At 39.7% G+C, this 975,175-nt stretch overlaps 18 protein-coding genes across 29 annotated transcripts; 10 read left to right on the top strand and 8 right to left on the bottom strand.

Annotated features, from left to right (window-relative positions):
- The first annotated feature begins 17,674 nt into the window (after positions 1-17,674).
- CTNNAL1 (catenin alpha like 1) lies at positions 17,675-73,348 on the top strand. The gene is made up of 19 exons (XM_034060900.1): positions 17,675-17,820; positions 36,685-36,874; positions 42,523-42,710; positions 47,173-47,292; positions 49,702-49,791; positions 50,113-50,283; positions 51,387-51,587; positions 54,332-54,418; positions 57,909-58,067; positions 59,713-59,805; positions 60,113-60,263; positions 65,469-65,506; positions 67,767-67,817; positions 67,911-68,065; positions 68,818-68,866; positions 70,004-70,060; positions 70,198-70,317; positions 71,503-71,586; positions 71,703-73,348. The coding sequence occupies exons 1-19, from the start codon at positions 17,695-17,697 to the stop codon at positions 71,862-71,864; spliced, it is 2,292 nt and encodes a 763-aa protein (XP_033916791.1). The 5' UTR covers positions 17,675-17,694; the 3' UTR covers positions 71,865-73,348.
- ABITRAM (actin binding transcription modulator) lies at positions 73,006-77,476 on the bottom strand. Its single transcript, XM_005153415.4, has 6 exons — positions 77,369-77,476; positions 77,241-77,292; positions 74,322-74,451; positions 73,500-73,576; positions 73,362-73,431; positions 73,006-73,293 (listed from the first exon to the last, which is right to left on the bottom strand). The coding sequence occupies exons 1-6, from the start codon at positions 77,424-77,426 to the stop codon at positions 73,165-73,167; spliced, it is 516 nt and encodes a 171-aa protein (XP_005153472.2). The 5' UTR covers positions 77,427-77,476; the 3' UTR covers positions 73,006-73,164.
- A 628-nt stretch (positions 77,477-78,104) lies between these two features.
- Positions 78,105-96,376, bottom strand: SLC39A6 (solute carrier family 39 member 6). 2 transcript variants are annotated; one of them, XM_034064682.1, is made up of 10 exons: positions 96,314-96,376; positions 94,244-95,002; positions 92,828-93,008; positions 92,376-92,545; positions 90,996-91,208; positions 89,252-89,321; positions 87,433-87,810; positions 83,003-83,083; positions 82,444-82,634; positions 78,105-81,654 (listed from the first exon to the last, which is right to left on the bottom strand). In XM_034064682.1, the coding sequence occupies exons 2-10, from the start codon at positions 94,988-94,990 to the stop codon at positions 81,502-81,504; spliced, it is 2,184 nt and encodes a 727-aa protein (XP_033920573.1). In that variant the 5' UTR covers positions 94,991-95,002; positions 96,314-96,376; the 3' UTR covers positions 78,105-81,501. The 2 variants fall into 2 exon arrangements, with proteins under 2 accessions (XP_033920573.1, XP_005153473.2); XM_005153416.3 differs by lacking the exon at positions 96,314-96,376 and adding an exon at positions 96,066-96,109.
- On the top strand, positions 96,162-265,591 carry TMEFF1 (transmembrane protein with EGF like and two follistatin like domains 1). Its single transcript, XM_034060273.1, is given in 14 exon segments — positions 96,162-96,520; positions 139,880-139,937; positions 144,742-144,995; positions 144,997-145,035; positions 145,037-145,593; positions 215,880-215,989; positions 220,244-220,373; positions 226,895-226,921; positions 238,197-238,293; positions 252,178-252,326; positions 253,176-253,241; positions 257,819-257,942; positions 262,636-262,794; positions 264,325-265,591. Coding segments are annotated over 14 exon segments (2,214 nt in total). The 3' UTR covers positions 264,410-265,591.
- A 516-nt stretch (positions 265,592-266,107) lies between these two features.
- Positions 266,108-280,012, top strand: CAVIN4 (caveolae associated protein 4). The gene is made up of 2 exons (XM_005153417.4): positions 266,108-266,518; positions 279,344-280,012. Exons 1-2 carry the CDS (start codon positions 266,108-266,110, stop codon positions 280,010-280,012), a joined length of 1,080 nt encoding a protein of 359 aa, XP_005153474.2.
- A 4,158-nt stretch (positions 280,013-284,170) lies between these two features.
- On the bottom strand, positions 284,171-443,009 carry LOC101875294 (dynein heavy chain 5, axonemal-like). The gene is made up of 76 exons (XM_034061888.1): positions 442,626-443,009; positions 441,618-441,718; positions 440,323-440,511; positions 440,143-440,217; positions 437,424-437,510; positions 435,970-436,041; positions 433,801-433,902; positions 432,750-432,936; positions 429,569-429,734; positions 429,353-429,446; positions 428,119-428,217; positions 427,006-427,187; positions 424,593-424,712; positions 423,732-423,933; positions 421,071-421,166; positions 420,161-420,334; positions 419,979-420,068; positions 419,070-419,225; positions 417,939-418,078; positions 416,179-416,330; positions 412,322-412,529; positions 411,497-411,584; positions 411,255-411,378; positions 410,982-411,145; positions 409,724-409,816; positions 408,276-408,479; positions 406,673-406,753; positions 406,185-406,589; positions 405,913-406,031; positions 403,778-403,914; positions 402,691-402,853; positions 400,200-400,311; positions 399,754-399,882; positions 398,284-398,483; positions 398,025-398,178; positions 394,720-394,986; positions 394,391-394,519; positions 393,784-393,999; positions 392,031-392,177; positions 388,820-388,992; positions 385,969-386,147; positions 381,776-381,963; positions 380,369-380,563; positions 372,909-373,043; positions 371,708-371,897; positions 368,976-369,193; positions 367,732-368,043; positions 363,175-363,264; positions 362,840-363,076; positions 362,147-362,314; positions 359,027-359,233; positions 357,718-358,047; positions 356,196-356,402; positions 355,866-356,108; positions 354,894-355,048; positions 352,042-352,706; positions 350,616-350,896; positions 350,043-350,258; positions 347,187-347,354; positions 340,620-340,838; positions 338,010-338,186; positions 333,627-333,821; positions 331,835-331,990; positions 331,397-331,579; positions 327,110-327,280; positions 326,356-326,734; positions 325,024-325,295; positions 322,980-323,144; positions 318,227-318,494; positions 315,806-315,927; positions 314,252-314,599; positions 309,151-309,339; positions 301,773-301,905; positions 291,674-291,882; positions 286,022-286,243; positions 284,171-284,709 (listed from the first exon to the last, which is right to left on the bottom strand). The coding sequence occupies exons 1-76, from the start codon at positions 442,786-442,788 to the stop codon at positions 284,491-284,493; spliced, it is 13,971 nt and encodes a 4,656-aa protein (XP_033917779.1). The 5' UTR covers positions 442,789-443,009; the 3' UTR covers positions 284,171-284,490.
- Positions 443,010-444,139: 1,130 nt separating this feature from the next.
- On the top strand, positions 444,140-472,303 carry EXOC3 (exocyst complex component 3). 2 transcript variants are annotated; one of them, XM_031052951.2, is made up of 14 exons: positions 444,180-444,197; positions 446,141-446,230; positions 447,281-447,465; positions 450,507-450,726; positions 452,752-453,433; positions 458,285-458,402; positions 461,094-461,219; positions 462,661-462,761; positions 463,242-463,352; positions 464,089-464,239; positions 465,876-465,998; positions 469,242-469,403; positions 470,777-470,904; positions 471,350-472,303. In XM_031052951.2, the coding sequence occupies exons 3-14, from the start codon at positions 447,322-447,324 to the stop codon at positions 471,519-471,521; spliced, it is 2,238 nt and encodes a 745-aa protein (XP_030908811.1). In that variant the 5' UTR covers positions 444,180-444,197; positions 446,141-446,230; positions 447,281-447,321; the 3' UTR covers positions 471,522-472,303. The 2 variants fall into 2 exon arrangements, with proteins under 2 accessions (XP_005153477.1, XP_030908811.1); XM_005153420.4 differs by lacking the exon at positions 446,141-446,230 and having other exon boundaries at positions 444,140-444,197.
- Positions 472,304-473,326: 1,023 nt separating this feature from the next.
- On the top strand, positions 473,327-483,503 carry PDCD6 (programmed cell death 6). 2 transcript variants are annotated; one of them, XM_034063262.1, is made up of 6 exons: positions 473,327-473,472; positions 476,027-476,088; positions 479,370-479,414; positions 480,413-480,565; positions 481,471-481,580; positions 482,941-483,503. In XM_034063262.1, exons 1-6 carry the CDS (start codon positions 473,387-473,389, stop codon positions 483,037-483,039), a joined length of 555 nt encoding a protein of 184 aa, XP_033919153.1. In that variant the 5' UTR covers positions 473,327-473,386; the 3' UTR covers positions 483,040-483,503. The 2 variants fall into 2 exon arrangements, with proteins under 2 accessions (XP_033919153.1, XP_033919150.1); XM_034063259.1 differs by having other exon boundaries at positions 480,413-480,571.
- A 28,295-nt stretch (positions 483,504-511,798) lies between these two features.
- Positions 511,799-581,735, bottom strand: AHRR (aryl hydrocarbon receptor repressor). Its single transcript, XM_005153421.3, has 10 exons — positions 581,674-581,735; positions 574,121-574,302; positions 540,660-540,760; positions 523,590-523,679; positions 522,154-522,283; positions 519,950-520,083; positions 518,396-518,595; positions 516,855-516,973; positions 515,783-515,924; positions 511,799-513,007 (listed from the first exon to the last, which is right to left on the bottom strand). The coding sequence occupies exons 1-10, from the start codon at positions 581,733-581,735 to the stop codon at positions 511,888-511,890; spliced, it is 2,280 nt and encodes a 759-aa protein (XP_005153478.1). The 3' UTR covers positions 511,799-511,887.
- Positions 581,736-641,792: 60,057 nt separating this feature from the next.
- Positions 641,793-655,695, bottom strand: MSANTD3 (Myb/SANT DNA binding domain containing 3). 5 transcript variants are annotated; one of them, XM_034070300.1, is made up of 4 exons: positions 654,916-655,695; positions 645,475-645,917; positions 644,450-644,518; positions 641,793-643,620 (listed from the first exon to the last, which is right to left on the bottom strand). In XM_034070300.1, exons 2-4 carry the CDS (start codon positions 645,884-645,886, stop codon positions 643,211-643,213), a joined length of 891 nt encoding a protein of 296 aa, XP_033926191.1. In that variant the 5' UTR covers positions 645,887-645,917; positions 654,916-655,695; the 3' UTR covers positions 641,793-643,210. The 5 variants fall into 5 exon arrangements, with proteins under 5 accessions (XP_033926191.1, XP_033926185.1, XP_033926208.1 ...); XM_034070294.1 differs by having other exon boundaries at positions 655,301-655,695; XM_034070317.1 differs by lacking the exon at positions 644,450-644,518 and having other exon boundaries at positions 645,475-645,520; positions 645,614-645,917; positions 655,301-655,695.
- On the top strand, positions 655,387-663,821 carry LOC115947230 (uncharacterized). Its single transcript, XM_034060266.1, has 9 exons — positions 655,387-655,637; positions 656,356-656,434; positions 657,327-657,395; positions 657,859-657,882; positions 658,805-658,855; positions 659,312-659,392; positions 660,084-660,220; positions 662,105-662,330; positions 663,775-663,821. The coding sequence occupies exons 2-9, from the start codon at positions 656,383-656,385 to the stop codon at positions 663,819-663,821; spliced, it is 687 nt and encodes a 228-aa protein (XP_033916157.1). The 5' UTR covers positions 655,387-655,637; positions 656,356-656,382.
- An 897-nt stretch (positions 663,822-664,718) lies between these two features.
- On the top strand, positions 664,719-674,505 carry LOC115947236 (probable serine/threonine-protein kinase irlF). 4 transcript variants are annotated; one of them, XR_004550197.1, is made up of 8 exons: positions 664,719-665,048; positions 665,308-665,449; positions 666,575-666,620; positions 667,312-667,371; positions 668,658-668,758; positions 670,341-670,437; positions 671,449-671,649; positions 674,188-674,505. XR_004550197.1 is itself a non-coding variant. In XM_031052997.2 (5 exons), the coding sequence occupies exons 1-5, from the start codon at positions 665,030-665,032 to the stop codon at positions 668,667-668,669; spliced, it is 279 nt and encodes a 92-aa protein (XP_030908857.2). In that variant the 5' UTR covers positions 664,719-665,029; the 3' UTR covers positions 668,670-669,947. The 4 variants fall into 4 exon arrangements, 1 of the variants encoding a protein (XP_030908857.2); XR_004550198.1 differs by lacking the exon at positions 666,575-666,620; XR_004550196.1 differs by lacking the exons at positions 671,449-671,649; positions 674,188-674,505 and having other exon boundaries at positions 670,341-670,466.
- A 3,719-nt stretch (positions 674,506-678,224) lies between these two features.
- TEX10 (testis expressed 10) lies at positions 678,225-727,324 on the top strand. Its single transcript, XM_005153423.3, has 16 exons — positions 678,225-678,281; positions 678,732-678,846; positions 681,656-681,844; positions 682,423-683,129; positions 688,662-688,905; positions 690,888-691,000; positions 692,318-692,556; positions 694,383-694,518; positions 699,486-699,661; positions 700,409-700,586; positions 712,494-712,582; positions 713,758-713,891; positions 723,058-723,138; positions 724,569-724,750; positions 725,709-725,919; positions 727,091-727,324. Exons 3-16 carry the CDS (start codon positions 681,665-681,667, stop codon positions 727,202-727,204), a joined length of 2,784 nt encoding a protein of 927 aa, XP_005153480.3. The 5' UTR covers positions 678,225-678,281; positions 678,732-678,846; positions 681,656-681,664; the 3' UTR covers positions 727,205-727,324.
- Positions 727,325-727,501: 177 nt separating this feature from the next.
- Positions 727,502-811,409, bottom strand: INVS (inversin). The gene is made up of 17 exons (XM_005153424.4): positions 811,394-811,409; positions 806,207-806,376; positions 801,537-801,703; positions 776,560-776,733; positions 772,613-772,780; positions 766,518-766,698; positions 764,344-764,453; positions 760,181-760,352; positions 755,468-755,623; positions 753,672-753,901; positions 751,966-752,072; positions 748,360-748,572; positions 741,850-742,151; positions 737,615-738,422; positions 732,321-732,553; positions 731,315-731,395; positions 727,502-728,412 (listed from the first exon to the last, which is right to left on the bottom strand). The coding sequence occupies exons 2-17, from the start codon at positions 806,310-806,312 to the stop codon at positions 728,297-728,299; spliced, it is 3,324 nt and encodes a 1,107-aa protein (XP_005153481.3). The 5' UTR covers positions 806,313-806,376; positions 811,394-811,409; the 3' UTR covers positions 727,502-728,296.
- A 116-nt stretch (positions 811,410-811,525) lies between these two features.
- ERP44 (endoplasmic reticulum protein 44) lies at positions 811,526-859,390 on the top strand. Its single transcript, XM_005153425.3, has 12 exons — positions 811,526-811,788; positions 830,530-830,602; positions 831,330-831,369; positions 834,385-834,500; positions 843,931-844,115; positions 844,581-844,696; positions 848,664-848,721; positions 849,969-850,085; positions 852,963-853,074; positions 853,525-853,666; positions 856,655-856,757; positions 858,786-859,390. Exons 1-12 carry the CDS (start codon positions 811,732-811,734, stop codon positions 858,885-858,887), a joined length of 1,221 nt encoding a protein of 406 aa, XP_005153482.1. The 5' UTR covers positions 811,526-811,731; the 3' UTR covers positions 858,888-859,390.
- Positions 859,391-861,464: 2,074 nt separating this feature from the next.
- Positions 861,465-900,944, bottom strand: STX17 (syntaxin 17). 2 transcript variants are annotated; one of them, XM_005153426.4, is made up of 9 exons: positions 900,801-900,944; positions 887,720-887,802; positions 887,050-887,231; positions 878,391-878,456; positions 871,672-871,891; positions 867,310-867,428; positions 867,180-867,230; positions 865,145-865,231; positions 861,465-864,248 (listed from the first exon to the last, which is right to left on the bottom strand). In XM_005153426.4, the coding sequence occupies exons 3-9, from the start codon at positions 887,170-887,172 to the stop codon at positions 864,009-864,011; spliced, it is 906 nt and encodes a 301-aa protein (XP_005153483.1). In that variant the 5' UTR covers positions 887,173-887,231; positions 887,720-887,802; positions 900,801-900,944; the 3' UTR covers positions 861,465-864,008. The 2 variants fall into 2 exon arrangements, with proteins under 2 accessions (XP_005153483.1, XP_033930284.1); XM_034074393.1 differs by lacking the exon at positions 900,801-900,944 and adding an exon at positions 892,897-892,917.
- LOC115947214 (uncharacterized) lies at positions 897,039-900,031 on the top strand. Its single transcript, XM_034074381.1, has 2 exons — positions 897,039-897,051; positions 897,857-900,031. Exon 2 carries the CDS (start codon positions 897,868-897,870, stop codon positions 899,269-899,271), a length of 1,404 nt encoding a protein of 467 aa, XP_033930272.1. The 5' UTR covers positions 897,039-897,051; positions 897,857-897,867; the 3' UTR covers positions 899,272-900,031.
- Positions 900,945-929,383: 28,439 nt separating the features above from the next.
- NR4A3 (nuclear receptor subfamily 4 group A member 3) lies at positions 929,384-958,678 on the bottom strand. Its single transcript, XM_034067335.1, has 8 exons — positions 958,447-958,678; positions 955,788-955,946; positions 952,417-953,303; positions 950,070-950,199; positions 948,941-949,113; positions 943,410-943,609; positions 942,030-942,208; positions 929,384-932,565 (listed from the first exon to the last, which is right to left on the bottom strand). The coding sequence occupies exons 3-8, from the start codon at positions 953,299-953,301 to the stop codon at positions 932,303-932,305; spliced, it is 1,830 nt and encodes a 609-aa protein (XP_033923226.1). The 5' UTR covers positions 953,302-953,303; positions 955,788-955,946; positions 958,447-958,678; the 3' UTR covers positions 929,384-932,302.
- Positions 958,679-975,175: the final 16,497 nt, after the last annotated feature.

Below are 975,175 nucleotides of genomic sequence, written 5' to 3'. Positions count from 1 at the left end.
CCCAGTGCAGCTGCCAAGCACAGCTTATAGTGTGCTCAGCTTTCATGAATTTTTCCTTTTATGTTCATGGTGAATTTATAAAGCCATTTATAATAAAAATTCACCATAAGAGAAAAACTTTCAAGATATTTTTATGGAGTGTGTCAGAAGATTTACAGTTTAAACTGGGAAGCAGTAACTATGAAGTCATTGCCATAACCACGGTACATTTTAGTCATCTGTCTACAAGATGTGTAAGCTGGAAGAAAAAGGATTTTTTAAAATGCTGAAGGATATTTTCCCCTTTTCAAGAGGCAACAGAACAAGATTCTGAGATTGGCAGACTATCATGGGTACCAACTTTCTGTAAAGATACAGCAATGGAATATGGTTGAAGGAACTGAGTCATTGTGGCAAAAAAAATTAAGGGAACCATAATGCAAGGAGGGAACTAATGACAATTTCCACAATGCTTGGAAATCCCCTTCCAAACAAATAACAATGGCACAGAAAGCACTGCCACTAGGCACTTCAGCTAAAAGTCTCATGACAGTTGCGAGGTAGCACAATACAGGAGAAAAGACAGTCTCATGAAAATAAGTCCTGGGCCAGCTAGAGATTTATATGTTTAAAGCAACACTTCTGAATCCCCAGCCATAACGCACTAACAGCTGTTGAAGAGCAGAAAGCACTGATACACTTGCTGACAGTAAAATATCCTGCTTAATGAAGCCATCCATCTTGTAACAATCTCAGACTCTCAGTGGGTGGCAAACCCAGTCATAACTGGGTTGTTGCCATAGTCCAGCTCTGAGGTGCACAGGCAATGTATGGATATTTGCTGGAGGGGATCACCATCATCATTTGATCTGTCCCCAGTCTGATTCAGCACATAAACCAAGAGATAGGAGAGGAGAAAGTTTGATCTCACCTGGGACTGAGGCAGAAGAAGAAGGGAGTGAAGTAGATTCTTTCCCAGGCAAGACACTGAAGGACAGTTATGTGTTGTTTTAAACTACTTTTGGAAAGAGATTGCTATACCAGAGAACCACAAGGTCTAGGTCTACCTGTAATACTTTTCTGAGTGCTTCAAGTTTGGGGAAAACAGGAAGAGAGGGATGCAATTTGCAGAGACAGAGGTCCCACTTAGAATATCTTGAGTTGGAAGGGAGCCCTAAGGATCATTGAGTCCAAATCCCAGAACTTACAGAACTAGGGACTAAATGAAGAGATCTGCTAAAGACCTGGATATAGTTTGAGTGTCTTGGAAAGCTGGCTGGTAGTAAAGTTTGTGCTGCAAAGGACCAGTACCACATCAGTAGCTGACCTCATGATGCTTTACTTGACCTTAAAAGTTAATTACGGCAGAACTGAGAGCATACCCATCAGTTTAATTTGTTCCATCAGTGGGTAGGACAGGACACAGTAAACCAGAACTGAAGGTCAGGTTTGGGAGAGCTAGTGTAAAGCTCTGTCCATACTCAGATTCAACGACAATATTTGATATATTTAAGTGGCAAATACACCTTTTCTAGCACCCTTGACAGAGTAATTGGACTCTGTGAGAACAAAAGATGTTCCACTGTATTAAAATTCATAGAATCACAGAATAATTTGGATTGGAAGGGACCTTAAAGATATCCAGTTCCAACCGACCTGCTGTGGGCAGGTTGCTCCAAGCTCCATCCAACCTGGCCTTGAAAATTGCCAGGGATGGGGCATCCACAGCTTCTCTGGGCAACCTGTGACAGGGCCTCAGCACCCTCACAGGGAAGAATTTCTTCCTAATATTTAATTTAGGTGTACCCTCTTTCAGTTTAAAGCCATTCTCCCTTGTCTTATCACTACAGCAGGCTGGGCTGTGTCCTGGAGTGGGAGAGGAGGAAACAGGCTGTGCCAGGAAAAAGAGTGGTGCAAACTGTTTCCCCTCTATAACAAGGAGGATGCCTGACACTGTGAGTCAGAGTTCCAGGGTGGTTTAACTATGCTTCTCCTTTATATAGGTTAAATTGCTTGGTGGAAAGCCAATGGTCTGGGTTTATTTTAGAGAGAAACAGTTAAATCCTTTTGTTAAAAGTGTCTACTCTGGGTTTCCTTTGGTTAAGAGTGGTAAAGCTTCTTCACTGCATTATGCAAGGATTGGAATGATTTCCCATGAGATCCAACAGTACCAGTGTTTGAAGGGTGTTTTTCCGCTTAGCACTGTGTTACAACAAAGTGTAGCTTTTATATCAGTCAACTTTCCAGTTTGCTTGACAACTAAAACTCCCTGCCACTTGACTCAGCCTTTATGCTTCTTTCATTGCTGCATCTGTACCTGCAGCAATCCTTCAGTTCTGTAATTATGAAGCTTTATTACATGTAATGGAACTGATAACTTCTCCATTTTTAGTTTATTTTTTTGGCTGGTATAGTTTCTCACTGTGCTAATGGTAGTAGCAGTCAGTGTGAAAGTAAGCCTGAAGCATCCTCAGGCTTTACTATAATAAATATGCCTATTAAGGAGCCATCTACTATACAGGTACTATCTTTGTGTTTTTGTAATGTTTGGCATATTTTGCCCCTATAATCAGAATTAAATTATAGATTTAAACGATGCCTAGCTGCCTCTCATGTAGTTCTCAGGTTTCTAGCTTCTCTTAAGCAGTATATCTTAAGAGATTTACATAAGTAGTGGGGCATACTGAAGAGCAGCTTAGAAACACTCTCTGGCAGGAATGGAGTAGAAGCAAATGAATGGGCTGCAAGGAAATACACAGCCAAGCCAATGCTGGGTAGAGTGGATGGTGAGATGATGATACCAGTTAAAAACATCATCCACCAATGACTCAGCTTCTACTTGGGCAGCTTCCTAACTGTTCGGAATGCTGCCTGTTCAAAAACCATGAGTTATCACATATGTATCAGCAAAAACACACTGTGAGTCTCATAGTTAGAGCAGGAGATAGAAGAATCCAGGCATCTGTTTCTGACTTCGTTACAGATTTGCTGCAGAAGTCCAAATAAATGGAACTCTTTATTTTCCTCTAACTCAGTCTGCAAATGAGAGGAGAAAAAATCAAAAATCTATTTATGTTGTAAAATAGAAGTCTTGTCTTTAAGGAGTTAAAGGAAAAGCAGATACACTGAAGTTAGTCCTAAATCACTAACTCTTGTTGCTGTAGCTACTAGTAAATTCCTCCCTGTAAGAATGCCAAAATGAATTTAAAGTTCAGTCTCTCCTGGAAGTCTCTTGCTTTTGAGAAGGAGGGGAAAAGAAAGGCACTAGTCACATAAAGGCGTTCACTGTGGAACTGCTAATGAGCCTGCACTGTGTTTTATCATCCACGAGTTCTCTTTGTCTCCTTTTCTTCTAACTGCATTCTTGGAATGTCTTGCATATGAATTTATGAGACTATTTGTTTTATTGCCACATGTTTAACTGGATGGGCCACACTGAAACCTGAGAAATTAGTTTGAAGGGGATGGCAACCTGTGTCATTTTGGTTAACAAAAATTCTAGCTAAAACTGAAAGTTATGTGTTTTTTCACATTAGAATGCAAAAATAAATAAGTAAATAAATAGGAAAGCATTACGTTGAACTGTGCAAAAACCAAAATGCTATCAAGCAGAGTTGAACTGGAAAGCATAGGTTGCAGCATCAACTACAAGTACTCATGAGTTTTACATATTTAAAACATAGAAAAGTCACCTCCCTATTCTTAAAGTGAATAAAAAAGCATCTTTCGTAACTTGACAATTATAATCAAACATAGTGCACCTGCACCTGTTGATAAACAGAATTAACATCAGTCAGAAATATTTAGAACTGGAGTAATATTTTTCATACAAAACCAAACTGGAAATCCTAAGCTATGCCTGGAAGAGATTTATATGGGAATCAGTCCAACACCATCAGTGTAAAAAGCCCTTTGCAGGTAAGGTCTCTTCAGGTCTCTCACTTCAGAAGGCAGCAGCACCACTCACTTGCTAGAAGTGATGGATGTTCTGCTTACCTGATTATCTGAGCAATGGCAGGGAATGGGAGCCTCTCAAACACAGGTCCTCCAGCCATCCTTCCGCACCAGGTAATATCCCAGTTGCACTGGGTAAATTTCATTTCAGGGGAAAAGTGACAAATGTCAGGGAACTAATCTAAGTACAGAAATTTCATCAGCAGGCTTTTGGTTGTTGCGGTGTGCATTATTGGATGAAAGGATCCATAAAACTATGGTAAATAAGAAAAGTTATCAAAATAATATCATTAAAATGATGACAAAATAGTCTACTTATTTGATTTATTCAAATTCCCTTGAGATAAATGATACAGAAAATGATTACAGAGAAAATATAGAAAATAGTTATAGAGAAGAAATACAGGTTAGACATGTTAGTTGATGAAATAAGAGTTTTTAAAAAGTACACTTAGGAGATATTAATAGGGAAGGCAATCTTAGAAGCTGTGACTCTTTATTTCATAATGTAAAGAGCTGTTTCTTTAAAAACATCATTCCAATTCCTAACTAGCGTGTGGGATTGGCATTTTTTTATGAAAGGATACAAAATCTGTTCAAAAGAGTATCGAATACGTTTCCCCCACAAATATTTAAATTAATTGGATGCATCAATTTTATGCATTATTTACTATGCTCATTCATTTGAATGGTACCATCTGTGGTATGTCTGCATAAAATTGATTTCAGTCTCACTATGAAGTATTTGTTGAAAATAAATCTGAGTTTGCTTTGGAAAATATTAACTGTAGAAATCTGGTAAAAGCTCTACATACAACCAAGTAGAAGTTACCAGGGAATCTATAACGAATGATGTTAGCCTAATTTTTGGCTTTTAAATAGCAAACAGCAGAGTGTAAGAAATTAATGAAAATCTTGTTTAATGTTTTCCAGTAAAGCCTGTACTGGGAAAATAAACAAATAAATAAATCATATTCATTGCATCAGGCTGTTATAAATTATATGACAGGCTGTTAGCAAACGATTCTTATGTACTTTATAGTATTCCCTAAGACATCACGGATGTCTGGACCATATTACTGACACATAAGTAGTTGTCGCTGCATAAAGACACTTCCAATTTCATGTAATTGCTAGTTCAGGTTTTCCTTACCACGACTGATACATAGTTTCCAAGTCTTTCAGATGCAAAGGCATTTTCATGAACTACCAATTTTGTAACATAGTACTAGATATTGAAACTTAATCTATTATCTCTTCATCTTGTTGAACAAAGATGTGTTAAATATCCATATTCATAGAGTATCTGGAAACTTAAGTTTGTTACAGAATTCCAGGTTCCTGTTTGAATCTCAGATTGAGTCATTCACAGCTTTCTCCAAGTATTTAAGTCCTAGATCAGAATTGGTGATAGCTTTAGGTTCTTTGCTCTGCCTTATACCAGAGCAACAAGTTCCATGTATATTCATCTTACAGCTTAGCAAAATATGTTAGAGATATTGTTCTAAAAAGAAAGCTTTTTCTATTAAACTGCTTTATCTGCCTGCCTTGTTTATCTTCTGTGTTTTAGGGCTATGGAACAGAGGTGGCTAAGCCTGTCTCTGCTCAACAGGCTTAGATTTTAAACATGCCTCCAAAAATACTAAACTCTTCCATGAAACAATATTAAAATTAGCTGAAGAAATGGCTACAGTGAACTGGTTACTGCTTAACAGCTGCATGGTTGGATAAGTATGAAGAGTTCTAACGTTCATGTCGGATCATACTGATACTTTTTGATATAGAAGTATATAACGTAAACTGCATGACTTAGCAGAAAGAAAAGCAGCTATTAACAATAAGACCTTGACCTCAGATAAAAAATTGAAAGGAATGGGCTTAATTTAGCCTTTTTATCCTTGATAATAGTTCCTGGTATTGTCTTCTACTATGGCTGAACTTAATACAGTCATACTTTCCCATTTAACAAACTCTTCTAAGTTTCTCTTTAATTAACCATTTAGAAATTTTGTCTATATCACTGGAAAAGGATAAAAGTGTGCACAGCAACATGTCTCAACTAGAAATCATTAAAACACCTACTCAGCTTGTTTTTGGTTTTGGAGTAGTATGAGGTCCTGTAGGACAATAATACCATTCACTACTTCTTCTGACCTAGGATGCTCTCCAAGTTTGGGGTCTATAGAAAGTAAAAGCCAGAGGACTGAATACATCAATTCTCCCAGTCGCCACACAAATAATCCAGAGAAGGGAACATTAACCGTGGTTGGATCAGCTTTTGGTACATTCTTAGGATCAAAGGGAAACTCTTCAAAAAAAGTTCCCAGAAAATCTGTAACCAATTCTTCTGAGACAAAACTGCCAAAAGGGAACAAGAGGAAGATATTGTCTTCCTACTGGGAGCAAATATACTTCCCCTCTGTTGGAGATTGCCATTGATCTTTGGCTAGAAGAGTCTGTGTCTCTGAAAAGCAGCAGCATAACTGATATTCGTGAGTAGAAGATGAAGTCTGTCCCTACAACTACTAGGGTACTTGATGATCAGCACTGTTCAGGGTGAGCAGCCATGTCACACAATCACAGAGAGAAGGGAAAGGTTTCCTCTCTTCTCTCCCCAGTTTGCATCCATCTTGTTACAAAGGGTATAAATACAGAAAAGATGAGTAAATAGGGATGGAATGTCTCTCATTATCAACCATAGAAACACAATGCAAAAGCAGAGTCATGACAACAACAAATATTGAAAGGTTCTGTAGGTGCATGTTCCCTGTTTCTAATTCCTTCTAGCAATCTTTCCACATTAACCTGAGAAAACATGAAAGCATCCATAGGGCTGAACAGAGGATACCTTAGCAAGTGAGAAAAGTTACCAGGTGATAGGAAGTCAGAATACATCAGTCTCTGAAGAACAGAGTTTGAGATTACTAGAAGATAAGCTCTAGGAAGGGGGGATTCACAAAAGGGTTCTTTACTGGCCTGTACTTGACCTAGAGGACTCAGATGACAGCTGACTTCCGTGGAAATAATTTTAATGTCTGGGTATCTGAAGGGGTCTGACTCTTACTAAAGAATTTCCTTCAGTGGAATCCTAATGGGAGAAGCATACCAAAATAGTTTGTTGGATTTTATTCTTCTTTGCTCGAGTATTGTAACCAAGTATAACAGAACCAACTATAAGCAGGTTTGCTGTATTAAAATGAGGAATATGCTAATCCAGGGACTCTAATCATGTAAACATTTTCCTCTGTAAAAGCTGAGTAAAAAAACCTCCTAAGGGATAACAAACTCAAGATGTAAATGAGGAGGATGTTAACTGGAAAGGAGCAGTGATAAGAGAAATAAAAGTAACAGTCTAATACAAAATGCATGGTTATAGTGCAATTTCATCATGCACATTAAGTCTATTGGCATCAGTCTATATAAACAAAATTCCTGTTTGAAGATAGGAGCTCATGAATTTTATAAAGTGCCCTTGAGATGGTGAACTTTCTCTAAAACTTGTATTCGTACATGACATTTTTAAAGAAAGTTTGAAGAGAAAGGACCAAAAGAAGTCAAAAGTATTCAGTTTCATTAGGAAGGTGTTGGGGGAAAGCATCTTAAAGTATCTTCAGATATTAGAAAGAACATTAGGAGTGAAGAAAGAAACATTTATCCTTATACCCTTTAGTGGACTCTAGCATCATTTTTTGCAGATGAAAGGCAAACTGGCAGAAACATTGCAAAACATAATATGAGCTGTTCCAGATCATACTTTTCAGTCCCAACTAGATTTTGAAATAAAAAGGGCATTATATCATAAGTATATTAGTAAAATGTAAAGACTGAAAATATCCTATTGAATCTATTAATTTTTCCTAGATTTAGGTAAGAACTAATTGTAGGGAATGCAGCAGTTTCTGCTTTGTATCAGGATGAAGACAAAGCTTGTCTGAGATGCCTTTAAAAAGAGAGACACCACCCTGAAACTTCCACAGCTGAGCACCCACATGGGGACTGAGAATTCAGTTTCAAGACATGGTCTGAAGCTGACTAAATAGAGATCTAAATAAGGTTCAGTAGACTTCTAAGTGACCTGGACACCACGATACAATGATCAATGTGGATATTCACTTTCTGTCTTGTCTCTGCCATGCCCACTTAAAAAAGCCACACAAATCCTAATTGCCATCTTTCAAAGTCAAGGACAAGATCTGCTAGAGCTAAAAGAATATTATCATTTGTTGTATTCCCTCAGCACCTTGATCATAACTTTTGAGAGGGACAGAGAAGTAGATAAAATACAGTTGTTGAACAGTTCCTGTGGGAAGGGCTGAGATTCCCTACCCAATGCATATCAGTATTTTAGCATGACAGGTAGAGCAGGGAGCAATTCCATCAGGATGTAAGCATTAATACATCTTACTCTGTGATATTTTAGATTTAAAAAAACATACTTTTAAAACAGTGACACTTTTCTAATTATGCTGCTCTGCTAAGATACACAGTATTTTAAGAAATCAAAACGGGTACATATAGTATAGACGTGAAATGAGGTCCTGAGAATCCTGAAGCCACTTGTAAGTTCAAGAGCTGACAAGAAACTCAAAACTCTGAGAACACAAATTGCCTCCTATCACTTGGTTTATCTTGCCTTCAGAGAAGCAGGATTTTTGCCATTAATTTATAAATAAACAGGGTCAAAGAAAACCCTGTTTTCAAAACTTTTGCCTATTAGGACCTGTCTGCATTACAATATTTCGCAGAAATGATTGATATTGCACTCGTAAGTCAGTGCAAATGTCAAGTTCTACGTGAGTCTTTTAGTATGTCGAGCATGACTGAAAAGGAGAGGTTTCTAGATTTCCAGTTACTTACATTATGTTTTCTAGAACATTTTATACTTAGTATTAAATTCACTGAATGTACTTATTACAAAAATCCTTGTGTTCCCTTGGCAATAGCTAGCTGCTTCCCTTCCCATTTCAGCTGCACTTACAATTTTCTGCTCCAATTCTGATACTCCAGCATGTACTCTCCTGCTGCCAGAAACAGAATTGAATCTTACCAGCTGCCTGTAAGGGGTTAGACTAATGATTTCTCCAAACAGTACATTAGTCTAATTTAGCAACAATGCACCATCTATCTTTTAGCATTAAAAGTATTTTGTTAGTAATGCATATTAATGTCTTTGTTGGGTTTAAGTTGGTGTGTTAACTGAGAAACTATGACCCACGTTTTAAAATGAACATATATTAAACCAAAGTAATTATTAGTACCTTTTTAAATAAGCAGTTTTAAGTAATGCAATGACCACAAATCTAGAAGCTGACCTTTTATTTAATTTTTTTGAACAGAACAAGGTTAACTTAGCAATGTCACATGAGTAAAATTCCTTAACAAGTGTCAACAGTGCAGAGGTGTGGAGGTATGAAAGACACAGTGTCCTTGGATATCCCCAGTTTCTTTCCTTAACAAGGTATGAGAAAAGAGTAAAGGAAAATAGAGCAACTGGGATAACTGATACCCAGTGAAACACACTTTTAGATGTTGCAAGGAATTGTGCATGACAGCAGTCAAAATAGAACCCATGTGTATTAGTATCTGTGCAATTTTTTCGTACGATCTCATTAGCATCACAAACTGCAGACCAATGAGATTTTGATAGTCAGCCAGCTGATGCATGTTGCAATTATCCTTCTCTCATGTAGTTCCCAGTACTTTCCTTACATATCTGTGCAAACTAACACCATATCCATGAATATTTTTAAATTGCTAACATCTATAAACAATATATTTAAAAACAATAGGCAGACGATTCAAGCTTTTCAAGGAATGTGGCATTTATTGCATGACTAAGCTAGCAAATGCATATTTGAAAAGAAAATAGCTTCTAATCTTAGTATTCATTTGCTGATGAATTAAAATCACCAAGTTATCCAGCACAATTCAAAATGAAAAAGCTGACATACCATTTATTGTAAAGGCCACAGCTATAATAGGAACGTCATTGTTTCCCTTTCTGCTGGTCCCACACATTCTTTTTAATCTTGATTATTTGTCACCCTGTTAGGGACTTCTTATGGTAATGAAATCCTTTTGTCAGTGATGTAACCGGAGCCTTTTGCTGCATTTTCCCTTCCTACGTAAGTTACAATTGCAGTTACAAACACTGTGGAGGTTTCTTCTGAATCATACAATTGCAGATTGTTCGAAGGAGACACACGTTCCTGGCTGTTGCTAGGTGGCAAATGCTCTTAAAGATTTTGCAGGCTAGAGATTTCTTCAAACCTTTAATCCTCCATATTTATTTTATAACCCACAGGAATGATTAGAAAAAAAAGACAAACCCAAACATTCAGTGCTAGGATGATAGAAGATGTGAAAGAGGTAACACATTCGGAGTCAAAGCTTAATCCCATCCCTAACTACAGGTCAGTTCAAGGCTTTCATGAGGTATGATTATTGTGTATCTGCATGTTGTGAAGTTTCTCATGCCTTCTTTTAAAACTAGTGTGTCAGCTCCTGTTTAGAACAGGATCCTTGCTGTAATAAGTAAGCCTCAGCCATAGTCCTGTGAAAACTATACATGTATGAAAGAAGAACTTCATGGACTGCAAGGAAAATAAGCCCAAATTATTGCTTAGCATCTAGAAACTAATCATCTAGTTGATTTTGCCTGATAACTTGCAGCAGCACTGTTTTGAAGAGTATATTGATGCATTGATAAATCTATATAGTGTTAGTCTGAAAAAGGTCCTGTAAGCTACCATTTCTAGGCAATGGTTTTATAAAACTGCACATTAATTCTTACTAACAGTTCAGGATGAAACTGTATTTTTTATTTATCTCTTCTGAAATAAGACCAAATTCACAGCTAAAGCTAAACTGATGAGACTTTTCACCTTCAAAAGCTGTCACACCAATGTCAGTGTTAGATTCACATCCATATACCACTAACATTTATTAAAGCACAAGGAAATGCTAAATAAAGCAAAAAATACCAGACTTGATTACAGAACAGCTTCAGCTTCTCCTTTTACATCATACCTGTGTAAAAGTCACAGTTCTCTGCCTATCACATAGACAAGACCCTGCGAAGTTCCTGCAGCTGGAGAACACCAAAATCTCTGACTAGCACAATACTTGTTTCCTCCTATGTGTCTCCCTCAGAATCCGTCCCTTATTCTCACATGACTTACTGTGCTTTCCTTTGGCCTGCCCTTTTCTCATTTATTCCTACTCCATATATTTAGCCCGTATGCCAGGCTCTCAAAAAATAGTCCCGCTCAATGTATGTGAAGGGTTCAAGGAAATTTGCTTATTAGTCTACACATAAATACTCCAAAATTTATTAGGAAAAAAAAAATAAAAGTTTTCAGAAATCTTTTCTCCAGCTAAATTTAGGAAAACTGTACAAAGACTACAAAAGGCATTCTCTGACTGTCTCATCGCATTTACATGCATGCCATTAAATTTCACCTTTGTGAGCCAGCCTGATTTTCTCAGCAAAACAATGACAGGAATTATTCAGGTTTTTGCCCTGACTTTTTTTTAGGACAAAGCTATGTCATTTCTTCTGAAAAATGAAAGAATGAATCATTCTAAGACAACACCTGACAGAGAATCACACCGAAGTTTTGAAGTTCAGCGTATTCACATACAACCAAAAGCATGGGTCTTATGATGGAAAGTCTTGGGCAACTCTAGCAATATCCATTGGTTGAGATATTTTCTTACCAATAAAATCTCATATTATCATTAAAAAAGTAAAATATCACAGGATAGAAAATTATTCCCTATGTACTTCCCTATCTCAGACATACTTCTACAGGTTTAGGTGGCTTGGGTACAAAACATCAGTGAAAAGGTAGGATGCACAGGAAATGTATGCTTCATGTCTGTACTCTCAAAATTAAGCTACTCATTACAGAAGTCTCTTGATGCTGCTAGGATTCATGAAGCACACTGGCTCCTTACACTTGTTGGAGAACTGCCATGGGTAACTGTACTTTTACACGCTCTGTAAAAGAGGCAGTCAAGCCACAATGGGTTATTAATAGCTGATGATGCAAACAGGATCCCTCATTTTCTTTGTGACTGTCATAGGAAAGAGAAGTGTTTTGGACAGGTACCACATTTGGTAGCATGGCCAAATAGCTGTTATTTGCTGAGGACTTTGACAACTACCACCTTGTAAACTCAGAGGAAGCCACTGTAGAAACCATCCTGTGTCAGACCTCACTGTGCCCTCTTCCTCTCTGTGCTCCACACAGGCTGGCTGGCATGGCTCCACAGCTGCTCATACAGGGTACCCGGGCCAGGAGAGACCTGCTGGCCACAGCACTGGGAGGAGGAGGAACCTGGAGATAGATGCTGCAAAGGCCCATGTGGATTCAGCTCCTTTAAGTCCAGTCCCTCTGCTCAAGCAGGGCCACCTAAAACAGGCATCCGGGCTAAAAACATTGAGAATAAAAAAGAACGCTAATAGTAGTCCTTTTGATATGTCTATGCATTATTTTTACATCCCACTTCTTCCTCTTCATTGTTTCTGTAATAACTGCTTAAATCCCATTAGATATTAGGAAAAAATCTTCACTAAGAAGGTAGTGAGGCACTGGCACTGGCTTCCCAGAGAAGTGGCGGCTGCCCCATCCCTGGTAGTGCTCAAGGCCAGGTTGGAAGGGGCTTTGAGCAACCTGGTCTAGCGGAAGGTGACCCTGCTCATGGCAGGGAGGTGAAACTAGGTAAGCTTTAAGGTCCCTTTCAACCCAAACGTTTCTATGATTCTGTGACTGTGAAAATAGTAATTCACAAAATGACAAAAATATATAGTCACAGCCTAATGCAATGCTATCTATGTAAACAAGGTAATGTTATCTTTGAAAAGTGAAGTATTTTACTACAGGCTACAAAGTAAACATAAAAGATTGGTTTTATGAAGAAGTGTAATATACTTTGGAGTTAATAACCACCAGTAATCAGGATTTGATATTTCAATGCTTGCCTTCCATCTTCTGACATTTCTCAAAACCCTAACAGTTTTAGTTATCTTTAAAATTATCGATTTTACAAATTGCCTGCAAAACATCCTCACCAAAACAAAATTAAAAGTATGATTTTGCAAAGTTTTAGAGAAAACTGGAGGTAAACAGGGGAAAAGCTTAATCTTAAGAGTGGATTTCTAAATTTTGCCTGGAAAGATGATTGATGCACTTTCCCCTCCCACACTGCTCTAACTGTAATCTCACCTGGAGGGAAGAGAAGGAGCAATCTGACACTCAGCCCACTCAGCTCTGCTTTCCAGACTGCAGCTGGTAAATAAGAAAGCAGCAGAGGCACTGCTTCCTCTCACCTCTGGATATTTGGGATGCTCTCTATGGGAGGATAAAGAGCAATTATCTGCTCTTGGAATTCATCCTCACAGTGTTATTAATCTAGAGAATTCCTATGTTTTATCTGATTCATTGCAAGCATGCATGGAAAAGTGCTCATTATTAAAACTTACCGAAAAGCCCTCTTATCCCATCAGCTGGCTTTTACCACTGTTTTGTTGCTCTCCCTCCAGTTTCTGTCTCCTAGACCTGGCTTTTTGTGGTCAGAAACTGATAAGCTCCTCTTCACAGCACAGAAGTTCAAACCCATCTTGACTGCTTAAATGGCATCTGCTATGCTGAATGTGCCTCAACAGCACACATGCAGCAACTATAACTTGTTTCCAAAGGGATAGACACAAGGTTTATTCCCATGGGAAAGGTTTCTGTCCTCATCACTGACCTTATACCAGTCAATATGACCAAACTAGCAAAAACATTATTTAATCTGCTTAAGTGTTACCATCTCATTTTGGTTTAAGCAGACCAGGGAACACACACATCTTAGCTGGAAGGTATGAGCAGGTGCTAGCTAGTCCATCAAACTGAGACTGTCTGACAGTTTCTTCAGACAAGCCATGGTGTGGGTAGAATAAGATATACTTACTCATTAGTACATTTCATATCATTCCCATCAAAGCTAAGAAGCCAGCATCAATGGTCAGACCCCTAACTACACATAAAAGCTCAGAACACCCTTCTCAGGAGTACTGTCACTGTCAGGGTGACTGCGGGGGGCACTACCTTAGAAAAAAGCCACAGTAATGTTTTCTCCTGCGAAAGGTGCTTAATATATGGAAGACAAAGATAAAGAGCTAGATGAGGCAAAAATGGGTTACTGTCTCTGTGGGAACCTTTCACCAGTCATAGAACCCAAGACTGTGGGGGATCCTGGGCAGAGGAGGAGAAGGTGTCACATTCTTGAGTGAAGTCTAGAAACAATATGAGGAGGAACAGATTGACACGTTCATAATACTACAAGGATATGAGTCACTTCCTTCCCCTTGACCACTGACAAAGTTATGAAGTTAGAAATATAATCCATTAGAGGACTCTTGTCCTCTATCGTTATACTTCAAAGGCTTTTCAGATGCAAGGCAGAGCTAAACAGTACCACTCTGTATATAGGTTTAGTCTCTGTATATAGATATTGCCATGGCCAGTGGTCCTCATATCATATAGGCATGAGGGGATTCTTTTTGAGGTGATGGGAAATATCCCATGTGGACTGAAAGTGAGTACATGCAAAATATCCTACTGCTATGCATTGCATGTGTAAGGTGCTCTCCCAGAAGTATGTGTTGGCATGCCAAAGGTGTGGTTGCAATCTATTGCACGGGCTTACTCAATTATCTTAATATAGTTAAAAAGCACAAGTTAAGCCCCAGGCTATCATGTTTGAAGATCTCCTCAGGGTGTCATCAAAGGTGTTAGTCTGCAGCATGCATGTGTTACATTACAACCATTGCAACATGCATTCTGTTTGCCCAGCACAGGACACAGAAGCAGAGCATGTGGTTTCTGTGTTTAAACTGGAAGCACCTGAAGTGGAAAAGTGGGAGAACTAGGCAGTGTTGTCACTAGCACCACCCACTAATGCTGCTTCTCTAGTGAAAACAAAATGAAAGCAGTAAACGAGTGGTAAATTGGGAACAGGACTTCTGTCTGCGGAAAGGCACTGCAAAGTTCTCACCAGTTGTCCCATCTGTGTAGAAAATTATTTTTAAACTGCTATTTTTGCTACTGTATTTTATAGAAAACTTGTTTTCTTTTAAAATGTGAAGTTATAATCTTTAAAAATCATCATTAACCTCTGATATTAACTCTGCTTTGATTCAGAAAATGTCACCCCTGGGAAGTCTGATCTGTTTTTTCATTGAAGACAGACAGCTGCCTCTGAAATTAAGTGGCACAGACTTAGCTGACCACATCAAATTATAAACTACATCTGCATCCAAGTGCGCATGTCCTTCTAGTTCATTTCTGATGCAAATCATAGTTTCATATCTGTAGATGTTGACACAGATAATTTATATTATGGTAACATTCATAAAACAGTCAACAAGTGGGAACTAATGATTCTAAGAGAAGAAACAACCTCAAGTACAAGGGGGAAAAGGAAGACAGCAAAAGAATGCCATTCTCTCTCTGGTTTTACTGACACTTTGCCTGGTGTACCCTTCAGCTGATAAGATTCACAAGTCTCTTGAACCAGTGTACAGACCTGGAGAGGCTGCAACCACACCTGACCTGCGTACTCTACCAAAACCAAGAGAACAACAGCTGCTGACAGAGGCTTAGAATTGAGAAGGGAAAACAAATGACCTGAAAAAGAATGAAAGATGATGTGAGAAAATGAAAATTTTAGGTGAAACCCCCCCAAAAAAAATCTCAAGTGAGCTCTAAACCACTTTGATCAAGCATGACTGGCATTTATTTTAAGTCTACACCAACATTTAGATGTTTTTGCACCACGGCAGATTTAAGCCTTCAGTTCTTTCCTGTAACACTTGATGTTATGTAAGATGTCATTTTAGAAAATATGAGACCATGTTGGAAACCAATTTCCTGAAGAGCTAGAAATAGGATTGTATCATTACCTTGGGTTAGACTTGCAGTTCTGGCAATCTTTTTTAATAAATATGGATACCTCCATAGGACTCCAAAGGACGACAAATGCTGTCCTTTATCTTATGTCTAGGTTCCAAAACTGTGCAAAAGATTCTTTGTGCAAAAGAGGTCAGAAGTCCTTGACCTAACAACGTCAGAAAGCCAAGGACAACTTTACAGTGCTGTGTTGTCTGAGAGCTGAGCAGTCAAACACAAATTGTCAGTTCTTACCAGGACCCTAAAGAGTTGTGTCAGACAGAACAAGTCTGATGAGGAAAGGCTGAAGGGGCTCGGGGTGTTTAGTGTGGAGAAGAGAAGGCTCAGGGGGAATCCTATTGCTCTCTACAACTTCCTGAAAGGAGTTTGTGGTGAGGTGGGGACCAGTCTCTTCTCCCAAGTAACAAGTGATAGGACAAGAGGTAACGGCCTCAAGCTGTGCCAGAGGAGGTTTAGATTGGGTATTAGAAAAATGTCTTCACCAGAAAGGGTGCTCAGGCATTGGAACAGGCTGCCTGGGAAAGTGGTGAAATCCCCATCCCTGGAAGTGTTCAGAAACTGTGTAGATGAGGCCCTTAGTGACATGGTTTAGTGGTGGCCTTGGCAGTCCTGGGGTAGTGACTGGACTCAATGATGTTAAAGGTCATTTTCAATCTACTTGATTCTATGATCTGTTGTTTACTAGCCCAGACCCCACATTGGGCTTGTTGGGTCACGCACAGTGCCACACTGAGTTAACCCACTTCTGGGCTGGGGCTGCATTGCACCTCGGCAGCTTGGACCACAGCCAAGGAGACTTCTGTTCCGTTTCCACAGTCTTATGTAGACAAGCCTGTAGATGAATCAGAGATATGGAATACATGCAGCCTAATTAGACCAGTAAGCATTCCTGTCTTGACACTTTTCAAATGCAGGGTACGAAATAATGTGAAATGAGTTTACTCCATTTTAAACCAGAAACAAACAAACACCCCCCAAAGAAAATCTTAAAAAGAAATCCCGCCCAAACGCCACTTTTATTCCTCTGAAGTTACTTTTGCCTTCTTCTTGCCAGACCAGCATATGCTTTAGCACCAAGGATACACATGGCTGCTGTTCCCCGAAAGCGGCCCGTGCCGCTTTCAACCGGTCGTTGAAAGGCAGAAACCCTTCCCTTCTGTGGGCGGCTGCCAGGAGAAAGGCTGATGGAGTACAGCTCAGGAAGCCCACCACTCCTGCTGGAGGCTGGTAAATACGCGAACAGAGAGGGGGGTTTCACTGTCTCTCGCAGAGCGCACGGCTCCCTGGCCCGCCCTCTCTTACCCCGCACCGGCGTCCCGACTTCGCGGCGGGACGTGGTGCCGGTTACGAGCCCTGACTCCTATACCTGGGGCCATTCGAACCCTTCAGCCACCGCGCAGCCCGGATGTCCTCCTCGGGCAGAGACCCTCCCGACGGGCAAACTCCCGGTGGGAGCTGTGGTGGAAAGGACCAGCCCCAGTGCCCACCCCCTCCTCCTCCGGGGTGACAGAAGGCAACAAGGGCGAACGGTGCCCGCTACAGACGGCGCTGAAACCGGCGCTGCCGCTTTAAATCTCGTCCCGAGGGGCGTGGAAGGGGCCGCGAAGAGGGGGGGCTGAGCGCGCGCGCGCGGCGTCGCTGGGCGCCCCGGCAAAGGCAGCGGTGCCCCGGAGGGCGGGGGAGGGGCGCGGCGGGGGGCGGTGCCGGGCGGACCGGAGCCGAGCGGCGTTCGGCGGGAGCGGAGTTGTCCGGGAGGGAGCAAGGAGGGTGGTAGTGGGGGTCGCGGCGTGGCTCCCCCGCTATGGCCACGTCCCCGTGCAGCAGCAGCGGCGTCTCCTCGTCGTCCTCGTCGGGGCTGGGCGCGGATGCGGGGCTGGAGATCCGCACGCGCTCCGTGGAGCAGACGCTGGTGCCGCTGGTGTCGCAGGTAGGAATGCCGCCGCGAGAGCCCCATCCCCCTTCCCCAATCCCACTCTCCGGTTCCCTCTCCCCATCTCAGGGGGCTGCCTCTCCACTTTCCCGCCCGGGACGGAGCTCAGCCGCCTCCGAGCCGAAGTTTGCGCGCCCGGGTCGCGGCGCTTCGTACCCCACATCTTGCGTGGCAGCAGCGGCTTCTCTCAGCCGCTCCCCTTCCCTCCCTCTCTCCCTCGCGTCCCGGGCCCGCAGTGCCCATGCCGGCGCCGGGGGGGATGCTGCCCGCACCTCCCTCCTCGGGAAAGGCTCCTGCGTTCCCCGCAAGGTCGCGATGCCGTTGCGTAACGGCCCCGGCGGGAAGGCGCTGCGGTGCCGTCGGCGCTCTGAGCCCCGCGGTGCCGCCGCGGGAGGGGAGGCGAGGGGCCGCGCCGCGCCAGTTCCCGTTGCCCTGGCCGCACCGACCTCTTGCCCCGTGGTTTTCCATTCGGGAGTGTTCGCCTTACCCTGCAGCTTGGCGGTAGGGGTGCGGGGGGTGGCGGAGCTTTGTGTTTTCGCGGTCTGGTCAGAGCGGTGCAGTGATTGGAGCTCCTGCCGCACCCAAGGGGAGAACCTGGGGTTTGAGAAGTTGAATAACGTGCAAAGTGTGTCTCGGTGACCCCTCAGCATGTATCACAAAGTGCGAAATGAGCTTAAAAAAAGAGAAAACAGGCTTTCAGGTTTGCTAAGTAGTTATGTGCCAACCACTTCGCTGTTGTTTTTTTTTCTTTTAACTTTTCTCCTTCCCCCCCTTTCTTTAGATTTTTAGTTACAAAGTTGGCATTTAATACAGCCAGTGTAGTGTTTCTTTCTTGCCAAATAATGCCTTAAACAGCACAGTGTTTGCTCTGTAGCAGCTTTTGTACTTTGAACGCTGATTATTAAACTTAGCAAGTCAAAACCTATCTGTTCAAAATCTTTATAAGGAATGTGTAACAGCTCTACAAAAATAACTAGTCCTGGTGAGGTCAAGTTATGTTTATGCCATCGTAGCCCATCTGGAAACAAACTGTTGTAAGGCTTGGTTTGCATTTGTACAGCTGGGCTGCAGGAAGGGTTTGTGATGGGTAATTTTGTTTCAGTACTTAGGGTAATTTGTCTTTCTCTGTTTGGAGAAGTCAGTTCGAAGAAGGAAGAAGCCAATCGAAGGAATTAAACCACTTGTTCCAAGACAAAGTAAAATTAAAGTTCAGTGAATTTTCTGTTTCTGAAACAATTGAGAGGGGTAAAATGCGGACATCACTTTTCGGAAGCAGAAGAACAAGCAGAAGCTCCAGTTGCACAGGCTGAATTTAATTGCATATGTTGAATTCTTATGTTTAACAGATTTCTATGGAGACGTGCATGTTCTTATACCCCTGGAATACTCTTTAAGAGCAGCAGTCTTGTTTCTCTGTGGATTCATTGCATGTGTAATATGTCATGTGTTATTTCATTGACTGCAGAACCGACAACTGCATCTTCCAGAAGTGCTAAGCATCTTTCACTCCCCCTGTACAGAGTGTGAGGTGCCTAAATGTTTGTGGACTCTCAGAGCTTTCTCTGATCCCGGTGAAGCACTCCAGCCTGCACATGAGCGTGTTCCCCTGAAGAGTGAGCACTGAGCTCCGTTCCCATTCAGGATGAAGTTGCTGATGGTGTATTAGAAGTAGCTTCCTAGCTTGCCTCATGAAATGCCTCACTTGCTGTGCTATCAGTTCTGTCTGTACTGTTCCATCTAGATTGTTCAGTAGAGGTCTCACTGTCTGGCTGTGTTTAGATATTTAGGCAAGAAAGAGTGTTTATGGAGTACTTAATCTCAGAATTTGTTTTTATGTTCTGCATGAGCTATCTATCATCAGTAAGGGTCAGGAATTTGTTTTTCTGCTTGTATGACATACACTTGCAAAGGGTTTTGTTTTGGCTGTGAAAATAACTTCACAGTTTACCCTTTTGTTAAAAGCTGAGAAGTGATACTTGTATACTACTGGGAAAAAAATAGAATGTTGCTACTGCTTTTCACTACTTATCTTAAGGAAACAAAAGGTGCCCTGTCTGACAAAATTGCTTTCAATTTCTCTCGCAAAGCTAGATCTAGTTTCTCTAAGCAAAGGGGGAAAAAAAAGAGGCTGCACTGATTCTAATTTAAATTCATGTACCATATAAGTGCCTCGTCCTAATTGATGTGTAATACTTTAAATGTATATTTGACCTCGTGCTCTTACTCAGCAAATATGAGGGTTATTTTGGTTTGATGTGTTTAATTGCACTTTGCAGCTTGATTTTTCTGATAGACTGTGTAGTATCAGAGTGTATTTGCTGCCTCAGTGGACTAGATTCCTGTTCTCCCAGCAGGAGTAATTACTCTTGGAGTCATTACTGGATATGTTTATTTATACATTTGTTTTTAACACTTACTATTTACAGAGCTAAACTAGGTCTTTGTTTTCTCTAGATCTGTTCAGACCCTGATGTGGCTGTCTTCTAATAGAGCCACAGACGACAAAAGAAGATGGCAGATTTAAGCCATGGCATTAAGCTTGTTTGCTAACACTTTTATTTCCATGATCTACATACTTATGCTGTGAAGTGACTCATTCTACACTGTTATGCAAAGCATGTGACATGCAGTTGAGAAAACAGCTTTTGGGGCCAGACCCCACAGTTTTCTTCAGAATTACCAGAGTTCTCTTTGCCTGGATAGGTGTCTTCAGTTCACTGCTCTACATCTGAATAGTAGAGTGTTCTTTAAAATCTAGACATCTCCTTCGCTGCTGCTACCTATTTCCAGTCTATTTATGTTGGGTTTTATTTTTTATGGAAAGTTTTTGGCAACAAAAGTCAGGAAGGGTGTTTAAAGTGGTCAGTGCTGACTCATTTAATAACAAGTCATTTAAACAGTTAAGGAAAGGCAAAGACATGGAAAAAGCACTTTCCAGGATGTGGCTCCACCAGGGACTTCCTCGGCTGCCATTATATACCTGTTTGATAGTCAAGCTGCAGTTTGGTATCTTCACAGCTGTAGGAGTCTGTGTAAAACTGTTCTGAGGAAGCATGCTGAGAAACTGCAGAATAGGTTTTTGTCAGCCTTCATAGTTAGGTACTTGGGAAAAGTTCACTGAGCGGGAGCTTTGTCTGTATATGTTCACAAAGGAGCAAAGTAAATTTTTGTGGTTGAAGGTGACCTATTCTCTAACATCCTGAGTGTAGACCTGTAAGATTACAGCTAGCTGCTCAAGCTGTAAAAAGCCCATTTTGTGATGGGCACTTTGGAGAATGGTCATGTGCCCATATATTACAGAATTTTTTTCCAACTTCTGTTTCAGGAGATCCTGTCAGAGGTTTCAGTATTGGCTTGACCTATATAGTCAAAAGAAAAGTGTAAATAACTATAAAAAGCCCATGATACCAATGTTTCTGAACGTTGTTGTTGTCACTCTTATATTCAGTGGCATATGCCTTGAGGTGGATAAAGATAGTTCTTTATTATGGTATTGTTTCCTTGCTTTCTCTGAAGCTAGCTAAAATAATTCCCATTTTAGTAAAAATTGTATAGTTATATAACGTTACAGAATGTTCTGCCAATATTGTGTTTTTCAAAAGTTTCTGGAGTTATGTGTTAGAGCCCAAAGAAGAGCCATGAGCAGATGTTTTCCTAGCTATGTGAAAAGCTCATTGATGCTGTTTACTGAAGACTGAAGTTATGACTTTAGCCATACTGGATCAAGCTAGAGATCTGTATATAATCACTAACCTTTTCTCTGTTTTATATTGTCGTCCCTCAGGGAATTACTGATACAGAGGCAAATGTTGTTTTAATGTGTTTATGAATGATCTGAATGTTGGAATGATGAACCAGTATGTTTGACAGGCATGGGAACTCCCCTACAGTGGGTTTGGGGATGTCTGATATGCTGCAGGAGAGGGCTGCTAGACAGGGGGATAGGAAGATGGAAAGGTGATCTGAAAGGCAGCGTTTGAAGTCCAGCAAAGGTGATAATACCAATCCTTGCATCTGGGCCAGGATAGCACCACACAACAGTACAGGCTGGGATCAGCTGTCTACAGAGAACCTATGGAGGGAAAGGCATAGTGGTCCAGTGGGCAAAGAGTTGAATTCATGGAGTCCGCAGTGATGGCTTGCTGCATGCTGGGTTGTTAGTAAGGGTGTAACTGGCAGGCTGAAGAAAGGATTCTTCTTTTTGGTTTGGCGATTGGGTGAGAGCACCTGGAGTATCATGTCCAGTTCTGGGCTCCTCAGTACCAGGGAAAATACTGGGAGCATACAATTTAAGTGGTGAGGTTGAAGGAAGTGGGTTTTGTTTTACCTTGACGGGAGGCATTACAGTCAGCTGAGACCTAGGTTTCACATAGGAAGCTAGTATCACTTTAATTTGCAGTGGTTTTTTATCTGGCCAGTTGCAGATTTTAGTGTGGTCTGCAACTAACCACCTAATGGCCAGATATGGAGAAGACAGGAAGACCGATCCCAGAGGTGTGTGGTGATTGGATAAGGAGCAATAGACTAAAGTTGGAACATTGGAAAGTCTGAGATTTAAAAAAAAAGCCTTTTCTAATGTAATAGTGGTCAAGTACTGGATGTAGGTGTAGAGCACCTACAGAGTCTGCAGTTTTGGAGATGTTCAGAACTGACTGGATGAGGGCCTGTGCAACGTGCTCTAACTGTACCTAGTTTGAGTGGGAAGCTGGGCTAGATAACCCTGGAAGTCCCTTTCTTAATAAACAAGTGTTTTTTTCATGGAGGGATGTATTGTAATGAGGGGATTTTGCTGCTGAGGAGTAATGGTCATGTAGGACCTAGCTTTCATGTAGGCAGCCAGGATGGTACTTTCCCATCTTTAATCTGCAGTGATTTTTTTGTCTGGTGTTTTGTTTCCTGGTCAGTGTTGCAAGATGTTTCTGCAGTTCTGTAGTCAGACCTTATCTTTACTGTCATGAATAACTTAGGATCACCAGCAAATTCTCATAATTTTATTACCTGCTTATCTCTCCTCACATTGTATGATTATGTCCAATAAATCCATATCCCAGCACAGGTTTCTGTGAAACTCCATTGGTCATCTCCCTTTATTAAAGTAAGCAATCATTTACTTCCTTCATCTTCCTCCTCACCATTCTCTTAATGAGTTAAATATTCATTCAAAAGGCCTTCATTCCACCCCCCACCCTCCCAAAGACTTGCTTAGTGTCTTTTGAAACCTTTGGTATGGACTTTGTTTCCCAGTTTTCTTTAAGCAAAGTACCTCCCTATTCATGTAATCAGTGATGTCTACAGAGAAATCAATGTTTTGTGGGGCAGGAATTCCTTTAGCAAACACCGTGTTGAGTCTTTGCTAGTACGTATTTATTTGGGTGTTTGCTACTTCTGTTCTTCCTAATTTTTTTACTGATTTGCCATGTACCAATGTTGTTGCGTGAACTCCATACCTCACCTGTCAATGTAGTTTCAAGCAGGATATTGCATGAGAAAGCTGATAGGATCCATTGCATCTTCAAGTCCCTTGAAATCTTGGTGAATAGCATCTAATGTTGGTAAGTTGTTCCAGTCCTTTTCATCTAATATTTTCATAGCCTCTTCTGCAGCCACTTTGATTCCACACAGGTTCTCTGCGAACCTCACATAGATACATTCTGGAGCAGAGATCGCTTCACTTTCCTTTGTAGTTGAGCAGATATATGAATAGCTGCTCTTCTCTGTTCTTATTGTCTGTCCAAGGGATAGGGCAAAGCTGTGTTAAGCAACTGAGTATATCGGAGTTATAAGTCCTGAATAAATGCACTGTAATAGCTGATAAGTTACTGTATGTTTAGTGGAACTAATGTTATTCTCCATGGAACTGAGCAAGCATGTTTTATCAAAGAGAGGGATTTAAAACTGTAGACACGGAGTTCAGCATGTTCCTGTTCCGTGTCATGTTCTGTGACACTGGTCTTTCTAGTAGTGTCTTTTGGAAAGGTGTTTTGTGGTCTTGGCTTGGAAATCCTCAGATGAGTGGAACCTGGTAGGTTGCTTATGTTGTAACCAACTCTGAACAGCAACTCACATTCAGTTTTTCAGTATGCTTGTAGAAATGGACCTTAGTATGTCTCCTTACTGAAGGATATTTCCCCTGGATGTAGCAAAGGAGCTTCAGAAGGCTTGTTTTTTGGGGGATGTACACATGTAGTGCTAACACTGGCCAAAACCTATGTAAGAAGTTTCTGTGTGAGATACTTACACATTATACCTTTTGCTGAGTGCTCATTTCTTCTAAACTTAATAACTGCAATAGTAATCTTTGGAATTATTCAGTCATGGATTTGTCTTAATGGTTTATTTGCAAACAGCTGTAAAGCAGGAAGTGCTGTAGTAAGAGCACTGTTAGACTTCTAACTTGATATCGCTGGCTTTTTATTCTTGGAAGTCTACGAAAACTGGGGAGGGGGAGGGTAAATGCACACCATGTTTTTCCTATGTGTTTTTCCTCCACAGTTGTAGTATTGCAGTCATATTATCGTATTGCAGTACAGTCTCATTGCATACTTACTTTTGAATTTGTTTAGAATCAAATGTGTTCTCTCTCCTTTAGAGACCAAATAGAAGTGTCTCATGTACTCACTGGACAACATTAATAAAATTAAGGAGTATGTGTAGCCTCACTCCCTTCCTGAACTCCAGCATTCAGGCCAAGCTCTTGTGCATTTCAACTTCACTTTCCCATGCAGCAGCAGATTGACTGACAGAATTGTTCCAGCAAGTCCCTTGACTGCCTTGGCAGCCTCACTAGGCGTTTTTTGGTACCTCCAGGTTTTTCCTTTCTCCACTTCTAAGATGCTAAAGGATTCTTTATGGTGCCAGGGCTTGTGCTTTGCCCCTAACGTCTCTTTTTGGAGGACGGGAAGTTCCTTCTAGGAAAAAGTAGTGTAATCCATATTTGTTTTAAACTCATTGCTTTCTTCAGTGCATCTGGGAGGGCACTCCTGAGTGCCTTCATTTTAAAATGCTTCTTGAGTGCTAATCTTTATTGTTCAGTACTTCTTGTAGCTTGCAAGCTTTGAGAAGCTGTTTCTTCCCTTTTCCAGGATTTTCTTCTTTGTGAATTAATTTGGTACTCACTTTAGACTTGAGACTTGCCACTATTGTTGAGTAATGAAACTATGAATAATGCTGTAGAGGCTTGCACTGTAACTTGTACTGAGGGAAGCACACCTCCTGCTAAATTCCACTTAGTTTACATCCCGTACCACCGAGAAACTCCCATGGATGTAGAGTCATACGCATTAACTGGTCTGGAAGCACGTGGTATGCTGCCTGTGTACAGAGTTGCACCTCATTAGTTTTAATTAGTCACTAACTCACTGACTCTTCCCCTCCGTTTGGTTCCATAAGCGTTGTGGGTTAAGTTGTGAGCTTGTGGTCTGTATTACAAATCTTCCACTTGATACAAATTTTTTTTTTCTTGAAAATGAAGCTTGCACCAGTTCAGCTGTTATGCAGCCTACAATTGGTGCTTTGTACCCCTAAAGGATGCTGAGACTTTGTCTTTGATTTAAGCAGAAAAGTTAATCTTATGAGTTTATCATTTGGCTGTAGGTAGTGGGATTATTTGAGTCACAGTATCAGTCATATTTCTGGGCTGATGTGGTTGCAGGTTTCCCTTTGCTGAGGCTAGTTTTCAATTGAAAGCTATTTAGTCATTGAAGCTACATTGTTATGAAATAGTGAAAGGGAAATAGATGATAATTTACAATTGTGGTTTTCAAGGTATGCTGGGGAGCACAGGACTACTTTAGAGTATCCTAAATAAGTAAATGAAATTATTTTTCTACATTAATAATTAATAATGTTAATATCACTAATAATATGCTGGTTTACACATTTTATCATGTGACCACCAGCACTACTATGAAATAGCTGTGGTTTCAGGGTGGTTTTTTTTTTGTGTTCCCTCAGATGGTGAAATTGGCTTTGAGTTACTTGGCTACTGATTTATAATGTTCAGTACCTTAGTCTTTGATATGATAGATGAGTCAGACTAGCATTTCAGGTAGCTGAAGTAAGATGCTTCTTATTGACATAGCTAAAAATCAATTGCTGTTTTTCAGTGGAATCTTATATTTCAAATTTATGAGATCTGATTAATGAGTTTTCTGTAGATTAAAAACATTTTTGTAGTTCTGCAGTAGAGCAAGTATTAAATCAAAGCTGCCTCACAGTGATCCTGTACAAAATGAATTAGAGCAGCCTTCTTGCTAATCAGCATTGTTAACAGATGGTTTTAGACAGATTAGGTAGGGAAATCCCCAAAGGATGAATTATGAATTAATGATTGCAAACAACGCTGATTATAGTTTAGCAAAACTACTGTAGGGTACCCTGAGCTTATGGCTTTATGCATGGATTTATTTTGTATTTATTAATTCACTGACAACACATAACCCTTGCTAGATAGAGCCTTAAATGGTAATTTTTACTCATTGAATGGTATTGCATTCCATCCCCAGTCTTGTTTAAAGCTAGTGGGGTGAATGAATGTTATAGACTCTGATGCCAGCTTGTAAATGTTAATCTACTTTAGATGGTGAATGGGATGATTTCTATTCTTTATAAATAAAATGAATTCTCAAATGGTAAAATAAGTCCTAAACACAAGTTACAAAATCATGTTGGAACAAATCTCACAGTTCTTTCAGATGTATATAGAAAAATAAAAAATAATGCTGGCTTTTTTTCTTAGAGAAACATTTTTGTATTGACTTTTTGTATTAAGTGGAATGAATGTAACTACACCAATCTTGTATTTTCAAATAATAATAGAATAAAATTGTGCTGCATTAACGTAATGTTGTAAATGTAGGTTTTGGAGTGCTGTTTCTATTTATTTATTTATTTATTTTAATTCACAGGTGTCAAAATCATTTAGAAGGGTAATACAGTCCAAAGTTGCAAGTGCTTAACATGTAGGAGCTAGACCAACGTATGGAATGTTCCCTTTTAATTGCCAAAGATTCTTTAGTGTATTTCAATGTTACATTTAAATATTCTTGAATTTTCCAACTGAATGAGTTTTTGTTGCTCTTTAGCTCTTCAAGGAAGCAATCAGAATATACAGGCTCTTTAACATAAATCAGATAATGGTTCCTGGATTATATGAAGTTTTTGCTTTGTTTTGCACTCCTGTAGGTGGATAGTAGTTGGATTTGCATAGCCTTTTCCAGAGCACACTGTATTTCTCTGTTAATCCCTAGGGCAAGTGTGTCCTTTCAAGATGAAATACCAGGTGTTGCTCTGAATTGAAGTGGTATGCTAAAGTGCTGCTAAGGAAACCTTCTCTGAAAATGGCTGGAAGAACTCTGCAGCATGCAGTGCAAGACGGATTGAATAGCTGGTGTTTGTGCCTGTGAAGCTGCCTGTTTATGGGACTAGCAAGCAACTTTTTCTGCATTTTCAGGAGCCAATCCCAATTTGCATAGAGAGTTCTCAGTCACAGATGGTATCAGTGTGTTGTCCTTGCTGTATTACAGTATCTGATGTTTTAGTTCCACAGCTCAGAGCTGGCTGAGGTATTGTTTGCACAAGCAGCAGAAGGTTAGTTAGCAAAGGCAAGTTAGTGAGGAAAGCCACAATAATACTTTGCCGTTCAGTCTCTGGGTTTGAGGTTACTTGTTCATGTTAGTAAATGGAATTATTCCTGAGATTTGCATCTCTCTAGTGCTGAAATCATGTCTGCATCTGATTTGACCACATCTGAAAGTATATTGTAAACAACGAGCTTCTCTCCAAGGTGGTTTTGTTTTCTTAGTCTTGCTTGTGCCCAGGATTTCTAGGTGTAGAATGAAAAAGACTAATAGCTTTGTTTGTTAATTTACCCATTTGGGTAAGAAGATATTGAACTGGAGGGCAACTGGAGGGGAGGAAAATGTACTGGTTCCTATACCCCTAAAACAAATTGAGTCTCTTAGCTTAAGTTCACTTTTTCTCATGAGTTAGGTGTGCATTTCAGCAAACTTCAAGACAGCAGTTGAGTTAGAAAGCCAATTGACAATAGAGACCATTTTGGTTTTAGATTGTTTTATGGTAGTTAAACGTGTTTTCTGATGCTCAGTATACCTGTTGATGCACGTACCGTATAATCAGAAGAGCTTCAATTGGACTTTCAATTTGAAACATTGCCTTTGCCAGCTCATGTCAGGTTGCTCAAAGGTGCAAATTTCAGTCTGTGAATTTCTATACATCTCTTCAGAAAGAGAAGGAAGCTCTAACTTGAGTTGTCTGAAAGCAAAGATTTTTATCATCCTCACCCATTTCTGTAGACATTCTGAAGGCACCTTTCTTGGGGTGTAGATAGAGCAGTTCTCTGGCTTGTTAGGCATATTTACAACATTTACAATAAGAGTAAATGAGGTAGCTTTGACCCGTGGTCAGGTCTCACTGGGTGTTCTCTAGTGATCCTTCTGTGTGTGGAGAAAAGTGGGGAGGATGGCAGGAGCACAGGCCAGGTTTCACGTACTTTTCTGCTTTGTATCTGCAGACCACTGGAGATCCCTGATTTTAAGGAGTCTGTGAAAAGTGAATGTTAAAAAGCAAGCGTATTTCTCTTCCGCAGTGTTACTTTAGTAACGTTATTAAAGTAATTCAAACCTCCACATAATATCTAACAATTCCCAGGCTGCAAGAACTGATCAGCTGTGTTTACTCCTTTTTTTTTTTACTTTCTCTGGAGTTCCTTTTCACAACAACTTGCAAAAAAAAGTTGGAAATAATTTAATCCCAGTGAAGAAAAATTCCTGAAGTTTCCAGAGTTTTTATTACTTTGGAGAAAAAGACAAAAATCCTCAAACCAAAAAATAATACACACTGGAGAAAATAAACCAGTGTCATCGAAGTACTACATCTCAGTTGAACAAATCCATTTGTATTGCATTTTGGATAATAATTTTCTTGATTGTGTTTGGTTTGGATCTTGAAATTTAAAGGGCTCTTGGTTTTGCAGGAATGCATTCAGCATAAATAAAGGGTATTCACTAGTAGTCTTGCTGTGAGTTGAATCCTTTCTTTTGATCTCTTAACAATTCCAAGAATGTGTAACAAGTACATAGCAGTAGTACTGACAATCCAAGGTGTGTATTCGAATTTGAAGTTGTGTACTTTTGTCTTTCCTGCAAGCTTTACAAAGAGTAGGTTTTGAAGCCTGGATCTGAAAAGGACTGTTCTCACCCCTTCCAAATAATATTTTTCTACTTGTTGAAGCTATTGTGCTTGTGAGAAGTGCACAATTAGATGTTGTGGTGTTTTAAAATAAAATGTACGATTTGCAGTTAACTAAAAATCTGGTTACAACTGCAGTATAGCTACTGTCTCGTTTGCTTGTTTTATTCGTGTTCTTTTCTTAGGTATGCATGTTTGGGTAGATAGGAGATAAGATACTAGGTTAGGTATACCAGGGATCTGTAGGGCTGTTCTTGTGCTGCTTGTCAGCTTCTGCTTGTCACTGCAGGTCTTGGATTGTTCCTTCTTCCTTTCCAGAGGTGCCCTATCAGCTGGTTAGACACTACATGTGAAAGATTGCCTGAGGCTCCCCTAAGCATGTTAGCATTTGCCTGCAGATAAGTGAACCAACTTGCAGGTTGTTAGTTTATTTCATTTGCTTCCCTGAAGGCTTTTATGAAAGATGTGTACAAAAGCAATGAGAAGATGCTTTTAAGAAGCCTTCAAGTACAGATACAACAGTCTAAATACCACAAACATAAGAGAACTCGTCGGTCTTTGGCACGCAGTGTATTTGTACTGCCCTTCTAGACACTGGTGCATAGGCTCTATGGGAAAAATACATAAATAAGGGGGTAGCAGGCTCATGCCACTTCTTGGAAGCTGTTTTACAGAACTTGTGGCTCGAGCTCCTGAATGATGCATTGAGGGCTGTGTGACTTCTGCAAGAAGGGGTTGATTGCCTCTTTTCAATAACAACATGTTAAAGATACTGTTCTGGTTCAAGTGTCTGTGAAGCAGAGGCAGTTGTCTCAAAGTTTTCAGGGTAAATAGAATAATATGGGTTCTTACAATAAACTAGTGCATTAGTAGTTAATGCAGTTGGGTCTGGTTTTGGTTATTCTTTTCCAGCCTTTGAAAACTTTCAGAGTTGAGTTTCTGCAAAGCTTGTTTGCAGGGGTTTTCCACGAAATGGAAACTGAGTAGGAAAATAAGGATTTCCAATTTCCAATTCTAAAAATCTGCACGTTAGCTAGACTTCTGAAAAATACTTCAGTGACTGAAATAGTAGAAAATGCTAAGGAAGGCTTTCAATAATGACTCAGTGGGCATCTGATCTTAACAGACTTTTGATTTCTAGGACAGGTAAGCAGGTAGTCCTTGTTCACATCTCAAGATCCTTTAATTTGATCTTTTATGATGAGAAATCTATGTGACAGTTATGCCTGTAGCCATTAGGGGCTGGATGTCAAATGCCAGCTGCTGCTTCTGTGTGCTCTAACATGTGTGGTTGTATGCTGTAGCAGATGTGGGTGTTGGAACAACTTGTGCTGCTGTCTGCCTAAATGAGTCTGAAGATCTATTTGTCCTTAAGCACAAGACCTAATGAGCGAGTTCCTAAAATGTAATATTAGAAGTTCCTCCCCACCCACGTATTCAAGATGAACTAATGAAAGTATGAACAGTGTGGGAAAGGTCTTTCTGACCAAGTTTCCTACATGTCCTGACAAATGCAACTAAATTTACTCTACAACACAGTTCTATTGTAGAAATTTGTAGCTCCTTTTTTAGTATGTAGTGCTATTGCATTTTCTTAGAATCATAGAATGGTTAATGTTTAAACATCATCTAGTTCCAAGCCCTCTGCCATGGGCAAGGACACATTCCACCAGACCAGGATGCTCAAAGCTCCAATTATGAAATTAATGGAAAGTAGAGAGCAGAAAATACACAAAGTAGGAAGAGGAGCTGTTACTTTAAAGATGCTAATCCTCGTTGCATAGAGTAAACATCTCAAATACTACTCTTGAGAGTCTAAATCATTCTATGTATTAAGCACAATATCCATCAGGGAGAAGGATGCATAGGGTATCTTCCAGTATGACTTCTCACTTTAACTCTTGTGTTTGTAGCAGTGGCTGTGAAATAGCAACATTTCCCCTGCTTTATTTATAGTTACCTATAAATACTTCCTGAAATCCAGTCTCTTTAAGTATCACTTAATTCTGTCATGCAAGACTTAATTACACTGATAATAAATAGACATTAGAATATTTTTAGCTAAGCATGCTGTCATGATGCTTCCTGTGCAGGAAGCATATAACGACTTAAATGTCAGTATCTGACACTCTCAAAAAGCTCTGAAAACAGCTGCTGAAACTGCCACAACCCAGCTCATTTTGCTAAAACACAAAGTACATCTTGATACATCCTGGCTATATAGAAACTGTTAGTTTCAGTGAAGTACTTGGGGAAAAGGCTGTTTTTCTGGGGCTCCTTCTAACAAGTAACAAAGATTGTAACTGACAGTTTCTTGAGACTGCACACTCCTTAAACTGATTGTCTCAAATCTCAGATAAGCATTCCAGGGAAATAGTGTAAGAGCTCACATTAAATGGAACATGAGTACCATCAAAAGGACTGTTTCTTTTCTATGACCTGATCAGTAAATCCTTGAGTAAACAGCATGTAACGTATTACTCTTGTTCAGAGAGACTTGGAAGTAATCTTTTCAGCTGTTAACTCCTGCCCAAACACCACCAATATTAATGACTGGGTGATACATGATCAGAATACAACATATTTAATATCTGGGAGGTGTTAAGCTTAAAGGAGAGCTTAGTTACTGTATTTGGAGTCACAGGTTTGCAAAACAGCAACAAACCCAACCAACCAAAACAAAACTGAAAGAAACACAGCAGTTATGTGCTGGTCTGGTTGCAATTGAATGGGCTGCAGGGAAAAGAAAGCATATTTTTAATTTGATGGTTATAAGTTTAAGTCTTAAAAGGAATCTGAACCTTCACTTGTTATTACCTCTGCTTGTTCGTAACTTCATTTTAAATGGAGGATAGATATACCTGAGTATATACCTGTCATTCCTTACACTCCTTGAAGAAAAGAGAAAGATCTGAGCAGAAAAATTCTATACAATGAGGGTGGTAAAATACCAACACAGGTTCGCCAGAGAGATGGTAGATGCATGACAGAGACATTCAAGGCCAGGCTGGATGTGGTTGTGGGGCATCCAGTCTTGTTGAAGATGTTCCTGCTCATTGCAGGGGGTTGGACTAGATGACCTTTGAAGGTCCTTTCCAACCCAAACTATTGTATGATCCTATGAATTACACATTCTCCTCATTTGCACACCAATGTTTTCTGCAGGTGGCAAGTTCTGAGAAGCCCATCTGTATCTGAAGAGCTTTCCTGATACTTGTGATGTTATTAAGCATTTTACATTTGTTATATGTCATGTTTCTAGAACCAAAGACAGCCCTTTTTCCTTTAGCCGATCTGTATTTCATATCTTCATCTATCTCTTTCTTTTATAATGACTTACTTACTCCTATTTCTGGAGTGTTTGTTACTTACTTTTTATGTAACGAGCATATGTAAATTTTACTATACTAGTACAGGCTGCGTTTGCTAAATAGTGTTGATCACACTTGAAAAAGGTGATATATGAAGCTGTCTGTCTTGATATATTTCAAACTTCTTGACCAACTTCTGTTGTAGTTTCTTTCATAATGTTTGTTTTTAACTGGCAATCCATACAGTTTCTTACTTTGGGAAAAAAAAATGGTGGAGCTCAACAAACTTTCCTCCACTCTAATGTTAAGAAAGTTACTTAGATACTACTTGTAGTGGTCCCAAGTTAGCCAGTCTGAGAAAAAATTGTATTACTTAACTAAGAGTTCATTATTCCAGGAGGTATTAGCAAAGCCTCAGTTGCTGTATATGAACTGCATATGCAAGCTGCTCTAGTGTGTGTCTACAGTAGGATCACAGGATGGTTTGGACTGGAAGGGACCTTAAAGATCATCTGGTTCCATACCCCCTTCCATGGGCACCAGCACCTTCCACTAGATCAGGTAGTTCAGAGACCTGTCCAACCTGACCCTGAGCACTGCCAGGGAGGGGGCAGCCACAGCTTCTCTGGGCAACCTGTGCCAGGTTTTCACCACCCTCATCATTAAAGATTTCCCCCTTGTGTCCAGTCTAAATATACACTCTTTTAGTTTAAAGCCATTGTCCCCTGCACAAGGGTTTTATTCAGGATACAAGACTACAGGCCTTGGTAAGATGTCTTTCTTTATCCTTTTTCATAAGTTCCCCTTATCTACTGAACAGCTGCTGTAAGGTCTCCCTGAAGTCTTCTCATCTCCAGTTTGAACAAGCCCAGCTCTCTTAGCCTTCCCACATAGGAGAGGTGTTCCATCCCTCTGACCATTTTTTGTGGCCATACTCTGAATGCACTCCAACAGATCTATGTCTATCTTGTACTGGTGACTCCAGAGTTGAACGCAGAATTCCAGGTGGGGTCTCTCCAGATTAGAGTGGGAGAATTGCTTCCTTGACCTGCTGGCCATGCTTCTTTCTGTGCAGCCCAGGATGCAGTTGGCTTTCTGAGCTGCAAGCGCATGTTACTGGCTCACACCTAATTTTTCATGCACCAATATCCCCAAGTCCTTTTCTGCAGGGCTGCTCTCAGTCCACCCATCCATCCATCCCCCAGTCTGCATTGTCACAACCCAGCTGCAGGATCTTGCATTTGGCCTCGCAGAGCTTTGTGAGGTGATCTGCCAAAACAGTTGCTGGTTCTTGCTTCACCTCATGTGAGGGGGTACAGAAGATGTCTTTTTCTGCAGAACTGGTGATCCCCTATGAAGAAAGTGCTAAGGAACTGACAGCATTGTAAACTTCACCCATGTCTCAAATGAAAGTGTTTCTGAAAATGTTTTGTAAGACATTATTCAAGCAACTTAAACTGATATCTTCATAATTGTTATCATTTGCGTACCTCTACAGTAACATATAGGATTCAAATGCCCTTGATGATTGTTAAGAGACAGTGGGATTCCTTTCACTCTGTAGTGTGGCATAAGTGTTTTTTCCAGGGTTATGCAGAACATGTTTAAACTTCTGCTGGTATAAAATGCCGTGGGAGGTGAACTTGCAGCCCTGACATGCTTCCAACTAGTGCTCTATTTATCTTAGGCCAGTGCTATTTTATGTATACTCTTGAGGAGTCATTAACTCTATGGATGTAATATTAGCCTTTTGTATGCTTAGGATTGGGTTGCTGTTTGCTTAAAAATCTGTTGAGGAAGCAATGTTGTGACTCTTTCAAATTGGTTTTATTCAGCATTTGGTCTAATGCTTTCTGCAGGTTTGCTTGTCCATGCCTTGTCAAGAATTTGCTGTCTGGGATTGTTAGATTAGCTGCTGTCAAGTGTCAGGTATTTGCTGGTTTAGTATACCTGAAGCATCTACAGTGTTTTGGGGTTTTTTGGTGCAAAGTGCTCTATGAAGTATTGACATTTTCCATTACAAAGAGTTTAATACTGCAGACTTGCTAAACCAGCTCCTGGCAGTGAAAACAAGCCACAGTAAGGTGTTAAAGAGCACCACTACTTTTTTACTCCCCAAGAAATACAGCTCAGTGATATCTGAAGGGTAAGCCTTGACATTGATCAAATTATGAAGTGGAAAAGTTCCTGTACTGCTTCCTGCTCTGTGCTTGGAGTCAATGTGAGCATTACAGGTACAGCTTCTATGCTCTTGTCCTACCATAGGCTTGACTGGGAAGATAGAAGAGTGTATGAGCGAATGATGGATTTTGAAGAACAGGAAAAAGTGTCTGTGTATGTAAGCTGACACAGCTGAGGTGTTCAAACACTTAAGTAATTCATGTAATTCTGAGATTGTCTCAGCAGATATCTTTTGAGTTCCTGGGGATGTGACTTACAATGCAGTTCTGTGGGCATTTTAAACCATGATGCTGCTAAAAGGAACATTGCTGCTGAAAGGAACTGCCCATCTTTCTCTTCTGTCTGTACCTTTTCCCTTTTCCCTTTCATACAGCTATGCAGTGAACTGGACTGGGCAACTGATTGTGTGGAATACATCAACTTCTCCACAAATCGGGTTTGACCCACATCAGATTGCAAAAGTGAGAGAGGGATGCAAGGATGGCTTTTATGCTGGTGCAGGATGTTTGAAATGACAGAGTTCTCCTTCTGTCCTTCATCTCACTGGAATATGGTTGTCATACCAAAAATGTAAAGCTCCTATACTGTTTGTTATGCCGGTTGTAATTAGTTAATTCTGAGTGTCAGGATTGCATGCTGTTCTCATGTTTATTTAATGCCGTGGTTGAGAACCTACTTCTGCAATCCTGCCTTTCTCTTTGGGTGGGAGAGGGATTACTTTGTTTGTTACCTCATGTTTGGTGTTTTGGACAACTCTTCGGTAGCCTGCTGCCTGCATGCAGCCTGATCTCTGGTCAGTGTGATCCAAGAAGGAATATATAGTTTGGCAGGCAAAACACCCAATACGAGATGTGGAGTTCAAAATAACAATGTCCTCACAAATTCTTTTACCGATAACATGCATCTAAATGGCCAGCTTGTTCCAAATTCTAGAAATCCGGTGTAATTGAGAGTGTTTAATGTATGAGTACAGTGGATATTTTAATGGGGAGAGGGCTCAAATACTTCAGATTATTTCCAGAAGACAAATAGTTCTTTTTGTTTAAAGACTCTGCTACTACTCATTCTTTCTTACAGCCTGCCTTAATCAGTTGTATAAAACATCATTTATAAAGGCTTATGTTAGTCAAAAGAACCAAAGCTCCAGAATCCTAGTTGATGTGTTTAGATACCTGGCAGTACAAAACCTGTAAGATTTAAAATGCTGGCAAACACAAAATGATGTTGATTTGTCTGCTATTGGACTCCTCAGCTTTTACAATGTCTGTAGAGTGACAGCCAGTTGAGAGACCTAGGACAGCTTATTTTGATATTGTAAATAGGAGGGGGAAAAAAGAAGTCCTCAGTTCATTTGAGATGTGAGATAACCTGAGATCACAGGCAGATGAGCAAACCTAATCATACTCCAAATTTTTTTCATTCTCTGAGAAGTTAAATGATACCTCATGACTGTCCTGGTTTGAGCAGTAGCAGTCATTTTTTCTCCTTCTTGGTAGCAGGTGCAGTGCTGTGTTTTGACTTTAGGGCTGAGAATGGTTGCTGATAGTATGTATGTTTTGAGTTACTGCTCAAATGTTTGCTTTGTGCAAGGCCTTTTCTGAGCTCATGCTCTGCCAGGGAGGAGGGAGGCCGGGAGGAAGGAGAGACAGGACACCTGACCCAGGCTAGCCAAAGAGGTATTCCATAACATAGCACGTCATACCCAGGATGTAACCAGGAGAGATCCAGAAGGTCTGGAGCTCTGGGGGGATGGAGGAGGTATCGGTCAGTGCTCCATTGGGCAGGGTGGGGTGAGTTATGGGTTGGTGGCTGGTGAGGTGTTGTAGTCTCTTCGCTTATTTCCTTTATCATTATTATTTGTAGTAGTAGTAGCAGTAGTGATTTATGTTATACCTTAGCTATTAAACTGTTCTTATGTCAACCCGTGGGGGCTACATTCTTTGGATTCTCCTTCCTAACTCTCTGGGAGTTGGGGGAGCAAGGGGGGGAGTGAGTACTCGAGCTGTGTGGATTGGTTTTAAACCATGACAATGACTCAACAATTTTATTAGTGAAGTATGGTAAAAAAATCTATTACTGAGTTCAGTTCAAAACTTGCCTTTAATGCTGAAGTTAAAATGTCTTCTTGCATGCAGTTCTAATTAACTCTTCTTGTTCACAGATAACTACTCTTATTAATCATAAGGATAAACCAAAGCGTTCAGACAAGACTCTGCAAGCAATTCAACGAGTGGGCCAAGCAGTTAACCTGGCAGTTGGGAGATTTGTTACAGTCGGTGAAGCTATAGCCAATGAAAATCATGAATTGAAAGAGGAAATGAGTATTGCTTGCATCGAGGCAAGGAGAGCAGGTATGTAGTTACTCATGAAATTGTGCTCGTGCCATTTTTGGCACTCTATTTTTAGTGTCAGGAGTAATGTAAAAACTTTTTATCTGATTGCTTAACCGTCTTCTGCTGGTGCATTCAAGGGCTGATCTGTTACCTGATTTTGTCACTTGAATTGCTGTCATCTCACACGCAGGGAATGGAACTGTGTGTTTGCTTTGATTCTCATAGGATCTTTTGCCACAAGGAATTACCTGACTGCTCCTTGTTTATGTTGTGACTACAAAGAGCATAGTGCTGAGAATACAACTTTAGAGTTTATTGCTCTCAAGCTACAACAGTGGAGTAGTTAAAGTAATTTGAGTGTTACACTATTGAGGTCACTGTGTTCTAAATCTGAAGGTCTGAATGAAGGTCAATGTCAACCCGTATTTCATCAAGACTCAATAAGATGACTCCCATCAGTCATCTGATGACTCCCTTCAGTAGAATGAAAATGATATTGTATTTTTACTCAATTCAACTTTTCTTGCAAACTTGCTGTGTATGTATATTGAATGTGAAGTATGGATAGTTGATTGAGTTGCCAGCTGTCACCCTCCCCTCAGAAGCCTTTGTCTAGGTGAATAGTTTCTGTAGTGGATTACATTCTCTGACATTGTAAAAGGATATCAGTGTCATGCTAGAAACTACCTTCCTAGATATTAAGTACTATTGCTTGCATATTTCAGTGGCTCTTAGTAAATGCACATTTCGCATCTGTAGTGCAGCTTTCAAGAAGATGACAGCTACAAGAGTGTTCCTTTTGTTGTTAGAGGGTTCTTTTCGTTGTTAGTGGTGGTAGGTTTTTGGGTTTTTTCTTACGAATACCTATGGATCATGGGAAGTCTTTCTTGAAGTTTTCCCTGTTTAAGCAGGTGGACACGCCTGCAGGTGTGACAGACTTTCTGCTTACTGTGGCTTCAAGGAGGCAGTCAAGGAGCTTCCAGATGTGGAGACAAATAAATGACTTCTCAACACTAAAGCACTGCTTGCAGAAGGAGTAGTACTCTACTCCAAGACATGGGGTTACTGCAGTTAAAGTTGATCTGCTAAATTTGTAACAGTGGACTTGGCTTTTAAATAACCTCAGAAGCCTGAGAAATGTGCTGGTATATTTCTTCCTGAATCACTGTGCTGGCCTCAGACTTTGGGGGTGCAGTTCATGCTATTTTTGTGATTGAAAAACAAACTTAGAAGTTGGGCATCTTACCGTAAGAAAACCTCTGAAAATCCCCGAACGATGAACCACAATGTCTAGAAGCATACTGCTGCGGAATGGTGGTTTTTGTGATGTGAAGGACTGTCCTAGATAAACTTCAGACTGAAAATTCGTGGTTGCTCAGTAAACTTGGCTGCAAACAGAAATGTCTTAATTTGAAAACATTCCATTTGTTAGGTGAAGCATGTGTTTTCTCTTCAGAGATCCAAGCGAAATGCTGACAAGCCAAAGTTTACGTTGATAATCTCAGCTGCTAAAAGAGCTGTGCAGTCTGGATTTCTATTTCTTGTCTTGCTAGTTAGTTACCCTGTGGCCAAGTGCTTTTTCTCTCTATCACCGTATCTTAGAGGAACTCAACCTAAAATAATCTGTAGTATTTTTCTCTCACCAAATAGTTATCCTTTTCTACATTGCAAGTTTTATTTCCTGTTACGCAGTAACGTGCCTCACTCTAGAAGAGTCAAGATATAGGCTGTTTACTTTCCTGGCAAGCCTCACATTTACCTTGGCATGGGTCAGTTATTCTCTCTGAACTATCTACTTGAGAGCTAACTGATGACTTACGTGGGAAATTCAGTATATCAAATGCTTGCTGCTGGTTTTTAGTTTGGTGGGGGGTTATCTGTGTGTGGTGGTATTATCTCTGGACTGTGACATGTTGGACGAGTTAAGACAGTCCTTTGTGCAGTTAAAGAGTATTGACTTGTGCAGCTAAGAGTATTGACTTGTATAAAACAATTCAGTGTCCTGGTGGCCTGGGCAGCAGAAAGCCCTTGCTGTTTAGGTCAGACAATATTGCAAAGATCTTTGTGCTTTTATGCTTTTTATTTTTCATTTTTTTTAGCAAATAAACCAAATAGTGTTTCAAAAAATAAAGTGCCACTTTGCTAGGTATAAAAGATAGATTTCAACACTAAAGGAATTAGAACATTAAGCATCTCAGTTGCTAAGTCGGAAGTCTGTAAATCAATTGCATATCATGCAGAGGCTTTGAAGGATGACAGATGTTATATCTGTCTCTTGTGAAGGGTGTAATCAGTGATCTGAAGTGTTTCAGACTTGTTATGACTATTTCATTGTAATAAAGCTTGTAATTTCATTGACTCAAAATAGAATCATAAAACACTGCAGAGGGTCATGTAGCAGATTTTGCCTAATGTTAGTCTTGCAGTATGTCAGTGTTTTATGGTGTCAGTATAGGAGTGGAATGTAACTCAAAGAAGCACATTTTTGGATTTTCTTTTTTTCCTCCCAGAACTAGGAAAAGTTGGTTAATTTAAAAGAGAAAACACATGTCAGGAATGAATTAGTGTCATAACATTTTCAGTATTCTCTGCCAGTTGACTACATAGTCCTAAAGAAAGATATGGAGTAAAATGCCTTATCTTCTTGTACAGAGGACTAAATTAAGAAGGTTGAAAACCAACAATTTAAAATGGATAAATAGAGCTATGAAATAACTTGGGTTTGAAGGGACTTTTAACTCCAAGAATGGAGAACATGCAATTTCTTGTATACCTTTTACAGTGTTTGACCATCCTTACAGTGGCAAAAGTATTTTCTTGTATCTTGTTCACTGCTTTTTGACCAGTCATGATGCATCTCTGGGATCAGTCTATCTCTGTCTTCTCCATACTTGCCCATTAGGTAGGCAGTTGTAGACCACAGTGAACTGCCATTGGCCTTCTCTTCTTGAGGTAAAACAAACTCGCTTCCTTCAACCTCACCACTTATATCACGTGCTCCCCCCTATGCCAGTGTTTACCTTGGTACTGAGGAGCCCAGAATTGGACATGATACTCCAGCTGCTCTCTCAAAAGTGCCAAACGAAGGGAAGAATAATTTCTGCAGCCTGCCAGTTACACCCTTACTAACAACCCAGCATGCAGCAAGCCATCACTGTGGACTCCATGAATTCAATTCTTTGCCCACGGGACCACTATGCCTTTCCCTGCATAGGTTCTCTGTATCCTGGCCCAGATGCAAGGCTTGGTATTATTGCTTTTGGACTTCACAAGCTTTCTGTCAGGTCATTTTTCCCTCTTCCTATCCCTCTATCTAGCAGCCCTCTCCTCCAGTGTATCAGACATTCCCCCAGTTTTGTATTGTTCACATATTTGCTGAACATGCTGGTCCATTACCCAGGGCACAGTTTTTATGCCCTGTATCAGTCCCCAAGGGACGCCACTGGATGCCTTATATCAGTCCCCAAGGGACCCCACTGGTAATTAACTGCCTTTTGGACTTTGTACCACTTATTACCATCCTCTGTCCCAATGGACGGGTCCATTTCATATCCACCTTACTGTTTACATGCTCAGTCTGTATCTCATGATTTAGTTGTAAGGAAATTATGGGACATCACTTTGGAAGCTTTGCTGAAGTTGAGGTACATGGCATCCATTATTTCCTTTTCCAGAGATGGTGTCATGTCATCATATAACATTCAGATTGATAAGAGACTATTCACCCTCACAGGTCTGTGATGGTTTTTCCCAATTGCCTTTTTCTTCTGTATGTGATAATGGCTTCTAAGATGATTTTAATAATATTCCTGGGAACTATGTGAGGCTGACTAGCTGAAAATTGCCTGAATTTTTCTTGTTGCTCTTCTTGAAGATGGGTCTGACAGTTGCCTTTCTAGTATTAGAAATCTGTCCTAATTGCCACAGTCTTCCAGACATGATAGCAGAATTACAGTGATCTGCTCCTTTGACACTCTCGGATGTGTCCTGTGGATGTATATACCTAACTGGCTTAAATAGTCCTTAGCTTAGTCTTTTTACTCTAACAGGTCTTGTTCCTTATAGCTTACTGCAGTGGCACCACTCCTGTTGCTGCAGTTGCAGATCTGCAGGCAGAGAAGGAAGCCTTTGTTACGTTGTCAGAAATCTCAAGTTTCTAGGGCTGTCTGGAGCTTTTGACAGGCAGATATTGCGACTCTTTCTATGTTCTGTGATTACTCTTTGTATGACTAGATGGTTCACCTATGACTTAATAATTCATCTTCAAGAAGATGAATCTTAGAGCATAAGGGTAATGATGCTGTGTGTGCTTCCTTCCTTGGTTTATCATATTTGCATATTTATACTAGTGAGACCCCCTGATTATTTGTGGCATGGTTTTTGTGACCTGGTCTGATCCTAGCACAAGTACTGGAAATTCTTTGCCATAGTGCAGTAACTATTCAGGCAATTTAGGAGCTCAGGGGATTACAGCTGTCAGAGAGAAAGCTATCCGTAAACACTATGAAGTGTTGAGCTTTGTGGTTTGAAGGGCTGTCAGGCCTTTCTTGTTCCATAGTGTTCGTGTGTGGTATTTCCTGACTAATAATGCACCCTCAGGTTCTTCCTGCGGAACCACAGGCTTTACCAGGCTTTAGGAGTATTTTGTCTGCTTAGGTGGATTACCGTAGTTGAGGTTTTGAAGATGAGTCATAGGGGACTCAATTAGATGCCCTAGGTTTTATCTTCAGGGGTGATCTGAAAGTTAGTTGTGGGTTGATCACCTTGTCTTGCATGCTAACAAAAAGCGTGTCTCAGAGCTTGCTTTAGTTCAGTCTTCCAGCACTCCTTCTGTGGTTATTGAATAGGAAACTGCTCTATGCCTTTCCTCTATTGCTCTATTATGTAGGGTACTCCAGAAGATTTAATGGGATTGGGGCCTTTGATTTTTATCAGACAAGAAGATCCATTGGCTTCAGTGCATTGTAGAAATTTTAACCACTTAAAAAATAAAAGCGGTCAAATAGGCCTATTATCACTTTAAATGCTGATAAGATAAAAAGATGCTTAGGAACTGAGAATTGGTGCTTTCTCACCTTTTTTTCTCTCCTGTCTCTGACAACATACCATTTAGTGGTCCTTATGAGCATAAATGCAGTAATCTCCCTATTATGCTTCATTCCTATAAGTTATAAAGTTACTGGTTTTAATCTCTTTGTTCTTTTTGCCTGAAGACTTCTATAGCAATAGGAAATCCATAAATTATGGGAATACTATCTGAAATTCAAAAAGCAAAGGGGAATTTGTAGTTTTTCCTAGCCGCATCCCACTGATGCATTGCCACTGATTTGACTTTTGCTATTAAAATATCAAAAATATTTCCCATTGAATGCTTTCTCCCTCCACACTCCTCTTTTCCACCCCCTCCACCTCAAATATCTGTAAACTACTGTAAGAAAATCAGTGTGTTACAGATGGAAGAATGAAGCCGTACTGAACAATGGCCCGTATTTAAATATGGAGAGGGTGCCACCAACAGTCAGTAGAAGGAAGTGAAGTAAAATAGGAAAGTCGTAGGTTCCTCTGAAATTGTTTTAACCATCAAAAGTAAAAGCTAAGAATGCTTAATGGCCCAGTATCTCTTCTTGTAAGTATCAAATGCTGATTATTTCTTTTGTTCCCTCTAGGTGAAACAATCGCACAGCTTACGGATGTGGCAAGCCTGGATCACCCAGAATCTGATAGTCACATAACAATCTTTACAGACAAAACGGGTGTGGTAAAAGCTGCAAGGCTGTTGCTGTCTTCTGTCACAAAGGTGCTGGTGTTAGCAGACAGAATTGTTATTAAGCAAATTATAACTTCCAGAAACAAGGTATTTGTAGCTTCTTTTTTGTTCCGTTTAACTGATACTTGCCATCAGTGCTAAAGAATGGTGGTAAATGAAATGGTATTTTTGTTATATCTTCAGGGAAAGTGCAAAATAAAGAGGTGAAAGTGAATGGGTTGCACATGTTCACCTACCAGATATCTGAAAGGGGATGGCTATAAGCGAGAATGGATAAAATAACAGTTTTCAGTGACTTCATGCCTTTGGCATGACCTGTATTGCTCTGTTGACTTAGTATGCTGCAGAAGATGCTATGTTACTGCTTATTTAACTTTGTTTGCTGTGAGGTGGAAAGTATGTCTGTCAGTAAAATGCCGATAAAAGCTTGTACTTGCTAAGGACAGGATGTTTGTATTGTCAGGATCAAGACAAGGAAAGCATTATGAATGTGTCTTAAGGCAAGAAGCTGTGAGGAATGCTAGTGGAAGCCTGTGCTAGTGAAGTGAAGTTTACACATGAAAAGTTCTTTGTGCTGTTTAACATGTCTTGAAATTACTTAATTGATTTAAATAATGTATGAAGGTCCATTTAACCTCAAGTGTAATACATTTCATGTACTGCACTGTCTTGCCTGTAGGGTATTCTTTCTTTTTTTGCTCCTGTGATGTGCTAAAATAAAAATAGAAAAACCTCATATTTGAAAAATGAGAGCCTGATAGGGCCTGGGTTTTTCCATTAATTTTCAACTCATCATCCAGAGCAGAGCCCCTCTTTTCTCCATTGACTCCTCTTGCTGTCTCTTTTCCTTTGTCCTAGTTTGCTTTCCAGACATGCTGGTCTCTATTTTGCATCTTCTAGATTCAGGACACTTAGTTACTGAGTCCAGGATTCAGAAAGCATGGCAGTACCTGCTTCAGTCTGGCTTTAGACTTAGCAGCAATGATTTGCTGTCTTAGTGCTCTTCCCAGTGGTAGTTGAAGGTGGCCACAGTTTTATCAGTATTAATTTGCTGAAGTTACTTGCAGCTTTGGTCTTTTCTTGCACTGGAGGCCAGAATGGTGCATTTAATACCTTCTGCAGCCTTTTATGAGCTTTTCTTTTGCCATCACCTGCAGCCAGGCAGTGATTGGAGTTAATTTACCTTTCCAAAAGTGCTAACACAGATTTAGGCTACAGAGCAACTGTGCAAATGCTTGTACCATGCATGAAAGGATAAAGAAGGATATATCCTTTCAGCAGCAGGGCATAGTTTATGATAGTCGTAAATATATATGAAACTATCATCATATATATAGTGATATGAATATAGTAAGGATAGGTGCAAGATTTAATCTTGAAGGTATCTAAAATGAAGTCTCGTATTCCAGAGTAAGTGTATCTCACTCTGATTGCCAAAGTCACCCTAGTCTTAGCGGTCTTTTGGGATTTACTGAATTCTCCGTTCTACACATAGTCTATGTGTTTCAGAATGTCTGCTTCTGTTTATGGTACCAGAAGAGCAATTCACATCTCTAGTACTAAATTAAACAAACGATAGTGTCTTATACAGGCACACTCTGATATTTGTAGAGTGCACTCCTGAGAAGTGTGTCAGATACTGGTATAATGGATAGCAAAGCAGTTCTTCCTACAGGAAATACTGTGGTAGAGGGATGATGTGGGCAGGGTCTTAAGAAGTCCACACAAATACTGAGAGACAGTGCAATATAATATAGTCTAGGGGGTGGAAAGGCAGGAACAGGATCATCAGTACTGCCAGCTGGAGCAGATGCTGCCTTCTTGGAGTGGAGTATTGTTCCAGAAGATCTCATTTGTATTTTCATTTGAAATACTGAATCATAGAAAGATTGTGGTTGGAGAGGACCTTAAGACCATCTAGTTCCAACCCCGCTGCCATGGGCAGGGACACCTCACACTGAACCATGTCACCCAAGGCTCTGTCCAGCCAGGCCTTGAACTCTGCCATGGGTGGAGGATTCACAGCTTCTTTGGGCAACCTGTTCCAGTGCCTCACCACCCTCACAGTAAAGAGCTTCTTCCTTATATCTAACTTGAACTCCCTGTGTTTAAGTTAAAACCCATAACCTATTACCCCTTGTTGTATCAGTACAGTCCCTGATGAAGAGTCCCTCTCCAGCATCTTTGTAGGCTCCCTTCAGAATGCCCAATGTTGAACTTTCAGTGCCAGTTTTCTTGCTGCCTCTTTGTGAACACCTTAATTTTCATTATCATCATCATCTTCCGCATATGAATCAAGAACAGTAAAGTCAACCAAGGGCAAAGGACAGAAAAACAGCTTAGTAGTTGGATACCCAATCTCATAGACTGATGAAGTGATTGAGATCTTCTGGAATGGTAATTTGCTGCAGAACCCAACCTCTAGTTGATAATCCTAATGATCCTATTCCTGTTTCTCCAGCCTCTGCACCATGTATACTATCCCTGTGTTCTTAGACTGTCTGCATTTCTTAAGTTCCTGCCCACGTCTTTCCTACCTTACAAAATCTGTTTCACTGTCCATCAAACTTAGTCACTGCATCAGTGAGCTTAAAGCCTTGCTCCGCTTACTGTCATCAGTCAGGTTAGGAGTGTCAGAACAATGAACAGGGAAGTGACAGGTAGTGGGGTTTGTTGCTGCACTGTGTGGATTGGATCAAAATATGAATGTGCCCTGAAGTGATGTCAGTCTACAACCACTGTCTGAAAGGTGATGTTCATAGTGCAGCAGTAGCTGTGTTATACTAAGCTCTAATTCGGCTATTAATAGGAACTTAAAGCCTTTTTTGATACATATTTTTAACCTTGTATTTAAAAACATTGCAACAGTTTTAATTACTGTCTCTGTGTTTCATGTTGAAGAAAGTTTTAAATGAAAAATTATGAAGGCATAACAGGAATTTTGCATTATAACAGCATCTTGGATAAGCTTTAGACAAATTTAGAGCTGTCTGTATGGTTTCTCCCTGATTGCAGTTTCTTGGAATGTCAGCTCTGCCTGAAATGTCTGGAATTGTTAGCTGTACTGGAAATGCGTGTGCTTTCACTGAAATTCTTATTTGACAAGAGATTTGTCCTGACAGAAACACTTGCTTTAGGGTAACTGCAAGAAAGCTGATTGCAACCAAGAGCTTATTCCTGAAGTACTATACTTGCTTAAACCAAGAATGATTGAGGATAATTACTATATTTTTTAATCTAATAATTTTAGAAGAGAAAGTTGGACCTTAATTTGTATGTTTTCTTCTTTCTGCACATTTACTTTTCTACATCCTCACTTTCCCAGTCCTGTCGTTCTCTCCTTCTTCCCATCTCATGGAAGCCGTTGTGGAATTGGCTGCATAACATCAGGCACTTGGATACTGCAGTGTGATGTTGTGTGATGAACCAGTCAGTTCCACAGTACTCGCAGAATTTAGTGGAGCATTTGCTTTACATAGATTATAACTATGAGGTTGAGCAGCTGCTGTATTACCAAATAGTAGGTGCTTCTAAGAGGGTTTGCCTGGGTTGCAGGGAAGTGGTAGTTTGTCCTAATCAGGTATGTAGAATGCTTTTTTATTCTGGGGAGGAGGGGAAGAGAGATACTGTTGGCACAGGAAAGGAAAAATAAATTCAAGTTTCTCCCTTTCAAGTAGTTTGTTAAATTTTCATGTGGTATCTTGTTTATCTCCAGTCTGAAACACAATAAAAGAACTGTTTTGACTGTCTTCCCTGCTGAAGACAGGTAGTGGTTTTAAAAGATTACTTTGGGATTAGCAGCTATACCTCTAACCTGAAAAACCCCAATGTTAATCTCCGTTATAAGTCATACTGTAGTGACTTCAGCAGGATAGCTTCAGTAATTTGTAAGCTATAAGATAATTTTTGCTGAAGATTTTTTTCTAAAAATGCTGATTTTTGCATACTTTTAGGTATCTCGAGTAAGAGCTTGATACAACCTGGGTACATTTAGTTCTTTGTTTTACATAGAGCTAATAAAGATCTTCAGAGTTTAGAGTAAGTTGTTATAGAAAGTATAAAACTATATCTTAAATAATTTCTAAGCTTTTTTTTTTCTTTTATGGAGTGCTGTGGTGTTTTTTTAATGCACACAGCCATTAGAACACTTGTTTGACTGTAGTTTTAGACTTATGCATCTGAAATTGAACTTTGAGTGTTACAACATAGGGTTATAGTCTGTATATTAATTTCAAGCACTTGTTTTTCGATTTAATGACAATAACATTTTTCCTAAATCTGGAAACTGAATCCTGCAATACTGTTAGTCCTTATACTGGAAAGAGTGAGGAAGGTGTTTTTTGAGGTTTGACAACAAATTACTCATTTTGAATGAAGCATGATTGTTAATCTAGACTTGATTTCCAGCTGTTGAGTTATGAATGTCTATAAAACCTCTACATTTTAAACAATATGATTTAGAAGTGTCTGCAAATAATATTTCTGGTTTAGTAATAATGTTTTCTGTTTAGGATCTTGATAATCTGTAGTATTTTCTCTTATCTTGCAGGTTCTTGCAACAATGGAACAACTAGAAAAAGTCAGTAGTTTCCAGGAGTTTGTACAAATATTCAGCCAGTTTGGAAATGAAATGGTAGAGTTTGCCCATTTAACTGGAGATCGGCAAAATGTAAGTATTAATAACAAGCTGTGAGAGATGTTGTAAGGCATCGCTTTCATCTGATGATTCACTGAAGGTTTGGGTTTTTGTAGGATGATTAATAAAAACTGCTGAAGTCCTACCTCTGAAGCCTAACTTCTCCTTCAGGTATAGGAGGAGGTCTTTTGATTTTTAAAGCTCAGCCTGAGAAATATCACTGCATTGTTTGATCTGTGTACATTCCAGAAGCCTGGGTGCGTGTTACTTGAGATGTGCTTTTAGCTTCAGTCACTATCTTTTGACTCCTAACTTTTATGGCTTATTACTTTGGTAGAGAATTTTTCTGTTCTTACTTGACAAACATTTGATGTTCACTCATAGTGAAGGGATTTGAAGGCAGAGTAATTATTTTAGAAAACTCCAAAAGAGAAAACTTTACATCCTAATAGGGCATTTACTGGGTTTGCATTGGGGTTGGTTGTTGTTTGTTTATTATTATTGAATATTTTTCTACATTTAGGCCAAAACTTCCTTAAGTCAGGGTAATGGTGTTTTTACTTCTCTTGTGCAGCTACTCTTTCAAGAGCTTTTCCTTCTTGCAGGAAGCTTTTTGCTGCTGCTTGCATGTAAATAAAAGGTTTGCTGAGGCTTTAGACTTCTGCTGTGAGCGATAGATGCTTCCCCTTGGCAATGAAATCACCCAGTCAGAGCTGAACCAGGGTCTGGTACAGATATGCAGGGTCCCTCATATCCAGCAGAATTTGTATAAGCAGTTGGCCAACCTCACACATCTCCTTTTACTGTTGTTGTGTTCCGAGTTTAAGTACATGCTCAGTATCAAAGAATAAGTTCTGAAAAGCTACATATAATTAAAGGAAATACCTACCTGGAAATGAGCTGTCTTTGTTTTCCCCTGCTTGATCTGTTCACTTTACAGGGTGTAGGCTGCTATGTGGCACTGTTAGTTTTACTTGGGGTATTTTTCCTTAGTATAGTTAATAATAAGTATGCTAGAAACTCTTGGGTGTAGTCAGATTTATCAGAATGTAATGTCAGAATTTCAGAAATTAGCTGTTTTGGGGTGGGTTGTTTGTTTTGGTTGTAGTTTGCTTTTAATGTGCTGACATTGAGGAGCTGGAGTGGGGCCAAAGAAGGGCAACAGAACTAGTGCTGGGCCTGAAGCACAAGTGTGATGAGGAATGGCTGAGGGACCTGGGGGCGTTTAGTCTGGAGAAGAGAAGGCTCAAGGGGGACCTTATCACTCTTTGCAACTTCCTGACAGGAGGATAGAGCCAGGAAGGGGCTGGTCTCTGCTCCCAAGGAGCAAGGGATGGGATGAGGAAACAGCCTCAAGCTGCACCAGGGGAGGTTTAGATGGAGCTGAGGAACAATTCCTTCACCAAAGGGTGCTCAGGCATTGGAACAGGCTGCTCAGGGCAGTGCTGGAGTTACTATCCCTGCAAGTGTTCACACACCTTGCAGACGAGGCACTCAGTGCCATGGGTTAGTGGTGGCCTTGGCAGTGCTGGGGTAAGGGTTGGACTGGATAAGCTTAAAGGTCTTTTCCAACCTAGTTGATTCTGTGATTATGATTTTAAAGATTTTCTGCAGTTGCTAAATAAGATTTTTATTAAGGTGGCAAAACACACTCCTGCTGTGATTTATCTGTGTTTTTTTGGTAAACTACAGCAAACTGGGATTAATTCCATCCTGTAAACCATTTCGTTTTCAGCTGGTCCCATTCAGTTGTCTTTTTAACACCCAAAATGAACTCAGCTGTCTTTGCGAGCATTGAGATCTTAGTTGCAGTTTTGTAAGTTCTTCCTGTTGTTAGACCCTCTTACATGTTGAGGGATTAATGTTTTCCTCTCTACCCTCTCTCCCACCCCTATCCCAATTTGGACTCTAAATTCTTCCCTTTTGATGAACTTTTCTGGGTGTATAATTTGGTCTTGCAGGTATATCCCTCTCCCTGGGAGTCCTTGAAAACTTTCTGTACTTAATGACTTTCTACAGAGGAAGTGGGTTTTTTTTTTGACTGTTAAAACTTTCTTTATTACTGGTATGCAGTAAATACAACACTCAGGTAGACAAAAGATGTTTCTAGTCGGCTATTCTTTTCCCCTCATTTTTCTGTTTTATAAATAATGCTATGTGATAAAGATAGCAAAATTAGTGACAGTTTACATAACAACCTCTGTATCTCTGAGATCTTCCTTCTTTGAAATATCAATTGAATAGAGCCAAGAATAAATGCGTAAGTTAAAATCTGTCTCAAAATCAAGTTCTAGATCATGAGTTAGGCTGAAAATAGCAGTTATCAGACATAAAGAAGCTTTCTTACAACACATCTATCTGCAACAGTTGTCTTTTTCCATTCTCACAAGCAGTTAACATTTTAGATATTGTGTAATATTCAGGTCATCTTTTCATGTTTAGGATTTGAAGGATGAGAAGAAAAAGGCTAGAATGGCAGCATCTAGGGCTGTTCTTGAGAAGTGCACCATGATGCTTCTAACTGCTTCGAAGGTGAGTGGGTATGCATGCTTTTACACAGCTTGGATAAATCACAGAGAATGGTGTCTGGCAGATAGCTGACTCTTCTTTCTCAGCCCCACTCTAAACTTCATGCTAAAGAAGGGTGTAAGAGTAAATAATGAGTGGAGGAAAATCTTTGAGAACAGTATGAATTTACTTAACACAATAGCAGTTTAACACAAAGAATTAAACATAAATATTCTATTAAACATGAATATTGTAGCACATTCTTTAGACTTACCTTAGCAGGAATCATTCATTTCGCTATACTGCATGTGTGCTCTTTCATAATACTTTACTTTCTTTAAAAAGACTTGTCTGAGGCATCCAGACTGTGAATCTGCTCGTATAAACAAAGATGGAGTTTTTCATCGAATGAGATTAGCTTTGGAACAGGTAATAGAAATTGTAACTGACTCAAGACCAAATGGAGAAAGTGAAATGGCCCCCATCAGCATATATTCTGGTATCAAAGAGTTCAAGGTAAGAATGGAAATAGTATGGTTTTCTAGGGCCTGATAAGTTATCTCAAAAGTTGAATGGGATGTGTGTGTGTAAATGTTTTGTGTTGTTTTGTTTTGCTTTTTTTTAAGTTCAGAATGGCAGATCTGCATCTTTTCAGCAGTGTTAACTTAAATAATAGTCCCAAAATAGTAGAGAATCTGTCAAGAGATGATGATAGTTTTGTTGTTGCCAAAAGGCACCTTTTGATACTTGCCATCTCCGCCTGTATCAGGGTGCATTCAGAACTCTTAATGTTTGTTGAGGTGATTCCTTGATGCTGAATAAAGGTAAGTATCAGGATATCTATCCGAACTTCATTAAAACAGTTCTTGAAGAAGAATTCTTGCTTTTTTATTGGTAGTATTTTTAAAACTGCACACAAAAATATTAATCCAGACATGTAAAAAAGCAAACCGTCATCCAAAGGCAATATCATGAGTTGAAACTGTATCATCTCGTAGCGCAGTCAGTTTTTCCTGGTAAAGGCTTTCCTAAATTTCCTACTCAGTTAAGAGCAGTTGTGAAGAACCATGTCTTACTTCTTAGCAGTCTGTGACTTTTTTATTTTTTTATTCTATTTTTATTAGTTTTTAATTATATTTTCTTATTCATTCTCTCCCTCACTCCATTTAGAATTTGGCTGATTTTGTTGCGTTTTTTTTTTTTGTGAAATGCCTCAAATTATTCAATTTGTTACATGTAAATATTTAGAAAATAACTCAGAAGAGGTGATACAGATGTGGAAAGATCAAACAAAACCTGAATACACAATTTCTGAAACTTACTGAACTTAAAAATGTTTATTGACAGCAGTGGAACAGTTGTGTATTTGCTGTTACTTTTCCTAAGTGGCCAGTAATTTGCTGATGGTGCTATTATAATTAAATTAAGAAAAAAAATTACCAAACCCTTAGCTGGATGTCTGGATAAAGCAAATCATTGGAATACTTTGAGAAACGTGAATAAGTAAGAAAGCACTGAGGAGAAAAAGAAAATGCAAAATGGTGCGTCTGCTTTCTGCGTTTGTGTCACAACTGTGCAGCCACATAAATTCTCACAGAACTGCCATGTTTCTTTTTCAGAATAAGGTGGAGGGTCTTCGTGAGAATCTTTATTTTCTTTCAAAAGAGAACCTTTCCACAATGCTGGAAGTTATCCTGGAACATACGGAGGACTTCACAGACTCTGCCTATACCAGTCATGAGCACAGAGAACATATTTTGGAGCTGTCTAAACAGGCTAAAATGGAACTAGAGCAGCTGGTTTCAGTGTGGATGCAAGCTGTAAGAGCTTTTTAACAAAGTAAATCTTTTCACCTCTACTTTGGAAAGCCATTTTTAATGCAGTGTTTCTTCTGGTCTAGGAAGAGAGAACTCTTTGTGTTCCTCACAGTGAGAGCTGATCAAGGAAGCCAGAGTTTCTTCTGTGCTTCTACAGTTTCAATATGTTCTGTCCCTGCCCCAGTGCTGTTGCTTCATTGATTCTTTGATGGCTAAATTAGGCTGCTGGTGGCAATAGGCTAATGAAAGCTGCAAGTGGAAACAAGAAGGCAAATGGAAGTATTGCTCAGTCTTAAACAGTTAGGTCTTTGGTGGAGTAGTTCAGAGGCTTCAGTGGTCTTGGTCCCACAGCAGTGACCAGTTCCTGTTAGTTGTTTTCAACAGAACATTGGAACACACCTGAACTATTGAAAAGGAAAATACTCTAAAAACTTCACATTTCTGTAATCTTGTGGAAAGAGAGGAAGGACACTCGAAGACTTACAGGGAATTTTTGTTTGTCCTTTTCACAAGATCTAACTGATAATTTTCTTTTTCAGAGAAGCAGCACATTAAGCCTTCCTCTGTCAGTTCTTTTATCTGATAGATGATAGAACATAAATGCAAAAGGGGAAGGAAAAGCAGAGGTGGAAAATGCAGCTGCTTCTTTGATGCTGACTTGCTTTTGGTCTTGTTCCTGAGAAAACGTGTAGCACAAAATCTTACCAAAACTGTGAAATATGGCAGATGTGTACTGGTGTAGGGTACTTACATAACTGAGTGTCTTTACTTCCGAGAAACCATTTTTGTTCCATTTCTCCTTTTTGAATCAGATGCTGTAGTCAGGTGTTCTTAATGCAGTAATGCAGTTTGAACAGCATATAAATCTTACTGATAATACAGACTGCTGTTACTACAGAGAAGACACATATAGAAGAATAATTGCATATCCTCCTTAACTCCATATAAGAAACTAAAACTGTGTTTAGCTCGGTGTTAGTGATTAGCCCTGATTGATAGGCAGCTGTGTAAGCACTGCTCAGCAATAACACTTCCCAGTTCTATCAACACCATTTTTGTCACAAATCCAAACCAGTGCAATACTAGATACTGTGAAGAAAATGAATTCTGTCCCAGCCAAAACTAGTGCACTTAGGTATTTTGAAGTTCTGTTACTGGTAGAAAATGGTCATCTCTAACTAACACACATATCACATTTCAGGTGATAGAAATGAGAGCCTAGTGCAAGACTATGCATATATATGATCCATGAAAATATTTGGGCATGCACATGTGTGTTTGTGCATTGAGTGTTTTAATTAATGAATAACTCAGCAGCTTCATCAGAAGGTGCATATTTTGTGAGGGATGTAATGTAATTCCAGCTGGATTATTGATTAGGTTACATGAACTGGGGGATATGTAGAGCTCTTAGAGTGCCCAGTTGTCTCTCTTTTTGCTCACCATACTTCCTTTCAGCAAGCAGAATAACTGTGAGTCTTCAGTGAAGAGTATTTTTAAACAGAAGTCTTAAGTCTAGGTTTGACTCACATCACTGATTGCTCTTTCTTGTATTACTGTATGTTAATGAAGCTGGAGCAAAACAAATAACCTAATGCTGTTCACTTTAAGTATTTCTGATATCCTTCCTGTGTATGTTTGAGCTCATAAGGTCACAAGATACTCTCCTGTTTTATGTTTTCCTGCAGCCATATTTTGGCTAGACAGTTCCTTCACTTCGTGTTTTAAAAAAGTTGCACGTAGAAGGTGCAAAAATATGCACATTAAGTAAGTAAAAGAAATATAAAGGACACTATAGTGAGTGTAAAACATGCACCTTATGTTAGAAGTAATTTTGTGATGTTATACTTACACAAAATACTTAAAGCATTACATTTGAGAGACAAATAGCTTTGAGACAGGGTTTTACAGATAAGGATACCTGAAAAATTTGCCATATCTGCTTGGGTGAGTGATTTTTTTCTTTAAACAAAATGGAGAGTATGCATGTCTATACCTACACACATTTTGTCTGTGTATGTTTATGTTAATTTAGACTCTGAGACACTAATTTTTTTTCAGCTATGGCTATTTCAACAGTCCCAGCTAGCATAATTGTTTCCAATATATTTCAGAGAAGAATGGTAAATTACTGCTACTGAACTCTTTTCCCAGTGTATGTCTCTTGGCATTTGGGTTGTTCCATAGGTAGGTCCTGTTTGCAGAAGTGGGAGCTTGAAGCTGCCTTAACAAAATGCTATAGGCTGCTGTACTCCTTTAAGTTCTATGGACAGTGTTCTAGAGTCTTACAAGGATGCTTTAGGTAACCTTTTTTTAGTTTAGTATAGAACTTTTGGTATGACATTTTAGGTACCACTTTAATTTAAAAGGATCTTTGTCTTTTCAAAACTACTTAAAAATTGCCTTAAGCTGTTGCTCTCCTTTAGGATGTTTAGACAGAAGAATTTTGGAAGTTGTGAATTTCCTGAAAAAAAAAGAAAAGGCTCAGTGAGATTTAGAAATAAATTCCTGTTGAGCAGAAACAGTTAATTTGCATCACTATTATTTTTAGATTCCATTTGGTGATAGCTGTATCTATAAAAGACTTTTTCAAGTAGAATATACATAGGATGTGCGAATAAAAACATCACATTTAGAAAGGACAGGCTCTCTTCTAAAGCAACTTGAAGTAATGACACATGATGTGAGGGTGGGATTTGCTGGGGTATTTGTGTAATGTTTTGTCGGTTACTTTCTTGGACTTGTAGCAAAACCAGAAGACAAAGGATCTCATGGAAGACTTGGAAGTAGCTATTTTAAAAACATGCCAGTGCATGAATGAACTTAAAAGAGAGGTAAGTTTAGTTTAAGCAAGCATAAACTGAATAAAAGAGTGATTTTCTTGCTTTTTGTATATGAAATTGTAAAATAGGATTGTGTACCCTCGAAAGATAGGAACTATCTAGGGAGTAGCTAAATCAGAATTACATTTGGTAGCTGATATGCAGTTGTCTTCTGTGTCCTTACTAGAAATGCTTAGAAATCTGTTTGATACATAGGCTCTTTGCTAACTCTGACAACTATAAAGAAGGTAAGTGTTTGAACATAAGTACTATGTATATAATCATTACTTTAAATGTAAAGGCTAAACTGTCCTTGGGGATGCATGCATCACAGTTTTAAATAGTTTTTCTTGTAGTGTGTGCTCAAATGAGTAAATCACATTTGCTGTCTGTTTGTACTTAACCTCTTCTGTTGATTTCTATAGCAGAAATGTGTTAGTGCCTTACACTCAGGTATTTTTCTAGACATTTGGCAGCTCTGTATGTTCCTGTTGTAAATAATTTTTTCCCTAAATGCAAGCATGCTGGGTGTCAACTTACACACACATACGAGATAGCTGCCTCATTTGGTACATGGGATGGACTGCGCTTGCTGATCAGTGTCACATGTGTGCATTCATCTGCTTGCCTCTCCATTAAAGGATAGCATTGCTGCCTTGTCTGTTCTACAGATTTGAGCCAAATACAGAATTACTGATTTCTGGCAGCTTTCAGAATACTTGCAATAACTGCTTCACATTACTGTTCCTTTACAGTAAGACAACAGATGGAGAAATGACGACTAAGAACAGTGAGGGTTTCAGTACTAGGCTACAGAACAGTACAAACATGTTGAGGAAGTACGGTGAACTTGGTTAGACTGTGCTCTCAGCTGCTGTAACTGGAACACCACGACTGCTCAAAACAAATCGTGCTGCATATTTTTTAGTAGGGGCAGAATGGAAGTTTCCTTTTCTGGATTGTAATTCTGGCAGCTGTCCTGAAGATCTGAACAGTGCTTTGAACCCATTTCAGTTGCAGTTAAGTGTTTTTCACTTCTGCTGTCAGGCAGTGTGTTGGGCTCCCAGGAAATGGAGGATACATAATTAGTACACTTTGGTTAATGTTTTTTTGTTCAGTCAATATTATGTAGCAAGTCAGTAGCAGAGCCTCTCTAGAGTGGCGTTCAGCTTGCTTTAACTGGAAGATCATCCTTTCTGACTAACGTTGCTCCCATGTGCTGAAGGAGGGAAGATTCCTAGTCTAAATAGTAGGTGACTATATAATTGCATAGATCATAAACCCAAACATGGCTGGAATATAGTATGTGGAAGAAGTCATTAATATCCTGTATTTTCTTGCAGCTCCATAAATGTAAATCTTACCTTATTGTCCTGCCCACAGATTTCTATCTGTGCAAACGTTGTACAACCAAGATTACACATTTACCACACTTAAGTTAAAGAATTATTGAGGTGATAATAGAAAATTACCTTCTGTAAACCAGCAAACAGAGATGGAATAAAATACAAAACAGCAGGTTACCTGTGCCCTGTGGTGTAGCTCCATATTAAAAGCAATGCAGGGGAAAGTGTAGCAGGCAGGTTTAGAAGTGGAGCAAATTCACTGGGTATGGATTTCTAAATGATGAATCCTAAGTTCTGTATGACTTGCTTTGGTGATCTGTAGAGCATGAAAGTTTGCTTACTGAAGGCTTTTTTAAAATACACAGGATTCATGCTACTCATAGAAGTAACTTTAGAGTATTATGTTGTTTTCCTTGTTCTCTGTGTAGTGATTAGATTGATGCCAGAGTAGCCATGCTTCTGTATATGGCAAAGGAGGACTGTCCTGTCAGTCTGACTTGGGGTGCTGCAGTGTATCAGCCAGAAACCAGGATCTGTATTGGTGAAATTGAAGTACTGTGACTAAAGAGAGAACCTGGGTGGCTGAGAACACAAGACAGCCCTGTTAAAAGTAGTTCTTTCCCATCTCTGTCACTTTATGTAAGAAACAAAAGGTATGTTCCTTCCTTGAGATGATTTTTCTAACAATGAGACACAGCATTAAGTAGAAGCACATTTCTTTTTTAGATCAGGATGAAAAGAATCTCTGATGAAAAGTAATCTCTATGTAGGCTATATATAAATGAGAATTGCCAGTTCTTAACTGTAACATTACAAGCCTTGCAAATATCCTTTCTTCAGACTTGACTTCATTTCTGATATTAGTGGTTTGGGCTGATTTTTAATGGCATGCGAGCAATGCTTTAAAATAGTTTATAACAGGTTGTCATAGCTTTTCTCTTGTCTCTAGAAAACAGTCACAGAAAGTTTTGAGGCAACAATTCAGGTTTCTTGCATGAAAACAAAAACAAGTTAAAACCACCCACAAAGCAAAAAACCCCAACCTTCATTCTGGACTGCAGAGGTAGTACTGCTGGGGAAGGGGATAAAATAGGGTAGAGACCAGTGGAATAAGCCCCCCCCCCCCAACATATCATTCTAGTAAACAGTCTCTTATCTACAGAGTTGAGACCCACCAGCGGCACAATTTCAAGCTCACTGTATTCATAAGAACTTGAAAAATAACTTTTTTCATGAATAACCAGGTTTGTTGTCTATTCAGTGCAGTCTGGCAAAGTGAAGGTACTATTATAAAAATCGTAATAGTCTTATGAGCAAAAGAATGCTCTACTGTTTCTACAAAGGTCACTATTTTGGTTTCACTTATGTTTTGAAAATGGGCTGATTTTAAGTCAATCATAGGTAAACCTATTATGACTAGTCACTGTAGAACTAGAAGCAGCTGTCACTGATAGCTGTTGTCAAGCAAAGTTCCTCACAGCATGATTTCAGCAGATATTTGGATCTGACAGTGGATCTGGCTTTAGGGATGTGTTTCAACTGGAAGCTTCTCCTTGCTTGTCGGAAGTGTACGGAGAGTGAGACTCCTTCAAGACACATCTCTGGCTTGAGTCTCCTTGCAGAAAAGATGCTTTTTACTTTTCTAAGGCCAGCTCACAAGCTGATTTTTTCTTCTATTTCCATAACTGAGAATTCAGTTTATTCATAGGAACTTAATTTCTAATATATTATAATCTCAGATGCTGTGTGGCTTCAGTCTGATCCGCAGTTCGATGTGTGTTCTTCATGAGGAGCAGCCTTTGTGCCATGCTTACGCTGAACTTGGTGCCTCACAAATTCATGCACCTGGTTTTCTCCCAGCTGTAGCATTATCAGAAAGCAGTGGTGTCATAACTTCATGTCCTCATTTTACCCTGTTCCCCTTCTGTTTCTCTCCATATTTACTTGTGGGGGTTGGGTTTTTTTTGAGAGCAATTGAATTTATCTTTGTCATTTGAGAATTAAAGTCAGAGAAAATATGCAGGCTATATAGGAGCTTTCATGGCCGTATATATTTTGTTTCTTTGAAAAATCAGTTTGTCTCTTATTTTACTTGGTAGTGGGTGAATTTTTTTTCTCTCCATGGCTTATCTCTCCTTCTTTTAATGCTACTCAAGGTTCACAGTGCAGCAACATCTTTGGCAGCAGATCTGCTAAAGTACCATACGGATCATATGGTTCTCAAAGCATTAAAAATAACAGGAGTAGAAGGAAATCTTGAAGCTGTAGCAGAATATACCTGCAAGCTATCAGAGCAGAAAGAACAACTTGTTGAGGTGAGTTCACAGCTGCTTTCATTTTGTAAGGCACTTAGAAAACGAGTGGCCAGATTTGTCTTAATCTATTATTTAGGAAGGCTTTGGTCTGTGCTTTTATGATGTTTATTTTATTTTTCTGATATACTGTTGAATTTTGTCTTGCTCATGGCAGGGTCTGAGCCAGAGGTGTTACTGTGGCGTACTGTTGTAGAAGGGATGTACAGCCATACCCAATTTTCCTCCTCAATCTAGCCTCAATCTATATGTATATATTGTGACTAAAACAGTCATTAAAAATAGGTTTCTAGATCCAAATAGAGATGATAGCCTTTTTCTTTCGTGCAGTAGGCATTCAGCAACAGCTGAACCCAAAGGCATGTTTTAGAAGCTCTGGGAATGTAGAATGAAGTTTCTTAATGCGATGAACTTGACTGTTTTGAAGATCTTGTGTAGTTTTTGTCAGATGAGGGCCACTGAAAATCTTTCTGCTTTGTGAAAAGCAGTCTGTATGTTTCATGTACTAACACATTCATGGTTTCATATGCGTAGTATTCAGACATATGAACAAATAGGACTTCCGAGACTACTGAGAGATTGTGGCTTTTAGAAGACTGTGGTTTCTAGGAGTGCCTGTGGAGGGGATGGCTGGCATTTATCTCATGCATTGCTCTCTCATCTGACAGATGAGCAGAAGTAACTCTACCAGTAGGATGCATGCAGAGATACATCACTTTGATCTGGAACATGGTGAAGCCAACACTTTTGTAACATATAGATCTTACCAATTTCTAAAAATGGTCTGATACCATATGGGCCTTGAGGATTCATCCCGGAAGGATGATATGCAGAAGCATCACCCTGGAATTTCTGGGGCTGGCAAGTCAACGCTGTGGACTTTAGATTTCAGCTTTGCTGTCTCCTTTTTCTGTAACTTAAGTAGTGTTCCAGTGAGACAATAATTTTTTCTTTCTTTTCTTTTCCAGGCATAACTGTGAGATTAAACTTTCTGTGTGAGGCCTTGTAGCATTTTTGATGATGGACAGTGCCATTAGTTTCATATTTGCTATCTCTGTCTTTTAAATTCTCCTTTAGATCTGAAAACTTCAATGTTCCTTCTCAGGCCAAAGTTCACTCTTAATCTTGTTAGCAAGAAAAAACAAAAGCCAACGAAACAAAACTACATTTTACTTACTGTGAAAGGAAACAGGTCTTCCCTAAAGTAATTTGATGGTGATTTGCTCAAAGATAATTCACTCCCCTGGGTGATGAAAGCCTGAGTTTTCCACATGACTACTAATTGCTGAGTAAGCCTGTTTTGGTGAAGTCATTTATGCTACAATGTTTCCATGTTCTGTAGGTGCCTAATTAGCTTTCAGGTTTGTTCATTCATAAATATGTGAAATTGTTGTTGGTTTATTTTTGTTTATTAAGACTCTTCTTTCTCTTGGTGATTTTCTACACATTCCAAGTCAGGATTTAGCCCTATTGTTGGAAATGCTCCCTGAGAAACACCCAGCTGTATGGTCTCCAAGTTTCTGAAGGGACCATCAATAAGTTTGTGGCACTGTGTGTGTGCCTTTGTGCAGGTGCACCTTTCCTCACTACTAATGAGAGCATATTTTTAACCATTCCTTTCTCTCTTTAATTTATGACATACATTCAGATGTGTCGCTTACTGAGGCATGTTTCTGGAACTGAGCCCCTTGAGATTACATGCATACATGCAGAAGATACCTTCCAGGTCACTGGCCCACAGGTATGCCTAGCTTTTATCTGGACACTTTTGCTGGACATAAATCAATAAAAATTACTTGTATGAATTTTTTGGAGACCTGACATAGAACTGTTCAAAACAGTACTAAGAAAGAATTACATTTTAATCTTGGGTGCTAGCTGAATGAATGCACAAGGAAGATCATCAAGCCTGCAGATGTCAGATGAATACACTATAGATGTAACAGTAGCAGTTTGATTTTGTGGTTTGCCTGTGAAGGCATTTGTGAATTCCTGTGCAACACTATGTACTGGGACTACCAATAGCAAATATTTTGTTCTCTGTCCAGATAATTTCTGCTGCAGAAACACTGGCATTACACCCATCTAGCAAGATTGCAAAAGAAAATCTTGAGGTGTTCTGTGAGGCCTGGGAGTCTCAACTGAGTGACATGTCTATGCTGTTAAGAGAAATCAATGATGTGTTTGAAGGAAGAAGAGGTAAGAATGCTATGTAAAAATAGAAAAGTAGTTTTTAAAACATGTAGTCTAGGAATTTTAACTGTGATTCAGGAAGCATGTTTTTCTTAAGAGCACAATAGACAGTCCCACATCCCGTATGGCAGTGTGGAATCTAGGTGGCAATACACAAATTTGTTCGTTTTGTATAGGTGTTGAATTAGGATGCTTACTGGATTTTTCTTTTTTCAAAGAAAAACAGCTAAAAATGTAAAGGTCTGATTTGTGTAAAATTACATATGTTTAACTTCCTACACTGTGGTTAGTAAAATCAAGTGGAATTGTTCCAAAGACACAGAAGTATTCCACACTGCTCTTTGCCAGTGGTGTCCAAATATTAGGGATGTAGGGCTTTCATCCCACCTTTCGGCCTGTCTAGGGCATACCAGTTTATTGCAGTGAAGAGAGAACTTAATTTATGTAACATGTTTAATTCATTTCCTGTATTTCTGGGGGAAAAAAAAATATACATATATATTCTATGCTGTCAGCTTGCCTTGTATTCACTTCATAATGTAGTGAATGTAGTTATTTGATTTTTAAACTGCTGTCCTTTCTCGTGGATGGAATCTCTGATGACTGCACAATCTTGGGATATTTTCTCTGGTTGGTAAGTTTACTGGTATTTGTACAACATGTAGAAGAAAACCGTGGAATCTTAAAAAGAAAATAAATCTGTTTACTTTTAGCGTAGGGTAATTTCCCTTTAAATGGAAACCATATTGTTTTTCATTGTTATCTAACATATTTTTTTTCCAGATGATGTCTTTATGTAGCCTGTCATACTTCTTGCGGCTACGTGTTTGTTTCAGTCTTCAAAGTATAATTGTGTGCAGGTAGAATGTAATATATGATAATACTGAATGTCTTGTATTTTTAAGAAAATCACTCAGGTTTAAAAGCTTAGATTTAGTTAAATACAGGAACTTTGGTTTTGTATCCAGACACACAAAAAGTAAACCCTTATTCAGGTTAGATGGCACTTCATCAATGATACAATACTTCATCTTGCTGTTAATGCGAGCCCTTTTTCCATTTTTGGAGTTTAGTTTGTCAGTTTTAACTTTCTGTGCTTGATCAGCTTTTTCTGTAAGCAGTTCTTTTCTGCCAGCTTTGTTGTGAGGGCACTTAATAACCAGCCATGGGGTGTAGTGTCTTAAACTGTTTTTGCTGGTTGCTAGATGAATGTGTGTCTGAGCCTGCAGACCTGTAAAAGGAAAACAGATATTGAAGTTCTGAGTAGGTTTGCAGTATTTGTGTGCATTGCAGGTGTGTGAGAATTTGATGTGTTTGAGAAATACATGATCGTTGTTATCCTCTTGTTTGTCCACATTGGTCTGGAATAACATCTAAAGATGTGTAGCAATCAGAGATCCTGTTTATGGGCCTTTTAACTTTCAGTGGGATTTTTGTTTGTTTTGGGAGCCAAGGACATACTAACTTAATTTAAACATAGCATTACGTTTTACATAATGTAACTTAAAATATAGTATTACTCTAATATTAATTTATTATCATAAATTTGGAATTTGCTAGACTGACCATCCATTATGTGATTTTTTTTTTTCATATTCATACAATGATCTAGCAAGGTTGAATGAGAAACTTTTTATATGTATATGTATGTGTATGTGTGCGTGTACATGTATTGTATTACTGTACTTAATAGGATGGGAATCATGCAGCCACAGCAAAACATGTACTTGGTTTCCAACCAAATAGTTCTTGAATGCTGTGACAGATTCCCAGCCTTTCCTCTAGTTAGTAACTTTCTTTCCTCTTGTGGTTGTTGACAGCAGGTAACAGCCATTTTCCACTAGTGGTAGTTTACAGTTTCTTTGAAGCATCACTTCACAAGGCAACCCAGTGTCGTTGCTTGAAGGAGAGAGAAGAGAATGGGTAGGTTTTGCTGAGCATGTTGGAAGCTATTAGTGTGTGTGGGCCTGGCTGCAGTGAAGCCTGACTTCTGTTTAGCACAGCCAGATGAGTCTGCTCTTGTTAGTGCCTCTTGTTTTCTCAGTCTGTCCTTCAGCATGAAGTGTTCTGATACCACTGTTGGTAAGATAGTAAGGACAGCTTGTGTTCTTTAAATGGCCTTGAGTGCATTAGGTCTTGTATTGCCAAAACGATGCTTAAGAAATCATGTCTGTTTTCCTTATCTTGTGTCCCAGCCTAGTAAGGGACTTCCATTGAATCTGGATTGTTTCATATTAACTGTCAGTTATCTCCTTAGAAAGAATTGGCGTCTTATATCTACCCATCTTCTACAAAGATTTGTTCTGTATTGTCAGCTATTTTTTTTTCTCTTGCTTGTGTTCTCTTGTTGGACATCAGAGTGACTCTTGCCCCAAAAAAGAAAAAGACAAAAATCTCACCTAAATACCTTCATCTTTTTGCTTCCAGGAAATATCCTAAGTCTACATTACCACTTTCAACACTTTTTCTTCTAGAAAACATGACTGGTGACTCAATAAATAAGTTAAAATACGTGTTTGCTAAGAGATTGTAAGAGTGGCATTCACAAAACTTTAGTCTCCAAACACAGTGAAATTTCTCAATATTTTGTAAGACTTTACTCTTCTCGTTACTCATGATACTTATCTTAATGTTACCGTTGGTAAAAGTGTCTTTATTTTACAGACTAAAATGTAACAAGTGCTTTATTTCTAGTAGAATCATGATGTGTGTGTAAGAAAAGATAGTATTAAATAAGAAGGTATATATATTTTTTCTTCTCAGTTTAAAACCTTGTATTTTTGTACTACCAATTTAAATGTTTGGCTTTGTTAGAGAGTTCAGGATACAGTTTAAGAGGCAAAAATTGAGTGGTGATTAAATGTGCTGGACACATCAAATAAAAGAAACATTTTTCTGATTATACTAGATTCACATTGTTTATACTCATTTCTTTATTGTTACGTGCAATTGCATAACTCCTTATCCAGTGTTTATTTGCTATCATCAAATTAGGTATTTCTCATACTGAGCTTCAAATCTCACATGGGTAGAGCACCAGATTTAGCTTGGAAATGAAGCAATATTTTACTGAATTTGAATGTAATCACACCAGATCATGCCCAAGGTGAAGTGGGCTTGTCTTGGGGAGAGGGGTGAGGAGGCTGGTGAGCACACCACAGCCCAGTAACCTTCATGTGGGTTTTGAAATGCCTCTGTGCTGTGCAGAATGGGAGAGTGAGGTTGAGTTTCCCTTCTCTTGCTTAATCCTAAAACAGTGAAGAGGCCCATTCTGCACAGTGTTGGCATTTGAATCTCTGCGTAGGTGGTTGGAGCTGAGGAGAGTGCTGGGCATCTTGTGAGAGTGATTCCTGTCAGCTGGAAGGTTTAGGTTAGATACTTAAATTTGAGGCTCTTGCACTTTGAGATGAATCACCTAAGAAAAGTACCATCCCATCTGTTGGCTGTCAGACAGTCTCTCTTTTTTCCTAACTTCTTGGTTTCAACATGCTGGAGAAGAATGTGAATAATCACCCAATTGCTCCCTTGTAGCTTGGTCAGGAGTGAGAGAATTATGTATGAAAGTAACTGGCTTTTTTTTTTCCCTCCTCTTGTTTTGCCCGCTTGTTTTGAGAGGAGTTCGATGGCCAGGAGGATTTGGGAGGGCCGTATTTGGTGAACAGGAAATACAGAACAGAATCTAGAAATAGGAGTTCTGGAAAGAAGGGTGAAGCAGGGCTGCAGCCATCCTACTTTCCGATAAGAATTGAGATCAAGAGCAAGATTTAGAAGTTGAAATAGAGACATTTTGGAGGGAAAAGCATGACTGGGGCTACTGGAAAGTGGAAAACTGGAAGAGGATTGAGGTTCACTTGTTAATTACTGAAATTTGGTTTTTAGGGAGTCAGTTGCCTTGACATGGAGTTTTCTGTGGTGCCAGGAGATAAAGAGCTTACTTAAAAAAAGATACCATGAATGCACAGGAGAACTGTCCTATGAGGACTCAGACTGGAATTTCTCTAGGAACTCATACAAGAAGAGGAAATAGCAGTTGTAGGAGGGGGTTGTTGCTTGTCCTTCTGTCTGTCAAGGTGCATCATCTCTATGTAAACTTGGTACTGCTGTCCATGATAGTAGCCCTTTGTTTCTTCAGGTGGTGAAAAATCTGTTTTTCACTAGCTTTTAAGGTGGTTTTATTTTATTTTATTTTATTTTATTTTATTTTATTTTATTTTATTTTATTTTATTTTATTTTATTTTATTTTTTATTTTATTTTATTTTATTTTATTTTATTTTATTTTATTTTATTTTATTTATTTTATTTTATTTTATTTTATTTTATTTTATTTTATTTTATTTATTTTATTTTATTTTATTTTATTTTATTTTATTTTATTTTATTTTATTTTATTTTATTTTATTTTATTTTATTTTATTTTATATAGCAGATTTTGCTCTTCTGAGTCTACCTTAGTAAGTGTAAGTCTTCATAGATACTAAGTTTTCTGGTAACTGGAGCTCTAATCCTAGGCTGTTAGCCCAGGCACTGTTTCCTCTTGCCGATAAATTCTTACGCACTTTAAGGTAATACCTAAAAGGTTGGTGGTTTTTTCCTCATCATTTGTTTTGCTCAGACTTGGAATATCTGTGGCTCCTGGGGATATCAGAAATAATTCAATATATGTGTAAAATGCTATAGAACCTTTTTCTTCATAAAATACAGTGCACATAGGATACATGTAGTACAGTACAAAATGAGAGTTTTATTGTCATTACTTACAAAAAAAGCCTGCCTACGTTTCTCACTAGAGGCATTGCCTATTCCAGACTTCAGACCATCTAACCCATGCCAGGAAAAGCCTTATGTGGAATTACCACTCTGTGTTCTGTACATTGCAACAAAATGAGTGCATGTAGTGGTAGCTACTCAGTCCCACTCATGGATTGCATACAGAGGACTAGAAATCTAATTGAGGGAAACAGTTCAGAGAAGCTTTCTTAACTGCCAGTTGCTGAGAGGTAAAATCAGAGCAGTTCAGGGTTCTTGGCTTGTCTCGCTCTGGTAGCATGAGACAGTGAGAATTCTCTGCAATATATAAAGATGAGAAATTACAGGTAAGTAATAGGGTTTTGTAGTACTGTGACTTAAGGAAGGATGAAGTAAGACCCTGTGATCCCACAGATTAAAATCTGCATACAAATGATGTTGTAAACGTGTGTGTTCTTCATAGGAGAGAAGCGTGTCTACCTGTCACTGCCCAGACCAGGGGTAAGTTGCTTTTGGAATTGTTGTATTTACTTTATATCTGCTATTAACTAATTGACTTCTTTCCGTGTCACACCTTGATGAGGACATAGCAGTGTCTTGGTAACATGCATCTTGACTGGCTGACAGTAAAATATCAAACTTTGTCAATTTAGTAAATTAATAGCAAACATCCTGAAAAGTAGGGTAACTAGTTACATTGTATGCTTTGATTGTACATGAGCTTTAATTCCTGTTCATTAATACAACCTTTTTTTTTACCATGTACTCAACTGTCATGCTATGTAATAAAAATGCATTGTTACGATGAAAACAGTAAGAATACACTGTAACATGCTGAAAAGAAGTGGTAATCTGATTTTATTCTTTATTTTTAACCTTGTTCCCAGGATTTAAGCAGTTCTACTTCGTTGTTTTTGGCAGGTTGCTGCCACCTTTTGAATTTTGCAAGATACATAGATGTGGGGGAGTTATGATTAATACAGTTTGCCAGTGGAGAGGAAATATAGATTACATCCTTAAGACAACAGATTCCTTCACAAAGTAATTTCTCTGCCTAAGAGATGCACTAACCTTTGGAATTGTCCCTCATTCCAGTGCTGTGACTTCAGTACTGCCTCTTCCTGCTGCCATCACAGAGGTCTGCTGTGCCTGGCTAGTGCCCATGCTGTGCCTGCACAGGAGCCACACTGTTCCTGTTGATCTAACTAGGTTACATATTTTGTTACCTCTGTTTAACTGTGACTGTGCTCTTTGCTTGTAACAAGTGTCATAGCTGAGGACAGAGCAGGAATGATCATTCATGTGCTTAATGCACAGGTATGTTTTTCTCTATAGTATTAGGTGTCAAATCATATTTTAAAAGTAGAATAACTTCTTACCTGATTTTTACCGATTTTCATATTCAAACAGTGTGTGAGTGAACACCAGAATGGAAAAAAAACACAGATCTGAGGAACATTCTGGGATTTCTTTAGTTATCTATGGACAGAAAAGCTTTTTGTTTTGTGAAATCTTTTGATACAAGATCAGCATTTCTAATACATAGGCAGAATTACAGTGTCTGATTTGGAAAGATATTCATAGGGTTCAGAATATCTAAAAATTTTGGGATGGAAAAAGACAAACAGCATGAAAGCTAAACTGAGCAGCAGAATGCAGTGGGAACTTCAATAGTGGTACTTTATTTTTGCTCAGACTCTTGAAGTGAGAGATGGAGATGGTACATGGAACTTATTTCTGATGCTGTTCACATTGGATAATGGTTTTTGCTCCCCTTGCAGGTATTAGTGCACTTAATTTGCCCAAGTACTCCCACTACTGAATAACAGCTCTTTCCAGGTTGTCAGACAAGGATCTCAGTCCTGCACTCTTAGCATCCAACCTCCTCCAGTAGCTCACACCTCTCCAAATTGTGATGCCAGCTTGTACTTTCCAGTCCTCTGCACTCCAGAGCAGTTCTGAATGTGGACTGTGGCTTCCATGTCTGTTAGTTTTTGCTGTCTCTGCGCAGTGACAGCGCTAGCACACAAAGCCAGAAATTGCTGCTTTCTACATGTAAACTGATCTGAAGCAAATCATGCATTACTGTGTATTATATATTACTCAGTGGGCAAACTCTGCCTTACCAGGTAGTCTGCTCACATCAGCACCACTAATTATTGTTTAATCTGAGCCAATATTTAGTTTGCACCCAGATGGGTATTGCAGATAGTTCATGACTTAAATAAAAGGAGACCCACAAAAAGACCAAAGTGTCAGTATTTGTTTCCGGCTAGTTCAACAAAGTGACACAGAATAACAACCTACATCATCACACTAGCATTTACATTGGTTGTATCCTAGATCAGCTTGCTACTAGCTAAACCAACTTCCAAGTCCCTGTTACATCAGTATCATCTTTGATGGAAAAATCAGTGCCCTAGTACTTGGTTAAGACTTTATTTACTACTAAGTATTACTGAGGATTTAGAGGGTAAGGAGAAGAGATGGTGCTGCATGAGGAAGTAGAGTCTGAGAACTATGGAAGAGATTTTTCATTAAAACCTTGGGGTACCTGTAGGCACACCCCTGATTGCACATGCCATTTCAGGTGGACAGCCAGATTAGAACAGGTTCTCAGCTTCTACTGGGAAGTTTGTCTGACCCACTGGAACTCGCCTGCAAAGTCTGTCTCTTGAGTACAGCACTACCTCTTATGATCTGTTACTAATATGATTACTAATTTCTTTTATTTAAAAATACTATTTTTTGTTTGAAACAGAAGCATAATGCAAATCTGAAAGCATTAAAGCCAGTCAAACTTGATACTGAGGTAAGATGCTATCATTTTAGTAAACTTCTTAATTTTTTAATTTTGTCTGAAGAATGTATTTTCAAGTGCCATAAATGTGGTTGTCATTTACAGGAACAGGCAAAAATTGCAAAACTCGGACTAGAATTGCATTTGCTCACATCTGATGTGGATTCTGAGACAGAGAAATGGGAGGATCAGGAGAATGAGATTGTGCAACATGGACAAGGCATGTCAAGTATGGCCTACTCCATGTATTTATTTACCAGGTAATTACACTGTATACAACATGCTTTGGGGGGAAGAGCAGCATTAACAATGTTCATGAGAAATAAGACAGTTTAATTTTTCAGAGTGTAATCATTGGGGCACATTCAGAAAGGAGCTTTAATTTCTATCCTCATACTTTATAAGTTCTTGTAAATTTCTAAGCTGTTTAATAATAAATTTAAGGGGGTGGGGGCTAAGTGCTATACATCTGTTTTGTTGCAGAACAACTATTTAAGTATTCCTTGGGTACAGAAAACATTTTAAGGAGCATGTTCGTAAATACATTCAAACTGAAGGGAATTAAAGCACAGGCATGTATTGGTAGATAAGGATTACTGATCTTTGTTGTAGTGAAGGGTGCTCTTCTGAAACTTGCCCATGCAATGACAACTCTCTTATTTGATGAATTTAGGGTTTTTCAAGAAGAGAGAAGAGTTTGTGATTTTTTTCATACCTACTATCCCAGTAATATTCAGTATGCCAGAGATCCAGATTTCTGTCATTGTTCAGCTGCTGAGAACTGAACCATTGCTTATTCATGAATAGTGCCCTTGCCACTGAGGTGTTTATATTTTTGAAATGCAGTTTCTGTAGTAAGTTATTGTTGTGCATAGTATCCTCTAAAAGAGTGATGCTTTACAGGTCAGTAAAGTGAATGGGGTGAGAGAGATACTTATAAATTGTGCAAGTAGTAGGCAAAATAATCTGCAGTCTGTGCATGTCATACATTCTCTTTCATTATTTCCCACAGAGGAGAAGGACTTCTGAAAACTACTCAAGATTTATTTCATCAAGCAGAGGTAATATATTTTTAACAAAATAGGAGCTATGCACTCAGTGCAGAACACATTGAAAGACAGGCTGAGAGTTTTGGGGTTGTTCAGCATGGAGGAGGCTCCAGGGAGAACTTAGAGCAGCTTCCAGTACCTAAAGGGGGCCTGTGCAAAATTAGAGAGGGACTTTTTACATGGACAGGTAGGGATATTAGGAAGAAGTTCTTTACTGTGAGGGTGGTGAAGCACTGCCACAGGTTGCCCAGAGAAGTTGTGGCTGCCCCATGCCTGGCAGTGTTCAAGGCCACGTTGGACGGGTCTTTGAGCAACCTGGTCTAGTGGAAGGTGTTCCTGCCAATGGCAGAGGGGGTTTGGAATTTTAAGGTCTTTAAGGTCCCTTCCAACCCAAACCATTCCATGATTCTATGAACCTTACTCTCTGATTCCTTACACATAGGTGCAGTGTGTCATGCATTGACTGGCAACTATAGATCTGTAGATTTTAAGCAGCCTAACTGGTGCATACTTCTGAAAGCTAGCTTTTCAGTGTTCCAGTAGCAGCATTCATTAAACAAAGAGATTCCAGTTTGGAGTAGGAATAGCAAACTGGCATTATAGCAAATACAGTGCCCTTCCATGCATTAGTAATAATATTCATTGTGTCACAGCTCAGTCCCTGACAGTGTTGGTGGATACTCCATCCTAGTCTGAGCAGCAGTATTTTTAGGGGAAAGAAAGAAGATGTAAAAGTTTGAAGAATACAAAGAAAAGGGGACAAATGGAGGAATGTGGTACGGTATTTCTAAAGATGTGCCTGTATTTAACAGGAGGCTGGTTACCTTTGTCAAGACAATAAGCAAATCCAGGTGTCATCTACCCACAAAACTCTTGTGAGCTGCTACGGTGCAAAAAATAATTGGAAGCCAGTTTTTTTTATATTTAAAGGAAAGGACTTTATACTTTGCTTATCTGGGAGAATTAGTAGTGTAGTCTGTTACTTCAAAGTCACCGCAAACTCCTGAGTTGTTAACCATAAATGTATACAACTATTACAGATGTTTTGGGCTACCTTTTTACTTTATAGCACACTATTAAAACAACAAAGGAAAAGAGCCTCATCTTTTATTGTGGTTCATTTTGTTACATACTTTCTCTGCATTTCAGATTTTTGCTACAGAGGGCACAAAGCTTGCTTCAGCTCTTCATGCCTTTTCTGATCAGGTGAGGTATGACCTCTAAACCAGCTGTTCAGCTTTCAGCACTATAAGACTGCCTAAAAGTTGGTTGTGCTGTCTTCTCCATTAACTTATCTCAGAATCTTTAATACAGTGCTTTTGTCTTCCTGAAACACATTTCAGGTACGTGTTGATGATAAACCTTTGCTTCTGTTGGAGGCTGAGAAACTGATCTCTATGTGCAAACAGCTCCAAATAACAGCTAAAGCTTCTGTTCAGGGTAAAAGTGCTACATTTACAAAGGTGAGCTAAAAATGATATATATTCCTGAAAGTAAGACCTAAATGCTTTTGAAATATAGTAACTTATTAATTTATGTTCCTGCTAAAATATGAAACAGTCCCTGATAGGCGAACTTCTTGGATTGACAGGGGACTATAAAAATTAATAAGTACAAAATTGTATGCTGTTGTGCAAGCATTTTTCTTCTATGCAGTATGTCATTGGTGCTACTCCTTCTGTGGAAGTTTACTTCAACTTGAAGTACTGTTTTGCACTTGGCATGATTTGAGAAGCTGATGTGTGAAGGGTAGAGGAAGAACAGTAAGAACTGTTACTTTTGCTGAAAATGTTTTGTCTCTTGAGACATTTGTCACTGATAACTGTACTCCAAACCATTTACCACACTGTCTTGTCACAGGAGGGAGTTTTCTTCAACACAGGTGCTATTGTTTTGTAGCCTTGTCTTTTTCAGTATGATCAATGTGAGCAAGACCGTTTTCTATGCACCTGGATGTTTGTTTCTAATGAGCTATGGAAAAGATGCTTCAAATTTTACAACAGGGACTGAAACTGGCAACAGCATCTAAGGCACTCAGGTCCGAACTCAGCACCTCAGGGCTACTGCTTGGTTTCGTTTACACTCTCTAGCTAAACTAAGTGGGAGCCCCAGTCTGTTTATACAGGGTGATGTGTCACTACAGAGAGATAAAAGGCTATCAAATTAATGTTTGTCAAGGGCCCAGACTTGTGACCTGTGCTGAGTGTTAGACTTGAGGCATAAACTCAAATGCTCTAATATTTAGTTGACCTTTACTGTAACTTCTAAGGTAAGCTTACATGATGCATGGCTTTCTGAATCACAGAACTGACAGAACATAAAACTAAACCAAAACATGAATAATTGTGACTAATCATACTTAGATGGTAACAGCTTCTTTCCAAGACACCTACATTACTGTTTAATATTATTATTAGTTCCTTCTCTTGGGATGTGTGTCATTCCCTTCTACTTCCTAGCTCAAGTCTTGGGTTAACAGAAGGGATGCTTTTGCCTTACACATACTATTTACATTCAAAAAGGGTAAGCAAAGCCTTTTGATTACAAGGGATTTATGAAGGACAAATATTACATATTCAAGCTTGAAATAGATTATCATCTCAAGCATTAAAAAAATTGCTTAGTAATGAGTGGTCTTATTTGTTTAGGTTGATGCGTGCATTCTGAAAACAAGGAACGTGATGACTCTGTTATGCCAACTTCTTCCACTTTGCTGCAAATTGCTGAGAAAGGTGAGTACTTGGTTAATCTGCAGTGTTTTAAATTTGGGGTTTCTGTTGTTGCTGGTTTTCATTTCTTTAAAAATATTTTAATATTTTTTTATTTATTTTTTTTTTAATTTGTGCAGAATAAAGCAGGAAATGGCTGCCTTAAACCTGCTCCACCATGGAGAGAAGACCGAAGACGGATTGGTACAAATGCACATACACCAGAAAGGAGAGCTGAAACATTTGGCATCAAGTCTTTAGAAAATCATGTAACAAGCATGACGTTTTTAGAGAGCAAGTAATTAGAGCACTTAGAAATGCAGGAACTCCCATCTGAAAATAACACTTGGTGAATTTTCAATATTGCTTTCATTTGTGGAAAGTCAAATCAGGTTAATTTGAATTAAAACTGTTGACCGTTGTCACATCTAATAGATGTCCCTTTACTTGACAATTACAACACCAACTGGTCTAATTGCTATGTATTTTTGTAATGTGAATGCCTTTCCTATGCTCACTATTGATACTGGTTTTGTAATTAATGCTTATGAATGTCTTAATGGATGTTTCAACCCAAAGATGCTGCTAATAGACATTTTACATAAAGAACCTTATGCTGCATATGCTATATGTATATATAGCATATGCAGCATTTTACATAAAGAACCTTGTGCTGCATATGCTATATGTAACACTGCTGTTGAACTCTGTATACTCATCTCTGGCCTATTTCAGTCTATGTATTTGGATAAAGCAGAATCAGGAATGTAGTCTGAAGGGCTGTGGCTTAAAGCACTGAAATCTTATCTTAGTTGTGAGTTACACTTGCAATGAAGTAGTTCTAGGAAAAAATAAAAAAGCCAGAACTCTTTCAATAGCTGCATCACTGAATTTTAATCTTGTTGAAATGATTCATGTTTGCAAAAGTGTATTTCTAAGTGATTAATAGTCTTGCCTCAACCCCTTTTTCTTTTACCCTCTTTATCTGTAGATGGCAGTTGTTTCCTTTTTTATTAAAACTTCCTGAGCATAATTTGTATTTTATGTAGAATCACAAAAGTATTATGTAGACTTTATGTTATGCCATTTAAAATATAAGAAAGTAGATACTGATTATGGCAAACTTCTATACAAAGGGCATTATTTGATTTCAGGATACCATGAAAATACAACTTGGTGTGAAATACATATTTTCCAGTTTATATGCTCTTTGTACATAGGCTTCTATTGCATTTTTATTTCCAGTTCACATTTGTCAAACTCCATCTTGTATTAGTTTACTTAAATTAAGTGATGGCTAAATCATGTAATTTTTTTGTATGTATTACACTTGCACAGAGCAGAAACAAAGCTGCCTGTGGAACATAAATACTCTCCAACATATCCTGTGCTTATTTAAAAACTTGTAGTGCTAGAGCTCAGAGAAAAAAGAGAAAGCAAATCTTAATATACAAAATATTTGAACTGGTTTATTCTTGTATGAATCAGGCATTTAAGTTCCACTTCTATAAACAGGCACTAGGCCTTTCAATACCATGAATATTACAGCATACAATAAAAGTAGCTTATTTAGTATCACAGATGATAACTCTATCACTAATTTCATGAAGAAGAATTAAGACGTTTCAACAAAACTTCCTCGTACTCCTTCTGTGTCAGAAGTCCTTGAGTTATACTCTTGCTTTCTTCGAATTTGGGTAGAACCACTGCAATGTATCCCTCAGTTGATGGCTAAAAAGCAATGCTGGAGTTAGCAGTGAAATAAAAGTTGGAAAATGCAAAGCAAGAAAGTGTCTTACCTTTTCTTGCAGGATAGTGGGATTGCTAAGAATATTTTCATTCACTTCTATCAGTCGCCCTCGTATACAACTGCAAAAAAGAGTTTAGATTCAGTAGAAGTGCAAGGTCAAAGTAAGAGGAGAAAGAGAAAACTTTACCTATAAATGGTGTATTCCTCATCATCTGTTGAAGATATCCTGCACAGAGGGGCAAGTTCTGTTAAAAACTGAGCTCCCTGCATTTGAAAAAGAAACAAACATATATATACTTCTAATTACATGGGTCTCATTAAAGGATTACCAGCAGCCACAGAAGTTTTTAAGCTGCTCAGAACAAAGCAAGGCAGTGTGATAGTTAACAAGTCATTGCAAGTTACACTGCTGTGCTTCCCTGCAGAAGGGAAGACACAACATAGTTATGTGCCCAAATTAAAGAGAATCTTGTTAAGAGCTTACAAATAAAGTCATAATTAAATTTCTTGTGGAATAACAGACTTGTAGCTTTAGGACATTTATCAGGAAAGAGAGGAGAAAAACATCACGATTAATTTCAGTGTAACCAGGTTAAGCTACACATATTTGAAAGCCCACCATGAAAGACTGAACTAGGCCATCTGCTCTCTAGGTCTGTTTGAGAAAAACAGTATAGTCTCCAAATCCTCAGCATTTTGGTGGCAAAAAACTTTCATCTTTTCAGGGATGTTTAAGTGTCCTGGTATACTATGAAAGAAAATTATTAGCACAACTGTTAGCCTTGGTTTGAGCCCCACTGGAAGCTGCCTGTGCTGTAGGAACACTGTAGGGCCCTGGCTGGGGCAGTTAAACAAGCACCTCTAAAAAAAGGCTAAATTCTTTAACCATGGAGGAGCTGTTTTAAAACAGAATGCAAAGGTAACTTGGCAAGTTTTTAGCCTAGACAGGACAAAGTTTCTAGCAGTGTGAGAGATTAAAAGGAAAACTAACTAAACCAAAAAGCCATACCCTTTTTGACTTCCCAGAGACTTTATTCTGGAGTCTGCTACAGTTGGCACTGATTTGGTAATTAATGCTTTTAATTGTTTTTCCATTCTGAAGAAGAGGATGGGCTTCTGCCAAGGTGATGACACAGATTCTGCAAAAGGAAATGTAATTATTATGCTGTGGTTGTGAGAAGCCATGCTCTAAGCAAGCTCCACACCATTCTCTGCCTCTAGTGGTGGGATCTGAAATGATACTGCTTCATCTGGGCTCCTACTCCAAACTCCTAGCTGGACTTTCAGTGTTGTGAAGGCTGTTGTCTGCCTTCACTCCTTATAGCACAATATTCTTCCCTTTACAGTTCAGCAGGAAAGTTAAGCTGATAGCCTACTGCAGTGGGAGTCACAGGACAGGCACCTACCAGGCTCAGGGTGGAAGCAAGGACAGACAGGTCAGGGGGACAGCATGAGGATCATGTAGGGTAACACAATTTATCTGAGCTAATAAAGGAAAATGGAGGATAATTATTGGCTGTAGGCCAGAGCCAAATTTTAACTCTCCCCTTACAAAAATGTTGGATACAGGATCAAATCAGACTCACTCTCTTCAGGGCATCTTCAACATCCATTGTACCAAACCAAATGAGAGTTGTACGCTGATCTAACACAACCCCCACAGAAGGTGCTTTATTCCACGATACCAGACTTGATGATCAAAAACTGTACACTTCTTTGTTAAACAGAATCACAGTTTTTTATTTAAAACAGCTAGAGCTGTTCTATCGTGGGTTATACCACACAGAAGCATACTTGGTTCACTTGTCTGCTGATGGCTGAAGTAGATATTCACTTAAGATGATCAAGTAAAAGCACAGTATGATTTTGTCAGAAAACGTAACCCAAGGCAATGTTTCCTCAGAACAGCTAAAGACTGTTGGTGAATAGTTAGAGCAGATGTATCCTTTGGTGATCTGGGCTTTAGTTAACCTACTGCTTGTGTTTTATCTTTTTCTAAAGGAGGGTCGTTTCTTGTCATGAATCTGGAGGTGTTGAAACAAGCCCAGCTCTAAAGACTCAGTCCACCTTCATACCTAGGCTAGAACCATGCTGAATGCGGAAACTTGAGGAGCTCAGTACTTGCCGGTAAACGAACATAGGCGAAGCTATTCTGTTTAAGAGTTTAAAACCTAGAGCAAGGATAAGAATTAACAGAATGCTAACTGTAGAGAAAACCACAGCACAGAACCAGGTCTTTCCCTGTGGATGCTGCATCCATCTCCTTGCACTCCTCTTTCGCAAGTTCTTGTTGCGCAGCTTCCCCACAAGAGGGAGCTGGGTCCTGACGAATTCTTTCAGCATGCCCCGCAGATCAAAGGGACCAGAACAGCTACCTCCTGACCCCAGCCTCCTTCCAAGGGGAAGATGACAAAACACCTATTTGAGCTGTCACCTATTAGAGCTGAGACCTGGCAAAACAAAAAGTCAACAGAGAATTTTACACTGCTTAGAAAGGCCAGACTGAGCCACAGCTCCACATGTAATAATGGTGAAATACTTTATAGAGCATTTGGCTGTTGTAGAAGCCAAGTGCCTTGATATTTCAGAATTCAAATTGACAATATAATCTTTACAGACATTTGAACAAATGTTTATATTTTTACTTCCCCCATATCAACAGGATTTAAACTACTGTTTATATTGGACAACTGAGACATACTGGGTACATAGTGCAAATGTGAGGGTGTCCTTTCTTGCTGCTGCTGTCAGGCCTGTTATTTCCAGGTTGGGTTTCTGTTCCCAGAGAACAAGAAAGCAAGATGCTCAAAGCAGCCACAGAGAAGCCCCAGCTCTGAAGGCCACAGCAAGGCAATCGTTCTGTCCTGTGCCAAGAACACCCCAATCCTCCAAGTTCTTCATAGGAGCAAGAAATCCCCTGGGAATGACTGACACCTCCTCACTGTCCCTCAACACATGAGCAACTGGCACTGACAGTTTTTGCACAGACAGTAGGTAAGTTCTGCCCTTTCTTTAGGGACTCAACACCCCAGAAATGCTCACGATGCCACCACCCACCCTGTACTGAGGATAAGGTTCAGCAGCAGCAGGGCAGGAGCTAGGGAAGGACAGGTATGCTGTTTGAGCCTATACCAGGTACAGAGTTGATTTATTCCAAATAATGGAATATCCAGCTACATCGGAGTGGAAACTGTTTGTCACTTTATTTCCTATCTTGCATTCACTGTCTGTGGCATACAAACGTGTAATTAAAAGCAATTAAGTTGCATAAAGAGCTGAGCGTTCAAACAGAGGTAATCGGTTTCCTAGAAAGCAAGTTACACACACTACTTCTAAACGTCGTTACAGAGAAACCCTTGAAATGCTGCATGTCTGTGACTGAGGACGATGCAGCAGGACCTTTCAGCAGGAGGGGACGCAGCACTACAGATACTGCCGGGGCCTTTATAAACATCTGCTGAGCAACATGGTGTGTGGGGAGAAAGTTCAAGCTCCTCTGTTCTTATTGGAGTAGTAACTGAAAAGAGACATAGGAAAGCTAAGATATGACGCTCTCCCACCCTTCCCTCTTCCATAAAAACCCAGGCTCGCCCGTATTTCGCACCTGACCCGCTGCTCCAGGGGCTCCTGCAGGAGCGATGCCCCTTGGTTTAACAACCCCGCGGCCAAAACGCATCAGCATCGGCTGCTCCCCAAGTGCCGAGAGGAGGAGCAGCGGGCGGGCAAGCTGGCGATGGCCCGGCCCCTCAATGCCGCCTGCACGGCCCGCAGCGGAAGAAAGCAGCGGCGGCTCCTTCGCTACAGAAAGACGGAGGCTTCCTAAGCGCTAGAACGCAGCGGCTCTGGGCCGGCCGCAGGCACACACCCGTCCTGGGGAGCGGGCAGGGCGGCCGCCGAAGCACCCCAAGCCCCCGGGAGCGACACTCGCCTGTTGGAGTGCTGCAGCACACAGAAGTCTTCGCACGGCCGCCCCTTCACGTCTGCAACAAGGCACAAACACCAGTCACCGCCCGCTCCGGTCCCTCCCGGCCCATCCCCAGCTCCGCCCGGCGGTACCTGGCTTATACCAGCGCGTAAAGTACCGCTCCGCACCGCCCCGCGCCGCCGCCGCCATGGCGCCCGCCTAGCTCGCCTCAGCCCGCCCCGCTGCGATGGCGGCGGTTCCGGCCCCGCCCGGGCCCGGCCCCGGCGGCAGCACCTGTGCCCGTGGAGGGAGCGCGGCACTATGGCAGCGTGCTTCGCTCGGCACCACACCGGTGCGTGGGGAAGGCAGCCGGGTTTACTAACCATGAGGAAGTAACATCTTACCTCTTCATTCTGAGAAGGCAAGTGAAAGATGAAACTGCAACACAAGTCTGATGAGGAACGGCCGAGAACTGGGCTTGTTTGGCCTGTCGAAAAAAAGACTCAGGGGGGACCTTATCGCTCTCTGCAACTACATGAAAGGAGGATGTAGTGAGGTGGGGGTTGGTCTCTCTGCCCAAGTAGCAAGTGACAGAACATGAGGTAACAGCCTCTGGCTGTACCAGAGAAGGTTTAGATTGAATATTAGGAAAAACAGCCTCACAGAGAGGGTGCTCAGGCACGGGAACAGGCTGCGCAGGGAAGTGGTGGAAGCAGTCCTCCTCTTAGTGTTCCAAACTAGAGGAGGGGTACAGTGATACGGTGTAGGGGTAGCCGTGGCAGTCCTAGGCTAATGGCTGGATTTGATGACCTTAAATGTCTTTTCCAACCTACTTGATTCTATGGTTTTATAAACTAAACCCGAGAGGAAAACACTCAAAACCCAGCCTTTGGTTCAGTGGTTTATTTTCTCTAGTACACAGCAATACAGTCATAACTACAGTGCTCATATATGTACCAAAAAGGTATTTTAAATAAAAACACGTTTCATGAAAACATCTTTTTGCTTCCTGCTTGTGGCAAAAGATCACCCAATTTTTCCACAGAAAACTGTAATGTTTCTTGTCACTCAATTCAGGCAGGAGGAGAGCCTCTGTGGATTCCATCTTAAGCTTAACTGTATTTCATACAAACAAAACTGAGCTGTCTTCCCACAACAAAATCAGCATCACTCCCAGCACCTTGGCCACAAAGGGCTAAAGAAGCCTCAACACCACAGCCCAGGCAGGTGAGAACTTTGACACCTCTGGTTTGGCTCTCACTGCAGGTAATTAACTACAGACACAGTTTCTGTACAAACACATGCCAAAACCACTTAGGAAACATGTTAGAAAAAAAGAACACCAAACAAACAGAAAAAACCCCAACCCAAACAAAAAAAAAAACCCCAAAGCGATCCAATTTTGATTCCAGCCCTATCTGCCTATTCGATTTCCCAGCATCTAGCACAGGGAGTAGATAAGGCAGCTGTAACAACATATAAAATTAAGGTCTGTACCATTATTAACAGGCAGATACACAAAACAGTGAGGCACACGACACAGTGCTGCAGAAAAATAGATGCATAAAAGAGCTGCCTAGAGGCTTTGCTCAACCAGTTTGCCAAACAAGGAGTATTTTCAATGCAAGTACATTGCAACAGATGCAGGTTCTACTTTATAAGGCTGACAAAGAAAAAAAACAAACCACAAAACAACTAAACTTCTGTCATCTCACTGGCATAAACCTACAGGAGGTTTTAGTCTGGACAGCTGTCCATCCCAGGACTCTCCATCAAAGACCGAAGATCACTGAATGGGTGGGATATGCTTGTGTCCAGCTTATTAAGCCATTTCTCCTGACAAGCTCTAAAGGCAATTTATTTGTCATGTTGTTACATTAGCAATGTGTTTTGATATGCAGGTATTTCCATGTCAGCTGATTACATCAAAAGCTGTCCAGGAAGCCAGTGAAACACTGATTGAAATTAGTAGATTTATCTCCATCATTTAATCATCTATCTTAAAATCTCTTGTGCAACTCTAGGGTTACATGCCTGCTTCCTGTGTCATATCCAGCACACAAACAGAAGTCTGATGTACTAAAAAGTACCCATGACCAAGGAGACAGAGCATACCTGACATCTGAAAGAGCTGAAGGTGTGGGACAGAAGGCAAATGACCCATAGGCTAAAGCATTCTGAATTTATGGTTGTTTACCAGATCACTGGTAAACACAGTGCCCAAACCCTACAAAACCCACTAGGATGCAGTGAGGTTGCACCTCAGACACTACATCTCAGCAGAACAGAGCTGTGATGAGAGGTTTGGAAAGAAAGAGGGGGGGGAAAGTCTGATTATTTTTTCCCCAGGAACATATCTTGCTCATGAGGAGCAGCACTGGAGCATGAACTGAGGCACATGAGTTCCAAGGGAGACCAGCACCATGACACCAGCAAAGGCGAGACGCATTTAGACAGGTCAGCAACAAAGCAGACCACTCCAAAGCGCAACATGTTCATCTGCAATGAAGAGACATCACAAACAGACCTCCAAGAAGAAACCAGCCACATTTTAAGAGATCTGGAATGAGGTGGGACTGCCAGGATGGGAGATTAGTATAGAAAAATGCAGTAGTCAAGGTATGAAAAATTCCATTTTTGACATGCTTTGTGTATATATGTGTCAGCATGGTGATCACTGTGGCTGGTTTGAAATTACTTGTTTTTCTGAAGAAAGCAGTGATGTGTACATAAAAACAAAACAGCTTTTGATGAGCCAAAGATTATGGTATTCAAGCACTAGAGGTAGCAAAGGAAAGATGAAGATCTACAGGTATGTTTTAGGCAGAGTTTAGCTACAACAGTCAAAAAGTTAACGTAGCAGAGGTAAGGGCGTAAGTATCATAAGAATTTAGACTAAAAAAAAAAAATACAAGTTACTTTCTCTTCAGCGTTCAAGCAAACAGTTTAAGAGCATAGTAGAGAAGCAATGGGTAGATATATAGTTCTATCTCCATTTTTATTATACTTACAGCTACTACTAAATTATGCTCAGAAGCATTAGAATACTATTGCTATAAGGGTAAAAAGAGCACCGGATGGGTGATCAAGGAGATGCTACAGAAACATAGCAGAGGGCTACTGTACCATGGCAATACTCTCTGCAAAGGTAGAATTTATTTATTTTGCCATTGCCTTTTTAATCCTTCTCCTTCCTTTACTTACTTTCAGGGTAATTAAAACATTAAGCTTGAACTACATACTTATGTATACATTTACAATTAACATGCTGCTTCCCTACCTATGCTCCCAAAGCAATTTTGCTATTTTGGATTTCTCAGCTTTAGTTGTTGCAAAGACCATAACTGTTTTGCAAGCACAGGTTTGTGTGCAATCACACTGAAATCATCAGCTCTCCTACTCTGCTCAAGATACTTCCCAAAGTAAATTAATGCTTTAGATAACGAAGTTGTAGTAAATGACTGTCTCAGCCTGTAGCACTCCTCCCCTTGATATCAGACTTTAATATACTTTGCCATTTCAGGCAGCATTAAGTGGGATACAGCACTACTTCGTCTTTTTGATGGAATTCACGTATATTGGAGCCAGAGCTATGCTTTTATGGTCTAATAGCTGATCAGAAGGGATGGAAAAAGTAAACATTTTCTTCAGAGTAGAAACCAGCAAAGACAGAAAGAACCCACAAGCTACTGAGAGAAGAACCACCGCAAAAAGGTTGGAGTTGACTTATCTGCCACTCCGTGTAAACTAGGTGGATGCAGAAGAGATAAGTTTCTACCAATATAAACACACTACACATTACATCTTTCTCTTGTTTTATGCTGCTCACTGTGTTTTGGGTCCACTGATTTTGATTGTGTTAAAATAAAAACTGTCATTTTAGTACTTTAAACCAACAAAACCCTGAAGTAAAAAAGTTAAATATAATTACATACAGTAAATAAATTTACTAAAGGCCAAACCATAACACAAACCTTAACCCTGCAACCAATACTCCTTTAATAGCTTTGGTACCTTCAGCATGTTTTACTAAGTACAGCTTTCCACAGTACCATATGCAACGCTAAATCCTAAATTAAAAAAAATAAAAAACCCCAAATCCCAAACAAACAAACAAAAACCCAACCTTACAGTGTTTGTTTCTATCAGGGGAGAAGGGATAACAACAGCACACCAATAAAAATATCTAGTCTAGATCAACTGTACCTCTCCACTAGGGAATTTAATAGGAAAAAAACCCTACCACATATAATTTAACACCACGCTCTCTTCCTGGCAAACAGGATTACAAGTTTATGCTGAAAACAATCTTATGTTCAAATACGGAGATAAGCAGCATTATCCCAAAACCCAACAGAATCCCAGCATTCTGTAACAGGAAGTATCCCCAGCGGCTACATCCATGATCACTGGCATCATTGTGGAGCATTTCAGGTACCTAAACAAACAAGAAAGTGTTAAATGCTTTCAAAATAAACAGTTACTTCAAACCCAGTTCTTCAGCTGTGAGGCATGAGGTAGCAGAGCCTCACTCCTCTAGTCTTTCCTGTTGACTACATTACTATTACTCCTTGAATTAAGTGTCACTCAACATGAACAATATTATCAGAGGCTACTTCCATATTTAGAGACAGAGAATCTGTAATGTTTCAATTATTGTTTTCATGGTAATTATGCTGATGTCCTAAGCCAGCCATTTACTCAGGATATGATTATTTACCAACTGATTTATTCAAGCCACACAAAGAATTCTATTCTTAAGACAGAAGTTAAGCTTTGATGAATATCCAACCAAGTACTTTGTATTTCTGTACAAACATACTTCTGATGTATAGTTTTTAATACAATTCTGTCTTTATGCCAATAAACAGTAATAGTTTAATGCAAAAGTTGAAGCATATTTAGTGGTATAGATAGTGTGCAATTTGCTTTTTTACTGACTACCTGCTATACTAGCCACTTTGAGAAGCAATTTTTCTACTCCTGCTGTTAACTACTTCTGTTTAACAACTGAGGGAGAAAATCCCTATACCTACAGTAAACTAAATAAAAGCCATCTTCCACCTGAACATATAACTGAGCACTTATGCTGCGTACTAATCAGCATCTTCAAGTGCATCAAAAGTTAACTGAGGGGAAAAGAGATGGAAGAATATGAGCTCAAAATGTAATTAGCATTAATTCTTAAACTGTGTTATATACAGTTCAAGTAGGTCTAGCCACTTACCATATCCACAAGAGCCACATACATGAACAAGCCAGCCGTAAGTGCAAATATCCACATGGAAACATTGTCTGCATAATGACCAATGAGAATCCCAGTTGCCATCCCAAGGTAGGCCAGCATAGCTGACAGAGCATTATAAAGCACAGCTTGCTTGACAGTCATACCGGCTTTTAGAAGTACAGCAAAATCTCCTACAACAGGGACAAAACAAAGTTTTCATCCACAGGTAACTCCTGGAGTATTCATGAGTTCTCTTACAAGATTACTAAGCTACTTTTATACTGCTATCTGCCTTTTTTTTTTTCCAATTCATAAAATCCGTAATCACTGGGGGACAAAATTCAGACAGAGTAGCTGAACTCAGATTTTTTTTTTTAAAGGAAGATTAATTCCATTAACTTAAAGACTGTTTTATTTCTGAAAAGTACCCTTGAGTAGACAATCTGACACAAACTTTTCTGATCAAATTTTACTGTGTTATAGAATAGTCACTTAAAATTCTCCAAAGTACACCCGTGAGTATCTATACCTGCAGCATATGGAAATACTGGGGTCTTACCTAGCTCATGAGGTAATTCATGGCAAAACACAGCCACAGAAGTGCTTAAACCACTAGATAACCCTTCAGTAAAGGCTGCTCCTATAAAGAGACAAGGGGGGAGAAAACAATAAGAACATTACTGCATATTTAGATATCAAGTGCTAAAGCATTGCTGCATTTGCTTGTATCAGATTAGGACATTAATTTCACTCAAATTTTACATATACTTATGGAAGCATTTAAACTTCAGCTGAACAGTTGTTGTTTAGGATTCATAAGTTTCAAAATCCTCCTTCAGAATCATCCACTTGAAGTAAAGCAAACTTCATTATCTTATTTCTGACCTAAGCCCAACACCCTTTAATATCAGAACCCTCTCAAAAAAAAAAAAAAGGCAGTAATTGGAAATACTGTCAGAAAAGACTTTTTTTATAAGGAAACAAAGAGAAGGCAGCAGCTCAACTGCCTCTAAGAGTCAGGCACCAGAAAAAGGGAAGCCAACAGCAAGAGAGGCTACATAGTAACATGAAATCAAGAGTGAAACATTGTGATTCTAGACAGCTTGCACATAAGTGAACTATCTTACTTTAAATGGATGAAAACAGCCCACACAGAAAACCCTTAAACTAGTCCAAGTAATTTTTCTTGTTTTCTCCACTTCTGTTGCTTGCTATTTTTTTTCAGGAGGAAGCAGTACACAGTAGTGGTGAAGAGCTGAGCCACACCTCACATACACAGCACAGGACGTCACCAGCTGCATGGAGGGCCTCTCCAATGGGTGCAGCAGAACTGTGTCCAGCTTCCTCTTCATCCACTACCAGAAGCCTGCCAGCAAACAGGGTGCTACCAATAAGCAAAGAGGCTCAACACCATGTCATACATAGTTGGCACACATGGGACCCACTAATACTGCTCACAGAGGAAGAGCTACAATGGCAGCAAGACCAGAGGAGACAATCCCCTCAATTTGCTGAGCTCACCACCCACAAGTAGTCCAGCAGTCTTTAATCAGATGTAAATCCTGGAGGTTTACACTGCTATCCAGGTTTCATCTGGAAGAAATGACTGGTGCTCCTCCATGCAGTAATAACAGCAGCAGTGAAGGAGATACAGGCATCTCTGAATGACGGATAATGAACAGGGTATTGAGAGAGTGTTTAGAATGGGTTCTACAGAGCCAAGAATCTCAGACTAAAGAAGGAAGCAGGACCAAAGCAGCACTCAAAAAGGAAACATGATCACCTGTAACTGTAAAATTTCAAAAAGAGTGAAGCCTGGCAACAGCGAGAAGCCTCTGTCCCCACTTGTAGCAGATAATCTAAACAACAGAAATAATTTTTTCCACTGCTAAAAAGAGATCTTGAAACACTGACAAGTTGAAATATATATTTGGTATTATACCCTCTTGAGAAAGTGATTTAATAGGGTCTTAAAATACACTTAAGACATCAGTTCTCTCCAAAAAAAGCTGAAGAAAAAAAATACGTATGTACGGGTAGTGTTCTGCAGTTTAGTTACTTATTGAAGCTACACAGCAAAGTCTGAATCACAGAAGACAGTTTCTGACAAGTTAGTCAGATGCAACCTTTCCATGCTTTAATAGAGAAATAAGCACTTTTAAATCTTATTTCTACATGATTAGCACAAGATATTCGAGGAAAAAAAATAAAACTGAGGGAAGTTATGGATAACACATGAAATTAGTGAACTGAAGAATTACTCTGACTAAAGTTACCTTCACAGGAGCATTCACATCTTAATTTAAGTATAGGTAAAATACTATACAAGTAGTATTGGAATTTTCAGATCTTTTTGATGTTGTGAACATATCCAGAACTGAAAGAAACCCATTTCCATTAGCCTGAACAAGCTACACAGCAGGACATCTAAAAGCTGTAGTTCACACTTGTTCAATAAGCCTTTGTTACCCCTCCTCATACTTTTCACTTCATAACTATAAAGTCATAGCTCCTTCCCATATCTACCTAATGGTAGGAGGTAATTGACTGTGTGTCATTTGTATGCAAATCCTTCTCCTCCCACCACATTTTCACTACTGATCAGCCAAGAAATTTACATTTCATGCTGCAACTTTCATCAGAAATGAGATTAAAATCAGAAAGTCTCTTTTCACATTTTACTTTGGATTGCCTGAGTCTGAACAACTGCAAATACTGCTGTGAGAGAAAATTGTTATTGGGGTTTCTCCTTAAACAAGAATGAACTTGTTTCTACCATAAAAGTTATAGAAAAACTGATACTGATGAACTGACCTCAGTACACGATACAACCTAGAAACGAATCCAATACTGGTAAAGGTAAGTCTTATATACTAAAGTCAAAGTTATGAAAGACTAGCATAATAACTGAAGATTACTGACTTGACTTCATTTTCTGTAACTTACTTTAGCATTTTCAATGTAGAATACCTGTAGTCTAGCTCTCTTAAAAAAAATAAGGGAATTTTCAAACCTGACTTCCCACCCAGAAGCCCAAAACATAATATTCAATGTTATTTTTGCGATAAAGAAATATTTCCATTGAAACACTGTCAAAAAAGACTGAACTACAATATGCAAGTGGAAAAAATAGAAACAATAAAAAATGTCTGTTTAGATTTAAAATAATTTAGTTCATACTCATTCATATTAAAAAAAAGAATTCATATTAGTTTATACTAGTCTAAATTACAAGAAAAAAAAAAAACAAACACCTCAACTTCAAGAACAAGATTTTGAGCATAACTTTTTAAAAGACAGTTAAATTTTTTAAATACTTTTCCAAGAGACTGAGCCTGTTTTAAGACAGAATAGCACAGTGAGCATCTGAAGCAATCTACTTATGCTACACTCTAATTGATATAGACCCTCTTAATCAAAAAATCTACATAAAGGCAACGTATAATGACTTTATTGGTATCTCCTCCATGATTCAATTTCTGACAGGTAATAGCTAATTTCTGTCCTACTAATTAATGGCCTACTCTCACATTCTTAGAATACAAAAAGCAGCACAGACCTTCTTTGAAGGTTAGTACAAGCACAAGAACTGCAATGCTGCTCTTCAGTAGATAGTAGGATCTGAAAATATGGATGTGACTGGACTCCTATGCAAAAGCATAAATGCACTTTAGAGAACACTATGCCTTGGACCAAATTAATTTTACAGTAAAAATTAACATACACCTACCTATCACAGCACAAAAATCACACATACATATAGCCTAATCTAAAGTAGGTTGAAACCAGGTCCCCACCTCCCTGCTCACCTGTGCTCTGGGGAAACTTAAATGTGATGCACAGCCCAGAAAGCCAACCATACCCTGGGCTGCATCAAAAGGAGTCGACTAGCAGGTCAAAAGTTATCCTGCCCCTCTACTCAGCTCTTGTGAGACTCAACTTGGAATACTGTGTACAGTTCTGGTGCCCTCAACACAGAATGGCAAGGAGCTGCTGGAGCAAGTATAGAGGATAAGTAGGCTTGAGCACCTCCTGTACAAAAGACAGGCTGAGAAAACTGGGTCTGTTCAGCCTAGAGAAGAGGAGGCTGCATAGAGACCTCATAGCAGCCTTCCAGTGTCTGAAGGGGCCTAACAAGGATGCCAGAGAGAGACTTTTCATGAGGGACTGCAGCAGTAGAACAAGGGGAGATGGGTCAAAACTTAAACAGGAGAAGTTCAGGTTAGATATAAGGAAGTTCTTTACTATGAGGGTGGTGAGGAACTGGAACAGGCTGCCCAAAGAAGTGGTAAATGCTCCATACCTGGCAGTGTTCAAGGTCAGGCTGAAGATGACCTTGAGCAACATGGTCTAAATGGGAGGTGTCCCTGCCTATGTCATGGGGGGGGTTGGAACTAGATGATCTTAAGGTCCTTTCCAACCCTAACCATTTATGATTCTGTGTGTAACCAGTGCCCATCATAGGGAAAGCCACATGTGCAGAGTACGGAACCTGACTTTGCTATGTAACAAGTGAAGATGGAAGAGAAAGAAAGAAAGGAAGCCAATGATACTAGTGGCCTGACTGAAGTGGAAAAACCAGTTACTTTATATATAACTAAAAAGACAAGCTTGTCATACAAAAAAAAAATTGCTGAGCACTTACAGACACTAAAATAAAGTCAGCTCTAAGTCCTAAATACTTTTTATAAGCCTAGCTTTAGTTTTGAAAAACAGTCACTTTAACTTTGCTAAAAGTAGGAAATACAGCACAGTTTACAGTCTTCCTAAAGAAACACAGCTGTAAGCACATAACTTGTTTCATCTGCCACTTACAGGTTGTTAAACTGGAGATTTTACTTATTCATTCACAGCTGCTATGAGGTATTAGCTCAGGGTTCAAAGATCCACCGTTAATTAGTTACATTCCTAATAAAGAAATAAGTAACCACAAGAAGACTTTGATGTCTTTGCATATGAAAATGCTGCAGCATCCAAGCTCACACTTACCGATTGCTAGGCCATCACTAAAATTATGTAGTCCATCTCCCATAATCACCATCCATGCCAGAGTTGCTATTCCTGCATCCTTCAGTTCTTCACGTGAGTAGCGCTGACTGTGACTGTGGGGATGATGGTTCTGGTGATGATGGTGATGTAGAATGTGATGGTAGTCATGGTGATGATGACTAAGATGATCTGTCTGTCCCAGAGTATCATGCAAGTGAGAATGACATTTGTTTCTACAGCCCCTGGACACATATTCATTTTCAGCCTCCTCTTGATGAGAATGAGCTATCATCACTTCTTCTTCTTCTTGTACAGTTGGCTGCTGAGAAATGAATGTTGATGGATCTTGAGAGTCTGTCCCTAAGTAGCCCTCAGGCCCTGTTACAAAAACCCAGAGTAAAACATTATGCATTTTTTAAATCACCTAGGAAGCAAAGATACAGTAAGTTGACAAAGTAATGTAGTAAAGAAAAAAATAGTAAGTCTCAAAGCTGAGACATGGAAATATTCAAGGCCAGCTTGGATGGGGCTTCATGCAACATGGTCTAGTGGAAGGTGTCCCTTCCACTAGTTGGAAATAGATGAGCTTTCAGGTCCCTTCCAATCCAAAGTATTTTGTGATACACCAGCTTCTTACACCAGAAGCTTCTCCCTCCTCATCCCCCCTCAAGGGTTTCCACAGCTTTTTTTTCATTAAATTTCTGAGATAATTCCCAATAGTTCAAATTAAGAAAAACTTAGTTTTTATCCCTACTACTGAAGCAGTCCCTACATTTAGGAGGCCACAAATGCCTCCTAAAAAGCTTAAAAAATAAAAAAAAAGCTTTCACTCTCAAACCCTGTGCAATTTAAACACAACAGCATACGGCTCTATGTCTCAGTTTCACAGTGTGAAGGCTGTTAGTTTAACTGTGTCAGAATGACAAACTGCTGTCTGGAAAGCATATGCCATTTGTTCATCTTAGGGCTGAAGAATAAGAAAGCTGAAGAAGATTATGTTATAGATCATTTTGGAAACTCCTGTAATTGACACAATACAGGAGCTTAAGTTCGAACACCTAAAAATAAACACCCCAAAATAAAGCTATCTCCACAAACCAGGAAACATCCTCACATAAACATTAGTGACACACTAAGGATAGTTATTTTAACTAACTCCTAAAAGTTGCTGAATTCTTTCCCTGTGATCAAATGAATACTTTTTTTCCCTGCCCTGCACTATTGACAACTCTTTCTTTAGTTATAAAGATATGTTCAGTGTTTCAGAATAATTTTAAGCCACAAGAGCTAACAAGTACATAGTGAAATGTGTTTTGGCTCACACTATGATTTTGGAGAAAATGATCATTTGCAGTTCCAAATACTTCAAGTAACCTTTAAGATATTAGACTATTCAAGTCATAAAATACTTGAACTAACAAAACCCAGACTTAAGATATACAGAAGTCTAAATAATAGAACACATATATAACATTTAACAGTCTGTACCAGCAGGTACAGCTGTATTTGCAACAGGCATAGCCAGAACTACTTCAGAAATTACTTCAGCTTCTGCTATTAAGTCCAAAACTAAAGGGCTTAAGGTTTCAAAACTATGAATTCACTCTGTCCAACCTATCAATCCTTTCTAAAGGGAAGCAAGCAAATAGAACTAATCTTTTACATAGCAATGCAGAGACAGGTCTTGTATTAAAAAGAACTTAAGTAGGTAGTGACTCAACCCATGGTAAGAAGCAACTCTAAGAGCTGCCATGGATGAGGCATTTTTTTAAACAGCATTGCCACGAAACAACAACTGTGCAATATTACTGAGACTTACGATCATCTGTGTCTAACTTCTCTTCGTTTGCTGAAAACTTCTTATTTTCTCCATCATCTTCATTTTTTTTCTTATTCCAAAAGAAAATACTGTAGTTATGAATATTTTACTTATTTTTCAGGATATACATGAGCAACATTATATTCACAACATTTATGCAGCCTGCACAGAAAGAGGACAACATAGAAGCCATATAAAGAGTACAGAAGAGGAACATCAGAAACTCAGCTAAATACAGTAAGATGAAAAAGGTTCCTCAAGCTCCATAGGAGGGAAAAAAAAAAAAAACAACACAAAGCACACAAATATTGTACATTTTTGAAAAAGGAATAAAGCAGAGTGATTCATCTGAAAAGCAGAACACATCAAATACTGAGTAAGAGTTAATTCTACTTACTCACTGCCATTGTAACATCAGCATGGTTTCTTCTAATGCACTGAAGGAAAACCAACTAAAATCTCTAATCATTGCTCACTGATGTCTGTATCACAATTTATGATCAGTGACTCAGTATCTAGAAGGGCACAGTTAGGCTAACAGAAAGGCTATTGCCAGTGGCTGAGAGGACTCTGAAAATATTTGCTTTGCTTGGAACTTGTCATGACCTCTTCTGGTAACTATATATAACTAGACAGGAAAAACAATCCTCTCACTTGCAGTTAGCTTAGCTTCAGTACAAACCACACCAACACAACTTCCCATGACTGAAGTCCAAGAGCTTACATGGCATCTGTTCTGAGACTGTTACCTTAGTGACCGATTTAATGAATCCAGATATTATCAGTCACTGTGGTAGCATAGAAAATAGATATTTTTAAGCTAAGTAGCTAGGACTTTACTAACTTTCTCCAAGCAAAATCTAATATATCACCAACTTTTACTGTATCATTTTATATTGAGTCAGCTTTTACATCATTGTTTATTCCTGGCTACACTCTAAAGACCTCAGTTACCAATAATTATAAGTTACTAGCACTTATGATCTGCCAAAATTCAGTTATAATTTACCTTCCACATAAAAAACAGAAACCAGCATAGTAATTTAAAAGCTACATTGTTTGTTTGATTTTTTTTTTGGGGGGGGGGGGGGGGGTGTGGGTGGTGTGTTGGGAGGGGGTTTGGTTGATTGGTTTCTGTTGGTTTTTTGGTTTTGGTTTTTTTTTCGGGGGTGAGGAGGGGGAAAGAAGGGAAAGAAACAAGAGGCTGGACAGACTATTTCCAGAAGGCACACTATCTAATGAAGTAACTTTCTACAGTGTACTTGGATGCTCATTTAGGTATGCACTTACTGCCAACCCTTACCCCTTTTGTGCAAATGCCTCCCTCAACAACAGTACAATAACTGTATGAGTCCATTTTACTTCATCCAGTATGAGAATAAAAATAATAAAAACAATTCAAGTAGTTGTGCAATTGCCTTGAGATGTCAGAAGTCAATAATGAACCGTAACTTCCAAAATCACCGTTAAAACAAAGGATGCAAATGGATGCTTGCTCAAACAATTCACTCTGGTGTCAAGCCTATACTATATGCCTGGTTAAGGAAATAGCTCAAGAGCTCTTCCATAACAGGACCACACAAAAAGTTATTACATAAAGTATGTGTGTCACTAATATAATATAAATGAAATTACAACACTAATCAAGTCAGCAATCACTATTAAATCAGAGATATATGGTATTCATATAAGTGTATTCAGAAATAATGCAATGAACTACAGCTTCAAGTAATAGTTTCTGTACCTTTTTCTTCTTGTCTTTAAACTGCTTTATTAAAGTGATCAAATGCTCCACTAGAAACATGAAATATAAGCCTCCAAGTGCTGTAAGTCCCTTCCATGTAGAATCCAGGTTGGCACTCTCCTCTACACTTTGAGGAGCAAGATGCTTGAACATAGAGCTTTTGTTTGGATCAAGCAGAGTTTTTTCATGGTGATGGTGATGGTTGCCATGAGACTAAGGGGAGAACCAAATGGGTAAGTCATGATATTCAAAAGATCTGATAACATAAGAAACACAAGATATTCTTCACATTCTTTTCCCCAAGTCAAATCCAGACTTGTCAATTTTCATGGGGCAAAGGCTCTAGATACAAACTCATATGACTACAAATAAGTCTGCTGATACAGAAAAACACTGCAGGGATTGAGAGTAGACCTGGTATTCACTCTCTCACAGAAGCTACATGCATTCTGCTCAGTACAAGATGTACAAATGGCCCCACAAAAACTCCTGACACCATCAAAGAAACTGCATCTTGAGTACTTAGTCACAGCAAGCACACCAATTACTTTCCCATCTAAGACAGCTTGCGGTTTCTGTATGAAGAACTTGGCAGTAGTTTCTTTCTTTAAAGGGATTCTGACATTCTTCCCCTCATTACTGGCTACTGATGAGTTCACAATAAAAAAACATTTGGGGGCACCTCCCCCACTCATGTTTATATTTACACAGCCTCACACAGCAAAAGGAAAGAAGAACCTAATGAATTACAGGCAGGTCTCAAACTACCTGCAGTCCTTTTTATCCACCTCAGACAAAAAGCTCCAGCTTTCAGGTAAGAGCTCCAAAGAAAGGTGGAAATTTTGCAATCACATTGCAATTTCATTGTCCACATGTAACTTCAAAATCCATCAAGTAATGTTTTCTTCGTATTTCAGCAATGTTTTATTCTAGCCGAAAAAGTGCAGTGAATAAGCAATCAAGATAAGTGGGTGATAACAAAACAACAGATTATCTATTCCACATTAAAATGTACAGTGAGTACATATCTGGTATCTATAAAGTTCATTAAACTGGAAAAATAAAATAGGCATTACAGTAAGTGACTAAACATATGCAAAATCTTTGCATGCAAGGAACAAAGGTGATTTAGCACCATATATGACTAAGAACAGCAAATAGAGGAATAATGTGTGAAGTTCTTACACTATAGGGACCGCAAAATGAATAATACAGCTCCAAATGGGAAACCTTTCCATCAAATAATCTACTTTACAAAACTGAGAAGTGACTCACCAAATCGGCATTAATTAACAAGGAATAAAAGTATCACTAAAGAGTACAGACAGATGTCAAATTCTCTGCTTAGATATAATGAACAAAACAGTAATTAATACTTACATGAGGAAGGAGGTGTAAGAAAGCATCTCCGCTCAAAGTCCCCACAGCCAATGCCACAAGAAAACTTAGGAGAAATTTGAAAAACACTCGATTCATCAGTGGTACCAATATAACACCAAGCAAGGAAAGAAAACTGATGATAGAGATGGATATAAAGCCACCGATCCAAGCTGGTTTAAAAGAAAAAAGTAACAAGAATAAATAACAGCTGTATGAGATTGCTTGCTTGACATTCCTGCTATCAAATACTCCTGACCATTCAATTAATCAGACACTAACAAACTGTACACCACAAAGATTTCTCTCTACACATGGTCAAGTGCTAAAGGACAAATGACAAACTTCTTTCAATTCTGAAACATGTTTCTCAAATTTATAGACAACATTAATGGGTTTTCAGTAAGCTTTTATTCCACATTAAAAATAAAAAACAAAAAAAAACCACAACCTACCTATTTGCAGAGAGTAACTTTTTGGAGGAGTTTCAGCTTTTTCACTAGTTGCATGGACTATGCAGTACTTGCCATCGATCTGATTAATAAGAGCTGGACAGAGGTAACTAAATTCTGTAGCAGTCAACAGTACTTGAGTGCCTATTCCATGGGACTGCATCAATTTTGATGCACTGGAGCACTGTGGAAAGACATGTGTTAAATATTAATCAGAACCAAAATACCCTGATATATCTGAAGAGGCCTGTACATCCTATTTTAATTGAAATGCACCAGATGAAAACACCTGTATCAACAGACATTAAACGCTGGTAACACAGCGATTTAGGAAGAACTGTACCTCCACCCCGCTCAGAAAGCTAGTTTGGGAGTCCTGGTATATGGGGCATAATTATCACTCTTCCTCAAAACAAGGGGGTCAGATGCTTCACTGTGCAAACAAAAAAAGTCTAACACTTTCCACTAAGTTTTAGAGGCCATATAAAGAAGCAATAAGAAGGTTATATGCCTTTTCATAGAAGGGATGACCACAAAGTTTTGTACATAATGTGTCCTGCATGTGCTTCTTCCAGTGAAGTTTCCCAATGTACAACCTACAGTCTTGCTGCATTTAAATAACAGGAGTACTGCTGCTCTGACTGTGCAGAATGCAGTAACTTTGTGAATACAGTGCCTACAATAAACTACAAAACACCCAATGAATTACCTGTCATGGCTGCATACATTAAGATCCCAGAGAGACACTTGCTTTTGAAAGCATTTAATGGAGAAGGATCTGATAGTGTAATAAAACTGCTTAAAGCACTACAGACCTTATCAGCAATAAGATTTTTAATATTTTAAAGTAATAGTTAACATTTTACAGCCATCTCTTTCACAGTTGGTCTCTACATAGTCTTAAAGAAGATGAGGAGGGTGGAGTCAAAGGAAGAAGGTGCCTATTACTTCCCTGCAGCTCTACACTATCTGCCATAGGATTATCTAGCACTTATGAAGTAGCTTTGATAAGAATAACAGTATTTTAGCTAGATTTTTTTTTCACTTTCATCACATCATTAGGAAAAGATGACAGATTCTGGCTCTAAGGCAGAACAGCAAGTTTTAAATTTGAAGTGTTTTCACATTTAGTAGTATTAAAAATTACATAAATATATAAAAATGTACATTTATATTTAATGTATGTACATATTTTTCGGAAAAATTAAAAGCTAGGTTGCATATGTATTTTCCTCCGAGCTCACGAACATACCACAGCATTCATTCAAAAGTTTCAAGGGAAGTTGCTTCTGTGCTTTTGGCTACAAGTTCTGTTATACCACAGAACACTCACCCAGTTAAACAGTAAGCACCATAATAAGCCATAATAACATTCCCAGTGGATCTGGATTCTCAAGAACACAGGACAATCAGCCTCACCTCTTGTGTGTTTTGGTTTTTCAGTTTAGAATACAGGTAGCTCCCTTTTTCAGATTCCTTCGGAGAAGCATGAGATTCATTTGCTTTGCTGTTCACAGGTGAGCTTGCATTGCTGCCACGAGTGACATTAACGGTATTAGGACTGGACAGACTTAGACGAGTGGCAGGCTTCACTTCTCCAGGTTGCACATTCTGTAACTCGGAGTGGCCACCCGTGGCAGCAGTGATGAAGGGTGCGGTTCTTTCACTAACCACGTTCTTGCTGCGTACAAAGTTTTGCTGATGTTCTGCATTTTGTATTTTATGAGGTTCCTTTGAATGACTGTTCCTGTGGTCTTTGTTAGCATCCGATTCATGGTTTGGACAAACAGTCTTCTCAGAGATTTTACTCAACGGCACACGATTATGATGGTGATGGTCATGATCATGCTCATGCTCATGATCATGGTCATGCTCATGCTCATGCTCTATTTTAATTCTTTTCATTTTATCTATACCTATGTTCTGGAGCAGTTTTTTAAATCCATCAATTGACAGCGAGTTGTTTTCTCCATAACGATGAAAGAGTTCTTGAAGGTGAAACTTCTGTATTAATCCTGCCAAATCAATATTAACACCAGCTGCCTTTTCTGGAAAAGTTCTCTCCATCGTATGCACAACAGTAACCATCTCCACTCCATGATGATAAATTTCACACAGTAGTATGGAAAATGATAGAAGGAAAGTGACTGACACTGTACTCTCCATTACAGTTTCTTTCTACCAAAAAAAAGAAACAAAAATATAAAAAAGAGAAAATTTTAACAGTTTCCATAAAACCGATCCCATCTTCCCCTGTAACAGATGTTCACAGCTTGCTTAAACAAAAGAAACTTATAACTACCCAAAACAAACCTTACTCAAAGTATCAATGCAGTAAGCAAACAACTATTTAAATATCTTACACATTCATCACCTTCTCACTGGTGCCGTGGCCTCAGGCAACAGGAGATGAAGCTGCATACCACAAGAAGTCACTGGCCGTAAATACCCCCAGGCGTGAACTTGCCTTTGTTTAGTTTGGCCTGAGCCAGTCCTCTTAACACAAGCTAAACAAGGAGAGAACACCCTCAAGGGTGTGCCAGCTGAGTTCTAGGTTAGGCTTTTCTTGTGGTAAAAACAAGCCTTATAATTTCTCTCTTAGCAAGAAATAAGTTGTACAAATTGTATGCTCACGCCTAAAAAATCAGAATTCCCAACCTTCCACCTCTGAATTTCAGTTTTTGGCATCTCAGCACTCCAGAAAAAAAAAATGTTTATGTTGTCTGCGTGTTTTAACATTGCTGTCGATCCTACAGCTACTTTCAGAAGGCAGCCAGACCACGGCTGCAGACCAAATACAAGAGTCAACACTTGTGTGTTTTATTCCATAATCACAGAATGGTTCGGGTTGGAAGGGACCTTAAAGATCATCTTGCTCCAACCCCCCTGCCACAGGCAGGGACGCCTTCCACTAGACCAGGTTGCTCAAAGCCCTGTCCAACCTGGATTACTCCTAGCAAGACTATGGATTAACCAGAATTCAGGCTGCGTACGGACCACGTCTAAAGGCTGCCTCCACCTTTTTCTAGGAAAGCACAAAAACAACGTAATGCAGACAACTTCTCGGTTTCCATAAAGCCTGTAACTACGCTCAGAATCCCAGCACTGCCGCCGGGACCCGCAGGCCGCGCCAGTACCCTCGGTCCCCGCTACAAATCGCGCCGACAGGGGTAAAAGCACCAGCACCGTTCCCACCTCCCCCCGCTCCCCTGACGCCGTGACCGCGCCCGGCCCGCCTCACCGCGGGAGGAGAGACCACGGCCCGGGCTGCTACCCACGGCTTCCAGTGCACGGTGGGGCAGGACGAGCGCAGCCCAGGAACGATGCGGCGCTGGGCATGGCCCCGCCTCACCCGGCGGCAATTCCAACGGCGTGGCGTGGTGCGGCCCGGCGCCAGGCGGCTGCCGCCCCCTGCCCAGCCAGGAGGCGCACCGGGCTGCCTCCGCCGCCACCCCGGGGGGAGGAGGAAGAGAAGAAGATGGAGGTTACCTCAGCGGCCGCGATCCATCAGCCCCCTTCCCCAACAGTGCCCTGCCACGCGCGCGACCGAACGCCGCCGCCACCCCCTTCCTTTCCTTTTCCGGGTGCGGCGGCCGTCACGCGCCTCCCCGGCTGCCAATGGGGAAGCGCGACGGGTGTCACGTGGGCGCGGGGGAGCGCGTGGCGGTTCACGGGCTGCTTCGACGGTGGCCGGAGGTGTCCCCCGGCCCCTAAGGAGGGAAAGGGGAAGGAAAGGGAAAGGGGGAGAAAAGGGAATGGAGGGGGAAAGGAAGAAAGAGGTGAAGGGAAAGAAAGGGGAAGGGAAGGGTCTGCCTGGAGAGCTCAGGAGGGCCCAGGAGGAGCCAGTAAAAGGCCAGGTGGGTGAGAGTCAGGGGTGGTGTGGGAGGGAGGGAGGGAGGGAGGTAGAATCCTGAGAGAGTAATTACTTAACAAAGTACTGGAACCCTAATTTAGCGTTCATCAGAGCGCAGAGGTTCGCTGAGATGTGTGAAATACTCCTAAGAGAGTTAAAATTAACTGTGGATGAGAGTTGGAGTAATCAATGCTCCTTGAAAGCAGAAGTCATTCTGGGCTTGCATTGGTTTAGGTGAAGGCGCTGGGTGTGATAGCAGTCTTCTCAAGAGTCTTGAGAAAGGTTTTGTATGAGGACTCTCAGTCTTGGGAAGAGTACATGTGTGTGGGCAGGCAAGGACTGGAAGTGGACCAAGGGGTTGTAATCTGGGGGTGTGGGTAAATGGCAGGCGAGTCTAGTGTTAGATTACATCTACCAGGGTACTGCAGTGAGTGCTCTGTGGTTGAACCTGTCATTAATAATCTGTCAAAATAAAACTGCTCTGTGCACAACTGGATGAAGAGACAATCGGACTGAGATCACCTCAGAGCAGGGCTCAGAACTTGCTAGGAACATGTTGCTTTCTTCTGAGTAGGCATACTGTATTTTTCAAATCTGGCTCTGCTGTACCACTTCTGTTAACTGGCCATGACCCTGTAATTGCTGTATGTCCCAGGCACAGGCTCTGTTGTGTTTCCTCTTCTTCCACTGCTTCCAGAGTTTTGCTTTCTACTGTCACATCAATTAAGATTGCTGGTACAGTTGCTACAGTTCTGCTTACACATCCCAGCTGACTTTGGAATTTGGCCTTTTGTGGGAATTCTTAAAGAGCCAAGGCCATGTAGTGAGCAATCCCGATACCCTGAGCTTTATTACTGTAAAGAAGATTCTTGGCAGGCAAGGTCAGTTGTCTTGTTAGGCCTCTGTAATTTTCCACTGAAAATGTGCAGAGAAGATCTCTGCCAAGGTTGTAGTTTCCCACTGTATTTTTAGAGTAAGGTATTTAATCACAATTATAACAAGTTGTAAACATTAGCTCTGTAAACAATAGTAACCTCTAGACTAACCAATTAGAGCTCAGTATCGAAGGCTGTTACATAAGGGAGTAAAGGTATAAGAAGAGCACTGTATCTAATAAAGTTTGGCAATCGCTTGATCACATTGATTGTCTCTGCATTGTCCGAGACTCCTGCGTCTACAGGCTCTTGTGTGATCAATTGCCAATGTTTTCAAGCTTGCTGGAGTGTGAAGGCAGTACTAAATCCTACCTACCCTTCACTGTCACGACTAGTGTTGCCCAGAGGGAGGTTTCTTAATTCCTTTGCTGGGTGTCTATCAGGGCAAGTGTTTTAAAGCTTACCAGTTTGGGACCAGTAAGGAGCTGGCTGTTCATGCAATCCTAGTCTCTTTGCTTGCAGTTGCTAGCTGTTGCAAGGCTTCATTGCAAATGTGTTGTATAAGCCCGATATTACACACTTAATGGAGGTGAGGATGAGTAAGTGGGCAGGCGACTGGCCCTGTGCATGATGCTGAGAACCACTCTGCTTGTGGTCCTTTTAAAATTCTACCCAAATCTTGAGATTTTGAAGGTTTAATACTTCCTTGCCTTTTAATTTTTTATTGAGAACAGCTACGTCACTACAAGTATTTAATGTTGTCTAAAATAAATGAAAACCCTGAAGTTCATAAAAATACTTGCATTGAACTATGAAGCTGTTACCACACAACTTGTGAACAGGTGTAACCTTGTCCAACCTTTTGCTTTAAAATCTCCGATACTCCTTCTGTTGCCAGCATTTCACAATTATAGAGGAATCCCCAAAGAAGTAGTGCCTTCTGATTTTCTTCCAGTAGGTGTCTGCTCCAGTATGATACTGAACAATGATTTAACAATTGCATATTTGATGATATATAAAATATATCTTTAGTCCTTATGCAAGCATCTCCAGGACCTTCTGCTGTGATCCTATCTCTCTTTAGCGGCTCATTCTCATGTCAACAAATTCTTTTCTGTCTCAGAAATAGAGCGGTTTTAAGAAAAGAAACAGTAATTTGGAATCTGCACAGCAAGAACATGAGATCCTTTTGTGCTGTATTTAGCTGCACAAATGCCTGGGGGAGCACTAACTGCCAGGGCTGGGCTTTGACATGTATCGTTTTCTTACAAATCTTGGCTGTAGTCAGGACATTTCAGTTTAAACCTTTTTACTAGAATAAATCCTGAAATTCTTAAAATAGTAAAGTATCAAGTCAAATATTAAAGTTATGCTATTTTTTCCCTGGTAGAACATCTTTTACCTTTAGCCTCCCCCATCAGTTATTGAAGTTGGTGGAAAACTCCTAGTGATTGGAGTATTTATAAACCAAGAACTTTCCAGGTTGGGTCTGATGCACTCTTGTTTTCAGTAATTTTGATTGTATTTTGTGTTCTTTGATGCTTATGTCTTATCTAGAATTTCAGTATTGAAAATAATTTGTAAATTGTTCAGCTTTGCTTGATAACATAGCAGTAACATAGAAAAGTACACTTGGGTAAGCTGTACATGAGATGATGAGAGGCTCATTGCCATAAGCACAGAGGAGCAGTGACAGGCTGTGAAGTTCCACTGACCTAGTCAGGGTAAACACCCTGACCTGGACCCAGGCCTGTCAGAGGGGGAGGATCAGCCTCGTTTCCAAGTGAAGTGAACTCACCAGACAAGTTAATGGAAGAGAGTCCCTGGGTCATGACAAACACCCTGTCTCCCTGAGAAGGACATTGAAGTCATTACAGGATGTATGGGAGTCTTTGGATTGTTCAAGACCTTTTATAAAATGTTTAGGGGAAGGACCAAAGTGGGGAAAGATGATGATGATGATCAAGGTGATTTGATAAGCAAATATGAGAAGATGGGAAGGAGGTAACAAAAGGAGCTGGTTGCAGGGCTGCTGGTCAGTATGCTACTCTGGCCATGCCCTATGTGTGATCAGTGCTGCTTGTCCAGTCTTATTAGTGAACTCATTTTGTAACTTTTCATGGGCAAGGGCCTGTCCTGTGTAGGCAGACATCAGAGTGCCACTACACAGAGACAGGACCAGGGGTCACAGGGGCCCATGGTTCTGTAATACAATCAGCTGAACAGGCTGAAATGCATGGAGGTCTGAGTGCCACCAGCTGGACAAATGACTCATCATCATAAGTGTCCCTGTGGAGTGGCAGCAACTCTCATATTGTGTGCATGCATATTGTGTGGCTGTGGACATTGGTGTGTGTAATTGCTAATGACCACTAAGCTGGACTAGCAGGCTAGTAAGGATAAAATGGCTTGGGAGCCAAGTACTGGATCATCCATTAAGCCTGGGCTGCATGCTGGAGAGAGCAGAGCACACTTGTCTGTGGGAGGGACCAGGAGGTCCAAGCCAGCTGTCAGAAGGACCCATGGAATCAGGGGACCAGCTATGAAACAGCCTTTGCACATGAAGTGACTGTCAGACCAGGGGATTCGGGGGCCAGGTACTAGATTGACTAAGGCCAGTTACCAGAGAGAGTCATAGTAAATGTGTCAATATACATGTGTGCACATGCACAGGGTCCTGAGTGGCAGCAACCCATGTGTGGCTACAGGCCTCAGGACCTTCTAAGTCCTGAAGCCAACGTCAGATGGAATGTCTAAGACCAGCTGCTGGAGGGATGTGTATTGTATCCATGCATCTGTCCCTTGTGGACAGGCTTTCAGCCTAATCAGCTAGGAAAACACAATGTGGCTGCTGGTGCTGTTGATGATAATATGAGGGCTGTGTTTTCTGTCTCTGTATCTGTGTATAGTGTGTGTGTATTGTGTGCATCTCCACTTATTGAGAAAACATGCTCAGCCTTGCTACTGGCTGGATGCAGAGCAGTGGCAGCTTGGCCTCCACTGGGCAATGAAATTCAGTGACCTGTAGTAATTGTTGTTGGGTATTGTGGTGTTAGATCTAGACACAGAAAGACTGAGTTTTCAGATAGGAAAAGGATATCAGCAGCAACAAAGTATACTAGAAAAGAATATGGAGAAAATGAGTAGGGAAAAAAAATAAACACTCCAGGGAGGCTTATTCAAAACTGTAGAATAATGTGCTTTGTTATATAGCAATGCTATATATACATAGTATATACAGTATACACAGTACAACAATATACAACAAGTTTATATGTTACTGTAAATGCCATTGGCTGGAAGATGCTGAAAGAGAATAAGGGCATTTATTCATGCATGTCATGCTTTCAAGTAGCAGAAGTTATTACATATCTTCACAGGGGAATCTACAACATAAATGCAAAGTATCCCAGGATGGAGATTCTGCTCCTTGGTGCCACAGGAATATAACAGTTAAGGTGTCTGAGTACAGTTTATCATCTGGAACTTAGAGCTTTTATTTACCTATAAAAATTGGCAAAAGGAGTCTGCATCATTGAACAATTTTTGTATGTCTAAAACACAGGGGTAGCAATTTTTTCAACACATTTTTGCTTAATTAGAAGAAAAAATATATTTGGAAAAACACAGAAGTGGTGGCTTCCTCATTTGTCTGTTCCTTTTTTCCTCATTTGGTTGCATAACTAGAAGCCTGAATCTCAAATGTTCTGTCTCGGTTAGCAAAAGTGGGCTGCAAATCTTACTGGGGTAGCATTGGGCTTTTTGACATTCGTTGTCTTCGCTTCTTTACCTCAGCCAACAATGCAACATACACTTGCAATGAGAAAATTCATGGTGAGTGAGGAATTATGTTTGTGGTAGTGACATATTCCCTCCAGCTCTAGGTGCAGCATCCTGTAAAAGGGATGTTGCACTGCAGTGAACTCTCTAGAGGCTCTTTTATTTGGGCTGAACCCAGCACTGGATTTATAGCATGCCACCTTTCCCTTTGACACAGTCTGCTCCTTTTTTGCACCCTGCTTTGCTTTGTCATAATAGAAAAATGATGCCACTTTAGTTTGTGTATTTTGAAAATGACTGTAATAATGGAAGTCATAACTTCTTAATGTACTGTTAGGATAAATTTTTAGTGTTCATGTTACTTTGCAAAGCTACAACAGTTAAGAGCTGGATTCAAAAATTGTGTATGAGCAGAGTAGTTTTTGCTGTATTGTAGGCTCTCTGTTGTATACAGAAGATAATTGGAAGGCATGCATTTGGGAAGTTGTCCTTCTAATTTCAAGTTTAAAATCAAAGTTTTCAAACCCAGAGGCCTTTGAAATCGCTGAAGCTAATGGATACTCTGCATCTCAGAATCTAAAGCCAGTTATTTACAGTCTGGTTCTAGAGTTCCTATGGCATTCTGAAAGGTTGTCTTTAATGAATAACATGAGCTTACATTCCGATCAGTAAAGCTTTTATGATTGCAATTAATGTAGTATTTGAAGCAAACCTGTTCTGACACAAGGGCTGGATTACAGATGCAGATGTTTACTGTATAGTCTATGCATTAAAATTATTGCAGTATTCCTCTCTGGTGCTGTCTGGAAAGAAATAGTAGCACATGTGGCATGTCCCAGGACCTACCCAACACAACAGCTTGTTTATGTTCAGCAGAATAGTGTCCAAAATGCTTTGCACTCTACATAACTAGATAAACCACCTGTAGCACTTTTAACACTCTAGATAAGCTACACCTCTGCAACTGCTAGCATATGCAGGATTTTTACATGTCTAGCAGCCCAGCTCTAATGTTCAGGACTTCTTGTAACATTTCTAGTAGGCAAAAAGAGATGTGAGTGGGAGACCTGTTGTTGGCCTCAACACTTGCCTGTTTTGATAAACTGGTGCTCTGATGTCTTCAGTCTTGTTAAATTATTGTTGTTTTCAGGTGCACTTGTTTCAAAACTGTGATACAAAAAAAACCAACAAACCCATGCAGTATTTAACAGATGCCACAGTAATATTTAGGATTATTGCCATTCTGGTTTCTTCTGCCTGGTATGTATTAAATTTGGATGCCATAATATCTCTCATGAAATAGAACACTAGTAGATAACTCGAAAATGTGGCACTGCAATGTTTCCCTATCAAACTAATTTTCTTAAAAACTGTGTGTTCTTGAAGCAGCATCCATCAGAGCTTGTCAGAAGCACAATGAGATACCTACTGTATATCATCAGTGGAATACCAATTAGCCTTTAATTTTACCACACGTCCAATCAAAAGAACGATTGCTTTTGCATGGTGGCAGAAGGTCATTAAAACAAATGATCTTGCTGCCAGACAATGACAACAAAAAACAGAGCTTAAGCACTGTATCTGTTATTGGGCACTGACAGCACACTAAATGCTGTGCTGCACTCACTTTTTCACTCCGACTTGTTTCAGGTGGTCTGTTGGCCTGAGAGCTATAGCTAAAACATGCTCTCCTAACTTAACCTTTTAAGATACAATAGTATTTGCCTCAGACATACAACTACACAAGTACTTTTAATGTCACAGCTGTGAAATTATATAGCTCTTCCTATGCTTTCAGCTGTTACTTGCAGTTTTAGTTCTCAACAGTCCCTTCCAGAAGGAACAGCAGTCTGTCCTTCAGTACCCTGAATGTTGGGTCTTCAGCCGTGTGAAAAATGAGTGCTGGTGGTTTAGTTAAGATGTTACAGTTTGTCTGGTTTCAGTCATCTGGATTCTCATAAGTCTTTCACTCTGTGTTCTGCTGTGACCTGTGACTAGTTCAATGCTTTCTTCTATTTGGACATGAGAGAATTTCCAGATTCTAACTTTCTTGTATTTTTCATTCTACTCAGTTTTGAACTTTCTTGTAAGGCAGTTGCCTGTTTTCCTCTCTTCAGCTTGAGAGCAAACTACTTTGCAAAATTCCAGAGTAATCCAGTTATTACTTCCAGTTCTGAGTCAATCACACAAAGTTACTAAAAACATGTTAATGCTTTTACATTCAAAAAATAACAGAATTCTACATACTGATAATAGATACTGTTTCTTGTGCCAGTGATGCTTTCCAGATGTCTGTGCAGAAGTAGAATAGAGAAACAAAACTGAAAATAGAGCATGAGTGACAGCAAAAGAAAATTAAAAAAATCCTACTTGATTATGAATTACTGTCCCTGGAAGTGTTCAAAACCATCTACATCAGGCTGCAGACATGTAAGAATTTGAATTAAATGTATTTGGTGTGGAGGACTTAACACCTACTTGTGGATTCATGATTCTGTATTGAATTTTGTTTTCTAATGTGTATTTTAAAGCCCCTAAGTTCTGCTTATGTCTGTAGAAATTAATATCAGTGTTTATACCTTTAAAATACATTTCAAGCTCTTGCAGTTTCAGGGAAAAAAAAAAGGAATTTGATCCACATGCATGTTAGTATTTCAGTAATGGGCAAGGAAAAGAATGCCAAGAATCACTAATCATAAGTATTAAAAAACACTGAGCCAAATGCTAAAAGCAAGCCTGAGTGACTTGAAGTCTCTTCTCTTTTCAGATTGAAATAATAATAAAAGTTACCTTCTAATGTCAGAGATTCAGCAATCTCTGTTTTCAGATTGTGGTTTTTTTTTTTTTTTTTTACAATCATGAGCCCATAAACCTAAACCAGACTTTTTCAAATAACACAAAAAGCTGAACACCAGATATTTCTGGACCATATTTCACACTTTATCATGTATTTCTGGACTCATGATAAAACCTCCACAATTGCTAAAGCTGCATTCATCAGCTAGAGAAAGCACAAGAAAGGAAGACACAAAATGAAGAGAGATCTAGTACTGCATTTGGAGCAATGGTTGCTGTATTATTTCCTGCAAATGCTTTTCTCATTACTTTGTTCTGTGACCTGTATGTGCCAATCTTTTCTACTTTCTGTTCCTTGTACAGACATTTCCGAAATGCTTATAGATCAATGCACACAGTATGAGAAGCAAGCAGGATGAACTGGAAGTGCTGATTAGTTCCCAGAACTGAGGTAATTGGTATCAGTGAGACTTGGTGGAATTAATCCCATGATTGAGTGCTGAGATGGAGAGCTACACACTCTTCAGGAGGGATAGGCAGGGCAGGTGAGATGGAGGTGTCACACTGTACATAAGGAAGAGGTTTGACTCTTGATGTGGTTGAGAACCTCTGTGTGAGGGGTAGGAGGATGGAAAATAAAGAGATGTTGTGGTGTGTGTCTACTACCTATCGCCCAGCCAGGATATGAGCACTGATGAATTTCCCATAGGAATTAGGAGAAATTACTGGATCAGTATCCCTTGTCCTTATGGGAGATTTTAGCTTCCCAGACATTAGATGGGATTAGCACACTGCTGTGATGAGCAGGTCTTGAAAATTCTTGCAGTTTGAAAGGAGTTGCTAAGTTCTTGTCACAGATACTCAGTAAGCCAACTAGGAAAGGTGCCCTCCTAAACTTGCTATTTGTGACTAGAGAAGGACCTGTAGGATATGTGATGGTAGGTGGCCACAGCGATTATGAAGTGGTTGAGTTTAAAACTGTCAGTGTAATGATAAAAAAGTTCAGCAGAGTTGCTACCCTAGACTTTAGGAGAGCAAGCTTAAGATATTCAAGGATCTTCTTAGCAAAGCACTCTGGAAATCTGCCTTTAGGGTCCACAAGTGCTGCTCAGCTTTTAAGAAGCAACTTTTAGAAGTACAGGAGCAGGCAATCCCACTGTGTTGGTCAGGCAAGCAAGACACAGGCCCAGCTTGGATGAATGGGGTTCTCGTGGAGCTCAAGAGGAAAAAGCAATTGTATGATCTCTGGAAGCAAGGTCAGGCTTTGCAGTAAGAATACAGATCTGTGGTTCAGGTATGCAGGGAGAAGACACATAAGACCAACGCTCAATTAGAGCTGAAAATGGCCATTTGTTGTGTCAGATAACAAGAAGGGCTTTAGCTATTGGTCAGTCCTGAAGTGGTCAGGCAGTTGGACTAGATGACCACTGTAGGTCCCTTCCAACTGAAATATTCTTTATTCTGTTCTGTTCCGTCCTGTTTTTCCTTTGGGCAGGAAAGAAAGATAAAGAAGTGGTCCAACAGCATAAAACATAATACTGACAAAAGCCACATTAGTAATTAGTTTGTAGGCAGCTTTGTAAAGCACAGCTACAGTGTTGTATAGATGGCAGGTACCAACAAGCCCTCTGCATTCTGAGTAAAGAGCACATGGGTCTGCTCTAGTCCAAAATCTGGAGACCATGTTAGTAAATTACTGAATCAGAGCTTGTTTCTCCAGTCTTCACAAAGAACTTGGTAGTTGAGGTTTGGTGCCAGGTACGAATGCAGTCACCATATGTTGGTAAAATGAGCTTGTGTCTGCCCACAAAGTTGTACAATGATAAAAAATAAGTGCTTCTTTATGGACAGTCCATTATTGCATACTACAAAGTATATTTAGTTAGTTTGCAAACTGAAGCAATTTGAAATGTCAGATGTGTTAAGTAAGCAGACATGTACACATACATGCAAAATATGTTGCTGAGAGGCTTAGGATAATTTGGTTGAAGATGTAAAGGTACGACTTAAGCTGGCAGTATCCTCTTGACTACAGATAAGATCTTCCTGTCAGCTATGTAAGCTGCAAGAGAAGGGGTTAACCACAGAGTCATTATTACAGAAAATTTACTTCAGCACAAAAATAATGGAAGCCCTAGTGTTTGATTTTACAGAAATTCATCTTGTCTTAGTCCAGAATCAAACTGAGGGGTAAGGAAGGGCAATGGTAATGTCACAAAATTTGTCAAAAACTTGCTGCGTGTCACAGTCATGGCTCATGGATCAGACAATTTCCTTAGAAAGTGAAAAATAAATAGGAGGATAAACTGAGATCAACCTGACTGCTGAAGTTTGGTAGTATTCCTGGGCCCTACACAGCTTTGTTCCACAGGCTTTTGAGCAAGCCTTTGGTAAACAGGCATGTTTGCTTATCTTTTTCTCCATGGTAGCCACTCAGTTACCTGGGGTCTTTGGTTGCCTGCTTGCACAGCAGCAGGTTGTGGATGTGAATCTTTTTCAGTTACTAAAATAAAGTAATATACAACACTGTTACTAGGTGGAAGAGGGAGAAAACTGTTGCTGATAGAATGACAACCAAATGGCATTTTAGAATATAGTAATATTTATGGAATACCTTAGCTTTCCAAATTTTACTGGAAATAACATTGTTAATCCTTAAAGAAAGCATACTTTAAAATGTTAATTCTCACTTTTCTATGATGATAATTTAGTGCCTGAATGTATACTTTACCAAGTTCACGTAGAATGTCGTTCATTTGAAGATGAGACACAATGTTGGGATGGATTCTCAGTAATTATTATTCTATATATATGTAATACTCATTCTAACCATGGGCAGCTGAGGATGCAGCTGCAAAATCATCATATCATTCAGTATACTGTTAGTATTCATTACTGGCAAGGTCTTTTAATTTTTAGAATACAGTATTTTAAGCTCTCTATATTCCTTGTGTCTCTCCACAGATGTTTTGATCATTATTTTCAAAAACATAATTTTACAGATTCTGGACACAATATTTTTATATTTAGGGTCTTTTTGTGGAAAAAAATAACAATTTTTGAATTAAGTAAATGCTCTAAGAACATGTATGCAAACATTTTAACAAGGCAAAACCTTACGATTAGGAACTGACAAGCAGAGACTTTAAAAAGTCTACCATCTTCCTTGAAAATAGATAAATAGGGTGCAAAAGCAGAAGAGCAGCTTTAAAAACTTGTTAGGTTTGAAAGCTTTAAAAATGGTAAAAGGATAATGAGTTATTTAGACCTGAAGGTATGTTTCTGAATAAAAGAAAAAAATCCCACATATTGCCTACTGAAGAGAAGGAAAAAATAAGCTGCTGCTAATGTTTAATATCTTGGATACTGAATTCTTGCAGATGCCTTAGCAGCTTTCCATTATTAATGTCTAAAATACCATCTTATTTTTCATACGAATAAATTGCATTTAGAAGATTTAGCTGTGGTGTCTTTAATTACATTTGCAGTGTTATTTTGACTGAAAGTTTTTTCTCTACAATCAGAAAAAAACATAGTTAAAAACTTTCTCCTGAAAGCATCATTCCCTTTGCAACTGTTACAACTATATAAATTATGATATCACTATATGGGAAGTCAGATGGTTTCAACACTTCATACTCTAAAACAGATGAAGCAGTGTTTCTTTCCTTTCAACTTTTTTTCTCCAAACACAGTTTTGCTATCACATGGTGTGTGTTGATCCAAATCTGCAATTTTCAATTATGTTGTAATTTTTTCTGTGTACATTTTTATATGAATTACAGTTTGTGTCTTATAGCACTATGTACTGCTTCCTTTGAAGCACATATGTCTTCCCAAAACTCTTTTCTCAAGCTGAAAATCCACTGATTCAAATTTTATATTTTCCTTAATTTTATATCATTAAAAATAGAGTTAGAAGCCACAGAAGAAGAAGTCTTAACCAGTAAAAATCACTGCAAACTATGAAATTCACAAGATCAATTGCTCAATGTTTGTCAGGCCACACTTGTAGTCCTGTGTTCAGTTCTGGACCCTGCATTTCAAGCAAGAAGCAGACTGACAGGAGAGGTATCTAATGGAGGGCCATGAAGGTGAACAAAGGGTTGGAGAACCTGCCCTGTGAAGACAGACTAACAGAGTTAGTCTTTTCCTAGAAAGGAGAGGGCCTGGAGGGATCTCATCGGATGCACATTTTTTCAGGAAAATAATTTGTGGATAAATTCCTACCTTACTCTAGAAGGGAGTCAGAAGCTTGCAAATGTGTGGTGTCTTATCAAAATAAACATAAGCATTGCATTTCCAATCCTCAATATAGATAGTTGTTTAGGACCATACATTAAAAATTAGCAAGCATATTTTTATTTGAAAAGCAGTTGCTTGACATAATTATTTCATTTCTATACAGGCATTGTGATAGGAGGAATAGCAGCAGTTTGTCTAGTGCTTTCTCTAATAGAAGAAAATGGTTGTAACTTTAACAGCTCCAATTCCATCATGATTAGCTGTGCATTTTGTAAGCTTGGCAGGAAGAGTCTTTGGGTTAGAGAGGTGCTTTTTACTGCCATTCTAAAAATTTCTATAGCATTGGCAGAATTACAAACTGTCAGGAATCATATTTCTTTCCATGTACTGTATATTGTACAGATCAGGGCTTTTCACTTCTTGCCAAACCCCTCGACATCTGATAGTGCTGCATGCATATCAAGAAGGTATCCTGAATCTTCATTCCGTACGGAATTCGTAGTCTGAATGAATTGTGGACAAAATGAATCTTCTCCTCTTTAGAAAGTCAATGGGGAATGGGAACCAATCAAAGTAACAAATTCATTCTATACCTTTCTTTTTGTCTTCACTATGATCTGTAGCCTTTACTCTCCCTATTAATAAAAGTGTGTTTTGCTTCACAAAGAATATGCACAAGCTTTAGTAAGACATTTAGGATGGGTACACAAGCCACATGTGAAGGAAAGCATTACTTAAAGAGTCTTTGTTGTTTATCCCATAAAACAAAACTTGCCAGGTATAAACAAGCCTTTAAAAGGAAAAAAAAGGTAAACCTTCTGTGGCTTGGAAACCTCTTTGTGGCTATAATAACTAATTATGGCAGTACTCCATCAAATATCTAACGATTTAATCTCCCATTTAAAAATAATAGTATCAGAAACCTGTGCAGATTTCCCAGCTTATATTCCACTAATATATATTCCTCTAATACCAAAATGTTAAGTTTATTGATGGGGAAAAAAATCAGGAAATAAAACTGGAGAGATAGCAGGCCTTTGTAAATCAATCTGACATTTAGACAAATATGAGCTACTCCAGTCAGTGCATGCATCACAGCAATCAGTTACTATCTGGTAGTATTACAGAGTTTTGGTCAATAAACTTGCAGTATCAATAACTTGAATACAGAATGAATTTCCTGAATTATAGGCTTTGATTTGTGTAATTGTTGTGAAGATGTTAAAAAACTATAGAGCTGTTGTGGCAGTAGGGGTTTATGGCATATACTGATGTATTTAACTCACAGGATCATTGTAAAGCTGGATGGAAAGGAGCAGACAAGGGAGTTCTGTAAAATAACTGATGTGGATACAGCAGCTCAGGCTTGTAACAAGGGTTAAAATCACTTGCAGGCAGATCCCACTGCCTTTTTTCAGCAGGACCACAGCCACTGTCATGAGCAGAGTGCAGCATTCTTTGGAAAACCACTTCTATACCTAGCAAATCCCCTAGAGGTTCATTGTGCTGCTCTCTGTAACAAGACAAGACACATGCAGTTTTCCTTTATATGTATTTGTAGTTAAATCAGCGATTCCTGGAAAAGTTTGGAAGAAAGTAGTATTATCAGGACTGCAACAGCAAGGCAATCAAATGTCTAGGTGCTATTTACCAGCTCAATAGTTGTGAAATAATACAATATAGAATCAATGTAGTAAATGTAATTCTGGGAGATAGGAGTGTTAAAAAATGATTAAAGTAATTTAAAATATAACATGAATTTGTGCAGCCTTTTGAGTCCCAGAAGGTGCAAGTCCATTAAAAGAACAGCAGATGATCACAAAAGTTACATGAAATGTAGGCAGATGAAAGAAAACTTTGGTCATGGATTATGAAGAGAAGGCTGCATGGAGACCTCATAGCAGCCTTCCAGTATCTGAAGGGGGCTTATAAGGATGCTGGGGATGGACTCTTCATTAGGGTCTGTAGTGATAGGACAAGGGGTAACGGGTTGAAACTTAAACAGGGGAAGTTTAGATTGGATCTAAGGAAGAAATTATTTACTGCAAGGGTGGTGAGGTACTGCAATAGGTTGCCCAGGGAGGTTGTGAATGCTCCATCCCTGGCAGTGTTCAAGGCCAGGTTGGATGAAGCCTTGGGTGATATGGTTTAGTGTGAGGTGTCCCTGCCCCTGGCAGGGGTGTTGGAACTAGATGATCTTAAGGTCCTTTCCAGCCCTAACTATTCTGTGATTCTATGATTCTATGTTGGTGTTGGTACGTATTGAATGTTTAGAACACTGTTCGTACCTAATTCAACAGACTATTTTCAAACCAAAGCAATTTTAAACTAGGCTAAACCATTACTTTAAGCAGATTCATTGTGTCAGAAAAACTACACAAGTTTTTTTAGAAGGGTTAGTGTTTCAAAAATACCAGTGTGCTGAAATGAAATGTCTACTGACCTCTTTTTGCCATAACTATGTGGGAGATAGTAGTAGATCTCCAGATAGCTTGTGACAAGATCATCCATCTCCTGAAACTCAGTGCCAACTGCATCTTCTCACAGAAAAGCAAGTTATATTCTTGTTTGGTCTTAACTTCCATGATCTTTCCTGTGGCTACTTAACAGATGCTGGTAACAGCTATATTAAAAACATAAAAAAATTCCTCGGACATTTTCAGAGGCTTGATCATCACCCATTTCATCTCCTCAGAGAATTATGAAAGGTATTACAGCAATGAAGCTTATTTTCCAGAAATTTCATTTAAATAACCGCTGATTTCTTTTTACCAGTAGTGTGTCAGCACAGACTTGTAGCAGTTTTGATAACTAAGATGCAGCCAGACAAATGTAAACTCCTGATTGAATTCACGCTATTTATCTTCATAGTAATTTATGGAGTTTGCAGGTTGTATATATTTGTATTTTTAAAACATTCTTAAAATATATAAATTAATTCATGCAGGAAAATGAGGAAGTGATATCCTTCTGTATCTACAGCCATCATTCTCTTCACACTAGTCAAGGTTTTGTTACAGTGGTGAAAGTTTTTCTTCCTACACATAAGATAATGCACATTTTAGCAGATCTTATTATTTGGAAATGTCTCTTGATATTCTCTTGATATGCATTTGTTATAATTTGGCTGACTTTATCTTATTCACTAAATTCAAAATCCAGTCATCTTTTTCTTGGGTTTTTTGTTGCTTCAGCTTCCAGTACTTGAGGTACTAGAGACCCTTCATCTTTCATTTTTGCCTTTATTGTAAAAGTTAAGCAGACAGTTGATTAACCATTTAGCTTTGACTAAGGCTAAGAAAAAATAAGACACCAAGGGAGCCCTTAGAGCATTGAAGTCTGAACTTCTCAGATAACAGTAAAGGATATGTTATTTCTCTCTGAAATGTAAGGAGTAGTTGCTCCAGTGAACTGTTTTCAAAAGCTACTTTCCGAGATGTAACTCAAAGAGAAATATAAATTATTCCCTGTTTTGACATTCTCAAAAGGTTAAATTGGAAAGGAACCTGTGTCTGTGTTTGAGGTTCGGGTAAAAGGGGGGTAAGACAAGGGTTGAAATAAGAATGTTGCTTTTAGTCAAAACAAGTTTTAAGTTTTGTAGTGCTTTTGGTAAGGAAACACAAAGTATTCATAAATGTGTTGCTTTGATTAAATCTGTATTGCAAAGGGGAAAAGATTAGTCACATTGCTTCTGCAAAGTGATGGTGGAGAAAGGATGTGATCATACAGCAATTGTACATGAAGCAATTTTAAGACAAAAAGTTAGAGTAATCCATCTCAGTGTTGGATGGGCAAAATCAGTACAACTGGAGGAAGGTCTGAAGAGGTGCCCGAGATATTGTAATGTACACTCTTCATAGTCCACAGTGCTTACGGATGTTTACATATCAGACTCTGGTTTAACACCAGCCACCCCTTTGGTTTCATAGGAAATAAAGCTTCCAAATACACACTCAGCCTTAGTACTCTTGTGAATCTGGTTCTGTACTTCCCTCTCTATTCAAATATCTGTAAAATCAATATTGTTAGCTTTGGTTTTATCTTATTTCAATAAGGTAGAATGATTATGAGTCCCTGTTGTGGAATGGCAATGATCTGGTGAAGATATTTCTCTAGATTAAGGACTAGAAGTTATCTATCCAAATAACCTTACTAGTAAATTGGAATGTAGCTTGGGAAGAACAGAGTTAAACAGAGAAGTAAGAGTTTTTAAGCAGTGCAGAGAAAGCAAGTGATAAATGGACTGTTGTAATAGAGATACTGCAAAGTTGTATTCAGAAAAGTCGAATAACAGCCAGTGTTAATTTAGTAATTCTTTCTTGCAGCTCAGTTGTGTATATGAGTCGTTTTCTACATTTCTCACCTGAATCCAGCATTGGCACTGACAGTTTGTGCAAGCAAATACTTATTTCATCACTTTTTTTTGGACTGAATTTGCTCAACAAGATTGTTCATAGAAGTCAGAAGCCATGGAAGCCTGAGTGTGTGAGCCATTCACAAGCAAACAGAAAATTCATTATTTTTTTCTGTTGGTGTTTTATTAAAAAAAAAAAGTCCTCTTGATTGTTCTCATTGGTATTTCTGCTTCTGGTTTTAAACATATAGGTTTTTTTATGTCTTATGCTTTTCTTGTTTTACACTTTAAATCTCAGGTGTCTGATGTATGTCTGATATTTAAGACAAGGAAAATAATCTTAGGTTGCATTTATGATTCTAGAATTTCTTTTGTTCTTTGCCACCACCAGATAAAATGTTTGTGTATTTACTATGACTGCAGTGTCATCTGTAAGTAATAAATATACTCAGCTGCTACTTTAGTTAGCTTCTTGTTTTGTGTTTTCATCACATCTATATATAAATTGGCAGTGTTAAATTTACAGAGTCAAGATTTTATTTTAGTGCTCCCATGATTTATGGGAAGTTAATTCATTTGGTAAACTACCTCATTTGTATACATGCTGTGTAGTTTTTAATGCAATAAATTGCAAATCAGTTGCTCTAGGTTTCAATTGTATTGGATTCACTGAAGCTTTAACTATCCACATAATAATTTAGAGACCTCTTGTGGATAGTTATGACCTTGATTACTATAGACACAGGCAGAATTCTAAGTATAGAAAAATAATGTGCAATATATGAGATTAAAACCAGGAAATATGTATCAATCAAATTACACAAAAATTGAAGATGGTAAAGATCAGCTCTCTATGCCTAGAAATCCAATCCTTCACTTTTTTGTACAGTATATTTTGGGTATGCCCAGTAGAGGTTTTTCTGCTGTATATTGATGGGAACTGTTGTACTACCTGAGAGTTTATCAATTCCATCTACATTTCATTTTTCAACTTATTACTTATAGTCTAGTGATGAAGGTGTTACATTAGAAACGTTCAAAGCTGACAAAGTTGAACTGGCTTAAGAAATTTTAACCAAAAATGCATGACCAAACCTCGAGTTATCCTAAAGTATTACAGCCATGGGGCTGCGTAGCTGTGTGCTGCAGCACTTCCAAAGCTGTTCTCGGCAGCAGGAAAATTGCAAATTACCTTTCAGGTCTCCCCAGGGGTCTCGAAGAAATTATACACAGGAAGATTAGTTCTCCTGAGGGTCTACCCTAGGTATCCATGAGCTAGTGTTATTCAGAAGTATTCTCAGAGGGCAGGTAGCAAGCAGGCTACTCTGAATGAGCTGTTTGCACAACAATGCTTGAAATCCCGCCGTTGTTACAGTCTGTCTGTGTATCACAGTTACACATTCAGCAGGGGTCAGTATGTTTAAGGATTCTATTTAAAAATAACTGAGAGGATCTCTGCACCCAGAAATGTGTATAGGAAAGTTGATGTCACTGGTTTAGCTGGGGTTTGTAAGAGCTTCCTGCCTTACAGAGACTGAGGCTACATCAACATACAGGAAGTTGCAGCCTCTATGAAGGCCTCTTCTCCTGTGGAGGATACTTTCCACCTGCTCCATAGTCAGTTTTACTGAGATGCTTTGTAGTCAGGGTGTCATCGGTTTACTCAGATCTCTTGCTCCAACTTCGAGCATTGTTTATCACAGAAGGTCCTCAGAAGTGGAACCAGAAATTTGGAGGAAATCCTGAATGCATGAAAAAATACCTTTCCTCATTTCTGAACCTCTGTCAGAGCATACTGTCCATCACAACCAAATTCGGTTTTTGGTGCAATTGCTTTTCAAGTGTGTTTAGAAAAATTGAAGGAGTTTCTTTACCTGGATAAATGTCTCTCTAATAGTACTTTTACCCTTGCATACACAAAGAAAGAATGGAGCTCTTTCAGCTTCTTTTCTAGAACTTGCTTTTGAGAAACTCTGGTTAGGAACCATCTATTTGCATCAGTCTCCTCAGAAAAATGCATTTGGATCTTCTCATTCCAGTAGTTGAGAGAGCGTGTTTTGTCAGTCAGCCAGTTTCCTCTTGATGTTAGCTGATTTCAGCTAGGGAATCTGGGGTAGGCTTACTTCACAGTGTTTGTCTGAGAGAGTACAGTATTGGTTTCTTTACTTCTTGGCTTCTTCAACTCAAAGCTTTGCGTTTGCACTCACAGCGCACATATACTCACATTCAGTTCTGAGCCAGTTGCACATTGTACATTTAAAGGAAATTTACATTTTCATTAGAGTCACAATTGCAGCTGTTATCAATGTGTTGCTGGTGCTTTGCCTCTTGGTGGTTATTCTGAAACTTCCCCTCTGAGGGGATGTAATGGATTTTCTTGTGTCCTGCTTATACCCTGCTGCAGATGTCTGAATTTCCTCTGCAGGTTAGGTGTCCTGGTTTCAGCAGTAGCAGTCATTTTTTCTCCTTCTTGGTAGCTGGTGCAGTGCTGTGTTTTGACTTACGGGCTGAGAACGGTTGCTGATAGCAAGTATGTTTTGAGTTACTGCTCAAATGTTTGGTTTGTCCAAGGCCTTTTCTGAGCTCATGCTCTGCCAGGGAGGAGGGGAGGCCGGGAGGAAGGAGAGACAGGACACCTGACCCAGGCTAGCCAAAGAGGTATTCCATACCATAGCACATCATACCCAGGATGTAACCGGGAGAGACCTGGAAGGGCTGGAGCTCTGGGGGGATGGAGCAGTATCGGTCAGTGCTCAATCGGGCAGGGTGGGGTGAGTTATGGGTCGGTGGCTGGTGAGGTGTTGTATTCTCTTCACTTGTTATTTCCTTTATCATTATTATTTGTAGTAGTAGTAGTAGCAGTAGTGATTTGTGTTATACCTTAGTTATTAAACTGTTCTTATCTCAATCCAAGGGAGCTACATTCTTTGGATTCTCCTCCCTAACTCTCTGGGAGTTGGGGGAGCAAGGGGGGGAGTGAGTGCCGGAGCTGTGCAGTTTGGTTTTAAACCATGACATTAGGTCAAAGTGAATTTTAGGATATGTTGTTTCTTACCTTTTGAACTGGTTTTGAAAGTTAGATAGATGCATCAGAAAATCATGATTTTGGGGATGGACTTTTTTCTCATTTTTTTCTGTACAGATGGATCTCTAGCCTATCAGCTAATTGGAACTATGTATAACCAAAGAAATTTATCTACCTAAGATGACAGATAGCCTGAGACAACTGCTTTAAGATGTGCATTGACTCATTCATGTCAAGGAGTTCCCAACACCAAAAGCCACTTCTCTGATGTCCCCCTTTGAGAAAATACCATGCATTTGTCCATCTAAATCTTAACACCAAGGAGCTAAGGTGAAGAGTCTTTCCTGATGCAGTCACGGGGAGAAGAATCAGCTTATTCTCTTGAGAAATGTAAATAGGAATGCTTTCACACTTTCCTGTCTGGGCAGGAAAGAGGTGTCCTCTGTCAATGTCAAAATCTTTCCAGAGAGTAGCATACTGACTCTTTTCAATTTGAGAAATTCAATCATTTACATTAATGCAGTGTTTCTTAAGGAGAATTAAAGTCCAGTTTCTCCAACACAGTTAGCCAAAATCATATTGAAATTCCATGTCTCTTTCCATTTTCATGTCTTTAATATTTAGTAGAACATTTTCAATTTACAACCATTACATTTTTTTTAGAATAGTTAAACTTTGAGCTCAGTTCTCATAATAATGCACAAGGAATTGAAGCAGATAAACTATTAATACTAAAGGGATTAATTCCCTAAGAGCAAGAGAAGAATATTCAAGAGCTTTCAGAAAATGCCTTCCGCCTTCATAATGTCATTAAATTGTAGTTAAAGGTGCATTATATGTGTTAATTAAAGGGGGGAACCAGCACTAATATCACCAATTAATTTAAAAATAATGCTAATTTGAAGAAAATACCTGCAGTTCAATTTCTTTGAAACATTTCAAGCAAGATTCTCACATGTCAGAGAGGAGGACTGTAGGCAGGATCCTCTTCACATGCTGTTAACAGTGTAGGAACCATTGAGTCACACTCATGGAGACTACTTTAAGGGTCAAGTTGATTTGGATGCTAGCAGGAGGTTGGATTAGATGACCTCCTTAGATCCCTTCTAATGTGAATTGCTGTATTATCTTGTAGCAACCCAGGAGACCAGAAGTGGGCTGGCAAGCATCATGCAATCATCTGCCACCTTCCAGAGGCCAGGAGTTTGTAAACTAGGGCTGACCATATCCCCTGTGTCTCAATGGCAGCCCAGGAGAGCTGCAGCTATGGGGCAGCTTCCAAGCTCTCTCTTCTCATCCCTTCCTGGGCTTTGTGACTCACTGAAATGGGCAGAAGGTTTAACTCAAAAGTCTTTGCCCCCAACCCATACCTACTATGTTTCCATAGTATGTCTCTTTGGAGCTGATAATTCATATGCAGTTCAATACTGCCTCCATTTGCTGGTTTAACCCTGGGTTTCACCAGTATGTTGTTTCAAGCAAATATGTGACCCCGTAATTAGACGCAGAGACTAGGAAGTGGGGAGGAGAGTTTTAGGGGAAAGATGCTGAGTTCAGCTTTTGTTCATGCCTGCTGAATTTGAAAGTTTTTCAGATAAAGATGTGGAACTTGGGAGAAGACAAAACTATTGCTAGAGAAAGAAAATCTGTGAGAGTATAATTGAAAGGGGGTAAAGAAAGGAAAATTATGGATGAGAATGGTGTACCGCAGACTGGAAAACAGTAAGATGTTGAAAACTGTTATAAGTGAGCTGCACAAAGGTGTACTAGAGAGGACTGTGCATGACAGAGGAACTTGAGTTTCTACATTTACATTCTATTCCCTTGAACAAATGCAGCCACAGGACCTTTGCTTGTCAGGTGGTTTAGTTTCTATTCTTTTAAAGTCTAGATTAGGGACTAGCACAGACCAAGGAGTAGAGGCTCTCTTGGGGGTCACAGGTGGTGGCATCACTTGGCTCAGCTGGGTGGTGGGTGATGTTGAAGCAGAGTTAGTCTTCTTTGGAGTCACTGAACTTTGATCTAAGATTTTGTTCTTAAAATTGCAGAGTCCTGAGTAGCTATTACAGTGTGAGGAGAATTGACACAGATCAAGAAGAGTATTAAGCGGTGTATCTTTCTGAAGGATATAATTTGCACTAAGAATTGCCTTAAAATGCTAGGACCTTAAGAGTGAAGGTCTCCTAGTCCTTAGCTCTTTCTGTGAAAAGCATGGGTAATTTTTCAAACACATCTAGGTAGCTCAGTAAACTAGAAAAATTGAAGTTCTGCAAATATACTGGATTGGAAGTCTGTGCTGAGGAATAAGGTTCTGCAAAAGGGAAAATTAGAAAGTGCCTAGGAAACAGATGGATACATTTAGCATAATATGGTCTACATGCAATCTGTATCCTAGTCACTTCTTCTCTGAGATTAAAGATCTGAAATGTGTATTCATGAGCTTTCAGACAGTGTCTAGTACAATGAGATTACAAAGGTACTTGGTTCCTCTGTGTAATACTGTAAATTTTAAATTGTGTGGAGATAGCCATGTGAAAGGATGGAAAAGTCAAATATCCAAGAATTAGAAAAATCCAAACCTTATGCTTTTAAGCCTCAATGTACCAGTTTAACCCTGTGGAGCAAGAACAGTATGAAGCTTCCTGAGTCTTACTGCGCCGTGACCTATGAGGAGAGTCAAGAGGCCTCATGGCAAAGGCTGTTGAAACACTTCAAAGGAGTACATGTGCTTTGTGACAGTGAGCACACAGTGACCAGCAATGTGCATGCCATTTGTCTCATGATTTAATCGTGTTGCTATATTATGCTTGTGTTGTGATTTCAGCATTTGCTGACTTACACTTCTAAATCAAAATGGCATGTAATGCCAAATAGATCAACAGGTAAACTAGATGTGAAGGCATTAAACCCTCCTTGTTGGAATATCTAAAGGAACCTGGTGAGAGATTGTTGAATTCTGACACCATGAGAGGTATGGAAATAATTCAAAAGAGGCAATTTCATCTCTTATTTATAAATGCATTGTAGCATCCTGATTGTCAATTCAGCCCAGTAATAATACATTTCTGAAGTATGCATATATTTTTCACTGGAATGTGGAACACTTTATTCTAGAACACTACATTTTTCAGGACTTGAATAAATAGTTGTGGGTCATATAAATTCTTTAAATAGACTGGATTCAGCCATAACCTCAATATTTGTAACTCCTCACCAAGGAAACTAAAGCCTTTTGTGGAATACTTGAGAATGAAGCAAAGCATTTTAAGACTATCCCTCTGTAGTAACAGTTAAAATGATGATTCTTTCACATATGAAGCGTGTGACCAAATGAAATAGAAACTAAATTATACATTTTGGGTTATTGTCCAAATACAATCTAAAATGATGGGCCTGAGAGCTTTGAATATTTATCTGGTCTAAGAAAGGTATGAAATGAAGACAGAGATTGTCTCTTCTAAGAGTTACTCCTTTGTACCTTGTTAAGGGTTTTCAAGTGTCTGTCAGCTAGACTGCTCATTTGGACAGGTACTGGAAATATATAAATAAAATTAGATATAGATCAAATAAGCACTCTCTGCCTCTTTTTTTTTTTTTTAATGTGAGTATACCACTGAATATTGCTGTTAAAACTTATATTTCGTAGTTTGCTTTTGTGGAGGTTAAGAGTCAGGTTTTCTTTGTCTCCTATTTATTTTTCTAAGCTCTATTTAATATAATTCTTAGTATCCTTAGACTACACATGAATTTTCTCACAAGGACTAGATTAGATTTGGTCTTGTCCTGTATCAGTAATTGCTGAACCAAGCAGGACATGTTGAAGCATAAATTCACAAATCACAGTCACATCATATCAATCACTACTTGAGCATATGGTGGTCATGTTTATCCACCAAACCACTGGAGATTTGGGGTAAGGTTGGGTAATCAGTACATAGATAATCACTGAAAGTATGTAAGCTTAATTAAAGTATGTAAGTGTAATCTGAGAGTATAGAAATGTAATTAATACTGCAAAAAGTTTAGGAGCTACAGTGTCACAAATGCAACCATGGCATCACAAACTTTGCTTAGAAAAGCCATCACATTGCAATAATAACAGTTAATAATAGTAAGTCACATCACAGTTGCAGTAATTTTTTTTGTGGTAAAAATTTTAGTCATAGTATTAATAAAAACCCTCTTAGCACATGTCATTAATAAGATGTATGGGAAGCTGCTTCATAAATAAGCCCTTTAACCTGACTATCTGGAATATTCAATGTCAACATCTCCTTCCCTCTTTCATTTCAGGGAAATCTCAAAATGTGTTAAATGGGTCTTTGTTCCCTCACTTGCTCTGTAGGAAACATCATTAACTGCACCTGGAGTGCTCCCCATATAAATAAAACACATACATATTTTTATATGTATATTTGTATAAGATATATATATTCACATGTAGAACAAACCAGCAGTTAAATGATCTGCAGTATCACAATATGTGAAGAGGCCTATTCTGAGCACTAGGTGACTTTTCAGATGAGAATACAGTATTTGTTCTCCTTTTCATGAAAAAACTCGTAAATCTTAAGCAGAAATATTCACCATCTTTTTACATGAGCACTTTTTTATTTTCTCTAGTTATGAGGCTAATAAATCTGTCAGCTTAAGACAGAGTAATGTCCATGGATAAACAGAAAGTCTCCCCAGCACACTTGGACACTTGACCAGGGATCATTTACAACAGGGTTCTATCATCTCTGTCTCCACAGAAGAACTATACTGCAGAGCATGATGCTTCCACATCTGAGTGAAGTGGTTTGGTTTCTTTCCATGAGCAATTCTAAGGCTCAGTCCCCTTGTTTTCCCTCCTGGAATACATATATATATATATTCTTTTTATGGCTTCCTCTGAGCAACAGTCCAGCACTGTAAGGTTTTTTACTTTGAGTTTTGGGGGCTTTTCTTCAGAGGCTAAAAGTTGACGTTGATAAAAACTCACACATGCTATATCAATCATCATATTAATTATTCTTTATTAATATTGGTTAAACACAATTATCCCTGCATAATTCATTATGCTGGCTGTTTAGTATCTGCAAATGGGTTGCTGTTCTAATTGGTATGCATTTGGTTTAAATACATGGCCCCATGATTACTGAGAAAAAAATAAGAATAGTTACAAGTTATCCATATTCCCTGTTTCTAAGCAGGAAAAATAGTGTTCCTGAAGAGCAGCTGCTTTTACCCCATTCATTCTATCAATTATCTAAAGAAAGGAATGGCAGATGCAATGAGGGTAAGAAGAAAGTGCCATCTAATTCCTGAGTAGTCACTGAAAAGGGTTTTGCATTTCAGTTTAGCAAAAATTGAATAATCTCAAGGTTTTGTAGCACAGCAGCAGAAATGTATTTTAGTTGTGCCCTCCTAACAGAGCTCTGTAAAAACACTGTGAACTGAAAACTAACTTGAAAAATTACTTGAATTAAGTAATTTTACAGAGATGAGGCTGCTGCAATATAATACTTCTAATGAAATTTGAGGAGTATAGTTTTTACCGCCAAACTTACTAAAACTGTAGGGGAACCCCTAAAGACAAATAAATCAGGGTAGTTATGTAGTTCAAAACTATAGCTGTAGTCTGAATTAGACAGCTGTTATTTCTGTTCTTCAAAATCACACATCAAAAATTAAATCAGCATGCGTCGGAATAAAGAGAGCAAGAAAAGTAAAGTGGAGCATAACTTTTTAGGGCAAAAGGAATTGGGATTGTGCTAATTGACCCCTATGTTCTGGGTCAGAGATAAATTCCTGAAAAAGACACATGTTCAATTTGAAAAAGTCCAGAGGAGTTCATTAAAAACGTAAAGTCCACTAACATGTTAATGAAGATGATGTTTTAATGAACTTTTCTAAGAAGAGATGAGAAGTGGTAACTTCTAGAAATATAATTTTCTTTACATGAAGCAGACTCAGTACTTGAGTGTTGTAGGTGAACACTGAGGAGAAGCCTGTGACTTGTGACCAGCACCTGAATTGTGCTGTCACTGAATGAGAGCACAGACTTGCCGTGCTCTTTTCCCCATGCTCTGCTTAAGAGGCAAGCAAAAAGAGCATTTCCTAATTTTGACTTGTTCTAGCATCCACACAGGGTAAGGAGATGATTGTGTTGCATGGGCAGTGATACCTTATATTTTCCTTTACCAGAAGTTGAAGCATAGATGCACTTGAGATTCTGGAAGGATTGTCTTCCACATCTGCCCATTCTAGTCCTGCCACACACAGTGAGGCTGAGTAGAGCAATGGAGAGATTTAGTGCAGGAGTGGACTCTCCATGGAGTCAGCTGCAATGTGTTCAGAGAAAACCAGATGATATTAAAGGTTTAACCCAAAGATGAAGTCATCCTAATCTTCCACAACACAGCATTCTTGATCTTCTGTCCTACTCACTTTCTCCTGCATCGCTTTGTGCAGTCTTCTCCCTCTAGGAGCAGCTGCAGTGGCAACATGAAGGGGCAGTCTACTTTTTTGTTTTCTCTTCTGCTGAGTGCAGCAGCATAGGAAAGAGAATTTTAGGTTTTCCTTTTTGCAGTAGTGGAAGAAAAGCACCTCTGGTGCATCCTTTAATGGGGCTGAGTGAGTATGAGAATTTTAGGGTACACAGCATACCTACCTTTTCAACAGTAATCTGTGATCTACCTTACTGTGTCAGGGACAGATAGCAGTGCTCTGCCATAACCATGCAGTACAATACATATTGTCATACCTCATAGTGGTTAAGCAGATCAAAATCTCTTTAGTTTTATAAGATAAGCAGTAGGCTTGGCTATACCTAAGAAAATATATGTAAAGTGCAACTTGCTATATTGTTACAGCACATCTACTGCCCGAATTCTTGGTTCAGTTTTCATCTTTTCTTGACAAGCTTGACAGCGGTGATGAAAATTAAGAGAGTATATGTGGGAGAGGAGAGAAATCTGTATATAATAAGAATTTTAAAAGGGGAATATTATGTGAGTTCTATGTATCAAATACTGTAAAGTAAGCAGACTTTGTGAAGATTGAAGAGCAACAAAGCAGAACACAAAATGTGGAAACAGAATATTTTAAACTGATAAAAGATATGCTGCAGCCAACACAAACACATAGTTATCGATAAATGTCATGGAGTTAGGAAGTCCAGCAAGCTTTGAAAGGGAACTGAAAAATTTTACTGTTATGGCATGGGAATATTATGGAAATGAGAAAAAGCAGGACGAACCTGGCACAGTGTTTGTTACGTATAAACTTTGGTTGAAAGTGCAGAACAGACTCCATTACTAATACACCATCGTCTACAATATTACATAATAATATTGTATCAGCACATGAGCATATCATTACTATTTGCCATAACCGAGCTATACCCAAGATCTGATCCAAAGTTCACTGAATATCAATCAAAGACCTTCAGTGACTTCAGTATGCTTGTGATGAGTTTGTACAGCAATAAGAGAATGGCTTATGCTACTCCTGCCTTAGAGGTGGTTGCCACAGGGCAGTGAGAACCAAAATGCCCTGTGCTGGGTTTACCCAGGATTTACCCGGGCCCTGATGCAATCCTTTTATAGAAAAAGTAATGAGGCAATTAGGTCTTAGCTACTACTGAAGTACCTTCAAAACAATTGTCACAATCCCTGAATATGTTCAAATGGATTATTCGGTGTCCTCACATATCTTTCTAAGGACATACATAAAAATAAGGTGAAGCCATAATTTGAGCCCGTGGTTGGCTTGTACATGGCACTTAGAAAACACACTGGGGCCCTGTCTCAAGCACTGGGTGATTTCAGAGTGTGATAGTGAAGTTCAAGACTCATACACAGTTTGTTGTTACTGGTGGTTTTAGAGTATGAATGAACTGCAGATGAACTGAAACAAGTGTGTTCAACCCAAATTCCTTACCATATAAGCCATAATACCTTGCAGCACCATCAATATTAGATCAATATTAGATAGGCAAGTCTGCTTTAGGATGACTAAAGTACAGAAAGGAGCATGGAAATATACTATTTCAACCTAGTTGATCCAAGTTCTTTCACAGCAATAGAAATTCACAAATTAGAGGAAAAAGCATTGCATAGGTATGTGCTAAATATTCAGGATGAAGCATTGGAAGGGATCATAGAATCACTTATGTTGGAAAGGACCTTTAGGATTGTTGATGCCAACCATAAATTGACCACTGTCAAGTCCACCACTAAATCAAGTCTCCAAGTGATATATCTGCACATATCTTAAATACTTCTAGGGATGACCACTTCCCTGGACAGCCTGTTCCAATGCTTGACAACCCTTTTGGTCAAGAAATTTTTTCTAATACAAAACCTAAGCCTCCCCTGGTACAGGTTGAGGCTGTTACCTCTTGTCCTTCACTTGGAGGAAGAGACTGACCCCTGCCTCACTACAGCCTACTTTCAGGTAGTTGCAGAGAGTGATAAGGTCCCCCCCTGAGCCTTCTCTTCTCCAGACTACACACCCTCAGTTACGTCAGCCATTCCTAGTTACACTTGTGCTCCAGACCCTTCACCAGCTTCTTTGCCCTTCTCTGGATCTGCTCCAGCACTTCAGTGCCTTTCTTGGAGGGTTCAAAACAGACTGCGGTATTCAAGGTGTGGCCTCACCAGTGCTGCAGCATCCCAGGGTGGTGCAGATAAAGCCACTCTATTTGGGGAGAGGGGAGACAGTCATCTAGAGACAGATCATGCTGTGTCATTTGAACTTACATGGCCAAAGAATAGTCCTTGGCCCTGTTTTAAAACATGCAGCCTGTAAGTATGGAGATATAGCAAAGAAAAATCTGTAGGAATATGTTAGCTGGTGATAATCTTCAAAAAATGAACTTTATTTTGCACTGTCAATATAACAGAGACTGTAATGATTAATAGTGTAGTTAAGAGAAAACACATTGTACTTTCTTGCTTGCCTACTTTAGATTAATTATACTGCTATGCCATGCACATACATCCTAGAGAAATGGGAATTGTGTAAAGCTAGTTGCAAACGAAAGCTCAGCCATGCTGTCAGAATGTTCTCACCACTGCACAGACATGCACCTTCCCATTGCCTCCAGAAGAGGCAATGAAATGAAATGAAAAGCAAGATGCAGCACTTTTAAATGTTCATATAGAATATTCTTGGGCAGGAAATGCCAGTGAGGTCTGGCTATACTTTTAAAGACAAAAGGAGTCTTCAAAAGGGCTGTGCATTGAAAGTATGTGGAAATACGTGCGCTGTGTAACTGGCATCTTTTGAGATATTAGATTCAATCTTGTCCTAAATGAGACATCTGGTGTTAGATCTCAAACTAAAAACTCTACGTCACTGCATGAGACTGTGGATTTCCATATAAGTTAAGGTTAAAAAAAAAGTGTTCTTTTTTTCTTTGAGGACCTTTGGAACATCCCAATTGCCGTCAGTAGAAGAACAAGCGGTGAAAGAGTGGCTGCATTTGTTCTTTGAAGTGTTTTAACAGTTGTCTTAGCAGTTTCATTACACTGGCTGCCCGGTTTTCTTTTTAATCATTTAATATGGAGACAAAATATTTTTTATATTCCTAAAAAAATTCTAAGGTCTCTGAACACTATCAGGAATCTCATTTCTTAAGCTGTGAGTTCAGCACGCTGCAAGTTTTAATAAAGCCATTGTAACTGGCTACTCAACTAACTTCTCTCAAGTGCATAATTCTTTTTCTTTCAAAATGTTAATAGCGACATTTTCATTGTGAAGGTTCTCCTTCTTTAAAGTACTAATATTATTCTCTATAAATCTGAAATATTTGGGGCTATTTTTCATACAACAGCAGTTATGAAGTCTGAAAGTCATACAGCCTGCAATAGAGCCAGTCTTATCAGGAAGACTTGGGGCTTTGGTGTCTAGCACCTACATGGACTGTCAGGTTAAGGACATTCCCCTGTTGAACACTACTCACTGATATGCCTTAGGGAACTAACATGCCTAATTATCGGCTAGAAAACTTTCCAAGATCCTCTCTTCCGCATAATGTATTTTCTTTCCTTGAAGAGATATGGGTATCTAAGATCAGGATGCTCAAAAGCCTAAGCTCTAACTCAGAGTCGCTTCATCTAGGTCATAAGGAACAGTGAAATCTCTTGAGTAGCACCATCCTTAGCATTTAGCCACCTAACACTGGACTGCAAGGACTTGGGGTTTCATTGGCCCCAAACACTTTAACCTTAATTTGAAGTGCCTAAACACCTTCTGTAACACAAAAAAAAAAAAAAGCGTAGAACAGGCTTTTATTTCAGAGAGCTGTAAAAGCAGGCTGTTGTGCATTCTCTTTTATTCAAAACCTGGGGAAATGCCACAGATTTTATAGCCCACGAAAGAGAGCTGGAAAACCAGTGCCCTCCTCTGGCTGACAACATGTAACTCGTTTTCCACAAAGAGAACATTCTCCTTGGCCTGGTAGGTATGTAATTGTTCTGTGAAGTGTTAAACTATGAGAAAGACAGACAAAAGGGAGCAAGAAGGTCCTGTTCCAGAGCAGTCTGCTACAAGGCTGGGCAGCTGCACTGCATGGGAGAGTGCATGGAGGACCCTGACACTCCCGGACGGTGTTCCAGATACCAGAACAGGTCTGCATTGCTCCATTTTTGTGCAGAGATGGAAGATCTGTTTTCTAAAAGCAATGTGTGAAGAGAACACCAGACTGATTTTGAGTTACTTTTATGTCCAGCTGATTAGTCCTCTATATAAGTGTTTGACAACACCCCACTGTTACACCATCTGCTCTGATCCCAACTCTGAAGCTCTCTTATCCCTTTCCAATCCCTCTGACTTCCATAAGCCATACCAGTTCGTACTCCTCTACTCTCCAGCCTCCAAATCCTGTTTTCCAGTTGCATGGTACCACCACCATTTCCAAGCCCCAGGGATCCTTTATTTTTTTTTTTACTGCATACGTTTGCCTTCTTGGCCTTCTCTTCCATTTTACACAGAGGAAACTCAAGCGTCTTTACCCATTCCATCTTCTTCCCACCTGCCAGCATGCAGAAAGCCTGCCCTCTTCATCTCAAGCCTTTTGCCTCACAGCCTCATACAGAAGTGCTGGTGTAAGGATGAACCCAGTTGCTACATGGGGTGTTGCTGCTACCTGTGGGAATCAGCAGCTACTGTACGGGGAGGAGAAATTGCAGATCCAGAAACAACTTGCTGAAGGATAAGAAATTATCATGCGCCAACAGCTCCATGACAGTGATCTTGGTCATGTTATTTCCTCGTGGTAAGCAGGAGATGGTTTGCCTCTTCATACAGGCTTATCACATTTACTCCAGGGTAGGAACATGCCCCTGGACAGTTGCCATGATAATTCTTTTTCTTCATGTGTCCACACAGCTTCCTCTATTTTGAAGCCAAATAATTATGTGCAACATGGCTGGTAAACTGGTGATCTCAGGTACCACACTTCATCTTTGCACACTGCTTCCTCTCCTCTGCCCATTACTAGACACAGGGTTGAAAGAAGGAACTAGAACAATCCTCAGAAACTAAAACAATTTTCCAGTCCAGCAATCAGAAGAATTATGTGGTTTACAACTAAGGAGAGACACAGAAAAGAAACAGCTTAACAGCATGTGAAATGGTTTGCAGGATTGATCTAAATTACCAGTGAAGCTGTACGCTTAAGTGTAATTCTGGTACTAATTGCCAGCTGAGCCCAGAGAAGCTAGGTTTTTGATTTAGGCAGCTTAAATGGCAGTCGGTACCAACATGTGTACCTATGCAATAAAATTTCCTGTATTTAAATTCTGAATTTCATGCAAAGTAAATAGAAAAAACCCCAACCAACCCACATCCCACTCCCCCCCTAAAATAAAATAACCACCCAAACCTGGAAATGTTTATGGCAGTTCTCTCTCCAATGAAATCCATTACAGAACAAGTCCTTCTAATGTTACATTGTGGCGCCAACAATAGATACTGAACCAGAATCGAAACATGAGGGAGTTTATTCTCTGTACTAGTTCTTGCTTGCTTAGCAGGATTTTATTTAGGAAATATGTGAAAAGACCCCTGTCATTGTGAAACAATTGGCTGTGATCAAAATTTAACCTCAGATATCAACAATATTTTCACAGTTTTTATGATTTTGGACTACATTCTCATTTGTTAAGACAGATAATATCTCAGTCTGTAAACTGTAGCTTCGAAATATGTACAATATTGCATGTAGCTAGGAGCACTTAATTACCTCCCTGAATACAGAATACATTTGTGTAGCTATGTTTCAGTTAAGAAGGTACAATGTGTATCTTGTTTTCAGAATAGTGGATAGTTTTTAGACAAGACGAGAAGGAGATTCTTCGTACAACATCGTATGTGTCACTCCATAGAAAATTTCATAACTGTTTATTTCCACTGAAAGCAGAGACAATTGACATTTCATATACAAGTGAAGAAAAGGCATACTAATATAAGTAGACACAAATATCAGCTTTTGAAATATGAAGATGGAAACAGCTAAAGAAAATTGCATCTCACATGACCTAGAATCCTCAGAAACCCATACAACTTTCTTTAAGTATGTGCACAAACTGACTTCAGATTTATTGTAATTCTGTAAGCCAGAGAAGCCACAAAATCCAGATGATTTTGCTTTCTTTGATCTAAAATGGTGAAACTGATGATGACTCATACATAAGAACTGTAATTTTTCTGACTCAGCATTGAGGATTCAGAAGCATCCAACTGCAGTAAAAGTGAGGTTTCCAGCATGGCTGCAACACTGTCAAGTAAGCAAACAAATGCAAACACATTTTGTGTATGCAGTAATTAAAACCTGAGTTTGAATCTTCTGAGGCCTTGGAACAAGGGCAGCAATTGCAGAATATATACTGCTTACTTGGGAATGGTGAGATGCAGAAAATGCAGTTCACAAATGGAAGTGGCTTCCTGGCTGATCTGTTGAGGAATAGTGGTGGGGTTGGTATGCAGCTGGATCCTTGAGAGTCTGATGCTTCCTGGCCTGCTTCCTCATGCTGCTGAGGATTTACTGAGCAACCTCTGCTCCAGCTCTGCCCAGCTGCCAGTCATGTCCATGCAGTCCAGGCACAGGGATTGCTCCTGGATTTTTTACTAAGTCACAAACAGCTTGTCAAATGCTACTGAGCCCTTCTGTCATAGAGGAATGGAAACATCCTGCCAAAGGCTTTTGAAAGTGTTTCCCCCAAGATTTTTCCAAATGTTTATTATAACTAACACTAAACCTTTCAACTGAGCTTCAGTTGGTAGACTTAAAAATATTCTTCATTTCACCTTAAAATACATCATGTGCTCTGCAGCTATCAGAGATTGGATTATACAGAGTGTCTCTATTTCCAGTTGTAGGCTCAAGGCAGCATCAAACTCCCATGAACTCAGAAGTCATTAGCTTTCTGACAGTATAAGATTTAGCTCTCAGCTTCCTAAAATTTTTCTGATTGCCCCCTTCTATTTGGACTGGGATGCTTGCTGCTTGTGTGGGTGGACCTTGGCAGGTTTCTAGTCACCCAAACAGCAGCTTTCTTGCTCCCCCTCCTCAACAGGATGGGGGGAAACAGAGTGAAATAGCTGATCTGTTGAAATAAGGACAAGGAGATCATATACTGGTTATCCTCACATGCAAACCAGAAAACTTGGGAAAGAGTAGTTTGATTGCAAAATAGCTTTTGATGGTGGGGAAACAAAGGCAAAACCTAAAATGCCTTCCCATTCTTTCCAGGGTCAACTTTCCTCCTTCACCCCCAGCTCCTCTACCCCACCTCAACCCTGAGTGGTGTAGGGGATGGAGAATGGGAAATGCAGTCAGTCCGTAACAGCTCCTCTCCACTGTTCCTTCCTCCTCAAGCTGTTCCCCTGATCCAGCTACAGTCCTTCAGGATACACCTACTCCTGTGTGGGCTCTCCATGGGTCACAGCTCTTTCAGGAAGCATTCACCTGCCGTGGTGTGATGTCCTTGGGGCTGTAGGGAAGAATGCTTCAGCATGGTCTTCTGCAGCGGCTATAGAGGAGTCTCTGCTCAGGCACCTGGAGCACCTCCTCCCTTGCACTCCTTTCAGCATAATAATAATACTTATTATTTATTAGTCTTGTGTTTTTAACTTGCACATTATAACCCAAGTATGCTTCGATCAGTAAGTAAAACATAAAATTGCCTGAAGCTGGTAAGTGAAATTCAAGCTAAGTTACCTTAATATAGGTATTAAATAACTTAAGCAGCTCCTGTATAAGCACCTAATAAAGTTCAAATCTGCTCAAAAAAGTCAAACTTCAAAAGCTCTTGCAGAAGCTGGTACCAGAGAAATATTTACATTTGTATTATAGCCTGGCATATGTCTGAGAACAGTTAATATGTTGGGAAAAAGATGGATCATCCTGTGCACCTGCAGGATTTTGTCATCCCATAGGTATTTTGTTAAAACAGAGCTCAGATCTTTTTGTTTGTATGGTAATGTACTGCCCGAAAAGTTAAGCACAGGTTAAAACCAGCTCAGATATGATATTGCCATCATGAAGGGAGAGTTGTTAAACTATGTGACAGTTGCAGCGCTCTGCTAAAGCTCTGAAAGGCCAAAACCACCCTAAAAGCAATAAAAACAGGAGATTGATTTCTGCTTGAAGTGTTTTCATGTTGTTTTCCAAGTGCTTGAATGGCCATGCTTCTGTCCCAAAGTGCCATGGTAAGATTAATAATAAATAGACTTCAGCATTTGAACCCAACAGCCAAAAAAGTTCAAGGGCAGAGGGAGGGAAAGAGAGAAAGCTAAAGAAAGGAACCAAGGATCCAGGACAATCCTATACAGGCAAATGGAAAAAATAAATGTTTATGAAGGTTTTCTGTCATCCAGGCCCTGTATGAGCAGATTTTTCAAGCATACGTTTATTTTGCAATCTGATTAGTTATTAGTACATTCCATAGGCATTTTCGTAAATAGCATCTCGCAATATCAGGTGCAGTCATTAGTGAAGTGTTGTATTGGGCTGTGAAACCTTTTGCTTCGAGTAAAAAGGGAGCTTCTACTTCAGGTACACTTTTCATGGTGACTGATAAGTGTTAGCTCTCTAGTCACTATTCATTTCTGCCAGGGATGTGCCTGTGTGATCTTCTCAGGGCTGGGTTTTGGCTTGAGGGATGTTGGACTAGTTCAAAATCAAAGGGTGATTTGACCACAGCAGCCACATATTTGCACTTTGGTCAGCTGAGTTTTGGATTTTATGGAAATGTGGTGATTAGATCTTACAGAACAACTCTTTAAAAGATAAAAGATACAACTATGCTACACAATTCAATGTTCTAAGATGATCAGTAAGGGTGCAGGAGTTAACAGTGTTCTGTAAACACATAGCAACCATCCCTTTTCTGCCATTGCCTAAGAAACAAAGAGCAAAGCTCAGAAGTTATGCCATTTGCTTTCTGTGGGTTCATATACTGTGCTACTAATAAATAATAAGTAAAGCAAATGTTCAGACTGATATAATTTAAGGTGTAATATTTGTAAATATCAATAGGTTAGCCTTCTCTTCATTTCTCCTTGACACTTCCCAAGCACTTCAGTTCACCTGAGGAACCACAGCAACACACCAGAGCCACAGTTCTTTACCCAGCATTGGATTTTCATCATCTTCCTCCTGGAAACATGCTCCTGCAGAGCAGAACACAGTAAAACTCCCTGGAGAGAAATTATACCTTTCAGACACAGAAAACACAGCCATTTACTGTCTTTTGATTTTATCTACCTTGAGTCCAGATGAGTAGTGCAGCCTCAAAGTGCATTTCCCAGTCCTCCTTAATGGTCGTGTCTTGATTCACATTACAGAGGGGTCCCTGAACACACAAGCTTGATTCCTTTCACATGAAACTAAACTGGAAGGTGCAATACAGATGCCAGTATGTGTGCAGCTCAGGGGACCAACTGTAACCTGGCTGAAGGAGACATCCTCAAATGTGTATTGCAGGTACAGATTCTGAGGTTGGTCCTCAGAGCCAACTGCTCTACAGATCTGCTCTCTGTGCACGTTGGCAAATTCATTGCCAAGTTTTAATCCTTCCAGCTACAGGTGTGGCTTTAGGAAAGTGTGTGCACTGCTGTGTGCTCTGTGATCAGGTACATCATGCGCAGAAAGCTCAGGGCACATCTCACATCAACCAAAGGATATTCTGGTGATCTGAAGGGACAGAAGGGTAGCTGGTTGATCGGCATCTCTTCCTCCTCCATACACAATGCTATGAAATGTTGTCTTGCAATGTTGGAGCAGCATAGGCATGGGGTTTTGGCATTTTAAGACGTTTTGCCAGTTTTTCAGGTCAGACGAAACAAATCACACTTGGAAGTGACAGGGCTTGGAAGTTGGTAACTTGTCCTTTTCTGGTTTTCATACAGCCAGCAAAAAGGTTCCTGGCTTTTTGACTCAAGGACAACTCTGTTGCCAAATAGTAAATCATGAAGAAACCACATAGTTACTTAAAATATTGCTGCGAGATATTTTATAACAGAAAAATGCTGCTTATTTGAAATGAAGGTATCACCACTTCTTGCCTTAGCATGCAGAGCTTAGAATAATACAACTGAGCTTGCTGATTCACTTCAAAAGAAAATGCTGCTGTGCTGAAAGCATAATTGGAACGTTACTACCCAGAATAAATTAGTGTACCCAAGTTAGGAGCAATTGAAAGGTGGTGGGAAGATGCTGCAACAGAAGTCGTATTTCTCTGCTAGTTAGAACAGTCTTTGTCACAGCTTTTATTTTAAATAGATAATAACTGAAGCAGACTCTAAGCACTGGATTTTTCAGTAGAGTTCAGTAAGCTGTTGACATTTAGATATGAAAACAGGCAGACAGGTTTTCCAGAAAGCCCAGATTTGGAAACTGCTTACCTGCTGGGCTCTTTGGAGCACCAGAATATTTCTAGACAAGACTGGCCTTTTCTATCTTACAAATTGCCCTTGTTTTAGCCGAGATAGTGTTAATTTTCTTCCTAGTAGCTGCTGCAGTACTGTGTTTTGGCTGTAGTCTGAGAACAATGCTGATAATACACCAATGTTTTAGTTGTTCCTCAGTAGCACTTACCCTGATTAAGGACTTTTCAGTCTCATGCTCTGCCAGTGAGGAGGGGCACAGGAGGAAGCAGAGACAGGACACCTGACACAAACTAGCCAAAGGGGTATTCCATACTACAGCACATCATGCCCACTATATCCCACTACATCCCACTATATCCGCTGCTCCTGTCAGGCTTGGTATCAGTCAGTGTGTGGTGAGCAATTGCATTGTGCATCACTTGTGTTTATAAGCTTTTATTCCTCTCTCTATCTCTTCTTTGTGGTGTAACTTTTCATTACCATTATTATTGTTATATTTTATTTCAATTATGAAACTGTTGTCATCTCAACTCATGCATTTTACCTTTATCTTATTCACTTCCTCATCCCACCAGGAGCAGTGGGAAGTGAGCAAGTGTCTCTCTGGTACTTAGTTGCCAGCTGGGTTAAACTATGACATGAGTCAATAGATTTATACATGTATGTTATATACAAAATAAGTACTTATTTTTATACCTTCATATTACATTTCTCTTAATTTCATATTACATTTCTTTATCTAATACAATTTTTGTAATATTAAAATGATGTTCTATTCCCTAACAAAGCGCTCGCTATATGTCATTAGTCAGATACCTCAAACTGGTAATAAAACATTTGGAATAGCAACATCATGCTGCTGTACTGCTGGATTATTTTCTCCTCCCTAGTGGAAAAGTGCCTTTTAAACATGTTGTAGTTTAACCGCAGCTGGCAACTAAATACCATGCAGCCACTTCCTCACTCCTCCAGATCACCTCTGGTGGGATGGTGAGGAGAATCAGAAAAAGTAAAACCCACAGGTTGATATAACAGTTTAGTAACTAAAATAAAGTACAATATAATAATAACAACAACAATAATAATGATAGCATTAATAAAGTAATAAAAAGGAGTGGGAGAGAGAGAGAAAGGAAAAAAAAAAACCAAGGAAAAACACAAGCAATGCACAACGTAATTGCTTGCCACAGACTGACTGATACCCAGCCTGACCCGAGCAGCAATCAGTGCATCCCAGCCAACTCCCCCCAGTTTATATACTGGGCATGACATGCTGTGGTATGGAACATCCCTTTGGCCAGTGTGAGTCAGGTGTCCTGTCTCTGCTTCCTCCTGGCTTCCTATGCTCCTCCTCACTGGCATAGTATGGGAAATTGAATTGCCCTTGGCTTAGAGTAAGCCTTACTCATCAACAAGTAAAACATCAGTGTGTTATAAACTTTCTTTTCATACTAAATACAAATCAGAGCATGCACCTGCTACTAGATAGAAAATTAAATATTCCAGCCAAAACCAGGACACATGTTAGAAATTTATGCTCATTTGTCTAGCCATAAAAATAAGAACTTTTTGAACAACAAAAACAACAACAACAAATAGTTTATTAAATATTTATCTTACTTCTAATTCTTTCCTGTGAAGACATCTCACAATATCATTCCCCCAGATGGCATAAATTAATAGGAGATTTTTCCTTTTTCTCTCACAGTAGTCTTTAGAACAATGGAAGCAAATCAGCCGTATTGTTTTCTTCTTAGATGTCCAAGTGCATATGATAGAATTAGATGGGGTTGTTAGCTATGTATCATAGGTACTTGCAAGCTGCTTGTAAGCTGCTTTTCAACTCAGCATATAAATACTTAAAGGAAACAGATGTTTTTCCTGATCGTCTTTTTGAAAAACATAAAGCTAAGTCCACATAAGTGCTGACTGAGGTGAGATTCTGCAGATTTAAGCCTTTTCAGCTTAAAATAATGCAGAAAAAGCCTGCCACCAAGACAGTGATATTTTAGAAGAGTATTTATTGCTTACAGGAGTCAGTCAGCAAATAATGAACACGTACAGCAATAGTCTTCTAATAAAATACATGCTCACCTGCGCTTGTGCTGTTCATCATCACTATGACTACAATGTTCCTCACAGTTCAGCATCTTTCATTTCAATTCAGTGTCTTTCATTTTGGTAGTAAACTAAAATAAATCAGGGACGTGACAACTCTGTTTCTCTCCTGATATGTCAGAACTGGGCTGTCGTAAGCACCAGCTGCAGTGCTTCTCACCATGCCAGCCTTGCCCTGGCCAGTGTCTCAGCAGAGTGGGGAGGTCTGTCAAGTTATACCCACTGAAGAGCTTTCAGACTCTTCCCAACTCCAAAAACAAAGGCCTGCATGGCAGATGAGGTTTCCTTTTCCTTCCTGGCCCACCATCTGCCTTGCGGAGAGGGTGTTCAGAAAGGCAGAAAGGCTGTGGCTTTGACAGCTCTGGATAATGCAGGTTCCCAGAAGGCAAAGACAAGTTAGATTTTGATCCTGCCTAGTGGTGCACAGTGAAAGGAGAACGACACCAAATCCATCTCCGAGACATACTCATTGATTTGTCCTTTTTGGTTCTCTTAGTAGCAAACTTGTCCTCTTCATATTCATGAGTGGGTGAGCAGCACGACCTTAACATATGGATCTTGTCCTGGAAAAGGAAGTGGAGACCGGGATTAAAAAAACATTCTGGTGGGCTGGGAGCCTCATGTGTGCTGAGGCTATGCAAGAGCGCATATGCATTCTGGAGGGCAGACTCTAAGCACCTTGGTTCTTAGTGTGAGAACAGCTTAAACATTTTCTCCTCAGTTTCACTGACCGTATTTGGCTCTGAGCTCATCCCAGCAGCAGTTATGCTGGAGGAACTGTGACATTGTACAGCATAAGGAGACTTTAACAGCCCTTCCACCATTTGTTCCCAGGGATAGATTCTTGCTAAAAGTGGGTAAAACATGAAAAGACAGTATGTACAGGAAGCCATTTCAAGCAATAGCATCTTACCCACAGTGGTGCAAGCTGGATGCATATCTGGGGGTACTGGAACCAATATGTCTAATATATCCATCTGGAAAACATACTTTCCTGCTTATTAAAATATATTTCAAAGTAATGTACCTAAGTAATATAGATGTTGCACATTTCTAACACCTCAAGTGACAGAAATAAAAATAGAATTAAAACCTGTGATACATCTTCCTGCTGAATTATACTGAATAAATGGAAACATTTCTTATTCCAAGAATGGAGCCTTGAAAGCAGGCTACATGCTACCGTCATTACTACAAATTCACTTAAACATTCTTTTAAGAATGAGTTATCTGGGGGATACTGGGCACTAATCAATAAAAGATGAAAAAAATGCTTCATAAAATTCAACTGAACTAACAAAAGCAAGTCATTTCTCATTTCTCCTCAGCCATCACGTGAAAGTTCATTGTGTGCATATTGAAATTCAGAACATGGTTCAGAACCAGTTCTCTTTCCTTCAGTAGCGATCCTATTATCAAGCTCCACACAACATTTAGAATCGTGTTGTGCTGTTTCAGAAGAAATATAAATATCCAGAGCTGTGTCAACAATAAGTCCACTACAGATTAAGCTACTAGGCATAGAAAGTACTTTGGTAAAAATAAATCTTTTTAGAGCAACCTACAGGTTTTGTGGTTCTGATGCAATTCCATTTAGCCCTTTGTAAAAGCAAGAAGTGTAACAAGTTCAGGGTCTTGTGAAGTAATACTCCTTTCATCATCTCAAGCATCAATAGCATGACTTGATGAAGAACAAAGGGATTAATGGTATTCTGAAAGTTAACTATGACTCACATTGGTATCCTCAACACCATGTCTTTCAGGCAGAGAGGAAATAATCAAATAGGAGTAATATTTCATTGCATCTCTTCGGGCTGCACAATAGTCCTATCATTTCTCTTTATGTAAGATGTAGTGCATCTCTCTTAATAGTTTCAGCCAGTGCTTTCATATTGATTGATATATTTCAGCCAATTTAGCTTGTTCCCTACTTACAAGCAATTAGTGCCACTTCCTGACACAAAATACATATCTTGGGGCAAGGAGAAGGACTCATGTGAACCTTACAAGCTTAGAAGCACCCTGTGTTACAGATAAAAGTTCCACATTCAAATACTGTGTGTAATTAATACTATACTCCAATACCTGCTGAATCTACACTCTAATGCTGCCTGCATTTCTACAAAAGAACCCAAAACTATTACACACAGAGCAATGCTGTTTCAAGAGCATATGCAAATGCTGTATGTTGTGTTTACACATCAGCTACATGCCTCAGAAAAGGGAAATGTAACTGCTCCAACTCCAGTTGGTACACAGTTGAGATATGTTATCAGATTGACAGATATTTAGGCAGCTTGGTGATGAGGTTTCATCCCTGTCACAGAGTCATCTGTGCCCAAGCCTGAAGAAGGAAAGCCAGGCAGCCAGGCAAGCCTGGAGAGCAGCTCCTGGTCACCTCAAACCAGCAGAACTGTCATGGGAGTATCCTGCAGAAGGAGCCCAGTCTTGAAGCAGAAAGCACATTTAATCTGTCAAAACCGGCTGGGTTTTGAGCAAATGAATGGTCATCACAATATATCCATCTAGGGGAAGAGGCATAACATTTTTTGAAGGGAAGCTAGGATGGGAAACACGAATGCATGCAAACAAATCATATGATTACAGTAAGTCAAGAGATCCTCTCTATCTGCAAAAAGTTATATTCATCTCCTACCTTTCCAAGCAGAAATTTCACTATTGATGTTAAGGGACTACTTATTAAATCACTCTGTCAAAAAGATTGAAGCTGAATTCAGACCCTTATTACAGTTGTGTAAGTGATTGATGGGAAATGCTTGGTACAGCTAGCTTTCTTTAAAAAAAGGTGGGCAAGCCATTGCAAAATCATCCTAATTCACTACAAAGCCACCATTGGCCAAAAGTGTCATATTTCCAGGTGCACCCTCACTGCCATTTGTCAGATGATGTGACAGCTCACCCAATGGGTCGTGTTCTTATCTTGAAAACTTCCAGCAGATTGAGAGAAACACATGAGGCAAGATAGCTGATGCTCCAGACAGTCTAAATCCCTAACAGTCTCATATTTCTGGACACAAATGTAATCATATTAGACAAGTTCCTATGGAAATGTATTCATTTAGCTTTATTATCTACCAAAGGAGATTTCACGAGGTTCTGGAAATCCAATAAACCTCCTATTTATAAGTCATGGTTTGCAAATACTTAGAGATGTGCTCCACTGGAAAAACCATATTACTATGTTAATGGACACACACTGAGCTTCCATGAGATTTGGAAGTTCTTTCTGAATTTTTGTGGAGAAACAAGATAAGAATATATTGTAATTAAAGAATGCCATTATTCTAGACCCTTAATATCTCATTAACCTGAATGTGCATTAGGTTAGAGTTGGCACCTTGCCTAATTCTTATCTTACATGCCACAATCACTGTGCATGTTAAAACCCCACACATTTTCTGTTTCTCCTTCTTGACAGTTATTTCTTTTTGCTAAGTATATAGTTATGTATTAACATAATGATAATGTAATTGCTTTTGTGCTTATAAGCATTATATATAACATGGATCAAGGACAATGTAAGCTGTCGCATTTGTGTAAACATTACAATAACTAATAAAATGCAGTTTAGACAGATTAGTAATGATACAAGCCTGAGAAATACAGCTATTCATAACAACGCATATGGCTATGCTTGAGAAGGCTAACTATAATGATAGAAATCAATGTACAGCATGATGGAAATGGTTAATAAACTTTGAAAAGTTATGCAAAACTAGAGTATGAGAACAGCAGAAGGCTGAAGAAAATTAGACTGGGAAATGCAATGCAATATAGCAATAAAGAAAAGCTTATGCAGCTCTGAATCACACACTGTCACAGCACAGGGAAGTAATAGTCCCTTCCTGTATGTCTTCAGTGAGCTGACAGACTGTATGCTGCATCCGCTTGTGTGGTTCTGCTGCAATAATTAAAACAAAATAAAAATGAAATGACAGAGTCCCTTGACAAAAATGTTTGAGAATATTTTACTTTATAATGTACTACTAACACCAGTCACTGGGGACAATTAAATGCAGCATAAAACATGACGTACTTTAATTTGCTTTTACATTTTGATTAAGAATTGCAGATAACAACGTGAGAGGTATTCTCCAAGCAAATGGCATAACTGGCAAGAGCCATAACACTATTTATTAATGGAAGATGACACTTAAAGCAAACCGAATACCTGTCTGATTAAGAATACAGAAAGCTGTTGGGGCAATGCAGCTCAAGTTCAGTGAAATAGACTAAGTATTTGTCTTTGAGGATGCCAAAAGCTGAAAGCAGTATTGATAACTCTGCATTGTGTTATGGGTACAGTGGAAAAACTGAGTAAGGTGTGACCTTCCTGGTACACCTAGAGGCATACAGGTTACTATGCTGTAAATTAGCTGCCGTCTAAGTATGATTCACTGGGTCCACACTAACAAGAATTTAAGCACTCTGGTCAATAAGTGACAAAAACATTCATCAGCATCTGGAAATCACTTTTACTAATCAGCAGCTGGAGATTGGCAGTATTTGAGCAAGAGAAAGACATCAACAAATCAGAATAAACTGAGAAAAAGCTAACAAACTGATTAACGTGCTGAAGAATTGATTAATGAGAAAAGATTAAAAGACCTAATTATGTGAAGGTGCTAAGTGACAGCTTGTATTTTATTATATAAGCCAAGAAAGGAGAAAGATCGTTTGGAATGGATGAGTGAGAACAAGTGACATTGGCAAGCATATTTGTTTTATAGCTCACACCTGCCATCACCCTCAGACAGAAGTCCACAGAAGGTGTTAGTGCTGGGAGGATCCAAAAGGGGCTGGAGAAGTGAATGTTTGAAACTGGGTTTTGAAAGGTAAGGATTTTGGTTTGCAATGGCTACAGATTCCTTTGTATCCTGTGGTTCCTGATGAAAAAAAAAAAATAGATCTATTGGTGCCCCAGTTTTTTCAGCAGCAAAATGGGCTCAGTAACACTTCTTGATTTAAGGGGACATTGTAACAGGAAAGAAAGTTATTGAGAAAAGTACTGAAATTGTAATGAGAAGAAAGGTATCTCTATCTGGTTCTTAAATATCATCTTACTGACCTAATGAGCTTTTATTTGTGCCTTTTGACTGAACAGAGATGTTCTGGGAAATGAGAGGCAAAACAACTGTGAGAGAAACAGATCTGGCACCATGGTGAGTGGAAAAGTGAGCAGAAAATCAGAGAAGAAAACAAAATGTAGGTAAACATCTGAAAAATTAGAGGTTAAGAGAAAAAGAGGGAAACAAAGAGAAGAACTACAGGAGTGAAGTGTAAGAGGCATAGCAAAACATGGGAAAGAGATCTCGGCTTCTCAAGAACAACTAGCCTGAATGTGTTGCTGCCTCAAGAACTGGTGAGGCACTGGGACAGCTTTATGTGCTGGAAAAGGACACTGCTGCACAGGGCAGCAGGGCTCTGGCAAGTCAGTAAAATGGCCACTGCCCCACTGCCTGTATTGCCTGCCTCAGAGCCGTGATAAAGTTATATTGGTGGGGAGAAAGCACGAGCAGTCATGAAACTTCCATTTCCTGCCTCCTTGGAGCAGCAAGCTTCAAGCTTGGCTTTCGTGAGCTCTTGCCCTCACTCTGTCTGTATTATTGTGCCAGCAAATTCAGTTTGGCCTAAATAGTGAGTTTTTTCCTAGCTTTGAGAGGTCTTCAATGCTTGAATCACTTGGTCAAGCTTCTGGACATGTGAAACTTTAGCAGAGGGCAAGTACTGATCTGAGACTGGTGCCACATAGTTAGTCCTGAATTGAAAGAAGCAAGAGAGTACTGTGCTAAACATTCTTTCTCTTCAGCAAAGAGCATTCCAGGCAAGAAAACTTCTCCAAAATTATGTCTGCATGGCAGGTGGTGAGTGTGGAAGATAAATCTGTGCGGGACTTGTTGGGTAGGCTCTCATGTCCTACACAGTGACCTCACTCTAAATCCTGGGCCATGCATTTGATTGCTGAAGCATTCAGGAATAACACAGATGAAATTATGTAGAGCTGAAAAAAGAATGTTAGTGTAATTTAATTTAATATCTAATAGCTAATGAACTGTATGTGAAAATAAAATGACATAGCCAATACCACCTGGTCCTTTCTTCACTGTTTTGATTTTGCATGCACCCCCTTTGTATTATCAGAATATGGTGGGATCCTTGTTTGTATTATCCAAGTTGGAAATTATGAAGGTAGCAGGTTTAGGTAGGTGTCAGTTGAGAATCTGGGCACAGAAGATGAGTAGAAAAAAAACGGGACAAATAAATGAGTTCAACAATTGGATAAACTGAGTATTTTTTATAAAGTAACATTAGTGAAATAGTTTATATGAGAGAACGTCTATGTTTTGAGTATTTTGTTGAGGCTGATTCTGCGTTTGGTTAGACAACATCTTTGGCTTGGTATCAGAGGCAATGGGCACAAACTGAAACACTGGGCTTCCTCCTGAACATCAGAGAACACTTTTTTACTGTGAGAATGACTGATACAGGTACCGACACAGGTCTCCCTGAGAGGTTGCGGAGTCTCTCACCTTGGAGATATTCAAAAGCCGGGAATGGTCCTGTGCAGCCTGCTCTGGTTGGCCTTGATTGATCAGGGGGGTTGGACCAGGTGACCTCCACATTCCCTTCCAGCCTCAGCATTTCTGTGTTCTTTTTTTTTCATGTGAGCACTGTTCCAGGTTATCCTCTTAATATTTTTGATGTCTTGTTCACAACTACAGGAGTTGGAAACATTTTTTGGGCAAGAATTAAAGCTGAGATTAATAAGCACAATACTCTGGCAAAATACCTGGCAAGGGCAGGATTCTACTGCCTGATGCATAGGGGTGCAGGGGCTCTAAAGAACAATTTAATGACTTCACTCAATTCACTTCAATCAATAGATCTCTGTTCTCCATTTTGTCCTCTTAAGATAAAATAAAGCAGTGTTTTCACAGTTAAGCATATCTGCATTGTATCCAGATCTCCGGCAAATTAAATTGCTCTCACTGGTCTGGCAGCTTCTCTCTGCTCTTGCATATTCCCTGCTTCCCTTTGGTTGTGCATCTTCCTTCCTACAATTACTGGATAAAAATAAGGGAAGGCAGAATTTTTGTCTGCACCAGCAGTGGACTGAAAAGCTGCTGCTGGTGTTCAAGAGCTCACTGAGGATGACAATTTTTGTCAATCTTTAGAGCTTCCTACTTTCACAGGAGAGCAGTTGGGGGTGAGCAGAAGTGAAATTATTGTATAATTGCAATAAAGACACATTTACTTGCCAAAGATGGAAGGTACCAAATGTGACAGAGACATACCAGATCTGCCATTTCATTGGTGTGGCATTCCCTCCTCCTGTAACAATTTGTGGTGCAGAAGCAGCTTGTTCAAATTCTTGCAGAGTTCTTCTGCTTCTTGAGCTGGCAGGAAAGTGTTTAGGCTTTTTTTTTTTTTTTTAATACATGTATCAAAGAACAGAATAAGGATGAATACCCAGCTGGCATAGTGTGAATTTGCCAATCAAGCATGACTGTATCACTCGTTTAAGACTAGCTAGAGATGCATCCAGACAGATAGCACAACCCAGACACTGCTTTTCTAGCTAAAAAAAAAATGGCAACCCATCCATCCCAGGAGGTCAAAAAATAACAACAAAAACCCCAAAGCCAAACCCCCTGAGGTTTGCTTACAATTTATCTGAACTTGTTAAAAGCTTTCATACGGATTGCCTTGTTAAGCTGAGACAAAGCTGCAAGTTCAGTTGAGAACTCACTGCAGCTGCCTATTCACTGCCCCGGAAGGGGAATGTTTAAACTGGGAGAAGTACTGTCACTGGTTCTTAAAGCTAGCTCTGGGAGCAATAGTTTATATTAGCAAATCTTTTCAATATTGTGAAGGTGGGAGTGCTCCGGACACAAAGACCTGGGCAGAACTGTTGATAGAAAGGAGGTTCACAAAATATTCTACAGAGATGACTACATAATCTTGAGGACTGGAATAACAGAAATGAGACAAAACTCAATAATAGAAAAGATAAGGTCGTGCACTTAGAGATTTATAAAAAGCATTTCTATTATGGACTGTAAATGACAGACAAACAAGAAATATTGTCTGTATCAGTCACTCACAGCATGACCCTGAGCCATCAGTGAAGTCTGGTGATATAAAAAGAAAATTGGCTGTATGAGACGAGATAGTTTTGGAAGAAACCAGGAGAGACTACCTCCATTGCAAAGACTGGCAATACTTTGTGAAACACTTGCACATTGCATATCAGCTATGATAAAAAAAGCTGAATTCAAATTGCATCTAGTGCAGTAAAATCTGAGTTACAGAGTCTCTCTGTTACAGGAGGAGACTAACAAAACTTTCTGATAGGCTAGACAAGTTGAGAGTGACTATGACTACTGCCTATAAACCCATTATAGATTTAAATGTAAGGGAAAGTGCAATGCCTAACTGAAACACCAAGCAGCAAAAGGACAGGTGGATATGAATTGGTCTTGAATGTGTTCAGGCTGGGCATTAAAAGGAGCTTTCTAACATAAAGGTGAGGGCAGTTCCAGCCCTCCAGCAAGAAGTGCAGGAAAATGGCATAATTAGCACAAGATGGATATAATTGTGTTTATGGAAAGGGTTATATGGAGTATTTGCTCCTACAACAGCAAAGTACTACCTTCAAAATACAGGATCTGTTCCTGCCCTGTGGCCTAAAGATCTGAACGGTTTATCAACTTAAGCCAACCAGATTGCTGTATGCAGATCTAGCAAGCTTGAAACATCCTGGCCAATGTATCTCAGCAGTCCAGCTACAGCAGAACAGGCTCCATGCAGGTTAATGTGCCTCACTTTATTGATGAGCAGAGCTTTTCTGACGTCTAGCACTAATGCTAGCAAAAGGAGCAAGTAATGACAGAAAAGCTAGTGATGTGACAAGGGGTAATGGCTTTAAACTGAAAAAGGGTACATTTAGATTAGGTATAAGTAAGCAATTCTTTACTGTGAGGGCGATGAGGCACTGGCACAAGGTTGCCCAGGGAAGTTGTGGCTGCTCCATCCTTGGCAGTGTTCAAGGCCAGGTTGGATGGGGCTTTGAGCAACCTGGTCTAGTAGAAGGTGTCCCTGCCAGTGTCAGGGGGTTGGAACAAGATGACTTTAAGATGCACCTTAAGGTGCCTTCCAACCCAAACCATTCTGTGGTTCTATGATATGAATGTTTTCTTGGCAGAGGCAGTCAGTGTAAAGCCCCCTATGCCAAAAGGAAATTGCTCTCTCAGTCACAGTACTATAGGACTTGTCTCTTTGTCACTGCATTTAAAAAGACAATGATCTGACTTTATGTGTCTAATCACTGTGCCTACCCCAAAGCCTGCTGTGGGATTTATGGCCTTATTCTTGACTGCTCAGCTTAACAAACTGCTCAAAGGTCTCTTCACACAAGAGCTATACCTTACAGCAAGCTGGTGACATGCAGCAGCAGAGAGACCAAGCAGATGGGCAGTACAAACAGTTTGTACAGTGGATTAAAAAACTTGTATGAAATGTCAGTGACGACTGAGGCAGGAAAAAGTCTTGTTGAATATAAAGCATTGTCCTGTGGTTTCCCTGTGTGAAAATGGTAACAGTGCTGTCAATTCACACAAAGCTTTCAGCCACACAACAACAGCAACACAAGGTATGATGTGTCTGGCACTCTGTACCCTTGCAGTGCTTCTGACCCTCTGAAACATTCCCATGTCAGAGGCTGGAAAAACCCTTAGACAGTAAAAGCACAGTGTTACAGAAGTCGCTACCTTCACTGTAAACATGTTTATTTACTTGGATCGATACAAATGCTCCCGCCATACGTGCTGTTCAGTAAATATTAAACACAACCGTTACAATTAATCAGCCTCAGAGATGCTCTCTTTGCTTTCTTCCCCATCCCCACTCACGCCGGCTTATTAGTGAATAACAAACCACCTCCCGGGATGACGAACGCCTTGACAGGGGTCCGCCTTCCTCGCCGCCCCTCGGGATCCTCTCGGCTTCCACGCACCCATCAGTACTATCCCCGCACGCCCTTCGGCGGCGGTACCCACCACCGGCCCGGCCCCCCGCTGCGCCCGGGTCCTGCCCCTCCACCTCTCCCAGTGGTGCGGCCGCCGCCGCTCGCCCTGCCCGCCGAGCGAGAAGAAACCCCTCACCTCCCCTCCGGTCCCGGGGGAGGGGGCTGCCATCACGTGTGCTTCCTCCCCCTCCTCTCCCTCCTCCTCCTCCTCCGCGGCGGCGGCAGCAGCAGCGGCCGCCTCGGCTCCGCTCCCTTTGTTGCAGGCGGAGCGGCGGCGCTGCCGGGCGCCGCGCACAAAGGAGCGCGGCTGGGGCGAGGCGGCCCCCGCCGGCGGATAGGAGCGGAGCTCTCCTCCGCTCCGCCGGGCTCAGTAGCCGCGCTGCACCGCACCGCCGGGGCCAGCCCTGCCTGCGGCCGGGCAGCGGTGGAGGAGGAGGCGGCAGTGGCGAGTCTGTGCGGCCGCCGCGGCGGGGATGCTGAAGGTGTGCACCGGAGCGGCGGAGAAAGGACGGTCCCGCCCGGGCGGCGCCGCGGGCTCCGGTTGATGCTGCGGGCCTGCCGCCGCCATCCCGCTGCCGCCGGCGTTGCTCCTCGGCAGCCCCTCGCCATGCTTGGAGAGAGCCCGGCCGCCGCCCGGCCGCTCCTGCGGGCGGGACCCCCCTTGGCGCTGTGCTACACGTCGGCCCTCCTGGTGCTCGCCCTCTCCTCGCTACCCGCCGGCCGCGCCTCCCACGCGCTGCCCGGCTCCGAGTGCCAGGGCGGCAGCAAAGGGAAAGGCATCAACTGCTCAGGTAACGAACGCCCTGCCGGCTCCGCGCACACCCGTGCGGGCAGAACTCGCGTGCACGTGGAGGGCTCAGCACGGCCCCCGGCTCCTCCCGGCACGGAAAACAAAGGAGCGGCCGCGGGTGCGTCGGGCAGGCGCCCCGGCCGGCGGGGGGATGCTCCTCTCCAGGGACAGTGGGGTCGGGGAGAGCCCCCTCTCCACCGGCTCCCCGCCCGAAAGAAAGAGTTCGAAGCCGCCTCTCGGCTTTTGTTCCTCTCTGCCCTCCCCGCCGAGGTGCCGGCAGGTGCGCGCCGGCCGCCCCGGGGGCTGTCCGCAGCCCGCCCTGTCCCCCCGCCGCGCCGGACCGGTGCTGCCGCGGACAGGGAGCGGGGAAGAACCGGCCGGGAAGAAAGCCCCAACCGTGCTCAGCCGGGCTGTTTCTTCGGTGTCACCCTGTCCGTGTGTACAGCCCAGACCCTAGACCCGGGACAGGCTCTCCATCCGTCCTCCTTCAGTCGGTTGCTGTGCAGATCCGCTCTGCATGAGATGCAGGCAGCAAAATACCCTGTAATGTGCACAGGATAAGCTTCTTTTCAGTTTTTTTTCCCTGCTTTAGTTGCATGACAGGAGAATGCCTGCCCATCCTATGCATAAGTGTATGCTGGTATAATACAGTTTCAGTGTGGCTTGATTCGGCATGACAGTAGCACGTTTTCTTGTATCTTGAGTGATATGGTGTTTTCAAAGTAGAACAAAGTAAACACGTACAATACAAAGTTTGCAATTTGTTAGAAAGTTTTGATTTTCTTCTAAACCTAATACCTAGAAAAAGTAATTTATTCTTTTTTTTTTCTCTGAAAAATTGCTGGTTATGCCTCCTACTGCTTTGTAAAATGATGGCTTTATTCCACTGCAAGGATGGCCAGTGAGAGCCGCACAAAGTGCCTTCTCCAAGGTGATGAATGGTTCTACCCTGTCACTCAGCCCCCCACTCCCATTGTCTTCAGTGGGGTTTGGAAGGCAATTTCCTTGCTGGAAGGAACTCTCAGTACGTTCCAGGATAGGGCCCCCAACCTGTGTAACAGCTTTCAAGAAATGAGTGAATGGAATTGCTATCTTCCTCCCAATTACAGTTTTATAATACAGATAATGCTGCTAGAACAGGCTCCCAAATTTGCTGACCAGCAAACTGTGGCAAGATGATTTTGCAATATAATCGATCTAACTGCTATTCACTCTTTGATATGCTCATTTGTTCTTCATTTTACCCAGTTTAGACATACACTGCAGTAGCATGTGATATCACAATGCTACTGTTGTACTGCTGCCTGACTTCTCCATTCTATTTGTCCGAGTATCATGGTTATTTTTAAAGAGAGGTTAAAAGGTTAATGTGTCACTGGCGTTAGTGGCTTACCCATCAGAGACATGTGGGTCATTAGACCACAGCATGTGCATAAATCAGTGAGATTAAATATGAAAGGCTGATGAAATATATGAGGAAGTTTCAAAGGTAATGTGGAGCACACCATTATGTAGAAACCATCACGGAAAGACGGCTTTCTAACCTGGAATTAGAAGATCATATACTATATCGAAGACATTCAGAATGATTCGGTTCTACTAAAAATAAGCAGAAGCAAATATACGTGCTATATAGGCATATATGGCAGGCACTGCTTGGAGACTACAAAAATAAAGAAGGCAAATTTCATTAAAGAATGCAGTAGTCAGATTCAGCTAGGGTTAACTGTTTCATGCAAAACTGCAGTGTCTCAGTTCTGAACATTAATTTTGAAAGGACTAATATCAGCTCATGATATCTGGGACAGATTTTCCCCTCAAATACCTCTGTGTAGCTTCATTAACTTTTACTGGATAAGCTACTCCCTGGAAAAGACGAGTTGCCTGTATTTACATTCAGGGCCAGGTGTTGGCATTAGCACCTTTCTCAGTGGACCGCTACTGCATACACTGCTACTCACACTTAGACTTGAGAGCACTATTATTACTCTTTCTTCAAACGTTTGGGCTCTCTAAAGTAGTACTTGTCATACTCTTTCTCTCCTGTTTGCATTGGGTTGACCTGCTCCCCTGGAACAATTTTACACTTTTTTGGGGCAGTTCCTGATCTTGTAACACTTTCTCATCACTAGGTTATGTAGCTACCTTTGTTTTCTGTTAGATGTTTAGGAAATGCTGTACTCCGCTCCTTTATTCCTTCAGAATATACTGCTTCAGAAAGAGTTTCTGCAGCAAAAGGTCTTTGCAAGGTGGAGGACGCAGGCAGACAACATGAAAATTAAGATAGATAGCTTTTTCAGCCTTGATTCTGCCCTTTCAACCCATGCATAATTTTGTTAAATTATGATATAATTGCATCATCCCTGGCCAAGGGAAGAACATATAATCAAGTGATTAGAACAGGAAACAGAGAATTAAGATTTATCCGGAGTTAATAGATGTTGTGGACTTGTATGTGTTTGTTCATCTATCAGTCCATACTTCTTTGCTAATCTAGGAAAATGAAATAGACCCATTTTACCCAGAATGAGGTAAAAACCAAGTTAGTGTTTTCTTTGTGGAGAGTCTTAGTTTGATGTTTTAGAGATGTTATATTATTCCTAGAGCAATCCGTAATCATCTTCTTTAACATTTCTAATAGTCACTGACTGTCTGTGAGTAGGGTGGTGTGACGCTTGCTTCTCTGCTCAAGCTATAACATTTGTGCCCTTAATAAAGGCTGTGAGCTACTATTAAGCTGCTATTAAGCATCCAGAGAGTAAAGGTAAGTACAAAATATATTTAGTTCACGAGCTCCTAGTCCACTGGTACTCTTTCCAGAGCCACAACTTCATGTGGGTATCCTCAGTTGCAATTTCAGTCTGGTTGAATCTCCAGTGTGCGATATGCTCCGGTCATACCTGTGGCAGCCACAGAGGTTGCAGTCTGATCATAAATGACCAAACACTGAGGATTTTGGTGAGAGGTGCACAGACTTAACAAGTGATTCTACTCGGTACATTGGTTTGGATTTGTATGCCCAGGATTTTAATTAACAGGGATGTGTTTCTGTTGGTAAGCCTTTCAGCTTGCTGCTCCTTCATGTGATAAAATATGCTTGTCTGGGACAATTCCACATACTTCCTATGACTCTCTTAGACCATATGCTGCTCCCAGTTTCTTAAATCCTCTTTAAGTAAAATCTGTGAAGATAAAATAGTTTCAAGATAGCTTATTGAGGATTGAGTGAGGTCAAGGAAAAATTAAGGACACCTTCGCTTTCATGGGATTCCTCTTCTGAGGGGTATGAAAGCTTTTCTTTTGCACAGTCATAACAAGTCTGAAAGAGTTTGTAGATAAAAGTAGATGTAAATTAGCGATTAGGGAGAAGGAACGGGATAGAGGGACAAAGGAAGGTTTTTATCCTGTGCTAGAATGATTCCTTAGGCTGTAAGGAATGGGCTGTTTATTGAGCATGGAAATGCAAGCTGTCAAAAAGCTTGTAAATTTTTAGAGAATAGCAGAGAAAGCTATAGGGAAGCCATCCTTCACCATATATACGTTATCTTAACTTTCAGTATGCTTTAGAGAAATGGTTTCTGCCCTGAAATAACTCAAGGAGTAAATTAGACAAACAGAGAATGTGGAAACAGTAGAAAAAAGAGAGAGGTGAACCAGAGTACATGGTCAGCCAATGGGAGTACAACAAGCACAAGCAAAATTCACATGTTTGGTATTTTAAAATGTGGTAGGATGAGAAGGTAGTGGTAGACATCATCAGTAGGACAAAAGCATCTGAAGGCAGGGCAAGAGCAGGCTGAGGGACAGAGGGATGGGAGTCGAAGGTGTTGATTGGTACATGAGCAGGAATACAGAAGCAGAATGAAAAAATACACACAGCTGGGAGTGGGAGCAACTCACAGAGGATGGACAAGGGTGGCAAAAACTGGCCACATCCTATGCTTTTGTTTTCAAAGCACAACTTTTTCCCTTGTGCAAACAGAGTTTTAGGGGAAGAAGATTGGGAAGGGCACAGGGTGAGTGACACAAGCAAGAAGAGATCCAGTTTAAAGGCTGATAAGGCAGAAATATCGAGGAGCATGTTCATAAGTCTGTGTGATATAACAATAGAAGAGAAAAACTGTATTAATTATTGATCACTGCACACACCCAAAGGGCTACTGTCACTGCTACTGGAGGTGTGTGTGGTACCACAGAAAAATAATACGTCTTTTTGTCTCATCCTTGCTTCTGTCTACATTCCACCATCAGTGAATATGGTCTCATTCAGAATTTGCAAGGCTTTTTCCTCTGCATCTCCTGCTGAGGTTGTTGTTCCCCTACTTCCTTGATGTGCAATGGAGACTGTTCAGTTAGGGACTCTGTTTCCATTACTTTGTTAGGTGCCTTCAAATCTTGCCCTCCAGATTTTGTTGCAGGGATCCTCCAGGCTTAATATCATTAGATGCCAGTGCTAGCAGAAGAGACGTAACACACATATTTCAAGACAAAATTATCTGCTTAAGTCTTCACTGTGTAGCACTTTGATGTAGTGCATGTAATACATTCATACCTGCTGTAATCAAAGACTAGAAATGACGAATTTCTGCAGTTTTTTTGTGACAGCCACCAGTGGTGTGCTCTTGTTTGGTGCTCACAGATTGTGGGGATGGTGGGAAACAGCAGAATCTGAGCTCGTGGAGGCCATGACAAAGCAGCGGAGTACTTTGATTACTTAGCCTTGGCAGGACACCATCATTGCTTGGACGTTGACTTTGCCTTTGCTAACTCTGTTTTCTTGCAAAAGGGTTTGATATCTGAAGAATGGGACATTGAGAATGTTAAAAGCGCTAAAAATCTAAATGAACAAGACTATGGTAGGGTTAGAAACACAACATTTGGGGCACAGGCTCTCAGTGCCTCAGGAACTGGTTTCCTAGGGAGATGATTATTCATTCACCCTTGCAAGGGTTTCTTTCTTAGAGTCATCTAAGGTAGGTCAGCACTGAGCAGAAGGCACGCTTTTAGAAATGCCGTCTGTATTTATTGGCAAATTACAGCTTTAGGGTTCAAACCAGAATGAACTGTCACCGTTTTAAAGGCATGTTACCTATTACATACCAGCTGTTGTAGCTGAAAACTTTGCCTTTTTCTTTAGGATAAGAAGGGGTCTAAAACTACTTGGGTCTTGCTCATCTGCACTTGAGGCAAACATTTGGGTTTATGAGTGAGTTGGCCAAAATGAATTCGATATAAACTCCTCACCCAGCTTTGTGTACTGTCTGAAGCTTTGGTCCAGACCGTCCCCACTGTGACAGGGAAGAGCTAAACATTAACATGCAGCTCCCTCTGCCCTGCCTGTGCCCAGTCCATGCTTCAAACGTGAGCATGGATTTGGGAGGATATAAACCTCAGGCACTGCTGATCTCTGGAGCTCAGCCTTGGTTACTGCCTGGGCTCAGTGGGGACTCGCTGAACCAGAATGAGATATGGCCTCAAGACTGGCTTTCATCTGTGCTTATCAGCTGGAACAGATGTACCCTTTGTGGTTTTTGTGAAGATTAAGTGGGTGAGGGTTTGTTAGGGCTTTTTTTTTTTTTTATATCATTCTAAGTTAAACAAGGCTAAAATAATTTGTGCTAAAGATATGAAGCCACATTGGTGAGAATGTAAAAGCAGGGGATGGCAGAGAGGTAGGTGTTCAGGTAAATAAACCTAACTATTTAAGAAGTGCACATCCTTTTATGTTTGCATAGATAAACTTGATCTGAATTTGTAGACAGGACTAGAATAATTAGTTATTTTATCTAAGATACTATGACTTAGGTTTCCATAAATGAATTATAGCAGTCAAGCCTAATAAATTGTGGTACTTGTTTGTGCCAATCAGACTTCTGAAGTAATGATCTAAACTCAGTAAAGTTACATATCACTTTGAGAAACTATTGTAAGGCACGTCTATAAATCAAGTATAAATAAAAAGAAAAGACAATTATTAAAAAGAGAAATTAAAGCACACACAGTAACATGCACATATTTATTTCCCTTTAGTATAATTACCTAGACATGAAATGCCCTTGCAGTACAGATCCTTATGCTAATTAAAGAGCTAAAAGGTAATTAAAGTAGAACTGAAAGTGTCAGAATTGCAGAAAATCATCTCGTAACAGACATCACTCCATCATTGTCACTTGTGGGATGGTAATGTGGTAGTGTGATGGAGCAATTGAGGTTTGTCTGAAGGAACTGGATTGAATCCAATTTCTTTATCATTGTTTGAGAAGAGGAAAAGAGGAGCTATGTTTGTTGTGGAAAATACTGCCAAGGAAACTTTATTTCTGTACCAAGACTTCTCTTATAATTTACCTTAAAAAGAAAACAAGTCTGACCCTTTTCTTGCTATTGAAGTAAGCATAAGTATTTTGTACTTAAAGCCTGCTGCTTTTCTGCTAAGTTGACAGTAGACTGGATAAAAGGGAGAGTTAATATTTACTTGGACTTGAAAAAAAAAAGAAGCCGTGGTCAAGGTCTTTGAGTAGAGAGTATGAAGACAGAGAATCCCACAGATATTGACAGGAGGCTTGATTTACCCTTTCCTATAAAGAGATTATCACGTTCCAACATTGATCCGTCAACTAAAAGTGCTTGTGACTTTTCCAGCCTGTGGTCAAACTTTGGCGAGTGTCCACAAAGCAGTTCCCAGAATAACAACAGCTGTAACAACTGGGGAAAGAAAAATGCTGATGTTGAATAAGTATCTGTTCTTCTGATTCTAACTACTGATTATCCTCTTTGATAAGTCCAGACAGAAACTGTGGAATGGAAGTGGAGGTGGAAGACGATGTTGGCATTTTTGAGGTGAAAACCTGTCTTTTTCTAAAGCAGTCTGTAATATTCAATAGAGCTGAAGACCAAGAAAGTTTTTTATAAATGATTCTTGAAAAATCATTCTATTCCAAGAATTGCTTTATATAATAAGAAAATTATAATTAAATAGTCTGCTCTAAGCTTAATAGTTCTCTCTAAATGTAGTTTATTCTTAGATCATCTTGAAATTCTAACAACTTAGAAATACAAGAAGAAAAAGAGACAGTGGAGTTGTATTTTGTGGATCTCCCAGGTGTGTAGAGAAGGGCTTGTTTGACTAAATGAGTCCACAGTAAGTTTTATTTTATGAAACCATTTCTTGTCAAAATGGGTTTTATCTGTGTGGTACTTTTCTTCCAGAAAAGAATAAGAAGAAAGAGACAAAATCTGGCTAGAAGTAAGTTCAGCAATCAAAACTGTGATCTGATCAAATTAAAGTTTCCTGGAGAACCTTAAATCTGTCCCTTGTCTTGATGAACAGCTACAATGTATCCTGAATTCTAATTTAGCTCACAGGTGGTTTCAAGGGTATCTGACAGCAGGATTATTTCATCCTGCATCATTAGGTAGGTATCTAGTGGTGCCATTAGTTGTTTAAATATTTGGAATTCCTGGTTATATGTTCTTCTATTTGTTTGTCTGTTTGTTTTTTAAAACAAAAAGTACCAGGTCATCATTTTCACTTAAAGGTTTTTACCAGGGAACTTCTGTCCTCTGTGGAGTGGGGAGCAAGATGCCAGTGAAGGTCTTTGCTAGAAATGTACCTAGAAGACTTCTGTTCTTGCTGATCTGATTGCATCCCCAAACTTGGCTGGATGGGAGCTGGGACACCCCAGACTCTGCATGCATTTGCCTATGCGCAAATGTGCATACGTGCAGGTTTGCTGATGTGAATTTCTCTGTTTGAGAGAGCAATCTAGTGTTACACTGATATTAATGTTCATTTTTTTCAAGTTGCTCTAAAGCTGCCTCTCTGGTCATAGTGCGGTTTGTGAGGAGGTGGTGTTTGACAAGCAAATTGGGATTTATTTTAGAATAATTTGAACTCTCATTATAGCAGACAATTTCTAAGGGCTGAAAAGACAGGACTTCTCTGATAATAGATTATGTGTTGCAGCAACAGTGTTTAAAGGATCTAGTTCAAAATAAAATTAAATCCTGGTAATACCTCCCTTTTTACTGAGTATTATAAAAATAAATTCAGTTGCAATTACAGTCTTGAAACACCCACATTATATAACCGTGTACAAGCTGGCAGGATCCTCATCCACGCTTCAGAAATAGTGTTAATTAAGACCAGCAGGAAAGCATGTGAAAATGAAAGAGAAGAAAATCAGGGACAAGACAGAACTGTCAGTAATTTCTCTGAAGGGAACTGGCTTCTCTTGGTAGGTGCCAGCTCCTCCCATAGCCTGTTTCTACCAGGCTGAGACCTCACTGTGCTCCTGTATATCTTAAATAGGTGCAAAGCTCTCCATGCTTCCTTAAGATGCATAAGAGCATCCTGTGAGGTGCAGCTGAAGAAGAGGACAGGTATGATGTTTGTGACAAACAGACAAAAGAGCGTTCAGGACATGAAACAATTTGTCTCAGCTCTGGTCTGGGGGCTAAAACCTCCTGGAATCCTGCTCTGCCTGGCTGCAAAGCCTCTGTAGGCAGCCCATTCCAGCTGCCTGGCTGGCTAGCAGGCAACAGCCGGTTTCCTTGCAGAAAGGCCCTGAGGCATCTCTGCCTCACACCAATCTCATGGGATCAATGTGGAAGCAGATGGGGTGAATGGGGGTGGCCTGTGCAAACTCCAGTTAATCTACCCTTGATCTCCACAGCGTGCTCAAGATGAACTCAAAATGTTCAGCTTTTGGATCTCCAATTGCTTCACCCCATATCCAGCCCTGATTATTTCCCAGACTGGCACATTTCCACCCAGCTTCAGGAGTTTGACACATTTCAGTGTTCACCTACTGCTGACCTAAAAATCCTGTTTGAAGAGGCGCTTAACCGGTCTCTCTTATTAACTCATGTGAGTGCGCATATGATGATGGGAGGAAAAACACACAGCCCCCAGTGAAATCATGCTGTCACAGCTACTTGCATACGACTGTAGAAAAGCTTCTATAAACACACATATTTCAGCAATGAGAAAGTGCTCTGTTGATTAAATCTGAAGCATAAAGAGGAGTTTGTTGTACCTTGCAAGAGTTTTACTTGCTCCCCTATTCAGAGACTGTTTCACACGCAGTTTCACATTTGAAGAATGAAGTATTCTTCACATATGAAGAATGAGTGACAAGGTGTCATTTGCAGAAGTTGCTTTATTTCCTTTAATATTTTAAACCAAGCAAGTATCTTAAGAAAAGCAGCATAAAAGCTTGAGATAAAGGCTAGGTAAAGGTGTCAGTATATATGCAGAAAATGCCCCAAATAGTCTGGGGATTCAAAACGAGGGAATGCTTTTGAAATTGGAAGTTGTAATCCTTAAGGGTGTCCATAAAACACAAGACCAAGACATAAAGTCTTCAGCTGGTTGAGAGAGACAGCTCAAACAGCATATTTAACAGGTATTTCCTCTGCCTCTTCCAGAAGTTTACCTAAACAGTTCTGTGAGGCAGAGTTCCTTTTCCATGTCTTGGCATTTCCATAGAAAGTTAGATAAAAAACTGTGGCTGGGTAGCAGTGTGTCGCTTTAAAACTCGGGGAAGCGCTGCTCTAATTAAATGTTTACATTTTGCTAATTAGTATTGACTCTGACTGTGTGCTGCCTTTATCTGATCCCTCTGGGAGAGGCAGAGGTCAGTGTGTTGTGCCAAATGGGGAGCAGAGGAGAACAGCAGAGAATCCTTAGGCTAAAGGAAGAGAGCCCCCTCCGCAAGCGATACTGCCATGTGCAGTGGTGAGCAGATGAACTGTTACTCTCCTAAAGCACCATCTCCCTCCAGCAGCTTTTCCTTGATTTCATCCTCCACCTCTACAGAAGTTTACCTAGACAGTTCTGTGAGGCAGAGCTCCTTTCCCCTGCCTTGATTGGAAGTATAACTTTATGGAAGTATCATTTCAAGGTTATAAAACTGAAAATAAAATAGGCAAGCTCCCGCTGAGGTTATAGAAATTCCTTTCTCTTCTAAAGCGTGGGTTGGGAAGGCAATGTATTTCGTTGTGTTTCTTCTCTGTTTAACTGCAAAGGATGTCCTTTGCTTGTGTGGATGTTTACACCTACAAATAATGTCTTTGTGAAAATAGTTATGTGTGTTTGAAATGTGCAAAATTGGTTCTGAGCTTTAAGAAATACTCTTTTTCACATCAGAAACTAGTGTCTATGGTAGGGATGGAACAGAAAAGTTGGCTAGGAAACACAAAGAACAGCTGCCTATTTCTTTAAAGTGAGAAGAGGTTTATCATTATCTCAATGCTCTTTGTGAAAACCTCTGTCTGTAATATAAGGGAGTTATCCAGGTGAGAGAACACAACCTCCACATTTGCAAATGATATTCATGCTGTTGGCTGAGTAAACAAAGAGGATCACTGGAACCAGACTCCGAATTTGAGTGTTTTGGGTGATTTATCTACCAGATGGTAAATGCAGCCCAATGTAAAAAATTAGTCTGGGAGCAGGGAATCAATCATCCAGCACACTGATCAGCAAAGGGATTTGGGTGTTACAGCAGAAAATTAATGAGCTGGCAATCCACTGCAGAGCAGCATTAAAACAAAAAGATACTACACTGTAATAAAAGTCTTCACCCAGAAGACAAAAGAGATGAACACACTGCTTTATTAGACAATTGATAAACCTAATCTAAAGCAGTGTATTAGATAGCAAAACCATAATATTATTCAAACATAATGATTAAAAAGTTCCATATTAAAATCTGGAAATCAGAGTTAATTTAGAAAGTGAAGTTTTTCACTGCTTTCACATTTGTTTCCCTAATACATAGGCTCTTCTGTCATAGGAATTCTATATTATAGTAATAGATATTTCTTTGCTATTTAAAGTCACAGTACAGTGCATTCAGAATTACCTGATGAAAGATTGTAAGATACTGATGGTAGCTTTATGTCACAATTATATCTTTCTATAAAGATCTCAAAAATGTGTCCCTAGCCCCTTTCATTTACTCAGGCTACAAGAGCACAGAAGGCTACAGAATAGCTTCATCACCAAAAGTGCTTCGTGACTTTTCTCTGATTTTTCATAGGAAGTCATTGAGTCTCCATTTAGAAGAGACTAAGAAAAGGTTGCTCCTGTGCTCAGTTTCCACTTTTTAAGGCTTTTTTTTTCCTTGGGTTTTGTTTGTTTGCTTTTGGGTTTTTTTATATTATTCTAAGGTTAGGTGTAGGTTGAGCTCTTTGGGTAATGACACTATGTACAGGTTCCTTCTGCAGGGAGGAAGGGCAGCAGCAGGGTCTGGCCATGCTGGCGTGGGGCCACTTGACACAGTTGGAAAATCTGTGGGTCCCATTTCAAGCCTGAGGCATCAAAGTTACTCCTATGACTGCAAACAGCTGAAAGAAGTAGGTCGGAATATACCTGTTTTCCACTGTGGAAAGCTACCTGAAGCTGTTCTTGTGTGTCCTCTGTGGGTAACCACTTTCATTTCTGAAAACAGCCAAGGAAATAGGAAACTTTAATGCCATACTGTCCTCTGATGTTGCCTTTTCTTGTTTGGTTTGTTTTTTTCTCAGGGGTGGGGATTTTAGGCCAGTGCACAACTAGGAAAGCACATACCAAAAATCTCCAACGTCCCTGTACACCATGCAAATGTAATCCCCTAATTGTCTTTCCCTTAGTATTTCCTGTTTGGGTGTTTTGTGGGGGTTTTTTGGTTGGCTGGCTGGTTTGGGGGTGTGTGTGTGTTGGCTGCTTTTGTTTGTTTTTCTGTTTTAAATGACTCCTGGATCAAGATTTCTACAAACATAAGGGAAAGGAGCTGATGATCTGACTACTTAATAGAAGAGTGAAGCCCACTACCTAAGGAGTTTTTCCAGAAGCACTAAACACTGCTTAAAATCAAGAGCTCTTAGATCATGGTCCCTGTGAAAAACAGATTTCTCTATGTACAGAGCAAGCAGTAAGAACGTGCAAATATGAGTCTTATACAACTGTACAGATTAGGGGTGTAGGAGCAGTGATTTTTCCATTGAGTTGCAGGAACTGCAGCCAAGCCCATACCAAGGTAATGGACTCCATTGCCTATGTTTCTCTGAGCTGCAAAGATGTGTTTGCCTTAAAATGTAAAAGTAGTTTCTGATAATGTGCTAGATTATACTCAGGTTAAGTATAATTAGGTTAAGGCTAACCAAGTTCAGCCTGGGTGTAAATAGGAACTGTATCTCAGTTAGCGTGCATCTCAGGGCTGAAATTGGCCTTTTATTTCATTTCAGTTGTATGGCTGTGAGAAAAACAGCAGAATGTAGTCATGTGCATATTTACATGTAGGGTTTGGGTTTCTTTTTCTCCTGCTATATACATTTTGGATGTGCACAACACCATTAAAGATGTGTAAAGACTGCGGCCTGAGGGTGCTGGTGGCCCTGCATTCAAACAGAAATTGCTGATTAAATTCAGGTTGGCAGTGATGCAGTGTCTATCAGTACCACAGCAGCGAGATGATTCAGATCAGGGCTGATAACTTGCCTGTGATGCTGGTCTTGTGCCCCTCCTCACCCTGTCCCCCTATCTGAACTCACTGTACCTTTGAGAGGAAGGGGCTCTACTCCTTGCTCACTTGGCCAGCTGTGGGAGGACACCTGGCAAAGTCAAGATGTCCTTTACAGCCTGTAGGCAAGGGCAGAATGAGAGCCAGCAAGTCAAAGTTCCTTGATTCTCTGCTGTACAGCAGGTAATAGAAGCTAATTTATGGCAATTAGGAAGTCTCCCTCAAGAGCTGTAAGCTGACACTGGGTGCATTTTGGCAGTGTCCACTGGCTGAGCTCCTCGGCCCCGGGAACCACAGGGAAGACAACTCGTGAGCCGGCTAATCCGCTGTTACATTTGCCGAGGGAATCCCCAGCAGGGAACCGTGAATAATTTCCACCTGCTTCATACTGCATGAGTGGCACAACGGGAACAGAGGGAGATGGATGAATACATTGAAGGAGAGGCGGCCTCCTGTCCATCCTCTAAATAAGGCTTGTTTCTTAGCCTGAAATGCTGGGCATCCCGGCTTTATCCAGCTTGCCGGTGTGGTGGGCTGCGGAGCTCCGAGTGGGCTGGAGTTCATCAGTTCTCTGCAAACCTGGCAGCTCTATCAGCCCTGCAACAGCCATTGCTGTGTGAGACGATGAGGCAGGAGGGCGTGCCTTGCTGTATGGATATCATAGTGTAGCCTGACTTTAAGCTCCCAGCCCCTGAAAATCCTTTCAAGGATGGCAAAGGGGGTGAACAGGAGCTTTGGGAATTGTGTTTCTCCTTGTGTTTCTGTCAGGATAAACAAGCAGGCAGAGAGGAATTATGAGCTATAGATTTGGCTGACAAGAAGTCACACGGGAGAAAAACGTATTTCAGTAAGCTGAGTGGCTCCTCGGTGGTGATTTGTGTTTTAGAAGCACAATATAGTTAAAGTATGAAAGGAGTGGAGCTGGTGGCTCAGGTCCATCCTGGTTTTTGTAACTCACTGGAATTACCGGAATTCATTAAGAAACCTGAATGATCAACCAGGGGCTTGCTTGCTTGTTTTCTCCCTGTGTCTTTTATGTGGATGGGTTTTTTTGGTTCCTTTTCCAGGGTTTTCAGACAGTTTAATTATGCTTTTCAAAACTACCCCTAAATAGCATAGTGTATGGGTGCTTGGAGGAGAAAGTTTATGCAAACCTAATTATACTTCAGCACCATTCATACTGCTTATGCTTCAGGCATATTACCCAAGAGTTTATTTATTTCCTTTCTCTGTATATAAAATAGGAATCTAATGCTATTTTTACAAAGTTATATGTAACATAAGAATGCACTGCAATGATTTTTTAATTTATAGATGTGTTAGAGGATTTTAATGAGGCTGAACTGCAAGAGGGGACTGAGGTTTCTGTATTAATTTGGAAACTACCAGATTTAACTGTTACATTTTAATCTCTTGCATGGAAAATACTCTCTTGTTGGAATTAACTTCTATATAATATTCTGAAAATAAAAAGGTACTTTGTCTTTCTTTTTAAATCAGTAACTACTCAAGATATTTCTATAAATTCTTGATTTTGATATGGATTGGCAGGGTCTCTGGGAACACAGAGGTATGGTTCCCCCTAATTAAGTTTTGAAGTGTATCCTTATTGTTTCCTTGGAAAGGTCTGTAGCTGTAGAACATTCAGTGCTGGCACTGAATCTTGCAGACCACAAATATGCCTTCAACTTTTATTTATTTATTTATTTATTTATTTCTGCTGGGTAACACCTTTTTAAGTAAGTCAATGTTTCATTCCCTGTATCTAGTTAATTTCAGTAACTTAGAAACACGTATTTCTTTCTGTGCTTTTAAGTAGAAAGGTAATATTCCCACAAAAGAGCTTGTCGTACACACTAACAGTCTGTCATCCACATGGCTGGAAGAGATCTCCCATGGCATCAAGCCTCCTTGGTCACTATTTCTGCATTCAAGCCTACTCCTCAGCATCACCCATTTTGTTTCTCATTGCACTCACTACATACTGTTTGCTTAACCATGTCTTACCAATGGAATTTAAAAAGCTTAATATGCAGGTTTAGAATTTTGTTTGAAAAGCTTGACATACAGCTTATATATATATATATATATATATATACCTATATATATAATAGAATTAAGGTACTAGAAATTATGGACATTCTTGTAAATATTCTTACGATAATCTTGCTCTTATAACTTCTCTGCTTAGAAATTTCCCACCTCAGGAAGATAACCTGTAACTTTTTTGGATGTGTTTTGAAAGATCTCTGAAACTTACACATGGACACACCTAGCCTGAAAATGGCTTTATATCTTTTTGGTGTTAGTTAGAGTTGAAGTTCGGGTGAAAACTTGGACGTTAGGAAAATAGTGAATTAGAGGACTTATATTTTTAAAATAGAACTTGATATATTCAATGAACAGCTTCCACTGCTGTGAATTATTGCATCCTGCTTGAATTGCTTTGAGAAATAAAGCATTCAGACAATGAGAAATGCCCAATTAGTGAATATGACTGGAAAATCTGATTTGAGCAACTTGTCTAGCATTGCAGAAGAACATAAAAAGATTACATTTTCTTGAATAACATTAATTCAGGAGTCTTCTTGTTTCTGAGTATTTGCTCTTTTATTCTTTTATTATGTCTTTGCTTTTCCTTCAAGGAAAAAAATAAAAAACACCCTCCCCCCCAAAACAACCCTACCCACTAACATCTAGGGAAAATACAGATTCATAGGGTGGACTGTGGCTGTGAGGAAGGTTAAAACCATTATATCCTGTCACTTGAATTAGCAGTGTAATGGGTACCAATGAAAGTAGTTGCTGTGAACTAGCCTCCTGAAAAAGGGACACAGAATGTTTATATATTCTTACTGAAAAGCAATGACCTAGCAACCCTGGAGTGTCTGTCCACGCCTGGGATCCTGTGGTTTCCAGTGGATGTTTTTCCACCATCCTTGCCTCTTCCACTCTGTGGTCCCTCTCCTCCAGCTTTCTTTATGGTCCTCTTTCTACCTCTGGTGTACCTGCCAGCTCTCCTTCCTTCATAGTTCTCAGCTTTGTACTCAAACTGTTTTCTGCTGTTGGGCAAGGAGACCGTTGAGACCATACAAATATGACATATATGACAAATATACAAGTTTGCCAGCACTGATTCGGAAGCCACAGCTTACCTGGGACATCACAGAGAAGGAGCGCATTGAACAGGAAGCCTGTAACCAGTTTTGCTGGTGGCATGTAATAGGTAAACCTCTTCTAGCAGCTTAACATTTCAGGTGGATTGGATGTATTTTCACATAGTAGAATACAATGGTTTGAGCTTTGGAAATCATATCTCCTTCACTGCACCTTGTATCTCAGCTTGTGCATGAATAATGTGGAAAAGCTGAAACACCTTAATGGTAAAAGGTACAATTTTGTTACTAAAAAAAAAAAGACAAACCATTGTATGTGCCCCAACCTCATTATTAAAAACTACACAGCTGGAAATTTTCTGTGAAAACAGTAAGCCTGGGTGCTATAAATAACTTAAAATGTGATCTTATGATGGAAAAGATTATACTGTTAACTAAAAATACAGTTCTCAGCTCTGTGTATTATTCCAAGTTTGGAATTAGCAAGTTTTATTAAAATCAAAGAACTCTGCCTTAACTTGAAAATATGTTCAGAAGTTAGAAAATACCAGCATTCTGGACTATCTGACTCACTATCTCAGATAAGTCAAATACCCTGTTTGATGCGGATGTTTCTGAGGTTCCCTCACAACTTAGCCTGCAGAAACTGTGTACAGCTTTTTCTTCTAGGCTGAGTAAGCCTGCCTATTTCTTGTTATGGAAATAAAACCAGTACAAATGCAACAAGTATTTGTGCTATTTATCTCATAGAAAAACAAGCTGAACAATATTGTTAGATAACACTGGAAAAAAAATTGCAGAGCAGGAAGGAAGAGTTACAGGGTTTGGTTTTTTGGAGGGTGTTGATTTTGGTTTTGATTTATAAATGCGACAGAAATCCCAATTTAAAAGTAAGGTTTTACAAGCCTAGGTATTGAGTTGACCTTGCCCAGTGTTTCAGCCTGCTGCTCCTGGCTGTGTATACCACCACAGACCTTGTCCTACCTCATCTTTCAGTGCACCCTGCTCTCAACTGGGTCACCTCACTAAAAGGTAGCAGAACATTAATGCAGCAAAAAGTGACTGTTTTCTTTTCTTACTGTTACTGCTGGCTTAGTGACTGTTTTGACAAGTACCAGGCATGACAGGGCCATGAGGTGGAGAGCAGGGAGAGATAACGAGTAGATGTGCGGCCCCATCCCCATCAGCACCAGTGAGCTGCCTGCAAAACCATACACTTGCTGCAGGAACTCCTGCCAACTCTTTACTGCCCAGCCAATGGAGTGCTGTAGCCAAATAGGAAGGTAAGGTCTTTAGGAAAAAGTTTGTACCTCTTTGCTTGGCTAGTGAGGCCATACATATATTTGGCTTATAGGATGAATTTTTCCCTGTATTTCTCTGTGAAAACGTATCACATATGCAGACTAGTACTTCTTCCTGGCCTGGACAGACTCGCTACAGTGATAGATCTTGTGCCATAGATTTTTATCACAATGCTGGAATTACAAATTTCAGTATTTGTCTTTCTGCATAATGGGCAGAAATCTGATGGAGTAAAGACATGGTCTTCCTGAAAATGGGCAGTAGTGTGTGTGGGTGCATAATCAGATTGCCAGGGAAATTTTCTGCATATTTCCAGTGCAGCTGAAGTCTGTCAGACAGAAAAGGTTTGTTCCCTTTTGCAGAGTCTTACTTAGGCAGTACAGAAGCACTGTGTATGATTCATTTTCTTGTTTAATCTGCCTCGTTCTTCATGTTACACTCCACTAAATATATTTACTTTTATTTCTGCCATTCCACATGACAGAATTTATCTGCAAGAAAGAATTTTAACTGCAAGAAAGGTTTTATAGACAGAGTGAAGCAGCAAAGCATGAGGCAGGAATCTAATGCAAGATATCAAACACTGTCTTTCCCAAAATCTAGGAACAATTAAACTTCTTATTTTACTAAAAAACTTGAAACCGGTAAAGTAATATGGTAGCATAATAGGAAGCGGCTTTTAATGAGTTGATGCAGTTATTGCAAGTTAAAAGGAGCTGCATGTTTGCCTAACAAAATACTGGGAATACATTATCATTAAATGTTGGTGATAATGCAGTCACAACAATGGCAATATACACAAACCTCTCAAGCTATTACATTTACTGTATCTTCTAGGAGGAGCAAAAACAAGCAAAGAAAGCAAGACACAGCTGTAGGGAAAAAAACCCCACAGGGTTAGACCAAGAAAGTACGGGAGTTAACAAAAAAAACCAACCAAGGTTTCCTTGAATGGCAAAACTAAAACAACCCCAAACAAAACAAAAATTAACATTCTAGCTCAGAGGAATCCTCTTTTTCACAGTTAGCATCTCTGGAAACATGCTTGGTGGGAAATTTTAATCACCTAATCAAACAAGTAATAGAAACATTAATGATTTCTAACCTGCTGAAACTTGGCGTCTCTTGGGGTCTGCTTCATCATCTGAATGTACAAGATCCGCATCTGCCAGCTTGGCTCATGAGCACAAAACTCAAGGAAAAAGAGACTATTTCTGAGAGAGCTGTGTTGTCACCTTTTCAGTTTAGCAAGACAGTAGATTTGGAACATCGCATAAAATATACAGGTTTTATTCCCTTGTGCTTATGGAAGCAGCCTTCCCAGGCACTGGACAGAAGGGAAGCTGAGGACATGGCAGGTACTATCTTTCTACCCCTGCTCCTCCCTGCAATCTGATGTCACCTGTACATTTGCCCTTGGTGTCACAGCACAGGCCATGGATTAAGATATCTAAGAGTACCAGTCCGTGGTGTACCTGAGTTGTTACTGGCTACCAGTGGCATGTCAAGCTATTGACTACTACCTTTTGAGCCTGGCAGTCCAGCCAATTTGCACCTGATCTGTCTGCCCCACCTGGTTTTCATCAGCTTAAAAAGGATAGTTCTGTGGGAGATAGTATCAGAAGTCTGAATATATTTTACCTCTGCTGCTTTTCCTTCAGATTTTTCTTCCATGGAAGAGAGTCAGTGGAGTCAAGCATGACTTGCTCTTAAATGCATGCTGACTACTCCTGCTAGTCTTCTTCTGCTTGCCTTCGTAGCTGAATTACAAGAGGACATTCTTCAGGAACTTCCCAGGGGCAGAGGCGAGGCTGACCCATTGATTATTCCCTGGGTCGCTTTCCTTGCTTGTCCTTCAATAAGATGGGAATAATGTTAGCTTTTTCCTTATCATCAGGGACCTTCTCCTATGACCATGATTTTTCCCAGGTAATTGGCAACAGCTTCACAGGTGATTGACAACAGCTTCACAGTCACATCAGTTACCTCTGTCAGATCCTTGAGTGAAACATGGCCTGATGGATCTGAACATATCTAGTTTCTCTAAGTAGTCTCTAGCCTATTGCTGCTTTGCTGTTTGGCTGGCCCTCTCTTTTCCAAGCAGGGTTGATACTTGCTGGTACCTGGGACTAGGTTTTATCTCCAAAGGCTTGTAAGAAAGGCCACTATGTGCTTCAGCCGCTTTGGTGGCTGTTGCTTGTCTCTTCTCCATCCATCATCAGACTTGATTTTTCCTGACCTTCCTCTTATAAATATCATTCTGGGAGAATTGTTTGTTTTTAACCTTAATGTCCCTTGCTAGCTCAGCCTGTTTCTGTGCCAGAGTGCTCAGGCAATGCTGTTATTCTCCTCCTGTCTCACCTATCTTTATTTGCTCTTGCGTGCTCCTTTTTTGTGTTTTCAGCTCATTAAGGCTCTTCTCAACCAAGCAGGCGCTCTGCCAGACAGGTGAAGTCAAGGCAGGGAATAGTCAGAGCCACATAAAGGTGCACTTGTGAAAAATATGACTTTTCTAAAGGAGACAGGTTTAGGCTGAAGAGGGCCAAGACTTTAAAATTAGATGTAGTGGTGTTCTTGTTTGTCCAGGAGGAGGACATTGACTGCAAGGAGATCAGGGTGAGTGAAATGCAGGACTGTTCATCCTGCTTTGTGGCCATTTTTTCATTTCATGCTAAACTTCATATTACTGCAGCCTCATTGCTACCAAGACAGTTGTACATAATCCACTGTGTGGAGTCAAAAGTGGACAGGGCAGCAGCAGGAAAGTAAGGAGAGCAGAGCTTTCTGAGGAAACGGAAATGTTGTGTCTGACTATGTAGGAAGAGTCCACTGAAGGTGAGTGCGTTGGAAAGGGTAATTGGCTGGATGTCAGAAAAGGTGTGGCAGGATGGCAGGTGAGGAAAGTTATTCCTCAGAGAAGAAGGATTTGAAGATTAAAAGATCAGGAGGAAGAGTTCATTATTAACTCTGGGTTAAGTGGCTGAGACAGGCTAAAACAAGCAAGAAAGGAAAATCTTTAGTCAGAAGTGAATGAAGATTAGAATTTCTTGAGTTCAAGGTAGAAGTTGAAGAAACAGGAAGAGTCAAATATAAGAACAGAAGGAATAGTTAAAAAGGGAATTAGGAGTCATCAGCTTGGAAAGAAAGTCCTGCTGGCTTCAGAAAAGGAGAGAGCAAGGGGTGAGAACAGGAACCCTTCCTAGCTACTGGGGAGCAGAACTGGATCATTGTGAGAGAAGAGGCTATAGGTGGCTGTGAGGCAGGATGAAGTGAGGAGGGCACGGCAGTGAGCATGGGCAGCAACCGGGGTCTTGGAAAAGCAACTGGGAAAAGGTATCAGTAGACAAAGAGAATAAGGGATGGTATTGCATCTAGGTGAGGCATTGGCCGAGTGTGAGAAAAAGTGTACTCACAGGAAAGAGAAATATACTGAAGATTTCTGGAAAAAAAATCCCAAAACCCTCCTACATCAGGAAACAGGAGAGGGGAAATCAGTTCATCAAAACTCCTGATTTCTTTATTCTTGTTGTCTTTCTTAAAACAAACAAACAATCAAACAAACAAACCAGAAAAACAAACCTTCATCCCTGCTAGTGCATCTTAGAATCATAGAATCATAGACTAGTTAGGGTTAGAAAGAACCTTAAGATCATCTAGTTCCAACCCCCCTGCCATGGCAGGGACACCTCACACTAAACCATGTTACCCAAGGCATCATCCAGCCTGGCCTTGAACACTGCCAGGGATGGAGCATTCACAACCTCCCTGGGCAGCCCATTCCACTGCCTCACCACCCTCACAGTAAAGAATTTCTTCCTTAGATCCAATCTAAGCTTCCCCTGTTTAAGTTTTAACCTGTTACCCCTTGTCCTACCACTACAGTCTCTAATGAAGAGTCCATCCCCAGCATCCTTATAAACCCCCTTCAGATACTGGAAAGCTGCTATGAGGTCTCCATGCAGCCTTATCTTCTCCAGGCTGAACAGCCCCAACTTTCTCAGCCTGTCTTCATACGGGAGGTGCTCCAGTCCCCCGATCATCCTCATGGCCCTCCTCTGGACTTGTTCCAACAGTTCCATGTCCTTTTTATGTTGAGGGCACCAGAACTGCACACAATACTCCAAGTGAGGTCTCACGAGAGCAGAGGGGCAGGATCACCTCCTTTGACCTGCTGGTCACGATCCTTTTGGTGCAGCGCAGGATACGGTTGGCTTTCTGGGCTGTGAGTGCACACTGCTGGCTCATGTTCATTTTCTCATCAACCGACACCCCAGGTCCTCCTCAGGGCTGCTCTGAATCTCTTCTCTGCCCAACCTGTAGCTGTGCCTGGGATTGCTCCGACCCAGGTGTAGGACCTTGCACTTGTCATGGTTAAACTTCATGAAGTTGGCACCAGCCCACCTCACAAGCGTATCAAGGTCCCTCTGGATGGCATTCCTTCCCTCTAGTGTATCAACAGAACCACACAGCTTGGTGTCATCGGCAAACTTGATGAGGGCGCATTCAATCCTACTGTTCATGTCACCAACAAAGATGTTGAACAAGACCGGTCCCAGCACCAATCCCTGAGGGACACCACTCGTTACTGTTCTCCAACTGGACATTGAGCCATTGACCACAACTCTTTGCATGCACCCATCCAGCCAGTTCTTTATCTACTGGGTGGTCCACCTATCAAACTGATGTCTCTCCAATTTAGAGACAAGGATGTCGTGTGGGACAGTGTCAAACACTTTGCACAATTCCAGGTAGATGACATCAACTGCTCTATCCCTGTCCATCAGTTCCGTAGCCCCACCATAGAAGGCCACCAAACTGGTCAGGCAGGATTTCCCCTTAGTAAAGCCATGCTGGCTGTCACCAAGCACCTTGTTGTTTTTCATGTGCCTTAGCATGCCTTCCAGGAGAATCTGCTCCAAGATTTTGCCAGGCACAGAGGTGAGACTGACTGCTCTGTAATTCCCCATGTCATCCATTTTCTCCTTCTTGAAAATGGGGGTTATATTTCCCTTTTTCCAGTTGTCAGATAGCTTCCAGAGAGGGCCTGTGCAGTCCCTAGTCTGTCTTTTATTTGCTACGTACCTATGGAATACCTTCCTGTTATCTTCCACATCCCTAGCCAAGTTTAATTCTAATTGGGCCTTAGCTTTCCTAACCTGGTCCCTACCTTCCTGGACAACATCCCTGTATTCATCCCAGGCTGCCTGTTCTTGCTTCCACCTTTTATAAGCCTCTTTTTTCCTTTGAAGTTTCCTCAGCAGCTCCTTATCCATCCAAGGAGGTCTCCTGGCCCTCCTGCTGCACTTCCTTCTATTTGGGATGCAACACTCCTGAGCTTGTAGCAGGTGATCCTTGAATACCAACCAACAGTCTTTGCTCCCCCTGCCCTCTAGGGCTATATCCCATGGAACCTTACTAAGCAGGTTCCTGAAGAGCCCAAAGTCTGTTCTCTTGAAGTCCAGGGCAGTGAGCTTACTGCACGCTCTTCTCATTGTCCTGAGGATCTCGAATTCAACCACCTCATGATCACTGCAACCAAGGCTGCCCTGGAGTGTCACATTTCCAAAGAAATCTTTATTTATCTAAAATTTATCTAAATTCTTTTATCAGTTGCTGTGGTTTCCAGTTTGAAATATATATATATTCCCTGTTTAACAGACTGTAAGGGAAAATGACAGATTAAGCTCCTAATCCTGAAAATATGTATGTACGTAATTCTTCAGTCATATACTTATGTTCTTAACTGTTTTGTTAGATCAGAACTGGAGTGCTCAACTGCTTTAAATATTGAAAATGAAGATCCTTTCAAAAGGATTTAACACTGTCTCAGACTTAACAGATTTGGATACTAGATGGAGAATACTCAAAAAAATTAAAATCAACCCTGAAAGACACACATAATTTTTAATTTGCTCTGATATCTTTGTACAACTGCAAATTCCATATATTTATCATTCATGGATTTTCAAAGATGAAGTTAATTATTTAATGTTTATCAGTACCTTTGAAAATCTCCTAATTAATTTCAGAAAAAAGGTTTTGTCCAAATCCCAAATTAAGACACATGATACTGGACCTAATCTGCAGTGAGTGAATCAAGTCATTAAGTTAAAACCAGCTAGGCATTTTTCCAGTTTGGAATCAGAAATATGAAACATGCACAAGCTGGTTTTTGTCTTTATCATTCATATCTAATTAATTCAAAACATTTGATTAATAATTTTTAATTGAGATTTTTCATTGGAACATTTATTTGTGCTATTTAAAAAGAAATTATAATTGTCAGGGTTTTCCGAGCATACTCTAATTTTATTCCTAGAGTTCCATATTAAAATGACTGAAGTTGATATGACAAAAGTTTATAATTAATTTTTGCATAATTTTCTTGTATGTTGCAAACTTTTGATGAAGAAAGTTAGATTGGTGACAAAGAAACTGTGCCCATTTCTTTCTCTGATTAATATTGTTTGTGGATATGGAATCACCTTGTTTTTTAGTACAGACATGAGTCATATTCTGCTTCCATAATTCTTACTCCGTACTGTGAAGAAGACAGAGCAAGTGCTCTATTGATGTGCTGAACTTGTACACAAAGTGATTTTGATGTTAAGGTTGTCCCTGGGACAACATGATTTAGGTTGTCTGATGGTTGGGTTTGACAGAAGTGCTTGGCAGCTGGACAACACAGTGCAATAATGTGGATGCACTATTGCATTAAGTATGTATATATTTTTTGTAAGGCTGGATGAAACACATGGTCTTGTGCCTATAAAGGCACGTTCTCCATGTAATGTGCTCCTGTAGCAATATCCTAGAGTAGCAATAGTATTACTCGTGTACTAATGCTAATAGAGCTACTACTATAGAAAGTGTATGCTATCAGAATTACACCTGAAGAAATTATGTATGTTCTTGAGCAAGAATATTTCTGGTAACATCTTCATGAAGAATGGTCTTGCAGCCCTTGGGAAACAACTTTTTGCTGCATTCTGCAACTGTCCCATCCTCTAGCAGCAGCCCTGTGCATGTGAAACATGGCAGCATCTTCAGCTTTTCACAGTGGACACAACTTAGAGTTCAGAAACTCCCTCTGCAATCTGTCACTTTCTCAATCTCTCTTGATGTCATGGATTTCCCTCTCTGAGGTTCTTCTTATACATACAGTGTTTTTCTCTTCTCCTTTTCTTAGCCTTGTGGCATTTCATTAATTTGGGCTTATGAACAGAGGAGGTAAAGGCAGCCTTTCCACCTTCTTCTTCTAAATATGTTGCTGTGACAAGCCCACAGCGTTGTACTGAAGTACTTGGTATTTGGGTACCTGCCTAGACATTAGAATGATAGCATTTGTCATGTAGGATCGTTCTCTTTTCTCTCTCTATCACCTGGGGAAAATTGGATGCTGATTATATTGCTATACTTAATGAGTTTAATAGTGAAGCAAAAGTTGAGAAGCAGGAAAATGCAAACAAGAAAGTAATTGGAGGACCAGATTTGTCAAGACTCTTGGGCACTGTAAAACTGTCTGAGGTAGAGCACTGCTTGTCTGTGCAGGAGATGGAGTTCTCCACAGGGATGCTGGAGTATGCCATCTCTGGCTCTAAGGACCATCACAAACACCACCACTGGATATGAAAGGGACAAAGCTTTTCCTGGTGTTCGTGTGTTCAGGCATGCTCTGTGTTTGGCCTGGTGCTTTCTTCTTCCTTCATCAAAACTCACCCCTTCCAAGACCTCTTTGTGCTTCATGTCCACTCCTGTTCTACAATTTTTTTTTGCTTTTCTCATCTTGCACTGAGGTTGAATTTCTTGTGTCAGGACAAAGACCTTTTACTGTTCATGAACAGTGTCAGAAGCATTTTTGGCACTCCATGTTTAACTGAAAGTAACCCAGCTATCGGGAGAGTGCAAGAATTTCAAGCCAGGTTTTATTTTCTGGTTCTAGGAACAGTAAGGGTAAGACACACTTATTGTTTCCTTGTCTGAAAATCATCCTTGGTCCAGGAGGAGTGAAAAAACAAAGTTGTGATTGGACCCATCACTTGTACCCACTGTTGCCTTCAGCTGTTCTGGATGCCACTTTTAGTCCTACTGTTCAAGCTGCACTGTGAGGTTATTTGAGTCATTTTTACTGACATCTTCTTATTCCCCTCTGAAGTATGGGAAGTGTGTGCAGGTACTTAGACCAGTCAGCATAGATTGATTATGGCTCTATGGGGTGGTTATTTAGACAGATGTGATTTTTCAGAGTTGTGTGGCATGGCCATATCCAGCCTTCTTGAGCGTATTTCATGTGAGCTAATAAACATTATGTCTTTCCCTCTTTCTGCTCCAGACCTCAGAGAAGTCCAGACAAATTTGACTCACTGTTCCGATTCACTTTGGAAAGCACTATTTGCGTAGTTGTGTCTTGGAGCTGCAGATTCAGTTATGGAGGTGTGTTTTCCTGCCTGCTCAGCATTGTGTGTTACAAGTATAAACAACAGGCTCTATCTGTGTGCAACAATAAGGGAAAGATTTCTTAGCATTTTAAGATAAATGAAGATTTTAGCAATAAGCTTGACAGGTTTTCCTACAATTTCTAACAAAACCTAAGGAACTCCTGTTTCTACACTGAACACTCTGCCAGTGCTTTAAAAGCACAAAATCAAAATCTGCATCAGTCTAAATCTTAATATCGTAGAGCTCAGAACAGTGCCTCCATAGCCTTAAAAGGGTAAATGGGCAGACATGCATGCCCTGAAGGTTCTTCTCTAGCAGGGCTTTGAATACCCTGTTACTCTACCCAAAACTATCAACCTACATAGACCACAAAAATCACTGATCTTCCATTTTGCAATATCTGTTTTGAGGGGTGATGGGAGTACAAGAGGGTGTAGATTTCAAAGACAGGTATGGAATAAAATGTGATAGGATAATTTAAAGACATTCAATACTTTAGTGTTTCATGTTTGTGATGTGACATTTAGACGCTTTAATTTTTTACGAGCTATTAAACTTCCTTTTTCATATGTATTTTTGTAGTATGGAGAAAAAAAATATTTGTGAATTTAATTTTGTTGTGGCAAATATCCACAGAGGACTGGTGTAAAAAATGTTTGCTTAGCAGAAAAGGCAAATGTTTTCTTTAGAAAAAATGGTAATTTGAAAGAAAAGGCAAACAGTAGATCAAAATCCTAGATCAATTTACAAATATGTGTAGTAAAGTATCCCTTTTTTTTCTATCTACCTTTTCCTTGTAATGTTGTTATGACGAAATAAATGGCAAGTTTACTGACTTCTTTGGGGGAAAATGTGTTTTTACAGAAATTACATTGCACAGCAGTCCTGTGAGCTTATATTTATTGGGTAATTAACATAGAGTTCCAGTTGATATAAATCATTGTGGCTGGTATATAAGTATTAGATTAATTCAGTTGTCAGCAGAATATGTGGAAGTATACTCACTGAATGATATACTGCAGATTGTGTTAAATGTATGATTAAAAAAATGAAAGTATTGCAAAAAGCATATGAAGCATCTTTATAGGGCACTTGGGTTTCAAATGACCTTGTAAAACTAATTGTTTGTGAAAGAAGTGTTTTTCTGTCTTTGTAAGCCTACTTAATATTATTTAGTTATTTTATCTCTTTAAAGACAAATTTGAAAGGAATTTGAAATATTTTATGTATTTCTTCCACCTTAATCTCTCACTGAGGATAATAATTTGAAGATGGGGTTTTGCAGGTAGTCTTTGAAATACTGTCACTGAAAATGCACAGTGAAATGGGAACATGGCACTATTGCAGAGTTGCAAAATTCTCCTGCAAATAATAGCATTTGAATATTTGAATATTGAGCACCTTTCACATAATGCAATTCAGATTAAGGCTGGTTGACAAACATAAGCCTTGGTTAAACTCATTCAAAGCACATGGGTGTGTGTATTACCTTTTCTTTTAAGCCAAGAGAAATTACATTTTTAAACCATCACAGAATGTGAAATGGGAGGAGAAATCATCTGAAATTTAATTTTAAGGTCAGAAGTGACTGCTATGAACATGTAGCCCAAATTCAACATGTGCATGGTCTAGACATTCATTCAGTAATTCTCATATAAAGTCCTTAATTTCTGGCTGAGCTATAACATGGAATTTAGGAAGACATCCCAAGCTTGATTTTTAAAGACTTGAAAAGGCAAAGCATCCTCCATGTCCTGAGGTATATTGCCACAGTGGTTAGTCCTCCTCAGTATAAAATGTGCTCCATGTTGCGTCTTTGAATAAGTTCAAGCTTCTGCTTCCAACAGCCAAAACTCATTGTCCTTTTGTTTCCTAAATTAAAGTGCTCCCTGCCGTCAGGAGCCATCCTTCTTCTGAGGTATTTGTAATCAACATCATCAGCTCAGCTCCTGAGTTTCAACTGAGAGAGAGGCCACTAGAGCTCGATGCCAAGAATTATGTAGCCTGTTTCCAAATCCCTGACAACTGAGGTGTAACTGGTCTTCAATGTGTATGGATGTGTCGTAGGTGTTATCCCAGGCCACACTGCTACAGATCACCACATGGTTCTGGGGGATGTGATGGCAGACCCTCTCTGGGCAGCTATGCTTAGCATATATGTGATGCTTTGTTCTAAAAGAAATAGCCAAGTTTCAAGAAATATGTGTGAGAGCTTTGTCCTTGACATTTGTAAATACTACAGGGCAGATTTCCTCTGCTACTAGTTGTACAGTGATAGCATTTAATTGCCTAAGGAAAGCCTTTGTGAACTTTCAAGTCATGCCTTGCTGCTCAGGTTTGGGGGCCCCAGAGCACCTTCTGGGGAGCAGGGGAGCTGAGGATCTGAGGCAGGTGCTGGTGGCCTACAGCCAGGTGGGAGATGCCCAAGAGGGAACTGGTACCATAGCACAGCCAGGGCACTTGGGAGAGAATCATAGAATCAAGTAGGTTGGAAAAGACGTTTAAGATAATCAAGGTCAAATGTTACCCCAGGACTGCCAAGTCCACCACTAAACCATATCACTGAGGACCTCACCCACACAGTTTCTGAATGCTTCCAGGGATGGTGACTCCACCACTGCCCTGGGCAGTCTGATCCAATGCCTGAGCACCCTCTCTGGTGAAAACGTTTTTCCTAATATCCAATCTAAACCTCCCCTGGTGCAGCTTGAGGCCGTTACCTCTTGTCCCATCTGTTGTTACGTGGGAGAAGAGATCACACACCTCCTCGCTGAATATTTTTCAGGTAGTTATAGAGGGCCAGAAGTGAAGTGCTGTGAGTCTCCTCCTGACAATGGCAGGAAGAAGATGCACATGATTTGGGGAACTGTGCAGCCATGCATGTGCCTGGAAAATGTCATTGATGTGACTGAAGAGTTCATGTTAAGCAGAGCTTTAATGTCTCTTCTCTTTGAAAACCAATGGCAGTTTTCCATGCTTACACGTGGACATGGCAGAAGAAAGCTGCCCTTTACAGAAAAAAGGGAACTTGTCACAAAAGCAGTTGTTGGTGAGGTACAAATAATAATTTGCTTGCACATTACGAATATGATAAAAGCATAAACCTCAGAGAACTGTGTGTGTTCTTGGGCTTTTAAACGGGCCGGTTTCACCAGGCCAATAATGCTAATTAAGCACTGAGAAAAAGCTACTTTCATTGAGTACACAGATTACATTAAAGTTTTAATTCCAAGTATATTTTATGAAATGCTCCAGTCTACTTCACTATTCACAGTCTGCTGGGAGAGGGGGGAGAAGCAAAGTTAAGAGGTAAATTACAATTTCCACATGCACATCAACAGGTCCATTTGTATTTTTTAATTTACCTATGTGAAGAATCAGTCATGGAGTAGTTATGTTGCAAACCACCTCCAGGGGTCACCTAGCTCATCGTGTGTGTATGCCGTATACAACCACATGCATAGATGGTTATGAAATGAAAAATGAGGATGTTGCTATAAATTCAATATTAGGAAGTGTGGTGGGTTTAAAATAGAAGTAAGAGAACACAAATGAGAAGAAAACAATGCCTAGCAGAGGTAAGAACAAATTAGAATATTTTCAAGGCACAATAGGATGAAAAGAACCCTCTTAACAAAGATATTTTTTGCATTACTATGTGGAAAGAGTAATAAATTGCCAATAGTGGTAGAGAAAAGTGCTCAGCTCGGGTAAACATTCAATAAATATTTTCTTCTGAATTCAAAAAAAGCCAAATGATACTTGTATATCAAGAAATGGTGAGAAGGAGAATGAAATATTTTCTCTTTCAACAGGAACTGTGGAGAATTTTAAACTGTACTTGATAATTTTCAGAGAGGAAGTCAAGGAGTTGTTTCAGTCACTATTGCTGAGCTGGAGTAGGCTTGAAAACAGGGATGTTTTGAGGACTCTTCCACCAATATTTCAAAGTGCCAATGGGTTCCTACCCTAGGAGATGCTTGTTAACCACAGCAGGATGATTTTCCGAGCAGTGCACAGGCTCGAGCAGTGGTTGGCGGGGGACACAGCTGTGGCCAGGAGGGCAGCCTGACAGGTTCAGAACATCTCATGGCTTTTGAGCTAGGAGATAATGTGTAAGCTAAACAGCTCAGTAATCACTTAAACAGGGTTTTTACTTTACAGATTTTGGTCTTATCACTCATCCCCAATCTCTTAGTAGACTTCTAACAGAGTTTTCCTTTTGTGGGGAAGTGGGAATAGGAGTGTCAGTTCCTGTTAGCTACAGGTTTCAAACTCATTTTGGTGGTCTCTAAAACCTTTTCTAAGACAGTTTTACCATGACAAAGCTCCTTATTCTACAGCCATGAACAACATTTTTTTTCTTTCTCTTATTCTTGCCATTGCCATGACTGGGTATTGTGGTATTAAAAGCCCTTTGGGAGTTCAAGCAAGCCTAAGTAACCAGGAAAAAACAGATCACTCTGCAGGTTGGCCTTTCTCTGCAGCATTCACCCTTTCATCTGTTGTATGGCCTGTGAACTTTATTTGGATAAAGACTCTATTTCCTCTCAGACCACTGATAGAAGTGTTGAATGGTGTCAGGCTGAGAATAGCTATCTGAGCATCTCATTGAAAATGCCCTCACAGAAATAACAATCCCTGACTTACAGTTACTGTTGATTTAGAAGTCAAGTCTCACAGATATCTGTGTATTATTATTTTTTTTAATAATTCTAATTTAACTGCTTTGCAAAAGTCTGTTTACCACCAGAGTTACCCTTCATAGAGAAACAGTAAACTCACTGGAGAGTACTATCACCTTTGCTGTCTGTCATAAAACTGTTGGTTCACAATAGCAAAAATACATAAAGAAACAAAGATACTAATTTCCTTGCCTGTCTGCTGTTGTGTGATGTTACCTAGAATCAATATCAGCCTAACTTGAATTGTTAGGGGTGTATGATATGGCGTTACTTGTATGAGGAGCTGCATGATTACACAGTGTCTCCCGATTAGCTTGTCTTGTGCTTAATTTTCCTTCTTCCAGAGAGAAACAGATTCATCGGCAAGGCTCAGCTGGCCTCTGCAAATTGAGCTGGTCATCCATGCCAAAGGAGGACCTGATCAGAGGCCACTGTGAATTTTCTCAGAATTTGAATAGGTTATATGAAACAACAGCAAAACTTACTCAACCAGCTGGAAACCAAATGGTCCCAGCTTTGCACATCACTGACATACCAGTCAACAACTGTTGAGGGAGCTAGTACATGATGCACAATACTCAAGGGGTCAGGGGGATCAACCAAAGTCTTGCCATCAAGTTGCTTCCAGCAGATGAAATACAGTATTTCTTGCAGAAATCTTCTAGCAGGACCAGGAAAGTGACAATGGGGCTATTGTCAATTGAAATGAAAAGAAAGGAGTGATAGTAGACTGTTGAAGAAGTGTGCACATTAAGACACAGCATGAAGTAATATACTACCCAGATACATCTAGAAAATATGGAGAAGCGTGGGCACCACCCCAGGCAGCAAGGAGAGAGACAGAAAAAACATCCAGCCTTTCACTGCTACCAGGTGAATAAATCTCCCAGCAAGGTAATATATCCTACAAATTTTATGAGAAATGGTTTTCAGCTGCTTCCAACAAATATTAGCAACCTATCTGCTTTTTTTTTGTGACCTGGAGACTTAGTGGTTGAGTGCTATAAGGACCTCACAGTTTAACTTTCATGTTTACATTTGAATAAGCTTGCATTTCTAGCTAGTGGGCAAATGTCACCTTGTCAAGTCTTCTGAAAACCAGCCCTCAGCAAAGGCTGGAAAATGAAATACATAGTCCCGACAAACACAGACCAAACTAGCCAGAGACAGCCTCACCAAGTTCCTGTGCCATGAGCACAACATGGGCACTTTCTCCTCAGATATTAGACTGTACTCAGCTGCTTCTTAAAAAGGAAATGCTAGCTCTCTGGTGCTGAGGTTTGCAATAATGAGATTTTGAATGCCTCAGCTCTTAGAAGTTAAGTGATCAGACAAGATGGTCAGTAATGGCCAACATAATCTTTGGGAACATAGAAATCAAAACCTATATGCGGGGAACTTTCATTTATAGCTGCAAACAACATTTTGTTACTTTGATTCTAATATGGAGAGCATGCTGCAACACTTTTATGAGCTTAAGAGTGACAATAATTGACAATGCTGCTATTTTAATTTGCCTCTGTCTTTCCCAATGAAACCTACTTTCCATGGCATAGGGGTTGGGTTGGAACCAGATGATCTTAAGGGCCTTTCCAACCCTAACTATTCAATGGTTCTATGATTCCTCACCAGTCTCATAGCTGCAGGAAACGTACTCTTATTTCTGGAAATTGGAGAATGTCTGGGATTCTGGAATTGGGGAAATGGATTTTATGATTGACTCCTGTCCTGTTAGATACCAGTGGTATTGCATATCTCCAGGGCTGGAATATCACGTGAAATGTTATCCTTGAGAAGGGAGATGAAAGAGTTTCTTAAGCCTTAAGGTTGGAAGAATTTCTTACTGCAAACAACTGCAAAGAGAGCAAGTTTAATTAGGACCTTTTATTTATTTTTTAATAGCTATTTACCTGCACGAGTCCTTTATACGCCTTGTTTTTTCTTTTTTGGGCCACATCTGAGTTGAGCATAGTCTGACAAGGTTCTTTGTGCTCCTGTCTTCCAAATCTAAAGAACCAGCGTGTTGTCCCTTTAAATGAAGACTGGCTTTTGCTTCTCTGGCTTTCTTCCTTTAGCTTTGATGGTAAATAAATGAACTCCTTGGGGTCTTTCTAGAGCAATCAGAGACTTGTGATGTCAGAAAGAGTCTCTGAAAAGAATAAGGCTGTGAAATGAGTGTTCTCCATTATACAACTGTCTTCCTCTAAGTGGTAATTATGATTCTCCTAAAAAATAAAAAATACAAAAGCCAGCTGAAATGATGAACCAGACCAGCTCTTCCCTCTGTTCCACATAACAAAAATATGACTATTAGCCTCATTTGAACCCCACTCTCCCCAGCCCTCTGTATCAATTTAGCTTAGCATCCCATACAGCACAGAGAGATGAGTCTTAAGTGAATATTTAGGTATTATACAAGAATAAACCTGTCAGAAAAATAAGTTAATTATAAATGCCTCCCCTGTATACAAGTTATAATTTAGGGGGGCTGTGTGTAAGTGGAATAACAGTAAAAAGAAAGACACTGAGCTTGAATTAGCATTTTAATTTCTGCTTTAAAAATGGAACACTATTGTTCAAAAGGTTTTGTTCTCTCCTTCGTTGTAACTGTTCACCCTGGCTTTTTGGAAAAGAGTGAAGTTTAGTTGTGTGAGACAGGAAGTTCTCTAACAGCTGCTTTTAGGAGACTTCTAGTAAAGATGTTTAAAACTATCCATCCGATAAGCAGACTATTCTGGGAAATTTTAATGGCAGGAAAAACTATGTGAGAGCTGCCCAGGCACCTGGGAAGATAAGAAGTGTCATCTGTGAGTCAGAGGAGGGGAGAACCTGCCAGAACCAATGCAGTTCCCAGCAGCATCGCTACTTCGTTGTGTGGCACTCTCTGGCTTGATCAAAACTGGAATAATCCATCAAGATTTCTAATTGATCCTACTTAGCCAGAGCTGCTGCTGCAATTGCTAATGTAGGAAATTCAGGGAGGCATGTTCCAGGTCACAGATGGCTGTTCCTGGTCGTTGTTAGCTGAGTCAAAGACTCATCTTATGTTATGAGTTGCAGCATGCCTGAAAATCTTAGTCTGTGCAGGCCATCTGCTATTCATTTTACTTATCTATAAATAGGCTAAATAATGCAGCTGACATCTTGAGAGGGAAATGTATACTTTTAAGGGAACAAAGTATACATGTAGGAGGCGCAGATCTTCTCATGTATGTATTTGATAAGAAATGGTGAGTGTTTGCAGTGGTGGGTTTCTGTAGATGCTGCAGTTCTTCCAGGAACTTCAACTAATGGAAATATATGAGAAGGTTAAATACAACCATGAAGTCCCTGATCAATATCTTCCCTTTTGTTCAGAGCAGCATGCGTCAGGGAGGCTCAGGAGGCTAACAGGTTATTTTATTTTCACTTAGTCACTATTTGCAGAATTGAGTGTCTGTGTGCTAGCTCTTGGGAAGGTGATGGGTGTAGCTCAAAAAATGGATCAACTACGAGAAAAGGCCAGAGGGGATTATCAGAGAAATTTGGTATTTAGTTAAGCAATTAACTTTCACTAAACAATAAAAATGCATTTATGAAACCTTTCTGTGGATTTGTAATATAAAGCTGTTGGCTTTTACCAGCCAGTATTTAAAGACAAAGCTTTGAATGTTAACTCTCAGCCTTAAACCGGCACTAAAATCCAGAATGTGTGTGAAGAAAACAGGCAGATTTTAATGTATTTTCTATATCTTCCAGGAGCTTCTTCTAACAGGTTTCTTTCTCTCCGCATGGTTAGCTTAACCGCAGCTTAATCAAGCTTTAACCAAGCGTAATGAAATCATAGCTGGATCAAATGCTTGAAATCTCTCCTGCATGACAGCTGAGGTTTGTAGTGTCCTACTGATCATGCCCCTGTGCACCTATCTACACTGACCCCCAGCCAGAGGACTGCCTTGTACCCATATCACTCACTCTCTTTATAAATAAAGTAACTAGGAGGTTGTGTGCAGAATACAGATCTTACCATGGTACTGGAAAAATTTATTGGTCCATCTCCTTTACGGGAAAAGGATGCTAGGTGAGCAGATACTAAATTTCAGGACAAGTGATGTGGTTTTTGTTGAATACAATAGAAATGCAGTATAACCAGAAAGCACAGCAATAAACACTGGGAATAATGATAGTTTAAAATCAAATTACTCTTGTTCACACCAACATCTAAAGGCTTTGGAGTGCTGCTATACTTTTATCCATTAAGGTGGGCTGTATCTATTTACTGTGCTGTAAACTTGCTTAATGTTTTGTGTTTTGTTGGGGTTTTTTTAATTCAGCTTTATATTTAATCATGGGAAAAACATAAGGATGTAAAATATAGACATTTATTTTAGCCTGGGAGAGTAAAAAAAAATAAATAATCATATAAAACCTCAGCCTGTAACATATTTTAATGACTGTTCTATTAAGGATCCTGTTCTTTGACACAGGGTTATGAAACACTGAGCAAATGACACACTGACACCCACCCCTTACCCTTCTGGAATGGGGAGGCAGTTGCTCTATGATCTCCCACCAACCCAGTTCCCTGTGTCTGACCACCACCTTTCTTTCAAAACCCCACATCTTCCCACCCGCCTGTCCTCACCTGTCCTTTCTGTGACCTCCCATCCACCAACATCCCTGACACCTCAGTCCCAACACCATCCTCCCCCTCACTGCTCTCCTTAGTTTGCTTTTCATTTCATCCCAGGAAGTGGCTGGTCTCTTCTCCCAACTAACAAGTGATGGGACAAGAGAACAGCCTCAAGCTGCTATAGGGTTGTCAAGCATTGGAACAGACTGCCCAGGGCATTGGTGGAGTTACCATCCCTGGTAGTGTTCAAAATCATGTACATAAGGCCCTTAGTGATGTGGTTTATTGGCGGCCTTGGCAGTCCTGGGGTAATGGTTGAACTTGATGATCTTAAAGGACTTTTCCAACCTAGTTGATCCTATAGTTCTATGATTTCTACCCAGTCTGTCATTAACCCTGGGCTACCATTTTTCTCCTCTCAGCACTATGTGTTTAAAGCACCCAGCTCTGGCTCATGCCTGGCATAGGTATCAGCCACTTTTCTCCACAGGAGAAATCTCAGGACCACCAAAGGACCCATTGCAGAAAACATTTTCTTACTTTTTCTGCTTTCTTCTGTCACAGCTTGTATTCTGCACACTCGGGTCGTATGTCTGCCTGCCTTTCTTCAGAGCAGACACTGATTCCTTCTGTCCTCAAAAAAACTCTTTTCCCTCCCCACAAATAGTCCTGGTCTGAGTCCTTTTTGTCTATGATACCCTGATGGCTACCTCATCTTTCCCCAGTTACTTTGTTCAAACACATTTTTCTGCATTCTTCTCTGTAAATTTCTCTCCCTGGGGTTTCTAATGAACTGGACAAATAACCAGAACTAAGCTTTGTACCTGCCATCAGTTACTTCACTGTGGTAGCTTACACTCACTTTAACACATGCCTTAGCTTAAAGGAATGTATTTTTAGAGTATGGCCTTCCTTTTTTTCTCTCCTCCTCTTTCCCCTCTCCAATTCCTCTTCTACTGGTTCTCTCTGCAGTATCGTTTGGCCAATTGTCTGTCTGTCCCTCTGCCTCCTGCCAGCTGTGTGTGTGCATTATATTTTGATGGACTCAGGATCAGACTCTCGGTTGCACAGTATGCTTCCTCGCAGCTCGATTTGCTTTCTTTCTCACCAAGCATCCTTCCTCTTACCTGAATTTTCTTTCTCATATGGTGTCTTTCCTCTGCTGTTCTCCAGTGCTATTTGCTGATGCTCTTTCTTGAAATGACAGCAGCAGATGACACATGTGTAAGAGTGACCAGTAAAAGTTTGTGAAGGGGCTTCTTGTAGCATTCCCTGGGAACCTTTGTGTCCATCAGCACCATATATCTGGGTCTATTCAGACTCATTGTGGGTCTGGGCTTCTCTTTGTTATTACTATTTCTTAAGCAGAACCCCTTTCCAAAGCGAATTTCAGGAAGCACAATGAAGTTCCCTTTCTCTTTTCTGCTAGTGTTCCATCTGCAGCTCAGCATCTTTACCACCACCTCTGTGGCTTGCGCATTTAGGGTCTGTTTAAATCCTGATAATTACTCCTGAAAAACATTTACCCTGGCTGGCCTTTGGGCCCTGTTGCAACAGAAGAAACAAGATCTATGTGTTGCCTCTTGTTTTACTTATTGTAATCTATGGTGACACCTCCACCTCCTACTTCAAGCCCTGTGAAAGGCAGCCATCAAATTCCCCTTTCTTGCCTGCCATGATGACCTTATTACCTTCCTGTCTGAAACCGTGTGCTGACACCTTTGGCAGCCTCTAGTTTAAATTTCTTGTTCTTTTGTCTTCAGACCTCCCATAACTTTTCCCCTGCCAAGTGGGTTCCCTTTCTTTTTATCCTGCTCCTGTCTCTTTCTGCTCGGACACTGCTGCTGCTCACACTTTTCTTTCTCCTCAGCCTCGGTTGCCAAGGCTTGACTTTGTTGTTGTTGATTATATCCATTCATAAGAAGGCTCTCTGTTTTTTTTTTGCACAGACAAAAGAAGAAAGACTTCTTTTATTTTCTGTGCTTCCTCCCATGGCCTGACTAAAAGCACCTCATAGGCTTGCCCTGGTCACCTTGTCCATCACTCATCTGCCACTACTTGGCAGCACCTTATGGTCAAGGTGCTCTGGGAGCTTTGGAGAGGGGAGTCTCTTTTCCTCTGTGCTTTGAGGTCTCTAAAAGGCACCTGGAAAATGTAGAATGAGTTTTAATAATTAATCATGGAAATTCTGGCAGACAGATGTCAGGAGTTATTTTGATTTCAGAGTATTTGGTCATCCCTAGGATGAAGCTGATTTCTCCCTGTCTGCAGTGAGTTCTGGCCCAGGACACCACTGCCATGTCTGACTGGTATTTCCTGAGCTGGAGCCTTTTATTTCAATGATAAATGACTTCCTGTATGCTTTGAAGTATGGTGATTGTGTTGTATGTTTTAAAGTTCTATTTGCATTGGCAAATCAGAGTTCAGTTATGGATGATTGTTATATTGAGCTAAAAATAAATATATAAAAATATATACTTTTATTATGCTTTTTCATCTTCCTATCTTTCCCTATATAGGCAGAGTCTTAACACCTTCAATTAGTTTCTAATATATTTGGTCTCCTTCAAATGAATGAGTGAAAATCAGAGATTTTCATTGAGATTCTATATTATTTCTCTTAATTTAGGGCCTGCAGTAGTCACCTGCAATTTCAGTGTTTTGCTGGTAACTTTTTGCTGCCAGAGAGATGTCACAGAAATATATGTTGAGTTTATTTTCTGCTTTGTATCTACAAATCCTGTAGCATGTGACTTGCAGAAGAGAAGGCTTGGCAGGGCTGGTGCAAGGTGGACAGTGGGTGCCCATGTTTTGGCACACTTGGTAGAGCCAGAGAGTCGGCTGTGGCCATATGCAAGGAGCATGAGCAGTGTCTCTATGCTCTGGATGTAGAACTCTCCTGTATGTTTTAGTCTGCTATAGCATCTGGCTACTGAGTGGTGGACACAAAACCTGATCAGATCTTGGCTTTCAGATGTGGCATCATGCTTGCAGTCTAGGGGAGAGCATAATCTGCATTCACTGGGGCAGCTGAATCTTTGAAACTGTTAACGTTTTACATTTCTAATATGGTATTATCATGTTGATGCTTTATCAAATGCAAATTTACTCCTATGTTTAGTTTTTATCTGTATTGAAAGACCTGATTCAAAGGACTTAAATTATAGCTTCCATAGGACTATATTGAAAACTGATTGCATTTTACAGTGGCAATGGACTTTTTCTAAGATGAGATGGCATACAGTATTGCCTATTGACATGGTACTGGTTTTTTATTTATATACATTTTTATTGGTAGTTTTATGCTTTGCCAAAGGATTTAAACAGAACCGATGTTAACACTCCATGGCTGCAATCCAGTTTTATACAGCTAAAAATTCCGCCTCTTCAAAAGGAGTTCCTTGATGAAATTATCATTAAGTCACTGGCATAAGTGAGGTTTTTTACTTATGTTTTTTACATGCTTTTTTTTTGTTTTGTTTCCACTTATTGGAAGTAATTTTTACAAGAATCTACTAATTCCCAAATTGCCTGTACCTCTTGGAAAAATATTTTTCTTTTGAAAATGACTTTAGATTTTTAAGGTAGCAATCATGTGCTCAGCCACTTCATAGTAATCTTTTGTATTGTTTCTCTCCCTATTTATTGACAGTCATAATTTCTCACTGGTATTTCTTCCCCCTTCGCAGCCGCAGTATAAGAGCTCCTTTGTTCTCCGTAATCACTTTAGCTAGCATTAAATCATTCTTTTCTGCTGCCCTTATCTTTGCTCGGCAAGTCTTAACTGACTGTAGTCTTCTTTCATTTTTCCCTCCTTCTCTGCTTCCTTTCGCACTCAGATCTGAAAGCGGTTCCTTTGGAAACTGTATCAGTTACCTCACATCCCTCTTTTCTGGAACAATGGTTTTCTGCTCGTTGACTCAGGTTTGCATCCAGAATTTTCCAGCCTCCTTCTTTGCTCCTGGATTTGAGTGTTCCTTGCTTCCTAGTGACTTCCCATAACACTTACTATTTGAAAACTGATTTTCATCTGCAAAGTCCTTTGTAAAAATTAATTGATGGATAGTAAAGCATTCTCAGAGGGCATTCTCTTATCAAATCCTGAGCTCTTCATGCACCTGCTCCCTCCTCTGAAAAGGTGAAGTAGCTCATGGATATTGCCCTCAGTGGTTTTTTTCAATCAGATAAGAGTGTCCTTAATCCTCAGGGAAGCACTGGGTCTAACCTGCATTTGGGGTGAGCTGTTGAACAAAAAATTAAGAGAAACTCAGTCTCTTTCAGGAGAGGGTGTCCCTTAGAGGCTCAGTTTCAAAGTTGCTTTTGGAGCCAGAAATAAGTGCAGATAACAAAATAAGATGGAGATAAACGCTCAAATAATTTACCTGCTTCTGTAGTTTTTGATTGAGCTTTGAAGCAAATGTCTTATGCATTGATTATTTGCTTTTTAATGATCTTATCAAGAATGCCTTTTAGAGATGAAGAAATGCTTTTGAATGAGGTTATGAATGGGCACAAATAGATCCTCTCCAGCATGAATACCTGCCATTCAGACAGGATGAATTGCTGTTCAGAATTGTGCAGTTTCTCTATCAGTTGCTACAGTCGGGAGCAGCCAAGAATACCAATAAAAAGGCAGACTTTCTGGGAGCAAGTCAGTGGAACTCTGTGTGTGGTTAACTTCCCAACCCTCTCTGCTCTTCAGAGGCTCTGAGCAGCAGAAGGGTGTTCTGCATCTCCTTCTGTGCTGGTTTTATTTTGGGCATTCTGAAGAGAGAGACTTAAAATACAACAAAAATCACTGATGTCTTTGTAGTAGCAAAGGTAATATCACTAGTTCACAGGAAAGCCTGAAGAGATTTGGTTGGGGGTTGTTTTTCTTTCTTACTGTAGGTTTGATATTTCTCAACAGCATAGGTTTTGGCTGGAAAAGTATTAGTAACTGAATTAAAATCTTCCCGCCAGCAGGCCACTATTCTGAAGAAAGCTTCTGTCTCCTCAGAGAGGACAGGCAGCTGAAATGGCAGGTTTCATTTGACTCAGAGGCAAGAGAGAGAGAGAGAAGTTCTCAGTTGAGGCTGTCCCTCTGAAAGTTGGCATCTGAACTCAGAAGTGGACTCCTGGTCCAAAGTGAGCCTCCTGATTGTCCCTGTTTGCTGTGCTGTGATTTACATCATGGGGTGGTTTTGATGAACATGCACTGCATTCATTTCAGAGAAAACTAAAATGAAGCATGCAGTTAAAGGTTGAACCTACTATGCTCCAGGTGCTAATGGGTATTCAGTACCTGGTGCCCGCCCTGAGCTAGTCTGAAATGGTGCCTCCAGGGAGCATGCGGTGGGGCATCAGGTCCTCAAGACCAAAGGTGGTTCTTTGCAGATCTTCCTGTTGCGCCTCTCTGGAAGGCTGAAATGTAGGGCAGACCTATCTAATAAAAAGGAACTGGGTACTAGCCATGATTTCTAGATTTCTGAACTTGTAAAAGGCTATTTTGTTTCAGTGTGCTTCGCCATCTGTCTTTGCTGTGTCTTGTGTTTTTGGTTTTGGAACAACAGATTTAATATGAAGAAAATTGCAGAAAAGTTCAACATCCCAGACTTGGAAATAGTACCATGTGTAGATGTGGCAGTATTGTTGAGTGGTATCAGGCCAGTCTCTGGCCTGAAGGTTGATGGATGTTGTCTCATTTTGGTCAAGGGCAGTGGTACTTTGCAATTTTTTTTGGCCTGGAATGGATAGTGGTGCTCCTGGCAGGAGAGGCAGGGAATTTTGTGTAGGAAGTACTCTTTGAAACTTAGGATGATTATCACATCTTCTGTGTGAGATGGTAGCAAGTTCATTTTTCAGCATGAAGTATTTCCACTATTACTGAGAGCAATTATTTTTAACTGGCTCTTCCTTTCAGGGAGTTTTTCACTGTCTCTAACATATTTCAGGACCTTCTGAGTGGTTTTTCCACACTCCATCCCTGCTGTTAGATATTGAAAATTATGACAAGTACCTAGCACACAGGGTGTCTCTTTTGGTAGAGGCTGTAGCAACATCCCTGCTTTCTACTTAGCAGCAAATTCAGGTATTACAATGGATACCTGCTATTTTAAAATATATGGTGCCATCTCAGGGTGCCTACCTGCATCTAAGATACTGCACCAAAAGGGTGCAGTACTACTAGTAATCCTATGCTTTGTCTTTCAGGCCCATGCAGATTTCACAGATACCCTATAGTATCTAAAGTGGGGGTTAGGCAGCTAAACCTCCAGTCCAGCATGCTGTCATGGGAGCTGGTGATGAGAAGCACCTCCAGAATCTCTCAGCCGTGCCAGGGAAAGGGTGATATTGCAGGGTAGCACCGGGATTTACAAGATGAGCATCAAGGTGATTAGTACAGGACAAAAGGAAAGAGTGATTTATTTCCTAAGATTCTGTTCCATATTAGATGAAACATTTGGCAAAAGTGTTGCATGAATCACCAGGGGCATGTTGTTTATCCTTGAATTGCCCAGGAATTACACAGTTTGGTCTCTTTCTAGCTCTGGTCATTCATTTGAAGTAGAACACGCACAGCTCGATAGCAGCATGATATCCTCTGTCTGTACTATTGGTCTGTACAGCATATCAACACTTTAGGCAAAATTAAGTTTATAGCATCATAATAAGCTACAGTGTTTCTTTGCTAAAAGAGCAGATGGTGCTTTCTCAAGGGAAACCAAGCAGTAACTTCACCCACTGTCAGAGACTCCCTGCCTTTGTCTCTCTGTCTCGTAGCATTGTTCAGATCAACGGGGAGATCAGAGCTTAGTCTGGGAATTAAGAAGTTTTCTTGCTGGGACTGAAAGAGAAGGAATGTTAAAGACAGCAGCAGATGGAACATCTATCTAAGCAAGCTCTTGGCATGCCCAGTTTAGCTAGCTACTTCATGACAGCATCCTTGTATACTTTGTGGGGTCATCAATGGGAAATATGTTGGTGACTGCAGAGTATGCCTGTGCAAAAGTACCTGAGTATGACTCCCCTGGTTGAAGCAGGTGTAGTGAAGATTTTAAATTCATATGCTCTTCTCTGGTAGTTGCAAATCAAACTCTTTTTGTTTCAATCACAATGGAAGTCTTGAAAAAGAACATTTTGCAGAAAGTACTGATTTGGATCATTATGGGCCTTTTATAGTTTGATTTCGAAAGTGGAAGAAAGCTAGCTTAGTTTTAGTGGAATACCACTGGGTTTTGATTATGTTTGCTAGGAATGAGGCAGGGGTCAAGATTTGCACTAGAAAATTCTGCAGGTTTTGCTTGCAATTAATTACACCTAAAAGTTAATTTGAATTTTTTTCAAAGCAACTTCCCAGACAGTTTTTGAGGAGAAAGAGATGGGGCAGGCAGAAATAGTGACTTCTCTAATAAAGGCTTTTCCATCTCATTTCTATTGCATGGTGATTTGTCGCTCTGTCTCAGACCCCAAGAATGCCATAATTAAAATCCCTGTATTTCTGCACAGCCAAGAAATTAGTCATATTTCAGGGAAGGAAATGCGTTAATACACACAATTCACATTCAGCATCAGAAGTAGCCTTTTAAGTATCAACCTACTGCCTCAAGGTGCTTCTTTCTTTCTCTGTGTTTCTCTCCATATGTACCTGTGAAAGTTAGCTCTGCCCTTTACAAAGTCTTTTTATTGTGGTGTCCAGTTCATCAGCTCCTAGGAATATGCAGGATAGCTAATACTGCTTTTGCTTTACAAGTGGGAGACAGAACATACCAACTAATAAGGGCACAGTACCAGAAAATAAGGAGGCAAATTAAAAAGTAATAAGAGAAAAAAAATGTAGCCTTTACAGAATAATCTCATGCAAAGGAGATAGAGAAGGAAGCAAAGGAAGAGGAAATAAAACAAAATGGGCTCCTAAGGAACGGAATTATGCAGATATATATCTTGATTTTCAAGTGCTATTAATTTTTTAAATTAAATTGGATCTAGTAAAATATGTGAGATTTACAGTTCTCTCATGAACAGCATGATCAAACGACAGAAATTCTTTCCCCACTTTATACTCTCAATAGAGCTCAGCAATAATGCATTTTCTCAATTTGAAAGCTTTCTTATGTCTTATCTCAAAGATCAACTGTGGTCAGCTGGAAAAAAATGAAAGAAAGCTTAAAATAAGGATGAAATGACATGCATTTTCTTGAGAGTGCTGTTTGCAATTATTATTTCTCATGGTAATGATACTATATTTCTGAAAGAAAATGTTTTACTGCTGCAGTCATATTAGTAATATCATCTGATGCCATATCAATATAGCTAAAGGCCATGAGTATTTTACTAGGATTGTAAAATACACTATTGGATTGAGAAAAGGAAGAAAATAAAAACCAACTGAGGTATCTCAAAATTAAAAACATCTTGCAAAGCTTGTTTTTAACAGAAAGAAAGGGAAGATGTTGTCAAGTATATTTACATCATAGCATAAATGGTGAAGACTTATTTCTGACATTGACTCAACAGTCTTAACCCACTTCAGAAAATCACTAGAGATGGAGTTTAACTTTTAAATACATCTGTATTCTGCACTGAAGTCCATAAGAACGTTTATCTGTATGTGCTGAGCCTGGAACAGCCTGAGGATTGAGTTTTAATTTTTGGTCGTGAGCTGTGGGACTCTTGAGTTACCAGAAGCAGAAACTGCCCTTAATCCAGATAAAGAAATCAGAAAACTCTGAAAAAAAAGAAAAAGAGAAAAGGGGAAAAAAAAAGGGTTCATGCCTTCCAGGAAAGTAATTATATGACTTTCATTGTTATTCCCAGCTGTAAGCAGGTGTTCTTTGAAGGTGGCCCAAGCAGACTGCAGCTTGTGAGCTGCTGTTCCCAGCTTTGACCAGCAGCTGAATGAGTCCTTAATGTCTCAGGTTTGGGGTCTTTCACAGCTTGTCATCTGCCAGCTGTTAGGGACATTGAGCAGGATGAGGAAGAGTCACATAGCATCCCCCATCCCCCATCCCGGTGAAGGCCAGGGAGGATGCTTGCTTTCTGCCTTTTCCATTGCTTGTGACTGGGACAGGCTGAAGCGTGTTGAACTACACAGTCTTCTCAACCACAGTGACTTGTCCCAAGAGCAGATCAGCAGGACCATGTATTGACATTGCCTAGGAATGCCAAGCAGCTGAGAGCAGGTCTGGGACACGTTGTTGGCCACAATCACAAAGCTACCAAATGAATCAAAACCACGGAAATGTCCTTGTTGGCATGACTGTTTCCTATTTGTTTTTTATTCATCAGGCATGAATCAGCCTCAGTAATGCTAAATGCACCAAAACTCACAAGATCTGAAAAGCACTGATAGTATTCCCCTTATATGATACCACAAAACATCTCCTGTGGTTTGCTTCACTCCTCATCCTATGTCTCCCTTCCTATCTGTGGGGGGCGGATATGCACATGCTGAGTGAGGAGGTGGAATCTGTCCTGGCAAGAAGGAGTCTGAGTGGTTTGGGTGGTTCCCTGTTCTAATATCTGATACACAGCCACAATGCAAATGTGTGCTGTTGACAAAAATGACCAGCTGGCAGAGTATGTGTCTGCGCCTCTGATATTTTAAATTTAGGATGTCTGCTGCTCCATCCTTATTCATGGACATGATGATGAGTTTTTCAGAGCCCCTGATTGTTTAATATAATCTGTTTACTAGGAAACATCTGATAGCTATTATAGAAAATGTCAAATAATTTCTGTTCCATTTTTCCATCCTGAGAAAAGGAAATAATTACCATTTTGTATCAAGATACATTTCAATAGCTTATAGACAAACGTCAGATGCACAGCCTTGAGCAACAGGGACATGAAATGCACAAAATGCAGCCGAAATTCTAGTTGCATTTACTAATGCCTGATAATTGACATGATAATAGAAAATTACAAATACGGGTATTCTTTGTATTCTAACCCTATTTTCTGTGATTTCCACACTGCAAAGACTATTTCAGAAATTATATCCTTTTGGTATTCAGATTAGTTTTACAAATAGATTTTTGGGAATGACACTTCAAATTAGCACTATAGTAATGTTCTGGGGGAGTTGGATAAAATGGATAGTGGAAAACCCATTGCATTTTCAATCCGATTATAGTAATTTACTTGAGATAAGAAAGAAGCATCTCTTTCACTTTTCTGTGGTTATTGTAGGGTAAATTTTGTGTTGTAAAATACAAAGGTCCATTTTTCGGTCTTATGATTATGGCAAAAAAAATGTTTACTTGTTTTTAAAATAATAAGCTCTATGAGTGCTTTTCTAATTAAGAGATGCATTATACAATAGCATAATACTTGAATGATGGGATTTTATGTAAAAAGACAGTCTCCATACACCTTTCTATTTACAGGTAAAAATGAGCATTCCTGAGGAATTTCACTGGGGTTTTATAAAAACATATTTTTTTTTCAATTTTAGCCCTTCCATTTGTATTTTCAGAGGAATAGAATATTAAAATCAAGCCAAATATCAGTGCTTTGTATATTTGTGAAAGAAAATAAATAGTTATTTGAAGGCAGTTCTTTCAGTCAAGTCTGTTAAGTGTGAATGGAAATGAAAAGCTACAATTTAAAAGCATTTTGTGAATTATACTTTTTGAAAAAGGAAGACCCTGTGCTTTTGACAAGACAATTTGTGGGCAGACAGATTTTCCATGGCTTCAGTTACTGTGCTCCAGGAGCAATAAAGAGGCAGACGGTTCCTCTTTGTCAGTTCAGGGGCTTCCAGCCTCTCTGCGTGTGGCAAAACATTACCAGCAGTGCTCACAAATATTTCATAAACCAAAAAAGATTGTCTGAGGTACAACTGAAATGAACTTTTCAAAGTAATTGACATCATGCACAATCTATATATGAACAAGGGAGTGATTTATTATTAGCAAAAACAATACATTTTTAAAACTCTTTTATTTGGGAGTCTGATTGCTTTACCCCGACCTGTATGTTTTTGAGAAAATGTTCTCTTTGTTATAAGCTTCTTGCTTTATAAATATAAAGTGGGGAATTCTGGCCTCTTTTCACAACAGCTTTGCATATATCTTGGTCCTGGAGAGTCAGGAGAGGAGGGAATTTCCCCTTAGTCTGGACTCCCTTTGCTCTTTCTGGAGCCTTACAGGTTTCCCCAGCCTAGCTCCACTGTTTAATTAAAATACTCTGCTTAGAAACCTGGTTTATTTTTTAATGGTGAGTTCAGTTCCTTTAGTCTTGATTTAAAAACAAGGAATCCCCTATTTTCTCTCTTCCCACACCCAATGCAATTCATTTTTCATAGTTAAGAAAAGGAAAAACACTGGTTTAGACAAGTCTTATTATCACAGTTACAATGAAGGCAACTTAAGTCTTGTCTTTCAAGTGGTGGGTTTTTTATCTTCCTTCATGTTTTATTTATGGCATTTTGGCTGGCCTACTTCTAGTCCCACTGGAAATTCCCCAGAACACACTTTATAATGCTCTGCTGATGGAAGAACTGGCAAGCTCTCTCTCCATTAAATGGAGCCAACAGCATATTCTCAATAAGAATTTGAATTTCTCTTGTAACAAGCGATTAGAGAACATTTTGAAAGTTTTTGCCACAGCTGCTTAATCACAGTTTAGGTAGAACTGATGCTGCCTGTTCTCTCCTGTGTGTTTATAGAGGGAGCAGGACAGCCAACTGTGAGGCATCTACTTGTTTAATCCTTATTAGTTCCCTGCCTTATGACTCCTTTCATGCAAATGGCAGTTCATGCCAGGTGCCTGGCTTTCATGTTTGAACACAGTACCACTATCTCACTGTCAGCCTTTCTTCAGCAGGTCCTCTTCACTCCTTCTCTTTTACCATGATGTTCCCTTGGGCTTCTATCTTTTTCCTCCTTTTTTCATGGGAAACACAGGGATACCTTCATCCCAGATGTTTCTTTGTCTCATCATCAAAACCGCTTTCTCTTTCAGTCTGTAACTTATATATGGGTTTGAAAAGTGACTTACTGTACGGTGAAACAGAGCCTTAGGATGGAGAGCTCCCAAGTGACCTGGCTTTCGGGCAAGCCTACAACAGCAGTGTAGAATAATTATTGCTATTGATGGTGGTGGCAATGACTATTTGTGTCTGTAGCTAGCGTGTAAGAATGCCTAATAGTTCCTCATCTTTAAAGCTGGAAGAAAACTGAATTGATTACAGAGGGCCAGAGTGCTTCATGGCTTTATTCCTAGTGATGCTGGTCAAGCAAAGCTAAATACTGATAATGCCATAGTAACTTCTAGCTATCTAAAATAACTTTGCTTTGCTAAGATAGAATAAAACTTAAAACACAATAGCTGGATCCTAATATCTTTGGAAAAAGGCATGAGAATTGTAAAGCCTATTATTAACATCTGGACGCCTCAGAGATAGCTAGAAGCTGCCTTATTTGAACATCCACTTGGCAATTAGTTTGACAAAGCGCTAACCATTAGCACAGGGTCTGACTCCAAGACTAGGATTAGGTTTTAATTCTGAGCCAGAAGCTTCTGAAGAACATCATCATTTCCTCTGAAGAACATCATCGTTTCCTGTTATACCTTTAGAGCTTTAGAGAAGTATGTCATTCTTCAGCCAAATGTCTATGTTATTACTAGTCCAGAGTAAATGCTTCCATTTACACTGAATTGTTTGCTAGCTTTCCAATTTCAGGAGTATACACTGTAGACACAGCACCTTGTAACAGAGGGCTAGATTTCTCTGGAAGACTATAACCAGTCTATAATCAGAATATAGCCATCGATTTAGTGGGTAGAAAATGCTAAATGAAATTGTATTATTTTACTGGAGAACAGGTTTCAGCATTAATTAATTTGGGTTTAGTACATTTACAATGGAAGACTGCTTTACATCAGACACAGTGAATATTGAATTAGATGGGGTCAAATTATAAAGCATTATGATCATTTGTAGTTCTTACTTGTAAATGAGTAGCTCTCTTAAGCTTTCCAAGTAGTATGCAGCCCACTTCAGCCCTTTAATAATGATGATCTGTGCTTCTTTAATCTCTCGGGCTTTTGAAAAGGCCTTAGCTATTCCCCTCCACCCCTGAATGTTACCCATGTGGTAAGAGGTTCTCCTCTGAGGAAATATGTTCTTGTTCTTTTTTGCCTTTTCCTTAGCTTGTGCCTCTCTCTCTTTTCTCAGCTGTGTTATGGTAGGCATGGAAATGAGTGCAGATGCTTCCTCAGGGATGGGATACTAGTTTTTCTCCTTGAGAGGATGAGGGAAGGGGAGAGATGTGCTTTCTTTTTGCCTCTGCTTGTGAAGGTTGCTTTTGTTTCCACATTTCGACAGAAAAGAAAAAAAAATGTGTTCAAGGCCAGACATTTTAGACCCTTCAAAATGGTGTTGTTGATTAGTACTTTACTTGACCTATAGGTAACAATTCATGTGGAGCAGGCAGGGCACTCATCCTGCCTGAGATGGACCAGAGCATTTTTAGGTTCTTTTTCTCAGACCTGAGCATCCAAGATACTATCAGTGGTATCTACCCATATATATTCATAAGGAAAATTCAGTTCAGCAGCAATCCCAAGCTGTTAAATATGGAAATAATTGTTACTGGGATATCAAATGTATTCTTACTGTAAGTGGACACAGCTTCCGAATATAGCTCAATGACTTATCTGCTTAGCCAAGTTTATGTCTAGGATAGGATCTTCAAACATGCTCATAGTTCTGTTTTTACTTGAAGTCAATGAGAGTAAATAGGCCAACGAAAGTTCTTGAAAATCCCATTACACTCCAAAGACTGACTAAAGCTGTGCCCCAACAGAAAAAAAGTGCAAACAAAGGAATTTATTGCTGGGCACTTAAAATGTCCCCCAGCACTTCTTAACATTTTGTTAACTGATGTACTGTTCAAGGAATGCAAGTGTCTACAGTGGGATCTATTTAACACCAGAGTTACAGAATACAGTTAGACATGCAGCTTCATTTGGATGACAGCAGTGTGGTTGTGAACATTACCATTTGGGAGGGATGTTTGGTTTATTTTGCCTTTTTATTTGTTTCTCTTACCTTGAGAATTCCTAACACCACAGGAAAGTGACTTCTCAAACAATCTGATTAATATAAAGAAAACAAGCCTGGCAAATTCTTTAGTTAAAAAACAAAAAAGAGAAACAAAGAAAGGAAACATAAGAATGAAAGAAAAATGTAAGAGAACACTGCAAGAAATCATGCCAGATGGAGCATTTCTCTAACCGTTTGTTCAATCAGAAAGGCAAGACACTATTTATTTCAATGATTTTCGTTGAATCCCATTGTTTCCATGTTGACTTTATGGCACAGGTCCTGTAGTCTTTTGTTTTGCTGTTGCTTTGGGATATCCAGACAATGATTTTGCAGGCATCTAGTCTGTCAGAAAGGACTCTGTCCCCGAGCTGTAGGGCACTTGGGGACACAGGGGTTGTGAACAGCACTGAGCCCTGTCCCGTTCCCTGCAAGTTAGAGGATGGATTTAGATATAAGGAAGATGTTCATTACTGTGAGGGTGACGAGGCACTGGAACAGGTTGCCCAGAGAGGCTTTGGATGCCTCATCCCTGGCAGTGCTCAAGGCCAGGTTGGATGGGGCTTTGAGAAACCTCATCTAGCAGAAGGTGTCCCTGCCTATGGCAGGGGGCTGGAACTGGATGGTCTTTAAGGTCCCTAACAGCTCTAGACTTTCTGTGATTCTATGAAGCTGTCTGTCTGAGGTGGGAGCCATCTTTTTCTTCTGTTAGAGCCAATTACCTTAAGGTGATTAGGTAGTCACATACCTTTTGTTTTTTTCTGCCCAGGTTCCATTGGCTTCAGCTTTGTGCTGTGCATCCTCTTCCCCTCAAGTAGCTCTAAGAGGCTTCAACATTTGCTTCTGTGGGGCCTAGTGAACTACCAAACTGTTGCTCTTTTTGCTTTCTCCTTTTGCTGTGTCATAAGATACTCGGCATCCTATGGTGTGGGTAGCAGTAGGCCTTCTAGTAGCATCAAGGAAAGTTAACTACTTTCATACTGACAGAGGGAAGGCTCCTACTGAAAAAGGAGGTGAAAACATAAAGAATGCTTTCTTTTTTCTTTTTTTTTCTTTTTTTACCTGATAAAGTGTCATGGCACCTTATTTTAATATCTTTCCCAGTATTCTACAGTTATGGTTGAGGAACATTATTTACTTTATTTCCTTTGTCTTCAGGTGCTTTCAACTATTCAGAAAATTCACCTCCGGGCTAAAAAGTGTTTATAGCAAGGACCTCAAATGGCTTCACTTAAGGTATATTTTTATACCAAGAAAATCTCCCAGAACCACTTCTCCTACTCTATAATATTCTTTGACCTTTCTGCCTATGATTTTAAGTCATATTGCAGCTGCAATAGTGACTTAAATTGAAAAATGATGCTGGGAAAGTATCTTCATTGCTTATGTGAAGTAGTTTCGTTTCAGTCATTTATAACATAATGCTGACAACACTTTTAGATGGATCTTTATATATGGAAGGTTTTCTGTTAGCGCCTCAAATACTGATATTCAGTGCAAACATTTTTAATCATAAGGACTCTAAACTTAGGTTTCTTGTCTGAATTTCAGGAAAATATGGTCTGGGTTGCATTTACCACTTACTATTGCCTTTCAGCTTTGTGTATAATAGCTGCCTGCTTCTCCTCCTTCTGTCTTTCCCATCAGTTTTATTCCATATAAAATCCTTAGATAGTGTATTTGGCTTAGAATGTAACATACGGCCCATGTGTCACAAATGGTATGTTCCTGACACTGAAGGTGCTGCACATTGAAGGAACCCGGGAGGCTATAAGGAAGTCCAGCTGAATTCCTTCTTCCTCACGTCAGAAGGGGAGACAAGCCTTATTTACTATTGCTGGTATCATTATAATGCTTGAAGAAGACTTTGATCATCCTGTGTTTATCTGTGGGTAAAGGGAAGACTTCACTTTATCATTCGTGTTATTTGGACTCCATTTTAGAGAGGTGAAACACAGAGGAAACTTGACATGCATATATATAATATATATACGCATATATATATTTATATATAAATGCACAGGTATTTCCTCAAATACACTACCACCTACTTACAAAGAATGTCCTTTCAAGTAAAACTTAAAGGTATTATTCTAAAAGCTATACAGATACCTGCATCATAAGACTAGTTATTTTGCCATCTCATGCAAAAGGTGAACACTTAAAACCAGGAGCAGCACATGTCAGGTTGAGAAAAGCTGTCCAAAGCTCAGAGCACCTGCATGTCTAACTTAGGCAAGCTGTGAAGCAAAAGGTTCCACAGCTGCAGCTTCAGCTGTCTGAGAATTCATGTCTCCCTCTTCCCTCTTGAGTCCTTCTCCATTTTTTGTTGCCTTCCTACAGAAGAGCCATGATGTGCTGCAATGTGTCTGACTGAATTGGTCAACAGCTTAAGCAAAACACTTGTAGATGCAAGCTGCTGGGCTGGAGATACACACAAAGGTGGTAGCTTGAATATTATGCTGCTCTGGGACTAAATTAACTATCTGAGTTCCTCTTGGGAGGCAGCCAGAATGCTGCCAACATTATGCCAGGTGGAGATGACAAAGCAAACATGGATTGCATCCCTAGAAATTGCTCATTTTCCTCATTAATTTCTATGCTGAGAAAATGCTTTTCTCAGAGTTGCACTGAGTGGTGGGGATGGGCATGGCTTGATGCTAGGAGTACATTTACTAGAACCAGCATAGAAATAGCCATTTGGGGTTTTCTCTTTCTCTCAGGAGGAAGCTAAACAGCCTTTTCAGAGGATGTGAAACTTCCACTGGAAGGAAACACAAATTGCATAAGATAATTTAGAAGATTGTGCCTTTATAATTTAGTTTACATCACAACACTCTAGACAGTAGTTTTCTGAAAAGTTTTTCCTGTTTCTCATTCAAGGATACTGGATAATAAAGTTATTATCTACATCGTGATCTGCACCCACGCATCTGTAATTACTTTACAGCTGTAAATATCAGGAGTCTCATTGTACAGCATCTGCCGGAAAACATGCTGAAGTTTGTTACATATTTAGGAATAACTTTGAAAAGGAAAAGAATCTGTGTTTGGATTCCATTTTTGCTACAGAAGAGCCACATTCGGTATTTTTCAGCTTCTTTTGTGCTCTCTGAACTTTTTTGCATTCTACTATGTCCATTTGTGATAATCGACCTGGCAGCACACATAATTAAAAAGGCAGGGTATACTCTATATAGTGCCATAATAGTGTTCTCTGGTTTAGTCTTTGTTCTTTTCTTAATACTTCATAGCATTCAATTTGCCTTTTTATCACAGCCTGACATTTTTGTAAAACTGTCCATTATAATGCCAGCATTTTTTTCTTAAATGGTAATAATAATCTCAGGACCTATTAGTAATATATATGTGTGTGGAAACTTGGAGTTTTCTCCAAATGGGTTACTGTACATTTATCCACATTGAATTACGTCAACTGTTTTATAACCCAATCAGTCTTGCAAGCTTTCTGCAACATTTCCATTAGTCATCATTTTTTGCATCCTCAGTAACCTGGTACTACAAGAAGGTCTTTCTACCTTAATGTTCATACCATTTTCTGATCATTTATGAATAGACTAAAGAACAGGGCTGAACACAGACCCCTCTTGGGCTCCACTGGGACATCTTTCTGATCTGAAAAGTGGCTATTTGTGCCGCAATGTTTCTTTTGGGTTAGCCAACCCCTTCTCCATGTAACCAATACTTTGGTGCATTAGCTCATTTAGAGTTTTTGACGAAGGCTTTTATCAAATGCACATTTAGGCATCTGAGGGTCTCCCTCTTCCACCTGCTTCTTTATTCTTTCAAAGAACTCCAGCAGGTTTCTGAGGACAAATCCCTTTTGCAAAACCACTCTGGCTGGTCCATGGCATGCTATATTTACTGTTTGTGGGATTTTCTGCTATTGTTTTGTTCTTCTGACTGCTTTTCTACTGATTCACCTGGGAATCCTTCTGATCAGATGCCCAGCTCTTCAGGAGCCCTTCCCATCAGACACCAAGCTTACGTGTATGAGGAAGGGACCTGATCCTCTCCCCATCTTCACAATGTTTTAGAAATCTGTTTTTGTGGTTTCCTCACTGCTTCCATCATAATACACTGTTCCCATGTACAACGTACAGGAGGGATCCTTGCTCAAAGGATTTTGGATCTAAAATAAACTGAAATATAGCAGCCAGGTATAAAAACAGTATTCATTTCCTTTTCTTCTTTACATGACTTGTAGAAGACCATGGGGATTTTTGGAGGCTTAAATCATCTGACTTTTCGCTGAGCCTACCAGGCAAAAGCACTCGTGACAGCTTTTGCAGCCCTGGTTATCCAGACTTTATGGCTTGTTAGAGAGTACTGAGAGACTCTTTTGCATCCTGTGCTCACATTTCCTTCTTAAGCAGTTGAGACATGACTGGGGCACTCACTCATATGCTGAAGTTGGAAAGTTTATAATAAGTGTAAATCCTACTCACATATCAGAAAAAAAGAGTATTTCATTTTTGTCATAGGAAGTATTGATAGCTATGGAGTAGAAAGCTATTGCAAAAAGATGTTAACATGATACATCAATAAAGTAGTTTAAATATAAATAATACAATAAAATAATTCTAATACTGAGCAAGCAACATATAAAGTTGCCATTAAAAAAATCAGAGCACAAGACCTTTAAGATCCTTTAAGAGAAATTATGGCATAAACGCTGTAATGATGAGGAAGAGGTGTAAAAAGTTCAATATTCAGACATTCTGAAAAAATACAACAATGACTGAAGCAATGTTTTCATACCTGTGTTTTGCGCTATATTGTACGGGTCTCTGCTTTCAGAAACGATTAAAGTTAGAACTCAAGTGAAGATATTGGGAGGAGAAAGGGAAATGTTACATTTATTTTTAATAACTTATTTAAAGAATTGTTTGAACCACACATAATAGGTGGGAAAAAGGGCTCTAGAGTCAGAATTGGGGAATGTCACCATCTCACTGTTCAGATAAAGTAACTTCTACTGGATCTGGGCAAGAAAATTTGTTTTATTTTCTATAATACATACCAGTCTTATCATTGATAGCATAATTTTTATGCACTCATGTAGATAATAGAACTTCCTCTATTTGCAGTGTGTGTTTCCAAAGACCAACCTGCTGACCCACCATTGCTTATAAGTGTAAGGTTACATACAGTCATGTTGCATAATTACATTTTCATATATTTCTATTTTCTACCTTTGTTTATAAAGAGAATTAGTCCCATAGATGGTTTAAAGCTGTACAGCAGTTGTTGTAAGAACATCCTACAACAACCTATAACCCATTTTCAAACAGTTTCTTATTTATTTCCTTAAAAATTGTTATATTTACTTTTTATACATTCTAATGTGGATGGTGCTTTTTGCAATACCCACTCGGATTCAGTTTCCTCAAAGATTTGGCCAATGTGTTGCAACCCAACTGTAAATTCCAGGTTGAATGCTGACCCTAAGTTACCATGAAAATTAGAGAATGAGGTGGCAAGTCTAAGAAGAGAAAGATTAGAGCTGTGCAGAGAAAGAATAAAGTTGGGTTTGTTTACAGATAAAATGGAATAAAATTTTACATCTTAAATCTGCCCACCGTGGCAGATTTTAAATTGCTGAGTTCTACATGATGCCTTTCAAAGATGAACTTTTCAGACCATTTTGTTTATATCTTACATTTTAATGCTAGCACTGAATTATGGATCTTTTCAGTCAATTATGTAAGATCAAGGTTATTGATCAACTTGTGATTTTTGTCAAAGGCCCTTTTTTTCTCCTATATATACAAAGTAAGGAACATGCGCATAACCTTACAATGGAGTTGGAAACAGAGAGAGGAGTATGAGTACACTCTAAAGCTGATCACTAAGTCTTCCAGTTGCATCAGTTTAAGAGACCTTTCCACCCACTGAAGGATGCTGTCTAGCTGAGCAATGCAGGATGACTGAGATTATTATTCTGTGGTGAGAAGGAAGAAATTAATAGGATAAGGAAAGAAAACACATTTGGATCTCTCCTGTGCTTTGTGCTTTCTGAGCTAGTTTGAAATGGTAAAGTTTCCATGTTTCCTCTCACTGCTGTGCTGAAGGAGTGATCCCAGGGCAGCTTCCGTTCATGCACTGAGCATAGGAGCTGCTTATTGTTCTCAGCATAAAACCATCGCTCAGGCATGTACAGGAAGGCAACCTTGGAAATCTGCAGCAGGGTTTTGCATAAGCATATCAGTAAGTGTCATACGATGGCATTTGACACAAAGCATTTGTTTTTCACAGTAATGTGTTGGTTAATGGATGTTTCAAAAATCCATGAACTGGGAGGAAAGGCATAGAGTTCTAAATGCACAAAAAAGTGTGAAATTGCATGGCACCAGCAAAAAGACATTATAAAAGACTCATGCTGTTTTAAACAGTGAGTGTTTCTAGCCCACTCTTTTCTTCCAAACCTTCTAAAAGCACCCGGCTGTGAGCCCTTTCAATGAAAGTCTAAAGTCTAAATTTAAAATAAAGATATTAAATTTATGTTTTGAAATCAATTTTTAAAAGATTACATGGCCACTAAGCAATGCTGAAAACTCTTATTATGTAGGGCAGCTCAGGGTAGCTACTGAACTTCTCCCTAGAGTTTTTCTTCTTATTCATTGTTAATGCCTGCCATCCTTATTTCTGAAGCTGCACTGCCCTTCATTATCTATTCTGCTTTGTATTTTATCTAACTGAATGGCTATTTACCTTTCTTTTGAAATTTGTGTTTATCTGTTGTAAAGTCCTGTGGACATCTTAGGTGTTACAGATTACATATTAATAATATATTTTTAAGTCTTGCAGTGGCACAATAGCGGATTTATGTGTTTGATATCATAATGTTTCAGACATCCTCACGTACACAGAATATTTTTCCACGGTCACCAACAGGCTAGTCCCAGATTAATTTTTGTGGAAAACCTGCACTTGGTGACAAAAAATTAACAGGAGTAGAAAGTTGATAAAGTGACTGCATAATTGCCTATCACCATCAGGTGTGATCTCTTTATAAAAGGTATGTATTAAAAATAAGACTTGGACAAGTTGCCTTGGTATTTCTCTGTAGCAATCCTAAAAGGTCACTGCTGTGGAAATGGGACTTCTCTGTTCCTAAAAAGTCTGGTCTGTTTATATCGGTTTTCTTGATTTTTTAGTATTCTAAAGGTATGTCAGCTGTGTCTTCAGGTTGTAAAGAGCATTCTGGAAAAGAATGTATTCCACGCAGTGAATACTGCAAATGTCTTCATTCTGTGAAAAAGGGACGAAGGAAGGGTGCAGACTTGGTGTTTGGGATTTAAACGCTTTTAGAGTGTCTCTGGCATCATTTCAGATTGGAGAAGGGAGCTCTTCCAGCCTGGGGTCCTTTGAGCCAGCCTGCTTTAAAGGTGTGCATTTAATGGACCCAGAGGCCCCAAGCATATTTCTCAGTGTTGTGCAGCCAGAAGCAATGACTTGGAAAGAAAGTGGTGGCCCATGGGCTGTGCAAATTTGCTGCAGAAATTCTGAGTCTTGGAGCCATCTGCAGGTCTTTCATCTGTTGTGAGAATCCGCAAAAGATCTTTCTTTTTCATTTTTCATACTGGCAAGTCCAACTGACCTTTGAAGTAGCTACTGAGTCAATATATGGCTCTAGATGTATTCAAAGGCTTTGTTCTCACCCTTCCACTTAGTATAGCAAAAATAGAAACAAAGTGATCGTTTGAATAACGTCTGTGGGATTATAATGATACATACAATTAAAATTCAGTATTACTATATACACCTAAACTTCTTTTAGTAGTCATCTCTGTTATTGATTAAATGAGCTACTGATGTGAGCATTTTTGTGGCAGGACCTGTGATGTTCATTTGTATTCCAGTGCATTATGTGGTTCCCCATCTATGAATGTATACTGTGATTATTTTTTTACTGACATTCTTGTAGTCTATGATTTAGAATTATATAGAAGCAATATAGTCAATATTCATGTAAGCATTAATAAAAAGTTTCCGTGTATTTCCATATATTCCATGTATAAATGTATTTGTTGAGATATAAAACAATTCTGTTTGCTTATATGAGATAAATACCAAAAATATTATTTCTTATCTGTAGGTATCTCCTATTCATTTTCTTCCATACATTTTAAATAAGCTGTTAAAGAGTTTACCTTAGTGTTTAAAGATATACCAGCTATAACTGTTGATTGAAGAGCTAGTTAGGAAGAAGGTCATAAAAAATGTTATGTTCGTCTCGCTGAATCTGTTTCAAGTAGCAAGTAAGTAAACCTAAGCAGATGTTATTATAGGGAGTATCTCACAGTAACTGGCCACTTTTGCAGAGTACTACCCTGATTTGTCATAGGCTGAGTAATAACAGAGAATAGCACAATTTAAGAATGAATTCTTGATTCTTTTCCGTATTTAAGACATTCCTGTACTTATCAGATGCACATAAGAAAACATCAGAAAACATATGGCATCTGTTGCACACCACATCGTGCACTTCAATACCAGGAAAATTAGAAAACCAAGGGAGGAGCCTGAATATGGAAATCTTTTTTTCCCCACCTATAGCAGATGGTCAGATTTCTAATTTAAAATTTTCTTGGAGTTTTGGCATACTGCCATCTGTCTCCACAGCTGCAACAGTGCCATAACTCTGTCACCTCTCCTAGAAAATATTCCTTGAGAGTAAATTTAATGCCTAGCGAAGTGTTAGATTTACAGCTGCTGGGAGCAGAATATAATATGTAAGAGATGGCCATGAGGCCCTGCTGATTTCCCTCACCTGGTTACAAGTCAGGTTGTGTTTATATGAAACTGTTGTGAACAGCATTAAGGGGTTGGAGAGAAGATGTCCCCAGTTATTTGTTTTCACAGGCCCTTTTGTAATTCTGTGTACAAAGAAGCAATCAGCGTCAGTGAAGACCTTACACAAAGAGTTTACACACTGAGATTATGGAAAGAATCCATAATCATTATCATTTCAAGAAAACTGTTTTCTTTAAGTTTTTATTTGTCTCAGCTCTGTCAGTCTATTATCATTGAAAATAAAAGAGCAGACAGGCAGTTGTAATGTTAAATGCTTTGCCAAGTGTTTGACCCATCTATCTGCTTAGTTATTCAATTGGAGATGGTGGCCCACCTCTCCAGAGCTGCCAAAATAGTTTTCAGAAGTACCACTGAATGGGTACCTGTAGCATGGAAAACCCTTTAATGATTTTCCCTTGTGAGGCAGAGTCAGATAGAAGAGGGGCATGAGGCACTACTAACTTGAATTAGATTTGGACTCCTTTCTGGGATGGAGAACTTCCTATCCAGTGTCCACAGCTGGAATCATCAAGTTTGATCTGCAGACTCTGTGTTTGCAACAGCGTGGAGGTTATGATAAATGGAATTCGCTTTCAGAAATTTGTGTGTACGTTTGGTTAGCTCTTCTACCTTTGTAAACTTAGAAGTAAGATTTATGACAGGTTTACAGTTTCCAGATCTTATGAGGCTTTCAAAACCTTTGTTACCCTCACCACCTTCAGATGACAGGTGACTTGCTTCTCAGCTGAATCTTGAAAGAGTGGTTTCTCTTATGGTGTATACAAGGAATGGATCAGCTCCTGACAAACAATTGTGATTGAAAGAGAGGTGGGGAGATGAGGTGTCTCCATTAGAAACTGGGTGCTGGGTGCCCTGGGACAATGACTATGCTGTCAGAGGAAACCACACAGGCAGGAACTGCTCAACAATGGGAGAAACTGCAGATGAGAGTTCCTTTTCCTTATACCCTCTTAAAGATGGTAAAAATATATTATCTGTGTTTGATTTGAGCTCAACTTTTCCTTCTATTTGTCTTCTTTGACTCTCTGTCTCACCATTCCTAAGGCAAAACACACCCCAAAAGTGTGTTCAGGCTCCTTCACTTCCCATGGCTCAAAAGCCAATCACATACAACATTGTGTTTCTGAATAAATAAGTTTTTCTCAGTGGAGCTATGAGACACGTTTCTGGGTTTGCATGGTGCTGTCTGCATTAAGCTCTATCACAGCAGCACAGTTTGAATTCTGAGCAGTGATTATCAGCTATTTGAAGACAGCAAATGGGTCCTACAAGCTGCATTAATATATCAACATAGCTCTTTAGTTAGCATTAGTAGTCTTCGTGAATTAGTATTCATTTTAATCTCTTTTTAAAGTGACCAACATGTACTCCCTCAGCCTTTTGTATCTGCTCTGGTTTTGGTGATCATAATGATTTTTTTAGGTGTGGTGTTGAAGATATTTCTGTTAAAAGGAAGGTGATGAGAGCGAGGAAAGATGACCTCGTAGCAAAACAATGGGACAGGGACAAGTTCTGTTGTGGCATTTTGCCTTGGCCTTGTGTTGTATCCTTGGATAAATCATTTTATTTCTACATACTTTTCTTCCTCATCCACTGAAATGGAAACGATAATACCTAATTTTTATCACAGTTGGTATGACTTCTCTGCTTATGCTGTAAATAATGGACTGCCTTTCATCTGTGTCTTTCAGAAGGGGGATTTGATCTTCACTACAGCCTCTAGGTATTACAACATTTCACATAGCTGTAATGATAATGGAAGATATGAGTAATGTTTAAAATCTCAGCTATTTAGAGGACACATTTTAGCTTTCTGCTATCAAATCATCTTGCAGACAGCAGCATTTTCCCCTTGGAGAGTGAACAATTAAGAGGAGATTAATACACTATCTGACAACTTTCCGTCAGATATTTTCTGATGCTTTTAAGGAAAAGTTTCAAATCTGAGGAATAAACGGTACCTTAAAATATTTCTCTACACTGTAATTCTACACATTTGTCTCCAATCAATGTAAGGCCGTCAACTTAATTATTATTTGCATAAAAATCAAGTCCTCAAAAAATTGCCTGTGTCCTTGATCCTAAAAGCACTTAAAGGCATTCTTAATCTTACACATGATCTATTCAATTTGGTTTATTTGATCTCACAGATGCTCAAGGTTAAGTCTCTGCCCAAGCATTTATAGGATCAGAGACTCAGATTATGTATGAATGGCAAAACACCATTTCAAGTACAGTTGCTCCTCGCTGAAAACCATTTTGTAGAAAATATTAGTTTTCTAGAAAATTCACCAAAGGCAGGCTGCTTTTCTTGGTTTTGTAGCTGAGCAATGAAAGGACTTTGCATTCCAAATAGCTTTCTTTTTCTTCCGTATTTTTAAGTCTAAAGGAAAAATGTTGGGATAAGTAGTAAAATTGAAGGGGAACCACAAAAGAACCAATACTGCGCACAGAAAATATTATTGTTGAAAATACTAAGTTTGGGATGCATGTATATATATTTATTTTGCACTTTTTAAATATTTATATATTTTTTTCCAATGAAACATAACATTTTTGCTGATCATTTATAATCTGTGTAATATAGAGAGTGTATCTATTAGCCTGAGATATGCTGTATAATCTGTGTAGGTATTGTGTTGGTTTATTCCCAAAGGTCCATGAAAACCTAGCAGTTTTCTCCTGTGTTTTTCATGATCCTTGGGAGACTTTTTATTAAAAAAAAAAAAAGAAAATCCCTTTTGAATTTATTTTAAAGCTTTTGAAATAAGTCAGAAGGAAATGGCTCTCAGAAGGGCAACCCAACTCAGTGTATTAGTTGATAACCTGGGAAGCTGTTCCATATCCATGAACACAGTTGCCTGTGGAGCTTTAAAGAATCAAGACTCAGATGCACTTTAAACACCTCTCTGACACTGAAATCAGAAGAATAAGGGAAAGGGAAAGTGGTGAGATTGATGTAGCATTTGTAGTTGGCTTTGATTTTGCAGTCCCTCAAAATGTCTTAAGTAAAACAAATAACAAGAACCCAAAAAACTTTTATAACCTTCCTTTGGGGAAGTGTAAATCCAAGTACAGAGCCTGAGTTTCTCTTCATGTTAGGACTTTCAGAGTGCTGAGCTCAAGCATGTGTTGACTTGGCCTTAAGACTGGAGAAAACGTGCAGGCTTTGTGGTAAATGGACACACTTCTGATGTGGTTATGCTTCTGCTGACTTCATCTCTTGTTTTAACAATGACAAAAAAACTCACGACTGGGTCCTTTTGCTGCTTCCCTTACTACTCCTCACACAGGTGAATGCTCCTTTTTCTGACCACAGAACGGAGTTCTGAACACAGTGGTCATGGAGGAGAGATGACTGAATGGTTATAGAAAGGCCACATTGCCTCAGAGCGCTGTTCACACCAGGGCTTCTTTCCCTTCTGCTAGGAGAGGTAAGGAGCAGACAATAGAAGGAGCTGGGCTTTTAGCACCACAAGGAAATAGGTCTATTAGCCAGCTGTCCCCCACCTGTAACCAAATACTGTAATTCTGGAGTCTGGATAAAGTGTGGAACCTCTTTTCCAGTAATCTGGCAAGCTGATTCATAGACTAAAGCAAAGCCTTCAAGTTTTCTGCAAGGAATGGGATCAGAATTTGACCATTATTATTTTACCATTTAGAATCAACTTGAGTTATGTGTGTCACCTACAGATCAAAGAAGAAATTCCCTGCAATGTTTATGGAAGCTAATTAGTTGTTTCATTGTTGGTTTTTACCATCATTTTACTTTGCTTCCACCTTCAGGTTCTTCAGAAGTATAAATGTGAGCTCTTTGCTTTTGTAGTGTTTGAAGAGCTTGTCATTCCTCCACAGGCTTAGGGAAATTATTGTCAGATTTATTGTATGAACAGGAATAAACAGTTCACCTTGGTTTGTAATTGGCATACAAAAGATTTATTCAGGATGAAGATTCATTAGCCCAAACTATAGTTTCCATGGGAGCAGAATGCTTGCCTGCTTTGTTCTTACACAGGCAATGATGCTAGAAAGCAAGTGAAACTCCCCATTTTGGGGGCAGGGGAGAGAAGAGATATAACATCCTTAGCAAGGCACTTAGAAATGTTTTGGATATATGACCATCTACTCTGCAGACTGGGAGACAGAGCAAGTAAGCCTTAAGGGAAGAAGGACATAACATTTTCCCATTGACTGTAATTGCACATACCACACAACTGTCAGGAATTTACAGTATAATTTATGCAAAGGAAAAACTGTATATGAGTCCCAGTATGGACTCTCGGGCTGGCGAAGTATAAACACTATTTTTAAAGTTATCCTACCTGAATGCATCCATTTGTATAGGCATTAAGTATCTAGCAACAGCAGTTATCCAGTATCCTAAAAGATCCATATGTTTGGAAGCATTTAGATAATCCAGGTCTAAATTTCCAGGTCTCAAGACCATAACAGTGCCATGAGTGGAAAATGGCAAATTACCACTTATTTGCATATGTTTGTGGAAAGAAACCACATTGCATGTATGATTTCACACCTGAACCTTGTCCTGACATTCAGTCCCTCAACTCCTCCAGTTAGTACAATGTTAGATCCCTCTTCCAAGCAGTCCCTGATTTTTTCATGAATTTATAGGAAGCTCATTGTCACAGGCATCTACAGCTTTCAGATTTGTCTGGAATTGCCCAGTGACTGCAAAAGTTATTGGAAGAAACCAATGGAGACACATTTAGAGAGTTGCTGCTCTTGCATAGCCTTGGTTTCCTTAGAAACTAAAGATTGATAATACATGTTGTAATCAATCTTGCTAAGAATGTGCTATATGAGCCTGTTTCTTTTCTAATATTTTATTTTAATTTTATGTAAAAATATGCAGTGACATACTAACTTCCTTACAACAGCCTTGCATAATCACATTCAGTAGTTTTTTTGTCGTGAGACAGATTCTGCTTTGGAAACAAGTTTTGAAGTCAGTGTCCTAGGTAGCTGCTAGAAGAAGAGCGCTCCAGATCTGTGTGCTGAAGACCAGATTGCTGTACCACTTAACCTTGATAAAAAAAGTGTTTGTGTGAAAGAAAATCATTTCAAGTTCTCACCGCATCTTTCCCCATCTCCAACCGATTGCACAGGTAGTCAGTTTGTACCATTTGCTGAAATATTCACCTACAGATTATATATAATTTCTGAACTATTGTCAAAGCTTTTAGTATAACAAAAAAGTGCCTCAACTTTCTCTACAAATACTTTTTTATTTTTTGTGATGGAAACAGAAATGCACCATAGGATGAATCCAATATTTTGACAGAGCTGTCATCCAAACACTCATCACTATGACACTTCCCTTACTTTTTTCACACCGAATAGAGTTAGTCTGAGACACACCGGTAATGTGAATAACTGCAGTGTGGGAGACTTTCAGGTTCAAAGCCAATCTTGTTACCTTGTTGTGTGAGTGCTAGTTGTTAAAATTTGCTGTGGTTTCCCATTGTGTGCAAGAATACTAATTACTTTAGAAGCATGCCTGCATTCTCGTTTTCTCTGTTTTAAAAGGAGACTATAGTGACTGGAAATGTAAAAGTATAATCATTCTAGGTAAATTGGACAGCACTTAAGCAATCAAATGTTAACGCAGTCTTATAAAAGTAGTTTTAAGGAAATATTTCAGGCTTTATTCTCTCACATAGCATTCTCAAGAGCCAAAGAACAGCTTTCTTTTCCTGCACAGCTGAGTCTTAAATATGGCATTAAGACACAACAAAACCCGTTTTTACTGGCCCTTTAAAATACTGTTTACAATGGTTTTGAAAACAGCAGATTTGCCACCAGCCACCCAAGGCATCCATTAACTGACCTGTTAAAAACAATGTCTGGGACTATCTTAATTCCATTAGACTACAGGTGTCTATGTGCTTATAGGGTAATTTGTTGGGGTTTTTTTGTTTTTCATATAACCTCTAGAAGTTCCAATTAATTATTTTCTTCTAAATACAACTGCGAAAGAAAATTATATCATATCACAGAAAAGGCATTTAAATGAGTTTTAACTGGTCCCATTATTTAAAACTTAATGTCTTTTAGATCATCTGATGTTATATATTTTCATTTTCCTCTTTTTCTCTGATTTTTTTAAAAAGCTTTTTTCCTCATTCTCTTTTCATTCTCCACAATCTTAATTTCTTATAGGTTAGTTCTTATAGGTTAGTTTCTTATAGGTTAATTTCTTATAGGTTAGTTTGAAGATCACTTCAAACCAGTGACAACAGCCATCTTCAAAGGGGATGTGCGGTGTCTGAATGTCATCCTCCTTACCCCTGAATTACTTCTTAATAGCTTGTCTTATTGTCTGTTTTCTTTCCTGAAAAATATACATTTTCCTATGAACAAGGTAGTATGATCCATTCTGTCTTGCTTTGACTCATCTGACACAAGCAAGTGTTATTTATTTGGACAAGTAATTACCAATTTTGTCTGAGGGGCTTATCTGCTCTCTTTTTCCTCCTTTATAACGTCAGACAATTTCTGAGAAGAAATTCAACAGACATAAGCTCTGCAATGCAAATTATCCTGACTTCTGTAATCCACAACTGCTGAAACAGACGGGGACAGCAAAATTATATGGATAACCTAACGTAGCGATCCTTTATTAATTGCCAAGTAAGTAGTATTTTCAGGTTTTGTCAGTGTTGTCCTTTTTTAGGAAGGTTGTGGTTCTGAAGGCACCATGTTTTAGGACATAGAATAGTTAGGGTTGGAAAGGGACCTTAAAATCACCTGGTTCCAACCCCCAGACATCCTTTGTACTCTAACTGATGAAGCGAGGAACAGCACTCACTCCTTTGGTTGCAGTGCTAAAGCCAGGGATCCTCCTTGACCAAGGGACTGATAGCAGAGGCCGCTTAATCACTTTCTGCTAGGAAGTGTTATATTTCAGTGAAACACTTTATGAACATGAGATGAAGAAAAAGCAGGAGTAAATTCTAGGTGTTTTATTTGAATGGCAACAGGGGCAGGTGTCAAAGAAGTCAGTGCAAAGCCTGGTGGGTTCCTTTCCTTCAGAACCGTTTGTGTACATCTGCACATCTGAGCAGTACCTGCTGGCTTGTTTTAAAATAAACCATCTTCACCATACAGGCACAAAGCAGGTGGAACTTTCTGTACTTGGCACACAGTACTTCACCTTCAGTACTTGGCATACGTTCAGTGCATTTGGCTCCTGATGTTGCTTTTTTGCTACAGAAAGAGAGCACAGAAATTACGGTAAGAGCTGTAGCTTTGCACTGGTGGATGTGGCACACTGAAGCTGATGGAAGATGAAAACATCCTGTTGTGTCCACCATACAAACAATTTTTACTTCCTATCTCCTGCAAAGAACTGACACGCATGTATGTCCCTGAGTCTGTGCCTCTGTTTCACATTCCTACTGTGTGAGCCAGAAGACCAACATACGGCTTCACTATCTTGGAAGAAGCCATAAAGTCTCCAGAAAAAAAGCTATTCTTAGCTAATCTCACTGTTGGGGCAGCATAATGCCAGTAAGGGGAACACTGCTTTTCAGAGTCTTATGAGGCTTAGTCCTTGCTTCTCAGTAGCTTTGCAAATGGTCCCACTTACTTCAAAGATTATTTTCCCTTTGCATTTCTTAATTCAGTCTTCAAAGCAGAAACATGTTTCTTGAATGTTGCTCTGACATTTTGAAGGGGGCAGAGAAAGGGTAGTGGATCAGCTGTAAAGAAAGCTAAGGAGGGAAACTGGTATAACAAGTATAGGAAGAACCAGTGGGGAGTTAAAGACCTGCAATAAAGTAGATAAAACCAAGTTCTGTTATACATGACTGTAACTTGCATTCTATCTATGACATTTGCACCCAGTGGCTGAAATAAGGAGTAACTTACGCTGCTGCACTTCAAACACGTATTGACAGTGTCAGAATGAGATCACGTATGGGAACTCCCAAAATTATGCTTCCTGTCCACCTGTGTGTAACAGCTCTGTAAGCATTTGTATGACTTACTGCAGGAATGGCTCTACTGGATGCACTTTGAAAGACCAGTGAGATAGGGCTGAGCTTGTAGATTAAGACACCTAGATGTAAATGTTGATGTATCGATGTGTACATGTGACCTATGTGTCTGAACCAATATCAAAGTCACTCTGGGCGATGGAAACCTAAAGTGGCCTAAACTAGTACCAGTTGGGATACTTGTATGTATCTGCATGGGACTGGTAAAGTCACCAGGAGAGCTGTGCTGTTTTGTTCTGAGCTGGAACCTGGAGGTGAGCAGATGTGTTCCAGGTGCATTCAAAATGCCCCTGGGGAGAATCTTTCTTGCAGTCATTTTCTTCACCTATAAAGCCACTCAACTCACCTTTATGGTTCAAGTGGGCAGGCTGTACTTTGGAACAGCTGGGGAGCAGGCTGGCTATTATCCTGCAGTCTCTGGGTATCATCATCTTTGATGTGGGGCAAAGGGTATGACTGACAGGTGATGTTTTATTCAAGAGTTAGATTTAAGGCAGAGTTATTACTGTACTTGTCATGTGAGCACCTCAGCTTTATAATCCCTAAGGAAACATTTTTTATTAAAGTTTTTTTTTCTCATTAAGTTCTTTAATAATTCCTTAATAATTTGCCAAAACCAGAAAAGCCAGTGATTCGCCAAAGCCAGTCCAGAGTCATAAGGCTGATTCCCAAAATCATGTAGGCTAATGGCTTTCTGCTCATTAGATTTTTACTCTCTTCTGTGGTCCTGAGAACTCACCTAGTCGTTATGTCACTATTTCCAGTATGTTCTGTGGGCTCCAGCATACCCTCACAGAACATAATTTCTCTTCTGAGCCCTTTCCCAAGCCAGTGTAGACCCTCTTCAGCTGTTCTTACAATACTGAGAGTACTTTCAACTTCTAGAATACAGCCCCTTTATGAACTTTCCCAGGTCTGTATGTGACCTCCATGAGAGGTTGTACGTCCTAACTTGAAGCTTGCATTCACAAACCCCAAAGTGTTTGGAGAACAGAAAAGCAGCAGTGAGGTGCCCCACACCTTTTCAAGAGGAAAAGGTGGTGAGGGGTGCTGCATCTTCCCTGGTTGCAGTATTACCCACAGGAAACAGAAGACAGGCAGGCAGAGAGTGTTTTTCCCAGACACAGATGAAATATTCAAGAGGGGCAAAGCTGACAGCACTGCTACTAAACCTACCTGCTCAATTCCACATGGGAAAGGTAGTCTTTGATTCCTTATATCCATCCATCATTACTATGTACTATTGCCAAACCCAGGAAAAGCATGAATTCTGAAAAACACAAATTGCTTACGAAGTTACCAGGCTTGCCCATCTTAGATTTTATTTTATTCTCCAGGTATCCAGATGGAAGCAACACGTTTGATGTACTTAAATCTACAAATTTGATTTAATTTTCAGGTTCAGCATTTAGACACATGTAATTTAGCTTGTAACAAGAGGTTCATGCCTCAGAGCAAAGCATTTTCAGGTCACAGGCAAAAAGCCAATCTCCAGCTACTTGTATTGAGCTGTACTTCAAATTCTCTGAAAGCATTTAGAACAGAGAAAGTTTTCCGCATTTTTAGTGATGAATCAAATTATCAGAAGGTAGATTAATTTCAAAAGAGGAAAAAAGAATTCCAAAAGACCTTGATGTGAGTCTTTCTTTGCAGGCAGATTCCTGCAAGGTGCTCTGTGCTGGTCAGCCCTCACACAACCAGGAAGTGTATTGGCTGAACAGATAGTAGCAAATCATTTTTAATACCTCATTTCAGGTCTTAGGAGATTAATTTTATCATAAATTTGGAAGCCTGATTTAATTGCACTAATTATATTTTCTCCTGGGAGTTGATGGATTACTACTTACCATTTTCTCACTGCAGGTAATGAATCACACTGAGGCTTTTTCTTACTCATACCTGCTGAAAGTCTGGGAAATGAGTTGTGATAGGCATTAAAGAAACATGTAAGAAATTACCCTAAACCATTTGCTACATGTTCTTACTCCTTTCATAGGTCTGTTCTCACGTGTGATGATAATGATTCCTTACTTCTGGAAATAATTGCAGAAATAATTCTCTCTCTATGGGGAATCCGCTGAAGAGAGAGCATCTCGCAGACATGCTCTGTCTTTGTGGTTCCTCTTCACGTCTCTCTATTATCATCCATCTTCATCTATTCATTTTTGAACCAAATGTCATAGATGTGGAAGTCATTATGGCCACCACACCCCCTGGTACTTGTGATTTCATCAATGTAATCATGTGCATGTCAGAGACTTGGTTTCACAGCTGCTGAAATTTCCTACTGAATGGAAGTGGGGATTAGGTGACATCCTGTCATAGAATAAAGTTCATCTGTCGCGTTCAAGTGCCAGTCACCAGGGTATCTTGTCTTTTGTACAGCTTTGAAAATCACGTTGGCTCCTGCTTTCTAAATGACCTTTCACTGCTTAGCATTCATCTCATGCAAAAAGCTTATGATCAGTATTTATCATTTATGTGCCAAGAAAAACAATCCACTCTGAAAACTGAGTAACCGTTAAAGTGGTGTGCTTTCTGTCATCTTAATTCCTCTTGTGAATTTCTTTTCTTTTAAATGAAGTTTTGGTTTCCTGGGGCAAGAAGAATCACAAGGTCTGACTCCCCACCCCTATCTTCATATCTCCTGTTACAGTTTTACTCTGAAATCTTTCCCTTTCCTACTGGCTTTTGCAGTCAAAACAGTAGCTAAGTTAAGAACAAGCACATCTCTGGTTCAGCCTTGATGCTGAACTGTTATCTGGGCTTTGTTTCTGACTTTCCCCTGCATCCTTCCCCTCCCATGCAGAAAAGTAAGGTCCCTTGCTCTGGTGAAGAGGCTCCTTCCTGGACAGTCCCCTTCAAACTGGGGGACACAGAGGTTGGGAGAAGTCTGTGTAACACTGCTTGGGCAGCTGGACGTTGTGTGGACCATCAAGCATGAGTTGCGGCTGCCAGGGGGTTTCTTCTGCTGACTGACTGGGGTGGGGGGTAGGGTAGGATGCTGAGTGCAGTAAGCTCTGCTGGGACCTTCATCTCTTTAGTCTCCTGAGCTGAAGAAAACAGAATTTTGAAAGCTATTCACAGTGTAATTTGTCTTGTCTGGTTACTCCCTTTCATAAATTACTTTTTCTCAGATGCATTATCACCTAAAGGTGGATCCCCCTTTCAGCTATGACAATCATTTCTCCTTAATTAATCTTGAGAGTTTGTTCATTTTCATGGAACAGTTCTTCACAAGAAGAAAGAAAGGCACATTTCCTTCAGGAGCAAGTTATGAACGCACTAAATTGAAAAGCAGTGATGTTCTGTCACATTAACTTGGTCACTACAACGCAGCAGTCACGCTTGATAAATGGCGACATTAAGAATAACATTAAAGAACACGTGCACAGGGTTGTGATGGCAACCAGGGTACCTAACTGCGTGGTGTTACACAGATTACCCTCCTCATTTATGCCTTCAGGAATGATAAACGTATAGGGGGAAAAAAGAAAATCAATATGTTCTTCATTTTTTCTCACAGTTATAATATATATAATATATAATCCAAATATGTGGATTATAACTGGACCTTTCTTTAAGCTTTAATCCTGTAAATTTAGTGCTATAAAAAAAAAAGTAACCACACTATATTAAATATAGAAGCATATGACACCTAGAAGAATTTATTGCAGAAATAATTATATAATTATATGCTTATTTATATAAACTATGGGTGTGGGTATGTGATGTTACATAAACCCACAGGAAGAGTTTTCCAGTGTGTCTGTCACTGACATACCCAACTGCTGACACTGCTGTATGCAGGAGGGTGTTTGACTATTTAAGACTAAGTGGCAGTGAGCATTATTTTCTTCTGCCTTTGACCTACCTTTCCCCGTTTCTGAATGGCTGGTATTCAATGCTTCCTTTAAGCCAGTTTTCTGGATAGGGTTTGTTTATTAAAAGTCACAGACATTATTTTAAATCACACCACTGTCAATGAAGCCCTTTAGTGGGTCATATTGCTACAGAGTCTTGGAGGTTTCTCACTGGAGCTGAAGCACAGACAGCTTTGAGTGATGTCCTCTGATATCAGTGGAGCCCTTAAACAATGGCAGGGGATTTTTCCAGAGCCTTGGTGTGATTTTCACCTTTTTATTGCAATCGATAGTAACAGCACTGTTCCCACACAGCCTGGCAAGGTCACATTTGGGCTAACACTGCTAGCTCACATTATCCCAGCAGTGCCTTCTTTTGAACTCTCTCCCCTGTATATATTTCAAATTAAATAGTTATTTCAAAAGAATGTCTTTGTTCTGCTTTAAAACTGCCCTTGGCTGTGATGGCCAAAGAGCTTGAAGCCATGTAAGCAACCTTTGTACTGGAGCCAGTGCCTATGCAGTTGATGTGTAGAGTCCCTTGGTTTCCCTCTTGTCATCTGTACCTCTGCTGCATGCTTATTGAGGCAGGAGCTGCATTTGTGCTCCATGTTTTCATGCAGCAGCTGACGCAGAGGATTCTGGTTAGTCTGGCTCCTACAGTGTAAGCAAGCTATAACAGTTTTGACATACTTTGGTTTATTGTTAGACCAAAGGATAACAGTGTGGGCAAGGCCAGCTTTGGCATTTTTCCTCTAAGTTTTGTACGGGGGTAAGGCAGTGGTGGGGCTCAGTGGGTTTGAGGACAAGGCAGTCCCATAATTACTGATCTCACAATTTCTTTTCTGTCTCCTTTTTCTATTTTTTTTATTGCAGAGTTAAATGTAAGGGAATCTGATGTAAGAGTGTGTGATGAATCATCATGTAAATACGGAGGAGTGTGCAAGGAAGAGGGCGACGGCTTGAAATGTGCGTGTCAATTCCAGGTAAGGGCTGCTCACCTTTTTGTTTGCTGTTTTTGGCCAATCTGTTAGGTGTATTGGAGTATTTGGTAGAAACTTGATAGAAAATTTTGGTAAAAATTTGGTAGAAATTTGGTAAAAATTTTGCTCCTAACAGGCTTATATAGTCTAACCATAAGCTCCCTCTTTAATGGCACTGATTGGGATGGTATATGACTGACCTGTGCCAGGGTCTGCTTGGGGAGCAAGTGAAGAGTATAGTGTCATGTTAGCTCCCTGCATGGTTTTGGTAGGTCAGGTAGCAGCACAGAGCAACATGAGGAAGAACAAAGGCCACCACGTGCTGGGTGGTATGAGCAGAGGTGGCAAGTGCTAGGTAACAACCATCTCTGTCTCCTAACTTTGCCTCATCCTGCCCCAAGACCTGAAATGGGAGGGAAGGTGACCTGAAGTAGAGTGGCTGAGCATTGTCACACACACAAGATGGAGCTTTATAATTTAAATGTGGTACTTATTATGGATTACTTACTTTCAATACATAGTATGTGGATGACTTCCTGCCCTGCTGGTGGCTAAATGTGGTATATAAGACCCAGGAAAATCTTAAGCACTTTGAAAATTGGATAATAACAGGAGCACCAGTGATCATAAGGTTTATGAATGAAAACAGTGATTTAGTCCCACTCAGGAAAATAAAAAAGTGCAGAAATTTTATATAAACATCCTCTGAACTTTTAAAACGTGTTAAATAGCAAGCTCAGTTTGCTTTGCTGGTTTCTGAGCCTCTAGTTTACAGTTTTTATGACTGTCATGGCAATCCTTCCTCTCCACCCACCCCCGACTTTATACAGAAAAGAGAATACTTTCTTCTTTGAGGTTCTTTCTGTTTACAGTGTATAGTCAGGACAAACGTGTCAAGTATTAGGAGACTCTTGGTTAACTGGAAGAGGTGGCAATGTTATCAGCCAACCCTGGCTCGGGCTATCGTTCAGTGTTTTAAAAATAATCGTGTGTTCTGTTTCCAATAAATAATAAATCAAGGGGAACCAGAATAGCAACAGTGCGTATGTGATCTTACACAGGTTTTGGGTTCCAGTGTTTCAGAGCTGGCTTTTGATGTTGTGTTGTTCAGGTGGGTCCCTACACTGGGGCATTCTGCAGCTTACATCCCAGAACAATGGGATCTGACTGCCTTTTAAGGGGAGAAAACTTTCGTACAAGAGATTTATCCATCACCCTTCACTCTCTCTGTAATTTTTATTCATGAAAGATGATGAGACTGAAACCCACTAATGATTAAAAAAACAAGAAAGAGAAATGAAACCCTAGGCTAAGCAAAGGTTTCATTTATTTCCTGCAGGTGGTAAATTTTACAACTTCCTAACGTTGAAGTCATGAAAATTCAGAAAGAGCTAGCCCATGTGATAAGCTGATACTTTGTCTCGAAGAACCCATTTTTAAAACCGTTTATTTTTAGGCTATATACGAGTTTATTTGTATTTCTTGTAAAATTTATCTTATACTCTTAGGAAAGTCTAAGGATGAGAAGGTGTTGTATTTTTCAGAAATTGCAGGTTAAATTCTTCCTGTAACTCTCAACCTCAATTATTTGTCTGCAACTAACAGCACCAAAATGTCCCAGGCAGCAAACACCCAGCCCAAACTGTTAGATTCTCTATGTGCTAGACTATCTGATAGCTAGCTATTTATTTTTCTGACATTGCAATGCTTTGAAAAGGAATCAGACACATTTGGGTACAGTGATTCAGCTGAACATGTGATCAAAGGAAGAGGTGGGGATATCAGTCTGTTCTCCCTGAAGTTTGTTTCCTATTCCCCACAAAAATGCGTATTGATTCCACCTCCTTTCCAGGTATCACTGCTGCTTCCTCTTCCTCCTTATCTGCTCCCACTTCTGGCCTGGCATCATTTCTCCACTGTTTGGTCTTCTAAAATTAATGAGTGTTAGTTTTTCCTCCTAGGATCCCCCTTGGAGATGAGTGGCTGCCAAATTTCAGTGTTGTCATTGGACCAGCTATAATGTCGTGTCAGCAAGAGCTCTGCAGGCTGCAACCTTTCTGAACACCATGTAGGCTTTCTCTTGCCAAGTCATAAAGTCAGATACCAAAGTTTGACTCCCCAGAATCAGATTTACACATCAGACTGCAAGAGAAGTGCTGAAGGGTTCAGTTGTGCTCTGCTTGCAGTGACCTTGATGGTATCCTGACTTCCTTCAGGCCCAGATAAGGAGGCCTGACTAGGAGGTGGGGGGTAACACACATTTCAAAACTTTTGGAAAGATCTTTTGCTGTAATTTGAATGAAGTTCAATTAAAACCTAAACTAAAAACTGATCAACACCTAGTAAGTGTGTTATGAACTGGTGGGTGAAGGTGAGGTGAGAGAGAGCTGGCATGGGGCTCTTTTGATCTCAGTAAGAAAGGCTCAACAGCAAAAGGGTTCATAAGATAACTGATTTACAAGACAGGATATTTAAAGGAACATAATGAGTAAACCTTACATCCCTTCAGATGCTGGGCACCCTGCAATCATGCAGCATTGAAGGAGCTCAGATGGATTTTCCCATGGTACACTATAGAAAGCAGATCCCATCCATGAAGAGATGCCCTTCCTCTTTGTCATTCAAGCTATTAGAGGATTTCCTCAGAAGAAAACAACTCTACTCCTAAAGGATGTTTGCATGGGAACTTTTGTCTGTCCTCTACCAAATTGCTAAAGGCTTATCAAACTGTAAAAAAAGAATGACTTTGCCTCTCATTTTCTATCTTCAGGAAAGAAACCTGAAACTATAAAGCATCATACAGCAGCTTTAAGATTGAATAAAGAATTATGTATCAGAAAGTACAGTGCCCCTAAAGAGTTGCCTGTTTAATTATTCCCTAGAAGTGACTGTTCAGAATGAGATGTGACAGGACTGATGGCTGTGGTTCAATGTTTGAGAGCTACTTACGATGGGGAAGTATTACAAAGCTATTAGAAATAATTTTCAGACGTGGCAGCATGATTTATTTCTGTCCATGTCCATACTGAGTTCATTGTCAGCTGGTCATCTATAGCAGGATGACAAAGGAGGGAGGATAATTCCCCTCAAAATTATGTTTTAAAGATTGAGTATTTTGAGGTTTGTGTATGCTAAAGCACAAAGAAACTGTTGTGACAGAGACTGTCATTTGGAATTTGGAGAAGAAACTCGTGCCCTTTTGGGGGCAGTTTAACTTAACTAATCTTGCTGCTCCTGTGTGAACTCTCACTGGTTGAATTGCACCAGTTTAATCATACATTTTGTATGATTAAGAAATTTGGTGGTTTGTCTGTGTAGTTGTTCATTGCTTCTTGTTGCCTTGGGACCTTGAAGGTGGAAAAGGTGTCTGGAATTACAGTTACCATTGCAGGCCCAAATAGGGTAATGTCTCTTTTTCTGTGAAGTGAAGTGGGGTTTGGATTTCCAGCTCAGTAGAGAGTGTTGCAGCACTCACAGGTGTTAGGCAGATTGGTAGTCTTACTGTGTTTCCAAGCATTTTAATGCACACTATATGTACAAGATGTATATAATCCATCTTTCTTAGAATGTAAGAAAATAGCAAAATACAGGCTGCTCCTACCAAAGCCATTTTGAATGATAAATATTCTCTTCTTCCTTCCTTCTTACGAAGTGTACCAGTGCTACTGACTTTGAGCTTGATTTTTTCTAGTATAGTAATACAAAAGGGTAATCATAATTGTTGGCCAAGTAAAACAGACTCATGACACTGATTAAGTTAATGGGGATGTTGATTATTTTCCATCTCTCTTGAAAGATCATTCCGTGTCCAGAAAGATCAGCAAATCTCCCCTTAAGCACTGTTCACCTTAAATTTTCCTTTGCTCAGCTTCATCCCCTTGTGCCCAGTCATACATTCTTGTATTATCTTGAAGAAATTTTCTCCTTCCTCAGTGTTTATCCTTCAAATACTTCTAGATGCTTGTCATATTCCCTCTAGACATTACTAAGTCCCACCATAGTTATTTTGTTCTTTTAATCTTTTCTGCTGAATTCTTATGTTCAGCCCTTACGGGGTTGGACTATTATTTCAGTTATCCGAAAGGAATACACTGATATTGAGAAACTAATATATTTCAAATCTTTCTTTAGTGAACAGGGTTATAAGTTGCTGCTAGTAATTCACATTTACACAACTATCTTTCTGTATATTAATATGCAGTTGAGATTAATCTCATGATTTTTTATGACTCAGTTATTTTATAATTTCTTTTTCAGTGTCACACAAACTATATTCCTGTTTGTGGATCAAATGGAGACACTTACCAAAATCAATGCTTCCTCAGGAGAGCTGCTTGCAAGCACCAGAAAGAGATAACAGTGGTATCAAGAGGACCTTGTTATTCTGGTATGTAAAACATCACTTTGTGTCAAAATTAACGAAGTTATATGGTTAGCTCTTTAGTTTTGCCCTTAATTCCAGAGATTTTAACGTTCATGCTTTCCATAGAATGAAATAATGTGGAAATGTTCCTCTTTTTCTTTTCTTTTAGCAATCCTCTTTAGCAGTGGAATGTTTCTATAGAGAAGAAAACTATCTTCTGATATGCTAACAGGTTAATAAATAAAAAGTAAAAGTCAAAATACTTTATCTGAGAAAACAGTTAGTGAATGTTTCTGTTGTATATATAGAGGAGCCTTGATATTCATCAAAAGGCTTACAAATTTGGAGCAGACTCCAAATTAGTAATTTCTTTAGGACTCATTTTTTGGAGGTAGAGAATTAGTGTGACAATCAGCAAGTGGCATTGATAGTCCTGACTGCCATTCAACCTGTATCCAAGGCATCATCTTTCTTTGACTAATTTCACTTTGGGTCATTACTCTGAAAGGATGTGTAACTGTTACAAATTCATTGTACCTCATGTTTCTAATGGACTGGCATTTTCTGCCTTTCCACACTCTTAAAACACAGATTTTCCACACACTTAAAATACATGGGACAGGTTTTCACTGCCTTGAATATTGCAACATGCACTTGGACACAGAAACATTAGCCACCAGATGTCTTCTGGACTTCTGGACAGATTCAAAGCTGGCACGATGAGACACATAGCTGCCTTTCTCAGAATTAAATGACTCAGTACCATCAACAGTTGCATTCTTTGGTACATAAATAACACACATAAAAAATAAATTGTGGGACATCACTCATCTTTTGATACACAATAGTTACTCAGATTAACATAGGCAAGGTTACATCTATATGGCAGCCAAAAGCATGACCATGGGTCAGGTGCACACTCCTAGCTGGCTTTATGTTGGCTAGTCTAGATATTGCTGATGATTTAGAAGTAGCAGCCTGGAGCTCACAAGTAGCTGCAACATCCTATGTGGAAATGAGGGTAAATATATGGGCAGCGTACCAAGGCCAAGTCCTTGCTGCTGCCAGTCCCAGAGCTACCTCATTTGAATGCTACATGGCTCTTTTACACATGCTGCTCTAATGCCTTTGCAGCACAGACCTATGCTGAGATTAGCAGTTGTTTACTAAGCTCCAAAACAATCCTAATACTGAGTGAAACCTGCATTTTGTGCCCAGCTCAAACACATAATTTCAGCATACCTAAGGCAGATGACTGAATCTACCTTCTTTCCAAATCTCACACCTGTAAGTTATCTCTAGACGCTGCAGAAATAGGACAAAAATGCATTGCAGTCTTGGAGCCCTCACATATTCCTGTAACAATACCCAAGGGGTATGAAGGTTTGAACTGAGAGTATGTGTTTGTTGGGTTTTTTTATTTCATGCTGAAATTATTTTAAGAAACAGACTCACAGCTCAAAAGTTCCTTTTCCTCATGGAAACAAAATACTAGGATAACATGTGGGGAACAACAAAAAAGTGTTATTTTTTTGCATGCATTCTACCCTCCTAAGAAAAAGACTTTTTTAAATGAAAAATTAATTCTTCTTGGCCTCAAGTTGCTGGCAGCTAATTCCTAGGTTACTCAGCTAGGCTGGGATTTCTTTTTTAACTTTCCTCTCCTTTTCTTCAAGTCCTACATAAACCCAGGAAACAGCATAATTTGTAGCACTTAGTGTAATAGATGAAGACATGTGCTGAGACACAGCTGACCAGCAAGCACTGAAAACATGTTTTTGAAACTGAGGGTGTGATCCAGGTTGAAAAGTGCATTTGCGCTGATGCAATTTAAGGTGATTCAGCAGAGCTCTACCAGAACAGTACCTGCTGCTCCCTGAAAGTCTGGTGTGCTCTGTTTGGCCTAAGGATATTTGACGATAAAAACCATCACCTGGAACCTCTTTCTGCCCCTCCTAAGGTCATGGTTCATTGAAGAGTCAATGTATTTGTACCCTTGATCCGTTACACATATAATCAAATGCTAAAATTAAAAAACCCTTTAAGGCTCCCATTCATTTTCACTGAGCACTTGCAAATTTGCTATGAAAATGGGACCTCATTGAGAGCTAAATACAGATTCACTGGTTTCCTATCAGAGTTTCAGTTTTTCAAAGCAAAGCTTCATCCTGCTGATGTCTCACCCTGAGACAATAGGATGAAATTCTCCCACAGTGTTGTAATAACTATGTAAAATTTGAAGCCCATCAGACTTCTGAATCACATACAAGAGTGAAACACTTCCCATTTGCTGGGATGTTTGATGCCTTCTGAAGCATCAGCACTGGAACAAATTCTACTGATTTAGTCAGACCTATTTCTTGGCAGGTAACGTTTTGATTAAATTTTTACGCTCATGGGTGATTGAGCAACATGTTTTTATATTCATTCCTTTTGTCCAAGTGCTGTCAGAGTTGCAAGATCTTAAAATAGGCAAAGTTTAAAAAAAACTCAATCACAGGTGCTTTAAGAATGAATAAAATCTAAGTTTTGACATTAAAAATGGTGTTTTAGGGAACTTCAAGAGAAAGTTTGGCTGAAAATTTCAGGACTGCATACCTGACTTAACTTTGTCAAAGCCCATTTTTCAATGAAGGGACATTGTGGGGTTCTTTTATCAAATATCAGCATTCACAGAGGTGTTACTATGCCTAATTATACCTGGCACAAGTTATGGATGATGAGGGTCTGTGGGTTTTAGACAATGCATGTAGCCCCATGTTGCAATATACAAAGAAACATGAAAAATTAGTAAAATGCAGCATTAGAGAAACTGCATAAAGAAATCTTTCAGAAACACTGGGTCAAATCAAACTACATACAATTTTGGTCTACAGCTTAACCTGGCTTTTTGCATTCACAAAGGAATCATCCAGTCCATGACCAGATGGACAGAAACAGGGCTGCAAAGCGAAGTCCTTGCTAATAGAACTTCCCACCTTTTACAGCTTCTCCTCCTTGCTTTGTAGGATTATGATGTGAACAAGATCAAAGCACTGTCCCAGCCTTTTTCTTTTTTTATTTCATCTCCTTATCAGTTCCCTGTTTGCAGTTCAGCCCACAACCAAATGCAGAGAAAGGACATGCAGCAGGGTAGGGGGAGATGGCAGTAGCCACATCAGGGCTTCTGCCAAACTCATAGCACCACTGATCTTACTGATGATCTGATGACTTGGCTGGTTCACAAGGGGTGACGTTACACTGAAATTCATTCATGTTATACTATTCTCTACCAGAAGTTACCCTGAACAGGCTTGCTAAACATATTTAAGAAACCAGGAAGAGAGTGCCGGCAGGGTGCTCAGAGCATTGAAGAGGAGTGTCACCAAGTTCCTTGATTTTTTTTCTGCCTCCTTTTGTTATTGAGCTTATCATCTTTTATTAGTTTAAATAAAATTAAACTGATTTCATAAATAAGAAATAGACCTTCACAACATATTTCTAAGAGTATGTGTTCCTGTTAGCCTGCACACAGAGCCACGACTTTGCTGCCAGATTTATATTATATGCACATGAAATGTAACCAAACAATGATGTAGTACTTGATATATTGTACTTATAGCTTCTCAGTATAGTCTATATATTCGGAAGGTACATCATTGCTTTCTGCTGGGATTTCTAAGGTAAAAACAAAAAAGGAAGCTTTTTGCAGAACTAGAAACAAACACGATATCTCCATTAGATTTAAGGAATTATTCCCTTAGGAGTGACTCATAGAATGGTCTGCTTGCTTAAAATTTGTCACTGGGCTGTTTGTCCTCCTGTTTCTACTTAGCAGCTTGGAGCTGGGTTTTTTTTTGTGGAAAAGATGGGTTCAATTTTCATGCTAGTTTGAGTTAAAAGCCATCCCTCCTGAATGAGAGCCTGCAGGCTCTTTTGGTTTTGGAGAGTGTGCCTTCTGCCTCGGCACCAGAGCAGCCCCACAGTACAGAAATGTCTCCTGTTCAGAAAGAACTGGGGAAAAAAAAGAGATTCTGACTGTAGCTTAGTGCTTAAAGCATTCAGATACTGTGTCTGATCCAAGTGCTTCTTTACGCATTTTATCCAGAAGCTCCTTCACAAATAAAAGCAGCTCACAGCAGAAGCTTGTACATTTGTGTATAAGCTTATTTTTATAAGTCTATTTGGAAAAGGGTGGCTTAAGTAAAGAGAGAGGTCAGCCATCCACTCTCTAATTACTGACCTGTGGTTGGGGTGATGTTATTCCTATCCAGCTTCCCCACTTGTTTGAGCATCTTCTTGCCAGCTCTGGGTGTATGGAGACCACTTTTGGAAATCCTGAATTGGTGAAGGGCTGGAAAAGAGCAAGGCTGCTTCTCCAAGTAAGCTTGCAAAAAATGTTACTTTTTTAACCAGCAGCTGCTTGGGAAAACCTAGCCAAGGCTTAGGAGAAATCAGGAACACTGGCTTAGTTTAGCACAGTTACCTTGGAGACAGGAGTCCTAGCACAGATCCTAGCCTCAGAGAGGAGTCCGCTCCTAGTGAAAACGATTCAGTGTTACAGAAGGTCATACTCTTTCTTACGGTTTCTTGAGACCTGAAAGCTCAGAGAAGCATAAATGGATCTATGCTGTTACTGTGACATCCTGCCACATGGAGACAGAGCTGCCTGTGGACTTCATCTGTATCAAACCAATGACCTATAGGGACAGGTGGTCTGAGCATCAATTCCATCATTTACTTTATTCTCTCGTTACAGCTTGTACTGTGTTTGTGATGGTACCTCACTTGCACCTCATATATGCGCACATACACACCTCATGGTATAACTGGAACCCCTCATGGTGGAGCTGAGCAGTGTTTCTCACCTTGGTGTTGAATGCGCAGAGGAGAGCAGAGTGAGAACTGGAAATAAAAACATGGAACAGGTCATGCTTCTTTGAGACACTTTAGCCTTTGTTTTTGCTATGAATTACATGTTGAACTGGTGCATGTTTGTAGGTCAGCCTGCTCTCCCCCAGCACAGCTTATGACACAATTCCACCACTACAAATAAGCCTATATACTTAGCTCATATAAATACATTTTAGTCTTTCAGATTTCTTAATGAAGCAGTACCGCATCAGATGGCATATTCCTCAGTGACTCAACAGTGATATTTTATTGGAGATTGTCTGCTTTGTCAGTAAAGTGGGTCACTATAGATGGAACAAGAGCCCTTCTGTTTTTGCATTCATTTCTCTAAGGTGATAAGCTCAGTCTATTATACACAGAGCAGTAGTACAGGAGGAAAGAAAGGAAAATTTAAGCAGAGGAAAAAAAAACTCTCTATTCCTGGTACTCCATGTGACAAGAGATTACTTTTAATGTGTGAAGTGACCCAGTAGCGTGGAATTTCACACTTTCATCCACATACTAAAAGGAATTATTCTTAGAAATATAGCTCCTTAAAGAAAAGGCAGGGAGGGAACTGAGCAAACAAGGCGTTTGGTTTTTCCTCTGGTGTGAGCAATGAGCTCATATGTGGAAGTAAGACTCCACTTTCTGTCTGGTCTTCTTCTTTTAGATTTATGGAAATAAATTCAGCTGCCTTCTCCATCACCAAAGCAGACATAAAAGGAGAGGTGTGGGATGAGCAGGTGTGTGCTTTGCTCCTCTTCTCACCTTTCAGAGAAGCTGAGCTAACAGCATTGAGGAACAATTCACTGACAGTAGTTGTCATTCCATCCTCTCCCCTCCGCCTCCTTTGAGCAAGAAAGGATGGGAGAGTTTTGTGACTCAGAACATTTTTAAGGGCTGGTCTTTACTGCCATGCTAACTGAAGACACATGCAGAGTGCTGCCCAGCGGGATGCACATCCCTGTGCAAAATCCCTAGCCAGCTCCTTAATGCTCTAAATTGGAGTTAGTTGGCCTAGGGTGGTGAGGAAGCAAAAGTCCTGTTGACGCTTGAACTGCTAATGCAAAGGGGATGCATCCACAAGCTGTCACTCATCAGATGTTAATCCAGTCAATCTAATGTCAATGACATAACTATGCTATTAGAGCATCCTTATGTGAAGTGATTGACTCAGCTGAGAGGAGGTATTTTGTCGTTATATGACTTAAGCCAACTTTACTTTGAGGACTACTCTTCTGGAGGTACTTCTGCAGTCAGGTGATTTATTTATTGCTCCTTTGTGTAACACTCCCAGGGCCAGAGGGTAAAACCCGAAAATATTCAAAACCCCACACTCTGTAGCTTTCATCTTTTCTGAGTGTAACAAATTTTAATCTCTAACGGTTGAAAAAAGTCTGAGAAAGCAATTTAGTTTTCTGCACTGAATGGTGTTGTTCCTTGAGTAAAAATATCTTGACAGGGAAGACAGAGAGTAGGGCACAATAAGCATGAACAAGCTGTATTAAAGGATGCCAGACTTGATGTCGGATGTTTGTTTTCACACCTGGCTCATGAAATGTAACACCTGTGTAATGTTTTTACAGTGACAAGTTCCTGAGCAAACTGCTGCTCCTGGAGCAATATTTTCATTTGCTTTCTTTTTTTCTCCCCTTCTGTTTATTTTTTAGATAACGGCTCTGGGTCAGGAGAAGGAGGTGAGTACTAAGCCCCAGTTATGCTTGCTTTTGGTCTTCCTTTTAACTCTATGTGTGTCAGCTGAACAGTGCATGAATTAAGCAAAACTTATGACAACTTGAAAATAACCTTTAACTTTGCAGGGTTATCTGACCATCTCAGAATAGTATTTGTACAGGAATAGGTTGTAGCGTGCATTTGACCAGCGTTCTGTCAGATTTGACCTATATAAATTTTTTCTTTGTTGCAAGCAGTATAGATCCCTATTTCACCTGTATTTTGCTCCTGGAAATGTCTGTTCACAATGAATTTCTACCTGCAATTTTTTTTGGCCTTCATTTCCTTAGTGTCTACAACATCTGGTTAATACCTTATCCTTGGTCAAATATGTTGCCTTAAAATATATAATGCGCATTAGGATATCTGTTTTTGTGAAATATTTTATGTGCTTCTGTTCAAAGTTGTATAGTCAAAGAAGGGGATGTAGCACAGCTGGTACTAGTGGAAATGTTCCTATCTTTGAATGCATCTTAACCTTCTTCCAAGCATTAAAAAAACCAACCCAACGTAATTTTATCTTAATTTTATCTTTGGTACTACTAGCAAGAATACATGTAGAATGAAAAATGTGCAATATAGATATACATGGACATAGAAAAGCTATTTTATTGTTAGGCTTTGCTTGCATTAAGAAAGTGTTGTAGTTCATACATATCAGAAATCTTATGTAGCTACGTGAAAACTTTTTGTGAAGAAAGATTAATGGTACCATTGTGTAGATAAACAGAGCAGTTAACTTTCCAAAAATCAGGAGCTACCTCCTTCTTTCTTCCTGTATTGAATAAAGGGGAGGCATTGCCTTCTCTTTTAATGAGATGCTATCAGTAAATTCCTGGGCTGCTGCTAGCACATGGCCAATCTCACCTTTGTTTTCTTTTGAAGCAGTGTCTTTTTCTGCTCAAACACTTCCTCTTCTTACCTTCACTGGTGACTTTTTTCTGAAGCTTTTCTTCCTGAGATTGCATCATGTTCTTTCCCGAGCTCTATTTGCTTCTCCTTCCCCTTCTTTACCCAGCCTGTTACTCCACTACAGCTGCTCCCTGTGAGTGCCTCAGTACTGCTATGCAGTTCTTATAAGAGACAGATGACAGCAATTTAGTACACATCTGACTTTTATTTTTAGAACAATTTTAGAAGCATTTGAATGCTGTTGAGATTTTTTTTCCCCCAGTATTTCCCAATTGGATACAAAAATCCCTGTTAAAGTCTCTTGTAAATGTTATTGTGTTGGTCTGGAAGAGATTGGCAGCTGACTGACAGATGTGGGGCTTCTTTGGGTGATTATATGGACTGTTTGGAGAAAAGTAGTCCAGAACATGCATTTTGTTGCTTGGCTGCTCACTGAAAAGGTGAAAGGTCACTGTTCAAAAATACTCATTGCTTGATTTGGGGCAGGAGACTTATCCCAAGCCCACCATCTCTTGGTAGGAGAGGTAAAGAATGGATATTCCTTTGCCACAGTTGTTGGTTTTGTTCTCACTTGAAATACTCATTGAACCTGGGACAAAACCAGCAATTGGAAGGATGCACCCTATGGAAAGGCTTTGTTAGCTGGGACTCAGCATGCTAATGAATTTTAATTAGTTATGCAAAACCGAATGGCATCAACTGGGGAGATTTGGTGATTCCTCCTTGCTACCTTGTACCAGTGGTTGGTGCATTATCTTGGAAGGTGGAATATGTAGGTTCAGTTCACTTCAAGCAAAAAGAATTGAATCTAGTCCCTTGGCCCCAGGGGTACACTGCCTGGGTGTTAAATAAAGAAGGGACAGGCCCAGTATCTAATGCAGCAGTTTTGTGACGTTTGCCCTTTATCTATTTGGATATCTTCTGAATGCCTTTGGGCCAGCTGAAGTGCTCCTGCTTCTGTTCAGTGTGAAAACATTTTGGTTTAGTTCTTAATGTCAGATAGAAAAAATATTTTAAACAACCAGAAATTAAAAATCCTGCTTAGAACTTTTTCTTTTTTGGATACATCTGAGCTATTTGTGACACACTGAATTAGTACTGTCCCATCCGCCTTCGTCACTAAACTAGATGTTGGGGTATACTTCTGCAGAACAGTTAACTGATCTTCAGCATTTTGAGTCATTTTCTGTGTCTGAAAGCAATTCTTCGAAGGATGAAATCCACTGTTGCTTTGATTATTGAACTCTGCACTGTCCAAAATCTCAAGGATATTTTTGTACTCACGTTATTTTCATATCTGGAATTATGTTCCATTATTTGAGTAACTATAATAATGTTACAAGGAAACGTTAAAAACATCAAAGACTCATTACAAGTTTGGGGAATTTAGAATTAAAACCAAACTGCCAAAAGAATGCTGAATCTGTTGAGGATGGAGATGCATTGTTTGGGATGTAGACAAGAAAAAGAGCAGGAACCTGGGCAGAAGGTGACCTGCAAGGTAGAGGTGCTTCTGGCACACACCACAATCTTGCCTCCCTGGTTATTCCAGCTGACTGGACCATAGCTCCTTCCTAGCCCAGCCTTCCCCATTGTCTTTTGGAAGAAGCCAGGATATGCTGAGATATAATAGTTACCGAGGGCTGGTAGTATAGTAATATACTCTTGGCTAAGAGAGGACAAATGGGAGCTAAATTGCACGGGGAGCTCTTGTGCCTTGTGGTTTAGGTACAGCTACTGCTTGTAAGCACAAGGAAGCAACAATGGAAGTGGAAGAACACCAGGATAAGTGAGAGAAAGCCATCAAGCAAGCAAACATGCTAGCTTAGACATTTGTGTTTTCTTCCTACAATTTACATTTTGGGATGTTAATTGCAGAATCAGTGCTTGCTATGTTTCTTAAGCACACAATTAGTGTGATTGTGTATGCAACAGTGATGCTTGCACACATGGAATAGATGAGTGCAGCTGCTTGTATACGTTCAGGAAGCATTGTGATTGCTGTGCAGGAGATGTACAGTTTGGTGGTAGATTTTGAACTGTGAAGGAAAGTACTGGGAAGGTATCTGAGTTTTGCTCTTGAGTTGTGCTCTGAGTTGCTACAGCTCTGCCTGCGGCAGTCTCCACTGCTGAAATTAGCTGCTTGCCTCACATGCAGCTGAGATTTGTGGTTCACACTGTTCTCTTTCATTTTCCAGACACAGAACAAACTCGTTAATGATTCCAAAACTTGACTTGATGCAGATTTTTCCTCCTGCTCCCAAACTGCATGATGTTAAATACATTCATTTTTTTATGTCAAAAAAAGAGAGTAGATTTAGAACCAATTAAAAACCCCACAAAAACCTTCTTCCTCTTGCCTTAGAAGTTATCATGTGCCACAAAAATCCTAAAGACTGTGGAACTCCTGATCCATGTTCTCTCCCAAATTATGTTTACTGCTACAAAGATACTAGATTTTAGGAAAAGAATTGAGAGTGGGAGAATTTTTCTAGCATGCCTGAATGAGAGGAAGGAGTGTAATTTTTAAGGATGAAATGATTGTCTAGTTGCCCTCTGACATTCTGGATAAGCAATTTCCATTTTCTATGCTCTGATGACACAATATTAATGAAGAGTTGTAATAAAATTACTCATTTTGCTCATCTCAGAAGTCTGAGCCTTCAGTTAGCATAATGAAAATTACACTTATGAAACCAAGCTGTTGGTCACTTGTGGCAATGGGTATCCTGAAACCACTTCTAAATAGAGTATGGATTGTTAATTCAGAAGTTCGAGAAACTTTAAAACCATTTTTACACTACCATTATGTTACACCCCTACAGCAAGCAGTGTCAGAGAGTGGGGACTCAGACCTAGGAAAGTTGCTTAGTTGAGGTCACATCTGAAGATGTGGGGATCCTTTATATTTGCATTTGATATGGGCTCCTCTGTGTAATCAGTCTGCAATTTCCCTGTTCCGAAGAATACAGTCATAAAATCGGCTCCTGATTCACTTTGTTTAAATAATGATTTGCTCGAGTTTGAGGCAGAACTGATGAAAGAGAAGTTGCAAGCTCTTCATCTCTGCCAGTTGCAAATTGCAGGGTTATTTGACCTGCTGGATGTACTTCCTTAACTGGAAGATAGGGATACGAAAAGTTATTCTCAGGCTGTCAAGTGTGCATAAAGAGGTAGATTGCTAGCTTGAACAAAACATTTTCTTTCTTTCTAACATGAATTTTAAGTTTTTATTTCTCATTAAACCCTCCATATCCATCTGTAAAAAGAACTGTGTTGACCCAATAAGGTAGCCTAAGGAGGATTAACTTTGTAGGTTTATGTGAATGTGACTTAGAAAGAGCTTTTACAATTTTTTAGTCAAGGTGCCTTCTATGTGCAAATAGGTTTTAGGGTTTTTTTTCCTCAAGTTTACAACTTAATACTAGCCAAGAAGGCTTAAAAAGAAGCAGTCATCTTAGTGATCTTCTTGCCCTCTTGCTCTAAAAGAGCTGGCACTCAGGACTCCTAGTGAGGTAGAAGTCTTATCATTTAGGTGAAGTAGCATCCTTGTTCAGAAGACTTCAATCTTGTGTTAATGCCATTGTTCTTGTCAGTATTGTGAAACAGATCCCTGCAAAACATTGCCCAACTAGTAGTGAGACAACTGAAAGAGCAGTCGGAACCATTGGTCTGTATTCTGCTCAGATTTATAGTCACATTCTATATAATTATAAGAAATTTTGTCCCACTGCAGATGAGAACCTTGATTCTTAAAGGAAAGCTTTTTGAAGCTGAAGCTGGTTCCTTTTTTTTGGATCAAAGGTATTGGTGGTGAAGATAATTTGGTTTCATCTGGCAGTACTCCTTACTCATAAGGCTTTTTTGGTAGTAATTCCCACCAGGAATCCAGGCATACTGCAATAACTTTTGAAGGAGAACCTTATTTCTTCTGAGTTCCCAGGTCCCATCGTTGGTAAACAAGCACTTCCAAGCCCCTCATCCTGTGTCCCTCCCAAGTAAAGGCCTTTTTTCCTCTCCTCCAGCTAGTGCTTACTTTCTCTGTTTGATAGTGCCAGCAAATGGCAGCTGTGAAGTTGACTTTCTGATGATGCCTTTGCAAGGATATGTTGAAAACCATCAGCATGTTAGGTACACCATCAAAGACTTAACAAATGGTAATGACTTTATAAGCCAGCTTCTCAGAGAGAAATCAGTGTCCTAAAAGTCCTGTGCTTTAGTAACCAACCAGCAGGGTAAGATTTCTAAGTGTCCCTCTATGCCCATAACATTACATATTTGTTATTTTTGTCAGTGTTTATCTATGTACCTAAGTAAAATGCACTTTTGATATTAAAAAAGATGTAATGGTAGTTAGACAGATGGCACCCAATCATTTCAGGCTTTTAAGCTAAGGAAATAACATGCTTGCAATACATATAGCGAAGTTAATTATTATTAAAATAATTTGTTTTGAATTTCTAATCCCTCTGAAATTTAATAGCTAAAGTATCTTGTGATGAACGTCTAGCAGATTGCATTTAGTAATTAATAAATTGATATACAGTATGTGCTTTTTAGCAGGCTGCCATCTGTTCCTTCCCTCACAGGGGACAACACTTATCCAGTAATTGTCACACAGTCAGGGTGGTATAAACAGACACAGTTTAGAACCTCAAATATTTTTTATTTTAATTTGTAATAATGCTACTGATTTGTTTTAATGTATTTTAATAAGACTGCAGAAACTTAATGGTGATTAACACTCTGGATAGGAGGTAACATCATGTCTTTCAGCGTATTTCTATAATGGTATGCGACTTAAGAGATTTAAGTGCTGATTCTGTCATGTGGCTTGTCACTGAGTATCACTTTAGCTTCAAATAGCCCTATTTATTCCTGTTGAGATCCTGCTCCCTGTAGGTAAAATTAACACTGAACTAAAACCTGCAAAAACTAGTGTGTTTTCACCAAAGGTTCAGCAAGGCAGAGGAAAAGGACCTGGATGTTTAGGCCTTCTGTTGGTGAAAACTTATTCTGAGCAGGGTTTTCAGAGAGACTTGAACTTGCTTGGAAAGATGCCTGAGCCAAGGGCACAGAAGGACAGATTCCTCTTGTGCAGGGTGACAGATAGCAAATGAGGGCAGGTTCATCTTTTGCAGCCTGAATAGCACCTGCAGAACAGTGTTAGGCATTTGTGAAATTGTGGGACACCCGCCTTGGCATCTCGTGACTTTCTTGTCTTCCATTTTCCACCATCATCTACTAGTGCATAACTTCCCTGGTGGTTATTCTAAAGTTGTCATGACTTCCTTTGGAGAAAAATGAGTTAGCTGCACCTGAAGCAAGGCAATGGAGTGAATGGGTATTCAGATTGTCCAACCAGAGGATCCTACAGTGTAAAAGCTGATCCAGCTGTCACAGATGTCAGCTTCATGCACCATTATTCATGGTGTTATGTGCATAGAAGCAAAATTGAAGTTGTCAGATGTGTAAAATACCTAACACATAATAAGGGTAGGAGTCATAGGAAGTCTTATAGTGCAAATCCACAAATCCTTTGCATAGAAGGACACGTTATCATAACCACTGGGCAAATATATCACCTTGGCTGGGGCATCAGGTTTCAAACTTCCCTCCTGCAGGTACATCAGTCATAAGTAGACTAAGCATCCTTGTGTTAGAGCTCTAATAAGCCTTCTTGCAAAGTCAAACTTCAAAGGCTGATATCTTCATTGGAACATGCTCACAGCTGCAGTCTGTGGTCTATGCTGCATAGGAAAAGTACCTTTCAGCCAGGTATGGATTTCTGGCTGTACCAAGCCAGGCTTCACTTCTCAGCCAGGTGGGTAGTTGGGTAAGAGAGCTTACACAGTGGTAAATATTACCTTTGCATACAATCCAGCAGCATAGTCAAGATGATTCAAGATACCACTTACCACAGATTTGGCATAGCTGAGAGTTGTTGTTGCTCTTACTTTAAATACTTACTTTTAGACAAAAGAGCAAGTTTGCAGCTTTGTTTCAAACTACTGGGACAATCTCCATTTTAAGTGTGTCATTAACGTTGTCCTAAATATTAATGGAAGAGAGGGTAAGTATTAAAATGTTCAGTGAGCTGCAGCCTGTAATAAGTGATGCTGTGGACTGTGGCATTTTGAGAGGAATTTCCAGTGCTAGCTGTACTGAGGGAATCACAGTCTGATCACAGGGGTGGTGTGTTCTGCACTTCAGGGTGCAGAAGGGGATTTGCTGTGGCCCTTCCTCTTTTTCTAAAACCTTTTTGAGATTAGCTGCTCACATGAGGCGCAGCAAAATTCACTATACTTCCAAACCAGAGCGGAACTGGTTTTCAGAGGGGCTTTCCCAGACAAAGGAATCATTATTCCATCTGTACATGGCTACCGAATAGCTGCAGCTCTTGACAAACTCCCCTTGCTTCACTGTGAATAATGATAAATATATACATGCAGCGGAACTCCCATTCCAGGCCATGCCTTGGGGCGGAACAGACTTCACTTTGACACAGACTGATGCTTTTGCTGCAAGCCTGATTGAAAGCCTTCAGTGGAAACCAAACCATATTACCATTGCAGGAACACACAGATGAGTTGCTGAGGGAAGCAATTTACTGCTGGCCAATTCCTCTAGAGCTACTGCCCATTTGCAGGTTCCTACCCTGCGGCTCCTAAGGTATAACTGGCCATATTCTGCAGAGGAATAATGACTTGAGGAGAAGTGTTAGGGATCACTGCAGCTCAGAGAGACAACTGGGAGTCACAGATATCATCCTTGTGCCTTGTTTCTTTTGAAGGACATGGCATTAATGAAGTACTGCCCTGAAACACAAAAGGAAGCTGAAAAGAGAGGAAAAATGAGCTTTCACTCATTGTGAAATGAAGATGTCAAAGAACAGAATTAATCAAGATTCCAACTGAAGTGATGAGAAGAAATTCCATAATCATCTATACATCAATATTAGAAGCCTGCTTAATAAACAAGAGGAGCTTAAATTTCTCATTTAGGAGCATATTTTGACCTAATTGATATTACTGAAACCTTCTGGGAAGATCTGATTGATTTGAATATTAAAATTAATGGGTATAACCTATTTAGGAACAATCAAATGTGAGGGAGAAAGGAGAAGCAAGCGACAATTTGTCAAGGGATGCATTGTCTATTTGCAGCAGAGAAACATGCTCTCAAATATTAATGGGTTAACTTATTTTAACAGCACAAATGGGGTATGGAAAATGTCTGCTACCAATTCAGGCTGAAAAGCAGTATTCATCTGTTCTGTATTGGTGGGAAAACTGTATTCAGTCTAAATTATACACAGTGTTGGATGCTGCTACTACTAAAACATGGTGCAGCTAGTAATGAAAGAAGCTTCTGAAAATTATAGATAACTATCACCTAACTTGGAAATGTTGCATCAATACACATTCATCTGTGTTACACCTCATCCTGACAGGTGTAAATTATTTATACCTAAGGTGCAGGTGCTCTTGACTTACACATATTTATTATACACAAAGTACAGTACAGGTAAATAACTGCGTATAAACAAGGTCCAGCAAGTTCCCGATCAAGAAAGGCCACACTTTTTCTAAAACAAACCTAACTTTACAAGGTAGAGAAAACAATTTTAGGGGATGAGGAGAGAGAGATTTACCATGCATATTATATAAAAACAATGATCCAGTAGTTGTGGACTATTGTTTATGAAAAATAAAAGATGTTGGGGCATTCACAAGGAGTAGAACTAAAGCCCATGAGGAGGGATGTGCATGTGTATGTGCGTGTGTATGTGTTGCTTCGTTTGCTCCACTACAGAATTGAAATGCTAATAGTGCAGTGAAAGTGCTCTGTAAAGCGTTCGGGTTGTGTTTGCAGTCAAGTCAGATAACATATATAAGATATGAATATTTTCCATGCTAGCAGTACTGCAAAAGGTTATTAAGCACCGAATGTTGAAGTCAGGTGTTTTGTAACCAGCGGGTCCAGCTGAAAAGCTTTAAAAATGGCTGGTAAAGAATTCTCTGAACTGACAATGACTTCTTTGATCTCTTTTTCTTCAGCTGAATGATAAGAAATAATGTACAAATATTTTGAGAAAAGATAAATGTGATGATCAGGAGGGCTACAGCCTTTCATACTGGCATCCCTCAGAAGAAAAGCAGTGGAATAGAAGGCAGAAGAATCAATTGAGTACAGAATTAAGGGAGGGAAAACTATGTAATTCCAGTAATCATGGGCACACGGAAAACCTTTTTCTTAAACCTATTTTTCCAAGAAAGACATTTGTACAACAGAACATTTTATGTAAGTGTACCACCTCGAAACCATAACCTTTCTCAGTGGAATGCAATCCCTCATACAAGTCTAAGTAACTAGACTGTACAACATCCACACAGTGCACATCTGATTGGGAAAAAACATTGCAGATCAATACATTGTTATATGACTGTTAAATGTCACGGAATCATTACAAAACGAGTGTGTTTCAAGGGACTGTCCTTGGCCTCGTAACCCCTTCCACTGGTGACCTGGGAGCAAATCAGTCAGTACTGATTTGCTCTGGATGACAGAAAACAGGTCACTGAGCTAACAGTATACACAAGCAGGTGGGATCTTAATGTCTGAGGACAGGGTTATACATGGCAAGTCCAGGATATAGGCAATTTTTCCTCAATTGCACCCTCTCTCCTACTGTCTGATCAGCCTTTAAAAGGACTCATTGGGGAATAAGGTGAACGTGAATAATAATGATCAGTGCAGAAAAATGTTTGTTAGATGTTTTACCTGGAGAATATCATGGATGGTATTTGGGTTTTATGACAACTCTCCTGGAACAGTGTGTCCAGCTCTTGTACCTGTTGTTCTGAAGGGTGGAAGGGTGTTAACACACTGGGGAAGGGTGTTGAGGGGCCTAAGAACAGCAAAGGAAGTAGAAATACCATATCATGAATGAAAGTCATGAGCAGTGCAATTTGTTTAACTTACTCAAACTGTAGGGAATCATTTACTGGCATTGAAAAGTGAAATCTGACACTAAAAGACACTTTAAGATGCCAAACTGAGGCATAGGAATGTGATGTTTAGAAAGAAGGAAAAATCAAATAAGATGTACATTCTTAAAGATAAAAGCAAATGACCTCTACTGCAACTTAATAAGAGTAGTGACAGAAAAATGTACAGCGTGCTTTAGACAAAAGTTAATTTGAGAGGCATCCTTGCACTATTCTTCATGTAAGCACAGCCCCACAGGTAGGAGGGAGAGACTCCCTTCAGCCAAGATCCAGGAAAATTAGGAAGGACTGGTGTGGATCTAAAGAATGTAAATTCAGCTGTTCAATTGGTGGTGTTTGATTTGCTGTTGCTGAAGCACACAAAGCTGCTAAGCTGCTATGAGAAAAGGGATCACTTTGATCTCTGTCCACCCGACAGCCTTGTGTAGGCAGCTGTACGCCACCACGATACTGCGATATGTTAAATGCTTCTTGACTCCCTCTGCAGATTTCTGTGGCTTTTTTCCTTCTGCTCAGATGGATAGCTCTCCTTTATCACCTTGTTAAAATAAAAAAGAGGAGTGACTAATGGTAGTGAAACAATAAGAATATAGTTTATTTCTCTTCTACTTGGTGAAGAGCTTTGTTGTACATGTCAACAGTAAGATTGGTGCAGATATTTTTAGGATCAGCATATTTGAGATACTAGTTTTACTTTTTAGGATATGTGGCGTTTCCACAAGCTTCTTGTTAAGATGACTTTTTTCTTTTATCCTGTACAACTGAACAGAGTCATCTGGAAAATATACCACAGCATATATATATAAGCACAGTCTAATCTCATCGTTTGGAATCAGAAAGTGGAAAAAATGCAAGCAGTAACCTTGTATTTAGGATTGCAGTAAGGATATCTGCACTTAAAGACTGTCAAGGAAAATAGCATTTAAATCCCCACTACCTAATATTCAAGGACATTAAAAGGCACAGGGTTTCTACGTTATCAGTGCCAATAAAGAGTACATGTGACTGGGACACATGTCGATGCCATTTGTGTGTCTGGTGGAGCAAGAATAAATACAAATCATTGAAATGAGAATAAAGGAGGAATCAATCGATGAAACATTAGTGTTTTCAGGAATGCTTTCTTGTCATTGGTACAGTTTTACCAACCTCCAATTGCCTGATTTTGAAAAGGGAGCACTATTAAGGTTAATAGCTTCACTGTATGATATCTGCATATTGACAATATACCTGAAGGCAAATGGATTTAGGTAAGCAAAATCAGAGCTTAATATGAAAGTCATGCTTTGTGTTAACAATATCATATTTATTTTAGAGTATGAAGGATCTGGGACAGAAGTTCAGAGAAAACACTCAAAATGCGGAGTTTGCAAATATAGGGCTGAGTGTGACGAAGATGCAGAAAATGTTGGGTAAGTAATAAGTTTTCCTTAACAACATCAGTGGGGAGAAATGGTAAAAAAAAGGAAAAGTACATGATCATGCCTCACTGTATTTGTTATTTCTAATTGAAGCTTTATTGATGTCCAGTAATAATGTGTTTGTTGTGTGTCTGTAAAGAGCAAACCATCTGCAGCTGCAAGGTAAAGGAGGAAAACAAGAAAGACGTATATTGGAAAATCTTTATCGAGTTTTTTTTTTTCAAACAAAGGACCTTGATGTATTTTATCCTGGCAACAACAAAAAGCAAAACACAAACCGAACAGGTTTAATTCATCCCTGGGATTTGTTTTTCTCTGTGTTCTGCTTGTTCATAAAGTATTACAAGCAGTTGTTTCTATCAGTGCGAAGCTTGAACCTAAACATCAAGTTGAACCTTTGACCTGAGACAGTTACTTCTTCCAACCTCACTGTGCCACTTGAGCTCTTAGATGCACCCAAGGAAAAACTGATGAAAAATACTAGTTGTTGTCAGAGCTCAAGACAAGAGGCTAAGAAACAAGAAGATACTATAACCAACCCATAATGCAGAAGCAGATGCACCAAATTTCCCTACTCAGGATGCTTGGTGGTTAGAATATGTGGCCGTCAGATGAGGCAGAGACATTAGGGAGGAAAGGGCTCAATTAGACATCCCTGTGAGGGTACTGAGATTTGTTGAGAGGTAAAAGAAGTCCCATCTAATTGATGGGGCTTTGTTTTCCCACAGCTATTTTCCTGGCAGTGGTCACCAGTATGGAAGAAGCTTAACTGATTTCTGGGCTGATGCCAGGTATTGGGGTCACAGCTACAGAGGCAGTGTGTGAAGGTGTTTTGAGAGAAATGCAAATGGTACATTTTTGTGTGCATGGAGGGAAAAGCATTTCAGAGTAACATTGTCTGAACATCGCTAATTGGGGGAAGCTTCTGTCTTCCAGCTGGAATCCATTTCATGTTGAAATATGTCTTAATTGCACAAGATTTTATTACAGGATATCAGCATGAAGGCGTCTCAGGCTGTAAAGCAGCTTAGCACTAATATTCAAGGTGTGCATTCAAGATTAAATCATAGCATACAAAGGAAACCAAAACGGTAATAGTACTCATGAATACTTCACATTTCATGAAATGTCACAGTATCAAAGTAGGTTTGCTCTTTTCTGGAGAGACAAATGAGCTGTAGCTGGTTTTTATAATGCTAATTTTCTGCAATACAGCTTTGGTCTGTTCAATTTATGGCTGGCAAAATCGATATAGATCTGTTTGTTATATGCACCAAGATGTGCTGTTGGCTTTGAAGATAAATCCTGAAGCATTCAATTTCAGTAAAAGCTTGCCTATTCATTCTGTACTTGTGGAATTTACATTCCTGTGGCTATGTGGTATCTATGAGTTAGAATAAAGTTAAGGAGAGTGGAAGATTTATTCCCTACATTGTACTCACATAAAATGAAGCCATGCTTCATCTTCTTGACAAAAGGAAGAGTGCTCTTTTGCCTCTAAGATTTCTTTAATTTGTTCTCCTAAAAAAAATGGTGAAAACAAAAGTTTTTATGTAGAAAATACTCAGAAGTTAGAAAATGTTCCCATGAGGGCTGGTCTCAATCTGTCAGATCATTTCTTTCAATTTTGTCAGATTTCCAGCCTAAATAACTTAATCTCATTTTATTTGTTCCAGTATCTTTGACCATTATAATAGGGTTTAGTGGTATTCACTGTCTGTTTAGACTTAGATTTGAATCGGGCTCTGTTAACATGGATTGCCTTCACAAAGCTGATTTTGACAAGTCACATAGAAAATCACAGACTTGCTTGAGTAGAAGTTAGGAGTTGGCCTCTTCTTTTCCTAAAATTGAAACAGTTATTTACCTGGCAGAAACAAGACAGAATTCAAAACTTTTGGGAACATTTTATAGAGCACCCCTTAAAATGCTTTTCACATCTTATTTTTACTCCCTTTCCTGCTGGGCTTCAACATGTTTACAACCTCATAAAATTAAATCATGACATAAAATTATTGGCAGTACAAGTACCTTTCATCAAGCTTGTATAAACATTGCTAGGTTCATATTATTATTTAATTCAATTTTGCAGCATATTACAACCACTATCACAGCAAATCACAAACACCCTGATTTCATAAAGGTATTCTGGTTTTATCTTCCTTTTTAAGCATGAGAATGGCCACTGTAACTGTTTTGAATAGTGAGGTAATGTCTACTGAATCGCAAACAAAAAGTACATTTAATTCTGTTCAAGTAAACTTCTTAGGCATGGGTAACGCCTGCACTTTGTGATGTTAAGACTTAATAAAGTGATTCACATGATTACAGAAGGCACTTTAAAAGGGTTTTGCTTCATGATAGTAACTGAATGAGTTAGTTGAACTATCTGCTAATGTGCAGTAGACAATCTCAATCCATATTAATGAGATGCTAATACTTACAGTAAATATAAAATTATGCATTATTTTCATCCTTTTCCAAGCCATGCAGCCTGAGACCTTATAAACATTAGGTCCTTCTGTTCTGAGTGCTCTTGAGAAGCAGAATGGAATCTATATGCCTGTTTTATGAATAGAGAATCTAAATTACGGATAAAATGATTAATCAGTTGGTGGAAGAGGAGGCTTTTGTGCCACAAAATGTCAAGTGGTTTGAGGTAAATGGGCTGCCAACAGGCCAGCCACAACAGCCTAGAGCACAGAATAGGCAGGATTTGCCCTAATAACAGAAAGATCCTGCTAAATACAGGTCTATTCTATATAGACTGTACTTCGTCTTTTGGGGCTGGAAGGATGTGGGAGTCCTATGCAAAAAATGATGGTACCTGAAGACTGTAGGATGTTTCTTGCAACAAAAAATCAGGAGCAAGACTAGTTGGCATTTCCTGATTTTCATAGTTGGATTTTCTCATGTCTAAGTCCTTTCTTCTCGGAGGAGGACAGTGATAGTGCAAGGGATGACGGACACATGTAAGAGCATGGGAAATGCTGATCCAACATAATGGTAAATGTTTCCACCATGAGGGTGGTCTGGCACTGGAACACAGTGTCTGGGGAGGCAGTGGAGTTTCCAACCATGGAGACGTTCTGAACTTGATCAGATACATTAATGGGCCAGCTTTGAGCAAAGACTTAGACTAGATGACCTCTACACATCCCTTCAAGACTAAATTATTCTGTGGTGCTTTTTAAAAGCAAATAGCTTAGACGCATATTACAAGTTAGTGATGTTATTTTTCTGTTGCTCTTAAATTGTATTTTTCCCTTGGAAAATGTTGCAGATTTTTAGTTTTCATGTTTGGCATTAAAGCATTATGGCTGTCTCTGATCAAAGTTGCTACATATTTTTTTATTACACAAGATCACACATAGTTTGAAGAATTCAGGCTTTTCACAGAGTTTTAGATTTGTATCTTCATTTTGTTTGATTCCTCAGAAACATCATCTAGCTAAACCAGAAGTGGTTACAATGCATAGTAAATTGAATGAAAAAAATATAAACAACTTTATAATTTCCACTGCCTCTGCAAAAAAAAATCAGTCGATTTTAAGTGGACTGATTGAGACAAAGAAATAAAGTCTGAGGAGATGGTTGTCGTAAACAGCATACCATACTGAAAATAGAAAACTGATGTTCGACTGTATGCAAATCAGTACATTGCTTCTTCATATAAATGCAAAAAGGAAAGAGGCTGAGGAAAAATCACAAAAATAGATTTCTCCTTTTATTCTTCTTCTCTCCTACAACTTGAAAGCACTTTAAAAAGTTGTTAGTTTATGGGCAGGGCAGGCTTTTCAAGAGCATAGAAAATCACTTGTAGATGCACTGTTAGTCTTAAGTTGCATAAACATGTACTATGCCATATTATCTGTTGAGTGGTTTTCTGTAAGCCTGTGGTAACAGGATGCAGACAGTAGGTTTCACAGAGATTTAACCATAGGGGATTTTTTTCCCCTTTGGCAACAAAAGGAAAACATAGGTTGTATACATCATGGGAAAAGCTGCTACCTGAGACAGCTCATTCAGTACCTCCCTTTCTACTCTGCCCATCAAAATGCCTCTCTGGCCATAACCTCTCTCTGCTCTGTTCAGAAGGCAATGTATCATGTCTAATCATAGAATCATGAAATGATTTGGTGCAAGACACGTAGGGGGAGTGAAAAAGTAAAGGAGAGGTTGATAAATTTAAACTTTTTTTGGGGAAACTGGCCAGAAACCTGGAGATGTAGGTAGCACAAGAGTGGTTGTGTGTTTTCTGCTGGAATTTTGAATTGGAAATGCAGTCAGGTTGAGAAGTGGAGATGGAGGTGGCAGCACAAAGCTGGGGCCACCTAGGGCTGATAAGGAGTGCATCTACCAAAACACATATGGTCTGCTGTTGATATACTCTGGAGTATTCAGGCTGCATTTTTTTCATAGCATGCACTTGACTTTTCAGCTGTAGATAGAGATAAACAGATCACCCTATCAGTACACAATCAAAAGATAGTATAACGATAATATTGAAACACTTAATATAATACAGTATGAATGCAGAACAAATGGAAACAGATGTGGTTGTAAAATCATTCTCATCAATGTAACACTTAAATGAATTCTTTCTTCAATGAATACTATTGTGCCTATTAAGGACTCCAAGTGAATTTTTAAAAAACTCGGATAAATAATGTTCAGTGTAGTCTTTATGAAGCTTCTAAACAACACAATAGCTCAATTTATTGAGTATGATTGAAACTGAAATAATTTACAGTCTTTGGAGAGATTAATAACTTTCTTTTATTATTATTATTATTTTACAATAGCCCCCTGCAGCCCTGGCAGAGAAACTGATAATATAAATTGTTTTGTATTGTGGTTAGAAAGGTGGGCTCCTAAGTATGTATATTTCCTTGTAAGACTTCAATTTTCAAATGGTCCTGATTTCCATAAGTTTTTTAAGGCTTCTTACTACTATTTGGTCATTTTCTACAAGTTTCTTCTTACAGACACAAAAAGAAAACATTTTAATACTTGTCTATTAAATACAAAGAATTTCTTTATTACATTTATAGTAAACAAGAAATATTTATACTATTTTAATATTAACATTTAAAATATACTGAATCAATTGAAGAATCGCGGTTTCAGTTAACATTTTTTTCTTGCAATGTGGAACATCTTTCCAATATAAAAAGTAGTATTGGTTATGAGGAGCTATATCCTCTGGTCTTGCACTGTGTTATGTGGTGTGTCCCTCTCCTCTTGCATGCCAAAGCACTGCTGAATACCCAAATAAAACAATGTACCAACTTCTGATAATTGTCAGAAGGAATCTTGCTTTGAAAAGCATGTTAAAGTATGTTGTAAGTTCTGGAAAATAATACGCAGAATGAAATCATGAACCATAGAATAATGCAGGTTGGAAGGGATCCCTAGGAGTTCTTTGGGTCTAGGCTTTGTTCCTGCACTGCAACCAGGGGTAGTTCACTTAGTGACTCAAAGGCTTCTGCAGGAAAGCCCTTACCATTTCCATGAAGGGAGATTGGACATCTGGGCATCTCTTCAGGCTGCTTATTATTTGAGGAATGTTTTCCTTCTGTTCAATCAGGATTTCTCTCGCCATGAGTTGCAGCTGTTATCTTTTGCCCCTCTACTGTGCACGTCTGAGAAAAGCATTTCTCTGTCTTAATAACTGCTCCTGGGTTATTGTTGACAGCAGTCATCTCCTTAGCCTCCTCTTCTCCAAGCTGAAGAAGCCCATTGCCCTTAGGCACTCCTTACACAGCACATGCTCCAGCTGTTTATCCATCAGAGTGGCTCACCACCAGACCCTCTCCAATTTCTCAAATTACTTTCTTGTTACTGGGGGGTGCCAAAACTGGACAGAGTGCACCAGACAGGACCTGATGAGTGCAGGGTGAAGGACAACAGTCATACACCTTGCTCTGCTGGCAGCCCTCCTGTAATGCACGCCCCAAGCCTGCTGCTCCCCTGGACCCTCAGGTCCTTTTCTGCAGAGCTGCTTCCCTGCCAGTCCTCCCCTAGTCTGTCATGTGGCTTTCCCTGCATTTTCAGCCTTCAGGAGGTTGCTCCACCTTGTCAAGGTCATGACTTGAATGGTCATCTTGCCCTCCATCTTATGCTCAGTAACAACCTTCCTTTCCCTTAGTCCCTAAATGGGTGGAATAAAATTCATTACTTTTAGTTTAAAACATAATTTTTCTCCTTTTTTTTTTTGGTCTTTGATGAGGAAATCATTAACTTAAAAATAACCTCACTGTAAAGGTTCAAATGTGTCATGTTCTCAGTTTTCCCTATATTTTCGTTTTTAACAGATGAAATATGGAAATGAGATTCTGAGCACATTCAGTCATTTTTAATGTGTACTATGCTGTCAAAGATCTGTTTTGACTCATAATGTAGATTTTCAGAAAAGATTGACAACTGATCCCTAAGTAGACCTTTTGCGATTAGCATTTTACAAGGTTTGCCTTGGAAAGAAAAAGTGCATAAGTAATATATAGATTCAAGTAGCCTATAATTTACATAATGTCTGTTTTCACAATGGCCAAACCAGAAATCCAGAAGTGTATTAACACTTAGAAACACCAATATAGACGTTTTAAAATCACAGTCTATCTAACTTTAATTCCAGAGAAAGGTATGTTCTGTTAGAAGTATGGCATACTGGCTTATACTTGCTTTTTTTGAACACTTTTTTACTCATCTACCATAGCAAACCTTTATTTTTTTTGTCTTTTAGTGTCTGATATTGTATGCGGGTATTCATAAGGACGGGTGTCTTAATCCTGTGTAAATGCAATTCACAGCTTTCTGGTCAAGCAGAGAAAAAGTCCTAAGTATCTGTGTGTAAAACAAAACACACAGTCACAAACAATAGAGGAAATGAACCTAAACAAGGGATTTAGCATTGTGTCATGGGATTACTGAATCATGTAAAACAGAGCTACAGGAAATCCTGATATGAAAGGAATAGTATAATGGTCTTTTCATTATACTGACTATTAAGAAAATGAATTGATCCTAGGTGGACAATTATCCGGGCCTGGGTTTTTTTTAATGTATATTTTTAATGATCTTTGCAGCAGTGTGTGCCAAGTCTTTGAAGGTTTCTGTTATTCAAGGGTGGAGGGAGGGTTAGGTTGCTCTTGTGAGAGCAAGCAGCGGTTCACCACATATGCTGCTAGAAGCTCACTGCAGGAAAGGACTGAATTTCTACAGTGGTCAGAGCAAGCCGTTGCATGAAATTAAAGGACAAGAAGGAAAGTAGCTGAGGCTTATGGCATTTAAAGGCTCTTCTGCATTGCTGGGTGGAAGTAAAGGCCAAGAGGGTGTTCAAGCAGGGCACAGAGAAGTTTGTAGAATTGAAATCTACTCTTTCTTTTCTTTGTGTGCTATAAAGGGATTTGAAAAAAGATGCCAAAAAAACCTCATGAAGATCCAGCTCTAGACAAACAGGCAGAGAAATCACTTTGAAATCCAGATTTTCTTAGTTCAGGCTTCATCTGGAAAGAATTGCACACAAGGGAAGAAACATCAAATCCTTCATTTGACATGGTTATCTTCTTAACTGCAATTGCAACACCTCTGCTATTTCAATTCACCTAGATTTATTCCATCAAGCATACCCTGATCCATCTGTGTGCATCTCACACACTTTGTTTTATTCTAGTGTTTCCATTTTACATTTGTAAGCACATGTGCCGATAAATCGATGAGTACCTGCAGAAGCTTACTATTGCAGTTGGCTATTGGGAAGGGGCAGCAAGCAGTAGTCTGTCAGGACAAGCCAGAAAAATACATTTGTGAGCAAATCCCAGATGGGCACAAATGCAGCAGCCTGTTTTGTTGGTTGGAAACATTAGTCTTCAGTAGCCAGGCCCACTCCACAAGTCTGTAATGCTTTTCCTTTCTCTTTTTTTCCTCTGTTTTCTTTGAATCTACCATGGTTTTTAAGCACACAGAACTTCCAACAAACCACGTACACCTTGAAGCCTGAAAACAAAAAAGAGCCTTGAAATGTGTTCTGATCTCTGGGGATCTAATTAATTTGCTGATAGCAGCAAGTGCTCTTGCAGCCTAAGCTCATTTCAGATGTGTCACATCATTTTACTACACACGTTTTCTTTGTTACACCTAGTAGCCCCTAATAAATAAGTTGTACATTCTCATTTCGTATCTATTAAAGTCACCTAGAAATTTTGTTTGGTTTAATTATAGCACTTTGTACTTTCCTGAAGTTAAAATGCTCTTCTGTTAAACTAATGGTGTTGATGAACGAACGATACACACACAACTTCTGAAAGCATATTGTCACAGCAAGCTGGTGCCTTTTTCATAGGAACTCTCTGGTGACAGGAGACAAAATTAAGGGTTTTTTTCTAGTACATCAGAAAAACACCTGAATATGTCTTGTTGATGTTCCAGGGCTAAGCAAGGGAAAAGATCTGTTTGAGGACACTGAGCAGCAACCCTCTCTAGCAAAACATCAACTTGGATTAACTACCTTTTTCAATCCTTTTGGTTAAAACCAGTAGGAATGTTTTTGAGGAAAAAAAGACTCCTGTAGTGCTCTGACTCTTTTTATTCCAATGTGACTTTTACAGCAAGCTGTTATAGCAAAAAAACTTGAAGCACTCATTCACTTCTTTCTGGTGTGAAACATCAAGTACTTCAAGGCATTGTTAGTGTATTGTTCTGTTAACTGACATTTTCTTAAGTCACCAATTCTTTTCTTCTGAAAGTTGTGCTGAGCAGCCATACGTCAGGCTGAAGGCACCAGCTGGGGTCAGAACTAGATGATCATAAGGTTCCTTCCAAGCCTAACTGTTCTATGATTCTATTCTATGATTCTTTATTTTCATGGGACACCAAGCAGGTGCCTCACCATGTTTGTCACACAAGAATTTATGCTGGCACAACTGCTGGACTTGAGGCAATTCTTCCTGGAAGTTATTCCAAATAGCAGGAGTAAATAATTGAGAACCATGAGAAATACACTATGATGTTTAAAAGTATTCTGACATTTTTACTTTGCAAGCTTTCAGAAGGATTACTTTCTCTTTGTGAAAGTTTCCATGATTCTGGGTTTTGTTTCTCAAGATCCTTCCTGATCTTTGAAGTCACTCCCAAGGAATTAAACATACCTTTCAGAGCATTTATCTGAGAGATGGGGCTCAAGCTTTGGTTGCCTCTAATTAAATATCTCTAATTGTATAACCTAATGTTTTTATGCTGGGCATGCAAATTTAGAAATATGATCAAAAACTTTGCATCCCTTTGCCCCGAAGCTAGGTTTTTAGGCTAGTGCCTGTATCAGAGTGGTAGATGGAGGAGTCCAGTCTTGGGGCAGGGCTGTCATTCGTCAGTCATTCTGCACAAGTCGTGCTGGGAAGTGTCCGTAGCCGAGGTTGGGAAACTGCATGTGGCACTGCTGTTGTGAACTGCTGTACATGGACACAGTGCTGGTGGGAGATAAGGCAGAAATAAGAAGTGCTTAAAAGGTGGGATATTAGGAACTTTACAGTTAGGGTCTACTCTCTCGTCTCTGGGTGCCCCTCCTACATATCCCAGTGCCCCTTCATGATCTTGAACTTTTCCTGCCATCCCTTCTCCAGCAGCTCTCTATATTGTCCTCTGCTGTCTTTGTGCTCTCTCACCAGCATAAAAGGAACAGATTATAACCTGTGGCTTCAATTCTGTGTCCAGTTTCAGTCTTCAGCTGTGAAGAAAATCAAAGCCCACATGGTACCACTGTGTGGTACCTCACACAGCTTCTCCTGCCTGCAAAAGCCCAGAAAAGATTTCCGCCCTTTGAGGCCTTGCTCATTAACCCTGTCTGCTGCATCTTCTTCCATGCTTTGTATGCTGCTTGTACAGTATGTGGGCTGGTTCAGCCCCATGGGCTGTGCTTTTTAGTCTTGGACTTTGACTTCTGCCTGGCTGCAGGACTCCGACTCATTGGTGGGGGATGTGGTTCCCCTCCAAAGGATGTATTTTCTGTTAACTCCTCAGTATCAAGCTATTGTTTGCTCTCTGTGGCTCTCTGTCTTCAGATGATGGAACATGTTTTTAGCATTTCATAGTGGGTTCATTTCAGGGTCTTCCAATACTTTCCTGAGCTGCCTTTTCATTTCAGTCTGTGTTGGTGATCCTGTCCTTTTGCAGGCACCCAGCCACCAGTTTCAACGTGTTTGATGTGCAGTATCAGAGCAGCAACTTGCTCTCCCATAGTTTTACCTTCCTTCACAAACACTGAGCAGTTAAAAACATTTTTGTTTCACGTTTTCTATCAAGAGCAGCCTCCCCACATTTCACTGCTCTTGTCTCCTGATTTGGCACTTCCTGCAGGCATGGCTGTATTTTGGATGTAGTACCAACCAGCTATGAGCAAGAACAGTGCCACTGCCCCCATATGGACTCTCTAATGGGTACAGATTTCTAACATGTGCTCCTAGCTCCCTCTCTGCCACCCTACTGCATCCGTGGAGACTCTGCATCAGAACATCATGTCACAGCCATCTCCTAATCTTAAGTCATTCCGTTTTAGCCCTCTGGAAGGCTTCAGGCTTTTCTGTTGGAATAATGAAGCATAATAGTTTCAATTTGGTTAGGTACATCAGTCCAGTTCAACTGTTCATTATCTCACAATGTACATAAACCACTCTCTTTTACATACCAGACAGCTCTGTCACAGCATCTACACCAGTACCTTAATGGCTAGGTGAAGGCCAGATGTACCATTTTGTGTTATGGTCTTAGGCAAAGAAGTAGGCTAACGGCTTCAGGCAGACAGTTAGAGGCCATGCTGGGCGAGAGCTCCTGAACCTCAGGAGCTGCAATAAACATAGACTGGTTGTAAATTCTAGTTAATGCCTGGGCTAAGCAAAAGTGTCACATCCTGATATGTCCAGTTAGTAAAGAGCCATGAGACAGATTCAGCAGCTAGGAAGTTGGACTTCTGCAGATAGACCACAAACCAAGGGCCTGGCCTCTGGAGAGGTGTCCTGAAAGGTTGTGTGCTTGGACAGAAGAAGGGTGTCTGGAAGGAGGATGGTGTGGATCCTGGAAGAGGGGGCAGATGCTGGAGATCAGAGACACAAATGCCAGGGGATGCCCCAGCAGCACAGTTGGTTTTGTGGTCAGCAACAGCTGGTAACAGTGAACACACAAGACCATCCACCTTATCTCCCATGGGGAAGGGCAGTCAGTGCCTGGGGAGCACATGTGTGAGCAGCATGGGTATGGATAGGCAGCAAGCACGTATTCCACTGGTTGGATGGGTCTGTCCAGCTGGTGAGACCCATCTAGCCTGTGGGTGGAAAGCACATATGGCTGCCAGCTGCTGGTGGTCTGTATTGCCAGCGGGGCCCCGATAGGGATTTGGTGTGCTTGCAAGCCTCCAGCAAATCCCAGCATCCAGACTGGCAGCAGGCTGGCGTTTCACTCACTCCCACCCCTGGCAGTTGCCAAGGCTGTCCTGCAAGGCTGGTGCAGCTGGTCAGTGGGCTTCAGCTGCTTCGTGCTGCCCCAGCACTTACAGAAGTGTCACAAGCTCTCCTTTTGTGCGTTTTGGTGTTGTGTTTTGTTATCATCCTCCTGCCTTTAGAGGTAAATTTTAAAATATGAAAAGAAATTTTTGTACATTGAAAAGATTCTTGGAGCTAAGACTGAGAGTGTTTGTCAGATAAACAGGGTCAGGAATTCACAACTACCCCCGAACCAAGCATTTGGCAATGCTAAGAAAGTAAATATTTAAGATTAGATGCTAAATCTAAACACAGCAAATCACGCAAATGTTTGCAGCTTCTAAGCAGTTTCAACTCTTGCCTGTAATGTCACCAAAGGGAAGAAAAAAATACTTTCAAAACTCACCTTATTTGTCACTAGTGATGACAAATCCCAACAGTAATTACAGTGCTACAGACCTTGGATGGTGACTGCAGACAGATTTAGTGCAGTTTGAACATAGAAATACAGATGGAATCAGTCTAGAGATACCTATACCAATGTGACACATGCAGGCAGTGGTGGTTCCTGAGCTTTAAGGCTGTTTGAAGGTCTCTGTAAGCACATAGCCAGTTTCATACAAGTTAGGACTAGCTGTCTGCTTTTGTGTGTCAATAAATGTGCACAACTGCTGAGCCTTTTATTTGGATATAGTAAATCCTGTTAAAGTCCTCATTAGGCTTATTTGGCTTAAAATCATGCAGGAGCATGTAGACAAAAAAATAGTCCTTCCTTTCCTGGGTCTAAGGTTTACAATCATTACCATTTCTAGTAAGGAAAAATATCATCTGTTCATCTTATTGATATTTAGTGGCTTCATGAGTGCTTTGGGGTGGGTCACTAAGAGGTACAAAGACTTAATACTGGGGCAGTGACATTAGGTGGACTTAATAACCTGCTTGCAGTAGAGGTGTTCTTTTGTCTAGCAACAACCTGAAGTTCACAGGCATGAAATATTACTGGCAAAATTAGCACCTGTAAATTTTGGCCACCAAAGCTGCTGGTGGATAAAGAGTGAAAGGTACACTGGTCATCTTCAGTGCTTCTGCAGCATGGAATTGGGTTCTGCTGCAAGATCTGTTGCTGACTTGAGATGCACATGCATCTATTTAATAGTTTAATTGTACCTGGAACAGTTGGAAAGAACATAAAAACCTTGGCAAATTGGTAGCTCAGGGTTTTTTTTTTCCCACCCTGTGTTTTATAACAGTGAATTGTGATGAAGCTAGCAGCAGCTTCTAGAAGTCAGACCATGTGCCCCATATGGAGAGCTTTCTGGTAAGGAGAGGATCACGTACCCACTGGCACCTCCTCAGAAGATGTATAGCAGCTCTTCTTGCTCTCTCAGCATCAGGAGGAGCTCAGCTGAGCACTGGACATGGTACCCACCTTGGCCCATGTTCTGCAGCCAAACTCCTTACTTTTCCCAGGCAGAGCAGAGCTTGCAGAGCAAAGTGAAACACACACAGAAGCTGTCATTCAAAAACAGAAGTTCAGTTAAAAAGTAAAATATTGATTAAAACAAGAGGGCTGGGGATTTGACAGCTTGAAAGATTTCCTGTGACATTCATACCTGTACAATTTTAGGCCTTCTTGCTGGGGTAACAAAACTTGTCTAACTGAACACAGCTAAGTCACAGCCCTACCTAAGTCTTTGGCAGTCCTACATTTGTGTGGTTAGGAGCCAGCTACATGTTAGGTCTTCATTTTTCCTACTTTCATTTTAAAATCCCTAGTTACAAATTATATTGGAAATGCCTCATATAAAACAACCAAATTGTCAATTGGATGCAGTATAAAATAATTCAGATCGCATAATCCTGTTTTAAATACAATACAAAAGCCCCCACTGTTAACTTTCAAAGGTATAAAAGAAAGGTTGAAATGACACACTTAACTGAACATATTGGTTCTGCACAGCCTCTGAAATAGAAAATATCTCTTTACTGCTTAACAGAAATGGGAATCCTTTTCTGTCTGTTTCCCTCTCAGGGATCCTGACAACCCCCAAAAGTAGAATATTCATCTGGTTTTGAGAACAGGCATCACAAGTTGTTATATTAATGTAGTAAATCTTCCTAGCAATGTGTTATCAATTTTTAGATGTTAATCAATGAGATTGATATCACAGTAAAATGACAAGAAACGTCAATGCCTTATTAAAAAGCACATTGAAGCACTGATTCATAATTTTGTACCTTCTGCTTAGAAGCCTGAGACATCACCAGATTCTTCAGTGTCCTCATGCAGTATGCTCTTCTCCCCTGGCATTAGTGTATGAGCTAATGTTTGCTAAGGATTCAACATAACTGAATTCTTGTTTGCTGGATGTCAATTTGTTTTACTATATGTTTGAATTAACAGGTGTGTGTGTAATATAGACTGCAGTGGATACAGTTTTAATCCTGTATGTGCTTCTGATGGAAGTTCCTATAACAATCCATGCTTTGTTAGAGAAGCATCATGTCTAAGGCAAGAGCAGATCGACATCAGGCATCTTGGACACTGCTCAGGTATGCTTAATTTTGGTTTTCTGGTCAATGTAAGTTGTGACGTAAGTGAGCTTGGTACAGCTTTCCCTTTTCCATTTTTGATCAGAAGTCACTGATTCAGTTATCAGTGAACTCCCTCCTGCATTTTAGAGTTCCCTACACAGAGGTATGTTTGCACTACATACATACGTGCTGTGTTTACATTACCTTTCTTTGGCTGCTGTTACCTGGAAAGAGAAGGAAAGCTCTTATGAGGATCTAAGTGATAGTCCAATGTGTCTTACATGAAGGGGTGGTAAGAAGTATGAGAGCAAAAGGAATAGCAGTGGAAAGGAAATGTTCTCTCTTGCTGCTGTGGGCTTTGCAATGTGCTTCCAAGGCAAATCAAGTTGGGCCATGATTGCACAAATGCCCATTTCTTTTTCCCATGTTGGAATGATCCATTGAATCCCTTTGGTCTACTGCCTTATAGTTAGTAATGTGAATGACTCTTCAGTTTTGGGATCTTGCAGTTAGGACTTTCTCATGGGAATAACAGCTTTCCACCATCCCTTTGCCAGTTACATCTAGATCTGTAACTTGAACAGTTCCAAAACCAAAAGCAGACTGTCACCAAAATAACCTAGGCCCATACCACAGAAAAGTTGTAGTTCAAAGCCTACAGCTTGAGGTGTGCCAAGTCTTGGTCTGGACACTGTGTAACTGACCTGGTGCACTGGTTGTATGTGAGGAACAGTGTGGGAATGTGTCCAGTTTTACTGCAATTTAAATAATTCTTTGACTACTATTCTGGCTTCTCAATGGCATACATGTAGAGGTCTGGAAATAAGCCTTTCCTAATGGCTATCAATGCATGTATTTATCATCTAGAAACAGATGACACGAACGCCATTGGAAAGAAAGAGGATGGCATGCAGTATCGGCCAGAGGTGAAAGGTACTGTGCTGACTGTGTTGTTTGGTTACAGTTTCACAAGACTGGAAAACAGAGCACACAGGTCCCTTCTTGTCTGCCTTGCAGCTTTGATTTCTGTAACTGAGACAGAGCTGTTAACAGCTTCTTTCTTACAGCGCATTGCAAGTCTGGAAAGAAGATGTGCATGATTTTTCATGAGTTTTGCCTGCTGTATTGATCTAAGACACTCAGCTGCTCACCACCCTATGCAGTAGTCCCAGGCTTAGACTCCCCACAAGTGCTTTGAAAATTACTTTACTGGAAGACACCAAGCTGACATTCCTGATGCAATGACATAAGACTCCCTCCTGTGACCCCATCTTTTGTGTTAACTTCTGGGGGGAAAAAAGCAGATTCTATATTTGTTGGGTTATTTCAAAATATTTTCAGTAAATAAGCTGAGTCACACTGCTTAAAAATGTTTTACCTATATGAACCTTACCTTACGTTTAATAACCTTAGTATAGATGAAATAGGGCAGAGTTTCACTTTCTGCTCTGTTATTTTACCTGGTAGTAGCCCATGTGTTAGGCACATTCTCAGAACAAAAACATATGCTTCTGCATGTCATGACTCTTGCTCAGAGCATTGTTGTCAGGAAAAAAATGTCTCTGCCTTTTTCAAGTTACTGACAAAAGGCAGATCTGCATAGGTGTTAACCTTTTCTCTTCTCACAAATAATGGCACTGTTACAACAGAACAGAATAGAATAGAACTATTTCAGTTAGAAGGGACCTACAGTGATCATCTCATCAGCCTGAACAATTCAGGACTGACAAAGTTAAAGCATGCTGTTAAGGTGATCGTCCAAATGCCTCTTAACTTAAAGCACTGGCAGGTCTGGGACATCAACCACCACTCTAGGAAGCTTGTTCCAGTGTTTGACCATCCTCTCTGTGAAGAAATGCTTCCTAAAGTCCAGCCTAAACCTCGTCAGCACAGCTTTGAACCATTCCCACACATCCTGTCCCTGGATACTAGTGAGAAGAGACCAGCACCTCCCTTTCCACTTTCCCTCCTCAGGAAGCTGTAAAGAGCAATGAGATTGCCCCTCACCCTATTTTTCTCCAACCTAGACAAGCCCAGAGTCGTTAACCAATCCTCATAGCACATTCCTTCCAGCTGTTTCAGTACACAGACACCCACTACAACATCTTGATTTTCATCCCCCCACCCCTCACCCAGAGGCTCTCAACCACAACACTAACTGTAAGGGCTGCACAGTCAAACCTCTTCCTTATATACAGTGTGACACTTCCACCTCACCTGCCCTGCCTCTCCCTCCTGAACAGCATGTAGCCTTCCTCCATCCCAGCACTCAATCATGGGATTTCTTCCACCAAGACTCGCTGATACCAACTACGTCAGTTCTGGGAACTAATCAGCACTTCCAGTTCATCCCGCTTGTTTCTCGTATTACGTGTGTTGGTGTACAAGCATTTCAGGTATGTTCCTGAGACCTCTGTGCACCCAGGAGCAGTACAAATATTCCCACTAGTACTGCTGCCGTAGGCTATGTCATGCCAACCCTTGGCTTATCTACTGCAATGCTGCTGGTATTCCCTTTCCCTCTGATTCTAATTTAAAGCTCTCTCAATCAGTTTCTCCAGCGTATGCCCAGTTACATTTTCCCCTTCAGGGCAAGTGGATCCTACCAGACTGCAGCATACCTTGTGTCTCAAAGGCTCTTTCATGGTCTAAAAACCCAAAGTTCTGGTGGAAGCACCAGTCCTAGAGCCAGGTATTGCTATCCTGGGCTCACCTGTTTCTTCCAAAGTCCCCCCTCATTATTGGGAGGATTAAGGAAAACACTACCTCTGTTCCCAAATATTTCAGCATTCTTCCCAGGGCTCTGAAATGTCTTTTGATTGACCTCAGAGTTTTTACTGCTACATCATTAGTACCCACGTGAAAGAGCAGGAATGGATAGTAGTCTGAAGGCTGTACTAAGCTCTTTAATCTTGTGATGACATCCCTAATTTAGGCCCCAGGGAGGCAGCAAAATTCCCTGAAAAGAGGGTCCAATCTGCAAATGGGATGCTTCCATTCTGCACAGGAAGGAATCACTGATGGTGATAGCTTGTTGTTTCTCCTCAGTGCCAGTTTTAATACATGTTTTGCTGTGAGGGGTGAGTATCCTCTCTGTTAGCTCTGGTCTTTATTTTTTACTGTCATTATGCTTGTTTTGCCCTCTCATGGCATCTCAGAGTAAAGCCATCTCACCATGGCATTCAACATTTCTTTTGTTCTTCTTGAAAAGCCATTCATTGCTAAAAAGCACTGTATATCTTTCTTTTTTCACAAATTCTCTTATTTTCACTCCATATGATGTACCAGTTGGAATAATTTAATGTCAATTTTCACTACATTATGAAGGCATAAAAGGCACCAAGTGCAGTATACATCTTATTGTGTGATGTAATGAAACACCACTTTTGATCCCTATTCAGAAGAAGTTACAGCCTTTTATTCATTGCATATAAATTGCTCTTGAAATCTAGTTAGTGGAAAAACCTTTGTATATAATTATTATTATTAATGTGTACAGCTTGTGCAGTCTCAAGTTTGGCAAATGATGTGCACAGAGGGAATATGCCTTGTGCAGAAATAGTTTAATGAAATTTTTCAATGTAGTAGTCGTGTCTCTCGAGATAGTGAAAGCTGGCTTTGAATGACTTTTTCTTCCAGTACAAGAGAATAGTCCACACTTCTGTTTGCTTTTGCTTTAAATTCCTTTGGGTTACTCTTGTAAAACCCTGTTCTTTGAATGTTTAACACTTCTTAGTCTCTAGAACCACAGCCGTGACAGTCTCCCTCTCCTGCAGTGCAAGTGGCTTACTAAAGTTACATCAGCAAGGTCTCTTTTCCTAGATGCAGCTGGCTTGCTGGTTTTGTAGTACCAACATGAGAATCAGGGTTTCAGGCTTTCTGCATGTCCCATCCTTCTTCTGGTGAAGCACCTGAACTAATATATCCAGTCACTCTTTCAAGGCTCTTATACCAGTTAAACCTTTCACTTTGAAGCTATGAAGCAGTCTTGCATACCTCTCAGATTAAAAATGGATTCCCATCAGTAGGTGGGTAAATGTCTGTTTTACACTAGGAATCACCTGCATTTAACAAGTTTTGCCTCTGACTTGGGTGGCCGTGGCCATCCCATCTTTTAGGGGGTTCATCTTTCACTGGGCCTCACATTCCGTATCAGTGCATGCGTTAAAACCTGCGTGGCACAGCTACATAAAGAGACTAAGGCCAAGTTGGACAGAGCCTTGGGTAACATGGTCTAGTGTGAGGCACCCCTGCCCATGGCAGGGGGATTGGAACTGGATGATCTTAAGGGCTTTCCAATCAAAACCATTCTATGATCTATAATTGTATGGAGCTTGCTATTAGCCTTGGATCAGGACCAAATGTGACAGTAATTACTTCTTGGAGGAGGGAGGCAACAGTTTTTGGGTGACACATCCCCACTTTTCTCCTCTTAGACATGCCACAACATAGTCTATTGCATCAGGGCAGTGTTGAACATCTTGTCAATGTTAGGCAATGTTCTTCCCTTTTATCAATTCTCTGTATCTTTGAAGCACAGCCTGAACCAACAGTTTTCCTTATATCTAAAACCTCTAATAGATTTTCTCCTAGAACAAATTAGAAAGCATTCTAGAAAATGTTCAGGGAAGACCTAAACCAGCAGCTCTTTCTTGCGGTTGTTATTTCAAGTATCTGCAATTGTATAAGATTTCTTCTTCAAAGTTCCTTTTTGCTTGGCACCTGCAGTTCATTATAATCTTGTACTTGTGATGCTATAGTCTATTGCTATGGAAATGAACATATTCTACAATTACACTCACATCTTTAGATCCCTGCTCTTTAGAGAAATTCTTTATGAATTACCAAGTGTTTAGGACTTCTTTTATAGAAAAATTTTGGGGAAAGAATGGTTGAAAATATAAGCAGCTTTAGATAGTTTTAGTAGCAAGACAGAAGCATGAAAGATGTTGGCACAGAAGGGACTGCCTTCCTATGCTGAGCTGTGCTGAGTTCCCTCTCCATAAAACCATTTCTCTGAGGAAGACCAGTGTTATAGTGTGTTTGATTTCAGCTATAGCGACCAGTGGTACGAGTCAGATCTGGGCTTATCGAGTTGTTTTCTGCCCAGTAATAATAAAATGTGGTTCAGAATCTTTCTAACCCTTCAGGGTTTCTTTCCTCTGTTTAGGCATGGGAGAGAGCTCTCTGTATTAGCTCTTTGTCCCAATGCCACTGACAAAGCTTCTGCTGATCTTCCTGCATTGGCTTGATTCTGTCATGAATACGTTTCTCCTTTCAAGAAACCTGACATAAGAAGCATATTTAGATGTCTCTGAGGATCATTTTTCCATGCAGTACATTCTAGCAAATCTCTAGGTGCCTCTGAAACTTCACCCTTAAGCTTTTGCTTTATTATTCTGTGTTCCTCTATTTGCTACAAGTTTTTAAGGATATGCTTTTCTCGGCTGAGATTTTTTAATGAATATCATACAGCCATTTATAATCATTTATGTATATTTATTTTCAAGATGCCAGCGATCAAAGAGAAGACATTTACATTGGAAACCACATACCTTGTTCAGAAAGCTTCAATGGCTACTGTATACATGGAAAATGTGAATTCATTTATTCCACTCAGAAGGCTTCCTGCCGGTAAGTTCTGCATGCCTCCAAAGTGTGCTTGAAATTGCTGTAAAGCTTAATCAAAATGCTCTCTAGACATAATTACAGCATGTACCAGTTTGCACTTATCTAAGCAGTGGCACAAGAGCTATATCCCTATGCTATGGGTAGCACCCAGCTGCTCCTGTCATGTGGATGATAGTGCTCAGAGGAGACACTTGGTCCGTTTGGTAGTTCAGAAGCTTAATATCCCTGAAGACTGTGGCCTTAGTGTTGTCCTCTTATTTTCAGCTGCTAAATCCTAGCTAGAGAGAGAAAAACCCACAAAAAGAATGCCTTTGCCTTGCATGGTTTCTCTGTATGACTGCTTTCCCCATAGACCTCTCAGTCTGTTTTTATATTATCTGTGCATTTTATTGCTCTTGTCATAAACTCTCTCTAGAGTATCAATATCTTATTTTTAACATTTATTGTCCTTTTCACAGTAATAGGCTTCATCTAGAGAGTATAATATTGCAACATGTTCTTTAGCCCACAGTTTGTCTACGGTGTAATCTAGCAGCTCAGTATTCTCAGTATAAAGCTACTCAGTGTTTCCTCATTTATCTGAATGTTCATTTCCCTCAGCTAATATATTTCTTTACATTTCACCAACTGAATCCTGCAATTCTATTTGCCTCAAAAAATAAAATTAATTTTAAAAGTTTTTTACAGAACATGTCCATCTTTGTGATATGTAGTGCCCTACTTATTAGGAGCTTTCACTCCTGAACTTCTGTCTTGTAAGCTTGTAATTTCAGATTAATGTGGTCGAAGATGCTATAACTCTTTGCTTCCATTTGCTTTGGAAAATTCAGCTGTAAATCTATTAGATACTATCAGATTTTGTCCCTTGATCTTTATTGATCAAAGATATTAAGGAGGTGTTGCACTGCCAAGATTTAAGGGTTTCCAGACTAATCAGAGAGCAGAAAGCCTGAAAGGCAGAGCCAATATGGTTGTCAACTTCAGCATGTGGAAGCTTATATCATTCCTTTTGCCATCCAAGACCCTTTCTTGTTTGTTTTCACCTTTCCAGTAGGATTTACTAGTTTTTCTCTTTTCTTCAGACAGAACCAAGAGAGCTCAAAATGGCTTTGTTTCTTTTGGGAAACTGGGTGCATCAGCCATGTCATCTTGATGGACATTATGCAGCACTATTTGAATACAGTAGTCTTTTAATCTAAAGCTGTGTTAACACACTTTCTGATGGGTTTGTCCTCAAAATGTTCAAAATAGAGGTATTCCAAGGAAAATGTTCCTGGCTGATTTTTTTTTTTTTTATTTCTTGAACTTTTGTTTTTCTGGAAGGGACTAATCACATAGAAATGTATTCATTAATGATTCATTTATTGTTCTATCATGCAAAGATTTATTATTACTCTAATAATAGGCAATGTTTCAATGTTTCAATGAATTTAGTTAATGTACTATCCCTTTATATTCTATTCTACAATTACTATTACTACCTTCAGTTATTTATTTGAACAGCCTGAGCACTGTCTCAGCACTGGACCTTGCTCAACAACTTTCACATGGTTCCAGTCAAGAATTTCTAATTGTCACTTCTTAACCCTGAGTATCAGATCTCCTTTGGATTTTTCTTGGCTATTCAAATACTGATGGTCTCATATTTTATCCAAGTTTCTAGAACAGAGTTAACAAGAAAACAAATGATTTATATCAGACAGCAATCTGCTGTAGTAACTAGGTACTTTTACAAAAAAAAAAATTCTTTCTTTCTCTGGCAAGTAACATATCATGATGAATGCTGGGGGCAGATTGTTATTTTCAAATGCTTTGTGTTCCCATACACATCTAGCATGTACATTGTTTAATGTGGCCCTCATTTCCTGGTAGTGATCTATGTGAGGTTTCAGATGACCTAAAAACTGCAGCAAATACCTGTGCAGGGCAAATTCTGACTTTGGCTTTCACTGGGGGCAATGAATCTCCTTGCTCATTGTACAGCAGCCCTCCAGGACTCACAGAAGGCAGGTAGAAGGAAGGTTTTGGAGTAGGCTGTTGCATAATACTTGATTTAGCAGCCTTTGCAAAGCTGTGATCTGGTCTATCTGCTGCTGCCCTCCTCATGCAGTGCAGTTCTTCCCCTTTCTTATGTGTCGTGGTTTAAACCAAGTTCGCACACAGCTCGTTCACTCACTCCCCCCCTTTACTCCCCCAACTCCCGGAGAGTTAGGAAGGAGAATCCAAAGAATGTAACCCCCACACGCTAAGCACAGTTTAATTGCTAAGGCATAACACAAATCACTACTGCCATTACTACTACAAATAATAATGATAAAGCCAATAACAAGTGAAGAAAATACAACACCTCACCAGCCACTGACCCATAACTCACCCCACCCTGCCCGACTGAGCACCAACCGATACCTTCTCCACCCCCCAGAGCTCCAGCCCTTCCGGGTCTCTCCCGGTTACATCCTGGGTATGACGTGCTATGCTATGGAATACCTCTTTGGCTAGCCTGGGTCAGGTTGTCCTGTCTCTCCTTCCTCCTGGCCTCCCCTCCTCCCTGGCAGAGCATGAGCTCAGAAAAGGCCTTGGACAAACCAAACATTTGAGCAGTAACTCAAAACATACTTGCTATCAGCAAAGTTCCCAGCCCGAAAGTCAAACCACAGCACTGCACCAGCTACCAAGAAGGAGAAAAATGACTGCTACTGCTCAAACCAGGACATTATGACAGGCTCCATCAAGGAGGCACAGGTCAATCCTTTGCAAAGAACTTCTTTATGCTGACTCAGCTAGTTGACTGATAAATCCATGCTGATCTCTATTTATCTTGCTATTGTATTAATGCTATATTATCTTGCTAAAAAATTAATGCTATATTATCTTGCTAAAAACATATTATCTGCTAAAAAGCAGCGTAATGCTTTTTAATCTGTTCTACTGATTTAAGGTAGCTAGTGTCCACTAGTTTAAGTGAAGCTTAAACTTCATCCCACTGCCAATATAGTTCTTAACACGAGCACTTCTTCTTTACAGGAATTTAATACTCCTGAATCTCCATTTGATATTCCTCAGAAATAATTTCATGTGGCTTCAGTGTTTCTGAGAAAACATCTTTGAATTATTTGTGTCCCCTCTGCTTTGTTTTGCCTTCTCTGTTTTAAAGCAATTCTCACATTAATCACACTTTGACTGTTACCTTCTTTAATGAAAGCAAAAGCAAAGTAACAATGAAAATTCAGTCCTCTCCACTAGACAGGAGTTCTCTTCCTTAAATTGTTTCTTTTTGCATTATTACCAGTGTATTCCCCGTCCTCTTCCTTCATGTATGCTAATACACGTTTCTCTTGATTCTCTTCCTAATCATTACTGAGCTTACACGCAGCACACAGGGCTTTTCTTTAGTAACTCTGCTCTTACAGGAACTTGTTTTATGCCTGAACCAAAACTCCTTACACAGCAGCTGATGGCTGGAGAAAATAGTCACAAGATTATGAACATGTAAACCCCAATTGTTATCCCTGCATGCAAAGGGGGATTATGAGTTGCATTAGCAGTTGCAGGAATGGCTGTGGAGTACTTATTTTGTTCCTCCAAACAGAATTAATTCCTACCCTAGCACAAAACTTTTTGATGGATGAGACTGATTTTGTGTTGCATTCGGGTCTATCTGATCCAGTTTACAAAAGGGTTGTTTCTCTGCCTGTGTGTAAGCATTTCTTCTCCAGCTTTCTACCATCGAGCTGGAGACTAATTGTATGTAATCCAGTTGCCCTGGATGATGCATTTGCATCAGTGACTATAAAGGACAGCTGTACAAGGAACTTGCTCAGGAATGTAAGTGGCAGACTTTCATTCCACAGACTTCAGCTAGGTGTCTCGGGTGGCTCTTGCCTTTCAGTGTTGTGCTTCAGCCTCTCTTGCCTTCCAACATGAATTGTTCCGGAGCATGTTTTCTCTGCCACCTTCACTGCTGGCATATCTGGCATTCCCTGAACTTATGCTGCTGATCAGGAGCAGCCCTCTGCTGTATTTCTCATTGAGCTAACTGCTGCTTTGCTCAGGCAAGCTACCATTTAGAGCAGCTGCTTCTCTTCTATCTCCAGCCATTTCTCCCCCATCCCTAGCCAATTTTTATGAATTCTTCCATAAACTTCCACTTTAACATTATGTGTTTTCTAACCTGGCCTCCAGTAAATTTTGCTTCAGTGACAAGGCAGGAGGGAGTTTGATGCTGGTCTTGTCTGATAGGTTTTGCAGGACTCCAGTTCTGTAGACTGCAGCTGGAAAAGAGATCTTCCTTTTCCCACATTTTTCAAGATTTCTCTTCCTCTTTGTCATGTCTCTGTCATACTGATATTGCAACTGAATGAGCATGCTCATGTTGTGTTTCTTGAGCATGCTTCTTTAAGCATGCTTCATTTAACCTCCTTTACTTATTTCACCTCGTTGCTTTATTCTTCCTAAATACTGCCCCAGTTTAATAATGATCCTAAAGTTTATTTTGCCACATGAGGACATTCACCATGCTGGTGTGCTCTCAGAGGGACACCGGTAACTGAATCCATGAAAGGAGAGCATATCTCCACACCTCCACCTTCTCACCAACTCTTTCTCAGCTGGAGTCCCCTTGAACTCATTTCATCTGCAGAATGACCGGGCTGTTGTCAAATTACAGATTCCCTAAAATATCCCTTTTCTTTTTCAGCTGTGAATCAGGATATACTGGACAGCACTGTGAAAAGACAGACTTTAGTATTCTTTATGTTGTCCCAAGCAGACAAAAGCTTACGCATGTCCTTATTGCAGCAATAATTGGAGCTGTACAGATTGCCATTATAGTTGCAATTGTCATGTGCATAACAAGGTAGGTAAAGACAAAAACAGTGAAAAATTATACATTCTATGGATATACTTAATCTATATTGAAATATTTGACACAGATAATTTTATGTGCTTTATCCTAAAATATCCACTTAAAAATACCTAATGACTAGAGCAGCAGGATTATGTAACATTCTATCACCTTTGCTTTTTTGGTCATAAAACATACATTTGTTTAAACTCACAAACCACCAGTAACTGCTCTGAATCCCCAGACCAAATACCCAGCAGAAGAGATCAGCCTTGAAACACATCCAAAATATCAGCTACTGCGTTAGACCTTCACTGAACTTACTCAAGCATTGCTGGTATCTCACAGAAGCTATAATCCCTACTCCCACCCAGTGAAACCAGAGAGGGTGACAAGGTGCTGTTCTTTGCAGTCCCACTGTAAATAGTGTTACATGGAGGGAGGAGTATCCCTCACACTATATATGCTTTCTGGAAATTAATGTTCACCTAGTCCTGTTATTAGGCACTCTCCATGGGAACCTATCTTGTACAATTTAAAGACACACAAGCACGGAGTTCAAGTTTCTGGGATATCTCAGAGTCACCCTGTATGAAAACTGAGCTGAGAGCCATGGATTCCTTTTGATGTCAAGGGATTCAGTTTGCTCATTAAGGAGCTGAACCCAGTGATGTCTGAGGTCCCTGGGATAAAATAAGGTTGACTTTAGTTACCTTATAGGTGCATGAAGCATTTAAGTCCTATGCTTGGACATCCATGATACACGTGGATATACACATTGACAGCTCCTGCACATATAAAAGAATTACTTGGCTCATGCAGTTGAAGTCATACCTGTTTTACTCACCACCCCACTGGCCAAAGCACTGGTGAGAAGGCTGTGGTTCAGCATCCCTCCTCTTTCAGCCTCCCTACAACTGTTCCCCAGCTCACAGTCTCTCAAGGACAATTTGTCTTGCTTCACTGCAGTAGGACTGCTCCATTGAGCATTGCCTGTTGCCTTGTGGGTTAGGTAAGTCCCATCCCACTCAGAATTGCTGGCTTTTGTGAATCCTTCCTCAGCTGTGAGTCTGTCCCCAAGAAAGGGATCACCTGAGTCACCTTACAGAGAGTCCTCGGTGGGCTCTGTCTCAGGGGTGCCATGAGCAGCAGGACACCTGGAGGTCCAGCGCTTCAAAAGGCTGTTTGATCCAGTTTTGCCATCCACTGTATTTTAAGTATGAAATATGCATGAAGTAACACCAGGGTAATTATTCACCATGGCATGTGTTTTCCTGGGTCAAGGCTGAAGGACATTGCACCTTGTGGGTTTCAGTCTTAAGATCAAGCAGAACGCCTTTTTGAGTGATCTGGGGTCCCACGGATATCCCCAGGTAACAGTCCAGTACAGAGCAGCAGAAGCATCCCTTCCATAAGCACAGCTCAGAGACTCCTTGCTATTGATCTGTACAGAAATTTAAGTCAATGTGTTATTTCTAGGCTTAATTTTATGTGGCATATATAAAACCAGCCTTCCTTTTTTTTTCTCTATTTTTTTAACAGAAAATGCCCCAAAAACAATAGAGGACGTCGGCAGAAGCAAAACTTAGGCCATTTTACTTCAGATACATCATCCAGAATGGTTTAACTTAGTGATTTTTATACCTACATTGACCATGTGATGTACATTTTTATTATATCTTTTTTTAAAGAATGGAAATATTTATTTCAGAGGCCTTATTTTTGAACATTTTTAGTGTAACAATGTTGGTCTGTATTCTGAAAGCATCAGCTCTAACAGCTATGGACTGTTTTAGTATCTTTACTTTTATGTTTCTGAATACAGTAGTTCATTTTCTGTATCTGTATCACATGGTTATATAACAGACTTGTGCTTTATCATGGAATGTAATATTTTTGGGAACACAGATTTATTCCATCAATGGTTGTAGATTTAAAAACAAACAAACAAACAAGCAACAAACAATAAACCAACAAAAAAGTCCACGTTACCTAGCAAACAAGGCATGAACTAAAGGTAAAAATGTTTACAGCTTACTTTTCTTATGAGAAACTAGAAAACACTGTGTTTAAATACCGTAGATATTTAAATGTTTTTGGAAGTTAGTACCTGATTTTTTAGACACTGCCTATCGCATGAACTGTGAAGCTGTGTGCTGTGTGTAGTTGTAACATATTTATAAGACGTGTGGGCTGGGTCTAAGCACTGCCATCTTCATACTGAATTCCAACAATTTATTTTTAAAGAGGAAAACTATAAATTTCATGATTTGGGAAGTTACCTGGTAGAGCAGATGGCACAGGTCCAAAAGAAGTAGGTCTGAGTAGATGTAGGTATTGTAAAAATTGGTGTTGAATAATTGAACACAAATAATTGGAATAAAGCCTACTTTATCACTGTTAAAGCTGTTTTAATACTTCTTAAACTTTTTTAACGCAAATACATGTTTTAACACCTACAATACTGATTGTATAGTGTTTGTGATGAAAATACAAGAAGAAAATAATAAAAGTGAATGAATTACTAGTGCTCTTGTATAGAGTATTTTCAAGAGCTAAAGAAGTCCATCCAAATTAGTCTGCTGGTCATAGTTATATTAATAGACTGTTAGTTGTCGTTTGAAAGATCCCGAGCTAAAGTGTGAATAGGATGTGTTCAGCTGTTTTAACATGTAGTTTAGGCTTTCAAAATTTTGCATGTAGGATTTAATAATTTGTTCAATTAAAAAAAAAAAAAGAAAAAAAGAAAGAAATGCTTTCAACGTTTTGAACTGGAAAAGCATGTCACACAATACAACGTTTTCACTATGTTGCCTCTGGTTTAGTGTGTTTATTTGTTAACCCCCATGTGGCAATTGCAGCAAGCTGAAGACCTGAAGTTGTTTTGCTGGGAAAAACAACGGTGTTCATTTTTCTGACCCCTCTTTGAGTTCTCTCAGAGGAAAGCACTCCAGTAACACGAAAGCAGTAGATCGCTAAAAATATGCAAGTTTGCTTTCCTGCTTAATTACTAAGTTACTTAACTTTCCTGGATTAACGCTAATAACTTCATCAGTACAGAAGCGTGACCCTTTAAACATATGTTCCTTTCCAGACACTGCTTCCTAATTTTAGGGGTTTCATGTTGCTGAAAGTATCTGAACAATCATGTGTGGATATTTTGTAGTCAGAAGTATTTGACCAAGCTCCAGGAGCGGTGTTTCACGCCCTACTTTGAGCATTGCCAGAGCCAGCTGTCACCCTGGCTCCCTGCAGCAGTGCCAGAACCGTTCTGGCAGGATCACCCAAACTTTGCCTCCCGCCGACCTGGCTGAAGGCAGGCAAAATGGATCGCCGCGAAATCACCTCTGATCAAGACAAAAACCACCAAAATCGCCTCTCCAGCGTCACCGAGGAGGAAGGAGAACAAGATGCAGCTTACACAATTGTGACAGTCCTGGACAAAGTGGCCAACATTGTGGACAGCGTGCAGGCGAGCCAGAAAAGGATAGAGGAGAGGCACAGGGAGATGGAAAACACCATCAAGACCATACAGATTGACATGTTAAAGCTTGCCCAGGCTCACGGCAACACAGGCTACATGGTGAACAAGTTACTGGAGAAAACCCGCAAAGTCAGCTCCGTCATGAAGGAGGTGCGGGCACGCGTGGAGAGGCAGAGCACCAGCGTGCGGAAGGTGGAAGCGAAACAAGAGGAGATGCTGAAAAAAAACAAATTCCGGGTCGTAATCTACCAGGTAAAAGCAAACCTAATTCCTTGTCGCACTGTCATTGTGCCACCTCCTTGGTGGCTGATGGTAGGGCACTAATTAATGAAGGAAATGACACAGGCTGTCCAACATGAGAGTTATTTTATGCTTTCTTTAACATTGAGTTGTGCTCCTCGGCGTCTTTTAGCATGAGCCTACTGACGGCAGCACACACGGTCTATTATTAGTGTTGGTGGGTTACTGAGCCAGTCGTGTAAGATTAACTGCAGATCAGCGAGGACTATTTGTTGCCTCTCCGAAGGGTAATATGAGGCAGGCTCTCTAAATCTTGTCATACAAACCATGCCTGACATTCATTGGTGTTGTTTTTTCACCATATTAGGTCGAAGTCCAAGTAGCAAAAGTGTTTTTGGGTTCCCTGAAACATGGACTGTCTTCTGACACTCACTTCAAAATATAAGGCTTGTTTACTTTGCAGCATTGCTCAGGTTTTCATAGTGCTGACAGACTGGGGATTTTTCATTGTCTCTGTCTATATGCACAATCTATATGCACAAACTAAAGCTCAGACTCAAAAAACCTTCATGACAGCAGATAGTCCCTTGCATGCTCTACTTTGGAAATGGCTTAACCCAGCACTGTTTTTCCAATCATATTGGGCAAGCAAATCATACTTTTTCTTTCACTGACCTCATTCTAGGATATTCTTTATTCTTATAAATGTGTTTGAAGAGAAGTTTCATGTAACAGCATGGTCTCGCTTACATGAGTAAGAATAAGACAGTGAGGGCAGTTCATGGGTTCTGTCAGTTGCTAGTGAGAGCTGTGAAACCTGTTTGTTTAGTGGCCTGATCCTGCATTTGCTGGAACTTTGCAGTGCCCCAAGTCAGTATAAAGTAAGGGTCTTTAATTTTTTGCTCCCTCATACCACCGAGTCCCCAAAGCTTTTTTCAAATGAGTCATATTCATCGTTATGTGTTCTTGAAAATACCATCCCTCGTGAGTAACACAACACACCCCCATTGCCCAGCCTTACACCCTGGTCTTGCATCTGTTTGTTTGTACATAAATAACGTTGCTTGCGATGAATGAAGCCATGTGTTTCACTGAATATACTCACCACTGTATACAGCTGACAAATTCTTCTGCATAATCTAGCTTTCCAAATTACTTCATTTCCTACAACTGGGAAGAAATAGCTAAAAAAAGAAAAAGGGTAGGAAATGTTACCTCTTTAATGTCATGTTCATACCTGTCGTGGTTAATATGCAGCCAAGTTGTGCCTCCTGGATTTTATGACTGAATGACGTACTGTGGATGTTGAGGAGAAAGCATGGCCATAATTTGGCCTATTATTACAATTATTGCAAGCTGCGCCATCATGATGGAATAGAAAACAGGCACATTCACTTTTTCCATGCAGATAATTTCCTAGCTAAAGGAAATAAATATCTCTGACTCCTCTGGTTAATGGCACAATGCCATTTCATTGATGGGCCTTTACCATAATGATTGCAGTAGAAAATAGTTGAAGCTTTGAAAATATTTGTTCTTGAAACAGTATTCGTGACATAATGTACATTTTTCTCCTAGCAAGTGATGAGTAGTTGCTTATTTAAAAATGCAGTAAAATACGGTGAAAATGGAATTACATGGAGCTATAAAGAACAGCTGTTGGTATTTTCAGATGTTTCATACAAAGGGTGAGTGCTTTCTCTAAAAATCACCTTCAGTTGGAGTTTCTGAACTCCCTACTGGTTTTGCCAGACAAGAATGACCTGCACCCCGTTCTGTATGTTTAGTACTTCTAGGAAGGAAAACAGCATTTTTGGTTGCTGTCTTTCTAGCTTCCTCTTCCTATAGTAGTTGAGAACTGCCAGTGAGGATATGGATGACTTCCTCTTTAACTTCCACCCCTTTATGAAGGGAGATTGAAGAACCTTTTCCCTCTTGCATGGTGGAGGAACAGTTATGCCAATCGTCCTAGGATCTATCATTTAATACTTTTCTGGAGTAGGATAACTGCATTGCTCTACAGAAACACTCTGGAAGCATGCTCTGGAACATGCTAGGGAGTCAAGAGTGCACTGAAGCTTTAAGGCACAGTTGTGAAAGTCTCTTGCACACAAGTGCAGTGATTTTCACACTGTTGATTTACATCAGTGTAGGCTGGAGTGACAAGACCTGAATGACTGAAGCTTGGTTGCAAAGAGTCTGTTAATAGCTACAGAATCAGCATACTCCCTTCTCTGTATTTTACAAATGGGTATAATCAAGTTGTTTACTCGATGGTTGTGAGTGACAGCTCATCTGTAGTGGCATTTTTTTCTAATGAATCATTTGGGACATTGTGATGAAGCCAATGGCCTGTGTGTAGCTGGTGTTGAATGCCTACATGGGTAAGCGCACATTGGGTTTAGTTTTAACTTTTGCCAAAACATCAGCATATCAGGAAAAAGGAAACACCAATTAAATCCTAAAGATTTCCTTTCAAGTGGATAGCTTTGATCTTATCATTGATAAAAAGAGAAGGCAGGTTGAAAAGAATCACTGGCTGGAGGAGATTGTCCCAAGAGACCTCAGCAACGATGAAAAGAATTAGCAATATCCTCGCATTAAAAAGAGACAAAGTGACCATCCTTGAGCATAATGATTAGGGAAGGTGAATTCATTTTTCAAAGGCCCTGTAGTCGAGGAAAAGATCTGGTAGCAGGCAGCCCTCCTCCCCAGGCTGACTGCATGATTAAAAACACCAGGTTACTTCAGACTTCCTAGTGAAGTCTTAGACCCTGGAGTGCTGTGTGACCTGAGACTATAGCAGGGAATGCAAAAGACATTATAAACTGGAATAGGTCAGTGTTCACTTCCCTTCGGGTTGGTCTGAATAACCAGCTGCGAGAGCTATAATTTCTCTGCAGCTAAAGATCATCTAACAGCTTTACTTATTCTGACTAAATTATTCAGAAATCAAAGGGGATTTTTTCTTTTTTTTTTTTTTTTTAACCCTGAAAGAACTTGTTTCATTTGCTTTCCTGCATTTTCTGCAAGTCTCTCTGTGAATGGGAGCCTACAGGCACCAGGAAGTCATTGTTACAGTTATGGTTCTCTTTCCTATTATTACTTTATAAAAGCACCATCAACAAGTAACAATTTCCTATGAAGGGACACATGCATTTTTTTCCCTCACTGTTGCCTGACATATAAAATTAGTGGACAGTCCCAGTGGACATGTCTGAAACCAGGCAGGGTTATGGCTTGGCTGGCTTACACAGTCATGTTACGGCCTGTTAGATTGCCCTGTGATTGCTCCACTGCACGCATGGGAGAAGCTAGCAGAAGCAACCTTGCATATGCTGTTCATATCATGCATAAATAAAGTGGAAGTGGCTTTTCCTGGTCACTGTCCTTCTGCAGCATAATGCCTCAGAGAGTAGAAATGGTGACATCAAGGTGGGGACAACAATCTGTAAATCTGAAGTGGAAGCTCTTCCATCCAAAGTGTCAGTAAGTCACTGTGGCACGAGCTCAAGAAATGGGGATGCTGAAAGGCCAGCTCACAAGCTCACTGCCCATCTGCATGAACCTGTAAGTACAGCTATTCTGTGAGAGTAACCCTGACATGAAAGGCAGGAAATACAACACTTCTATTTAGAAAAACACAAAGAAAGCCATCTGAACCATCACCATTCACCTGAAACCATTTGGGCATAAGAATAGCAGGCTCAGAATGCCTCTGCAGAACAGAGTTGTTAGTACCGTGGAGTTAAATAGCTCACCAGAGCAGACTGTGCTGGAGAACTCATATTTGATCATTTTTCTGTTTCACAGAAACATGACAGGTCTTACCCTTTCTCATATTTATGTACCTACTATCTTAATCTCATGACAGATAATCTGGAAAAACAACAGAGGGATGTGGATTGTATTGAAATGGGAAGTGAGGCTTGTGATGGGTTTCTAAAAGTGCTTCCTTCTAATACCGTCTTTGTCAACTGTGTAATATTTTCATTAAAGATCTTAGCACAGAAAAGATGTAGATACGAATAAAATACATTCAAAATGGGGAATTGTCAGTCCAGAGAAAGACATACAGACAAGAAACCAAATAAACTTTGGAGCTAGAGTAATGCTAATGTGAGTGTACAGTGTCAATTCCTTTAGCTTCTGCAGAAGCCCTAGTTGTTAGTCTGTTTTCTGAGGCCCCATGGGTTGGCAAGGACAGAAAATAGTGTGTTACTTGCTCACAAGGTGAATGAGAGTTCACTTGATGTTGTGGCTCTTAAAGAAAGTTAAATGTGGGCATGAAAGGCTTCGTGGCACAGGGCTGATATTTCCAGAAGTGACAGAGGTGCCCAGTGTTCTTGCCCAAAACACTTCAGAGCCCACCTGGATCCCCACGTACTGCTCTGATCCCCCATGTTAATGTAAGTTGTGCTCAAGCTGGACAGCCACCAAGCTGATCAGGGAAATGAGAAGCCCTGGTAAATGAGAGGAGAGCAGGTCTAGACCTAGGCTGGTACACTCCAGGAAGACATGAGGCTAAGAAAGGTTGTGGCTGTTGTTTATACACCCGTTCAGGCACGGATGAGGAGTGCAGGAAAGAACATCAACAAAAAAGATTAAATGGATATAAACTGCCCATGGGTCATGTCAGGTCAGAAAGCAGAAATGGATTCTTAGACCTGGAGACAAAGCCTTTTGCTAGAACCCATGGGGAGGGAAGAAAAACTGAATTGCTATTTAAGTCTGAAAACTTGATGGCAAAAAAGATGGCATTGGGTGACTACCTCAGTCACAGAGGCCTCAGCAGTCCAGTGACACAGGGCCTTTGTGGGAGTCTTTGTGCCATAAACCCAATAAATATTTTTACAGCTGGGACAGGTAATTGCCTTCTCTGAGAATACAGAGAATAAAAGAAACCCAAGTGTTATGTCAGAGAGCGTAGCAAGGGTCCTTTGTTCGCAGTGTCAAGCCCAGTCCTGCAGTTCAGAGCGCTGAGCTGGCCCTGTGCTGTGCAGGCAGCCACTGGTGGAGTGGCAGAGCCAGCGCTGAAGTATTGGAGGCTGCCAAGAAGATCATAAATTACCATGATTTTTAGGAAAAAGGAAAACCAACCACTTTGAAACAGCGAGAGCAAATCTGTGTTTCTGGTGACACCTTCACAGGGAAGGAGAACAAAGGGAATGAATATAAATAAATAAATAACAAGCAGCTGTTGGGCCGCAGGCTGTCATCTTCTCAGGGCTGCCATTGATTTTTCTCCACCTATTAACATTGAGCAGTGGAAACAACTGATCTCAGTTTACGTGTGCACTGGATGCAGTTGTCAGGGCTTTGCTTGTGGTTGGCCAGCAAGCCAGCAGAAGAGCAGAGCTACACCATGAGCCTTCTGTGTTGTACCTTTTCCCCACGGTCCCATGAGTGACTTACCAATAGAACCTGTGGCTAGCCACCTTGGGCACACAGCAATACCCATCGTGCCCGAGGCCCACATTCAGGGATGGACTTAACTGGGGACGTATGGTTGGGATTTATATTCTCAGCACTGCTGATAGCTGAACCTTGCAATCTTTACTTTAGTACATTAATGAAGTTGTTCACAACAGTGCAGGCACAGACACAAGGAATATGTGAAATCATTAAAAGCAAGATCAGACTTGGGATGCGTCTTGCCAGGCATTACACATCAATAGCGCAGATGTTTCTACATTTGGCATATGGACTCCATTCAAACTAGCAGAGAGAAATGTGTGGAACCTGATTCACTCGATTTGTTGTAGACCTCTACTTCTGGATACAGATTCCACTTTATAAGTACCTGTTCTCTCCATTTAGTTGACACAGTGTCCAGAGCCAAGTTCTCATAGAGACATGGTTGCTTGGGCAGATGAGTTCAGCAGCTCCTGATGGCTGGCTGGGTTTCACTTGTACTTAAGAGCACTATCGTGTTCCAGGTAGCTTGCAAGAGCTGTCACTTTGTGATGAATGAATAAATCAGAACATTACCAAACATATTTTTTTGTCTTACCACACCTTGTGATCACTCTTTGTCCTCCACTGACAAAGGCCTGATATCTACAGATAAAATGGAAGTGAGAAATGCCCCCAGTTTGACTGCAAACCTGCAGGCTGACCTGCAGAGCTATTTGCTAGGCTAGCTCCATAAAACAATAGCAAAGCAAAGTGTGAAGCTTTAACTGTCCCCTGGAGCTGCATCAGTCCTTTTATGCAGCATGTGGTGGCCTGGAGCCAAGGGCTTCTCTAACTGATGTAGGTATAACTAGGTACCACTTGCTTGTCTGTAGCTTGCTACAGCCATTTAATGAGAGAATGAGCTGGGTTTCTTTGCAGTCATTGTATGCTCCTAGTTGAATTAATGAATTTTTGACAAAATTTAAAGAAAAAGGATGTGTATTAAGCCTCAGAAAAGAGGAATGAAGGGGGCTGACTGTTCTGGCCAGGATGCTTTTTCATTATGGAAAACTAATTCTAAATACAACAGCACTTGGCCATAAGTCTTATGTGTTGAAGTATTTATTCCCTATCTACTTTGCTTGATAAAATCCCTCAGGTGCCCTTTTAAAATAATCCTGTTTTTCTCTCATCTAAGCAGTTTTTTGGCCTGATGGCAGGGATTTTGAAATGGCATATTTGCAGAAAAAATGAAGGGATCGCTTGAGATTTATAAAGCTTCCCTCTGAACTGTTAGAATATGAGTAAAAGTACTGAATGATTTGTAATTCGTTATTCATCAGCGGTTTCGTATTGATTTAGAGAGCAATTTCAAGGAGATGTTTTAGTGATTTACCTCAGCTGCCAGTTTGAATAAAAAATCATTCATTTAACATGCAAATTTCTAGGACTCTTTCAAACATCGTGGCGATGCAGTTTCATGCCCGTATGCTGCCAGTCATTTGCATCCCCAGTTGTCATAGACACAGCAGCATCGCTAGGCCAGGCGCTGGGTGGCCTTCGACCGTTTTGCTGCTTCACGCTCTGCTTCAGAAGTGTCAGGTGATCACCAGTCCCATCTGTGCTTATGGTAATCATGACCTGCACCTTCCCTGTCACACAGCACAAGGCCGAAGGATCATTCTCCATGACCTCTTCCCTGTGCAATACAATGACTCCAAGTTAGAGTCTAATTTCCCTCTACTACCTACTTGTGCTGTGAGCAGCTTCTTTAGAAGAGGCTTCACTTTTAATACATATACACATACACAATACATAATTTTATATGCATAAGATTTATATATATGTATATGTATAAAATTTAATTCTTTATTTGGTCATTCCATTTTTCTCTGCTATTGTTTACTGTTTTTTAATATTTGTTCTGCTACAGTTTTAATTGAAATTGGGTACTAGTGGAGAGCTGGTAGCACCTGCCTTTATTAAAGCTTGTTAGAGTTATGCTTTGAAGGTATTTGAAGAGAGAATGCAAAAATGGCTTATAGTATTTCTAGCATATATTTACACATAAGACAATGCACTATCTTTTTTAACCCTTGCTGGCTCTAGAAGCCCAATCCAGGCTTTGAGATACAAACCCAGAGTATATGTGCCAAAATCATGAAAGGACAAGAGGAGCAAAGCTCTTGAACTGGCCACATCCCTTAAAATGCCTTCATATCCCACTATTTTTTTTTAGATGGCATTATAATAAATTTATTACTGATATTATCGACAAAAGTGTTAATGTACTTAAAGCCTAACTTCTTATACAGTGACACTGTGTCACTGCTTCATCTAGTGAATCCCATGAACTCTAAAGTAGCAACCTACCTTTTCTGAGTGGAAATAATGCTAATGCTGCTATTAATTACTGATTGCATCTGTGCCTACAAAGATGAAGAGTGGAGATTTAGCTAGCAAATCTGTGAGAGAATTTTCTCAATAACCCTTTTCCCTTGCCCAGCCTCACTGACCTTCCTGAAGACAACATTTCTCTTCCAGCAGCCCCTTTGGCTTATTTACTCCCTAGTTCAGCACTAAGAGCTATTAGAGCTGACCTGATCTTTGCCAGGACACCACTGCAGCAAAACACCTGAGACATCACTAAACAATTTGCCATTTTCCTTCTTCCCCTGCTCAGAGATGAGAAGAGCCTGAGTGTGCAGGCAGGGTTATCAAGCAGGCACATTTTGAGCCTTTTTTTTTTGAGTCTCTTTTCCCCTGTAATTTTCAATTGTCTGAGCATCACTACCCTGAGGGTCTCGTAATGTTCATCAGGGGCATTGCCACATCTAAGATTATTTATCTACTTTTTTAAGGCTTCTGTGAGGTGAGAAAGAGCACCTTGCACTTTGTGCAGTTTCAAGAGCAGGTGCATTAGCCTTTCTTCATAAATGCCTTGTTATATCCTATGGGAGAAAAATGCTATTGCTGTGATCCCTTCCATGAGATCAGGAGGTGTGGGCAGTGCCTGCAGAGTTGTCAGTGTGTGGGTGCAGAGAAGCTGATGAGGAGTTTCCAGAGCAAAAGGAGTGTGTGAAGGACACAGACTACATCCCCTTGAAAATTTTCTAATTGTGCATTAAACTGAAATGGGAGCAAAGGGTAAAGATAACAATGCTGGAGTCAGACTTTCTTAGGAACCCAGTGTTGGAAACATCAAGGCTTCAATATTCACCGTCCTTGGAGCCATCTGTTCAAATCAATACTGTGCTGGCCTTCTTCACCAAAGCTGAGGTTTAATCATCTGCTTACTTTGTATTCAGCCAAGCCTATAAAACTCAGACTTCTTTGGACAGGCATATTTGAGAGGTTAAATATTCAAAAACTAGGAAAAGCTGAAGTTCAGGTTTAAATGCTTTCTTTCCGTGCCAGGGGCTTCACCAGCCACTCCTGAATTGTGCAATTGTTCTGTTACGATGTTATGCCTTTAAGTTTTGTTTGTCCAGTTTTTTTCTGAAGCAGTGGATCTAACTAACCTTGCAGCTTTGTGGCCTTTGTATTTTTCTACCTGCCCAGCTGAGCTGCAAAGGTCTTCAGGCTTTTCCCTTAAAATTCAATCAGTGCCTTCAGTCCTTCCTCTGCTACTACAGAACATGAAGCCTTTCTCCTTCCAGGCTTCATTTCCTTCTACACATGTGCATTCTCCCAAACTATTTCCAGTTTCAACAATATGCCATTGAATCTAACTCCTTACTCCCTTCTTTCTGCTTACACCCATTCATAAACATGCACTCTGTCTTCTCAGCACCCCCATTACCTATCAAAAACGTCAGGTTCAGATGTACAAGCAAGGTATCTGAGCCATGGCGTGTTTGCTTGGGACAGACATCAGCCAGAAGGTCAGACAGAATGATTCACAGCGCAGCAGGCAGAGAGAGCTTATTTCTTTGTGTCTGAGCTCAGCTCTGTTCTCAAATTGATGGAAAATGTCCAAATGTTTATGTGCTAGTGGAGAGAGCATGTAAGGATCTCTCCACTAGAAGATGGAGCTACATAATGTTAAGTGTATGCGCTACATTGTTCTATACAAAACCAATGATGACTTCCAAATCAAGCACTTATCAATGACTTATCACCTTACTTTTGTGTCGGAGAAGGGGAAAAATAATGGTTTGCTTTGAAAAGTTCAGGTTGATTTTTAGTGTGCTGAGTTGTGGACTAAATTTTCAGATCATGGCCAGCAAGCACACCAGGGCCAGGGTGACCACCCTCTGTAGGGTGCACCCTCTCCAAGTGCTCCATCTAGAAGGACTGATGAAAAGGAAGGGGAATGATCAGCTTCCACAGATTTGTTTCTTGGTTTCTGGCGCTGACCTATTCAAGTCTTTGGTGTTCCCAGTAGGCAAGGCAAGCAGAGTACATGTCCTTTGCACTAACCGATAGACCATGACTGCATTCCTCCTTCCTCAAGAAATCAGGTTAAAAATAGCTAACTATTTGCTATCACCTTTTACTGTGAAATAGTCTAGTGTCCTTATTTCATCTGAGCGCTTACAAATTCAGCTTAAAGATCCTCCCTTCTCTCCAATGATGTGATGGTGACAGGTAGGAGTCCTTTCTAGCAAAACGCTAATGTAGATTTTTAGCTAAAAGCTTGCAAGTAGCATCATCAATTGCTCAACTGCTTCTCATCCTCCCCTAAGATCAGGCTGCCTAGCCCTGCTTTTTCCAGTTCCATCTGCTTTCAAGCCAAGAAGAAAGCTGTCACCCAGATCAGGGCTTTGTCCCATGAACTGAAATCAGTAGGTGTTTGGTCTTTGCTTTTAGTGATTCTATAAATGAGCTGGTAGCTATATGCTTTGACTTCATCTATTTCCCACCTGCTGCTAAAACTTATTGTTCCTGCTGTAGGAAGGATGAGCTCCTCTCTTCTCTCTACCCCACTGATATCTAGTGATAAGAAGAAATGGGAAGGGGCAGGAGAGAGAAAGGAAGCAGATGAGAAAGCCTTCCTACTGAGCCTAAATCACTGTGCTTTCATTATGAAGCCTCCCTAACATGCTAGCCAGTTTCACTAATGCTTTCCATTTTGATAACATCTTCCATCCAGAAATCTTGAGAGGAGTTAGAAACACTAATTTTCAGTCTTGCTATATCTGATTCTGCAACATGTGTGCAGAAACCAAGGAAAAGTAGAAAACCTGAGATTTGGCAAAGATCATTCTCAGAGTCTGTAGCAGAATGAGGAATGTTCCTCAGGGTCTGCAGCTCTAGTTTCTGTGCCTTGTCCACAAGATATTCCTTTCACATGTTACTGTTCATAAGTCTTAATTCTAACACATATGTACAAAAGTTAGTGTTCTTGAATAGACTGTAAAGCTAAATACAATAAAAAAATCTGGTAAGCAACTGACAAAAAGTACAGAAAATACTGTTGTTCTTCCAGAGGAAGACAGCTGAAATATTGCAGAGAAAATTATCTCTCTGCCTTCTCTCTTTTTAAAAGGTAATCTTCACACCCCCTATTCACCACATTGTACTCATTTCTGTATGTACTGAAATTTCAGAATAGTCATTCTGGAAACATTTTTGTTACCATTTCAGCTGAAGGAGCGGGCTATAATTTACAAACTTTGAGGAATTATTTTCCAGCTGTGTTTTAGTTCACTTTCAGAAAAGAAGAGATTATGTTTATATATAGAAGTCTTTATATAATTAATGTTAATTTGCACATGTTAATGAAGATGATTATTAGCAAAACATTGTAGTTTTGTTCCTGCTGATTCTGACAGATGAGTTGAATAACATTCTGCTGTAATCAATGTAACGTAATTTGTCCCTATTTTTTTTCTAAGCATTCACAACTATTTTTCTAGAGGGTTTTTAATGAAGCCAGCACATGATGACAGACTCATAAGCAGGCTTTATCTGCCAAATAGCTTCATGTATTTTATTTTATGTATTGCTAATACTCTGTAAAATTAAACATGACTTGCTGCTAATAAGTCACTGTGAAAAATTACAGACTTCTTTTTGGTTGGAAATCAGTTCACAGCAAAATATTCAGGAAGCCTGACCCCATTCTTCACGGGTTTACAACTAATATTAGGAAGATTATAATACTTAGGGAAGAGCCCAGACACTCTCATACTTCGGGAATCAGCTGAAGTAGTTAATAGCAATGGGAGACAGCTTAGAGAAGTTTTATAGAGCTGTTGTACTTCTCTGCACCCCAAAGGGCTGCTTCTCCTGGGAGAAGAGCACATACACATAACAGTTAGTAGGGAAGTAGAGGCTGGCATTGCCCATCTTGCACACCTCCTACCAGCTATGAGTTTTCTGCTCTGAATACAGTAGTACTTTTAGGTAGAAGTGACTTGCTGACACCAAGCTACAACAAATTTGTAATGTTCAGCAGTGTTCAGATCAAGGAATCAACTCTCTTAGGAGATTGTCCCTGTTCAGATAAATCCTTCTATTACCACAAGCTTTTTTCTTAGTAAATGATTTGCTTACTCTGGACAGCTTTTGGAAATCTTCTGTGTCCCAATCATTGAGCCCTTAAGTCTTTCTTTGTAAAGGCTACATAAGTTCCTAATCCTAAAATACCTAGGATAGTCACCGCTTCCAAGCATGAGGCTAATACATATGTAAAATATAAATATGTACTACTGCATGCTCATACAGGCCACCAAACTCACCACAGGAGAGAGGTGCTTGCTTGGAGCCATTCACATTTCCAGATGGAACAAGTGAAGTTCACCTCAGCAGTGGTGCAGGTGCTGAGCGAGTTGTATGGAACTGGGTCTACTGAATAACATTCCTTTGCTGAATATGTCCCCTTGTGGAGCCAGTACATGTAAGCTAATACACTGGGGTTCAACCCCTTCTGGGCAGCAACAGAAATGTCAAGTTCCAATGAGTCAGAAACATACAATTGTCTTGAGGACAGTAAAGGACTGAAGCTACTGGTATCATTGCACTCATTTAGAGAGTGTACAGCTGACATATGTGCAAGAGCCTCTAATGAGTACAGAATTATGTATTTTTATTGGTGATGAATAATGGATCTAGGCCCAATCTCAGGAAAGCAGATAAGATGAAAAAAAACCCCAAACTGAAAAAAACCAAAACAAAACAAGAAGACCCCAAATTTGTTCTGAAAACTATTAGAGGCCAGTATACATAGAACCATGGCATTCATAAGTTTCAGGTAGAATCACACTGAAAAGAAATCTTTAATAAGATGTTATGTCTTCACATATCTTGTTGAAGGTTTCTTCTGCCATTTGTATTCTGTATAGATCACATACAATGATACAAGCCTACTTTGCTTTGTTACAATATAGTATTTCAGTTAGTATTAATTAACTACCAGCCAAAAAACTAAATGCTTGAATCATCATCCTTTTAAAACATGCTTGCTGGAAGATGACATTGTGCTTTTGTTCACAGGAGGAAAGTGAGTGTCCTTCATCTCTCTCTGTTATCAAAGAGAGGACAGCAGGGGAAACTCTGGAGGATGATTTCTTCCCACCTGATGATCTGTCTTCTGACGAAGAATATTATATTGAAGAAAGCAAAGCTGCCCAGTTCAAGAAATCAGGCATGAGGCGCATAGATGATATCAAAAAGGCATTCTCAAGGGAAAATATGCAAAAGACAAGACAAAATTTTGGCAAGAAGGTAAACAGGCTTCGAACTAGAATAGTGACCCCTGAGAGGAGAGAGAGGATAAGGCAGTCAGGAGAGAGACTGAAACAATCTGGGATAAGGATCAAGAAAACCATTTCACAAGCTGCCCCAAAAAAGGAGACATTCAAGATCCATAAAAAAGGTAAAGAACGAACAGGAGCCGAAGGTCAGGAAGGGATCCAGGAAGCTGGTGTGCACATCGCCTCTGAGCTCACAGCAGCAGAGCCTTTCACTGAAGAAATCTCTTACACAGAAGTGATCACCAAGGTAAAGAAAGATAAGAATAGTGCAACAAAAGGTGCTTCCCAGATAACTGAAAAAGGAGCGACAACCCCAGAAGTTGTTCTTAAGCAGGAAGGAAAAGAAGGAGGAGGAGGTGATGATGTCCCTTTGCTAGACTTACAGCAATCGGCATACAGAATCAATTAGCAAAAAACCTCATACTATCCTAACTGAACAAGAAAGAACACAGGATGTATTCACTGAGCTTTAGAAAAATGTGTGAGTTTGTGTTATACCACAAAAAATGTGTTGTTGTTGTTCTATCATTTACATTGGTGTCTATAGTGCTGTCTGCCTGACAAAAGCCAAGCCATGCAAATAAAGGAATGGGGCTGACCCTCTGTGTGGCAATGTGCCATTATTAACTCAAATGGAACTCGGATGTCAAAGGGAGATGGAAATCTGCTGGATTTTCAAGATTGACTTAGCAGTCACAACCTAATCACTCTCTTTAATTTTATGCATAACAGGACAAAAATGATTTCTGTTATCTTATACCAACTCCTGTAATCAGAAAACAGTAGCAAAGGTATTACTTCATATTACTAAATGAAAGAACTATGGAAAACGTGGATTTAGCTATACAAATCTTTTTATTTAAGGGCCCTCACTGAAACAGCAGGAGGAAGATATTCCTGCTTTATCCAGGGTGTGACAAAATGTGGCAGGCAGGAATGATAGGTTTTTGGGTAAATTGTGTTTCTTCTCAGTGGAAAAGAGAAGCTCCTGAAATTACTACAGATTATTTCCGGAGTTCTGGAAGAAGAAGGTTCGATGTACGTAAGCAATGCATTTTCTGCACTTATGGAATAAGAATAAAAAAGCAGAAGACATGTTAAATATAGTTAGCAGGAGGAAAAGAGAATGAGGTATCATATTCATGTTTTGGAAAGATGTGATTGCAAGAAAGGCAAAGGTATGAAGTAGTAAAAAAGGAATAAGGTTAATGCATGGGTTCTGGATAAATAGAGAAAAAATAGAATACTATAACTGAAGTTTCCTCAAGGTCTTTTAAAGAATTGTTTCTTTATCCAGAGGATCATGGGGCTCATGAGCACAACTGACCAGACATGGGAAATGGTTTGGTTTCATTCTCTGTGCTTTTTCTGAGCTTCACTGCAATTAAAATCTATTCTACAAAGCTGCTGAAGTATAAGGCCAATCTATAACCTAATTCTTTGTTTCCTATCATTATCGTTATCAACCAGCCACAGCCTCAGGGATTATGAGACAGACACCCTTTGGAGTATGGAATGCTGTTTATTTGCAACACTTGGGAGTCAGTGCCCTGACATCAGATATGTTTGTAAACATGACCGCTACACTGACATGAGGTGCAGGACTGTATTGCTCTCTTCATTCTCAAATGGAGTTGCCTTCAAAGCACTTATCTAAAGCAATGTTAGTCATTACTATCTGTGTGAAAGAAACTTGTACAATATTGCCAAACGCTGTATGATTGTATTTATTATCTCAAATTCATTTTAACAGCAGAGCATAACTTGGTTATCTATATACATTGTTTGAGGACTCTCAGCCAATTGTTAATCTACAATTTAAATATAACTAGTTTGATTTCAAACATTCTGCCTGCCAGTTCTTTCATTTAGCCTGGTGTACATCACATTTGAAGTGGGACAGCTTTAGCAATAGTAACTAGGGACCATTCGTTGGGGAAGGTCAATGTTATACTGTGCCAGTGACATTTAAAATCAATGTTGTCAGGCTGGAAGCAGCAACTCTACTGAATGGAAGGGCAGCATAGGGCAAGAGAGAGAGACAGGGAGAGGAAGACACTTCTTTCAACAGTAAATTGCACATCCTCACTGTACTGTAATTACATGCAAAAAGGAAAAAAGGTTTTGCTTATAAGACAGACTGGAGGGTTTGTCTGGTTATTCTTCTTACTAGTTATAGGATGTCTTTTCTGGAACCAGGAAACTGTATGTTCTTCTTCAGTGAAATCCTCTCATTTGTCTAGTTCTTCTGTAATTTACCTGCATCTATTCTGCATGATTTTACTTTTTCCTAAACACATAAACAGGATTTAGTTACTGAAATGAAAACGTCAAAGTTCAAAGAAGCTATTTCTTTGCATTTTTATACAAGAGAACACTAAGTGCTAGAACATAACTGTCCATAGATTTTCTTTATGTAGCATTTTGCTTATTTTACTTCACAAAGAAAGGAAGTGATGCAGTTCCATGAAGTTTACCATGTAACACTGTATGTAACCTCTATCAAATATGTGGTTTTTAATGTTTACTTCTAGACTTAGCTGTTCAGAGGGAGTTCTTCAGGTGTGCAAAGCATTTCAATGTATGCTTTTCATCTGAAGTTATTATCAATGTTACTGACTTGAATTTTACATCTACAAAGACCTCAAAGTTAACTTACTCCATATTCCCTCCTACAGGTAGAGGACAGGGAGAATTCATGGTTTAAGCTGAGCTGGTAACTCAGCACCACACAGCTGTTTGCTCACACCTCCCCATTTAGCACCCTCTGGGCTGGATAGGGAGGAGAATTGGAAGAATGTAAACCCCACGGGTTGAGAAAAGAACAGTCCAATAAAGTACAATATAACACTAATAATGATAATGATAAGGGAAATAACAAAGGGAGAGAATATAAAACTAAAAGGGGAAAGAAAAAAAAAAACAATAAACACAAGTGATGCACAATACAATTGCTCACCACCTGCCGACCAATACCCAGCCCAACTTGAGCAGCGATCTGGGCCTTCTGGGTAACTCCCCCCATTTTCTATACTGGGCATGACATACTGTGGTATGGAATATCCCTTTGACTAGTCTGGGTCAGGTGTCCTGTTTCTGCTTCCTTCTGGCTTCCCCTGCCCCTCCTCACTAGCAGAATATGAGACTGAAAAGTCCTTGATCAGGGTAAGTGCTACTGAGCAACAACTAAAACATTGGTGTGTTATCAGCATTGTTCTCAGACTAAAGCCAAAACACAGTACTGCAGCAGCTACTAGGAAGGAGAAAAATAGCTGTGACAGCTGAACCCAGGGCAGTAGAACACTACGGTTTACAACCTCAGCTTCTATACAACAGCAGAAATTTTGAGACTAGAATTCTTCCCTTTTCAGAATTTCCAAGAGCAGTGAATTTAATCCCAATCCTCAAACCAAAAAATTCTCAATGAAATTGGCTGGTGTACAGCTGTACTGCAGGGAGGCCTGATGTGTCTCTTTTGAACAGGTGGTTTCACTTGGTAAAATAATCTTGCTGGCACTCCTTGTGAAACAAGTGTTGCTCCCGGCTCAGTGGGAGAAAGGGACCCTGTCACTGTCTGCTCTGTTTTCCAAGAAGAAATCTGGCACTTTCTGCTTAGTTGTGGGTGGGAGTGTGAATAACAAACTTCCTCACCAAAGGAGTCCTGCAATTACTGTCTGCAGAGTAAAACTAGTTATGGGAAAGGATGAACTAGTTTCTTAGACACCAACTGAAAAGAAATGGAAGTGTTTATACAGAAAATCAGTGTTTACAAGGAGAAAAAAAAGTGATTAACAAAGCACCCACTGCAAGCCCTTCTTTCATAACATCCAACAGCAATTTCTTTTGCTTTGAATTTGTGCTAGTGACAAAAGACAAACATGTTTTCCGCCAATACGTGTCTGTCTATTAAAAGAGAAATAGCAATCACCCTTCAGTTACAGGGTAGACAGCAGTGGTCATAACAAACAAAAATTACTTCTGCTATTTCAGGTGAATCTATTCCCAGAAATGGCCTGTGCATTTTTCTTCTATTTTTTTACCTAAACTGGTGCAAAATATGGAAGAGAAAGCAGTTACGAGGTTTGAGTCTGCAGGATTTGGCACTAATGCCGATGGAGCAAATACTGATAGAGCCAAACTGGTGTTCATATGTGTTTACCCTAAGAGTGCTGAAACTTTTTTCTTGCTGATACTGGAGAGGTGCACATCTTACTTAATGGGCTTTATGTTTAGAAATAGGTTAACACACGCAAAGGCTACTACTTGTGCGAAGATTAACTCACCTGTTTGCACAGCTCCTATGATCCCATAAACAAGTGACTATTCAAGGAAATGGTAGCATCCATTTGTAAAACCACCCAGAAATTTTACAAATGTAAAATCAAAGGAACTGTGCATTGGAGTATTTGCAGATAAACAGAAAGTTTTACCACATGTTTAACTCACTTGCCATTACAACTTTAATAATGCTATGGATGAAAAGTTTTCAACTACAAAGTTGGATTTTAAAAGAATTATATATTGTATGAAGAAGAAAAGACAAAACCTACAAAAGAACCACCATAAATGTTGAAGCAGTTGTCAGTATCATAAGCACTTTTTTCTAGCTATTCCATTATGATCAAGCTAGTTGATTATATTCTCACTTGCTTCGTAACAGTTGCCAAATTTTACACCTGCAGTTGTTTTCCTTCTGGTATTTCCAGGATAAATACACTTAGTATTTTTGCTGTGAGCACAGTAAACTGATCTATGAGCAATTAACACAATCACTTGCTAATTCCCATACCCCTGGGAAAAGGTAGCCACCACTTTGACAATAACAACTAAAGTCTTACTGGCTACAGATTAATCTTCGTAGGTGGCTCTTTTTTAATAGCTCTGTTCTTATTTTGAGCTGCAGAGTAGTGCAACCCCCCGTAAAGTCCAATGATCAGGATTCTGCACTGTTTTCAGATTCAAAGAGAAAATGTATGTCAGATCTGTTCTCCGGGGCTTTTTGTAGACTGGGCAGGAGTACACATTTCCTTGTTGCTTCTTTGGATCAGGTAGTGCTGTTGTGCTAACGGCATACACATGTACTACAGGAAGACTTGTGAACAGCACCTGAGAATGTTAAAAGAGACACAGGGCTCAGCATTAGAGAAGCAGGATAGGGTGTCTGAACTCCAAACACTAGAACTAGATTCAGTGGTAGCCTTCAGCAAAAGCACCAGCACCTCAGCAGAGGTACATGTGTCCCATGCTCACTTCATATTGACCCCAACATAAAGCCAGTGGGCAACTCAGGGACAACAGACATCTGGAAGCCTGGAAGAAAGAAAAGCAGCAGAAGCCTGGAAAACTGCACACCATGGAAGTAAATGGAAAAATGACAGGGTGGTTCTAGGAGAGAAAAACAAAGACCATTATCTTGTCCCATCCCTCGTCCTTTTGGCTGCGTTCTCTATTTTTAACCCACCTCCTGTTCCATGAATGGCAGGACTGAAGCTACAAACATCATGCTGCCTTTAGTTAGCCTCCTTGATACCTCTGCACTGCTGGCAGTGGACAGTCAAAGTTCCAAAATGCCTCTTGGGTATTATTCCAAACTAGATCCTCTCAGGTCTAACAGCAATAGAAAGTATTCATTGCCTGGGGGGAAAGAAAGACTCAAACCCAAGAGCAACATGGAAGCTTGGTGAACACTCCAGAGCACCTGGGTAAACTCCATGTTTGAATGTGTATTTTGGCAAAGCAGGCAACAGAAGCTACAGCTGGCAAGGTCTGGTTTAGAGAAGTTTGTTATCAGCCAGATGCAGAAGTGTTTTACCTACAAAGAGTAAATACATCAACTCCAATTCCAGGACAGTTATCATTGATTTGGCAGTTTTCCCTGGGTGGTGACTACAGCATCTAATCACTATTCCATAGCTAGATATTAAATCTGCTTAGTCACATCAGGAAAATATAACTTCATGCATGGATAACTGAGGGTAAGCCCAGAACTAATACTCTTCTTCCTATTCAAAAACAAACGTCAGGAGTTTCTAGTCATCCAAACAGTGACCTTCACAGCAGCTGTGATCAGACCTAGTCATGGGCTTTGGAAACTGTGGTAGGGTCCCACTTGGTCAGTCAAAAGAAGGTTGACTGGGGGATGCACTATTTGACTCAAACACAGCTGTGTTTCTAAGATCCCTGAAGCCAAGAAGCCCAGCATCTGTTTGCCATAGTGCAGTGCATCCTAAATAAATTTTCTGAGAGTTTTCTTTATTTGGTTCTGCTGGGTAAACACTGTCCTCTTCCCACCCCTGTTAGTGTTCTACTCTCTTAAAACCTGTTGTGAAACCACTGCTGCCCGCACTCAAAATGCCTCCTGGTGTTCTCTGAGCACACCACATTATGTCACAGCTTGTCATGCTCACTTCATGCTTACCTTTGGTGCTGACTCCACCAGCTTACTGTTTTTGCGGTCCCAACCTGCCCCTTCAAGGAAAAGGCCATATATATAAACCCCACCAATGTCAGCAGGAGGAGGGCCAACAACATCTTCTTTCATCATCTTGGTCACTTCATTGTGTAAAACAACACTGTCGAGTGCCCAGCCTTTTTCTAAATTCATGCGAGTTGTCTCTTGCCTCATAGCAGTTAGGAATCCCTAAGGAGATTGATATGACATAAAGGGTTTAAAACAACCTTCAATTTATCCATTTCCAACCTTTTTTCCTATATAAGTGACATAAGCAGTATAAAACCTCAAGCCACATGAATTTCATGTACATGTAAAACTAAATTCAGTATTGTAAATTCAGTGCTTTCCTACACTTTCCCAGTCCCATTATTCTTATATACTTGGTGTTCAAGTGGTAGTGCTAAGAAGCCACCATGCTGGTTTATGTAATACTTTGGAAGCTTCATGTATCACTCACCTCACTTCACATGCCTATGTACAACTAGCCAGATAGAGAGAGGCTTACAAGGCTGCCTGATTAATGTGCTTTGTGAGGTTTCAAATGCAGATAATTGCTAAGCCACAAATAAAACGGGTATTTTGTGTGCTATATTACTCATTTTTTCTTAGACCAACATTGTGAAAATGCTTTTCAGTTAACAAATCTTGAAGCATTTTACAGAACACAAAGAAAGTACAAACTGGAATTACGCAATTAAATAGTGAAATGCCTCCATCAGTTTGCTCAGTGCAAAGCCTTAATATACTACAATAACATACTATTGTAGACAGCAGCAAGATAAACTCACAGCACTTCATCATAGAATGAAACTAATTCTCTGTTCCAAAGAACTACAGTCTCATGATACAGTTACAAGCTACCACAAGAGAAGCCAGGCTGAAGATGCTAGTTATCTTCTCTCATATAACTGTTCACATGCGCATATACTGCATCACATAGGAAGTACCTTATTCCTAAAAGAAAAGAGAATGAACTGCTCTGCACTTCCAGGGGACATGCTGTAGGTGTACACCTTATCTCACCTTATGGAAAACCATTCCATAGCCAGGAGATGAATGAATGAAATACTAAAATTGAAGATGAAAGAACAAGAGGGACTTGTTGAGAAGGAAAAGTACGAAAGAAGAAGTTTCAGGACACATTTCAGAGCAGAAAAAGAAGGTATCTGGAGACAGAAAGGAGGGAATACAGAGCCACATGGGGAACACACAAAGGTGGGTATTAAAGAGCAAACAGTACATCTAGGAAGAAATCAGGAGCAATAAGGGAATTGGACAAGCTTTTTATTTTTCTTCAGTATTCACCATGCAGGATGCTTGGTTGAGCTACTGTTAGGGCCAAAATGATGGAAAGAAGTCAGATACAGAAGCATTAGTACACTGGTCTACTGAACGAAGAGGCCAGCCTCTGGCTGCTGAGGTTGGAGCTCTTGCTACTCTTGTCCTGGGTTCATCAGTAAGTCATTTTTTCTCCTTCTTAGTAGCTGGTGCAGTGCTGTGGTTTTGACTTTCAGCCTGGGAACAGTGCTGATAACACCGATGGTTTTAGTTGTTGCTCAGTAATGTTTAGTCTGACCAAGGACTTTCTGAGTCTCATGCTCTGCCAGGGAGGAGAGGAAGCTGGGAGGAAGCAGAGACAGGACACCTGACCCAAACTAGCCAAAGAAGTATTCCATATCACAGCACATCATGCCCAGGATGTAGAACTGGGGCCAGTTACCCAGAAGGGTTAGATCACTGCTTGGTCGGGCTGGGTATGGGTGGGCAGGTGGTGAGCGGTTGCATTCTCTTCCTTTGTTATTTCCCTTATCATTATTATTATTGGTGGTAGCAGCAGTGGTTTGTGTTATACCTTAGTTACTGGACTGCTCTTATCTTGGCCAGTGGGAGTTACATTCTTTTGGTTCTCCTCCCCATCCCTCTGGGAGTCGGGAGAAGGAAGGGAAGAGAGTGAGAGAGCAACTACATGGTTCTGAATTACTGACTGGACTTAAACCATGACAATGTGCTAAGCACTTTGTAGCTATACCCTTTAAGTTATGAGAACATGAGATGACATTTATGAATTCAGATGTTTCAGTTAACTGACATTGGTTGCTTTTCACTAATATCATTCCAGAGACCTCAGGACAAGTATTTTAAAGAGGTTTTGTGATAGCAGAGATAATTGTAATTGCATTTGAAATAGTTGGGAACTCTAGCACATAGTTAAGGGAGACAGGATTAAAGTTCTCCTACCAGAAATGTCATTAAATGAAAGCAGAATCCTTGTAGTTAATTTGTGGAATTTTAATTTGTAGGAACATGCTAGAACCAATAGCTTAAAATACAGTGTTCACTGCCAGAAGGCTCCAGAGGGCTACTGGATCCCAGATAAATTGAAATATTCAAGAAAGAAGAGCCTGAAGAGAAGAGGGCAGAGCAATGACTGTATTAAGAGAATCAGTTCAAAGGCACTGTGGGCACATTGGAATAAAAGTAAGCTCAGAGCTGTGAGTTGTCTTCAGGAATAAGACTTAGATTGCAGACTATTCTGACAGAAATTGCAGGATCTATATGCTGTCTGCAGTGGGACTTGTAACACTGCTCTGCTCATTTGAATGAATCCTAGGCAGTGTTTAAAGACTACAGCTGTGAGCTGAAGGCCCAGCTGTGTATCCCAGAGTGGGTGAATAGAACAATAAACAGCAAGAAAAAAATTAAGTGACTTGAGGTGACATTGTATGGCTGAGGGCTTATCTCTACCCAAACCCCCCTGACAGGAACATAATGGACCACTTGCCATTTTTTTGATTTCCTTGTTTGGGTGTTGTTTTCTTGTGTGGGTTTTTTTGTTTGTTTGCTTTTTGGTTTTTTTGTTTGTTTGTTTGTTTTGGGGGGAGCATGTTATGATTTCAGAAACAAGGAAAATTATTTCTTTCTTCACCTGCCTTTTCCTGAATTCCTGCTCAATGAAGGCTGCTAAAGCTTTGTCCCTTTGCCTTCCAACAACCCATGCAATCTAACCCTGAACCTTCCAGTGAGGGAGAAACAGTCATCCCTGGAAGCTATGACAAAAGATATGGAAATCCATTCAGTCTATTGCTTTCACAATCATATTCTCTCCTTTACCTTGCTTAGGTGGTTCCTTATTTTTCACAGCAATCAAATTATGACAGGTTTACTAGAATTAAGTGGGCACTGAGGAATAGAGACATTGTACTTCATATCCTTATTAGTATTCACATTGCTTTGGCATCTAAGGGTCTTAGAAATAGGCTGAGGGTTCATTATGCTAAGTACTATGCAACCACAAAGACAGTTCTGCCTCACAGGTCTCAAAATCCATATATAGTGGAAATGACAGCAACTGGATACAGTGGTGCAAACAAGGAAATAATAAAACAGTATCAGCTGCAATATGGAAATTGGGAGGTAGAACTGGGATATGCATAGTGCATTTTATATTTTTTTTTACCAAAAAGTCCAGTAACATCAGATTAACTTCCAGGAGTGAAGAAAATTCACTTCTTGTTTTCTTCGTCCCAGCTATCTTGGCCTAACGCAGATACACAGAGGGAACTGGATTTCTTTTACACAGAAGCCTGAGCCTGCCCTCATTTGTATCACTATAAATAAAGATTAACTTCTGTGAAATTACTGAATCTATCCTGATGTATAAACAGTCCAAGAGAAGGCAGAGTCAGGTCCTATATTATTTTTTATTGCCAGAATGCCTTATTCTCCTAGGGCTGTAAATCTACTTTATTGCCTTGTGTTATCCATGGCATTTATCCATTGACTATAAAGCAAACACTGAGATCTATGCAAGTAGGCAAATTACAAATTACTTAGGAGCTGCATTTCATCTCACAAATAAAAGGATTTTTCCTGACAGTTTCTCAGGCATTACAAACTAGTCATTAGAACCACAGCAGTAATATTTCATCACCTCAACTTGCTTGAGAAGATAAATATTCTTAACATAAGAAACACTGATTTTAAACACAGTGATATGACTATTAACAAAACAATAGTTAATTAAATAGTAAAGGAGTCTTTGCTCAGGTGACTTTCTTGTAGAATGAGCCACTTCCACAGCTCAGGCTACAGAAAATGGAGACTACAATAACCATCTGATTCTTAAACTCATGATTGTCATCACAAATACATTTTTAAATCAGGTAAGCATATCTCATTCTGGGGTTTTTTTTTGTCTGCACACTACGTATTTAAGGATTTTTAGACCTATGTGCTATCAAGTGTTTGATTTTTGCATAGACCACTTACTGTGGTCTATGAAATCACAACTTGTTAGGGGATATTTTACTCTGATTATTTGTCAGCTTTTTTGAGAAATCCAGATGTATACATCCAAAAGAAAGCGGGATACCTTATTTGGGCTGGCAGAATTTCAGAAGTGACAAAACCCCAAAGCACAAAAAAGCTAGCTAAAATGATCAGTACAAAGTCTGTATCAGCTTCTGCTCATCTCTAATGCAAAAGCAAACACCAACAAAACCAAAAGCCTGTTAAAGTTGGATGCAACCTGATCATTGCAAAGCTTAGTTAGGAACATTTTAGAGTGTTACTATCAATGTGTTGTTAACAAACCAAGTATGGAAGCGTAAGCATTTTATTAAAACTCCTACTCCTCTCCCTCATACTTTTGCTTGGGAACTCTTTCCTCAGGGATTCTGTGACAACACTTCCATGCTATAAAGTGTTATCGGCAGACAGCTGACACAGACAGGAGAGATGATAGATGGATATTTCCCAGCAGTAGTCCTAGAGAATATTTGCCAATGCTGCTTTCTCTATTCTAGGCAGCTGTTTCAGCTAGCTTCTGCATTGCTAACAAGTACTGAGATTAAAATAGATCTTTAAAATAGCTTTTGCTAAGGCTTCACAGGAACCTGCTGGTTGGATACTCTCACAATGACTCACTTCCACAACTCTCACTTCCCACAAACATCTTTGAATCATGAAAAGCTTTAATGAATGTGTACAGCTCTGTAAAGACACTACACATCACCTAGGTATGTATACTTTACCTCTTTTAACTCTGTTGTCAGCTGTTCCCTTTTTTGTCTTTCATTTTGTGCCAGGTTTTTATTTCAGATGGTGCAGGCAAGAGGCTGGTTTTTTTTCCTATGTCTCTGCAGATTAAGTCTGGCACAATTCTGGGGTGATATAAATAACAAACCTTCCTTTTCAAGGACCTGATTTGCAAGGATTGAGAGCCAAGCCCAAATCTCTTCTTCCTATGTCAAAGTTCTAAAACTTATCTTTTCTTGTACTCAAAGGAATTTTCATGCAATGAATGAAAAACAGATTACTGTAACAGAGGAGGGGGGGAAAGGATGATAACACTGAAATGTGAAAAGATGTACTTACTCAATTTCCACACTATAATTAAACCAACCAGAAGATGAATTCTATTATTTCAGTAAAATTATTTTGGTCTAGCAAAAATTTTTAGTAGATGTTGATAGTAATTTATCCTGCATTTATGCTAAAAAATGGAATTTAGATTATACTTCAAAGAGTCACGATTGAGTCAGCTTGAAATTCTTGCAGGGTTTAATTTAACTGTTACATAGGAGTTAGTTAGAAAGATTGATCTGGCAATCTTACCTGTGGATTAAAGAATCCTGTTATCCAGAACTGGTTTGGTCGACCATCCCGCAGCCAACAGCTGAACTGCTGGTTTCTTTCAAGAAGCTCAGTAAACCAAAATCCTAAAGTAGCCGACTCCCAGGAAATCCTAAACCATAGTTTTGGAATTCTAGCATCATACATATTATCTAAAGCATCTTGCAATTCTTCTGACATAATTATGGTTCCTGGAAGAGAAAGTAAAACATTCAGAAGGAACTTTTCCCTAGCTTGCAGAGGCAATTAAAACTCCCAACCGACATTCTGAATCTAATAAATCCCCCTTTGTTCTGCTTTAATTGCACACCTGTTGTACTAAAGTCTTATCAGTTTGCACTTAATTTGCTCAAACTTGATTCAAAGTTAAAGGTGACAAGATAAATGATATTTCGTCTGTTATTTTGATCAGAAATAAAGTGGGTTTTTTAAACAGCTCCCTTTCCCTCATACATATTACTTATATTCACACAGTGTTTGGAATGTGATTAATCATTTAAAACTCTTTAATATATTTTAATGGTTCCTACATACATGATCAATGATAGAGATATACTGTGTAACTCATCTATATCTTAAGCATGTACTGACAATGATTATATTCAGGAAATTCACTGTTATTAATGAAAGATAACTTTGTGCATTTCCATTAGCAAGATTCTCAGTGGGAAAGTGGTACATAGAATAAAGCTAGAGGCAAGAATTCTTTGGGGGTGGGGGGAAGGTAGTGCCAGTGTGTACTCACATATTCCACGAATAGTACTGTTGTGCCCATTAAAATATTGACATTTATGAAGACAATAAGTTTTCAGTGACACCATTCCATGTGCTGGAAGTTCCTATATTGTCAGTTTGTATTCTCAATAGTACTGAGATCTGGCATATGGCTGTGCCTTATTTGCATTATAGAAGCTTTTTTTGGAAGCTTCCATTCTGATTAAATGTTCATGTAATATCCATGTTCAATGTACCATCATACACACAGCTGCTGTAATTGCCATAAGGGCCAAAAGAGATACCAAACAGAATTAGGTGCCTTCTACCACAAAACATGGAAAGGGAAGTGCTCTAGGTGACTGCAAACAACTGCAATGGCCCATCCAAACATACCTGGAAGGAAATGTGGCCTGTAATAGGTAAGCATTTCACATCCCTTCCTTTCATCGAATTTGGCAGGTCCCCAGTTCAGAGGAAGAAGAATAATATCCAGAAACCAAACACCAGCCTTTAATTTAGAAGCCAACCTAAATACTTGTATAACATTTTGTGCAAATGTGGTACTTTCTACTGTATATCAATCAATGTCAAATAGGCTTCAATTTCTTCTAGCATGAATGCTAATGACCTGCTCTCATTTATATGCACCTCTTTTTGTGCAACAAATGCTATAAGAAAACCAGCAACTTTTACAAAACTACAAATAAAAACTACTGCCTGTCCCACATTCTCTGTAATGTCTTCACAGTCAGGTTCAGAATCATGTTTAGGTATGGCTAAGAGTCTATTATAACACAATTAATAAACCTTCTCTTTGGGTATAAATCTCTGTAACACGCAACCGAGAGCACCAACATTTAAGAAAGAAGTCACTTTGTGACTTCTGTGTCACCTCCCCTTTGCCTAGAAAAATGTAATATTCCATCATGCACTTTATTCATGCTCTGGAGGCAGAAAAAGTGAAAAAGCCATGCAACACACTTTGGTTTCAAGTCGGAGCAACTGTAGGGTGGGCAGAAAACAAGTGTGGCCAAGAAGGCAAATGGCATCCTAGGGTGCATTAGAAAGGGTGTGGTTAGTAGGGCAAGAGAGGTTCTCCTCCCTCTCTACTCTGCCTTGGTGAGGCCGCATCTGGAACATTGCGTCCAGTTCTGGGCCCCTCAGTTCAAGAAGGACAGGGAATCGCTTGAAAGAGTCCAGCGCAGAGCCACAAAGATGATTAAAGGAGTGGAACATCTCCCTTATGGGGAGAGGCTGAGGGAGCTGGGTCTCTTTAGCTTGGAGGAGACTGAGGGGTGACCTCATCAGTGTTTACAAATATGTAAAGGGTGGGTGTCAGGATGATGAAGCTAGGGTTTTTCCAGTGATATCCAGTGATAGGACAAGGGGCAATGGGTGTAAACTGGAGCATAGGAGGTTCCACGTTAACATCAGGAAGAACTTCTTTACTGTGAGAGTGACAAAGCACTGGAACAGGTTGCCCAGGGAGGTTGTGGAGTCTCCTACATTGGAGATATTCAAGGCCCGCCTGGACAAGTTCCTGTGTGATGTACTCTAGGTTACCCTGCTCTTGCAGGGGGGTTGGACTAGATGATCTTTTGAGGTCCCTTCCAACCCTTGGGATTCTGTGAAGAGCATCCTGTTTGAGCCCTGCGGATCATTAGCATCCAAAGTAAGTAAAAAAAAAAACCTTTTAATCTCTGGTTCTTTCTTGTTTTCAGGGTGATGCAGCCAACTTGCTCCTGCAACAAGAGTCATGAGAGAGCTACATGTTCTCCTCCATTTTTGTGGGCAGGCTGGAGCTTTTCAAACACAGAGGTACAACTAGTTTCTGCCCCAAAGCATAATGAAATCTCTTAGGATGTCTGCCCATTATGACTCAGAGCAGCTGCTGAGAACACTAAGCCAGAGTGTTCTCAAGGATGAGGTATGTTCACAGTTCTGGCCTTGCCCATGTAGCTGCATAAATATTCCTAGTGAGTGGGTGTCATCTCTGGCAGTAGGCATACAGTGCTTGAATTTCAGCACTAAATGACATTTGTGGGTGTTGGGACACATTCCTGCAGCTAAAATACTCTCATTAAAAAAAAAAATTGTAAAATAAAATAGTTGTCAGAAATAAAATCAGTAACACATGAGAAAAACTGTGTTATCTTTCTGAAGAAAGGTGATACAGGTATTTGAAAAACTACATTTGATAAACTGAATGAGTAGCACAACCATAGGCTTCTCATCTTTAACTTCTGAGAAGCTTGGAGCACTGGTTATCATACGAAGAGACTGAATGTCCTATGAACTTAACATGACAGGCTTGAATGTTTTATGAATCAGACAGGCCAGCTGTTTATAACTTGGTTATTTTAGGGTTTACTTTGTGAAATTCCCTTTCTTGAATGGAACAAAGCTCATCAGAAAATGACTGATGAAAGGCCAGGTCAGTTAAAGACATCAGGGTATTTCCATGCTTCAAAAATAATATGTACTGTAGACGTAATGTTTGCACAGTATACACAGTTTGGAAATCAGGATTCCCCTTTTTCATTGCCCTAGATTTATACTGTCTCACTTCTAAACCACATCTAAATATATCCAATTGCTGTGTAGTGAGTAGCCAAATAAAGCTATTGAGTTCTGATGATAACTTGATTTTATTGTTAATTAGTGTAAATAGTCTGTTATTTCAAACTGATCTGGTTTTAGGGTGATTCATTCAAAGAGATATAATGCCTTGAATGCACTACATCAGGGAGTTGCCCCTTCTTCCTAGCATACCTATCACAAGCCGAATCTGAAAACTGTGGAATTTGTAAAATCTGGGTCTAAATTTTTAATTGCACATTTAGGAAAGCCTATATCTGGACTAGCAAGCTTGCATATTTCATTTAAATGAGTGGATAAAGTAAGGAACAAATGAAGGACCCTAAACTCCACCATGAACCAAAAAAGGCTCAACAGAAAAAAAACCCAAAAGAAGTGACTGGTTCTCTTCCCACAGGCATGGATGTGAATCTAGAAAAAACAGAATAATTACGTAGGATACAAATTAAATGAGAAATAGCTAGTCTTTTCATCAACTACAGTTTGTGTATAGCTGACATCATTATAATAGGACTGGAGACTACCCCTTGAGGACAATACTTGTTAGACAATGAGTCTGTTGAGCTAGCCTTAACAGTACACAGAGGAAAAGCTCAGTGAAAGCATCAATCCATTCTTGACTGTCACAGATGCAACTATAGAAGTTGATCTGTTCAGCCTTTAATCCCTGCTCAAGTTTACCTCCCAAGCAACCAGTTTTGTTATTCAACCAGTCTCTCCTTGCCTCCACCACCAAGCTTAACAACCTGTTCTTCACTGAACATGTTGAAGAGAAAATCCCATCATCCCATCTTGCTTGTGACTTTATCAGCTTTCCTCCCTTTCTGCTTTATGATAACAGATAACTTGATTGTGCTTTCCACAAAGAAAGCATGATTTACTTTTCCACCCAAAGGTACAAGGTATACAGAATACTAGATGAAACCAATAAAAGCTAATGTATGTTTCCCCATACCTAAAACGATCTTTTTTTTTGCAAGCTTTAGGATGTTTCTGCTATCTCAGAATAGATATCACCACTGCTTTGCTCAAAGAAGTCAACTTCTTTGCTTCAGAAAGTTCTTTGGGTAATTTCTTCTTTCTTCATGGGCAGCACTTGGGCAATTCAGCATTTGGAGGTGATTCCTAGGAAATTCTCAGAAGCTCATTTAACTTCAAGATGCTGTTTTAATCCTAAGGCCCTCATCAATTCATTACCTCCTTTTGCTCCTGGTCTCCAGAGTAGTGAGCAAATCAGACAGCCGAGCCCTGCAAGGCACAGCACTCTCTCCATTTTTACCTGTGGACTGTGGTATTCTCTCCAGCTGCACTTAACCTTTGCCCCTGTTCTGCTTTCTGTTTGTTGCCCACTTTCTTTTTCTGGTGCAGAATCTTCTGATTTAATTCTTCAAGACAGAAGAGATGAAAGGAACTGAAAAACTTGAGTAGCATGCACTTTTTTACGTAGAAAAGTACACAGATTGTCTGCAATATCTAATTCCTTCAGTCAGTGAGAATGCAATTTGAAAGTAACCTTGCAAATTGTTCTGAAAGTTTACCAGCTCCACTTCTAAATGCACTTGGCTGCACCCAACAAAGGGCTCAAAACAAAAATTTTAAAGGAATAATTTGAAGATGAAACTTCAAAACTCCCCAAAAGTAATAAAAGTCACTACCTTGAGCTAAAGTAATAGAATGGGCAGGTAAACTATTCTCTGTAGTTTGTCTTAAATGTGTGGTGTGTGTTTCTAAACCATTTTCCTAGCCAGCATCATGGCAAGCATACAAAACAGTTATTAAGAAGTCCAGAAATAACATGCCACACATTGTATAAAGCAACAGGAGGCATTCTGGCATTCTTATCAGGATGAGAAGTAAATAAAATCCTCATCCAAAAGTGGAACACACAGATGATCCCTACAAGCCTTACACACACACACTGTAAGAATTAGTAAGAGCCCAAGATTTTTCAGTCCAGAAGTCTATTACAATCGTGAGCAGGCCAAACTAAAATTTTATTAGTGTTACCAGTCTGAGAGCATTACAAGTCAAAACATACTTTAGCCAGCCAGTGGGAATGAGTCCATACTCCTTCCCTTCATGGGAAATTAGCATCCTCTGTACTCTGGCAAGACTAGTTTCCTGAGCTTCAGTTTTTCACCACATAGTTTAGATAGAATAAATTATCAGCTACCTTTTTTGGAGTGCACTTATATCCCTCTTGTAAGGTGCTATAATAACAGAAATTCTTTGCAGCAACATGATGTAAACACTACTGTCAAGACCATGATATCTTGACTTGAAAAAAAAAATAGTGAATCTTTACCTCATTCTTTCAGTGTTTTAACACATGAGTGTGTAGCTGGCACAGGAATTATAAGTGACTCCTATTATGTGTGTAGAACTAACTATATGCTACCTCACATCCATGTGAAGTTCTGGGTGTTTCAACATATTCTTATATGAATGATAATAAGGAAACACCCAAGGCCAACATGCTGGTTAGCAATGCAACATGAGGACTGAAAGGATATAAAAGCAGGTAGTAAAAGAGCTTTAATAAGGTAGCAAATCAATGACTGAAATGCACAGAAACCAGTGAAATGCTCCAGTATTCCTCAAGGCCTTGTTATTAACAGCTATTATTCAGTCTTAAACATAGTTAAAAAAAATTAGAAACACATAGAAAAATACATACATTTTTATTCTCAAATAGCTTCTCTTTCAATAGTCTTACCTGTATTTTCTCACACTTATCAACCTGGCATAAACCTATATCTGAAATGTGCTAGTGTATTAATTTTAATGCCTTTTCATGCATATAATTTATGCATCATTTAAAGAACACACATATGATATACATCTCTGTGGGTAAAAAGAGAGCAAATAGCAAAGTCCCATCTTTCCTTAGTAATATCCTTATACCTGACCCTATTACTCCAAAAGCTCTGATTGCCCACTGCCCTCTATTTCAATGTAGTTTGAGAGTAGTCTGTGATTTCTTTTTTCCCCCAAGTCCTGGCATCTAAGTTATGTACGGTGCGCATTACACGCATGAAAATATGATAGCATTGTAATGCGAGGGATGTCATATTGCAATTGCAGTGAGAAGTTTGTTTAAGCCTGGTAGAATTTCGCCATGACAAATGCCATCATGACTTTTGAAGTAGGTATTTGTATTGATCTGCTTATTTTGCCTTCTACGTTAGTCTTATAGCTTCTGCAGGTACTTGTCTCACAAGTACTAAGAAAAATGTAAGAAACAGAAACTCTGGGCCTGTGGAAACAAATCTTTACACACTACAAGACATGCAAAAGCTTTTAGAGGGACTGCTGTATTCTCAGGATATATGTTAACAGGGAAAGAACTCTCTCCTACCACTGCAAGTACTGCACAAACAGCAGTGGGAGTTCTGTGACCATGTGGCACATACACGACATGAAAGGCTAACAAATTCAAGGTTTCTTGTAGAGCCTTCACTTGTTCATGAAGTAGGCAGTTCTAAAGGATTAGTTTGAAAACACAAAGGTATAAGGTACCAGAAACAAAAGCCAAGTTGATGCAGTCTTGTGATCAAAAGAAGAATCTAGATATAAATAAATGAGTTAAGAAAGCCCTTGGACAGATTGCTAAGCAGGTTAAAAATCAGGAAATAAAATCGAATGAAAAACTGTGCTTATTTTCATCACAAAGGATTTGATATCCACTTTTAGTGCTACTACAAGCCGCTCCACTGCTCAGGTTCATGGAAGCCACCCAAGGAGCACTTGGGATAACTCCCACAGAATCTATCTTTTCTCTTTCTTTGCCAATAAAAGACATATCAGGGTGGCAGGGTGGCATCGAAATGTTTACCACTCAGTGCATGGTGAAATAAAGAGAACACCCCCAATCCCACAGACAGGACACCTTCAGTTCCCCTCTATTCAAACTCTAAGAGACTAGGAATAGCTGAATGGCTCATTAGATTTTACTGCATTTAAAGACACTATCTTCATTAGTAGGAGAGGGGGTTTGAAGTTCCCACTCTCCAACAAACAGTAACAGTACTAGTATGCTGTGCCAGAGGCCTCCATGATTCCACAGGAGGAAGACAATGCAAGCACACAGGAGTTCATGTACTTCCCTACGTAGAATATGGTCACCTTCTGCCAGGGGCTCAAGAAGTGATGCTCATAACCCATTAGGATCTGGAGGTTTGGTTCAAGTCCCATGTCTTACTGCTTCTTTTTTCTAAGTTTTCTCTATTTGGAACATAGGCTCTATTTAGGTCACTTGAGCAAACAATAATCATTGCTGTTTTCTGATTTATGCGAAGCTCTGTATTATACCAACTGTGAAATAAATTCTGGGCAATCAATAAGTAATTAAACCAGAACAAATGGTTGCACATAACTGAGAGTACAAAGTGAAGCTACAATCTAATTATTATAATTTGATCCAAAAAAAGTATCCCTTCAGGCAGCAAAGTTTATGGGTAGAGATGCTGGCTTGTGGGGCATGGCTGTCAACAAACATGTTGATCATATGCTGAGCACCCTCACCCCTCCCAGGAGCTGAACACTGCTTAATCTGCCCTCTGGATAGATGGACAAAACTGGCTCTGCTATTTCTCTCAACATCCCTCATGTTCAGCTGCACATGGGCTCTCACTGGGGAGGGCTTTATATTCCTTTAGATCCAATTCAGTGAGCAATGGCAAAATGACAAGGCCCATCTATTCACATCCAACCTGCAGAATCAAATATTCAGACCTCCTTTCACAAAGTTACATGATACAACACAAACATCTGCTATATCCTGAAACACAAAATTTGTTTGAAAAATTAGATTTTTTATAAGTGGATACTCAAGCTTTAACAGGTTCCTGAAGCCAGGGCCAAGGGCATGACGAAGGCAGATACCAAAATTCACACAACCTTTTTGAGAAGGCAGATTACCTCATTGTAAAGAAAAAGGAGGACCTCGATGGTCTGAGATTGCAGTTGACTAGTTTTGGGAGACAATCTAGTATGAGAACATTTGGTGTTTTCCCCTTTGCTGAGACAAGAGTGACTAAATGTTCTTCCCATCCCCTAATTAATGGTCTACCACATGTGCCTGATGTAAAATGAAACCGTCAGAAGCCATTAATCGTCATTGTTAACTATATATCCAGTTTTGTTTTCAGAGCAAGTTTTCACTATATTTAACTCACCTGCCCCTAAGAAAAATATAATATTTTAGAGGATTGCACAAAATTTATAGCATTAACTTGATTAAACACTTGGTAGAGGACTGTGTCCACTGTGGAACTGAATGCTAAGTGCAAATAAATTATGTCACTCATCCACCCCTCTGCAGAACACTGTACATTTTGAGACTTTAGATACATCTGTCACAATCAAGGAAAGATTAATACTTTCTTGGATGGAAAGCATTATTTTAATTTACTTGAAAAGGGATTCTATGCACATATATAAGGAACCTTTCAGCTCAGTACTGAAAACAGAGGACAATTGTTTCTTCCAGCTTGATCTTTGCTTAGGTTATTACAGGATATGGAAGCTGATTAGCCTCAGGCACATTTATGAACTTCTTTCCTACATTCAGATTATAGGCATGATGTTTGTGAAGCATGTATAGTTGTCCTGGTGTATCAAAAAAAGATAGGAAAAAACCCAAACCTTTTTATTCTTATGTAACAAAATTACAAATTAAAAAAAAAAAAATCTTCCTTCATGAAAAACTTATTGTGAAAAGACTGAAAAATACCAGTAAGAGAGATTGCTGTTCTCCAGCAGAGAGGCAGAAAATATCTGAAACAGCTAACTGTCCCCACAGGGAGAAATTCTGAGTGGAGAAATTCACAACTGGTCTACTCTGAAATAGGTGACACCAGTACTGCAGACTTGAGTGAGATCTTAAATCAGTGGAACTGAACTGTTTCTGCTTCATTTTCATTTACTGTTAATTCAAGAACCTTAGCTGAGCAACAGTATACTTTCCTTACTGGAAATTTCAGCTCTTTCAGATGAGCAAAATGGGAAATTAAAATAAAAAGCCAACAGTAACACCATTATCCCTTCTTTTTCCTCACTCCTTTTCTGATCAAATGTTCCATCTGCTTCTAGTTGCCTATACTCTTGATTTAACTACATTCACCATTGCTCACTTTCAACCAGATACTCATGTCTCTGAGAGATACAGAATGCTATTGCCTACATTCAGTGACGGCTAAAAGAAGAGCCCTATCGCTCTCTTGACTGGCACTCCTACTCACTTCATCTCCTATTTACAGACATCCTATTTGGTATAACCAGTTTCAAAAACATTGCAAATCTCACCTTAAATTAGAATCTTTACCACCTGACCTCCTGAGTTCCCTCAATTACTTATCAGCAACACTTCTACCTCTTTCTATATAATTATGTCTCAACTTAATTTCATAAATTACTCTGGCATATGACTTGTGGACTTAATCATGCAATTCATCTCCTCTGAGCTCTGTAGAGAACCTAGAGAGAATCACAAAAGTGTAGTAATGCTGTAGGACAGGGAGCACATGCAGACAGAATAAATCCAGGTGGAGTGTCCCTCAGAGGTGCAGAGGGGGGACTTCAAGGGCTAGAATTAGCGATCATATGGTAAAGACAGTGAAGAACAGAAAAGCTGGGAAAGGGAAAGAACAAAAGAGAAAGGTAGAAATGAAGGAAAGGAGGGGAAATGTTTATTTATATAGTATAAGCAAGCATTATTAATAAATATTGCAACTTAATTAGTATGATTTTTGACATTGTAACTTACCATCGATAGCCAATTTGAGATCAGTCAGTGTAGTTCGAACTCTTGATAAAACATGTTGCATTCGGTCAATTTCTTGACGGAGAAATATGTTTATGGGCTGAATAGCTCCCATCTTTTCAAGTTGGGCTTTCACCTAAACAAGAATAGTGCGATAATTATAAAATTTAATCTGTTTCCTATGCAATAATTTTTGAAAGTAAAAGGATGTTTTTTTCTATTGTAATGTGTAGTTCCTAAGAAACTTTTATGTAACAGATGGCCATTTATGTCCTGTGCCAACTGGAAGATTTAGCACACTGTGACTCATTAGCTTACCAAAAGGAGCTCTTCCATCCTTCTGAGGAAAAGTTCCCTCTTTTTGAAGGGACACAGCAGTTCCCTCTGTCCTTGTTAGGCAGCAGGGTCTTGGATCTTAATCCCCTCTTATCATCCCCCCCACCCCCATCCATGCTGCACAAAACTGTTTGATGGTAACTTCTTTAGATTTTCAAATCATGCTAGGTGAACTTTCTCATCTCTGCTTGCCCTGCTGAGTTAAAATAGAGGTACAAATGGAGTTCAACTTAACAAGCACAATGATATATAAAAGCTGCTTCTTTAAATAGCATGAATCACTCATAAGACAAAGTGGTTATGGACCCATTACTAGAGAGGCAAGATCAGCAGGATAAGATGCCACAGGATTCTGTTAACTGTTCTGTGCACCATTTTGTAGGTAGAAGCTTTTGTCATTAAGTTTTAAGGGTAACAGTTTCACTCATATTCAACAGATAATGTTTTCAAAATAGAATCAGTTGTCTGTGTTACTCAGGAACATGTCACAGCAATGATAGCAAAGCATTCCCTATCTCATTTTAGCACATGATGCATGTGTAATATGTTTCAGACATACACTGTATGCTCCATGTATACCAAAGATCACTGTACACAATGGTGCACGAGGGAGGAACTAGTGGCACCTGCCAAAATCATGGTGCCTATACCTCATACAGTACTAGAATTCTTGACTTTTAAGACTTTCAATCTCCCTATGACTTGGCTTTCGGAAAACCAATGGCCACCTCTCTTTATTCTCTTCCACCTAGCCACGTGTATGATCTTTCACACTGAAGAATCCTGAACCCTGATCTTTGCTATATGCCATAGTCACTCCTTTCCTCTGCAGATGAAATTCTGGGGGACTCTGAAACCAAAAAGAGATCTGAAACAGTAAAATAGGATCCTAAATCCAGATACATACATGAACATTGGTTAATCATGAAAGAGCTGTCCATGGGATCAGTTTGCTAAAGTAATTCAACAGCGTATTTGCTCTTACTAACAAAAGATGAAGAAAGAGTTAGACAATCTATCCTTTCAAAGAGCAATTTATCACTGGAGTTCTACTGCAGCCAAGGAGCAGCCGCAAGATTTGTTATAATGAGTGTTATTTCATCAAGTCCAGAAGTCCACTGGATTTTGCTTTGTATTTTTCCAGATATACATCTCATTATATACATTATATACTACACCTTATATGCACATAGTAAACATTACTAAATATCTTATTATTACATTGAACAAGTTTCTGCAGGATGAATATAATATAGTAGTTCAGCAGTTATCATTAACAGTACAAATAAGTAAATGCGTTGACAATTTCTAATTCTAAAGTTTCGACTCTAAGCCAAATAAAATACTCTTTTTCAGCTTTATATGCTGTTCTCCTTGGGAGACATCTATCAGCAAGGTTATTCATCATATTTTAATCACAAGGACCCATGAGTTTGTCAGACAGAATGTCCAAGAAATAGGTGCCAGCTAATTATGGTAATGCTTTGCAGTGTGACAGTTCATTTTACAGACTGGGTTAATGTGTTTCTTCCTGTAAAAGTGAGAAAAACCACTATAACCAGCTATCATGAGACTAGAGCTGAGACAATAAACTCTGTTTGGATAATTTACACAATGATGTACTCTGAGTTTTCCAATTCAAAATCCAGGGGAAGTTTCTGCTTTCTGAAAATTTTACAAGAATTGCTAATTCTCTCTCTTGTCAAAAAAGGCAAAAAAAAAGAGTTTGATTTATTTGTTTTCAGAATACTTAGAAATCTAGGGTATGCCATTAGTAAGAAAGAAATGATACAGAATATAGGCCATGCATTTTATCCTTTCAAAAGGAAATACACTTTTTTTTCTAGTCTACAAAGTTCAATTTGGGGATTATTTACATGAAGAATTGCCACCATTCAAGGAAAAATTGTACAGAAGATACTGTTAAAGAGGATAGTTCCTAAAATACTGATACTTATGAATCTACAAAGAACAGATAAAATCAATATTCTAAGGTATTACTGTACTGATAATCGTACAAGTAGCTTCTCTAGTGAATTCGCAGAATTAAAGCATTCTTCTGATTTGTTTCTATGTACCTAGAAAAATACCCGTAATTTTTGAATAATGCAGTGAACTAGTAATGCAGAAATCTGCTAATTTATCCTAGATATGTTCACAGCACTCAGCCTGGAGGACCAAGTATTAACAGATATGAAAACTGAAAAAAAAAACCCTGACATACTTCCTACCCTATTGTATACAAATCAATCCTGATCTGCAGTGAGATTCTCTAGCTGTAAGATACTGCCTTTCTTCGAAATCCTTCTGTTAAAGATTAGCATTAAATATCAGCTCTGAGGCATGATTGACTGTTTTTGTGTTAGAAGTCTTATCAGGCAATCAGATTACTTACTTCCAGTGTTGTACTTATTATGATATAAAGAGATGGATACTGGGTGACAAAAAAAAATCCTCAAAAGACAAAACTCACTAATCAAAATAGCCTTTTTGTGATCAATATACTAATTCCATAAAGCCCACTTTTCAGTGGTGCCCAGTGATAGAATTAGATGTTTTTCAAGCTACAAGGATCATTTTCATTATAAACCTCTGTCTGTGACATTTATTAAGCTGACATTTATTCTTGCATCTGTCTTCACTCACATGGACTGACTGGACCTAATCATTTTACCACTAATCTCCTCGTTACCTGTGAGGCAAGACCCAAAAGCAAAAAGGGTCATGAAAGAAGAATTCTTTCTCTGTGTCTGCCTTTGGAATGAGAAAAATGAAGACAGTTTTAGGTCAGGAGGAAGGTTTATTTAGCTTTTCCATCACCTGTGTCAAACTGCAGACTGATAAAGCATGCAAAGGTTACTTGCTTTGTTTATAGTCTTTTGGGTAGACACTGAGTCAATTATTTGACTGGTGAGAGGCAGCATTACAAGAACATAGCAAAAGAAACAAGAGCCTGGAGAAGAGAAGGCTGTGTGGAGACCCCATAGCAGCCTTCCAGTATCTGAAGAGGGTCTATAGCGATGCTGGTGAGGGACTCTTCATTAGGGACTGTAGTGACAGGACAAGGAATAATGGGTTAAAACTTAAACAAGGGAGGTTTAGGTCTGATATAAGGAAGAAATTCTTTACTGTAAGGGTGGTGAGGCACTGGAATGGGTTGCCCAAGGAGGCTGTGAATGCTCCATCCCTGGCAGTGTTCAAGGCCAGGTTGGATGAAGCCTTGCATGGCATGGTTTAGTGTGAGGTGTCCCTGCCATGGCAGGGGGGTTGGAGCCAGATGATCTTAAGGTCCTTTCCAACCCTAACTATTCCATCATTCTATAATGGGGTAAAATGGTTGCCCTGTTTTGAAAATTGTTTGTACTAAAGTTATTGCCAAAGGCTAGTAATTGAGAAATGAAGATTGTGACAGCCTGAATTTTCTCTGGCTTTACATTGCATCAAAATAAAGTACAATCTGGAGCTCTGAATGTCAGCAAATACTTGTTTTCAGTACTAACTGTCCCTAACCTAGCCTGCTGAGGTTTTAACTCTGAGCAAATTCACTCCATGCTTTCTAAAGGAATCTACAAGAACTGGTCATAGATAGCAAAGGTACCTGACACTTTCCCAATAGTAGTTGCTTCTAATTACCCTCATTTGCTTCCTAATTTATATTTTTTTTTTCCTTTTCTTCACTAATAGCACCGTTGTAGCTGGATTTCCAAAGACTACCATGTCATTGCCTTACTGGAGAACAGTATTCTTCTAAAAGCATACCCAAGCTGCACTGCTAGGACTAATGAATTTTTTTCTTTATACTGCACTTATCCAATGAGGCATGCACAGGAACTCTTTTTGACACATTCCTTCAGTCTCTTACTATTTAGTGTATTAGTTTTATTTGTTTCAGGATTGTCAAACTGATCTAGTAGGTAATAATGTGCTGAATATAGTCAATAATACAGTGAATGACCAAATGTTGACTTAAATTGACAAAACACAGAACTCATTCCCTTTTTTTCAGACATCACAGGAAGTAATTACATAATCCATTTCACTCCTTATACTTGCAAACTTAATTTCATTTGCTTATTATATTGCACCTTCTGCTAAATTCTGGTGTTTCTTCCCTCAGGGACCATCTAAACTCTCCCTTCTTTTCTGCTCTGACTAATGAAATTCTTGGTTATATCTTAGGAACATAATAGTATTTTTTCCCCTTTGGGAATTTTAGATTTTCTGTATTTGCCAGTTTATGCAAACATGTATCTAAAAGTGTAGCTTTCTTTTCAGCTTACTCTTGCCATTTCTTCCCCTTCTAAGAGGTACCAGAATATCAGATCTCCAGTTCAGATGAGAAACACATTTGATTGATAGAGATTTTTTGCATATTGTGCAGAGGTAGCCACACTCCTGGCCCATAAACAACTGGCCCTGCCACAAAGGGTTGGAATTAGCCACTAGTAGCAGAAAAGAGAAATTCCCCTTCAACAACGAAAGCACTGGGAAAGACCCAAATGAGTACTAAGATCCAGAGAATGAGAGAAAAGGTAAATGCATTAGGCAAGATGACAAGAGAAATACTGAAGAATCAGGAAATAATGCCAAACACTGCAGAGTTACAATCTGAAGTCAAAGTGCAGCCAAAATGATGTACCGAGGTAACACATTATTACCAATAAAGAACTGTTGGAAAATTACCAGAGGATGTTCTGTAGATATTCAGAGCAAAGGAAGACTACCATGACATGGAAACAAAGCATAATTTTTGGATGGTTTAGTGGAAAAATACCATGTCATCTATCAGTAATGGGGACTGAAGAAACAACATGTAAGTAGAGTGATGTGATTAAACAAAGAGAACTGCAGTTCACAGATCAAGATGTTCAGAATCTGAGAAAACTAGAAGTAACCAGAAAGATATGGTATCTACACTATCAGTAAGAGAATGAATCAAACCTACATCCTGGGCTCAAAATACAGTTACAAGTGATACAAAGGGAGAAAGCAGGTCCAACAGGACATCCTCTGACTGTGCCTGTAAGAACAAGCTGGGGGTAGGGGGGAAGCTGATGCAAAGTTTTGATACCTAATATTGGTTTGTCCTGTACAAACACAAATCTCCTTACTTGAATCATGAGAGAACAACTGTCAAGCAAGTTGAAGCAAAAGAAATTTCCTTGAAGGTCAGAAAGGTGACACAGAAACAAAGAACTAATTGTGAGCATCATTATAAAGACAATTGCTTATAAGAAAATTAAAACCAGCATGTATGATTGGCAGATCATTAGAAAAGATAATAGCTTGTCATACTACTGGATGAGAGTGAAACAGCAATGAAAACAATTGGTGGTGATTTTCTAATAAAGTCACATAGAAAAGTATGTACTGTACACAAATAGATTAGCAAAATGGAGGAAAGTTATGAGTGCAGGGTGGAACTTCCAAAATAAACGTCCAGTCTCTTTGTCCTTTACTACAGCTCCTGGCTCCATAACCAGTTGTCTCCAAAACTAAGACACTCAAGGAAGTGACTGAGAAGGGGAAGCCTACTATGTGTGTTGTATTGACATCCTGAGTGAATAAACCAAGAAGGAATGAGACTGCCTGAAACCAAGCTTAGACACAAGAATGCCAGAGAAAAACACTATTTATTCAAACCTTTTAGAAGTGAAATTTGGCTTGAACAAGTGTGTGTGCATTTTACAAGGCTGCACAAATTTCCCAGGGCTAAAACCTGAAGGCAAGAATATCTTTTGGTTACAATATAAAGTCCAATAGTTTTGCTATCTTCTAAGTATAATAAGTACATCAGAAAGAAAAAAAATTAGCAATATAACAAGGGAATGAAGATGCATACTCCTTTGGTGGGTTTAGCAAATATATTGAAAAAAATTAGCTTAATACTTAGCAATTAAGCATCATTGTATTTACTATATTTTATTTCATTTGCTATTTCTAATATTTATTTACTATTAAATAATGATGTGAAAATTAGAAAACTGACTCCATTCCAAATGAAGTTCTACAAGTAAATGATTTATATACTATTGCTGAGAATCACTCAATAAAGAAGCGAAAAAGAGAGACACAAGCAGGGATGGATGGATGGATAAAAAGTGATATGGAAAAAGCTGTGAGTAAACCTCACAAAAAAAAGCTGCAAATTTTAAGTAGCTTGCCAAAGAGGAATGAAAAGAGAAGTTCTGTGTTGAATTAAGACAGTACAAAAGAGGCTATTTATATAAGACATATTAAATCTGAGATGCACAGTAGAAGAGAAGACAGGACATATAGCCAGGGCCCTAAGACTATTGGTTATAATGTAAGTAGACTTTCTAAGTTGGCCAGAGGAGAAAATAAAGTATAACATAACAAGCTGCAATACTGCATAATGTATACTTTACAAGCTTGGACTATAACCAGGAAAAAAAAAGTATTGTCAGTACAAAAAAAAGAATTGTAAGTAATAAAATCATGGAAAATATGGGTTTTCAACAGTTACTGTTCATGAAATACATAGCAAGACACCACAACCTACTTATAAACTGATGCAAGAGTGCTTTATGCTGGATTTTTCTATTTAAGGGGACTGTTAATGAAAAAGAAAAAAATACAAGAAAACATTGACAAATATATCCATTATGGCTCAAACTCCAAAAAACCTGGGGCATGAAAAGGTCAGTGATAGAATCCATTATTCATAATGGTGGTATCATAATAAGAGTAGGTAAATTGAAAGCTGTAACCACTATAAGATCACTGATCCTTCAGAAAGAAGCACCAGTGTCATTCTCTAAACTACAAAGGAGGGCAAGAACTTTCTGAAGTAAGTCTCTAATGGCTCTTCTGAGTTAAGGTGACTAATTAAGTGGACTAGGGCACTTGAAATATATGTCTCAGTTGTAGGAATATTTTAGATAATAAACCAAAATAGACTTATGCACTATGCATAACTTTAAGAGCTTTTTGAAACATTTGTCAGTTAAATTTAAGTACAATAAAACTCATAAAACATGTACATACATACATAAAACATCTGCATCTAGAAACCAGCATATACCTCATGAGGGTTATAATCTGGAGGTAACTTCTCTAGCATTTCATCAGCAAGACGCTGTACCACTGCTTCTCGGGTTTCCCCTCCGCCAGTGCTGCTGTCTTTGGGCTGGATGCTCACTATTGTACTTAATGTCTCATTAGCCAGGTTAGTCTGGTAAGTTATATCTGCGTTAGGGTGAAGTCCAAATACCTTAAAGTAAAAGGGGAAAAAAGAAAGGAAAAAATTTGCTATTTTCCTCATAAAATTATATCCATGAAAAAAAAGCACAAAAATGGATAAACAAAGAAGAAAATCCTCAGCTTTACAAAACAACAAATATGAATAGGTCAGTGGAAGTAAATCCATTAAACTGGCTAAGAACCAAACCCTAATTACCCCAAAATGTGAAGATAGGCTGCATATACAATAGCATTTTCACTCACATGAGTGGGAGTTTTTAACTGATCTTCTGATTATCTTCACATAGCAGGCTTTGGATCATGCTGTGGAGTTCTATCAGGGGGTAACAAACTGATTCCTTTCTACTGGTTCAGACTAGAGCTTGTTGGAAACATGCTGTGTGTGGACACTGAGCCCTCACCACTAGCTCTTTGCCCCTACAGATCTATTGTTGTTGTATCATCTACTACTACCACGTAGATGCCCCTCATAATCACAGCAGTTACCACTTCTAACACATTTTGTTTTACGCAGTCTCTTAGTCTTATAAGGCATGCAGCACAATATAAAAGAATATAAAACACTGCCCATATTCAAAGTACCTAAAGATTTTATGACTGGTGATGTATTTCAGCTATTTTATTGTTTAACTATTTTTGGTTGAAGTCTCCCTTATTTTTTCTTACTTCCCTTTCTTCTGAAATTGAATTGATTCATTTAAGATACAGCTAACACAGGATTACTGCAAAGCTGCCCTTTGTCTGAGTAATAGTAGCTTTCTCAGAAAGTCCCACTGAAATATCAGTAAGTCTATAATTGTCAGGTTGACAACTGCAACTCTTCTCCAGGAGGAATTGTACTTTGACTAATTTCACAAGCCCTCACTTAATTATAGCTATCAACTGTCTCTTATACACTTTAAACCACTGATCTGACAATGAGGAAGGCTTGCCCTCAAACTGAGTACCAAAGTCAAGCAATCTGCTGTTTCACAGTTCTATTTTACAGTAGAATTGGTATATTACAAGAAGACACTTGTAATGACCAATATTTACATACTCCGAGAACAGAATAAAAAGGGACATATGTAATACTGCTATGCTTGCAAATCTAGAAACTCAGAGACAAGGGATATAAGCAGCTGTACCTGTGTCAAAGCCAGCAAAGCTGCACTGATTTACAGTAGTTGTGGACCTGATCCTTACACAACAGCACAGAGAACACAGTACAGGCCTAATACAGCATATAAGAGGTGTTGCTACAACTAGCACAGAATCAGATTTCAAGGAAGATTTAACATGTTTCATGCATAGTGATGTACTGAACCCAAATATTTAGAGCTGTAAAAGGTGACTTTATTAGACTCTTATATTCTATATGGAATGAAATACACATTTGAAGATACACTCTTTTCTCCTTTTGCTCTTGCACAATAAGGGTTGATTTGGTTTTGCTCTAGCAGATTTCATGACAATGCTACAGCCCAAATTAGAAACATGAAAAATGCCTGCTATTGTGAATGTGAATTGCAGTGCTCGTCCAAGGGCTAACTTCAAAACTGCGATAACATTACCAAAGACAGGGATGTTACATAGAAGTCTGGTTCTGTTTTTATGCAAGCTATGCATGAAGGAATAAGAACAAAGAACCCAGAATAGTAAAGCAGTGAGTGCACCAGTGTCCTGGATGTTCTGTATATTAATCAAGAATCAAATCTCACATTCTTTTTTATTCAAAATCCCTGGGAATTTTCATTAAAAAGAGGATGTCAGATTCTGCCTTTCAGGTTTTTATTTTTCTAGCCTGAAAAATCTTCAAAACCACTTGCTAAAGCTCCATACCACTCTGAAACCAAAGTAATTTTTTAAGGGATTGCTGAGTGTTGATTGTTGGTTGATCCTGGCTGGATGCAGGTGCACCACAGGCTGCATGAGAATCTCTGCTCCAGCGCCTGGAGCACCTTCTGCCCTTCTTCTGCACTGACCTCTGTGCCTGCAGGGCTGTTTCTCTCACATGTTCTCACTCCTCTCTGTGGCTGCAATTGCTGCTGCACAGGTGAGTTTCTTTCCTTTTACCTATGATACCCCAGAGTCAGTCACTACCACCATTGCTGATGGGTTCAGCATAAGCCAGTGGTGGGTCCATCTTGGATCTAGCTGGCATTGGCTGTATTGAGCACAGGGAAAGCTTCTGGCAGCTTCTCACAGAAGCCATTCCTGTAGCCCCTGCTACCAAAACTTTGCCACATTAAACCAATATACTGAGTTCAATAGCTGCCTTCAGAAGTCGGTGATTATTCTGATCAGAGGTTGACATCTCATCAAAAGAGCAAGAATAAGGCAATCAGACTTATTCAGTCCATCTTCCATAACCAAAAATGGAAAAGTGAGGGAACAAAGATACACTGTTTTGACCAGCACAATGTCCTTTGTGGAACAAAGAAAACTGGGAGATTAAAAGGTTAAAGGTTTCCATGAGCAATTCTGAAAGATTTTGGAAGGACAGAAGAAAGTAATTGTTGCCAGCACAAATAGCCTGCTTTCACTTCCTTCAAAGATGCAAATCTTTTCAAGTTTATTTTATGACCTTAGAATCTTCTTACCCTCTCAGCCAGCACATTACTAGCAACAGAACCCCCCCCTTTTTTTTCTCTTCAGTCCTGTCTATTTAATTTTAATAGAACTTACTTCCAAAGGCATTTATCAGCTTAATAGCAATGAGAGAGAAATCCAGAGCATTCACTTCTGTTTCAACTTTAACTAACTTCATCATGTGTGCCTGTACTAGAGGGACCAGAAAGTTGCAGTCCTCCAGTTAATCTTGCAGTATACACACTGATTGCCATGGGTTGCCCTGCACTGTATCCCACAATGCCTGGCAATACTCAGTTCTTCCTGTTGTCAAAATTGAATAATCTTCCAACTATAACTTGCAAAATGAAACCATATGGATTTTTTATTTTCATTATTTCTCAGTTCGTGTCTGACCGATCCCACACATATTTGCAAAATCACAAAATAGCTTAGTTTGGAAGGGACTTCTGAGGACTGTCTAATCCAAATGACCCATTCAAGCAGGCTGTCCAGCACAGTGTCAAGTTGGAATTTTAATACCTACAAAGATTGAGACTCCACACCCTCTCTGGGAAACCTCTTCTAGTGCTTGACCACCTTCACTGTAAAAAGTGTTTTCTTGATGCCAGGTGGAATTTCCTGTTGTTTAATTTATGCCCAGTGCCTCTTATCCTTTCACTGGGTACTACTGAAAAGACACTGGCTCCATCTTCACACCTTCCCAACAGGTATTCATAAACATTTATAAGATCCTGTCTGAGCCTCCTCTTCTCCAGGCTAAGGAGTCCAGGTTCTCTCAGCCTTTCTTCATATGACAGATATGTGTCATATGACACTTACCTAACCATACTTTGTTAGTTTGACTATGAAGTTGTTATGGGAGTTGGTGTCAGAGGACTTACTAAAGCCGAGGCAAAAAAAATCCACAGCTCTCCCTCACCCACCAAGCTGTTCACCTCATTGCATAAAGCTGACTGGTTGGTTAAGCATAATTTCTCCTTCACAAATCCATGCTGGCTACTTTCAATAACCTGCTTGTCCTTCATCTGTTTGGAAATGTTTTGCAAGAGGACTTTCTCCAGCATCTCCCCAGTGACTGAGGTGAGGCTGACCAGCCTGTAGACCTCCAGATCTTCCTTCTTCCCTTCTTGAAGGCTGCAGTGATATTTCCATTCTTCAGGAACCTCTTACAATCATCATGACCATTTAAAGGTAACCAGGAGTGGCCTGACAATGGCATTAGCCAGCTCCCTCAGCACTCATGGGTAACACCCATCAAGTACTGTGAACTTGCATATGTTCAGTTTATTTAAATGCTCCCTAACCTGGTCCTCTTCCACCAGGAGTAAGTTCCTTGTTCTAGACTCTTTATCTTGGGGGCCTTGATTCCTGGAGGCCGGTTTTAATGGTAAATATCAAGGCAAAGAAGGCATCAAGCCTTTTCAACTAGTTCTCCTGCCCCATGCAGCAATGGACCCATATTTTCCTAAGTCATCTTTTTACAGTTTACATGCTTGTAAAATCCTTTCTTACTGCCCTTCTAATTCCTCAACAAATTCAACTCCACTTTGGCCTTGGCTTTCCTAAACCTCTGCAAGATTGGACAGTAGCTCTTTATGTACTCTTGCTGGGGTACTTGCCCCTGCTTCTACATCTTGTACCTTCTTTTTTATATCTGAATTCAGCTGGGAGCTACTTGTTCTCCCATTTGGGCCTCTTACTGCCTTTAATTTTCTACTTGTTGGGATGGATCTTCCTTAAACCTGGAGGAGGTAATCCCTGAATATACACCGGTTCTCCTGACCCCGCTTCTCTCGAGGGCCATATCCCATAGGATTCTGTCAAACCTGGAAGAAACCTCTGCTGAGGTTCAAGTCCACTTTCCTGAAATCCAGGGCTGTGGTCCTAATTTTACGCTACTCCTTCTTCATAGGATCCTGAACTCCACCAATGATCACTGCAGTCAGTAATTTCACATTCCTGGCCAGTTCTTCCTTGCTTATAAGTATCAGGTCCAGCCAACTGCCTAATTTTTGTTGACTTCTCAGTTACCTGTGCCAGGAAGTTGTCATTAATGTACTGAAGAAATCTCCTAGATTGCTTGAACCCTGCTGTATCATATCACCCTTCCAGCAGAAAACTAGGGCCTTTAAAGTCTTCCATGAGGACCAGGGCCTGTGAATGTGAGACTTCTTTGAATTCTTTAAAGAAGACCTCACCTACTTCTTCCTAGTCAGCAGATCTACATTAGATACCCACCATACTGGTCTGCCTGCTAATCTTGACCTATAAATTCATGACACTGGAAAATATACCTGGTCAAAATCTTTATCTAACAAAACCCCCTTTAATATATTGAAATATTTCACCTCAGGTGTATCAGTCACTGGCAATTGTTCTATGTACTGGAGATAGTCTTCAACCGTTTTCCCTTTTGGAATAACATAACCTTTGTAGAAACAAAAATTTTCTGTAAACATATGCTCTCCAAACCACACTCTTGCATATGTATTCAGCAGTGCTTTGTCGAGGTCATCAGTTACACGGCCACCATACTGCACTTCTCCAAGCATATAGCGAACACAGCTCCAGTTCACCCCATGCTTAATATCCATGTCATCCAAATGATTCTGAACAAATTGCACGCTGGCTGCGAAGTCTGCCTGATTAAACTCATAAGGAATATTCCAGCCCAATGGACCAAACTTTCGTCTTTCCTGTAAAACAGATAAAGGTGAAAGGCTGCTTGATAGTAATTGTCAAGAAAACATTAAGTGAGGAATAATAAATGAAATATGCTAAAAATGCAGTAGGCCAGCTGAGACTGTATTTTACCAACCTCAAAAAAAAAAGATTCTTCTCTTAAAATACACAAGGCCAAATGTTTGATTAATTATCTAGTAGTTAAATATCTCTTCATTCGTCATCATCAGTGGAGACATACGAACAAACAATAGGAATATTAACATTTTCACAAAGAAAAATTTTAAGTCCAGCCAATATGTGAGTATGGAACTATAGTTTTTTAATTCAAAAAATGAAGCTACTGTTTTAGAAAAGGATGTCCAAATTCATTCAGTGATGACCATTGTCTGTGGTCCTCCTATGGAATAGTCATATTCATACCACTGATGTCTCTGCATGGTGCATATGTGAGTAGAAAAAACAGCTTCTGAACCACTTACAGATGCAGCTGGCAGCATGTGGTTGTTAGGGTAATATCTGGTATTTAAACATTCTTCATCTCCACCAAGAAAGAAGTGATGTGCCAAAGACAAGCATAACACAGGCTTCCAGTGGACCACGGTGTATCAGTGCATGGATGCCACAGGGATAAATTAACTAGGCACCAAATATAAACTAAGTATATTGAAAAATCTATCAATACAATGTTCAAAAGTTGTGCCTAATCCATAAATCACTATTTTTAATGGAAATCCTGAAAGGCAAGACCCAAAATCATCTTTCAGTTTCATTTCTTCCAACAAGTTTCAGCATACGAAGGAACTATATTCACACTCTTAGCCCTTCTCATGGTGAAAGCAACAGTTTTAAGACTATGGTTTTCCAACCCAAGCTGTAAATTTCTTTAATGAGCCTTTATGACTTAAAATAGTAGTAAAAACACAGTTAGTTGAAAGGCAGATCACACAGCCATGTCCACAAACTTTAACAAAACAGTACACTAATTGTTGACTGTTTTTTCCTCTGTAATACCATCCCTGTTAGAGGTATAAGATCAACATGAGCATAGTTCTAATACAGCTGTAGCAATAGAGGTGTGTTGTTTTCTTTCTAATTTTATTTGCATTAATTTTACCAACACAGGATTTCCATTTAAACATGTTTTTCATTTAATAACATGGTGCATTAATAAATGACACATGGCTTTATGACAGAAGTAAAGAAATGTATTTTTAAACCTGAACAGTTGTGTGAAGAAATGCTACAGCATATAGCAATGGTTTCCACTGTGGCATGTTGCTCACTTCTAGGTGATCCTGAGTAACAGCTGAGTATGTTCGTTTTAAGCCAGCTTTCACACCTAGAAAGTAAGTGTAAAAATGTAATGTATGAGAAAAAATATATGGAACCCATAAACTCAACTTCTCTTAAGCAGATTTCTCTATTTCAATTTAGAGTATCATCTTATTTATAGCTTCAAATAATCTCTTTGAATCAATTATCTGTTCACCTGGTCAGAGCAGGCAAAGTTCAGTTACATTTTGTTTCAGATAGATGACACACCAAATGAAGTTCATGAGTCTGGAAGGAATTACAGTTACATAATCATATTCCAAATGCAACCAATAACAACTAAAATATAAACATATCTATTCAACAACTATATGGCAATCAAAGACATCTAACGTCATATGAAACATAGGACTGAATATTCAAGAATCTCTGTTTCAAAGTTTAAATATAAAATGAGATTTTAATTCTAACAAAGACAATTTTGTTTAGATTTCATTCCTATAACAATTTCAAACTGCACCTTCTCAAACTGGCATGCACGCACCAACCTGATTAGATGAGAACCTAAATTCATAGTGGAAATAATAACACTCGTGGACATCTGTTTGAGCACTGACATTTCATAACCCAGGAACAGGTTTAGGCAGACATACTGATACAATCTCAGCTTCCATAGAATATGTAAGTCCCATTATTCCCAGATGTTTTCAGGAAGTGTTACCAAAGCATTGTCTGCCTTTGGCAGACGGCACCAAGCATGCGTGACTGACACCAGGTCCCTCTTAGGATATTTTTCATCTAATCAGCATAACACAACTATAAGAAAACAGATTGTAAGTGCAGCAAAGAGATCGTCCAAGACATCATGCTTCCTACGGCACAATAAAAGCCTCTTTGTTTCTTTCCTACTTCACAAAAATCCTGCAGAAGAACAATATTCAAAAAAACAGCTTTTCAAAATATTATAAGGGCATTGTAAGAGAGTTTCAAAATCTAAACAAAGTAATCAGACAGAAGTGCCTCATCACATTGTGCTACCAAGGTGGCAGGACAGTATCAGAAAATTAAAACTGTTTATATTTCATCCTGACTTAAACTGTTACACTGAGCATATTTCTATTACCAAGTACAAGCTGTAAATTGGCTTTAACATGACATAAAATAACCTCTTGGAGCTATAGGGTGTTATCATTTGAATGATAAGGAGGGGATGACAGTACAATGAAAAGCTGCTGAGTAACTGCTCTTGAAAGTGGAGTATATATACTTCAAACAGGATGTCTTTCACAAGATGAGACATTTTGTAGGCATGATACTAATGTTCAAAGGAAGATGAATACTGAAATAAGAGGTTTAAATGACTGAGGCATTAAATATGACCTTGGGTAAAAATTCTCTGTTCATACTGACTTCAATAACTGAAATCAGTGGCAATACATATATATAAATGAAGGGCAAATTAATGCATTACAATTAATGATAAGGGAGTTAAAGCATCAAAGTGTACGAGTTAAAGTGGGGAAAGGTCCTCAAGGTAGGGGAGATGCAAGAAGGCAAATGCCAGCCAGGGACCTAGGCCAGTAATGTCCAAGGCTGGCAGCTACAAGTAGCTGCATGGCAAGAAACCAACATGACTATGATTCTATGATTCTATGACTTTCTTCCTGACCTTTCTGCACCAGCAGTGATCTCTCCAATAGGAAGGGAAATCAAGATGAAATAAATGCAATACAGAAGGCTGGGAGCATGAGAAAGTGAGTGTGTAAAACAGGTAAGCACCATAAAACCTCTAATCTCATCAGTTCTTATGTAGACCCAGTATTCAGATCCAGTGTGGGTTGTTATCAGCTGTCTTGCCTGTGACTGAGGCTAAGGGGTGATTCATTAACGACTCACAAATACTAGACAGAAAATTACCAAGATGCTGGGGTCAGTCTCCAGTCAGCAGTGCCAGATGACATAAAAAGCAACGGCCACAGCTATATGCTATAGCCTGGGAGGTTGGGGTTGGGTGTTCAGAGTGTCCTTCCTTTCCCTTACCCACTAGAGCACAGGACTGGTCCTCCTCCGCGTCCTTGGGTGGGGTCAACAGGACAGAAAGAAGAGAGTGATGGAGTATACTAAGCTTAAGAAAGCACCATTGACCTGTTGTTCCCCACAGCTTCTACACAAACACCAAAACCACTATCAATTCCTGTTACAAAAACAAATATCCATTTTCTCCCTGAAAGAGTCATGCTTTACACAGAGCAAGACTGGTTTACACAGTGCTGTATTTAGCTAATGAAACAACAGAGAATGGTGATGGGAGGGAAGATGGGTGTGAGAGTAGAGCAAGCCCCTAGACAAAAGGAATGTTTTCCTACCTTGTGGAGGTTCATTCGTAAATTTGATAGAGGACTGTAAAAGATTAATGGGAAACTCTGGGTGAGCCTCTGTAGTGATCCAGGTCCTGAAATGTTCATTCATAGTTACTGTTGTGGTGATGGTGTCCATTAATTCACTAAGAAACTCCAAGCCAAGGTGGCAATTCTGTAGAAGGAGCCATCCTCCATCTTGCATGCACTGATTTAACAGGCGCCTTGCATGGACTTCCTGGCCCTGACCCATTGAAATGGCACGACAGGAAATGTTCTGGAAGGAGAAAAAGAAAGTTTATTTTATGTCTAGCTCTTTAGAATTATGATGGTGATCTGCAAGCTCTAGCTAGTTTTCTAGCTGTTAGTTTTCTGGATTCTGAAGAGACAAAGCCCATAAGTGCAAATACTAGAATTCTGGAAATTTATGGAGTCTTCTCTCCAGAGCCCATGTGATAAGATAGACAGTTGTTCAGAAAAACATAAGATGACACAAGCTCTCACAAGGGGATATGAAAAAGATAAGCTGAAGAGGTTGTGATCAGACCAGACAGAAGAAATGAAGTAATGTGACAGCAGACCCCCCTCTTCTTTATTGCTCTTACTACCGCTGTTCTTGTTAAGTAAGTGGTCCCCTGGCTTAGGCTGGCTGCCTGACTCCTACCAGAATTACCAAACCCAGCTGAGTATATTTTCTATATACATGTTGAGGGCAAGAGAACTGATGAAAAGACTTAGCTTCATGGATGGTTTTGTGACCAAGACCTACAGCTGTGTATTCCTCACGTTGTTAGCAATGAACTGCATAAACCTTCTCAGTCTGGGCCTATATTCAGCTGGCTGAGAGTTACAAAGGTCAATCTTAAGCTTTCCTGCTACTGTGCAAGAAAGAAGGAAGTGGATAAGGCTGTCCTACTTTTGCAGGAAAAAAAAAGGTTAAGTATATGGACACAAGCTGTGCTGGGTCATTTGGTCTTTGGGTCAAAGAATAGCCCCTGACCTTATTTTACTGAACAGTATAAATACAGCTGCTGTATCATTCTAGTGAAAGAGTTAAGGAGAAGAAAATGACAAATATAAGAAAGTGGTTAAATCCTGCTCTCAGGTCACTAAAACCTGGAACTGCAGCTAGAAGAAGCAAAGCTAAATAGCCTGTGAAGTTGGCTATGTGCTGGTGCAGCAAAAACTCTATCTTTTCTAAAATGTATCTGAGTACAGCTAGTACTCCATAAGTCAAAGACTATGACTACCCCTACAGAGTACATAAATATTCAGCTGGTACATTATTCTCTAACAAAGCATCTGCTTATAATTTACTCTTCTCAGCAATGTTAGCTCTCAAATGCACAATCATTAAAGGTTATAGAAACATTAAGACAAGAAAAAAATATTTTTCACTATGGGTTGTCCTCATTTTGCTCCTTATGAAAGAACTCTATCAAAATGTCTGCATACAGAATGTTTCTCTCAGTAGTGAGTCACACTAATATATCTGTGTTATCTTAACCCATTGCTATGAAGATGAAAATGCTATCACTTTAGTCACTACAGTGGCGCTGACAGTTCTGTTGCAGGTTCTGTGCATCATTCCCTGAAAGAAGAAACTATCCCTACAATTAAAAACATATCTGTTTTTAATGAAGTCAAAGTGCTAGGCATAATTAACATAATTTTAATTCAGAAAGTCATATTTTCACTCCTTCAAAGGAAAATAAAAGGGGCAAAAACCCAACTAGTTTTGAGATAAATATCTCTTGGTCTATAGATAAGATTGTATAGCTTAGTAGCCACAGATACTGTTTCCTTTTCTTTTGGAGAAGGCCATCTGAACAACTAAATTTTAGAGTGAAAAATAAATTCTGGTTACATATTTAGATATTCCCAACTGCAGATAATTGATTTATACTGTTAATAAAACACTTAGAGGTACCATCAGTACTGACGATCCATGTTAAGACTATAGGTCCTGTCTGTAAAAGGGAAATCACTGGAAAATAGGCCCAGCATGTCTTTTGGAAGTTTTCTATCACTAAGAAGCAAAATACCCCAACCAACCAACCAACCAAAAAACCAAACCAACGATAAAGGGATATTTTGGAGGTACAGAATTGTACATATACCAAAATAGGATCCTTGGTGCAGCTAATCTGTTAAGGCTAAGGTTTATTCTGGAGAAAAGAGGAGAAAGGCCAGATAAAGACAGGAACTTGGTACAACTTTTTGACAAGCTAGCAAAAATAAACACAAAGCCCTCCCGCAAATGTTTCTGAAAAGTAAATGATTTCTAGGTACATTTTTCAAAAGCTAGAGTACTACTGAAGTACTCCTTCAGTCCCACAATGTTAATATACATTTTTACTTTAAAAGGGTTTTACTTTGAGGTTTGATTTGCAGAATCTGGATGGCTTTTGTAAATTAGAAAGATTTCTCTATACTGTGTGGAAAGATCTTTACTTCAAGATATCAGACAAGAGCTTTACAGTTAAACATTATACTTTACATTTACAGATGAAGTTGAAGTTCAGCTTCAGATTATGACAGCCTTGTTGCCGTTGTCTTGTTCATAAACCATTTATGAATGAATAAGGCAATCCTTTTAGCTCGTTTGCAACCTCACTTTCTATTAATCTATACATGTTTCCTTAAAGCATGAAAACAAATTTAAACTGCCCACTGCAATATACTTTTAGAATGACAGCAAAAACTGCTGTCTTTTAAGAATCCCAATTACAGAGCACCTTCTAATTACCAGTACTTCCCCAGACAGGATAAGGTATTAATTAAGATTTGGAGAATGGGAGAGCATTTTATTCCACTCCTTGCATGAGTGACTCTAAGCGATCAGCTGACTTCAAGGTTAGTGTCCTTACCAATGGGCCAATGGGATAGAAATACTCAACTCCTTGATGAAAGTCAGAGATAAGTTTCAGTTATGGTCTATGAGCTGCTTTCAAAAAGAGCCACTCTCGCTCTTTGTTGATTACAGAAACTAGCTCATACTGTAAAAAGGGTGTCTATCTAGGGGGTCATTTCACATGATACATTATGTTGAAGAATCATCATCACAAACCTGACACTCCATTTGTATTCATACCATTGGCCATGAAAACAGGAATCCAATCACAGCCACCTAATGTGTTTGCTTGGACTTGGAAAGGGACTAAAAATACTGTCCATTTCTAGGCTATAAATATTTTTGCTGTTAATTTAAAATTTTCTATGAAGTCAAAATATCTCTCATATCTTAGGAAAAGACAATAGAATATTTTGTGAATAGGAATAAAATTGTTCTTCCAAGGCATTGCTTCCAAAAAACCTAACTCAACTGACCAATGTCCTTCTCCCTTCCTATGTCTGTATATTGGCTGGTGATCTGGCTGCACAGTTTTTGGTGACAAGCAACACATCAACTTCAGACTTAAGATTCTGAAGTTTAAACACTCAAGTAAGAGTTAGATTATAATTTAATCACTCTTCATCACAGTCAGACAAATAAAATGAGAGTCCTGATTTTCAAAGAGAACAAGCACCTAAACTTTCTAATTTGGAAGCTAGAGATTTGTGGGTGCTCCCTACCTTTTCAAGTAGGTCTTATTCAGTGGATAACAAAATCCTGCAATTCTAAATTAAGATGCATTCTAACAGAGAGGAAAAATCAAGGAGATCTACTGTGAATAACTGCTTCTTCAGAAAATCATACTTGCATCTACATTGTGAATCATAAAACATAACGCACAGAATGCCTTAAAGTGATAATGTGCTGTAAGAAATTTTTAATGACTCTATCAAGTGAACTGATCGAATGGTAGGGTCTCCAAATTAATTTCTCTTGTCAATAAAAAATTATGAATTTTTCCTGTATCTTCCTGTAATTGTCATTACTGTCAGCTCCTACAGTGAATGTGACACAGTGTAAACTATAAGTAATGCTTTGTTCTTATGAAGGCTTGGCTTCTCGAGCAAAGATTTGGGAAGGGCTTTAACCACGCTTACTAAAAGCACGCTGACCAAGGGCATGTGGGATATGCAAATCTGTTTGGAAAATGAAGGGTGTTTAGGCAAACAGGAAGTGTCCAACCAGGACTGTCATCTCCTGATCAGTCTTGAGCTACCCATGAGCTGGTCCACCTGCATGTAAGGTTGGATCTGCAGCTTCCCATGCACCTCGTCACCTACCTTTTCGACCCTCTCCCATCCATAGCGACAAGTGAGAGCAAGCCCTGCCAGCCTGCGCAAGGGAGTTTTTAGGTGAGACACAGTGTGCACAGAACTGGCACCACCCTTTACACCTGAGGTTTAACTGCCAGGCGTAGCGAGCTAGGACGGTGACAGCAAAGTCCGCAGGTCATAGGTTTGGTTAGAGTGTCCTTCTCTTAGCTGGAAGACCATACAAGGTTAGACAACCTGCATCAGCCCGGATTTGAAGATAGGAGTTTTCCTTCTCCTATGAGGAAGGCCTATCTTTGCTAACGAAGATTCAGGAAGAGCTTTGTTCTTATAGCTACGTACTATTACTATCATAGTCTGCTGAATAAAGACAGCTCATTGGAATCAAATAATTCAGAAAAGTAAGAATGTAATATTTACATTTCCTCACTAAATGCATTTCAACTACTAGTCCAAAATTAACATTCAGAGAACACTCGTATGAACATAAATGTAAGAATTCGAACTTATATAAAATATGGAAATGCCATTTCTAGTTCAAAGGACAGTTTTAAGTATCTTTATCAGTTCTAGCATACTCAGTTTAAGATGATACCTTTGATTTTGCAAGACGTTCTATATTTTCTGTGGGGTCAGACCCCACTGATAAAAAGCACGTCAAAGGTGTTCGACAGTCGCTTTCTGTCCACATTGCTTCCATATCAAGAATAAATCCTTCTGCATATTTCCCTCCAAGAGATTCTGCAATGTAATGTCGAGCCTGAAAAAAAAAACAAACAACAAAACCAACACAAGCTACCATCAATATATACTTTTAAATTATTTTATTATTATCATTTAGCATTAATCATTGATGTGGAATTTACCAATACCTACACCGGAAGGCAACAACTTTCTAAACTTTCATTTTCAACTTTGGTGTAACAAAAGTTACAGTCCACAGGAGGCAATCATTGAAATTCTCAGATAGTAAACTTCAAACAAAGAAAAGAAAGAATTCTGCTCACACAACATTCTGTGAACATTGCTGCTAGAGGATGCTAAATGTTTTTTTAAAAAGAACTAAAGAAATTCATGCAGAATAGATCAACTGTCAGCTCCGAGGATAGCTCAGATATTGTCCCTGAATTACTGACTGCTAAAGCTTGGTGGATAGCCAAACAAAAGAGTTTCTGTATACCAGCCCCTTTCTTAGCATCTCTAAGCATGTACTATTGACACTGTCTCTACAGCATAGCAGATTACACAGATCTTTCATCTGACCCAGTTACTGCCTTCCACATACATGTTGAACTTCAAACAAATTCTCCTGTCCAGTGGTTATCCAATTCAAATCTCTTACACTGAATATTTATTTCTACAAAACATAAACACAGCTCAGACTTTATCCTTAAAGGTCAAACCTTCCATATGCTTCTATTGTCCTCTTTTCACAGATATTTTCTAAAAGGACTTCTAAAGCTATCTGGGTGCCTTAAGTGCTTTTTTGACTGACAGGATTTTCCAACTGTGTTAACTACTAGCACAGATTCTGAGGCATGTATTATGAACAGAAACACCCAGGAACAAGGTGGACTGAGAACGATATAAATTCCAGAAAAAATAATCATCCACTATTAAGTTTAATTTCTGTCCTCATGAAGAGAAGCAAAATTTTGTAACACCCAGGGAAAAACATCAGGGAAAGAAGAGGTAGAGAAGATATTAACAAAAAGGATCCCCTCTTTCCTCAAAAATTAAAGTAATTATATTTTTTTAAATCACTGTTCAGAGACATTATTTCTCACAGATTGCTGTGCAAGACAATAAAAGTTTTGATAAATAAGCAGAAGCAGCTCTATTATTTTTGTCTGTTTAAATTGTGTCATATGGAGCTCTCATACTTCTCTCTTACTTGCCACCTAAAGAGAAGAAAAGGGAAACGGATGGAGGGAGGTCTTGTTGAAAAAGAGGTCCATGAAAACATTGTGTCCCTAAATATAACACAGATATTATCACAACATGTAACATGGAAAATTGAGATATGCAGGAAATCAGAAGCACTACTTTCCAGTGTAGCTAAAGACGAAAAGGTGAAAACAGTATACTTATAGGCTCAATACCTTTCTTTGAGATTACTCAGACAGGGAAAATCCAAATATCGCAGACTGTGGAGAAACTGCTAGTCTATTGCAGTTTCTTTTACCATATCTGCTGTGAGACAGTGTTTATTATTTCTTCAGCATGGAGGGTAAGTAAACAAATTATCTGCTATTTTAGTGCATCTATCATGAAACTGAACTGTTCTTTTTCCATTTCTGAGAAAAGAAATAGGGATGTATCTTCTGATTCACCAGAAGAATGCATTTGCTTGATAAGTTTCATGACTTCACTTTAGAAGCACCACACAAAAAGAATGGTATTATTGTAGCTCAAACACAATTTATTTCATATTTGCGATGCCCGAATTCATTGCAATTAAATAAATGAATATTTCTTTTACATATATTTATTATAAGGATTTCAATATCTGGTTTTCAAAATAGATCACTCTACAACAAATACTAAGATAAAAACAAATGCAGAGAACAGAACTTTGGGACTAGCGGTCCTACAGGAGATGCCGCATGGCATAACCATTGTACAAAAGTATATCTTACTTGGGCAACAGTATGATCCGGACACCAGCTACGGACAAGGAGCAGTCTATGGAATTGGTCCAGTAAGCTGTCATACCCATCAGGAGTAACAGCCTTTTCAGGTGCTTCTTCATCAAACCAAGCTTTCCAAGCCTTCTCATTCTTTATAACTTGCTCCAGAAGCTGATTAAAAGGGTATAAGCTAGATAATTGCACAAGATTGAGCCATGTCATGTCAAGAATCCACTTTTTTGGTTTTGGTTCCACAGAATTCAGATCCAAACTGGCACCTCCTGGAAAGTGGAAGAAAACAACCACTGTTAAACAGAAAAATAACAAGTAATAAAAATATTTCTGCAATTTAGGTAGTAGAATTCTTTGTAAACCCAAATATGGAGACCTAGAATTTGCATGTAAGAATCATTTAACAAAGACACTACGAAAGTGGTGTCATCACCTCACAAAGCTGATATCCTAGTATTTTTTGTGCTTCTCTTTCACCACCTGTAGAGTTGAATAGAACTTGACTACCTAAAAGGATACTCAAACCTAATTCTTCAGACCAGTTGTAAAAAGGACCTATGGTCAGTCCAATATCCCTTCATCTAAATGAGAGAATAAGAAAGCAACATGGTGCATTCATCAAGAGCCTCTTAGCTCAACCACCACTCTAGCATCATGCCCATTAGCACCTCCAACACAGCTGAGTTATAGCTGAGTATCAATTTGGTATTTGCAAAGCAAACTAAAATATTTGGGTGACAGGCATGTGATTGTATTTATCTTGGTATCTGATTGTACTTATCATATCTTGGACACAGTGGGGTCTACCCCCATCAAATTTTATAAACTTTACTAAAATTCTTTGCCATTGTGTCTGAGTAGTGACATACATGGTGCCACGAGGCAACACAATATAGCAGTGTTTTACAACATGTAACAGATTTTCTATTTTTTTTATACTGACATTTAAATGTGCTACAGAGTCCCCATGCATTCACATGCCTGCTAACCAGTCATCAAAAGAGATTTTGCTGACTGTCTCCAAGCTCACAGAAGTATGTGACAACTCAGAAAAGAGCTACAGGAGAAACTATAGGGTCTCTTACAAAGCAATGGATGTTATTTTTTGTTTTGCAATGTAATGTTAAATAACCTAATCTAAGCATTATTTTAGTAATGTTGTCTATATTGATCTAGTTTTGGAAAATTTGTTTTGCATCTTGAGCTATATATGTTGTCATTCACCAGTTAAAAACCATTAGATCCGCTAGCTACAACATATTGTTACTGCAAGCACTGCAAAATCTGAATTTAGCAGTTTACAAGCAGAACTTTTTTTAGAGAAATTACCTTTGATCAATGTCTCAAATTCAGAGTATGAAATTTTCTTGGCCTGCAAATCAACCTTCAGTGCCAGAAGCAACGTAAATAGGAATCTGTGATTTTCATACAGCCCTCGAACTGTGTACTTGAAGACTTCATAGGTGAGATGCTCGATTACGTATACTACCCTTTTTGCTGTGATCTGAGATTTCTGAGATCTTTCCACTGACAGGTCAAAAATGCCAAGGAACTGCCGTAAGGATGTTTGGTACATGATATTAACCAAGCTCATTTCCACAATTAGGAAATAAAGGATGCTACCACGACCAGCAACAGGACGATACTCTTCACGTGCAGTATTGATTTTCACCTCTGTCTCCGCTGCTACGCTCAGTTTTTCACTGACCTTAAAATTAATGAAAAAGACCATGAAGATTAAGTCATGTCACTTCTGATTTATACTGCACAATGAAAAAGAAAAGGTCTTGATTAAGGTCACAAAGGTATTTTTAGTCAAGCTTTGCTTCCCTCTATCAGTGTTTCACAAGACATTATGTCTTCATGTGTTCAAACACCAAGTACAATAGGATTTGATTCAAACTTACACCTTCAAAGTATGCCTGGAATATAAAGCAGTATTCAAATAACAGTTTAATGTTACAACACTTTATGAAGAAAAATATTATAATGTCTCTACTATTTATTTGTTAAGAAATCAAGTGTTATACAGTGGCTCTGAATTACAATAACAAAATATATCTGCAATGCATACAAAATTTACCTCTTCTGCTGTTGTTTTAGTGGTTCTTAGGACTTCTATCAAAGACTCATCTTCAACCAAAGAGCCCTCTGTACTGGTTAGACGGAAGAGTAAATTGTCTTCAAGCTCCTGCATTTTCCTCTTGTTAGATGTCACTTCTTCTATCAGTTTGACTCTTTCTGCCTCCAGTTCCTGTATTCAGAAATTTTCCTTAGAATATTTCAGATTAATCCAAAGAAAGATTCTTTATGACAAAACAGAAAATGTGATTTCATGCCTGATAGACTGGAGGCTTTTCTGCTTTTTCTATAAAATACAGAAATACTATAAACTATAGCAATTTCTATGTATACTGTATTTATTGAGGATTTTTTTTTTTACTTTTATGCCTCTATGCAAACACACATGCCATGGGGAATAAAAATGAGTTAAAGACATATAAATGCCTGCAGGGCTATGACCTTGCTGGTGCCATGGAGAAGTGGTGGGGTAGCTCCTTTGAAATGTTAGAATGGAAGAATACAGGCTTTTCAGGAAGGGCAGGCAGGGAAGACAAGAAGGGGGTATTGCCAACTATGTCAGTGACTAGTTAGAGTACATGGAGGTCTGCCTGGGGATGGATGAGGAGCTGACAGGGTGTACAGGGTCAGGATTAAAGGCAGGGAAGGGACAGGTGACATTACAGTGGGGGTCTGCTACAGGCTGCCCAAGCAGGATAACCAAGCAGATGAGGCCCTGTATAGACAGATAGGAACAGACTCATTTCCACAAGCCCTGGTCCTCATGGGAGACTTCAACCATTTCAGTATCTATTGGAGGGGCCATACAGCAGAGCATAAACTATCCATGAGGTTCTTGGAATGTGTTGATGATAGCTTTTGTCTCCAAGTGATAAAAAGAGCCAATGAGGAGATGTACTATGCTGGACCTTGTTATCACCAACAGGGAGGGATTGGTGGAGAATGTGAAGCTCAAGGGCAGCTTTGGAGGCAGTAACCATGAAATGATGGACTTCAATATCTTTAGAATAGTGAGGAGGGCACACTATGCTGGTCGAGGGAGGTGATTCTCCTCCTCTGCTCTAGTCTCATGAGACCCCACTTGCAGTACTGCATTCAGCTCTGGGGCCTCCAACATAAGAAAGACATGGACCTGCTCGAGCAAGTCCAGAGGAGGCCATAAAGATAATCAGAGGGCTGGAGCACTTTTTCTATGAAGACAGGCTGAGAGAACTGGGTTTTTTTCAGGCTGAAGAAAAGAAGGGTCAGGGGAGACCTTATAGCAGCCTTCCAGTACCTAAAGGGGCCTACAAGAAAGCTGGAGAGGGACTTTTTACAAGGGCATGTAGTGACCAGAAAATGGTGAATGGCTTTAAGGTGAAAGAGGGTAACTTTAGATTAGATATAAGGAAAAGCTTCATTTTAGTAAGATGCACAAAACACTAGATCTGTTTCCAATGGGAAGTCATAAGAGCCACATTAAATACTCAAAATTAAATTGGACAAAGGAATGAAAGATACATTGTATTGATGGATTTTACATTGTTAGGAAAGTTGACAGGATGACCTTTTCCATTTCTGATTTCTATGATTTTGTAACTTCACAAGATACACTCCTCTTGTGCTTATAAAATAGGAAATGTCACAATTATTATCTATGTCATATGGAATTTTTATGGTATTTCTACAGGATAGACAATGGCAAGGGAACAATGACACACAAGTCAACACAATGCTAAGTGAAATGAAGCATCCATACTGCTCAGTCCAACACAGCTCAGGGATACTCCTGCTGGCTACCTTTATTTAATCCATCAAGTCAACCTTCCTGTAAGAAAACAGTAGTTAAAACACCAGTCTACCTATACCCAGGGCTTCAGTTTATTTTCATGCTTATCAACATGCAAAGTTACAGAAAAAAAAGATGTACAGAGTAATGCAGTACACAAGAGGCTCTTGTGTATTTCAGAGAAGTGACAATTTACTCTCACAAGCTTACTTGGAAACCTGTTTGTAATATAATCTAGGGCTGTGGAATGTAGCTCTGTGGAAGCTACAAGTAATTACATCCCAAAAGAAGAGAATGACTCAAGCATCAGTTGGTCAGCTTCAAATTTTCTGTGTTTTCACCTCTTTACCATTAACACGGAAAAGATTAAAATCACACAAAAAAAGGAGTAGTTCTACAGAACACTCAAACATGAATTTACGTACATGCTTAAATTCTACTTAAGGATATGCTTTAAGAACAGGCATCTTATCCATTCTATTTGTAAGTTTGTAAAGAGTTTCTCAAAGAAAATTAACAAATACCAGGCTTTTGTTGGCAAGAGGACCTCATGATCACATTTGAAACAAACCCCTCCTCCCAGCCGTTCTGAACACAAATAGTGGCAGCAATTTCATCATTAAAGTACAAAAAGATGCTGATTTTTTAATATATTTTTCATATAGTTAAAGGAGCAACCTTTAAAGCTGAGAAGAATAAACAGTTTTTGATCGTATATTTCATTGATCACTACAGCAATTTTTTTGAATGCCTTGGTTCTTTTAATCTATTACTTTAGTTCAGTGATCATAAACTTGTCTTTTGTTTGTAATACAAAACCAGTTCTTTAGATTCCCTGTTCATGCTCTGTCTTTTCTTTGAACTAAAATTGTCAGAGCTCTATTGGCTCTGGCTACTTACACCAGGACATTCACCTCTTATTGAGACAGAAGGGACAGAACAACTATTATTTCTTCATATCAAATGAAGAAGTTTAATAAATATTGATCACCTGCAACCATGTCCCTGTGCAACAAGTAGTACTGAGACTAATCAGCTACCGTTGCAGCCCTCTTCAGCTTATACATAGCACTGGATGGATACTTTTCAGAGTCTATATTTTTGACCCAAAATGTAATCTAAGTGTTGCTACATACCTTCAATATGAATTCTGTAATGGTTTTGTCCAGGAAAAAAAACCCCACAGAGTGAGGGTATTGGAAGGGGTTAGAGGGGTGGAAGAGGGAGAGAGAGATGAGTTTTGTTTACATAAACATGCATCTACCTGAATAAAGACTAAAAGCTTTTAATCCCTAGCATCCATCCAAACCTGCTAATGGGTGGCTTTTGCTCAGTACCTGCTGTTACCTCTTTCCCATTTTTAATGGAACAATTCACAGGAAGTCTGGGCATAACAATTTTCTAGCCTCTGTTTGTGAGTGTCAGACTGAAGGAAGGGAACTTAGATTCCAGTTCTTACTTCAGCAAATGCTCATTTGAGCAAAGTGGAAAGGTGCTGGACAAAGAAAGTGACACCACCACTAAAGCACACTGGTTAGAACATGCTTTGGGAAGCCAAAGAAAGATTAATGAATTTCCTTACATAGGGAACAGCTCTGACACAAGCAAGCCTACCTGAGTTACTGAAAGCAGCAACTCTGCTAATCCAAACCTTATTTTTTGTTACTTTTCTCACAAAGACACAATTACAAAATGTTCCATTTAAATTAATAAGTCACTCAAATTGGCATGAAATACAACTTCTGTGCTTTCACTTTAATGAGAAAGGGAGAAAATATTTCATTTTAGTGTAATAGGACCATAACATTCATGTATTTATTGATATGATTGACAAAGTAAAAAACCCACATTTTTCCCCAGTGCCTATGATGAATAGACTCCTAAGTTTTTATATAACCAGGCTGTTAAATTAGATCACACAAAAAGAAAGAGGAACAATGTAGGAATTAAATTATTGTGGAGGCTGTCTCAGATTTTATATTAGGAAATAAAACTCCTGAGAAATGCCTTAGAAAGGATTTTCTTCCTTATATTTGCTTCCACATAATCAATAGAAATTTTACTAACAGCAGTCAAGGCTCCTTAAAAAATCTCATAACTCCTTGCACACTAGAGTGTGACTGGCAAAAGTAGCTCGAGTTCATAAGCACTTTTCATGTAATTCAAATTAAGTTTAAAAAGGAATTTAAAAATAAAAGAGGTTTCTGACTGAACAAGGATCCTTTGCTATGTACGAAGGACTAAAGATGCTTTATGTATGTCATGTATATGTGTGTGATGTATTTTTAATGAATAATTTTCTTTCTTCTCTTTCCAAGGCCAGATCTTAAAACAAATGTTTATGTCCCTCTACTCAATTAATACCCAGTTCCACATTGTCTCAGCAAATGCATAAACCCCTAAACTTTCATTCATATTTTTGTTCTTGCATTTAGTATCAACTAAGACATTGAATATCTCCACTCATGGTGCAGATATTGAAGCCTTCTCTATATACAAATACTGTTAGCTACTAGATACCTGTTTTTCTGTGAGGATCACACGTCCAAGAAGCTGATCTTCCAGTCCTTTCATAGTAACAGTAAAGTCAATCACAGTTGTTCTTGCACTAATTTCTGGAGTATAAGCAGGATTAGCCAGTTTTGTTGTCATATAAAGGGTAAAACCCTTCATCAGATCTACCTCCTTGTCACCTACTTTGACCTGAAAATAAAATATGTTACTCAAATTTCAAAAACTAAATTCAGAAAAACAGATATTTTATGCAGTGAAAAATAGATCATGTTTTCATTTACACTTTTTAAACCTTCTGCTTAAGGAGTAAAAAACCCCAACCCCATAAGTCCACTACTCATCTTTCTGAAGTGTTGCAAAGGTGTGAATCTCAGCAGTATCCAGACTACCAGATAGCCAGCATCTGTTCTTTCGGTTTTTATTCTTTGTCCACAATTATCTTACCTTGTGTGCTGAACCAGATTTTATGAAATTTTTTTCCAAGATGTTATCTAGAGCAGGATCTAGCTCCTCTCCAACATCTTCTATTAACAACGGTCGGCCAAGAGACAGACAGTCTTCTATATGACTTCTGAAGAACTTGTGGTTCATAGCTGTAACCTAGGAAGATTGGTTCACAATATAGAATGCATTTGCAAGCACATAGAAAACAGTATAAAAATATACTGCAACTTTCAAAAATTATACTCATCTTGGGATATCTACACAAATTATTACATTTTAGGGACAAACATCTGCCTCTGCTAAAATGAACGGAAGTTTTGCTTAATGGAATAGGAGGTCACACTTCTTTATTATCTTTATTTACTTAACCTACATATAAAATCATAGAGTCATTGACATAACATAGCTACACCACCTCCACATCTGCCTGGCCTGTCTTTCCTAAAAAGCCTGAATATATGAGATACATTCTTCTCTCTGTTTGTTTCCTGTTGGTTACTCACTAGTGTTTCTTGGTCCAAATCTGGTAGGCAAAGTAACATCTGATGTAGAGGAAACCATGTTATCTACTGTAAGACAGTAGATTTCATGCTGTCACATTCACATAAATTCTTCTGTGAATACAACTCATGTTTAAGGAGACCTTTTCAACATATTTTTAATAAAGTCATCCATTTTCACAAAATTCCTGAATATTATACATTATTTTTCTGTCTTTTCAGTCAATACTTCTGATTTCTAGTCTGTGTTTCTACACCATTTTTTGAACACATTCAACTTATCAGAAACTGGATTTGGTGTGGGATTGAATGTTGGGCTGTTCTTAACAGTGCTAGGAAATACAGATTTAGATCAAGCTCCAGAAGGTTAAGTATTTAGTTAATGACATCACCATGATGTCATAAGCTCTCTGGATGTCACCATCCATCTCAATTCCCTTTTCTTATCCATCACTCTCATTTAGAGCGAAGACAGTGTACTGGGCATTCATGTGATAATCTACAGTTGTATGACAGGCTTATTTTATTAACAACCAACTCTTTAGTATCATACTTGATCTGGCCTGAAAATGTATCAGATGTTTAGATCTTTATCATAACCCATCTTAATGATATTGTAAAAAAATTATGGAGGGTAGGCTGATTAGAAGGGCAAAAATAAGTCTTGAATTAAATAGAGGATCCAGTTCCCAAATAGATTGTTAGATAGAAAGTGAGAAGGGTGTATAAATTAAGCTATGAATATTTTTATCACAATAAAACATATCACATTTAATCATCAAGATACAGCCTAAATTTGAGCTTTGTGCTTGGTGGGCTTCAAAGATTACTAGACTTCCATTCTACCTCAGGACACCATTCTGCTTTCAATTCCTCCCTTTTCCCTATTATCCTCTTAAAATGATTCCCCTAAAAAGTAATTGCCATGCAGTACCAACTTCCTAGTACTGTCTGGTCTTAATTTTGTAAGTCATTTACTTCTCTCCAAGTTCCTCTTTTTCTATCACAAAAATTAAAAGATTCATCATAAAACTAGATACTGCATAACATAAAATTCCAATTTGCTCTTCAAAATGTCTGGGACATGACAAAGCGATAAAATATATTTCACCCTGAGTCTGAAAGGTCACAGATTTTGCATTAGTTTTATTTTAATTTCTGACTAATTATATATCATAAATATCAGATTTAAATTACATATGGCCAAAGTACGATGACAGAATAAATAGTTTGCATTGCTAACTATGATGTGACCTGACACATACATAAAAAATATTAAATGAGCTATTTACCTGAAGTCCATTATTCTTCTCCTTATTTTTAATCCAGATCTTTCCTTGACCTTGTGGATCAATCAGCAGAGGATATCTAGATGCTTTTGTGACAATTATGCCATTCTGAATTGAAAGGTCATCGTTTGGAAGACCCTGGAGATTCCATTCACCCACTGTAGTATTGTCAACAAGCATACCAGTAAGATTCAGGTCCTAACAGAAAATATGCAATTACAAATCAGTACCAGTTAGAGGAGCTGTACTAAAATATTTGATGGAAGGTTTTCCTTACTCTGATCATAATGTATGATAGAATGTATTTAGCAGTTATCATTTCCTTTCTTTAAAGTTCAGTGCCTAAACACTGTTGTGCAATAATGAAAGTGAAGTCTGTTGAGGCTTTGATGTTCAGCAAAGACAGTTGGAGAAATTCTGAAGCCAGTTCAATATCTAACGACACGCTGATTTTGGTATTGGGAAACTTTTTTTGTCAGCTCAAGAGGAATGGTCATCTTGGTCACAAGAGCTTCCCCCTGCTGTAAAGCTGTAAAGTACTCTCCAAGTATATTCCAATAAATATAGGATGGCTTGTGGGAGACTCAGACAGGAGAAAGGAGATGTGCTACAGATCAATAATCATGAACCATAATAGAAAATTATTGCTGCCCTGTTCAAAACTCTTCCCAGCTCATATAATCTCATACAGTTTGATTTGCACACACTGAGTAACCTGCTTTTTTTTATTCGCTGTGAACAGTGACTGGCCTCTCAATAATTATGTGCAGAAAACAATGCTTAAAATCACAAACCAAACACTCCAAATTAGAAAATAGCCTAATAATGATATGAATTTAAACAGAATAAATTTGAAGAGGTTTTTTTTTTATTTTCCCTGTACATTTTTCACTCAAGAATTCCTAGGTATAAGCTACTTCTACATTTGTAGTTTGTCTTTAAAAAGAAAGAAATGGCCCACAAGTCCTGCAAAAATCACATAATTCAACATCTGAAACCTAAAGCAAAATTTCAGATACTGCCAGACTTATGATACAATCATGAGAGCTAGTGACACCAATGACTGCAAGACTCAAAAGCTTTTTTGCTGCTTTGATTTTTTTTACTGCTCTGATTATTAAAGAATCTGAACAAAGCTATGCAAACCATTCTCAGAAGACAAAAGAGAAAAAGAGAAACTTTTAAGAATCCAATTTCCATTTGTAAAAAGGACAGTAAAACATTTAATAGCTAAAATTTTCAGCAATTGGTACCTAAAACCATACTTAGCTCTTTAAGCAGAATAGTACGGTCTAAACAGCTTTGAATATTTTCTTGCTGCAGCAGGAAGTATCAGTCACTCTGCAACTCTGAAACTTAGCTAATTTAAGTGCCTAACTACACAGATAGATAGCTAATTTTAAACAGCTCTCTTTAAACTGTTGTGCTGAAATGACTCATACACCCACAGCCAGTTAGTCTGTGACAAAGTAAGGCAGATGTCAAGCCTTTTGCTTGAACTGCAAAGCTGCTTGCTTTCCTGCAGTGTGAAGTATCAAGAGAAGCCCATATGCTGCCTTTTGTGAGTACTTAATTCACCATAAAAAATTAAAACTCACTTCCATAGACTATCATTGAAATCACAATCCTGTCTTTAATGGTAACTATTTAAACAGAGTGGTAATTATGTTTTGAAACTAGTTAAGTTTGGCATTCTGTGTCTAACCTGTCCATATGAAAATGAAAAAAGCAACAAAGAAACAATCAAAAAGTATTCCTCAAATTTTGAAGGATGCAGCTGATTAGTAATGTGGTCTGAATATGCACACAGAAGCAGAATTTCAGTTCTTAATGTCTTGCTTTCTAAGGACATTATACATCCTAGTTCTTATCCTTAAAAGGTAAGAAACTTGACAAATATTCCCTAAGGTAAGTAGCTTTTAAGACCATTTTATACTTGAATTTGAGATAGAGCCTCCCTGGGATGAATGTATGTAGGATAAATGTAGGATAACTCCCATAGCACACCAGTAAAGAATCTTTCCTGAGACTGCACTGCTACTAGTGCTTTATTAATAAATCCATCTTGGCTTTACATATTACTTATCATCAGGAGCTTTCAAATCCCTTTGTGGGCAAGTCAAAATCATTTATCTTTGTAAGTGATGGCACAAGTTGGGCTAGGCTGTGAGGTTCATGCTGTCAGGTCAAGGTTAATCACATTTACAAGAGGCATTATGCACTATCTAAAACAAAAATAATAAAAATATACAGAAGTAACTTCTATGATATGCACATCACGACAAACATCCCATGGCAAAGAGGTCTCCCTAATATACATTCAAGTGTTAAAGCTCCCAGGAACCTGGAAATAGGGTGCAGCAGGCATAATAATCTACCTTCAGCTGTTTCACAATGGTGCAGCCACTGCTATACGCATGTTGTTCACTTACTCCTAGCACTTTCCATCAGCACCTGCTCTGTCAAAAGCTTTGACAGTTGAGGACAGGAGCCATTTGAGCTTAATGCCTCCACTCCTGTGCTGACAGTAAGAACTACAACCTTTACTGCTGGAGAAAATATACTTGGGTATTTACAAAACCAAGCAGAAGTCAACCTGGGTAGATTACTCAGAAAGATAGTTTTCATTATTATGGACTAAACCCTGCTTTCAGTACAAATATATCTTCCAGGTGCAAGGAAGAGTATTGGACAGAGCTCCTAAAATCATGGAATAGCAAGAATGCTGCTGCTGGCCACAAAGAAAGATAATGTACCAAAACACCTGCCAGGTCCAGCACTTCTGGGGCAGATAATGGTAGAAAGAAAGAACAAGATTCCTGTATCTTAGTCCCAGTATGCAGGTTGTTCACTTTATTAAAGGTAGTATATGATGTGATGGAGCATGTGAGGAAAAGCTGAGAGAGCTGGGATTGCTCAGCCTGGAGAAGAGAAGGCTCTGGAAAGACCTGATTGTTGCCTTCCAGTTCCTAAAATGGGCCTATAAGAGGGATGGGGAAAGACATTTTAGCAGGGTTTGTTGTGCTAGGCTGAGGGGTAATTTAAGAAAAAAAGAAAAACAATGTTAAATTAAAAGAGGGGAGATTCAGGCTGGGTGTGAGGAAAAAAATCTTCACAATGAGGGTGGTAAAATACTGGCACAGGTTGTCCAAAGAGGTGGTGGATGCACCATCCCTGGAGACATTCAAGGCCAGGCTGTATGTGGTTCTGGGCAGCTTCATCCAGTTGCAGATGGCCCTGCTGATTGCAGGAGTGTGGACTAGATAACCTTTGAAGATCCCTTCCAGTCAAAACTATTCTGGGATTCTGTGTGGCAGGGAACTCAAGCTGTATGATGGGACCCTAGCTCTGTTGCAGTTTAGGCCACCTCTGCCTGCACAGACTTAAGCTAACTGAGGAGAAGCTGTAATGTCAGACTCCCTGAGAACAGATTCAGTGGTGAGATGTGAACAGATTTAAGAGCTTAGACTGGAGGAAGCTGAAGTGGTGTAAAACAAGCTTACAAAACCCAGCTTTTGTTTAACTTAATAATTTCAACAAGGCACTTCAAATGAAACTAAATTAAATGCTGTAGGTACACAGGTATGGCAGAGAAAGGGAGAAAGCAGATTTTCAGTGGCAGCACATGAGACCGTAGGTGGTAAACTTGAAAAAAGGGTAAATCTTGTTGGGGACCTGGAAACTGATTGGGGCATAACTCCCATACAACTCCTCTCCATCTCTGCACCGTCTATGGGCCTAACCTGGGAGCTGCTGCTTCAAGGACTGCATGGAAAACTATAGGGCCACAGCAATACCAGGTGTGGACTGGCATTCTCTAGCACATAATCACAAGTTATTCCTCGTAAGGGGATAACTTAAGATGCTGACAGAGACAGTTACAACTGGTGTTCTCTTCAATATATGCATTTTCTACTTTCAGTAAATACTAGATGTGGCTGGTTTGCTTGACTTTATGGCTGAATTATGGGCACAACATGATATTTGCAAAAAAGCATTAACTATGGGGGAAAACAGAGACTACGTGATAGAACCTCATATGATAAGGTAAATCTGTTCTAAGCTGGTAAATGCTTACTTCATTTCCCATATTACACAATTTCCTCCCAGGGCAGCTGACCTCAGACAGCATCTCTCTTAGATTTGCCAGAGTGATGGCTTATATACCAATCTTGCAATGCATGACAGTATAATGAGGATTTTAAAACATAGTGCTTCAGAAGCTCAGTTGTCAGCTGTTCATATTTTTTTCTTTATTAAAAATTTGATGGAATGTGACAGCCAATATATAATCTTCCAATTATGTACTTTTCCAGAATGGAATGTTCTGCCTATCATTTCTCTGCAAGGCAAAGAGTAAGGTCAGGACAGAGCACGAACACTTACATTACTGTATGGAATCTTACTGTTGTCTATCTCTTTCTTCCACAATTGAAGCAGCAAATTCCTGTATTCCTGATTGAAAGGTCCAGAGTAAGAGAGAAATCCAGTAGCCAGAAGAACATTCCCCACTAAATTAATAATTTGACTTTGAAAGTTTTTGTTGCTTGCTGTCCAACGAAGCTGTATGTAGAAAAATATAAAGAAGTTAGGTTAAGCAGGCACAAAATTAACACAAAAAAATATATCTCTTTCTGGTAAATAATAGTCCTTCAACCCAGAAGTATTTTTCTTTAATTTATTCTTTTCAGTAGTAGAAGTCTGCTTGGAAGAGATGGCAACCACCTGGGGAAAAAGCATCTTTGCTAACAAGCTGGCCAAACAGGTAAGAAGTGCTTTAAAGGAAGAATGAAGTGAAAGGAAGAGGATGACCAACAATCACATGAGGAAAGGAAGTGAAGTTGGCAAACAAAACATGTGGGGTGATATTAACAGTATGGACTTTTTAATCAATAAACAGGGCTAATGGAGGAACACCCCAAGCACATCCACATAAACAAAGAAGTGTCTACCAGACAGAATGTGGGAATAGCTTTCATACTGTTTCTGGGAAATTAGCACCCTAATGGCACCTCTCTGAAGTACTTGTGCACTAATGTGCACAGCAAGGAGAACAAATGAGTAATTAGAGGTTTGCATGTGGCTGCAGAGTCATGATGTCATGGGGATCATGGGGACATGGTGGGAAGGCTTCCACAACTGGAGTGCTGCAACAGGTGTACATGGGCTTTTGAGGCAGGACAGGCTGGGAAGGTGAGACTTTTTTTTTTCATGTGATAGAGTAGGTGGAAAGCACAGAGTTCTGCATCTGAGACTCTGAGATAGACAATGAGCCAGCTGAGAACTTACTGGTTAGCATTAGGGGGCAGAACAACACGGGTGATATTGTGTGTGTCTATTACAGACAACATGACTAGCAAGAAGTAGATGAGGTCTTTTTCTGACAATGGGCAGAAACCTCTCATTCACAGGCACTGTTCTACATGGGGAACTAACCACCTTGATAGTGTCTGAACAGACAACACAGCAAGACACAAGCAATCCAGGAGATTTTAAGGAGCACACTGACAAAAAATTAACACAGGTAACAGGATTAATGAGGGAATGTGGTTTGCTGAACCTCAGACTTGCAAACAAAGAAGAACTAGTTGCTGATGCAAAGGCCAAGGGCAGCTTTGAGAGAATTGTGATCGTTTAGCCTTGAAAACAGACAGTGCAGGGGGAATTTTGTCAATGTGTACAAATACCTGAGGGGAGGGTGTAAAGCAGATGGTGCCAGACTCTTTTCAGTGGCACCCAGTGAAAGGACGAGGGGCAGTGGGCACAGATGGAAATACAAGAAATTCCAATTAAACACAGATTAAAACTTTTTTACAGTGAGAGTGGTCAAGGACCACAAGGAGGTTGTGGAGTCTCTGTCTTTGAAGATACTCAGAAGAATGCCCTGAGCAACCTGCTCTATTTGACCTTACTTTGAATGGGGCAGGGAGTTGGGTTAGATGAACTCCACAGGTCCCTTCCAATCTCAATTATTGCATGATTTTATGATTTTTCTGAATAATATTTTTGAGTTTTACTTATTCTTTTCTCTCCAGATTTCTGTTCCCTGCCAATCACTCTGCATGCAGTCTTGGCCAGAACCTACATGTTTTAAATTTAGAAAATACACATTTCACCCAGTGTCAGTTTTGCCCAAGGCTCCAAGTGCCATACAGAGTCTTTCAATTTTTTTCTGAAATTTCAAAAGTAGAATGGAAACCCCACAATAAGGTGCTCTAAGTGCCTATTTTGGTGTTGCTTTTAAATAGTGAAATTCACTGAAATACTATGATAAAGCATCTAACATTTTTGACTGATATATTTTGAAGTACAGCTAAGAAAACAAATTCTGAAGTCCTAGCCTCACAGGACACAATGGTTGAAGTCAAAGATCTCATAAATTTTGACTTTGTGTGAAATCAACCAAAGAATTAACAAAGCAAATAATCAGATGAGAAAAAAAAGGTAACCTGCTTCTTCTGGACACCTTTAGGCTGAAACCAGAAAAATCTGCACAGGAAAGGTAAATTTCAAGCTCAGTGCAGAGGAAAACAATTAATCAATAATTCTACAATAGGTTCCAGTAGAAATCTGAACTTCAAATATAATTAAGGAAATTAATCAAGCTTCTAATTCTTATGCGTGTATATTTGGTGAGAGAGTAATCCTTCTTATAAATATTTTAGGGCAGTTATTTAGGTTAAGCTTAATTTCTCTTACTAAAGCTAAAAGGAACTTGGCTCCTTGGCTTTAAATGTGATTTTTATCCCAATACAAGCCATATGGTATGACATAAATCTTCATATGCAAGAATTAAGTTAACACAAGAAATTGTTTTACTTTGCTAGATACATTAAGTTCAAGCAAAAACCATACATATAACTAAAATAAAGTGTCATATAATATAGAGATGGCACCATGTCTTGAATTTCTTTAGGACTACTAATGATCATCATGGAGTATTCTCAAAATTGAGCATCCGCTTTATGCTGTAAACCTACTCTTATGTGACAGTACCTTTTCTCCACCTAATCCCTCAATCAGGGCTGTGGCATTGTTCATTTTCTTTCTGCATGCTTCAGCATCATCAAGTAAGGTCTGCTTCTCTTTCATAGCATTATCATACATGGCTTGTACTTCATCCAGTTCCTTTTGTTTCTCATCCAGCTGAATTTGTGCATTATTCAGTTCCATTTGGGCAGCTGCAAGTCTTCCCTCTTGCAAGGCTAAATTTGCCTACAAACATTTAAAAGTAAAAAGTAGTTACTACCTATTATGTGGCAAGAGCAAATGACATTCATTTAGTGACATATATTGCAATGGATTGGGTACTTTAAAAAATATGTTTAGGATGACAGCAATTTCTTTCCTTTTTTACTTTTCAACCTGAAATGAACACAGGCATAACACTACAGATATTCAATGCAATCTTAAAAAATTTTAGTATTTTCAGAATGATCTATTGATCACATAATTGTATATGATCTGAAATCACAATACACTTGAAATAGCTGTGTACCAGATATAAGAAGCAATCCATACAATGTTTTCTGTAATTTATTCTCAATGCAAAAGAAAATTAACATTGTCCTCATGGACAATAGTAAAGATAATGGAACCTACTGTTCTTCTCTATTTTCTCATTAATTTCTTCTACAATAAAAATACAACAAACACATTTTTTGCTCTTTTGGAAACTAAAACTCTAGAGACTTTTCTCACATCCCTATATAAAATTGAATGATGTGGTGTTAGTCATTTAAATGTGGCCTCTTAACTTGACTATTCCTAACAGGGGAAGAAAAGTATTCTGTGAATTCAGAGCATGTTTCCAAGTATATGTTTGCAAAGGATTAGAGACTGACAAAGTTCTTATGAAATTCACACTTAGAGATAAAGGTTGCTTCCATTTACTCTGAATATTTAAAACACTTGTTTAAATATCATGCATCTTACTTCTATTTTTTCTGCTTTCAGAGTTATGAGGATGGAAACCAAGACTCTGTAAAACCTGTTTTAATACAAATATGAAACTTGACAAGTTCTGAGTAGAGAATATAGTGTTAATGTGTCCTGCATCAGGGAAGATATGCCCAGTGCAGAGCTCCTTCTGGATCTTAATAAGAGAGACCTGACAACAAATGTCTTAAGATAACTGCTTTAAAAAGTTCCATAATAAGAAAAGGAACATTGAGAATGAGTAAATCTTACATCCCTTCAGATGCTGGGCACTCCACATTCATGCTACATCAGACAGAGCCTGGATAGATCTTCCTAAGGCATGCTGTGCAGAGCGGATCCTGCCCATGGAGAGAAAGTTCTGTCTTTTGGTCTTTCAAGCTATTATAAACACCTCTTATTATTCTGTTTTATGAAAGCAGTACTTATTAAGCCATCTGCTGTCAGGCCTTTCTTACGGAGATACAGTAAAAGCCATGCACCAGCCCTCTCGTTCCCACCTCACCCTTGCCCAGCCCTTCCCATGTACAGAGCATACTCTTATCTTTAAATTCAATGAGGGCTAAAAATGGGAGTAAAACAAATCTGTGACATATTGTTCCACCCCCAGCTGACAAACAGTGAGGTTACACAGGGAACAGGATCCTTGGAGAGTTGGGAAGAACAACCTAGGCAGAACAGCTGGAACAACAAAGAACTTAGAGCTGGCTGTGTGGATTCATATTTCACCTTGACATTTATCACAGTTGGATGTGAACCTCAGTGGAAAAGGATGGCCATGTAAATTCCCAACACATATGAGCAACGATGCCTTGTAACTATGAAAAACAGGCTTCTGTGCAGCAGTAAACTAACCACAAAGTTGCAAAAGACTGATAAAACAGACTTCCCAATTCTTAAAAGCTCTTAAGAGGCTACCAGCTTTGAACTGGAGGTACAATGAAAAAACATTTCAGATGAGTACAAAGTATATTACATTCTAACACACACAAAAAAAACCACACCAAAATTATATACACAGGACTTCACGGCATCTCTAGAAAATGACTTGTAATAAGAAGTTATTTTATAGACAATTTAACCAAAGTTTTCAGCCAATTTTAGAATAATCATAACAAAATTGTAATACATTTTGGTATTAGCTTCATTTGTAGGCTGATTAATCATATGAAATGAATAATGGCTGGTTGCACAGCAGTGACTGCTAACATAACGGAATGACCAATTTACATGATTCCCAAAGGCAGAAAGACCACTTGTTTCAGATTACCCTATGAAATCCACACCACTTGCTCTCTCCCTGCCTTTATTTCTAACCCCATTTTTCAAAACTATATGGGTACAAACAGGGTTTTTGTATTGACATCACTGGCAGGTTGGCTGGCAGCTTCCTCTGCAGAGCTTTGCCATGAAAGCAGGAGGCAAGCTCTGCTGCCAAGGAGAATCTTTGGTACAAGAAGGCTATTATTGTTGCAAGCAGCTTCAAAAATTTCCAGCCAACTACAGGCAGGAAGGAAATGTGTCTCCCAACCACAAAGAACTACTGTGGCCTTTCTAATTTTAGTGGCACTGCTATGTGAACAAGCTTCACACCCTTCATTTCATCGCTCTGAGTCACGCAGCCAAGCAAGGATTCACAATTTTTTCCAGTTGGATGCAGTGTGAGAGTCTGAATAAATGGATTTTATGTGAATGAATCATGAGGGTTCAAGACATGAGATCCACATTCTTATCTGCACTCCTGGGAGGGGGACTGTGCTAGAACATACCTTGGCTTGTGTGAGAGCAGCAGCTTCAGCCTTGTCTTGCCATTGGCATTGTGGGGAACCATACAGACAATCTTCTCAATATCTGCCCCATCCACTGCTTCTACCTGCTATCTGCATGGAGCAATATGGACAAAGTACCTGTGCCAGCAAGGCCTATGGACTAAATTGTTAAGCAGCTATTTTGCCATCTTCTGAGCTACCCTCAGAGAAGTCTCAGACAGGTGGTGAGATGATCTTGCCTCTTTCAACCTTTCTGCATTCCACATAAAAACAGCACAAATAAGCACATAATTACAGTCCACAGCTATAGTGTTAAATTAAACATGCCCAGGACCTTTCTCTGCCACTCAGGCTAACTACCTTATATTAAGCTTTCCCAGCCTCTAAAACAGTATGGCTGCATGCAGTCTCACAGAAATGGCCACTGGATCAAACTAGTTCATGAAAGGTGCCCAGAGACTGCTGAGAAAATGCTGCTTAGCCAAGACCAAATTCACACTAGGGATCATTCTTAAGAATTTAATAGTGCAGATGATCACTTTCCAATGTCTAAAAAAAAATGCTTAGTACTGTTTAATTTATTAGTATTGACATAGCCGTAAATTTCTCATTGATTCATTGCAAACTCAATTTTGCAAAGCACTGAGTATATCTGGCCCTGATCCAAGAAGGCATTTAAATAAAAATGCCTTCTCCAATAAAAATCTCGCACAACTTAATGCTATTCCCACTCTTGAATGGAATGCCCAGACCAGACCCAGATCATTTTGAAGAGCGGCTGTTGCTCAGTAAATTCAGTAAATGTTACTAGATGTAGAACACATAAGAAAAAAAAAAGCATCTGAAACTTTATAGTTGACTACAGGTAAGAAAGATTTGGAACTTTCTTAGTATCTCTCATATCAGGAATTTTAGCTTTCCAAGTTCACTGGTTTTACAGTCCATTGAGCACTCACTACTGCTGGACCAGGCCAGAAGGCCTCTTGCACTTTGACACTGTCACTCTGCTCACGAGATACTGCAGGTGTGCTGGGTGGCCACCTTTGTCTATCTCTCCAGTCCTGTCATGGGCACATGGTATCTGACTGACAGCTCTTCATAGAAATGCAATCTCAAGCTGCTCCTGACCTCAATCACTGCAGATTTTCCACACAGACATTTCACTGGTTTTGTATCATCTTTTTCAGAGCCTCAATACCATGATAAGTTGGGATTCATCATTATATAAGGAACCATTATAAGAAAAGCAAACATATGCACAGGTTTTGCAGACATTACAAAACCAATGTTTTTCCACCAATCTAAAACATTATACTCATACATATGTATACACTTTCACATATGTACACATGTAAACAGATCCATACAGAGTGACATTAATAACATCTTGGCCTCTTTCTTTGCTGTCACTGGCTATTTCTTAGGATTAAAACAAGAGACACAGAGATCATGCCTCCTGTCTGCTTTTTAGAGCCTCTACTAGATACTGAGAGATTCTTCATTTTTTTCATTCAGTTATGCATCCTGACTTCAGTATGTTTTGTTAGGTGATCTAATCCTTCCCTTCAGCCCCCACATGTGTATTCTTTCACTTATGGGCCTTGAATTCAGAATGCTTGTTTTCCTGATGTCACCTTGAAAAGGACACACTTTTTTAAGTGGATGACCATCAAATTCTGACACTCCTTGACTGTTACCTTTTCCTCAGGCGCAAATTTCCTCTTATTGCCTGCTGTGGTTTTCAGTTCAGCATGGAGACAAGTGAAAGCAGAAAAGGCAATAAAGTATTATATTTAAAACTGAGTTTAATGGGGAGAATCCTCAATATCAAACAGAATTTATAAGCAGAAGACAAACTTCCCTTGATCATCACAACAGCCTAAAGAGAATTTCATTAAAATCACTGGAGACATCTCTAAGGGAAATTATAACCCTATACACACTATTTTAATTGGATGCTAACACAACTGCAGCAAAACCTGGGGCTTCTCCATTGCACTGCTATATTCTTCAACTAATGGGTAAACAGCAGATTCAGAATTACCAGGTTAATCCAGCAAGCTTGTTTACTAGGTAACAACTAGAGAGGAATGGCTAGCAAGGTGCAGAAGGTTTATAGGAAAGTAGCATATATATGGTGAGTACTGCAAAATAAGCAGCTACACAGTACTATATTTGCTGTGCAAGCAATATTTGGTTAGACTTTCTACATTTCATTCTAACTAATGACCCTTATGCTGCAGACCACATATCTAAAGAATGTAAGTATCCATTTCTAGGAATTAGTTAATTTTTGCACACCATATTTACCATAATATAAGTCACTATTAATTAGTTTCCTCAAGTTGTCCCATTTAAAATAAATGAGGCACTGAGTCTAAGTTAAGATGCAATTTGAAAATATATTGGATGGATTTTGCAGGTACTGAAGGGAATTTATCTCCTAGAACAGCAGTTAGGATAAAACAGCTTGATGAATTCATTCAGTAAACCTGCTTTTAGCACTGGATGATTTAGCCTGTGCTAGTACTTCACACAGTTTAATTGTACATTTATTTCCAATTATTTTCTTAGCATCACCTCAGTGCATCCTGCAATATCTCCTGCATACTTCAAACACTTCCTCCCCTTGTCGTATTTGGCTTTAAAATATTTATGATGGTTGCTATACCTGACAATAGGCACCACTTTGCTAGGAAATACATGTTCTAGTTTTTATCAACTGCAGTGTGACAAGAATGTAAATGCTTGAATACGAAGTTAAATTTATACAGAATCTTAAGTCATCTATATTTAAATAAAAACTGAAAGAGCACTTTTGCAGCTTTTAGAGTTGCATCTGCATATAAAGCCACTATTTCCCCTAGGTCTTGCTCTCTTTTATAGCTTTCAATAGCCACATTTCAAATTTTGTTTTCATTAGTGAACACCCTATTATTTGAAAAGGAAATTACTACTTATATATCACAGAAATATGGTCTTCTCTATCAGTTTCTTGAATAAAAATATCATGCTTTCAACAAATTAGAGTCAGATCTGTCTAGGTATGCCAGGAATTTTGAATATGCCATTGACACAGCGGCTTATTTAATAGGAGGCTGAACATAAGTACAGTGGAAGCATAACTGATTGAATGTATTTCTTCAGAAAAGAGCCATAAAATCCCTTGCAGAAGCAATGGTTATAAATCGCTATTTAAATATTCAAACTCCTTTTTTTTCAATATGCTCATAAATGAAACATCTCCAAGACAATAAAGCCATCTGTAGGAATGCAGACAATGGTAGCTGATCCCTTCTACTGTGTTTCAATGTTACAACAGAATTCTATGCCAGGTAACTACTTACTTTATTATATATACACCCATATGTAACAGTTTGACATTCCAAAGTTTTCTGAGAGAGCTGAATTCCAGCTAAAATCATTAAAGACTACTTCTGTGCCAAAAAAAGCCGCTCCTCTCCCAGATTCAACCAAGACCACAATGAGTATGCTCCTTTCATTATTAGGACTGAAGAGACATTTTCTTGAAACAGTAGTGCCTGGCACTGAGTCCAAGAACAGAGATAGTACTGCTATCTCCCACTTGCAGATAGTCAGGTTCTATAAAGAACCTGTGTACTTAGGTTCCCATCAAAAATTGATTGTGTTCACACAAGTAACAACTGCACTACAGGGCAGCAGTGTAAGGGGAAAAAATTGCCAGGACATATTTAACCTCTGTGTGCTTGACTTCACAACTGGGTGTGAAGAAACAAGAATCTCTTGTAATTCATTACCTTTTTCAGCTAAAATAACACAATGCTTTTCCCATTCAACTATAGTCATCCTTCAGAAAAATGGTGATATGAAATACCTTAAGAGGAAGAACTTCTTTATTAATACCATAGAAGTAAGCCATTGCTTGTGTCCATGAGCAAAGACCTGCTACATTCCCACAGACTTTTTTAGCAGTCTCAAAATTATAATCCTCCATATCCAAATAAGGCTCTAAAAGCTCCACGGTTTCTTCTGTAATTGAGTCCTAGTCAAAGAAAAGGGAAAACTACTTTTTAAATGGATCTTGGAACAAAGTCTGCTTCACAGAAACATTTTATTTTTCAAAAACATGGTAGAAAGATTTTCAAAAACATGCTACCACTTCTTACAGAAGAAACAAACAAACCAACACCATCGCTTTTCACTTCTATAAAGGACATAATAGGGACTTTTTGTGAACTGAAGTGAAAATAGCTCCTACTTCCATTGCAACAGATTTACTTGAGTTTGCATTTAATATCCATATTTGACCCATAAGATTTACAGACATTACCTGTACTCGCAGCTCCATGACAACTGAAGCTGATCTAAGTTTTTGGTGCTACAACAATGTAACTTCTTTTCTCTCCCCCTCAACCAGATGTTCTTGCCCTATCTTTAGTACTTTCACCAATGCTCAGTGAACTAATTTGGAAGCTAGCAGGACAGAAATCTAAGTCAGCAGACTACTGATTAGCTTTTGTCTAGGGTAATTCCCTGAACAAGCTCACCATGGCATCTGACAGGCACCCGCGGGAACACGGGGAATCAAAATATGCACCTTTAGGAAGCAAAAGGGTGAAACTGCAAGGCATTGACTTCACTTCACTGACACTAGCCCTTTTCCATAACTGTAAAAGCAATTTCTTTCAGCTGTTCACTTCATTATTCTAACCTCAGATTTCCCCCCCCCTTCACAATCTGTTGAGAACATGAAAGTCAGATCTTTGATGATGGTGGTTAATCTCTAATTATACAAGTGTCAGAAGAAAATGGGATTCGTCTCTTTAAGCAAGAGAGTAGAAGAGCTTATACAGAGTAACAACAGTTGCTTAACAATAGTGGCATTAAAAATCTTCCTTTCTTGGGGGCAATATATTAATGCCTTCCTTTAAAGGCATTTAAAAATCATCTTTCATTCATACTGTCAAGCAGTATACACTTTTCCTGCCTTTCTGTTACGCAGAAAGGACTGTGTTGCACTTGTCTGATCGCTAGCTACTGTTACAACAAAAATGTTCATTATATTATTCCTAAAATTAGATATGGTGATGTTTTCACTATGAGCATTTGCTAAAAGTTTAAATTTGTTAAAATATTAAATGCTAAAATAGTGCTGGACAGACATTGTGACTTTTTCCTTCTACTCAAAATAATGAGGTAGCAAGCTGGCAAAGGTGAAGCAGAGCCCAGTCAGCAATGGCCTAAAACTGTCAAGCTTTTCCTTCTAAATAATGAATTTTAAACCCAAGGAGCTATTTCATCCACTAATACTCCTTGCATAAAAAAATAGGAAAGACCAAAAATCTCACAAAGTAAACAGTGAAGTCTACTCAGAGCTCCAGACATGATGTGCTCCTTTCTCATATATACTCAATCTTAGAAACCAGAAATGAGGCAGGAGGACAACATATGAAGCACCTCACTGGGGGCAGAAGTAGTCTAGTGTTCATCACCACATTCATCAGTATCACTTCTTGGAAGTGCTCAGTCCCACAGAGGTTGTTCTAACTCCTCTGAGTAAAGTTAAATATGTTGCAAACTATCAGCAGAAACACATACACTATTAATAAGAGCCAAAACTGGAGGCCTCATTAGAGAGAAGCTTGATAAGGAGTACATAATTAGTCCCCATTATCTTTAAACTCTTTCTGTTTAATGAAGATAGAGCTTGGAGAAGTGGCCAGATTGAAAGCCCCAGGAAGAGACTGTCTACAGAGGCAGTGCAAGTTTCCTCATGGTGCCTAGTCAATATGGATCACTGGGAGAAATGGCTCCTGCAGATAGTTAGAATCATGGCTTCAAGCCTCATGTGCACAAGAAAAACACTCCGGTAACTTAGAAAAGGCATCAGCAAAATGCACAGCTGAAGCAGATAAAAAATAATCTGTGTACAAATGACAGAGTACGTTGTGCAGTGCTGCAGAAAAGCCAGGTTTTGCCAAAACTCCCTTGATGTTCTAGATTTTAAAGCTGGGCCATGCTTCTGCCATTCCATATTCCACCTAGGTCTTTTTCTGTTCCAGCTATATGTAACATCTTTTTTTCTCTTCCCCGCAGAGAAATTTCCCTTGTCTTACAGTTTAGTGAATCTTGCTGTAAACAGAACAAGTTTGTGTCCTGACAGAAATACAAACCTGTGTTTGCTTTTATTTTTCTTATGGTTTATACTGAGGCTCCCAGTTCATTCTGTATTTCACTACTTTTCCAGTGACAGAACCCCAAAAGTTCCCAAATATTTCAGTATTATTCCTGACAATATGCTAATTTTATTCTGTATTTGCTTTCAGCTCCCCACCAAACTATTCCAGAGACAGAGCTCTAAAGCGTTATATGCAAGCAGGACTGGTAGCGCTGGAGATGGTGAGACATTTGAAAAATCAAACCAGTGAGACCTTTTAAGGAAAATTCCTACTGAGAAACAGGAACTGCCTAAATACAGATAACACTAAGCTCCTCAAGATTTGATCTCGTGCTTGAGATATTTGTGTCTGCCATCAAAACTGTGTGGCCCAGAAGAAAGATTACTGAGATAATGAACCATGAAAATAGAGAGTAATACAGTCACAAAGGTATCTACAACTACAGGTAAACAAAAGAGTCATCTGTTTCAAACTGATTTTGACGTAGAAGACACTTTCACATATCTCTAGAGATAGCTGTAGGAGTAGCAGTGCTATTACTACCTTCTTACCTTCTGAAAAGCAAGCAACATGCTAAGAAAACCTGAATTATTCATTAGCTTCAGAGCTTCAGTCCAAGATGGCTTCACAGATGGGCGCTCTTGATCAGGTGTTACTAAGTCTATTTTTCTTTGGAATAAAAGTAGCACACAATCCATAATTCGCATTATCAAGTGAGGAGGTTTACCCAGTTTGCGAACAGTTGCAATGTCAGAAGGTTTTATTGTCTAAAAAAAATTAAAACAATCCATTTATTTAAGCAATCACTTGACTGCAGAGAAAGATGTTTTGGGAAAGGACTGTATACATAATGCAATTGCTGCAGTTTTGCAGGTCATTCAGAAGCAATACTGCAGAAAGTCCTTAAAGGTAGTTATTGATTTGCTTTGTTACCTGACAGTAGAGTATGTACTGCCTATCTTACCTCTCCACTGCCCCAGTTTTAACTTTTTTTCTGTACAAAGTTTAACAGGTCAGTGCTATTTCTTCTTTTTTTTTTTTTTGGCAAGTTAGAAGCATAAGCCATATTATTACAAATAATGATCATTAACTACATGCATGTTCAGGATATCTTTGATTCTGACCTGTAGGGCTGCCTCGGCTTCTTCCAGTGCAGGTCTTGCAGCTTCGAGCTTCTCTTCTGCTGCTGCTTTATCAATGGCAATGTCATCCACAATGGCCTGAGCTTTGTCTTTTACCTTTTGCACCTGCATTTTCACCTTTTCAGCAGCTTGGGCTTTCATAGTTACTTCCAATAAAACTTCATCGGCTTTTTTTGAAGCTACAGCCAAACCTTTCTCCTTCATCGCCAACTCTTGGGAGAGCTGATTTACTGAATCCTCAGCTTCCATCAGTTTTGCAAGACCTATGTTGAACAGATTCCATTTTAGCAAGAGGAAGACATATTGAGTAAAACCTCAGTGCAGCAATCTGGATACGTAACATAAGTCACTCAGAGCCATATTTAGGAACCCCACTGGGTGATCACATTTGTTGAACACCAAAATTAAACTGGGGTAATATCCATTTGCTGTTTACTTTTTCCTTTTTTTTTTTAATGGGTAAGAGTCTTCAGAATCTGTCACTTGATCATTTGTTTATTTTCTTATATGTGAGAGGGACACTAAATGTTAAACACACATATCAAAAAACATAAGTATTGTGAATGGCATTCTTAAGAATTATGTGAGAAATTTCAGAAATCTGTGAGATCATAAGAAGTACTAGACTATAAAACAAAGAGGAAGATCCTGGCATCCTGAGCAATGCAAATGAAGACACAAGGAGACAAGGCTGAGCTTCTAAATTCAACATTACATAAAGGTCCAGATGAGACAGGGGTAAGAGAAGCTAAAGATTTTTGAGCAATGCAATTCTCTGACATTTTTATCAAACAATGAGAAAGTTATTAGTGTAATTTTCTTACATATAAACCAAAGCATCTAAATGTAAATACATCATGCAAATCTTGCTCAGTTCTGCAATTGGCAACAGTGGGAGAAGAAGCAATTTAAGTTTACGTTCACTTTCAAACATCATTAAGTACTGGAAACTGTTTAATTGTTTACTGTGTATGACCTTGTGTGATGCAATATTTTGGAAAATTTATATTTGGCCTATAACTGTTTCTTAAAAAAAAATTCTTTGGAGGGACTGAATCTGAACATTCACTTACCTTCCCTCAGATTTATGTTTAGCATGTTTAAATGTGAAAAATAGGATCTCAGTAGTTCCATGCCATGCATATGTATCAAAGCAGGACTTGCAGTTATTTTAGCTGCTAACTAAAACTATTTAAAAACTCATTGCAATCTGAAACATTCATAAATTTCATTGAAACAAAACGTCTGCATATTTTGTAACCACACATGATACAGGTAAAAAAGTCTACTTCTAAATGAAAGTCAGCTCTCAATTTAAATCCATACTTTTACATTTTTACTCAAATTTTTCTCATCTTTTTAAAATCACACAAACAAACAATAAAAAATCAAACAGATTTTACAGTACCTGTTCTCATGCGTTCAGACAAACTTCCAACACTGGCAAACTTCTCTTTGTAAATAGCTTTGTAGCCTCCAATGAAGGACAGGTAAGATTTTGGAGTCACAAATGTTCGTCGCCTATATCGTTCAAAGTACTCAACACATTTTTCAGCTACAATATCTTGAAATGTTCCCATGGTGTTAATAACACTCTGTTTCACCTCATCTGTGCACTCAATATGGTAGGAAACTAAAAAATGCTGTGCAACTGCTACAAGAGCATCTTTAGGCCAGCGCTGGAACCAGTCCATGGTACAGCCTGAAATCAGACCTGGAAATTTGAGTGCACGAGTTCTGAATTTGTCCCCGACAGGGGAAAAACAAAGAACCACATGCAGGTTATTACGAACTCGAGCAAGAAAGTAATGATAAAGATTTTCAAAAGTGGGAGTACGCCGTGGGTACTCCTTCTTCATTGCTGGTATCAGGTCTTGTGTGATTTCACCTATTTCATCTCGTGCAAAAAGATTTGAGACTTCACCTGAAGCCAAAACATTGTTCATGTACTCAAGAAAAGATTCATCTCTGATTTCATTGTCTGTGAATATAAAGACAATGCCTTTTCCTTTATGCCCAGCAGTGTGGTACAATATTTTCAGATCATCCAAAAGGTTGTTGGTGGCATATGTTCTGGGATAGAGAAAAATTAAAGAAAGAGAGAACAAAAATTACAGACCATTTCAGGAGATATCTATCACCTGCCTTACCATCCTTAAGGCAAGAAAAAAATCTACGTAAGAAATCAATCATATCTACGGGTTTAATTTTTTTAGTTTTATTTGCTTAGACATTTTCCAAAGTGAATGATCAGTACCATAAATCATGGGAAAGGAGGTGAAATCAACAGAACAATGTGCTAGAAAAAAAAGATGGTAAGAGCAATACTATGTCTATGGTAATTATGATGCTGCTTTGTATCCCTACAGTCTACAGATGTAAATTCCTTATTAGAACTTTAGGTTCTAATAAGAATTAGAGGGTTCTAATAAGAATTCTAATTAGCTGTAGGTTAATACTGCTGGATTAAGTTGTCAAGAAAGTTCTAAAACCTGTAACCATTACATAAATACAGCTGGATTATCTGTTGAAGATACTGAGAGCAGGTTAAAGGAAATCATTAAGAAACAAGAGAAAAATATAACTGAGGTTATTATTGTGTTATTTGGTTTAACTGAAATCTAGCCCCAGAAATTATGCTTGAACATTATCATTCTGCTGCAAATGAAGAGCATGACTGGTTGTTTCATTATGCCTCTTATAGCTAATGCACAAAAGTAAGACTCATATGAAGTCCACATAAATTCAACTACAGATTTCAGATTATCACATATAAAATGAAGTAGTGTAAGGTTAATAAAATGGCAGACTTTTCCATTATGTTCTTAGCCAATTAAAGATGAAATTAAGAACCTCTTTTCTTTAAAATCGGTTTCTTAATTCCAAGAGTCTCTTCAAAGGCATGAGCAATATTTGCATGACCCATTCTTCAGTATTTGAAAACAATACTTTTCTATTAAATATGCCATACAGAAAGTCTCCCAGTTTGCTTCCAGCTCCATCCTTCCACTGCTTTATAAATACCCCCAATGAAAGCAGTGCAGAACTTGTAAAACAATCTAACTCTTCAGTTTGAATGTTTCAGACAAAGTTATTACAGTGTTGTGTGGTATTCCAGTAAGAACATATGAATTTCTCGACTGAGTCAGAAGAGCAGTCTATCTAGCTCAATACTCTTAATGGGAAATGCTACTTAGAGAGAAAACATGAGCCAACTCATGTTTTCCACTCTTCACTGCTCATTTCTTTCTTCTCCCCTCTATATACATTGCAATTTTATAAGCAATGTTAGAAGGTATGTCCGTCTAGTCCTCAGTTCCATCTATGAACCCGCTGATATTGTCTTCCTCCACAGCCTCCTGTGGCAAGTTACAAAAGGTTACTATCCACTTTGCAAATATACACTTCCAGCTACCTGCTTTTAGCTTGCTTCCAGTTAGCTTCTTCAAAAGAACCTTTCTTAAGTGACTGAAATATTTATTTGCCTTATTAATGCATTTCGAATCTTGCAAGTCTAGGGACTCTATTGTGTGACTCTACACTTTCTTTCCCTCCTTTTTTGTTCCCATTGTTTCTTCTTTCTGCCTCTGGGATACAGGAAGGGGCAGTGATATGTCTTTCTTTCCCTTTCCTTTCATCAGAAACCTCATAACGTTGTTCAAAGACCTGATATATCTCTCTAAGGAAGATTTCTCAGTGTATTGAGTACTTTGCAGAATGAAAGACACACTGCCAGCTCTCGGGGCTTACTCCTGTAAACGCTATATCAAAAAAGAAACAGATAGAAGGCATTAATTACAGTCACTGTAAATTTCTACAAATCGCTAAATTCCAGCATTATGAACTATTGTCACTGATAGCAGTGGTAATCAATAATAGAATCTGGGCACATAAACATCTATAGAAAAAGTTACTATTTGCCCTGGCCATCAGCATTTGCCCACTACAAAGAATATAGCAGCAGATTATTTCATGCTACATTTAGGGCAACATGGTATTTTAGTGGGATATCACATATGTGCATTGCAAACTCAAAATGCTGAAGGAAAGACAGATTTCTTGTTAGTAGCATAAAGGCAGCAAAACAAAGACCCAGGATCTGTCATCTATAGACTATATTTGCACAGATGCCTTTGATCAAAAATGTAGTTTACTATGAGGGATAAAGTATTTGTCAGGTTTGCATTGAAGTTGATTGTGAGACATTAATTTCTATGGCAAATTAAGAAGCAAATGTCTATATACACTGTATTTTGTTACCTTGTTAAAGTAATCTGAAAGCTCTCATATCCAGCTATGTATGATGCTAATCTGGTCAGACTCTGTTTTCCAGATCCACCCACACCCACCAACAATGCATTTCCTTGGGGAGTACGAATAATCCGTGATATTTTAATTAAATGGATGATTGCATCCTGTGTATTGAGAGAAAAAGAGATTAAAAGATGTAAAAATAATATAATGTGTATTCAACCAGAAGCACATCACCAAGCATCTGTGTCTCAGCAGCTAGTTGACTTCTCTGGAGACTATGCCAAAGATTTGCATCGTGTACTCATCAAAATCAACAAGATTTTTTTCTGACTTCAGTGGGGAGCTGGGATAGCCCAAAAGAAATGCTCTTGTAGAAAGCTCATTTGAAGAAATGTAATATGTAGTCTTTGAGGACATGTCCCTTAAGGGGACAGGAGGAAGAGTAGAAAGGATGTGGATTAATACCCTTCACCAACCTTTTAGCTAAGATATTTACAGACTCTCTAAACAGGCTGCCAAAAGTAAAATACAAATACACTATAGATATTTCTTATTTAACTGCTGTATTTACCTTAGAGCAAGTATTAATCTGAAATGCTCTAAAAATCTACCAAACCACCCAATCTAAACCTGAAGAAAGCATCATGCATCAACAGACCTTTGAGAAAGAGGTAACTCAGAGATGCAAGATGACATTCACAATGTGCACTGTAGAAAAAAATAAGTTGTGTTTTGCATTATGCAAAGTGGGAGAAAGAAAAGATGGGGAACTGAAAAGAGATGGAATAATTTGTGGTAGTGAAGGCAGCCAGAAGACAGAAGCATGGCTTTATAGACTTTACTTGTAAGGCCTGGATATAGAGATAGCCATTCTGAGCTATCTCCAAAATAATTTGATAGAAACATACAAGATCCATGTATCAGGAAGTGCAAGAGACCATGCATTTTCTGTATTAGTATAATTACAGACACTAATACCTTGAAAAATACTAAATCCATCTTTGATCCTCTGATGGTTTCATTGTACTGTTGCATGAACATCTGTAATCTTTCAGCCAAATAATCCAAGGATGGGATAGGCTCGTAAATTTTAGGAGCCTTCAACTCTGCATCATCAGGTTCATCTCCAGTAGCTTCTGGGACATCACGTAAAAAATCCACAAAGTATAATTCTGTAGAATTATCTTCAAATAGATTCTCACCATGTTCTGCAGAAGCAATCTATAAAAATACATTAAGGGTTGCTTTAACAACAAAACACTTCATTGGCCTCTTTCTGTGGCAAATACTGGAACACTATTTGCCTACCTTTCTCATCATATCTTCAAACCAGTCTTTATCACTTTGGCTGATGAACCTGTCTGCAATAACACGTCTGCATTCATGCTGGAACAAGGCTACCAAAACACTGATGCTCTGGCAGACTTCAGAAGTAACTGTAAGCATTCCTTGCCAAATACGACTGAGGTCTCGTAAATTGAAGATGTAATGAAATTTAGCTGGAGTTGGTAACATCTACAAAATAATGTCATAAGATATATTCAAATAGCTATTAAATAAAAATATTTTCTATATAGTATTAAATGAATATGGAATTTTTCACAAGCTTCAAAATCAATATTGCATTAAAGCAGAAATACATGCTTAAGAAATACATGTTTAAGAGGTAGCAGTGAAAATGAAGAAATGACAGTAGCAATGGCTAGCTTTTTAACTTCACATAGATTTCACATGAATTTATTTGAATCTTACAAGTCCCAGAAACATGCACTGAAGGGTAGCCAAGATGGGTAAGTTAATGATGGCATTGAAGGCCACAGTAAAAATGTCAGTGTTGCTTAACCTGGGGTGTTGCTCCTGCCCTTTCTTCCAGATGATTTCTGTCACTCTCTTTTGTCCCTTCCAAGAACATATGATGAAAGGGTGATGAAGAAAAGGAAAAACAGATGAGGAAAAGCAAAGGAGCAGAAAAATGAGAAAAGAGGATTTGACAAACTTAGCAAAAGCTACATTTTCCCTACAGGCAGTTGATTAGCAGTAATAAACACCATGTATGATAAATATGTTGACTAATAGTTTCATTAGAATTCTATTTCTCAATGCAAGCCAAGTTTCTGTCTACAGTTATTTGGAAAATTTTGAACAACATTTTCTGGACTAGAAAGTATAATTTACCAAATTCCTGCCTCTCCCTATCTTTCTACTACTCCCCTCCACTTTTTTTTTATTAGAATATCAGATTTGGGAAAAAAAATTTTGATATTTGGATTTAATTTTACTCTTAACTTTTCAAGCCTCATTTTACACATAGATTCTACTTTCTATGTCAATGCAACATTTGCTTAGGAATTGCAGTTAAATGTTTGTACAATCTGTTCTGTTTGAAGCAGAAGAAGAAAATATTTAGAATTTGCAAAATAACAGATCTTGTTTGTTTTGAACTGGTTCCCTCCACACCAAATTTGGCTTCTTTAATTCAGCTCTTTAAAGTTTCTCACAATCCCAAGCACCTTTACAGAAAATTCTTATCTAATTTTAATTTATGCTTATGCCTTTGACATTTTCTCAACCAGAAGACCTCTAAATTTTCCTATCAGCTATCCTTACTATATTATAGTCATATCATGTAATTCTTATATTAGCTGTAGAAGGCACTGCATATGATTGTTTTTAGACAGCTAGGTGCTGATAGCAACAAATTCAGAACAGAGGCATCAGACAGCAGTTATGCATCCAGGCCACCACTTCACAATGTATGAGCACACATGACAGTACCAAAGACCTGGGTCTTGTTGCTTTTGTTTCAAAGGGTTAACATATATATTTTTACCTTTGCTTTTGTTGTTTGCCAAACCTTTCGAGTGGTAGAAACTAAAGCTGAAGCCAGTTTACATACTTCAGCAGAGAAACCTCGTTGTACACAGAAATAACCTTCAGCCATTGTTTGAAATATTTTGTCAATGGAAGAACTAGAAGGCAATGTGCAGTTGTAGATGGTGAACTGGCGTTTAAGGCGCTGTGGGATATCGTTCCGACCTCCCCCAGGGTGAATCATAGCAGCTACAAACTGGATGTCAACCACATTTGTGAATTCTCCTGGCTTCTCCAAACTGTAGAAACCTTTCTGTTCCATCAGCTGTCTTACAATCTCATTGGTGATCTAGTTATTGCCAAAAATAAGGAGAAATGGAGCAGTTAAGTGTTTCAGGGTTTCAACTTAAAAATAAAAAAAACCCCAAAAAGTGAAAGAGGAAATTTCAAATATAATAAATTAGACAGAAGAAGGAAAGACATCTCTTATCTTTCTTAGTTTCAGGTATCTTGGTGAGCATTTCAGCAATTTATAAAGACATGCCACATAGTACCAAGCACTCTTATGCAGTGGGTTGGCTGCCTGCAAGCTTTATGTGCTAAGTACTTGGAGGCCTAAGGTCAGGCAGGCAACTAAATTTCCATAATATCAATCTAAGAAAATTCAGCACTTTAAAGTTTTGAGCCAGACTATATATTCAGATTGACACGGGCACTTAGTGACAAAGAATGGTTAGTTTAGCACAAAGTATAGTCACTTGTACAGAGGCAGTGAGAGAACAGGATTACAGAGCTATACTGGGAACAGGAAAATTACTTTTTCTCAGCAGTAATTTTTTTGAATTTAAGTCAGATTTTCAGAGCATAGGACTATAAATATTCATTCCTCAAGACATCTCGCTAGCCTTGGATGTCAACTGTGATGTTAGATTTCACCTAATAACAACTGTACTTTAAACTCCAGAGTAGATGGAAGAAGGAGTCTCTGATTGCTTCTTGGATTTGCATGTTTCCTTTCCCAGACTGCTTCTTAGTACAGCTAGTTTGGAAATTCTGCAAGATCTGTATGTAACCAAACTAAAAGGCCTAATAGCTATAATGATTGTACCAAGTGGCTTGATGCTGACCTTAACCTTTTGGGACTGATGGTTTATTACTCTCGGGATAAACTGGCTTAGGGAAATTGGTTTTAGTAGACATATTTGCTCTAGTCCATATTATGATACCTTTTCTCTAATTTTTCCTATTTTTGCAGCCTACAGATCAGTATTTCCATCAGCAGCAACGGTAAGACCACAAATTCCTAAATGTTAACATTTTCCTTTTACCTGATCACCCCATTCATTAATCACAGGCATGTTGATGTCATCAATAAAGACTGTCATTTTCTTTCCTGCTGGAGGCCCGTACGTGGTGCCCATTCTTTTATCTATGTAACTTTCTATGCTCCTTTGGAACATATTTGGCAGAGTTGCAGAAGAAAAGTTTAGGCATTTGGTCAAGTGAACATCAGGATCATACTTGCTTGTGTAATCCTGCAAGATAAACTCATTTAAGTGCACCAGTAACTCCAGATTAATTAATCCAAAAGGAGACACAGATACTCAGCTGCCCTGCAAAAAAATAGCCATCTACAAGATCTCAGTCCTGCTATTAACTTCAAAATGTCAAAAAGCTGCTTATTTAAGCTAAATATACCATCTCTGACCTGAAATTCAACCAAACTCTCAGTTAATGTTTTGCATAAAGTTTCTAAGTATTAAAATTTACAAGCTTTTAACAGACTTTGCTAAGTGTTACAGGAAGTAGATGTGACAACTCAAGATGCAAATGAACTTTGCATTAGCAATTGTCAGGGCTTTTCTAAATTCAAGCTGTTAGTGATGATCTATTGCAGCAGTCTTCAAAGAACAAATGAAAAAACAAGCCCTTTTTCACATTAACTCTACAGCCATATCTTATAACAAAAGCAGTGTGCAGGAATGGTAGTGCAAAATTAAACTCAGCTGCATCGTATTTACTGACAGTTATACTCTCTTAATGAAAAAAGGAATCTTTGGGCTTTATGAATGCATACAATTCCCACAGCTGATGCGGATAACCTAAAGAAACAAAGTTTTACTTTTTGTATTTAGCAAGGTTTTATAATAGCACCGGAAAGAAAAAGATGCAACCCTGGAATCACACCAAGGTGTATAGACACAGCATGGGAAATGTTTTGTTTAGAAAGAGTCCTAGGACATAAAAATTGTACTAGAAATTAAGATTTGGTTCTTCTACAATGACTGGAAAAATAAATATCATTTAAAATCTTTATAACAAGGTTGACTAGAAATGTTCCTATTTTAGTACCTCATAAAAATAAACCTGCATAATTGCTGATTAAGTAATCTAGAACCACTCCAGTGAGACATATACTCTGTGTGGCAAAAGAAAGGAAGATAAAGCTAAGCCCCCTCAAAATACTTTTATCAACACTGTTAAACTTAATTTTGTTGATACAATGATCTCAGTTTAAGAAAAGGTGCCCTTCAGAAACACGCTTTTTCTCAGACATCACATAAATGACAGTCTACACATGGGATGTACACACAGCAGTCCTGTACTTGGTGAGTACTCTTGACAGCTGATGGGTTGACAGCGGCTGGGTGGAGGTCCTGCAGCTGGCCAAGGTCAACCTGCCACAACTATGAATATGCAACCATTCAGAAAACACATTCGTGTTTTATTCATTATGATTTTTCAGAATCTTTACATGGTAACAATAATATTCTACAGTACATAAGTGAGAACAATCTTTGAAAATCAAGAGGTTATTTAACAAGATTATTTTTGTTATTTAAACTGTCAGAGGAATTTCAACTCTACCATAACAGTTTCACATTAGAATATAAATTCTTTGCAATTCATGAATTAATAGTACAGAGTAAAGGTCTTATCACTCCATTATAAGTTTTTTATTTTGACATATACTGATGCCTGACTCAATGCAGAATATTACTTCAGATTAATTCAGATTACAACCAGGGGTATTCTGTATTAAAAGACTTTTACTTTTTCATCAAACCAGCTTCTTATATCTGGAAATTTCTTTTCTACAACTGTAGTAAAATAAAATTCTATAGAAGGTAAAAGCAGAAGGGGAACAGTTGTGAAGGCAGCTAACTTTCAATCCTAACCTTAAATGAGGTCAAAGGTTTGCTGGCATTACACTCCCTTGTGTAAAGAACATACTCTGCTCTATAGAATTGACATGGGGTAAGCAGCTCCTAAGAATCATCTTCAATTATTTTTAGGGACAGGAATGGCAGCTGAAGGCTGCAGGTTGCCAGTATCTGGCCAAAATCCAGTATGCAGAATATCAAGACCACCACCCAGACCCCGCCTCTTCACTCCACTAAAATAGTTCTCCAGCTGGTGCCAAGAACAGAAGTTGACATTACACCGGCATGCATATTGGCATCAACAGCTACACTGAAAAAGTAGTATTAATGGCTGCTGGCATTGGTACAACTCACTTGATGTCAGGGCTTAGAAAGAACATGGCCAGAGGACTCAAAATGGCTCCAGATTTTAAGAAAGACAAAGGTCAATTTAAGCCAGTGTTTTTCAGTTATTTTCAGTTTCCAGACCCCTACAAATCCAGTGGAAGTACAAATACCTGTATAGCAAATTCACCATCCCAACAATAGATCAATTTTATTTAGCTACCTCTCATGACCAAAGAATCTCCTGGAAATCACAGACACTATGCTGAAGACCATTACACTTGCATTTTATCAAATAAGGGATGCCAGTTTCGGTACAACACCTAGGTTTGTCCAGTCTTTCACTTATTGGCTCTTCTGTAGTAAGTTACTAATTTTTCAAGTGTCATATGATTAACCTGCACCATTTTAGAACATGGAAAACATGTATTTGTCAATTTAATAGCAATCCTGTTATTACTTTCTTCTATAGAAAGAACAATATGTCATTTTCAGTGAGGATATTAAAAGAAGAGATAATAAACACTAAATTTACCCTCTAAAAATCAGCCTACGTAAAGAAGGAAGTTCTTAATTTCTCTTCAGTTTGGCTTGAGAAGAATATCTTTGCAAGAAGGTCGTGAAAAGATCAGCTCATACATGGCACCACTGACAAAGCATGGAGAAGGATCAATGTTTTCTTATCAAAACCTCCAGTTTGACTTCTCAAAAGAAAAGAAAGCATATAAAAGAACATTCATAACATGACCTTGTGGCCATGGTTATCAAAGTGCAAAAAAACCCTTTATACTGAAGTTAGATACGGTGTTTTGCTTGCAGGCCATGTGACTAGTGGCAAAGTACCTCAGTAAGAATGCTAGTGTGTCATTTGAAGAAAAATCAAATGACTCTTGCACTTCAATTTAACATTTGTGCCAATGTCAATGATCGCGATATTACATGTTTTTCCATTACACCTACCTTAATCATAACTGTTTTTGCTGTTCCCTGTTCCCCAATTAGCAGAACAGCTTTTCCTTGCCTCATGATAGTCTGCATTAGAAAATCTGTTCGGACGCTGTCTACATTTGGAACTAGAATAGAAGTATATTCTGGTACTGAATCTTTAGGATAAATATATTCAGGGACCTGTATAAGAAAGACACAGAAAAAGGTTGGGAATTTCTACCTGCCCACACAATCACTTTGCACAAGAACACAAAAACAAATGTACTCCATAAAATGCACATTAGCAAAAATTTTCTTCCTGAAGGCCAAGCACCCATTTATAATCAATCAGTCAGTAACTGATCAAGCTTTTCTAAAAGTTTGTTAGACTAATGGGATATTTTCACTCCACTCTTCTCCATTATGTGAAGAAAATTTTTACTTGCTGGTAGTTCTTAAACAGGCTATAGACGGTAGACAAAGCTAAGATAACTTCTGTTTCGCTTCCAAAGCTATTTCAAATGCATGCTCCTGTGCCCCACCAAAGATACTTATGGAAAAAAAGAAAATCAAATCTCTCAAAAGATAAACTCTTGAGTATTTGGTAGGCTTAATCTCCCTAACCAAATTATGCATGGGATTAAATAATAAAATAATATGCCCCTTACCAAATACATCTTTCTTCTATACGCATTAAGAAAGCTTAACATGTTGCAGCATACGAACCTTCTTTGCCCAGTGCTCCCACTCGCCACAGGCATTAATACCAAATTCAAACATGGTTTCTTCTCCATTCACAGCAGGAAGTTCTTTCACTGCAGAGTGCTTCCGTAGGAACAGCTCCATTTTCAGCCTGTCATCCGGTTCCAGAAGACCTCCAGCTGACCACATTACAGCAAAAATGAACAAGCGAGCAATATGTTCCTCGCTGAGCTGCTTCTCATCTCGGTCAGACAATAAACCCTGCAAAGCAGATGCAATATGTAGCTACTGCCTTCCTAGAACAACCTCCCAAAACAAGTAACAGCATGAGAGAGAGAAATATTGAATGTCATATCTACCTGTAGGAGATCAATAGCTTGTTTGATGTACATACATTCTAAAATTGGCATTTTTGGTGTCACAGCAGAGAAAACAAAATCTATCACATCCTGGAAAAGAAGAAAAAAAAAAACCACCACAATGCAATGTATCTTTTTACCACTTTCAATGGGATGATTTATTCTTAGATGAGGCCAATTTCTTAATTTCAAATATATTCTAAAATTTATTCCAAACAAAATTTCCCCCCATTTTGGGAATTATAAATATTCAGACTTAGAGCATGAAATTTTGTTAACAATAACCCATCCTCCTGAGTTCCACCATATTAGAGTAGTGGGTAATTTATGCAACAAAGATATACATTATGAGAAAATACTCATGTTAGCATCTCAATCTAGATTAGGGTTCATGGCTACGTAATCTGAGAAATAAAACAGTCTGAATATGAGCATACATAAGAGAAAGGAGGCTTAGAAAACATTCCTTTTACTGCTATTTCTTGTTGCCTAGCAAAAGTGATTTCATTTTTGTGTGGAGTTTTTTTGTGGCTTTACCTCTAAAATGCCTTGTTTGCCCCCAGTAGTGCACAGGGTGCTCAAGTGACTGAGAGGGTTGTGGGTACCACAAGGAATGGGTAGAAGTGAGGCACTACAAGCAGTCTGGGGGATTCAAGTCTAAAAAACTTTAAATTTTGGACTTAAATCTCTCTGAGATTCAGTTTCTTCATCTGTAAAATGGACCAGATGTCTCACAGGGCACTACAAATTGTTCAATAATTGATTTGACACAGCATAAAGATATTTCATGAGTCAAAGCAGTCTGTATTTCAAGAACCTAATTTTCACCAGAATGAGTTTCATGGTACTTAGGATTCCAGAGAGGTTTGTATAATTCTTGTTCTTTGCATTTATTTAAAAAAAAATCAGGTCCATATATGGTAATATTTTATTATTATGGTAAATATTATTACTGTAATTATTTTCTTACTACTATTTTTAAAATAATACATAGCTGAAGAAGGATGCAAAATCAAGATACCAATTAGCACGAACTATTTCTTAGGGTATTTTATTTGGACTGGGATTCTGAAGAAATTAGTTGGGCCATGACAAATACACATTCCCAATCTGCACTTCGCTATTCTTGAATTTAGCATCAAGAGGGTAGCTATAGATTAAATATGAGGGGAAAGTTCTTCATTATGAGGGTGGGGAGACACTGTCACAGATTGCCCAGAAAAGTTGTGGGTGCCCCATCCCTCGAAGTGTTCAAGTTCAGGTTGGATGGGTTTTTGAGCAACCTCATCTAGTGGGAGGTGTCCCTGCCCATGGCAGGGGTTGGAACTGGATGATTTTTAAGGTTCCTTCCTATCCAAACCCTTCTATGATAAGTTTTAAAGAATTTGGATTGGGAATTTGCTATCCCATACAAGGAGACCACAAAATGAAGTCAGATGGTAAAAGGTCATATGAGAAAAGACTCTTTTGCACAGTGTATAGTCACTATGGAACTCACTGGACTGTAGAATGCTCTTTAGGACAAGAAATTGGTAGCATACTCAAAAGGTTTAGACATGCACAGGATCAATTAAATGCAAATTTATTAATATTTGTAATATTAATTTGAACATCGGCATTTAAATATTAAAGGTAAGAAACTCTTTGGATTATATATTCAGCTCTATGCTCCAAAGTCAATAGCAGCCTTTACCCAAATAAGATTAGGGTGTAATTTAATTTGGAGAGAGGAATAAGTCACATTTGACTTATGCTCTTCTAGTTTTAGGACTTCCCTGAAGTCTCCAGAGTTAGGCTGAGAAGGGATCCAGCCAGTGGATTTTATGAAAAAAAAAAAAAAGTTATTTGAAACTTACTAGATTTTCTTTTTTTTGTTTGTTTGTTTATTTTAAGCAATATATAAACATGCTGAAACTTTTGTTGCCCACATAACATCCATCACTGGTTTGAGCTTCACACTTTGCAGGCAAACTAAGTAACACCACTCAGGTAATTTTTTCAATTATATTGTTCTTTGAAACTCTCAGATAATTACTTCCATCAGCGAAGCAATTCTGTTGCTTACAGGTGGCAGCATCATTCACAGACAAGAAATTGGCAGTTGAGCTTCTAAAAGGAGAGTGGAGACTTCATATGGGGATGAGAGCTTACTTGAAATTACCCCTAACTGCAAAACGCTGCTGAGAAGAAAGAACTGGGAAAGAAAAGGCAAAGTGCAACCCTTCAATCACTGTCTTTAAACACTCCTGTGGAAATAGAAAGGACTCAAAGATAGTCTCAATTCAAAATAAGGTTGGTTTTGGGGGGTTGTTTTGGGCAGTGGGGTGGTGGCTTGGTTTTTTCTTTTTTATCCTCATTTTTGGGGCTACCTCCTGTCTTTCATGTGAAGACTAATGACTTACATTAAAATTTATAATACACATGGAAAGAATAAATATATTCTTTCCACTGTTTCACAATATTATTTTCTGGTGCTTCCCCCTACATTACTGCTACTTGCTGTACCCTCATTAATAATGATTTTATCCAATACGCAAACTTTTAGTGACAAATACTTTTGATTAGCAAAAATGAGGAGTGTTTCTGTAAGCAGATTGTAATTGCTATAGCAGTTGCCTTACATCTGTTTTGGTTGAATTTAGATGGATTTCAAAAGGTCTCTATAGGTACACTTACTGATTGTCCTTATTTAATATAGCTCCATCTTTAGGCTAATCTTTATTTTCTTCTAAAGATGAGGTATTTGTAAGCTGCTCACATTCATACTTTTCCTAATACTAGCATCAAATTCACCATGCTCTGTATTTGGGGTTTGACTACTGTTGATTCCTCTTATTTCACAAATTTTCTTTTAGAATTCATCCTCTTTTTTTATGTATGGGAAAATAATAACTGTAAAAGGAGCTGTCTGAATACACAAGTAGTGTAACCCTCATCTGTAAAATCACTATTATCGCTTCTATTATTTGAGAAGCAAAGATAGCACATTAAAAGTGAAAGAAAACTGACAGCGTGACAGCTTTCATTTACATTTTGATAGTTGCAAATGCAGCCTTCAGTACAGAACTAACTTCATATTTCACTGCATTTTCATCTCTCAGTCTAATAAAATACATATTTTTCTGGCCTTTATTGCGATTGCTTCAGGCTTGGGTATTTTAAATGTTGCTATTATGTTTTCAGAGCAAGTTGTAGCATAAAATATAAATAGAACTGTGGCAAAAAAGCAGTGAATTGACCCACATATACATTACTTTAGAAGCACATTTCAGAATTCATTATCAGAATTGTTTCTCTTGCTGCTGCAGTAAATACTATGTCATATCATTATGTTTTGGAAGTAGAACAAAATGAATAGCTTGTTAAACATTGCTTTTAAAGTAAATGGGACTGAAATGAAACATATCTGTAAAAAGACACTTGTTAACATTCAAGTCATTCCAAAATTATATTCATCATTGCTTTTAGCATGATCTATAAATAAACTTTCTGAAATATCACTCAAAGTTCAATAAAAACTTCATTTTTAAAATCCAACAGCAATGAAAAATATTACAAGAGAAACCCCTGCAAATTCAACACTAATTCTACAAGTTAACTGTTAGGAGTGAAAGAGTGGGAAAGTAAATTATATAAGGAAGTTGCATTTGTTCCACAGATGTTGGTGAGATCAGAAGATAATGCTGAAAGACTGCAAAGCAATAACTTTCTTTTTAAAATTCCAAATTAAAAAATGAGAATTTCAGTGGAATTGAAAGAAATATACTACTGAGATTATGCTTTTAGACCCGCTATTGAGTACAACCACCCATAATAATGAAACTTCCTTAATTATTCAGTGTGCTCAAGCTAAATGGAGGGGAAAAAATATTTGGAATTCTTCCTTTGGACATATTGATTGAACACAGTTTAGTCAGAGAATATACCAAAGAGATGCCATCTCAAAAATCTCCCTTGAAACAGAATCATGGATTATGAAATCAGAAGAGACGATTATAGTCACCTACGCTCACCTCCACTGAGCTTCAGAATATCACAGAGCACAGAACTCCCCTAAATTAAAATATTTTTAAAATAATTAATGGACCAAATTCAGCTGAAGTACCTAAGATTTCACCAGAGTGAATCTAGCTTAAATTATTTCTGAATTTACTTCTTTACATTTAAAACAAACAAGGAAGTTTATCCACTCCCTTAAAGTATCTTAAAAGAATTAAAATTGCAGTAACAATTACAAGCAAAGAGAATACCTGTATTTTGCCAACATACATTATAAAATAATCATAGATTTAACAATTCATTGCCAACTAACCTATGCAGACAAAATAAAGAATCCAAATCTGTTATCTTTTCACCCATTCATTAATGTTAAAGATAATTTTCTCTCCCTTTCTCCTTTTTTTGTTTTTTGTTTTTCTTAATCCTTCATCCTTATTTTATTGTACAAACAAAGACAAGTAAATAATTGAAAAAGCACTTAGGAAGAAAGAATGCTTCATTAGATAAAGAATAAGAAATGCAACTTCTCTTTTTGTCTGAAGTGGCTGAATTAAGTACCTGAAATACAGCATTAAAGCAATTCCACAGGATGTCAGAGTATGTAATTGGTAGTGTTTGCAGCCATGACCTTAAAATAGGCTTCCAATCTAAGACCGAAGAACTCATGAAGACCATCCCATTACGAGAAACTGTTGCAGGAGAGGCATTGTCAATGTTGTGAGGTTCAAAAACAATTTTGCAATTGGGGGACATTGGAATTCGATCTCCATTGGCCAAAGTAAGGGTCTTATTATCATCCAGAACAGAGTTCAGATTTTCAATCCATATTGCATCAACAGGTCCATCCAAAACTATCCAGATATGCTCACCCTAAAATAAGGAGACACACACACATGCAACTTTGCATACGTACCATTAAGTGACCAAAAATGCACATTTACTTAATCTCATGGAACACACTGATGGATATAACTAATGAGTCATAATTTTATGCTGATTAGCTCAATTTTTATAATTTGCTCAGTGATTTTAATCCTTCCTTTGTTATCCTGTGCCACACCAGAAAGGATATTAAGGAATAGTGACAACAATTAATTTGCACTGTTCTAAGTTTAAATCTGTCCTTTTCTTTTACACAAGTAATTTAACCAGCCCAGAATCAGGGTGGAAGAAAATATATCCCATTAAATACAGTCACAAACAAACATTTACTCCCTGTGGGATGTTACCTAGGTATTTTATGTAAGGCTTCCCATTTTCCTAGTGAGCCCAGAATGAAACTTCAGGAGATTTGAATGTTATTGTGATTCTATGAAACATCATCTGTTGGTTTGAAAAGAGAACTGGGAAATGCCTATACGGATTTCTTACCAAAGCCTCTTACTTTCTGATATAATGTTTATATTCTGATATAATTAAATAGAGATATAGTGACATACAATGTCAATGACATAAAACCAGACAGGATAAAATCAACTTTTCTCTCCTTATGTCAAAACATAAGCATTTCTTGCTTTTGTGTTCAAATGGTAGGACTACCTGCTTACAGAACAGATCAAAGCCCTTAAAATATTTTCCAATTCTGGAACCTGAAGTGCTTGGGAAGCCTTGTGATCTCTGGCACATACATGTAATTCTGACTCTTGCGTATATTGAGCTAGTCAAACACAAACTACAACTAACAATTATTTTCCCATTTGATTTTTACAATGGAGGATCTTTCACATAGATGACAGGTAATGAGAACTTATGGAAACAGTATTAAATGTCCTTATTAACTATCATGATACATTATCCATTACCTTCTTTGCTTTTAAAGTTTTTCTCCATAATGTAGAGAAAATACCATCTGTCCAATCATTTGTAGCAACATCAAGGGTACCAAACATCTGGGAAGCTGTGATTGCCTTTGGATTCATTCTCATCTCTTTATGAGGTGCACCACAATCTGTCATTGCTTTCATCAAAATATTAATGCATTTTGTCTTTCCTGCACCAGTTGGACCTAGAGTCATCATTCCTTAAAACAATATGAACATAGTTTAAAATTAAATGTCAAAATGGCATGCTACCATTTAACGGTTCATTGCATCAATGATCTTTATATTATTTTTATCAAAAGCCAATACAAAAAAAAAACAAATGCTTCTCACTCCACTTAATGTTGACTGGAATGGAGTTTAAAAATATTACTAAAAGACCTCTATGACATCTGCTCTATTATGATAGTCAAGCTTATGTGGCTTTGTATCCTCCCTCAGGCAGTTCTCTTCCTTTTTCTAATGGGAAAATACAACTGCCTTTTTATGTTTGAATGCAGTGACATTGACATGACTAGTGCCAAACAAAACCAGTAATTTCTAAATATATTTAATGATAATGAGTAGTTCCCAATGATATAAAAAAAAAATGAGTGTATCTTTCTGAAAAAAAATAACAAAAATATTTACTTGCATCCATCCATGCTGACATTTTAATACATCTTTCTTTAAAAAAAAAAACAGTTAATAGCAACCACACTTTTAATTTCATCATTGTACACACATACGGCCTAAGGAAAAGAAGCCATGACTTCAACAATAATTTGAGCCTACAGTTGATCCTTTTTAGCTATATTTTCTAAATTACCTACTCAAGAGGCCAAGAGTCTGTCCAAAAGAAGATGGAACATTCAACAAACTTCCAAAGTCATCTAAGGGAGCTAGGTAACTCATATTAACCATAAAGTGGACTGGACAGCATAATAGTTATTTGGCTTTAAAAACCTTTTAAACAAAAGTATGTAACAAACAATCACAAATACAAGTTACAAACCTAATCCAGAATGATGCAGACTGCTTGACATTTTCTCTGAAACTAAAGGGAGTTGACTGTTCCCAAAAACATTTGAGCACCCAGACAGTCACTTAATCATGCAATATGTTATGTCTGGGGAGATCTAATTCAAGCTCCTCATTGTAAGGGATTGTTGATTTCAACAGCAGTTAGACAAAAACTGCTATGCAAAAGAGATTTCAGGATCCATGCACTGAATATCCATGCATATGTGTGTGTCTGTGTGCATGAGCACTTCATTTGCACATATTGCCTGTATTTCAACCAAGAGAAGTCATGCAGACTTTTCCTGATTACTTGAAATCCCGTGGTAGCCTCTCCATAAATCCAATGGTCCATGAGTAGGACAAATGCAAGTCAGGAAAACAGAATATTTTTCCCTCCATGCAATAACTTGTGTCATAGAAAGGCCCTGAGCATCCAAGTGTTAGACCATTGGAGCTACATAACCCCTGGGAACAGGAGCGATGTGTGGAGAGAAGAGACACCTAAGCAGAATGCTATAGCGAATCCCAAAAATTTGGGGAGAACAGGGGTCTGTGGTGTTCTACAGACCAAATGGCTTCTTCTAACAAAAGGAACATTAAATCATGACTGAATCATTAAAACTTTCATTGTTTCTATACAAATATAGGTGTTATGAATTGATATGGAACACTGAACCCAGCAATTTGGATGTAAATTAAGTCAGCACATCATTAATCAGTTCTTTGGTTTATCAAAATGAACTAAGCATTTGAGGCTTTAAGGCCTCAGACTGTGCAAGGCAAATGAGTATTTCCTTTTATTTGATCCATTAGTTTAAGCTTACTGTTCTCTTACTATGACACAAAAAGGGAGAATAAAAAGGATGTCATGTTCATAAATCTTTTCTCCTCTAGTTACATTTACTTTACATGTTCTCCTTCATATACTGAAAAAAAATCCTTAGTTGTTAGAGGTTAGGGGGTAAGAAACATTTCAAAGTAGTGGGTGTTTTTTCCACCCAGCTATGAAATGTAAATCTGTGCTTACTACTGTCTTTGGCACCCTTCCTAGGACAGGATAAAGTTTACTCATTAGCCTTTTGAGCACTGTAAAAATGTATTTTCCTAGAATCATAGAATGGTTGAGGTTGGAAGGGACCTCTACAAGCTGTTTTGTTCAACCCACCCATGGTCCAGCAAGAGTTTGACTTATTTCTCCTCAGTGTAAATGGTCAGAATTTAATTCAAAGAACAACACTTGGAATTATACTGCATGCTTGGTAGGATCTACCAAAGTAAAGGTTTGAGAGATTATTTTTTGTAATCTTCTCAACATCATAATCTCACAGTAAATTTAAACATGAGCTTCACGACTGAACTATGTCTGAGGGCAACTATTGTTTTCTGGACACTGCACAAAATTGACTGTTTCTGAATTTTAATGTATATTCTATGTTTTAACTTGTTCCATAGAAATTTCAATCACTGAAGGCCACACTCATATTTCCTATAAAAATGCAATGCAATACAATAAAGCTAAAATCTTACTATATGTGCACACACACACAAAAAAAAGCCATAACAGTTTCCTGGCAAAATATCCACCTAGGCCTTAAAAAAGACATCTGTTCTACATTTATTTTTTTTTTGTGAAAATGTTCTGCATTCTGTAGGAGATAATATAAAAAACTATTGCTTGTATGCAGTCTCAAACCCTCATCTAGCATGCTAACCATGTCGGACTCGTTGAGTTTCATACAGCTGAATGAGTTTAAGTATCCATGGTGGATGATGAATAAGTCCAGCTTTCTCTGTCTGTTTCTGGATGGCTAACTGTAGTTCAGGATACCCAGCTTTATCCAGAATAATTCCAGGGAATAAGTCATTAATAAGACTCATAAATAAGGGTTCATCTTCATCTACCTGTCAAGGATAAAGTAGGGGGAAATACATTATTTATCCACTGAAATAATTATTACAGTTGTAAACAATCTTCGAGAATACGCCACTTAAAATATTGCAGTAGAAAACCTAACCCTTTTCCAAAGCACATATTATAATTATGAATCAGTTTTATTAAGTGAATTTCTTACAGTGCAATCACAAGTAGTAATTTCTAAATTAAATACTTCAATCCTACAAAAATATTAACATAGGAGTTTTCTTCAATATATATACACACACATTTCTTCATTTGGTATGTAAGCCAGCAAGATTTATTCAAATCATATTTTGCCCTGTATTTTTTATGATTTTTTTCCTTCCATAAATCACTGAAGCATGCCTATAGGTGTGAACATATGTACCGATGTGCTGAATAGGTTAACATCAGAAACAGAGTAATTGGTTTCACCACAAAACTGGCTCCCAAGGTAAATACACAGAGTCTAGATGTGCTATAACCTTTCAATTGCAGCAATAAAAAGGAAGATGAATACTTTGAATAGTAATAACAAAAGAGATTAGACTATACAAGTGGGCGTTAGCTGCTTCCAGTTACTGCACTCATTGCAATTTTTATGATATTCTGAAAAGGCAACAGACTCCCAAGAAATGTATAAATTAAAATTCTGGATTGAGAAGGATCTTTAATAACATTATTAAAACTTGATACAATGTATTTTTCCTTTCTCTCCTTAGGGCATAAAGAAGAAAAAAACAAGAGCCAATTAGAGGGCCAGGTTAGGTCCCCTGGGATCTGATGGTATTTCCAATGATTCTTTTCAGCTAAGGCTTCTGATGTGCTTTCCTCTCTTTAAAAGACAAATAGTGCTTATACTGTAAGTGCATCTGTTTCTCCACTCACTGACAGACCATATTAATAACTGAAAAATAATGTATCCAACTGCTAAAGAGCTTTTCAAAGTGCATAATAACTACATTTTAAAATGCAAATAAAGTACTCTTTTGGGAAAATCACCAGTGTTACAGTACCAGTTTGGAGAGGTTCATGTCCCGCAGAACTCTCATCACTACAGTCTTCTCTGGCTCTTTGGGATTAGACCTTTTCACTGCTCCAAGTGTTCTTAAAACAGACAGAATATTTCTAAGCCCAAAGTCATAGTGAACCTTGAAATAATGCATAAACATAATTGGTACCACAAAGATTAAACACTTTAAAGTCAAGAGAGGGCTGAAAACTAAATTTTTAAATTAAATTAATATGTTATTTAACTTTTAAATATTATGAATTTCATAGTTGTTCATCTTTTCAACTAGATTTACAGTTCTGTTGCTATTGCATAGAATCATAGAACAGTTAGGGCTGGAAAGCACCTTAAGATCATCTAGCTTCAACTCTCACACTAAACCATGTTACCGAAGACTTCATCTAACCTGGTCTTGAACACTGCCAGGGATGGAGCATTCACAACCTCCCTGGGCAACCCATTCCAGTGCCTCACCACACATACAGTAAAGAATTTCTTCCTTATACCCAACCTAAATCTCCCCTGTTTAAGTTTTAAGCTGTTACCCTTTGTCCTGTCACTAGAGTCCCTAAAGAGGATGTCCATCCCCAGCATCGCTATAGGACCCTCTTCAGATACTGGAAGGCTGCTATGAGGTTTCCATGCAGCCTTCTCTTCTCCAGGCTGAACAGCCCCAACTTTCTCAGCCTGTCTTCATACAGGAGGGGCTCCAGTCCCCTGATCATCCTCGTGGCTCTCCTCTGGACTTGTTCCAACAGTTCCATGTCCTTTTTATGTTGAGGACACCAGAACTGCACACAACACTCCAGGTGAGGTCTCATGAGAGCAGAGTAGAGGGGCAGGGTCACCTCCTTCGCTCTGCTGGTCACGCATCCTGAAGATGTTTTTCAGTGTTGTATGTTCATATCTGCCAAGTGTTCCTTTTGGTGGTAAACTTCACTTTTACAAGTCATACAGGGCTGTATCTTCTATTGTTTTCTTAAATTTATAATTTGCCAGATGCACAAACAGCAAACCACACATCTTCAGACTACCCTGTATTTTCCTCTCACACAAGGACTCTAAGTATCTTGATAGATTCATGACTTAAAGGGCCAATCTCTTGGTAATATGAAAAAACATACTGAAATTATTCAGATACTATTTGGTTTATATGAGTCTATCCTGTACTTAATAACTTTCTGCTCTGTGGGTGGTTTCATGACAACTTGGCTTGGAACAAAAGGATTTAGTCCAATATCCATGTGCATCCTAGAGGTGTATCTAACCAACTTTGGACTTAGGCAGGTAGGGGCTGGAATATCTTCCCTTTCCCTACAGGCACAGCTGTATATTTGCAGAGCCATACAGACATATCCAATTAATGTTAGCACTTTTGCCAAATATAAAATTCCGTCTTAGTTACAGTAGATTTGAAAACATATGCAAATGTTCTGTAATGTTTCCTCTTCAACTGTTGGTGCAATTCCTAGCTAACAGGGTAAAGGTTTTAAATTCTAGTCTCCACTACTGCCAGCTGCTCAAAAATCTAAGTGGTGAAGATAGACATGAAAGGAGACAATAAAGATATTCTTATATTTGGAGAATATCTGCTCCCTCTGACTGATCAGAAATGTTGTTGAAACCAAGGGCATAGACTCCTTTTTTACACTCCTTGTTGTGCATTGAGCTTGGCCAGCTTCCAGATGCACAGTGACCCACTCACTCCCCCTGCTCAACAGGACAAAGGGAGACAAGAAGATGAAAAGAAAGCTTATAGGTCAATATAAAGACAGCAACATCACTTACCAATTGCCATCACAAGCAAAACAGACCTGACTTGAGCAAAATTAATTTAATTTATGAACAATTAGAATATATTTGAATAGTAAGAAACAAAGACAAAAATAACACACTTTTCCCCCACCTCCTCCCTTGTTTCCCTCCCTCCTACACATTTCCTAGGCTAACAAATTGGAACAATACATTGAGTACAGTTACAATTTTCAACAAGAAACAAGTTATTGATTAAGTTTGCAGATGATACCAAGCTGCTGAACTAGACCACAGCTGGAGTTCAAAATTACGACAGAAATTCAAAAAATGATTCAGGTATGGCACAATGAAATAAAGGAAAGCACAAAATATTATACAAATGGAAATAACCAACTGCACATATAAAGCAGAGTAACAACTCTTATTCATTCAGTGGAGAAACAGGTCAGGTGCATAAAGCTTTGCAGAAAAATATCTGAGATTGGAATGTAGCCCCAAGCTGTCCAGTGACATATCTACAATTATAATGGGCAATAAAAATAGAAATGTTCCTTTTAGGACATTTGAAAAGATATGTTCATTGCAGTTGGCACTTCAGTACTGTGCCCAAAAGTCATATTCCACATTTGAAGATGAAGCTTGCTGATGAGAATTTAGAAACAAAATTACAGTTATCAATTGACTAGAAAACATGATGCATTAGGAAGAAGTAAACCAAAATCTGCCCTAGTAGGAAGAGCAAATATGTAGGATGGGTTATGATAAAAGTATTTGACATGCAAAAAATACCTGCAAAAAGGAAGACAGGATGATTTGAAATTAAAGGAAAGGAAAAGAAATAATTTACTTGACTACAGCAAGGGATATTCAAGTTAACTTTTAGAGAAAACTTAGTGACCATAAGGAAAATGAAACTTTGGAACCGATTGTCTGGGAAACTGCAGGCTATCTGTCAATGAAAAATAATATGGGGAGTCACAAACATTTATAGCAAATTATTTAGTTAAGAATTATTTTTCCTTCAGAAATATAAATGGATGATCCCTCAAGGCTCTATCCAGACTCATTTTCTATTACTCAATCAAGGTGACAAGTTGTTACAAGTTGAAGAAGTCAGATACAAATATTCATTCAGGTAGTGTCAGGAAATCTCATTTGCAGATGGACACATTAAGATAAAAATATTAACAACTTTATGTGAAGTTTGGAAGGAAAATTGTATGTTGATGATGAAGTCCAATATCATTTAGTAAATGATACATCCTGGTGAAATATCCAGAATCATGACAATGTCTGTTACGTTTCTTTTTTTCCACGCTAGATAACCATCACTGACATACTGGAATAAGTCCAGCAAAGGATGATCAAGTGAAAGAAAAGAGACAATGGTCAAAATTTGCAACATGGGAATTTGTAACAGTCTGCATAAGGAAATGAATGAGAGTGGTCAAACACAGAAATGTTCCCAGAGTGACTAAATATCTTCCATCCTCTTGGAGATATTCAAAACTCTACAAAGTGTCTTAGCGACCTGCTGTAAATTGACCTACATTGTGCTAGAAGTTGGACACAGTGACCTCTGGAGGTGCCTTTCAGCTTACAAGTCTGTGATTCTACAGAATCAGAATCATAGAATAGTTAGGGTTGGAAAAGACCTTATGATCATCTAGTTCCAACCCCCCTGCCATGGGCAGGGACACCTCACACTAAACCATATCACCCAAGGCTTCATTCAACCTGGCCTTGAACACTGCCAGGGATGGAGCATTCACAACCTCCCTGGGCAACCCAGTGATGACTTAATTAAATTTTAAGAAATATTGTCATACCCTTTGTAAAATGAAGTATAAACTGAAATGACTTTTAAAGACAGGCTTCCTGGTGTATTCCAGCTGACCTACATGACAGGTGATTCAAAGTGGCCAACACTTACTTTTCTTAGTGAATCTGCTAGTTTTACAGCTGCTTTACATATCATGAATGTTACAGAACACCCAGAATTTACTGGTAAATGTGGATTATGAGCTATTTCTTTGCTACATGTTTTAATAGCAGGAATATGATTGCACTGGGGCAGAATGGACTGCAGTGGTATAGCTGATGCTCTTGTAAGGAAGAACTAAAAATCCACAGATAATTTCAATAGTAGAAGCATAGTTCACTGTTATATGCAAAATAAAAAAAAAAAGGGGGTATCAGTGGTTTTCTCCATCTGAAAGTACTTCAAACAGATGATCCCCAAAAAAGGGATTATGGCCTCATTTGCTTTCAAGTTTTGTTAGGTTTTTCTTTCTAGTTTCTATGGTTTTCCCTAATCTGGGTGAGGATTTGTGAAAGAAGGCAGTAGGCAACTTTGGCTAGAAGTCCTGTGACAAGGGCAAATAATTCAGCCTTGGGGGCTCTGTTAGAATAACTGTTGTGGACATGTTGGCCTTCCTAAATTTGCTAAGGACTCTTCCTTGACTTTTATATGTATTTCTTTCTCTGAAGGAGATGATAATCACTCAGGATGCCTTTGGCTACTTGTGAGTCAGAGTTGCTCTTTCTACAGTCTGCATTTGTGTGTGTAAAATGTCTGAAGCACTCTACGTAGTCCTTCTGGCAAATTCTTCTCAGATTTTGTGGGAAGTAAGTTCAACTGGTGAATGACTGTCTGTTGTTACTTTTTTCTGTTAATATGTATCACATTTGCTAAAATCAGTGTTCTGCTATTTCATATTACATTGATTCTTTACGTAACCCTGTTCTTTCCAGTCAACTGCCCAGATACTCAGCAGTACTTACCTGAAATGAAAATTTACAATTGCAAATTTAAATAAATAAATTCCACTGGGAATTTAATAAATTTAAGAAATTAAATTTCTTTAAGAAAGCCTGTCTGTGGTATATAGTTCTAGTTTTCTGGCTAGACAAAAGCAATTTGTGTCTCACTCTACTTTTAGAAATAGAAAAAATCTCTAGCTCATGGGAATCCCATACCTAATTAGATGAACTCATTAGATCTCACTCTATGTATTACCACATTTCATCAGATTTATTCCCCAAACTACAATAAACTTCACCAAGAGCTTTGACAAGTCTTTCAAAATATTCCATTACTACTACAACTATGAATGATGGGAAGGGAGACAAAAACTCACATTCAAGTGAGGAAGTGGTGGACCCAACTGAAAAACAAAAGATGCAGCCTGAGATGGAAAAGAGAGACCTCACGAGTGATGTATTCCATGTGTGGAAAGTGGCCCATCTCAAGTATACGCATACAGATAAGAAAGGGCCAAGAAAACAGCATTATGGCAGAAGATCTCTTGGGTAATCAGCACAAGCAGGGGGCAATTTGAAGTGCCTGATCACTAATGCACGCAGTGGGAACTAAAGATTTAAAATCAGAGCCCTGTGCGCAGTTATAGGGCTACAGTCTAACTAGCATGAAAGAAATGTGGTGAGATAGCTTACAAGACTGGATTGATGCAACAGATGGATACGGGTTCTTTAGGAAGCAAAAGCCAGGAGGGCTAGGTGGGGAGCTGCCTTTTGAAGTGAAAGAGTGTGGTAATACTTTGCCTTAGGATGGCTGATACACTGGTTGAGAGTATTTGGTTTAGGATTAGAGGGTAAATCAACATTGTGGCAGATGTGTGTTACAAACTTTCTGATGAGGAAGAAGCTGATGAATCTTTCTTCCAACAGCTGGAGCCTTATCTTTGTAAGTCCTGGTCCTCACTATGGAATTCAAGTTATAAGAGCATAAAATTCAAATATATATATATGATGTATCTGGGTGAGAGGGCTGTGAGCATGTGCACATGTAGAGCACTTGTTCATTAATTTCCATTAATTAATATCAAGGAACTCCCTTGCTAGCATCAGCAGAGATGAGGCAAACGACTGACCTGAGACAAGTTGATTGAGCTACGTTCCTTCACAACAAAGCATTTGACTAATTGGTACAGGAGTTATCCAGATGAGAATTTCAGACAGTTCCACAGAGTCCTCCAGGCAGATTCTGCAATCCCTAGGCCAATAAGTATCACTTAGATGCTTCAATATGTTGATTAACGTGCTGAGTGGAGAATCTTGCTGTCTCAGAGACTCCAGGGCAGTTTCTGCTCTGTACACAGAGAAACTCTCGGTGCAGATGCAGCAATGTTCATGTACAAAATATTGTACAGTGTTAAAACAGTTAAAAGAAGTTTTGTCTTGTTTGGCAGTGTATGTTACTTTTAAGTACTCTGTCCAGGAGTGAACCAGTTCCAACACCCATGATAATACAAAACAAGCAAATCACTCTTGCAGAAGTAGATGGCTGAATTTCTCATGTCTGCTTAAATGTCTCTTCCACAGTGAAGTTAAAAATCATATCCAGGACAAAAATGACTATACAGACTGAGGCAGTGAGAAAATTCTATCCTACTGAGGACAAGCATAAGGAATAAAAGAGATCCATATTCAATACTCCAGAGACAAGCTATGTTGCTCATTTTTGAAACTGTGCATACACAAATTTTCCTAAACAATGTCCACAAATTCCATTTAAGAGATTGTTATTGGAAAATAATCCTGTGACAGATACAGCCTATAAACCTGGTAACTATAAAACACAGGCAGATGACAGGACTGACAGAGTAGTTTGGAGAACAACAAATGGACTAACACCAGCAATGCTAAATCAATATAGGATGATTCATATTGCCTACAAACTAACTTGAAGTCTAATGGAGACACCCTGTGCAATATTACAGGGAAGCCAATAGTAATATGACCCTTCAGATGCCAGTCTACAACATAAAGCTAGTGAGTAAAACTCTCCCAGAAAAATAAATTTGAGAAGAACTAACTGGACTCCAGTTAGGTTGTATATATTGAGAATGAGATTGCAGAGGTATGGAGAAGGGAAGAGAAAATCAAAATCCATACTTTTGTGTCTTAATTCTGATGTAATGAGGGCAATACGATGCACCATTATCCTATTCTAGTCCAAGATTCCTACATGGAAGTCTACATAATCAATAATAAATTATGTAATATAGAACTGAAATAATATGATGGAAAATGTAGCCAATATGCCCCCATTTGTTAGGACCCAACCAAAGCAGACATTTTGAACTGCAACTTATCTACTGTTCACATGATTTCTCTTTGAGACCCTCTAGTGGACAGTCAGCACAGGATATTCAAAAGGCAACAACTAGTCCTGTTCTTAAGATCAGCTTTATCCTTTGTTTCTCCTTAACTACTGTATACCAAATAGAACAGCACTTTTCTGGTAGTGCTCAGCTGGCTGAGCACTCTTCAGTTATTTACAGCTCTTACACTGCCTCTCCAATAGATCCAGTCTTTGTAAGTGAGGAGACTGAAAAATGTGTCCTCTACAAAGTTCAGCAGAGCAATATACACCATTCCTCATACCTTCTCCAATAACTGCACTCTGTTGAAAGGAAAGAAGGGGGGGGGGGGGGTAGAAACTGTGTGGCTGACTGGGTTTAAACCACGACATCAAGAATCACAAATCAGATTTCCTTTACGATACAAATTAGAATGAAAAATAAAAGCAACGTGGTGATTTCAGACTGTTTCTAGAACTTGAAACTGAAAACCCTAAAAAATTAATAGGTTCACAAGTGTAAAAATAATTATATGTTCTATGAAAGTATATTCTCTACATACCCATCCAGTGGAGGCTTACAGTTGGACAAATATTTATTTTACCTGTTTAGATAACTGCTCTTCACAGAGTTTGTAGAGTGTATAGAATTTTCGACTGAGGACTTGGTTGTCTCGGAAACCAGCACTTGCCAGCTTGACTCGCATAATAATGCTACGGTCAGGCACCATCATAGCAACTGTGCGAAACTGGATCTTCAAATTTTCTGGGAGCTCCTGTCGTCCTGCATAGCCAGGGTTCTGAAAAACGAAAACTATACAATAAAATTTTATGTAATGAAAGCAGGACAGGAAGGTTTATCCTTCCTGATAATAATTTGGCAAACACAGGAGCACATGCCAGATTACAAAGGGTAAATTGAGCATGTCTCAATCACACATCACTACATAGTTGCCTGAAAATAGCAGTTTATGAAGTATGTGGTATTACAAGTTATTTGGAGATGCCCAAGACACACATAGACAGATAGCCACTTACAGATCTTGTTGGAATGTCTTAAATTATTAGTTCCTCATGTCTTGATGTTGTTCCAGTGCTGGAGGTTATTGCCCTTTGTGAGCATTCCCAGACCATTTCAGTGTAAAGTCAGCCAAGCAATGCAAGCTATTACTGAATATAATTTAAACTAACGGATCTAACCTTTCACTGAAGATGTGTAAGTCATTCATGTGACTACTGCACCGCTCAGTTGTGACAACAGTAATCATTGACTATGCAGTGATAACTTCTTCCATTCTTCCAGCTGTTTCCAAACTCTCTTCACACTGGCCTTTGTATGCCACTGATCTGTCCTCTTTTTCAAATTGACATTTTTTCAAATTGACAGCATTAACACCTTTTTAAAGGCAGTAATGCTTAAAATAAGGACAAATGCTTCCATTTTCAGTTGTGCCTATGTAGCCTACAGCTAACAAGGGGCAGATACAAAGATGCTTTTAAGGTATTGTTACACTTTCCTGCTGCTTTGTCTCCTGCACTGCTAGAAGCAGTCCACAGGCACCAAAGACAAGTCTTCAGGAGGCCAGGGAACCAGAGTGTGAGTGGTTTCCTTCATGCTGTCAGATAGACAGATTGTGGTCAAAAGTTCTTCACAGGTGGTGAAATATTGACCAGATGGATTACAGTAGTCCTTGAAGTGTTCAATTACTTCTCTTTTATTTCGGCAAACTTTGAGTAACAATTGAGAGGGTTGAGTTTAGTCTCAATCTGTCAAACATTCAACTAAAAAAGGCCTTTGAACATATAATTAATGATAGCTGCATACTGAATTCCGATTAAAAATGTGGGGAAGATGAAACATCATCATTATCATTTGACCAAATTATTGTTGAAATTGTATTCACTATTTTCTAACAGACAGTTTTAACTATTTCAACAGGGAAATTTCAACAGGAAATGAAATAGGAAAGATTTTTCACAAGGGTGCCATGTCCACATATTCACACACGTACCATAGTCAGAAATATACCAAATTCTCTGTCCATGTCCACAACATCACCATCAGTGAAGACAAACTGAGGTTTCTTACTTTTCTTACACTGAAGTACAATATGTATCTGCTGAGCAGCTACTGATAAAACTGGCAGTTCAATGCGGTTGAATTCATCAAAGCAACCCCATGCACCTGACTGAGCTAAACCTAAAAAAAACAAAAAAAAAATGTCTTTGGTTAATATATAAGATCAAGCATGAATAATTTATATATAAAATGTAGCACGTTCTATACAACTTAATGCAACATGCGAAGAATAGAGGGTATGAATACAGAGTAAAGTAAGAAGTAAAAACTCAGAATAAACTGGGCTGTGTGTTAATGACACCCAGAATAAGAATTACCCCTTGGAAGAATGATATACAACCATAAGAGAAAGTGTTCAGTAGTACTCGCTATAGTGCCTAGTTGGAAACTCATCTATGCAGGGTGTGAAATTGTCAAAGATGAGCTTGAGAGACACTTACCTAAATGAAAGCACAGAATCAAATGAAAAGTCTCTACATTTGTGACAGAAGCATTGTAACAATTTATAACAATTAATTCATAAGTCAAAAATTGCTGGAGAATAGCACCCTGCTCTTTGAGAGAGGAATCCAATGTCACACTTAAAACTGTTATTCGGAATAGACTATGGAGTTCTAGACAGACATTAGTACCCATAAATATCACGTCTTTTGGGAGAAGCAAGTACTCCTTCTGTATCATGTTAAGCAGATTGAAATAGGAGTCTACAGCGGCAGCATTCCAAAGCAGTAGTGGGAAAGCTATGTGATCCTCTGCTGTTCCATATCCATTTCACAAGAGACAAAGGCTAGTAAGTCTCTGCAGGAACTTACTTCATGGATACCATCTGCTCCCTTCCCAAAACCCACACTAGACTAGTATTTGCTATTGTCTAGGTCAAGCAAGGACCTGGATCAGTATTTTAACTGGTGCTATAAACAAATTTTCAGGGATGTTTAATTCAATTCACTGGACTAGTAGAGCTCAGTTTGGCTTAAGCTGTTTGAAGGCAGTGCTAAATGCAGGGAAAAAGCACATGTCCAAGAAAAGACATAGGTGTGTTTGTAATATTGAACAACTTATACCCAGAGCTGCCTTGAATCCCCATATCATATATGGCAATGTCTATAGCCCTAGTAAAATAAATCAAGGGTTTTTTTTTTGTTTAATGTTAATTCTTTAAGACACTTAAGCTAATGGAAGAAAAAGTGCTCAAAAATCAATAACAACACTATTAATGCATACTTTTCCACTTTGCTTTGTTTTCCCTTTCATGTTTTCTCTTCTTTTGTCTTTCTCTGGCCTGTTCTGCTCATAATATCCTTCTTCCCTTCTCTCAGCTGTTCTTTGTCTGATCTTCTCTTGCTCTTTGAGACATTCTTCTAAGAACTATCATCTTACTCTAAATCCCCTTGAAGTCCCTTTTATGTTTCTCCTCTACCCCTCTTCTGCTTTGTCCTTTCTTCTACTGTGACCAACTATGATAGCCAAATCAATACCTGTCAGTTTCTGCAGATAGCACAAAAAACCCTATAAAAATAATTCTTACATTCATTTTTTTACCTCCATCAACCACTTCTTTTAATACTGTTGCACTGATTGGTCTTTTTTACCCATGTAATTTGGGAAGGACTCTTCAACAAAATCAGTGGAGTCACACCAGATCAAAACCAGTCCTAGTACAGCCAAAAATGGCTCCTTTGGATTGGATCCAGCCAGGGCAATACTGCAGATCTCCCATGAAACTCAGTTCATTTCCATATGTAATCTTTTTCCTAAACAGCTGCTAACTAATTTCTGTGATATTATAAGGAAAACTCCAAAAGAAAATAATTTGAAAAGAATAAAAATTCACACGGACTTTATTACAAAATCAAAAAGCAAATGGAATATATACAAATACCACAACACCATAATGAAGCAAAGGTTAAAGTAATTCTACAGAAAAATACCAAATTTAAAACATGAAAACCTCGTTCCTACTGTCTCGAAAAACAAAATAAGAATGTTCCTTGACTTCACTGGTGTGGCAGCAAGTCTTCTAACTAAGGAATATCATGGCCCTGGATGTAGCAGCTGGCCTTAATTGCTCATTCCAGTCTCACCTGGGACTTCTACCCATAGAATCATAGAATAGTTAGGGTTGGAAAGGACCTTAAGATCATCTAGTTCCAACACCCCTGCCATGGGCAGGGACACCTCACACTAAACCCTGTCACCCAAGGCTTCGTCCAACCTGGCCTTGAACACTGCCAGGGGAGGAGCATTCACAACCTCCCTGGGCAACCCATTCCAGTGCCTCACCACACATACAGTAAAGAATTTCTTCCTTATATCCAACCTAAATCTCCCCTGTTTAAGTTTTAAGCTGTTACCCTTTGTCCTGTCACTAGAGTCCCTAAAGAGGTGTCCATCCCCAGCATCTCTATAGGCCCCCTTCAGATACTGGAAGGCTGCTATGAGGTCTCCATGCAGCCTTCTCTTCTCCAGGCTGAACAGCCCCAACTTTCTCAGCCTATCTTCATACAGGAGGGGCTCCAGTCCCCTGATCATCCTCGTGGCCCTCCTCTGAACTTGTTCCAACACTTCCATGTCCTTTTTATGTTGAGGACACAAGAACTGCACACAACACTCCAGGTGAGGTCTCACGAGAGCAGAGTACCCATACCCTCTGTCCTTCAGTCCAGAAACTCCATTTCATCTCAGACAGACCTTACCTATGTTGTATGTAAGGCTGGGCACAGTTCTACCTCCTGTTATCCTGACTTGCTGATTGCACTTCCTGAAGAATCCCAGAAATACCTGTAGTCTTACCTTCATCCCTGACTCCTGCTGCTCTGAACAAGGGCCCTGGATGGACCCTGGACTCGGCTTATTATTTTACCTTGACTGATGGTCACTGAACAGCTGACAGAACAAGCTGTCACCAGCCTCCCTTCTTAGGCACTGTGGGACTGTGCCCTGGCTAGTGAAGTCCTTGCCCTTGCCTGTGTGGTGGTCATCCTGGGCTCAAACAAAAAAAACAAACCCAAACATCAACATCTACTCTTTGGGATGCAACAAGGAAAAATCCTAAAGATGGATATTCTTTAACAAAGAATTTTTTTCCATATAATATTGCCTCTTACACTTACCATCTGTATATTAAAGGGTTTGGGAATTATGTTCTCTACAGAATGGTGAGGTTCAATTCTAACTCAACAATTTTTCTTTGGGGAAGAATAAAATAAATTAATCATTTGTTCTGTAATGCCACCTGCTGCATGGAGTTAGGAAACTGGGCTCTCAGGCAAGGCCAATGTCCCTCAGCTTTGAATAAATTCAGTTCTTGAAAAAGATTTCATTCTGGTGGGTTTTTGTGGTTTTTTTTTAAAAACAAAACAAAGCAAAACAAAGAAAATGCATACATATGTATACACCCACACACAAGCAAAGGCACAGCAAGTAAACTGTCAACCACGAAACAGCTTAGAGACAATGTAATTCTCTTGTGCCCTGTCATACTGTACATTAATTTCTGTCCCACACAGAACATATTAAGGTAACCAAATAGAGAAATGGAATAAAAGCAGAAAATAAAAGACAGGACTAAAGAGATCTTTAACCATGTGTAAGTAATGTGACAACACTCCCACCACAATCAGTATAGTTATCCTACAGACCTGGTCCTCACATGATGCAAGAATCATACAGCAAAATGGACTCTGCTTATCATGAAAAGTTATCAGAGTTAGACCACCATCTCATTGTTCCAGTGTCAAAAAAAAGTTCTAAAGTTCAAAATAAGACACTGCACCAATTTGCATGTTTCTCTGCCTTGCACAACATTATTGAGTTTTGTGTTTGCTTGTCTTGGTTGGTACAAAAATGGCAAGGGAGGGTTAAACATCCTCTGTGCTTGGGATGATGGGATAAAGGAGTAAACAAAATCAGTAGGAAGGATTAAAATTAAAAGGAAAAGATGACATAGATAGGAAACACCTTCCAAGAATTTTTAAAAAGACTGGAAAACATGCAGAAAAAGTTTAAGAGTGTCTGGAAATAAGAGGTAACAGAGAAGAATATACCCTACTAATCACTGCTAACTCACTAATAAAGAGACAAAACCTTATGACTCTAAAACGAACAAACCAAATTGTTTCTTACCTTTATAGATACGGCCAAGTCCTCTGTAGTCCATTTGGTCTGAACAATTGAAAACAACAACATACTTTCCCAGGCATTTGCCCATGTCTTTAGTTGTTTCTGTTTTCCCTGTCCCTGCAGGTCCTGCTGGTGCACCACCCATACTCATGCCCAGGGCCTGTGCCAGAGTGATGTAACACCTACAGACAAAACAAATGGTACTATCAACCTTTTCCTACTATTAACTACTTGAAGTCCATTAATGTAACCACAGAAGCTGTATTACACAGAGCTGAGGAAGGGGGCAGAAACGGCTATAATTCCATGTGGAAAGTCCTTAGTCACTCTGTTTGCACACTGAAGCTGAGTTACCAAGTACCACGTTTGCTCCACCTGCAGAAAAGCAGGCATGCAGCACAGCAATGACTGCAACAGCCCAGGAAATGCATAGGCAAATTATAAATGCTGAATACCAAAATACTGCAGTATTGTAATTTTCTCATTCTAATCACATGCCACCCCTCCAAGACTCAGCCTCATTCTGCAGCACCCAGACCCATTGGGTTTCTGCTTTTTTCTCCCATCCTCATATTCTGTCCCCAGCACACAAGACAGGCTCTCTGATCTGGCAATGGGAAGGCACAGGGACTAGAAGTAGCTGCTATTCTTGCCATTTCCCTACCAGCATGCCAAATCAAAGCAGGGCTGCCATTCACATGAGGTCTTTGACATCCAGGAGAATGACCAAGAGGAAAGTTTGTAACGGGCAGTGGAGGAAGAAGTGAAGGGATCATGAATCCCAGAATTATCTGCTTCATCCTCCATTCTGGCTTTACATCCTCAGGTTTAAGTCTCAGCATCGTCAGATGGCGTGGAGACTACTGAAGCATGTAGGAAGACTGTTGGGTCTAACCTACATGCTCCACAATCTCAGTAAGCCCATTTTAACACTAAAAAAATTCAATCTATAAAGTCAATAGCTTTATTATTTATCTAGGGAGAGAAAATGGGCACTGAAGAAAACCAAATGATACCAGTTAGTATCACTTCCTATAAAATAACATAATACTCATTCGAATCTAATAGTAGTAATAATGCTTTACCACTTATTACTCAGCAATCAGCTAACAGTCATTCAGTTAATACAGAAAAAAATACCACTCCTAACAATTCTGCTACCAAAAATGAAGCAAAGACAAAATGCATACATAGCACAAGTCCTAAACAGAGCTTCACTTCCATATCATTTTTTTGTATCTGTCATGACATGGTCTGTGCCTGACGTGATGTTTAAGAGCACACAATTTCAAACACACTATCTTAATATAATGTACTACCACCAATGTATATTTATCGTGTGCTTCAGGAATCTTTCTGAACACAAAATCATTAGCCAAAGAGCACTTGACTCCAAGCTGATTAATGGAAAACAGAGATATCATTACCTGAAATCTATCAGAAGGTCATACAAGTCCATATAGTAGTTATAAAAATATTGAAATAGAAAAAGCCTATAAGGGGAATGAAATCTGTTCTTATGCAACAAGGCTTCGGTACTTAAATTTCCCATGCCGACACTAAAAACGTCTCTACTTCAAATACTCTTTCAATATACGACAGTGGATAGCCATCAATCCCTGCAGCTTTGTTTAGCTTTTCCAGGTTTGCTCAAAGACAGATACCTCTGTTCTTTTTTGTTAATATTATTATAGCTTAAATTCATTCTAAAGGCTCATTTTCTTCAATCATGTCACCCTGTGCTAGTTTTCAATCTCATGTGACATAACACCTTGAATCAATCCCAAATCAGCTGGGTTGCATTCTAATTCTGTGAATAAATTTTGGATTACAACAATTTTGTACTGTCTCTCCCAGTGGGCAAAAATATTGTCTGTGTGGTAGTGCTGTCCTACCTACTAATCAATTGCATGCTTACTGCTGCAAACAGATATCTATCTAGCATAGTCGCAGTAGGGTACATAACATAAAATTTGGCAGCTGTGTTACACATTAAAAGCCAGGTATCCAAGTACAGGGGTTTGGCTTTCTTAAATAGCTCACTGGGCATAATTTTGGTTCAGAAATTGGCAAAAATCTGAAATTTCATTAGCAAATAAAATCTAGCACACAGAGAGTGCAAAGACAATCGCAACAGTAATTCAACAGCCTGCAGTCATTCTTCACACAACAAACGACTGAAGATTTGACATTCCTATTCACACTTAAAAGAACAAGCTCTGGCATACCAAATAGATCTCCCTCTTGCCTAGCTGAAGTGCTACTGAGTATTTTAGGAAACTGTGCATCTAATAGAGATCATACTGTACTGTGCTGTATAAATAATACTCCAGTAATTAAAAGTTCTTGCATTTTGCTCTCAGATCTTTTTCTGTGTTTGTAGTCCTGTAATTCTCCCTCCACTTTACTTTAAATGGTATAGGCACTAGTTATTCAATGCTATGTCCTGAGTTACTGCTTTTTCCTTTATGGTAAATCACTTCCTGTAATCCCAAACTCTCATGTAACTAATAGCTTACTGAAAGCAGACAGTGTATTGTTTTTCAGATCCACTCTGTTGAGGCTGGTGAAGGCTGTATGGCGTTCAGGTATATCTATTTTGAGCACAAGTAAATTTTTCAATGCCCACCACAGCACATACAGCTAAAGCGAACGCTCAGAGAATTCAAGACCCCTCCCAGGGATATCTACTTTCACAAGCTGAATATATAAGCACTGGCCTCTGCTGTTCACTAACGATATTGCAGCATTGTAGTGCAAGCAAGGAATTCTGACTCGTGGAAGTTAGAGGAATTAATTTAAAGGAATTAAGTTTTAGCTCCAGAACTATGCCCTGCATTCTTTTTGTAACTACCTGTCAGTTAAGGGAGTTATGACAAGCCTGTCCGTACACCCCAAGTATTCATTGCAGTAGGTGAACTCTACATCTGTGATTTGGATAATGCATTTATCCAGGTCTTCAAGGAAATAAAATCGAGACTGCTTTTGCCATTCAAAATCAGATGGAGACTTGATATTCATACGGACCTATAAGAGAAAAGAAAAATCATTAAAACAGAAAAGAAACAGTCCATACAGAAGAATAAAAATAATCTATTATAAATAAATTCAAGAGTTGGAAGAAAGAGCACAGAATCTGTCAGGATTTAAGATATCTCAAATGATCTTTTAAAACCTCTTGCCCTAAGTTCAACAGTAGCAGTCATATTTGTTCCTTCTTAGTACCTGGTGCAGTGCTGTGGTTTTGACTTTTGGCCTGGGAACAGCACTGATAACACCGATGTTTTTAGTTACTGCTCAAATGTTTACTCTCACAAGGACTTTCTGAGTCTCATGCTCTGCCAGGGAGGAAGGGAAGCCAAGAGGAAGCAGAGAGAGGACACCTGACCCAAACTAGCCAAAGAGGCATTCCATACCATGGCACGTCATGCCCGGGAGGTAAACTGGGATTTACCTGGAAGGGCTAGTTCACTGCTCAGTCAGGCTGGGTATCAGTGGGTAGTGAGCAGTTGTATTCTCTTTTTTTGTTATTTCCCTTGTCATTATTATTATTGGTGGTAGCAGCAGTGATTTGAGTAATACCTTAGTTACTGAATTCTTCTCATCTCAACCCGTGAGAGTTACATTCTTCCGATTCTCCTTCCCTTCCCTCAGGGAGTAGGGGAGGAGGAAGAGGGGGGGAGGGGGGGTAAGAGAGTGTCTCCTTCAGAGATTGACCACCCGAGAGAAGAAAAAAAGATGTGTAACTGCTAAGCACTTCTATTATGTACCTCCCAAAGTATAAAGGTGATAACCACACTGGGAACATAAGCCAGATCAGTTTCATGATCAATGATTCTATTGTATTACAAGTCATTACCATAAAGTACAACGAGACAAGAACCTTAGCCCAAGCCTCCCATCAGATAAACACTAACATAGCAAATACCAGCCATAACTAAGGTACGACATGCTGAAAGTGTGAGATCAGAGACAACTTTGAAAGCCAATAAATCAGCATTGTGACGAATGACTATTAATCCCAAAGAATGAATGCTTATCACAAATATGATTAGACACACCTAGTCAGGTCTGTCATTATCTCAACCCCCCTTGCCCCACACTGGGCACCAAAAAGAACTGTCATGGTTTAAGTGCAGTCAGTAACTCAGAACCACGCAGTCCGTTCACTCACTCCCCCCCTTTCCTCCTCCCCCACTCCCTGAGGGAAGGGGAGGAGAATCAAAAGAATGTAACTCCAATGGCTGAGATGAGAACAATTCAGTAACTAAGGTATAACACAAACCACTAGTGCTACCACCAATAATAATAATAATGATAAGGGAAATAACAAGGGAAGAGAATACAACCGCTCACTGGGCACTGATGCCCAGCCTGACTAAGCAGTGAACTAGCCCTTCTGGGTAAATCCCAGTTTACATCCTGGGCACAACGTGCCGTAGCATAGAGTACCTCTTTGGCTGGTTTGGGTCAGGTGTCCTGTCTCTGCTTCCTCTCGGCTTCCCCTCCTCCCTGGCAGAGCATGAGACTCAGAAAGTCCTTGGTGAGAGTAAACATTTGAGTAGCAACTAAAAACATCAGTGTTATCAGTGCTGTTCCCAGGCCGAAAGTCAAAACCACAGTACTGCACCAGGTACTAAGAAGGAGAAAACATGACTGCTGCTGCCGAACCCAGGACACCTCTCTATGACATGCTCTGAACCTTTTGATCACCTTGACTTTCCTCTGCAATATGTATAGAGATTATGAAGTGTGTCTTACAGAGATACTGAGGAACACTGATGGAAAACTTCATAAAAAAACAAGTAACAATGCTGGTTACACTGCATGGTATCTAGTCCCATTACTCACTGAAATACTAAATCATGGACAACACATTGATACATTGTATACATGTCCATGTGTTTGTTTATTTAGGATGTATTTTTCAGCATGAGCTTGCCACACACATATTTGAAGATCTTAGTTCATTATTTTTGACATTTGATTTCAAAACCTCTGGCCTTTTTAATATAACCATATGCAGTATGTAGCCCTGGTTATCAGTTTTGCAGACATGGTATAAGGTAAAGAGAAGGTTTTGGATTCTCAGCTGCTTCCTTCTACTTTCTCTTAATCACAAAAGAATGTGTTTAGCAGGGAACAGAAACTTTGAAAATGATAATATTACATGTACCAAGTAAGAACCCTTTCCACAGTTTTGAAGTCACCCCTGATTTTTTATTTCACTTACAGACCTTCTAAATTTAACCAATTTTCTGTGATTTAATTTTATTATAGGACATTAAAGTAACTGATAATGAAATTTCCAATTAAAAAATAATTATAAAAATACATTAAAAATTACAGGCAGAGGATAAAATCCTATCTTTATCTTAGAAGCTGTCAGTTTTCTTTCTAATTTTCAGTATTTTTCTTTGTGATTTCCTACCTTTCTTTACACACAGACTTAATTTTTATCTTTCTAACATATGCATAAATTAAACAATGCAGTATTGAATTACTGACTTTTGCATCATGCAAGCTTTTTGAAAGCAATTTACTTCACAGTTTCATCTTTTCAATATATTTATCTAAAGGAAGTCTGGTGCAATTCAATTATAAAAAATATTAAAATATCTGTTGTGGTTATTGTTGCTAGCCTTTTCAAATATATGGAGCCTCACTGCTTTAACCTTTGAATAACTATCACCTTAAATCAACACATAGGCTGGGCTAGAAATCACATGATTGATAGTCATAATAAAGGGACTTTTTTCCATTTACATTTCAATTACATAATGTATTAATTTTTCAATTTGAGAGAATAGTTTAATTTTAAAAGTTAAGCTCTTTCACTTACAGTGACTTTGTGCATACCAACAACTATTTTAAAAACTGAAGTATGAACCTATGGACATACATATAATTCACCCTCACCTCTGCACCACATCTATAAGAAATCAAACTAAATCCGATATGCTGTATCACAGCACTAATGTCAGAGCTACTCAAAGAGAACAGATTGTAAGGTTTGTTTATAATTATTTTTTTATATGTGTTTTGTATGGTTTTCAAAAGCTTACCAAATCATCAAAGATATCCTTCTGGTGCACATGAATGGTGATTAAAGTTTCATATTTTGTGCGCTCCATTCTTGTCAGATTGTGCGTTGTCATGTCAATCAAATCATTTAAAAGGTCCAAAAACTTCTGTTTTGTTGTATGCATTACCTTTTCCACATAGCAAGAGCAACCATATTAATAGAAATATCACTTGTTCTTCCAATGTTTACAACAAAAAATAAAAAAACCTGGAAACATGGGCCTATGACATCTATGATCTGCTTTATATGTGTTAGGCTTGGAATCCTGAATTTAGATTTGCAGGCTGCCCTCCATGAATGCATTCTTAGCATAACAGAGTACAATAACATTATATCTAGGCGAATAGGTCACGTCATAAGGTTTTATTCCTTGACTACTGCTCCTTCTACTATATATTACAACTTCAGCTTATTGAACGCCTGAACATCTTCAGAACTACCAGTCTCTGGTTTTGGGTACTGCACATCAGCCCAGGCAGTACCTATCCTTTAGCAGGAACAGAAACCTGGAGATCTTCTAACCTACATCTTCTAGCCAGAAAATGGGTGAAATAGCGTGTAATTTTAGATGTTAATTCTAAAATAATAATATTTTTGTGACACTAGATTCTGTTACAAAATTCCACAAAATACAATACTGACTGTACAATACTGACTTATATATGCAACATCAGCCTCTGTCAGTGATGTTCCTGCTATATGCAATTTAGAAAGCTCTGAGGTTTCAGAAAGAGCAGTTTGTATATACTCCTATTCAAATGTGTAAAAAAACCTATCTTTCCGCAAATATATGCAAAGCCTAAAACTCACACTGTTTGCTAAATGCTGAATGCTAAAAACCACTGCAAAACTAACAGAGAACTAAACAACCTCCCTGCCCCCCAAACACACACACGCACACACAGTTGTTTTTTAGTTAATGCAAAAGAATCTTTGTGTTTAGTTAACATGTGAACTGACAAGGACCAAAAGCAGGTTTGTGCCCTTTTAAACTTTGTACAGTGAAGAAAATGTAGAACTAATTGGTCTTCCTCATAGTCTAGAGTCTCTGTTTTCATTCAGTATCAAAGCACAGCGTGGCATTTTTTCCCTACATTAATTTTTATGGTAGCATAGTGTGACTAGTTCTTAGTCCAATGTCACTGCATATTCTTGATTGATTTGCAGCTCTTTAGTTCACATCCTCTCCTGCCACCTTCATAGATTCAGTGTTAGTAATAACACCTTGGTGTTAACAGCATCTTCTCTCTACATGTTTGAGATTAAACCATCACCTCCCCAAACAGCTTCTATTCTTTCTCTAAACAAAAATAAAAGTTCAACAGCTGAAGAATCTAATACATTCTGTTAGAGCAGACCAATGCTCATGAAGCACAGCTATTTCCCCAAATTTTGGGAGCTATTCTTTCTTTCCAAATTTAGTTTTGGGAAACTAATAGAATAAAATTCCCTATATTCTCTGACTGAGAAATTGTCCCTTCCAAAGATGACTCTGCTGACAAAACAATACAGAAAATCACAGGATTAGGAACAATTCTAAATCGCATGTTGGGATGAAGAGGTGCGACCTCAACACGTCTTTTATCATTCTGTTTTTCTGCTGGTTTGTATTTTATTCTGATTACTTAACTAGTATTTCGCCCTTTTTTTCTGCACATGACTTTTAACTTTTCACAATATGCACTGTTCCAAACAACAGTTTAATTAATCCCCAAAGATTCATTACATACTACCTTTTTGTCTGTTTTGGTACTGTTCAGTGCCTTCTCTGCATCTCTGGTCCAGATCATTTGAATTCCCAGAAGTCCTATTTGTGCAGGAAACATTGCCTGAAAGTCATACAGCTTAAATCCTGAATCACTAATAGCCATTGATGCCTGTCTAATGATGGTGTGGATTGTTTTCCTAATCCCATCCAGCAGCTGACCTAACCAGAATTCCACGTTACCCTGAAATAAATAAGAAAGTACCTTTAAAGAGTCAGTCCATGAATAATTCACAAGGAGAGAAAAACACCATGTGACTTTTTTTCCCAGACCTTCATACTCCAATTTCCCTCTTTGTTATTTTCTCATCTCTAAAAGGCTCCTCTCTCCTTCTGCTCCATTGTCCTTCTAGAGATATGTGATGGATTTGGCAGTTCGCATTACTATTGCTGAGAAAACAGTAATCATTACAAAATGACACAAATGTCGTGTCCTTTCTGACCTTTGCTCTTCTGTTCACATTGAAAAGTTTTCTTTCAGCTTGTCAAAAAACAGCATGATGCCATACTTTTGGTCTCCAAAACATAAATCTACTTCAAATGAAGTCATGAAAAACTGCAATATATTCCATTACCTGAGCTAAAACTGGTTCAATAATATTGACCTCTTCTCCTTCCTGAGATTCAAACAATAAAATCTGGTCGTAGTTTTTTTCATTAAATCCAACTCGGTTAACATTGTCAAACAAACTTAATAAATGTGCCTACAATAGAATCAGAGAAGATAAAAAAAAAGCTCCATAAACTGATCTGATATGGCATTCTTACTTTGTCTTTAAATCCTGCATTAGAAGATTCTCTACAACTTTTGCTAAGTGAATTCTCTCAACTAAATAACAAAACCCTCCACAGGCCTCACTTCCTAATATTGACTGTAAGAACATTATTGCTTTATTATTTGTACCTGGATAGTGTGGGAATCAGATGCTTGACCCAGGATTTCCAGAAGTACAGGGTCAGACACAAAAAAAAATCTTGGAAATATTAACCGTTTCTTTTCCAAATACCCAGTCAGGGATTTCTGACAGATTTCCAATTGTTCCAGCAAATGTGGTAATAGCTGTGCCAAAGTCTCATCTCCAACACAGCACTGCACGATGTTTGATGTTTCATGGGCTCTCTGCATAATTCTCTGCCATGATTTATCAATGTTCTGAAATCTTCTGGCTTCCTGGAGTATATGAAAAAATGCATTAACTCTTCCTCATGTTTGTCAAATTCCAAAAATTAAAGAATTCCATGAGACAAGGTAACAGTTTAATACTTCCTTTGCTGATCAAGCCTTCTTTGCAGGCCTAATGTATGGATATTTATAGGCATGTTTATAATGATCAGTGCTTATAATGACCAGAGTTCAAATTGCAAGAGAAAGAGTCCAATGGAACACCTCTAGAAATGTCTTTTACTTTATGCTGGGCATCAAAATTATCCACATAAAAGGATTCCAACACACACCAGGAAACTCAGACAGCAGCCTTCTCAGAAATGACAGTTCCTAATAGTAATACACAATGTTATATTGGCTGTTCCACACAGGTTATGAGTGGTAAGTTGTTAATGGTCATACCTGACTAACAAACCCACTATAAATAGTCTGAAGCTGCTCCGTTTGTAAGGTATGGTAGGTGAAGGGATACAAATTCTCAGATACTGATAGCTGGAGAATAAATATTTTCATACCCTGGGTATACTGACTTTAAACACATTTTCTTCATCTAAAACAAATTAAATGGTAATATGGTCACAAATTGTCTGAGAGCTAGAAGTGATATCAAGAGAACACCCAAAGCCATTAACCTTCACAAGGCAGGGTCATACCCATGCCACTACTGAAAAACATTGTTTAAAGACGCTCAATGCTAGAGATTTAGAAGCCCCTCCAGGCAATCTTTGCTACTGGTGACTCTGTTTTAATATCCAAGCTTTATCTTTCTTGTGTGTACACCCATTACTTCCCATCACATTCATAGATACAGAGAACACATTGTTTTCTTCCTGTTGAGAGTAGCCCTTATTTTTAAATAAACATGTCACATCTTGTCTTCAGTTTTTCTTCTCCTTCAAGCCAAACAAGTCTAGTTTGCATAGACTTTTCTTGCACATCATACTTCCTCAATGGATCCTTCCTCATTCTTATCACCCTCCTCTATGTTCTTCCAAATTTGTCTATGTGTTTCTTTAGCCAAAACCCAGTATAATATTCTAGTTACCAGTTACTGCTATTTACACATTCCACTCTTCTGCTGCATTTTACAAACCAGTAATCTAAAACTCATTTTCTGATACTACAATGACAGAAAACATCAAAAGCCTATCAAGATTTAGAGCAACTACAGTTTTTCTTCTATCCACAAAGCTTGTTGCACACCCTACAAATAAATTAGATTTGTTTGACAGGTTTTTGCTCCTAACAAATCCACACTTACTGTTACTCATCTCCTTGTTAACTTCCAGATGCTTACAGACAGTTATTTGTTGCAGTATTCATCCAGGAATTGCAATTAAACCCACTCATCTATCATTACTCCTCCACCAAGCTGCTCCTTCTCCTCCCCCTTTAAAGACAGTCACCACACTTGCTTTTTTCCAGAATACTGGTTCATGTATCATCCTTGCAAGAACTAGCTTTAGCAGTTATCAACTGTGCTGCAGAATTTATCTGCAAAAACTGCTTATTGATTTTCTGATAAGCATTCACAACACAAACAGATCTCATTAAGTAGAAAAAGTACTATTATCTTAAATTGCATTTAATAAAGCTTTACCTACAAACAAAATAATGTTAGTTTTGGAAATTGTAAGCCTTTAATTATAAAAGATGTGTTCTGAAATAAATTAATATTTAAAAATTTCCCAATAATCACATTTTCTTAAGTTACAGCACTGCTGATCCAGTGCTACTGAACTGTAATGTATTGGAACTATATGAAAGACTATAAGCAGACACAACACAGGATGACTTATTCTAGTATTGGTTTCCTGCAGGAAGTCTGATCATCCTTTAACTGTTTTGCAGCTGCTATCACGGAAGGTCATAACTGCCTTTTTAAATAGTTTGAAATTGTCCACACAGACTAGCACACATGCAGCTGCCCAAGTCTTAGAATCATAGAATAGAATCATAGAATATTTAGGGTTGGAAAGGACCTTAAGATCATCTAGTTCCAACACCCCTGCCATGGGCAGGGACACCTCACATTAAACCCTGTCACCCAAGGCTTCGTCCAACCTGGCCTTGAACACTGCCAGGGGAGGAGCATTCACAACCTCCCTGGGCAACCCATTCCAGTGCCTCACCACACATACAGTAAAGAATTTCTTCCTTATATCCAATCTAAACCTCCCCTGTTTAAGTTTTCACCCATTACCCCTTGCCCTGTCACTACAGTCCCTAACAAGGAGTCCATCCCCAGCATCCCTATAGGCCCCCTTCAGATACTGGAAGGCTGCTATGAGGTCTCCATGCAGCCTTCTCCAGGCTGAACAGCCCCAGCTTTCTCAGCCTGTCTTCATATGGGAGGTGCTCCAGTCCCCTGATCATCCTCGTGGCCCTCCTCTGGACTTGTTCCAACAGTTTCATGTCCTTTTTATGTTGAGGACACCAGAACTGCACACAATACTCCAAGTGAGGTCTCACGAGAGCAGAGTAGAGGGACAGGATCACCCCCTTTGACCTGCTGGTCACGCTCCTTTTGATGCAGCCAGAATATGGTTGGCTTTCTGGGCTGCAAGTGCACACTGAAGCCAGCTCATGTTCATTTTCTCATCAACCATCATCTTGCATCATCCCTCTGTGGGACATCATCATATTTGAGTCCTAGCAAGTACAGCTTTCATAGAGAAAATCTTTTATTCTATTATTGCATAATGTAGAGCCTATAAACATGTGTGCACTAGGACAAAGGGTATTTGTATATATGGTAAAAGCAATAAAGCAGTTTTGTACCAACAAGTAGTCCCAAGCCCTCTACTATCATATGATTCACTAACATTGCAAGCTGAGAGGAACATTTGAGCCTGAATTGCAGGCAATCCTGCTCCTGTTCTAAGCAATTCAAACAGACAGACCTCACTCTGGCAAAGCTTCTTCTGATGTGCACATGCACTGCTCACAAAACTTAAGTACATTGGCAAGTAAACTCTGTGATGCAGCTGATCTCTTGGTACAACACACTGTCATTAACATACTGTTATCATAAATCAACATACCTGAGGCAATTGTTTTGCAATGTCTCCACCAACAAACACAGCTTCAAGGTAAATCCAGAGATTTTGTACAGTAATCCAGTTTTCAATTATCTCTGCAGTATTGGTCAACTTCTGAACCCACTGTTGTATGGTGGACTTATACGCTGCATTATACCTGTGCATGAATGCAAGTTGAAGGGAAAAAGAATTTAATGTGGTCATTCTTTTCTTTTGCATTTGATTACATTCACAAAATATATGCATTTATTAAGTTTTGTACCTATTGCTCATAAGCGACCCCAATATCATGAGGCTGTCTTCCACCAAAGCTATTTTCTCCAGTGTATCTGATCCTTTCAAAAGGAGTTCTCCTCGAGTTTTGAACTGGACAAAACTGAAAGCATGAGTATTCCATTCACTGATAACATGTTTCAATTTTGCTTCAATATCCTTTTCTTTAACAGAACTGATGCAGATGTCCTGTGTAAAAATTAAACAAGTAAATGACATTTCTCTAAGGCTAATAAAATGCACACTTACAAAGACAACTAAATTTCACTGGCTAGATCCAATCTTCAGTGTAAGTTCTAGCTAATGAAAATATATATGTAAACACATCAAAATTATTATATTACAAACTAGCATATATTATAGTACTGCTTGTAACAAACATTTCATCTTCACTAGTACTAGCACCTTATGCATTTGAAAGTTCACTGACTCAGTGAATCTGCAGGCAGAATTTGCCTCTCTGTATTAAAATTTGAAGTCAAACACACCTACTGAAGGGTTTAAGGAAAATATGCATTACCCATTAAAACCAACACAGTTCAAGAATTGAGTGTACATGGACAACATGACTGCCTGCTTCTCATTAAACACAGTGAGGACTGTCATAAAACTGGTTATTGCATCAGAGATAAAAGGAGTAACTACACAAATTGGACCCCAAATTCACTTTCAGTAGTATACTGGATTCCATCACAGGTTTAAAGTCTTTGAGTGTAAGACTGTAAGCCTGAACCTTTCATATGACTTAAATTCTTGTCTGGAAATCTGGACAGCAGAGATTTGATTTTATGTTTTTGTCTCAGCATTGCTCTTTTGTGTCAGGTTGCTAATCTGGAGGGACCACAGATCAAGCTATGTGACAACAGAACTGAAGTTAGAAACTGTTGAGCTTTTCCATATTTATTTTTAACTATACTTTGTTCTTGCAAAAGATGAGCATAAAGCAAATACACTTGCTAGATAATTACTTCCCCAAAACAGAGGGGGCAATAGCTTCACAGTTAGTGTACATTACAGAAGCGTCCTCATTGCTCTGTGCTCCTGTGAAGAGACACTTCTGAAATACAAAAGAATCTTGTTCTCCTTCAATCCTACATCCCCAACTTCTACTGTGTGTGTTCCAAGGATTTTGAGCCCTTAACAGGATTAGACTTATATCAACTATTTTTTCTCTCTAAGAAGATATATAAAAGGAAGAAAAAAATTAAATAAGCAGACCCTAAACCAGAAGCATAACAAAATCACATTACTCTTAAAACAATGTAATTCCTTCTATGGAAGGATTACTGTAATACCATCTATCTATTTAACCCTTCTCCAGAATGAAAAGGAAATAAACTAACCATCGCTGGCAATAGCAGCTACCAAACTCCATTTTTAAACTAGAAACAGTATTTCAAAAGCACAGAGCCCCAGATCACAAGTTATTCATTAACAGCAAACAGAAAAGTACATGTACCTCAATCTCTTCTTTATATTTTAATAAAGGGGCATCCATTATGTTTTTCAATGAGAAATTTTCAGAGTCAACATTAAAGTGATGACCAGTTACTTGTGCAATTCTTTCCCAGTGCCGTGACTTCATTGCCTAGAAAAGTCCATAGGAATTAGGGAAGATTTTTGCAAATTCTGTTACCTTTATGAGTAGAATGATCACATACTTTTGCACTGCATGTGTTAAGTAAATTGAAGAGACTTGATTTCCATTCCACTGAAAGTATTAATAATTCTAATCACATTATTGTTTTACTTTTCTGTAACTAAGCCTAGCTAGATTTTTGCCATAAATATAGCTGCTTTTATCTATAAAAAGGAATTATGGAAAGCATCTTATAGTCATACAATATACTCTTCAAAAGAGTTTTTGAACTGAATCTTATCTCTAAATTATTATGCTGAACATACTTTGTTTGCCATCATTTCAAGCAAAGAACAGCTCTCTGTGAAGTCATCAATTTTCTTTTTTAGGTCTTGAAAAGCTTGCCAGTCCTTCAATGCTTTCGGTAACTTGCGGATTCTTTAAAAAGGACACAAAAAAGGAAGAAATATTTTATTCTTTAAAATCACAATCCACCATTTAAGAGTAAAATATCTTCTCATTTTTCAACTAGTGAACTAGTGGACTACAAATAAAAATTCAGTTGCAGGTTGGAAACATAATATATAGCTGATTGTTTTTGATCACAGGCATGAAACACTACTTAAGACAGTAAAAAATCACACTAGAAGGATTCGGTTTCTATTTTAGTTTGAATTAAAGGAAGTTAATTTCAAGTGCAAAACTGTGTCTGAACTTCAAGTTTTGGAGTGTGTTTGTTTTACTAAAACTTTAAAAATACATCTGATCTTGTAAAGGGGAATAAGGATTAAAAAACATGTATTATTCAAGCAAAATAAAGTACATGCTAAATTAAAACTGACCTGCTTGCAAACAGAAAAATACTTCTGTTTCAATCAAACAAGGCCTATTTTGTACCTACTTTGTATGAAAGATATTTAAAGCAGTATATCTTCCTTTATACACAATTTCAAGATGAAAGAAAGAAAAAGAAAATGAAGAACATCTTGTACTGAGAACTGTCACAGCTCCACTTGCTTCTAGCAAATCATGCCAGTTTTCATCTGTCAAAGCTCTGGACCAAAGACTGACAGTAGTTCTCTTACTGCTCAATGGCACAAATTAAAAGCTGCATAAAACGAAAAATTCCTTCAAAGAAATTCTCCATTTTTCACAGCTCAAAATCAGACAGATCTGTCACTCACACAATGCGGGAGCATGTGTGAATTCTTCACGGCTTGCTGGTAAGAGGTAGGTATGAACATATGCATCTTGTCATGACACTACAATCACTGTAGTCTTTCACCTTGAATCCAGCAATAGTATTAAGTATGTAGAGCAAAACATTGCTGAATGGAAAATTATACTATGCCAAGTATTGATAAGACTTTAAGAAACAGTTCCTGCTACCTCTGTGCTGTGCATCTCAAGTAACATTCTTCTAAACTCTGTATTAGGCTGGCAATTACAAATGGAATCTCTTAGCTTGGTAATGAAAACTGTTTTTTATTATTATTTTTTTATAGCTCTTCTTCCTTGCTTTGATCTCAGTAGTATCTTCTAACAGCAAGTTCTCTGAGTTACACACTGGGTTAATATTTGACTAAAAACCTGAGCACAAGTAAGTTGTCTTATAATTTTCAAAGATTTGGGATGAAATCAAAAACGCAGATGTGGTCTCAGTCTCTTGAATGATACCAAAATGGAAGTGAAATCTCTCTCAGGTCACACTGGAGAACTCAAAATCAAAAGCTTATCAGAACTACTGGTGAAGCAAAGACACAGCAGCTGTTCCAGAAGAGAGGCTCTGCAGGAAAGAGCTCTTGAGTATGAAAGTGATCAGAGGCACTGCATAAAGAGGTGAAAAAAAAAATGCTATGCAAAAATAATAAAAGAAGAAAGAAAACAGAGACAGTTCACTTTTTTATTCCAATAGATATGCACCAGATAAGAACATTGCATTTATTTTCAAACTTTTGCATGTAATTTGATTCTCATGTATATTCACAAATTCTCGTTAAGAGTAAAACATAGACTGGTATACGTAACTACTCAAAAGAAATGGATGCACAGAATACTTAAGACCTGCATATAGCCTCTCCACTTTTGCCAGTAACAAAATTCCCCTTTTCTAGCAATTCCATCCATACACCAGTGCCAGAAATTAGAATTTAGAGAAAGCTGCCAAAGATGAGACAACCCAAATCCTGTTAATTCATATGCCACGCTGCCTGGGAAAAGCAACAAGCTGGTCAAGGAAGTATTGCAGACCCAACTGTGGCTGTTGAAAAGCCAAAGGTGCATCTTTACCAAGAGGGGAGAAAAATTCCTCTGACTTCAGCAAAGCATGATTTGACATAATAGTTACTTTGCCTGCAATGTGGAAAACATTATTTCTCTCAAACCTCATAAATAACCCATAAATAACATAAATAGTACAGCTATCTAGCCTTCTTGAAATAACAATTTTAATCCATATAAACATGCAGAAGTAGATAGTAACTTCAAAATTCTAACATCACAGACTGACAGTTAACTGTAAACTAAATAAGTAGGTGGATTTAGGTGGTTTCAGGAAACCACCATGCCACAGATTCATGTACCTTATTATATAAGCTAAAACCTACTATGCTGGTATATCCCAACATGCATAAAGCGACTCACAGAGCAAAGTTCATGCACCAGTCTAAAACTAACGCAGCTGTGCTGAATGCTTGAGCAAGCCTGAGCTTGAAATAAAGCAACAGATTTTTGTCCCTCAAAGCAATTTTCACAAGCTAATTAACACAGAGAGCTGAGAAATAAAAATTGTCTGAACTTCAACATATAAAAACTTACTTGTTTTGAAAATCCAGAAGTTCGCTGTTAATTTTTTCAAGATTTAAATCATTCCAAAGCATTTCATTGTATCCGTCAATACTAGCAATAACTGAATTATAAAGACTGTAAAGTTTCTGAAGCAATGAAAGCTCACGTTTAATTTTGTGCAGTTCAGGATATTCTGTTTCAAATTTTAAAATAGAAATTTGTGAGTGTTAATTAAGTACAACAATATTCATGAACATAAAAATCCATGTATTTCTAAACTTGGTATGTAATAAACGTACAAAATCAGACTTGCAGTCTTTTACATAGTATCTAGAATGAGAAATTTTTCCAGTTACTTTATGTAAGAAGATCAGTAACTGATGATTTTTTATAAATATTCTTCTATAACAGTAGATGTAATTTTTTTACTTGGGAGAAGAGACCAGCCACATCCTCACTCCATCTTCCTTCTGGTAGTTGTAGAGAGCAATAAGGTCCCCCCCTGAGCCTTCTCTGCTCCAGACTAAACAACTCCAGTTCCCTCAGCTGTTCCTCATCAGACATGTAAGATTGTTTAGTTTCTTTCATATCTTTGGTAATTCCTACTTAAATATATTGCAATTATTGTGTATGTCTTCAGACAGGAAAATAAACTGAATTTAGTAAGTACAAATTGAAGTATTCAATTTAAACCACAGTCTTCCAGACTTGTACTGCGTCTAAAAAAGAGACATAAGGATATTACAAATCAGTTGCACAGCACAAGGGAATTCATTTTATATCTGAAGCAGGGACAACCTGAGTACTTTGGCAACACGTTTCCCAAATTTGGACATGGAAGAATACAGACAGGAGATATGCTTAACTCTGAACAGAACAAGCAAGACTGGTAGGCAGCTGGACCCTGAGATACACCAGCAGTGTGATATTTTTCCACCTGATATTTATGTATGTGCAGACAGAGAGCCAGTTTCACATGTCTTTTCATAGGAAAGACAATAATAACATACTGCAAAGAATTTTTCTACAATAAATCCATCACTGAATGCATGTAGCAAGACCCATAAGGAAAAATTAATAGCCCAGGACCAGGTATCCATATCCCCTGAGAAACTACCTGTGATAGGAAGACCAAATAATTCTTCCCCACCAGAAAGAGAGATATATTTCCTCCATAGTTCATCAAATTTGGCTTGGAAGATCTGTAATCTGTCACTTGCTTCATGGGGAGGAACATTCTCCTCAGTGGGGCCACTGTAAAAAACAAACCAAATTCAGTGCAAGTATCAAATATACAGGTTTTACGAGGAAGCACAACAGAACCCAGACCTTTCTCACTGAAGAGTATTGAATATTTTCTAACATTTTTTCCAGAGAGTTTCACAAAAGACAATAAAGAGAAAATGGAAAGTATATCCAGTGTCTCAACAGTACATATTGAGTAGTCCCAGAAAAAAAGCTCAACTTATTTTCTAATAATGAAATTCATTACCATACATCTTACAACCAGCTAAAAAGATCTACAAGTGTTTTTTCTTTGATATATTCTATTACTTTTATAAAATAAATTTTAATTATTATTTTCATTTACATTCTTAAAAAGGGAAACACAGTGGGTATATATATAATTGAGGGCTGAAAACTGTAGTAGCTGGTATTAGAACTATAATTCAGCACTTAGAAAAATAACATAAAAATATGATTTTGCCCTAATGAGTTCATCTCAGCTGGAAGACCAGGTGTAACCCCCAGCTTTCATGCCTGGGACCACTTCTTGGCTGCATCATAAGATTCTGGGATGAGAACTGTAAGTATATAATTTTCTGTTGTGCCATGATTATTTCTAGAAAGTTACAGGCATATGGGCATCAGAGAGCAGTGCAGGTTGGCTGCTCAAAAAGGAAAACAGAATCAGGAGATGAAAGCAATAACACAGTCAGCAGAGGCAGCTGGATCACAGTCCTAGAGCAGCTGTGCAACGAAAGCAGGGCAAGCCTGGGTGCGGTAGTCAGGTTCAAATGAGAGTCTACATCTTTAGACAAATCCACAATGATCACAGAAGACCAAGGTCAAGTGGGGAAGGCAAGTCAGCAAGTCAGGGTCTGGAGCAGGTCTAGTGAAAGTAACCAGAGTGGAACACAGTCCTGTGGTTACCAAGATGCTCTGAGATCAGGCTGAGATCTGTGCATTGGGATCCAGGTTAAGGTCAGTATGGTCCATGGACAGGCAAAGGCCTAGCTAGTGACAGAGGTGGAGCTGTAGGTCAGGGAAGGGGAGCAAGCAGTGAAGCCTCATCTTACAAGCAGATTCCACAGAAAGAGGTGTTAGTCTTGTTGAGGCCTCCAAAGAGTTCTCTGTCCTGGGAGTTCTCTGTCACCAAAAGAAAGCAGAAGCCCTCAGCTGCATTAGCTCTAAGTTGGCCCCGAGCCCAGGCAGCTGGACCTTCAGAAGGGAGCATGCTCTCAGGGTACCTACAGCTGGTAGGAGCTATGGGGTGTTTCCAGGAATTCCTTTGGAATTCCTCTGAGAGCAGAACTGCAGGCAGCTGTATGCGTGCATCCACATCAGCAACTTGGTACTCTAGTAGGTGCAAATTCACCTTGCGCCTATAGCTGGAGTCTTGAAGCTTGCACTCAAATGTACTGCTAGTGTACCTTCAAGAAGTTTCACTGCTGGTGAAGCAAAGGTTGAAGCCAAGCACCTGGTTACCGTCTGAACTACCCTGCTTGTAACACCAATGCAAAAGCACCTGCCCTAGGAGAAGAGTACACATTCTCCAAGTCCCTCGAGGGGTGTGTGCTCTATGCAAACACCGAATTCTGTTCATAACAGCAAGGCAGCCTGCAGAGGCTGTACATAAAACTGCTTCACACTGCCCAGGGGGTATAGGTGCACAGTGCCTGCCTTGGGTCAGCTGCTGATGAGAACTTCATTGCCAAAGAAAACTACACTGTGCATGCCCTGTCCTGAAAAAAACTTTAAATTTGGATCATGATTGAGAATTTGATTTTTTTTTTTTATTTCCCCAACCTATTAACTCCTCTGGAATTTCACCAAGTCCAACACTGAAATCATGGGAATGAGTCTGTGACAGTAAGAGTATCTATCTTATATTATTCTGAATTTAACCTTTTTTTTTTCCAGCTGTCATACATTGAGGCTGTACTGCACTTACTTTCTGAAGCCCTTCAGATACACCATTTTTGAGCAATCACTAATGAAGCATAGCTGTATGTACCACAGATCACCTACTTTTCATCATAATCTTTGTAAAATGCTGTAGTATCAATCTGGAATTTTTTTATATCGCTCAGTAAATCTGTCTTCATATCTGGCTGTACTTTCAGCAGCAAGTCCTCAACCTTCAGTGCCTATATGCAAAGAGGAATAACAGGCATAAAAGTGGCAGGAAAAGAAAAGCACTGAATTTTGAAAAAATAGTTTAGTTCTGACATTTCAACATTGAAAAGGCTGACAGCAGATTTGCTGTGTATATGATTTGAGAAATAATACAGCTAGGGTACCTGTGTGTTTAGGTTCTTCCAGGCATAAGCCAATCCATCAACTCTTTCTGTATTTCCATCTTGAAAGAGTAGGTTGTGTTTATGAAGCACAGAGTAAGATTCTTCTATAGGTCCAACTGTCATGTCAATTTTAATCTCATTCTCTCTAATTTCCTTTAGTGCTTCCATTGCTCCCCGTACATCATCAAGATCATGGATAGGTCTGCTTAACCTCTTGCTAACATTTTCAATGAATGAATAAACTTCATCCATGTCTGTGGCAGACTTTTTATTCAAAGCTAATCCAAATGTTCTTTGTCTTGAGCGGCACTCCTGAATTAAAGCTATTTTCAATGACTCTGTCGCAATATCCACTGATTCCAGCACACAGTGATTTGGGAGTTCTCTGATTTGCTTTTCTAATTGCTAAGACAAACACGAGGGTTAGGCTTTTATTTGCATTACAATTTATCTGAATAGTTCTATTTTATTAAAGATATAATACTTACAGAAAAGTATCTGATTTGAGTTTGGAATTCAGCCATTGTTGGTTTAGTATCTGTAAATTCCCTCACTTTTTCCTCTGCATCCTAGATAAAATAAATTTAACAATTATCACTGGTATTACAATAACCAATGGGGGCCTCAGCTGCCTGTTGAACTGTGCAAACACAAACACTCCCTCTCTAAAAGATCTTAAGATGTCAGCATTAACATCAAACGATATATCTCACTTGAATTGCCTTTCCTGACTCTTTGTACAGTACCCTTTAAAGCACTTGAAATCTATCTGTAACTCAGAAACTGACACAGATCAGGATATCCCTTATCCACCCAAATATTACTACAAAATTACAGTGTAGCTGCTAAAACTTTGCTGGAAATACCTCCTTTCCTTCTGTCTGAAAACCTCCAAAAGCAGCTCACAACCTTTAATAGGTATTACATGGTAGTAATTGCACTAAGCCATCTTCACTGTTCCTGAAACAGTACATTTAACTGCAATTTCTAGCTACAAATGGCCTGGCCATTTGGAGAAAGCACAGTTTGGCAGGAAGGATGGATCTGAGTGAAGAAGGAACATTTACCTTGTTGAAGCTTGCTTAAATGCTAGAGCACTGAGCATCCTTCCTTTTCATAAGGTAGGTTAGTATCTGCAGAGGTGAGAACTTTAGTGTCACCAGCTCAATAAATGTGCTTGATTATTGGCTCAATTACACACAAATGGTCTTCACCCAGTTCAATAACATTCATCTATAGCCTGCCCTGTGAGGTCCCTGAGAAGCTATTACAGCTGCTCTGGCCAATAATGAGTTCCCAGTTGTCCCACAGACATTACTAAGGGGTAACTGCCAACTCCTGAAGAATTTGAAGGTTAAGGAAAAGATTAATTTTAGAAGATATTAGTAAAAAGGAAACATTATTATGCAACTGAATCACCTAATCTGGTTGTGTCTTGTCAGGGTGAAATGACATACCATCAACATGTGGTTAGCTCAAACAGTATCTCCAAAAACTGAGGTAACTAAGTATTAAGATTTTGAACCCCGAAAGCCATGAAGAGGTGGAAATGTCTCCTCATAGCTTTTTATGTGATTGTACCCACTTCCTCATGAAGACAGTTCCATCAGCCCTGATTCACTTCTGCTCTGGAATCCTTATTACCAGAAAGATTTCCTAGATTTAGTTTATAATTTTTGTGAAGAAATAGAAAACCTGCTTTTAGTAGTGGCTTATGAAGAACTAGTCAGTTTAATATTCAGAAGTAGTTCTGTAGTCAGCAGTTTCTTGGAGATTCTGCTAAATTATTCTTTTTTATAACCTATGCATACAAGATGCTGTGAGAAAGATGCACATGCATATGAAAGCACAAGCTTGATTATGCTCCAACAATTCTTTTTATGCTTCTATTTTCTTCCTTAGTTTAATTGGTAAAGAATTACAAGTCTCTTAAAGGAAAGAGTTATTATGAGGATATGGATTCTACCATGAAACCAATTATTCCTACTGAGCACACTTATCCTTACTGACATGTAAGAATATGTATGCAAGACAGAACAATTTAAAAGATTTCAAAACATATCAACATACTTTATTAAATATGTTTCTAACCTTCTCCCAGATGCCTGAAAATTCATAAAAGCTGTTCAGAAGATCTGCTGCTTCAGTTTTAAGATATAAAATAATTGTATTTAGTTGCATCACCACTTTGTTTATATCCTTATGCTCGATGATCTGCTTGTCTAGAGGTTTCAGTGCCACCATCCTGGTGAGTCTGCTCTCATCACCTAGCTCTACAGCAACAGCTTGTTCAATCTGGTACAAATTAAACAAGAAAAACCATATGTCCAGTAGTTCCATTTATTTATTTATTTATACGTTATACAATGCTAAATAATGCACACACAATAAGTACCTCTAAGGACAAATGGAAAGCGCAGAGAAAGCACTCACAAGGATATTCCCTGTTCTTAGCTTGGATTTTTACAGAACTATAGTTGTAGTGTTAAATATGATTTTATAAAATATTGCCATGTGGAGCTCTATATTAATAAACTCTGAATGACATAGGTCAAATATGCATCATATACAAATAAAACTGTCCTGTTTCCTGCTCCTACACAACTGCTCAGTCGTTCCGAATTTCTTCAGTTTAGAATTATAATCTATGCGATCTACATTTTTTGGCCAGAAAAAACACCTGACGGCAGTAGAAGGTTGGCTTCTGCTTGAGGAAATGGAATTCAAGCTCCTCTCTCCTAGTTGGGGTTTGGGGATTTTTTTCTTGGGGTAGGGGTGTTTGTTTGTTGTTGGGTTTCTTTTAATTATTATTATTTATTTGCAGAGTTTTTTTCATTGAAATGACCTTTTTTTAATCTCAGATTGGCAAAAAAGGAAGGTACTTTTACATACACTTTCCAGCACAGATCTACACAGTTCTGTATTTCATTATCAAAGGAGAGAATTAAGCCCATTTGATTACCATTACTGTGTGTTTCTATACTTCAAGTCTCAATTTCTACCTATATGTCAGACCCTCCTAAGATTTTAGTACTCATTTCATGCCAGTTAAAATATTTACATTGCATTTACTGGAGCATTGTATGCAGCCTGAAAGTTAAACTTAAAATACAGTTCTTTGCCTGAGAAGGCATAATAATATATACTCAGCTAGTAGTACCCTGTACAATGACAGAAAGGATACAACTGTCTAAAAATTATTCTGGTCCTCCTATATACACACACAGTGAAATCCAGTACTTTTGTTAATTGTAGCTAATACTGAGTATTACTCAGCTAGTAATGCTGGTTTTCATACATTATCTATGCTATCATCACCATACTTGAACAGCTTTTGATTTTAATATTAGAAACCACAAAACATAAGGTTTATGACTTATTACTCTTATGTTCAATCTCTTGGTATATAGATTAAAAACTAGGCTTTCACTTACTGAGAAGATCCACCAGACTATGAAGTATTGGTACAGAACATATTCTTATGAGATTAAGAAACTTTCACCAAAATATTAAATTTTTGAAATAATCAAAATTCTCACCTGCTGCTGTTTATGATGTAAGTAAGCAAATTTCCACAGGGGGATATCTTTGGCTATTGATAATACGATATTTACTGCTTTGTTTACAACACCCTGAAAACAGCAAAATATTCATCTTGAGCACACAGAGGGATTATGACAAGTAACAGGAGAAAAGACAAAGAAAAGTGGGGAGGGGTGGAAAACCTCCAAGCAATGCCAAAATTAAAAATTATACCTCTACCTTTACAGAAATATTCTAATAAGTAATAAGCATGAAGCAAGATCACCAAAAATACATATTGTAAGGAGAAAGAATACTCCATAAGGTTTTATTGCAGTGTTTCTACATTTATGTAGGTTTCAAACAAGAGCATAAGAGAACTTTATGAACTTTAACCATGCATCACTGGGGCTCATAACTTAATTATAGTACTATTTCCCCTCAAACTGGTTATAAACTTCGTTATTTGTTATCAATAATAATAGTTTTCACGTTCACATCAGAATGCCTGAATACATTTGTCTAAATTTATGATGGTATAGTCTATTATCTATACAGGCAGCTATATAAATTAATATATAACTCCTATCTATGCTATTTTAAAATTACACTTTGTGGTCTGATTTCTTACTGACAGTACCATGAAAGCTGCAAACAAGATCTGAGGGATAATTCAACACCAGTTTTGACAGTGGCAGTGCTAAATGAGAAGTCCACAAATCCACATCATAAACAACTAATACTTTGTGAATAATTTCAGACATCGTATGTGTGTAAGAACTTTGCTGAGCTAGTAATAAGGTTAAATAAGTGATCGTATTTTTTCACACTTTAGGGCTTCAGGCTGGTAATATTTTTCTTTATATTTCAACATACAGAACACTGATTTATGAATGATACTTAAAACTGATCCCATCATTTTATATTTTGAAAGAGTTTCAGGAGACTAAAAAGTCAAATCAGGCTGTACCAATGGCATTAATTTTTATTTCTGCATTCACTTTGAAATGTTTGCCTTTAAGTAGAGATTTATTAGCATGAGTTTCTTGGCTTTCAGGAAAACACTTGCTTCTACTGGCCAGCATAACAAACCAGATCAGTGGCTTCGTGTCCTAGCACCCAGTGACGTCATGAACTCAGGTGAGTTTTAATCTTCTTTTTTTTTCCCCTTCCTTTCAGTTCTTATACCAGATAAAACTTGCACATGTTGTTTTAAAATAACACATTTTAAAATGTTTTAGCATAAATGACTGAGATGTGCAATTATTTTGTTACCTGAATATCTTCAAGACTTGGTCTCAAGACAACATTTGGAATAGCCAGTTGAATTGCAGCTCTGAACAAAGGAACTCTCTGTGTTTCTATGAACTTAGTCACCTGATACCTAGAGTCAACAACACGCAATCGATGTCTTAAGGACTCTAACGAAGTCTTCATGCCTAAATAATTTGATATTTAAGTGAGGTTAGATTTTTACCAAAATAAGCTTGGGGAAAAAAATAATCTTAAAGTGATATTAAAATTAAACATATCTGAAAGAAGACTCACATCTGACCAAAGAGTCAGTATTCTTCTGACAAAGCTGAGCTATCAGATTATAGCAATTACAGGACAGGCATTCTTGGCAGCGTGTTTTGTGTTTCACATCTAGATGTGTACAGGCATATGAATCCTGAAGAGTGAAAAGGAAATTCTTAGGAAAACAAACAAGCTATCCAGTGTGTAAGTGAAATATCAAGTATCTGACTAGGTTATAAAAGATTACTTTTTACACTGTAAAAATGTCTTACCTCCAGAGTTTTTCCAGCATCTGCTTTCAATCTGTGCTTAAGAATATCTACCAGCTCACACACAGAGTATTCCACTTGCTGACTCTGTCTACAAAAATAAAACTTACAGTCACACACTGGGAATCAAACATAAGGAATATGTTTTGTTATTTTGCAGGCACACACCCCAGTCCCACTGCACTGTGAAGAACTGTATGTGAAAAGAAATGCCCTTATAATTTTTTGTTTGTTCCTATTGTTCCTATTGCTTACAGAGACTGTAAGACATTAAGATATGCAGACTATCAACAAATTCATTTTCAGACTCTGTTATATCTGATTCAATTGGTCTTCATAATAATATAAAGAAGGGTTCTTTTTCAGCTATACTTAATAAAAGAGGCATATCATGATGCAGTAAAATGAACTGTGAAATCAGTTTAGTTTGTACAATGAGCACAGGTACCTTTCTGGAGGACAGCTGAACAACTATTCTGCTATAATGTGGAAAATAAGCACCACTGGGAGAATGAAAAGTCTTATATTAGCTAGCTAGCATTAAGAATCAAGCGATTAACCTGGGGATAAGATTTCAAGTCTTATTCATCTTCATTTTTATTGTTATTGATTAGAATGTCATAGGATGAAAAATATGAAATGCTAAACATTACAGGTGCAATTTTACCTCTGCTGTATTAAAGGTACTTGGGAGTTTCTCCCCTCCATCCTGAGACTATCATTTTGCTTTAGACTAGTACCCTGTAAACTCTCTATGCGTAAAGTAGTAATATATAAATAATCCCCCCCCCAATATGGCATTCAAATCTGTGCAGTCAATAAACCTACTGAGACAGTTTGTGAGCAGCAGAGACAGCAAGCTTTTCTATCTGTTCCAGGAAACAAAGCACATCTATAGGTTCATCTTCTGGCAAAATTATCAGAGCAGTGTTTGACATATCCTCCAGAATTTTTTCAATTCTGCATTCCAGGATATCAGTCACTTCTTTCACTACGTAGTCTAACTTTCTCAGGGTACTATAAACATTCTCAATAACTAAGCAAGAAAAAAAAAATAAAACAAATTATGCAAAATACAGACCTCTTAAATCTCATCTCCCCATCCTGCCAGTATTACAATAAAATGAGGATTTAATGGCAATGAAATATGCAATTAAGACCTGAAACAGAAACATGATGGACTTGCTCTACCTTAGTATCTTTAAATGGAAACATTTTAAAATAAATGGTACAATAGCCTTCAAGAAATCTTTTCTTTTTTGTATTAAAGAGCATTGTAAGGTAAAGGATCATCAAAATACAATGACAGAAAGGATACAACTGTCTAAAAATTATGCTGGTCCTCCTATATACACACACAGTGAAATCCAGTACTTTTGTAATTGTAATTAACTTACAAATTAATTGGCTAAAATTCCCTCATCCAAGATTACATACTGGTTAAGCCACTAGATTTCTTCTTTCATGCTTATGACCTAACTTACTTAGGAAAAAGATATACTGAGTACTTTTAACAGATGTGTTTATTAAACTAAAGGCAAAACTGACAGTTCCTTACTATACTGGATAAAATCTTTCCCTTTCTTTCATACTTTATATCGCAAAACAGAAATGTCTCACCTGAAACCCTTTGTCTTTATTATTATCAGACAGAATCATTTGACTCACCAATAATCCTTCTTAGTGTATGTAGGAAGAAATCACTATTGTATCTAAGCCACAACAGTGTGACAGTGGTGTTCAACTGCTAATGCTTTAAGTGGAAAACATAATTTATTCCTATTAGAAAATTAATGAGCGAGCTTGTCTTTGTTGTTAACTAAAATGGACAAAAATGTCCAACCCATTTCTTAGTGCTTTTGTTATTATTTTATATATATATAATAGGTAGTCTTAAATCCATTTTTTTCACCTTGTCTCCTGAGTTTTAGTCTAGAAGAAAACCATGAACCCCCATACTTCCACATATTACAGTGGAAATAAGGCACTTGAGACATTAAAAGCTTATGTATTGTGAGTTCAGCATGTCACTGGCAGGTCAGAGTTATTTGGCATGCACTGAACCAATGCCCAGTTTGTGAGTTTCAGCATGCATTCTGGGCATGTTAGATATTGCACATTTTCAAACAAATATGATGCATACACACAAGAAAAGTTTTCCTTTCTAGGGGGGATTTACTTTCAGCTGCAGCAGCAGGAAACAGGAGATAGCTCAGATACTCTTGCTGCATAACCTCTACCTTGTCAAAAAAGGCCAGTTCCCATCAAAGCAAATGCTGATCCAAAGAACTATTTAAACCTGAATTATGCCTATTCATACACTTAACACAGTGCAGAGAGTATCTAAATGGATAAATAAATAAATAATATTGAAAAGACCTTCTTTACGATCTGTTTCTAAACTATGAAACCAAACACAAAAATTGATTTTAGAGCTATAAAACAAACATTAAAAACCCCACTTGCCATTTGATTCTTGTGCTTTGCTCAAGCAAACGTCAGGTAAAACTACAAGGTGACTAGACCTGCCTTAAGCATTGTGCACCAGTGCCACATGGTAGAGTCACAAATGAACAGCTGCAGGAACTCATGCCCCATTTCATTTTCAGATTTAGGATGCATTTGTTTCTGTTTATCTGGTTGCTTTTCCTTTTGAAGAAGAAAATTGAAAGCCTAACATCAGTCTACCACAACTAAAAAATTATTTACAAGCATAAGGTATTGTTTTCTCATGGAACTGCAACATAAAAGTCTTTCTGATGGTTTTATATTTGTCCATTTCAATTATGTTTTTATAATAGTTAATCAATTTCATGCTGTATTTGATAGGCATAAGCTTGTCTTTTACTGGTTCTGTGGAAAAAGCTCAATGCATAATTGGGGATTATAAAATAAAGTTTTCTTAAAAAAAAATTAAGACTTGGGCAAAAATCTCCAAATATTATACACCTTTTACTAATTTCAACTTTGAATTTAGACATGTGACTTTTTGGATGTTCATCATAAGTTATGATAATTTTCTAGAAAAGAAAAGAGGTATTACTAAAGCACCCTATGTTCATTCTCTTCTCTCAGATTCTTGTAGCAGCTGGGCTACAATTATCTACCTAACATGAAACACATTTTTCACAGAAAATGAAAACAGAATGCAGGCATGAGAAGAGCTCTTAATTTTTTCATTATATGATGACTTGGAGAAAGATCATCAGACTGATACTGGTAGGGGAAAAAGAAGTAAAAAATGCATGACAATTTTTGAAGTGTGATGTGATAGCTTAAACTCAGTAAATGAAAATGCATTCAGTTAAAAAAATGGAACTGCAACATGTGCAGTTCTAGTGTCCTCAACATAAAAAGGACATGGAACTGTTCGAACAAGTCCAGAGGAGGCCACGAGAATGATCAAGGGACTGGAGCACCTCCTGTATGAAGACAGGCTGAGAAAGTTGGGGCTGTTCAGCCTGGAGAAAATAAGGCTGCGTGGAGACCTCATAGCAGCCTTCCAATATCTGAAGGGGGCTTACAGGAATGCTGGTGAGGGACTCTTCATTAGGGACTGTAGTGATTGGACAAGGGGTAACTGATCGAAACTTGTCCAGCAGAGGTTTAGACTGTATATAAGGAAGAAATTCTTTACCGTTAGGGTGGTGAGGCACTGGAATGGGTTGCCCAGGGAAGTTGTGAATGCTCCATCCCCGGTGGTGTTCAAGGCCAGGTTGGATGAAGCCTTGGGTGATATGGTTTAATGGGAGGTGTCCCTGCCCATGGCAGGGGGGCTGGAACTAGATGATCTTAAGGTCCTTTCCAACCCTAACTATTCGATGATTCTATGATTTTATATGATGCAATGTTACCACTGAACTTTGCAAGAAAGCTCCAAAGTCAAGGCTTTACAGACTCTCCCACCATTACAGTGCAGTACGGCTGACAGTCAGATATGACAAACAATTCAGTTAGTTACATATCTGTAAATTAACTAACATAGTGACTTCACTGTACTCTCAGCAAATGAATTGGTAATGCATCAATTGAGAGGTGGAAAGGAGGGATGGAGCAAAAGCAATCCTCTTAAAACAACACTAGTTGTTTTCAAAAGTCATGAGCCAGAAAGCCCCTTTCTTAAAGAAACAAAAAATAAAAAAAATGAAGAAAGAAAAAAGAAGAGTGATAACTATTGTATTGATTTTACATTTTTTCGTGCCAAATCACTTATTCTCTCCCTGTGCTTTTCACCGAGTTACTTCAATACAGTGACCAATAACGTTTAGTAGGATTTAAAAATTCTAACAAATTTCAAGAAACTCTGATTCTACAGTGATTTTGCTTCCACTTTATCATAACAGTAGAAAAAGGTGGGTTGTTTATATGGGAGAACATAAGAGCAGTTAAAGGGACACCCCTAGGGAGATCAGAAAAGGATATGCCTGGTAAACATGTGACTTAAAAAGAGCTATTGACAGCTGTCAAACAGCCCTGCCTTGATCACCGCATTTTAGAGCAGGACATAAACACACATACACCATTTTCACCTTACTCATGTCTGACTTAGTTCCATTGTTAGGAGGGAGGGATGTGGCATGTTTTCCCTTGAACAGATGAAGTGCTTTTCCTAACAATGACAAAGATACGTGGCAGGTACCACCTAACAGCATCAGCAGTTCACCACCTCTTTTCCTACTACATACATTTATCGATGTTCAGAGAAGTCCATGACAGCTGCATCAGGCCCAGAGTAAGGGCATCCTCAACTTGTTCTACAAATGGTTTCATCAGTGGTTTCAGCATAACAGGAATCCCATTTAGACACTCTTTGTAACTGGTCAACAGATTCCGGACTCTGAAAGACATCATCATGCTTATAATGGGCTTAATTCAGATATTTGAAACACACAGGTGTTTGGACATATTTTCTCTTAATAAGATTTGCATTTTGACCCCATTTAAGAATAAGAGCTCTTCCTAGCTCAAACTAAGCCTCTTCTCCCCACTAACTGCAGAACCAGACTGGGAACATACGTATCTCCAGTAAAGTGATTGTGATCAATTTAGAGAAACTTTCTTCTATGAAAAATTAATTTAAAAACAAACAAAACCCATAGGAAATTGAAAACATGGTATTTTGTTCCCTTCATCCTATCTTATACAACATGGCATGAAATGACACTGCTTGTAAGAAAAGATAGATCCAAGACACCAAATCCCAAAAAGAGGGTAAATTCTGTATCAAGATTTACCAATATAGTTCCATGAAAACGTAGCTACACAATGAAGCTGTGTAAACAAGGCCTAGAAGCAAATACAGCTCAAGTCAGACACAAAATGGGTTCCTTACAAGAACTGCTGCAAAAAAAAAGTAATAGCAGTGTTCTGTGCCAGATTAAAAGCATGACTTTAAACATCATTGTTACAAATCGTACACTGATATAATCCATTCACAGTATACAGAAAACTGTTTTTCCAGTGTTGTTAAAGCAAAAAGTCTCATCTCTGAGTATTCCTTCTTTGCTTCGGAAGTCAGTGTGAAGTCTGTTTTTAGAGTTGATAGTAAATTTGAATTTCTTTCATATTGCAAACATTTTCTGTAATTTCTTGTTTCTCTTGGATGGCAACAGTTGAGATGTTGCTTTTGAGAGGACTGCAGCACACAGATTTTGCCTTGCATATTACAAATTTTAGGTTATTTTGTCCTAAAACACTCCACAGATAATTAATAAAAAATGCCATGCTGTAAGAGTTAAAGACTGAAAGCTTTAAAAATGGAAAAAGGGATAAGGGGTTCCATTGAAGTGTTTATGTAAGTGTTTGAACTTTGTCCCTTTTTATTCACTTCCGTTAAAAAACTATCTAAAGAACACTCCTCACAAAGGATGATTTTGTAAGATCTATCATCCTTGCTTAGAGAGTTCAAGAATTAATAACCAGCATCCCTGAGAATGAAAATAACTCTTCCAGCACAGAATTGGACTGTTACAAGAAGCAGAAAAAGAATTAAAAACAACAAAAGTTATCTCAGATATTCAACATGAGAAAGCATATTATAACATAGGTGATGGATTATCTATAGAAACGTTTGGGTTGTGCCTTAAACAGGTGGCAAATTCCAGCTTTTTTTTTCTAACAAAAAAGGTTTTGATGTTAAATGTAATATTTTGGAGTGTAATCCCTATGTGCATAGATGCCTTAGCAATACCTTGTTGCTCCACTTACAGAGCAGCTGTTGCAGTAAAAAAAGTATGTAGGTGTTTTCTAGTAATGAGATATTTGTTGAGATAGGAATAACTGCATGTTACCTATATTACTATGGAAATGCAGGGGAAAGCAGTTAAATTTTAATTAAACTCCATCAAAAAGAAAAGTTATAATGAAACAAAAGCACATGCAACAGGCTCAAAGCTAGGGATTCCCTTTTGCAGGTGAGAATTAAATCCAAAAAGTGTTCACTCACTCCATTTGATGCCTTTTAATCTGTTCTTCCTCTGCACACAAGCCAAGAACAACATCTGGAATCTCCAAATGCATTTTTTTCAGGTATTTTGTTTCATAAAGGACTTCCAGGACCACTGGGTCCAAGTTTACAAGTAATTCCTTCATTTAGCAATACGGGGGGGGGGGGGGGGGGGGGGGCAATAAAGAAAGAGAAAATAAGACAATCATTTAATAGTTATATGTAGTGTGATATAATTGGAACACGAAACAGAATTTAGGTGACCAGAGAAGATTTTTAAAACAGACACCCATGTTTCCACACAGATCTTCATCCTCCTCTACAAATATCTGGATTTTCCAAAGTATTAACCAATATCTTACACTGATTTCAACTTCTTGTGACCCCTTCACTGTGCCCTAACAACTTGTCTCCTGTAACATCTTAAGTTTAATTTTGCTTTTGCAGAACAAGCTAATTTTCCTTTTCATTTCAGTTTCTCCATTGGTAGACTGGGGAAAAATGTTGTGAAGGTTAATCTCTGTACACTTTTCAGGGCACTCTATGTTATTAAGATGCTAAATAAATTTGAAAACCAGATTCTAGTTATCCATCATTAGTTAAAAAAAAAAAAAAAGCCATTATTTTACCATAATTTATCTGCACTACAGCAGAAAAAGTAATGTGTGAAGCAAGAATGGTAAGATTTTCTGTCTCAACAAGCAGTTTTGAAAGAAAATTAGTTAATGATTGCAATATACGCAAGACAGTGACATTGACAACTACAGAGAAGACCATGATCTAATTAAAAATTCTTTCCTTAACTAAAATTGTTGTTAACATAGAAAATACAACATGGAATAAGATCTAAAAGGATATAGATAAGTCAATAACAGTTAATGTATTTGCTGAGTACTGCCTCTTTTATGCCCAGAATGAGGCAGGAGCCTTACAAAGAAGAGACAGGATGAAATCTGTACCATAAATAAGCACAAAAAGAAAAAAAACCAACCAAACCAAACAATTCAAGTAGTTCATTTTTAAGCCTATTAAAATTATTTGAATGCTGTGCTTGTCTAGCCATTATATGATTAAAGCAGCACATGCAATACTAACATTGTTGCAGTAATACAAAGAATAAATCATATTTACCTTGGTTTCTGGGTGCCTGGCAAGTAAGGAAGCACGCAGAGCATTTCTAGCCTGGTCAGAAAACCTGCACCAGGCCCTGTGATAAATAAGTTCGAATTCCAGAAGAACTGTAGCCATTTTATTGTAACTCTTAACAACCTTTTTCATTTCCAGTGTCTGCGATTCAAAGGGAAAAAAAAAAGAAAGCAAAACCAGTATAATCAATTCATAGCAGAAATGCCCTCCACTAAGATTTTCCTCACTGCTATTAGGAAAACAAAACAAATAGTTTTAAATTATGCTTTTTTAGAAATAAGGTAAAATGCAGAAATACAGAAATATATTGAGGAATTTAAGAATTTAACTGCTCTAAACAACGCTTTTCCTGATTTTTGCTCCTAGTCTTGCCTATAAAACAAAGTTTACACTATGATCTATATGAGGGATTGATGTCCCATTTCATGAAGTTTGGCTTAGTGACTGGGGTTAAATAGAATCATAGAATCATAGAATAGTTAGGGTTGGAAAGGACCTTAAGATCATCTAGTTCCAACCCCCCTGCCATGGGCAGGGACACCTCATATCTCAGTCCTCTCCATTACAGAGCACAGCAGACAGAAGGCTCTAAACTTAGGTATGCAGCCAACAGTGCTACTATCAGGATTAATATGGGTCAAGCCCCAGAATGGACAAAAGCACCAGCCTAAATCATCAGCTTAATGTCTCAGTGGAAGTAACTGTGCTGAGCCACAGAATAATACTGCTACAAAAAGGAATTCAAATCCTGCAGCAAACACTAACACTTATCCTGTTACATTATTTGAATACAAGTTGCTACAAAAGTGAGCACAGAAGTATAAAAATAAATCATTTATCTGTTAGTAATATGCTTGAAAGTTTAGTATAAATCCTCCTCTACTAATTTACAACCTTCAGAAGTGTGGTTTTCTTTTTAAGGACTGTCATTGGATGGTCAATTTTTCTGTATAACTGCTGAGCCCACATAATCTTCCCTGTTACCTAAAACACAGAAAATACAAGGTTACATTTCCATTAACTTAAAAACATCAAGAAGCAAAGTTCCTTTTTCTCTCTTATTTTTCCATTCTTACTGGTGGCATATTACGTGGTATAGGTGGATTTTCTTTTTGCTTTTCGTAGAGTTTTTGAACAAACTCTAAGTCTTGGCTGTACTGCTGAAGAACAATGATATACTTCTCATTAAGGTCAATATGATTTTCTCCTATTTGCTCAAGCTTCATCAGAAGTCCCAGCATCTGTTCAGTCTAAAAAGGAGAATGGATCATTTACCACAGAAGATGTTAATAGTTCAGAAAGTCGTTGTTCATAAACTGTTCTCTTCTTTTTTTTTTAATTTAGAATATAAAGTATGATTATAAGTTGTTTTCTAAGAAACACTGAATATTCCATCCAGACAAGTTAGCAAATTTTCTCCCATATGGGATATATTTACCATAGCGTGAATCAAGAAACTGCTACCATTACGGTGTACTGCAATATTGCAATTTTTTTCTGCCTCTCCAATCATCACTTTTTTTTTTCTGCAAACAGTTGTGGTAGAACACCTACACCTTTACTTGTACTTCATAATATATTGTTATCAGGGCCTGAAACAATGAACAGTACTGACACTAAGGTAACAAATGGCAGAAATCATTTCCTTACTCCTGCCACTCGAACAGGAATAACTTGGAAATGCAACAGGAAGCACGGGGAACACCAGGGTAAAGAAAGAAAATAATATTCAAAGAAAATCAGGCTATACAATTGGTATGGGAAGATGGAACATGAAACTAGCACCAAGTAATAATGAACATTACCTTCCAACACTTCTGCAAGTGACTTCTAGAACACTTGCAAAAGGCTTGACATCCTCCAACATTATCTCAGGCAGGCACCAGCACAGAACACCAACAGTGATGAAGGAGCTCAGCAGGAGCTATGGGTACTCAGCCCTTCGGAGCATCAGAACAAGGGGTTTGCATTTGTAATATTACTTACAGTTACAGTCTTTTCAAACCAGGAATCCACAAATTCTTGTATGGACTCGTACAATGCTGAAATTTGGTTCTTAAACTCAAGGTAATCTTTTTCAAACTAGAAAAGGGTAAAAGATTAAACAAAAATAAAATAAAAAAAAATCATATGTAGTGTTGTTTTCTCTTCATAGTTTCTTTTTCCCCCTAAAGTTTTGGGGCAATTTGCTTTATCTGCCCAGTACATGTGCTTAGCACTGAATTAAAGAGATCAGGGACAACACTAATAACAAAGGCATTTACATTCTAAGCAAAGCAATAAGTGTTAGGTTATCTGGTTAAAGCCTCACCTTCATGAACACAAAGGAGTACAGAGAAACATGGGCAAGCAGAGGAAATCTGATAACCTAATATATCACTCTCACCAGCTACTCCCAGTACTGCCACAGAAGGGCGCTCAGCTCAGGTATGAAACCCATCAAGATGAGCAAACTGAAAGGCTCTCTAGAGCACCTTACAGACTATATAAGGGAGGTTATTGCCTAGGAGACAAGGGACTCATTACAGGTTACCACGGAAGAGCATGGGACTATATATATTATGAGAGTTAGGGGAGAAATAAATACAGAGATCAGTGTGATTTGTGGGACCAGCAAGTGTGGAAAAAAGGAGGCATGTTGGGATAAAAAGGAGTTGGTCACATGTTCAGTGTGCTTGCCTGGCTGTGCCCAGCACCTTACCAGCACAGTCTGTCTTGTCTTCTTATTTATCTCCATTTCTAACCATTTGCATGGTGAAAGGGTTCTCTCTTCTATTAGCAATCCCAGCCAGGGTGGGAACCATGGATTAAAGCAACTAGAAACACTGCAGCATGTGCATAATGTGGGGGTTAGTGCCCCATCCACAAAACCAGACTAGGCAGCAAATGGGACAGAGGCCTGGGAACAAAGTGTTGAAGCAGCCATAAGTCTAGGCTGGATAGTAAAGAGATCACAGTGGTGTAGTAAGAGTTGCCTACCAGAGGGACCAGGAGGCCCAAGCCAGATACCAGAGAGACAGTAGGGTCTGAAGGTCAGCTACTGTTAAGGTTATAAACTTGGACCAGCTATAGGAAAGAACTGTTTGCATGTGTGTTTCTGTATACCAGCAACCAAGACAGCAAGGGGATCAGGTAGAAGATAAACTGATTGCCTAAGACCAGTTATTGAGGGACCCATAGTGCATGTGTCTGTGTGTGTGTGTATGTGTTTGTCTATAGGTCTGAGTACCAGCAACTCCCCATGGCAGGAGGGATTGGAACTAGATGATCTTAAGGTCCTTTCCAACCCTAACTATTCTATGATTCTGTGATTCTAACTCGAGCAGGACTGTGGGCCTTGGGGGCAAGGGGTGTTTTAAGTTTAGGAACTGGGGAGACCTGGGTATTCAAGGGCCAGCTTTCGGACAGCCTAAGTAAGACCAGCTACTGAAGGGATTCATGTATATGTATTTTCCACTATCAGGCTTTCTTCCTGCTCAGCCAGACAGGTAAAGATCAGGAAATTAATATTGTTTACAATTGCATTTTCAGTTTGTGTTCAGTTGTATGGCCAGATCTGTGTACTGTGTGTATGCATGCACACTTGACTATTGGGAATTACATGCCCAGCCTCCCAACTGAGTGGACCTGGGGACATGGAACTGCAACAGCCTCACCTCTATGAGGCTACCAAATTTGGCAGCTCTTACTAGAAGCAATTTTGGTATTTATCTGTAATATTTTTTCTTTAAAGTCCAAAACACTGAGGACCTACAAAAAGAGTTGAGTACAAACTTCCTCTCAAAGAAAGCACTCCATAAGCTTGGGAAGATTGTGCATGATATACATTGCTCTGATGATTAGGTGCAGAAAAGTCATGCCATTTTTAAATACTTCCAAATTCCACTTGACAGTAAATGCTCTCTTTCAGAAAAGAGCCACACAGCAAGTATTACAGAAACATAAGCCATCCACCTGTTAGAAGAAAGCCAAGGGTACCCTAGACTTAAATGTCTAAAGGAAAGTTCCTGATGGTTGCAAGCTACAGTGTAGGAAAGCAGGAGAGTAAGTCAACATTTCTACAACTTCTATTGCGAGGCTATTAATCCTGCAAAGCAAGCAGGCTATACCTCAAAAAAAACCCAGCTCAATTACAGCATGTACAGGATGTATTAAAATATGAATCTGAAGTATTTGTTTTTACCAATCCGCTCAGCACTAGGGGTGATATCATTTACTTTTCCCTCTAAAACATTCATCTAAGTGCCTTTACCACCTTTACTATAATACTGCCTTTACTATTCCACTATTTTCAGTTACACTTAGTAACTCTTGCAATTAGATAAACTATTTAATGCCTTGACCTGCTGACTTAATTTCTGGTCTGCAGTTTGAACATATGCATCTCAAAACAAACAGGTTTAGGAAAAGTTTTTGGTAGCACTACCTATCACACAAAACCCAGTTTATCAAAAATTAACAAAAAACATTTGAAATAAAAGCCAAATTTACCCAAACACTTTCAAATTGTATTACAAGATATGAAAGTACTATTGTTACAACAAAATATCATATTACTTATTATAAAATATAATCTTCTTTGCATAACTCCAGTGGAAAGCACAGAATTAAGGGAGTGATTGTCAGACAAATGCTGAATGTATGTACCTCTTTTTTCCTGTGATCCAGAACATCATACTGTTTGGATTTGGTGTTTGCAGCAATGCTGTGGTAATGAGTAGTGATCTCTTCAATACCTTCTATTTTTATATGCTGGAGCTTTAAAAGGCTTTCCATAATATTGCTCATATCTGAAATCTTCTCCAAACGCTTACAGAATGTATCAAATTTTCCAAATATGTAATTTTCACTAACATAAAAAAGGCAGCAGAGGGATCACTATACAAATCTGTTCACAATAAATCTTTATATTTAACCCCTATATATTCTGCCAGAACTACTACCAAGTTTCACATGAAAAAATCTATGCTATATTAATCACAAATCAACTAAAACCCAATTTTTGGTAATATGCATAAACCAGAAAATGCTTACATATGTCAATTAAAAGCCTTTACCACATTTCACAGGAGTTACTTTTTTAAATAAGACATTTATAAACGTGAGTCTAGAGTGCTAAGAAATGCCCCATGCTTTAAGTGCAGGTAAAACTCCCCTTGACATTTTGACAGACATCCCAGCCCAAAGCTGACAAAATTCCCCTGGAGACTTTTCACTTACATTCATGATTCAAATTTGTTGGGATTTCAGACCATACATAAACATACATATTAAATTAACATATGCATAAAGTCCCCTGAAGTCCTCTTGAACATCTACTAAATCACCAAGTGACTGGCAAAAACCTGTCACTGGTTTATTCCTGAGCAAAATAAAACCAAACCTTTGCAAGGTCATGTTCTGGTTATAATAACAAGTATATCTTAATTGAGTATTTAGCTTTTTTGCTAACCAGCAGATATAATGACATTTCATTTATATGATTCAATATTAAAGTGACTTACTTACCTGAAATCAAATTGCCTCTCTCTTGGATTTTCCTTCAGCTCCTCCCTAATTCTCTGAAAGGATGTTTGGTAGTGTTCTTTGAGGGAAATGCATTGTTGTATCCTCTTTAACAATTCTTGCCTGAGGAAGAAAATACAGAAGACACTAAATCATCCTAAGGAGGTCTTCAACAGAGTATAAATAAAAATAAAACATTTCAGTCAGATATGAAACCTTGCAAAATAAGAACACAAAATTATATATTACCTGACAAACATTCAAAATATAAGCATTACATTTAAAGGCTTTTTTTGTTTGTTTGTTTGTTTAAATTTGTTGCCTAGATTGGATATTATTTGTTTAGGATTTACTTTCATAAACCAAAACATTCACAGCATAGTCCAGAAGGGACTTACACCAGGTAAACCCAGACTACTGACTGCCTGCAGTTTAGCCTTTTCTCATCTTCTGTAAACTGGGTATTTCTGGTGGGTTTTCATTCATTTGTTTCTTTATTTTTTCTAATCAGACAAGACTGGAGAGGTATTTTTCGACTACAGTAAGCATCAGGAAAGTCTTGTTTCTTTAAATAGATACACCAGGAAAATAGTGGTTCCTAAGGCCACGGATCTTATACACAGTTATTCATTAACCCTGAGGTACTACTATAGATGAGATGCATAGATGAGGCATGGAAAATAGCCTTAAACCATTTACACAAGGCTACTGCTCTACTTCAGTTTTGTCTTTCATCTTTAAAAAGATCATTGGGAATTAAAATGATAATCAGACTTTATAGCTTGAAACCACTAACTGGAACAGAAAGAAACTTTTGCAGGAACTGCAGCAGCAAATAAGTAAATGAGAAGAATGTCTCAAAAATAAAGTCAGCAAGAATAAACAAATACAAAAATCTATTTTTATTTACATTAATTGTTTAGAATAAACACAGCCAGTGTTTAACTGATTACAGGTTATTTCTGAAAACTTCCCTTTGCCTGCACCAAAATACAGGAGGAACCCAAATTATTTGTCAAATTTACTCTTATGTTTCCTAGCCTATTACCTCAGTGTCACTTTTGACTTGGCTGGAAGTTAAGCACAGACACCCTGATTGTGTCTTGATGAAGCTTATGATACCTTTTCCTTCTCACCTCAGTAACTACACTCTTGCTCCAATTATACTTTCAAGAGACTATTCCAATCATTACTTTTCTAGTAGATACCTTTAGATGTCATGCTTATCTTAAGTCTTCTCTGTGGTTCCCCTTTTTCTTTTGCAAGACTTGCTGTTATAGTATGTGTTCTTCCTAGGCTATCTCCAGTCAACTTCTCATTCTTCAGACACACTTGTTCTGCCAGTGACATCAATGTTTACAACCCACTTGTTACATTTCATAGGAACACTTCTGCTCTTCCACTTGTGCTGTAGGTAGTGCTTGGGAGCAGCTCCTTGCAAGTAGCCATACAGCAGCTAACTCATCCCTTCCTGAAATGCTTCCTTTAGTTCTCCTGGCAGTGATGCCTATAAAACTTCCAAGGGCATCACAGGATTTACTGGAAACACTGTCATTCCAGCTGACCAACTGCCTGATTACCATTTTTTCTCCATCCACCTTTCCTCCATCCATCTCACTATTCACTTCTTATGTTTCAGATTGCAAGCTCTTATGTTTTAGACTGCAAGCTTTTTAGATCTGAGGCAAACTTTTTGTTCATTTTATGTGTATGGCCTAACATTTGCTGAAAACCAGGGGCTCTTGCAATACTGACAGTTGTAACAAGAATAGAAAATAAGAACAAAACTAGTGTTAGGCATTTCTAACTACCAAACTTACAGTAAAACTAGGTTTTTGTTTTTTTTTTTAATGTAAGGTACCTCATTGGCACCATTTACACCCCTCGTGTTTGCTCATACATCATTCTTCACTGAATACTCAAAAAATACTAGTCTGAGTCACATCCTATCACCCACATACCTTGCTCCAAACAGAATCACAACTGAAATGTGATTCTTGTCCTGGTATATATTGTCCCCTTCCTTAAACTCACTTTCCTGTCCACTAAAAGCAAATTATATAAGTCTTAGATAGAACTTTGCCAACCTGCTCTTGGAGCTTCTTTATGAAAAACCTTAGCTCCCAGTCCTAACTGCTCAAGTGTGTTTTGATCAAAAGAAAACCATGGGGACAAAATATTAAGTGTCATATACTAATACACATTACGTGCTTTTCAGTAACAGTTTTTTCACAAAGCATGGTCAATTTGTTTTTGTAGAGTAATTAATTCTACACAATGATACTCAGTGCCTGGAATCAGTGCCTGGTAGGGGGACAAGGGGCTACTTAAAAGAACTTTTAATAATCTTTATGACAATCTATAATTTTACTTCTAGGGTTAACAAAAGAAGATGAAATTATTAAAATTCCATTACTTGTTCAGATCCCAGACTTTTGAAACACCTTCACATAGATACGTCTTGCATATATTAATCATTTGATTAGTGATTTTAAGAAGAAGAGATGTCATGCACTCTGATGTATTATAGTATAGTGATGTACAGTAGATCATACAGACAGTATTCATTAAACTGGGTATATATTCCATCATTGTTACCTACAACAGGAAGAAAATACGAAAGTCAGCAATTCAAATATCCTAAAAATTAACACAAGAGAAAATATGAGAGCTCCAGGAATATGTTTGCCAGTGGATAAACATCTTTTTGATTGTAACACATTGTTCTTTCATATATGTCATTATAAACTGAACCATCCAATACATTTGTAGGAGCCTAACACACTATGACCAAGATTAAAAAATAGGGAATGGGTAATGAATAAATGAACAGGTCTTCTTCCAGAGTGACACCTTCCAGAGGGAAAACAGAGGTTGTACTCATTTTGGCAATGGCCTTGAGCATATGAAGGTGCTGTGGTCTGCTCTGCAGAGAAATATGCTACCTGAGGAAAAGAAGTCATACACTGCTACAAAAAAAAAATGTTGGCAGGTTGTAGGAAGATCAAGAAGAGGAAAGTTGGCCTTTGTTCATTTTGCCTAGATATATACAGAAGAGAAATGCAGAAGGGAGAGTCAAGGCAACAACTACCTTTCTTTTACTGAGGATACTAAACTACAGAGTTTTCTGTCCCACAGAAATGCATGCAGGCCAGATGTACTGAGAACCCAGAACAAAAGACAGTGAATGCTCTAGAAAAGGATAAGCAAAGTATGGTATCTTAAAGTCAAGTCCAATATGGCAGAACTGTGAATAACTGCAGAGTAAAAATGGTGTAAAATAGCACATTGGATTCAGAACTCAAGCTTTGAAACCAATATTTAGAAAAATTGTACGCAGCTGTATTATGTGTGAATTTTACGCATAAAATCTGTAAATACAATTCACTAATGCCAAAGGAGTTAAACTGTCTGCTAATCATTAAGCATAACAGTTAAATACTGAAAGGAGAAATATCATTCTTTCAGCAGCAAAAGCCTTTACTTTCTTTTCTGAATACCACACAAGTGCCTTTAGGGAACGACTTACAGGTGAAGCTTTGGCAAGTGGACCAAAAAATTTATCCAATGTATATAAATATCTAACGTTGTCCTTAGCTTCATTGGCAGCAATTGTTATACTGCCATCCTGAAGGAAGAAAAAATAAAGAGAATTAATACAGCTAAAATTTACTGAACAGGTTCTTGCTCTTTCACAGTGCATGCTACCACATGACTATGATTCCACCTTGCAAGCATTTTCGCACATAAGTGCTCCCAAATAGCAGATTTCTTCTTTACATAAGAAACAACCACTTTTGCATGCAAAAAACTGATAAGATCTACCAGGAAATCAGCAACATTTTGTGTAATTCCTTAGTTAGATCCCCAAAGCTTTTCTTTCCTGATGGAAGTACAATAGGGTTTTAATAATCTGACTTATATTTTAGAATGGTTTTAGCATGGTATTAATTCTACAGAACTTAGACAAGATCCCTAAAATGTACCAGGGTGTTTCCCATCCTTGTTTTAATAAACATTTGTTAGGGAAAATTAGTTCACAGCTAATGACTATATATCCTTCTGTTCATGACAGCTATCCAGTACTTAGGAGGCAGAAATCTAGTTCATCGTCCTTGGCCTGGCATCCAGAGTACTGACACTCTTATCTAAATTCCATTTATCATAAAAGTGTGCAAATATGTTAAGTACAAAATCAAAAACTCAGTAAGGTGACACTGTTTTCCTGCTCTACTATCAAGACAGATTACCTTTTTTATGTGCTGGAAGATCTACATTCTATATTTAAGGGGGTCTGACTAGCTGTACGTGGCCTACAGCTTATTTTCTGGCTTGTCTACATTTTGACCGATAAGTTTACATTACAAATATCCACTTATCTGAAGTAGCAGTTATGATACAAAAAGCCAGCTCTCAATAATTCTAAAAGCAGTATGATGAACCTTCAGACATTTCTAGAATTGGCGTGCACAGTGTACAGCACAAGGGAGACAGAAAATTGTTGCATTGCTCCATTGCTTTACTTTTGCACAACCATTCCACCCATGGTGATAATGAAAGGTGCACTACAGAAGCATTGACTTCAAGTTATCTATTTAACTTTAGAATCATTGGCATTGGACGTTTTAACAAATGGATAATAAATTGCAGTTCAAAACCAGCATAAACTTTCAAAACTGTGTTTAGCATTGTGTTCAGTTCTGTGTGTATTACAAATACAATACTGTACTCATTTAGAACTTTTAATAAAACATAGCAATTACCAGCTCTTTCCACTGCTTTAATGTCTTTGATCTCGCTGCCTGAAGAATACTTATAATTTTCTTTACTCTTGAACTCCTGATCTCATCTAAAAGGCTTTGAAGAAAGAAACACATTTAATTGTCTCTTTAGAATAAGGGTTTACTTTTTTATTAAAAAAAGTTGTCTTTTTGTTGTTTTTTTTTTTAACACTGTGTGAGATAATGCAGGGATTTAACCTGTTGAATGATGACATTCTTGTCTTCCAGTATTCCAGCTCTGCAGACGGACCAATGTCATCAGCTTCTCTTCTCATTTGTTCACTCTCCACTATAACCTGTTTGAGCTGTTTGATCCAAATCATGACCAGTTCTTCAAGTTTCTCAGTGACCTCTGTGTTACTGCCTTCAAAACCATAGAATGAGACAGTCTCATAAGCACCAAGAAATAAATACAGATTTTTAACTACAGAAGTGAAATGTCCTTGTCAAACATAAGCTGAGACTCTACATAAGCTGAGTATATCTAAATCACTGATCAGCAACAGGAAAAGATTAAGACTGTAGCAACAAGATACACACACATACAACTTTAATCTACCTACTATGTTACTGTTGCATACCCTTTACCACAGAAATAGTTAAAAATTAAATGACCTTAGAATCATAGAATCATAGAATAGTTAGGGTTGGAAAGGACCTTAAGATCATCTAGTTCCAACCCCCCTGCCATGGGCAGGGACACCTCACACTAAACCATTTCACCCAAGGCTTCATCCAACCTGGCCTTGAACACCGCCAGGGATGGAGCATTCACCACCTCCCTGGGCAAGCCATTCCAGTACCTCACCACACATACAGTAAAGAATTTCTTCCTTAGATCCAACCTAAACCTCCCCTGTTTAAGTTTTCACCCATTACCCCTTGTCCTATCACTACAGTCCCTAATGAAGAGTCCCTCCTCAGCATCCCTATAGCCCTCCTTCAGATACTGGAAGGCTGCTATGAGGTCTCCACGCAGCCTTCTCTTCTCTAGACGGAACAGCCCCAGCTTTCTCAGCCTGTCTTCATACAGGAGGTGCTCCAGTCCTCTGATCATCCTCATGGCCCTTCTCTGGACTTGTTCGAACAGTTCCATGTCCTTTTTATGTTGAGGACACTAGAACTGCACACGTTGCAGTTCCATTTTTTTAATTGAATGCATTTTCATTTACTGAGTTTAAGCTATCACATCACACTTCAAAAACCCGTTTCAACCCGTTACCCCTTGTCTTATCACTACCTTGTAAGGGAAAAAAATACAGCCATGTAGTTTTGGAAGAATCACGTTTCAAAGGTCCAAGAAATGCATTAACTATTATGTGTGTATTTTTCTGCTTGTATTTTGTAAGTAAAGGCTATTTTACATTTTTCTCTTTCTGCCACTGCAGTCTATTCCTTATTAAAGGCATCCTGTAATGGACACCATTATTAATAGTCACAAGTAACCCCACTATAATGTATAAGTCAGCAAAACCTTTAGATTACCCTAGAAGATGAAAGAGTCGAGTTCACTTGGTGCATTATATTTAGGAGTCATGGAGATTGTACTACTAAATAGATCTAAAGAACTTCTCCAACTATATAACATTATTGTCTTAAGAGTCATTAGTTCTTCTGTGGAAGCTGTCTTGTCTTGGCTTATGGAGGGCTGAGAGGGATTGCTGAAGCATAGAATCATAAAATCATAGAATAGTTAGAATTGGAAAGGACCTTAAGATCATCTAATTCCAATCTCCCTGCTCCCTCTCTCCAGGAGGGTCTCACACTAAAGCATGCCATGCAAGGCTTCGTTCAACCTGGCCTTGAACACTGCCAGGGATGGAGCATTCACAATCTCCCTGGGCAACCCATTCCAGTGCCTCACCACCCTCACAGTAAAGTATTTCTTCCTTATATCCAACCTAAACCTCCCCTGTCTAAGTTTTAACCCATTACCACTTGTCCTGTCACTACAGTCCCTAATGAATAGTCCCTCCCCAGCATCCTTGTAGGCCCCCTTCGGATACTGGAAGGCTGCTATGAGGTCTCCATGCAGCCTTCTCTTCTCCAAGCTAAACAGCCCCAACTTTCTCAGCCTGTCTTCATATGGGAGGTGTTTCAGTCCCCTGATCATCCTCCTGGCCCTCCTCTGGAGTTGTTTCAACAGTTCCATGTCCTTTTTATGTTGAGGACACTAGAACTGCACACAGTACTCCAGGTGAGGTCTCACGAGAGCAGAGTAGAGGGGCAGGATCACCTCCTTCGACCTGCTGGTCATGCTCCTTTTGATGCAGCCCAGGATACAGTTGGTTTTCTTGGCTGCAAGCGCACACTGAAGCCAACTCATGTTCATTTTCTCATCAACCAACACCCCCAAATCCTTCTCTGCAGGGCTGCTCTGAATCTCTTCTCTGCCCAACCTGTAGCTGTGCCTGGGATTGCTCCGACCCAGGTGTAGAACCTTGCACTTGTCATGGTTAAACTTCATGAGGTTGGCATCAGCCCACCTCCCAAGTGTGTCAAGGTCCCTCTGGATGGCATTCCTTCCCTCCAGAGTATCAACCGAACCACACAGCTTGGTGTCATCGGCAAACTTGCTGAGGGCGCACACAATCCCACTGTCCATGTCACCAACAAAGGTGTTGAACAAGACCGATCCCAACACCGATCCCTGAGGGACACCACTTGTTACTGGTCTCCAGCTGAACAGTGAGCTGTTAACCACAACTCTTTGTGTGCGGCCATCCAGCCAGTTCTTTATCCACTGAGTGGTCCACCTATCAAATTGATGTCTCTCCAATTTAGAGACAAGGATGTCGTGTGGGACAGTGTCAAATGCTTTGCACAATTCCAGGTAGATGACATCAACTACTCTACCCCTGTATGGCATTAATCACTCTGAAAATCCATGTAGTGATAAGAAGTGGTGGAAAGCTATTGCTCAAAGTGACGCAACTACTCTTTTTCTCACATATACATATATATACATGTAATTTTTAATAAATACATCTTGGTTTGACTCACAGCCCTCAGAGACAGACTTAATATTGGACAGAGTTTTCTTAGTATCAAAGAAAGTGAAGAGTATACGCACTAGTAGATGTTTCACTCAGCAACTACTTGGCCAGCAAACTTGGAGGAACAGAGGCCACTGCATACATGATATGCCAAGGAACTACCTAATCCTTTAAGATTTATGTATTAAAGGATAGGAGAATGATTAATGATTTTATGATTACACAGTCAGAAAGTTGGCAAGGGTAAGCAGAAAAATGGATATAGCTCAGGGAAGATGAATTCTTCAAAGTAAATTTTAACTAATGATATAACATTTATTTAATTTATTAACATTCATTTAATAAGCAGCAACTGTGCTCGCTTTGCCATGGGAATTACTCACCTGCAGTTATGTAGTCAGATGGGTTCTGTAAGTTGCTGACATAAACATCAATATCCACTTTTGTGAGTTGAATTTTATCTCCTATGTTCTGTCTTGATGATGACAAAATACCCACAAATTTATCCACTGAGTACAGAAAGTCTTGTATCTGGCTGTTCTTCAAACCTTCTTTCACAGCTCCCCAGTTCTGATTATTGTATGATTTATGAAAAAAAAATCATAAAAGTAAAAGTGTGCCAGTATATAAAGATTTATTTGTATGCCCTTTAAAACACATTCATCTATACTATAACATAAAGTGTGCACTGATTTAATTATTCTGCTACACAAGAAGAAACAAACAAGCAAGAAGCTCTCAAGAAATAAAAATGTCTCCCTGCTCTTGCTGTCTTCACACTGAATTAATATCTTTTTTTTTTTTTTTAAATTTCAGTCTGATTTGGCTCTCTCTGATCAAAGAAAAGCATCTAATCTCCCTTCCCGCTCCTCGGTTAGAGGAAATGGTAGCATATGGTAACAGCATATGACAACATCATCCTTGACAGACACTGAGCTTCATTATATACCCTGCCTCTAATGTGTACTTCTGGAGGCAACAGAACCAGCTGTGATGCAGCTGTGATGCTTTGTGAGTGCCATAGAACAAGGACAACTCAAAGAATCTGGATACTTTGGTTGTGATAGAGTGCTTGCTGCCCACCCTCCAGAATAAAATCAAATACTGATGCATTGTCCTGCCAGAAGGATTTGATTCTTCTTTCATTGACAGCTTAATCTAGTTTTAACAAAGTCATCATAATTTTACCTTATTATGGCTGCTATGCTATGTTCTCCTTTGTCATGAACATTACAGCTGATGCTATTGCTTGAAAATAAACCATAAGTACATGAAATTCAAACATACAAATTGAATGAGCCCCATAAATATCCTCTATTAGACTTTCACCTCTTTGTATCCCCTGTTATGTTCAATTGATGCACAAATAGAATAGAAGCAGCCACTTGCCTTAATTCCACATGTTCTTGAGAAGAAGACTAGCTATTTGATTACCTGTTGTGATTTAAGTGCTGGTATCATGATCTTGGACAAGAAAAATTCGAGGCCCTGAAGGATATTTCCATTAGTACAATCAAATATGCCAAAATTCACCTCCTTTGGGAAGAAACAAAAATTAGTAGAGTGCATGTGAACTTCTCCAGCATTATACTATTTGAATTCACACATGGAAGACATTATATATTTAGTCCATAACTACATAGGTTACATGGAATTCAGCTACTGAATTTGGATTGGACATAGACTAAAATTCAATTGGAAACTCCCAGACTTGTCTTTATGTTTGAGTCATTGGAAGAGTCTGTCCCATATTGTAGCAACACTCCAGCAAACAACTAAAATTAACCGTTTAACCTCAATGCATTAATTAATCTTAAGACAATAATATATCTGTATTTCCTTTTTAGAGAAACAGCTTCCATCTACATAAATGCCTAAAAAAAGGACAACAAATATATCGGGCAAGAAATGCCTCTCTTGGTTGCAGTTTTCTCCAGTTCATTGTTAATGAACTTAAGCTTAGGAAGCACTTCTTCACTGACAGGTGGTCAAACACAGGAAAAGGCTTTCTCAAGACATGGTCAATGCCCAAAGCCTGCCAGTGTTTAAAGAAGCATTTGGTCAATGTCCTTCACAACATGCTTAAACTTGGTCAGTCCTGAAGGGGTCAGGCATTTGGACTAGATGATCATTGCAGGTCTCTTCCAACTGAAACAGACAATGAACATGAGCCAGCAGTGTGCACTTGCAGCTTAGAAAGCCAACCATATCCTGGGCTGCACCAAAAGGAGCGTGACCCGCAGGTCAAAGGAGGTGATCCTGCCCCTCTACTCTGCTCTCGTGAGACCTCACCTGGAGTAGTGTGTGCAGTTCTGGTGTCCTCAACATAAAAAGGACACAGAGCTGGTGGAACAAGTCTAGAGGAGGACCACAATGATGATCGGGGACTGGAGCACCTCCCATATGAAGACAGGCTGAGAAAGTTGGGGCTGTTCAGCCTGGAGAAGAGAAGGCTGCGTGGAGACCTCATAGCAGCCTTCCAGTATCTGAAGGGGGCCTACAAGGATGCTGGAGAGGGACTCTTCATCAGGGACTGTAGTGACAGGGTAAGGGTAATGGTCTTCAAGCCTTATCAGTGTAAGACTGGCTGACTGAAAATTATGGCTTGTTTTACCTTCAGTAGCTTCTAAAAATACTGCCTTACATAGGGAATAAAGTTTGATGACAGCTACATGACAGCCCCTGCAAAAAGAAGGCAATTACCAGAGAACCACAGAGAGAAGCCACCAAGGCAGCTAACTGAAGAGTTTGGACAACCATTCTGACAGGTATTCAACTGAAGCAGCACAGCAGGGCTGACAGGGCACAAGAACTGGAAGGGTCCTTGACATTACTTTTGCACCCCTGGATGACATATTTGTAAAAATATTGTTATAAAGCAAGTGACTGAGAATAACTGAAGTATTAATTTCCATTACTGTAGCTGGAGAACAAATTTACTACAGCTTTGGCCTGCTCAAATGGACCACATCAATCTATTACTGACTAACAAGGAGAAAAATCTGTACAGCATAAGAATGAAGGTATCAATATTTTTGAGAATATTATTTCAGGTTTATGACTTCTTTTTTTTTAATGTTAATGTCTATTCTTAGTTGTTAGCATCTGGATGATCTTCTATTACAAGTATTTCCCAATAACATAAGTAATTCTGAAAGTCAGTAAAGGCTATTACCGGTACTTCTTTATACACAGCTAAAGCTCCTAGGGGAGAAAAACCTTGCTTCAGTTAATTTCAACTATGATCTTTATTTCAAAATATACAGTTATTTAAATGTGGCATTTCCATTATTTAGGCTCATTATTTAAAAGAAAACATCCTGGTTTCAGTCTTTATTCTCTATTGCCATTAAGATATGTGTTTTAATGACTGATTAATAATTAATTTTTATCAATTAAAATCTTGGGTTTAGTAATAATATTGCAGTTGCTAACATCCAAATCATTAGGCCATTACTTTATCATAAATACTTATTCAGATGAAAAGAATGTTTATGAAACAGAACTAGGTATTTTCGTGGAAGCATTCTGACCCCAGCTGCATGAATAAAGGTCTAAGAAAATATTAAGTAGACTGCAAAAACTGCATGATTCTGGTCTTACCTGGGAAACATTTGACACAGTTACAACTTTATCTGATATCCTTAGGAAAAACGCACAAGTTCCTGTGAAGTCCTGTAGAACGGACAAAATGCATGTGATTAGAAAGAATATATATGTACAGTAAAAATAATTTACTTAAAAATGTGCTGAAAATACAATTGTAAAAAACATATTACTTAAAAAGGTAGTGAACTATTTGTAGGATATTTGAAAATATGTCCCTTTCAAATCGAATCCTTTTTGTCCATCTGACATAAGAAAGTCAAAATGCCCTTTTGGGCAGACCAGCTCAGTACTGCACCTCTACCAAGAAAATGCAGCTCAGGGATAGCTCATGATCTAGGCTGTTTCCTGGGCTCCATTCCTCTTGTATTTCCTGAGTACCTGAGATCATTGTATGACAGCTGGTAGATGACATATTCCTGTCTAGTAATTTTAGTATTCATTTATGGACCTATCCATGACATTGACTAATCCCTTTCAGAATCTGCCAACATCTATTCACTAAAAAACCCTAAAGATATCTTCAGCTTTCAAACATTGAAATTACTTTTCATAGATACTTAGGCCAGCATGGATCATCTTAGAATGACATTTAATTTTTTAAATGGGAACTTAAAAGATTACTAAAAATGTCTGATCCAAATACTTTTTAACATGTATTTTCATCTTTTTGATGGACTGACATAATGTCAAAGTTTCAAATCAGTAGTGCAACAATACTTATTTTTAGTCTATTAAATCTAATAACAATTCAACTATAATAAATTTGAAAAGCCATTCCAATTGGTGCAATTGGCAGAGGAATGAACCTCACTTCTCCTCTGAAAGCAAGAAGGTATTCTTCAGCTTTGTCTTTTCTTATATAACAATGTTAATATAAGCTCATCGGGGGAAAAAAAGACATCACCATGCCGTATTAAAAGAAAATTGTATATGGTACACCTGATTCCCCCCAGAAGAGGTGGAAAGAAAGAAATTAATCAGAAATCTTACTGACTACTCTGAATACACGCTGAATAATGCCTAGACATTACAGTCAGGAGATCATTGTAAGAATCTGAATGCAATAAAAGAATTATTGAAGGCATTTTTAGAGTAATGTGCAGTATTATAATATGAAAGAAAATACAAAACCACTGAGAACTGCACTTTTAAGCTAGAAGTGCACAAGCACTGGAAAAACACTTAACCTGCAGTCATTAAAAAAAATGTTAGGATCTGCAAATTTTTGACAAGGGTTTATTTGAGCTGCATTATTCTCAAATGGTCAAATCCACTAATCATTATTTCTTTATAGATGAATTACAGCCTCTGCTCCCATTATAAGAACGTGGACTGAGTACTTAAATATCTATTGAAGAATTGCAAAAAGCCGTTTAACACTGAACAACTGTTTGGTTTTTTCAATATTTTATTTTTCAAATGTCATCTAGTGAATTTTTCAACCATACCTCAGTAGAACCCATAGTAATAAATAACTTCTTCTGAAGCAAACAGTTTGTTGACCCATCCGACCTCAATGATGCATTCAACTTCTGCTAGGAATTAAATTATAAACAAAAGGTTAATAAAATTATTATCATACAACTACCTCATCGTATTTGAGTATGTGAATTATAACTAAGCTTATTCTGAGTCAATGAGGTTGGCTTTATCTGGAGAATAAGCTTTGCATGAACCTCACAGTTCCTGGTTAACAGCTTCATAGCCCTGTTATTTGAGAAAAAATAAAATCAAAGAAGAAGAGGGCAAAAAATTCTCAGAAAATAAAATGAAATTAAATCAGAAGTGTTTTCCAGAGCAACTTTCTCTTTTGCAGTCAATGGTCCCTCTCCACTGAGATGTATCGTCAAACTCTTCTCTTTGAATCAACAATAAAAGCTTCCTTCTGTCTAATCTTCTGTCAAACACTTTGGAAAATAATCTGTCGAAACATGGAAGAATTTAACAGAAAATAATGTGGAAGAAGCCTCAGATATATTTCTCTTTCAAGATGAAGAAAGATCTCTTCATAAAAAGTCAAATGTTCGGCTCCTGCTAGACTAAATAGGTGATGTATGACACACAGCGGTGGCTCTCCATTTCCACCCCAAAATAGCATCTTTTAACCCCTGTGTACAGTCTTGTCATGGGTTCAGCCATAGCAGTCATTTTTCTCCTTCTTGTAGCTGGTGCAGTGCTGTGTTTTGACTTCTGGGCTGGGAACAGTTGCTTGATAGCGAGCATGTTTTGAGGGTGTTTTTGTTCAAGGCTTTTTCTGAGCACGTGCTCCAGCCAGGTGGAGGAGGGGAGGCCGGGAGGAAGGAGAGACAGGACACCTGACCCAGGCTGGCCAATGAGGTATTCCATACCATAGCACATGATGCCCAGGATGCAACTGGGAGAGAGAGAGCTGGAAGGGTGTAGTGCTGGAGGGTAATGGAGGAGGGAGCACGCGGTGCTCGGCCAGGCAGGGTGGAATGAGTTATGGGTCGGTGGCTGGTGGGGTGTTGTATTCTTTTCACTTGTTATTGGCTTTATCATTATTATTTGTAGTAGTAATGGCAGTAGTGATTTGTGTTGTGCCTTAGCAATTAAACCGTTCTTATCTCAACCTGTGGGGGCTACATTCTTTGGATTCTCCTTCCTAACTCTCCAGGAGTTGGGGGAGCAAGGGGGGGAGTGAGTGAGAGTACTGTGAGGATTTGGTTTAAACCACGACAAGTCTCAAGTGAAAAACACACACCCAAGCTGGAAAAAGAGAGAGACGAGGAGCACTGAAGAAAGGATTTTTGATAACTCTTGGTAAGAACATGTTTACTAGGTCAGGACAACAGTCTGCACGAGCCAGTATTTTGTCTCCAAGAGTGACCAAAAATGGGGAAGAACATGGCAAGCATGTATGATACTGTCCTTGAATAATCCCCAATTCTCCAGTATGTTTGCAATAGAACTGTTGACAAAATAGTCAATTTAATGAGATCTCTTGGCTCATCAGGATGGGGTGAAAGACATTAGAGACAGCATTCATACTTTCCATCAGACACATTTTTTTATGCTATGCTGCTTTTGCAACAAAATTTTCCCCAAAAAATGATATTTTGATGGTTAAAAAAGACCAAAATAAAACAAAATTAGATGCAAAAATGAAATGTTCAACTTAACCCAAACTGGGCATTTATTTCTGGTTTTTCAGTTAAGGAAAATAATTTCAATATTTTTAGTTTCATCTTGATTTAAGTCAGAGATCAATAGATTTATTCCAGAAATGTACATGCACAGTCCTAATTAAGGAAAAATTAATTAAACTGTTTTGACATCTAAGCTGATTCTGTGCTTTGCAAAGTCTCCAAGCACTTCCAGTACCACCCAAAGTTCTTTTAACCTATCTAGGTTATAATTAATCTGTAATTGATTCTTGTACTTAACTAAGGATTAAGCATTATCAACTGGTTTTCCTCCCCAACAAGCCGCACAATATGGTGAGTTAGCTCACCCTTGTGTCTCCTCAATGACATCACCTGAAAGGACTGAGGAAGGACTTCTGCAGTTCAGGAAGCTCACACAGTCACATTAAGCAATTTCAAGGTCACTTAGCACCTTCTGATATCACACACTCAATGGAAGCTGAACAATGATTGTGCTTTTTATGAAGAGGCTTCTCCTCAGAATTGAAAGGGAGAGAAATACATCTTGGAAACCACAAGTTTTCCAAGTTTAAGGTGATATTCCACAGAATAGGACATGAACATGAAGGCACCTTACTTTAGAAAGAAATTGCATTATTTTTCACCCTCTTGAATGACTCCTTTGTCCATAGTGCAGGTGGTGCAATTCAAAACAAAATGAGAAGACAAAATGGTTCTTATACATTTCTATAATATTTATGCTCTCTAATTTAATATTTTTAAATTCTGAATACTGTGAACACTGCTTCACTTTATAACTTTTCAAGTTTGGATTTTTACTTTATTTGGCCATTTTTAATAAAACCAGTATCAAACCATCCCACAAGGTATTTTCCTGTTCTCATGTAAACCAGGATGGCAACATATAAACATGTGTGTTCTTTCCCCACTGGCAAACATAGGAAATATAATCTCTGTTAAGAATTTCTAAATTTTGCAACAGTCATATTAACTTTTTTAAAATACAGTTTTTGCTTTTGCAAAAATAATAATAGAAACATACCTGTAATACATCTTGATAAAAGAAGAGCAACTTTTTAATCCCACTAGGGGCAAAGAACTGTTCTATAAGTTGAAACTAGAAACAAAATTACAATTGTAGTTAATTGTGAAGTAGTTTCAGAAACTGGAAATTATGGTAATACATTTAATAATAATAATAACAACATTAACTAATATTTACCTTGTCATCAGAAATAACAGCCTCCTCCACTTGCTGCTCACTTAAGCCTATCCCATATGCTAATCTTGATATCAGATACTTGTATCTTTCATCTATTTGAGCTCTTCTCTCTTCTTTGGTGACTTTGGCTTGCTTGGCTAGTTCTTTCCTAGTTTCACTGGAAAGTACTATACTTTTCTTACCAGTTGTCTAGAAGACAAAAATTTGTTATAAAGAGATTCTTTTTCCTCACTTAAAGATTGGATTTTATAATATTGATCTTTAAGATGGTTTCATAAACTACTTCAGGCAGGAACATAAAAAAAAATCTAAGAAATGCAGGGGGAGAAGATCATAGAATCATAGAATAGTTAGGGTTGGAAAGGACCTTAAGATCATCTAGTTCCAGATCAGTAATAATTAATTTGTTGGGCCAGAATTATTTCTCAAAGGAAATAAATAAAACAATCCACTATAAAAGCAGTCACCACCAGAACAAATATACAATTTATGTTAATATGGAGGTCATATAATGTTAGTAGCAGAATGGTAAAGAAGGAAATCTATGTAGCCAAAGGATTTTTTTAAATCTTCATAATAGCATGAAGAAGACTGAAAATAGATATGGTGAATAACATTCTTAAATCAAGAGAAAATCTTCAGAAGCCATGCAAAAAAAAATAAGGATTTGGGTAAAAAAGTCCCCACTGAGCATTTCCTTCTACACAAATCTCCCACTGACGTGAGTATCTGAAGTCTGGGGATGTCTGAACTGTCTCCACACATCACAATTTTCATTGGAGAGAAAAGATAAATTACACCATCTTCCCAGTACCCTAAACTAGGACTTGGAACTGATCAATCTTGATTTACTTATGGATTAAAAAAACAAAAAGCTGGCTGACATCCAGTCAGTCTTCTATCATCTCTGGCTTCCATGCCAACAGCTGGATCTTTTGTTTTGCATATGTCTGCCCTGATGCAGAACTACCTTATTCAAATATTCTTAACCAATTTTATTTTTCATCTTGGCAAAGAAAGGGGATTAACTAGTGGATGATCAAAAAATACCCCAAAGCCAAAATCCCAGCAACACACAGTGTGAGCACAGAATGTAAATGGCCTAACACTATATATGTTTTTAAGTGGTTCACTGTTCTTTTTCCTTGTAATTAACAGATAATGAAGAAACTCAGTGCCCTCTAGTATGAGGACAAACTTTTGTTAATGAAGACTGCAAGAATAGTCTGTACAGAAGAAAATTTAACAGAAAAAAGGTAGCTGAGTCACCACCTATTTTAGCATAAAACACTTGCCGGAAGAACAGCAGTCAAAGGTGATACTGTGGCAACAGACGCTAGCTCAGTGCTCCTTGTCTTCAGTTCCCCTCCACGTCTACGATGCTTACTTTCTGTGTCTAGTTAAAAGAAGTGACAAATCTAATTATTCAGCCTCAGAAGCTGCTAGTGGGAAAAGGTGTCTTACAATGGCTTTTACCTCAAGTGCAATTGGAACAATCCCTACTGATAGCAACAGAGGTAAGAAAAAGCAATTTAGGGTACTAGCTTGCAGAAATCAGTCCTGGAAAAATAGGGATTCTGAGACATTGTCAATTTTCACACTTGCTATTGTCACCCAGTTACTCCTCTTCTCTTACTTCTTCATCTAAATTCTGATTGTCAGTCTCATGCACTTCTGACAAACTTGCTGCTTACAGAAACTTGCAAGACAACTTGAGCACATGGAGTATCTGAAGAATGAATACTGCTAGTGTTTACAATAAAACCAGGCCATATATCATTAGAGTGCATAACCATCTTCTGCTGCTTGTTTAAGCCTCCTTATGAGGCTTTGAAGCCCTTCAAGTTATGTAACAAAAAAAAATCTATTTCATGCCTTTGTTTTTCCTAGAAATTAGGATTTGAATATTTTGAAGTAATTTAAGTAACAATATTTAAGTAACTATATTACAGAACATACCATACTATAGAATATTACTAATTTTAATGCCAGAAAAACGGTTCTAATTGTGTTACTATGATTTGACACTAGGAAATCTGCTAAGGGATCAGAGTTGCACTGTGCAAGACTTTGTAAATACATATATATATATAAAAGCATTTATTGATATGTATATGTTTATTTATAAAGCTGAAAATTGCACATTGAAGTCCCTACGCTAGCACATTCTGAACAGCACACGCCCACCCAGTATTTGTAAGTACAAACTTGAGCATTGTACTTAATTAGTTTCCAATTTTGTTCCTGGATTTTTTCTCCATACAAAGGCAACATGAAGTACTTGGTGTTATTCTCTTCCTTACCTTTTTTTATAGCAATGAGAGGTGGACAGAGATCGATGTTGGGTTTGGAAGAAAGCTGCGCTGCTTTCAGTTGTTCTGATTCCTGCTGTGCAGAGTGACCAGGAGAGGAACTACGCTCGACAATTCCCCCTAACTCAGTCTCATCTCCCAGAGCCTCCTCCATCTCCACCACCACACGAAAAACAGCCTAAATCCACAATAGAGAAGATGACCAGATAATGTAACACGGTAACCACCAACCACATTTTCAGTACTTTTATCCCTGTTACTGCACCGATATGATAGACAGGCAAAGAAAAGAAGAAAATATTCCCCATTTCTGGTTGCTAATTTAAAATCAGAAGATCTAAGCAGTTTACAAAGTGATAAAAGCTCCTGTCAGTTACCAAAACTTTATTTCTAACTGCATAACTGCCATTTCCCTCTGATCAGCCTGCTGCAGTTAGGAACTCACACGTTGAGGGGCAGGTTAAGCTCCGTCTTACACGGCAGCCGCAGGTCCCACAGCAAAGCACTGCACACAGTGCGCGACCGAAGCACTTGCTTTACCTGAAGCGGGCTTTAAAGCCTGAGTTATGTCCAGGCATTGATTGCTGCTGGGAGCTACTATAGCAACCTGTACACAAAACCAGTCCCCAGGAGGCACCTCGGCTGTCCCAGTTTCCCCCGTATCCACCAGTCCAATGCTGATGTCACAGCTACTTGTCTTTTTAAATGCACCACAGTTCTTCTCAACATGTATACTAAATCCTAAGCGATCAGCTCCCCTGAGCCCCAGCGTTTGTGTTGTGCAGAGCCAGGGGAGGCTGTGGCGAGCTGCGTCCCCGCAGCCACAACACGCTCCTCAACACAGCCCTTCTCGGTGTGACAGCAACCCAAGTTGTGAATAGCATGTAAGGACACGGCTGAGTAAAGGGGCTTTTGCTCTGCCGGGAAAAGCCACTTCCACATGGATCTAAAAAGCAAGGCATGACTTTAAGCTTATCCACCTGCAGCATCCTTACTTCACAGGCTTCCTTTTACAGAAGATACCCCAAACTTTCACTGCAACAGGTTACAACTCAAACTCACAGGTTTAATGCCGGGAAGAACTTCTGCACTTTATCTTTTTAACTGATCTCGGTGACCTTGAATCAGGCCCCAAAAGTACTGACAGTCCCGTAAGGGAGGAAGACAAGTGATGTGCCACCGGTAGCCCCACAGGCTGCAGCCCCAAGCCCGCTCTGAGGCGATGTGGGCGTCCCCCACTCTGCCGTCCCGCCACCGGGACGAGGTTCCCCGGGGAGCGCTCCGCGGACACTAAACCAGCATAAACCGCTCTTCCAAAGGCCTTTTCGGTTATCAAGAACCCCCATCTTCCCCCCCTCTCCCCTGGTGGGCGCAGGCTGACCCCACGTCAGTGACAGGATGAACAGCAGCGCGCATGCGCACCCGCCACGGACAGTGAAGACACATGGAGGGGGAAGCAGGCGGTGGCGCTGGTTGCGTTCTGCGCCTGCGCGGCCTGCGGTGCTCCCGGCGCGTGCGCGCTGCTGGCCTGTCAGTGCCTTCCCGCGGGGCGGGCTGCACCCGGTAAGTGGGAGCTGTGGATCCTTCCGTCCCGCATCAGTGCCCTGGTCGGTGAGCGAATCCGCGCCGCCTCCCTCAGGGATGCCGTGACCGCAGTCTGTCAGCTTGAAGCGAAGGGGCAAGGCGGGAGGTGGGACGAGCCGGGCTGGGCCAAGCCGAGCTGATCCAGGGAGACCCTCGGGATGATGAGGCCGAAGCGGGTGCTGAGGGCTCCTCTGGCGTGCCCGCCCTCCGAGGGCCTCTGCCTGTCCGAGTGGAGCTCGGTGCGGCGGGGCTGCAGCCTTTCTTGCATGCCCAGGGTCAGGTGTCCATCTTCAGCCCGGCAATGACGGGCACCTGCGTCAATGCAAGTAATTCGAGTTGAGCCATCTCGGACGGGGAGTGCGGCCGGAGGAGTTGGGCGGCGCTGGGGCTGTCTGCTGGGGGTGCCACGATTTCCTCTGGGCTTTATTTTGGGGGGTTGTGTCCCAAACCTGGGCGTCCCTGCGCACCTCTAGCTCAGAAGCTGGCTTTGGGGCGGGTGGAGGCCTCCCCTGCCAGCGCGTCGCCCCGCTGGCTGGCTGCTCGGCTCCCTGCAGGAGGATAAGGGTGTGTTTGCAGCTGAAGCCTTTCCAAGGCTGCCCGGGACTTTCTTTTGTTCGCTTCTCCCAGTACTTTGCTCTGAAGGTGTTTGCGGTTTTGACTCACAGCCTCTGTGCAAAGCTGGCATGTTTTTTTTTAAAGTTTGTTCTTCCTTTTGAATGGTTAGTAGTTGTGCAACAACCTGTCTGCCTCAGCAAGTTAGTATGTAATCAGATTACACTATGCTGACTGCTGATTTCGTTCACGAAGTCTACTTAATGTGCCTGGGTAGTGGCTCTGTGGGTTAAAGCTGTCTTAACTCTGCCGAATGTAGTCAGAGTTGTTAATAAAGGCAGTAAGTCAGTATAAGGCTCTGTACTGCAGATGTAATTTCAGTAGTAAATTAATACTTTAAAATATTTTTTTAAAACTGCATATATAGTACTAATAGCTTTCATCCCTAGAAGTGTTCAGAAAGCATGTAGATGAGGCCCTCTGTGACTTGCTTTAGTGGTGGCCTCACCACCTTCAGAGTAAAGAACATCCTAACATATAAATTTACCCTCTTTCGTTTTAAAGCCATTCCCCTCTTCACCTCACTATGTACCCTTGAAAACGAAACATCATTTGAGCTAAACAGGCCATTAGGTAGAAAAGTGATGGGTATGGTTGCGCAGCTGAGGAGGTAAATATAGACGTGAGTTTATGCTGTAGAAATAATTCTGAAATAAATGCATATGTACACATGTGATTTTTGAAGATACTAGAGATACAGATCTGAAGATACTGGATGAAGGAATTTGAGACATAGTCTTACATACTGGCTCTTGGGAAACCTGTCTTGGAATCTTTTTTGATTCCAGTAAATTCTGAAATTACTAATTGTACTGATGCTGTATTGAGTCTGTCTAGGATGGGGTTAACTTTCTTCATAGCAGCCTTTATGATGCTGTGTTTTTAATCTTTAGCTAAAACAGTGTTGACAACACACCACCATGCTGGCTGTTGCTGAAGGCTGCTTGCGCAGTATCAAGGCTTTTTCTTTTTCCTGCTCTGCCCTCCACTTCCCTTGAGTAGGCTGGGGATGTGCAAGAGATTGATAGAGTACACAACTGACCCAAACCAGCTGAAGGGATACTCCCTACTGTATAATGTTATGCTAAGCAGTAAAAGATGGGGTAGAGGAAGAAGGGGAGTTTTTTGGCTTCCAGGGTGGTTGTTAATCAGAGACTATTTGGAGCATTAGTTTGCCAGTGGGAGGTGGTGAGCAATTGCCTTTGCTTCCCTTGTTGTGTTTTGCTTTTTGCTGGGGGGCAGGAGGTGTTTCCATTTTCCTATCAGATTGTCCTCTCAATCCATGAGTTTTCTTGCTTTTGCTCTTCCAGTTCAGCGCACTTGGCACATTTATTCATCAGATCTCTATTCTGCTGAGATTAAGTGATGTGCTGGATACACGAATGCAGACTGCTTTGAAAGTAGGTATCTACTTTCAAGGAATAATATGGATATGGGAGAGTATAATCTGTAGTTTTAGCAGCAGAACATAAAATGTTGTCATTGATTACAAGACTGAAGACACAGAAAAAAAATGGAAGGAATGAGGAATTCCAGATATTTTCCTTGAAGTTCTGTGAACACCATATTCTTGCATCTTTGGTAACTGGGATCTTCCCTGCTTTCTGTTAGCTAGTGAAGCTTGAGAAAACAGGTGTGGTTTGATGAACAGCAAACTTGGCCTTTTCTGCGTAGTAGTTTGCATGCATGTCCTGACTTCACTAGAAATTCTGCTGGAGACTTAGGTGAAATACTTGATTAATTTTTCCTTGCATACCTACACCTCTGATGGACTGATACTGTGAGAAAAACTGAAAACAAGAGTAGGAAAAAAAATAAAATCATCCATCAGAAGTCTAAATGGAAGTGCTTTATACTTAAGTCACTGGGTTTGAAGCTTGCACAGCTATGTTTCTCTCCACTTCTGGTAGCAAATTTGGCCTCTTGCTGCAGGGTGGCTCTGGTTCTCTCGGCTCCACCAGACTCTAGTTCAGGAAGAGTTAGGATTTTTTGCTTATACCTGTTAGAAGATTCCTTTCTGCTCATCTTATTCCCCTTGTAATAGGCAAACCTACTTTCTGATTAGCCAAAATCTGTTTTTTTTTAGATGAAGATTTGCAGGGTTTTTTGTTGGTGCAGGCTTGTGGGGGGTTTGTTTTGTTTTTTTTTTTTTTGTGGTTTTGTATTTGTTGTTGGTTTTGGTTTGGTTTCTGTAACTTACAGAGAGCAAAACAAATTGAAAAATGGTCACAGGAGAGCATTTCAGATAGATAACCTAATGAAACAGAATTGACTGTAAGAGGGATTCTTGTATAATTCTGCTTACTACTCTGTAATATGGTCTAATGATACTTCTGTCAAGTTGCACTGTTTTTACTGCCATAGTTCTCCAGTCGTTAACTTTGAAATGACACATAGCCATCAAATGAAAATAAAAATTATTTCTAAATATATATTACATTTCCTTTCAGTACTGTTAAATTATGAAGGCATTTTGAGGTCCTAATCAACAATGGAGGAAACGGATAGGGAAGCAGTTGCAACAGCTGTTCAGAGAGTAGCGGGAATGCTTCAGCGTCCTGATCAGCTGGATAAAGTGGAGCAGTATCGCAGGAGGGAAGCTCGTAAGAAGGCTTCAGTAGAAGCTCGACTCAAGGTACAAACTTTGATAAACCTGAGTATCTGTGGTGCAGCATCAATCTACCTTCCTTTACTTCCCCACTCCCTCCCCGTCTGCTTTTTGATTCTACAGTTTCATTCACATAATTTTAAACTGTGGATATATATCTTTGATCTGTGTCCAAAACAGAAACTTTGTGTCCTGAAAGTAACACAGCCAAATGCTGTACATCTCAATGAAATTTTATTCAAGCATTTCAAGTGTTCTTATGTCCTGTAACTTTGACAGTTTGTCCATGGACAGCTACCTTCAGGCTGTGTAGCTTGTCAGCCAACTAACCTTTGCCTTAATGACTGAATACTGAACTTGTAACAAAAAATCAATGATTGCATCTGAAAAAGGTCAGTCTGTTTAGTCTCTGGCTGTTACATGGGTTTATGGAAGATGGCTAAAACCTATGACACTGATGTGGAAGTGTACCCAATGATTCCCTCCTCATTCACATGTGTACATGTGAGTGCATGCACACAATGCACATACACAGACTTAGCCTAAATTATGAGTGAGGTCATTCTATGTTTATTGTCTCTATGTGACTTCTTCTGTCACCGGTACTCATTAGCCAACAGTCATTTTGACCGCTATCTTAAGTAATTGGAGTAGAACCTTAGAAGAGTGTTTTGGGAAATATTTTTTGGTTTACAAGATAAAAATGTCTGGTACACACTGTATCAAATCTTATACTTCAGAATAAGTCGGTTTATCCCACAAGTATTTGATGGTGCTTTCTCTATGGGAGGCTGGATGAAGTAGAAGAGACCCCATCTTCTTCCACAGTGAAAAAAATGTGTTTGCAAATTACACGTTAAATTTTGTCTGTAGCATAGAAACAGAACTTATGCTGATGACTTGGACTGGATTTTTTAGACTTAAGGCAGGAAGCATGTGGTGGGGTCTATTAATAATGGATCAGTTGTTTAGTTACTGTGAGCTATTTGTAATACATGAGCAGTCATTTGCTTACTGTATGCTTCTATAGACAGTGATGACTAAATGTATTTTTGTAAGCTTTGTAAATGCCTAAATCCACTTTTTGGCTAATTTCCGTGTTATTTTTATTAAGTTGCCTTAACTTCAGTCATCTATAGATAGTCAGAGATACCAAAAAGAAGCAAAATAGCCCTTAAATGCATTTAGGGTACATTCCTGAAACAGGTGATGGTAAGTGACAAAGCAGTTTTTCCCATAAGAAGTACTATTTTGGATAGGACCAGAAAGATACGTGTTTTGAGCCCTGTTCCTAGGGTAGCTTGGCTTTGATTTTGTTTGGGTTTTTTGTTGGTTTTGGTTGGTTGGTTTTGTTGTGGGTTTTTTTCAATATGGTGAGGGTTGGTCCAATCCATGATGAATATGCATTCTAGGAAGCAAAGTCCACAATGCTAGGACATGCGTCTCCCCTTTCCCCCACTCCTCACCCATCCCTGGCCCCGTGTGATTAGTAGAACACAAACTGAACATGGGTTTAGAATTTTTCTTGGCCATTTATGTTGGTGACTAAGATCAGTGATTGTTTCTGTTGAACATAATCAAGTTTCTGCTAAAGTTAAGTAGGCAAAAGTGTGAATATGTAATACTTGAAGCTCTGCCTCAGAAGAAATTTTCTCGAACAGTTAATGGTTGTGTGATTTTTAAAATACCTTATCCTCAGCTTCAAGAGATTGTGTTTGAATTTCATCCAGAGTGTTTGAGTATCCTAATTACCTCAGTTCCTGTAGGGGAAAAATGTGTTAATGCAGCAGTTCTGTAAATAGGTACTGTATAAAAATGCCTTACGACTGCTTAATTGTACTGAGTCTGACAGGAAAATACAGCTTTAGCAATAAAATCAGCATGTCATAATTTGAAAGTACATAAACAGCAATAGTTTAAGAATCACTGCATTTTTCTGGGACTTTCCCAGTACATTTAAAACACAATAAATGTTGTTCATAGTTACCAGGATTTCCTCTTTGGCTTCTAGTATCAGACAAAATGTTCCACAACTGCCCAAACTTTTTGGCCTTAAACATATGGCAAAAAAATGTGGTTTGAACTTAGCAAACCCATTAGTATCTCATTTCTTTACTGGTTACTTCAAGTCCCTGAGATATGCAACCTGTTTTCACCGATGTCTTGTCTTTGGCTTGTACTTGAAGTCTGTTATTTCCAGATTCATATTCCACTCACCTGATTTCATCTTAGTCACCTCTTTTAAGAACCTCATACATAAGAAATGTTGTGGATGTGATCTGATTGCTTTCACTCAGTATGCACTGTAATGCATGTTCTATAAGATGCCTGGGATGTCGAATGATATTCAGGACTAGTAGCTGATTCAAAAAGGCTTTATTTCAAGTGTCACCTGTCACAAGAGATACCTATATCAATAACCTTTTTCCCACAGTAATCTAGTACTTTATTATTGGTGTGCCTGTTGATGTTTCACAATGTTGAAATTTTACTCAGTTTTGGGTTTTGCTGTATTTTGTCTGAATTCCTTTTGAGTTATTTTGGGTTTTTGCCTTCAGGAATAACAGACCAGAGGGTTTGGTTTTGGTTTTTAGAACATTGTCAGTTGCTAGTCAAATTTTGTTAATTGCTTTAGGAAAATGCTCTGTGAATCTGTACATACCAGTCATTCTGTTGAAACATCTGGATCAGCTTTATTCTGATATCCTTTGAAATTAAGAAGGCAACGTGAAGAAATCTCATTCTGCCTTCCCATGATCCTGGTTTAATATAGATTTATAATGGTCATGATCTGCCTATGCTCCTGTGTTAGCTTTGGGGTGAACCAATTGTGTCTAGGTCTTTGAAAACTAGATAAAATTTCAGAACTTAAAAAAAAAATTAAAAAGTGCACATGCACAGAGTAAGTTACGCCTTTCTAGTAAGCTATAACACTACCTTTTCAGGTGTGGGTTTTCTCTGAAAATGTTAGGTACAGAAATGAAAATGGATTCCTGAGAAATGCTGAAAATGCAAAATTTATCATGATTAATAAGAGTTCGTTCTTTATCTTCTTCCTTGTATTTAAGGCAGCAATACAGTCACAGTTAGATGGAGTACGAACAGGTTTAAGTCAACTGCACAATGCACTGAATGATGTGAAGGACATTCAGCAGTCTTTGATAGATGTCAATAAGGACTGGAGGCAGAGCATCAACACCATAGAAAACCTCAAGGATGTTAAGGATGCCGTAGTGCAACATAGCCAACTGGCAGCTGCTGTAGAAAATCTGAAGAACATATTTTCAGGTAATCTTGTGGTCTTTATAAAATCCATCACATACTGAAGGCATTTTAAAATCATACTAACAGCTGTCAGGTTTTCAGGTAATGTTGAGAACTTTAAACTTTGCTGGGAAAGAGAAATCACCACCTATGCATCATGTTCAGGGAATTAGCTGGTAACCATTTAATATATATGAAGTCTAAATTGTTCTGTAAGAACTTCTAGTCTAGCCTATCTCATCATCAAACACAAGTCACAAAGAAGCTTCTTACTAGCAGTCAGTAGCACCAATAACATGTAGTATAAAAGACTGAAATATGCAAGTGGCATGTACAGAAAGAACATTCAGAAAGATTTGGAATGTTGCCAGTGAGTTGGGCACTTGCAGCAAGCCTGTTGGGTAAAAATAGTTACAAATGATTTTGGGAAGCAAAAGCTTTGTGTAAGCAAGGCGAAATATGAAAGGTCATGATCTCCAGTCAGTGATTCCCTGCAGTCTTTCTCACACAATAGCCTCCAAGGAGTTCCATTAATGTTACAAGCCTAAGTATAAACTATATGAAGTTCAATTTCAACTATGCACAGTCTTTGCTTCAAAATCAGGCATCATAATCACAGAAGGCAACTCATGCATAAAGGATTTACACATGGGAGACCCTTCTTCCTTGCACCACTGCACAAGTGTCAAGGTTTGCAAAATTAAGTAAGATTAATATGATATAGTGGGTACTGTAAAGATAAAGAAAATAGGATTACCTCTGTCCTCTTATGCAGCCTTTTTGGTGCACATTCCATTCCATCTTGAATCAGGGTGAATTCCTTGTCAGGACTTTTCTGCTTGTAAGTAATTTTAAGAATTTTTCCCCTATAATGAGGGCTAAACCTATCATACCATTTTGTTTTCATTTGAATAGGCCTTTATTTCCTCTTCTCTGCTGATAGTAACTCAATGTACCTATAAAGCAAAATTGTTTACCAGTCGTACCACATTGATTTGTTTAATTTCTGTAAGAGTGCATCCAACTGCTACAGTACCAAACTGGAATACATTTGGGTGGCTGCTTAAAGAGAGTAATATTTACATTCAATGCCTAGCATTGCATGTAAGCAACAAAGAACAGCAAGAACAACAAAATCTTGTATGTTACAATGCTGACTTATTTTGGGGATGTTGGTTTTTTTTGCACTGGATGCAGTTGAGACAATGCCTTTACAGGCATTCTGAGAAGCTTTTAGTGTGAAGTATCTCCTGTTGGGATTCTTAAATGGTGTAGTTGTTGATAACTTCGCTCTGAACAAAACAAGTATTTTATAAAACAAGTCGTTTTCAACATGATTAATGATTGTGTATAAGTGTCTTGTCAAACCTTTTTTTGGGGACACCAGTTTTATCACTAGCTGTCTTTTTTGCAGTGACCATTTTTCTGTTGAGATTTTTCAGTTCTTCTCCCCCCAGGATCCTAACCCTCTTCTTCTCTAGTATTCTTCAAATACTGAAAAACAACAAAGAAAAAGAAAAATCTTCTAAAAACTTTAGCAGCATAGGTAATTATCCATATTCTCACTTTGTGCCTTAGGCAGGCAAAAACTTCCTGCATGAAGGAGGTAAAAATCAGTATTATTTGGTGTATGTAGCATCAGGTTAAGCAGAGTAAGTGACTTTTAGTAGGGCAACTTAAATGACTTTTGTAGAAAATACATGAAAGCTTGTGCTGCAGTTTGTTTCATAGTAGATTTTCATGGATTTTTATTTCCTTTTAAGAGGGGGCGGGAGAGGAAAAGGGAAAGGAAATTATGTTCTCTTGGCACTGTGATCTTTGTTTAATGACTGATCCAAATGGAGCATTATAACAAGTAATGGATAAAGACATTCAGCATTTACTAACTGTTTTTGAGTACTTAACAGTAATTTCCTTTAAATTATTTCAAAATAATTACTAGAGGCATTCTTCAGCTTGTTTCCTAGTGCTTTTATTGTATTTATTCTCTGTATTTTGACTGTGTCATTTTATTCTATGTTCTTTTCTGCTTCTCTGCCTATCTTTCAGTTCCAGAGATAGTCAGGGAGACCCACGATCTGATTGAGCGAGGGGAACTTCTGCAAGCTCATCGAAAACTGATGGATTTGGAATGTTCTCGTGATAACCTGATGTATGAGCAGTATCGCATGGACAGCAAAAACACACATGACATGAACCTCATCCATACATACTTTGGGGATATGCAGAAACTTTCTGAGGAGTTGGCAAAGCAACTTTGGATGGTGGTTCAAAGATCTCTTGTTACAGTCCGTCGAGACCCAACCTTGCTTGTTTCTGTTGTTAGGATAATTGAGAGGGAAGAGAAAATAGACAGGCGCATGTTAGACAGGAAAAAACAAACTGGGTTCATACCTCCTGGCAGACCAAAGAAGTGGAAAGAAAAGATGTTCAACATTTTGGATAGAACTGTGAGCACACGAATTGAAGGCACTCAAGCAGATACTAGAGAATCTGACAAAATGTGGCTCGTGCGCCATCTGGAAATCATACGTAAATATGTCGTTGATGACCTGCTTGTGGCTAAAACCCTGCTGGATCAATGTTTTCCTCCAAATTATGACATTTTCAACAAATTGCTAGACATGTACCATCAAGCTTTGTCTACCCGCATGCAAGAGCTTGCTGCGGAGGACCTGGAAGCAAATGAAATTGTTAGCCTTCTAACTTGGGTTTTAAATACATACAAAAGGTAAGGTCCCCATCTCTTTTCTGTTAGCAGTAGCTGAGAGTAAGCATGCAAAACACAGTCTGTGTGCTAATATTTGCATGTCTGTTAACATGTAAGATACCTTTCCTATGGAGACAGGCTGAGAGAGTTAGATTTGTTCAGCCTGGAGAAGAGAAGGCTCAGGGAATACCTTAGAACAGCTTCTAGTACCTGAAGCAGGCACAAGAAATCTGGAGAGGGTGTTATTACAAAGGGGCATAGGGACAACACAAGGGGAAATGGTTTTAAACTGAAAGAGGGTAAATTTGGGCTAAATATAAAGGAAGAAATTCTTCGCTATGAGGGTGATGAAACACTGGCACAGGTTGCCAAGAGAAGCTGTGTCTGCCCCATCCTTGGCAGTGTTCAAGGCCAGGCTGGATAGGGCACTGAGCAATCTGGTCTAGTGGGAGGTATCCCTGCCTGTGGCAGAAGGATTGAACTAGATAATCTTTAAAGGTCCTTTCCAAGGCAAACGATTCTATGGAGACCATGGGTCACTGGAGCCTGTGGATGCATAGAATCAGCAACTGGAAAGACTGGGGTTTGTTGAAGTATAAGCATCCCCAGCCAGGGTAGGAGCCACAGTGGGGCCTGGAACTAGATGGTCTTTGAGATCCCTTCCAACCCAAACCATTGTATGAGTCTATGCAACCAAAGAGAGCAGTAGTAAAGAACATGCTCGTTTCATGGTTTTTATGCATTTGCTTCCTGGAAACCACTCCTTAAACTTGCTTGCATTTTCTAATGTGATTTTGAGCTGTTTTGTAAGCTTAAAGTTTTAAAGTTAAAGACCTGCTTGAAGCTACCGTCACCTTGTATTTGTGTGCCAGTACTGGGAAAGAGCAGAAGAAATTGAGAGCTTGTGTGTGAAACAAAATTGTTGTTGGCCACAGCCCCAGAAGATCTGTGTGGTTAACAACTTTCTATTGTTCTTTCTCACAGGGCTGGGACTGTTTCAGTGTTGTTTCATTGATGTTAAATGGAAAGAATGTAGTAACTTCCTTCAGGTTTTCCCTCAGAATTCTGTAGCAATTTGCTTATTTAGAATTTCTGCTTACAGGTTTCTCTTAAACTCTTCTTTTGTGTTGTGCAGTTTGGGGGATTTTTGTTTTCATCGTCCAAGTAGCAGCAGCTCAAAAGGCAACTGTTTTGTTTCTGCTGGCATGTAGTTACTAGAGCAACTGATTTGTTTGGGGAAAAAGTGATGCTAGCCTTTCTGTGGCTCATGGCTGTAATCCTGTTCTTGAGAGCTGGCACTGACCCAGAGTCCGTGCTGTGTACACTTTTGCTGTCTTCAATTTTTCAGTCTCACTGATTCAACAGATTGCATGCTTGATAGGTAATAATATGATAATAGCATAAAGGGCATAGGCAGGAGATAAGGCTGGTTATAGAAATTCTACAGAACAGTATTAAGATTAATTTTGTGTTCAGTACTCTTTGTAATGCTTTCCTCTACACTGTAAAATTCTGCTTTTTTTCTTCTTTGCAAGGAACAATAAGGAGCACCCACTAGGGCATATTTGCATACCTGTGCAGAATATATGAGACATGAAGCTACTAAGAAAGAGCTGAGTTCATTGGCCTGTTCTTCTTTGTTAATAGGAGGCCAGAGAAATAACTCCATAGAGAATGAAAATCGGGAACATGTGAATCCCTCTACCTATGGGGATGTGGCTTCAGTAGAAAGTCTGCTCCCAGGTTCTTCACAGCCCTGAGGTTGATGTTCCAGTAAGGCGATTCTTGGTCTTAAAGTTGACCTTCTCCCGTCCCCCAGAAAACAGAGCAGATTGCAATAGAATTAGATGATTTGAAGCTAAATCTCTCTCAATATCTGTTCTGTCATACAAAGAGGGATCAAAGCCAGCATTGTAACTGTTTACAGAGCAAAAAATTCAAAAGGACTTGCTCCTACAGCAGGCTGTGTGGCTCATAGCACCTGATGGTATTGTCTTGTGAAGGCAGTGTAAGATACCTGAGAATGCACTTCTCCCCTGTATCTTCATGTAAGAATTGTGATGGAAATTAGGCGAAATATCTCGAGGGAAAAAGGGATGAGGCTTTGAGTTTCTTCCCTTAAAAAAAAAAGAGGGCAGCACAATAATTGTATTCTTATAGATTACAGTAAACTGTTATAAAGAGGTAATATTTAGCTATTGTCTATGTTTGTAGTCAACAGTGGAAGAAGGAATAGGCTCAGGATTGAGAATGGGGAAAAGTTCTGAAGTGGAATACTTGCAGAGCTTACCAAATCTCAGTTGCTGGACATGTTTTACAGCTATAGAAAATTTATTGTGTGTTATGTTTATATGTCATGGTTAAGGTGTGAAGGAGGGTGGCCTATATGACACCGTGAGAATTGTTTCTGTAATATTTCACCTGCTTTTACTGGCACAAAAAAATTGCTTTTAAGCTGCTCTTACATTCGTTGTTCACTTCTATGGAGCACTGAATGGTAGAAGCTAGTTTTGTCTTTTCTAATCTTTCTCTACTTCCATTAAATGTAACTGAATGTTAGAGGGAACATAAATATTTGTATTTGCATATTCCAGCTGCACTTCAAAGCCAGCTGAGAAAATACTAACTAAGAGAAGCAGTATTGAGGGTGTTTTTTCTGTGTAATGAACCAATAAGAAAGTAATTAATTACTTCTGTTTACAGTATTTCCAGGATAGGTGTTTTAAAGGTATCAGATTTTTCCCTATGAGAACTTGTCTTAGAATCTGGTTTTAGAATTGTATTCAGCTCTCAGCTGAGAAGTGATGCTGCATGTGGAATAATAGCCTTTAATATTTGAGTGGGTTGTAGTTTTACTGCACTAGATGTATTTGTCTTTCATATTTAAATCAATGAGAGCTTTGGAAACATTGCTATTACTAAATCTTTACCAGGCTGGGACCAGGACTCTACCTGGTCTAAAATCCAGGCATTTAGGGAAAAAAAAAAAAATAAAGTCTTGTAAGATACTGTTGCCCGTATTTTTTTAACAGCATTTTATCAGATACTGATCCAGTGTTGACAAAACTGCTGAGGGTTCACAAATACCGCTTCAAGCATTGCCAACAGTCTCACACAAGGAAGAACAGAGGGAACAGTACTATGCATCTAGCTGGATGTTGTCTCTGGATCAAAGCAGAGCAGGACTGGGAGCAAGCCTGACATAGGAGGCAAAATAGAAACTTTTAAAATGTTAGTTTCCAGATAATACAATTCTCAAATTTCAACTTGACAATAAATTGTTGGGATTTTTTTTGAAGGGAAGTAACTCTTCCCTATAATTAGAAGCCTCCTAACACTTCTAAGAGCATTGCCGATCACTTCTTTTCCCCCAGATGTTGGGTTGTTGCAATCAGGAAAGAGAACTTGTGATAGTGGATAGTATAGTAAGAATTTTTATCTTTGGTGGCTAGAGGTAGAAGCCTGTTTGAGGCTTCGCTTGATAAGCTTTGAGAAAGATTTAATGTCTCTGAGGCCTTTTGAAGTAGGGAATGATAATATAATGAGGGTAGATATATCTTCCTATATGGCACAGTGCCACAGACAGCTTCTCACAATTCCCCTGAACAAGCTTAGAGCAGGTCCTGCTGTTAAGTGTATTCTTTATATAAACAGCAAGAGAATGAAGTTCAGTTTTCTAGATAGCTTGGGCCATGTAAAATATCTTCAGTCTCTTTTCCTACAGGCTCAGGAAGAAGCTACAAATATAAAGTGTTCAGTTACAGCAGCTTTTATAGTTTCAAATGCTGAAATGTTGGGGTTTTTTAGTAGTGAAGCATTGTATGGGGTTTTTTTTAGTGCTTTGAGGGGCTTTGTTCATGACATGGAAGCACCACTACGCTCACTTATTGCATGTACCCAGAGCACTTTAACTTGCAGAAATATACAAACCAAACACTTGTTTAGGATTTCTTTTTTTAATTTGCTGTTTGTTTTTTTATAGTTGCCACTGCAAATATAGAATTTGTGGCTTCCTTCTGCAAGCACGTTAAAAATGGAATGTGGAACAATTTATGTGTTATGATTGAAAGTATTTCCATCAGCAGTTAATAATGCATTCTCTAAAGAGTGTGGTTTAGAGTTACTGGTTTTTAAAGCATAAAATATTAAAAGTTCTTTCTATGTTGTGCTTTGGCATAGCTTTGGGTTTTTTAGTTACACACGCAACTCATTATACAATTTTATATAGATACAAAATATCACTTTAATGAAATGCGCTTTTGATTTGGCATATGAGGTGCCTCCTCTTCTTAGGTGTATTCTCTACCAATACAGGAAAGAGTTAGATTTTCTTTCAGTGTATTTTAGCTTTGATACAGATATGATACAAGTAGCAAAGCAGAAGCCTTTTTGAGAAACTGAGGAGAGGATTTCCTACTTTTTACTGATCTTTCCCATTCTGAAGTTCAGAATGTGTAAATTGTCTGTCATCACCTCATAAACTTAAAACAGACATGAAATTGGCCCCTATTAAGAGCCCACAGGTTGAACCAATAGGCTTTTACTCAGTCTTAAGCAGTTGCTTATTCTCATACATAAAAGTTAGAAACACATGAAAGGGCTGAATATTTAAAACATGTGTAATATGTGGTTTTAATATATGCTGGGCTATAGCTTTTACATCCTGTTCTATTACTTAATTTTATTTACATTCCTTGTAAATGCAGTTATTGTTGCAGTTACTATTAAGGACTTCCTGAAATGTATAGGTATTGGAAAACTGCCCATTACAGTGGTCATGCGAAAAAGACTGATTAGTTTTTAACTTTTTATCAAGTTTTTTTTACTAATCTATAATGTCTCTTTTTGTTTGCTTGTTTTTTTTAAACTCAGTACAGAGATGATGGGAAATTCAGAACTGTCTCCCGAAGTGGATGTGAATTCTCTGGATGCTCTGATTTCACAAAATGTGGTTGACCAGCTTCTCAGCAAGTACATGTCGACACTTACTGTGAGTAGTAATAATGCAAAAATAAGTTTAGATGCATTTATGGCAGCGTTAGTGCCTCAGTGCACTTCCTCCATCAGGGGAAACTAAAGTGTCGAATGTGAACTTGGTATCACTACTTTTATAAACGTTCATGTACTGTGTGTAGGTCTGTTTGTAAAATTGTAATCTGTTGACTTTATAGATTTAAATCATGACATTTCAAGGAATAATTATGCTTTACAGACTGTATTTATCATAGCTTATTAGAAAGGAGTTATTCATACATGTAAATTCATAGCTATAGTATGTTAGGTATTACTGTAATGAAAAGCCATTGAATGCAGTTGGTTCCTATAGTAACCATGTCAACATTTAATACAGATGTGACCTTTTCAAGGTAATCAGGATATTCATGTTTGCCAGGCTGATTCTTTTAACAGTCTTTTTCCCTTCATGCCTGTCAACTGCATGAGCATGATTTCCTTTTGTGGATGCCGTTTTAAGTGCATCTTAACCAAGAAGAGATGTCTTTAGATTTATCCTAAGCATCACTGGAAATTGGCCAATTGCATGGCAAAAGAATCAGTACATGTTTGTCAGGTTTTTAGATGTATTTTTCTTTAATGATTAGGGTAGCTGGAACTTTGGACTTACTGTTCTTACATTGTTCAATTGAAGTCCTCCTCCTCCTAAGTTTAGGAACTCTGCCAAGCAGAGGAGGGAAATTTTTCTACTCCTTTGGATGTGCCAGCGGCTAAAATGGGTCCAGCAACAGCAACTACTTGGCCTTGGTATCACAATAATATGAACTAATCTTGTTATGTCTCAAGGAAGTTGCCAGTAGAGGCTCTGCTTCACATTAGCTTTATTAGGACTTTCATGTAAGTTTATTTTTCTGCACTTACCTTTAGGACAAAAAACATCGGTTTGTTTTCTCAAGCTGCTTTTGGCTTGACTCAGGAAATGCCTTTGAATTCATTTCATCCCCTACTAAGATGAAAAAATATACTTACATTGGTTGTTCAGTAATGTTTTTTCCCTACTCATTGGAAAATACAGAACACTTGTATTTATAATCTATAAATAAATTAAAGCTAAGCTACTGTGCTGTTAAACACAGTGGCTTTCTTTTGCTGGTTTTGATTTTTTGGCTGCATCTTCTTTTTAAGGCAGAAAATACGGAAACTGCTGATGTGTTTCACAGGATTCAGCCTGGTCTAATTTTCTACACATCCCTGCTTACACTTCCACTTTATTTCTTTTGATGTTTGATTTCAAACTGTTTTTAAACAAAACATAACTAGTTTGGTTTGGATAAATGAAAGTATTTCCTAATTGTAACTATCAAGTATTGATGTTTAAGTCAATAAAAATGGCTCATTTTCATAAGAAATAAAATACTAATAGGTATTAGCAGATTTCTAATAGATTATTTTTTCCCTAAGTGCCTCAGCTTTAGAAAGTTCTTGTAAATGGTGATCTTAAGGTAAAAACTGGGCTTCTGACTTAAAGATTAACTGCTTTGTTAGTCATATCTCATCAGAGTAGTTCCATGCTTATGAGGAAGAAGGTACCTCATTTCGTGTAACTGAAGGTGGTACTATGTATACTTAGCAGGTACAGCACTTGACAAGGTCACTCATTGTCCTTAAAAAAAGGAGGAAACTAGAGTTCTGTGTTTGGTCAGCAGCGTTCCTTGTGCAGGAAGACTGTTTTCGGTTTCTTCCTTTATTCTATCTTCTGATAGGAGTTTTGACCAAATATATACTGATTTAATACATTTGAAAATGTTAGCATTAAAACAGACCTCTATTAGACTGTTTTTCCCCTTTCTGTACATGCCTGCTGGTCCTAGTTAATTTTGTGTGGTGTGGCACATTAATATACCTGTTATACACTAGAAAGAATTATGAACTTCTACCAGGGGTTTTGACTAAATGTGAATAAAGCAGAAAAGAGTCAGACACCTTCAAATTTTTGAAAATATAATTATTTTAGAAATCAAGGAATTCAGTTACATGTTTAGCAAACATGTTGATCTTTACTGCCTACTGTAGCAAACATGTCCATGGTATCTGTGTGATGCAACTGACCACAAAACTGACTTAATCTAGTTCCAAAACCAGTTGTTATTAATGTCTGTTTGCTGTATACTGTGCTGGTCAGATGGGAGGAGAGTCAACTCTTATCTCCATCAGAGTTTTCTGCACCACTTATGTTCCAAGAAATACAACCCATTTAATCTAATCCTGGGGTTTTGTCCCCAACAGTAACAAGCATTGGTTTCCTAAAATATATGTAGAGGAACTACAGGCAGATACCTGTTAAATTTCCTACATTAAGTATTGTCCCATTTTTTTCAGCTCTTGAAAATTTCAGTTTGAAACCTAAAGCCTGATGCTTAATGAATGCTTCCAAAGTTAATAAACATGCTGATTCTGCCTAACTGACTTGCTCTTTGTGTTAGGAGTACTCCCCTTGCAATGTGCCTAAGAACTGCATCACTGGTTTACCAGTACTAACCTATTTTGTTACTGCAAATTCCAATTTGTCTATGTTACCTATATCTTGTTGCAATTAGAAGAGTGATCAACATTATCTGCTACTATATATACTATGTGTTATGTAAATGACTGCTCTTCCAAATATTGTAGTGGGATTTTTTTGTTCTGTGAAATTATAACTTTTTCTTGGTCGCTTTATTTAATGTAGTCTAACATCATTGGCTGGCTGCGAAAAGCACTGGAGACAGATAAAAAAGACTGGATTAAAGAAACTGAACCAGAAGCAGATCAAGATGGGTACTATCAGACGACACTCCCAGCTATTGTTTTTCAGGTATAAGGAAAATTGATTATTCTAGACAATCTGTATATGAATTTTGGGCAATGGAGAGATGGGAGGGGGAAACCAAGCTGTTTGGAATGATGGTGGGTTTATGCCTATTGACATATAGGTTTTCTCCTATAGAGTTGTTAGTTGGAGGGGTTGGGTTTTTTGAACATTTATTTGCCTTCTTCACTTTTACAGTTAGAGGTAGTTATTTTTATGTGTAGATTACAAATACATTTTTCCAAACCTATTTTGTTGATATTTATATTTAGTTAACTGCTTTTACTTGGTTCTCTTCATGCAAATTTGTAGTATAAGCTGACCAGATGAGATGTTTACTAGTTAGTAAAATATTGCTTGTTAATATGGTGCTGAGTTAGATAGGCATGTATTTGTTCCTATAATTTTTTCATCATACAAACACCTTAGTACTGGAAAAGAGTGCTGTTGAAGATCAAAAATGCTGCTGTTTAAGTACGACTTCAGTTAACATTAATGTCTGTCCAAATTATGAAATAGCCTCAAAACAGAAAAGATAAGGCTGTTTCTAAGATTTAAAAATAAAGCCATACAAAAGCCAGACACAAAACTGCACCACCCTGTTGGTAGTAGAAAGCTAGTAGTCAGCTTATTATGCTCATTTTCTGATTTTCCTTTACAAATACTGTGTTAGGTACCTTCAATGACAGATAGATGTTCTCTTCTTCCTACAATTGTTTTACGCTTTATTTCTTTCTTTTTCTGGGTTTTTTTCTACATTTGCTCTCATTTGTATTAGTGCCAAGGTTGACTTCATCTAATCCTTTTTGGAAGGTGTGTGATGCCAAAGAAACTGGTGGCTGATTAGATAGTGTGGTGCTGTCAGAAGCTGCAGTGCTGAGATTCATGTAACAGTGAAACTTTCAAAATCATCTGGGCATGAGAGCAGCTCACGTTTCCAGCTGGTTTTGTACCCTTCTTTTCTAGTCCCCCTCCTCCCTCACACAGTTCCCTGCAGGTCACCCGGATGTTGTACCTAATTGGGTTTCTGAAGTTGGTCCCTTCTACTTCACTGATGTTAGCTTGCTGCTTTTGTGTGTGGGGAAGGCAAAGGAATTTGAGTTGTGAGGTTATTACTAGCTGCAGGAGTTGACCCAATAAATTTGATCCACTGCAAAGCCAAATTCCTACTGAATCAGAAATACTAAGTACTCTTACTGGAGGAAAAATGCAGCTGTTCTCAGTGTCAGGAGAAAACTGCTGTGTGTATATTAATGGTTGCCAATAATTTAGTTACACTTACAGAAATAGTAATTTTTGGTTTAGTCAGCAGCAATTGCACAGGCTTGTTTAATAAGAAAGACGTATGTAAAGCTGATGCTAGTGAGAGTCTCCAACAAGACAGGGGCTCTCTTTGGTTTGCCACTGCTACAGGTCTCTTTCTATAACTAAATTATTTTTAACCTAGATGTTTGAGCAGAATCTTCAGGTGGCTGCTCAGATAAATGAAGATTTGAAAACAAAGGTACTCCTTCTATGTCTTCAACAAATGAATTCATTTTTAACCAGGTAATACTATTTTTTTAAATATAAATGCTTTGTGCTGCTTCTGCTTTTCTTTGTTCTTACAATTCCAATACTTACTTTATGTACGGATGTTTCCGTATTGCTTTCTTTCTCCTATCACAACTGTGCCAACCAAGCTTTTCTTCCCTTTCCTTGCTTTCTTCCTCCCTTCCCCTGTTTCATCACAGAAGTTCTTCAGTGCTGGTGAGTGGCACTTTCAGTTCCTCTCTGCAAATGGCTGTTACGGAGTCAGTTCAACTTTTTTTTGTATCTCAGATTTATGTCTTATACTCCTAACAAAGACAGAAAGCACCTCCTTGGCTGGATTCTGCCCAGAACCGAGGGGTTAAGCATCACACGAACAACAAACCTTTAAATACTTCAAGTACCTGACAGGCCCTTATGGAGCATTTGAACCTACAGATGTACTTAAGTTATTACGAATTTCTGTCTATTTAATGACATTCCTTGTTTATGTTACAGGTACAAAGATGAAGCACAGTTGTATAAAGAAGAACATCTTAAAAATCGTCAGTATCCTCAATGTTATGTTCAATACATGATTGCAGTCATCAACAATTGTCAAACCTTCAAGTAAGTCTGCATATTCTTACAGCATTGTGAAAAGCAAAAGTATTGATACTTGATTTGTAATACCATGTGTTCGCAGGACCTTCTCCTTTTGTGTGCAAAGAAGGTTTCAGTTAAGATAGTTTAGCTGATTCAAAAAGACAGTAAGTTGAAGTATGTTACTGTTTTAAGAAGCGGATGTTATGTTTGCTTTCGCCTTTCGCAAGGCAAGCCAAGTTATTGCCCCTCACTGCTGAAAATCCACTTGTTATTCCAAGAATTTCATTGCCAAGGAAAAATTTGTCTGCAACTTTCAGAATCTGAAAAATTCAATCCAGGTAGTTGGTCTGGGGCCTGCCATCTTCTCTTAGAGTTGATTTCTCACAGTTCACCTTTAAGCAGCCATCATCAAGGTGAACTGAAGAAAAGTAAAGGTAGACCATACTCTATTCAGGGAAAGAAATCCTTGCTGCACATGTTTTGGTGCTCAGCAATCCAACCCCGTGTTCATCTGTATCTCCTGCTATTCTCAAGTATACAAGTCAGCAGTAGTTTGTTACCAGCATAAAACTGGCCTAAGCTGATCACTCTAAAGTCATGCTGGAGGGCAAATTACGGCTCCCAAAGCAAGAAGCTGGCATTACTTCTTGCAAAAAATAAGACTCTCTAGTATGTTTCTTTCCATGTATGCACTCCAGAGATCTAGTAGCAATGCAGTTGTGCATTGGTAGATGATGAAAAGCGTTGTTATTTGTCACAGAGAATCTATAATCAGTCTGAAAAGGAAATACTTGAAACTTGAAATGGAAGACACGTTGTCAAGCAGTCATACAAGCATGGATGCAACTTTAGACATCATTGCCAAAGAAGGATGCTCTAGCCTGCTAGATGAAGTCTTCATGGATTTAGAGGTTAGAACTTTTTTCCTCAAAAAAAAAAACAACCCAGAAGTATTATCTTATAAGGAAAAATAATTCAGGGATAAAGTAGTTATGAAGCCTTTTGATTGCTAAACATTTTATATGTGATATGCTAGCAAAGTGTCAGTGAACATCAGTATTATTCTTCACTGGTACAATTTACATGTAGGAGAGTAAAGATTGCTTAGTTATTATTTCACAAGATGACTTCAGGCAGGTTCTTTGTGAATATTTTCTAGCAGATTGTACTTAGTCTTTTCCTTTGTAGTTGAGCTTTAAGAATTATTTGGGAAAATAATGCTGACAATTTAATTATCTTTTGTATAATAAGGATGCTGGAGAGGGATTCTTCATCAGGGACCATAGTGATGGCACAAGGGGTAATGGGTTTAAACTTAAACAGGGGAAGTTCAGGTTAAATACAAGGAAGTTATTTGCTGTGAGGGTGGTGAGGCACTGGAACAGGTTGCCCTGTACCAAACAAGTGGTAAATGCCACATCCCTGGTGGTGTTCAAGGCTGGGCTGGACAGAGCCTCGGGCAGCATGGTCTAGAGTGAGGTGTCCCTGGCTATGGCAGAGAAGTTGGAACTTGATGATCGTAAGGTCCTTTCCATTCTGTGGTTCTGTGATGTTGGTGCAGATGCAATACACCTATAATTAAGACAGCTGATTGATTCCAAAGGTGGGCCTTTTCTGACTCATAAATTTCCATGTGTAAGAATGCTAGCATCTGGGAAAAAAAAATCTTTATTACTAAAAAGGAATTGGGAGTATGGAGAGGAAGGCAGGAAAATTAGAGAAATGGTGGGAGCAAAGAAAGGTGCTCTGGGACTTGTTATTTTGAATTAATGTAAATGCCTTGAATGACTCACATTAAGAAAGATGTTGGAGCAGTGTTTATTTTAAACTTGGAGCTTTTAAGCAAAACCTTTTATTTCTCATTAGCTTTGCTCACTGGTTCTGAGAAGACACTCCATCTACTCTTAATGACCATTCTTTGCAATTCATTAACCTCAAGCTTCATGTCACTATTATAATTTATAAAGTACTGTGCTCTAATACATAAGTAACTTTTCCTCTGGGTAGAGCAAAGCAAGATGAGTATGTGAATGTAGAGAGTACTGGAATTCTGCGTTGTGGAGTTCTGGTGAAGAAGCATACAGGCCACCAGGTTTGGCATAGGCCTAGGGAGTTTGTGGGGCCAGCAAAGGGGAACAACTGAGTAGCCAGCAGCAGTTCAAGAAATCAAACATGAAGTTGCATTATCACAACAGTTTTAAAGTGCCTCATATTTAAAATTGGAATCATCAGCTTTTACAGAAGTTTTATCCTTACACTTTTATTTAGCATAGACTTTTAAATAGAAAACATAATAAAGCATTTTAGAGAAGTAGTATGACACAAGTGCTCAGGTTAGTGCAGCTGGTTTACACACGCACACAGCATGTATGTCAGGGTAGCTCTCCGTGGTAACTGTCATTCTGACAACTGATCACACAGTTGTTCTGTATTGCTTATTCCTGTTGAGGGAGTGTAATTCGGATATGTATGACACTTATGTTTCCTACTTTTTTGTAACTGCAATGCTATGAAAAGGTTCTAATCGATTGTTTGCTGCCTTTTCAGCCACATCTTAATGAGCTGATGACGAAGAAGTGGTTGATGGGGTGTAATGCGGTGGGGACTATCTGTGTCACTGTAGAGGATTATTTCAATGACTTCTCAAAAATAAAGAAGCCTTATAAAAAGGTAAGTGCAAAATAATCTGTGGTACTCTGACTATTGTTGGCTTGGAATTAGTGAACATTAAATGGAATTCAGACTTGGAATACAGAAATTGGTTTGATTCATCACTGGAAATGAAAAGCACGTTCCTAATCGTCTGAATCTGGCAGTTCTCTCTCATCCTTTTTTTTTCACTAGTATTGTCAAAGACAGATCTGAGGTGCAGAATTTAATCAAAATGTAATGTCATGAATTATAGAATAGCTTGTGATGGAAGGGACCTTCAAAGCCCATCTAGTCCAACCTGCCTGTCATGGTTTAAATCAAGTGATCAGAGACATCTTCAACTAGATCAGGTTGCTCAGAACCACATCCAGTCTGGCCTTGAATGTCTCTGTTATGTATCCACCACCTCTCTGGGCAACCTCTGCTAGTATTTTACAACCCTCATTGTAAAGAACTATTCTCACATCCATCCTGAATCTCCCGTCTTTTAGTTTAAGACCATTACCCCTTGTCCTGTCGCAGTACACCCTGCTGAAAAGCCTCTTTACATCTTTCTTAGAAGCCCCTTTTAAGAACCGAAGGGCTGCAATAAGGTCTTCCCAGAGCCTTCTCCAGGCTGAAAAACCCAACTCTCTCATCCTTGCCCCATAGGGTTGGTGCTCCAGTTCTTGCTGATCGTTTTTGTGGCCCCCCTCTGAACAAACTCCAACACGTCCATGTCCCTCTTGTGTTGGGAGCTCCAGAGCTGGGCATAGTACTCCAAAGTAGGGTGTCATCAGAGCAGAGGGGCAGAATCATGTCCCTTGGTTTGCTGGCCATGCTTCTTCGTGTGTTACTAGACTGTTATTACCAGCTTGTATTCTTCTACCTCTCCTCAGAAGTTTGTAGTCAGATAAAGCTAGCTCTTTGACACCAGTTTTTCTGACCTATAATTTTATTTTTTTAGTTAAAGCAAATTCTGTAGTTGTGTTTTAATAAGTGCAATGAGACATAGTTAAGCTGCTGCCATAAGTTTTCACAAATGCATAGCAAGTTTCACATGCTGATGCAGCAATATAATGTGCTAGGTTAAATCTTTTTTGTCTTTTTTTTTCCCTGTGATCTGTCAAAGGATGTCTGCATTTCTTTATTATCCTTTAATCTTTAGTATAATTGTACTTGGTTTTATCCTTTATTGAATTAAAATGAGTTTTGTGTAGTTAAGGTAGCATGTCTTAAATGATTCCCTGTGATGCAGGAAATATTTGAAGCTAGCAAAATCAGGATTTAGGTGAGGTCTTTGAGCAAATCCTTACTAAGTACAACTGCTTAAAAGACAGTCTCAAAATCTTTACTCTTTCTTAACTCTTCAGGAGATAGAGGGGACTGTTCAAAGTTCCTTTCATGACCTCTTAAACTTCAGTATTTGCAGATTGCAGAGGCCTTATTATGTAAGTGAATAATACACATTTTCAGTCCAGAAAAAGTACACACATAAAGTTAGGTCACTCCCAGAATTAGTCTGTCTCACAAGAAAGCTTTCTTTTCTGGATTTTGTTTTATACTGTGAGGTAGTAGAGCTTGGCATGTGTTTCTTCAAGTGTTAATACCAGTTTCTGCAGTCACATGTTTTTCTTCGTGTAGCATTTCTTGCTACCATGTGGAGAGGAAGATGGCAAGCACATTTCTTGGCATCCCTCATACCTCCTATTCCACTGTCTCCCAGCACAAAACAAATCTCCTATACAAGATACTGTAGGTTCTAGCACTGAATGGGACTTGCTTTTGTTTGTTACCCTGGTTTGTGGTGGGCTTTTTTCTGGTTTTAAAATACTCTTGGTTAACCCTGTTTTGAAAATCCAATTTTTAATAGCCACACAAAGAAAGCACCTGCAAAAAGACTATAGTCTAAAGGGAAGGGCACTGTTCTGGAATGAGGGAGATCTGGATGTTACAGTCATTATGCTTTGCCATTTTTGCTTGTGCGTAAAGTGAATGCACTGTGGCTCTTCTTGAGTGTTCTTTTTCTCAGCTGTAGTAGACCTGTTCCTCTTCACTTTTCTAGCATGAGGCATCCCTGCCCATGGCAGGGGTTGGAGCTGGATGATCTTAAGGTCCTTTCCAAGCCTTACTGTTCTACGATTCTGTGATTCTGAGGGCTGGGGCATACACATAAGTCTCCCACAGTCTGTTCTGTGCAGTTAATTTTCCTCTGTGTAATTGGCATCAATTCCACCAATGCCAGAGAAGCCATCTTTGAACAACCAGCGAACTCTGGTATTTCTTTGCAGTCTTGAGAGCAGGACTTGCAATCATGTTTTCCATGTCCTAGATGAGAGCTATGACTTCCACTACTTTCTAGTCTGTTGTTTTCCCTCTTTATTTTCTCTCATTCCTGAAACCTTTCTCCAGAATTTTCACTGAGGAACATGTTGATTGAAACAAAAGCTTGATCTATGCCGATAAAATATGGGAAAAGGGGAAAAGTTTGTAACTAATTTCACAGGCTTTTTCTCAATTGTAAGTGACTTTGCCACCATAGTTAGGGGAAGAAAATACCTGAACACTTGTGGGATTTAAGGACTCTTCCTTACATTACAGTTGAAAATATGCAAAGGTTTTGTGGGTTTTTTTTGTTCTTTATTACCAAACCTCAGCATTACTCTTGCACCACTACCAGATGCTTCACTTAGTCACCAGGAGCTATTTATGAAAAGACAAGTGCAGTACAGCAAATCAGTCCAGGAATATCTGAGGAAGTGACTGCTGCTGACTCGCGAGGCTTCTTACCAGACTTGACCCAGATAATATAGGCAAGATTTGCAGTGCTTTATGCAAAATGCTGGAGTTCTCCAGCAGAAGGCCCTCTGGTGGCTGGTTATTCCTTGATCAGAGATAGAAAGAGCAAGGCTACAAGGCCAGGCACAGGTCTCTTCCAAATATGTCCAAATTGTTTCATGTTTGTTCTCCTAGATAGAAGTGCCCTCAAAAATAAAGCAGACCTCATTAGAGATATCTTGGTTTTGCTGTTTCTTAATATTGTTCTTTTTTTAATCAGGAGGATTGGCACATCCTCCTCGTTAGGAAAGGACAGATTGTCATTTCTTTTAGCATTGTGAAAACCTAGAGCCCCTCAAAATATGTAAAAATAGCAAAAGCTGTGTCCTGGTGATGAAGTGCAAATACACAATTCAAAGCCTGATAATTGCTCAAAACCTACAAATAATGGTGATATTTGCAAGTGTCAGTGGCATAATCCACCACCTTTCACTTTTCTTTCAGACAATGACTATAGAGGCCCATCGGAGAGTGGTTGTGGAATACATTAGAGCAATCATGTTAAAACGTATATCTTTTAAGAATGCAGAAGAGAGAAAAGAGGGTGCAGAAAGAATGATCAAAGAAGCAGAACAGTTCCGATTTCTGTTTAAGAAACTTGCAGCTGTAAGTATTTTCTTTGGATAATGCTGTTAACCTGGTGATTTGGAATAAACCACACATGTTTACTGCTGAGGGAGAATGGCTGGAGTTAGATCTCTGTCTCCAAAACATTGAGGAACTTGTAAATATCAAGAATGTCAGCTGAGGGCACAAACAGCATTTCTGAGCACATGCAGGCCTGTTGCTAAAGAAACTGAGCACCAGTTTCTACTGCTTATAAAGCTCTCTGCAGTGGAATATTTGGCCCTACAGAGATGTGTACCTTGAATTCATAGTAGTCAATGAAAGAAAAAGCAGTTGTTTGTTAATAAAATAATTAAAATAAATAAGATGAAAGAAAAGAAAATTAATTAAATAAATAAATTTAAAATAAAACAAATAAGGCTATGTTTTTCCTGGCTGGAAGAAAGAGCAATACTGCATTGAAGAGATGCCGTTACTTATTACCTAAGTAGTATGCAGTCTATTTACTTACAATCAACAAGACATTTAAGGTGCAATAGAAATAGAAAAGACAGGCAGAAAAAAGGTAGTTGAGAAACAATGTACAAGATAGCCTAAAATGAATACTGAATGTTTGTTAACTGTGTAAGGAGCAGGACTCTGCCAGAAAGATCCTAGGGACAACATATGACAAAATGCAAAAAGAATGCAGAGAAAGATAAAGCCTGGAAAACTGGGAGCGTTCATCTCTGCTCACTGTGGAATCTGCTAGAGCAACTCCTGCATCAGAATCCTTCATTATGTGGGATTCTGTGTAAGACCTGTTTCAGATTGAGGCATTGATAGAAGAGATTATGGGACAAATGCATTGAGCAATACCTGCAGGTTGGCAGGACCAGGTGACCTGGAATAAAGAGATTAAATCGACATTACAGTTCAGTTGATAAGTTGTTGAAAGCTGCCTTGGTGCCCAGATGACTAGAAGGAAGCAGATGCAGGGCCAGTTTTTATATCATTTTTCTGAAGAGATCTGGTTTTCACATCAGTTGTTCCTAAAGTTTATGCTGGCATATTAACAGAAGTCCAAGACTATAATGCATCACTGTGTGGATACATACAACATATTGTTTGTAAGACATGACTTTCTTTACAGATACTCTGAAGCTAGGTCTCTGGCTGAGAAGGACAGGGAAAGAGGGAAGTGGCTTACAGTGACAATTCACAAATACTTTGTTTTCTTAATGTCTGAAAATTCAGCTCTTTGGGGAATTCAAGAGCATTGTTGGGCAAAATACTGATTAGAAAGGATTGTTTATAGAATCCTAGAAGGGTTAGGGTTGAAGGGACCATAGAGATTGTCTTGTTCCATAGATATGAGGGATTTTGGTTTGGGAATTAATATATATATATTTTTTTTTTTTTACTTCTTGCAGGGCTCTGGAGAGGACACTGAAGGACTCTGTGACATCATTGAAGCCATTGCAGAGGTTATCAAGCTAACTGATCCTTCATTGCTCTATTTGGAAGTTTCAACTTTAGTCAGTAAATACCCAGATATCAGGTAATTTTCTTTGCCCTCAAAGTTAAAAGACAGGAGTTTCTGCATCATAGTTTTTGTAGTTTTGGGTGAGATGATGTGTGTATTTTTTTCATGTTTTATAATGTAGCAACTTTCTTATGAAAAATGATGTTTAATATGAAGTCTGTGTGAGCTGGGCTAGGAGATACACTTATATAAGTACTCAGTGGTACAGCAAGGAAGTAACAAAAATATTTCCACTCTGAGTTTTGGAAGGATGAAATATGTTCTAGAGTCCTAAGAGAGGCCAAAACAGTGCTTTTATGTTGAGCTGGAGAAGTGAGTTCTGAGTGACTGGAGATCTATTGAAGAATTTAAGTACATGCTGAAACACAAAGACTGCCGATTAAGTGTACTTCTGACAAAGATCTTCCTTGTGACAGCGAAGTTTCCTGCTAATGCCAGTTTTACCATTTTCCTTTTTCAGGGATGACCATATTGCAGCTTTGCTGACAGTGAGAGGCGACGCCAGCAGAGATATGAAGCAGACTATCATTGAGACTTTGGACCAAGGTCCAAGCCAGCCAAATCCAAACTATGTGCCAATCTTTAAAGAAATTACGGTTCCTACTCTGACTGTGCCAAAACTTCTAAAGTAACTGACACCTTGGTGTCTGTGTGTCATTACTCGTCTGGGATCAACAGGTTTGAAATATTTGAGGGCAAATTTGGCAATGCTATTTTGAGTAAAGTTCAGTATACACTGATACTTGCTAAGCATGTTTCTTTCTAAAGACTTGGATGTGGAGAAATAAGATGGATGTAAAGGTCATGTTTGAAGAATGAAGCTTCTACTGGCAGGTGTCTTTTAACTGACCTATTTATTACAGCCACTGACCTATTTTTGCTGTCAGCCAATGTTTTTTTTGTGGAATATGTTTGCACGGTGTCCAGCAGTGCCATATAAAGATTTTTATACAAAAGCAACAGTGCATTAGTGTTGGATATGCTAAAATACATCTCCTACAGTACCTAAGCAGACTCCTTCAGAACTATCTTTATATGGCACTGCATTGAGCTGAGTGTATATTAATGTCCTCAGTCCACTTTCACATTATACGCTGTATATGTACTTACTTTGGTGTAAAATAGTTTATTGCAGAAACCTTAATTATGAAATCAGTTTCCTGACTAAGGAGACTGAATGAAATTGCTGTTGTGCAATTCGATTGAGTGAATGAATAAATAAACACACATGAGGTACATTTTTTTTTCATGGATTCACTAAAACATAAAGCACCACCAGTTCAATAAAATGCTAAACCACTGCTACCTTCAGCTATGTTGTATTTGCATCCTTATAGGTTTACAATAGGTTTAAATCTTGTTTTGTTTGAAGTGTGAATAAACTTTGGATTTAACAGTTTTCTGAAAGCACAAACTAACGTGTTTTATTTCCACAGTATTTTCAGATCAATGCTGAAGGCTCTTTTCAGTATTATCTGTTCTGATTATAAAATACTACTAAAATCTGTTCTGATTATAAAATACTACTAAAAAACTGTAGAATTAAAGGGACTTGATGAAGGGCAGAGAGCAGGCATTATCTGTTATACCGGAACAGAGAGGCCACAGCTAAGTACAGGAGCCTGTATTGATTAGCAATTAAGGTGCTGGAGTTTGTATATGTAACTTGTTTGGGGTGTGAACACCCAGACTTTGTGTTGCCTATGTCCTTACATGCTAGATCAGCAGTTTGAGTGAAGAGTAAAACAAAAACCCCAAAGGTTGTGGGCTTTTTCACCGACAGGGTTAGTGCATCCCAAAGGCTGAGGATGGTTCAGGATATCCACCTAAGAGTTTTAGCAGGGCTGGAGCCACTCCATGTCCTGTGGGACCTTACCCTCTTCCTACGCATTGCAGGTGGGTGGAGGGGAATGAGGGTTGTGTTCAGCCCTCAGTGAGATGATAGTAACTAATCTGGCTTGTACTTTACAATTCTCTACCTGAATTTTTTATGTGCATTTTCATCTTCAGTTTGTCTGAGGGAATCAGTTCATGGGGCTTTGTTTCTCGCTCTACCCCCCTCCAGCAGTAACCCTCTATCTTATCTCTTGCGTGTCAAACTTGCACTATGTCCTCCCTGTCACACACCGCTTTCCCTGAGCGGTCCTAGGGACGGCTCTGCCCCTCGCAGATCCCTTCACAGCGGCGAGGGCTTCCGTGGAAGAGCCACTAACCTGCGGGCGCGGGTCCGTGGAGCCCAAGCCTGTAGCCGCTTCCCGCTCCCTGTCAGGCATCCCGAGGGGCAGTCCCGACGGGAAACAGGGATAACCAACCCCGGGGCCGGTAACCCCGCTGCGCTCCACGTCGCCATGGCAACGGCTCGTCTCGGGATTCCCCGGGGCGGGGCCCGTGCGCCCTCCCGGCTCATGACGTCAGCGGCGTCGCGGCGTCACGCGGCCCATGCCGGAAGCGCGGGGAGGGACAGAGGCAGGAGCTGCCCGGTGGCGGCGGCGCGGCCATGGCGGCGGGCTATCACCACAGACCCAACGGCGGCACCGGCGCCGCGCTGCCCGACCCCTCCTTCCTGTGGAACGTCTTCCAGAGGTGAGGTCGCTGAGCCCCCGGGGGTACCGTGCTGACGGCGGCGGGGAGGGGACTGAGGGGGTTCCTTGGGGGGCCGGGCCCTGGCACCTCTTTCCCCCTGCGCTGAGGCGGCCGCCGCCACCCTCGTCATTCCCGGGCAGCTACCGGGCGAGCCGGGCCTTGCCGGGGCCGCCGCTGCCTGAGGTGAGACGGGGCGTTGGGAGGAGCCCGGAAACGGCGAGCTGGTACGGGAAGGCTATCACCGGCCCTGGGCTTCCACGGCGGGGTTTGGCCGCTTCGGGGCCCTGCGGGGCGGGTAAGCGTCGCGGTTGTATCCCTGTAGTGGGGATCTGAGGGGGTGCGTTAAGAAGGGCTTGAGGAGGAGTAAGTATGGCTGTATTTTAGAGCAAGGAAAGGGGGATTATTGGAAGTGAGAGGGTGTAACCTTGAAATCGCTGAAGTGATTTTTGACCTGAGAACCCGGAAAGGGTTCTAAAGCCTGAAGGATCCATGCGGCAGCCTGGGAAGGCTTGTGAAAAGGAATCTGATAAATGCTTAATGGAAAACTGCAAAGCTACTAACAAATATTCTCTGGAATACATCTGTAGTAGGAACCTGCGGGGGAGTTAGCAGGCCTATGTTAAGAAGTACACTGCCAAGACTGTGGCAGTAAAGAAATTCTTCACAATTGTGTCATGTCAAGGAGATGGGGCAGGTTCCTATGTTGGATCCATTTTCATGGGAGCTGTGTCAGAGGATGTATCTTGACTCAAGTGACAGCAAGAAGAGGTTAAGGCATAGACAAACAGTAATATGTTGCTAAAAGTGGCTAATATTTGCTTAGTTACTCAGGAATGACTCAGGAATGTGGCTGGTTACCTACTCAGCCTTCCCTAAAACCACTTCATCTGGGAACTTGGAGGAAGCATACATGGTGCCATTTCTAAAGGAAACAGAAACAAACCTCCACAGTCTGACTTCTGCACCAGGCAAACCAGTAGAAACCATTAAACATAATGTAGGTAGTCAGGAATGTTGCATGGCTTTTGTTGAAAGTATCCTTTTCTAGACTACTGTCCAAGACCTGTACTGCATTTGGTAAGATTGAGTATGGATGTGGTATCTAGAGCTGGTGTAATTTATACAATAACTTCCTAGAGACTCTCAACGTATGGAAGTATCAAAGGCCTTTAAAGAAATCCAGTGTATGTGGAATGAAAGGATGGGTTCTAGTATGGGTAAATGACTAGCTGAAAAGTGCATGTGGTCATCTGCCACACTGATGGACGGAGCCATTTTGGGATCTTTATTCAGTATGTTCAGGAGCAACTGAGGGAAAAGAGGGTGAATGGCCAGATGAAGTTTGCTTCAGCTGAATCATTTGTACTGACTGATTCCTGCAGTAAGTGAGGGCTGTGAAGGCTTCAAGTTAACAGTCCTGAATGACTTGTCCTTACAGTCCTGTGTACGAGTGGATTGCACCACCCTGTCACAGCCAGATCACAATCACTGTACGGCGGCCAGTTAAAACCCAGAGAATACACCTGACATCCATGAGGAAGAGCCGCTTTAACTTTGCATCATTTTGTATACAGAATCAGTGTGCTTTATGCCTCAGGAGCAAGATAAGTGGGTCATAGACCCACTTATTTATGAAAATACCAGCTTAGCACTTAGTAGCAGCTCTAAAAGGTAGAAAAATGTTTGGATTATCTAGAAAAGATAGAATTAAAAAAGGAGAATATCTCTTTGTGTTACCATTTATGTAACTCCTGCTTGCACTTTGAATGTTGTATGCCATTTTGAGATGAGGAAGGAATCTCACAGGGTGAACTAAAAGGGTTTAAAGAAGGACAACAAGGACTAAAGGGAAAAACAGCTTCAGCAGAGGGATCAGCTGAGCAGGACTCTGCTTTGACACGATGGTAACAGAGGGGAAATTTAAACTGTCAGTGTCAAGAGGATGGTCCTTGCATAAAATGGGGGGAAGTCCCCACAGCTTTCAGATATTCTTCTGAATAAGGGACAATCCTGCTTTATTTTGGGCAGAAATCCCTAGGTTTATGAATTTTAGAATAGAACTCTTATTTTCTAAGACAATAGACTGTGGTACCTGAATGGGACCAGTGCTTTTTCACTTTTTGAACCCCACTGAAATGGGTTGAGGCTCTCCAATTGATTCTTTAGGTACTTTGTACTAGTTACATTAGTGGCTTTTTCTCCATTGCCAACATCTTATTGAGAGAAACCGGGTGCCAAACCTGGGGCTTCAGTCTGGGAGCCAGGCAGCTAAGTGACATTAGGCATTATGTGGATTTACTCAGCATGATGTGCTCTGCAGTTCTCTTAAAAATTAATAAAGATACTTACTTAGCACACTTCAGAATGTCTCATCGGTCTGAATGAAGCTTTTAACTTGCAGTTATAGTGAATGGTTTACCAAGTACCATTAGTGACTTTTCAGGAAAAGATTAGTTTATCTGGTAAGTAAGAACCAGAATGTTTAATTCTTCTGTAAGTGGAACCTGTTCATTTCAGCCATTTAAAGCTTACCAATATATTTTTCTTCCCCCAGGGTTGATAAAGACAGGAGTGGAATAATATCTGACAATGAACTCCAGCAGGCATTATCTAATGGTGAGTCTGTAAGTGAGCAGTGAGGAAGTTCATTGTAAGCTTAATGTTAGTTTTCAAGTGAGTCTGTTTACTTTATGCCATATTTATTTGACTGGGGGAGATGGGCAGTGTTCCCATTGCTGATTAATAATATCTAATTTTATTTAATATTATTACTATACTATTGAACTATTATGAATATTATACTATAATATTTAACTATTTAACCTACAGCATAAAGTTGAAGGGGAGTTAAAAAATGGACAGTCTTTGTGATCTTATTTTATCTTACTGGATTTTTTTCTCATTGTTCCTGTTTTGTTTTTATTTCAAGGGAAGTTTTCTGGGTTTGGTGCATGTTAGTACAGTGCATTATAAACTGAGTACCTACTGTACACATCACTGATTTATGTGCTGAGGAACAAAGGCATGCACACCTCTTTATCTTTTTCCTGCTCTGCTTCCTAGAAAACAAAAACAGTCATTTAGAGATTCCTCGCTCATCACTACTGAACCTTTGTTTTTTAACCAGGATCAGTGTTTAACCTGGACAAAGATCATCTGTTTACAACCAGCCTTTTCACTGCACGTAAAATCTTTACAAACAGTACAGTGCAGGAATTGGAGATGGTAATTTTTAATTACTTTTTTTTTTTTCCCCAAAAATGAGGCATGTTTGGGTTTTTTTTCCAACAAAGCAGAAAGATGCACTCTAGATCTTGTATTAAAACTTACCAGTACTATGTCAGTTCCCTTAAAGGCTAATGAGGGTTTGGTTAAATAACACATGGAAGCAAAATAAAAACTGGAAAGAATTTCCAGTAGCCTATTTTGACTTTCCTCTGGTGACTAGGGTGGGTTGGGTTGTACTTTGTGGGTTGGGTTTTTTCCACTTAGAAACTTGAAAAAAGTGCGAACTGAAGCTGTTTGTGCACCTTTAAGTCTGTATCAAGTTCCCTTCTCCCAAGGTTTAATTCCTTCAGCCTTCCTGTGCTCTGTGACTGAGAAGGGTTTAAGCTGATGCTGTGAGCTGCAGTGCACACAGGCTGAAAGGCTCCTTTTTGTCAGTAACCACCTGACCAGAAATAAATCTGGATGGCTCCACTTAGTAAAATGGTGGCCTTGTAGTATAATATTTGTGTAATAAGTCATCTGATAAATGAAAAGCAATATATTATAGCTGCCAGACCTGATCCTTAACTGAAATACAGTTTTGAGTAAAAACTTCAGGTAAAGCTAAATTAAACTGATGAAGTCACTATTTTCATGTAAGATCACAGTGCTGTTCACACCTGTGGGAACCTGGCTTTACCTACCAGTTTAAACTTCATGTGTTTTAAATACATTTTCACCTGAATGTAAGGCTAATAGGCAGTGATGACTATCTGAAGTCTTTTCTTTCCTTATTTACAGTGTAGATTGGCAGTTTCAGTGCTTTGCAGTTAAGAAGAATCCCCACCAAGTGAATTCATTGTTAGACAAAATATGTGCAGAACTGTAAGCTTCCTTCCTTCTGAGCAATTCTAGATCTTGTACACCAACGTTACTAACCATTCACTATATTCTTTTCAAAACATTTCCTCCAGTGGATGTCCTGCAATCTGACACAGGCTAAAAGAATGTTACATGTTTATTTCTAAAGCATTTTAAAAAGTCTGCATAGTGCTCATCATTAAAATGTGAAGTTCAATGTGCTTTTGACATTCAGCTTTTCAACATAGAATCACAGAATGGTTGGAAATGACCTTAAGATCACCTAGTTCCAACCACCCTGCCCAAGGGCAGGGACACCTCACACAAGACATGTCAAGTTTATTCAAGTAACAGTATACTTACCTATGAGGGAGATCATCACGTTGTATAGTTGTTTGCAGAATAAATTCATGTGCTTCCTTGTTTTCTTCTGCACTGCCATGTAAAGTTAATAGCAGAGTCAGGTGACGGAACAGCATTTCACTGGTTATTGGAACAGGCTGGAATCAGTATGGTTCTTCAGCACTGGAGTTGCTCTGATTCCGCTCTCTGGTATCTAGATGAGTCTTTCAAAAAAATGAAACACAAAATAGGTTAACTTTCCAGCTCTGTTTTCACTTTTTCCTCTCTTCTGTTCAGAGTTAATTGCTGGCACCCTATTAATGATTCCATTATTTTTGTTTTTGTCAGGAGACATACAGCTCTTAAGGTACTGACGTTATCTGTCTAAAATACTGCTTAAGCATTTTCAGAGCCATTTTTACTCTTTCTCTGCTTATGTTTCTGTTTATGTGCAAATAGTTCTATGACCTGCCTACAGCATAGGGGTTTTCCCTGTTGCTGTATCTGCATACTTACATTGATACCATTTCCCTTCTATGGGGGAAACTCAGCACTGCCATGAGCACTACTTACACCACCACTGCAGCAAAGTAATGCAGCAAAGCAGCCTGCTTAATGCCAGCACAGCCGTTCTATTAGGCAGCTGTGGTCAGCTAACTGCATTGCTGCATATGGCTCTACAGTACCCCTGGTCTTCTGCTTTCTTTGTGGTCCCCCCACTCATACACAGTTAATTTAATATATGCTCCTTGGTCTTTCTGGTTCCTTCACAGGCTCTAGAGAACTTATAGTGAAATTCTAGATTAATGCTCCCGCCCAAGGGAAAACTATCCCAAAGTTACTAGCCTCTGCATATTCAGAGATGTACAAAGGCCCTTTCAAGCAACACCATTTCTTGGTCTGAAAATACTAACTTAAACTAACACCTCTTTGATTTAGCAGTGGAGGTGGGATTTATACTTAACTCCAAATTGCACTGTGTGGTTGTGCCATGTTAGGAACTTTTCCATTTCTGTCAGAAACTAATGTCCTGGGGTAATCCACGTATAAAATAGGGAATAAGAAGATTTTTACTTAGGAAAAATATGAGACCTTGTCTGAATTGTAACTTGAAAGCTCTTCTGCACCATCAGTAGAAAAAGTGGGACTTCAATTTTGGTCTTGCCTTTTATCCAGTAACGGCCTGGGATGAAAAGAAATCCTTAGTTCTTGAGGTTCTTGGGGGCAGGGGTTTGATGCAGCCTGAAAAATGTTGCTTCCTGTGTAGTATCTATAAAGTATTGGTCACTTCTGAATGGTCAAGAACACAATTACTTCAAAGCAGCCTTATTATGTATATAATATGCTGCCTCCATGTCATCTAGCTCTGAATTCACTGGGGTTTAAGTTCTTACCTGATTTTGTTTTGGCTGGTTTGTTGGTTGGTTGCATTTTTTTGTTTAGGTGTTACTCAGTATTGAGGCACTAAGTGATTCTTTCTGTTTCAGGCACATGGACTCCATTTAATCCAGCAACAGTCAGGTCAATTCTTGGTGAGTGTGGCTGCATGATGTGAAATAGTCAAGACACTGCTTTGTGATGTTTCAGAACATTGAAAATGCTATCAGTTGTTGCACTGGTTTGGTTTTTTTCTCTCCAGACAGCCCAGCAGTAGGAAGTTAAATATTACCCCTTTGGAATAATACAAGAATGCCCTTTGCATCCACACGTGCACTTGTGGTAGTAGCCTGAGAAAATATTACTGTGCAACTGAACAGATAGTAAATATGATTTATGCATAGGGGAAATTGACACCTTAAATATTCTAACAGGATGCTATATAGCTTGTCTCTGTAAGTAGTTTGTCCTGTTTTACATTTTAATCCTATGTTTTGTTCCAAAAAGATGCTTTACAATGTTTGAAGTCTTTAGTGTCCTAAAATAATTGCCAGTAGTGTAGAAGATGATGATGGTAGAAGGATAAAAATGCAAGCACAAGAGATCTTTTCTGTCATACAGTTCATAAATCCAAGGACTGAATGTTTTGCTTTGGTTTTAGTAATTATTCAGCAGCAGTCTGAGTTTCACCACTGTGTGACATGCAAAAGCCTATATGTCATCACATATATATGTCATTGCATACAAAGATGACAGTATCAGTAAGTCAAACACAGATGACTATCCAGCACTCCTGGCAGTCAGTTGATTTGGGCTTGTTCATGTGCCTTAGAAAAGAACAACCCACCCCTTGCCCTTTTTGTCACTGAATGATCAATCAAGCCCTAAGTACTCTCAAACTGGAAAAGAAACCCCAGGAAAAATAAAACATGCTGTGATTAATACTGGTCCTTTTTTATCTTGCTTGATCTTTTCCTCCTCCAGTAGGTGACCACTTGCTCTTTTTGTTAAAGTTCCCAAAATACCACTTGTATTTTAGCAATTTACTGTCTTCAGCACATTCCACATGGTGCTCTTGCTGCTGCCATCAAATACTAGCAGGTGTTACTGAGGAGTAGTATGGTTACTGGTTTATGTGTGTTTCTTATTTCAGGCATGTTCGACAGAGAAAACAAAGGTGGTGTGAACTTCAATGAATTCACAGGAGTCTGGAAGTACATCACAGACTGGCAGAATGTCTTTCGAACGTATGACAGAGACAATTCTGGAATGATTGACAAAAATGAGCTGAAGCAAGCACTAACAGGTTTTGGTAATTCATTTGTAATTACAGTTTTTATGGTTGGGTTATGGCATCAAATGAGTTTCTTATTGTTAGAGCTGTATTGCTCTGACAAATGCGACTCCAAATGAGGCAGAAGAAACGCAGGTATCTTTTTAGCTATACGGTACCTTTTAAAGATGTCTGTGCCATGAGCACTTTCTGGGTTTAACTATTTCCTTTAATGGAAAACAAACCCAGAAAACATTCCACACGTGTACTGACACATGCAGTTTCAGTCTCCTCTGCAGCTGCTCTGAGAGTGTTGCCAAATACTTCAGGTAAATGAACTCATTCAGTATGCAATGCAGCTTGTTGCTTCTTGGAACAAGAGGTAACAGCCTCAAGCTTGCAGCAGGGGAAGTTTAGACTGGATAGTAGGAAAGATGTCTTTACAGAGAAGGTGATCAGGCACTGGAAGAGGCTCCTGGGGGAAGTGATGGGAAGTGGTGGAATCAGCATCCCTGGAAGTGTTCAAAAACCATGTGGATGAGGCCCTCAGTGACATGGTTGAGTGGTGGACTTGGCAGTCCTGGTGTAATGGTTGGATCTGATGTCTTTTCCAACCTAGATGATTCTGTGATTAAAACGAAGCCAGCTGTCTATGTTATGGTAGACTTCACTTATAAAACGTTGAGCTACAGCCCTTAAACCATTCCCTCAACTGAATTGTCTACTTCAGTCTGTAATTACGTTTACTGTGACTCTGTGTGCAGCTGTTACTAAGCACAGGTTTTATTGTATGCATTTCAATTTAACACATTCAGAACAAAAATGGTATCTCCTGTAGCTCCTTACAGGTTCCTGGGTTTGTCAGGCCTGCTACACACTACTTCTTGTTCTAGGATTGTGGTAACTGAAACTTTCTAAAGCCTTTCTCTTTTTCCAAGGTTACCGGCTGTCTGACCAATTCTATGATATCCTTATTCGGAAATTTGACAGACAGGGAAGAGGACAAGTTGCTTTTGATGATTTTATTCAGTGCTGTGTTGTTTTACAGGTAAGAAAGGCGATGTGTGCTTATGTCAATTGAAAAAAACAAAGGAAAAAAAAAGCCCATCTTTTCTTAAGCTTTTATGGTTCTCACTTTAACTATATTATTGCATCAGGAAGTTGCTTTTACTTACAGTAAACCATTTGAAGAAAGTATATGGAGAGGTTCTATAAACATCATCATTTATTGGTCTTCATTAGTTATCCATTAGCATCACAAGTAAATTTGATACAATGGGGAGAACTGTAAAATAGTAGCAGTGGCCTAAAAGCAAAACACTACTGTTTCCAGTAGTTGAACACACACAGTTCTTCTGGACCTTTAATATATAAAACTGGAGTCTTCCATGTGCTGTGGTGTCCATAATTCTCATTGTCTGAATTGTGAGGTTTTTTTATATCTCCACTTAAGGATCTGACTAAAAGGAATCTGACCAAGCAGCTGAATTATTCAGTCTCTTGTCACTGCTCTTCCTCCAGAAGCAATGGTAGTAAAAGATACTTCAAACAAAAAACCTTTCAGTAACAGAAAGTATGTGGGGAAGAGAGAGGTAACACAGGTGTACTGTTTTGTTTGGCAGTCAGTCACTGGCTGATTCCTGACTTCATTGCTCAAGGTTTCTCTCCAGTGTATCTGACTTTCTGAAAGGACTGGGGGAAAGCTGGGAAACTGTAGCAATGGACAAGCCCAGTTTTTGTAGGATAGGAAAAAGGTTGCTCTGTTACACTGGCCAACTTTGCAACACTGTCTTAAGATACCTTTCAATATGGAACAAACAAAAAGCAGGGCCCTGTGGAAGCAATATGTCCATTGTTTCTGAACTGGTGTCTTCTTATTCTCCTTTTAGCCTTATAACTGTAAGTCTGTGGAAACATCCAATTGCCTTTATATTCAGTTGTAATATAAGCCAATTGTATTTCATTATAAACTTTGATAAAGAGAGCTTTGAAATAGGGTGTCGTTCAGCTGGTGTTAGTGAAGCCATGCTGGCAGTTGGTTTGGCCACTGTCTGCATTGCCTGGCATCACTGAGTTATACAGTGACAGCTTGGACACTAACGGCACACAGAGCGTATGTAAGAAATGGAGAAAGCACTTGTTAGATTTGCCTCTAGGTGATTCTCAAATGCCTCATGAGAATTGTGCATTGTTTCTCCCCCACCTCAAAGCCAGTTACACAAAGTTGGCCTCTGTAAAGAAGTGCATAGATATGTAGGTACTGGAGCATAGGGCAGTTTTAGAATCTGATCTGCTACACAAGATTGTCGAGTGCCTGCAGAAGGGATGGACAGAAAGTGCTACCCAAATGGCAAGGGGAGTACTTGTCCTGATGTACAAAAATATATGTTTTTTTCCCTCCTTTTCAGAGGCTGACGGATGTGTTCCGCCGATATGACACCGACCAAGATGGCTGGATTCAGGTGTCCTATGAGCAATATCTTTCTATGGTCTTCAGCATCGTATGACACTGCTAACCAGGAACTGCACACTGGTGTTACACAGACTGGAGTTGCCAAAATCACGTACTGAATAAGATTATTGATGTACTATAATGGATATTACTTCACCTTCTTAAATTTTGTATGTATGTATGTTGGCCATCACCAGAATCTGTACTTGAGTTGTTTTTTATTTTGTATTCCTGTATGATATGTCCATCTCTGCTTACTGTCATACAGAAAGCACAGAATCTAGATTTATGTGGTGCAATGTCAGACTAGACTTGACTTAACCTTCTTTCACATATCCTGCATGGGGAAAACCCAACTCTTTAGAAACGCCAAATTACAATAATGCTTGTTAGTTTAGAAGGGAGTTCAAAGTCAGAAGTTGCACAATATGTTTTGCATGTGCCTTACTTTTATAAGAGTTTAATGTATTAATTTTTAATACAGAACTTAAAAAATAAGTAAAGACATCAGATCAACTTTTGTAGTCTACTTCACTTCTGTATGGGTTTTTCTAAGGGGTGGTGGTTTTATTTTTCTGTGCTAGTTTTCTACAGCTCAGGGGTCCCTCCCCTGGAACAGCAAGGGCCTTTTTTCCTTATTTTATTTTCTAGCTGCTGCCTTCTCTCAGAGTATCCTCAGGACAACTTCAAATACAACTCTTTCACACCCACATCCAAAACTACACCATCCTCAGTGAGTTCCCTGCAAAATCAACCATATCTAACTACTCCAGATGTGTAGTTCCCTCTGCTTAGGGGGCTCATTTATCATCACCAGCCTTCCTTCTTGTGCTGAAGCACTCTGAAGTGGCCTTGAACTGACTGTCAAACATTGCCATCACCTTGCCCTCTATCTCACCATTTACAGGTGGCAAGGAACACAGTAGTAAAACAACCAAAAAAAGAGTAATGACTGACTCCTGTCACCATCTCCTGTAGTAAATTCAAAGCAGAAAAGAGAAGTTGGCAAATCCTCTTCAATTGCTTAAAGAAAAATCTTATAGCAGCACTATCCAAAGCACTTAAAACCACTCAAGCAGAAAGATTACATCTAACTGCTATGGTCTGGGTTGTGTTTACAGCCCAGGGCTTTCAGCTTTTATCCAAAGACTTAAGCTAGCAATACTTACTTATTCCCAAGTCCTTCCCTCTCCCCAGCTCAGTGTATGCAGGCAGCCCCCATGCACCCCCTTTTTGTTTTTGAATATCACAGTTATTTGACAGCTCACAGGCAGGTGAGCTGTCACTGATCTGTGCCTATACATAAACTGATGCTGTCAGTGATACCAGGCAGATATTACAAGAGATTATGCAGAGAAGGGTTGGGTCCACACACAGGAAGACACCCACCATAAAAAATACCAGTGTTACACGTTATTCCCAAGTGTCTCAGTCAGAGCGCAGTGCCTGGTGTCAGGGTGAAGACAGCCAAGTGGCAACCATGCAGTGATCTGGCATCTGTTGTGCAGAGAAGCTGCTGCTAGTTGCTAAGTGATAATCAAACAGATCCTGAGTGACAGTTCAGTAATATCTTCTGAACCATTGCTGCTGTGAAGTACGTGGGGACAGAACAATGGTCTTCCAAGCGTAAGCACACCAACTGTTTGAGTTGCTAACTGTTGTCTCATCCAACAGCCTCGGGCAGACTGTGAAGGTTACTTACCTTTAAGGTGATAATGGAGAGAGACTTGCAACAGTTCCTGCTCAAACCTCACCTCCCCAGAAGGCAGAGAGGATCACTCTATATATTCTCCTCAGAAAGAAAAAAATATGTAAGAGGAGCCCCAAAGTCTGTGGCTTAAAAGAGCTCCTCCATGAAATGGCCCATTCAAAAAGGCTTACTTGTTCCCAGTAAGAAAACCATCCCTTTGAATCCTATGTTCACTCTAACAGGCTGAGAGAGTTGGCCTTATTCAGCATGGAGGAGGCTTAGGGGAGACCTTATAGCAGCCTTCCACTACCTAAAGGGGCCTACAAAAAAGCTGGAGAGGGACTTTTTAACAAGGGCATGTAGTGACAGGTTAATGGGGAATAGCTTTAAATTGACAGAAGGGAGATTAAGATTACACATTAGAAAGCAATTCTTTACTATGAGTGTGGTGAGGCACTGGCACAGGTTGCCCAGAGAAGCTGTGGCTGCCCATCCGTGGCAGTGTTCAAGGCCAGGCTGGACAAGGTTTGGAGTAACCTGGTCCAGTGGAAGGTGTCCCTGCCCATGGCAGGGGGGAGTGGAACTAGCTAAGCTTTAATGTCCCTTCCAACCCAAACCATTCTGTGATTCTGGGAATGTGTAGGTGGAAAGAGCATCTAATTTGGGCAGGATCAGCCAGCTGCTGTATGCCATTAGGATATAAAATAATGAAAGTAAAATCCCAAAGGGAATGAGAAATGTGAAAAAAAGAGCTCTCTACAACAAGCTCAGATGAAAAGGTCTTAACCTCAATTGACACTGTTGTAGCAGTAACATTTTCTAGCAACACTTCTGCAGTTTCAGAGCTGTAGTTGCACTACACTTTCTGTGGAAAACCAGTCAAACAAAAAACCCACAAACAACCCACAACAACAACAAAATCCAAACAACAACAAAACCGGTTGTTCCATTTGTGTAAATAATGTCTGACAATTTAAATGCAGATAACAACTGATCAGTCCCATGGTCTTAAATCAAATCTCTGGCAGGCACCTGTGGTAGAAAATGGTATTTTCTCCCTTTAAGCAAGAAGGTCTATGTAAGGCGCATGGCGTAACTCCTGAGCATATGCTATTAGAAACTACTTAAATGCTCCACTAAGTATGAGAAGGAAAAAAGGAAGAAGTGAACAGGGATGATAAAGTAAGTGAACAGGGATGATAAAGTAAAATGCATCTTTTCTAATACACAAGCAATACATCCACAGGAGAATTTCAGGGAATCAAGTTTGTACGCTCTGTAATAAATTGCTTTGGTGTTGCTTTTCTGTTCAAAATCACACAACAAGATCCAAAAAGTTGGAATAGTGAATGCAAAATGAGATTAAGACAGCTCAATGAAGACTAACCCTGGCTTAGCACAAGTATTTAATGCACAGAGAAATATTTCAGGTAGGGATGAGAAGAAAAAACATAGCAGTGAAAAGAAAAATGGACACTGGGGAGTAAATTGTCTCACTTCTTTATAATTTAGCAATTTATCACATAGGGGTTTAAACTTCAAACTTGATGTAAGTTTTTACAGAAAAAAAAAGAAATAAAAAAGAAAAAGGGGGAGCATCATAAAGAAATCGTTATCAAAATGCATCAAAATTACTCACAATGTATGCTCTTCTGTGTTTATATCCACAAAGGTGTTCTATCATAGGTGCCAGCTCTGTATTAAACCCACATAGCTTGCATTCATAATGTGGCTCTTCCTTCAAATCTGATTTCAACCACATGTTCTAAACCTGTAAAAGACATACACAGATTGTTATAAACAAATGTATTCTCTTCAATATTGCTCATTAAAAGCCAGCAGGAATAAATAAAAATATTCTATTTACAGAATTTCAACACTTCTTCAGATGTACTACCTGTATCAGTTAAATTTATCTCTTTACAATGCTTTATTCTGAAAGGAAACATACGGTTTATGACAGATTTGCGAGCCCACCAAAATAAAATATTTCACATACTTTTTTCCTGCCCTGGCTGTTTTCAAGAAACTAAGAAAGAGCCTTATATTCCAAACAGTCAGGAAGAGAATTCACTGAGAAGTGCATATAAAAAAAAGAAAATTAGAATAGGAAATGTCACGCAAATACCTAGATTAAAAAACTGCGTTTACACTACTTGGTCAAACGTGCTTGGACAGTGTCCAAGCACAAATCACATGCAGGAAAGGCAATAATCGCTTCACTAAATTGAATCCTTTATAATCTAAAAATCTTCCACAAACTTTTAAGAACTACAGGAAAAATGGGATTTTTCTTCATTTTTCCTAGAAATGACTGAAAGACTATGCCATAGAAGTATTCAGAAATCTCCAAGGTTGAGGTATATACCTAGCATGAGAAGTTTTACTCTGAACAGCTTAAACACACCAAGTTTAAAGGCAGCTTAAAACAAATAGGAAAAACCTGCAGCTGTTCCCTATTATCATACTTTCCACTGTGTTTTTGTGATGGGTTGAGCCCAGGCAGCAACCAAGCACCACCCAGCTGCTTGCTCACTCATATCCACACCCCTCAGCAGGATGGGGAGAAAAGATGACCAAAAGCAAGAGAACTCATGGCTTAGGATAAAGAGGGTTTAATAGGTAACAGAAGGAGGAAAGGAAATTTGAAAACCAGTCATTCAACTCCCCACAAGCAGACCAACACCTACTGTGTCTTTGAACAGCCACCTTGGAAGCTAAACCACTACCACCCTTTTTCTTTATCTCATTTGTGATTGCTGAGCATGACATTTTGCAGTACAGAACATCCTTTTGGCTAGCTTGGTTCAACTGGCCTGGCTGTGCTCCCTCCTGGTCTCCTGCCCACCCCTATACTACCCAAAGGGCAAGACATGGGAATGCAGAGTGAAAAAGAGAGTCTTGACACTGTGCACTGCTCAGCAACAGCCAAAACACTATTGTGTTGTCAACAGTTTCAGTCACAAATCCAAAATGTACAGGCTGCTATGAAGAAACTGAACTCTATCTCAAGCCCACTGCAATATTATAGCTGATAAAACATAACTGAAAATAAACTATCACCAAATGAACTGAGTGTACAATGTAAAACTTCTCTATTTACCTTTTTCTATTAAAAAAAAACCTTATAATAAAATGCTATGTTTTTCAACACCAATACTGTATGTAGACTAACAGCACGACAATTCATTAAACAGAAATTCTCTACTAATACTGGGAAATCTGCTATTTAGCTCTTTGTCACAGAACATATTTCTCTAGGCCACCAGCACACATCAGACAGACAAAAAAAAAAGCTTAAAATTCATCTCATTACTTTTAGTATTCCCAAAGACAGTGAGGAAAAATATCTCATTGAACAGAAACACCTGCATATCCCACCAGAAGGAAAACCACAAAAGAACCACCAGATGACCAGTCACCGGTGGAAGGGAGTCTAGTTGGACCAGTATCTAGTGGCATACTAGTGGATCTAGTCCTGTTTGAAATCCTCATTAACGATCTGGATGATCAGGTAGCATATATCCTCAGCACCTTTGCTGATGTCACAAGACTGGGAGGGATGACCAGCACACCAGAGGGTTGTGCTGACATCCAGATGGACTTCCACAGGCTGGAGAAATGGGCTGACAGGAACCCCATGCAGTTCAACAGGGGGAAATGCAAATTCCTGCATGTGGGGAAAACCAAGCCCAGATACCAGTACACCCTTGGGACTGACCAGCTGGAAAGCAGCTTGGCAGAAACAGACCTGGGTGAACACCAAGTTGACGATGAACCAGCAACGGGCCTTTGTGGACAAGAAGGCCAATCGTATCCCAGGCTCCATGAGGTGGACTGCTGCCAGCAGGCTAAAGGAGATGATCCACCATCTCCACTCAGCACCAACTGGGACACACCTGGAGTGCTTTGTCCAGTTCTAGGCTTTCCACTACAAGAGACATGGACATACAAAGGGCCATGAAGATCATGAAGGCTCTGGAGTATCTCTCGTATAAGGAGAGGCTTAGAGGGCTTGGACAGTTTAGCCTGGAGGAGAGAAGGCTCAGATGGGAAGAGGGAGCCAAGCTCTTTTCAGCAGTGTCCAGTGACAGAACAAGAGGCAATGGGCACAAACTGAAACACAGGACATAGTGTTTGAATATCACAAAACATCCTTGACTGTGTTGGTGGCTAAGCACTGACACAGGTTTCCCCTGAGAGGTCATGGAGTCTCCTATCTTGGATATATCCAAAAGCCACCTGGACATGGTCGTGAGCAGCCTGCTATGACTGATCTTGCAGGGTGTTTAGACAAGATGACTTACAAAAGTCCCTTCCAGCCTCAATTATTCCATGATATGTGAAAAGCCTCTTGAGTGGAATGGCTACTTCAGGAACAAGTTAACAATTAAGGTGCATAAAAGATGTGGCCTTTATAGTACCCACTGTAATAAGTTAAACTTTCAAAGTTGGAAGAGATATCCTGTAAATTATTCCATACATTTACAGAAAACAAAATATCTAAAATTCCACCTTTTATTTAAAAAAAGGCCATTTGGTCACAAATTCAAAGACATACCGTTTTGAAAACAAAAAACATACCAACTAGAGGTTCTTCTCTTTTGAGATCATTGATAAAATCCTTCAGACAGGTTATGTCCTTTGTGAATCTTTTCTTCACTAAGGTAAAAAAATGTACACATAAAGAGGTATTACATGTTAGACTGTTTGCACATAGCTTCTATGATCTTAGAGGAATTTCTAATGGGGACTCAAAGGGACAAACTTAATTTGCACTCTGGAACATGCAAGCAAGACCTCAGTCACTCACAAAAAGATTCCAAACTGTTTTCCATCAAATTTTTACATGCAAAGAATTAATGTTTTCGAGAACCAAATAAACAAAACAGACCTTCTAACATAATCCAATTTACTGAGGAAAGATGCCACGTTCACATTCAGAGCGTGTCTCAGACCTTGTCAGTTCCATAAAAAAAAAAAAGATGGAAAAAAAAGGAAAAAAAAAGGCACAAGGCACCACCTAAAACCCTAATACTGAGACTGCTTGTTTGGAGTCTGAAGTTCAGGAACCATGTTGCCTTAAGTCTACTAAAGAACACAATCTTTATATGTATATATATACATAAATATATATATAGGTACATATATTTTTATATATATACCTACATATATATTAATATGTGTGTATATATATATATAAACATATATATGTACATATTTATATATATATATACACACCAACATAGCAAATGCCTCTTGTACTCTGGGCAGAGCAGCCCAGAAGCTGCACAACCACAGTTAGTATGTTCCTGAGCCTGAACTAGCAGCGTTTCAATCATGGCTGTATCTTGTTCCTCACTGAGTTTTAATAGTTTGGTGTTGCACTGCCTAAAACATTTCTAAAGTATTCCTGGTCAACTTGGAGCATCAGAGTTCAGCTTAATGTATCTGCAAAATAATCTCAAAGAGGCATAATCATATTCAAGTGTTAGTCCTTATAAAAGAGCATGCCAAAGTGTTAAAACACATATTTTTAATCTGAAAAAGTGCAGAAATATAATCCATCTTTCTAATTACTTCCAGCTGTACTTTAACTGACTGATGAATTTCATAAGTGTCATAAACACTGCTAGTTTCCCCAAACCAGAGCAAACAAGCAGAAATACCACAAGCACTGATCAGTTATCATAGTCTTTCTCCCTAGGACACCAAAGAAAAACCCAAAACCCCACAAACCCTCAAACTCTAGAAGGATAGGAAATTCCATGCTTGCTCTTAAATATTCATTCCATTAGGAATATGCTTGTGCTGCCATTAAATCAAATATCAGAGCTACAAAAAAAAAAAAATTAAAAAAATCACAAAGTTACAGCATTAATTTAAATGAAAAACCTCTTGCAATTTAATCATGGCAGAAAATATCTCCTGCCACAGCAACAGTGTGTCCCATTCCCACCAGAACTCAGCTTTTTAACATGACTATTCTCTGCTGCTTTGGGTTTTATTTTTGTCTGAGGTGACACAGCAGTAGCATAGCGCAACAGAGTTGCCATGTAACAAGTTGGTACCACATAATCAATTTCCATAGGCAGTTTTTTTTACCAATGCTTAAATGTATTACGCAGTTCCCATGCATTTGTGTGCCTATGCAGTAGCTCTCAGTGTGAGCTGACTGTTTGCAAGCTGACAGTGAAAGGCAGGCAGACTTTCGAACTTAATATGGAAAGATCTACAAAGAAAAAGTTTAAGGTTTCCACAGGGTAATGGCCATATTCTTACTGCTTCCTAACATAAAAGGAAATATTGTCTTAGTATCATCCTGATAAGAAACAACCCATCCTGTTCTTGGTTTTTACACTTCTGTTTTGCAAAACGTCCACTGTATTGTACGTGTACACACACACTACAAAATTTTGTTGGAAAACTTCACCTGCTAAAACAAAACGAATACAACAAAGCCAAAACAAACATAGCTAGATTGATTCTAGATGTTATCAGATAATCAGGAAGACAGGATCTGTGTCTCAAATTTGAAAGTCATTCTGTGAAAATATTTGTAACTTCATATTCTCTTAAGAACTTTTCTCACATAGATTAACCAATGCACAGATGAAAATCAATGGTCCAAATATCTGGTAACAAGGATTGCTTCTTCCAAAACCACAATCAGCCACCTGCTGTGGTCATCTTTAAAACAAAACCCACTGGTTTCAAAGTTACACTTGAAAAAAGGACATTAGCTTATTTACATGTATTTACCTGGTCTCTGTGTTTCATACTTCACTGAAGTTCGGACTGGAGCAGAAAGACCTAAGACAATAGTTTGACAGACTACTCACTTGCTTTTATTAAATACCTTGTAGATCATCCAAACAAGTTAGAGAATTTAACTGTTATCTTCATTTTAAAGTTTAATACAGGCTCATTAGTAGCAATATTGCATCTTGGTACACTTTCCATTTGTAACTTTATTGCTCTAGGTAAGAAAAAGTCTTCAATCCCACTTCTCTTCCCCACCAACACAATATACCAAATAGATGAATATCACACAAGCACAGAATATGCAATATTTTTATTTTTAAGCACTTTTCATACTACTTGGTTATATTATTTTAACTATTCAGTATTGTCCATGACAGTTGATCTGTCAGAGACATCTGACAGAAAACTTCTGGTCTAAACATTTAGAGCCACACACACAGCCCCCCCGACAATTCAAAAGTCATTAAAATGCATTTTCTTTAGGGTTTTTAATCACTCAGAGCTTCAGAGTGAATTTTCAGATATGCTTTTGTAAAGGTACTTCACATCCATTGCTTCGGAACACCTTTCCCTTGCTCCTCTCTTCCCTCAAATCCATAGAGACAGACAAACCACAAGCGTGTTTTAGTGATGTCAATATTTTGTTAAATTGCAGCATTCAATATTAAAACAAGATAACACACCATTACTCATTTACTAGAAAGTGAAGGTTTAACCATACATTTGCCCATGTAATTCCTATTTTTGAAATGAAGAAAGTTTCCCTGACTACGGAAAATGAAGTTCTTATAATAAATTATCCATATTTTTCGGTAAAAAGCTTCAAAGTCCCTGGTGGCAAGAACAAAAGAAGATCTCCAGTTACTCTGCAAGTTCAAAAGTTATTTAATTCCAGAGCTGTTCACTTAGTGCCTGAAGACCGAGTTAGATTCCAGGTCTGGCACCTGCAGACTGACAACACGGCCAAATACTGAATTACATGAATTACATGAAAGTACCTGTGAAATAAGATTTTTAGCACTTTGTTTTCTGTTTACTTCTAGGAGTAAATTCAGTTTGCAGAGAGTTGCAACAGAAGCAGTTCGGAATGCAGTCTGCCTTAATACGGTTGAGGTGTACAAACATGGTGAAGCTAAAAATCAAGTTGTAGCTGCTACCATTACCAAAAGTAGAAGTTTGGGGATTTAGGGTATTTTCAATCTTAAAAAAATACTTAAAAAGCATTTAATAAATATTATCATTGCTGACTGCAAAAGTTTAACCAAGTATCTATGACCTTGAAGACACTCTTTTCAGCAATAGTAGGTTTCAAGGCTAACATTTAATACATGCTTACTAGCCACATGGCTTTGTAATGCTATTAATAATGCAAGGTATTTCTAAAGCATCTCAAAACCAAAATACAACAGTATTATTCCCTTAAAGCCAATCAGAGTGACACAGGAGCTGAAAAATCAGCTGTACTGCTGCACTCAAAGAGCAACAATCAATAACCCAGCCTCTTGGTGTTCAGTAAACAGCAGAGTACCCCAAAGACTGACTCCAGGGCCCAGAACAATTAACATCATCATCAGTAACCTGCTTGAGGATGCATGGAACAACTTTGGTGAATTCACAGACAGTAGAAATTTAGGGGATACAACCAATGTAACAGTTTCAGTTGAGCAGGGAACATTAAGGATTAAAGAAACTTTAAGAAACATAATAAGAAGCATAGTTCCACAGCTGAAATAACCACACTCATGAGCACAGGCTAGGATCTGCCTGCCTAAGCAGCTACACTGTCAAAAAGAACCTCAGAATTATGAGCAACAAGCTGAATATTGTCCAAAGGTGAGTCTCCCATAAACTAGGCTATATTGATACTGTACAGTATCCCATAAACCCTATATTGATACTGCACAGGCAGTGTACATCAGAATAGCCAATCCACCATTATTTGGGACTTGTGAAGCTCCTTCTCCAGTTCAAGTGGGATATGAAGAAACCAGAGGACACAGCGGAAGGACCCAAAGGGCAAACTATCCAGGGCAAACAACCTAGGAAAAAAGGTTTGGAAGCTGAACTTGTTTAGTTTGGTAAAGTGCAGGCTAAGAGGAGATCTAGTACTATAGATACCTGAACAGCAGCTACAAAGATTAGTCAAACCCTTTGAGGATGTGACAACTGCATAACACGTAGTATCCAGAAACAGTTGCTTAGGAGGCACAAACTAAACGTTAGGATGATATTCCTCTTTTCTAGTCTGTAACTCAGAAAAGAACTTCCAGGTTTCTTTTCTTTGAAAATGTAGCAGTAGTTCTACACATTATGCATATTAATCAGTGCTTGACAGATGCTGAGCATGGAGAGACATATTAAAATATTTATCATAAATCTGAAATGCTGCTTGCCTTTGGTGAATCCAAGACAGAGCACATGACAGATGTGCTTTCACTGGAGGGAGAAGTTGTAGTCAGTGCTGTTAAATGTGGCTTATATTCAGATCCCATTCCACCCCTTGACTCCAAGCCTTATACAATTACTATAATGAAGCTTTCTTTACTCATGATGCTACTTGAAGGCTTTAAGTTGAAGAATGTAGATGCAAGTTGCTAGATCCAGCAATTAAACACCTGTAACATCCCTTATTACACTTTCTGTGTGTATTATTGAAGTACTGTAAGCTAGCTCTGCATCTTCCTGTAATACAATAAAAATTCCACAGGCTGTACAAAAAATTTCCATTAAATCAGCCACTCTTCTTTATGCCAAATTAACTTCATCAATAAAGCTAGGCAGCCCATAAATGGCTTTAGCAGGGCTCATACTCTATCTTATGCCTCCTACCTGAGCTGTTTTGCTTTAGCTGTAAACCACTGTATTTTGCTGTTGCCCAGGGAACATGTGCCCAACATCTATATTGGCATTCCCCCATCATTTAATGCCTCTTGCACAAAGCAAGAAGTTTTCAAAACTTCTGGCTGCTTTGGCTGAACAGTCCCAGGAAAAAGCAGCAATGTTGAGTCTCTTCCACTCCTTAATCCTGAACGCACACGTGCAACTGCCTCAGATAGCGCTGAAAAAAAGTCTTCTATCTGTCCAATTATATCACTGTACAAAAAAATCATATGACAAAATTATATACTTAACTGAGCTTTAACTCTTAGTAAAATCTTAGAGCTTCAGCATCTTCCCTTCCCAGTTCTCTGAACTGCTGGAGAGCAGGCATATTCAATTCTGTCATTACCACAGAAATAACTATTGGTAGTTTTACCATATGGAAACTCACATGGTATCCAGATGTCTTTCTTACAGAAAGTGGTACTGCTCCAAACACAATTATCTAGAAACAGATGCATCTCCTGACTTAACCGACTTCAAAGCTAACAATATTGTACAGTTAAATAGTTAGGTTACTCATGTTCATCACTTCAGGATTATGAACAGTTACTCTGGATGAGTTCAGAGAAGATACTGTACATAGCACATCCCATTTGAAAGCACTCAGAATCAAAATGATTTGTCCATTTTAATTTCAGTTTACAAGTGACAGCAGCATTGGCGGTGTTCTCCCTACTGACAAACGGCCTTTTTTCTGCAGCAAAGAACAAATGACAGATGTTGGTGTAAAACATTTTAGATGTGTCAGACCTCATACTCTGAAGTACAAATTGTTCTTCAGACAGTGTACATTTTAGATACTTGTCAAGTTTTGTCCCAGGTGATTTCCAGGAAAACTCATTCTTCACTTGGACAACATCCACACTTTTTTGTTCCTGGCTCTTTGAACTCCATCTCCGTGAACAGGCTGTGACATTCCACTGGAATATGAGCATCTCACTAATTTATATCCTAAGATAATACTAGACTCATACTTCACAGAGTGCACCTAATTTAAGCATATTCATAGTTTACATGCTCATTCACAAGACTTCACATAACTCCACAAATCAAGTACAATTTTTGTTCATGCTTACTATGAATGTCTACAAATCATCAACTATTTAAAATGAAAAAACAATGGCTGAGCAAATTCAGAATTTATTCTTGTATCTCAATGACAGTAGAACGGTACAATGAATTTCCTGGATCTGCTGGCTCCGGAGGGAGAACTATTTGTATAACTGGTAGCACATCCCTAGGAGAGCTTTGCATATCTATTGAATATATAACCCTGCAGTGCAGTTCCCAAAATGAAACCTGAACTGTGATCTTTGAAGTTACACATGTGAAAAGCTGGTTTACATGTAAAAAAAAAAACAAAACCCAGACCAACACAATTAAGATAATAAACTTCATCAGGCAGAGTTTCAGCCTCTTTTGGATAAATAAATCCTAACAGTGGCTTGCAAATTGGCCTCCCACATCTGGATCTTTAGTGAAGAAGACTTCAATATGGATGAAGTAGAATAAAGGTGACATCAACACTATGAATAACCATTTCATATTAGAAGTAAAAAGTGCTGATTGCTTCAGAACAATTACTGAGACACAGAACTTCCTGAATTAGAGTATACCTTGCAATGCTTCTGACACACAGCAGTATCCTGTGATGCTGGGTCTCCACCAGAAGCTAGCTTTAACTTGTTTACCAAAGTTTCATATCTAGATTCTTCACTTTAATAATCAGATACTTTAGATTTTTCTCATTCTGTAGGACACATCACAGTTAAAAGATTTCAAACTGACAATTCCAGAGATATAGTATTTATAATGAGCATACATTAGTAACTCAAATTCTCCATGGAAAGCTGAGCTTGTAGAACACTAAGCAGTACTGTTTTCTAAAGATGTAGGTCTTTGCAACAGGCTCCTGTATTTCACCACTTTTTTGTTAGTCTTGCTGCACACCTTATTCAAGTCTCACTTTCTGTCTATGCACTCCTCCAAAACCAGATTATATGGACTTGAAGCAAGAACCTCTTCAGCTAGTGAGTATTACTTTAATGACAGTTTCTGAGAAGAAACACAAAATCTCTAGAAATTGTCTTCAACCAAAACCATTATCCCAAGCCAAACAAGTCTATTGCTGTTGCTGAGGTATAAATACAGTTTTGGACTGTTCAAATCCATTGGATTTTCAGAAGATGCATGCATTTTCTGAACTCCTGCAGAAATTCTGTCAAGGAGCTTTATTATGAGTATTTCTAAAAAGGGAAGATCTGCACACAATACTCATATCTGTATGTTATGAGGCAAAATGTCTCGTAACTGTTCATACACTTGGATTTTGTGTCTTGGCACTGATATTCTCTTGTCAACACCAAACAATGACAGCAGCTAATGAAGCTCCTTAGAAAACTGACTGTGACCAATACTTTCCTAAATCTTTCTCTTCTGCTGATTCTTCAGGGTCCAGAAAGTGGCAAGCTCAGCGCTTCCCTCAGTAGAGGATTGACACCACTCTTCTCTCTGCAGACATGTGTTCTCAGGAACCCTTGATCAACTTGATTCAAAAAGGCTGAGGCAGTCAAAAGATACTGGGGAACAGATGACAAAGCCAGAATGCAAGCCTTGTTTCTTGGGAGAACAGGCTAAGAAGATAAAGCAGAAGTGAAAGGCTAATTTCTTGTGATGACTGACATTTTGGCTTTTAATCTTCTCAGTGTATCTTTTTATCAGTATTCCCATATCTACCAATATTCCCTGCTTTCTGTACTTTAAAAGTCTTGTACGTCATCATCAGTGCTTTTACAACAAGATTACCATTTCCAGTATGAGCTAGTCATATCCTACTATTTCAACCTCTCACCACAATTCTTACTTTCATTGACAGAAGACAATCTGGATTCACATCCTCAGTTTCTGCATGGAAGAATACCCCAACAACTGAGTTTACCTTAAACAGATCTTTGCTACTCCAAGTCCACTACAATAAAGAGAGACAGAACACTCCTATGGTGCAGCTAGGCAACTCCAGCACTTGTACAGCTGTATCTGCAACAGTAATGTGTTAACCTGCTGATTTAGCTTCTTAGCATACTGCCTGAGGCGTAGCAGTGAGTGCATAAAGCTGACAGACAGGTGGGAGAGGTTTAGTCTGGGTTGGTAAGAAACTAAAATACTGACTATCCATCTTGGCAAATATTTAGATGTGGAAAGACATAATTAAGGTTTCATGTTCTAAAATATTTCTTTGCTCAGCAGTTCGCTAGATAGAAATCTTGGAATAACATTCAGCTTATAAACAGAAACAGTTATAGACACATAAATCTGGCAAATGCAAATACCAAAACTACTAGAAAAGCAACAAACATTAAAATCCTAAAACAATATCTATCCCAGGAGGCTGTAAAGAAAAAGTGTTATACTTACAATAGACAGTGTTGGGTCTCAAGGCTTTCTCTTTCTTTAATTACGAAGATGCAAGTCATCCCAAAATAAAATAAGAAAGAAAAATTAATTTGCTGCACCATTTGAAGGTAAAAACCTGTATTTTCTGAGAAGCCTTTGCAGATGAATTACATTACAGGCCAAAGTTTCCATTATCACATAGGAAAAACATGGAGTATTTATGATTTTCTGCAAAAGCTGGAAGTACTAACAAAAGCATACTTACAGTTAATACTATGTTAATTTCAAGAAAGCCCCATTATTAATGAAGTTTTAAGAGATGACTGGCTTGAAAGGTAACACCTTAAGGATGCCAGACAAAACCTTGAGTTCTGCATGATTACAGTTCTTAACTTTTCAAAAGTTGCTGTTCCAACAACAAAAGAACAAGAAAACTCTCCCAAAAGCAAAACCAGACTAAGAAAAAGCAGCTCACACACCATTCTGTGTGGATTTGGCAAAACTTTTAAGATTAGCCAAATATCCTGAAAGTTCGTGCATATCATGAAAACCAGCAAAAGCGGCTTTCAGCAGCTGAATACAGAACAAATTGCTTCTGGCAGAATATAAGGAAAAGAGGAACTCAAATTTCTATTTCAGAACATGGCTAAAAAAATCCTGACTAATTTTGAGAATTTTTTGACAAAAAAAAAAAATCCCACAAACTTGCCATTTAGAAAAATGAAACAATGAGTGTGATCATTCTACTAGTGAAGTAGCTGTCTGCCCAGAGCAGTCCATAGAGTCCAGTGTTCTATTTTCAGTATTCAGTAGCATGGAAGAGATGCTGCACATCAATGTGACAATTCAGTAGGAAGCAAGACTGACACACCTGCTAATTGGTTAAGCCAAACTGCTGTTCTTTCATGGCATTTATAAAAAAAGAAGTTACCTAAGCCCCAGTATCATCACAGACAGTAGGTGATGATTGTAAGCTCAGTCAGATTTTATAAGCTTGGAATACAGACATAGTCTTCGTTGTCATTACTCGTAATTCTACTGAGTTTTTACAGCAAACAGCTGATAATACCCTAGCTTCTCAGTGTAGAAAACATTAGCAACTGAGCTGCTGCTCAAAGAATTTCTTCCTGACCACTGTCAGCAAATCAGCTGTGACTGCACTTCAATTACTGCTGTTAATTAATAGTAGAAGTGGAGTTCCACAACAGGCTAAAGGAAACTATAATAGGAATTTAGAATCTCACACAAAAGGTAAGAAACTGATTCTCTGTCCTGGGTCATGTGTTGTAAAGCAAGCTGCAACAACTGGTTTTGAGCTAAGACTATGAAAAGTCAGGGTAACATTTAACGAAGTCTCTTATCTTTGAGAAGCCAAAACTCCAACACTGCTGGGTTTTAGAGTTCAAACCTCCCACACACAATGTAATCTGTAAGAGCTGCTGTGTGAATTAGTTTTCCACACAATTGAAGTTCACAGGTTACCAAACAAAACAGTTTCATGTGCAGTTAAGTATTATGTAAATATAATTCAGTTGTTCCTCAACATACCCACTCTTGAAATCATATCAGCTAGATGTCAGGAGCCAATACACAGAAAAACATTCCAATTCTTCAAGTTCATACTAGGCAAATAAATGGTTTTTTTTTGCAAAAGAAAAGCTCTACAGTTTAAGCCTCTTTGGAGATAAGAGGCACGAAGATAAGCTGCAGAACATAACAGCAAACTTCTTGAGACTAAACACAAACAATAGCTCACTAAGGCAATTTTCCTCTGACTAAAACATAGCTATGTTAACATTCAAGTATCAACACAAAGATACCAATCAAAATGCTTTTCCAGCAGGGTTGCTTTTAGCACCATACAAAAGGACAGAAAAGTTGCCTCTACCTCAGGTATTTTCAACCACAGGTTCTGATAGGGAGAAATCAGGGGCAAGAGGTATAGCAGAAATGAGAACACTGGAACAGTGAAGACAAAAACTAGTCACTCTTTACAGATCTGAACATTCCTTGTTTCTAATGAGGTTCTGGAGTCTTGAATAGGTTCCTCTCCTTACTGAACACAGTAGGAATTTCTACCCTATCTATTCCCAGATATGAAGGGAGGGCAAGGAACCTTGAATCCTTGATAGAATCAGAACAATCTTCATCTGTGCTCCAAACACAGTTGAAAGAAGAGGCAACGCTCTTCTGCTAGTGCCATACCTGCAAAGGACTGTTTGAAACACATGGAAAAAAAATATTTCACTCTAGGATTTCCTCTCTAGCATACTGAACAATAAAGGCAACACATATTTGCAAAACCAGAATAAAATAAGTCACATACCACCATATTCTAGGTATATATACAGCAGGTGTATTTTACCTGAGGACTGCTCCTTCAAAGGCCTAGGTTTATTCTCAGCTGTAAAAAAAAAAAAAGGCAAAACCAAACCCACCCACTCTTCATGCATTGTATTCCCCATTACTCTTATAGACTTGGTTCAATGAAAAGCACTAGTAAACTTTATATAAATGTTGTTTTCTAACCATTTTACCATAATGGCTAAAAGCAGCATTCAGCTATTTCTCAAAATATATAATGCAAGCCAATTGCAATTTCCAAAGATCTAGGAACTATATGCACATGTCTTTGTTTAAGCAATTTCCTACCCACAATACCCATTCAGTAACAAAACCACAAAACCTGCCAGTATGCAACTATACAGGTCGTAAAGCACTCAATGCACAAGACATACACAGCCTTGTACTGTGGTCTCCAAACGCCACAATCATTTGCCCATCAGAACTTCTTACAGGAGTTTGGCCTCATGAATTATCAGCACTAGAAAAAGAAAAAACAACAAAAAACAAAACCACAAATGTGTATTCTGCTTATTACTCAAGCGCCAGTTCAAGGACACAGCATCATAGCCCCAAACACTGAAGCCAATGAGAAATACAAACTCTTGGCACAATAAAGAATCAACTCCCAGTGATAGAAACTGCATGAACTCTATCAAGAGTTACAGCATACAAAATTCAAATACTACCTAATACCTTGTGAATTAAGCAAAGACTTGGGAATGTCTATAATTAAATTTTATGTCTCATAGAATGCAATTGGTATCAATCTAATTTGATAGCTGATTTGACAGATGTAGCCTAGCATCCACTGATTTCCAAGAGTGAAACAGAAGGAAAACTAATGCAGATTTCCTAAGAAACAATCACTAGGTTTGCCACTTTAAAAGGGAAAAAGAGCAATAATTGGATTACTATGAATGTTAGCTAGGAAGCAAAAAAAAAAAAAAACAACCACAAAAACTAAAGGAACTCCTTGCATCAGGCAAGAACATTTGGCAGGATATGGAAAATACTACAGTACTGTACATTTTTAATGGATCAACAGGGAATGAGACTAAATCCTGGAGGGGAAAAGTGTTTGGAGAAAGTGGAGCCACTGACTCAAATTGGAGTCACTGCTATTAAAGACATCAGCAAATACGTAACAAAATACGATTAATCCATCTTAAAATAGGGAGGCCCCTCATCTACAACTGAAAGAGAAAACACTTGAGAAATACAGTATTACAGTTAATCTTCCATGTTCTGGGAAGGCTGCATTCAGCTCTGGGGCTCCCAACACAAGAAGAACATAGATCTTGTTCTAGCAAGTCCAGAGGAGGGCCACAAAGATGATCAGAAGGCTGGAGCACCTCTCCTGTGAAGACAGCCTGAGCAAGTTGGGCTTGTTCAGCCTGGAGAAAAGAAGGATCTGGAGAGACCCTATAGCAGCCTTCCAGTACCTAAAGGAAGCCTACAAGAAAGCTGGAGAGGGATTTCTTACAAGGGCAGATAGTGGTAGGAAAATGGGGAATTGCTTTAAACTGAAAGAGGGTAGATTTAGATTAGATATACCAAAGAAATCTTGTACTGTGAGGGTGGTGGTGCACTGGAATAGGTTGTCCAGAGAAGCTGTGGATGATTCATCCCTGCAAGAGCTGGATGGGGCTTTGAGCAACCTGGTCTAGTGGAAAGTGTCCCAGCCCATGGCAGGGAGATTTGGAACCAGATGATCTTTAAGGTCCCTTCCAGTCCAAACCATTCTGTGATTCCTTCATTCTACAATTAGAGCAGTTCCACAACAATACCAGACAGCAACACTAAGTACAAGGAAAGTACAGACAACTGAGTATGTCTCAACTTTATAGACTGAGAACATGGACTTTTAAAAAGAAAATAATCATCAGCCAGTCACTAGTTCAGTCAAACAACATTTATAAAACCCAATTTCCAAATATATCCTCACAAAACTCTAATGATTTAAGCACAGAACAAGGCAGTAACAATTTAAGTACAGAACAAGTAACACTTGATAATGAGGCTCAAACAAACAGAACCTTGTAACTTGGTAGCTAAGCTTATGTGAACTCCTCAAGAAATCTGAATTGATGTTACAATCAAAGTAACAAGTAAGCTAGCTTTAGTTTTTAGAACAGGTAACTTGTGTAGACCTGGGAAACAGAACAATACTTTTATTAATGGCATCCAAAACCAGAAGTATGCATTCTTTCATCATCTGTGACTCCCATGTAATTCAAATGTTAATTTCATAATTAACCACATTTACCTTTAGATATGGTCTTTAGTTACATAGTTGTGATATTCCCACCTCATCTTTTTCTTGTGAACTTTCAAGCAAATTACTGTTACAGATCTGCCAGATATGCACCTGAAGCCATGTGAAATCAATTACTGAACTTTACAAGAATGACAGATTATTACATTTGCATACATTTTTTTATTGAAAAAGGTTACCTTTCTATGCTTTGCACCACGATAGTGTGACTGAAGACTTATAGAACTCATACATGGAACTTTACAAACCTAAAAAGACATTGAAAGCACATCTTCAGTTACGCTATAGATATTCTGTAGTTAGCGAGTTATAAGAACTGAAAAGACATCTGTTTCTACAGCATAATTCTCAAAGTCTTCTTCTGCTGAAACAGTACAATTTGTGTGACATTTAGGAGAATAGCATACCACTAAAGAACTAAAAATAGTGTGCAAACCTGTCCAAATGGTACTTAAATACATTTAAATATACTGGGTGGTATAAATCTAAAACCCCACCCTCCCCTCCCTGCCTACCACCATCTTCTGGATTCTTAGGTTTTCTTAGGAAAGCCAACATAAAGTGGTGATCATATAGTGACTAGAAAGGAACAGAAACAAAATTATGCCCTAGAGCAACTGCAACTTTGTTCATTGTAACATAAAAGGGATCAGAAAAACAATAGAGGAAGACATGTGAATTTCATTAAGATCCACAGACACACATACACCAAAACAATTAATGGAAGACAGTACAGACCTACATTTATTTCTTACTATCTTTAGTTTAAAAAGCAATGACTAATATACGCTAATATTGTCTATTTTCTTGACATATTGCCCCAGAAACTTAAGAGGACCAGAAAAAAAAAACCAAAACACTGCTCAAACATGACTGACAAATTTAACACATTCTGACCCAGAGTTGCAGCCTTCATAGATAAATAAGCCTTTATAGTCACTTACAAGAAACACTTCAGATTTGAAAGGTTACAATTAAGGACCACTATATTGCATCTGTGACTGCTCAAGAACAAACTGAATTCACCAGATCATAAGACAAGTAGCTCTTCCAGGGATCAACCACGTTATTCTCCACATTAATGACTTCTCTCAGTTACAAGTTTGGCACACAGTTAGGTCTGTATGTCTGAGAGCACGGACATTAATACCTCAGGCCTACACTTTAGCACGCATTCTGAAAAGTCATCAAGAAACACACTCACTTCACTGTAAAATATCTTTTTCTCAGATTCCAGTTTGTGATCTTCTGGCTTAACTTCTTCAGTCACAGCATTCATCCTGCAAAACTGGTTCACTGCATACAATGAGAAAACAATACCAATATGAAGCCAGCTCCCTCTTACACGGTACTTTTCAGCAACCAACTGGAGACACGAGGGAAGCATTAGTTGAGTGAATTAAGTCGGCTTCATCTAGAAGCGCCTTGGAACATCTTTTATCAAGAGGACACCATTACATCCTTAAGCCTTCGGTCAACGGCACCCTCCCTTTCGCCTTCCTGCAGGTTTCACAGAGAAGCCGGCCACCACAGAGCACCGCTCTCCAGCCGCGTACACCTCTCGCTGCTCCCACCTTCCCCGCCAGCCGGTACTTCAGCGGCCAGTCCCCAGCGTCTGTACCTCAGAGACAGCCGGTACCTCAGCAGCCAGTCCTCAGCGCCTGTACCTCAGCAGCAGCCGGTAGTACCTCAGCGGCCAGTCCCCAGCGTCTGTACCTCAGCGGCAGCCGGTACCTCAGCTGCCAGTCCTCAGCGGCAGCCGGTCCCTCAGCGGCAGCCGATCCCTCAGCGGCGCTCCCACCCACTGCCCCCTGGCTCCAAGGAGGGCTCACCCAGACCCGCCGACACGGCCCTGCCGACACGTCCCCAGCCGGGTCGGTAACAGCAGTATCCCCGCCAAGCCCACGACCCCAGGGTATCCAGGAGCTGGCACTGCCCCCCCGTCACCTCCGCTGCTCCACAGCAAACCAGGAGCCGAACCTGGACACAGACAGACACACACCCTCCAACGCCACGCCCCGGCGATAGCCAAGTAGCCAATAGGAAAGAAGCCCCCCTCCTCGACCAATGGGGAACCAGTATCGCGTACACGCGACGGGGAGCTGACGCACTCCGGTCCCTCCCCGGCGGCTCCCTGGCGACCCCTGTCGGGCCGGAAAGTAACTGCCGCCCCCCCGCATAGCAGCTCCGTTTAGCAGGCAGGCAGGGGCTGGCAGCGCGGCCGTGGGTTTAGGAGGAAGGGGCAGGTAGAGAGAGCACTGGGCAACGGCTTTAATTTAAATGTAAATATTTATTTTAAAATGTATTGACTTTACACTTCCGACCGGTAATAAATGTAAAATATAATTTAAGAAATACACTTGGAAGTTCCTTCTAAAAGGAGGCTGAGAAAACAGCACAAAAAAAAAATCAACAGAAAAGTGCACTGGTTTTAAACAAAATGCCAAAATACCAAATCCACGATTTACTGCCCACTTTTTAATAGCCCGCTAATGATATACCTGGACGTCTACTATACTTGTATATGAAGCAGCATAGTCGATAATGATTAGGTTACATGTTACCGAAGGTATTCCTCTTAACTGTAGCTGGGTTGACTTCCCCAAGGCAGCGTTTAGGGCTAGGGCTGTGCCTGCCCACTACCGGCCGGCTCAGTATTTGAGCTGTCGAAGCAACCAGCACGTGAATCGCCTGCCTAAACGCACGCGGAATGGGCACAAATTGGTATATACGTTTTCAGGTCGTTGCGGTGTTCCCTCCAGAAACGTGCTCTGAATTTTGGGGATTATGCAGTATGAGTTAGGCCAAAACCGCCGCTTGCTCTCCATGTCCTCCACTGTGTTTCTTCAGGTAGAGTGGGAATGGCATTTTCAGGGCAGGATTATTAGAGTTTAATGGTAGATTGTGCCTCTTTTCAAGATGACTGATGATATTTTTTCATGGTCATTTCTGTAACAGAGGCCTTTACATGGAGTCACATTAAAATGCTTGATAATTTTTTGTGGTTCTAATCTCAAAATCTAAAATGGGCTACTTGAAAACACCACAGTATACACATTGTGTAATGCTTCCATACCCTTCTTAAAACAAAATACAAATTAAAAGTGCAATTGCACAGTGAAAGAATAAACACATGTAGAAAAAAAAATGCAAAAAGCAAAAAAGGAGAAAGTGACTTTTTGAAAGAGAGACCACATCTAAACACAAAAGGATTTGGCAACAGGGGGTGTTCAGGTTAGATATAAGGAAGAAGAGGGTGGGGAGGCACTGCAAGAGGTTGCCTAAAGAAGTGGTAAATGCCCCATCCCTGGCAGTGTTCAAAGCCAGGCTGGATGAGGCTTTGAGCAACCCAGTCTAGTGGGAGGTGTCCCTGCCCATCGCAGGGGGTTGGAAATAGATGATTTTAAGGTCCTTTCCAACCCAAACCATCCTATCATATGTACTTGCAGAACTAAACTGTTGGTGGTAGCTCAGAGTTTCTTGGCAGTACAGTCTCCTTTTTCACCAGCAAAGCGACATATTTTCTGTTGTAGGAGTTCTATGTAGTTAATGAATGCCTCTGTCTTATTAAGGATGGCAGGGAGGTAATACGAGATTGCACTAATGCTTCATACTGAGCTAGAGGAAGGAGAAGTTTTTTTTGATGGGCACAACTGCCTTTAAGAAAGTGTTCTTTGGTTTTGTTAAGTAGCTGTGTAGGGGGGAAGATATGCGAGGAAGGACCCTTTCAGGAGGAAATTTATTGACTACAGAGAGGAAGAAGCTTAATGGTTATGATAAGAGAAGAAAACGGGATACTGCTACTGAGAACTGAGATAACTTTTGCCTTTTTGAAGTTTGTTCTCAGACAAGATTTTTTAAAAACACAACAGTTGAGGCTTGCCTCTTCTTATCTCACATTTTAAATGAACGAAAGAAAACATGAGATTCAGAAGGAAGACGCAGAGATATAATTCCTATGACACCCTCCTGTGCAAAAATAGGGAGCTCTAGACCAGTGCTTTAGCTGCCTTTTTTAGCATAGCCTCTAATTAGGTAAATACAATTACTGAGGCTAGCTATGCAGCTGGTGTTCTTCCCATTACCTTCTGCCACATTTTTTGGCAGAATATTGGAATACCATAATTCTACCAGTAAAAATGTGAAACTGGAAGTTTTGGCTGTTATGCATCTGTCCCTGGAGCCCAATTGCATCAAGGAAATCCTGAGAAACTTCAGACTGCACAGTCAGAGCACCAGCTGCACGCCTGAGCTACAATTACCAGCAGCAAGAGTGTTAATGCAGACACTGAATTTGCCAGAATTTCAAAGACTAACCCCAGGAAAGGAGCAGGAGCACTTCATGCCTCCTAGAATGATGTTTTCAGTCTGATTGAGAAGTACAACTTAGCACCGAATTATTACAATCCTTTTTTAAAGAAATTATTTTCTTAAAGTTACATGTAATGAAAAGTTACAAATTCAGTTCTACATTAAAAATAAGGACATGATTTCAGAGCAGAGTTACTAATGATGGGTGGAGAATTCATACTGTAGTCACAGAATAGTTATGCTTTGACACCTATATATCAATCAAGGTGATCTTTCTCCCAAAAATCTGTCTTAATCCATTTTTTTGCTTTCCCTCCTAAACATCTATCCAAAATAAATCTTTGCCTAAGCACAGGCAAGAGCTTGGATCTCTGTATGTTTGGGTACCTTTCAAAAGTATTTTGTGGGTTTAGTATATTTGTGTATACATACATATACGAATAAATACTTTGCCCAGAAGCATTTCTGATAGCACGATAGGGAAAAGCATTTATAATAAGAAGAACATACGCCATGTGTGCTCAAAGACAACACAGCTGTATTTGTCAGGGTGGTAGTGTCTGTGAAGATAAGCTACCAGCAGCCCCCCAGTCTGAATCTCCTTCAGCTAGGTAAAAGCCTTGTGGCTATAACCTGAGCATGGCCACCTGCAGAATCTCTTTGCTGACTACCGACATTGCAGAAGTCTGCTTCAGTTGTGACACATGATTTCACATAGGGTTTTGCAAGATTTAAAACAGAGGAAGGAACAATATTGGTAGAAATTCTTTTTCCAGTGAGAAGTTTTCTACAGTCTGGTTTAGGTTTAGAGTTTTTGTCTCTACATAATCAGAAGAGTCTTTCCATTTTTAATGTTTATGCTAGGACAGTAGGGAGAAAGAGAAGAAGGCAGCAGAAAGAAAAGACAAGAACAACAGAACAACAGCTCTATATCACCATCATTCTGAGATTGTGTTTTTTAGTTATATCACACTGATGAGAAACGATTGAGTATGTTAACTTTTTTCCCACTACCTAAGGCAATGTATGTATTTGTAGGTAGGTTTTTTTTTTAACTATTCCAATTAAAACATCACCCACTGTTAAGACAATTCAATGGCTTTTCTGAAGTAACTACAGTGAGTGAGGCTGTACTACTTAAGTTCCAGTATGGCTTCAATATGAAGAGTTAAGAAAGGCTTCCAGGCAGCAGAAGCTGACCTTATCCCACAGAATATGCTTGGCCTCAGGCATGTTGCCTCTCATTTAAGTATTTTAAGCACTAGGAATTTGCAGAATTGCACATGCCCTGTTGCTCTCTATACCATCAAAAGATCAGCACCCAAAGTCTTACTGAAGTGGCTGATACACAAATGTCAGATTTCTGTATGACACACAGAGATGATTAATTTCTAGAGGTTTTAAGAATACATTACTGTGTTCTAATGAAGGGTGGTTAAACAATAGACATATACTTTGCACTACAGCATTACAATCAAGGAGTAGTAAGTCAGTCTTTCCTGCAGAGACTATAGGTACAATCCCTTGATCTTTCATTTCACTAGTTGGATCTCCAAACTGGGGACCAACTGAAACTAGCTTACCCCTTGCACACTGCTGCCCTCACTCAGATATTCAAAACAAAGCTCTACTTTGGTATCCAGAGAGTCTAAAGTGAATATAAATGATTGGTAGTGTTATCTATAGTGGAGGTCTTCCCCAGTTTCTGCCACTGGTAACTGCATCCCAGCAAACGTTAGAGGCAGCAGGAAAATCCACCCTTTTTTTGCTGGACAAGTTTACTTTTAGCTCAAATCAGGTTGTTTTTCAGTAAAAATAGTGCTTACAATGGTGTACTTCAGTTGGACTAGCATTCATATGGTGCTCGACAGCTGTCCACTGTCAGATGAATCTGGCCACATTCGCAGTATAGACAAGACCTTATCAGCAGCTTTAGCATTGATAATAGTCTCTGCTCTCTGTGGACTGAGCAACATCTCAGAGGGAGACACATTCTTTTAGAGACATGAGCTTTTAGAACTGTTCACCTTCCATACAGAAAAAATATGTATGAATATCAAAAATATCTCCGAACACAAGAATTCATTAGTTCATTCTGTCTCAACCTCTGCAGTGTTTATGGCTTACGAAGTCTGAATACTGTCATAGGTCAGGTGTTAGAAGCACACACTGGAAAAAGAAAGGCATTTCTTTCAGCCTCTATGCTCCAAGTTCCTATCAGATTAAGTGTTTGACTAGGAATTTCTTCTGCAAGAATACTTTTTTATTGCAGTTACAATAAATACACTTGGAGGCTTTTAAAACAGACTTTTGGGCTGTGTTTGAGGGATACAAATGCCAGCTCATTAAGGATAAGGGCTAAACATGAGTGACTGAAGGAACTGGTCTTTGTTTACTATCATAGTAACATATCGACAGTGGTTAGCAGTTGTCCAAAAAGAGGATAAACTGCTGATCACTTTATAAGCACGGTTCTTAGGAGACTGATGGATGTGTGTTATAACTTCAAAAGAATTACACTGATAACACATTTTTTCATGTGAGACCTGGAATAACTACTCGGTCATAAATTAACTGGGCCAAATTCAAATGTGATGTGCAGGATTAGTGTGTTTGGGTTCACACCTTATGGAACAATAAGGAAGCAAACATGACTGCATTTACACAGTAGGGAGTCAGAAGGTGACATCGCACCTTTGAGTCACATGTTCACCCATCCTCCTAGAAGAAGACTGTTGCATCTCTTAAATTAGATTATTTTACATGCAGAAGCTTCATCTACCTCTATTATATCAATTAAGATGTGTAAAATATGTCTGAGTTTGTTGGAAACATGAGAAAAATCATCCCAACTGAGGTAAACCAGGAAAGCCTTAAAGTAGATATTTATGTTAACAAAATAGCCTTCATTCTGTAACAGAATGATCTGTAGAGAACTTCTGTTGTTAATATATGTTGCTCCACACTGAAGAGAGAAATCTGGCTGATATAGATGTCCCATTGTAGTCATGTCAGGAAATATTTCTAAGTGCAGATGAGGCATTCCATGGTGCAGTTCTCTACTGAGCTGCACCTGATTTAAACTCTTACATTGTGCAAAATGGCACCAGCACATCCAGATTAGGACAACAGTGTTTTACAGTCATTGTATCAATGTAAATGATGAGAGAAGGTGCAAGGTAGTGCAAAACCAGGCCCAGGTACTCTCTTGCAGAGGGGTGTGACAGTGAGTTCAAGCATGGAATTCAGTAAGCAGCGTTTCAGCAGTCTTGCTGTACATGAGTAGCCAGTTTGCTTGCCTGTAAGTATTTCTGCAGTTTGGCTTGAATTTATGTGATGTGAACAGTGGTGTACCAGAGAGCCATGTAGATTCCACCATTGTAGTCTCACTTCAGAACATGTCTGATGTTGCACTACACCCACTGGGAGTATTAAAGCAAGGATATCAAGACTATGTTAAGTAAGAAGCAGCACATAGCCAACAGGGAACTGATTTACCTCAGACACAAAAAAAAGAGATGTTTTCATGGCTTGGGTATGGTCAGCTGGACTATGGCAGAATTAATTCGAGCTACAGTAAGACATTATTGTCCCTCTTTACTGTGGACTCTTGTCTTTTTGATGGGAATACTGCCTTCTGCAGGACAGGCATCAAAAGGTACCATTTCAGTGTAAAGTGCAGCATTTCAGATCAGACTGTTGTTCACAAGCACTTAACTGACATGCAAAGAATGTAATCTTTGCATCTGTCAACTCTAATGTACAGGCAATAATTTCTATCAGAGATGACAGACAGTCTTGGAGAAGAGCAGCCTCCCAGGTGCAGAAACATTCCCCATAAACTACACTTATCGCACATATTTATAGCATTTGGGAGAAGTTTATGCCACAGTTCTGGCATGTAAAGCCATGCCTTTAGTGACTAGCAGATACAGAAATGAAGACATTGTAATTATTTATAATATTTTGAAAAAGAAAACATTCATTATAGGGTTTCTTTCAAAAAGCACATATACATCTAAGCTTTTTTTTTTTGCTTTTTTTTAAAAAATGTTTTGGCTTTTATATAGGTGAAGTTTATATAAAGTTGACATAGTGCAATTTTAAAACAAAAGTTAGTGCAGGAGTCAAACTACAACAACAATAAAAACCAAACCAGAAGTTATACTTTTTTTTTTGGTGGAAATGCATTACTGCCTGGGTTCAAAGGAAAGCAACAGATCTGTTTTCAAAAACACTTTGTGCTTTTGAAATATATGCATCTTCCAGTTTGCTTGTGGTTTAAGAGATTAAGATTTTATTTTGGGAATGAAACTAGGATGCTTTTGAAAATAAGATACGTAATCTTAGTGTGGTGTTTGGTTTTGATGCCAGGTGACAATATCTAACAAGCTGTTATCTATCAAAGAAATACTATCAAATTAAAAAGTGCATTTCCTTGTTAATGTTACAAGTAACAGCAATAAATATTGGGGAAACATTTTCTTCTCATGTATATTTTACAGCATTGGTAACTTACAGAAGTGGGTAACATTCCATTGTTCAGTCTTTCAAACAGCAACATGAAAGGCTGATGGCTTTAGAATGGAAAAATATGGCTGCAAAAACATCAATATTATCAAGGAAACTTGGGAAGTACTTCAGTTTGAAGTGAAATAATTTCTAATGCATTTTCTGAAAGTAATTTGTTTCAATTAATGCTATCCTGTTGCCATCAGTTTAATGCTGAGATAAAGCAATAGCAGATGTGTCTCACTAGAACAGCAAAAAACTAAAATTACAGAAAGCACTAAGGGAAACTGGCCACACTGAAGACCATAAACATTTTATGTTTGCACGGAGACATCCATATCAGCTTCAGAAAACCAAACAGAACAAAGGCAGGAAACAGAAATAGCTAGACCTTGGCAATGAATTGTAGACATGAAGGGAGAGATGATAAAAGACAAATTAGCATGTACACCTGTGCAGTGAGCAGTGATTATTTTTCTGTGCCTGAGGTTTTATCTTTCTTTCTTTCCAAAGATCATTAAGAGAAGGGTAGTAGGGTAGTACAGGGTATATGATGTGTGTGTGTCTGTGCCTGTTTTTTCTGATACACAGATGTGCACACACACACACACATATGCACACAAAATCTTTGCACTGGCTTTTAATTTTAGTAAATTATTTAACCCAACTGGAAGAGAACCTACAACTTCATGCCTTTAACATTATAAATACTCCAAATGTTATAAAATCTATTGTAAAAATGTACATTCAGTGGTTTTATGAGGCACAGGATCTGCTAATGTATTTTGAGGGAAGCTCGTGTGTACTCTGTTCTGCCCACTGCTGGACGGTGGTGGAGAATCCAGGGGTTCACGCTTGATTGCTTGAACCAAGCAGGGGTTTTTAAATTCACACGGCATTTTAAACCCCTCATTATTCTGCTCTTTCTCCTCTCCTGGGCTGGGGCTGTAGAAGTGGCCATAGCACGCCGTGTGTGTCAGGTCGGGCATGCTTTCCAAACACCCAGAGGAGTTCTGACCGTAAAACGGGGCTACCTCCTTGCTACGTGAACCCTTGTAAGATCTGTTCAGGTTTAGGTTGTTGGGATGATTTGCTACAATGCATTGCCAATTATGTGGTGTGTAAAGGCAGTGCCTTGGCTTCTGACAAGGTGAGGCTGGCTCGCAGAGGTCCAGTTCTGTTTTGAGATGTACTCTATTGGGGTAGCTAAACACCTGCTTTCTCACTGAGCCAGTTTCATCCACCCAGGCTCGGTTTTGTGATATCAGGTAGTTATCAGCAATGTTTTCAGAATCAGAATCATATTCCGTTTTGATAGGCATCTCCAAGGGAAAGGCTGTGTCATAGAAAGACTCTGAGGATATGAATGGTCTCTGCATTTTCATATGGTCCGTTGCATAGTTCTCCGCACAACGTTGTTGTACACCTGAGTAAGACTGGCAGCTTTCTGAGCTCCCCCAGTGGGAAGGGCAAGTTGATGCTAAGTTTAAGAAGCTTTGGTCTCTGTTGTAGAATGATCCAGCTCTCCTGTTTGAACATGTGTTCATTCTCTGGCTCATAGGGCAAGAACTTGAGTTTCTTAAAGTCCAGCTACTGTTTGTGGTGCAGTTGTTTTGAACACCTAAAACTGATGTGTTGGAACTGAGAGGTTCCTCTTGCATAAAACACTCACCGTTTGTATGTGGCTCAAATTTCACTTTTACATTATCTTGTTCATTTTTTACTGTTGTCCAGTTAAAATGCTTCCACTGGCCCAGAGTTTCAATGGCGCTGTTATAGGAAAGCCCCTCCAGGTTTCCTTTCAAACTGGCAAAACCACTTAGTATCTTCAGTTGTTCGTCTTCTTCCCTTTCAATAACAGTTACAAAAAAATCAGTCAATCCGAGGTTTCTAGATAGATGTTTTCTAGTATACAAATGGAGTGGATCAACATACATTATAAGCAATATATTTTTGTTAGCTTAATGTGGGACTCTCACACTCTTATCCATATAGTCTTCGCATTTGTTCAAGTGAAAAAAAGAGTGTGTGCATGCATCTGGATGTCAGTGTGTGCACAGCTACCTTTTCTGTGGCGCTATTTCATTGAAATTCTGACATGAATTTACTCTTCCATTTCAGGCACATAGTTCACAAAGACCTTAAATATTGTAGTACAATATGGTAACTACCTTACATTTTAAAGGCAGAACACAAATGTATCTAAAAAATACCTGTGTTTGGAAAACTCTAGAGATAAAATGCAAAGAGTATCTTAAAGGAGATGCATTTTGTTAACAAAGAATTATTTGGACACATAAGGACTTTCTGATCAGAATGATTTGAGGGAGAACCATGCGGGTCATATATTTTGAGAATGCAAAGTTAGATGAGAGGAAATAAGATGCCTAAATTAAGTGGCCAGAATAGTCACAGATGTTCATATTGAGCATAGATGTTTTTTCATGTGTCGAACTTCATTTATGTTGCTTTTCATTTTCTGAGATGGCCAGTGGATTAATTTTCCATGACCTACAGCTGAAGTACTCAGTATTACAAAAAAGCTTTGTCAGATAAAGTTGCCTGAGCATTTCCAGCCCAATCAATGCAGGTGGTGTTCAGATCTTCAGGTTCAGGATTTGTCTTGAATTCACTAAACAGGCTGATTCCAGACCAGACAGGATCAGTGCTACAACACCAATGCCTCCCTCCCCGAAAATAAGTGGACTTCTCTATAAGAAAGGAGCATGAAGACCTGGAGAGATAGTAAGTGGTTTAGAAGGCTTTTCCTAGCTCGCTAATAAGAGCTGCTGCTTTGGGTATGAACTTAACGTGCAAGTATAAGGTTTTCCAGAAGAGGGAGTTCATGTTGTTACAAAGAGAGAATGTCCCACTGTAATAAATGTACACCAAGAAAGGAGAATATTTTCTCTATTTTTTTAATGAGATATTAAATATTTTCAGTCCTTTAATAGATATTGTTATTGCTATTATCTACAGTCTTGATATGTAAATGGAATGATACAAGTTTGCTGCAGAGCTAGCTTCTCAGGAAATGGACTAATTAGCAAGCAATGGACTGATGAAGATGCAATCATCACAAAAACTGAGATCCCAAATGAAGAATTTTACAGTGACATAGCATCTAGTTAAAATTCTCCAAAAGAATGTATGTATGTATGTATGTTCCTAGGAAGGCAGCATACATTTTTACGAAAAAAAAATAAACCTTAAGAAGTAAGTCTAGTAAGTCTAGAAGTCTAGTAAGTAGTAAGGATGAAGTCTATTGCAGGCTATCAGAAAGATGGAACTGAATGTAATTTCCATGGCCAGATCTTGTAACACTTCAGTCTGCAGGAACTATTAAGCACAAAGGAAGGATTTTAACCACTCAGAGAGTAAAAATGACCTCACCTGGAGTACCATGTTCAGCTGTGGAAGGCCAGGTGGGATGGGGCTTTGAGTAACCTGGTCTAGTGGGAGTTGTCCCTACACATAGCAAAGGGGGTGGAACTGAATGAGCTTCAAGGTCCCTTGCAACCCAAACCATTCTATGATTCTATGATCAAAGTGCATGCTTAATTACATTAAAAATAATTTAGAAGTAGAGACTTGAATATAAGAAACATCTACTTTTAATTTGTTCCTTAATAGAAGTTCATTCCCTCACACAGCAAGATGATGTTTGTGCTGTCCCAGTAAAGTTGAAGAGTTCCACCACCCACAGGTGGGAGCTCTTCTGCTATTCATGTGGATACTGTGGATACGCTGCCTGCAAGGGATAACTACTCTGGAAGTTCAAAGACTTTTTCATTTATTTTTTCCACCTGTGAGACATCCTAAAGCAAAAAAACCCAGTGATATCAGGCACATTTTTTCCACTGGGCCAGATGGTGGCTATGTACACCTGGCTTCTGCACATTCAGTCCACTCACTATCTCTTCCCTCAGACTAGCTTAAAGAGATGCCTCAACAAGGCCCACAAGAACCGGAACAGACAATCCCATGGGGAAGGAAGAAAGACGATTTGGGAGGGAAGGGTAAAACACAGTGGGGAAGTCCTCTTTGAATGCAAATCCGTGAGATTAGCTTCCAATCCAAGGCTGAGCCTACAGCCAGCTCTATCTACAAACATACAATGAATAGAAACATCTCTGTTTAGATTAGGTTGAACATCCACAACTAAAAACCTGAGCTCAACTCAACTGTGATTCATAAAGACAAAAAAAAACCCAAAAGAAACCTTAACATCATCAAATGTTTAAAAGTAGAAAAACTAGGACACTGAATCAGCAGAGAGTTTCAGCTGCAAGTAAAACAAAACCACAAAATACACTTTTGTGCAAGAAAGTAAAAACATATCAATAGTCAAGCATTTTGGCTTTGAAGTATTCTGGTTTAGTGTGTATTTACATTCAATTTCAGGAGAAAAGAAGACTGAAGCAAAATAAAAGATATTGTTTAGGATTATAACAGTCATTTGATATGATTCAAGACAAAAATGGATTCCCATTTCAAAAGTAAACTAAAACCTCATTCAGCTCTTGGCTTAGGTCATGACAGGCCTTTCAAAGATCTCATACAGGAACAATATATTATTTTGATGAAGCATAGAGTGGCTTTAGTATTGGAAAATATACTTACTTCAACATTTGCTGTTGGGCAAGGACATACTCTGAACAACCACTTCGATACAGAAGTTGAGTGTTGGCTTGAACCCAGACCCAGTGATCTTCACTTTTTTGTACTTTGACTAGAGAAATGCCATTTTCTCCATTATTCTTTGCTGTACAATATAAAAGAAAATCTATTCTAATACAAGCAGTATTTAGTATTTTCTCATACCTAAACTGTGGGTGAATGCTCACACGGTTTTTTGCTGCTCTGGAATCATCAGCATAGGAAAGTACAAGCTAAAACATGTCACAAAACAGGGAAAATTATGTTAAAATAATTGGAAAAGCCTAATGAGGCACCTAAACTGTAACCAAGGATTTTTCAGTATTATTAGTTCATGATCTTTTTTTCCTCTCTGTAGTAGTACTAACCAACAAGAAAGTGTGTATGAAAAATGGTGCTATAACAGAGGAATGGTTTTAAACAAGTTAAAGACGTTTAGCAGGTCTGACAGAAGGCTGAGCACAACTCTACTGAAAAAGACACCCACTGGGGTAGACTCACCATCAAAATTTTATCCATTATAAAATCTGAAATACAGCATAGACTCTCATAATATTGCCACAGCCAAATGCTGGAAAAACATGAGTCAAAGCTGCAAGCAAATAATGAGTTTTAAAGACAATACTTTCTAATTTTCTTTGGTTTATGATCTTTGGAAAAAAATAGCATGCGTAACATATTCAGTTTTCCTCAAAAAGGGATAGATATTGTCATTAATTATCAAGATTTTCACATAATCTTACTAAATTAAGTGCTGCCATCTTTAAGAAAGCATGAGTTGAGTATTCACTGTGTTGTTTATATACCTGTAAATTTGGCATAACAGTATTTATTTCCCCTCTGAAATAGCAGACTGATCCAGTAGTACCTTTTGAGGCAGACAACATTTTTTTTGTATTATTTCAAAGAAGGGGTTTAAAGAGAAGAAAAAAGACAGCATTTGGAACAAAACCTGAAAAACCTAACAGGAGAAAAGACAAGACAAGGTTCTTTGTCTGTACAGTCTATATAATCCAGGAGTACTATGCAGACACACCTTTGATTTGGTTTTCAGCAATCTGTAACACATTAGTGAAAGCGGCACCTTCATGATGACTGTTTCTTCCATATAAATCTGCTGCTTCACACAGCCCTGAATTACTTTTGGAACTGGAGCTGTAGAAGACAGAAAATGTGGAAAATTCCTTGTCAGTGAATGAGAACACAGCAGAATCATAGACTCTAAAAGATGGGATCTTCAAGCTATTGACCATTTGTAAAAATTTATGTTTGAAGTATATAGTAACCAGTACTAAACAATTACCCCTGTTTCCTGCATTGCTCGGTTGCTCAAACTAGTGTGTGACTGGAACTATGTATTCAATGAAGAAGAACGGTTATGTTTCGAAATATTCTGCTCATGACTTACTATATCTGGAAGAATAAATTTCAGCTTCAGTTGAGGCAAATTCTGTGTATATTCTGCTCTGCCTATTGAGGTTACATTCAAGGTACATACATCAATCACACTGACCAGCAGTGCACTGAAGAGTTAGCATGACTTCAACTTGCAATAATCACCATATAGTTTGAATAGATTTCTTCCAATCGTTAGTTCAAAATGCATATTAAGGCTTTTAAACAGTGCTAAGTCCATAACACTGCTTTACCAATTTTTCCCCTTATTAAGACCACCATTTAAAAAAAATACTATATAAAATTGCCCACTATCCCTGGCTAGAATGCTTCAGGCCTGAACCAAAGGAAACGCTGAAGTTAAATGCCTGCTTCATTCTTGTCAAATCCCTGGCCACCATCCAGCTTGTTAGCAAAACTTAAGTTCAGCACCTCTGTTCTAGGAACTGAATTCTGATCATCAATTAATTTCACCTGGGCCATGGAAAAACCAGCAAGTGGAAATGACATTTCAACTCTATACCAAAAACCTGCATAGTCCATTAAATCAGCCTTCCAGTAATTTAATTCTTGTAAAAAGGATGCATGTGGTAGACCCACATTACCCATCTGGATAGTAAATCCACACATACATGAGCATATTCTAATTAAAAGCCAAATCATGAAGCTGTCAATGACACTGATGAGCTTTTTACTGCACAGCAATAGACCTCATTTTTGTAAGGTTATATTTAAGGAAATAAGGAAATATCCAAGTCCAAATAATTGTGCTACCAGAAGATACTGAAATTTGAAAACTAAAAAACTATTACTAAAAATACAGAAATTTGAAAACTATTAGTAGAAATATCTTTTCTTTTCCACTTTTACAACCAGTAGAATGAATTACTGCATTAGTAACTTTTGATGGTTAGGAAGATACCCCAACATTCCAATTTTTCTATAAAATTATATATGTAGTAATATAATACTTAACATGTGTTATATATAAGCTATATTAAGGCTGTATATTATAACATAGTTATGCATTATGTAATTTCATCCATATAAATTATTCACATTTCTAAGAAAAATGTTTTCAAATGGAGAGTCATTTAGTCTACTTCGTGCTTTTTACATGCTTAATAAACATAAAACCCATTGTATAATTTAATAACAGCTTAAAGATTAATTTGAACATACTTTGTATGCACTGCTGCTGCATCATCAGCTTTGTGTTTTGCTTTCACAAGCAAGCTTTTCATCTTCATCTCTGTCACAGAAGGGAGCAGAAGTGGTACCACTATGCAGAATAATGACAGCTGAGGTGGCAATACTGTTCCTGATGAGGACTTCTTCCTTTGTCCAAAAAGAAACTTTAGTTTGCCTTGGAACTGCATTGTCTGTTTTACAAAAAAAAAGAAAAAAGAATAAAACAACAATAGAATTATCTTATGCATTTAGTGTTTAAACATTTGAAACCATAATACAACATATGGACAATGTTTTACACCAGTTTTGAAACTGGGAGAAAAACTACGAATCTCATTTTCTTCATGCAATTTAAACCATGCCATTTCAGAGGCATGGTGAGTAGAGGTACTATCAACAGTAAAATGAGACATTTGAGGCTGGTTTTTGTTTTTGTCTCTCCAGTGTGTGTAAAGTAGAAGTTCTGTGTTATGTTCTGTACAGGCAGTGTATGGTGGTGCAAACAGTTACTTCCTCTGTGCCTCACTCTCAAGCTGGAACTTTCAGTTTTCCATGCTCTGTTCACTCCAGTGAAATGGTTCCTGAGTTTCTTTCTTCTTGCCTTGCACTTTCTCTGGGAAGTATATGGGCTGGCACAACCCAAGGGCTGCACAGGCAGATGCCAAGGCAAAAGATATGCTCAAGATGACCAGATACAAAGTACATAGCTTGGAAGAATTTATCTGTCCCTGCCTCAGATCTTTACATAATCAGGAGGCAGAGATCAAATTATTAACTTGAGCAACAAGCTGCTTCCTCTCAGTGAAAACAATGACCAGATTAAAATCAGTCCGTTTGAGCTGGGCTTTTTCCAGAGCTCCAAGATTAAAACAGGGATGCAGAAATGACTAACTGAATTGCAGTTTAGACCTGCACCAAATAAGCTCATCTTCTAGCAAATGAGAGTCTGAAACAGAAGTTGCATTTTCCTGTCTCATGCTGATACTCTCATTTTCATTCCATGCGCCATACTTCGTCATTGTATGTCAAAGAAACAACACTGGTCTTTACTAAGAAAATGGGGAAGTTATTTCTAGAAATGAGCCATTCTTAGTAAGGATATTTGAGGAGCGTGAGAGAGAGACTTTCTAATTGTGTTTTTTATTATTAAAGGACATTTTATAAAAAGGGAAAATGTATCATTATTATTGCTGCTCCTTAAGGCAAATACTTTGTGCATATGCATCAATCGTCGAAACTCAGGCTTGCCATCATTGTGCTAGGCCTAATACAAACTGAGGACAGATATTGTCCAAAAGATCTTAAAGCACAGAAGTCTATGGATTCTTTCAGTTTCAAATACTACAACCTCTCTTCTCCCATCACTCTTTGTATGTGTTAATGTCTTCAGGTGCTTCTTGTCAGTGCACAGCAAATGAGAGGTGTATCTTGTCCAGGGCTCTCCACAATATTCATGGTCAATATTTATGTTGAAGTATTTTTCATATGAAGTGATTAAAACCTAATATGTCATGAGTACAGTTCTCTAAGTGAAATTATACTTACAAGGAAACCAGAAGTACTGTCCAACAAGCAGCGAACTCGACAGATGAAACAACGAGTTAAAAAGGAAGAGTAATCTGTTGTCATGCTGTCATTCTCTTGTGCTTTAAACAATTTACTGAGAATATATTCTTCTCCTAGGAACAACAGTGGAAGCAATATATATCAGATCACACTAAGAAGGAATGAAAATGTTCTGTAGCCAGTTGAAGAAACTGTTATGAAATTGATAAAGCCTACTTTATGGAAGGGTGAATATTAGATTTCATCAGGTATAGATACATCTGCATATGATTTTACCAAAAAAAAAGAAGAAAAGCCCTACAATAGGATTCAGGTGAGTTTCTTCAGAAATTGTGACTTTTTTTTATTTCCCGAGTTTTTGTGATTTCTCGTGATGCAAAGCAGGGTAACAGATGTTGTTGGTTTTGAGATCAGAGATCGCAAAAAATACATTAGGGAGAGGAACAAAATGAAAGGAAAAATGCTAATGCCAGGAAAAAACAAACAAATTAACAATGACTGATTAGTTAATGTTCATCTGTTGCCTACTTAATTTTTAATGAAGCATTTTCCAGTTTTGGACTACAAGTTGTCCTGGTTTCAGCTGTAACAGTTATTTTTCTTCCTAGTAGCTGGTGCAGAGCTGTGTTTTGGCTTTAGTCTGAGAACAACAATGCTGATAACACACCGGTGTTTTAGTTGTTGCTAACTAATTCTTATCCTGATCAAGGACATTTTAAGTCTCTCATGCTCTGCCAGTGAGGAGGGGCACAGGAAGCTGGGAGGAAGCAGAGACAGGACACCTGACACAAACTAGCCAAAGGGATATTCCATAGCACAGCACATCGTGCCCAGTATATAAACTAGGGGGAGTCACCAGGAAGTGACCAATTTTTTCTCGGGTTGGGCTGGCTATCAGTCAGTGGGTGGTGAGCAGTTGTTTTGTGCATCACCTGTGTTTATTGGGTTATTTTTTCCCTTTCCCCTCTTATTTTTATATTCTCTTCTCTTGTCATTTCCCTTATCATTACTATAATTACTATTCTTAGTAGTAATTTTATATTGTACTTCAGTCATTGGACTGTTCTTATCTCAACCCATAGGATTTACATTCTTTCGATTCTCCTCCCCATCCCATCCAGAAAGGGGAAGGAAGGTGAGCAAATGACTGTGTGGTGCTGAGTTGCCAGCTGGGTCTAAACCACAACACATGTGCATACCTTTTAAAATACTTCTTTCCCAAAAGGCATAAATACTTATTTGTACATAAGTATGAATTCAGGCATCGAATTCTTCACTGTATTATGACAAAAATTCCAAATATTTGTTATTTTTTATAGTTAGAAATATTCATGCACCTTTTTTAGTTTGTTTTCTGTGTACCCCCTACAACATCTTGCAAAATTTCTCTTACATCTGCAAAAAAATATAAACTGCAAGAAATTGTACCAGAGTTTTCTGACTTTATTCCTGAGACCCTCATAAAGGCTACTGTAGGATTTCTTGCAAGTTTCTCCTTCCCCCATCTGGAGACTGTGATTCCTCAGTTTCTTTCCTCAATGATTTCCTCATTCCCTGGTGAAATGCATACATTTTTCTGGGATCAACAGTTCTTTAGAAAGTTAACAGTTTCAAACCTGCAGTATGTTCTCTAGTCATGATTTCAGCTTCATGCCTCATACAGGAGAAACCTTGAGCACATGCATCCACCTGCCATTCTAAGGAAATACAACCCTCAGAAGGAAAAGTGCATTGCTAAACCTACTTGTTCTTCTGATGACTCCTGCCTGTATAATTTTGCATGGAAAAACAAATGGCAGAAAGTGATGTTGCCATTGTGGTACCATACAGAAGAGTTTTGCATGGGAATTTTTTTGTACTAATGAGAGGAATGCTGGTGTCCTAATCAGTGTGAATAAAAGCTTGGTAGGATGGACATGCATGCTGTTCATGGGTAATAATATCTGTAAGTACCTTAATCAGAGAAAAATAAAGGAAACATCAACTCTGTAGCCACAGTGGCACATGCTACCTTAGGATCAGGAAGAAACATCATCTATGGGACAATAACATTCTAAATGGCCACTATGCAGCTTTCCAATGAAAAACATGACTTTACACGGAATAGGCATGGGCATAGGTTGAATGCAATTCAACCTTTGTACAGTGGTGCCTATGTTTCCAGTCAACATACACAATCCCACCTGTTTCTGTCTGTAGTTGTTGTCCAGATAACATCTGGGGAGGATTCATGGCCCAGTGCAGTTGTCTACAGAAATCCTGGCGATCATCCACGTGAATATAATCGTATATGTTTTGGTGCATTACATCAGTCTGAAATAATTACAACAATTAATGTTTAATTTGTAAGTGTAGTGGGGCAGACACTTATCTTTAGGTTGATACTTTACTTAAAATAATGGCTGGTGGAGGATATCTTCAGAGCGAAGATTGATTAAGGTATTTCAGAGGCCCCTGTTTTACATCAGCTGCTTTCTGATTTCATATCCTAAGATGATTCTTTTTATTCTTAACTCTTTTGTGTATATGCAAATGGGAATCTTTAAAAAGTTCAACTGGCAGCCAGTGACAAGTGGCATGCCCCAGAGATTAATGCTGGGATCAACCCTGTTTAATTTCTTGTTTAGTGAACAATGGGGTAGAGTGCACTTTCTGTAGGTGTGCAGCGAGTACTAACTGGGGAGAGCAGGATGGCTACTCAGACCTTGACAGGCTGTAAAAATGGGCTGAGTAAGTTCAACAAAGGCAAATTTCTAATTTTGGGTACCCCAGTAAAAGAAAGATACTGGCATACCGAAGTGAGCCCAGGAGAACACTACCACTGCACTAACAGGGCTGGAGCTATGACATAACAGAAGAACAGTTTGTTCAGCCTTAAGGGAAAACTTCAGGAAGAACTTACTGCTGTCTAAATAATTCAAATAAGCAGGTAAAAAGAAGACAAAGCCCGAATCTTCTCAAAGGAACAAAGTGGAAGGACAAGAAGCAACAGACACAAGCTGCAACATGGGAAACTGGGACTTGATACAAGCAGGAGAAAAAAAATTATGGACAGGGCGGTTAAACAATGGAATACGTCATGCAGAGGGGTCATGGAAACTCAAAACTTGATCAGATGAGTACCAGATCAACCTGCACTAGCTGGATCTGGTTTGCGCAGGAGGTGGGTTTGAGCAGGAGGTTGGAGTAGATGACCTCCAGAGGTCCCTTTCAAATATGTTCTGTCATTCTGTGACTTTACAATGTATTTATTATGCATACACAACCAGTCTATATGTCGAAATGTCTATGTATAGCAGCATTTTATACTGACATTGAAAAGAAACTTTTAGCTAAATCTTATTTTTATGATGGATTACATTACTGTTAACAAAAACTTTACAAAAGGAACAACATTACAAGGAATTCATCTTCACCTGTCAGATCAAAAAAGTAATTTAGCCTGAAATGGCATAGTAAAATAACTTCATTTCAATACTGTATGTCTAATCAGCAGTAGAAGGATAAGGCTAAACAGTTTAAGTGCTGCATTTTAGAAAGCCAGTTAGCAGTAGTAACTACGAGAAAATCATTACAATGAGAGTGACTATGTATTGTAAATATTAGTTCATATATTTACCTGATGAAACCCTAGATAGTCCACAATCGTTGATGACGCATAAAATATCATTCCATCTGCACTCACAACCAACGCAAAACCATTCAGTGACTAAAGGGAAAACAATATTAAAAATAATAAGAAAGTAAAGAGTGAAAAGGGTATAAAATGTAGTCATTTTAAGAATATTCTAGATCTGAAAAACATCACTCCTCAAACAAGTTGGACATCAAATTTTGCAGAAAGGCCCTTTTTCCTAACATGAAAGATGAATAACAATATGGAACATAGTTTTTTTCTTTTTTTAAATGAAGTTAGGATAAGTAATTTCAGTGTGACTACCATATTACATTACCAGTTTATTATCTACTTCACATTTTATCATTAATTCATATAGTTAAAAGCTTAATAGCAAGTGTCAAATACTCTCTTTGCTTTTAGTTTAAAACATCACATTCCATAATAATTGCTTTGAATGTACATGCATTGATACATATAGATAATATAATAATCTCCAACAAGAAAATTAAATGCATGTACTGTGGTAGCTGTCACTTTAAAACTGGACTTGTAATTTAATGCATGGCTGTTTTCATACGCTTCTATGAAAATACCTATGTGATGTAATTGCATAAATGCAATGAATATATAAAGTAGGAAATAAATGCTTCACTGATAGAGACCCCTGTTTAATCTAAAAAGAAAACCTGAGTTAATTCATATGGAGTCAGTGATGTAAGGAAAGTAACCAGGAAAATAAGGATTAAATAAACAATATATAAATTAACAAGTAAAATAAGGATTAAAGGAAACACATGACGTAAACATCAAGATCATCACACTGCATGTAGCCTGACTAATTTTGCCTCTCTTCTCTTGGTAAAGACACAGTAACATATCTTCACTCCAGATGGCCTGTATTCCAAGGTTGTTTAGATGATCCTTTCATGTTTTGAGGACTTTTGAGATGACACTTCAAATGGCTGCTGATGAAATATTGCTACATGATTACTATCCTTGCTTCACCTTTCTTTCAATTTACTGTTGTAGCAATGTGCCTATTAATCCTGAGTTAATCCTGAAGCACAATGAGGGCAGATTTTCAATCACTCGGTAACCAGACACACTGACATATTTTTGTGAGCTTGGTTCTCTTTTTGGTTCCTAAATAAGGACCAGATTTCCAAGACTGCTCGAAGCCTGTTCCCACTGTGACAATGGTGGGCAGAATTTCAAGAGTTCAGTGCACAATAGCCTGACCTCCTCAGAAGATTTGGCCCCAATCAGAAATGTGGAGCACCTTTGGAAATGTGGCCCAATGGGACCACAGATGGTCAGGGGCTCTGTGTCTCAAAAAAACTGTGAAATGATGACTGGAGAAATGTAGTGGAGAGACTGCAGTGGCTCACCTACCTTTGGAAAGAGCTGTAGCAGCAACTGGTTCAACCAAGTCACTGCTAACCATGAGTCATGGCTAAGAATAGTCAAGTGCAAATCATTGCCAGGCCCAGGTCAGCTCTAAAGATACAGATCCTTTCCAGAACAAGGGTTATCTCTGCCTAGTTGGGTTTGTGCTGAACACTGGTTATCCCAGTCGACTCTCCAAGTGCAAGAAGTTGCTGGACTGCTGCTATTTTCTGCTCTAAATAATGCCCAAATTAATCTAAACACCTCACTAACCAGAAGTCAATGTGTCAAGATTTCTATGTATTCACATCTGTGCCTTTCACTGCACTGAGCAGAGCCTCCATAGATGATATCTGTCATACCCATGTCCAGTGTCAAGTGGAGACAAGAAAGCATTTTTGGCATCTTGTCTCTTTGGACTCGCATTTTTGGCATCTTGTCTCTTTGGACTCATCTTCACAGCAATGAAACCATCAGTGATGTGATGTTAGGAATTTTATTACATTTTTAAGATCTAGCAGGCCTTTTAATTTGGACAGAATAAAAATTTCCACAAAGATAACCATAGGACATTTAAGGGAGCTACTTCATGTTTGTGGCTGTTACATGCGTGTTCCAAAAGATCTCCAGGCAGGTAGAACTTTAGAACATTAAAGAAATGTTCATAATTGAAGAAATGTTCTTAACCCATGCAAATAAATACAGCAAGTTCTATTTGGGAAGGCTTAACAAAATGGCCATAAGATCTGAATACTAATAAAGAATCTCACACGTATCATGCTGAGCATCCTTGAAATGGGGTTGATCCTGCAGGTAAGCTGGAGTTTTTCAGCCCCTGTAAGAAATAGCTGGGGAGCACCTGCCTTTGCCAAAGATTGCTTTTATGAAGCAAGAAATAAATGCCCCTATCCAAAAATGACTCTTCTTCATCCAACATACTGGTACACACTCTTTAGGCCTACACACATACCCTAAGAGATGAGTTTCTACTTTTAAAATGTAAAACCTGCCCCCCCCCCACAGCGAAGGTGAGCAGATTTTTCTTTATGCAAAGGTTTCTTTCACAGAGCCAGAGTCAGCCTGGACCAGGTGTAGCAGTTTTTAAAACAGGAAAGGGAAATGGGACCATGTATCCCATTTTTAACCATTTCTAAGGGTTCAGATCAGTGGACTGGCAGCTACATCTGTGAGGTTGTAACATATAAGGAGGGGTGGGAGGGCGCAAGAGGAAAGAAGAAGCAGAGGAAAATTTCAAGGAGCCATGTGTTTAGGTTAAGAGAAATATGTATGGATTTGAGAGATGTATGTAAATGAAGAGAATTCCAAACTTCCCCACTTTGTTTTTGTTTTGTTCTTGAGATGCTGATGTCCTTTCCTGAGTTAAGATCTCTTAAGTAAGGATTGCCTGGTTTTCATGACCCCAAATGCAGACATCAGATGATCTACGCTGCAGGCAGGAAAAGAAAAACCCACTTTGGTGCAACAACAACTTTTATGGAGCCTCATGAGGCTGTTGAGGATTAACACAACTTCCATGTGTCTAAACCTCATTTTAGCTGGGAAACCTGCTGATTCAGACATACTAAAAAGACATGAGCTGGACATGGAGTAAAACTTCTTAACCAGTGATTCTCACCTGTGACTGCAAATTTTTCTGTTTTCTCAATATTACGCTGAAGTACGTACCCTAAAACAGTTGAGTGTGAGACGTGACAGCTGTAGCACAGAGCACTCTGAATAGAATCAGAGTTGGGATGAGATTTATGCTTTTCTGACCTGCTTGCTGCAGCCAGGGAGGTAGAATATGTTTGCTAACACAGGTCTGGTACCCCAGAAGTATGGAATAATGACTGCAGGTTAGTAGGAAAAGACCTCTTCTGACCTCTCAGATAAATCTCTCAGGTATCATATACAACTGCATACTCAAGCCCTTTACAGTAATCCTGCATAGAAATTTTCCATTATTCTGGCCAGAATCCTAGTGATTTATTAGACTGAGTGAAAAAGAGAGACAGCTTCAGCCCATGAGAATGAATAAAAACTATTCCCAGCTTTTTTGCTCTAAGTTACAAATGAAAGAGGACAACAAAGTATATGGCCCCACTTATGATCTTAAACACTTTCAGTTACTGAAATAGAGTTCTCAGCAATAGCTTTCTCTTGTTCCCAGTGAAAGGGAGGCTGCACTGGTGTGCTGTGTCAGAACCACAGCATCCATCTATCAGGCAATAGATAACCTGGGGGGAAGAAAAGGGAGAGGATGTGAAACAGCTTCATAATGTAAGCATGTGTCTGCCCAAAACACAGAGGGGACAACACAGAGAAGTAAAGGCAGCTTTTCTCAGTAAAAACAATGTAAAGGCAGCTTTCAGTAGAAATAATGGAAAGCCTGAAACAGGGCTTTTGGATTTAGAGGAGGAAATAACTGAACTCCACAGCTCAGTGTGGATGTTATTTGCTTTATGTACAACCGGTGTGTTTTAATCAATAAAGTCCGCTTGCACCCTATTACAACTATTAGCAATTTTGCATATACTTACACATGCACAATGAGACACACCGAGCATATAGAAACACAGACAAAGATATGAACTTGGGCATTAAAACTTTCACAACAGAAAACAACTAACTTTGAATCTAAAAAAAAATGCATGGTTATAAACTGCCATTTGGTAAACCATATGGATTCAATGACAGATGGAATTTCTAATGCAGGATAATAGATGAAACATGTGAGAAGGCCTTAAGTATGTATTGTGAACATTTGTTTGTTTGTATTAGGCTTTTTAAAAACACTTACATGGGTTTTCTACATTGTACTTTACAAATGAAATCATGTGGCTTTTTCTTTTTTTTTTTTTTTTTAGCAAACGGAAAGAAAAAATGAAAGAATTGAAAAAAAAAGGGTTTGGCACCAGACAGGGGCCTGTGTTCTTTTGCAAGAACATGTACATCCAATTATGTACTCACGAAAAGCTGCACCTGCTACTGAAACAAAAAACAATTAATCTGTCAGTTCAAAGAATGTACAACATTATTCTGGTGCCCGCAGTAGCTGCGAGATGAAAGTTATCAGTTCCTTCCATTAAGAAGTTTTTGAAACATTATTAGTCAAGAGGTTTTCTTTGGGAATGAAGGAAAATATTTTGAGGAAGGTAGGACTTCCTTTGGCAAGATCCTTTATATATCCTGATTTTTTTTTTCTGGTCCCATGGCAGAAAATCAGCCAGCAAATACTTCAAAGATATTTTGGTCAAGGTCATGGCATAATAAAAATAAGAAGGGGGGGTGGGAAGAGACAGAAAACAAGTTCCAATCCACATTTCTCTTATTACTCTTCCTTGAAATAAAGGAAAATTCACTAGCACTAGGTCTCCAGAGACCATGTTACTATGGTTACTAAAGTACAACAGTCAAGGCCTGCAGCCATGCCTTGCTTTGAACAGATTTTCGAGTCACGCAACTTGGGTACTAAATTTCCAGGGTCATTTGGCTCACAGTTTATCTGGAACAGCTTCACTTAATAGTGGATCGCTGGGTTTTTGCATCTTATGTGGGATGGGGCCATTTTCTGGTGATCTAAGTAAGCAGCTATTTAAAAACTTGGGAAATACTTGTTCTCGTCTTATGAATATTGGGAGGAAAATGCAGACAGTTAATGTGTCTTCTGTCTTTAACTGTACTGTTTAGTGGATCAGTATTTCTTTCCACTGGTGTTTTTAGGATTCGTAATTGAACTTCTCAAAAATCCCTCTGAAATCCCTGAGGTTCTCTTATAACTGAATAAAAATGAAAAAAAAAAAAGAAAAAGAAACTCTTACAGAACCCTGAAATAAAACCCACATAAAAGACCATTCAGAAGTACTGTATTTGGTGACATCAGAGTATGGCTTTTACTCAACGAGTACAGTATCTCTTAGCCCTCCAGACTCAGGCATTTCTCTGATATCTACAAAGCAACTTCAAAAGGAATATTTCTGTGAGTAAGCACTATTTCGTGCGAAGGAGGAGTGGCAGAATTGTTTTCAGCATTCAGTTTTGATCAAAGGCTTGCATGTACTGCTTAGTTTTCAGGCAAAAGAAACAAAACAGAAGATGAATTTCCATCATTTGAGCCAGGGGAGGAAGTAAATCCTACAGGCTGAAGCCTACAGCTGTGGGTTTATATGGGAAGCCTTTCAGAGGGAAAGTGTTCAATCTGATTGATTTGATTTTATAGACAGCAGAAATGTTTCTTTTCAAACACAAAGAAATATGATCAGAATGCCTCTTTCACTCTTCTTGTCTTCCCAATTAGAATAAAGTTCACGTTCCTGCATGTCTCTTTGAGCCTGGATATCACTTCAGCTTCCTTAAAGACAGTATGGAAATTCAGTAGCTAGTGCTACGCTACACAGAGCAGGGCTGGCAAACTTTTCTTTGGTCATTCACATTGCCAGAAGAATTTGAGCCCTGGCCCTCTCATTTACCATGCCATCTGAAAAGCACGGACGATTGTTAACCATTCAGCTGGTGACATTTGTAGTTATTCCATTTCTCAGTATCCCATCAGTTCCACCAAGGAATTAGGGCAACTTTGGAGATTCTTGTTTATGTATGTGTCTTCAGTCTAACAAGGGAGCTGGAACACTGTGGCTCGTCAAGAGGCAGCAGACAAAACTGGCCTCCTGGAAATCAGTTAGGAAAATGTAAGTCATTGGGCTCTGGTAATTGTGAGCTATAAACTTTCAAGAAAACATAACAGGTCCCTGGAGGGTGAGTTTGTAATGTGTGCACACATGTAAATAAATTTCAAACCGTGGTGAAGTTGGTTTTCATATGCTTGATATGTAATAAGTATTTGACACAACCAAGAACAAATTTTGCCTTTCAAGTTGTTTTGATTGCGTGATGTAATATCGTAAATGTAGCTTTTTTTCTCTTATACTTTCATTCTAAGCTAAGCTTTTGTAACAAAGCTTGCTTTAGTCTGTGTCAAGTCCTTGGGCTAGAACCTCTCTTCTTTATGATACGCATGAACCACTGGGCACCAATAAGCCCAGCACTTCAAGAGTAACCACTCTGCCCAAGATGGTACTGAGAAATGAGAGTTGAAACATCGTTTGGCTTTGTATGTGCAGGAAGCGGTGCAGTGGTGCACAACAGAAAGAGATACATCCCAACTGGCTCTCACTGTTTCACAAGTATCAAACACTGGAAATGACAATGCAAGACTGTATGCTTCCAGAGCAGAGCAGTGCTAATGACTAATAGCTTAAAGACAGGTTAGAGAAGATTTTGTTTTTGCAAAAGTGAATTTATGGGTGACGCCAACCACTTCAGTACAAATTTGTTATATGGCACGTTTGCTTAGATTAAATTACTAACACCAACAATGCTTTCTATCGATGACAAGGTTTGGTGGATTTTTTTTTCATGTCTAATTGTAAAAAAGCCATGATCTTTTTCTTTGCATTACCAAATAGGATTTCATATGGGAATTGAGTATATGAATACTACCTGAGATTAGTGAACATTATGCAAGTTCTGGAGACTATTTATAGTAATCTAAAGAGAATAATATTAAAATTATTAATTCCAAAATTGTCAAGAAAAAGCATATTTTATTTATTAATACACAGATATATGTATAATGATAGCTGGATATGCTACTAGGTACTCGGATGAGTAACATGCACTTTACTTTAGCAATTATTAAATACTAACGTGTGAGATAATCTCTTATATCTTTTCCTTTGGTCTTCTCAATTAATCATGATCTTGAATTTAAAATTTTGCTCTACCAGTAATGGACCCCTCCTGTCAACGCTCTTTCACAAATCCTGTGCCCTGGACTGCACTTGGAAATAGAAACAATCTTTATATTGATTTATGCAGTTTCTCATTTCACTTCCCCAAAAGCAGATGTTGCATTCACAGATGGAAGCAAAGCTGGGGCAATATCATATCTTCAGTGCAAGTTCAGCCCTTTCTTCTTTCTGAGCTCTGCAGCTGCTCTGAGCTTTTCAGTCTTCTCTTCAACAATTTCAGTATAGAAAATGCAAGCCTGATTAATTTCATTTGAGAAGACTCAAAATGAAGCATTAATTGCTCACTACTCTGCACTTGCAATAACAAATTTAGTTAGGTAGACTTTGCAGTAACAAATGTAGTAAGATTACCCTTTATCTTCCACAGAAATAACTTACTGAAGAGTCTCAAATAATATTTACCCAACATGTTGGATAATTAGACATATGTAAGTACCAAATGTCTGGATTTTTTTTCAGCATTATTTACATGTAAGTGCATCAAGTCCTAAAGAGAAGCCATCATAATATTCCATCCACAGCTGACTTTTATTTGTACTTGTAAACTGCTAACGAGATGAATGGCAGATATCTCTTTCTGTAAGGAATCAAAACCTAAAAGAGACAATATTGCAGCCTACGTACTGTAAACAGATTGTGATGTCCTAATTTCAGAGCACTATTTTTCTGTGTATTTAGCACTATATATCACTTTTTCTAATACAGAACTCTTTCAGGGGTGGGGAGAAGAGCAAAACAATCTGTATTTCACATTCTCTTCAATAATACGTGCTGAACCAGCTTTTTTAAACACCATTTAAGGTCCGTGTTGTTTTTAGACACTGTGGCATTCCTGAATTTAACTCTGGAAACTGTCTTACTGTGCATGTTACCATCCTGTGCATGTTTTATATCCTGCATAAAACACACCCTGTCCCACACTGGCAGCAAAGGTGAATTCTGCTACTAATGTTACATTGACCCAGAGAGGCAAGCAATACTTTCTTTAAGCTAGATATCAAGTGTATGACAGTGAATGAATTGTCTAGAAAGAGGTAAGGATGGGAAGTTAGAGACAACTCATCTAACTAGCAGCAATGACTGTAAATCTTAAATTGAGTTACAAACTAGAATAAGGGTTCCCCTTCTGTAAGCCTCTGCTTTGGTCCGAGCACACATTTCTTGCTAAAAGAAGCCCAGTTGCAGTCACTAGAGAATTCTGGAGGCATTGCAGTGCTTGGGGGAGGCAGGAAAGGTGTAGAACACATTGGGGAAAATGCCTGCTATTGGCCACCATCAGCTTTTGCAGCTAGGAATTCCTGGAAGAACTGCAATTATAATGGGATATAAAAACCATCTAATTTCTCTTTTTTCTAACCATAAAATGTCAGGGACAGTTAAAATCAGAATGATGGTGATTTCTCTTGAAGTTCTTGGAACAGGAACAGAACTATTTTAAGGGTGCCTATCTGTCCTCACATCTCCAAATCAATACTGTATCTGTGTTAATAGGAAACAGTGCATTTAATGGGTAGCATAATGCTTTTTAATAACGGTTTTCAGTTCAAACCCATCAAATAACATATTTAAGTTTTATTAACTGGGGTAGGCAAAAAATAAAATTTAAATGTACTCAGTGTTTTTAATAAAATTTGTGTGTTTTTCTTTTGAAACTTTCATTACCACAAAACCTAATCACTGCAAATTTGTGAAATGTCTTAGGGCAACACACAATCTTGCCTGGACCTGCTTTCTAGCTCATCACTTCCCCTTACTGAGAAGATAGGGCAGCTGCAGCTCATTAGCTTTTCTGAATTGGAAATAAGGAATATACTGAAAGCAAGTGTCAGCTGTAAGTACAGATTAAGCTAATAATTATTAATTACACTTCAAACAGCTGAAGACCAGTTAAGCAAGGGAAGACTGCAATGATCTATGATAACAGACAGGCATTATTTAAAGTGTATTTTTGTTTTATTATTTTTTCTTTTTTACAATGTATGTCTTGGCCATCTTCAAAAACAGGACACTTCCTCAAAAGCAAATGCTCCTTCAGAAATTTGTATGGAAGGAACAGTGTGTTATGATTGCCTTCATTAGTTGAATGCATGAATTCCAGTTCTAGTAGGAGGCTAAATCCTGGTGCATCTATACGACGCAGTGATTACACACAGATATTGAACCTATTGATTCGTGAGAATGGTTGCCAAGGAATAGCTCTGAAGTCTGTGAGAGGAAAAAAAAAACCCTAATCAAGCTGAAATGGGAGAATATGTTTTGCTGGGGAGGAAGTCATGTGGCCGCTGGACTGTCTCCAGAGGCACCGAAATAGCCACAGCAGAAACAGAGGAAGTGGCTGTGAAAAGTGAGCTCGGGTGGAGTTGTCTGTGATAAACAGCCCAGAGACAGCAACAGGGGCCTGAAATTCAGATCCACATCTGGTCTGTGCCCAAAGCTTATTGATTCTTTACCTTAATGTTGCTGATGGACAGCTTCCTCATTCACAGGTACACCTAAAATTCTCAGCTAGGCCTCCTTATATGACAGCAGGTTTGCCTCTACCCTGACAAATGGAAGGCACTTTTCTGATGCCAGGTTTGCCAGTGCAAACCAGAGAGGATGCTGCCTTTTTTCTCTGCACACCTGTGCTTCCTGCCTGCTCCCACTGCTCTATCACATTAAATATAAGCTGCTTGCCCTGATTTTCCAACCTGCTCACAGCCTGCTCTGCCCTCAATTATAATCTGTCATTTCATGTTGGAGAAGCCAAGTGCTAACTCTCATCAGTCCAACGTGTTACCCTTACCGATAAGCAAGCTTCGAAAACAAGCGCTTTATGGTGTTTCCTATTTTGCTAAAAGGCTCCCCACAAGCCTCTGTAGAGGTACCTGATTTTTCTCCTTCAAACCCATCCTTAAAACTCTTGAAAAAGTCCTGGCAGAGGTCAAGCTGCTTCTACACTGTGAGTACTGGCAACTGTGGTTACCATTTTGGTCATTATTCACCAACTGTATGCTGAGCTGAATCAAAAGGAATGTGGCCAGCAGGTCAAGGGAGGTGATTCTCCCCCTCTAATCTACTCTCATGAGGCCCCGACTGCATGCAGCTCTGGGGTCCCCAACATAAGAAGGATATGGACCTGCTGGAGCAACTCCAGAGGAGACTATAAAGATTATTACATCCCTGGCAGTTTTCAAGGCCAGATTTTATGAAGCCTTGGGTGATATGGTTTAGTGTGAGGTGTGGAACTAGATGATCTTAAGGTCCTTTCCAACCCTAATTATTCTATGATTCTCTGATTAGAAGACTGGAGCACCTCTACTATGGAGACAGGCTGAAAGAGCTGGGCTTGTTCAGATTGGAGAAGAGCAGGCTCCAGGGGGACCTTAGAGGAAGCCTTCCGGTACCTAAAGGGGGCCTACAAGAAATCTGGAGAGAGACTTTTTACAAGGGCAGGTAGTGACAGGACAAGGGCTTTAAGCTGTCAGAGGGTAGATTTAGATTAAACATTAGGAAAAAATCTTCCCTGTGAGGGTGGTGAGGCAGAGGCACAGGTTGCCCATAGTATCTGTGGCTTCCCTATCACTGGCAGTGTTCAGGACCATGTTGGATACGGCTTGGAACAACCTGGTCTAGTGGAAGGTATCCCTGCTTGCGGCACGGGGGTTGGAGCTGGATGAGCTCTAGGTCCCTTCCAGCCTAAACCATTCTATGATTCTATGCTTATTTCCACACATTGTGCTGCCCATCAAAATGCACTTTCATCACTTGTCTCATATGTAGGCTGCAAATCTGAAAGGAGGGGATCACATGTTTGGTTTTTTTGCTCTGCCCCACTGTTATGTGCCACCACCTGTATTTCAAAAACCTCAGAGCTATGGCATCATCATGATCATTACAGTCGTAACAGTAGCACTGAGGACTGGGGGAGAGAGTAGATGGTGTTTAGAGGTCACAGGCTTTTCTGTCCATATTTGAGAAGAAAAAAAAATAATAAAAAAGGAAAAGCAAGAACATTAGTTATTTGTTTAAAGGGTAACACAAAGGATGTTTTTTACACAAAGTTGTGGCCATGCCAAATTTCAAGTCTGGATTTTAGAAATATGCCTATTTTGCAAAATGAAAAAGAGGGACCAGGGCTTCTGAAATGTTCCTTTGTGTTTTGCTTGTGCCTAGCAGGAAGAAAATGAATGTACACATATGATAAAACAGCAAGTTACCCCTGATCCCATTTATGGTGCCTTTTTTTTCATGGATAAATTCTCTGTAAGTCATCTCAAGTGACTGATGTCAGTTTAAATCATGTCATCTGAATTACTGGGAGAAGGTTCATATTTAAAAACAAAGGAAAGAAAATGGGTTATTTGGGTAACTTTTAAAGTTGTAGCAACTAGAAAAGAGACTACAAGCTTTTTATGAGAACTTCGCATTTTGATGGCCCCATTTTAAACCAGCAGATTAAAAGGTGATCATGAGCTAACATGATTTACCTTTGAAGGACTGTGCTAAGAAAGTCATCACTGTTGGAAGCTGAAAAGGAATTCAAGACCAGATAAATCAAAAGGTGTCTCTCTACAGTGTCTGATTTCTGAAGTCCATGTCTTGGTCATAGCTCTGTTTAACAACCATGCACTTCTGTCTGACTCCCAGTTTTCCTTCTCAAGTTTGAACTAAAACATAACAGGAAGAGTAAGGTCTCTTGCCCTCACACTGAAATTCAAACTGGAGTACCTTTTTCAAGAGCACAGCTTTATCATGTACTGATTACATAAATCAGTTTGGAAGGAGGAAGTGGAATTACACCAAGTTCAAAAAAATTACAGGAAACCAAGTGGGAAAAGGGTTTCCTATGTTATTTCCTTATGCAGAGTAAAGAACAGCACCAATAGGATGTTTTCTAATGTATCATTTTCCAACTCCTTTGGAATGAAGCTTGAACTGTAGTTCAAGCCACTGGGAAACACCTTTTGTTGCCAAAATGTGCACATATATCACTCTGTTCAAAGTAACTCCCAGAAAGCTTATTATATGCAGCCACTTTTAAGGTAACGATGTAATGTTAAATAATATGCTTTGGGTTTGCATTGTATCATATCCTGTATCCTTTGCTTAGATAAAACGACTGGCTTTCTTTGCTTTTGATTAAGAAGACTTGAGCTCTATTTGGTATTTAAATTCATGGAAAAAGCCTCACTGACTTCAGCATGAACTCCCAAGCAATAACCAAAATTTCCTATTCACAATAGTGCCCAAACCTGTCATATGGAATTAAGAAATAATATGTAAAGCATATTATTATGTAAAAAAATAATATGTAAAGCATGAGTGATAGTGTGCTTGTTCTGTGAGACAAAGTGTCTATACCTTACTATGCTATTGGTTTGCACCAGCAGTCAATTCCAAGCACAAATACTGCTGGATCAGAAACTAGATGCCTGAATTACCTCACTAGTCATGTTACTTAAAACTCATCTGGCAAAATTCATCTGCTAAGTGGCAGAACAAAAGCATGTCTACAAAACATGGAAGCTCTGTTTGAAAAATAGCACTTCAGATGATTAAGTAGTTTATGTAATAAAACTAAGATTATTCATACAAGTGGAGAATTGTAAGGGCTGCACCAGCAAAACTAGCATTCAGTGTTTTTCTCCACTTCTGAAGACAGACATGATTTTGAAGAAGGTTTTGGGTTTGTTTTGGGGGTTTTGTGTTTGGCGTTTTGGTTTTGTTTGGGGTTTTGTTAGTTTGTGGTTTGTTTTTCTTTTTTTTAATAAAGGACCATATGTGTCTGTTTTTAGGATTTTTTTAGGATTCCAGGCATCTGACAGTCTTTGTCTAAAAGTTTAAATAAGCAAGTTGTAAGCCTGTCCAGATGCCTCTGTGCAGCCTTCCTGCCCTCAAGCAGATCGACACTCCTGCCCAATTTGCTGTCATCTGCAAACTTACTAAGGGTGCACTCAATGTCCTTGTCCAGATCATAGATAAAGATAGTAAACAGAATATACAGTGTTACTGAATAAGAAACACCAGGACAGTATGATGACTGGCATCATCAGTGCAGCCCATAAAGAAAAGCATGAGACAAAACCACAGAAATGTGATTCTTGTGCCCCGAAGCCTTAAGAGTAGAGGATGCATGTGGAAATCTGTCTGTGAACTGGGCAAAAAAATGCCTTGGAACATCCTGAAAACAACATAGGCCTTTCCTGAAAGAGTGTGAGCTGCTGGTAAGCACGAAAATGACAAATCGGGCCAGATCTGGCCTTTATCAGTATTCATCAGTGAGATGGGGCATGAGAGAACCAGGCAGTCTCACTCCATTAGCATCTGTTTGGAAGCTGCACGGATCATCCAGCTTTCTTTTAAATATTGTGACATTTTGGATTTAAAGCACTATTTTCACACCTGAAAAGAATTATGTCCAGTACATCTGGAGACAGAGATACCATAAATCTTCTGCTGCAACCTACAAGAGTGGAACAGGAGACCAACAGACATAATGAAGAAGGAAAGGAAGCCCATCAAGACATCTCCCTAGCAGCAAGGGTTGAGACAGAAATTTGAGTGCCCTCCATAAGGAGTAAAAATACCTGCAGGAGCAACTGTGAGGTGGTCAATAATGTCCAAGGGACAATTTTGGCAGGGTGCCACTTAGCATATAGGTGATGATTATAGAAGAAGTGGTCAGTAGTGATGATGGGGCCACTGCCTGACTGCGTGTCATTGAGAACACAAGTTCAGATAGGGCCTTCCTCTCAAAAACCGACATTTAATTCTTCCAGTAGGATAGTATAACACATGAAAATTACACATGCATTTGGGATGAGGAATTACCTGCGCAGCAGTGTGGAGTCTGAGTCTGGACTTGAGACTATGAGTGCAGCATAGCTGGGGGGAAGAGTAGGAGGTGGCTAACAGCCATAAGACGATTATTGCAATTGAGGCTATTGCCTAGATACCCACCAGTGATTCATTCTTATTTTTCCAAGACACCATTTTATTGTGTTTCTCCACCCCATCACCCCGTAAATTCTCTCTGGATTTATTAACTGCCAATACAATTTATTTTCCCAGTTTTCTGGATATGGGTTTGGCCCAGTGTTCCTTAAGTATTTAATAACAAGCTTCAGAAACTGAATGTGGCCCTTTTCTGCCAGAAGGCATGTGGGGCAGTGGTTGCAATGCCACCTGTCTTGGAAAATACCTTAAAGCACAGTGTTAAAAGTCATTACTGCAGTCAGATGGAGTCTGAAGTCTCCAAGGAGAACAAAAACTGCAAGAAAGGGGTATACTCAGAAAGACCATTAATAAAATCAAACTGTCTTCCCTCCAAAGGGAAAGAAAGATGGCAAGGAAAGAGTCTCTTATCTAGAAGAAGTGATCTTAGAAAAGTGAAAGAAATTATTTGTTTAGGTACCTGCTGTGTTCCACTAAAAAATCTTTGATAAACTGGTATCATTGTTTATTCTGTTAATGTTGATGAAAGCTATTTGATTATAGCTGTAAAAAACCTCTATAAAATCTTCAACAAAAAACACATGTTGTGGCAGAGGCCTTTAGAAATAAAAGACATTTTAAACATACTTTGAAGACAGCCTAATGCCATTGCTTTCTTTCAAGCTGAAAGGGGAAGTACTGCATTGTTCCAAGACTCAAGAATCACAGATACGTTATTTACCAGTAATTAGGATTCTTGTTGTACTGTATTTCTACCTATACATAGAGCAGAGTGATCATACTCACTAGGAAATAAAAGAAGCAAAAGGCAAAAGCGATTATGCCTGGTTTTCCATTAACATTGTGTTCAAGGACAGTATTATTCATACATATTTTGGTGATTCAGATTATTCTGGTTTGCATTATGTAAAGCATCTAGGAGAGATTGCAGAGTGCGAGGTAATGTCACAAGAAGGAAAGTGCCTTTTGACAGCAGAAAAATGTCTTTTGAGAGCCAGAAAAGTGGCCACATTTACAAGTCAATATATAAAGCACAGCAACCACCAGCAACACTGTTTGCTTCTCTTGGAAGGGAATCACAGATACGACTGTTTAGTTAAACCCCACAGGCTCTGATAACCAGCATGGTGAATTTGGTGGAACAACAGAAAAAAAGCTCTTTTCTTTGTATGCCTTAGCCACTGAATGAACATATGAGCCAAATTCAGGCCCCAGGGAATGTCCCAGCAAGCCCTGAGGAAAACTCACTCTCTTATTCTAGGTCAGACATGCCCATAAATGAAGCCTGGTGAATACATTTTTATTAACATGCTCTTAATCATCCCGTTAATGGTCCATATTAAGTAGAATCCAGGATAAAATATCTCACATATATTCAAAGGGAATGTGACTCCTATATATGCTGTAGTAAGCAGACCATTACCATATTCAGTAATATTAGTCTCTTCCAATCTACCTGAAATTATGTATCAGTGTTCTCTCCATGTGCCTGTAGCAGCAGGTTACTGTTTGAATATCCTTAATGATTATGACTTGTGCGTATATACACCAAAAAAACCATAGACAAAGGTAGGAGACCCTCATGAAAAATTAGATACTCAGCATGTTTATATTATATCCTTTATAGTATAACTATATATGTAGTATATATATCTATCTATATATAGTGTGTATATATATAATATAGATATCTATATCTATCTATCTATATATATATATAGATAGTATATCCTGTACTCCTTAATCACTGAGAATGGAAATGATTGTGAGTTTGCTGAGGCACTGACACAAGTTGCCCAGAGAAGCTGTGGCTGCCCCATCCCTGGCAGTGTTCAAGGCCAGGTTGGATGGGGCTTTGAGCAACCTGCTCTAGCAGAAGGTGTCCCTGTCTGTGGCAGGGGTGTTGGAATGAGATGATCTTTAAGGTTTCTTCCAATCCAAACCATTCTATGATTCTGTAATTGCAAATAATACCTGACAGCCAAACATCTCATTTTGGTATTAGCACTAACTAATCAGATGACTGCATTACTTGCTTTGAAATACAAAATTGAAATCTTCTAAAGTAGTACAAGGAAGGAAAGCAGGGTGCCAGTTTCCATTCCGTACAACTTACGAACAACTTGTGATACTGGATCCCATGATGATTTGCCTTTTTTCTTTAATAGTATACAGCATTTATTTGCTAAAGGCTACTATTTCATTTACATTTATATGTATCTCAGAGCTGTTATTACAATTTTTATACCACTGATATTATCCTATCCAAAATAACTATACATATGTAGTCTTAATCACAAAGCAATTTCCAAGGAGCTTAGTGTATAAAAGGCATTATTACATCATGTGTTTGAAATGCATATGTATCTGGGATGGACTGCTGTGATCTATCTGGTTCAGTAGTTCACAGCAGTATTTATTCTTCCTCCAGATTAATGGATCCAATTCTCAGTAAAAATATGGCCCTTTATCATGCTTTGCCAATATAAAGTCCCTAAGAAAAATGTTAATGGAAAGCCAGGGGTAAAAACTCATAGAAGGAATAAGTTCTGCACACACAGCTTCCCTCAGAACAGAGAGTTGAGGAAGTAGGATTAATTAAAATATCCCAGAATAATCTCAGATCAGAAACAAGGAAAGCTCCTGCTGGCGCTCTGAAACATTGTCAAGTAAAATAAACCTCTGCTATCACCCCAAGTGAAAAAGAACTGTAAACTGCTGGAGCTCATGAGTAATTTCAAGGATGTAAGAGTGTAAGGTACAACTGCCAAATGGAGACTGACCAGGACTATCGCAACTGCCAGAGAGCACTCGTGTGATTCTTTAATGACCCACACCAAGACTGACCATTTGTTCAAAGTTGCCACAAAGCATTAAAATGAATCTGTCATCAAACTGAATAAACTAGACCCACAAAAGACAGTGTTTTTCCACTCACTTCTAGTAGAAGTCCACCTTCTTGTACAGCAGTCTTGTTAGATATATTGTCTTCTTTTGTCGTTTGGCCAACTTGCTTCTTAAAGTGCTTTTCTTGAATGGCTGTTGAAAAGAGTTATCAATTTAGAAATCATAATGATTAGGGCTGCTAGTCTAAAACTCTTATTTAGGCACTTAAGATGCACTGATTTAATTGGGAGTTACTGCCTTTGTGGTCTGGATCTCAGTTACTAACAACTTTCTTTTGCTGTGAGGGAGATAGATACATATTTGGCACTCCAGATGTTTTTTATATGAAATATCTATCACATTTTTTATTGAACATATTTTTTCCATTAGTGTACTCTACATAGAGCAACAACCAAAACCCACAGGAAAGAAACAAAAGAAAGTTAGCAAGTTGTTTTGTTTATAAGAATATGTATTATGACAATATAAAGAAACATCTATATAGCTCAGAAGACAAGGCACTGAAATTAGTTCCTTATTTTCAGTGCTGACCTTCTTGGCATCAGATTATTTTCAGTCTCTCTTTACCCTCTTCATGTCTCTGAGTCTGAGCATGAATGTAAGATTCAAGGGAAGGTTCTTAAACTGCTTCATTTTTAAACAGAGGTTTAAAGTTTGTTTTTAGCGTCACTTACCACATGAAATTCATTAAAATCTCTCACTATAGATTAAAATTGCATGTATTTTTCCTCACAATAACGAAAACCTTCATGGGAGTCAAAACTGGTGAGTGCTTCCTGCAAATGGGTTATCATTGCTTGATCTGAAATGTCTTCTAATACTCCATATTGATGTATACCACAAAAAAATCCCTGAAATACAATGCCATTTCTAGGGCTAATGAAAGAATCTGAGAAGGCTGACATCACTTGATACACTGGGCTCCTGCATCATGTAGGGAGTATGACATGAATCTGTCGTTATCATTTGCTCAGTAAAAGTTGAGTCAGCTTCACTCCTGCTGCCCTGTCCCAGAGATGGGTCATACAAATATACAGGTAGCAAGCAGAGATTCAGTTTTCTGTTTGTTCTCCTTTCAATGGAGAGAATGAGAGAGGAGAAAATACCGATGACATTTGCTGGGACATTTGATACACATTGTCCCTCCCAGCTAAAGGAGAGCTGGAGCAGCCAGAACCTGAGACGGTTAATCTCAGGTTAATCCAAAACCAAAAAGGTTGGCACAAAAAGGAATAGTTTACACCAAGTCAGAATATGAAGAGGAGACAGCCAGCAAGCCTTTAATGCTCCTGAGCTTGCAGCTAATGTTCATGACATTTAATGGGATTTAAATTTTAGTAAGATACCAAATTAAGAAAAAGGTATATATTCCTAAGTAGTTTGAATGATATGGATCTAAACAGAGTCACAAAGGGCTGTGACTCAATTTAGCAGCCTAGTGAGGGACTGTTGCAAGATCCATCAGCATTTTACAATAGATCATAGCAACGCAGAGCCACACTGAATATTCGTGCTGGTTTTTAGCTTATGTTGTAAATATTTGCTGGCAGTGATAATGTCAGTCATTACCCCAAGCAATCACTTCAAATGTACAATTAGATGTCATAAATCCCTCCCCTGGGCATGGGAAAACACATCAGGAAAATCCTAAGCTGCCTAAACCAGATCCCTATCCACGTTTTCCAGCCAAAACAACATTGTGATTTCAGACGTGTAAGCGAGGCTGCTATGAACGGGACACAGAGATTCTTCAGACTTCGTTTTCACTTCTGTATACCTTTTGGACTAACTGGAAACAGTTGTGCTTTTTTTCCCCCATATCAGCCAAGCCTTCTGCTATGCCTCTCCCATAAGAGCAGACATGTGGACACTCACGGCAATCGTTTTTAAAAGCCCAGCAGGGGCATCTTCCAGCATTTTCCCCCTCAGAGGGGATGGTTTTGTGATTAGTGCCACGGCGGTTTGCAGTCTTTGTACAGGTTAAAGGACAGACAGGGAGGGGTGCGAGGAAAAGAAGGTTTATTTTTGTGATGTGCTCCTCTGGCGTTGTGAAAATTCCACCAGTTCAAACTTCACCATTAGTGGAAACTATTATTCTACCCGACTGAGAGGGCCAGAGCTCCCTGCCTGTTTGTTAGCCTTCAGGCTCACACAAACACAGCAGCAGAAGCACAAGAGATGTTTGTTCCACAGCTTGTCTGGCTACTATAAATTCCATCTCCAAATGGAAAGTATTTTAATGTTATTTTGCCAGCTAGAGTTACCCATATGTTAGGCCACACACATCCGTTTCATAACATACCCTACTCATTGGCCTGGACTGCAAGGAGACCCATTGCACCGTCAAAGACAAATGACACCCATCATGCCAGGCATCAAGAGCTCCTCGGAGACAAGGACATTTGTTCGTTGCACCTGAGGCAGCAGAGCTGTAGCTCACTGTTCATTCTTGTTGTGCCTCCCTGCACTGGAAACACACATTAATCCACCCAGGCCTGGCTGATACTACAGGAACAGCTCAAGAGAGATACTACTGCTGGTGACAGCCTGTCACTGGGAGAAAGGGCAGCAAGACAGAGAGAAAACCACACAGATCCCTCAAATGAATGAGGAGGAGGAAGCACACAACATGACAGGGTGAGGAGGGAAAAATGCAAGATGGTACCTGACTAGGCAGAAAAATAGGGAAAAGAAAACCTAGCAGCCTAGTTATACCTCTGTCACCACCAACAATCATAGAATCATAGAATAGTTAGGATTGGAAAGGACCTCATCTAGAGGCAGAACTGAAAGCAAGTATTGGTTAGGAGAAGTGGCTTGAATTCAAAGGCCTGGATGCCAATAGAGCTGTGGTCAAGCTTAGACATCACATAAAATGGTGGCCCTCTGAAGCAACAGTAAAGCATACCATGCCGAAGACAAATGAAAGACTGGAGGATGCAGGGAGCTGTCTCTAGTAGGCAGGGAGGAGCAAACTGCGAAGAGCTAAAGAATAACAAACAGCAAAGGATGACTCAGTGACCTGAGGGGAAAACTGGATGCTGCCGTTCCTATATATCAAGAATGGGGCAAGGAAGACACTGATATTGCAGGCAGTCTGGTGAATGCTGCTGGCTGTAAATAAATAAATCATTCAGAAAGCTTTACCTTTATGGAGCCATGGACTGCTTTTGATGGGAGAGGCAAGCCTCGAGACTATATTATCTGCAATCCAGAGCACAGTGCTCTCCTACCAGGTTCAAAACTGGCAGACTGAAGTGATGTGAAGCTGGGACAGCAGAGACTTGCTTCTGAGCACAACTTCTCTAGCCTGTGCTTCCAGAGCACAAAATAAAACAGAAGATGGAGCTGTTCTGCCAAAGAAGATGAATGAGGGAATTGATACCACAGGTTGATAAAACACAATGTATACATATACCAGGGTTGGCAGTTCCACAAGTTCATGCCATCTACTGAGCATGGTGCAATCACAGGCAACATTGAGAGCCCACAGGTTTGGAAATGCTGAGTCCTACAGAAGGGCAACACTGTGGAAATGTACAGGGCAGGGGAGAGCCAGGAGGAAGATTAAGGTAAAAAAAAAAAGAAGGAAAATGGTCAGTGCAACTTCCTGGAGGAAAGGTACCAGATCCAAGGACATTGGTCCAAGTTCTGAGCTGGAAGAGACAAAAAGAGTGGAAATGAAAAAATAATGTAGAGTTAGAACTGACAGTTAATTAACAGAGGAAAAAAGTCCACAAAAGGGATGGTAAGTTTGGCTGAAGGAGTCTGGGACTATTGCAGGCAGTGCTGCTGAGCTTGCAGTGCTGCTGAGCTTGTCACAGCTGCACTGTCTCTCCCCAGAGCACTGAGATCTCTTTTGAGCCTCCAGTTCTGACGCGAGCATAGCTATCTGCATTTGCAAACCCCCTGGCTTGAAAACAAAATCTGGAATATTGTAAAGAAGAGAAAAGCTGCCTGACACTTTAAAGTCTATAGGAGCATTATGAAACCAGCCGCTCCCTTTACCCCAGAAATAACAGAACATTTATTTGTTGCAGAACACTGTATTCTTTCAGAGGGATGGAAATTTCAGGACTCTTAAAACTTCACTTTTCAAACCCATGGGATTACATTCTCCAAAGTGTTTCTATACCTCTTTCTGTACAAGCACAACCTTCTTTCTTCAGAAAATAACTGGCAAATTTACCTGCCATGCTAAGCTCTGTAACTAACTGATGTGTGGTCAAACCATAGCCCAGCCAACCCAGGAGCCTTGCACTGCTCAGGCTACCTGCATCAAGCAACAGCACAGGTAAGAAATGAGCAGTGAAAGGGTGCTGTTTCTTATCTGAGCACCTTGCCTGGGTTCATCTGAGGTGTAACAAGGGGATATCACTGCCTTCTTCAGAGTCAGTATGATGTAGATATGTCAGTTTCAAGCCCTTCTATGAGGAGTACCTGTGAGACCATTTCTCTTCAGTGATGCCAACGGGATACATTTTTTGGCTGTTTTATTTAAATGGACAGATGAAAATACCTGGATGTAGCTTGCAGCTTGCATGTTCAGAAATACTGCTTTAGCATACAAGTCTTACTTTTGTTAACTATTATTTGAAAGGAAGTGAAAACAGGGTCTTTCTTCCTGAATCTTTTAGCTGCAGGAAGAATCAGCTATGCACTACCCTGAATGTTAAGAAAACAAAACAAAATAACTAGGAAACACTTAGTGTGAGCAATTCTGATTAACAAACCCACAGCCATGAACTGAAATGATCTGTTTCCTCTTGCTGTGTTACAGAGAACACCGAGTGACAAGGACAGGGCTTATTAGATGCACACTGAAACTAAACAATATACAACATAACAAATGGCTATTATACATTGCCAAACAATACTAAAGGGATGTTTGCACTCTGGAATGCAACAACATATAGGTTGCATGAACATTTTGGGAAAAAAATCAGCACTAACATGCACCCTCTGAATAAAAGATGTATGGTGCTCAGTCCTGTTGCGGAGGCTACCAGAGTGCCAGATGAAATTATGCTAGCAATAATGCAAAGTTTTTCTTCCCAACTTAGCGGTTTTCTCAGTCTGCTTCTTCTTAAGAGATGCTTTGAAATCTGACTGCTCTTTGAAGTTTCCTGAGTACAGCATGACATTTATATAAGGTACAAACTGAACTGTTTGTTTTCCAGATCCCGTCCCCTCTTTCTTTCAGAACCACTTTGCCCCTTTCCCTCATCCATTTTTCCCCGCGTAAGAAGGGCATCAAAGAGATGCCCCCTGCCTGGCAGCTCTCTTCTCCCTGCAGCCCTTGTGCGGACCTAGTGGGGCCACGTCACCCCCTTTAGACCCTCAGCCTGTGTCCCAGCCTCGTCCAGAGGAGCCCTTTTGAAGGGGAGGCGAAGGGGAGGAGAAGTCCCTGCTGCAGAGGAGGCAGACTGCTGACTAACCTCAGCCCCGCTGTCACGCAAGCCTCGCCGCCTGTCAATCTCCCTGCGGCTCTGACAGGGGCCTGGCGTCCGTTCAAACCCTTGCGTGCGAGCAGACGAGCCGCATTACCCTATGAAGTATTTCATAATAACAACAGCTGTTAAATATTGATGACTCCTGGCAAGCGCTGAATGCTTTTCGAGAAGGTTAAGCCTTCGTGGAATGGAACCTAATTCATATATACTGGATCAGATATCTGGAAGTTGCCTAAAAAAAGCAAAGGGGCTTAAAGGAAAGGATCAGAAAAAGAACCCTCGTGCAACAGGGAGAGGGGAGAAAACCCCCAGTGTGAAAGGTGAGGAGTGTTTCCCCGGAGTCAAATCCTTCTGCAATGAAGAAAAATGCTGCTGGAGCGATCACCAGAATGGCTGGTCTCACTATGTTCCACTGGACAGTTTTGTTTCTGTAGGAATTATTGCAGAGGAGATAAACTGTCTAAAACGGCGACCCAGCTGCCACTGCTGTCTGTGTATGTAAAAGTACACATGGAAATTATTTCTACGGAAAAAACATAGAAAAGAGGGGGAAAGCCTGCATTCCTGAAGTTTTTCTGCAAACATCAGCCCTGAGAGATCTGGCTTGTTAAAAGATTTAGTAGTGATCAGACAAGATATTAAGGATGAGATCTGAGAGGGTTTCCAGCAGGCAAGAAAGGGGGAAGGGTGAGCCCCTTGCCTTGGGCAAGTTCTGATGTGCTCTCCTCCAGTTCCCAGAAGAAAACCCCCCTCTTCCCCACTCTGCCCTCTAAAACCCATCAGTGCAACTTTTCCCTCTTAACTGTTGAGCAAGGTTGTGTCAGGAAAGGAATCAGTTCGGAGTAGGAGTTCATATTCTGCAGACTGAGTCTCTGGGACAGAGCACATGTGATTCCAGGGCACACAGTACCAGGCAGTCCAGCAAAAAGGCAGCATCAGAGTCAGGGTATGGGTGAAAAAGAAGAAACATAAACTGAGCTCTTCTTGAGGAGGCGACCAGGTCAGGGTATTTCTTGAACATGAAAAAGGGGTCTCTGTGCCTTTGCAGAGCACGAATAGGTGAGGCAAGCTGAGAAGCTGGAAACAACTACCTGCTTACATCCAGTTGTGCTGCAATGCAAAGAGATCTGCAAAGCTTTAGGAAAGTATTTTACCTGTGGGAACCCAGGCCTATCGAGACAAGATAGGGAATCACAGAAACTTAGGAAGTTGTAGGTTGGAAGGACCTGTGAAGGTCATCTGGTCTACCCCACCCTCATCAAAATAGAGCTAACCAGTTAGGCAGGTTGCTGAGGATTTTTGTGGAGTATCCCCAGTGATGGATGTTTCACATTCACTCCAGGAAAAGTTTCATTATTTAATTACAAACAGGATTAATTTTGCAAGATGCTTGTGGGTTTAGGTGAATGAGCATTAGGATAAGTTCTGGGTGGACACTCCCTGCTTCCAGAATTCTTGGTCCGTAAAATGTGTAGAGTAACTTAAGAAATGTTAAGAATGGTTAAGTGGTTGTGATGAAAAGTGTGGTATATGGAGAATATGTGAATTAAATTATTAGCTATTCTTATAATGGGTTTTGATGGTTTGTTCTGTATATTCACAACTGGCTCACAAGAAACCACACCTGTATGTCATATTTTTGTGTAGTCTGCCTTATTCTCCCTTATTCTATAGTTTCTGAGGGATCACAGACCCAAAGAAAAATTGTGCTTCCATGAGAAACCAAATTGTGTGCTAACTACACAAGCAACAGATTCAAAAGAACTTATCTAGAAAGCACATTTACTCTCTACAGCTTACTGTTGCAACCTTTCTCTCTTCATATGACTTAATAGATGATCTTCGCAACAGGTGACCCCATGTTGTGCACTGGCAAAGAAGATCTATGAGAGTTGTTTGCATCACTGTGAGTAAACATTTGAGTTATCAGTTGGTCTGATAGGCTATATTTGCTGTAAGACTGCCAAATTCAGTCCTCTTAAATTATCCCAAGATATAAAACTTATTCCAAGTAATTGTCCTCAGTTTCATCTTCATCATTCCATTTGATTACCTACTAATTTAAATATAATTATTTGATGATGCAGACTTATTGATTTAGAGGTTCAGTCCTGGGGCCTTAATTTTATCCCTGTATTATTCCCTTCTTAACATAATTAAGCTGTAATACATTAGCTTGTCTGAATGTGGATTTGCTTGAGCACCCTTTTGAATAAATCCATAAAAGGAAAAAAAATGGGTTATTCTGTCAAACTACAAAATGGATCACAAGCCTGAATTATCAGCAACTCCAAGTAAGAAACCTGCAAACCACTTAGTCCACTTTCAAATCAATGCCCACATCCGTCATCAGAATTACAATGTTTTCAACAAATTCCTTGTCCCTTAAGTTGTGAGTTTGTAATCTACATGTTCATTACTCAGGATTGAAATAGCAACAAGTTTAGTGTAGAAAAAAATCAGTTTAAGAGAACTATACTGTGTTTAGAAAGGTTGCTCAACATGGATTAATTTAAGAGTTAAGGACCTTATAATATACAGTCAATGTAGATTTATGTCTGTTTTACCCTAAATTCCATTTTCTTTTATACTACACTCCAACAGACTGCATGTTAACTCTGTATAACAATTCAGACTTCACCAAACTAACCCACATCAGCCTTAAGTGTACTGCAGTGTGTTCTGACCCGCTACATCCTGATTGCTTGAGTGGGATCTCTGCAAATCCTACTGATCATGATATATATACATCCATATTCAGCGGAAAAACACATCAGGACACATTGATTCTAAGATCTATGGAGCAGATGACCTATCAAAACAACTTGAGGAAACCCCTCAATATTCTTCTAAGTGTGTTTCATGATGGCTTGTTGCCTGAAGAGCTGTTCATCTTTTCCCTTATCCAGATATTTTAGAAAATCTCTATAACGAAAAATAAAGTTTAGTTTCTCTATATCCTTTGAATTCCCAGCACTTTGTCTCTCTGTGGTCCAATAGTGTAGTCCTCTTGATATGGTTCATATTATTTCAGTGACTTGAAGCCATTTTTTCAGTGGTTTGCTTATCCCAATGAAAATAATACAACAACGGACATTGGGGTCCACAGCAGAGGCAGCTGCCTTTTGAGGAGAGGCTAAAATGCCTGTGGCTGCTTACTGAGGAGAGATGGATGAGGGGAGATGAAACAGAGGTTTGCAAAAGTTTAAAGGCAATGAATAAACAGAATGCAGAGCTGCTGTTCACCCAACCCCACAACATGAGGACTGTGAAGTGCTCAGTGACAGCAATACAAGAATGCTTTAAAGCAGACAAAAGACAGCAATTTTGGAGATGAGTATGCCAGACTAGATGGACCACGGGTGTGACACAGTAGTACATTTCTTATGTTGTTATATTGTCACTGCAATGCCATGACCTTGTCCACGAAATCTGCTGCAGACAGAAAATAAACAACAGATGAACAAGAGCCGCGACTGTGATGCGAAATAAAGTATATCGCGGAAGTGACAATAAGAAAAATTAGAACCTTATGAGAACGCTTGTATGTGACTAAATTTAAGCATATGATGAGACCAGATTGTGACTAATCACTGCATCCAAACAAACAAACAATCAAACAAATTTCTTTAATGATAAATAGCCTATTGAAATAAATTTGAGTCTGAAATATTTTTCAGAAACATAAGTAAGGAGACCACAATCCATTTTTACTGAAAGGACAGCTAAGAGAAAAGCTGTGTTTGCTCATACGTAAGAAACTACAGTCTACTGGAATCTTCCCCCCTTAGAAAATGGAGACTATAAGAATTGCATCTTACAGAAGAAATGCAATGAAGTCAGGATAAAAGGTTTATCTTGAGACTATCAGAGCATTTTTAGTCTTTACTGGCTGCAGAAGATGTACACCATTTTACCTTCTTCAATGAAGATCTACAGTTTAGAACATTTAGTAGATTAATCCCTGAAGAAAGAAATCAAATCAAAGACCAAGCATGAAAAAACATGCAACTAGGAAAGTGTACGAGAAAACAGTTCTCCCCCTTCCTGATTAAATCAACTTGACAATGAGTGACTTATGTGAGAGTTACTTGACCCTTGCTGGTCTTTTTGGATTTGATAACCTCTTCTCCAGGCCTATGTTTCAAACAGACTGTCTACTGAGCTTCCACTCCTTAATTTCTACTGCTTTTATAAAATCCTTGTCCCTTTATAGTTTCATTTACACCACTCTTCATGGAAAGGCAAGGGCTAAATTCATACCTATTATCTCCAAGGGGGAATTTAAGTCACTATCTCTTCAGAGAGAGTTGAAAGAGCATGTGTCAGTAGGCCAGTATATCACCCAAGAGACTGTTTAAAAATAGCCAAAGCGTACGATCTGGAGAGGATAAAGGAAACCTTTAAGATGAAATAAACATTGCATCTAAAATATTCATGCTGAGACCTTAGTGCACAGGATGTGCATATGTTACCCAGAAAACCAAATCTGGCTTCATCGGTTTCAGCAGCAGAAATATCATCAGAGCAATTCCTTAATATCTGCTTTATATAGCAGCCCTACTGTAGCCAATATTAGAGGCAAAGACACATTTGCTTTCCAGTGTACTTTAAATAAGCAAAAATAACACACATGACAGAAGAAATACAAGTTTCTCCTCCTTTAAGTCAGCTGGATACCACAGCACACGGCACTCTCTTTCTACAGCAGAGCAGCTTTGCTTTGGTCTTTTCTGCTGTCTGTGGAGGCTGCCATGATGAGATTGACTGTATGAAGCCATGAGATGTTAAGTGAACCTAAGGAACTGTGGGAAAAATATGGCTGAGAGGAGGTCCTTGAGCTTCAGCTTTTCTACTTCAGGAAGTAAAAGAACATGCCAAGACAAGATACAGGCAAATGAACCATCAGGATCAGTATCAAAAAGTTCAAAATACGCCTTCAGAATCATTTTTCAGGACCATTTTAAGACACTGAACTATATTCCAGAACTTCTAGAATGCTGAAGAAAATCAGTAGCACGAAAATCTTACCTAAAAACTCAGAATGAAGAACAATACAACACCGGAAGTCAAAAACTGAACTACCAGAACCCTGAATTGATAATGTTACAATCCCTGGATATGTTCAAAGTGGTTTTATACACATTAAGATTTAGTGTATGCATTTAAAGACTAGTCCTGAAAAGCTATCCAAACTGGAATCACTTGTAAGTCAGAGGGCCTGCAGAGAAGATATTATGGTTGGTCCAAAAATAAATTGCTTTGCAGAACAGGAGCCTTCTGCAGAAGCAGAAAATGCGTACACATTATGTGTTCAATCACTACAAGAATCTTCATTTTTCACTTACAAACATTTTGTTTACCTTTCCTCACAGCCAGGTTCCATGCTCAGGAGAAGATCCCAAGCAGATCCTAAAGACTTTAAGCAACCCAGTAGTGGGCTTACATGTTTTCTCCCCATTAGTGCTAGAGAAATCAAGGTTTTTGACAATCTCTAGGACAACGACCAGAATTAGGACTTTTAATTTTAATAAGCATAATAAAAAATACTGTCTTTTAAAAAGGCAGGAAAGGTAATATTTAAATGCCACACAAAGAGAGAGCACTATGCATATAGTAGCTCTGTTTTGATTTGCTTTGTAATTTTTGAAAACAGAGATGGGTTAGTTGTAGTGATAAAACTAAAAGGCAGCCACAGCTTTCTTATCAGACTTGTCCCATACACAAACAAGGAACAACCAAACCATGTTCTGTATTTCAGAAACAAAGTTCTAGCTAGTAGAATATAACCTCTTCTCCAGTTTCATATCTTCCGTGTATGTGTCATTGACTTGAACAGGCAAGTCAGAGAAGGTGCCTGCTACCTTGACTCATAGCAAGCTAATGAAGAAATGAGTATTCCTTCTGGGATAAGGACAGGAAACTAGTCTCTCACTGATAAAACATATAAGATTGCAGCCTCAACTCTCAAGGCAATTATAGTTAATTACAGCTTTCACTGACTGATCAATACTAGGTGAATAGCATGTATAGAGAGAATTAGGATACACAAATTACTTCTAGTGCTTCTTATTCTGTCAACATCTTCTAGATGAGAACTGGTGATTTCTTACGTACTGTCTCATTCAATCTGTATTACACTCATTATATGATATAAACATCAGTTTATATTGGTTTTTCTTCAGTTATAATATGATCTTCATTGGATAAACACTGCGACTTGCTTCCAGCATCAGTCCAATAACCATAGAAACAAAACTTACTAGTGCTATGCTAAGGAAAATAAGGATAGGTTTAAGGTAGAAAATAAACGTTGAAAACTGCAAAAAACAAAAGCAAAGATGCTGTTGCACATATTCTTAAAAAATGTGAATGTTAACTGGAGAAAATGTACACTCCAGAGCCTAGTTTGGTTTAAGCCGAGCATTTTTCAGAGCAATCATTCCACTGCATCTAAAAGAGGAACATTTTTTCTCCTGCCGGGGCAGATTTTCAGGGAGGAGGCTCATTTCTGCCTTGCTGGTCTGGCAGGCAGCAGAGCTCTATTCCTCTGATCAAGAGATCACTTTCATAACCACTTTTCTGAGGTCACAAATGAGTCTGCTGCAGTCACGCAACCCCTCGCCTACCAGAGCTTACTACAACAATACAGGTTCATGGAAACCTTTTAAAGAGGCAGCCCATCCTTTCGACCCACGCAGATATAAGGCACATGCAGATTATCATAGGGGTTTCCCCTAAATATGTCACAGGACTATTTTACTTCAGTTTGAGCAGGGAAGAAATGTATAGCTTGGAGTTTTATCTGGATGGAGTCACGCTGCCAGGGTAGAATTAAATAAAAGGTATATAGCTCTGCAATTCTTTTAAACTATACTGAAATCTTTTTCAAATATTTATTCATCCTGTTCCTTTTTATTACCTTCGAAGTCCGTGTCTGACAGCCATGTGCTACTGTGAATTATGCTACTTAAGGTATTAAAAATCCATGGTAAACAGTCAACGAAGCATTAGATTCAGTAAATAACAGATAGGATTGCCCTGAATTAAACACTGCCCTGCTGCAGTGTTAGAAACACCGACACTACAGAAAGGGCAAATCAGGAAATAAGCTTACTATCAAGACTCTATTCTGAAGAAATACTGTGAATATATGAATCAGAGCTTGTTTCTAGAACAGAAAAGCCTATTTTATATGTTAACAGACAGTGTCCCACAAAGGACCTACATATTAATCTGCTGTATGGACATGCCTGCAGATGGCAGCTGAAATGGCCTTTGGGTGATGAGGCAGGTGGGAATTTAAAGAAATAACTTCAAAATACATTTCCTCTTATGGTCAGTCAGCTCTACCCAATGAAGAGGGGGTTGGCCCATTTTCACAAGCAGTCAGCACTGTGAAAGCCACCGTTGTCATTGCATCACAAATTATTTGCACTAATTACCTGAAATAAAGTTTTCAAAAGCTGTTAAATTACTTGGGAGCCTATAATTTGAAAAATTAAGTTGGATGTATTGCTCATTGACGGTTTATGAGGATTAGTACACAGACCCATTTCATTTGAAAGGCAGCACAAACAGGCTTGCCGAAACCAGTTTTATAATCCAGCTTAAATAAGTAACAATAGCAATGAGGGCACAGCATTAAACTCATTGAGGACTCACCGTGTGTGTGCTGAGATGACTCGTTGCACACCGTCCCACAACTTCATTGCTATTATTAGCTATGCTAGTCAGGTGAAAGCTTGTTCAGGTGAGCCCATACATGTTACAGGCAGCTTCAGGGACTCTGGGGATGGACACACAGGTTGTGAAGTGCCCTCAGTCCAAAGTTATTCAGGCTTGACCTTGATGTGCCTCTTAACCCAGCTGAAGCAGTCAGAGAGGTCCTCTCCCATCTGCACTGCAGCTTGTCATTTACACAAAAGATAACCTCCCAGCCTAGCTTTGATGGAAAGATATCGACAATCCAAAATCAGCCTTGTCACTGCTCCAGGTCTCATCTGGAGGGGAATTAGGCTGGAAACTGGATGGAGGGTTGTAAGGTTACTGCTCTGCACCTCACTGTCAGACAATGGCATCATGTCATGGATGGGAAGTTTGGGCAGCAAGGCAGACACTGAGATCACCACAGTTTCTCAGACCAAAGTGCTTGTGGAAGTGCTAACAGCCTTCAGAGTGGCCTCGGGGGTAACAGTACCAGTGCAGAAAAGGCCACAGGCATTTCTGCAGGTAGGACATAGACTTGTGAAACTTCTGGAGGTGTTACCTTGAGTCTTATGTTTCTCATCTGTGCTCATTCAGTTTCCACTGCAACTGCTTCCCATGGAAATGAAAAATACTCAGGGTCAACTCCCGCCTAAACAAAGAGATGTGACTTTGTCCCTGTTTATGGACTTTGGCTAAACCACAAGAAGTTTATCTAAAGTGAAAGAGCATTGGATACTAATGCAAGTATTGCATTGACACGACAATTTTTCCTTTCTAATTAAGGAAAGAGATACATGAGAATACTGCTGTGCTACTTTACCTCCACAAACAAATTATACTGTTCTTCTAGAGGCAGTTGGCAAAAAAATCATTGGTAACAGCAGGAATGAGTTTACGGGTGGGTATTTCAGGGTAAACAGCTGCTAGAACACTTGCAGCTCAGCTTTGTTCCGCACGGCAGTCTGGCCACAGATCTGGTACCTAAAAAGTGTTGCCTTACTGAGGGTCCATTTATATTCCTTATTATATGACCATAAAATATTTGCAATCTTTTTTGCGAGAATATGACTCAAAGACAGTGTCGTGGATTGCTCCATTTTCTAAGGAGATGAAAGAAGGTGTCTAATACATGTGGCTAAATCCCATCAAATCTGCAACTCTAGAGAGAGAATTGGTCAGTAATTTAGTATGTTGAAATCAGGATGAACAATGACCTCTGATATGCTGATTTCCAAATAATTACTGCAAGCTTTCTTCATTCCCTCCACAGCTCTAAGCACCTGAACCTGACAGTCAAAGATCTGGACACCACCTATATATATGAGAGAACATGCAGTCAGTAATTTGGATTAGCTGCAAATCTGCCTTTACATTATTTTTTTAGACCTTTTTGGAAGTTTATTTAATTTGAAACTCATCCAGAGAAATGTAATCCAGCTCACTTACATTCCAGGTAATAATCCAGAATCAAACGATTTCAGATTAGTGTAACATAAATCGCTATTTAATAAATAAATTAACTTTAAATAGCTACTAAGAGGCTTTCTTTCATTAGAAATAAGTTTAAGTACTATGAGAAATTGCAGTAATTACAATCAAGCTTTAAGGATTTCTAAGTAACTCAGTTACAAAAATTACAGCAAGCATGCTCTAAACAAAGCTTCTACCTCACCCTCCTCTTGCTGCCCCAACATACTGTATGTATTTAATATTCAGCTACTTTTCTACCATGGCCCAGTGATTTCCAGCCAGTTTTAGTCTTCAAGTGGAGGAAATAAGTGGTCTGTTACTGCAATGGAAATGAAGTTCAAGCTTGGTCAGGACTGCTGAAGGATACCTGGCGCTATCCAAGTAGATTAAAGATGACGGCAAATAGTGCAGCTGCAGAAATTAGTTTAAAGCAAGTTGTTGTAACTGAGCCTTCTGCACAATGCTGGTCCATACAACCTGTCCTAGCATGATATAGCCTTTGCCTGACATGCAGGACAAAAAATGGAGCTGGAATGCCTAAGCGTGGCGCCCCAGCCAACGCAACACAGCCGGGAGTCGGTGGAGTCAAGGCAGGATGGGGCAGGCTGGGAACAGGGCAGCTGGAACATTCTTACGCCTGATGTATTTTCCATTGCCCAGATGTTCCCCAGTTGACATGAGCTGTGAGATGCTGCATACGCCAGTCCCGGAGGGTGTTCTGACCCCTGGGAAGCACTAAAGAGGCCCAGCATTGAGGAGGCACAAAGGTATTTTGAAGCTCACATCTCTTCTCCCACTCCATTGCTGTGCCAGTTTCAGCTGCAGTGCAGAAACTCAGCTGTGGCGTAGGATTCATTTTGTACATTAACCCAATGAGCTAAAATACCATCTGAGACCAACATGCAGCTAATTGCTGTGAGAACAAAACTTTGAATTTCCTGACCTATTCAGAGTTTGAATTTCCCATTAACTCCACGCTCCCATACTCACAGATGGTATACAGGGCGCAGTTTCAAAACTCCAAGCATCAAGAACGTATGCAAAGAGAACAAGATGAGCTCAACTGCACACCCCTGGAAACCTCCTCTTTACATGCCGAATGGTAAACTTCTGCATCAACCAATGAGTGTGCCCAATTGTTCCCCCATTTCCATGCAGTTAATGCTGGCTCGAACTCTTGCACCAAAGCTATCCCTGCCATGAGGAGCTGGAAAAGCACTGGTTAGCAAGGCTGACTCATCAGCTGACTAGCCCACAGCATCAGCCACAAAGGACCCAAAATGCTGGTGGTGGCATGAAGCGTGTGGGTGGGAGCAAGGAATAAGCAATCATCTGGCAGCCTAATGCAGTAGGGAGGGCTGACAACAATTCATGATTTATTGCCCCCTCCTGCCCTAAGGCTTCATCCCTCTGCTGCAGTGATTCTCATCATCTTGACGCTGTGGTAGGGCTCTGTGTAGGGGGGGAATGAAAGGTACATTCCCTGCCTGTGGCCCATGCAATGAAAGGATCAGCAGGCTATCTGAGCTCACCACACCCAGACCACATAGGGCAAAAGGGTCTCATAGAGGAGAATGGAAAAGCGGTTTGCTTGGTCCTTCTTTCACCCAACAGCAGATGAGAACAACATCTTACTAGCAAAAAAAAACAAACCCAAGAGCATTGGTTTCCCACCAAAGTCAATCTGTTAGTAGAGAGAAGAGATGAAGATCCAATTCTGGAATGGCATATGTAAGAAAAAGGTCTTAGGGACAAAACAAGGAATACAGGGGAAATGGACAATGTTGTAGCAAAGATGGGAAAAGGGGAAAACAAGCCTATATGAAGAAAACAAGAAAATCTGCAGATGAAGAGGATGCAAATAAAGGAAAAGCATCTAAAAAGAGGTGAGGTGGGCTATTTCTAGAAAGGCTGCTAGGGAAAAAGAGGTGGGAAATATTTCTTAAACATTTCCAAAGAAAACAGGCTAACAAACTACAGACAATGAAACAGGGAAGGAAAGTCACCAAGTTAAACAGCAAAATAGAATTGACAGACTTAATTAAAAGCTTGACACGAGAGTACACTGATAAAATCCCCCAAATTGTTCATTTGTATTCCATTATCTCCATGTAGATCTGAGTTCACTTTCCAGTGTTCTTACCCTCCAGCAGCCTGCTACCACTGTGAATCTGGCTGCAAAATGGCTAGCTGCTCCCCAGTTTACCTAGCATGTAACGCTCTCCAGCCCAATTAGTGGGGTGGTGAAGGTGTGAGCTCATCCTTCCCAGGCTTCAACCCTTTCAATGTCATTTTTGCTTTGATTCCTCAAAACACATTCAACTTCAGGCAATGTAGTTTTCAAAAGGCTGGGCCAGATTTTGAAGGGCTGACTTGTATTACTCCACTAATGCCGAAATAAAGCAAAACATAATAAGGAATTAAGGACTTGACCACTTGTCTTTGTTTCCTCCCCAACCAAACTTTCTTGAGAAACATCTTATTTGCCAAATTTTGCCTACAGTAGGTCTTTCCTGGCAGATTGCCGCAGTGGGAAGGAGATTAGGTTTCTCAGCGTCCTCTTCGCCCCTGGAAACTTTCTGTTACATTTCCCAGTCTCCATCATAGGCATTTCAAGGCACATGAATATACAGCTTTAAAGTCTTTCCCAACATGATTTTATGTGCTGCTGTATGTATCGTTTGGCAAGAGGGTGATGGAGAGTCACAAAATTGCAGTTTGCCGTGGTAGCTTTTCTCTGGCTGGAGAAACCGTTCCATTTTATTTCCTGAACTAAAACCAAGCTAGTTGAACATCATCTTTAGAGATCCAGACAGTGGAATATCTGCTGAAGCTAGAATGTCTAAAGCAAGCACGCTTTTTTGATTTGACTAAAGACAAGAAACAATAAAGAAACTCCTCTTTTCCAAATGACGTCTTGGAATTTAGTGCCCCTGCAGTGTTGCTGCAAGCATGACCTCTGTCCAGAAACTGACCTCTCTTTCCACTTCATTCTGCCAGCAGTGACCATCTCAGTCACACTACTGGTTTTAAAGACATTATCAATTACCACCATGACACTAATAGGGTGTGATTGCAAAGCAAACCTTCAAACTGACATTATCTTTGCTTTCCTAGACAGCAGAGTTGTCAGCAACAAATACAGGGTGGATCACTGTCCCTATATAACATAGCGCTGACTACCAGATTTATGAACTATCTATCTCTAAAAGCACTTGCGAGCATCAATAAGAATGAAAACTGGGTATCTCAATGTGCAATACCTTCAAACTGTCCGACATGTCAAAAGGTACACATTTGGCTTTCAAGAAAGAACTGTTCTCTTAAACAGGTACATAGAGCTATATAAAGTTCTGATGGTTCCGAAGAGGTGTTGGAAGCAATCAACTCCAGTTGAACACACAGTAATTTGAGAGCACTCTGCACCTTGAATGACTGAGCCTTTAATAACTGTTAAAGTGACTCCTGTGATTTTAAACATCTCTAATTTCCTCACACAATTATTACTGTTTTGAGAGGTACAGCCTTTTTCAAAATGCAGCAATGTAGATGAAGACATTAAAAAGTATGGAAAGAAGAAATGCAATTCCATTTCTCTCCACTTACTGTCTTAGCCCTCATAATAGCATATTGGAATATTTTTCCACATAAATTCTTACATTCATCAGTTCAAGATGTATTATCTAGGTTAGATTATTTCTTCTCTCAGTAAGTGTTTCATAAAGTATCATTTTTGGGCCATTTTTCCATGTGAAGTTTATAGAGGTCATTTGATGGCACGATTTCATTTTAATAAATTATTTGGAACAAAATATAGAGGTTTTGTGACAAGTTCTCAATGATACACAACGTAACATTAACACACAGAAGACAGCATTTTCTCTGCAGATGTTGAAACACTCAGGGGAATATATAAGGTTAATACATGTATAGGGTTTGCAAATATGCAATTAGTAAAACGGTTATGAAGTTGTTAACAGATTAGAAAAAGAAAACTTAAAATATGTTTTGATTTAGATCTGATCTTTGCTTCTTTTCAATCCTCTTCTCTCAATTTATTTCAGCTGTTTCCAACGTGTAAGTAGCCAATTCCTGTTGCAGATTCAGGGGTAAGTGGCAATAGCAGACACTTTATTTATTAGAACAAGAAACTACAGGCAGAGATTTGCTTCCTATATATACCTCCAACTTGACATATTTCATGCAGATATAAAAAGGGAATGCATTGAGGGGATTTCACTGGTATTTTAGGGACATGGTAAATCCATGCGATATGTGTTTGGCAAGACTATTACATAACTTTGAACCTTCTCGAAAGAAATTACAAGCTGCTTTGAAGGACGTTTTAAAGTCTCTCTCTAACTTCTCTTAGTAAGCATTTAATTCATTTTACTGACATGCATTCTGCTTTCACTTCTACTCATATAGATGTCAAGTCTTCAGAAAATTTCTCAGTTGAATTATCTACATGATTGCACCAAAAATTATAATCAAATTAAGGCTGGATTTATAAAGGAAATCTGCTATGTCTCATCCAAAAAAAAAATATTTCATCACGAAGAATGCTCAGTTATTAATACATAACTACTACGTTAGATAGAGAAGAAAAGCATCTGTGATAGTCGCTTAGGATTCTCTTTGCAACAACATAAAAAGAAACATTAGACCAAATATAATTAAATGAACACAAGCCCTTAGAGTAATTCATCAATCCAATCTGTAGGACTGAGCTTACAGCAAAATGAGGTGAGGTTTGCAGAAACCAGCTTCCACCTCATGTTTTATGATTTCCAAACATCTAAATAATATCTAGTCACAGCTTAGCAAGGCAGGTGTCTTTGCACAGGTTCTGCTGTGTAAATCACATTATAAATCATAAATTTTTGTGTTTGACTAAATACTCTGTTTATTTATTTGCTTTCATATTTGTATAAACCTTCCAGCCACCTGTAGCTCTTGAAGATTTTTGTGAAGGAGGAACTGGTGGGTGGCCCAGGCATGATTTCATCCATAAAGAGCAACATGAAGAAAATTATCAATGGCTGTAGGAGAGAGTCAAAGCTGTGGAAAGAGGTGAGAGGGTTCATAAGAATAAAGACTTGGTAGGCAAGGATTATTATGATTACATGGCCTCAGTAGGAAAAGGCCAAGCATAGACATGCCTGTAGAGGTGGCAGAGCAAGTCGCCCTGAGAAATTTTGAGCTATAAATTCTGTGGGGCATAAACACCAGTGATGCCAGGAAGGTCGGCAACACAAAGGTTACATCATGAGAAGGATACACAATTCAGAGAACAGTGTTTGCATCATGTTCAGAAAGGAAATTACAGTCCAAAAATGGTGGACGGGGGATAAGGTGTCCCCAGGGTATAGAGGCAAGATGAAGAAAGAGAGAATGAAGTGTGGCCTTGGGCTGGGGCTGTCCCTGGTGCCCCTCCAGCTGCCCTGGTCCTGGCTGTTGTGGTGAGATAGACACTGGTTGGGAGGTCCTGATGGGAAATCACAGGGACCCTTCATCCCTTGGGGAGTAGCCAGCCCTCATGTCACCCTGACAGATGTTTCTGACAGCAGATGCTGGAGCAGCAGTGATGTTGGCAACCAGACAGGGGTTTAGGAGAAAAGAAAGGAAGCTCCAGTCTTGTCCAGAGGCAGCATTCAGACAAAGATATCCCAAACTGTTTTGGAAATTGCCCAACAAGGAAGACCAATAGGCATGAACTGAAGAGACTCCAGTCTTCTCCAAGGCTGTAAGGACTGCTCAGAATGGGGTCTGCCATCACATGATAATGTCCTTTTTATGTCAATACTGAGCAAATGCCTCAGGCTGCTACACAGAGATGTCACCGTGGAGTGTTGCATGACATAAAATAAGAGTTTCCAGTCATTGGCACATATTTTCTCAAGCAGTAAGTAGGCTAAACAGGGCTGCCCATCTGAAATCTAGTAAGGTGTTTTGTTTATTGCTAGCATTTAATTTAGGTTTCATTGCTCATATTAAATGCATTTAAAACTCCAAGTACACTATGCAAAAAACCCCACACCCTCCCGAAGTACATTCAAGCACATCAATAAAATGCTATCAGTAAACAAATTTTAAATTTAATTTATCAGAGACTAAATAAAATCTTGAAAAGACATAATGAATTACAGAAAACCCTCAGGCCGCTTAGCCCTGCCTTATTCCGTGTCTTGGTATCCTGTTGTCCCTGTGTTGAGTCATTCTGGTGTATCTTTAGCTATATTAGAAATGGCACCAGAGAATAAAAAACTAGTTGCTCACTGACAAAGCATGCACCCATCTATTACAAGACAAGAAACAACAGACAGACACATACCGACAATGCAGAGGAACAACACAAAAACCCGATGAGACAAGACTGATGCACATAGCAGGCAGTGGTCTCAGCACTTCAGTGGCCTAACAATTAGCAGGACTTTCAAGACCAGAACAAGAAAGACATTTTTTTTACGTAAACCTCTTTAAAGTAGTTAATAAAACACATCTGAGTGCGAGTTGTTAACAAGTAGAAGCAACACAGCACTTATGGGAAAAATCTAGAAAATAGGAAGTCAGTTGAAGCTCTGGTTATTTACCTTTCCCTTACAGTCTACCCTGAACCTCCCTACCCCCCCCACCCACACAGCTTGACTACAACCAGTAAATCTATGTTTACACATGATTTGATCTAAAGTAGGGTAAGGATTCCAGTTGAAAATCACAATATGGAAAAGTGCTGCTAAGTACAACTTTGTCTGGTCTTGACATATCCTTGCAGCCTCCACATTTCCCCTGCCCCCATGTTTAGCCTTGCAACCTCCACCCCATGAAATTCTAGGGTTGCACAACCACCATGCACTGCTAGTGAGGCGTATGGGACAGCAGTTCAGGCATTTATGAGCTGACTTTATAAAAGTACTACAAAGTCCAAAAGTTAAATGGTAGCCTTGTAATTCAAATTATATTTTAAAGTATTAGAAAGGAAGCAATGTTTTACATTCAACTGAATGGGGAGGTTTAAATTCAAAGGCCCGCCTGGACAAGTTCCTGTGTGATGTACTCTAGGCTTCCCTGGTCTTGCAAGGGGGTTGGACTGGATGATCTTTCGAGGTCCCTTCCAACCCTTGGGATTCTGTGATTCTATGATGTGCCTTCCCAAAAGTCTCGTCTGAAATAATTCCTGACTATATTTACACTACTAAGTTGTCTTCAAAGGAGCTCTGACAATACTGTCATATTGTTCTCACCCATCTTTATACATGCTGCTATCTGGCAAATGTTCTTAGGACAGCTTGCTGGGATTTGCCTGATGATGTGATAAATGATAACACTAAAGCAGGAGAGACCTATATACACAGAAACATATTCTGGCTTGGTCTGAGCCTACACTTGGAGCTTTCCATCTCCATGGACCACAGATGTCATCCTGAGGCATGTTTTGGCTAAAGTGATTGTACAGACAGAAAAGAATGGAGTTACCCAATCTCTCAAGCACCAGAGAGGTGTGTGTGTGCACTGACATGAAAGCGTATAGCAAAGAGATCTTTGAGCTACCTCTAAGGGTGTTGGTAGAGACACACAGTGTCTTATGCTGCTACACAGAGATAACAAGAGCTTGAAAGAAAGTGTGGTTGTATTGGGATGGCAAGGCACATACTCTGCTGAGCTGTGCTTCTCAGAAGGACTAATTCACATGGGCTTATCCCCAAAGTGATGTAGCCGCTCTGCTTCTTGTCACAGGACCCGCTCTAACATCGCATTGTTACAGAGTTCTCTGGAGAGAGTTTCACCATGTGCTGCAATCCAAAAGTGAGGCTGCAGCAAAGCGAGAAAAGAAACTAGGAGGACAGTCACCCACACTGTTCTCTAGCCTAAAGCTATTTATCCTGTTTGTCTTCAAAGCCCTACATGGTTAGATTAAGCCAAGTTAAATTCCTTATTCTGTTGGATAAGAGGTATTATCTTTCCTTTAAAATGTGTCCACATGTAAAATAAAAAAACAAAGTAAATCATTTCCTTGACAGTAGGGAAACGTGTTTCCTCTCAGAGATAGCAATAACTCATGAAGCTGAGAACAAGTGCAAACCAAGCCAAAGTTCATGCCTGAGGGAATGATTTCCTACCTCCCATCCACTGCAGCAGCAATTAGGACAAAATTATTGCTCGTACCTTCTACAGTCACTGCAATTGCTAGCAACTTCTGGAGTAAAAATGTCATCTTTCCTGTGACGAAAACCAATCTTGTTTCCATATCCAAGGAAAACTTGAGTTACAGTGGAACTAAACTTACACTAAGTTCTTTCTCGGTCTCCAACATCCAAACACAATTGAACTCAAGAAAATGAGGTCACTGAAAGTCCATTATATCTTAGGATAATAGAATTTGATCCATGGGGGACTATGAGGATATTTCAACATCTGGTACCAGGCTGGGCCAAGGAGGATCTTAGCTGCAGAGGAAGGATTGAGCAAGCACAGTACACAGTCAGGATGAACATCACTGGATGTAAAAGACATGCATGTATCAGTCTACTGAAGTAGATAGGCCTATTTTTTTTCCTTGCCACATGCCTACATTTATTTATATTGATGCTATGTGAGAGGCATATTTTGAGCTAACCAAATGCAACCAAACATAGGAAGCCTACCATATCAGAGTGGTTAAAAATGACTAAGCAAGCTGGAGAAAGATGAAGACATGCACTTAATGGTTTAAAGTATTTTGGGGTCTTTCCCTAGCATTGGACCAATACAGCAGCTGTGGTTTGTGGGAACACCTATAAAACCAGCTGTTGTGTGTCTGTGACCATGTTGTCTGGTTTTGAGTGTACTTCTACTATCACCAGAAACAGTGGAACCCTTCCAGTGTCAAATGCCCTTAGGAGAAACCTAGCAGAGATTCCCCTTACGTCAGTTGTCATTTCCAGCTCCCTGTTTTTCTAATCAGTCTTGCTAATGTCAGGAGAAACTCTGATGCTTACAGGAATGTTCACTTGAATGGCATCCAGCAATAAAAAAGTGGCATAAGATATAGATCCAGAATCACAAAAGGAAGTTCTGCAAGAATAATCATAATGATGGTGTATGTCCTGAAGACAGCACAAAGTCTATGCAGTCCAGCCCTCTTTGTGCAGATGACTGACTTGGCCTAACGGCTCTGAGCTTGCGAGATCTGACAATATAAACAACCCACAGCACATGACACAAGTACATAAGGAGTACCTGAAAAGATCTGAAATTTGCTTGTAACTTAGGTTCTTCATTTGCTATTACTCAAAAACTGGGTATAGAATTTATAGCCAGTCTCCACATGTGACACTTAACATAGGTTGCACTAACAGGTTCACCTTGATCTTCAAAGGTGCCAGGAATTCAAGCAATCTAAGAGTCCTCTTGTTCTTCCTGAATATAGGCTTATCCTAAAGTAAATCCTACTTGTAGGTCTCTTCTTCTGCTATAAAACCTGTTTTGTTTGCAGGAAAGAGAAAGCTAGCTAGCACAAGGAGGGCCATACTCTTAAAATAAAGCACAAAGAGGAGATACATTCCTCCTCCAAGAGTCAACAAATGTCTTCCAAGGGTCAGAGATCTCCACATTATCCAAGAAGACATGGAGTACAAAACAGCCTCAGCTATTTGTTGCATAGAATGAATGGTGTTCCAATGAAAAAAGGGGAAAAAAAAAGGGAAGCGCTGGTATAACAATATATTGTGATAAAATGGTCTCTCTGACAATTAAAAATGTCAAAAAAGTCCTAGTCCACTGTTTGAAAATGTGTAATGTGGGGGAGAGTCGATGCGCAGCTTTCTTTCCAGAAATGAGTCCTTCCAGGTCTCAGGCATGAACACACGCAGCTAGTGTGATTAAAGTCTGGATGCTTCTACTAAATTTCACTGATGTTTTAGCACTTGTTGAGATAATGACTTGCAGACAGTAGGTCTTCCTTCAAAGATTTACTTATGTACCACTTACACAGCAGAACACTTTCCTTTTTTCAATTACTATATTGTTATGAATATAGTAAAATTGTAAAGCAGCAGAGAGTGGAAAATGTTTCTTACACAAACAGTCCCTTTTTGGCTGAAACACTCTGAATGCTGTGGTAATTTTAATCTGATGGTTCAATACAACCAGAGGAATAACCTTACCTGCTACCCACTCTGACCATGAAGTCTCCTTCGTGCAAACCATTGAATATGCTGCCCTAAGAAACCTAAATAAGCTGAAAGCCTATAGACAATCTAGTAAGCTATTAGACTGTGGACTACAAAAACAGATACCCTACAGACATTTTGTATGTGTTCAAAAAAGAAAAGTCCTTATTTCTCTTTCAAGAAAGAAATCATTGAGGCATTCAGTTTCAGAGGACAGGACTGGGTGTACTCTAAATCAGTAGGATATGTATTTAAAACCCAACCTTGTAATTGTTAACATATTCAAATGTGTTAGGCATTTCTAGACTCCAGGTATCAGCTTCAATCTAGCTTAGCAGAGAACAATAACTGAAATCCTAAATTTGTAACTCAAAGTACAGGTTTCATCAAAAACTAGATAATCTGAAAGCCATTTATTATTTCAATAATGGAAATCAATACATAAATCGTACCAAGAAAAGAGTGCTGGGAGTGAAGAGATGGAGTCATGTTGATTTGGGCACTTTATCCGGTTCTCAGAGTAGCCTCTCTTATAATCTTTGTTTGTATTTTGAATCTTTTATTATTTTACTTCCTACATCTGTTCTAAATATATCCAGTGTAAAGGACTTGGAGAGAGTCCAATGAAAGGACACAAAGATGATGAGGGGACTAAGAGGAAAGGCTGAGAGAGCTGAAACTGTTCAGGCTAGAGAAAAGAAAGCTCAGGGGTGATCTCATCAGCATGTGTGAAAATCTGAAGGAAGGATGGAGCCAGGCTCTCATCATTGCTGCCCAGTGGCAGGATCAGAGGCAACAGGCACAAACAAAAATGCAGGAGGCTCTGTCTGAACATCAGGAAGCACTTCTTCTCTGGGAGGGTGACCAAGCAGTGGCACAGGTTGCCCAGGGAAGATACAGACTCTCCATCCTTGGAGATATTCAGAAGCTGTCTGGACATGGTCCTGGGCAACTGGCTTCCAGTGGCCCTGCTTATGCAAGAGTGTTGGACCAGATGACCTCCAGAATCCTTTCCAACTTCAACCCTTCTGTGATTGTACGATTCACTAAGACTATGGTTTAAAATTTACGAGAAAGCTTCAGGCTACTGGAACCAACTAACAAACGAAAGAAGAAATTTTCCCATGAAAATGTACCCGTTGTAGGTCATAATGTAACAATAAACTCAAATGTATGAGTCTAGTTTCAAACCCAGTTAAATATTGTTGTGGAATTTTCCTTGCTTATGTAAAGTAAAATGTAAAAAACATATTTATACCAAAAGACCAGACAGAACCTGCCGATCCAGGAAAAGGGAAAACAAAACCCAAACCACTTTACTTGAGATTTTGAAAAGAAAACTCTGGGAAAACAGAAATGTTAGAGGGAGACAGTGGAGGGAGAAGAGATGTCTGAGAACCCCTATACATGCATCGCAGTAGAATATTGGATCCTCAGACCAAGAGCTTTGGTTCAGGTAAGCAGCACTCATACAGCAGTGTTGAATAGCATTATGGTACAGATAATGCATGGAAAGCAATTGCTCTTTGCTTCCTTACCCATCTCAGGTTTTAATTTCTTAATTTTCTGTCATTGTCACTGGAGTGACATGTGTATCACATCAGAAACAGGTCTGTAAGCTATACAGTGAGGACAACAGTACTAAATAATGAAATACTAAAGTAACAGCCTAATCTAAAGAACCTAATGAATGAACCTAAGGAATCTGAATCAAAGTTGTAAGAAGTCCCTGTGTATTTTTGAACTAGGAGATCAATGGCCATGAGCACATCAGGAGCAGAAGAAAGCTGGAACAGACTGCAAGTTATTGAGGATACTGAAAATGTGGCCAGTTGGGAGGAATTCTTTGTTGCTTTTTTCTTAAAAGAGATTCATTGAATTTCCATCGAAGATAAACATTAGTGGGAATTGGATAACACCAAACACACAAATGAGTAAAAGGAAATGACCCACTAGTATAAATGCTAAATCAGAAGAAAGACAGAAACCACACAGTGTGTCCTATCCTGCCAGAACTGGCGAAAAGAAAATATGTATATATACATTCAAAGATTTAATTGAAGGGGAGAAATGGGTTAGAAGAAGGAAAGACAGCCTGGGGAAAGTGACCAAGAAATGTTGGAGCTGACGGTTCTTCCAGCAACAGCAATCCAAGGCACAGCAACATGAAGACACTGGACCTACAGAAATAAGACTCCAACACACCTGGAGAGCTGCAGTGAAAAATCTTGGAGGACACATGTCTAAGGGAAGTAGCAGCAGGATGTTCTTTCAACAAGCCAATATGTAAGAGATAAGTGTAAACTATCACAGTGGCAGTGAAGAGTGGGAAATATAAGAAACAACCATTCTAAAATTCTGAGTTCTTCAATGACAGGAAGCTTGCAGAATATTTTTTTTTCTTATTTAATAAAATAAAGCATACAGGTTTAAGAAGAGAAACAGAAAAGCCAATGCAGAAAATAAGATGCAGCAAGAAAAGGAAGGTTATAAAAAGCATGCTGGAAATCCTTTAAAAATACAAGGTTGGGAAAAGTTTTCTGCTACTCAGCAGAGGGGAAACTACAGACAGTGGGGAGAAAAAGGAATTAGAAGAAAGTTTAAGTGTTTACTGCATCTTTTTGCTTCATCAGTTAGGATTAGATAGATAACTGCCGCTAAATATCAGCAACAAGGTGCCTGAGTAAGGTTAGTTGCATCTGGTGAGACTCATTGTAATGTATGAGCTGAAGCATACTCAGAGCTATTAGCTATTAGTCAATGAGAAATCATGACAGAAAGGGGAGATTTTGAAGAGGACAAATGTGGATTTTATCTTTAGAAAGTAAGGGAAGAAGAAAACAAAGGATGGTAAGACACTAAACTGACCTTCAGCTCCTAGAAAAATACCAGAGAAAAATTATCAAACAACCTATTTGGAAAGACTCAGAGGTAACATGTAGGAATCAACAATTCTGTCAAGGATATGTTGCTATGCTACACTAAATTAATTACCTTCCACAACTGGACATGTGGATGGGAAGAATAGGTATTATACTTCATCATTTTAAAATGGCTATTCCTACTGTTTCATGTTGTCATAAATAAACTGAAGAATCTTCTCGGAAGGGAGTCCAAGCTTACTTAAGAATCCATAATCTGAGATAATCAGATTACCAATTATTTGCTGTAAAGTGGAAGGATGCATTGTACATACTCTTGATTAATCTTGAAAAGAAGACAGAAGCAGAGCAACAAGAATGATCAGAGAAAATTTGGCCCTCGACAAACAAATAACAAAGAGAGGGAGCAGGGTAGGTCTGTTTTGTCTAAAGAAAACTGAAGGAAACATGAGACACCTTCATGGCTGTAAAAGCTGAGGTGCCATGAGAAAAGGGAATAAATTGTTCTTCTACAGAAGGAGGGCTTAAACTGCAATAGGAGAGCTCCAGCTTGCATGTTAGGGATTACCAAGGAATATGTGGAATCACTCACATTGCAGATTTACAAAGACATTAGACAATGACCCTCATAGTGGATTTTTTACTCAGGAAAGTCCATTCTATGTCTGTTTCCTAAAATCTCAAACACTATGTGGAAGCAAATGAACTGACATTTGTAGACAGATTTTTAAGACTCTACAGTAATTCAGTTTAAAATCTATTCATAAATTTAGTCTGAGGCAAGTCAAACAACATGTCTCTATGCTCCACTGTCACTGACTATGGAAAGATCTGGATTACAATTTAAATAGAAAATTTATAGGAACTTTGAATATATTTATTCACAGAGTTAATCTATGACTCTCTCTATTCCTTGTTTAGTCATCCATAAATCTATCCAATTTTCAGCTTTCAAATGAAATGAAGTCTGGAAGTAAGTAAATACAGGGAAGGCACTGAAGTCCGAAATAAACACAGGGAGTCAAAATAATACTGCAAGGGAGATTTTTGTTGGGATGACAGTACTTGTGTGCATGCATGTTTCTGTGTTTGCGTAACAGTATGTGTGCATAAACACAAAATACACGTTTGCATGCATAAAATGTCCAGATGGGAAACATAAAAAGCTATTGAATTAAATAACTTTTTATGTAAATTATGTAGTGAAATACACCCCCCTCCCTTCTTGAGTAATCAAAAAAATGATTCATACTGAAGTCTCTGCATTTGCAATCTAAGACTGTACTCAACAACGCCAGTTACAATTTATTATGAATGCTTATGGCTAAAGCAATTAACATTAATTAATAAAAAGAACTGTCGTGGTTTAAGCCCAGGCTGTAAGTCAGCCACACAGCCCTCTCACTCATTCCCCTGCTTTCTTCCCCACCCCAGCTCCCGGAGGGACAGGGATGAGAATCGAAAGAATATAACTCCCGCAGGTTGAGCTAAGAACAATCCAGTTACTAAGGTATAACACAAACCACTGCTGCTACCCTCAGTAGTAATAAGGGAAATAACAAGGGAGGAGAATACAATACCACCCATCGATACCCAGCCCAACCAAGCAGTGAATCAGCCCTTGCAGGAATTCTCAGTTACATCCTGGGCATGACGTGCTGCAGTATGGAATATCTCTTTGGCTAGTTTGGGTCAGGTGTCCTGTCTCTGCTTCCTCTCAGCTTCCCCTCCTCCCTGGCAGAGCATGAGACTCACAAAGTCCTTGGTCAGAGTAAACATCACTGAGCAACAACAAAAACCATCGGTGTTATCAGAACTGTTCCCAGGCTGAAAGTCAAAAATACAGCACTGCACCAGCTACTAAGAAGGAGAAAAAATGACTGCTACTGCTGAACCCAGGACAGGTATGATGGAGGAAAGTTTGAGTGACTTATCACCATAAGTTTAGTTACACTAAGAATTGAAAGATGAAGAGCATTATGTCCTAGTTGTAACTGTATTGGTCTATCTAAAATGTCATAACCATATTCCCCACATGTATTGAGAAGCTTATGTTAGCTGCTTCTCAGAAAGGATCTGAGATGGTAAAAGAAAAAGGTGCTATTCTTTTTTACATTTATTTACAAAATTAATGCCTATGCTAGAAGGAAACAATTTAAACAATCGACACAAGGGAGTTGGTTTTGAAGTGGAACAAAACCACCTTTTTTCCTTCAGTGGAAAAACTGAGAAGTACGGGGTACTAAAGGATGTATTGTCAAGAGTGGTAAAGGAAGACAGACTATAATTAACCAATATGGAATATGGCCAAGACAGAGGCCCAGCAAGCTCAAGTGGTCACAGCCACTAAGTACCACTCCACTCCCACAGCAGCCCATCCCAAGGTAGATTTTTGTAAGGCCAAGTGGCCAGCACAGCTTCCTGTAGCAATTGTCACCCAGCCTAAGCACTGGTTCAGATCTATGCTTCTTTATTCAAGAGAACTGGTGAGACTGGAAGGTTACTGCTGCAAGCCATTTTGAAGTAGTTATCAGGAAAATGCAAAATGACTAAATGCATATAGCTTGGGGGGAGTGGGGCTATTAATAGAGCCACTGTCAACTGATAACAGAGATGCGAAGACTGTAAACCAAGTCGACAGGAGAACTGATGTGAAGTGAAAGGAAAACATTTCTGAGAATGAGGGAGGCAATCCACTATAGTGACTTAAACTGAATACTAGGCAAATCTGTCTCAACAACCAGATCTAAATTCTGAAAAGAACCAGGCCTTTGCTTAAACAAATTAACTAAGATGAACTGGCTATATGCTTCAAGGTACAAACCTGTAATAGTCACCAATGAGGGATTATATGAGTGATGAATATTCTCTATCACCTAATACCTTACTCTTTTCAAAATGATTTTCCTACTTAAAATCAATATGGTGAAGTCACTCCACTCCCTTTAACTGGCTATTGATCTTTACAAACGCAACATCTGTGCTACACACCCAGTACTGCGGAGTAGCTACTGAAAGGACACCTAGTGGCAAATAAATGAGCATGTTTAGAAATCTCTGGCACTGTTGGAGGTGTGTAATTATAATTATCATGGGAACTGCTGAACTCTTCTGTGTTGAATCTGCAGTGTCATGTATACCAATTTATGTGCCAAATAGCACTATTCATGGGTTTTAAAAAAATGTGTTCTTACAAGTGCTTTTTAAAAACATGGAATTTAAGCTTAACTTCCTTAAAACTCACTGAACGTTCTGTTAAACAAACGATGCATGTGCCTGTGTGTTGTAAGAATATAAATCTGAATATCCTGAATCTCCACTGGATCAGTTTTAGGAATATCAGGTAGCTGAACAGAACTCATTACAGATATGTTTTGCTTGATAGTCAAGCCAAATTTCAGCTTGCTCATCACTATTCCTTGGCCCCCCATTATGTCACTCTAAAATACCCTAAGCAATCCCTTCTCTTCTCATCTTTTCCTCCTATGAAGACAAGCAGCTGAAGCATATAAACTGTACATATTTAAGCTAATTTTACTCTTTTTGTTTCTGTCCATTCAACTTCACAGTCACTTCTTGCCTGTGTTTATTCCAAACCCCTTAATATGTACTAATGCCCTTGTGACCAGGAGATGCCCACAACAGAAAGCTGTATTCCAGATGGAGTCATGCTGTTCTCATGCAGAAAGGGATTATAACCTTCCAGTGTAGTGACACACTGCCTCTGGGCAAACAGACCAAAATCCACACTTGGCTTTCTTGTTTATGTCAACATATCAAATTACAAGCACAGAACTATTTGCTGACCACTGTCCCTCTTCGATTACTTTTTTTATGTTCTTTTCCAGGTTTCTCTTTCCTATTGAACACCAGGTCCTCTCAATTAATTTGCTCTGAGTGAATTAGTACTGATTTGCTAGGTCATTTTTTCCAGATACGTTTGGGGGGGGAGGGGTGTTATCCCATTTTATAACATTTCTGTATGCCAATGCTCTGTTCTCTGTCCTCACAACATTTATAACAGCTCCCAACTTAGTACCATCCTTTGATTTAAAAAGCCACAAACAAGCCATTTCTGCTCTTCTATCCTTTCTCATCACAACAAAGACTGAATCACTGGTGTGGCTATTTTTTGTTTGCTTTTTTAGGTGTCTTCCTACTGAAGTTTCTGTTTAAAAAAGTCAGATTCTGCCTTACTTCTCCACAACTACAGGGAAGTAGATTGTGACATCCATTAAGGACGCTGCAGTTCCTGCCCTTACCTAAACATTAGCACCAGTTCCTCACCCAGCTCTGTTTCCATAGCTCACCTCTCCTCCACTCCACCCTTCTGAAGCTCCAGCCTGCTCTCCAGTCTTAAAATGGCATGTAGTTTCCTTCCTTTACTATAAACAATGCTTTCTGTAACCTTAGTTTCATGATGTAAACATTTAAAAATAAGAATTAAGGGAACAAAAACTATGTGTTCAATTAGGTAATTTGGGGACTAAATGAAATGAAATATCTCAAAACATGGAACATTTCAGAGTAATGAAGTCTGGCTTTGCTTGTTTTCCTTTTATCCCATCCCTGTAAAAAAGAAGACAATGGATCTTAGAAACCCTGGCAGAAGAGTAGTTAAAGGCAGCTGAAGGCAGCTTATTGCTTGTGAATCTGAAAGAAACTAAAGTAAAGCTCAGAGGAAGGAGCCGTAACACTCAGGTATGTGTCCAAAGGGAAAGAGAGGCACTCTGGAAACTGCAGGGTGCTGGAGGCTAGGCAACCAGCTGCCACAGTTAACATGGGAGTCTCCTGCTACAAGTAGTATTACCATCTGTAATCTGACGTCAGCTTGCAAAATGCCCTGAAATCTGCCAAAGCTTCTTCAAACTGGCATTTCTTTTATATTTAACTATATTTTAAAAGCAAGAAACTAACAACAAATTCTCCAAGCAAAAAAACAAATAAAAATATAGGGCTCCTTTGTATACACTATATGTAATAAGGAATAGTAACGGAAAGGAGGAAAGAGTAGTAAAGGAAAGATAATGTCCAATAAAAAATGCTTCTGCTCACCTCTCCATTCCATCTGTAAGTATTGGTCAATCATACTCCTTCAAATAGGCTTTTTATTATTATTATTGTTTAAATAGCTCTAGAGAGGATTTTTATTGTTAAATCCCTAATCTGAATTTTGCTCTTGTGAACTCTTCAGCAACAGAAAAAATGAAAACTGTCTGCAAATCTGGGAAAATTCTTATTATGTACATCTGAACACACACATTTGGCTTTCATTGTGTAGTGTACCAGACAGCTACAAACACAAAGTGTAGCCTATTACAGCGTTAGTCAACACTTTAAACTTTGGATCTCACTTATCCTGAAAGACAGTGACCTTTCTGGCCTTTCAAGCAAGCCTATTTCCTCTTGGCCTACAGCCGACACAGGTAATGCAGTAATTGTTTGACTTTCACATCGTCTTTAAACAGGTATTGTGAACATGCATGATAATAGCTTCAAAAAGGCAGCTCAGCGTATGTACAGGCATTACACCTGCCCCAGGCCTATTTGCTGGTTTAGGGGCTTTACAGTCATGTTTTCCTGTTTCTGAAAGCCTGCTGGGGAAGGGTGAGGGGTATTCCAGTATTTAGTGAAAAATACACAAACAGCATAGAAGGAAATGCACAACATTTCCAACACCACATCCCAAAATAAGTTCAACGACAGGCTGATTTTTTTCTTCCTTTCTCTGTACAATACTACTTGCTAATTTTACTCAGGTTTAGTAGAGAGCAGCAATAAATGAGAGGGAGATTTTAGTAGGATATCGATATCTTAGAGACCTACCTTGGAAGAAACTTTTGACTCGGAGATAGCTGACACTAAGGCGCAAGACAGAAAGTTTGTCCAGCTTCGATACGATGTCGGGTGGAAAAGGCAAGAGGCTGGCCAGATGGTCCAGTTCCGCGTTCAGGCGATCCCTGTGTCTCTTTGAAGGATTCGATTTTTCATTCCCAACTGCAGGCCTTCTGTGGTGGAGAACACATTTTGATTACCTGTTTTACCTCCAGATAGTACAACCAGAGACTGAGATGTTGTCTGCAATTAGTTGGTAACAGGCATATTTAATCTAGCTGGAATTAAAATCTTTCTGTCCCCTGCCAAAAAGAGAAAACCATTCTTCATTTGCCATACTGCAAAGACATGGACATTGGCCTCTTTTTCCACACCTGCCCAGTGAAAAACAAAGAACTGATACCCATTACTCAGGACCCTCTCACCCTAGGGGAATGGTTAATATCTTCATGTTCTGGTCAATAGGGAAAAACAATTTCTCATCTATGTTGTAGAAATTAGGGTCAGAACAGCAGAGGAAAATTACCATGACTAATGCATGAACCCATTGAATACCCACTGCATTCATTCAAAGCATCTTAGATAGTTTAACAACTCCAAGTTAACCTGTGGGTCAAAAAATAAGTAAGAGCCTGTCTCTTGACATGAGTTTAAAAAGTATGGGAAGCGGGATGAAAATATGTTCTTTCCTCAAGCTCAAAAATAATGCGAACATACCCACATTTACCTTGCTACACCACTAATAACAAAGATAAGAATATGGTTTCTCTCCTAAGAGCATTGGTATTCCTCCTACAACATAAGGACTGATGCTACTCAGATTTTTAAGCCAAGCCCTCCTAGTCCATCCCCATTTCATGTCCCTCTCATGCAGTAGACAAGACCGGATACCTCAGAAAAGCTATTGTGGAAATGCATTAAGATGAAATACATGACAAATGAGGAAGGTCAATTTTGGTGTGCCTGCTGATATTCTTCTTACACAATGTGTAAGATGCTGTTCTCATGAGGGAGAAAAGGAAAAGCTGGTGTACTTGCACACAATGGGAACCTGATTTTTTTCTAGCACAACAGCAAGAGGTGGTCAGTGCTGAAGAACTGACTTGTCTATTAAGCAAGATAACCTGAGTGGTAAGTTTGGGAAGGTGGTTATCTCCAGCAGAGAGCCATTGCTGGACCCAGCAGTGGCCAAGTGCATTATCCAGGAGTGGGCCACAGGCCACTGGAGCCATAAACTGCATGGGCCGACAATATGAGAAGAGGGAGTGCTATAGGCCAGTGCTATCGCTGAGCTAGCATCAAACCAGGGGATTTAGTACTGTCTGCTGGTTCTCCATGCACTCTTGTAAATGAATGCCCATGTTCAAGTTCTTATTGTACCACATTGCCACATTCCTCCTGAGGCATTTCTCAAGGTCTCTTATTCCTCCAGAATAAAAAACATTAGGGGAAAAAAAATCAATGAGGAAAAGATGGAAAAATACTCAAGAATGGGAACTGGTAGGAAAGGAAAATATGGGTGTGCTAACAGTTTCCACTTTCACCTCACTAAAGCGAGGATCATAACCATATGTATCTTAACTGGTGCTCCAGTGGAGAACCGAAGGAAAACTAATTATTTGCAGCACTTTACTACTGCATTTCCATGCTCCACGCATTTACTGTATTTTTCAATAATAATTTCTGAAGTTTAAGCATTAGTATTTCACAAGATGGTCAAAGGCTTAAATGACAACATTTGCATGTTCCCCTCTTATAAGTGTAATGTTAACTTATCATTGTAACTGTGGTTTAAATAAATGTTGTGCTTACAGAATTAGTTAAAAAAGGATCAATGTTTTGTGCCTGTGATGGTTGCCAATTGAAAATCTCCTAAGGCAAAGTAGGCATGAAAAAATCATGCTCCCTTTGAGAGCCTCACTTCATTTTAACAGGACACATTGACGGACAGAATGAATGAAAATATATTTGAGGTAGGTGTCAGTGAAAATAGGTAGTTCCTGCTTTTTCATTCAAAATTGCCAATACTGGTATGTGGCCCTTCAATAATACAACGAGTTGCTTTCAAAGACATCAGGAAGATTTTGTTGACTGGAAACAACACAAAGCTTTCCTGCATTACAGAGAGCAAAAAAGCAGCAAATAATGTAATCAACAAAGTAGGAATACTCTTTTTTTCACTTTTCCAGTTAACTTATACTCTTTTTACCAGAAAGGTTGTACGTATTGGGCACTAATTTTTGCAGTAGACACTGAAGCTCAGCCACCCTCACTGTGACCCCAAAAGGATGTCTCACCTGTGGAGAGCAGTAATTCTGTGGGAATATAGCCCATAACTGAGCAGCAGCTGAAGAATATTAGCTTTTACTAATTGCTTTTTACATCTGACAAACCAGCTGAAGCAAGGAAGCAATTTAGGAGAGAAAAAGAAATTAATTCCAATAAGGAAATTTAGACTGATGAGTTCAAGGGGCAAAAATTGTCAAGATTAACATTGAATAGAAATAGAAATTGTTCAAGCCTACTTGCCACATAAAATAGTGACTGCTCTCTGACAGAGAGGAATGGTTTGAGGCCATTATGCACACTGTGTTTGCACTGAGTGTAAGGAACAGTTTTCTGGAAATTGCAGGGAATGCTGTAAAAAGACTACAGGAGAAAGTTCAGGACAGAGTCTTCCTGAAAACTTAAGGAAATGATTCAGTAAGGGAGTGAATCCAAACAGAGGTTTGATGTAAGTGGCAATGAGGTGCCAAGTGGATGCGATTTTAAACAATGCAAGTTCCATGGAAAGGCCAGCTTAGCTATCCATAAACAGAAAAGGGCAGGCAGGGAAATTCTTCAGTGGGCCCTTCAGAGGCAAATGGAAATCCTAGCCCTTATTTTGAGCTGAAAGTAGATAGTGCTTGTGTTTCTGCTAAACTCCAGATTCTCAAACTCTGTAGCACTCACTCAATGATACCTTTTTTACTCTGCTTTTCACGCAACACTACTACAGTGAAGTAGCACATGTAACATAAAGCGGGTATTTCCTTCTTTGCGTTGTTAAACCATCCAAATCCTGCTATACAGTTACAAGTCCTTGTACATGTACAAGACCCATATCAGCCGTTCCTGTTTGGTAGGAACTGAGTGCGGGAGCTGGTGCAGAGAACTTTTTCCGTTTTGGTAGTACGTACGCAAGGCACTGAGCCATTTGTGCTGTAATGATTCAGTGTGCCTATGACACACAGACTGCCACTAGTGTAAACCAGTTTGGTGAGCTTGCAGAGGAATTTCCTGCAGCTACAGCCCTGTCTGCTGCTCTCTACCCTCTGCGGGAGCCCTACCCTGTTAATGAAAAGTTTACTCTGAATAAGTTTATTAAGTATCCTTTAAACGAGCAGATGACCTAAACTGAGAAAAAGCTAATTATTTACTACGATGGCAAGCATTTGGCAACAAGGGAAAGGGAAGAGGGAGACCATAAGATGCAAGAGATAGGTAGGCTAAGTACAAAGTAACAGCAAGATGATTCTCATGAAGGCACTGACCAGCACCCACAGGCACTGAAATGTGCTTGAGCATTGCATAGGTATCCTGGTAGAGCTGAGCTCCAGTGCCAGCTGTGCATTTGCAGATGTTCGGCATCTCCTACAAACCAAAAAGACCAAATGACAGAAAGCTATTTGAAGGAAAGGAGGACCTCTGTCACCTTCTACGTCTTCTGGCAAAGCTTCACAGCAAAGAAAGGTGAAAGCAGAACTGATGGTCAGGAAAACATCAAACTGGTAGAGCAAATGAGAGGTGGGATAGTGTAATCTCAAGGAAGAGGAAGGGCTATGCCACAGAGGACCATAAAATGCAGATTAAGAAGCAGGAGAGAGCTGCACCTCCTGAAGTCTCTGTTTACCCTGGCACTGGTACAGTTCTGGCTGAACTGGGCAGTTTGGAGCAGTTATTGATACACTCAGAGCTAGGACAGCTGTAATTTGCCTTTAAGTTGCTGTAAAACATTACAAGAAACGTTTTGTTGGAGGGAGAGAGTTTTACAAGATGCCAGGGCTTGAGATGAAGAAGTGGCTGGAGCTCTCCAATGGTAACAGCATTGCCTTAGCATTTCTAATATAAACATTAATTTCAGCACAGTGATTTTAGTTTGAGGTTAAAAACAAGATCTCTTTTAGGGTTGGGTTAGTTTTCAGATGCTTGAATTACCAGTAAAATGTTAGATTCCAACAGGAAACAAACACTTGGTAGAAAATGTTTCCTTTAGTCAAAAATCCAGTTCCCTGGCTGAAAATCATATCTGATGGAAAATTTTCAATCAGTCCAAGCTCCAGGTGTTTGAATTGAGTCCAGAAAAGCCAAAATATTTTAGTGTAGACCACATCTAATGGGGTTTGTTTGGCAGCTTTCTGGGGCAAAAGGAGGACAGCTAGGGGAGTTTATTTATTTGCATGTATAAAAGTAGAACTTAAACCCAATGTACAACCTGAAGAATGGCAACCTAACAAAGACAGTTTCTCCTAGTTCTATGTAGAGAAAAAGATGCAAACGTATTAGATCCTCTAGTAAAACAAGTTTTCCACACATTCTTCCACAGTATTGTGGGTCTCTGAATTCCCTTAAACACTTAAACAGGGGAGTGACACAGTAAACAGTGAGAGTACTGAGGCACTGGCACAGGTTCCCCAGAGAAGATGTGGCAGCCCTGTCCCTGGCAGTGCTCAAGGCCAGGTTAGATCGGGCTTTGAGGAACCTGATCTAGTGTGAGGTGTCCCTGCCCATGGCAGAGGGGTTGGAAATAGATGAACATAAGGTCCTTTCCAACCCAAATCATTCTGTGATCCTGTAATTCTCCTGTGGAGCTTCTTCATACATTTTTGTTACTGTTCTGTAAAATTACCTCAGAATGTCTGTACCTGAAAAGCCATGAACATGATGAGCAGTATAATTCAGTGACATCCTGTATTAAATGCCAGATGCAGGATCACCACCTGGCATGATCACAAAAAGCTGACAGAGAAGCAGAGAGTTGCCCTCCTGGGAGTCACTGAGTATGGGTAGATATGAACATCTCAGTTGTTCTGCAGAGGGGAAATCTGCACTTCTGCCCTTGGAATCCTAACAGGCAAAAGGACTAATCCACAAATCCCTACAGAAATCAAAGTATTCTGCTCAAACTGGCACCTGAGATTGCTTATTCCTTTGTCAGGAGAAAGTTAAATTCTAGAGGCTGTTAGTGATAAAAACTGAGGACCCATCATAAGGACTGGCCAAAGAATTCTCATCAGCTTTTATTCCTGTGAAAAATTAGGTTTTTCAACTGAACAAATACCTGTCCCAAAATAGGTGGCAGCATCTACCATTATTCATTGTCAGAATGGCAAGGGGAAAAGTAGAACAAGGCCATTGCAGAAAATCCGCTATGCTACCAAGTAAGAGAAAAAAACTGTACTAAAAATGGTACAATATGGGTGAAAATCGTTATTAAATTCCTGTTCAATCAATAGGCTTTGTCTACCCTTCTAAATTCAAGATAAATGATTTGAGGCAGCATAACAGTAAGGATACCTCGGAGTCCTGAAATGTCAGTAAGATTTGTAGGACTGAAGGACGTAGACCATGAAAGGAGCTCTGTCAGCCAGTCAGTCTTGGTCATTCAGAGCCTCTTTAGATGAGAGTTAGGAAGTCCCTGAGTAGGGGATGAGCACAGGAAAGGCTTACCAGAGACCAGGCCCACAAGCAGATAAGATTTGAGGAAGAGACCACTGTTACCAGGAACTGAGAAACCATCCTCAGCAAGTGATAAGTAACTAACCACAGAAAATAGAGGGCTGGCTTCAATGTGGGAGCTCAGTATTATAATAATCCAAATGATTCCCTTTGCTTTAACCAAATTCAAGTTTCTTAATCAAAATGTTCTATGTTCTGGCTGGACAAGCTCATGCTCAGGTACCTCTACTGAAAATAGCAAAGCTGTATTCAAGGCAGCATACTGCAATGGCTCCTAAGGTGAAAACTTGGTTCCACCAAAGTATGTTGGATTTTGCTTCTGATTTTGTTGAAGTCAGAATTTCAAAAAAAGGCTAATGAGGACATTTCCACCCTTTGACAGGAGGTTGTTCTCTTAACCATTGCAGTTATCTAGAAGTGACCTTTGGGAAAATTTCTAGCTAGCATACACACTCCAGACATGAAACTTAATGTTTCTCAGAGCAACTGCACCTCTCCCTCCTTTCTCACAAAAATGATGCTCCGTGAGCAGTTCTGCACAGAGGTAATTTCATGTACTAGAGCAGTCCACACCTCATGCAGTTATAAAGTTAAATATCCACATCCATACTTGAGCAGTAGCGCTAAATGTTACATACGTTTTGGATTTAACACTCTGATTTTGCATGAAGAATCATGTTTTTATGGCATTATCTTTGTCTATTGAAATTGCCACCTATGATGCATTTTGCACTAAAAGAGATATTTTTAAGTGGGAACAAGTATGTGCAACTACTCTCCAAACCCAAACAAAATCAACAGATCTCACTCAAACATTCAGAGACACTCCCCTTTGACTTTGGACCAATATATACAACTTTAAGCCAAGCAGGTTATTTTTAGAAGCTCTGAACATGCAAAAATAGGGAAATCTATTTTAGTTACCTTTTCATCCTTAAATCATCTGTGAAGGCCACCAGTGCTACTCCATAATTTTAACACAGTAAAAATGCGTGTTTCATAACCATATAATCAAGTGTAGCACAGAAGATGTGGGATGATTCTATTAAAAACCTTCATTTCACAGAGTGGTTCATGGCATCTGGAAATCATTTTACATTTGAGCGATAGTAGCCTTCTTCCCCTCCCATTTCAAGCATCTTGTAGTAACAGCTTCCATTGCTTTTTTTTCTGCTTTGCCTTCACACATACAATTCCTCTCTCCTGCTTTTCTCCTAATGAAAGCGACCCCATAGTACATAGTGGTTTGAAAATGATGTATGTTTTATGCAAGAAGTGAGTCACCAGTACGCTTTTTCAGTTGGCTGAACTGACCCACTTTCCAGGCTCGCACATGTTGGCCGTAGTGATGCCCCAAGCAAGGCTAAGCCAAGGAAGGGGGAAGCCAGCACACACTGGTGCCACTCGACATACAGCTTCTCCTTGAACAGGCACCAAGGAACACAGAAGTGCAGCTGGAGCAGCCACCCCTTCAGCCTACTGCCCAGCTGACATTTAGTCCAGCACTATCTTCTGACTAGGAAAAAGCACTGTCTGTCTCCTCACAGCAGGGTACTCTGTGTACACAATGAGTACACATTGCAGCTACCACTGGGCTCCTACTGGGACATAGTGACGGGTAAGGACAGTTTGACCCACACTTAGCATCCTTTCTGGAGCCAATCTTAACCATGAAAAGCCAGCCTCCCAGCCAGGGGTTTCTCACTGAAGAGAAAGATATTAGGTTTCTCCTGTGCTTGTGGACCATAGAGGAAGGAACTCCTTTTACTGCATTTCTAGCACATACATTTGGAGGGAGATACCTCCTGATGAATATGATACTTAACTGTTTCTGAATGGGTTTCCTCCTTTTTCTCCCAGCATATAGGCATTCCCCCGGAGGAATCATTGTTTGGATGCTGCAAAACAAAAGGAGTATGTTTCTTAGTTTAGAGGTTTCTGGATTTCATATTGCCGTACAAAATGACAGCACTGAGAAAGTTCAGCAGAGGAAAATGTTTGTTCCTCGAGTGTGGCATTCAACAACACTAAAAAGCATGGTGGCATTAGTTAAGATAGAAGATTAAGGCTTATTCCAATTTCCTACCTTAATATTATTAGAATATTGATGTTTATATTCAGTTTTCATTTTTTCAAATTAAGCGTTCCAGATATGGTATAAAATGGGTATAAAATACATCCTGCTTATTGTATACCCAAATTATTTTCCCCTTCTGGGCTCATTTTTAAACTCAGCTAAACAAATAAGAATGAGTAATACTACCCATCATCTTCTGCAGGGAGGATTTCACATCGTTTTTAATACAAAGGAATATTGTCTTCCGTTACTGACACCGTGATAAGTAGGATGCAATTATTCAAATCAGCATTTTTCCAGGTCCTCACATCCTCATTTTTAAAGACTGAAAGTTTATCTGTCGGCAGCTTGAGAAGTGACACACAGTACTGTGGTTAGCACTAGGACCCAATGCAGTGCTGATGGAGGTGACAATTTTCAGACAAAACTTAACCTTATTACTGCTCCCTTTCAGCACATTAGCCTTAGAGACTTTGCAAGCTCTGAAACAAGTCTTTACGTTCAGTTCGCTTAAGTCTTCTGGAGATTAGCTGGGTATCAAGGTCTCTTGATTTTCCTGTATGAAAGAGTCTTGCTGTGTGCTGTTCAACAGCGGGTGCACAATGCCTGAGAAGTTATCTCAAGTGCATTTGCTGCTTTGTGTAAGATGTAAAAAGAGGAGCTTCTATGTCACTGAATCAGATCCCTTGCTACTGAAGAAACGCATATCGTGTAATGCAATCATAAACTTTCATTTAAAAACTGTTTAGAGGAGCTTTGCTTTCCATTGAGAGACAGCTTTCTGATAACTAGAAACCTTTTGCTTCCCAGCTGAGATTTGTTCATGGTCATTTTATACCCATTTGTTCTTCTGCCAACATTGTCTTTTAGTTTAAATAGCTCTTCCTCCTCCGTCATGTTTACTCATTGGCATATTTTTAAATATCAGTCATATCTTCAGTCAGCCTTCTTTTTTCTATTCTGGGACAACCCAAACTCTTATTCCTCTCTCACGTTACAAACTTTGTACTCTTCCTATCATCTTAGGAGCCTTTATTTTCTCCTTTCAGTCAATCTGTTTGAGACATGGATGAACTTAATCATGCACAGTATAGTAAGTAAAATCTATAAGTATTTAATAGATGCATATGTACTCATATTTATTGACAAACCATTAATTCTTAATGGAAATTATTTCACTTGATAGTTGCATGACTGTTTTTTTTCCTTTTTCATAACCATTATCAAATTCATGGCTCACAGTCATCCTGTGGTCACCTAATATGCACAGTTCTCTGTCTTCATGCATCATTTCCAATAAATGAATTCACAGTTTATGGATGAACTGACTTCTAGTAGCCAAGTGCCTAGGCATCCCATTCATGCAGTTAACCTCCAGTTCATTTTTGCTCTTGGAGAACTGTGTCCTTTTCTGTGTTGATGAAGTTTATTGCTACAAATCTGGTTTTGCATGACATTTCTTAGTTAAAATGTGATTGTATAAAACCTGATAGTTGAGGAACTCTGCTTGTAGTTTCTCTCCTTTTCCTTTCAGCACATGCTGTTGACCCAGTTCCTTTCCCCAGCTCTTTAAATTCTTAACTAGTCCTCAGCAGCACAGCATCCTTCACTAAATTGAGTTAGATTAGGTCTACCACACTTCCCTCATCTGGAAAATTAGGTGTTTGTACAACAGACAGCTGTGAGGTTACTTTGTCAAAATCATCTAAACCTACATTCCATTTTTACTCCATTACACAACTAACCACAGCCCATTTATGGTTCTTTCCTTGAGAATTCATTCTAAAATGATGCATAATACAGAGATCAGATGAATAAATCAGTAGTTGCCTTCTCTCAATTTTAGCTGGTGATGGAAATGCCAGTCATTCTCCAGTTGGTGCAGTGTCAGGTGCACAGCACTTCTGGAAATAAACAAAACCTTTCTTTCTTCCCTATTGCCAGGATGATTTCATGTGACCTGATATTGGTGAATTGCCTGGCCAGAATCTATGAGTGATACCATGCACTGCAACAAATACTGTTCCAGGTTAAGAAAGTTTGTTTATCCTGCAGCCTTTGCTTAGATAAAGTCTTCTCGCCATCTTCAAAGACCTGGTTAGTTTAGTCTAGTCTACAGGCTGATTTTTTTGCAGCGGTCTGAGAGTTAAAATTTCACCTGCCCCAGTGGGTTTTCCGCTCCAATGGGAAACTGAAATAAGGTGAAGATGTCAAAAGAGTTGCTTCAGTTTCCTGTGAAACTTACATTAAAACTCATTTTCTTTATATTTGTGGTGGATTGACCTTGGCTGGACACCAGATGTCCACCAAAGTTTCTGTATCACTTCCCTCCTCAACTGAACAAGGCAGAGATAGGGGCAGGGAGAGATCACTCAGCAATTACCGCTGTGGGCAAAAGAGATTCAACTTGGGGAAAGTAGTTTAATGTATTACCAATCAGAGTAAGGTAATGAGAAATAAACCCAAACCTGAGAAACACCTTCTCCCCACCCTTCTGTTCTTCTTGAGCTCAACTTCACTCCCAAATTCTCTGCCAGTAGCACAGGGGAACAGGGAATGGGGGTTGTGGTCAGTTCATCACATGTTGTCTCTGCTGCTCCTTCCTCCTCAGGGGAGGACTCCTCACACTCTTACCCTGCTCCAGTGTAGGGTTCCCCCCACAGCAGACAGTCCTCTGTGAACTTCTCCAATGCAAGTCCTTCCCACAGGCTGAAGTTCTTAATGAAGTGCTCCAGTGTGGGTCCCTTCCATGGGTGCAGCCCTTCACAGAATCACAGAACAGACTGCTCCAGTGTGGGTCCCTTCCATGGGTGCATCCTTTAGGAACAGACTGCTCCAGTGTGGGTCCCTCCCATGGGTGCATCCTTTAGGAACAGACTGCTTCAGCGTGGGCTCCTCTCTACCCAGGGCCACAGGTCCTGCCAGGACCCTGCTCCAAAGCAGACTTCCCACAGGGTTGCATCCTCCTTCAGACATCATCTTGGTATGGCGTGGGGTCCTCCATGGGCTGCAGGGGCACAGCTGTTTCACCATGGGCGCTGCACCACGGGCTGAAGGGGAATCTCTGCTCTGGTGCCTGGATCACCTCCTGCCCTCCTTCTGCACTGACCTGGGTGTCTGCAGGGCTGTTGCCCTCACGTTCCCACTCCTTTCTCTGGCTTCAGATACCTTTGCAGGTTTTTTCCCCCTTTCTAAATATGTTATCCCAGAGTCAGTCACTACCACCATTGCTGATGGCCTTGGCCTTGGACAGTGGTGTGTACACCTTGGAACCAACTGGCATTGGCTCATTGGACACAGGGGAAGCTTCTAACAGCTTCTCACAGAAGCCAACCCTGTAGCCCCCTCAAAAAAAACCCTGCCACGCAAACCCAATACAATATTGTAATACTTTTGTGTTCTGAGTCCTTTCCGTCCGTAATACGAACGTATGACTCATAGTTCATATTTCAAAACAGTGTCACATGCTAGACTTCCCTTCTCTTGCTTTCATGAGCAAAATTAGAAAGAGGAGAAAGACTTGGACTGCATAATTCAACTGAAAACCGAAAGTTAAGAGTTCATTTGATTTCCCAAAAGGACCACGTCAGTTTAAACCCGTTCTGGTTCAGCTGATGAATATGTGACAGCAAATAGAAATAAATCAAAAGACCTTAGTATTCAAACAACTGAAAACCAGGGAATAAATAGCAAACAATACGAGCTAGAATTTATGAAGTATAAACTGCTGGTTAAGAAAGATAAAGGCCCACAGGATAATTCACAAGTTGCAGCACTGAAGAGAGAAGATAATATGCTTTTTAGATGACTATTATGAACAAAATAAGTCGAAGATGGAGGTGGCTGTATGTTAGAACTGCATAAAAGGTGACAGTGTTCAACCCATTTATTTCTAGTCTCTGAAAAGAAGCAGAATCATGCACTTGCATCAAAAAGAGAATAAACCATGCACTCTTCAGGCTTTCTGCAGGAACTATCTACAGAATTAGAACAAGGGGTTACCACAGCAACATGGTATGAAGCACTGCCTCAGCCATTGAGTACCAACATCCTAGATATGCATACAGCCAAGAGGTGCTTCTGCTAGTACCACTACTGCCAATAGTGGCATGCAGATAAAATGAATTTGAGATTGAATGCACAGGAATAATGATAAAGTCAGAAAGCTCATGGCCAATGGTCCTAAAAATACAGCTGAAAAAAGCACTTGAAGTTATCGAGCTGCACAAAACCATAGGCCAAGAAAACACTTCTTTTAAAAGCTGGAGAAGAGCACATCTGCATGGTCCCACCTGGACTGTGCCCTCTTCTGATGTCTGCTGAGAGCAGTGAGCTCTGCTCTGCACTGCTGGGACAGAACAGCCCATCTCCACCTCTGCAGGAGGCTGGGGGCTCCTTCCCTTACCAGCCCACCAGCCTCATCTATGAATGAGAAACAGGAAGCTGGGGGAACCGCACTCAGCTGTTCAGACCAGTTGTGCTCTTTCCTCTCTCTTTCCCTCTGCAACACTTGAGAGTCCTCACGTGTTTGAAGAAGGCTGAGAATGAACCCAAAGCAGCAACCTTCCACCCCTCCAGCAACAGGAGAGAGGCTGTACAAGCTTGAGGAGCTGCAGCAAGAGGAGAGCTGGAGCTGAAAGGAACAGAACTGCTGGGAAAGGGCAGATGTAGGCCGTGATCATTCACTTATGTCAGATGCTTTTAATCACTGCTGCCATTAAGTCATAATGAATCCCTGAACACTGGGGAAATCCAAAGGACTGAAAGACAGCTGCTATATGACAATCTTCAGAGAAGGGAAGCATAATGATCCAGCTAACCACAGGATGGCAAGACTGATATCCATCCCAAGCAAAATACCAGAAAGCTGATAAGAAAGACAAATGACATCACTTAACAGAATTCGAGGGAATATCATCCTCTTTGGAGTGAAACTAGCTCACTGGGAAGATACCACTTCTAGCTGATAAAAGGATCCACTTGTATTAGTACATCATTTAACTCAGCAGCACAACGTACTGATTTTTAAAATCCACAATGAAGTATTTTAGTGCAGAGATTCTGTAAATAATTAATTAGTCACAGATTTATAATAATAAAATTGAATAAAATAGAGTAACCACAGAGAAATCACATTGCTGAGTAGAAAGGTGTTTACAAAGGTCTTACAGGCATCAAGGTTCAACACAGATATTGGTGATAATATTTGCCAAGTCATAAAAATTTAGAAGGGGGGTAAATAGTGCTGGAGACATAGAAAAACAGAGCAATCTGGAGTGCCTGGAAGGCTCTTTCTGTTTATCCACAATGGATTTTAATACAGCCAAATGCAAACAGGCATCTCAGAATAGGGAATGCAAGTCATTTCTACTGAATAGGCACTGCATCCTGAAATGCCAGCGATTCTTGAAAGGAATTAAGCATCAAAGTGGAAAATGAACACAATCCATACCCTGAGCACCACGGGAGGAGCTGCTGCAAAGGCAGCTAATGCAGTTGCTGACCTAAGTGAAGTGATCTTACCTCTGTTTACAGATACGATGAGCCCGACACTGGAACAGTGTGTACAGCTCCCATGTAAGTGTTTTTCAAATGATGTTAGAAATTGGGAAGGGTGAGGAAAGAAGCTAAAAGAAATACTTGCAGGCTGAAGAAACCACCTTGCATAGAGAAAAGAATTAGATGACTTGAATGAAGTACTTTCATGTAGGAGAGTACTTCACTTTACTCTAGTAAAGGGGAAGATACAGTGCCGAATTATTTTACTCTGAAATGTGGCAAGCACTTAGAAAGTGAAGCTGAAGCCAAATAAGAAATAAGGTATTAGTCTGTAACATTATGAGCATTCAAACACTGCGGCAAGCTACAAAGGATTTAATGGATCCTGTTGTCTCAAAATCACTGTTGGATATCTTTCTGCGATGTACACTTTACCCTAACAGAAGTTATACTTAAATTAAACACAAGCAGTTGGACTGAATGCAGGCATACTCAGAAAAAAGAATTTGGTAGCTTTGGTGCTGTAGGAGGTCAAATTACACTATCCAGTGATCTCTACTTTCATTAAATTTTATGAATCATTTCCTGCCCAAATGTGATCACATACCATGCATTCAATGCCTGAACTACATAAAAGGGCTGTTGCAGACCACAGCTTCGAAGCGGCACAAGTTTCGAAGAGGCAGGCTGAGAATAAGGAAGTTGTGTTCTCATTCCGACAGCACCGCAGAGCCCCGGCACGGCTTCACCAGCAAAGCAAGAAGGGGAGATGATGCTGGAGCACAGCCTGCCTTTCCATAGGATTATGTGTTTCTACCTTGCGAGTAACAACCGGGAAAATACTTCCACTCATGACAGCTAATCAATAGAACAGAAATCTACCTGCCTGCTGTCTCTAAACTGATTGTGATTAGTACATTTCTGCCAAATGCTTTGCTTCTGATGAACAATTATGTTTTAGGAGAAACTGTGATACTGGTTTTGGGTATATCTTTGCAAATAACATGCAGCACTGTTTCTAGCTAAACCAGCCCCACTTCCAAAAACGCAAAACCAAAACTGAAGCAGAGAGTCACAGAAATGATTAAAGGTTGAGAAAAGGAGCCCCACAGTCCCAGTCCAGGAGCTCAGAGTGTTTGGGTTATCGTGAAGAACAGCAACAGAGAACTTCCTCACAATAAGTAACTACATTATGCAAGAAACAAACATTTCGTGAGAGAGGTCAGACTAATTCCAGCAAGATCCAATTTGCAGAATTTGTGGCTAATTAAATTCAAATTACAAATAAATGAGGATAACTATTGAAACAATTTACCCAGGGCTGTAGAGCACTCTCTATCTTTTTTTATGGGTCTTAGATGTGTGTGGTGAATAACTTGTTTCAGGATGTCTGATGGTCCAGTGCTATACACGAGATAGAAACAAGTTCACAGTGGCTCTTTCTGGCCCTAAAATTTGTTTCTTTGCCTCAATCTTCTCTCCAGTGAAAAGGAAGAAGGTCAGTTCACAAACCTGAAGAGCTGTTAGAAATACTAATTGACTAACAAAAAGGTATGCAATGCTTGACTTACAGAGGGTGCTCTGCAAGTACTGGGAATCATACACTGAGCTAACAACACAGCTAAGGTTGTCTGATACAGCATATATAAAATTTCACTCTAATTTCCTTTAAAGAAAATATGTACAAATTCAACTATGTTTGGAGCTTCTGAAAAAAACCCAGTTTGCATGTGTGCTTGTGAGACTTGTAGTCTGACAGTTATCCATACGTTCTGCCTGAGCTGAGCACACGTCATCCCCTTCATTTCTCCTACAGGCATCTGCACTATACGTATGCATCCCCATGCGCTTTACGTGCCTCCCCTCCGAGCAGCAAAGGCAGCGCCAGACTTTCCCTCACGCTGTTCCTCCCCATCCTGGTGTGCTCTCCCGGCTCCAGCCGCTGCCGTCCAAAAACAAGGGACTCCACGTATAAGGCAAGGGAATGAGGAGTCGGCCATGGGGGTCTGAGGGTCAGACTGAGACGAGACAGGGGACAGAAGCAGACTGCTTGTAATCCTGAGTCTCAGCATCCCTAAAACCTGCAGACAGACGCTGTGCTTCTATAGCGCTCCGGAAAGGGACTGCTGGGAAGCACTGCTTTTTTCCCGATTTTTTTTTTGTTTGTTTGTTTTTGCTTCGAAATAACCACCCAAAATTCAGGATTTTTGCCTGAAATTCGGTGTCCTGCATCTCCCTGCTGCAGTCTCCTGCCCAGGTCTCCTGAGGGCTCCTTTGCTGTCGCTGCTTTTGTTACAGGAAGAAGTCTGAGCACACGAAGCCAGCCCCCTGCCCTGCTCGGAGAGCTTAGGGAAAGAATCAGGGCTGTGCCGAGGCTGTAGGAATGAGGGCTATGGGATGCAAGGAACACAAGTACAGCAGCGACATCAGAGGCACCAACCCTCCTTTTCTGGCAGCCTTGCTCTGATTTCTGAAGATGATGAGCACCCAGTGCCTCAGCTGAAGGTACCCAGGACCGCACTCAATATGAACATACAGCAAAGCTGCGTCTTCTGAAGAATCGCCCCCTGAGTGCTTGGCACTGAGTAAATGAGAATACATCTTTCTCATATATCTCTACTAATTAGACCGTATGTCTCAGCACTATAATAAGGATTAATTTAGTGATGGTTTGATATGCTTAGATATTAAAGTCACAATTATCACAGAACAATCTGTAACAAAATTAATAGCTCTGTGTGTGCAAGGGATTTGAACAGATCTGGGACCACAAGGTGAATGAAGATAATAAAACCAAAATGTGCAATTTCTATTTTTAGCATGAGATTAAGTTTAGTGCCTGTGCACATAGGTGAGGAATCCATATTTCATCTTGAACTCCCTTTCCTAATTTGCAAGTGTTTGACTTTGAAACATGGCAGCCCTTTGTTACAGGGTTCCTGTATGCAGGAACCTTCAGCAGAACAAAAGTCAGTCATTATTCTTCCCTCACAAACAAGTTCATTTGGGGACTAAGTTACTTCATCAGCTCTCCTTTCTTATTTGTTTATATAAGAAAGCCTGAAATTAAGTTCAAGGAGACTTTTCTGAGCTTTAAGGATGTAAATAACAAACCTTTTAAAAAGGTTTAAACACAAGAGGTTTTTTTAAGTGATGTTTTTAAAATTAAGCTGTTTTTAGCACTTCTACCACATACACAGTGTCACTTCAGGAAGGATAAGGACCACAGGACATATGAAAACACTAAAAGATCAGATTGGGAGTATGTCTGTACAATACTTTATAATTAGTGGCATCTCTTCCTACCAGGCTTGACTTTCGTCTTCCATTGTCTTCACCACAGACTGTCTGAGAAGAATATTATAGTGATGAACTTGGCAGTCCTGGGGGAATGGTTGGACTTGATGATCTTAAAGGTCTTTTCCAACCTAACTGATTTCATGGTTCTATAATACGGGACTGCAACAGCAGCTGGACTACCCATAGCAAGGTGTGAGCAGTGATGGAAAGCTTTGTTACAGCTGAAGCATTTAAGATATTGTCAGAAGCATATGGATTATTTGATGATTAACAAGACAATCTCACATTGCAATCTTGTCCTCAGTAGGGATATTAATGCAGTATGTTTCACCTTTAAACTCTCAGGAACATAGTATCTTTGAGATCTCTGTCCCTCTGTTAGGTTTGCTGGAACCTGAATAACAGGTAGAACAAAGTAACTTCTTGAGAATGAAAAGCAGATGCAGCAAAAGCATAAGCATCATTTCCATAGCAAATTTGACTAAAACCAGTGAGATAAGTCGATGAAATATTTCTGCTATGAATATACAGTGCAGTAGGGCATTAGTTCATCCATCTTCAACCTATAGCTAATTCAGGTCTTTGAAGCAGCTTTACTCTGCCAGCACAGAGCTCATTACAAGCTAACAACTCAGGTATATTTACCAAGAGTATATATAACTTCTCAGATAGGTTCTGCCCAGATCTAGCATTGTGCTACCATGATAAGGTTGCTAGTTAGTTCATCAGGCTTGTCTAGTTCATTAGCTTGTCTGCACTACTCCACATATGTGAGGGATAAATGTCCTTAGATAAAAAAACAGCAACATTATCACTTTGAATGGGTTTTTCACTAGACAGAGATGGCCCTGCACTGACTGCTTTTTGGGCTGGTCTATCCTCATTCCCAATCCCCTGTTCCACCATCATAAGGCAGTACATATTTCACCACCCGTACACCACCATGATGGGGTAAAATACATGTCGCTTTGAGTTGCAGTACTAGCCACAGGCTGCAAATGCAGCTCTGCACTGTGAAGCTCTGCTTGTCTTTCAAACCCTCTTGTACGTTCACCAACATTACTGGTGTCACTCTCACAACCACTTATGCTTTAGCACCCTGCTTTTCATTTCATCAGACTTTGATCGGCTGGGGTTTGGGATTCTCTTTGAAATACTAGAATGACCTCAATTGGAGTACTGTGTGCAGTTCTGGTGTCCTCAACATAAAAAGGACATGGAACTGTTGGAACAAGTCCAGAGGAGGCCACGAGGATGATCAGGGGACTGGAGCACCTCCTGTATGAAGACAGGCTGAGAAAGTTGGGGCTGTTCAGCCTGGAGAAGAGAAGGCTGCGTGGAGACCTCATAGCAGCCTTCCAGTATCTGAAGGGGGCCTACAGGGATGGTGGTGAGGGACACTTCATTAGGGACTGTAGTGACAGGACAAGGGTAATGGGTTAAAACTTAAACAGGGGAAGTTTAGATTGGATCTAAGGCAGAAATTCTTTACTGTTAGGGTGGTGAGGTACTGAAATGGGTTGCTCAGGGAAGCTGTGAATGATCCATCCCTGGTGGTGTTCAAGGCCAGGTTGGAGAGAGCCTTGAGTGACATGGTTTAGTGTGAGGTGTCCCTGCTCATGGCAGGGGGGTTGAAACTAGATGGTCTTAAGGTCCTTTCCAACCCTAACTGTTCTACGATTCTATGATTCTAATGTTCTTTGATAAGACTATCCTGCATCCTGCATCCACCAGTCCAAACTAGAAGTGTGGTGCAATTTTGGAGCAGATGCCAACAGAATGTTGATAAACCCTGACTTATACAAAAGGAGGCTACAGATAGATTAGAGGATTGAACAGATGAGAAAGAAATAAAGAAACACTAGGAACCATGTTAAGTTTTCTATCGTAAAGCCAAAATAGAACTAATTTAAATGGATTTTTTACCAGGAAAGGATAGCTTATCAAAATCAGGGAGACTCTCCACAGTAGCCAGTAAGCTGGTGATCCCCTTCTGTGGGCTGGCCAAGATCCAGTTCTAAGTCTTTCAAAAAGCCTGACATACACTATAACTGTACTCTCATTTCCTCAATTCCTTTCTTCTTTTCTACAAAAGGCTTCTCAAAAGCTTTCAGTTGCACTCCACTGCAGAACAGGAGTCAAAATATGTGCCAGCTCATATATTTTGTATGTCACAGAATCACAGAATCCCAAGGGCTGGAAGGGACCTCGAAAGATCATCTAGTCCAACCCCCCTGCAAGAGCAGGGTAACCTAGAGTACATCACACAGAAACTTGTCCAGGCAGGCTTTGAATGTCTACTTTTTTATACATATATATTTCATATAGACATCATATATTTGTATATTTCTATATCATGAGAGACAACATAGGAAGAGAAAGAAGTGACTGCATCTGGCTCAGAGACACAGCTTTCAGAGGAGCCTCTGTGACACCAGGAGAACACAGCACAGCATCTTTCCCAGAAAAGAAGCAAAAGAGGGCTGGATCTAAGACCAGCAAAATGAGGATTGACATTTTTATCATTATAAAAGTTATTACAAAATGTGTGTGTGTAGGAGTAGAACAGCAGGGAGAATAAATACTTATGCATACTTATAAATCTACATGTAATATCAACTTGCTGGAAAAAAGCAATCCCACTCTTTTCCTGGCTTTGCTGCTTCTATGTTCCTCCTCTTCAGTCATTCAGTGGAAGAAAGGGGAAACAAAGGATGAAACACCAAGAGCCCCATAACAGGTCGAACAGTGCTTACATATTTGAAGATCCACAGAAAAAAAAGAAAACCGAGCCAAACAGGGAAAACAGAGATGTTTATTTTTTCCCAAAACTTGAGATGGAAAATGTGAATGCAGAGAAAACTGAAATGAATATGAAGTGTTTTCTCCCAGACTGAGCAATTTATGTTAGCTTGATGCTTAAACTGACAATGTTATTATTATCACTGCAATTCAGTCTTTCAGAATGTTTTCGCTACCAATGTAAGAAACACTGCAGCAACTGAAAGCAGCAGGTCACAGTTTAAAAACACACCTCGAGAGCCAGGCTGGCATGTGAGTTCTCAAGATTTTGCTCAGCTCTTGCAAGTCTTCAGTTTAATGACGCACATGAAAATCAGAATAGAAACTCAGAAGTTTCTGTTCGTTCAGATACAGAACCTGAAGACAAAAGTAAAACTAAAATCTGATGTAGCTATTATTTTTGAGATTATAAACATAGCTAAACAAGTTATACTGGTTGAAAGGCTGGGTGGTTTTGTCTGCTACACTGACAAGGCTCTACTCCAGCACCTTGGTTTGGATACGTACTCAAATTTGCTGCAGGTCCTTAACTATGGATGTGTGAGTATACGATTTCCTCTCCAAGAACACAAATCTCTCCTTCTAAGGAGTATAACATACAGATTCCCATTCTGTTTCTGAGATATATGACATATTTTCTTTGTTCATTGTTTGGCAATCTGGCAATTTCTATTGTAAATATTTTCCACTGGTTTAGAGAAATATCTCCAGAGGAAAAAATATGTTTAAATGCATTTGCAAGTTGTCCGCAGTACAACTCTGCCTCCTAATACTATTTATATCTGTTACTCGCCTAAAGTAATCAATATATTACAGTTTATTCTCACAAATAAGCAGTAGTATTTTTTATGTGCTCATTAGATTTTTCATCTACCATTTTAGATTTTTAAAAATTAATTAAATTTGATTTTCATGAACAAGTAATGACTGCAAGTATTTCACTGCATATAATTAGGGCAAGAGATGGGCAGAAAATTCACCTCGTGCCTTCAAAACTTCCAGAATTTTTTCTACGTTTCTAAGATAAAAAAAGCAAACATTTCACGGACACATCCTACCACAATATAATTTGTCATGAGGCATTTGCTACCATCTAAAGCCACCTGATACCAATAAAGCAGCTAGTTTAACATTTTCTGATTCTCATCCACTCCTGAAAAACAGTAAATAGGAATTCTTCACAGAGCAAAAATCTTCAGGAATCTCTCCTATTGCCGTGTAGGGGAGAGCTTTTTTATCTGCTTAGCTGCAAGGCAATACCCCAGCTAAGAACCTACCTGGTTCTGAGTAGGACAGAAAATATTCTTTGTGAATCTTAGACAAAACACTCCTATTTTTATACTCCCGTTTTTACACACCATTTTCACAACAATGCAATGCTACTGACTCATGTTTAGTTTGTGATCCACCAGATTTCTACATCCTTTTCTCCTTAGCTCGTGTCGCCTAGCCAGCCATTCCCTGTGCTGTACTTGAGTACATGATTTATTGCTGACTGAAGATAAACCTTTGCACAGAACCTTACAGACTCACATCCTGCTTGGCTTTCTGGAGATTGCGACTGTTAAAATCACTCTGAATTTGACTCTCATCTCCCAGGGTGCCTGAAACCTGTTTCAGCTTGGTGACCTCTGCAGGCTGAATGCCTGCATGCTCTAACTCATCATACGAGCCATTCAGGAAACAGGGAACAGCTCTGAGAGACCCCTGTGGGGTCTCAACCTGCATGGTAATCTTCTCAATATACCCCTCCGAAATCTCTAGCACCCACTGAGCAACCTCAGCAAATTTTGCTTGTCTAGAAATGGCCTGAAATGAGAAAAAAAAACACCGTGTTTGTGGAAGGATTCCTCATCTGAGGGCAAGGAGAGGAGGACTCAATCTGGCAAATGCACTAGGAGTTTTCAGACATCAGGAAAACACATTCTGGAGAAGCAAATCCCTGTGAAAGATGAGGAGGAAAAGAAGAGCCCCCTTTCCAAACACTGCTGCCCTGACTGGGAGGTGAGAGATTAATATTTGGGGTTTCAATAAAGTAAGGACTTTGAGAGGCTACTCAGCATCATGACTCCCAGGGACCAGTATTGTACCAAACACAGCAAACAGCTCCCAGGAAAGCAAGACAATGACCCCGAAACTGCCACATATTCATCTTCACTCTCTCTCAACTCATGTTACAGAAGACGGAGGAATCCACTAGTGGTGGATTTTTACGGTCCTTAATGAGTGACAAAACTTGTATTTATGGCAGCACATGTTTTCAGCAAGCTAAACCTACTGAAATGACCACCATTCAGCATCAATGCTGAATCAAAGTTTAAGGAATAAACATGTAATATGCATGCATGGATGTTGCTCTTTAATACAGAGCAATAGCTTTGGTGCACCAGGCACCACTGCAGTAACAGGAAGGGTCAACGACACTGTGGCAGACAACATGTTTTGCAGGCTCAGCTTAATAGACTGCTTCATGCAAAGTATTTATTCACTGTCTGCAGGTGCAGCCTTGATTCAAAACTGTGGACAGTATGGGCCAGCCCAAAGCAATCTCATCCTGCAGCAAGTTCCTGGATGCAGCCTAAATGTTTCACTCACAGGCACTCAGATTGTGTTCCACTGACACAGGCTGCTAAGCTCTGCCATCACACATGATTTTATGCCATCATTCTGCACTTGCCCTGCTGTTGAACACCAGAAGACACCTATTAGAGGGAAAGGATAAGATCCAGCATAAGGACTCACAAACAAAAGTAAAAGAGATACACTGGGTTTCTTGCAATTGTAGCTACCTGTGTGATTAAGGGTTGCAAGCGCATGAACAGATCCTACCTTGTCTACACTGAAATGGTTGTATTACACACTGGTACTAGCGAACTTTGGGGGTCGTAAATACTTGGGGTGCATTTAGTTGGCATTATGTTGGCATCGTTTTGTCCACGCTACTTGTGCAATCCTGCCAGCCCACCATTCAAATTCTGCAGTTACCCGTGGTGTATTTGCTACGCTGACGACAGCACAACGCAGCTACAACTGCTTTAGAAACCTCAAAGATCATAGCTCTGAAGGTAAATTGAACTAAATCCAAGAAGACTGTCAACAGCTCTGCAGGAGCTCTGGACCGACAGAGACATACTCTTAAAGCATTTCCGTCTCAGGATGTTCAGCTGGTCCCTAACTCTGACTCAAATTCCTTGCAAAGTACCTTGAAACTTTCATTCTTTAGGCACATTCAGGAGCCTGCTTCCTCTTAGAAAAAGCATGCACTTGGTACACTTAAGACTGCATATTTGCTCTTGTGCCCTCCTTCTTTGCTTCAACTTCAAAATGTTTGTAGAAATCCTGGTCTGTGTTTTCTAGTAGCAATTTGCATAGGGGGCCAACAATGAAACTGTTTCTCCCAAAGCAACAGCTCTTGCTTCTGCTAACCAAGTATGGCTGGATTTATTTCTATATATATATCAGCATATACCTCTGACACATGACCGACCTTCTTGTACAAGCTGGTAGCTGGCAGGAAACAAATTTCTGGGGTAGACATTCTTTGCTTTTCACATCTTGTTGCAGCGATGCCCCATTCTGAGCATCAGTGAGCACTGCACTGCTGCCAACTCCTCCTGTCCTGCTTGCCATGGCTGTGTGGTGACAGTGACCACCACCAGCAAGCTGTCATAAACACACAGACAGGAGTTGTGTGAGAACATTCACTTTGACAAACATCCCATTGTTTGCCTCATGGCAGAACTGATGATGCCTTCGGCCTGCCCATAGCAGGGAAGCAAGTGGACACTGCCAGCTCTGCAGGTAACCCCAGTTCAAGTGGGAGCAGCCAGAGTTGAGCAAAATCCCACTTGTGCCGTTCAGGCAGATTGTGTTAGCAGTTGATGAATTGTGGTTATCTGAACTATAGCTTATAAGTCATGGGTAAGCCAACTCAAATTGAAAACATCACCACTCTTCAGCAACGAGTTTGTGTGTGTGTGGACATGAGTCAAATTAGAAGCAATGTCTGAGTTAGGACTCCAGTTACTCCATAGTGAAGACAAGCTCACGTTATCCAAATTCGTCCCCTTCCTGAGAATCAACTTTATTGGTTACTCAAACATTACTGTTAAAAAAAATATAAATAAGCCCTGGCTGACACTTCCTACCCAAACTTGGCAATTCCTTAAATTTTCCTCCAAAATCTGCTTTGTCCTAGCTGTCTCTGGGCACAAAGAGACACTCCCACATCCTTTACATTCCAGTTGGGGCTAATTAAACTCACATGTCAGCATGAGTCAGCAGTAATTACTAGGACTATTAAGGAAAGATTTGGCACCAGACCTTGGTTATTCAATAGTAGAGCCCCCATATTTAGTGGGGTCTTGGCTTAAATCAAACCCCTTTAAAACGCAACGGCAAAAGCTGTGCCAACTTCAACTGCATATGGGCAGTTCCTGATACCAACAGTGTTTTTTCTGTATTTCTAGATACACCTAGAGAAAGGCAAATCAAATGCAAAATCACTTCTGACTAGTAAATCCCCCATGGTGGAGTTTAAGTCTGTTTGCATGCTTAAAATGATGAATCAATATTACATTGCCTGGCTGGTTTTTGTAAGCATCCACACTGCAAACACGGCCTAGCAATGCATTTCCTCCTTACAATTCCTGGGCAGAAATCAGAATCAATGGGAAGTTGAGGTAATAATGTACCACCCCCTTCTACGGCTTGTTTGGAATAAAAATCCTGAGACCACAACCTGGATTTTCCACATGCCAGCATCCATTCCCTGCCACTCGTTGCCAAAACAGTCCACTTCAGTACACCTTCAACCTGCAGACTGTGGAGCTTTGTGCCTCCAGAGCTGCAGGAAGGCTGGAGGTGTTTACACATAGGCCTGACACAGACCCTGGAAACCCAAGTCTCTCCTTGAGACCAGAGAACACCCAAATACACTTTTATGGTCAACTATGGAAACAAATACGTTGTCATAAATATACACTGATGCAGAGATGCGGTGGATGCAGCAGTGAAAAGCAAGCACTGCCTCAGCCCTTGCTTGGGCAGCGGGTGCCAGCCGGAGCAACAGTGTTAAAGTTACTGTCAAAACTTGACCTGGCAGCTTTGGATCTTAATATCTATGGCATTAGGTACTTTGTTTTTCAAGGAAACAAATTCTTGCTCTTGGTTGCAAATTAACCAAGTGTCTTGCCAGTGAATTTGATCTTGTCAGTCGTTTAAGTCTCTCGCTTACACGCAACGATTTAGTCTTAGCCCTGGATAATAACACTCTCTACGGTTCATAAAAGAGCACTGTTTTATTTTATCTACTGCAAACATATGTGCATCAATATTCTTCTCAACAGACCACTTCTGAGCCCAACCAGATCATTCAGTTTTATACAAATCCAGCCCCGGTTGTCTGTTTGAAATCTTCAACTACAAAACAACGTCAAGCATATTCTTGGGGTTTTCTGGTATTTTTTGTTTCCTTTTTTCCTCCTTTTTTTCTTTTGGTCTTAATAGTCTATCTCATAGACACTCACTAAATGACGCACAAACATTGTTTGTGCCCGTCTTCGGGGAAGAAAGAGTTTCTTACGTGTTATAACTTGGTTTTATGCTATTTGTGTTATTCTTCAATAAAGACATAAAACTACAGCTTCACCCGAAGAGGGACAAAACTCTTGTTTACTACAGAAAGTAACGCAAAGTCAGGGGAAAGCACAAGAGCTTGTACACACACTTCGCCCTTCCCTTGCTGATTTTTCCTCTTTGGGTATGTCAAACTGAAACACAACAAGAATCTGTAGCTCTGAAGTTATAAGCCACTGAGAGGGAAGCTTCGAGGGGATGCACTGCCTGACCCCAAAGCAAACCCACCCCGGCTAAGGCCAAGCGAGTGCCCTCGGGGCTCCAAAGAAGCTACGTGAAACTTTATTCTTCGGGCTTTCCCCCTGAAAGGTCTCTCGAAGCATCAGCGGAAAGGATGGGTGAGGCCAGACGGGGCCAAGGTGCCCCGGCAAAGCCCTCCGCCTCCCCGGTTTGAGCCCTGGGGCCAGCAGTGCAACACCCCGGGCATCACCCGCACGGGGACACCGGCACCTCCCGAGGCTTTCGGTTCGATGGGAGCTGTGAAAGGAGCGCGGCGAGTCCTGCACGGCTACGGTCCCACCGCCGCCGAAACAGCCTGAGAGGGGAGCCCCGACAGACACCCCGAGGCGTGGGGTGCTCCGGTCCCCTGGTCCCCCCGCAAAGCCGGCGCTGAAGCCTCGCCCGCCCAACCGCGAGGTCTCGGGATGCAACCACTTACTTACCCCACGGTCCCCGCCACGACCCGGGGGTGTAAAGTTTCTGCGGGCGAAGAGCAGCCCCCGTCCGCGGCGCTGAGCGGCGGTGCAGGGGCGGAGGTGCGAGAGCGGGCGGCTGGAGCGGGACGGAGGGCGCCGGGGGTGGGGAGGATGCTCGGCCGCCGCTTCCCTCGTGATTCAGGTGGCGGGCTGGCGGCCGAGTGACAGGGCGAGCCGCCGGCGAGCCGCTCGCACGCGATCCCCGGCCCGCCGCCGTTACACCCCGCCGGCGGCAGAGGGCGCTGCGGCGGCGCGGCTGGCACCGGAGGGGACGGGGACACCGGGTACCGCGGGTGGGAGCCGCGGCGTTGAGCGCCTCTCCGCTGCGAGATAGGAGCGGGGACAGGGACGGATCTGCCCCCCCCCCCCCCACGACCGGTGCGGGGAACCTGCCAGCGCCGCCGCCGAGCCCGGCTCTGCCGAAAAGTTGGTAGGGAGAACGCGGGGGTCATTCCCGCCTCCCGGGCGTCTGGGGCAGCCTCAACATCTCCGACATCGGTGGCTCCGGACGGCTCTTCCCTCAGTCCGTCCCGTCCCTCCCCCTGCGCCCACCCCGCTCTCTGCCCGGTGCGGTTTCTTTGTGCTTGTCGCCTGGCTTGGTGGAAGCGCATCTCCGCAGCACCGGCACGTTCAGCTCAGCGCTGCACTTACCTGCCTCACCAGGAAGCGGAGTAACAGCTGGGATGGTTTTATTTTACGGCTTTTAACAAGCGGGTTCCCCACCACCACCCCCCCCCTCCCCAACGTTTTGCCGACGGATTTCTGGTTTGTACTGGAAGTGGCAGGGGATGCCAATCAGCAAGGCTTTGGCTTTTGCCTGTGGCTTTGACGCTGGTGCTTGATAAGTACCAAAAGCAGCTCTTGTACGGGAGGCTTAAGGACAGGACAGACAAAACCGAAGCAGGCTGACGTGGAAAGTCCAAGGTAACGAAGTGAAAACCAATCCTCCCACTGGTGGGATACCAGTCTTTAGCGAGGATATCCAAACGTTAAACCCCCAGCAGACTGCTAGGACTGGTTGCTGTGGGGAGGAACTGTCTCCAGCTCCTCAGCCCTGGACTGCCAATGTGTCCCCTCGGATGCAGATGCCGTGGCAGGTACCACCGCTCAGAGAGCAGCATCCTGCTCTGCCTGCCTTTGCCCCAGACACTGTGGTGTGGCTTCTCAGGCACCAGCTGGCTGAGCTCTATATCCAGAGACAATCCTTCTGGGAAAGCCCAATTATCAAGATACAGATGGCAGGAATAATGTATAGGAAAGCAAAGAACTCCACTTTTGCTAATCATGGAATCATAGAATGGTTTGGGTTGGAAAGGACCTTCAAAGGTCATCCAGTCCTACCCCCTGCAGTGATTAGGGACATCTTAAAATAGATCAGGTTGCTCAGAGCCCCATGCAACCTGACCTTGAATGTTTCTAGGAATAGGGCACCTACAACCTCTCTAAGCCACCTATTCCAGTGTTTCACCACCCTCATCATAAAAAAAGTTCTTCCCTATATCTAGTCTGAACAATCTGATAGATGTTTATCCATACAAAGGAATTCTTAGGTTACTTGTGGAACAGATTGAATGAGAATGCCCTGCCTGGGCATGAATTTACTAGGGAAGAAGTGGAGAGGAACAAGAGTGTTAGAGAGTACCTGAGCCTTCCCTTCTCCTATCAGTAGGTCTCTGTGATTGCACTTGAATGGCTACTCAGCCTTCCAGAAGCTCAGAGCTGGATCTCTCTGCAGCGCTCCACCACCTGACCACACAATCACCGTTAATTCTTTGGCTTGGCCACTCATGCCTTGCTTTTAGGAAGGAGACCTCACTTTGACAAATGTACCTGCGTATTAAGTTTGCATCCCTTTTTTTGCTCCTGCCCTGCACGTGGATGGAAGATGGAAGTGCCCAGTTCGCAGGAACACTGTCGTTCAAGCAAAATAGAATCAGTCATCACTGTTGATTGCCCTGTTACATCTCCCCAGACAAAGTCTTGGCTATAAAAATAGATGCAATAATCCACATGGACAGTTGCGATTGTAAACGGCATTCAAAAAGCAAAAATGGAATTTATAGTTTGACACAGACGTATCCCCAATCCATCAGGATGTGACACATTGGCAACATGTCTGTGCCAAACTATGAATACGTTATTTACTTTTCTTCTGAATGCTATTTATGATTGTAACCTTCACAGTAAATTAGTGTATCTATTTTATATTGGATGTTTTCTGAGAGGCTTTTGGTATTGTCTGCACTTATTATATCCACAGAATTGATGTAAGTTAGACCGATTCAGGCCACAATAAATCTTCAGGCACTACAGACTGCTTATATTAGGAGGATTTGCCAGCATAACCCTACCAGCAAAATCCTATCTGGCAGAGGCAAGGCCTGTATTTGGAAAGAGAAATCAAAGGCCATCAACACTGAATAGCTAGCTCTCCACTAGATGGAACAATGGTGTTTCTCCTGCCAGGCCATTGACAGGGAGTGATTTACCCAGAAGAGAACTGGGGAGGAGGGGTGGAGCCCAGAAAGTGCTGGATAATGGTGAGACAGTCATAGGGCAACAGTTGTTCATCATTTCTCCTGGTGAACTCAATGCCACGGAGGAGAGCTGGGGACTCAGGAGGTGTCTTGGTGTGGGAAAACACATGTGAGCTCACTGACATGAACCTGCTCTCATTTGGAAGCGGTGTCACCATATGGTGCTCACATGACTCTACTAGATCTCTTAGTGAGTTCATTTGAAAGGGAACAGGGCCGAGCTAGCATATGTCCAGCTTGGAATTTGGACCCTTTTGCACCTGTCTGCATCGATACACACAAAAGCAGTTCAGATGTTTTATGGGAGCTTATTCCACATACAGCTGAATGACCCAGCCTGCTGAGAGAATAGTTTTGCTGTATTCTCTTCAGTCCATGGGTCTTAAATTTTGTTAAAAGTAATTACATTTGCCAGGCAAGAATTGTTTTTCATAATCTCATGCTGCTGACTGTTTATACTTAATACCAGCTATGTGCAGATCTTTATTATACAAGTTAGACTTACTGAACAACCGCCAGATAGTTCTGCTTTCCTTCTTGAATTTTAATTGCTTACTTGCCCAGCATCTATTTTTAAAATGGAGCTGTAAATGGAACAGTAAGTTCCATCACTCACCACAGAGGGTCAGCCCCTTCCTTACTCCTCCTCCTCTGCTCCCTCCTGCAGGGAACATGGAGGAACTGGGACCTGAGCTGTCAAGGCATTTAACCACGGGCATAAGCGCGTATGTTCAGGAATGCATCTAGATACTTTGTAGGACTGGAAGTAGAGCTCAGTATTTCACAGGGCTGAGAACAAGGTTATCAGGACATACTGATTTTATACTACCAGTGTGGTCACCTATAGACTCACATGCATAAATGTATATTGGATGAAGCCTTGGGTGATACGGTTTAGTGTGAGGTGTCCCTGCCCATGGCAGGGGGGTTGGAACTAGATGATCTTGAGGTCCTTTCCAACCATAACTATTCTATGATTTTATGATTCCATATACATACACATACATATATATATACAAACAGAGACACAGAAATGGTTGTATTCGCAGTACACATTTAGTAGGAGGCTACAGACTCATGCAGTCTCAACTGTGTTGTATGAACAGGAATGCAAGTTCTGGATAGCGCTCATAGACTCTTCATTTGCTACGTAGATCTGTGCCTGTACAGGGCTTCAAAGCCGAAGCTTTGAAATACCACTCTCTTTTCCCCTCAGACTCCCTCTACTTGGTGGAAAACGTGTGTTCATTCAAAGGGCTCTTTTGAACACTGAACCCAGGCTGTCATCCGCACCTCCATTTTCAAGACCACATGCCATCAGTTTCTCACATAACCCTACTTCACTTCTGGAAAATAATTTTAGTCTTCATCTGTGTTCTTATGGTCATCATTATTTCAAACACCTTCATACTCAGAACATCAATTTTATCTTAATTTTATAGCTTCTTGAATGTAACTGGCTTCTCAACTGCATCCTTTTGCTCATTTTTTAATATTTCCCATTATCTTTAGACGACTGGGAAGGGAGGTGATCGTGTGCAGGAAACTAGCAGGGAGCTGGAAGCCAACATAATTTTCTTCTTGATGTTTTAAATGACACATACTGTTTGAAAAAGAAGACAGACATTCTTAATATTCTCATAAACACAAGCATTTCCTCATGAAGCAGCACCAATTGCTTCTTATTCCTGTCATACTGCTTTTATAAATTCTCAGAGTACAAAGTGATAGAAAAACTCTAGATCTCCACATTGCCAGAGCTAGTGATTTCAAATGACTGTGTTTTCTTTGAATACAGAGTTTCAGAATGATCATATCTTTCTTAAAGAAAAATATAAAATAATAAAAAGGAATGTGCATAAGATGTTTGGATAACATTCTTGTTAAATTGCAGGCTGTCCTCACTCTGGATTTAGCCCCTGATTTAATCAACTGTCTATAATAAATGCAGAAGTCAAACTGCAGCTCAAAAAAGCATCTTGGTGACCAGTTATTTTGTTTAATTTTCTAAGATGCGCTTAGCTGGTATTGGGTAGCTGTCTAAACTTGCATGCTTCTAAGGGTTGTTTCTAGTCACCTCATCTGACTGTGTTACATCATCTGAGATACTTTTGCTTCCATTTTCAATTTTCTGCTCCTCAGAGGGCTGCAGGTTGGTAAGGATGTGGTGCTGATATTTCACTGAAAGCTTCTGAATGCTGCAGAGAAGGAAAGAGGAACTTCAGCTGATATGGTGCTGCTGCTGCTGCCTGCATGAAGATTTGGCTGCTTATTTTCTTGTTCAGCAAGAATCCAGCCTGGGAGCTGTCAGGGAGAGAAGGCTGAAACCACTGCTCACAGCTGCCTGGAGTAATGGTAGATCCAAAATCTTGAATAACAGCACCCTGGAAGTGACTGTGACCTTGGTATTGAAACTCAGTCAGTTTTGCCTTCACTTTCCAGCCAGGGGAAAGGTTGACATCAGGGGTGTCAGGGGTGGAACCTAGCGTCTAGTACAGAAACTGAAGGTGGGTGCCTGAAGAAGAGAACCACCTTTAAAAGCCCCCGGAGAAAGGGAGAGCACAGAAACACAGAATGATTTGAATTAAAAAGGACTTTAAAGATCATCCAGTTCCAAGCCCCCTGCCACAGACAGGAACACCTTCCACTAGACGAGGCTGCTCAAAGCCCCATCCAACCTGACCTTGAACATGGCTAGGGATGGGGCAGCCACAGCTTCTCTGGTCAACCTGTGCCAGTGCCTCAACACCCTCACAGGAAAGAACTGTCTAATCTAAATCTACCCTGCTTCAGTTTAAAGCCATTACCCCTTGTCCTACCACTACATGTGTTTGTAAAACGTCATTCTCCAGCTTTCTTGGAGGTCCCCTTTAAGAAACTGGAGGCTGCTGTAAGATCAAAAGAAGTCAGATGTAGAAAACTGAAGTGCTTTAAAATAAATGCAGAGAGCTCAAAAGAAGAAAGGGTAGTTATAACCAGATACCACTTGCATCCTTCTGTGTCACTTTTTGCATGCTCTTGTGTGCTCCAATTCTGTTTCTAGCAATTCCCCCCACTTTTCTTACCTAGAAATGCATATAAACCTGTGAATTGCAGCAAAACGCAGGGAGAAATGTTTAGTACATATATAGAGACTGAAAAAAAGAAGAAAGATGCTTAGGAATCTAAATTCTAACTGTATTTTCCTGATAGGAGTAAGAAGAAAGCAAATGATAACATATTTCTAAAAGCACATTATGATATACCAGAATACAATTTGTTATGTTATTCATTTATTGTAAGAATGCATACAGACAGCTAAACCTATTTGATTTCCTTAAGTATTAAAAGAGGGTGCTAGAGAGACAGGCAAAAAGCAGAGTGCAGGTCTTACGGTCATTATTGTCTATACAAATCAATAAATAACTGCATTATGTCACTGAATTTTTCAGTCAGTTCATTCCATATGGCCCATCTTTTCTCAGACAAGTCAGTTGCTAAAAACAAGCCATAAATCATCCCCATTCTTTTATTTTAATACTGAAAAGAATATTTGTTTTTATAACCAAATTGATTTAAGACTTAGCGAGGCCACAAAACATTCTAAACAGATGTTTGACTTGAAAGGCTCTAGTACACTTTCTTATCCTGTAGTTATGGAAATTGGGGTGCATGCAACCTGAAACCTAGAATTTTTAAGCCTGAAGGAAAATGCATTTAGACAACATATATTTTATTACAAATATGTATTTGTAATAACTGACTTCAGTGAATAGAACACATGCTTACTATACAGCTCTGTAACCGAATTAAAAACTGTGCAGCCAGAGAAGTTTTTACGATACTTAGGATTTATGTGCAAAGGAAATATCACTGTATTAGTATATGGATTTCTGCTTACAGCTATAGATGGCTCAGAGAAGGGGAAGGTTTTATTGACACATATATGAAGAAGCTGATGTGTAGCACAGCCCATGAGCTTTTAGAATTGTTTGTGGATAGCACTTTCTTTGGGAAGTGTTAGAAATGTTTCATCCTGAGAGACATAGCAACAGAGGAGCACTAAAAACTTCTTTCTTTGACCTCGGGCTCAGAGTTATGACAGTATGGCAACCATATTCGCTTTCAGAAAATTGCCTGCTACCTTCCTCTGATGAGTGCATTGACTGGTAAAGTGGACACTGCATGTTCATTAGACTATTTTGGACCTTTTCCAGTAGAGGTATTGCATACAACTCAACAGCTTCCCGTCTGTCCCACCATAAAGTATTCATCTCGGTGAGGGGGTACAACACTGAGGAAATTGTTTGGCTGTAGGTATTTCACAGATGTGACTTTGTACTTGTACAAAGTATAAGTGCTACAAAAGTGTGCAAATATAATGCACTGTGCCAACAGTAAAAGGTCAAATTAAGGAAAAGGGAGAATTTGGAATATCTTGAACAAAATAAAGTCATTGGAGTAGACTGCCTTCCTCAGGGTTTTTGCAAGAAGATGCAACCCAACTTTTGGATCTAAAGGTACTTTGCTCCCTCAGGAAGAGAAGAATTGAGATAGGTGAGTCTTGCCAGCACAATACCTCATAGCAGATTAATCATAGAATCATAGAATAATTAGGGTTGGAAAGGACCTTAAGATCATCTAGGTCCAACCCCCCTGCTATGGGCAGGAACACCGCACACTAAACCATGTCATCCAAGGCTTCGTCCAACCTGGCCTTTAACACCACCAGGGATGGAGCATTCACAACCTCCCTGGGCAACCCATTCCAGTGCCTCACCACCCTAACAGTAAAGAATTTCTTCCTTATATCCAATCTAAACTTCCCCTGTTTAAGTTTTAACCCGTTATCCCTTGTCCTATCACTACAGTCCCTAATGAATAGTCCCTCCCCAGCACCCCTGTAGGCCCCCTTCAGATACTGGAAGGCTGCTATGAGGTCTCCACGCAGCCTTCTCTTCTCCAGGCTGAACAGCCCCAACTTTCTCAGCCTGTCTTCACACGGGAGGTGCTCCAGTCCCCTCCAACCCTCGTGGCCCTCCTCTGAACTTGTTCTAACAGTTCCATGTCCTTCTATATTGAGGGCACCAGAACTAATCACTTAAGTGCTGACAGAAATAAAGTTGGGGAACTCTGTAGGTTAGAAGATAGAAAGCAGGTAAAAATTTTGGTGGATCCTGTTCTCATGGAGTTTGGTTGTTTGTCTTTGCAGGGTGCCATGTCACTTATATATCAACTGTCATTTTAACAGCTATACCCTATTCAACAACCTCAATTCCCTCTTCTGTAAGGTCATCTGGTATCACTTCCCTCTGCTATCACTCTGGTCTTTGATTCTGTATCTTTTCCTTTGCCTTTTCCTTACCTTAGAGACACCTTTGAGGAATCCAGCAGTTTGTCCTAGAGGCTTCCCTTTCCTGAAGAAAGGCCAGAAGTTTGGTATTCCTTTAACTCAGCAGGTCAGTATGTTTAAGGAACAGACACAAAGTTGTGTTTGTCAGTACAAAGCTCCATGGAGAAGACACAGCCCAAGGTGCTGCTTCATTGTGCTTTTGCTATCTTCTTCACTGTGATCTATAGAAGGCTTGAGACAGTGCTTGGTAAGCCTACTATCAAAAGATGCTCTAAGACATATACTGAAAAATCACATATTTTCTGAAGTGATTTTCTTTGTGATCAAAATCCAATGAATGCACTGTAGGAAACAAATCTTCAGCTATGCAGTGCTCTGCTTGGATGTTTCTGTGATAGGGCTTATGGTGTGCTGGCCTATGAAAGCCAGGTATGCACCACAGCAATAGAAGCAAAGGTCAGGTTAGAAAGTTAACACAGAGGAGATGCAGTAATACAGGAATCAATTTGATTGATTCCAGGGAGTGAAGAGGAATTAAGGTGGACTTTCCCTTTAGCTATAAAACACTTCTAGATTTTGCGCATAACTATAAAACATATTTAATACATTTAAGGAATTACCTTAATTCCTTGGTAGACATACTAAATATTTCAGCCAATTGTGGCACAATTTGTAATGATGGGATAAGTAGCATTAGCAGGTCTCATGCTGAATATCCTGAAATTGTTATATCAAAACCAATGAAGCTTTAGAGTTTTGATGCAACAGGTCAGCTGAGCTGGATGCCACTTAAACCTTTGCACTTATTTCTCCAGCTCTGGCCAATATGGCCTTGTTCCTTGTTTTCCCAGACACTCACCACTTGAGCTGGCTGCACTGCTATCCTTCCACAAGAGGCAGAACTTTTACCCCCCCCAGAAATGAAGGAGACATAAACACAAAGGAAACCAAACTGAGATATAGCAGGCTGGGCAAGGGGTTGTGTTCAGTCATTTTCACCAGTTTGCTAATCCTGATTTCCAGTAAAAAAAAAGCCAGCCCCCTGAGTGAAAGAGGGAGTGCTGAGAGAAATTTTCTACCTCTCTGGAGCTCCCCCCCAAACACATCTAGTTTAAAGCATCCTTGACCAGTCTGGCAAGCCTCCTAGCAAAACTCTGCTCTTCCCCTTCGTTGTCAGACCAGCTCCACCAGCTCTCAGTAGACCTGGCCTCCCAAATTGAGTCCCATGTTCTAAATACCCAAACCCCTGACTATGGCACCAGCCTTCTAACCATTTATTAACATGGCAAATCTGCTTAGCCTTCTTAAGGTCCTCCCCTGTAGCCTGGAGAATCGACGAAAAGACTATCTGAGCTCCAGAGCCCCTAACAACCTCTCCCAGGGCTCTGTAGTCCTTCTTTATGTTTTCCAGGCTACTGCTATATGTATCACTGGCACCCACATGAATCACTAGAAGTGGGTAATAGTGAGACTTACTAGAGCAGGCAGCCTCTCTGCAACATCACCGATGTGAGCCCCTGGGGGCAACACACCTCCTTGAGACTGGGTCAGGTTGACAGATGAGTGCTTCTGCCCCTTTCAAAGTAGAGACTCCTACCACTACGATCCACTGCTCTTCCCTGGCAGCATCAGTAGTGATCTTCTTCACCGGTGCATCAGCCACTTGTTGTGTTTCCTCATTAGCCCCCTGCAGAACTGCAAAGCTGTTCTGGGTGGGGACAACAGATTTAGGAGAAAGCCCCTTGCTTTTAACTGTCCTCTTCCTCCTTTTTTGTTGTTGTTGTTACTAATTCCCAGCTTCCCGGGTTAACGGCCTCCCTCTTTCTTCCATGAGCTACAGTGGACGCTTGAGGCCCCAGCACAGTTTGGGCCTGGAGCAAGCAGCCCTGCTTCCTCTCAGCTTCCCTGACATCTTTCAGCCTGTTGACAGCGTTCTGCAGCTCAGCCCCTGCTGCAGGAGGACGGGCACCAGGGGGCACCGAGTGCAGCCCTGCCCATTGGGCACCCTCCCATCACCAGACCAGTGCAGGCACTCTCTGCACCCCGAGTTCTGCGCTGCAGCCTCCTCTCTCACCGGCTCTGTCTGGGCGCCTACGCTGATCCCCGCCGAGGCAGCCACAGCAGAGCTCCCAGACCGGGTCCTGGTCATGAGGCGAGTGCTCACTATCCCGCTCAAACTGCCACACAAACTGCCTCGACCCGCTCTGTTCGCCGCGCTCCCTGGGGCAGGTTTTTACCCACTCAGGGCTGATGCCGCCCCTCCTGGCTCCACCCCCTGTGAGTGCCTGCTCGCCTCAGCTGAGCTGCCGGCTCCTGGGCAAGGCCTGTCAAGGACTTGAGGCTCCCTCAGTGGCTGTTGCCGCTCTGAGTTGAAGCTCCTGGACACTGAGCTTCCCCCTGCTCAGGTGCTGAAGGCAGCCTCTCTCGAGCCGCTCACCTCAGCAGCGTAAACCCTCACACAAAACCAAAAAACACACAAAGTATTTCAAAGTATTTCAAACCTTCAAAACTACCAGGAAAAAAAAAATCAGCTGTAACTGTAATATGCTGTGAACATCAATACAGACAAATAAAAGTTTTATTAGTTAATTTGTATTTAGGTAGCTGATTTATATTTAGGAACAGGAATTTATTACTTCACGTGCTTCAAAATCTCATTCTATGAGACAATCCATGCCAAACATTTGCATTACAAACAGCCAAGACAGATTTTGTGAGGTAAAAATAGGCAAACCAGCTTGCTCAGTGTCACACAGCAGGTCAGGGCAAAGGGCTTGTAAGACTTAATTCCCAGTATATCCAAAAATATTTTATTCATTGATCACAGGCCTAACTCGATGATTTTAGCAAGCACTGCATGTACACGTGTGCACCTTCAAAAAAAACCCAAACAGCTGTTGGACTAAAAAAGTTATAATTTCTTGTCTTATTACAAGCTAATCTAATCATACTCACTTTTCTGATCACCAAACCCTTATAAATTTCACCCAGTTTACTTACTCCTTCCTAAATGACTTCACCCATGGACAGAGTTGCATCAAAACAGCTCTATGGCTTCTAGTCCATATAGGGTTTGATTCAGACTTGGTGTTATTTTTCTGCATGCTTCATGTAGACCTGCCAGTGCATGTGGAAAAATTAACCCGCTTGAGTAGGTTCACACACCAGATCAGGGACAGGAATAGAAATCAGGTCTCCAAGTTCCAAAGTAACATGCATTCTGTCAACTACATAGCTAGCAAAGCAGCAAGGGAGCTGAAAATAGCTAAATATCCTGATTGAGGCAGGAATTTGGAATGTTTTGTAGGTAAAAATGACAATATGTATCTACAGGCAGCACCTAATATAAAACTGAATCAATGGGTATCATAAACTATACTATCCTGTTAGTGAGGAACTCCACAATATAATTTGACATTCTAGTTGACTCAATTTCAATGAATCTCCTTGTGTGGTAATAACATTCCCTGGGTGAATAAAGGCTAAAGCTTAAGGTAACAAGTGACAGGCAGGTGGCTAAAATGGCTTGACTACTCATAAAACACCTGTCTGCTCCCTAGGAATAAATTCAGCTAATACTTTTGAGTTCCAAACCACCAAAACCCATCTGTAATCTTAACCAAGCCACAAAAAGTAGAAAAATGAATCAAAACAAAAAAAACAACAAAGATTAACTACCTCAGACTCAAAAGCCAAACAAAACCTTCATAAATAAAGTACACAAACACTGCTCCCCTTCTCTAAAGACAGGTCACCTAAAAACAGTTTTCTGCAGCCTCTCATGTAATAAAATCTTGAAGGAAGAGATAAGAAAAACTATGCACGTATAACAGAAGTATAAATAATGTAGCTATGTACACAGAAGGTAGATGCTACTTCTACTGGTAAATTTCTGCCAGATTCTAACTTTGCTTATCAATACTGAAAATACATTATGCTTTTCAAATTTTCTTCTGACCTAAATGGCCCAAAAGAGTACGAACATGTGGATAATCATCAGTTAAGTACCAAAGAGCTCCTGCTAGACTTGGGTAAAAAGATTTCTCCTTCAGCCCTGTGGAAAGGAGGCAAGAATGACACACCACAGTCTAGGCTCTTGGATTTATTATTTATCCCTGGTCACCTAACAGTGGTATAACATACATATGGAAGTATATGTAATTCAAAAAGGCCGAAGACCATATACACATGTGAAGTAAATGCATTACACCCAGTCAATCTATAGTCTACAAGATATTTACAAGATTTTACAGCAAACAAGTGACAAGATTTTACAGCAAATATCACTCATGAGAAAACACTACCTTATTAACATCCACCTCTATGCAGGATTTGCATTTTCAAAGGCCCATCTTGGCAGAAGGACTGGAATGTTGAGTGGGTTTTCTTCTCTTCCAGGTGGGATGGACTCCACAGACTCTGGGCTCTGCCTGATGGAAGATCTGACCAGCACTGGGCCGTGAGTGATTGTACAGCACTGGGAACACCACAAACCTTAGGGAAAAGGGTGCTGAGGGAACCACTCCTGTGGGGACAGCATGTGGTTGCTGCGAGTGCCACAGGCTGTGCAGGGCTGTCAGTGTCCTCCAGCCACAATGATATTGTCTCCAAATACGTGGGGCCATTGCAGCGTAATCCCAGCTTTTTTCACAAGCCAGATGCTGGAAAAACCATTCCCAGAAGTCCTTTTCCATCCAGGGTCATGGCCACGGCTCTTCTTTCCCAGCTCACTCTTAGTCTCAAAGCAAAGCTCCTGCCTCTGGTCAGGGTTTGAGGACAGTGATACATCTCTTCACCTCTTGCCTTCCTCACCTCCTCTCTATCCTTACTGCAGGCACATTAACATCGGCGCCCAGTACCAGGCAGAGATCCCAGAGTTTCGGGATCCATCCCACTTGCAAATGGAGGAGGAGGAGGACAAAGCTTGGCTCGTGTGGGACCCCAAAACACCTGACAGAGGTTTCTTTAACGCTTTTCTTCCAGAGAACCCCCAAGATTTTACTCCCGTCACCCCCTTGTTTGAACAGAACCTTGACTTTCTGTTCCCCCTGTGCTTGCAGTGACCGAGCTCCTCCATCTGGCGAGAGCAACAGACATGCCGCGCGCCAAGACCACCATCGAGCGTGCATTGCACTGCCTGCATGAGGCACGCAGCAACGTCCTGGTAAGAGCAGCTCTTGGGGTGTCATTTATAATACTCTGGGACCTGGCCTTTGTGTCCCTGGGGCGAGATGGAGGCAGTCCCAGGTCTCTGCTCCATACGCGGCAATCCGGGCTCTTAGCTCAAGGGCCCAGTTGTTGTTGCCACAGCCACGTTAAGGGCTGGTGGAGCACGGACCTGCCTCAGCATGTGGATCATGCCCACACCTTCCCGCAGCCGAGGACATACTGGAACGCTGTCACCAAGCACTGACCAGACTGAGCAATGTCTTTTTCCACTCACTTCCACAGGAGGCTCTGGAGCTGCTGCGCCAGGGGGGTCCCCAGCCAAGTCAGGACCATCCTCTGGCTGGCTACCATTATACAGGTAACCTCCAGTGTGGGGCTCTGGGCTTGCACAGCTGCTCTTTGAAGGAGCAGACATGTTGATAGGGCCATGCAGAGCTGTGCTCACATGCCTCTGGCTGCAGAGATCTCCTCTTTTACACCTTGCGGGTCATTCCCAGGTATGGACACGTGGACCCCCCTGGAGCAGCAGCTCTTTGATAAAGCCTTTAGGAAATACAAGAACAATTTCCACCAACTACAGAAAGAGGTAAAGCCACTGGATGGATCTGTTGTATGTGTGTGCCTTCAGGGGTTGCCTCCAGCATCACACTTACAGACTGCTTCTGTTTTTCTCACAACAGATTCCAACTAAGACCGTTGCACAGTGTGTCGAATATTATTTTACATGGAAGATGAAGAAGAGATTTGGCCATAGAACTGTTCTTGTAAGAGGAGGAAAGGCCAAAAGGCTGCAGGAGATGGATGAGCCTGAAGAGAAGGTGCTCCATTATTCCCCACTTGGGACTTTGAGGCAGCAAAGGTTGACTCCACTCCCAGCACTAAAACAGTATCTCAGTGTGTCAAATATTATTTTGCCTAGAAGAAGAAGAGGTGCCTGTCTTCACCATCCCATTAAGGCATTTTTGGGTTCATTGGTGTTCAGAGGATCTCACCGGGGCAGGCTCAGGTTGACAGCTGGGTTTGTCCTGGATATAACATGTTCCCATGTGACAGGGCCCCTTCCCAGTGATTTTAAGCTCAATTTTCCCTTCAGCTCTCCATTTGTTGGGAAGAGAAGGAAAAAAAGGAATATAGCAATAAACTCTTTCATGCCCTCAAAATGGAATCATGGGGACATGGTGAGACATGTAGGGACACACATGGGGACATGGGGACCACAGGGTTCCCAACATGTGTGTGGTCGTAGAGCCTCAGCGAACTGGCTGTAACCTTGACATTTGGACCTGTTCCTGCCCTGGGAGCTGCAACTCCTGGAATCGTTCAGATCAAATCCTGGCTTTAATGAGCATTTGGCTTCAGTGTGTTCATTTCCCCGCCCCCTTTCCCTGATTCCTCCCTCAGCAGCAGCTCTGGGTGAGAGCTGCAACAGCTCTTCTCCACCCAGAGAGGGCTGGAGAACCTCAGCTCTTCCCATGGCGTTGGCCACAGGGGAAGGAGGAGCAGCAGGAAAAGGGATCCACAATCCTTTGCTGCTTATTCCTGCACCTGAGCACTGTGGGATGTAAAACCAAGAGGAAGGAGTCAATGTGAGGAAGATTCCTGTTTGGGGCTCTCGCTAAATAACATCATGCTCAAAGGAACTTTACTCGCTGTAGCAGGGCTTGTCATCCCCATTCATGGAGAACCGAAGGGGAAATGACTTTAAAGAAAGTCTGTACATCACTGTTCACCATGTCCAAGTGCACGAGGCCACGGAAGACCACAGAAGCCCTGTGGAACCCCACTGAACCTCCACAGAATACAGTGGAACTCCCATGGAACCTCCATGGAATCTCTATGGAACCCCCAGGAAACCCCATAGAACGCACATGGGACTGAACTCTCATGGAATCCAACAAAACCCAAAGGAAAACAACAGAACCCATCACTTGGCAATGGGAGACTATAAATGCCCCGCAGAGCACAAACTGCCATCACAGGAGACAAGAGAAGCTCCTCTGCGGGACAGCAGGAAGAGGTGGGTGCTGATCCTATCCTTCCGGTGTTTTAGGAATGACCGAGAACACCTCAATCAGCCTCACCGGAGCTGCTGCTTTGGTCAGCGCTGTGCAACTGCCACTGGCTTGGCCTCAGCCAAGAGCTCCGGTGCCTGAAATCCTGGGATCTGCCTTGACTCTTTTAGGAGAGCAAGGGCCTGTGGGGATGGGACAAGAGAGAATGGCTCAAACCTGCCAGAGGAGAGACTGAGGTGAAACCTGAAGCAGAAATTCTTCCCTGTAAGGGCGGCAGGACACCAAAACGGGTTGAACGCAGGAGCTGTGGCTGCCCCGTAGCTGCACTAGTGGAAGGAGTCCCTGCCCCTTGCTTGGAACTCAATGAGCTTTAAGGTCCCTTCCATCCAAACCATGCCATGATCCCCAACCCCCCAAATCACATCCAAATCACACACTGGCAGGGACTTGGTTGTGCTTTCTATAGTAACAGACTTCCTGAAAAAGGTGACACTGGACGCAGGACACCACGATGCAGGATGGGCACAAAACCTGGGGAAAAACATGGCATTTTCCTGGGCAGTAGGAGTTTTCCAATGCAATTTGAGGAAATTCTGCGTGATTTCAGAATATACCATGTTTATCTTCCTTCCGGCACTCAGAGGGCATCCCAAGCTTGCTTCTCTATGTTCTCAGGCACCTCCAAGTTGTTCCACTCCTTTTCTGCCATGAGCAGGGTTTCGATGGTTTCTTTGGATTTGTTTTGTCTAGTGTCGTGAGAGAGAAAGAGCCCTTGTGACTGTAAGAACAGCCTTCCTCTTCCTTCTCCAAAGCCACCAGTGACAGCTGTGTTAGGTACGAAAACCCTCATGTATGCACTCAATGGGTAGTAGGACGGGAGGGGAATCGACAGATCAGTGGTCGTGTCCTCCGAGGTCCGATAAGATCCGCAGGGTCCATCTCCTGAAGCTTCCAAGCGCAAAGGGAGCAGATTTAGTGAAATGAGGGGAATTTGGGGTGGCAGTTGGTGATTTTCAGTGGTGAGGAGGTGCCAAAGGCTGAAGGCCCATCTTGGAAGAACTGGAATGTTGAGCGGGTTTTCCTCTCTTCCAGGTGGGATGGACTCCACAGACTCTGGGCTCTGCCTGATGGAAGATCTGACCAGCACTGGGCCGTGAGTGACTGTATAGCACCGGGAACATCACAAACCTTAGGGAAAAGGGTGCTGACGGAACCACTCCTGTGGGGACAGCGTGTGGTTGCTGCGAGTGCCACAGGCTGTGCAGGGCTGTCAGCATCCACCACCCACAATAACATTGCCTCCAAGCATGCAGGGCAATTGCGGTGCAATACCACCTTTATTCCTGAGCCGGGAATTGGAAAAATCATTCCCAGAAGTCCTTTTCCATCCAGGGTCATGGCCACGGCTCTTCTTTCCCAGCTCACTCTTAGTCTCAAAGCAAAGCTCCTGCCTCTGGTCAGGGTTTGAGGACAGTGATACATCTCTTCACCTCTTGCCTTCCTCACCTCCTCTCTATCCTTACTGCAGGCACATTAACATCAGCGCCCAGTACCAGGCAGAGATCCCAGAGTTTCGGGATCCATCCCACTTGCAAATGGAGGAGGAGGAGGACAAAGCTTGGCTCGTGTGGGACCCCAAAACACCTGACAGAGGTTTCTTTAACGCTTTTCTTCCAGAGAACCCCCAAGATTTTACTCCCGTCACCCCCTTGTTTGAACAGAACCTTGACTTTCTGTTCCCCCTGTGCTTGCAGTGACCGAGCTCCTCCATCTGGCGAGAGCAACAGACGTGCCGCGCGCCAAGACCACCATCGAGCGTGCACTGCACTGCCTGCATGAGGCGCGCGGCAACGTCCTGGTAAGAGCAGCTCTTGGGGTGTCATTTATAATACTCTGGGACCTGGCCTTTGTGTCCCTGGGGCGAGATGGAGGCAGTCCCAGGTCTCTGCTCCATACGTGGCAATCCGGGCTCTTAGCTCAAGGGCTCAGTTGTTGTTGCCACAGCCACGTTAAGGGCTGGTGGAGCACGGACCTGCCTCAGCATGTGGATCATGCCCACACCTTCCCGCAGCCGAGGACATACTGGAACGCTGTCACCAAGCACTGACCAGACTGAGCAATGTCTTTTTCCACTCACTTCCACAGGAGGCTCTGGAGCTGCTGCGCCAGGGGGGTCCCCAGCCAAGTCAGGACCATCCTCTGGCTGGCTACCATTATACAGGTAACCTCCAGTGTGGGGCTCTGGGCTTGCACAGCTGCTCTTTGAAGGAGCAGACATGTTGATAGGGCCATGCAGAGCTGTGCTCACATGCCTCTGGCTGCAGAGATCTCCTCTTTTACACCTTGCGGGTCATTCCCAGGTATGGACACGTGGACCCCCCTGGAGCAGCAGCTCTTTGATAAAGCCTTTAGGAAATACAAGAACAATTTCCACCAACTACAGAAAGAGGTAAAGCCACTGGATGGATCTGTTGTATGTGTGTGCCTTCAGGGGTTGCCTCCAGCATCACACTTACAGACTGCTTCTGTTTTTCTCACAACAGATTCCAACTAAGACCGTTGCACAGTGTGTCGAATATTATTTTACATGGAAGATGAAGAAGAGATTTGGCCATAGAACTGTTCTTGTAAGAGGAGGAAAGGCCAAAAGGCTGCAGGAGATGGATGAGCCTGAAGAGAAGGTGCTCCATTATTCCCCACTTGGAACTTTGGGGCAGCAAAGGGTGACTCCACTCCCAGCACTCAACAGCATCCCAATTTTCTGCTGAGCTGCCTGTCCTCACCATCCCATTAAGGCATTTTTGGGCTCATTGGTGTTCAGAGGATCTCACCAGTTCAGGCTTGGGTTGACAGTTGGGACTGTGCTGGATGTAACACATTCCCATGTGCTTGGACCCCTTTCCAGGGAGTTTAAGCTCGATTTTCCCTTCAGCTCTCCACTTGTTGGGAAGAGAAGAAAAAAGAAGGAATATAGCAAAAACTCTCTCTGGTTTACAGACCGTTTGCAGCCCCAAGAAGAAGCGACGTGTTCTGCCCCAGGAGAACCTAACACCCAAGACACAGAACCGGCCCCAGGCTCAACACCAGCCCAGCGGCAGCAGTGAGGGGAGTGGATTTTCCTGCCCTGAATGCCACAGGTGACTCTGGATTTAGCTTCTTCTGGAAACCAGCTGATTTGGGCTAAAATGGAAACTTCCTGAGTGGGGAGGTGGAGCTCAGGACTCTTCTCGCCCTTCCCATGCCTTCACAACCAGCTTCCACCCCACCCATGTGCTTTCTTTAAACACCGACCTGCCCAAATCCCCAGAAACAGAAACTCAGGAGCTTGGCTTGAGGATGATGGTGGAATTGTCAAGAGGAATTACTAATCCCCACGTGTTTTCTAATTTCCAGGCTCTTTAACACCACTCAGGGCAGGAACTCCCACATGAAGATCCACCACCGCCAGCAGAAACCATCAGTCCTGGGCTGAGCTCATCCACCAGCACTGCAATACCACCAGAGTGCAGCAGCCCCACTGTAGTCCCTTCCCATCACTATTTCCCTAGTTGTTCTTCTTGTTATTCTTGTTGATGATATTGTTGATGAATAAAGCACAGTCCCAGTTACTCTCAGTTGCCCTCACAAAGGTTCTCAGTACATCTGGGGGTCCCAGTTACCCCCAACTACACCCAGAGGCTCTCGAGGGAATCCAAGTTGCTCCAAGTTGAAACCCACAGGTTTTGGGTTGCCCTCAGGGGTTCCCAGTACCCCCAGGGGCTCCCTCAGGGAGTGCTAAGAGAAATTTTCTACCTCTCTGGAGCTCTAAAATCAACATACCAACTTCAGGCACAGAGTGGTTTTTACCATTTCTCAAGCACTGTTGACAGGGCAAGTGTTCTCAGGGGAAGGAGGCTGGCTGGTGGTGGATCAAGAGGATGGGGTGCCATCTCCATTTCTGCTAAGTCTTGTCAGGCTTTAGCTATCTGGTGCATTCTGTCAGAATAAGTCATCAATCTTGTTTCCTTGGCACTTGCCGTCTGTCGTCAACCTCTCTTCTGCTGGCCGTGCCTGAATGTGTGGGTCTGAATGAGTCTACCATGCCAACAATCCTGTCCAATTTCAGAGCTAGGAAACATGATGGGAGCCTTGCCAAGAGTGCTGTTTGCCTCAAGTGCTGTTGTTGCCCACTTTCAAATTCTTGATCTTTATTTAATGCTGTAATGCCACATCTGCAGCCTTACACAAGCATTACAGTATCACAAAGCTTATCAGCTTCTGCCATGATAGCGGACTATCTGCATCATCACTTTACCTCACAGGCAGGCATCAGTTGCAGTATGATGACCAGAACCAGCTGAAAAAGTTCAATGTATTTGCCAGGGTGTGCTTGTACTGTCCTAGACTGTGGGAGCGCAGCAAGATAAAAACTTGGCTGTACCAAAACATTAAGGTGGAAGAGTAACATCTTTTCACTCTGGCCCTAGAAGCAGTATCATCCTTCACATTTCTCTGCACACCCTTCCCATTCTTCCCATGGAATACAGCAGCAACAGGCACTGCCATACCATGAAACAAGAGGCATCTACAGAACAGCAGATCTTTACAAAGAAGCTAGCCAGAACTTGACTACACTACTGTGATTGCACCTATGGATGGAGCAGGTTTGCATATCCCTCTGAGGCAACAGGTCACCTTGGGCAGCAGGGGGACTCCAGTCCTTCTATACTTAGACAGGGGCATAATCAGAGACGAGTTTGTAGCTAGCTCCCTCTGTCTTTCATAGGGGTCGGAGAATTACTTCAGGACTCTTGCCAGAGCCATTGTGATATGGGAAGCTCATGTACCATTCATCAAGACTCTGCCAACTTTGTACTGCCTTTCCTCAGTAGTCCTCCTTAGATCTCCTCTATGCATCACTTTATGCAAATGAAGAGTCTTTGCTTGCTCCTGAGTACCCAGATGTGCAGATAATTTTTCCTAGTTTAGGGGTGAGGACATCAATGCATCTTTCTTAAGCATGTTGGCATGCATGCCTGGAAACTGAATCCAGGCCCTTTTACAGCTAATCATTGCCTGGCAAAATGGTTTATATAAAAAGTTGGTTGGTGATTCAGAACTTAATATTGCAGTCACAGATTTATACCAGTGGTGAGAAGCACACAATAATGCTATTTTTGCAAACTAGATTGTCAGTTTTGAATTTTCAGAACTTTTGCTTATGTTGTTTTTTGCCTGCACTCTTGAAAGGCTCATCATGTGGGTTCAAGGACAGAAAGCCACACGCAGACTCTGCTTTTGTTTTAGGCTTCTAGTGAAAAAAGAGTTTATGCTAAATGGTTACAATATTGTAACAGTGACTTGTGCTTTTCATGTATTCGAAGCAACTGAAGCAAGGAAATAGATTTCTGACTAAGAGATAAAACGATATGGTGCATCCTATTTCTCTCTTCCTCTCCTACTCTAGCATCATCTGCTAATGTTGTTCACGTTCTTGTAACATTGACGACAGATACAGTTAGTGGGGGTAGCGAGCAATGTTGGCTTTAATCTTTGTTATAGTCTTTGTTTTATAATGCTATTCTGTGCAACTCTTGGGAGAAATGTGCTCCCAGAAAATTCACTATAGGTCATTTGAGCAATCTTATTTGAGATTCTCATTTTTTTTACCAGCACTTAGAATGACAAAATAGATTTCCACAGTTCACCAGTGAAATATGGTATCAGAGTGACCTTTCATCTCTGAAAGCTCAGAAGTGCTGATATATGTATTAACACAGAGCAACTTGACCCACTATTGAAAGGAGAACGTGGCACCCCTTGTACCCATCTACCAGTTGCTCCCCAACAGGTACTCCAGCTAGACAAGGGAGATGCTCCTCATCTCATTTTCCTCCAGAATTAATTGACCAGGGAAAGGAAAACAACCATGCCTGCCTTCCTTTGCATTGCTTTTCCTGAGAAATCGTCATCTGTGATGGGGAGACAGGTGTTGCAGGCACAGAACTATAAAACCTCAAAGACAGAAGAGGGAATGCTCTACAGATCTGAAAAGAGCAACTCATGATTATGTTATTTCATGCCATACTTATTTTGTTCAGCCGTGAATGTCGGTGAAGATATGGTTTCATTCCACACCTGAACTTCCTCTGCTGCAGACAAAAGTGTGCAACTGCCTTCTAAGGTCCTGGACCATAACATGTATGACTTACTTCTGCTTGCAGATTGTTCTTACAATTCACCATCTTCCTTCTTTCCTGGGTGCCCACAGATAAGAAGGAATAAAGCAGCGAAAGCTTAGAGAAGAGTCAGGGAAGATGGCTTGGGAAGAAAGCAAGCAAAGCTGTTTAGAAGATGAGTGATCAGAGCTGTTTTGTTTAAGGCCATCCTATATCACTGTATCCTCTGTGGATGACCCTTTCCACTCAGTACAGGTGAGGTGTGGAGTCTAATGAAATTATCCTCTCCAGGTCACATCCCTGCACTGAGACAGTACCAGTTGCATGCAGACCACAGGCAGATGACAGGCTGATGCTGAACTGAAGAATGAAGAGTTCCAGTGAGATTCCAGAAATTCCTTTGGTATCTTATTCAAGTGCTTCAATAGCCTATTAAATACTTCACCAGTATTATTATTTTCTGCAAAGCAAGTTCATTTATTCTTGTCCTTTTCCCAGCCAAGGCTAGTAATGAGTAATCACCATTCCATCCTAACATGTACGATTTAGTAAGTTTACTCTAAAAAAGAGGGGACAGCAGAAAAAAGCCAGTCTCCTCCTGTCTTTTGCCAGACATCATTATTTCTAAAACTCTGATCACTCTTGTTGCCCTACTTGGGTTCACTTTTGGAGGTCTTTTTTACATGCAGTATTGTGTCTAGAACTAGGCACCACTTCAGTACACTAGCAGTCTCTTAACTTTAATAAAGGGCTATAAAGTTATCCAGTGGATGCTTTGCAGACTTCCAAAACATCCCTTTCTGCTACACTCAAACCCTTGGAGAGAAGGCAAAGTACATGTTTGTCCCGAGCCAGAATTCAACTTTGCATGTCATTTTCCTCCCTTCAAGGAATTCAGAATAACCTAACCATGATTTTTTTTTCCCATAAAAAGACTCTTCAGGGTAAAATATCATCGTCCTTTGAATTAGACAGCCCCAATCTGCTCATTGCTCTGTGTTAACTTCTGTTGATTCACTATGTCTGGGGCTAGTACACCAAAGAGTAACAAGATTAATTAAAACAGCCTGGCAAAGCTGTCTAGGGTAGGGGAGCTGCACTAGAATATCCCGAGCCATATTTCAGTAAAGAGCTCTGTAGATTGTGTAAGCCATCATGGTTGGGAAATTTTCTTGCCTTGAGAGTGCCAGCCTTGTGCAATAGCAATCCCCATAGCTTTAAGGGTGACAAGTCTCAGCAGGAAAAAAAATGAAGCAATGGTGATTTCTGGTGGTGTTCTGTAGCAATTTGGAAGTTTTCCACCTTCAAGACTTCATTTCCCAGTATGGAGAAAGACTGTGGCTGGAACTGGCACTTCTCACTGCTGCCATCTGGTAATCTTACCTCCACTAAGGACGTTTGGGAGAGGGGAAGCAGGGACCATTCCAGAAGGTGGACCTTTAAAGCTTCTAATGTATTCTCATCCCATCTTCAGACCGTAGCTACACCATGAGATCTGTCTCTGGGCAGACTGCAGAGATAGCATTAACCAGCTATTGAAACCTGCAGACTTTTATCGGCATCTCTAAGAGTCGTGCTCCTCAGCTGACCAAAACTCTTCAGGTGTTTTGGTGGTTTTCCTCTATAGCATCTTTCCCAACCTCTTCACAAATGCTTGTGTCATGTAGAAACTGATGTCTTAAGTAGCAAAGAGCTCTTTCCCTTTCCAATAGACAACTTCTCTCTTGTGATTGTTTCTGGATTAAGATGGACAGATGGCTCTGATCTTTGCTTAGGAAAAGGAGTGGACCGTTCCTCTGTCAGTTCCAGTGCAGGTCTCCTCCCACTGCAGTGAGACCAAAACACAAGGAATGATCTTAAGTAGTCCCTCTGGCATGCCAGCTAGAATGTTGTCATCTATGAGTCACCACTGGGGCTTTGACTACTTTCTTCACATGCCTCTATCCACTAGTCCTACCCTGACAGACAATGTGGGAAGAATGTGAGTGGTGTCATTCCAGAAGTCATCCCCAGCTCTCAAAGGAGAGGCTTTGAGGCACAACTGTGTGGCTGTTCACTGGGTTTCCTTAGTCCTACTCTTCAGGCTTGTCTCTCAGGGCAGAAATTTTTCCTCCTATGCAGGAAGAAAAAGGCATCTGCCACAAGCTGTTTGTCAGCAGAACTTTTATGCACCAAATATTTCCTTGTTTACAGCTTTTTTTTTGTCAGCCCAAATACAACCAACATTTTTCAGACTGTTAAAATATTCAGCAATAGTCAGCAGCAGCACTGAAATTCCCAGGAATGTTTCTTTTGGAAAAATAGAGGTGATAGCAAAGGTATTTTTCCACTTATTTTGCTTTTTCCACTACTTTTCGTTTACTAGCAATTGGAAGGAGTTTCTTTTGTCAAAATGATTATACCCCTAGAAAGGCAAAGCTTTTATCTGCTTTAAGAAGGTGAAAGAGTGCAGAAATAAAACCCCAAACAATCTGGATATATGTGTTTACAAACCTGACTTGTGGAATGGAATAACTACACCTAGCACCTGAGATATTGATTATGCATTTTGATATGATGCATAATTTCTTAATACATGGATTTAGAATGGCTTACAAGTTTCACTATTGTGTTCTGTTTCTGCATCAATTCTTTATTCTTTTCCAGTATAGCATTTGAATTAAAGACAAATATTTTTAAAGCACAAATGAATAATCATTGACATCACATCATTCATTGATTTTGATCTTATCTAATGGCCATTCATACATGTTCTGTGGACATAGTGCTGAATTTAGCTTCTCTAGCTTTTAAATTCAGTGTTTCTTTGGATATATTTATATAATACAAAGCATCTCATTTGGCAAAGGAATAAAGACATATATGAAAAAAGGGGGATCTGATCAATGTATATAAATACCTCAAGTGAGGGTGCAAAGAACAGCCAGGCTCTTTTCAGTAGTGCATAGGGATGGGACAAGAAGCAATGGGCACAATCTGAAACACAGGAGGCCCCATCTGAACACCTGAAGCTGAACCCCATCTGAAAAAGGAAACACTTTTTTACTGTAAGGGTGACAGAGCAGTGGCATAGGTTGTCCAGGGGTGTTGTGGAGTCACCATCATTGGAGATTTGGTAGCCACCTGGACATGGTCCTGACCAACCAGGTTTAGATGACCCTACCTGAACAGGGGGGTTGGCCCAGATGACCTCCAGAGATCCCTTCCCACCTCAGCCCTTCTGTGATCTCTTGTGATCTCTGATTCTGCAGAAAAGACATGATAAAAATTCTTTTAAAATTAGAATACTCACTCTAAAATAATATTTGACATGAGTAAAATAAATAATATTTGACATAAGTCAAATATTTTTGTCACTACAATAGATTTTTTGCAGAATCGTATTTTAAAAGTGTCTTTTTATTTCCATTAACTATAGCTTGGTATCTCCTTGTTTTGCTAAGGAACAATTAGCTACTAATTAACTTCCTTTCAAAATACAGAATTCCTACCATTTTCTACCCATGTTGTCTGGCTCTTCCTCAGCCATCCAGAACTATGCTGCACTAGAGTCCTTTGATGAGTCAGCCTGCTTATTTTTTCTGTTCAAGTCAAAAGTCAATTACGCCTGGCTTTCTTAGTAGTCAGAAGGAATGAAGATAAAGAGAGAAAGAGATGTAGGCTATTCCTGTGACAAGTGCGTCAGCCTTTCCCTTAGTATGTTTCTTCTGTGGTTTTTGTGGTATTCAATATGATACACACAATTCTCATTCCTGAGTGCATTCATTACATCTGATGCCTGATCTCTCTCTTGTTTACTTTGTTTTTTTAGTTGCAAAACTGACACACTCCATAACCCTAAAAACAAGGAATTCATCATGAAAACATAGGTATTACCAACAGTAATTACCAACAGTAACTACCAACAGTAACGCTGTGTACAGTGGTTAGAGTCAAATACCCTCAGCGGTTTTCTTTGCAATAGCTTTGTTATGTATCAAAAAGAGTGGAGAAAAGAGTGGAGCCCAGTGGTATTCCAGAAATGAATCTTTCACAATCCTTCCTCCGAGAATCAACCCAAGACCACAGGACAAAGGAGGAGCCCTTCAGCTGCGGCTGTAGATTGGATACCTATGTGGATCTGACAAACCTCTCAGGTGCAGGTATTACTATCGGGCCTCTGGGACAGATATCCTCTGCAAAAAATGGTGTAAAGGAATAAAGCCCAAGGACAATCATTTTGGGACAGTATGTGGGAGATGCCAGTGGAGCAGTGAAGCTAAGGGTGAAATCTGGTGGAAGGGAGGAGAACTGGGACAATCCTGTGAAGTATGTTGTTTACATAGGGTTTGAACATCCTGACCCCAGTTTTCTTGTGGAATGGAAAGTGCGTCCTGCTTAGACAATTGGTACGTTCTTTGGTTGAAGGTACTGATTTATGGCAAGAGAAAGAAGGCAGAGCAGAACCGGTTTATACCTGCTTTTAGTGGTCATGGCTGTAACATTTCTAAGACAGAGCTGATCTGTCATTAGCATTAGTTATTAAACAATAGAGCATGGAGCTCAGATTCACAGATCCTGAGGGACCTCTGACTGTTTTCATAGACTATGTTTCCCACAGCTGTGGGTCTCAGGAAGGTTTGTTATCTTGAGCACAAGGTCAGACTCACACCACCTCTGGATAGTGATGAGGGCCTGCATATGGACAAGTAAGCTTCCTGGACAGCAAGGGACTTGGAAGCAGGAGGGAGATACCTAAGGAGTTCTCCTTTTGTCGGCAGAGGCCCAGTGGGACTGACACTGATCCAGAGCTAATGGGTTCTGTCTAAACAGACCTGACTGCTGCTGGGCATTTGCACCACATATACTGACCACTGTGTTTCAGCAGGAGAACATTTTTCTGAAGCTACTAAATTTCATGAGACAAAAGATGACACATGCTCTCTCCACGTTTTACTTTCCTTATGGCCTCTATCAATTGCTGCATAGCCCATAGTTCCATTACCCTGCTACTGGGGTAATCCCAAAGCAATTCATGTCCAGGAGGTGCTGCATGCTGTCTGCCTGGTTAAGCAGTGAGCTAATAAGCCTTCCTGGATTTCAGATTGCTAGGTATTGGTGCAAGATAGATGCTCAGAAAGCACTAGAACTTTGCCAAAGGTAACAAGCCCGGATAGACTCAAGCTTATAGATGTTTATTGGCTTAGTTTTGAAGAATAGGCTGAGAAAGTTCAGGCTGTTCAGCCTGGAGAAGAGAAAGCTGTGTGGAGACCTCATAGCAGCCTTCCAGCATCTGAAGGGGGCCTATAGGGATGGACTCTTCATTAGGGACTCTAGTGACAGGACAAGAGGTAACAGGTTAAAACTTAAAACAGGAGAAGTTTAGATTGGATATAAGGAAGAAGTTCTTTACTGTAAGGGTGGTGAGGCACTGGAACGGCTTGCCCAGGGAGGTAGTGAATGCTCCATCCCTGGCGGTTTTCAAGGCCAGGCTGGACAGAGCCTTGAGTGACATGGTTTAGTGTGAGGTGTCCCTGCCCATGGCAGGGGGGTTGGAACTAGATGATCTTAAGGTCCTTTCCAACCCTAACTGTTCTATGATTCTACTTAACATAGCCCAGAAACAGCCTGGCTATTCTGCTGACAAGAGTAGTGCAAAATTGGTGGAACACGGTAACTTTACTAGCTAGCAGGAGTGCTCCAGACTTACCCAGACAGGCAGCAGTCTCTAGTTACTTGTTTACATTCTGTTTCTTCAGTAATACAATAAATATCAATAAATATCAAGTAACTCTTCCGGATCTCAAGATAGCACTCTGTCACATTCTTCAGCTTTGGCGCAAATATGCTTTATTTATAAAAAAGTAAATAGGGGGAAGAGGGGAAGTTGAAACCAGAAAATTTTTGTAGATGGTTCTTCTGTTAGAGTGAAGGAAACTGATAGTATCTGTAGATTTTACCTCATTGTAGTTTGGACAAGTTCCTGGATAGCAAAAGTACACAGGTTCCTCTTCCCATTGCAGTCTTCTGCTTTCCCCCAAAAAGACTAGAAGCAGAGAATAGTTTATTGTTCATTTAGTTTACTACACAATACGTGGCTTACTATTTCCTTTTTGAATAGTCTCACATCTAGAAATTTCCTTATAATTTTTTGTATATTACAAGTATATTGGCAAGTGAAAACATATTTCTGTGTTTAGCTGATGATCTCTGGGTTTTGCCATGCCATTTCTAATGAGATCCTCGCGGCCAAAGGATGTAAAAGGGAGTCACTCATGGTGGCCACCTGCAAGTGGGGGGACAAGTCCCTCTCAAACCTCCTCCCTCCAGCAAAAACGCCATATGAGCAGCTGCCTGGAGTGGGGATCTATTCAGTGACAGAGGGCCGGGGGAAACATGCCTGTGAGGATTTGATGGTTGAGATGAAGTAGGCCATGGACATCTTTCTTTTGCTGATAGAGACTATATGTGGACCCTATTCACCATTTGTTTATCTCCTAAGAAAACAGACTTCTGGTACCCTTGGATCTGTAATGTCCCAAAAGAGTCAGGGAGGACGTGGAAGCAGAAACGGGAGTGGGCTGCAGTGGCTGGGGCAGGCGGTAATGGCTGCTCTACCAGCCAGTGCTGAGGCCGCTGCCTGGAATGGGAACACTGCTGGAGCCTAAATACTAGGTCCCAGCACACCAGTACACATCCAGGCCAGAATGATAAGCTGGAAGTGGGGTGCAGCTACTGACTGGGACAGGATGGTTATATTCCCAACTGCATAGTGCTGAGCATCAAGACTGGGTCAGGATGATTGCCAGCCGTGCGTGGCTATTTCTCCTATTAGTTAAGCAGGTTTTCCAAGTTTATATGTTGCTGTATTTTTTTCTCTTCCCTGGCCTCTCTCCTTGAGTCAGAAAATGTGTACGTCTAGAGCCCTTTTGTTTAGCTCTCAACTTGGGAGTGGGAAAAAGTTACTCATAGCTGAGCTCTCAGAGTATAATTTCATTTCCTGGGTCTCTGAACAGTGATTCAAGCTGGTGTCACTTAGAATATTCATGGCAAGAGCACCTAGAAGGTGAATAGGTAAGACCAATATGACAAGGTACAGGTATGCTTTCTTTGAAGACAGAAACAAATATGATTGGTACCAAGAAATGAGAACTTCAGTTCTTTTGTGTGTATTTTAGTGTTATCTATGCTGATCAGCCTCCTCAGTCTTTGGTTGGTCTTTGTTTTCATTTTCACATGAACACAATGATGGTGCTTTTAGACTGAGGTATTTCAGGCACTATGTCTTACGCAATTTGCTCTTAAACAGCTGAGACATGGGTGCCTATCTGTCTATGACAAGGATTAGTTTATTGCTTATTTAATAGAGATCTTGAAAACTTGTTTATAAGTGTTTACATACATTTTTTCCAACAATTCCTATTGCCTAAGGCTACAGCATGTTCCCCCTGCTTATGTGCAGTGTGTAACCCCCATGTGGCCTCAGGCAAATGGAGTGGTTAAAAGATTTATGCACTGTGTGGATAAACAAAATCTGGGAGAATTTCCCTGAGGCTTTGCCTGGATTGGCAAAATTGTGTGATTTTAGAAAAGATAGTTAGTACCTGGCATTTCTCATACACGTTGGCTTGATGAGGAGAAACCTGTATGAGAGAACCAGGGGTTTCAAAGAAACCCCACTTAGGTACCACATACGTTCACAGCTTGCCCTCTCTACTAACTTCTTATAAGGCAGCAACTACTATCAACCAACTGAATTATAACCATTTTACTAGTGCTGACATAACCTAAGAAAACAAATAGCTTGAAGACTTTCAAGAATTTCCCCGACCAGGCAATGCAAGGAGCACAGCAGACTGAAACGGAGATTTGGGGAGATTTGGGGAATTTCTCTTTCCAGTGGAGGAAACAAAGAGGAGGCTGACAAAATCTCCTGTGGGTTTGGAACCCTTATAGAGAATTTCCTGGTATCAACGGGAAAACTTCCACAGGCTGAAAAATGTGAGGATTTCAACTGCAACATGCTTCTTTCCTTGTTCTGGATTTGTGTTAAACCTGCAAAAATCTACAATTTAGGCTGGTGGGGGAGTAGCCAAAGGATTTGGAAAGCCTTGCTCACTCTCACTTCGCTTATAAGCCAAGTACAATGGACTATATATAGGCTGTATGTAATGCTGATTTCTCCAGGAAAGTGATTGATTTTCTTTCAGTATAAACCAGTCCCCCACTGGCTTAGGCCAAAACGAAATAAAGATGTTGGCTTGACTTCTAACACCCGCAAGGAAATTAATTTTAAACAAGTATCGTCCGCTACACCAGGCCAGCGCTGCTCGGGGCCTCAGGCCAGCATGGAAACACACAGCCGCCGGCCATCTTCCCCACACCTCAGCCACACGCCGCCGGCCCCTGAGGGGACAGTGGCTTGATCCCCAAGGGGTCAACACCTCAGACTCCACCCCACCTTCCCGTCTCCGCTTTGAATCCACCCGTAGTGGACAGCTCGGTGCCGGGGTGGTCTGGGGGCTTCCCCAGCTCCCGGCGGCGGGTCTGGGAGGCGGGCGCGAATGGCCGCTTGCACTGAGGCTTTCCGCTGGGGACTTACAGCTGCCCCGCTGTTCCGGCGAGCTCGGGGACCCTCCTGCTCCTCAGGGAGGAGCCGCCTTCTCCCTGGGAAAGCGGCTGCTGGCTGAGGAGAGCCCCGACGTCTGCTGCCCCCGGCAGCCCCGGCCAGCGGCTCGCGGCTGCCGCCCGCTGGAGGGCCCGGGCAGGGCCCAGGGCGGCCCGGGGTGACCGGTTGTCCTGCATGTCCCCGGGGCCCAGGTTCCGCCCTCTGCCACCCGCTGCCTCTGAACGAGTCCGTAACTGAGTTATAGCACGGCCGAGCAGGGCAGCTGGTCTCGAAGCGAGAAGCAGCCCTAGGCACCACCCGTAGTCACTGGTGGCGGTTCTTCTCCCAACAGCTGACCACCCATTACTGTTTGTACTGTTAAATCTCAGGCTTACTCTGCTAGAGCACTTTTTTCCTCCATTAAAACATCTTTCTGCACCTTTGGTACTCCTAAGGGGAATTGTTATGCACTCAGATCATGCCTCTTTACCAAGTTCTTATTTATAGGCAAAAGACTTCTCCCATTAAGATGGCTGGTACAAGAAATCCTCTCTTACTCATCACTTTACAGCTCATATCAGCACTCTTACTTATTCTGTTTTAATTTTGGTGTAAAGCGTAGGCATGAGGTCCAACTGTGTTTTGCTGTTGGATTCCCCAGGGCTGCATGGGGAGGTATCACTTTCATCTCTTGTCACCATCCTTATTCCACTTTAATCCTCTTTGCAGGTGCATGCCCTCGGGAGCCCATGCCCTGGTAATCCAGAAGCACCACTGCTGAGGGTGACTGCTCCTCCCTGTAGTTCCAAATACAGAGATTTGGGTTTGCATGGAGATGCTTTTGTGAACTGTTCCATAGCATAAGCCAGACCATGTCATATCTCTGCCTTATCACTACCTTTTCGGCAAACTTGGCACTAACTGTAAATGAGAGTGATGACTTGCACATTTCCTTCAAAATTATTCCTGCTACCAATGCCTGTGTAACTTCTCTAGAGAAAGCTTTGACCAACAACTGCTTCTCAAGCAGTGTTATGATTGTCAGTTAAGCAGATTTTAAGTCATTTAATTTGGACTGTTTCATTTTCATAAATCATGTTAGACCAAAGTGTTTATTGATGTGCATGTGGTTTTTATCAGTGAGTTACCTCTTTTATCATAATTCTTGTTATTTCTGGGCAGGAATCAGCTGTGGTAAAAGTGAAGTTGCAGACAGCAGCTTTCAGGTGCACATCTTCCACTGTCCTGTGGTCCCATTCTGGAAGTCTTCAGGAAGATTAAATGATTTCGGGAGCATCCGGCTGGTCAAAAGCAACCATCTAGCACAAAAGCTTTTTTAACTTGGTAGAACTATTCCTTCCTACTGAAAATGAGTTAGCAAGGAAAAGAAGCAACCTTATTTTGAAGTGAAAAGTGGCTGCTTGAAAACTATAAAAGTGAAGTTCCATCTCCACTTTTACAGGTAATTATTACCCTTTCTTTTTTTTCAGATGTCATGAAAGTATTTATTAACTTCTGATCAAATGCACTGGAAGAAATTAACTGATTTTTTTTTCTATAATAATTAAAAAGAAACCTTATGTTGTAAGGGAAAGCATCTGAATGAGCTATTCCAACCCTTATCTGATTTGAACGCACCTTAAGATCTATGAGCTTCTAACTCAATGTTCTACATGGAGAAATAGGGCAGCAAGCTAAAACAGCAGAAATTGGCTTCAGAACAAATAAAGGAATATATTTCTTCACTCTACATATATCTCAGCTGTGGAACACATTTACTGATAGCTTACATAGGTTCAGAAAGATCTTGGAGAGATTTATGCAAGAAAAATCCATTGAAGGACATTCTATGCAAAGATTCCACAAAGAATCTGAACCAGTATTATTAAGATACTCTTAACAGGAACCTAATTATTTTTATTACCCACCAGTGCCTGACAGAGGCTGCCCAGAAGCAAAATACTAGTGCTTAACTCAGGTTCAAACCTTATTTGTGGGAATTCCTAAAGAGCCGAGGCCACATAGTGAGCGATCCCGATACCCTGAGCCTTATTACTGTAAAGTAAGAAGATTCTTGGCAGGCATAAGCAAGGTCAATTGTCTTGTTAGGCCTCTGTAATTTTCCACTGAAAACGTGCAGAGAATGATCTCTGCCAAGGTTGTAGTTTCCCACTGTATTTTTAGAGTAAGGTATTTAATCGTAATTATAACAAGTTAAAAACATTAGCTTTGTAAACAGTAATAACCTCTAGACTAACCAATTAGAGCTCAGTATCCAAGGCTGTTACATAAGGGAGTAAAGGTATAAGAAGAGCACTGTATCTAATAAAGTTTGGCAATCGCTTGATCACATTGATCGTCTCCATGTTGTCTGTGACTCCTGCGTCGACACTTATTTACTCAATACACCTAAAGGAGGAACACTTCAGAGGAATCTATGACTAACAGCATTAATCAATCAGAATATAAAGCTCTGTGGAGAATATGTACAATGGGTCTCACAAATAGCACTTTCTCTCACAAAATTTGACAGTACAACTGAAAAATTTTCTCTGTTATGTGCAGTTGAGTGGAGTTTAGTTTAACAGACAGAAATAGCACAGTTGTGTGCAAATTATGACACTATCTGAAAACAACTGCAAGAATGGAGGCTAAAGATCTCATCTAATTAATGCATAACAATAGTTGATGATTTATTGACTTTTCTGTGAATACACAGTTCCTATTAACAATATTTAGATACATTTTCTCAGAAATTATTAATTATTCATGTTTAGTAATTGAGGATTAAACATTTTACAAGAGACAAGGCACTAAAATGTACGGTTAGTCATCCTTGTTACAGACGCTGTTTCAGACATACAGTAGATTCCCCACACTTTGATAATTATTGAATCTCTTCCTCCAGTGGTACTTTTGGTTGCATTTCACACATCTCCAACCATTAGGAAGTATACATTTTAGGACCCTGCTTTTGTCTCCTTTTCTCACTGTTTCTGTAGAAAACCCAAAGAATTTGCTATGAAAATTAGCTACACAGTAAAGACAATGAAAACCCCATTCATCACATTACTAAGGACTTGGACAAACTGTGAACTCCTTAAAGAGTCAAACTATAATGTGGGCATTATTTATTGATTAAAAACAACAGTAACAAAAAGAAAAAAACCAACAAACCAAACAACCTGTTTAAAGGTGCAGTTTCAGAAGCTACTTGTGTGTGAGGCAGAATCAGCTTTGGTGGTGTTTGAGGCACTAAAATACTAATCCAACACTTTATGAGAGGTGAGATGACTGAGGCTGATGCCATGCTAGGAAAGTCAGAAAAGCCTAGAAGCTACCATTTGGGTAAAAGGGGGACCTTAAATAATGTACAGCTTTTAGTGCAATTACTCAGAAACTGTTGCTAATGAAAGGCAAAGACTAAGAGAGATAACATCTAAATACTCCAGTAACTTATTTCGTATCAGAAGGAGCGTGTACATTTTCAAGTATGATAGTTAGCCCAGTACTGAATTGCTAGTTCCAATTTAGATGCTGACTATAAGCACTAACACAGCACCATGTAAATTTATATATTGTTGAAATACAACAGAATCTAATGCACATAACAAATACAACACAGTGTAAAGAAAGAATGGATTTCTAATTTTTTGACCATTTATACAAAAACGGCAAAGAGGAGTTCCTAGCTCCAAGTGTCTCCTTGAGATTCTCAAGCTCTTGTGCTGGCAATATTTTAGAGGTCCAATTTTCAGTGCCTCTGCATTTAGACTGCAGTGATCCTGAGCCCCCTGAACACACATGGAAAGATTACCACTTTCAGAAGTTTTCAGAGAATCCTTGCTATCTCCTTGACCAAAGGAATTCAGGTGCAATTCCAGTATGGGCAGAATATACATGCAAAATAAAGGAAGATTCTGCTGTATAAGAAAAAGTGATAATAGAGACAGAACCTCACAGAACAATCTCAATTAATACCCTGGGATCATTATCAGATTTAAGTGGAAGTCATTTTTTCCCATTGGAAAGATAAGACTTTTAAAAACTTGGCCAGTGAGACTTCTCAAAACATGGCCAACATGATGTGCCATTAAAAGATGGTTGCACCAGCAGAGACGGCAATAACACATTTGGAAACAAATTATGTCTTCAAATGTTTTTGCTTCTTGGGTATTGTAAAAATATTTCTGTTAAATTGCACGAATTTTTGGAAACAGAAGTTTCTTACTCACCAACATGAGTCACTCAAAAATCACAGGAAGAAAAGATGTTAAAGAAAACAATTATGTGATTGCTCTTGACGAACAAAATCTAATTTTTTTCCCTCTTAGCTGCATAGGTTGGAAATATCAAAGATGCCCAAAGGAAGTGTGGCTCCAGTACTCCCTGGTAATCGGTGGGATTGGAAAGTGTAACCAACATGCCTTGTTAAAAGTCCCATCCATCGTTTCTAGAGTCCATTTTGCCCCAGTCTTGACTTGCCATGACCCCTGCTGAAGACAGTAGGTCAGTACCTCTGAAAAACAGGCCCTGTAACTACACTTGTCCTGCTGGATGCTAGTTGGTGGTAAAACAGACTGTACATCTTGTGTCTGGAGGTTCAGAAACACAATTACAAAAAGAAAGGTATGATTAGGGCTATGCTTTCTAGTTCTTTGGAAAGTAGAATAGAATGGAATATCTCTGTATTAGTTTGGTTGAATTTATGTATATATCTAACTGGGGATGGATTAACACAGTTAGCTTCACTTTTTTAAATTAAGAATGTGAACTAATTTGATGGAAACAGCAAAGATTTTATGAGAAAGAAAGGTGAGAGCATGCCTGTGTGATATATCAACAGCATCAGTTAGCCAAATCCTAACAAAGAGTTGAATATGTCAGGCTTAATTTATTTGTTACAAATTTTAATTTGTTAATTTATTGCTCTTGGTAACTCAGCACTGACAGCACATAATTTTAACCTGGTCCATAATTTGGAAGATTTTAATATATAACAATTTTAAAAAGCAATTTCTTATCCCCAAAGTAATTTTTATGGATTTCCAAAGTACTCCACTGCCTTTACTATGTCCATATTTGTGTTTTAATTCATGACAGGATGTGTGCTTGAGTTTGATGCGCGACAGCGCTTGAGCCACCTATATCTGTGCTGTGTGTAAAGGAGGGGCTAATGTTTAAGCCAGTCTTTTCCCATGCGTGATTTTCCCAGGCTGGCACCCTGATAATGTGCTGGTGCTGGATTTACAGAAGCGCATTGGTAGCTGTGGTATTTGGAGTAGAATGAGGACAGAGACTGACACTTATCTCTCAAGCCTGTGGCAACATTTCAGTGGGGTTGTGGAAGAATAAACTGGAAGCAATCAATAAATGTATCAGTCTGCAAGAGGAGCAAAAGCAAGATTTATCCCAGCAGACAATGTTGTAATTGGTTAAGACAAAGTACTATTGCAATCGTTCAGTGATTATACCTCTAAATTTGTCACCTTATCAGTATGACAAGGCACCTCAGCGACACAGTTAGCAATAATGGTTGTTCCCACTGGCCAAAGCCCCTCATTTTTCATTCAAATTCATCCACCCCCACTGATTTCAGGATTGGAAAAGTTGCAACAAGCAACAACAACTTGAGAAGGTGAGACCCTCGCCGTGGTCCAACCAGCATCACCACATGGCTCAGCACATCCAAGTAGGAATATTGCATTCAAGAGAAACAGGACAGAATCAGTATGGGAAGTCTTCTTCTAATGCTATCAGCCACCAACAGAGTGCAAGATAAAGCCCAGTCTAGCCTCAAAACGTTCATGCAAGCCAGTAACTGAAAGCAAAACAAGTGCATTTTGGAAACTAATGATACTTTATTTGGCAAGGACTTTATTACACTTCACTTTAGATGGAAACTTGGAGGTAAGGCAATATTTGGATTGGACATAATTATTTCTTAAGCAGAGGCTGAACCTCTCTTATTAGGTCAGTACTGATAACTCCCAGGCTGCCAAAATCCCTGCTCCGGTTTAAATACCAAATCCATCACATCACCTCCCTAATTTGGACTTTTCAGAGTCTTGGTACGTGAGAGCATTTACAAGATCTATTTCAAATAAATAGTATTTATCATGTGTGTATCAATTCCAACTTTTACAGTCCATAGGCTTGGTATCCAAAAGCTATAGAGCCACACAGCTCAATGGGTTGAAGGGCGTTTCTGTGGGAACACTTAGGTGTCTACCAGAACAAAACAGATTTTAGCAAAGCTTTAGTGAGAGTAACAGGTCAAAACTTCAAAATTCTACAATTAAACAGGAACAGAAGCTTTCTTCCCTGCATTATTCTGTAATACAGAATGTGTGACAGGAATTTATAGGGGTGATTCAGCTGGTCCATTTGTGGCTTAGTACACAATTTCAGGGCATAATTCTAAGAAAAGGGAAGGGATTTGTATGTGACCAAATAATAGAGCTGGAGCAGCTTATAAGTCACCTTCTTAGTGCCATATAAATAACGAATTAGTACTAAATTGGTGTATAATGCTAGTTCCAGATTCAGGGCTGTCCAAAACCAGCCTGTTATATCTGAGAAGAATTATCTGAAGATTTGTGGAGTACAATCAATCTCAAGTTGTGCTAAATACAAACCTACTTCTACTCTCTTGCCAAACAAATTTGATTAATGAGGTGCTCTAACATTTTTTCAGAAACTGAATCACACAACTATTCTGCAGCTGGACTAACAAAAGGAAAACAATCTCAATCAACATTAAAAAATCTCCATAACCCACATAAATTAAATAGGGACAATCTAAAAATCTATCCTGCATTATTTCTGTTAGAGTTATTTCCCTAGATTTAAATATATAGATACATATAGTGTAGCTTTTTATCTAGTCCGCTCTTCATCAGGAAGGCAACAGATTGTTTCTAGCTATTTTGGCTGCTTATTTATTTATTTATTTTCCCTGTTTTTTTTTTTTTTTTTTTTTTTTGTCTTGCGGCTGTTTTGATATATTGGGAAATCTGAACTAGGATGAATTAGAAAATTGAGCAAAAATACTTTTTGATTCTTACTGCTAAAGAGGTTGACCGTCCAGTTAGATGCATCCACATGCCCTCATGAATGTACAGTTTTATAACCCCCAGACACGTGGTGGAAAAACTTCTCTTTTTCCTTGTTGTGCAGCCTACAGCATTTGGCCACTACGTGCTGGACGAATTTCACGTGCCTTTCCTCAGTGCACAGTATATGCATCTGGATAATGCAGTCTCAGATAGTTGTCCAACTTCAGTGTAATAAAGAGTGAGGTCTAACAACTGGCAGTTTTCCTACTTGACACAGCTACTTTTCTTATTGTCAGGCACTTGGAGCTGTGAAAGTATGATAGACGTGTCTCAAACGAAGGAGTATTCAGGGAAGGTGAACGCCATGTGGGGGAATTGTTTGCCATATGTGACTTCTCGGGACAGCTAAAAGCTGTCTTCACTTCTGACTTGCTCTGAAAACCACACCAGCCTTTTCAGTTTGTTCAGTGTTATTAACATGACTGATGATATTGTGGGATGCTTAATCCCTTCACCATCAGAACAGTAAAATGTTCAGAGCCACAGCTAGGACGTTTCTACTTCATTGCTCTTGGTTTAGGCCCAGAAATCTGTCCTCATTTCTATGTGCACTTTCTTTACATAGAAGAGAATCAAGCTGCTTTAAGTAATTCCATTACCAAACAAAAAATAAAAATTAAAAGATATCTAAGAAGCAAAGTCCTTGTAAATCAGCAGCACAGAAGTTAATCTGGGATACTGGAAACAGAGATTGCTGCTTGCTTTCACTGTAAAAATATGTAATTATCCTATTCTTGTATATGGCAACAAATTGTTTACTTTCTCTTAAACACATGTACAGAGCTGTCCTCTGTAATGCTTATTAGATTAAATTAACAGTCACTGCATATTATCCTATCATCTCATTACTTGGTTTATTTCATTAGCCTGGATGTATTAATTTTAGTACACATTAGTACTTAATTTGCACAGAAACATTTTTGAATATCTAACTAGAGACAGAGTTCAGGAGGAGTGATGATGTGTGGGTTTACAGTCAGCTGCTTTGCAAAGAAACAAAAATAAAGTGAAAAGACAGGCAATTATCTTATGAAAACAACTAAAATGCGTCAGTCTTACAAAACCAGCTTCGAAAGAGCTGGCTCAAAGTATGAAATCATAGGACTACTTGTGCAAAATGTTAAGATTCGCGTGTAATTCCCCTACCCCCCAAGTAACAGTATAGAAATGCGTATCAATGTCCACGTGAAAAAAATACCTGAAAATATGATACTGCATGAATGTGGAGTTGTATAGACTATGTACAACCTGCAGACTGTGACCATATCAATCCAGAGTTAAACTGGCAGCATTATAATGCAAGTGGGGAAGAAGGAAGAGGACCCCTTGTAAAAGGCACCCTAACAATAACCAGCAAAACCAAAAGTCTGCAGAGGAATATTAAAAAACACCTATGTAATCATACAGATCCTTGGGAGACTGCTAGAATTTGGTATTGGAAACACACAAAGATAAATGATTATTAAACAAGACTCAGGACAACGTCCTCAGCTGCACCAGGTGATATATAACTCAGAAAAGGGTAGCCCTGAACCACCCTTCTTTCTCTGGCCACAGCAACTTCAGCTGCTCTGTGAGGACCGCTGCTCTGAGCAATGGCTGGCCAGTGGGGCTCTGTCTTTCAGCCCTGCCTAAACACGTCTCTGCAGTATAGGAAAGAGCATCGCAGGATTTACGGCAAGCAGCAAGATCCCTTGCTCTTGGGATACAGCAGTCTGTGCGGGTAATAGATTGCAGGATATGTTATTTCTTTGTCAATTTGAGGAAATGCATGTGCAAATCTTACACTGAGACTCTTCCACTATCTACAAAGAAGGAACTTTGTCATCAAGAAACCCCAAACATAACCTCTGCAGAACCACAAGGATTTATGAATTAGCTCTGGTCCTGGTGTATGACTTTGTGGTCACAAGCTATCCTCCCAGAATTACATGTAGCTGGAACAGAGAAAGTGCTTTTCCCTATATAGACCTTTCTCTATACTAACCTTTCTTCAAACTCCTCTATTACATTTCCTAGTCTGTGCACTGAATACAGAAAGTATGGGCAGCTGTGCAGAAAAGGCTAACCATGCTTTCTGTGGAAGGGGAAGATAATGACCGAGGAGCACCCATTTCATGCTCAAGTATTCTGATACAGGCATTCTGGCCAAGAGAAAGGAAAGAGCAAAACACATAGCTCTGGCTGAAATTCCCTGCTCATATTGCTGGTTTAAAAAAGCGAGTAAACACAGACAGAAACAAGAAATACAGGAGTGAAAAAATCAATATGAAAGATTATACCAGATAACAAGTTAGATGATCTCCAAGGAGAGACAACACTTGGAGCCAGGCACATGTCAATTTGGGAAGCATAAAGGAATTTCCCACACCTTGCCTAGAAGGTGATAGTTTCTCTTAATAAACACATAGAGGCTGAGAACAATGGCCACTACATGTCTGGTATATATTTTTCTTACAGACTGAAGCAGGGATCATTTTGCCCAGTCCATCTTTTAAGTTCATTCTTGACAACAACTTGTATAACAAGTCCAGAGAAGAAGAACAAGCATGTTCTTCTTAAAATACTGTTGTATTTTATCTGTGAGGAAATGGTTAACAAGAAAACACCATTATGTGAAAGTATTTGAATGATGTAAGCTAGAAAACAGGGAGAGGAACAAATGGACATACTGTTTGAGATGGCTATATTACATACAAGAAAAGTCAAACAAAAGGAAAGATAATACTGGAGGAAATAATTGGATTAGGGTAAAAGCCACATTTCTCAAGTCATTTAAACTTTACCACACCAATCATTTCATAAAGCCTCTAGATGGGGAAGTTAAAGCCTGACAAAGACACATATTACTTCATCTTGTTGATCTTTTACATTTTTCTGTGTCTATCACCCAACCTTAGAGCAAACAAAAGTCAATCGCAGATGGGAAAGCAAAAGCCTGTGTCACTTGTAAGTCATCCATCAACTGTACCACAAAAGCATCTTGTATTGTTTGTTTTAGGTGTGACATTCCCATTCTTCTTTTACTTATGTACTGATCATTCTTTCTTTCATGTCTTCATCTTGGCTCTGATTTTCCTCCTGTGATCTTCTTTCTTTCAAATAGAAGCTGAATTAAAAGGATCTGTTGTTCAGCCTAAGAACTGTAACTTTTGGTCTCAGAATAAGAATATATACCAAAATGCAAGGCATTGTCCACTTAGTACAGTCTGAAAACATGCACATTAAAAATTATTTTTTAATAAAAAAATAAAACAATCTTTTATGAGCAATTTTCAGGAGTCAAAACTACCTTTATCTCACACCTAATGAGATTCTCCCTGGACTATTTCATACCTTCTCACAGAGCTATCTGGATCCAGATGGTCTCTGGTTTTGCTGTCTTCACAGTGCTGAAATTGTCTCCGTTCATCAGTTTTTGACACCTCAACATTGATGGTTTCAATTTCATAGCTTTAAATTACTTTCACTTAGAAGCAGTGTGGAAGGAATTCCATCATTAGTTAAGACAAATGTCTTTCCTTTTTTTCTGGATGGTGCTTCAATACTTGTCATAACCACTCAAAACAACTGACTCATCTTCCAGACCACAGAATGCAACTTCAGAACAAAAAGGTCCTTGCTCCAGTTTACATCTTTTTATTTGCCTCTACTGTTACTATACCTTCCAATAATGTTTCCATTTAACAGGAAAAAAAAAAGGGTCCATAATGACATCTGTCTTTGGAAGTCCTGTGCTTCCTTCATCCAGCCAGTTTATAAGAAAACTGAGTTTGCTGTCAAAAAGATCTGTCTTCAGGTTTCATACATGGCCTATTTTTCTGATCTTGCTGCAGCTCTGTAATTTTTTTTCTCTGTCATATAAAAGAAGTTGTAATAAATCATTGCAATTGCTGGTGTTAGCATGTTGAAGGGAATAACCCTCCAACAGTGTTAACCACAGTGAGTGCTGCGGTTGATAACGGCAGTGCTTGCAAAGATGAATCATCAGCAGGAAAAGCAGTTCAAAAAAGAAACACAGGGAGGAAAAAACCAAACCCAAACCCAAACTCCAATACCAAAAGAAAATCACTCCATCAGAAAAAAAACATCCAGGGAAAAGATGAGGAGTGTAATTGGGAGTAAGTGCTTTGTAATATACTCTAATCTGAATATGTTGCTTACGGTATGGACTTTTCACATGAATCATGATCTGAAAATACTTTATTGAATAATGGTATACTCAGGTTTTTCAATTAACATTTTTGTTCATTTTTCTCACTGCTTCAAATGGTTGTTGTACACCTTCCTGTAAAACAGCTTTTCACATATCAGAATTTCTTACGGATCTTTGGGGACTTCTGTATTTCATGTTTTCTTAACCCTTGCCCCACTAGACTAAATGATTGTCTGGGGAAGGATTATCTTTATTTGTGCTTTCCTACCATCTATTATTCTGGGCCCCCAAACTTTGTGGGGACCTTCATGTGAATGTTTTCATACAAATCATGTAAGCTCCAATCAAAAGAGCCTTGACACGCTTGAGAGGTGGACCAATGCCAACCTCATAAAGTTCAACCAAGCCAACTGCAAGGTCCTAAACCTGGTCAGGGCAATCCCAGGCACAGCTACAGGTTGGGCAGGGAAGAGATTCAGAGCAGCCCTGTAGAGAAGGACTTGGGGGTGTTGGTTGATGAGAAAATGAACATGAGCCAGCTTCAGCGTGTGCTTGCAGCCCAGAAAGCCAACTGCATCCTGGGCTGCATCAAAAGGAGTATGACCAGCAGGTCGAAGGAGGTGATCCTGCCCCTCTACTCTGCTCTCGTGAGACCTCACTTGGAGTATTGTGTGCAGTTCTGATGTCCTCAACGTAAAAAGGACATGGAACTGTTGGAACAAGTCCAGAGGAGGGCCACAAGGATGATCAGGGGACTGGAGCACCTCCCGTATGAAGATAGGCTGAGAAAGTTGGGGCTGTTCAGCCTGGAGAAGAGAAGGCTGCGTGGAGACCTCATAGCAGCCTTCCAGTATCTGAAGGGGCCTACAAGGATGCTGGGGAGGGACTATTCATTAGGGACTGTAGTGATAGGACAAGGGGGGATGGGTTTAAACTTAAAAGAGGGGAAGTACAGGTCAGATACAGAGAAGAAATTCTTTACTGTGAGGGTGGTGATGTACTGGAATGGGTTGCCCAGGGAGGTTGTGAATGCTCCATCCCTGGCAGTGTTCAAGGCCAAGCTGGATGGAGTCTAGGGTGACATAGTATACTGTGTGGTGTCACTGTCAATGGCAGGGGGTTGGACCTAGATGATCTCAAGGTCCTTTCCAACCCTAACTATTCTGTGTTTATCATCCCTCACTGACAGCAAAGGCAAGAAACACAGCACTGTAACACAGAACAGAACAAAACAGAACAGTGCTCCAAGACAGGAATGATTCCCTTGAACTGCTTCCCACACCATGTGAAGGAAAAGAGGGAGAGTCTTAGTATTTTCTTCTAGCTAGGGAGAGGTTGGAATACTGAAGGAAGCTGCTATGCCATCAAGTATTGCAAAGGGAGACAGGGAGACATTGTCAATGGACTGGCTTGTTCACTACATTTGAAGAGCTTTATGAACTGTTAAAAAGCTCGTGTCCTCAGAATGACTCCAGGTGGAAAGCACACAGCACTGGCAGCAGCATGAGACTCCTAGTTTGGTATTCTACTTGAATACAGGATGGACCTGGAAAAGAAAGGACAAGTACAATGGCTTTTGAGGAAGAAGTCACCTTCTTTCCAACTTCTTATGGGTCAAGGCTCAACCAATTGGAGGGCCAGTCTACAACCATTCTCTCAATCAGCCAGCCAGATTGAAAATATACTGTTCTTCATAAGCAAACGGCTCTGTGGTCCTTTTGCTACTTACTTCATTTTCACATCTTCTAGGAAGAATAAGTTATGAACTGCATTAACTAGTTTGTTGGTTTTTTTTTTCCTAAGCCCCAGCATAACAATCCAGCCAATATCTGTCAATCATCTTTTGTCTCAATAGCAGAGAGCAATTCCAACCTTTGCCTTTGCTTGGGAAATGGCAGACAAAAGAGATAGAAATCAAAATAAACACTATAACCTCATGTTTAAAGCTGTTACATTTTCTCAGGAACACCCAATATAAGCATACCTAGAATACCTTAAATTTCAATAGTATGTTACGGTATTCTGAGAGGGGAAAATCTGTTGACATTTTAGAACACTGTATGTCTGACAGTTAAAAAATCAGAACTACCTACAAATGAATAATGTACTTTTCCCCTTGGTGGACTCTACCACTGTTTCTCTAAACATCAAAGAGTCAAAGTGTGCTCACTATCAGCCAGGCAGCTATCCTGTCACTCACTGTACATTCACATTAAAAAACCCTCTTTCCAGTGTGCATTACTCATTAATGTGCTCAATCAGACTGACTCTGCCTCTTTATGTTCTAAGGTGAATTAGGAAAGGGTCTGTTAAAAGATGATACAGGCCATTCTTTTGTGATGGTCTGTAGTTTTCTTTCCCAATACATTTTCTTTTTATTTAGCACTTCCATTTTTATCCTGTGTTCTTCTTCAGCCATCTCACACTCTCTTTCTATTTGCTGTATTTTTGCCACATGAACTTCATTCATTTGGATTAACTGTAGTTGCAAAATTGACATTTGCTGATGATGTTCTTCCTCATGCATCTTTTTCAGAGCACTTTCCTGAGATGCTTTACTTCTGTAGTTCTTATCTGCTGCTATTCTGACATCAGAACACGAAGGCTCAGACTGGGAGGTTCCTTCACATACTGGGAAATGTACCAGCTCTTTGTCTTCATCACAAAGTTCTCTATTTGAGACAACAAATGACTCTGCAAAACAGAAAAGGCAAAAGCATTTTAGTATGCCCTCCTCCCTTAAGGAACACAAACTTGTGATATCATAGTTACTGGTGTATGCATCTAAACTTAGTGCTTCTGTGCCATAGTACAGGAGCCACTACATAATGCAGTCCTGTTACAGAATATTAAGGGCATAGTGGTCTGAACTGAACCACTCTGGGCTCTGTTGACAGACCTCCATCCACGGCTGTAACAGGAGCTCAGAATACTAGAGTGAACATAGACATTTATAAGTGAACGCCTAAATTTCGGTGTCTGAGCCTGGAGCTGAAGCTTAAGGCAGCTGTTTAAGCTAAATCTGTAAGTGACTCAGATCTTTTATGAAAGATCTGAGTGTCTGGTAAAGAACTGTATCAACATGAATAGCAAGAGGCTGAGGGAATATGAGGAAGAATATTACTTATTCCTTCCTTATCACTACTGCACATGATGCAAACACAGTGGTGAATATTTTTAGAAAAAAATTACACTTTTCTAACTTTGTGACAGTTCTACCAATTCTTCTGAGATAAAAGAAACAACTCATGGAATAAAAAAGTTACCATTGCCAATAGGGGTCTCAAAATACATTCCTTTACAAACCTGATGGCTACTTATAGTAAATACAATTAGGAAAGGGATGTTGTAAGAAACTTATCTACCAATGTAGCTACTGTTGTCTTTTGAGCAAAGGCAGTCTTCTATGTGCAATCGTGACATAATAAAGTTTGTGAGAAACCACTGTAGCCACCCTCCCTTTCTGGTTTTGGATTATTCCTTCTCTGTGTGCTTGCCAAGCAAAGAAGAATGTAGTGCTGACCTTTTGTAGAAAGGCCATTCTCCAATGTGGACTGCAGTGTGAAATACGGCTCTACATATTCTAAAAGTCCTGGAAAACAAAGGAAGGAAGATCTACAGGGAGCTCAGTGTGCATCATTCACCTGCCCTCGATGCAGGTGAGGTTGTGCGGGGCGGCCGGCAAGCTACTGGTGGGGCTGGGCAGGAGCGGGGCCACCGTGTTGCTGGCATGCCTGCTCTAAACGCAGACCAGCTCAGCACCACACCTCACCCACTACACCTAGCAGACGGATGCGCATCTCACTCTGGCCGCCCCATGAGTACCGCAGTCCTGTCTGCCGGTGGGGTGCAGCGAGCCCCCGCCACGCAGCCTGGAGCGGGCAGGCTTTTCGCTTCCCTGGGTGCAAGGAAATGCCAGGGTCGGGTGGTCCTTTGTTGCTTCCCCATCGAAGGGAGATGCAGTGCAAGTCTGATGAGGAGCAGCTGAAGGAACTGGGGTTGTTTAGTCTGGAGAAGGCTCAGGGAGGACTATCGCCCTCTACAACTACCTGAAAGGAGACTGTAGGAAGGAGGGGGTGAGTCTCCTCCCAAATAACAAGTGAAAGAATAAGAGGTAACAGCATCAAGCTGTGCTGGGGGGAGGTTTAGATTGGATATTAGGAAAAAATTCTTTATTGCAAAGGGTGTTCAGGCATTGGAACAGGCTGTGTTCAAAAACCTGTGTAGATAAGGCCCGTAGTGACATGGTTTAGTGGTGGCCTTGGCAGTGATGCGGAATGGTTGGACCTGATCTTCAAGGTTATTTCCAACCTAGCTGATTCTGTGATTCTGTATGTCAAGAACTGTTGAAAAATAATTGAGTAAAACCTCACTTTAACTCCTGGGGGCCTAGGGAAATACACGGTCTTGTAATATCATAGCTCTGAAATTACTTTTCTATAACCAGCAGTTGCAGCTAAGTGGAGAGATTTAGACTGCTGAAAGCAAATCCATGGCAAAATCACATAGAAAACAATACTACTTGCAACATTACAGTAACATTTATACCTTGACTAGAAGCATCAGGCTGATATTCAGAATCTTCTGGTGGGCTCTGCAAAAAGTACATTTGCTCAGGTATTATGCTGGCAATCTTCTCTTTCCCTATGATGTGAGAACTTATAAGTGGACTAACACTTCTTTTTACCTTCTCCCGCCTTTCATGTGCCATTATCTTTTTTGTCCGTGCCTTGATATTTTCCCAGCATTTCTTTAACTGTTTGAAGTCTCGCAGTGATACACTGGGCTGCGAATTATATTCATGAGCTAGTGCTTGCCAGGTACGTTGCTTCAGAGCAATAGTTCTTGCATCACTTTTTTTACACTCAAGCACGTATTTGTATTTTTCAACTAATGCAAGCAGCACACTCTTCTCCACTTCTGAGAAGTATTTAGCAGGCTTTATTATTTCGTTTTGCATTTTCTATTGTTTCTCCAAGAAGCCAAAAATCCTATAAAAACAAGGTTGAAAGCAAAAAACAAACAAGTTAGACTGATTACACTATCAGGAAACTGTGTTTCATCAAACAGCACCTAAACATAGCTTCTGCTTCTAACACACTTCATTTTCTAGAATAGTTTGTGAGTAGTTCTAGAGAACATAATGAAATATTTAAGTAAGACATAGTGTAATTATAAGGTATTTTCTATTACCATTTTAGGAGCTACACAGTTAACCATAATGAGAAGCTTTTTCTTTGTTACAATTTATCTTGATACCAAATATACAGTATTCAATTTAATTAGTAACTTGTTTTTAATAACTTGTGTTCCCGTTCATTGCACTTTGTTACACCCAGAGTCCTCAAAGCCCTGAACTGTGGAACAAGTCCTGAAATCCATCACCTTCAGCATGCGTGTGTTTCCTCTTCTGCCCTTGGTGACTGCATGTAACTTCTCCCCTCCCTCTACAGTATTTGAAAGTTGTATGAGAAACGATAGAAGGAAGTTCTATTTTTAAAGACTTCTGTTGATTTGGTTCTCCCTTGTGCTCAGCCCTCCGTGACTGACATGAAGTAGGCAGCAGGATCTTGACCAGTTGCAAGAAGACATGAATTAATTACAGAAACTAACCGCTCTGAAGGTACAGGTCCTTCGCCCTTCACTGCTGACTCAGTGTGTGGCATTCTTCCTTATGCACTGCTGGTCCCCCTCAGGAATGAACAACCAGGCTAAAAAGAGTTCTGGCCTCACTAAATACAGCCACTTCCATATTACTTACACCATGTTAACAACTGCATAAGTCCCAGACTTATTCAGTCAGTAAGAAAAGGGTAGCTGATATCTGGGAATTCTTGGGGGAAAAAAAAAGAAAAAAGGAGTGCTTCCTTGAATTATTAACACATGAGTGTGCTGTAAAATGTAGCTTTTCTTCTGTCTTTCCACAATTCTCTCCGCATTCCATCCTACTATAACTTTGTATCCTCAATTACTTCTACATTTTGTACAGAAACTTCTGGATAATTATGTAGAAAATGGGGAAAATCAAAGCTGTCTCAGGTCGTATTTCTTCTGGTTTTAATCATAAAACTTAGAGATGAAGCATACATAGTAACTGGACCATAATCCTCTGTCTAGGACTCTCCCAAAAAGAATTTTCCCAAAATGTATTTTGCCCATTGTTTCCACTACTTCCCTCACAACATTACTTGAAGATGCAATACATATCACTATGAAATTTTCTCTTTCCAATATTATTTTTTACTTCACTGCACTATTACTCTCTTCATATCATCCTTGTAATTCCTTTCCTCCAAACATCTTGATACTTAACAGCTATTTTCACTTGTTTCTGTGAAAGTAACTACTTATATTTACAAAGAAAGCTAACATATAAGTTAACATCAAAATAAGAACCCAACTCTGACATATAAGAACAGGAGCTTTCTCAAGTAGCCCATAACATGTGACAAACCCCAGCAAAACAAAGGAGTCAAGGAATAGAGGAGGCAGTAGGACAAAGTCCAGAATAGCAAAACTGTAACAAAGTGAACAGAAATAAGTAATAGTCCAAGTTTACATTAATTATGTTAAGTCAGTAGCAGTAGCTAAGCTGTACCCCTACTGAAAAAGCAGCAAACACTAAGTTTGTACTTTCTGTCAGTGCTCAACTGGGTAATCACCAGTCATCATGTACTGACCAGACAGCAGCACCTGTGCAGTTCCTGGCTAGTCACAGTTCTAGTCACAGTCTCTTACCAAATGCAGGTGTCATGAGGATATGGAAGAGCTGGGATCAGCAGACATCATTTAGGGGGAAAGGGAAAGATTCATAGAAAACCAGAGTTTATCATCTGCACTGCTCATAGAACAGCTTGCTTATCTTCTTGCAAGAAAGAAAAAGCTAGAATAAGGAAAAGAGCTGGGTCCCTGTGGAAGGAAGATAGCTCTCTGATCAAGCATTTCCTCCACCACACTCTATCAAGTTATTTATTATCCTCTGTGAAAACTTAGTCACCCCTCATATTGGTGAACGGAATTCTTAAACACCTATAATATCACAGAACAAAGTAAGTATATGTAAAAAACTTGAAAGTCGCACATACCAATCATTATAATGTCTAGGTCTAACAGAAGAGAACATCTGCTTCAGAAATTCCTTAACTAGAAAAATAAATTTTAAAGCTAGGCAAAAAGTCAGAAAATGGACATCCTAACAAGAGATGGTGAAAAACAGTAACTTTGCTCAATGAAACAGCTCTCAAAACAGACAAAATAGGAGAGACCTATAATGAAATAGACTCTATTTACTAATCTATTTCACCATTGTATGGTAAATGTACTTATTGTACAATTCCAAACCATTGAGCTGCTCTGGACAGCTGCTGAAATTAATTTTTTTTTACTAAATACTGATGGTTCAACCTGTCTTAACAGGTTTCACTGATGAACAGGATGAAAAGCAGTCCCACCATCAAGTCATAAGGTTCAACAGCTTATGACCGCGAAAAAACAAGATCAGAGACTCCATGCAATCAGAAATGGCTGATTCTGCCTTCTGCTGATGTATGTGAATATTATTTCTAGCTTTGAAAAGGGGTGAGAATCTAAGACTAAAAATCATTACGTTTGTGCACAGAAAAATCCCTTTAATTAGAAGAAAAACATATTTTCAAGAACTTTGGATACTAAGTTCAAAAAGGTAAACAATGAGACAAAGAGGCACAAAAGCACAAAATGCAATCAGTTCTAAGTTTGATGGCTTTGTAATGGAAAATAACTGCAGTACTTGAAGGTAGTTGACATAGCTTTAGGTCCTTAAAACCTTAGTACAAAAAGTGTAAGAAAAGCAGAATAGAAAAACAGAATCTGGGGATGGGGAGTATCTGGAACTAGCAGATGTCCAAGATGGGCACAGTTAAACTAACTGGTAAGTAGAAGGACAGGATAATTGCTATATTTGTGGTGTTAATGAACCCATTAAGCTGGTGTAAACATCTACTGGGGAGTATCTGGGACTAGCAGATGTCCAGAATGGGAGCAGATAAACTAACTGATGATTGCTATGTCTATTATGTTAATTAAGCTGGTGCTTCAAAGACTGCCAGAAGTTATGAAGATTGTTGGAAGAGGTAAGGGGCCCTCAGAGACCATCATCACATTTTTGTGAGCATGCGCAAAACTTTCTGGAAAATTATGTAATTTATATGTAGCCTCATGAATATGTATGTCTGCCCAGTGACTATATAAGAATGGACTGTGTAGCAATATGGTGATACACGTTAGGAGTAGTTATCTCCCTGTCTCCCGGCACCACAATAAAGAATACCTGCTCATCAACTTGAAACTTTGTTGGTGAGTTTGTTCCTGGAGTTTTCTCCGAATCAACAATCATACTGGGAATTCTGGATTTGAGGTGCTAAATATTTAGTTAACCAGACTGGCAGAGATCAAGTGCTACCAGTAAATATTTAAAGCATTTCCAAATATGACTTCATATATATTTACAACCTATGTACTAGGAGAAAAGCTCATCTTTCATGGATGGAGCCACACCAAACCCTTAAGTATCACTTTCATACCATACTATCATTTATTGCTATTATTTTTAGTGTGGTATAGTAAGAGACTGATCTGAAATCAGACTCCACTTTCCATTGTCTCAAAGATTGGCATGAGAAGCTGAGATGGAATTCCACTAATCCATTGTCTCAGAGACAGGTGCGAGGAGTTGAGATAAGACTCCAATGTCCATTATGTGGGAGAAGGGTGTGAGGAGCCCCACCATCCATTGCCTGAGGGATGAGTGGGAAAGAGCTAAGACTCTTGTTCATTACCTCCAGGATTGGTGTCAAGAATTGCCCATTATCCCACACAACATGCAGCTGAAGAGCTGGTCCACCAGAAACACGTAATATATGACATGAAGAGAGGTACTCCCCCAACTCATTATAAAAGGGGCAAAAGGTAATTATGAAGAGGAGCCATTGCCATGAGGATGACTCCGGAAGGACATCTCCATGAGGACACCCACCTCCAAAGACTACTACAGACTCTTTGGAGACACTCTACTCCAACAGCGACTACCAACCATGAAGAACTCCGACCACCTACAATGACGGCCCCCTGGAACACTGCTGAATCCACAGTGGTGACTCTCTCTGCACCCCAAATTCTTGCTTCATTTCCATCCTTTTTCTAATCTGTCCTATCGCTATCCCCTTTATTACAATAATTTCCCTTTTTATAATAACTATCTTTTCGCAATAAACCAACTCAACAATTACAGTACTTGACCTTTGAGTCTTAATTTCACTCTTGGGATCATGAACTGAAACAGGGTCTGGCACTGCAGTTTTCTCCAATTGGACCCTGACAGGTATCATCTGAGATTCCAATACATAAGCTTAAATACTGTACATTTAGGAAAAGAAACGTAGATCCTACTCTGAGAAAAATACAATATATCAGTCTTTCCTTCCCCCACATTCCTAACAACTTTTTTCCTACACATACAACACTGTACATGTGTCTTTTCCATGAAAAAGACAGGACTCTGACCTAGGATGCGTAAAAGAACTCAAGAACAAGTGAAAGCAGTTTAATGCAGTTACTACACAGAAGAAAATAGTTCTTGAAGATGCCTTTTAAGCTCTTACATGCTTAGCCTACTTGCTTCAATACACTAAGCTCATTCTCGGTGCACAGAAAGCACTCTGAGATGCCACTGAAGTCAGAATACTGAGAAGTTGCAGCAAAACATCACCATGTATTTATATTCACCTCTTTATACATATCAATCAAATTCTCCTATGCAGAATATGAGAAAGGGCTCTCATGAGGCTACTCACCTCGGTCATTTGCTGAGGTGAGTGGCTCCAGAGAGACTTCAACCCTGGAGCAAGGGGAAACACTGCTTCTAGGAGCCTCAATTCTGAGCAGTGAGAGCCACAGAGGGAGCCTCAAGCCCTCCATGGGGGTGCCAGCAGCTCCGCTAAGGCAAGCAGAGACTCACAAGGAGCGGTGCCAGGAGAGATGGCACTGCCCTGACAGGGGAAAACACAGCCCAAGGAGCGTGAGTGGCCCAGGGCATGGAGAGTGGGGCGGGCAAAGGTAAGGCACAGCAGTCAGGGAGACACAGACCAGTCTCACCACTGTGCAGGGCAAAATCTTGGAGCAGTTTCTCCTGCAAGGCATGCTAAGGCACATGAAAAACAACAAGGTGCTTGGTGACAGCCAGCATGGCTTCACTAAGGAGAAATCCTGCCTGACCAATTTGGTGGCCTTCTATGGTGGGGCTACAGAAGTGATGGACAGGGGTAGAGCAGTTGATGTCATCTACCTGGACTTGTGCAAAGCGTTCGACACTGTCCCACATGACATCCTTGTCTCTAAATTGGAGAGACATCAATTTGATAGGTGGACCACTCAGTGGATAAAGAACTGGCATGCAATGGTTGCATGCAAAGAGTTGTGGTCAATGGCTCAATGTCCAGCTGGAGATCAGTAACGAGTGGTGTCCCTCAGGGATTGGTGTTGGGGCTGATCTTGTTCAACATCTTTGTCGCTGACATGGACAGTGGGAATGAGTGTGCCCTCAGCAAATCTGCCAATGACACCAAGCTGTGTGGTTCGGTTGATACGCTGGAGGGAAGGAATGCCATTCAGAGGGACCTTGACACGCTTGTGAGGTGGGCTGATGCCAACCATGAAGTTTAACCATGCCAACTGCAAGGTCCTACACCTGGGTTGGAGCAATCCCAGGCACAGCTACAGGTTGGGCAGAGAAGAGATTTAGAGCAGGCCTGTGGAGGACTTGGGGTGTTGGTTGATGAGAAACTGAAAAAGAGCCGGCTTCAGTGTGCGCTTACAGCCCAGCAAGCCAACCGTATTCTGGGCTGCATCAAAAAAAGCATGATCAGAAGGTCAAAGGAGGTGATCCTGCCCCTCTACTCTGCTCTCATGAGATGCTACTTGCAAACTGCTTCCAGTTCTGGTGCCTCCAACATAAGAAGTGCATGGAACTGTTGAAACAAGTAGAGGAGGGCCACAAGGATGATCAGGGGACTGGAGCACCTCCCATATGAAGACAGGCTGAGAAAGTTGGGGCTGTTCAGCCTGGAGAAGAGAAGGCTGCATGGAGACCTTATAGCAGCCTTCCAGTATGTGAAGGGGGCCTATAAAGATGCTGGGGAGGGACTCTTCATCAGGGACTGCAGCAACAGGACAAGGGAAAATGGGTTTTAACTAAAAGAGGAGACATTCAGGTTAGATATAAAGAAGAAATTCTTTACTGTAAGGGTGGTGAGGCACTGGAATGGGTTGCCCAGGGAGGTTGTGAATGCTCCATCCCTGACAGTGCTCACGGACAGGTTGGACAGAGCCTTGGGTGACATGGTTCAGTGTGAGGTGTCCCTGCCCATGGCAGGGGTTTGGAAGTACATGATCTCAAGGTCCTTTCCAACCCTAACTGTTCTAACCCAACCCATTTTATGATTCTAAGCCCAAACAATTTCCATTTTAAGGCTAAAAGATCCTTCCATGACATATGCCCCGGATATAATTCAGTATGTAGGAGGCTGTGCTGAAATGAAAGTTTAGTGTGTATCAATTCGTTGTGGTTTAAACCAAGTCCGCACAGCTCGTTCATTCACTCCCCCCCCCCCCCCTTGCTCCCCTGACTCCTAGAGAGTTAGGAAGGAGAATCCAAAGAATGTAGCCCCCACAGGTTGAGATAAGCACAGTTTAATAGCTAAGGCACAACATAAATCACTACTGTCATTACTACTACTACAGATAATAATGATAAAGGAAATAACAAGTGAAGAGAATACAACACCTCACCAGCCACCGACCCATAACTCACCCCACCCTGCCCTACTGAGCACTGACCGATACCTCCTCCATCCCCCCAGAGCTCTCCAGCCCTTCTGGGTCTCTCCTGGTTACATCCTGGGTATGACGTGCTATGGTATGGAATACCTCTTTGGCTAGCCTGGGTCAGGTGTCCTGTCTCTCCTTCCTCCCGGCTTCCCCTCCTCCCTGGCAGAGCATGAGCTCAGAAAAGGCCTTGGACAAACCAAACATTTGAGCAGTAACTCAAAACATACTTGCTATTAGCAACGGTTCCCAGCCCGAAAGTCAAAACACAGCACTGCACCAGCTACCAAGAAAGAGAAAAATGACTGCTACTGCTCAAACCAGGACACCATTATACAGAAACAGAATCTGGGACTGTGTAGGCACATGAGAATGGTTGCATAGTAAATTCTAAGAAATAAAGAATGGAAGGCTTCTCTCACTCTTACAGGTACCCAAGCTCTAAGATATGCATAGTAAGAAAGTACTTTATCCCAAATATCTTCTCCTGGCATAGCTCAATTCACAACTTGCCTTATAAGAAATCACTGTCCAAAGTACTTGCTCTCTCACACAAACCCTTATTGCTTTAAAATAACAACAATATCTCTCAACTCTTCATTTTTACTTTGAAATGTTGTGTGGCGTTTTAAAGACTATAAAGGATGTGCTGTGGTCTGCTGGAAAAATATCTTGGAAACAAATCACACAAGTGAAGCAGAGCAGATGCTCATAGCTGCGTATGTATTATTTTGCTTGCACACACCTAAACATGCATCTAAACTCGAACCAGTTGCAAAGAAGCCCATGCAGGGGAAAAACCCAAATCACTTCAGATGGGCATGTGTGGGTATTTTCAGTCCCTGAAGTATTTTTTAGGCATAAGCAATGCAAAGAGAAAGTTATTATGGAAGACTTAACCTAAATGTGAAGGTCACACTAGCTGAACCCAAAGAAAATAGTTTGCTAGCAAACTGTGGTGACTTACTGTGTGAAAGCAGAATTAATTTACCAGTGCCAAAGGATTAGTACCAGAATTAGTTAAGGATTGAAAAAAAAAAGATTTATTTATCTAACTTAAACTGCAGATGAAGCTTTAAGTATAGTCAATAGTTAACAGCACTAAAAATCATAATTCTGCCCTTTACAACCAGTGTTTGAGGGTGGAAAAAAGACATGGAAATGCAGTGACCCAAACCAGTCACAACAACAGGCTTATATTTCATTTGAATGCTAGAACAAGCAGTAAACAGTGTCCTCCCTCCTCAAATGTTAGATTTTTCCCACAGAGCTTCCATCAGAGCATTCCAGGCCTGACCCTGTCTACCTCCAGACTTGAAATCACTAGGTAATTAGGTGCATATTACAAATATGAATGGGATGTATATGGCAATTGTGTTACACATAATCAGATGAACAACCCCACCCCCCCCACCCCCCAAACCTCTTTGGATGTTTTCCACTTCCTTCGTTTTAATATAAATTAATAGTTATCATGCATCATCCAGCAAATGAACAAAATAATCTATTAGTAAAAAAAATCACTGCATTTCGCTTTAATTTCTCCTGGCAAATTTCACGGACACACAGAGGCAAATGTATTTTTTAAAGGTACGTATAACATATATACACGCACGTAGCTGTATTTTAAGCGGGTCATCCCGCTACCTATGGAGGGCATCCAAAGCAGTTTGTGCAGAGAGAGGTAATGGACGCAGGTTGTTATTCGCAACGATTGTCTGCAATTGATCACAAATAGGCATCAACAGGAATCCTACCAGACTCTCCTGCACCCGAACTTCTCCCACATGAACTCGAGCTGGGTTCTGTTTCCTCGCTAGCTCCTTCTGAACAAGAAAGCAGCGCAGGTCCCGGCTCCACAAAGGCGGCCGCTCCTCCCAGGGCGGGCGTGCAGGCTGCGGCGCGGGCTCAGGGACATCTGCCGCGGCAGGGGGACGGCCGGCGGCCGCGCTGACTGCCGGCGACCGCGGAGCGGGGACAACCCCACCCTGCAGCACCGCCTCCTCCGTGCTCCGAACAAAGCGGCGCCGAGAGCTGCTACCGCTGGCTCGGGTCTGCTCGGTGCAGCTTCCCTCCCCTGCTCTGCTCTCCTCTCCTCCCCCCGCTGGCGGCCGGGCCTGCCTGCCTCACCTCCTCGCCGGCAGGTCGCTGGCACTCCTTCAGCTCCCCGCAAACCCCGCGATGGATTTCTGCCTCTCCAGGGCACAGGCGGTGCGGCACCGACCTTCCCCTCCGTGCCGCGGGCAGGACCGGCCCCGGGGGACCCTGAGCGCCCAGGTGCAGCGGCGCTGGCCCGCGGGGTGTGTGCCTGGTGTGGGGTGTGTGTTCTGGGGAGCGATGTGCCACTAGAAAGGGGCTGGACAGCCCCGTCTGCACCTGACGCGGCCCCCGGGCGGAGCTCCCGGGCCGCACGTCGCTAGCGCGGCACCCTACACCCCGCTAGTGCGGAGCGGGTGGGGATAGCTGACCGCGCCCGTCCCGGTGCGGAGGCAGAACACGCCAGCTCGGGCTTTACCTCCGACAGTGCCAGCCGGAGCGTGAGCGCCAGCGCCCCCAGTGGCACATGGGGCTGGTGGAGCCGGGTCGTGGGTGCCGCGCAGAAGGGTGGCTCCTCCGTCCCCTCCTTCCCTCCGAGCTCCCGGTTCTCGCTGCCGTCCCGTCCCCGGGGCCTGGGCTCTCGCGTCCCTTCCGCGCCGTGCGTGACGCAGTTCCTGCCCGCCCGGTGCGCCCCGGGCCCCGCTGCCGGCGGCGGTGGTGGCTGTGGACCTTGGCTGCGGGTGGGCGTGCGGGCTGTCCCTCAGCCCCTCACCTCCCCGCCTGCCTGAGGAGGAGCGGGGAGCCGCGGGCTGGCGGTAAGGGGCCGGTGTGGTGGCGGCGTGAGGGGGAGCAGCGGTGTCCGCTGGGTGCCGGCTCCATCCGGCTGCTGCCCGCTGCAGGGCTGCGGTGAGCCGGGTGCAGCGGCGACCACTGTCTTCTCCCCGGCTCCTTGGCCCAGGAGGTGCTCGTCCCCTCCCCGGCAGAGCTGGCGGGGTCCGTAAGGCCGCTGCCTGCGGTGTGCTGAGACAGGGGTCAAGGCGCTTCTTCAGCGCTTGTATTCGCGGGGTGCGGTGTGGGTGTAGCTTCGTCCTTCTTCCCTCCCGACTCTGTCCCACGCCAGGGTGGGAGCGCTCTTTTCTTCACAACCCTCATGCTGTTACTTTTCCAAAGGAACTCTTTGGACTCTGCGTGCTTGGCTGTATGTCATCAGTTCCAGCCCATGCTCTGCGCCTTTCAATCCCAGGAAAAAAGGGGAAGCTTGAAATCGTTCCGAATAGTTTTGTTTCGGGGCTTGTGTAATCTACTGGCTTTGTCTTCCGTGAGGGAAACTCTGGGGGAAAAATTGTTTCTTCCGTGTTGTATTTTTCCTCTTAAGTTAAAAGTATCGTTAGCCTGGAGATTTAAACATTAAATGTAACTGCGAGGCACGAATTAAAATTGGAATAGACATGACCCTTAAATAGGTGGTGCAGGGCTATGAATGCTTTTCTGAAGCTAAAACAATAGTTTGCAATCTTTTTTCTGTTTTCCTAGGGTTGCCTTATCATCTAAAGATCAAATATGGACCCTAATGCTGAGATAAAGAAGCAAGTAAACCCCTTTTTACTGCAATGTAAGTATTCCTCACCGAAAATTGTAACTAATGCAAAGTAGTTTTCGTAGAACAAAGTTAGAATAAATCAAGTGTGAACTTTGTTATTATTATTATTATTATTATCCTTGAGCAAAATTGATAAATAGCACTAGAGTTGATCTCACTTTACTTTTTTGGTCATGTTTTACTTGGATGTGTGCCAGGAACCGACTTACTAGATGGAAATGTTACTATAATGTTTCTAAATAAAGGTGTTATTTTAAAGTAGAAGATTAAACTGCAGCTCCTGGTCAGAGAAAAATTAATATCCTAATTTATGTTCCTGGGTTTATCGCTGTTTTTTTTTAACATCTTGGGGTGTTTTTAGAGGAGGAGAAAATATTTGGACTCCTTTTGTTCGTTTGCATGAATTTAAACCTAATCTGCTCCTGTTCTGAACCAGCCCAGGCATAAATCAGCTGTGATTAGAAAACTTCACATGTGTGTGAGTGACGCAGGCCCCAAGAGAATCAGAGTAAGTGTGTTAGTCTGGATGCAGCACTAAGGAGAACAGGCTCATTGCAGGCTGGTGTGTTGCAATTATGCTGTGCCCCTCGTTCAGATTCGGTTGATACTGTGTGAGGAAGATCTTGGATCTATTTTTACTTATCAACACAAAAATATGCTGTAAGAGAACCTTGGGGTTCTGGAGACTCTTGAGATTTTTGTGTGGTGTGGAGATTCCTTTTCATTCCACTGTCTTGGAGTCTCGTAGATAAAAGTTCTAGAAGCTGTTTTAGTTTGTCTTCGGAGGAATAGTACTTTTTAGAATTTACCTATACTGACATGTCAATAACAGATTTGGTTTGACATTAGTGGTATTTTTTTCTGTTGCTTTTGTGCGGTGTTAGAAATACTCTTTTTATCCTAGATTTGCAAAATCTGGTGTGCTTCTGCACTAAACTTGCAGACTCACTTCCTTGGATTCAAACACAAGGCGGTAAGCTCCGTTTTTGAATACACCTCTTGTCAGATTTTACAGATTTATGTAACAATAGAGTATGTGTTTGTAATCTAACCTTTACTGTAGTATTAAAGCGTGCAATTTCAGATACTTTGCTAGTTTTGTTACTTTATTGTTTACTGCAATAAGCTAGAACTTAGTTTTGTATATTAGAAAATGTTACAGCTTTGTGTCTCATTCTGGATTAGTAAACACAATACATGAGGATATGTGACAGTTAATAAATGCAGAATGGTATTACTGAAATTGTAGACAATCTAGCAAAAAAGTTGCATGCTTCTTTCAAATTTCATGTAATTATCTAATCACCTGAACTGATCTGTGGTGCTGGTGCTAATCTGATTTATTTTATAAATGATAAAATGTTTGCAGTGTTAGTTTTTGACTCTTAAGTGTCTGTCTTCTTTGTTGGCTTATAACTTGATAATTTACGTTGAAGAAGCACTGAAAGCTCATGGCATTGGTAAGTACAAGTTTTTTTTTACTTCCTGCTCTGTTCTGTACATGTACCTTTCTCCCTGCCCCAATGTAGTTCATGAAACAAACACGAAAATGGCTTTAAGGAGACTTGTGCTTTAAGACCTGTCTAGTATTCTTTAATGACATAACTACCTAATCAATAATATGAGTGAGAGGTATGCAAAATTACAATACTAAAAATCACCTTCATTAAGCTTTTGAGAAACCTTAAAGAATTCAAGACCCTAGAGACCTTTAAGATTTAAAGTATCTCAAGGTTCTCCATCCCCAGCTGTATCCCATGCCATGTGTGGATAGAAAAAGGTATTTGACTGGAGAGGGGATAACTTCTGACCTTTTTCAAAAGACAGCAGGGTTCTGGGCTGAATCAAGTCCCCTGGCGGGCAGTGTATGGGCCAGCAGTTTAAGTACCTCGAGTTCAGTGGATTTAAACTAAATTGTTGCAATGTACTAGATTAAAGTAGCCCTGAAATTTATGAAATTAAGCTTTGTTCATTATAGAATAAGATATTTGCACAGTAGTGAATGAGTAAAGTTTTCCCCTTGTTGCAGGTTGTCTTCTTTATAAACTACATTGCAGACAGAATTCCTTTCAATTTAAGCCACTGTTTAATAATATAATTTTGTAATGTGTGTTGGAATCTGTGTTGTGTGCTAACTAGTGTCTTGATTGGTCTTCCTCTCTGCCTGCTTCGTCAAATTGCCTGACACTAAATACCTTTGCTACTGTTTGGTGTAAATGTCTTTTGTCTGTTTTTTTAACATCTCATGGCACATTCAAAAGTAAACACAGTATATTTTTCTTGTGTCAACAAAAGCTCGAAGTTTGCTTTAAAAAAAAATCCATTATAACAAATAGGGTTCTGTAGTTATCATTTAATTTCCACTTCTGGTTTTTTATTTAGTTAATGGCTATGGGGAGCAAGTGAAAATACCTGTGAAGCTTCCTGATTATGGTAAGAACAAAGAAATTGGAAGAAATAAAATGTTTTGAGGTACAATGTTACAAGTGATATCTAGACCTTAGTGGGTGTCATGGTTTAAGGATAGGACCCAGGACAGTAGGTCATTGGGAATTCATTTATGTTCATTGTATTTTTTATCTGCAACAGTATTTTGTAATATTACTTAAAAAAAAAGAGTATTTGCAAACAAAATGCTGTAAAAAAAGAGTGAAAATAGTATTGGGCGGGGATAATGTTTCTCAGTAACTGACTTAATTTGTGATGTGTGGCCATTTATGACCCACGGGTTCACTTGAACATGAATTTCTCAGCATATTTTCTCTAGGCCAAAGGTTCCACTCAGGAGTGTGTTTCATTTTGGAGGGGTTTTGTGATGTGACTTTAGACCACAAAGAGGGATTTATAGATAATGATGTGGGATTACATAAAATTAATTTTAATTTACAGTGCAGATGGAGCCAGAGAGGTGTCATGGACAGACCTTGCAAGAACAGCTTAATACATGTAAAGATTCAGAACCTGCACTCGGTGAGGGCTTTTAATATGGTTTTTTTATGGGGGCTTTTAATGGTTGCTTGTGTGATGTTTACCTTGAAAGAGTGTTAATTAATTTTTTGAAATGTAGAATTAGGTAATGTGGAATAAGATCTTGCCATGTTTACACTGTGTACTCAATGGTATGGTATGAAAATTACTGATCTTAGTGACAGAATCATTGGATTTGGCCTGGAATATTTCTGATTAGTGTGGATACCACATGTTGGGAATATTCTCTAGAAACAATCTAAGGTGATATGACAGAAATGAACTTTGACTTAAATGATTTTTACTGTTCTTTGCAATTTAACTGCCCATCCTTTGGAGGGAAGGGAAAGTGGAGTGGACAGGAAAAATAACTGCAGGGGCATATATTAAAATACATTCTAAATAGTTACAGAAGAGTTATTGTAGGTATTCATTTAGATGGGTTTTTTTTAATTGTCTGGTCCTAAAGTGGTAAACATAACATATCCTAAAGCAATTCAGCTTGATACCTTTGGTGTTGAGGAAGTGTAGACACCCAAAAGATAAAGTAACTGATCATCCTAGAAAATCTTTATTCCTGTGTTTGGCACACACTAGTAAACATTTCCTTTAATGTCTCCTTTGTAACTAGCACTGATTAGGTGTTTCAGCAAACATAACATTTCCTAACTTTTTTTCTTTTGTATTAATACAGGACTTGATTATATCATTGAATACCGATCAAAAGAAAATTCCCCTTTTCTCTATGAATTCCAACTGTGCCACTGTAAAACAGGACTGAGTAACATGTTCATGCATGTATGCGGTTCCAAACATAGACTTGCATACCTGGTAAGTTTTTAGAGTAAAGGTACCGTGAGCCTTGTTTGTCTGTTTTTTGTTCATTTTAATGTAGTGATTTAAGTACAGAATTTGTTTCTTATGATTAAAAAAACAATTATAATGAAGGTGTTATGTAAGCTTTTGTGAAAATGTGTGTGTTTATATTGCCATTGTGCAACTGTGATAAATGGATTTAAAATTCTTCTCATTGATAAGGTGTATGCCTGTTCCTTGCTGACATTGAGTTTTTAGTTTATTCTCTTTTGGTTGATCAGTAATGTTAATAATGAAATCTGCTCTTAATATTACACAGAATCACACAATCGTTAGGGTTGGAAGGAATCTCTGGAGATCATTTAGGTTTTTGACTAAATTTTGCATTATCTTAGACTGGATCAATGAAGAAATAGTTCCATCTTTCAGATGCTTTAGGTTAAAAGGAATATAATTGTAAATGAACACAGTATGTATTGGATGGAGGCTGTGACTCGGAATCAGGAAAAAATAAAGTTTTATTCCCAGTTTTGTGGCTGGACAAGCCATGTCAGATCTGTTTTATGGAAATTTGCGAAGCTCGTAAGGTTCATTTTGGCCCACCAATGTAGAAATACATTATTTTGTTTGAGTATGTTTCGAGAAACAAGGTTGTGCAGTCTTTAAATATTTACTTGAATATATTTGTTTAGAATGGGCTTTAACAAAACAGAGAGAGCAATATTCTGAAAAGTATTTTGATACTTCTGTAGAGTATCTGCTCGAAGTTGGTATTATATCCCACAAACCTTAGTCATAGAATATTGAGAATGTTGGGTTCCTATAACATTTTTGAGGTGGTTTTAGAGCTAATGTTGTCAGATCTACTGTGATGGGTCTGCTATGATGTCCTTTGTAAACATCGTGCTTTTAGTCATTACTTTAAATGTATATGCTGAATTTTGATGTTCTCAGTTCTTGTATTTCTTTTTTCTTTGAAGTGCTTCCTGCAATTCTGAATCTCATGCTTGTTAACTGCATCTCTGCTATATTCTTAAGTACTATAAAACAGAATAATTCAACAAGAATAACTTTTAAGTCATGCACTTGGGATGGATTAATCTTAGGCAGTGGGAAAGACAAGACACTAAATGGCTGGAATTTGCTCTTCTGGAAAGAAGCTGGGGTTCCTGGCTGATAACAAGCTAAAGACAAGTAGAATATCTTGATATCAAAGAAGGCTAACAGCAAGCTGAGCTGTGCTAACAAGGGTATAGCCAGTAGGTCAAAGGAATTTATTATTTCCCTGTTCTTAGTTAGGCCGTATCTAGAAAATTGTGTCTGGTTTTGTGATATTGCAGACTAGAAAGCTATTGGTGAAATTAGGTGAGCCCAGTGGAGAGCTGCCAAGATAGTCAGGGGGCTGAAGCACTTGCACTGTGAGGAGAGGCTAAGGTAATTTGGCTTGTTCAGCCTGGAGAAGAAAACATCTCAGGGAGACTAACTGTAGCCCTCTAGTACCTCCAGGGATGTTACTATGAAGGAGAATCAGGCTCTTGACAGGAACATAAGTCTGAGTTTCCTGCTTGATATAACGTACTTTTTCACTGTGAGGACAGTCAAACATTGGAGCAGGTTGCTCAGAGAGATGGGGAATCACTGTATTCGGAGGTTTTGAAGACCCAGGTGGACAAAGCCCTGTGCAACCAGTTCAGCATTTGGTGTCAACCCTGCTTTGAGCAGAATATTTGGCTTCAGTCCACTAAATCATTCTGTGACTTTATACATAATCACTTTAATAAGTTCTGCTATGTGTATGTAAATTTGATTTATCTCTCATCGTCATTAGCTGTGCTAGATCTGGAAAGAATTGTGTAGGATAAAGTGTGACTTCAGGATTTGCATTTCTTTATTTTCTAGAAACAACATTATCCTGAGATAGCAGAATCTGGTGAAGTTAAGGGTAAAGGCTCCGAACTGAACAGAAAAGTTAAGCAACTTGCATTAAAAATTGAGAAGAAAGAAGGAAGAAAACAAATAAAGGTACCTTTCTTCAAGAATTCCAGAATTAAGAATTCCACTTTTATATTTACTGAGAACACAAAGAAACTAATTTCGGTTATGGTGGGCGTATCTGCTTCGGATGGTAGGAAAATCTTGCTTTTTAAATCTTTATTACAAGTGCTTTTAATTGTCTTAATTCTTCCAGGATTATTTTGGACACAATTTCCCATTGGTCACTCCCATCATAAGTATTTCTCCTGTTTGAAATAATACTCATGCTGCCTGTGTCCACAGAAATATGACTCTAAAGTACAAAAATAACACAAAATATCAAAATATCCATATTAATATTTTGCACACAGCTCTGTGTGCGTTCATAAAATAACTTGTTTCATTGTTGATAGGAAACCAACTTTATGACTTTTCGGAATTAGTTTGTGCTTTCTTAACAGCCTATGGCAATTCTCAGAAAAAACATGTAAAAATTCTATGAGTCCGGAGGGAAGTATGGGAATTTGCAGAAGGATGTGAGGTTATCAGCATGGGATCACAGGAGCACCATGAGCTTAAATTCCTGGGAACCGCTGCACACATAGAAGCATGTTCTTATGAATACATCTTCATATTTTTTTTCTGTTAATATTTACCCCACAAAAGTATTTAGACATGTTTACCACCTTTTATCTGGACAGTATGGCAAAGTTTGTTATGGAGGTGTACCTTACCATTCTGATTCATAAGCTTACTCGGGGGCTTAGTGCTCCTTATGGTATACATCAAATTTGTTTTCTCCGGCGATTTCAATGTCTGACAACATCCTGCTTGTTAAGCAATGTTTCTTGGCAAGGTCTCTTGTTGCGTAATGTGCGTTGGCTATGTTGTGTTTCAACGCAGAGTTCACAATGTGTAGAAGCTCAGTATGTCCTGCTTATCTGAAAGAAGACCCGTATACTGTCACAGTGAGGCTGAAGGATAAGAGCCTGTACTGAACCTACTCTCTTTTGATTAAAAAAAAAGAGTATGGGAATGTTGGAAGACCAAGTCTGTCTTCTCAAATGAATGCTCTTGATGGGAGAGATTTCAGATCATCAAATTCAGTCTGCATATTCTTAATTTTTAACCCCTGCTTGGAAAGAAAGACAAACTCGAGTATTGGCAACAACTTTTTCTTTTGACCTGCTAAAATCAAAGTTCTTCTTGACTCAAGACTGTGTATTTTACTTGAGATTTATTAATTCTATGCCATTTTGTAGACTTGTTTTTCTGGGAAGTTTCACTGCATCCATAGCAAATCTACCCTTGATTTAAGGAGCTTTTAAATAGATTATGCATTATCTGATTTAATTTCACTGATATATTTTCTGAAACCAGCTATTTGAGGTTTTGTTGGGTTTTTTTTATTATCTCTAACAACAACTTAATAGTAGCAACTGACTTACTGACTTGTCAAATATCCACTCAGGGATTGACACATGTTTAAACTATTGGTCATATATCCTTAAAAATATAAACATTTAACTCTGATGAAATACATATGGAATAATTTTATCCATAAAATAACTAACATAAATGGGTTTTATTTTTAGATTGTTACAGATGCTCCAGTAATGAGGAAGAGATGGCAAGAATGTAAGTGTGCTCAGTGGGATGTAAATTGTACGTTTCTAATTTGGGTAAATTCCCTTTGATCTAAATCAGCTTGATTTAATGGTAAGTTGAAAGATTTGGTCAGTAATTGTATGTGCTTATATTCTAAGCTGTATTTTGTACAGCTTAAATAGAAAATTTGGTGGATGAAGAAGTTCTTCCACAGGCAACGTAACTGAAGACATCTGTTTTATATGTCTTTGTTCTGTCTCCCTCTTTCCATCCCATTCTCGGGATCCTTTACCAATGCTTTTTTTATCTAGTAACTGCTGTAGTCCCTGCAGGGCCAAATACTCAGGTGTATTTTGTGAACTGGGCGAAAAAAAAGCAGGTTGGAACTCTGTGTACGTATTTAATTTGCACTCCAGAAAGCCTGACAGAATTCTTAAAGCATTATCTGTGAGACTTCTCCACTCAGTTTAACCTTTCAAAATTCATTGTAGTACAGTGTCATCCAGATGTACAATCAGTACAATTGTGTGCTATTTTAGGAAATGGCTAAAAATTGCTACAAGACTCTCGTTCTCAGACCTGCATGAAAAATGAAGGTTTGAATTAAAACTAATGTATTTCATTTTAATGTATATTAGTATATAAATAAGGTCTTAAAATAGCTCAATAGAAGTTATAGGAAGATTACTTCTATAATCATCTAAATTAACAGTGTCATACTCTGAAGAGGAAGAATATAAATTTGGAACCTAGCAAACTGTTTTGAAATGTGGAATCCTATTCAAATTATGTTTCTTGACTTCTTGGTTGCTGTGTCTAATTTTGCACTTAGTTATGTGCAATATTTTGTATTTATATTATGCGCATATTTATGTGCAAATTATGTCAATGTATTTTTAATATTGACACCTTTTAAGAAATTTATGTATGCAATTATAACCAGCGTATCAATTATTTAAAACTTTGTTATTAATGGTTAGTTCATATTTAATATGCTCCCCCATAATAATGCTTATAAATTTATTCTAAATGCTTGTAACTAACAGTGCACAGAAAGAATTAGTTGAAACTGAAGTGCAGTTTTAGACCACTCCTCTACCAAGGTAATGTCCATTGTGCTATATTTCAAGCATATTTTTAGATCCTGATGCAGATGACAGCCCTTCAAAAGCTAAAGTTCAGCATGTGGATACATCACTTAGTAATGAAGAAAAAAAAGGCTGTAAAATTAAGGATGGAAGAATGCCAGACCCTAGTCTAGGTAGGAGAGTGTACTTTTATTAATTTTTTTTAACTTTCACTAATGCATCAATTATTTACTCTGTGCCTGTTTATAGCTTCTATAAATATGTTCTTCTATAGAATGGGAATTTGCACAGTGTGCAGATGGATATGGGGCCTGTGGCAGAGAAAAGGATAATCCCAGTGTTTCATAGAAACACAGAATCATAGAAAAAAGAGTACTTTAAAACAAAAATATTGGATACCCATTACTAAATATACAGGTTTTATTGTTTTAGATGAAAGGAATGTTCAAGAGGAGCAGGAAAAAAGTCAGAAAAAACAGGCAAAACCAGAAGAGAAGTTTGAACCTAATAGAGATATTGAAAACAGCAAAGGCAACATGGATGAAGAGAGCAGCAAAGATTACAACTCAGAAAAGTAAGCTAAACAAAAAGTCTACCCCCCTAAAATCCCTTTAAATTTAATCAAAGGAAAATGTTGTAGCTGTTAACTGCCTACACTGGATTTGCAAGAGTATGCTGTGAGGAAAGTGTGTAATAGTAAAATGTTTGTCCTCTGAAATTGTGCTCAGCTGCAAACTCCTCAGCAGAAAACGTTGTGCATGCAAAGTGACCTCAGATTTCGCTCTAGGTGCAACTAGTTTTTATATTTAACTGTGTATCCTTAAGGTACAATCCTCATGTATTACAAGTTCAAAACAAATGTTTCAGCATGGTTTAAAAACCCCTCTGTTATGGGTTCATTTCAGATAATTAGGGTGGTGTGTGAACTGATTTTAGAGGGAAAAGATAATCAGTAAATAGCTGTAACAATTGGAGTCCATCTTTACAAAAGATTTTGCAGAGGAACAATAAGAAGTATTGTGTGCAGTTCTAAACTGGTGAAACTGTGCTTGCAGTTTGTAAACATCTTTAGAAATAACAGTATTGTGAATTTAGTTAAAACTATCAGCCTTTGTGTGAGGGGGATATCTCCCGACACCAATCATCTTTGTGCAGCACCAGGAACCACAGGGAAGCATTGAGTAAGGAAAGTACACACATCAACATAAACATCAGATTTTTGTTCCAACAATTATTTCTTTGGTTTTTCTATAATGACATTCTCTTAGCTTTTAATGAGTACTATCAGTACACTCTTAACTTTTAATCAGTACTATCTCTCCCAGACATGGAGGACTAACGCCTTTTGCTTGTTTACTGTTACCCGATGAAAGTGGAAATTTTAGTATGCAGTGCATACCAAAAGCTTACAGCTTTTACTACCAATGTCAAACTTTTTTCTTAATTCTGGGTTTTAGAATTTACATGCTAGCAAATCATGCTAAAAAAATCCTCAAACCTTATAAATAATTTTAACAATGATATCTGGGACCACTAGGATTTCTGCAAGGAAATAGCATGTGACCTCTCAGGGTATGTCAGAACTACTGTAGTAGTGTGGCAGGAATTTAAACTGATAATCAGGTATTGACTGGCTACACATTTTCCATAGCTCAACCAACTCTATGCTGGTTTTTTGATGTATTCATTCTATCTTAAGGTGTGAGACCACTAAACTATCTCAGGAAGACAATGAGGAAGTTGAGGTAATGTTTTTCCATTAATGGGTTGTGCCAGTTTACAAATACTTGGGGAAATAATTACTTTAATATATGATTGGCAATCATGTTTGGTTTTGCTTATTCAAACTAATATTATTGACAATAAATTAGCTGCAAGTTACTAAGCAAAACTATCAAGAACAAGTGCTGTGGAATGGACTAAGTCAGAGATCAATATGATCAGACAAAAAGCCATTTATTGCAAAGCATTAACTCCTTATATACTATGGCTTACACACACCAACAGCAATTTGGCATGTCATGATTGGACACTTGTCCTGAAGGTCCTTAGTGACTAACATGTAATTGGTTAAGCACAGGTGTGAGAACTTGACCTCGAAAGCTTGCCAACAGTCCACAGTTCTCATCACTCAGTGAATTCCAGCTTCTTCTTATCTTGCTTGTTTAGGCTTCCTCGGGCCTCTCACGGCCTTGATGTATCTTTCAGAGTTGTTCAGAGTTGCTCATGTACCAAATATTCATTCTCCTGTGAGAACACTGTCTCCACAAACAAGTTTCTTCTTTGTCACGAAAACACATGTACAAATTTCATAGAGGCATGCACAATTTAATTAGAGCAAGAATCTAGAATAACCATAATAACAATTACTGTTTAATTTTAGTTATAATTACTGCACATAATAGATCTCTGAACTTTTTTTTTTTAATTAAACAGCAAGAATTTACAGCAAATCCTGAAGAATTCACTAGTCAAGAAGAACTGTTGAGTTATTTGGTGAGTGTTAAATCTTGCAATGTATTTTGGGGTGGGAAGGAGGAATAATCATGGAATTACTAATTTTACAATGTAGCTGTTAACAAAAGCCAAAATGTAGGCAGTCTATTAATCTAACAACATGTTTTGTCAGATGGCAGGATTCACAATGTTATCCCAAAAGTGGGATTGTTACCTGGAGTGCAAACTGCCAATATACACACAGAGCTGAGGTATTTTATTGTCAGCTTTATTTTTTTAAGCTACATTATGTGTTTCTGTTGTTGGATACAAAAGGTTTCTTAGGCAGTGGGAAGTGATATTACAAATATCTTGGTTTGGACTTGCTGTTCATATCTTGGAATAATTCCACTTGTTCAATAATTATCCATGCTGTATGCTTTTTTATTTGTGAAAATCAGTATGTCCCATTTTGTCATTAAAATAACTGTATTTCTTTTATTACCTGATAGCAAAGATATCCTTACCCAAGTTTAATCATCTTTTTCCACCTAGTTTTTTACAAAATCTTCTTTAAATGTGAGTTGTGCAGACCAGGAGACATAAATGCTAGTAGTGTTAAGAATATAATCCTTGTTATGCTGTTACATATAAACTTAATTATAGCTTTTTATTACTCTTTTCTATTGTCTAGGGTGTTGAAAGGTGTTTATTTCTAATGCAGAAGACTTTGAATTGGTAGGACAGACCTGCAGTTCTGTTACGTTGTGCCCAGTGGAAGTGTTTTCAGCAGAACTTTATTAGTATAGGCAAGAGGATGATGCACATAGTGCTCTCTGTGAGGGCTGTTGGTTCTACAACTTTTTCCTCTACTAGAGCTTCAGAGTTTCAAAGACTTTTTCCTTAGCCTTTTTGAGAAGAAAAAGTTTCAGTATAAAGCAAGGCACAGAGTCATATATTTTTAAATTCGGTAGTGTTCTGGCTTTTTGCTCCTTTCCCGAGAAATGGGTTATAACTATTGCCTCAGGGAAGTTGTACACATTCATTTATATGCAGGTATTGGGTATCTTGGGAATAGGTACTTTCCTTACATAAGGAAAAGCATTTTACTGTAGGTGTTTCCAGGCATATTCTTGGGTTGTTCCTCTTCAAAGGAATACATTGGATTGCTGCAGTTTCCTTTGTTAAGATCCTCTTCCATTCCACCTCCCCAACCCTAGTTTGTGGGATTGAAAGTAAAAGCTGTATCTGCTTTGTAGATAGAGACATTAAAAATGAGGTTTCTGCAGGTTTTGTTTGTACATGGTGATACTTGAAAAACATTCTGTGCTGTTTTGTTTTCCTAGCAAAGATACTGAATGAAGATGACGCTTCATTTATCCTAGAAGTTACACAGACTCTTACAGATGCGCTGGTGGAGTATTGTCAGCGGGCTACATCGAACAAAGTAAAGTGGATTTTGGTTTGGTTTTGTTCTACTAATCTGTAGATTCCTTAGATTTCTGTGACTGCACATTTTTACTATTGCAGATAGCTTAATTAAAATTGCTGTTAAGACTGTATTGTAAGTGTTGCCCATTAAATATCTGAACGTTTGGAGTGATGATAGGAAAAACGTAATCTTTTCTGTTGAGGAGTCTTAATACTTTCTGTTCAAGTGTGCTTGCTTTTGTTTTTAGGCTTTCTATTTTAATAGAAGCTAAAAATCTTCATGTCTCTTTCCCCCATACTTTTCCTTACATCCAAGTTCTTCTGCTACTTTTGTCCCTTTTCAATTCCAGCTCCAGCTCTTCTCATCTCTGCTGGCCTCCCTGACACTCTTGTTCTATATCTCATTTCCATTCCCAGCCTTCACTTCATTCACCACGTAATCAAGCATCTTTTTAATACAGTTTTTGTTCCTGCTCTTTGAACTGTTCCCTTTAAGGTTTCTTTCTTCCTCCACTATTAGAAAACAAGTTTTTCCCTACTGCAGGGGTTACCACTTAGGTTCCCTATTCCTTCAGCTCACATTTGGTTATACCATAATCTCAGCAGTTTCCATGCCTGGAATTACTGTTTGCTCATTCCCCCATTGTCAACAGGGATGGGAGGAACTTTCCTCGTGTTTGGTGATCTATTCAACATTTTTGTCATAGGAAACATTGTTCCTTATCCCTCTCAGCATTTCTTGCAGAATTATCAGTGTTGAAGAGACTTCTCATTGACCACAACAACTACTTCTGCCGCTAAAGCTGACCCTTTAAGTTAAAAAGTAGTTAAAAAGCTGAGGTGGAAAATGCCAAATGAGGGTAAGGACCAGCCAACAAGCTGGAGAGAATCAGAGGTGACAGTCCAAGAAAAAAAAACACCAAACCACTGTATTATTGTTCTTTTGTCTTCAAGAACATTTCTTAATTCAGGATTTATTATAAAGTTTATCTTTGTTCCCCATATGCCATCTTTGCTCAATTGCTTTCTTTCTGCCCCAAAACTAGTACTTACTCCATGCCTTAGTTCTCATGTATTGCTTTTTACTTCCCCATTAAGCTTACTTTCATCTTATTCCTGTTGTTTTTTCCATCTAGGATTTTGCTGGTTTATTCATATGGAAAGAAGCCTGCTACTTGTAGAAAAATAAAATGTTTTTCCCACATTGTTGGGGTGTTTTGGGGTTTTTTTTGTTTTTTTGTTTGGTTTTTTTTTTAGTATTCTAAACTGTGATCATTCAACTGGTAATTTTTTAACTAAGTCTTTTATTCTGAGTATAAAATACTTCCTTTTTAGACTGACAGGTTGAGAATTAAGCTCTATAAGTGTCACTTCTTGGCCTAATACAGCGCTTTTTTGGACACAGGGACATACCGTGAGCAGTGTATACATAGAAGTTCATTACCAGCTTTATGATTTTCAAATAAATACTTGATATTCAGATTCGGTAGAAATACTGGTCTTTATTTGGTTTGCGATCATTAGAAATACAGTAGTTCATCTTTTCAAGAGCTTGTCTTGCTGAAATTTGGAACACAATTTTTTTTCCAAACTCATAGGACCTCTTGGATACTGAACATAATGGAGAAGCAGCATTGGAATATTCTACAGAACAGCCTGACCTGGCTTCAGCAGATATTAGTGACTCTGACACAGGTAATGTTAGCTTCGCAATCTTGCATGTGCTTTAATCTCAACATTGAGCCTTGCATAGGTTTTAGTAAGCCTTTTTTTCCTGCTTCTCTGAAAGCAGAGCTTAAGAGCAGAATAAAACCAGGGTCAAGTAGCATAAATGAATCTTTTTGGGTTTGTTTTTCCCAACCTTTACAGATGTTAGAAAGGGCAGACTATTCAAAAACATTCATCCTACTTCGCTGTAGGATTTAGGGAGGAATTGACTTAGTATCAACTCTGAATTTCTTCTGCCCAGAAGCAACTGTTACTAAAGAGACTTTCAAAGTGTCAGTGGGCTTGTTTTTTTTTGGTTTTTGAAGGGCTTTTTTACCCCATAGCTCATCCCCACACCACCATTTCTTTCCCTTCTTGGTGGAAAGAGGCTTAGTACAGGTCTGGTCTGATCAAGATAGTGGGAATAAAATTAAGTTGGCTAGGATAGATAATTTTGTTTAATACCTGCTAATTGCAGCTGTTTGGCCTTGGTACTTCTGATTAATTTTTCAAAGAATCTTGGATATCTTTGAGGCCACTTCCTTCTTGATATAAACAAATGGGTATTTTCCTCAAGTATAGGAAGTACAATCGTATGATTGGAATGGTAAAGTACCCAGAATGCTATTCCTTTTTCTTTTTGTGCAGTGTCAATTTTCTTTTTTTCCTGGAAGATTAGCATTTGAAAACCTCAATTAATACAATGCTTGTAACAAAAATTTGCAATGACTTGCAATATGTGAGACTTGGAATTTTTAGTTCCTTTTTGTGGACATGAGGATAATAGTTTTCACCCACTTCCCCACCCTTTTTCTCCAGGATTTTCTGTAAATGGAAAGCATTCCTGACTCTCAGTTGTAGCAAAGTCAGGTGTGAACCTTACTAGCAATGTAGCTGTGCCAGACTGGAAATACTTGCTTTGAAAAGCCTTATTTAGAGAAATAAGTATTGAAACCTTCTCAGAATCTTCTCTTACTGAACAACAATATTTCCCTTAAGACTATTCAAGCAGCCAATCAGCTAGGCATTCCTTACCAGTGGATGAAGAAGACAAAGCTCGAAACTTTTCAACTGGCTTTTCAGAAATGGCACATGAGGACAACATCACCGCTGAATTTTTGAACAGTGTAAGAGATATGAATGTTGAGGAAGTTACCGCTACTCTACACAAAATAGCAGCAGCAAATCCAGCTTTCAGAGGTAATTAGCTTATACATGCATACACACAAATGTGTATAGAAAAATATACGTAACAATATTGTTAGTCTGTGAAATATTAAGGACTATATGGGTCAAAGAACTTTGAGGTATTAAGAAGAGCTGGAGAAGCTTTTTTTTTATTCCCTTTAGCTTTTGCAGGATCCAGTTTAGGAATGGGAATTCAAAATGGCTGCCTTCCATGAAGGTGTTAGTAATTGCTCGGTTTCTTTAAAAATTCTTTTCTCATTTGTGCATAGTATCATTTACATAGTGAGAGACAGTAAACTAAAATCAAGCATGTATTAGAAAAAAAGCAGAATCCTCTGTTTGTGATGTAACTGGTGAAACATGAGTTGTGGGAATGCCAGCAGCAAAGAAATTTGTACTTACTGGTTCCTGAAGGAACTGGACAGTAACATAGAAAAATAACAATGCATCAGAGACAGTTTCTTCTCCTTGAAAGTTTCCAATAAATTTCAGCTACTAAATCTTTTCACATGTTCAGTCAACTACTGCCCTTTCTCCAGAAGCTTCCTGTGTACATTTCTAAGCTTCTCAGAGTGTGTTTATAATCATCAGGGTGAAAAGGACACTGAAGATGGGTACATTTTACAGAAGCTTAAGGTATTATTTGCCTGAGTGCTCACTGTGCAAGAAACTGGAGAGACTGCAATCCATGTCATATCCTCTCCTTGGGCATCTGCGTGTGCACACAGTTCAGCATAGTATTGGTTTGGAATGCAAGTTCTGGAATAACTGACACCATAAAACCGTGGAAGTAGCAAACTGTTATAGCACCTCCATGAACAGCACCTAGGGACCTCCAGGAGAAGAGGTTAAGTTACTGATGGTAGTGATTTTTCCCATAAAGCTTCCTTTAGAACCTGTAAATCTGTGGGTGGCAAACGTGATTCTCTCGTGTGTGTGTGTATATATATAAATGAAATTAAGGCTTTGCTGTGTATTGAACACAGCTGTTTGCTTGCTGCCCTCACCTCCCTGGAGCTGGGCAGGTTAGAAAATAGGAGAACAGAAGTGAGAAAACTCATGGGTCACTATAATGACAGTAAAGGGAAAGGGGGAAGAGGGGAGAACAAGTGATGCAAAACAATCGCTCAGCACTTTGAGCCTTAGGCAGAGGCTCAGCCAGTCACTGACCAACAACCACCTAAGAAGCCAACTCCGCCTCCTTGTATCCCCAGTTTTTATGGCTGAGCATGGTGTATGGAATATCCTCTTGGTCATTTGTTCCTGCTGTGTCCCCTACCAGTCTTTTTCACACTCCCAACCTGTTCATTGTGGGAGGGCAGAGTGAGAAGCAGAAAAACCCTTGATGCTGTGCAAGCACCTTTGACAACCAAAACACTGGTGTGTTATCAGCACTGTTTTGGCCAGAAATCCAAAACACAGCACCAAACACCTGCTATGAAGAAAGTTATGTCCATCCCAGCCAAAACCATCACAGGGTTCCAGGTGGTCTTTGTAACTGCAGGATGCTATTGGGTAGGTGAATAGAAACTGGTAGAAAATGAGGTAGGAATTAGTGGACACCTGGGAAAACATAATCTGCTTAGAGTGGTTGGTGGGTGTCCTGGTTTCAGCAGTAGCAGTCATTTTTTCTCCTTGGTAGCTGGGGCAGTGCTGTGTTTTGACTTTTGGGCTGGGAGTGGTTGCTGATAGCAAGTATGTTTTGAGTTACTGCTCAAATGTTTAGTTTGTCCAAGGACTTTTCTGAGCTCATGCTCTGCCAGGGAGGAGGGGAAGCCGAGAGGAAGGAGAGACAGGACACCTGACCCAGGCTAGCCAAAGAGGTATTCCATACCATAGCACGTCATACCCAGGATGTAACTGGGAGTTACCCAGAAGGGCTGGAGCTCTGGGGGATGGAGGAGGTATCAGTCAGTGCCCGGTCAGGCAGGGCGGGGTGAGTTATGGGTGGGTGGCTGGTGAGGTGTTGTATTCTCTTCACTTGTTATTGGCTTTATCATTATTATTTGTAGTAGTAGTAGCAGTAGTGATTTGTGTTATACCTTAGTTATTAAACTGTTCTTATCTCAACCCACGGGGGCTACATTCTTTGGATTCTCCTTCCTAACTCTCCAGGAGTCAGGGGAGCAAGGGGGGGAGGGAGTGAGTGCACAAGCTGTGCAAATTGGTTTAAACCACGACAGTGGGGAATGAATGTGGATTTTGTGGTAAGAAAACCTTTCTTACAGGCTTTCTGGAATTGTTTGAAATGAATCAGATGAAGATGATCTAGGCCATATATTGGAATCCTGTTTGGAATTCCAGAAAGGTTTTGATAGGTACTCTAATCAGAAGCTTTAAGGGAACCAGCTGACTGTGAGACAGACCCTTTCACTGAGCCAGTACAGCCATTTGTAGCAATATAGTTTCCAGGCACATTCTGGTTCTTAACAGTTCCAGTATCCAAACTCATGTCAGCATCTAAGTGTTTCAGTATAACTTTTGCTTTTAAACACATTATATCATAACCCCACTTATTTATCAGTTTTCTTTTGTTTGGTTTTAACTAAGGAATTGGTATTCCAAATGTTATACAGATCCTGAAAGCGGAACTCTGAGAAGACCAAGCAACAGAGTGACCAACACAGAGTGACATGGCAGTAATAGAGTTAATATAGCAATGTTTACTTTGTCTAAGTTTGGGGTTTTTACTTAATATGGACACAACGTAGCTAATTTTGCTATGTTCAAATTTTGTACAGTGTTAATTAATTAACTCAATTTTGAGATTTTTCTTAATTTATTTTTCCATATAGCTGAAATTTCTGTATTATGGAAAGGTAAAGTTCATGTGCTTTCTTTCTACATTAAAACATCCTTCTAAACAGAGGTAACTGTTGTTTTTTGCAATATCATTAAATACCATGCGTTGACAGTCTGATCTCTTCTTATTGTGGGTTACTAAAGTTATTAGCAGAATGAAATACTGCAGTTAGCAGTACCAACTCATCCTACAACAAATACTCAGAAATTATTCCCTATGGCTGGTGGGCCTGACTGAAAAGCTTTTGTAATCAAAAATTCTCTTCCATATAAGAATTAGGAATAGGTCTTCACGTATTTTCTTTAAATAAAGATTAATATAAAGTCAGTGCTGTCAGCCTAACTCTCAGTTGCAAAGTGCTGGATTATAGCCAGTTTAAGGAGCCTAGATAATTAGAAGCTTTATCAAAGTCAACAGAAGTTGGCTGAGCTTCCAAATTCAGGGATATGTCCCACAAGATCTAACCTGATCATAGTTATGAGGCACTGACATGGCAGCCAAAGTATCTTTTGTCTTCTCTTATCCCACCAGTTATGAATCTCACCAAAATGAAATGAAAGCTGGCTTATACTGTTCAGGTTCTTTTAATGTGAACTTTTTTCCAACTAAAGTAGTAGTGTTTTAACTGAATGTAAAGGTCTATGTAGTAATGACTACTACTACTGCAGGATGATGAGAAATCTTTTGGATGGTTACAAATTAGTGTGCTTCAGGGGAAAAAAAGTAATTTTTTAAATTTAGATTGTGTAATTTGCTTCCTGCTTGTGATGTTGAGTAGCATTCAGTGGTTCTAATTAAAGCTCCTCAGCTTCACAGCCAAATGCTGGTATAGTATAGACATGCTGGGGCCAGATGGTAAATGAACTTTGTAATGTTAACTTACTTTTTATTTTGGAGTTCTGGATGGAACTGAGAACCCTCATCCTGATGGTTTCTCATCTTTATATCATGGAATGGAAGACACCATCAAAATAAGGTAACACAGCAGCAACAAAACTGGTTGGTTTTGTGTATGGACAGACACAGGAATGAAAACAGTTCACTGACAAAGAAACTAAAACACAAAATACTTCTTTAAAAGATTGTGTAGAATTTCTAGAATGCTTCTATTTATGTTCTTGTCAGAAGCAGAGACAGAACCAGAGCTTTTACACCTCACGTACTGTGTAACAGGAACAATGTTAGTGCCTGCTTAATGAAGATGAACTTGATTGGTAAAAAAAAGGTCTTTCAGTTGGGAAGAAATTCTAAGTTCTGTTCCTGTCACGCAGAAAATAAAAATAGAAACAGCTTATTTTTGTGTGCTTTCAAAGTGCAGAACATGGTTAATTAAACTAATAATATCAGAATGTTCTACTGTTGTAAATAGCCATCTCTGGGACAGCTGCTTTCCCCCTCCTACTGTGGAATCATTCCTAGTGGAAATGAAATTAAAATTCAGTTGAAATTACTTGTATTGGAGGTTGGATTTTTTGTTTTTCCTTGAGTGCAGGAGGAGCAGGCTGAAAACGGAAAGACTTCTGAATGTCTGAAACACACTGATTTAAATGGGATTGGAATGGGATGCTGCAGAGTGCTGCTGTACTTCTCAAAGGCAGCAGAGAAAACAGCACAAAAATCATAAAGCATGTGCTTCTAGAAATATTTTTGGAGAACATAGTCCAACACAGTCTATCCAGTTATACAGGGATTTTCCCCTTGTTTCCGCACCCCCCCCCCCTCCCCGCCCAGTGCAAATAGAAGCTGCAAGAAGATTACAGCATTTTGTTCTTGTAGTTGCCTGCATTTTGTGATGGCTTGGTATAATCTTATACTAATGGGCAACTGTATGTGTGCTCCAAAAGTGTTCAAAGCCAGGTCTGATAGGGCTTTGAGCAACCTGGTCTAGCGGAAGGTGTCCCTTCCCATGGCGGAGAGGTTGCAACTAGGTGATCTTTAAGGTCCTTTTAAGATTCTGTTGGACAGGGTGTTGGGACATCTACTGTGGGTCATGCTTTGCCAAGAAAGGTTGGGCCAAATGATCCTTGAGGTCCCTTCTGTTGTGGTAATTCTGTGATTTTCTCTTTCCCAGGAGCAGCAAGGCAGACACCTGGGGTAACTGGAGAGTTAATAGAATTTAAACTTATGCACTAGCAAGAAAAATCAAACCAAGAGAAACTTAATCTTTCTTTTAGCTTTGCCTTAGTTATACATGTTTTACTCAGAGATCAGAGAGCTTTGGGGAGGTGGTTTGTAACAGAAATGTGGAACTTCTCTTAGAAAGCAGAAAGTGGAAAGAAGCGTATTCAAAGGCAAATGGTTGGACATGAATATTTTGAGTGTGTAGCAGAAGAGTTACTGTCTGGTGTAAATTGTGTTATCTGTTCTGGACAAGTGTGGAAACATCCTCTTCTTGGGTTACTGCTTCCTGTGCCTTCTGGGGCTGTGCTGTGTCCTGCCTTAGGGACCCACCACCCCTTTTGAAGCAGCAGTGAGCTTGATCAGCATGTCACTGTGCAAAATTGTGCAGTGTGCCCAGTACTTTGATGCTGTGTGTGAAACATGAAACCTGAAACGCTGATGCTGGCTCTGCGTTACAATGATTATCTCTTCTAAGCCCTTTCCAACTCTGTAAACAGTTACTTGTTCTCTTACTTATGAAGATAAATTTAACATCAGATGTAAATCCTAATGTACTCTACCTTGGGTTCTCTCAATACTTGCATGTATTTCAGTCTTTCCTGAGTAAGTCTCTTAATTGTGAGTAGATCGAGTCACTTTGTGTTATAATTCCCACCCAATCTCATAAACTAAGCAGAGAGAGCTTGAATATTGGTTCTCCAAGGAAAACCAAAGCTGGCACTGCCCCTCCTCTGGCACTAACCATAGATCAGAGCTTGTTCTTAGCAAAGTTTTTTTGGCAGAGCTCTGTCAGACTAGAGCAGCCTCTGCTGTGGCAAGGATTTAAGAAGGGTTGGTTTTCCATAGGCAAATGTACAGTCCTGGTTGTCATATTTTTGTTGTTGGGGTTGTCATATGGGGTTGTCATAACCCCAAACTGGGCGATCAGTACTTAATCTCCTGTATGATTTGAACACAGAAAACAGTTTGAGGGAAACTGGAGTTTCAAGCATAACAGTAATTGAGCGTTTCAGTTCACAAACCTGAAGTGAGACATCCCCAAAAGGTCTGATGTTAGAAGTATGCGTTCAAAGACTACTGGGAAGTCAGACCCATGAGTAACCGTGTCTTCTTCAGTCCAAACCACCTGTTTCCTCAGCTGTTAATTGTAAGACTTGTTCTCTGAGGCCCTTCTTTTCCCCTAAGGAAGCATTTATAAAAGGGGCTCATAAAACAGATGTGAACACTTTTTAGCAGTGCCTGTTGCAACAGGATGAGGGGTAATGGTTTTAAACTAAAAAAGGGGAGATTCAAACTAGGTGTGCCAAAGAAATTTGTTTTTACAAGGAGGGTGGTGAGGTGCTGGCACAGGTTGCCCAGAGAGGGGGTAAATGTCCCATCCCTGGCAGTGTTCAAGGCCAGGCTGGACGGGGTTTCGAGCAACCTGGTCTAGTGCAAGGTGTCCCTGCCGATGGCAGGGGATTGGAAACAGATGATCTCTAAAGGTCTGTTCCAGCCCAAACCATTCTGTCACCGTGTTTCTGTGCTGCTACCACGTTATCCCCCCTCGCCTCAGCTCCCGCTCGCCGCCACTGCAGGGGGCGCCATGGCCGGGCTGGCAGAGCGGAAGGAAGGGCGCTCCTTCCCGCGGGGGGCGCTCGCTGGTGCTGCCGCTCACGTGGGCCGCCGTTTCCGGGCAGGCTGTCGGGGGCGGAAGGGGGCTCTCGCTGCCGCGTGGTTGGTGAGTGCTCGGCGCCGCGGCTGCGCGGGGCAGGGGGGAAAGGCGCCCGTTCCGGTGCCGTCCGGTCCGGTCCTGCCCGCGGTCTCGGCCCGGGTCCGCCGGGCTCGCCCTGCCCCTTGCGAACGGCCGCCTTTTGTGTGACCCACCCCCTTCCTGTGCGCTCCTGCGCAGGACGGCGGGAAAGCGTGAGCGCAGCCGCGGGCGTGCCGGTCCCGGGATACCGGCGGCCTCGGCTCTCCCGGCCGCGGGCATCGTCTGCCGCCGCTCCTACCCCACCGTACTCGGGGGTCCGTGCGGCTGCTCGGCTGCTTCCCTCAGCTGCTGCTCCTGCCGCTCATTGGCCTTTCTCCGCCTCGGCGGCGGGGCTCCCGGGAGCCGAGCTCGGGGCCTCTCCGCCGGCAGTCACAGTGCCGGGCGGGCACTAACGCGCCTTATTTAAACGCCTCACAGGGCGAGTAGAGCGGAGACGCCGAAAGATGTCCCAGGACGGCGAGGGAGGAGGTTTAACGGCATAGAGCTGCGGGAGGAGCCGGCGCCGCCGCTTCAGCAGCGCTTTGGCTTTGGGGTATGGCGTTCGCGGCGCGATGTGTGATGACGGGATGTTGTGGGGACTGGGGATGTGCTGTCCAGCCCGGGAGCCGCGGAAAGTTAACTGCGATACTTGAATATCCCTATTGCAGGGAGAGAGCTCGCCCAGGTGGAAAGCTTTGATCAGGTTAGAGCAGTTGGGGCATGTACCTTGGCGTCTGGTTCCTCAGGATTTTCCTGATTGTTTGAGCCTTGTAATTATGCTGGTAGCAGGATTCCCTGAGGATACTGCCTCAGAGCTGCGAGGGAGTAAGTTACAGGTGAAGCAGCTGTTCCTTTTGGTCCCTTCTTGTTTCCCTAAGCCTGAGGCGAGGCTGGCTGGCTGACACCTGAAGTAGCTCTTGAGAAGTGCTGTGTATGTTAAAGGAAGCCGATATTGATTTGAGGTTACTCTAATGCTTTGGACTGTAAAACTGTATTGGCGCGTAAGCTGTTGGGTGCACTTAGCTCAGTCCTGTTGGAGGAGAGCCAGCTGAAAATAGAGCTGGAGTCAAAAGGCAGTTGTTTCAGCAAGACCGCTCATTGACACGATTACATAAATTCATAAGCTGTTCATTCAGTTTTGCTTAATGTCTTATTACGTAGTCCTGTGGTATTCTAGTGGCTTTGGTTTAGCAATCATTTTCTGTAGTTTGGCATGGTACCTGTGAATTGGAAATGGATGTGCTTAGGTTTCCAGTAAATCATTTCCAGGATATGCAGTGCAAGGTAAACTATGCTGCTTTGTTTTATTTAGTAGGAGAAAGTATACTTTATAAGCCTCCTCCTTCAAAAGAACTTAGTTTACTTGGTCCAGGTGTGTGTGCACCTGCATTTTAGAGTTCTTAATGGCAATGGGAAGCCAAACATTTCATCCTGTGGATCGAGGCTTCCTAAATACCTCCATTAAGGCAAGCTTGGAAAGGGAAAATCACATTAATGTCAAAAGCTTTTAGCTATTTCTGTATGCTTCGCAATCAGGTGGTGAAAATCTTGTTGTAATTCTTTCCTAAAAGTTGCATTTGGTAAACAACAAAAGCTTATAAAACTGTAGTTGTCACATTCGGACACTAAAGGACCTTTCCATTCTGGCACCACAACGGGAGGTTTTTAAAAAGCCATTCAGTTGAGAGGTTACTTAAGCTAATTTTAGACCTCTGTTAGAGTGGTCTTTCATGTAGCTGTTTGAAGTTAACATGTGAAAAGCAGAAATTAAGTTGCAGTCTAATGTTTGTATAATCAGTTTAAATGCTCTTAAAAAGGATAGAAAATGATAATTGGATGTAAAACATTCTTTAATGATTATTGTCATTATATGTGCATGAAATACTATAATTCAGCAAAAATTTAGAGTTTGAAGTCCATTGGGGAAATCGGCTCTAGAATTTTGTTTTCTAGAGTTATATCCACCATAAAAGACCATTGTTTGGATGTTTATTTAGAAATTTCTGGTTTTAGTCAGCTGTGGGTTTTTTTGTATGTGTTTGGGCTTTTTTAGTTAGTTTGGTCTTAAAAAAACATGAGCATTGTGCTCACAATTCTTTGTAGGTAGTCCAGATATGAAGAATGTGCAAAGCCTGATTGCCCAAAGAGTAGTTTGAGAGAAGAAATAAAGTTGATATACCTGATAGCATGGACTGTCTGGAAGTGTTTGGATTTCTAGCTCAATACCTGTTACCATTATAGAGTCATGAGATGCTGAACCTGAACCATCATAATTAAGGGCTTTGTGCTTGTCTCCCTCTTTCCCTTTTGAAACAGTAAGTAATCTCTGCACCCACTTCTGGGAGTCACCAGACCATGGGTGGGTTTGTGGTCTGTCTTAACAGAAATCTAGGCACAATTTATATGTGATGTTGAGTGTTGTGACATCAGCTTCTGAAGTCTTGTTATGAATGAATTTAGAAGTGCAGAAATTGAGAGAAAGAAGATTAAAGCAACCTGTGGTGTAGTGTTTGGTTTTGTTTTCTCTGTGTTGGGTTGTTGGTTTTATTTTTTTTTCTAATCTGGTAGAATTAAAGAGTACTTTTATCAGTACAGCTATCAAAGCCAAAAGATCATTGAGAAATTGAAGTGTGGGTTTTAGTTTGTTTCAGTTATCATACATCTAGTATGTCTGTATGACTTGTAAGTATAGCTAATCATGCTGCCTTACTTATTACGCCTTATTAAATGTGACTTAATTTTTCTGTCTCTTTCTACTCTGTATGTGACCGTTTAGCACCCTTCCTTCCCCATCCCTTCTTGCTGTTTGGTTTTTTTTAATGCACAGACTGGACTTATAGGTGTGTAGTGGAAGTTTTTTTAATTCTTGTATACTCTGTTGTAAGTGAAGGCCTGATTAAACCAGTGAATTTACCTGGGCAGAGTGTATGCTATTAATGATTGAGCTGGTAAACAATGTGCACATTAAATGAAACAGTTCACTGAGCTCTTTTGGCTTGATAAGTCAACTGTGTAAAAAGTTGATTTATTGGCAGGAACTTTTAAAACAAAACAAACCCAGAAATTTAATGAAACAAAGCAGTGGAAGGCGGAGACACTTTGATCTTTTTCAGTAAAGTAGCTCTCAGAGGAAAGACAACCAAAGGAGGAGCAGAGGGTTTTCTGGACACTAGACAAACAGCTGCACTGAATCAGTCTCCATGTCTATGTAGCCTAGCATCTTGTCTCGAGAGCAGATGCTAGTTATGCATAAGAAAAAACAAACCAGTAGCCTTCATTAGGAAGTTGCTGCTCTTTGATGGAAAAAGTATTAATTTATTGTGTATTTAATCAAGTTAAAATTCCCAATATCTTTTTTGCAGAGAATCAGAATGACTAAAAAAAGGAAACATCAAGAAGATTTCCAGAAAGTGAAATTAAAAGTTGGGAAAAAAAAGCCAAGACTAGAGAATGCAACTGATACTACCTTCAAAACAAAGGCCATACAAATTCCTGAGCAGCTCAAAGAAGATGGAGTGCTTCCTACACAAAACAGAAAACTTAACATAAAGGTACACTATGACATTCTGTTCCGAGATGATAGAAAATGCTGTTTTAAGTATCCAAGATTAACATTCAGTTTTTGAAAGTCTTGGGTAATAACTTAAGGACAAGGTTTTAAAAACTACACTTCCTGAGATTGCTTTTAAAGAGACTTGTATTTCTTTAAGTGGTGGTTGTACTTTCCTTCTTTCTGTTGTCTTCTGTCTTTTGCAGCTCTCTCCTCAAACTGAAAAAAGCTGCTGAGACAGAGATTTCATAGTTCTACTTATGAGAAAAGTGTGAGAGGTCTTATTTTTGGTCATTGTTCTGTAAAGTCAGTAGGGTTGTGCATAAACTTAAGAATGAGGAGTTTGTAATTACCCGAAGGACAAGTCATGGTATCTTGTTTTTTCTGTCATTGAATTTTGATGATTTGTTCATTGTTACACTTTAATATTATGTTTGTTCTGAACATGTTATGCTGTTATAAACAGCAGTATGTCATCAGAGTAAATTCTGTAGTTTTGAGTGTTTTAAGAAAAAAGTGCTGGAAGTAGGTGAGGAAATTTAAATTGCTTAAAGCAGAAATGTGTTTCTTTTCTTTTAGGATCTGCTTTCACAGATGCATCACTATAGTCCTGGGGTTAAACATAATGCACTTCTTGGGCTCAAAGATCTCCTGTCTCAGTATCCATTTATAATTGATGCACACCTTTCAAATATAATAAGTGAGGTGTCAGCTGTGTTTACAGATAAGGATTCTGGTGTCAGAGGAGCAGCTGTTCACCTGCTGCAATTCTTGGTTTCAAAAATAAGAGCGGAACAGATTGCTCCATTTTTTCCTTTGGTAAGTGCCCATCTCTCCAGTGCCATGACTCATATCAGTGAGGGAATTCAGGAAGATTCATTGAAAGTCTTGGACATTTTACTGGAAGCATACCCAGCACTTCTCACAGACCGCAGCAGTATATTGTTGAAGAATTTTGTAGAGCTTATTTCTCACCAGCAACTGTCAAAAAGACTGAAAAGCCGAGAGAAACTTTCCTGGATGCTCACTGTTAACCCCAGTCGCAGAGTAACCTCTCAGCAGTGGAGGCTAAATGTACTTATCAGGCTCAAGAAGTTTCTCCAAGCAGTGGTAGATGGCTCCAGTGAAATAGAGGATGAAGGGCTTCAAGAACAAAAGGACAGCCCTCGTTCTGTGAGGAACCCAATCTGTATAAGTTGGAAGGTCCATGCAAATAATCAGCAGTGTATACAACTGTTTGAAAATGGTGGCTTACGACCAAAGATCAACTCGTCATTTAGACTGAGGTGAGAAAATGTTAACTAATTTGGCAATTAATGTCAACTCTGTGATAACAATGTTAAACTGTCTTTTGCTGCTGTTGAAGACAACAGTTTTTTATTGTGGGATTGTCCCTTAGCCATATTTAGGGCATTTAGTGTAATTTGCAGTCTTACTGCAGTGGCTTGAAAATATGGAAATAGTCACCAGATAACTGTGCTGTGTGTATATGATGAACTTCCTCATTATGAAAAGCTGTATCTTATGCTATTAATAATAATTTTGGAAGACCAACTCTAGTGGGTTCTTTTGGAATGCAAACTGATGACTGCAGTTGTTGCAGGACATCAAATAGACCTGGGGGCAAGCAGACAAATTTCTTTAAACATAAGCTAGTTTCTTACACTGTGATAATGAATTTTATGGAATTTTGTACTTTGAAGCTCAAGAATCTGTCATAAGTTTAGGAGTCTCTTTTCTTTGAATGTAGCTCCTTTTTAAAAGGATGTCATGGTAAGATGTGTCAGGCTGTGTGAGTTCTCTTGAGTTTGATTCTATATATTTTTAATCAATTCACTAGTTTATATCTTTACTATGGATAAAAGATGTCTGAAGCATGTTGATGAATATAAAAGAAAATATAGTGTGCTTCGACACAGGAAAGTTTGTGTGCTTTTTTGTGGGATGCTACATAGATGTGAGCTGAAGTTAAGGGAGAAATAATTAACCATCTTTATTTTTCTTCCTCCTTTCTAATTCACCCACTCTTCAGACTAGAAGGGAATCTCCCACCCCACTTTATGGTACAAACCTCGGCATCCTCATGTATATTCATTTCTGTAGATGTTGCATACCTGCTGGTTGCTGGTGGGAGATCTGGAATGACTACTTGAAAAACAGAAACTGTTTAGTCATTACACAGCACTTCTGATCTATAGATATTAAGGTGGTTTTATGAGAAACCATGATCCTTGTTTTACTGCTGTGGGGAGACTGAATAAGTTTGGTGTAATTGCTCTATACACCTTATCTAGGAGGTCAGTGGCAGAAAAGGGTATAAACCTCACTGCCTAGTCTAGCTTGTATCTTCAAATTAATGTAGTGCAGAAGAAGAGGTGTTCTCTTTCAGTACCACAGGTGTTGGCCTGAATTATCAGGTAGTTTCCATCTCTATCATAGAGACACACAAATGAGACAAATCCATTCCCACTCCACAAGACTTTCAGTATATAGCATATTATTTGTGGTAAGTATAGGAAATTTACATTAAGCTAAGTAAAAAGGTGCAGTTTATTGTCATAGAAGTGGTTGTTAATGTAGCGTAAGAGTTCAGTCATGACCATTAGTATCTGCTGCAGGTAAAATTCTAGTCAGAAACTAAGACCTGTGAAGCCCACCTGAGGCAGAGGGAAAGGTTCAGTGCTGGGCACAAAATAGTCCTGTGGACTTCATCTCGGCAGTCAGAAGCATACCACTGTGTACCACCATATGTCAGAGGATTTGTGTATTGTGCCCTGAATGATATTCAGTGTGTGATGTACCATGCATGCCCTGTAATGTCTGAAGATGCATTGTATCCAAGATCTAGGAAACTAAACTTTACATCTGGTGTCACCGGAACTGGATTCTGCTTTTCTGAGGAGCTAGGTTTTGGTGAAACATCATGATCTGCTTGTGGTTATAAATACTTAAAAAAAGGCATTTGCAAGCATGAGGAGGAGCCAGAAGATTAGAAGGAAACATTGCTAGAATCCAAGGCGAGACTGGCAAAACAAACTGATGAAAGCAGAACAGAAGAATGAAAAGAGAATGGGCATCTGCAGAAGGTACTAAAATGTTCTCATTTTATTGTATTTGCACATATTTTTGATGAATACGTTATACACAAAGGGCCAGTACAGCTTTTTTTTAGTGGATGTCTGCAAAACTCTGAGAGTGGAAGTTACTGTGGTGGTTTTTTGTATCTGCCACTGAAATCTTTTCTGATGATCTGGAGGTACTTTATTCTACCTTTGCCAATACCGGCTGTAGCCTTTTACAGGCATTCCCAGACCTATGCTGTGACCACTACTGCAAGGACAGAAATTACCTCTAATAAGAGGTGCAAAGAATCTGCAATGCTTCTTCAGTACTTCCAAAATCTCAGTGTGTGTGGTTTTGTTTAAAGAAGTCAGTTTACAGATAGCGAAGTCCTAACTATAGACAATGAGTTGGGCAAACCATAAATGATTGTGGTGTGTATTATTGGCCTGATCAGTAATACTGAAAGTAGGTTTCAACTTCGTTCTTCAAAAAGTAGACTTGCACACACCACTAATAATATGCAAAATTTTTAAAGTTCCTGTATCCTTTTAATCTGGCAAATTCATTGACTTGGGATGGCGCCTTGTTGATAACCTTGCAGTTATGGGAAGGGGTTTTCAGAATCAGTTTGTGGTATTAATGTTTAGTAAAAAGTGAAGCTTCTGAGCCTGGAATGCTGGATGATTCAGCACCGTAAATCTTAAAGGCTTGATTAGTTTATGTTGTCTGCTAGTTCTTCCTACTGTGTGTGAATTAAAGATTACAGTGAATTAGGAGATTACTAGAATATATCCTCTGCTTTATATGCTCACTGTGCTGCTTTTTCATCAGACTCATTTCAGGTTTGGGAAAATGGAAACCTTCACAACTTGCATGTGGTGATATCAAGGTGTGTGGTATTTTCTTTGAGTGGAAGTGGTGGTGCTGAAGAGAAATGGTAGAGCTTCTGTTTCCTCTGAGAAAGGACAAAATGAAGCTGGAGAGAAAAATGAAGATGGCTTGAGACACCAAGACGGAAGACGAAGCACAATGAATAAATATGTATATGGTGTGACACATGCATCAGATAGAAATGAAAAATACCTTTCACTTATTGTACTGAGTGTTTCTTTGCTGTAGTTGTCAGTGCAGACAAAAAAGGAGGCCAGTAACCTGTCTTAGACTCTGAGCCATAAAAACTTACTAATTTCCAATAACTTTTCCTATTTTAAGCAGCAGAAAGTTGTTTCCTTATTTCGTTTTACACTTTTATACTTGACTTCCCTTTGCTGAATTCCTGTTGTCCTCTTACTATCAAATGGCAAATATGTTACACAGGGGTTTTTTTTTGGTTTTTTTTTTCTTGCTTGTTCCTGCTTTTTAAAAATACTGGCATTTTAAAGAGAAATGGCAGCTTAAGTGGTTCCACAAATATCTTGCAGTTCCCCTCATTAGTATTTCATGCCATATGTAGTTAATATGTTTTGTAGTCTTTCTGAGAGCTGCCTTACCATTAACGAATAACAGATGTGGGACAAAAAGATTAACACTTTATTTGACATCAGACCCTCCCAGTTCTAGTGAATCTGTATGGCTAAGGTATATTGCACTGATCAAATGCATAATGGACAGTTTACACATTGAGCAGATTTAATTTATCCGTGTGGTTGTTAACTTTGAATATTTGAATGAGCATTACCTTGAGAGATCGGGGCTTCTTTTGAAGGGGTACATGACAGCTATGCTGAGTATTCTTCCCCAAATTTTGGCAGGTAGGTAGAGTATTTGACATGGATTCTTCCTTCTTTTTCCATCCTTTGCTTCAGAAAAGTACTGAAATAGTTGTGTTACAAAGAGGTGTGTGTGTGTGTTATACTTCTGTAAGAATCTTCAGGTATGTGTTGCCAGCTTCTCAGGTTTCGTGCACTGTTCACTCTTAATGGGGGAGATTCTTGGTTTTGTGTTCTAGAAATACACTGCTGGAATCCAATGCTCTGCTGTAACACCAGGGTTATTTTCAGATGAACAATTAAAGACTTCACTACTTCAGAACTCTTTCAGCCAACTACTGACATTTCAGAATCTCAGTTGAGTCTGTAGTTCTGTCATGGCATAGCATTTACAGGACAGTGTAACCTTATCAGTGAGGTCTTGGTATTAACTGCTTTGTCATAGAATCATAGAATAGTTAGGGTTGGAGAGGACCTTAAGATCATCTAGTTCCAACCCCCCTGCTATGGGCAGGGACACCTCACACTAAACCATATCACCCAAGGCTCTGTCCAACCTGGCCTTGAACATTGCCAGGGGTGGAGTATTCACAACCTCCCTGGGCAACCCATTCCAGTACCTCACCACCCTAACAGTAAAGAATTTCTTACATCCAGTTTAACTTCCCTTGTTTAAGTTTTAACTTGTTACCCCTTGTCCTGTCATTACAGTCCCTAATGAAGAGTCCCTCACCAACATCCCTATAGCCCCCCTTCAGATACTGGAAAGCTGCTATAAGGTCTCCACGCAGCCTTCTCCAGGCTGAACAGCCCCAACTTTCTCAGCCTGTCTTCATATGGGAGGTGCTCCAGTCCCCTGATCATCCTCGTGGCCCTCCTCTGGACTTGTTCCAACAGTTCCATGTCCTTTTTATGTTGAGGACACCAGAACTGCACACAATACTCCAAGTGAGGTCTCAAGCGATGCTTTAGAATTCATTGTGGTTTTAACTGGAAGATGGGGTTTGTCTGCTGTGTCTTTAGATGACTAGGTTCAATGTACTGATTTTATGTATATTAGAAATTTAGAATTATGATGGGTATTCACTGCTGTGAGTTAGAAAACAAAATAATCATGGAAAATATCAAAAATCATCTTGGAAAATGTCAGAAATCATCAGTTGAAATTATTGTTGCCTTTTTGTTTTTTAACATCTCTGTATTGTTTAAAATTAAAAATAGTTATTCAGAGGTTTTGTTTTTGTTTTCTTTGAAGAAACTTCTTTTTAAAATGAGTACAAATTGCCTGACTTATTTGGGAGTAAGATTTGGTGATTTGTTCTAGTGGTCCCTTTTGAAACACAAATGAAGTGCTGAGGAGAAGTCCTTGTTTTTCTTGCTTTCTGGGAGATGTTATTTTAATTTAAACTGTATCTCCTCATGTTTTGATAACTTTTATGTAACTTCATGTCAGATAATTTTAATACTTTTCCAACTAGTTTCTCTCCAGAGCGTTATAATTAAACATATAAACCAAGTTATATTTTTGCAGAATGATTTTTTCCTATTAATATGAAACCCAGTATGTTTATTATAGCTGGAGGTGCTTATTAGCAGTAATAAACCTCATGCATTTCACAGTACTTTGTAGTCAGTTTCATTATTTTGCTTCAAGGAGCTTAAAGCTTTTTCATTTTGTTGTGCTGAGTACAGTGAATTTGATCTGTTGGTGGAAGGTGATGTAATAATGCAAATCATGTTTCTACACTTTATAGGCTTTACATATAAAAGTGGGGAAAGAAATAATGAAATCTAAGGAGTTATTGCAGAAGTACGCAAACTTGCGGGGAGATTTGGAAGCAGGTTTGTTGTAGGTGGTTTGAACTCCCTTTTCTCCTGACTGAAATATCTAGCAAGAAAGCAAGTGAATGTTTAATATATTAAAAACAAAAGTAAGTTTTGCTGTTACTCAGAAAGCAGGAAAGTGCTGTTACTCTAATCTGCTCTTTAAAGGTGTGATCTTTATCTTTTTTCTTCTTTTTGTTTTTTTTTGCTTTTATTATTTAGGTCTCTGACAGGTGTAATGGACAGTGCAGAAAAAGGCCTGTCCTCGGCTGAAAATCTAAAAAGTTTTATTGAGATAATAATTCCATTACTGATTGAGTGCTGGATTGAAGCATCTCCTGCACAATCAGCTCCCATTCTTGGAAACCTCTTGGAATCAGACTTTCAGCAGCTTATGCAGCAAGTGCTTAGTATAATACATTTATTGTGGAAACTCACAAAGCGACATGATGAAACGTACAAAATGGTAAGGGAGAAGTGACCCGTGGCATAATGATGACAGTTCTTTTTGTTTTGATTGGAATCTAATGATCTGGTGATTGGAAACAGTGGAAATATTTCATTGAGAGAGGAAAAGCCTAGGTTTTGAGTGGAGTTTCAGTTTGGATTTTTGACAAGTCTCTTTACTCTAGAAAAGCATCTCTTGAACTGAGCAGTCAGTTCAGCAGGAGTCTCCATGAATCCTTGACAGACTGCAGCACAAAAGCTTTTGGAACTGAAGGTGGCATTGGAGAAGAGGATCATTTTGTCTCCCAGATAACCTCTAGAATATAAATTTGGCAAAGTGTAGAATGTTTGTTCCTTGGTTTTATGGGTGCATGGGGGGAGATGAACTAAACCTTAAATCCTTGAAAATGAACAAACCCTAAACCCTTGGAAAGGTAGGAGCTAACAGTGGTATGAGGTTAGTCATGTAATTGCTTGGTGCAACCTACATTTTTGTGTCATGGCTGGTAGTGTATCAGAAAGCAGTGAATCAAAACCTCAGGATTTTTGGAAAATGTTCTCATTATTTTGTCTGTCTTTGATAAATAATAATTTTTTAATCTGGTGCTCTTCCAAAGGTTTTGCAAGCTGAGAAAGAAACACACTTTCTGTTTTGGCTGGTGAGAGTAGTTGGAAGGAATGTCTTGACAGCTCTTTGTTTTACCTTTATATAGAACTGTAGGTCCACGCATAGAGTGAGTGATAAACATTTGTGGAATCATTCCGTTATTTAGACCAGAGTTACCCAACATACACAGTCTTAGGGGTGGATTCAGTGTGTATGAACGAAACATGCTCTTCCCCTTTTTCCTCTTCTGCTTTTCCAGAGGGCCTCTTGGAAACAGGCAGTTAGCAAGGTAAATACCTGTGGCCTACTGCCCCTAGCCTTTTTGCTTGTGGTACTGCAGAGCTGCTGCCCTTAGCCATAGGATGTCTGCATTTTGGTCACATGGAAGGAGCGCTCCTGTATCAAGCTATGAGCGGGCTTTTGTACACGCAATTGCATTATGACCTTGGGATGTTTTTTGGGGAAAAAATGTCAGATACTCATGCAATCTTTTTTTCTGGCATGTTGTGTTTTCTGTAAGATAAACAGTTTTGCTTTTTCCTGTGTAGTCACCTTTGTATATAAAATGAATTCAAATGCCTGAGTTTAAAAATGGAAGCTTTGTGCCCTTAGGCTTACAGGCCATGGTAGTTATTACAGACACCTTGGAAAACCATTCTGAATATGCTTAGTGGGAATCTATTATTCTTTGAGATAGTTTAATGGTCATCCTCTGTTCTTAATATTTGAATATCAAAAGGATTATTCTGCCTGACCAATGTGACAGCAATTCAGGACCTTTTTTGTGATGGGTTCTGTGAGACACTTTGTGTAATGGTAACTGCAAGCTTCTGCTAACCCACAAAGTGAAATTATTTTCAGATGTTGAAAATAATCCCTTTTTGTATGAGGATGGCCTTTCTACTGGGAAATATTTTGTCAGTGGGCTTTGAACAGCAAGTACACTAATGATGGGGAAAGGTGAAAGCAGTGTCGGAATGCATCTTAATGGAAACTTCAGGACAGTCACTACAAGTAAATCAAGAAATTCTCTTTGATGTTAAGTACCCTGAAAAAATCAATATAAAAGTACCGTCAATTCACATCTATAACTGCCTCAGTGTAGTATTGCATATATCCATATTAGTATGTGCCAAGGAAATACACTGGTCAAGTCTACATTAAATGTTACTGCTCAACTTTGACTTACAATTTTACTCCCTTGTTTTATGAACCTGGAGGTCTGTGCACAGGACTTCAAGTTTACATCTAAAAGCAAATATATATGAACCCTTCAGATAGAAGATAAAGTTCTTGTTTTTCTTTGATTCCAGTAATGGATTTTGGAAGATGATTACATCAGTGCGTTTCACTTACTACCATGTTTTCTGACTCTCATCTGCTTTCCTTGACAGGATCTGTGGCTCCGGATGAATTACCTTGTTGATTTCAAACACCACTTCATGCGTCATTTTCCTTACTCTTTACAAGAAACAGCAAAGCACAAGAAGAAAGACTCATGCAAAGGGTAAAAATAAAGATTTGGTTGGTTTTTGTTAAGGTATTGTGTAGGAAGTCATCTGCATAGCCTGTGATAGAAATTAAAATGCTGTCCTAGAGAAATTAAAGTATTTTATTGACTGCTTGATCTGGAATTTGCATATTGCTAAAACTAGTTTCACATTTTTGCGTGCTTTCTTCAGCTGTCTGCTGAAATACATCAAAACATAGCTAAAACTTTGCCCCCTCTCGCCCCCATTACTTTGTTCTAATTGTATTACAGGGCTGGATAAATACAGCTAGGGGGGAGGATGTGACACATTGTGCTTATCCTTTATGGAAAATCAGTACTGAAGCAGGAAAAGCCAAACACTCACATGTTTCTTCACTATTAAGCTGGCAGAATGTGGGCAGTAATGTTGTTCTGGTACAGGTCAATAGCAGGTTGTCTGCCCTTCCTGCAAGGCTGTAAAATCTGTTCTGGAGCTATTCTGTGCCATTGCAGCTCATATAGAACACTGGTGTTTGTGCAAGGGGTATCAACTTCTGTCTGTGTTTCACATATTTGCAAACTGTGCCACTGTAGATTGAGCTGTAGTGGTAGAACCTAGAGTCTTTTCTACTAAGTAGAATCTTTTATACTAAGAGTCTACCATGGTGCAAGTATACTTGATGCTGAAATACTACTTGATGCTTTTGTTGTTGCATTTTCCCTTCCTGGAAGGGCACATAGGTCAGAAGTACAATATAGCTCCTTAAATGCTTTCATTTTAGCCAAGTTTTACCCATTAAGTTTATAAGCCAGAAGGTGTTTTGCTTTTCCAGGTTTTGACCTGAGCACCCTTTCTTGAAAATATCAGAACTAGTAGTTAGGCAAGGCAAATGCAACCATCTTTCTTGTCTTACAGATGATATCCTGGCCAACTGTACTTCTGTTGATCCTTCTTCATTCTACTACTAAGTTTTGTCCCATTCTCACACTTCAAAATAAATATGTTGTTAGATAAATGCAGGAAAACTGATCTGTGAATTTGAGAATTCTTTTTCTTGTGGCTGTTTTGACTGTTATTTCAAAGCTTTTAGAAAATTAGCTTCATGCCTTGAAAATGTTGCTTAAAGGCCTGCACTTGGAAACCTTGCATGGTGTTTTGGGGCTTCCTTAGTGGCAGAACAAAAAATTTCAAGCACTCAGTTGTCAAACATGAAGACTTTGAAATGTGTATTAGCTTTAAAACTTTTAACAGTTTTTTTTAATACATAGTATAATTTCTGCCAAAGTAACATATATTAGAAGGCACAAATATTTTTTCTCAAATCTCACTTTTCTCCCTCTCCTCCCTGTTAGAAACAAGTATTGTGTGACATCCTCAAACAACATAGACCATCTTTTACTGAACTTAACCTTGTGTGACATAATGGTTTCACTAGCAAGCACTTCAACACTTCAGATGGATTCTGGTTGGCTGGACATGATAAGGAAATTTGTGACAGATACTTTTCCGGATGGTAGCAAGCTGAATAGCAAGCAGGTGAACAGATTGCTTGGTGTGACTTGGAGACTAATGCAAATACAGCAAAACAAAGGTAAGATATGAGTAGTTTCTGAGAAGCAAAATGATGCACTGACAGCTTGACTTATTGCATTTTCAGGTCACTTCACATTACATCCTCAGTTGTTACATTGTAATGTATTTTGTCTATATATGTAAATTGAATTTCTTGGTCATATCCCTGTGTGTAGCATTGAAAACTGCTTGATTTTTAGGAATGCTGTTAGATTTCTACTGTAGATATACAAAGTGTTAATATATTTGTGAACCTGTTTTCTGTTTTTACTACTTAATATGTTATAAATAGGAAGATTAATTTTCTGCATTGAAGAAAATAAATATTAGGATGTAGAGCTGCATGATACTTGAATATTTCGAACCTTATTTAAAATCATTAATATAGCTCATAGGCTCCCTTTGAGTACTGTCAGATGACCATTTGAGTTCTCTGACTACATGGAATGCCAAGATAGTTCTGATGGAAGCTGCTGTACGATTTTTTTTCCAAGCTGTTTTATTTGAATCCTTTTCCAAGAGAAAACATATTTCCAGTTATGACTTGCAGGACCAGTGCAGTGTGTTGGTTGTGTTACAGGTAAGACCTTGGTTGACATGTTTGTTAAGTGATTGATGTAGGACTTTAAGGAAGGAATTTTTCAGTAGATCTAAAGGTGCCAGGGGTCTGTTGTGTCTTAGCAGTCTGGTAGAAGTGGATTCCACAGCCACATAGCCAAGTAGAGTTTATAGAAAATGCATTGCCTTTTAGCAGCAGGTTTCACTGTTGGTGTTGTAAGATGAAAAGTTGTCAGATGTCCCTCAAATATACTTGGCAGTTAGTTGTATCTTCTTCCAAATCCATTTTAACTGGGAGTATGTCTGTTCCTTGTGGCAAAGGCAGCCAATGGTGTCCTGGGATGCATTAGGAGGAGTGTTGTCAGCAGGTGATCCTTCCCTTCTGTTCTGCACTGGTGAGGCATCACCTGGAGCACTGTGCCCAGTTTTGGTCTCCCCAGTACAAGACAGGTGTGGACATACTGAAGAGAGTCCAGTCAAGGGCCATGATGATGATGAAGGCACTGGAGCATCTGTCCTGTGAGGAGAGGCTGAATGAGCTGAGACTGTCAGCCTGGAGAAGAGAAGGCTCAAGGGGGCTTCTTACCAATTTATGTAAATACCTTAAGGAATGGTGTAAAGAAGAGGGAGCCAGGCTTTTTTTCGCTGGTGCCCAGTGACAGGACCAGAGGCAATGAGCAGAAACTGAAACACAGCTTCTGCTCATGTTTGGATATGGTGTCCAAGTATCAGGAGCACTGTTTCCACTGTTTAGGGTGACAGCACTGGCACAGGAGGGTTCAGGGGGGTTGTAGAGTCTCCATCGTTGAAGATAACCAGAAGCTGTCTGAACATGGTCCTGACAGCCAAATCTGGCTGATCCTGCTTCAGCAGGTGAGTTGGACCAGATGACTTCCAGAGATCCCTTCCCACCTCAACCATTACTGTGGAAGAAAAGCTTCCTTCCTTGATGCTTTTTTTAGTGCGGTAGGAGTTCTGAACTGGATCAATGTCAAATGATACTGCAAAAGATGCTATATACAAAAATATAACTTCGATTTGTTTAAAACCAACCTGACATGGAGATTAAAGGCCTGAGAGGTTATGTCTTCTTCAGGGGACAATACCAAAGAAAAAATGAACCGTTACAATTGATCTCCCTGGTACTTGTTCTATAACATGTGGTACTTCCCATGGAGTTAAATGTTGATAGTTGTAGAGATTCAAATTATGACTCCTCTGTGTGTTTGTATGAAACAGGAAGATTAAGTAGGACTACTTCAGATTGTTATGAACTTTTTTTCCTAGTGACAACAGAGCCCTTGATCAAAGCAGTATATGCACTCTACCAGCAGAGGAATCTCCTCTTTCCAGTTCGTGTGTTGCTTCTAAAGTTTTTCAGCAGAGTTTACCAAAAAGAAGATTTGAGGACTCAAAGAATCAGGTAAAAAACATTTGCATATTCTTTCATTTCAATATAGTAACTTTATTTCAGAAGACAGAATAATGTTGCGAAACTTCATTCTGAATCTGTTTTGCCACTGTCACTGAAATTTGAAAGATTAGGTTCACTGTGAGATGAAGATGTGTATTACCTTATTATTAATGTAAATACCAAATAGATCTTAATGGTTTAAAATTTAACTTACAATAAACTGCTGCAAGCTCTTTGTTACTGGCTATGTGGTAGTCAGTAGATGTGTCAAGATTCTATAGCTATAGAATCATAGAATTGTTAGGATTGGAAAGGATCTTAAGATCATCTAGTTCCAACCCCCCTGCCATTGGCAGGGACACCCCACACTAAACCGTATCACCAAGGCTTCATCCAACCTGGCCTTGAACGCTGTCAGGGATGGAGCATTCACAACCTCCCTGGGCAACCCATTCCAGTACCTCACCACCCTTACAGTAAAAAATCTCTTCCTTATATCCAGTCTAAACCTCTGCTGTTCAAGTTTCAATCCATTACCCCTTGTCCTGTCACTACAGTCCCTAGTGAATAGTCCCTCACTAGCATCCCTGTAGCATTTCCTTTACTTTAGCCCAAGGTTATGGACTTTTGGCTTAGTGCATTTGGTGATTCTGGTAGTGTCTCTCTAGACTTCGGTGCTTACTTTCTTTAAGAAAAGTATGCTTCTGGTTTTTTTTGGATGTGTGGCTCTAAAGACTAGGTTTAAGGAAATGTTCTTGTCCTTTTGGGTTTCTAGTTTCACGCATCTATCAGATATCTGACTTGCTTCAAGTAGGAGGAGCTTACTCTCTATATTGCTGTTATCTTACAATGAAAAAGTGTAGTTTGTCCAGATTGTTTCCCGGTCTCAACTTTTCCAGACAGTATTTTTGAGCTAAGTCATCGGTTCCACCTATGTAAAATCCTTAAACAGGCACCAGGCTGCATCAAGCCTACCTCACTTGAAAACTGCAAAAAGACGTAAGATCATACCAGTGATACCTGTTTCTGCTACTAGATAAAACCTCCAAGCCTCAGGGCCCCCAGAAGTACTGGTGTCTACCAGCATTCTCTTCTGCAACTCATTTGCTTTCTTAAATCTTACATTGTGGTAATGCCAGAGTACATGTAATTAGATTTACAACCTGAAATATCTAACACTACTCTATGAACATTGTAAAACTATAGGGAATTTGAAAGACAGGAAAAAGGCTTGGGAATATCCCATTTTCCTCCTCTTCACACCCAGAGTGAAACAGAGAGCTTTGTCATACTAATTTCCCTGAGGTTACATAGCCACTGTTCTCTGCACTTAACTGGAAATATTGAGCATCTCATCTAGTTTCATGTCATCATCTAACTAACTTGAAAGCTTTAACTTTCTATCTTTAGAGAGAAATCACAAATAGTAGTTTACCTGTTGTTTCTCTGGGTATTTTACTTGAAATCGTGTCATTTTTAGTAACAGAAGAATCCAGTCACACAAAGTCTTTGCAAAAAGGGTAATTGCACTTATGTCCAACAAGGTGTTTTAAGACAACATAATGTTTGTGTACTGTACTGATCCATTTCTTTTAGCAACAAGTGGGTTTGGTTTTGATTGTTTCTTTTATCAAGATGTAAACTGCACGATAGATCCTGATGTTCATGTTGTTCTGTTCAGTTTGATGTCATAGAATCGTAGAATAGTTAGGGTTGGAAAGGACCTTAAGATCATCTAGTTCCAACCCCCCTGCCATGGGCAGGGACTCCTCACACTAAACCATGTCACCCAAGGCTTCATCCAACCCTCCTCATTTCATGTTTATTGTTTCCTCAGAAGCTTGTCAAGAGCAGTTTAAGAGGAGCAGAATTCATGTTGGAATGTTTTCCAAGGACTTTTAGGTGGAGCTGTTTTATCTTTTAGGTGTACCTGATTCAGATGCTGGGTAGGAGCTTTTGACCTGTTACTGTCCTGTGAAAGAAAACTGACTTATTACGAGATTCAGAATGGATATTTGGGTCTTGATGTTAATTATCTTCACCTCTAATCACTACACACACATGCATGGTCACTGCACGAATGTATGCATACTCTGTGTGTGTATATGGTGTATCTGACACCCCTAATCACTACACACATGCCTATATATACACTGATAGAGACTTAAAAGGTGTCACAGCCTGCCTTCAGCACTGACCTATGTCAGATGCTGTAGAAAGAAGGGAAGAATTACTTTTGCAGAGTACTCTAAGCTTCCAACAATTTGAAGCCTGTACTTCCTCACTGTGCAGAGCTTCTCTGTGTTTAGTATCAGTGGAGGTCTTTTTCATGAGCTTTTCTGGTTATTCTTTAGACTGGTCTAAATCAAGAAAAACTGCAGCATCCTCTGTCAAGGAGCAATAAATCTCAGGTGTCTGAAGTCAGCTTCATTTGAAACCAGCACCCCCTTATGTGAGAAGAGAAAGCAAACATTTTTTTCCTATCAAATTACCATCTGCATTATCAAGTGATTTGGGACTTCTGTTGAGTCCGCCTCCAGCTCACCCACTTCACTTGTCTCTTCTCCAGGCTTTCTCTACTGTTCAGCACAATTAATCTCTCTATGCAAGGCCCTTCCCTCGTACATCATGGATATTTAGTTTCCTTTAACAAGTTTTTGCTGAGAGATTTTATTTGGTCTTTTGAAAATGAAATAATTTTCATCGTTATGCTACTGTTGTTGACCCCTTCAAAGACCTACTTTGAACTTCATTTACAGTAAGCAGCTTTATTCGTGTAATCATCCCTTTTGTAGTAAGCTGGTGAAATGCTTTATATTTATAAATAATACTTGACTTGAGAAGCCTGGGTGTCATACTGTAGCCCATGAAAGATAAGATTGGTCTTTAGATTGTTTCAGTTTGAGCTAGAAAGGATAAATAAAAGCAGACCTGTAATGGAGGTTGTCGAGTTTTAAAGCTCAGCATCAAAGATGTTTAAAGGCAAGGAAAAAGCTAATTACATGAAGTTTCCTTAAGTATGAATGATGCCAATTGATTCGAATGGGAAAAGGAGGTCTGGAGAACCGAGTTGTAAATACAAATGAAAATCTGTCTTGGGCTAGAGGGGAGCTCTAGCTTTTTCTGTTTCCTGACCAGCTTTTAGGGGGTGTTTATTCTAAACAGTGCTTGCAGAGGATGGGAGAAAAGGAACTGATAAGCAAACTTGTTTCATTCCTATTTTTCTGACAAGCAGATTAGGGATAGCAATTCCTAAATGTCAAGCTGAATTTTTTGTAGGATATGAAAATAGCCAAAGCTTCTTAACTGTCACACTATATAGGATAAGGAAAGAAGTGGGTCTGAAATTAGGATGAATTCAGGATGTCCTTTGATATTGAAAAGTCAGACAAGATTTTATTTATAGAGATTATTATAGTTTGTGTCAAACACAAGGGGTGGTCAGAGTCCTCAGATGTGGAAGCAACAGTGCTGTAAACAAAGCTGAGTTGAATGCTGTCAAATGAATGCAAAAGAGGAGGATTAGGTAAATCTTATTCCAGAAACTGGGGAGAACTGGTGTGTGAAAATGCAGATAGTAAGGACTTTGACTATTACCTTTAAAGACAGGTAATGCAGGTCATGGATTTGGTATAAAAGATGGCATGTCAATTCAGGAATACAAGTGTGTACAATGGGATATAGCACATAAGAGAGACAGTGGGAGTGTTGTAACTGGAGAAAGGCTACTTATTACAGTTCCTCAGAGTTCCCACTAAGCTAAACTTCATATTATCAAGAATGACTGGCACACAAAGCAAGAAGCATTACCTGAAAATAAATTGGAAGAAATGGATTACCTGAGGGGATGGTAGAAGAGGTGCTAGGTGGAGTCAATAGTGAGCTAGATGTTGCAGCAGAAACAAGTAAGATCTGAAGTAAAGAGCCTCTTAAATTTAGCAAGTGAAGAAATCTGATCAGCTGAATGTAGTCAAATCCATGGGCCAGACAGGTGTGCAGGGATATACCTAAGATGGTGGAGAAAGTTGTCTTGTGAAAGTGAGGCCATTGTTTGTTATCCGTGAAAAAGCATGGTGGCTGTGGGAAGTCCTGCATGACTGGGAAGATCATAGAATACAATAGTTTGGGTTGGAAGGGACCTTCAAAGGGCATATAGTCCAACCCCCTTGCAATGAGCAGGGACGTGATAAAGAGAAAAGACTTCTGTTAACCCAGTTTGAAGTGAATCTGTGGATTTTCAGGCTGATAAGCCTCAGCTGGTCCCTGGGAAGATCATGCAGCACATTGCTTGGACTAGTATGTGAACATGTAAAGGACCTGCGGGTAATCAGAAACAAACTAGCGTGTCTATAAAAGGCAAATCATGCTTTACCAACATGATAGCCCTCTTTGACAAATGGCAGATGACTGCATAGACAAGGGAGAGTGTCTGACACTACACTTCAGTAATAAAGCTTTGTGCCATGTTCCCGTTGCAGTTTTCATTCTGCTTTAAGAGTATCTGAATTGAGAAGCAAGACATCAGCAAAGGTAGAACTGAATCTGAAAGTCTAGTGAAAGCAAACTAGCTTAATTGGGGGGTTAAGCAGTATTGAGGACATAACAGTGTCGTAGCTTTTTAGCCCGACTCATAACTCCTTAAACTGATAAAACTAATGATAAATGGGAATGTTGCTTTGCCAGCATACAATCATTTCAGACCAACAATTTCTGAAAGAGTTGAAAATATGCACTGCGAAACTTATGGATCGGATAAATATTTCTGATGTAAATGTCATAGCACACCAGTGTGCTCAGATCTTCTGGTGAAATACTCTTGGCAAATCACAGTATTGCAATTCATTGTAATTGAATTGTACCTGATACTGAAGCTGACTTAGTCAAGACTGGAAGGAGTAAGTTTCTGGGGGCTTTGTTGTTTTGTTTGTGTGTCCACCACCCTACCACCCCCACACTAATTTTCCTTCTCTTTTTAGAAGTCGAAGTAAAGTTTTGTCTCGTTGGTTGGCTGGCTTACCTCAGCAACTCGCTCTGCTTGGCTTGAGAAACCCTGAGCTTTCGAATCAGCTGATTGATATCATTCATTCTGCTGCTTCTCGTTCAAACAAGGAATTACTACAAAGTTTACAAGCCACTGCTGCTCGAATATATGGTAAACTTTTACACTGCAGCATGATGAGTGTTGTCTGTTGCTTGGCGGGGGAGTTGTGCTAGGTGGAAAATACTGGTGTTTCTCTCCTACATGAATGTAAAGTCTGTGCATGTGGGGCAGGGGTGGAGATTGGGTCACTCCCTTATAATAAAGGTTAAACTTAAAATCATAGAATGGTTTGGGTTGGAAAGGACCTTAAGATCATCTAGCTCCAACCCCTCTGCCACGGGCAGGAACACCTTCCACTAGACCAGGTTGCTCCAAGCCCCATCCAACCTGGCCTTGAACACTGCCAGGGGTGGGGCAGTCACGGCTTCTCTGGGCAGCCTGTGCCAGTGCCTCACCACCCTCATAGTAAAGAATTTCTTTCTTATATCCAATTTAAATCTCCCTTGTTAATTGGTTATATATGTGCAGGTTAATAAAGGATAAAACTATGTGTGTAATTTCCTAAATGCTAGTAACAAGATTAAAGTCTTCAGGTTAGTGGGACTTCAATCTGATAGACTAAGTAGCTTCAGGTTTTGTGAAAGCTGCTTTTGGTAGTATTGATTCTCCTCCCACCCCCCCCCGCCCCGTGTTATATTCTCCTCCCTTCAGCAAGCACTGTAGGTTCTTAACTAAATAAGAACAGCTGGAAAAGAAGAGGGATGGTGATGGTGCATTGCATGAGGCGCTGATGCTGTGGAAGTATTGGGAATGGCAGCAGTTTGTGTGTTTAGCTTTTGTCTGTGTGTGTGCCGGCAGATCCGCTGGAGGGCACGCTGGTGCTGCTGCCGGCCGAGGCGCAGCGGCGGCTGGTGCAGCTCGTGTACTTCCTGCCTTGCCTGCCCGCCAGCCTGCTCGCCGGCCTCAGCCGCTGCTGTATCATGGGCAGGATGTCCTCCGAACTGGCCGCCACTCTCATCGGGATCCTGCACATGAGGTACGGCGACACGCTGCAAAATAACTCAACCAGCACCCCCTCCCTATCCCGTTGATGAAATCCTATCAGTTAAATGGAGGGCTGCATTGTATTGCGCACCCTCTAGTCATCACTGGTGGGCTTTCTGCTGCCACTGACTGCAGCTTGTTCTTGTCAATACTTTGATGTGACACTGTTGATAGTGGAAACTAACCAGCCCAAGTGTATTCTCATGTTCTGCTTGCTTTCAGATTTTGAAAACTTGCTTTTCCTCTAATTCATAGAATCACTGAATAGTCAGGGTTGGAAAGGACCTTAAGATCATCCAGTTCCAACCCCCCCTGCCATGGGCAGGGACACCTTCCACTAAGCCAGGTTGTTCAAAGCCCTTGTCGAACCCTAATTACCGCACTTAAACAGCCATATCATAGTTGCTAGGCAAGTGTCTAGTTAGAAATTATTCACACTCTTGTTGGTTTTGTCCTAGCTTGAAAGACTGTTAAGTTTTCATCTGAATTCAGGGGGAGAGGTCGCTGTTCACTGAAATGAGCAGAGGGCTTGCTAGGATTTCACAAGAGTGTTTTGCTTTGCTGCTTCTGGAAGAAGTATACATGATTTTCTCCATTGCTTGATATTGTTGAACCTTGGATAAATAAGTAGGGATTAACCTTATATGGATTATGCTTAAAATGATTTTTTAAGGTTCTCTGGAACTTTTTTTTTTTATTTAAATATGATGCAACAGAGTGCACTGTCAAATACAGACCTGTATTTGCTGTCTATATCGTGTACAGACATATTGGCGGTATAATATCTGAGTAAGATGATTAACATATGAAGTGATGGTGATGGAAATTCATAATGTCCCATATATAATGCAATACCAATATAAAAATGAAATTCTAGGTTTGGGAAGCTGGATCTCACATTTTATTTTTAAGAAAGGAAAGTTTTCTGCCATATACTGGAAATTCAGCGGCAAACCGTACCCAAGTCAGAGACAGTCATTGTGAGAACTGAAGTCAGTAAGAAGCACTCAGGAACTTACTTTATTGTTAGATCATAGCAAATTTTCAGTGTGGGAGGTTTTTGTAGTAATAGCATAACTGTTTTCTAAAGATTGTGAGAAAGCTGCAGGTGGGTTGTAGGCATTTGATCTTTTTGGCAGAAGACACAAGAGGCAGCTGGAGAGCAGTGTTCATAACAAAAGTGTGTTACATCCTGACAACAGAGGAGGAGCAGTAACTTCTTATTTTTCAGAGGTGCAAATAAAGTAATTTGTGGCATTTGGAGCAGATTTTAAACTAAATTTGATTAAAAGATTGTGGATTATCTACCCAAGAAGTCAATCTAAAATAACTAGATGAAGAAAAAGTACTAATGCAGTTATACTACTGTGGTTTCTTGTGTTGCTGAGCCCTAACAGTCCTCTTTTTTTTCTGGGAGATTGCAAGTTCTGGTGAAACTTGGAAAAGAGATGTTTCTCTTGATTAGATGTTGTTTTTCTTTGATAACACTGTGCCACCTCATTGAGAGGGATCAGTGTTAAACACAGGAATTTGATCAGTCTTCTTTAGAAATACATCTGAAAATACTGCAATTCCTTGGCAAGATTAAAATGAATCTTTTACAGACAAAGTGAATGCAACAGTACTGAAAAACACTTTCACCTTTATAGCAAACTTAAACTTGTAGAGGTTTTAAAGGGCTTATCTATGGTACATTTTTTTTTTTTAGCTGGGGCTCAATTTCTTAATACATAAGTGAAATTCATTTTGTGAATGATTTTTCTTTTCCCTGTATTGTCATGACCATGGACTTTTTTAATCCTAAAACCTTTATCCTAGGGTAGCTTAAAAATCAGGGAATTGAAATGAAGTCAGAAATGTTAGTAGCTGCTGAGGGGGATGTCCAGGAAAAAATTGCTTTGGCAGCTTAAGCATGCAAAGTTAGGGAGATAAGTAACAAGATTAATTTCTCAAGAACAAAAGGATGTGCTACATCTTTTTTCTTGGAAAAGAAATTGTACAGTTAAGGAGACATTAGTAGGTTTTCTAGATGTGAACCCCTTAGCTCGTCTTTATGAGTTTCATAACCTGTCATTGCACGCAGGATACATGAACTAATTTTGCATCTCTTCTCAGAAAAGCCAAGCTGGATTATTGTATCGAGTTTTGTGGATAATGATGTGAGCAAACTGGATTGCGTTTAAAGGAGAGCAGAGAAAAAAAATGATAGTAAATTGTGATCATGGGGGATAATTGACAAATAGGTATTGTTAAGGCAAATAAGGCTGGAAAGAAGGGGGAGCCGTGTGTGTACAAGGCTGTTGAAAATGAATGGGAGAATGCAGTTTTAGCAGGATTATAAATATAGAATTATAAATACAGTTTTCCTCAATGTCAAAAACTGCTTGGTTTGAGTGCTAGCAAAATTTGCTAAAAGCAGAGATACATACTGCAATAGACTGTGTACAAAGGGGGTATAAATATACTAAGTATATTTATATTGTATAACATACTGGAGGTACCTAAAAACAGGTCGAACAAAAGTATATCATGAAGGGAAGTAAGTCTTGGAAGTAGAGGGACTAGGTAACTTCCGGTAGTCATTTACAACTCTTCTGATGCTCAGTTAAACATCCAAGGTTTTGAAATGAATGGTACTGTAACAAGATGTATATGATTTCACATCTTGTTTGTTCTGTGTGTCACAGTCTGGTTCATGGGGCACTTTCTGTAGTTTTAGATGCTGATTGTTTTGCACAGAGAAACAGATAGAAATCAGTCTGTGGGGAGATGTCATTTATGAGTCAAACCGACATTGTCAGTAGATGGCACTGTTTTTCTTCCAATACGTTCATGTTCTTGTTTGGTATGGGGTGAGTTTTCATAAATTTCTTCTATGCCACCTGCTTATCTGTAATGCTTTAAATAGATTGCATTCAGGAGCATCAGAGTCTCGCTGCTGTATTTGGTACTTGTTCTTAATATCTTTAAAAGCCTTTATTTCTGCATTATTCTTGCCTGGCAGAGCATGTACATTTTTTACATGCATTTGAGAATGGACATACATACCCATATATGGCAGGGAGAAGCTACATTAAGCTGGGTTTGATGAGAGTGCGTATGGATGATAAGACTGTTTCAATTATTCCAGGAACAATCATTATAACCTCAATGAACTTGTAGCTTTTTGTGTGTGTGTAAACTATGGAAGTAGATAGTTAAGTGTATCCAGATGGCTTAAACCACAGCCCTGTGATGATATCAGGTGGTAACATTAAATTGTAATTATTGCATGCTAACTTTCAGAATTTTTTGTAGATTAGAAATGAATTTTTGAAGACATTCAGTGGTTTTTGCTTCTTATTTTTGCAATGATCAGATGAATAGCCGTGTGATCTGCAGGAGCCCATTAAGTGAGCCATGGTGGATGGACTCTGTGTGCTGAGAATGAAGATGATGTTGACGCTGTTTTCAGATATATAATGGGAATGTTTCTGAGCCTGAGAGAGGCTGTTAAATGATTAGTATGGTTCCTGTCATGGTTTGGTCTATACTCACTAAAGCTTTACCAATTAGCACAGGCCAACGACTGTTCTGAAAAGAAAGCTGGAATGCAGATACCCCATTTTGGATACTGGTATGAGTGTGGCCAGATTTACAATAATTGATCTCTGTGTCAGTGAACAGATGTTGCTGTTGTTTGGGTCACTGGGACATCTACAGCTGGTGAGTTTCAGTTGAAACTGAGGGACACAAGTTGTTGTCCTGACGTAAGTTCCCTGCTGTTCTCCTCTAATGCTTGGTGTAGAGAGTATAATCCCTCTACACCCTGCTTTCTCTACTTATAGGGCACAGGGCTACTTCAGAATGGGTTCTAAAGACCTAGCAAAGCATACGCTTATTTTTCTTTTGAGTACACTTTGGAAGACTGGCTTTGAGGCAAATCTTTTTGTCAAATATGGAAATGTATTAAATGTTGTGAACTCACCTTTCTTGTATGTGGTAGGTTGTCCTGTTTGCTTACAAAAGGGAAATGTGGTGTTTACATGCCAAAATTTGTACTGTAACAGTTGCAGAGGAGCATCACTTGTCAGGCTGAGTGGTTTTGGTTGCTACTTTTTAATGACTTTGAGGTGATTGAATAGTGGGTTTTCTTGCAAATGCAGTTTTGGGTTTTTCCTTCCCTTTTGCATGAAGTAGCATCCATCAGATGATTAATATATAATCTGAGTATGTCCTGTGATGTATTCTGTTCAATTAAATATAGATTAAGAAATGCAGATGGAGAGTTGGATCAAATATACCAACTGGGAAGTTAGATTGCTGACTTTATGGGTGAAGTTCTCTTCGTATGTCTTGAGGTACAAATAAGGAAAACCTATTCAGTGTACTTGCATAAATGCAGATTGTTCATGTGCTCTTTTTCAGCATAATTACTTAAATTCAGTTTATGTGCCTTATTCATGCACAGCAGTTATGATTTTAGACCTTTTTATCCATTGGAACAGTGTGGCTGGAAATTATTTCATTGTAATAGAAAAGTGGACAGATAATATTTCGCTGCCTAGATAAAAAACAATGGGAGTTAATTTATGGCATTTCTCTCTTGAACTAGGGTCTCCATAAATGAGCTCTCCAATGGCTTCAAACAGCCATTTCTTACTCTTGTGGGGCACTTTCCCTGCTGGAGTCTTGCAAAGAGTTGTTGTTCCTGTTGTTGTAGAAACGGAGAAGGGTGAGGACCATATAAATGAAAGTTGAGTGCTCTCTCACAGCGAGACATAAATTGTGTGAGAGTTTCAAGGCTTCACAGGTTTGAGAGCTCTTGGGGTAGCTTGCATTCTGCTTGTCATGACTGTAAATGGACTCTTAAGAGATAGGGACTTTCCAGACGATAATAAGGGAACTCAGCTGATGTCTGATCATGCAGCCAGACATGCTTGTTTATTCCTGCTCTCCTTGGGAATCTAGTGCTTAGGAAGAGCTAGAATAGACATTTAATGTCCATTTGGTATAAGGTGTAAAATTCTGTGACTCTAAATATACTGTTCAGAGAAGTTTCAGGGTCATAATTTAACATTTTCTATAGCTATTTCCTTTGTAAGTAAATACTACTTTTATTTATTCATCCTAGTCGTGATCTGCAGTCTTTAACAGTATAGCTTGAGGAGGCACAGTGAGAAAGCAAAATGTTTGTAATGAAAAGCCTACGTACTACTTCATTAAAGACTTTTTGAATGTGTTATAGACAAGAAAAAGAAAAACATTATATTCCCAAAAAGCATTTCAAGATAGAGAAACCTGCAGAGGATATGTTAACCGTAGCAGCCTTCCAGTATCTGAAGGGGGCTATAGGCATGCTGGGGAGGAACTCTTCATTAGGGACTGTAGTGATAGGGCAAGGGGTAATGGGTTAAAACTTAAACAGGGGAAGTTTAGATTGGATGTAAGGAAGGAATTCTTTACTGTAAGGGTTGTAAGGCACTGGAATGGGTTGCCCAGGGAAGCTGTGAATGCTCCATCCCTGGTGGTGTTCAAGGCCAGGTTGGACAGAGCCTTGGGTGACATGGTTTAGTATGAGGTGTCCCTGCTCATGGCAGGGGGGTTGGAACTAGATGATCTTAAGGTCCTTTCCAACTCTAACTATTCTATGATTCTGTGAAAGACATACATATATTGTAATTATAAATAGCTTGCTGAGGAAAATTAAAGTATAGTAAGGTCTGTATTCACCATGAAGTACTTTTCCTGGTTGTATTTTCACCCCCCCCTCAATTTATTTAGAAACAAAAATGGAAGAGGAAAGCATTAAAAAGGTAACAAAAATGCTTAAGGCACTACTGAATATAACCTAGAAAGAAGAGTGCACTCCCAAAATGCCGGCATTCCCCTGACTGGGTGCTCCTGATGATGAAGGGCAAAAGATTAATTTTTTTTTGCTTGCTGTGAGCTCAGAAAGGATCCATAGATCATAAGAATTGGATTGTGGGGTGGGTTATGGTGCATTCCTTCGTCTGCATCTGGCCAGCAAATCTCCTTTTCCTTGCTCACTGTTGTATAAAGGCCTAGGACTTGAAAGATGGAGAAGGCTAAGCTTGTGTTTAAGGACACAGCCCTCTAAGCTTGCCCCCAGGTGGTTGTAGTGTGATATTCCTAACCGAGGGGGAAAGAATTATGTTGCTGCATTTACAATTGCACCAGTCAGTAAAAGTCTTTTGCTCATTAGTGAGTGTTTCTTCCGATTTGTGCTCTCCTTTATAATGTGTGAGCAATTCTTTTCTTCAGACAACCTTTGCAGCCATGGAGCAAATGAGTAGCTGACAGGCTTACTTTAACAATGCAAAGCTCAAATTGTTGTTTTCTTAAAATAGGGCTCGTATTTTTCACCAAATCCCTGGTAATTCCTTGCAGATGTTTATTGTATTTTTTTTTATTTCAAATGGAAACGTTTGATCCTTCAAAAGAGATAATGAAAGTTAAAACAAGAAACCCCTCACACGAACAAGCCATTGCCTGCATATGGTAACCTATTAAAGGAAAAGGAAGATAAAAACTCCTCACGCACTTGGAGTTTTGGGTTCAAGACCTGTGCTCCATGCAGCTAAGTTGGTGTGAATGATGAGGTGGGTACAGGGCTAGAGAATTATTCAAATTATTTGAAGTGATTTCAGCATCAGTTCATGACAGTATTGGTTTCCTGTCTCTTCAGGAGCTAGTGTGAAAACTGAGAGTGCTGATCCTTGTTCACAGTGTAACACAAACTGATTTGATTAAGTTAATGCAGGAGGCAGAGTTTATACTCTATTGCAGTTGCATTTCAGTTTGACAGAAATTATTTTTCATTAAAGCTAAATAGGAATAAACTATGCCAATGCCGAGATAAATACTGGCACAGGCTTTTTTAGTGTTTCTAAAAATGTATTTTACTATAGTGCAGGTACATGCCTACACGGGGGGAAGATGTTTGCTATTTTTCTTCCATAAAGGTGCAACAGTACTAGTATAGTACTTGCATGAGGTTTTGCTCCTTCTAATATAATTGTTTGTACACACGCGGTTCCTGAGAATCAGAACATGGGAGTGTATCAGGAAAGACTTTTGTTCAGCACAATGGCTGATTAATGACTGGCAGATTCACAAGTAAACACTTGTGGTATAAATCTTTCTCCTCACTCCTGTTCATACAGGAGTTCATAGGGTATTGTCCTACATATTGGTGGTCCTAGATTGCGTAGGAAAACAGATCCCTGCTTCGTGTGGTGGAAACAACTTCATTATGATCCTTGTTTGCAGTGTGGTTATTCTAACTACTGTAGAGTTACCACTCTGCTGCTTATATTTCTCAAGCCTTAACTGACCTCCTGGATAGGCAGAAAGAGTTGCTCAGCTATATCCTGATGAGCTGCAGAACAGCAGAATGTGCATCTTGGAAGGTGGTGGTTTGTCATCTTCCAACCATAGCTTTGGCAAGAAAAAAAGAATTAACTTGATTAGCTGCATGCTGCTATATGAAGTACTTTGGTTTACCGAATGTCGTGAACATTGTTAGTGGACCTTGTCATCTCTCTTTCTGGGTAGTTCCTGAATAGGCTGTACGGCCTAGTGCCAGCACAGATCTTGTGAACCTCCAGTGACATCTGCCTTCCACTGTATGAGCTGATCAGTTAGTTCTACCTGCCATATCCTGCCTTTAAACCAGTTATCTCTTGATGTAAGGACCTTTGTTCCTACACTGTGGCTGCTTAGTTTTCTGGAATACCTTTTTTTTTAAAAAAAACATTACAGGGCCTTCCATATTCATGTGCACCTATGTGTACATCTGTGAGATACGTAAGGCAAAAATCCCTTGTTTCAGAAACAATTCTGTTTGTTCCCAAGAATGACACAGCTAACTCCTGTGTCAGCTAGTGTTATCTATTGTTGCAGTGTGTACAGTTTGCCTAGGGCAGGCATTAGAGTAACAGACTTTAGTTATGTGGAATCTTAAAAGCAAAAACCAGCCCCCTCCCCCAGAATACATCATCACATTTGCCACTGCTGGGTGTGCAGGGTCTGGGAAAGTTTTCTTCTCCTGATGTCTTTGAAAGACAGTTTATTAGCAGTATCTTAGTAGTTAAAGCACTTGCTGAGAATGAGGAAAATCTGTGTACACAGCCTTCATCTGAAGGGGAGGTTGATTTCTTATTTCCTAACAGAATGACTTGGTCATTGTACTGTTCTGAGGAGGTGTACTTAATTTGATAAGATATAAAAAAGCTATACTCATTGTATTATATTTTCACGGAGTTGAGGCCTGGAATGCAGTTAGGGGGTTTTTCAGGAAATGGGTGAATCAGCTGGTGGTTGTGCCTATGAATATTGACATGCTCTGTATGGAACAGAAGTATCAGTGGAACAGAGGGGAAACTCCTTTTAGAATTATTATTTTTTTTAACCTAGTGTTAAAGAAACAGTTGTGGGAGGCCTTGGTTTAAATCTGGTCAATGGCTGATAAAATAAACCTGCCACAATCTTAAGTTCAGTTTCTCAGGCTGTTCTCTTGCAAAGGTTAATATAATCCTGTAAAGCTTTAGGAACATCCTGTGCTAGAATATTAGCTGTTATGGTGGTGGAAGCACTTTCCTGGAAGGTGAATGAAAGAACTGGATTTTAGTTTCCTTAAACAGAAACCCCAGATCCTTGATCTTACACTTCTTGAGTTCTGTAACCTTTGCATTTATGAACACAAGGGTGGTAGTGTCAGTGCCTCAGAAGAGCTGTGCATCTGGCATTTGCTTTTTCTTCTTCTATTTTGAAAATACTTAAAAGCAGAACTTGTGTGTTTGTGGGGAGCTGAGATTCCTTATGCTTTTTAAAATTTGATAACAACAAATTCAAAATCCCAACTCAAATTCCAAGAAATTTGCTGTGCTCAATAGATGTATTGCTGTCTGAGGTGGAGTGTGAGCAGTGTGTTTTACAGGAGGAAACGTGGAAGGATAGTTTCTGACTTTTCCAGCAAGGTAAGGCAGAGTTCTTCTACCAGAGACCCCTGAATTACCCAGAGACACCTTACGACTACATAGGTCAAAACCAACACTCTAAACCTGAACCAGAAATCAGTTGGTAGCTAATTTAGGTCAGAAAGCACAAAGGTAATAGTCTGTGGCTGAGAAATAACCACTTGTGCACAAACTGTTGTTTTGTTTTGCAACTGTGTGATAGAGCTGCACCTGGAAACAACAGTGTGAACAAAAGCAGAGAGGTCTGGCTGGAGTTAAAAGTTAGCAGCAAGTGATAAAAGGAACACATTGCCAGTTGCGGTGACTGAGAAATATTTGCTATGCTAATGGCAAGAGAAGCAGTGATTTTTAAGTTAATTAGATTCAGCTTTTCTTTCCAATACCATTTGGGGTGCAGAGCAGGTTACCTAAAGGTGCCGTTCTGAAGTATGTCAGTAGAGAGGCTTTCATGGAGAGCAGGTAACCTTATGGAAATGACAACATGTAATTCATCATAGTTAATGTGGGTTTGGACTAGCTGACTGGAGAGGTCTCACTCACATGCAATTTGATAACAGGTTCCCTTTGTCAGTAAAAAATTATTCAAAAAAGGGAGGTTATAATATACTTATCACCTCTCCTCCACCTATAAATCAGATACTTTAGTTAAAAGTCTAACATGTAATTTACAAGTATCTTGAAAACATATTTTTAAAGTGCATATGGTTCTTAATTATCCATGGGAGTCTTAATATATTAAGTAAAAATTCTGCAATAATTTATAATGTATTTGTAGTATGTTAGGATCCGTTCTAGAATTAAATTTTTTGCTTTGTGTTTTCTATGTCTGATTTTCTTTAATGTGAACCTCAAAATTGAGCAGCTTTAGCTACCTTACAGGCATTTAAGGCAACTGAGGCATTGATAACTGATTAGACTGGTGTTTGAACAAACGTGTATGCTGTAAAACTGTTCTGCTTGTATTTGTAATACTAGAAAGACATTGGTCTTGGTCTTCCTGAGTTCGTGTTAAGTTCTTGCATCCACTGGTCCTATCAGGAATGTGCCAAGTGTTGCGTGGAAAATATACCATATTATTTTAAATCGGATTCTGACAAGCTTTCTCATGCAAGTCCCTACTCCTTGAATTTGGGCTTGCTGCAAGTTCTTTCCATGTTACATGTCTTCCTGCCCAACGTATATGGATATGGTTCGTTCGTGAATATTCACCTTATGCAGGGAAATAGGTTTCAAGACCTCTTGCTGATTTAGTTATGTATGAAATCTCTTTGATGCTGTAATGAATGAGACTGGGACCTCCTTGGAAGGAGGGAAGAAAATCTCCCTTCTCCTAGAAGAAGACTAGTGGCCACGACCAAGGGATTAGTTTCTGGAAAATTCAGTATTGGTAGCCAAGTGGCAGCCTTATGAATGGAGAGAGGCTACAGGTTAAGAAAAGGAAGCAGTGAGGCAGGCCTCGAGGAGGACTGAAGGCCTTCTGGAAACTAGAAGGGACTGTGCAGAGCTGCCTGCACTGCAAAGTCATTAGGTCATCTGAAATATGCCTGGAAATAAGGATTTGGCATTAAAGATACAGTGTGAAGTGGGAGCTTTATTTAATAAAGCCGTGCTTTGTTCTTCCCCTCTCTCCCTTGGAATTAATTATCCCACATGATAGTCTGATTAAGTCCCAATTCTTCTTTTTTATTTTCCTTTTTTTTTCCTCCTTTAATTTAAAGGAATTCTGAAATTCTTTTTCTTTTTTCTTCCGAGTAGCTCCAGACATGTGCATACTCTAGCTGTCATTATTGTGGATGCTGAAATATTGTGGATGGATTTTCATGGGGTGGCAAAATTTATATGCCTGACACAAGGTATTCCAAATTTGATTATTATTTTTTTGCTCCCAAAACATGGAGCTGTAAAAAAAATTCTGCAAAACAAGCTTTCCAGAATTTTGTTACCCATGAGCTAAGCCATTTTGGCTGTTAGTGGAGAGGACTTGGGGAAAAAAGTGATCTGAGGCAGATAGCTGGCTTGGAAAATTGCATTCATAAGCTCTGAAGTTTTGTAAGAGCAGAAAGCAGCACTCTCTTACAGCAAAGATCTAGAGTCTGTAGTGCAAGTGCCAAGAGCAGCATATAAGTAAATCTGAATAATACGCATTTTGCATAATGCGATGTGGGTCTGAACTGAAGACTTTTGGGGGAAGTATGTGTGAGGTGTACTTGTTCCCAGCTCCTGGCTTTCTCCTGGTTCTACACCAGTACACAGGCAAGACACTGCTGTTAGATGGTCAGCGGTGTCTCTTTGCTTCTAGTTCCCTCTGCTTCTAATTTGAGAAACAGAATGCTCCTAGAAAGGGAAGTGTCAGGCAGCTTCGGTAATCGGTTTGCTCTTGTCTTTGCATATTGCTCCTTTTTGTGTTGTAAATCTCAAAGCAGGTTTTTAATTTAGTTCTGTGTTTAACAGCTTTAGCTACTCTGAAATAAATGCCGAGACTGTTTTTAAATGGGATCTCTTGTTCATGTAAAGAGCTGTATTAAAAGTAGTGGATATAATGAAAAATACAGCCCAGCTTTGTAATGTAATGACTTCCACCAGATAAGGAAAATGAAACCAATTTCATTTACGGTGTATTGGGTGTTGTCACTATATTAAAGGTTATACTAGTATTTCTGAAAAGTTGGTAGCTCAGTAATTTAATCAACTTAACAGCCTAAGCCCATGTAGGGTTACAAAGTTCAGTTATCACTTGTCTTGAAAAGAGCAAGTTCTGTGTTTGAAGCTATTTAAAATGCTGTTCTACGAGCAGCAGTTAGAAACAGCAATGCTAAAATTAACAATGTAGTCATGCTAATTGATTGTATTGTGCAGGTAGGTTGTGAATTCTTAATTATATGGTTTTTAATAAACTATCTGCTATTGGTTTTGTGTAGATCGTCCTTTGCAGGCTGGAAGTGCCAAGTGCAGGATAATTCAGTGAATGATGTGGACTATTTCAGCTTCTTGTTTTCAACCCTTATAGGTAATCCATGTGAATGTCATAATTCAGAATTAACAAACTGAAATCTGTTTTTGATAGTCAATTACTGGACTTAATGTATAATAAATGGTTTAGTAAGTACTTCTTGAAAGTAATTCTAGTCTTGCTATGTATTTTTGATGTTTTTTTCTCTTGGTCTGATTTTTGACACCCTATTTTTACACTTTGCCATTTGGGCTGAATATTTGCATACTTTTTTTCTTCATTCTAGCAACTTTCCGTAGCAAATATGAGGAAAAGCTAAATTCAGCATTTGACACAAGAATTTTTTTCTCTAGATGTAGGTAAATGCCTTTTATTGGTTCGTAACAATACAAATGAGTGCCTCTGGGATTTCCTGTGGACATGCTCACGCTATTAAAAACATTCCATCAGAATAAAGTAATACATTGAAGTGAGCTGCCCAAGGCCAGCATGTGAGCAGAATTACTTCTGCCTGCTATATTCTGACTCAGATATAAAAATAGTTGTACTCTGTGGTGATGCAACCTTGGGAAATTACAGTGGTTAAAATGACATAATATTACTGAGAAGTTTCTTCCAGCAGTTTCTCCTGTGGAAAAAAGCAAGTGTCTTTTCTTCATCACCCCAGTCATTCATAATGTTCAGCTACTTTGCTTTCAAAAATTCAAGGTTTTTTTCCTTAAAGCAGTGAAGAGAGTGCTTTAGTGGTAGCTGAGAAAATGCAAGCAAACCCAAAGTGTCTGTTTTGGAGCAGTAGTCCTGTTTTACTACAGCATCCAATACCTGGCTAGAAATAATTAGCCAAACTAAGTGTTTTTTTAAACCCTGAGGTTATGTTAGAAGGTTACTGAGTTATTGTGAAGATGTGGTGAACTGTCTTGTGTTATATTGTCTTGCATATATATATGTATGTATTAAAGATACATACATTGAAAATAACATCAGCCTCTTACAAGTTTTAGATGACATAGTTTAAATGGGTATTCCGTTGATTTTGTTCAAATACTTGTGTGCTTTCAGAAGCCAGACTTTGTATTTTGATATACCTAATTTAAAATACCAAGCAAAAGTTTCTTCATGAAAAAATGTTGTATAGACATAATTTAAAAGACAGTGCTTGTCAGTGATGCTGTTGAAGTAGAACAGTGCTTGGCTTGTTTTGTGATACTTTTGTACTGCTTCTTTTTCTCTAGGGTTTTCAAGAGAGGAGTTGACTAGTCTCCAGGGCATTAGAGGAAAACCACACATTAGCCAGTCACAGCTTTCACCTGTCCGTCTTTACCTAACTGATCTGGACCAGTTTTTACACCACTGGGCTGTGACAGAGGTAATACATCAACGCTAATTCTAAATGACAGCATACAAACTGGGAGTGCTCTCCATCCCTTTTCCACAGATGCCTAAATCTTGTTGTGAGCTGAGTTGAAAACAGAATGAAAAATATAATAGCTGTCAAACAGCCAACGTTATTCTACAGCCATCAGATAATATTTGAAGGAAGCTGCTTCGAAAGGGGAATGTTCAGACGTATGCAAAACAATCCTCATGGAAAAATGGGTAGCAGTCTTGGTGGAAAATTCTGAAATGCTAATAAGATTAAGAGCAGCAATATGTTTTGGCTTTTAAAAGTACAGTAAGTGTAAAATTACTAACTGTAAAGAGTTTTTTGAGAAGAAATCCCAATGTTAATTGAAAAGCACTTGCATTAAGTGAGATTTTAACTTGGAAGTAATGGCATTGGTGATTATTTAAAATAACTTCTGGTGCTTATTTAATAAAATTTTACTGGGATTAGAAACTTCCCTGGGAATTCAGTTAGTGACAGCAAAGTAGTTTGATTATAGATAGCTTGTTTGTGCCTTTGGTTCCTGGTTGCAAGTTTGATTTACTTCTCCTACCACAATCTTTCCAATGGTTTGGTGACATCAAGGAGAGTCAGTATTTTCAGAAATCCAAAACTTGCTTTTTTTAAAGTACCTTTTCTTGGGAAAGACCCAAGGTGCTCTCTCAGGTTTGCAGAACTGGATGGCAGTCATTAAGCAAAAAGCTGGGTATGTCTGGTTAGTAATGAAAGATCATTTAGACATCCTATAAGCATTGCATTCCTTCTGCAGTTATGTATGAGCCTGAAGTCTTTTCTGTAGACTAAGTAATGAAAGGGAGAATAGGAACAATAATCCCACATATCAAAGATCTGAAGAGTGTTGAGACCTTCTAGGCCTATCTCATTTTTTATGCTCTTAACAAAAGGAAGTTTTGGACTGCTCCTTATCTCTAAGCTTGAGAAGGAGATTGGAGGCTCCTCCTCACAAGCATGTTCACAGTTGGAGATATGACCCAGTTCACTAGAAACTGTATCAGATGTACCTAGCATATGATCAGGAATAATCAGCAAGGATTTATCAAGGGTAGATTGTGCTCAACCAACCTGTTAGCCTTCTGCAGCAAGGTGACTAGCTTTTGAGAGCAGTTTATCTTGACTTGGGTACGGTTTTTGACACTGTATCCCGTAACATCCTTGTCAGCATGCTGACAAACATAAATAGACAGGGAAGTGGATTGAAAGCTGCCTGAATGGCCAGGCCAAAGGGTTCAGTGGTGCAAAGTCCAGTTGGAGGCAAGTTGCTAGTGATGTAGGGATCAGTACTGGAGGCAGTCAGAAATTTCACAGGAATACTTGTAATAGAGCAGGTAGTTTGTGCTGGGTGCTCTGCAAGCACCTCTTCTCTCACAAGAAAATAAACGAACAGGAACAGACCCCCTGAAACTCAGAGCAGCAGCCTCTGAGGAGAAGAAAATTGCCAACAGATCGGGGTCTTCTAGGATGCCTTGAAAGACAGTGTCATATGATGGCTCTACCTATGTGTGTTGAGTTTGAGGGAGATAGGTTTGGAAACCACTTACTTGCAAGTTCAAGGTGTGTCACAATTTTGAAATCAGGCTATTTTTAGCTGTGGCTGAAAATTTTTTCTTTTAAATAAAGAAGTGCTACAGGAAATCGTAAAACCTAGCTTGAATTAGTCATGCTTTTGGTGTATCTGAGTGGTGCAGCTTCTGTATGTTGAATCTTTCATGCTTTTCTGTACGGGATGAGGAAGTTTATAGTGATGCTATAATGTTAAGCAAAATATTTGTAGTAATTAAAAATCCCTAGTGGTGAGAGAACAGCCCTCTGTTGGCTGCAGAGCAGGCAGCACCCAGGCCTCTACTTTAACTGCTCTTTCATGAGAGTTCTCATTGAGTTGTTGTAATTCAGGGTTTCCTTGTAATGGAAAAATATTTTCTTGTAGGTGAAAATAAATAAGGAACTGATGGAATTAGGATTTGACAGCTTAGTTTCCTAGGAATAAATGAGGCTAGTGATCAGATTCTTACTATTCCATCTATCTTCCTCTTTCTTCTCTTCCACCACCAGTTCTGTTTAAACCACTGGCTAGTTTTTGGCTCTCTGCTAAAAGAATAACATTGCAAATACTCGTTGCCTGTAAGCACTATGAAAAGAAGCACAAGGAAGAAAAACCTTCTAGATTAGCACAAGGCAGTTCCTAACTCTGTTTCTGCATCCTGCTTGGCAGCAGCCAGCTGTCCAGCCTGCATGGTCATCACTCTGAACTGGGTTATCAAGAGTTTTATGAGGCCGGAGTCACTGGGGTCACAGTGCTGAAGAAGGGCAAGGGAAGAAGGGTCGCAGCCATGACTCTAGGAGGTCATATTGGTGGCTTTATTACTTGCTGCTTGGCTTTGTTTTCAAACCCAGAGGAAGGCAGTCCCAGCTTTCTGTTGCTAGCTAGCTGTACTGTGCAGTGAGTGGTGTGTATTTCTTGTTGTAATGAACCATAAGAGGGAATATTATTGTATAATGTATGCATGCCAGAGAAGAAAGAGCTTCTGTGCCTCTGGAGAAAGAGCTAGTTATGTAAAGGTAAGAGTAACTTGAGGCATTTTCAAGTAGCAGCTTGGACTTCAGGAGTGTTCGTGTAACTAGGGCATTTGGTATGGTAGCACGTGGCTAACCATAATTGTTGAAAAGGCCAAACATGCTTTTCTGATAGCTATTAATGCTATTAAGTGCTTTATAACAAAAAATGTATTGAGGTGGATACTGCTTGTAATTCTGTTTTTTGTCTGAAGAGTGGTAATGGGTACGGTGGAAATCTGAAGCCACGTTTGAGGTTTTTTTGTGGAAGCTTTTAGATACTGGTGATTTGTACTTAAGAACAATGCTTAAGTGCCCCTTTAAATGCTGTTTTGCATAGCTGTAGAAGTTAATCTTCATATTTTGTCTAAAAGATGTGTTAAATGTGGAAAGCCTGGTTTCTTTTTTGGAGCAACTTCTACTTAAAATGCTTCTGCCTTATTAAAGCCAATTATTTAAAATCACACCCCAGCAGCTGAAATAAATGGGGCTCCAGAATAAATGGTTGCAGCCTTAGGGAAGAGGCTTTAGCCTTCGCTCATTTTAACTGTGCCTATAGTGTTTGTTGGTAATATTGTTCACTCCCCTGTAATTTAATTGTTCGGTTAGTATCGAGTGAAATAGTGCCGACAGGAATGAACAGTTTAACAAGGTAACCATGTATACATGATAATTTCTGTTGTAATATTCAGTGTGTGTGATGCTTGAACAACTTGGAGGGGGAAGGCAAATGATAATTTGAAGGTTCTGGTCGAAGTGAAGGTTCTGGAGTTATATTGAACATATAGGTGACCTGAAGAAATAAAATACTCCTCAGAAATTGAAGATACAAGAGCAGACACTAGGGAAGGTTAGCTGCTTTTAAAAGCAGTCTTGAATTCTAAAACCTTGGGATACGTGCAGTGCCTTAATTTGTGTCAAAGCCTGAGAAGTCTTCTAAGTGAAATAGGCTTGGAAAGGCTGTATCTGCAGTGATGTGCTATGAAAAATTACAACACGTCAATAAAGATAGCAAGTGAGTGTATGTAAATTCAGTCTTTCAAAGACGTTTGCCTTGAGAAGGAAGAAGTGGTGTTGCGGCGCTGTGGCTTAACTTCAGGCAGAGATTAACACTTCCACAAACCCACTAAGTTCTAAAAATTTAGATTTTGGGTTGAAGTTCCTGTAAGATTTCAACTTGTCTTTATTGAGATTTCCAGGGGGAGAAAAAGCACCTGAGGGTAAATGGTTTCTTTCCTAGGTGAGTGCTATGCTGTAATTGTTAACCTCTTTAAGGAGGATTAAAACCCTCTGTATGAACCTGTTAGTGTTTTGTAAAACCACCTTGTATACAAGTTTTATGTTTAGAAATGAAAGTATTTTTTCTTGAAAAACAATGCAAATTCTGAAGAAACAGAAGAGAAATTACATAATGTAATGCCTCCTAAAATGAATGAGGCTCACTTTCAAAGATCTCTTCCATCATTTTCTTAAGATACAAAAAATAAAGAAGTGAATGGCACTACCTCCACCCCACAAAAAACCCACCTCAGACCCAAACCAAGAAAACCCCAACCAACCTAATAAAACCTAAACAGCAAGATGCAAACTCCCAAGAAACCTAACCTGATCTTCCAGTGTATCTTACATATCTTGTGACATAGCTGGGAGCTCACGTCACTGTGTGTAACTGATGTGAATTAACATCTCCACAATCACTGTACATTATGCTGTATATTCAGGTTTTGGCTTGTGATAGCTAGACTAAATGTGCTCAAAAAGACAGGCTATGTGGGTCAAGAGCTAGCTTCCTAAGTGTTCACGTTTCTGTGTTTCTGTGCCTTTTTGTTTGGGGAACAGGCAGGTGGGTGAGTTTGGAGACTTGTACATGAGATGTTCCTTTCACTGTCCTGTGCATGGCCTGATCAGGAGGCACCTGTGTGGATGGTGATATTTTATAGCTGTAAGGAAGCTGCAGAGCTGTGAAAGAAGGGCTTCTTATGGCTGCAGAGGATGAAACAAAAGCTGCTTGGGTAGCCAAGATATTTTATGGTGTCCTTTCTTTGAATTTTGTAAGGTGGCTCTGAGAACCAGGCCTTTGCCGTTTCTCAGGTACAGCTTTGGTTGCTCCCTGATAGCACATTTCCTGTTGAGCATTATCTCAGATTTTGCAGACAAAAGAATAATGTTTCCAGAAAAGCCCATTGCTTAGTTAGACACTGGGATTGTCCCTAGCACGTGGTTCTCTACCACCGGCACCAAATCTTGCTGGAACTCACGATCAGATTGTTGCACAGGAGGTGAGCAGTGGTGATTACCAGTCCTGTATGTGTCCAGGAGCAAATAAAGGTAACTTCACTTGATTTAGTTGACTTTCAGTATAGGTATAACATCCGACTGTGTGCTACAGCCAAGGAGTCTGCAGATAGGCAATAAACACAGTTCAGCAATTGCAAGATAAGTCTGCATGCTGTAGTTACCCTGTTTCTGAGCCAGTAACTGGGCATTTAGTGTGTTTTGTAATCCTTCTAATTACTTAGAAATACATCTTCCATCACGATGCAGGACACAATATATGTTCTTAAGCATTTGTAAGTCTTAATCAACTTTCTGTATTCCTGCCTTGCTGCCCTGAATGTGAAGTAAGACTCATGGTTTTTTTTGCCCCCTGTTGCCAACCTCTGTAATGTTATTTGCAGACTCTGTTCCTCTGTCTTGCCTTTTTACTTAACCTAGATTTTTGTTTTGGTTTATTGTTGTTGTGTGTGGGTTTCATGTGGGGTTTTCTGTGTTGTTGTTTTCTTGGGTTTTTTTCTGGAGTCACTGAATCAGGAATACCTTTCACATCCGCCCCTGTGAGCTTCGCCAAGGCAGATGAACAAAGATCTCTTGTACGCAGCTTTCTCAACAACTCAGGGCACTGTTAATATTGCCCTGTCAAATCAATTTATTTCAGAAGGAGAAGCAGCACCTGTCAAGGGAGTAGTGTCTGATAAGCGAGGGTGCTTGGGGGAAGCTGGCCAAGCTTCAGACAACAAGCTTCATTGCCTGCCCCATCACCTGAAAACTTCTCGTTTTCTACGCTCTGCAGGAACATGTTACACTGGATAGAGTCCTGCTCAAAACAGTCGTTTATTTCACAAGGGCTTTGGAATTGACTGCGAACAGGCTGTTACATTTCACTTACCTGTGTTTGAGGTGGATGTGAATGTGAATTGAAAAATGTAAAGTTAGGGTGTAGTGTCTGGTGTGTGCCAACTTACTTGTTTAGTAAAGTCCCTTCTCTTGGAGTCAGAGCTGACTTTGGTCGGACTCCACTGAGTGGCTTGCTGAAATACTTGATCCATTCTCTTTCCTGCTTGCTCTGTCCTCATGCCTGTGTGTGGCTTCAGAGCAAGGGGAGTGTTTTTCACTGAAAAAGAGTACTTTGCAGCATGATGAAGTTTGAAATCATTTGCAGGGTTTCCCTGGAGAGTTACTGGTAAAATCTTTCCCTTGAGGCTTTTTGAGTCAAGATTCTGTCACGCTACGGGAAGGAAGCGTTGAGTGATTCAGGAAGTGAGAACAGTTAAATAATGGCAAAACATTACTCTTGGTTCATCATTTGTGTGTGTTCCTGTTGCCACGAGAGCACAGGCTGAGAGCTCTCCTTCCTCGGGTCACCCCAACTCCACCATTTGGAGTTGAGAACATCTTACAGATAAGCAGTTTAAAACTGATGAATTCCTCTGGTTGTATGTTGGAGCTGAGGAAAGCCTATTTCAGACTGGATTAATATTCAGTTAAGTTGGTTCTCAGCAGTAAAAATGCTTTTAACTAGACTAGATTAAAATACTCCATGGTTTCAGTATCTCCAGAAAGCCCCAGGGAATGCTCCTGGGCTGCCTTCACAGCCTTTTGGGTTTTATTCCCGTTCTATCTGGCTGCTGTTGAAGTATGTCTTCAGTACGGCAGGCAGGGAGACCTGTGTAATAATGATTTCCTGCAGCCCTAGTAGGGAACCTGCTGTTGTAGCTGTGTGGCTCAGTGCTAGGATGGGTAGTTGAGCTTGTCTGATCAATAAGGTTTGGTTTGAATAACTGACAGTGGATACCAGAGCCTGTAGTATTTGCTGCATAACACTGATAGGTAATCCTGGTGTTTAAGAGAATGCGTTTCTTTGGCTGAATTCATTCAAGTGGACATCAACAAAATTAAGGCGATAACAACCCCAAAGACCCAACCCCTCTAAACCTGAACCAAACCTGTTATACTTGTCTCCAAAAGGTATAAACCCCCTACAATCAGCAGTGCTTGTTCTCTGTCCATTCACTTCAGGAAGACTCTGAAACAAAACTACACTCTGGCTTTGGTCCAAAACTAATCTACGAATGCACCAAAAATGTGATAAATGCTAATCAAATGTAAAGTAATGAATCAGCTGTGACATTTTATTATGGAAATTAAACATCATGCAAACCCTTGCCTCAGGAAAATGAATTGTCAGGAAAAATACTAATTTTCATGTGATAATTAAATTTTCTTTGCTTTTCATTTCCATGTCTAATAACGTTTCAGTTTCACTTTTTATAACAGGCATTTGTTATGAAAACCATTTCAAGCAGGATTTAATTTATGGAATTGAAAAAGATTGCCACTCCCACTTAATTGTAGGAAAATAGAACTGGTTGTAGGCAATGGTTCTGCTATTTTGCGGGTCAGAAAGATCCGAAAGGTTGAAAAATTAACTTGCACTTAACCACAGCCCTTCTAAGCAAGTGTGCTGTTCTCCAGTGGTACGATCCCTGTTTTTCCTTGCCAGTTCTGGGAGAGCCGGAGTGTCAGTGAATTGTACCTGTTATAAGATGCTCCTACAACTACTCATTTCAAGGAGAACCTCAGTGGACTGGTAGGCCTGTTCTAGGACATAGTCCTAAGGGTGAAATAGTAATGATGGTTTTGTTAATGATGAAACCTTAGTTTGCTGGGAGGGCCTGGTGGGTTTGCCTTCAGTGTCTTTAATTTGTTGGTCTCTTGTGGGTATGTGTTGAATCAGAAGGGATCTCTAGCATACTGTGCCTAGTGTCATGTGCTCACAAGCATATGGCATACCCTGTTTATAAACTTCCTAACCTCTGTTTTATGAGCAACAAATATCTCCTGCTTTTCCCCTTCTGTGTCCATCCTTCCTAATTTCCACCTCATCTGGATTCCCAGCCAGCTGTGAGCATCGTTATTTTTTGTCACTGGTTGGTTATGTCTGTTCTCCTGCAGTGGTTTTCACCTCTTTGTTGCAGTTGTAAGTGATGATAATAACTCTTCTCAAATACAGTTGTGGCAGCCTCAGCAGGTGAAGTTCTTTCTGTTGACACCTGTATGACAGTATTCTTGTATTCCCAAGAATAGCACTCAAAGTGCAGCATACAGCAGCACTACGAGATGTAGGATGGGAGTATACAGTTACAGTAATATTATTTCATTATTAAATAGAGATACAGTATCAAAAATAAGCTTATTATTTGCCATTATCTTAAATTCTTCCCTACCTCAAATGTTTGCTCTTGCTGTTTTCTTTCCAGTTCCATTAAGCACAAGTAGAAAGTTGTATTCCTTGTGTATTGATTCTTCCATCTTCCTTAGGAGGACACTATGACTGCTCATGGTCTAACACACACACTGTGCATGTTGCTTTCCAGAGGCTTCAGCTGGCACTCTGGTGGGATAAACAGGGAATGTGAAAGAGGGAGGTCATCCAGGCTCTCTGACTGGTTCGCAGATTATTGGGAGAGATGGGAAGGAAAAGAGGAATTGAGAAAGCCATCTGCTGAGGAGTGTAGTACAGCTTGCTAGCAGAGCTGCTAGAGCTCGTGTGTCTCTGTCCTTTCTAGGAGCCATGCAGCAGTTTTGGGGGTCCTGGACAACTCTTTTCCTGCCCTGCCATTCTGGCCAGGGTATTTTTTTTACCAAGAAAGGAAGATCTGAGTCTTGGGTGTTGTTTTTGTTTTGCTTCTTAAAGCCCTCTTCCCATTGTGCCCTGGGGCACCTGTTACAGTTTGCTAGTGGCTGATGGTTATACAAGCACCAGTTTTGGCAGCTCATAAAACACGATCTCCCTCTGTAGTTTTACATTTTGTATCAGCTTTGAATGTGATGTTCTTGGCAGTGTAGAGGAAAATAAGTCAGAAATGGATCTTTGCTACTTTCTTCTTTGTTATGTTATTTTTCTGTCCTGTTCACTGTGATTCCTCTCTGTCATGCTTGATAAAGTTACTTGTGAAGGTGTTTTCTGCAGTTCTTCAGCTCCAAGGAAAGGCACGTGGAGGCTTGATGTGGTGCTGTAGCTGGATAGAATATTTTTGGCCTTCTCCTTCTAGCACATAGGTAAAATGAAGAAAGGCACTAACAAACAAACTAATGGTGTAAGCTGTCATCTCCTTAAACACGGAACAATTTATGTTGGCAATGTTACTGATTCTTTACAGTGCATAAGAGTAGTTTGAGACAAAGCTGCTGTGTGTCCCCATAGGTATTTAGGTCTGTCAGCAAAGTATGACAACACAGTGAATGATTGCTGGTTGCATTTAGAGTGCTTAAATATAACTTTGTTTTATTAAAACAGATGATCTGTCACAGCTTGTCCACCATACCTTCACAGAGTCAGTGTTTTGACATTCTCCAGACTGGCATCTGTAAATATCTGGTAAGTACCATTTTGTCTTTTCTGTCACTTTCATGTGATAAATGTTGTAGTGGTCTCTCCCCAGATACACTTATTCCATATACTTTGTGTATAATTTCAGCATTTGCAAAACTTTTTGACAAGATTAGCAGAGTTTTAAAGGGTATCTTGTAACTGTCAGTATCCAAACTTAGATGAATTCCTTTTGCTCCGATCTGAGAATAGTTCAGCTCGTTTTCAAGCCAGGTCAGCCTTAAATGTAAGTCTTTGCTTTTCGAAAGAGCAACTATAGCAGCTTGGATGAGTTTCATAGTCTGTCTTCTCCTGATTCTGAACACTGAGGGTGGGGATGGCAAGGCCAGAGCTGTGTAACAGAATTTGCAGTTACCTGTGATGCTGCCTGCTGAGGGGGGGGACCTGTCTGACCTGCTGCCAGGATGGTTCTGGAGCTAATGGGTGTCTGCAGCTCCCTGTACGGAGCCCTCCTGAAAAACTGCTAGAGCAAAGCTTCCATGGAGAGGGGCTTACCTTTAGCTGCAGTCAGGTTTTTTGAGGGCGAGTGTGGGCTTAAATCACAGCCTACAGCTCGGCTTATGTGTTCTGCTACATTGTTCCGAGAGCAAACAGTTAAGTGGCTTTTTACAGTTGGTGAGATTGCTGCCCAAGGACTCTAACTGGATGGTGACACCTTTACAGTGCAACATCCTCTGTGGGAACTTGAGCAGTCCCATCTATACCTGATTTATATAAATTGAAATGTCTTTGTTCACATCATTTTCTAGACTTGCTGGCCGGCACATTTCACCAGCAGTGTTGGTGGATTCGATCTTCAGGATGCTTCTTTGTATGCAGACATCCATCTACTCACTGTCATAATTTCCTGTGTGTGGTTTGTCAGGAGCATCTTTATTTGATTTAGTGTTTGAGTGTCCTGTAGTATTCAGCATGCTCTCGGTGACAATTGCAGTCCATGTTCTGTCACACAGGAATGCCATCTTCCTACTCCTGCAGCTGGCTGGTGCAGGGTCAGCTTGGGACAGTGATCTGCACTTGTGGCATTGAAATACCTACTCTTATATTTGAAGTATTTGAAAGTTTGAACCCACCATTGTTCTTTATCTTCTGTCTCTTATAATTGATCATACTGTTGTGGTTTAACCCCAGCCAACAACTAAGCTCCATGCAGCTGCTTGCTTACTCCCTCCAACAGGATTGGGAAGAGAATTGGAAGAGTAAAAGTGAGAAAACTCATGGGTTGACATAAAAACATAGTTAAGAGGTAAAGAAAAAGGTGTGAGTGCAAGCTAAGCATAGTGAGGAATTCATTCACTTCTTCCATTGGCATGCAGGGGTTGAGCCATCTCCAGGAAAGCTTGGCTCCATCCTAACCAGCAAAACCCCTTGTGTATAAAGTGATGAACTTGAGGGTTATTTTGTTTGTTTTAATACAGGTTGGATTGGTTGTAATACCTGATAGCACAGCTGGATCTGTTCTGTGTGCCATAAATAAGCTCTTGGATCAAGCTTGCATCCTGAGTGAAACCCTGCACAAGTTCTTAGCCTCTTGTTGTTACAGTCTCCTGTACTTCCTACTCACTTTAGACAAAGAGGATGCAGAACACTTACAGAAAAGGTAACGCTGCTTTTGTGATCTCTGCTTTATACCCACAAGTATTCAGAGGTTAAAATGAAAGGACATCCCCTCCCACCCCCCCAGGGTGTTTTTGCCATCTCTCTTTTGCTTGCTTCAAAACAGTACTTTAAGGAATAAAGCTGCAAAGTTAGCTGGAATTACTTAAAACAGCAATCAAAGGAGGTTTCACCTCAGGTTGTTCTAGGTGGATATCAGGACACCTTGACTTTAAGGTATAAACATCCATCTTTCTAATCTTTAGCTTTAGCCTTTAATTGCATTAGTACATTGAAAAGCAGCATGCAGAGGATTTGGCTTTGTAAGCTTGTACTCTTAACTGACTGTGTATTTCAGTTTTAACACAACTTCTGAGGCATCACTTTGTAGACCGCAAATCCATGTGATTTAAAAACCCCAAAGCCACAGTTAGCAGATGTAAATAAGTTTATTTACCTGTATAACAGAAATGTCTTTAAACAGTTCAAACTTCAGGGTTTTCCTCTAACTTGTTCCGTACACAGCCACGTTGTTCAAAGCTTACTTAAATGTAAGAGCTGGTTTTTAAAGCTGGAGTCCTCCTTCATCGATGGTGTTTAATGACCTACAGATCACACACACCTGATTCTGTTGTGTGATTTCTCATGAGTGTTAAATAAGCACTGAGGTGTACCTGAACAGAGCCCGAAACAAAACCCTCTTTCCAGCTCTTACACTGGGTAAGAGCTTCAGTAACATTTGTAGCTTCAGGGCAGGGCCTCCAGTTTACCTCAGCGCTCTACATGATTTCGGGATGTTTTGAAGTTCAGCATTTCCTGGTACAGATCCTCTGCTTGAAGGCAGTTGGCACAACTGAATTGAGTGCAGCGCCCTTGTACAGCTGTGAGGCAGCTCACAGAGACACACTTGAAAGGAATACCCATCCTCAATGGTTTAACTCTTTGTTCTCTCTCCCTGCCAGGGATATGCTGTGGGGATCGTGTATTTCTGCGTTAGCACTTCTGCCGCGCCTGCTGAGGCTGATGCTGCAGAGCCTGCAAGTGAGCAGGATCTGTCGGGAAGAGCTGCCCGTGGTTGCTCAGTTGCTTCGCTTACTCATGCAGCATGGTCAGCTCAGGAGCCATATGATCACAAATGAATTCCTGGTGCAACAGATTATCAAGGACATCATGGTATGAAACTTCACTGTTTCTCAGAGACTACACACCTGATGCTTGTGTTTAGTAATCCTTGCAAAGGCTGAAACAGATGTTTAGCAGAACACACCTTGCATGATTGTCTTCTGTTTGCCTTAGGAGCCTGGGCTGTGTACAAGGCTGTCTGAGCTCCTGTGCTCATGCACAAAGGCAGTTATGAAGTTTAGCTTGTGCCCAGCCCAGGGCCTGGGACAGCAGGTACCTTCCTAACAAACTGACTGGCAGTAGCTTACCTGCCTGGTCCATCTGAGGGTGAGCTGTCCCAAAACGAGGAGCTAGTCTTCTCTGATGATGGGAGCAGGGGTATGTAGGTGTACAAAGATGCTATTAAATCTGACAAACTCCCTCAAATATATATAGTGCAAAATACATTCCCTTTTAAATATTGCAAACCCCAGTGCATCTGTTCTGTGTCTGCATCCTGCTGGTTTGGGGACAGTTCCAGTTGTTTCTCTCTTCAGAAAAAACATCTGAAACTGCCTTAGCACAAAGCTCTTGTGAGTTTGAGCGCAGAGTTTGTACATCCCACAGGTTTCAATAAGTGAACCATGGGTATTCATTAGTAGCTTTTAAAAGGAAAACGTAACCTCAGTGATGGTGAAAGCAGATGTAAGAGAGTAGGTGCAAGGTCTGCACCAGACATTGAGGGGGTTGGTTTCCTTTAGTGCTGAAAATGTTCTTGTGATGTCCCACTGCAGGTGGGTTGTGTGTGGTGGCAGTGGGGCTTTTTTAACCACTTACAATGCTGAGGAGAGTGAATGACTGGGCTGTGGGCTACGTTGGTTTGCTGGTAGCATTTCCCTTACAGACTGGGGGTTTGAGCTCTCCTGCTGTAGTAGAACCTGCTCATTTGCATTTCAGTTGAGTATAAATTGCAGGATTGGAAGTAAGGAAGCCACTGTAATTACAGGTAAGGAAGTGGCAGCTGGTGTAGTTCACACACTTCATAACTGAGTAGTAACACTCCATAATTCCAGCTTTACCAGACATACCCTGTTGAAATGTATAAATGAGAGTAAGGTGGCCGTGTGCGGGTGAACAAGGCCATCTTGTACCCTGCACAGCGTACCACACTAACTGTACAAAGCCAGGCTTTGCATGGGCTGGTGGTGATGTGGAGTTTTACCTTCTTTCCCCTTCCTTCTAGACCCTGAAGAGTGGGGAGGTTCAAGAGCAGTGGCTGACAGACCTCCATTACTGTTTCAACATCTACCTTGCCTCTCATCCCCAGGGACCCGGCCCTGTCAACACCGTGTATTAAAAGAGGTCGAACTGCATTTATTGTAAAGCATTTACTTCTATTTAGTTTTGAATGGGAGATGTTGGAACAAAGCTTGTCCATTTTTTTGTAAGTGAAACAGAATAAAAATTTTCCAGAGAACTGCATCCCTCTGCTGCCTTTCTTTTCTGGTTTAGTTGATGCACTGACAACAGTGAGGGGAGTGGAAGAAGATCCAGTCCCCTCAACAGTTAAGCACTTGCAGCAAAACAGACTTATGTTGACTTCACTCATCTGTTACTTCAAAACATCGTATTAATTGGTTAGAATTCTGTAATACCAGCTAGAAGACAAGACAGGAAACAGTTTACATAGAAACCAGAGTAACATCATTTTATTAGTGCTCAGCCTCTAGTTTTAAATACTTTGTGCAAGGTAAATACTGTATGCTGGCAGCTCCAAAGCTACTACAAAAACCAGGTTTCTTGTAGAATAGGTCCCATCTTTTCTTGCTTTCCATAAAACATCTTTCTGTGCAGGTATAAAAACAGTTATTAATATAGAAAAAAAATGGTTGATAATCTCAGTGCTAGAAAACATCACCCTAACAGTTCCTATAGGCTGTGGAAAGCCATTTATTTACTGAGTGTTTTTTGTCGACATCTCTACTTTTCCTTCCAAGTCCATAGCTAGCTGAGAAATGATTGTGCCTTTAGTACCAAAGTGGAGAATGAAGGCTCTTCTTCTGTGCCTGTCTTTCAGACTTGCTACATCTTCACTACAGTTTCCCTCTCCTTTGAAACTGTGTTTGATGAACACATTCAAAATTACTTTTGGCAATGGAGGACATTGGGAGCCCCTGCAGCTCTGCTGTGGGGCTGGGCTCAGCACTTCAGTTTCTGTTTCCCAATGCAATTCAGATTTCATCCTGTCAGTAAATAAATAACTGTTGCATTTAAAAACTGATTTGTACTCAAAATGAGTCCCAATTCCTTAGAATTCTGCGTGGCCTGTAATGCTGGGATAATACAAAACAGCAAGTTCAAGTTTAGTATGTTGTAGATGACTTGCACATGATGAAAGGTAATGGTTGTACTGGAATATGCTTTTTAAATTCCAAACACTCAGCTTTGCTCAGTTCTTGAGTCTTGTGCTTTTTGGTTTTGCAGCTGTGGTTGGTCTCATGTTGTATGAAAATTGTTTTGACTTCCCCATGTTCTCCAGCAAATTAACACACTGTAGGTTGTTTACTGAAAAAGAACAGAACAGGTTTGGTGAGGATCTCTAGTGGGTATACAGCAGTTTAATCTACACAGTGTTCTGGATCTCAGAAACAGTGAGTGCACCAGGAGAAGAATCATAGAATCCATAGAATGGTTTTGGTTGGAAGGGACCTTAAACATCATCTTGTTCCAACCCCCCGCCACAGGCAGGGACACCTCACACTAGACCAGGTTGCTCCATCTGGAACACTGCCAGGGCTGGAACAGATGCATTTATCCTGGCATCTCACTGCTGATTATCTGTAAGTGGAGTTTATTTTCTGCGGCACTCGGTACAGCTTTTGTAAAATCCTGCTGCGGCTGTTCAAAGCAGCCTGTAATAACAGAGAGCAACATGAGATTTACCCCCATAAATGAAGGAGGGTTTCCTGGCTGATGGCTCAGTCACTAACACAATGCTCTTGGCTGAGCTTGCTGAAGAGCAGCAAGGGATTTTTTGTTGAGCAATATTTAACCACATTAGGTCCTGGATCATTTCTGGAAGGTATGGGAAATAATTGGTCCAGGGCTAAAGCTCTGAATTACTAGAAAGCAAAAATGAATGCCAGCTGACCCTTCTCTTCAGTTCTGATCCTGGCTGAATATCTGGACTCAGTGGTTTGACTTAATATGCTACAAATACGTGTGTTCCCCTTCCCCAGTTTTGTAGAGGTGGGATGCAAACATTTTGGTGCTTTATCCCTTTCCAGCCAGGGTCCTGCCAAGTGCAAATCTGAGCGTTTCATTGAGGGGCGCACCCAGCACTCTCCAAGGACATCTTTCCAATGCCAAGAATTGCAAAGCCTCCTCCTTTACAACTCTACACACACTTTAATGTCCACAGTGAAACAAAAAAACCCTAGACTTAGCTGTCTGGCCTGCTGCAGAGCACTTCTTTAAATGCCATTTACTGAACTGACAAAAGGCACCTGTTTAATAAAATGATGTTTATAAAGGAACAACTTTCAAGGTCCAAAATGAGCTAATTGTAACAATTCTGTCCCTGTTCGCACACCCCTTTTCTGCTTGTCTCTCTCTGCCCTCCCCCCCCATTTGTACGTTTCCTTTGTGCACCTTCTGCATGTCCTCCCTTCCAAAGTGCTGGGTCTGCTTATGCCAGCAAGGTAATGGAGTTTGGTGGCTGTCCCTGTTACAGATGTGTCATGGCACGCTTTTCCCACTAGCTATATGAACATTCAAACTAGGGCTGACAGCCAGTCTTCACCTTCCCAGCTGTTCCTTCTGCAAGAGAGAGAATGAGACTGAACAGTCCATTCTGACCTACTCCAGGCACCTACGTCAGGCACGGAGTATCTGGCATTCACCACTGACAGCTCTGAACTTTTCCAACAAGCGTCATGTTGTCATGCACAAAGGCGGTCAGATGAAAAACATGTTATTGTCTTTTAAGTAAGGGCTAAAGTTCCCTGAGCTCCTATTAGGTGAATGAAAGTAGGTAGTGTTCTAAAGGAACTGGGCAGAGTTCCTATCACTATCCTATTCGTCACCAAGTTATGAAAGCAAAGGACACTCAAACCTCAGAAGAAAGCCTTTTTATTTCAGGAGACAGGGAGATGTTGTCCCGAGAACCTGAACGAAAAGAAGCTTTATTTGCTAAAGCTCTTCTAAAATTTAGATTCTTATCTGCATGAAGAGGTGGCAACCAAACACCTGCCCGGTTGTGCTGCTTAATTAAAACAGTTGTCAAACAGTGGAAGAAAAAAGCCTCAGCCTCATAGGGAGGCAAAAACTCCCCTACAGTTCTAACAAAGAAGGCTAAGTCAATGTTGTATTGCCTTCAGAGCTTTGTTAAACTAGTAAAGAAGAAAATATATTTTACAGCCCTTTGCAAACTACCTGAACTACTGTTTCCTTGAAGCATCTCCTTTGTTGCTAGCTAGCCATGGCCTGCCTCTGAACTAGCTGTGATACAACCATGAAGGCCAAATGGGCAAGGCACTAGAACTTCATGTGGTCAAGTGCTAATGTTACTACAGCTCCCATGCCCAAATAAGTGTAATTACACTCTTAAAAATGGCATTTTGTAAAGAAGCAGTAGGAGAGGCGGCCATGTACTCTTCAGTTTTAGGTAGCTGCCAATTGATGCCACATGCATGACAGTTCCAGCCTTTAATGACCTTGATAATATTTTCACACTCGCTGTCCTTTGATGTTATTCTGTTCTACATGGTGTAGATATCCTGTCTGCCTGCACAACTTGACAGTCCTGGTTGTGCCAGCCCCACTGCCTCAAGACCAGATACGTATGCAAAATCTCAGTGGCAGGCAGAACTAAGCCTTTCCCAAGGAAGACTCTATGGCTTCTGAGTTAAACAGGAAATAAATGCATGATTTTGCTAAAGCTTTACAACTTACTGAAAGTCAAAGTCTATGCAGCAATTGAGGCTCTGTGCACAGCACAGACACCCAGTTACACCATTTTGGTGGTACACCATCGATAACTTTGGATTTTCAAGTTTTCATCTACGCACTAAACCAGGTATTTCTAACAGCCAGGTGTGTAAATTCTTGGCACATGTAGCAGTCCACTTCTTGTATAAGACTAGTAAATATTTGTGCTGTAAGCTTAACCAGATGTGAATGCTACCTGGCTCATCACTCTGCAAGTCCATTCTGTTAAGGTCTTTCCTAGTAGCAGCCCAATAAAAACAGGTTTTCATATACATGACTCAACATAAGGATGAAAGTGCAGTGCTCATTTAAATCCAACAGTAGTGAAAGAAAAAGCGTGCCATCTTAACAGCTTGGCAGCAGTTACATGCTTTGACAAGAGATCCCAGTTCTTGAGCAGGTATTTTTGCTTTTCCAAGATGAAACCAATCTCACATGTATACAACATTAAAGTATTCTTAAAATGTAGGTGTCCTACCTGAGACCAGCTGTACATCAGAAAGCTTCAGCTTGGAAGGAGGTCTTGCTGGCTGATACGCTTTGCCTTCCTGAGAACGTCCTTTAACAAGCAATATGAACAGCTCCATGTTTAATCACATAAAGATGATGTTATGTATAGCTGGAAACTATTTTAAGTAGGCTACAACATCGCTTTGTTCTAAAATCAGTCTCATTTATGATGGGGAAACTCAGGGGATGTTCTCTATGACAAAAAATTGTGGCAACCACAACTGAACTTTAACTAAAAGATACATCTTGCAGTTGCTATTAAAAAAAAAAAGTTAAATAAAATTAGCTTTATTTATTCATTTAATCATTTTTTTTGGGGACATCTAAACTACAGATCCAAGATAGAAGTGACCTAGCTACCCAGTAAAGTACCTACAGTTAGCACATCCTTATTCCATCAGTGATCCACACTGTAAACAAACTCAAGGTTTAAATCAGTGCTTTCCTGCTACCCTTTCTGCAAGATGGAGTCCTTTGCACCATGCACATTCAGGCATAGTGCAGTGCTACCATAAGAGCTGATCTTGCTCTTCCAATAAAGACCAGTTCTCTCGAAGCAAGAGAGTTATGAACATGGAACAAGACCATATTCTTCAAATGGAAGTATTTAAAAAACAATATAAACCCCATAAAGCTTAAAATCGTGGTTAAACCATGCTCCAGACAGCCACTGTGCATCGATTGAGCCAGCTGTCCCCAGTTTAACAGCTCTGGCAAAAGAATTGTTTGGTTGCTCAAGACCCATGCTGGAATAATGCTATGTGGTGATTCAAACAGCTTTAGCAGCAGCCAGTTTAAATCACAGAGGGTTTCTTTCTTTCACTCTGCAACAGACACACAATTACCCAGAACACCCAAGATTCAGACTAATTGTAATAAATACGTGAAATCCCTAACAATGAGGTAAGGAGTGTATGGAAGAATACACTGTTATAAAAGTGTAGCTATTTAAAATAGAGAGAAGACAAAGTTACCATATATCTGCTTCAGGATGGACTGCTTGCTGGGTTTTATGGCCGAGCTGGTTTTATTTATAGGTTTCAGGTTTTTACATGAAGGAGCTGATTTCAGAAGGCTATGGTTCAGCTGTTTCTTCCAGGCAACCCGAATGAAGAAGGCAGCTGTCTCTTGTCTCCATTTGTCTTCATCTTCTTTGCACTGCCGCTTAGCACTAAGAAGCTGGAACAACTCCTGTCTTAGCTGGTAACTAGAAAGCAGAAAAGAGAAGAGCACTTGTTTTAGGTGACCTGTTTTAACTTCAGTGCTTTCTACACACCAGTTCACATGGTGGATTACATGACTTAACTGGGAAAACAGAACTCCCACTGATGTGCTAAGTCATTTGGATGATAAATGTTTGCTCAGAAGCAAAAGCAGGAGCTGGGTTCAATTCTGGATACAGCCATTATTCACACAGTTAATAAAGATTTGGCATTACAGGTATCAAAAGTTACAGCTCCACAACATCAGTGTATCAACTGCTTTATAATATATAGAAAGCATGGAGAAGACCTATAAATATTTATGAGTATGATCAATACAGTACTTTTGTCTCATTTCAACTGTATTCACAGCTTAATAACACCAAATTTTCCTGTGTCCTTTACCACTTGCTCAGTCAGTGCAAGAGACAAACCACATCTACTTACAGGTTCAACTGCACATTTCCTCTACGGAAACCTGAGATGCTTTCCCTCCCTCCTCCAAAGGTGCTCCCCTCATCTTGTTTTCAGCAATCTAGTTTTGCTTTTTTCCCTTCCCTTCAAAGGCTCTGTCTCCCAACCCAACCTTGCCATGGCTGCTTTGATCTTACACAGTCCCAGCTCTGCTCCACATGGCAGCAGTAGATGATCTGTCCTTCTTCCCACTTTGATGCCTAATGGCACCAGTGACCAGGAGTTGTTTGGGTTTTTTTTCTTGAATCAGATTCAAGTATTAAATCAGATACTGGCATTTCCATTGGACACTCGCAAGTCCGTTAACTGGCCTAGCAATTAACTCTGAATCTTCCCAGGACAAACCTGCCACAGATGAACATTGAGTAACACTTGTAAAATATTAATTGTAAGTAGGTGTTTGGTAACTGGCCAAAACATATTGGGCATCATCCCCTCTGGCATTTAAAAAGGCCTCTACTGGATGCCACATTAGAAGGAATGAGGAAGGAGGGAGAAGGAAGTGATTTTGTTCTCTTGCTCCATCTGCAACAAGTTAAAACAAAAGGCAGCACAACCAGATACAAAATGTGTAAATATACAAGCCAACAAACTGTGCATGTCAAACAAACCACCAGCCGTATACAGAAAAATGAGCACATAAAAGCGCAACAGAGTGCCAAAGGGGGATGATAATGCTCAGTTAGAGCCTCAATAATTTTAAACTTTCAATAAGCTTCGTAAATTCCCTCAGTGAAACTTTCTGGGTGAGACAAATATATTCAATCTTCATTTAGTGGAGCTTCAGAATTCAGGCATGTCCTGTTATACGGCTCATTAAAGTACGTAACAACTGCAGCTTACCAATAATGGTCTGTAGTGCCTGTGAGCTGCAAAGTATTGTACGGATTCAGAATAGAAGTGTTATTAAAAGACAGGAGGGAAAAACGATCCAGTTTGGGTAAGTAACACATCAATTAGAACTGCTCAATGGGGTAAGAAAGGAAGAGAAAGTGAAGGGGGGCACAGTTACAGTGACTTGCTAACGTAAGTGGAGCTAGGGATGGGTTACGTGAATACTGCTGCAGGAAAAACAATTGGGGAACTGTTCTATACTTGAGCAGAAAAGACTATGAAGCTGTTCTCTTGGAATTCGGTAATTGCTGCCAGAAGCCTTTGCTGACAGGTGAAGTGACCCACTCACAGGCACTCCACCTTTGCAACCCGCTGTGATTTCATGTCTGTAAAGAACTTCTGGTAGTTTTTAGCAACAAGAAAACAACTGCAAGGCTCTGATACCAAGATGATGTAGGCAGGTATCTTCAGAGCATGGGCACATTCTCTGAATTCAGCTCTCTGTAGCTGATCGTTCTGACCCTAGTGAGAAAAAAGAAGAGTTCCTCCAAGTGTATGAATCTGATGTGGGGCCTTAACAAAATAGCCAGTGCTTAGTCAATAAAACTACTGCACAGCAAAGAAATGTTGGATACATATGCAGTGTGGCAAAGCTGGCAAATGTAGATTCATTGTTATAGAAGCTCTAATCTTAAAAACCACTGCTGGTCAACTATACATATAGAAGTAACATATAAAGAAAATATAGCATGACTCCCACAGGAGAGCAACGGTAACAGCAACCAACTTAGTTCCAGTTTCTGTCAACTCACTGTGGACTCTGGAGAATGGTACAGGCCTCAGTGCCCCCCATGAGAGCAAGCTAGACACAGAATGTGTAAAGCTCAGTGAGCAGGAGAAGCAATTAACCTTCGGCAATCCACACACCTGAACACAGGCTTTTGAGGACTACATTTATAAAGTGTGTGGACTGTGGGAATTGGAACATTTTCCCAAGAAAGGCAAGTCTCATACACTTGAGCAGAGCAGTACCATTGTGTTACAGCTCACCACAGCTCTCAATAAACTTTCAAGAAGTAAATCACAACTACAAAATTTGCAGCAAGGCAAATGTATTTAATCCTAATTAAGACAAATGCCAGAACTCAATCATATGCCTCTACATGTTTCTAATGTACAATTACACATTAACGATGTGTAATTCTATTGCTGTCCACAAGTACATGCTATTTACCTGTGCCAGCCTGGACCTGAAAGACAAACACAGGACTGAGTGGGACCCACATTCACACAGTAAGTACCTGTGTAAGAGCTATAATTCAGTGTACAGTGGGTGGGAAAACAGGTATTTCAGAGGGCGAGTCAGAATAACCGACATCATAGTAACAGCACATGCTGGGTGAGCTAGCTGGAAACGCTTAACCATGACTTCTTGGCAGCCAGGTGCCACCATTAGACTTGGGATACACATCCTAAAATACTCACAGCAATTCTTTTTTGAGATGTATATGAACTGTGCTTCACAGGGAGAAGCAGAAATATCTTCTTTTTAAAAATAAAAACTACTGATGCGATAACAGCATGGAAATTGGGAGGAGGAAATCTGGTCTGATTTCACAGCTCCCATTATCCATGTGGGTTTCAAAACACTCACGCAATAAAGTTCATGCTGAGCTTGAAGAGTAAGCAGAAGAGACAGCAGAACTGGTGGGCCTGGGAGAGAGAAGACAGGAGGGAAGTACAGCTCTTCACAACAGTGGCGTGCCCTCACCTCAGCACTGCTGCCAGTCAAACTGTTGGGTGTTTTGCGTCAAAACCGTCACCGAAATAAATGCATTCTAATATTACTGCAAATGTGATGAACTCCAGCAAAGGTCTAGCAACAGTACATTGTCCACAGATGTAACAAAATGGCACTGGGGGAACAGCCAAACTAACCTCTCCTGCAGTCTTCCAGATCTATGATCCATGTTACTGTTCTATAAACTATAGGAGTTTTGCAAACAGAGCAAGTATGTTTATTTTTCTTTATTAATTCTCACAATAGCAAATGTCATTTGAACAATCTTTAGTCCCCATAATTTCCGAAGTGCTGTGAGTGCATGCTCAGTGATAGAAAACACCACTGCTGTTCCAGCAGATGACCTAAGATTCAGAAAGATCTATCCGCAATCAAAACTGTAAATGGAATACAAAGATTTCTATACAGGCAAGCTAGCTCAATACAGGGCTTTAAATCCCAGATCCTGTGAGGAAATTTGCACAAGAACTCATTACACATTTTTACACTTTGACTGAAAGATATGGTATGCATCTACTCCTCTATGGGGATTTTAATTTGCTGTTCAGTGAAAACAGCATAGCCTTCAGAAGCAACAGTATCACTTATGGATATACTCTCCTAACCTACTCCTGACTTTAGCCCTTCGGATCTAAAAAGACCTTAACACATAAGACAAGAAATAGGCATCTACAGGAGAAAAGAAGGCCAACGAGAACACTGAGCTGCTCGCATAGTGTCTGAGAGGAGCAGGGAGAGTTGAAGGCAGAAGTGGTGGATCACTGGGAAAACAAGTGGCCGCTTTGCTTTGCAGGTGAGTGTGAGTATGAGCAATGGGGCAGAAGCACAGAAGCACAGAACCACAGAATGGTTTGGGGACCTTTAGAGACCATTTAGTTCCAACCCCCTGCCATGGGCAGGGACACCTTCCACCAAACCAGGTGGCTCCAAGCCCCATACAACCTGGCCTTGAACACTGTCAGGGATGGGGCAGCCACAGGTTCTCCAGGCAACCTGTGCCAGTGCCTCACCATGCTCATCATAAAAGAACTTCCTCCTTATGTCCAGTCTAACCCTACCCTCTGTCAGTTTAAAACTGTTCCCCCTTGTCCTGTCACTACAAGCCTTGGTAAAAAGTCTTATTCCATTTTTCTTACAAGCCCCCTTTATGTATTCAAAGGCCACAATCAGGTCTCCCCTGTGCTTTTTGTCTTCAGGCTGAACAAACATACCCTCTCAGCCTGTTTTCATAAGAGGTGTTCTGGCCCTCTGACCATTTTCATAGCCCTTCTCTGGACCTGTTCCAACAGGTCCATGTCCTTCTTGTCCTGGGGACCCCAGAGCTGGATGCACAGATAGCAAACAAAGAACATTCATGAAAGCAGGACAACACTGTGGAAAGCAAATGCTGGGACATCTCACTCTCTCCTGTCTGCCTCTGTACAAGTCATTCCTACTCAATCAAGTTACTCAAGTTAGCTTCAAGTTTTGGCAATGAACTGCCAAAGCCTCCAAACCTTTTTTGGTTTGGTTGCCCAGTTAAAAGTCAGGTTAGAATACAATTTCAAGCGTGTCAGTAAACGGTGGTGAAGGATCTGGCTACAAAAAACCTTTTCAGGAAAAACCTTGTATCCCTCCCTGTGCAAGATTCCTAATGAACACCAGAGCAGTGAACTCTAGGCTTAGGCAAATTCTGATCCAGACTTTCTGAAGAAATATCAGTGCTTGAAACAGAAGTTTCATAACTTCTCCGATTATTAAAAGTCATCACTTACCTTCTACTTTTTATGAGCTTCCTAATATAATTCCAGGTGACCGAAACCTGCTTTCACTTGTTCGGTGAAAGATTATTAAATTCATTATTTATCACTGGTAATGTTGTAAGCAAAAGGACCAAATAAAAGCACTTTGCCAACAAGCTAATTTACTTTACATCTACCTATAGCTTACTCTTTAGCTACTGAAACAGCAGTCTTACCTTCTCCATGTCCTCTGGATGACTGTGGCAGCATAGTTCTTCTTCCGAAACAGCTCTTTTCTTTTTCTTTCTTTTTCTATAATCTGCATCCGAATCTCTAAAGGGATCAGTTCAATATTTGTACTTTGCCATGCGACAGAACATGATTGATCATCTGCATTCCTGGATCCAATTATGCCTGTTTTTTCCAAGTTCAAACTGTCATCAGGAGCAGAACACGCTGCTGGGTTTCTTGGCACAGCTCCCATTGGTTCTGCCTTAGCAGACAATAAAGGGGAGGCCTTTTTTGCTAACTCGTTATTTCCCACTCTGTTAGTTTGTTCTACAGCATGCACGCTGTCATTTCTGGTGTTTACAAATACTGTTTTGGCACTTCCTGGTCTACTAGAGCCAGCTGGTGAACATCGCTCATCATTTACCTCTTTATTTCTGCATTTCTGCTGATGCCTTTTGCTTTTGGAAGAAGTTTCACACTGCTTCGAGTTTCTCGCAACTCCACCAGTACAGCTGACACTGCAGAAGAACACAGCCGTTCCTTCACAACGGTCCCTGCTGCCAGATGAAGGCTGACTTTGATCTCTTAGCTTTTCCCCAACACTCACAGTCCTACAAGCAGCAGTAGTATGCCTTCTGCTCCTCCGAGCACAAGCACCCATCGTGTCAACAGTGTGCTCCTTGTGCTTTTCTCCATCCAGTTCTGTAGCAGCTGTGAGCTGATGTTTCACTTCAACTTTTGTTCCCTCTTTTGCTTTGTCACAATGGAAATGGACACAACTTGACTTGCTTTTGGTGTGTTTCCTCAGTGAATCTTTAGACAGAGAAATGAAAACCAACATTCAACCTTTGAACCAGCAAAACATAGGTTTTTTTCTCTATTTTCCTTTTTACTTTTGTAAGTACACTACTTTTGTAAGTACACTACTAGTGTACTTTTGAGGCACACTAGGGTTTACTTACATGAAAAAACCTGTGAGCAGGAAGACTTGAGGAGCGGACCTGATTGCCTGTAACAGTACAGTCTCAAACTTCTTAATCTGCTTTTGGTTCTAAAAGTATTTTTCTTTCTTACAATGCATTTGACTCAGATGCCTAAAAAAAGTTCACAGGGAAAAACTGTTTCATCACCTACCTGAAAATACTGGTGTTCTCCAAAGAAACCAGCTTACAGTGTGGTGCAGGAATGCAGCCCCATGAACACATCTGCTCATTCCAGTGCAGATACTGTGACAGACTGTCACTGTTTCAAGCTTATTTGCTGAAGTTCTGCTCTAGCCACCCTGTATCCTGGCACATGGTGACAGACTGGGTAACCCACTGACCCAGGAAACCCAGAGTGCTTGGCTTCTGGGTACTTGACATCCTAAATGAATCTAGGCAGTCCTTCCCATTTCACCTTTGCTGTTGTGAGATAAGTGCTTCTAAATGCCCTTGCAAGGATGATCTGGAAGCCAGGCTTCAGTGCAAAACTGAAAATCTCCCATCTACCATACACCTTCCACTTTGTTTGGAAACTAACACGAGAATGAGAAAACAGGCCAGGCAGGATGAAATGTAACAGACAGAATGGTCACTAAGGGGTAGGTAAGACAGGGAAAAGAAGAGAAAGAGATCTTTGATATACCGGAATCACAGAAAATCTGCTGGATCATCCAAAACTTGGGGAAACCATGATATATTCATCCTCACTGCAGCCTGTCAGGATACTCTTTTGACTGGGTAACAGAATATGGCACATTTTCATATTACACAAAGGAAACTAAAGATTATCATCAATGACGTCTCCGACAAAGAAGATTTATCATAGTGACAGGTCAGTGTGGGCTGAGAGGCTACTCTAACTTATACATGATTAGCCTATATGTAGATAGCCCTTTATGTTCTGGGACAGGGAAAAAAACCCCAATCTATTATTTTAATCTATTATTAATGTAATTATTTTTTATTATATATTTTGATCTATTGTTTTAACTGCTCAGAATGGAGAAGGAAATTCACTCTCTTCTGCATTACACCTGGGGAACAGACAATTTAAAAACAACGTGCCTTCTGATGTCAAGATTTCCAAGGGCATAATCCTACTCCTAGAGAAGCTAAATCAGAAGTTGCCAGTGCCATCAATAAAATGGGCATAGGGCTGACAGTCAGCTCAAACATATGAAGTTTACAGCACTGTTGTTTTCTCAACAAGGAAAAAGGACACAGCTTTAAAAGAAAAGCCTTGTCATTCTGAATTCACCAACACCCACTACCTGGTTTGCATGTGCATCATGTCGAAAGCTTTTTTTACTTCAACCATAAGACACTGAAGTAGTATGTGCAAAACTTCTGAACCTGAACAACTGTGTAACTGGATAATGGGAAAAGCCCATAATTTAAGTGTTCTAGCTCATCTTTTAAGGTTGATAGAAACTTTCTTAGATAGAAAGACCAAGCAACAGCAAGTACAGAGCACAAAAAAAAGAACTTATCTGTTTGTACTACAGCTAAGGAAAATGAGATAACATAAATAGGAAAGAGGATTTCTCTGTGAAGAACAGATCAGAAAACCCCACCAATTAAAACATAGTTTCCACAGCCCACAGGATTTAAATTTATATTTAATTCCAATAAAATGTCCAATGAAATCCACTAAATTCTTGGTCATAAGAGGACTGATTAAAACACTTAATGAGAACTGATTAAAGAACTTCATGATTTGATCCTTGCCGCATCAGCTTTCTTGGCAACATTTCAATAATAAAAAGAGAATGCATGCCTAAAAATGGCATAGCATTTTATTTCAAACACAGGCTTCAAGAGGGGCCTTTCTTTATAATCTGAAAGTAAACTGGTCTTGTAGGAGAAGCAGACATGTATTTTCAGAAGACTGAGTAAAGAGTTTTGCTGTCACGTCCAACATGGTGAAGAAAGATAGTAAATAACAGAAAGAATTTTCTACTTAAAATTCTACTGTTTGCAGAAATTATATTCTGCTTTTAAAGAGATATTGAAAATAAAAAAAATCTCCAGGCAATAGCCTATATGTTTTTAAAATTTTACTTGTAGAACAATCACCATGGAAAAATCATTCTGGCATAGTTACGTCAGGAAATCTCCATCTTCCAGGAAGCCCTCAATCAAAAGTCCAAACTAGATGCTGGTGGCATTTGCTGCTGGTTTGAATTCCCTAGGTTACTGTAAAGGGTAGTGTACTCAACTGAACATAAAAGCAGTTTTCCAAATACAAGTATCAATAATAGAATCCTTCATAGAAAATTTGGCAAATTCTGTCCTGATCTCTGTGGTCAGTTTGACTTTATAGCCCCTGTTTCCCATGTACTACCTACTACCTACGTCCTCAGGTCATTCTCTCTGCAAAACTACTGTATTTGGTCCAGAACCAGTGGGAGTCTCACTGATGCAATGCAGTTTCCATTGTTATAATCAATGGAAGATTCTGGCTAAGAATGGATACTGGAGTCAATAAAAGAAAAGGCTGACTGTTCCTCTTTTATAGTCTCTTTGTACTTCTCCTTCTTTTCTTCCTGCCCTTCACTGTTGTAAACCTCCCCACATCTCTCTTTCCTGTTTCCCTTTTTTTCCATACTTATAAATTTTTCCTCATTATGTTCACCATCTCACAAAACTAATAAGAAATGATGATAAATTGATGATGCATTTAAAGACAGAATAGAAGAGCAGGGCATCTTTAACACTCTGCTTCATAGTACAAGTTCTAAAACCAGTCTCACTTCTCAAAAAATATCCTAGAGTGTTCTCAACAAGAAGACTTCAGAGACAAATCATAGGAGAACCCTGACATGGAGAATGAAGCAGACTGAACAGCTCCCTCTGTACGCTAGAGATGTCACTTAGAACAATTTTATCCTCATTTCAACCTCATTTAAAAACAAGAATTGCCATTTTTCCATTAGCACTCTTCAAGTATCCCATAGATATGCCAAATATCTTTAATCTCATTTTCTCCTAACAATGCAACTAATAGAACAACTCCCAACAGCCTGTTCTCACATATTTTAGGTATTTAAAAGACATTGTATATACTGGCATTTCTGACTACTTAAGATGACAAAATACACACAGTAAAAAGAATCTGTATCTAACTCTTATCATATATGAATTGCTTAAATGATGAAAGAATAACAAATCCTAGAAAGATGAAACAAGTTCTATACATAAAACACCCCACACATGGACAGGAAGGATAATCAGGACAATTTAAAAAGCTTACAAACCTTTCCGGATTTTATGACCTTCACTCTGAGGCTCGGCTGACAGGCAACTCTCCTTTGGTGCTCCTTTGCTGTGACAAGCTTTAGGTGAACCTCTGCTGTTCTTCTCTAGTTGAATTTGTGAACCACTGAGGGACAGAGATCTCTTACTCTGCTTATCAATGGGTTTGTTAGGTAACTGTGAGTTGCTGGTAGTCTTCTCTTGATTTACAGCATTCTGTTGTACTCGAAGCCTGTTTTCTTCCATATTCTGCATCCCATTCTGTAGCTTGGCCTCTTTTCGTTTACTTTCCTCTTCACGTTTCCTATAATGACAGTCAATATCATAAGAATTCCAAAGACAAAATCTTGGGAGCATGTATCTAACTGGAATACATTGCTTTCTAGAAACTTGACATTGCCACAACAAAACCCTGAGGATAACACTTTTTTTGTGAGAAAGGGACACCTATTGTATTGAAGTGTCTTAACTTGACCTGAAATAACAACTGACTTGCAGCTACAGCCTAATGAAGCTTAAGTCCTTATTAGGTGGCTACCCGTTCAGTTTGCAGTGGTTTAAGCTGATTTTACAGCACTCTCTTATTGAAAACAATGAAATTTAGGTTTTTTTATAAATATATAAAAGCTAAAAGCAGGATTTTGAAAACGTGACAGAAGACAAGCAATATGATACTAATAACTATGTTTTTCATTAGTAATGAACAATGCTTTCATATAAGTAGTTGTGCAATGCACTGCATGTGAAAACTAGAAAACCAGTAAAAGACATCCTCTCTTTGAAAATTATTTTTCATACTCACCTGTGTCATAATTAATTCAGATAATTATAAACCAATTTCAAACTAGCTATGGTACTAACTTGCTCCTATGTATTTATCATTGGCAGACAACTGAATGCACATAAACAGATTATACATTATACAATGATAAATACTGAAAATATGAGATGTGAATTAAAAACTTGTGTGCCTGTAGTATGCCATTACAATTATGATATTTGGTTTTCAAAATGAAAGAAGTCATGCATCCCTTAAATAGTGTAGATAAAAAGGAGAATTTTGCACAAGGTTAGGAAAGGCGCATCTCTTGAATAAAGTTTTGCAGCCTATTTTTAAATACAATGAGATATCATTGCACTGTAGCTTCTAAATTCTTCTCCTACAAAGCAGAATAAACCCAATGGCACATAGCAAACATTACCTACCTACCTACCAGTGAACTTGGTTTTGCAAATTAAGCACTGGTTGTAAGATGAAGTGACATTTTTCCTGTTGGAATGGACAGGTGATAAATGTCGTATCATGTTGCTGCCTGGTATTTTAACTTGCTTCCAATGCTACAACATAGTTTGCAGACTGTTGACACATTAGCTCACAGCACAGCATATGACAGGTTAGTTATGCAGCATGCCATCCTCAGTTCCTGTGAGTTGTATCAATGCCAGTATATGTCATTTCAGTGTGAGCTGCCAGAGAGAAGCCTTAACTTTATCTGTCAGTACTATCTTATGAAGTACGCTCTGCAGAAGCAGCTGATTGAACTTTGCACCTGAAAAGCTGTTAATTGATCTAAAAAATACACTCCCAGCAACCTGAGGTTCAGTTTTCCCTCTGGCATGGAAAAACATGGCTAGTTTCAAATAATGTCAGCATTCTACAACTGGACTACATGGGGATGTCTGGATTGTATACAGTATGGATCTCACTGCTATTACTCTGCCATTTGAGCTCATGAATCAGATCTTACTGTTCACAGAATAGTCCTTTCCTTCAAGAATCAAGTAGCCTATTACCAGTATTCTCCATTAGGGTATTTAAAAGGAAAGTGTGAGACGCACTGTGTGATACACAATCAGGCCAGAGTGACCTGACTCTTTGGATGAGCAGATTAACTCAAAACAGTAACTTCAGTGACACACCGATTATAAAGTTATTGAAATGACACAGGACCAGAAATTCACAAGAAGGAAAAGGGGATTTTTCTTAAAAAAAGGTCTTGCTTGTGTGCTGTTTTTTCAGATTAAACTGAAGAAATAATAAATGGAAGGGATTTCAAAGCTCCCTATTCATAGCCTATCATGCTAATTGTCACACAACAGCTTAGTGAATTAACAGATTTCTGAATACTTACAAACCTCCCCTTGTGTTTTTTCTTTATTTACTCAGAAATTCAGTTTCTGTCACAATGAAAGACATCTTTCAAATGAAAACTTCCAAGTTTTGCTGTTGTCTGACTTGAGAGACTAGGTTTCACGGAGAAGTAAAGGAGGAGACAAATTCCAGGTTTAAGGGCTCTCATTTGTTTTTGGGAGGTTCTAGCTATACAACAGGATCCAAATCTGGGCTCTCAAGTTAGACAACTACGGCATGATAGTGATAACAGAGCTGGCAGCCCAACATTTTCCACTATAATTGCAACAGGATTTTGTTCTGAATGGTCATAAATTTGTATTTCATTACAAAAGTGAGAGAATGGAAACTGAACCTTTAGCAGATGGAAAGGAACAGTTTTAGCCTCACGCATTTGTGAAGACACAGAGATGCTCTGAATTTTGATCCTGCTAAAATGAAGCCAACCTCCTCTATTCTGTTAAGAACACTGTGCTTTCTGTATCTATGTACTCTGTTTTAAATTTAGAACATCTCCGTGTGCCTGGAGAGCATTTTTGAAGTTGTCCTTGCAAGGAACAGTTACTTCAAAAATCATAACTGAAAATAGATCTCCAGGTATGACCCTACTACTGCTGAAGCTTTATCTGGACCAAGAGGAGTTATATTTCATGCTGTATAAACAGCTGCCTTCTGCTAAACAATTTAGCATGATGCTTGTTTTCAGAAGTGTAACACTTTTGAATCACGACATGTTCAGCTTCTGATCTACTACAGTCTTTAACAGATAGCTCTTACTAAAAATGCTAAGAGACAGTTTCCGACCAGTATTCCCATGTTGATTGATTTTCCCAAATGTGTAGAGCACTCCATTGTCCTCACCTAGCTACCTGGTTTTTCCTCAATCATTTCCATATGTATTTTAACACCATTCATATTTCTAATTTAGTCTTCAGTATGCTTACAGTCTTCTGCATTTTGATGTTTTCCACCTTAAGGGACTGAAGCATCTTTCATATGAGACGAGGCTGAGAAAGCTGGGACTATTCAGCTTGGATAAGAGAAGGCTCTGGCGGGAATCTCATCTATGTCTATAAATATCTGATGGGAGGGAACAAAGAACATGGAGCCAGACTGTTCTCAGTATCACCCACAGCAGGCAGTAAGCATAAATTAAAACTCATTAAATTCTACCTGAACACAAGAAAACATATTTTTTACTGTGAGGGTAGTCAAAACACTGGAACAGGTTGCCCACAGAGGCTGTGGAGTCTCCATTTGCATAGACACTCAAAACATGACTGGACATGGTCCTGGGCAAGCTGCTTTAGCTGGCCCTTGATTCTCCAATCCCACCAGTCCTCCTAAAGTTGTTAAGGGTAACCATTTTAAGATTATATCACCTAATTTTCTAAACAACTCAGGATGAGCTTTATCAGGCTAAGCTGATCTGAAAGCACCTCACTCATCCACTAATCTCTAAACTGTTGTTTTGGTATTTTATCCTGCATTGCTGCCATTTGTTACTTGTGTGAGTCCACTTGCTAATCGGCATCATTTGATAATTAATGAAGGCTGAAACAAAAAAGCCATAGAACACTTCAGACTTCTTAGTATCAGTCATGGAGCAACTCTTTCTTTGTTCTTCCTTTTACAAGACGTGTATTTTGACCCTTTTTGAAGTTGTGTGCAACATTTGCTTTCCTCCAGTCATTGGGGACCCCTCCCTGGCCTCTGTGACCTTTCAAAGATGTTGGAAAGTGGCCTTTTAAGGACATCCGTTAGTTCTCTCAGCACCATTGGATGCAATTCATCTGGTTCCATGGACTTGTCTGGGCTGAGTTCTCTCAAGGGATCCCTGACTTAATCCTGATTTACAGCTGACAGCTCTTCTCCTTGAACCACTTCCCTAAGCATAGAGACCTAGGAGACATTCTTGGTGAAGACTGAGAAAAAGAAAGCATTGAGTATTTCTGCCATGCTTGTCAGTTGTCACTAAGTCACTTGCACCATTCAAGCAACAGGTCCACATTTTCTTTGCTCACCCTTTTAAAATTAATGTAGGGGCAGAAGCTCACCTTGTTACCTGTGATATCCCTTCAAAGTCTCAACTCCATTTGAGTTTTGACTTTTCTGACACCATCCCTACATGCCCAAGCAATGTTTTCACATTCTTCCTTTGCAACCCATCCCTGCTTTCACCTTCTGTGTACTGCCCTTTTGCATTTGAGCTCTATCATGGCTTCCCTGCTTACCTAAATTGGTCTCCTGATATGTTTGCTCAATGACATAATAGTGTGCATGCTATTTTGCCCTGAATCAATCTTCATTTTAGAAATTACCATTTCTTTGACATAAGTTCATTTAACACTGGTGAATATGTTTGTCTAGAAATATTTCACAGGCATTTAATACAGTCAATGTAACTTTACCAGAAAATAATACACGTATGTGATGTTGGTTGACTTTTTGTTAAGGAAAAAAGCCCAACAGATTAAACCCATGTAGACTTAGAAATGATTTATATTAGGTGAGTCTCTCTAACATATTACAAAGCAAGTTTTAAATACATGCACTGAAATAGTGTGTGTGTGTGTCTCAATCTAGGAGTTCACCAGCATTCTGGATTCCCACATATCATCTACTTTTATCTGGAGAGCAGATTTTTAAACATCAGTAGGGATATTAGGTTTTTGTATGTAGCAACACCCTGGCCAATTTTAGCTGTGGAATGCACAGATGGGTACGCAGAATGATGACAACATAATGTCCCTTCAGTTTATTACAGATCATAAAACTGCAATTAAATAAAATTTGTTATGTGACAACTTGATTTGCTTGTACACTCCAATTGTATTTTAATTCTATTTTTATGGTAGTTGGTACACAACTTTGTTTCTATTGTTTTCAAGCAAATCAACAACAGCTTAGTAAGTTTCAGAAAGTACATCAGGAACTCACAGAGCAAAAAATTGTAAAACACCCCCAAATTTCCATTAGGCAATCCTTTTTTGTTTTACCTTCTAAATGGGTAGCACAGATTCTTTTAAAAATTACTGTCATCATAAAGAATAAAGCTACCTCATTCGTGAACACACAGCAAGAAGAAGAGTTTTCCAGACTAAAAAGAAATACATAAGATATTGGGGATATTTTCAAAGCAGCTTCTCCATGCATGAGTTTGACTTCTACTGACTTCAGCAAAAAAGGCAAATAGTAGAAGGGCTGCAAGTTACAACTTTAGCATACAAACACTCTGCAAGCGATTAGTCTGATGAGATTTCTAGCTTTGGTTCTTTCTGAGCATTAAAAACTACTGAACAGTACAGCAGTAGCACTCAAAGCCAATGAAGGTCAAACTGGCCAGTTAGGCAGAATATCAAAATACAAAAATTTAAATAGAGCACAGTGCAGCTGACTTTGTCTATGATACACAGATGCAACAAAAATATCTCTAGGTGCAATGATTATATTGTGTGCTTACTCATTTGACCTCTCTACAGAAATAATACTACAAAATCATGCAGAAATATTTTCAGATTGTTATGTTTTTTTTATACTGGAATCAGATCTCATCATGAGAAGCCAGGTGCTAATTTTTTCTTCTTCATATAATATTCTTGAATGATAAAACCAAAGCAATTGAAGTATTTTGATGATCATTTATGTTCCTTCTGATGTTAGAATTTCACCACTTTACTACCATCACCTCATATAAGCAGGGTAGAAACTCAGTCAGAACCTACACTCTCACAAGTAACTATTTCAATTGTATATGTTAGTTATCTAGAATCTAATATAACGATTTCATGGTAACTCTCTAATCCAAGAGCAGAAATTGTAAGTGCAGGGAATGATACTGCCAAAACAGAAGTTGCAAATAAAATACAGGAGTTCAGTTTGCTAGCAAAACACAACCTCTCATGTGAAACAGTAAGTTAAGCCTTATGAAACTGGGCTTTTCTTGCTTGTTTCTTTTTTTTTTTCTTCATGTAATTATTAATTTCTTTTCAAAATTGATATAAAAGACTTCCTAGGTCAATAATTATTTCCATTACCTTAGAATGATAAATGTTTTCCAAGCCTTTTTATCACCATACAAAATATCAAGCAAAGATCTGTGGATGCTAACTTGCTACTTTCTCAGCTTTTGATATTTTGCCCTGTTCTTCTATACAATATAAAGCTTGTTATTTAATCTGGGATTACCTGGAAAATAATTTCCATCTACAGGTGTATGGAATAAGAATCCATTATATGTCATCTGTCATCTACAGCTTCATAGATTTCACTCAAAGGAATAAGAGCTGATGATGAGTAACAGACAAAATCATACACTGATACACACAAACGCATTCACAAATATCTATTTGCTGGAGTAGATTTTAAGTCTCAGACTTACTTGGCAGCAGCATCTTTTCTCAGCTGTTCATGTTTCATTAGAAGATTCTTCCTCTCTTGAAAAGCCTTTCTAACTTTGTATCCTTTGTAGACAGCTTGAATTTTGAAAGCAGCTATGTCCTGTATGGCAGCTATAGACAGAGCCCCATGTTCTAACATGAACTGAATCACTTCATGGTGTTCACCAAGCAAGGCATAATCAAGTGGAGTATATCTAAAAACCAAGCAAAACAAGACAAACCCACAACTGTTATTATTGAACTAGCATTCTAACCATAATGTGCATTTACTTAATCCTCATTTCATAATAAGAGACCTTCTAGTATGAAGACAGATTAAACAATGGTTTTTGAATCTGTCTTCATTTGTTTAACACAGGCTGTTTTACCAAATTTTTAATACTTTTTTCCTGTGTTACTCATTCTACACACTGTGACTATGTTTAAGGCTTAATTTAGTCTCCTAATATAAAAAGTGGGGAGGGGAGGAGGTAGACTACATGCTGTGTTGGACCAAAATCCTCCAAAGCCCAACATATAGCATTAACTGCTTTAGGCAAGCAGTCTTACAAAGGTGTTTTTGAGGTTCTCATACAGAAATATAATCTAAACAAAATGCAAGTTAAAACATTTTTGCGTTACTCCTATATGAATTTCAGTTCTAGAGATTTACTGTCAAATCTGGCTTAGCTTCTATAAGAATGACTGCGGACAGTATGACTGACCTAGCAGAATGACCACTAGGAAGACTTAAGTCTGTTTTCAAATGGATACAGGTGCTAAAAATATTAAATACTTTGTTTTTTAATAGTGTCAAAGATGCCTAACCCCTTTTAAAAATAATTCCCAAATTTCCCATTGTCACCACAGGAAAAAAAATTTACATACCTCCCTCACCAACACTGAAACATTAGGCAAAGACATTTAGTGACTGAAAATTATCAGTCACAAACCATAATTGAGACCAAATAATACAAGACTATCAAATAGCAAGTGTCAATGCATGTGACTGTGAAAATTAGGGCTCCTTTTGATGGTAACTTGCTAGGACGAAATGCTGGTAAGCAAAGAAAACCAGACAGAAAGCAGAATTGGACTTGCCACGCAGCAATGATTTGATGGAAGGATTAACGGTATCTGAACTAAAGTGTCTGCAGGAATAAAGGCAATGACATAACATGAAGATTTGTATGTCAAGGTGTGCTGCTGATAGCATTTAAAGAGATACAGATTTTTGATAACTGAAGAATGGGAGCTTCAGAAGGGACCTCCTTGCAGAAAACCACATTTTAAAATTATAACCAGTTTTGAATATTTTAATTAAAGACACAAAAGATACTAAAATAAACTTTACCCACATGCTACTAAACATGTGTGTGCCAAGACAATGTATTATATTATGGATCCCAGTCACAGAATCATAGAACAGTTAGGGCTGGAAAGGACCTTAAGATCATCTAGTTCCAACCCCCCTCTCATGGACAGGGACTCCTCACACTAGACCATGTCACCCAAGATTGTCCAGCCTGGCCTTGAACACTGCCAGGTATGGAGCATTTATCACTTATAAAGACTGTATTTTTAAATGTAGATTCTCTAATCCCATTGTAGCTATCTCTGAAATTAAAAAATAAATCAAATCTGAATACGGGTTTGTATGACTGGACACCTCACAAGGCTGCTCACATGTGCTCCTTACAACCAGCCATCGCTCTGCTGCCTCAGCTCAAAGCCTGTTATGAATTTTCTTTTCCACTGGTTATCTCTAAAGCAGCTTTTTAATCAAGCTTGGCTGACAGGAAAACATGCAAAGAAGACATCAGCCAACAGCTATTATTTACGTAATTTAGCACATAGTTGGTCAAAGCAGCAGCTAGCCTGTCATGCGCCCTGGATGTCAAGCTGGATTATGAAATAAATTTGCCAAGAACAACAAACCTACCACTACAGACTGGCACTTGATCGCGTATCTGCAAGCAAGTGGGCAGCTTAAAACCCTAGATGTAATCTCAGCTCCATCTTTTCCGAAAACTATTTAGTTTTAACTACTATGTTGCAATTTTGAACTGCTGGCTCATGTTGCACTCTAAGAAAGTGAAGAAGGGAAGCTTTTTTCTACAGGTATATTTGAAAAACTTCACTATCTGGTAAAACTGTTACTGATTAAAAACCAATTTCATTAAATTACAGATGAACCACATCTATGAGGTCATTTTTACTCTCTCTTACAACACTCATCTTGATTTTTCAATTTTCCAAGCTTCCGATCTCTTAAAAATAAAACAAGAATTTGTAGATGCTTATTAAAAGTCAACTGTTCATTTCTTACATACAACATATATATATATATTATATTTAGAGACTCTTTCATCTAGAAATATTTGGGATCTGTTTTGTTCTGCACGTGGAATAGAGCTTAAGGACTGACATTTGGAATACTGCTAGTTATATCTTGAATGATGTAAGTTTATACATAAAAACATATATTAATGCCAGAAGGGAAACAAAAAGAGATACTAACTGAATGACTATAGTAAAACCACAGCTAAGGTCTTTTCCTGACATTTGAACACCATTAGAATATTTCTACAAAGTGAGGAAAACAGCAGTCTCCTTTCTGGCAAAATAGTGGCCCTTAATTATGTAAAGTAATTTAATTACAACTGTTTATTTAATTTTCTATCAAAAATAACTAAGGAGACCATTGGAACTGCATAATCAGAAACTACTTATACTTTTATTTAAGTTTCTCAATTAAAAAAATAAGATTAGAAAAGGAAGAGAGATCTCAGTGGTTTAGAGTAGAGAATTAAAGAGAAATGGTGGGGGAAGAAAGGAATTAAAACTGGGATAAGTATGGAAGACTCAAATTTAGCACTAAAATGTAAGGGTTTAAAGTCCTTAAGTTATTTAAAATGTTGAAATGTTCACATTTATCTGGCATACTGATCATAATTTCGTTTATAATTATGAGGGGGTCATCTACTCTAAAGAAGGCATTATACATTTCTGCTAATAGTAATTATCTTCACGGTCAGGTGACTAATTCGAACTCCACAACCAAAATCACTTTTAAAAAACTATTATTTATACGTCAATGAAAGACAAAGGAAAGAGATGCAAATGTACTCTCTCTTTATGATTATAGGACTTTTTTTTTCTAAACTAGGCCTTCAGCATACAGTTCACCACCAGGTAATCTGTAATCACAATTTTAAAACATAACATTTCTCATGTTTTCTTTCTCCTCACTATATTCCTACCAAACAGGAAATTTCCAGTCTACTCCAACACCAGCAGAAAAGCCTTATCCATCTTTTGTCTGCACATATCCACTGTCAACTTTATATATATTCAAAAGACTAGAGTGAGTAAATACTTGTAGAAATCTCTCTAAATTCAAGGTTCGAAAGTGTACACAATTGAAGTTGAAATGTCTTACGTAAAGAAGAGGTTTTCACATTAGAAAAGCTGCTTACAATGAAGACTGCAGCACTCCTTTTAGACACAAGATTGCGATTCTCTGGTAATATTTGCACACTTAACATTTAAACCAGTATGCAGCGCTTTAACTAAATTACAAAATAATGCAATCAGACAAGCAATACCTCTCCTCACTGTTCTCCATATGATTAGGGAAAGCATCAAAACCAAGCAGCAACTTTATAGCATCAAGGTAGCCATTGTTACAGAGCCAGTGCAAAGCAGTTCTTCCCTGTAAACAATAGAACAGAACAAAAATAAATGTTGTCCCCAAACTGTATCATGCCACAATAGAAGTTGTAAATCATACTGTAATTCAATGCTTTTCTGGACACGAAGGACAAAGTGATTCTCCTAAATAAACTTTCCTGTTAAAATAAAAGAATACAACACTTAAAAATTAAGTAATCTTTCTTTAAAAAAAACAAGATTACAACACTCGTGCTCTTCCGCATAAAGCAGCTGAAAAACCGGATTAGGAGACTAGCTTTAGAGTGAGTTTCTTTGCAGCTATGCCACCCAGGTCTGAAGCAGCTCTCATCAACTCTCGTAGTTCAGACTGTTTTCTAAGCTGCTCCAAAGTACTGTGACAATATTGAAAGAATTACTACAAAATTCAAAATCAGATGAAGCTTAAGGAGAAAAAGGCTCCAGCTGTGCTTTCAAAAAGAGCTTGATTTCACAAGTCTAGTTTCTCTCACATGAAGCAAGTCCAACTCTCAAGCTGTACTTGATAAGTCAGGTCATATATAACCAGTCTTGGGACTGGGATCACAGAACCACAATATGACTACCTCAAGTTCTGTTAATATCAACAAAACATAGATATTTCACTTTACTTTCAGGCCATTATCTCCTGTCTGCATCTTGCTTTTCTGAACTCCAAATGCAGGATATAAGGCATGGTACCGCAGAAGAACATGAAGACATTCTGATTTCAGTGCTAGCAAGCTGCCCCTTGAGCCCCAAGGGCTGAAGAGCATGCTGCTGTGCCTCTATGAAAGAGGTGGAGCTGATGTGCTTATCTGTACCCAAGTTGATACCACACACAGCTGGCAGCAAAATCTCTCCAGCACGCTCTGTAGACTTCCTAATAAAAAAAAACCTTCTCTGTTACCTGGAATTATCCATGCCTTACAATGAATAGCTATAGAAAAGTTTAACAAATTGGGTGAAATTATTTTGACTGATATAGTTCTACCGACTTCTGAGAAATGATGTCATATAACAAAGAAATCTGTTACATGTTGCACAATTATTCTGGTTCTGAATTTCACTTACTGCTTGAATAATGGCACAAAAGAGCACATACGCTAATCAGCATTCTTTTTTTTTCTTGGAAGAGTGATACCTCTGTGGATACTTATGTGGATAAGTAATGGAAGCACGTCTTGTGCAATTTTACTGGTAATATCTTACTTTTTTTATCTCTATGCTGAAGAAACACATTGAAGGGTATGAAATCAGCTGTTAATAAAGAACAATAGAGATTAAGAAATCAAATGATTGATTCCTCATAAGCTCACATTTTTATAAGAAAAAGTCAAAAGTGAGATGGAAAAATATGAAGCTTCAATTCCTGCTGCATATTAAAATCCTTCTTCTCATTCAAGATTTTAGAAGTGAAGCCATATTACATCATTATTACATCATTATATTGACGTAAATTACATCAGGATGTATTTCCTTTTGTATGTATTTCCTTTTATGACAAACAGCAGCAAAGATGCTTCTATGTCCCAGAAAAGAGAATTACCTTAAGGAAAAGCAAAACGTTTTTATTTATGATTATCCTAAAGTTAATTAAACAGCTTAGTAAATAACAACATACCTCTTTATCCTGAATGTTTGGATCTGCATTGTTTTCCAGCAGGACAACCATGCAGTTAATGTAGCCTCCGTAAGCAGCACACTGCAGAGGTGTTCTACCTGCATAATCCTGCACGTTAGGGTTGATCTTATTTTCTATCAAGATTTGGCACACATCAGCATTTCCTCCCAGGGCTGCCCAGTGAAGGGGTGAATGGCCATCTTGGTCAACCAAATCTACTCTTGCTCCTCCTGTAACAACAAATACATTTTTGAACATAAAAAGAAAATACTTCTGAATGCAAAGAAAATAAGTAAGTTATGTTCAACTACACTTATCTGGTTAACTGTCAATTCAGAGAAAGATTTCTGAAAGTAACTTTATCTTTGTTACTCAAATCTTAAAACTTAAATCAAAATTAAACATAGTTTCAGTGAGGGTCAGGTGTCGAACTTCCTTACAAGCTTCTGAGTATCATCTCAGATGCTTTAGAATCTTCAGATTTGTCAAATGCCCTTGAAAAAACTAGCCTATATTCATTTTCAATGAAACTATTATCTATAAAAACACTTTTGAAGATTAGACTTCAGATGAAAAATTTTAAATCTGTATAACAGACAAAATAAAGTGTAAGAATGGCTTTTGAAAAAGCTTGATTTTTTAAAATTCAAGCATGCCAAGACTCTTATAATTAATTTCTTTACATAGACTTGCAAGATGAAAAAACTCCATACAAAACAGAATTCCACTAATAAAAAAACTTGAATCAACCAGCAACAACTGTCTGTATCATAAAATATTTAATTAAACGTAACTCAGATTCTGATAACCAAACTTCTTGCATCTACATAAGCTAAATGGCATGAGGGGTGGGAGGAAGAGCTCAACAAGGGGTTAAAATATGCTCAGGGATGCTTTTCAGTAAGAAAGGTTGGTGGACGGAAAACTTGTACCTTCTTATTAGACTGGATACTTCAACTGTCCCTAAATGGGATAATATCTGATGGAGGAGGAAGACTGCTTCCAGCTACTCAGAACATTTCTGTGAAGCTAAAATGACATTTTGCATCTAAGATACCCCTGTTCTTTCACTGTACTTCTTACACTCCAGCAGAGTTCCTACAATTATCTCAAACTGACTACATTGTCAAATCTTCTTTTTGCCTACAAACAAAATATCAGCTATAAAAAGCAAGCAGAGGAAAATATTAATTCTAAAATAATATAATTGAGTTGGAAGAGCCCTTTTAAGGTCATCTAGTCCAACCCCCTGCAATGGGTAGGGACATCTGCAACTACATTAGGTAGTTCAACTAGAGCTGTCCAGCCTGACCCTGAATGTTTCCAGGGAATGACTAAGGTTTTCTGATGGCTACCTTCATTAAAAAAAATAAAGATTCCTTTAAATAGTCAAAAAGTCTTCAAATAAGCTTAAAAATGCTTTCTCATGAAACAGAAGAAAGCTTAGTTTGGTTTTGTTTACTGAAGAGAAAAAAAAAAAGGACAGAAAAACAACGACTTGCTAGGGAAAGAGGCAGTCTGAGACATTAGAATGTACTTGAAAAGGCTGGAACAGAAAAGAGCTGTGAAAAGAACTATCCCAACTTTGAGTTTTATATTTTAACACTTCAAGCCTTTTTGCATAACATCATTATAATCTTTTACAGCGTTGTTCCATAAAAGGTACTTAGAGACAAAACCTGCTTTAGGGAAGTAATTTTCTACCCCCATCTCTTGCTTAGCTACAGTTTATTTCCCAGTCCCACAGAAAGTAGCACCAGAACCCTGAACACATTTGTAAATTCCTAACAGCTGACCTCTAATGAGTGTTTGTATCACTTCTTTGTGTCCCATCTCACAGGCTCGGAAAAGCGGAGTGTGTTTCATGACATCCAAAGCATCCACCTGTGCATTATGTTCCAACAGCAATTTCACTGTGCTGACATGGCCAGAAAGGGCAGCAGCATGTAAGGCTGAAAGAGTAAAGTAGTAGGAAAAACAAGTCACAATGCCGTGAGCTTTGGATATTCACAACTAAACAGTCAAAATGAATTTCAAGCATTTTGGTAGAAAAAGTGCTTTGCAACCACAAGAAAGTGAAGAATCATAACAAGAGATCACTAACCATATTTTCTTGCCATATAAGCAATAAGCAGAACTGCCAGCCCTGAAACATGTGTCTAACTTACATGAATATGCATTTTAACTTTAAAATCACCAAGACTGGGTTACAAAGAGAATTTGTGGAAGGTTAGCAGCTTCTGATTAAGAGAACATAACATGACCTACTTTTATCTCTCTTTTGTGGCATCTCTTACATCACCCTGATGAAGATGAAACTTCCCATTGCCAGTGAAATGAAGTTTTCATTATTTCTTCAATGATCTCCTAAAAATACCTTTTTTATTTCTCTCAAATAAGCAAAGCTGTCTCAGTTGAAGCTAACTCAGCTGTTCTTGCCCCCCCCATTTTTCTGTTTTCAGAATTAAAGAAAATTTTACACAAAATTATGTAGCAAGACCATCACATCTCACACAGTATCTGCAGCTCCCTGTTTTCTTCAGGAAAAAGAAACAGATGATAGAAAATCAGATACTACATTTTGTCTCATCCCTACAATGAATCCTGTTTGTATAAAAACTATGCAAGCTGATTCTGCAGACTCCTACTCTTCCATAGTTTTCTTTGCCCTCTCATAACTTTATCTCTGAGGTCTAAAGTATCTAAAATAGCTTTGTGTTATTTGTTGGTTTGGACTCAGTCACTTACAGACTTCACTGAGTCCAAACCAACAAATAACACAAAGCTATTTTAGATACTTTAGACCTTGGAGGTAAAGATGTGGTGTCCTACAAGTGAAGTTGCTATTGCATCACACAACATCTGTCAGTTAGAGTTGAGGAATATGTTGAAATGTCAGCCTGACCAGTACATGGTTCTTTCCTGAGGAAAGGAGGATTACACACACTAGTGAGATTTCAGACCCATGGAGAACACGTATATTGGTGATTTCACTTACAACTTGATTTCAAAATCCTTTGGATTATTTCATGTAGTCCGCAATTGAATCAGATAATCTACATTTTCATACTGCCTTACACATAGAATATTTCACAAATGACAAAAAATAATTCAGAATGAAAATACAGAACAGTGCAATTCATATATGTGTACTTAGTAAAGTGAATCCAAATTTCTCCATGAAATTTCACAAATATCAATCTTTGCTGAGAATTCAGCCTGCTTAAGCAAGCAAAATGGGAGGCTATAAACAGTACTTACATGCCCCTACTTGTTTAATGTTAAAATAGGCAGGGTCAGAATCCAGCAGAGGCATTATACAGAAAGGCACACCATGAAGGCCAATGCTAGAAGGAATTGCTTCTTGAACCATGGCCAGAATAGCAAAACAGTCAGGCTTTTTGTATTTGTCAGCTAATGGTATCAGCCTCACACAGCTTCTAAAACAGTAACCGAGCATAAGCTGTTACACAGGCACTACTAAAATGCACAGGTTGTTCACACTGTCCATGAATCAAATCCAGCTGAAGTGTGCTGCCTTAAAACACACATTCTCAAAATTAGTGATAGTAACTGGAATTGTGATCCAGACAAATGAGGCACTTCCTACAAGAACTGGGGTCACAGCCAGAGATGTGTGGAGAAGTGCTGCCTTAATAATTGAAATCATGCCTTTAAGATGACACTGATGTTTAACTGTTATATAACCAGCTAAAAAGCATATGGGCACTTATTACACTAATGAAAAATATCTGTAAGCAGCAAGATCTGCAGTAGTGATGCAAGTGGGTGGCTATCAGTAGAAATTTGACAAGAATGAGATTCCCTGCTGTGCCGTACATTTGGATGTGCTTGGTTTTCACGGTCTGACCTCACAGTAAACTCTAGGTTCTGTTTTTCGCACTGCATTTTTTATGAAACCGAAGGCAGTAAACCACTCCATCAGATGACACATGGGGTGTGTATAACAATGCAATAGAAAAAGAGCTGCTGTGTCAGCTTGGACGATTCTTCCCCCCATCACTCATTCTGACGCAGGCATCTTGTTTCGCACTTTGTGCTCAGTATTTTCTTGTAAGCCAAATTTTCTGTGATGGAGTCACGGTGACTGAAGAGATTCTTCAGCCAGCTGGTCACAATAGGCCCTTTGTTCAGCCGACAGACAGAGCCCTCTCCATTGTACGCAGTGACGGCAGAACTATAAAGCTGCCCCTGTAATGCTCCTGCAGCGCTGATCTCCGAGAAGAAGAAAATTCCTTTCCCTTGGTGTCATTCTCCTGCACAATACAGAGAGTCTCCATGTTCTAGCAGAGCTGAATGGAGAGCTTGCTCTTTTTAAGTAAATGCAAAAGGCTGTGTTAACGCAACATTATAACTGAGCTTAACTGAGTTGGCACACAAAAGTCAGAAAAACGCAACCTTAACTCTCCGCAGCAACTGTATCCCAGGCAGGGTGGCATCTGTGCTATTTTCTATTAACGCATAGTTTCCCATTGGAATACAACACTTTTTCCCTCACCAAAACTTGGAAATGATTGAGAATGTTTGGAAAAAAAAAAAAAACAAAACAACCCAGGTCTGAAATCAGAGAGTGATTAACTGGTGGGCTTCCTTTCAAGTTTTACAGCTCACTATAATAAAGCCCATGCTACTGCACATGCTTGCACAATGGTAAAGTTCAGATTGCTCGACAGCAGGTGATGAAAAGCGTAGGTCCCCACTTAAAGACTATTAGTGTGTTCTATACCAGAGCAGTTTTAAGTAATGAAAAATCCATTCATTTCCTTGGATTAAAAGCCCTACAACAAAATCAAGATTAAAAGGTGATTAGACATCACTACTATGAAAGGTTTAAGACTGAAAGATAATAAATTCAACCACCTGAATTATTCAAGCATGAAATCTACACCTGAGTAATTTCAGAAACACAGTATGTGATACTGTCTGCAAAGAAGAAAACCTTTTGCAAGGAGGTTTTGCAGTGACTACAGCATTACTGGGCCTTAAGTTCTGAAAACAACACTGTGAGGTATTTAAAAGGGAACTGATAAAAGACTAAGACTAAAACTGAAGAGTATGTAGTCTGTAAAACCATCAGACATGAAGACTGAGATTTTATTTGTTCCACTTTTTCAACCTCAATAATTACAAACTATCATAACTTGGAAAAACTGGTACATTTGCGTTAATTTGTAATGAAAGCAAGACTTTAGATAGTTAAATAGAATTTTATGGTAACTGTACTTGGCTTTTGGTGTAAAGATCCACCATACTGAAGTAATATTCATACATACTATCTTTGAAATCCTGAACAACACAACCCTGACATCGTGTTTCTTTACCCTTTCTATGTTATTTGAAGTGTGGTCTGAAAAGAGAAAAGTCGTTAAACTTGTATCCTTGTTTTTTGGTTGGGGTAGATCTACGCTGCAAGTTCCCTAAATCTAAGCATGCACCTTAGGCTAGTTTGAGTGTGTGTCCAGCCAAAAGATAATGCTCAGTATACTTAAAACAAATGTAGCAAAATTTATATAAACAAACACTGAAATATACATTCTTATTCATGGGTGTGTGCTCTAGCAGCTTGGCTATTACCTTACTACTTATTATACCTCAGTATTTGTTTCTGCAGTTAATTTCTAAATTTGTGACCTGGCTGTGACTGGCATAGGGTGGTGGTTCATAACCTCAGAGTTTATCCTTGTAGCCCCCTACTATCAAACCCCTGCAATTTATGCCCAGTATATCCACATTCTTGTGTTTTTTATTCACATATCATCAGCACATTGTACAGCTCCCCTACTTTTACCTGTATTTCCAACACCGTTGCATACACTTCAACACTTGTCTCTGTCAGAACCATTACTCTATTTTTGTTTAAAGTACTACATAGGTACAATATTTCTACCAGAAATTCTTATAACTTTAATAAATTAAAGAAGATAAATTCATAGTTGCTACAGGAAGTTTTGAGTTTCATGACCTTGAATTCTGAAGTACTGTGCTGCATACCTATCTTTTCCTTAGAGCAGGTAATGGGATGATAAATTTGAGGGATATCAACTTTAATCTCGTCTGGACAACAGAAGTGCAATAGCTCGAATCTAATATAATGATACAACCTTTATAAATAACTATGGTATTTATGAATCTCATTACACTAATTTAGTCACTTCACTAGTTAGTTTTCAAGAAGGACTTTTTATACAATTATATTTAATTTTATTCTCCAAAATACCAGACAGCTCTTCCTTTCCAAGGATTGCAGGTCTAACTAAATAGCAGCATAGGAATAGATTTCTTCTTCTTGCTATGTTTCAAATTAACTGATTGATTTCTTTCCCACCAAAAAGCAAAGAAGTGACTTACACACATAATGAAACTAACGCAGAAATATTTTTAGGATGAAGGTAGAGATCCCGAAGAGATTAATACTGTTTCTAACAATGTTTCTTATTTGGTGGAAATCACATTAACCTAAAACATTCTGTTTCTGTAAAACATCTTACCTGTGCCAGCATATTTATCTGTCATATTGATATCAATATCCAACTTTAAAGTCAGCATAGTCCTAATGACATCATCACTGCCTTTGCCAGCTGCCCACATGAAGGATGTTCTTCCCTCAAGATCTGAGTCATCTTTTACAGAAGGATGTTTCAAAAATACTTCAACTGTTTCCTGAAAAGACATACTATTGAGATTAACAATAAAAGGAATCTGTAACAACAAGAAACTATTTTTCTCATTTAGCTGTTGATGAAGCAAATCAAAGCTTCATTTTTCCTTTTTATGCTTATACAAAGTAATAGCTCAACAGGAGCACTGTATTGTCTGCTATGCTGTTTTCCTAATCAGTGATATAATGCATGCTTAACTATGACTTTATTTCATACTTTTTCTCTTTAGTATCAGATACCATGTATTCATCATAAGGAAGTAAAAGAAACTGCAGTTGCTGCAAAGAAAGTAATGGGATAACTATTATCAGCTTATCAAAGCACTACTCTAATACTATGATGCTAAAATAATGATTCTCCTGAAACATTCTTTTGCTCTGGTTCTAAATATGACTGCACATACAAATATTTTTGTTTGCTAAGCTAAATAATAATAATAATAATAATAATAATAATAATAATAATAATAATAATAATAATAAATGTACCTTGAAGGCAACAGAGCTATATTTCCTAATACTTAATAATATCAACAGATTACAAATTGTTGAAATATCAAAATAATTTTTAAATGTTCTCTTTTAAAGAAAATCTTTACATCAGAGTCCAGGTTTTCCACTATAACTGTTACACTAAAATATCTAAAATTTAAATCAAGGCAAAATAATTATTTCTTCAAATGCTGTGCTCAGATGAAGCTCTTAGTCCACTTGTTTAACCTGCTGCTAAATTCTTAGTAAGCTACACAGAAAGGGAAAGGAGAGGAAATCACAACTGATAGAAAAAGAATTAGGGGAAAATTTTCCCTTTTCTATCTAATGCCTTACAAAGGCTGTGTAGTTAACAGCTGGTAAACATCTCTTAAGAGCCACTGATAGGTTTGCCAACAAAAGCTGAGAAAAAGTGGGTTTCATTGTTTTATTTTTCTGGTTTAGTATAAACATTATTTTATCCTTTTCCTTGTGTGACCCAAAAATAGCTCTAACACTGCTCTGGATAGGATGTGAACTCCTTGGCTCTAAGGAATCAAATCCTTGTAATCATAAAGGTGTTTAAATGTCCAAGTCCTACTGATTAGTTTGGATTTTTATTTTAACTCCTATTTTTATTTCATCCCTCAAAAGAAACAGGAAATTTCTCCCTTATGTCAATGTAATCTAAGATACTAACAGCTTCATTAATTTGGGTCTACAGTCTGAATTATCTAATAGTTTCGTCTTAACTACCCGTTTACTGTAAAAAGGTCCAGCCAGAAATAATGAGGAATGGAAGCGTTAAGCCTTCCAAACAAACCAGCATGTGTATATAGCTTTGTGTACTCACACTGACCATCACTATCCCTCAGACACAAATGGCTACTCATTAGGCCAGCAACTCAGCACCCTACCACTACTCTGCACTGCTTGAAATGCTGCAAGTGAAAAGATGCATGAAGACTGGACCTTTTCAATACTAAGGTACACATCCTAAAAACATAAATAAGTAATTTTATTTTTCCACTAAGATTTAGCAAGATTTCTTTTAATCGCTCCTTCTTTCTAGAGTTTTTAATGGGAGAAAGTGGAAGAAAATTCCATGGTGAGTTATTTTCAAAATAAAGCTATAACAATTTGAAAACAAAATTAAAATATATTAGAACAGGATGATTAAGAAATCTAAAACCAGAAGTATTAATCAGTTTAATTCTACATGTATCCTGTCATGAAAAAATACATGTATTTTATTTCTATTAAATAACTGGAGAAAACAAAACCAATAAAGCTGAAAAACAACAGTAAAGGAGAGAAGTAAAGGTGGATCATTTCATTTCATTCAGCCTGAAAAATACTATTCCTTAAGTAATCTGGGATAAGTTAGTCTTGGTGAACAAGTTCCTCACATAATTCAAGTGCTGGCTAAGTCTCCTCAGTCTTTAAACAGCTAAAATGTCATATTAGAGTTAAGCAAACCACAGAAAAAAACATAGCAAAGATATCAAGAAAAAAATGAAAGCAAAGCAAGTATTCATAATAAACAAAAAAGAACAACTTTCTTTTTCTTGTTAGGGACTAAGAAACATCACATTTTAACTGAGAAACTGCCTATGCAGACTTGGGCAGACTGAAGAGAACAGCTGGACTCTCAAACAATAAATATATAAATGCTACTGCCAAAACAAACATGGATGTATCTCCACTCCGTTGTTTGACTATGTACATGGAATACAGTGGTAGGAATTACTTAAGAATTTGTATGTAACTGAGAAAAAAAAAAGCAAACAGTGATGCTGAGAAATAATCAGAGCAGTAAGAAAAGAGAGCAGCTTTAGACATAATTTGAGCACGCATAAACAGGGGCTTTTGGATACATCACCAGCTAAAAAAAGCTTGCACATGCGAATGGGACTCTCCTGCCTTGTTCTTCGTGAAAGATGGGAAACACTATGTTCAAAGTTCACAAGATTATAAAGAATGCCTGATTCCACCACCTACTCTATTTCCCCACAAAATCCTAAATGATATCATAGTTTGGTTGGCTGGTAGGATCAAAAGGCAGTAACATAATGAAGATGTTTCATACAACTGAATCAAGCCCAGAGAAAGAAAGCCAGTATGAAAGATCATTTTTTAGGAATGTAACAATATAGAAAAAAAAAGCATGTGGAGATAATCACCAGATTTTAAATAAAAACATTCTGTCTTTCCCATGAGTCTGACTCAAACTAGAAAGAAGGGCTTTTAAAAATCAGAATTTTAGGCATGTGTGTCAGACTGAAACTGTGCATACCACATAATGGAAAATAATCAGCATCAGTTGAAAAAATCCCTAAAAAAGTGTAAATTATATACAGAGAAATGCTCCAATAAAAGTCTCAATTTAAAAATTATTTGTTTGATCTTTCTAAGACAACTTCTGAAAAATCCCCATTAAAACTCCAAAACTTACTCTCACAAGGAAAGAGAAGTTGACAGCTGTGGTATTAATATATATTGGTCAGTTTTCTCTTTCAATAGCACTTCTGGATTTGTTCACTTGAATGATTCCAAGGGCACCGAAATATTACTTGTCTTATGGAAATTAACACGTGGGTATGCAAGAAAGATCCAAATCAGTATTCCTGTTAAGAAAATGCTGCAATATGTGCACAGCTACATATATGTCCATATGTCCATAGCTACATTAATCAGGCACTAAACAACCCTTTTTGTAAAGGGTTATGAATAACAAAACTTAGATGCAAGTCCTCAGCTTACTATGCATAGCATAATTCAACTATGAGACACAGAGCAACATGAAAAAAGCCTTTGTAAGTTTGCAGTGCTTGAGAACTACTCCTTTAATAGCATCTATGACCAGCAATCATTAAACTGGTGAGTTTTATACTTAGCTTTACTATATCAGACCTTGCTTTGGAAAAAAAATGGCAATTCTAGGAAAACATAAGAATTTAGGCTGAGAAACCAATTTTCTTTGTTGTCTGACTTTTAAAATATTAGAAACTTAAAAAAGCCCTTTTCAAAATATAGTGTTCATGGAGAACTGTGACAATAGGTACTCTGCTTTGGGAGACAACGGTCCATTCATTATAGCAAATATTCATAAGTTAATCACTTTGAAGACCAGACTGGTTTGACTGGTACTGAAGCAGCTGTGCAATTCCCCATACAGGTGATCTTACTCTAGATACTTACAGATTTTGCTATAATGAGCCTTAAAAAGTGAAAGCATTGTAAAACAGTAGGTGCCATTCTGCTTTCTACTGAAGTACCTAAATGATTATTGTGTGTTTTGGGTTAGACCAAAGGGTCTTTCTTTTTACAGCAATTGAGGTTTCTAAAATGTGGTTTCAATACTTTGAAATTAACCACATTTATATCACATAACATAGGAAATCTCTGAATCAAATTTGTGCAGACAACACTTTTTTTATAGGAAACAACTCCAACAGTTTGCTACCCTGCAAGTATTTCAGTGAAATATATTTACTTCACATTGGGGTATGTGATACTTACAGCAAAGTTGCTCTGTGCTGCATAATGTAGGGGTGTTGCACCTTGACTATCAGATGGGATAGTTCCAAACTTATTTCTTTCTAATAAGAGATGGACAATCTGTGCATGACCTGAAATAATATAACAAAACCACATAGGTATTGAATCCTGAAATTAAACACTTCCCTATTAAAAGAAAAACAAAACATAAACCAACAACAACCACAAACAACAACAAAAAAAACCCCAAAAGAAAATGAACAGACTTTGAGGTCTAGGTAGAGCACCCAGTATCTAACCTAAAAACAGAACCCTGAAAATTAATCATGATCTACTGATCAGAAGTTCCCCATGGGCTTTGCCACCTAGAGACCTCGTCAAGTTCACAAAGGACTCTAGAGGTCTTGGCACACCTTCCCCTGTTATTCCACATTGATTAGACAATCCATTTTTCCAACAGACAAAACTTGTCTCTGAAATACAATCAATTAAAAAAAAACACAGTAAATTTTGCTTCTTGGACTGAACCAAGTAATAATGACTATTTCTTTGGAAGAACGATCCTGTGACACTTGAAATGTTTCACCATTTCTCTGTAAAAATTCAATGTGCCTCCTTGAATGCAAATGCAAATCTGAGCACACTCTTTTTTTTTTCCTTTAAATAAACATAATCAAACTACATGGACATTGTCACCAGAGTTACAGTAACTTGCTCCAGTGAGCAATTTGATTCTTTATTGATGTTCTTTGTCTACAGAGTCCCAAAAGGGTCATGGGGATGAAGCCTGTTAAAATAGAAAAGAAAGTGTTTGAAGATTCTTTCTTTTTATCCATGGTGGTACATGGTGGTTATTTCTTTTCCTCCTGCACACAGGAGAATGGAAAATAGAACATTAATTTTCCAAATAATTTTATTTTTGTGCCTGTCATTTTGAGTTGCATTTCCCTGTACTTAGATTATTTATATTTTATCAGGGTTTTACCTGTTTTGCACAGATGCAGTTTTGTAACCTGTAAAACCCAACCATGCAAGATTCACATATGTAATTTACACAGCCTCTAAGTCTCTGGATAGTAATATGAATCTTTCAGATAAAAAGAATATAAACAGAAGTTCTGGTATTTTTTTCATGCACTCCAATGGGATGTGCATACTCCACTTCAGACACCAATGCTCTGAAGTACCAGCTGTTTTGTTTTACTACCTAAGAATAAAGACACACATGCAAGAACATCTCAGTATGCTCTAATTGCTTGAAAATCATAAGCATATATAGCCTACGGAAGTAACGTACTTTACAATGCTTTGGAGAATCTGAAGCTAAAAAAACCCCAGTCAACACACAAACTTCTAATTGAGGGCCAGCAGAAACTATTATTGTACTAAGAGATTGCTAGCATAATGCCAGGCTGGAATTAAGTAGAAAACAGACAGAAAGATTAAACATCACAGTCAATTAATTATAAATTATACAAACACCTGCTGGGTGGAGACTGGATTAAGAGAAGCCCTGAGGAGAATGACTTGGGGGTGTTGGTTGACAGGCTCAATGCGAGTCAGTAGTGTACACTTGCAGCCCAGAAAGCCAACTGTGTGCTGGGCTGCAACAAAAGGAGTGTGGCCAGCAGGTTGAGGGAGGTGATTCTTCCCCTGTAAATCCACACTCAAGAGACTCCACTGGGAGTCATTGTAAGTACATGGAACTGCTAGACTGAGTCCAGAGGAGAGCCATGAAGATAGTCAGAGGGCTGGAGCACCTCTCCTGTGAGGACAAGTTGAAAGAGTTGGGCTTTTCAGCCTTGAGAAGAGAAGGCCCAGGGGAGACCTTAGAGCAGCCCTTCAGTACCTAAAGAAGGCTGACAAGAAAGCTGGGGAGGGACTTTTTACAAGGTCATGTAGTAATAGGACAAGGGAGAGTAACTTTTAACTGAACAAGGGTAGATTAAGGTTAGATATTAAGGAAGAAATTTTTCACTGTATGAGTGGTGAGGCACTGGCATAGGTTGCCCAGAGAAGTTGTGGCTGTGCTATCCCTGGCAGTGTTCAAGGCCAGGCTGGATGGTGCTTTGAGCAACCCGATCTAGTGGAACATGTTCCTGACCATGGCAGGGGTTTAGAACTACATGATCTTTAAGGTCCCTTCCAACCAAAACCATTCTGTGATACTATAACTTTAGCACTGTCCCGTTTACCAAGTAAAGCTGCCCAGTGAAGGGGAGTTCGAAACAAGTTGTCATAAGATGTCACATTGCAGCCTTCGTAAGAGGTCAGGACATCAACAACCGCTACATTCCCATCAGCAACAGCAAAATGAAGAGGAGTTCGTCCTTCATAATCTTGCCAGTTAAGCAGAGATTCTGTAGGTGCAGCTTCCTTTAAAAAAAAAGAAAAAAGTTGAAGAAAAAACTATATACTCTTTTACGGGGGGGTTTTTCGTGTGTGTGTGTCTTATAATAAAGAGACAAACTGTCCTTGTTTGGTACAATATAGCTCTACAACCAAAGACTTTTGTCACAGTACAGGCTATTTTCAAGTATTTCTTATAAATTTGTTTTATACTTAATTACTGCACAGACCAAATTTTCAGTACATACCCTGTAGTTTTATCTCTGTTGTGCAAGTGGCTCCTTGCACAGATCTTTAAAAGATTAATTCAGACTCTTGTGGAAATAATCAGATCTTCTTAATTGATTTTCTAAGTTGAACACAGCACATATATCTTCATATTTTTTTCTCCTAGGGTACTCCTCTTTTTGGACAAGTTCATCTTACGGCTTTCGTAATACTTTTCTAGTATTTTAAAACCATGTAACTATCAGCATTTCTAAAGGATTTGTCAGTGCCTCTAACTGACAGAAGTAAGTTAGGGAGCACTTCTAATGAATGCATCTACTTATAATGGGCTTAATTCTGAATATAAAAACCTTTTATAGTATTGTGATTAGTCATTTGATCACATAACATAGTCATTAACAGATATAACTTGAGATTTAATCACATTTTCTTAAAAAGCTAAATTATTTTCATATAGGCTCCTAGCTATATAGTTTCATATTATGATAATTTCCTGTCTCATCAACTTTTTTCTAGACAGATTTCTCTTCATGTCTTTCTCTGGCAAAAGAACACATACCAATAAAAGAATATCATCTTAGCATTGCAGAGATCTTCAAATGGCAAATATCATAAAGGCATAAAGACCCATGAAATACAAACTTTAAATTTCACTTTCCTGAAAAAAGAGATGCATCTAAAAATATGGTAAACAATAAAACAATAGAAACTCAGAATGCAGGACACCAAACATCTAGAGCAGAAGCAGAATATCAAAACAAGAGCTTACATAAACTATAGGGAGTTGTAGGAACCCTGTGCAATAATTTAGTTGTAGGAACCCTGTGCAAAAGAAAAAAGGAATGTAGTCCTGAGATACTTAACTTCTAAAACTAGAGTGAATTCTAAAACATGAAAACTGACAAGAATCCTCCTGAAAATACAGAGCCACACTGCATCTTAAAATATACTTATGAGAGAAGACAAAGATTGTAATCAGTGCACCCTGTTAACAGTTAAAGCAAGTTCCTGATCCCTTTCTCACTAAACTTACTGCAATTTTGACTTTCACGAGGTACATATATAGGCCATAAAATCACCTGTATTTGCATTATTTGAAATGCAGTAACTATTACATAGAAAACAAACATCTGACATTGAGAACGATAAATGAAGAAGCAGAAAGCCAGGAAATTCCAGAGTTATGGTTTCTATACAAATATTAATTGGCCAGGGTTGTACATTCTGTATGTTCTATTTAATAGATAAAAATATAAATACATTTAACTGTATTTCCTAAGTACAATATGGCTAAATTAATACTGCAGTAGTAACTTCAATCTGCAACATCCTGCATCATTGTTCCTCATTGTTTTTCTAATAGTGTCAACTTAAACTTCTAATATTTGATTAATGTAAGTTTTCTAAACTTACATTATGCACATACTTTGCATACTGTATGCAAATGCTAATTAAATTGCCTCATGTATAAAAAAAAAGTGCATCAATTTTAGATTTTAGTAGCTAGCTATGTTTTGCTGGAGAAAAAATTAATATACTTGAAACATACTATAAGTCATTACTATATCTATCTAGCCAATAGTACAACAGATAATCTATTAAAAACAGAAAAAAAACAATAAATGTGAATCTTTTTACTATAGCTGCAAAGTTAACATTGTTACATGCACAAAACACAATAATCAAAGCATGAAGAACACGTCTTTGAACAAGCATTCAAAAGCATTTATCTGAGCCATTACAGTGAAAAGTTCTGTCTTCCCTAGCTTTAATAATTCTCAAGAGAAAGCTGATAGGATGCTTACTCCATGTTTCCAAAGAGCTCAGCAGGGGGAGTAAAGAGCCGGCTACAAAAATTCGGAATGGATCTTTATGAGAATTACTTTTTCAGAATGACTAAAAATGAATGATGATATGCACAGAAGTTATTACTGAAATTCTAACTCCACCACTGAAAAATCTGTTTGAAAAAAATGCACAAACAAGGAAATAAATACTTCTTCACCTGCAATTTATAGATGTAATCCGGACAGGTAATTTTATTAAAAGCACAACAACGTATTAAACATATGATTCCTAAAACTCCTGTCTCAAAGACACTGATGTTGCCCAGAACACCTCCTCATAACCAAAAACTGTTATTTTCGCAAAATGATAAAGAATCTTTTAATGACAAAGCTACTACTCATATTCTTGTGTAAAATTTTCTAAACCTTTTTTTTGCCTATTCAAGAGCATGATTCCTTTAGATTTTAAGTGGTTTTGGTGTCTAAGTAGCTGTAATTAAACTGTCATACTATATTAATACATTAAGCACAATACACAGAAGAAAGAATCTACACATTTTTTCTGTGGTAACTAGAACAATAGAATTGTAGGCAATATGGAAAGTGTTGTATAAATAAATGTCATGTCTCTTACCATGAAGAATAAATAAAGAGAAGAGATACAAAATAGAGAGTACTAAGCAGTTGCTTCCATCATATTAATGGAACCTTATTCTGTTCTTTTCTCCTTACATCTTCCCAACGTTTTCATGTAACCAAGCACTGCTGAATCTGGAAAGGTGGAAAAGGAAGTTGACCATGAGAGGTTCTCCAGATGAGAGTTTCCCTCTACTTCATATGTTTATTCTCCAAATATGTCATGAGTTCCATTTTTGCTGTATTTCATGGATTTCAATATTAGATACAATAAATTTGTGTGTGACTGCAAATGCAACCTATTTGTTCAACATTCAGCTGAGCTCTTTTCATTATTATTTTGGCAATTCCAATGGGCTAACAAACATCAAACAGAAAGAGGACCCATAATATTATGAATTTATGAATAGGAGACAACAAATGGACACATCCAGATGGCAAAGCATGGAAAAACAAGAGTATTTTCCAGTATCATAGCCTGTGGTCTTAATAAAACCAGCAGCTTAACTGTTGTCAAGTTTTTGTAAAGCAGCACCAGAAAATTCTCAGTAGGACATTAGAGAAAAATAATTTTGTGGGCAATTCTTTCAGAGTTTTAAACATAACATGAGAGAAACAACAGCAGTGTTGTTTTTTGTAACTTAGCAGGCAACAGAGGTTGCCAATGCAGACTGACCTGAGGTAGATTATTCACATCTCACTGCTATCTGAGTGTGCTGCTTATAGCACTTTATCATGAAAGCAGAAACAAATGGTTTGTGTTGGAGGTGATTAAAAAAAATGGAGAACCAACAGTGGCACAGAGATTTAGGCAAAGGCACTGCTATCACTACTGGACAATATTCTCATGAACTTAGAAATGCAGTTATGTGAGTTAAGATACAAAAAGACCGAAATCTTAACCATATGGGTATGTACATTAGAAATACCATACAGAAAGCATGTGAAAAGCTATAAAGTTAGCCTGGATGTGAAGATCTAAAGAGGAATGAGAATAAAAGATGATACTTGGGCAACAAATCTGGAACTGAGTAATATGGCATAAAAAAGTAGCTATGAAAGGAGGGGAAGATTGTGAACTCTGCTAGGTAGATACCTATCAAGACAAGAAAAACACTTTGGTTTGGAGAGAAGACACAATCTTACTGAAGGATTAAACTCAGAGGCATCATCACCACCACCAAAAGGTATATCTATACTCAACTACAGACCGATAATGTTTCTGTATCATCATCTTTTACGGCATATTTTGTAAGCTAAATTGCTTTTTCATTTAAACTCACTATTATCTCATTCCATCAATAAGCATATGTAGGTGTAATTATTTGGAATATAATTTGGAATATATAAATTTAGTTGATGCATGAAAAAGCCTAGATGTAATAAAGAATACACTCTTAACTGTCAGATTAAAAAAACAATATCAAAAAACAAACAAAAAACTGGACACGATCATGATCCTGTGTTATCCAAACAGAATCTTCAAGAACACCCTCAGTAAAGAGACATATTTTTGACCTTCTTAGTGCATGGCTGAGATGGAGTTAATTTTCTTTGCAGCAGCAGGTATGGTGCTGGACTCTCTATTTGTGATTACAACTGTTGATAAGACATCCATTATATTGGCTGTCACTGAATAGAGCTTGCACAGCATCAAGGATTTCTCTTTCTCATGCACTGCCCTGTCCTGCTCCCCTGCTCCCACCAGCAAGTAGGTTGGGAGTGGGTGAGAGACTGGGAGGGAACACAGCTATGACAGATGATCAAAACTGACCCAAGCAATTTTCCGTACCATATAACATCATGCTCATAAGACAAAATCTCTGGGGGATGCTCATGGCTACACTGTTTGTCTTTCCAAACAACAATTAAGTGTGCTGAAGCTCTTTATCCACTCTCTTGGGAGTGGCTAACATCTGTCTGCTGATGGAAAGTAGTGAATAAATTCCTTTTCTTGCACACAGTTTTTACTTTGCAAACTAAACTTTCATTATGTTCATACACAAGTCTTCTTGCCTTCCTTCTATTTTCTTCCAGTTTTGCAAGAGGGGAGTGAGTGGCTGTGCAGAAGTTACACTGTTGGCTGGGGCCAACCAACCACAACTTTTAAAACCATTTACCTTGACTATGTAACATTTGAAAAAGTCTGTATTTGAATACTGCAATCCTTACCTACTTTTCAGCAAATTTATTTCTCTAGTGTGGCAGAAAAGTACATGATATACACAAACTGAAACTTTGTGACAAAATTTTGTTTGTGACAAATTATTTCACAACTGCATCCAAATTGCAAATACCTTGAATAAACAGATGTAGTAAAAAAAATTGCATTAATTTAACACTGGAAACTTCTCAAAAAGTATTTTCATACTACTAAAAAGGTATCAGTAACTGTAAAATTATCAGTGTGATTTGGAGAAAAGCAAAGCAGATATTCATACGCCACACAAGTTCACAACTTGCAAGCTAATCAGGCAAACTGATGTGTAAGTCATTGTAGTTGGCTTACAATCAATATCTGCCTAGTTCTGAAATACCTTTGAAAGACAAAGCTATAGAGAGATCGTTGTAACATGGGAGAAAAATTCAATTGAAACTTCTGCATCTTTTCATGTTAGTGAAGTTCAGAGATTTCCAAAGAATAAAAATCAACTTAAAGATCAAGCTGAACACATGATTTCATTATAACTGTCAGTGTAGAAAATGAAACTGAAATACTGAAGAAAGAGAAAATATGCGATCAAGAAAAGAATATTAAAGCTGTACACAAAAATATTTGGAAAGTCTCTCAATAAACTGATCATAGGCAGACTGGTAATGGAGCAAATACTTCCCAGAATTCTGACTTGAAGGACCAAACAAGACTTTTCAGTGCAGTTAACTAGAAATAAACTTTCAAATGATGAAGACACACAAGAAAGAAATCAGCGTGCAAGATGCAACTAAGATGAGTAATACAACTGGCCATTTTAACTAGAACTTGCAATCCCTTCCTCCATTCCTTATCCCCAAAATGAAGTTACATCAAACTAATTAAGAGAGTATATATATATAGTCCATAAATTAGAGCAAAGGTATTCACCCACAGGATTCAAAAGAAACTCCTCTCAAGACAGCAAGAATATTTAAGATGATTTCTTAGAAAATTCTGAATATTAGGAAAAGCAAATGACTTCATTCTCAAGGAATCATTAGACTAAAATAAGAAATTTCAAGAGAAAAAAATAAGACTTCTATCAGAGTAAAGTAATAAATACAGAAAGTGTTACGTATATAATAGGCTTTCTTACCAGAATACACTTCACTGTGTGAATTGCACTAGGGTCCTTGTTGTTGGCTGCCCAGTGAAGAGGGATTTTTCCTTCAATATCAGGGATTCCAATATTTGAATCATGTTTTATGAGAAGTTTCACATGCTCTGGGTTATTGTAGTAGGCACTCCAATGCAGTGCAGTTTGCTGGAACACAATATTCACATGTTTTACAAACATGCTGAAAAATTAGTATAACATGAAAGTTAAAGTTGGTTAGAACCTGAAATATGATTTAATTATATTTTTACAGAATGAAAGAGATCACCTAGTCCAACTCCTCTGCTCAAAGCAGGGTCAACTAGAACAGGTTGATCAGGATAATGTCCAGTCAGGCTTCTAGCTATCTTCACAGACTCCACAACCCCTCTGGATAACCTGTTCCAGTGTTTGACCTCCCTCACAGTAAAAAAAAAATTTCTCAGGTTTAAACAGAATTTATTCTATTTTAACCTGTACCCTCTTGTCTTTCACTGGAGACCATTTAGAAGAGTGCCTCCATCTTCTTTACTGCCTCCCATTATGAACATTGGTAAGATCACCCCTTCTGAGGTTAACCCTTTGCAGGTCTCTCTTCAATTCCTGACTACTAGTGGCTTTTTATGGGCATTATCAATGTTCATAATTACGTGAATAAACAAATGCGTGGGGTTCTTTTAAACAGCAAAATGTTGGTACATTAACAAGCATTTCACTTATCAGGCCCATCTATCCCAACTGCCAAGTAACAGGGTGTTGTAAGATACAGAATGAATTCTATTTCCCACCTCTCTTCTCCCCTAACCCCTACAAATTATTTTGATTTGAAAACAGAAAATAACTGCTGTAGAACATCTGTGTACAAACCTACAATACCCTGGATTAACATCCTTGAACAGTGAGATAGAACGTATGAGTTCACAATGGTATCCCTAACATCTCCGTAAAGGAAGAAGGCAAAAAAGAGCCCATTTTTTGTGTTTGTTGCTTTAAGCTGTTAGTTTAGTACCATGGTGAGATAATATGATAGCACAACCTTTTTGTCTACTTGGTAGTTTTTTGAAAAAGAGCTCATTCGAAGACATGACTGCAGGGGCTTCAAGGAAAGGTCTGATAGCTGACACCACATACAACAACATACAGCCTAGCACTATAAAGCATGTTCAAACCATCACAGCCTGTCAGGATTTGAACTGAAAAAAACTTCCAGCAGTAGAAATTTGCAGTATGTTAACAAATGCTATTTCTTAAGCAGAGCTAATCAGTATTCCTAGAAACTAACAGTTGCAGTGAAAACAAAAACTTCTGATTACTTGGTTTACTGGCTTCTCTCACCTACATCTGCTTTTCAGCCAGTTCCCTACATGAAAGTGAAAGACCATTCTCGCGTTCAGGAATTACATTTGCCAATCTTGATGTGCAAGTTGCAGTTAGGGAAACTAACAAACTTTGTGCCCAACAGGGTCAAACTTGTTGGCCTCTGTCCCTGAGACTGCCTTTAATCAGCCTGAATTCCATCTTTGCTACTGTGACTACTCGTGACACAAAATGGAATAAAAGTGCTCTGCATTTTGTGGGAAATCTGGCAATGCTTTAATACTGCCTTGGAAATCTGCTAAACAACAGGCAAGGTTCCTAAAAGGTTTTGGCTGGTTTCCATTTACCTTTGTCAATTAATTAACATGGTCAGGAAGTCAGCATGACCTCTCCAGAATGACTGTTGTAATTATAGCCAGGGTTTCCATGATACATGTTAGAATATCCTGGAAGGCAAACAGCTGAGTGCTAGGCCACAGGCTGGTTCAACTCCATTGTCCAGAGAGGACAGAAGATTCATTTGTTGGGAGCTGGGCTTGCAGCTGTCTTATCCTGCTTCCTAGATGATAAAATCAAATAAGGATTTCAGAGTTTAAGCAGTTACATCACTAGGAAGTCCAGTCTCCTTCTCTTACTATGACCTCTTGTGGTAGAATGGAAACCCAACACCAGCCTTGCCAAGCTGGTACACTGGTTATCAGCAGTTCCAAATACACTTCATCAAGACACTATTGTTTGAATCAGTGACAGGTTAGAGGCTGGTGGGGAGAGTTTTTGCACCAGCTCCAAGATCACTTATAAACTTCAAGAAAGAGACCTACCTGCCCAACCCCTAAAAAGCCTCCAGCAGCAGTAACAGTTCCAGTTCTACTTCACACCATGCCTACTTTGTCAGTGGTAGTTACATAACTGCTTTTTGGTTTTCCTTTTGCTATCCACATTCAGTGTCTCACAATTTGTTACCATATCCTTGCAGAAAAAAATTTGGCTTAGAGAACATTTCTATCTCTGGGATCTTTGAAAGAAGTCTCTTTCAGATTTCAGGATACACAAACTGCTCAAGCAGACAAAATTTAAACCACATATTCCCATATTAACAGGTCTGCAATAATTACTAAAGATGTGTCTACTAAGGGCAATGCAATCATCTCCCAGACAGGACACACATTAAGCATGCCATCAAGAGGGATGAATCTGTTAAGTTCAAAACACATGTGGAAACACGAGAAATGCTTTACCTAGAATGTCAGTCTGGACTGCCTGAAAATCCTATGTCTCGTTATACTCTACTATTAATGTTAACGTATCAGTTTTAAAGCAAGCATTGCTAAGCACTCAAACTTAAGAACCACCCTAATTTGAGCACCTAAAAAAGAATACAATCACTATATGCTAAATAACTATTCCCTCTTTTAAAATGGGTTAGTGTGCTATTACTGTGGACTAGCAGGACTTCTCTGTATAAAAAGTAACAGTAAATTGGTTCTTTTCAGAACTGTATCACTTTCCTTCTAAGATCTTCCATCTCTTCTGGATGGTCATTTTAATGCTAGTCCTTTTTAACAAACGTCTGAAACAGCCTGGTTATTTTATTGATGTGGTAGAATGTGACTTCACTTTGCAAAGGGACATGAGACAAGTCATGACAACATATGCATTATATGATATACCTGGAAAGTCACCTGGAGATTTCTTGGCCTTTCAAGCAACTGTTGTCAATACAGATACAGAAAATTAGTCTGAAGGACTTTATTCTAAGAAGGTAGTAATGGAAAGCTCTGCAGATATTATTACATTTTTTCCTGAGGAAGTCTTCAGTTTCGCAAAATAAATGTCGAAGTGGCTAACAGGTGGTCTGCTTCAAATGAATGTCTCATGCCAGATCAACTTCACATCACATCCCTCTCACTAAACGATACACTCATGGAAGCAACAGTGCAATGCATTGAGAGCAGACCTTCTGCTGCCAATAGGTCCATTTTAATACAATAATAACAACAACAACTTGGTACTTTTTATTGACCCTCTTAGAAAATCTTGTTGATAAATGGCATCACATTCTATCCCAGGCAAAAATGCCATGTATGACTAGGAGACTCTAAAAATTATCCATTTTTAATTACAGAGATACAGAAAAAAAGACAGTCACCCTGACAGATTTAGTCTAAGGGTAGATATTTTTACCTTTGGACTGTCCTTGAGGATGGAAGTGGAAGACTAAAGCTGAGCCAGGAAAAAAGAGGTAGTGGTGGTTTGAAGGTGTTGCTCTAAATTTTGTCTCTGATTCTCAATATGCAAAACTATTTTAATTGTCATCAGATAAAACTCATTTGGTTTAAGCTGAGTCAGTTTAGCCCATGATAGTAACAGATAATTAATCTTCCTGTCTTTATCCTAACCCAGTATCTCAACCCATGAGGTTTTTGAACCTATTTTCTCCACCTTTCATCCTTCTTCCATTGAGGAACAGGAATGAGAGATGTGATCATTATAAGACCAGCATTGGCTGCTATTCTGAAGACTCAGAAAAAGTTTGTTATGATAGAGAAAAAAAAATCACACACAACTGTTTGATGTAACAACAATTTCTAAAGTTGTTACAAATGTCTTAAAATAAGCAGTACTTTTACCTTGTTTCTGTCCTGGGTATCCACTTCTCCAGGTGCCATATGCTTTAGCAACAAAGCTAAACATTTTGGGCTTTTGTGACGTGTAGTTAAATGTAATGGTGTCATATCCTCTAAATCCTTCTGCATCCAGTTCCCCCTACGAGCCAGTAAAAGCTTCATGAAGCGGTAATTTCCCTGGATCAAATAAATAAATAAATAGATAAATTCCAGTTTATCAAACCAAACGATGATACTGTTTAGATATATTTACTATTTTATTACAGTGTCTAAAAAATCTCCACTAAATGAGGTACAAGCTTTGAAAACACCTAATAAAGATTTTTTGTTAAAAAAACATTAACTCTTGTTTTGTTATTTGGTGTAAGATACATTCCTTCCATTACCAGACTGTGTAAGGCAGGGTTCAGTAATATCCAAAACTCTGCAATATTGTCAGAGTTTTTTGACAATTTAACCTCAATAAACATCATGTGAAAACTGAAATAAGACCATTACATGCTGGTTTCAGCAAGGTAAACAGTTATCGGATGAGAAATAAAACTACACATGAAGAAAGATCACAATTTTCAAAATGAAAGTAAGAAAAATAACAGGAAATGATTCAGAGAGATATAATGTACTTATCTGAATGAGCATGAAATATACAGAGAACTGATAGTTTCTTACTTTTCAAATTGGGAATTGTATATGAATTTTGATCTACTGTATGCCTGATAAATGGATGGGATAGCTAGGTTTGCAACATGTTTAAAATACTTAACACTCTGGATTTACTAGGTTTTCAAAAGAAATAATGTGGAAATGCTCCCATGACTACTGACTGAGGGTAGATCCCAAAGGAAATAATCTTGTTTTATTTCAGAAATAACTGATGAAGCCAGTCAAAAATGACAGATATAATCATGCAAGAATGCAGAAGCTATAGTGATTTAAGCTAAAGCCACCCTTAACTTGCTATTGCCCCTTGTTTGGAGGTTATTGTCTGTATGTCAGAGATTCTACTTGTGATACTTTTATGTTTCCACCTCAATACAAAGTCTGCTGGGTTTTTCAAACCACCTTCAGCAGTTAAATTCCAACCAAGGACCAGCAACAGCTGAAGCAATAACTCCTTAAAGCAAAACTTCTGGATCTAGCTTGTGTGATCATGTTTTAAACATCCCTATACTTCTCCCACTGTAACTTTTAACCTTTCCTAAAATGAGTGTGCTGGCTCCCAGTTTTGCTCACTGTCCCCTGTGTTTCCCAAAATATTATTTTTTTGCCCATTTCACATATTGACAATTTAAGTAAAGTATCAATTACCCATAAATATAATGAAAATAATTCTCCCCACTCAGGGAAAAGCTGTACCATTTGATGAAGACAATGTACACAGGAAAGGTGATACTCCACTCAATAGAAGTCATGTCTTTGGATTCTTTTACTTACGGAACTACCTGCAAATTAACATCTTTTAGTCTGCAACAATTCTTTTATAAATCCTGTATGTTAACTCAATGCCTTTAGGCTGTCTTTGGAAAAACAATAAAAATTGGTAACCATGTAGACAAGTATAAACAGTGCCAATGAATTGGGCACTTCTGCACATCATAAGACTCAGAACTGAGAATCACTGTCAGCAGAATTGTATGGTGGAGATAGGCCAAAGGATTCCAGAGGCCCCCATGGTATCCAGTGCCAGGACATAAACATATTCTAGTTTTCTTTTTCATAGCAGCCATAAACATTGGAAGGGCAAATTTTGCATACATTACTATTTTGTTCTTTGTCTCATAAAAATAGAAGAGTTGAGCTATGATGTGGGCAGAATGGATTTCACCAAGTACGCCTAAAATAAATTAATGTGATTTCCCCCCCCCATTTTATTTTAAAATACAAAAAGCAGGGAAAACAAATCATGAATGAGCTCAGTCAAAATAACCTCTTCCTGCTTCTACAATTTATTGTCATTGGTTCTTGCTCTTCAACGAAAGCCTACAAGAAAAGTTTGCCAAAAAACTTATGACAATGCTGCCTGAAAACGCATAACTACTGTGTTGTCCAATAGCATCCACAGCAATTAGTGACTAATTCTCTTCTTCTGCTAGGTGTCAGGGAAAGCATAACCTTAGGATTTTGCGCCTTTAATACACAGGCATGCATCAAGGCATACACTGAAGTACAGAGGCAGAACAGCATAAGTCTGAACAACTACTAATCCATGTAGAACACACTCGAAATCAATACATGACAAATTTGGGAATGAGAATAAATAAATTAGGGATGAGAAAACTCCTCATTATTGCCATTATATTTTACAGGTAGATACAAGAATTTGAAAAATTCATTAAAAAAGAAAAAAAGAAAAAAAAAGGCAGCAAAAATTTGCAATGTATCACGATGAGGCTGGGAAAACATTAAATAACTTGAGATAATATTAGTCTTGAAAGAAATATAACTGCTCTTCTCCATCACAGAGGATAATGTATTTGGTTTGTTTTCAGTATTTCCTGCTCAGTACACATGCATACACATGAAAGTGAAAAAATTTATTTTCTCTTGTTGATGGTTACTTATTAGAAGATTTACAAGTGTATTGTGTTCTGAAATTAATTCAGCTGAAGAGTCAAAGTTAAAAAATACATAAAGCTAAGGAAACATGCATTTTTATTATTAGAGCTTCTTTTCCTATACTTCATTTATGCTGTTACACATTTTTCCACCAGTTACTACTATATCATTCTGTTGCATGCTTAGCCACCAACCAATTCCTCTCCTTAGGAAATGAATCTGTAACAAATCCACTTATTCTGAAACATAAAAGATCCTGTTTCTTCCAAATTATTTAAAATTTTTTTAAACACCACCACAGAAAAACACCTGTGCTTAGATTACTTGCAATGATGTCATTCATGTTCTTACTTCTGACTGCTGTTCTTTTCTTTAGTAACAACGTGAATGTTGCTGTGTTCCTTTCACTTGTTAGAAAATAATACCATCCCTATTAGTGACAAAGGAAAAATGTCCCACCTTCAATTGATTACTGCTTAAGTTTGTAAACATGCTGTATATCAACATGTCTTGAAGGTAGATTTAATTTAGGTTTCACTAGGTGGAGGGAGAAAGAAGTGTACTTAATCTGAAAAGCAGTTACTAACCAAATTCCTTCATTTTTATAAAATTCTTGTGTATAACAAGTCTTTGAACTTTCTGTTTTTTCTCCTATAAAATGCACTTGATTTGACTAAACACTCCTGGGCAGTATGAAATGCTTTACGTCAGCCCATGGTCTCAACATCAATAGTCTCTAAAATGATTCTGGTATACTGTGAAAACATTATGAACAAACAGGATTAAATACTGGTACAGAAAACTCAGTTCCTGGTAGCCAAAATTTACTACTCCAATGCTGATTCTTAAGATTGTTTTATATTCTGTTGAAACTATTTTTAGCCAGAACAATGGCAGTTTTAGAGAACAACCATCAATTAGCTTCAGCATAATCAGAAGAGATACTTCTGCTATTTCAAAATTTCAGCCACATATACTAACCACAATAGAGTGTAACATTTTTTTAGTAGAGAGGTTGCTCAATAAGCAGTCATTGCTCTGCCATCAAGGAGTGACTGTGAAGAAAGTTCTGGACCCCATACTTGACTGCTGAGCAATCAGAAGACTTTCTTTTCCTCAATGTTTCAACAGAGAAAAGAGGACGGGAGAAACATGTTAGTTGGAATAAATGAATTTGCCAGAATTCAGATTATTCCTGAAATTGAAAAACTTACCCCAAAATTGCAAATTCACTCAAAATGCCTAATATTTTCAATATGACTCTATTGCCAGGAACAGGTTCCAGCATAAAATTGCTAGTAAATTCTTTCCTATGCTTTTCTGGGCCTACAAGACAATGTTTTTATTTCTCCATCCACCTAAAGCTGCTTTTCAGTCTATTTTCCTGGCCTGTTGAGGGTGGGCAACTGGGAGTATGCCGATGTCAATCCACCCCATACAGTCACATAAGTGAAAAACTAAAGAAAAAACAAGTTCTGTATTGATAATGGTATTGTTAGGATTCTAACTGTAGGCTGATACCAAAATTAGTGATGGTTGCATTACCGAAGCTTTAAAAACATTAGCCTGACACTTCACATCATGCCACTCTATGCAGGCTGGCACAGTCCTGCTCTGAGTTGCCCAGTTGTCTTGTGCCTCTGTTTCAAACACTTCATCAGAACTTGGCCCATGGTACCTTCACTCAGCAATAGGAAGATTAGAGGAAAGAACACTTCACCTTCCTTTTCCTAGATCAGTAGCAGTCCTTCCCTAGCAAACTAATGGACAACAGGAGCTTTGGTATGTGGCTGAACCTAACATTAGCATATGTTTATAGAAAAACAGAAGGATTCCATCATCACTAAAAAAGACACTCTAGCATCTAAGGCTCTTCTGGGCCAGGTTTCAGCCTTCCCCCAAACAAATAGGCAGACACAGGTTCCTACTGGTTCACTGTCCAAACCAGTTCAATTGTACTGGAACATATTTTCTTATTACTGTTGGAAAGGTTGAATGTTACCCACCTCAACTAGCTGGCTCTCCAGTAACAGGTACCACAATAGACCAACCAACCTAACATAGAAAACACTATCATAAAAATACAGCTGTGTAAATATTTCAGCATCCAAAACAAAAAAGAGGATTTGGCATTGCTGTTCTCCACATGATATCTAGCATTATAAGAAAGATTCAGAGTTGTTAATTTTTTTTTAATTTACCTTTTCAATACATTTAGAAAATTTAATACATTCCACGACACACTGTTAAAGCCTAAATCTTAGACTAACACAGAGCTAAAAACAAATTGCTGTAGTTAATCCTGCTTCTTGTGAAAGGTTTTAGTCTTCATGTATGCAAACTTCTTCCAGAAATTTCTTAGCATATACAAGTGTTAACCTCCTTAAAAAGCGACAGGTTATTCACTCCTCAACTATGAGATACTACGCATGTTCCCCTGTAACCTGAACAGCTTAACTTGCCAGCAGAGAGGTCACGTACAGTGCTCTGCTACATTTGGTAGAAACCTAGCAATGCCAGCAATGGCAGCTGGCATCACTGCTCAGCTACCAGGAGATAAAAGAACAAAGGCAATTAATGCTTACTAGTGACATCTTACTTCCTCTCCTCTTAGTTGGCTAAAATCTGATGCTTTTCTGATACTGAACGGAAAAGAAATGGAGTACAGCTCCTGTAAAATGTATCAGATTTTCTTTCTGTGAACTGAAAGTCAAACTGTAACAGCAATTAGGGCAACTGGGACCATTCAAAGTAGCATGATATAAAATACAGAATTGTAAAAACCTGGACTACTGACTGTAGTTATGTAAAATAAAATGCCATCTGAAATGGAAGAGTCATTATCATCTTAATACCAAGTGTACATATATTGAAACAAAGTTTCCTCACATATGTCTCTTGGATAGTTATTAAAGAGATAAAGGTCCTAGCACTTTTCCAAACTACAGATAACACCAAAAGACAGTAGATAAGTACACTTCTTAATAGAAGAGGAACCAGCCCTCTTAATCTGTTAATATTTTTTCTCCTTATATTACTTCTATTATATATGGCTAAAGCCCAAATAAATTGATAACCCTCTCCCATACCAGCTGTGGTTCTCAAAGAAAATGGAAGGATTGAAGGAAGTGGGCAATAGAACTATTTCATCCAAATCCTAAGTGAATGACAGCGTAGCAGTTTCACTATAGTCCAGACTGACAACTGTTATGCACCAACAACCAGATTTTGCAGAATCCCAAATACAATTCTCCTGGGTACATAACAATGAATGCTACTTCAGTATTTTGCATACCAAATGTTTATACATTTCAAAGCTTGCTTTGACAAGTTCACCTGGGTTCTACAAACATTCTGGTGATGTACTACAGATCTTTTCATCCCACTTATTTCTTGGTAAGTTAACTTGATCATTACATAACCATGTACTAAATCTGACTAAACACTTCTTCTCTATCCTGCAGTGTGGATGTACCTCCAAGGCTGCACTTCTCATCTTTGGATTTGAAAAACGTACTACATATGTAGATAAATATAACACCACTCTATAAAGGGAGAAATCGAGCTGTACAAGATAAGGGTAAGCATCAGTGGAATATGTGCACCTCCTCCAAGCATCAAAAGCACATCTATTGATAGGCTTTCAACACCTTGTCATCCGCTGGTTAAGAGGAGGCAAAACATATAGAAAAAAATGCTTATTTCCCTATTCGTTGCTGAGACTGCATTTTTAAGAGGCGCAGCAATTTTAACCCATGTGAAATATTTAACATGACTTGAAAGACTGATTTGTAGTAATTTATAATGTAGCACCCATAAGCTGACTATTGACTGTTATAGCACAGCTACACTTGGTTTTCAGAATACCTCCAACAGGTTTGTGAAGATTTAATTGAATGCAAGGGTTGCTAGAGCACTAAGAAAAAGGCAGCCTAGCATCTCTATATAACCTCCCAGTAAACACAGCAGGACTCCTTAGAAAAAATGCCAAGCTGTTAAACCGTGAAGATGCTACTCTGGCTACAATTCAAATTTACACACCTACTTTCCCAGTACTAGGAACAGACAGACCAAAAGAACATAAAGCAATTTATAAGTGATCCTTAAAAAAGAGGTATTTTTAAGGGCTCTTCATTGCCAACAGTCAGAGCACTGAAGATGTAGTCAGGGCACACACTTCCAGTAGAATAGGAAGTCTTAGAAATATTTACAGATAAATCACAAGTTAGAACTGAAGGTTAAAACTGATTCTCTAGGTTACTAAATCCAGTCACAGAATGATAGAGATTAAAAAGGACCACCGAAGATCATCTAGTCCAACCTCCCTGCTCAAGCAGAGTCACCTAGAGCACATTACTCAGGATTTTGTCCAGACAGCTCTGGAGTTTTGCCAGGGAAGAAGACTCCACAGCCTCTCTGGGCAACTATTCCAATGCCCAGTGACCCTCACAGTAAAGCAGTTCTTCCTCATGCTCAGGTAGAACTTCCTGTGCTTTAGTTTATACCCACTCTCTCTTGTCCAGGGGACACCTCTAGTTACAGGGACTAACTAGAGAGGACACCATTAGTTACAGGTCTCCAACCAGACTCTGTGCCACTGACCACAACCCTCAGAGACCTGCCATTCATCCAGTTCTCAATCCACCTCACTATTCACTAGTCCAACCCGCACTTCCTGAGCTTGCCTACGACGATGTCATGGCATACAGTAGTGTAAGTCTTAATTAAGTCCAGGTAGACAACACGCACTGCTCTCCCCTCATCAGTCCAACCAGTTGTCCCATCATAGAAGGCAATCAGGTTGGTTGAGCTTCCAGCACCACAGTAAGTAAGGACAACTAATCCTTTTAAAAAAATTCATAGATATTTCATTTAAGTTGAATGATGATGTTTTGAATTTTTTTCCCTCCACATTTTTCAGTTTTGGGCTGTGTTTTTAGGGTTTGTTTGTTGTTTTAAGACACCCACACACTTCATACTTTCTACCCACGAAAGTACAGAGCAGGTTTTAAAATCTAAACAAGCATTGCTCTTTTTATTTCATAACAAAGGATAAACCCTACAAAACCCCACAATATTATTAGGTCTCTGCACTTATTTTAGTTTGAACTTACTCGTTTTGAGCACAAGATTTGAACACAAGAGGTTACAGAGAGTACCAGAAGAGGTCCCACTAAGCAGCCTACTGAATGGCAATGATACTTGTCTATTGCTAGTGCAAGTATCTTGTCAGATACACCAAAACGTGCATTTCTCTCATCAATTATGTGCATTCTCCAATAAGTTAGCACACTGATGTCCTTCTCAGTCATTTTCAATTAACAAATTAATAATCCATATAAGCATAAATTGTTTCCTCCCTTCCCCCCCATTTTTGGCTATCATATTTCCAACCACTTCAGTATTGTCATACTTCTGGTATGAACCCTGACTACTCACTGACAATAACATCTAATCTTGTGTCACTCTGTAGTATCCTTAGAAAAAGCACTAATTTTGTTAATGAAAAATACTAATACTAGATTCAAGTACAACTGTGAGAAATTCTAATATATTCATATTCATATTTCAACTGTATTTGTTTTTAGTTCATTATCGTTTTGTGTCCTAATTTCCCATTTAACTTGCAATTTTCCATCTAGCACTACGATAAATATTTCATACAGGCTTAAAAAGACAACTACTGAATTTATTTCTAGAAATCAGCTAGAAAAACACCCAGTTAGTCTTGAAGAGCCTACTATTGACAGCATGGTGCATTTTACCCAATTTTCTCTCTCATTTTACATATTTATCCCTTAGAAACTAATTTTAAATTCTTGAATGCTACTGAGGTCAAACAGGCTACTTCTGTAGGCTTTCCTTCTTCCTATTTAAAACATTATTTACTGGTATTAAATTTTTTTTTGAATATGCCAAATTTGATGTTACAATATTTCACTGATTTAAACTCTTGCACCTTGTCCCTTGCTGTTTCTGTACTGTTAAGACGAGATTTATCGAAATCAGGCATTAACCACTCATCACAGGCCCTAACAGAGACAACTGCAGTAACTAAGCCTGGTCAGCAAGTGCAGAGAAGATTGCAGGCAAGTGGTAAATAAAAGGCCCCACAAAATTCAGAAGCATGAAGGTCAGCCTGTTTAAAGGGGTATGTTTGAAGACAACAGAGAAGGAGTAACAGTGCAGCAACTCCACCATCTATGACAGTAGGGATTTCAGAGATCTGATAATTATTCATCCCACCACAGTTTAATAATTTATTAGGTTATTAAAATTTGATTTTTGAAATATATTCATTATTAATTAAGCAGCACTTATGTAAAATGTTTTAGCACAGTTTTCTCAGTATTCTTTTGTGAAAAAAGAGACTATTTAACAATCAGTAACTCCTCTTCAGAGGAACATAATATATAATTCAGTTAATTTTACTCTTTCCTGTACAGGACACCACAAAATTATTAGACTTGAATGAACTGCAAAGATAAAACAGATCTGCTTTTCTAGTGCTATAACAATTGTAGTATAGGCAGTGATTATACTTCTACTGTCTTTAAATATTATTCATGTTTCAATTTTCCTTTTTAAACTCATAAATAATATTTAACAAAGTATAGCTGGATGCATAACAACAGTTTGAGAGCAGAAAACCAAACTGTATCATAGGTTATTACCAATATATTTATTCATGTACACTTTTCCTTTAGTTTAGACCCAGTGTGGGGCAGAATTAGAATTGGAAAGGTACATAGAAATCTAGCATACTAGGCCACTGATCTCCTTTTCCAGAGAAGCACATTCTGCCCCAAATATACTAGCTCTTATTCTAAGATAACAAAAAAGTTAAATTGATTGCTATGGGTTTTTAACAGTCAGATTTAGATAACAAACCTTTTAAACCCAGAACTTGTTAGAAATTGGAGTTAAAATTTAATTCTTGCTGATGTCAAAACCACGAAATTTTTAGTTGTGACATATGAGTTTCTACAGTCAATATAAATCCATAAATGACAAACAAGAAATTGTACCATGCACTCAGACACTGACTGAGGTAAAATATGAACAACATGAAAGTCATTTAGATTTTAGCTTAAAACCCATGTAAGGCACTTTGCACTGCATCAGCATGCTTTTGCCAATGGATTAGCAGAGATGCTACAGCTGAAGTTGAGAACAGCTCTTTGCTGTCAGATGCTTTCAAGAAGCAGTGAAAGACAAAAATCTTGAACTCCTTAATTGCTAGCAAAGCTTTCAAAAGATAAACATATCTATGAGCTTTCCCTTTAAAACAACAATGGCAACAGACTTTAACCTGCTTATGTTCACAGAGTACAAACTGCTGCCTTTGACCTACTCAATCTGAAAATAATCTTACTGCATACACAAACATACACTCTCTTTTTGCAGCAAGCAGATACTGAAGAGGGGATGCTTCACTCAACAGATCAACTTGGTCACAAATGATCAATACCCAAGAATTTTCATAAGTTTGGCAACTTAAAAAAAAAAAGAGGCTGTGCACATGGTTTCTGTAGAGGTTGTTTCACCTATTAATATCCCCTTGAGAGGAAGCATTTTCTCAGAACATCAGAAACAACTTGGAATGACATGGAGCTGATGAAGGACTTAACGTCGCCAACACCTGCCAGTTTTACTAGGTTTTTAGGGAACAAACTAAGCACTTACAAAATATTCCCCTCAACCTTTGGGGAGGCTGGTACCCTGTGTATATTAATTATAATGAGTCAGACCAGTATTTGTTCAGAACAGTATTTCTTCCAACTCTAGAACAACTTCAGTTACCATTTTAATTCAAGAAAACTTGAAATCAAGTATTTAGGTAGTTTTAATTTGAGCAAAACTAAGCAGTTAACTCCTTCATTAAAAATTTAACTGAAAAACAAAAGTAAGTAGCAGAAAATCTTCAGGATTATTGTTTTAAACACAACCCTTAGCAGTCATCCACTGAACCATAGCTTTAGAAACAAAAAAATCTGTAAGCAATTTATTATCTCTGTGTGGACAAGGATGATGCCATGTCTTCTAACAAACCACTGGTGGATTTAAATGTGTGAAGTTTTCTAATCCTTTCAAGTCAACCATGGCAAAAACATCGCTGATTTTTACATTGGGTTCAATCTTACAAAGTACCCTTTTAGCAACTTTGTTAGCAGCATCCTAGACTTGAAAGTAAAACATTCAACTGGAGAGAAACCCTCAGACAGCTGAATAGAGACCTTATTTACTGAACCTTACTTCTGAACGTGTTCATCTGTCTGGGAAAGCTGCTTAGGCAACACATCAGCCAAGAGCATCAGTATAACTTGAGGCCAGTTCTCACTATCGAACATTTTGACTGAAAGCAAGGCGGTGTCTGAACTTGGATCACTTTTCCCTAAAGCCTCTTGCAAGATTGGCTTAGTATCCAGGTTTCCATAGGAATAAACAGAACTATCAACTGGCACACAGTCAAAGAATACAATAGGGAAGACAACTGACCAGTGCTGTAAAAGCCAAGGTAACACTGTTTCCCAGCATAAGTTGAAGGAAAATAAGTGTTTGTGCCTACTGATCTCATATTTGATTTCATTTATTTATGGTCTGTGTATGCTGTTTCTGTGTAGTATTCTCAGCTCTTCAGCTCTAAATTTTATAGCCTACCTATAGAAATTAATGTCTTTTACATAAAAAAAAGAAACCTTTTCAAGGACAAAAATGCAATTAGCATTCTCATTTCCACTTGATCTCTTCTGCTGTTACTGAACTTGTTTTCCTGTAGTGTCCTTTTGAAACCATTCATGCAGAAGTACCCACAGCACACCATCTCTAGGGATTTACAACAAAACCTGAGACACATCATCCATATTTACAGGATCACTGCCCACCTCTTCAAGAATAATCAAAGACTAGGTTAAAAAAAAACAAACTTATTTTGGAAACCACTGTGATTTGAAAGGTCTTGGCAGTACTCTGACCAGTACTGTATTGTTATTGGCTTGGACTTCTTAATTGCACCTCTCTACATGCTTGTGCATGCAAATATCCTTACAGACTGCTGGAAGCAACAATGTTTTCCAAATGAAAACTTTGCATACATATTCATTTTTGAGCATACCTTCACAGAATTTTTTTGTTCTGATTTTAGCTGCTATTTTACCTGAAAATAAATCCATCTTTTAATTGCAGTGGTGGAATCACCATCCCTTGAAGTGTTCAAAAACTGTGTAGATGAAGCCCTTAGTGATATGGTTTACCGGTGGACTTGGCAGTCCTGGGGTAAGGGTTGGACTTGATGATCCTAAAGTCCTTTTCCAACATAGTTTATTCTATGATTTAACTATATTTCAAACATCTTAAGCCCTATAACAAACCACTGTGTGAAATAATTACATAACTACATACCAAATTTTGTTTTATCAGAAAAGTTCTCCAGCCACAGTGAAGTTTCCAGAATTATTACAGAAGTAGACAGACAGCCCATAATGAAAATAACCTTACAATAAAGGTAAGTTTACCCTTACTTTAAATACTTTAAATAATAATTGAGATACTTGAAGCTACTTTTATACATTGAACTATTTTACAACTTCTACAGTCACTACAGTAACATTTGAGATTTAAAATGAAGTCGGAATTTAATCACAGCATGGGTAAATAAAACAAAGCCTTTAGTAAGCTACTCAAACTACATCCTAGCAATAATAAAAGGAGATTTATTTCTCTTTGATCAGACTACAGGCAGTTAAAATTACAATTCAGGCTTGGTGTTTCTTAAGGTCTTCCCAAATCTATACTGCACTAACAGAACATTGAAAAAGCTTATCCTATGTGTATATATATGTGTGTTTATGTTTAAGTGTTTCTACCATAAGAGTGAACATATACAGATAATATTCATAACATAAATCACTTAATATTTCAGTAGAAATCTTTCCTCATTAATAAAAAAATGGTAGCATTCTTCACTAATTCTTAGTTCTTCATCAATTGAAAGAAAGAAAAAAGTAACAAAGAAGGGCTCCAAACTTCTCCAAAAGAAACATTAAAAGGTGGTAATTTTAATAAATTAATTAGTTAAATTATTTTTTTATTTTATGAAATTCTGACACTGGCTTGTTGCTTTCCTGGAAACAACAGAATTTGCTTATTTAGTTTATACATATCCATTTTGACTTGAGGTGATTCACCTAATTCCCTTTAATCAACAATTTAACCAAGTGTTTACAGACAAAGAGAGAGACAAATGAAAGATTAGTGCTCTTGGAGTTTGTGGCTGGCCACGAGATCTGAATTTATTTTTCAAATACCTTCTATAGCAATTGCCTTGCATGCTGAAGACATCCTATCTAGTATACTATTGATTCAAATGACAAGCCTGAGCATCAGATTAAGGACGTGTCAGACACCTGATAGAGGATTCCTGGAGAATTCAGCAGAAAGGTGTCCTGTTTCAAAATGATCTATTGCTGGTACTATATTTATTGAAGTGCATGTGGAAACATTTAACGCAAAACTAATTCACTTAGAATCAGAGTAACATTTATAATCAGTGAAAACAAATACCTTCACTTTTTACTATAGAATACCTGAGAAAATCACCTCATTCAAACAAATATCACCAAACAGCTCACAAATCTGAACTAACCCAAACTGATGATCTAATACCAGTGACAGTCCTCTTTTAATTTGTCAGTGCCAGATCTGGGCACAAAAATATTAAGCGGCTTCTCAGTCCCAACAAAAAAATATTCCTTCTTGAAATCACTGAAGATCAGTCTTGAGGTCAGCTGCAGAGGGGCAATTAATGCAAGAATGATGTTTTAGAAAGGACACTCAAACAGGGAAATGTCTTTGCCTGTAAAGGTATTTTTAAGGTATAGACTTGGCAGTAGACATCAGTGGCCTTGGGGAAGAGCTGGGCAAGTCTCTTGTGTACAGAGGGATGCCACAACGCTAAACATGCTAACGGAACAGCAATAAGTGAAACAAAATTAAATCTATTCACATCTGAACCATAACACTCCAAGTACAGCAAGCACCATACTTAAAAAGAATCCCATTTTTAAGATGCAACCGCTATTTTTCAGTTCAAACACTAGAGAAAAATTAAATTCTCCTTTGAACAAAGCCAAATAAGAGAGGGGACAGCCTTTGACAACAGTATGTACAAAAGAGCTAGCAGCTGAAAACCAGGAAAACTAAGTCAACTTAAAACAGCCAAACATAAGCAACATGGAATAATGTTCTGTAGAAACATCACTGCTCATGCCTGCACAAAGTACTTGCCTTTGCTAGGCAAAATTTTGCCTGATTGTCCTGCATGTCTGCATCCTGTTCAGTTCTAGACCATCTTCCCAACAAAGTCTATGAGTTGAAGTTATGCACCATTACTATTTTTTAAGCTTTAAGTCCTCAGTTTAGATTTTTTTCTAGGACAGGATGACTTCACCTTCTCATCCTTGTTAACTGATACTCTTCATAAACTAATACAAATTGTTTTATTAATTTACAGTAGCCTGAAGAGTTATTGCTTTGGAAGAGAACTTAGAAAAGATCAGAAAAAGTAACAATGGGTAAGTCATCAGCCCAGAAGCTCTTCCAAATTTTACTCACAAAAGTACAAGCGTGAATTTGATACATGAAAATAAAGTAATTCTACCAGCTGGCTGTAAGATATTTAAGATATCATTCCATATGCTGTGCAGAATTAGTTCCTTTTCACTGAGAAACATAACACAAGCACAGTCTCTCCATGTTCTGCCACCACGGCTTACACTTGATTCGTATTTTCAAAGTCTTTTAGAAAATCACTGCAGTTGGAGAACTGGATTATGAGAAAAAATGACAGAGGTACAATACCTGCCAGAATAAGTAATTGCAAAAGCAAAAAGTATTCAAGGCCCATGAATCAGACTCTCACACAAAGATGGGTACTTGAGAGCATGGAAGTCAATCTCAAAGGTGAAAAGGGTTGTCCTTTCTGACACTTAAGCCATTGAAACATGGTAACAGACAATCCGCTCAAGATTTCTGCTTCTGAAATACTTTCACAATTGTACTAACCTATAAAGATAAATGTGAGAATAAGCATGGGTTTGCCAGTATTTACAGCAGGCCACCAGTAAATACAATGTCATGAATCCAAATAGCCATCGGTGGTGCAGAAGGGAGGGGAGCAGCAGGGGAATCAATCCAAACTGAAACACCCACTAGTTTAGAATAACTGATTGAACCCTGAAAAAAAATCTATGAGATTTAAAAAATCTACAAGCCTATAAAAAAGAAGGAAAATATAGAATTTTCTTTTGCTTAATTAGTCAACAGAAAGGACCTCCCCCAACTCAAAATTTTGCTATTTCAAGGTCATAAGCAGTTGTTGATGCACCCTGAGAAAAAAGGTGCTGCAGGAGTGCTAGTAAAAGGTGGCCAGTTATATTGGTAACTTTGGCCAAGTACTATAAATATCAGGGAAATGTGTTACTTAAAGAAAAGATACACAGGTATGGCTACAGCTAAGACTTGCTTTGAAAAGAGTGACAAAATAGGATGACAAACCCTCCACTATTTTAGTAATCTTATAAACAAACAAATCCTCCTTGCAAATCTAGTCCTATTATTTATTCTAGTAAGGTAAATATTAGTACTGCAAACCTTCTGAGACATTAATGTGAAATAATTATTTGTTCTACTAGCATAATGGCTCTTTTATTAGATTTAACTTCTTTAGAACAAGACAAATCTTTTTCCACAAAACAGGCAGAAAGCAAAAGATCAAAAGCAACAGTAAGAAAATACAGACAAAATTCATCTGACAATTTCAAAGCACAATGCAGGACTGGATCATAGTACTTGTTCTTCCAGCAACACTGAAACAACTGACTATATTTCAGAAAACACTGGTACTACTGGACTGCCAAATCTTTACAATGACATATTAAAATAAAATATTCCATTTCCTTATAGCTTCTGCTAAGTGATTCCCTCCACTGGTGGATACTTTTTCTCTCCTATGTCATAATCCTTTGCATTTATATTCCCCTTCTGAGTAGTTAAATGGCTTTTCTCAAAACACAGAACCAGTGTGATTTGCTATCATGCTGCCAAATCTGCTTCACACAAAGTCTGTCTGTCTCTGTGTGTGTGTGAGAGAGCGAGATACAGAGAAAGCGCACACCACACATCCTCATTAACTGGAGAGATGTATAATTAAACAAGAGCAGGTTAAAGCATACGTTAGCCTATTCTGCTTTTCTATCTATTACCTTTTAAAAAGCTTTCATATGTCTTCTTCCTTGTTTCTGAAAGCTAACCATCCCTTCTTCCTTTCAGGAAGGCTGACATTTGACAGCTTAACATAGCTGACAGGGTTACCCAACAGCTCACCCTCCCTATTCTCAATCCAATTAGACCTCTAATCCTCCAGATGAAAGGCCCAACTACTCACGTTCCTCATGACAACGACAGCTATTGATTATTTGTCACTACAGCTAACACCTTCTCTGTGGAGGCCACTCTGACAGAAGCAAACCTACCAAATTAGACAGCACTTTATCTGCCCTGGAGGCCAAATGGCACAACAAGTAAAGGCTAATAAATGGTATAAAAATGAACAAATCATAACATTATGACAGGTTGATCGTTGCCAGCAGCTTCACAGCTCAAGCTTGATGCTCTGTTAGACCTGTTCCTTCCCTTTTCTCTTCCACTCGTGCTCCAACTTTGACTGAATTAAAGGCCAGAACAATTAAGGCATTTGACCAGCAAAGATAAGCTAGGATAGAAGTATCATCAAGGGACACAAATGTCAATAGCAGACTACCGTTTGTCAATAAAAACATTCCAGAGATGCAAATGCTCATGACTCTGCTCTCCGCTAGGCTGTACTGACTCCCTTTGTACAGAACTCTTCTCAAGCCCAGGCAGAAACTCCAGAAAAATTAACCCCAGAAAACCAAGCCTGAACTGGTAAGCATTCTTATCAGGCAAGGATCTGCATCAATACAAAAGGAATCATAATACCAAGCTACATGATGGAGAAATGTTATAGTTGTTATTCCATTTAAAATCTATGAAATCGTCCTTTCTTTTTAGTTTAGATAAACCAGGACTACAGCATTTGAATTTATCATTATAAATTTTCTTCAATTATTTCTCAAGAAAAAGTCTGTTTCTAGGACAATATGCAGCATCTAGTAAAACAGACCTCTCAAGTCACATCACTTTAAGGCAAACTGAAAAGCAGCAACAACATATTATTTTTACAGTGGCACTATCCAAAAACATTAACAGTGAGAGCAGAGGCACTGTCCCTGAACTGAGGCGCTTAATACAAGCAGCAGGAAGAGAATGTAAAAAACAACCCCAACAAAATAAACACCACAATCACATGAACTCTGTTAAGATCATGGAATCACAAGAATATGAGTAAAAACACACACCTTCTTCAAACAGTTAAGAAGTAGTCAGCACTGCCTTGTCACACTAAATGAGCTGATTTCTGAACTATGCCAAAAATCATGTATTCTCCAGCAAGGCATTCCTACAGTTGTGAAATTACTAACATTAAATAGCATTACATCAAAATACATTAAAGCTTAAATAAAAGCTTCTTTAGTTAAAGAAGATGTAGAACGTGAATATCTGATACTCTACTTTGGGAAAATCTAGAGTTTAACTGAGGAAAATTTCCTGTGTAACACATAGTTCATACAGACATAGGAAACGACATGCAAGTACAACATGCTATTAAAAAAATAAATCTAAGCACTAAAAAAGGTATATTCAGTAAAAAAAAATAATTATTAAATTGTACAGTGTTTGTCCTCAGACTTTTAAGTTTACAAAACCTCTTGGGGATGAACATGCATTTATTAAACCTTTCAATCACAGACTGACATAGATGATTAAACTCTTTGAAAGATAGGCATTTCAGCACAGTATTATCAGAAAACATATATGCTAACATGAACAGTTTGGCAAACAGATCTCTTAAGATTACCACTGCCCAAAGAACTTACAGGACCATTTAGGTAAGTTGGGTCTCAAAACTCAAGCAAACCGTATCAGAGGAAAGCTGAAATTGTATATAATATTTCTAGGAATAAATTTAAATTATTACCATCCTGCTCTAAAATGTATTCTAAATATAATAAATCACTGCAAAGAGGAGATAAATATTTTCAAATAATGCAGCACACCATCTAGCAGATGTATTTTCATTTACAGTGATAAAACCCTGTTCTTAATACAATTCTATTCTTCCCAAAGTGAGACTAGTTCAGAACTCCTAATCCTGAGCCCCCACAGAAACACCTGTGATAAAGGAGTCCTGCAGTGGCACATCTGGCCCAACCCTCTGCACCAGGAAGAACTGAGCAAACTCGTTTCAAACTCACTCCAACTCTTAACTCATACAAAGACGTTTCTGCACCAGCAAGTCCACAGGCTCTTGGGAGCTGTTCAGGTTTCCCAGCATTGAAAATCCCCTTAGTGTTTATATTGTAAACCTCCTCCTTACCCTAGGTTATACTCACTACTGCTTATTTAGGAGATTAGCTTCCTTTTAACACACACCTTGTTTACAGAGGAATGGAATACATTCTCCCAATTTGGCTTTACCTAGTTCATTAAAAATATTCTCATTTGGGATCTTCTCAGCTTCTATTATTTTAAGAGCTTTTATTTTTTTCTTTTTTTAATCTTTAATGGTGGCTAAAAGCCCAGTGTTATACTAGAGAACTAGCTGGTGCCAAGTAGTGAAAAAAAAAAGTATTATTCTTAATGTCTAATCATATCAGTAAAATCTGTAAATGTATTTATATAAGTATTAGACTTATTAATCCAATAACTTATCTCCCCTATTAATATTCCTGAGTTTTCTTCTGCAAGACTCATTTATAATATTTGATTTATGATCACTATTCTTGAAGAGTGAATCTTTTCCAGCATTACAAGTCAGAATAAGAAATGATATAGCACTATGTTTTCCAAGTTGTGCTCCAGGCGATGGGCATCCCTGAGAATCATACCTCAACATCCTTTATACATAGCAAGAGCTAATCAATTCATCATCACATACATATACAAATACATCTTTGATGTATTTATTCTTTGTCCTACTTAGGCTTTCAAACCTTACAATTAAAACAAAGTCCCTCAAAATATGGATGCTACAATGATGGCTACTAGTCATCAAGTGCCCCAGGCAACTGCAGATCACCAATTTAGCTGCACGTAAAAGAGAGGGCACTATACTTAGTCCATCTTTTTCCACACAAATACACTCTGCTATGCAGTATTTGCCTAAACACTCCTGCAATAGTTCCTGCTGCAAAACTTCTTATTAAACCTCCCTCATCCACTCTCAGCTTTTGCTTCTACTATTCTAAATGGGGAGGGGGGGGGAAGTGTTTTGGAAGTAATAGAAGCATTCTGTCTACAGCAGGCTATAGAGAAAATCTGTCAAATATTTATAGTATTGCATTTTAGTGCCTCAGCCAGCTTTGTTTTTTTTTTCTCAATCCAATCCTACCTAAACAATAACAGACACTACAATTTTTGTTTACCCATGCTATAATTCCTTTGATGCTCAAAATGACTGCTGGGAAGTAGCTATATTTGTGGATGCAGCCACAATTTGCAAGCAATATATTCAAACATGTTTTATTACAGTAAGTAAGCTTAGTAACCAGTAGTTACTAAAGTAATATAAAAGTCACTTTTACATGTGCCAGAGCATATAGATATTGATATTATATTTATTAGTGCAGCCTGTATAGAGACAAAGCCTGATCTTTAGCTACTCGGAAATTCTGATCTTGAACTTGAAGCCAAAAGAACCACTTTGGCATGTTAATTTTGACATAACCTTGTTTTAAAAAGTGATTTCATACTAACATAAAACCACTGAGAAATAAGATTCAGACGCCTTAGTATTTGCTGTGAACCAAAATCTGACTTGCAGAACAGTATTCCCACAGTTTTACCTTCTTCAGCCAAAAGAACTGGCTGGATTTTAACCCCCAGTTTGATGGTAGAGATAGATGACTGCTGGTTACCAGATGACTAAGGTGACTTAACACTTAAAGAGCAATCAACAATGTTCATGTTCTTGCTTGACAAAATGTGTAAGCTGAAAACGTATTGCCTGAAAATATGAGAATCACATTAGTCTTGCAAAGTAGTGCCCAAATCAAGCTCTCCACGCAATCAAAACTGTGGTCAAACTGTTTCAGTGATGCTGCTCTGTAACATCTACTATAATTGACTTGGAAAGCCTTCCCTCTACTTCACATCAGTGATGAACTAATCAATCAAGACCCAGAATTTCTGAAGTAAAAGAAATATGTGTCAGTGTTGTGCTCATTCTCGTATCTAATGGATGATCCTTAGAAATACAGACCACTCAGTCTCACCTCTGTGCCTGGCAAAATCTGGGAGCAGATTCTCCTGCAAGGCATGCTAAGGCACATGAAAAACAAGGTGATTGGTGACAGCCAACATGGCTTCCCTAAGGGGAAATCCTGCCTGACCAATTTGGTGGCCTTCTATGATGGGGCTACAGAACTGATGGACAGGGGTAGGGAAGTTGATGTCATCTACCTGGACTTGTGCAAAGCGTTCAACACTGTCCCACATGACATCCTTGTCTCTAAATTGGAGAGACATCAATTTGATAGGTGGACCACTTGGTGAATAAAGAACTGGCTGGATGGCCGTACGCAAGGAGTTGTGGTCAATGGTTCAATGTCCAGTTGAAGACTAGTAACAACTGGTGTCCCTCAGGGATGAGTGTTGTGACTGGTCTTGTTCAACATCTTTGTCAGCAACATGGACAGTGGGATTGAGTGAACCCTCAGCAAGTTTGCCGATGACATCAAGCTGTCTGGTTCAGTCAATACACTGGAGAGAAATCCCACCCAGAGGGACCTTGATGTGCTTGTGAGGTGAGCTGGTACCAACTTGATGAAGTTTAACCATGCCAAGTGCAAGGTCCTACACCTGGATCAGGGCAATCCCAGGCACAGCTACAGGTTGGGTAGAGAAAAGATTCAGAGCAGCCCTGTGGAGAAGGACTTGGGGGTGTTGGTCAATGAGAAAATCAATGTGAACTGGCAGTGCGTGCTTGCAGTCCAGAAAGCCAACTGCATCCTGGGCTGCATCAGAAGGAGCGTGACCAGCAGGTCAAAGGAGGTGACCCTGCCCCTCTACTCTGCTCTCCTGAGATCTCACTTGGAGTATTGTGTGCAGTTCTGGTGTCCTCAACATAAAAAGGACATGGAACTGTTAGAACAAGTCCAGAGGAGGACTACGAGGATGATCAGGGGACTGGAGCACCTCCCGTATGAAAACAGGCTGAGAAAGTTGGGGTTGTTCAGCCTGGAGAAGGCTGCATGGAGACCTCATAGCAGCCTTCCAGTATTTGAAGGGGGCCTATAAGGGTGCTGTGAAGGGACTCTTCATTAGGGACTGTAGTGATAAGACAAGGGGTAATGGGTTAATACTTAAACAGGGGAAGTTTAGATTGGATATAAGGAGGAAGTTCTTTACTGTGAGGGTGATGAGGTACTGGAATGGGTTGCCCAAGGATGTTGTGAATACTCCATCCCTGGCAGTGTTCAAGGCCAGGTTGAACAGAGACTTGGGTGACATGATTTAGTGTGAGGTGTCCCTGCCCATGGCAGGGGGGTTGGAAATTGATGATCTTAAGGTCCTTTCCAATCCTAACTATTCTATAATTCTTTAATGTTGCTTGATTTCCCAGAACCTTTTCAGACCTATCATTTCTCTCTCTAGCTACATGTAAAAAAGCTTAACTAACACTGGTTTCCACTAGATGCTTCTATCTTGTAGTATTTTTTGTGTATAAGCATGTTCCTTGTATAAGGCATGTATAAGCCACTCTGTACATTTCAAGGGAGAAATAGTGAAATTTAGGATGCTCTGAAGCTACACTGGACTGCTGAGTTTCACAAGAGGAGACCAATACTTCGATTTCAAGATCACCTTTTCATACTTGAATATTTTGCTCACTGATCAAGACAGGTTAATGCAGAGGCAAATGGAAGTATTAATGAAATCTAAGGAACAGTCTGAAGTAGAATTTGAGACATACAACGTCCTGAAAGCCGCAGCTGCTTTCCTCACACACAAAACAACCTGCAAAAGGCCTCCCTTGTCCCTCCTCAAATTAAATGGAACACTGCTGAATTCTTATCTAAGGTTTTAAGAATATTTTTCATTATGTCAGAGTTCATTTAGGAAGGTCAGCCCTGCAAAGTCTCTGGCTGCTTTATTATTCTTCCTCAGCAGTAACAGCACAACTTTCTAGGAGGCTATATTGTAAATCAGATCTTTATAATAATGTGAGTTTTGTCTTTCTGAACTTTTCCTGTACTTATTTTTAACCATTCCAATAGGACTTACAGTATAGATCAGCAGTAATATCAGCACAACCAGTAGTGAAAAGCATTTGGGAGCATGAGGATTTCTACTAAATGGGCAGAAAATTAGTTGCTATTTTGTAGAGTTCATTTTCTGCTAACACAGTGAACAGTTCTGCACTTACAAGAAGGTGTCATGGAAAGGCCATAAGTAGGAACAACCCCTTGGTAGCTAGATCAGTTTACCTGTATGTGTAATGTAATACGCATACAAATCACATATGAGGAACTGTGCCTTCTGCCCTTAAGCCTCTTCAGCCTGCATTCACTAGAGAGAATCCTTTGTTCAGGAAAGTAAACAAAACATTTGTATCATGGTTGTTGTCTGTGGCTCAAATAAATACAGAGGAAACTATAGCCCCGAGTATAAAAAAAAAAAAATCACCTTTTCTGGCTGAGCAGCCAGCATGCCTGTTTCCTACCTTGGTTTGTTCAGATTTTTCACATTTAGTCAAATTGTATGTTCACATGAAAGTATGACAGAATGTAGTAGAGTTCATTCACACTTCATGAACCTATATGCACAGAATTATTATTACTCAGTATGAGCTCTCACATAAGGGGAAACGTTACAAAAGGTTAGCAGCCCAGGAAATAAAGAACAGGAGCTGACCACCACAGTCTCTTAAAGGCTCATTGATTTATTTTCATTATGTAGACTGAGAAACAAAGTTAGAAGCAGAAGCACATTTGCTCTTTTATGCAATTCAAACAATGCCTTATAAATTATTTGAGAGACTACAGCTCCAGGAACTACATCCTGAAAAAGGTACTGAGGGAAAAACTGTATAAGCTTGTTCCCAGACAAGTTTTATTCAGGAGCTTTTAATACAAACATCTTTTACTTGGACAAGAAAGGGAAAATAACATTCTGGCTTTGGGACTGTTGGACTACCTTAATTGTACTCATTAGATAAGACTTGGGAATAAGCTTTCATAAAATAAGTGAACTTAAAGATTACCTTGTTTCTAATATTTTGCCATGTCTTATGCTTGCCAGAGATTGTCTTTTCTTAACTCTTTCTTTACACTTACGTTTAGTGGTGAGTATACAGGAACAACCATTTTTAAAAAAAAATTACAATTACAATTAAAAAAATTACAATTGAAGATCATTAAAATATACCCATCTACTTTGCACAGAATCCCAAACTGCATCCTGGATGTGCAGTTATTTATCAATAACTGTGACAGCAAAGAATTAATATAAGCTACAGAATATTTAATGCCTCTACAGAATGAAAGCCACATTTTCCCACTGGGGTGATATTAATCTTCCTGAAGCCAAAACTAATATTCTCCTGACTGTTAAGCATCCTGACATATTATTTTAAGTGCATATTATTAGCATTCAACAATAAAACTATTGAATTTTTTCTTCTATCCCTATTAACACAAGAGGCTATGCTCAGGGTATTCATAGAGACTGTTACTTCCCCAGAGGAAAACTATTGCTAGTAAGTGAGCATCCTCTGTGAGAAACTCTGAAAGAGGCAGGCCTGTATTTTTCCTTATATAAAACTGGAATAACTTAATGAAAATGAAAAAAAACCAAAACCCATATACAGGTAATTTGGGTATGTAGAAACATAAGTATCGTAAGTATCATATGTGGGTGTTTAAGCAAGTTGCAGTTTAAGACTAGAAGCAATAGTTACCAGAATGCTTACAAGTGAAAATTAATGTCTGTAGTTAAACTGCAATCCCAGTATTTCTATCTGTCTCCATAGCATGGTCATTTCACAATAATTTAAGTATTACCAACTTAAATGATCTGTATGCACATAGTAATATAATTCTGCAGTGTGAAATCACTGGCAAATTATGTTAATGATTTTACTTCTGTTGCAATCAGTCACTATTTCAGCTCCCAGTGAATTATATCTGTGTTCATGGAGTCACAACTTTCCTCTGAAACTCTTTATGGCAACATTTACAGGCACATTCCTGAAGTAATTTATGTAATTTTCTAGTGGGTTTGGGCTTTTGGGGTCTTCTTGTTTAACTGTTTTAAGTTTTCTGAAGTTAATGGCTTGACCTGATGATCAGAAGGCTGGAGCACCTCTCCTTATGTAGGCTGACAGAGTTTTGGGCTTGTTCAGCCTGGAGAAGGCTCCAGGGAGACCTTACAGCAGCCCTCCAGTACCTAAAAGGGGCCTGTAAGAACACTGGAGAGGAACTTTTTATAAAGACATGTAGTGACATGACAAGGGGAAATGGTTTATAAGCTGATAGAGAGGAGATTTAGATTACATTAGGAAGAAATTCTTTATTGTGGGGGTGGTGGAACACTGGCACAGCTTGCCCAGAGACATTGTAGATGCCCCATCCATGGAAGCGTTCATGACCAGGTTGGATGGGGTCTAATTGAAGGTGTCCCTGCCCATAGCAGGGAGCTGGAAATGGATGATGTTTAAGACCCCTTCAAACCAAATCAGTCTATGATTCAATAACCTCTCCTTTTTCAAATTTTGATTTTCTTCTTTTAAGGGTGTATACCCTTTCAAAATTTCTTGGGAGACCTGTCCATTTAACGAGAAAGACCAAAACATTCTGCCTTTAATAGTGGAACAGAAGACAAACCCAAGAAGAAAAAAGTAACTTTGACATGGCCTTTTGCCTACAATGACTGAAACATCTCCCTGTCTCCCTGTGTCATGCAAGCGGAGGGGGTATAGACTTTTGGGGTTTAATATTTTGTTTTATTTCTCATTATCCTACACTGATTTGATTGGAGGTAAGTTAAACTATTTCCCCAAGGCAAGTTTGTTTTGTACGTGGTGGTAACTGGTGGGCGATCTCTCCCTCTTCTTATCTTGACCAACAAGCTTTTTGTCCTATTTTCTCTCCCCTATCAAGCAGAGGAGGGGAGTGATAGAGGAACCTTGGTGGGCACCTGCATCCAGACAGGGGCAAACCACATCATACTTGTTGTGAATGCAACAAGTTTATACAACAGCTGAGCACTTGTAATGTCATTACCTTTTGAGCAGCAAGATGGAGAGCGGTTCTTCTGCTACGATCAGCTCTATTAACATCAGCTCCGGCCTTCAGCAGTGCCTCTGCACAGTCCAGCCTGTCAGCCAATACACAGTACATAAGTGGAGTTCTTCCAAACTGGTCCTCTTTATCTTTCAGCTCAGAGTTGCCTTTAAAAAAACAAAATCACATAAACCAGTTAAGTCTATAAGTATCTAACTAAAAGTAATACTTTTTTATTAAAAAGGTATCTTATTATAAATTAACAGGTGTTGTGCACCGTACTTGTCTTACACAGGTAAGGTGATCAAAAAGATAAACTCAAAGTTACTACTTTTCACACAGTTTTTACTGACTTTTACAGGACATTTCCAAATATATTTACAGAAAAAAGTACATTCAGAAAACATTAGTTCCACAAATATTACCACCAGTAACATTCTGCAGTGGCATAATTTATGTAATTCTAAAATAGTTATACAGATCACGGCAGAAAAGAATACTTTAAAAAACAGCAACAGCACATTACCGAAGAGTCCTTCTGAAACCTGCAAATACTGTAACTAAACCAAGCTTTGAAGCCTACTCACAGTAATGTTTGCTTTAAAAGCATAAACATGTCAATATTACATCAATACCATTATTTACTTCATAGTTCCTTACAATATGGAAACTACTGAAATACTTTCAGCTTTCTTGAATTAGTAAGGTTAGTAATGCAGCGATTAAACTAAATAAGAAGTCTGAGGTCCTACAAAAAAAAATCAAAACATTGTATTCCTATTCCCAGTCAGAAAAACTTCTCCAAAGCAGTATTCACCCCGCATTACAAAGTTTCTTATTTCTGTTATGTTACCACGTAGAAACTAGTACCTAGAAATTCATGGGTATCCACTAGACTACACATCCCGACGAAATCTATCTCCCATGTAGCAGTGTTGGCTGCAATTACTCAAGAAATATTGAATTTTAACAGGTAAGGTTTTTTCTGGTTTGGTTTTTTTTTTTTTGGGGGGGGGGGAGGAGGGAGAGTGGTTTTGTTTTTTTTAATATTCCTTTGTCTGCAGTCTGTTGATGCTTCAAAAGATCTCCAGCAGAAGCATGCTTCTCCTTTACAAACACAATCTTCACCCTCCCACAGCATACAGCATATTGTAGTTATCTAAATAGCTAGTAATTGTATTCTTTACTATAAGTTCTATGGATTCACCCAGCAGAAGAGTCAAGCAGATTAAATGTGAATCCAGGGGAATATCAAGAACCAAAGTTCATTCCCTACCAACCAAGTCTCTCACAAAACCCACTGCATATCAGGACATTGCAAGTTAGAGCAAGCATTTGCTTGCTCACTCCATCTCAGAGTTCCTTTAAAACTGTTGAATGAACAGCACATTGTTCTCATGATTCATTCTGCAACACCTGCTCTTGCTTAGAAATTATGATTTGCATTGAGAAAACGCTTTCTGCTCTGTAATAAACAGTTCAGAAACCTTTGTGAACTCTCCTGTGAATACAAATATAGAAGAATTCTTTTTGTTCTTTTTGTTCTTCACCCATGGCCTTGTCTTCTTTGACTGCTCCTCCACCTTGACAAGCCACAGGGTTTCTAGCTAATTTTTATGCCTCTAGAAAATTACTTCTAACCTGCATCTAACCCTCCTCAGACACAGGCTGTTTTTTCCACTCACACACTATTTAGCCACGGTTGCTTCCCTTTTGACCGTGCTAAACTTTTAAGTGCTTTTGTATTTGCTTCACACTGCATGCAAGGAGTTTTACTCTTCAGACTCATCTTTAGATTTTTTGATCTTAATGTCCTTCACCATTTTTAGAGTACATAACTATAGCTGGCTGCTGTTGCTTATTATGTATACCGTGGTCAAGAGTTAGGAAATCTCATTTAGTAACACTAATTCGGGTCCTATACACAGCAGTCAAAGAGCAATTCAAAGGTTGCCTCTGTTCTGGATTCATTGAAATTTTCATTCCCAGCCCATTAATGATTTCTAACAATTTACTTTCAGGATCATGTCCTCAACAGCTATTCACCCAAAACATATAAAAGTAAACTTCATTAAAACTGTGTTTCCTGCCAATTCAGACTCTGATCTCCTTAGCATGTCATGCACACCACCATCTGGTCAGATGGACAGTAATAAAATGTTACTTGTGTAAGTTCTTATCTAGACCTGTAAATGTCTAGATTTATGTAAAAATCCATATTTACATAAAAATACATATTAATGTAAAAATACATTATTTTTTATGTTGGTGGTGTTTTGGTTTGGTTATTTTTTTTGGGGGGGATTGTTGGTGTTTAAGCTTGATTTATATGGCCATTTCTTATTTGTAGTCAAGATTTGTTTTCTGCTTTGGTTTCTAGATGTGTATCAATACCCCCACTTACATGGCTTTCACTGATATCAGAATAGGAAGTATACAGACACAAACATTGTCCACACTGATGCTTTCCCCTCCACAAATCTTACATTCTCATCATATGATTAACAGCGTCATTTAAAACATGACATCCTAGTTTTACTGATTTTTTTAAGACTTCAATGTATGTAGAAAAACATGTATGCTTGTTTTGGATTTCTATGAAACTTCAACTTATATCACAAGTTGTAATATTTACTAAGTGCATTAAAAAGCAGTATATAGACAATTGTTTAATTATTTGCATGGCCATTCAGAAATAATTCAAAATGTAACTTATGAGTTGAACAAGGGAGTACAATTTTTATTCTCCCTAACATGTAAAAATGTTTGCTAGACTTTCAGAGTATTAAAATTTCACTGCAAACTGTACGAAGTTTCAAGATTAGTCTTTCTTCTACTATTAGAAAAAGTAGTTAAAAAGTTATATATATATATATTGTGAAGCCATCAATGTTTTACATTTCAGTATTTTAGCTAACAATAAATGCTTTGTTCTAAAACAGCGTGATATAGTATCAGGTAACTCATGCAATGCAAACAATTAGCACACTTTTGTCAGAGCGCTGGTTATACAATAAACACTTTAAATATATACTACTCTGTGGTATTTAACCCATAGGCTGTATTACAAGTCCTGTAATTAAGCATCAGCAGTGGTTATCACAAAGAAACACTTTGTTCCAATGCCCTCTTTCTCTATATAAATTTTCTATTTACCTTTGATTCTGTCTATTCCTGCCTCCTATTAGCACAGGATGTCAGAAGGAACACAGTATCCAGAACACACTGTATTATTTGAAACACCTGCTCCTTTCAAATCCCAGGCTTTTGGGCAGCAGATTGCATATGCATCCATACTCATGAATTATATGCAAATACGATATATATGTTTGTCTAAAATCACAAAGGCTCCATCCAGCTACAGATGGGAAAAGGAATAATCACCAAACACAAGCACCAAATAGGTTAGCGGGGCTACTCTAAGAGACTGTTTAACCAGTCTCTATACCCCTCCTCTACATTAATAGCTGAATAGGGAAAACTCAGAGGAAGTAATAACAAATTTAGAGGTAAAAGGCCCTCCCTGAAAGAATAAGAAAGTCAGATTTTATGTTACTGCATATATTGCTAGATACATAATCAAGATGCAGAGCCTGGACTTGTGCTAGAAGAACACACATGTAAAGCTGAAGTATTGTCCTGAATTCGACATAAAGCTGAATGAACTACTATCCTGAATTCGATGCTGCTGCTAAGTGCAGTCATGAAGTTCAGTGAGTAACACCAATTGCTCAATTTACTTCTGGCATGAAGTCCTACTTTCAACAGTGCCTGGTAAACAGCTAAAAATATTACTCTGATGCATTCTTCTTCTGCTAGGCAATAATTTTTTTGGTCCTGCTCTGGCAAAAGTAAAGTCTGTGTCATATCCTGTCCAAACACGAAAAAGCAAAAAAGCCAAATGCTGTTATTACAGCAAAGGCTACAAAGATTATGCAGTTTTCTTTCTCAGGTAAAAATAACATGCAGCATTTTTATATTGTTGCTGCATGATACCACTAAAAGAATACTGATTTCCTTATCTGGTTCTAATGGCTGTTTTGTGGTGTATTTGACAAGATATACCAGTACATAGAAATATTTGGTCCTTTGTGTTTTCAAAATACATCTTTTGGCTGTGAAATTAACAAATACGCACCACAAAGTGACTAGATGTCATTAACTATAGTAAATGATCTGTAAAATAAGTTTATTAAATTTCTCACAAAAGCAATTCCAAAACCAAGGATTTGCAGGCAAAATATTTCAGCCCAAAGCACTTCTCCAGAAATTCCCTGAAACAGGAGTCCTGAACAACTCTTCTGGTTGTAATAGTTACCAACTCTCCATTTTATTCCATGCAGAAGCACCAATCAAGAGCAATGGGTAATAAAAAGTAAGAAAAATCAGTCATATTTTCAGAACTATGTTTATTCTAGAAATACATAACAAAAAAATGAAAACATATTTTAAAGATGTATAATGACTAACCCATGCAGCTGCTCACTTTCCGCTGCACCAGTGTGATGGGGAGAACTGGAAAAGGGTAAAACCCACAGCACTGCACCAGCTACTAGGAAGAAAATCAACTCTACCACAGCCGAAACCAACACAAGATCAGAGCAGGAAGTCAAAACCAAAATGCTCCAGTTCTGAAGTAATCATAATGCATGTACAATAAAAACATTTACCTGCTATTAGCTTTTGGAGGGTACTCTTATCTCCATTAACAGCAGCAGCATGCACTTCAGATGCTAACGAGGAACCATGGAAGAGGCAGTTTGCTGAAATATTCATACTCTTTCAAGGTGTTACCATAGGTCAGATCTGCACCACCAACATTTTTTATAGGAATTCAGTCCTAAAAAAAAAACAAACCAAAAATAGAATACTTTTTTTTTTCTATATGTGTGACTTTTAATTGCCCTTTTTTTGGGGATTTTTGACAGCTCTGTTCCAACCCCTTTGGGACAGAAAGAAAACTCCACTGGTTATTCAAGCTGTGGGTAAAACATGGATTTATACAGTTGTATAATGGCATTCTCATTTCTTTCCCAAATCATGTCTACCACTGAAGTTACCTTCCTAGCCTCTCCTGAAACAGAACTGCTACCTTCGCTGAGCTGCATCAAGATCTTCATAATGATCATCAGCTCAGGGCCACACACTAGTTTAGAAATGAAAAGGGCCTGCACACCTGAAAACTTATTCATTTTCTCCAAAAGTATCAAATACTTAAACGTCAACTTTCAAATCTTATTATACTTCATATTTGGAATGGAAAACAAACTGAGATAAGCAAACAATAATTGCATACACCAGAAAAAAAACCCAACAACAAACAGGCTGTATTACTGAGGTTGTGTACTTAATTCTGGGAATGTTTCACCTCGTCTTCTGTTCAATGGTAATTTAAATATACTCTTTTTGTCATATCCCACATTTACATCATGGCACACTTAGAAAACAGCAAGAGGAAGCTAATTTGCTTCAACTGTTATTGTCAACCATCTTTGCTCTATCTGTTCTATAAATCTCATATATCACTACACAGCATCTGTTGTAATTAAGATAACTGCAGATACAGATATATCACCATAGGGGGAAAATATTATTAAAATTTAAAAAAAAAATCACTTTTACGTAAAAGGAAGTGAAAATTTCTACAGTAGATATTTAAGAATCAAGTAATAAAAGCAAAGGCCTTTACCTGCAAACAATAATAATAAAAAAAATCAAATACAATTTAATACTTTAATACAGTTGTAGATTCTTCTTCATAAGCTCCAAACATCCTTACAGCTGATACAAAAATCAATCAGGACACTTCATGGTTAATCTAATCACTTACTCAAGGAACATCTGCACAATTATGGTATCAGTTCATACCATGGAATAAACACAAATATGGAACCATGTGGCTGTGCAAACCTGCTCAACACCACATCAATACACTGCGTTCACTCTGCCTGGAACACTCAGGTATAACTCGGACACTGGCTAAAGTATACCACATGGTAACAGTGGACAAAGCCTTTAACACACTCGTGTCTGAATAAGCTGTCTTTTCATCTTGTTCTCAGACAGCCAAGTGCACCCTGTGACACTTCTTCCAACATTTAACCACATCACTGAACACTCTTTCCCTGAACTCTCTCTGGTTAAGCTTTCAGGAGCCCTGAAAGTAGGTTCACCATGTTTTAAGAAATGTAATACCTTACCTTCCAACCTCTCTCCCCCACACAAACTAGTAATGGTGTGACTAGAATGGCATGAGATGCTAGTTGCTTTAAGTAAAAATACTGGAACTCCTCACTACTGGAATGTTTTCTTGCTTGTGCTCACAGATCTCCCTCTGCTGTCTCTGAGTTACTTCAGAACCAGGAGTAAGTATGGTATTGCCTAAATTTATCACCACTCAGAGAACAGTGTTCAGTGTTACGGAAACATGCTATGGCTCATTACACTTTCATAAAGCAAGCAATTTCCCTAAACCTAACTTTTGTTCCAGACACCCCTATAAAATTATTTCAGAAATTACCCTAGTCACCCAACAAACAACTTGTCAACACCAAGCACATATGGCATTTGTACCTGTCTGAAGTGAACAGTTATTAGAGCACAACAGACAGCTGATTCTACACCAGCATTGGTGTACTCCACGTTGGCACAGAAGCATGAGGGCAAGCTCCTCACATAACTTTATGAAGGTATTTTCTCCTCTTTAATAGTTCTGGAATCATTTCTGGTCATCTGAAACCTATGGAACAATGCAATCCTACCCCACCTCTCTCCTCCTCTTCATGAGCCTCAGAACAGTATGAAAATTATGACGTTCAACATCTCTTGGAAGTCACAAATGCCTCCATCCTTAGTGAGCTTGGTGAATCTCTCTATGTTTCAGAAAAGTGATTGAACATTTCTTGGCACACTTGTTTTACCACATAAGTAGGTAATCCTTCACATAATCTGAAGTGTGTCACTAATGGATTCATGGCTTTGCTGACTTCCAGAAGCAGAGAACAGAAAAGAGTTCAAAGAGCCTAATGTGACAAGAGGTTAACAACATTTCCACTTTTAGAGCCATATAAGGCAGGCTAACAGTGCCATCATACACCATGACAAATTACAAAACAGCTCAACCTGACCTGGTGCTTAAGAAAGCCAAAGAAACGCAGGTGCAGACGTGACAATGGAGGGCGGACAGAGCTTACGCAAGCCCAGCAAGTCCTAATACACTTTAAGACTTAAAGCATGAATGTTTTAATCTCAGTGTAACAGCATTTCAAACATTCCAAGTGCTACCTATAATCATTGTTTTCTTTTAAGGAGAATAAAGAATATCCACATCATTCAAAATACTTGCATCATTCTCTGCTTCCCAAGTACCCTCTGCTACTCCAACAAAACTGCATTTTTGACTTTTTTGAACATATAACTGAGATGTTTCATTCAAAGCCAAACTTTTTCTCCCAACCTAGCAGTATGGTTTATGCCTTCTGTTATCTCCTCTACATTATACTGCATAAAAGCATATGAGGCATTTCTGATTCAGGCAAATCCAGAGAAACCAAAAGGGCAACATGAAACTGTCAGTTACAAGAAGTCACAGTTCCTCCCCTACTTAACCATTAATTTTTTTCTGCTCAATTATTCCTACAGCCATAGAAATTTGCCTCCTATTTAAAGGAAACTAAAATACTCAACTGCAATAAGAAGAAGAGTAAAGACAAAGAAGAGAAAAGGTAGCAAGAGATAGATCTCTAATAGATCTATCATATAAATTATTAATTTAATGTGCATTTTGCATACAGGCGTATATCTTGTCTTTAACTTCACCTTTTCCTCAAAAGCTTCCTCTGGGTACAGGAAATACACCAGGACTCTACATTATTGAGTAGAATATTTCACTTACTGTAATTATGAGATACTGGTTTTATTCCCCAAAATTATCAGTGATATCTTTTGCTAAATTTTTTTGTACATTTTACCCTTCCACAAACAAACTAGAATATAAAACATCCAGGGGCAGCAGCATAAAATTCAGTAAATACTGAGAAACTTAGTAAACCACCAGAAGCACCCCAACTACAGCAACAATTACATAAAACTGACTGCTCACAGAAGAGAATTAATATCAAAAGATGTTCCTAATTTCCAGATGAAAACAAGAGCCACATCTGCACAGCGTCAGTAATCACATAGTGAGAGAAGCAACCAATTGCTTCTACAGTAATTCTCAGGACAGTATCATAACTCAATTGAAAGAGATAATTCTGCAGCAGGGACATTCTGAAATATTATGAGGCACTCTGAAAGTAAAATACGTAACTTCCCTGAGATACTTCCCTCATGCATATGACAAGCAGATGAACTGGTATCTGGAAGACTTTCTTAAAAGATTCTCCTTAACAAAAAATGAGGTATTTATTCATAAGGGATAAAAAACAACAATAACTAACTAGAAGATGTGCTTATAAAAAGTTACATAAATTACATTATCTGTAATACGCATTGAATTACTGGAAGCAAGTAAATAATTCACTTTCTCTTCCTTAAGGTAACATGTAGAAGAAGATTAGCTTGTCAAGTCACCTGAAATGGACAGCCATGAGAACATCAAGAGCTCTTTCAAGGTGTGTGAAATCTCATACCAAACTGGGATAAGTTTACTTTGCACTACACAGATAATCAGAATTACATCATTTTTCTATTCAGCAAAACTCGAGGTTGTTAAAATTTAACAAGATCACTCTGTCAAATCTTACTGATACAATTTCCAAGTAAAGAATGATTATTATGAAAATAAAAATAGGCAACTATTTTTCAATTGTGAATTAATTCAGAAGACAGGATATTCTACAGATTGAAGAGCAAAGGTTCTTAATGTAGATATAAGCAGATCTGACAAAAGCTAAGGTCAAAATTCAGACTATAAAAAATGTATACTATTTGTGTATACACACACACACACATATATATATACACTATATATATTAGTGCTTTCAGCTCGAGAAAACTGAAAGGCCAAATGATTTCTGCAGCATCACACATGAAGTCTGAGCCCGTAAGGCTTTCTCTGACACCAAATTGAGTTTGATTTACAAAAAGCTGATGTGAAGGATTTTCTTTTACATGGCATTACACCCGATTTCACTCCCCATTTCACACCCTTCGCTTGTGTACACAGTGGCAACGTGAAGAACACACAGCGCCGCTTTCCATGATCTTTTTGAGACAGCTCTGAAGCCTGTCAAAGGTCCTAACTTTTATTGGAAGAGGAAACACTGAATTGTAGGTGTTCTTTCTTTTTAGCACTTAGAACTGAGGAAGTGACAAAGCGCACAAGTCTGCTGAAGCGTCGAATGCAAACTGAAAGATGACGTTCCGTTTTAACCCTGTTTTGAAGCTGGAACCTCCCTCTTCCCCAGCCGCTTTTTCCTCACACTCAGGTTACTCCTCCGCCTTACACACATAAAGTAGCACTCGTAACTCCTCGTTCTCCCCAGAGCCAGCACCATTCCCCCCAGCCCCGTCGGCTGACGGGCCAAGGCGAGACCCAAAGACGCCAAACGAAACGCGAACAACTTTCCAAACCCGCCCGGGCCCCGCCGCCTCAGCAACAGGGCTGTCGCACGCTTCCCGCCGCCGCTGTGAGGGCTGGCAGGGACACCTCCTTCTTCCTCTCGCATGGGCTACGAGGACCGGTAACAAGCAGCCAGCACCTGATGGAGAGCGGAAGAGGCTGCAGTGCCCCAAGATACCCGGGCCATCAAGGAGGAAAGGGTTAACCCTGCCTCGCCTGAGCTGTGAGAAGAGCCACCGCCTCCCTCTTTCCCTCCCTTTCCCTGTCCTCTCAGACGCGCTCCGTAACTCACCTCAACCCCACCCGCCTCCTCACCGCGCCGCCACCAGGTCCCACCCCCCCAGGGGCCGGACGGGGCCGAGGTTCATGTTCGGGCAGCCCCGGTGCGTTCTGGGATCGCTCCGTCCCCTCCCCTCCCTGGCGCAGTGAGCGGGCCAGCGGTTGGCGGATGGAACTACGATTCCCGGCGTCCCCCGTGAAGAGAGGGAACCCGGAAGTGAGCGGTGGAGGCGGGCAGCGCGGGGCTCCGCGGTGGAACTTGGCCGGGTGTTTCCTGGCGACGGGGGAAGTGAGGAGTCGCCGCGGAGAGTGGGAGCCGCGTTTCTCCCCCTCCCGGGCGCCCGATCTACCATGAGACCCGCCATCTTTCCGCTCCTGCCTGACCCTGGCTGCCTCCTCATCCTCCTGGTGAGCTAACCGGCACCTCGTCCCTTCCCCACTGCTCTCCCTCCCGGCCCGACACGGTTCTGCCGGTGGGAGCATCGGCCTGGCCTGGGCGGCCTGGGGGTGGCCAATGGACCTTGGGGCTCTTCCCTCCCAGTCGCCAGCGTTAATCTGCTCGCCCCGCTTGTGCGCGCCGGGAACGTGTCTGGAGCCGGGTGGTGGCCTTCGTCCCGCTGGGGGACGGGGCAGCTCCGCCGGCACCTGCTCGGCGGGGAACGGGGGGGATGGGGGAGGCGAACGGAGGTTGCGGGAGCGGCCCCGGTTGGCGGAGCGCGGTGTTGTGGCCGAGGCTGATAGGCTGCGGACCCGGAACGGGCCGGCGGCGGGGTGGGGCCGGGCCTGGGCTCGGCGCTCTGTGGGCCGAGGCTCGAGAGCCGCCGCGGGCTCGGGGTATTGGCCTGGTGGGCGGTGGGGTCTCGCCTCGGTGTTAGCATGGCGGAGGCCAGCGTCGTGTTTCACCTCTTCAGGAGCCAGAGAGGGGAAGTGAGGGGAGGGAGTGGGCCCGAGAGAGCCGCGGCTGCCGGGAGAGCGCTTCTTGAACCGTGCCTCCCAGAAATCTGCTTGTCGCCTGTGTTTCAGTGCCACTGCCCTTAAATAGAGGGGAGAGGGCTCCCGTGGTCGAGCGAGGAGGGGCTGCCTATGCGCCCTTAACTGGGAGCACGCCTGCGGCGAGGTAACCCCAGCTCAACCCGGCGGCAGGAGCTGGGAAAACTTCCCGAACTGTCTTGCACAGCCGTCACGTTTATCTTTAGTTGTCAGGCTACAGCGCTACAGCTATTTTTTTTCTTTAGGCTGGCATTGCATGCATGACTTAAGCCACCTTCTGGCTTTGCACATACATAAATGCAATCACTGATGTGTGTGTTTCGTGGAGATAAGTTGTCTGTGTTGCACTTCATCTGTTTCCTTTTTAAACAGGCAGATGTAGTGATTCATACTTTTACAGAGTTGCATCGAGACAGTCTCAGCGTTTCATAGCTTAAGCGACTTGCAGAGCTACAAGGGTCTTGTGTGAGTAGGTTTAATGGGATTTGAGCTTAACATCCTAATGCATTTAATCTATTATAAATATTTGGAAAAATGAAATTAGTGAGAAAATAAATAATCGGAGGTGAGGGTAGACAGAGCTTTGGAAATCCAAAGGGAAAGTACATAGTAATATAGCTGTTAATGAATGAAATAGTTAGAAATGTGAGAATTACTTAATAAACAGAACAAGTACTTGTTATCCCTTTAAAATGTGCACTTCTACCTAGATAAGCTCTGATTCAATTATTACAAACTTTCTGTAGTTTTAAGATTAGTAAATATATGTTATTAGTAGGGTTTGAAAAAAAAAAACACAAGTTTATACATCGATGACTATTTATAGTGTGTTAGCTCACTATATGAGAGACTAAAGTGAAGAACCTAGTATTTTCCAGTCAGATCTGTGCGTTAAAACACTGTTGCTGATGTCCTAGGCTGGCTTTCACCTAGTACAGACTCCAGTGAAAAAAATCAACGAGCATGTACTATTTTAAAATGCCATTTAAATGGGCAAGTACAAGTTTGAAAAAGTGGATGTGAGTTAGTGAAAGCATTTTTCTTTCTTCATGGTACAGTTAATCAATGCAAATTTAGTATGCATCAGTTCTATAAGAACAGGAAATGGCTAATATGTGAATTTTCCCTGTGTTTGAGTTGCTGTTTCTTTCTGTGTGAGTCATTTAAACCTATTTCTAATGGGATTAAAAAGAGCCTGATATATAAAATTTCAAGAGTACAGATCAGAGTTGTTTGGGGGTTTTTAATGCAATGATGTATAATGTTATCTGTGTAATTCTTCAGCATTGTATCAGATGTGGCCCTGTGTTGTAAGGCACCTAGTTACATACTTGGATCAAATCAATGAATCATTCCTTTTAGTAGATTTTTTAAGAGTTTTGGAAAAGTTGTCTTCAGATGACTGGGAGGGGATCCTTTTCTTTAAAACAGCTGATGACCTCTTACAGAGTCTGGTGTTTGATTTCTTGTGGCATTCAGATAATTTGGTGGAGTGTACCAGATAAGCTTTAAAATTCTGGTAACTTTGTATTTCTTGTTACCAACAGCCATGAATACTTAAGAGCAGCATTGTAACCTTTATCTAGTTGGTAAGGTTTAGGAGAACCTTCTGCTCTTCATCCACAGTATGTGCCATCCAGCAGAGCGTCTTTGAGCATGGCAGTTGGCATATTTCATGGATAAGTGAGCTTATTAGTGTTACTTTGGTGCTTCCCAAAACAGAATACTGTATATAAGTGTGAAAATAGCTTACCAAGAAGGTCTTGCTTAGTAATAACAATGAAGCATAAAAAAACCTATTTTTGTTTTCAGACTTTTGGATAAGTATATTTCTTTTCTAGATGGGGAATTAAAGTGCTGCAAAAGGAAGAAAAGGTACAACATTGTGCAAAAATAAGTTCTTTTGTCTAAAGAAGTTTGACCATAAGTGCTGACTAAAATTTTAGAGGGCTTTGGGTTTTGCTTTAATACTTTTCTGTCTGTTCTCACTGAGGATTGGAGGTTGTTGCACAAAGCATTACAGGGATACCTATAAGTCCCAGCACAACCCTTTTCCCTTCCAGCTTTTCAACCTTACGTGCTATCACTGTACCGGACTTCTGAAACATGAAAAGGGGCTGGAGAGAGGATGGGGGAAGAACAGGCTGGCGTGATCGCTGCCTCTGCAGCACTGGAACTGAGTGTTGTGTACAGCTGATTTCAAGACTGGACTAAGAGATATGTAATAATGTTGTGTGTCACCTTGTACTTGTAGATTAAGAAGTTTCAGCACTGTTGGTGTATTGCTTAATACTGGGTAGGACAGATCTTTAAGATGAATCCAAGACAGTAGAATAAATGCTGACGGGACAGTGGATAATCACATTCTCCTCTAAGGCAAGGTGTGGTTTTTTGGCTTTGCTCTAACCAGTCGTTCTGTATGTTTGCCTCTACTTGCAGATGTGTATATTTTGCCTATAGAGGAAATTCCAGAGCAAGACACTCTGTTGCGCTTGCTGCTTCTGAGTATGCTTGAAAGGCATTTAGAAAGAACATTTTTCATAGTGCTCAGTACTTCACTGTGAGGCTCATGTGCAGTGTCCCTAAGCAATAGATGTGTCGAGAGGAATCACCAACTGATAGTGAAGGAAATGAAAGGGAAAATTTTCTGTGGGTGTTTTGTTCTTGGTTTTTTCTTTTGTTTTTTTGTTTTTATTTTTTTTTCTCCTCAAACAACTGTAAAAGGAATTCCCCATTGTTGCACTTTGAGCTGTGGAGGTTTGTTAGGTTTCAAAATGCCACTACTGTAGCTTTTCTTTATGGCTTGTTTGAAAAGGTGTTGTGGGCACACTGAGAACACCTATTTCTTAATATATTTGGCAACACCTTTTGGAAGAGCATAATTGTCCTCTTGTATTCTGAGAATGTGAAATGTTGGCGTTTTCTGAGTCAAAGCTTAGCTAGTCATCTAATAAAGCAGTAGTTTCTCTTTGCTTGGAGTTATTACTGAAGCCTGGTGTATGTTCTATTTATGATTTGTTAGCCCTACTGTCAATTGTATGCTCTTCCCTATAATGCAGTTTATCATTGACAATATTTAGTGTTACATTGATCTTGCACTATCATGTTTAATATTTTTAGTGAAGCTTTCAAAACACTACATACATAGTGATATAATTGCAGCTCTTAGGAGTAGTGACTTAGAAGAGGCAATAGTCAATAAACTTTTGAATTCCCTATTAAACAGTTCATTGGAAAAAATACTATAGGATAATATTTTTTTGTCTTTTTCTACTACCACTGCCTGTCATGTGTCTTGTTAATATGACATCAAGTACCCAGATAGTGAAAGAAACATGAAATAAAATTTGTTTTATCTTAACTTTTAATGCTGTAGTTAATAGTAAGTCATTAAAGAAAAATTGAGCTCTATATTTTATGTATAGAGCATATTTGTGTGCATTTGCCTCTTTCTTTGTATGTATTAACAAGTTTTATAGTCTGGAATCCTGCTCAAAAGTTAATCATCTGCATTTGAGCATTAGTCAAAGATTGTAGTTACAGGCAAATTTTAGGCCACTGAACCTTATACAATGAAAGAGATTGCCTCTGAAAGTAGCATGGCATTTCAGAGTTGTCCATTGTCTGTCATGACCTCTAAAGAGTGAAACAGTAGTTAACCGAGGATCTTTCTTTAGGTTGGGGGGGTGAGGAGGGGGGGAAGCTTATACTGTTGCTATGAAGAAATGCATTCTTCTTGCTGTGCCATGTGTTGGGCCAGATTCCTGTTTGGAGTGCTCAGGAGGGAAGAGAGGAGAAACTGAACTGATTCCTTAGAAAACTTGGACAATGCTGGAAAATATGAGTTATTGACAGTAGGATGTCAGAAATCTTGATGCTGGCAGCTAAAGAATTCTCTGGTGACACACTCCTTGACTTTTCTTTTGACAGACTTGCTGTTCTCCTCCATAATCTGTTTTTGGGTGTTTTTGGAGGACAGCTTGCTTATGCAAAACACTGGTCCTCTTGCTGCTGTCTTGGGAAAGCAGAACTACCAGGGTTGTTCTTATACATGCCCAACAGTTATCCCTTGTGTTTTAGTCACATTTATTTCTTTTGAAAGACCTAAGGCTTATATGCTAATATTCAGGAGGAGCAATTGTTCCCCTTGCAGGCTCTTATGTAAGCCTCATTTGTGTAGTTTCCAGATACTTCCTTTGCTTGAAAGGAGGGAGTTCTCGCATGAAAAGCAAGTCTACAAATGCACTGTAAATTTTATACCAGAGCTACTTCAAAAGCTCAAGAGCGTCTAGAGATATATTCAAGTATATATTCAATATATTTTGAATATATATTTTCAAAATATATATATTGAAGAGAGTCTATATAAATATCTATATATATATATATATAGATATCAAGAGAGTCTAGAGATATATTCAAGTATATATTATATATATGTTTTTTTCAAGTTCTTTGATAACTCCATTATCAAATAGAGTGGTTTTGGATGCATTAGTAATACGTCTCCTCCCTGCCATCCCATTTGAGAGAGGACTCTAGTGATTTAGAGGAGGAACCATAGTAACATTTGGGAATGTAAGCAAAAGCAGTATAGAGTGTAGATGTCAGAACCTAAAGAATGTTTTCTGCCAGAACTCTAAACTGGAAACAGCTCCTCTGAGAAAGAGTGGAGCAGAAGCATTCTAGAGGATTAGGAAGGGAACTGAGATCAGATTTCCTTCTGAGAGTTCTTTTTGCACTTCTTTCCTCTCTTATATATCTTTGTTCATGAGAAGTATGCAAACCATTGCTAGAAACATATGTAATATTCTTTTTCAAAACTTTGTTTGAGCAGTTAATATTACTAACTTATAAAAATGGTCATAACCAAGATTTTAGGAGTTTGATTAACTTTTTCTTAATTTACTGTCTTTCAGGTATTTAATTTGGGGGGGGAGGAGAGGGCTGTTTTAATTTCACCCTGCCTGCTCAAGCAAAGTTTCTATAGTCCTGCCAAGTACTTACGTGTTTATTTTCTAACCTCTACCTTCTATGTGCTTTTTTTAGTAAGAACTTATTCAGGAATTCTGTGTGAACCCGTGCAGGTGTTCTGCCGTGCCTGTTACTGCACAATGGAGCAGATTGGTTTTGTGCCTTGAAGAGATTGTCCTTGAAGATCAATGGGTGGTTATGGGCCCTTTTGGTTTTCAGACCTATGTTCTATGAGTGAACTGATTTGTTATTAAGACCTGAATGTGCTCAGTTCTTGCCACTTTTTTTTCAGGGTTCTGCCAGATAATGGTTTTCTATTCAAAAATAAGTATTTTATAGGTTATAAATGGAAGTGTGAGCCCAAACCATTGGTAACCTGTATCTGAAAGTTAAAATCAGCAATGGTAAGGAAATTAAATAATGGAGGTCCCAATGGCTTGTTTTCTGGAAGTCATGAGTTATCACATTTTATGTGTTGGGGTCTCCCAGGTGTTTCATTTTGGGATCAAATTAAGGATATATTAACCCACAGGGAGATTCTGCGTATATAGTATGCTGCATTCAGTGTCAAGGGAAGGTACTTCTCCATGGCATGGGTTTCTGAAATCACTGAAACTTTGTATCCTGAATGGTGTTCATGAAACAGGAACTGAGCAGTAGGTAGAGCCCTACAGAAAATTAATAAATGACCTAGTTCCTTGGCATACTTCTTGCAACCAGTGTGACTCCTCTCTTGCCTGGCATCAGTGATTGTTGCCTATGTGTGTTTCATTGAGGTGCATCCCAAAAGAAAAATAGTCTGAAAGGATTTCAGGGGTTTTTGGGGTTTTGTTTTTATAGATTTTTGAAAAGTGGTGAGAAGAAAAGCAATTTAATCTCTATTGTAAGATAATTGGCAGTAAAGCTTATATTTGTCTCCAAGTGGATTCGTGTGGCAATTGGGCATAAACGTGGAGAGAACTTGTTCATTAGGAACTCTGCAAGGAAGTATTTTGAAAGGCAAGGAATAGGTGCCTGTTCCAATGGTCTTGAAAAAGAAAACAACAGCTGTGATAGTGTTTTTGCTGTTTGCCATAGCTGTCGTGATTATGAAGTGATGATATAATTAACTTTCTCAAAAGCTTCACAAAGGGAAAACTTTTCAGTTATGTATCTACATTTTAATCCCAAGAAGAGCTTTTTGGTCCTTTAGTCACTGTCTATCACTTCTGTCTCTTACAGTTTACTGAAATTCTTTCCTAAATCTTGCTGGAAACACTCAGACCCTAAATTCTTTGCCAGTCATAAAAATTATGAATTTTCATAAATGTGTATGTGAAAATACTTTTTTTTTTCTTTTTCCCTGTTGAGACAGTTCACTTGGGATTTTGGACAGAGTGACTGAAAGAAAAATTGTTTGCTTCCAAAGGTAATTAAGACTGTCTGTGGTGCAGGGGGTGAACAGTTAGGGGCTCTTTCCTACTAATGATCTGTTAATTAATGAAGGGAGCTCAGAGTTTGTGGCCCTCTCAGGAATTACTTTTGAATGACATTTCAAACTGCTTTGGTTAAGAATGTATAATTCTAGGGGGGGAGAGGCTTTTCTTATTTTTTCTTAGTATTTTTTTTCTGTCAACATAGGACATCAGACTTTGCTAAACCAGTGCAAATATGTACATATAATTAGTGTTGCATAGCTAGCGAACGTTAGTTTAAAATAAGCAAATACATAGCTGTGATACCTGTCATGGTTTAAGCTGAGGTTTTTGGTTGCAGTAGTAATCTGTGTTGAGAACAGTAAGCTAGTTAACTGCAGAGACAGTGTATCTGATACTTGCTACCAGTACAAGCACTGCACCATGTGAGTGTGTTCCTATTATTTTTAGGCCCAGTCTTGAGTACTTGAATATTTTTGTGGGAGTCAGCCTGAAGCTGGTTAATAGTCCTTGTGGGAGGTAAATCAGCATTGAGTATCTCTGTATCATGTTCTTTTGTGCATTTCAAAATATCTGTGCCATGTGTCCTGTCCTTTGCATTACATACTCTTTTGCTGTCCAGAGTTATCCAGGATAAACTGACTGCATGTGTGCAGGCCTTTAGCAGCTGTTTAGGGCAGAAAGAAAATAGCTTTTGTAGAGTCTGAAATTAGCAACTCATCCTTCAAGCTGCATGCTGCTATGGTCCCAAAGGTGAATTTTTCTCTTCAGTTCAGGCAGCATTGCTTTAATCAATGTTTTTTTTTCTGCAGAGGATAGCCGGTGGATTAATCGTAAATGTATTATTCCCCCCCAGTTTAAATTCAATTAGAATGCAGCTGTGGATTCATCTTTCCAAATAAGTAGTACTAGAAATATCTTATCCCTTGTCTTCTAATGTGTTATTTTAAGGTAGCAAATAATAAATATTAACCTATAAATTGAGGCAAAGCATTTGTTAGAGATAAGCTAATGGTTTGCCAGTGACCTTTAGTATATATGATTGGTAATTTGGATGTATACAATGAAAGCTTATAGAGAATGCATCATGCATTTGCCTGGAATGAAGAAAAGAAAGTCACGTAAATTTAGAAGATGTTTTAAATGGATTTTTTTTTCCAAAGATCAGAGTTCTTATGGTAAGGAAATACGAAGCTGAGGCAGTAAAACCCCACTATGTTTTAGGAAGTTTATAATTTTGAAATCCTAAGGTGTTCTTCCTCATTTTTATTCCTCAGAAAGGAGGAGGAGCAGCAGAGGACTGAATCTCAAATGGTTTTAATGTATAGACAAAGACTTCATATGCTACAGGTGGCTGTGTCACAAAGTACTGTAGTCATTTTCAGATGCACAGAGCAACCTCCTGCTGAAATATTAGGAGGTAATCTGAGGAAATGTGGCATCCTAATCATGCTAAAGGAAGAAAAAAGTAATCTGTAGCACAAAGAGAGTCTTAGTGATACTGGAAGTATTTTTGCTACTAGTTCTAGGTCTGAAGTTAATAAATGGGGGTGGTTGCCTGTGGTGTATTCATGTGTGGGTTAGCTCTGGCTGAGATTGCAGGGTGTAGTTTGTAGAGATTAAGAAACTGTCGAAATTGTAGGCTGTTTAACCGTGTAATGCTAAAACTGTAAGATGGTAAAAATTTACCTTGAACTGCTAATTGCTTGTACATTTGTTGTACAATTGTACATTTGCCATTCTGTGCTGGGCATGTGGCTCATTTGTTTAGTTCTAATCATCCTTGCCTTCAGCATCAAATAATGATGAGCCAAGTCAAGTTGGCTGTGCTTCTGTGCTTTCAAACTGCTTTTGTTATTCGGAAGTACAAATAGACAATTAAAGAATGTTATCAAAGACTGCTTTGTCCACTTATATTCCCTTATGTTGTCTTTAGAGTGGTAATTAAACCAGTATGTTTTGCTTCCCTTTGGGTGGGCTTGGTGAGGAGAATGACCCTAGCTTTGTTTTTCACTTAAGTATTTTGTTTCTCCAGTTATCACTTTTACTGCCTTTTTCTTTTTTAACCCATTGCCTCAACTGCATAGTTAAAAGCAGCATGGATCTTGCACCTCTGGAATTACAGGATTGCGATATTTCATCTATAAATGCTGATAAGAATGTGAAATGCAGATTTCTCCCAGTACTGCAATTTCATTGTGCCACCTGCCTGCTATCTTATCTAAATTGATTCTCGGATATTTCTGTTATGGAGGACCAGTTTGTGTTTATGATAGCCCTTATATTTGCATTTCAGCAGTAGACTTCAATAATTCATACCTATTTTTAACACAAGTTCCAGCCTGAAAGATGAAATGGAACAGGCTTGTCCCACCTTGCTTGGTATCGCAAAGAGATAGATAGATAACTTGATATTTTGGAGCAGAAGAGTGAAAATATATTTAGCATTGCAAACAGATGACATGGTTAACAAAAAAAAATAAGTGACTAAAAGTCAGTAGGTGTTGAAGTTGAGCATTTAAGTATGGAAAATTAATTTATCCAGTTATATGTTCAGTCCTTCAGATTGTGAAAACATTACATCTACTTTCGGTTTCTTCCCCTAAGGTTATGCTTTGAAGGAGAGATTCTGAATTCTATGGACATTTCTTCCACAAGAATACCTTAAAAATTCTGGCTTTATTTTAATATCATAGAATCATAGAATAGTTAGGGTTGGAAAGGACCTTAAGATCATCTAGTTCCAACCCCCTGCCATGGGCAGGGACACCTCACACTAAACCATATCACCCAAGGCTTCATCCAACCTGGCCTTGAACACTGCCAGGGATGGACCATTCACAACCTCCCTGGGCAACACATTCCAGTGCCTCATCACCCTCACAGTAAAGAATATCCAATCAAAACCTCTGCTGCTTAAGTTTGAACCCGTTAGCTGTTGTCCTATCACTACAGTCCCTAATGAAGAGTCCCTCACCAGCAACCGTGTAGGCCCCCTTTAGGTACTGGAAGGCTGCTATGAGGTCTCTACGCAGCCTTCTCCAGGCTGAACAGTCCCAGCTCTCTCAGCCTGTCTTCATATGGGAGGTGCTCCAGTCCCCTGATCATCCTCGTGGCCCTCCTCTGGACTTGTTCCAACAGTTCCATGTCCTTTTTATATTGAGGACACCAGAACTGCACACAATACTCCAAGTGAGATCTCAGGAGAGCAGAGTAGAGGGGCAGGATCACCTCCTTTGACCTGCTGGTCACGCTTCTTTTGATGCAATCCAGAATACGGTTGGCTTTCTGGGCTGTGAGTGCACACTGCTGGCTCATGGTCATTTTTTGTCATTGACCAACACCCCCAAGTCCTTCTCCGCAGGGCTGCTCTGAATTTCCTTTTTGCCCAACCTGTAACTGTGCCTGGGATTGCTCTGACCCAGGTGTAGGACCTTGCACTTGGCATGGTTAAACTTCATGAGGCTGGCATCATCCCCCTTCACAAGCGTGTCAAGGTCCCTCTGGATGGCATTCCTTCCCTGCAGCGTATCAACCGAACCACACAGCTTGTCCAAGAATGAACAAAACATATAGACGATGTATGTATACATGTACATATTATGTATACATATTATATATGTATAATATAAAAAAAAGAAAAAAGTCTTGAGTCTCGTTTGTTGTCCTGGGGTGTGGCTCTGTCTGTAAAGACTAGATTAAGGGGCCCAGGAAACCCTGTGAAAGAACATAGCGAGTAGCAGGTAGTATATTGCATTCTGTAATGATCCATGTGGCTCTCAAAACGCAGTTCCTAATAAGCTTTCTATTTAGTCTCAGCTATTTATAAGAAATTTCTCTAAATTTCTTATTTATTGATACACATCAAAATAATTTCCAAAATACTTTTAGAGAAAAAATGGCTTTGACTTGTCTTAAAACTCAGAGTATTAAGAAATTATTTACATTTCAAGGTTACATATATCATCTGTGGCAGGAGGAATGGAGTTACAAGTATAACACCTACAAGGTTTAAACTTTCTAAGTGTTTTTGATATTGGGTTTTATGTGTAATAGCAGTGGCCAAAATAAAGAACAAGCCTTGTTCCTTGAGTTAGTGATAAAGAGCAGCAAACTGTTCTACTGTGCTAACCTTACCAAAGTCTTGAAAAGACAAGACCAAGCTATGCTTTTTTTTTGTATTGCTGGATCACAGCTTTAACAAGTTCATAAACTTCAGGGCACTGGTTTTCATATACAGCAACAGCTGCTTAACTTGTGCTAGTAAGTTTTGAGATTATTTTACATACTTGATTACTTCTTGCAATTGAATCCTGGCGGTGTTGCCAGGTAGTCAGAGCAGTTGGTAGATACCTAAAAGAAAAGAGTTATTAGATCATGTAGTTGTGTTGGTGGGGGGTTTTGGTTTGTTTTTTGGTTTTTTAACTTCACCAAAAGCTGCACAAAGTACACCTTTTTTCAGGGGAATTCTAGCTGCTTCTGTAAGAGAAGAAGCTTGGTAAATAATATATCTAAAGATTCAGAGTTTACAGTGGTATGCTGGGGAGGGAGCTAAATTTGTGGCTTTAAAGCTCTCAAACAAGCTTTCAAGTAGGTTCATGTTTCTGAGGATGTAGAGCACTGTAAACATAATTCATAAAGTAATACAGTTGTTCAGATACCTCTTTACATCTTTTGTAGGTATAGGGACTGTGCTGCCTCTAAGTGGACAAGGAAAGAAACCAGTGTGTTACAGCCCTGACTAGGGATTGCTTTTTTCCTCCAGACCAAGAGAAATAACTAAAAACATTCAAATGAAAATAAATGAAAGGTCGTATCTCTGGTTTTTGTTTCAGCTGCACCTCATGTGGTTTTTTGACTGGCTTAAACATTTCTATAAAAGACAGCGAGACATATGTTTGTGCCCAGACTTAAGCCTAAAATTGTGTTTGGGTGCATGATTCTGCTGCTAATAGCTTTATGGAAAAAATGCATTGTATTGAACTGCACGTTGTGATAAGGTTTAATTTTCATCTATGCAATGGACTTTATGAATGAACATGTTGTGTCTTGTAAAAATAGCTCACAAATTGTTGAGAGGTTAACTTACCAATTTTTCTGGGAACCTTTAGTGCTGTGGTAACAGGCCATGGGGATACTGCTGTGGCTATGAATCGTTACCAGTCATACATGGCAATCCTGCAGCTCCTTTGCTTGTGTGTTAAGTTGTAGGAACCATTAGCTGTGAGGTTTTTTTTGTTCCCTGGTTTGGAGTGTCTGATCAATGGCATTTCAGAGACAGCCTTTGAATTGTTTTGTTTCCAATGCTTTCATTGGCAAAAAGCTCTGCAATATTAAGAATTAACGTACCTACAGGTATTCCTGTCAGACACTTAAAATGGGAGTAGATGATAAGACATGTGGAGGGAAAAAAATCATGCCACCTGTTTTAATATGGTGGTCTCTCTACCTAGCTCTGTGCAGTTATAGCACTGTTTGGATAAATCATTATAAAATTGAAATGTTTGTCAATGCTAAAGTAGTAAGCTTACTTTTCTGCTACGTATATGATCTGTATTTCAGCTTAGCTAGATTTTTTTTTTCTCATGGAAGTTAGTGACTGAATCCTTAAATCTATTTTCAGAAGCTTCTTTTGAGTGTTCTAAACTTCTCTGATTAAATTTAAACTATGTCTCTTACAGAAAAATAATAGGAAAAGGACTTTTTGGGTACCAATTTAGAAAAATGCTCTGAAAACTTAAATATACCTCAGAAGCAATCATTAGTTGGTGTGTTAAACTAATATAGTTTTGTTTCAATCTTACAATGAAAGTAGTTTACATTACTAACAAAACCCCTTAATCAACAAGGGCGGCAGCAGTTAATCTAAATTATGAAAATGTTCAGGCACAGTCTGGAATCAAGTGGTGACAATTAAGAGTTGAACTGCTCTCACTGAGTCAGTAATGTTCTTTTTATTTTTCCCTACCATTCTCTATTTACTGTTATCTCTCTCTGCTCTGAACTTCATGGTTCATTATAGGGCTTCTGGGAGCACCGCCAGCAAGATGCTCCTGATTGATGGTTCTGAAGCCAAACTTCAGGGGCTCTTACAGTATCTGTCAGTTTTGGCATTGCTGTCTCTAGGGATTGCTTTCAATTTGTATCATCCTAGGGCAGGCTGTAAACCCGTCTGCTTCCTGTTGTCCAGGAGTTTAATGCAGACCTCAGAGCAGCAGCAGATTAGCAGCATGCATAAAGAAAAAGGTACTCGGGGACTGAAAGTCAGCCGCAGAGTCCTGTGGGGCTAGGTCTTCTGGTAGTAACTTCAACATGTCAATCTGGATTAGATGCAGGCTAGAGCTGGTTGCCAAACATAAAATGATTTTGTGGTAGAGGAAAGAGATGGTTTAGTTGTGTGCCTTTAGGATTTCCCAGCAGGACAAAAAGGTAAATGGAAAGTTCAGCTAGTGAAAATGAAGGCTGTTCTTTTTGACTGCCTTGCAGGTGTAGTGCTAATTAAAAATCATAATGTTCCAAGAATAGATTTTCTGTATTCTTCAGATAAATTCCACTGGAAGTGAGGACTTCCGTTTTGTTATGTGAATTAAAAAAAATAAAGATGTGAAGAACTAAAATGCAGCAGGCCTGTTTTTTCCCCTTTTCGTGTAATTTTAAGGTAGTGAACACTTAATGTTAAACTCTTCTACAAGAAGGTGGTGTGCAAAATATGATAAAATTGGAAAATAAATACCTCTAAACCTATAAACCATTTAGCAATTAAAGAATTAACAGTACTAACTGGTAGGAGTAAAATGTTGATAATAGGTTCATCTAAATCTCCTGAATAACCAGTGGACTTCATTAGTTGGATGTGTGGAGTGGCAATTGAATGGCAGCACTGCCAGCAGATGATGAGATTGGGTACACTTTTAATTTCTCTTTGGAAAAGGAATAAAATTTGTCTTTGGAAAAGAAAGAAGCCTGGCAGAGGTCTGCCACTGGGGCTGAATGGAATGGAGTTTGTCCAGGCATTTTGTTTAGTGTAAGGCTGCTTGTGTAGCCTTGTGCCACATGTCAGAGGAGGAGAATATTCAGGCACTATCCATTTCAGTCAATGCTTTGAGATCTTTCATCTGAAAAAAATGAGAATAAATGTCAGCTAATTTGCAGTCAGTCCTTGAAAGCAGCTAGTACTGCCTCCTGGCAGAAGTGGCTAAGTCATACGCTAACTTCAAGTGAGGATCAAAACTGGATCAGTTACTTACCAGTAGAATAGTAAGCAATGTTGCCTTCAGAAACTTTCAGGAACCTGGGCTGATAAATTCTTGCTTTATTTGACAGTGTTTCTGAGGACCAGAGGAGTAAAAATGCGTGTACCACCACTCCTCTTCCCTCCCCACATATGAGCTAAATTTTATCTTTGTGAATGCAGTGTTAAATTCCTGACTTTTTCACCTCAGGAAGGCATTCTCTACATGTATAAAGTTTTCTGCATTATTTGTTTTAGTCTGTACTTGTCATTCTGTAGTGTTACCATGCGTGTGAGTAGATTGTAAACATGCTCATTTAACTTGTGCCATTTCATACTCAAGTATTCAGCATTTTAATATTCTACTATATTTTTTTTTCTTTCATAACTACTTTAACCTTCTAATTTTTGTAGTTTGAGCATTTAAAAAGTATGAGTATAAAAACTTAGCTGAACTTACCCAATGTAAAGGCAGTGACCTGGGTTGTTTCCAGGTGTACCTACATAGCTCATTTTCCTTTTGAATTATTTTTGCAAGATGCTTTCTTCAGTGAGTTTGTAACTATCTTGTGAGGTCAGTTGGATTTTTCTTTCCGCAGTTACAAATATGAAGGACCCTTTGTCCTTCTGATGTAAGCCAGTGGAATGCAAAGTTTGCATTTAAAAGTAAAAAAAAAAAAGTTAAGACTTTTCCTTGTAGCCAGTATGTTTTTCAAGAACATGTGTTCAATACCTGTTTTATGAAGTGTGTGGCTGACATTCAAAATTATTTCCTCAAAAAGAAGTCTTGCTTTCTGCCCTTGGGTATCAAGCACAGGCCTCATCAAAGGTCAGAACATATTCTCAAAACAGTTTAGCTTCTTAGCAAGTCAAATAAGAATTTGTAATCCTTCATGTTAAATATTAATACTAGTAATATCATAAGCCCTCTTGCCTCTCAAGGGACAGCAAGATTACGGGGTCAAAAAGATGTGTTTTCTTGCTTGCAGGCATTATACCTTAATAAAAGCTTCAGCTGAAGTGAGTCTCGCATATCTATTGACATTTCTTCAAGGAATGTTCCCCCCTGAGTTTATGTACTTATATCAAAGATTTTGGCACCCACAATTTTTAGTCAGTATAAAATGTTTAGGAAAGTGATTATGAATATATTTTGACAAAATAGAAATTTTTATGGTTCTAATGGAAAAGGTATTTCAATTATCTTGAGGTTTGTGCAACTTCTGGTAAGAGATGTTCTTGGTTTCAGTATTTTTCCACTACTGTTTAACATAAAGGGGCAATAGGATATACAGCTTAATTTAATTTTCACTTTCAATATATGAAGATGTTTGGTCTTTGTTTCAGTACTTGCAGCTTGCACCACATTTTTCCATAATAAGAGTTAAGAAAGCAATCAAAAATTTTATTCATGCTATAAAAAACTATTAGCCTTATTTTACTTCTTCTGCACATAGCACAGTCTAGAAGAGGGTTTTATTGGTTAGTAAACCAATGTGTTTTGATTTTGCAGTTTAATTGCATTGCAAGTTAAGGTGCATCGTAGCAATCTACAAATGCAACTACAGTTCCTGATTGATTTATCTGCTGAATAATATAGCCCGTTTCCTGATTGCAAATAATATGCTTATCTATTTTATGTTTAATTTGTGTATTTTTCCCTGTTAGATAAGATTTGTGTGGCTACTGTAGAATTGTATTAGGAAAAGCCATGTGGGTTTAAGAAACTGGTATCTTACCCATTTGGTTTGTTTAGACAAGCCAAACTGAGCTCTTGTGAAAACAGGACCTGCTGAAGAAATTCTTTCTTAGTATGAATGCTGATGTAGAACTGTGAAAAGTGGCTAAGAAGTTCCTGCTTTCTAGAGGCTTGTGTGGGTTTTCTGTGTCAACAAGCATTGTCCAAGATTATAAGCAGGGTAAGTAACTCTGTGGTCTTCAAGGGTATGATCAGAGGTTTTTGAGACCTTGCAGGGCAGCTGAAGCCTTGGGACTCATCTGTGTTTCCAAAGTCATCTGTGGTAGGATCAAATGAGGGCCAGTGAAGTTAATGTTGTATTATACTGCCATTTATTGCCTAGGGCAATATTCCAGCTGTTACTGTTAATCGTAACTACAGCTTCAATTGTACAGAAGTTGTATCTATCCTAACACTTGCAACAAAACAACAGGTGCATACAAAAAAAAAACTGCTGCCTCATTCACATGCTTAACTGACCCTTATTAGAAATGTAACTACTGCTATCAAGCACCTCCCCATAGCAGTATTATGGAAGTTGTCATCCCATGTGCTTCCCAGGGGGTGATGGGGAGGTATCTGCACTGATTGCCATCAGGTGTGGCTCATCTAGGAATAATCTTAACTGATGTGGACCAGAACCAGAGCTTCTCTTTGCAAAGACTGAAGGTAGAGTCCCCCCTTCTTTCTGCTAAGCAGTCAGCAACACCAGCATCTTCAAAGGAGCTTCCCCAATACTGGTTTCCTGTGATAGGCTCATTGGATGGCTTGCTCAATTGGATATTTTTTGGCAGACCCTGTTGTTACACAGTTTCGACTATGGACTTCACAGCTCAATTTTTGGTTTTGTTTCTCCGTAGTCATAGTACAGCTACAGTTCAGACATTTGTGTTTCACAGTTCAAGTGCCACATGAACGCTGTGCAAACTCCACCGCAGATCTTAGACTTGCATGCAAGATCAGTATCTAGACCAATTATCATGTGAGAAGCACTGGTATGTATTTTGTATTACAACACCTGGTGCATTTTCAGCCTGTCGTGTAAGATGGAATATATATGCTACCTAGCAGCCTCTGTATGTGGAAGGTGAAAGGATCAGTATCTTCACTGGAAAGTGGTTAGTGATCCATAAATTGAAAATGATTGCTGCAAATCTGAGCTGTGTGTCATTTACAGTGATGGTTTAAGAGCTGTTGACAGTGTCTTGCTGCAGAAGTCTCCCACAACTTTTAAAGCTGATCTTAACAAAAGCAGGCATCTAGTTTGCCTGCTTTATTTTTTCTTTTTAGGCCAGTATTTTATATACACTTGCAACAAATGTTAGAAAACTGATGTTTTACATTGAATTAGTCTTTTGTTTATTATAAACAGTGTCAAAGGCAAGTGTGCCCTGGAAGCTTGCTGCTTATAGTCATGGTTTTAGTCTAGGTCTGGGATAGGGCTTGGGCTTTTCCATAAGAACAGAGACCTTTGTGTCACTGGATCCTTTTATCCAGCTGTTCTGTGTGTCATTCTTTGGATGCTCTTTATGCTTCCCGTTAAGTTTTTTCTTGTTTTTTGTCAGCGTTGCCTCTTTAGCCATAAGCAGATTTTCTTTGCACCTGCCAGATGTAAACTAAGTCTCCAGGAACATTTGACAGTGTGTAGAACATTGATAGTGTGAATGTTGCATGCCACCACATCTCAGTGCAAGAACTAATTCTTCGGGTATCATTGTGAATCTCAGTCTCTGCCCAGCTCCTTGACCTGTGTGTTTCTGTCAGTTCCTTACTGAAAGCCTTCCTTTTCCTTTGCTGCCATCTCTGTTAGCTGGGGAACCATAGGCTCATTTAAAATATGGGGTTGGAAGGCACTTAGAGTGTCTGATCCAAGCCCTTGCCCTGCTTAGAAAACTGACTGACTTTCTGACCAGGTTATTCAGGATGGAAACATTCATGTCCAGAATCTGCATTGTCCTGCTCAAAAACTTATATTCCTATCTGTCTCATAGCATAAATAAGTTGTAACTTGCTGATATCTCTCTCACTGGGACAGAGCAGCACCTCTACCCTCTTACTCCCCACTGCATTTTGAGATGAAAGAGCTGGGCCCATTGCAGTGAGTATGAGAGAGCTCTTCCATAAAACTGCATATTGCTGTGATAGTTGCCTTAAGAGTGATACATGTGTTGCTTTTTAATTAAATGATCTGGCTGATGTGGTGTTTCAGTTTTTATAGTCTAATATGCCGATCTCATGCAGGGACTGAAGCAGTGTGAAATAAAAATATAGAAGGAAATAAAGTACTGTAGCTAGTTGGATTAGACGTACTGAAACTGTTTTCTGAAAGAGCAATAGAAATGGAGGCAATGGCAAACTTCATGAAGAACTTTTTTAGCCAAACAAGCCTTGCAAGTTTCAGAAGGATTTACTTGTCTCTGGGTGAAACCTCTGTGCCTACACACTTCTGGGCTGTGTGAGATTGTTGGGTGGCTAAAATAAGGTTTCATTCCTTTCTTCAAAGTGAATTTAGAAGTTATTCTAAAGGTACAAAATCTGTAACATTTCTGCCAAGATAATAGAGAATTAAATGAAGAGATAGCTAATATTGCTTTAAATGTGAAAGTATGTTTTATCTGTAAATAGTGTTTATTTGTGTATTTGTAGTCATTCGTTTCTAGTCATCTGAAATACATTGACTGAATTACAATTCTTTTACTGTTCTTTTCCAGTTTTTGAACCACAGTGTTTAAAATCATAAATACATTACTACTTTATTGCTTGAACTTTACATGCCTTACTGATTTGCTTTCTCTTTTTAGGTGTCTTGGCTTTTTAATCCAACCAGAAGTGAAATAACAAGTCTAGATAGTGGAAATATAGATGACATTTTAAGTGAGTACTTTGAACTTTTTTTATTCTCTACAGTCACTTATCTGTGTGAAACTTACAATGTTATTAAATGAATATGCATACCCTAGATTTGAATGTATGAATTGCAAATGGCATAGAAGTATTAAGTTAGTACATTGTCATTTCAGTGTGGATTTGAAGTGTCTAAGTAGAATACCTGGCATCTTGTTTGCAGATGGGAATGCTTGATTATATAACCAAAAGCTGTCAGTAGCTCATTTTACAAGTTCCTTCAAAAATAGCAACAACTGAAACCCATAGTGATGGGCCTTAAAGTATCTTGCTTGTTCAGCTCTGCTTTTCTCAAGTTAAGCATTATCATGATTCCGCTCAAGAGATACTAGAGTGCAACTTCTGACTTTGAGTGCCTTCATTTTAAATTCAAAATTACCTTTTGTATCATGTAACTATAAGTTCTTTGTGTCTTAGCACCTTAATATATTAACAGTTTTAATGTCCATTATGTTGATAAAGTCAATAAAATACTTGACTGAAGGCCTCTTTTCATCACTTTCCCATTTGATATAGGCTATATTTCAGATAAGATTTACCCTACAGTTTTCTAGCGAGCAGACTAAGCTGTATGCTAAATAATCTAGAAATATTTGCTTTTATAGTTTTGCACATATTTTTATAATCTCAGATAAAGGCACTGAGAAGTTTGCCTCACAATGTGACATTGGATATTTTTCTTTTTCTTTCCTCTTAGACAATGCAGATGTTGCTTTAGTTAATTTTTATGCTGATTGGTAAGTTATGCATTTTTTATTTCCTATGTTTAAATGTCTGTTTTTTTGAGAACTGTCATGTTTGGCTCTAGTTTTCTAATTGAAAATACAGTGGCATGTTGCTTTCAAGCTACTTCTTTCCCGAGTTTTAAGTCCTCATTACTTTGCCTTCTGTTCTACCATCTCTGGTTTTGTTCAGGGCTCCTATCAGAGGAAAAAGGCTTCTATAGTAGTATGGAATAACATGCTATGCAGCTGGGTTTTTTTCTTTTTTTTTTTTGCTTTATTTTTCCTCTGAGCAAGAGATAGTTCATTAACTTTTTGTTCCTTAAGATAGGATAGTCTAAACTACTCCCATTTTTCCATTTTCTTCTGTGTTGGTCCCATGCGTGTGTGCCAGAGAGACTTGAAATTATGTCCAAGTGGACAGCAAGAGAAGTTATAATTGAGTGATGGAATCTAGGGGCTGGAAAAGGAAAGAATTTGGGGCCATATTGGTTAAACACTGTAAAAGACATACTTGGAGAGAAATATTTACTTGAAATTATTCTTTCTAAACTTGCATATAATATTGCTAGAATTCATTTAAACACCATACCCTTTTTTATTATGTAAGAAATAATTTTAGATGTTCTCTTCTGGTCCACCATTAATATTTTTGAAAGAATCTTTAACAAGAAAGAAATCAGGAAAGTATTCTGAAAAAGTAAAATTTAACATGCAAATTAGCAAGGAAATAAGGTTAGAAAATAAATAATTTTGTTTTCCTTGATTCAAGTAATCTTGACTGTAAATAGCTTTATAGCGTAAAGCAATATATAAACCAAAGTACTATACTTTAAATATTCCTCTCCCTGCTGTTTTGCTTTGTGAGCATAAAATGTTGGCCTTCAGCATCAAAGGTCATGTAGGTGGTTAGACTTCTGATTCCTTTCACCTCTTTCACACCCCACTATATATCTAAGACTGTAGGTTTGTGTGGCCTAGAAACAGCAAGCACTCAGAGCTTGATAATTCAACTGGTAGCAGGCTAATTTTAATTGTTAGTTATTTTGGGTTTTTTTCAAAGTGATTTTTGAAAAATTCATACCCACTTTTTTAGTATAGAATGACATTCTCAGTAAAGATGTTTTTAACACCTCCATTTAAACTTTGCATAAAGGTAGACATTACGTCAATCAAAATCAGTTTAATAACCTTTGTATATATCTCTGTCATTTTATAGACAAATTTTATGTTCAGTTAGTTTGCATCTGTTCATTTTCTACCACAGATAAATTGATTCTAGGCACATTTAAACCAACAGGGTTGTTCTTTAGAGAGAGTGCATTGATTTAGCAAGGTATTAATTTGAAGTGTCTTTCTTTATAATGATAGTACAGCTAAATAACTGTTTAAATAAGAAACTAGTTCTAATTTCTTATCTGTTCTGTACAGAATTATGCTATAAAGGCTGCCTTTTAGAATAAGGAAATGAAACTTTTAAGGTGTTTTTCAGTTAGTGATCTGTAGAGACCTGGTGTATCATGGACTACTTCAAAAAGTTTTATTAGAGATAACCAAAGAAAGCAAACCCATTGAGAGTAAATTTAATGCACTGAAATCTAGGGCCTATGTTTCCATTGTAAGATCATTTTTGGATTTTCCAGTAGATCAACTGTGGGAGGCAAAAACTCCATGTTCTGATATTTTTGTGATAAAGGGAAGGTATTCATATTTTAAAACTTGATACAGCAAAGTAACAAGAGTCCTGATTTAGAGCATTATTAGCACAGCTCTTTCTGCAAATCTCCATTGTTATTCAGATCCTCTGTAGAATAAATTTATTTTTAATTTATAGAGTGGCATATGTTTGCAAGTTGGTTCATATTATTATAGGCCATAGTTTTAAAAAATTACATCCTTACTTAAGATCATTACATTCAGGCATTCAGTAGTAACCTCTCAATATAGTGCACTGCCAACCAATGATGTAACATCACCTTTGAATGAAAACAGATCAGTTTACTGTTGTAGACACTGCTGTAAGGGTGGAGAAGAATGGCGGATAAGGAAGCCACGTGTAGCATACACATACCACATAAATGTGTCATACAGTTGTGCTGCCAAGAGTCAGGTGTCTTTCAGAAAATGGCCTTAAGACCTGTTTGTACTTTGAAATCAAAACCTGCTTTTTCATTTGGATGCTTGCTGTTGTAGGCATAGCAGCATCCCCAGGCTATCGCTGTAAAGTAAGAAGGGCTTCAGTTCAGGCTTTCCTGCGAGTCTGCCTTATGAGGTCTTATTCTGACAAGTTCTACAGGTGCTATTATCCATCTTCCATTTGTTTTGTGTTTGGAAGAATGGAACATAAAATAATTGACATATTAATAATGGGCCTTTGCTTCTTTGCAATCCTATAGCCTTTTCCATGGGCAGAAAGAAGGGGTTTGCTTCAAAATCTGGCATGAGTGGAAGAAGGAACCTATGTGATTCTATTTGTTCCTAGTGTTGTAATAGGTGTCTATTCAAATTCTACCAAACTTGAGCAATAATATAAGAAGCAATACTTATAACATCTATTATTGACCCTTAGAAAATTATTTCTGTGATATTTCATGAAGGCAATGGTGAATATTTCAATCTCAACAATCCAAGTAACTTTTTTTACTATATTTTTAAAATTAATTCCCAGGGATAGTTCAGGTAGAAAAAAATGAAGAACGGTCTTTCTGAATAGAATGTATTTCCTAAAGGCTTATAATTAATTAATGGTGTTTTTTGCACAGATAATGCAGAGGGGCACATCTTGAGCTATATATTCTTTTAGAATGTTTGGAGATTTTTTTCCCCCCGTGTGAATTATTCAAGTTGCTTTTGAGCCTGTTTTTGTCCAGCCAGTTAGTTGGATCATTACAAGTAAATGTGCTTTTCCATTAGCTTTTCCTTCTTTCTTTCATTTTTCTTTTTCTTTTGAAGGTGAAACTATTTTCTGAGTCATCAGTTAAAATATTTCAAATTATTATTTTGAAGTTATGATTTTGTGTCTATCCACAGGTGCCGCTTCAGCCAAATGCTGCATCCTATTTTTGAGGAAGCTTCTAATGTAATTAAGGAAGAATATCCAGATAAGAACCAAGTGGTCTTTGCTAGAGTAGACTGTGATCAGCATTGTAAGTAAATCCCGATTTACGTATTTGTGTGCTATCCTCCCATTATTTAGGCCGCAGTTGCTTGTATACATTAGTGAACTTCTTTTTCCAGATTTGTCAGAGCAGTGTGTCTTTCTCATTGCATCCATAAACATACATTTTTATCAGTTCAGGGGAAGAAAGGGCTAGGATTATAAATTGGATTGTCTTGTTGACGTGTTGAGAAGCATTAGTGCAACAAATGGCTCAGGTCCTCACAACCAAGAAGAGGAAGGGGTAATCTTCCATGGTCAGCATCAAGAATATGTTCTGCTCAGGTCTTCCTTCCAGCTAGGATTCATAGTGGACTGTAAGTTGCCTTTAACACACAGCCAGGAGGGGATCAGAGGTTTTCTGCTTTGCTATTTGTACATACGCGAGTAAATGGTTGCCTATTTGGGTTTTTGCTTGGACGCAGAAATATGTGAAAATGATATGCCAGAATTTACTCATTTAAAGCTGGTGTTAATCCCTAAGGTTGCTTTTTAACCCCATAATAAGTAAATTGTAAGAAACATCTGTTGCACATTGAAAGACAAATGGATAGCACTAAGATTTTTATTATGTTGCTTTTTATAGTATAGGAGCTGTACTGTTTTATGCTTTTGGAAAAACAACATTTGCAGACATAATTTCTTTACAGTGGCTTGTGATTCCCAAAGAATATTAACAGACAGAAATTCAATTCTGATCAATACTGATTATAATATTTGGGCTTCACAAAACTGTTAATTTGTAAGAAGATTCACAGTTGGAAATTTGAGAAATTACTGTGCAGTGTTATTAGTTTGTATCTGCAGTGTAACCCTGATACTTACTGTTGACCTAATAGTTGTGTTTTAGTGCTCTGTTACAAAACAGCATTTTCCACTGGCACTATTTTGGTCTCTATTTTGTATGCATGCACATAGTTACCCAACAGCAAGGGCACCTGTCTTGCAATCTTCAAAGAGATCTCAAACGTAAAAACCAAATGAACGAACAAAACCCAGCACAAAACAAAAAAGCCCTGCAATTTTTAAGGGAGCAAACACTGTAAACTCAGTATCAGAAATGTAGAATAAACTGATTCTTCAAACTGTTGGGAGTGGCCAAGGAGATTCCATTTTATCCCTTCCTAAAGATACACAAGACCAGTTCATGACCACAGGAAATTTGAATGCCTCTGGGATTAAATCTTTGAATCACTGGGATATAGGACCCCCTTTATAGCCCCAGCTGGAAAAGCAGCTGGGCAGTATCCCCTTAGGGCATGTGAGCAGCTTTGAAGCATTCAACTGCCTTCCTACATTGGAGTCATAGAGATGAGATGGAGAAATTACTGGGTTTTCTGGTGGGTGGTTTGAATACCTGTAATATCTGGAATACCTTCCCAGATCTCAAGTACTTAACTACATTTCAGCTTCTTTCTTTTTCACACCTGATGTTCTTTTCTGCCTCCAATCATCAGTCTGTATGGTGTGTGCTTGGTAGGTGTTAACCAAAAGCATAGCATTAAGTATTCAAATTTGTTATCCCTAAAACTCAGTTTTCAAGTAAGGCAATGAAATCCTTTGGAGGAGTATATTGAAAGCAAAGCCTGAGATACGGTCTTTTCTGAGGTTTTCTTACTATTTTTTTTTGTCTGTTCTGAGATCTATTACACAGAATCCCAGAATCCCAAGGGTTGGAAGGGACCTTGAAAGATCATCTAGTCCAGCCCCCCTGCAAGAGCAGGGTAACCTAGAGTACATCACACAGGAACTTGTCCAGGTGGGCCTTGAGTATCTCCAACATAGGAGACTCCACAACCCCCCTGGGCAACCTGTTCCAGTTCTCTGTCACTCTCATAGTAAAGAAGTTCTTCCTGATGTTCACATGGAACCTCCTATGCTCCAGTTTACAGGATCTACACAAATAAACTGCCCTCAATCTGTGCAATTGTAGGAAATAAATGTGGTTGTAGAGCATGCATTCTATTTGGCTTTGTATCAGCTTATTAAACCAGTCTTTCTACATACTTGAAATGACTTTTGCATGTACTTCTGTGTATACTCTATCACTTTCATCAGTAATAGTTTCTTAGATTAACTTGAGTCAAGGTGGGGGAAGATTAAGGATGTTCATACTCTCAGTTTGCTTGATTTCTATGGTTATTAGCTCATCTTTTCAGTGAGTCAAGATACTGACAGTGAAACTTTCTATAAATTTCTCACAAAAGACTATAGTAAAACCAATCTGTATTGTTGAGTTTTATGGTTAAGGTATATGACCAACTGAAGTCCTCATTTTGTTTGCTGCAGCTTTAGTTGCTCGGATAACTTGGAGAGTCTTTGGGCTGCTGGATGGACAGTGTTTAGCCATGAGATGTTCTTGTGTTAGTAGTTATGTGCCTAAGAAGACTGCCCGCTCCCCAGTAGTTGAAATACTTCAGAAGCTTGTTGCTTAGTTTTCTCATACTGAATTGAGCTCATCAGAACTTGTTACAGAGAGCTAAACCCTGGATGGAGAAGGAGATGCTACAGAGAGATTGTCTTCCTTCCCCTGGGCCTATTCCCAGGGGAATAGTGGGCTAAGTATTATGAGGCAGCCAAGAGCTTTGGTCTTTCTCTTTATTACTCTAATATTATGAGTTCTCTGTGCTTATTCTGTGTTCTTAATTTAAGAAGTAGACGAGCGTGACTTCTTCTGGAGAAGCTGTAAAATGTGAGTTAAAAATAAAATCCTATAATGACAGACCAAGTCTTTTCCCCCAATTTGCATTGCCTTTTTGAATTAAAATAGCAAAGCTGTATGTCATTCCCAGTTTCCAGTGTTTATTTGCTGGGTTGTAAGCAATGGTACATTTCATGGCACACAGTTAATGGGTACTTCCTAAAGTTCTAAGAATTTTAACTTTGGTTTTAGTGTATGTAATAGCAGCTTTTTAGTAAGAGGGTGAATGTTGCTGTATTAGCCATCTTGTCCCTGCTGTTGCAGCTTACTAAATGTTGGAATCAAAGTTACTGCTCTCTTTCCCGCCCCTCTCTTCGCCACCATTTCCTTTCATATCTTTTGTATGTATTTACATATTTTGCCAGCACTGAAAGGTTTATGCCAATATTTTAGGGTTTGTTAATGCCTGCAGATTTCATACCAGTAGTAGTTCACGACTAGAATGCTGTTCTAGAGATGGTGGATCATTTGCATTACAAATGATCTGTTTCTTTTTGAAACCAAGACTCTGTAGGGAATCCAAATAGCTGATTTCAGGCCACTCAAAACCAGCTTTCAGAATGGTCAGCCAGGCATAGATGCTTTCCATTTAATGTACTATTATTGAAGCACACTGCAGGGCCCAATAGCTCACACCAGCTTCTGAGGGTAAAGCAAATTAAAGAGAATTATTGATGCGCTGCCAAATGTTTGATGCTTAATGACAAAACCATCATGCTGTCTGCTCTTATAGCCAATATAAAGATGGGTTGGGTTTTTTTTCCCCTGGAAAATGATAGGCCCCAATGTGATTAAATACAAAATCTGAATATTAACACTATATTGAGCCTCTGTATGTGTTATATCTTTTACACCTGTTTATAATATTGTGTGAGATGACTTAACTTGCATATTTCAGTTTTAATTATCAGGCTGTTTTTAAGCTGGTGTGGAACATACACCAAAGGTAAATCTGATGAAGCATGTACTCTTTCAGTTTCCAAGACCTCATCCTTTTATAACTTAGCTTTTTCTAAGTTCCAGTACGTTGTTTGCTGTTAAAGTCTTGTGGGTTTGATGTGAGTTAGTAATTCACTTACCTTAAAAATTATGCACTCTATTCTGAGTGTAATACCTAGTAAAAGTCACCTTCTGTATAAAATTGTAGGTGACCTTTTTGCATATACATTATTAAGAAGGTTTTGATTTGGTGGTGTGTTTGGTTTGGTTTTGCTTCCTTTTGCTTTGCTGTATTGTTAAGCAGCAGTGTTGGAAACTCACTTGCTATCGTGGCTTTCCTGTGTTTCTGTTCTCTGAGTGAATAGTGCAGTATATAACTCCTTATGCTTCTGGAGGAAACTTTAAGTTTTGAATAGTTCCTATGAATTCAGTATTAGGAGTTGTGATGAAGAATTCTTTTAAATTAAAGTATGTACGGGGGGGGGGGGGGTTAGTTCTGCACCATTATTTCCTTTGGTTTCTGAGCTAAAAAAAATAATAGGCAGTTTAAATAAATCTTTGTGCTTCCAAACAGAAAACAAATTCTAACCTGTGGGATATTGAGAGGTGCTTTACTAGTCAGACTGTTTAGGGAACTGTTGTTTGTTCTGTCTTTCAAAATGTCCATAAGTGGTACTCTCATCTATTACTATGAGCTGCTGATCTCTCTGGGTCTGGCCATTCCTCTAATGCGTACCAATGTTAGTCTTCACAATTGCTTAGATTGTATTGCTACTGTGCCTCTGGTAAGCAAAATAACATGGTATGATAACAAATTCCAAGGTTTATAAATGAACTATAAGTGAAACTATAAACAAGCAGGAGGATTTCATTGCATTCCTGCCACTTTGCCTGAAAAGAAACTACCAGTCTGAAAGAGTTGTCTTTGGGTAAAATAAAAAGTGGAAGCAATCTGTAGAGGTTGCTGATGGCTCTCCTCAGGAGAGCTATTTTGTTAGTCTGTCAGAAAAGGTTATGGGATGCTTACTGATGAGGCCCGGCTAAGAGCAGGCATGGCTGTTGTGAATGTTCCTTTGCAGCAAAAGATAGTCTAGATTTTCTTGTTACCCAGCTTCTTAGTAGTCAAATTTAATGTAGCACATTGATTGCTTTTCTTACACCTATTTGGTCCATCAAACAAGTCACCAGTATCGCAATCATTGGGATAGGATGGCTGATTTAGATGATCTCCCAGGTTCCTTTAATTCTGCTCCCTATGAATATTCTCAGTTCTTATGATTGTGTGTGTTATGAGAGGAGTAGTTTAATTGCTGTATTATGAAATACTTAACAATAAGATGAACGTAGTGTAGGGAAGTAGGAGGCAAAAAAGCATTTTTAAGTGAACTTGAGAGAAAAAGCTTGCTGAATAAAAAGTAAAAAGGTACCAATCAAAGACAGATTTTGTTTCTCATCTGTAGTATGTCCTGGCAGCTAACCTAAGGTACTTCAAAAGATGTCATTGATCTATCAAAATAGTCATTTGATAGTCCCAGCTTCAAATACACACCTGAAGGAATGTTATTTTGGAGATGGAAGGTGTTGACCAACAGTGAGTGAGAAAGTGACTTTTGATAAAAATAGGGTTTGGCATTCCTTTGAGGAGAAGAGCACATGATACTTGGACAACAGAAATGGCTGACAGCAGCTTTGCTTTCTCTTCAATAGTTCAAGAGAAGTATCAATACAGTGCATCTATGAAGAAAACCAAGTGATTATGAAGACATTCCTGCTGATGTTTGTAGAAGGAATAGTAGAAAATAGTCTAGGCAGTTGAGAAATGGTTGATTGCCGTCAGGTGCACATGCAAAACAGGGAGGAATCATCTGAATTCATCAGTCATTGCTCTTGAAACTTCTGATTTATAGAAGACAAGAAGATCAAGTATGTCAGTTGCTTCCTGTCTTAAGTGTGAAACCATTCTGGTAGCATAGACGCTAGGCTTGTGATTGAATGATTATTTGGGCAAAGTACAAACTCAAGGTTTATTCCTTTTAGGTACCTTAGTACCTGGAGAAAATGTAAGGTTGTAGCTAGGAGACTATTGTGGGTTTGTTGGGGGGGGTCCACTTTAGGTCAGTTACCCTTATCTGTTTCAAATACCTCTTTTAATCAGAAAATGGACAGTAAGAATGTCTGGAAATATTTTAAAATTTAATTTAGGATTTACTATAATGTGATCTATGAATGAATTCAAACAATATTCCATGTATTTGCTTTGTGTATTTCCAATTTTAAAAGGAATATAATTTTGTAGTTGCTCTGCTTGTGCTAACTCTACCTGTATCAAATGCCAGGGCTTAATGAAGCATTTAAGGTTTACTCTATTTGACTTTTGAATGAATTCAAACAATTTTTCATGTACTTGCATTTTATATTTTGTAAAAAGATGGGTTTCAAATACTTACTTGTGTAGGACTGTCATCTCTCTGTGTTAGTTCAAATACTAGCGTTCATGGAATCTCAATGTAATTTGTAAAGAGCATGCAAGTTCTGATTTATGAAATAGTGTTTGAATTCATTCTTGACAGTGGGCATTTTATTACCATTTTTTTAATGCAACTTCAACACTGGGTGGAGATCCACATCCCTAGGGACTGCGATCTCCATCGTGGAGAAACTTCAGGACCCCCTGAGTGCCCATTCTGCAACCTGAGTATCCTCCTAGACCTGCAAAAATAACCTGAAGGAAAAGTCTGTGCTGTGAGACAAAAAAAATCATAATCTTGGTGATCTCTTGCTGTTGAGTTCTGTAACAGTAACAGTCTTTAATCTCAATCTGTTCCTATGAAACCTTGCTATATAGCGCTCCTTATCTCTTATCAGACCCCTGTCAAGTTTTGATAGACTGATGTACCATCAGACCAAAGGTCCTTCTCTCAACAGGAGAGAAGGGCAGCAAATGCCTGATTTGTTGATGTTGTCTTCTGCTGAGCAAATATAATGTGATTCCTTCCCCTGCTACCCTTGCCACCTTCTTGCAGCCAGCTCTTAGGTAGTTCAACAAAGAAGGGATGGAATTTAAAGGAAGAAAACAGTATTGATCTAGTACTTGTTAATGTTGAATATATTGGCATCTTCGCTTTAGAAATCTCTATGTATTTGAAATAAAATTACTCTGAATTGGGGCCGTAAAATGTCTTGCCCTTAACTTTAACTGTAGTTAGTGTATTAAGAAATTCTTCTGGGATATTTAAGAAAAAGGTCAGGCTGGTTTCTGTGGTATTTCATAGTGATGCAAAGCTTTTTAGGAACTGGGCTTAGCTAGTGAAGCTTTTAAGCTTACTGGTTTGAGGGATGTTAAAGAACATTTTTGTGGAGTAGGCCTGGTTCTTATTCCTTTGTTATGCATGTTTTTGGTTTAAGTTGTGTAGCTGGTTCAAAGATTCTTTTCAATAACTAAAGCTGCAAGAGATTAGTCATGTTTTAGCAGCAATTAAAACTACAATGGTTTCACTTGAGAGTTTTCCAGGAAGCAAGGAATTCAGATTTATTTTGTCCAAAAGTGATAGAGAATTTTATATGATGGAGGACAGTTACAGGTGCAGTTCCATAGGGAAATGACTTACCTCCAGTGGCACAGGGTTTTAATTTTGGTTTGCAACCAAGAAGTGTATGTTAGCTGCTCAGTATCAGCAGTTTGCTTATGCCAGCTGCCTCTAAATAAGAGCTTTCACAAGACTTCTCTCTCCATTCTCTAGAGTAAGTGTAAGATAAAAAACAAATTGGCTTTGTGCTAAGTATGTAATTGAGAAGAAAGTATTTGTCACAAAGGATTAGTTTTTATGTTGCTCAGTACTGTGCCAGATATGCTGATGAGCCCTCATTTGGTGGCCTTCCTGCTTTGGGCCAATCCAGGTCACCTGAAGTGTACCCTTCAACTTCTTACTAAGAAGTTAGTGAAAAGGAACAGCATTCAGCCCACACTTCCAATGCCTTTCTCTTTCTGTTGACTGTATGAAATGTCTCTTCATCTCCAAGGATAAATCACTCTGTAAAGGTTCACCATCTCTCATTGCTTCAGAGAGAAAGGAAGAAGGGGAAGCAGGGCTGCTGTGGTTGACTGGAATGAGTCGCCTCAAAGGATTAAGCAGCTCTGGAAAGTGAGCAGACTGCTCATATTTTGGGATTTAGTTGGATTTAGGTACAAATATGATTGAGGCTTAGGTAAACTGCATCTGACTCTGTAATAAAAGGCACCAATTTCATAGGGGCTGGGAGATTTTTTGTTTCTAGATACATTTCTAGGGGAAGAGTGAGCAGGATGGCATCATAATTAAAGCTAAAGCAAAAGGAAAGTGCTTGTGTCCTACTTGATGCTTTGTTTCTGTTGTTTGGCTTTAGTCTCACTTCCTAAGAATCTAAAACGTATCTGGTTACCATGTTTCTCCAGTCCTTCCTCATAAAAACTCCTTGAAGCTTTTTGCTGAACTTCAGCTGCAGAAAGAGGGAGGAGCATTCAAAGCTATTAAGTACTTACAAAATTTGATTAAAGCAATTGCTGGATATAGGAGGTGAACAAACCCAGTTCCTATGCTGTAGAAAAGGTTGCTGTAAAAACCTAGGGCTGATGATCTTGCTTGGTATGCCATGAACCACTTCCTGCTTACATGCAAGTTTCCCTGTGTCCTGGGTTCAGCTGACACCATATCAGTGTGTAGCTGGGAGCTAGCTGCAGAACCTGTTGCAACTTGCTGTGTCCCAAAGGTTAACCGAAGTGGAAGGAGGAGAAAGGGATGCTTGAAGTACTCTGGGGTATATTAAAAAAACAGATTATTGCCCAAGTTGTGTTTGAAGATAAGGGGTACAGGATGCATGTTTCATGGAAAACTGGGCTTTATTGCTCCTGCTTGCCTTTCTTTGCTGTTTTTCTAAGTTTACTGTAAAACCTCTTTCCAATTTGTTCTTTGTCTTTTGTATTTGTAATTGTCGGGAACAAATAACTTGGACTGAAATAACTGGCCTGTTACATAATGGTGAAAATAGCTAGTGCTCTTACCCTGAATGACCACAGATACGCATTATTTTGTTGTATGAAGTTCTGTGTGGTCCAAGTCTAGAAGAAGGCAGGACTGTATGTATAGATGTGAATGAAGAACAGTCTTGAAGGGAATGCTGACACTGGTTGGTCAGTGAGTCGTTTGCCTTCATTGAGAAACCTGAAAATCTGTGTTTAAAACCTGAGCAGCTCAGAACTGTAACAGAAGTTTTCTGGCCTTCATCAGTTTCAAGAAATCCTTTTCAGGGTTCATGTTCTCTAAAGTTTGAGACCTAACAGTTATATTTTCAGCAATGTAACTGAGATAAAATCAGAGTGAGTTAAACTAAATTAGGCGCTGATTTTATTAAAGTTTTCTCAGGTGCATTAAGTCACTGAGATTTGGCAAGCTTTTGAGATTCTTGTGTTCTTGTTATGCTCTTAAATTGGCCTTCCTAGTTGTTAACAGGGAGTGTACCAAATGAGTATAGCTGACCGAGTCAAGTCTTTGCTTACTGCAGGTTTTGGTTGTGATTTTGTTATGAAGATCAGTACATGTGAGAAATACTGTAGCTGCTGTCTGTTTTCTCCACTGTAGCAGTGTGTTTGGGGTTTTGTTTGGGGGGTAGAGGAGGGTATTAGTTTGTTCTTGTTTAAAGATATAGAAGTACTGGTTTAGGAATTCCAATTGTGTGCACACATATATATGTATATTTTCTGTATTTGTAGGGGTTTAGTTTTATTTTCTTTATTTCTTTTTAGCGGATATAGCTCAGAGATACAGGATAAGCAAATACCCAACCCTGAAACTCTTCCGGAATGGAATGATGATGAAGAGAGAATACAGGGGCCAGAGATCTGTGACAGCAATAGCAGATTATATAAGGCAGCAGAAGAGTAACCCTATTCGGGAGGTCCAGGATATGGAGGAAATAAACTCTCTTGATGTGAGTCTTACTATTTTTATTCCTTCCATATATACATATATATATTTTAACATTGAAGTGGTGAAACACAATGTATTTGAAGTATATATTTGCTTTTTTTTTCCATTCAGAAATACTGTGAGTGCTTTTCTTTAAGCTGAATGGAAAACTGGATCATTTCCAGTATTACAAATTATTCAAATATAATCACTTTCAACTGCATTATGTTACAGTAACTTCACTACCAAATGACCTTATTTTACTTTTAATCATTTGAAAAGAATATCTTGTGTTTGACAAGATACTTCTAGTATTTCTCTCTGGAAAAATACAAGGATGCTTCTGAATATTGAAAAGGCAGAAAAGAAATTACTTCTACACAGTTACTGACTGTTGAATGAATGGCATCTCTACATTTAATAACCTTAGGGAGTAATGATTTCTGGTAATTTGAGGTAAGTTATAATTTAACCTTTGTTTTTACAGCGCAGCAGAAGAAATATTGTTGGATATTTTGAGCAAAAGGACACTGACAATTACAGAACCTTTGAAAGAGTAGCGAATATTTTGCATGATGATTGCATATTCCTGTCTGCCTTTGGGTAAGTTTTAAATTTTGTTGATTGCATGACTTCATTATTGAAATTATGTTAATACGTTGTTAATAATTGGACTTCTTTAATACTTTCAGTGTGGCATAACTGAAGAGATTAGGCCTTGAACAGATAAATACACAGAAAGGATAGGAGGAGAAAACTCTTCCTTGCCTTAACGTCTATTATGAAATCCAACTTTCTTTTTTTTGCCTCATTTCTATTTTTGTCACTCTGGCAGTATAATATAAATTTAACTGGGAAGGTTTTAAGGGGTAGTGCTAGACAGGGAAGGTTTTAAGGGGTAGTGCTAGACAGCTATGTCCCAAAACTCTACTACTTTGAAGGGACAGGAGAATAAGTAAGAAGAGTTAGAAAACATTTTGATAAAAATGTTATCAGCTTTGCAGACTGAGAAATTTCCTTTGTTTTTAATCTCGTATTTTTTTCTTTAAATAAATTAATTTTTTTATTTTTTTAATAATTTGTAAAATAATTTGTAATTTTTTTAATTAAAAAATATTTTTTTAATTTTTTTTTATAAATTACAGGGTTTTTCCTCTTTTTTTTATAGTGGGTTTTTTTCCTCTTCCTCTTATTTCCTTTTTTTTCCTGTAAAGAATAATTCAGTACTTACTTGCTCATTCCCTCTTGATGTCAGGGGAGAGGACCTTGTGTTGGGAATGGGAGGAGTATTTGTTATGTGCAGGAGTACACGTGGCTTTCCTTCAGTTCCTAGTTAGGTGTTCTGTGACTGTGTAAACAGCCTTGGCTGTGACAGAACAATGTATCTGTACACAGATTTTGTAATTCTGTGGCTTGTATGGCTGTCAGTCTTATTCCCAAAGAGCAGCCATTATCTCAGATATTTTCTGATGTGTTTATCCATGCTTGTTCTCAGGGCAGCCAGTCTGAGTTGTTACTAGAGTTTTAAATTATTTTGCACCACCTTCATATGGCTTTTCATTCTTTTCAAGAATGCTTTTAACAAACCCTTAGTAAGGTAACAGTACTTTAATATTCTCTTTTCTGTTGTTTGAGTCTGTTCATCTTTGATTTAATGTTTGTCAACCTGGTATACCGAGAAGTAGTCTCCCACCACTCAGTGTTACCATTTGTTTGACAGACACCATTCTTGGGGTAGTTACTGTGGGTTTTCTGGCTTTTTGTTTTTTCTCTAGGCATAAGTAACAAGCAAGCATATTGGAACAAATCAGAATTTAATTATTTGTAACTTGACCGTTTAACTACAGATTGCAAGCTTGTCATTATTCTCTTCTGCAGACTCCTATTCTCTTTCTAGCCTGGAGCTGGCAGTGTTTGACAGCGCAGCCTTCCAGACAGTGACCTTGGAAGCTAAATGTTTTCATGTCTGAGTTGCTGTGGCTCTTGAGCTTCCTAAAAAATTATATGTGAAAAGACTTCTGAGGGAGATGCTGGCTATATAGCAATATTTTCTATTCAGATTATTTCCAAATATATATATCAAAATGTTTCATGGGGAGCTGGCACTGATGGGTTGAACACTTCTGACTGAGCGTCCTAACAGCCTCTGGGAGAGCTTTTGGTTTTGCTATGGACAGAGTTCAACAGGTATCTGTTTTAGAAGATATATGGTAACATGAGCTGTCACGTTCAAACTTCTAGTAAGCTAAAATAAACTCAAAACGATCAGTTTAACAGGAAAAAATTCTATCAACATCTGTCAAGACAGAACTTCCCGGCTATGCAAAAATTATTCTGGCTTTAGGTAGTTGCAATAGCATATTTTTAAACTGTATTAAAATGGTTCTTGGTTGCAGATCATTTGATGCTTAGAATGATTTTTAAATCAACTGTTCCTTACAGTTCTGTTAAGATCTGAGGTGAGTGCAGAGCAAGATTAGTGAGGGAAGACTTCTAAGCAGGAAATAAGAGAGATACTGATGAAGAGATTATTAGAGGTCATTAGGGACTGTAGTGGTAGTAAAAGGGGTAGCAGGTTCAAACTTAAACAGAGGAAATTTAGATTGGATATAAAGAAGTTCTTTGCTGTGAGGGTGGTGAGGCACTGGAATGGGTTGCCCAAAGGAGCTGTGAATGCGCCATCCCTGGCAGTCTTAAAGGCTGGGCTGAACTGAGCCTTGAGTGACAGGGTTTAGTGTGATGTGTCCCTGCCTATGACAGGGGGGGTGGAACTAGATGATCTTAAGGTCTGTTCCAACCCAAACTATTCTATGATTCTGTGATTCTGTGGTTTTAAAAGTAGAACTGGAGAGGAGTATGTGTTGGTAGACATAGAAGAGAAAGGCCTTGTGCCATTGAGCCACAGTATAGGAAGCGAAATGCAGGAAACCAGTTTTTTTTCTCTTAAGGTGCTATGATGGACTGTAGGTGCATCATGTCATGTAGATGACAGAGTGTGACTAATCTAGGAACTGTTTTAATTGCATGTTAGCAAGCAAGGATGGGGCAGGAGGGTTATGTGCTTCCAAGATGTTCACCTACATTACCACTTTGGGAAGAGACAAAGCGCAGACTGAAGTGTTTCCAGTTTTAGTTGTTTTAAAAAGGTGTATCTTCAGGTGTTTGGGATTTTCACGTCATGTTCCCGCTTTGAGTGGGGGAGGCAAATCAGCAGCAACTGCAGTTACTGATGTGGAGGACCTTTTGGGCTCCACCACAGGCTTACTCCTAGAGCATACATTTCATTATAAATTATTAGTTTACCAAGCAGTGACTAGGCAGGTGGCTCTTATGTCATCACTTTCTTCTTCAGCAGTGAAGGACTTTGAGTTAAGCATTTTGATGTCTTTTTTTTTTTCTTGGCCCTCTAAATTGTTCATACCCCTGGAAGATTTACCTCATCTTGCAGTGAGGTAAACTGAGATATTTTTACTTCTTTCTTACCTTTCCCTTTACATCAGTTTTCACCAATGCTTATATTGAGTCTACAGGAGAGATACTGTAATTAGAGAAACTGGAAGTTGGCTAACTTTTCCCAGAGGTTGGGTATGACTTTCTGTTAACTGTGCTAAAAGGAAAAGAAACACATAGTTCATTCTACTGTTTTGTGGCATATGCAGCCAGTCAGCTCTCTCTTACCAACATGAATTATGTTGGAACAGCAAGGAATGGAAGAGAAGAGCGCAGGCCTCTTTAGATGTCTGAAGGTGGCGAAAGGGTTTATTTTTGTTGTGATCTTTCTTCTGTCTCCTGCTGGGTGCATAGCTGTTCCCATTTGTTTGAATAACAGATGATAATTTTGGGGGTACAACCTGGCAGCTTTCAGGGCACTGTGTTATGATTTGGATTAAGGAATTGCAAAATACTCCAGAGGCAGGAAAGGAACTTGGTAAGGTGACATAGTGAACTGAATAACAAGGAGGAATTGCATGTGTTCTCAAGGTACACTCATACCATATCATCAGTGGTCAGAAGATGCATGCTGTGACTTGTGCTCTCTAGACCTTTTCTGAGACTAAAATGGACAGTGTGGGCTTATTTACTATCCATTTGCTCACTGAGCACCTCAAAGCCCTTCTTTATCAGGGTAGATAAGATGTCAATTTCTAGGGTAAACATGCCACAGGAAGAGTAAATGTAAACAAGAATCAACTTTTCTTTCCTTCTTTAACAATAGGTGTTTTGTTTTGGTTTTTTAATTCATATTCTTTTTTTTTTTATATTACATGATTCTGTTAATTTCATTAACATCTTCCTCTGATGGTCTCTTACCCAAAAATGTACCAGCATTTATCACACTTTGACGCCTTCAGTCCACAATTCTGATCTTGCTGACTCCCTTAATGCCCTTTTATCTAGCCAGGTCAAATTTCTGTGGAGTCCCTTTACAGTTTACTTTAAAAAGCAAGGATTTTATTTCTCAAATTTTGAAGGAAAAGAAAAGAAGATACCAAATACCATATTTTAATTTGCTATCTCAGTTATTTCATTTGTCTGTACCGAGACATGCTTACTGGTTGGTTTGTTGTAGGGCTATTTCAAAAGCAGAGAGATTTAGCGGAGACAATGTAATCTACAAGCCACCAGGGGTAAGTGTAACTATGTATTTTATTCTGCTTATTGTCACTATATGTGAGTATGAATGAATGGAGATTATATTCAGATAACTCAGTGTGTTACTGCATCTCAAATCTTCATTTTGTTTCATCACTAAGTGGTGTGAGAAATAGGATCATAGCAACTAGTGTTTCTGAGTCTGTTTAAAAGATCTTTTTTCATTTGTTGACAGTTAAATGCACAAAACCTGTCATTTTAAATGTCAATGTCCAGAAGTATATTTTTTTCCCCATAGAAACACACTGAACTCATTGTGTATGTAGATACTTTGTGTTCTGTAGAAGTCTTAAAAAATCTGTGAAGTTCGTCAGCTGGTGCACTACATGGTTTTCAAAGTGACAAATACTAAGTATTTTTCTGTCACTTGCCTGTCTTGTGTGTCTTAGCCCCCAAGGGTTAAGAGCTGTTCTCTTCATTAAAAGAAATGGAATTAGTACAATTAATCACATGTTAACAAACTCTTCATAAACATAATTTTACTTGAGAAAAAAATCAGTAAAGAATAAAATCTGCAAGAATTGCTTTTTAGAAACATAATATCTGAAAATTTGCTTCCTTCTCAAATTTAAGGTATGGAAAGAGTTGCTTGCAAATGAGAAATAGATTAAAAAAGAGCAGGGGGAGGGGAGTTTCAAACCTTTTTCTGCAAAGCCAGAATTTATTAGGTTACCTTATTTACGTGGTGCTTCTGAATTAAGGTGTGCTTAATCGTGGCCGTGGCTTGCAAAGTTGTGCTTTGCATCATGCTAACCAAAATTGTAATTACATTTAAAGATGGCAGCACTTAAGTCAGAGTTAAAACTACTAGCAAACCAAGGAAACTTTATTCATAGCTCTTTGGCAAAGCAAGTGTAAAATACCAGTTTCAAGTACAGAGATGCTATTTCTCAATGAACAGAAATCTTAATAACCTAGTAATAGCCTAATAATAAAATTAAGAAGCAGTCCAAATTTGGAAACAAAGTATCTTTTAATTACTTCTTAATTTGTGTTAAAATGTGAAGCTGACTGCATAAATAATCACATAATACTTATTTTCCTGTTGTACTTCTGTGACATGGTTAATAGAAATTCTGCATGCACAAAGGTTGAATATTGGTGTAAAATTGGCTTTCAGTATTTATATGGACACTGTTACTTTGTTGGGTAGGTAATCTTCCTTGAAGGTAGGAAAGTAATTTTTACTGTTTCTCAACCAGTATGTTTTTCTCTTCAACAGGAAAATGCTCCAGATATGGTGTATTTAGGCTCACTAACCAATTTTGATTTGATTTATGCATGGACACAAGATAAATGTGTGCCACTTGTTCGAGAAATTACGTTTGAAAATGGAGAGGTAAGAAATTTTTCTACTATTCTGTTTCTAGGTTTTTTTTTCTCAAAACCGAATTATCTCTTTCAAGGTCTCTAATCCATGCCAAAGACCTTTCTACATGCTTTTGGCAGAAATTAGCTGTTAGGTAATATCTCTTCATTCTTTTGGAGCTTTTTTGTTAGATTTAACTCACCAGAGGCAGATTTATAGTAGTTTTGTACACTCCCAAAGTAAGAGGTTATAGAGTGTGGACACTTAGTTGCTGAGAATGTGTTTGTGTTGGAAGGTATGTGTCTGTAAGCAAGTCCAGAGGGGGGCCATGTGGATGATCGGGGGGCTGGAGCACCTCCCATACGAAGACAGGCTGAGAAAGTTGGGGCTGTTCAGTCTGGAGAAGAGAAGGCTGTGTGGAGACCTCATAGCAGCCTTCCAGTATCTGAAGGGGGCCTATAGGGATGCTGGGGAGGGACTCTTCATTAGGGACTGCAGTGATAGGACAAGGGGTAACAGACTGAAACTTAAACAGAGGAAGTTCAGGTTACATACAAGGAAGAAATTCTTCACTGTGAGTGGAGCAGGTTGCCCAAAGAAGTGGTGAATGCTTTGTCCCTGGCAGTGTTCAAGGCCAGGTTGAGCGGAGTCTTGGGTGATATGGTTTAGTGTGAGGTGTCCCTGGCCATGGCAGGGGGGTTGGAACTGGATAATCTTAAGGTCCTTTCCAATCCTGACCATTCTATGATTCTGTTCTGTGATTCTGTAAGTATGTATAGGGGTGTTACACCTTGAGTAGAATGTATTCATCATCTGAAGTAAGTATATATTATTTATATAGATGTTATGACTAAATGTTGAATTAAGATCCAAACATGAATGTTATTTAAGTGCTTTTGTGCCTATTATGACTGTCATGGTTTAAGCCCAACCAGTAACTCAGAACCACATGGCCATTCACTCACTCTCCCACCCAGCTTCCCCCACTCCCAGAGGGATGGGGAGGAGAATTGAAAGAATGTAACCCCCGCAGGCTGAGATAAGAACCGTCCAGTAACTAAGGTATAACACAAACCACTGCTGCTACCACCAATAATAATAATGGTAAGGGAAATAACAAGGGAAGAGAATACAACTGCTCACCACCTGCCCACCAATACCCAGCCCAACCAAGCAGTGGTCTAACCCTTCTGGGTAACTGGCCCCAGTTCTACATCCTGGGCATGACGTGCTGTGATATCGAATACTTCTTTGGCTAGTTTGGGTCAGGTGTCCTGTCCCTGCTTCCTCCCAGCTTCCCCTCCTCCCTGGCAGAGCATGAGACTCAGAAAGTCCTCAGTTAGACTAAACATGACTTAACACCAATGTTCTTAGTTGTTGCTATCAGCACTGTTCCCAGGCTGAAAGTCAAAAACACAGGCCACAATTAGGAAGGCTTTCAAGCCAGCTGTCCTAACAGCCTGCTAGAGATACTTGATCTTGTGACAATAATTCACCAAAGTTGTCCTTTTAGCTGCTTGCAAGCAAGAGGGGAGTTTGGAGCTGGAATACCCAGCTCTGCCTGAGAGTTCTCCCTTTGGAAATGTACCTACTGAAATGAGTGAGGAAACAGAGCCATGATCATAGTGGTATGGAAGAGATGAAAGAGGAGGTTGAGACCCAGGCAAATTCATGTGTGTAAAAATGAGAATGAGCACATGAGTAGTGATTGGTTTAGGGATGGACTGGGAAGCGTGGATTCCATCAAGAGCACTGAAGTTATGAGGGTCTTTGCAGTCTGCTGTTAAAAGATCAAGCTTCAACTTAACCTGAAAGGCTTGGTTAAAGGGACAATGACAGCCATTTCATGTACACTGTGTAACTGGCTGACTCCTGGCACAGAGGAAAAGCATTTCTTCCAACTTACTGTATATAAAAAATAACTGAAGGATCTCTTCTGTTTGGTGGCAGAATGAATGAGTGCTGTATTTATCAGAAAACATAATTTTATTCTGGCACAGGCTAGAATCAAAGAAATGGCAGCATTCCTTACAGCAGTTGTGCGAATGAAAGGCAAGACTGTGGGCATTGATTAGATGATAAATGGTTGTTTCTTCAGTTGGGCTGTAGGGAGTTGAGCTGATATTCAAAGGTGCCTAAAAATCACTTTTGAAGCAAGCAAATGCAAGTCGTTCATACTTTGTTTGGGAAACATCCTGAATAAATTATTCAGGGTGTTCCTACGTTTAGCTGCCCCTGAACAGAGATACTTAAACAGTACTTGGGCTGCAAGAATGCATTTCTATGAGGAACTGGAGCTTGCCTGTCTAATAAAGGTTTTAGTTTCTTTATCAATTGTAGTATACTAGCCTGTGCATTTAATAACTGTGTTACACGGATAACAAGTGAGGATGCACTTAATGCCAAAGAACAGTACTCGATTGTAACTGATGCAGCTGTCATTAGCTTTTCTTATTTCCCTCTCTTTCTCTTTTTAGGATGGAGTTACTTAAAAATACTTATTCATTGTGTTACGCTAAGAAAACAGCAACTTACTGCATGAATCAAGGACTGGGTCTAGAGGGCACCCTGAGCTTTTTATAGCACTTTATACTGTGCTGTTTAGCCATATTGCTGTCTCTATGAATATGGTGTGTTTTCTCAGAATTGGGCTGTTTCTTTTGAGCAAGTATTCCAGTGCAAGTGTATCCCTTACTGAAATGTGGGTAATGAAATACCTTCATGTTTTGTATGTTGATTATGACAGAGGAAGGAAACCCTTAGATGAAGGGTCAGCAGTTAAGGTCTTTAGTCCTGGGGTTTTTTCAGCTGTGTTTAAAGTAGAGATTTCACTGAATTTGAAAATTGCTAGAATCGCTTGTTAAGGGCACTGAAGCAAGTGAGTTCTGTTGTTTGCTTTGTGTGCAGGAACTGACAGAAGAAGGCCTTCCTTTTCTCATACTTTTCCACATGAAAGATGACTTGGAGAGTTTAGAGAAATTCCAACAGGAAGTTGCACGACAGTTAATAAGTGAAAAAGGTTTGTAGTCACCCCTACTACTTCTTCTTTTTACCAGTGTAATTTTTTTTCAGGCCAACTCAGTAGAGTGGAAGCAAAGGCCAAACAGAATCCTAGTTTTTAAGCTCTTGAGACTGAAGGGCTTCATGTACTTCAGTGAGGACCAGCTGCTCTGGAAATGATTAAAATAAGTACACAATTTATTAGTAAGAAACTGTTTCAGAAATCCTTATGTAAATGACTTCATGCAGCTTGAGAGGGCATTCAACAAAACTTCAGTTTGGGTTGTGGGAAAACCACTTGAAGAAAGTCAGTTATTTTGGTGATGTTAGTTATTTCAGTCTGTTTTCAGGTTTTGCATGTTGTATCTATCCAATATCCACCTGTGTAATAGTTATGAAAGTGATTAGGATTTCAAGATAGTCACTAAAAATAATCTTAACATGGATTTTGCCTGTTCCCAATTTTAAGGTACAATAAACTTCCTCCATGCTGACTGTGATAAATTCAGGCACCCACTTCTCCACATTCAGAAGACTCCAGCAGACTGCCCTGTTATTGCCATCGATAGCTTTAGGCACATGTACGTCTTTCCGGACTTCAGTGACTTATCGTAAGTATTTTTGTCTGTGCATTTTAAATGGAAAAGAACAAAGGAAAAGACATGCTCATATTTTAATCAGTATTACGGTAGGAAGATGAATACATCTGGGCTAAGTAAGGCTGCCGATGTATGATTCAGTGTTAAAGCCTTAAAGCAGTATGAATTGGTGTGAGATCAAATGCAGTTGCATTTCTTTATGCAAGAAGAAAATCTCAGGTTAAATCTCTAGATACTGCTCTTCCTTGATTTCAAAGGTTTTCTATTTTCCACAGTAGTTAAGCATTTGGAGCCTGGCTTGGTATTTTTAGTGGTCTAGATACAGCAGTTAACTTTAAAAGGTTTAAAATACTACATGGAATGTTTTAAGTGCTATGTTATGTGTTGATTATGATTATGTAAAATGCACCATGTAAGAATCTCCAGCCTGCTGATTTGGTTTTTCCTGTGGTGCAGTTCCAGCCTTCCTGCATTAGTCTAAACCTAGAAAGCTGGAAGTTAAATCCTTGTTGTGTGCATTTCTGAAATTTCGACATGCAGCTTGGATCATTGGCATGTTATCTGGATAAAATAAGTGAGAGAAGTATCAGGGTGCTTAGATGAAATACTGCTGTGATAATCCTCTTTACATTAGTCTATCTCTTTATGTTGTACTGCCTTGGAAGCAGATGCTCTGTCTCACATGGCTCTGTTGAGGAGTGAAGATGTGTAAACATTATCTTCAGGGGCTTTAAGCATGAGACAAGCACTCTGTCTTTAGGTTTTGTGTTCAACTCCAGTTTCTGTCTCAAAGGAGGTACCTGCATATATATACTGCTTGCTAACTCCTGGCTAGATGACTAGGCTTTGTGATTTGAGTTTCTGCCTATTCATACTTCCAAAAACTCAGGGTATTTCATTTTTGTTAAAGCCAAGGATTTGAAGCTCAAAATGAGCATGCAGCATGAATGTAACCCCATGTCTAATTCTGCCATTGTGGGAGACATTTTACTACCTGAAATGCTGATGTTTGGAAGGAAGGCTGTAACCTTGCTTCTCCCCATATTTATCCACAGGATTATTCTTAAAATGTGGCCTCTGATTTATCTTACATAGTGCTTTTCAAATACCTAAAGCTATGGATGTTGAAAACACTGGTAGTGACTGTTTTTCTGTTTGGAAGAACATGTTCACCACACATGTCAGCACTTAAGAAAAAAGCCCATAGAGGGATATTTGCATTTTCAAAGCACTCTTTATTGTCACTTTTGAAACATCCCTAAAATAAATGACTGTCTCTTAGGGGTAATAGAGATGTTTAGTTTAGACTTTCATGTTACATTTCTTACTCATCCTGTTTCTGTGAAGCCCTTTCCAAATAGGAACAGCTACTTGCTTGTTTTTATAGCAGTTGTTACATACAAATGCAGATGGGAAAGATGTCAGGGTTGTAGACAGTTGGTTAATAAGAAGGTACCATTCAGCCCTAGTCTAGGAGATGGATCTGATACTTAGAAATACCGAACAGTTTGGGAACAAGGAGAGATTGGAGTGGGAGGTATCCTGGGGTGATATTGTGTGTGTGTGTGGTTTGGATTTTTGTTTTGGTGGCTTTTTGTTTGTCGGTTGTTTTGCTTTAGTAATAGGTAAAGTCTTAATTCTGAGATGTTCCTCTGCCCGCAGTGATTTCTGCCACTATAGTATGTTTTCTGGACTCTTTCACAAACTGGCCCCATTTTGTAATATTAGTGCTGCCACCAGCCAGCAGGGTTTGGATACTGGACTTTCAGAACTGCCCACTAAAAGATTTCCTCTCTCCTTAGGGAGTCGTGTTTTTGGAGAATAGCCACTTCATGGGCAGATGAGACCACCCCCCAACAGTTTGTCCTTATACTTGGTCACGTGGCCCTACTCAATTCTGCTGTTCCAGGTTGGAAGTGATAGCAGGGTTCAACAGATCAGTTGTAGCTTCACAGCAGGAACTGGCTGAGCTACAAGAGGCTGTAGGCACTGAATGCCCTTGCTGCATTAGGACACCAGGAGAGACTAGAAGAGGATGTATCCAGCAGTGTACCTGACCTAGAACAGGCCAGGAGCCCAAGGCAGAGCAGGGATTCTGCTGTCCCTACAACCGGGTTGGAATGAACTCCATTCTCTCCATCAGTGCCAATTCCTGATCTTATGTAGGAAGGCAAGAAACCCCTCAAAGTATCACTGTGATACTGATTAGTTACAGATGTTTCTATAGTGATACTCTGTATTATACTACATTTTATCCCTAGAGTTTTCTATGATCTGAAATGCTGCTGATAGCCCATCTGGCCACAGTTTGTCCCTCTTTCCTAAATGTAATAATTGGTCTGATGAATGATTCCCTATAAAATCTGTCTCTTTGTACGTTACCTTATGATTGTATGCATAGTGCTCACATCATAGTTTTTAATCTCATCTTTAATACTTATTAGTTCAACTCCTCATTTTAAGCTTTTTAGTCCATTTGACGTTTCACAAATAAAATTGGATGCTGTAATTTAGCACATTTGCTGTGGGTGACAGTAGATGATCTGAGATTAGATTTACATTGATATCCTCTTAGTGCTTATCTCTAGTGTATATGCAGTTGCTCAGGCACTAGAGAGCCTTTCAAAGATGTTTTGTCAATACTGCTACCCAACTGTCATTTGTATCTGTAAACTGTGCATTTGGAACCTGCTGTTCCCTCTTACATTACGGTTAGTGGGGAGCTGGAGTAAGTATACAATGAAGTTATCGGCTAGTACAACTCTGTGGGAGTTATTGGAAAGATGAAATACTTGCTGTGGTCTCAAGAGACAGTGGAAAGAAAAAGAAACTGGTAGGATACCTTAACAAACCATTAGGCTTCCTGTCCTCTATTAATCACCTAAAAGTGGGCATAGTGTGCTAGATAAACAGAAGTTGGCTACTGTAAACAGTGCACTTTAAATGTTCTGTGTTTAACTTCTAATAAATATGTGGGTATTTCTGTTGGATTTGTTCCAGAGTTCCAGGTAAACTGAAGCAATTTGTACTAGACTTGCATTCTGGAAAATTGCATAGAGAGTTTCATCATGGCCCTGATCCAACTGATGTAGCACCTGGTCAGGTAAGGTTACAACAAATACATTTAATTTGGCCATTTAATGAAGACCTCTTTTTACTCCTTGTCAGAGCTGTGCTTTCTAACATGAGTGCACTTTTAACCTCACTTTTCTGAAAGAAAAATCTGTGTATAGAAGCATAACCTTGATGCTTCTGTTTGACTCTTCCTTTAACTTCCTTGGGTTAAAAGCAGGGAGAGCATTAGGGGAAAGTATGGTGCCTGTTTGCCTCGAATAAAGCAAGAGGTCAAGAGTGTAAGAATACGCATTTTTCTCCACTGAAACAGAAGATCTTGGGCTAGCTGACAGTTCTGAATTCATAGAGCTGCTCTTACGTTCTCATGTGATTTCAGTGCAGAAACCGATGATAGGTGCATTATTTCCCATATGACACACTATGAGGGGTGCTTCTAAGGGGAAGCATCAATTGATGGAATGGTTTGCATGTTTACTTGTAGTCACCAATCCAAGCAGGAGGCAGATTATTAGATCATTGACAAAAGACTGATGAGCAGTAGTAGGGCTTATTACTTCTATTAATGCAGTTAACCAGTGACATTAATTGTGGTCACAGCTGCATCTGTCAGGATTCCTCACTGTTGTGCTCAAAGGTTGTCATGCTCTACAATTACATCCCTACAAGTCACTCCTGGGATCTCTTCTGGAACACAGCTTTCTCCAGACGAAACTCAGCAGCACCTCAGTGTTTAGTTTAATCCAAGAGGCAGAAAAGGACATTACCAGCCTCAGTTCGCTCTGCTCTGCCCAGTCTTTTGTCTTGATCATACATTTGGTGTCATGCTGAAAAGTGCAAATGTAACAGCCTGTCAGGCAATCTTCTCATAACTCAGGCACTCTCTAAAGAAGTAACTGGTTTTAAGCACTTTTAGTTGCATACTGTATTGTCTGTGGCTCCAAGAGCCACGTTAGTCCCAGAGGAGACCTGGTGCCACGGTGTTGGGGTGCCTTGGGCTGTTCTAGAACCCATGAGTGGGGGACAGAAATGATTTATGGCTACAAGCCCATTTTCCGGCTCATTTGTGTGGTAATCTGTGTCACCCTGCTCGAAGTCAAGAGATTTAAAAGCATTTAAGCCCTGGAGGCTTGCCCTGGGCCAGGAGTATGACTGCTTTTGAATGTTGTCATGACTGGCCCTGAAAACATGTGGGCACAGTAATTAATTCCACTGGTAACTCCCTGTGTTTCTTAGGAAATCATGGAGCAACCAGAATTCAGACCAACAGAAGATGCAGAAATAGGGCTGGAGACTGAGGAGTAGGCCAGGCAGTTGGTCTGACAGGCGTGCATAAGGATGAGCCACTAAAGGCAATTGTAATGTGAAGGAGGCTTGGTCAGGGAGGTGGGAAGTGCGCTGAGTCTCTTGGTCCTGCTGCCTCTCTGGGCACAGGCTGGATGCCTAGGGCCACAGACTTGCACTTCTGTCCATCCTGCCTTGACAAATGCACACAAGACTGGGGATGTTCACTTCCTCATCTCTGTATGGCATCCTGCTGTCTTGGTGGAAGATGTGTATCCATGTGCGATTCAAACAGTGCCCTTCACTAAGCTGGAGGCTGCTGTCTTAGGTCATCTCTGTCCCTTGGATCACATCCTTGTGTGGTTTCTTTCTTCAGTTTCCATAGATGTCAGCAGTGATGTCACGGTGATGTTTGCCCTGGTGCATCTCAGAAGCAAGCACACAAACTCAAACTTTCAAAGCAAGTGGTAGAGAGATGCAGTGGGGTGCAGTGGAAAAACTTCTAAGTAATTTGTATGGAAACTTGTGTGATGGCCTTAACCTTTGAGATGTGCCAACAAGAGGAATATTCTTAACTGATGGTGCCTAATTAAAGAATGTGTGTGTGTGTTCCACCTCCTTGGGACTTAAGGTGTGCCTTCCAAAAAAACACGAGTTGTGAGACTGCTGGACATCATGCAGTCCCACAATTAATGCTAGAAGCTCATGTAATGGGGATTACTGATTACTAAATTGAGTCTTAACAAGCAATTGCACTCTTTGCTCTGTTTTTCAGCCAATCCAGGATTTAGCAAGCAGCCCACCAGAGAGCTCATTCCAGAAACTGGCACCCAGTGAACATAGGTACACCTTATTGAGGGAAAAAGATGAACTTTAAAAACTTGAAATAATCTTGCAAGCCTTTCAGACAGCAGCATTGACTTCTGTGTGGTGGAAATAGTAAACCTATATTTTCATAATTCTATGTGTATTTTTATTTTGAATAAACTGAAAAATAATTTTTTTCTCCCCAGGCTTGTAAATACATTTGTTTGGTGGGTCACTCTGTACAGCATCTTTCAGCCAGTACACTCTTAATGCTATAGTGAAATAGCGGAGACCCAGCCAGACTCTTGATCTAATTCTGTTCTGTAAAACTTTTATAATCCAAATGAAGGTATCCTTGCCAGAGACATGCTGTTAACTTGCACTATCCCATTAAATAGGACTTTTGGGTTGTTTTCTGTGTAACCTTGGTAGTATGTGCTTCTTTCTTCTTCTTTTTCTTCTTCATGGTAACAGCTATCCTGGTAATCTATTTCTTTGTCACATTTTTCTCCAACTTAAGAGGGTCTTCTATTCTGGATACTTGGGAGGGGAATAAATTAAAGTTTTACAGAATCTCGTGTGGTGCTTTACTGGGTGTAAATGTCTAAGTAATTTAACAATTCTGACTGTTAAAATACGAGGCAAGGAAAGGAGAAGCTTTAATGATTATGGCTGTGCATGGAATGAAAGGGCTATGTTGGCCCTGGTCCCTGGAATTACCAAGGTTGTTATATTATCTACACAGTTGTGTTAGAAGCATATGAATGTTGGAAACCCTTTAGAGCAGGGGTGGACTGGAATGTCATCTTAGCTTTGTCAGTCTTAATTCCTGTATGTGTGTTAAGATTTGCTTGAGTTTGGTTTCTGTAATCTGGGTCCCTGCCTTCCTGGCAGACTTCCCAACCAACCATTGCACATTTTCCTGTTGTTGTTTTTGTCTGGCTTGTGCCTTATTTATTGCATATTATTTGAGTTCTGCTCAAGAAGGAATTACTATTGTGGGCTCTTCTGGTGTGCATAATACCAGAATATGGGCTTCTCTCAATGAATCTTCAGGCTGTTCGGTGAGATGAACATACAGAAACTGTAACATGGAAAAATATCTGTTAACTTGGTGTGCAATTTGGAGATGTAATTGGTTTTGTACAGTACACTTACTACAAGGAATGTAGGTCCATGGCTTGTGCCCCCAAGGTTTACTGTCCTTAGAAGCGAGCTTTTCCTTTGGACAGGTGGACACTGGGTTTTTACTTCAAGTTAACAGTCCTTTCAGCTAGATGCCACCTATTCAGTTACTGACTTAAGACTGACCTGGTCTGGTGTAGCTGGAGCAAAAGCAGATCCTAAGAGATCCTGCTGCACCAAGCCCCTGCAGCAACAGAATGTGAGCTTTCTAGGGAATGACTGAGGAGAGAGTTGCTAGGACCAACCACCACTGAGCTACAGCTAACCAAGCAGTGCAGAATTGGTAGCTAAAACAGTGTTCCAAGATTTTGTTTCCAGGTGTACTTTTTTGTTGGTTTTGTGAATCTGCATTTTAAAGTGCACATTTGGTGCTTGAAAGCCAGCTCTTCTGGTCCATTCTCCATCTCATGCCAAATCAAACGTTTTTGGCAGCAGAGTCATATACCACCTTCTACTTGGAGTATAAAGATTTGAGCAGGGTATGGTTTTAAGGCTGCCACTTGTTATCTGCAGGGGTTGCTGCAGAACAACTGGAGTTGTTCAGGTACCTGAGATTTTAGTCAATTCCTGCATGGTACCTACAAGTACTCACTTTGTTCCTCTGAGGTTCTTGTGTTATCTTGGCATTCTTATTTATAAATGCTGTTTGGTGGAAGAAATCTAAACTGCTCTTTCTGGAGAGAGGTATGACCTCATCATATACCCAACAGTCCAGTGGCTGGTGCTTTTCAGCTAGACAGTGAGAGATGAACAACTTCCCCTGCCATTTCTTTAATCCAGGTTTGCCTTTCTGAGTAAGGACTTGTTCCCAGAGCTGTGGCATCCCAGCACTAGACAATAAGATGTAATAGTTTTACAACGGTTACATACTCAAGTGATTTCTTGGGAGCTGGACTCAGTTATCCTGGATTCTTGATGACCACTGACCTGGTTGTACAACTGGTCTCGCTGTTTGCAGGTAGAAGGTTAACAGCTATGGCTGCTTCCCTAACATGATGCTGAAATAGGGCTTGAGTGTTTCACTACCTGATGATACCAAGACTTTGCCAAGAAAACAAGTGTTTTAAATTGAGCCCTTCAGCTCTGATCAGCTGTATCAAAGGTTTTAACCATCTGGTGTTGAGCTAGCCATTCTTTTCAACACTTGTTATGGCTTTCATGGGAAATTGTCAAAAATGTCTTGTCCCCGGGTGGGTGGAACAAACCCATTTTTAGTTGAATTTAAGGAGTCCAATTCTGAGCTAGCACATGTGCATGAGTTACTAGATGCATGTGACAGTTTAGGAATTTGTGTTCATTTCAGTCAATGTAAGTATTTCAATAGCTGAAGCATGTTTGGTAACTCAGTCTAGAATTCTTAGATCTTAGTAATGGAGGTATTTTAGTAACATTTGTAAGGGATTAATCTTTTAGGTGCTTACAAGAAATAAACCCCGATGTTCTCAGTAAATGCTACAACCAGTTTCATAGGCAGAAAGTTTTATTTGGGCTGAAAGAATCATGTATATCTTACATTTCTTCTAATGTACCTAGCACTTTAGCTGCTAGTTTGGTTACTCATACCCATGTTTCTTCACATATGTAAATAACCCACCAGTTTTTAAAAAACAGAGCTTATTTAAGTGTCTTGAGTCTCCAGTGTGTACACAATGTTTTGAAGTTGCTTCCTTACAGATGCGAGGAGGAAGAATAGTTTCTATGCTGGATGTTTCATACAATGAATGCACACCAAGCTCAGTTTGTATAAGCTGCATCAGGAATTCAGGTTTATGAATTCTGATTGTCTTGGCCTTAGTCCAGTTGGGGGGAGAAGGTGGAGTCCACGATGTCTCTGCTGTGGCTGCTGTCATTTCACTGCACAAGGCTTTGAAGAGTACAGTAGGAAAGCAGACAAAGCTTTTGAAAATGAGACAAAGAATCAACCACAGTTTCTGATGAAGAATACTTCTTAAGTTTCTTCCTTTAAATGCAGAAGTGCCATACCAAAGGCATGAACAGCCTTAGTATGAAATGTGACAAGCTCATTAAACATGTTTGCATACAAAGTCAATGCATTTAAAGAAAAGTGCTTTTTGCCTGACAGGAGCAAATGAGCTAACTGACTTGGATCATGTTTTCCACTCCAGCTGATTTTACAGATGTAGGCACTGTGGCTTCAAAACATGCACTTGACAGTGTTTGTGATTACTTGTGAAAACTATTTTTGCACACGTTGCTTCCCTGAGCCTCAGACCCATTTAAGAGAGACCCAGTGCTCTGACTGATGGCAGTTTCAATCACATTTTAAAAGTAACATTGAAGAACTGTTCAGAAAAAGATATTTGTGCTGTAACTAACAGTTGCTTACGTCTCCAGGCTCAAAACCCCGTCATCTGTCATGAGGGGGCAGTTATTCCCAATGATGATACCAAAGTACTGGTTGCAAAACAAAACTCTAGCTGTAGCACACTTACTTTGACAGTGTTTCCTGTCAGGGAAGACTTCAATCACTGAGTACTGATTTCAGTGTTCACCTAATAAAACCAGACTCAACCAGAGTTTGGGATGAACTGAACAATCTAAAATCACTAAAAAGCAGCTTCCCAACCTCGGTTTCTGTTCCCCAAACAGTAGCAGCAGTAGTGTGGGAACTGTGCTGAAGGATGGAGGTAGGACTATGTGCTGAACAGTAGATTATGTGTCAGTAAAACCATGTTAACACTTCCACATTTAACAATGTAAGGTTCAGAAGCAAAAGCCTTCTTAAGCAGTAAAAGAAGGAGGGTAAGCACAACAGGCACCCATCATAAAAACCTAGCAAAAGCACTATCACCATCTCACCCCACACAGGCTCCACAGCATGTTCCTAAAGGACAAGAAGCTACAGTGTGGGTAGAAGCACAAGTTTTGAAACTGAAGGCGATACAAGAGGTGTGACTCAGACCCACACAAGGATGGTTTGCTTACTCTGGTTTACACAGCCGTCCCCTGGGGCTGGCAGCTGACACTGGCACCACTTAAAGGGCCTTGGTGCTGCTGTACCAGGCTGTGACCAGGTGCCTAATACTGCCTTTGAGGGATAATGAAAACTACTGAGGGAGCAGGCCTGGCTGCAGCAGCCAGGGAGGCTATTTAGTTCTCTCACCACAGCCCTGTCGCTGATGGGAGATGAGAAGGCAAGGGCAACATCTAGCAGTAAGTGCTGCATAAGGTGCAGCTTCAGGCTCAGAATGCCAGAGCTCAGCCCTTCATCCTGTCTGGTGTTCTCAGGACAAGCCAAGGAGTTGAACAGCCATGGAAAATTATTATTCCCCAGCACAGTTGCTCCTTGGACTGATTAATTCTTAACTACACTTTAAACAAGATGAGTTTACAAATTAAAAGGTACCTGGAAAAGGAGAAAAGCTGCTTATAATGGTGATGTGATTTGGCTGATGGAGGCAGATGTGGGATATACATAAGGTCTTTTCCACATTGCTCAACCACCATTTTCACCTCTTCTTATGGCAGCTAATGCTTCCCTGTGCATTACTGGAAGGCATAGGCAGTCATATCCTGTGGATATACACAGGAGGAGTTTGGAAATCCAGATAAATGAAAGTAAATTTAAGGTACTCTGACCATGAAGGATAGGTGGAGCTTATTTCCTTTACTTTGGAGCACTGCAGTAAAAGTTCCAGCTTTTGGGTGGCTTTCACAGGAGAGCATTAGGGTTTTTCCAGATATCTCTTGTTGTCTGCAAGACACTTTGTGCAAATTTGGCATGAAGCACCCATTGCCTATCATTACAGCTGTGCATAGAGCTCACCTAAGGATTTCATAATGAAGAGTTAACCATGTACTTTTCAAAGGACTGATGTTGCCACATCTGAAAAGAGAAATTCTGATGTTACTGTTTCACCCCCCCCCAAAGTAACAGTACTGTTGTCAAAATTCACGCCGCTCACCCTTGTATTTAAAGCGTAAGGCTGCAAGTCTGTCATTAGCGTGGCTACCACACTTCCGTTCCTAGTGATGAAGCTGTATTTCAGCTGGATTTTTTGGCACTTTGGTGAGAAAGCTCTGGACAGCTGGAAGAGACCTGCTCCAGCATTTTTTGTTTTCTTCTCTGTATTAATTTTCCACCTGTGAAACCCAAAATCCCACCACCAACTGCAGCTGCAATTCCTGCCACTTTGAAGCCTGCAAGGAGACCAATCGGACCCCCCACCACTCCACCAATGACTGCACCTGCCACAGGCAGAGCTGCCAGCTTGTATTTCGCAGCCTGTAAAGGGAGAGAAAAAAGAGACAAACACAAAAGAGTTAGAATACTTGCCTGTGGTGATGTGTGTTTTCCCCTCATTGCTCTTGGCAATGACTTGAATTCTCAGTGATAAACAAACCTTACAAATTAGTATTTCAAAAGAGATGATCAGCTGCCCCACATGTATGACAATGTACTAAAACCAAGTCAAAATTGAGCTGTCTCATGTATGTACACAGTTGTGAACAGGGCCCTTTTACATGGATCTGGCTGATGATGCACATATTGCAACAGGTTGTCCAGAGAAGTTGTGGCTGCGCCATCGCTGGCAGTGTTCAAGGCCAGGTTGGATGAGGCTTTGAGCAACCTGGTCTAGTGGAAGATGTCCCTGCCAATGGCAGGGGGGTTGGAACTGGATAAGCTTTAAGGTCCCTTCCAACCCAAAGCATTTTATGATTTATTTCCTGGTCTCCATCATTAAATCAAACAAGAAGCTGAGCAAATGCTCGGACTTATCAGTAACATGCCTGAATCTGGGTCTGTGGCTTATCTGCAACTATCACTGACATCTGTGTAGAATGGGAGTGAAATTGCATGTTATCATCAGCCTGTCATTTTACACTCATTTGATTTTTATGAGCCAATCACTGATTGTGCTCATATTTGCAGATAAACCAAAGTAGCATCAGAACAGCGTAAAAAAGGCAAAAGAAAATTGTATTTGGTTGTCTGGATGTGACAGAAAATTACAAGAGAGATTGATTTATTTTTTTTCCCTGCTACCTGTGGGTCATTTCTTCCTTATTTCCTTAATTGCTGGCTCCCTCAGCATCCAAGACGGCAGATCAATTGGGTTAATACCAAGGATTGCTGGGAGGCAGAGTACCATTGATTCACCAGCAGGAGCAGATCCCTACCTTCCTCAAGTTTTTGGTTCCCTCTTCAACATTCACAGCAGCACTGTTGACATGGTCTTCAATCCTGTCAATCTTCTCCTGCTGAGCCTAGATGCAAAGGAATTATGAGTGAGGGAACCTGCTGAGAAGCAGCAGTGAGCCAATACACACCATTTTAATGCCTGTAATCAGGGCCCCACAGACGCTTTTCATCTGCTACACACCACAGCCATGCAACCTTCATGGTGGTTCATTAATAGCATCTGATGAACTGTGCTGAAACTACAAACTACTTCAAAAATATCTTAACTATTAAGTAATAATATGGGGTGGGCATTATACAATGTGTTGCTGCAGTTAGAGGGGGAAAAACCCCAAACATACGATTTCCAAATCTTTTCTGTGAATACATGAGCTCACATCCCAAAAGGAAAAATAAAACCAAGTAGCTTCCTGCTGAGTTTCAACATACAGAGCTGCACAAAGAAATCTAAATATGTGTTTAATTATGACAGTATCAAATGCTGACTTAACTTTACAAACAGAGTAGTGACAGTACTGAAAATACACTTGATGTCACTCTGCACTGTCCTGTTTGAGTTTAAAAACATTCCCTTTCTCCAAATGCAGTTAAATTCCCCTGCAGTCTCCCCTCAGAGGAAAGTGGAGCAGAAGATAAAGGGGGTTGTGGGTTTGTTTGTTCTTATTTTAATCTCAGCAGTACCCCAACTGTTCTGTGTCATAAAATAATGAGATGGCTAATGTTCAGCTTAAAAGAAGAGGCATTCTGAACTCTTTTCCCTCTTTCTAATACAGAAACTGGTATCTTCCTCTACAATCCAATCCACACACATCAGATGCTTGCTCTTATATCAAATGACAGTAAGATGTAAAATCCAGACAGCCTTGGGAACAGGAACTCCTCCTTTTTAGCCATAACTGCTAACATTTAGGCTACTAAGTAGCAATTTCTCCAGCCTAATAAATCTTAGGGGTGGGAGGTGTTTGTATACATGAAGCAGCACATACTCAGCAGAAAGGCTAAAAAACAGTTTATCCCAATAGTCAGAAGATTAAAGAACTCTGCTGGGAAATAAGAACTGTGGATTTAAATTCCCCATGGCACAGAAAGAACTAAACATTGGGAAGGCAGCGTCGATGATGAAAACCTTTTGGCAGCTTTGTGAGAGCACAGAAAGGGCATGATGAAGGTGAGGGGAACTTCAGAACTTTCTAGTACTGATTAAGTGAGAAGTACCTGAGAAACACCCACCCTGTGCAGTGAAGGCTGTCAGCACCATTGCAATTAGAAATGGTAAAAACAAATGGGACCTGGGTACAAGTCTCCCGGTCAGCACTGTGGGACTTCTGCGAAGGTTTAGCTTGTGTCCAAGAGCACTGGCCACAACTTCAATAGGTGCTCCAGTGACGACAGCTTAGGCGCAATTACCAGCACTATTGCTGAAATGACTGTTGCCTCCTCATAAAACTATTTTGACAGAGCCTGAATCAACAGGAGAGCCACAAATAGAACTTTCAGCAATGAGTCATTAATGTAGGGAAGGAGGAGCTGAGGGCTTAAAGTAATGCTTCTGAGCATTCCTCTGCCTTTGGCACTTGAAAATCAAAACATTTCACCCTAATTCTAGACAATCTGATGTCAACAATTATGTAAATACCTACAACTCTGGCAAGTATCTAATGTACCAGCATGGAAACTATAGGTGTATCTATCATAGTTCCCAAGTAGCAAAGATAGCACCTTTGTGCAGACATCTTGGCACACTGAGGAGGAAACAGCTCTGCCTCTGCTGGCATTTTCCTGAAGTTCTTAATAGTGACTAGGAGTTGTAGTCCTGAATACTGGACTGAATAAATTCAGCTATTTCAGTTATTCCGCTATTCTGTCACTCCAACCAAGTGATACCAGCTCAGTCTGAGTTCAGACTATGGGCACAAGTATTTGCTCATCTTTTTTCAGTCCCATTAGGATTACCCATTCACTGTCCTTTTGTACAAGACTCCATCTAGGACAGAATGCAGAATTAATACTTACGTTGACTAAGAGAGAGAAGTCAGTCACCAACTGGCTCAGCTCAATCAAGCCCTACAATTAAAAACACCCAAATGTTATTTTGCAATAAAAACAAGAGCACCAACGTGGCAGTACAGGAGTTCCACCATACCTCTTCTAAGGTTTCCCAGGACTCAGCTGCATTTTCTCGCTGAGGTATTTCAGGAAGGGGGGAGTAGATCTGGATTAAACTCTGCGAGCCGTCCTTCACTTCTGTGTTATGTAAAGTTTCTGAATGAGAAACATGAAGCTTATAAATAAATGCACTGAATCAGAACGCAGGTGATGTGCAAAGTTTCTCACTCTTAGTGTTTCTCAAGAATAAATTGATACTTAACCTAATTCAAGCCAAGTGACAGCCCTGAAAATGATCATGTAGGGAAAAGTCTTACAGCAATAGAGACTTTCTGAAAAGGAAGTTATTGCTGAAGAAATGGATTAATTCCTCTCAGCCCACTTTCACAATCAGTTCTGAGAATAACATTAAAATTATAGTCCTGAATTTAAGGTCAGTTAATTTTGTATCATTCAAGATAAGAAAACTGAGCCTGGGACAAAAAGCTTTTCATTAACATACGACACACAAGAACTTCCAGACTGAACAGACAGTTACTCATTTTATGATTAGGATCCTACCAGTTTGACTTTCAGCTGCTTGGGACTAAAAGAAGCTGGAGGAAAAAACTTTCAAAGCTATGAAAACCAAGTAACACACTGCCCAGCATTCAGTGCTGGATCCAGCTAGGTAACAGTGCTGTGAGATTGACAAGCACTTGCAGCTCAGCAGTACAAAGGAGCTATTCTCAAATATCTTCCTTTCTAAATCACCTGGACTGAACCCAGAGGACATTAGGATGAAGTATGGTGTTAAAAAACAGGGAAAGACAGAGAGCTAGGTGGCATGGGGGAGAGCAGATACAATGAATAGTCACACACATACCTTCTCCAGTTAAAGAGCCTGATCTCGAGCCACCATGGATGTAATGGACATGTGAGTGATTACAGACAAAATATTAAGTGCTAATAAAGAATAACAACAAACAAGTTTGGCTTGTCGTAGCAAGGATTTGGGAATAGCTTGAGAGTGTGAAAGGCAGACTGGAGAATGTATGTGTGTAAACAAAGAACGTGTTAATTTAGACAACTTCCGTTTCTGAAGGAAAATGGCTGCTTTAGTAGGTCACCAATGGTTCCTTTCCTGGAGAGCAGTATTAAGAGAAAGCTTAACCTGGGGAAGGCTGGTTAGATATGTCTAACAATACTAAAGTGTAAATATTGTATTAAAATCCTTAGAAACAGTGAATGTGCCAAGGTACTGTAATAATTTTCTGTAACTGTTACTACAACAGATACATATAATGGAAACCAAATAAAAATAATCATATTTATTTAAAAAACAGTAATAATGCATGCTTATTCATGGAATTAATTTGAGATAAAATAAAAATGACACATTTTCATAACCGTTTGTCCATTTCTGAACATTTTTATCCCTGTGCCTCAAAATACATTAAGGACTTAATCTACCAACTCTCAGATCAATACAAGTCTAACATCAATGAAGCTGGTGTTCAGCTGTAGCTACTAAGTCAGCAGAGTAACAGCAATGGAATAAGTGATATGGGGGTTTATATCAGGCTTGTTTATCTTTATTTCTACCCCTTTTCCTTTAAAAATCCAGACATGGAAGGCCCTTCACCTCCTACAATCATCACCTGTTCTTCTACAACATATTTTTGATTTATAACATCAGATTAATTAATGTTATAGACTCAGCTCTAAAATGTTGCTTTTCCCTTTTCAGCAGAATAATTCATAGATCCAAATGTGTCATTTTTGGGAGAAATCAGTTCTGCTAAATGTCATGACACTTAACACGGGTTTTGAGTATTTTATTCCATTTAAATCCTTCACAATCCTATTTCAAAATCAAGTTTCTTCTGCCAAGAGGAATGCACTCTTCCCTAATCACTCACATGCATGCTAAGTTGCTTGAAATTAAAATGCTCACAATACAAAAGCAGGGAAAAAGCTCACTAAGCAAAATGGCCTCTTCACAAATTGTGTTCCCTACTCCGTCTGTCCTTAACAATCTTTGTTGACCTACTGTAGAAAAGCACATCCTCCAAAGTACATAACTGATGCTGAAGTTTTGCATGACACACATTCAAGAGAGCTGAAAACTCTTCAGTAGGTTTTACACTGTTACCTTTTCCTAATAACTAAAAATTAGTGGGGAAAAAGTTCTCAAGAAAATTCTTTACTCCAAAATACTAAGGTAAAGAACAGGAAGGGTAAGAGAAGGTGAAGTCACACTTGGGCTGAAAGCATAAGACATTTACATTCACAAGTTCACGTTTTATCTGGTCTAACCAATTTTAATAGAACTAGAGAATGGAAGTGGCTCCAGCAGTTCACTTACAGCATCTCCCCAGAAATGCAGTTAATACAAAACACCTCTGCAGATTTCATAGAGCAGCTTCACACCTCATTACACTCAAGATAAAAATCTAATGCTCTGGAAGATTCAATATGTTGCTTAAAAGATTTTAGTAATTTTAAGAGTCGAGTTTCACCTTTTGTTAATATTTGTTTAAAATGCAATTAAATTCCATTTCTATTGGACCTCTGCCGAGGGTGGTGAAGCGGGGAAGGGACTACATCATATCACTGACATGCCTTCTAAATGGGCGATTTGAATTTGTAAACTCCTTCCTTCTCTACCAGGTGGGAAGCAACATGCTACAAAGAACAGGCATACTGAAGCTCCTTTGATTAAGATCAGCAGCCAAGATTTGCTTTCAGGACTGCAGCCTCAAAGCACAAAAGAATAAGCAGTATATTGCATCTGTGTTAACAATTCAACAGAGCTGTTTTCATGGGCAGGCAAACTTGAAGGAAAAATACCTGTTTCATTACATTTACTTGTCTGGCTGTCTGTGTAGCCCACTTTAAATGGGGTGAATGATTTCCATATTCTTGGGCAGACTTACAGGAGCATGTCATTCCAGTAATGTTCTTCTCATCGCAACCTTTCTGATCAATTTCTTGTCTTTCAGAAGTACTGTCAAGTTCAATGTCCTCCATCCATTAATGCTGTTTCAGATTAAAAAAAGCAGTCCTGTTCTTTGAAATTAAACTCTAGTTCCCATTTACCACCTATGTAACTATTAGAAAAGAGTAAGCCAGGACAAGGCCTTTCCAATAAAATACTGGAATGTACGGAGAACAACTGCGGAATGTTACCAAAAGAAGAGGTATTTTAAATGTAGTTCTCATCCTAATAGAGAAGAGCTCACAAAGAGCCTGAAAGCAATGACTAATATCGATGAATGGGATCACTGAATACCTGTCATTCAGTGCATAAACATCTAAAACTTGGAGTACAAGACTGAGAACAATGAGTTCCCCTCAGATGAGGTATCTACAGGTTTGTCAAATTAGATGGTCTTCAAAAGGCCCTTCCAATCCCAACCATTCTATGGTTCTTTATTTGATGTATCTTGACTTCTTAAGTTATTCTGATACTACTGCACATGATATTCTTGAAAGCAAGCCCAGATTTCAAATCTACTTTTCTCCCTGTTTGACTGTTAGACTCACCAGCTTGCTAATCACTCTTGAAAGAGTTCTTGTAGTTCCTTATGTAGCAACAGAAAGGGTCATGAAATCAAATCTGATGGTAGGTTCTTCTACAATGCCATGGACTAAAACACTCTTTTGATGTTAAGACACATGAAATTTTCCAACAAGTTAAGCAACACTGCTACTGCAGCATTCAAACTAACTGCTGTTATATGGAAGGATTTAATCCTGCTCTATCAACTTTCTCATAGATAATTAGCAGAGAATAGTGGCCAGTACCACAGCATAGTAAGGGCTTCCCCTGAAGACAGAATGGTAGAACAAGGAATGAAGGACATTTTGTACAGGAAGGAGGGAAGAACAGCAAACACGTTGACTTGTAACATGTTATAGCATGTTTCCAAGACCTTTTATTTAAATGGATTTATACTGTTTTCTGCTTTTCTGTCAGCTGCCAAGTTAAAATGCTGCAGGAAGAGACCTTCTGCTTTATACAGACTTGCTCCTCTTTTCCACATATTTCAGCAATGACGTATTATACTATCTGTCATATGATAGTTTTCTTCTTGATGTTGCAAGCACTAATTCAGTGAAAATGGCCTAATTGATTATTCACACATGATTAAGTGTGATCAACTATTCTACTACCTATGAACAGTCTCCTATTTCGATCCAAGGCTACAGGATCTTTGTCATAGAAAGCAATTCTCCACTTATCAAAACTCAGTCACAGGTCTTGAGAAAAGTGTGGTGTAAGGAAAGAAATTTACTTCTTGATTAACTATTATTCAACTGAAATCTCATTTGTTTACTTCATTTATAGCTGGTCAAATAAAAGGCAGACTGGATTCAACAATATATAATAGATAAAGAAATCAAATTCTCCTACCTCCTCCTACAGTTGCAGATCTGGTTAAAGAAGCATCCTCCTGTCCTTCGAGTTGCCTTTTAAGTTCTTCTGCAGATTGAGAATGGAGCTGCAGGAAGTCTTTTATGGCAAGTGAAGCTTCCTCTTTAACGGGATTTATCATTCTCTGCAACACCAGGATGTCTTCCTTCCGGACTCGCAAACAGAGTTTCTCCATTTCTCTCATATTGGAGCGGAGTTGCTGTAACCATTTTAAAGACTTATTTTGTAGCTTACTATGTAAGAGCACCAGACACTTTCAGTGGTTTGGAAGCAATTACCAGCTCGATATGTTTAAATATTCATTTAAAGTGCTAAGTAAAGTAAGACAGAAAAAACCCAACCCTCAAGTCCCAGGTTTTAAGCAATCTATGTCATCTCTCCTCTACATCCCTTTTCTTTTCCAGACTGTGTTGTTTGACTACAGCCTGTCAAAGGTGTCCCCAAATGCTGTAAAAGCCCATGCCTCTCATAACACAGTGAATCCTCTCCTTGAATCCATCCTGGGTCTTCCAGGCTCTGTTATCCTGTGTCCCCATGCTATTCCCTGGTCTTTTTATCATGCTCTTGCAAAACAGTTACTCTACAAAAGATACAGTGCTCTGCAGAGAAGGGTTTGTCTTCACTTAAGGTAGCCCAACCTAAAGATGATCCCTTCCAAATAAATGATCCTCCTCTTTCTCACTCCTCCTAAGGCAGATGACAGTCCTGTAGCCAACAGTGGTACTGAGTGAGACAGTGATTTAGTCACCTCAGCCAGAGCTCAACACTGTCCACAAGGGAAGGCATCTGCATTTCCAAGCACTTCTCATTTGGATGTGCCATTACCTCATAACGGGTCACTAAGACTGTTGTATTTTTAGTATTTGCTGATGCTTGTGAGTTCTCACAGTTCTCTATCTATAAGAAAACATAAATGGGGATGGCAGCTCTCAACACAGCAGCCCCTGAACAGTGTACTGAGGCATCACTGGAACATGCTGTTGAGTCTTTTTGGACTACTTCCCCTAAGAGAAACTAAGTTACCTGCCCCAGAAGAATAAGAACCAAAGATCAAGGAACAGATGTTACCTATTATCCTCTCTGGCAAACTAATTTATCCACAGATAAAGACAGCTAAGGCAACTTCAGGGACAGGGGATAAAGATTACCTTTCCCCCCAGTATTTATATTCTTTTTCCAGAAGAAAGTCAAATATATTTGATTGGAATGTCAAATATAATAAACCAGAAAGATTTCTTTAGTTACAAGAGTTTGGAGAAGATACAAACTATTTACAACTAGCAAGAATAGTCTGTTTGCAGGCATCTCCTGTGAAATAAATTTATGTCTACAGCAAAAATAAAGAGTTTTTTTTATTGCCTAGGCTTTTAAAAATCTAATAATGAACGCAACTTCTCTTTTTCTACAAATGAAGAAATTTATAGTTTAAATTATACCAGTTAGTGTTTCAGAACAGAGATTTCATGCTATTATAAAAAAAGACTGTAATAAAAATAATATTAATTGCATTACATTATAAGGTGATATAATAAATTATATTACTTCTTGCACTGTTTACCAGTTGGTTTGAGTATTCTTCTCAAAACAGAACAAGAAAATGGACTGGCATCAGTGAGTGGTTGGAAAAAGAAAGGTTCAATATACAAACCAGGTACAGGTAATGCCTTAGAATGACACCGTTGCTTACCTGGAAAAGCAAGAACTATGTACACTAGAATTATTTTTTTAATGTGTATTGGAAAGACAGTAGAAATATAAGTAGAAAAAATAAAATTAATTCCACAACAAATTGAGATAACTCTGCATGATACATATTTGGCAATCAAAGAAAGAACTACTGATTTGTAAAATTCATTTGTCAAATTACTATGAGTATATTCTGTTGTATGCTATGTACTACTTGCCATTCTAGGCTGCACTATTTAAGTCACTGATTAACAATAAAGAAAAGAGGGAGATACAAAAAATAAGATATTGAGCTGGACTAGAAACGTGGTATCCAATACTTTTCCTCATACATTTCTCATCTTAATGTAGTTTGCTCTTCCTGTATCTTCCTCCCATGGTCTGCCCAAAAGTACTGATAAAAGGAGAATGTCATCTCTGTCATAGCCCACCACATGCAAAAATTCTCAGTTTATAAAATCTTGGAGTTTCACTTTAAAGACAAAACGGGACTATCTAGACACAACATTTCACTATCTACTTTGTGAGAATTATATGCAGGGGACTGAATGAAGCTGATCCTGCTGTTTTGTTTCAGGAAACAGAATTATTATTATTATCCTGTCTTTAGCCATAATGGGAACGAAAAAAGACACACCAAACAAAACCATGTTGTGAAACAGTAACAACAGTGAGCTTGGGATGAGCTAATAATGCTTTCAAAGCAGCTTCTTCAAATAAAAAGGAAAATTACCTAGCTAAAACTGAGTTAAAACATAGCTCTGCTAGGGATCTGCACCACTGCAGCTGCAGCAATTACTAGTGTAGCCAACGCACAAGTATAACGAAGACTGTTACTGCGCAGTGACCAACACAGGCATCAACTTGCTTCTGGAGATTGCAAAACCCCTGAGCAGAAGTTTCAAGAGATACAAACTACTCACCCTAGGAATGGCTCAATCTGATCCTCATTTTCACTGTTCATTATTACCTTGCTGATCAGAGAGAAGTATTTGTGAGAAAGACGATGGAGAAATCAGATACGATCTCATGAGATAATATACTTGGAGTTGGACTAGATGACCTTCAAAGGTCCTTTCCAACCCAAACTATTCTATGATTCTATATTTACCTATCTGGTGAAATGTAATTTTAGTACCGCTTCTTTTGTGGTTTTGGCAAGAGGACTCTTGTTCCATTTACTGTCAACGAAAAAAAGCTAAACAGATTCAGCCTAGCAAGAAAGCTAAGCCCTGCTGTGAGCAGACACATCATAGGAGCTCACTGGGGTGTAACATGATAAATGTTATGGATATGCAAATGACTGTGACTTCATCTCACAATCATTTTAATGGGACAGAGTTTAATTTCTGGGTAGAGCATAAAAGTATATCACCTTCTTCCCAACTGTTTCCACTTCTAAAATCGAGCTTACCTAGTGAGGAAGGTAGCACAAAATCCTGTTTTCACTTAGGGGAATTCCTGAGTTTCAAACTCAGGATTTTTTTTCTTTATAATATTTGCAGTTTTCATGTGTTAACTTCCAAAACCATGTAACAGTCTTTGTTTCAAATGGCTTTCTCACAAAAACTGTAGGAAAATAAAGCTGACAAAAACCTTGGGAGATCATTCCTTTAAAGCATGATCTGCCATCTTTATCTTATTTCTGACAGTTGTTTATCTAATCTGGTCTTAAAAGGCTAACTGAATCATAGTGATCATGCCATTATCATGCTCAATCTCTGCCACTATAATTCTCTTTTTCTTTCTTCTTGGTTTATTACCATTTTCTAATAGTTTTTGCTTTGAACTCTTTATGCTGAAATAATACATAGATGACACAGGATCTATCAAATCCAATAAATCAGTCCCTTTCTAACTCCTGTCTTCTGTGTGTTAATCACTATCAACTCTCCCTCCATTGTTTTACATTAAGATGTAAATAGTGCCTTCAAAGAAACCCACTACCTTAAACCCTCTCAAACATAAGTATGATTTTTAAGAAAGCATTGAAGTAACTTCAGCTGTGCAAATGTAATGTTGCCTTCATTTACCTTCTCTAGACTTTGTCCAAAGTAGTGTAATAAAGGATACGTATTACAAATTTCTTGGCATAGGTCAAACAAACTCTTGAATTTAAAGATATATTTACCCTTGAGATGGCCACAGCCTGAAATAGTGAGCTGATTTTACATAACGTTTCACTGATACCATAAATGATCTCCTGCAGCAATAAACTCATCTACCCTGCTTCTCATGCTCTCTCAGCATATTTGCATAGGATTCCAGAAAGATACTTAATTTGAAGACTGCATAACTTTAAAGATGATACAGAAGGCACGAGCCATACAACTAAGCTTTGAAGATTTATGCAAATGAAAGCTGCCTGAAAACCACCTTCTACTTGTAAACCATTTTCAGCTGAAATGGAAATTGTAAAAGTGAAAAAGATAAAAAATAGATTACCATTTTTCAAATAACTTTGCAGGATGGAGCAACAGAGCGGAGAGACTGTCTGCCTGGGTATGTTTTGCAGAGCAGCCTACTTTTCTGGCCTGAAAGTAGACTAAAGCCAAATCATTCATTCATACACTATTCCTTTTTTTTTTGCTCAATGCCCTATATCTTCTCCAGTAACTGCAGCATTTTTCTTCCTCTCACTATGAATATGATCAGGGCAGACCTTAGGTGTTACAACAAAATCCTGCCATTTCATTGAAATGCGCTTAAAACTTGCAATAATTACCTAATAGTACGGTACAGTCAGCATCTATGTGGGCAAGACCTAGAAAAATTGCATATTTATTCAGGCCCTAACATTTTAAGGAGACTGTGAACCATCCCTAAAAATGAGAATCTACAAGAGCACATTTGTGAAAACTAATACATGGTATACAGAACAATTTTCTCAGTATTTCTGAAAGGGTCTCATCATGCCCTGTGCAAAGATTTCCCTGGCTTCTTTCCTTTTTAGCAGTCTTCAGTGCGGCTCCAGTCACTATAAAAAAGAGGTATACATTTATGCTCATCTATACTTCTATTGTCATTTTGACCATCATCAAAAGTACAAAAGAAGTAATTATTCTGGGTAAACTGAAAATTCAGAAAAAGGGCTAATTATGTGCACATGGATTAAATGTAGAGTGGCTGTGCATATATTTGTCTAAAACCTGTGGTGGATGCCTTGGGTCAATATTGACTTAGGGATTCCTAATGTATTTTTACAACATCTAATTTTGAGAGCAAAGTGTGTGCTGCAGAGAACATTTGGTATCACAATAATTAATCTGATTTCTTAGCAAACAAACAGATCACAAGTCCATTGGTAAACATTTAAACAGCTCACAGCAAACACATTCTACATGTCATATAATTTATTATCAAGTACTCCAGACTCCTAACTATTTAATTAAAACAAAGAGCTAATCTACTCTTCTTCCATGGACCCAGATTCTTATTCTGATCTCTGGGTATCAGAATGCGAACCACTTTAAGGCATAACTTGTATCCAGATCTAAAAGCAATAAAGGTTAAGAAAAGATAAGAAAATTTATTTGGGCTGAAAGTGAAAATGGCAGACTTGAGGTTCAAGACAAATTGAAATGTTTCTAGAGACAAACATGAGTTTTTATTACTAAAGCACTTAACATATTTTAAAACATCATCTTTGACATGAACATATGTTAAAACATCATCTTCGACATGACTACTTTTTCTCTAATTATTGATAGGTATTTTTCTTGCTAAACAAATGATTCTCATAATAAAGAGTTCCAAGAGAAGCATTTTGCACCACTCAGATGTGAAAATAGATTAGAGCACAGACATGAGCATTTGTAAGCAAACACATGCTTACAACACCACGCCTGTTGGAATGCCATTGTTTTAATAGGACTTCCACTTTTGGAAGACTCTATATTAAGAATAAAATTATTCAAATTTCAAATATACTTGGTGAAAAAATAAATACCCCCAAACATTCAAACTCCCAAATAACAGAAATATCAAGTGGATTTCTTCTATAACTTCCTAATACCTACACTAAAAAAAGCTCATTAGCACCTTCCATTCCTCAAAAAAGGCAACAATTTCCAGTTCTGCCCCCTGTCTAATACCGTTGCTCAATCAGGATTAAGTTCTTTCTGAGGCTTGGGTTGAGGTTTTCTAATTTTCAATCTAGTGTAATTTCCCACAGGAGTTAGTGAGGCATTGCAACAAACACGGGAACTTACAGTATCAGAATTATGAAATACAGATGCAGCATAGGTCACTAAAGCTTTGTTCTAGTAACAAAGTCATGTCCTTCCTCCTCCGAACGTCTATGAAAACAACAAAAAATGCCTCTCCTGCTGTCCTCAGACTTTTGCCAGTACCGCATGTTATAACCTCTCTTGCTATATCTGCTATATTATCACAGTTGCTATATCTGCACCGCAAACTTTACAGTGCAGATGTGGTCTTTGTGGGGTTTTCTATTGAGAATCTTCTTCAGCTGTGTGCCATTGAGCAGTGTGAAGGTTGATGCCTGGCATTAGCTCCTGCATTTTTTTCAGAAAAGCATGTAGGATTCCCAGTATGTTCTGTTACAGGTGACTGTGCATGAAGTCACTGGGATGATGCCATATTGACAAATGCATCTGGTATTTCCTCCTTTAATGATACTATGCATCTAAGAGATTTGCACACCAAAGCAGTAGCCCAGATGTTATGTGGCTGGCCTAAAACTATGCTTTAAAATTAACAGCATTCCTTACTGCAGTTCCTGTCTTCTAATTTAATAACATAAGAGGACAGTTTCAAAAGACCAGTCTCCAAACTTCTGTTTATTCAAGAATCCTGAAACATTTCTGATTGTATTTGCCTGAAAGGACACAATGAGGAATTCCCTGCCTTTTAAGTGAACTAAAGCAACACCTTGTACTTGTCAAATCTAGCTGTCAAATTTGTCTCTGTGAAGATCCATCCCTGAGGCAACCAGTACCATCTACGTGATTTAATTCCATTAATCTTACAAGTAATTTTAATACCCTTACCTGAACTGTTCGTCCTGCGTTAATGTGTTCTTCGTGCAATCTGTCCCAGAGCCTGCATCTCTGATACTAAAACAAAGGAAAAACACTCCATATAATAGTTATTTTTACCAACCGGCTATGCAGGAAAAAGGTACCTTTAATAAACAATCACTTTCATTTTCCAAGATTGACATTAAAGAAGCTGAATCATAGGCATTTCCACTGCAAAATTAGAGAGGTAAATGGCAATCAATGTATGTTGTGGATAATTCTGTACAATTTATTTTACTGAACTGCAAATAACCAGGGTTTCAGCATCAGCTTTTAACAACAGAGACATTGCAGCATCCTGATGCTCCTGTGGGATAAATCACTTGGTGGTCAGTAAAATGAAAGGCAGAAGGTGAAAAAGGAAATAGAATAGCAGATAAGCAGCACAACAAGGTTTCTGATATTATTTACCAAAAAAATAGCATTCATTACGCAATACTACTGTCTATATTTACACTCACCATTCCTATATAGGTATAAACACAGTTAGGAGAACCATCAAGCCAGATGTGGCACCTGCATGAGGCTCTACTAACTTCAACTACCCAGACAGCACTTTCCATGGGACAGAGACCAGAGTAATTACTCCATTAGCAGGAAGCAAGTTTTGCGAAAAACCTGCTTATCATTAGAAATAAACCTTTCTATCATCAAAATAAATCAATCCATCCTATTGCCAGTTGATATAAATAACAGAGACATTATCATGAAAAATAGTAAAATAATGTAAGTAGAAGCTATGATTCCTGAATATGTGCTTAAACCATTAAAGATTGCGTTTACTATTCTAGAAATTATTAGAACATTCTTATGAATTGTTTAAGTAACAAAACAGTTACCATGATCTGTGAGGTATTTTACATAAAGTTTAATTCCCCATTTTCTTAAAATGCTTTGTTGCCAACAAAATATCTACAGCATCCATTTTTCCTTAATTCTCTTCATCATTTTAGAGGCCACTGCAACAAAGATGACAAGTTACTCAGCTTTCTAACAGACAATGAGAAATCTGAAGTTACTTCTTCTTTTCAGAGAAAAAAAAGTCCTTTTATGTTAGGATTTTGTTGTGCTATGGAAAAGTTTTACTGTTCAATGAAGTCACATCCAAGTGATTTTTCTACAAAATTATCAGATTCTGCACAAATTATTATGTCATTAAAATTACTGCCATTGTTCTTTAAAATAAAATGGAAAAAAAAATCTATATCACCATTAGATCTTCTAATTCTGTAATCCCTGGAAGTATACTGAAACAGAAATTTCTGAAGGTGAACAGAAGAGGTTTGGGGAAAAACTACCTTTGCAATTTCAACTGACTATTATATTGTTCACATACCAAATAATAAAGAAACCTCTTTTCCAGTTAAGAACAAGAAGAATTCCTCAGGAAACCTTTACTGCTATTTATAATTTCTACTAGAAATGCTCAGCACATTTATATGCTTTATATATTTAGAAGTTTTATTACTTTGCTTCAAAATTCCTAGTATGCTAGTGATGACCTCAGAGAATCCAATGACTTAATACACACAGAGCACTGACACTTGTGTGGCCAGAGAATTCCTGCTTGTTGACTTCTTTTTGTCATCCAGCATACAGTAGGCCATACTTCTGTGCAATGTTCACCCTGTGGGACTCGGATAGCAAACCTTAAAGAAGAGATGCTATTGGCATTATTTATCATTAACATGTAAAACTAAGGGAGATCCATGAAGTAAAATCACCTATGGAATCTGAACCTTTTAGAGCAGGTCCTGAGAATGGCCACAAAAATGATCAGAGGCTGGAACACATCTCCTGTCAAAAAATGCTGAGAGACTTGGGGTTGTTCAGCCTGGAGAAGAGAAGGCTCTGGGAAGACCTTACTGCAGCCTTTCAATATATAAAAGCAGCTTAGAAGAAAGATTCTTTTTACTAAGGCCTGTAGTGACAGAAGAAGGGGCAACACTTTTATACTGAAAGAGGGTAAGTTTAGATTGGATATGAGAGACATTTTTTCTGATGAGGATGCTGAGGCACTGGTACAGGTAGCCCAGAGGAATTGTGTCTGCCCCATCCCTGGCAGTGTTCAGGGCCAAGTTGTATGGGGCTCTAAGCAACCTGGTCTAGTGGAAGGTGTCCCTGCCATGCCAGGGAGGCTGGACTAGGTGGTCTTTAAAGGTATCTTCCAACCCAGCAACTGTGGTTCCAAGATTCTTTAATATTTAATCATAATTGTGCTACAGTATATATTATATATATAGTATATATTCCACATCAGAAATACAAAACCTAAGGTTACTCTTAGATACTCAATCTATTTTCCTCTTTGTCCCATACTCTTTCGAGAGGTCTGTCTAGAAAGAGACCTTCATGCTTATGCTTTAGATCCCTTCCATTTCTCCTTGAAAGTATCCAGTGTACATGAAGAAAATTCACAGCTTTTCATAAAATTCTCTGCATTAAAATATCTGCAGTAAGTAGAGCTCACCTGCCTATCTAAAAGCTCTAGAATAAATGTCTTTTACGAATGTATACACTCTGATGAGGACTGCAGTAAGACTCAGATATCTTAATTTCTCATTTTGTGTCACTTTTACATATCTCTCCACCACAACAATGGTCCCCAGACAAAGGTAAAAGGTATTTTGGACAACATCCTTTAACCATGGTGTAATCACAGGAAATGAAGTTAAAACTGAAAGCAACAGAGATAAGGATACGAAGTCTTACAGTACTGCTTTTAAGGGTTGTTGTATATCACCAAAGAAGTTTAGGGCAGCATGCCAAAACCCTTCCTTCCTGTAGTATGATGACAATTGCTTTCACCTAACAGAAGCTAACAAAGTTGTAGCTCTTTTGGATAAGCATGCATCTTATTCCCTCTTTGGGAGTGAAAGGCCATTCAATCCATGGAATGTGCTTTGGAAAACAAGAAACCTCTGGGGGAAACATGGAAAGAAAGAAAAACGAGTATAGAAAAATTATTTTTTTTAAGGATGTAATTTTTAAGTCTTCAGAAACTGCTGTACAAAAGTTGGAATCTCAAATAGTTGAGAAGCAATGACAATGGATTTATGGTAGCCACTTCCTCTGAACAGGTGTACTCAAGGTCAAATTTCATTATATATTGATTTTATAGTTTCTTCAAACAGTGATTTAGTAGATTAATTGTTTGGACTATCTCTGGCACCAAAGGTTTAAATCAATATTCATGAAATGAGGTTAGAGATATTGGCTTCATCATAAAGTAAATAATGTTGCTGCTCTAAGCAATTTGACATAATTAGTGTTTTTTGCTTAAAAGTAGCCTGTAAAATAAACAGGATGAGATTTTACAAAATTATCCCTTTACCTCTAGGGATGTTTGGTTTACATGGCTGAAAGTTAATTTTACCAAAAGTACTTTAGAGAACACCATTTAAGGCACTGATGCTGACAGCTCAGTACTTTAACACATTTGTTACAGCTAAAATGCATGTCAAAGATATAAAATACAAATTATCATGGAAGCATTTCCACCAAACCATTGCTAGTGTTCTAATAATCTAAAATTAGCTAGAGACAGATTTCAAATTCCCATTGCCATATTTCTATTCTTACTGTCTCATAAATCTACCAATACAGTAAATTTTGGAATATTTATAGTTCTCAAAGACAGAAAATTATTTTAAAAAAGAAAAAAATTGATAGAAACTTTAACATTTTAAGATTATGCTAAGTGTGGACTTTGTAAAAATCAGACATTTAGGTACTATTTTATATTCAAATGTATTACTTCTCATAAATGTTTGTGTCTTCTATTTTTTGTCAACCCAGAGAAATTCTGAAGTCTTCAATACTGCTGAACACCTTTGGGTATAGTTACCAACTATTTACTTACAGGTTTTATTCATAGTTACTTGCTTCTAATAATTCTTTGAATTAATAATTCAAATATCAAACCTGCCAGGATTTACACTGTCTAGAGATGCAGCAATTTTTAACAGTATTCTAATTCATAAAGACAAATCTCTACTAACCGTTGTCACCACTTCTTGCTTTCATTAAGTGAACTGGAGGAAGCACTGTTGAAACTTTAAGAACTATGTTTACAATTATTTACAGATTTTTCTGGTATGCAAATTTTATGATGTTGACTGAACACATCATTGACACTGGTACCGCCAAGAACCTGAAAATTTCAAGATATGTCCAAACCAGATACTTTTAGATTGCATCAAATTTATGTTCAAAATATAAAATTCAACTACTCAGTAAAAGCATCTTGGTATTTGGTGTCACTGAGTACCACTACAGAAACACTACAGCCTGTACTGCCTATAATTAAACTCTGGCTAAGCATGAGTTTCTTTGACCATGCTTTAAGCAAAGTGTTTAAACTAAATTAAACTAAAGACTCATTTTCTCTTGACTGCTAATATTTTCCACATGTTCTTTAAGACACAGAAAACCATCATTGCAATGATCTCCCTGTCAGCAAAACAGGAACACCTGACACAAATGAGTTGCTGGGCCAATAAAGATTTCAGTTGTCCAACACGTGGCTGACTTAAATGGACATATTTTGACCCTTCCCTGGCACCATGGCAATATTATCTGGCTAGATACAGCTTTAATCATCCTTTGTCTAATTACATAAAAGATTTCCAGCAGGATCAAAGAGTAACCACCAGGTTTTGCAAAACAGCAGTTCCCAAAACACTGGATAAGTACTAGACAGGTAAATAACTAATTGTGTCTCTGTTTCTCATTGCAGTACCCAAGGCCTTTGAAGCTTCTTGAGAAAATGTTTATATAACACAAATGAGAGAGGTTTTACATATATGGACAATACTTAGAAAAGAATACGTGGATGTACAAAGTTACGCTACTGGGAAACAAACCCAAGCAGTGTAATGCCTATCTGTTATGCCTATTCCCTCAATTGTCTCTCCCTAACCTTACACGCATCAAAAGCTTTTCTTTACCTTCAATGTGCAATAGAACCATTTGTGTATCACTAATGTGCCCTGCTAATCACTTCCTACTCTGCACTGGCAGGTCAGCTCCCTCTCAACAGACTACCTTTTTCCAGTGACCATCAGTTTGTTCCTCTCAGGCAAGACAGTAGCTTTTTTCCTACGCCACTCTTTTGTGGATATTTATTACTACATGCCTTTATTTCTGGATGCCTTCCTCAAGACTCCCAAGAATGGTACACCTCACTGCTCCACACTCATTGATGCTGTTGGTGCTAACTGGAGTGCTGCCCTGAAGATGCAATTTTAAATATAATTTTAACATAAGACAACTATAGACCAAAAACTCTACCTTTCTGCAACCAAGAAATCCCTCTTGGTGGATCACAGCAAATGCATATCGCGTCCATGAGCAGTTGTGCAACTTCTGGTTAGAGAAAGAAGGGAACAACCTAGCTACCAAGACTGCCTCTATTTGAACCAAAGAGTCTGCATGGAAAACCTATTATTATGATGCTCTCCTCTAGGCTCCTGTGAAACCTGTCCTATTCCACATTATTCTTCACTAGTTGCCCTTAAGGGCATAAACTAGATAGTTTGCTATCTCTATGGCCCCTGCTAGGTACCAGCCATGCTCACTGAGAGACGTACACACTGTTTCCTGGAGGCTGCACTCCACTCCAGGGCAACCATAGGTGTAATACTGACTCCTCTGTACTCTGCTACAATGCAAAGTAAGTCAACTGCTCTTTGCAGAAAGAGCTGGAGAACAGAAAGCTGCTCCTGGCTGTTACAGAACAGGGCTGCTGCAAATTGGCTGATTCCAAGGCAAAAATACTGCTGAATCAGCTGGCATTTAGGTAATGTAATGAATTATACAAATATGTAATAATAAAAGAGTAAATAACATGCTGTGACTGAAAAAAATAATTAGATCATCTCATTCATAAGTTATTGCTTCAGGCAAAGAATATACTTTTCAGTTGGTGAATATATTGCAGTTCATATCCTTATTGTATCCTTAACCCTCACCAGGAAAGAGTTAAAAGATTATTTCCCACCATTAGAGCTTGCAGCCCCTAGTCTTTCTGTATCCCAGTTTTATTCTTGTTCCATGATCAGACACCATTTCTGTACTTTTACCTTCCATCTGAGGTACTTACTCACAAGCTCCTCCCACCCAACTCTTTATCATTTATTTACTTGTGTCAGGAAGTTTCCTCTTGCACACAAGCAAGTGGAAGTAGGAGGATGAGACAGTGGGAACAGAGAAAAATCACCTCCCTGTTTCCATTCTCAGATTCAGGACCAATCAAATTAGCAACTCCAGGAATGAGTTCTGCTAATTTCTAAGCACAAGAGCAAGCCTTGGTGCTGGGTAAACCTTCAGCAATCTTCATCTGGTGGAATTCAACCAGTATCTACTGAACACCTGCAAACTACTTTTTTTTTTTCAGAATCATACCTCTTGGCCAAAAGAACAGCATATTTTTAGAGGCACAGCAAAATGCACAGCCCAGACAAAGACGACGCCACAGAAACATCTAAAGTGTTCTAACACACGTCAGTGTGTTCTTTGAAAGGGAATTATCACTAAACTATCAATCATTAACACTTTAACTAAGCATTTCTTTCTAAAAGAAATAGCTATCACTTGAACAACACATTATTTCCTGACTGCGTTCTCAGAAAAAAAATACATGGATTTATTTTCCTCCTCGCACAACCCCAAACTATTTGAGACAAAAACCTGGCAAGGAAAATCTCATCTAAAAGGTTACCCACTTACTGAAGCTAGGTAAGTTATGGTAGAAGTTGTGAATGAATGACAGCAGCAAAATGCAAAACAGTTTCAACAATATGTTATACACACCCTTTGGACCATAACTTTTAGGAAATCCAAATCATGTTTACCTATTTTCTTCCACTTCCTTCCTTCACAAGGTGCTAAAAAACATGGATGGTTGTCCTACACCATCCAGATTTACACATACACTTGATTTTACACATTGTGAATAAGCCTAATCAAATTAATACCATTTAATGCTTTTCAGAATCATGCGCAGAACTGAACAGGACATTCACTGTCACTGATTTTTCTGTGGTAGTTAAGTACAATCTTTTCTAAACAAACATGTCCTGTATAGTAATTTCAAAACTTCCATCATGTTGATACTATGACTGTGTGCTTCTGAATCACTTTCTTCCTGCTTTTTATGTGTGTCACCCATTTTTAGTAAATCCCTTACCACTTTCCTCAACAAACCAATTTTTCTGTTTTCTGCAGGCTACATCTATACCAATAAACATGGACTGAAAATGTTTCAAGTCTGAAATCTGGTCATCTTTGCTGTTAAAATGTTAGACCCGACCCTGGCCATGATAAACAGGTCCCTCACAGAGGACATTCCTGACAATAGCTAAGGACTTAGAACAGAAGCTATTCCCCATTAGCAATGCGAATGCAGCCCACCCTATCTTGCAGAATATGAGGATTAAATAATATGGACATTGGGCGTTTCATGCTAGACAACTGTCCTGGACACATTTATTTTACCAGTACAGGCACTGCCACAGTCTATGCAAGAATTTAACTTGGAAACTGTCCCGGGTTCAGCAGTAGCAGTAATTTTTCTCCTTCTTAGTAGCTGGTGCAGTGCTGTGGTTTTGACTTTAGCCTGAGAACACAGATAACACCGATATTTTGAGTTGTTGCTAAGTAATGTTTACTCTGATCAAGGACTTTTTAGTCTCATGCTCTGCAGTGAGGAGGGGCACAAGAAGCCGGGGAAAAACGGAGACAGGACACCTGACCCAAATGGGTATTCCATACCACAGCACATCATACCCATATATAAACTGGAGGGAGTTAACTGGAAGGGGCAGATTGCTGCTCGGGTCAGGCTGGGTGTTGTCTGGGGGGTGGTGAGCAATTATATTGTGCATCACTTGTGTCTATTGGTTATTATTTTCCTTTATCCCTTCTAGTTTTATATTCTCTCCCCTTGTTATTTCCCTTACCATTATTATTATTGGTGGTAACAGTATTTGTTTGTGTTATACCTTAGTTACTGACTGTTCTTATCTCAACCCATGGGAGTTAGATTCTTTCAATGCTCCTTCCCATCTCTTCAGGAGCTGGGGGAAGAAGTGGGGAAGTGAGTGAATGGCTGCGTGGTTCTGAGTTACTGGCTGGGCTTAAACCATGACAGAAACGTATTCAGTTTCACTGTCAAGTGTGAGCTATTGTCAACAAGAAACAAATACACATGCTACAATTTTAATACAGTTCTATTTCTATTTACTTTAATAATTAAATCTCCCTATTTCTCCTAATTCAGTTTAAAAATATATTGAGAAAAAGATAGGTATTCACAGTAAGCTATACGAGAATAGTTGGCAACAAATCACTGTGACTTAAAAATAAAGCAAGAGTATTGGGCTGCTTTCCTTACAATAACTTTTTAACACAAAATAGTAATGTTTCTCACTCTGTAGATTGACAAGTTACTGTAAACATAAAGGCCTTTGTATACACTAAATTACCAAATATAAGTTTCATTTTTAGCTAAATTTCAATTAAAGCATTTCATAATCAACTTTTCATTGAAATCTCTCAATATAATCTTCCAGCATGACTGCTTCTATACTGTAAAAAATAACTGTATTAGTAAAAAGTGAACACTAACCTTCTCAATATTTATTTGGTGTTTTCTTAACCTTTCCAAATCTGTTGGAATTGCCACTTTAATGAATTTCTGAATGGCAGGTTCAATTCGACGGAGTTTAACTTTTTCGTCATCTTCAGACATCCTAAAAGCAGCTCTCAAGTCAACACTTGCTCAGTATACTTTCACCAAGGTAGAAAAACCTAAAAAAATACATTCATTACAGGATTACAAAAATTTAGTAGTTTAGCATATATTTTAAAAAGAAAGCCAAATAAGGTAAATCAGTCTTTGCAGTATTAACTACTTAAAATCTGGACACTTGATTTGCATTTAAATGTATTATTTCCATTCATTTGCAGGCTTTGGAGATCATTTTCATAGATGAAACTTTACATTAACAAAAAAAGCTAATTAACTAAGGCAGATACAAATATGCTTTGCAGCATAATGATAGATGGAAGCCTTTGGAAAGAACTTCAAATTAATTATTTTTCTCGCATCTATCTGTGGTGTGAAAGCACAGAGGGAAAGTGTCCAGGTTTTTCTGAGACTTGTGATTCCTGCAGGCAGAAAGAATTTGAAGGCAGACACCAGCTGACTGGCACTAGGTCTTTGCCTGAATCCCTCAAAATTCAGTCACAGCCGTCACTTGTAGGCTGGAAGGAGGATATGCACAAATCTCACTTACCTTCAGAGGATCCAAGGGGTAAGCATCTTCCATCAGGCCAGTGAGAACGCTGAAAGCATTTCTGGCAAAGGGAAGCTTTGTTTCTAGAGGAAAACAGGAAACAATTCCAGATTACTCACCTTTCCCCACACAACTGCAAATAAAACAATGCTGTATTTTTCTGAAGAACAGAATGCTAACAGAAGAGTCTTCTCCTTTATCAATCCCACCCAACAAAAAGACTGAAAATTGTGGAAAACTGAATATTTACTGAGTAGACCAAGTTAGGGGAAGTCAATCTTTAGGGTTTCACTGACATACCTTTTACTTTTCGAAAGCATCAGACAGAAACTATTCCATCAACTGACTTTCCAGCCATTGCTAAATCATCCCTGCTTCAAAACACAATGAGATACTATCAAGAAGTCTTACAAATCCCATTCTAACCCAAAGCATTTAATATTAATGGTTCTTTTTTCAGACCTTCAAGCAAACATGCAGTGGGTAGCCTTGCATTTTTCACCATGTAAAAAGAAGTTTAATCCCTTTGTTGTGTTGATTTGCTCTTTCCACCACTCTAAAAACAGTAGCTTACATGCAAGATGATAAAAAAATACATCGGTTCTTCTATTACACTTTGGTCACTACAGTCCCTAACACTTGAAGGAGCCACTTGTATCTCACAACTGAACCCCATTCTCAGCCTAGAACAGATTCTTTTGCTATGAGCAAAAGATAAAAAGCATTATACTCCAAACTGCAGTACCTCCCCTTGGAACACACATTTCATCTCCCGACAGCTTATACACTAATCCACCAGTTTATGAGCTAGAATTAATCACAAAAGTGGTTCCTTAAAGATACTGAGTAGCCATGTCTTGCTCTCCTTTAACATTGAATCATCTTGAACAAGCAATAACACAAATTCTTCAAACTTACCACATGTGAACTTACAGAAACCCACAGCTCATTCTGTCTTTGAACAAATACAGCAGAGACCAAGCTAAGTCACAAGTTTGTCATGAATCTTTAATGACACCTAGATATTGATAAGTCAGAAGTGACAGCTCAGATGACATATAAACTGGACCACTGTGGAAACAGAGTTAATATGACCAACATCCATATCCTGAGTAGGGGATCCGAGTTAAGCAACAGTTTTAAATTCAAAGATTTGGCTGCATGCAGGCTCTGGATAGTCATTTTCTTCTACTTAAAAATCCCCAGACAGTAAACTACCATTCATGACAATGTCTACAAACCTCTTTAAGGCACTGCTGCCTAAAATTCACTGCACAGTAAGTGTGAGAAACTAAGAAAGAAATACAAAAGCTCCTTATATTTTCATCAAGTCTCCTGCTTCATGTTCTCTCAAACAGTACAGTAGCTTTTGTAACAAAAATTCTACACCATAAATTATCAGTAAGAAAATAGGCTTTTTTTAAGTTCATGTAATATGTAAATAAAATTAACATCACAAGTTTTTGTGACCATATGTTCATTCCAGATACAATTTCAGGAAATCTAAGGTTTCTTGAATACTTTATTGGGTTTGTGTTTTCCTAAGCATAACTTCAGTTTCTAGAGCTATAATGCCTGGGTTTTGAGTAACCACAGAATAACATGCCAGTTTAACTTGAGAGGGATTTTCACAAGCCATCCAGTACCAGCTGAATCAGATGTGGTTGCAAAGGCCCTTGTTCAGGCAAGTTCTAACACCTCCATTGATGCATGCTTCACACACTCACTAGACCCTTCCTTCTTTGTTTGACTATTCTCCAGGTTAAGAACAAACCCAAATCAAAACCAGAAATACCTTCCTTGTAGCTAAACCACAATGTGCCCACTGCCTCTCATCCCATTGTCACACACCCCCAAGAGAAGCCTGGCTCTATAACTTCCCCCCCGCAGCAGTAAGATGTCTCCTTCCATCACCTTAAAGCTGAACAAATCCACCTGTTTCTCCTTGAATATCATGTATTCCAGCCCCTTACCTGCCTTGCTAGTCTTATAGGTGCCAAATGGAAGAGAAGTCACTTTGTCAACCTACTGTCCCTCAGCCACATTTGCTAATACAGCCCATAATGCGGTTGGTCCTCTGCAACAACACAGTCAGACTCATGTTCAACATGTGGTCCACTACAACACACAGGTCCTTTTCTACAAAGCTGCTCTCCATCAAGTCTTCCCACAGCCTGTCCCAGTCATCAGGCAATTCCATCCCAGCTGCAGCAGTTTCTTGTTGCCTTTGCTGGAATTTATGAAGTACCTATCAGCTCATTTCTCCATGTTGTTAAGATGCCTCTGAGTAGCAGCCCTGTCCAGACTATTAAATACTCTGCTCAAGTAAGTGAAAAAAACCTGTTCTCAACTTCAGCTTAAGAAGATGTCCTGAGTTCAGCTGTCACAGTTATTTTTCTCCTTCTTAGTAGCTGCTGCAGTACTGTGTTTTGGCTTTAGTCTGAGAACAATACTGATAATACACCAATGTTTTAGTTGTTGCTCAGTAGCACTTACCCTGATCAAGGACTTTTCAGTCTCATGATCGGCCAGTGAGGAGCAGCATGGGAAGACGGGAGGAAGCAAAGACAGGACACCTGACCCAAACAAGCCAAAGGGATATCTCATACCACAGCACGTCATGCCCAGTATATAAACTTGGGGGTGTCACCCAGAAGGCACAGTTTGGTGCTCAGGTCGGGTTGGATACCAGTCAGCAGAGGGTGTCACAGGTTCAGCAGTAGCTCATGTTCTGCCAGGGAGGAGGGAGAGATAGGGCGCCTGGTCTGGGCTAGTCGGGGAGGTATTCCATACCACAGCACATCCTGCTCGGGGAGGGGACTGGAAGCTGGCCAGAAGGGAAGGGGTTAACACTCTCCCAGGTTGGGCTCAGAGAGGGAACTGGAAGTTAGCCGGGAGGGGAGGGGTGAGCTCTCTTCCAGGCTGGGCTCGTGTCGGCGGGTGGTATCGTATTCTCTCTCCCTGTTTATTTCCTCTAACATTGATTTGTTAGTGGTAGCAGTAGTGATTTGTGTTATACCTTAATTGCTGGACTGATTTTACCTCAATCCGTGGGAGTTGTATTCCTCTGGCTCTCCTCCCCATCCCTCCGGGAGTGGGAAGCTGGGGGGGGGGGGAGAGGAAACAAAGAGGGAACTGTGCAGATTTAGTTTAAACCACGACAGTTTTTGGCGCCCAACGTGGGGCACAAACCCACGAGATAACAACAAATCTGACAGGATTTATAGTCTTTTGTCACAATGCTGTTTTATTGGCTCTCACAGTTTTTTCTCTTGATCTCACGGTTTCAGGATTTTACCAATTACTTTTCATATATATTAGCTGTGTTAGTGTTTATCAAGTATGGGGTTTGGGCTAAGGTTCTGGTCTCATTGTACTTTATGTTAATGACTTGTAATACAATAGAAGCATTGATCATGAAACTGATCTAGTTTATGCTGCCGGTATGGTCACCAACTTTATATTTTGGGAGGTATATAATAGAAGTGCTTAGGAATTTCACATCTTTTTTCTCCTTCTCGGGTGGTCAACCTGTGAAGGAGACATTCTTCTATCCTCCCAGTGCTCTCTCCAGATGGTCTACAACATCATTTGAGGGTTTTGAAGTTTTTGAATGGCCTTTTAATACTGTTGAGACTTGTATGCTGATTGTGATGGGGATCACCACAGTAGCACGCATACAGAGTGTGTTTTGCCCACAATTATTTCATCTGATTTCAAGAGTTAAGCGGAGTCAGGTCTGGTCCTGTATTGGGGTTAAACGACGACATAGGAGGACCAGGAGATTTTCCCAGAGGCTGGACAGCCATGAGTGACAGGGTGTGTGGGATAGTATGGGCAAGCATCTAGGTCAGTGGGCCCCTCCAGTACTTTGGAATTTTACTTCCAAACAAGTGAAGAATCCGGAAGAATTAGTAAAACAGCTAAATGAGGTTTGTTGTCGTCCTGGCCATACCAGAGATGGACAAATTACAGCAACGTGCTGGGGCTTGGCCTATGCCTATAGAGCCTTGTTTGACACTACCCAACCCCTTCAAAAAGAAAAAAATGTCCCTGGATCTGAGAGCAACACAGAAGTCAGCGCAGCTGTTCCAACTCCAAGTACAGCAGCTACACCATCCCCAGTGGCAAGTACAGTTGCTACCCAAACTTCAGCTGTGACAGACAGTGCAGCTACCCCAGTAACGAGTACAGCGGCTATTCAACCCTCGACTGCGACAGACAGTGCAGCTACCCCAGCAACAAGTACAGTTGCTACTCAAACTACAGTGATAATCACTACAGCTGAACTAGAGGACCAATTCATACCAATATCGGTTGCTCCTGTACACAAGAGAAAAACCAGAAAAGAGGCAAGAAGGAAGAGGCAGGATGAAGAAACTATGCATCCACTACCTGGTCTAGTATCTGATCAGGGGTCATCATCACATGACGAAGAAGAGGTGACTTCTCGATCTCGGACCTCAACTGAGCTGCGGAATATGCGAAAAGATTTCACCCGTCAATCAGGGGAGCACATCATCACCTGGCTGCTCCGATGTTGGGATAATGGTGCCGATGGTCACAAACTAGCAGGTACAAAAGCCAAGCAGCTGGGGTCACTTGCTAGAGAAGGGGGAATTGACAAAGCAATTGCAAGAGAGAAAAAGTCCTTCAGTCTTTGGAGGCGGCTTTTGGCAGCTGTGAAAGAAAGGTTTCCATACAAGGATGATGTTATGAGTCATTCGGCCAAGTGGACTACTATAGACAAAGGCATCCAGTCCCTGAGGGAATCAGCTGTCGTAGAGATGATCTACCACACCAAGCCGAATAATGGGAATGTACCCATAGACCCAGATGAAGTCGAATGCACACGACCCATGTGGCAAAAACTTACATGGAACGCACCATCGTCATATGCCCATCCATTGGCAACGGTAACCTGGAATGACATAGCACCACTAACAGTGGATGAAATGGTTCATAAACTCCGAGAATTCGAAGACAATCTTACCCCTTCCATCATCTCAGCTGTGGAAAAACTGTCTCAGGATCTCAAACAGTTGAGGGACAATCTGTCTGATTTATCTAGCTCCTCATGTGTGCCAACATGCGTTTAAGCTATTAACAAATGGCATCCTATTGCTCGAGAGAGAAAATATATAAGATACACACCACGGGCCACCCTATGGTTTTACCTGTGGGATCACGAAGAAGACATGACGAAGTGGGATGGAAAACCTACTTCAGCCTTGGAGGAACGTGTGGGTGAATTGAAGAGAGGAGCAAGGGCCGTGACTGATCGCCCCATGAGAGCTGCAGCTTCAGTCTCTGGTGAACAGGTTCCCAGATGGAGTGGAAGAGCTGATTTTACTCCAGCTCCTGTGATAAAGAAGAATAATCCCTTTCAACACGACTTAGGTGTCCAAGATTGTGACGACGATGACTATTAGAGGGGCCCTGCCTCCAGCCAGGTGGAGGTAGGGGACAATCATATTTACTGGACTGTGTGGATCAAATGGCCTGGCACATCAGCCCCACAGAAGTATAAGGCTCTAGCTGATACCGGTGCACAGTGTACCCTGATGCCATCGAACTGCCAAGGGGTGGAACCCATCTATATTTCTGGAGTGACAGGAGGGTCCCAAGAGTTGACTGTACTAGAGGCTGAAATTAGCCTGACTGGGAGGAAATGGCAGAAGCACCCCATTGTGACTGGTCCAGAGGCTCCATGCATCCTCGGCATGGACTACCTCAGGAGAGGGTACTTCAAAGACCCAAAAGGGTACCGGTGGGCTTTTGGTATTGCTGTTTTGGAGACTGAGGAAATTGAGCAGCTGTCCACCTTGCCTGGTCTCTCAGAGGATCCTTCAGTTGTGGGGTTGCTGAAAGTCGAAGAACAACAAGTGCCAATTGCGACCACAACAGTGCACCGGCGGCAATATCGCACCAATCGAGACTCCCTGATTCCCATCCATAATCTGATCCGTAGACTGGAGAGGCAGGGAGTGATCAGCAGGACCCGCTCACCTTTTAATAGCCCCATATGGCCAGTGCGAAAGTCTAACGGAGAGTGGAGACTAACAGTAGACTATTCTGGCCTGAATGAAGTCACACCACCATTGAGTGCTGCCGTGCCGGACATGTTAGAGCTGCAGTATGAATTAGAGTCAAAGGCAGCCAAGTGGTATGCCACGATTGATATTGCCAATGCATTTTTCTCAATTCCTTTGTCAGCAGAGTGCAGGCCACAGTTCGCTTTTACTTGGAGGGGTGTCCAGTTCACTTGAAACTGACTGCCCCAGGGGTGGAAACACAGCCCCACCATCTGCCACGGACTGATCCAGACTGCACTGGAACAGGGACAAGCTCCAGAACACTTGCAATACATCGATGACATTATTGTGTGGGGTGATACAGCAGAAGAAGTTTTTGAGAAAGGGAGGGAAATAATCCAAAGCTGGTTTTGCCATAAAACGGAGTAAAGTCAAGGGACCTGCACGGGAGATTCAATTTTTGGGAATAAAATGGCAAGATGGATGTAGACATATCCCTACAGAAGTAATCAATAAGATAACAGCAATGTCCCCTCCAACTGATAAGAAAGAAACACAAGCTTTCTTGGGTGCTGTGGTGTTCTGGAGAATGCACATTCCAAATTACAGTTCAATCGTAAGCCCTCTCTATCATGTGACCCGGAAAAAGAATGATTTCAAATGGGGTCCTGAACAACAACAAGCCTTCAAGCAAATTAAACGCGAGATAGTTCAGGCCATGGCCCTTGGACCAGTCCGGACCAGTCCAGATGTGAAAAATGTACTGTACACCACAGCTGGGGAGAATGGTCCTACCTGGAGCCTCTGGCAGAAAACTCCAGGGGAGACTCGAGGTCGACCCCTTGGTTTTTGGAGTCAGGGATACAAAGGCTCGGAGGCCAGCTATACCCCAACAGAGAAAGAGATATTGGCAGCTTATGAAGGGGTTCGAGCTGCTTCGGAAGTGATTGGCACTGAAGCACAGCTCCTTTTGGCACCCCGCTTGCCAGTGCTGGGCTGGATGTTCAAAGGCAGGGTCTCCTCTACACATCATGCAACTGATGCTACTTGGAGTAAATGGGCTGCACTAATTACACAACGAGCTCAGATAGGAAATCCCAGTCGTCCAGGCTGGACTGGCCAGAGGGCAAAGATTTTGGAATGTCACCAGAGGAGGAGGTGATGCGTGCCGAAGAGGCACCACCATATAATAAATTGTCAGAAAGTGAAAAGCAGTATGCCTTGTTTACTGATGGGTCCTGCCTTACTGTGGGAAAGCATTGGAGATGAAAGGCAGCCGTATGGAGTCCTCAAAGACAAGTTGCAGAAACTGCTGAAGGAGAGGGTGAATCGTGTCAGTTTGCTGAGGTGAAAGCCATCCAGCTGGCCCTGGACATTGCTGAGCGAGAAAGGTGGTCAGTACTTTCTCTCTGTACTGACTCATGGATGGTGGCAAATGCCCTGTGGGGGTGGTTGCAGCAATGGAAGCAGAGCAGCTGGCAACGCAGAGGTAAACCCATCTGGGCTGCTGCATTATGGCAAGATATCGCTGCCCGGGTGCAGAAGCTGGTGGTGAGGGTACGCCATGTAGATGCCCACATACCTAAGAGTCGGGCCACTGAGGAACACTGCAATAACCAGCAAGTGGATAAAGCTGCTAAGATTGAAGTGGCTCAGATGGACTTAGATTGGCAACATAAAGGCGAATTATTTTTGGCCCAGTGGGCCCACGACACTTCAGGCCATCAGGGCAGAGACACAACGTACAAATGGGCTCGTGATCGAGGGGTGGACTTAACAATGGACACTATCGCCCAGGTTATTCATGAGTGTGAGACATGTGCTGCAATTAAACAAGCTAAACGGTTAAAACCTCTTTAGTATGGAGGACGATGGCTGTAGCACAAATATGGGGAGGCCTGGCAGATTGACTATATCACACTCCCCCCAACCCGCCAAGGCGAGCGCTATGTGCTTACCATGGTGGAAGCAGCCACAGGATGGCTGGAAACATACGCTGTGCCCCACGCCACTGCCCGGAACACTATCCTGGGCCTTGAGAACCAGATTTTGTGGCGACATGGCACCCCAGAGAGAATTGAGTCAGACAATGGGACCCATTTTCGGAACAACCTTATAGGCACTTGGGCCAAAGAACATGGCATTGAGTGGGTATATCACATCCCGTACTATGCACCAGCCTCTGGGAAAACTGAATGGTACAATGGGCTGTTAAAAACTACACTGAGAGCAATGGGTGGGGGAACTTTCAAGCATTGGGATACACATTTACCAAAGGCCACCTGGCTGGTCAACACCAGAGGATCTGCTAACAGGGCTGGCCCAGCCCAGTCAGAACTTTTACATATTGTAGAGGGGGACAAGGTCCCTGTAGTGCACATGAGAAATTTGCTAGGGAAAACAGTCTGGGTTACTCCTGTTTCAGGCCAAGGCAAACCCACTCGTGGGATTGCTTTTGCTCAAGGACCCGGATATACTTGGTGGGTAATGCAGGAAGGTGGGGAAGTCCGATGTATACCTCAAGGGGATTTGATTTAAGGGGAAAACAGCCAATGAACTTAATTATACGTTGTTGCTTGCTGTGTAATATTTTTATAGTCCATCAACTAGATGTATTCAGGTCACCAGCGACTGGCCCTGACTTCCCTCTAACCATCATCCCAACAGAGAATGAACTTTGATAGAACCAGATGAGTTCTGCAGTAAAGGAATGATCAGCATCAGCAGGCAACAATCCAGCACTGCACACAGACTCTCCTGCTACAAAAGACTATTACAAACCTAACATCATGGACCAAATGGACTCAATAGCATTACAGGGATTGGTCCATGTATTAAGAAATTATTTCTTTCTATCTGTCTGGGTGTATGCAGATGTATATATATATATATATATATATACATCTGCATATATATATATATATATATATATGACGGTATATTGAAAATGTGGGATCTGAGCATGACGTGAATGGTATGGAATAAGGGGTGGATAATGTCATGGGTTCAGCAGTAGCTCATGCTCTGCCAGGGAGGAGGGAGAGATAGGGCGCCTGGTCTGGGCTAGTCGGGGAGGTATTCCATACCACAGCACGTCCTGCTCGGGGAGGGGACTGGAAGCTGGCCGGGAGGGAAGGAGTTAACACTCCGGGCTGGGCTCGGGGAGGGGGACGGAAAGCTGGCCAGGAGGGGAGGGGTTGGCTCTCTCCTCCGTGCTGGGCTCAGAGAGGGAACGGGAAGCTGGCGGGGGGGGAGGGGTTAGCTGCCTCTTCCGGGCTGGGCTCGTGGCGGCGGGTGGTATCGTATTCTCTCTCCCTGTTTGTCTCCTCTAACATTGATTTGTTATTGGTACCGTTAGCGATTCTGTTATACCTTGATTGCTGGACTGATTTTACCTCAATCCGTGGGAGTTGTATTCCTCTGGCTCTCCTTCCCATCCCTCCGGGAGTGGGAAGGTGGGGGGGGGGGAGGGGAAACAAAGAGGGAACTGTGCAGATTTAGTTTAAACCACGACATTCCCTTATCATTATTATTATTGGTGGTAGCAGCAGAAGTTTTGTGTTATACCTTAGTTACTGGACTGTTCTTACCTCAACCCGCAGGAGCTAGATCCTTTTGTCCCTCCAGGAGCAAGGGGAGGAAAACGGTGGGAAGTGAGCTAGCAGCTGCATGATTCTGAGTTACCAGCTGGGCTTAAACCACAACAGCTTTTTTCGGTGCCCCAGTGTGGGGCACAAAGGGTGAGATAACGACAGGTCTGACCAGAGTGTGTCTAATCATATTTGTGATAAGCATTCATTGTTTCAGGTTAACCACTCATCACAATGTTGATTTATTTGCTCCAAAAGTTTTTGCACTTGATCTTGGAGTTTCAGCATGTTGTACTTTACTTACAGCCAGTATTTGCCATTTTAGTGTTTATCAGTTTTGGGGCCTGAGCTAAGGTTATTCTTCCACTGTACTTTATGATAATGGCTTGTGATACAACAGAATTATTGATCATGAAGCTGATCTGGTATGCATTCAAGGTGTGGCCATCACCTCTATACTTTGGGAGGCATGTCATGGAATTAATAATTACACCTCTTTTTCCCCCCTACAGGGGGCCAACCTATGAAGGCGATGTTCTCCCGCACCTTCCACTCCCCCACTAGGCTATTTACAATGGCATTTGAGAATTTTGAAAGGTTTGGATGGCCTCTGAGCACCCCTGAAACCTGCCTGTTGCTTGTGCTGGGGATCAGCTTGTTGCTGCATATGGTTTACCCATGGCCACGCCACCCTGAGAACACCCGATCTTGTCCAATCTCGGAAGCTAAGCAGAGTCAGGCTCAGGTCTTGTCTAAGGCTAAACAACTGTCTACGAATACCACCAAGAGATGTTCCCTGAGACTGGACAGTCATGAGTGGCAGGGTGTGTGGTATCATATGGGCAAGTACTTAAGCCAGCTGGCCCCTCCTGTGCATTGGAACTTCACTGCTGAACAACTGGAAAACCCAGAAAAATTAGTAGAACACTTAAACAAGGTGTGCTGTCATCCCAGCAATACCAGAGAGGAACAAATCACTGCAACATGCTGGGGCTTGGCCTGCGCCTACAGAGCTCTGATCTGTAAGGTGCAGGAAAGAGATGTCTCTGGATCTGATGACAAAGCAACAGACAACACGGCTGCTCCATCCCCAGCAATCATTCCAACCCCACTGAAAGACACTGCAGCCACTGCAACCACACTGAAAGACACTGCAGACACTCCAACCCCACTGAAAAACACTACAGCCACTCAAACGCCAGTAGAAGGCACTGCAGCTGAATCAAAGGACCAATCCATGCTAGCACCATTTGCCTCTATAATCAGGAGGAGATGCAAACAAAAAGCAACTCATGTAGTGATGGAAGATGAAGAGTTAATGCCATTTCTAGAGGGGGCAACATCTGAACAAGAAGAAGATGAGGAAGATGAAGATGAGGAAGACGAGGAAGACGAGACTTTTCAACCCCTATCATTGACTGAGTTGCAGAATATGCAAAAAAATTTCACCCGTCTTCCAGGTGAGCAAATCATCCCCTGGTTGCTCCGATGCTGGGACAATGGGGCTGACATTTACAAACTAGAAGGTCTGGACGCCAGAATCCTGGGATCACTTGCTAGGGAAGGGGGAATTGACAGAGCAATTGCAAAAGAGGAACGAGTTCTCAGCCTTTGGAGGCGGCTCTTGGCAGCTGTGAAGGAAAGGTATCCCTACAAGGACGATGTTCTACATCACCCAGTCAAGTGGGCCACCATAGAGAAAGGCCTCCAGTACCTGAGGGAATTAGCCATTCTAGAGGTGATCTATCATAAGCTGGATGCCACGAATGCATCCATAGATCCAGATGAAGTCAAATGTACACGACCCATGTGGCGGAAATTTACACGGAGTGCGCCCCCATCATATGCCATCTCATTGGCACTGGTCTGTTGGAGGAATGGAGAGGCACCAACAGTGGATGAAGTGTGTTGTCAATTAGGCAACTAAAAAAGTTAGATGAAACCACTTGTAGTTAACTGTCCTTGACTATATTCAGTGTGCAAGATAGTTTGGAAAAACAAAGAAATTGCGGTATCTGGTCTTTTTAAATGCTGATGGTACAGCCTGTTAGAGGTTATCTTCTAAGTAAAATACTATCAACTTAATATTCAAAATTCATGCACCAAAATTCAATTATATTTCACTGACAGAAGGAACCAAAGGAAAACAGTTTTGTTAGGCTGAAATAAGGTGCTGTCACCAGCTCTACTGTGTTTGCAAAGTGACATGAAACGACTCAGTAGGATAAAAAACTGCACATGGGGGCTCAGAACCAGAATTAGCAGCTGTAGGTAGCAGGTTGTGGTTCCCAGCAGATCTGTGCACTGCGGATCACCCAGCAAGGCAAAGTTGAACACACAACAGCACTTTGAGAAACCAGAGTTGGTATTACATATTTAAACCAGCTGCAGGAGGACAGAAAATACCTAATGACTGACACATCAACATTGTCTGAACAAACCTGAACTGGTGGAACAAGTACGTAGCAGACTGACACCTGCAATAAGCAGCTGCAACACAGTTCAACATGCCATCAGAGCCCTAATAGAATCATAGAATAGCAATTCTTCTGTATTACTGAATTATGCCTCTGGTCTCACTCCAACAACCAGGTTATGGAGGCCTACCCTTCCACTGTCTCTCCCCTGAAAAGCAAAGGGTGTGTGGAGTAGACACATAACAATAAAGGTTTCAATGCTTATATCAAGGTTTCGAGTGGACTGTATTAGTTTCTAGTTTCTTTTTCCTGACTTACATTTTTAAAAGCTTGGGGAATGCTGGACTAAGCAACTCCTCTCACTGTGCTTTTACTAAGAAGAAAGAATAACCCAAGCCGGTGTGTCAGGCTCTGGTTCGGGTCAGCCCTCCGGCGGCACCTCAGCCTGGGCCTCCCCATGATCAGACCGACGCCCCCAGCCGCTCTCGGGGGCACCCCCAAGGCTGGGACAGCCCCAGCCACCGCGCCGCGCTCTCCGGGCCCATGCACTCAAACGCCGGGCAGAAGACAAGCCGCCCTCACCGAACAGGGCCGGGGAGCGGAGCGACCCCAACGCCACCACCAGCACCTTGCCAGCCAGCCCTCGGCCGAGGGACGCGGGCCTGTCAGCGCCATCAGGCCCCGGCCGCGGCCCGCAAGGCCGGGGTGAGCTGCGGCCCTCGCTGAGGGGCCGGAACCCAGGCAAGGAACCGGCGCTCCGCTCCCCGCCACGGGCCGCGCTGCGGGTTCCTACCGGCCGGCCACGTCCACAGTAACCAAGCCCAGAGCACATCGGCCGCCCGCCAGGCCCCGGCGCCCCTCTCGCCTCCCCGGCGCTAGAAGCGAAAGCAAAAGCAGCTGGGCCGCCGCCGGTGGCAGCCCGGCGGCCACCAAGCCCCGCTGCCCGCCCTGCCAGTTGCTCCCTCCCTCCGATCCCTGCTGGTCTCGCCCCCGCCCGCCGTGTGCTCCCGTGCCCCCGCGGCCGCCAGCGGCCCCTCACCGTGTGCGGCAGCAGCCGAGACGAGGACCGCGGGACGCTGTGAGGTAGCCGGCGAGCAACGCTTCCCCTCTGCGGGAAACGGCCCAACCCCCGCCCGGCACACACAGCCGCGGCGCTCGGGGCGGTGTGCCTCATGTTTATTTCCCTCCGTGACTCTTGGTGAGGGGCGGGAAGGGGAGGAGGGAGAGGAAGAGAAGAGGCTGACTTGGGCTGGGAGTACCTGGTGTCTGGGATAAGGGCTCTTCGGGAGTGAAAAGTTAGATTTCTTCCTCTAAAGGAGGGTCAAATGTTCCCACCATCATTTAAAGAGCTTCTGTTAAGGTCCCGGCTACCAACATTTTGCTTGCCTTGACACATAAGGTAGGCAATACCAAATTGCCAGGTGAGGCCCTGGGGATAAAGGGCATCGATGTGTAAGGGACAGACACTGACCATCCCATGGCAGTGAGGCTTCTTTCTCCCCTCAGTAACCTTCACTGTTTCTAGCAGCAAGGACCTGCACCTGAGCTTTGGGGCCCCCAGCGTAAGAAGGACATGGACCTGCTTGAGCAAGTCCAGAGAAGGCTGTGAAGATGATCAGAGGGCTGAAGCACCTCTCCTATGGAGGCTGGGCTGGTTCAGCCTGGAGAAGAGAAGGCCCTGGGGTGACCTTACAACAGCCTTCCAATACCTATAGGGGACGTACAGGAAATCTGTAAAGGGACCTTTTACAAAGACACGTAGCAATGGGACAAGGGGGGATGTATTTAAGCTGAAAGAGGGTAGAATTTAGATTCTTGGTATACAGAATGACACAATCGTTAGGGTTGGGAGGAACCTCTGGTGATCAGCTAGTCCAAACTCCCTGCACTATCTGCATAGTTCACAGTAAGTGATTCACCTAACAATTCTGAAGAGAAGGAATTGTAACTGAAGATGTGTCAGAAGTTTGGTTTTTTTTGGATGGTGTTATTCTTGGCCTAGAAGTGACCTAGACAAAAATACTGAATCATTACTTTGCTGTTGTAAATAAAGGTAAAGACAGATCACTTAAATACACTCCTTTGAATTGCTCTGTAAGATCTCTTGTAAAAGTACTCCTCTGAAGACAGTCAAAGTGGAGGTTGTACATTCAAAATAAAGCCTCAAAGCCACACCTGGAGTGTGAGGGAGGATGACTGCCATGAGGCAGGGCTAAAGAGGACCTGGACATTATGCTACATTTTCAGCTGCACATGAACTTTCAGAACAAAGCTTTTGCTAGGCATATGCTAGAGCAAAGCCAGAGGAACATGAAATACAACTGGAATGGGCACTACCCCTGTTCATAGAACTAATAAAACCGTGATCAAAATAATGCATTAAATGTTTGGGCACTTACACTTCAACGGGATATTAAATATTGGGAAGAGTCCAGAAGAAAGTTATGAAAGGTGCGGAAAATGGGTGTTAATGTGAGATATTTTAAAAGCACAATCTAATGCAGGTGGAAAGGTATGTTTGCCATAAGCGTACTAGTACTTGCCTGGGTTAGAGATATTTGAGGAGTAGAGGCAGTGTTGGCTTTCAGAAAATTACAAAAGAAGCAAAACTAAATATATGTACATATATGTAAATATATACTAGAAATATGGTGTATCTTAATTAGCTGTAGGATTAAATTATCTATGAATCTGTTTTGAAACAGTACAGAATTTTCAGTTTATAAAACAGATTTTTTTTAAGGTATACTGTAGCTCAAGCATACACAGCTGCAATTTTGATACAGAATACATTGGCAGAGGTTCTGTGTGGTCTGATATGAAGGGGGTACCATCATGAGATTATACTCAGTCTTTCTTTTCCTTAAACTTGATGACTTCAGAAGAAGACCAAGAAGTCTACATACACAGCAGCAAAAGAAGGAATAGGATGCCAAGGATATTCTCAAAAAGAAAGGGTTGGAGGGTTTATTTGAGTTCTAACAGGCAATATCTGAAGAGCTCCTGGCACATTTCATTGTGAACACAACGTTCATGCGTGACTGTCCAGTTCTACTACCATTGCTAATGTGGTCTCACAGACAACCCAGCAGTGACTTCAGAGAAGTCCAAATTTCCTCAAGGAAAAAATGACAATTCAAAATGCCATGTCACTCATGTAACAATCATCAAAGGAACAAGAGTTCCACCTTCAGGTCTGGGAAAATACTACCTCTGATGGCAAAAGATATCTTAGGGAAAAAAAAAAATGCATAGATGGAGTTTGACTTCCTGATTACAGACAGACTCAGAATTGCATTGCACATCTGTGATTAGTTTTGAGTGGCCTGTTATAGGTCTGACCACTGTGTGTATCCCTGTACCTTTATCAGAGAAACCGTTCTGTACCACCAATAAATAGTGCAGAAGAAAATCATGGGGAGTCCTAGAAAGGCAGAGAAATGTTGTATATCGACTAAGGAAGAGCTTGCCGCAGTTTCTTTTTCCACCCATAGTTTTCAGATAAATGGATTCAAGACCAGAATCCAGATGTGCCATTCACTGAACATGCACAGCTCTCTCCTCAGCAATCTTTCCTTATATACGATTTTCAAATAACTCATGCTGGGGTTGGTATTTCAGTGAGAATTGCTCAATAAATGCAGAACTTCCCAGATACTTACATTACGTTCCAAAGATATACCTTTTTCCCACTAGAGCATTTACAAATTCTGTTGCCTTTTTCAATGCATTACTATTACAGATACACTGATTTCACTGTCAAAAATCTTGTGCTGGCAAGAACCGATAATAAAGTTTCCATTGTGTCATGGAAAACAGCCATCACTCTGTTACAGTGAATATTGCTCTTTCTCACAGTCTTTCAGAAGCACAAAGCTGTTTGAAATGAAATCCCCTTCTAGCATACATCCCTGACACAAAAAATTCCAACTCTTTCAGTAATTCTTGAGAGGTGTTTTGTGGAATATGTGGCAGCATTTTCTGAAACTGTCTTCCTGATGTGAGTAAAATACTGTGGGTTGGTTTGCGGGAAACTGCTACTGTTAATAAAAATTGCGCTGTAGTTCTTTATTGGGTGAACTTCTGATCCAATGCCCTTTTAATGTACCTTGCCTCAAAACCAGCTCAGATTTGGTTGAGGGTCATTTCTATAGTACCTCAGAAAGTAAGCCTCCCAAGTGGTAGCGAAACAGAAGAGGTTTATTGTACATTAACATATTTGCAGTAGCAGTAACACAGAATAGGGTGTAAAAGGAGGAGAGGAAGCAATTAGAGCAAAGCAGATTTGATTTTAAAATAACACTTCCTCACTGGTTGCGCTGGTTATTTGTGTCATTTCCAGCATATTCACAAGTCTCACACTGTGACCTCGATGCACAAATGGTTAACAGTAGCTGCCATTGTTCTGCCCCTGCAACAGTGGTGCAGAAAAGGCTATACAGAGAGAATGGTAGATACAGAAGCTATCTACAGCACCTAGCCTGCAGTAGGATCTCCCTACTGACAAGGGCAGGGTGAAATAAGCATTGCTAGCTGATCGGAGCTTGTGTTGCCAGCGCTGGGGAAAGGTGCTTCTGCAGCACTTTGCCTGGGGAGCCTTATCTGTCCACTTCTGGCATAGCTGAAGGAGGTAAAACATTAAAACAAGTGTTTCTAGGGTTGTGGGCCTACCTGGAAAATTCCCCATGACTGGAACTTCATCGAGATCCATGATTTTCTTCTCCCAATGTCTTTTCATTCCCACTGGAGGTGAACAGGATTTCTCCCACTCAGAACTATTCATCAGCTTTCAGTGTGTGCTGTAGCACTGGTGTATCAGATATTTTCAGTTTCATTTGTAAGGTCACCTAAGCAGTTTTACTTTACTTCAGAAGAATGTTGAGCTAACTCAGTTAAAAAGCTTCTAGTGGGACTATCACTTGTCCACATTCCTCTCTAGTTATAGGACTGAAATACTTTGGCATTACTTTAATATAAAGCCCTCCAAGTTATCCTAATGAAAAAAAAAAAAAGAAAAACCAACCTGTTTTCATACAGGGCAGTTTTACCAGCTGAAGAAAACTGGTCCATCTTTTTGGTTTTTACACAAGACCTTAGAAATTCTGTATCAAATCTTCGTGTCATTCAAGTCAATGGTAAGACTTCCATTAAGCTTATGAGGGTGAGGATTTTGTTCTTTGTTCAGGTTCAAGTGCTTCCTGACACAAGAAAATACAAGCTGTATTCAGGAGGAAAAAGAATAGAAGGTGGCGAATCAGCTGAACAAACATTCATTTATCCAGTTCATCCACCATACTTAACAGTAAACATTCCTTTTGTAAAATCATTCAGCCCTGAAAGAGGGATTCACAAAGTCTTTTAGTTGCAGACGAAAGGTATAATATTGTCAGCTTGCATTCATAGTTAGTTCACTTATAAATGTTTTTAAAACCAGTTTTAACTTTTCTCAGTTAAGAAGGTGATTCTGGTTCTGCTGCTTCTCTAACACATACAGATCATGAGCAATTGCCTGTTCAATAAAACCTTCAGGGTATTTCAGAAACAAAATTTAGAATACACTCATCTGGGGTGCTTTCTCACTGGCTTGATGTTTTGACTCTACTTTTCAGATTTCTAGAGTTCTCATTGCCTTCTCTTTTCCTCTTTATGGGATAACTAGAAAGACACTGTTCAGCTCTGCCAAAAAAAATTCCTTGTGCTGAGAGGTGGGGCAAATAGACGTGATGATCTGTATGCTGGCTAGTTTGGATTGTGGAATATTTATTGGATATTGTTTTTCTGCAGATACAAAGTTTATCAGACTCTTTCTAATTTACAATCCATGTCATACTCTAAGACTTACACTAAGATCATCAGGAATTTACCTGTCTGTATAGTGACCTATTATTGCCACTTCTGGTTTAAAGGCCATCTAACTTTGGATTGTACCCAACAGTAGCTACAAGTGCACCATGAGATTGGAGTAAGACTCAAACAAGCATATATGCTAGGTCCTCCTTAATATCTTCAACTTGTTTTTACACTGGGGGTTTCCTGAGCCAGATGTGGTTTGTTTCCTTAGTAACCCCAGTGGATCTCTCTTTCAGATGCTCACCCAGTCTCCCCTAGAAAGAGGTAAAGCTCCTTTGCGCACACAGTCATTTGAAAGGATCTTCACAGGTCTGCTGCTGTCTGCTTAAAGAGGCTGGTTCTTCTGACAGCTAATCACTGTCCAATCTCTCCATGCTACTCATTAGCCTGTAGACTTCAGTTCTGGTCTACACTGTCTTGTTTTTCAGGCTCAACCACTCCTTGTGGACAACTTACTCCATAACATTGATCATCCCTGCTGTTTTACTTGGGGCGTTTTCCATTTCTGATATTTATTTACTTACTTATGTATTTAAATTACTAGCTGCACACAGTATTATTTTTTCCAGGCAAAATGCAAATTTATATAATGTCATAATTGTATTTTCTGTTTTGTCATCTGTTACCTTGCTAGCAGCTCCTAGTATTGCATATGTTCTCCCTTCCCTCCTCTTTTTTTATTAATCGTATCTGAGAAGTTTACCTGCAAATGTCCATTATAACCCCAAAGCCTTGCTTTGGGTGATAATGGTCAACATAATTGTTGGCTACTTAGCTTAGGAGCTGGCCATACAGTTACACTAGAAATGATCGAAGGCAACATAATAATTAAGGCAGTTGTACAATGGAATACTTTCACTCACAAGGAAGTTGCTCTTGCTAGGAGAAGTCAGGGTGAGTCAGAAGCGAAAAGGAAGAATGGCTGAGGTATAAATCAACATCTATTGCTAGAAAGCATCTGTCATTTCTGATAAGTGGCAAGTAGTATGAAATTTTAAATGTAAGTGAAACTTCACCTTAGTAAGTCATAAAACATACTTTCTCAAGTCAGAACCTTCTTTGGTCCTGTGCTGCTCTTTTTTTCTTTCTGTCTTACACATTTTCCAGTATCCATCAATTCCTTTGTATCTAGGGAACCCCTCATGACCTGGATCTTTACAGTGATGCTTGCTGATATTATCTTGAAAAGTTTAAGTTGCTTCTGGCAGAATTCAGACCCTTTTCTCTGAAAAACGTAAAATGAGAAGGGAATCACAGTTAACTCCTTCAATGTCTCCTGCTAGGTCACAGATGTATCAAAGCCAGGCACAGAACTGCTGGCATAAGGCAAATGGCTTAAGTTCACATTTCAAACTTGTTCCTTTCTTCCCTGCTAGACAGTTTTACTGCAGAAGTGCTCATCAGCACCCCTTAAAAAAAATGATGTTCTAGTGTCAAAGATGCAAAGCTGAAGGGGTGGCAGCTCCACTGTCAAGTCAGGTAGACCTTTTCACTATCTCACAGGCAGTGTCATGCATACACTAAAGCTGTGAAGTGCTCAAGTTCTGTAACAGTAGAGTGGAGATGCTGCATAAACAAATATGTGTGATCCAGAGACTTAATTCTACAGTAAGGATTGTTTTTATAAATAATGTTTGAATGTTCTTCTATTTACTTTTAGAATGGCAGTAACACTGTGAAGCCCTGAAGTTCAGTCTTTAGAGATAAAGCTCCTTTAAAGTTTTGCCTCAGAGAAAGCAAGCCTCTAAAGCCTATTTTAGTTTTAAATGTAATTGAAAGTTGATTTTCTTGATGAGTACTTTGGGGTACATGTTCAGCTAGCTATGTGGAGAATTAGCCGTGCAAGTCCCATTACTGCTAATGCTACTACTAATTCCCTGCACATCACACTGAATATTTACATCTTTGTTTAGTATTTAGATGAGCCATTAAAATACCAGTTTCTCACTGCTACAGTAATCTGTAATACATAAAAAAAAACTAAAAAAAATCCACAAATGTGGAAAAGACAGGTTTTAGTTGATGATGTTTAATGTTATTTAAAAGATAGCGTTATTACAATTTGATTAAACCTTAAATTGCAACTAAAATGGCTTTATCTCTTACCTTGGAAATAGTAGATTGGATTAATGTTCTGTGGACACTGTGAATGTAGATTGTTTCCTTATGTGCCAAAGCTCTGAGTGTCTGAGAAGCTTAAGAGGGGCATTAGTTTAATGTTTGGGTGGTACAGAGAGTGTTATTTTAGCAGTTTTAAATCTGGTGGCAAATACTGTCCGCACGGTGGATTTTGATCATTTATGAAGGGTTCTCTTCTGTATCAGCTGCGGACAGGCAGAACACTGGGAAAAAAAAACCCTTTAATTGGTGTGTGCCTATGTTTGGCAACACACTTCAACAGTAGAGTTTGACTGGTTGTTGTTTTCAGTCTGCCTGACTTCTTCATGCTGAGGGTCATCTCTGAGCTGGACAGAAGTCCCATAGCAAATAGGATGGGGGTGATGAATACAAAATCACTTTTATGAGACTCAAAAAGAAACCAAAACAACGTTTCTATGGATTTAAGTGCAAAGTCTGCTATGTAACATTCTTCTGCAAGTAGTAGATTAGGTCTCTTAGTTGTTTTTATGAATTGTGATATTTGTGTATCTATGATTATTTTAGGGGTTTATTATGAGTTTTATTGCTCCAGCACTATACTTATTACTGACTTGTTCATTCTCTCGCTATGTCTGGAACAGAGCTATGGCTCAACAGATGTAGCTGTCATCATTTCTACAGTGATACACCAAAATTTTGGAGGGAGAGGGGATCCAGCACTTCAGGAGATCACCACTGTTACTCTCCTTCTTGAGTTCTCTTGCGAAAATTATCAGCTTCCCTTTGCTACCATCTTTCACTATTCAGCATCAGGCCTGGGGAGTAAATTGGAAATCTGCCAGTACTTTCACTTCTAGTACTGGAAAATTCAGAGGTATAGCCAGGTATATATGTGTTATGGAGGGTTGCTAGATGTGGGGGCTGACAAAAAGCAGTGCAGAAGAGACGCAGTGCTTGGATGAGAGCAGAATACACCTGAACAGTCAGAAGAAAGGACTACAGTGAAGGCAGGAGTGAGTCCAGATTCAGTCTGTTTGTCTAGGAAGTCTAGCAGACACGTGGGAGGAAAACAGTTCAAAACCCAAGACAGAGTGAATGTTAAAATTTTACCCTGGTGTGTTTTTAACCTAATGCTGTGTGACCTACATTTCTGTTCTGGGGGATGTGACTCAGGGGGTTGTCCAACTAGAGCTTGGCCCTGCTGAAGATGACTTTTAGCACCTGAGTGAATCAGATGAAAGTTTGCCTGGAATATAAAAGTGCCATGTATTTCTCAGGACTGTTTCAGAGCTGATGACTAAAGAAATTTCCTGGGACCAGCTGAACCCCAGCCTTTCTGTTCAGGTTAATGGACTCACAGCAGAGCTTGATGTTCAAATGTTATGAACAAGATTCCTCCAGGCTACTTCAGGCTTCATTTACTCTGAAGGTACACATCCGCTACTTCAGGACCATCTTCAAGATATATTTCAGGAGAACAATTTAGTCCTTCCTGAGCTCTGTCACTGCAGCCCTCTGCCCTCTATGACTTCCCTTCAAGGTGATAGGAGCACAAAGAGCTGCCCCACCAATTGGCACTGTTCATGCAACACCCATTTCCAGCAACAGAGGCTCTCCACTGATAGCGATTCCTAGGAAAAATGCTGCATGCAGATACAAGTGGAGCAATAAAGTGACCTGTGCCTCCTGTGGAATTCCATTTTCTTTACAGGTAGTTCAACAAAGAAGGATCGAAAGTGGGATCATAGTTTGGCTCTGCATCCTTTGGAGGAGGGCTTTCACAGAGCAGTAGGATGAGCTTCCTGATGAGGATGCAGAGATCTGCAATCTTCCAGCCCCCACCATATGTGTATTTCATGTTATTAATAGATTCGTTCTTTGCATTGCCACCTTCAAAGTACTCTGCCACTAATCTCTCTTGCTTTTTGCCAACTTTGTTCTCCTATGTATGACTCACCCCAAAAGCTCTTTACCTTTTCCACTGTCCAAATGTCTTGAGTCTGTACTGCTCTCCAGCAGACCTAGAAGCCCTGAAGCAGTACTACAAGTACTCATACTAATATGTAGCAATGGTATCAATGCTGCAAGGAGGGGAAGATATGTCAAAGACACACTTTCACTGCCGCTCTTAGCTGAAGCAAAGGACCATCAGACAGCACTGAGCATCACCGTATCAACTTCCAAAGACTCTGTGCTACAACATATAGTAACATCTCAGAAGAAAATTGTATGAAAAGTTGAAATTTTATTGTGAAATGTTAGTTCTTCCTTTGATTTACATAATTACAGAAAATCATTTCTATTTTAATCATTTTATGGGGTTAGACACTATAAAAAGAAGTTGGAAGCAATAGAATGCCAAGCTATATAAAGTTGTTTTTCTTTTTACCAATTTACTATTTCATTCATGGTTTAAAAGTCCAAAATGTAAATTTCTCAGATAATATTCACATTTTATCAAAGTCAGTGGCAATTTTACCATTTATTTCAATGTCACCAGTATTTGACTCATTTAAGATAAAAAAGGTCCTATTTCAATGTTGTCATACTGGAAGTTAAGTAAATCTTTGCATAGTTGAAAGGCAGAGGCTGTACTTCAGAGTTTATATTTTGCTATACACTGCAGGACAGTTCTGTAGTTTTTGTAGTGTTTCTTCCCTAGATTGGTGTCCAGTCTCACTGCAGCTCTTCAATAGACATTTTCTGCTCAGGCAGAGTGTTATTTGTCACCAAGTGCATGTGGATACAAAGTGAATCATCAAATCAGTCCTCTAAAAAGTGACTGAAAGAGAGAAAGTAAAGGTGCTCACTGTGCATGAGACAGTTAACACTGGGACCTTTACAAAATGGGGAAAAGATGATGCTTGAGAGATGGGTTGGATATTCATGGACATAAGCAGATTTGCTGCAATGTGTTACAGGTAGTGCCAAACTGAAAGATTTCATTGTTTTTCAGTGCCTGCTACTTCATTCAATCATTTTCAGTGATGAAGAGTGACAGTAAAGGCACACACAGCAAAACCAATGTGATAATGTCCGGATATGTACTACATGGCGATAATGAATACACCAGACGCTATCGACCATCTACTGCTAAACCTCTGTCTTAGGAGAGGAAATGGAAGCAGAGTTTGAATGAAAAGAACGGTAGGATTTAATCAATTTTCTGCCAGTGTGCAAACATCTGTATTGACAGTATTTAGCAAAATTGCAATACATCATCCAAGATGCACGTTAGGCAGAGATGGCTGGTGAACCCTCAGGTAGTGCGCTGGTTCTTTTCTATCTAATTTTCCTTTTTTTAATGACATAGGCATTATTGCTGTGTTCTGTGACCCAGCTCCATCTTAGCTACACTGAAGGATATCAGAGACTGGAGCAGCTGTTGGAAACATTGACTGAATGGTGACTTGTGTGCATAGACAGAAGGGGAATTTTACCACCTAATACTGAAATTACCTTGATATGCACTGTGTGTATAGAACTTTTACCACAAAGTTCTGGCTGCAAGCCTAAACAGCACAGCCCAAACGTTTAGCTTAGAAGGGGACTTTTAATGGCAAACTGAGTGTGCAAGGTGAGGGAGAGCTATAGAGCCAAAACACAGAGACAAAACCAAGTGGCTGAGGGCAACGGGAGTGCCAAGGGAAAGAAGAACAAAACCAGATTTGACCTGTGTAAAAATGGATGCAGGTGTTAGAGTATAATCCCCATAATCCCAAGCCAAGAGGTAACACACAGAGAACATTTTCATGTTCAAAACAATTGCAAAAAATTAAGATGCTTGGAAAAAAAGAGACCAAGCAAGGGATATGGGTAGCTCTTATGCAGCAGGATGGGTGAATGCAGGTTTTCTGAGGGTCTTAGGGATGAGCCTCCGGAATGCTGGCAACAGAGCTGGGTTCACCTTCAGCCTTTACTGTGATGGAGGCATTGATGGGGCTTTCACCTTTCCTCAGTTGCCCTGAAACTTGGATAAGATTTTCTTCTTTAAAACCTCTATTTTCCACTGTATTTGGTTGAAACCACCCAGTGGGTTGTAAGGGACAGAATCATAGCATAACATAAGCTTTGTTTGACTAGAAAACTAGGCCAGAGAGAACATTAAATAATGTTATGGGTGTTCATGGCACAGGTAAAACAATTTGAAGATAAAATGGTGTTCTTTGGATTAAACAAGGTGATTGCTGAGGTTAAAAAAACACATTTTCATGTAATTAAGGGCTGTGTCGTAATACTTACATGGAATGGGGGTGGGGAGGTGAGTTCTTTAGGCACAGAAGATTTTTCCTGGACCTATTATTTCCGAACTTCTAAATGTTTGACTAGAGCTACATAACTTTTTAAACAATTCTTTGTGTGTGTGTGTGTGTGAAGTACACGTATCAGGTACAGCAACTGTTCAAGTGCAAATTTATATTTAAATAGAATTGACTCCTTGTAGTAGGATAGGCGCTGTGGAAGTAGAAGCATTTCTATAGTATCACCCTCTATCTTTTGAGAAAGAGACGGGTATTTTTGCCTTGGCAATCCTGGTAACAAGGTGGAGGCAGTTTTACAATGCTCTGAATATATTTAAGGTGTGCAGTTCATTTTTGTACCTAGTGAATAACTGTGTGCCTGAGTGGGTGGGTGGAAAATAAGAAGCTCTCAGATTAGATAGAGAAACATGTTAAATTTATGCACATAACGTGTATCTACTAATACTCTAATGCATTTGATAAAGTCACTGTTACATGCCATTTTTAATGCATGTGATCACAATCAGTTTTCTTTGAAAGCTGTGATTCCAGGAGGGAACAAAAAAATATCCATACATTGTAGAAACCAATATAAGTGTTTCATCAAATTAAAAGAGAAATCATGCTGTTTTCCAGTCACAGTTCTCCTAAGGTCCTTCTGATGCTCTAGGCAGAGATTAAACAGAAACTGGCACAGGCTGAAAGGACTATGGGCAGAGGTGGCACACACTAACAAGGTGACACATGATTTCTCCTACACCAAGTGTAGTCCAACACCTATGGTCTGCAGCTGCACCTTGCGGCTATAAAAGACAAGCTGCCAAATGCTTTGCTCACATACATTCGGTAATTAACAGTAAAACGATGACTAGGAACACTGAGGCAAATTAAGGAGCATGTTACCAAGAGAGTGATGCAGAAGTGATGCAACAGCCTACATAAGAAACTTTGCTTCTTTCCAGCAATCACATTTGTGACCTGGTGTAAGGAAATTTTCTGTATTCTTAGACTTTCATGGTAAAGGTGCCAAAAAAATTACTGCTTTATCTGCAAGGAACATTACGTGTTGATATAAAAAAACTAAGTATCCCTTTGGAATCACCTATGATGGCAAATGTGTCATTATTTTCTTTAGCTCTTCCTCCCTATGGACAACAGAAATGGATCCTTCATTTGTCAGGAACATTTTGTGTAGGTACAAAGCTACCAGGGGAAAAAAGAAACAGCACATACAACCATCAGTTTGGCATTGATATAGTTGCTTTACATTTCTTTTTTGCCAGATAATTTTGATATAAAATATGGAACAAGATATGTGTAAATCATTTCTGAAGGAACTCTGTGGCTTCAGAGCTGATAGTCTTTCCTGACCACCTGCTATGCCTTTCAGAGCAGTTTCATCCAGCCTACGTATCAGCTTTCACTGCATATCTTATAAACAGTAAAATAGTCTAATTAAGTATTAATTGACTGCTACATATTTTGATTCTGAGTGGCAAGGTTTTGCTAGTGAGGGGGCTACAGTGAGAAGGTGTTGGAAGCTTCACCTTGTGTCTAACAGAGCCAATGCCAGATGGCTCCAAGATGGACCTCCTGTTGGCCAAGGCTGAGCCCATCAGAGACAGTGGTAGCATCTCTGGATTAATGTATTTAAGAAGGGGGAAAAACCTGCACGTGAATCTGCAGCCAGAGACAAGAGTGAGAACATGTGAGGGCAACAGCCCTAAAGACACCCAGGTCAGTGCAGAAGGAGGGCAGGAGGTAATCCAGGCACCAGAGCAGAGATTCCCCTGCAATCCATGGTGCAGACCATGGTGAAGCAGCTGTGCCCCTGCAGCCCATGGAGGTCCATGGTGGATCTGCACCTGCAGGCCATGGAGAACTGCACACCAGAGCAGAGGGATACCTGAAGGAGGCTGTGATTACATGGGAAGTCCATGTTGGAGCAGGCTCCTGGCAGGACTTGTGGACTGGTGGAAGAGACCCACACTGGAGCAGTCTGTTACTGAAGGATGCACCCACGGAAGGGACCCATGCTGGAGCAGTCTGTTCCTGAAGGATGCACCCATGGAAGGGACCCACACTGGAGCAGTCTGTTCCTGAAGGATGCACCTATGGAAGGGACTGCAGCATCTCATGAAGAACTGCAGCCTGTGGGAAGGACTCACATTGGAGAATTTCACAGAGGACTGTCTGCTGTGGGGGGAACCCTACACTGGAGCAGGGTAAGAGAGTGAGGAGTGCTCCCTCTGAGGAGGAAGGAGAGGCAGAGAACAAGGCAGAGAACAACATGTGATGAACTGACCACATCCCCATGCCCTGTTCCCTGTGCCATTGGCAGGGAGGAAATAGAGAAAATCAGGAATGCAGTTAAGGTCAGGAAGAAGGGAGGGATGGGGGGGAAGACGCTTTAAGATTTTGTCTTTGTTTCTCATTATACTACTCTGATTTGATTGGTAACAAATTAAACTCATTCCCCAAGTTGAGCCTGTTCTGCCATTAATGGTGACTGGTGAATGATCTCTCCCTGACCTTATCTTGATCCATGAGCCTTCCTTTTATTTTCTCTCATGTGCCCGGCTGAGGATGGTGCTTTGGTGGGCACCTGCATCCAACCAGGGTTGACCCACCTCAGTATTGATACAGAAGAAGGTGCATTGCAGCCTTCTCATCCTTTGTGCAAAACAAGCACAACATTTTTAATGAGAAAGGAAAAAGAAAGCATGACAGTAAATTCAACAGGTAGTTCATTTAAATAGCTTCTAAATGAAGCATTTGCATTGTGTGAATAAATCTACATCCTGATGCCTGATCTCTGCAGCAGATCTTAACACACCTTGGGTGTCTTCATGCCTGGGAGATAGATCCAGTCATAAGGATAAATCTGCCACCTTGCACATGTTCGGCTTTCAGTACTCTCTTCTTAACACGTGATTGCATCTTAAATTCTGTGCTCAATATGTTATGTTTCTGGAATGAGTAAATCCTGGGAAGGGGACAAAGCAGAGCAAAACCAGATATACTGTTCCTTGGCTTTCAGGTCCCATGTGAGCAATTCATTATAAAGCATCCTTACTAAAGAATGCTGATATTCATGTATTGTCCACTTACTGAAACAAACTTCCTCCAAAGCATACATACACTTTTTAAGAATTCAGGAATAATGTCAATGAACTGAAATGCTAATTTTAAATGCATTGCTTTGGGGTGATGCAACAAAATGTGAGGCATGGGAAAGGCGATAGATGAATTACGGTATAAACCAAGGCTACTACCTGTGAAAAGAGGTGTATGATGAAGACTGACAGCTCTACTTGTCGTGGTTTAAGTCCAGCTGGTAACTCAGAACCACACGGCCGCTCACTCACTCCCCCCCTTTTAGCCCCCTGCTCCTGAAGGGATTGGGAGGAGAATCAAAAGAATATGACATCCATGTGTTGAGATAAGAACAGTCCAGTAATAACTGCTACCACCAATAATAATAATGATAAGAGAAAGAATGAGGGAAGAGAATACAACCGCTCACCACCCGCCATCCGATACCAGCCTGACCCGAGCAGTGATGTAGCCCTTCTGGGTAACTGTGCCCAGTTTATATACTGGGCATGATGTGCTGTGGTATGAGATACCCCTTTGGCTAGCTTGGGTCAGGTGTCCTGTCTCTGTTCCCCCTCCCCCTGGCTTCTTGTGCCCCTCCTCACTGGCAGAGCATTAGACTGAAAAGTCCTTGATCAGGGTAAGTGCTACTGAGCAGCAACTAAAACATTGGTGTGTTATCAGCATTGTTCTCAGACTACAGCCAAAACACAGCACTGCACCAGCTACTAGGAAGGAGGAAAATAACTGTGACAGCTGAACCCAGAACACTATTGAAGTCTTTCCTGTTTTCCTGTAGGTCTGGAAGATGCTCTCTCCCATGGAATAGTTGCCTTGGCCACAGCAAGGAGGGGGCTGCTGCCCAAGCTCAGCACTCTCATAATCTATACAAAAGGTCTAAATCCTGGTCTCTTAGGGGACTAGCAGTTTTTAAGCAGAACTAGATTTAGCACTTTCAAGTCTTCAGATCATTTCACTTTTATCTGAGTCAGAGCCATGGTCATGCCATTGAGTGGAAAGTATTAACTGAGGTTCAGGGAGGGACTGGTAAGCTGATCTTTGCAGATGAACCTCTACTGATTAATTTTCAATTTTGAGAGGTATGTGTGAGAAGGAGAAAGAAGATCTTCGGATCATTTTTGCTTCCTCTGACTGATACCCAGCCGCTACCATTTCTGAAACCTGGTGGTTAGTTTGTTTATGTTTTCGAGGTCATCAGTGTAAAAAAGAAATATAGGGACAGAAACCTGATTTTAAAATTATGCACCTGCAAAACTGATGGTGTTCGGGGCCCCTGTCACTGGAAAGGTAGCACTTGCAATAAGTTGCAAGTGCAGTATGTATCAGGATAAACCTAAGAATTTTCCCAGATATCCAGAAAAGTTTGGAAAGAGACGGGTGCCTGGAGCCCTGCTTAGGCATCTGTTTACCATATGTTTTCAGTAAGAAAATGAAATCAAATGTTAGAAAATCTGCGAGAGGTAAAATGTAGGAGGCACCAAACTAAAAATAGAGAGGCTTGCATGGAGACTGGACAGCTGGGTCTTCATAATCTCGAAAGGGAGTATAGCTAATGCAATTTTACCAAGTGCTTCTGAAGCACAGCAATACTGGTCCTCACAGAAGCCATATCTGATCCATGGATCTCCACCAGTCCCAGAATACAGAGAAAGAATAGATTGGTTGCCCACAGCAGATACAGGATAAACACCAACAAGTTAAGTTGTATGTGTATGAGGTGCAGGTGTCAGATGTGAAGGGAAATATGTCATGACTCTGGGTGCAGGCTACCCTGAGATAACCCTAGGAAACAACAATGTCAATGTGTACTAACTGATACAAACCACTGGCAGCGAGATGAAGAGAAGCTGCCTGCTCAATTAGATGGTGAACCACTGGAAAGACAAAGTAGCACAAGGGAAAAGTGCTGGAGTGAGGCTTGCATGGAAGTTAAGGGAACTAAAGAAAAGAAAACTTGGAGCAACAAGTGGGAAACACTGCAGAAATCAGAATGTCTGCACAGTAAGCTGCATAACTGTTTCTAAAAGCCATCCAGAAAGCCTATTAAACCTATTAAAAGCTAATATACATATGTCCTTCATAAAACAAACAATCCATAATATTTTATTATTACTGTGGCAGTTGAGGTTATTGCTCTCCTCTAGATTTTGAACTAGAAACTGATGAAAATGAAATAGCTCTGTTAAATATAGTGGAGACAGCAGTTTGCACCAGAAGGAGAATCAGGTTTTGTCTGTTTGCATGGAACCTCTGTCAAGATCGTGTGTGAAGAGATACCTCTGCTGATGCCTGAAAATAGAGTAACTGGTTGGGTCAGCTATGAAGTGCTAGCATGGATGTTAACTAGGGCTGGATGAATCATTCATTGTAAATAAATTATGGGATAGCATCAGCTTTTTTGGTTTTGTTCACAAATCATTCATGAACCGATCTTGATTCCTCCTGATAGGCTGATTTTCAAAGTCCTCACCTCAAGATTTGGAAGGAAAATATTGTCTATGCCCATGAGCTGTTAACTTTGATGATTTGCTTGCTTGCTCATTTCAATCGCATTGTGGTTTTTCTGCTCCATGATTTATTATTGGAGTTTGGAGACTGAATTAGGGTATGATTACTAATGATTAGTGAACAAAACATACTTTTAATTATGCATGAGTAGTTATGTTTGCATCTGAGAATTCAGCTGAAAACAGACATTAGCAACACATTTATGCTAATAAAAATCAGAGATAGGAATAAAAAGGAGCATGAAGTTTGCAAGGACTTTGAATACAACTTCATAAAATTTATTTCTGCACTGGTTATCATGTTCTAAACTTTGACTTGCCATAGGCACATTCAGGAGCTCAGGAGCACCTTTCCTAGATCAGGCTTATATTTGCAGGTTGATATACAAAGTTGTCAGGAAAATATAGCTCCCTGCCATTCAGAGCCGGAAAAAAATCCCAAACAAACAACTCAGGTTTATCTTGTGCATGAAGATCATGAAAGCTCATCCTCAGAATGAGTTCTACAACTTCAGACACACTGGAGCATTCAGACTGCCAGGATGAAGTCATTAGGTTCCATCAAGGTTTGCATCCCCTGCCATCATTGGGAGGTCATTATCTACACTAGTTTCAGCTTAATTGATGATGGTCCATATGTGCTCGTTTGAGTCCCTGCCCTAAAGTGAGTTTTCAGCACTGTGAGACTGTATTTCTTACTCCTCAATACGTGTCTTCATATCTCCATACAATTTTTTAATCAGGCAATTCAGATGACTCTCTACAAACTGCCTGTTCTTGCTTACCATCCAACTTGGTTTTGTATCCTGTGCAAATTTAATCAGTGGAAACTGTAGCAATGACAAAGTCATTCACTGTTAGACTGATAGGAACCAATTCCAAATTTATATCCCTTTAGTTCCATATAATGTGATGTTCAAAATCCATGGTCAAATGATTTGACATGGGCCTACGAATCTACTGTATGAACACAGTTATCCGTGAGCCAGAGCAATAGCTGTGAACAAAAAGAACACCGGAAAAGATAAAATAGAGGTTTGTTTTACAAGATCTGTGTTCTATGAAATCCTATTGATTATTATTAATTGCACCGTAAGTATTCAATTCTGTGTCAGTGGGCTTTTAAATGAAACTTTTCATTATGCATCCAGTTTCAGCATTTAACCAACAGATCTGCATTTTCCTGGATCATCTCTCTGCTCTTTTTAATATTTGGAATGTGTTGGCAATTCAAAGATCTTTGAGATTTTTCCTGTTTTCCATGCTGCTTGTTTCCCCCTAGGCTGCTTGATTTGTACATGTGTAATTGCAGCTGCTCTGCATAATTCTTCATTCTGGATGACAGGTTATCTGGTCCATCTACAATATTTTATTGGGCAAATCTATCCTTCTGCTTCCTTGTGAAATCAGAAGAAAAATAGTGATGTCTTTTCTGAGTCTTTGCTCAAAATTACACCTGTTTCCAGCAATGGACTAGTAATTGGTGCAAAAATTTTTTACTCTAATGTATTTTTGGTACGTTCCTTCTGACTGTTGCCCATTGATCTTTTCTTATGTAAGTGCTTTCAGCAGAGTACCTTTTTTAGAAATTTGTGGTTTGCTGCTATTATCCTATTTTACATTCTCTATACTTTGATTCCTAATGTTTGACTAACATTTCTGCATCTTCTGTATTTCACAAATTCTTCTTTCCCCAGCATGAATTCTTTTCTGCTTGCAATTTCGTGGCACTTTTTTTTATATATATATACCCAGTAGAATGTTCTTGAACAATTTCCAGTTCCTATTAATATTTCCCACGTTAAAATAATGTTCCTAGCTTGTTAAAGCAACAAGGGTTTTTTTTAAGCTTGGACAATTTGTCCTTTTCTGTTTCTAACTGGTGTCGCATTCAGTGTGCATGAAGTAAATGTGAGAGCGTTGTGATTACTGGTAGCCAAATACAGCAGGTCTTTACCATCTGAATGAGGTCCAGTAACCAATGTGTCTGCATTGGCTGCAAGATGTTCTGTGTTTAAAAAATATTATTCACTGTTTCTAGAATGATACTAAAATGATGGGACAGCCTCTGTAATAGTGATCTCCAAAATGGGGTGCATGTATCTCAGGGGTTCTGCAAGATGATCCTTTGAGGTGCAGGTAAAAAATAAAGAACTTCATCAGTACGTGTATATATACATACATATACACAATATACAGATAGATAATGTATATACTTTATACACATATATATATAAATTATGTATATAATTTATAAATAAATAAACATACATATATTGTGGGTGCATGCTTAAAAACGTTTTACCGATAGGTCTGTGCAATCAAAAAGATTTAGAGATCACCACATGGTGAGATGCTGGGTAAGTATAGTCTTCGGCTCCAGGGATCATAAAGTCAAGATCAGCCTTCAGAGCCCATTTCTAGTTTGTCCTGGCCATCGTCAGGATGCTGGGCTAGATGGACCCTCACTTCAAACTAACACATGAGTTCTCATGTAGTCTTAATCTGTAAAATTGCAGCCTTCTGTGATCATGAACAGTCTGCAGCTTTCTAACAAGATACCCTTGTTTTGGTTTAGGTTCTTGTGTTTTTTTCTCCCTCTTCTGTCCTTATGGAATTATGGTCTTTTTAAAGAGTCCAGTCATATTAATTATTCTTCTAACAGTGAGCACTGGAAACAAAATATCTTATATGATGTTTTCTTGTTTTTACCACCTACTCTGAATGTAGTCACTATACAGCCAGTTACAGAAACATCCTTTGCTTTATATGTTATGCCGTTCAGGTTTGAGAGACTGGTTTGGACTCCACTGACTAGATGGTGACAGCTCTTCACAGCGGGGTGTGTATATGTACAGTGTGAGACTTAAAGCAGTAATCTGCTTCTAAAAGAGTTCCTATGATCTCTAAATTTCTAGGTTTAAAACCAATATTGGACTAATAACTAGGCTGTTATTTTAGGGCAGCCTGTGGAAATGCTGCCCTTTGCAGCTTTGTGTGTCTCTCTTAAGTGCAGAATACACAGTAATTTTTGAAGGATTAACTTTTTAGGCCATTTTAAGATGCATCCTAGCCCTACTAGCCCTATGGGTTTTGCAGCCCTGGCTGAGTCTGATTGAAGCTGACATCTGTGGGCTTCTGTGAGGGCTGTGGGAAGAATGTACTAAATATGTCAGGTTAGAGTCTCCCCAAGCAATTTGACAATTGTTAGTCTGAAAGCACCGTTTTGGAAGAGTATGCTGACTCATGGCAGAAAAGAGGAAGGAATTACTTTTTAAAGCAAAAGGCTAGTAGGTTGGGATCTGGATTAACTTCCTAACTTTTCCAGAGTTCCCATGTGACAGAGCAAATCTCTGAATACCTCTATCCATACAGCAAATATAACACTTTTTATCTCCATCCTGCTTCATTAGTTATAAATGTCTTTGGAGCAGGAGGTGTCTGGAGGTGTCTCCAATTAAGTGTGTGAAAAGGACTTGGCACAATGGGCCCCTTTTTTCAAGTGGGAATTCTGCAGGCTACTCCCATGCAAATAGTGTACGGCAATAGGATTTAAAAGAGTACCCATGACTCTTCCTCCTTCTATTTGGCACGATGGGTATGAAGCAGATGTAAAATTTAGGCCTAAGTATCCAGACAGCAAATGTGAAAATAAGTACATATTAATGGCATTGCAGACTGGTAAGGAATGATTGGACTACACTATGGTTTGGGCTGGAGGGCACCTTTAAAGATCACCTAGTCTAACCACTCCACTGTGAGCAGGGATATCTTTTACTCGATCAGGTTTCTCAAAGCCCCATCTGGTCTTGGACACTTCCAGTGATGGGGCAGCCACAGCTTCTCTGGGCAACCCATTCCAGTGTCTCACCACCCTCACAGGAAAGAGTTTCTTATGTCCAATCTAAACTTACCCTCTACCAGTTGAAAACTGTTCCTCCTTGTCCTGTCACTGTAGGCCTTAGTAAAAGGCGTCTCTCTGTTTTTCTTCTAAGCCTTTATAGGCTAAAAAGCCACAATGAAGTGTCCCCAGCTCCCTCTCTTCTGCAGGCTGAACAAGCCCAGCTCTCTCAGCCTGCCTTCACAGGAGAGGTACTCCAGCCCCCTGACCATCTTGTGACCTCCTCTGCACCTGCTCCAATAGATCCATGACTTTCTTATACCCGGGACCCCAGAGCTGGATGCAGTACTCCAGGTGGTGTGTCACCTGGAGGAGAGATGAGACTCCAGCTGGAAAAAACAGGTTGGTTATAACCCAGATGAGTTTCTTACTCTGTTTCTCCTCTCATCCACACAATCCCTGCTACAGACCCAAGGAAGGGAAGGCACCATAGAGGGAAGAAGCAGGCAGGCATGTTTTGATGCTGCTGGCAGAAATCCTGCCTTATGCCAGCTAGTCATGTCTGTGAAGCTGCAGCCTAAACGACGTGGCAGTCCAGACCAAACCAGGCCTTGTGTTTTACTTGAGTTGTATGAATAACACGCTATGGAAAAGTGGAAAATGCTAACACCAAATAGCGTTTCCCACCATATTTATTAAATTTCCGTGATTGTTTCTGCCCCCGAGAGGCCAGCAGCACAATCCTGCAGCCTTTTCATGTTGCATTTACAACTCCATCTCGTGGGAAGGGAAGCTGCTTTAGGGGTGTGGAGGAAAACAAGCCTTTGTACAAAAACCTTGTGTTCTAAGAGAATTCGACGATTTCAGTTAAATTCATGATGTTTATTTTTCTTTTAGTTTCTCAGGTTTAGCTGCCCTGTATTACTTACCTTGAGAAGTCCTTCACTGAAAGCTATCACTTAGGTCTAAAATGGATATAATTCTGGTGTCTGAATGTGCGATAGATCCTGATTCTTTTTCCAAAAGACTGAACTGTGTCAGCTTGCCCAATCAATGGAAATACTTTCCATTGCGCTTCCCTCAAGAGATCAGTTTAAAACAGAGCATCCATACTTCTGTAAAATTCGAACCCAGAGCCCTCCAGCTTTGCCATTTTATTTTCACGACTTAAATTTGTTCCCTGACTCCTTAATTTCAAAGGGGCAGCAATCCACCAGGCTTGCCTTTAGAAACCCAATGAAAAGCAGATGTCCGTGCTGAACATTGCACAGCTCTGTACAGCAGGCGGGAAGCTTCATGTAATAAAATTACTCAGTGTGGAAATTCTTGACTGTGGCCCAGTTCACAAAGCTTACGAAGAGCCCTGCCATGAGTTTGATTATGCCTTTTGAAATTAAGGATAGGGGGAACAAAGTTAAGTAATGAAAATAAAGTCCCAAAGGCTGGAGGGCTCCGGGTTCAGATTTCTCAAAAGCATTAGGAGTAGGTTTCAAAACTGATCCTCGCAGTGAACTGCAGCAGGAAGCATCATCAGAAACTGGGCAAGCTGGCACGGTTCAGCCTTTCCTCGAAAAAAAGGAAGGCAAAATGTACACTTCTGAGGCAACAGGGTTCTTTCAGTAAAGGCTTTCTTTAGATGTTTACATTAGCTTTGTCTCAGCATCCGTTGGAATACAGAGCTTTTTCCAGTCCTTCACTTTTGCTGGGATGTCTAGTCTAAATCATTTGTTTGCTTTTTTAGGACATTATACTGTTTATTTCAATAAGCTTTCTTTATCAAGTATAGTAATTCTGCCCTGGTTTCAATTATAATCTCCTAAAAAGATTCAGTAATTTACTGCCAAGTAAACTCTCAATTCCTTAATAATTCATGAGATATTTTCCCATCATTTAAGAGGATCTTTATGTCCCCATCATGTAGGGAAGGAAGATGGTGATTAGGCTCAGAGTTTATTATTAAGATACTAGTTTTCTGTTAATAATGAAAAAATCCTTTCTAAATTAGAAACATACGATATGATTTCACCTGTAACCTATTGAAGACAATACAGGTGGTTCTATTATTTTTCTGTTCTTTTCTAGATATTTACAGTGGCCTAGAATATAAATGTACTCTAACCAGTTTCATTTGTTATCTTCTTTTCCAAATAAGGGCATATTTTCTCTGCTTGTTTTTATTTGAATATCGTTACCGGGTGGGTGGTTTGACAGCCAGCTGGGACTTGTTCTCAAGTGAGCCCCAGAATGGGAATCATCTACTTTGCTCAATAGACACATCTCTTTCTTACCCTGAGCATGACCAATGAAGTAAAATCTCCCCTCTTAGTGATGATGCCATCATAAATGTGATTTCTTTCTTTGTTAGCAAACTAATACATTTTGCTTTTAGAGAGGGTCAAAAATTCACTGCCAACATGGGGTTTGGTAAGGCTTGTGGGTAAATTAGGGCACATACTCAATTGGATGACTGTAATACACGATTAGTATAGCATTGTGGCATCATAGAATGGATTGAGTTGGAGGGGACTTTGAAGATCATCTTGTCCAACCCCCTGCTATAGTCAGGGACACCTTCCACTAGCCCAGGTTGCTCCAAGCCCCATCCAATCTGGCCTTGAACACTGCCAGGGATGGGGCAACCACAGCTTCTCTGGGCAATCTGGGCCAGTGCCTCACCCTCACAGTAAAGAACTTCATTTAATGTTTAATCAATCTCTCTCAGGTTAAAACCATTACCACATGTTCTATTACTACACCCCCTGATGAAGACTCCCTCTCATGTTTTCTTTAGGCTCCTTAAAATACTGGAAGACCACAAAAAGGTTTGCCCCAGAGCCTTCTCTTCTCTAGGTTCAACAGCCTTAGCTCTCTCAGCTCTCCTCACAGGGGAGGTGCTCCAGACCTCTTATCATCTTTGTGGCCCTCCTCTGGACTTGTTCCAAAAGGCCCAAGTCCTTCTTAAGACGGGGCCCCAAATCTGAATGCAGTACTGCAGGTGGGTTCTGACAGCAGAATAGAGGGACAGAATACACTCATCACTCATCCCTGACTCAGGTGCAGGTCCTTGCACTTGGCTTCGTTGAACTTCACAAGGTTCACACAGGCCCAGCTCTCCATATTATTACATAGTAAATTAAATGTCTATAGATGCTTTTGACATGCTTGAATTAAGACATTTTACATGATCTTTGGACGTTAATCTTCCACGAACATAAGGCTTGTACTCTGCCTTGAGCAAGATTTAGCATCTACCTTTAAAAAGTAGCTTGCCTGGGAAGATGCCGCGAAGCCTCTGTGCATTTCCTCACTACTTTTGCACATGCTGGCGTAGAAACCAGCTGGTTGTACTGAAACTTGGATTAATTTGAAGTGTGAGAAATGGAGCTTAACACAAACGCAGGTAGGGACTGCAGTTACTTCTTAACAGGGTGTGTGTGGAGGTGTAGAAAGGTGGTTGTAAATCAGAGAAGGCATTAAGTGAATCCTGCAGACATGGGGAAAAACCTGTATCCATACTGAAGTCAATCATTAAAGTAAGGTATAATGAGAAATGGATAAAAGAGGGAAAATTATATGGGGCCATACTGAAAATATTCCAAGTTGCCAACCCTAATTAGTGTTTGTGAAATCCCTGACTGTTGCCATGGCAATAAATGTGATACTACAAATGCAGCCTTCTGACTTCTTCACAGGATCAAGTGAAGTTGGAAAGGAGCAAATGCCTGTGTAAACATCAATATCGTCAATTAATTAGGAAACACAGCAAGATAAATAATAAGACCCCATGAAAGGTAAATTAATTTCTGTTTTCTATCTACTACATTTGAAATTTCCCCCAGTATCAAGCCATCTGTGTAATTCACTTTCATTCTACAGTAGTGCTTAATCAGAGACCACAGTGGAAGTTATTGTGGAGGGAGTTTTTTAGTGCATTACTTAGCAGGTTAGAGACTTGGGGTTATTTGAGATATTTCAGCTGCTTAAAATGTCACTTTTCTTGATCATTTATTTATTAATTTGAGACAAAATTTCACCTAAACAAGCCCAGACTCATCTGCTCTTTTAAGAAAAACTGATAAACAATCTAAAATGAAGCAGATCGTCTTGAGTACCAACATGCAGCATGTACAGGACAGCGAGATGATGAGGCCCAGTGAGCATGGGTTTATGAAAGGCAGATCCTGTTTGATCTGTACTTATATGACAAGGTGACCCACTCAGCAGCTGGTGGAAAGGCTGTAGATGTTGTTTACTTGGACTTCAGTAAAGCCTTTGGCACAGTTTGCCACAGTGTTCCCCTGGAGAAAGTGGCTGCTCATGGCTTGGACGGGCTACTGTTCACTGGGTAAAAAACTGGCTGGATGGTCTGGCCCAAAGTGTGGTGGTGAATGGAGTTAAATTCAGTTGGTGGCCAATCACAAGTGGTGCTCCCCAGGACTTGGTACTGGGGCCAGTTCTGTTTAATATCTTCATTGATGATCTGGATGAGCAAATCAAGCGCACCCTCAGCAAATATGCAGATGACACCAAGGTGGGCAGAAGTGCTGATGTGCTTGAGGGTAGGAAGGCTTCACAGAGGGATCTGGGCAGGCTGGATCCATGGACTATGGCCAGTGGTATGAGCTTCAGCAAGGCTCAGTACTCAGCACTTGGACCACAACAACTCCATGCAATGCTACAGACCTGGGGAAGAGTGGCTGTAAAGCTGCTCTGTGGAAAAGGACCTGGGTGTGCTGTTTGATGGCTGCTGAACTTGAGCCAGCTTGTGCCCAGGCAGCCAAGAAGGCCAACAGCATCCTGGCCTGTATCAGCAGTAGTGTGGCAGCAGGGTCAGGGCAGTGATCATCCTCCTGTACTGGCCACTGGTGAGGCTGCACCTCAAATACTGTGTTCAGTTCTGGGCCCCTCACTACAAGAGGGACACTGAGGTGTTGGAGCATGTTGAACAAAGAGCAACAAAGGTGGTGAAGGGCCTGGAGCACAGGCGTGATGAGGAATGGTAGAGGGAACCAGGGGTGTTTAGTCTTTAGAAAAAGAGGCTCAGGGGAGACCTTATTGCTCTCTACAACTGACTGAAGGGAGTTTGTGGTGAGGTGGGGGTTGGTCTCCTTTCCCAAGTAACAAGTGATAGGATGAGAGGAAGTGACCTCAAGCTGCACCAGGGGAGGTTTAGATTGGGTATTAGGAAAAATTTCTTGACTCAAAAGATTGTCAAGGATAGGAACAGGCTGTCTGGGTAAGTGGTGGAGTCACCATCCCTAAAGATATTTAAAAGACATGTAGATGTGGCATTTAGGGATATAGTTTAGTGGTGGAGTTGGCACTGCTAGGTTAACAGGTAGACTTGATGATCTTGCAGGTCTTTTCCAGCCTAAATGATTCATGATTCTATGAAAATATTAAACAATAGGAGAAAAATGCATTTATTTTCCCGTGGTCTTCTCTCTTGTATGACTTCAGAATACTGTACTTGACAGGAAGTAGTTCCATTATATACACATGAGTATCTTGTCACATACATAATACCTGTATATATAATACCTATTTACAGCTGTAATCCCCTTCTCTTTAAAGAAAATCCTTGCTTTCATGAGTTTAGGTCAGAATCATAGAATCATAGAATAGTTATGGTTGGAAAGGACCCTAAGATCACCTAGTTCCAACCCCCCTGCCATGGGCAGAGACAGCTCACACTAGGCCATGTCGCCCAAGGCTCTGTTCGACCCAGCCTTGAACAGTGCCAGGGATGGAGCATCTACCATTTTGATATCACACAACTTTCACTGTGTCACAACTTCATGTATTCAAACTTCTTCTGTAACCAAATGCAGCCAGAACTTTCCATATTATGGATATACAAGTAAAGGCGTTTAATGTTAAAAAAGAAAACAGAGGGGGAAAAAGAAAGAGTTTCCATATGGTAAAAAAGCTTCTTTTTCTTTTATTTGGCAAATCACTGTGCTGGTAATTCTCACAAACATAGGTCTGGAATACAGTTCTCAAATATGTCACCTGCTGCTAAGAATTTGATTAATTGACTCCCCATTTACTCAATTGCTGCATCAGTAATTTGTCATTTTTAAAAGTTAATCTTTTTTATCCATTAGTAATTATTGTTTAATCCATATCTCACAATATTCATAATGGTTGCTTTCATTCATTTCATAAAGAACAGCTAAGTATCTCTTTTGTAAATCCTGCATCACAGCTTAGTTCCAAACATATGACTGACCAGGATTTTGAATAGTCTCATGGATGATTTATATATACAGAATAAACAAGATCAGTTTGAATACATGGGTTAGTTTGAAATTTTCAATGCTTTTATTGTTATTTCGTAAAATTTGATACAGTGGCAGCATAAATTGCCCAGGGAAAGAAAAGGAAAACAAAATGAGAGCATTCACTGGACACTAGCTCAGTAAACAAAAACTTGTACCCCTGACTCTGAGACTGAAATGCTGCATGCCCCTGGGCATGGCACTCTAAGCCCTTTATTCCTCTATTGCTCCTCTTTATCTTTCTTTTGTCTATTTGGACCGGAGCTTCTCCTGGATGGGTGGGTACTGGGGGTTCTAGTTAGGGTAACTAGCAAAGTGGGGTCCTGATCTCGGTTGTGGCCTCTAGGTGTTGCTATAATACAAATAATTAATCAAAAGACATGTTTCATAGTGTCCATAGAGGGAGTTGCCAATTTTTGTCAGAGCCATGCTTAATTTTATACGATTACAACTCTTCTTCTCTCCCTCCATTCTCTCTGCAACAGAACTGAAATGTTAGCTTTCCATATTGGACAAATGAACCTCAATGTGAAAAGTAGGAAAGATGTAGGAAAAGATTTGACTCACCTCTAGTTATACTTGCTCATTTTGGAGTGTCTTGGCGTCAGTCTCCCATTCAAGGATGGTCCTACTAGAGGAACACACTATTGTACTCCTAGCTCAGCCCAACCTCCCACTGTCAGAATCCATCATCAGACATCATATCCCTTTGCAAGGACTCTGCCACTGATGTGGCTTAAGAGTATAAGTACAAAAGGCACACATAAGAACACAAGAGCAGGTGATCTAGAACAGGACACAGTCCTGTTTTCATGTCTAAGGACACAACTTTTGGCCCCTGAAGTAACTGCAGGTTAAGATACTTGTGAGTTTAGTGAGGATAAGCTTTGTCTTGTAGGGTGAATATTCAGAACCTGGTGCGGGTTAGTTACAAGATCTGCATATTTTGCCAAACAGGGGACTGTTATGCAAAACTCATTGCCATGATCTTTAACAATTTTAAGGTTCATAGTTTAATTTTAAAAATAAGGCATAGAAGAAAAGAGCAACAAATAATTTGGAAGGGTTTGAGCAACCTTTTGTTTTGTCACATTTCCAAAGAAGGAGCTTGCCGATCCTGCAGCCTGCCACAGCACATCATTTGATGTAATCTCAAGCTGAGCAGCTCCTGCAGAACAGCTCTTGCGGAGGTATGTCGTAGCTGTCAGTACTTGTGGCCATACTCAGAACAGTGGCAGATGCCACTCAAAACTGCATTTGTTGAAAAAGCATTTGTAGCCAAACAGTTTTGTCTGGCACTGGGGTTAAGCATCCCTCCTGCAAAGCAAAGGCACAGTAAGGAAAGCAATTGGATGCACATTTAAAGAGAATGATGCAGGTGCCTGCTGAAGTGTTGTCTTACCAGGATTTATTGACACAAAGGGGGAAAAGATAGGATCAGAGCTTTGTCTTCTTTCTAGCCAGACATGCTATGGGACCACAAGCCCTATAGCCATCCCCTCCCTCCCTTGTGGCCATGGTCATCTGTGAGTTAATTACAATCCCTTCCTGACAGGCGGGGGAAGCACAGTGAGGGGCAGGTAGTCCCTCTGCTCTGGTCCATGTGTAGCTCAACCTCTGGGACAACCATGGTCCAGCTCTCAGTATCTAATAGAGATTGCATAACGAGATACTGCAGAGTCTTATTGTATTTGTATAAAAGCTGCTTTAATCAAAAGACTAGCCATTAAATTGCCAGTGTTCTTAAGCATGCTTCACCAATTTTTCCACTTTCAAGACTGCAAGTAGACAATTTTTTTTAAAGTTTTATAAATGATAAAAAATTCACATCAGATGTTAACAGAATTAAGCATACTTATTCAACACACATGGGGCCTCTGAAAAAACGTTATTCAATTTAATAATTTTAATTTACATTGTATATGTACAAGAGCATTTCTTTCAACCCACAGGTTAACACCACAAAAAAAAGAAAAACAAAAAAAAAAGAAGAAAAAAAAGAAAAAAGGAAAAGAAAAGAGAGTACTGCGGTCAGCGGAGTGAAGAAACTCTTGAAACACTGTTGTCTGAAATAAAAGCAAGGCACTCTCCCTTAACACCTGATATATTCCTGAATTCTGCCTAGACAAAGGCATGTTCACACTGAGAGAGCTCTAAGAAAAGAAGTAGATTTAGTCTGCATTAACTCTTTCTTTTAGCACTGGTTGTACTCTAGGATGAATCTGTGTATTGAAGTGGACATGAAGGACAATTCCACGGATGACATGACTTGGGAGAGTATCACAGTTAAGACTATCTATGGAAGACTGGAGGACACCGGCTACGTGAAGTCTCACATGGGGCTCTGGACCTGCTACCTCCCACTCACATCCCACTTAATAAATAAACCTTGCTCAACAAAAAAGCAGTTTTACTGTACTATGCTGATTTGCCTGAAAATTCTTGGTGAAAGGGCCCACCGCAAGTAGTGCCTGCGAGCCCTCCTATGGCTGGTGCTCAGCACCCGGCAGGATTTGTCCCTAGATAAAAGCCGTTTCTCAAGGGACCTTGTGTCTTACACAAGGGGACAAAAGTAAACATACTTTTGGATTTTGTGTGGGTATGTTTTTGTATGCGCACATGTGTGTGAGTGTATATATATATATGTATATATATATATTTAGTATATACAAAAGCAAATTCAGTCAAAATATATTTGTCTTGCTGGTCAGGCTTCTTACAGCAACCTACAAGAAACATTAGCTTCTCTGATATTTAATTATGCTATTATGTTTGCACATAAGCTTAAAAGTCAATACAAAAAGCAATACTTTTCCAAATATTATCTGCAGGTAAACCGGAAATATTAACTATAGTGATTAGAAGTCTGTTTCCCTATTGACACTACTATAAATCTTGATATAAGAATAATTTTTTCATAAAAGCACATCCAAACATAGTAAGTGATAAAATACCAGATTACTATCTGAAAACCATACAGTGACTCGATATCTGGGTTATCCTTTGCAGCAATTAGGCAATTCATTTGGCATCTGTTTGATTGTATAATTTAATTTTCCATATAAACAGCATAGTTTAAAAAAAGACAAAAGCTAGAATGTTTAAAGCTAACAAAAGATACAGTGACATCAGGTTGACATTCAAAAATTTCCTTAGCAAAATGACCAACAAAATTTCGACTTAATACAGTGCATATAAAGTTTTTTTAGAACTAAACTTTTTAAATAGTATTTGAATTTAGCAAAACATGAGCAAGATTTTAATATCAAAGTGCTAAACAGTACTGCCTTAGAAGTCACTGCAAATAAACTGTAAAATAACTCTGCTTGTGATTGGACAGATAATTTATATACAAATGGTTAATAAAAAGACACGCGCACACACACACGCACACAAATATAGGTATATACATATATATATATACACATTATATATATGTATATAGTTCTCCAACTGGTGTATCTGAGTCAGTGTGAACACCCCATTTAGTTATCATGTGTAACAGGGCTCCCATGAGCTGGCAGTCATTGCAATAAATACAGGCAAAGCCATTACAATATACCATGCATACAAACATTTATACAAATAAAGACACTATGCAACAAATTATTTCATATTAATATGGCATCAACAGTATAAACATACAAAAAGGAGTACGAACACGGAATGTTTAAACGCAGCCCACTATATCCTTCCTAGCACTTACATTCATACTATTTTACAAGACTTGCTTGTTCTTGAAAACCATCTTCTGTCTGTTTACTAACTAGTCACTTGTGTTAGAAGTCTAAAACTGAACTATCCCTGATGCTGACCCTGTATGCTCCAATCACTACTTACTCGGATTTCCTTAGCTAAGGAACAATTGAGCCACAATTGCTCCCGTGTCTTCCACATACATTTGTCAATAAGTCGCGCTACATGGAATCAAGTTTGGAAAACTCTGTCAGGTAAGTTAGTGCATGTAAATTTTCTCACTTGATTTCTTCCGTTTGTTTTGATAGTAAAATAAATTAGTTAATAAACAAGACTTAGTAAGACAGCACTTTAAAAAATTGCACTTGAACATGGGAGCTAACAGCCATTGTCATTTTGCTATATTTGATTTGTATGAAATGTTCAATTGAATGTACTTTGTTAAAAAAGTGAATTTTTGTTTCGATTGTGCTGATGTATGTGCCCTTGATGCAGGAAGTATGCTAAAGGTATTCTCACAAAACACATACTACCCTGGCAAACAACTATTCGCTGTTCTTGTTTTCAAATACAGCTTCTACAATTACTCCTCATACACCATGAGGTGTTAAACAACAGATTTAAAACAGTCATGTTAACCTTTTACTGCTGCTAGGATAGCATTGTCCAAAAGTGCCATATTAGCCATTTAAAAAACCCAAATCACACAAAAGAAAACAAAGAACACAACCCCAAAACAGTAAGCCAGTAAGTTTCAGGCCTCAGTTTGTAAGGACAAAGCGCCAGAAAAGACCTCATTTTAGACTCGGAGCTGCTTTTCTGTTAAGTGAGGGCAGAAATGTTAGCTGTAAGTCACGATCTGTTTGCCTGCTCTGGTGGGCATTTGCCTTTCCGGAGGGTGGTTCGACTCAGAAGGGTAAGGTGTCCAGAAACAGCCTGTCAATAATGGAAGGAGCTGGCACCAAATCTTCCAGTTTCAGGTAAAAGATGCGCTGCAGTCCCAGTGTGCAGAGAGAACGCAAGTCAGCCAGAACACCCAGTACCTTCGGCTCTGCGGACTCGAGCGGTTGTCCTTTGTTTTGGCAACTGAAAGTTAAGTGATCTTTCAAACTGCTTGTGATCTTGTTGCATAGCTCTTCCACTTTCTTTGGTTCTTTTAATCCATGCCGTTCTACAAAGACAGAGGAGAAAACACATCAGCATCCCTACCAAAAATCGAGAGAACTTATTTTCTTTGGTGTAACCCAAATCTATACTCTGATACTCAAAGCAAAAGTGCTTTGAAAGCATAATATTTCTCAGAACAGTTGGGGTTATATGATGTCTGCTAATCTTTCTGTCACATGAAACAAAAGATTGCAAGTGCCATTTTCTCTTTAGCTGCTAAAGTAGGTGGCAGAGATGCTCAAATACTATTTAAATTCTAGTACAAGCAGTCCAAGCATCCTGTGTATCTTGCATTATTTTCATGATATGAGACAGAATTAATTGGGTGATTTTCCAGCAAAACTATCACAGGAGGTGTTTTGGAGATTTCCGTGCTTCCCCACCAGTTGTGAATGCTCAATAACTATGGCAACCATTATTTATTCAGTGAATTCAAGTGGCGATCGATATCCTCAGCCAGCTCCATCAGTGCCCAGCCTAGAATTCCACCAGGAATTTGCAGACACTCTTATAAGAAACTAAAGGCACCTTACCACCCTTTGTTATTTTGATCAGGCATTGCTTTTTAGTTTATTCATCTATAAAAGGTCTAAGATAAGAGAAGCCTGGAAGTTAATTATTTTGTTTTGAGTGAGCAATTCCTAAAGGGAAAAGGCTGATGTATTATCCATCACAAAAACCAAAAATCAGCATTCCTGAAAGGAAAGGTAGCTGGGTACCTTTTTAAGGTACCAGTTTAAAATACTACAACGATTTTTTAAGCATAAGTAGAATGAATCAGATTTGTGCTTCATTGAAAGCAGGCTCTTTACTGGTACACAAGGAAAGGATTTTGTGTTGTTTGCTATCCAGATTTAGTAGATAAATCAATATAACATTTCAGACCAATAATTCCAATTAATTTTGTGATGCTTTGATTTGACTTTGACTTTGAAATTCACAGTTAAGTAGGAACTGGCTTCATAATAAAGTCATAATAATTTACATATGAAATAAAATTATACCAGATAGGGCTGTCAAAGAAAACACAGGTTAAATCAATTTCAATCAACTTAATGTATAGAAACAGTGACAGCAGCAGACAAGGAACAATTGTGGCAGTTCTCGTGTTTGATGCATTTGAAGCTGTCTGCCATCCCTGGCCACCTCCCCAGTCCCTGGCAGCCATGGGCCCGATAGTGTCCAGTGCCCCCAAAGCTTGTTCCTCTACTCCAGGAGAAGCAAGCAATAAATATATTCTCTGTCCATTCTCTAATGAACAGTGAAAAGAGTTCGGTTTCCTTTACTTCCAGAAGCAGTTTCCTTTAATTCCAAAAGCAGGCACACAGTGGTGCCTTGCCCAGATGTGTATATAAACTCCTCACTGGCTCCCCTTACTATCTGCTTTGGTGAGATGTTTGTGACAAACCAATAAAACAGATGGGGTTCAATGAAGGCAGTCAGAAAGGTGAAGGTATGCTTTTCCACTGATATTGACCCATTTTACACTTCTTTCAACTTTATTTACTTAGGCAAAGCTTGCTCCTGAAGAATACTGGTTTGGGATCAGAATTAGAGATGTGCGGACATGTACATCCCTGGCCAGAAGCTCTGTCATTTAAGTACCATCAATCTGCCCTGTTGCTTCAGAGCAGTACTCATCCAAGCAGTAACATCTGCTTCAGACATCTTTTTCACCTTGCAGGAACTAAAAACACCAGGTATTCTAAGTGCCTTGTTTACATTAAAACATGAGGAGTCAATGAATATTTAAAGCCTTTCCAGTAAATGGTGTGTAGTGTAATCATGTAAGCCTTAACTATACAGGTCACTGAGAGTAAATACTTAGGCAGATTCTGCCATTAAAGATCTTGGCAAATAAATATTTTATACAGGTTTGAAAAGCTGTAGGGTTTGGGTTTTTTCTCTCAACCACTAGCCTGCTGAGAGAATCTGCAGGACATTAAATTAATCTCGCAGTCTTTGAACAGTTCCCCTCTTTTAATCTGTTTTGAGGTTGTCTCCTGGCTGTGTAAATGAAGATATCTTTATAAGTTTAGGGAGCAGAAATACTAGAATGGATCCAAAAATCTGACTACAAATTAGCAGAGCACATTTTTAAACCAATGACTCAGTAGGTGTGTACTTTGCTGCAGAGTATGGAAAATTATCTCTGGCACTGGAGCGTACAGAAACACTGTTAACATTTCCAGCCAGAGCTACACAGTCTTTGTCTCACACTGACAAGTTCAAAAGGTGTCTTTAGTGGCTAGCCATGGAACATGCCAATGCAAAACACAGTATGTGCAAAGCTCATAATATCAGTAGCTGTACTTTACATAACAAAATTCAGAATTAGGAGATACTCCATCTTGGTGCAATGGCCTTTGTTATTTGCAAATCTCTACAAAGGAAATTCCTTATGTCTGGTATGGTCTCAGGGGTTTCCAGTCTCCCACCCGTAAGGCATCCCCCACAGACCTATAGAAAGTTAAAGCCGTCTACATAGAAGTGCTTCAGCTACTAAAGGGCACTGCATGCCTTGGCACTGTTAATGCAGTCTCTGGTGTTAGTATCCAACAAGTTTCTGGGGAATGTACTTGTATAAGAAACAGTTCCTCTCTCTGGTACATGTGGGGAGTCCTGGGTCTAATTTACTCAAAGATTTAAATTTAATGGGGCTCAAGTAGCAGGAAGCACATTTTCTCGCCTTTTCCACAGGGCCAGTTCCGTTTGCACAAAGAAAAACCCACAGTCTACTTAACCTTACTCAACTCAAGGGAGCAGTATGAGGCACCTGTGGTAAGTGTACAGTGATACTGAAGCTGATGGCCTCTAATCATTCTCCTTCTTCCACAGGATGTTCATATCCACACAGGAGTGATAAGGCCAAGATTTAACCCAAGGACAGCTAGTCAAAATGGATAGATTTTTCTCTAACTGATTGAGGTAGTGTGTAAATATTATTGTATTTAGACTTTCTTACAATGATAATTAAAAAGGCATGCATAAAGTGAATATAGGATTTCTCAGCCTTGTGTTTTAGGATAACATTGATTTTTTCAAGAAAAATGGTGATTTATGGCAAAGATGCTCTCCATAAGCCTGTCAAAATGATTCATCAGGAGTCTTGCCTCTAAAGCTCTGCAAACTTAGCAGCTCATCCTGGCAAACTGAATGCAGCAAGTTTTTTACACCTTTTTCCCTTTCCCAGGAACCAAAATACAGTTCTGTGCTATAATTACGCTGATCAGCAAAAACTTGATAGGAAGAAAGCAAAAGAGCAGGAAAACCCCTTGCCAGCTGTGCTAGTCCCTTTTTCCCTGATCTCTGACGCAGGGCAGATTATGCAGGGCTGAGCAGACAGAGTGCTACCTTTATAAGAAACACCTCTCAAAGAGCATAAGTATTTCAAAGACCTTGAGTACCTCAAAGAGCCCCTGTGCTCTTTGTCAGAGTGGGTTAGTTTTAACCTTAATTCATTCTGGGGTGTCAGCCAGATCAGAAATGCAACAGATTTACACTGCAGATTTAAAATAAGCATCTTGATTGTCTCAGTTTCAATACAGGTATCTGATTTTCTCTTCCCTCTTCACAATCCTCTTCCTCTTCTATAACTTACACACAAGGCTCAGTTGCCTTTCTGGTTGTTTCATGCACACTCTGTTACACATCAAGATTGCAACCCATCAGATCCAGCAGTCTCCTTTCCTGCTGCAATCTGGCTCATGCTCATCCTGCATCACTCTCAGGCACTTCACAAGGGTGCCATAGCTTGGAGCACAGGCTTCTTGAGCTCCTCCTAACATGAGTGGAAGGCTGGGCATTTTTAGAAGATGATTACAGTTTGAAGTGGATGAATAATCTTCTGGAAGTGCCCTGTGTCAGCTGTGCAAGGTACTTAAAAGTCAGATGAGCTGAATGACCACACAGGACACCATCAGATTGCTCTCTCCTTTAAGAAAACCACAGCGTAACACAAAGGCTGCTGGTTGCTGTAGAAGGAAAGAGTTCTTGCCTCAGCAAAAGGGTGGGAGTGGAGAAGGAGGAGTGAGTGCTTCACTTTGGTGCTGACAGTATTTCCCTCAGCAAAGTGGCAGGGGGAAGGCAGACAATACAATCTGGAGGGTGGTTTGGGTTTTTTTTTTATATCTGGCTCTCCTACACTCCTCCAGTCTGCCACCTGCGTGTATGTAGACCCAGCACAAGAAGCACCCACTCTGGAGGATCCTGGAAACAGGACTGAAGGATAACTGCTGCTGAAGAGTAGGTGAGCCTCCCTTCCGCAGGGAAGTTGAAAGAATTCATGTTCAGAAGGGAACTGCAGCAGCCAGACCCGTTTTATCCAGACAGGACTAATTACTTTTTCTTGGTATGACTGATGGTGCTAAAAATTGTGTTCATAAACTGGAACAGAAAGCCCAACAGCAGGAAGACAAACACAAACTCATAATTAATTGAAACCTCACAATATTCTTCAATGCTCTGGTGCCAGTCTAACAAAGCATTAGGGGTGTGAATAAGCCCAATATATACAGTGGCTCTGGGCTGGTCTGTAACACATTTAAAATAAAACATATGCTGAAAAACTTTGGCTGAAGGAGGGTTTGAATGCTCTGTACTCGGCAGCATCCCACTGAGAGTGTCAAGTGGGCAAAACAATAATATTTTGATGTGGATAGAGAAAGGAAGAGGCCAAGAGGAAAAGCAAACCAACAAGAAAGAAAACACTAGCAGTTGTAGAGCAGGCAGAAATTTGAGGCTAAGTTAGAGTTTGCCCTTGAGATGATCTGCATTGGGCTCTCAGTCTTTGTATTTATACCCTGTTAGGAAAACTGTAAACCAGATCATTAGGAATGGTCATTTGGGAAGTCAAGGAAGTATTTTCAAGAATAGGGTGAGCTAATACCTATCCTACTCTGCAAAGCGCCATCACCAACACTATTTAATCCCGCATGGAGTGGTTGTGCAGGAACACTTGTGATCCATCCAGCACACTAAACTGAAAGAAATCATCCATGTGGAAGTAAGGATAGACCTTATCCTAAGAAGACCAGCATTTTCTTTCCATGTTTTGTCACTCTTCTTTAGCTCATTAGATTCTACATCCAAACAGAAAAGTAACCCAAAAGACAAAGAATAGGACAGAACCCATTTCTTGCTTTCATGGGGATGTGGGGAAAGTGTCATGTGTTTTTCCCTAACTACTTTCATCTGGCTGATGCTTAGAGTGCCATTGATGTGCTCTGGAGGAAGTTGAGTCCAGCCCTTCTTAACCAGCTGAAGGAAGTAAAAAAAGAGAAGAGAGACAGAGAGAGGAAGATACTAAAGGAGTACTTTAAAGAAAAAAAGATGTATTGGGGCATTGCAGAGTTTAACTGTTTGCAAGCCACCCACAGGCCAGATTTCACTTCTTTCATTCTGAGTGCTCTTTCAAGCTGATGTCCTATCTGAAAGGACTTGAAAATTCAGCAGCAATCCAACATGATGCTTTTCCTTCTAGGTAACATGCTGCAAGTTCCCAGGATACATAAAATAAACAGAAAATGCACAAATATATGGACTTTCTAGTGTATTATACAATGCAAAATATTACAAAATCTTTTCCTGTTTATTTTATGTTGTGCATACTTTAGTTTTACTCAAAGCAAGCAGTGAGTTATCAAGTACTATGATACTAGGTCTCCTGTCATTCTCTTCAAAATTACTCAACAGAGCAAATGGTCATATATGCCTGTAACCATGCATCCTCTGCTGTGATCTGCAGCTCTGATTGAGATCGGACATGGAGCTTAGCTGCTCCAAACAAGTCAGCAGAGTTAGTTAAAGGGCATTGGAACTACCGGGGCTGTTACTGGGGAGCTGGTTTGACACCCCTAAATATGAGAACAGCCTTCATCACCTTGGGACACTGGGAACGGTGGAATGTCTTTTAGTCCCCAACACTAATTTTTACATTCATTCCCTCTTCCTTCACTGAGTGAGAGATGTTAGTTCTCACTGACACCCTTGCGGGACTGAGAGAGGACATGCAAAAGAGAGTAGCAACTTATCTTAGTTTTCTCTTTCAGCAATACTGCTAATGACCAGTATACAACATGGATTGTTTTCTAAGAGCACAACTTTGTTTGGACTATGGACAGCACTCATGAAATCAAGAACAAACAGGTCATTCCCAGCAGCATCTTTCCTTCCCTGGAGGGACAATTCTTGAACTTGGTGCTACCTAAGATGCTGCGCAGTATTAAAACAAGCAATGAATATTATAGAACACAGGATTGTTGTCTTTTTTCTTTTTTTGGTTGAGCCATTAAGTCATAAAAAATTGACTAATACAAGATAGAACTGGAGCAATTTGTGCAATAATAAGGAAAATCTTGCTCAAGCCATCATTTTGGTTTTGCAGTCTTGCTAATAAAATCAAACAACTAGACTTGTAAAACAGAATTTTCCTGCTCATTCCTAACTTGCAGCCCAATGACATAAATATCCATCTGTGACATGGGAGATTCATGGTAGGATTCCTTTCTTGTTGGAATCAGACCAGTGACTGGGCCTTGGGTGTCCCTCTGAGCACCAGCTTGTCCCCACATCATCATATACAACAGCTATTCTGCAGCACATGAAATATGTCAAATGGTCTCAACACAAAAGACAGTGACTCAGTAGTCAGATACTCTGTGTTCCTGGAAAAGGTAATTCTCTTGTGCTCTGACTCACAAAAAGGGCTTGAACCAGGGTTCGCTAACTACCAGTTGCCTTCAACAGTTCATTACGGGAGAGAAGAGTACCTTCACCAGAGATAAGGAATGGCAGCTAACCCACCTAAATCTAAGCCAAGCTTCAAAACAATGCTTAAAATGTTCAACAGATTTTGGTTTCCAAAATTCATCATTATTTTTTTTTCTCTTTTAGTGGGACTTGCTGAAAACCAGCAGATGGCTTATTATACTCAAACTGTAGGGAGAAGACAAGAAGCCATTTCTCATGGGATGCCACAACAGAGGCAGATCTCAAGGCTTTTCTGAATATACTTCAATATACTATCACTGAGAATGTATCCAAAGAACTATGCCCACCAGCATTTTGTGCCATAATTACCTGATTTCCTCTTTCAGGTTGTTTGGGGTCTTTTTTATACTGCTCCTCGTTATAAAATAGCATCCATTTTCAGATGAGCGAATTTCTGGCTAATTCACTAAGCTAGCTAGCTAGCTGCTCCTGGAGGTCTGAAACCTGTGAATATAAATCACTAGACACAGGAGCTTCAGTCTAATTTAGATGGCCTGAAAGTATACTCTGTCCTTAAGAGCGCAAATCAGCAGAGATACATTGGCCTCATGAAATAAAAGAATGAGCAGAAAATTACATTCATTTTAGGCACCATGTCATACAGGTGGAAAAAAAAAAAACAACAAGAAAAGCTTGACAAATTCAGAAAACCTTAAAGCTTTTATGGACAGAAATGGACTCCTTTTAAAGGCAACAGTTACTTCCATTTGATTAGAAACTTAGGAAGACCAGCACAATATAGCCAGCTCCTAAAAGGGTTATTATCAAGGAAAGGAAGAAATGTGGGGTGTTACCCGTTAAAAGCTGTTTCTGTTAAATATCTTAGGGTAACCTGAGCCAGCCACTGGACAACTTTGACACTTCATGTAAGGGCAAGCAACCAGTGTCTAACTGAACAAAGAATTATCATGTTAAAACAGGGCAGGGGTTTGTAAGAATAACTCTTCTTCCTGCACAATAGCTTGTTCTGCATTCACTTAGCTTGCTATGGATTCTGTTCATTGACCCACATCCTCTCAGTCTACAGGGAAATAATCAAGAATAAGCTATCTGTGTCTATCTAAAAGACATATCCACAATATAATAAACAATCTAACTCAATGATATGTGCTACATATATGTGAGCATATATGCCTGTTTATAAATATATATGAAGAGACACAGCACCTGTTCTTGATTTGTAGATATCTAAGTGTGTATACATACCTATTATATATGTATATAGGTTTGTATAGACATACACATATATAACTGCATTTATAATACATATATGTAAGTATTCATGAACACATGTCAGTGGACGTTTCTATATAGGAGTAAAAAATAAGTTGGCAATGTTCTTTCTCACTTTAACGTATCACTCATTTTGAAAATTATTCATACCCAACAAAGCAACTGCAAGGAGTTATTCTGGACTTAAGCATTTTATCAAAGAAACAAGAATCTGGACCTTAAGATACCATTTTCAACTGCAGAAGAACAGAAATTATTGAAGAAAATACTCTTCTTAAAACACGTTACATGTTTACCCTAACCCTTCACCAAAATGTAGAAAGGAAGCATATCACCGAACTCTGAACCCAAAACCTTGGCACCACCGAATATCAGCAGGAATTGGCCAAATTTAGTTTTTATATTTGCCATTGAGCATTTTACCCCATCACTTCATCCTAGGTAAAATGAAGACTGCAGCTGATACTGTTGAGGCCAATGCCTGTAAACTGGTGGATGCCTGAACTACAGAAGGAAATCAATATCCACCCCAGTGGGGCTATAGCATCCAAGGCATCAGTCTCACACTGATGACACAGTTGCACCTTTATACTACCAGCTCTTCTGAAATGAGTGTGAGGCTCTGCAGAGATGACAGCTTCTCTGACTTCCACTGTATGGCTGTCAGACACCCCTACTCCAGACCTTCCCTGCTTCCATCAGCCACAATTCTTCAACTGCAAGAAGCCCAAGATGTGCAGTGTGCACTTCAAGGGGCTTTGTTGTTTTGGGAATGAGAAAATTAGACTTTGTAAGGTTATACTCCCCCTTTTTCGTACTTACTGGACAGATTTGGCAGATTTTGTCATTAGTTTCTTGCTGCTGTTCATCCCAGCAGGCAGAAGGGGTGATGCGAGCACATGCACACCCAAAAGCTTTTGTACAACTGTGAAAAAGGATTCTTTTTCCTTACTAGTCTCCAATTTTCTCTCTTAAGAAAGCAGTACATGGACTGCCTACAGTAGCTGGACTAATGAAGGCAGCCCGTCTGCCCTTGTGAAGCTGCCAACTCTCTGGTCTGGCTATCTTGCTGAGACATGAGCTATACTAACTCTCAAACTACCTTAATATTAGTATTCCTACACAGAAGACCTAGCTCTGGTAATTTTATTAGGCTTTTCTTGGTACTCAGCATGTATTTTGAACATTTTTATAGGAGCTACACCCAATTTGCTTGGAAGCACTTTGCTTTTTAGAGGCTATTCTAAGAAAACAACAAAATCATGAGGAAATAGAGTTAGATTACATTTTAATACAGGCATCTGATAGCCTAATGTTAGTCCACAATTTCAGTATGGGCATTCCAATGCTTAAAAATCATACTCACTTTACCCTGAATACAGCTAAATTAACTGAAATTGCTTGAATCTACATTAAAGCACAGCACTATGCTCTGAAGCTTTCTATTGACAAAGGAGCACTTACCTGTAATCATAGTTAGAGCTGATAAACTTGCTAAGGCTGGGATATCAAGGTTAAGGCTCTTTAAGTTTAAGGAAAAGTCTTTAATAGAGTCGAGCCACTCCCCAAATCCACGAAGGCACTGAAGTCTATGAAGCACGAGTCCATTGCAGAATACAAACTTATCCTCAGCAGTATCAGACCTCAAATAAAAATAATTGAAAAAATTATAAATGCATCTTCTACTTTACAGCAAAATGCATAACCAGTATTGAAGTGTCTGTCATTTAAAATCCAAGGCATATTATCCTGAGACATATGTGGGCATTCACGTTTACAATATGCTTCTCCCTTGGGGCCAAAGTACAACAAACAAGCTTCTGTGATTGCTTACTTGGTAGGGTTATAAGCCTGAGGTTAGCTGTAGCATGTGGTGGAGACTGTCTAATTAGTTAAGATTTTGGTCCTGCCCAAAGGCATAAACAGAGAAGACATTTTACATTAAATACTGTAGGTTTGAAGCAAAGGAATACTAAGCAAGTACGTTTTGAAATGTAAAACTAATAAAAAATGGAGAAAGAAGAGATTCTGCACCTCTCAGCATTTACTTTGTCTCATCTGCATTTTTCAGACGGTAAAAATTGATAAGGAAAAAACAATGGAAAATACATGCAGTAATGGACCACAATACACATCACACCATAAACTCTTTTATATGAAAATGTGTGTGTAAGATAGATATTACAGCCAAGCTCTCCTCTCCTTCCCCTCCCCATTTCCAATACCCCTGTTAAAAAAATGCATGCAAAGGTCATTTTCAACCTAAGGAAACAGGACATAATTCAAATCACCAGCCTAGTTTTTTCCCAGTCCCTGGAAGTGTTTTAGGTAAAGTGTCTTAACTAGTGCTACACTGACAAATAGCATCTCACTCTATTAAATGACTAGGTATTAAGTAGAAAAACAATCTGAACAAGATTTTAAATCTTCTTCATCCCTTTCAAAAACGGATGACAAAGATGTGCATGCACAAAAGAAGGGGAAAAAGAAAAAGCCTTCATACTCAAGATGCTTTTCTATAGTTTATGCTGATGAGTATGAAGCAAATAGTACTGAGGATCAATTCTGATTACTATGGAAGAAGAGGATGGGGCTTATCAAATAAAAAGAAGCACATTAGCAAGACCTATGTTCTCTTTTTAAATCACGTTTTGGGGTTTTTTTTCTGCAATGTAAAACAAATTAAACACCATATCCTTTGGATGCAGACATTGCTGATGTTCTGTGGGGTTTTTTTTCGGTACCAGTGACAATGTTCAAAGATAGCACCATATTTATTCCTTAAAAATATGTAGATGGATGATTTTTCACATCATCTTAAAAGGAAATTAAATAAATAGTTACCTGATGGAGAGTCTTAGTACAAACAGCTCCAAAAAAGCTGATTCTATGAGTAATGTCTGATCTTCTTTTGGGAGGTCAGTAAATCCTGGGATTTTTTCTGCCCAGCCTCTAGTTATGTCAATGGAGGCAGTCAGAAGGTTATAGAACTGTTGTACATGTTCTGCATCTGTGCCTGCAGCAGCCTGATCAGTGGAACAGTACTAAAATGAAAGCCACAGAAAGCAACGTTATGTGCATTTAAGGGCATTCTGTGAAACATACTTCATTACTTGCCCAACAACAACTTCTGTGGCAAAGCTGGTATTATTATCAAAAGCATAGTAAATAGGTCTATATCTATCTACCTATTTGGCTACCTACAGGCATTTTGCTATTCAGACGTACATTGCAAAAATATTTCCACATGTACAGAAAATGTTTAACATTTATAAATAAAATATAATAATTATCACCACATTTCACAAGTACCTGTATGCTATTACTAAACAGAAATGGAAACCTGGTGGGTAGGATAATTTCCATCCCACTAGAAGAGGAATATTATTTAACTTGCTACAATTAAACACTTTTCCCATTGATGAATTTCTCTCTGTATGTCCAAAACACAGATTTCTTCCAAAAGCCCTGCAATTGCATTTTATCTGACAGCGATAGAGACACGTAAGATAAATCATGTTTTATCTGACACATGCAGCATTGCTTCATTTGAATACAGAATTGCTTCAAAGTAAAAAAGCTGCCCCATATCACCTCTTATCCTTCAAATAGAAGCATTTAAGGTTCAGGAGAACCTATTATCCTGCTTATGTGGCCGTAACTCTTCTAGACAACCATTTGACAGACCCAGTTTGCTCAGCTTCCCCGTGACCCCCTGACAACTCCCTCCCTGCTATCTCCTACTTTCCCACCAGTGGATCCCTGTCACTCCCCTGCTGCTGCTCTCTCTCTTGGCAGAAAATAGAACACGAGCTTTCATGGCTGACTCCAACTCTGCGCTGCTGGTTTTCTGAACAGGAACTGGGTAATTTGGCATTTATTGTAACAGCTTCCTCACCATCATACATCTGGTGGGTTATTTCTGGAGGAGATTTCATACCCATTCTCTCTCTGGGATTCAGTCAAGGAAAGGCTGCGTGGTCTCCATGGCTGAAAGAACTGTGCACGCCCTCTGGCAACAACTTGCCACATGCAGCTAGGGCTTGAGTCCATCAGCCTAAAGGTCTCCCTAGCAACTCCCCAAGCCAGAGTGGAAGCAGGAAGATGCAGTTCTCTTTCCCATCATTATCAGTGGGCTGGCAACCTTGGGGGGACCTTATTACCGGCATGCCACAGGAGCTGAAGATATCACCCAAATTGCTATCTGCAACCCAAAAGTCACCTCTGTGCAGGAAAAAGAGAGGGGGACAGCAAGCAGAACTTCTCAGGTGGGTGTCCTGCTCTCTGCCCATCCTATTTGTAGCTGGTTGCTGTTGCTAAATAAGGGATGAAGTACACAGTGTCAGAGTTGCTGATTGATTGGAGAACTGGAGCAATCCTAGAGACCTCTGGCTGTATCTGGAGCTCTGGTGCTAGCCCTGAATGACTCTGTTCTGCTTCTGCAAAGCTAACTGCATGAGTTTCTCATGGCAAGCTCCAGCTCACATCTCTAGTCTGCTAGTGAAATGTGTAATCCCTCTTTACAAAGTTCACACAGAGACAAATTCTGTCCCAGCTACTCTGAAGAATCATGTCACAATGAAGCAGGTAGAGCCCAAAATACAGAGTGGAGCAATGGTAGAATAATCTTTATGCTGCATCATTTACATTTTCACTCCCCCATCTGAATGGAGCAGTCAAGCAGCATGGATTAACTACTGCTGGCACTGGACCTCAGCAACATGTGCTGGGGTGATTAGTGGGTAGAAAAAGAATATATGCTTTTTCAGACACCTTGCATGTTCTGGACCTTCTTAAAATGAAACTGTGGAGCAAGCCAAGCCAGTATGCATCCTGGCTCTAGGAGGTGTGCTTTGCTATGCAGGAGCTGCATAATGTCCTTTCAGCACAGGGAAATCAAACAGGCTGATGAAAACTCCTGCTTTGCCATAGGTATTGTTAAGGCAAGAAACATGCTTCTTTTAAGAGAGAAAATTGGAGACTAGTAAGGAAAATCAAAGGAAAAAAAATACTACCCTAAGTTCATTCCAAATATAACTTATCACAAGTCAGCATAATTACACCAGTTATTAATTTGTCCCAAATATTTATAAAACACACCTTTGGCAAAAGTAAGGCAAAGTTTTCATGTTTTCTAATGAAACTGAATGCAGTGTTATATCACATAACTGTGAATGCTACAGTATGGTATATTCCACATGGGGCACTTAATTAAACTGAATACATCTAAAAGAATTACAACCTGTATTTGTTGTTACAGTTTATCCCATGAGAGCAATTTTAGAAGAAAGGTTAAAAGTTACATGGAATTGTATAATTTTTAGCTGCTTTAATACACCACTGGTCACTACAAAGAGTCTGCACTTACAACGAATAGCTAAAATAAAATATTATTTACTTGTTACAGACTTAGCAGTATAAAAGTAACCATAAACAATATGTGTGGTTCTGGTTTATGCACCAAAAACGGTGGGGTTTTCCATGATTATTTCATTGAGAAGAGGTGAAATTTGACCTAACTTTTGACCAAGACAGATGGCAAGCCTGCCCTTGGTCAGGCGGCCACAGTAGGGAAGGGAACAAATCTGCATTTCTTAACCTGCCCTGTGCAAACTGGAGGCATGCTGTGAGAAAGCCAGAAGACAAAGCTCTGCCTTACTCCCTTGCTCAGAGACCCTTTGGGAATTAAACAAAACCTGACTGTTGCTCAAGGAAAGGGTTGCATGTGTAGCAAGCAACATTAAATGGTATATCTAAAGAGATACAGAAAGCCTGATACTGGAGAGCCTTATAGCACAACCTAGCTCTACCCTTTGCCTGCTTTCGTCTGACCTTCACCAACTGCTACAGCTGCAAACCCCCAACAATAACAGAGGAGAAGCTACGCTTGTTTGTATGAAAGCCCCACTCTTTGCCTAATTTTGTGGCTGGGGAAGGAGGGGAGATTGTTACCTAAATGTTGCACTCCCCTCCAAAAAGGCAACACTTCTATTTAAGTCAGTGGCTAATCCGCAAGTATAAGGGCAAGGAGATAGAGGGTCTGTTTCTCATTTCACTTACTCAGAAGTGTAAACTCGGGGAATTGCACCAGTTAAACAGGTGTGAGACCAGTCTGTGGCCCTTAGCCTTTAAGGAGTTCAGAAACCAAATTCTCTTCCTGGCAATTGCTTTTTTTGAAACCAAGGACCTAAATATACCTTTGCTGTGGATTGGTAAGTTAAAACCAGCGCTGAAAAAAAGAGTAGCTATGTTCTGAACGGAACCAGCTCCAATCTGTTTTGGTTTAAAATTCATGGCTTATGTAAATTTATTTTGGGGTTTGGTTTTTGGGGTTTGGTTTTTAGGGTTTGTTGTGTTTTTGTTGAGTATGTAGGGTTTTTTGGAGAGAAGGAGCTCCTCTCCAAAGCTCTTACCAGTGCTTTTAAGACGGTAAAGGCTTTACGGCTTGTAAACATGAAGACCATGCTAAACATTAAGGTCACGTCTGTAGAAGTGTTAGGACTGACTCCAAAGCCAAATTTCCAGATCTACCCATTTGTGGTGCTCAGCAGGGGTACGGCGTAGCTGGACATGCCAGAAGTTTGTCTTTATGGGCACAGGATTGTGCTTCAAAGGGTTTTTTTATCATTGCAGTGTGCTTATAGCATATTCCATTCAGTTAATTTCAGTTTTTTATGCAGCACTTGTTTCTGATCTCCCTTAACTTTCCTTTGTAAGTATAAAGTTTATAAAAACCATAAGAACCTATTAATTTCTTTAGGCACATTTTTGTCTTTTCAGTACTGCTGAGCACAACTATTATATATTTTAGTGTAAAGAAAAACCTAGATATTACTATATCCTAACAAACAATCATGCTTAACCTTTTAGCTGCTGAGATTAAATTAATTTACTGTCAATCATATGCTTCCTGCAGTGTCCAACAGAATTGTTCAACAATCAGGTCTGCTTTCATTAAAAGAGAAATAATTACTGAAGGACAAAGAAAAAAGTCACATAAATCCACACAGTTTTCATTCAGTCCTTTGTAAATGCAAAAGATCTTTATGCCTACAAATAAATAAATACATAAGGTCAGATACTGCTTTCATGGCCTGGGCTATTATATGCTTGTAATTCTGTGGAACTCAGCAGATTTCTGTCAAAGAGCACAGCTCATCACATACCTCGGTATTTACAGAATGACCCCCTGAGACATCCTGGTTAAGTTTAAATATGTCTAAATATGGCTAATGCATTCTCCCCATAAAAGGTTGTCGGATACTGAATAGCTAGGTTCTTAATAATAATTAGGGAAATAATATGATTGTGTATTTACAGATTAGCAAGAAGAAAAGCTGTTATAGCATGCTTAAAATTGCTAAATTATATATGTAAGTACAGTCTAAAAGAGAATAATGTCATTTTTATATAATTGTAAACAAATACATTTTAGTATTGAATATTACTCAGCAAGAAGTGATAAATGGCCAGTGTGGATGTTGCCTGTATACAGTTGTATTTTTTAAAGTCTTAGATTCAATAATTTTTCATTAAGGGGAAGGAATTTTATCCTGGTTTTCCTCAGCTGGATTTTCTTACTTTTCCTGTATCAACCTGCCTAAAAATATATTTAACAAGCCATTTCAATGCTGTATTTTAATAACTATAGAACAGTTTTTTAAGCTTTCAAGATATTCCATGAATATTTAAATGATGACTATGATACATAAAAGAACAAGGTTACGAAAATGTATAATATCTGGTAAAGCTTTGCTGAGATAGTTTTTTAGAATTTTTCTCTTAAAAGGGTTGTTTTACAAATGTGAATATTACTGAAGAAATACTCATGCTGGGCTATTCAGGGCCAGACCCTGGCCCAATTTGAACAATGGCAAATTCTACTGATTTCAATAGAAATGGCCCTATCCATCCAGTGCTACTGTGTGCAACCCTTATATCTGAATATTGGGGAAGTGCTATTAGATTTTAGCCTTCAGAATCTGGAAAGTAAGATACTGGACATGTGAGCACTGCTCCTAGATTGGTAAACTAATCGATCGTATTGTGATTGCTAGTGTTTTGGTACAGCCTTTTGCAGGAAGAATGCTCTGTTTATCCATGCATTTTTGCTTTCAGTCACCCATTGAATATACTGCAGATAACTTTGTGTCTAAGATCCTCATGATGGATAGTTCCTAACAAGAATTTCTACTGTACCTCCTTTTCCCTCATCACTCACCTACCATGAAAAGATATGGATGGCTGGACAAATTTCTACCCTAATCCGAATTTCACATTTAGTCTCATTTTAGCAAACCATCCTGTAGGTAGAAATGCAGCCTGTGAGACATTTCTATGCGGAAAACAAGGAAGCAAAGAAAAGTGAAACATACTCTTGAATAGTCAAGCTCCCTGGGCGTGGAGTCGGTTAAAGCTCGTACAAGGGCGTTCATCATGCTGATGGGAGGAGAAGGCGGGGAGGGCTGAGAGGGTTCTTGCTGTAAGGGGCTCTTTGGTTTGGAAGGCAGCCGACCTCTTCTCCCTTTCAGGCTGTCGGTACGGACAACTAGGTAACAACATAAAAAGCAGGAATCAGTTGTGAAGATACCAGTAATGCTGGATCAGAATGAACACCTGCTTTTCTTATGGCCATCAGCCCAGTAAAAGTAAGAGCATTCTCCAGTTTCAGCACATGCTCTTGATGCCTTTGACTGCAAAAGAACACAAATGATACCAAAATTGCGTCAGACCTATGATCGTAAGCAGTAATGTAGCTGCTTACTTAAAGCCCAGCTGTGTTCCTACTGTTCATGCTTTGTTTGCAGCACGTCTGTGTGCCCGTGTATGTGTGCCCATGCACACGCACAGACACTCTGCTGCTGAAAGGAAACTGAATGTGAAACACAAATTCTATTGTTCTTAGTACTGGTGCACCTTTTAAAAGGCACAGTTGTTCATTCAAAATCATTTTAGCTTTCTTAAAGCATTTGAAGAAATAGGACCATACTATATAGGTTATATTATCCATGTTAGTATTTGCAATGGGACTGCTCATACGGTATTACTCACATACTTAAATATTTGCAGAATTGGGACTAATGAGTTGATCCTGTTTCCATTTAAATTAATTGCAAATTTACAATCAGCTTATGGGAATGAGACAAAATCCTATGTCAAAATGCACACAAGCCAGTGCAGCCCCTGGTGGGATAACAGAGGGAAGCCAACAGCATTATCGAGCAATTTTCAAAGTTAATAAAGGAGACATTTTGGCCAGTGTCAAATTATCCCCTTGTGACCTTGCTGTTCTTGAACTCTGGGGTCTAAAGTCTAAATATGATAATATGGGTGAAAAGAAGAAAATCAATAGATTATTACACAAATACACACATTTGGGGGTAAGCTATGAATCCCATCACTATAAAATTCACTGTAAAGACACCTATATTCACACAGACACAAACACAGGTTCATTAAATGCAATATTTCAGTGTCTGGGATGATAATAGCCATAGTCCTTACCTTCTTTAACCATGCCGACACTGAGACACTTCTGAAACCGGCAGTATTGGCATCTGTTACGACGTCTCTTGTCCACCGGACAGTTTTTGTTTGCCAGACAAACATATTTTGCATTTTTCTGAACTGTTCTCTGCAGAAATGCAACACAAAACCAGCAAACCGATCATTTCTTGAGCAACTTAGGACCTGACAAAATGTGTTTTAATTACAACATGAAAAGCGACAGTGCAATTCATATAATTAGATAAAATTAATTTCCTAACACACTAGCCTGCAGGAAAAACAATTTTATTAGTGTTAGCTGCTGACAATGAAAATCATCTAGGATTGTTCTGAAGCAAGTCTCTGGAGACAGGCAACTTTGAATGATAAAATCATATCTGAAATTACCAGGTCATCACATCTACCTTTGGGGATTAGATTATCTCCGCTTTTAATATCCCTTTGGGAACAATTTTCTACTTGGTTCATTCCCTTGATTATTGCTGACCTTATTAAAATAAAATCAAAATGATCTGCAATGTATTTCTTTTGGTATCACTATTGTTAGTCAAATACCACAATAACTGGTTTGGTTAGCCATTAAAATCATTGGGGAGAAAATACAAATACCAGAAACCCCTACAAAATATGGTTAGTTCAATATTCTGGGAAAGCTAACCTGACCTGGGGAAAAAAAAATAACAAACCAGGCAGAATTATTCTGTATATACATTTATTTGACTCTAAAATGATCTTAAGACTATACAATAAATCTAAAATTTGTAAAAACCTGGTAAGCTTTGAGAGAATGTAACAAATATTGATGCAAAAATGTACTATGCTTTCCCATCCTTAAAATCAAAGATACATCAATAAATAACTTGGTACCAAGAAAAAAGCCTTTAAGAGGACAGACTTCAGAACAGGAATAGATTTATCAACTCAGCATTCAGTATTAATTTTTTTCACTGTAATTAAATTAATGGATAAATGTTATTTCATAATTTGTGTTTCTTTTCAACTAACAGACTCAATGCACTAAATGTAAGAGCCACAGCAAATACTTATCATTGTGCTGTGAAGCTGAAAACTGATAAATTTTGCAGAATAAGCTGGAGTTACTGCTCCCAATCAAGGATATACTATTGATTGCCACAGGGTCAGGATCGGGCCCACAAGAGCTGCTATTTCCAGGTTACTTGTGTCGCCTTTTCCAGTTACATTTAAATACAAATGAGCTTCATGGAGGACATGTATTTTACCATGTTGTGAAGGGATTATTATTAAGTAACACTGGCAGCTCCGTCTACAATTAAACAAATATGCTATAAGCCCTCCCCACAACTATTTTTGGATTTGTTTTGTTTCCCATCGTAGCTTTTACCAGAACAGGGGCATGACTGCTGTCTCTGTAGGAAGGTATATACCAAATCAACCCCAAATGTATCAAATCTTAAGCCTGTTGCTCAGAACCATCCTTAACAAAAGTCTGTCCCAAGTTCCTCACTTAAACAAGGTATTTCTGAAAATAATGCTGAAATCTGAGCTCAGCCTGTTGAAAACAAATTACCAGGCACCCAAATCTAGGAGCAAAAAGAGAGTATCCAGTTCTTAAAAATACAAACACAAAGTTTCCACTGGGAAACTGCCCTAAGTTATTTGTGTTGCTATTCAGCTGCAAAGCTTTCTTGGATACCAGGCAGGCACTGGGACCCAGTGCAGTGCTTAGTCACTGCTCTGCAAGCAGCTTTCCACTAGTGAGGACTCACTGGGCTCCTGAACTGAAAAGTAATGACGAGGCAGCAACCAAATGAAACTAGAAGTGCTTGGGCTGGCCTCTCATGTGAAACTGGTTTCCCCCTGAGGCCACCCCCACAGCCCTCCTCACCCCAACTGCCCAGGGCAGCAAATGGCTCCAGTGCCATCAACTAAAATATCGAGTGGACTTTATGATTTCAGGGTGTCTTTTTTTGCTTAAAACCGAGGTTTAGTTGGAATGACTGATAAGAAGAACTCAGGTTGGATGTATTCCGGGTGAGTTTTGCTATTGAGTAAATGCAGTTTATAGCTCAGACAGGGCTGACCCATGCTCCGCTGAGGGATGCTGGCAGACTGGAGATGTGGTTTGCCCAGCTCACTGCCCCCAGCCCTTTCTCAGTCAAGACTGGCTGATGCTTTTATCCTACAGAGGGCTTGCTTTGGCCTCCCTCAATAGCTGGATGGGTGTACATCCTGCCCGGTTGGGGGGCTCTGAGCTCTAGCATAGGATGCTCCTGAGCCCTGGGGTGAGGACCAGAAGCATGCATGTGGGGAGAGAGGAGAGGCTGGGGTAATTGGGGTAGGGAGCAAACCACAGAGCTCTCACCTTGAAGAAGCCCTTGCAGCCCTCACACGTCCGTACGCCGTAGTGCTGGCAGGCAGCGTTATCCCCACAGACCGCGCAGGTGCCTTCCCCGGACGAGGAGCTCCTGCTGGGTGGAGATGGGAGGCCACTGCTGCCGCTGCCACTGCTCTCACCCATCAGGCTGGAGGTGGCTGCGTTGAGGCCGAGCGGTGAGAAGGCTAAGGTGGCTGGTCTTTTGGCCAGGTGAAGCCCGTAGGAATGGCCCTCCATGGGTGCCTGGCTGGCGGCGGGTCTGTCGGAGCCAAGGGGCAGGCTCAGGGAGGCAGGATCATAGCACATGTGGGCAGCCGCGGCTGGTGTGTGTGGAGGGGAGTGCTTGAAGTGGAAGAGGGGGAAGCGTGGAGGCACGGTCTTCATGGGAGCAGTGTCCATCAGGTGGCCGGGTGGCAGGCAGGTCTGTGTGGGCTGCAGCGGCGGTTCATCCCACAGGCTCTGGTGAGAGGGGAAGCCAGGCGTGGTGGGAGTGGAGGGCGGAGATTGCTTGAAGTACATGGAAGTGCTGGGCATCCCCTCATCTGTGGAGGGTGGCAGTGAGGGCTGATAGGGGGAGAGACGGGTGTCTTCCATCTTTATGAGGGGCCTCTGGACAGAGGAGGCAGATTGCATTTGGTAGAGGCAGGAAGGCTTGAGCTCGTAGCTGCCAGAGTAACCCTCCATAAAGGTGCTGAAGCTGGGCAAGGAGGTGGTGGCAGTGGCAGTGATTTCAGTACTGCTCAGGTCCATGGTCAGCTTGGCATAGTCAGGGTTCATGATCTCTGAGCTGTACTCCGAGCCATACGCGTAGGTCTGAGCTGCATAATTTGAACCGGGCGGTGAAGGACTATACTGCGCTTGCACACAGGGCATATCTGCAAGGGCAAATGGGGACATCAACAACAAGCCCAGGCCCTCAGGAACTTCTTTCCTAGAAGCTTTCCCATGTTCCACGGAGTTCAGTTAGACACCTGACTCCCAGCCTCTCTTGGACATGGGACATATGTTAGCCTCATGTCTTTGCCTTTCAGTGGGAAATATGCATCAGGGATCGACTAAGCATTAGGTAGTATGGAGCCTGCTCTCGTCTAGTCATGGCAGCAACTCAGATTTATACCAATGTCAGGGAAAGAGGAATCTATCTCAAGCTGCCCTACATCTGCTACTTAATATACATAGGTGTCAATGAGAATTAGATAAGCAGAATGAAAACAGTTTACGGCTCTAAACCTGTCTCTGTATGCAACCGTGCTGTAAAATTTTCATGAAGGGTAAGCAAGACTATCAAATGCATAATATGAAAAATTACATTTTATTTAAAAGAAACAGCATCTGCAGTACATGTCAGAGAATGGCTTGAATCACAGTGTTTGCTACTTAGGACTTGCAAACATCAGTTTTGCTTACTCAACTCTGGGCCTTTGAAGCATATTTCTGGTCAGCTAATAATTCAAGGCTGCTGTCTGACCAGTAGTTTTAAGGTTTATCTATGGTGGAACATTCTCCTAAGGAAAGTGGGGGGGGTACAACATGCCTTGAATTTTCAAAAATGCAAAAGAAGTAGTGTGTGATATTTCTGTTTTTGTGGGAAAGCAAGGTTGAGGCTGCTAACATAATTGGTTTTGTCCATTAGTCTTAAAAGCTAATGTGGTCCACCGATAGCTGGGATGGTTGAAGCAACATGCTGCCTGGTGATAAAGATTTGGTTTTTATTCTTTTCTTTTTCATTTCCTACTAGTCTGCTATTTCCTTTGCTGCTCTCAGGAAATAATGGACCCAATTCTGCAATCCATTTGAGGTTTGTCTAACTAAACACTGTGAGATTCTAGCCCAATATTTGCAACTCAGACTAAATGTGCATGGTCTATTTTGGTTCTGCAGCAGAGGAATAAAATGTTTCAATTAATACACACTTTCTTATAAAGAAGGCTTAAAAAAGTAAATATGGGGAAAACGTATATCAAAATTAAGTGCAGTTCATCTCTACTTAATGGCAATTTATATTCCTAAAGCAATTGAGAAAAAAAATCATACAAAAAAATAAAAGCTGCCTTGAAAATAATGAGGTTTTCCTCCGTATTTTAAGAACTCCTTTCACTTATAATTTTAAAATATTCAGTTGAGCCTGGCATGCAGGAATCCAAATAATTTGTGTTAAAGCAACTGCTAATTATTTCCTGCCCCTTTGCAGATAAACATATTTAAACTAAGCGCCAGATTTCAATTATCGTACTGTCAAAAGCCATTTGGATCTTCCTTCTTCTTGAGAAAACATTAAAAACTGAGGGGGGAAAAAAGTGCTGTTTTCTGAAATTAAGTACCTCCTGCTTGTAAATCGAAATGCTTAAAGAACAAAGCAGGACAGCCCTTTCATAAACCTTGCCTCCCAGTGTTACTTCTGTTTTCTCTCTACCTTTCTGCTCTTTCCCATTAATTTCTGTCCATGCCATTCCACACATTTCATGGCAAGTCCTAATACTATTGTTTGTTATTTAAGGGCCATCTGTTAGAATGTAGTGATCAAATGAAAAAGGGGAGAAATTCCTTCCACAAACCTCCAGTACGAGCTGACTGAGGACCACAACTGAATGAGTTGACACATAATGTCACCCGTGGATGTGTTGATGCACAACCCTGTGAAGGAAATAAAGGCTTTTTTTGCTAGCTCAGAAAATGAGCAGGACTTCATGCAAACAGACCACCATGGGATTTTTTGGCATTATTTTTCTGAGCGTAACAGGGTTATGTCACTGAATCCTGTGCAAAGTGGAGTAAGAAAACAGAAGTCTAAAATAATTCCGGCCTGAGGACAGAAAAAATATCCCTAACCTAAAGGTCTGGTCTCTCCTGGTCCTGCAGGGCTCCTCCTCCCTAGCCCTTTTGCCAGCGCACTGATTCTAACCCCTACTTTTCCACTTGGGGCACCGATATTAATTACTCTGCAAAGTAAATAAGCTGGGATATATTTTTCTTCATTATCCAACAATATGAAAAACGGAGCACCCCACAGGAGGCGCATTGCAGAGCAACCTGTCATCAACGCCCAAATGAATGGGTAAAAGAAAAAAAAACAGAAACAATCAGGGCAAGGACATTCACAGCTCTTACCTTACTATTCTGCTACCTTTGCGAGAGCTTCAAGTAAGGGATGCCCAATTTAAGGCCAAGCAATCCCAAAATCTTTTTGGGGATTTAAACATCCCGCGGCCCCTGGACGGGACGTCGGGACTGATGATGCCAAAGGGATTCGGGAAGGGTAGTAGCAGCGGCAGGAGCCCTCGTTCACACACACACACACACACACCCCTCCTCCTCCTCCTCCTCTCCCGGGAGGCGCTGGTCCGCGGAGCGCATCTTACCTGGCGGGTATCTTGCGCGCTGAATGGTGGGGCTGGACGTGCGGACGGCGGCAGCGGCGGCGGGCGGCGGCGGCGGTGGGGTGGGCGCCGGCTGGGACCTCTCTGCGGCGGCGGGTGCGGGGCCTGGCCTCGGCGGGGGGCGCTCTTCCGACCCAGGCTCTGTGCGCGGCGGGAGGAGCAGAAGGCAGAGTCAGAGGCGCCCGTGCCCGATGGGCTTAGGAGGGACGCAAAGCGCATGGAGGGGACCCCATAGACACACACACACACACCACCCGCCTCGCCTTCCCCCTTCACGGGTGGGAAAGGGGGAGCCGGACAAGGAGCGGGTTTCTACCAGCTCCCGCGCCCTCATCATACAATAGCACCAGGATGGGACAGCGGAGCAGCCGGTTTGTTCACCGGGCAAGGAGCCTGGGGAACGAGAGAAGAGCGCACAGGCGGGCTGATGGCAGCAAGCGGGGCGGCATCCCCGGGCGTCCGCTTCCCCGAGGCAACTTTCTGTTTCTGGCTGGAAGTTTCTACACAAGGTACCGGCCGGACCTGCTGGGTACCCCACCAGCGCGGCCGGCCTGCGGCGTCCCCAGGCCCCGCTCTGCCCCGCGGGACGCCCTGCTGTGCTGTTGGCAGAGGCAGGTCTGTCCCGGCGCTGCCAGCGCTGCCGGGGGCTCCGCGGCAGCGCGGGGGATGCGCGGCGGCACCGGTCCCTGCCCACGGGAGCCGCTCCCGGCGGCTCCTTCTCCCGCTCCTTGCCTTTTTTTGGGGGGGTTTCCTGCCTTCCCCGCGCCCCTCGTCTTTGATTCCCCGCCGGCTCCCGGGATGCTAACTGACTATCAGCTCATCCCTTTTCCTCTCCCGAGGGTTTTGCTCCTGCGAAGCGGCTTCCCGCTCTCCGCGGAGCGCCCTAGGGCTCCTCTTCCCCCGGTTACCTAGAGACACTCGCTGTGCTTTTAACCACGCAGCACCCCCCGGACCGCGGGCGCCCGAGCCAGGAGCGCAGAGCCGAAAGGGCTGTAAATTAGGAGGAAATAACTACCCTTGTCAAAGCTCTTTTCTTCCTCCGTGCACTTTACATTCAGCCCCGAGTGACACCCCTCCCCGCCCTGTAATACGAGGAGGAAAGCGTGAAACACTCCATTGTGACTGTGACTTCTTCAGGCGAGTTTCGAAACCTTCATTTACCCGGGAGGGACCGCGGAGGGGGAAGCTCCATTGAATTAAAAAGTTCGAGCTCCATTTCCACCGCCGGTTAGCTCGCGATTTTCGTGATTTTAGGAGGCTGCGGGGATCGCCCCGAGCCGCACGGTCACTCCAGCAAATATCCACGACCTCGCGTGAGATTCACCTCCGAAGAAACCGTCTGGTCTGGTTTAGTCCATTGTTTTTATACCGGGGCTTGACTCCAGCATACAACGGTCTCCACGGAGGAGAGAAAAATAGGGCGAAGAATGTAATCGAGTGAAGCGGCTTGGATAAAAGTTAGCGATTCATTCCCAAACTTTTTCTCCCTGGAGAAAAAAATCCTATCCCGACACACTACCAGCCCGCCCCCCCTTCCCCCCCCCCCCCCTTCCGAAAGCAGCGTTTTCCACTCTTTCCCTGGGAAATACCCTAGCACGGAATCCATCCTTTCCCCAAATTGAGAGTTAAACAGCAGCGTTATTAACTAGCCGCGCGAAGGTGAGCCGCATCCCAGCCTGGGACAGACTATCGCGATAATGCCGTCCCGACAACCGTCCCCCGACATAATATCGCAACGCAGCGGTCGCGCTTTCTCTCCTCTTTCTAAGACTGAAACTTCTTTCGCAGCTATTAAGGCGAGAAGGGGAAAACGAGCTGCGCGGAGGGGGCAGGGAGCGGCGTAGGAGCGGGTGAGGAGCGGGGCAGGGAGCGGGATAGGAGCGGGCACGGAGCGGGGCAGGGAGCGGGACAGCCCAGCCTCCCCGCCCGGTGCCACTCGTGCCGGGGTATCGCAGCCCCTCGTTACCGTTTGTGACCTCCGAAGGGAAAAGTGCACATTTCCGAGGAGCAGATGCCGGGCAGACGTGCCGAGCAAAGCTCCTGTCTCATTTCAATACAATATGTCACATTCCAGCAATTACCTCTCGGGCGAGCTCCTTCGGGCTGCCGAGGGGAGCTGCTCTCTCCCGAAGTGAGGTCAGACCAACCTGCCCCGCCGTCCCTATTAGACAGCTCGAACTTGGGCAAACAAAGCAACCTAGTTCCCAAGCGCGGCTAAAGGAAGGAGACAAATTACTGCCATTCATCACCAGCGCTATAAACTCCCCGCCGCTGCCGCCGCCGCCGCCGCCGGCAGCATCATTTCCATGACAACAAGTAGCAGAAATACCTCAGTACCACCGGCTTCAGCTCCCGCGCCTCTGGGCAACGGTCCTCCCCGTGTGCTGGGATCGACGGTGCCCCGGGCACGGGGAGGGTTGCTGAGCCCGCGGGGAGGCTCGGAAGCCGGGCGGCAAAGAGAGCATCCACGGGGAAGGAGTGAGGAAGGGAGGGGGAAGAAGGAGGAGGAGAGGGAAAAGTTTCAGGCAGAGCCCGGCACGGCGGACCCGCACAGTTCGCCGCCGGCATCTCCCGAGCATCTCTCCCGGAGGCGCAACTTTGTCCCTCTCCCGCAGCCGCTCCCGCTCATTTGTATACGTACTCGGTTGCTGTGGAGGTTCCGTCTTTACATCTAGTTTGTAAGTGCCCTCTTCCTTAAAGGCGCATGTAGGCACTGTCCAGCGGCAGGACCCGAGACACAAAACCCCCGCGACTCCCGGTGGCTGCAGGTCCGGACGGTGCGTTATCCAGAGGCATGGAAAAGGATTGCAAAAGCCTGAGGAGCCAGGAGCCCGTCCGCGGGCAGACAGAGTGAGGGAGGGAACGGGCGGGCAGGCGAGGGATACCGAACCGCCGCCGCCGCCGCGATGTGTCTTTGTGTGTGCGCGGCGGGAGCCGGGCCGGGACCTGCGCCCGCGTCCCCGGTGCGAGCGCCCCGGGGTGCGCGTGTGCCTGGCGGAGAGAGGGGACGGAGGCGCCTCTCTGCGCTGCTCTCCCGCTCCCTCTCTCTGAACGTCATTTATGTGAGAGGAGCCCTAGCGGCCTCTCCATAGAGCGGCTGGAATGCGAAACGTCAATAGTGACGCCATGGGAGCCTGACGCTACTGACCCCCCCCCCCTTCCCGCCCCAGTGTGTGCGCCGCGCTCCCGCCGCACCGCGCCGCGCCGTGCACAGCCGAGCTGTGCAGAGCCGAACCGAGCCGTGCACGGGGTGAGGCGGCCGCTCCGCTCCGCACCGCCGGCAGCGGGAGAGGGAGGCCGGCCGGCCGCGGCAGCACCAGATAGACTTACATTATAAGATTATTATTTATTGTTATATTGTTATTATGACAAAGACCGAGTTGTGCTGTTTTGCAAACGCAGCAACTCTTTACTGGAGTGGTTCAAAGGAAAAAGAGCTTTGCTTGCTTAATTAGTGGCACTTTCAGAGTGAATTATTAAAGGTTTTTCTTTTTCTTTTTTTCTCTTTTCAATTTTTATTTTTTTTCATTTTTTTCTGATTTTATTTTTTTCTTTTTTTTTTTATTTTTTCTTCCTCCCACCCTTTTTCCTGCTTTTTCCCCCTTTTTCCTTTTTACCCCCTTCTTTCTTTCGGAACTTCCCAGTGCGCAGGAGCAGAGAACAGGTTGGGGACGGCGCCGCTCTGAGCGGCCCTGACAAAATAGGCTCCCGCCTGCGCGCGTCTGTCTGTGTGTCTGTGTCTGTCTGTGTGTATCGGCTGCGTCCTCGCCGCCGCGGGGAGCAGGCGGCCGCCGCCGCGCCCGGTGCCGTGTTTACGCCGGCAGCCTGTCCGTTTGCGATTGTCACCGCGGCCGTTACTGACATTTCTGTGCTTGTGCTATTTACAGAAGGGCTCCGCCAACAGAGGTCTACCGGCGGGGGCCGGGAGCCTGCGGGGCCGCAGCCGGGGCTGCGCACGCCGTGCTCCCTGGGGCGAGGGGACCGGAGGAGGCAGCGGCGCCCTGGCTGTGCTCGTTCGGGTCCCGCCGCAGCCTGTCACCACCACCGCCGCAGACCGGGACATGAGGCCGGGCTGCACCCTGGCGGCGCGGCGCGGAGTCCACGTCCGGACTCGGGATCCCCTTTCCGCCCCGTGTGCCCCCCCGCGTGCGCCGGGGGCTCCCTCCCGGGCCGCCGCCGCTGCCAGGCCCCCGCTCCCCCCGCGGGGGAACCCGCCGTCCGCCGGGCTCCCCGCGCGGCGACACTTCCCCCTCCGGACGCAGCCAGCCCCCGGCGGGGCCAATCAGCGCCTGCACGTCACCGCGGAACGCCATCCTCGTGCCGCCGCGGCCAATCCACGCACAGGACGCGGCGGGCCCCGTTCCGAGGGGCGGGGCGTAGCTGGCTGACGCACGGCAGCCGCGTCATTGACGCAAGCGGCGTTGCTAAATATAGCCGCCGGGCCCCGTGCGGGGCGATCGGGATCGCGCGGGGGAGGGGGCGGAGCTGGAGCCCATTGAGCGGCGGCGGCGGGGCGCGCGCGCGCGCGCGGGGCTATTTTTGGGTTCCCCCCCCACCCCCCCCCTCCCGGGTTGTGATCCGGCCAAACCAAATATAGATGCGGGCGGGTATTTATAGCGCCGGCGAAGTCCCATTGTCGTGGGGCCGCGGCCCCGCCCGCGCCAGGCTTCCTCTGCGCAGGGGGTGGCGTACGGAGACAAGGGGACCCCGGCTGCCCCCCGCTAATCTCGCTCCGGACGGGCCCGGCAGCTGGAGAGGGGGCGACGTCCCCGGCTTCCCCCCACATAAAGGAATGAACCCCCAAAGTCACGTCGGGCAGAGCCTGGCGGCTGGACTTCCCCTGCACCGGGTCGGGACAATTTTCTATGTGCAGCGTGCGCTGCTTTCGCCCCTAATCCCATCGCTGCCTTCCCCGCTGCAAAACACTTGACATAGCCGAGCGGCGACCAAACACCCGCTGCGGGGGCCGGCGGTGACGGTGGGTCTGCAGCCAGGCTCCCCCCGCCCCGCCGGGTGCGGGACACTCGTGGAAGCACGGGGTGTTTCCGCAGCGGGGATGCCCCGCTCGGGCGCGGCGGGGATACCCCCTGCCTGACGCAACGGAGCGGAGCAGGGGCGGTGGCGGGCGCGCATAGCGCGGCGGTGACCTCATGGCAGAAGCGGCTCTGGTTGGGAGTCCTCCCCGTGCCCCCCCCCCCCTCCAAGCTAACCCCCCCTTTTCAACCCTATCCTCCTCCCCCCTCCCGCCTGTTGAGTAACCGCCGGGAGAAGTGAAAATGCCATGACGGGCCGGTGCGCTCATCCCCGGTGCTGACACGCCGCGAGGAGGGAGATTCCCTTTGATGCCGCTGCCGCTGTGGGCGGCCGAGGGCAGGGGAGGAGAGAGGGTGGCACTTTCCGCCCGCCGCTCACCCCGGCCACCGGCCCCGGTAAAAATACTCCTCTTTCCATGCTGTAATTTCTCTTTTGCATCTCGGCCTCTCTAGTGGGAAAGGGACCCCGCCACCGGGTCACCCCCTCCAAGGGGGATCTCCCAGCCGGGTACGAAGTCCCACCGCCACCACAAAACTCGCAGCCCCGCACTGAGAGCGCATGTGTGTGCACAAAGTTTGGGTACCGCGTGGATGGTCCTAGAAACCGTATTGTGTGTGTCCCTTCTCCCCCTCTTCCCTCCCTTCCCGCGGGTACTCCGTGCAACTTCGCAGCTTCCTTGAGCTGTTCCTGTCTCCCACGACGTGAAAATATCGTCATGCAAGAAGGCTAAAAAAAACCCAACCCACCCCAAACCCAAAACCGGCGGCAAGAGTGTTTTGAAAGCCTTTAAAATACTCTTGGAGGTGCTATTTAAAGAGCCTTTACACAGGAAACGGGATATTTGGAGAAATCGGTTAGAAAGTGGCGTTGAGAGCTCTACGCGCTTCGGGGAGATGTGGGTGCTGTGCGGAGAGCTGGGCACTTGCTGCCGCCCGACCGACCGAAGGCAGCAGTTTGCTCCAGGGAGAAGAGCACTGTCGGCTATTCTGCCGTTATTTATGAAATGAGAGGTCACTCACTAGACGCTGCGTGCTTCCCAAGCGGCCAAAAGGAAGTCCTTCGTGCGAGGAGCTCCCAGTCTAAGGATAAACACCGGGGCGGAGGGCGAGATAAGGAGACAGGAACAACATGAGGCTAATTGAGTCGTGTGTACATGTTGGCTGAGTTCGCTGCTGGTGGTGGGGCAGGAGTGATGCCTGGGGCTTATTGGATAACTCGGGATAATTAAACCAGGTACTGGAGGCTGTGCAGTGAGGGGAGGGAGACTGCAGTGATTTGAAGGAAGCCTTGGGAGATGAAGCTCCAAGAGGCTGGAAAGGCAGGGACACTTTGCTGAGTGATGCCAGAGTTAGGAAGGCTGAAGGTTACCCACGGGACACGGGGAGCAAACGGTGTGGAGAGGCTGGCTAAGGGGTTGACTTCCAATGCTTACCCATATGTTTGCACTTGTGGCCAAATAACTCAATGATAACTCCTTATCAGAATTTGCAGTTGACTTCTCCGAGACGAGAGCTTGTGCAGTCCAGGCCAGTCTTCAGGTTGCAAATTTCTGTGGCCAAGGCAATAAATATGTCATTGGTTTTAGGATTTTACTGCAGAATTCAAATGCCTAAGTAAAAAAAAAAATGCAATCCAGAAACCCTGACCAGCTTCCAACTATCTGGAGGCATCAAAATTCAACAGTGCAATAGAAATGCTCTTTGGATGGTCACTTAGTCCAACCTCCTACTCAAAGAATACCCTGCTGTATTACTTACAAATAGGTTTAAACCATGACACCTGTCTTCCTCTAAGATGCAGAAACCAACTGTTCCTCTCCCTAAGTGCTGCCTTCTAGGAAACCCCCAAAAGAGGAGTCAGTTGGTGCACCATGCACAATAGCATGGTAGTTTCAGCACCTGCACACAGAAAATAGGACACCCATATTCACATAGTTTTGTCTGGGGCAGGGGGGCAAGGGTGGGGATGAGGAGAGTCAACCTACATTCCCCACCTCCCAGGAGATTGCTGTAATCGCTGCATCATTCTGGGTGGCATCTCACCCACCTGTTTGAAGTGGTGAAACCACTTTCAGGCTTGTGTCAAGCACTGAAGTCTAGTGCTTCAGGCTGTCTGCTGGGATGGAGGAGATCTTCTTATCCATTCCTGCTCCAAGGATGGCTTGTGTTATTTTATATTAAACACCTACAGTATAAAAATACTGCCATGGCCTTACCTGAACTTACTTTCTTGCCTGATTAGTCCCTTCCCATTGAGCATGATTTGTATAGTAAGAGCTCCCTTTCCCTTCCATACCTTTCTAGACAATCAGTAACCTGGTGATGAGGCCATTGTCTTGGATAGCAGTCGGTGTGGATTCGAGTCTTCTGAAGCAGAAAAAGGAGCTGAATCCCAGATCTTCTGTTTTCTAGGGAATGCTGCAATTGACAAAGCTACAGAGTCAACAGAAGGTAGCACCCACCTTCCAGCTGTGTCTTTGGAAAAGCTCAAAGGTAAGCAGTTTCAAGATAGGGTCCTGATACCCTAAGACTTCCTGCAGCACTAACCTACATATCCTTGCTCCAGAGGGGTGGTATTTGGAATGTGGCCCATTGGCTTGTTGCAGGTAGTTCGTTTTGTGTGCTTTTCTCACAAGCATGCAAAGAATTGGATGAGTAACCGGGATTTCTGGATTTCTTTCTGGGGCACTAAAGAAAACACTGCAGTTTTTAATTTGGTCACCTAAAACCTTGTTGGATTTAGTGGTTGGGCCAGCAAGTCTCTTTATGTGAGGAAATGTGCTAAAATAGGTAGTCAAGACACCCAATTCATCACCTCCGTGTTTCCAGACTGAAAGAGGAACTCATCCCATCTCCTCTGCTTGAGAGATGACATAGTCATACTGAGGTCACGATGGGAAAAAAGGGAAGGCCTAGCTTAACCTTTGGTGGTGTGTTTGGCAGAGTACATCCTGCCAAAACTGAGTCCTAGTCTTGACTAAATGAAGTCCCAGTTTAATCTAGCCTGCTGTCATATTTTTACAGTCAAAAGTTTATATTTTCTTTTCCCAACTAGTTAAAGAAATGGTCGGGTGGTTTATGCTCAGATTTTCCAAATGACTATAACTGGATCGAGGCCATGCATTGGAAATTTTTGCCCCAAAGGAAGAAAATTTGAGAAAGATTCAAATGATTCAAACCCAGTCTTTTATGAATGTTAGAAATATGTGCAGTATGCTTTGTTCACAATAGCTCTGTTTTCCCAGACAGAAGCTCCACCAACTGGTGGAATTGCCCTGGAATTCTGCAATACCACAGATGGGAGGCTTGAATATTCCTGGACTGACTCAGCCTGTTCACTTTGCCTGGCTTGTAAGACAATAGGCGATTCTTTCTTGCTTGTGGAGATCCAAAATTAAAAGTAAAGGAGGTTGCATGTTAACCAAAGGAGCGACTGCCTTTCAGAGAAACCCACAGACCAAACTGTGATCATATTAAGTGGAGGGGCTGTTGAGAGTATAATTCATGCTGCCCACTTAAGAGATGATTAGGAATGGGAGAAGCCAGGACCAGACAAGGTTCAGACATGCAAGCATAGCAGATTATTAAATAAGGAGATGAAGGAGCATTCAGAGGTATCTTAATTTAAGTACATTAATTATGCAATAATCAAGCAGCTTTAAACTGGATTAATCATGGATACAAAAGAACTACATTGGCTTCGAATCTTTCAGAAGGACAATCTTACTTCATTGTGTTCACTTAAGGAAAAATCAGATAAAGGGAAAAAAAAGCTCAAGCTCATCTAATCCTGGGCAAAGACCTTGAAGAGTCTAATATTTATTATAGAGAGATGGATTTTAATGAAGAATCGAGGCCATGGGGCTGGTTTATAAACCCCAAAAGTTAATATTTTTTCTCCTCTACTGTATAATTAATAAAATAATAGCAATTATCATTATTATTTTCTAAGTTTTTTTCCCATGGCTTCCTTCATTTCTTCTTTTTAATTCTTGACTGGATTGTCAATCTCTGTTCCTAAGAAGGAGTCTCTTTACTTACCACATGGAGTACTTCAGAAATGCAACTGTATCATTGTAAAGAAAATAATAATTTATCCCAGATAGTCATCAAGGCTTCTTCAGCAGGCACTGCCATTCTGGCAGACTACTACTTTCTGTTCGTGTTGACAGACGATAGCTCCTCAAAAGCATCAACTTGTTATTTATTTACTTTTCCTAATATCTTTCTATGAGCAGAACCTTTTACATTCCATCTGTTTTTATTACCTCATCTTTCTGGTTACCCTATTTGTTTTACTCTTAATGATCTCCAGACCATCAACCGATGTTACCAGGCATTGCATTTCATTTATTGTCTCTCTCACCTCTTCTTGGACTACCTTTTCTTTCCTTCCTACTATTTCTCTGCCTGTCTGTTTCTCTCCCTTCTCATTACTGTGCTATCCAAACCACCCATTTCCAAAAGTTTCTCAGCTGGGGTAGGCTGGAGGGGTTTGAGGAGAGGACAGTGGCAGAGGCCATCTGCCAAGGCAACTAACCATCAGGTTTTGCTTTTTGCTTCCTCTCTGTCCTGGCTTGTGCCTTTGCACAGCTCCATTTACCTCTTCCTGTGTCTTTTGCCCCATCTGTAAAGTTACAACTGGGGATTTAGGAAGTAAAGGCACAGAAATTAAAACCAATGATTATTATTGTTTATGTCATACTAATGCACAAGGCCTTGGACCCCTCAATGGTAATGATTCCTTTTTTTCTTGTGTAAAGAAAGGAATAATTTACCTGAGAATATCTGGTCTGTTCTTTCAAGCTTGTCACATCTTGAAGATCAGAAGTGAGCTCTAATACCACGTCACAGGTTAAGAGAGTTTAAGCATCAGCTTTCTTCAATTATGTCTAAGCCTTCTGGCACCTCTGAATCAGCTGAGATGTACGGTTAGAGTGAGCTGATGAAGTCAGTTAGTTCCATTTCTGTCCCCCGCACTGTATATGAGAGACAAGGTATGCTCAGGTCTATGCGGGGTATGCTCTCTAGGCCCGAACTTATGGCCCTAGATCCAATGAGTTCAGAGTCTAGCCTTTGGGGTTATGAAAATCATCTGCAAAGCCAAACAAGTGAAACCACCAAGTCATGACTGCCAGTGCCCGTAGTGGGTTGGAAATGTCGTACCTGGAGCTGTGTTATGCACGCTTCTCTGTGCAGCCCTCTGGAGATGGCAGGAGTGAGCAGTGCCAAAACAAATTTACAGACAGGAGGAGCAAAGTGCGCTGAATGCAGGTGTGCTGCTGTTGCACCAGCTTAGGTGTTATGGTTTAACCCAGCAGGTAGCTAAACACCATGCAGCCACTAGCTCACTCCCCTTGCCGCCCCAGTGGGATGGAGGAAAGAACTGGGGGAAAAAAAGTAGGTGGGTTGAGACAAAGACAGTTTAATCAGATAGAAACAGAAGGGATGATGATGATAATATTAATAATATTAATAATAGTAATAATAATAGTAATAATAGTAATTATAATATATGAAACTAGCGATGCACAATGCAATTGCTCACCACTCACTGACCAGTGCCCAGTCAGATCCTGAGCAATGGTGCCCAGCCAGATTTTCCCCCAGTTTATATATTGAACATGACACCATATGGTGTGGAATACCCCTTTGGTCAGCTGGGGTCAGCTGTTGTAGCTGTGTCCCATCCCAGGTCCTAGTGCACCCCCAGCCACTGGTAGAGTGGTGAGGAGCAGAAAAGTCCTTGACTTGGTGTAAGCACTGCTCAGGAACAACTGAAAAATTGGTGTGTTATCAACATTGTTCTCATCCTAAATCCAAACCACAGCACTGTACCAGCTACTAGGAAGAAAATTAACTCTATCCCAGCTGAAACCAGGACCAAAACCTCTTTTACCAAGAGAAGGCGCCCGCTTCCATTTTTGCAGGAAAAGCTGTGAGAAAGGCAAAGGAGAATGCTATTGCCTCACGCTGTTCAGGAAAGCATTTGAGCTTTGAAATGTGTTTTGGAAAGTTGATCTTGAAAGTTAAACTGAAAGAGAAGCTGAATTCCTGACCTTGCTCCCTTCTGTTTCAGGGAGCCAATGAACTTGACAGCCTCATCTGATTGCAATTACACGCTACACAAAAACTTACAGGTGGAGTGCTACAAGAGGCAGTGATGTGGGTCGAATAGCAAAATTTTGAAGCATCAAGAAGTGAACGTCAAAGCCATTTAAATGCATCTTTAGAAAACAATCATCGCTGCTTCTGGGGCACCTAGAGTAGAGAGAGATCCAGAATCACAGACAGAATACGTGTTTCAGTGATGGAGACGAGGGGGAGAATCGACAGGGAAGAGAGATTCCACGCCTCATCTCCTGCTTGCTTAAGTTATCCTCCCCTGGGTGCTCGGGCTTTGCAGAAGCAAACAGGAAGCCCCGCGGTGGAACTGAAAACCAGCGGAGCTGCTCGCCGCAGGAGGTGCATGTGCTTTTCTAGTAAAGGGACCTCCCCATTTTCAGAGAAGCGGAGTCTGAATCCATTCCCTCTAATTCCCGTGACACTGACAGAAAACACCAGCAAGTGCCTTTGCAAAGACTAAAGTCAGCATCCTTCTGCACAGTGTTGGCTGACCTCAATACTCTGCTGTGCAGGACTGGAACTGGAACGTTGTTCAGCAAGGGAATTCGTGTTTGAACAGTCTCTTCTGGGTTTTTTTACTAGGATATGTTTGTTGGGTTTTTTTCTTAAGATATTTGTTGGGGATGATGAGGCAAGAGTTTTGTCATATTGTAGTTAAATTTGGCAATGGAAACTAATGCATAATTAGAAGTTCCGGGACATTTTAAACACAAATTTCATTTCCATCTTCTCTTTCCTTCACCAAAGCTTTCAAGTGCTGAGTCCCAGAGCTCTGGTGCTTTCACCCTACCAAAATTCCCCACCGATTATCCCATAAGCAATGGGGAAAGTAACTTTCCTGACATCTGTTCTGAATGAGAAATCTTCTATTATGCTGATTCCCTGTTGTATACTTTTATTTTGTTATTATGAAATAGTAACTTACATTTGCAGTATTTGTACCCTCAAGAGTTTAGGCAATTCCCTTCATTTTCCATGTTGCTGCTCTTAAACGAAGACAAATACTATCCTGTTTTCAATAGATAGATAACACCGCTGAACTCCACATTTTTTATCCTTCAGGATACCTTTCCCAAACATGGCATTTTCTAATTACAAGGACCCGAATCGGTACCGCGAATAGGCCTTTATTAAACATTATGTCACTGCACGATCACTTCCTTTCCACCTCTGCAGCCGGCCTTTTAATGGCTTTGCCGTATGACCAGCATTTCTGGAGGCTTCCACGTTTCCCGCAGGCTCTTTGGCACATCCATTAATCCCTGTTAATTTTTCATCCGCCTTGATAAGCGTGCGAGCGGAGCTTTTAGGGGTCGAAACCTCACCGCCCTTGCTACCTGACAGAGACCCACTCGCTCCCACAGCCGGCACCGAAGCCGCGTCCGGTGAACGGGTGAGTGAACGGGTACGCCCCCCCCCCCCCGGCATGATACCGGTTGTCTTTAACCCCCTTTTAACCCCGGTTTAGCAGAGATCTTCACTTTATCGCGGCGTTACCACCCTGGGGATGGGGGGGTAGGCACACAATGACACGACCTCAGGAGGGAGAGGCCTCCCCCCCGCCCCCCCCCCCCCCCGCATTCCGTACCCCTCCACTCCCGGTGCCGGCGGCCCCGCGGGCAGGTGACGGCGGGCCGCTGCACGCGCGCCCGGTCCCGTGACGCCGCCGCGCGCCCGCCCAGCTGAGCGCCGCGTGACGGCGGACGCGGCGCCAACAGGTGTCCCCGCGCGCGGCCGGGGCCGCCGGGGCACCCCTCGCACCTCCCCGTCCAGCCCAGCGCCGTGACCCGGGCTCCGGCGCAGAGAGGGCTCCCGGGGACACGCGGGCTCCCGCAGCGGGAGGGGAAGCTCAGCCGAGCCTCTTCGCAACTTTAGGGACTAAAGGGGACGAGAGTTATCGCGGCTCTGAGCGGCAGACACCGCTGCCCACACAGCCCCGGCTCGGCGGCCCGGCACCTGCCGCGGCACAGGCCCGCTCTGCCCTCACGGGTGGGCCCGCCGGGGCGGGATAGCAAAGGAGAGAAGGGGAGAGGTGTTTAGAAACTGCCGCCGGGGCCCACGCACTGTACGGGAGGAGCGGGCCGGGGCTCTGTGGCACAGCGGCACCGCCAGCCCCGGGCAGACACTCGGCTTCCCGGAAGCCGGCTCGTACGCGTTTATTTTCCGTGGGGTTTTTCCCGGTGTGGGGGTGGATGAGGAGCGGGAATCCCCCGCCCGGCGCCCCGGCCACAGCCCCGCACCACCCCCATAGCCCTCTGCCCGGCTTCCCCCACTCTCCGCTATGGGGGGGTAGGGGGCAGTGGGTGGGAAGGTTGAAGGGGAAAGGGGGCGTGGCCTGTCCCGGCGTGGCCCCGCCCCCCTGCAGCGCGTGCGGATGTCAAACAAACGGCGCGCGAGCCTCCTCCCCCCACCTCCGCCTTCTACCGGCTATAAATAGCCCGCGCCGTGCGTGTGTCACGTTCCCATTACGTACGCCTTACGCTGACGCACGGGGGCGGTGCTCTCCGTGACGTCAGCACGTATCCGGCCAATCTATAAATAAACTTCCGGCGGCGTGTGCCAGGGGGTGGGCGCGGGCCGTGGTGGCGGCGCTGCCGCCGCTGTTGCTTCTTGGAGCTTCCCTGGGGAGCTGCCGGCCCTCATTGCCCTGGTGACCGCTGCCTCGTTTCCTCGAGCGGCTGGTGCTGCGGAGGGGCGTCCTCTCCGGCTGGGAGGGGGTAGGGAGGGCGGGCCTGCTCAGTCGGTGCTTGCTTACACGTAGAGCCTACTTCCCTCCTCTTGGTGAGGCAGTAGTGCGGCACGGCTCGTTCTGTACGTCGTAATTGCGCACTTGTAGCAGGGTTCTGGGTCAGGCCGGGGCGATAGGCGAGGCGCCGTGGACGGGTGTGTGCGTGGGGCTCTTCTCGGTTAGGGATGAAAAGGGTCAGCCCATTGCCGGTGCCCGCGCCTCGGCCCCTCTGAGCAGGGGAGCTGAACGCCGAAGGGTAACTCTTTCTGGGAGGGTGAAGTGCGTTCTAGCAGCAGGTGGTGGGGTCTTCTCTCACTCTCGCCTGGCTGCGTAACAGGGCCTGACTGTGGCAGTTTGCAGCCATGTGTTTTAGGTTATTGTTTGTTTTCGTGTTGATTGTGAGTTAGTGATGCAGTAGTTGCTCTACAGTTGGCATGAGTCTGTGTGGGGTAGAGATAGAGTGTGTAGCAGAAATGATAACATTGGTGATCTTGCTCCTCTCCTTCTAGGCTGAGATAGAGATCAGGTGGAATTTCAGGGAATACACATATACTTTATTTTCTTGTTAGAAATATAGATTGTCTGTTCCCTGTTACACAATGGGTTTGGCTGAGTTGCAGCCATCTCCTGGGAAGTAGGCAATGCACTTTTGGATCCCTTTAGGTCAAAGAGGGGAGCGAACGTCACTGTCACAGCTTGGGCAGGTGCTGTACCAACCAGTCTGCTGTAGAACTGGCTGTGATGGCTGGTCTCAGTGTCATCAGTGTGTGTTAGGCCCCTCAGGGCAAGGGGTGTAGCAAGATAATTCATTTTGCAAGCAGCTGTGCTGGCTGAAGATGCAAGTCTTCCCCTAGTGACTTGCTGCCTTTTCCTCTGCCAGAGCTACCGCCCCCACAGCTCTTGAGCTAATGTTGGATAAGTGAGCAGCTGGATCAACTGCACTAATTTTGCCTGAAATACACTAAGGAGGGCTCTTATTATTGCTCCTCTGATACTGGTAGACGTTTGGGCTTGGTTAGCAATGGGACGCATTGCTAAGATACCTGCCTGTTGCTTTAGGCACTGGGACAACTTTTTTGTGATCACATTGTATCTAAGGGGTTTAAGTGGGTAGACAAATGCTTGGGCCAGTCTAGATGTCAGTAGCTATGGGTCTGTTCACAGCAGTGTTAGGTGGCTGAGTAACCCCTTTTGATGAAAGAAGGGCGGCATGTTTGCCTCTGGTGTTTGGGCATCTCACTTGCATCCTAAATTCATAGGATTAAGTTCAAAGATATGCCTGCTTGACTGGCTGAACAACCTGTTGAAAAACAATTCTAGAAAAGGACATCTAATTCTAGTACTTAAACTTTTGCTAAATAATATTATAATTAAATTATTAGCTAGCTTTAGTTTTAAGCTTTCTAGTTAGGGGATCACGCAGTTATTGGTCATCTCATGCCTCTTATTTACTGCACCAACGTGTGTTTTTCTTCCAAAAAGTCTTTGCAAAAGAGTAACAAAGTAAATGTAAATAGCAGTAATTAATGTAAATCTTCTAGTGCTTGGGCTTTTGGGAAACCCAGCCACTTTAATAAGTTTTCTAGAGTGGTATTTTTCTGCTTAATTTTGTAGGGCAACATCTAAAACTGGATTGGTTTGCTTAAATTACAGGTCATAAATTATTTGGTGCTACACTCATCTTGTGCTTTTATATCAAATGAATTAAACCAAACAAATCTTCTCCCATTAAGAGAATTAACCAGTTCAGTGATTCAAGATTTCCACTGAGTTCTGTGCATTTGGGGAGTTGTAAGTATTTAGCCCTGGTAGATAAGTTAATTTCTGTCGTCAGATAAAATGAAAATTTTACAACTAGTGGTGGGATGAATCATGATACTTGTCAATCCTAATGTTTTGCCATCTTTCTAGGTCATATTGGACGTACTAATTTCTTGGAGGTGTTGGAGCATTTCATAATCTTGCAGGTTTTTGGAGGTATACTTTTCTCTGATGTACATGGTCTCCTGGAACATCGTACAGACTGTCAGCTTTCTAGGGTGTTCAGATTTGATGGTAATACCAGCTTCAGTTCTCAAGGAAGATACCTTGCTTCTTCAGTAACTTCATTCTTTGAGAGAAACTCTGTGGTTCTGCAGTTACTTTATCTATAAGGTTTGTAGTTTGCTGAAGAGTCTTTCCTGGAAAGCACAATGGCTGCACAGGTGAGCTTTAACTAGGAGCAGCTTCATTACCTGTGATAGATTTCCTCTGATGTTTTTCACTGTTGCAATAGGATAGATTACCTGCAAAACTATCAATGGGATGGCTGGTATCTTTGCCATTAGTCATTCACAGAATATGAATTCCAAGCCATTTGCAGCTGTTCAGAGGCAGGTGAAAGGATGAAAGGATTTCCTTATGAACAAGCTCTCAGTCTAACTTGTCTTTCTCAAAGTGATGTAGTTGAGTCACAGGACTGTTTTTTCAGGGGAAGTTGACTTAGTATTTCCACCCTGTGATATTTCAAAGACAACTTTGGGAGAGCTATTGTACAGTGTCACTGGTGGGCAAATTGAGATCTTTAGATGTATTTGACAAAAAAAATTGTTAACAAGCTTCCATTAAACTGATCTTGAGCTTTTTCGTTAAGGAGCCTTTTGTCTGTTGATGCCTAAAGGCCTCCTGCAGGGATCAAGTGTTTTACTTTTTGGCCGTTTAAAGGTTTTTGATAGCAAAAGCACTTAGCTATGCAGTGAGTTCCTGTGGAAAAAAGAGACACTCAACAGTAGGCTGAGGAAAGCTGACTTTAACACTGTGTCACTTCTCAATGCTGGATCCCAAGGCTTTGAATTAAGGAGGATGGAAAATGTGAGAAGTAGAGGTCATCTTGGTGGGTCCCAGCCTAAAACAAAAAATGACTTCTCTAGTTCATGTGCATGGGTAGTAATTCTACCACTGTAGTGATGACTTGTTTGAATAGAAGACAAGTTAAAACAAAGCAGAAAAAATGAATATGGCACAAAGCCGTAATGGCTTTGAGAGTACGGTAATGAATGAAAAAACTAGTCTCCTTTATAGTTGTCTCCCCAGGCTTAATTTTCTCAATTCTCAGTGCTGGGAATAAACGTCCTCTGCAGAGGTGCTGTCTGTGATCAAAACTTCCTCTGCAATGGTGCTATCTGTGATCAAAACGTCCTCTGCAGTGGTGCTGTCTGTGATCAAGCTAATTGATGGTGTTTCTGTCATTGCAAATGGTAAAAATAACACTTGGATCACGAGAAAATCTGATATTAATGTGACGATATTGTACATTCAGTACTTCACAAAAAATCATGCCGCCTTTGGAATTATCTTTTTTAAAGGTTTGCTCTCTGACTTCAGGTAGAGTGGGAGACTTTTGTGAGTGAAATCATTCCAGTCTGTTTTATAGAATTCAGCATGTCTTTTCTGAATAAGAGCAAAAAACCCATTCTATTAGTTCAGTGATGCTGTCTAGGAGCAGCTTTGCTAACATTTATCTTGAGCAAATTCATGTTGCTGCTTTTCCAGAAATGTTTAATTTGTTGAAGAAAATTAAGTTAGAAAAACATGTTTGGATGGAATATAACAACGCACATATTATACTAAATCTGGTTTTAAAAAAGTAAAAAGGGTGGCTTGGTACAGTTCTTGAATATTATTGTAATGACGCTGTGTGCAAGGGTTCCATGTTCTAAAAAAAGCTTTAAGTTGTTTTCCTTGTTGCCTTCTTTTTCTTTTCATAAGAAGCAAAAATGGGCTAACTTCGTGGCTTTAGTGGGACATCGTAAGAGGAAGAGCACAAGATAATGTGGTTTGTTAATGTCAACCTTCAGCTTACGTCTGTGGTCATACTTAAAAATGCCTTTCTTGGTTTCTCTGCCTTCTCTTCTTTTCACTCTAATATCTCTTCTGCCTTATACTGTAGAGTTTCCAGTCTCTGGTTTGGGCCTCTTCCTTCCACAATAGGCCAGTTCTGGAGTTTGTGTTTCACACTTCACTAGTTGACTAGTTTTATTTGGTTATTTTTGTATTAAAAATAAGGACTGATTTGCTAGCTTTCTAGGGTTTTAATAAAACTTGTATTTACTTGTTTTCCCCCAAGCTGGTTGTCTTGTGGAAGAAGTGCTAATGAAACCTGTTAATGTCTAAAGCATGTGGCTTTTTCTTGTGCTACTTTCAGCCTTCTTCTAAACATTTTTTGACATTTGGTTTTCATTATGCACTCTTCTGCTATTGACTTTGTCATTCAGAACTAACTTCAGTCATGAATAGAAACTAGAAAGAAGTTTTGCTGTGGGATCTGGCATGTAACCGAGACAGAGCTACTTATGTATGATGAGATTTGTGCATGCCTTTCCTTATGATGGTGTCTTCTGCTTGTAAGTAGAACTTCACTTTCCTGCTTAATAGGTCTGCAGCTTGCTTAGTGTTCCATGGCAAAGCCAAGACTTTTGCACTGCACAGGAGATGCAAGTCTGAGACACAATCTCTCTTATTTCTTTGAGGAAAAGAGTCTGTCTTTAATATTTTTAAGGCCTCTAGAGCCATAGAGTGGCAAGTAGTCATGGAGAACTGGTGACTGCCTTCCATTTCCCATTCCCCAAGGTGACTGGAGGTATTTGGAAGTATGTGAGGAGCGGCAATGTGGTCTTTGTGGGAGGGATGCTGGTTAAGATCATGCTAGCCCTTGTAATTCCGTGGGTCAAAGTGATAAGATATTGCATGCTTTCTCAGAAATTTCTTTGCAGAAGTGTACTTGGATGAGTTTATTGCTTTCTTTCAATTACTTCAATGCTAAAAAAGTGCATGATGTGCTTAATTAGCACTGCCTGTGCTTGCTTTAGTCGTGGAAGAAGTGCTACTAAAGTAATGAAAGATAGAAATAACCAGCACAGCCATCTGCAGAATGCTTTAATTTTATTTGAATCTCCTTGGTCAGTGATGGTGAAAAGCTAAAAAAATGGGTGATAGAGGCTTAAGTGATTGTTCTTGGCTGTGATCATTGGGCCAATTATTGGTGGAGATGGGTAGGAGAAGGGTGGTTGAACAAGGTAAATGATATGTCAATTTTTGCTAGAACTTGGACTGATAAAATGGGAGGAATGGAAGGTAAGACATCTTGGTAAATTGGAGAAGATCTGTTACAGGTCACAGAGGCTGGAGTAAGTGCGTTGGGAGAGTTTAAGAATCAGAGGAAAGTATGAAAATGTCACACTGAAGTGCTGCAATTTTAAGAAAGACTTGATTTAGAGATTATTTTTGCAAAATTCTTCAATGTAGACAAAACATTGTTAACCTCTGCTTCCGAGTGAGGCTTGAATTGCCCTTGTAGAAAAATCAGTTTGTGCATCCTGGTATAATAATAGCAAGTGTGAAAGCATACACGCAAGCTACATCTTTACATGAGCAGTGAATGTTTTCTTCTTGAAAACCGTCCTAATTGTTTCTTAAAACTGAAGAAGGAGTTAAGCATTAAGCTA

Source organism: Melopsittacus undulatus, chromosome 1, assembly GCF_012275295.1.
Source record: "Melopsittacus undulatus isolate bMelUnd1 chromosome 1, bMelUnd1.mat.Z, whole genome shotgun sequence".
In the NCBI taxonomy this organism is placed as follows: Eukaryota; Metazoa; Chordata; class Aves; order Psittaciformes; family Psittaculidae; genus Melopsittacus; species Melopsittacus undulatus.
The sequence above is the reverse complement of the archived record's forward strand: the minus strand, read 5'-3'. Positions and strand labels throughout refer to the sequence as shown.

Bases quoted from the DNA above. Each gene is read 5' to 3' on its own strand.
- CTNNAL1 (XM_034060900.1), top strand. From the start codon at position 17,695: ATGGCCACGTCCCCGTGCAGCAGCAGCGGCGTCTCCTCGTCGTCCTCG. The intron at 50,284-51,386 runs GTAAGAATGGAA...TTTCTTTTTCAG, and splicing joins CTGGTATCAAAGAGTTCAAG to AATAAGGTGGAGGGTCTTCG. The intron at 68,867-70,003 runs GTAATATATTTT...TCTGCATTTCAG, and splicing joins ATTTATTTCATCAAGCAGAG to ATTTTTGCTACAGAGGGCAC.
- ABITRAM (XM_005153415.4), bottom strand. From the start codon at position 77,426: ATGGCGGCGGCGGCGCGGGGCGGTGCGGAGCGGTACTTTACGCGCTGG. The intron at 73,432-73,499 runs GTAAAGTTTTCT...TCTTTTTTGCAG, and splicing joins GAGGAATACACCATTTATAG to TTGTATACGAGGGCGACTGA. The intron at 73,294-73,361 runs GTAAGACACTTT...ATTGCTTTTTAG, and splicing joins CCACTATCCTGCAAGAAAAG to CCATCAACTGAGGGATACAT.
- SLC39A6 (XM_034064682.1), bottom strand. From the start codon at position 94,990: ATGGAGAGTACAGTGTCAGTCACTTTCCTTCTATCATTTTCCATACTA. The intron at 92,546-92,827 runs GTAGGTTGTGGT...CTTTTAAACCAG, and splicing joins AAGTTACTCTCTGCAAATAG to CTTGGATCGGTGGCTTTATA. The intron at 91,209-92,375 runs GTAAGTATTAAT...TTCTCCCCTTAG, and splicing joins TCTTACACCTCCTTCCTCAT to TCTCATGGCAACCATCACCA.
- CAVIN4 (XM_005153417.4), top strand. From the start codon at position 266,108: ATGGATCGCCGCGAAATCACCTCTGATCAAGACAAAAACCACCAAAAT. The intron at 266,519-279,343 runs GTAAAAGCAAAC...TTTTGTTCACAG, and splicing joins TCCGGGTCGTAATCTACCAG to GAGGAAAGTGAGTGTCCTTC.
- LOC101875294 (XM_034061888.1), bottom strand. From the start codon at position 442,788: ATGGAGGAGGCTCTGGGAGATGAGACTGAGTTAGGGGGAATTGTCGAG. The intron at 327,281-331,396 runs GTATCTAGTAGC...TTCTGAATACAG, and splicing joins TGATCCTCACAGAAAAACAG to GAACTGGAGGCAGAAAGAGT. The intron at 315,928-318,226 runs GTAGGAAAACAT...CTTACTTTCTAG, and splicing joins TACGAATGAACCTCCACAAG to GTGTGAAAGCTGGCTTAAAA.
- EXOC3 (XM_005153420.4), top strand. From the start codon at position 447,322: ATGGAGGAAACGGATAGGGAAGCAGTTGCAACAGCTGTTCAGAGAGTA. The intron at 447,466-450,506 runs GTACAAACTTTG...CTTGTATTTAAG, and splicing joins CAGTAGAAGCTCGACTCAAG to GCAGCAATACAGTCACAGTT. The intron at 464,240-465,875 runs GTTAGAACTTTT...CTGCCTTTTCAG, and splicing joins AAGTCTTCATGGATTTAGAG to CCACATCTTAATGAGCTGAT.
- PDCD6 (XM_034063259.1), top strand. From the start codon at position 473,387: ATGGCGGCGGGCTATCACCACAGACCCAACGGCGGCACCGGCGCCGCG. The intron at 476,089-479,369 runs GTGAGTCTGTAA...TTTCTGTTTCAG, and splicing joins CCAGCAGGCATTATCTAATG to GCACATGGACTCCATTTAAT. The intron at 481,581-482,940 runs GTAAGAAAGGCG...CCTCCTTTTCAG, and splicing joins AGTGCTGTGTTGTTTTACAG to AGGCTGACGGATGTGTTCCG.
- AHRR (XM_005153421.3), bottom strand. From the start codon at position 581,735: ATGATTCCTCCGGGGGAATGCCTATATGCTGGGAGAAAAAGGAGGAAA. The intron at 574,303-581,673 runs GTTAAGTATCAT...TCTCCACCACAG, and splicing joins AGGAAACCCATTCAGAAACA to AAGGCCTGCAGTTGGGAATG. The intron at 516,974-518,395 runs GTATGTTCAAAT...TGTCTTCTACAG, and splicing joins GCAGCAGCAGTGCATACAAA to CTCCAGTTCCAAAAGTAATT.
- MSANTD3 (XM_034070300.1), bottom strand. From the start codon at position 645,886: ATGCAAAACGAAATAATAAAGCCTGCTAAATACTTCTCAGAAGTGGAG. The intron at 644,519-645,474 runs GTATAAATGTTA...TTTGTTTTCCAG, and splicing joins GCCTGATGCTTCTAGTCAAG to GACTTTTAGAATATGTAGAG. The intron at 643,621-644,449 runs GTCAGCACTACA...TCTGTTTTGCAG, and splicing joins GAATGGCCTTTCTACAAAAG to AGTCATTTGTTGTCTCAAAT.
- LOC115947230 (XM_034060266.1), top strand. From the start codon at position 656,383: ATGGACCCTAATGCTGAGATAAAGAAGCAAGTAAACCCCTTTTTACTG. The intron at 657,883-658,804 runs GTAAGTACAAGT...TTTTTTATTTAG, and splicing joins ACTGAAAGCTCATGGCATTG to TTAATGGCTATGGGGAGCAA. The intron at 658,856-659,311 runs GTAAGAACAAAG...TTTAATTTACAG, and splicing joins TGTGAAGCTTCCTGATTATG to TGCAGATGGAGCCAGAGAGG.
- LOC115947236 (XM_031052997.2), top strand. The intron at 665,450-666,574 runs GTAAGCTAAACA...TTCTATCTTAAG, and splicing joins AAAGATTACAACTCAGAAAA to GTGTGAGACCACTAAACTAT. The intron at 666,621-667,311 runs GTAATGTTTTTC...TTAATTAAACAG, and splicing joins AAGACAATGAGGAAGTTGAG to CAAGAATTTACAGCAAATCC.
- TEX10 (XM_005153423.3), top strand. From the start codon at position 681,665: ATGACTAAAAAAAGGAAACATCAAGAAGATTTCCAGAAAGTGAAATTA. The intron at 683,130-688,661 runs GTGAGAAAATGT...TTTATTATTTAG, and splicing joins AACTCGTCATTTAGACTGAG to GTCTCTGACAGGTGTAATGG. The intron at 724,751-725,708 runs GTAACGCTGCTT...TCTCCCTGCCAG, and splicing joins GCAGAACACTTACAGAAAAG to GGATATGCTGTGGGGATCGT.
- INVS (XM_005153424.4), bottom strand. From the start codon at position 806,312: ATGAATATTTCAGCAAACTGCCTCTTCCATGGTTCCTCGTTAGCATCT. The intron at 801,704-806,206 runs GTAAATGTTTTT...GTTTTTTTAAAG, and splicing joins CCTCCAAAAGCTAATAGCAG to GCAACTCTGAGCTGAAAGAT. The intron at 776,734-801,536 runs GTAATGACATTA...TATTTGATCCAG, and splicing joins TCCATCTTGCTGCTCAAAAG to GGAAATTACCGCTTCATGAA.
- ERP44 (XM_005153425.3), top strand. From the start codon at position 811,732: ATGAGACCCGCCATCTTTCCGCTCCTGCCTGACCCTGGCTGCCTCCTC. The intron at 831,370-834,384 runs GTAAGTTATGCA...GTCTATCCACAG, and splicing joins GTTAATTTTTATGCTGATTG to GTGCCGCTTCAGCCAAATGC. The intron at 844,697-848,663 runs GTAAGTTTTAAA...GGTTTGTTGTAG, and splicing joins ATATTCCTGTCTGCCTTTGG to GGCTATTTCAAAAGCAGAGA.
- STX17 (XM_005153426.4), bottom strand. From the start codon at position 887,172: ATGTCTGAAGATGACGAAAAAGTTAAACTCCGTCGAATTGAACCTGCC. The intron at 871,892-878,390 runs GTAAGGGTATTA...AAATGGTTACAG, and splicing joins ACGCAGGACGAACAGTTCAG to CAACTCCGCTCCAATATGAG. The intron at 867,429-871,671 runs GTAGGAGAATTT...TTTCTCATTCAG, and splicing joins ATCTGCAACTGTAGGAGGAG to AAACTTTACATAACACAGAA.
- LOC115947214 (XM_034074381.1), top strand. From the start codon at position 897,868: ATGAAGGCGATGTTCTCCCGCACCTTCCACTCCCCCACTAGGCTATTT.
- NR4A3 (XM_034067335.1), bottom strand. From the start codon at position 953,301: ATGCCCTGTGTGCAAGCGCAGTATAGTCCTTCACCGCCCGGTTCAAAT. The intron at 950,200-952,416 runs GTGAGAGCTCTG...GCATTTCTGCAG, and splicing joins GCTGCAAGGGCTTCTTCAAG to AGAACAGTTCAGAAAAATGC. The intron at 932,566-942,029 runs GTAAGTGCTCCT...CTGTCTTTGTAG, and splicing joins AGCTCTAACTATGATTACAG to AACGGCATGGATTAAAAGAA.